The sequence below is a fragment of the Lissotriton vulgaris genome, chromosome 3_1, assembly GCF_964263255.1.
Source record: "Lissotriton vulgaris chromosome 3_1, aLisVul1.2, whole genome shotgun sequence".
Classification (NCBI taxonomy): domain Eukaryota; kingdom Metazoa; phylum Chordata; class Amphibia; order Caudata; family Salamandridae; genus Lissotriton; species Lissotriton vulgaris.
Window position 1 is genome coordinate 403,995,320 of NC_141689.1, and position 1,153,433 is coordinate 405,148,752.

Here is a 1,153,433-nt window from a genome sequence, read left to right on the forward strand (position 1 = left end):
TTCTTCTACCACTGAAGTATGACTATCTAAGTCCTGGATTCTCATTCTAGTGCTGAACAATAGTTTGTATGGATTGAAACCTTTCTTGGCAGATTGTTAAGACTACGTTGGACACTTGTTAGATGTTTGACCCACTCATCACCCGAACCTAATAACCTCGCCGTTATAGATTGCTTTATGTCACAGTTTTTTCTTTCCACAACCGCATTTCCCTCAGGATGGAAGGGAGAAGAGTACCACAATGCAATTCCCATGCTGCTCATGGCCTCTTTGTAAGCTTGAGAGCTAAACGCAGGACCCTGATTAGAATGTAGCATGCCAATTGCGTATGTGCCGATAAAGTCTCGCAAATCTTTTATAATAGTTCTGGCGTCAGCCAAGCGCTTGGGCCACATCCAAATGAATCTCATGCAGGAATCCACTGCGACCATGATATATTTATAGTTGCCATCCCTTTGCAAGGGACCACAGTGGTCCAGGTAAACACACGCTAATGGTTTATCTGAGATTAGAAGGGGCCTCTGTGCTGGTCGTTTCACTGTTGATACTTTCATTCTTTGGCATATTTCACATTCTAGAACATAATTCCTAGTTTGCTTTCTCATGCGTGGCCACCAGTATCTCTGATTTAATAATGATACTGTGGCGGAAACACCAGCGTGTGCAGAAGCGAGCCCTTCGTGTGCCGCTAAAATTAGTCCGAACCTGTGTTCCATGTTTGGAATTGCCCTATCCCCCACTCCAGGGATACGAGCAAAAGGAACATTTTTCGCATCAGTTATATACGAGTACTTTACTGGAAAGCCTTTCGGGAGTGTCTTTTTATCATCTTTTACTGAAGCACTGACTGCCTATTTTTGTTTTTGACCGGGTGATTGCTGCTACGGAAGCCGTTTGCACAGCTGCCTTCACTGCTTCATCAGCCAATGAATTTCCCACAACGTGAACGCCATCACGTTGATGACTCAGTGTATGTATCACGTGAGTCTTTTGTAGTTCTTTCTGCAAAAGAACTACTTGTTCCCAAAGCGTTTTATGCTTGATTGTGCCACCTTTTGCATCTTTGAAACCATTTTGAACCCAGTTCTGCAAGTATTCATTGTAAGACTGAACGCAGTAATACGAATTGCATACTATTAGTGTGGGGAACTCGCAATCGGTATTTTCAAGCGCCATCTTAAAAGCCAGTAGTTCAGCTCGCTGAGCTGTACAATCTCCTAGAGATTGAGTTTTAGTGACCAGTGGTCTAAATTTCCATTCGTACCAACGACCTTTAACAATCGCGCACGCAGCATTATATGCTTGTTTACCCCCAACTGCGGGTTGTGCTGATCCGTCTGTATATATTATACAGCCGTAATGTTCCAGAGGCAGGATTTCGGTTGGTAGAGGACATTCATATTCGTATTCCATATTTTCAAATTTTTTCATTTTCGGATCAAAATAGTGTTTCACGTCTTCTGCAGCAAGAGAATTTTCCCATTGTATCCATTTCGGATCTAATGTCACAGTTATTAGATTGCATGGACTTCTCAATGCCTCAATGGCAAATTCTGCTGTAAAAACAGTTATTCTCTTGCCTTGGGCTAGTGCTCTTTCTCTTGCTACAGCAGTTAGAACCGCTGTCAGAATTTTTTCTGTAGAACTGATTTTTATTTCAGCTTGTGTGTACAAATGTGATTTGTAAGCTATTGGTACCTATTCTCCCTCATTAGAGGTCAGGTATGTGAATCAGCATCTTCCTGGGATGAATCGGATTACCAGATTGCGTTCGTTTGCGCATTTTTGCAGTTTTGTTTTAGTTAACATGTCTGTCTGTAATGATCTCAAAATTTCTGTGTGTTCTTGAGTCCAATTATTTGGTTTGAAATCAGGTTTTATTAATTCGTAGAGAGGTTTAACCCTCTCTGCATAATTTAGAATGTATGTTCTTCCAAATTCAGGAAACCTAGTATTGGTTGTAAATTCTTCAGCATTTTAGGTGCTTGGAGTACTGCACATTTCTCTAAGAAATTATCTGCTAGGCTTTTGCCTTCACTTGATAATTCATATCCTAAAAATAGGACAGTTAGATGGGCTATTCTTGACTTTTTAAAGTTGAATTTGTAACCTTCGGATGCGAACCCAAGTATTATGGTGTTCACTCTTTTCAAGCGAGTCTCCAGGTCATCGTCTGTAAGATAGATGTCATCGACATAGGCTAATGCCTCATCATCATACATTTGTAGTAATTCTGTTACCCTTGCTGAGAATAATCCTGGGCTATTCTTGAATCCCTTTGGGAGTCGGCAAAATTGTTTTTGCGACCCCATTATTGAGAAAGCGGTCAAATACCTGCTTTCAGGTGCAATGTTTTGACAGAAGAATCCATTAGAGATATCTAATGTCGTTTTATATTTTTTGCGCACAATGTTATTCATTAGTGCTGCACTGTGTGAGTTTTGGACTGCAAATGTTTTACAGCACGAGTTTAGATGTCTGTAGTCCAAAACTAGACGATATGAATCGTCTGGCTTGGAGACAGGAAACAAAGGATTGTTCATTTGTGAGGTGCATGTTTCAATCACCCCTTGATATTCAAGTTGATCTAAGATCTCCCTGACTTGCTTTTTAGCTTCTTGTTTAACTGGGTACTGCCTTTGTGCAGTAGGTTGATTTTTTAATTGGATTTTGTGGTGAGGAGAATCCTCATCCCATCCTACATGATTTTTATATAAGGCAGGGGCTTGGGGCACCGCCCATTTTCTTGCAAATGTGTATTTTTTATGAATTGGGATATGATTTGAGAAGGCAGGCATAATCATTTCTTCGCCATGAGGGCACTCCCTGACAAACTCTGGTGGCCAGTCTTTTTCAGCTGAATGTATATCATAGCCTTTAGTAGGAGTTTCCCAAAAGAGACCTTTTATTTTCCTAATTTTTTCTCCCTCTATACGTAATGTTATTTCATATAGTTTATGGGGCACGCTAACTCGCGTGTCTGCAGTTTCCACCTGAATGTATTCATTCGTGTCCACTGTCTCCAGAAGATTCATCAGGATCTTGCGAGCTATGGTCACTTCTGCTGTGCTGTCTAGCATTGTCTGGGCCCACTCTCCGTTTTTCAGTTGTGTCCTCAAGATTCTCGGCATGTTTAATTTGAAAACTTGCTACGTTCTTTCTGGGAAATTGTGATTTTTTACTTTAATGAGCAGGTTCTTTGTCTTTGGACTTGACTTGCTCTTCCTTGTGTTCTGACCGTCCTCTTCTTTCCGATTTCTGTGAAGAAGTCTGAAAAGATCGAGAGGGACGTGTATCAATATCTTGATATCTGTCAGGTTTTCTTAATTGATCCCTATCTCTAAGATTATATCTTTTTTCAGATGGCTCCCTTTGGGGAGACTTGTCCCCTCTGCCTGGAGACTTATTTCTCCGTTGGGGAGACCTCCCTCTGGACTGAAATTGTTTTTCTCTGGGAGTGGTTTGTTTATTACCCTCCCATTTCTTCTTTTGAGAATTGAGGTTGTTTTTAATAAAGGTTTTTTCAGCATTTTCAATTAGTTGTGGTTTTACTGGTTTACCACCCAAACTATCTCCGCCTAATTCTTCATAGCATTTTTCAATTATTTTAGCAAGCTCAAAAGGTTGGTTTGCTATATCTGTTTCCTTCAATTTTTGGCGGACTGCCACACATGCTGCTTCTCCTTTTATGTTGGCTAATAATATAGCCGAGACCTGCTTTCAGTCTTTCAGTAATTTCATACGCAGAGTTAAAGCAGGTTCTGGACCGTATTCGTTTTGAATTTATCTTAGTAAATCTGGTATAACGGACATTGACGGAACACCATGTGTTTTTGTGTAGATAGAAGCAAAGACCGTGCCCCAAGTGTCACAGTCCTCCACATGTGGTGTGATCCCCATTGGGAGACAGATAGTCAGAATTCTGTGTTTTTCGTGAGGGTAGTATCAGGAAATACTGCCTCTATCTGGGTGATTGATTTTTTGAGCTAAACAAAAGGGGATTGGTTCCCGTTTTACGGGTGTTTTTCCAAGACATGATTGAATATTCAGTGGTGTAATTTTCTTTGTAGTCCCCTGATGAGGAGTGTTTTGAGGAATTTTAATTGCAGGTTGGACTGTTGAAGTCCGCATGACATATTGGACCAATTGTCTATGAATTTTAATTAATTGTTTTAGTTGAACCAAAAGTTCTTCGTCTGAAATTCCTTCAATGTCTGGGTGTGGTGTGTAGCTGGCTAGAACCGGCCACGTGGCTCCTGGTCTACCTAGTGGACCGAGCCTGGTAATGTGATTTTGATGTTTTAGGGCGCCATTAAATAAGAGCAGGTGTTCTTGGTATGTTAGTGGAATTTCAATTTCCTCGAAAGGAGAGTATTCATCTGGAGATTCCGCTACTTTATAGTAGTGGAACTCACGTGTCACAGTATGTGCTGCTGGAAATGTTATCCAGGAATAGCATGCCTCTGTCTGCCGATACTCATGTGCTCCTACCACAAATACAACTGTACCACCTCTCGGTGTTACCCCATTTTCTATAAGTTTTATAGTTATGGTTTTTCTTATGTTGACCAGGATGAGTATTGCATCATGGTCGTCTTCATTAGACCCTGTAAGGTCTGCACCCGATTGATTTGCATTTATGGCGGCTTCACTGGTTTCGTTGTTGTCGACGTGATTTGACATTGTTTAATGAAAGTTTCTTGCAGAACAAGTTTTTGAGGAAACAAAGATTAGGTGCACAATATTTTGGAACACTGTATCCTTAAATGTTGACTATACCGTAAACTAATACATAGGATTCTCATCCTACTAAGTTTCGGCGGATATTAACCTTTCACCCACTCCAGACGTCTATTGGAGTTTTTACGAGAGAAAGGGGTCTGTGTGAAAAGCACGACTGAGTTACTCTAGTATCTTGCGTTAGATTATCGCCTTACCAAACGTTGGGCGCCATGTAGTGTAGTTCCTATATTCTCAGCTTCAGATGCGGCCTGAGACGAGGACAACGCGGTTTTGCGCGTGTCAAAGTTAAGCTTCGGGTGATTCCACTCAGGCCTGCCCATATTGCTACTAGGCAAAGCAAACGTAAACCAGTCATGACAAAGGCTCCTGCAATGTAGGCCGAGCAGGCCGTCGAGTGCCCATGCCAAGCAGCTAATTCCACAGCAGCACGTGCAGGAGCTTAACACTGCAAGAGTCCACAAAAGCATTTCACCAGAGCTAGTCGCCACAATCCAGAACTAGCAGCGTTCCAGAACAGTCATGGTGCCCAAGGCCACTCACCAATCGCTCCCATAGACTATCCAATACTGGTAGAGATCAGGCCTCCAATTTGTTATTGTTCTCAGTAGCCAGGAAAATTACATCAGCCAATATCTCATCCCGGGGGTAATGGAGCCCCCCAGCGCAGCAGCTCGCGAGGCCCCGAAGCCTCCCGGGAGCCCCCAGTCTCCTAACTGCCACTATCCAATCACTCCGGCCCCCGCTCCGCCCTCGCCAACCGCAGTTCGCACGGCCAGACCCAGGTCAGCCGCACGCCGCCATCGCAGCCCCAGCCTCCCTTAGATCCCAGCCCCACTCACCGCTATCAGCTCGGGTAGCAGCGTAGGCCCAGCGCGGCCAGCCGGGGCAGCCTCGGAGCCAAGCTCTACCGCCTGTGTTCCAAACTTCCTCCGTCTTCGCTTCGGCGGGTACAGCAGACCCTCCGCACCTCCGGGGCACAGCACCACTGGTCGATAGGCCGCTATCACCGCGGCAGGCGATGGGAAGGCCCCGGCAGACGCAGGCCAGCTCCGGTCGCCATGCGGTAAAGATCGCAGCGGTAGAAATGGTGCACCAATACACGCTGCCAGAGGGCTCCGCCATCCGGTATCAGCTCAAAACAGCTCCGCAGGTCGTCATGCATAAATTACTACTGAAATTTCAGGCAGTAGACGCTGGATGTGGCGGATATTGGACGGATTTTAGGCTCAGTCTGGCAGAGCCTCACATAAGTGCGGCCATCTTGCTGTGCGCCCTCTCACAATTGAAGCATCTTGATGACATCACTCCCAGGAAGCCAGCAGCCCAAGACTCATTCAGTGCACAGTCATAGGGAGAGGAGGGAACTGACTGCAAGGGCTGAACAGGAGTGAAAGTAACATTTGAAACAACACCTGGCCGTTTCACAAAATGGATACAGCAACGGGAGAGAACAGCCAAAGTGCCTGAAAGAGAGAAAATACATTTTCTGACAAGGAAATAGACACACTAATCGAGAGTATGGTAAACAGCCATGATAAGCTGTTTGGAAAATTGTAATTGAAATTTGCAGAGCAGGAGAAACGCAAAATATGGATCCGGATTCAAAATAAAGTGAACGCTGTTGGGGTCATACACCGTACCATCAATGACTTTAAAAAAAAGATGTTACGGGGAGGAGCTTGCTCGTGACCAAGATGTCTGAAGGAGACTCACGGGGGTAGAGGAGGCTCACACCATGCTAGATATGGACTACCAACAGCTCGGGAATGTACTACGAGTTTTACAGGATAAAACTGAATATTTGGTGGGCCGCTTGGGACGCTGCAATCTAAGAATTACAGGTCTTCCGGAGACGACCTCAACTGGTAATGTAGAACAATTCATTGAGAAGCTACTGGTAAACCTTCTGGGGGAAGGAGCCTTCTGTAATAGGTTTGTGATGGAGAGAGAGCATCAGTTCCTGGGACCTCGCCCGTCCCTGTGGGCACCACCGCGACCAATCATTGCAAAACTGCTCAGCTACCGGGACAGAGATGCTGTCCTGTGGCTGGCGCAGAAAAAACAAGCATTGGTGTTCGAGTGATCGTTGACACCGCTCTTCCTGGACTATGCTGTATGTGTGCAGGAGGCACGCAATTTGTTCCTATGAAAAATCAATTATGCGATCTGGGCTTGGATTATGCCTTGCTGTAACCTGCCAAACTACGAGTAAACAGACAAGGTCGCTCCCACATCTTCACAGACCTGAAGGCCTTACAGAAGGCCCTAAAAGGTTGGTTCAAAGAACAACGCCAGAGCCCGGAACTACATCTGCTGGACGAAGCAGAGGGAGGATCGTTGGAAGAACAGGACTGAAACATCCTAGCGCCCATTAGCTGATAAGTATTACGCGGGGCAGCGGGTGATGGGAGGATGGGCGGCACTGAGGGTGGAAAACCTACTGACTGATGATTTCTGATCCTGTACATTATAGGTGAACTCAGCTGGATTTTTTTCTGGGGTGCGACGGGCTTATATACACCGTACAGAGGGGTGAGAACCTGCGGACTGTATAAGATACCTGGCCAAGATGCTTAGAAGGGCGATGGGTGGCAGTATTAGATGGGTGGATAGAATACTGCGTCTATCCCAGCCTGCACGTATGTATCAGGGATGGTTACTTGGGTCATGGGGTACAGGCTAGGTCAGAGGGACAGTTCATATTATTCAGCTCCAGATTAAGTAGATAAGAACTCATTGTAATAACATAAACAGCAGTGTAGACGTAGGACTGAGGTCTTCTAGGTCTCTACTGACTATGTTAGACTTAATTAGTTTTGCCAGCTAGCTCAGAGGTCACTAGAAACTTTCTCGAATGAATAGGGAGGGGTTAACTTCCCTGATTTAGACAAGAAGGGATTAGCTTCTGACAACCATATGACATGACAACTTTGCTCCCCCAGAATAAGGAGTGTATCTCCAGAGTCGTGTGAAAACAATAGACAGCTATATCACTCAGTCAATCGTGCATGCTTAGTTCCACCAGAGTGCAGAGAAATAGTAAGACGGGCGTTTTCAATAAAAGGTGTTATTTTATTGAGCAGTCTTCTTTCTCATGCAAGAGAAATTAATTGCCACAATTGCAATACTTATCATGAAGTAAAGTGCGTACAGTAAAAGGAGTATTATAAAATAATACTGTAAAAGCATTGATATGGTTTCTTAGCCATATGATACTTTAAAACTGATAAAATATTTACATACATAAAAACATTGACTAACAAACTCAGCTGGTGCTTCTAAGATACGCCTACCCCGGTGTACCTGACCTAAGCCTAATACGTGGGAAGGAGTAAGTAAGTAGCAGTTTTAAGTTAAGTTGGGTTTTTTGCCAAGAATCTGAATCAAGAATTCTCTCTAAGGTTTGAATCAGCTCCGTACCTTGGTTATAGAATGAAGGAGCTCTTGTATCTCGTTTCTCAGGACTCGATCTTCCAGTAACCCACGAGGGTGACTGGAAACACCGGAGCTGGATTTCTCGGCGTGAGAAAAGGCAGCTTCTCCAGTGTGTCAAAGGGGAGGGGCGGCTTCCTTCGGCTCTTGCATCAGCTGGGCTTCGGATAAGTAGATAGCCGCTCTGCTCCACACCACCGTGTGTTGCTTAAGGCAAGTGTTGGTATATTTATACGTGGAAGGTGCCGTGTTTGACGTAAGGTTGGACATAAGACGTCAATAAAAGATGTCACTAAGAACTGACTGTTTCTTTAGTGCTCGCAGGAGTTCAATGACAAATCAAAACAAAGACATGGGGAATTCTCAGGTCACTGAAGGTTTGGTGTGTCAAAAGAACTTGTTGTGCTCTCTAGGAATCTAAGGAAGTAGCCTTGCCGTATTTGGGCTGCGTTGGCTATGGCTGAATATGGGTAAGATTCGTATGCCTTCATTAGGACATGATTTATCATAACCGCATAAGGGCATGAATCAGGAATATTTAATTAGGGTCCTAGATACATTCACAACAGTTAGTGAAAGAGTGAGTTGGTGAGATAGAGAGTGGGAGAGGTAATGTGTTAGTGAGAGAGAGCTTGAGAGAGGGAGTTAGTAAGTGAGAGATTTAGAGTGAGATAGTGAGTGAGACAGTGTGTTAGTTGGTGAGAGAGCGAGAATTACTTAGTGAGATAGAGAGAGGTATTTAGTGAGAGAGAGAGAGAGTTAAAGAGTTAGTTAGTGAGTGAGATATTTAAAGTTAGTTAGTGATTGTGATTTTTTACTTATTGTAAGTATTATTTTTGTACAACTAAAGCGCTGGTTACATATGAAGAATGCTACTAAGAGTGTTGCTATTAAAAGTTGTGGAATGTTAAATTCTAATTTGAAAACTGTTAATAAACTTTGAGAATGCTGAAGTGTATGAATGTAAGATTTTTCCTTTGATTCATTTTCTGTTATATTGGTTTTGCTTACATAAAACACACTGAATTACAGGAATGTACTTTTGAGTTCTTTTTAAGTATTAGTATCCCCGTGCTGTATCCATGCTCACCGTGCAGCTATTTACAGAGGAGCCCCAAAGGGGATGTGGGGGGTCCGGTCGCTATGCCGACTCTCAGGCCAAGTCTAATTGTCCCTGATTCGGTCTTTAACATCACTGCCAGGGTGAAGGGGGTCACGAGCCACAAAAATATTTTAAAGCAGGAGTAACGCGCTGTCAGAGGCGGGAAGAGGGGCAGAGATGTTCCAGAAGAGGCGAAGAGTCACCTACAATTAACCAATATCCTTCAAAAATATTTATTCTCAGATTAGTTGTGGGAGAAAGCACACAGATAATGTTTCTAGCAGGGACCAGACACGCACAGCGTTTACCTTTGCTTAAACGCTTGCATGTTTTGCATTGGTTTTTATTGCCACTCGTGCACGTTTGGCGTTTCACTTGAGGGAGCAAGCAGCGGCGCCATCTGTTTTAAAAGCGCAATCAAAATAATTAAAAACAGATGGCGCCGCTGCTCGCTCCCACAAGGGAAATGCCAAACGTGCACGAATGGCAACACAAACCAATGCAAAACATGCATGCGTTTAAGGAAAAGTCCTGAGCGATGGCAAAAGCTCCCCTCCTAGACAGCGCTTGCGTGCTGCGTAGGCGAGACCTAAAAAAGGAATGCTCCCAGGAGGGACAAACTCACGCTGGACAGTCTAAGGCAAATAAAGCCAGCACATAGAAAGCACGCAACACAGTTACAAACCACAATGCCAGTAGCAAGCAATGGGCAAATTGCATTCCCAGGGAAGCTTTCTGAATGCCCACAAGAAGTTGTAAGCACACTTGACAGCTGTGCCATCTGGTAGACTTAGGCCTAAAAAGGTGGCGTTTGAAACAGCAAAGACTTATACATTTGTTACGAAAGTGGTTCCCTGAAAAAAGGCCCAGTTTAAGCTCACGTTTCTCTCTTTAATATGCAAGTGTTCACAACTTACATGCTTTAAAATGGAACATTATGCATTTGAATCCTGCTGATAAAAGGTCCACTTACAACTGACTTTCTTAGTGTCACACCTCTAAAATAACAGGCACCAAATTACTTACACAAACACTACATTTCCCATGAGCCCGTTGTCAAACCCTCTGCCGAACAGAAAGTAATGTGGGTTCACATCCGGGTAACAATACCGGGAAGAAGAGGGCGTTTAAATGCTGCTGTGACATCTGCGAAAAGCGTAGCAAATATGCCATTGAAGCAAGGAGAGGAAGAAGTTGACAGCAAGAACAGAAGATTAATATAGGTGAGACGCCGAGCCGCGAGTAGATACTAGCGCGGAATTTTAGCTCTGCGTGCTACAAGCTTACTCAGTTGTTTTGGTCTCTACACAGATCGACCAAGAAAACAACAAAACAAGAAATCAGAAAGAAGGAAAAGGTGGGCAGGCACCCAAACAGGTATGGGTTCTTCCGGTAATGAGGGTATTACAAATAGGGGTTTGCAATAAACTAAGACACAAAACTGAAATATAGCATACATTTCCCCATGTAGAGCCGTGTTTTAAAGAGACTGCGCAGGAAGTTCAAGCAAGCTCAAGCTCCCGCAGACAAATTGTTTAAGGTAGGAGCATAGATACCGCGTTTTATAACCTTACGACAATGAAGGCTTAAAATGGTCACTTACACACTTATTTGTTATTTTTGAGAGAGCATACATAAACATCTTGCTGGTAGCATTTGGGTTGAGAGAAGATTCAAACCAAAGACATTAGGTAGGTTTCACTACCATATGGAATTGCCACAAATGAACCAGAAAGCTGAATGTAGAGAATGCGACAATTGATTGTTTTTTGTTTTTATAGATATGGCCATTATGATTCACAGTAAGAAGCCCTGATGAAAGCCGGTTACTGAAAAAACGAGGCTAGAAACGCGTCGGCAGACATAATTAATTTATGCCTTTGAATGAAATCAAATAGATTGTTTCTCAGAAATCAGGATTTAATGAATTTGGACATTTAATATTTGTTCGTACATATATACATGCACTAAGAAAGTTTATCTGTGGTTTGATATATATATATATATATATATATATATATATATATGTGATGTATATGGGTCTAATTTGTCTTTGATTTTTCTACATGTTGTTTATCATGAGTTTTGTGAAAATATTAATGTTTTATATCGTCTGAATACAATAATGTCATAAATGTTGAACGTTTATTTTTTGTTGAATACATGTGTTTCTCTGAAAAAAGAGAATTTCCACAAAATAATTCTTAAAATATTGAATGAAGGGTAAAATAAATAACCCGAACCACTAAAAGCATATAGTGTGGTGTCTTTAAAACAAAGACATAGGATTCCAGGTTTTCTTGTAAAATTTAACACCTCTAAAATAAGCACTGCAACCTAAGCCAAAATCTGACATGACTGGTTCTTAACTCATATACTTGTCTTTATTTAACATGTGGGTAGCAAGTGCCTTAATACTGCCCACATTGGGTATATAACTTTTACACCACGTGTGCGCACAGTGCAAATGTTACAGTGGACTCACTGAAAAGTCAAATATGACAGTTAGTCTGCCTCAAAGCTATCAAATGTAGGTTACAAAGAACTTTCTATGTGAGTCTTCCCTCAGCTCTTGTCTGCAGAGGTAGCTGCCTGGATGGACCTAAACTGCTTAAAGCTGAATGCAGGGAAGATGGGGGGTATTGGTCCTGGGCAAGCACATCAATATCTGGTCCAACTCATGGTGGCCTGACAGCCTTGGTCCTTTACAACCTCCCAAGCTCAAACATTTGGGCATCTGGGGGCATATTATCAAGGGGGTTTATCTCCGCTTTTTTGGCTTTAAAAGCCAAGGAAGCGGAGATAAAATTATCTCCCTATTACCTAGCTGTCGCTAACACCAGTTAGCGACAGCTAGTAGGAGATAGCGACCATCTTGGGCCCCACTTTGCATGTCAGTGATATTTATCACTAATGACATGCAAAGTGGGCGTGCCAAGATGTTAGCGACTGAAAACAGTCGCTAACATCGCTATCTCCTATTACCAACTTTTGGAGATATTTGCGCTAAGCGCGAATATCTCCAAAAGCTAACACCTGTCCTGAGCAGTTCTTAGCCATGTTATCCAATGGGTGGTGGATAACATGGCTAAGAGCATTAGCTCGGTAATGCCCCGGTTACTTACCGGTAATCTTCATTACTCCGAGTATAGTCTTCCTCGCCACATGACTTACATAGTGAGCTTCAGCTCCACGACAGAACCCTCGAAAGTAAAAAAAGCCTCCCACCCCCTCCCAACATGGCCGACCAGTCACCTCTGACCTCTATAAGAGGCGGGCCGGCCCAACCAACAGCCTGAACTACCAAGCAAACAATGAAGCCGATAGCCAGACAGGGAGGGGGGGAGGGAACTCATGTGGCGAGGAAGACTATACTCGGAGTAATGAAGATTACCGGTAAGTAACCGGGGCATTACCTCCTCGTTAGTCTTCCTCGCCACATGACTTACATAGTGAGCAAATACCCAAGCCAAAAAGGCTTCATTGACCACCATAAGAACAACACCACACGGCGATGCAGATAAACCAACACAAGGTTTATTCAGTACAATGCAAAGAAAACAGGAATTACAGCAAACCTGAATCAAGACATAAAGAAAAGGCCATCAAGGAGCCACAGCTCCCGCACTCAGAACGGCCCCAGCGAAGTCCCCAGGGACAGAACCACCCAAGACAACGCGATAGTGTTCCATGAACATGTGGGGGGACGACCACGTCGCCGCCCGACAAATCTCCTCAGTGGAGACACCCTTGAAGGAGGCCCAGGACACAGATACACTCCTCCTGGACCGACCCTGGACCCCCGCCGGTACCACCGAACCCAGTGAAGCATAGGAAAGGATGATAGCCTGTTTAAGCCAGCGACTCAAGGTGGAAAGAGAGGGCTTGTGGCCCGAATGAACTGGACCGAAGGTCACGAATAGGCTATCACACCGGGAAAGGGAAGACGTGCGCTCAAGATAAACTAAAACTGCACGCCGGACATCCAGCAAGGACAAGGAAGGATCCGTGTCGGGAGGGAAAGAAGGCAAAGACACCTCCCGAGCCCGGTTCACCAGGGAAGGAACCTTGGGAAGGAAACGGGGGTCATGACGGAGAAGCAACCTGTCCGGCAAAACCTGCAAGAAGGGAGGGGAGCGGAGGAACGACCCCAGCTCGCCCACTCGCCCAGCAGACACCACTGCCACCAGGAAAACCACCTTAAAGGTGAGGAACCGCAAAGCCACCGAGGCCAGGGGTTCAAAGGGAGGACCCTGAAGTGCTCGTAGAACGAGAGGGAGATCCCAAGGGGGAGACAGGCAGAGCGTCCGAGGGCGACGGAGAAAACAACTCCGGAGCAAACGAGCCACCAGGGAATCCAGCCCGTCGAAATCCGGACTGCGGAAGGCCCGCAAGGCCGCCCACTGGGCCCTCAGGGAAGAAGAGGCCAAGCCCAAGGAAAACCCCTCAGCCAGGAAATCCAAGACCCGCAAGGGATCCATGGAGGCGGGGTCAGCACCCAGCCGACCGCACCAACGCGAGAAAGAAGCCCAGTGCCAGGCATAGGAAGATAAGGTGGAAGACCTGCGGGAGCCTTGCAGCAAATCCACAACCCCAGAAGAACAACCCCGAGCAAGCAGCGTCACCCGCTCAAGAGCCAGGCCTGCAGATGGAGCCGGCGCAACACCGACCCCGGGAGCGGGGGGCCCTTCAACGGAAAGGGCAGATCCGGGATCGGCCAGTAGGCCTGAACCTCCAGCTCGCAAAGGAGAGGGTACCAGGGGCGGCGGACCCAGCCGGGAACCACCAGAAGCACCCTGGCTCTGTCCAAGCGAATCTTGCAGAGGACCCGGGGAATAAGTGGGATCGGGGGAAATGCGTACAGCAGACCTGAAGGCCAAGCGAATGACAGAGCATCCACCCGCCATACCCCCGGAACCGGGAGGAGAGAGCAGAACCTGAGCAGGAGGGCCGAGTCCCCGTCCGCGAACAGATCCACCAGAGGCTGACCGAAGCGAGACACCAGGCGTTGAAACACCACCGGGGTCAGGGAGAGACAAGGCAACGAAGGAAAGATCCGACTCAGCCGATCCGCCTCCATATTGTCGGACCCTGGGAGATAGACAGCCCGAAGAGACAGGACCGACGCCTCTGCCCACGACAACAACTCCTGAGTCAGCAACCAAAGGGATCGAGCCCTGCACCCCCCTGATGGTTGACATAGCACCTCAACACCTGGTTGTCTGTCCGTACCAAGAAATGGTGACCCCGTAGCGAAGGTGCAAAATGACGGCAGGCCAGGAGGACAGCCTTCAACTCCCGATAGTTCGAGGAGCAGCGAGACTGTAGGGGATCCCAACGACCCTGAATCGACTCTGCGCCCAAGGTCGCCCCCCAGCCGAGGAGACTGGCATCGGTCGTGACCACCCTGGACGGGGATACCAAGAAGGGAAGACCCTCGGAGAGGTGAGACTCCACCAACCACCAACCCAACTCCGAACGGAGCTGAGGGGAGACCGGGACTAGGAACTCATAATCCTCCGAGCGGGGATCCCAGAAGGAAAGCAGATGGTTGACCAAGGGATAAAGGTGGAGACGAGCCCAGGGGAGCACATTGATGGTCGCCGACATCAGGCCCTGAACACGTAGCCAGAGGCGAACCGGGGCAGAACCCCGAGCCAGAAGGGACCCCAGATCCCGCCACAACGTGTCCCGGCGACCCAGAGGCAAGAACACCTTCCCCAGCACCATGTCCAGACGACCCCCAATGAAGGCCAAGTCCTGAGTGGGTGACAGACGAGACTTCCGCTCGTTGATCAGGAAGCCGTGGGCGGATAGGACCTCGCAGACACGTCCGACGTGCAGCATCCCCTTGGAAAAAGAAGAGGCAGAGATTAACCAATCGTCCAGGTACGGAAAAACCCTGATCCCCTCCAGGTGCAGAATACCCACCAGGGGGGCCAGGATCTTGGTAAATACCCTTGGGGCAGATGACAAGCCAAACGGAAGTACCTGGAACTGGTAGTGGGAACCTCCAACGCAGAACCTGAGGAAGGACTGAGAAACCGGATGGACCGGGACATGGAGGTAGGCATCGAGGAGATCCAGCGAAGCCACCACCTCGCCCTGCACCAGAAGAGGCAGAATTTCCTGCAGAGAGATCATCTTGAATTTAGTATGAGGAATATAAGAATTCAACCATTTTAAATCCAACACAGGGCGGAACTCCCCAGACACCTTCCTCACCAGAAACAGGATGGAGTAGACGCCCGAACCCCTCTGTGACGGAGGGACCGGGCGGATGGCCCGTTTGGCAAGCAAGTCCTGAACTCCGGCCAGCAAGGCCTGTCTCTTGACCAGGGAGGAAGGCAGGGGCGTAGCGAGGAAAAAATCCGGAGGAGGGGAGGAGAAGGTGATGGATAACCCCTCCTTCACAATCCGAAGAGCCCAAAGGTCCGTGACAGATCCCTCCCAGGCCGGGAGGAAGTGGCGGAGACGTCCCCCCACTGGGAACACCCCGGAGGGAGACGGCCGAAAGTCAGGACCTTGGGGCGGCAGAGGGAGCGGCAGCCGCCGGCTGAGACCGGGATTTGTTGAAGTAAGGGGCGCCCCGGCCGCGACCCCTACCACGAAAGGGCGCGCCGCCCTTACCCCTGGAAGACGAGGAGAAAATCCGGCCGCGACCCGGGAAGCGGGCCCCAGACGTCTTGATGGGAGCCAGTAACTTGCGGTCCTCCGCAGACTTCTTAATCATCACCTCCAGAGGAGGTCCAAACAGTTTCGCCCCAGAGAACGGAATCTTCATGAGCAGAGCCTTCTGGGCCGCCTCCGACTTCCAATGCCGCAGCCAGATCTGCCGCCGGGCTTGTATCGCCGCACCCCCCGTGGCAGCTGCCGCCCCCAGAGTGTCAAAAGAGATGTCCGACAGGAAGCGCGTCTGTTGTTCCATCAAGGCAAGCGTTGGGAACACATCATCCCCCTGACCCCGGAGCTCACCCAGGGACTGGAAGTCCTTCAACAAAGACTGCACCGTGCACGACAAATAGGCTGAGGCCCTGATGGTGAAATTAGCCGCAGCATACGCCCGTTTTGCAGCAGCCTCCACACGCTTGTCCACAGGGTCAGAGGGGGAGGCGTCTTCCGAAATGATGGAACCCTGGGAAGACAGGCCCACCACCAGCGAGTCCACCTTCACCGTCTGAGGAAAATCTGTAGTGAACCCATCAACCGCATAACGGCGAGACAAAAACCGAGGGAAGGACTGTTTGTCCAAATCCATCCATTCCCCCTCAATGACCTTCAGAACTGATGCATGCAGAGGAAGGGAGTCAGGAGCCTTGCGCTGATACTGCACAAAGAAATCATCGGAGACATCCTCCACCATAGGCGGAGGGAAAGCCAAGTTCTCCTTGACGTGGGACAGAACCTCCCGAAGCTCCGGCCCCTGGATGTAACGTCCATGGAGATCCTCCTCCTCCCCCTCCGCATGAGAACCAGGAGTGGGGTCCCTGCGAGGACGTTTTGGTGAGGGAGGGCCCTGGGCATTGCGTTGCGCAAGGGCATCAGCTACAGCAGACTGAATCATCAGCTGAAGGGAATGAGCCGTAAAGGGCAAAGCAGACCCGGATTCAGAGGCCTGCCCCCCCGTGATCGAATCCTGCTCCATCTCTGAGTAATGCACCAACAACTTCACCGAAGCGGAGAAACTCAGGGGCCCACAGGACGCCGGGACTTAAATAGGCAGCCGGGGTGCCCAGCTGCCGGCGATCTTGCAAAACAAACAAACCACGCTCGGCGCGAAACCCCGCCCCCAAGGGGCGGGAGGCGCCCGGCCAATCCCAGCGCGTCCCTGAGCCGAGCCTGAAGCCAGAAAACACCGGCACCGGCGGACGCGACCAGCGCCGCCAAACGAGACCCCGGTCCACTCCCGGGGCACGAGCGGGCGATGGCAGCGTCAGCAGCGCCCCAGCGGCCCGACACCGTGTTAAGAAAGCGCCAGCCTTCGCGTCTCCCGCTACCAGACCCGGGAGCGCGACTGCATTTACACGCGTACAACGAAGGAGGCCGGGTCCGCTCCCCTCACAGCCCAAAGCCAGGGAACGGCGGCCGCCCCACGCCAGGGGCCCACAGGCTACTGAAGCCCCCAAAGTCCACACAGGGCCAGCGCCGGACACAAGAGCCCGCACGGGCGTGTCCAAACGACCGGGAACATGCCCCCCCCCCTATATACCCCTGGCACGCCTCAGGCAGCACTCAACCGGCCCCACAGGGCCGGGGGAAGGAAGAGGGGGGGGGGAATTTTAAGTCCCAGGTCCCAGGGTCCGCTAAGGCAGGACCTCCAACCCAAGACCCCTGGACCAGCTATAGCAGGTCCCAACCTTACCTGACAGCGCCTCTGGAGAGAATCGCGCCGAAAAAAAAAAACAGGCTGTTGGTTGGGCCGGCCCGCCTCTTATAGAGGTCAGAGGTGACTGGTCGGCCATGTTGGGAAGGGCTGGGAGGCTTTTTTTTTACTTTGGAGGGTTCTGTCGTGGAGCTGAAGCTCACTATGTAAGTCATGTGGCGAGGAAGACTAACGAGGAGGTAATGCATGAATATCGCTGACTTTTCAGCGATATTCATGCATTGCGGCGATTTTTATCGCATTTTCGATAAACCTGGTAATACCAAGGTTTATTTGCGGTAAAAATCGCCGCAGCTCAGCTGTAATTTTTTGTCTCTAACCAAGCAATAGCGATAATTATCGCTATTGCTTGGTAATATGCCCCCTGGTTTGTTAATAAACTCTCCTTAATGCCCAGATCAATGCTATCTCAGGAAAAAAATTTGCGCTATTGAGATGCCTAAAAATAATGTGCAATCTCTAACCCGAACCCGACCAGAAAACGTAGTCCAATCACTGGTCATATCCAGGCTGTACTACTGTAATGTCCTCCACTGGGGCGTATCCCAGTCCTGTTTGTACAGGCTTCAACGGATCCAGAACACAGCTGCCAGGGCACTGCACTGTTCAGACTCCCCAAGTGTGTCTTAACCAGCACTGCTTTGAGAAAACTGCTCTTGCTGCCAATAAAGCAGAGTTACGTTCAAGGCTCTATGTTTCTGCTATAGGTCTCTCGCCTCTCAAGGCCCTGCGTACCTGAAGTCAATGATCGTCCCCTATGGTCCAACTAGAAACGTAAGGTCGTCCGGCTCAAGACAAGCATTTATCCCAAACTTTGAAAGAGTCACAACTGGAGGCAGCACCTTCAGTCATCTTGCTTCGAAAATCTGGAACACTATCCCGGCTAGAATCCGGCTAGTCCCCCATGACCCCCTCCTCCCCTCTCGAAACTCTTTTCAGGAAGAAACTTAAGACCGGGCTCTTTGGATCCGGTTAAACCTCTTCAGCTGTAAGGGCAATGTGGTGTTTCTCTCCCCGAAGTCAATATCCCAACACTGGGATACTTTACAACACGTTGTCATGCACTCTACAAATTGCATTATTATTAGTAGTAGTAAGTAATGCCCTTAGCCATGTTATCCACCTCCCATTGGATAACATGGCTAAGAACTGCTCAGGGCAGGTGTTAGCTTTTGGAGATATTCGCGCTTAGCGCGAATATCTCCAAAAGTTGGTAATAGGAGATAGCGATGTTAGCGACTGTTTTCAGTCGCTAACATCTTGGCACGCCCCCTTTGCATGTCATTAGTGATAAATATCACTGACATGCAAAGTGGGGCCCAAGATGGTAGCTATCTCCTACTAGCTGTCGCTAACTGGTGTTAGCGGCAGCTAGGTAATAGGGAGATAATTTTATCTCCGCTTTCTTGGCTTTTAAAGCCAAAAAAGCGGAGATAAACCCCCTTGATAATATGCCCCAAGTTTCAGCCTACGCCTGCCCTTTCTACACAAGTCAGCTCCTATTCACCTGCGTCTGACCAGCTGGATCAGCTGTAACTTAACCCAACCTATATTTCACTGAAGGCCCATTAATCATTTTTTCCACATGAAACACGTGTAGCCTGAATTGTTTTGGTTTATTGTGGGCGGGTGGTAGCCTTGCACTGCAGGTATTAACAGGAGACATAGGGCCGAGGGAGGTGAGTGTGCAGGTGATATTAAGAACAAAAAGATGATCAATGAATTGTTGCAGGCAGACCCCCTGGCAGACAGCCGGAGCACAGAAGAGCCCGAGCTGGCTGCAGGCGTCGGGCAGAGATGCTCTCGAGGATGGCTGTGACGTGTAGAAACAGTGCTGAGAGCAGGGCGGGGGTGGGGCGCAGATAGTCAGCTTGAAGAGCTCAAAGCGAGCTTTATTTCAGTCTCTCGAGGGAGGGCGCCTGGGGATGAGAAGCAGCGAAACTTCAACTAAATAACCAGTTCCACGCTGCGGGTCCCAGCGCCGAGCAGGAAGGGCAGTGTGACAGGGCTGGCACAGAGCCCAGTGGAGGACCGATGCTGCGCCCCTCAGTCAGGCTGGGAGAGAGAGCTGCTACCCGTCGGAGCCTGTCTGGCACTCACTGCGGTCTGTGGGGCTCACCCAGGTTCACTCACACCAAAGCACCAGAGACCGGCTTTATCGGCTAGGCGAGTCTCGCCTGGACCACAGCAGCCCACAGAACGGGAGATAGTCATCGGGCCGGGACCAGACGACAATTTAGAAGGAAACCAGCACCCTGAAAAGGCGGTATTATCACCTCTGATCGGCGCTGCCTGTCCCCCTATCACGCGCGCAGAGACCTGTCTTCAGCGCATAATTCCCGTGGAGCGGCACACATCGCCCCACAGAAGGATGGCAAACCGCACATCCCCTGCATACCTGTGTGCCCTTCTGACAGGTGAGGCGGCTCCTTTATACTCTCGGTGTTGCTACTGTCTGTGTGTGCAACTGGTAAATACGTCATCATCTGTTCTTGTGTTCTGTTTCACACGGATGTCCGAAGCTGCATTGCAACTGCTGAAACATTTTCTGAAAGTCGCTTCCCACGCCCCAGCATGTATTAAAACAGAGGGAAGGCGCGAAAACTCCAGCTGCAGTAGCATTACACCCTCTTCCGCTTGCCCAGCCCACCCTCCCCCCTCTTTCTACCCCTCACACTCAGGCTGCACAAACGTATGACAAAAGGAATCCTTGACACTGGCATAGGTGGCCGACTTGGGAGCTGAAAGCTACCCACACCTTTAACCTCAAGTCCCCTGATCTCATTGACAAGAAGGAGAACTCTAGTTGTGACTGCAGATGTGTTAGCCTGGTCACTAGTTTCTGCAGCGGCTGCTAAGTCTCGAGCATACACTGAGATGGACATGCCCAAACGCTGGATGTTCTCACAAGATGCAGCACATTTATTAAAAGTCATGTAACGCAGCCTTGCGTGAAAGAGATTTCAGGCCAGCTACGGCGCTGTTGCAGTATGTAGCTGCCATTGCATGTTATTTTCTATGAAAAGCAGCTTTCCAATTATGTTTCCCCCCTTAAGATAATTGTGTGATCTTGGGCTAATCTTTCATCACCCTGTCCTCCTTCAATTAATAGAAACATAACAGAACGTTTGTCATGTTGTAGAGATGTACATACCATTGATGGGGATATGAAATGCACGAGGACATACGTTATGGTAGATTTACAAGTATGTCATGCAATGCAGAAGCTAGCGGTCCATTCCCCTCCGTATACATCGAGCTATAGGGAGATGAAATCAAATGAAATACCAGTATTTGTAAAGCACACAGCTACCTCCAGAGAGGTGTCCCGGCGCTGGGGGCCGTCAGGAAGATTAAGCGAGCTATTGTCCAGAGTCACATGGTGCTGGGCTAACCTGCCACCGGTGCCAGGGATTCATCCGTGAACCCCGCGGTCCGGAGTCAGGCTCCCTGGCTGCTGCGCCACACCTCCTCCCCCATGAGATGTGGTGTCCACAGGCCTCGGCTTTGAGCCCTACACTGTTTAATATTTACATGGCAGTACTGGCCAGAGAAGCCACAGGGCTTTAATATTGTGTCCTATACCGATGACATGTAACTTATGCTTGCCTTTCAACAACTTGATGAGTCTGGAGTGTACACTATAATTGCTCAAACAGGCACGAATTAAATGGCATACAATATGCACAGCAAACAACACAAATTAATGTGAAAGACTTGTCTTCTTGGAAAAAATCGTCTTTAATCCTTTATCCACACAGCCAATGCGTTTCACCCCAGCGGGCTTCATCAGGGCTAATTATGAAAAAATCAAATGCCACGTCCTGGCAGATTGATGGAGCATAATCACGAATTCCCTCCTTCTCAACCATGTACAATCTGTGAGTTGTTCCGAAGTATGGGATCCTGTGTGCTCGTATCCATACGTTCCAGACAGGTAAGAAAAAAGACTAGCTTGAGCGTGTTTTGCTGACCGAGGAGATTATCACATCTTTGATGGCAGCTTGGAGGGAAATTAATAACCGAATTCGGAGCTCGTTGATGCTCGAGTTCTTTTTTTCGTACCTGTCTGGAATGTATGGATACGAGCATACAGGATCCCATACTTCGGAACAACTCAAAGATCGTACATGGTTGAGAAGGAGGGAATTTGGGATTACGCTCCATCAATCTGCCAGGAAGTGGCATTTGATTTTTTCAAAATTAGCCCTGATGAAGCCCGCTGGGGTGAAAAGCGTTGGCTGTGTGGATAAAGAATAAAAGAAGATTTTTTCCAAGAAGACTAGTCTTTCACATTCGTGTTGCTTGCTGTGCATATTGTATGCCATTTAATTCATGCCTCTTTGAGCAATTATAGTGTATATTCTTAATTTAAATTCCGGGGCAGTGGATTTACAAAGGAGGGCACCAGCCAGACTGTAGAGCAAATTAATTTAGAGTGACATAAGAGCAAGAGTGGCTATAATTATTCTCCCTCACTGCCTTTGTGCTTTTGGATTGTGAGTCTGGAGTGTCTAACTTTCTGGGGTGCTTCACGGTCGATGCCAATTGGATGCACAATACCTGTCTAAAGCTGAATTCTGACATATTGGAGATTTTAATCTTTGGTAATTCGGAACCCTTAGGTCATCGGTCTCCAACCTTTTCTGCAGTAAGACTTACTTATGTTCAATCAAAATCATCCAGAGCTACTAATATAATTAGTGCCTTAATAATGACCGTATTAGACAAGACTACATTAGTGGCCACGACCTGCAAGATTATTAGCAATTATCACCTTAGTGAAGGGTTGCTGGCAATAATGTACAAAAAAAGAATTTGTCAAATTGGAATACCTTCAAGGTGATAATCATATCATAATCATAAAATATCAGTTTTAAATATATTTTAAAAAGTAGCCATTTACAGTGGCGGCTGGTAGGGAAGGGTGGCGGGGGCGCTGGGGGAGGTGGGATGGGTAAAAAAAAAGAAAGAAAGAATAATAAAGAAAACTTACCTGCTGGTGATGTCGCCACCTGCCGCCTCTTTGCCACCTCTCCACGTTGCAGGAAGCACCCGGGCTCCCAGGCTGCCAAAGCCAATGACAACACTGCAATGCAGCTTTGTGATTGGTTCCTCTAAGGTCCGCTAAGCCAGTCATAATGCTGCTTTGCAGCATTGTGATTGGACAGACGGGAACAGGCATCATGTGCATGTTCCCCACCAGGCTGTATAATGCAGACTGGTGGGGAACATGCAAAGTGCGCATGACTGTTTGGCCGGTAAAGACAGCCGGTCAAACATTCATGCACATTTTGAGTGTGCACACTACCCCTCCCCTGGACCCTGTTCTGACCAGCCCCGCCTCACAACACACCCAGGAACGGAAAAATAAAATGATAATAATGTTTCATATTTTTTCTTCTGCACTGCTCTTAAAGCAGTGGCGTGACGCTCCTCCGCCTTAGCAGGGAAGCCACACTAGGCAAATTATCTCCAAAGATCAGCTCATAGGTTCTGAAAAGACACATTTTTGTCTCAAATGCATGAACTTCAATTTTAGTTCATATATTAATTCAACCAGCCAAAAGCTTTTAATTTACTAGGCCCGGCTGGACAGAGGAGAGCTGTTTACAAGAATCTGGAGAGCTACCAGTAGCTCACAAGCTACTCGTTGGAGAAGTCTGCCTTAGACATTAGAAGACTAAGGCCAGCTGGTTTGGGGGAGTCTCTAATAGAGGCTCTGTAGCAAAAGAGTAATGGATTAAATTTGATAAGGATTTATCTTTTCAAGTGCATCCCATGACAGTTACTTGTTTTTTCATCCTATAATCTTTAAGAAAGATCTTCAAATTTCTCCCAGCACCTATGAGAAAAGACATTGTCCACGCATTGATGAGGGCTAGATTAGGCTACGCCAATGTGCAATACCTCAGGGCGAGAGAAGGGCTGCTAAATAAGCTTCAACTAGTGCAGAATGCATCAGCAGGTCTTATTTTGAATACCCTCATCAGGCATGCCATCAATGAGGGCTTGAAGGCACTGCACTAGCTCCCAATAAGGCAAAGAATACATCCAAAGCTCTAACAGTAACTCATAGAACCCGACAGAAAAGAGACCCTTGTTAATTACAGGAAAGAGTTGGAGTTTATGACCCAAGTAGGGTTCTTCGCTCTGCCAGAAAGAGACTTTTTCAGATTCCTTTGATTCGCAGTCATAGCAGGGGGGTGGGGAGATCTTTTTCTGTATGGGCTGCTAGGCTGTGGAATTCATTCCCAGGGGTCTACGAGAAATTGAAGCGTAAGATGTTTTTAAATCCAATCTTAAAACCTTCTCTTTAGAGAGAAGTCGTCAAGTTCATGTGTCTGGGTAGCTTAGTGCCCGGACTCTTCCTTGGAAGCATCTGCTGTCCTTTGTAAGAGGCTTTTCATTCATTCATTCATTCATTCAGCACAGCAACAAAGTTGCTGCGCTGTGTTGCATGAGGGAGAGTGCTGGACTGAGCCATATCTACAGAAATATGGTGCTGTTTCTCCCTCTGCGCTGGTGGATTATGAACCTGACTTGCACCATGCACACACCCTGGCACCATAAGGCATGGTTGTGTGTGTTATGTCTAGCATAGGTTGTGCACTAGAAGGGTACAGCCAATATAATATGAAATCCTATGCTTCGACAAACTTTACAACTTTTCCCACAAGGGATGTGTACTGTACATCCAGCACCCATGTAACGCTGCAAAAGTTAGGAGAAATTACATTTCTTTTTTTAACACATGCCTTGAATAAGTGTAATATTTTGGGCATAAAACCCTGCTTTTAATCATTAATAGGCAGGGTTTGGTGCAGTGGCGGCTCCTCGAGGGAGTGCTGGGGGGCGAGAGGAAGGGGCGGGGGGGGGGGTGGAGGGGCAGGCTGGGGGGTAGTAAACTCCGGCAAATTAGCGATGTAGCACGCACAGTGTAATTCGTGTTATTTATTTAATTTAGTCCGTTTGGCCGTATGCCGGAGTTTACTACCCCCCACCATACCCCTCCCCTCCCCTGCCGCGCCCCGCCGACCACCCTGCAGCTCTCCCTCAAGGAGCCGCCACTGGCTTGGTGGTTGCATGGGAATGCCCACGTACCACACATGGAACACTCCCTAGACACTTGGGCTTCATTTATGAAGGTCTTGCACCACCGGTGCGTCACTTTTTCCCATTTTAAGTGACGCACCGGTGGCGCAAGGCCTTCATAAATAAGGCCCAAAATAAAGCAAAGTAGCGTGAAGCACTGCTTGCATGTCTTTTTGACAGTGCCCTGTAAAGTAAATAATTTGTTAAGACTTTGCACCTATTAGCGTCAGTTTCTATGACTTTGCACTACTTCAAATCCATGATAAATCTGCCTCATTGTTTTGAGGGGTAACAAAAATGATGGAATGAGTTGCGAATAAGTATCTTCCCAAGAACATGGCAGGCAGGCTATCTCCCTGAGATCAAATACGTCTCCATGGTTTCATGCCCAGTTGCATGACCGAAACTTCGACCCGATACATGTATGGAATGTATAATGTTTCATGTCATCTCCCTAAAATGTCCTACTGAGCAAAATCTTCTTGACACTCAGTGACAGGAATCCGTGCCCCTCCCCCGCACCCTTTCTCAGAGATGAGTACTGCTTTTGAAAACGGTGGTCCGCACTGTGGGGTGCCAGCACTAGGCACGCTAGGAACCGGCTCGTGTTTATTACCACGGAATCCTTGAAACCACTGTGCATAAATGGCGTGCCCGGCATGCCGGAGCGCTGGATTCTGCCTATCAGCTCTGTGCCGTTGCAGGACGGCGCGCTCAGCCACAGCTCGCCATGTATGGTATCAAGTGAAACTCGATCAGTGTGGGAGTGCATCCTGTCCGGGTGTTTGACTGTCACGCCTGTCCTGCGCTCAGTGCAACGGCCGGATCAGCTTCTGTGAACACATGCTTTCTCTTAAAGTGCCCTCAAGAGGCTGTGAGTGCTCAGTCCCACCTGCCGCCCTAAACGTGAAACACCTGCAGACAGCTGGCCTGGGCGTAGGGCTCCTCCTGCTGCCTGACATCCCGACTGACAGGCGTTAGCAACAGCTGTTTGAGCCTGCGATGAGTTCCAGATTGAACCACAGCGGCGGTCAGCACACTCAGAGGAAAGGAGAAAAGACACTGCTCCCCCTCTACTCCACACGAGCTCGGCCTGCATTGTCCAGGAAGAGCATTCGTCAAGTGCCCACGAGCAACTGCGTTTCAAGACCCTCCGAGCACAGAATCGGATGTTATAACGTTTTACTTACAAATGATGATTATTCAAAAAAGTTATGTTTCTTATTAAGAAATATTAGGAACATTGGTTTCTAAATGTTTAAGTACCCCGGCCCTAATTTTAAACACTAGGATTGTCAGTCAAAGGTTAAAAAAGCCATTTTATTGCTTTGCAATGTCGCATTTGGTTAGTGCGCACTTATGAACATTTATCAATATTCACCCATTAAAATGTAGTTCAAAATTCTGCTTGTGATTTAGTAGTTTAAAAAATGGTTGGCATTTGCCTTTTGAATATTATAAATATCGTTTTCTTATTAAAACAGCCAATCCATTTGATTTCGTTAGGTGAGAGTGCCTCCTCCGTGATTGGCCGGTTTGTGTATGGATTCTGTGAACTGATGAGTTGTGAGAATGAGTCAGTTTGAATGTTTAAATGAAGGTATAGGTGATTGACTGCATGCATGGAGGCAGGGATAATGAGTGAATGAACTTGAAGGACTCAATGACGAGTACTTGAACTGATAAATGATTACGCATGAGCATCAGTGGGAATGAGTCGCCATCCACAGAATAAGATGCATGGACATGCATTCCTCGATCCATCAAGCGTCACTTGCATGTGTCTGATAGTGTATGTCAATGGATGCCTACATTTTACTAAGCAATTAAAAAAATTGCCATCATGTTGCCAGGGCATTACCTATATTACCTTTGCAATTTTTGTGCCAGTACCAGCATTATTCCAGAAGTAGGTTCGATCATGCCTTGTATTGCTTTTTTCATTCGAGGACGTACCTCACATACAAATTAATGCTAAACAGAATCAGCAGAAAGTATATCTTGGAAGATCATAATGCGAACCTCTGGGGAAAGTTGCTATTTTCTCATGATATAAACGTTGTCAATTCTGCAAATTTCACTCAAGAAATTAAGATAATACCCGACCCTAGCAACGGCCCTGACGATCCCCACCCTTCACCCCATCCCATAATATTCCTTCTCCCTTAGACTTATTTAGCAAATTCACCTTTATCAGTCACCTTGCCAATTTCTAGTGTTTTTTCCAATTCTCCACACCCACCTCTAAAAGCTTTCTTTCGCCCCATAATTGTTTTACATTGACAACCAGCACAATCCTTAATGTTGCTGCATATTTAGGGGTTTGCTCCTCATTCACAACCATTCACAGTACACCTCTGTTGTCTCTGATATTCCACTCTTTCACCAAATCAAATTGGCCTTCAGTTAAACTGTAAATTTGTTATTCTGAACAACCTGCTTCCACCATCACATTCCAAAACGTTCCCAATGCTTCATTTGTCTTTCATGGGTCACATTCAATCAAATGTTAACATGTTGTGATCATCCCCCCCCCCCCCCCCCCCCAGCACCCCTCCTCTTTTCTTATTGTTCTGTATCAACTCATCCTGCTTGCTGCTACACGAAGTTGTCACATCTGACTGTTGGATGACGTTTTTCCATGCTGTACATTTTGATTCCTTACTTAATAGACAATTGCAACACACAAAAAAATGTTGTGATCCCCTGAATAGGCGATGCTTGCTCGTGCAGACCGTTTGCCCCTCCAATCTCTCCTAAGTACTGTTCTTCCTTCATTATAGACCTGCTTATAATCCCACACTGCATAACTGCATTTGATTTGATTTAAATTTTTTGTAAAGCGCAGTCAAATAACCAGAGGCATCTTAGTACTAAGTACCAGCTTCAATTGCCAAACAAGCCATCTTTTTAGAGATTTTCGAAATCTAATAAGAGATGGAGCTGTTTTTATTTCAACAGGGAGCCTATTCCAATTCCGTGCGGTACAAACCACAAAACTCCTACCTCACTAAAATGAAAGTTTATGGGGTGAAATTCCAGATTACTGGCTGAACTTGAGTGAAGAGTCCTCTCTGGGGCATACCTTCTGAGTTTTTCCCTCAGGTGAGCTGGACCTGATCCCCGAAGCGCTTTGTATATAACGCACAAGACCTTAAAACCGATGTGCCTCTGTACAGGTAATCAATGTAAACTACTGCTAGCCTGTGAGGCAGACTGGGATCTAAGAACTTTCATCAGCTTCCTGGAAGCCACATTTTGAAGAATCTGAAGTTTGTTCAGAGATACTTTTGGAAGATTTTGATACAGGCCATTAATATAGTCCACTCTAGATAACAAGGGCTATGACACTGTCTTCAACAAGTCAAACGGAAGAACCAGCTCAATTTCCCCAATAATGCGTAGCATGTAAAAACAGGTAGAAATCCCCGTATTGACTTGTTCCCTGTAGGTAAGTCTGTCCTCAATCCAGATCCCAATGTTTTTTATTTACTTTTTTGACTGGAAATGGACGAGAGCTACGTTCAACTGGGCACCAAGAACAGGACTAGAAAGAAGTGTTATTGCCAAATAAGGTAACTTCTGTCTTTGAAGAATCCATTCGAGCCAGTTATTATCCATCCACAGACTCACTGCCCTCATACAGTTCCAGAAAGTGTCACTCAAGTCTGGGCCCTTGCTGGAAAGGGAAGCCACACTCTGGGTGTCATCAGCATAAGATACTAAAGATGCCAAAGATGTAACATAAAGATTATAAAGAGTCGGGTTTAATGACAAGCTCGGTGGAATTCCGCAAGGTAAAGAAAAGTGTTCTAATGCAAAGTCGCCCAGGGTGACAGATTGAACTCGATCTGTCAACACAGATCGCAGTAAAGAGAGAGCAACACCATCTAACCCGAAGCATTCTAACTGATCAATCAAAAGATCATGATCGACAGCGTTGAATGCTGCAGACAATTCGAGTAAGATAAAGGCAGCATTGATGTCCCTATCTACTGATGTCCTTATTGCCTCTGTGGTCACATGTTGAAAGTTGTAGCTGTCACGTCCAACCCTTTTGTTCCCCATCACCTCACTGTCACCAAAAACCCTGTCAAAATCAAAACAAGCCCTAGTAAAGCCAACAGATCGCACCCATGATTTTGCCAATGCCTCCTTTACCCCTAGATGACAGTCTGCATTTGTGCATGTAGGTTGCAGTGCCCGCTGTGTAATAAATGTTTGTAAAGCGAAAGAAAAATGATCACAAGATGGTTGCCATGCACTCATATGCAGGCACACAGAGTGGGTATCTTGTAATCATTTATTCTTAAGGGGAAAAAACAAACTCATTCAAAATGGCATTTGTGCCTCTGCACACAATAGGCAGTGACCATCTTTACAATGTATTTCTGATTTCCTTTTCAAAGGTGGTTGGTGGCTATGTGTAGCATCCTGCTACAAAGAATCACAGACACAGGTTCTTACATCTAAGAGCTTTATTTAATACATCTTGCTCATGCCCTGTCCCTACTCTAACTAACCACTTCCTGTGTCCACTCCTCCTCTTCCTCTAGCCCCCTAGCTCCGCCCACACCCAGCTACTACACTGCACCCCAACATTACATCTCCCCCCTTGTTAACGAAATGAACTTAGCGTCTAACATATTTAGAGTTTCGGTGTCAGCCATACAAGTCCGTGGGCTGTTCGCTTGAGATATATGGACATATCTCAGTTTGCGTTGGGTGGCCTTCTGCCTCCTCAACGAGAGCATCTTTTATTACGAGAGTACATCTTTGCACTTGAGCGACTTCTCGTGTGATGTGCATATGTTCAGATTCATGATGTTTGTTTCTCAACTTCTGAGTGATCCACTCACCTTCAGTGTCTGAGGTACCTATGTAGAACTCAGTTTGATATCGGCAGTCTATCCTCCTTTGTGACTCTTGCTCACGTGACGCTCGGCCTCTTTTCCAAGGGGATGTTATTCTACTTCCCTTCCGAGTGTCTGCATGTACTTTTACTTCCTTTTGCCTTGTCAGGTCAAGAACAACACTGTCTTCCTGTTTCGAGTCTGGGATGCCAGCCGGTGGGATATGAACTGTGGAGGTCATCTTGGTATGGCTTGGAGATTGATTTGCTGTCTCGGGTTGTCTCTTCCACTCCTGCTCGCGCCTAGAACAGGCAAACCCTGGAACCGGCTGGGTATTTGTGTGTTTCGTTCTCATCCGATGATGACTTGGCTCTCCTGACATGTCCGGCTTCCTTTGCAGATTGACTGGTTGGTCCCTTTTTATTTGGGTGCTAATGGCCACGATGTCGGCTTCCATTTTATAGGACCAGGACCAGGACCTTCGAGTCAACCTTGCTGCCCCTATCCGGGGTGACGGTGTAGTATTTGTGTCGCGATGCATCTGGGATCCATATGACAGGTTGGCTGGTGGAGTGATCGAGTGTGCATTGACATTGGTGTGAGACGTGTCGCTCTTGACGGGAAGAGTATCCCTTGGTTCTCTGATGTGTTCGGGTGCTTGGCGCCACGGCCGTTGTCGGGACCATGACTCCGTCGACTCAAAGGATCGGACCGAAATGATATCTGAATCAGAGGGGTTCTCTGTCACTTCCCTCTGAGAATGTTCCTTTGAGAATGTTGCGCGTGGCCGTTGTCGGGACCACGACTCTGCCGACTTAAAGGATCGGACCGACGTGCTTTCTGAATCAGAGGGGTTCTCCATCAGTTCCCTCTGTGAGTGTTCCTTTGAGAATGTCTTACCAGGTGGTCTTCGGAACCGGGTAGTCCGTGACGAGCTGCTTTTCACCTCGGAATTGTCTTTGAAATGCTTCTCCGTGTGTCTTTGTTGGAACATCTTCAATGTTGTCTCATTTGGGATGTTGTCTGATGATTCCGTGCTTGTTCCTTGTGCTTGATCCCAAGCTTTTGCCTCTTCGTCCTTCTCGCCTGAGGTCAACCATCTCCACTCTGTTTCTTCGTTGTCGCGGGGCCCATGGATGCATGGATCTTTTCTTGTTTGTTGTTGTTTTGAGGGATCAGTCCATCTTGTGCGATCTGGTTCTCCTTCCCGATTGTTTGGTGCTCTAATATCTCTGATCTGTTGGTGGTGTGTTCTCCTGCCAGCTGTTTCCTCGGACTCATCTTCACTCCTTGGCGATTGATGTTCCGCGTCGATTTACGGTGTTGACCATTGTGGCCCCTTCTTCTATGGTTTGTCTTTCTCCCCCTCTTGTTGTGCAGAAGGCCATTTTGTCCAGGAGTGCAATCTGTCCCACTGGACGCTCCCTCCTCGTCAGAGTGGCGTGTGTCATACTTTGAATGACTCCTTGAGGGACTCCTGGGGAATGAATAACTCCTGGTAGTTGTTACTTGGATGGTTGACTCTGGGTAATCTTTGGTTGATTCTGAGTGGTCGGACGCTGAGTAGTCTGACTCTGAGTACTCCTTGTCACTTTCCTTGTCACTGTGTCTCCCCCGTTGTCTTTTCGCTGGTCTGCCTTCTCTCTCTCTCTTTTTGTGTTTGTTGGATATCTGGGTTCTGTCACTTTCCTTGTCACTGTGTCTTCCCCGTTGTCTGTTCGCTGGTCTGCCTTCTCTCTCTCTCTTTTTGTGTTTGTTGGATATCTGGGTTCTCTCTTCCCAGGTATCTCGAAGTTTTGCACTCAGATGCACATCCATCAATTTGTTTCTTGCTTGGACTTGTATTCCAATTTCGGCTTTCTTGATAATTTCCTTTAGCGACCAATGCCCTCTCAGTATTTTGTGCTTTGTTTCGGGGTTTTCACAGCCTTCAATTATTCGGAGCCGAACAGCATCCTTATTTGTAAATGTGTTAAAATGGCAGCCTTGTACCAGACTTTGCAACCGAGTGATGAAATGTGGCAATGGGTCGCTTGGTTCCTGCCGTGCTGTGTTGAAGGCCATGCGATTATGATCCACATCTGCCTCTGCATTGAGATGGGCACAGAGCTCCTCTTGGAGTCTATCATAGATGTCCGCTTCTTCTCTGGAAAATGTTCTAATTGGGCATCGGCCCCCGGGGCCCACCAGATGGAGGAGTAGCACCAGACATTTTCTTTCTCTCTGCTCACCATTGGCTTTCAAGAAATTGTCCAATGCTTCCAGCCACCAGTGCCGTTTGCGGCCCTTGATCCAATCGTCAATCTGCGCCGCTGGGGGCGATACTTCAAGGTGCGGAGTGAAACATTGAGGTACGTCTCCTCCCGCCATGAGAGAAGGAGGTTCTGATCTGTCGTAGACGCGGGGCATTGTGCTGTACACTTTTCTTCAGGTTTCAGTTGCTTCTGCTTGTGTTTTAGCTTGAGCTGGATTGTCAGTTCTTCCTTCAGTTCACTCGTGTTTGGTCAACATTGCACCCTTGAATTTATCCATGGTTAGTGACAATGTTGGGCTTCATTTGCTTGTTGTGTGTGTTCATTGGCTACTCCATGCTTGCATTGGCTCGTGCTCGTTGCTGATTCCATTGTAATTATTTATGCATTGTCTTTATTTATGTTTGCTTGTTGCTTCTTTTATTTTATGGACACGCGTTACTTCATTACATTCGCCACTGCGCATCCGCTTGTGTTTCTCACTGTTTGCGTTTCCACCCGTGCTGACCTTTGCTTTGTCAATGCTTGTTTGTTAAGTCACTCTTGTGGCTGCTCTTGCTTGTTAGTTGATTCACTCTCATGTTAGCATGTACTTATTCTGTTTGGTTGCCAAGACTTGTTCATTGTTGTCCACGCGCAGTTATCCACGCTTATTTATTTGCCTTACCAACGCTTGCTTCTTTGCAGTTACCAGTGCTTGTTTATTTGCACATACCAAGGCTCGTTGACTTGCACGTACCAACGCTTGTTTATTTGCATGCGCCAATGCCTGTTTACTTGTCTTTGCCAGTGTTTGTTTGGTCATTACCAATGCTTGTTTATTTGCATATGTCAATGTTTGTTTGTTTATTTGCTCCTATCAATGCTCGTTGGTTCTTCGCCAATGCTTGTTTGGCCTTCGCCAATGCTTGCTTGGCCTTCGCCACTGCTTGTTTGGTCTTCGCCAACGCTTGTTTGGTCTTCGCCAACGCTTGTTTGGTCTTTGCCAATGCTTGTTTGGTCTTCGCCAACGCTCGTTTGGTCTTCGCCAACGCTCGTTTTGTCTTCGCCAATGCTTGTTTGGTCTTCGCCAATGCTTGTTTGGTCTTCGCCAATGCTTGTTTCTATTATGTTCAATGTTTGTTAATTTGCATGTGTCATTGCTTGTTTTCTTCCTTTGCCACGGTTTGGCCAATGCTTGTTGATTTGCATGTATCAATGCTTGTGTCTCTTTGCATGGATCAATGCTTGTTTCTTTGCATGTATCAATGCTTGTTTACTCTTCGCCAATACTTATTTCCGTTTGTCCAATGCTTGTTGATTTGCATGTATCAATGTTTGTCTATTTGCAGGTATCAATGCTCGTTTCTTTGCATGTACCAATGCTTGTATGCTCTTCGCCAGTGCTTGTTTATTTACTCTTGCCAAGGCTTGTTTGTTTGCTTCAACCAATGCTTGCCTATCTCTTCTTGCCTGACTTCAAAATGGCCGCTCTATGACAATCAAGGGGTCTGTCCTGACGAGCGCCTGACTTCAAGATGGCCGCCGTCACTGCAGTCACACACAAGGCTTTCTCTCCTGATTCATGCACTAACAGCTCACTCTGGACTCACCGGCCGGCAACCTCGGGGGCAGCACACATCAGGGCTCACTTTTCTTCGACCACCACAGCTACCAGGTGAGGTTGGGGTGGGCTCCCACCTTACTTTCCACGTTCCCACTCTTCTTCTCCGCTGGCATGCCAAACCTCACGCATCGGGCGTGAGGTTTTCCGACCTCCGACCGACCTCCGACGGCACCCGGGCTCCGTTTCCAGCGCGCTCAGCAGCGCTTGTCACCGGGCTCTCGGGGACAGCGTCCACGACGTCGGGGGATCCTGGTCTCGATCTGAGGTGCTGGACAGGGTCGGAGTGGGCTCCCGACTCCTGTTCTTTTAGGGTGCCAAGTTGCACGCATCCGGCGTGACGCGCGCTTCCAGCGCGAACAGCTTTCTTCTTCTGAGCGTTTCAGCGCTCGATCCAGTGGCTCCCTCTGGGCTCCCACAGTCGCTGGGGGGAGCAGGGTCACCGGCTGCTGACCTTTTTCCTCAGGTGACAGCACTACCAGGCAGCAGATTCTTTACTTGATGCTGCAGGGGACAGGGCACTCCGATTGGGTTCTGCAGGCTATGATCATGCCTATCCCACCCTCGTCGCCAGTTGTAGCTTCCTGCTACAAAGAATTACAGACACAGGTTCTTACATCTAAGAGCTTTATTTAATACATCTTGCTCATGCCCTGTCCCTACTCTAACTAATCACTTCCTGTGTCCACTCCTCCTCTTCCTCTAGCCCCCTAGCTCCGCCCACACCCAGCTACTAGACTGCACCCCAACATTACACTATGGAGGAAGAGTAAAATTTAAATAAAACGTATGTGCCCGATGGTGCGCAAATTGGAGCCTGCCAGTGTGCAGATGCTGATCCCTTTCAAAAGTTAATTGAAAAAACGAACTGCTGGGTCCTGGTAAAAAGTTAAAACAAATATAGATCAATGAAAAATTAAGCAGCATGGATGGGAAGAAGCACAAGAAAAGTGCTACACTCCTTAGTGATGAAAGTAGAAGAACAAAAACGAGTCTTCTCACGGAAGTAGCAAAATAATATAATGCGTCTCGAATTCCCAAATGGGACTGCTCAAAATCTGTATCCAGCAGGTTGATTGAGGAAGTGAGTTGAGCTGCTTTTCCAAAAGGACTCACTGTACTATTAAGTCAGTGCCTTATGATAATGTGAAGCACAGTAGACACAGCTTCCTGAATGAAGACAGATGCTCTCCGAGGTTCAAAGTACACAGATCAGGTTTAAGGAGAGCACGGCCGGACTGGCTACCGGGAATTTAGGCATACTGGCGAGCTGGGGGCTGATTTTGTTGATGGGGACCTGCGTGTGCTGAACGAAGTTAGTTCTGCTTTGTTTATTTCGAAGCACAAGCAGGCCTCCATCAACAAAATTAGCCCCCACCACAGTGGCATCAGCCCCCAGCTCAGCAGCATGCAAAAACGCCCGGTACCCAGTCCGGCCCTGAATGAGAGCATTACTGCTAGGAAAAAAACAAGTATTAAAGCACCCTCCTGTGCTCAAAGAAGAGGTTAATATACCTGTCCCGAAGATCTTCTTAGCTCTCACTAACCTGCTTATAAGTCTGTCAATATTTCCAGGATACACCTTATTCCTTGTTAGGAAATCCAAGAAGTCCGCACAGGTTACTGAAGTTTATTTCCAGAGTCTGTTCTTCTTATTCTCTTGTGTCCCATAGACTTTGCTTGTTGCAAGGATTATGTGTTTCAGCTGACTCACTGTTCTGGTCATACTTATGGTCACAAGTTGAGGAAGGGAGTGTATTTACAAATTGACTAGGTTTTTACCAAGCACAGCTGACACTTGACCTGGTGACCTTTGTAGTATTTGGGAAACCAAGAATGCATGTGATGTGCTAGACCTGTGTGACGTTCAGAATAGACACACTACAGCGAAAATAAAAAAAATGGTACAACTTCATGTATTGAATTTGCACACTCTGCAGTCTATATTCTCTTTCATTCACACTCAAGCTAACTCTCTTTCCATATAATGCACTTACACCTAATGGGTCTCCACAGATCCTCACCCGTATGCCATTTCCACTCTTACTTCTGCCTAAATTCCTACTGTCCCTTACCAAACCTCCAATCCTTCTGGAACTATCTATCCCTTTTACCACTGTTAAGTCGTTCTACTCTTCATCTTTACCCAAACCGACCTTACCGGGATCACCCCCATTCTTTCTTCAGGAGTTCCCTCGAAGATGCTTTTCCCACCATACCAGGAACCACTTTTCCTCCTGTTTTACAGCACCTGTCACCAATTTTGCTGAAAATCTCCAAGGAGGCCTTTAACTAACCTCCCCACCCAACTGTTTGGCTCCTTTCTTTTTGTGTGAAACACAGAAACCAGCAGCACGCATACTACCACATGACTCCCTCCCAAAGCGCTTGACCTAAAAAAAAAAGCTACACAGGGCATCAGGAAACAACCTTGTGGCTACCTAATCTCAAGTAAACCACAAAGCATGTGCATCTACCCTGAATGAAATAATCAATCAATCAAGACTGCTAAAGCACACAGCTCCTACTAGGGCGTCTCAGGGCTACAGCTTTTGTTAGCTAAATAGAGAACATCAAGCTACAGATTGATTTGGAAAATCCAGGATTTGTTATTTTCCCCAATAAATTGCAAGAAGCTATAATACAAGGGGTGGGGGGAGTATACCACAGTTTGGCAGCCAGACAAGAAGGGGCTCTACTCTCCGTTCTATCTCGGTAAATATTTAGCAGTTAGAGAGATGCTGCGAAAAGCTTGTGTTCAGGGATATAGAAAGAGAATTTCTGTCTCAGATAATAAGATCGCTTACTTTTCAAGACATTGTGTGTGAGGCACAGGGATTTGAACATAATGCATTTCCACACTGGGAGCCAATGAAATGAGATGAGAGAAGGGTGGCTAGGTTCTGCTTGGGGATGTCTAGAATAGGTCTGGCATCAACATTCTGTAAAATCTGAAAATGTTTCAGGATGTAAAGAGGTGTACCCAAATAACTGGAGTAGTCAATGCCCAGTCTCGAAAAGATAAGGACTTGTACTACTAAATATCAACACAAACAGTATTGTGGAACAAGGATATTGAGGACAGAATATTGAGGGACAAAATATCGAAGGTAAGTGGCTATAGGAAAGTATAGATTTACTGTTACTAATTCCACATCTCCATACCTTAAAGCTATATGTACCACATAGGTACATATATATGGAGTTAGGTATGACAAATCTAAACTTAATTACCTGTCGATATTTTTTTTGGGATATATTTTCCATGATATTCTGTTCCATTGATTTGGTTATTTTGTTATTAGGGGGCACTCACTTGTATGGCAGTTTTATGTGCAAATAAAGGAATTTGTATTGGAAAGATTTTTGGAGAGGTGTCAGCATGCCAAACCAGACGCAGCAACATTGTTAATTTGGCCAGCGATAGACAGCGCACCGTCAAATATCACTCTGAAATATTTTACCATAAGAAAACAGAACAGTGAGCGTAGTACCAATGCAGAATATACAAATACATTATAATACAAGAAGAAAGCAGGAAGACATCACATTCAATCCAATGTCCAAACTCTGGATCACCTGATAACAGTATAGAACCCAATAATCCCATTTGTACAATGAGATTGACCATCCCACATAATCCCGGCACCCCACCATCAGCCCAGAGCCTCTCTGTGCATGGCTCTAGCTGTATCCCTCTGTATTCCGCACAGTCTATCCAGATCTTAAAGTGTTTCTGGGGACAGCCCTGTGATAAGTAGATCAGGTGTTCCAGTCCCATACAATGATCCATGGTCTTGGCCCAAGTGTTCACATGAGGGGCCTCCGTCCCCTTTCAAACCCTCATAATACCCCTCTTAGCAACAATGAGGCCAGACCAAAGAAGGACCCTTTGATAATGAGTTTTCCTGAGATCATCTATGACATGACAGTGCCAGAATGCATCATCACACTGCAGGCAGTTTCCTGCAGGGATCAGGCCAATGCAATGGAGCATGGCCCTAGTGAGATACACTCCATGAAGTATCTTGAGTTGAATTACTCTAAACTGGGTGGCTATCACCGCCTCTCTCGGGGCCTCTCCTCAATTTTTATCAGCCAGGCAGGCCAGTTCACTATCCCACACCTGCTGCACCATCACCATTGGGTCTAGCACATTACACAGTAATATTTCATATATTTTTGACAACGTATGGCCATTGAGGATTGATCGAAGGATTTTAGCCTCCATTGGGAAAGCTTGGGGATAGCCTCCACAGGATGCAAAAGAGGGCATGCCACCTAAAGAACTGTGTACTTGCATATCATACTCATCTTGCCGGTCCAGAAATTACTAGGGGTGGGCGTAGTTCGCGAAGTAGCGCTACGGAAAGCTACGCGAAGTGCACTTCGCACTACGCAAACTGCGTAGTAGCATGTTCGCACTGTGCAAGATGCATTTTCAATGATTGCACAGTGCGGACAAGCATCCGGCACTGTGCAATCATTGAAAACGACATCTTGCACAGTGCGAGCTGTAGTTTTCTGCTGCTCGAGTAGATTATTACTCGAGCGGCAGCTTTCTCAACGCGAATTGGTAGTTTCTCATTGAGAGCGGTCGCGAGCATGCGCAACCACTCACAATGAGAAACCTGACCTTCCCGCGTTGAGAATCTCGCCGGGATGTAATTTTGCTTGCTCGCGGTCGCGAACATTACGTTGAGGACCGCGAACAAGCATAAAATGACCGCTGCACTACGCGACGCTGCACTACGCGTGTTCGCACTGTGCTACGTGCAGCTCGTGTAGTGTGAAGTTGCGCAAATTTCGCAAACTCCGCGAGCGTAACGTAGTGCTTTGCCCAGGGTTAGAAATTACTTAAATTGTCAGATTGTGCAGTATATTGCCAAGCATCGAAATGCATATAATGTATCAGGTCATGAATCCCTTCATGGCCGTCACCTGCGGAAGTCTGGTGCCCTGCCACAACAGGATCCCCAGTTTGAGATTATTGGCCGACCCCATGGTCTTTAAAGCTGTATTCCATATCTCCAATACCACGTGGGAGGAAGAAGGAGAGCCGCAGAGACCCTCCCTCCATAGAGCAGGTGGAGAAGATCTAGGCCACTAAATAGACAGCTCTCTGCCGCATACTGATGATACCCAAAGGCTCCAAAACACCACTCATTCACAACCGACTGATGTTCCGACCAGAAGAACAGGAGCAGGTCTGGGGTGGCTATCCCTCCCATCAACAGCCAGTTGGAAATATTTCTCCAAAGCAATGCAGGGTACGCCGCCCTCCCACAGCAACAATCGGATTTGTACATTAACTTTAAGGAGGAAGGTTTTATCGATCGGGAATGGGTGGTTTTGCAGTTGGTAAAGCAGATGTGGGAGGGTCATCATTTTAAAAATGGCTGAGCGCCCCAAAAGACAAAGAGGCAGTGTCGACCAGAACTTCCCATCCCGTCCAATGGCAACCGATGGAAGTGTTAGATTCTATTCAAAGGAGTGGGTCGCATCACCAATGACAAAAACCCCTAAAGTACTTAAAACCTAGAGGGAGGATTGGTATACGGCAGCCCACAGCATTTCCACTGGACAAGGAGCAATGAGATAAATTGGAGATTTTTGGGGATTCATCCAAAGACCCGGGTAGAATCCAAAAATGTTCAGAATCCAGAGTCCCCTCAGTCCTGAGGCCTCTGGATTGTCCAAGAATATACGTACGTCATTGGCGTACAATGAAATTCTGTAGCCCACCACCTCAGACCACTAATAGCTCCTCATAAGAACATTGACCCTAACCCATGCAGCCAAAGGCATTTTTATGTCTTGGCTAGACAGCGCATGTGCTGTCTAGAAGAGACATTTTGGGTTTAATCTGTGGATTTAAGCCTGCCCACAGACTTCACATTTGCTATCTCCAATGTGTGCCTCATCTATTTTGTCACATTTTGTCCTTGGCATGCATGGTCATGCCTCTTTTTGTGTTTAGCCTCCATCCCAGAGTATGGACCAGGTGCTAATGTTTTTATGACCTTCTTAGGACCCCGTTTTTTCTTTCTTTTTCAGCACTTGACACAGTGCTCTTACTTACCATCTCCGTTTCCTCCCACCCCCTCATGCCCCATCCACAAATCACACCTTCCCCTGTCACTGTTTTTTCCTCTGTTGCTGCTTTCCGATTCACCCCACCTCCTCACTCCTGTATCTTTTTCCCCCCACGCACCTACCAGTGCTTGCCCCATTCACAAATCACCCGCGCCCCATCACTGCTTTAATCTCCCATTGTAGTCTGTTTCTTTCTAGTGCGTGGTGGTGTTCTGCTTTTTAATGTCCTGTTAGTTTATAGCTGACTTGCTGATTGGAGAATGTGTGCACAGCTGCTATTACTTGGCACAGTTTATTTTCCAGCTCCTTCATGCCCCTGGGTATTGAGAAGCAAAGGAAAACATGGTGGGCCTCATTTATGAGGCTGTGTGCCACTTTTACGCCACCGGTGCGTCACTTTTTGTGGCGCACCAGTGGTGTAAAAAATGCACCTTGTCGCGCCATATTTACAAAGTGACGCATCTAGGTAGATGCATCACTTTGTAAAGCCCTGTGTCACATTATACCTGCGCCAGGTATAATGTATGCAGGGGGGGGGGGGGGCGTTTTGACGCAAGAAAGAGTCATAGAAGTGACGCAGTGAAATCTATAAGATTTCACTGCGCCACTTCTTTGCCGCTAATGCGTCAAAATCCTTCGCCTGCCTCATGGCAGGCGTAAGACTGATGCAGGCACTAACAACATGGGACTTGCCCATGTGAAAGTACACATTGCTGGAGTTGCGTCACTTTTGTGACACACTCCAGCAATGCGTCACTTTTGCGCCTACAGATACGTCAGAAATACTGACGTATCTGTAAATCCTTGCGACATGATGCGCCATACTGTAAATATGACACATCGTTAGTGTCGCAGGGAGAGCATAGTGAAAAGTGACGCGTCACTGTTTTCACGCAGCGATGCGTCACTTTTCATAAATGAGGCGCAGTGTTTTTAAGCTACAGTCAAAAAGCCAGCAAGGCTGCAGTAGAGAGTGAGGAGCATATGGCATGATCTGCATGGGGCAGCATCATGACATAATGCATTAAATGCTATACGTCTTCCCACCCATATTTGTACAGTCTGCCGCTGTCGTTTTGTATTCCAATGTGGGCTATATATTTGAATGGTGTGAAGATAAATGCAACGAGTTGAAAGTACATATATGACTTCTGAGTGTATAGTGTCGACATATATTGTCTTGAATGTCTGGTTGACTAGAGAATCAGTATTTTCTTTAGAGGAAGTAGACACAGAAATGCTTGACTCTTCAAGAGAGGCTTCATAGGTGAAAGTAGAGTTTTAATCCTTCTTGAAGGAGGGTATCCTACAGTGAGATACAACATGGGGATCTAATATGTTCCTAGGGACATCACCCGCTCACTCTTATTTGCTTTTCCTTAATTGTTTTCCTATAGTATTCAACAGGTTTAGTTAGCTATGAGATGCCTGGTCTAAGGGTTTGCAATGTTGGGCCACTTTTTGTAAGTATTCCATGTCATTTTACCAGAAGACTTTCGAGATATGACAATGCTAGAACTACTGGTATTCAGCAGATATGTCTAGTAATGTTTTCTGCGGTATTTCTGGTGACGTGGATGTGACTCGACGTTTTAATGACTCAGTGACAATGGTCAGTCACATTAGTTTCAAGGCTGGTACTTGTTGTTTGGTAATAGTTGCAATGTGGCCACTTACCTGGGGCCTCATTTATGAAAAGTGACGCATCGCTGCGTGAAAACAGCGATGCGTCACTTTTCACTGCGCACTCCTTGCGACATTCCTGATGCGTCATATTTAATGTATGACGCATCATGTCGCAAGGAGTTACAGATACGTCATTATTTCTGACGTATCTGTAAGCGCAAAAGTGACGCATTGCTGGAGTGTGTCACAAAAGTGACGCAACTCCAGCAATGCGTCCTTTCACATGGGGAAAGCCCCATGTGAAAGGGCTTGGGTCAGTCTTGCGTCTGCTGTGAGGCAGGCGCAAGATTTTGACGCAACAGCATCCTAAAAGTGACGCAGTGAAATCTCACAGATTTCACTGCGTCACCATTACGAGGCTTTTTGCGGGGGAACGCCCCCTCTGCATACATTATACCTGACGCAGGTATAATGTGGCGCAGGGGTTTAAAAAGTGACGCATCTACCTAGATGCGTCACTTTTTAAATATGGTGCAACAGAGCGCATTTTTTACACCGCTGGTGCGTCACAAAAAGTGACACACCGGCGGCGCAAAACTGACGCAAGGCCTTCATAAATAAGGCCCCTAGTACTTACATTTAACACTTTTTTCAGGGGTGATACAATTTGATGGCGCAGCATACTGATGCTCTGATACCACAGCATCTGATTCCTAGAAGTTTATTTGAGGGCAGTTCAATTATTTACATGGTGCTGGTCGCTCAAATATTTGGGTACTGCTGCCTCATATGATTACACGTTGAGGAGGTTGCTGAGCTGTTCTGTCTCATTTTGCAGTGCACAGTTTACCTGCAAACACTGCTGGTGGCAATCTGTACTTTTTCAGATTATGCACTTTAAAAAGCTCTCAGATGTAGATTATAGTCTCGGGGTGCATTTACCTGTTGTCCATGAAGACCTTATGTTTCTTCAATATGCATAGCCTGCAGTGACAAACTTTACAAAAATCATTGTTGTGCTGATGTACACTTTTGACTTTCCTTAACAATATTTGGTATTTGTTGATCTATCTAAAACAAAAAATACACTTGTAGATTATGGGGTTGTGGCACTATGGACACCTAACCGTATTCAGTTACTATCGCTGCTACAGTAGCTGATAAGGACTTTCTTTACAAACCTGATCATGCAAAGTATCTCATTGGTTGAATTAGGTGTTACAAGAAGATATCTGAAAGATGAAGTATTTAAAAAGGTTGACCTCTTATAACTTAAGTTTTCAGACATAGACAGCGTTGGCAGACCTATTGCTTTCCAATATATAACATATATTTAGAGGTGACTGTGTGCCAGCCCCTTGCTCATGTAGGCTTTGTTATCTATCTCAGGTGTCTGTTCTTAATTCAGTGGCTTTCCTCTCTATTCTTGCTTTTGTACCTCCCAGGAGAATTTCAGTGTCATAGTATTCGGATTGCTTAAGTTGTGTTCTTAAAGTACTGAATTGAGAGGCCTTTTTATGTCTTGGCTAGACTGCGCATGTGCTGTCTAGAAGAGACATTTTGGGTTTAATCTGTGGTTTTAAGGCCGTCACATGTGCTTGATCCATTGTGTGCCTCATCTCTTCTTTGTCACATTTTGTCCTTGGCATGCATGGCCATGCCTCTTTTTGTGTTTAGCACTCCGCCCCAGAGTATGGACCAAGTGCTCATGTTTTCATGACCTTTTTAGGACCCACTTTTTTCTTTCTTTATCAGCACTTGAAACAGTGCTCTTACTTTTACCATCTCCGTTTCCTCCCAACCCTCATGCCCCATCCACAAATCACACCTTCCCCAGTCACTGTTTTTTCTCTGTTGCTGCTTTCCGATTCCCCCCACCTCCTCACTCCTGTATCTTATTGGTCCATCGCACCTACCAGTGCTTGTCCCATTCACAAATCACCCGCGCCCCATCACTGCTTTAATCTCCCATTGTAGTCAGTTTCTTTCTAGTAAGTGGTGGTGTTCTGCTTTTTAATGTCCTGTTAGTGTATAGCTGACTTGCTGATTGGAGAATGTGTGCACAGCTGCTCCTTATTATTTAATCTTTATCTCCGCCCTCTTCTTTATTCCCTTAAGAAGTTTAAAGTCACGGTGTTCAACTACGCGGACGATTTACAGCTATTATTTCATCTGAACATCCCTGATGCTGTGTCTGAATTCCAGAACACCATGAAACACATCCAATGCTGGATGAACGAAAACCATCTAAAACTCAACCCGGGCAAAACAGAACTACTTTTGCCCGGGAACAGTTTATCTAACTGGAGTGTTAACTTCTGGCCAGCAGACCTGGGCATCCCCCCTGTAAGGTCCACTGCTGTAAAGAGCCTAGGTATCACGCTCCACACGGACCTGTCCTTAAAAACCCAGGTGGGCGCCGTGGTCTCAGCAAGCTTTTTCCAAATGAGGAAAATAAAAAAAATTGCTCACCTCCTCACCCAGTCTGCCTTAATCCAGGTCACTATTGCCTTGGTCATGTCCCGCCTGGACTATTCCAACAGCGTCTACCTGGGACTTCCAGTGGGCCTGTCGAAGAGACTTCAACTAGTCCAGAATCAGGCGGCTAGACTCATTTTACAACAGCCAAAATGGTCTTCTATTAAACCAGGACTAGAAAAGTTACACTGGCTTCCGATTTCCCAGCGCATAGCCTTTAAAGCAGGTTGTATCACCTTCAAGGCCACACAAGATAAAGGCCCTGCCTTTATTCGCAGTCTGGTTTCTAAATATATTCCCACCAGAAACCTGCGCTCTGCTCAAAAATCCCTACTGGAGGTGTCTCGCTTTAAAAGGAAGCGACAGGGAGGCTGCTGCTTTCGCCATCTAGCAGCCTCACTTTGGAACTCCATCCCCTTACCGATTAGGCAGAGTAAGGATTTACTCACCTTTCGTAAGGGACTAAAAACCTGGCTGTTCTCTCAAGCCTACCATTAGCCATTGTTAGCTCAGTGTTGTGTTGGACGGATTCTTCACTTTCCCTATAGCGCCATGAAGCCCACGGGCGTACGAGCGCTGTACAAATTGATTTTAACATAACATAACATATTACTTGGCACAGTTTATTTACCACGGATGTTGGTACTAGGTGTGTGAGCTGTTTGCACCATATGTGGTCATTTGGCAAAAGTGTTTATAGCTGGAAAATCAGACCTCATGAGAATCAGGAATGCTTTATCACAGGGCATGTCAGAGTTTCTAAAGTACCTGTGTTTTCTGCTGTAATTGTGCAGCCACGCTACTCGTATGCAAAGTGATTGAACTGATTGTGTCTCAGATTGAACTGATTGTGTCTCACCTTGTTGCTTCTCATTTCATGTGTTGGGACTCTACTTCTTCAAATTTCTCCCATCAGGACACTTTGTTGCTTTTTCAGCATTCACCTGTGAAATGTGTCTGTGCGCCATTTTTCCTGTACTTGAGTTCTCTTCAAAGGAGCTAGGCGGAATCTTGATGTCTTCAAGTTCTGCGTGCACCTTAATGTCCATGGCAAAAGTAGTCCTTTTAATGTGGTTGCCAATTCAATGTATTTCCTGATGTTCACTACTGCAAACCAGCCCAATGCTGTGATTATTTGTAGGTTTTTTGTGTGCAGATTTATAAAGCGCCAATATCACCCAAAGGTAGAGAAGCATGTTACATTTGCACCAGTTACTTTTTTGTGCAGTTTTATATAGTGGCAGCACCACTTGAAGGTATTGGAGTGCTTTACATTAGCACCAGTTCATTTTAACACAAGGTGACATTCATTTATGTTGGCAGTTGGAGATTAAGTGATTTTCCCAGAATCAAAGATGTTAAGCAGACGCCCAAACTCGAACCTGGTTTACCAGCTCCATAGTCGGCAACTGTGGTTCCTACATCATATTCTCTTCCAAGAGGATGCCACATCGTCTCCCTAGCCTCGCTTCAGTTCCCATATTGTGATCCTCAGCCACGTCACTTTTGGGCCAGATGTATCAACATTGGATTTTGCGAAACTATAATGGTGAATTTTACCGATCTGCTATTATAGACTCGCAAAATGCAATTTATGTAGGTTTCAGCACATATGTTGCGATTCCTATGCATTCCTTAATTGCGACTTGCAAATAAGGAATGCCTTCCCATTAATTTCGATGGGCCTAGAGGCCCATAGGACTGAATGGGGATTGCATGCGCAATTTCAAGGGTGGAAGGGTGCCAAAAGGACACCCTGTTGCACCCCTGAATTATGCATGTGTGCACATGTGTCGCATGTACATGACCTAAATGCATGTTTGTGCGCCACATGGCCATTAAAAAAATGCAAAATTGTGTATTTTTCTAAGTATTTGCAATTTACCACCAACTTGAAGTTGGTAAAATGCGATTCACAAATTGCGATTCTCTAAATGCTTTTGTAAAATAGGTAATCACAAAAATTGCGATTCCCTATTTTGCGATTGCCTTTTGGGATGAACATCCCAAAAGACTTTTCCCCTGTTCGCAAACAGCCCGAATTTGCGAATCGTCTTGTTTGCAGAAGGGGAAAATGCTTGATACATCTGGCCCTTAATCTCGCCGTGGATGCCCGCATCTGCTGCTGGTTGCCTGACTACCTCCTGCTTGTCACTGCTTGCCCCACTGAACTCTGTTGCACAGATTCCCTCCCCCTGCGGCTCTGCTCTTCACATTTCTTTTGTGAAGTTTTATATAGTGCCAACATCACCCGAAGGTATTGGAGTGCTTTACATTAGTACTAAATACTTTTTATTTGCAGTTTTATATAGAGCCAACACCACCAGAAGGTATTGAAGTGATTTACATTAACACCAGTTACCTTTCATGAGGACACCTCCCACCCGTTACTGCTTGCCCACGCTGAACTCATGTTGCACAGTTCCCCTCTTCCCCTAGATCCCCTCCTCCCCTGACTAATGTTTTTACATTTGTTTTTTTGTGCAGTTTTATGTAGTGCCAATACCAATCGCAGGTATTGGAGCGCTTTAGATAAGCACAATTTTTTTTTTGCAGTTTCATATAGTGCCAAATACCACCAAACGTATTAGCACCAGTTACTTTACACAATTATACATTTATTTATGTATGCGTGGGAAGATTAAGTGATTTACCCTAAATTAAGGATGTTAAGCTGACGCCAAAACTAAAACCTAGTTTCCCAGCTCCATAGTCAGCAGCTCTGACCCTTACGCCACATCCTCTCCCTAGAGGACTCCATATCGTCTCCCAAGCCTTTGCCTTAGTACCACATTTTGTGATTACAGGCACATCGCCGAATCTCCCTCTGGCTGCCAGTATTTGCTTTTGTTTGCCCGTCCACCTCTCGGCCTTCACTGCTAGCCCCAGCTAAACTCCGCTGAACAGATCCCTTCTTCCACTGACTCTGTTTTATAAAATTCTTTTGTGCAGTTTTATGTAGCACCAACACCACCTTACGATATTGAAATGCTTTGCAGAAGCATGAGTTACTTTTTTGTGCAGTTTTATAGAACCCAGTACCACCTGAAGGTATTAGAGTGCTTTAAATTAGCACCAGTTACTTTTTTAATACAGTTTATTATAGCACCCACACCACTGAAAGTATTGAAACACTTTACATTAGCACCATTTACTTTGTTGGTCAGTTTTATATAGCACCAACACCACCGAGGGTATTGGAGCACTTTACATTAGCACAAGTTACTTTACACAGCATTCATTTTTGTAGGCACAGCAACATTTGCCCAAAATCAAGGATGTTAAGCCGACGCCGAAACTCGAACAAGGTTTACCAGCACCATAGTCGGCAACTCTGGCCGTAATGCCACATCCTCTCTCGAAAGAATGCCATATCGTCTCCCTAGTCTCGGACTTTGCTCCCTATTTTGGGATTATGGGGAAATCACTTAATGTCCCTGTTTCTGCACACGACAAGCATTGACAAAACGAGTAGGTTTAGCGGGTGCGAAATCTATTTTTTTTTCTCAGCTAGACAGCCATGTGCTACTCAGCTAGACAGGACATGCACAGTCTCAAAGAGACATGTTGTGTTCTATCAATGGGCTTACACCCCACCCATCTCCTACCATTGGTAAACTTCAGCGTCAATTTCATTTTCTTTGATGCCACTCGTCATGGCATGTGGGCACCATGCCCTGTTCTTATGTTTGGCCCTCCCATAGCGCCTGGTCCATGTACATGTCTCCTTACACTGCTCCCAGTTTGTGCAGCTATTTTTCTTTTTTTCCAAGCACTCCATAGGAGTACTTGTGTTTTCAGGGCATCTACTTTGTCCAAATACACACATACCACTAAAATGCATGCGCGTCTACGTACACAAATTAATTTCTTACAACGTTATTAAGACACGAACAGCACTTGTTGATTTGATTATTTGCACAATCTGATGGTATTGGAGAGCTTACTCTATTCTCCATCTTGCCATGAGTTGATGGTAATGGAGTGCTTTAAGTGCTCACCAGTTACATTCCACAATGGTGCATTCATTTTTGTTGCGGATTTTGCTTCAATAAAGGTATTTTTTTTACCCCTTTGTTTGTTGCTTTCTCCTTCCCTCTCCTGTTGTTGCTTTCCCATGTCCCCATCCCCTTCTGTTTCCCTGAATGACTCATCCCCCCACTGATGGTATTGGAGCACTCGTTCTGTCCACTATCTTGCCATAGTCTCTCTTGTACACATACCACTAAAATGCAGTTATTAAAACATGAACAGCACTTGTTTAATTATTTTTGCACAATCCGAGGTATCGGAGTGCTGGTTCTGTCCTTTATCTTGCCATAGTGTTAATACCAGTCGATGGTATTGGAGCGCTTTAAGAGCTCACCAGTTACATTGCACATTGACACATTCATTGTTGTACGCAGGGGAAAGCGTACGTGATTTTGCCCAGATTCACAAAAAGTTCAGCCGACCCCGACTTGGTGTCCTGTGATTCTGGGCTTTCAGTGATTTTCAGCCATGGTGAACAGCATATGTGCAGCTAGGCAACATGTCAAATGGCATTCACATTGACAAGGACAATAGCTCGTGCATTGCTGAGACTTATTGACTTTGCCAATGCTTGCTTTCCTTTGCATTCAATCTTTCCTGGGACTGCATGCTTTTTCTCGCTCTGTCCCGCTTGATCCTGTAGCCCTTCATGTGGTCCTCTGTACTACCATGACTCAGTCTTGAGTCTTGATGCTCCATGTCCAGACCCCATTTCAAATAATTTCTTTCTTTCTTTCTTTCTTTCTTTCTTGCTTTCTTTCTTTCTTTCTTTCTTTCTTTCTTTCTTTCTTTCTTCTTTCTTTCTTTCTTTCTTTCTTTCTTTCTCTTGTATGACAAGTATTTATTAGGGCATATTAATTGTCACTAATACTCCCTGGATGCGCAGAAACTCTTGGTTTATTATCTGCTATGGAGCACTCAACACATTTTATGAACGTATTTAAATATGAAAGACAGAATTTAAATAATTGCCAGTAGTGTACAAGAAATGGAAAACGCTGTGTTCGAATTCAAAGTTAATGCTAAAAAGGCAGTGCATTGCTGTAATCTCGAGGACTATTTCGGACCAATGAATCTGTTTAGTCATTAATTTTTAAACCTAAATTAAACTACGCCCAACAGTAAATGATCAATCTTCATTAATTCATGCAAGATCTACTGGGCCAAATACTATTTGAACCTATGCATGAAATACACTCTTGGTAGGCCATATTGCTTGATTATATTTTGGGGACACACTAGATACCGTTAAACTTTATCTTTACTAATCCCACTAATGATAACATATAACATTCCTTCTTACTTGCACTTTAATGAATTCATTGATATATTTCATGTTTTGTTTCGCACTTTCGATGCCCTAATGGTTTCAGAGAGATTTGCAAAAAGAAAGTCAGTTAGTTTACAAAAGACTACTGATACCAATATTGACAATAAATCATTTTTCAAATTTTTCAACAATATAGCCACTGTGTCAGTTTCAATGCAATAGTTGACCAAAAAAGATACAATCATTCTCCAGGAGGTGAAAACGTAGAAAAACAATTGTTATATCCTAAAGAGTAGTTATGTATCTCATGAACCCATATAGTCCAGTTATTCCTTACGTCCTGTAAAATTTCACAAAAAATAAGGGCGGATGTTTTTTTAACCTTTTGGCTTCCATGGACCCCTCACTGAATCTCTACTGGAAGTTGGCGGCCTGGGTCTAACAACTGCTTGGTGTTTAACCTCAAAACAACAACAGTACACAAAATAGAAGGACAAGTATACATCAAGCAAATACACAAATTATTAAAATTTGTACGCAATTCACACAAAAAATACAGAAATAAAAGAAGTTTAAAGAGAAGATTGGAACTTTTAAAAATGTTACTTTATTTCTAAAATATAAAGCGATATGGTAGACTCTAGCATATTATCGTTGTTTCTTTTTGTTCCTAATGCATGTTGTCTGTTTTTTGGCACATATCAGTGCCCACAAGAGAATCTAAGAATATCAACTTATTTTTTAGCATCCAATTTCATATTCCTTCACATATACAGAGTGTTTTCAAATTAGCTTTTTTTTTAAAGTGCATACTCTATTATTCAGCTAATAATATTTAGGGGACTATGTACAAGGAAGTGGCGGAGTGAGGCATTAGCCGTCAGGATTTAACGCCTCTCTCCGTCAGTTCAGAAACGCAAGGCTGCGCCATATTTACAAGAATGTGAAGCAGCCTTGCGTTTTCCCCTTTCATGGAGCTAAGTTTAGCAACTTAGCGCCAACGCAGGCACCCTTGAACCAAGGAGGACTGTTTATGTGTAGGAAGGTGTCCCTTCCTGCACATAAACAATCCTAAAATGCCATTCTGTCACTATCATGTCATGCAGCACACATGAAAGTCACAAAATTGCAATTTTTGAAAGTATTGTTTATGTACAGGAAGGTGTCCCTTCCTATACATAAGCAATCCATGGCATTTTGCTTTTTCTATGTGTGCTACACAATGCAGCAAACATGGAAAAACGAGGAGAAATAATGCATTTCTCCTTGTTTCACCACCTTAAGACCAGATTTTTCCTGGTCTTAATTTTGGCGCTGCCTCCTATGTATGCCACCCTTGTACATATGGGGCAGAGTAAAAAACAATAGGTGTTGCGGTGGAACGCGCATCGCAACACCCACTCCCCACCCCTTTCACGCTAATCATAGCATTAAAGGGGGCCGTAATTACAAGGCAGCGTTTAGCCACCTTAAGTGGCTTAACGCTGCCATGTACATAAGGCTCAGCCTCTATCGCCACCACAACGTTAGTAAAAGTGACGTTGTGGTAGCGATAGGGGCTTGCCCCTTAGTTTCTAAACAGTTGCAGAACCCCTGAGTAACTGTGTGCCGGTTAAAAAAACTATTTTAAGTATCTAAATGAAAGCGAAGATCCTGACTCTGATTTGATGGATATTATATTGGAAAAAGCATCAATTTAATTGAAGTTACTCAAGTATGTTGTGCCCATTCACTTTTACGGTTCATATTTGGTATTCACTGGCTTCTCACTTCATTCCAATCCTTACCAGGCTGAGATGTCTGAATTAAATAATTAAAATAAACCGTCTCAACATGCCTTAGGAAAAAAGTCTATTGTGGTCATTTAGGGCCAGATGTAGGTAGCCCTTTACCGATCGGAATCGGCTGAAAATACCGATTTCGGCCGTTTCCGATCGGTAAAGGGCTAGGGAGATGTAGGTGCACATATTCGGTAATTTTACCGAATCGTTATTATTACCGAATCGGTAATAAGTACTGATTCGGTAATAATTACCGAATCATTAATATTTACCGATTCGGAAAAATTACCAAAAATGCTATGTGGGTAGCCAATTTTCCATTGGCACATGGCTTACAGAATCGGTATTTGTATTCCATGGTAAAATACCGATTCCTGTGTACATGCACATCTGTGCATGTACACATGTGCCATGTGACAGACAGACGTGCCCTTAGGGCATGTCTGTGTGCTACATTGCACACATGCCCGTTTTGGGGGTGCTAGAGGGTGTCAAAGTGACACCCCCTGCACCCTTGTGAATTCATTAATTACCGATTCGGTAAATACCGAATCGGTAATGCCTAATCATTCCTATGGGCTTCAAAGCCCATAGGAATGAATGGGCATTACCGATTCGGTATTTACCGAATCAGTAATTAATGAATTGTTAAGGATTCGGTAACGAATCCAGATGTTGGGACCTACATCCCATTTACCGATTTTGAAATACCGAATCGGTAAAATTCGGTATTTCAAAATCGGTAAATGGGATTTACCTACATCGGGCCCTTAGATTCAAGTGCAAGTGCTATAAGCATTAGCAAAGCCGAGAGGTTTGGGTTTAGGAGCTAATGCAAGCAGCATTATCACATTAGAGTGAGACACAGGGGAGTGAGTCAGCAGGAGTGGGTTGAGAGGGCTACATTGGCAAAGTGTAAGTTCAACACAGTCATTCAAGCTGGAGGGGGCAGGATGCGCCTAATAGCCAATAGCATTTGGTGAGATGAGAACACTGGGTTCAACCAAGACATAATTGATAAAGTCTTAAGCCAATGGCTGAAAGATGCTGGATAAAGAAAGCCACTGGCTGAAAGTGACCCAAAGCTAACTCTGTGTATTGTTAGCAATAGATCTAAAAACAGATGTATATCTTTCTGTGCCCATTTTTGCAGGACCACTTGTCACGATTTAAGTGCAATTGCATTTGCTTTATTTTTAGGTCTCGCCTGAGCCAGCGCGCATGCTCTACTAAGCGAGGCTTCTAGTAATGGATTTTCAACTCGCACCACACACTCGTGCGTGGGCTTTTTTTTAATCAAACCTATTGGCCTTTGCGTGTGTCTTTCTAAGAAAGACAGCACGCAATTGGCCAAAGGCGGGTGCATGGCCCGCCTTCTCTCTGCCCTAGCCTAATCAGCTTATTTTAATTGGAAACAGATGGCGATCGTGCTGGTCCTAGTGCAAATTCCTTTTAGCGTGTATGCCCGCGTGCGCACCACTCCCGGGCTTGTTTATTTTTATTTATTTTGCATCCATAGGTTACAGTCTTTTCTGCGGTGTTTCTTCTTTCTCAGGTCATCAATGTCAGCGTCATTGATTTTAGTTTAAATTATCTGTTGTTTTATAGTGCTTAAATGCACAATATAATTTTAGGCTTCAGAGAGCAGCATGAAGGGCTAGAGCGATCAGACGCCAGAAAGATCTTTCAACTGTAAATCATAAACACTTTAGATGCAGAGACAAAAAGTGTAAACAAAGAACAAGTTTTCATTTCTCACACCTTGTTACTAAAGTGACTGAAAATCTGTTTACATACACATAGAGACCACCTCTTTCTCTACAACACTCGTAAACTGTCCCCCCGTCATCTTGCCTGTATTCGAAAAGAGAACTGTTATGGCCCATCAGTGGCATGAATGTCTGAGAAATAAAATGAATTGTACATATAGTGCCGTTTGCTGCACATGTATTTCTAGGCACCGTAAATTCCAGCTGTTACTATTACCTAGCCTTCTGGTACTCAAATCAAATAAAGCTTTATTCGACTATTTGTAAAATAATCATAAAAGCACTGTAAAAACAAGTTAAAACAGAACATGTGCGTTAGAACTAGGGGTCTCTAGTTGGCAGAGGTAGATACCACTGTCCAAATAGGGACCCTTGCTTCTAGTCAGGGTAAGAAGGATACACTCTTTAGATACACCCTGCTCACCCCCTTGGTAGCTTTGCACGAGCAGTCAGGCTTATCAAAGGCAATGTGTAAAGTATTTGAACCAACACTCACAGTAACACAGTGAAAACACCACAAACTGACTCCACAACAGTTAGAAAAATAAAGTTATTTAATCAAAACTACACAAGACCAAAACGACAAAAATCCAACATACACAGTTAAAAAATATGGTTTCAAAAGAGTTCGTAAGGTTGCGTTAAAATAATCCACAGTTGCATCACGTTTTAGCCAACAGTACCTTTAGTTGCGACAAAAGTTCCAAGTGAAAGATGCAGCGTTGAAAAGCAAGCAATGCGACACACCTGAGACCCTGGAGAGGCGATGCGACAACCCCACTGGAAGTAGCGGGCGTGTTGCAGTGACTCCGGTCTGTATGGGGAGGGATGCGATACCTTGCGTGGATTTTGGTGCACAGGTTTCGGTGGAAGCGGCTCGCAAAAGGTACGATGCGATGATCTTCGGGACGGCGACGATCTCAGGTGCGGCGGCGATGCGCGGCGCAGCAGCGATCTTCTCCTCTCGCGGCCCCTCAATGCGATGGCTCTGCGATGACTCTCGCAGCGACGTGATGCGGTCTGCAAACAGGCAGTGCGACGATCTCACCCGGTGACGACAGGCTCTGCGACGATGTTCGCAGCGATGGTACTTTTCCTGCACCAGAGCGATGCGTTCCGCAAGTGAAGGATGCGTCGGTTCTTGCAGTGGCGACAGGCGCTGCGACAATCTCAATCTTCGCGGCAGCAGGAATTTTCTCGCACTGACGGGGATGCGCTCCGCAAGCGAGCAATGTGTGAAACTTTGCAGAAAGTCTTTAGTATCTTGATTTCCAGCTTCCCAAGCACAGGTACAACTTCCAGAGGCGCCACAACTGGCCCACGCACTCAGGGAAGGACAGAACTCTCTCAGTAGAGTTCAGGGAAGCTGGGGGTGAAGTCCTTTTGTTCCTGGGACTTCTTAACAGGGAGCTAGTACTTCTCAAGCCCTTGGAGATTCCTTCAAGCAAGGGGACACAGCACAAAGCAAAGTTGTTCCCCTCTCCTTGGCAGCAATGCAACTGCAGGTCAATCCACAAGCACACAGCAGGACAGTCTTCCTTCTTCATTTTCCAGCTTTCTCCTTGGCAGAGGTTCCTTTTGATTCCAGGATGATATAATTTTCTGTCATCTTGGGTCGCTACTTATACCCCTATAAGTCTTTGTTTCCTTTGTGCAGGAGGGCTTTGAGCCCGGTCTGAACTAGTTCTGGGTGTTCCTTGAGCACTTTGTTTTCCTGGCCTCTCCTTTCCTTTCAGAGAGAGGGGCAGGGTCGTCAGCCGCCCAGCAGGAGGTGGAGCCAGGATTGTGGAAGGCAGGCACAGCCCTATTCAGGCCCAAGTGCTAACCCCTCCCACCACTCTCGATGCAGATGGAGCTGTGCAGCCCAGGCATAGCCCACTCATTCTCTGGGAGCCACCCAGCCCCTGCCACTCACAAACCAGACAGTCAAATCACAAACAGGCCAAGGCACACAGAAGGGTCATACAAGAGAACAGCACATTTCTAAAAGTGCTGTTCTCAAACACAGGATTTAAAAACCACCTTCCCTATGTGTTTTTAAATTCTGAGTTCAGGGATACTTGACTTTTATGTCCTATCTTGCTCCTATGGGAAGATTTGCAGGTAGCCACTGTAGCCTGCATTCCCCATGATAGCCTTACAATAGTGAAAAACGAAAATTGCTGTAATTCACTACCAGCGCATTTCACCTGCACTAGTATATGCTCTACCTTTCACATACACTGCACCCTGCTCAAGAGGGTACCTTGGGCCTTCAGAAAGGGAAGGGTTAGGCCTGGTCCATGGGGACACTGGACAGGTTGACATGGCAGTTCACAGACTGCACACAGGCACTGCAGTGGCAGGCCTGAGACACCATTTTAGGGCTACTCCTGTGGGTGGCACAATCGGTGCTGCAGGCCCACTAGTAGCATGTGGATCACCAGCCCTGGCACACTCAGTGCACTTTACCAGGGACTTCTTGGTAAGTCAAATATGCCAATCATGGATAACCAATTACAATCACAATTTATATAGGGAGCACTTGCACTTTGAAACTGATCAGCAGTGGCAAAGTGCCCAAAGCATCTAAACCAGCAAAAATGAAATCCAGCACAGCATCAAAAATACAAGAGATAAAGGCAAAAAGACAGGGGAAACCACACCAAAGATGCCAGGTCTAACAATGTGCAAGTACATTCGCGGAGAAAACCGGGTGAGCAAACACAAACTTTAGCTAATCGTTAAATTTTCAAAATTAAATCACAGTTTACATAGACATAGTTTTTCAACATGTGAAGACCGACCTTACAAATGCGGTTACAGATAAAATGATAAGTTCTTCCCCAAGAGATTGCATAACCAAAAATGCAGGTCGACATTGACACAAACCTAATGATCTAAGGACAGGGAGTATCCATCTCTTCCTTTAAACTTGATAGTATTTACAGAAAAATACAACATGCATCGTAGTCTGAACTGATACCTTATCACAAGGGCATCTGCTTAGCACTCTAGACCAGTCATTTCTGACTGCGAAGCTAAGTGATTTGTGAATAATGCCCAACCTAAAACGAGTGAGCAAAAATCTATCATAGTCAGAGTTAACCAGTTTTAAATAGGGTTGCATCTTGGGGGAGACTAGAATGTGCTGATGAGCAAGAACTGTAATTTTGGTAATTTCTGCTGGTACTCAGTTTAGTGGCCATGAAAGGCTGCGCTGTCCTGGCTGTGGTTCAAACTCATGATGATCTTCAGATGAGGGGCGACTGTTAACTCGCTGAGCACACCACAAGAGGTCCAAGCAGCTGTGAAAGGAAATAACTAAAAAGGTGACCCTGTTAACATTTTCATTCTTACTAAATGGCTTTTGTTTTTGATGTTTTTTAATTTGCATATAATACACATTGATACATTTCATTTTACAAAAGACTGGACGAAGAACAGATACAATGCTCATAAATTGTTAGCCATGTAACACGCATGTGACTCGCCTAGATATGTCAATCCAGGATTCCAGGTGCGCTCTTCCTTAGCTCTGCAGAAAAACAACAAGTCCTACGATCCAAAATGGTGTCAGGTGAGCTCACTAGGACTTGCGAGAGGCGGCCAAGGGCCAGGTGTCAGTGTTTGAAAATATTACTATTTATTCTTCTAGTCATTTTCACAAGAAGAAACCACTTTGGGCGTGTTGAGAGTCTCTCGTGACACAGTGTGCTACTTTCTAAGAATCCGTGTAGGCCGCGGGGCAGTGTTTTACTAATCCCTGACTTGAAAGCACTACTTGTGAGGCACCCCGAGCCCTGGTGATTATCTCACGTCACATTACCTGCTATGGGATCCAACTTATTTTTACCTTTACTGCCCCTCTGCTCCCTACCCAAAGAAGCATTGTCACTGCGAAGAACATGTCGAATGATCACTCTCTTGTATGCTGTGAGTAGCTCACCAAGTCCAGTTGTTAGGTCTGACCTAGAGACCGCTTTAGGCGCCTCATTTATGAGGCCTTGCGTCAGCTTTGCGCTTCCGATGCGTCACTTTTTGTGACGCATCGGCAGCGTAAAACATGTCTCCTATTGCGCACTATTTACAAAGTGACGCATCTAAGCAGATGCGTCACTTTGTAAACCCCTGCGCTACATTATACCTGCGTCAGGTATAATGTATGCAGGGGGGGAGTTCCCCCGCAAAAAGCCTTGTAGAAGTGACGCAGTGAAATCTATGAGATTTCACTGCGTCACTTCTAGGACGCCGGTGCGTCAAAATCTTGCGCCTGCCTCACAGCAGGCGTAAGACTGACGCAGGCCCTTTCACATGGGGCTTGCCCATGTGAAAGGACGCATTGCTGGAGTTGCGTCACTTTTGTGACACACTCCAGCAATGCGTCACTTTTGCGCCTATGGATACGTCAGAAATACTGACGTATCTGTAACTCCTTGCGACATGATGCGTCATATTATAAATATGACGCATCAATCATGTCGCAAGGAGTGCGCACTGAGAAGTGACGCATCGCTGCTTTCACGCAGCGATGCGTAATTTTTCATAAATGAGGCCCCAGGTGTTTTTCAACCTCATGTAAACAAAATCGAATACTACATAAATACCTATGTAGAGGGGCTTCAGGTTAACCCTCTTCCTCCATTGGTCTGCTCAACTGACTTTAACATTATGCATCCACCCACTGCAGCATTCATCATGGGGTGATGAGTCAGCCCACTTCAACCATTGGCTGTTTTGCACTGTGAGCACACCATTTTGTCTGTTCCCATGTGCACATCTGCTGGGCCCATACTCTACTTTGTTACTCTGATAATGCTTTTTTCTTTCCATTGCTTAGTTTTTTTAACACCTTGTGTGTTTCAACAATGTTTTCGTGGTACAGTAATTCAAAGCTAATCAATACACACCACATAATACCACACACTGCCAAATAATTAAATGCTACATAATTTAACTGCACTCAATGGAACATACACTACAAACACCACTAAATGCCACATAATTACACACTACTAAATACAACATACACACCACACAATACCTCTCAGTGCCACAGAATTATATACAACATAATTACACTACACTCAATGCAGCATACACTCCAAACAATACCACTCAGTGACACATAATTATATGCTACATGAATACACTGCATTCAATGCAACATACACTACAAATAATACCACGAAATGCCACATAATTACACACCACTTACAAGTACAAACAATAGAAGACATTTTTTAGTTAAAATCTTTTTTTAATAAGGATTTTCATTTATATATAATGTCATCTTCATTTCTATAAAAGTAACGAAAATGATTAACACTTTTTATTATAACTTTTCAACATAATGCACAGCAGCCACAATACTCTACAACATAGCCACAAATTCTGTGAAAACACATAAGGTCCCAAAGGCGAGACCTATTGGCGATGCCAATGCTTGTTGTCATAGTACTTACTCTCCTACTCAGCTGGTGGTATGTGCCCATGCAAAATGTATAAAAAAACATTTATTAACAGTTGGAAAAAGGATACAAAAATATTTGCTCATCATTATTCCCATTATGTTGTTTCTTACACAAGTATCCATCTGTAGCAAAACACAACAGTTCAAATGTAGAAATGTAATTTGCATTTACAAATATTACTGTAGGCTAAAAGACTAAGTAAGAATAATTTAGTACTTGAATGTTTTAAATAAACTTGTTAGACCTTACTTATAAAGCACACAAGCTGTTTTCCTCCAAAATGACATAGATTTCATGCATTTGAGTCATGGTATTTATGGTAAATACCTTAGCTGCACGATGAAGGTAATAGGAAGACCCATTCCTGCAATACTATTATTATTTTCTTTTTCAAAAAACAGTGGCCCCTACACAATCAGGGATAGTCATGAGAAATAAATATAGATCAAAATGAATTCTATATTCTCTGTCCAGCCGGACAGGATTTAATAAATCATATATTTATGTAGTCAGTTTATCTATACAATATCAAGTGAGTCACTGACCAATTGCTCAATTGGGTTTCACTTGTACTTGGTAACATTATTATTTTCTAAGCAGCATAAACTTTTAAAGATGCGATTGTAGTCCTTCCTTTGTTTGACTGTTAGTTGGGTAAACCTTAGTAACAGACATGTCACAAATCAACAATGCTCACTGCTTTCTTCTGTGATGAGTCAATCTAACAAACCAATATACCAAACACCCAGTCATGGAACACGTCTTTTCACATATCACAGTCATAGATGATCTGATACTGTCAGGCCAGTTCTCTGGAGGTCTAAGGAATTCTGGTATCCTTGCAGAGAGTTGTATCTGCTGTTATTGAAACCAGAGGTGCCAGATATTACTGTAATCACACTGGATGCTACAGTACCACTTTTTTGTGCCTTGATTTTCAGGAGGTAAAGAGGCTGAACATTCAAAGCTTACTCTTGGAAGGAGTCGTGTGTTAGAAACTCAGATATCATAGTCTAGTCGGGCTGAACTGAGTGGTCACATACTTGTGTTTTGGTGAGCATGGAGTTTCCTCAGACTACAAATGCACCATAGCTTGCTGAAATACATGAATATGACATATTTATAGATCGCATGCCAACTCCACAGAGTGTCCCCACACTGGAGCAATAGAGGTACATCATTGATAGACTACCCTGATCTGATGCAAAGCGATTGGTTTTTAGAGCCTTCCTAAACAATGATTCTTGAGAAATAGTCTGAAGCAAAGTAGAAAGTTGGTTCCACTCCCTACTTGCAAGGACCGAGAAGGAACATCGACAGCACCTCGCACTGCAGAGCATTAGCACCGTGACCAAAATGGTGAACAAAGGGTGAGGAAAGGATGGTAATCTTGAATACTGTTAATCAAGTACCCGCTTATAGAAGGCCTGGTGTATAAAGATGAACGCCTTGAAGATAATTCTTTTTATTAGTAGGCAAAAAGTTCATGTTTTTCAGATAAGGGGCAATGGCATCTCATCCGGGAATACCAAGAATGTGGCACACAGTGGCATTCTGTGCTACGTGAAGTTTTTTGTCTCTTTGTCTGGAATACCCAAATACAAGATGTTACCATAGTCTAATCAATCTGTCAGTTATTAGAGCACAGACAATACTCTTGCTCACTCTGAAATGGCATTAATAAAACGTAGCTTCAAGAGTAAATATTTTATCTCTCATCTAATACAAAGTTCTGCTGTTAGTGTGGGTTTGTGGGGGCGGACTTCTGTGTATAGAAATTCATTTTGCTTCAACCAGTACCTGGATTCTATCTATTCTGACCCACATAGGGAGGCCCCCAGACGAGAAAGCCCTTTCCAAAAGTTGCTGGTCTGTTGGCCAGAATAGGTGAGTGGAAGTTTAGGATTCGGCTGGGTCAATGCTCTAGACTACAGTAACGCCTGTTTTTAGACGTTTATAAGCAATACAAGTGCTGATGCCAAGGCAGTGAAAGAGTGAGCTAACTCTGTTATGAAAGAGAAATCAGTATAACACCTGAAAGCCGGCATCCCACTTTTACAAACACTAGTGCGAAACCTCAGCACCTCGCCCGTCCAAACTGCTGACCAGTAAGACTCGTCTGCTGGCCTGATCAAGGTTTGCGTGTCGCCCGCATGAGCTCTGTCTGTTTTTAGAAAATAAAGGTATTAAGTAAACAGAAGAAAAAAAAACATGCAGCTTGGCGTGGCAAGTAAAGCAAAGGCACGGCCACGACTATCACCGTGGCGTACCATGAAATGTAAATAAAAAATAATAAAGCGCTGGGAGACAGGTTTCCTGCCTGCAACAGCAGGAATGTGAAAACCATTAGAGGAAATAGTGCTCAGAGGCTGTAATTAAAGCCTACCGAGAAACAACGCATGTAAAAGGGGGTGTCTTCAGGGGAGGTTATAAATGAGGAGAAGGCGGTACTAAGGAGGGACTAACAAGCCTATTCGCAATTCAGAAGCCAGCATTTATGAAGGGCACTGACACAAGCCAATGAAAAATATGGGCGAAGAGTGGGCGGGGCTTCAAGGACATACTCCAATACAGCATGGCTCACAGAGCAGCGCATGCACTGCCCAGGCTTGACCTAAAATGAAGAGGCAAATACTTACCCTATTGAATCCACAAAACTGAGGGGGTAAAGGGCATCCTTATGCAAAGGAGGGATTATTACCTCTTAAACATTTGCTTCTTCCCTTGTTCCAAATCTGTCTAAATCTAAAAGCAATACATGTTATGTTGTTATGTAGCAATAACTAAGTTGGGCAAACATATTCATCCATACATACATAAACAAAAATATCTTGCATAGTACTAAAAAAGTTTATAATCAAATTATAATTATTTTTCACTATTGTCACTAAGCACTATCACATTTGTGTTCTATAGAGCACCTACTTGTTTATCCCTATCTTTCGCTGATATAGTCATAACAGTGATTAAATGACTATTGATTTAGAGCATATGTTTGTGCTTTGCTTATTTTTTACAGTAAATAATATGAACTCTTTTTCTAAGGGAACCACTTTATTTTTATTCTGTTTAATGTTGTAGTCAGCATTTAGTTTTCCCTTTCTGTCTTCTTTGTTGTTCTTTCCCCTCTGCAACTTTTTTCATTTTTAGGTCTTGCTGAGCCAGCGCATGCCTGCGCTGCTATGCGAGACATTAAGTAAGTACGTTTCAAAAGTGCTACCCACACACATTTGCTGGCCTCAAGCTTAAGTGCACGCGCAGCCGTCATCTGGGTTTCCTCCGTCATGAGTCATTAAGTACATCGCTCACGGGCACCATTGCAGCCCGCGATCGTGATCACTTTCACTTTTGTGGCCGCGTCACTTTCACGGCAGCGGGGTACTGTTTTATACTAAACTAATGATTTTTTAGTTAAAATACTACTTCTGACATCATATTAAGTTCAGGAAATATACCTAGCACTGAACTGCTGGCTAAAACATACTATTGTAGTGAACATGAACATGAAACAAGAGCGGATAGTGACAGGTCTAACACCTTTTAGCACTTTCAGATGTGCATTCCCAAAAGATGCGGTCTCCAGCCTTCACTGCGCACCCGCTAATGCCAGATAGTTATAGGAGAAGGCTGTGGTCCAAAAGCATCCTAGGAGATGACCCAGGAGGCCCACTCTCTGAAAGAACCAACTCTTCTTGCCTCAGTGTGAGTTATGACCTGTAGATGACAGCATGTTTCCGCTCGCGCTTCTAGTTCAAGAAGTGCATCATCAAAAGTGCCCGCTGCGCACTGGAAACAAAGCACAGAGTGACAGAGGGGGCGGTTACTAAAAAAGACCGGACTTCTGCGGGTGTCATCGTGTGCACTGGCTGTAGTGTAAACAAGGCTTCCGTGTGCAACGCAAAACCGCACACTACCACAGTGTAGAGCGGAGAATTATTATATCGGATTTGATATTTGTAGAAATCGCCTACGCCGAAGGTTCGTGGCGCTGAGAGACACACTAGAAAAAAAAGACAAAACTATGCATTGGATATGTGCTGAGCTTTCTAACCCACACGGAAAGCGCAATTCTTTTAAGAAATGAACACATTTCCATTTGTTTGCGCCTTCTTGAAGTTGGTGTTAGCTTTTAACACAAAGCTCGGTCTATTGTAAAAAAGTTCCAGTTTTGCTTCACTTCTGGGTTTTCATGCTGATTTCTAAAATGCGAGCCTCATTCTACACCATGTTGCAAACTACTAAAATAGTTTTTAACTGTCTCAGAAATGCAGCTACAATCCTCTGCTCATGGTTTACCCTAAACCCCTTAGCTTTTAAAACCAACGGTGTGCTTGTTTTTAAACTCACCATTACAGATCAGCAAAACAATATAACTTTCCCTCCTATAAGCTACTTTAGTCATGGAACTAGATTTACGGATTTGGTGAAATGTGAGTTTTAATCTTCTATAAGTGTGTGGGGAAACAATGGTTCTTTTTTACTTTTAACACTGATGGCATTTACATCGGCTTGTAATTGCTGGGCATGAGAAGTCATGGTTCAAGAGTCCACCGGGGTGAGATTTAAACCAAAGGTTAACGTTTTAACACCAAAAAGTTTGTTTACCTCACGTGAAACTCCATCAGAGTCAACGGAGCGGAGCCACAGGAAAAGTGCCTACAAAGTTTTTTTGCTGATCAGTGAGGTAAACAGGAATGGGAGTCCATTAGCTATAGCACCCAGTTCACCTTGTATACATCGTATAAATTATCTGCCAATGTCTTTGATTTACTCCTCACCATTCCTTGTATTTCCATCGGTTTGCTCTCCCTGCCGCTTTTTACTGCACATGTATACAAAAAGGTTTTGGGTCCGACAAACTGACCAGCCTGGACCTCAATAGTTGCGAAACAGAACAAAGTGGCTGGCCTGGATATTTTAATTTTAAATTAGAACCCACACATAAGTACTGTGTGACCAAGCCATTTTACTTAACAAAACATTTATTTTAATTCATAAGCAAGTTTCAAAGTTCATAGAAGCATGACATCAAAAGAAGAACACCGCCACAAACAGTCAAGTCAAAAGCAAAAACAAATAATTGTGTGCACAATGAATACAATATCTACAAGATATACAAAAGTGAATATTAAATATTCAAACAATCACATGACACCAAAGTGCAGCTTTGAATACAATACATACAACCCAAATCAATTATAGTCAAATAACATATACAACATGAAAGTAAAAGACCAGCCCTTTAACTGATATACCAATGAACAGGCGGAATCAAGAGTGGAAAACAATTGCCTGCCTGTCTCAAAAGACCTGTGACCAAATGTTCGATCTGGTTGCACGCAAGGGCCCACATCAGTGGGATAAGTTAATCCCTAGCTGCACCCTTCTTTGTTGTCACAGGCTGGGTGTCAACGCGTTTCGAACCAAAATGATTGCAGGTTCTCCTCAGGACAGGGACTGGGTACAATCTTCACTAAAAAAATTAAAAAGGGTGGTGTCAGACTAGTAGTGTCACAATTAGGGAAACCTCTCTGTCTCTCCATCAGTATAAGAAAAATAAATTACCCGCACCACGAGCCAAAGAGATTGCGGGAGTGGAGGTAGACTGTGAAACAGGACAATTTAATCTGTAAAAAGAATGAAAGAAGTGGCACTCAGAGCATTAAGATTTAGAACTTGGGCACACTCACCAAGCTTCTGTGTTTTCAAATTTTTCAAATACCTGAACGGAGTTCTGAAGATGTCAAAAAAACGGGGCGCCCGCCAAGCGGTGCGCTGTTGAAAAGTCACAAACTTCACATTCCTAGAATGAGCTGGGAAGGAAAATAATAGCCCGCATCAGACAGCGAACACCAACTCAGTAATCGTAGAGCGATACAATCATGTATGGCGCTTCTCCTACCTGCACGCCGTGAGTTAGGGGAACCAGCTGTGAAGAGGCAGAGTCGGAGATTGTTTTTCACGTGGGGCGGAGATTGGTTCTGCCGCACGGAGCCATGTAGAAAGCAGATGAGGGGCACATGAAAAGGATTTTTTTACCTACGGCAGCGAGTATTTAATCTGCTGACATCGGCTTGGGAATCGAAAAGGAAACTTACATGTGCGAAAGGGTTTGAACCCGAACAGCGGCCACAGGCGTTCAGAGAGTCCTTAGCGCGGGCTCGTTTGGGGTAAACTAATAACTAGCTCAAAGAAACCACAGAAAGCCAGGGAGGACGCCAACAGGCTCTGAGCACAGCATTCGTCTGCCTTACTCTTTCCCATCCTGATGCATAGTGCTCTGATGGCTTTCTGCCAATATTATACTCTATATGCAGACCGCAAATATAACATACAATAATTGTGATTTAATTCTGGAGGAATAAATTGCCATCTTAAAAATAATGATGAATAAATGTTCAGTGCCTATTATTGTAAATCCCATTTCACAATCAACCATTATTCACAATAAACCCATTGTTTTTTTTTCTCCCTTTTTATTAAAGTTCCCCCCCCCCCATTTTTCCATATTTTCCATTACATTTCACAGCATTAAGTTTCCTAAGAAAAACAAAAGAAAAAGAAAGAAAAGCAAAGTAAAAAAATTATAATAATGCCATGCAAACGCAAGATAATTTACATCATAAACATACATTTTGGTGGTGAACATATCAGTTTTACATGTCAAACTTTTTTCACCACCTATATGTTATCTCCCAGCCTCTCTGCTCTTAATCTATTTTTCCATTGATTTATTGGTTGCCAAATTCTTCCCCCTAATACTCTCGCTCTTCTACCCTTCCTTTCATATATGGCTTTCTCCAAATTATATGTAGATAATAGCCTAGCGATCCAGTTTTGAAATGTTGGGGGCATCCTATCAAGCCAGGCCCTTGCAATTCCAATCCGGTATACCGCTGTTACCATAAATAAAAATTCTGTGCAGAAGTCCGGTGTTCCTACAGAAACACCTAGGATTATTAGATCATTTGTTAGTTTAATCTTGATTCCCAATGGGTTTTCCAAAAAACCCTCAATAGCTCCTTTTAGCGTGTGTAGTTGTGGGCATTGCGCAAGCATATGAACAATGTCTGCTTCCCTTGCGTCGCATCGTGGGCATGTAATCCCATTGACTCCCCCTCACTGTGCGATTCTTGCCGGAGTATGGTAGAGGGAGTACAATGTTTTGTAGTGTTGTGATTGTAGTGTCGCAGAGCATAACACTGTTCATCCTAAGTCTATCGATATCTGTAAATCCTCTATGGTAGATCCCACCTTCTCCTCCCACCATATTTTTCTCTATCATTATTTTTTAACAGATACATTTCTGCGTACAACTGTCGGATTGTGCAATAATTCTGTTTACCAAGATAGTCCATTATTCTGCATTGATTAAATTCTATCAATCCACTTCTTTTTTTCATGAGAAAGCTTCTTATCTGGAGGTACTTAAAAAAACTGTTATTCAATAACCAATATTTCTTTTGTAGTTCCTGAAATAATATAACACCTCCCTCTGTGTCCAATAGGTCCCCTATCCTCATAATCCCCTTGTTGTCCCAGTCCTTCATGATTTCATCTCAGAATATTTCGCCTGGGAGTGATTGATTTGTATACAATCGAGTGTAGAAATTGTATCTCCCTATACCAAGCTTTTTAGCGATCGCCTTCCAAACGTTATAAACTGCTCTCAGAGTCTTGAACCTGGTATGTTTGAAATAATTATAGTCAATCGTATTTAGCAGAGCGTTCTCTGCCTCCCCCCCTAGCAGTGCTCTGTAGACATTTATGCAATTTGTGCCATCACCAAGTTGTTCTACTCCTCCTCCCAGGAGCCCCTGTGAATACTGTAGGACAGCTGCCCAATAATATAATCTAAAATCCGGTGCCCCCCAACCCCCCTTCTCCCTCGGTAATGTCATATAGCGATATGCCCTTCTGGTCTTCCCTTGAGCCCATATCAGTCTGTTAAGTACTTTTTCTATTTTGCTAAACCATATCTGCTCAAAAAATAAAGGTATTGCTCTAAAAATATATCGAAATTTTGGAAACGTGATCATTTTGATCACGTTTATCCTTCCCATTAGTGTCAAGTGTAAATTATGGATCCTTTCTGTGTTTCTTTTAACCTTAAGTAGAAGTGGTTCCATATTGAGCCCTACGAGTTTATCTAAGTCAGCAGTGACTTTTACACCAAGATATGTAGCTACTGACACCACTCTAACATCCTGCTATGTCGTGTGACTATTCTGCACAATCTGAGTCTTGCTTTTATTAATTGAGTAACCCGCTATTACTCCAAAATTCATCGCCTCTTGTTCAACTTCCACTATCGCTCTCCCTGGGATCGGTGTTATTATAGCCACATCGTCTGCATATGCAAATATCTTATGCTCAGACTCGTGTAACCTTACTGGGTGGATATTATTGTTGCTTATGAGTTTTCTTAAGAATGGGTCCAAATATAGAGCAAACAATAATGGTGAGGCTGGGCAACCCTGCCTAGTCCCTCGTTTTATCTGAACTGCCTTTGTGTAGCTCCTGTTAATTCTTATTCTTGCTGTTGGGCCTTGATAGAGAGCCTGGATTGCCCTGGTATATCTCTCACCTATCCCAAACCACTCCATCACCCTCCACAGGTAGTCCCAGGAGACCCTGTCAAAAGCCTTCTCGGCATCAAGAAATATAGCCGTGACAGGATCTCCTGCAACCCCTGCTGCGTCCAGAATGGTGATCATCTGTCTGGTGTGTTGGGTGGTTCCTTTCCCAGGGATAAAGCCGTGCTGAATAGTGTAAACCAGCCCCTCGATCACCTTACTCAGTCTTTGTGCCAGTGCTTTGGAAAAGATTTTTGTATCTGCGTTTAGCAGTGTGATTGGTCTATAAGACCCTGGCTCTAGTGGCGACTTGTCTTTCTTTAAAATCACTATTATATCTGCCCCTGCCCACGATTGTGGAACTGCTCTACCTGTCTGTGCCTGTCTAAGAATTTCCAGCATATTTACTCCCAGTACGTCCCAAAATGTTTTATAGAATTCTACTGGTATTTGGTCGGGACCTGTAGCCTTCCCTGCTGGTAGTTGCTTCACAGCCTCCGTTACTTCTTGTAGCGTTAGAGTAAGATCTAGATTCTTTTTTCCCTCAATGCTTAATACATCATGCGGTATATCTGCCAAATAGTCAGTAATCTCCTTATCCCTCTTACTTGGTTCCTGACTATAAAGATTTTCATAAAAGCTCCTAAACGCCTGCTGTATTCCTTCTGGGGTGTTAACTATAGTTCCTGAGTGGTCTTTGATTTCCTTTATTTCTCCTGCTGCAATATTTTGACGTGTCCGAATAGCTAGAAGGTGTCCTACTCTTTCATTGAATTCGTAGCACTTTTCCGTTTTCGATAAAAAATTACTCGCCACTTTCTGTGCCAGATGTTCACCTGCCTGTGCTTTGTTTAGTTCAATATCCAGTAATATCTCTTCTATTGATTCTTGTTTAATTATGGCCTCAATTAGTCTATCTTCTAATCTCTCTAAGTCCCTCATTCTATTATCCATTCTATTTTTCTCCATCTTGCTCCTTCTTATTGTAAAGCCTAAAGTTTCCCCTCTCACCCCGGCCTTGAATGCATCCCAAATCATATTGACAGGTGCTGAATTCCAATTAGTCTCCCAGAATTGAGGAATCCATTCTTGCATTTGTCTAATGTACCCTGAGTCTTTCAGTAAACTCCTCTCAAATGTCCAAGTGCTACTTCTTGCCACACCCCTATTAATCAGCGGGAGGCTTAATATCAATGGGTTATGATCCGACACAAATCTTGGACATCTTTCTATCTGTGACCCACTCAAAATGGCACTTGAAATAAGAAAATAATGTAGCCTAGATATCGTTCTATGTGGGGCAGAGTAAAACGTACTCCCTGTCCCTATTGGATTTTTTTCCCCCCAGACGTCTATCAGAGCATTATGAGACGCCATGTTATGTATAGCTTTATACGTTCTCCTCTTACGACCTACATAACCTCCTTTTTTTTTACCTATTTGCCTGTAACGGGGGGGGGGGGAAGGGGGGTGTTGCTGGAAGGGAGGGAGCGGCGGGGGGGGGGAAAGGGGGAATGATGATACACAGGAAAAAACAGCACAAATGAACAAAAGCACAAGAAAAAACTGAAAGGAAGGAATTTTGACAATAGTATACAATAATGAGATCAGGTTACTTTGGTTGGGTATAAAAATAGGGAAGGACAGAAATTATAAATGGCATTAAGGATTATTTCTCTAAATATATGCGGGCTGAATAATGGAGATAAAAGACAGAAAGTGGCGGCATTTTTAAGAATGTCTAAGCTAGAAATAATGTGTCTGCAAAAGACACACATCCCTGGAAAAGAAAAATCTCTGTTGGAGCAGATGGGGTTTGAAGTACTTGCACACACAAATCAGGAAACTAGAACTAAAGGAGTTGCCATATTAGCTAAAAAAGGGATAGTCCAACTTAAGAGAAAAAAAGCTGATCAGGATGGAAGATGGGCCATAGTAGAGATAGAGACATTAGCTGGATGTTTTACAATTGTATCAGTATACGATTCAAATGAAGATGAACCGGAAATTTACGAGTACTTAGATACAGAATTGGCATTGTGGCCGGAGCCTATAATATGCTGCGGCGATTTTAACTTTAACGGCCTGTATGTAGCTGGATTTTCGGAAAAAGGAGGTTATGTATAAACCCATTGTTTTAATGTAATTTAAGACGGCCCCACTTTACCTCTAGAACAACCTATTTGCACCATATTGCCACATTGGCTGCTCAAAAGAAGGGGCCATAAAGAAGCCTGGTGGGGTGAGCCAAATACTTCACTGCAAGAGGGAAGGGCCTGTACCCCTCTATGAGGGAGAGTCTTAGGAGCCCCAAACAGTCCTTCAGCATGGGCTGCATAGTGTGGCTGGGCTCAAAGGCTGCTTTGCAGCTCTACTCTACGCGTTTTCTGCTGCAAAATGGAGCACCAGCAAATATTAAGGCCAGAGGAAATTACATTGATAGAGGCGTGTGCACGAGGACCAATGTCATTGCTATGACCAGGGGTGGGCATCAACTTGTTTAGGTGGTGAGCGTTATGATTGGAAAAGAGGAAGAACGGCTGTAAGAATGTTGCAACAAACTTGCAAGTTCTCCCACGTCTCAAACACCACAACTCTGGAACAGCCTTCACAATTGGTACTGGTTTGCCTTGTCTGGCATTGTAAATGACCATTGTAAACAAAACCGCGGTGATAGTTCAAGGACACTGGCCTCCTCCCTCCATGGAGTGTGCGGTGCACATCATTTCGAGTGGTGCAGCCCCCCCGAAAGCAATGAAGATAGCAGGTGCTGTCTGCACTACCAAAAGATAAAAATCATTGGTATAGCCAATAGGTCTTGCCTTTGGGACCTTATAAGTGTTTAGCAATGCAACAGTTGATGTTGTTGCAGTAAGGATATTGTGCTGGATGACGAAACACTTATCAGGTCCCAAAGGCAAGACCTCATGGCTATGCCAATGCTTGTATTTAGTTCCAAGTTCTTTCACCAATGTATAAAGTTTCTGTTTCTCCATCTTTCTCTTAGCAATTGTTCTTCCTCCTATGTTATCATGCAGAAATGGTTTGCCAAATCTTATAAGTCTGGCTTCAATGAGCTAATATATGCAAACAAAGACACGCACAAATAACTTACCCATGTGTAAGCACATTAAAGGCAGGTCTATTTACTAATGCTTGTCTTTCTTGCACTGTGCTGCAGGTGTGTTAAAAGGCACTTGAGATGATCAGCAGGTGCGGGACATAATGGCTTTTTATATGATACAGCTGACCTTGAATTGTAAATATTTAAAGTATAAATACACTGTATTGTTACAAAAATGCCCTTCTAGGGAGCAATATTAATGTTTTACAATTCAAAACATTATGGATCTAATTTTTAAATATGTAAAAATCTGAGTGCATAAGATTAAATCATTCTTTAGTTAAGTCAGAAACACCTCAGGTGTATCCATAATGAATCTGAGAAATTTAGGATTGTTATGAGGAAATGAATGATTTTCAAATCAATTGTACGCGTATACAAGAGTTCCCAAATCTATGAGAAGTCTCTGCACCATGGGAAATCCTCCTGCACTGGGTTGGAAAATATGTGAAATGTTAAATGTTTTTGATTCAAAGGAAAACATTTTCCATGTGAAGAACTCCCCATCTCTTAAGCACCCCCCCCCCCCCCCCCACACACACACCCACACACACCCACAGGCAATGTGCATGAGTTGCATCAAAAACTGCATCATTGTTGTTTAGGGTTGCACATAAACACAGGAAAGGCATCGACATTTTTTAAAAATCGTCACACAGTTACTACTATGTTGATGTACACCTCATTTGCATTTATTTCCCTGAGCATTGCAGGACACTTTAATGAGAACACACCAGGATTATACTCAAACATTTGCAGCTCAACATGTAAAAGTAGGAGTTCAGATCTTTCTCATTCACTAAATAGTTTCGCAGGGACTGAACATTTTTCCATGCGTAACTGAACATTACACACCCATAATTATTGAGCAAACTTGCCTATTTTATTTTTATGCTCTGGCTTGCACAGCAGTCGCTAGACAAATATGTGAGAATTCCCAGGAGAGGGGCTTTGGCTCCGCCTACATGTTGGGGCCAAGAGCGAATGTTTTTATGGGAGAGAAGCTGGGTGTTTCCACAGATTTAAATGCTTATCATCCACACGGCTGGGATTATTTTGTTTATTTATCCAGCTGCCTGAGCTTATACTTTCAGGGTGTTAGACCTAGCACCATTGACTTGGGTCTCCCCTGCATTTTCTGCTTTTGCCTCCTTTGTATTTGCTGTGTGCTGGACTCCGTTTTGATGGTCTAGATGCTTTGGGCACTTTGCCACTGCTGTTCAGTGCCAAAGTGCAAGTGCTCCCTTTGTAAATTGTTGTTATGGATTAGTGATCCCATAATTGGCATATTTGATTTACCAGTCAGACCATAGTACAGTGCACTGTGTGTGCCGAGGGCATGTAAATTAAATGCTGCTAGTGGGTTGCAGGACAGATTGTACCACCCACAGGAGCAGCCTGTAAAATGTCACTCTGGCCTGCCATTGCAGAGCCTGTGTGCAGTCTGGTACTGCCATGTCGACTTGGCAAGGGCACCCACTTGCCAGGCCCCAACCTTCCCTTTTCTTACATATCAGTCACCCCTAAGGTAGGCCCAATGTACCCCTGTGGGCAGGGTGCAGTGTATGTGAAAGGTAGGACATGCCCTGGTGTGTGTGGCATGTCCTTATAGTGAATTACTGCCAAGTTTGCATTTTTACTATTGCAAGGCAACCTGTTCCGATAGGACAGAATTGGGAGTAGCTAACACCTTATCAACATAACTGCCCCTGGGAACAAGGTAGGAAAGTAACATTTAGTATGTCTGAACTTAGAATGTTAAAATGCATCTTTTAGTAAGGGTGATTTTAACATTCTGTGTTTGAAAATACCACTTTTAGAAAGTAGGTATTTTCTTGCTTAACCATCTAGTGTGCCTCTTCTAGGTTTGTGTATTGCATGTCTGGCTTTTTGATGACAGGGGCTGGAGAGGGGCAGTGGCTCCAGAGAGCCCGATGAGTCAGGACTGGACTGAATAAACCTGGGCTGCATTTAAAGTAGGGGGAGTAGATTTCCTTTCACATGAATGGGCCTGGTCTGCTTTCAACAATGCTGTCTCCACCTCCTGCCAGGAAGCTGCACCAGTGAGGACTGAACTGATTTTGGCTGGTTACAGACACTCTCTGCCACCAGAGAACAAAGGATATTGTGGTATAAATATTGGGACTTAGACCCCAGAACTTTAGATTACTTCTGGGAATCAAGAGGAACTTTTGCCAAGGAGAACAGCCGGAGAAGCTGAGGAAGAATACTGCCCCTGTGTTGTTTTCTGTCTGGGGTTGGCCTGCAGTGGCTACATGCTGCTAAGGAAAGGAGAAAAGGACTTTGCTGTTTGCATTGTCACCTGCTTGAGGAAAAGGTCTCCAAGGGCTTGACATTGAGCTTGCCTCCTGTTCTGAAGGCGCAGGGACCCAAAGACTCAATTTCTTCTGCCTCTCTGCATCTGGAACTGCTGTTTCAGCTGCCACAGAAGGAAATTGCAATAACGACACCGGAGAGCGACGCCGTAACCTGCAACAAAGCCATGGCCACCGCTCATGAACAGCATCATGAACTGCCCCAACTTCCACCATAGGCCCGACGCATGCTGACGCCGCGCCGCATCGACCCGGAAGCCGTCACCGAGGCCACTGCCTGCACCAGAGCCGAGAACACAGCTTGTGACGTCCATGATGCATCATCCCAACTTGCACCGCAGCCCCGAATTCACAGACGCCGGTGCTTCATCAAGGCAGAGCCGATACTTGACATGGTTGACTCCTGAATCCATTGACACCGCTACCGTGACGTCACCTCCCCAACACAGTAAGGAACCAACATCTCACCTCCCCTGCTCTGCAGTAAGGAACCAAGGCTTCACCTCCCCTGGGGTCATAAGGATCCAATGCCACACAGCGCCAACAAAGCATCACCTCCCCAACGCCATGCAACATCTATGCTTTCATCATTTCCAAGATACTGTTCTTTGGGGGTGTGCTTGACTTCGTGCCCAGCGCTGCGCACTTCGCAGTTGGCACCGTTCTTTTGGGAATTATTTGTTGCTACAAACTTTACTTGAGTGAATAAACTAGTTTTGAGGGGTGAGCAGGGGTTATTTTAGAAGTGTATCCCCTTACCCTGACTAGAAGCAAGGGCCCCTATTTGGACAAAGGTACCTACCTCAGCCAACTAGAGACCCCCATTTCTAACACAGGGGTACACACATGACATTGTAATGCTATTAAAATGTCTTAGATAACTAAATAATGTATGTTGTTCGTCTCTGACAGAAGCACAGGTCAGATGGGAGGAGGGTAATCATTAACCTACTTGGATTTTTAGGACGGACTTGACGGTGCACCTTTATCCTGATCTTGTAACCAACACCAATATTATTCTGAAGTTCTTTGCTTCTACTCAAATAAATATCCAAAGCCAGACCTTTTGGCATTGCCAGTGCTTGTCTGTTCATTTTTTTTAATCGATTGGTTTCTCTTTGCGTAATGTCTCATGTATTTATAATAGGTGTTCTGAATTTGATTATTTTTCTCCTCGTAATGTTTCTCGTGATGCAAATGTATCATGTCCTGCAGCATTGAAAGAGAGAGTTAGGAAAGGCATGGACACACTACCTGTCTTAGGTACATTTCTAATACTGTTGTTATGAGATAAAAAAGATGTAACTCACTTGTGTGCATGCCTTGACCTCACTTTAGTACCTTTCTGGATGTTTTGCTGTTTAAGGAAGGGCGCATCAATGAGACAAGGCAAACCGAAAAACCAGACACATAACAGTTGACTACTTCCAGAAAATCAAAACAAAACAAAACAAACACTGTATCTCAACAACCAGGCCTTAAATACAAGAACTAAGAAGGGCTTGTTACTCGTATTCCTCTGTGCCAAATCTTGGTTGTGGAATTCGACGCAAGTACATTATTTCTTGCACAGTGACTTGTCTTTGTATGAGCTGCCAAGATACTGTACCATTCTCCCATGTATTTTTTTGTATCAAGTGAAAGTCTTCCTTAATTAGGATTGTGCTGGAGAGCAGAGGCTAACGGTAATCACGGGTTGGGAGCATCTCAACATTCACAATTCTGGTGCAGGCACATGCTGTCTGATGTGCTTGACCCTCTTCTCAAGACCGTTTATGGACCTTTCATCTGAGAGTACTTCAGATAGTTCATCCAAGTGGGATTAGTTATTCTTTCCTGTCTAAAATCATTAGGATATCATTTTTTCTCATTTGTAATGCTGAAAAATAAAAGTAACAGGTAGAATCATGAGCTCCTCTTTTAAATGGCTAACACAACAAGATGGTGAACGCAGTGCTAAAACTTTTCAACCACTATCCCCCAGTCAATAGATCTGAGTTTAATCCCTTGTTCTTTTGTTCACTATACCACCCCAGTATGAACCCAGCCATATGCAAATCAGTCTTGGCCTTGCTCAACACGGAAACAGTCCAGCCCGAACTGCCAAGTCAGGTCTGCCCTGCACCATAAACAAGTATCCTGGGACCGGATTCTGGGAATCACCCCTCATCAGCTAGTCTAGCTTGAATCCAGTGGCACAGTGAGCAAGGGTCATACGTCTAACCCTCAAGGCACCTGTGCTCCTCTTGACTCGCCATTGCATACACACCCGCATCTGTCGCAGCCGCAGTCGTGGCCACTCCTTCTCCTACATCGCTACAAAAACCTGGAATTACATTCCCCTTCAGCTCCATACAGCCCCTTCACTGGCATACTTCAGAAAGAGACTCAAGACCTGCCTCTTTGACAGAGACACACGCTCAGATACCCCTAGGGGTGACAGTGTTATGCCTTAAAAATGCAATTTTGATTTTGATTGATAAGAGACCTCAAGTCAATATATTTTGGATGGGTCAAAAAACTCTAAATGCGAGGCTATTAAACTGATATACTTGTTCTGTGTGTACCTGTTAGAAATTGGGTTTCTGGTTGGCTTGGGTATTTACCTAAGCCAGGCAGAACCCACCACTCTAGTCAGGGCAAGGGAGTTACGTGCTGAAGATAACCCCTGCTCACCCCCTTGGTAGCTTGGCAGAGCAGTCAGGCTTATCCCAGAGGCAATGTGTAAAGCGTTTGCACAACACACTCACACAGCAGCGACACACTAGACACACCACAAAAGAAACTCCACACAAGGGTATATAAAAATAGCCTTTGTATTGTGCATAAGAACACATTAGAACACCATCACATATATGCACTTTGCAACCAGGCACTTGTCACATAACAGGGATTACATAAATCATTAGGCCAATCGGTCCACTGTCATTTAGCGTTGCCAGTAAATACTGGCAGGATTGCACTTAGCACAAAGCATGAGGCATGAACATCATAACCGTGCTCAGCATAGCACATAACTCATATACATCATCAGCAGGGCACCAAAGTGAATACTCATCAGAGTACACATCACATAAACACCTCCTGGCCCTGTTAGGCAGAAGCAATTCATCTTTGCAATGCACAGGGTGCCAACCTTGGCAACCAGCCGAACCTATAGGCGAACATCAGGCATTGGGCAGAACCATTATCACTGAGCCTGATCCATGATGTGCAAGGGAAAGTGGGTGACTCAATCCGGTAGTCCCCCAAAGTACCAGGTGCTGGTATTCCCCCGTAGGAGTGACGGTGATCTCTTTGACCCCTCACCAATACAAGGCCTCAAATTAGGCCCTAAAATTCAGTAAGAGGGCAGCTGCCCAAGATCATGTGGCGCAGCTGCAACAAGGTGAAAAAGAACATGCGGAGCCCGTCACCACTGCAAGCAAAGGATGGGGGTGCAATTCACCCCTTCTCCTTCAATGGAGAATGTCCCCGATGTGGAAGAACAGAATGCAGCTGCCCATGACCATGCAACACAGCTGTGACAATGTGGGAAATGCAAATAGGGCTCCTCAGTCTCTTGCTGGCGGGAAGACCCTCCCTTGATTGCACAAGGAGCTCACAAGGGTCCGGCTTGATCTCCTCGTCTGGCCCTGCCCACAGCCAGGCTTCCCCTGCCTGACTTTCGATCTCTGGCGAGGGCTAGGCCCCGCTCCCCTAGTGACGTAGGTGTTGCAAGGCAATGTGGGAACCCCGGCCCTGGGTTTCCTCCTCAATTGAGGCCACTGCTCCCCAGCTAAAGTATGCGAGGCTCCGGCTTGGTTGTCATCATTGTAAGGGAGCACAGCAGATGGCTGCTCCTACCACCGAATGTGAAAGAGAAAACACAGCACTAGGGACCAGATGTAGGAGCCCTAATACCGGTCGGAAACGGCTGATTTCAGCCGTTTTTGACCGGTATTAGGCTTTTCAGATGTAGGGGGCCTACCGAATCGGTAATTTTACCGATTCGTTAATTTTACCGATTCGGTAAATATACCAATTCGGTAAAATACCGAATCGGTATATTTACCGAATTGGTAAATCCATATGTAGCTGACACTCCTAAGAGTGCCACAGGCCCTTAAGAGTCGGTATTTTACCACACAATTCTACTACACATTCACTACTAACTCTCTACTACTCACTCTCTACTACACACTCTCTACTACTCTCTACTACTCTACTACACACTCTACTACACTCTCTACTACACACTCTCTACTACACATTCACTACTCTCTACTATTCTCTAGTACTCACTCTATACTACACACTCACTACTCTCTACTACACGCTCTCTACTACACGCTCTCTACTACACACTCTCTACTACACACTCTCTACTCTCTACTACTCACTCTGTACTGTCTATTCTCTTCCTCTCTCTCTACCCCTCTCTCTACCTGTCTCTCTACTACCCTCTACCTCTCTACCTCTACCTCTCTCTCTCTCTCTCTCGACGCCCACACATATGCACATATATATATATATATATATATATATATATATATATATATATATATATATATATATATACATACATACATCTATAAACATATATATATATACACATCTGCATATCTATATATATCCATGCATACATATACATATATGCACACATATACATGTTATGTACATGAAAGTTTTTTTGAATATGCCTTTATTCTGTGAGCATTTCATCCAATAGGAGGCCCAGTCTCGGGCGATTCCCTTAGCTCCATGTGCATCGATGGCTGACTGCATGGTGGGTTGAAATACCAAAGAATAACAAACATTTGCAATGCAATAGCCTCTCATTTGCGAGACGTTTAGCTACTGGCATTGTAAATTAGAAACCTTTTATCTATGTGTTGGTTTTTGAAAACATATAAATAAAAGGTATTGTCATTTACAATGCCAATTGCTTAAAAATTTGCGAATGCTTGTTAACAGTGGTGGTGGCTTCATGAGGGCAGAGGAACAACGCCCCTCCGCTGTGACAGCAGGAAACATGTGAGACAATATGGTAAGAAACCACATTTATTACCATTTTATTTTTCATGCTGGCAGCAGCCGAGTCTGAGGGCAGGGTAAGCAGCAGGGAAGAAATAGTGTCCACCTCATTTTAAAGTACGCATGTCACTTTGGCCGGCCGTTTTGCGATGGCCAGCCTGACATGCACACTTTATACAACCAACCTGAGCTGTCGGGTGGAGAGTAACCACAGGCCAACAGTGTCTGAAGGAGCATCGAACCAGTGCACCCCGGCCAGTATTGGTGCTTCTCTCATGCTGCCTTAGCAGCTTGAGAGCTGCATCTGGATTTTTAGAGGGGAAAAGGCAGAGGCTCTGGGAACCTGCTGCTTGTGCTGGAGGAGCCCCTGACAGCCGAGAAGAAGAGGCGCAGTGGGTAAGTAAATCTTAATTTGTTTATTTTCATTTGATTTAACTCACTGACAGGCACTGTGAGAAACTCGCAGTGCCTTCAGCCTCAACTCCACACCTGTCAATCATGGCCCATTATAAACACTGTTGAAAGTGGACCACGATTCATTGATTTGGTCTTGAGCTGAAGGCCCCTGCTGTTTAGTATTCTACCAGTGCCTGCCAGTTGATTAAATATTCGCCACACCAGTTTTGTTTGCTGCTGGCCACCACTGCTTTTTAATACATATAAGTCAACCATTGGGTAGACCCGGGACAGCCCAAATGCATGTCCTGGTACCGAAAAACTCTACACTATTTTTTAACCACTGCAAGGACTACCTTTTCCTTGGGATAACGTTGGCGGTATCATACAACATTTAGTGAGATGTCATATCTAAATGGGGGCAGGTAACCAGTTCATGTCATGTCTCTTCCGAATTATAATAAAAAATCCTAACTTATAGTGAAGTCGTATTTTAAATAGTAATTTAGAAAATTCCACTTTTAGAAAGTTAATGGCACACAGATGAAGGACGGAATGCAGAGGAAATCAGATATTCACCCCCAGTTCAGAGATCTGGGTTAAATCCATCACTCTTTTGCTCACCATGCCACACCAGTTTATGCCTGGTCATATGCAAATCAGTCTTGACCCTGTGCCTCATGGGAACAGTCCAGCCCTTACAGCCAAGCCAAGTCCTCCCTGGACTGGTATCAAGCATCCTGAGACCGTCTTGGGGCATCACCCCTCATCAGCCAGGCTAGCGTGAATCCAGTGGCATGGTGAGCCCGGAACCCCTGTCTGGGCATACCCGGCGCAATAAGGATGAGAAAGCAAATGAGACATATGATGGACGGAATGCAAATCAGACATTTACCCCAGTCAAGAGATCTGGGTTAAATCCATTGTACTTTTGCTCACCATGCCACCCCAGTCTAGACCCAGCCATATGCAAATCAGTCTTGACCCTGTGCCTTATGGGAACAGTCCAGCCCGAATAGCCAAGCCAGGTCCTTCCTGACCCAGAAACAAGCATTCCTGGGACCTGTTTTGGGGCATCACCCCTCATCAGCAAGGCTAACTTGAATCCAGTGTCACTTTGAGCACGGGAACAACATCTGGGCAGACTCGGGGCACTTAGGGCACGAAAGTAAATGACACAAGATGATTGTGCGGAATACAGAGCAGATCAGACATTAACCCCCAGTCAAGAGATCTGGGTTTGATCCTTTGTTCTTTTGCTCACTATGCCACCCCATTTAGACCCAGCCATATGCAAATCAGTCTTAACCCTGTGCCTTATGGGAACAATCCAGCCCGAACAGCCGAACCAGGTCCTTCCTGGCCACCAACAAGCATTCCTGGGACCTGTTTTGGGTCATCACCCCTCATCAGCCAGGCTAGCTCGAATCCAGTGTCACAGTGAGCCTGTGACCCATGTCTAGACAGACCTGGGGCACTTAGGGCAAGTAAGCAACTGACACACAGATGATGTACGTGATTGTAGAGCAAATCAGATATTCACCCTCAGTCAACAGATCTGGATTAAATCCATCGTTCTTTTGCTCACCATGGCACCCCAGTTTAGACCCAGCCATATGCAAATGAGTCTTGACCCTGTGCCTCATGGGAACAGTCCAGCCCGAACAGCCAAGCCAGGTCCTCCATGGACCGGAAACAAGCATCCGGGGACTGGTTTCGGGGCATCACCCCTCACCAGCCAGGCTAGAGTGAATCCAGTGACACAGTGAGTCCGGGACCCATGTCTGTGCATACCAGGCGCACTTAGGGCGAGAAAGCATATGACACACAGATGAGGGACGGAATGGAGAGCAAATCGGACATTCCCCCCAGCCAAGATATTTTTAATAATTAAAGCAAGACTTAAATGACAAATCTCCAATCAGGTAAACTGAAGATATTTAACTTTAAAGAATAGCACCAAAAACCACAAACTTTGGATATCTGGTCGCACCATACTGGGACCTAGTCACAAGTTCAGGCCAAACGCAATGGACGTGGGCCAGTTATATGGATCCAGTTAAGCCTGCTTAAATCCTGGTTTGGGGAGCATTGGATTGGTCCGCGTTGAAGATGTGTTGTGCAGTCGCAGTGATGTGTTGGTTCACAGATGTGATGAGGCTACGGTGCAAGGTCCTGGATTATTGTCAAGGATCTCATTGATGAGAGCTTGTGATGCAAAGCCTGGCATCGACAATGCATAACTCAGTCAGGTGTGGTGCATCAGTTCCGAGGAGCTGCGAGGCTGTGATGCGGAGTCTGTCATTGAGGCTGCCATCAAAGAGGCATATGAAGGCCTGTGCAGAGGATGCATTGCGCAGCAACAGGTCCAAATAGGGGATGGGCTCCAATGGGATGAGGATCTTTGCAATGGAAGAGATCCATGCAGCAGCAGTGATGTGTCTCTACTAATCGCGACTGCGACACGCAGCAGGGGAGTGTGTTGGTTGTGCTGGAACCACATAGGCTGGCAGAGCACCTTAGGCCCACTTCCAAGAGTCCAGAACTGAAGTGGCACCACTTGGCAGGGTAGACTCAAAGATGGCAGAGTCCATGAGCGGGGTTTAAGAATGTTGAAGCCTTATATCCCTCAGGCTCCAGCCAGGAGCCGAGCCAAATTGCATTGGAGTCACTTTGGGATCCTGGGTTCAACAGATGCAGGTCCAGTTCTTCGCACTCAGGTAGGAGGACAGCAGGCAGCAGGTCAGCACAGCGGGGCAGCAGTTATTCAGAGCAGCAGTCCAGCAGAGCGAAAATCCATTCAGCCATTTTGTTGAACTAGCAATTTATGCCTTACAGGTCACCTGTCACCATGGGGAGCAAATTATTAATAATTTGCTGGTGCAAGGTCACCACTTTGCCACAGGTTCTTAACAAGGACGGAGGATTAGACACTGGAGCGAACTTCAAACCATAGGCCATTTATTAATCATTCATGAATGGGGTTCCATCCAGTGAGCACCATGTACATACTTACTGAGAGTGCACACTGAATGATGGTTACATGGGTTTTTATAGCAAAGATCATAAGCAAGAGACGCCCAGTGGTAAATAGAGCCCTGGTAAGAACACACAAATGAGACAATCGGTAAGAATCAACAACCTTGGTGTCTTGTGTAACTGTTACGTCCTGAGGCTGCACAACAAGATAGGCTATCTGAACAAACTTTATCTAAGGTTTTACCATTGTTTAAAGAACCCAGTGCAGACAACAGCTGTTCTTTTGTGCTGCCTTTGCATGTTTACGCAGCCTACAATGTCTCAATTTAGATTTGTTACCTAATGTTTATGCAGATGTGGAGTCAAGGATAGAGCCAGGTTGAAAACAGAGCAGGGGTGAAAATGGATGGAGCACAGCTTAATTAATAAATTAAAGTATCAGATTTTACATTTCCACAGTCCTTCCTTTTCAGCGGTGCTGAATCCCTTATAAAAGGTACACATATGAATTGTGTACGTTAATATTCATCAGTTCATGAATTTCAGTATGCACCATCATTCCTCTATAATTCATGAACAGTGACTGTGGAAGGTTTAATACTACTACAAATATTTATGGAAGTGGTGCATAACATAGGGGCACATTGGATGCATCAGCAGCAAGTTAAAAAGATGGCTCCTATAAGTACTATTCCCATTAATAATCTCCAACCCTAAGTGGAGATAAGTCCCTGAAACCATTTGGACCAGGACCATGTTCCCTTGGTCTTGATGTATTTCTGCAGCTATTTTATGTAATTTGGAAATGGCGTTATAGACAGAAGGGGCGTGGTCAGTTATGAATACACAGCAGCTACTACCAATGAAGCAACATGCTCCACCATGGTCGGCAAGCACTACATCAAGCAACATTCTAATTTGAAGAGTTACAATCCTTGTAATCTGGAGCTCTTCAGTAATATTTCCTAGAGCCATTTCTGTCTGATTAGTTACTGCTTCTACCACTCGGGTCAGGCGTCTAATCTTTCTACTGTTTAACGCTGCATCAACAAAGAAAAAGAGTCCCAAATTAAAATCAACGTACTGCTGCAAGGCTGTATCAGTCTGATCTACTTCATAACTATTTATTATCCTTTCTATTTAAAGAAATGTCATTTGACAAGTTCTGATCTTTATGATAGGTGGCAGGTGCTAAAAACACAAGGGGAAGCAAAAAGGACAAGTAACAGATGCCAGACCAACTGACTGGTAGATGATAGTAACCCTTGTTTCCATAAATTAAATAAGAGTTATGGGAAGATAGGAAAGGCTATTGCTCGTTCCAGTAATATTTAAAACAGTGGTACCGTCACTTTTTCCCTCAGGAATACTGCCAATACTGCTCACACAAAGTTCTGCTCTGGTCCTGGTTACAGCGATAACACTTGGCTGTTCGGGTGTTGGGGAAAACATATCTGGTGGAGGAATTCCCTCTGTGATACTCTTCCATGTCCCATACAGTTCCTTTGGCTTGGAGATCTCCTTTCTCATCAGGATAACAAACCCTGTTTAATTGGGCATTGAGTTTTCCTACATCAGCAAAAACCTTTTGATTAATTCCAGAAGCCCACAACAATGCAATCCAGGCTCTACAGGAGCCATTTTGTGAGAAAGGCAAGGGAATAAAAGGCAGTCCTCCCTTCTTCTGATGCGCTGGCATCATTCCACATACCCAGCAGTTGGTAGTGTTCGTAGCGTTGTGGGTATGATGTAGCATTTGTATGAAAGTGTTATTGAGGTAGGACATTCGGTGTTTTTTCTCATGGTAGGGGAGAGTATAGTAAAAATGTTCTGTGGGGACAGGAGTAGTAGCGGGCAATAGAGTTCGAGCCGGAATCACTTTTTCTGTTGCCAATATTATCAATAGTATGATCAGAGTCACCATACACAGAGTCTTGTCTTTGTTTTGCAACTGCAACTTGGATTTCTTCATCTTTCCCTCTCGGTATTGATACAACCACAGTTCGGCGAGAGATCCAGGCAACTCTGAACACGTATCACAACCCCGTCTGAACCTAGTTCAGCCGATTTTGTCATCCTACCGTGTTACAGTTGAACCGTTCCACTAATTTGAAACCGGTCCTCCAGTATCTGTATCTGCTCCTTCCCTTCCTTGGTCGTAAATCGTACGTTGTTGCTGAAGGGGTAGTGTAATCAGGAAACAAAGTATCTTCATTCAGAGGATTAACACTTTTCTGAGTCTGTAAGATATCTTTCAGATCGTTTCTGCCTTCTGGCTGGAGAACAGATACTGGGAATCGCTTGCAGTCCCTGCATTGATCCAGTGGCATCTGTTGGTGACACGGACAGCAGTTCAAGTCGCAAGTAGGATCTGCTCCGGATTCTTCCAACGACACTCCAAATTCTTAGAACTCTGAAAGTTCTTTATAAGCACATACTCGCCAGGTTAAAGACCATGGGCCGGACCCTCTGATTTGTCTGGAATAGCTTCACACATCCGCTGATGAATCAGAGACAGGTTTTCAGTCAAGTTTTTAAGATAATCACTCAAAACAGGGTACTGTATTTCTTTAATCATATTTGGCCTTGGAGGTCCCCATACACTCATAGGCCTACCAAAAACAATCTCGTAGGGATAAAGTCCAATCTTACTATGTGGGATTAAACGAGCAGGTAATAAAGCTAGGGGCAAGGCATCTGGCCAATTAAGGTCCGTTGTTGCTTGTATTTTTGCTAATTTTAGTTTCAACGTGGCATTGTACCTTTTTACCAAACCTGCTGCCTGAGGAACATAAGCAGCATGAAACTTCTGCTGTACCCCTAAACCCTTCATTGGGTACTCTATTATCTGGCCAGTAAAGTGGGGACCGTTATCGCTCCATAGGACTCTAGAAACCCCAAAACGGGGGAAAACTCCTTTAACAAGTTTTTGACTTTTGTCAAGGCTGAGTTGTCTTTAGTGGGATAGGCTTCTACCCACTTACTGAAGACATACCACAACTAGTACATACTTTACATTGTTACAGCGCTCTAATTGTATGTAGTCCATTTGGAGGGCTTCAAAAGGAACCAGAGGTGGAGAAAATCCACCAGTAGGGGTTGATACTCCCTTCCCAGGATTGTTCTGTAAACAGATCATACAATTTTAGATCCAAATGATCAGCCGTTTTCTGATTGAGTGGACTATCCCAGATTGGATCTAATTGGGAAATTATGTTTTTAGCACTAACATGAGCAGGCCCATGAGCCATATTCACAAAAGGCAATACATAGGCATGGGCAATTTCCATTTTAACATATCTTTTGACCTCCATCATCCCTCATCATCTAACTCTCCTGCCTTTTTCCATTCTGCTCTTTCTTGTTCAGTGGCTGACTGCTGTATGTCCTTAATCTCTGTATACATGTTTTCCCATCTTTATGGTTGGGATCGTAACACATACATTTTACTCATGAATGGACTGGCAGTCTCTCGTGCAACTTCGTCGGCAAAAGCATTTCCTTGTCCCACCTTGTCTGTAACTTTCTTGTGGGCACTACGTTTGATAATGGCTACACTCTTTGGCAATGTCAAGGCAGTAAGAAGACTGTTTACCAATTCGCCATGTTGTATTTTAGAGCCATGGGAGGGTAGAAATCCCTGTTCCTTCCAAAGCTTGCCAAAGTTGTGTGCCACACCAAAAGCATACTGGCTGTCCGTACAAATATTCACTCTTAATCCTTGACTGAGTTAGCAAGCCCTGAAAAGCGCAAAAAGTTCAGCTGCCTGGGCAGATTTTTGTGGGATATGGGCGGTTTCGATGACAGTCTATAATGTAGTTATGGCATAGGATGCAGAGGTGGTGCCATCAGGTAAACTTAAACAAGAGCTGTCCACCCATAGTTCTCCCCCTGGGTCTAATAAAGGTGTATCCCTTTAGATCTATTCTTCCCTTAGTCTGTTCTTCTGTGAGAAAAATACAGTTGTGCAAATCATGAGCTAGTTCAGCTGGCAAAGGTAACAATGTAGCTGTGTACAATGTCAAACATCTCTTAAGTGTGATATGAGGTGCCAAAAGTGTAAGTTTGTATCCTGTGAGTCTAGCGCTAGTCAAGTTTTGTGTCTTAGTCTGATTCAGGAGGGCATCCATAGAATGTGGTACCATGACCATAAGCTTGTTACACTATTCCCTCAGATTGTCATATAGAAATCCCTGTGGCGGCAACTGCTCTGAGACAGCCTGGAAGTCCTCTGGCCACTGGGTCTAATACAGCTGAGAATTAGGCACAGGGAAGATGCTTATTACCATATGGCTGTGCCAAAACTGACAATGCACGTCCTTCTCTCTCGTGTACATATAATATGAAAGGTTTTGTACAGTCTGGAGTGCCTACCACTGGAGCAGAACAAAGGGATGCACAAAGCTGCTGGTATGTTCATGGCATTCAGATGTCCATGGTAGAGGAGAGGGAGTGTCTTTAGTAACAAGGGAAAAAATAGGTTTGATAATAAGTGAGAAGTTCGGGATCCACTATCTACAGTAGGAAGTAATACCAATAAGTGCCCATGACTTCTTTTTGAGTACTTGGAATAGTAATTTTTAGGATAGTTTGAATCCTGTCTTCAGTCAAAGTGCGGCCTTCCTTAGATAATAGGTGACCTAAATAAGTGACCTCAGACTGACAATATTGCAGCTTATTCTTAGAGACTTTATGTCCCTTACCAGAAAGTTGATGCAAGAGAAATAGAGTGGCCTCTTTACAATGCTCAACTGTGTTTGCGGCTAACAAAATGTAATCAGCATATTGCACAAGCGTAACTCCTGGTGGTAAAATAAGTTTATCAAACTGTCGCTTAAGTGCCTGCCTGTAAATGCTAGGGCTTTCTGTATAGCCTTGTGGAGCCCTGCAATATCTAAATGAGCGGCCCATAATGAAAACCCAAAAAGATATCTACCGTTTTCATGTATAGGAATAGAGAAAAAGGCATTTTTTAGGTCTTTTACGGAAAATACAGTGGCTGTAGGTGGGATTAAGGCCAACAAAGTTGTGATATCAGAGACAACAGGGTATTGAGGAATCACTATTTTATTAACTTCTCTCAAATCAATCAAATATCTGTAAATCTTCTCCCCTGTTCCATCGCCCCGTTTCAGAATGAGGAGAATGGGGCTATGGCATTAGAGGAAACTTCCTCAACAACTCCTTTATGTACCATGTTATCAATGATAGATATCAATGCATCCTCACCTTCTTTTGATATTTTATATTGTGGGCCCTTGGTAAGGAAGCATCCTCTCTGACCTGTATATGTACTGGGGAAATGTCAATTTTTCCCACATCCATGTCAGCAGTAGCCCAAACACATGAAGGGACAGAATCAAGATCCAAACATAAGGAAAAATTGTATTGCTTAGGCAATCTCTTTTTCCAAAAAATGACACGTACTCCAGATGGGGAACAATGTATAGTAGCATGGAAATATTTCAAAAGATCAAGTCCCATCAGATTATCTGGAGCATGTGGGGAAAGTACAAAATGGGCTGTAGTAATGAAATTCTCAACCTGCAAATGTAGTTTTTGGGACACAGGGCTAGGAGTTGGAGTTCCATCAAACCCTATTGATGTGATCACTTGGCCAGACAATGGTGTCCCAGGGACCAAATTCTGACATATCGCACTACGTGTCGCCCCTGTATGCACCAACAATTTCTGGTCCTGCCCAAGTATAGTTGCTGTTATATAGAGCCCTGACTGATCTACAGGTATCTCAACTGGTCCTCCTTGTCCTACGCTGCCCTAGGAAAAATGGGTTCCCACAGTTTCCTCTGATTCCCAATCCTCCATAGAATATGGATTATTTCATTGATCAAAATAATTTCCTGACCTATTTCTCTCTGGAGCCTGAAACTGCAGTGGCTCAACACGCGCCTGTCCTTTTACACCCCCACCCGTCAACTACGATCATCCAATCAAGCCCTCGCCGCAATCCCACACATCCATAGATCCACCATGGGGGGAAGATCCTTCTCCTACTTAGCGGCCAAAACCTGGAATTCTCTCCCTACCCAGCTCCACCTTACACAGAACTACCTCTCCTTCAGAAAACAACTGAAAACTTGGATATTCGATAAGTAAAGTACCCCCCTCCCTCAAGCCCCTTGAGACCCTCTGGGTGAGTAGTGCGCTATGCAAATGTTAAACTTAAACTTAAACTTAAAATTAAACTTAGAAGCTAGACCCTATTAAAGGAAGCTAGGCCCTAGGAAATAGAAGAGTTTTAATTGCTTTACCGAAGTACAGAAGGCAGCCTAGACGGCGGATCTGCACTGGGAGGGAGTTCCATAGTTTAGCAGCAAGGTACCGGAAGTACCGACCCCCAGCTCTTAGGCGCTTCACCCTGGGGACCGTGGCCAGGAAATGCTCAGCCGAGCGCAGCTGGCATGTAGGTACATAGGGCATCAGCAGATTAGACAAAATCTCAGGCGAGGACCTTTTTAGAATTTTGAAGGTCAGACCGAGTGCCTTAAATTGAATCCTTTGAGGCACAGGCAGCCAGTGCAGGCGCCGCAATGCGCCCGTCACAGAGCACGTTCTGGGGAGCCGCAGAAGAACTCGGGCAGCTGCGTTCTGGACCCTTAAAAGGCATGTAACTTTCGCCTTGTTGACTCCCAGTAGGAGTGAATTAGCGTAGTCCAACCAAGACAAAATAGTTGCTTGGACTATCAGCTGGCAGGTGGGAGGGTCATAGAAACCAAGCATAGGACGCAGACCCCGGAGGAGGCCGAAGCAGGTGCCAGCGATCTTCTTGGTATGCTCTAGGAAATCCAGCTTAGAGTCGAACCAGATCCTACATTTTTAATCAATAATGATGAATAAAAGTATGGGGGTAGCCCCCTGGCTGCCTTACAGACTTCTCACATGAAATCCACTTTTGCTTCAGTCAGGGTGTTATCACCCCTCTGTTTGATTTCAAGATCTCATGGGGCACCACCAAACCTTAAGATATATAAGAAGCAGAAATAGCAGAGCTAAGCCATTCACTAATTATAGCAGTAGAAGTATTGCTTTCCTTCTTTCTGGCACAAAACCTGTGTAAATGAGAATCAGAAGAATAAAAATATGCCGTCCTTTCCAAATAAAAAGAGAGGGTTCTTTTGACAATGAGAATGGAGCTCCTCTTCTTCTTTTCAAAGGTGATATTTAAATAATTCATGCAACACAATTTGTTGCACCAAATTAAACTTGGACTGAATTTTAGAACACAGACCTGGATCTGATCTGAAAACTACTCAATCTAGGAGAATTTTAAACAATTGATGGTCTACCAGCAAGGTCATTATTTCACTTTGGCGCCTGGCAGAGTTATTGGCAATAAGAAAAGAAACATTAATAGTCAGGAAAATAAATAAGACACTTACTCCATTGGCTCAAGTTAGATAATTATTTTGAGCACCGTGAGGCGCTCAAAGCAGACAATTCACTCCATATTTGTTTTTTCCTGATACATGGGAACCTTTGGATTGCATATCGAATGAAAGTGTGACAGAGGCTTGGTATCAGGCAGCACCTTCTTAGATTAGGAGGCCTGCCTTGCAAAACCATCTACTGGAGAACTTGAAAATATGTGTATACATATATTTGTTCTATCTTCTCCCAAAGATCCACAAATGTACTAATCCAGTACCTGGTCGCCCTATCATTTCTGCTCAAGGGAGCATGAATGAGAACATCTCTAAATACATTGACTTTTTCCTCCAACCCCACATGAACACATTGCCAACTTATTTGAAAGACACAACAGATTTTTTGCTGAAAGTTGAACAAATCAAATGGTGCCCAAATTCTTGTTTTATTATTATGGATATAGAGTCACTATATAATAGTATACATCATCAACAAGGGATGGAAGCCACTAAATACTTTCTCGATCAAAGGGAAGCTTTCTGCCGAGATCATAATAGCATGCTCCTCCAGATGATTGAATCATGTTTATATAATAATTATTTCCAGTTTCAAAATGTCATTTATCATAAGCAGCGTGGTGTGGCCATGAGTTCGTGTTTCTCCCCCAGTTATTCATGTTTACATGTTGGCTGGTGGGAGGAGCACGAGCTCAGTACCAAACACGCTCAGTGGGGTCAATATTTGATACATTACTGGAGGTTTATTGACGATGTATTCATTGTTTGGAGTGGCTCACAAGAACAGGCTTTAACTTTTGTCAGGGATGTAAATCAAAATGATCGTAATCTTAAATTTACAGCTACTGTCACCACTGACTCGGAAGAGTTTTTGGTTATCCATCTTTTTATTATGGCAGGGCAATTCCATACTAAATTGCATCGAAAGGTGACAGCCGGGAACTCCATATTACATGCTCTGAGTTCCCACCCTGCTCACACCATTAGAAGTATTCCCTATGGTGAATTCATCTGTATCAAACGTATATGTAGTGACACTGATTCTTTAGCCACCTGTCTCAATGAGTCTTATTCGAGATTCTTGTCACGGGGCAACAGTTCTAATATCCTGGACCAGGCTTTAATTAAAGTTAATGGCAAATTAAGAACTGAACTATTACAACCGAAGTTGCCACCCACAATAGAACCTAGTACAATTAGCCCTATACGTTTGATCACAACTTTCTGCAACCAATAAAGAAAAATCAGACGTATCCTCTGAATGGCCGATTATTCTCACAGATAACATCTTAGAACTTATTTTACCGAGACTGCCAAATATCACCTTTAGACGTGCTCCATCTATGAAAGATGCATTAGATAGATCTATGCCAGAAAGTATCTTGAAACCTTCTTGGTTGTTGAAGTTGGGCTTTTTTAAATGTACTCCTTGCCGTGCGTGCACTTTCGCGAAAAATGGCACATAATATCAGTCTGCCTTTAGAGAAAAAAGAATTCCAATCCGCGAGTATTTAACTTGCCGCTCTGAATTCGTGATTTATAAACTTAGGTGCACATGCAACTTAGAATACATTGGGAGTACGAAACTCCCAGTCAATAAACGTATTCTACAGCACATGCGTGCCATTGTCAATTCTGACAATAATTACCCTGTGGCACTCCATTTTCGAGCAATCCACAACAACCAGCTTAAAGATCTGGAATACACTGTCCTAGGCTCTGTCCCTAATCCCATCAGGGGTGGAGATCGTGAGAAATTATTAAGGCAGAAGGAGACACATTTCATCTTACTGTTAGATACCAGAGCCCCTAATGGATTGAATATTAACAAAGGGCTGAGTAATTTCTTATAATGTGCTTTAAATATGTTAGATGCGTCTGATGACAATTTCTGTGTTAAATGCTGTGTAGGTTGAATTTAAATGAATTGAAAAAGTTTTCCTAAAAGTTGAGTACATGAAAATCAGTGGCTGCTGTGCTATAGATCAATTGTTTATGGGAAGGGAAAATTGGCAAAAGGAGGAACAAATATAGACAAATTTCCGCAATAGATGACAACACATTCTTCTATTGGTCTTGTGGCAAAAGTCCACTGAGAAATTATTCAAATATTTTCAATATCATCACACTCACAGGAGGATAAGATTACACATTTCTAATTATTGTAATCTATTCAAAGTATACTTATCTCATTTCTTTTATATATATGTCACAAAACATAAGCGCTAAATCCTCTCAAAACAAATATATGAACTATACACAGCATATTAGCATACCTATGTACATACCTATATACAACAAATATACACAAAGAAAACAACATGTACACTTTATACAGCAAAAAAATTTAAGAAAAAAAGGTGGGGAGGATATAATTTATATATATATATCTTTGTTCAGTACTTCCTATCTTTCACCCTATGGGACAGTACTACGAAAGTGTCCTCCTATAAGATCTAGGTGGTACACTAGGAGGTAGTCATACACAACAGTTCCAAACCAAAAACCTTGTGGAACCTCAATCTTCACATGTGTCCAGTGATGTATCTTTCACAAATTAATTGAAAACAAAAGGACTCCTCCAATTGAAAGGTGTCGATGCGGTCGCGTTTCGGCCTTCCAACAAATCAGGCCTCCTCAGGACAGGGCGACAAAAGAAGAGGGGAACCAAACTTCAACTCCACGGTGGCAGAGCCACCCGCTATGTCAACAAACGCCAACTGTTTCTTGTGTATATCCGCTCTTTTACTCACGGGGGCAAATCTCAGGGTCTTGAATAATCCTATGTTCTCGAAAATTCAAGTTCATAGATCAATTGTTTGCCATGAATATTGTCTGCATTGTATTAATTGTTTCATTAGGTTATCTACTGAGGGCCACTGCTCAACTGTTCTAGTGCCCTGTCTTAATAACCATCTAAAAATTATTTTTATTTTTTATTTTTTCACTTTATATTGCCATGTTCAGATGAACTTCGAGGAAACATATTGAATGATGTAATTGATTTTACATAATGTCTACAGTGGCTATAATGATGATTTCTTCCACTTGGAGAAACTGTTTTTATAATTCAGAAAATGGATTTTGTGAACACATTTATAATATGTAGATAGCATTATCATTCGCTCTGTGGTTGTGGTGATTTACCTGTCGACATTAGAACTGTGATTTATTTAATTTGAACTCATTGTTCAGATAGCGATTTCTGGCACTTGCCATAATTTTTTCTGTAATACGAACATTTAGGTTCTTCCACTGTTCATTTTACATTTTTTTAGGTGAACACGCCACCTCGATTTCTATGTGTCACTTTTGTAACTGCCTAATTATTTGATCATGGTCTTTGTATTATTTGCACTTTCAATTTGACCTTTCAGTCTTGTTTTTTAAGGCTTTTATTTCACATATAAGGCACAACCTACAGTGGCGCGTTATGTGATCAAGCTCTGCTAGTCAGAGCGAAACGCGTCAGGGAGGGCAGCTGCCCGTAATTTCACTGAGTAAAGTATGACTGCTTGCACTTCAGTGTGTTGGATGGCCCGTTATTGAGCGCTTTCATTCTTGGGGAAGAGGTCGTTATTACCTGCTTGGTGCCGCCTGGAAATCAGCGGTTCAGGATTTTTCTTTCGATATATATATATATATATATATATATATATATATATATTTTTTTTTTTTTATTTCACAGAAAAAAACATAGCTTTTATCATGCCTGATATAGTTAGGAATTAGCATTTGAAAAACCTTAGGAGTTCACTGAAAAAACCATTGGTTTTAGGGGTGTTATAGTTAGCTGGACATTTCACTCGTACAAAACCATTCAAATTCCTCCAATATAGTTAGTTGTACTAACTATATCTCGCGCGCCCGCAATCCACTGCTGATGATGTCACATATTACATCATTCATGACATGATCAGTGACATCACTGATAACATCTCAAATGACATCACTGATGACATCATCCAGTGAATGTGGTTTGCTTCATTATTTAAATATGGATTATATATATAGCAATTTGCATTGAAGAATGAGTGGATATATAAATATCTGGATGGAGGATTTAATAGCAGCGTGATTGTTTATTTGACTAATTTAAAGTGTCACTAAATATATTGAATAGTGACTAAACTGTGTGAATATCTGTATCACTTTGTCAGTTGTTGTGTAAACTGCTTCTGCAGTTGGTTACTAGCTATGTGAAAGTCTATATTAGTTAACTGAGTATTTGTATGGGAGAGTGAATGTGTGTGTGGTTCGGTGGGGGGTGTGTGACTGCCCAAAGATGCGAGAATAGTTGATTCAGTAGGTATATTAAGTTAAAACTACATGTTATAACAGTTGTTCGGGTGAGTGAATATCTTTATGGGTGTGGAGATGAGCAAATACATCTCTCAATGGTACATGTCCAACAAAGTAGAAAAATAAAAGGCGCTGTATGTGTCAGTTTTGTGAAAAACACAGGAGTAATAACCCGTCAACCACATTGGGATTGGGGTAAGAATCTATAATAAACAAACCGTATCCCAACAGGTATCGTTCATTTAGACAATTAAATGTGATATGTCAATGGATTCAGATATGGTACTCTGTATTTTACAGTGAGTGATGAAAGGTTATACTAGTATATGATGAGGTGTATCTGATTGTCACGGGGATGATGTCATCAGTGATGTTATCAGTGATGTCATTTGAGATGCCATCAGTGATGTCACTGACCATGTCATGAATGGTGTAATATGTGACATCATCAGCAGTGGATTGTGGGCACGCGATATATAGTTAGTACAACTAACTATATCGGAGGAATTTGAATGGTTTTGTACGAGTGAAATGTCCAGCTTACTATAACACCCCTAAAACCTATGGTTTTTTCAGCGAATTTCTAAGGTTTTTTAAATTCTAACTCCTAACTATGTTTTCGAAGAATTTCAAAGGTTTTGTAAATGCTAATTCCTAACTATAACATGTCTGAAACCTATGTTTTAATCAATGAATTTCAAAGGTTTTGTAAATGACAATTTTTAAATGTATTTATTGTTATATTTATATGATTTACTAAATTGTTTTAACTATTTGTTTTTAGATATTTTATTTTTTAAATTATATTACAATTACATTATACATTACATTACAAAATATACTTTCTCAAAATGAAATACTTTAGTTTAAATACTTTTGAAATAGGCAATAGACTTTTATGTATAGCAGTTATAGTTGTTGCAATGGGCAACACAATTTCAAACACAATCCTACATTGAGCTCAATGTGAATTTCTAGTTAAATGGAATTAGTTACTTTATGGATTACTTTTCTAACCGCAGGACTGGATCCTAGATTCAGTCCTTGGATCATCTACTGTAAACAGTTGAGTAAAAGCGTTTTGGTTACAGTAGTGATTTTTAAGAATTAATATTGTATTTTAAAAGTCGACACACATTTGTCCACATAGAATCAGCAATGTTATCCAATGGCAGGAAATTCACTTAGCAGGTAAGTAGTGTTATCGTCACTTTTTCTTACTCAGTGGTGGATCCTGGATCCAGCACTGGTGCATCTCCTGTAAACAGTTGAAAGAATGCATATAAGTCATACAGGCGATTTTTTAGGAATATTTTTAGTTTCTGAAAATAGACATTTAGAAGATTTTCTGGTGAAAACCTGACAATGGACTCCCGTGGAAGGAAATACAAGTTACTGGTAAGTACGGTTAGAACAACTTTTCCGGTTCAGTGCTGGGCTAAAAGATGCAGCACTGAGTTCTCTCCTGATAACAGGTGAGTAAATCAGAATTCGTTGTTCGGATGATTTTAGGAGAATATTTTAAAGTTTCAAAACTCCACACTTAAAAGAATTTCCAAGTGAAACCAGTCAATGTTACCCTGTGAAAGGAAATTTAAGTTACTGGTAAGTATGGTTAGAATTACTTTTCAGGATCAGTACTGGGCTCAAAGATGCAGCACTGAGGTCTCTCCTGATAACAGGTGGGTAAATCGGAATTTGTAGTCCTGCTGATTATATAGGAATATTTTAAAGTTCCAAAACTCCACACTTAGAAGAATTTCCAAGTAAAACCAGTCATTGTTACCCTATGGAAGGAAATTCACTTAGCAGGTAAGTAGTGTTATTGTTACTTTTTCTTACTCAGTGGTGGATCCTGGATCCAGCCCTGGTGCATCTCCTGTAAACAGTTGGAAGAATGCGTTTAAGTCATACAGGCGATTTTTTAGGAATATGTTTAGTTTCAGAAAATAGACACATACACTTTTCTGGTGAAAACCAGACAATTGATTCCTATGGAAGGAAATACAAGTTACTGGTAAGTGCAGTTAGAATAACTTTTCTGAGTAAGTGCTGGGCTAAAATATGCAGCACTGGCTTCTCTCCTGCGCTCCCTGGCGCATACTGGAGATACCTGTTGGGCTATTTGGCCCTCAGGGACCCTCAGTATTGAAAGAGAAATAATTCCACAACTTAAAATGTGCCACGGGTCGCGTTTAAACAGTGATAAATGAAGGGGGGGCCTGAGGAGACATGTCTGCAAACACGCCCTGTGGCGCTGTTAGACGGACCGGGAGGGTCGGCCGAGGATAAGGGGAGAGGTCTCCGGGGAGAGCCGTCTCCAGCGATCGTACAGACAAGTAACTTCCCCCCCACAGACGGACACCACACAAGGGTAAAGTTCAACGAGACTTTATAGGCAATTCTTTAAGGTTACGATGGAATGGTACAAGGAGGTCTGGACTCAGGGGTCCCCTCGATTCTGGTCTCTGGCTTGGGAAAAGGGTAGCGGGACAGTCTTGTTACCAAAAGATGAAACTAGCTCTCAATCCTCGAGCTCGGCGTTCTAGATGATCGGGCCGCGGCGGAGCCAGCAGGTCCCGAGATGGACGAAGGAAACGACGGTCCGCGGCGGAGCCAGCAGGTCCCGGTGAAGATGGTGAATGCAAACGGTCCGCGGCCACGCCAGCAGGTCCCGACGACGATGAAGGATATGAAGGTTACGAAGGTTGCGGCAGCGCCAACAGGCAAGACGATGGTGCACGAGACAGAGCTATGGCAGCGCCAGTAGTCCGTCAAGGATGAGTTCTTCTCTGCGTCTCTCGACTCCAAGATACAACTGCCTTCCTGCTCTGGAGCTGCCCCAGTTATAGGGCTGGTGCCCTTTGATGTCCGGACCCTCGCACTTGGAGGTCGGGAGGTCCGGGATGAGGGAGTCCAGACACCCAGCAGGGGGGTGGAGCCAGCGCCCGGGGAGGCGATGGGCGAGCGGCACCTGGCGGGGGAGAGCCATCGACACCTCTTTCCCCCAGTGACTTGCCAAGTAGCCCGCTCACCTCCTGGGTGGATGGTGGTGCCGGGATGTCTGAGACCTGGCCAGGCCCAGGGTTGAGGTCGATCTGGGGCCAGGCGGCCTCGTGGTGGAGTGTCCAAGATGGCGCCCAGGATGGGCGCGCAGGCCGGCAGTGGATCAGGCCCACGAGGTCGACATGTTCGAGGGTAGGGGTCCCGGAGGGGACGGAGGGCGTGTAATGGTGGTGGGTGGTACCTGCGTGACCGGGCTCGGGCCTGGTCGGGCCGGGGGAGAGTGGCCCTTCATGTGGCCTGTCCAACATGCGTCCCCCCCAGCTGAAGGCGGGGAGAGTTACCCATCCTCTTGGGGACTCTCCTCGTCGAGGCGGAAGAACCGGGACAGGCCATCCGCGTTGGCGTGATCTGGCCCAGGCCGATGTTCAACTGTGAAGTCCATCCCTTGGAGGGAGATGGACCAACGTAGTAACTTCGGGTTTTCTCCCCGCATCTGCATCAGCCACTGCAGGGGTCGGTGGTCGGTCTGCACCCGAAAGTGTGTGCCAAAGAGGTAGGGCCGGAGTTTCTTGAGGGCCCATACCACGGCGAAGGCCTCCCTCTCAATGGTGCTCCAGCGTTGTTCTCGTGGTAGGAGTCGCCTGCTGATGAAGGCCACTGGCTGATCAAGGCCTTCGGTGTTCACTTGAGACAGGACTGCCCCGATGCCATGGTCGGAGGCATCCGTCTGGACGACGAACTCCCGGCTGTAGTCGGGGGCCTGGAGCACGGGGGCGGAACACATGGCGGCTTTCAATTGTTCGAAGGCTGTTTGACACTCTGGGGTCCAGTTGACTGCCTTGGGTTGATTTTTTGACGTGAGTTCCGTGAGGGGACCCACTATAGTACCATAGTCTTTCACGAACCTTCGGTAGTAGCCCGTGAGGCCCAGGAAGGCTCGTACCTCGGTCTGGGTGATGGGGGGCTGCCAGGACTGGATGGCGGCAATTTTGAGCTGCAGAGGGGCCACCAGGCCGCTTCCCACCTGGTGTCCGAGGTAGGTTACAGACCCTTGACCAATTTGACATTTGCTGGCCTTGATCGTGAGGCCAGCTCGCTGAAGGGCTTGTAGCACGGCTCGGAGGTGGCGGAGGTGCTCGGTCCAATGGTGGCTGTATACAGCGATGTCATCTAGGTAGGCGGCGCTGAACCCTTCGAGCCCCGCCAGGACTTGATTGACGAGCCGCTGAAAGGTTGCTGGGGCATTCTTCATGCCAAAGGGCATGACCTTGAAATGGTAATGGCCATCGGGGGTGGAAAAGGCAGAACGTTCTTGGGCCCGGGGTGTGAGGCCGATTTGCCAGTAGCCCGCCGTCAGGTCGAAAATACTGAGGTAGCGAGCAGCTCCCATGCGGTCGATTAGTTCATCTGCCCGGGGGATAGGATGTGCGTCTGTTCGGGTGACCGCATTCAAGCCCCGGTAGTCGACGCAGAACCGGAGTTCTGGTGTGGTGCCGGGAGCGGCTGCTTTGGGGACCAGTACTACAGGGCTGGCCCAGGGGCTGTCGAAGGGCTCGATGACCCCGAGCGTGAGCATTCTTGCCACCTCTTCCTGGATACAGGCCCGTACCCGATCTGGCACGCGGTAGGCCCGGTGGCGGATAGGGGGGCTGTCCCCTGTGTCCACATCGTGCACACACCAGGAAGTGACACCTGGGGCGAGGGAGAACAGGCTGGCGAACTGTGACAGGAGGACTCGACACTCCTGGTGTTGTTCTCGGGTGAGGGCCTCCGAGAGTCGGACCCCATCCACGGAGCCGTCTTTCTCCTGAGTCCGTAGGAGGTCAGGGAGGGGCTCGGAGTCCTCTTCAGCCCCATTGTCTGTGGCCATCAGGAGGCTGAGTTCTGAACGCACAAAGTGGGGTTTCAGTCTGTTAGCGTGGAGGACCCGGAGGGGGTTCCGGGGAGATTCCATGTCGATGAGATAGGTGGCAGGACCCTTGCGCTCGACTACCTTGAAGGGCCCTGTCCACTTGTCTTGCAGGGCGCAGGGTTCGGTGGGGGACATCACCCATACTTGTTGCCCAGGTTCAAATTCGATGGAGGAGGCATTCCGGTCATACCACTTTTTCATGTCCTCTTGACTGGCCTCTAGGTTGGCTTTTGCCAGCTCTCTGAACCGCCGGGTCTGGTTGCGGAGGGTTAGGAGGTATCGGAAAACATCTGGTGGGTTCTTTAGAGGGGGCATCTCCCAGCCTTCCTTGACTAGGCTGAGCGGCCCCCGCACTGGGTGTCCATATAGTAGTTCAAACGGGCTGAAGCCCAGGGACTTCTGGGGAACCTCTCGATAGGCGAAGAGGAGGCACGGCAGCAGCACGTCCCACTGGCGATGGAGGGGCTCTTCCAACCCCCCGATCATCCCTTTGAGTGTGCGGTTGAACCGCTCAACGAGTCCGTTTCCTTGAGGGTGATAGGGGGTCGTGAATCGGTAGGTAACCCCGCACTGTTGCCAGAGGGACTTCATATATTTAGAAATAAAGTTCGTGCCTCTGTCGCTGACGACTTCTCGGGGGAAGCCCACACGGGAGAAGATCCCCAAACAGAGCCCGGCCGACTACCGGGGCTGTCACAGTTCGCAGGGGAACAGCCTCGGGGTAGCGGGTGGCGTGGTCCACTAGCACCAGGATGAATCGATGGCCTTGTTTGGTGCGCGGGTCCAGGGGTCCCACGATGTCTATCCCGACCCTCTCGAACGGGGTGGTGACCACGGGAAAAGGTTGCAGAGGGGCTTTTAGTTTGCGGCCGCTCTTTCCACTGGCTTGGCACGTGGGGCAAGATCGGCAATGCTGGTGTACATCGTTCCTCATTTTGGGCCAGAAGAAGTGGGTCACCAGACGACTATAGGTTTTATCTTGACCCAGGTGTCCCGCCAGGGGGACATCGTGGGCCAGGTTTAGCAGAAAGTCTCTAAAACGGAGGGGCACCACCAGTACTCGGCTAGCCCCCAGCTCCGCGATTCTTTGCTCACTGTACAGCAGTTCATTGTCCCAGTAGACCCAGTGCGTTCCGGAGGTATCCCCTGCACTTTGGGCGAGCGCTTGTTGGCGGAGTCCCTCGAGGGAGGGACAGGTCTTCTGTTCTTGGCGAAATTGTTCTTGCGTGGGCCCCCCCTCTTGAGGCCACTGGTCGATGTTAGCGAGGTCTGGAGGTTGAGCTGGTTCTGGGGGGACGTCACGGTCGGTGGTTTCGGCTGGGGCGACCGGAGGCGGTGGCGCCGGCCATTCGGGTTCCTCTGGGCGGGGGTTGGCACGGGCGGCCATGGACCGGGTGGTGACGCACGCCCAGTCCGGGACGCCTAACATCCCCAGGTGTTCTCTTCGCTCTACGGCTGCCCACGGAGAGCTTTCAAGGTCATTCCCCAGGAGGCAGTCTACGGGGGCATCGTCTCGGACCGTTACCTTTAACATGCCGGAGACCCCTCCCCATTCGAAGGGGACGCAGGCCATCCGACAAAGACTTTCCGAGTTATCGGCTGAACGTACAGGGCAGAGAATGTTCTGTAGATATTGTTCTGGGGTCACCAGGTGACAGCGGACGGCTGTTACACTGGCCCCAGTGTCACGAAGGGCTTCGGCCCGGCGTCCATTGATGCTCACCCATTGGCTGTACTTCTGGGTGTTAGCGGGTAGGGGGACTGAAGGACTGGGTTCTTTGGACCCAGCGGTGCCAGGGCACAACACCTGAAACCTTCGTGGGTAACCTGCTCCGGCGTACAAATCACAGAGACACGGGACACTTCCTTCGGCGTCAAAGAGTCAAGGTTTATTTACTGCAGGGAACACAGAAGTCACAAGAAGTACATCGAGTGTAGTTCGGGGAGACTGCTTCAAATTGTATTTGTGGATCGCTCCTTTTATACAGTTTCTACCCATAGGATAACATGATACACAATAGTTTACAACCTGGTTCCCACAAGTCGCTCTCAGAGGGGTCGCTTAGATCACTTTGAAACACACAAGATCCGGAACATAAGTGCGGAAACATTTGGCGGTTCCCAACTGTAAAAACCCATCTTCCCACCATTAGCAAATTCCAATCAGCAGTAAAGTAGATCGAAATAGGAACGAAGACAGGTGCAGAGGAAGACGGAGACAGTGGGGAGATCGGAAAGGGTGTAAAAGGGGAGTGTCGAGAAGCACGAGATACAGGCATCAAAGGGACGTGCCTAATGAGATGCACAACTGAGACAATAAGCCCGTGCGGCAAGATGAGCCTCGAGCGGCGCCATCTGCCTTACAGTAGCATCCCCCTCGTCATAAAGACACTTTCAAAGAACATGTGTCTTCCGCAAATATCTTGGGAGTCCCAGGGTCGCGAAGCGGACAGCGTCCGTTCGCTGGCTACTTGAGGGCAAGAGACAAAATGGATGCCGTATCTAAGATGGAACCCGTGGGTACAGATGACAAACCCACATAACAAACGAACGGTTTAAGTTAGCACAGCGAAACTGCGCACACTTGCTAAACTCGTCATTTGCGGTTCATAGATACTAGACTCGACCATATTCGTGTGAGTCGAAAACACCACTTACAATTGTCACGGAACCTCAGACGCTCCTTTTGCCCTCATGTAGGCAAGCACTAGTCGGAATCATACTCGATATTCATCAGACCATCAAGATGTCGTTGTAGCATAGCTCTGTCCAACCGAGTCCCCTTGGTAACAGATGGTTGTCTCATACACGTTGTAGCACAGAGGCCACATAAGGCAGGACCACACTGCACACAAAGGCAACACGTGAACAGGAACACTACCACAACCCCGATGATCGTCAGAATCTTCCAACCCCAAGTCGACACCAGGCCCCAAAACCAACCAAGTAGCGTCCAATCCCCTACATCCACGTGTATGGATTCGGAGATCTTGTGCAACTTCGAGATGGCTTGATAGACAGTAGGAGCATTATCTGGAATGAAAATGCAACAGCTCGAATGGATCACTTTACATACCCCACCGCGATCTGCTAAGACAACATCTAAAACCATACGGTTTTGTAATGTCATAAGTCTCTCCGCCTGAAGTTCTGTGGTGATATTACCAAGGGCACTGGCAGTAATGTTAGCTGTCGATTCTACCACTCGAGTCAAATGTCTCAGGTTCCTACTATTAACCATAGGTCCCCAAAACGGGAGGAAACCCTTGAAAAAGTCTCCTGCCTCTTGACCGGCAGTATCCTCTTCACTAATTACGCCTCGTACAACTCTAGTCTTATGATAATCGGCATCTACAGTAAACGTCGGAGGCAACAGATTTGCAACAAAACATGAGCCCATGAAGTCTGCGGGCAACCATGTGTATGCACGATCATGACAGATGAAGTACGTACCCTTGGCAGCCAGAAGCACAGGGATCGGGGACATTGACAGAACGTAACTTTCAGTGCAAGCACTTACTCCAAGTGAGGCTTGCGAGCCACGACCCACAAGACAAAGATTACCAATGTGGGGTACGACCCATATTGGAGACGAGCTTTTAAGCTGCTTTTCATTAGTGAACGTACTATATTCCCCTCTATTCGGTGCCCTATAGGCTTGTACCTCTGCCTTAGGGATGAGATGAGCATCATAGATCTCATCTTCCAAATCCTGTATTATCATCGATACCACCCACTGCCATGAGGTAGGACCCGGTTTGGGGGAACGTTCTGGAGAGGGGTGGAAACCTAGTGCGCTTCGAAGCATTGTTTGGTATGCTCGAGCTGACCCTTGGGAACTATACGGTAACACCAGATATGGAATTCCCTTACCCGTAGTATGTGGCATCAACCCACACACCCAACAATTAGTAGTGTTAACCACTAACTGATGCTGATGGAGGAGCTGGATAAAGGAATTGTTGCGGAATTCTACACGTCTAGCCTGTTCGTGTTCTGGTAACATATGAAAGGAATGAGGAGAAGCAGTAGAAGTAATGTTAGGGTAAGGAGTAGGAGTAGGGGTAGGAAGTAAGAAGTAAGACATAGTGTAATACACCCCACCCGCCAAAAATGCGGAAGCAGTTAAAAACAATACAAACAATTGGGATACAAAACATTTCGTACGACTAAGTTTCTGCAGCTTGACTCTATATGCCTGAGCTCCTTCCAAATCATTCAGCTTCAAAAATGCCATTTCCCTACGACCGTCCGCAACGTTTCTTGACGCACTTCGTTCTGTGCAGCAATAGTCAATTCCCAGGAGTTCCTAGGAACCGACGGCCTTTAACCTAGCGTCAAGACCTACTGTCCAGAAGGAGGTACGCGCGCGGCCCTACGGCCCTCAATACACAATATGTATTTATTTAGCACAATAATTCAGCTGTGGAAGGAAAAAGATACAAGGAAGAAGCTTGATATATATATATATACAAAACAATTTTCAATGATACGAATGTTCAAAGTTGATCATGGGAAACGAAGATATTGCAGTTATCAATTTCAGCAAAGCAAGCAAAATTTTTATTTGTCCTTAGTGTGAGATCGCAAAGAATATCGATGTTTCCCGGGACGTGTCTGCACGTCGAACAAAGGATCTGTCGAAGAGACAGCGTCCTGCTGATCAGTTCGTTGGTCTGGTCTTGAGTCTCTTGCTGACAATGTTCCAACAATGGCTTTCTGCTGCACTGAGTGTTCACCAACAAGTTGTGCGTCACTGAAAGGTACAAACGCCGGCAATGTCGCTGCTTCTGTTGACGCAATGCCTTTCCTCACCCACGGGTCTGCCGGCAAAGGAATAGGGACTCGCTTACAATGGGTAGCATGTACCCAGTTCTTCCGTCCCTCAAGACGAACGGCAGTCCTCGTGGCCAAAAGCACCTGGTGAGGTCCAACAAAGCGGGGGTCCAGATTCTTCTTGCGCGAAAAATTTCGGGTGACAACCCAATCACCAGGCTGGAGCTGGTGGCCTGGACCCTCCGTCTGCGTCGGCAAGGCGTCGTAAACCTGTTGATGAATTAACCTCAGTTTAGCAGTCAAGTCATGTAAGTAGTCAATCAACATCGGGTACTCAAGATCAACGAATATACCTGGCCTAGGAACCCCCCACACATTCGCAGGACGGCCGAACACTATTTCATAGGGACTAAGCCCTATTCGGGAGTGTACAGTCGCCCTAGTTGACAGTAATGCTAGAGGCAAAGCGTCAGGCCACGAAAGTCCAGTCGTAGCCTGGATCTTCGCTAATTTTAGTTTAAGGGTGCCATTGTACCCTTCAACCAATCCAGCTGACTGGGGATGATTGGCGCTATGGAATTTCTGATTAATTCCAAGGCCCTTACACACACTCTTCATCACACTTCCAACAAACTCACTTCCGTTATCTGACCACACGACTCTAGGCATTCCATACCGAGGAAAGTATTCCTTCAGTAGGATTTTCGCAGTAGACAAAGCAGTATTATCTTTGAGGGGATAGGCCTCGATCCATCGGGAGAATGCGCAAACCACAACCAAAACGTATTTCAGGTTATTGCATCGCTCCATATGGATGAAGTCCAATTGGATCACCTCAAAGGGATACGAAGGAGGAGCAAAACTGCCAGGGGGAGTTGGGGTTCCTTTGCCAGGATTGTACATTATACACACCATACAATTCTTCACCAAACGTTCAGCACACTTAGTAATTCCATCATTCTTCCACACATCAGCCAACAACTTGCAAATACCTTTCGCGCTAATATGTGCTAACCCATGTGCCATTTGCACAACGGCCAGTACATACGCATCAGGCAACATCCATCTTTTCTGATCTGACAAATCAATCCAGCAACCATTCACATCCAACCTTCCCGTACTTTCTTTCCACTTCATCTTTTCAGTGTCGGTGGCCTCATTCTGAATTGCTTTCACACTCTCTATAGTATTCTCACACATACTTGATTCTGTAGGCCACCTAACCGAATTCGTCACATACATTCGAGTGCTAAGGTTCCGGGCAGTCTCCTTAGCAATCTCATCTGCAAACGCATTACCACGACCAACATCATCCGTCACTTTACGATGCGCACTACATTTAACAATTGCAACTTGAGCAGGCAAAGTCAATGCATCCAAAAGATCGTTCACAAGCTGGCCATGCTGTATTTTCGTGCCATGTGACGTCAAGAAACCACGTTCTCGCCACAATCGTCCGAAACTATGCGCTACACCGAAAGCATACTGACTATCGGTGTACACATTCACACGTTTACCTTTTGCTAATACACATGCTCTAGTAAGAGCGATCAGCTCTGCAGCTTGGGCAGAATTCTGATTCAATCTCGCAGTCTCAACAACAGTATTCAATGTCACCACAGCATAAGCAGTAGTCACATCACCATTCGGCAATTTAAAACATGACCCATCCACATACAGGATGCCATCCGGGTCTTCCAATGGGGTGTTTTTAAGGTCCACACGACCTTTTGTTTCCTCCTCTGTCCGCAAGTAACAGTCATGTTCTGTTACTGCATCTGACTCTGCACTAATTGGTAACAAAGTTGCCGGATTTAGGACATTACAACGTTTTATCTGAATGTGGCTTGCCAAGAGCGTCAATTCGTACCCAGATAACCTCGCACTCGTCAAGTGCTGAGTTTTCGTACGGTTCAAAAGAGTATCGACTGCATGCGGAACCATCACCGTAAGCATATTATCCATGACCAATCCTGCTGATTGTCGGATGGAGACCGCAGCTGCCGCAGTTGCTCTCAAACAACTCGGCAATGCTCTAGCTACTGGGTCTAAGGTCGAGGAAAAATATGCACATGGACGTTGCTTACCACCAAAAGGTTGCGTTAAGACGCTTAAAGCACAACCTTCCCTCTCGTGAACATATAACGTGAACGGTTTACTGTAATCAGGGGTACCTAACACAGGGGCCGAACACAATGAATCACGTAATTCAGAAAAACTGTTCTGACATTCTTCCGTCCATGGTAAAGGAGTCGAAACATCCTTGCACGTAAGAGCCACCAATGGTTTCGCTAGCAATGAAAAATTAGGAATCCACTGCCTGCAGTACGATGTGATACCTAGAAAGGCACGCACATCTCTTTGGGTTTGTGGCACAGCCATGCGCGCAATCGCTGCAATTCTCTCTGGGGTCAATCTCCTTCCCTCCTTTGACAATAAGTGACCTAGATAGGTTACTTCTTGACAACAATATTGGAGTTTAGAAGGTGACACCTTGTGATTTAACTCACAGAGATGTTGCAGCAACGACACTGTAGCAATTTTGCAAATGTCCTGAGTATCAGCAGCCACCAATAAGTCGTCGACGTATTGGATTAAAGCCGCACCAACCGGCAACCTAAACGCATCTAGTTGACCCTTCAAAGCTTGACTGTAAATCGATGGACTTTCACAGTAGCCCTGAGGAGCGCGTTTGAACCGGAAGCTACGTCCACCAAGAGAGAAACCGAAAAGGTCCCTGCTCTCTTCGGCAATCGGGATGCTGAAAAACGCATTTTTCAAATCAATCACCGAAAACCATGAAGCTGTAGCTGGAATCAGAGTCAGCAGCGCCGTAATGTCAGGCACAACAGGGAATTGAGGAACCACAATTTTATTCACCTCCCGTAAATCAATAACAAAACGATAAACAGGCGGTTTGGTAGGATCAGTACGTTTAAGAATGGGCAGTACAGGACTATTGCACACGTTTCCCCGAGTTTCTTCAATGACATCTTTCTCGATCAAATCATAGATGATCGCTAACAAAGCTCGTTCACCATCAAGGGAGATACGATATTGGGGAATACGTGGCAATCGCACATTCGATTTCAACTGAACAACATAAGGGGAGATATCAAGTAGGCCCACGTCATTTGGACCCGTCGCCCACAAAGATGCAGGAAGAGAACTCAATTCCGGTGGAAGCTTATCGAGGGACAAGTACATGGGAGAGACTACCCTCTCTCCTAACGTAAGCTTTATACCCGCAGGAGAACAATACAAAGTCGCATACAAGCGTTTAAGCAAATCCAGACCCAAAAGATTTTCGCCACAACCAGTAGACAAAATCAATGGAGCTTCGAGCTCACGTGGCCCAATTTGAAGGGGCAAAGGGCGCGAAACTGGATTGCTAACGGGGGCGCCAGAGAATCCAACGGATACATTTGTTAAGCCAGACAAAGGTGCGCCAGGGAGTTTCGAATGCATGATAGAACTTTTCGCTGCACCAGTGTCCAACAGAAAAGGCTCAACGACGCCCGATGTAGCAACTGCGACGTAAGGCCCTCTCTGATCAACCGGAACTGATACCACTCCCTCTCCTTGTCTTTGGCTGTCCTAGTAATTACTATCGTCAGTTCCCTGATCGACGTAATAATCGTCTACATTGTACTGCGCAGATCGTCCTTGCGATGATCCACGTTGGTCGAAACAATTATTAGAATTTGACGAGTTATCAGAACAGTCGTTCTGAGCACCACGACCTCTACCACGTGATGCGTGCTGTGCACCACCACGACCTCCTCTAGACGAATTACCACCACTACGGTCATTTAAAGCAGGACAATTGAATTTAATGTGTCCCTCCTGTCTACAATAAGCACATTGATTGTACCCCAACGAAGATCTCTGAAAAGATGAATCATTACGCGGCTGCGATCGATTCGATTGCGACTGCGATCTATTCTGCTGAGGCGCATTCTGATTAGAACGCGGCGGATATGCTTGTTGTAACAACACTTTAGTTTTCAGCTCTTTCGTCTTTTTATCGGCACGGTCATTTTCCTCTTTTTCTCTATTTTCGTAATATTGTGCCGTAGCCAATATCTGAGCTGAGGTAGAAACGGCCCATGAACTTTCTGAATTTTTCAATTTATGGCTCAAGTCGGGCAATAAGTTCGATACGAATTTATCCACAAACAACCTCTGTCCACCCTCAGTACCCATATCCTGCCCACTATGATCGACGAATGTTTCCTCGAACCTCGTAAAGAAGTCTGAAACACTCTCATCTTTCTTCTGCTTGCAGGCTGACAACTTGTCCCAATTTACCCTCATAGCTGGCATAAGCGTTTTCATTAATGTAATGATTCGCTGGGGAAGAAGTTCAATCAACTGATCGGGTTTAGTAGCAGCCACTTGTCCAGCGTCTGCCGCTGTAATGGCAGCCCAATCACCACCTAATTCATTCGCGTGATCTTGGTGACGAATCTTGGCCCATACCGGTTGCGGTACGACATTGCCAAACAACATGTCGATATCGGCCAGATTCATTATCGTAGCGTCTACGAGCTGCGATAATTCTTTGTAATACCCCGCAGGATTTTTGCGAGGATCAGGCAAAGTTTGTTTCACCTGAAGCACTTCCGATCGTTTCCAAGGGAGGTGTATCCACACTCTCTGGAAATGTGCTGGTATTGGAGCATTAGCATTAGTATTATCAGCGGGTACCCAAACTGGCGGAACTTCTCGCATAGGATATTGGCCAGACCCATCTCGTTGTTCAATGTCCTCAACGAACAATGCATGAGGAATAGGAGCGGGACGAAGAGATAGCAACCGTTCAATAGCACGTCGGACATTAGTGTCGACTATCAGTCCAGTTGCGAACTGAAGCCGGAGTTCAGACAGGGCGGTCAGCACCTCGTCAGGCGCATTGGCCGCTATCTGATCATGTAAGAACTTGCACATTTCATCAAACACATATCTCTGAGTAGGTATGTTGAATTGATCAAACGTTTCGAGGACAACACGAGGTGGATTTCTAACAGGGTTTATCATCCAACCCATCGCCATATTGTATAGCGCAACACGTTCTCTATTACCAGGAAGCTGGCTACGTCTCTGTGGACCATCAGAACCTGCAGACCCAAAAACAGGTCCGAGCGACTGAAAGAAGTTTGTCGCAAGGGGAGAATCACGATTACGAGTAGAGGGAGAAGAGTAAGACACAGGACTAACAAGAGAAGGAGTAGAGACGTTAGCAGCAACAGGGGTTAACAACACAGGAGCAGTAGCGTGAGCAGTAGCGGGAACAGGAGTATGTGGAAGCGGAGGAGCAGTAGGAATAGAAAGAGGCAAAGGAGCAGGAACAGTCGGAAGAGCAAGTGCAGGTTGAGGAACTGGTGGAACAGGTACGGCAGGGACCACAGGAGCTGCGGTACCCTGTACGTACGGAGGTGGCGACTTCATAAGATAGGACATTAAAGAATCCTCAACTGCCTCTTCCTTCTTATCCGACTCCGTAGACAAAACAGGATAGCATTTGTCTATGGACATACGCTGTAATCTCTCAAACACTTCCTTATCCTTATCCTCCTTATCACGCTGAAACTGCTCAGCTTTCTTCACTATAGTAGCAACAGTATCTCGCTGACTACGTTTATTTTGTCTGATCTCTTTCTGTCGGGCTTCTTTGCGCCAGAACCGAAAGGCATCAAACATGGCCGGCCTTGATTTACGTTCGAACAACTTTATTTCCAAATTATCTAAGATCGACGCTTCGAAGCTACCGTGAGGTGGCCAACGAAGATCGCCGTCTTTCTTTGTATATTTGATCCAATAATCGTTAAAAGCAATCGGGCCTAGCCCATGTTTGCTATATAAGTCATATGTAGGAGTTCCAACCGGAGGTATCGGACACGAGTCCTCCAGCAGGGAATCCGCACCACAAGGTCTAAAGCAACTGAACAAAGTACTGCGACCAGGCATCTTGCACACTAGCCGAGTTTCACAAACTTCAAGGGTTACGGGATTTCGGGATTTACCAAGTCCCAGCAAAGAACTAAACCCTCGGTCTTTGGCGGCTGCAGTCGTCAAACAAATACAACAACAACAAAGTACGCTAGCAAAGTGTCACCGACAAAAACACTCACACAGCGTGTACAACAAAGACACCCGCTAAAGTGTCTACAACAAAAACACTCGCTAAAGTGTTTACAACAAAGACACTCGCTAAAGTGTCTACAACCAAGAACTCTGGGAGCGACCCACAAATACTTAACTCAAAGATCAATGGCGTCCTCAGGAAGGCCCGTCAATCGTCTCGCTATACCAAGGTCTACGCCAGGCGCCAAAACAGGTCTACAGTCAGGGCAGCAGTCCGTCGCAGCCGTTAGGAGGCGGGAATCTTCGCGGGAAAAGTCTTCGGGCCACTTATTTCGACAACAGGATCGATGAAGCGGGGTGCACCTTCCCTCGGAGATTTCACACGAAGTTCCTCACGATCGTCAGGCTTGGACCGGTACCACTGATGCAGCCCCACGTTGGGCGCCAACTGAAGGACTGGGTTCTTTGGACCCAGCGGTGCCAGGGCACAACACCTGAAACCTTCGTGGGTAACCTGCTCCGGCGTACAAATCACAGAGACACGGGACACTTCCTTCGGCGTCAAAGAGTCAAGGTTTATTTACTGCAGGGAACACAGAAGTCACAAGAAGTACATCGAGTGTAGTTCGGGGAGACTGCTTCAAATTGTATTTGTGGATCGCTCCTTTTATACAGTTTCTACCCATAGGATAACATGATACACAATAGTTTACAACCTGGTTCCCACAAGTCGCTCTCAGAGGGGTCGCTTAGATCACTTTGAAACACACAAGATCCGGAACATAAGTGCGGAAACATTTGGCGGTTCCCAACTGTAAAAACCCATCTTCCCACCATTAGCAAATTCCAATCAGCAGTAAAGTAGATCGAAATAGGAACGAAGACAGGTGCAGAGGAAGACGGAGACAGTGGGGAGATCGGAAAGGGTGTAAAAGGGGAGTGTCGAGAAGCACGAGATACAGGCATCAAAGGGACGTGCCTAATGAGATGCACAACTGAGACAATAAGCCCGTGCGGCAAGATGAGCCTCGAGCGGCGCCATCTGCCTTACAGTAGCATCCCCCTCGTCATAAAGACACTTTCAAAGAACATGTGTCTTCCGCAAATATCTTGGGAGTCCCAGGGTCGCGAAGCGGACAGCGTCCGTTCGCTGGCTACTTGAGGGCAAGAGACAAAATGGATGCCGTATCTAAGATGGAACCCGTGGGTACAGATGACAAACCCACATAACAAACGAACGGTTTAAGTTAGCACAGCGAAACTGCGCACACTTGCTAAACTCGTCATTTGCGGTTCATAGATACTAGACTCGACCATATTCGTGTGAGTCGAAAACACCACTTACAATTGTCACGGAACCTCAGGACCCGCGGAACCATGTCTCTCCCCCCTAAGCAGGCCAGAGCCATGGCGGCTGGCTCCCATTCTTGGTGTTCCTGTTCATATTCCTCTTGTTCTTCTGAGATCTGCTCCTCCCCCAGAGCAGCAGCGGCTACTTGGCGGGGTCTTGGGCTCTGGTACTGGGGGCAGTTTGGGTCGTTTGCATAGTGTCCGATTCGTTGGCATCGATGGCACGTAACATTGGCTCGATATCCCGGTCGCGCCGGGGTGCTGCCCCGGTTGGCCGGGGGGGTGGTGCTGGTAGCGGGGGCGACCGGAACGTTGTCTCTTCCGCGTCCTTGGCCTCCTCCTCCTCCTCGGGGACGGTGTTGACCACTGTTGTTCCGATTTTGTTCGTAGGACCCATTTCGACCCACTCTGGTGATTTCCCACCGGTCAGCTTCGGCTGCTAGCTGCCGGGGATCCGTTAACTTGCTGTCGAGGAGGTGCTGGCGGAGTTCAATGAAGCAATTGTTCGACAGATGCTCCCAGACCATAAGATTGAACAGTTGTTCGTAGGTTGTGACCTTGCTTCCTTTGATCCAGCCTTCGAAGGCTCGGCTAAAGTAGTTTACATAGTCCACCCAAGTTGTACCCGGGATGCGGGTGCAGTCTCGGAACCTCTGACGGTACATCTCGGGTGTGAGGCCATAGCGGGTGAGGAGTGCAGCTTTCATATGGTCATAGGAGGTCATCTGGTGGTCCGGGAGTTGCAGCAGGGCGTCGCGGCCCTCATTGAGGAATCTCCCCCATAGACCGGCTCCCCAATCGCTTCTATCGATCCGGTGTGCAGTCATAGCGATTTCATAGGCTTTAAACCATTGCTGGATGTCGTCCTCTCGGAAGTACTCTCGGACGACATCCTTGGGGATGTGTACCTTTTTCTCTGTTGCCCCTGGGGTGTGGGGTTGCTCGGACACCCCTACTTCTTTATTCTGCTTGCGTAGGTCGATCTCAGCTAGTTTCCGCTCATGCTCATATGCCAGTTTCTTTTCCTCGAGCTCCCTTTGTCTCTGTTTCTCCTCTCTTTCTTCTCGGAGACGCAGGTGCTCTAAGTTGATTTTTTGTTCGGCCAATTTAAGTTCAATGTCCATTTTGAGCCGGGCCATTTCCAGCTCGTGTAGTCGGGTTTTCTCTCGTTCCTGGATCTCGTCTTGCGAGAGACCCTTTCTTTGCTCCTCGGGGGCCGTGGTGGTTTTTGCTGCGATGCTTTGATCCGAGGTTCCGGCAGCCCCGGTTTCTGCCCAAGATTCTAGGGCCTGCTTAAAATCGTCTTTGGTACTTAGTCCGGTGGTAGCGATACCTAGTTCGATGCAGAACTGTTTTAGTTCACGATGGTTGTACTCGTCCAATTTCTCCATCTGGAATTTCTCCGTTGATCCGCTTTCTTTAGTTGACATCGTGATTCGCCGTGGGGTGAGCTACTCTCTGTACGGTTATGCGGTGATTCGGATCGCGCCGCTGGCCACCAATGTTAGACGGACTGGGAGGGTCGGCCGAGGATAAGGGGAGAGGTCTCCGGGGAGAGCCGTCTCCAGCGATCGTACAGACAAGTAACTTCCCCCCCACAGACGGACACCACACAAGGGTAAAGTTCAACGAGACTTTATAGGCAATTCTTTAAGGTTACGATGGAATGGTACAAGGAGGTCTGGACTCAGGGGTCCCCTCGATTCTGGTCTCTGGCTTGGGAAAAGGGTAGCGGGACAGTCTTGTTACCAAAAGATGAAACTAGCTCTCAATCCTCGAGCTCGGCGTTCTAGATGATCGGGCCGCGGCGGAGCCAGCAGGTCCCGAGATGGACGAAGGAAACGACGGTCCGCGGCGGAGCCAGCAGGTCCCGGTGAAGATGGTGAATGCAAACGGTCCGCGGCCACGCCAGCAGGTCCCGACGACGATGAAGGATATGAAGGTTACGAAGGTTGCGGCAGCGCCAACAGGCAAGACGATGGTGCACGAGACAGAGCTATGGCAGCGCCAGTAGTCCGTCAAGGATGAGTTCTTCTCTGCGTCTCTCGACTCCAAGATACAACTGCCTTCCTGCTCTGGAGCTGCCCCAGTTATAGGGCTGGTGCCCTTTGATGTCCGGACCCTCACACTTGGAGGTCGGGAGGTCCGGGATGAGGGAGTCCAGACACCCAGCAGGGGGGTGGAGCCAGCGCCCGGGGAGGCGATGGGCGAGCGGCACCTGGCGGGGGAGAGCCATCGACACCTCTTTCCCCCAGTGACTTGCCAAGTAGCCCGCTCACCTCCTGGGTGGATGGTGGTGCCGGGATGTCTGAGACCTGGCCAGGCCCAGGGTTGAGGTCGATCTGGGGCCAGGCGGCCTCGTGGTGGAGTGTCCAAGATGGCGCCCAGGATGGGCGCGCAGGCCGGCAGTGGATCAGGCCCACGAGGTCGACATGTTCGAGGGTAGGGGTCCCGGAGGGGACGGAGGGCGTGTAATGGTGGTGGGTGGTACCTGCGTGACCGGGCTCGGGCCTGGTCGGGCCGGGGGAGAGTGGCCCTTCATGTGGCCTGTCCAACAGGCGCATTTTAAGTTAGAGAATTAATCCCTCCTCAATCTTGTGGGTCCCTGTGGGCCAACTAGCCCACCAGATACCTCCAGTATGCGCCAGGGTGCTGCATTGCAGAGAGGTGTTCAGAGGCCATGCCCTTTTTTACAACACTCTGCAACGCAGCTCTGTGGGGCTTACCTGGTGGGCTAGTTGGCCCCAGGGACCCTCAGGATTGACAGCAAATTCATTCCCCAACTTAAACCGCACCACAGGGTATGTTTGCACACATGTGAACTCAGGCCTCGCCCCCTCCCTTCACCACTGTGCAAACGCGCCTCGTGGCACGTTTTAAGTTGGGGGATTAACTCCCCTTGGATACTGAGGGCCCCTGGGGTGCAACTAGCCCCCCATCTACCTCCAGTAAGCGCCATAGAGATGCGTTGCAGAGAGGTGTAAAAAGGGGCGTGGACTCATAACATCTCTCTGCAACTCAGCCCCCTGGCGCATACTGGAGGTTCCTGGTGGGCTAGTTGGCCTTCAGGGACCCCCAGTATTCAAGGGGAATTCGTTGCCCCTCTGCAAACTTGCCAGGGGGCGCTTTTGCATAGTGATGCTGGTAGGGGGCGTGGCCTCCGGCATGATGCAGGTCTTTTTCTTTTTGTTTGTTTTACGAAGGGGGGCCGTGTGGCCCCGCTTCTTTTCCTAATATTTTGGCCCTGGGGACCCCATCCCCCAGGGACTGCCCATATTTAATTTGTCATTAAAAATTCTGGAAGGGGTCCGTGTGGCCCCCCTCCAGAGGCCATAATCGGCCCGGGGACACCATCCCCCGGGGCATTGCCCTTTTAAAAAAAATAATTACTTCTAGGAGGGGGCCTTGCCTTGCCCCCCTCCTTAGGCCTGGGGACCCAATCCCCCGGGACAGGCCTTTTTAAAAAAAAAAAATTTTAAATAACTTTTTGCGGAGGGGGGCGCGTGTCCCCCCCCGGGCCATTTCTATCCCCAGGGACCCCTTCACCTGGGGCTGGCCCTCTTCGTTGGGGACTGAGGGGGGTCCCCAATCCCCTCACGGTCCCAGCTTGGTCCCCGCATCCTGCCGGAGCCGGCATTGCTTTTCCACACGGGGAACAGCTAACATTCTGCTCCCCTTGTGGAAAAGCAATTTGCTTTGCTATTTGGAAGAAAGAGCAGGTTTCCTGCTCTCTCTTCCAAATAGAAAAGCAGTTTGCAATGCACTGCAGGAGCCGGCCCTTGTGGGTGGCGGTCCCCAGGGCCAACACAAGGCTCCAGGAGTGGGGCCGCGTGGGCCCCCTCATATCATCTGCAAAGCCCAGATGGGTGGTGGTTCCCCGAGCTGGGGGGTCATCAGGGAGCCCCCAAATATTTAGTGCCCCGGGGAAGTGGCGGGGAGGACGTGTTGGGGGGCTCGAGCCTCCCTACACAGGGTAGACATATTTTTGAAAAAAATCCCTGGGGGTGGCGGTCCCCGGGGCTCGGGGATGCCTTAGAGGCCCCCCTACATTAAATTTTAAGCCCCGGGGGGTGGTGGTCCCAGGGGCTGTGGAGGGGCTCTTGTGCCCCCTGCAATTATTCAAACTTTGCCCGGCGAGGTGGCGGTCCCTGGGGCAGTGTGGGAGGATTGGCCCCACCCACACTCGTTTTCCAAAATGCCCCCGGGATTTTGTCCTCCGGGGGCTAATTAGCTTTGAAGCGCGGGAGCCCATGCTCGTTTTTTTTTCATCTGCAGGATTCCAACATTCTGCGCGGATTTTGGCGATTTAAAAATGTAATGTAAATATTTGGATATGGGTAGACGAAACCGGTAAACTATGCATGATGGCAAATTGTAAATTAGAGGGGGTGCAATCCATGTAGAGGATTGCTATTGCCGATCCACGGCAAGATTGCAACATACACGTGCAAATCAAGTGTAAAACTATTTTAGTTTTGAGAATAACATGATGGCAATGTGCGCAAAAACAGCTTCTAAAATGGCGCTGATGTTAACATATGCGGCCTAGTCCCTCATTTATGTTTATCATGCAATACAGGCTCTTGAAAAATGGCACTGCATAGCGCGTTTTTGTAGACACCGAGGAAGGGACGCTTCCCGAAACGCGTCTGTCTTAAGAATAAAATCCGTTTAAAGTTGAAGATCCCGTGAGTGCTGTATTTTCTTCCCATTGAAAGAACTTAGGGGAGAACTTTGGAGCGCATATGTATATAAATATATATATATTATTATAATATATAAAATTCTCCTCCGATATATATGATTATATATTCCTTTGAAGCGCGTAAGGCAAAGACTCGAGGGAACAGCTGTTGATTGAATCTACTGGCGTGTGCTGCTCGTACCTGATTAAAAGCATTGCTTTATGTTGGTGTTTAGAGTGCGACTCATTGCTTAGGGCAAGTTTGGAGCGTATATTTTAGGCGGCGTGCCCCGCTGACGAGGACGCACCACCCCAGAATGAGGGGGCCAAGGGGCCCGATGTATCCGAGCAAATGTGACTACTACTTAAAAAATCATAGCAATTTACTGAAAGCATTTTTAAAAAACTTAGAAATTCACAGAAAAAAATCAAAGGTTACAGGGACATTATACTAAGGATTCAGCATTTTAAAAAGCCTGAGAAATTAACAGAAAAACATAAAGGTTACAGGGACGTTAGAGTTAGGCTCAGATTTCACTTGTAGAAAGCCAGTGAAATTCAGCAGTAATAGTTAGCTGGGCTAACTATAACTTGTGCCCCCTGCAGTGCACTGCATATGACCTCACCTTTGACATCACTCATGATACGGTCAGTGACATCACTGATGAAATCACTGATGACATCTAAAATACCACCATTGATAACATTAGCTACAGAATCACTGATGTCTTACTCATACCACATAAAACCTTTCATACTACCACTCCCACACAACCATTCACACGCCCTTTCACAGACCCATACTAGTACTTAACACCACCAACTCACTGATTCATAGATCTACATACACATCCACTCACTCCCCCATACAGCCACTCACGTACCCACTCATTGACTAAAACAGCCACTGACAAATCCCCTCATACATCCATACAGCCACTCACACACTGAGTCAGTCACCCATAGAGCTACTCATACACCTAGTCACTCACTGATACAATCACACATACACTTATTCACCCATACAGATACAAACACACCCACTCACTCATACAGATACTAACATGTACTCGCTCACCCATAGTCACTGACACAAGCACACACTCACCCACACAGCCAATCTCACATTCACTCACTCACCCATACAGTCACTCATATGCCCCATCACTCACCTATTCCATATACCACTGACAAATCCACTTACTCATCCACACAGCCCCTCACAAATGCTTTCACTAACCCAATTCAATTCATTATGTCTTTATTTCGAATAAAATTCATAAAAGACGACATACAATACATAATATATATAAAAACTACTGCAGACATGTCCCCAATTGACTAAAAAGAGAGTGGCAAGCAAACAACATGTGATCATAGCAATTAATTAAAAAAAGTGTTCAATTTCTTTGTAAGGATCAGCCACGCCCAACCCAGAAATTTAGCTACACAAATCACAGACATTTCAGTTCTAATATCACGTAATTTCTGCAGGGCTTCACGATGTCCCCCACAATCCAAAGTTACGCATATGAGTTTCAGCCATTTAATTCGAGGGGATCGATATGCTGGACATGCAAAAAACAAATGGCCAATGCTTTCTACCTGGTCGGGACACCATAAGCATTTATTGCTTGCATTCTTCGCCCACTTTGTAGTAAAGGAGTTGATGGGTAATGTACCTACACGAAACTGGTGATACAGTTTACGGTCTAGGGTTTTACAAATCAAATCCCAGTAGGGCTCGAGGGACGGAGTTACCTTATGTGTTAAAAAGAGTCCCGTTAAGTTATTGTCCGAGGAATGGGTTACCAGTATAGATTTTTTCGAGGCCCAGAAAAGATCCTTAAAATCTTGTTTTGAAGGAAAACTGGAGCACCCAGGGTTTATCCATAGCTCAGGGAGGCACATTGTATACAGTATTTGTTTGACTTCCCTGAGCCATGGGATTCTATGAGCACCCCACCGTGATTTAACCTCATCCAGTTCATGAGCAAAGAGGCTGAGCTCTGGAGTCGTTCACTAACCCATACAGCCTCTGACTCACCCACTAATTCACTCATCCATACATCAGTCACTCACCCTCTCTCACACACACACAATCACTCGCCATTGCAGCCACTCATGTACCCACTCACACACACATACAATCACTTAGACACCAACTGCAGACTGATACAGACATTCGTAAGAGCAGTCACTCACTGAAACATTCACTGAGACACCTAATCACTAACTTATACAGTCAGTCACGCACCCACAGAAACATACATACAGGCACGCTTACACCCACTGATTCACCAATACACCTTGGTATATATATTTAACACATACACTTTTTAAAAAGACTCACAGTCACTGGATGATGCCATCAGTGATGGTATTTGAAATGTCATCAATGATGTCACTGACCATTTCTTGAGTGATGTAATATGTGAGGTCATCAGCAGTGCATTGTGGGGGTGCGAGTTATAGTTAGCTCAGCTAACTATAAGTGCTGAATCTTACTGGTTTTGTATGAGTGAATTCTGAGGCTAACTATACCGACCCTGTAACCTTTGTTTTTTTCAGTGGATATATAGATATGTATATATATAAACGCCAATTACAAATTCAATTCCAGTTCTAAATTAATGACCGGACACCAACACAGCGTGATAGGTTAAAAGTTACCACTCATTTATTTCTGACTGTAGCACGTTTCAGCAGTAACTACAGCCTTGATCACACACTAGACACCATTCTTCCCATATCTTAAATAGTAGATCACATGGTTCCAGACTTGATAGTCCTAGAAAACCTACCAAATGGCAAAGATGTTATGGCACATATATTGCTCACAATCAATCTTGTTTACTTTTTTCTTTTTTGCATGTTAATATTATTTTTATTGTCTTTCTAATTTCTTTATTGTTTTTGATTTTCATAATTCTATGTCAAATTAATATCACCATTTGGCTCTAGTACTAAAATTAGTCATACTAGACTGTATCTCAGGTATTTACACAATATATTACACAGGTTAGTTATTATCATCAACATAAGGGGCTCATGCATAGATTCAGTGCCCACGTAGGTCATTCTATGTGTTCAAAATTCATTCTGATAAAGTGCATATGCTTTAAGTAAACGCTTTCCATAGACTCTTTAATAAGGGTGATTGGATCTTTCTCTTATTAAGACCATGTTTGCAGGCCTTACATTTCTGACACCAGACAATGGCCGTGATGGCCCTCAACCAACCTTCCATGTCAGACATCTCTGGGCTACTCACCACGAAATCCTGTCACATAGATTTTGCTCTTCTGGATGTTAAAATAGGTTTACAAGATGTGATGCTGCCTAAGGCAGGGTCACTCTTTACTAAATGCCAATGTCTGTTCATTGATTCTCTCACCTTATACATGCTAGACATTGTACCCAGTAATCATATGTAATTCATCCTTGCCTTTTTCTTCTTTTGATTCCTGCTACTTGGGAGCAATAAAGAATTTCTGGTAATTCTCTCCACCTTATTCTGGGCTTGATCTAGAAACTGGGTGCTATATCCCCACTCTGTGAATCTCTGTTAGCTTCCTCTGTGCTTCTCTCAAAGAAGTGGAATTACTGCAGTTTCTTTTCATCCGTAGAGTTTCTGCGTAAGGAATACTCTGCTTAAGTTTCTGCGGATGAAAGCTGCGTGAATGCAAGATCGAATTTCCTGCTGTGGGTTTCCTATGAGTTCCTGTGTGTAATTTGTGGTCATTCACAAACACCTCAAACCTCTGATTCACTGATGGTGCTAGTAAAGAGTTGTTATCTATTTTCACAAATTGCCACACTGATCCTTGTGAACTTTTCACATGATGAACAAGTCATCAATGAATCTTGGCCAGAGAATGACACTCTCACCCCACTCCCTAGCATATTTGACCCTGAGCACCTGATCCTCCCACCAACCCAGGTGTAGGTTGGCATAACTTGGGGCGAAGCAGGTGCACATGGTCATACCTCTCACCTGTGGGAATGTGTCCATTCCAAACATGAAAAAAATATTTTCCAAGCACCATTGCGCCATCTCAATCATCATTTCTGAATGTTGATATAAGTATATTGGTTTTGAATCTAAAAAATATCTCATGGCCCTGAGTCCGTCCAGATGGGAGATTCTGGTGTACAGCGAGATTATATCTAGTGTTATCAGGACAAAAGATTCCTCCAATGGGATTTCGTAGATTCTCCTAAGAAAATCCCCTGTGCTCTGAATGTACGAAGGAAGGCCACTTACAAATTCATGCAAAAAGTGGTGTATATTTATCAAACCACAAGGTTTGCCTGCTGTAAGGGAGCCCACACAGGTGAATGTATCTTGCCTTCTACTTATTGGAAACAAAGTTGAGCAGCTCGGTGCTTCACCACATTCAAGTCCTACCGCAGCTTGCGAAAGGCCAGGTGATTAGATTCCCTACGCAGCTGAAGTGGGAGGGAGTTCCAGAGCTTGGCGGCATTATATGAGAATAGCCGGCCACCACTTCTGACTCTTAATCCTGGGGATGAGTGACAGATGTTGTTCGTCTGAGCATAGGGGGGTTTTACTATGGAAGAGATGCTCTCTCATCCTTTCCCTCCTAGCAGCTTATGAGTAAGGCAGAGAGCCTAGAAAGGGACTCTTTCCTGGACGAGGAGCCCATGGAGAGCTTTCATGGCGGGTTTAGCAGATAATGGGCATGTGGTGCTTCTTGCGTCTGTTCTGCTACTGCATTGTGGCACACGTTTAAAGGAAAGGAGGTTTTTCATTATCCTACTTGCTATTGTCTTGGCAAATTTTTTAATTTACATTGAAGATTCAAAGAAGTAAGATTTATAGCCTGACCACTTAGCAATGTTAGCATAAGTAAATGTTAGATTACATGTGGAGTGGCTGCACTTCCTTTCATACAGGAGGTTTTTGCACAATGTATTAGTTCTTAGGGTACGATTACAATGCGGGCAGGAAGGGTTCCGACTGTCGGAGCCCTCCTGCCCGCATCGTAATCCTCGATTCAGATTCCCTTTCGACCAAGCCATTTGATGGGCTCTCTGAGAAGGGAATCCTAATCAGTCGTAGAACCCATATGCCATTCGGATGGCCTACAGTAATACCCTGGCCAGCTCTTTCTTAAAGTGCCTGCCACCGGGTACAAGGATAAACTGCACCCTTGTTTTTAGGTTTCGGCCTAGCGTACACTGCGCAGCAGAGTCTCGGGGTTTTCAAAATGGATCTGTAAATTCCACACGCTTGTGCGTGTTCATTTCCTATGGTCCATTTTGATTGGGAGTTGCGTGCAAAGTGGTTTTTTAACAGAACACGCAGTAGGCCATAGGTGGTCGCGTAGCTCCCCCCTGGTCTATTGGTGTCTGTTACGCGCACCAAAGGCCATATGTTTTCAATTATCGTGCCCAGACACAGGCGTGATACTTGAAAACATATGCCTCGAAGTGGCGCACGAGCGCCCACCACTCGCAGGTTTTCTTTTTTTGTGTGCAAAATACACAGTTGATGGACAGAATGCAGAACAATGTCTTACATTCACCCCAGTACAAAGATCTGGGCCTAAATCCATCGGTTTTTTGCACTCCACACCACCCTAGGTCAGACACTGGCTATATGCAAATCAGCCTTGACCCTGTGCCTCGTGGGAACAGTGCAGCCCGAACTACCAAGCCATGTCTTTCCTAGACCGGAATCAAGCATCCAAGGACCGGTTTCTGGCTATCAGCCTTCTTCAGCCTGGATAGCTTGACTCCAGTGATGTGGAGAGCCTGGGACTCACGTCTGAGCATACCCAGCCCACTCGGGGTGAAAATTGCAAAAAACACAGTTGATGGACAGAATGCAGAACAATGTCTTACATTCACCCCAGTACAAAGATCTGGGCCTAAATCCATAGTTTTTCTGCACTCCACACCACCCTAGGTCAGACACTGGCTATATGCAAATCAGCCTTGACCCTGTGCCTCATGGGAACAGTCCAGCCGTACTACCAAGCCATGTCTTTCCTAGACCGGAATCAAGCATCCAAGGAACGGTTTCTGGCTACAGCCTTCTTCAGCCTGGATAGCTTGACTCCAGTGATGTGGAGAGCCTGGGACTCACGTGTGAGCATACCCAGCCCACTCGGGGTGAAAATTGCAAAAAACACAGTTGATGGACTTAACAATAGCGATCGCTTTCAGTGTCTGCCTTCGGGCGGCAAACCGTCATTCAGAAGTGAAGCGCTGTGGCAGACTCTGCGGAGAACTTTGCCCACTAGCACTTGTTATTAATTTTTTCTTGACAAATGTAGCACAGTGTACACGGGTTATTGCAAATCTAACCAAACTGAGGGGCTTATTTACAAACCCCTTGCGCCACCGGCGCAAGGGGCTTGTAAATACGCCCCTCAGTTCACCCGCTTTATTCCTCACTTCTGACCGTTAACAGGCACTTTCATCGCTTCAGAACAGCATCGAAGGACCGTAAGTGTAAATCAAACAACCTACCACGCCTGCACGCCAATGAAACCACATCAAAACCCATTGCTACGTCTGTCACCCTGCACAGACGTGCCATGAAAACTTAACATTGTCAGCAGTCAGCCAGGTGCGAGTGTGCTTAGAAGGAGTGATGCGGGGATGCCTGTGGGGTGGGAAGAAGGTCTTTTATACTTTCTAAAAAGGCAACCCTCACTTCAAATGTAACGTGCAAACATGTTAGTATGCGGTTTTTCTTGTAGGTTCACTTTGTAACTGTACGGGGCAACCTGGTTTACTGCATTTCCCATTCCATTCGTGCCACCGGCTCTTTTTACTGCACATGTTTTGTCCGAAAACTACCTGGAACCCAGCACATATAGAGTGCCTTGTAGCACAGTGATGTCTGCGGGTGCAGGTTGTGAGATGTTGCCTTGCAAAGCGCCTACCTGCCGTTCCTTCCTTCATTGCTTGCAATTCAGCGCCTGGAGGCAGCAGAGGCGTCGCAGCACTTTCAATGCACCACAAAACAGACGTGGAGGAAAGACTGTAGTGAAAACCTGAGCATAACATAAAATGCCACCCGGTTTGTTACAACCATGTTAACTGGGCAGGTTGGTTCTCATTGTCCTTTCACAGTGGATCTCCATTTCCTAAGAGTTTCAGTTTTGTAACTAGGCTCAGCCGCTTTTCGTTTACGGATAATACCCAACCCATTTACAGATAATGCCCAACAGCACAAGCGCACGTTTTACCACCCCCCCAATCAGTGCTGTAAATGGCATAGGCTGTCCGGTACTCAGTGCGCCGCATGTGCCCACCGAGGGCGCTCCACCACGGGGGAGCCAAGACCCGGCATCAGCGTTTACACAGAGGCTGACACTATTTCTGGATTCAGGGTGGGGTAGCACGGTGCCTTTCATGCCAAGTTCTGCATGACCTGCACGATCTTTAGTGCCCAGAGAGGGCAGGCGTCCTTTCTGCGCTGCTGCCAACCACAGCTGATGAAATCTGAATAATCCATACTTGAGCTCCGCAGCAAATTAAGCAGGGAAGCTTCCAGCACGAGCAAGCTGATAGCACTGCGCAAGTGCACGTTTTACCACCCCCCGGATCAGTGCTATAAATTGGCATGGGCTGTCCGGTACTCAGTGCGCCACATGTACCCACCGAGGGCGCTGCATCACGAGGGAGCCAAGGCCTAGCATCAGCGTTTACACACATGCTGACACTACTTTTGGATTCAGGGTGGGGTAGCACAGTACCTTTCATGCCAGGCTCTGCGTGACCTACACAATCTTTAGTGCCCAGAGAGGGCAGGCGTCCTTTCTGCGCTGCTGCCAACCGCAGCCATTGAAACCTGAAAAATCCATACTTGAGCTCCACCACAAATTAAGCAGGGAGGCTTCCAGCACGAGCTAGCTGATAGCACTGCGCAAGTGCACATTTTACCAATCCCCCAATCAGTGCTGTAAATGGGCATGGGCTGTCCGGTACTTAGTGCGCCACATGTGCCCAGCGAGGGCGCTCCACCATGTGGGAGCCAAGACCCGGCACCAGCGTTTACACACAGGCTGGCACTATTTCTGGATTCAGGGTGGGGTAGCACGGTGCCTTTCATGCCAGGTTCTGCGTGACCTGCACGATCTTTAGTGCCCAGAGAGGGCAGGCGTCCTTTCTGCGCTGCTGCCAACCGCAGCTGATGAAATCTGAATAATCTATACTTGTGCTCTGCCGCAAATTAAGCAGGGAAGCTTCCAGCACGAGCAAGCTGATAGCACTGCGCAAGTGCACGTTTTACCACCCCCCAATCAGTGCTATAAATTGGCATGGGCTGTCCGGTCCTCAGTGCGCAACATGTGCCCACCGAGGGCGCTGCATAACGTGGGAGCCAAGGCCCAGCATCAGCGTTTACACACATGCTGACACTACTTGTGGATTCAGGGTGGGGTAGCACGGCGCCTTCATGCCAGGCTCTGCGTGACCTACACGATCTTTAGTGCCCAGAGAGGGCAGGCGTCCTTTCTGCGCTACTGCCAACCGCAGCAGATGAAACCTGAATAATCCATACTTGAGCTCCGCCACAAATTAAGCAGGGAGGCTTCCAGCACGAGCAAGCTGACAGCACTGCGCAAGCGCACGTTTTACCAGCCGCGAAAGAGTATGTGTCAGTGTGCATGCCCAGAGGCACACACTGCACCAGTGCACGCACCTCTCCTTTTATTTAAAAGTATTCCCAGCTCGAGCCTCGCATGCAAGCCTGTGTTGTGAGTGCCTCCCGGGGTACATGCGCTCTAACACTATGGAGTCTCAAGGCAAGAGCGACATGTCCTGTGCCCTGCCCCAGCACAGTCTGTGTGTTTGTGTGTATGTGATGTGAGAGTGTGTTCGTATGGGTGTGTGAGAGAGCACGAGAGAGTATGTGTCTGTGTGCATACCTAGAGGCGCACACTGCACCAGTGTACGTGCCTCTTCTTTTATTTAAAAGGATTCCCAGCTTGAGGAGCACAACCACACACACATACACCCACACAACCACACACACAACCACTACCACAACTACACACAACACCACACACACATCCACACACACACAACCACACACACAACCACACGCACACAGCCACACACACACAACCACACACACACAACCACACACAAACAACCACACACACACAACCATACACACAGAACCACACACAACACCACACACAGCCACACACACACAGCCACACACACAACCACGCAAACATACAACCACAACCACGCAAACATACAACCACAACCACACACACAACCACACACACAAAAGCATACACACACAAGCACACACACACAATCACACACACATCCACACACACACACAACCACACACACAACCACACACACAACCACACACACAACCACACACACAACCACACACAAACAACCACACACACAACCACACACACAACCACACACACAACCACACACATACAACCACACACATACAACCACACACACAACCACACACACAACCACACACACAACCACACACAACCACACACACACAACTACACACAACTACACACAACCACACTCTACACACAAAACCACACATACAAACACACACACAACCACACACTCAACCACACCGTCAGTGCACACTTTCTCCAGGCACAGACACCATCAGTCGTCAGTGCACGCTTTTACCGGGCACAAACACCACCAGCCATCAGTGCACACTTTTACCAGTCCCAAACACCACCAGCCGTCAGTGCACGCTTCCACCAGGCACACACCACCAGAAATCAGTGCATGCTTTCACCAGGCACACACATACCACTGGCTGTCAGTGCATGCTTTCATCAGACACAGACCACCAGCCATCAGTGCACACTTTCACCACACACACACACCACCAGCCGTCAGTGCACGCTTCCACCAGGCACACACACCACCAGCCAGCAGTGCACACTTCCACCAGGCATACACACCACCAGCCATCAGTGCACAATTTCTACAGGCACACACACCACCAGCCATCAATGCACACATCAATTGTTAACGCATCCACAATTAACTATTGTAGCAATTGCAGTATGGCGCACTTTACTTTTATCTATATAACAGAAAGGAGAAGTACCACCAGAAAAAGGCTCAAAAAGCGATTTTGGTGGGATGGTTTTCTAATAGAAAAAAGAAGAAAGTTTTTCTTTGGTTTTAATAAACCCCTCACTCACCGACCTAGTCGGTGACATGCTTCATCATCGGGGCCACCTTGACAGCCGAGTGCCATCAAGGTGTGCTGCGACACCTGGAATACAGTGGAGCTGGTATATGAGTGATGAGTGCAGGCATGCCATCAGTATGCCAAAGGTAAGCTCATCCATGCCCGTTCGTGCCTGGACCCCAACCAGGTCCTGGAACCCTGGTTCTTCCACCCCACTCAGCTACACCACTGCAGACCACAAAGCCTAGAATCGACACCAACAACTGCTGCTTCACATTTCCAGAGGACCGTTCTCCTGCCAGCACTGCTGCTTCACCTGCAAGACCGAAGCAACCACCAATGCTAGAGACACCTGGATCCCTCTCAATCCGAATTCCCAGCCAACCACAGCACCAAGACAGCCCTAATCGCATTCACTGGCAACATCAGGCCCTTCCTGGACAGCGATGAAATGGATGGTAGACCTCATTCTCCTGGAACCTTCAGCCACATTCGACACTGTCTCTCATCGGATGTTGATCAACCGTCTCGACCACATTGAAATCCAGGGAGACGCTCTCAAACGGATCGCCTAATACCTCACTGGAAGAACCAAGAGAAAACCTCTCCCATTGTTCACCTCAGAGCCCAAGAAGATCCTCTGCGGCATCCCCCAAGAATCATCCCTCAGCCCCACCCTTTCAACATGTACATGAACCCCCCGGCCAAACCGTCTGATTACACTGACTCAACATCATCTCCTACACCAATGACACTTAGAAGACCCCTCCACCACCAGAGCCAACTTCCACAGATGTATGATGAATGTCGCCGACTGGATTAAGGATAACTGCCTCAAGCTCAACACAGACAAGGCAGATGTCCCCATCTTTGGGAACAACTCCTCATCATAGAAAGACGCATGGTGACCTGTTGAACTCAGCACATCCTGACAGACCATTCCAATAACTGCAGCATCATCTTGGACAGCAAGCTATCTATGAAGAAATAGGTAAACCCAGTCTCATCCACCTGCTTCCACACCCTACTCATGCGCCTCACGATCTTCAGGTGGCTCCCAGTCAATAATACACACAAATAAAACCCTGCACAAAGAAAGACCAGCATACATCAACAAATGCCTGACCTTCCACCAACCAACCAGACACATACGATCCGCCTCTCTCTTCCAGACACCACCCTGATCTGCTGAGGCAATAGTAGAGGACACTCCATCTTAGCCCTGGCAGCCAAAGCTTGGAACAACCTTCACCTGCACGTTAGGACCGCCCTACAGCTCTGGCAATTCAGGCTTGGACTCAAGAACTGGCTGTTAGAATGAACAGATTTATTTATTTATTTATTTATTTTACAGAGTTTTCCATAGTGCAAACTTGACCCGAATCAGGTACACACAGCTTTTTACATAGCACCAGTTGTGTTACATGAGGACACATTCATTTGTTTTTTGTTAGGCACTGGGAGATTAAGTAATTTGCTCAGAATCACAGGATGTTAGCCTCATGGCCGAGACTCGAACCCAGTTCTCCAGATTCGAGGTTGACCGCTGTAGTCAGTAGGCCAACTCCTCTCCCAGATCACAGCAAAGCTGCTAGCAACTCCAGTGCCGTGAGACCCTCACAGGTGATTTGTTGCACTTCATAAATCCTTGATTGATTGATTGATTGATTGATTGATTGATTGATTGATTGAAGGATTGTGCCTTTTTAGGGCGGGCATGGTATGACCAGTAAGGAAAATGTTAATTAGTCTCTGACACACAAGGAAAAGTTAGTTTAGGGCAACTAACACAGCTCAGATTTAAGTGCTATAAAGAACAGTTATTACTGTTAACCAAATTAACGGTACCCTCTAATGAATTACATTAAGCTAATTACAAATATTCAGTTTATTGGGCCTCATACAAGCAAGCTTTGCTAGCAGATTGACATATGGTGAGATGATTGACATATGATGAGATAAGGACAAGAGGTTCGCATGAAGCTCTGGGTCTGCTGACAACAGGGTTCCCATATAAACACCCCTCTGTGTTTCACTTACTCCTAGTTACAACTCTGAAGTCAGTAATCTGTGAAAGTATGTGCGGAAACATTTGAACAGATTGCATCCATCAAAAATCTGTCCCAGCAGGAAATTAGGAAGGGGAACTAGGCACGAGCAAGACAGATCAAAGACATATCAGCTGGAACAACTTTGAACATGTGGAGAGGAAACACTCCTTCAAAGTCAATACACGAGTCAAGGCAAGATCTACAGAACAGGCAAGAATTGGAGGAACATGCACGAGAAGGCAGTAGTTTTTGGAGAAAAGATAGATAAACAACAAATCCAGTGTGGACCTATACAAAATGTTTTTTTTTAAGTTTAACCATGGGCCCTCTCTGTGGCACATCGTTTCCCTGTCTTCTCCGTTTCCCTTTGAAGTCCATCTTAAATTAGTTTCATAAGAACATTGTTTACTATTAAGAAATGTAAATGTTCTGTTGTGAGAAACACGAGGAGCAGCATTGCAAAATTAGATAAGATGGGCGTTTAAAAATAGTAACTGATGCATATTTGTCATTTATTTATTTATAGGACACACATTGCATTAATTAGATGGCGGACATTAATGAAAAATTCAAATACTATCCTTGACCTGGTTTAGGGTTGTTTCACAGATGACTGAGTCTTAGCTTACTGTATGAAGCAATGGACGTTGGCGCTTGTGTAGAGTGTCTGAGGCAATGTTGGACTTATGGAGCGAGTGCTCTGTGCTTTAAGACATGCTATTTCTCTCTAAGGTATTCTGAGAGGCAAAAGAAGTCCCAAAATTACCTCAGGGCTGCCTCATATAGCATTGCATCAATTACTATAGTGGGCATTCAGGGGAGGACATTTTGGAGAAAAAAATGACCTCTAGCAACTCATCATATAGAGCAACTTTATATATAGCTACCACAGTCCTCGTCTGGGTAAGAGGCAGGCAAACCCTAAATTAACCTGTGCCCACCACCATCTGGTAGCTTGACACAGAGCAGCCAGGCTTACCTTTAGAGGAACTATATAAAGTATTTGTGCAACACTTCAAAGAATAAAACATTGAAAACACCACACCAAAAGATTCCATACCAGGTTAATTTAATAAATAAAACAAGATCAAAATCATAAAAATCCAATAGGCAGAACTTGAGATATGGATTTTTAAAGAATAGGCTGTAAAATAGCAATTAGAAGCAATAAGCGCTTACTTGGGGTATCTAGTTGTGCCATACCAGGGCAAAGACAAAAGTTCAGGCTGACTTCGATGGAGTGCAGGCCGGATACAGGAAACCAGTGTGGCCCGCTGAACAAAAGTACCTTACTCCTGGCCGCTTTGATGTCGAAGATGCACGGTACAGCCTACTCGATACATTGGTGTTGATATGTGCAGGGGGGTCGATGCACCAGTCTTGATCCGTGCAGCAGTGGTGATGCATCTGCTTCGATGCGTCAGCTCCAATGATCGAAGAGCTGCGATTCGGAGATTGGTTGTTAAGGATGCCTTTGGCGGGGATACGTGGTCCTTACACCTGAAAAAGTGTTGCACAGTTGTGGTTCTGAAGGGAATGTGCTGGGCCTGATCCACGCAGCAGAGCTGATGCTCTCATTTTGATCCATGCAATAGGAGCAATGTTCAGGTTCTGGTCCACGCAACTAGAGCAATGCCCTGGTTCTGATCGAGGCAACTGCGGTGAAGCTCTGATTCCACAGAGGATGCATGTGTTTTGCTGGAGCAAGCACCTCAGACCCACTTCCAATGGTCCAGGACTGGGGTGGCACCACTTGGATGGGCAGGCTCCCAGATGGAAGAGTCCAGTTGCATAATCAGAAAGGTTGGAAGTTTTTTATGTCACTGAGACTTTAGATCAGGAGGCCAGCCAGCTAGCCCATGGAGTCACTCTGGGTTCAAGTGATGCAGGTCCACCCCTTCTCACCCATGCAGGGGAACAGAAGCCAGCGGGGCAGCACAGCAAGGCAGGAGTCCAAGAAACAGCAGCCCTTCAGAGTGGCAGTCTTTCAGCAGCACAGTAGTTCTTCTACCTGGCAGATGCTTCACATGTCCAGAAGTGTACTGAAGTGGTGGTGTCATAGGTCCAGTTCTTATACCCAGGTGGGCCTTTTAGTGGGGGAGACTTCAAAGACAAGTCTTTGAAGTGCACATAAGTTCTCCCTTGCCTTGGCTTCAGACTCACTACAGGGTGGGGTAGTATTTAGCACTTTGTGCTGGGACACAACACAGCCTATTCAGGTGTAAGTGAGGCTGGGTCCAGCTCTTCCCTCCCTTCATATCAAGATGAATGAATGAATGAAAGAAGCAGGATTTGTATCGCGCAACTTAGCCCCAGAGGGCGTCAAGGCGCCTAACCAAATGAACTCGTATGGTCAGAGAGCATGATTAGTGGTAGGCCTTGATGCCCATCAAGTCACACATATGCTACCATTGTGTGTGGTTGTCTGGGGGAAATCACAAAGCCCAGCTGTCCTCCACCCAAGACTGATCAGAAACAGGCAGCAGGCACCAAATGGTTAAAGTAACTTCACCAAAAATTAGGATTTTAAATTAGGATTCCAGAGACAGCAGACATGGGGGTCTTATCTCTTACCAAACACTGAAATTACTCTTATAAAATGTAATATGGTAATCCCAATATTATCCTAGGGGAAAGATAGGCATTGCAGTATTGAGAAACGACTTTGAGAGATTTTCACTACCCGGGCAAGTGAAACTTAAAAGTACATGTCCTGTCTTTTAAATACATTGCACCCTACCCTCTGGGTTTTCCAGGGTCTACCTTAGGCGTGACATATTTGTATAAAAAGGGAAATAAGGTTTTTTTGCCAGGTCAACATGGCAGTTTAAACTGCACACAGCCTCTACATTGGCAGGCCTGAGATACGAATAAGGAGATTCTTAAGTGGGTGGCACAATCAGCGCTGCAGGACCACTAGTAGTATTTAATTTATAGGCCCTGGGCACATGTAGTGCACTTTACTTGGGACTTAAAAGTAAATTAAATATGCCAATCGGGCATCATGTTTCAAGGAGAAAGCAAAAGCACTGTAGCATTGATGTGCAGTGGTAAAGTGCACAGAGCCCTAAAACAAAAACAAGGCCAGAAAAAGTGGAGAAGGCAGTCAAAAATTTCGGAGGTGAGCCTGCATAGAGGACCATTTTCCAAAACAGGCCTTCTCCAGAATAAAGCCAGGGTAGACAACTCAATATCTTGATGGACTTCCCTGCTTAGGGTGATAGAATGTTGACAATGGCTCTCTACTGAAAGAGCACTTGTTAGTTAAATGCCTCTCTGAACTCAGTTTGCTCCCTCTGTCTATACACTCTTGATCCATTGAACTGACCCTTGGGGAACCCTTCTCCTCAAGTGTGGCCCCCACCTGTGCAGTACCTATCCTTAATTTGCTCACAAATGCGTCCCAGTAGGCAGACAGGACCACTGTGGCCATCAAGGAGAGGCGGCCCCTTAGATCAGAATTCTATCCCCAACCCAAGGAAAACTCTGCCCATAAAGACGGTAACCAACAAAGGCCACTGACAGTGGTCAGTGTCAGAAGCGAGGCCCCGCCATCCACTGCTAGGTGGAGGCCCTAAGAGGGAAAATTAGATAGGCCTATCTTCTAGCCATGGGGCTGGTAAGTGGTTACCTAGGGGCACATGATGTTTCACCGTCCTCTGTGGTGTCTTATAGTGGGGGGTGCACTACTTCCACTCTATCTCCCACAATCTCCAGGGTGGTACCCTGACACTGGTCAATCACCCAGGGTATGTACCCGAATTGCCAGTGACTGCTGTTACTTCTTCATCCTGTTGGGCGTGGCCTCCAGAGTGGCCTTCTGGGACTTGTAGTGATTCAAGTTTTCTACTCTCAGTGGGTTGCAGCGTTGTAACCTCAATAATCCAAAATGTTACCCCAGTGGGTTGCGAAACCATCACGTTGCTTTGCCCTGCTAAATCATGTCACTCCATCGGCATCACCTGTCCTGAGTGCCGCAGCTTCGTTTGGCACCGCAGCGTAAGCATGAGCGAATTTTGCGGATCTCGCGTTCGCGAATTTTGCGGATTTGCGGATTCGCAATCTGCAAAATCCGCGAATTCCCGCGAATTTGCGGATTTTTTTTTTTTTTGTGTTCGCCCGTGTTTCTGCCAGTTCGCGAGGGTTTTGTACACTTTCGCAAATTGCGAACTTACCTGTCGGGTCGCAAGTTTCGCGAACTTGTTGTTTCTACGTGTCCAGCCTGTTTGGGACACTCTTCTTCATCACTGCCACTCTCTGTCACCACTGCCACTCTCTGACTACTCATGCCACCCTCTGGCCCACCCATGCCACCCTCTGTTTCATCACCACACCCTCTGGTTGTCCAGTGTACATTATTTTCGGCAAAGCAAAGCACACCTTCCCTGCCTCAAGTGACCTGAATTAATTTGGGGCTGATTAATGTGTCACAGAATATTTTTTTAGCTGGCACCTGCTTCCTTAGTGCGCCCTGATTAGTGATCTTTTGCACTTGCTAAGTGCTTTCATTGTTGCAAAATTAGTTACAACACCTGCCCTGCCCCAACTGACAATAATGAATTAGGGGCTGATTAATGGATTTTAACTTCCAGCCTGGCTCCTGCTTGTCTCCCTTAGCTGTAATTCAGGACCTTTGTGGCATATGTGTAACTATTCTGAGGTTCAGAGCAGGGTCACATAATAGTTTCAACTGGCAACTGAACTCTGGAGGGGCCCCTCAGGAAGCACTACAGGAAATGGCTACTAATGATGAGCCTGAACTTTTGAACCTGGTAAGTAGTTACTTTCAGTTTTGCTAAAATCGTATTTCTGCAATTTTGCACTTATTCGCGGGGCGCGAACTCACGCGAACTCACGCGAACAGTGCGAGCAGTGCGAGCAAAATCCGCTGCTCGCGGATTTGCGGATTTTGCGGGAGATTCGCAAATCTCGCGGATTTCCCGAAAATCCGCAAAATCCGCAAGCGGAACGGATTTTCCGCCCATGCCTACCGCAGCGGGGCTGTCCCGGCAGTGTGGCTCCTTTCGCAGCTCAGGCGAGGCCGCTAACACATCCAACGAAAGTTGCCTGTAGAAGAAATGGCCAACACAGGTAAGTTGAATCTGCCATTAATTTAATGGAGAAACAGCAAAAGTCAAATGCAGCGGGATGATTTCACAAATTAAAATTCAATCCTAGCCCGGCGCGTTTCGTGAACACCACTCCCTCATGGGCTCTGTGCAACGAAAGGCTTTCAGCGCAGCGATTTATTTGAAGCACTTGTATATATCAGTCAGTCAGTGGCCTTCTGGGACTTGTAGTGATTCAAGCTTTCTACCCTCAGTGGGTTGCATCGTTCTAACCTCAATAATCCAAAATGTTACCCCAGTGGGTGGCGAAACCTTGACATTGCTTTGCCCTGCTAAATCATGTCACTCCATCGGCACCACCTGTACTGAGTGCGGACAGGACATATTTGTTGAACCCTTTTGACTCCCAAACGACTCCTTAGAGCTGTGACGTAGGTGTCAGAGTGCAGTGCTATGAAAGCTTGCTTTAGAATGCTGAGTTCGTTGTTACAAACAGAATAAAGACGTGTAATACTAAGCTCCGTGTATGGTGCGATCATTGGCGGGTACCCAGGCTGGGAAGACGCTACACTGTCCTTGACTAAAATGGTATAATTATAGTAGAAAATAGGTTGTTGGCAGGGTTTCAGGATTTTTAGAGTAAAAATGATTTATTTTGTCTTGTTGCAATTTAGTTTCAAGTAGGTCTCTGTAACCCACGTTTTAAAAATTAATTGATTTTTTAAGGTTTGATAATAGTTTTGCAGGTTGGATGCTGGGAATTTGAAGGTAAATATGTGTTTTCATCATTAAAATATAGATGTAGCCATGGTGACCAATGCTTTTCATGATTAGGTAAAGTTTAAATCGTAAAGGTGAAAACGGCAGCCCTTGCTGATTTGAGAACTGTTGACAGTCTGACAGAAAGGCTTGTCTTTGGTTTTTAGCAAAATTAGATATGGTAGCAAATTATAAGAGAAAACGGTATTTGTGCTCTAACTCAATAAAAACATAATGATGTTTTCTCCTTACAGCAGCAAAGGCAGACCTTTGGTCTTGCAGCGCTAACAAGCATAAGTCACTCTAATCATACATGTTTTAAAAATGACTTGAGTTCACAAAACAGATTGTGAACCTGTCGCGTTGAGATGCCTCAGAAAGTCAAAACTATTTGATTCCTATTAAGTGAGTAATGCCTTTCCCATCTTTTTCAATCGTAACAGCTTGGCACAAGATGTGATTTTACACAGAACAAAATGCACGTAGTATCTGTGCAACACCGCCAAAACAAGAATACAGCCAGAAATAAGTGATTTGTTCCAAGCAGTTTAGATGAAAAGAGAAAATTGCATGAGGAATAACATGAAATAACACAAAAATGAAGAGAACCGTAAGGATCTGTTAACAGAATTAAAACATTCTACTAACGTCAACGAATAGTAAAAAAAAAAAAATCAGTCAGTCTGTGGGGTGTATTGCTCAGCACAGTCTGACTTTGATTTTCACTATCCACTGGCACCTAGACACAATTTCTTTCCAACTGGTAAAACAACATGGTCATAAAAAGTTGACGGCTCAACCCAGTGACACTTTTTACCATTAGACATATTTCTGTAGGTTGAAAATCTTTGACAGGGTTAGCACAGAAGCTTATGCACACATACCTTCAAAAGACTGAACACAACTTTTATTGTCCCAAAGTAGAGTAGATGTTTCAGACCTAAAGCTCCGAGTGGAGACCAGCTCAAAATACAGTCCGGAATGTTGTGTCTTTTGTGGATAGGTTTGTCACCATCTTTCAGAGATTAAAATGGTCTACTTGCCAATGTATGCAAAAGGTTTTGTAAATCCTATACTGGTCCTCCAAAATTAAACTTTCAACTTAGGCATCTCTGCCCAGAAGAGAATTTAGGGGCTTATTACCAAGCAATAGCGATCATTATCGCTATTGCTTGGTTGGAGACAAAACTTTACTGCTGCGCTGCGGCGATTTTTACCGCAAACAAACCTTGGTATTACCAAGGTTTATCGCAAATGCGATAAAAATCGCTGCAATGCATGAATATCGCTGAAAAGTCAGCGATATTCATGCATTACCGAGCTAATGCTCTTAGCCATGTTATTTACCTCCCATTGGATAACATGGCTAAGAACTGCTCAGGGCAGGTGTTAGCTTTTGGAGATATTTGCGCTTAGCGCGAATATCTCCAAAAGTTGGTAATAGGAGATAGCGATGTTAGCAACTGTTTTCAGTTGCTAACATCTTGACACGCCCACTTTGCATATCATTAGTGATAAATATCACTGACATGCAAAGTAGGGCCCAAGATGGTCGCTATCTCCTACTAGCTGTCGCTAACTGGTGTTAGCGACAGCTAGGTAATAGGGAGATAATTTTATCTCCGCTTTCTTGGCTTTTAAAGCCAAAAAAGCGGAGATAAACCCCCTTGATAATATGCCCCTTAGAAACTTGATGACGAACCCCACCATTTTTAACAGATTTCTTCAGTGGTGTTGTCCTGCACTTTTCATCCTCGTAAATTGCAGAACATTATGCCTTTCCTTACCACTGACAACAGATGAGTATTGATGGCTGCCAATAGAGTAAAGCCTCAAATACTGCAACAGAATTTCCTTTTTTGTACCCAGTCTCATTGATTTAAGACTTAAGGTGATTATCCATGCCAACTTTGTGTGTAAAGGTTGTGCGATCTGTTAAAGACAAAACCACTGAATCAGATTAAATGGGGAAGTTACTGCCATCCATATTGTTCACCAAATTAAATCTCATAGTTATCCATCAGTTACTGTCTATAGTGCCATCTCAAAATCCGTGCGACTCAATTTTGTCTATTTTTACAAGGACGATTGGATAAATATGTAAGAGCATCTGTAGCAAGAATTCAGAAGATGATAATGATGATCAGGTTCCGGCGTCATTAGGGTTGGTGTCACCCGGTGCAGGTAAATCATGGTGTCACCCCCTCACAACTTACCAATGGACCAACTCACCCTCTCCCTGCACCATCTCTTCCTCTGTCCGCACCATCTCTCCGTCAGCCTGCACCATCTCACCCTCTGCCTGCACCATCTCACCTCTGCATGCACCATCTCTCCCTCTGCCTGCACCATCTCCCCTCCGCCTGCACCATCTCTCCCTCTGCCTGCACCATCTCTACCTCTGCCTGCACCATCTCCCTCTCTGCCTGCACCATTCCTCCCCCTCCGCCTGCACCCCTCCCCCGCCTGCTGCTCTTTTAATTCTTTACTCATCGCCTTCTCCAACCCCCATCTCCCCTCCGCCTGCACCATCTCTCCCTCTGTTTGCACCATCTCCCATCTGCCTGCACCATCCCACCCCCTGCCTGCACCATCTCTCCCTCTGCATGCACCATCTCACCACCTGCCTGCACCATCTCTCCCTTTGTCCACACCATCTCCCCTGCCTGCAACATCTCGCCTGCATCATTTCTCCCTCAGCCTGCACCATCTCACCCTCTGCCTGCACCATCTCCCCTCTGCCTGCACCATCCCCCCTCTGCCTGCACCATCTCTCCCTTTGTCCACACCATCTCCCCTCCGCCTGCACCATCTCGCCCTCTGCCTGCACCATCTCTCCCTCTGCCTGCACCATCTCCCCTCCGCCTGCACCATCTCTCCCTCTGCCTGCACCATCTCTCCCTCTGCCTGCACTATCTCCCCCTCTGCCTGCACCATCTCCTCACCCTCTGCCTGCACCATCTCCCTCTCTGCCTGCACCATTTCCCCCCCCCCGCCTGCACCTCCCCACGCCTGCTGCTCTTTTCACCCTTTCCTCGCCGCCTTCTCCCCCCCCCCCCCCATGGTTTCTCCTCCACAGTTCTTGGCTTTTCTCAAAGTGACTGAAATAAATTCATGAAATGTGCTTTGAATTTGTGCGCGCGACACTGAGGATAAGTTTAAATAGACACAGAAGACACACTGGCCCTCACCTTCGAGCGCAGCAGGGACGGGGGGGGGTGGGGGGGGGGGGGGGCTGGCCAGCACAATGGGGTTGCAGAAAACACCTAAAATGAGGGGTTTACAGAGAAAACGTGACCAAAAAACATAGTGCCCCTTGCAGTGAGTATAAACACAGGAGAAGCCTATTAAATAACCAAAAGTCAAACTTAGTTTGCATTATTATTCCGAGTAAGGTGTTTGCATTGCTGCTCACTCGGTTCACACCTCAGGAACGACACGCTTGTTCTGCGGCGACATTAGTTGTCTGTTGAGCATGCTAGAGGGGCTCCAAGTCCAGGGTGGGCAGGCAGCACGGGGCTCACATGAAGTATCCACTTGTGAAATGTAACATAAGCACGGCCGAGAGTTGAGCGCGCGCTACCTTTACGGACCACTTTGGGGAGTCCGAGGAGGAAGGGATACAAACCATGTCTTAAACCTAACTCATGTTCTGCATATCACAGAGAGGCGCGTGGCACGAGCCTTAGGACCGAAAATTTACCGTGTTACACAACGGATTAGGATCCGCGCTTAAAAACACCAGCAGCTCCTGGCGAGGCGTGCAGCCTTGAACACAAAAATACAATTACGGTAACTGGGCACTGGAAAGCCAGTCAAATTGTCTGGTATGTTACTGCACCGGTGCCAGACATTTTTGGAAGGCCATACATTTAAATTGTAATAGAAGAGTCTCCTTTCGTGACGCAGAGATCGATGGAACCAATGCCAAATCTGGTGTGGAAAACAGTTCGTTTACAAACTTTGTATTTATTTATTTATTTATTTGTAGAGTCTCTAGATACTCTTGAGGGCGTATTAGGCACTACAGAGCATTACTAAAATGCATGTTGGATTCAGCACTGTCAACAAACATCACCACACGTGAGTACAACATGCAGCTTAATCATGGAACAGTGCAAACCCCAACAAGTCTCAACTTCCCCAGAAGAACAACGATTATTATATTTTTGAGGACCATCTGGCCAGAAAAGTGACCAGAAGCGCAACTTTACTGTTGCTCCTGAGGGTACCTAACAGTGACCTTTGCACATCTTCAACAGGGGGAGTCTCTATCACCTGTGTCTCCAGGGGGCGATCTAAACGCCACCACCCCAACCAGGTTCGGTCTGCGACTGACAATAGGCCCGCCCGGACACCGACAATAAATGTGGCCCGCATTACCGACCCAGAAAGGTAAATCAAGTGGCCCTCGTCTGCACATCTCATAGCAAATCCAGGCAGTGCGGGAATTGCAAACACAAGTTGTACAGGTGTTTTGTACGGCATGGGTGGCTGTATGCGTTAGCACTTCCTGCAGACCGTTTGCAGCAAAATCTGGGATATCATTAGCATACACCAGCCCGCCAGACTACAACACAGCACAACAAACAGCCCATACATCGTCCCACACACTGACCTGTCACACTAGCCCTTCTGGCCTTGTCAGACTGGCCTCTGAACCAGCCAGACCCAACCTATACACTACAGACCGAGCCTAGATCTGCCGTTTCCAGAATTCAGAATCCACCGATTTTGGCTGATCTCAGCAGATCCAAACTATGGAAAGATGTTTCCAATTTCTTAATAAACAAATACATTTTCCAGTCGCTTTGATCATAAGAAATATGGTTGGTTATTGTAAATTTCGAATAACATCCGAAAACTTGCATTCCAATGGACGATGCAGAAAATGAAAGTGAAACTTCAAAGAGTCCAACCGAGAGCTAGGTCCTAGCATTCAGAATAAGACCCCACCCAGCTGCCCTTACCTGCCTCGTGAGAAGCTCCATGCCGGGTACAGACCTCTCTCTCCTATGGCTCAGAGTGCCGTGGGTACCGGACACCGAATGTGAAGACCTGGGATGGTAAACATATTCAGGGGGTGATGTTTTGCCCAGCAGTGTGCCACGTCACGGCCAGGTCTTTGTACACTGGCATGTGACAGCTGCTGCCCATACAGGCCATTTTCGATGACGACAGCTGGCATGACTGGCACAATCTGAGGCATGGAGCGGGGCAGGCACGGAGACAGGGGACAACTGGCTCTTACCCGCCAAAAGCCACCGTCACACAAGTCTTTGGCAAGTGCCGGGGTAAAGTTAAGACAACAGAGGGCGCCCAGAGGCCCGAGGGGCCCACTGAACCCCGATTATAGTTCCATTTCACAGTTCAACCAGAGGCCGCAGCACGGGGCTCACATGAAGAAATCCACTCACTTGTGAAATGTAACATAAGCAAAGCGGCCTTCTGAGGCCTTGTCTGGCAACTTCCTTTGACCCTGACCTGTGACAGTGCGTACTGCGTGCTGGTGGCTGCAGGAACTGACTGCGGCTGCGCTAATCTAACCAGCAGAGGGGCGTGGGTGATACTCACTGATGACGTCAAGGAGCCTGGGAGAGCAGCCTCTGCGCTTGTCAGAGAGGCACAACGTTTCATTAGGCCCAGGGTTCCTCCTGATGATAAAGCAAATCAGAGCAGAGACTAGGCTGCAGAGCTGTGTTACATACACAGCGTAACCAGATGGTGTCACCCCATGTGAGGGTGTTACCCGGTGCGGTCCGCACCCCCCGCAACTCCTTAGTGATGCCATTGTATTTTGGGCTTTTTATTCCCTTCTCTGGTGATCAGTTATATTATTGGCAGCACAGATGAAGCTCTTTATTAGAGCCCTGCTCAGCTTTAATTTTCATAACTGAAACAACTTTACAAAAAGCACTGAAATACCTACTGCATCAGAGAGCAGAGCAGTTGTCCCCTTGTAGGGTCCTTCCATAAGGGAGATGTTGCGCCAGGCCTTTTTGAGAGCAGTTACCTAATAGACATTGCACACGCTAATTTTGGCACACTGGAGATCACTTGGTATTTCTATTCTGGATGACCTATAGGAAGAACTGAATGTCAGTGGTGTCAAAGCATTGATAATATTTTGCTTACAGACTTGGTAGAGAGTGAAAATGCTGGGTAGGCTACGGACTACATTAGAGGAGTCATTTAGGCCTTGGTAAGGGGCCCACCAACCCAGTGGCAAGGAGGAGGACCCTTCTCTGGATGTGAGCCATTCACCCAAATCTAGCAATCTCTCTCAGATTTTCTGGCATCTATCTTCCTGAAAGCCTCTGGTCAGCATAGCAGGATCACTTTTGGTGAACATGTGATGCACTTTGTGTCATGCCTGCCAGCCTGAAAATGTCTGATGTTCAGAAATGTACTGAAATAAAAACGAAAAATAAATGTGTATGACACAGAGGGAGTGTTATCGTTACGAGTCAGAGACATTTCTGCAATTTTCATGATTACATCCGTCATGGGTTACAAGTCAATCACTAAATTTAAGAATACATGTTGGAACGCCCATCTTTAATCGGCTTTCCACTACAGTGTTGTTGTAGCTTTGGAGCTTTGTAGCTTTGGAGAATGGGCTGGAGGAAATGGTTTCCAATGTATTTTTTACGTCTAAATGAGGTGGGGTTTGACAGAAGCAGACATGTACTGATTCACAGCAGATGTGCTCCTCCCACACGATCCCAAATGAGATGACCCAAAGTCCTATATTACAGACAGAGAGCACGCTGTTTTCGTCTCCCAGTCTGTTCTCGATTTGCCAAAATTAAGTTGGCTTTCATGGATTAAACATTAAGGGCCATATTTTCAAGAAAGGGCGATACATTATCGCTGTTTTATCGGCAGGAAACAGCTGCTAAAGCTGCGATAATGGGCTTGATAATATGCCCTTGTGAATTCCCATAGAAGCCCAGGTTCTGGTGTTAACCGATAAAAGCAGCGATAATGTATCGCCCTTTCTTGATAATATGGCCCTAACTTCTTTATCTGCGTTAACATGCTATTTATCATTTACTCCATTTATATTTTAATCCAGCGCATTTAGGCATCGCATTGATGGAATTTCATGCAGGTAGTTCCAAGCACACGTAGTCTGGCTCTCCTGAACACACATGGGCAGACTGCTAGAGGGTAAAGCATGTTGGTCAGAGAGCCATTCATTTTACGAAGAGATAAATAAAGAAGTGAATCTGGTACTACATGAAAACTAAACTCAATTTGTCTCCTCTTAATCCCTCCATCTGAGCACAGAGAGTATGCATTACAGATTCAAATTCTAGTAAATTCAATTCAGGTCGCAGCCAGTGAGTCAGTATCGCCAGTGCCACTCCTCTTCTTAAATCAGTGACATGTTTTCCTCTGGGCTCCTAGCGATGCTGCTCTTCTTCAATATATACATGCTGCCCCAGAAGAGGCAATTTAGTCAGCTCCAAGTACAATTCTAAATATATGCTGATGATGATGCTGACATCTCCATCCGACTTGAAAATAGCCAAGAAGAGTTTACCAAGATCTCAAAAGCGTTTATACTTTTGGATCAAAAAAGAAATCCCCTTTTTAAATAGCTCCAAGATTAACCAGCTGATCATAGATTAACTTTAATTTATCATTCAATTGGCCAACTGAGGTGAAAAAAAATGGATTTTGGTTTAATTTGAAGCTTCCCTTTAGGCAACAGATTACATTGGTCTCCAAAAGCACCAGTTTGTATCTCATGATGCTAAGAAGAACCCGCTTTTCTCAACAATTGAACTACAAAATGTAAATTTACACAAGCCCTCGTATTATCCCACCTAGACTACTGCAATGTAGTCTACAGTGGTGCTCCTAAAATTTACTTTTTAGGTGGAAAAAGAACCAAATGGGCAAAGGGCCAATGTGATGCTTTTAATACCAAGAATATTTTAATCTACCCAATCATTGCCTAAATTATCTCATTCCACGTCTACTTCTTAATGGCGTGTGCTAGCTATTCTATGCCAAAGGTACCATTTATGCTACCCATTTTACATTTGAAAGGGCTAGGTTTAATGTATGTCCACGTGGAAAGTGAATTGTTTGTAAAACCTCTATCCGTCCATCGACACCACGGTGGTAAATAAAACAGCACTATGCCTAAGAGTGCTCTAACAAGACCATGTCTGTTATAGCTTTAGGCGCCCAGCAAGATAGTTTCTGAGGAAAAAAGAAAATGAGGGAAGTAACTACGTTTTCACAAAAGAGGAGCATTCTAGCCTCTAGTATCTCACAGGTTTTAACACTTTTGTAAATGCAGGTGAATGGAGTACTTTTTACCTGTGTGACTTGGTCCACAGTAAGGTATTTGCTTGGGGATTGCAGTGTTGCATGTGTGCAAAGGTCTCTTTTTTATGTATCACTTATATTTCCAGGCCCATCTTCAATCACAAACATGTTGGCCATAAATATAAATGACATAAAATAAGAAAAGAAATATACATATGGTCCACAGTTGCCAAACAGTTTTATCCAACCCATGCTGATGTGGAATAGTGGGAAGTAAGTATCTTACCCCTACATGCATTATGCACGTGGGATGGGCGAAGAGCGATGGAAGATGCTGGTTTATGTGCAACTAGCATTCAGAGAGACATGTGATTTAATCTGCAGCTAAAACCTCCCTGTTGCTCTGTGTCAGTCTTGAGCTAGAATAGGGCTGCTTTACTGGAAATCATAATGCATCCCGGGTACAGAAAGGTCAGCTGGACTGGATTCTTAAAATTGGTGGAAATCTTTACTTCATACTTTTGAGTTTTGGAATTCACTACGGGTTGGAAACCTGTACGAGTCATATGTTTCCGCAAATTGCCAGATGTTCACCTGGAAAAAAAAATTGATTTTTTTTTCTATCAAAGTGTATATACATCTAAATGTTCTCAAAAGTGAGAATAATGAACATAGGGGATACATTTTCATACTCGGAGAAACTGTTTTTGCTACACCCTCATCAGATTTGGGGAGTGTTGCTGTCCCTTCTCATCTAGGAGAGGGATATACTCGTGTCCGAATTTTCCAGAGTAGGAAGAGGTTGCTTTGGGACTCGGAGGATAGCAGTCTGGCAGAGGTCCTGTCATATGTGTGGCCACCGAAGTTCTCTTCATCCTCTAGCAGAGAACCGCCTATCTAAACGCCAAAAGTGCTTGTGCCAGTTCGATAAATGGACGTATGCCACTGTTGACTGTCCTGCGGACTACCATATTGATGAGTTCTGCTTAGCATCCTTTGTTCTGTCTCAGCAACAAACTCCCAATACAGACAGAGGTTTGTCATTCAGACATAAAAAAGCAAGTGGCCATTAAACCTTGGCAGGCGGCCCACCATCCCTCCATGGGCCGAAGAGGACATGACCTCATCCCCCCTGGCCAAGGACCGTTCGCCGAATTGAGAGTTCCCGACCACCGGGAGTGGGTCTGCCTGGATCTGCCTGCTGTGAAGGGAGCAGAGGCAATGAAAGGCAGTGGCTCCCTTTGAAGCTGTGCAGTTTGCAGAGTGTGAGCCATGTTTAAAGTGCCAGCTCAGCAAACTTTTCTTGTTGTTGATAGAGACCAAACTCCTAAAGTGGGACTTTGTTTTCTCTTAACAAAAAGCAAATGGATGTGATGTGCAAGGAGATTTGTTTACCTGCCAGTCAGGGCAATGAACATCTTCCCTGCCCATTTCCATCATGGCGCGCATAATGGAAACGCAGACGGATAGAAGGCCCAGACAAATTCATGTCCCTGTCAACATTGACTGTTATTAATTAGAGCCAAAAATATACCATGGGAATGCCCCGCTCCTCTGTATGCAGGGGGGGACGGATTGCAAATGACAGCATTTCACCTATAACTAATTCCTTAAGTCAGATATAAAATATCAATTAAGATAAGTAGTGTCAACAAAACACCTCCAAAAAGCTGTGCCACTGGAAGCAGTTCAGGTTAGGTATTCATTCTGCATTTGTTAAATTTGGTGAACTGTTTAGGAGATGCATTTTTTTTTCATTGCAAGAAATTACTTCAGATAGTGTGATACCAAAATATTGAGGGGCAGATTTACAAGAAAGTGACGCATCTATAGAGATGCCTCACTTTCCTTGTGCTACCCTAAAAAATGCTTGCGCCACCATGGATGCGCCGTATTTACAATGCGGCGCACCATGGCGGAAGGATTGACAGATGCGTCAGAAATTCTGACGCATCTGTTGGGGCAAAAGTCATGATTGCTGGAGTCATGTCGCAAGCACAACGCAACTCCAGCAATGCCTTTTTTGGCCTATTCCCACTACACTGTTTCACTCCTTAAGACTGCTTCAAGCGGAGTCTGGCTCTGGCTCACCCCCTTGGCCATCACCTACCCAGCCTGATTTCAGACACTGCTTTTCACTGTTCTTCATGGCTCCTCTATCTCTTCTCTGCAACTAATCAACTACTATATTCACACTGAATACCTTCCCCCTTCAGACCCCCCTGTCCTTATCCACCTGCCTCTATCGGGACTATCTGTCCCCTCTATCCTCCACCTTTCCTATAACATAAGTCTTGGTTAAGTTACGCTCTAATATCTTATATTATTGTGTCAAGATCACATCTTTCTTTCCCTAGCATTTATTCTTAATTGTAATCCTAATTGATGTAACAATGTAAAAATGTTTTGATGCTCTGTCCTCATGTAAAGCGCTCTGATACCTTCGCGTCTAGCCTATACCCTGTTCCTAATCTCACACCAGGACTTTTATTCGATGTACTCCTCTTGAACAATTGAGACCTAGCTATTTTGACTGATGCCCGTGGAGCTACCCCGCTAGCTATAGGGGAGATGGGCCATGGAATCCCTCCTCGGCCGTCACCTACCCAGCCGGTCTTAGGGCAAACTCTCCTTTGTCTCGCCTGATTTCATCTCCCCCCACCGCACCCTACCCCTATCTGCTCTACTCTTCTCTTCTTTCCAGCTATTGTCCTCTCTGTGAACTTTCTCTTGTCTCTTGAGACCTAGCTATCTGACCGATACCCGATGGAGCTGCCCTGATAGCTATAGGGGAGACGGGCTGTGGATTCCCTCCTCGTCCATCACCTACCCAGTCAGTCATTGGGCAGACCTCTCTTCATCTCCCCTACAGTCTTTTCCCTCATCTTCTCCCTTTACACCTGCACCTTCCCCCTCCTGCTCTATTTGTTTCACCTATCTTTTTTCGTTTACAGTGTTGTATATTTTGATGTAATGTGTAATTCTTCATTATGTCTCTGTAACATTATGTAACCCACTACAAAGCGCTCTGACACCTACGGGTCTAGCCTACCCAGCCGGACGTTTTGCAGACTCTACCTCATCTCACCTTCGCATTCTCCCTCCCACCCCTTTACCTTACCCTCTTTCTCCCTCTATGCTCCATTTTCTTGTCCCCTTCCTAATGTTATTAAGTTGAGACCTAGCTATTTGGCCGATGCCAGGTGGAACTACCTGATAGCTATAGAGGAGATGGGCTATGGACTTCCCCCTTGGCCGTCACCTACCCAGCCGTACTTTGGGCAGACTCACACTCGTCTCTCTATCCTATTTCCCTTCTATCTCTTTACCCTACCCCCTCTCCCTTCTTAGCTCCTTTCTATTTCGTCTTTACACTCTTGAAATGTTTTTCTAGTAACTGATGTAATTGGTAACTGATGTAATTTTGTAACTTTGTGGAACCTTATGTAAAGCGCTCTGATACCTCCGAGTCTAGCCAGCGCTATATAAAACTCAAATTAAAAAAATAAAAATAAAGTCAATATTTTACAGTAGATAATTTGACATAAATAACATGATGACTGTGAATGTTAATTGTGTTTATTTGCAACCACCATATTTCATTAGACTTTGTCCCAGACGTAGCGACTTTATGTTACTTTAAAAAACAAGGACGCAGCCTAAAAACAAGGGCGCGGCTTAGAAAACAAGGGCGCGGTTTCGAAAACAAGGGTACGGTTCTGCCCAGCACATGCACGAGGCAGAAAGTATCTCTGCTCAGAACACATTTGTGCTTTATTTCATGAAGACTTTTACAATCCCAGCAGTGCAATGCCTCCATTCAACAAGGGAATTCTTGTACTGGGAAAACAGTTCTTGTCCGGATTGGTTTACAGGAAGTATGTCCATTTTCGCTGAAAGGTCACAAGCCGAGAGGAACTCAATTTTGTAAAAATTACACAAAGGTTACTTTATCCCCCAAAGAAACAAACAGCATGTTTCAAATGGAGCGAGCTGGAATGACAGGGCTTTTTAGATGGGCCACTTTAAAGTCTGGCGCTAGTACAAATTAGACTTTTGACAGGGTCCAGTGTTCACTCATGGGCGTTTTCATAATTGTGAACTATGCATGTTCTACATAATGTTGAAATGTATACCTTATAGGCTTGTAACTATACTAGAAAATCATTTGTATCTAGGCAAAAAATAAAATGTGATATTCATTTAATTCTTTTCACTCAATGAATATTGTTAATATCACTACAAATAAGGATGTCCAGCATGGAAAGGCACCAGCTATTGAAATCTTTTGAAATTAAGCTTACACGCGGATGTGTCTATTTTAATACTAGGACCTGTCACAATTACCTACATAGATAAGGTCAAAATCAACATTTATGGGTTTTAAATTTTTAATTATTTACCTTATGCATTTCAAACCCATATGTGATTGATTTTTAATATGCAAAAATTGTGAAAGATCTTTTCAACTTGACTCACATTTGCAAGTACCACAGGGCATATTTACAAGCCCCTTGCGCCGCTGGGTGTCACTTTTTTTGATGCACAGGCCCCATGCTTACAAGGACACGTAATGCCAACCCATGTGGCTTTTCGTGTGCTTGTAAATGTGACCCCTTTTCACGCAGCACTTTGCGTGAAAGGGGCGTTCCATGGCTGTTGGTGTGGGTGTTCCCATGCAACACCCATGGATTCTGCCAAATTCACAGATTTACATCCTTTCATAAACCTGGGAATGTGTCAAGTGGAGGTGCAACGAGGAAAAATGTTTTCATTTCTCCTCATGTTTCCTTTTTCTATGTGTGCTGCATTCTGCGGCAAACATAGAACGAGGAAATCACCTCTTGTGATTGTTTTTGTGCAGGATGGTATACCACTGTTTTTGTTTATGTTTATTGCCCCGGTTCTTCCTGACGCAAGGGCAGATCTTGTTCAATGTACTTACACAAGCTACAGACAGTACTTGTCAAAGAAATCCTTTTGACTTGGTGAAAATGCTTTGTAAATATTGTCTATGTCACCTATAGGTAATGTGCTGGAATCCAAAATGCATTGGTGCATAATGTATAAAGGCTAGGCGTGTTAAATAAAGTGCTAAGTTAATGTATACTCTGCAGCAGCCTCTATTGATGTCTATGTGCTCTGGGAAGGGTGGAGGAGCAGTTCCCTTTTTTGGCAGATGTCCCACATTTGCCAAACAATAAATTGGGTTCTGTGTCCCAAAGTGAAAGAAGTCAGTGGACAAAGGTGACAATCATCAATTAGTTCTTCTCAAAGCTATAGTTGCTAAAATTCAAAGTGAGCATGTCAGTGTAACTAAAACTTCATTGTATCTGGTTTCATGGAGCCCTTGCTGGAAACCGTGTCAAGCCATGTCCCAGTGGATGATTTCAACGCTGGCTGGTATGAATTTCATGGAGTCCTGTTGATTCTGGAAGTTTCCATCACAGTAATGTAAGGAAAATGTGTGATTTCAGGCAAAGTTTGAGGTTTGCAGGGCTTCTATGTAAAACTACCTAGTGAGAGCTGTTGGGTTCTTTTTGGAACCTGGGGTCATAATGGGTAGGATATTAGGTTTTGAATGACCAGCAAGGCAGTTACTGAAGCCTGTTGTCCTTGTCGGTCTCATTATGAAGGAGTATAAATAAAGAGGTTCATTCTCCATACCTGGTTGATGTACTTCCTTTAACTGATGCCGAGTTGACCGGCAAGGCCCCCGGCGTGCATTCCTGTATGGCCTGCTTCGTTCCATGGTGGATCTATCATGACTTTGTCTGGAGTACATGCAAGCGGCCATCATTCCCAAATTGATTGGTGGGTCCAACTACGTTCACTTAAGGAAGAGACTTGGCCTGCATCAGGGTCTTATTAAGGTACTGTGTGGTGCTCATTCTTTTGAGTTGGGTCCCTGCCAACCTGGGAATGATGTAACGTTTCTACATCAGCTGCCATTTGGGAAGCGTCAACAGGAAGTAAAGTCAGTGTTTCAGTTAATTTCCTACGTTGATTTCCTACACTGTATTGAATATTTTTCCTAGGAGGCTGTGTCTGCTGGGGTGGCGTGACTTGCGTGATGTTGACTTTCCAAGTCATCTGCCATTTTTGGATGTACTAAACGAAAAGCACACAGGAAATCTTCATTTGAGTCAACACTACGCCAGGGGGTATGCATTTTCCTGAGCAGCATTGGATACAGTTCAGCGGTACAGCATATCCGCAACGATGTGGCTTGGTTGCATGGAGTTGGCAATCCAGTGGATTTCGATGACGTGCACATCTTGGTCACGCTCTTGGTCCCAAGGGTCAGCGTCATGACAGAGTCCTGAAACTGGTGTAACACGCACATTTCAATTGATGATTTCGGTTACCTGCCATTTGTGTATGTAAGGTATTTACACCTCTGAGGCACATTCAATTTGGGGATTACCAGTGTATGTTCGATGACACGCACACCTTATTTCCTATTTAGATGCAATTGATGGTGATGATTTCACTTACAAAAAGACGTTTACTTTATTAAAGCATTGTTTGGGCCCTAAGGGCAGAAACATTTTATAGCATCTTCCACACCAAGCAGTGATGGTAGAGGGGGATGCAGTAGATCAATATGCATCTGTAATCAAAATGTTGAATGTAAGGTTTAAGCCAGTGGAAGGATGAGGATGTTGTTGTGGTTTCTGATGTGTTGAAATATACAGTGGTATCTTTGGCACATGAAGGCCATATAGCGATGACAGCCATGAAAAGGAGAGTAAGGGACATGTTTTGATGGCCAGACTGAATAGAGATGTTGCGCCTTTTGTCAGGGAGTGTGTTCAGTGTGTGACCAGTTATAAATCGCAAGTAACTGTTCCCAGTGGAGTAGGCGCAGTCCCAGTGCCTGATAAAGCATGGCCCAAGTTGGCCATATTTATTATTGGTCCTCTTGGTGTTGGCAATAACTAGGTCAAGTAATGCATTGTAATACTTGATTATCAGTCAAGGTTCAAGTTCAAGTTCAAGTTCGGGCATTTATATAGCGCACTGCTCCCCCAGAGGGTCTCAAGGCGCTTGGGAAGGGGTTCATTATTTGTCAAATAGCCAGGTTTTAAGTTCTTTTCTGAAAGAGGTGTGGTTTTGATTGAGGCGAAAGCGAGTGGGGAGTGAGTTCCAGGTTTTGGCCGCCAGGAAGGAGAAAGATCTTCCTCCCATGGTGGATTTTCGGATGCGCGGGACTGCTGCGAGGGCTTGGTTGGAAGATCTTAGTTGGCGGGTGGGTTTGTAGAAGGACAGTCGAGTATTGAGGCATTCGGGACCTAGATTGTAGAGGGCCTTGTGTGCGTGGGTGAGAAGACGGAATGTAATTCTTTTGTTGACGGGAAGCCAGTGGAGGTCTTTTAGGTGTCCGGTGATGTGATCTTGGTGAGGGATGTCCAATATGAGTCTCGCTGATGCGTTTTGGATGCGTTGGAGTTTTTTTTGTAATTTTGCTGTGATTCCAGTGTACAGTGTGTTTCCATAATCCAGTCGGCTCGTGAATAGTGCGTGGGTGACAGTTTTTCTTGTCTCGAGGGGGATCCAGCGGAAGATCTTTTTGAGATTGCGAAGTATGTTGAAGCAGGAGGATGAAATTGCGTTGACTTGTCTGGACATCGAGAGAGAGGAGTCTAGGATGAAGCCAAGGTTACGTGCATGGTCTGTGGGTGTGGGTGCTGTGCCCAGAGCAGAAGGCCACCAAGAGTCGTCCCAGGCGGAGGGGGAAGATCCTAGGATGAGCACCTCAGTTTTGTCTGAGTTGAGTTTTAGGCGGCTATGATTCATCCATTCGGCTACTTCTTTAATGCCTTCGTGAAGATTGGTTTTGGCGGTGTTGGGGTCTTTGGTGAGGGAAAGGATTAATTGGGTGTCGTCGGCGTAAGAGATGATGTTGAGGTTGTGTTGGCGCGCGATAGATGCGAGTGGGCTCATGTAAACGTTGAAGAGGGTGGGACTGAGTGAAGATCCTTGTGGAACTCCGCAGATGACTTCGGTGGCCTCTGAGATGAAAGGGGGAAGTCGGACTCTCTGAGTTCTCCCAGCTAGGAATGAGGTGATCCAGTCCAGGGCTTTTCCTTGTATGCCGATGTTGCTAAGGCGTTGTATGAGGGTGCTGTGGCAGACTGTGTCGAAAGCGGCAGTAGTGTTCGGATGTCGTCAGTTGCTGCGATGAGTGCGGTTTCAGTGCTGTGTTTGGCTCGAAATCCGGACTGAGAGGGATCGAGGGAGTTGTTGGATTTAAGGAAGGCGGCGAGCTGGCTGTTGACGGCTTTCTCAATGACTTTGGCCGGGAATGGGAGGAGGGATATGGGTCGGTAGTTTTTAAGTTCAGAGGGGTCTGCTGTGGGTTTCTTCAAAAGGGCGCTGAGTTCGGCGTGTTTCCAGCTTTCTGGGAAGGTGGCAGAGTTGAACGAGCAGTTGATGACATCACAGAGATGGGGTGCGATGATGGAGTTAGCTTTGTTGAAGATGTGGTGGGGGAAGGGGTCGGTTGGCGAGCCAGAGTGGATTGAGTTCATTAGGCGGATGGTGTCTTCAGTGGTGATTGGGTTCCAGGCGCTAAGGTTGTTGGTTGGCGGGGTAGGATCTGAGGTGGGTGGGGAGGGTTGGTCGCTGGGAGTGTTCTTGAGGCTGTTGTGGATGTCGGCAATTTTGTTGTAGAAGAAGGAGGATAACGCATCGCAGAGGTCTTGGGAGGGAGTGATGTCGTTAGATGCTGCGGTGGGGTTGGTGAATTCTTTGACGATGTTGAATAGTTCCTTGCTATTGTGAGTGTTGTTGTCGAGCCAGTCCTTGAATGCTGATTTCTTGGAGGATCGAATCAGTTGGTGGTGTTTGCCGGTGGCTGTCTTAAGGGTGGCCATGTTGTCGGTGGTTGGGTTTTTTCTCCATGTTTTCTCTAGGGTGCGGCATAGCTTCTTGGATTTTTTAAGGTCATCATTGAACCAGGGAGCCTTTTTGCTGGTTGATTTGATCTGGAGCTTTTTCAGATGTGCTAATTCGTCAGCGCTGGGGGTGATCCATTGTTTGAGATTGGTGGCCGCATGGTGTGGGTCCAGTGAGTGGGTGGGAGGGTTTTGGTTGAGTGATGTGAGGAGTTGGTCGGGGGTGATTTTGTTCCAGTTTCTCCGGGGCATCGGTTGTGGGCGGTTGTGGGTCAGGGTGGTTTTGTAGCTGAAGTGAACACAGCTGTGGTCCGTCCAGTGGAGTGCTGTGGTGCGGTCGAAGGAGACGTGCTTGCTGGAGGTGAAGATAGGGTCGAGCGTGTGTCCGGCTATGTGGGTGGGGGTGTCAACAAGTTGTTTGAGTCCGAGATTGGCCAGGTTGTCCAGAAGGGAGTTGGTGTTGCTGTCGTGTTTGTTTTCAAGGTGGAAGTTGAGGTCTCCCAATAGACTGTAGTTCTCGGAGGCGAGGGCATGTGGGCTGATGAAGTCAGTGAAGTCATCGCTGAATTGAGTGCGGGTACCTGGAGGCCTGTAGATGAGGGTGCCTCTGAGTGTGGTCCTAGGGTCGGTTTGGATCTGAAAATGGAGATGTTCAGCGGTTGCGAGATTATCGTCAGAGCTGGTCGTGATTTTGACGGTGTTCCTATGGATGATGGCGATGCCTCCTCCTGTTTGATTGGTTCGGTCTTTTCAGTTAATCTTGTAAGCGTCCGGTATGGCAATGGCGATGTCGGGTGCTGAAGATGTGTTCATCCATGTTTCTGTGAGGAAGGCGATGTCCGGTGACGCAGTGTCGAGTAGGTCCCAGAGTTCAGTTGCGTGTCTGTGGACCGAGCGGGTGTTCAGCAGGATGCACTTCAGGTGGTTAGAGCCGGTGCTGTGTATGGAGGAAGTGGATTTGGTGAGGGTTCTGAGGCAGTTGAACTTGCAGGAGAGGAAGGCGAATGGGCCGTTGGTTCGTCCTGGGGTGGCTTCGCAGCATTGCGGTGTGCGTCCGGGGTTGAGGGCGAGGAGAGTAGCGGTATCATATGTGAATATAGAGGATAGGGAGCAGCGGGGACCAGGAGGACAGGCGCTGGGCGCGGTCCAGGTGCGGACGGGCTTAGACGGGCTTACCTTTGGCGCACCTTCGGAGCGCATGGGGCGCGAACGCTGCGCGTGAACGCTGCTCGTAAATGCATCTGTCATATATGGATAGTGGGAGGGGCGAGGGAGGATGATCTTGGAGGCGGGGAGCAGGGCGGAGAGCCGGGCTGGGGGTCGCCACAACAACAACAAGATGGCTGCAAGCCAATATGCGAGCGCGACGAGTTAGGGCACAGCACATGCAGCAGAATTAATATTTAAATAAAAAACAATGATCCTAGTCGGGGCTCTGGCACAAGCAGCGCGAGCAGCGCCAAATAACCAAACTCCAGAAATTAGAGGCACAAGCAGCGCGAGCAGCGCTATGTAAACAAAGTCCGGTAATCACAGGCACAGGCAGCGCGAGCAGCGCTAATTACATAAATCAGTGATTACTGTTCAGCAAATAAGGCACAGGCACCGGCGGTGTGAGCAGCGCTACGATACCAGCAGCAAGCAGCAAGAGGAGCGACCTCCTTCGGGGATCTCGGGACGGTCATCTCGGGGTGGCCCGAAGTGGCATTTGTGAGCAGCATCACTTTATGTGTCATAAAGAATGTTTTGGAGAAGTTGTTTTTGTAAGAAAGTGTACCTGATGAGATTAATTTCGGCATAAAACACACAAACACATCGTTGTATCATCCTAAAAGAAATGGCTTAGTTGAGCAATGTAACAGGTGATATAGGAGAACATTCAGTTGTCTTTGGTAAATGGCTTGGATTGCATGCTGGAAGAAAGTAAGTTGTTATGGCTATCCTCACTACCCCCAATGCGGATAGTAAGATTTCACCTTTTGTCTTAATGGAAGGTAAAGTGCCAGGATCTAAGCTGGACCGTGTGTGGATGGAGAATGAGATCCCTTCAAAAGAAACTTTGGAGAGTGTAAAAGAAAGGAGGGAGTTTGCTCAAAATAGGTATGTGTGGAGTGCTTCTAAAAAACTGACTGTGAGACTGGGCGATATGATTTGGGTTAGAAAGTTTGGTGTTGTTAAGGGTAATAGTTGTTTTTCTAACCCTAAGGAGATGGTGAGTGTGGGAACACATACAGTGACGTTAAATGATGGCAAGTGTTGGAACAAGATGAACATCACTGTATTGCGGGGGTTGGTGCACAGGGGTTTCCTGCCATGTACGGGTCATAAGATGCTGTAGTTAGGAGGTCTTTAAGGAAGCGTACTATGCCTGGTAGGTTTCATGATTATAAAATATAGCTGTTCATTTATGCTGTATATATATGTGTTTTTGTGTAGAAATGTCTTGTTGAGGTGTTGTTGAAATGTATTCTGAGTCAGGGTTGTATGTACATTTATTAATTCATTCATCTTTTGTGGTTATGTAAATGGGAAGATATTTTGGGTTCTCTTTGGACCCTGGGATCATAATGGGTAAAATTTTAGTTTTTGAATGACCTGCAAGGCAGCAGTTACTGTGACCTGTTGTCCTTGCCGGTCACATTACGAAATAGTACAAATATAGAGGTTAATTCTCCATACCTGGTCGGCGTGCTTCCTTTCAAGAGCCACTCAAGTCACACACATGTATACTCCCCCAGTTGTCCAGTTTTAAAATATGTACATGTCTGGTAGGTTTTCCTAGGTGCCAGCTGACCTAGAGCAATTTTGGGTTAGAAAATCTAGTGAGAGCCACGCAAGTCACCCCACCATGGATTTCCCTAGGTGTCCAGTTTTTGAAAATGTGCAAGTTTGCTAGGTTTTCCCGGGTGCCAGCTGAGCCAGGGCCCAAGCCCCACAGCTATTCACTTTTCAATAAAAGGGTTGCTTTTGAGTGGCCAAATGTGATGTATACATGTTGTGTTTTGTGGCTTTTCCTGTCCCAGGCACTAGGCCTACGCACACAAGTGAGGTACCATTTTTATTGGAAGACTAGGGGGAATGCTGGGTGGAAAGAAGTTTGTGACTCCCCACAGATTCCAGAGTTTTCCATCACACAGATGTTTGGAAGATGTGTTTTTTTAATCAAAGTTTGAGGTTTGCAAAAGATTCTGGGTAGGAAGATTCAGGTGAGAGCTATACAAGTGCCCCCACCTTGTATTACCCATGGTGTATAGTTTTAAAAAATGTGCAAGTTTGCTAGGTTTTCCTAGGTGCTGGCTGCGCAGGGCCCACTATCAATAGCTATCCACTTTGCAAAAAAATGGTCAGTTTTGATATGAAAAATGGCATGTATTCATTACGCGTTTTGGGTCCTTTCCTCTCACAGACACTAGGCCTACCCGCACAAGTGAGGTATCATTATTATCGGAGGGCATGTGGAAGCATAAAATAGTGGAACTTTTGTTATTAACAATTGGATTTCGCGGCATTTGAAGCCAGTGTGTAAGAAAGAAAAACATTTTGAAAAATACCCTCTAAATCCTATGCTAATACAGATACCCAGAAATTCAGAGATTTACAAATAACCCATGCTTCTAAATGCACCATCTTGTGCCCATTTCAGAAATGCATATGTGTCCTTAGTACCTATTTTGCACTCTACATATTTTACCATATGAATTGGTCTATACTCGGTACACAATGAAAAAACATTATATGTGCAGGTCAGTTGTTTGCTCTGCTTACCTTGAGTTCTTGGACAACCTCCAAACCCTATATATCTCCACAACTAGAAGCGTCTAGTGGACGTAGTGGCATATTGCTATTGTAAAATGGCAATTATGATGTAAAATTACAGATGATAACCTTGTCAAAAATGGACTTTCTTCCTATTCATTTTAAATATTTCTTTATTTCAACAGTTAGTTTTTTGGTAAAAACTTTGAGTGATTTTGTTCACTTTTCAGAACTCTATAGCTTTTCTGTTTCCTATTTTTCAACATTTACCACTCTTTATAAATCTTGAATAATTGATTGATTTTTCCAAAAAGAATCAAAATGTAACTAGATTTAACCTATTTTCTTGATCCTCTCTAAGGGAATCCACAAACCCTGGGTAACTTTAGAATCCCCGGGCTGTTTGAAAAACAGGTTGCAAATCTGGAGTGGATACATTATGTGTGTGAATTCTACCAGAGATGGGTACAGTAGTCTACTGCAATTTATTTAGGAATGATACCTAATTCCTCATCTTTGGGGCAGCTCTCACAAAAGATTCCCCATTGACCCTTTTGCAGGTACCATGATGTAAAGCCCACAATACTTCCAGAACACACAGGACTGACTGACCCCTACTAGTACTAATGCATGCCAGCTGTGCCTGCAGATGTGACCAGAGATATGCTGAGTGCAGCTCACGATTTCTGGTTTGTGCAAGATCCATTCAACATGCTGAGCCTTCTTTGGCCTCTTTCTTTTTGCTGGGAGTCAATGTTTTCTTGACTAGTTTGTGCCTACCATTCTCACCCTATCGTATGAAGGCCTGTGAAAAACTCTTGATAAGAGGATGTGTGTTTTTGCTTGGCTCAGCACTCCAGCTTAAAAGGCCAACACGTCCCACCACTGGCCATTTTAGATACATGCTCCCTAGATCTCGGAAAGGTGTAGTTTTTACCAAGGGTGGGAACAATTCGGGAAGTCTGGAAAGATAACTTCTTCTCTGGCTTTCCCTGAAAGAGAGAAGTTTGACCTATCCACTGTCACTCATCAATACGATAATAAGTAAGTCCCAGCTGACTGAAACCTGTATAGAGGGCAGCTCAAGGTAAAGAGCTCTCTAAGATCCCTGAGGACATTAGAGCCCAGCCACGCTGACCTGAAGTCATCTACGTTGCAAAAGAACTGATAGCCTGTTAAGGTGTCTCCACTAATATGAATGTCCACTCACATTAGTGTCCAGCCACTAATGTTGAGGCCGAATAGTCTTGACAAACCCTGTTTCTTTCCCCAACATGGTAGGAGCTAATTGCACCCCTATTCTAGCCCTTACAGGTCCACAGTTTTCCTATTCTCTGTAGGCTTCAGAGTAGTGTCCCACTTTGGTAGACAGGTCACTCTGGTTCTGCAACTGCTTGATAAATGTTTCTTGCCTTTATAGCTGGAGCACTTTCCAGATATTTCCAGAAGTGAGAAACATCAAGTGAAGGATAGTTCAAAATATTAGAGGTGCATAATTTGATATATACAATTTTAGAAATTTGAGATTTCTTGTTCAAGTTGGTACTTTCAAGAGCCAAACTGAGAGCCATGCTATTTGCACAGTATTCTGTGTATATGTCTTGTTATGAATATGCATATACCTAAACATCTGATATGTGGTTTTCTGTAAGATGTACAACTGTTGCATCTTTTCTTGAAGACAGTGAGTGCTCCAGATGTGAAGACCTAGCAGGAAGGCTGATTTATATATGGAATGTTTATGGTTATCTGTAATGCATTGACATATTCACAGATGAGGGGGTCGAGCACTGTATATAAGAATTGGTTTTGTTAAATTAATTTCAAGTATTAGTGTATTATCTATCTATTTGGGCACTATCTGTCTCTCCATTGGTGGCAGATATTTTTGTAGGTAGGCTTTGATCTATTCTTGGGGCCTTTTCTTTTCAGCTTTATTTCATTAGCTATTGGTTGTGTGCGTTGCACTTAACTGGAAATGAAGTCTGTTTGAATGACTGCCTCTGACCCCTCCCCCCCCCGCAACCTATAAGTAAGGGTAAAGTTTTGACTGTAGAATATCCTTGAATTGTATTAAAGGATTTATAAGAATAGTCCTTGCTCAAATACCCATACCACTCTTTAGGTTGTGTATAAGTAAATTGTGATTGACTACTTCATATATTGGTGAAAATGTAAGAAGAACCAGAAGACAGGCTTAACCATTTATAACTGTCTACAGGAAGGTCCAGTACTACCTATAAAACGTTCTAAACAGGATCTGAACGATCATATGTGAAGGTAAGGCAGGTACATCTATTGCCACCAGCAGGAGGCAGCAAAGTGTGTTATAAGGAAGCTGGGAGCTCCAACAAAGCCCTTTTGTTGAGCGATCATAAAAAGTAAACATTATTTTTCCCCATAGCAGCGGCAACCGTCACACTATTACTGATTGTGATGGTACAGATCGATGCTAAGAGTAATGAAAGATACAGCAGTTGTTGACACCTTGACAGTGCATGGTACAAAAGTAAAAAAATGGCTCCGACTTGAGAATGAGCTCTGGAAAGCAGACTTCTCAAAATATAGGGAAACCCAAATCGGTTAGGAAGGTTTTGCTGTAATTTGACCTACGCTTTCTATGCACCCGTAGGTCCGATCAGTAGCTATCCTCCAAATTTCAGGACTACCCCTTGGAGTAGCATTTGAAGTGAATGGTTTCGCAATGGACAAATACAATTATAACAAAAGATATCATAACATATCTATGTTCAGTAATGTTGGTAATTCTGCAGAATTGGTCCTTCTGATGCTTCAGTCCAGCTAAAATCCAGAATTTTTCAACCATGATGTAGAATAATCTAGAGGTAACACGTTTTGATTGTTTTTTTTACAAAAGATGCCTGTATTTGGACAAACGTTGATGAATGTGGAGTTCACTTGACAAAATTGGTGTCAGCAGACCCACCTCTATTTTATAGTGAGAAGTCCATGAGAACGGACTCATTTGCTGATCCAGAATGGGTGAATGAAAGAAGATGCTGGTTTGAGGATAATGATACATTTCTGCACCAATAGCTGTTCAAAGAACATGTGATTAGGAGGTCCCAGGAATTGGATATGTGACCAAACTACCCATTTTCAAGATTTTACTATTCAGATCAGGGAGGCCACCATGATGGATGCTACAGGAAGTCTCACCACTAGTCATTTTAATGCAAACATTTGGGGCAGGAAATCCTTATTTGACTAAGATCTTCCTTCATAATAAAGAAGCTCCTGTCCAACCTCTACTACCTCTGTCACCAGGTAAAATAGGATACCAACTAGTATGTGATGCGCCAGGAACGTCGGGGTTTGTCCAGGCTCCTTTTCTTTGTTCAAAATATTTTATTGAAATTTATTAGCAGGTAATACATAAAGAGAATACAAAAAATATTACCATAGAGCGAAAATACCTAAAGCACTTTACAATGTAACTATCAAGATAAATAAAGAAATTGTAGTAGGTAAATATAATAACGTTTGATATGAAAAATAAAAGGGAAGGGAAGGGGTAAATATACAATTAGAGCATAATATCAACAGGTAACCAGAACGGTTGAAAAGAGGTTGAATTATGAACAAGTCCCTTCATAGACAACTAGCAGCCCGTCCCGACGTTGTCCGGGGATGAAAAAAGTACCCGAAGGAATTGTTTCCTACCTTCTTGTTTGCTGAAATGTGTGTTTGTGTTGTAATGTGTTGTTTGCTGCAGCGTTTGAAAGTGTGTCCTTCTGAAGTACCATGGAGTAAATGTTAATAGTGTTTCCTTGTTTAGAGTTGTTCCCCCTGTGAGCACGTTGTTGTTTTAAAAATTGTGAAAGGTTATTTCTATGTTTGTGCAGCAAGTCTTGCGAGTGATGTTGTGGAGTGTAATCCTTGCTTGGTAAAGTGCATTGCCTTGTGTCCAGTGCAGATCCCTCTGATTGTTTTTTTTTTTTGGTATGAAAATAAAACTCTTTTATACATTTCAAGCAGGCTTATAAATACGGTCTTTGCACAGTTCAAAATGGTTCCAGTTACTTGTTTCAGGTTTAAAAATAGTTCTTATACTTCAAAAGGGGTGCCACAGTTCTTGTTAGCGATACTTGGGGCCTTCTGCCCACTTCCTTGAAGTTTTGGTGCTCCTTAGTCCTTCAATGCGCTTCGTAGCGCTCTAGTTCGCTTTGTGCTGCTTCGCGGTAGGTGCCCTGCTAAACCTCACGCATCTCGCGTGAGACGGCGTTCGGCGGGAACCCTGAGCTCAGCAGTACGAGGCGTACCAGCCTCGGTACGGCGAGCAGTCTCAGGATGAAAGGCGAGGCATCCACCAAGCGTACAGTTGTCCTCAATACACGGGGATAGCCCCACTACGCCTCACGCTTCTGACGGTGCGGGACGTTCACTGCAAGGGAACAGTTCGCTTTAGCAGCCGGGTACCCTTGCGAACAGGGACGGGCCCTCTGATACCGTAGTGATGAACGCTGTAATGAAACGTTATTGAAATGTGAAACGCGTTGTTTTCGTTCGGTGCGGGTGCCAAAGCCTTGCCTCTTTTCATTGTGGTCATCCCCCTGTGAGAACGTGCGAGCTTGACAAATGGTTACCGATTCCTTTAAAGTTTGACCGCAAGTACTGTAACTGTTAAGAGTTATGTGGCGTTATTTGGCGGCAGTGAAAGGCGCGCCCATTCGTGTAAGCGGGGCCCCGTATGCGAATGAAGGAGTTTGTGAAAATCGCACGTAATGATGCTTACAAGGCGCGCACCTTCCATGATGTCAGCGTCGTCCCCTCCAAGCCCGGACTGGCCGTTGCGGGCACCGGGCAATCCCCTGCTCGGCCCCATGGGTGGGGGCTGGTTTTGGACCCCAGGGGGCCGTTTTTGCTACAGGGCCGTTTTTTGCAGCATAACTGCAAAAACGGCCCTGTAACATAAATGGCCGAAAACCGGCCTTGGCAAAGAGCACGGTCGCCCCTCAATTCCCCCCTTGGGGGGGAGGAGGGGGAGGCCGGCCTTGCACTTTGCCAGGGCCGGTTTCGGTTCCCAGTCCGGCCCTGGTCCCCTCTCTGGCAACGGTTAAACCTCAGCCGAATGATGCGTCGCTTGATAGGCGGCCCTTTGTTTAATCCAGAAAACCGCGCCCCTTTTTCGATGTGAGCCTCGGAAGCAGTGTGAACACCCCCTGTCAACGGTAACGCCCAGGTGAATTTCCCGACGCACACAAGGGACTACTTTTCCACTGAGGTCGTTTCCCCTTTTTAATCTATATGGTGTCCATATATATAGCCTATGTACATCTGCTGCATGTCCCCTTTAGAATGGTGTATTGGGTGTAGTGACGGGTGCAGTACTTTTTGAGTTTACCTGGCTCAAAGGTTTGTGTTCTCTCTTTATAATAGTAGTATAGATTGAGCACCTCTTCTAGTAAAAAGAATTCACGACCACCATGCATGAACAGATAAAGAGGAACAATCTTTCCAACAATAAGTAATAGATTTCAATGCCGCTGAAATGAGAAAATTAAAAAGTTTACATTCTAAAATATTTAAGTTTTGAGATAAAATAATAGATTTGCAAATCAATATTTTATAAGAAATATCACCTTGAATATGTAAAATCTTAGTTATAATATCCCACAACATCTGACGTCCAGGCTCCTTTTTTGACAAGAAGGCTGTTAATTGTATAACTTAATTGTATAACTTCGATTCTGTATACAGTGTGCATTTGCAAATTTGTGAAATGTATATCACATCTAAATAATCTGAATATTTGAACAAGTTTGTTTCCTTTTGCAGCTTTAATACAACATGCTCTTTCATTTAATGTTGATGTGAAAAATGCATTGACCTTCAGTGGACCAGTAGAAGACATGTTTGGATATACAGTTCAACAATATGAAAATGAAGAAGGAAAATGGTGAGTGCTCAAGGGTAATGCATTACAACTTGTTGATAGTGTTGCTTCCTGTTTATGTTATTGTAATGTTATTGTAATAAAAAAAGGTTAAATATACTATGTTAGTTTGGAAAGATGGCACACTAGTTACATATTTTCTTTAATTAGACCAGCATTATTATGCACATGAATTTGCCATTTTGCCACACATGAGCAGTGCTTAATTTGATTTGAGTCTGTGGTTTCAGGTGCGGCCCACCAGCACCTTCTTTTTGGGGCTTACACTTATTTTCCTCATCAGACTTTGATACAGAGCAAAAGAGGAATAAACACAAAAGGGAAAGAAGAAGAAAGTAAAAGATGGTAATATTGCAACAAAAGGAAAAAGCAGAATTCTGTAAGAGCGACATAAACGGACAAGGAGCATCTCGTTGTGGATTAATACGACTTCTGGTGGTATTGGGCAATCCTGACATTCGTTAGCACCAGCCTCGGGCCTCTAAGCAAAACTTTGGGCCCTTGCACTTACTCTTTCACAAATCAAAAATTGTCATGTTATGGGTGCTTTATAGTGCACTAATCACCCGGGAGGGTATCCAGGTGCCCTGTAGCCCGTGTGTGAGGCCAGCGCTTGAGGGTTTACTGTAAAAGACAAGTCTTAAGCTTATTTTGAAGAAGGAGAGAGAAGAAAGGCTCTAATGTGTTTGGGAGTTCATTCTAGACTTTAAGATTTAGGTATGAGAAGGTGCGGCCCCTGCTCTGCTTTAGTTTATGTATGGGGTGTGTGCTAGTGAGAGACCAGCACAGTGGTGGTGTCTGTAGGGTTGGTTAAAATGACTGAGGCTATTCAGGTAGGCAGGGCCTGTGTTGTGTAGTGCTTAGTAGATATTGGAGAGGAGTTTGAAATGTGCTCACTTGTGTATTGAGCCAGTGGACTAAGATGTGATGTTCTGTGAGTTCAGCATGGGAGGTTGGGGACTAGTCTAGCTGCTGCTTTTTGGATGGTGTGCAGCCTATATGTGAGTTGGTTGGTAACAATGCACACATGAATATAATTAGGGGCAGATTTATTAACATCTTGCATCGGCGCATCCACAAAGCAAAATGTTAGTGGAGATTTACAAAGTCACGCAAGTGCAAGGGCTAATTTGCGACGCCTTGGCAGGCTTTGTAAAAAAATAAAGTAACACATGGCAGCGCATGTCGCTGCCTTGGTTTATCCTGGTGCCAAGTGGCGATCCATGGGTGGAGCATTGGCATTCACATGCATCCACCCATGGATTTCTACACAGTCCCAGATTTACAAAGGTCTGTAAACCTGGGATTGCGCCAAAATTGTGCACCTCACAGACCCAAGCGTAAGGAGGAGATCTTTATTTCTCCTTGTTACTTCCTTTTTTCCATGCGTGATGCATTGTTCATCATACATAGAAAAAGGAAAATGCCTTTTAGGATTGGTTTTGTGCAAAAAGGTAAACCTTCATGCACAAAACAATTCAGCTTGTAAAGCAGGCACCCTTGCAGCCCAGTTCTGCTCAGGGAGACCTCCCTCCTTCTTCCTGTCAGCTTGTGGACAATACAGTTGGTGGATAGCAAGAGTCAGTGTATCTTTTTCTAGGTTGTTTTCCAGGATGAAAGTACAGCAGGAAGCCCCAATTTTGGCCTATACCACAACTTCAGTCAGTCATCAAGTCCAACACGTACGGATATTGCATCCACATGTCGCTGATGGCTCTTAGTTCATCCTTGATAGCATTTAGGCTGAGCTTAGTATTGTTGATCATTTTAAGTAGCTTCCACCGGGTTATTTGTAACCAGTGTGCGTTCACCTTCATTTGCAAGGTGAAGAAAGGTATGTATCCTCTATATTTACTTGAGTATCAGAAAACAGTATGAATTCTTCCAGAATGTCCTTGTACTGAGCCCAGCCAAAGTAACCAGCAGTTCTTTTTTCTCCAGCCTGATGCAATAGAGTTGTTTTCTTCTGTAGTGGATATTGGTACAACAAAGATCTACTCCAGGGATGACCAGGGTTGGGGTGTGTATGGTTACGAGGGTGCAGAGGCCACCCCATTCGGGGATGAGCTGGGTGTAGGAAAAATCCCCAAATTACCAGTACATGTCCATCAACACGAAAGTGACCAATTGCATGTCTGGTACAAGCAGAATTGCTTAACAATGTTCGTTGGTGCCAAGTGGTATCAATCCTTTGCCTCTGAAATCCAAGGAATATAGTGTACATTTCTGTACAATTAGGGGTTGCCCCTTCCCTTCTAACCACATGTACCTACCTATCTCAGTGTTCCAGTACTTCTGACATGGGGGTATCTAGGCTGACATTCAACCCTTCCCTTCTAGACTCATTTCCTCTAGCATCATTGAGGTGAATGGTCCTGCACTGGAACTCCATGTCTGGGGTCTATTTTGCTATTAAAGAATACTGACCCAGGTATGCTAAGGCCCATCCTGGTGCTCAGACAGAGGCCAAAGTGGATATGTTTGTGCACCAGTGCGGTGGTCTTGCTACCTCCAAGAATCTCTTTTCTGGAAAATCTGTGGGCCAACCAGTGTCCTCCTCTATGGTGCTCCTCCTACGCCTTCTGTCCAGTTCTGTTTGAGTGCTGCTGGGCTCGGAAAAAATATGTAGTCCTATGGGGTTAGTTTCATATTGGGAAATGCTTACCACTACTCAATGGGGTTTTTCTCTACTGGTTATACCTTAGCCCATCCTACATAGGTACAGATGGATGAGACATTTTGCTTTTTTTGCGGCTATTTCTTGGGATAATTACAGTCTGTCTGTGCCCACAGCGTGGGGTATCAGTGTGCTGACGTAGCATCACTTAGTCGATGTCTGGGCGCCAACAGCGGTCATGTGCTGGTACCATGTGTTGTGTAGGAGTGCACTGTGAAGTGTGTGTGGAGTGCTAGCGTTTGGTTCATTGGAAGTATAGGTGAGGGGGGAAAGATCCGTATACAAGGGCTGTAGAAATGTTGAGGTAGGCTCCATGTGACTGGGCACATTTCTTGCTACGGATAGATGCAGCCACACCCATGCTAAGCAGATGGTGTCCAAAGGTGCAATATTATGTAACTTTCTAAACATTGCAAGTCTTAGGATGGTATCTGGAGGGGTCATCTGCAGCTCTCAGGAATCCAGGGGTGTCTTTTGCTTGGCAAAGTGTAAAGAGTTGGTTTGGAAGATATAGTCTGTGGTCTTTGTTGGCCTGAACTCTTGGGTCTCGTTGGAACTTCAGAAGTAGCTACTGAATAGGCTATGGGACCCAGTAGAGGTGGTGCACTTGCAGCTTGGCTTTGGATACAGACCAGTTGGATAGGAGCTGTGGTTTGAAGGTTAGCTTGTTAGAGAGAGACGTGCATCATTACTCAGCCTCAAAAATTCCTGTGCCTGCCCTTTTCTGGGGCTTCTCTTTACATCCATTTTGAAAACATTTTGTTGGGTTACTGGTTGGAAGGCCCCAGTTTGAGTGTAATGCTAGGAATCTGTGAGTCTTTGGGCATGGGTTGCCTGATTTTCATTTTGTGGGTCATTTGGTCCTCCCCCTCGGCATGACATAGGTGAGTGTTTTAGTGGGGCGGTCTTTTTATGGGCCTTTTCAGCCATCTAATATGCTACTTTCCCTAACGTGTGTGTGTGTGTGTGTGTGGCTTGATCAACGCACATGGTACCTTTTGACCTGAACATGCGCAATGTGCCTCGAAAGGAGGGGGGGGTCATCATTTTGGGGGCTGTGGGTAATTGCAAAGTATCCTGAGGATATTTGTATGTCTCGCTGGTCCTTGCACGTGGCATGTAACATGTTTTTCCCTAATGGAGTTAGGTGACTTGATCACACACTGTTTCTGGAAGCTTCTGTTTTGGGCTACGTTTGGGCTACTTCCTGCTGGTCATTGGGTGCCTTCCTATGGTCTCATGTGGTTTTGTTTTCCTAATGTGCATAAATAACAGTGGAAGTTCAGAAGTTGCTCTGCGGTGCCCATGTGGTTCGGATGTGGCAATGACTGGGATTAGGCCTATTGCTCCCTTGGGCGATGTTCTGGGTGCACTTGCCGGGTCAACATGACAGTTAACAACTCCACGCACAGACATTGCAGTGGCAGGTTTGAGTCACATTTACAGGGCTGCTCATGTGGGTGGCACACCAGTACTGCAATCCCTCTAATAGCACTTGATTTGCAGGCCCTGGCACACTTAGTGCAATTTACTAGGGACTTACCAGTAAATCAAATAGGCCAAATCATGGATAACCAATCATAATGACAATCTACACAGAGAGCATAAGCACTTTAGCACTGATCAGCAGTAGTAAAGAGCCAAGAGTCGTATAGCCAACGAAACCGAGGTCAGAAAAATAGGAGGCAAAAGGCAAAAGTTTGGGGATAACCCTGTCAAAAGGGCCAGACCCAACAGCGACACCCTGTGTTATTTGCTTTGACAAGCTGGGTGCAGTGCTGTGGATATCCGTGCACCTGATATGGGAGCTGCAATGGTCATCGCCACAACCCCCTTTCCCTCCCGGCGCCCCACTCTCCCTTGGATCCAGGATGCTTTGGATCGGCCGCCCTCTGTGGGAATCAGGGACTTTTTTCCCAGTGACAAACTACTTTAGCTGTTTTAGAGGTACGTGATCCCACGAGCAGAATTTGGATGTTGGAAGCAGTAGGGGAGAGGAGGAGGCAAATCATCTTGCTTACGATGGGAGTCAGGTGCGCAGCTGGGACTTGTCGCACTGCGAGTAACAAACTGATATGGCTGACTACCCTAATGACTTGTTGGCAAATTGTTGTTTACTTGCGCCTAGACTACGGAGTACTCTCGGGGAAACATCATCCCAAATGCATGGAAAATCTGGCTTCCGGCACCAGAGCATCACCTCGTTTTGGAACTGAAAGGGGGCCAACACTAGCTGGAGACCTTAATAGGGTCCTTTTGATCTTGTGATAGGAACCCCTCTATTGCATGTGAGGATCTGGGTGCTTGCTTTCATTCACTAGTCGGAGGCCACCCCAACCCATTCATCAGACTGCCGTCTCCTCTGCTGGGGTGTGGCCAGCCAATCCCACCCTGGGGGACTAACAGGAGAGTGGGTCCTAGGCCCCTGCAGTCCTACAAATGGCACATTTTAGCACGGATTCCAGATTGACCTAACATACAGCAGCCCTAAGTTTTTCCTGAATACAAGTAAAGGCTTGAGTTTTCTCCTAGTGCTGTGCCACTAGTCTTTATTGTGCGGTGAGTTTCTTGGAGTTGGTGTTAAGTAGATGGGTCATATTGGGGGTTTGTAAGTTCCTGGGTATTGAGAATGGAAGATTGTGTGAAGGCATTGCCTCCCAAGAGTGTCACACCAAACTGCTGTATCTGTGGCCCCTGTGCTTGCAGGGTTGGGTTCCCTGCCTTATGCATTTGCCATGTGTTTGGCCAACCACCTGGCCCTTGTTGTGGTTGTGTGTTTGCTAACTCAGGGGCATATTAGCAAGAACTTGCGATATTTATCGCAAAACGCGCTTTGCAGGTTTATTTTTATTACTGCCTATAGCTGGATATTTTAGCGGATAAAACATGCTATTAGCAACGTTTATCTCCACTGTGGTAAAATATCTAGCGATAGCAGCGAAATGCCTGAATATTGCTGGAAATCCAGGAATATTCACGCATTAACGCCATGGTGGACTTAGCCTGAAGATCCACCTCCCATTGAGTAAGTCAGGTTTTCAGCAGGGCTTAAATACTTGCGATAATAGCGCTTAATGCAACTTTTTTTATCGTTTCGCCTGCGTTGGTAATAGGGGAAAGTAGAGTTAGCGACTGTTTTCAGTTGCTTCTAGTTAGGAACGCCTACCTTGCATGCCATTAGCGATAATCATTGTTGGCAAGCAAGGCAATAGGAAAACCGGCCGCTATCGCCAGCAAGCTGTTGCTAACGCCTGTTACCGACAGCTTACTGACAGGGCGATAAAGAAATCGCTGCTTTAGCGGCAAAAAGGTGCTGCTAAAGCGGCGATAAAGCCCTTGCTAATATGCCCCTGATTTCCTTGTGGCTGAATGTGTTGTGCGCTTAGGTTAATCTGGGCTTTGTTTTGTAGATGGGTATTTTTTGGGGACTGGCCCAGGCCTATCAGTATCTGCTCATGGTATTCCTTCAGGCACCATCGGTTGGCCATGTGGCCCATTCAGTGAAAGTAGTAGCACTCTCTATAGTCTGGTATGTCAGCTACCCTCACCTCTGCCACTAGGACTGGATGAAAACCCTCTGTGGTTCGGCGGCAGAGCTCACTTCACAACTGGTGCCGTTTGCACGCTTCAGGCCAACCTGGCCCACTCTTTATTTATTTATTTATTTTTTACATTTATGTTGGACCATCTTAGCGGTGTCTCTTTGGACTTGTTCCGTCTTTTCCCTGTTGTGATGTAATATGTGGGCCTGTATTTCCCGCCAAGGTTAAGTGTCTAATCCTACTAAGCTATCCAGCCCACTCTGTATTTGGTTTGGCAGTTCTTTTTTGAGGACGTTGTAGAAGAATGCAACCTGGAGGCTCATGATGGTCTATGGCTGTTCTGTCTTCTGTCCCTATCACTCCCTTATTCTGTCTAGAAACTCAGTCACGGTTACCCTAGGTACATTTCTAACGTAACAAGTGTTTAACACTAACTTAATTCTATTACTCTGATTGGGGGAAAATATGTATAAGGGATTATATCTGCAATAGCTTATTTTACAATGAGCTCAGTTTAGGACTAGGATGAATCAATCAAACTTTCACAATACATAAAACAACACATGAAAAAAACAACCTGTAAGAAAGTGCATTGATTAACTTAAAAACATTATGAACTGTATTTTTAGCAGGAGAATAACAAAATGTAATCAAATTATGGCTTCTTCGTATGCACATAGACTCCTTGACTGACCATGACATTTATCATAAAATACAGTTTTGAAAAACTTTTATCAGCACCACAACATCAAGAATAAATACATCCATTGAAAACCACAATGAAAATAGAAGAAACAGTAACAGAGGAAAAAATGATGACTTTGTGTTAAAAACCTTAGCCCGCTTTAAGCTCATGCCAGTACAGAGTTGGTACCATCTGACCTATTTCTGGCACTCAGGATGCCGTCAGGAAGTTTCAGTTACCCGTCCGCTGTTTTGCTGCGTGTTCGTCGCTCCCATTGTAGTAGCTTTGTGTGAGCGGCAGTAAGCTGGCGATATTCTCTGATTGTTAGGATTTTTCCATGGCTTAGACATTTCTATTAGCATTCCCTGCCATTTAAAGACCAGCATTGCTATGCTCTGTGCCGCCGGTTATAGTGCCATTCTTGAGACACTGTAGATGAGATTTCACCAATAGTATCTTATCGGAGCTCTGAACTTTCATGAGAAAAGCAGTGTTCTGTCCCTTTTGCCCTTGTCCTGATGAGACCAGAACTAATGGGCCGAAATGCATGAACCCTATAGCATGGAGGAGTCCCACAGATACTGATTGACATATAAGAAAAAGTGATTACACAATCCTTGTATTACGAGAAAGGTGGATTTACCCCTTCTAGTGTATATTGTGTGTCTATCTCCTCTTTCAAATTGCTTTTGGAAGGAATTCTCGTTGTCTTCGATTAGCAACTGTACTGAGTAAGAATGGGTAGGAATGAGTTGTAAATGTATATGTATGGATATATTTGTGTGTATATATACATGTGTTTTTGTGTTTTGGTATAATTAAAAAGATAAAGGGGCATATTACCAACAACTAGCGATAATTTTTGTCTCTAACTTGTTTAGAGACAAAAATTATCGCCGCACATCGGCGATTTTTATCGCAGATAAACCTTGCTATTAGCAAGGTTTATCGCAAATGCGATAAAAAACGGCCGCAATGCATGAATATCGCTGAAAAGTCAACGATATTCATGCATTATCGAGCAAATGCTCTTAGCCATGTTATCCACCTCCCATTGGATAACATGGCTAAGAACTGCTCAGGGCAGGTGTTAGCTTTTGGAGATATTCGCGCTTAGCGCGAATATCTCCAAAAGTTGGTAATAGGAGATAGCGATGTTAGGGACTGTTTCCAGTCGCTAACATCTTGGCACGCCCACTTTGCATGTCATTAGTGATAAATATCACTGACATGCAAAGCGGGGCCCAAGTTGGTCGCTATCTCCTATTAGCTGTCACTAACTGGTGTTAGCGACAGCTTGGTAATAGGGAGATAATTTTATCTCCGCTTTCTTTGCTTTTAAAGCCAAAAAAGCGGAGATAAACCCCCTTGATAATATGCCCCAAAGTATTTTTCGACAGTGCACCTGGAGTCAGTATCTGAGTCATAAAGTAGAAAGACGGTTCGGAGATCCAGTATTCATTGGTAGGGACTAATTTGCTTTTCCCTATAGAAATATGTACTTGTTTATTTGTTCTTCTGCAAACTTAGGGGCGTATTTACAATGAATTGATGTAGGACAGCACCGCAAATAATTTTGCTGCACTTCCGTACGCCAATTCGATTGAACAGAAATGTACCATGTTTACAAGATACGTGCATTCCTGTCCTTTCAGCTGGCGTGAAATTTACAGCAGTATGCTAATGCAGGCACGTCTGTGTTGTTGGCGTGATTGTTTTAGTGCAGCAAGGGCCACCTTCCTACACAAAAACAATAATGAAAGGCATTTTTATCATGCTATGTGTGCTGCAGAATGCAGCACATGTGGAAAGAGGAAAAAACGAGAAATGTTTACGCCTGCTCTGGGGTATCGAACGTTTTTGGTGCAGCCCCAGATTCACGCTATGTGTTAAATATGGTGCAGGGTCGAAATACATGGGTGTTGCTTTAGAACACCCACAGCAACACATGTCACACCACCCTGCTGCAATGTAAGGCAATGCAGCGACTTGCGCTACATGGCTCTACACCTCATCCACAAGGCCATGAAAAGCGACGCAAAAAGGCTTTGCGTGACCTTGTAGATATGGGTTTGTGCTGTGCGCCAACAGAGTGTAAAAAAAGTGAAACGCCAGTGGCTCAAGGGTCTTGAAAATATGCCCCTTAGTAACTAGCATTCTTATCATCTCAGGTTTAGCACGTTTCATGCAGAGGTAAAGTTCCTTCTCTAGTGAAGTACATGGTTTAAAGATTTGGTATGGTTGATTGAAAAGTCAGATCTGCTGTGAAGCCGGAAGTGTGTTTGCAAGTAACCTGCGTACAATCTGAATTTCATGTGCTACTGTTCACTTAACTGAGCCAACAAAAGTGAAGTGAGGTTTAGGTGTTGAACCGCAGTGACGAGAAAGATAATTCTTCGGAACAGCCAAATACACAGGTCATGTGGATGATTCCACAACATGTACTCTAACATGCAGCTTAACTTTAAGTGGTTTTCTTGATAAAGGGAGATGGCCAACCGAGCTCAAAAATACAGGCTTTGACGTGGGCATGGGCAAAAGTATTTACAGAACGTACGACACTGTTTGGTAATGGAAAAAGACTGTGGGGCATATTATCAAGCCTGTGCGCTAAAATTATCGCCGCTTTATCGGCCGAAAACGGCCGAAAAAAACGGCGATAATGGGCTTGATAATATGCTCTGTGGAATTCCAATCGAAGCCCATGTTAGATGTCTTCACATCTAACATGTGCTTCGATTGGAATTCGATAGAGCATATTATCAAGCCCATTATCGCCGCTTTATCGGCCGTTTTCGGCCGATAAAGCGGCGATAATTTTAGCTCACAGGCTTGATAATATGCCCCTGTGATATTTAACTCGGAAAATGAAAACCACTTCAGAAAACAAAAATATATGTGAACAATCGACCGTATGCTTACGGTGAAAAATTGTTCAGAATACTTTAAAGCCAAAAATATGAATTAATAGAACAATTAAGTACAACATTTGTAGAAATGATGTGGCAGGCAGCCAGTGTTTATTTGTGTGCCAGGTTAAGAAGCTTCAACTGATACAAAGGCATTCAACTCAGAAATGTGGGGGCATATTATCAAGGGGGTTTATCTCCGCTTTTTTGGCTTTAAAAGCCAAGAAAGCAGAGATAAAATTATCTCCCTTTTACCCAGCTGCCGCTAACACCAGTTAGCGACAGCTAGTAGGAGATAGCGACCATCTTGGGCCCCACTTTGCATGTCAGTGATATTTATCACTAATGAGATGCAAAGTGGGCGTGCCAAGATGTTAGCGACTGGAAACAGTCGCTAACATCGCTATCTCCTATTACCAACTTTTGGAGATGTTCGCGCTAAGCGCGAATATCTCCAAAAGCTAACACCTGCCCTGAGCAGTTCTTAGCCATGTTATCCAATGGGAGGTGGATAACATGGCTAAGAGCATTTGCTCGATAATGCATGAATATCGCTGACTTTTCAGCGATATTCATGCATTGCGGCCGTTTTTTATCGCATTTGCGATAAACCTTTCTGCGATAAAAATCGCCGATGTGCGGCGATAATTTTTGTCTCTAAACAAGTTAGAGACAAAAATTATCGCTAGTTGTTGGTAATATGCCCCGTGGTTTTGGTTTGCGATTGTGTGTCTACTTAACCCCAAATAGATACTTATAGACCAGGTAAAAGCAGTCAAATCACAAGATTCTGGTTCGTGCGTAGTGAGGGACTAATCCTTCGGGATGGCTTACAATCTTTGCTCCACAATACCAGTCTGAGAAAAAGAGAATTTAAATGCATCCGATCGGCCTGAGAAACGTTTTCGCCTTAAATGTTTTTTATTTCCACCCTTTTGTCTATTTCGTCAAATTTATCTATATTCACCATGCATCATCACCCTTACCAGCTAACTGTACGTTTGTCATTTGAGTGTGGCATCCTTTTATGGTTTCCTTTCTCAAAAGGCTGGGATTTGTCCAAATTCAAATAACCTTTTCAATCTTGCAATTTATCTGTTCCAAAGCCTCTTACAACTAGGAGACAACTTAAGTTGGCTCACCAGCCTCACATAGGGGCTTATTTGCAAGCTCATTACACCACTGGTGCGTCACTTTTTTTCACGCACCGATGGCACAGTGTGCCTGCACATATTTACTAGGCAACAAAAAGACACCCTGCATGGTTTTTCGTGGCCTTGTAAATATGGCCCCCTTTTATGCATTACTCTGCGTGAAAGGACGGTCCATGGGTGTTGCAGTGGGTGTTCCCATGCAACATCCATTGAACCTGAAGCATTCCAAGATTTGTAGGGTTTTGTAACCTGGGAATCCGTCAGATTCCTATGGCTTCCTTTTTATTTCTCCTTGTTTTTCCTTTCCACTTCCTTTCTACAGCACACATAGAAAGAGGAAAACAACTCTTGTGATTGTTTTTTTACAGGAAGGTGTCCCTTCCTGCACAAAAACAACCATCTCAACAACGCAGACACCTTTGCACCATAGCGCAAGGGTGCCTGCATTAGTGCATGGCAGCCCATTGTGCACCAGCGAATGGGAAAAAGACAGGATTGCGCCATATCTTCTAGATACGGCACATTATTGCCCTTTTCTTTTGACGCAGGGCAGCAAGAAGGCTTGCTGCGCTGCTGTTAGTCAAAATATTGCAAATGAGGGCGTGAATACATAAATGAGCATTAAAAAAGCCAATATGTCAGGCTGTGGCACCATGGAATGTGGTTATTTATTCTTTTTGCAAGCATATTCATAAAAGAAGAAGAGAAAAATAACATGCAGCCGCCTCAACATGGCCACCATGTGCTTCCAATAATATATTACATTTATAAAAACACTAACACATCTAATTTTATTAGAATATTGTGGGTGCTAACCAGCAGCCAGATGCACATAGAACTGCTATACAAACCCAAGGGTGGAGCTACCTTTCGTGCAGCAGGTGCAGCACACCAGGCCTCATGCCCTGGGGGGCCCACTAAACCGGGGCAATGCTCTATTTTGCTACCCCAACAGCATTCAAAGGGGTCATTTTTCTTGCTTGCTGCAGCACTCATGGGTTCTTTGCTACAATATTGTATAAACATTATTAAATTGTATTGCATGTCACAGGGATATATGATTTTTATGGGCAGAAAAATATATACTATTGCTTTTGAATTACTGTAACAGGAAGACATTGTTTAAAAAACAGAAACGTAACTAAGAAACATAAAAAGAATAAATAATGGAAAGAAAAGCTTTGTTAAAGGTAAATATTGGTTAGTGTGTCTTCATATTGAAGAGCACTTCTTTTTAGATAGATGTGCGCACGTGTGAACAAGCAAAATTCCACCACTTACAGTGCAAGGGAGCAAATGGCTGAACTAAGCTGATCCACTGCTGTTGTATTTCCTAGTGGGCAGAATAACAGTTGAACAGATCACTGTATCAGGCCCCTATTACGATGTCGGTTGGAGTTGCATCCTTTTTCTGTGTGAAAACCGACCGACCATAGGTCAGTGGTTCCGCGCAAATTATGATGGTGCGGTCGCAAACTCCCATTTCTATATGAGAGCTTGTGCGGCGGGTGGTAACCGTTTTGCTTTGTCTTCCTCACCGAGAACCCTTATTGTACTGAATTGCACATGCTAATAACGTCCAATATGTACATTTATATGAGAAGCTTTAACTATCCTTAATTATCGTTAGGTTTTGAAGTAGAGATTCAGCGTTAAACAGGATTTCAGTGTATCTGATTTAAATTTTGAAAAGTTCACAGAAACAGCTGATAACTTTTTTAATGCAAAATATAACAAATGTTTATGTCTTATTTTCATGGTTTGAACCAGTCTTTGTGTCAGAAAAGGCTTGTTCTGTAAAACACTTTAACTTCAGCCAGGAGTCACTTTCAAATCCCAGCCTTGGCTCTGCGTCTGCTGCTTATATGCTTAACACGGTTATTATTTTGCTGAAATAAATGTCAATTAAACAATAATTGACTTACTCTTTCAGTTTTGCATTAAAGGATTCCAGGCAAACTAAAAGGAAATACAAATGTGGGGGAGACGTGGACTATCCATTAACAGACACAATTAGTTTGCATAGGCAAGTCAGCCAGCCCCTTTCGGATCTGCCATCTTGGAACTGTTATGTTGCAAATGGGGTTTCTGGTTCTCTAGGGTATGCACCTAAGCCAGGCAGAACCCACCACCTTAGTCAGAGTAAGGGAGTTATACACCCAAGATAACCCCTGCTCACCCCCTTGGTAGCTTGTCAGAGCAGTCAGGCTTATCCCAGATGCGATGTGAAAAGTGTTTGCGCAAAACACACATACCAGTAAAATACTAGGCACACCACAAAAAGAGACTCCACACAAGGTTATACAAAAATATCCTTTGTATTATAAATAAAAACACCTTAGATCATGAACTAGGCAATTACCATACTATCACATAGATCATAAATCATTTTCCACTAGGTAATGGTCATAACAGCATAATTAAGAAACAGTAGGCATAACATCATAGTTAGTCCACTAAACTCAAGACTTATCTGGTGTATACTTCATAAAACCACACCATTATTATGGGTACAATGTACACTCTGAAATGGTACTCATTATCCTGTTATTTGTAAGGTATCAAATGACATACATCTTGAATCAGCACATAAAATGTACAGGTAGGTCAGCAAAAGAACACACATTGGTTACCAAACCTCCCTGTACATAAATCCCCATACGTCATTAGATAACAACCAGTATCACAATATATTCCTAGAGCACAGTGTCTCTGTGCCTCAATGCACCCTATATGTTAATGTAGTTCCCAAACGTAGGCTTCAGGGCCACCGCCCCCCCACAACAGGGAATGTGGTAACATTCAGTGACTTTTCCTAAAGGGGCGGAGGCCTCAGTCGAGATTTACGCACACTGCTACCACCACAGCAGCCAGGCTCACCCCCAGATATCCACCAACACAAGTTGGGGGGTGCACAATGCCGAATCCTGCGGGAAGACCTTGCTGGGTTCCCCACGTGTCAGGGAATGTAAAGGCAACTGTTGCTGTCCAGGAAAGGCTGGGGCCGCCACCAGCCAGGACTCAGGGTGCCTGGACAATTCCCCCCAAGACTTTCCACTGAGTCAGAGAGTAGTCCTCTCACCTCGATGGGGGGCTTCCCTTTCAGACAGTGAAGGGCGTTGTGTCTTCACTGAGCAGGCCAACTCCTCCCACTCCACGATGCCAGCAGAGTTCCTCTGCTCTGCTTTCGGTCTATGCCTTGAGGCTCCCATCCAGCAGCTGGGCTGGAGGCGCTGTGGCGCCCTTCACCGAGACGATGATGGGAGGAAGAGGCCCTTCCCTTGGGCCGGTGTAGACACACGCCGGATTTCTCCTTGCCTTCTGCTTCTGAACTAACCAAGGGGATCCTGCTAGGCCACACAGGAGCAGTGCAGGAGATATTGGAGCTGGCTGCTTCAGGAACGCTGCTATCCTGGCGGGCCAAGCATCTCCCGCTGTACCACACGAGCACTTGGACAGTGAGGAGCCCATAAAATATGCAAACACACACAGGGGTGCAGCGGAGTTTGTGGCCATACAGAACTCACCATGTGCCGATCATAAGGAAACAGCAGAGAGCTCACAGAGTGCTCTTCCATGGCAAAGGATTAAGGCACAAGTTCTAGGGAATGACCATGTGCTGTCCACAGCAATCACCCCCATACTGAGTTCCTGCGAGAGAACTGGGGGGATGCAGGTTCAGATAAGCAGACAACAGGCGAGCATACAGGATCTTTGGGACAAAGGGGCAGTCCTTCCTTCCAGGTCAGCACAACAAAGCTAAGTGCAAGTGGCGATTTCTCCTGACATCCCAACAGTTCCTGCTTGTAAGGTGCGAGCAGCGTCTGTTTACAAGTCCGCTTAGTGTCTAAAATCATGGGGTCCAAGCCCCTGTACTTATACCCACAAATCCTTTGTTCTAGGGGCACTTCAAACAAACATTAGAAGCGCACAACACCCCCATTCAATCTCCAGCCCTGGCTCTAGACACACTACAGTGGAGGGTGGGGACTGCATGGATTTATCACCACTATTCTAAACATGGCCATGCTACCGCATTCATTCAGAAATTACCACTGAAACTTATATCAGGAAATTTCCAATGCAATCCCATAAGAGGTGCAGCCTCACAGCAGTGAGAAACCAAATAAGGTGTTTTTCACTACCAGGACAGGCCACACACCACAGGCCCATGTCCTACCTTTTACCTACACAGCACCCTGCCCAAAGTGCTACCTAGGGCCTACCTGAGGGGTGACCTACATATAGTAAAAGGGGAGTTTCAGACTTGGTTATCACTTTAAATGTCATGTTACAGTGGCAGTAAAGTGCGCATGCAGGCCCTGCAGCGGCAGAGTCGTGACACAGGCTTGAAAGGCTGCTGCTGTGGGTGGCACAAGCAGCGCTGAGTATATTGGATACAACTGTGCAAGGGACTTACAGGTAAATTAAATATGCACAAAAGTAGACCAATCTTACCAAGTTTACAGGAGAGAGCTTATGCTTTAGCACTGATCAGCAGAGGTAAAGGACCTAGAGTCATAAAACCAACAAAAATACCTGATACCTTTGGGTCGAATTCGAGCTATAGAATACCTTCGGGTCAAGTTTGAGCTATAGAAAACTCCCCACAAAAAATATACATTAGGGAACCAACAGTAAAAACCTGCCCACCAGACCTTAAACCAGGCCTCAAAACAGCCAAGAAACCAGCCCACACACTGACCTTTCAGACAAGCCCATCAGGCACTGCCTGATTTCCCTATATTACAGTCCTTCCATCACTGCGTGCATGGGAATGTAGGGTCACATGTACTTGAATGATTTTTTCCTATTCTTTATAATTACTACTGTTCCAAAATTGCTTATATGTTGAAAGATACTGGTCAACCTTTTTGGAGCGTAATGAATGTTAAAAATTAGAACACACATGGATTCCACAGTTATGCCCTTGCCGGGTCCAGAGCACTGCAGGTGGTATAACTTGACAGGGTAGCTGTATACAGGAGTTGCCGAGTCCCTTGCAAACAGAAATATAAATATTGCAGTTTATGAAAATGAGTAATACTGACCTTTTTATTTGTAAAGGGACATGTACTCACGTTTAGGCAAATGTGCACTTTGTGCACAAGCAAAATGCCATGACTCAAAATCATGGAGCCAGTAGTCAAAGTGGGTGTGTCCATTACCCCATGCTCTTTTTTAAGGAATCGCTATTTGAGAATTGCAAAATGGTATGTATGTAGAAAATCGCTATTTTTTTGCGATTTCTTAAAATTCCTTAATTGCGATTAGCAAATTATTGCTAATCGCAATTAAGGAATAATTTCCCATTCAATTCTATGGGCCAGGAGGCCCATAGGAATGAATGTGAAATTATTCTCAATTTGCGATTCGCAATTTGCTAATCGCAAATTGAGAATAAGGGTGCAGGGGTGTCCAAAGGACACCCTGTTGCACCCCTGAAATAAGCATGGGTGCACATGTGGTGCACATACATGCCCTAAAGGCATGTATGTGCATCACATGGCACTATGAAAAATGCAAAAATGGGCATTTTTTAAGAAATTCGCAAATTACCACCAACTTGAAGTTGGTGGTAATTTGCGATTCCTTAAGGACAATTAGCAATTTTTTTTTTGCTTCATACATTGCATTTAAGGAATGCAAATTTTGAGATTCCTTAAATGCAATTGCAAAATAAGGAATCGCAAATTTGCTACTCCTTAATTTGCTACATTCATACCCTTTTGCTCAAATGAGTTAGCAAATGCCGAAATTCTGCGAATTTCGGCGTTTGAGAACCCATTTCAGCTTCATACATCTGGCCCTTTGTTGGGTGAGAGGCTGAAACCCATCACAAGCAGCAAACACAATTCTTCTCAACTTGGAGTCACAACAAACCCTATATTAACGTGTGCTCAACCCTCAAGTAGCTTGGCACTGAGCAGTCAGGCTTAACTCAGAGGCAATGTGTAAAGTATTTGTGCAGTAACACAGGAGCTCACATAAGTTTAGAATAATAGAGTAATTTTTAATAAATAAAACAAGATCAAAATTACAAATATCCAATCAGTAGAACTGGAAATATTAAATTTGAAAGGTTTTAGTAAAAATACCACCAAAAGATGTTAAGCACCAACTGTGGATAGCTGGCTGCGCCTAGCTGGGACAAAGTCACAAGTTTAGTGTAGTATCCTGCATATTATACTGTAAGGTGTTTTACCAGCCCTGCTCTGCCAGTGCCTGTGCTCTGACTCATTAGAATGTTGGAGTCTGATGATGCCTTGGAATGTTGGAACTGAGAGAGGCAGAGCGACAGTTGGTCATGGGCTGAGCAGCTGACAGGCACCTCCTGGTGGGCTCTGATCTACCATTTATCAACATGATGTCCTGTATCTTACAACTTGTCATCTTTATGAATAAAGCATCTTGAAATACAACCTTCCTGAGTGGACCTCCTTCACTACATTTAGGCTGGCTACAATGGGGCGCATGTCGCGACAGGATACCTGTTAGGTTTGATGAACAGAGTACTTTAAATCCTGGTTTGTGGAGCATTGCGAGAATCCACATTGAAGATGCCTCACTCAGCTGAAGTGATGCGTCAGTTCTGAGATGCGGCAAGTCTGCGGTGTGAGGTCCTGCTGTGTCACTGTCGAAGATCCCATCAAGGAGAGCTTGCTATGGAAAGTTCAGAGTTGGGGATGCATCGCATTGCACTGCATAGTCTGGCATAATCGTCAACGCGGCCCTCAATGAGGAATGCGAGGGTCTGCACTGAGGTTGCATTACACAGCATTGATGCAGCAATAGGCTGTGTTGCAATGCAGGTCTTTCTGACGGTTCCAACTCACGCAGCAATGGAGATGCGTTATTATGCTCAGGATTGCGCTGTGCAGCAGAGGAGATGTTTCGATTCCACTGGATCCAAAACACCTTAGGTCCACTTCCAAGGTTCCAGGATTGGGACGGCACCACTTGGCAGGGTAGACTCACAGATGGTAGAGTCCAGGCTCAGGAGCAGGAGTCTTCTGTCCTGAGGCTCAAGTCGGGAGGCCAAGCAACTAGACCTTTTAACAACAGTAGTGTTAGGGGTTCAAAAGATGCAGGATCAGGCCTTCTCATCCAGGCAAGAGGACAGCAGGCAGCAGGTCAATACAGCTAGGCAGCAGTACAGCTAGGAAGCAGTACAGCAAGGTAGCAGTCCATCAGGGCAACAGTACAGCAGAGTGGCAGTCATTCAGCAGCACGGCAGTCCCTCTTTCTGGCAGAGTATCTACAGGTTCAGAAGTGTACTGATGTGATGAGGACTGAGGTCCATTATTTATACCCAGTTGTGCCATTTAAGTGGAGGACAAGCATTCCCTTTGAAGTCCCCAAGCATCCTACCTTACTTGCCCTGGCTCTAGACTAACTACAAGGCGTATGTGCAGCCCTGTGTGTGGAGGCGGGGCACAGCCAATTTAGGTGTTAGTGGGGCTATGCCTAGCTGCTCTCTCCCATCCTGCTAATGATGGCCCATCCAGACACACAACGCTATTGTGTGTGGCTGTCTAGGAGGAATACACAAAGCCCAACTGTCAGCTGTCCCTGGGTCACACACTAAATGGCTAAAACAGAAAAACACCAACTTTCTAAAAGTGGCATTTTAAAAATGTAATTTAGAATCCGACTTCACCATAAGTTAAGAATTTTCATTACAATTTCAAAGACAACAAACATGAACTGGTCACCTGTTCCAATTTGGAAAGTACAGCTTATTAAATGTAATACAGTAACTCCAATGTTAGTCTTTGGGAAATGTAGGCCTTGAAGAAGGGAAAAACGAATTCAAGAGTTTTTTACTACTAACACATGTAAAACGTACAATTACATGTCCTACTTGTTAAATACACTGTACCTTGCCCTCTGGGCTGTCCAGGGCCTACCCTAGGGGTGAAATATATGTGATAACAAGGAAGGTTTGGGTCTGTCAAAATGAATATTCTGTCAGGCTAAAATGGCAGTTAAAAACTGCACACATACACGCTGCAATGGTTGGCCTGAGACGTGTTTAAAGGGCTACTTAAATGGGTGGCACAATCAGTACTGCAGGCCCACTAGTAGCACATGTAGTTTTAAGGAGTAAGTGCATGCAGTTTAGCACTGGTTTGCCGTGGTAAAGTGCGCATATTCCTAAGGCCAGCAAAAACGAGATCAGCAAAATTGGGGGACGAAGGCAAAAAGCTTCAAGGAAGACCACCCTAAGGCTTACATCTCTAACATTATGTACGTTATTTAATTTCTTTTTTCTTAAAACAATATTCTATCGAGACAGCTAGTCTTTAAGATCAGACTTAAAAACAAACACATATGCAGGCTTTGAATCAGCTCTCTTTATTTATTGGTCTGTTCAACTGTCATTAACATTTTACTTCCACTCACCACAGGATACACCATGGGACAGTGGTTAAGCCCACATCATCAATTTGCTCTCGTGCACAGTGAGCGATAGCATTTTGCCCTTGCACATGCACACATCCACCTAAAAGAAGTACTCTTCAATGCCTAGTCTGGTGTGCAAATTCTATACTTTGCAAATGCTTTTTTCCTCTCCTTTCTTATCTCTTTAAATATTTTTGTCATCATTGTTTAAATTATGTCTTCAGGTTACACTAATTCTAAGCCAATAATACATTTTCTATTCACAAACAAAAATCATGTTTTCTTGTGATACATTAAAGCTAAAGAGGGTCTCTATACCTGTTGTATGTACACATTCCTCCCATGAAGCACTGTTCTATTATATGTAATAGTTCCATTTTGTTTGGATTTTTTTTGTGCTATCATGTGGCCTCCGTGTTTAGCTATTTGCATTTTATTTTTTTATAGTAACAAAATAATTAAAAAACCTGTCCCACCTGCTTTCCATAACCTGACCTATCGGATTAACCAGTGCTTGTTCTTTTTTTTTTCTATTTGCAATATATTGGTCTTCCATTTAAGCCTCAGTTCCCATAACTGCCTTTCCTACATCCCTCTGCTTTGGTAAATACACTTTCCTGTCCTGCTGAGATTCCTTGTATTGTTCAAAGATAAGCTGTTTCTCAGCCTCCTAGCCACGTCCTTTACACTCATGTTCATTTCTTTTTTTTATTCTTGTGTGCAAAGGAAAGCCCCTGCTAATTCAACAACGACCAAATATGATGCTGTAGCAAATAAAGTCCTTAAATCCAGTATGTATAGATAGGTTTGATTTATTGTAGATTAATCCGAGTTAAGTTAACAATAAAATGATCCATAGATGTAATAATAAAAACCCCACCAGGAGCAGTTCTTCTCTCGCTCAGCCTGCCTGCCATCAACTGCCTCTACTCAGAGCAGTCAGGTACCAAACATTCTAAAGTGTCATCAAACATTCTACCAGATGCAGTGGCTAAGCAATGGGGAAATCTAAGCAAGGGAAATGCAAAGCATAAGCAAGATGTAACAGATGCATTTTCATACTGTTTTTAAAGTTTGCTCCATTATTGAAAAAATGTCTTTTTAAATTTTAGGACCCTAACATTTGTCTCAATGGCCAAAGTACATATAAGTATGGTTAATGGATTTATGCTATTTCACAGCCTCTGCAGTTCTTGCCTATTTATGGCTAGATAATCTATAATCTGTCGCATAATTTACAGTTTACCAAAAAAAAAGTGTTTCTCGCTCAAATGCACCAACGTTACTAAAAACTTTGCCACGTGTGTTGTTGCACAGTGGAAGACCCTTTGTAAAGGTTAACTGTTCACCTTTCAGTTGCAGGATGCTTCATTTAGTTGGCCAACTGATATTTAACAAGGTCAAACATTGGCCAAAACACATGTTTTCATTTGTACACCTTGAAAAATGATAAACTAATATCAACAAAGGTGAGGAGGTGGCCTAACGGCTAGGGCGGTTGTCTTCAAATCTGGGGAACCAGGTTCAAGTCTTGGCAAAGATGCACAACATCCTGTAATTTGGGACAAATCACTTAATTTCCCAGAGCCTATCAAAAACAAATGTGTCCTCATATAAAGCAACTGGTGACATGTAATGCGCTCTGATACCTGCTACCTTCGGGTCAGTTTTATGATACATGAAACTGTGAAGAAAAAAGACACAAAATGTACCCATTACATTGCATTTGCTGTTACTTCCTGCCGAACTTAGGGAAATATTAGCAAAAACCTCGTTAAAATTATCGCTGTTTTAGCGGCAGAAAACTGCTTCTAAAACGGCGATAATGGGTTTGCTAATATGCGTTATAGAATTCCAATTGAAGCCCAGGTTGGATGTGCAGGACATCTAACCTGGGCTTATTTTGGAACTCTATAACGCATATTAGCAAGCCCATTATCGCTGTTTTAGAGGCAGTTTCCTGCCGCTAAAACGGTGATAATTTTAACGAGGTGCTAATATGCCCCAAAGTCAGCCATGCACAAAATTTGGTCCTCTCCTGGTGCATAAGTCCAATGGCTCTGTACGTAACAAAGAAACCTTTTGGTGGTAAAAAAAAGGGTAAATCAATTGGCGTCATTTTTGGATCGTAATTCCTCCATAAAAGTTTTTGCAATAGGACAAAAGAGAAAAAAGGGAAAAACAAAATGTAGAACCCGATTCATTAAGGGATTTATAATCGTGATCCCATAAACTAATCCTACACTAGGTTGCAGCTTTACAAGTATGTATTTTCTACTTATGTAACAGAAAAACCAAACAATAATTGTGCCTCAAACATTGATCCATCGTACAAATTTGAAAAGAAGAGGTATTTTATCAACAGCACCAATAATGTGACATGAATTTCTTCTGGGTTTTGCCCTAGTGCAAATAGAGTAATATTCTCCAAATGTATAGCCAGTGAATGCTCACTGTTCTAATTGCGACTTTGCAAATACCTGGTATATGGTCTCCTGCTCCCCTATTTTTAGGTTAAAAAGCATCACCTGATTAGTAGTTCCAAAGAACATTTTCATTCTGATATATCTGCACATGTTACACTATTAAGTGTCGTGCCTTATTTTGTCATGACATACAAGTGACAACAGCAGTCCTTTTATGTACAGGGCTAGACTAGGGACCCAAAAGCAGTCCTGACAAAAGTGCTCAAACCAGCCCCTTTTTCTTCTTGTGCAACATCTTTCTTTCCAGGTATCCATTCTCTCACTTTCCTTCTCTCCTTCCTCTTTTCTCTCTGATCCCTTACTTTCTTCCTTCCCTCTCCCTACCTCTCTTTCTTTCTCTCCTGGATCGCAGGAAAGGGAGAGAGACACCAGGAGCTGCCCTGGGCTTTCAAAAAAGGCCTCAAAGTGCTCCAGCTGAGGGGGCGTGGTTTTCTATACCTTATTCTTCGGGTGTAATCATTAAATAATCCCTGTCACTGGTCATATGGACCATCGATTGTCGACAAGAAGAAGTATAAAGGAACAAGCAACTACATCAGTCCAATAACATGATATGTTGTTATGTTATGTTGCTATTTGTAGAGCGCACTGTTACCCATAGGTGTCCTGGCGCTGTGAAGTCCTTTTGAGGCCTAAGAGGAAAGGATTGAACAAAGAAATTTAGGAGGAGAAAAGCCGGGTTCTTGAAGCCTTTCTACAGGGAAGAAGGTTAGTCATAGACCTAAGCTGCAGTGGTAAGTCGTTCCAGGACTTTGATGCACATGTTACAAAACTTCTACCTCCCCAACTGGCTTGCCGCACTCTGGCTACTGATATTACTTTTGCTTCCGATGACCGTCGCACTTTTTAGGTATATACCATTGGAATTTCTTTTTTTAGGAACTCTGGGACGGTTCCCTGTAGGACTTTGTGAACCAGGCAAAGGGCCTTAAACTGTATCCTCTTTCTAATCCAGAGCCAGAGTCCTGCCCGTCAGCGCCTCGGAGGCGGCCGGGGCGAGACGGCAGGACTATCTTCGCCGCTACCCGCTGCTCTAGTAAGTATGCTCTCCTATTCCTCGGAGGACCTCTTTTCCCTGCGTGGTGTACATGGCTCTTGTCATCATGTTTTCCCGGGTGGTCGGGCTCTCGGGAAGGGATGCACAGAGTGTGGTTGGCGTCTTCCAGATCTGCGGGGTCCCCCGTCGGATATTCCTCCGCTCCACTACCACTGTCTTCTTCTCAATACCAGATCACTGAGTTGTCACTCCCGTAACATTTGGAATCTCTTGAGGGAATCAAATACATCTTGCTTATTCCTCACTGAGACCTGGCTGGGGGAAGGCTCTGTCCCGGATTTGGCTAATGCCCTGCCTCCTAATTATAATATCTCTAGGAGCGACAGAGTGACTGGTAGAGGAGGAGGTGTGGCTTTGATCATGGACAATCGCTTTCCCTGCACGACCTTTCCTGTAAATAATATTCAGGGCTGTGAGTCCCTAGGTTTCATCCTTCACCTTTCTCCCTCACAAGCCTGTACTGGGATCCTTCTCTACAGAACGCCGAGACCTCTTGGCTCTTTTTTTGATGACCTTCAAGCGGTACTCTCTGTGCCGTGTCTTAGATCAGAGCAGTGTATCCTACTAGGTGATTTTAATTTGCACATGGATAACAATTTAGACCCAGAGGTTTTAAAACTTGTCGATATAACGGCTCCATTAGGATTGGTACCTTTTGTTCAGGGGCCGACTCATATTAAAGGTCACACCCTGGACCAGGTCTTTTCTACAAGACCACTAAATGTGTCTCCTCCGCAGCCGGTTCTGTGGTCCGACCATTTTTTAATTAACTTTGCGCTGCTCTCTACTGCTATATCTCGGATGAGGCCTCTAAAAGACACCACGAGGACCTCTCGGCCTTTTCACTTGATCTCTGCTGACATGTTATCTGAAGCCCTCCTTAGTTTCCCTTGACAACTTTCTGGCAATCTGGAAGAGAATCTTATTCTCTTCCAGAATTGGTTTACGGCCAGATTGGAGGTGCTGGCTCCCGAGAAGAGGACTAAATTCACTGAGAGACGTAGCTCCGCCCCATGGTTTACCCCGCATCTGAAGGCCTTACGTCAGGAGTGTAAGAAGGTGGAAAGGGCCTGGCGACAAGCCTATGATCCAGCCGAGAGATTGCGATATAGAATGGCGACAAGATCATACCACAGGCATATCTGGGTTGGGAAAAAGGCGTATTTGGAACGTAGAATAGACGAGGCCGATAATGCTAGTAGAGAGATTTTTAGAATCGTAAAGGATTTTATCTCTCCTTCCCTAAACACTCCCTCTCACACGCACTCAGAGGCTTGGATAAATCAACTAGCCGAGTTCTTTGTTGATAAGATTAAATCCATTCAGGATTCTTTCCCTCCTACCTGCCCCTTGATGGACGTTAGTAGTCTGTCGTCCCTGCCTTCTTTGGATGACAATGGTCCTTTTTTTTTGTGAATTCCCTCCTATGTCCCTCACTACTTCTTTTGACCTTCTGTCCCGATTGAAGTCTGGTTCGCCGCTGGACCCTTGTCCGGCGAAGTGTCTGGGGAGAGTGGCGTCAGTTCTTAACACCTTACTGAACCCACTTCTTAATTCCTCTCTGTCCACTGGTGTGGTCCCTCAGGCCTGGAAATGTGCTTTGATACTACCGTTGATCAAAAAGCCAAACCTTGACCCTCTTATTCATGCAAACTACAGGCCGATCTCTCTCCTCCCGGTGCTGGCGAAAGTAACCGAGAAGCATGTACATCGGTCGATCTCCAATTTTATTGAGGAGAACGACCTTCTTCACATGTCTCAATCTGGCTTCCGTGCTAATTTTAGCATGGAGACTGCCCTTCTCGAGGTCACCGACGCCATCAGGGAAGTTTTAGATTCTGGAGGTAAGGCCATGTTGGTTATGCTTGATTTGTCGGCGGCGTTCGACACCGTGCCCCACGAAGACCTCCTTTTAAGACTCTGAGAAATTGGCCGTCGGGGGACGGTGTTGAGCAGGTTTAAATCTTTTTTGACCGGCCGCCGGCAAATGATCTGGGCGCCCCCTTATTCTGCCGATATGCCGCCGCTAGAGGTGGGGGTACCCCAGGGTTCCATTCTTAGCCCCATGCTGTTTAACATCTTCATGGCCCCTCTGGCGGTGGTTGCGGAATCCTTCGGCACCCAGATCATATCCTATGCTGACGATACCCAGCTTCTGTTCACATGTGACAGAGGTGGGGTTTTCGACGGCATACGGATTAGAGACTGTCTTGATGCTGTCTTCGAGTGGTTCCGGTGTCAGGGCCTTAAATGCAACTCCGATAAATCGGAGCTGCTTTTTTTTGGCTGTACTCCCGATCCCAGCTGGAAGGCCTGGTGGCCACAGGATATGTTTCCCCCGGACAGTGCCTCTGTCAAAGCGAAAAATCTTGGTATTCTGATACACTGTGACCTCTCCTTCAGGCCCCATATCATCGGGCTTTCTGGGAAATGTTTTGGCATTCTCAGGATGCTTAGAAAATTCCTTCCTTTGCTGTCACTTCACCACAAAAAAACCATTGTGAAGGCTCTAATAGGGTCGCGTTTGGGTTATGTGAACGCCCTCTATTTGGGTCTACCTAAATATCTTTTGACCCGCCTGCAAGTGGTGCAGAATTCTGCGGCTCGAGCCATTTTCGGGCTCCCGAGACGGGCCAGTGCTGCCGAGTTACTCAAAGCTTTGCATTGGCTGCCCATCTCTAAGAGAATCTTATTTAAAAGCCTAACCTTGGTTTTTAAAGCCCTTCACGGTATTGGCCCTAAGTACATCGGGAAACGTTTCTCTTTCTACCTGCCTACCAGGGCTCTGCGATCTGCTTCTTTGGCTAAAGTGGCTGTGCCTGCCATCAAGCGTTCCAGAACTGGAGGCCGGGCTTTCCGGTATCTGGCTTCGCGGGGCTGGAATGAGCTACCTTTGTTTTTACGAAGGGCAAATAGCCTTCTTGCTTTTAGGAAGGAATTAAAAACTTGGCTTTTTTCTGCATAGGGGTTTTCTTTGGTCTTTTTCCTTCAGTTTTTAGTTGTTGTGTTGTCACTCTGTATCAAGTTCTCTTCGCCAAAGCGCCGGGATGCTCTTCGGAGTAGCCGTGCGCTATAGAAGAAAATAAATAACATAACATAACATAACATAACATAATCGGCAACCAGTGGAGTTTTTTAATCTGCGCAAGATCGAGGCAAATTTTGATGTACCAGTGAGCAATCTGGCCGCTGCATTTTGCAGAAGTTGCAGCTTGCCCCTCCTGCATGGAAATGTGTAGCCAGTTGCAATGGTCTAACCTAGACAAAGACAGTGAGGTGATTACTGTTTGTATACTGTCTTTGGGTAAAAAAGGTATTATTTTCCTAGATGCTCTGAGAGTGGAGGCGGTGGTGAAAATAACCGCATTCACCTGGTCCTTAAAACTGAGCTTATTAGCAATCCAAATCCCAAGGATTCTTGCTTTGTTCCTCGGGGAAGGAAGGGACCCCAGAGAATCCAGCCACCTGTCCAGAGTCCAGAAGCTGGGGTTGTTACCAAAAAAAAACACTTCAGTCATTCCGGAATTGAGCTTAAGACAGTTCTGTGCGATCCAACCGCCTACAGCTGTCATGCATTCTTTAAGACATGTTGCTGTTTCCATCAACGCCCCTGGCAATACTGACACCACAATTTGGGTGTCGTCGGCTTAGGAGGTTAAAGAGAAACCAAAGGTTTCAATAAGTGGGGCCAGTGATGAGACATAGGTATTTAGAGCGTCGGGATCAGCAAGGAGCCCTGAGGCACTCCACATGTCAGGGAGAAAGATATTGCAGAAAATTTCCCAACAGTGACAGTTTGCATTCTGTTAGAGAGAAAGGATTCTAGCAATTTCCAGGCAGCACCCTGGATTCTAATGTCCTTCATCTGGTCCATCAATAAAGAATGCTTGACCGTATCAACGGCGGCAGAGAGGTCCAACATGATCATCACTGCTTTGCCACCTTGGTCAAGTATGGTCCTGACTTCCACTGTAGATTTAATAAGGGCTGATTCGGTGCTGTGCCCAGCTCTGAAATCATATTGCGATGAATCTAGCACCTGTGATTTAATCAAAAACGTGCTCAGTTATGCGTTCATGATTTTCACTGCCGTTTTCGCTGGAAGAGGAAGCCTCGATATAGGTCTGAAATTATTAGGGTCTTTAGGATCCAAAGAGTACTTCTTAAGTGCAAGGGGCCACATTTATGAAAGCCTTGCGCCACCGGTGCGTCACTTTTTCCCATGTTAAAAGTGACGCACTGGCGGCGCAAGGCCTTCATAAATAAGGCCCAAGCAATATAGAGGCGCTTTTCCAGATTTTGGGAAAATATCCCTGAGAAAACATAGAATTTACAACGGAGGTCAGTGCCGAGGCAAATGGTTCCGGTGCAAATTTCAACCGAGAGATATGACAGAGGTCATTAGGCGAGCCTGATTTCGATACATTGTTAATGACTGTTTGTGCAGTCAATAAAGGGATTTTTGTATGAATTAAAGGGTTATATTGATCGATTTTTAAAATGTGTCATTATTTATTCAATAATAATTCGTTTTTTTAGCTTCAGCATTAGAAATAAGCACAATCGAAAAATGTATATTTCAATATAAGGTAGAATACAATATTAGTTATAATTACAGTAAATATAGCAATAATACTGTCCTCTAGCCCTGATAGGCTCTTTGTTAGAGAATCCGTTGAGGTGGTTAGGCTTTTGAGAGATTTATTCATTTTGGTTTCCGTATCTTCCGGCATGCTGATTCTGCTCTCAGTTTCTGAAAGTCTAACATTGGTAACCCTGATGTCCTGCCTGATCACAGAGATCTCCTCTTTCGTGGATTTTGCAAGATCGCGGTCCTCCGCTAATTTACTTAGTATGGTGTCCATCGTTACATTGATGTTGCGTTTTCCTTGCTTTTACTCTCTTGAGGCTTGACTTGATCTCTTTCTCAGACATTTTTTGGCGTCTGTGTTTCTCCAGTGTATCTTCGATGACCCAAAGTGAAAACTGTCTCACATGTCACACAAGGTATTGCTTACCGAACGCAACTTCAAACGAACGGCATATGTAATGTATTCTATAAGGTATTCTATTGTTACTACCATGTATGTACACGACACCACCGTAATGTTTTGTATGTCGCACTATTATTCGTCGGTATCTGTCATTGTTTGACCATCGGTATGTCATTCAGCTTCACTGCGATCCCCATGGTAAAGCACTTGAGTAATCTTTTGTTTTGTTGTTCCCTTTTCTTTCTATTTCTTTGCTCTTATTATTGTTTTTAGCATTATCATTGTATTTCTTATTGTTTATTATTATCATTCTGTTTGTTTATTTACCTATTCATTTATGGAAAATTCAATAAAATTGACCAAAAATGAAAATAATATAGTAATAATACAGCAAGCGTGTTCCATAAAGGAAATTCCATGCTCTAAATTAAATTGGAATGGGAGTTGAATAAGGTGTCACTTCAGATACCCAAAATGGGGTATATTCTCAAGAACGTGTTATAATTATCGCTAAATTAGCTTAACGCAACTCTTCACATCGCAGTCTATCGCGGGAAAAGAACACCGTGTTAACGTTGTATTCTCAACACAGTGGTACCATGCGATAGTCTCACGCTAACGCGTCAAATGACTGCGTTAAAATTGATGCCACACCGATAAAACGTGAAACACAAACGCGAAAATAGTAGCGATGAGGACAATTTCGATACAAAAATCAGCGATAACCAGCGACAGGCCTGCAGTTCCCACACGTCATGGGGGAAAATACACCATAAAACCAGAACAGAAAAAAGGGAAAAAAAATAAACTGCGTAGCAGCATGGATGCACCGGGACCAAGTGCAGAGGTCAAGACGAACCTCACAAGCCCCACAGACCATCAGCAAGGAACCTCAAGGTCGGGGAAGGCCAAGGAGAAGAGGAAGAGGAAGACAGGGTGCAGTCCGCAGGAAAACCGGATATTCGTCACGGAGGTGATAGAACACTAACAACTGTTTGTCACCTCCACTGTCTCATTGATAAAAACAAACGAAAACATGCCAGTCCTTCGTGAACAACGTGAATGCAGTCGGAGTGGCGAGGAGGTCAGTGGAGGAGGTCAGGAGGTGCTGGTATGATGTGAAAAGCCAAACTAAGCAGAAGCCTGCTGCCAACAGGTAGGCAGCAACGGCAACTGGAGGTAGGAGTACTGCGCCACAGGAGGAGCTGGAGGAAATGGTGGCCTTAGTCATAAGTGTGGAGACGGTGCAAGGAGTTTGGCGTCCGGACACAGCTCTATATGACCTGACACAACAGCAACAGGGTGAGTAACGACCAGGGACTGGGGGGACAGGGGAGATGGACACAATGGTACACTTGCACAATCATGTGAACACCCACAATGACCCTGGATCATATTCCTGATCCCCGTGGCACACTGCAGCACACATACAAACACCAAGTAGGCCCCTGTCCACCATGTGCACAAAAGGGGTCCCACCCCACACATCACCAATCTCACAACCAACACATGTACACGTGCGAAACACAGCAAAGATGAGTATTTGTGAGCCACACTGACAATGCAAGTGACACTACATGATGATCAGCATGGCTGCAGTACAATCATCATGACATTGTGCACGCCGCGATACTGAGGTGGCTGAGTGTGGACCACATCCGTAAAGAAGCAGGTCACACTCAGACACATCCACATGCACAAACACCTGATGTCAACAATACATCTGAAGGCAAACAATGCACAAGAGTAGAAAAACCGTCCAAGTGCACAAATGACCCAAGTCACCAACATCTCAGCACCGTAAAAGCACAAAAGTCAAAGGCACACCGCCTGAAAGGGATAAGGGCCAGCAAAATCACAGCTGCAGGGGCGACTCTCCCACAATGCAGCACACACACATAGCAATACCACCACATCCACATAGACAACAATGTGGTACAAAGTGCAACACTTAAACTGCAGAACAGAGAACACAAATGTGTCCGCTTGTGCGTAGAAACTGGCCAATCACATCTGACATAGCAGGAAACTGTGAAATGAAAATGTACGTGTACAACCTCACATCCTTGATGTGGTCCAAATGTCCACTGTCCCGCATCAAATAGTCCGCTCCTCCCAAACAGTCACAATGTACATTGTCATGCAGTCTGTATGTAAACTTGAACTACTCGTCAACATACATGTCAACACAATGTCAAAATTCATCTACCCTTCACATTGCAGAGGGACAAACGACACCTCCAGCAGAGCAGACCAGACAACTCATCAGTGATGCTGAAAAGGACCTCCACACCTTCGACACCGACGCCCTACAACAGTTCATGGACATCTTAGGCTATCCACCTCCAGGAGCAGGGCAGCCCAGCTGCATCAAGGAGACCCCACCTCCTGCACAAACCACACAGCTGGAGCACCCACCACCATAGCTGGCTCCCAGCACTCCACCAAAGCACACATCATATTCCAAGGCCAGGTGTCAGACTGTCAGAAGGAGGTGGCCGAACATGTACGGGTGGGGTTCGACCTCATGGACGCTGAACTAGATAGAACTGTGGAGAAGTGTGGCTCGCTGGTTAGAGTGGCGGACTCTGAAGCAGAGATCAGGCCAGGGACCAGGGTTCAAGTCCTGACGCGGCAGGGTCTTGGGCTCAATGTCCGCGGACTCGATAATTCTCGCCTCAGCGCCTACTGTAATCATGGGTCCCACGCTGCAACTCTGGGCAATAGCTTGCTTAATCTCCACAATGGCCCCAACAACACTGGGATGCCTGGCTTCACCTTGGGGGTGCCCAAGAGGGGCATTTCACAGGGAGAGCCAGGAAGGGTTGCACAACGTTAAACAGCGCCGGGACGCGCCTTTGCTGGGGCAGCTGTTCGCTTTACAAGTATACTACATTTACATTTACATTTACATTTACATTAGATCACATACCTGGGTGTCCAGGTCCCATCAGGGACCACTTACACTCCCCAACGGAGACCCACACTGCGATAGAGACACATGCATTTGCACATTTCCAGTACTGATCCATGCCCAGAGCCCCGGGATAATCATGCACACCCCCATTCTGGACTTGTGTTCGCCAGCCCATACCACTCCTCTTACGTATTGAGTGGGGGACAACAAAGCTATATGTGCAAGGTCTTCCCCACTGGCTGGGGTGACATGGTTGCGTCCACTGTTCACTACACTCCAAACACTAGCAGTGCATGTAGACATGGATATGTCTGTGGTCTGCATATTGCAGTCTGGCAAGCATATCCATGCCACACTTGGCATTGTGTACATTCTCATTCATGGGTCACTTGCCTCCTTCGCACATGCCTGGTTCCTACCTCTCCCCACATTCTGCTATTGTGTGGCTGAGGTGCCATGCCATTGTTTGCTCATGTACATGGGGAGCTCAGGCTACCACAGTAAGTTGTGCTGTTGTGTCTGGTGGGTGGGCATGTTGTTTGGCATGTTCTGTGTGAGTTTGTAACGTGTGCATTACCAGAGTTGTGAGTTGCATGATTGTGGAGTTGGGTTGTGTGGTGTGTTCATTTGATACTTACCAACGAGCAGAGCATGTGCCATCCTGGAAGCGCCGGTTGATGATGGACTGTCGGAAGATGTAGGAATCATGCATACTGCCTGGGTGATGACATTGGTAAAGAGTCCCTGGTGGTCCACTGTTGCCTGCACATTGATGGAATGTGTGTGCTTTCTGTAGCGGTAATTGTCTGCAGTGTCGGCAGAGTGCACAAGTAGGACGTGTGTGCAGTTAATTGCCCCCAATAAGTGCGAGAAGCCAGCTGTGGCGTAGAAGCCTTGCTTGGTCTCCAGCTGTTCCTGTGCAGTGTGGGGGAAGTGAAGCTGATGATGGCATCCAAGACTGTTGTGATAAACTTTGATAGGGCTGGCTGTGAGACTACTCTGACTCTGGCAGTTGTTGGTTGGAAGCTACCAGAGGCCAACAGATGCAGCACAGCCAGCAGCTTTGTCTGCGGAGGGATGTTTGTTGTCTGCTGTGTGGGTACTGTCAGCCTGTGGCCAATGATGTTCAGGATGCAGAGGAGGGTTGTCCTCATGAGCCTGTAGTGGGCAATGTCATCCTCTGGTATTGGGACTGTGAGGCTGGTGCATTTTCTGGGGGTCCGTTTTCTTGGTCTGCGTTGCCTCTGTGGTTGTCTGGGGTGGGGGGGGTCCGGGGAGGTGGCGGGCTTGGGGGTGGTGGCGGTGGGTGTTGTTGCCCTCTTTGGGCTCCGGCTGCATGATCAGTTGCTCCATGGCATATGTTGTTCTTCAGGTTCGGCTCCTGCCTGGGCTCCCTTTTCTGGTGCAGATTGTCGTCCGACTTCATACCAGGTAACAGCAGGTGTTAAATTCCTGCTGCTGCCTTATCGCCTGTTTTGAGATCTTAGCGCCGATCTGGCGGGTCGTTGTGAGTGTTGCAGAGTGGTGTTGTCGCAGCTTTTTGCACGGGAACTCCTACTCTGCATCTCATTAGCGATAGTTGCCGGGATCATCTGTGGCGATGTTTTTGGCGGCTACTATCGCAGGTAAACTGGTGATATGGGCTGTTAGCACCAGCTTGTGAATGGGGCGATATATTTATCACCACTTCGGCTGCAATAAAGTGCTGATAACTCAGCAACATGTCCTTGAGAATATGTCCCATGGAGTTCTAATGGGAGAATCAATGCAGGAGCATAAACCTTTGCATATCAAACTTGAAAGTATTCTCAGCTATAAATCTGCAAATCAGCAAGATAGGCTAAGCAACCTCCCATGAAGAGAAACATAATTTCAGGCAACTCAGAGATGTGTCTCGTTCAAAAGTGAGTGAGAGAAGCTCCCTCTAAGAGAAGAGTTATGCCTTACTAACACACTAATATAAATAAGCAACATTCTGAATGTTAACAAGTGTCTTTTTCACTTTCCGCCGTGTTCAATAGGATTTCCCCAACTTCTCACATCTGCACAATAGACCATAGACACTAACCCTTGAAAAGCGACATCGTCCACATTTTCTGTTCCAGACTGTTCTTTCCATGATTAATCCTTCCTGTTGTCTCCTCTCCTCCCGGTGAGAACCTTACTATCAGTTGCTCAATAGAAAACAAATGCCTATTCACTAACTAACAGTAGGTGTCTGGAAAATTACAAAATATGTAGCAACAACAACTCAATGTGAAAAACAGGTCTTTCAACACTAATGCTTTATTTTCAGTTACTATGGCATCAACAGTTACCCTATCTTAAGTCAGTACACTATTTCTTGTATACTCATATTGTCTAATCATGGTTGCTTACTGAAAATGTACATTCAAATTGACGTTTCATTTCTCTGTACTTTTAAATTTTTTCAGTTAAATGTGCTTTTATTTGAAAAGGATAAATACGTGCCAGCACTGCCCACCAGGAAAGACCTGCTCTGGCTAGGTACATATATTATAATTAGAAAATAATTAAATTATGCATTTCTCTCAACTGTCTGAACTCCTACCAATCTTATCATTTCAGATTATGTTCTTTTAAAACATCATTTTATAGGCGTTTCTGTGGCTAGATGTAGGTGTGCCTGTTCTATGTGGTGCTTACACATGATTTCTACTTGTTTATTGGGAGAACACCTTATGTTCATATTGTATAAGAGCTTACATTGTGTGTGTGCGTATGTGGGTGATTGCGTGCATGCGTGAGACAGCTGTAGAACATCAGTATTTATCTCATTCCACATCATTGAATAGTTATCAATTACATGATTAGTTGTGTCTAGTTGCTTTGTCAGATAATCTATTGTCAAAAGCATGGATTTGGTACTATGTTCTGCAGACATAAGAATGCTGCTGGCAGGGTGCAGTGTATAGGAGCAGAGAGTGGGACTTCATAATCCTATTCGGTAATTTTATGACCATAAAAGCACATAATTAAACATTCACATCTTCATAAAAAGAGTGGGACTTAAATTAGACAAATTGAATTTACTCAATGCGTCCGTTGCTCATTGAGAGAGTCAACTATATCAGAACCTTGGCGCTCAGAATGGGTATAAGGGTATTCCTGAGTCACTGTGCCTCTTCTTTAATCTCTTGAAAAATTATTGGTTAATACCTTTCTCAGAAACCGAGTAAAACTCTCCTTTTGGGATTCAGTTTCTATAGGTATGCAGGGTGTTTGAACCAGTTTGTGGATGCTTCACAAGACCTGATCGGTTGGCTGTCAAGTGCATTCACAAGTGCGTTTGATGTGGTCCTACTTACACAGATTCAGACTTATTCAATTTCTGACTATCTAGTTCCGAAGAATTTTGAGGCTAGCAATGACTTTCAGGATGATACTAACACAAAAAATGTTTCAGTAGTTAAGCCATGCTCATATAAGGTGCCTCGTCAGCTCAATTCTGTGATCAGTTTGAGTGGTGGTGCGAATGTTTTTAGAACAGAGAGCTGAATGTTCATATTGACTTTTATTGCTTTAGGTCAGGTGAAGGTGGGTGTTCCAAGATTGGGCGGGATAAACAAATTCTATTGAATCAGGCACAGGATTTGAAATTCCAAGAACCTCTATCTTGGTTTATTTCATGCACCAGAAGCTCTCCTATGTCTACTGAAACTTCCGTTAATGTGGTATTGCCTTCTTTAACTGTTTGAACTAAGTATGGGTGAATTTTGCGAATCTCGCGTTCGCGAATTTTGCGGATTTGCGAACTCGCAATCCGCAAAATCCGCGAAGTCTCGCGAATTTGCGGATGTTTTTTTTTTGTGTGTTCGCAAGGATTTCTGCCAGTTCGCGAGGGTTTCGTACCAGTTCGCAATTGCGAACTTACGTTTCGGCTCGCAACGGTTGCGATTATGTTGTTTCTACGTCTGGTTCATCATCACAGGTTCCCAGCACCCTCTGTTTCACCACTGCAACCCTCTGTTACATCAATGCCACCCTCTGGTTCATCATCACTGTAGATTATGGGGGGGAAAAGCAAGCACACCAGCCCTGCTTCAACTGACATGAATTAATTTGGGGTTAGTTTATTAATGTGTCACTGTTTTAAAATTCCAGTCTGGCACCTGCTTCCTTATCTGTAATTTGCTTTCTGTTGCAGTGCTTTTTTTTTCCAGGACCTTTGTGGCCTACTTGGAGCTATTCTATGAGCCTGCTGTGAGGGTCAGAGTAGGGTCATACAATTGTTGCAACTAGCAACTGAATTCTGGAGGGGCCCCAGTCAGGAAGCACTACAGGGAATTGTTACTAATGATGAGTTTGAACTCTTGCACCTGCCGAGTGCTTTCAGTTTAGCAAAACACGTTTTACTGCAATTTCGCGGGATTTGCGGGGCGCGAACACTCGCGAGATCGGATTCGGAAGCCGCGAATTAGTGCAAATATGCAATTTGTTTTTTTGCGGCGTGTTAATTCGCAAGGTTTTGTGCGTTTTTGCGATCCGCTCGTAGCGCAAGGCGCGAAGTTACCCTCGCGGTCGTTCAAGGGCGCGGCCATCTTGTTTGCCTGACGTATTTCCGTTTCCGGGCACGAAGTGTAATCTCGCAAAGTGTGCGGCTTGCTAGTACAGTTTCGCGAGTGTTCGCAAGGAAAATGTCGCGCGAACTTACCCGCGCGGTCGTGAACGGGCGCAGCCATCTTGTTTCTCATTCATTGCTATGGTTCTGGGCATGGTCTTTGTATCCTCTGTCAATCTCTGCCATCCTTTGCTTGTTTGAAGTTTTTATTGATCTATTTTACTTATTATCTATCCCTCTATTTTTCTAGCCCTATATTTTTGTGTTTACTGCTACTTTTGGTTAATTTTAAACTACTTTTTTAAACTCTTTTCTTTTCTTCTCTTCCCTATTCTATTTTCTTTATTCCTTTCCGCCCAGACCATGGTGAAGGGAGCCGGGAAGCATCCCGAGAAGGGGAAGGGTCCCGCACCTCGTGTCCGGCTCCCGTGCGGGCGTTTGAGGGGGGAGGAGGTCATACCCAGGGAGATCTTTACCCCGGAGGAGGTGGGCCAACTCATTTTTTATGTTCAGCGCCGCCTCCCCAGGACCATCATGGGAGGCGGCAAGATCAGTGCCGGGTACGGGGTCCGGGAGCGCCGGAAGCGGTGGGAGAAGGTGTGCCAGGCCATTTACCACCACTCTCGGGTCTGGCGCACCTACAACCAGGCCACCCACCGCTGGACGGATGTCCTGACCCGTGAGCGAGATCTGCTCGACCTCCTTGGCCTTGAGATCCCCGGGCTTGGTGAGTAGTAGTAGCTATTTCTTTACTACTATGTTTTCTCCTGCTGTGTTATTATATTGCAAATTTTTGTTTTTTACCAAGAGCAATAATGCTGCTCATTACATTGTAGGTAAATTATGTTTCAAAATATTCTGTGCATTTCAGGTACACTGCTCTCCTTCTTCTCAGTAGTGTTGCTACTATGCTTATTTGTTTTATATTTTGTGTTCATTTCATTGGCCTGTGAAATTATGTATGTAGTTTAAAGAACTGCGTAATGCTACACACTAAGGTTCAGATTTTTAATTACCGGCGCATCCCTGCAAAGTAGCAGGGATGCGCCAGTAATTTTGCGTCACGCCACCATCACCCATGGTGCGCCGTATTTACAATGCGGCGCACCATGGGCCCAAAACGTGACCAAAGCGTTACGCATCTGTGCCGTAAAGGCGGCGCATTGCTGGAGTTGCGTCGCAACGATGGTGCAGCTCCATCAATGCTCTGGGGTGCCCTATCTCCCCAATGCTGCGTCAAGTGGTACGTCTGCTTCAAGCAGGCGCAGGGTTTGAGTCACGCATCATTGTCCTCAAAGTGACTGATTGAAATCTTGTAGATTTCCCTCAGCCCCTTTTAGGATGCGTTCCTGCGCAGGAACGCCCTCCCTTGCGCCGGAACGCCCCCCTATTGGCGCAGGGCTTTACAACGTGATGCATCTCCCATATGCGTCACGTTGTTAATATAGGCCGCACCATTGCGCCTCTTTTGTGCTGCAGCTGCGTCACAAAAGTCACGCAACAATGGAGCAAAAGAGCCGCAAGGGGCTTCTAAATCAGCCCCTACAGACTCAAGTCCAGTCCTTCCTTTGTACACATGGCGATAAGAAGAAATAGTGGTGGTGGATTGATAGTTTGAGTATTTTAATGACTGGTTAATGTAGTAGGAAACTTTAGTGTTGTCACTGATCTTCAATCACGATGGACTTTGGCTGTCACTTCGCGTGCTGCGGACTGCTGCCTGCCAATCCTAGGCAAACCGTTTTAGTACTTTGTTTAGTGAGTTACATAAGGTAATTTCCAATTCGATGGTCCGCAAATCAAGCAATACTAAAGTAATAACGTAGTCGACCACGTGAGATTTGTCAATAATATATCCCGTGGAGTAGTTGTCTATTTGCTATTTCGCAAAAATATTTTGTTAGTTCTTTTGAAATATTTGATTTGGTTGACAAATATCATCCATGTTTTCTGTTTTTCTTTCTTTCATGTTGTACATCAGCTTCCCCCAGGGGCAAGAGGAGGACACAGGAGGAGGAGGAGGGTGCTGTTGACGATGCAGGCCAGGACAGGGCAGGCGAGGGCTCCTTTGCTGGCCCCAGTAAGTTTTAATTTTAATATAGAGTACTTATTTTTTCCTAGCGTTCCATCCTCATTCGATTTTTTCTAAATCGTCTTTGATCTTCTTGTAGACAGGATCTAAATTCTTATCCTGCCTCGACTATGACTCCGTGTGGTATTACTAGATTATTCTTATTAGTCTGTCTGTGTAGCTAACTAAGATTGCACATTTGGCATTTCCATTGGACTCCCATTCTAGTCAGCAATAGCTCTATGCACTGAGTGCAGTCTTCTGGGATTGTCCATAATGTCTTTTCAAGTATTCTAAATGTTTATGCTTTGACAATTGCCAACAATAAAAAGGTGAATGACCACCAAGAAAGAATAAGATACTACTTTGCTGTTGCAGGGACAAATCTGCACAAACAGAACTATGGACACTAAATAATGCATTGCTTAGCTTATCAATTATAATAGGTGCTGTTAGACTTTCCACATACCTCAGTGATAACAGACTTTGTAGTTGAACCCCCATCTCCTTACTGACTAGATAGTGTGGAGGAGTCATTTAGCTCCCAAAGTCACCGATGGCAGAGGCACGGACTTATGCTTGCAAAAATTCCAAAACCTTTAGCTCATCCACTCTAGTCTGGAGGACCAAAAACCACAGAGTCTATTTGAGTTTAAAAGCTTTATTAAAAGTAAACACATTTATTGAAATCACGTTTGTCATAAAAGTAAACGTTTAACTGGAAATGGAAAAGTGCTTAGTGCTGACGATTAATTTGACACATTTCTTGTGGCGAGCCGAGCTCTCACCTGGTTTGAACTTGATCCTGCTCGTGTTCTTAGAAGTCAAGCTTCTGTCTGTTAGGAGAAAAAGTGGTGCGTGTTAAAAATAAAATGCAAGCATTCATCAGTTGTGCCAAAAAGTGCAGCAAGACAACAGCCTTACCTGGAAAAAGGAACATTTTAACTTTACAGTAGACAGTCACAAATTATTAAATTGTATACTGTTTTTTTCACATTTCTTTCTTCCTCCTAGACCAAATATTATATAGTAGTGAGTGGTGTATTCTAACATTATTAAATGTACTTTGTAGGTGGAACATCTGGAGGCGGGGCCAGCGTCGAGGTGGTGGTGGCATTGGACGAGGACAACTCTGGGGAGGAGGCGGTGGAAGTGCCGGACAAATCTCTGGGGGATGACACGGTGGTGGCGGGCAGAGGTAAGCTATACATTCCTTACTCATTTGAGATTGAAGACTGCAGAGTGTGCTTTCTGCACGGGTGTATTATAAATAAACCAGGTAGTAGCCTCCTCTAAATGTACTTCGACTTAGCTGTGAAGTTTTTGTCGAGAAGAATCCCAATCAGATCTGAGGTGAACTTGATGGAAGGGATGAACGAAAAGCGAAAGAAGGGTGTAAGTAAGTGTGGAAGGACGAGAAATGTAATGATGACTGGCAAAGAAGAATGATATGTGTTTGCTTGGTCCCCGAGGTGGCTGGGAAGGAAAGAATATGGTATGGTGCATGGCTGGGTGAATGATGAAGCAAGGATGGGTGTAAGGAGAACAGCCTGGGTGGGTGAAACAGAAACTGTATGTGTGCATATACTTTGAATTGATGGATGCCTGGATCATTCATGGTACTGTCTGACTCTTAGATAGCATATGTGTATCTAGAGAGAGTAGACGGTCACTGGATGAACTAAGTGTTACTTTGAAGAGCATGTAACACCGCACCCGCACGTCCGTCCCAGTGTGGGAAAGGCAAGGAAAAGAAGTTGTAATTTTGTCCAAATACTACCATGAATAGTAGCAGTAGTTTGTATTGCAACTGCAAGCACAGCATATATCCGGTTATTACGGTGGACACTCCCTACCTCTCTTAATAACTTTAGTTTAGTAGTAGTACGTCATTCATGTGTGGGGGTATCACTGTTCACTCCATAATAAGCAAAGCACCTAAAGTCATCCCATATGTCATCAAATACATCCCATGTGAAGTGATAGATAATCAGAATATTTAGCTTCTTTATTTTCCTTTTCTAATACTCATTTGCACTGTAGGGTGAAAGCTAAATTAATTAAGCAGTAGCCCTTTTAACAGAGTATTCTCAGTGCCACCCGTAATAGAAAAGTAAGAGCTTCACCACCTGCATGTACTTGACCGGTACAGTAACGCAAGTCTGTCTCACTCACCATGGTGTGCGTCTGTTTTTCTCGGGTGCAAGTTCACTGCGCTGGCATTATGCCGGCTTGCATAAGATAACGTACCAATTTTCCTAAACAAGAGAGAAGAAGAAGAATAAGACTGGTGTACTGTCATAGTCGACTGTAATGGAAGTCCATAGTGCTTGTAGAATTTGTTCCTTAAACTCCCACTAATGTTAGAGCAAGGATGAAGAAGCTGGAGGTTACATAGATACTGTCCTCAATAGATATGTACTGTGCTTTCAATTTATTACTTGTACTGTGACAACTTTCTGCTCAATCATTTTGTGTTAATCTTAAGGAGCATTGGTTACAGACTATGTCTTTCTTTCTTCATGTAGTTGCTCCTTCCAAATCCAAGACACCATCAAGGAGGAAGGAGCTGGCTCGAATGGCCCGGCAATGGAGGCTGGATGCCACTGTCGCTGAATATCGGCGGCTGGTGGCCCTGGAGGAGGAGGAGATGCAGTCTGGTACAACAACAACGTCCACGGGGACAGCTGCATCCTCCTCCGTGCGGGCTGTCAGCCAGCGCAGTGCTCCAGTGGTACGGAACTGGGCTACCAAAGCCCAACGCCAACTCCGAGCAGCATAGACAACAGCTGCCCCCACAGGATTTGCAAGGCACACCGGCGCCGCTTATCCCTCAGACTGTCCTACCTGGAGCAGGAGGTCCTGAACTATAAGAACTTGGTGGAGGGCCTCCGCTTCGAACTTGCCACCCTCCGCAAGGAGCATGATGCCCTGGCTGCTAAAGCCAACAGCACCCTGCCATAGTGTCCTTTGCCCCTTTTTTAGAGACTTTTGGGGGGGTGGAAATTGGGAGTTGGGTTTTTTGGGGACTTTTGAAGGACAATCGTTGGGGTTAGGGAGGGTCTTGCGGGAGATTATTTTGTTAGGGCTATAAAAATATAATTTTTGAAACTTTATCTGACCATGCCTGTTTTTTACTGCTTTTGAGTCTGGTGGGTGGGGGTTTAACAGTAAGTTTGTTTTCCTGAATAGTCCTAGGACTTTAGTAGTACTACCGTCAATCTCTCGTCTCTCCTAATACTCCATTATACTACCTTCAACCAAACGCCTATCTTACCTGTAATTTCTGTTTGCAAGTAGGGCTAGGCCCAGGGCTGGCTCCACGGGAAACAGCGAATAAGGTTGGCAATCCTGGGCGGATAAAATTTCCTCATAGCGGTGGTACTAGTGGTGTGACACAGTGGCAGTTGCATGCCTATGAAAAAAAAGAAAATGAAATCTGGTTTGTCCTCCTGAGCAATACAACGGTACAATAGAGAATATAGCAGGTGACAGTACACTAGAACAGTGCCACATTGTAGCCTAACAAATGGTAAAGTATAACTACTAATTCGGTTGAAGTTCTTTGACATTAGCCATGGGTCTTTGTCAAGCAGAGTAAGAATATATCCTCGGATTTCTTCACCAGCCTGTTGGTATCACCTTATCCTCCCCAGCAAGTGTGTGGATTTATTGCTGTAATTTAGTCACACATCAATCAAAACCACACAGCCCGGGGGAAGAGGGTTAGGGTTTGAAAAATGGATGGGTACGGGGGTTTTTGGGAAAGGTTTTGTGAGACAAGAAAAAATAGCACAGCATGGACAAACAATTGTGAACATAAACAAATCGTTGGGTACAAACCTATCCATCAATCTTTGAAAGTGCATGCACTAGTGCATGCATGTCAGTGAAAAGTAAGTAGTACTTTCGACAACTGTGGAAGAAAGAATGCGACAGTACAGGGCGTGTGTGGAAATATTGATAACTATATTCAAGATAAGGTCTCTGTTGCCAGATACCTGAGAGCCTTGCTAGTCACTATAAATCCATTCACAACACTCAATGGGGTTGGTCTGGAAGGTGTAGTAGATAGAAAAGGAGAAATTGCTCTTTTTCTAGGTGTCCCCTCACTCACCAGGGTTGCCCCTTGGTGACATGCTTCATCATTGGGGCCATCCCAGTCCTCTACGGGCTGGGGCGTGCTGCGACTTGCGAATTACGTAGGAGCACTTACAAATGACTATGTGTGGTGCAGATGTGATAGTGGAGTGGACTAAGTGATGTGTTAAAGGATCAATTTAGAAGCAGAGAGAGATCCAAGAAATGCAGTCACAGTCCTAGAAAAACACAATGGATACTGAATCTGTATGTTGTTGTAGTTGTCCTGTTGAATTTGGTAAGTAAGTTGCATGCAGAAAAAAAATCCTCTTATTAGCGGCACTCCTCCATTGCAGCTGACGCTTCGTCCATCGATGTTGGTCACCACCAGAAGACACCCTGTAAAAAAAGCACAGCATGGACAAACAATTGAACATAAATAAATCTTTGGGTACAAACCTATCCATCAATCTTTGAAAGTGCATGCACTAGTGCATGCATGTCAGTGAAAAGTAAGTAGTACTTTCGACAACTGTGGAAGAAAGAATGCGACAGTACAGGGCGTGTGTGGAATTATTGATAACTATATTCAACATAAAGTCTCTGTTGCCAGATACCTGAGAGCCTTGCTGGTCACTATAAATCCATTCACAACACTCAATGGGGTTGGTTTGGAAGGTGTAGTAGATAGAAAAGGAGAAATTGCTCCTTTTCTAGGTGTCCCCTCACTCACCAGGGTTGCCCCTTGGTGACATGCTTCATCATTGGGGCCATCCCAGTCCTCTACGGGCTGGGGCGTGCTGCGGCTTGCGAATTACGTAGGAGCACTTACAAATGACTATGTGTGGTGCAAATGTGATAGTGGAGTGGACTAAGTGATGTGTTAAAGGATCAATTTAGAAGCAGAGAGAGATCCAAGAAATGCAGTCACAGTCCTAGAAAAACACAATGGATACTGTATCTGTATGTTGTTGTAGTTGTCCTGTTGAATTTGGTAAGTAAGTTGCATGCAGAAAAAAAATCCTCTTATTAGCGGCACTCCTCCATTCCATCTGACGCTTCGTCCATCAATGTTGGTGACCAGAAGACACCCTGTCCACTGCCTACCTGGCGGTTGCTGAATTGTGGCTCGCTAATGTGAAGCCTGACTCCATCCTTTTTTCCCCATTGCACAGACTGAAACCCGGCCTGTAATTATTCAACGAAAAACAGGAAGTGATATAATATTACAACACCACTGATAAATAAATATAAGGTATGTAGGCTGTGGAGTGCAAAAACTCACACTTTGATTTTCCTAGTAGACAGTACAATATTTTTGACAGTGCGTACTCTGTCTGAGTCACCTTTTGAAGGATAAATAAGTATGGGCAAATTAATGTAGCGGATCTTTCCCCTCAAGCTAGGTGTACTGTAAACTGTGTTTTAGAACAAAATTAGATCTTCCCAGCAGTGCTCCCACCCAGACCCTTACTAAAGCCAGTCTCAAAAATGTAGAAGACCCCCAATCAAATCGCAAAAAAACGAGGCCTAGCAGAAAACTGGTGACAAAACGTACTTTGAAAGTAAAAGTAGGCCCAAATACCTCCTTACCCACCGTGGATTGCATTCAAACCACTTGCAAGCAACCAAGCAAAAGTATCCATAGCCAGCATCGCTCCAAGACTCGAAACCCCCCCCACCCAAACACATGCAATAGAAATACTGCTAACCCTAACGAACCCTAAGTTAAGAATAGTGGCAAAGGCTTTCTTTAACTATGCCAAATCCTCCCTTTCCCACCATGGATTTTCTTCAAATGACTTGCAACCAAAATTACACATTCTCATGAGTGCTCTAAGACCCCAGAACTCAGTTGCAAAAATCTAGAACACCCCGAAACACATGCAATCCTGCTGCTAGGGCTAACCCTAACGAACGCTAAGTTACAAAAAGTGCCAAATGGCTTTTCGGCGTGGATTTTGTCCCAACCACTTATACCCGGTATTAGACCTTCCCAGGAATGGCCCAAGACCCGCCAACCCACCCGCCAAAAAGCATAACACCCCCAAACAGGCCAAAAGCAAGATCTCCTACTTACAATATTTCTCGGCCTTCGGTCCAAACGTGCTGCGTAGCTTGGCCATAAGTCTGGTTTGCCACCACGGATTTCCTGAAAAGCAAATGCAATCAAGATTAGAGTGCCCCAGCAGTGCTCACAGACCACAAAACTCACCCACAAACAGACGGAACCCCCCCTAAGAGCACCTCAAAGGCAAGCAAGTCAGCAAAAACACAAAAAATATTGCGCCTCGGATTTGGTCCAAACCACTTTTATCCGGTATTAGAGCTTCCCAGCAATGGCCCCAGAGCCGTCAACCCAGGAGAAAACGAGTAGAAGACCCCCAAACAGCCAAAGAGCAAAAGTACAAAAATGGGGACTTAGTCATTTTTTCCCAAATTTCCCAAATCACTCCGCTCGCGCTCTGCAGCTAGGCCCTAACTCCCCTCTGCCACCATGGATTTGCTTCAAACCTCTTGCAAAGTAAAGTATCCATAGCCAGCAGTGCTCCCAGACCCCGAAACCCACCCACAAACACCAGGAAGCCCCCCAAACAGGCCCCCGAAAACGCTACATTGAGCAAAATGTCAGAAATAGCAAAAAAAAACATCGGCCTGGATTTTGTCCCAGCCACTTCTACCCGGTATTAGACCTTCCCAGGAATGGACCAAGACCCGCCAACCCACCCGCCAAAAAGCATAACACCCCCAAACAGGCCAAAAGCAACATCTCCTACTTACAATATTTCTCGGCCTTCGGTCCGAACGCGCTGCGTAGCTAGGCCATAAGTCCGGTTTGCCACCACGGATTTCCTGAAAAGCAAATGCAATCAAGATTAGAGTGTCCCAGCAGTGCTCACAGACCCCGAAACTCACCCACAAACAGACGGAACCCCCCTAACAGCACCTCAAAGGCAAGCAAATCAGCAAAAACACAAAAAAAATTACGCCTTGGATTTGGTCCAAACCACTTTTATCCGGTATTAGAGCTTCCCAGCAATGGCCCCAGAGCAGTCAACTCACCTTCAAGGAGGTAGAACAACACCCCCACAAGTGCTGAGTCTTTATTCATTGGGCGTAAACCAGCCCTCTGCTTTGATGGAAATAGGAGTCTGGAGGAGCAGGATAGAGGAGCATGTTCTTCTGAACTTGTGAACCTGAGGAATGCAGACTGCGGCGCCTTCAAATCAATTAGCAAACAAGTGAAGACAGTTCTGCTGATGGGCTTGTTTTTGTGATTATCTGATTAAAGTTTGAATTATATTAACTGTGCACAACAAAGAAAGACAGACACACAGGAATAAAAGTGAATAAGGACGAAAAAGAAAGTTATTGATTCGTTGTCTCATTTTCAGGGCTCGGTATCACGGTCCATGAATGAGAATAAGGCTTTGTCATCATACTCTGCGAATTCAGGCAGGGTGAGCTCAGTGTCACCTGACAGAGAAGAAATTCCCTCATCTATGTTGCTGGCCACCTCGTCTTCATCCGGCGCGCTTGCTCGTACTCTGAAATCTGGTGGTATGAGGTGCTGATTCATCTTGATCATTGTTAACCTCTCCACATTTTTGGGCGAGAGGCGGCTCCGTTTGGAAGTTACAATGCCACCAGCAGCACTGAAAACACGTTCAGAAGACACGCTTGCGAGTGGGCAAGACAAGTAGTTTAAAGCTAGGTTGGTGAGCTGTGGCCACAATTCTTTTTTCCCATGCCAATACGCCAATGGGTCAGCATTAACATAGACCTCTGTTGAGTCATTCAGATAGTCCTTGACCATCGAATCAAGGTTCTCCTCCAAGGTTCCTCCACTTTGCTTAGCTGTTGCTGTGACCTTTTGAGAACCAAACCCAAGCTGAGCTAGCCAATCCTCTTCAGCCTCCAATGTTACTGTTGTGTCTGGTGGTGCAGATGATCCGGTTGCCGGTCTCTTTAACGGCTGAGAGGTCACTTGTGCCGCAGCCACAGGTGCAGAAGTGGATTGTTTTGACTGGGGATGGCCTGCTGATGCTGATGTACTGCCTTTTCCTTCAATTTGCTGCCGTTCTCTTTCAAACCTCTTGGCTGAGGAGGCTATCCACTGTTTGTACTGTGTAACATCTTCATCAGCAAAAGGAAAGAATGCTTGGCCTGCCAGCGCCTTTTTGTAGCGTGGATCCAGAATAGTAGCACAAATGTAATGCTGGTTTGAGTGGATAATTTTAAGACGTTCATCACCTTGTAGGTGCTCTAATAATTTCTCAGCCAGAACAAAAAGGTCTTGGTTTATTTCATCTTTTTCAAACACAGAACACACCTCCTTCAGTTGGTGCTCCAGCATGTACAACAATGGGATAGCTTTCCCCAAATTACAGTCCTTCTTGCTGACTGCACGCGTGAAGAACTCAAAAGTACGAAGCATGTGTATCAGGCTTTTAACTATGTTCCATTGCGCCGCACCCATCCTCAGGTCCTCCTTCTGAGCTGTACCCTGTGTTAAGAAATAGTGATCGAGTACCGTATACTGCTCATACAGACGCTCAAGCATGTAGAAGGTTGAGTTCCAACGTGTTACCACCTCCTGGATGAGTGCTTTCACTGGCATTTGACGTTCATATAGCAGGCTCCTCAGATGCTTCCGGGCCTTAAAAGAATGGCTGAAATGGTTGCACATTTTTCGGCAGGTCTCCACTACTCTGTACGCTGCACTGTCTTTATCACCCAAGAATTTTTTGACAACCAGGTTTATACAGTGCGCCAAACACGGCACTCTGAAATAGTCACCCAGCTGCATGGCCTTAACTATATTGGAGCCATTGTCCGTGGAAACATAACCAACCTGGCGTTTTTTTGGGGACAGCCAGTCAAGGACCTTTGCGTTGAAGACATCCAAAATGTTTTCTGCTGTGTGACGTTTCTCCAAAGCAAGCATGGCTAGTGTTGCATGTTTCCGAGCAGCTTCAAAAACAATGTTCGAGTCAGCACCTGCGTTTAGCTTTGCCCCTGAAAAAGAGACCCAGTGTGCAGTGATGCACATGCAATCAGCGCCTGCACCACTGGTCCTCATGTCTGTTGTCAGATGTATAGTGTGAACAGCACTCTTCTGCAAAGCTGCCCCAATCACCGCCAGAACATCTTCATGTAGTGCTGGAACCACAACTCGGGAAAAATAGAACCAGCTAGGAACCTTCCATTTAGGGCAGAGCGCTGCCACTAATTCTAGAAAACCAACCCCTTCTACAAAAGAAAAAGGGAGAAGGTCCAGAGCTAGCATTTTAGCCAGCTTAGTGTTATACAGACGCATCAGTGGGTGGTTGCGTTCATATTGCGCTTCTGTAAACAACATCTTTTTAATGTTGCCCTGGACCAAGGATTTACGGGATGATGATGATATCTTCGACCCAGTTACGCTCGCTGATGAACTTTTTCTCATTGATGTCTCACTCTCTCCCACACTCTTAGTGTGGCTCACATGGGGTGTGCTGCTGACAGGGGTACTGGGTGTAAGTGAAGTGTTTGAATCGTCTTCTTCCTCCTCGTCATCATCAGATGAAAAATCAACGTTTTCATTACGTGCAATTCGGGCTTCCTTGACCGCCTCTAGGTGCGCAAACCATTGGACAGCGTGCGTTCTCCTAAGATGACCTCTCTGGCCTCCGGTACCATAGTTGGTACCAAACTTACCACGACTAACTCGAAGCTTACAAATGCTACAAATGGCTATGTTTTCCTTTTTTGGGCAAACACTAAAGAAGTCCCAAACTGGAGACTTGAAATGTCTTTGGGGGCCGGAGGAGGCGGCGATACTGGTGGTGGTGGTCCTGCTGCTAATGCCAGATGAAGTGGAGGATGTGGATTGCCGAACTTCAGTAAGTTTTGCACTTTCACCACCACGAATTGAGGTCGAGGTGGATGGAGGGCCCTTCTTGCGAAAAGAAATATGGAAGCGGTAGGTGTTGGTGTACTAGTTAACTCCAAATCTAATGATTGTTTTGTTTCCATTTCCATTGCCTCCTCATCAACATCATCATCACGCTCAGCAGCTTCTCGGGATAGGGTCAAAATGTCTCTTTGCTGCATGCCCGCTGGGGCTGCAGTGACCTTTATGATGACTGGCTCGTCGTCATCGTGAGAGGCTTTACCAGCAGCAGTATCCATCACTTCTTGTTGAGCCTCATCACACTCCATAGCTATGAGTTTTTTGACGACCTTCCTTTTAAGCTTAGGTACCTTTGTCAGATCATGGTGTGCCTCACTCTCAGACTGCCGTGATGATGGTTCCCAATCTTCATCCAGAATGGGATCATCAGAAGGAGGTGGGCTTGAAGAAGATGTAGACACCAACCTTGATCTTTTCCTTGCTAGGGATGTGGAAGACAATGAATGATCATCAGGAGGAGTGGCTTCCAATGATGCCTCGGCTTGATTGTCGATTTCCTGATGTGCCCCTACTTCGGGATGAACAACTATTGTGGGCACTTGTGACCCTCCATGCACCTCTGCTTGCGCATCTCCTTGCGCTGCCTCTCCTTCCACATGTACTTGGGCTTGTACTTGCACATGGTGTTGTTGTTGCGGCTGTGGTTGTTCAACACTTATCAGATGAGTTACAACAACCTGTGTTGATTCAGGGACATTGCTGCTACTTTCTTGCGATGAGCCAACATCACTGGTCGATGGTGATTGGAGAAGTACACTGACTGCCTCTCAAGCACTCAAGGGCTTTGACTTAAGTTGGCGTGGTGGTGGAGGCACTGAACCCAATGGAGCGGGGGTGCTGCTCCCAGCTTGGTCCCCAGCAGATCCTGCTGCTGCTGCAGGCGTACTTTTTTTTTGCTCACAAAAAACGCGGCGGCCGGCACACCAGCCTCCTTGGTAACTTGCTTCTTCTGCTCCTTACTAGCAACTTTCTTGCTAGAGGAGCTACGTAGACCTTTTTTTGGGGCCATCTTCTTCAGAGCAGGTCAGACAGCAGGCCGCAGTTGCACGAATTGTAGAGTTGTCTGAGGCCAGACGTGACGTCGTGTGACGTTATGCTGCACACACACACCGCTGCAGGACTTCTTCCTGGCACTGGTGGTTCTCTTGAGTCTTGTGCACCTAAAAGCAATGGAAGACAGAGGAACATCAATTCAGTTATACACCCCCAAAAAATCGGAAAAAAACCAGAAAAATCAGCACAATCCCATTCCATCCATGCCCTCCATGACGTTTAAGTTCAAGACCCCCCACAGAAAGACTAGGCCCATGCAAGACTCAATACCCCTGGTGAAAAGGCCACAAGTACAGCCCCCAAAAACGAAAATCACTGAAAAATCAGCACAATCCCATTCCATCCATGCCCTCCATGATGTTTAAATTCAAGACACCCCACAGAAAGACTAGGCCCATGCAAGACTCACTACCCCTGGGCATAAAGGTTGAAAAGTAGGCAAAATGATTGCAGGCCTAACAACAATGCCTGCATTCAAAATGGCCACTTGCCTCCCAGCACATGGCCAGGGCCTGTAGCAGCACTCAAAATGGCCCCCAGCCACATGGCCTGCCCCTCCCCATGAACACCCCCAAAAATCGAAAAACACTGAAAAATCAGCGCAATCCCATTCCATCCATGCCCTCCATGATGTTTAAGTTCAAGACACCCCACAGAAAGACTAGGCCCATGCTAGACTCAATACCCCTGGTGAAAAGGCCACAAGTACAGCCCCAAAAAACGAAAATCACTGAAAAATCAGCACAATCCCATTCCATCCATGCCCTCCATGATGTTTAAATTCAAGACACCCCACAGAAAGACTAGGCCCATGCAAGACTCACTACCCCTGGGCATAAAGGTTGAAAAGTAGGCAAAATGGTTGCAGGCCTAACAACAATGCCTGCATTCAAAATGGCCACTTGCCTCCCAGCACATGGCCAGGGCCTGTAGCAGCACTCAAAATGGCCCCCAGCCACATGGCCTGCCCCTCCCCATGAACACCCCCAAAAATCGAAAAACACTGAAAAATCAGCACAATCCCATTCCATCCATGCCCTCCATGATGTTTAAGTTCAAGCACCCCACAGAAAGACTAGGCCCATGCTAGACTCAATACCCCTGGTGAAAAGGCCACAAGTACAGCCCCAAAAAACGAAAATCACTGAAAAATCAGCACAATCCCATTCCATCCATGCCCTCCATGATGTTTAAATTCAAGACACCCCACAGAAAGACTAGGCCCATGCAGGACTCACTATCCCTGGGCATAAAGGTTGAAAAGTAGGCAAAATGGTTGCAGGCCTAAGAACAATGCCTGCATTCAAAATGGCCACTTGCCTCCCAGCACATGGCCAGGGCCTGTAGCAGCACTCAAAATGGCCCCCAGCCACATGGCCTGTCCCTCCCCATGAACACCCCCAAAAAACGAAAAACACTGAAAAATCAGCACAATCCCATTCCATCCATGCCCTCCATGATGTTTAAGTTCAAGACACCCCACAGAAAGACTAGGCCCATGCAAGACTCAATACCCCTGGTGAAAAGGCCACAAGTACAGCCCCAAAAAACGAAAATCACTGAAAAATCAGCACAATCCCATTCCATCCATGCCCTCCATGATGTTTAAATTCAAGACACCCCGCAGAAAGACTAGGCCCATGCAAGACTCACTACCCCTGGGCATAAAGGTTGAAAAGTAGGCAAAATGGTTGCAGGCCTAACAACAATGCCTGCATTCAAAATGGCCACTTGCCTCCCAGCACATGACCAGGGCCTGTAGCAGCACTCAAAATGGCCCCCAGCCACATGGCCTGTCCCTCCCCATGAACACCCCCAAAAATCGAAAAACACTGAAAAATCAGCACAATCCCATTCCATCCATGCCCTCCATGATGTTTAAGTTCAAGACACCCCACTGAAAGACTAGGCCCATGCAAGACTCAATACCCCTGGTGAAAAGGCCACAAGTACAGACCCAAAAAACGAAAATCACTGAAAAATCAGCACAATCCCATTCCATCCATGCCCTCCATGATGTTTAAGTTCAAGACACCCCACAGAAAGACTAGGCCCATGCTAGACTCAATACCCCTGGTGAAAAGGCCACAAGTACAGCCCCAAAAAACGAAAATCACTGAAAAATCAGCACAATCCCATTCCATCCATGCCCTCCATGATGTTTAAATTCAAGACACCCCACAGAAAGACTAGGCCCATGCAAGACTCACTACCCCTGGGCATAAAGGTTGAAAAGTAGGCAAAATGGTTGCAGGCCTAACAACAATACCTGCATTCAAAATGGCCACTTGGCTCCCAGCACATGGCCAGGGCCTGTAGCAGCACTCAAAATGGCCCCCAGCCACATGGCCTGTCCCTCCCCATGAACACCCCCAAAAATCGAAAAACACTGAAAAATCAGCACAATCCCATTCCATCCATGCCCTCCATGATGTTTAAGTTCAAGACACTCCACAGAAAGACTAGGCTCATGCAAGACTCAATACCCCTGGTGAAAAGGCCACAAGTACAGCCCCAAAAAACGGAAATCACTGAAAAATCAGCACAATCCCATTCCATCCATGCCCTCCATGATGTTTAAGTTCAAGACACCCCACAGAAAGACTAGGCCCATGCTAGATTCAATACCCCTGGTGAAAAGGCCACAAGTACAGCCCCAAAAAACGAAAATCACTGAAAAATCAGCACAATCCCATTCCATCCATGCCCTCCATGATGTTTAAATTCAAGACACCCCACAGAAAGACTAGGCCCATGCAAGACTCACTACCCCTGGGCATAAAGGTTGAAAAGTAGGCAAAATGGTTGCAGGCCTAACAACAATGCCTGCATTCAAAATGGCCACTTGCCTCCCAGCACATGGCCAGGGCCTGTAGCAGCACTCAAAATGGCCCCCAGCCACATGGCCTGTCCCTCCCCATGAACACCCCCAAAAATCGAAAAACACTGAAAAATCAGCACAATCCCATTCCATCCATGCCCTCCATGATGTTTAAGTTCAAGACACCCCACAGAAAAACTAGGCCCATGCAAGACTCAATACCCCTGGTGAAAAGGCCACAAGAACAGCCCCAAAAAACGAAAATCACTGAAAAATCAGCACAATCCCATTCCATCCATGCCCTCCATGATGTTTAAGTTCAAGGCACCCCACAGAAAGACTCAGTCCACCCACCACTGAGTACCCCTGGGCAAAAGGCCCCAAAACAGCCCAAAAATCGAAAATTCCAAAATTGTAGTTGCAGCAACTGTAATGCCCCAAACAAACTTACTTGTGAAATTTCTAATCCAAAAGTGATCCAAAGAAAGTCAAAAAGGCCTCAAATCCAAATATCCAGCAGCATCCACAAAAAGTAATCCTTCCAGCTCCAGATCCAAATGAAAAGTGACCAGGAGATGGACAAAGCACTGGGAGGAGCCTGCTGGACAGGAACAGGAAGTTAAAGACTGTGGGGCACCTCCTTCCTCCCACCCCCCCCCTCCCCAAAATGGACTCCTCGCAAAAAAAGTGCAGGCAAATGTCAACCTGAGGAGTTATTCAGATAAAAATCATTTCCAGAAGGTTTATGCTGCTTGCTGGTGGATTTCTTGTGCAGAATTGCAAATTTTATTTTTTCGCGAATGCGAGATTGTTGCTGCTCGCCGCATCTCCAAGCTCGCAATTGCGAAGTCCCGCGATACGTGATCACGGCGTACTCGCGTTGACAAACTCTCGCTGTGCAAGTTGGCAAGCCGCGATTACGTAATCGCGCTCGCCAAATTCTCGCGGGATCCCGCAGCAAGATCCAAAATGGCGCAGCACCCGCAAAATATCGAGAAAAACAACTCGGCAAACGCTGATGAACGCCGCGCGCCGAAAAAATTGTATCACCCAGAAAAAAAATCCGCTGCGTGCGAATTTAGCGGATTTTGCGGGAAATCCGACATTCTCGCGGATTGCGAATTTCCCGAAAATCCGCCAAATCCGGGAGCGGAGCGGATTTTACGCCTATACTTAGTTTGAACTAGGCAGGCTAATTAATTATAAATAAAGGCAAAACATCTAAATACCTAAGCTGCCAAAACACAACAAAAATGCTCTTCCCTGAGACATCAGTGTGCACAGTTTGGATATATGTACCTCCTCCTGTACCCCTGTCATGCTATGGTGACAATTTCTGCTGTGTTTCCTATGTTACAATCCACTTCCCTGTACAAAAAAAATCTCAGGCCCACCACTCGCCCCGCACACAGAAAGGAGCACCACTCGCTCAACATGTTTGTTTCTATTCTCTGACTGCTCTCCTGTAATTGGGCTCAGATAATTTCCTAAAGCTAGACAAGGGGAGGAGGAATCAGACCCCGAAACAAAAAAGTGCAAATGATGGTTTGGCCAGCTGCTGCAGTTTTCCACAATCAAATTGTGCTAGCATTTCCTTAGGGAAAGTTATGAAGGAAAACATGTGTGTGGACTACATAATACCGGCTCTTATTAGAATCATGATTTGTGAGAAATGTCTAGGGTGGGCAAGGTTGCTATACATTGAGCCTACTACTAGGTTGCATGGAAATGGTAGTCTTTCGACACTCTTGTCAGTAGAGTGGGGCACTTGCCAGGGGTGCCATTTATCTCCACCCCCTATTTGCCCTAATCCCCAGGCCATTTCGTAGTATTTTGAAGGACAGAGCTCAAATTGCAGTTCATTGATAGCAGGTAGGGTTTATTGGTGGCCCTCTACACAGATCTATTATCCATGTCAAGCACTCCTTCTTTGAAATTAACTGGAGTAAATCTCAAATAATCCTACTAAAACTCAATAATATCCAGCCAGCAACTAGATCTCCCCTTTTATGATGTGAACAGCCAGTCAGATATTTAGGAGTTACGGTTTACTTGAATTCAGAACTAGTCATTTGTGAGAACTATGACATAGGCTGAGCACTGGATACTGTCTCCCTTTATCCTTCGCATGGTGCATAGCTGTTTTAAAAATGGTATTTCTGCACAGACTGGTAAAGCTGGTCAACATGTTTTTAAATTTTTACCTGAACTCCTGAATGCTGATGGTCAAACTGTGAATAATCCATACAATGAATCTAAATTTAGATTGGAAAAATATTTTGGAAAACAAGTGAACATTGTAATGCAAAGACATAAATTCTATACAGTGCCACAAAAAGAAAAAGAAACTGTTGATCAAATGGATACTCGTCTAAGAGAACTCTCCTTAAAGTGTGACTTTGGCGCTATGGCAGATCAACTTATCAGAGACCAGCGGATTGTTCAGTGTTAAAACAAAAGGATGCAACAGAAGCTTTGGGCAGCTAGAAACCCATTATTGATGGAAGCCATTGCAATTGCCAAAGTAGTTGAAGAGTCTGATAAGTGTATGGAAGAAATGCATCTTCTAGAATTTAAGAAGGAAGAAACAGTCAATGTTATCAACAAATCTGATAAAGATTCTTCCTCTACCGATGTTAAACAATCGGATGTTAGATCTAAATTTACTTGTTTTAAGCCTAAATTCAAAAATGGTGTTCCAGAGGGAAAAAGTAGATTTGTTGGCTGTTTCCGTTGTGGAAGTATGTCTCATGCTGCTGATGCTGCTGATTTTCAAGGGTGTTTTGCTCGAGACAAGACATGTCGAAAATGTGGGAAAAGGGGCCACATTAGCAAAGCTTGCAAAAATCCTTCTTTTAATAGAGTTGCTTTTGTAGAAGATGATATTATTCCTCCTGATATGTCGTTATGTATTGATGATGATTCTCAAGTTGTTCACAAAGACCTAAAGCAACATTTGATTTCAATGGAGTTTTATTTACACTTTTAGTTGACCCTGGCTCCATGTTCACAATTATTCCTTATGATGTATTCAAAGTATGTTGGCCAAATGCCTTACTTTCAGAAAGTGATATAACACCCAAAGGGTATAGTAGTGAAGTTATCAATTTAAAAGGTGTCATGGACACCACTTTCAAATTTAAAGGAAGGTGTTCAACAGGAAAGGTTTATATTTCTGATGATTGTCCAGCGATATTGGGTTGGATACAACAACATGACTTACATATTATTCTTGATCCTAGATCTAAGGATAAGGTTCTGGTTATTGACGATTTTCTTAATGTTAATGCTGTTTTATCTAAATACGATCATGTTTTCCGCTCAAATTTGGGTAAATTGGAGGGGTATGTACATGAAATTAAGCTTAAGAAAAATGTCATTCCAGTCAGACATTCTCTCAGGAGGATTCCTATTGCTGTACGGAAAGAAGTCAAAGAAATGCTTGAAGATATGCAAAGTCAAGACATTATTGAGCCAGTGGAAGCCGCAGAATGGCTTCCGCCAGTTGTAGTCACGCAGAAGAAGGATGGCAAACTTTGTTTCTGTGTTGACCTCCGGTCTCTTAATCAAAACATCGTTGTAGATAAGTTTCCTCTACCTATTATCTCGGAGATGGTACTCTTGATGGATAAGGCGAAGTTCTTCAGTAAGCTTGATCTCAGGTCTGCTTACCATCAAGCAGTACTACATCCCAATTCTAGGAAACTTACTGCGTTTGTGACCATTGAAGGTGTTTTCCAATTAAAAAGGTTGCCTTTCGGTCTGGCTTCTGCGGCCAGTATATTCCAACGCATGATGCATTCTCTACTTAAGGATTTGAAACATGTGCGTTACTTTCAATATGATATTTTAATTACTGGAGTGGATGAACTTGAACATAATAGTAATTTAGCTATGGTTCTTCATATTTTGTTGAATGCTAGTCTCACCTTGAGAAAGGATAAGTGCAAATTTTTAATGACTGAAATTGACTATTTAGGATATACTATTTCTCAATCTGGTATTAAACCCAAAGAATATTTATTAAAGGCAATTAGGTGTGCGCCAATCCCCTCAAACAAAGATCAGTTGAAATCGTTTTTAGGGTTATTGGAGTATTACTTCAAATTTGTGTTGAATTTTGCACATAAAACTGAACCATTACGTTTGTTGCTGAGGAAAGGAATACACTAAGCATGAGTGAAATTCTGATTTCCCCGCGAAATCGCGAAAAAAATCAGCGAATTCGCAAATTTTCACGCAAAATCGCAGATTTTTTTTTGCGATTTGCCCTGGAGTACTTTCTACTGGCTAATCCAGTAAGTGCTCCCTCATTGGATAAATGTATAGTGCTTTTACTACACTGCAGCTGCGTAAAGGGTCAGAAGATGCGTCTCCAGTGACCATGTGTGCCTGTAACACAGGCACATGCACACATGGTCACTGGAGACACATCTTCTGGCCCTTTACGCAGCTACAGTGTAGTAAAAGCACTATGGGGCAGATTTACAAGCCGCTTGTGCCTCTTTTGCGCCGCAGTTGCGTCACTTTTGTGATGCAGCTGCAGCACAAAAGATGCGCCATGGTGCTGGGTATTAACAGCGTGACGCATCTGAGAGATGCGTCACCTTGTAAAGCCCTGCGCCATCAGGAGGCGTTCCGGCGCATGGGAGGGCATTCCTGCGCAGGAACGCCTCCTAAAAGTGGCTGAGTGAAATCTACAAGATTTTACTCAGTCACTTTTAGGCCAATGCTGCGTCAAAACCCTGCGCCTGCTTGAAGCAGGTGCAAGGCTTGACGCAGCATTGGGGAAATAGGGCCCCCCAGAGCATTGCTGGAGCTGCGTAGCGCTTGCGATGCAGCTCCAGCAACGCGCTGCTTTTACAGCACAGATGCGTGACGCATCTCTGCCATTTTTGCCACATGGTGTGCTGCTTTGTAAATGCAGCGCACAATGGGTGGCGGAGCTGCGGCGCACAATAACTGGCGCATCCCTGGGAATGCGCCAGTTATTGTAAAAATACCCCTATACATTTAGCCAACGAGGGAGCACTTACTGATTAGACAGTAGAAAGTACTCCAGTTGAGTAGAGGTATTGCACAAAAAGGTGGCATCTTCACGGACAAACACGCAGGGCGGGATTCATTCTGCCCCCTGTTAGACTCGTTTTTTGTGCCCTTCTGCCCTCTGTTAGACTAATTTTTCCCTTGTTTTTCTGCCCTTCTGCCCTCTGTTAGACTCGTTTTTTGTGCCCTTCTGCCCTCTGTTATTCCCTTGTTTTTGTGCCCTTCTGCCCTCTGTTAGACTCGTTTTTGTGCATTTCTACCCCCTGTTAGACTCGTTCTTTGTGCCCTTCTGCCCTCTGTTAGACTCGTTTTTCCCTTGTTTTTCTGCCCTTCTGTCCTCAGTTAGACTGTTTTTTTGTGCCCTTCTGCCCTCTGTTAGACTCGTTTTCCCTTGTTTTTCTGCCCTTCTGCCCTTCGTTAGACTGCTTTTTGTGCCTTTCTGCCCTCTGCACCACCACATTATCACTCAGCGCCACCACATTATCACTCAGCACCACCACAGCACCACTCAGCACCACCACTGCATCACTCAGCACCACCCCAACATCACTCAGCACCACCACAGCACCAATCAGCACCACCACAGCACCACTTAGCACCACCACAGTATCACTCAGCACCACCACAGAATCACTCAGCACCACCACAGCACCACTCAGCACCACCCCAGCATCATTCAGCACCATCCCAGTATCACTCAGCACCACCACAGCACCACTCAGCATCACCACAGCACCACTCAGCACCACTCAGCACCACCACAGCACCACTCAGTGCCACCCCAGCATCAATCTGTGCAACCATTCAACAACAACTGGTTCAAATGTGTTCTCTCAATGTTTCAAGCTTTATTACAAATGTCACAAAAAGATGTTAATATTTCACTTCTGTTCTTGTATTTTCGTCACAATAAAATACACTGAACATAATCTTCACAAAAGTTATTTACAAAACTTTAAGCTATTGCCATTATAAATTAACATCACTTTTATTTAAGTATTAATTACTTAAAAAAATTAAAAGCCATTGTAATTTGTAATATCAATACATCTAAGTCACGTAAATACAAAACATGTTGCATTACAAATGCTATAGGTGTCCCATTTGCAAAAGTTATAACTATTGGCATTGTAAATGACAAAGCTATTAATGTAGCTATTTTCAAAACCAACACATAAATAAAAAAAATTGTCATTTACAAAACCAATAGCTGAAACTTTCCTAATGCGAGACCTATTGCATTGCAAATGCTTGTTTTTATATCTGTCAGTGCTTTCTGTTGAGGTTTAATTTTCGTGACAGGCGCCTCATTGCCTACTTGTAACTATTCTCTGACCCAGCTTCAAGCGTCAGAGCAGGGTCAGAGAATAGTTGCAAGTAGGCAACGAGGCGCCAGGAAGCAGTTACAGGCTTACAGCAGCAGGTGCCCAAGTTGAAGTTAATTTCTTTGTAACCTTTTTGTAAAAGGTTACAAAAAATTAGCTTCAACTTTTGCACCTGCTGCTGTAACCCTGTAAGTGCTTGGCTGAAAATTCGACTCCGCTGATTCTTGGATTTTACAGCGATTTCGCGAGATTTGCGGATCGCGAAATCGTGGAAAATCTGCAAATTCCGCGAGCGGAACGAATATTCAGCCCATGCTTAGAATACACTTTTCATGGGAAACTCAGCAATCTGAAGCTTTTGAGGAGATAAAAATTGAGATTGTCAATGCTGGTATTATTACTACATTTGAGCCAGGTAGGGATACTTTTGTGACTGTTGATGCCAGTGCTCATGGCATTGGTGCCGTTTTATCTCAAAGGAAGAATGGTGTGGAAAAAACAGTGGCTTTTGCTTCGCGCTCTCTTAGTGGTTCTGAGCGCAATTTTGCTGTGATTGAGCGAGAGGCATTAGCCGCCGTTTGGGGTGTTTCTCATTTTCATACTTATGTGTGGGGTGTGCATTTCGTCTTGAGAACAGACCATAAACCTCTTCTTAGGATTTTATCACCAGCTGGGGCTAACAATGGTTCTCCTTGCTTGATGAGATTTCCTGCCAAATTACAAGAGTATACCTATAGTGTGGAACACATTTCTGGTTGGAAAAATGTTCAAGCGGCCTGTTTGTCCCGTTTGCCTATTCAGTCTGGAGAGATTTATGATTTTGAAGAAAACGTGTGTTTGGTTGCAAGTTTTGATGATGTTTGTTCTGGTGAGTATAATTCTATTTGTAGGGATGAATGGCATCAGGCGGTCAGTGAAGATCAAGATTTTGTGGATTTGGTTGATGCCTTACGACTAGGCTGGAAACATGAGGGAGAGGTGAAGCCTTCTTTACGCAGTTTTGTTCAATTGCAAGAAGAGCTTAGTCTAGGTTCTACCAATGATTTAGTGCTACGTGGCAAAAGGTTTGTTCCGCCAAGGTCACTTAGGAAAAAACTTTTTCTTCTTGCGCATGAGGGTCATCTAGGCCAAAGCATGACTATTACATTGAATGGATGACGATGTTCGAGGGTGGGTTGAGCATTATTCTATGTGTAAAGAAAGCGAGAAAAGGTTGAAGATTGATTCAACTTTTCTGGGGTCTATTGTTTGTGAGAAAGACTTACCTTGGGATAAAGTTTGCTTAGATTTCATTGGTCCGATAGATTCATTGGCTAGTGATTGTCGTTTTGCCATGGTTTTGGTGGATGTGTGTTCACGATGGATTTGTGTGGAATTTATAAAAAACATAACTACTGAGAGTGTCATCAAACAGTTCAGGTCCATTTTTATGAAGGAAGCTTTCCGTGAATTTTACTTACTGACAGCGGTACTCAATTAACTTCGTTGTCTATGCGTTCCTTTCTTTCCAATCATGGGATTAAACCCAATGCACGTCCTTGTATAATCCACAAGGGAACAGCATTGTGGAGCGAATGAATAGATTGGTGAAGGGTACCATGCAGATGTCGGTTCAGGGTCAATGTGATGTTCGAAGAGCGGTGGAAGAGCTGGTCTGGTCATATAATACCACTGTTCATAGTGTCACCAATGCCGTTCCTTTAGAGCTCATCCGTGGTAGCGTTCGAAAAAACCAAATTGGTTCCACAATGGTTATTGGAGAAGAGTGGTTCTTCAAGTAATGTTGTGATTCCCAGTAAAACAGGAAGAGTAGAAGTAGGTGACTTGATTAAAATTAAATTAGGTTGAAGAGAACATGGTGTTAATAAGTTCTCTGAACCTCTTAGGGTTAAAGAAGTTCATAAGTGGCATGTACTGTTGGAAAATGGGCAAAGTTGGAATTTTCGAAGAATTGCTTTATATTCCAAAGCTTCAAATGCTAAGAGTGCTACTGATGGAATATTGAAGAAAGTAAGTTCTGAAAATGCTTCTCAGGAAATTAAACAACAGTACTCTACACGCAATTGTCGTATTCCGAAAAGATATGATGATTTTCTTATGTATTAACTCATTACAGTACTGTACATGCAATTGTCGTATTCCAGAACTATTATGATTTTCTTATGTATTAATCCATTACAATTGTTCTTTCTGTATGATTTATTGGTTAATGGTGTATACATGATATAGGGTAGCTTGTTAATTTTCTTGCTTTCTGTGTATAACATTTTGTGCCTTTTATGTTTGTTTATTATAAGAAAAGGAGATATGTTGTGTTGTTTATGCCTCTGTCTGTCCTGTGAGGTCATGAGATTTCTTTGAGTCACTCTCAGAACTGTAGTGGTTCTCATGATTCTAGGAAAGGCGGTTGCTGAGGCAGGATGATTTCTGCTTGATTCCTGATCTAATTCACAAGAATAAAGAGAGTTGAATACTTACCAGCTGCTCCGGTGTACCTTTATCTTCAACAGACTGCTCTATATTTTCAGTAATTTACTGTAGTCTAAGGCTTTCTTTAACACGCTGAAATCACTATTGCTTTGATATGGGTGGCTGTTACAAAAACCATGGGTCGGGTGGACACTCAGACCCTCCCCTATACTAGTGGCCTCTAAATTTGAATAATATTATTTGTGGCCCATGCTAAATAAATGTTTCATTGGATACATCATGAACACTTACCTCCTTTATTCACAATAGAACAGAATATGGGCAGGAACACCCTGTAGCCACATTTTGTAGCTCGTAGAGCTGCACCCTTGATCACATTCACAATGTAATAATATGCATAATATGTGTGTGGCTTCAATTAATAGTAGTCCTGGGATAACGCCAGGCAATCATCCGTTGATCCCTGTATCATATGAGTCTTTAAAAAACTACTATGAAACATGGGATTGATCATGCTTGTGGATTGTTTGTCAATGGCAAATATTTTTCACCGGGGCATTTTAAACAAAGAAGTGGGAATAAACAACCTCCAGATATTTGTACTTTAGAATTCAGCATATACTGAGAATCCATCCCAGACTTCCAAAAGATGCCCCCAGCGGCAGTGGCTTTTACAATGATACACACATGTACATCCCCGCTAGGACTAATAACCAGAATGTACAATGCAACTTCCGAGGTGAGGGTGATCTCAGAAACTACTGCAAAAAAGAAATGGGAAAGGGATTTGGGAATAACTATTGATTATAAACTCTAGCAAAATTGCAGTGTGCAAATTAAGATGCATTTTACAGAAAACACTGTTTAATCTTCTTTAAATTTATACACAGGGGGCCTATTTAGCAAAGTTATGTGTCGCCATTGTGCCACACAAGGTAGCGCAAGGGAGGCCAAAACCTAGAATGATATTTACCAAGCTATGCAAGGCCACCTTGCTCGGCCCTGCATGGCTTGGTAAATCTAGAAAAACTCATGGCAGTGCAAATTGCTGCCTTGCGTTACTCTGCCCCAGGGAGGCATTCTATGAGTGGAGCGTGGGTATTCTAGGCATCCACCTTGGATTTTGGCTCATTCCCAAATTTAGCAAGAAAGACTGGTAAACCAAATATGCACTCAAACTGGTTACAAACTCTCTTTTGTGTTTGGAATGGAAGTTACACTTACACAAGAATGGGAGCCTTTAAGTTTTGAAATAAGCTGTTTGGGTCATTACTTGTAAGAATCTTTTGGTAGAGAAAAACAAAGGGAAATGTGCACAAAAATTAAGATGTTCTATTGATTTGACAGTGGTTACAGTAATAAATGAAAAGACAGACTGTTGTATTTTTTACCAGATAGCTATATTTTAAAAGTTTGAGACTGATGACTTCTGTTAGCCTGAAGGTACTTGAAATGGTGGCTAGAGGTTGGAATCTGAATAGAACAGTAAAAAAATGAAATAATTAAAAACAACACTAAATAGAGATTGAGTAAAGTATTTTAGAAACTGCAAGTAGAATCCCTTCAAGTATATTTAGTTGCAAGGATTTTATATAGTGTCTGTCAGATTGAAAGCATTATGTATCTGTTGGAAATGGCCCTTTTTGCAGGGTTATCCCCAAACCTTTTGCTTCTTCCTCCCTTGTTTTTCCTGACCTGTGGTTGTTGGCAATAGGACTCTGGGCACTTTACAACTGCTGATCGGTGCTAAAGTGCATATGTTCTTTGTATAAATTGTTATTGTGATTGATTATCCATGATTGGCATATTTGTTTTACCAGTAGGTCCCTAGTAAAGTTCACTGAGTGATCCAGGGCTGGTGATTCAAATGCTACTAGTGGGCCTGCAGCACTGATTGTGCCACCCACAGGAGTAGCCCTAAAATGGTGTCTCAGGCCTGCCACCGCAGTGCCTGTGTGCAGTTGCTAACTGCCATGCTGACATGACCAGTGCCCCCCACTGGCCAGGCCTAACCGTTCGTGTTCTGTGCACATTGGACACACCTATGGAAGGCCTAAGGTATCCCCCTGGGCAGGGTGCAGTGTATGTGAAAGGTAAAGAATGTACTAATGTAGGTGACATGCTCTGATAGTGAAATACTGCTAATTTCGTTTTTCACTATTGAAAGGCTATCTTGCCGATAGACTATAATTGGGAATGATGTGTATAATGTTTACCTGCATATCTTCCCATAGGAGCAAGATAGAAAATTAAAGTGTGGTATCCCTGAACTCAGAATTTATTAACACATCTTTTAGGAAGGATGTTTTTTAAATCCTGTGTTTGAAAACAGCACTTTTAAAAAGTGTGTTTTCTTGTCTGACCTTTCTGTGTGCCTTGGCCTGTTTGTGAATTGACTGTCTGGTTTGTGAGTGACAGGGGCTTGGGTGGCACCCAGAGGCTAAGTGAGTCATCCCTAGGCTGAATAGCCCCATCTGCATCTTGAGTGGTGGGAGGGGATAGCACCTGGCCCTGAATATGGCTGTGCCTGCCTTCCACAATGCTGGCTCCACCTCCTGCTGGGCGGCTGGCGACCCTGCCCCTCTCTCTCAAAGGAAAGAAGAAGTCAAGTAAAGAAAGTGCTCCAGAACTGACCGGAACTGGTTCTGACTAGGCCAATGCCTCTCTGACCTCGGTGAACAAAGGGAATATTGGTATAAAAAGGGCTACCTAGACTTCAGAAAATTAGAGCATCCTGGAATCAAGAAGGAATCTCTGCCAAGGAAAAAGCTGGAAGACTGAAGAGGAAGGACTGTCCTGCTGTGTGTTTGTGGGCTGACCTGCAGTTGCTTTGCTGCCAAGTCGAGGGGAAGGACTTTGCTGTTGCTTTGTGCCCTTGCTTGAAGAGATCTCCAAGGGCCTGAGAAGAGCTGGCTCCCTGTTAAGAAGTCCCAGGAACAAAAGGACTTCACCCCCAGCTTCCCCATGAACTCTGCTGTATGGGTTCTGCCCTTTCTAGAGTGCTTAATGCAATTGTGGGGCCTCTGGAAGCTGTGCCTGCTGTTTGGAGAGCTGGACAAGGAGAAAAGAGGAAAATCTGCAATTTTCACGCATCGCTCGCTTGCGGAGCGCATCCCCGACAGTGCGAGGACATTTCTGCTGCCACAAAATCTCGATCACCACAGCGCCTGCTACCGCTGCACGAACCGACGCATCGATTGCTTGCGGAACGCATCGCCCCGGTGCGGGAAGATTCCTAATGCAGCGAATATCGTCACAGAGCATGTCGTCGCTGGGTGAGATCGCCGCACTTCTTGCTTGCTGACCGCATCACGTCACTGCGAACATCGAGGGGCCGCAAGAGGAGATCGTCGCTTCCCCGAAGATCATCGCATCGTGCCTGTGCGAGATGCTTCCTACTGAACCTGCACACCAAAATCCATGCAAGTTATCGCAACCATCCCATACAGACCGGATTCGCCGCAGCACGCCAGCTGTGTCCAGCGGGGCTGTCGCATCGCCTCCCCAGGGTCTCAGGAGTGATGCATCATTTGTTTTTAAACGCTGCAGCTTCCATTTGGAACTGTTTTCGCATATACAGGTACTATGGGCTAAACGTGACACAGCTGTGTATTATTGTGACGAAAGCCCTAGAACTCTTTTAAAATCATATTCTTGAACTGTGTATGTTGGATTTTTGTCATTTTGGTCTTGTGTAGTTTAGATAAAGATACTTTATTTTTCTAAACTGGTGTGGAGTCCTTTTGTGGTGTTTTCACTGTGTTACTGTGAGTGTTGGTACAAATACTTCACACCTTTGATAAGCCAGCCAAGCTACCAAGGGGGTGAGCAGGGGTTATCTAAAGAGTGTATCCCCCTTACCCTGACTAGAATCAAGGGTCCCTATTTGGACATTGGTACCTACCTCTGCCAACTAGAGACCCCCAGATCTAACAGTATCACACCTGATAAAATCATACACCTTGGCGTTCAGAATGTATTACATGCCGTAAATAGTACTTATCCTGAGCTTGTGGTGAATAACATCGAGATTGTGGGGGCTTCTACGCCAAAATTAACATCCCCCATTTAAGGGGTTTCCCCTTAAAAATGTTGTCAGGCTTGACCTACCGAAATGTAACAATGGTTGAAATATTTAATGCACCTGCTAATTTCCATGTCCGGCAAACTAGGAATTCTGATCACTGCATCAGGGCCTATTTACTCCGCTAACTTGAGTCCAGAGGCTTCTCCACAGACCCCACATCAGCTTTTTACAGTGAATTTCCACTGGTCCTATTTTTGCTCAGCTCTGGATTTCAATGTTTCAAAGCTTTGCAATGTGATGTAATAAATCTTAAGTGATCGATGCTACATGAAATAGAGCATATGTTATTTCTGTCTCTACAGGGTACTTATTGGCTCTCCATTGGTTGGCCAACCCGAAAAAAGAACAGGGGATGTCTACAAATGCCCAGTAGGCAAAGGCACTCAACCAGTCTGCACAAAACTGAACCTACCAGGTGCGTATACATACATTTACACAGAATATTCACAACTTGGAGCACATTAGATTAAATAAAATTCACATAGTTGCCCTTCTTGATCTCAAGGAAAAGTCGAAAGAAATATACATGAATCTATTTAAAAATGTTTCAGACTAATTCGTCTCTTGATATACCAAAGCACTCTTGAATGGTTATTGCCCAATATGTTATTGCTCTTAAATAATTATCTGATGTAGAAATAAACATTTTGCAAAAACTGGGACCGGTGCTCTATAAAGTTTACAGAAATTGAACAGTGCTGTGCAAAGTTTAAAGTACATAAAAAATATTGTTTTTCTTCACTGATAATATGAAAGGGTCTAGTTAATGTAAGATTGCTTTACAATTCTAAAACCAAATACCTAGCTTAACCTAATGGCATCGATCATACATATATAACTGCTTTATCTTTACAGTATGATCCATCAACAAAGAAGGTATGAAGGTAAACGGGAAATTAAACGGCCCGCTTGTATGTGAAACGTGCATGTTGCCTTTGGTATTAGGTGCAGGACTGTCAGGAACGAAAGATTCAGGGGCATATTACCACCAACTAGCGATATTTATCGCTAAATGGGCTTAGCACGTTTTTTTTATCGCCAAGCATCGCTGGATATTATCGCAGAGATAACGTGCTATTAGCAACGTTTATCTCTAAAGCTATAAAATATCCAGCGATAGCAGCGAAATGCGTGAATATCGCTGAGAATACAGCGATATTCACGCATTAACGCCAATAGAGTCTTAGCCATAATATCCACCTCCCATTAGATATTATGGCTAAGAACTGGTCTGAGCAGGCGTTAGCTTTTGGAGATATTTCGCTTAGCGCGAATATTTCCATCGCTACGCCTGCAATGATAATAGGCGATAGCGATGTTAGCGACTGTTTTCAGTCACTAACAGGTTGGTACTTTGCATGTCATTAGCGATAAATATCACTGACATGCAAAGCAGGCCCCAAACCGCTCGCTATCGCCTAAAAGCTGTCGCTAACTGCTGTTAGCGACAGCTTGCTAATTGGGCGATAGAATTATCGCTGCTTAGCGGCCGCTAAAGTGGCGATAATTTCTTATCGCCACCTTGATAATATGCCCCTCAGCTCTCCCGGTTCCATACCGGAACCAACGTATATAATATGAATGATTTTGATATAAAAAAATCGGGTGATTATTTAAAACACCATTAAGTGTGATTTGTTCATAATCTTAATTTTGCTGGCCTGCATTGCAAAATAAATATTGTATTTCTCTTTGATTACGTGGGAATAGGATCACACTGTTTAATGCTACCCAGGTCTAATGGCCTTTTCGGGTTACCCCAGTAATTTGCAACAATCTTTTCTAGAGAGAACACAACACTGTGTAGCCCATAGCAAGAGTGAGAATTATCTTATCAAAATCGTGTTGCTTCATAAGCAGTCACCTACAGTTACCTACTGCTTTTACTATAGAAAGAGTGGACTTCGGGTCAGCCCCCTTGAGCCACTAGGACATTTTGGCCAGCCCCTTCAGTTGTTGCATTGATACCTTATCAATCACATATTGATTCAGCCCAGAGGAGTATACACCGCTCGCATCATTCTTCTGGTTGTTTGATGTATAATTAAAGGTCTTAGAAAGTGGTTCTGTTACAACATATGAGGGAATGTTTGATATCTGAAAAATACCTTGTGGTGTGCACAAAACTGTTTTTTTCACATAATTTCATAAAAGCCTATAACATTTTGTAGAATTATATTTTCGAGGGAAATTAGGCTTGCTGATTTTCCTCGTGAGTCCTTAACTCGAAAAAAAAGTCACACGAGATACTGGCAAGAAAATAACTGAGCAGAAAATCTCTCTGTGTAAGTCTCGCGCTGTAAGGATACTTTTCATAGGCGATGCACGTTCTCTTAAACAAACCTAAACAAAATTGAATATTACGAAATGTAGATATTTTTTTTATCAGTTTCATGTAAACAAGAAATGTGGGCATGGATTTCACTGTTAAATTAAAATTTCCGCCAGACCAAAAGTACAATGACTCATCACACACCCATATCTTTGCCTACATAATAATACAGAAAGCAGTACACTTTTGTTATTTTTTTTCACCTTAGCAGTATATTTTCATGAAAACACACATTCTCAGAACTCGAGGTTGAGCCTGTTTAGCTAATTGCTTGTTTGTGTTAACACATTGGGATGGCCTAACTTCAAAATGGCTGCCATATCATCGGGAAAGATCTCACCTTCTGCTATTTTCTGTCCTTCTTATGATGATCCCTCATATTGGCCTCGGTCTCTGCTGTGACCCACTTCGCGTCACTGCTTCTCTGCACCTCAGCGATCCTAACCGCTGCTCTACGCTGCCCTTCTTGTTAACTTGGCAGTTGATGGCTGCAGCTTTTTCTCCACCCTGCCCTCCATGTGTAAAGCTCACAGCGGTCTCTGTTTCTGATCTACTTAGCCTGCATCGAGCACCTTCTCTGAAATCCCTGCCAGGCCATTAATTATTTTCATTGCTGAACTGCGCTAGCCCCTCTCATTTGCTTGCTTGCCCATTCAGTTGGTATGCTGCCAGTTCAGCAGCCACCCTTCATGGAAATGTTTAGCGAAATGTTATTTAGTGGACATGCATAACCTTTTGAAATCTAGTCAATGTATGGCCACCACCACAACCACTATTATCACTATCGCGTTATCATTAACATTAGCACCAATACCACCCCCATGATTAACATCACAGCCTTTGCCATTACTACCACCTTTACAACAGCACTATCAAATTAAATATTGCTATCATTATCACCTCCGTTACTGTCAGTTTTACCACTAGCACCAGCAATGTCATCACCACCACTACCATTACTTTCACAAACATTACCACTGTAAGAAATTGGGTTGTTGGTTGACTGAGGTGTGAGCGCAGTCAAGCAGCAACCACAATCCTTGTCAGAGTAACTCAGAAGCAAACCACAAATTAACTTGTTTTCACCCCCTTGGGAGTTTAGCACAGAGCAGTCAGGCTAAATTCAGTGGCAATGTGTAAAGTATTTGTACAACACTTCAAATAGTAAAGCAGTGACAACACCACACAAAAGGACCTCAAAACTGATTTAGGAAAACAGAGAGAGTTTTAATAAATAAAGCAAGAGCAAAACGACAAAATTCCAACCAGTAGACCCAGAGTTATGACTTTCAAAATATTTTAGTGTAAATATCTCCAAAAAGCACAAAGTGCCAACTGTGGATATCTGGTTGTACCATACCTGGGCAAAGTCACAAGTTCAGGCTGATCGCAATGGAGAGCGGTCAGCTACAGGGATGTATGTCGTTACTACGCATGCTTTTACAACGCATGCCTTTGCCACGCAACTTTTACAACGCAAGTCGTTACAACGACTTGCGTTGGGGGGCGCTGGATAGTGAATAGTTTAATTTACTATTCCAACTCCAGTCCCCGTGGATAGTAGGGAAGGTTTTGGATAGTAAATTAAACCATTCCCTATCCTACAGTGCCCCCCAGCGCAAGTCGTTGTAACGACTTGCGTTGTAAAAGTTGCGTGGTAAAGGTAGTGTGTGATAAAAGTTGTGCTGTAAACGCTGTTCCCCCAGCCACTGGAACCAGATAGGCCACTTAACAGAGTACCTTAAAATCCAGAGGATCCTGGCATAGTTGCGGGACTTTGCGACGGGTCCAAACAATGCAGAGGTGTGATGTCTTAGTTCTGCTCAGGGATGCACAGCAGAGGCGATGCGTTTTTTCAGCTGTATCCACAGAGGCTGGCAAGCACCTCGGGCCCACTCACAAGGCACTATTTGGCAGGGCAGACTCACATTTGGCTCAGTGCAGGTGGAGGTGCAAGATTGTCTTAAGCTTGTTATGTCCCTGAGGCTTCAAATCAAGAGGTCAACCAACTATCCCTCAGAGTTACTCTGGGTTCAAGGTTCAAGAGATGCATGTCCAGTCCATCTCACCTAATCAAGAGGACAGCAGGCATCAGGGTAGCACAGCAGGGCAGCAGTTCCTTCTGAGCAGAATTCCAGCAGAGTGACCGTTCTTTCAGCAGCACAGCAGTCCTTCTTCCTGGTAGAACATCCAGAAGTGTACTGAAGAGTTGGTGTCTAAGATCCCCTTTTTATAGCCTAGTGCCTTGGTTCTAGAACATGGGACGAGCTTCAAAACAGTGTCTCTGAAGTGCACACCATACCTCACCTGCCCTGGCTCCAAGTTGGCAAAAGGAACAATGCAGGGTTGTTAGGCCCTTTGTGTTTAGACAAGAAACAACCCATTCAGGTGGTACGTGAGGCTGGGCCAAGCTCCCCCCTCCCATCTAAGCCCCCATATGTCTGGCTATTTTTGCAAAACAAACTATTTAATGTCATAGATTGACATTGCTATGACGTTAAATAGTTAAATAGTTTGTTTTGCAAAATAGGCAAAGTTAATTGATTAATTCAGGACGGTTGAAATGCCAATGTAAAATATTCTTGTCTATACATAGATGCCATATAAGTTTGATGCTATAGTCATATGACATATCGGTTCGTGTTGATGATGACAAATGTTATATGTAGTTAAACAATGTCATTGTTATATGTGATAAATGTAGTGTAAATTATGTATATTTTATATGTGTTTTTCTAGAAGGATATGAGTTTCCTTATAAAAATAAGAAATTGAAGTATTGAAAAAATAGGGTGAATAAATGACCCCACCACCAAAAGTATATAGAGTGGTTGTTGTTGCTAATTAATTAAGATACCAGGTCCTCTCATGTTTATACATTCTAAAAGTGGCATTTCCAAAATTGTAGTTAAAATAGGACTTCACAATGAATTGGGATTTTAAATTAGGATTCCAGAGGCACCAGAAAATGAAGCAGTGATCGCATCCTATTTGGTAATTACACTATTATAGGGCAACTTTAATGTTATCCCGTGGGAGAGATAGGCCTTGCAGTAGTGAAAAATTAATTAGAGAGACATGTAAAACGTACAAGTGCATGTCCTACGTTTAAAATACATTGCACCATGCCCTCTGGGCTGTGCAGGGCCTACTCTAGGAGTGCTTTACATGTATTAAAAGGAGGTTTTGGGCCTGGCGAAAGGTTTATTTTGCCAAATCGAAATGGCAGTTTACAACTCCACACACAAGCTCTGCAATGGAAGGCCTGAGATATGTTTAAAGGGCTACTTAAGTGGGTGTCACTATCATTCCTGCAGTCCCACTAGCAATATTCAATTTACAGGCCTTAGGTACATGTACTACTTTACTAGGGACTTCTAGGTAAACTAAATATGCCAATTGGGGATAAGCCTATATTTAGAGGAGAGAGCACAAACACTTTAGCACTGGTAAGCTGTGGCCGAAGGCCAGCAAAAACGATTTCAATATAAATAGGAGTAGTGAAGGCAAACATTTTAGGGGTGACCCTGCAGAGAATGCCAGATTCAACATCCACCACTGGCCTTTGCCCCTTCCAGCACTGCTATTATCTCAACCATTAATAACACCACCATCACAACCAACATTACAACCACTATCTATGTTTTTTGCATTGTGTGTTTGAAAGTATTGTGTTTGAATATGTGTGTGTGTAGGCATGTGTGTGAGATGGAAAGGGTAATGTTGAGATATATGTGAAATGAATTGCATGAGAAAGAATTATAAAGCAAATCTTAGAAAGGTCAATAGGTCGGGATTTAATATGATAAACTCTTGCAAATAGCAGTTCTGCATGTCTGGCTTTGCATATACTGCTACATTAACCCAACCTATTGGTATGGCCTATGTATTTTTTTAACTGACCATTCGAAATTGGATTAATTGGTGATCACTAATGTCTATAGTAGTAGCTGTTCTTCAGCAACCAATTATGTAGCTGTCGATTTTGTGCAATAAGTCCCTGTGACAATTTAAATTTATTGAGTGCATTTATAGTTATCTTTATATTATTAATGGCTTGAAATACTGTTATTTGGAACAAGGTAATATTTCATAATCATTTGAAGTCAGAGCAAAAAAAAACCAATTACGATGTGTTTTAATGAAAAAATGTTACATTATTTTTCAAACTTGTATCTCAAAGGTGGTGTTCGACGTCTCAATTCCAATTTAAGATATAAACCTATTCTCACATTTTTGATTAACTATTACAAAGAATGAATCTGGAGGATCAAAGTTCATGATGGTAGGAGCCCAGAAATAATAATAAATAACATTTTGTTAAACAGGATCCCTACCATTTCATCAACAAGTGCTTACACCCTTTCATAACAAGCACTGCTAAATCCATTTGTATTTTTACAAATTGCATAAAATTGCTGTTCTTTTCATACCTCCGACATCTTAGACAAAATATGGATTGTTACAACTCCAACAAGTAATGGAAACCCATGTAATTTTGAACTGGGGCCTACTAGATATCTGTCCCAGGGCTTAGCAAGGAGATTGTTCTTTTGACATTCCAAGATGATACACTCAGCTAGCCTGATGCTATCGATTAGGTGGATGTTAGACCTGGCCTGGCATCCTTGGCGTGATTTTCCCTGACTTTTTGCCTCTACATCCTGTGTTTTAGATGCTGTGCTGGATTTAGTTTTTGCTGTTTTAGATGCTTTGGGCACTTTGCCACTGCTGATCAGTGTCACAGTACAAGTGGTCCCTGTGTAAATTGTTATTGAGATTGGTTCTCCCTGATTGACATATTTCTTTTACCAGTAGGCCCCTAGTAAAGTGCACTAAGTGTGCCAGGGCAGTTAAATTAAATGCTCCCAGTGGGCTTGCAGCACTGATTGTGCCACCCACATGAGTAGGCCTGAAAAGACGTCTCAGACCTGCCATCGCAGTGCCTGCGCGCAGTTTGTTAACTGCCATGTTGACTTGGCAAGGGCACCCACGTGCCAGGCCTTACCTATTCCCTTTCTTACACATATGACATGACACCCCTATGGTAGGCCCAATGTACCCCCCTGAGCAGGGTGCAGTGTCTATGAAAGGTAGGACATGTACTGGTGTATGTGTAACATGTCCTGATAGTGAAATACTGCCAATTCCGTTTTTCACTATTGAAAGGCTATCTTGCCCATAGGACAGAATGGGGAATCCTTTATAACATTTTACAAGCATATTCTTCCCATAGGGATAAGATGGAAAATAGAGTTTAGTATCCCTGAACTCAGAATTTAATAACACATCTTTTAGTAAAGATGGTTTTTAAATTGTGTGTTTGAAAATACCACTTTTAGAAAGTGGCTATTTTCTTGTCCAACCTTCCTGTGTGACTCTGCCTGTTTGTGGATTGACTGTCTGGCTTTGGAGTGACAGGGGCTGGGGAGTAGCAGTGGCTCAAGGAGTCTGGATGTGTCAGCACTAGGCTGAATATGCCTGATCTGCACTTGGAGTGGTGGCAAGAGTAGCACCTGTACCTGAATAGGGCTGTGCCTGCCTTCCACAATGCAGGATCTGCCCCCCTGTGCTGTGTCCGGAACCAAGGCCCACACTGACAAAGGATGGTGTTGTGCACTGGCAGAGGGCCCCCAGAACTGGTTTGAACTGGGCTCAAAGGCCCTTGCACAAAGAGAACAAATACATTTTGGGGTATGAGTATCAGACCCAAAACCCCAGACTTTAGATCATTCCTGGAATTCAAGCGGAACCTTTTCCAAGGAGAAGAGCTGGAGAGACTGAGGAGAAGTACTGCCCTTGCTGTGTGTCTGGGGTTAGCCTGCAGTTGATGTTTCTGCTATAGAAAGGAGAAGGACTTTGCTGTGTGCTGTGTCCCCTGCTTGAAAGAGATCTCCAAGGGCCTTAAGTGAGCAGGCCTCCTGTTCAGAAGTCTCAGGGGCACAAAGACTTCCCCCCCAGCTCCCCAGAACTCTGCTGTTGTGAGTTCTGACCTGCCTTGAGGTGCCTGTGCCAGATATGGGCCTTTGGAGGCTGTTGCTGTTGTTTGAGAGCTGGAAGAAAGAAACCCATAAGAACTACAGAAACTGACACATCGCTCATCTTGCGCTTGTTTTTCTGACGCATCTTCACGGCACACAAAGAATTTCCACGCATCGCCGCACCGCTGCGAAAATCGTCGCAGCTCCTTTTATCACTGAAAGAATCCATGCATCGAGGGATCATAGCTGAAGAGGACTGGCGCAGCGATGTGCAACATCGCAGCATCGATTGCTGAACCATCCCGAAAATCCACGCATGGTACCTGTGCAAAACGCTTTCCCGACACATCACCTGCGGGCCGGTACCGGCATGAAGAATCGACGCATCACTCCCCATACAGACTGGAATCGACGCAACCCTTCATCTGCGTGCAGCGGGACTGTCACATCTCCTTCTCAGGTGTCGCATCTCTTTGTTTTCCGATGCTGCGTCTGTTTGGCTTGGTGAACTTTGACGCAACTACAGGTACTTTGGTGAAAACTCACGCATCCATAGTTTCAGTGGTACAAGTTCTGGAAACCTTTTTAAAAGTCATATTTTTCACTGTGTATGTTAGATTTTTGTCGTTTTGGTCTTGTCAAGTTTAAATAAAGATACTTTATTCTCCTAAACTGGTGTGGTGTCCATTTGTGGTGCTTGTGCCAAGCTACCAAGGGGGTGAGCAGGTGTTATCTAAAGTGTGTATCCCCCTTACCCTGACTAGAAGCAAGGTTCCCTTTTTGGACAAAGGTACCTACCTCTGCTAACTAGAGACCCCCATTTCTAATAGTGGAAATGTGGCCAAATGGTCAAAGCTGCAGATAGTGGAACTGGGGAAACTGGGGAATCAGGTTTGAGTGCTGGGGTCAGCTCAAAATCCTATGATTCTAAGCAATTCACTTAATTTCCCTGTACCTCAAAAAAATTAATCTGACCTTGTACAATGTAATCTGGTGCTAACATATATATATATATATATATGTGTGTGTGTGTGTGTGTGTGTGTGTGTATATATATTACCTACTGGCGGTCGCCAGTAGGTAGTTATTGTTAGGACCTATTATCCATAGGATATTCGTAACATTCTTTTGGGAGTAACTTCGGCGCCGGATGGCAAATCTTCACGAAATTTTGGAAAACTGGTGGGGCCCTCCGGTCTGCTCCTATCCTGAAAGTCTCTCGGTGTTTCGTCAAGCGGGGGCCGAGAAAAAAGGGGAGTCCCAAAACGTGTTTTCCCTATGCAATTTCCTATAGGAACATTTAATCATAGATTTATCTATGGCCGCGCAGGATCCACGCACCCTGCAGAGCACGAGCTGGATGCTAATTGGCTGTCAACACTCCAAACCGGGAAGTGTTGGCAGCCATCTTGTGCCTCGGTAGAGCTGAGGCACAAGAAAACATTAAAACAAACGCGCAAAACGCAAAAAGGGGGCAGGGTAGAAACACCCTGACCCCCTAGGCCTGCTCAGAGGGTCCCAGAAGGACCCCAAAGGACCAAAAAAGCATTTTAAAAAAAAGAAATCAGTGAGATTCACACACCCAGTGTGAATTTCGGCCGCAATTTTTAAAAAACGAAGCGCGGACTCCCATGCTTCATTGGTAATTAGCCTCCGGGGGGGCCAAGTCCCGAGGGCACGATCAAAAAAAGTGTGGGGGGGCAATCCCCCCTCACTGCCCCGGGGACCGCCACCCCCCGGGGCAAAGCATTAATAGTTGTGGGGGCACACGCCCCCACGCAGCCCCAGGGGCCGCCACCCCTGGGGCTTGTAATTGTAAGGATGGGGGGGACCTGTAAGGCCCCCCTAGCCCTGGGGACCACCACCCCCTGGGGCTCGAACTTAGTTTTTGATTGCCTGCCCCCCACAGCCCCAGGGACCGCCACCCCCGGGGCTTTATTTTTTTAAAAACATACCCTGTGTGGGTGGGCTCAAGCCCCCCCACATGCTCCGGGACCTCCACCTCACCGGTGTTCCTCACCGGTGCTCTAAAGATTTAAATTGGGGTGTCCGTGACGGACATCTCAACCCCGGGGACCACCACCCCCCTGGGATTTGTAGATGGTAGGAGCACGGCCCCCCTCCTGGAGCCTTGTGAGGGTTGTGGGGACCACCACCCCCCAGGGCCGGCTTCTGCAGTGTCGAAGGGAACCCACCCCCAGTACACTGTAGTTTGCTATGGCAGGGCGGGACCCTCGCGGCTTCAGCCCTGTCATAGGAAAATGCTTTGCTATTTGGAAGAGAGAGCAGGAAATCTGCTCTCTCTTCCAAATAGCAAAGCAAATTGCTTTTCCACAGGGGGAGCTGCATCTTAGCAGTTTCCCGTGTGGAAAAGCAATGCCAAGGGAGCTGGCGGGACCGTGGGGGGATTTGGGACCCCCCCACGGTCCCCAACCGAGAAGGCCAGCCCCGGGGGATGGAGTCTCCGGGACTACAAGTGGCCCGGGAGTGGGGCCATGCTCCCCCTTCCCCAAAATGAATACATAAATAAATAAAATAAAATTAAAAAAGGCCAGCCCCGGGGGATGGGAACCCCGGGGCCATAAATGGCCTAAGGAGGGGGGCAAGGCAGCCCTCCTCCAATATAAAAAATATTTTTTTAAAAGGGCCACGCCCCGGGGGATGGGGTCACCGGGGCCGATTATGGCCTTGGGATCCCGAAATTTTCACTAAAAAAATTAATTAGGGGCAGGCCCTGGGAGATGGGTTCCCCAGGGCCAAAAAATGAGAAAGGAAGGGGGGTTACACAGCCCCTCTTCTTTAAAAAAAAAAAGGAAAAAAGAAAAGACCGGCATCGCGCTGGAGGCCATGGCCCCTTTTTGCAGCACTCTCAAACGCGCCCCTAGCGCGTTTGCAGATGGGGAACAAATTCCCCTAGAATACTGGGGGTCCCAGGGGGCAAACTAGCCCACCAGGAACCTCCAGTATGCACCAGGGGGCTGCATTGCAGAGAGGTCTCCTGAGGCCATGCCCCTTTTTACACCTCTCTGCAACGCAGCTCTTGGCCCTTAATGGAGGTAGCTGGTGGGATAGTTGCACCCCAGGAACCCTCAGTATTCAAGAGGAGTTTATCCCCAACTTAAAAAGTCCCACGGGCGCATTTGCATAATAGTAAAGGGAGGGAGCGGGCCTGAGGTGACATGTGTGCAGACTCGCCCTGTGGTGCATTTTAATTTGAGAAATTAATACCTCTTCAATCCTGAGGGTCCCTGGGGACCAACTAGCCCATCAGATACCTCCAGTAAGCGCCACAGTGCTGGGTTGCAGAGTGTTGTAAAAACGGGACATGGCCTCTGAATACCTCTCTGCAACGCAGCTCTTTGGCGCATACTCGAGGTACCTGGTGGGCTAGTTGGCCCCCAGGTACCCTCAGGATTGAAGAGCAATTAATTCCCCAACTTAAAATACGCCACAGGGCGAGTTTGCACACATGTCACCTCAAGCCCTGCACCACTGTGCAAACGCACCCCGTGGCGAGTTGTAAGTTGGGGAATTAATTCTCTTTCAATACTGAGGGTCCCAGAGGGCCAACTAGCCCAACAGGTATCTCCAGTATGCACCAGGGAGCTGCGTTGCAGACAGGTGTTCAGAGGCCACACTCCTTTTTACAGCTCTCTGCAACGCAGCTCTGTGGGGCTTACTGGAGGTACCAAGTGGGCTAGTTTGAGCCTAGGGACCCTCAGGATTCAAGGTGACTTAATCTCTCAACTTAGAATGGCCACAGGGCGCGTTTACACATTGGTGAAGGTAGGGGACGGGGCGTGAGGTGACGTGTGCAAAAACACCCTGTGGCGCATTTTAAGTTGGGGAAATAATTCCCCTTCAATCCTGAGGGACTCTGGGGCCAACTAGCTCACCCGGTACTTCCAGTAAGTGCCACTGCGCTGCGTTGCAGAGAGGTGGTACAGGCCGTGCCCCTTTTTACACCTCTGTGAAATGGCGCTTACTGGAGGTACCTAATGGGTATTTTACCCCTAGGGACCCTCAGGATTCAAGGGGACTTATTCTCCCAACTTAAAACAGCCACAGGGCGTGTTTACACAGTGTGGAAGGGAGGGAAAGGGGCTTGAGGTGACGTGTGGAAACACGCCCAGTGGCACGTTTTAAGTTGGGGAAATAATTCCCCTTGAATCTTGAGGGCCCATGGGGGCTAACTAGCACACCAGGTGCTTCCAGTAAGCGCCACTGCACTGCGTTGCAGAGAGGTGGTCCAGGCCGTGCCACTTTTTACACCTCTCTGCAACGCAGCTCTGTGGCGCTTACTGGAGGTACCTAGTGGGCTAGTTTGACCGTAGGGGCCCTCAGGATTCAAGGGGACTTAATCTCCCAAATTAAAACGGAAACAGGGCGCATTTACACAGTGGTGAAGGGAGGGGACGGTGTAGGAAAGTGGCTCTATATATACTGTACCAAAGTAAAATCAGCCGAACTACGGATACCGATTTACTCACCTGTTATCAGGAGAGACCTCAATGCTGCATCTTTGAGCCCAGTACTGATCCTGAAAAGTAATTCTAACCGTACTTACCAGTAACTTGAATTTCCTTCTATAGGATATCATTGCCTGATTTCTGCTGAAAAAGTTTCTGTGTCGATTTTTGAAACTTACAAATATTCCTTTAAAATCAGCTGAACTACGGATTCCGATTTACTCACCTGTTATCAGGAGAGACCTCAGTGCTGCATCATTGAGCCCAGTACTGATCCTGAAAAGTAATTCTAACCATACACACCAGTAACTTGAATTTCCTTCCATAGGCTAACATTGACTGGTTTCACTTGGAAAACATTTTAAGTGTGGAGTTTTGGAACATTAAAATATTCATCTAAAATCAGCCAAACTAAGAATTCCGATTTACTCACCTGTTATCAGGAGAGACTTCAGTGCTGCATCTTTGAGCCCAGTACTGATCCTGAAAAGTAATTCTAATCGTACTTACCAGTAACTTGAATTTCCTTCCATAGGATATCATTGCCTGCTTTTTGCTGAAAAAGTTTCCAAGTGTCGATTTTAGAAACTTACAAATAATCCACTAAAATCAGCCGAACTACGAATTTCGATTTACTCACCTGTTATCAGGAGAGACCTCAGTGCTGCATCATTGAGCGCAGTACTGATCCTGAAAAGTAATTCTAAAAATACTTACGAGTAACTTGAATTTCCTTCCATAGGCTAACATTGACTGGTTTCACTTGGAAATACTTCTGTGTGGAGTTTTGGAACGTACATATATTCCTCTAAAATCAGCCGAACGACAAATTCCGATTTACTCACCTGTTATCAGGTGAGACCTCAGTGCTGCATCTTTGTGCCCAGTACTGATTCTGAGAAGTAATTCTATTAAGGACTCGCTAAATGGAATGTAGGTAGGAATTGCTAAAATATTAATGATTCCTTAACATTTCTCAATAACGAATCGGTAATTGAGATTCGGTATTAAGGAATACCTAGCCGTTCATTCCTATGGGCTAGGAGGCCCATAGGAATGAATGGGAAGAGATTCACTATTAGCGATTCGGTATTACCGAATCGCTAATAGCGGGAGGTATTTCAAGGATGCCAGGGTGTCAAAAAGACACCCTGTTGCACCCCTGAAATTTGCATGTGTGCACAAGTGGTGCACACACATGCCCTAAGTGCGTGGATGTGTGCCAAATGGCACATTTAAAAAAGCAAAAAAGTGCTTTTTTTAAAGGAAATCGCTACTTACCACCAACTTGAAGTTGGTGGTAATTAGCGATTCCTTAAGGCTGAAGTGCACTATTTTTAGTGCTACGTACATTGCATTTAAGGAATCAGTATTTCCGATTCTTTAAATGCAAGAGCAAAATAAGGAATTGCTATTTGGTGATTCCTTATTTTGCAAATAGTTTTGAACTCATCTACATTGCACATGGCAAAATACTGGTCGGTAAGGCAGTAATTTACTGAATTTCGGAGTTACCGACCGGTATTTAGCCACTTACATCTGGCCCTATATCTTTTGATACAAAACAATTGGCCTAGAGTTCAGTTCCTGAGTGTGTGAGACCATTTTCTGACTGAGTGTGTACAACAAATGCTTTACACTGTCCTCTGATACTGCCTTACTGCTCGACCAAGCTACCACTTTAGAGAGTAAGGTTATATCTAACTTTAACCTCTGCCAAACCTCTGGGGACTCTATACACACTGTACCTTACTTTGGTACAGTATATATAAAGCCACTTTCCTACACCATCCCCTCCCTTCACCACAGTGTAAACGCGCCCTGTGTCCTTTTGCACTCCTCTAGTGACCCATTCAGCATCATGTACTATTCCATTCACTGCACCAAAACCCAAACACTTATAAATTCACCCAGGCACTCTCATTGCAGTACTCTAATCATTCAGTCAGTACCTAAGTATTCATGCAGTGAGCCAGGCCTTAGCACATGGACTGCTTCAAACCCCTATCCACTATACATGCAGTTCTCTAACCACCTACACACTTGTCTTTCACACCTTCAATTCTACAGTCAGTATCCAAACACTTCCAGCAAGCACTCCTCTAGTGACCCATTCAGCACCATGTACTAATCCATTCACTGCGCCAAAAGCCAAACACTTATAAATTCACCCAGGCACTCTCCTTGCAGTACTCTAATCATTTAGTCAGTTCCCAAGTACTCATGAACTGAGCCAGGCCTTAGCACATGGACTGCTTCAAACCCCTATCCACTATGCATGCAGTCCCCTAACTAACCAACACACTTATAGTTCTGCACTTATACATTCAACAAAAAAATGAATATTTCAGATTCAATATTTAAAAAAAAATGTTATTTCCATTTATATAAAAAATATAATGTAATTTAAAAAATACAATATGTAAAAATAAACAGTTAAAAAACTGTAGAAAATCAGTATAAAAAATACATATAACTATTACTACATTTAAAAATTATAATTTAAAAAACATTTGAAATTCATAGGTTTCAGACATGTTATAGTTAGGAATTAGCATTTAAGAAACCTTGGAAATTCACTGAAAAAACCATCGGTTTCAGGGCTGTTATAGTTAGCTGGACATTTCTCTCGTACAAAACCATTGAAATTCCTCTGTTATAGTTAGTTCTGCTAACTATAACTCGCGCGCCCACAATCCACTGCTGATGGTGTCACATATTACATCATTCATGACATGGTCAGTGACATCACTGATGACATCACTGATGACATCTCAAATGCCATCACTGATTACATCACTGATAACATCATCCACGTGACAATCAGATACACCTCATCATACACTAGTATAACCTTTCATAACTCATTGTAAAATACAGAGTACCATATTTGAATCCATTGACACACCAAAACAGGTTTCTAAAAACCCACTCAGGGATTCCTAGATCTACACACACATCTACTCACTTACCTATAGATTCACTCATACATGCTGTCAGTGATCAATAGAACACTATCAAATATACTTATACACCTATATTGACATTACACACCAGCACACATCCTATTCACTTATGCAGTCATCCTACTCACTGATGCAAACAATGGATCATACTTACATTTACTCAGCTACACACTTATACAAGCACCACTTCATGTATTCATATAGATAGTAACTCATACTAAGTGTGTTATAAAATAACTATTACAAGTATACAGTTATCCATACAGTCACTCATACAATCACTGAGTCTTATGTATACTTATTTATATACAACAACTGTCACATACACTGCCTTTTATTTTTCTAATTTGTTGGACATATATCATTGAGAGATATATTTTCTCATCACCACACCCATAAAGATATTTACTCACCCAAACAACTGTTATAACATGTAGTCTTAACCTCATATACCTACTGAATGAACTATTCACACATGTTTGGGCAGTCACACACCCCTCACCGAACCACACACACATTCACTCTCCCATACAACTACTCAGTTTACTAATCAATAAATAATATAGACTTTCACATAGCTAGTAACCAACTGGTGCAGCAGTTACACAACAATTGACAAAGTGATACATCTATTCACACAGTTTAGTCACTATCCAATATGTTTAGTGAGACACTATAAATTAAGTCAAGTAAACAGTGAATCACACTGCTACTAAATCCTTCATCCAGATATTTATATATTCACTCATTCTTCAATGCAGATTGCTACATATATAATACATATTTAAATACCGAACTAAACCACATTTACTTGATAATGTCATCAGTGATGTCATCAGTGATGTCACTGGCCATGTCATGAATGATGTAATATGCGACATCATCAGTAGTGGATTGCTGGTGCGCGAGTTATAACTATAACTGAGGAATTTTAATATATATATATATATATATGTATATTACCTACTGGTGGTTGCCAGTAGGTCGATATTGTTAGGACCAAAGTTCCCATAGGAAAAGCATATTTGTTTTGCAAATAACTTTTGTGCCCCATGGCGAATCTTCATAAAATTGTCAAAAATCTTCTTTTTGGTTCAGCTGCTGTGTTGAAAGTTTCAGGGTGATCCATCAAGCCTGGGCAGAGGAAAAAGAGGGGTCTCAAAACGCATTTTCCCTATGTTAAGTCTATTGGGATTTTTCAATTTTTGAACATGACTACAGCCCGACACGCTGAACAGATTTACACCAAATTTGGCAAAATGCTAGATGTTGGTCCAGGAAGCATGCTTGTTGTGATTTGATGTAAATCTGTTCAGTAGTTTCAAAGATATTTAGGTTTAAAAAATATGAATATCTGGGAGCCCAACAGCCTACTGAGACGCTATTGAAATTTGATTGGCTGCCAACAGGGAGCGGTGTCAGTCATCTTGTGACTCGATTGAATCGAGTCACAGAAAAAAGATTTTTAAAAAAGCCTCCCTAGGCCTCTTTGGCTGGGAGGTGGGATGGGGGTTCCCATATGTACCCCGCAGGGGCAAAAAAGCATGTAAAAAAAAATCTGCGAGAATCGCACTGGATTCACAAATCTCACCAAAATATGTTTTTTAAATTTTTTTAAAGAAGCATTGTCTCTCACTCTTCCTTTCTAATTGGCCCCCGGGTGGGCCAGGTCCTGGGGCATGTGCAAATGTGCAGGAGAGGGATGCACTGTTCCCCCTCCTAGTATCCCTAATGCCCTGGAGACCGCCACCCCCCATTGCACACTTTTTAATACCATGGGCGCCAGCGCATTGCAAAATATTTTAACTTGGCTGGTTCCCTGGGAACCCCAGCACCAGAGCTAGGGCGTCAAGGGTATTCCCACCTTGCCCCCTTTTCTTTATTTGTTTTGTCTTTTTAGGGACTTGGCGGAAGCCAAGTACCAACATGGTTGCCAACAGTTCTTTGTTGAAGTGTTGGCAGTCAATCACATCTCTGCACAAGATAGAGATGATTGTGGAGGGGTCGCATCCCTATACATACAAATTTAGTTTTCTTTTAATAACTCTAAAGCTACTGAACTGATTTACACCAAATAACGAAAATTACTGTTTCTGGACCAATAGCTGCATTTTTGCCAAATTTGGTGTAACTCCATCCAGCGGGTTGGGCTGAAGTCTTGTTCAAACCCATATGGGAATTAAAATGGAAAATACACTTTTTTTAACCCCCCCCCGTCTTTTTCTCGCCCCATAACTTTGTGTACACAACTAGAATCACCAGCACACTTTTCTTGTTTTGGGGGAAGGGGTGTTTTTATAGCGCAAACTAGACCGAAAGGTATCAGAGTGCATTACATGAGTACCAGTTGTGTTACAGACAGACACATTCATTTTCTGTTAGGCACGGGGAGACTACGGGATTTTTCCAGAATCACAGGATGTTGACAGTCCCTGCTCAGACTCGAACCCGTTTCCACAGCTTCAAGGTCGATTGCCCTAGCCATTAGGCCACATCCTCTCACCGCCAGTTTTGGAAAATTTTGTGAAGATTTGTCAACCAGTGCAAAAGTTATAGGCAAGTCAAAAAACTCTTTTCCTATTGAATCTAGGTCAGAACTGTAACTATCTACTGGCAAACTGTAACTTGTGCCCTAAAAGTAATTATAAGTTGCATCCCCGCCATGCACAGTATTGTTGTCAAGGATGCCACTTCAGATGTTGCAGTCATGTTATTGATGATGTCATAGAACGTCATAAATGATGTAATATGTGAGGTCATTAACAGTCTAAGGTGTGAGTTCAGTAATATCTATGTATATTTAACATATTACCCATTGGTGGTCGCCGGGTGGACATTGGGGTATCTACTGCTAGAAAAAAGCCAGATCCTGCGAACACCAATGAAGGGAGTTGGGAGGGTAGCCGACAGGGGATGCAGAGCCTTAGGGCTCCGCTTGCAGCCCTCAAAGTTTACAAAAAAGTATGGGTGCCCCGGTTGGGCTCTAAGACACCCACAGCACAACTTCAATGTTGGCTTTCTCCTCACCAACAAAAGATGCTGGCTGGGGAGCAAGCAGAGGCAGCGGGGTCCCAGGGCTCCCATTGCGGCCCACAACTTTAAAAAAACATGTGGGGTATCTTGGGTGGAAGGTACAATATTAAAAAGAAGTATCTAGGCAGGTGTGTGGGTGTCTTGGTATGGTGAATTGGGGGACCTGCTTCCCATACATATTTCAAAAGAAACAAGTAATGAAGAACTTGGTTATTTAAGATTGTGGTATGTTTGTAATGGTAAATAGGGATGGGGGAGACATGCAGTTGTTATTTTATATTAGATTATTGGAATATTGGGAGCTTGGAAACAATGGAGTGCCTTCTAAAGGCTGGTAGAAGCCCGGTGCTCGAATATTCCCAAGCTTTCGTACACAGCTGTTGCTCTGAACAAACGCCTCAGTGAGCCTGAGGAAATTTCAATCCTTTCGGGCTCTGTGAGGCTTTTGTTTTATTTGTTAGAACATTTTGACCTCTAGTGGCGGAATGTTCTAAAAGCCTTATAGCCATCCCTAGCTGCGCTATAACAACAATAAAGTCCCACTCCCTTGTTAAAGGCCCTTGACATCGGCTCGGCCTTTAAAGCTGGAGTGGGCCTTTAATGGCTGGTATGACCCGCTATGACAAGGCTATATCGTGATTATGTTATGAACGCCTTATACCAGAGGTGTGTCACCAAATTGCCTTTTAAATCTAGATAGCTTTGTATTCCTGAACTCTTATTCATCAACTGTTTATGATTGCTTGGATGTATTTTCTTGAAGATGATTAACAGCGATAGTTCATAGTTTAGTTAAAGTACATGTTGACAAATGTTAAAGTAAAATGAGTTTGATCCAGCTAATAATCTTTGTAGTGTTATGTGTATGGACAGGGTGTGGATCATCAGCTGTCTGTATGGTAACCTGTTCAGATTGCTTTTTTGGCAAAAGTACTGTTTAACCTCTTTGGTGCTCATGACGGCTGCCGGCCGTCATTAGTCACGGTAGGGGTGTGCTCATGACAGCCGGGAGTCGTCCGAACTTTGCCGCTCCTCCCACGCGGTGTTAATTCCCCGCCTGTGCGGGAGAATTAATCAGTGGGTGGAGCTCGGACGGCTGCCGGCCGTCATGAGCACCCACCCACCGTGATTTATGACGGCCGGGAGCCGTCATGAGTACTGCAGCGCCATGACCACCCCCTACCCTCCCCGCACCGCAGCAGAATTCACGCGGCTGCGAAGCAGTTATATTAATTGCCATGATGTGATGTCTTATGCGTAATCGTAACTGTATCTGAATGGCTCTAATAGGTATGTAAGTATGTTGCTGGGGCAGTGCTGTTGAACCGGCCATGTTAGTGAACCATTTTGACTTGTTGTTAGGTGGTCACTTGAAGGTAGCATGTTTTTGTTTTAGAAAGGTGAATTATATGTATGCTCTTAGGGCGGACAAGGGGTCTAACTTGCAGTCGTATCCCAAGCCCATTATCTTGTTTTTCTATTTGTGAAGTTAAAACAATAATCATGTTCTTTTATTAATGTCTCAAAATTCAGGACTTTACCAAACGTTTTGAAATATTCATTAGCCTAACACTAGAAGCGACTGGAGTGACTGTAAAAGGGAGAGAATAACAGGATGTGAATTCTTAACGTAATTATCTTTGATTACCGTTAAAATGCTTTCACTTTTCAGCTGCAGCTCAGGACCATATTTGTCTGACAAGCACCAAGCTCTAATATTTCCTGTCGTGGAGTTGGTCTTGCCGATTTGTCTGAAAAGCACCAAGCTCTAATATTTCCTATCGTGGCGTTGGTCTTGCCGATTTGTCTGAAAAGCACCAAGCTCTAATATTTCCTGTCGTTGCGTTGGTCTTGCCGATTTCTCTGAAAAGCACCAAGCTCTAATATTTCCTATTGTGGTGTTGGTCTTGCCGATTTGTCTGAAAATCACCAAGCTCTAATATTTCCTGTTATGGCGTTGGTCTTGCCGATTTGTCTGAAAAGCACCAAGCTCTAAAATTTCCTGTCGTGGCGTTGGTCTTGCCGATTTGTCTGAAAAGCACCAAGCTCTAATATTTCCTATCGTGGCGTTGGTCTTGCCGATTTGTCTGAAAAACACCAAGCTCTAATATTTCCTGTCATGGCGTTGGTCTTGCCGATTTGTCTGAAAAGCACCAAGCTCTAATATTTCCTATAGTGGCATTGGTCTTGCCGATTTGTCTGGAAAGCACCAAGCTCTAATATTTCCTGTTGTTGCGTTGGTCTTGCCGATTTGTCTGAAAAGCACCAAGCTCTAATATTTCCTATCATGGTGTTGGTCTTGCCGATTTGTCTGAAAATCACCAAGCTCTAATATTTCCTGTTGTGGCGTTGGTCTTGCCGATTTGTCTGAAAAGCACCAAGCTCTAATATTTCCTGTCGTGGCGTTGGTCTTGCCGATTTGTCTGAAAAGCACCAAGCTCTAATATTTCCTATCGTGGCGTTGGTCTTGCCGATTTGTCTGAAAAACACCAAGCTCTAATATTTCCTGTCGTGGCGTTGGTCTTGCCGATTTGTCTGAAAAGCACCAAGCTCTAATATTTCCTATTGTGGCGTTGGTCTTGCCGGTTGAGGCGCTCACTGTAACATCAAAATGGAAACAATTTGATATTCGTGAAAACAGTCATACTCCGGGAAACAAATATTTATGTTCTTGATCAGTCGCTCCAGTAAGTGCACATTAATGCTTCCAGCACCCATGCCTGTTCGAGGTGGTGTAAATATATATGCAATTGTACATTTTTGATGTGTATGAAACCCTCTTTAAGTGTCAGTGGAGACTAGAGTGGCACAAGATGGCAAACTAAACAACCACCCACGTGTCTAGGCTCAAGTGAATGACACCATTTTTTCTGGGGTTCTCCATTGGGCTTAAAGACATTTCTATGTTTTAGAGAACAGTGGTCCCTATTTCGGAAGGAAAAATGGACAACCACAATAATCATACGCTTAAATACATTATATGTCTTTCGTCCAGCCGGACAAGAATTTATTTTTATATAAGTTCAGTTGATTGTGATTCAAAACATTGAATGACAAGTGGGCACAGCCGTGACCCACAGAACACAAGACAAACCAACGAAAAACAGAATGGCCAAAGGCAGGGTATAAGATGTGTCTGTTTGTTTGTAATCACTATGACAGACTTAAATATCCATTTTCACACCATTGATCATTACAATAGTATAAAATCATATTGCATATGGTGCTTTTAGTGTCGACGACGTTTCAATGCTATTCACAACAATATAAAGCATCATCTTCAGGACAAGGGATAGTTCATTGTTGTCTTAAGCTTATTCACATATTTTGCCTATATCGCATTACTGTATCAACATTTACAAGGGAATAAAAGGGGGAGAAAAATACAAAAAATAGAGATAAGTAAAACTAAACTGCTAGGCATCTGATTGGTGACTTCTGTGAGGGTGAATTGATGTGTGACACAAAGAAGAGGACATCCGCTTCAGGACTAGAGTCTAGTTGCACAGTACTCATGCGGCTTGTGACCGAGAAGTCAGTGAAGGTTGAAGGCGCAGTGGTTTAAGGTGTTAAAATGGCAATGTCAGTGAAGGTTGAAGGCGCAGTGGTTTAAAGTGAAAAAACGGCGATGGATGAAACTACAAAAATGGGGAGGAACCATTGGGATAAAGGCGCATCATAGTTGTTCATGGGACATTTCTAAGCATTACACACTTTTGGGTGAAGTGGAAAATCTGAAATTAAATCCCATTTTCATCATTTATAGTTTGGTGGGATGGGAGCACTGTCACAAATCGGCAGTGCCCGGACCTGCTAACAATCTGCACTTTCCGTACCCAATTTAGAGAAGGGGAAATTCAGGGTTCCATTTGGGGAAGCCTCACCTAGCTCTGCAGTTTGAAATCTGTAACCTGGTGGCATATCCTACACTGGGCTCAGTGCTTAATTTGAGCTGGTGGTTTCCAGTGCTCAGCACCAGAGCATAATTAACAACACCAGTGCTTTTCATAAGCACCAGTTAAGGACATTTATGCATGTGGAGATCAAGTGATTGGCCCTGAATCACAGGATTTTGAGCTGATGCTGAGTCTCAAACCTGGTTCCCCAGCTCCGAAGTCGGCAGCTCTGGCCATTACACCACATCATTTTCCCACTTTCATAGCTAGTAGATGGCTCTGTTTTCGGCGGCACAAACAGGAGAAATGTGTTGGTGCAGCCTGCCTCCTGACAAGAGCCACAGCACTTATTTTCTATTACAAAGTAACCTCTGACTGAGCCCGCAGGTGACAGTGAGTGTAGCCCCATCCACGATAGAGCCGACATTCCTTGCTAACCGTGCAGGACTGGGTAGGGAAAATTTTAAAATCTCTCTGATGGACAGAGTGAAAGCTCCCTGTACTTAAGGGACTTTTTTTTTATTTGCTTTTCAACATCAACTCCCACTTTAGAACATTTTTCCTGGGAAAAAGGGGAAAAAAAACGAGAATGACAAGTGAGCTGAATAGACAGGGCGGATCACTGGGAAGTCATCACTGTTTTGGGTGCATCCAGTGAACCACCTAATGCAATTTCATTTCAGAGATATGTCATGTTGTGTTATGTTATGCTATGTCATCTCATGTACTGGAGCTTAATAAAGCTCTATGATGCCGAACATTTCTGGTACTAAATGCCCTGAAACCGGTTCCGAACAGGAAATAAGTGCTGGGATTATTTATTAAAGAGGCAAGTTTTCAGCTCCTTTGTAGTAAGGGTACAGGAGGACTGAGAAGGAAAATCAAGCACTGGAGGATCCCAAAGAGTGATGTGGGGCATACCAGCTAAATTTGGTTGCCAGGAAAGGAGGTGAAGATACATAGATTGTTTCATTAATGACTGTTAATGACTGTTAAAGATATACATTTAATAACCTACTCAATCTGGATGACAATGCAGTCAGTGAAGTTACTCTCGATATTGCTATATATAGTAAGGGCCCTCCTACAGGTGTGAGGCCAGGGACTCGGCCAATCTGGCAAGCTGGTAGGCCTCGCCTTGGGGGTCTAAATGTGGCCCTTAGTCTATTAATTCAAGCAAATTGGCTTGGTCACTGGCTCAGCCATGCTTTTTTGCTGCACGTCACCTAGTGTGTTTTTTCTTGTGTTTTAGCCCTTGAAATGCCCAACCCAACCAATGATGACCTCTGAGCTTCTGATACTTTCATGATCCCTTTTTACTGATTTTGGTAAAGTGAGTTGATAGGACACATATTCAATCATGGTACATCTCAGTAATTACCCATTCTATTCTATGTGAACAGAATTATTGTCCACACCACCTTCATCTGCACAAACTAAACTAGCCTCCTAGTTAGGAAGTCGCTAGCTGAATACCAACAAACAAGCTGTGAGACTGACGGCTGATGAATAACTCTCAAAGCAAAGTAACAAACATGAGAAATGCCTTGACTGTGGAGAATCCTGTGAAATTATAGTAGCTGCAAATGACACAACCTTTGTCCCTGTTCTCTGCCACTACTGCCATCTGTGTGTCCTACTTTGTCATTACTAAGTCGTGTATCTGTGGGTGCAACCTTGCAAATACACAACTTGGGAATGTCTATTTCTAAATCAGTGAGCGATCAGAAGCTTACCCCACCCCCCCTGCACCTTGCGAGTTGCGAGCTGAAGCACACCCCACCCGGCGTGGCCGTGGCTGCCGGGGCTGTCTGCTCTGACCGCCGATCACTGGCGGGCATAGGATCGGTCATCTCATCCGCTCCGGTTCCCCTGCTGACGGTTTGAGGACAATCCGGACCGTCTGCCGGGACGCCAGCCACTGACGGGCATTGTGGAGGTGCTGTAGGCGAGGCGGGCAGACTGTGTTGGTTGAGGTGGTGCCCCAGCACAGTGGTGCGGAGCGGGACGACGGGCCGATCCTCCTGCTGAGGGAGACTGCGTGGAAGACGACGAGCGCGACGGAGGCACTGGAGGATTGGTCTCCGCACTAGAGCCCCGGTCTGCGCGGCTCACGACGGAGGTGTGTCTGGTCTCTCTCGTCTGCACTCCGGGAGCTGTGGAGGTATGGGGCAGCTGGCGGGAGAGTTGGGCGGTGGGTCGGCTGAACGTCACAAAGCCTGCATACAGAGAAGACGCCTAATAGCCCAACCACCCCCCCAGGAAAGGCGCTGAACAATTGAAAAGATCTGTTAGCACTAACATCGGCTACCTCTATGTAACCCTCATCTGCACAAATATACCTTCGGCATTCTGAGTTGAACAGCTTCAGTGCAGCTCGTCTCACTCATTTATGCCGAGATGTAAACGCTGAAGATTGTATTTGTCCCTGAGGCTGGGTCTGCAGATCGCATGCCGAAGTGAAGGCTGATAAAGGTATTTACTGTGCCCCACTCGTTTTTTGCTAGATAAGTTCATATTTTTGCCCCATTAGTTTTCGTTTTTGCTAAGAATAAGAAAAACAACCTCTTTTGTTCAAAATGGCCGGGGCCATAAACTGAGCTTTTAATCCCCTCCTGTACTGCCTGAACCCGCGAGGCCCCTCAGCAGCTCCACTCTATATAACAAAACTGAGATAAGACTCCCCATGGAATGCAAGACCCTGAGCCAGCCGGAATAGAATCTGAAACTGCTCTTCTCTCCTATGAAAACAGCAACAACAAAAAGAGGACTAATGATTCTATCTTCCCTATGTGGCGGCCATTTTAGACTACTCTTTCTCTCATTGGCGGCCATCATGGACTAGTCCTTCTGGCTATCATTTACTATCGGTAGACCTTACATAGCTCTGTATTTAAATCTTTGTGTGCTTAAGTGTCTGCCTTTTATTGCAGTGTTATATTATATGTGGTATATTACAGTGGTACTATATTTTATATTCCTAATTGTATCTTATATTATATGTGGTATATTACAGTGGTATTATATTTTTATTCCTAATTGTATCTTGCACGTCCCACTTTATCGTCACCGGTAATGCACCGTTTGCTACCTCATATATTTTTCTTTTGCTGCTCACTAATGCCACTTGTTGTTGTTTCATATAATTTGTGTGTGCAATTGTACTCTGTCACTGACTCCTGTACCTTACATATTTTTGACTACTCACTATTGTCACCTTCGACTTAGATATTCTTATGGTCTGCACAGTTATTTTATTCCAGTATTTTGTCAGTATTATATCTCTATTTGTTCTGCACTTGTTTATATCCTACGTCAAATTCACTCCTATTCCTAAAATGTACTGACGAATATCTCACATAGACTTGTCACTGATGTAACCTGCACTCATTTCATTGTTCCTTCCCGTATACACTGATTACTACCTCATATTTGCTAGCTGCTCATTGGTGTCACCCCTGCTCCATGTAACTTACAGTCCACATCAGTATTCTGCTCCCTTATATCTTTATTGTGCACCCTACACTTGTGCAACTCGCACCCATCTCAAGTGTTAGTCTTGTATGCACCGATTGCTACCTCAAATACCTTGGCAGCTCACTAGTGTCACTTCCCATTATCTCACTATTATTGTCTGCATCCGTACTCTGCGTATAGCATTATTGTGCACTCACTGGTGTCACTTTTGACCCACGCAACTGTTCATGACAGTGCACCCTCCCTACTACACCTACCTAGACTGTCCTCCCATCATGGAACCCGTCGGCAAGCACACATATAGAATCAACTACCCACCCTCACTCACTAAAAATGCCGCTAAACGCTTTAAACACAATTTCCTGAGGTCCCACCCTGAAACTCCCATTGCAGACACCTACTTTTCACCAGTCAATGGTTCACTGAACATTGATATCATCTTCCACACCACACGCAGAGCCCAATGGAGAAATGCGTTCCTCACCTTACTCACCGTCTACACCTCCAGGAATTTCGCGCATGGCCTAAAACTCTCCATCACACCATCCCAACTCTTCCCGGGCAGAACCACCATCACTATATACAATAACGGGATTATCCTAATTCAATCCACAGACAAGAACCTGGAACTACTAGACAACCTGTTCCCCACGTTCAAACAACACCTCGCCAATCATCGGACCCCCACTCATAGCACCCTCAGGCCTACCACCCGTGAATTCACAGCCCCCAAACACATCCCTTCTAACCTAGCTCAACCCCAAAACGACACGCACCTTTCCTCCACCCCCGGCACCTTAGACATTCACCCACCCAATGTAGCTACCTCGCACTCCTCATTTACAGACATAGATCCCTCACCCACACATCCCAGCGGCACCCCCTCCCCCCCCACCAACTTCACCTTGTCCTCCTCTCATACCACACCCACTCCTGTCACCCCTGACACCACAGCCTCAAACCATATTAATTCTAGCCTAGCCCAGCCCCAAAACGACATGCACCTCTCCTTTACTCCCGACACCCTAGTCATTCACCCACCTACCGTAGCTACCCCACTCCCCTCAAGCACAGACATAGATCACTCCCCCTCTTACACCAACCACCTCACCCCTTCCCCCTACACACCAGCCCTCATCCCGTTCCTCTCTCCCCTGATACCACAGCTCCCACCCGCAACCCGCCTATTCTAGATCAGCATCAGACCGACACACACAAAGGCAAACCCCACCCTTTATCCCCTCCCATTCTCAGCCCCCACTTCCACCCATTAACTAATCACACAGAACACACCACCTCCATCAACTCAACTCCACCCCCTCAAAAAAGAACCATCTACAATCCCACTTCCCCCCCGCCGTCTCACCCCCCACTACCCAACCTCCACCCCCTTCACCACTAATAAGCGCCCATCCTCCACCCTGCACTCTCCGCCTACCACCAATATTCTCATCCACACCACCAACCTCTCCCCTTTGTCATCCACGCCCGACCCTCCCATCCCCACCTCCATCACATTTCCCACACTGGACTACATTACGGCCTCCCTCCTCCAGCTCAAAGAAGACATGCACATCATCAAACAACAACTACTCTGTCTATCACAATCCAGTCACCCCTCACCCAACACCCTCCACCAGATCAAACAAGACATTCACATCATCAAACAATTTCTCAGCTCACACCCCAGACACCCCTCACGCGCCTCCACCTTCACCTCCCCTCCCAGCTGGTCCTCCACCCGGGCGGCGAACTCTCGCACTCGACTCCCACCGCACTGGACCTCAATCCCTGTTCACAACCGCGAAAACCGCCCCCATCGCTCCTGCAACCCTCTCTCGGACCTCGACACAATCACCCTCCTCCGCTCCTACGACTCAGCTCCCCATAGCAACACACCCGACACTCTCACTGCCATTCCTACGATTCACTCCAATCCCCTCAGACCCCCCACACTGAACAACAGAATCGCTATCCATAGTAACCTGAGTAAAGTCCCCCTCGCCCTAGAACCCCCTTCCACCCCAGACACACCCCGTCTCAAATGCACTCTCCTCAACTGCAGATCAGCCGCTAGACACTCCTCCGCTATCGCCGATCTCATCCTAAAATTGGATCTTGACTTAATCATCATGACTGAAACATGGCTAACACCTATAATGGACATTCTGGTTCCCCCCAACTACCACATCACTAGACTTGACAGGTCTGGCAATAAAAAAGGTGGCGGAATCGCATGTATATACAGGAGCAACCTCTCTGTCTTGAAAGTAGCTTCCCCTTCCCTACCCTCCCCAACCTCCTGTGAATACATCTGCCTCGATATTATCAGTGAGGGCAAACAGATTTGCACTCTTCACGGCGTTTACCACCCACCCGGCGACAACCTTACCTTCTCCCAACAAATCATGGATATGATCTCAACCAACTCCGGGCGACAACTCACACAAATATACCTTGGTGACTTCAACCTCCACTGGAAGCATCATAGTGATGCGGTGGTAAAAGGTCTGAAGAATTTCCTTAACGCCCTTGACCTCACTCAAATTTGCAACAGTCCAACACACGAGAAAGGCTCTATCCTCGACCTTATCATCTCCAAAGAGGCCTCTATCCAACTCGAATCTATCCAACCCTGTGACTGGTCAGACCATCATATTATCACATTCTTCATCAATGAAAAAGTTAAATTTATCCCTGTTCAATCCGCCAGGCCCAAAGTCTGGAAAAGAGACATGAAAAAACTAAACTCAAACTCTCTGCCCCCCAACAGCTGTAACTTACTGCTTCCTCCTATTGGCGTTAAGGACGTCCAATCCTTGTCTGATCACTATCTTAACACTATGACCGCAATAATCAATGAAGTCGCACCCTTGCAGCTAAAAAAAGCCTCCACAAAAATTTCCAATCCCTGGTACGACGGGAGTCTCAATGACGATAGACGCGCCATGCGAATGGCAGAGCGCACCTGGAGATCAGCTCCCTCTGCACTGAACCTAAAAACCCTGAAGAAAAAGAGAAATGCCTACTTCAGGAAAATAAAACGCTCAAAATCAGACTTCTTCAGCCGTCAGCTCGACCAAGCCAAAAATCGTCTGAGAAAGCTGTTTGAGCTTATCCGAACACAATCCAAAGAACAACCCCAACCTCTCAACACTATGTGCGAAGCTCCCTCCTGCGAAGACTTTGCCTCTTTCTTTAACCAAAAAACGGACAACATAAAGAATGATCTCTTCATGGACGCAAGCCTCTATCCCAAACCCCACTGCATAGCACCCACTTAACCAAAAAACAATGCCACTTGGTCAACCTTTGTCACCTACACGGAAGAAGAAATTGGCAGACTACTCAGCACTCTGAAACCATCTAATCACCTCACGGACCCCCTTCCTGCTAACGCTGTCAAAGTCCTTACCCTGTCGCTCCTTCCACTCTGGACTAAAATCATTAACAGCTCACTTCAGCAAGGGACCATTCCCGACTCCCTCAAAGTTGGTCAAGTCACACCTTTGCTAAAGAAACCTACAGCCGACCCCTCTGACCTAAACAACTACCGTCCCATTACCAACATTCCGACTTTTGCCAAACTGCTGGAAAAATGCGCACAAATACAATTGACTAAACACATTACTCAGTTTGATCTCCTCAACTCTCATCAATCAGGCTTCCGAGCAAATCACAGTACTGAAACTGCTATGACTCACATAATTGACGACGCCCTTCAAATCCTAGATCATAACGATACCTGCCTCCTCATCCTCCTTGATCTCTCCTCCGCATTTGACACCGTCAAACATGAGAATTTACTTGAACTATTAAACACAAGAATGGGCCTATCTGGAACTGTGCTCAAATGGTTCACGTCCTTTCTGCATAACAGGTCGCAGAAATTCAAGAGCAACAACTTGATGTCCGCGCCAAGACCTGTATCGCTAGGCGTACCACAAGGATCCTGCCTATCCCCAACTTTGTTCAACCTAGTTATGGAACCTCTCACCACCTTGCTACAAGAATCCAATGTACACTTCCACATGTATGCTGATGACACCCAACTTTATCTCAAACTACAATCACCCAAAGACATTACGCTATTGAACTCAACGATCAGAAGCACCCAATTCTGGCTGGCCGCTAATCATCTCAAACTCAATGCCCTTAAAACAGAGTTCCTTCTGATCTCACCTCCCGCGAAGATCACTACCGCACAAATGTGGCTTAAACACCTAACGGCACTCAATGTTCAACCCACCATCGTGGACTCAGCAAAATCTTTGGGCATAACACTGGACACCAATCTCAGCATGCAGGAACACATCAACAAAGCAACTAAGGGAGCGAACTACCAAATCAACACCCTTAGGAAACTTAAACCCTTCCTTCCAGCCAAAGACTTCCAAACTGCGGTACAATCACTAGTCATACCTCGAATAGAATACAGCAGCACCGCCCTCTGCGGTCTCCCCCTAGCTACTACGGCATCCATAAGAGCCTCCTTAAACGACGCAGCGAGACTCATCACTGGATCAAAAAAACACTCACACATTTCCCCTGACTTCAAATCCCTGAACTGGCTGCCTTTTGAAGCCAGAATACACCTGAAAATCGCTTGTTTGACGCACAAGGCTGTCCACCTGAGCTCACCTAGATACCTCGCTCAGAAGCTGACGATTTCTGGAGGCTGCAGAATCACTAGAGGCACAAACAATCTTTTGCTAAAGCCTAAAAGATTCCGCAAGGAAAAAACCTATAAACGCTCTTTCTCAGGAATGGCTCCCAGGATTTGGAACTCACTCCCCCCTGAAACCAGGCTCATCCCCTCTATCACACTTTTCAAGAAAGAAGTAAAAGCAATCCTCATGGCTAAATACACCTGAACCACTACTGGGGATCAACTTCAAAGACTCGATACTGATCTGTACTACTTGTTCGAACCCTTTGCATTTTTGTATGACTTTGAAATTGAATTACTTGATTGTTTATGATATCACTACACTGTACTTTTAACACTATTGATGTATCTGTGTATATATGCTCCCCTCCTCTGAAAAGCGCTCTGATATCTGTGAAGATCTTGTTCGCGCTATATAAAACTTTCAAAATAAATAAATATCCTTTTTCGGTTCGTGTGGGGTTATCTAATTTGTAGTTTACTGTGCTACACATGCCTTCTGTACCTTTCTCCATTTTAAATATGTATATCTCTCAAACCACAATGTGCCCTGCACCCGCACAGTTTGCTGATAACAAATAACATATACAAATGTTAAATAGAGAATTTGGCCTCAACATGTGTGACTCCATTATTCCCCACTTGTGGGACGTAATGTGCCTTAGCACCAATGGATGTGCAATAAAATTGTGGTAGCAAAACTCAGTTAATTTCTCGAAATATTGACTGATTCGTGTTTCCTTTGGAAAACATAAAAAAGCTGTATGCCAAAGTAAATCCAAGAAGCAAGAGATGTGAAAGTATAGCAACTACAAAAACAAAATAACAATGGCTTGGCTACAACTCAGAAAGCACAGTGGTGGGAAGGGGGAAATACTACCCAACCCTAAACATCACACACGTCAACATTGCCTCTGCTGTGTTTTCTTTGGTATGAGGCCTAGCATCTGTATTTCTTTCAGATAACTTTTCTGTAGCTTATAATAAAAAAATACCATGATGTAGGTAAAATAGTTCTAAGTTACTGAACCAAAAATATATGTGTTTATTTTTTGGGGATTATATTTTATTTACCAGTATTCACAAATCTTTAACTATTAGTAGTACTTTTCCATCATCACTGATCCATAAATAGCTCGCTTTGCCAGGGTCTTTTGTTCATGGTAGTCATGTCTTTTCTAGTCAAACCATCCGCAATTAGAAAATAGAAGACTTTCGTAGAGCTGCATAGGAGAAGGATGTGGGTAAAAACAAACCTTCGTTTTCCCTCACACAACATCAAAGCTAAAGTGACAGATGGCCAGGCTCTTTGTCATACTCTTCCTGGCAGAAACGTTGTTTTTTGTGTGGTGGTTATCTCCTCTCTGTCCTTTCTTTCAGAATGTTAACTCTGTTTACTGCGTCTCGAGGCAGTAATTTCGAAGAGTCTGTTCACCCACCCAACCCATTGCCTGGCCCCTGTTGACGGGCATTCTTATTTGTTTCAAGATTTTATCTAGTCTGGACCAAACCCAAAGGATAAGGGAGCACTTTGCAGAGGAAATACAAAGGCACAGATTTATAAAAAAGTCATTCAATGCTGGGCAGCAAGTAAAGTTGCTGTGGTCTATTCTGTTCGCTCTCTCTGTGCTGGTGCAGTTTAGGAGCACACCGTGCACATTAGTGCTAGAGTGCCTGCGTTGTCTGAAGCATAGGTTTTGTATTGGAAGGGGTCCTGTTCAGTAAACAACCTATGCCTTAAGACTTTCCCAATTTGTCCGTGTGGCATACAATGCAGCACACAAGCAGAGTGGGAAGAACTTGGAGAAATGAAAACATTTCTCTTCAGTACGCCTGCCTCGAGGAGGTGTAGTATTTTGGCATAAATCCCCATAATTCTTTGTAGATAGAGATTTGCATCAAAACCCATGGATGGTTGCATTGGAATGCCTCTGCACCCCCCACGGACGACACTCTTGACGCAATATAATGCGAGCCAGCACATTGCAAAACTTTGCGATACCTTGGATTGCTCGTCATTACAATCACAACTTGATTTGGATAGTAAATCACTGCTGAACTGTTTCAATTAGGTTTCTGTTAGAAAAGTAACACAAACAATTCAATTACAAGGAAGTGCTTAGCTATGCAGCAGTGTCATTGCAATGAGTCAATGCAAACATAATAGGTTTATAAAGCATATACAATTGAGTTCCATTCCTCTGTTGCACTGCCAGAAAACAAATATTTAAAAGTTCTTGTTTATTGAGATGAGCCTTTAAGAAAAAAATATTATGCTTCCAGGAGCAAATGTCTCCTGTGATGGTTTTTTGTTTGGGGTAGAATTTGAGGTATCTAGCATGATGATGAATTTTGTGAACTTTGCAAGGGCAACTTAAAACATATTTTTAGAATTCAGTAGGAAGCTATTAACGGTTATGTAAGTCACTGCTGGCCCCAACCTTAATTAAATTCACTCTACTACAAAAAAATATTTTATATGCCACAGCGGGCCTTCACTCAGGGAAGCAACAACTGGTGCTTCTATGGATGCACCACAGCTACAAGGTGGGCTCCTTCTTATCGATGACTAAAAAATGCTTGAGCGTTACCCGGTGTGAGCAAAAGTGCAATCTGAAGTGGCCTTATGAGGCCTTGTGGTCATGAGAACTGATTTTTAGGTCGAGCCTAGAGTCAGCGCTCATGAGCTGCACTGTGAGACTTGATGTATTGATGTATGCACTTCAAGCCCCACCCACTCTGTCCATATTTAAAATTGGCTTGTGTCATTGTTCTTCGTAAATGCTGGTTTCTGATTCCTTAATAGGCTTGTTAGTCTCTCCTTAGTAGCGCCTTGTATACATTTATTACCTTCCACTGCGACTGCCCCCTTTACTTTGGTTGTTACACAGTACATGTTATTTAGACTTGCAAGCACTTCTTTCTTTATTGAGTTTCTCCTACTTCAGGCACATGCTTTGCTTACATTCAGGGCGCCATGTGCAATTTCATTTTTAAAGCACCCTGGACAATGGCGCCCACTTGTTTTCAATGCCATTGATCTTGCATTTAAATGCGAGACCTATGGAATTGCAAATTATTTTTAACTACCATCTCAGGGATGGGAGCTCTTTCTCCTTAATGATACGTCCTTCTGCATTTAAAGTTTGTGGTAGGCTCAAATCCTAGGGGTGCTGCTCTCACGGCATTACCTTCGGTAAATTAAAATCAGCATTGACCCGCTGGACCCAATCCCACAAGACTGCAGCAGTAGCTGGAGCCTACTGTGTAGCTCAGATCTGCTGTCCTGCAGCTGAGAGTGAGACTGAAGCCCGGCAGCGCACCGCCTCTTTGCCGAACCAATAGGTCGTGCAGCCAGACAGGACATTGAGTGGGTTACTGGCTGGCCGTAAGCGAATTGCTGTGGCTTCCCTGAGTTGTAAGTAAGTCACATCAGTGGGATAGTGAGTGCCAGCAAGCCGAGTTTTAATCGAAATTTGCTTTTAAACGCTTTGCACAATCAGTTTCCTGCTGGTCAGTGTTACTAGCAAGTTCTGCCCTGGCTTACTGAGGCTGCAAACGATAGAACTTCAGTGTGTAGCAGAATGGAAAAGTTGAAAACGCGTCCATTGAACAATGGCAGGAAAATAAATCTAAGAGGGAGGCAGTGTTGTAGTCAGTAGCGGACCGTGGGGAGTGCTGCTGGGCACTGCCGTGGGGCGGGGATGGGCAGGGTGGGGGGTAGTATACTACAGATTGCGGCCGATTAGAGATAAGTAAACATAAAATAAATTAAATTAATTTTGTTGCGCGCGCTGCATCGCATTTGGTGATGCAGCACGTGCAACAAAATTTATTTTATTTATTTAAATATTTACTTAACTCTAATTGGCCGCATTCCTTAGTTTACTACCCCCACACTGCCCCTCCCCAGCCCCACGTCTGCGCCGAGCAGCACTCCCACCACGGGCCGCTACTGTTTGTAGTGCATTGTTGTTTTCAGGGGGAGGTATCAGAATTCACTCCAAAACCGAAAGAAGCTCTCCAAGAACAAAATGGTTGTACCATTCCAAGCCCAACAGGCATAAACACCCAGACATGCTGCAAACTCTACTTTTCTCTCAGTTATAAGTCCCTATAGATTGTATGTCAAGGTTTGGTCTATGCCTGCCCATGACTTTGTTAAGTCAATGGACTAGTCCTTGATTTTGGCCTTCAATTCTGTTTTCACCTTTAAACCAAACTGCTGAAAAATGAGAATAATAAAAATGGAAGCAGTGTAATGGGAAGGTATAACTATTTTTTGTGGCTTGCTGGGCTCTCAGGGAGTACTTTCTGCCATCAATGATTGTGGGATTACACTTGATGTCGCAACGAGTAATACTGAGCCCGCCTTTGCACAATACCCAAAGGAAAAACATCATTACAGGTAAAAATTGATTACTACTTCTTACAGGGGGGCGGGGAGTGGCAGTCGAATGAAGAGGACCACGGGACTGCGCTGATAAGGCGATGCAGCTGAAGGGCTGTGCCTTACCTTGCAGTTAGAGACCTGTGCAAAGTAATCCCCTGGGAGTGGCAACCACATATGGTGGGTTCATCAATGCACCTCAGGAGGCAGTGGTTCCATAGGCCGCACTGGTGCCTGTGGCACGTGGAGCTGTGCATTTGGTTTAGGGGCTATGAAGTCCCTCCTCTCTTACACGTGGAGAGTCCCTCTCACGCTAGAGGCATTGCAGGTGAGCTCCACCACCAGAGGAGGGCTCTTGTGGTGGTGTAGCTCAGGGAGAGTGCAGGACCAGTCAGTACAAGTAGCCCAAGGACACCATGGTGGAAATGCCAGGAAGGGGAGAGTCTCATTTTGCTTGCGAGAAAGTGTCATTCATAGTCATTGAAATGTCACTCAGAATTATACTGAAATTATGAAAATGTCACACATAGCAATCTCATACCTTGGCAGCTATGTTGCTTGCAGTAGGTCACATGCCTTCTTTGCTAAGCCACAATAAGCTGTGGTTTTGAATCCGTGTCGTGAATGGCCACAATGCTCGAATGACCATGCTAATGGTGTCCTCACTTGTACAATGTTCCAGTGAGAGGCCTGGAGACAGCCGTCCATCACAGACAAGTCACAGGCGGTGTGAGCCTCAGCACAGCCCCGGGGCCGGTGCGTCACAGAGGGCAGGCGAGGGCTTCAGCACCCACATGGACTGCGTCAGCTCTGCAGGGACACACAAACACACACACGGGGGAGCTGGGCAAACTTCCTCAGACTTGAATATTCAATGGGACGCTAAAGCTTCAAGCCTGAAAAACATAGTCTATGAAGTAATTCAAGGCATGAACCTTGAAGTTTTCTTGTTACTTTTTTTTTTTTTACCAGCATATTTTCTATGACTGAAACATCAGAGGTACAAATGAGAAGTTGCTGGTGACTTGCAGCAGTACGTTGGGGGCGAAGGGCAGAGGGGTGCATCAAGTTCACATTTGTATTTATTCCCCCTCATTAATAGGGCCTCATGAGATGTCGGATGTTGCCTATCTGTTACTAGTCTTTGAGTTGTATGTTTAAGGACAGTCCCTTGGCCACCTGTAGCTGCGGGCCCGGCTTCAGTGGGCTATAACCATGTCTACGTGCTGTACACACTTGAGGTTAGTGCTGGCACCTTTTTATTGGGCACGAATAGTCTGCCTCAGCCTCTTTTAAATACAGAGTGAATGGGGGCATTTGCCTGGCTGCTGAGACTTGTGATCTTCTGCAACCCAGCCATTTCTCTTAGAGAAGGAGTAGCATGTGCACTATCTGCTCTTCACATGCCTCAGACATTTTCCGTGGCATTGCCCCTTGCAAGCAAGGCCAGCAATATGAATTGTGAAGCATTTTACAATGGATTGGAACATTACAGGCCCAAGTTGTGCTTTGTCCGGCTGGTTTAGCATGGAAATGCAAGCAATTGTCCTCCTCTTGCAATGGTAACAACAAAGTGATTCATTGGAGTAGGGGCTGCACACTGCCGCCACTACTACCTCCTCCTCCCCTAATCACAGCTCAAATACGATGCATTTTTATATCGAGCCTGGGCAGTAGATGTGCTGCTCTGCGAGGCATCTGCGAGGCATGCTGTATTGGAGTGTTTAATTGAAGCCCCCCCCCCTCTCTCTGCCCAAATTTGTCATTGGTTTGTTTCATTGTCCTTCGTAAATGCTGGCTTCTGATTGGTTAATAGGCTTGTTAGTCCCTCCTTATTATCACCTTGCCTTCATTTGTAACCTCCCATGATGACTGGCCATTTTACCTCTGTTACACGGTACCTCTATTTAGTCAATGTACCTCACCTTACTTCTCTACGTTTTGCTGCAGTTATACTAAGATTGCTCACATGCAGTGCCCACTAGTACCTTCTACAATTTGTATATGGAGGTAATCCAAACATACTGCTTTGTCAATGCACGTCACAAGAAAGGCTCCTTCAAGTGTTGCCCTTGTTTCCAAGAAACGTAACGCAGTGCCTGTTTACAAATTGAAATGTAACTGTTGACCGGTAGCAACATGTCATTTTATTGCATTAATATTGAAATTGCAGAACACGTTCTACTGAAAATTAGAGTAATTTATGAAACACTGACCAATACACTTAGGAACATGCCTTTAAACGTTAAAACACTCATTCGAAAAAAGGAAAGTCATAACTATATGTTACCCCCAACTAGCTCTGCAAACTAGTTGATTCTCCTCTGAATAATAAAATATCCTCGCTAGTATCCCCAACCAGGACAAACAAAACTGTTGTCTACAAGGCCTAGTGACACAATTGCAGTCTCTGGCCTAAGAGGCCACACTCCGGATAAGGCTTCGCCATACTCCCACATTGTGTGATTCTATGCAAATGGCTACCTCTCCATGTGCCAAATATTACATTACAATACTTCAAATGGTAAAAATTAGCATTTTTCCACATATGTATGCTGAAATATACTGTTATTTAAAGAAAATTCAGCCTATTTTTTCAATTCTCATCCTGTCCATATTCTCAGTTGTTGGGCTATAATTCATTAAAGACAGCACAGAGAGTCACTTAAATGAAGCCAGGGCCGGACTGGCCATAGCAGGAACAGGGCATTTCCCCGATGGGCCGGAGGGGTGGGGCCGGTTTTGTGGTCACAGGGGGGGGCGCTTTTCCTGCTGCAAAATCAGCCTCAGTAAGAAAAGCGGGAGCAGTGCTTAGCGGCTAACACCCCTCCCGTTTCCAGGGCCGATGGAAAAGCAACCTGCCAGGGCTGGTTGCTGTTCCCAGGCCGGCCCTGAAAGAAGCCCATTTTCCTGTATTTATCTACTTTTAAAAATAAATGGAAACAGAAAACACATTGCTTTCTGTCTGTATTTATCTGTAAACATCTGTGAAAACACGAGACGTGGAGCCTTAACTATATTCAAAGTTTGATGCCATGCTTAAGAATGCCTGTGCACGCAGTCATATATCTTCCAATGGGATTCCAAAAAAACCTTAATACAAGAACATTCAAAGACACCTTCCTGTGGGAGTACATGAATGAAATAAAGATTCACCAAAACATTTAAAACCCATAGAAAAAGTGCTGGCAGCAAATGCCTGATGTATTGTCTCTAACAATATGTGTTTACATGTTCACTAAGTCCAAGAAAAAAAGTGCTTGAAAAAAAGATTTGTCATCCCACCCAACAGCGCAACTGTCACCAGAATGTATGTGATCAACAGTAAAAGTCCTTTAAGAAGCATGACAGAGATAGGGGTTCTGGCTCCATCTTCAAGTTGATTACCTTAAGTAGAGAATTCGATTGGTAAGAAATTGTTGTTTCAACTGAAAATGAATGATTTTAGTTTGCTTTATGTCTTTTCAGAAACTTTATGCTCGATCCAGTAGGCTTGAATTGGTGGTAGTGAGAAGCTATTGATGTAGTCATGTGTCTGCTGTCGTAACCATGACATGTTACTTATGAAAAATTGTGACAAAGGCAGTAGACAAGGCTTAAAGCCAATAGGTCTTTTAGGCTAGATTATTATTACACTGTGATAAAGTCAGTAGACAGGTGTTCTGTTACATGGAATCTCGCAGTAGAAGACAGCGGTTTTGGTGTTGGTAACCTCCTCTGACAAATTCTCGAAACAGAAAATTTGCTCTATGAGAATCCATGTAAAGTTTTATTGGGAGGGGTTTTATATTGTTTGGACAATTGTACATTTGTATATATTTGTAATTGAATGACTGAATGCCAGAAAGTTGCTATGAGTAGGTCTCAGGGAAAGTCAAATGACACCGGCGTAATTTGCAAAATTTCATGGATTTAAAATGTACATTTTTATATGAAATTTGCTCAATTATACCATTATACGCTTTGTGTAATGATGTGCCATACATTGTAAAAATTGTGTACAAAACGCTTTTGTTTAAACATGTCCTTGTGCCCAAAATTTGCATTTCATGCAAACAAATAGTGCAAAATGACATTTACGTTTCTTGCAATCACATGTAAATTCTGTAGTTTTCCCAACATTTTGCATAATTTTGCAAAAACAAATTACTCAAATTTCACACACACCTAGTTCTGAGAAATGCTATGTACAATACAGTAGACTTGAGTTTGTTATGGTACAAATAATAAAGACTTTAGGACTCATTGGGTTTCAAAGATCTGATCTGTTTATTATAAAAGGTTACAACAAAAGCAGTAGAGATGTCTTATTTATAATGAATAATACACAAGAATAGACCTTACTTTAACTGTGAATTGTTATTATACTTTGTTAAACCCTGTAGATTTGTACTTTGTTACAAATAATTTCACTAATTACTTGCTAGGCAAGGATTTTGTGCTCGTTACAGCCTCTGACAAACCGTAGCGGTAGAAGATTTTCTCTTACATATTCTTTGCTAGACACTCCCTGATGCGTTGTATACTTTTCTGCCATGTGCACGTTTGTATATTTAGGCATAGTATATAGATGTTTCTAGCATCTTTTTAGTTCTGATCTGACAGCTTTAGCTGTCTGCCAGGCTCTATTAACCAAAAAGAAACCAAATCATAAGCAATACGTGCATGCACATGCATATAACAGGGGGGTGAAATTCCTATACTCTGACGCCCAGGACATATTATTTGGGATCAAAGACAACAACTTTTCGTGTTTATTTTGTCCTTGGAACAAGAAGGCCCAAACCCTTGCAGCAAATACCCTTTGGCTGCCAGATTACAGTACCACATTATGGATCTGGGAAGGGCATTGTCTGCAGTTAAGAAGCATTGGCAAAGCCAATAGGTATGACATTGGTGGCCAGCCGTCTTAGTTTTGTCAATGTGTGTCTTGTTTTGAGATGGTTTTTGTAAAACTTTATTGGTGTCGTAGCTGCTGAGCCCTCATCATTATAACAAGCATTGGCAAAAACAAAAGATGTTGGTCTCAAGAACCATACGTTGCCACAGTATTTCCTGTCACTAAACACATATATACTTTGCATGCCAATATGCTCCTTGTGAAAGAACAGGATGCTGTCACGCACATTGAAGCCATCTGGTAGATATACAGAGATAGAATTTTAATAAAAACAAAAGGTCTGGTTAACGCCAGACAAAAATAGGGGCCGATCCTTTAAGTGAAAAAGTGCACCCATGGTATTTGTCCTTGCATTTACAGCTTTAATGTATTCACAAGAGTACGTGAATAGGTCACGAAATCGTATCCCTACAAAATATTTGTGAACTGTATTTTAGCACAAGCAAATATGCATGTGTAGATTTGCTAATGCATCAGTCTGTTGAGCGGTAACAACTTCACTTTTCCACCAACCACTTTTTTTCCTAACCCTGGAAGTTTTACTTCTGCCCTTGTTAGGAGTACATTTTCAACCTTTCTCTCTATGAGAAAGTAGAGACAAGCTGATAAACCTTTAAAACATGCAAATTAGTAAGTTTGCACAGACTCAAAAGGGCATTCCAACCATGGGAACTATTGTGAGTTGCTAGTGTTCAAACCCTACAATGGTTTGAGCTCTGACACAATCATAGAGGCTGTTATCAAAGCTCTTATATAATGATATTGCTGCTTTTATTTGTTGCTGCACTACATGGCACCAAAGGTACAAGTGGATTTTTTATAGGGCAAACAGATTTCCCTCCTCAAAAGACACCCTGAGACTCTGATCTCGGACCTGTAGTTTAACGCCGACAAAGGCATAATTATCAATGACCTTATTTTCTACTCAAGAAAAACAGCACTATGGTGCGCAGCCACATCAAACCTACTTAACGTACATGAATCCAGGAACTTTCCATACAGCGCCAAACTCACGATAGTGCCCTCCCAAAATCTAAGAGCTGACCTTACGACTACCTTATACAAAATCTGCACCGTTCTGATCTAAGCGCCAAATATCTCAACAAATTTGCTGACTTTTTCACCATCGTTAAAAAGCATGTGTGTTGGAAATGGCCCTTTTTGCAGGGTTATCCTCAAACTTTTTGCTTCTTCCTCCGTTGTTTTTCCTGACCGGTAGTTGTTGGCAATAGGACTCTGGGCACTTTACCACTGCTGATCAGTGCTAAAGTCATATGCTCCCTGGGTAAATTATGATTGGGATTGGTTATCCATGATTGGCATATTTGAGTGACCAGTAAGTCCCTAGTAGACTGCACTAAGTGTGCCAGAGTTGGTGATTCAAATGCTACTAGTGGGCCTGCAGCACTGATCGTGCCACCCACACGAGTAGCCCTAAAATGGTTTTTCAGGCCTACTACCGCAGTGCCTCTGTGCAGTTGCTAACTGCCATGCTGACCTGACCAGTGTCCCCACTGGCCAGGAATAACCCTTCCTGTTCTGTGCACATTGGACACCCCTATGGAAGGCCCACGGTACCGCACTGGGCAGGGTGCAGTGTATGTGAAAGTTAGAGCATGTACTAGTGTAGGTGACATGCTCTGATAGTGAAATACTGCCAATTTCGTTTTTCACTATGAAACGGCTATCTTGCCCATAGGCTATAATGGGGAATGCTGTGTATAATGTTTACCTGCATATCTTCATATAGGAGCAAGATAGAAAATTAAAGTCTGGCAACCTTGAACTCAGAATTTGATAACACATCTTTTAGGAAAGGTGTTTTTTAAATCCTGTGTTTGAAAACAGCACTTTTAGAAAGTGGCTGTTTTCTTTTCTGACCTTTCTGTGTGCCCTGGCCTGTTTGTGAATTGACTGTCTGGTTTGTGAGTGACAGGGGCTGGGTTGGCTCCAAGGAGCTCAGCGAGTTAGCCCTAGGCTGAATAGCTGCATCTGAATCTTGAGTGGTGGGAGGGGATAGCACCTGGGCCTGAATAGGGCTGTGCCTGCCTTCCACAATGCTGGCTCCACCTCCTGCTGGGAAGCCGATGACCCTGCCCCTCTCTCTCAAAGGAAAGAAGAAGTCAGGAAAACAAAGTGCTCCAGGACTGACCAGAACTGGTTTTGACTAGACCAAGGCCTCTCTGCTCTCAGAGAACAAAGATAATTCTTGCATAAAAAATGATGTCCAGACCTCAGAAAATTAGATCATCCTGGAATCAAGAAGGAACCTCTGCCAAGGAGGAAACTGGAAGACTGAAGAGGAAGAACTGTCCTGCTGTGTGTTTGTGGGCTGACCTGCAGTTGCTTTGCTGCCAAGGAGAGGGGAAGGACTTTGCTGATGCTATGTCCCCTTGCTTAAAGAGATCTCCAAGGGCCTGAGAAGAGCTGGCCTCCTGTTAAGAAGTCCCAGGAACAAAAGGACTTCACCCCCAGCTTCCCCCTGAACTCTGCTGTGCGAGTTCTGCCCTTCCTAGAGTGCCTGGGCCGATTTTGGAGCCTCTGGAAGTTGTTGCCTGCTGTTTGGGGAGCTGGAAAAGAAGAAGAAATGAAGATCTACAATTTGCACGCATCGCTCGCTTGAGGAGCGCATCATCGACCGTGCGAGAAAATTCCCATCGCCATGAGGATCTTCGCAGTGCCTGTTGCCGCTGCAAGAACCGGCGCATTGTTCGGTTGCGGAGCACATCGCCCAGGTGCGGGAAGATTCCTGACCCTGCAAGTATCGTCGCAGAGCCTGTCGTCGCTGTGAGAAACTGTCGCATTGCTTGCTTGTGGATCGCATCCCGTTGCTGCGAACATCATTGCAGAGCCAATGCATCGAGAGGCCGCAAGAGGACGAGATCAAAGCTGCGCCACCCATCGCCGCCGCACTGAAGATCGTCGCCATCCCGAAGAACGTTGCATAGTGCCTGTGCGAGACGCTTCCTACCGAACCAGCGCTCCAGAATCCATACAAGGTATTGCATCCCTCCCCATACAGACCGGATTCGTCAACACACGCCCGCTGCTTGCAGCGGGGTCGTCGCTTCGCCTCCCCAGGGTCTCAGGAGTGACGCATCGCTTGCTTTTCAACGCTGCAGCTTCCACTTGGAACTTTTGTCCCATCTACAGGTACTTTGGTCTAAAAGTGACGCAACTGTGGATTATTTTGATGCAAAACTAGAACTCTTTTAAAATCATATTCTTGAATTGTGTATGTTGGATTTTTGTCATTTTGTGTAGTTTAGATAAAAATACTTTATTTTTCTAAACTGATGTGGAGTCCATTCGTGGTGTTTTCACTGTGTTACTGTGAGTGTCGGTACAAATACTTTACACATTGCCTTTGGTAAGCCTGTCTGCTCTTGCCAAGCCACCAAGGGGGTGAGCAGGGGTTATCTAAAGAGTGTATCCCCCTTACCCTGACTAGAAGCAAGGGTCCATATTTGGACAGTGGTACCTACCTCTGCCAGATCTTACAATGTGCGTGACTCCTATCCCTCTACGCTCCCCCAGCACCTGCTGTCGCCATCTGACTCTTGTCATACCTCCGGTCAATGAAGCTCAAAGGACAAGGTTAAGGGGTTCCCGTTAATGTCCACCAAAGCTACAGCCACTCCCCTTTGCACCCCTTCACTCTCTCCTAATGTTCAGACTGGCTCAACTCTAGCCATGGTGTTCCCCACTCAAAACTACACTCTGGGCAGCATCTCCCCTATATCTTCTAGTTAACTCCCCTCCACTCCCCCCATCCTCCATCATACTACAATAAGGCAACGCTGCCGCCCCCTCTTCCAACCCTCGTTCCTCTCCTACACATTAGTCACTCACAGCCCTTCCTTCAACCCTTGCCTCTAACCTTTAGACATGTTTGCCCTCGCAAGCATCCCTACTACCTCTCAGAGACCTCTCCTGATGCCCCCTGTCTTCTAGACAAGAAAGATGAATACTTAATTCAAGTAAAGACAACTTTATTTGTTTTCAAATGAAAACCGTAAAAGTTCATAAAAACTTTCACAACAAATTATTAATTCAGAAGTCTATATACAAAGCAGCAAAATGAATAGCTCATACCAATCTCATCAATCAAGTTAAGATAAACTTATTTGATTTTAATCAAGGACCATAACAATTAATAAAATCGTCATAATGTATTATTATTTCAAACAACTATATACAAAGCAGCCAAATAACCAGTTCATACACATTAATTACTTAATTCATACGGCCACAATCAACTCTAATAGATCATCAATTCTCCGTAGCAGAGGAGTAAACAGCAATAACTTAGCGCAAGTACCCTTATCCTCCCTAACTCAAAACACACGCCCCGACCCTCCACTCTCCGGCCTCCGAATGAACTGCCGATCGACAGCAAAGCATGCCTCCGACATCGACGTTCTCATCCTGAGCCAAAAATCAGACATAGCAATCCTGACCGAATCATGGCTCAACAAATCATCGTCACTTTACCTAGGCTTATTGGTACCTCCAGATTATAAAATCGTAAGGCTTGACAGGCAAATAAAAATTAAAAGGGGAGGCATTGCTTGCATCGACCGATCAGACCTCCTAGTCACTGAACAGCACGCTGACCCCACGTACTCCTACGAAAATCTCGCACTCTCCATATGTAAGGAAGCAACCCAGTTGTGCAAACTGCACATATTCTACCACCCCATAGGTAAGTAAGACACCTTCATCTCACTCCAATGACCTTTTCTCGGAGACTTTAATCTGCAATGGAATGACCTTAATGACTCTCAGGTCAACACCTTCAAATACTTCAAAGACTTCTTTGCTGACCAATGCCTTACTCAAGCCTGCACATTCCAAACTCACATGAAAGGCACAATGCTGGATTGGCTCATTGCTAAGGAAACTGTGGTCTGGCTTAACTCAATAGATCCATGCGACTGGTCTGACCACCACGCCATCACTTTCCTAATGCCTGGCATCAACAAGTCAAGGCCAGCGCAACCTGTTAAACCGAAACTCTGGCTCAGGGACACAAAGAGCCTAGATCTTGCAAAGCTGACTGCACATTGCGAGAATGACCTCCTCCCCCCCAAATTTCTCAAAGGTGAACGACCTTACAGAGCACTACAACACGGTTATTTCTGACATAATTGATGATCATGCCCTGCTAAAGCTAAAAAGATCTCAAATAAAAGACAAAAACCCCTGGTTCACTGATCCCTTAACAATTAAAGGAGAACGCCCCCCCCCCCCCCCCCCCGGCTAACAGAAAGAACCTGGAGACAGCACCCCTAAGCCTCCAAACTAAAACTTCTCAGAAAGACCAGAAATGCTTACAACAGGAACATCCTCAAATCTAAAAAAAGAGTTCTTTAGATCGGAACTAGAAAACGCTAAGAATAGACCTCGCAAGCTCTTTGAAATGGTCAAACACCAATCAAACAAAGTGGCCAAAACTTCCCAAAGAAACCTCAAACTCCCTAATAACCTGTGAGGAGTTCTCCTCCTTCTTTACAGCCAAAATTAACTCCCTAGGAAACAAATTTAATTCTGCCACCAACATTCAACCTCCTCCTGCTGGGTCTGATCTTCACCCAGACAACACCCAAAAACTAAGTGCACTGGTCCTACTTCAAGTTATATGCCGACCATTGCATCTCGAAAATTCTGTCCCCCTTAAATACGAATAACCACTGTAATGACCCACTCCACTCCAAATGCTTGGCCACCACCTTCCAATTTATCATTCCCACTTGGACTACAATAATCAACACTTCCCTACTACAAGGATCCATTCCTGACTCTCTAAAAGCCGGTCAAGTCGTCCACATCTTAAAAAAAAAAACACGTTGAATCCTGCTACTGCAGACAATTTCAGATCAATATCTCACTTCTATCGAAAGTTCTGTAGAAATGTGTGCAACTTTAACTGAGTCAATATATCACCAATTTCAATGTACTAGACACATTCCAATCTAGGTTCAGGACTAGGCACAGCACGGAAACTACTAATCTCTAAATTGTGGATGACGCACTTCAAGCCCTTGACCAAGGCAAAACATGTCTCTTAATTCTTTTCGATTTATCCTCAGTATTTGACACAGTCAACTCGAACTCAGGATGGGAGTAGAGGGAACCGTTCTATAAAGGTTTAGATCCTTCCTCCAAAATCGCTTCTAGAGATTCTTAGTCAACAGTAATCTATCTGCTCCTTCCCCAATAACTATCGGAGTCCCCCAATGATAAACTCTTTTCCCAACCCTTTTTAACCACTACCATGAACCGTTAGCTGATTTACTATGTACCCCCAACATCACTTTCTACATATATGCCGATGATACTCAGATTTACATCAAAATCTCATCTCTTGAGGAGATCTACACTTTGAATGAGGCCCCTAGAGCTGACTGTTCAATGGCTCACTTGCAACCAGCTCAAACTAAATGCACAAAAAATGAGTTCCTTCTAATCTCCCTCCTAAATGTAACACTGACATTCAGGAATGGACCAAGTCGATCACAGCACTAAACTGCACACCAACCATAGTGGAATCTGCCAAATATTCTAGACTAATCCTAGACAGCAACCTAAATATGCAAGATCACATCAGCTCGATGGCTAAAACTGCCAGGTTTTACCTGAGCTACCGGAGGAAACTAAAATCTTTCCTTGATGCCTCTACCCTAAAAATGGCAGTCCAGGCATTAGTTATCTGCAGAATCGAATATGGACGCTCAACCCTTTCTGGCCTGCCAAAAATCTCAATGGCCCCCCTAAAAGCTTGCCTCAACGCCACTGCAAGACTCTTAACAGACTCAAAACAATTGGACCACATCTCACCGCACCTGATAGCGCTGAACTGGCTTCCTCTCGAAGCCAGAATACAACTCAAACTGGCATGTATCACGCACAAAGGGATACACAGGAAATCCCCTGCATATCTCGCCCAGAAAATCATGGTTTCTGAAGGAGCCAGAAACTCCCTGTCTGCCAGAGACTTTGTGCTTCAGCCACCCCACTTCTGAAAGGAAAAAATTTACAATCCTGCCTTCTGTGGGGTCGCACCAAGAATCTGGTACTTTCTGCCGTCTTTCATCAGAAGAATTCCTTCTCTGTCAATATTTAAAAAGGAAGCCAAAACTTTTCTAATGGGCAAGTTCCTCCCATATATCATGCATTGCACACACCGCTCAGTTGCATTTTTTTGTTTTTTTTGTTGCTGCTAGATTTTTGACTCACTGGCAGCTATCTATCTTGCATTGACCTGGTGCTCCCACAAATGTAAAAGCTGGATATCTCTGCATAATGATCTGAATATTGTATACGCCCTGTTACTCTCCAAGTGTATTCACTTCCTTCTATTCCGACTTATTTATTTTTCGTCTACGTCATACTTGTATATAACGTGTTATCCCTATAAATCAATCTGATACCCTAACGGGTCACGTTCGCGCTCTATAAAACACTAAATAAATAAATAAGGAAGTCCCATGGACAAGTACATATCTTACTAAATTCCACACACCTGATATAAGGTTTTTTGTTCTGTTCTCATCAGCCATTGGTCTGTCTTTCAAACTCAATTTTCACCCGTGAGCAAATAGCATGGGACAATTTGTCATTCCACTGCATTCATTAGAGCTATTGCCTTGTAGGTGGCTGCATTTTACCCTAATCATATGTGCACAGCTGTACGACAGGCCTTGTGCATCAATCATTTCATTTCCCTTTTTCTACTTTTAGAGGGGCCCTTTTTTCTTTCCTTGTCTTTTCTTTCGGTTTTGTTTGTTTTATTAGAGAACCTCCAAATCCCCAATATTTGCCAGTGGTTTGTTTGCTTGCTGTTCATTTCATTTGCAGTGCACCACATGCCAAGCAGACATTGCTTCTAAACCCGGCAGCCATCTTGAAATGGTACTTTCTGTAATGCATTGTTATTTTACTGCTCCAGGATCTCACCCATCTTGGATCAGTACAGCAACAACACTTTTGCCATTGCAAGATGCCTGAGCACTGTAATGTTTCATTTTGTACTTAGTTTTTCCCGCTAGCACAATTGGCACATTGACATTTTTTCTTATTTCTACTTAATTTATCTTGCATATGATTGTTGAGTATTGGGTGTGCTTTATTGTGGGTAGGTGCATTACTGAATGAACGAATGAATCAGGGGTCGATGAATTTAAGGATGAATGACAGTGTGCATGTATGACTAGTTAACGAGTAATCAAAGGGGCACTTACAGTTATGTCACACCAATTCTTGTTTTTTGTAAAAAAAAAACGTTTATGCCACACTCATGCCAATTTTTGATTGGTAAGAGCAGTGCCAAATCAGGCTGTACACAGGGAGTTCATGATTGAACAATAATCGCTTTGAAAATTCTATATTCAATGTCTGGATCAGCTGTACATGTCACTGACATATGAAAGGACCAATACCAGATAACCTCAAAGCAGAGCTCTCAATGATCCAAGGTCCAGGATTGAGTAGCTCACTTAGCCCTGAAAATTGTAGTACTGTTTATCCAATTAAAAAAAAACAGGACTACACGTTCCAGAATGCAATCAATAATCCTAGACCGGATGAGTTATTCACACACAGACCTGGGAAACTTTAGAACCCTCCCTATAGTTGATCAGGCACAATCTGTTATTGGTCCAAGTCATTGCCAGGCACGAAATCATCTTTCGAAGAAATGCACATATTCTAATATTAGATAGACATCTCTGGGTGTTCAAGGGCATTTATTAAATATGCATGCTTTGGACAATTTTCCATTTAGGGAAGTTGCCGACCCAGTCAATAATAATTGCAAACGTGAAAACAGTGATGTTATCAGCAAGAGAACTATTTGACCCTAAAGGAAGTTTTGCAGAGTCCTCCCACAATCCTCTGGCTGACCTCTGTAGTGTAGACCAGTTGCGGCAGGAAGTGGAATATTGTGATAAAACATGCGTTCTGACTGCTTTTCTTAGCACCCTCCAAAGGTGAACTGGATTTCGTTTTCTTCCGTTCATCCTGCAACGTTTGCAGTCAGTCTGAAGTGCTAACCTGAAAATGTTCGAAAATATGTTTGCTCAGCAAATCTGTAAGAAAGAGCATGTCGTATAGTTTTAATTTACTACTGCCTTGCTCTTTCCACATTTACAGTACAAGTAAAATCTGTTAGACAATGGGCCAGACAAACTTTCTGGGACACGAGCCATTGTTTATAATGGTTTCCTTGCTGATGAACGTTTCCTAATTCCTGCACAGATATGTGATAATGCATTTTTGGCTCGTCCATAGAGGCCTGTTCTTTCTTTGGAGGCAAAAAGCAGCGTTCGAGACATGAATGCACTTAACTCGAAGATGTTTCTCTATTTATAGATCATACCTCCATTGCAAATGTTACTGAAGTGAAGGAAAACATGACTATGGGAGCGACCTTAGTGACGAACCCCAGCGGAGGATTCCTGGTAAGAAAATAGGGGCAGATTTATGAAGGACTTGCGCCGTCGGTGCGCCACTTTTTCCCATGTTAAAAATGACGCACCGGCGGCGCAAGGCCTTCATAAATCTGCCCCTACATAGTGCGGCCCTTCTTTTTTCTCACAATAGGTGAACTGTTTTACCATCTTTCAGACGCCTGGATATGATATTGTTTTTTATTTCCTCTCCTAGGCATGTGGGCCCCTCTATGCATACAAGTGTGGGAGTCTTCATTATACAACCGGCATCTGTTCGAACGTGAGCTCCACGTTTGACGTAGTGAACTCCATCGCGCCCTCCGTACAAGGTATGTGGCGCAGCGGAGCGCGTGCTTGGAGAGAGTTAGCCATGGAAAACGACAAATGGATTAAACACAGGGACATACCACAAGCCTGAACCATTTTTCTAAGCTACCAGCATTTCCAATTTAGGAAGTAGATTCCCTTGAAGTTTGTTTCATTGTAAACAGTTTAAAGAGCCGTGTAAAGTCCAAACACATTTTAAGAACTTGGACCCTGGAGGCTCAGTAAGGCAGAGAAAAAAAGTTTTCAAAGTAAACTGAACTCTATGGTATGTGGTTCTTTAGCTTGAGTGATTGCATTTCTGGCCCTGACGTAAAGACAGGAAACATCTAAATGTGTAAATTAGTCTGAATCAGCTACATTAATTTATCTTGACAGTAACGCAAAATGAATCAAATAAAGCAATAACACCGTTTTTAAAGCATATTTCAATATTTTACATTACAAAATATTAAGTTGTACACCAAGAAAACTGTGTATTATTAGCTGTCATTTTAATTGCATGACTGCATGAGATTGAAATGATTTATTTATTTATTGATTTAGCAGTTTTAGCAAGAACAGTATTCCACATTTTGCTCTAATCAGAGGGCAGTGGACTGAGGAAACCTTGAATAACAGAAGTGATCGAGATGTTTGTAATGTATCACCTCAGCAAATTGGTGGGGTGACCAAAGTAAAGACACCTGTGAAAGTGCAGGTTTTGGTGGGGCCCCGTATGACTTTGGGACTCCAATGAATAAAACGGGGACGTGGCTGGTAGCGAGTCACATAGCGAAGCCTGAGACCTCAACCATAGTGTGGCTTGTAATTTATGTATATCCCCTTGATCTCAGGCTTACGGCCCAGCCAGTACGAAGGCCAACACCACAATGTTAGAGGCACACTGTTAAATTGCAACTCCTCCTGTACTATGTGGATATTGTAGTAAGGCACAAGGACGTGCCAGATGGTGTACCTGCTCACACCTATGGACACCCTGGCCTCACTTTAGAGGATAGGGCGAATTAATAAAAAGGGAAATGCCCCCGAGCTTTAAGACCCCCCCCCCGCTCTCTCCTGCATTATTTGTTGCTGCTGAGTGCGTGCTTGTAAAGGGGGGCCCGCTTGCCTCGTGCACTACAGATATCAAAGAGAAAACGGGAATCAGGGGTCAAAGGCAAAGGAAGAAATCAGTTACAACAATGGATATAACACATTCTTCCCTTACAACTGGAAACATTACTCTTGGGGAATTCTCCATGAGAGGGCCCTGACTCTTTGAGAGGTTTTGATTTTCTCTGCATTGGTGTCTTCCTCAGGCCTAATAATCAATGGATGGAGCTTTTCTTCTGCTTCACAGCTTCCCCTGGGTTTAGGGACCGGACCCTCTTACTTGCTACATTGTCACCCTGTGTCCCATGGGAGTCAGCTAAGGATTCCAAGTCATGAACTGGGTACAACTGCACATCATCAAGACAAGAGTGTTCTCGCCTCTCATAACTTCCTTTTACAGCTATACACTTGCCCATCTTCCAACACGCCAAAACCTGCCATACCTGCCATACTGCGTAATTACACTCCCTCTGTTCAATTGAACTATTTTGAGCAGCCTAGAAAACTTGGATCTACCCATCTCCACCCTTCTGGCAGTCTGACACAAACCATATCTCCCACCCCTAGCTCGGGTAATTAAGTCTTGTGACTGGTGTCATATCTGTGCTTGGCCTTCAACTGTTCACTCTCTACCCTCTTCCTTACTTGACTCAAATCTAACTACTGCTCCTCAAGAGGTTGGCCTTGGGGTTGTTTCTTGAGCAGCCACAATGGGAACAACTCAGACCAAGGAACCCTTCCCCTCAACAGCCTGAAAGGGTTGACTCCAGTATCTTTCGCATATTTGCTGCACAGGAATACTGTTTTGTAAGACAATGTGAATAGTATCCTTAAGATAATGGTTACACCCTCCCACCAGAGCATTGGCCAGGGGATCATTTAGGGATGGATTTATATGTGTGTCTCCTGAAACAAACTGTAAGCTATTATCAGTGACAATAGATTCAGGATAACCTTCTCTACATTATATGTCTCTCATGGATCTCAAAACCTCTTCTGTCTAAGGTTACTTCGGGCCACATTGTGAAATAATCAATCACCACAATGCGTACTGCATGTGGAGGGCTAACCCTTTGAAAGGACCAGCAATATTAAAAGCCAGTTTTGCCGAGGTTATTAGGGCTACTGTACAGGTTCCATTAGAGGTGTGACACATCTGACATTTTTGTCACTATTCACACATTCCTCACAGTTTCTTACAAAGTGGACCACCATCCACTCCATATTGGGCCACCTGCAATATGTTTCTCATAGCATTTTTAAGAGCTGTGACCCTGAAGACTAACCCTTGTGATAAGTTGCCTGACCTTCTCCGGCGGTGCACATTTGTCATTCCTGTACAAGATATTGTTCACCGCACTCAGTTCATCAGCTGCTTGCGCTAATGAATATAGTTCATTACGCAATTTACTTGAGAGGAGTCCATACCACCCGGCCGTACTCTTTCCTTTTAATCAGGGTAATGTCCTTGGCATGTTCCTCAACTCACTTCTCTCTGTCAACAGTGTACTCTGAATTACACACATTGTACACACTAGTAACAACATCAACATAATTTTCTTCCCCTATTTTATCATCTGCATTACCCATAGGTGAACATGATAACAAGCCAGCACCCTTATTCCTACTACTGGAACATAAAGAATTTTGAAATAGTATTTTTGCAGTTTTGTGCATAATCTAGCTATGTGTCCGGTGTTGCACAGTAAGGAAAGCGATGTGTCTTGTTCGTTATTCTGTTAATATAATGCATTGGAAAAGTGGTTCCCTTTAAGAAGTAGGCACATCGTGTGCCCGATTGTTCGAAACTTACCGCATCAAGGTGAACCCTCTCTGTTTTGCCTATTGTGGACTTTGCCCCAAGGACTGCATCTAACCGATGTGTGTTTGACCGGGATAATTTGTAGCGAATGAGGTCCTGTAGCCACTGTGTCATTGCTTGCGTGCATATGTAAACTAGACTGCTCAGTGTGAATGGCCGTTGTATTTGGCGCAGGTCTAGTTCGGTAGTGGTACTGTCTTCAATTTTATTTAGGTTGATACTTTTAGAATCAGGGTAGTGCGTTACAGAATACAGTATGAGAATTATCAAAATCATTATTTGGCTTTATTTTTTCTTATTCTGATATAAATTGAAAAATTAAAATGGATTCTTAAGTAATGATGAAGACCAAAAAAATAAATACAAATTCAAAGATATAGAAATCACTGTGCTAGAGGCTTGGCTTATCATGTCGAAATATTCTGGTAGTATTAAGTAAAACTGCCCCCGGGATGTTGTCATTGAGGCCCTCGATTTATGTCTTTAGCTTAAACACCCAACATTGTTCCCTTTCCAGCAGCTTTTTTTCAGAATTAGTTGCACCCTTTTTTTGTTCTAAGATCACCCACTAGTAATCACGCACTGTGTGTTTCAATTCTATGTAATGTGAGGACATCTTTGTAGTTGTGCGCACACATTTCACATTACTGCTGTGTTGGCAAATCCTTGTCTTAATCTTCCTTGACATCATGCCTACATAATGTAGGTTACATGGGCAAGTTATTAGGTATATCACACCTTGGGTATTGCAATTTGTCAGATTCCTGAACTGCCAAGACATATTGTTGTTAAAAACAAATGTTTTTGTTGCTTTCATAAGATGCCTTACACTACAATTGGCACAGGGGTAGTAGTCCATGATTGATGTCATAAAGCTTTGTTTAGTCTTTCTTGGGATTGCTCGAGGGCAGGTGTATCCTATCATATCCTCGTCTGCGGCAGAGCATGGAATTGTTCAAGTTCCACTGTTTAGTATGCAGGTGGTGATACAGATAGGTCTTGTTTCCTCATTCGGTTGTCGCTGTTGCAGAGGTTCTAAAAGGGTGTCCCTATTATTATTTTGCACACGTTTTTTGGCTTGTGACACAATTCTCTTGGGTACTTCCGGTCCTCCAGTTTTTTAGCCAGGTGGTTGGCTTGTACTTTGAAGTCTTTTAACTCTGAGTAGTTCCTTCTTAACCTTAGGAATTGTCCAAGAGGCTAATTCTCCCTTAGATGCCTTGGGTGGAAACTGTCATATAATAGAAGACAGTGTTTCACACTGGGTTTCTCTTGAGTGTTAGTTTGGAGTGTACCATCAGTGGCCACTGTATTCAGGTCCAGGAATATTAGTTATTTTCTGCTCATTGTGTTAGTGAGCTTTAAAAATTCATTGTGTTCATTGAGCCAGGTTAGGAAGTTGTTCGCTGCTTTTTCATTTCCTTCCCAAATCACAAGGACATCATTAATATATAGTTTCCATAATTTAATATATTGATGGAAAGGGTTTGTTTTAAGGAGGATTTTGTGTGATTCCAAATGATGTACATACAAACATGCAATACTGGGGGCTAAAATACTCCCCGTGTTGTTGTTGGAATAGTTTCTCCTCAAATTTGAAAAAGTTGTGTGTGAGGGCCCATTTGCAACATTCCATTAAAAAGATCCTCGGTGTTTGGAAAAGCCACTCCTCTTCAAAAAGAATCTCTTCAATGATAGTCAGAGTTTCTTGATGTGGCAGGCTGTTGTAGATGCTTTTGATGTCCAATCCAAACAGGATGTGTTTCACAGGGTCAAACTGTATGTCTTTCAGAAGGCCAAGTACTGCTTTAGTGTCCTTAAGGTATGTGTCGGTCTTTTGGATTATTGGTCTCAGGAAGAAATCTCCAAAATTCGATTGGGGTTCCAGAATAGATCCTATCCCAGAGACTATTGGTCGTCCCGGGGGATGTTCCAAAGATTTATGGATCTTAGAAATGGTGTAGAAGGCGCTGGTACCTAATGGACTCCCAATTGAAATTTATAAACTCAGGCCAGATAGATTCGCCCATTACCTTAAAGGTATGTTTGTTGAGGCCTGGGAAAAGAGAAGCCTGCCTAGGGACCAGAGAGTGGCATCGATGGTGGTAATCCATAAGGAAGATAACCCAAAAATAAATGTACCTCGTATAGACCTATTTCGTTATTAAATGCGGAGCCCAAAATATTGGCCAAGATCCTTTCAAATAGGTTAATAAAAGTGATTAGTGGATTGATTCACCCAGACCAATCAGGATTTATCCCCCATAGAAATACTGCCTTGAATCTAAGAAGATTACATGGCGTGATAGCCAGAGCTCATACTCTGCAGGAACCAGCTGTTATCGCTTCCCTTGATGCTACCATGGCCTTTGAAATTGTTGAATGGTCCTATTTGTGGGCGGTTCTGGCTAAATTTGGATACAGACCTGAATTTATTGGTTGGGTGCAGTTATTATACACTGAGCCGCTCACCCAGGTAGTGGCAATGGACGAGTTTCGGTCCCCTTTCATTTAGGACGGGGCACGCAACAGGGCTGCCATCTCTCTCCTCTCCTTTTCTCCCTAGCTCTGGAACCCCTGGCAGCTTGGATCCGCTTGGAAACATCAATCCGTGGAATTCGATGGTCCCCTGAGTGGGAGGATCATATTTCTTTATATGCAGATGATATTCTGCTCTATTTGACCTCCCCTCGGAAATCCCTCATGGTGGTATGCAATGTCCTAGCTTCTTTCGGTAAACATTCCAGACTGTCCATTAATTGGGGGAAGTCTTTGCTGTATGTCCTTAGTGGAGAGACCCCGATCCCTCCACGGAATTGTCCCATCCAGATTAATACGAGTGGATTTAAATATCTCGGTATCTTTATTTCCTTGGACCCGACAACTAGATATGTTGAAAATCTTCTTCTCCCGCTGCGTAGGCTTAGGAGTGACTCCGCTCATTGGCGTAGGCTTCCGATTTCTTTGCTGGGTCGGGCAGCCCTCTTCAAGATGATGTCTCTGGCGTGCTTTCTTTATGCCCTTCAAAATACTTTGGACGTAGTACCCTCAAGTTATATCCGTGAGGTTGAGGGGCTACAACGTAGTTTGCTATGGGAGGGGAGGCCCCGTATTGCCTTAGTCAAGCTTACGCTCCCGTGGTATGACGGCGGTACCGCCATCCCAGATATCAAGCTCTATTACTGGGCCTCCCAGCTGGCTACTATCAATCATGGAACATTTGGATCCGGTGAAGATCCCAGATATGCTATTGACAAATGTCTCCTCCCGGGGGGCAGTTTTAATAGGGCACTGTATTCTAAACCAGTGAAGCTCGGTCTCACGGGACCAACGAAACACGCAGTAAAAATCTAGCATGATGCCATGAGTTCTTTGAGATGGAAAGACAAATTAACACTGGCAACCCCGCTTTTTGCTTCGTTAAGATTAGGTAAGTTGTGGAACACTAAGGGATTTGATGAATGGGAGTTGATAGGGATCTCAACTATTAAGGACATGTGGGGCAAGGGGCAGATAAAATCATTCAAAGAAATGCACGTAGAGTTTGAGCTTTCAGAATCTGAATATTTCCGCTATTTGCAAGTCCGACATTCATTAACCGCTGCTCTGCCTGTGGACGGCGAGCTACCGGAGGCCTCGCCTCTTGAGGACAGAAGCTTAGATGGTCAGCTCTCCGACAAAACGATCTCCCTGATCTATAAGAAACTTATCAATAATAGGGCGGACTTACTTAAGGAGCTTAGGTTTAAATGGAGGCGAGATGGATTAGAACTAGATGATGAAGACTGACAATTAGCTGTGTCCTCCCCAAAGGTGGTCGCTATTCCTGCAAGACTGCGACTGGTACAGTTAAAAATATTACAATGGGTCTATGTCACTGTCACTATACATATTTTTTGGGAGTGCCGCTACATGACCAAGTATTGGGGAAGGATTCATAATATTATTCAAGAGGTTACTGGTATCTCTCTGTTGCCGGAAGCGCAAAGGTGCCTTCTCAATATATGGGAACCTACTGACCATAACAATGCACAGATACAGTGGACCACACTGAGCTATATGATTGCAAAAATAAATATTGCCCAATGGGGTGCTGAACTCCCTCCCACCCTCGAGAACTGGAAGAAGGATTTGGACTGGAGTATGTTCTGAGAAAAAACTGTATATTGCGAAAGGGCAATCCCGGAAATGGGCCTCAATTTGGAATCAATAGAATCAGTATAGGGGAGAAATTTGTACACAACCTAGAAATTCAGTATTTGATGTTCCCCCTTCCCCGTGATGCCTCTAATTTAATTATTTCGAGTTTTGTATAGCGCGTAGTTACCCTAGAGCATCCCAGCGCTTATTCAAGAGCAACATGAAGGTGGCAGTCAGACGTGATCAAAGGCATTAGTTAGGGAAGAGGTGCGTTTTAAGGAGTTTACAAAACCGGAGAAGACAAGTTTCCGAACGTAAACTCAGGATGGGGGGAATTATAAAGAATCGCTATATTTACTGAGAATCTTCTCCCCCCTGTACGTGCTTTTTTTACTTTAGGAGTTCTGAGCAGGTGTTTCTGATCTGAGCGCAAGGCTCTGTTAGCCTTGTAGGGTACAACTAAGTTCTTCAGGATGCGCAATGCAGCGGGACTTAAATTTAACCCTTTCACGCCCTGGAAGCCAATGCAGCGCCTTCAATGCACCAAACAGCTTGGATGGCGTGCCCGCAGTGTAGAGAATTCAAGTTCGCCAGCTGGAGGTATAGAGCTCCACGCTCCCCACTCCCAGGCACCACCCCACAGGTGCTTCAGGATCTAGGAGACAGAGGCAAGCCCCACGCTGAGAGCTGCCAGTCGCCACCAGTTGTAGTGAGGCCTGCCCTGCAACGCGAGGCCCGGCGCTCATGTAGTGTATTCCACCTTCGGAGCAGGCCGTGTCCGCACTTGCACCTTGGAAGTGTTCTCCCGCAGCAGCCAAATCCAGGAAGGGCCTTGCAGACTATATATCTCCTACCCTCCTCAGAAGTCTACGTAGCGTAGCAAAGTCAAGTTCACCAGCATTCCACACTCCTAGGCACTGCTGCACAAGTACTTAAGGATCTGGGGGATACAGAATCAAGTACCCCGCTTGGAGCGGCCTGTTGTCACCAGTTGTAGTGAGGCCTGACCCGCAACGCGAAGCCGGGCACTTATGTAGTGTGCTCCGACCCCGGAGCAGGCAGAGTCTCACACTTGCGCCTGGAGGGAGTTGTCCCGCAGATGCCAAATCGAGCAGGGGCCGCGCTGATGATATATCTCTTACCCCCTTCAGCCGGCTCCGAACAAGGTGTCTGCCGTGGTGTACCGTCGCGTGGCACTGACCTCACAGTAGTCTGCAGCTCGACCGCGGTCACATCTAGAGCCTCGCGGCCGCCATCATGGATCTCAGCGCTTATTCGGGAGGGCGTCTCACGAGCGTTATAGGCACCAGATAGCGGTTTCAGCAGCACCAGGAGTTAGCGCAGTGTGTCGGGGTACACATAGGTCTCCAGAACTACGCAGATGGCCACATCAGAGCAGGATCTCTTATAGGATAGAATTGGCGGCCGACAGAGCTACACTATTGTGCAGCCATCTTGCCGCACACCAAACCACGCCCCCAAAGCAATATATAATTATAGAGATAATATAACATTGGAAGCATATCTGTGAATGAAAAAGTGAAAGGAATACTGTAATAAACATTCAATAATTGAGAGGAATCAGGCAAACAGATAAGTATAAAAAGGCAAAACAAGAAAATTAAGGTGGTTTCCGTACTTCAGCAGAGATGCTTTTAAGAGCAGCAAAAGAGGAGACAGAGTGAGATAAATACGTTTTTAAGGGGAGTCATAGAAGATCTCTTTTAATTGCAAGAGAAATGGGGGTAACTAATCTATGATGAAAACAAACAGCATTCCACCATGCTCTAAAGGTGACCTTATCGGCCTGTTTCCAATTGGAAGTAATTCAATAAAAGGCAATAGCTATTAAAAAATCCAAAAGTTTAAAACTTAGTGGTGTTTGAGGCCAATCGAGATATAGAGTACCTAGAAATATATTAGTAATGGAAAATGGGATTTGGACCCTTTATTTTATTTTTACATTTGAACAAACTAATTGCCAAACCTGATGAATTGAGGGACATTCAAACAATATATGTTTTAAATCTGCAATGGGGCACGGACAGGACCAGCATACTGAGGATGAGTCTGTTGAAAAGGAAGCTAAGGACATAGGAGAGAATAACAATCTGTGATAAATGAAAAAAAGGGTTTGTGTGGTATTTCCAGCACAAGAGGTTTTATGGAGTTTAAACCAAATTTGATTCCGAATAGCAATTGGCCATTCTTGAGAAAAGTCCTTCACCACATCCTCTCAGTTTTTTATTTAGCCTTCCTGAGGAGAATAGTAAAGATTTGTAAATTGTAGATGGTGAAGGAGAACCTACTAGAGTTGAGAGAAGAGATTCAGAAGATACAGGAGAGTCAGGAGGAGGAGGTAGATGTTTGAGGAAATGGATGAGGGAAAGATGGAGAGCATTATATTGTGAACTAAAGGATGATGGTAAAGAAAACTAAGATTGAAGATCAGAAAAAGAAAGGGGTTTATTGTCAGTTATAAGTTGTGGAATACAGCATAAGCCTTTAGAATGCCATGTTTTCCAATATATAGAACGGTTACGAATCGGTAAAGATTTATTATGCCAAATAGGCTGGTTATGGAGGGAGGTGACGAAGGTAACACAGGAGATAAAAGTTTACGAGAGTGAGAGATGACCGGGAAGCAGAGAGAGGTAGTTTTGGCAGTAAAAGTTAGTAGCCAAAGAGGAGGATGTAAGGGGAGATCCGTAGAAATCCATCTAGCAGCTTGTTTTAGTGAGAAAGCAGATTGATAAATCTTAAAGTAAGGGAGCTTAAGGCCGTCACTAGATCTATCCTTTTTCAGAGAAGATAAAGATATACCCGAAGATTTACCCTCCCATAAAAAACTTTATCAACATGTAATCATTTCTTTTGAAGTAATATTGAGGGATATGAATAGGAATCATTGAAATAGTATACAGCACCAGAGGGGAAAGCATCATCTTAATAGAGTCTAATCGACCCCACCAAGAGAGAAATAGAGGATGCCAGTGATTAATATTATCATTTAATTTTTTTACAATGTAATCAAAATTTACTTTAAGCATGTTCGCCAATGAAGGTGTGATTCATAATCCAAGATATTTTAATTTGATGGGCTGCCAGGCAGGAAAGTCCAGTTGAATCAAAAAGATCCTTTTGACAAAGAAAATGGAAAGTCAGAATTTCGCATTTATCAACGTTTAAACGATAACCCGAGAGTTTAGAAAAAGAGGATACCTGTTGAAGAAAGGGAATAAGGGATGCATCAAGATTGGAACAATAGAGAAAAATATCATCAGCATAAACTGACAACCTAATTTAATGAGAACCAGATTGGAAACCTGTAATACAATCATCTAGTCTAATTTTAGTTAGGAAAGGCTCTAGGGCAATGGCAAATACTAAAGGAGACAGAGGGCAACCTTGTCTCACTTCTCTATGAAGTGAGAAAAATTCAGAAGTATTGCCATTAGCAAATATGGAAGCACAGGGGTGAGAGTATAATAAAAAAATTAAAGTTATCAGTTTAGGAGGAAACCGGCCCACCTTACAGCTTGAAACATAAAGTCCCAACCAATCCTGTCAGAAGCTTTCTCAGCATCTAGAGAAATTGCCGCAATCGGATGATCCAAGGAAGAAGCTTTGCTTAGAATATTAAAAAAGACTCAAGAATTATCAGAAGCAAGTCGCCCTTTGACGAAGCCTGCTTGCTCAGGACCAATGAGGTAAAATAGGATCAATACGTGAAGCCAGAACCTTTGCCAAAATGTTGTAATCAGTGTTAACTAATGAAATAGGCCGGTAATTCTTACAAAAAGAGTGATCTTTGTCCTCTTTGGGAATTAAGCAGATCAATGCTTCCTGAAACGTACCACTGGAAGTACCAGTTATCCCAAAGAATTGAAAGAGACATAAAAGCTTAGGTAAAAGAATAATTGCAAAATGAGAATAGAATTTGATGGTAAAACCATCAGGTCCAGGTGCTTTCCCACGATGAAGTATTGCTACAGCCTGAGTTTTATGTGCTAGGGAATTGCCAGCTCAATGTGGTTAGATGGTGGAGAAGGAATAGACCGAAAATAGGAAAGAAGATCAAAATGATCCGCTGAAGATTCAGGCGTATAAAGAGTTTTATAAAAATAAACAAATTCATTTAAGATGGCCTTATCCTTATAAATAGGGGTACCAGCAGGGCCTTATAAGGATTCTATTTTAGTTTTATCTTTCCTTACCTTTAGATAATTAGCCAATAGTTTCCCCATCTTGTTTTGGCCACCATATTTGTGAGAACAACTTTTCAGGAGGTAATTGGAAGCTGCATCAGTAGACATTTTGTTAAAAGTAATTTTAGCGTCAAGAAGATTTTTCAGATCAGACTCATTATTAGAATGGTAATAGAATTATTCCAATCATTTAATTTGCTAAGTTATTGAGAAGACTGAGCTTCAAAAGACTTCTTTTGTGATACAAAACTCATAATAAAACCTCTGGCAGCTGTTTTCAAGGAATCCCATACCATCACAAAAGGAGATTCCGGAGTGTTGTTGATAGCAAAAAACTCCAAGGCAAAGGAATTGAACTTTTGCAAAAATTAGGCATGAGTAAGAAGGAATTATTAAAACGCCATCTACCAGGATGAGGGGAAAAGGGGACAAAGTCAATATCAACAAAAACTGGGGCATGATCAGATATTAGGATTGAACCAATCTCTGAATTAATGGCATGTTGGGACAGGGACTTACTTAAGAAAAGGTAGTCAATGCAGGATTGTGAGTGATGAGCAGCCGAATAGAAACTGTACTCTCTAAGGTCAGGATGGCACAGTCTCCAAATATCAACTAATGCTTTACGTCGAATTGAGGAAACAAATTGAGCATTTTAGAAGATGTGAATTTAACAGTAGAGTGTCGGTCTAAGATGGGGTCTAGAATTTGGTTGCAATCTCCACCAAGTATAACATAATCATCATCAAAAGTAAGTAATTTATCTGATAAGTTAGACCAAAAAAGTTTAGCAATCGAAGTAGGGCCATATACATTGAATATAACAATAGGAATATCTTATCTATAAGTAACTTAACAATAACTTAACGACCCTTACCTAGGGCTGGGGAATTAAACACATGGCCTACCCAACATCTTTTTAACTTGGAGGCTTCACTATCAGTAATGTGAGATTCTTGAAGTAAGGCAATGTCAGTATCAATTTAGCAAGGTGAGATAGCACCGGTTGCCTTTTAATAGGATTATTTAATCCTTTAATATTCCAGGTAGTACCCCAAATCTAATTTACTGATAACAGTATGAACAAATATTATGCTTTCAAGGAAAACAATTAAATTAACTTCATGAGCATAGAGGAGAATAACTGGATGGGAAAAACTTATTTGCAAAGTGAAAGAGAACATATAAATAAATATAGTGTAAAAAATATATAGGGAAATGAATTTCAAGAAAAGAGCATAGGAGGAGGAAGAGCTAAGTAGAAAAGATAGAGAGGAAAAGAAAGTTCGAAAGTCGGAGCAGGCATACAGAGACGACTGAACATCATACCTACAGAACACCATGACTAGGGGTAGACCACACCAGAAGAAGAGAACCACAGCTTTGAAGGTCCAATAAATCCAGAAAGGACCACATCAAAGATGTCAACATTACAGGAGGATCAGGAGAGAACAAATAGTTGAAGCAAAAACACATGTGAGAGGGAAAAAAAAAATTATGGAAAGAAATATAAACAAAGCAATGAATGTAAGAAAATTATGAAGAAATAAAAGTGAAGAAAAAGAAATAACAGTATACATTATAACGGCATTATAAATATATAAACAGAACTAATAGACACTGAAACAATTTGAGAACAAGTATAGAAAGAACATCAGCATAAAAATAAACATATATAATATTCAAGCAGGTTTCCAAGTGTCCATAGTATCAGCTCCGTGAAGAGTAAGAAACTTTTGTGGCGCTGCGGGGTCTTCAAATGTTGTAGTCTTTTCTTTATACATAACTTTGAAGAGACAGAGATGTTGGAGGCCATATTTGGCGTTGAGTGAACGTAATTGAGGACGCAGATCAAGAAACTTTTTCCATCAGTCTGCCGCGATCTTGGGTACAGCTTGCGAAAAGAAGAGGCAGTGGCTTTCCCCCCCAAAAAGTTTTTTAGTCTTAAACACTAAAAGGACTTGAAGAAGATCAGTATATTGTAGATAAAGCATAATGACACCACAAGGTTTCGCTGAGATTTTTGGACCAAGTCTGTGAGCCCTTTGAATATTAAGCAAAGTGGTAGTAGGTAAGTCCAGGAGTTTGGGCAAGAAGGCTTGAAAAAAGGTGGTGGGATTGGAGTAACCCTGGGCGGCCAACTACACTACGGTCACAAAGTTTATGTAGTTTGTGCTACTTTGCGCTACATGAATGGCACGTAGCACAGGGCAAAATTGCATAGTATAGCGTAGTTGTAATTTTTTGCTTGCTCGCGGTCCTCAACGTCAACGTGAAGCAAAATGACATCCCGGCTAGACTTTTTCCTCGTTCGCGATAAGCAATATCAAGTTGGCGATCGCAAATGAGGAAAATAAACCTCCCGGCGAGATTCTCAATGCGGGGAGGTCAGGTTTCTCATTGCGAGTGGTCGCGTATGCTTGCGACCGCTCGCGATGAGAAACTACCAGTCCACGTTAAGAAAGCTGCCTCTCGAGTAAAAATCTACTGGAGCGGCAGAAAACAACAGCTCACACTGTGCAGTTCACGTAGCGCTACTCGTATCTCGCGTAGTGCGAAGTGCTATCAGTAAGATAGATAACAGTATTTGCAGGTTGTAGAGGTCCAATAAGAGTCCTTTATTGATACATAGCATGAGACGACAAACCAGATAAACCACCATGGAATTAATGAGAATCATCTCCTAGAGAAAGTGTAAATTATGTTATCCCAATGATAAAGTATATAAGGAGGAATTGGTTTCATATTTATGCTCCAATATTGAAATAGAGAAGCTCAAAGCATTCATAAAAAGTAGAGGTTTTAAGTTGGCAGGCAAAATGACTTTCTTAGCTAAGAAAGCAAAAATAGAATGAAGTCAGTGCAAATAGACACAATCCTTGGTGTCTTTATTAACAAGCAGAAAGTGGCTAGAGCATGGAGCCTTTAATATTGAAACAATACAAAGCGAATTGAAAAACGGCCATAAACACTGCAGATGCGCGTTTCCTGTGATGTCCTGCAGATAACTTCTTCAGCGCAAAGAAAACAAAATGGCGGCCACATTGTTGACAGAGCTGCTTCACATCGGGTAACGAAGAAAAATGCAGCTTACAGGGAGTTCCTTCATATAGATAATCCTTGAGTTAGAAGTTCACCTGGGAGCTGTATACCGCATTAGGTCCGCTGATAAACCCTGTTGTCCCCGCAGAGTCAGGGACTCGCTGCTATCTTCTCGGGGTGCTACAGCGGGACTCCAAAAACAAATTCTAAATCAACATCGCCATTTCCCTGAAACCTCAAAACATGCATTCATTCACTAGTGGGGCCCATAACACTGCACACTTTCTTTGTTCATTTAACTCGACTTAAGGGATTGGTGAAAGAACAAAGGAGTCCTACCGTAACATTTAGCGGAGTGTCTAAACCTTATTTAACTAGTTATTATTTACACCTTATAGTCTAAACGATTTACCATGGTTTTAATCAAACATCAATTTTATTCAGACACACCACCATAGTGGCAATGGATCAGCTAGAATGAAAATCAGGCGTAGGAAAAACTACAAGACCAGATTTTAATCTTCCATTTTCCTAATTTTATTTAAAACAAACTTTTAGTATGTCTGACATTTAGGCATTAATTAATTCTTTATTCAGTAAAAATCTTAAACTTTATTTCAAAATGATCATTTTTATTTAAAAGCTCAGAAAATAGACATTTATTTCAGAATTAGGTAAAGTTTAGCAAAGAACAGATAATTCCAAACTCATTCTCTCCTAACATCCCTAACTAAACCCTCATCTTATCCTTTAGTCCTGCAAAGAAATCAAGCAATAAATGAAAGAGTTCTTACATCCAGGTTTCGATCTGCAATCCGACAGCACTTCTAGAGGAAATCGTAAGGAGCGACGCTTCTAAGCAAAATCAGGGGTTTTTATACACTAATTTTCCTAACTAAATCTATCTAAAAGTATCTAACAACACCAACTCGGGTTCTGATTGGACAAATTTGGGTTATATGAGCATTTCCTCATCATTACAGCATCATATTCAAAGTGAATTAGCAGTTTCATAGAGCAGCATTGTTTAGGACAGTCTTTGGCCTAGTCACTTCCTTGACTTGCAACTTTAGGGTTTATTCCCACGTTCAGAACATTCAAAAGTCCATGTTTTTGGCAACTATCCTGTCTTCCAGGGCAAGGTAGCCTTGAACCTCCCATCCAAGCACAGGCAGTTTGCTCTCACTTGCAAGATTTGGGCACGCATGCGCAGTCCAACACTTGCTCACAGTTTACCCGAGCAGCCATGTTTTTGTAGGCCTCAGAGGCCACTTTTGGAACTATCATAGAAACAAACACAAATTCATGTTAAATATGGAACTAAAGCCCTTCTGTTTACCTCCCACCATACTAATGTTTCCCAATTAGTTATTACCTAGCAGGTAAGCCACATAAATGCGTTTTATACTTACATATCCGGCGACTTTCTGGCACAAAAACGTATACAATAAGCACAAACATGCTACGTTTATTTATATCTAAGCTATACATTAGTTCACATCACAATAACAATACAAATAATTAATGATATTGCTTCATGCAGGCAAAATTAGTATTCCCACATGTGTTTATGTGTGCAACTTATACTATGGTTGATTAATTTACCACAACACACCATTAGTAAAAGTTAACGTTATGGAACATTGATTTCATGAAGGGTACACAAAATTTAGCTTTTGTCACCTCACTCCATCAACTCCCTCATCTGGTGATCCTATCACCAAACATCTCTCAAAATGTTGGAAAATTTAGCAGAACATGTTTCGAATTCTTCCTGTTAGTATAATCTATACTCTAGTAACTTTCTCCTTTGATTCTTTAAAAATCTTTTCTCTAATTTCTTCCATTTCTATTTCATTCTTTTCTCTTTCCCTTGCTTTTCGTTCTTGAATTGTCTTGTTTATTGCTTTTCTAAAATCTCTTCTGCCTTTGCATATACAGCATAATCTTATCAGAAAAATTACTATCACTAAGATTGTTATTGGAATTAGTATTTTACCTATAATTGAACTACCTATCTCCTGAAACCAATGCCTAACTGTTGTAAAACTTCTACCTAATTTTTCAAGAACACCTTCAACCTCCAGTGGTTCAATTTATTTATGTAAATATGTAATATTTAAAATATACTTCTCAATATTTTGACTTTTATCTGGAATCTAAGTACAACAATGTTGCACTTTCAATATTCCACAGACTCCTCCCTCTTTTGCTAAAATTATATCAAGGGCAAGTCGATTTTGCATTACGATAGCTCTCATAGCAACCATTTCAATATCAACCATCAGGAAACCTCCTGCAGTGTCTGTTGACAAACAATCAACTATTGTGGACAATTTTCGGATTCTATTTGCGTTAAATGAAATTCCCACTGCTGGTATCAGTGCTCCAAATACATCACCTATTATTTCCAACACACTCTCTCTTCTTTTTCTACTTAAAACTTTGCCTATCTCATGCTTTCCATTAGTACCTCTATCTACATATAAAATTTTAGGAAAGACCAAGCCCACATAACAGGTCCCATACCAATGGTCGGGTAACCTATAGTAAGCTCTATTCCCACAAATAAAGTATATACCCGGGAAAACAGGGTCATTTCCTCCTTTAAATCCCCAACTCCCTAAAAATCTATAGGTGTCTTTACATTGACTTGCACCCACAAAATAATTGTCATACATAGCATTGTCTCTTCTAATACAAAATGTCCCTAACATTGGAGTATCTATGTTTATAGCCACATTCACATTTTTATCATCAAGATTTTCATCATTAAATGTCCAGTATTTAGATTTCGAATGTTTTATTTTCTCACTTTGTTTATAAGCAACCCTTCTTTCCTCAACCATATTCAAGAACGTCTTCTCTTCAACTCTTAATTTACATGTCAGATTATTATTAAAAGCGTATTCATGTGTCAACTCGTCTAATACTCCCCCATTACTTTTCCAGGTTTCTTTTTGTTCAATGCACTATCAACTTTTAGTTTAGCAAAAATTTCATCCACATTAGAATAATGATATTCCAATTTCCCACTCTGATAAAACAAACGTGCAATTGCACTACAGGTTACACCATATGTAAGAGGAAGGTGGTGATAGGTCACCCCTTCTGACACTGACGCTGGCAATTTTACACAAACATAGCAATCATCAACATTCATAGTTTTAATATACTCAAGTAATAACCTTGAAAACGTATTCTTTGTGTAGTCACTGATGGACCTATCCTGATGCATCTCTGGTCGATACACATGAGTTTCATGAACTTCTACTTTCTCACTTGGCTTATTTGAACTCACATTTGGCTTTAATTTCGTTCAATTAACTTGAAAAGAAATAACAGTAGCTAATATTATCCATAATATTATCAATATTCCCATACATATGGAACAACATCTACACCATTTTCTAAAAATAGAACATTTTGTTTTATGATTACTTATGGCCATTTTCTCTAATACAATGTCTTCGACCTAGTGTCACTCTTAGATTCCACAGCACGTAATTTACTAACAAGATTTCTTCGACCTTGTGTCAATTCTATTCTAAATAACACTATGGTTAAGTTTTTCTAACAGATTTTCTTCGACCTTATGTCAACTCTGACCTCTTCTATATTTACAATATCGGTCTCACAGGACTTCAGAATTTTCGTTTATTATCATATACTTTGAGCACCTATCTCTTTTCTCTAAGTTGACTTCTTTACTCACTTTGCCCAATCATCTTTGGGTTGTACAGGTTTTCTTGACTGCTATTGACTTCAACAATGGGTGGCAAGATGTCCACTCGGGTGATTTATACTTCTGGTTTGGTCGTCTTACTCTTTTTGGCCTTTGGACAATTTCTATTTTCCTTCCTAGTGTTTCATTCTGGCTAGTGATCTCATTCACTTGCTCTTCTGGCTCTTTGGCTTTGTTCATTAGTTTAAATCTCGATCCATCAATTTCTTCAGGCCAATTATCTCCTTTACAGACTCTCTTAGTCTTTGGCTCTACTGTGTTATGCTCCACTCTCCAAGCTCTTTTCCTTGGGCTTTTTCTTAATGCAGTTTCATCTGCACTGTCATCAGTTTCACTTTCAGTATCCTCAACTGTTTCATTGATTATGATTTTCACAATGTCTTTGTCTTCATCAGGTTCAGCTTTCTCTTCTGTCACTCTGTTAGGAACACCTTCATAACTGGTACTTGGAATCTCATCCTTATCGTGAGTTACTTCTTCTTCCCCAATCTCAGGATTTCCGTTCCTGCTTTCAGAGTTTTCAGATTTCTTTTCAACTTTCTTCTCTTCTACAACTTTGTCTTCACTTTCTTTTGTGTCTCTGCTGGTGTCTGTCTTTACCAATTCTCGATCTTCAGATTGATCTGAATCAGAATCTGGTATCTCCACAATCTCCCTTTCACCTTCACCTTCAGATGCAGAACTGGCTTCTGATACTTCCAGATGTCGACGTTCCTGTCGATCTTACGTCTCTGGAGTTCTTTCTGGTTCAACTTCAGAATCAGAGTCAGTTGTACTTTCACCGTCGTACGGGTATTCAGGTGCTGGCACACGGATGGTGTGGCTTGCATGCACCCACCTATTCAATCCAGCACACTTGACAGCAGTAGTGCTGACCAAGATCACCTGGCGTGGTTTTTGCCACCGAGGTACCAAACAATTTCTCCTGTGATGTACCTTCACTCGAACCCAGTCTCCAGGGACTAGATCATGAGCTGGATTTTTCTCTTTGGAATTTGACACCTGGTGGAGCACAGAAGTTACCACATCAGACAGGGTTTTGCAGTAATCCAGTATGATGTCATCATTAATTGTCAATAACTTATCAACAGGTACATAGGCCTGCCTCATCACCCTGCCCATCAAAATTTCATGTGTACTTAGTCCAGTTTTCCTGTCAGGAATGCTTCTCAGTGTCATCAGGACAAGCGGCAAGGCGTCTGGCCACTTAAGGCCTGTTGCCAAACACATTTTAGCAATTGTGTTCGTAATGGTTCCATTCAACTGCTCCACTACCCCTGAAGCCTCAGGTCTGTAAGCACAATGCAGCTTCTGGCGAATGTCTAGAGCTTCACAGATCCATTGCATTAGCTTGTTTTGAAAATGTGGTCCGCGATCTGATTAAATTGATACTGGGAAACCAAAACGTGGTATTATCTCTCGTAAAAGCAGTTTGGCAACAGTTATCCCATCATTCCTCCTCGTAGGGAAAGCTTCCACCCATCGGGAGAACAACCAGATTATCACAAGAATATACCTAAGCCTATTGCATGGGGGCAACTCCACAAAATCCATCTGAACCCTTGTAAATGGACCACCCTCCCGTCCTATGGTTCCCAAACTTACAACAGTTCTTCTGTTTGGATTGAATTGCTGACATACCAAACACCTTTGGCACAGACTTTCAGCAATCATCCTGAATTTGGGGTTATACCAAGTTTGTCTAAAAAGACGAACCATGGCATCTCTTCCAATGTGGGCCTGACCATGGTACATTCGGGCCATGTCTGAGATCATGCTATCGGGCATTACTGGTGTTTCATCTTTGTAAACCCAAATTTTATCTTCCTCTCTCTGTCTGCATCCTGCTTTGAGCCAATAATCTATTTCCTCTGCTTCTGCCTCTTCCTGTATCTGTTTCATTTCCTGTCATGTCTCAACTACAGTAGTTAGCATTAAAGGACTCTGAACATGTTCTTTTGGCTTTTCTCAATTGATTGAAATTTGATTTTTCGCACAATGCTTTGCAATTGCATCCACATAATGATTTCCTATGGTAATGTAATCCTTACTCTTTTTGTGCGCTGAACATTTCACTACAGTTATTTTATCAGGTTGATGAATCACATCTATCAATGTTTTTACAAATTCAGCATTCTGGATAGGTGTTCCTGCAGAAGTCAGATAACCTCTTTGGGACCAAAGCTGTCCATAATCATGAAGAACTCCGTAGCCATATTGACTATAAGTCACTATGGTTATTTTCACCTCTTTTCCCAATTCGCATGCTCGTATCAAAGCAATCAACTCCGCTACTTGAGCAGAATGAATTCCTTTCAAACAAGATGCTTCCAACACGTCTGCCACTGTACAAACGGCATAAGCAGTGCTTAAAATACCACTCTCCATTCTCAAGCATGATCCATCCACAAACATCACAAAATCTGATTCAGGTAAAGGTTCATCGTTAATATCTAGTCTGGGTTTTGTGCAGTAACCAAGAACATCCAAACATTTGTGATCAATCTCACCTTTTACTTCTGCTTCACTAGTGTCAGGTAGCAATGTGGAAGGATTAACGGTTACCCATCTGGTGATTGTCACATTTTCAGCTCCTAAAATTATTTTTTCAAATCGGGTCATTCTGCTATTGGTCATGTACTGTGTTTTGGCTCTAGTGAGGAGAATCTCCACAGAATTAGGTACATACACCCTCACAGGAAATCCCATCACTATTCCTTCACTTTGCTCCAAGCTTACACTAGTAGCTGCTACTGCTTTCAGACATCCTGACAAAGCTTTTGCAACAGGGTCCAAAACAGCTGAGAAATACGCAATTGGTTTTCTCTTTTCCATGTCTCTGAATCAACACTGATAATGCACATCCTTCTCGCTCACTGCAATACAGTTCAAACTCTTTTTCATAATCAGGCATTCCTAAAGCTGGTGCTTCACACAGTTTTGTTTTCAGTTGTTCAAAAGCTTCCATTTCTGTTTTAGTCAAAACTATGGAGTCTCTGATGTCTGCTCTTTCCAGTCTCTTTAATGGTTTTGCAATCAATGAAAATCCACTAATCCACTGTCTACAATAACCTACCATTCCCAAGAACATTTTTACTTGTCTTTGAGTTTTAGGTGGCTGCATTCCTTGTATCATTTTGATTCTTTCTATGGTGACTTGTCTGATTCCTTTAGCAATCTTGTGTCCTAAATATTGTACTTCTTTCTGACAAAACTGCAAATTTGATGGAGACACTTTATGTCCCTCTTCTGCCAAATGATTCAGCAATGCTACAGTGTCAGTTACACATGCACCCTTTGTTTTTGATGCAATCAAAAGATCATCAATGTATTGTACCAACACAGACTCTTTAGGCATGCTCAAACGTTCTAATGATTTCTTTAGCAGCTGATTAAAAATTGATGGACTCTCAGTGTACCCTTGTGGAATTCTACACCATGCTAGGATACGGTTCTGGAATCTGAACGCAAATATTGTTGACTTTCTGGGTGCAATAGAACAGTAAAGAACGCATTGCACAGGTCAATCACAGTATACCATTCTGTATCATGGGTAATTTGGTACAGAATTACTGCTGGATTCGGAACAATCGGACAACATGGGACAACAATTTTATTAACCTTTTTAAGGTCCTGTACAATTCTAAATGTTCTGTTGGGCTTTTTCAATCCCATGATTGGTGAATTACAAGGACTGCTTTCTATTTCTCTCAATATTCCCTGCTCAATCATTTTGTCAATCACTGGAGTTATTCCCTGAATTACTTCTGCAGTCATCTTATACTGAGGAATATTTGGGTAACTTGCACCTTCCTTTATTGTGACTCTTACAGGATCAACACCTTTTATCAATCCTATATCCTTTCCAGTGAAATCCCATACTTCTTCTTTCACTACCTCTTTCAGTTCAACAGGAATCTTTTCTCGGTCAAAAACAGGAAATAGCTTACTCTGTTCTGCTTCCATCTTGAGCATTGTCATTTTATACAAGCTATCCTCATCTGGGGTCTGCTACTCTATGCCATCCGGTGAACAATATATGGCACAGTTCATTCTGCACAAAATATCCCTTCCTAACAGATTAACAGGACTACTATCGCACACCACAAATTGATGCATATCTTTGAAAGTTCCAATTTCTATTTCAACCTGTTCTGTCAGAGGAGTTTGTATCGTTCTATTAGCTACACCTACAACTTGGATGCTCTCTCCCGAGAGAGGAAGATTTTGAACTTCCACTGATCTAACAGTAGAACGGGTAGCACCAGTGTCCACTAGGAAAGTTATTTCCACATCATTCACCTTTCCGTTCACTAATGGACCAGACTGATCTACCTCAAGAGTGGCTCCAAGCACATACTCTTCTCCCTCTCCTAGGCACCGTCATAAACTTTCATCCGACTCACTGCCACCTTCTTCTTGTAACCAATACTGAGGACACGCATTCACTCTTTGCGGTCTTTTTACCTGCTCACCTCCGCTGAATCCTGTCTCTGCACTGTATCTCTGCTGGTTTACACTGTTTGGCAGTGGCGGTTGTGGCACCTGACTTGCTGATTTGCTATCTGCTGGTGTTGCTGTTGTTGATTTACCTCAAACTGCACCTGTGAATTCAATGAAGTATTTTCCGCATTAACTCTTGGTGGACATTTACACTCTTTTTTCCAATGCCCTAACTTGCTGCAATTAAAACAAGGGAACTTCTTCAATTCATCAATATTTCCTACTAACTTAGGTTTACCCTTAAAATTTCCTTGATTCCCTGCATTCTTACTCTCCATTTGCGCCACTTGTTGTTCCGCTACCTTTACTTGTGCCCACATAGGTTTCTCTTTCAGCTTTTTCTGCTTTGCATCAATTTCTTCACTGCAATATTTTGCCTGCCTTAATACTTTGTCTACTGAGCTCGACTGCCATCCTATCATGCTGTGTCTAATCTTGTCTGAAACCAGGTCTCAAACCATAAACAAATCTGTATATGAAGTGGCTCATATCCTTCTCATTTAGTTCCTCCTAACCAATATACTGTTTAAAGACTAACAGCAATCTTTCATAAAGTGAATGTACAGATTCTTTTGGCTCTTGTGTAGTCCTGTCTATTTTTACCCAATCTGTTTCTTTTGGGGGTATCTTATATTTCAGCCATACTATCACGTGTTCATACTTTCTCATTACATCTGGCGATGGAGCTCCTTTTACTTTGTCTTTGTCTCTAGCAAATTCTTCTCTTGGCCAGTCTACAGCTATTTTACATTCTGTCCAGAAATCTGCTGGCATCACTATGTCAAACAATCCATCCAAATTGATCCATAAAACCTTTAACACTTTTACAAATCTGTCTACCTGTTGATACCAAATCTACTGGTTTCTCTCTCAGCCTAGGGAAATCATTTGTAAATGACAATATGTCTTGTCTACTCCAAGGAACATGTACATATCCTCCTACAGGTATGTCTCAGTTATCACTGCCTCTTTTTCCCTGATCGTGAAAGCTGATGTGGATTTATCATTATTTTCTTCTTTCTTCTTTGCCCACTTAATCCTCCATTTGCTCACATCTCCCCATTTTCGCAACAGCACAATCAATTCTTTTATTTGTGATAGCCTCCCAGCAGTATTCATGTTCTCAATGTCTTTTTCTGCAAAATCAACTCTATATGATTTCTGCAATGATTTAAATTTTGAAAACTCCACTCCTAATTCACTTGCTAATTTTTCCAACTGATCATACACTGTTTTGGCCTTCCATGTTATGCCTTTTTGTTTTTTTTAAAAAAACTTTATTGCGCAAAACAAAATCATTACAGATATGGGCCTACAACCACAGGGACCGGCCGCTAGTGTTTGTAGATTAATTACGTAGAGTCAAAAGGCAGCGGTTGACCCCAATAGGTCCAGCAGAGGTACAGGATACACGTTCGGCAACATAGGAGGTATGCAGGATACAAGGTATTTTTAAGTTTTATAAAGGAACAAAGAAAAGAACGAAGGAACAAAAAACTCAAGGCGAGAAACATTGTACAAGATGTCGAGCTCAGACGGGGGAGACCTACCATACCAGGATAGAGAATCAGGAGGACGATAGAGATGACCAGCGGGGGGAGGCAGTGGGGAGGTCAGGACAATCGGGTAAGGAATACAGTAATCAAGGAACCTCAGAGGTCAGGGGGACAGGGAGGTGTCCGGAATGTCTGCGAAGGGGGGCGTACAGATGTTCCCTCGGTATGCGTTCCACTGGCCCCAAATTTTACTCCACGCCCTAGGCTTGCCCCTAACCAAATATACCGTCTTCTCCCTGAACATGCACCAATCCATGTTCTCCTTCCATACCGACACAGTGGGAGGCGTTGGGAACCCCAAAGCTGCGCAATATCCCGTTTGGCGATCATGTTCCCAAGTGCCGCCCACCGGGCCTGGGCGACGTTGTAGTCATTCGGCTCCCACACATTCAACAAACATCTTCGAGCCTCAGGCAACAGAGTGACCCCAGTGACATACTCCATTACATAATGCACGCGGTGCCAATACGCAGCGACCTCACGGCACTCCCAAAGGATATGAAGGAAAGTGGCACTCATTCTACAACCGCGCCTACACAATCCGTCTGAAGAAAAACCCATAGCAACCAAACGAGGACCCGTCACGTACACACGGTGAAGAATTTTGAGCTGGACGAGGCGGAGACGGGCCGGAATGGCGACCTCTTTCGGGGAGGATAGTGCAGACTGCCAGTCCTCGTCGTCCAATTCCAACCCGTCTCCAGTCCAGGCCTTCCTAAGACGCACAAGGAGATCTGCCCGATTGTTGATTAACTTTTTATAAATCAAGGAAATTGTACTGTCGGGCAGATGACCATCAAGTATACGGTCCTCAAGCGGGGAAGATTCAGGGACCGTGGTACCGGCCGTGAAGACCGACAGTAAAGCGTGACGCACCTGTGCATATCTGAAGAACTCCCGCTCACTCAACTCATACTCACTCTGGAGCTCCGCAAATGATTTGACCGCACCTTTCACCCAAAGATCACCCACTCTACTAATGCCAATCATGTCCCAGTTCTCGGAACCTTTCGTCGTCCAGAGGCATCCCAATCGTTCCGAAGCAAACAAAGGGGTCGCTTGCGTCAGTCGATCATTCCACCCCATGGCCACATTGGCATCCTTCCATACACGCACTGCAATCTTAGTGGGTCCCGTTAGGTTCCTCCCAGCCGTCCGAGAGTAGAGTCCTCTGTTGAAGTCGCCACCAGGCAACAGGTATTTATCCATCACAAACGCTGGATTCGGACCGGGTGCATATGAGCATGGTTAATGGCGAACAACTGGGAGGCCCAATAATACCTCCTGATGTCTGGGAGTGCGATGCCCCCGTCATACCAGGGGAGAGTTAGTTTTGAGAGGGTGATGCGTGCTCGACCGTCCCAAAGAAGTCTCCTCTGTAAACCCTCCACCTCCCGAAAGTAGCTCGCCGGAATAATATCAAAGGAGTTCTGAAGTGCGTAGAGAAATCGGGGTAGGGACATCATTTTAAACAGCGCCGCTTGACCAAGTGGGGACAGCAGCAGTCTACGCCAATGAGCCACGTCAAGCTTCAAGCGTCGGAGAGGAGGAAGGAGATTATGCTCGTAGCGGGCAGCCGAGTCCAACCATATGTAAACCCCCAAGTACTTGAAGCCAGAGTGAGAAATTTGAATGGGGAACCTAGTCGGCAAGGGAGGAAGGCCACCAGAGATGACATAAACACACGATTTGGACCAATTAATAATCAAACCGGAGTTTTTGCCAAAAGAAGTTAGGACGTCAAAGAGGACGTTGAGGGACTTGCGAGGGGAACTGAGATACAGAAGAATATCGTCGGCGTACAACGAAACCCGGTCTTCAAAGTCAGGGGTCCACTGAATGCCCTTTATCGAGGGTTCCCATCCGAGCCAGGCCACGAGCGGCTCCAGGGCAAGAGCAAAGAGCAGGGGGAACAGCGGACACCCCTGCCTAGTACCCCTCCCAAGAGCGAAGGACTGGGAGACCCTACCATTGACAACCACCTGAGCCAGCGGATCTGAGCCTCACCCAACTGATAAATCCCGCACCGAAGCCAAACTTTTCGAGAGTGGCCCAGATGTACGGCCACTCTATCGTGTCAAAGGCCATCGTGGCGTCCAATGAAGCCAAGATGGCCGGTTCAGACAGAAGCTCCGCCCTGGTGAGGACGCCATGAAGGCGGCGCAAATTTAAAGCAGTGTTCCGGTGCGGAATGAAACCAGATTGATCCGGATCGATCAGGTCACAAATAACAGTGAGGAGGCAGTTAGCAAGGACCTTAGCGAGAATCTTAGGCTCAGCATTCAGTAAGGAGATAGGCCTTATGAGGCACAGCGGTCACGAGGTTGCCCTCTTTGGGAATTGCCACTATAGTAGCCAGGCGCTGGTCAATAGGGGGGTAGCCAAGATCACGCGACCCCGTAAACATATCACGAAGATATGGTGCGACCTTGTCCGGGCGTAGTTTGTATAATTCAAAGGGCAGGCCATTCGGCCCCATGGCTTTGCCGGAATGGAGGGAACGGATGGCAGTCGCAATCTCGTCAACCGACAACGATGCCTCCATCCTCTCCCGATCCTCTTCAGACAGTCAGGGCAGCGCGATATCTCTCAACAAAAAGCGAGAGTCATCCTCGTCTCTGTCGGACACCGGGGAGTAGACCACACGAAAATAATCAGCAAAACATTCCACAATCTCACCAGGGTCAATCACATCCACACCGTCAGAATTCTGAAACACAGGGACAACACGATTCGCTCTCTCCTTCTTATCGAGCCAGGCAATCAGTTTACCCGCCTTATCCCCAACATCATACAGTCTACCTTGCTGTTCTCTGTACATCGTTTTGGCGGCCTCCGTCACAAGGGATTTATAATCACACTGTTTCAAGCTAAGGGCGTGGAGTTTGTCCCGGGTGACACCCGTGGCCAGGTCATCCTCTAAATCCAGTATTTCAGCCTCCAGACTCTCGACCTCCCCATTCCTAGCTTTCTTAGTCTCTGCTATTAAAGATAGGGCGTGTCCGCGAATAACAGCCTTAAAGGCTTCCCACAGGGACACTGAGGACGAGACCAACCCCTCATTCTCCAGGAAGTAGTGGTCAAGCGACTTCATGAGGCTGGTGCGGGTCTTGGGGTTACGCAAGTGCCAGGGATTGATAGGGGTGACCCGCCCCACAGAGTGCAGATCTGTATCAAAAATAAGCAACACAGGGGAATGATCCGAAATACCCCGGGCCAAGTGGCTAGCTTCCCCTACGTAGGAGGACTGGACAGCGGGCAAAAGGAAGTAATCTAGCCTGGAGAGACTGCCATGAGCACCGGAGTGAAAGGTGTATTGACGTAGCGTCAGGTGCATTAACCTCCAGCAGTCCACCAGACCAAAGGTGTCCAGGAACCCACCAAGCCATGATTGAGACGTGGTAAGGTCCCTGGGGGATGACGATCCAAATCGCCGGAAAGTACCGAATTGAAGTCCCCACCCATAAGGAGAAGATCATCAGGGAGCCCCAGCATCATCCGACCAACATTCGAGAAAGTAGAGGTCTGGAGGCCTGGGGGTACATAAACAGTGACCAAGGAGAGAGTCTTGCCCTCCCACCTGCCGGTGAGGGCGACGTAACGCCCTCTGTCATCAAGAGTGACATTATCAATCTCAAGAGGGAGGGAAGACCGGACCAGAATACCAACCCCTCTAGAACCAGTGGTGAATCCGGAGTGTGCAACCAATCGGTAACCCCACCTATTCATGGCGTGACACACATTGCCAAATAGGTGCGTCTCCTGCAGAAGTACCACATCAGGGGACAAACGTTTGCAGTACAACACCCCGTTTTACACGATCACCCAAACCATTGACGTTCCAAGATATGAGCTTCAGCCCACTACCCCCCATTCCCAAACATGCTGCATGGGGCTCCCCACGAAGAGTACGACATCAGGAGCAGAGAAAGAACCAATACACCGCCTTGAGAAAAGAAAACACAAACACAAACACCCCTCCCCACCCCCCAACTAAAACCCGTTACAACTCCCCCCTCCCTGCACCCCTGCAGAAGACTAAAAAGCCACCCCAAAATACAGTGTGCCTGTCACCCTAACAATCCCATTCTACAAAAAGACCCCGGAGGAGGAAAGAGGCCCGTCCCCACCCGCCACCCAAAAGTGGACTACTACAGGGCAACATACACAAGAGAAATAGCACCCAACTGAGCAAAGTCCAATGTTCAGAAATCAGGGACCGAAAAGTCACTTTTGCGTAGGCTCACCACCCTCTGCACCGCCAGGGTGCTCCGTCCGATCGCCTCGGCCCGGCAGGGAGTCCAACCAGTCACTCACACTGTCCAGTCGATCGAAAAAGAAGGTCCGTTCCTCATATTCCACTCAAAGCCTGGTAGGGAAAAGCATGGCGTACTTCAGGCCCAGGTCCCGGAGACGTCGCTTAACTCCAAGAAAACCCATCTTTTGTCTTTGCACAAGTTGGGTGAAGTCCGGGAAAAAGTTAACTGAGGAGTTTTCAAATTTCACCGGGCCATGCACTCTCGATGCCTGCAAAATCACATCACGATCTCTAAAATGGAAAAGTCCCGCAATGATAGGCCTCGGAGGGGCGCCCGGCTTGGGTTGACCGCCCGGGACAAGATGTGCATACTCCACAGCGAAGAATTTACTTAGGCCAGAATGGGCAAGATGAGTCAGGATCCGATCTTCGACCAGGAGGTCCACAGAGTGAGTCTCGGGGTTTTCTGGAACACCTATGACGCGGATGTTATTGCGTCTTGCCCTGTTCTCATAATTCTCCAGCCGATGGGACATTTGGTCATTCACCGATTTCAAATTTCCAAGTTCGGTTTGGAGTTCCACCACATCGGCCGTGAGGCTGGAGGTCTTCAGATACAGTGATTTCACTTTTTTGTTTGTTTTAGACAGGTCGGTCCTGATCAGAGTGATGTCTACGGCAACCGTGTAGATTTTATTAGCCAGGGCCTCATATTGCTGGCCGATGGTTTACCTCATGCTAGTGATGGCGCCCATAATGTCCTGCAGGGATAACTCAACAGGAACAGAAGGGTCGTTTCTGACGTCCCCTGGGGTACGACTGGAAGGCCCAGGGGAGCCTTTAGCTTGAGTATACCGGTCCATAACATTTGTCTGGACCGGTCCACCACGAAGAGACGTCTTAGTGTTCCGCCTCTCTGCTTCACCCCTGCCCGCCATACTGGAGACTGCTCCCCGGAGGGGCCCACGCGACCTGGTGAAAATGGCCGCCGGCAAACCGGGGCGCCAACAAAACCACAAGGACTGGCTCGTATGACCAAGAAAAAGTCACAATGTGATCCAAAAGAGATAAAATGAGGAGGCAGTTCAGACACTAAGTGGGGGCTGGATTGGTCCCCAGCCAGGCCAAACGGTCTCTCAATCAGACCATGCTGGGATCCGGAAACGAAACCGAAAGTAGAGATGCGGCCACCAAGGAGGCCCCACTGCCGTTGTTGTTCAACTCCGTCCCGGATCCGCAAGTAGCCAAGGCCCCGGCACAGCCTCCAGGTGGGCCTCGAAAGTTCAAAGTGCCGTAATTTCGGTTACCCAAGTCCGATTTCAATTCTGAGAAAAGTTATGGACTCAGTCGAGGTTCATCTTCGAAGAGCCGTCCAAGAAATCAGAATATCCTCAGGATAAATTGCGAGGAGTGGCAAGGGTCCGGGGAGCCCTGTGCTCATGTGACCATCTTGGATGCTCGCTAAGCTCCTCCTCCCCATGTAATGCTTTTACACATAAACATGAGTTCATCATCCTGGTACGTTTTTAGTCTATCTGTTCCAATCGTTCCAATAATTAATTCTTCCATATCTACTTTCTGTTTTTCCACATCCAGCACTTTTGATTCCTGGTCTTTTAATTTTAAAGTTTTAATCCAGTCACTCAATTCTCTTTCTGATGGTCCGACAGGTGTTTGCGTTAAATCTATTTTATCTACACTTTTCTCTGGTGTTGTAGAATCAGATTCTGCACCAATCGGATATCTGTATGATGGACTTTGATTAAAAGTCAATTCAGGCGGATTCACATTAATATTTCGTCTTATCTCAGATAAATCTAGATAAATATTTTCTTTTACTTTCTGTAAACTTTATTGTAATGGAATTGTCAAGCTTGACTCTTTTATTCTCTGAACACTGGTATTACAGGCCCTATCGTTACAGGGACAGTTACTGCTTCCATGTTTTTAGTAAGGTTCTGAATCAGTTCATGTGCAGAACGTTCATAGTCAGAAATATCTGGTTGCACATCACTTCGGGTTTCATTACTTCGCACAGTTTTGAATGAATCATTCATTTGTACAGGTGTACCTGTAATTCTAGCTTCCACAGCTGAAGTACTTGGAATATATCTGGTTTCTACTCTATCTGGCACATCTTTTAAACTTGAATATTGTCTTGGGGTTTCATTATTTCTTTCATCTGCTATTGGAGCATTCGGAGTAGTCCATAAAGAACCTGGTTGATATGGGGGTGGTCTCCTATTTAATATTTCTTCTAATACAGCATCCTCTGGGTCACTTTCACCATACTTTGGTTCGCTGTTTCTACATTCTTTTTCTTTTCTGTACATTTCCGACCCTCATATTCATCCATTAATCTAACTGGATACATGCCATCACACATATTACCATTTCTCCATCTACGCATTCTACTCTCATGTGTTTCTCCCCATAAATCTCAACCTCTACCTCTTGGTCTGATATGCCTGCTTAACCTCTCGCTCTCCAACTCATGCATCTCATCTTCCCACTCAACTAACGCTTCAAATTGAGTCGATCTAGGTCTTGGCTCAAGCTTCATCATTTTGTCTCTCAAATTTCTTAAAATTGCCAAATCAAAAGATCCACCTTCAGGAAAAGCTAACACACCATCATCCTTGGTATAACTTGCCCAATTTTCTAACCAAACGCATGTATGGTAACCATATTTTGACAACATGTAAGAGGTGGAGGAAGTATTTTTTCCTCTCTTGTCACAATTTCCTTATCTTTTGCAAATACATTCTTTAATTTCTTCTTTTCCTCTTTGTAATAGTAAGACATGTTTCCAGTAATCCTCTGTCTATCAAAAGATCGCGCACTGCCCTGTTTGTTGTTCCGTAACACCAACCTATCGCAGCGCGGTTCACACTAACGCACTAATTAGAACACAATACATTTTTCTAAGTGCTTAACCAATCACTTTGCTGATTTTTCGTGATGAACCTATCAGCTCTTACTCCGACTTGGTCACGAGGACCAATCCCAGCGCGACACTTTTGACGTCACCAGCGCTCTGGCTTTTGCAGCGCAGACTGACCCCTTCTTTACAGGGTTTTTTCAAGAAGCCGTATTTACAAGATATTTTACAAAATCAGTTAGTAACTTACAGAAAACAATACCATTCGCCTATTTCGCTAATAAAGTGATAGAATTTTCTCAATCACACAAGTATTCTGTATGTGGAGTAGACGACGCTTATCTCCACAGAATTTTAGACTCGTCGATAAAGTAGCACTACCCTCTACCTTACCCTTCTATCAGGCAATAACAAACTTGTTTCTCCAGGAAAGCACATATAGACATCTTTTTCACCTCCTTAGAGACAATCCCAGAGTTTCACCAGAACGCATATTGCAATTTCATTTACACGCGTTCATACAGAAATCCCTACTCATATACGCATGAACTCTGTATCTCCAGTAGGCAGCGTTTATCAATGGCCCACCACAGAATTCCTCTTTCGTCAATAAAGTAGGCGCAACTTCTTTACCCTTCTACCAAGCTTGGGTTAAGTCCTACTACTCTCCCAGCAATACGTTTTAGTCAGGATACGCAATGATCCCTATACTTGAAGACTAAAATTTCATAGAGTGCCGTCACTATACATTTATCCTTTCACACCTAATGTCCCAAAACAGTGATATACGACGATACCACCGCAGTATACGACGATACTACTTCTTTGAAACAGAACAATGCACTGTGCGACTTTACTTGCCACGCTTCCTCTGCCTGCAGACAAAGGCACTAGCTTCACGCAACACTTGGAAGCTTTTTCTGAACCACATATAACGTAATACGAACTCAACAGATGTTAGTTCATAATTCTATACATTTTAAACTCTATAGTGCTTTATACATAATCCTAGCTAATTTCCTTAGCAACCACTACTCTGCTACCAAGATATAACTTCTACAGCGGGACTCCAAAAACAAATTCTAAATCAACATTGCCATTTCCTAAAAACACGCATTCATTCAACAGTGGGGCCCATAACACTGCACACTTTCTTTGTTCATTTAACTCGACTTCAGGGATTGGTGAAAGAACAAAGGAGTCCTACCGTAACATTTGGCGGAGTGTCTAAACCTTATTTAACTAGTTATTATTTACACCTTATAGTCTGAACGATTTACCATGGTTTTAATCAAACACCAATTTTATTCAGACACACCACCATAGTGGCAATGGATCACCTAGAATGAAAATCAGGCGTAGGAAAAACGACAAGACCAGCTTTTAATCTTCCATTTTCCTAATTTTATTAAAAGCAAACTTTTAGTATGTCTGACATTTAGGCATTAATTAATTCTTTATTCAATAAAATCCTAAACTTTTTTTCAAAATGATCATTTTTATTTAAAAGCTCGGAAAATAGACATTTATTTCAGAATTAAGTAAAGTTTAGCACAGAACAGATAATTCCAAACTCATTCTATCCTAACATCCCTAACTAAAACCTCATCTTATCCTTTAGTCCTGCAAAGAAAACAAGCAATAAATCAAAGAGTTCTTACATCCAGGATTCGATCTGCAATCCGACAGCACTTCGAGAGGAAATCGTAAGGAGCGACACTTCTAAGCAAAATCAGGGGTTTTTATACACTAATTTTCCTAACTAAATCTATCTAACAACACCAACTCGGGTTCTGATTGGACAAATTTGGGGTAGATGAGCAATTCCTCATCATTACAGCATCATATTCCAGGTGAATCAGCAGTTTCATAGAGCAGCATTGTTTAGGACAGTCTTTGGCCTAGTCACTTCCTTGACTTGCATCTTTAAGGTTTATTCCCATGTTCAGAACATTCGAATGTCCATGTTTTTGGCAACCATCCTGTCTTCTAGGGCAAGGTAGCCTTGAACCTCCCATCCGAGCACAGGCAGTTTGCTCTCACTTGTAGGCTTTGGGCGCGCATGCGCAGTCCAACACTTGCTCACAGTTTACCCGAGCAGCCATGTTTTCGTAGGCCTCAGAGGCCTCTTTTGGAACTATCATAGAAACAAACACAAATTCATGTTAAATATGGAACTAAAGTCCTTCTGTTTACCTCCCACCATACTAATGTTTCCCCATTAGTTATTACCTAGCAGGTAAGCCACATAAATGTGTTTTATACTTACATATCCGGCGACTTTCTGGCACAAAAACGTATATAATAAGCACAAACATGCTACGTTTATTTATATTTAAGCTATGCATTAGTTCACATCACAATAACAATAAAAATTAATTAATGATATTGCTTCATGCAGGCAAAATTAGTATTCACACGTGTGTTTATGTGTGCAACTTATACTATGGTTATATAATTTACCACAACACACAATTAGGAAAAGTTAACGTTATGGAACATTGATTTCATGAGGGGTACACAAAATTTTGCTTTTGCCACCTCGCTCCATCAGGGGCGCTAGCCACGCCCCCCTCAGGACACTTAAATACTGATCCCCTCTGCAATTCTTCTTTCCGTAGTGGACTTTCAAAGTCTAACTCCTATCTTTTCCTCATCCCTGGAGATACTGGTACCCTCGGTATTTGTAATGCCACAGATGAGGACAATTCGGGCCTCTTAAAATGAGAGCCTGGGTGTATGTGTCTACATATACTCCACATGCAATGTCAGTAATGTTTTCTTCTGTGAATAGCTCAAAGTTTGAATTAAAGTGAGCTTTCAATATCTTCTTTATTAAAACTTCAAACTGAGCTAGATCATTTTTATTCATTATTTGAGAGTGCATGAGCTTCGACAAAGAGGAATCACCCAATACTTTCCAGTGCACAGTTCCCTAAATTTTGGTTTGTATGACTGCACTTCAGATATGAAGTCAGAAGGGTTGTGGGAAGTTGCTAGTCTTTTTCTTGTAAGCTTCGCAGTATTCTATAGAAGACTTCAAAACTTTTCAAAGTGTTTGGAAATTATTTTGCAAACAGCAAAACACTAGACATCCCTACAAAAATATGAGTGAACAAACACACACTTCCGCAAGCACTTGTCAGATGCCATATTGAAGCAAATGTTTTTCAAGGTTCGGGTATTGCCCTGCATAGTTACAACAGGAGCAATGTCAGCTGCCTGAGAGAAAATGTCAAATGACATTTGTTAAGACCAGGCCTACAATGTTGGTTTTTACCAATGTTCTTGTTCGTGTAAGTGAGGAGACAGATTTGATTATCACAGACAAACCCAGCCAGAAGAACCTGGGAGTAACATTTCCGGAATTTGTATGTTGGGATAAAAAAACGGCAGTGTGGTTAGCGTACATGTTCGGGGTGTTGTCATTATTTGGCTATAGAGACTTGCATATAGAGGCATTCATGAGGAACAAGGCATGTTCTCAATATATTGATAATTTGTAATGCAGCTTATTCTAATATCAACACATGCATAAGTGTGTTGTGTAAAAAGTGAATATAAGTGTTGTTTACTATGTAAACTTTCATATGTGTACCTTGCATCATTATACATGAAATGTCAATTCAATACATGTTTATTTAGAAGTATATGTGGAAAGGGAATTTATTAACTTATTATCATTATTATGGTGGAAATATTCCTTTGAGGTAGATGTTAAAACGATATTTTCAAACTTAGTAGCGCCTGGGTAGGATAACCCGATGTTTATTTCCCCCACACAGGGACTCTTTTGCTGCTTTTTGCCTCTTTTGTGAGAGTGATTTCTCTTCCTCCTGTCTTGCATCTGTTCTTTTTGATAGGAACCCTTGCACTGCTCTCACGAGTGTTGCATTCATGGTGAGTGATAGTGAAGCTTGGTGAAAACCTTTTCAGTATACTTAAGCCAAAACATTTAGCACTAAGAAGGCTGTGTGCTAAATAAAATGTGTTGGGGTGCAGGTGGTAAGGGGGAGTGAGTGAAGAGTGCTGGGGGGGGGGTGCTGTAGTCCAGTCAGTAGCAGTGTGTGCCCTATATGCAGAAAACGGGACAACATTAGCAGAGCATGTTTTTCTCTCTCTCTCTTTTATTCTCTATCTCTCTCGCCCATACATATAGGACATACACCTAAGCATTAACATGTGTGTATGTTTTCTTCATGAAATTGCATATATATGTGTGTTCTGTGTCCAGATTGAGCCAATGACTGTTTTGCTCCTTGCAACTGTGTATAGGTGTCCTTCTGTGTACATGTGCTAAACAACATGCATTGTCAGCGAACATTAACAAGTGAAAGTAAGGCCCTAAGGGACATCAGATAATCTCTTAAAAGTCTTAGCGGCTTGGCACTTGTGTACATGACACCTGCCGCAAAATTTACTCTGCTCCAACCCTACTGCTTTGTCAGAGGTGCTGATGACGCGACTGCTATGGCCTCAACATTACCTCCCAAGTATGCCAGACATGTGACTGATATTGTACCAGCCCTACTGGCTTATCAGAGGTGCACTTACCATATATTAGATATTGTTTCACTCCCAATAACTAATTTACATAAACATTTGATGTATGATTGACTCGCCAACACCTACACTGCTGCTCTTATAAGCAGAGCATGTGGCATCAGGCTGACTCTTCCCCACTCCTAAAGCCACTTGGAGTCCTATCCTTCAGACCCTTTGAAGTCCTACGGGCATTTCAGCTGGGTCTGGCAACTGAATGTTTCTGCTACAACACTATTGATCTTTCAGATATATACCTGACATGTGACTGACTATGCCAGTCCTACAGAACTTTTAGTTAGGTCAGTTACACGCAGATGACATATGCCCATTCACATGAGCCTTTTTTAATTATATTATGTGTTTCTCTTCTATGAATCCCATTTTTATGTTACATATGTTAATCGTTTGATTATAAATGACAAATATAGAGTGCATGTTTGTTTTATACCAGTTCTCATTGCAACATGATAATCAAGTCTATTATCAGTATGTGGCATTTTCTATTCTAAAATAATTCTTAAAACTGTAAAATTGTAAAAACATTGTTATTGTCAACAACGTTTCATCGAAGCTGATAGTTACATTGCTCTTTTATTAGTATACACGAAGGGCATGGTTCCACAGGATAAAAATAAATAAAAGGTCACCAGGCCTTATTCTGCAAATTGTTTATTCTGAATCTCATATTTAAAAAGTGTTGATGATACTGACGCAACCTCCCCCTGTTCCTATATGTGTGAATTTCAGGGCATCTGTCACACAACCAGGCCTTATACATAATAGGCAGTGCACTGTATCACACATACTACTGCCAATAGCTATTAGTTCGTGGTAACAGCGTGCTCTAGAAATGTGACAAAAATAAAAATAATACTGAGATGCTGCACTACCAGCGTAAAGGTCTTTTAGGATATCTAGAACATCAAGCATGGTTTGGTGGTCAGTTACCCTGTGAAGATCAAAACTTTAGAATGGGCACCTTCAGGAATGATGGGGCTTTCTTGTCTACATTGTCTGGATATACACCTTGTTCTGACACCGCAAATCAGCAGATTGTAGAAGAAAGGCAGATAATAAACTAGGTTGTGGGTCTTTATAGGCAACTTTGGCACTATGTCCTATTATCGATTGCGACAGGAGCCTTTGCTCCAGGTCCTACACAACATGTGCAAACCACAGAGCAGGCAATTAGTCCACAGGCTATTAGGCTATCATGGGTAAATTACCCATAAAGCGAGCTGAAATTCAATTTTTACAAAACCAATCAATGTGTGTCTCTCTTGGGATGGTATCACCCATAGAATACACCACTTGGGGTATATATTTGTTAATATTTATACTGCTACTCATGGCACACCCTCATTAGCAATGATAACAAAGGTTCTAATCAGATACACAATGAGCTGCACCTTCTCTAGATTTAGGCATACAATGTATGCGCAATTCAATTTTGAAATAATTTACTCTATAGTTCTGAGTAACATTCACTGGGAAGCTACATTTCTAGCAGTATGCCAGTGGGTGGTAGCTGTTCCCCTTCAACTTCCCAAAAATCTTTCATAATTTTAATCTCAGTGGGCCGTGATACCCTAGGATAATGAGCTATAAATATACAGCTCAAAAGCAAAGAATGAACATGAGGGTTCCAGTGAGGAAAATGCTGCAACAGGGACTAAGAAAAAGCAGAATGTAAAATAAAACAAGGACTGGATCTCCCACAGGTATTCAGTGGGGGTCGATATAATTTGAGAGATCATTATAGAATATCAATATCCTGCTTGCTATATTTCCCATTCTTTACTGGACTCTGGGTAAAGTAAATTGGCAGAAAGGATTGAACTGACTGAGTACCACAGAAAAGAGTAAATCAGGCAAAAAGTGAACCAGAATGTGAAATGGAATTTAGTATAAAGAAACAAGAGAAAGATTCAGACCCCAGACTTAGGGGCCGATTAGGATTGTGGTCAATCCGCATCCAGGATGCGATTGACCGCTGCGGTGATTGCATAGACCCCCCCGCCAGATTAGGATGGCAGGGGGGTCATCTGCGGTCGTGAAGACCGTCCGCCGCTTTTCCGCCGCGATCCCGTGGCCGAAAAGCTCTAATATGGTGGCGGATTCATGCGGAAACATGCTTTTCCACGGCGGGTTTTCCGCTGTGGAAAAGCATGTGGTCTTTGGTGTTTGGGGGCCCGTTGCAGGTTAAAGGAACAGGATGTGATCGCCAGGGTGGCGGTCACATCCTAATTTGCATGGAGGGACCGCCGCGGCCCATGCGGACGGTCCCTCTTACTCGGGGGTGGCGGACGGACGCAGATCCGTCCGCCATCCTAATGACCCCCTTATTTATGAAACAGAAAGTGGGCCGTCTGGTAAATTAACATTCACTGCAACCTTGGGCTACTTCTGCATCTAGTGATTGATTCCAACTAAAGAATACATACAGGCTCAAGACACTGAATGAACATGTAAACCCTCAGGATAGAGTTCATTATAGTAGAAATACGGATTTCGGGTGATATACTGCTGAAAGAAAAGCCATAAGCTAGCCCCATTTATTTGATGCTTGTGGCCTAATTCTTTCAGAGGATGACTATCCTTGGGTTTTTGTAAGTTTGTGCCGTGAGGTGATAGTGCAAGCATTTTCCTTCTTATTACATTTATTTATGAAATTTGATAAAGCGCGAACAATGGCCCAAAGGCGTCTCGGCGCTATGAACAACTGCGTCATATTCTCCACTGGTTGTGCGTGAACTAGAGAATTACTGATTAAACAGCCACGTTTTTAACTGTTTACCAAAGGCAAGGGAAGTACAGGTTCGAATTGACTGAGGCAGGGGGTTCCACAGTTTCAGGGCTGACACCAGGAACCGCCGGTCTCCTCAAGAGACAGTCCTAGTGCGAGGCATCACTAAGTTGTTACGAGTGGCAGAACGCAGTACCCTGGAGGGCCCGTAAAGGATCAATTGATCACTGAGGAACTGAGGTCCCTGATTGTGCAGAGCTTTATATACTATACAGAGAACTTTAAACTTGACCCTGCTTCTAATGGGAAGCCAGTGAAGTTTTCTGATAGTATCTGAGGCAGACTTATGTTTGGGAATTCTGGCCAATAGTCTGGCTGCCGCATTTTGTATTATTTGCATTTTATCCAGTACCCTACTCTGGGCACTGGAGAAGAGTCCATTGCAATAGTCCAAGGTGCAAAGGACCAAGGAACTAACCAAAGTTTTCCCGGCACTTTCAGGGAGGAAAGGGATGATTTTCTTTATTAGGCGTAGTTTATGGAACGCCGAAGAAGCTACTTGATTGGCATGGGCGACAAAGTTGAGCTGATCGTCGAAAATTATTCCCAGATTTCTTACCTTGGAGGTGGGTATAGACAATGTTCCGAAGGACGCAGGCCACCAATCTAATGACCAGCTAGGTATGAGCTGTCCAAAGATGAGTACCTAGGTCTTTTCGGAATTAAGCTTTAAACAATGAGAAGCCGTCCAATCTCCGATTGCCAACATACCTTCTTGAAAGCTCTCGGCGATCTTCTGTCCATTGTTTTTAATAGACAGGACTAACTGGGTGTCATCAGCGTATGAGGTAAGGCTCATCCCATTTGCTCGAATAGTATTGGCTAGGTCCGACACATAGAAGTTAAAAAGTGTCGGACTCAGGGTTGAGCCTGGGGAACCCCACCCGGCAGAGACAAGTTAGACGACTGGAAAGATCCCAGAGTAACAGCCTGAGTTCTATCTGCTAAAAAAGAGGCCAATAGATTTTTTGCTGTTTGTTGGATGCCCATTTTTTCGACACGGTCGACTAAAGTCAAATGGTCGACCGTGTCGAAAGCAGCTGAAAGATCGAGAAGCACCAACACTGCTGTTCCTCCTTGGTCTCGGATGACTCTGATGTCATCCGCCGCTTTGATCAGGGCGGTTTCAGTACCGTGGTACTTGCGAAAGCCATATTGGGAATTATCCAGTAATTGATGTTCCTCGATAAATTGTGATAGCTGTTGGTTCATCGCTTTTTCTGCTACTTTAGCCAGAAATGGAAGGCTGGCTATTGGCCGGTAGTTTTTCATGTCATTCTTATCGAGATGTGGCTTTTTTAAAAGGGGTTTAAGGAGGGTCTTTTTCAGGATATCCGGGTAGATTCCTGATCTGAACATATCGTTGCAAATGTGCATGATGGCTGGTACTAGGACATTCATTACCGGAGGGAGAATTTTATAAGGGCATGGATCTAAGGCTGATCCAGTTTTGATCGAAGAAATAATAGCCTCTGTTTGAGCCTCAGTAATATCATTAAACTGTGTGAATAAAGTAACCGGAGGCGTGGGATAAGTGGTCGTTACCGGGTTATTGGTCTTGGTATTAGCCGAAAAAGCAGAGTAAATATCATTAACCTTAGTATAAAAAAAGTTTCCCAAAGCATCACAGAAAGATTGAGAGGGGAGAGGGTTTAGATCTGGAGCGAAACCAGCTAAATACTTAGTGGTGTCATAAAGCTGTTTAGTGGAATTTTTAGCTGATTCAATCCGTTCACTGAAGTATCTCTTCTTAGCCTCGATGATCATTGCTTTGTTCTTGACTAGCATCTCCTTATAACGAACTTTACTTTCTTCGCTACATGACTTCCGCCAGTGCCTCTCCCTATTCCAACAACGTTGTTTCTGGTCCCTGAGCTCTTCAGTAAACAAAGGAGCGGAGGGATTCAGTCTGTTTCTTGTGATGTGTTTAAGGGGTACAAGCGAATTAGTGGCAGCGCCCAGCCAATCCTGAAATTGCTTGGTAGCTAAGTTGGGATCGTTTGATAGTATGGGCAGTGAGTTATCAAGTCTGCTATGTCTTGTCTATGCTTGCCAAGGGAGCGAACTTTTATAAGTGCAACCGCAATAGTCTTTGAAATATTATTATTCCTATATTTGGGTGTGTTTGTCACCAAAGGAACAATAGCATTACACTGGGAACAGTGGTGCAGGGAAGAGAGTGGTACAAGGGTCGCGTCAATTAGGGGGGGCGTAAAATTCGTTTCGCGGGCGAATTTGCGGATTTTCCGCGATTTCACGATCCGCGAATCTCGCGAAATCGCTGTAAAATTTTCAGCCAAGCAAGGGTTACAGCACCAGGAGCAAAAGTTGAACCTAATTTCTTTGTAACCTTTTACAAAAGGGTTACAAACAAATTAACTTCAACTTGGACACCTGCTGCTAATTGCTTCCTGGCGCCTCGTTGCCTACTTGCAACTATTCTCGGACCCTGCTCTGACCCTTGAAGCAGGGTCAGAGAATAGTTACAAATAGGCAATGAGGCACCTGTCCAAGGAATTAAACCTCATCAGGAAGCACTTACAGATATAAAAAACAGGAAGAAGGGAGAGGATGGCAAATACACTCATTTTGAGTTGTCAGGAGGGCTTTAAACTAAAAGAGACCTTTACAGCACAATTTTCATATGCATTTTGCTAAAAATAAAAAGCTGTATGTTCTGTAGGGGCAACTCAGGAATCTGGCCCTTCAGAGATCCGGCCTCTCTTTCTTTCTCTCGTTCTCTCTCTCCCTCTCTCTTTCCCTCTCTTTCTCTCTCTTTCTATCTATCTATCTCTCTCTCCCTCCCTCTCCCATAAACGACTGCATGGGTAACTTCGCTATGCAAGTGGCTCGCGAAGATGCAAAAAGCCCCGCGAACACGCAAAAAACCCCGCGAACACTCAAAAAACCCCGCGAACACGCAAAAAAACCAAAAATCTGTAAATTCGCACAAATTCGCGAATTTTGCGGATCGCGAATTCGCAAATCCGCAAATTCGCGGATCGCGAATTCGCAAAGTTCGCCCATGCTTAGCGTCAATCCTACAGCAATTGCTGGTATTAGGGGGGGCACAATTTATGCAACATGGTGTGGGTATATTGAATAATGGAACCGGGATCATTAGAACCAGAAAATCCGGCCCTGGGCATGAAAAACTCAAAGAAAATATGTGTGTTAGTGGGCTTTGAAACAAGTACTGTACATTGTATAAAAAACAAGCAGGATGAGACAAAGGTTCTGTTTCACATGTAATTCCCTTAAGGAGAGAGGCCTAGTTACAGCTCAGTATATAGAGAAGCCAGAAGCTAAGTGCAATATAAAAGCTATTCTAGATCAGCTATGATATCAAGGTATATTAATGCCTTGTAATTCTACCATATACTCGTCTCTTTTTTCGAAATTGAAACCTGATAATTCATATAGAAACATCCTACATTATAGAATGTTTAATGTAAATACACGCATACATTCTGTACAGAATGCACATGGTACTGGGTTAAGTACAAATCTAATGAGAAAGAAATATAAAACAACATGAGACATATTGTTGTAAATGATTCTAGGACTCTAGTAAATATTCCCGATTTCATGCCCTTATGTGGTTATATCAAATCATATCCTCATATAGGCATAAGAATCATACCCATATTAAGACATAGCCATTGCAGTCCAAATACGGCAAGGCTACTCCCATAGACTCCTAGAAAGCACAACGCGTTCTTAAACAAACCAAGCCTCCAGCAGCCCGGGAATTCCTGCTGCTTCTGTATTGATTTGTCCTAGAACTCCTGGAGTCCTGAAAGAACGGCGAGTTCTTAGTGACGTCTTATGTCCAACCTTACGTCAACCTCGGCACCTTCCAGGTATAAATAGACCAGCATCTGCCTTAGGCAACACACAGTGGTTTGGAGCAGATCAGCTATCTACTTCCCCGACACCCTGCTGATGCGAGTGCCGAAGGAAGCCGACTCTCCCACTGACACACTGAGAGAGACGCTGTCTTTTCTCCTGCCGAGAAATCCAGCTCCAGTGTTTCCCTGTCACCCTTGCGGGTTGCTGGTAGATCGAATCCTGAGAAAGAGATACAAGACCTCCTTCATTCTATAACCAAGGTATGGAGCTGATTAGACCCTTAGAGAATTCTTGATTCAGATTCTTGGCAAAAACGATAACTCATCTACTCCTTCCCTGTACTAGGCTTAGGTTAGGTACACCGGGGTAGGCGTATCTCAGAAACACCAGTTGAGTACGTTTAGTCATTATTTTATCATTGTATGTATTTTATCCATTTTAAGTATCTCATGGCTTAGAAACCATATACATGATTTTACAGTATTATTTCATAATACTCATTTTACTGTACGCTCTTTACTTTATGACAAGTATTGCTATTGTGGCAATTCACTTCTCTTGCATGAGAAAGAAGACTGCTCAATAAATAACCTTTTTATTGAAAACGCCTGTCTCTCTATTTCTCTGCACTCCTGGTGAAACTAAGCATGCAGGATTAAACTGAGTGAAATAGCTATCTATTGTTTCCGCGACTCTGGAGATATACTCCTTATTCTGGGGGAGCAAAGTTGTCATGTTTATGCGGTTGTCTGAAACTAATCACTTCTTGTCTATTAAGGAAAGTTAGCACCTTCTTGTTTACTCGAGAAAGTTTCTAGTGACCTCTGAACTAGCTGGCATTTTATAATTAAGTCTAACATATTCAATAGAGACCTAGTTGACCTCAATCCTACGGCTACACTGTCGTTTATGTTATTCCAATGCGCAGAGCCTATTGGGAATATAGGAAATACACTACATGGCGCCCAACATTTGGTAAGGCGATAATTTATTGCTAGATAATAGAGTAACTCAGCCGTGCTTTTCACACAGACCCCTTTTTCCCGTAAAAACTCCAATAGACGTCTGGAGTGGGTAAAAGGTTAATATCCGCCAGAACTTAGTAGGAAGAGATTCCTATGTAATAGTTTTTGGTTTAGTCAACGTTGAAGGATACAGTGTTCCAAAATATTGTCCACCTAATCTTTGTTTCCTTGAAACTTGATCTGCAAACTTTCAGTCAGTAAAATGGCAGAAAGTGACGACGAAAGGGAGAGAGCTAGACTAGCAACTCAACTTTTGACGGAAGACACAAGTCTCCAACAAAATGACCCGGATGCAATACTCATCCCGGTAAATGTAAGGAAAACCATAACTATAAAACTTATAGAAAATGGAGTATCATCAAGAGGTGGTACAGTCGTATTTGTTGTTGAGGCACATGAATATCGTCAGACAGAGGAATTCTGGGGCATATTATCAAGCCTGTGCGCTAAAATTATCGCCGCTTTATCGGCCGAAAACGGCCAATAAAGCGGCGATAATGGGCTTGATAATATGCTCTATGGAATTCCAATCGAAGCACATGTTAGATGTGAAGACATCTAACATGGGCTTCGATTGGAATTCCACAGAGCATATTATCAAGCCCATTATCGCCGCTTTATCGGCCGTTTTCGGCCGATAAAGCGGCGATAATTTTAGCGCACAGGCTTGATAATATGCCCCTCTATTCCTGGATAAATTTTCCAGCAGCAAATGCTGTAACACGCGTGTTCCACTACTACAAAATAGAGTAATCTCCAGAGGAATACGCCCCTTTCGAGGATGTTGAACTAATTCATTGCCTTAGTCGAATTGCGCACTGCCCGCTCTGTTCACTATAATTATTGATTGTGCCTCATGATATAAACATCATAGCGCTATAGTGATAGACTGCTCGGCATTAACTGCAAAATTGTGCACTGCTCGCTTTGCCTGCTAGAACTATTTGTGCCTGATTGTACCGGCGCCACTGCCCATTTATTAGCGATTCCAGGTTGTGCCCCAATCTCGTCCTGTATCGGTTTTGGGCTTGCTGCCATTTTGTTGTTGTTGCGCCTCCAAGCCCGGCTCTCCAACCCGCTCCTGCCTCCCAGCTGCTCCTCCCTCCCACTAAAGTTAAGGCTCGACCCGATTGTTATAATGCTGTGACCGTCCTGCCTAGCTCAGAAGCGGTCGCTCCCCACGCTGCTCCCTGCTGCTAGAAGTGGTATTGTAGCGCTTCTGCCTGACTAATTAATTGCCTTAGTCGAATTGCGCACTGCCCGCTCTGCTCACTATAATTATTGATTGTGCCTCATGATATAAACATCGTAGCGCTATAGTGATAGACTGCTCGGCATTAACTGCAAAATTGTGCACTGCTCGCTTTGCCTGCTAGAACTATTTGTGCCTGATTGTACCGGTGCCACTGCCCTTTTATTAGAGATTCCAGGTTGTGCCCCAATCTCGTCCTGTATCGCTTTTGGGCTTGCTGCCATTTTGTTGTTGTTGTTGTGCCTCCCAGCCCGGCTCTCCACCCCGCTCCCGCCTCCCAGCTGCTCCTCCCTCCCACTAAAGTTAAGGCTCGACCCAACTGTTATAACGCTGTGACCGTCCTGCCTAGCTCAGAAGCGGTCACTCCCCACGCTGCTCCCTGCTGCTAGAAGTGGTATCGTAGCGCTTCTGCCTGACTAATTCATTACCTTAGTCGAATTGCGCACTGCCCGCTCTGCTCACTATAATTATTGATTGTGCCTCATGATATAAACATCGTAGCGGTATAGTGATAGACTGCTCGGCATTAACTGCAAAATTGTGCACTGCTCACTTTGCCTGCTAGAACTATTTGTGCCTGATTGTACCAGCGCCACTGCCCATTTATTAGCGATTCCAGGTTGTGCCCCAATCTCGTCCTGTATCGCTTTTGGGCTTGCTGCCATTTTGTTGTTGTTGTGCCTCCCAGCCCAGCTCTCCACCCTGCTCCAGCTCCCAGCTGCTCCTCCCTCCCCCCTCCCCCCTCCACTATCCACTTTTGACAGATACCTTTGCGCGCAGCGTTCACGCGCAGCGGTCGCGCCCCATGCGTGCTGAAGGTGCGCCAAAGGTAACCCTTTCTACGCCCGTCCGCGCCTGGACCGCGCCCAGCGCCAGACCCCTGGTCCCCGCATTATTCCTTCCGCCTGCATAACGTACGCCACCGCAACCCTCTCAGCACTTAACCCCGGCCGACTCACAAACTGCTACAAAGCCACCCCAGGACACTGCCATGGACCCTTCACCTGCCTCTCCTGCAAGCTCAATTGTATCAGAACCCACACCAAATCCACTAACTCCAAACAGAGCTCCAACACTAACCACCTGAAATGCATCCTGCTCAACACCCGCTCGGTCCACAGACACGTCATTGACCTTTGGAACCAAAAGGATCGCACCAACCAAACAGGAGGAGGCATCGCCATCGTCCATAAGAACACCATCCGCATCACGACCAGTTCAGACGATGACCTCACTACCGCCGAACACCTTCACTTCCAGATCCACACCGACCCCAAGACCACACTCCGAGGCACCCTCATCTACAGGCCACCAGGACCCCGCACACAATTCAGCAGAGACATCACTGACTTCATCAGCCCACACGCCCTCCCCTCAGAGGACTACATTCTACTGGGAGACCTCAACTTCCACCTGGAAAAGAAAAATGACTGCAACACCACCACCCTTCTGGACAACCTGGCCAACCTCGGACTCGAACAACTTGTTGATACCCCCACACACTATGCCGGACACATGCTCGACCCAATCTTCACCTCCAGCAAGCACATCTCCTTCAACCACACCACAGCTCTCCATTGGACGTACCACAGCTGCGTTCACTTCAACTACAAAAAAACCTCGACCCACAACCTCCCACAACCAATTCCCCGAAGAAACTGGAACAAAATTACCACCGACCAACTCTTCACTTCGCTTCACCAAAACCCTCCCGCCAAGTCATCGGACCCAAACCAAGCAGCCACCAACCTCACACAATAGATCACCCACAGCGCCAACGAACTAGCACCCCTGAAAAACCATCAAATCATGCAAGGTAGCAAAAAAGCCCCCTGGTTCAACGATGACCTTAAGAAATCCAAGAAGTTTTGTCGCACCCTCGAGAAAGCCTGGCGAAAAAACCCAACCACTGACAACCTGAGCACCTTCAAGAACGCCACCTGCAAACACCACCAACTGATCCGATCCACCAAGAAAGCAGCATTCAAGGACCGACTTGACAACAACGTCCACAACAGCAAGGAACTATTCAACATTGTCAAAGAATTTACCAATCCCACCGCCGGCACCAACGATATCACTCCCTCCCAAGACCTCTGCAACTCCCTAGCCTCATTCTTCCACAACAAAATCGCCGACATACATAACAGCTTTGAAAACCAGTCCGAAGACCAGTCCACTCCACCCACCTGCGAACCAAAACCCCCCTCTAACAACCTTTGCGCCTGGAACCCAATCACCACTGAAGACACCATCCGCCTGATGAACTCCATCCACTCAGGATCGCCAACCGACCCAAGCCCGCACCACATTTTCAATAAAGCAGACTCCATCATCGCTCCTCATCTCCGAGACGTCATCAACTGCTCCCTCAACTCCGCCACCTTCCCGGAAAGCTGGAAACATGTCGAACTCAGCGCCCTCCTGAAGAAACCCACAGCTGACCCCACTGAACTTAAGAACTACCGCCCCATCTCGCTCCTCCCATTCCCTGCCAAAGTCATTGAGAAAGCCGTCAACAGTCAGCTCGCCACCTTCCTCGAATCTAACGGCTCCCTCGACCCATCTCATTCCGGGTTCCGAGCCAAACACAGCACCGAGAACGCCCTCATCGCAGCAACAGACGACATTCGAACACTACTGGACAATGGAGAAACAGTTGCCCTCATCCTACTTGACCTCTCCGCAGCCTTCGACACAGTCTGCCATAACACCCTCATACAACACCTCAGCAACATCGGAATACAAGGAAAAGCATTGGACTGGATCATCTCGTTCCTCGCCGGAAGAACCCAAAGGGTCCGCCTCCCCCCTTTTAGATCAGAGCCCACCGAAGTCATCTGCGGCGTACCACAAGGATCATCTCTCAGTCCCACCGTCTTCAACGTATACATGAGTCCCCTCGCATCCATCGCACGCCAGCACAACCTCAACATCATCTCCTACGCAGACGACACCCAGCTGATCCTCTCCCTCACCAAAGACCCAAACAACGCCAAAACCAACTTACACGAAGGAATGAAAGATGTAGCCGAGTGGATGTAGAACAGCCGTTTAAAACTGAACTCGGACAAAACGGAAGTCCTCATCTTAGGCTCATCCCCCTCTGCCTGGGACGATTCCTGGTGGCCACCGGCCCTGGGAAACGCACCCATACCTATGGACCACGCGGGCAACCTAGGCTTCATCCTAGGCTCCTCCCTCTCGATGACCAGACAAGTCAACGCCGTCTCTTCATCATGCTTCAACATCCTACGTATGCTCAAAAAAATCTTCCGTTGGATCCAAGCCGAAACAAGAAAAATGATCACCCACGCACTGGTCACAAGCCGACTGGATTACGGAAACACCCTCTACGCCGTAATCACAGCCAAACTACAGAAAAAACTCCAACGCATCCAAAACGCCTCAGCTAGACTCATACTTGACCTCCCCCGCCAAGCTCACATTTCCGGTCACCTGATAGACCTCCACTGGCTCCCTGTCAACAATAGAATAATGTTCCGTCTCCTCACTCACGTACACAAAGCCCTCTACGACCTAGGACCCGAATGCCACAACACGCGCCTGTCCTTTTACACCCCCACCCGCCAACTACGATCGTCCAATCAAGCCCTCGCCGCAATTCCACGCATCCACAGATCCACCATAGGGGGAATATCCTTCTCCTACCTAGCGGCCAAGACCTGGAACTCCCTTCCCTCCCACCTCCGCCTTACACAGAACCACCTCTCCCTCAGAAAGCAACTAAAAAGTTGGATATTCAATAAGCAAACTACCCCCCCCCCCTCAAGCGCCTTGAGACCCCCGGGGTGAGTAGTGCACTATACAAATGTTAAACTTGAAACTTAAAACATCAAAATCACATTACCAGGCTCGGTCCACTAGGTAGACCAGGAGCCACATGGCCAGTTCTAGCCAGCTATGCACCACATCCTGACATTGAAATAATGTCAAGCGGAGAACTTATAGTTCAGCTAAAACAACTAATTAAAATACATAGACAATTAATACAATATGTCATGTGGACTTTAACAGTCCAACCAGCAATAAATATTCCACAGCACACCCCTCACCAGGGGAACACTAATAAAATTACACCACAGACTATACAATCAGTCATTGGAAAGTTATCCACAAAATGGGAACAAATTCTGTTCTGGTTAGCTCAAAAAATTACTCAAATAGAGGCAGTATTTCCTAATACTACCCCTCACAAAAAACACAGAATTCCAACAATCTGCCTACCAATGGGGATTGCACCACATGTGGAAGACTGTGACACTTGGGGAACAGTCTTTGCTTCAAATTACACAAAAACACATGGGGGCATATTATCAAGCCTGTGCGCTAAAATTATCGCCGCTTTTTCGGCCGAAAACGGCCGATAAAGCGGCGATAATGGGCTTGATAATATGCTCTATGGAATTCCAATCGAAGCACATGTTAGATGTGAAGACATCTAACATGTGCTTCGATTGGAATTCCACAGAGCATATTATCAAGCCCATTATCGCCGCTTTATCGGCCGTTTTCGGCCGATAAAGCGGCGATAATTTTAGCGCACAGGCTTGATAATATGCCCCTCGGTGTTCCATCTATGGTGGTTATACCAGATGTATTAAGACAGATTCAAAATGAATTCAGTCCAGAGCCTGCTTTAAATCTAGGTATGAAATTACTAAAAGACTTTAAGCAAGTCTCGGCTATACTACTAGCCAACATAAAAGGAGAAGCAGCATCTGTGGCGATCCACCAAAAATAAAAAGAAACAGATATAGCAGAACAACCTTTTGGACTTGCCAGAATAATTGAAAAATCCTATGAAGAATTAGGTAGAGACAGTTTGGGTGGGAGACCACTAAAACCACAACTAACTGAAAATCCTGAAAAAACATTTATTAAGAATATTCTCATTTCTCAGAAGAAGAAGTGGGAGGGTAATAAGCAAACCACTCCCAGAGAAAAACAGTTTCAGTCCAGAGGAAAGTCTCCCCAACGGAGAGATAGATCTCCAGACGGGGGGGGTAGGTCTCCACAACGGGAGCCCTCTGAGAAAAGATATAACCTTAGAAATAGAGATAATTAAAAAAAAACTGACAGATATCAAGATATTGATACATGTCCCTCTCGATCTTTTCAGACTTCCTCACAGAAATTGGTAAGAAGAGGACGGTCAGAACATAAAGAAGAGCGCATTAAGTCCAAAGACAAAGAACCTGCTCATCAAAGTAAAAAATTACAGTTTCCCAAAAAGAAGGTAGCCAGTACTAAAGTAAAACATGCCGAGGATTCTGAGGACACAACTCAAGAACGGAGAATTGGCCCAGACAATGCTAGACAGCTCAGCAGAAGTGACCATAGCTCGCAAGATCCTGATGAATCTTCTGGAGACAGTGGACACAAATTAATACATTCAAGTGGAAACTGCAGACACCAGAGTCAGTGTGCCTCATAAATTATATGAAATAACATTATGTATAGAGGGGGACAAAACTAGGAAAATAAGAGGTCTCTTCTGGGAGAACCTATCTAAAGGTTATGATATCCTTCTAGCAGAAAAGGACTGGCCACCAGAGTTTGTCAGGGAGTGCCCACATGGCGAAGAAATGATTATGCCTGCCTTCTCAAATCACATTCCAATTCATAAAAAATACACATATGCTAAAAATGCGCAGTGGCCCAAGCCCCTGCATTATATAAAAATCATGTTGGAATGGATGAGGATTCTCCTCAAGAAAAGTCTGACTAAACCCTGTGTATTAAATGGTCAACATAAATTGACCCTAGAATTGACTGTTTGTCACAGTATAATCAATAAAGGTTCAAGGTAAACTTTTTAAAGGAGACAGGGGTATCTATGCAATGATTCTAAGCTTCATGATTTTCAAGGGCACAGGAAGAAACGAATAAAACTAAAGTGTCTTGTAAAAATATATAGACAAATTTATTGGGTACCTCCCATACAGGGTTACACTCTAAAATTAAAAACGTTAAAAACAATAATAAAAACAGTGCTTTTACAATTTGCAAATACCATAAAATACATAATTACAAGAAGTCAAAAAAGACAAAGGTCGACGCGGCGTTTCGGTGATTGTTACAATAATTTTCACCTTCTTCAGGACGTTTTTTTGACTAGGGTTACACCACAATCTGAAAATAGAACGACATATTTTAGACACTTGTTCCTGCTCATTACTACAAATACATTATCTGCCCATTCTATATTTATAACTTCTGCCCTTACATTTCATCGACTAAGACGCTTAATGCAAGTTACTTATACATTCTCTACTCTCTACCTAGTGCTGTCTCCATGTTGGTTCTTACATTTTTAAAGGTTCCGAATTTACTCATGCGGTCTGTTTATTTAAACTTCACCTGTACGTACTTTGTGTACCTTTAGATCAAAAGATTTCGATGTTGCCAAGACGCTCTATGTAAATAATGCCTTGTTCCGATAAGCTTCCGTTATAAAATTGGAGCAGGACCTTATGGAAAAATTAAAGGACACAAAAATACTAGTAGTTGTATAAATATGTACTAGAATTTTGCTATTGCTGATAGTGCTGCAAGGACTCTGTGGGTATTACCTTCAAATATTTGCTTGTTCCTTATTAATTGGTACAGAGGAGCCACCGATGCTTGATACTTATTGCGGCATTTTTCTGATTCCTTTTCTCAATTGGAATCTTGAAAGGAAAAACGATACAGGTAATGTATCTGGGCGATTTGTACTCATTTTGCGCCTATATGGTGTAGTGTAATTTACTTACCAAAGGAGGAAGCAATTTATTTCTTCTCTCAGAACCCTCTTCAATTGGTTGCTCTAGGGGTGAGTTGTTAGGAGATTTTTTCTCTCTGTTGGATTAAATATATGCACCATATTACCATGGATTGTATGATCATAGGTCATACATCCTTTGCATTTTATGGGTATACTTGGACTTACTCCTAAGTTGGCTACTATAGCATATTCATATTGTCTTAATTACAAAGCAATTCTCCTCACCATAAAATCCAGTAAAAAAAATCAACCTACTGCACAAAGGCAGTATCCTGTTAAGCAAGAAGCTAAAAAACAAGTCAGGGAGATCTTATATCAACTTGAGTAATAGGGGGTGATTGAAACATGCACCTCACAAATGAACAATCATTTGTTTTCTGTCTCCAAACCAGACAATTCATATCGTCTAGTATTGGACTACAGACACGTAAACTCTTGTTGCAAAACATTTGCAGCACAAAATTCACACAGTGCAGCACTGATGAATAACATTGTGCGCAAAAAATATAAAACAACATTAGATATTTCAAATTGTTTCTTCTGTCAAAACATTGCACCAGAAAGCCGGTATTTGACCGCTTTCTCTAGTATGGGGGCTCAAAAGCAATTTTGTTGTCTCCCACAGGGATTCAAGATTAGCCCAGGATTATTTTCAGCTAGAGTAACAGAGTTACTACAAATGTATGATGATGAGGCATTATCCTATGTTGACGATATCTATCTAATAGACGATGACCTGGAGACACACTTGAAAAAAGTGAACACCATAATACTTGGGTTCACATCTGAAGGGTACAAATTTAACTTTAAAAAGTCACGAATTACCCACCTCACTGTGCTAAAATCATGAGCCCCATTCCAGGAACTGAGAAACCTGCCGTATCTCCAGCTTCACGCCAAATGTTAATCTCAACAAGCAAACAATTTCAACTATTGCAACCTCTGTTTTGTCATTATGAGTCTCACACAGAACCAACATCAATTATACCAATTCATTAAATTGTGCAGCATGAAAATGATTCTGTTAGAGACTTCGAAAGATGAGAAATAATAATCCGTTCTTCAGTCTATCAACAGTACAGACGTCTTCTCGCTTAATGTTTGTTTTGTGACAAATACCTTTCTCGATCGTGGTCACACATAAAAGTAAAAAAGTTTATTCAACTTGGAAAAAGTTTGTTAAAAATTTTTTATGTTAAATATTATTGTAAATTCATGTTCTATGTTTATTTTAATTGTAGAACAAAAGAAAAAAATGCTACTGCACTACTTAATTTTGAAATAAGTCTTTAATCAATGTAAATAGATTAAATTACATTAAAAATATTTTTTTTAGTTTAAATGATTACATAAATAAGATTAGAAAAATATATATTTTTTGCATTAATAATTAATTAAAGTGAAGTATAGAGTTTAATAAAAGTAATTTAATTAGATTTAATCAAATTGGTTGTTACCTTTATTTTAAAATGCAAAACATTTTGCCTTGCTCGCATCGTACTTGCTCGCTCGTTCAGCTGTACGAGTTGGGCGGAAAACACGCGTGCGGCCGTACTTTTTCCGTCCGGATCGTGGTCGGTGCCCTTCCGAGCGAGATCGGAATCGGCCCCTAAAAGTCATACTTATGTGTGTAGAGGCTCTAAAATCAGATGGAAAATCCCCCACACAGAAAAAGATAGGATAGGCAAAGGGGTAAACTCCGCACATAGGTTTCTGAATAGCTTTTTATAGCAAGTTTTGTGGTACTACAAAACGTACTACAAAACACAGTTTGTGAATAGACCCCAGTGTTACTTAACAAAGAAAACTGGACAGGCCTTAATATGCGGGCATCCTTGTGGGAAGAGGGCCCACACTTTGTTTGCAGACATGAAAAGCGTCTGTCAGGCTGCGCAAAGGTCAGCCTGACAGACTATATGTACAGTTCAGGCAATAAAATGTTAGGAATGTGCCAAATGCACAGGTGCCTCGCTGCCTGAACTGAAGTTGGTTGGGCTGGAGATGTCACAGCTCCTGTAAGCGTGACATTTTCAGCAAGGCAAATAGATTAGAAGACCACCCCTTCATGAGGGGAGGCATCACCGATATCCTCAGACTTGGACACTTCAGTTTTAAGCCCTGAAGTGTCCAGGTCAGAATGTCTATCACTGACCCCTGATTACTTGGTGGGATGGGAGCAGCAACTCTCACTTATCACGTTCCACTTTGTGACGATGTAGGGACTGCCATCTCCTGACATTTGCTGACCAGTTCAGCCAATGACAGAAGGCAGTAGTCCTAACTCTCCTGGAACCTCTGAGGCTTCCCACCAGAGATGCTGTAGCTGGTAAGTTTGATATTTTGTAATGTTTGGTGTATGTGTGCGTGTGTATGTATGAATGTATGTGAATTTGCGAGTGAGTTTGATTGTGTATTTGTGTAAATGTGGGAATGCATGGGTTTGTGTATGTGTGTGTGTGTGTGTGTGTGTGTGTGTGTGTGTGTGTGTGTTCCCCACCTTCCCATTTCCCTGCTCAAATTACTGGCCGCCACTGCACCAGTGAAAGTGTCATATGCAATAATGGATTCACTATTTCATGAATGACAGCTGCAACTAATGAACAATATTGTAATACACTATTTGTACAATATCTAATGGCAGAGCTGTGTCACTCTCCATATAGTTTTAAGAGCTCTGTGTCAGACCAAAACAGCTGGCTCAGGCTTGCCTTGCCAGGAGTTTATGAATTAGTAATTTAAACAATAGTCTTAATTTAATCAGCATTCAACAAAGACTGCAAAGGCAGGGCTGAAATTGTTACTGTAAAAGTAATTGTGTATCAAGTGCTTTGCCCAGGCCGTTTTGCTTCTTTCTCCTTTTCCTTTGTGCATTTAGGTAAATCATCCACTATTAATTACAATAATTTTACCAGAATGCATAAATCTGAAATTACCGAAAGTGCACTTAGTCCATCCACTCATTACCTAAAGCATCTAAAAAAACAATTGAAGTGTTTACAACGATTGTTTATATCTCTGGACAGAATGTAAACGCCTGATCCTGTATCATAAACATATCTCAGGGTGCTCTTCTAAGGAGCTGGAACTGGAATGCTGATGCTACAGCACCGTCAGGTCTAGAGACAGTTCAGCACTAGAAGTGAAAACAATGGACTCTGGCTATTATGTGTCTTTCCTCCACAACATTAGCTATTTATTCAAAGAAAATAAAAAAGAAAAGCCCGTAGACAACTTTTGTCTTGGGTAAGCAGATCCTATGGAGGATGAAAACATGAGGCCTATAAAAGGCACTAATGTTAAAATTGGCTCATTTGCAAAGTTTATAAATATTGAAAATGAGACTCATTTAGGCTTTTTAATTGAGGAAAGGTGTGGCAGGCAAGTGTCAGAACGTTGAGAAAAAAACAAACCATACATGGCTAAAACCACTTTGGTTTATTAATTCGATCTTTAACTTGATGCATCCACGTATTTCACAGCATCGCATCATAATGCACCATTGACCTACTTTTTCACAAAACCTCCTCCAACCCACAAACACAAGCTTCCGCTACACCGATACCCCTGCCAGTCAGAAAACTATTCCAGTACCGTTGACACTGCTTGAAATGTCATTTGAATTCTGCAAACAGTAATGCATGCACCTTCACACACTAGCACATATTTACTGACAGTGTCAGATAACATTAACACCTTTTGTACAACTTCATATCTGGGGTAAACCCATACTGGCTCTAATTCTTTCACTTCAACACCACAGACCATATTTTCAGATGACTGTCTTCCTGTAGCTGGCTTGAAACCTAAAAATAATTTTAGATAAAGTCCCATTGAAATTTTTTAAATCAATTTTGACATGCGTTCTGCCTTCACTGCTGCATCCCATTTCAAATAGGAAGACTTGGATAGCTTCCTGACAACGTGATTAGGATTGAGACCTGGATTTTAGAGATTTCCATTGGTGATAGTGTTGCACGTCAGTCACTGAAGTGAGTGCTCATACCAGGTAGAAGACTGGTCCTGATGCGACCCGTTTTGTAATTTCCAGGTTTAAACGTCAATAAAATCCTTTGGTCTGTGAAGTTTATCTCCTATAGGGATCCCATGTGAACAGTGAAAAGGCCTTACTTTGAATTATTGTGGAAAACCAGGGATTGTATACAGTGTTATTTTTAATTTGTCATTATTCGTCTCTTTTTTAACACACTTCGCAGTATGCACTTTTGTCACAATTGTTTTCGAAAGGTGCCTATATAAAGATGTTGAGTATGAAAAAATATATATTTAAGCTAAAAGGATATGACATTTTGTTGTAACCATTTCTTGTCTGCACTTTCTGGGTTTCAAAGGCTATCAATTCTCTTGCCCCGCTGAGCTCAATTAGGCCCGCCAGGGGTTCTCCAAACCCTGGAATAACCTAGCACTCAGAGAATTGAAACATGAACGCAAGATTCTGGAGCGAGCATGCGCAGCGACTACGGCTCGGCTGCCAAGCTGAAGCTCAGAGCCAAACAAAAAATCTATTATGAGGCCCTAGCTCAGGCCAAGAGGAAATTTTTCACTGCATGTATCGACTCTGCTAAAAATAATGCTAGGGAATTTTTTTTGATAGTACAGAGCTTTACGTCGCCTCTAGCCCAGGTGAGTGCATCTCCATCTTCAGTTGCCTGGTGTGAGATTCTTTCTACGTTTTTTTGGGACAAAATACATACGATTAAGGCGGCTTTCTTACCAGACGCTTATGAGACTGAGGCAATGCCATTGACTCGTCCGGTGGACACCATACACGGCCTGAATGCCTTTATTCCGGTGAACTTGGCTGATTCACTTAAAATCCTGAAGAGTCTAAAGCTGGCTCTCCCTCTGATCCCTGTCCGGCCAGGTTGCTAGCAGCAGCTGCTGAGACAATTAATGCAGAGGTAAATAGCATTGTCAATCTGCGCCTCTTCACAGCTAGTGTTCTTGCGTCCTGTACACAGGCAAAGATCTTACCACTCATAAAAAACCCATCATTAGGTAACTATAGGCCTACCTCTCTTTTACCTGGTCTGGCCAAGGTGTGTGAGAAGGTAGTCACCAAACAACTTACGGAGTTTGTCGAAAGAGGATCTGCTGCATCCCACTCAGTCAGGGTTCCGTGCAGCTCATAGAAGTTCTTCATTTTGAACGTTCATCTGCAGCAGAAAGAGGAAATACTATACCTGTCCTTGTGGAACCTTCTGAAAGTCCTCCGAAATTCGTTCGATATGCAGCTGATAATATTGATCACAATATTATTACAATAGATGGCCATGGTACTTTTCATAGGATGGGCATTATCACCACTTTGACTCTAACTGGAAAATTTTCAATGGTCATTAAGACGGGGTTTCACACAACCGTAGAACAAAAGAAGTTGTGGGATCTGATTCTTTCTCCCAGAACGGAGTTTTCAAGTTAACAAAACGCGCTCTACATTTCTTGTGAACTATCTGCCCAACACAAACGTGAAACTTAGATATTTTTCTCTCCTTGCATGTTTTTTGAATTCCAGTCACTACTCTTTCAGTGAGTACAGATACATCGTCATCTTCTTGAAACACCACATCACAAAAGAAACACTTTTCTGCATCATTTTCACTGTATCTCACAGCAACTCGCAAGAACCTGTAACACATAAATGAAACATTTTTGATTTACAAAAAAATAAACAATAACAACAAAGTTACAAAACAAAACACAAACAATAGCAAACTTTTTATTTCAAAAGTTAATCGCAATATTTACGTTCCTTCACACTTTGTCATATAAGTCAACGAAAAAATTATACAAACTTTGTCTAGCTGACATATTCTGCGATTATTTGATATTATGGTCATCAGAAAAATGTTTGATGCTATTTTTGACTTTCCCGTCCCTAAAAACATATAAAATGATACCACACTTGGGCATATAAACAGTTATACCCTATATCTCAAATAATGGGAAGCCATTTTGAAAAATCTGCCATATTGGACTAACACGTCATTATAGAGTGGTAGACTTTTCATCATCATTTTCTACAGAAAAATTTCAATAAGAATCCACTCACAGAAATTGTATTGCAATTAGTTCTGGGTTCCGCAACAAATTGATTAGTCTATGCTCAGATGACTACCTCTCCCACAGGATAACATTGGGTACCTTATTATACTTATTACGTGATAGCTTTTGTTTGTGAAATAATTAGAAATGTCGTGCTTGGTCTCAGAGAATTGTAATTTCAGTTTTTCTTCAAAGGTAAAGTTGGATTTTAAGCCCCAATTCTGAAAATGTCACTTTTAGAAGAAACCATTTGGGGCCTGCAGCCTCTGTTTTGGTTCACATGACTGTGAACAGTTGGCAGTTGATCTTTGTGTATTTCTCCCTGACAATGAGCCAAAGGAGGGCTAGGTGTTGGCATGACGAGTCATCCTGCCAGGATTGGAGCGGCGGAGCTTTTCCCTGCCCCACTTACATTTCCATGGGGCTGCCTCTACACTCACAAAAGAACTTCACACTAGTCGTTTGTGACCCCAGACTCTATGGATCCTTGGTAGGGAGGAAGAGAATTCCAGAAGCATCTATGGCGGAAAACTCCAGAAGTTTCTTTCACTTCAAAGATGGCACCAGGTATAAATGACAGGCCCTCAGACTAACTCTTCAGTAGTACTCCTGGACATGAGGAAGACTATAGAATGACTGCCTTGTACTCCAGAGGACTGCCCTTCTGCTTGAGGACTGTCTTTTTTTCTCAATAACTTCCCTGCTGCTACTAAAGGACTGCCCTGGTGTTTGAGGTCTGCCTTGTTCTTCAAAGAACTGTCCTACTTCTGGAGGCCTGACATTTCTTCTTCAGAGGACTGCTTTGCTTATGAGGCCTGCCTTGCTGTTTGAAGGAGAGAGGGCCATCTACTTGAACCCAGAGTTACTGTATGGGTTATTTGGCTGGCCTCCTGTTCCGAGCTACATGGACACAACATGCTCCAGAAGCCTCCCTGGAACTGCCCATCTGACCTGCTGCAGCTGACCTGACTAGGCCTGCATCTAGACCTGCCTGGTCCCTGCTGGCCTCTGTTGCAATGAGTTCCTAAACCCCAAGAGGTGCCTCCCCAGGTCCTGGACCCTTGGCTGAGATCAGTTGATCTCCTCCAATGAAATGCTGAGATTTTGAACAGTGTGATGGACTTTAAGAGGGTGACTTTTTCAGCAGGACTAAGCTGTTCCCTCTATCCTGCCGACACTCCATCGTGGTTGGCCTGAAATTGTGACTTTGTCCCGGTCTAGTACAACCAGATACCTACAGTTTGCGCTTTCTTCTTCTTGTCGCAATTTTTACTTAAACCTTTAAAATTATATTTTTCCTGTTCCACTGATTGGATTTTTGTCATTTTGTTTTCACTGTATTGTGTTTCACTCTTAAATACGTTTTGTGCATTGCATAAACACTTTCACACAGTGCCTCTAAGATAAGACTGATTTTGTCCCAAGCTACCAGAGGGTTAAGCACAGGTTAATTTAGTGGCTTTTGTGGTTCACCCCAACAAGAATTGTGGTTGTTGCTTGAGAAGGGGGTTCACTCCCTAAACCAAACCCCAATTTCTAACAGTCTAACATACCACAGGAGGTTGCATCAATGAAATTTAAATAAGTCTGCAGTAAGTGCAAGATCACATTTTATAAAAACACTTATTACAGTAGATAGAATTCTATTTTAGTCACTATACTTTTATAAACACATGTGCCACCAGGATATGCCAGCGGTTCAGCAAAGAAATGCCAGAGTACAGCCTCACATAGCTATTTACAACTGAAGTATCTGCCAAATTGCAGCCTGAAATGTGCTGCCACAATTAAAATATTCACAGGCATGACTATCAGATTCCTAGACAAAGTCTGAAATACCTAGGCACATGTATTATTTCCACAGATGCATCCTTAAATGCAAATGTTTGACCACCCAATGCTTTGAAATAGTTTCAAATGGTCAGACTCACTTATAAATAAGCAAGTGTGCCAGATATGGTATGACTGTCCAAGCAAAATATCAAATAACAGGGAGCGTGTTAGACATTATTTTTCTGAGGGCACAATGGGCATGTGCACCCATTTTGTGCACTCCCAGGACAAAATGGTATCACAGAAGGAGCCACAGATGCCTGTGCGTCCCCTTCTATAATACCGATTGTAATGGCACACATATAGCACCAGTGCTGTCATTTGCATGGGGGTGTGGCCCAGTGCAAATAAGGGAACCGCTGTGCCTCTGGTCCTGCACTGTAGGATGGTGAAGGGCGCAGAGAGAAACATGCCCTTAGGAGGCGCTTTTTCAGTGCGCCTCCTAAAGGCAGTCTTCTGTAGAGGGAGAATTGGGGGTCTTATAGACCCCCCAGAGATCCCCCTGCAGGCAGGTGCAGTCATTCACTGCACCCACCTGCAAGAGGATCTCCCTTGCCTCTTCAAAGTGCAGGTGGCATGCCACCAACGCTGTGAAACATGGAGCAGCTTTGAAGCAGCTGCTCTGTGTTTCACTTCAAAGCAATGCCCTGAGGCAGCAAATTTTTTCTGATATAGTGCACTGTCCTTGCTTGCACTCGGCACACATTTTGAAATGTGTGCCATGTTTCAAACAAGGAAGGTGTGCTCTATAACTAATACAGTTCCAGGAGTATGATGTAGACCCACATGCCAAAAGGAGCCTCAATAAATATTAGAAAATTGGAATGTTGAGCGCTTCATTGAAGACAGTGGAGTGTTCCTGGCTTATAATGGCTGGTCGAAGCCCGGAGCATCAACATTCCAAAGTTTGTTAACAACAACAGTTGTGAACAATGCCTCATGGAGCCTGAGGGGATTTCAACCCCCTCAGGCTCAGTGAGGCCTTTGTTTTACAAATTAGAACATTCTGCCCTATAGGGGAGGATTGTTCTAATAGCCTTACAGCCTGATTCATCAAGCCGAAATCGGCTTTCAAAGGGCCAGATTCTGAGTATCTGGCCCTTTGCGAGCGCTATTTTTGCATTTGGGATTCATCATCCCAAATGCAAAAATCGGTAATAGCGATTTCGCTATTTTGCGAGGAATTACATTTAAGGAATCTCTATTTGAGATTCCTTAAATGCAATTCATCATCCATTTAAAAATTGCGAATTCGCAATTTCGGCCTGCTATTTACCGCGAGGTCAAACCTCGTGGTAAATAGCGAAAACTTAGAAAAATGCTTTTAAATGCATTTTTCTAAGTTGCATGTTGCACACACACATGTCCTTTGGACATGTGTGTGCGCAACACCTGTTTCAATTTGCATTTAAGGGATGCTACAGGGTGTCCTTTGGACACCCCTGGCACCCTTTAAATCGCTATCTTATTTGCGATTAGCTAATTGCTAATCGCAAATAAGGAATACTCCCCATTCATTCCTATGGGCCTTTTGGCCCATAGGAATGAATGGGGAGTTATTCCTTATTTGCGATTAGCAATTTGCTAATCGTAAATAAGGAATGTGTAGGAATCGCAATTCTTTTTGCGATTCCTACATGAATCCCGTTTTGCGAGTCTGTAATAGCGATTCCTTATGAATCGCTATTATAGACTCGCAAAACGGGTCTTTGATGAATCAGGCTGTTAGAGCCTTCTGCTGCGGGCTCTACCAACCATTAAAGGCCCGCTCCCTTGTTAAAGACCCACGCTTTTTGCTCGGGCCTTTAACTCTGGAGTGGGCCTTTAATGGCCGGTAGAGCCTGCTACAGCAGAATTATATGAGTCGGTACAGATAGATATGTGATTTATTATTGGCATCCTAATGATGTCTACCTGATCTTTTCAGTCTACTAACTCATCTATCTGTCTAACAATGTAGACTCCATTTAATTATAATCCATATCTTTGCGCCCACTTTGAATACTTTCCAGTGTATATCCAAGTTATTTTAGAATTTCTAGCATTAAAGCTGAAAAGTTCAAAACATTGTTTGTGGTTTTGTCAAAGTAACTGTAGGATCTCCTCTTCAATAAAGCAGAATCACACGAGATCCAGTTTCAAAGTAAGTTTATTAACTTAATGTAATAAACATCAACATGTATTAAGAGCCAGGGCGAAACTGCCATTGTATGGAATCTGGTTACGTAGGTTCCATGTTCCAGATTTCACACAACCAGTCCAGCCAATATGTAAAACATTTCCCTCCATTAACAATATAAATTTACAAAAACATATACAATATTCTTTACTATATTTTCTGGCAAATGCCTTACCATCTATCACCATTTATAACTACTCCCACACTAAAAAATTGCTTGCACACTAGACTATCTCCAAGACACTTAGCATAAAGGTTTATTCCATATGATAGTCCTTACACCACACAGGTTTGCGTCTACATCTCACCTCATTTCCTCTCTCATTTCTCATCATTCTCCGCACCCTACCATATCTACTTTGAGAGCTGAATTCTCTGTGCCACCTGGTATTTTCCCTCACACCACTTGACTCCTCATCAGCTTCGGCCCATAACCATTGAGGAACTCTCATAACTGCTCAATTCATACACATTGCCATCAGATAATCATTTCTTCCTTGGCCATGTTGACTTAAGAAACATTAACGACTTTTGAAAATCCTCATCACTCTGACATGCAGCTTTCCATTTATTTTCTTTAATGCATCCCTTGGATACTACACAAATGTATACCACTCTTTCCAACTAATTTCCCTCAATTTCAACATCATCCCCAACCACAGGAAGTCTTGATAAACAGTCTGTCGATATGTTTTTTTATGCTAGGAATGTATTCAACTTTAAAGTGAAAGTCTTGTAATTTGAATTGGTATCTGGCAATTCTAGGTGTTGCTTTACTACAATCCTTTGTGTAAACAAATCTTCCAATGGATGATGGTCTGATCTAACCTTGAACATCGTACCATAGACATAATTCCTAAAATATTCAATTCCCTTTCCAGCAAGCAAGAGTTTCTTTCTCCAAAGTTGAGTATTTGTCCTCTGCACCCCTGAGCAGACTTAAAGCAATTAGAACTAACTTCCCTTTCTGATTTTGACTGCGTCAATGCCAACACTGCTAGCATCTGACACAATGACTGAATCACCTGGGGTGTTGACCATTGCCGATGTGGGAGCCAAAGCTATTCCCACTTTTAACAACTTGAACTCTTCCACACAGTTTTCATCCCACACAAATGATTGAGTTTTTTTAGTCAAATTTCTCATATGAACAATTTTGTCTGAAAAAAGCAGGATAAATTTGGCATAGTATTCAGACACTACTAACAATGATCTGAGCTGGTCCTTATTTTGAAGTTCTGGTGCTTCTTCTAGCGCTTTCATCAGATTGCGTTTGTGTGCAACTCCATCTTTAATACACTGAGCCACATAATCTACAGAATCTATGCCAAATTAGCATTTTTCTTCAGTTCAAGTTTCACCATTATCCTGTAACACATTCAATACCTTATATAAAGTTTCATTGTGTTCTTGGGCATTCATCCCAAAAACCAAACTATCGCCCTGAAAATATAGGACATTATTCAAATCTTTAAATAGCTTAGGCATAATCCTTTGAAATATGGGAGATGCCAATATAAGTCCTAATAGTTTACAAAGACATTTGCCTCTGAAAACCATAAATTACAACTCTTCTTTTTTGCCTTCAAAAGTCCTTTTTGTTGACTTTGGGCAACCAATTTATTTTTATTTTTACTTCAAACCTTTTTTATGTTTGACGCTTCATACATCTGAAGTCTTTTTGTTTCTATTTTTCTTTTCTTTTCAATACATGAAAACAGTTATATCACAATACACTTATATATACATCATTATTACAGTTGCACATGCGTCGCAAATGATTAAACCAAAAAGTGTCTTTCCGAAGGAATATTTACAATTAGATACCACTGTTTTTACCCATATTGGGATACATGTCAAGAGTCCTATAGTTTTCAATGATTCCCTGGGACCAAAACTGCCTAGGTCCTCAATGTATCCTGATTTCTATGATCCTGTATAGGGTCGGAGGTTAAGTTTTACAGTCTCTTGCAAAGGAACATAAACGTTTTCCACTCAGCTGCCCTGACGGGGTCAGTTTTTCTTTTTCTTGGATTCCTCCAAACCTCTATTTGCTTCCTGCCTACACGTTTCGACCTTATGTGTGGGGGACCAGAAACTTCAAATTTAAAAGGTCTTCTTCAGGGCTCTGCTTTGTTTTAGTGGGACATCTTATCTACCTATAAGGGTAATGGGATCATTTTAGTGTGTATTTTTATAATTAACTTGTACTGTACATTCATAATTATGAAAGGCGTACTCACGTATTTACAATGACACTCCCACCCGTCTGTTCCACATTTTTTTATATATGTATCTGTTTAAATCAAAAGCGAAAACACTGGATCAGTGACCATACTCTATTGGTGCTTGTACAGTTCTCCTTTGTTCTCAAAACTGACCGGACTTACTTGGTTTTAATGTATTTCTATTCTTTTCGATGGTAGAAGCCGGTGTGCGTAGGAAGACAAGAGTATTCGGTGTTTCTTGGGTCCATACTCTTATTTATCAAGTTTTCGGTACCTAGTGAAAAATTATCGTGTTTTAGTGTTGGAATTAAGAACTATGTCACAAATTAGCTCTCACTGGTGTCTCCTTTTTAAATGCCCCCTTGCAAACGTTACTAAACAATTCTACAGTCTACCGTCGAAGGTTTACCGGGGTTTTATCCTCATGTTTGATCCCGTCCACCTTTACCACTAAGTCATGTACGTGCTCTAATCATCGATGTGCGGCGCTTCCGTACCTTCTGTTCTTGGTTTTAAATTCCAGTTTTAAGTTCTCGGGCTGCTTCTTCCTTTCGTTCTCGGGGCTCTGTCTGTCCTACATCGGAACCGGAAATGACGTGCGACGCCATTTTCCGTTTGATGTTTATTTATATGTTGCCATAGAGATATCACGTGTTTGTCTATATCTTATTTTGCTCTGCAGTTACTTCTTATTTTGAATAATTGCATTAATACAGTCCCTAGTACTGCTTCGCTACATGTAATTATTTCACTCGATCGAGAAAATGCTTGCTCTCGTGCTGAATTACAAATGTTCTATTATGCGCAGCGTCGAGGAGTTTTCCATAGGCTTTATTGATGATGTTTTTTTCAATACCGTGACTTTATTTGTACAGTTCTGGTCAGGATTCCTGTCATTGTAGCTGGGGTACATCTCTGTTTCTATGATTGAATTCGTCAATGCACTTGTTACAGGATTTGTATGGAAAAGTTTTTGAATTACAATTATCCACAGTTCCCTAGTTCAGTCATTTAATTCAGACCGTTCTCAGTTGTCCCTAGAAACATAATGGTTCATGCCTCTATTTTTGTTAACATTTGCTCGATGTTGTTTCCTGTTATATGGTGCAGCACTGTCCATTTTATGTCATTTGGGCCTTGCCCCATCTCTATACAGTGGGCCACCATTGGTGCGTTAGGTGTTTTACATCTAATGCCTGATCGATGTTGTGAAATGCGTGTCTTAACCGGTTGACTCGTTTTTCCAACATATACCTTCTGACATCGGCAGATGATGCAGTATATGACATTATGGGTATTACAGTTCGTGAAATCATCATGTTTCAAGTATTTTTTCCCATATGTAAATTGTATACCTTCCAGTGTGCTGTCACAAGACACACAGTTCCCGCATTTCCTATGTCCTTTTACTGGTGGTAACGCCATCATGGTTCTCAGGGATCTGTCTGGTTTCTGGATTGTTGTATTGGCTCTGACGAGTTAATCTCTAATGCTTTTATTCTATTTCAGTACAGAGATAGGAATCTTTGTAAACGGTTTTAGACCTTTGACAGTTCTTCCTAACAATCTTTTGTACTGCATTGGTTATGCCTGAAAAAGTGGTGACGCACACAAGGGGTGTCTCTTCTTTCTTTATTCTAGGACTCAGCAGGCAGTCACGAGGGGTGTACCACGCCTTTTTCAAAGCTCGTTTGAGCAGCTTTTTTGGATAATGTCGCTCCAGCAGTTTTTTCATTAGTTCATTCGCATTGTCGAAGTAATCATCCTTCTTTGAGCAATTTCTCCTTATGCAAAGGAACTGGCTCAGGGGTAGATTTTCAAGAAGGTTTCTCTGATGAAAACTGGAAAAATGTAAGAAGGTGTTACGATCTGTTTTTTTTGTGTATAACATGGTGTACAAATGGCCTTCTTCATGCTTTATTAGGAGATCCAAAAAGTTAATTTCCGTTTTGTTTATGTTTGATGTAAACTGTATGTCTCGATGTCTGTTGATTAGCCAGATTATGAATTCATTGAGATGTTCTTCTTGGCCCCTCCACAGCAAAAAAATATCGTCAATATATCGATGCCAGATTTTAAGGTGCCCTTCATACGGATTGTTGTTATATATCCATTTGTCTTCGTAGAGGACCATAAAAATTATGGCCATCTCTGGTGCGAAAGGACAACCTATTACTGTACCATCGTTTGTACAAATTGGGTGGCATTAAAGGTGAAAAAATTATTCTTCAAGCAAAGTTCAGCTAGCTTTAATAAAAATTCTGTGGGAACATTCTGGGGTCTCTCTCGTTTTTACAAAAATATTTCAATTGCCTCTAGGCCTGCCTCTTGTTGGATGTTTGAATATAGACTAACTATATCCAGTGTCACTAAAATTTCATTCTCCTCATCAAATGGTTCATCTTCTAGAAAGGTGATTGCTTCCATCGTATCTCTTATGTAGCTTGTGGTTCCCCTTATTAGTGGCTTTAGGAAGACATCTACATATTTGGCTGGACGTTCTAGAATTGAGTTCACTCCTGATATTATTGGTCTTCCCGGGGGGTTACTTAGATCTTTATGTATTTTTGGCAAGGCGTACATGACTGGAGACCTAGGATGTTCATTTATCAAGTACGTTGCTTCTTTCTTTGAGAGCCAACCCTCTTTCTCTCCAAGATCTGTCAAGGTCTTCAATTATATTTTTATAGTTTTGCGCCAATCTTCATTTGTCTTGCGGTAGTATCTTGCATCAGACAACTGTCTTGAAACCTCTGCTTGATATTTTTCACGTGGTAGAAGGACAATGCCACCGCCCTTGTCGGCAGGCTTAAATATCAGATTTTTATTTTCAGCAAGTTGATCTAGAGCTTGTTTCTCTTGCATAGATAAGTTCCATTTCGTGAATATTTTTTTGTTGTCCAGGTTGTGAAGATGATCTTATTAGGAAAAAACCTTGAAGGGTTCTTCAGGCCTGAAACATTTTGTGTGGACATATTTTTTTTTTCTTGGAAGAAACATTTTAGACACATTTTTCTGAAAAGTTGCATAATTTCAAGTTTTGTCTGACTCAAGTCGGGTTTCACTGTTGGAATAAAAGAGAGGCCTTTTTCTAAGACTCTAATTTCACTGGGGATAATGTATGGTCTGATAAGTTGTATATGGGGTTCCTATTGTGTCTTACCAGCAGTAGACGTTCCTCCTTGTCGTTATTTCCCCTTGGTATTGATTGAGTTGACGGTTAAACCAACGGTTTCCTCGTGGACGGCCCCTGGGTCTACCCCGTCCTCTGTTCAAAAAAGGTGCCGGTTGGTAAAATTGGCGGGGTTGGTTACTGTTGTTAATTGTAGAGGATTCTGTGTCACTTGAACTTTCTGATGTTGATGATGCGTCAGAAAAGGTAAGAAAATATAATTTAATATAAGTCCTAATGGCATCCTCTTATATTTGTACATTACCTCTGGTGTTATAAACAATGTATATTTTTTGCTATCCTCATGTAGTGCTATTTGGTGATAGGCACTCAAAAGATCTAATGTCAAGAATACAGTTGCCCCTTTTAGCATAGCAAACATGTTTCCTATGTTGGGTAGATCAACCACACACAATCATTCAAGTCTCTTAAATCAACACAAAGCCTGACTTTTCCATTAGGTTTTTGAACCACAACCACAGGTGATAACCATTGCGAAGATTCTATCTCCTCTATCACATCATGGTCACTTAGCTTCTTCGAATCCTCCCTCAATGCATCTCTCATAGTCAATGGTATGTTTCTGACTTTGTGGACTTTAGGTACCACATTACGCTTTAAAATAATTTTATGTACAATGTTTATTAATAATCCTATCTGTGAAGAAAAAACATTAGGAAATAACCTTTCCCAATCAGTTGCTGTATTGTCTCCAACCTGTAATACCAGGTCGCTATAGCCTAACACCTTTTCTGGATGATTAGGATTGGGAATAATCATAAGATCTCTTTGCTGTAACCACCCTAACAAACATGATCCTTCTTTGGCCACATAAACATTTGCCTCAATTGCCTTGCCTTTAAAAGTTAGTTTTGACTTCCAAACACTTCAATAGGTTTTTCCCCATAACCAACTAATTTGATATCTAGTGTGGTGGAAAGTTTCACATTTGGAAATTCTTTTATCCATTCATCAGCAATCAAAGTATGTCTCGCGCCAGAATCTGCCATAACTTGAATCTCTTCATCCCCAATTTTAACTACACAAAAAGGGACATCTTTAACATTCTCTTTAATCTCATACCCACCTACATGAAATTCTTCTTCTGTTTGTTCCATCAAATCACATCCAATCTCCCTTATATAATTCCTTCTTTGCGTTTTTCTTTTCAAACTGCTATCTCTACCTTTGTTTCCATTTTTACACATCCTAGCATAATGTCCTTTAGTTGTACAATATCTACAAACTTGTCCTATAGCTGGATGCCATCTGTCATTAGTCAAATGACCGGGTAAACCACATTTGAAACATGCATAATCTTTTTTATCTAAATTCTGGTTGCTTTGCACTTTTACTTTAGGTTTATTCCCTATATTCTCATCATTGCTACCTTTTCTTACCATCTGAATTTCAGCAAGATGTTTTTCCAATAATTCCTTCATACACATTTTCATCTTCTCAAATCGATGGGCAATATCCAATGCTTTACTTAAGGTTAAATCATATGCTGATAATGGTTTTTCTTGTGATGTTGAATCTGCAACTTTATGCAACATTTGGTCCCGAACCATTTGGTCATGAAAATGCATCATAACAGTGAATTACTGGATTTAGCATCCAGTTGTTCCCACTAATAGCTCTTGATGAGCAGCTTACAATTTACTGCTTCAAATATATGTGAACCACACCTGAGATTACAGACCTATTTTTATCACATAATTTTTAATGAGTTCCTTCTAATGCTATATAAAAGGAAAGGTTGACGGATCATGCACAATTGCATTTCAAACAGATAGATTTGAACAAGGAAAATACCCCTTGGGTTCTGTTTTTTTTTTTAGATGTGTATGATAATTTTTTGGTTAAGCAGTATTAAGAATGGGGTATGTTATCTCACATGTGTCTATTATGTAAAGAGAGATTGCACTTCTTGGCAGAGTTCTAGAGAAGCATTTTGGTTGGGATATGTTTTCATATGTCTGAAAAAGTTTCATCCTGTGGTTTTGTCACCACCAAGATATTTGTGCTATAGCAATATTTTTTTTAACATTTTAACACCATTTTATTATGTATACTTACATACATGTGTTATTCCATTCATTCCAAAATCCATAGCTCACTATCATTATTTTCTAATCTCTGGTGAGAACCATTTATTCCATGATTTTGAGTTTACATGTGCATTTAGTTTTATTTTATGGCCAATATAAATTACAGTAAACAGTTTTAGTGTTGAGAGAGAAAAAGAGACTGAGAACAGATGGGTGGGCAAGAGTAGAGTGATTGTCTCAGGAAAAGGAGCTCTTGAAAGGATGTCCTTTAAGTCTTAGAATCAACTGGCATAGGTGAATGCTTAAAGGATTTGAGGTCTGTGAATCCTTGATGTAAATCTACTTAGATCCCTCTAGTTCCCCCACATTGCATTCCACAGCCCTATATGTTCAGCAGAGTGAAGCATGCTGCTGTTGTAAGTGCCAATGACTATTGAAGCTTCCTCTTTTGCCCATTTCATCCTGAACACACTACACAGAGCTGCATGGAACAGCTTAAAACCATTGGATTTGTCTAAAATACAGCCAGTGAGACACACTATATATAAACTAACTATTGAACAAGGCCATGAAGTGTGTTTTAATTGTTTACATGGATTATAACAAGATCTTTGTAGTACAGAAAAGATTAATGTTACTGCATTTGTAATGGAGTTGCAATGACACACTTGTGATGTAGATTCCAAAGCAGTGACTTACTGCACGACAGTGATTCACATACAATCTCAGCTGGAGTGGGACTGAAAAGTATCAAAGAAGCTGCTGAAGTGGTATCAGAGCTGCCGAGTATTCTGAGTATCTGAGCAGCCTGAAAAAAATTACTTGAACTTCCCTGGTGCTCTGCTCAGAAATGAATGACACACAGCAGGAATCACAGGGGCTTGCCGGATGCTCTATATACATAAGAATCCCAGTAGGAATGAGAGGCCCTGCCTGGCGCTCAGTGGACAAAATGCAAACCAGGAATGACAGGGCAGCTGGGTGTGCTGTATACACAATGTGACAAATGCAAACAAACGATGGATTCAGGCCCAGATCTCTGTACTGGGGTGAATGTATGACATTGTTCTGCATTCTGTCCATCAACTGTTGGTTTTGCATTTGTCACTGAGTGGGATGGGTATGCTCAGATGTGAGTCCCATGCTCTCCACACCACTGGAGTCAAGCTATCCTGGCTGAAGACCGCTGATAGCCAGAAACCGGTCCTAGGATGCTTGATTCCGGTCCAGGAAAGACATGGCTTGGCAGTTCGGGCTGGACTGTTGCCATGAGGCACAGGGTCAAGGCTGATTTGCATATGGCCATGTCTGAACTGGGGTGGTGTGGAGTGCAAAAAAACGATGGATGTAGGCCCAGATCTCTGTACTGGTGTGAATGTATGACATTGTTCTGCATTCTGTCCATCAACTGTTGGTTTTGCATTTGTCACCCCGAGTGGGATGGGTATGCTCAGACGTGAGTCCCATGGTCTCCACACCACTGGAGTCATGCAATCCTGGCTGAAGACGGCTGATAGCCAGAAACTGGTCCTAGGATGCTTGATTCCGGTCCAGGAAAGACATGCCTTGGGAGTTCGGGCTGGACTATTCCCATGAGGCACAGGGTCAAGGCTGATTTGCATATGGCCATGTCTGAACTGGGGTGGTGTAGAGTGCAAAAAACGATGGGGCAGATTTATGTTAACTGGCGCATCCCGAGGGATGCGCCAGTTAACATGCGCCACAGTGCGCCACAGCTACGCCACCCATGGTGCGCCGCATTTATGATGCGGCTCACCATGGGGCAAAAACGGCACAGATGCGTGACGCATCTGTGCCGGAAATGTGGCGCATTGCTGGAGTTGCGTCACAAGCGTGACGCAGCTCCAGCAATGCTCTGGGGGGCCCTATTCTTTCAATGCTGCCTCAAGCCTTACGCCTGCTTCAAGCAGGCGCAGGGTTTTGACGCAGCATTGCCCTGAAAGTGACTGAGTGAAATCTCATAGATTTCACTCAGCCAATTTCAAGAGGCGTTCCTGCGCAGGAACGCCCCCCCCTGCGCAGGAACGCCTCCTCATGGCGCAGTGCTGTACAACGTGACGCATCTCCTAGATGCGTCACGTTGTAAATAGGGCGCAGGGATGCGCCACGTTTCCGCGCCGTTGCTCTCTTGCTGTTTCCCTGCCGCCTGCCTGCATTCTCACTTGCCCTTACCTGACCTCAGTAAAAGTGCATATGGTCTCATAAGTATATGCTAATGACCGAACCCTCCTCAATAGAAATCTACACCATTCATCCTGGTATAGATCGAAGATGCACCGCTCCAGACATGCTGACTTGCACCTACCTTACTTTGGGAATTTGTGCAGAAGGTGTCCCATCCCCTAAACAACTAAACTTGATGTTGAGGTATGCAGAACGCAAAATAAAAGGGTGCTCTGCATTTTCCACCTTTATAACGGAGAAATGTCAGCTCAGAAGGTTGTGAAATTCCATTCAATGTATGATAACCCTATTGGTTCAGCCAATCTCATTATTATGGTAACCATATCTGTAAGAAAATGCGTCTTTTTGTATGTTATTGTAAATTTTACAAATTTGGGACACTATTAGCCAGGCAACATTACATGTGTTCTGGAACCCTAAAACATGTAAACATTGTCAACACGGAATGACATATTTAACCTACCTCTACCCTAGTTTATTGTGCAAAAGTGTACCCAAGGTCTGTAGGATAAATGTCACTTGTGGATTGCAGCACATATTGTGCCACCGCTGACGTGGTAATGCAAAGCATACTGGCTATGCAGTTTTAAAGCTGCATTTGACCCACAAAATAAACTCATTACCAGGTCTATGCCTTCATTTCTGATACATATAAGCCACACCTGATGTAGGCCCGAAATTCCCATAGGGCAGAGTGCATGGTATGTAAAAAGTAGAACGTTTATATGTTATATTTTACATGTCTTGGCAGTGAAAACCTCCTAAGATATTTTTCAGTGTGGCAAGGCTATCTCTGCAATAAGAAAGGACTGGGTTATAGTATAACATCTTATAATGTTTAACTTCAGTTTGGAAATAGCTAAAATATTATACAAGGGCTTGTTTTATTAGTCATTTAAAATCCAACTTAAGGGTCAAGTTGGATATTACATAACTTTTTTTTAAAATGACACTTTTAGTAAGTTGCTTCTTTTCTGGCTGAGCCAAATGTGCCTTTCTGCCAATGTTCGCTCTCACCCAGAAGGTGGGAGGCTCATTTATTTACTGTGAAGTAGCTCACAGAGCTGAGACTAAAAAAGAGGGATTTGCCTAACCAGTACAGGATGGCCATCTAAGCTTTGCCCAGGAACGTAATTAACTTCAAAGGATGCCTACCCAGTCATTGGCAGATGTAGCTCATACCTAGCCTCCCTCCCTTTTGTCTTCATAGTCAACTGGGTGGTAGGGATAGCTACTTTAGAATTGGTTTGGACTGACCACCGGGGTGGTTTTGCCCTTGTCATAGCACATATCTGGGTCGACAAATGGAGCTTTGCACGGGGGAAAGAAAAATTATGCCATGTTGGTTTTAGGTAGAGTGGGACAGTTCACAGTAAAACACACAGGAAGTGCTGAAAAAGTGGGTAAGACCACCACTGGGAACTTTTACCCTATTGGTTATGGAGAACTGACAGAAAACTGGGACAAACCAGAGAATCAATCCAAGAAAGGTGCATTGCAACTGCGTTAAGTATTCAGGTCACTCCTGCTCAAAACTTTATTGCAGCGGCAAATCTATTTCAGCGGACTTCAAAGGGATCTGGCCTCATGGAGCCCTGTTGTGCTGCAGTTTGCAGCCTTAACCCATTAGTGGAATTCAAGCTTCAAACAAGTGACTACTTTTAAAGGTAAAAATCTTCACCAGGCGAAGGCGGCAGAAGTATCTGGCTGGTGTAGGACTTTCCTTGAGCTCAAATTTTGAATTTTTTACCTGCTCAGAGTTTTCTCAGCAAAAGACAACTGCTTCACCTGGATTTTGTTTGACAGCTATCCAGCCTTGTGGAACCAATCTCTTGCCCCGCTGAGGATCTTTGACTCGCATTTCAGACACTAAGTCAGAAGGTAAAACTTCTGACTGGGATGAAGTTGGTCTCTGTATCTGAACCGCTCTCCTTTGCTGTCATACTTAACTCACTTCTAGATACCTCTCAAATGCAATCAATGACAGCGGTTGGTGCATAATTATTTTTGGTGCCATTTTAATTTTAAAAAAATCATATAGCTGGTTCTCTTAATTAGATTTTTGGCATTTTGTTCATTGCATATTCTCTATTTTTATAAATTGGGGTGTGATTTTAATTTTGTTTTGATTTCAACTTTTTAACTGTTTTGGTACTTCTAAATTCTTTTCACATTTTCTTAAGTTAGGATTGTCTTCTTTGTGTCATAGATACCAGAAGTTGCTCTGAGGTTTAAATTACTGAAACCTTAGCTGGACCTAGAAAAACTAGTGACATTATTATGTGTGTTGGACTACCATCAACCCCAACGAATAGACCTCTTTTTCACAATGGCAGTATGTAATTATCACTATAAAAATATACTTTTGTGTAAAGTAGCATAGGAATATTGTTTCGGAAAGAATAACACTATTATCATTTACAAATTGCTTCTCTGTTTTCCAGAATGCACTTCCCAATTGGATATTGTTATAGTCCTTGATGGTTCAAACAGTATTTTCCCATGGATAAGTGTCACAGAATTCTTGAAGAGCCTGCTGAAGAATATGGTGATAGGACCCAGAGACACACAAGTAAGTTCTGTTTGTGATGTAGGAACTATTTAATATTGGGTACTCAATAGAAACATATTCTACTGAACAAGAATGATACACATATTAGAAATGAATTAACATCTTAAATTCCTTAACCTCAACACCCACCTTTTTCTAGTACATTGAATGAATAATAATGTATGTCTCAATCTTTCAACTATCAACGCTCTCGCTTGTATTCTATACTAGGCTATTGCCTTTTTCAGTATGGAGCTGTACTGTTCTTTTGGTTCTAGTTGGTAACAGTAATGGACAAGAGTGCCAGCTCACGCACCCTGCACATGTGATCAACAATTGCAGTGTAAAACACATGTGGAGTAAATCATGGGTTCTCTCCAATTGTCAGCTTCCCCCTTCAGCAGCAGTTACTCTGCCTCATCCCTTACCTCTCTTGCTAGCCTGACCTACTACACAACAAATGGAGCCCATTTTCTCAGATGAGTACCGGAAATCAATGTGTGCAACGGCGCTTAGTCATCTCTATCAACTATGTAAGTGGTGTGATGTACATAGTAGTTAGGGATGCTGGGAAAATGAAGGTGGATATGGTCATAAAAACTGTAAGTTAGATGCATAGAAGTAGGCTTCTTTCAATATATAGAGGTTGAACACTTGATAGTGTGGACAAACGTGGTACATTTCTACATTCCATATTTCAATCAGCAAATTTGCTTATTAGGAGTTTTCCCTTTCTTTTATTGAATGTCTTTTTTTCTCAAGCTATTGATTGGAGATGGCACATATAGGGCCCCATTAGGATGTCGGGCGGATCGCCACCTCCATGCGAGCGGTGGTGATCCGCCCGACATCCTTCCCCGCCCGCCACCCATTCCCCCCACCATATTACTATGGTGGGGGGACCGCGGCAGACGGATAGACCGTCCGCCACATTTTTGCCCGGTCAACGAGTTGACCGGGCGGAAAAGGGTTTCATATGGTGGCGGTGTCTGTTAGACACCGCCATCCATATTAGGATGTGGGTCGAAAACATGATTTTCCATGGCGGCAATGCTGCCATGAAAAGGCATGCAGTAATGTCATGTGGGTGCCCGTTGCGGGCTCCCAGGGACTCCAGGGGGGTGGTGGGTGCACATGGGGGGTACCAACACTTCACTGTACAATGTGGGAAGCACTGCAGGTGCCTGTCACATTGTGCATTGAGGTGCGCAATGTTAAAAATGTGGGATGCGCCCGCCAGTGCGGGCGCATCCTAATGGCCCCCACGGGACCGCCGCCCCTATGTCGGGCGGTCCCGTTTTATGACGGGATCCGCCCGCCATCCTAATGGGGCCCATAGTGTTGGTAATGTTCCTGCAGTAATGTTCCTTTTCATTGTAATGGGTTAGGTTACTTGCTGTATCTTTCCTTGGGCAATCTAATTGCATAAAACTTTTAGGGGCATATTAACAAGATGTGCTTTAAAATACGCACATCGCACATTTCCATATCGCTGGCGATATGGAATATTAACGCATGAAAGCAAGCGTTGTTTTCACGCGCTAATGTGTGCCTTGAAAATATGGGGGGGGTGGATTCCGCTTTATGATGCACACCCCCATGTTATCTATGACTAACACCTGATCAAAGCAGGCGTTGGGAGACCTGCGCTAAACTCGGTTATCGCAGGTCTCCTTCTCCCAACGCCTGCCTTGATAATACGGTGTAAACACCTCCAACCACATTTTACAAGTGGTTGGACATGGGAACGCCCACCCTGCATCCCATTAGCGTTATCTATCCCCCCCAGCGCGGGGCGATAGATAACGTCAAGAATACGTCTCTAACTCAGGTTAGAGAGGTATTGGTAATAGTGCGATGTGAAAAAAATGTGTTACCGACTTTAAAAAGTCGCTAACGCATTTCTCGCGGGCTTGGTAATATGCCCCTTAGTCTTTAGTCTTTGTATATTCTTTGCATCAATAGCAGTCGTGTGTCGTTCAGAATGGGCCTAAATCCACTATTCTAGCATTGCCCATACAGTACAGGTTATTTAATTTCAGACTAGCACCTGCTGACTCATTTTCCCGGGCATGATTGTAATTTTACCTATTTATGTATTTGTTGAATCTTATTATGTCACCTCACTTCCACTGCTTTAGAGTGACTCTCTTGTAATATTAATTAATTTAGCTTGAAATATATTTTCATTGTATTATTTCCATAAAAGAGTGCATAAATGTATAAATACCTTATACAAAACAAGTAAAGAATTCTTACGAAGAAGATGGCGGGTGTTCTTCCACAAGGGCCACATGTGCTTCCTGGGAATTATTCCAGGGCCGAGGGGTTTCTCCACGTTCTGAAATCTACCTAGCAGACACAAGTCTATGTGTAAGATGCACTCTACAGCCTGTTTAGATATTCGGCCCCCTGGGAGAGCAAATAGTGGCAGCCTGTGCCTGTGTCCTTTTGACTGGCAGACGAAGTGTCCGTCCTGCTCGCCAAAGGGTGGCCCACCTCTCCTGGCACATCAAATGCTATCCAGCCTTTAATACTAGCTGACATTGTTTTAATGAGACACGTGCCAGTAGGTCTTCAGAGGTTAATGACGGCCCTAACAGAAAAGGGACTTGAAATAAACACAAAAAAACCTATGGTGATGACCCTCTCACAAAATGTAAAAAAATGGTAGGAGCTTCACAAAGAGAAAAAAGGAGGAAAGCGTACAAATATCTTGGCGTCACCCTAGATAGCACAAATAATATCAAACTTCAGCTCCAATCATTAAAATCCAGAATTACGGGGCATATTACCAAGCAATAGCGATAATTATCGCTATTGCTTGGTTAGCGTGAAAAATTTACCGCTGAGCTGCGGCGATTTTTATAGCAGATAAACCTTGGTATTACCAAGGTTTATCGCAAATGCGATAAAAATCGGCCGCAATGCATGAATATTGCTGAAAAGTCAGCGATATTCATGCTTTAGCGAGCTAATGCTCTTAGCCATGTTATCCACCTCCCATTGGATAACATGGCTAAGAACTGCTCAGGGCAGGTGTTAGCTTTTGGAGATATTCGCGCTTAGCGCGAATATCTCCAAAAGTTGGTAATAGGAGATAGCGATGTTAGCGACTGTTTCCAGTCGCTAACATCTTGGCACGCCCACTTTGCATGTCATTAGTGATAAATATCACTGACATGCAAAAGGGGGCCCAAGATGGTCGCTATCTCCTACTAGCTGTCGCTAACTGGTGTTAGCGACAGCTAGGTAATAGGGAGATAATTTTATCTCTGCTTTCTTGGCTTTTAAAGCCAAAAAAGCGGAGATAAACCCCCTTGATAATATGCCCCTACATTCCTTGTATACGAACCTAAACAACCGATGGTTAGATTCCATCTACAATGTTATTAATATGTATTTTTTACCACCTTGATCATACAGTACAAGTTACTTGCAGTTAGAGACGCAAAATTGCTAGACGTTAGAAGCCATCCTATCCAGATCACTGTTTCACTTACAACAAGCACAATGCAGACTCACATTCGATTAGAATTCGGACATCAAAGACAAGAACTTGCAAGAAAAGAATCATTCATCAAACTTTCCAGAAAACTGTGTGATGCCTCAAATAGCTCATTCAATAGCCTCATTTAAATGGAAGTTCTGTCTGCCAAACATAGAAACCAGTGAAAACGATGTCTAATTACAGCTTTTACAACACTTCGATTGTCGGAAAACTGGGTGCTCCCCCACCCCACACACATGCCAGATTCAGGACACTAATGAAAACATCTGTTAAAATACTTCACTGCAACAAGACAAAGATTAATTTGCATAAAAGCCCATGCCTGATCGGTGAAAGGATCTTACTTTTTTGTAACTGATCGAAGGTACTTTAGCAGTCATTTTTCACAACATCTAAAACTAAGCTTGATGGCACACAGACTGAGTTGTTTTCCCACAAAGGATTTTTTACTAAAATGGAAAATAGCCTTCTTGCACATTCTTTGTACTTGTCCCATACTGAAAGACCAACAGATGAAGCTTTTGTGTCCCCATGTCATAGACCTGTATGAGAGAATTTCATGCAAATGGGTTAAATGTTGGAAAAGGCCAACTGAATGCTCTCCCAAACATAGAAAGCTAATAATTAACTTATGTATGTAAGGTGTTTTCACTTTTGACTGAAACAACTTTTATAATGGTTTCAATTAACTCCACAAAAAAGAAACATAATAAACTGCACTTTTGAGTCATAGAATGCCACTCATTCTTTTCCAACATGTTATAGACATACCACATGTAGATATTCACTGGAATTGCAAAAGATAAGCATACATACAAATACAGCCATTGAATGGCACATAACATAGTAATGTTGGAACATAACAAGCAAACATAATGGGACGATGACAAAGATTACACAATTACTGTGGAGTTCACTGACACAACATCGATGTAATAATTGATGTAAAAAATATTGAGTAAAAAATATAGACAACAAAAATATCGACTCCTATACTCAAACAAGTAAGTCCAAAAATATTGACTAAAAAATATCGATGTAAAGAATAGAAATGTATAAAATATCGATTTTTATATAAATATAAAAGAAAACAATATATATTAAATATTAAATTTAATTTTAACAAAATAAAATACATGTAATATACATTTTAATAAAATATAACATACATTTAAAAAATATAAACACAAAAACATAATTATTTATACATATATATTTACTTTAAAACAATTAATAAACTATTATTTTTCATTTATGTTAAAAGTTTAAAATTATTTAAAAAAAATGTATATCAATGATTTAAAATATAAAAAAATGAATCTATAAAATATTAAACTATTAAAAAATATTTAAACCTACATTTCACAATACAGTTAGTGCAACAGTAGGGAAAGTTGTGGATAGCGGAGTGTTAAAAATAACTATTTCCACTCCAGTGAGTGCAACAGTAGGGAAAGTTTGATAGCGGAGGGGCAAACATTAATTTTCCCACTACAGAGAGTCAACATTAGGGAAAGTGTTGGATAGCGGAGGGGTAAAATGTACTATTCCCACTCCAGTAAGTGCCACAGTAGGGAATGTGTTGGCTAGCTGAGGGGTAAAACTTTTTATTCCCAGGGAAAGTGTTGTATAGCAGAGGGAAAAGAATTACTATTCCCACTCCAGCGAGTGCAACAGTTGGAAAAGTGTTTGATAGCGGAGGGGCAAACATTACTTTTCCCACTACAGTGAGTCAACAGAAGGGAAAGCGTTGGATAGCGGGAGGGTAAAAATGACTATTCCCACTCCAGTGAGTTCAACAGTAGGGAAAGCGTTGGATAGCGTAGGGGTAAAAATTACTAGTCCCACTCCACTGAGTGCAACAGTAGGGAAAGCTTTGGATAGCGTAGTGGTAAAAATTACTATTCCCACTCCAGTGAGTGCAACAGTAGGGAAAACGTTGGATAACGTAGGGGTAAAAATTACTATTCCCACTCCAAAGAGTGCAACAGTAGGGAAAGCGTTGGATAGCGGGAGGGTAAACATTATTATTCCCACTCCAGTGAGTGCAACAGTAGGCAAAGCGTTGGATAGTGTAGGGGTAAAAATGACTGTTCCCACTCCAGTGAGTGCAACAGTAGGGAAAACATTGGATAGCGTAGGGGTAAAAATTACTATTCCCACTCCAAAGAGTGCAACAGTAGGGAAAGCGTTGGATAGCGGGAGGGTAAAAATTACTATTCCCACTCCAGTGAGTGCAACCGTAGGGAAAGCGTTGGATAGCGGGAGGGTAAAAATTACTATTCCCACTGATGAATACAGGCCTCAGCAAGGCCCGTGAGTGCGAAAGGGTTCGCCCTTCTGTACGCAAGAGAAATTGGCACGGAAACTGGAAATACAAAAACATAGTTTAATAAACCTTTAAAGGTGGTACTACAGCCCACACAACACTCTACAGTATTGTACAAGGTAGCACAAAGAACTTGAACATGCGGTCCCCTTTTATACACAAAGAAGGGGCGCATAAGTAGGCGGTTACAGCTCAAAAAGCATGATTTATGACCATATATGGACATTTCTAAAACATGATCGATACATGGGTGGAGTTAACGATTCATGAAGCCCCCCGAATGCACATTCCAATCCCCTCTAAGCAGAAACAGATGTTACACGTACTGGGCATGCACTAGGCAAGCTGGAACTATTTATAGCCTGTTGCTGGGCAAATTCCAGGGGTGACAGTCAATGAAGTAGGACTTGCCTTGTGGCAAGCACATGGCGGAGTGTAGCATACAAGATTGACGCCAGAAAACAAAATGGAGTCCGGCCGTATTTTCAAATATGAGCAGGAAAACTAGAATGAAGACACAATAGCATGTCTTAGGCGAATGCCTAACATTATCGCTGTTTTATTTACAACAGACGACCCTTTCAGCATTTGCTGACATTCGGTTTTCTTGGATAATCTAAATATTCATAGTTTATATCGATGCTCATCTTATCCGCTATCTCTCTAGTTATAGTTTTCTTATGGGCAGCATCCGCAACAGCTTGTTTATTGGGTACACAAAGTGAGACACACAACAAACATATCATAGGGCTACATTGAATACATACACAACAGCTGAATAATATGGCAACAATTTTACATAGCCCAGTAAGAACCCTCCAACCCCATGTAGAAATCAAGGTCCAGAACCACCCAGAAAAAGTCCAAGACCCATTTTCTTGATATATATCAGCTGCAATTTTGTGTAATTTGTTAATGGCTTTATACACAGAAGGAGTATGGTCGGGTATAAAAACCCAGCAGCTGCTTCCAGTAATTCTACAAGCTCCACCTCTGTCTGCTAACATGACGCCGAGAACCATCCGCTTCTGCAACACAACAATCCTAGTAATTTGTAGCTCTTCAGTAAGGTTCCCAAGAGCCGCAGCAGTTTGATTAGTAACAGCTTCCACTACTCTTGTTAATCACTGTATCTTTCTGCTATTTAGAGCATCTCCCACAAAGAAAAACAGTCCTAAGTTGAAATCTATATATTGTTGCAGACTAGTGTCCGTCTGATCAACATCATCTATGGATAAAGTCCGTTTAAACCTGTTCACAGTTACATTATTCAATAATTTCAAATCTTTATGATATAATGCAGGTGCCAAAAATACAGGTGGCAATAAAAACGATGCATAACATACTCCAGACCATCCGGCTGGTAATCGATAATAGCCCTTATTCCCACATACAAAATAGGTGTTATGTGAAGCAAGGAAAGTACTGTTATTCAGGCCATCAATGTTCAATACAACAATACAATCACTAACACCTATAGGAATATGGCCTACGCTCTGGACACATAAATCAGCTTGTGCTTGGGCCACTGAAATCACAAACTTCTCTTGTCCAACAGTGTCTCTAGTGTTCGTAAAGATATAAGGTGTCGATTCATTGTCCGGTCGATACTCTTCCCACTCCCATATAGTTCCGTTGGCTTGTGGATAGCTGTCTTTATCTTGATGACATTCTTTGTTATGTTTGAAAATCAGTCGTCCTACTGTAGGCTTTCTTGTAGCAAAAAGCAAAGTACACCACGCTCTACACGAGCCATTTTGAGAAAAGGGAAGCGGTATGAACGGTGTCCCCCCCTTCTTTTGATGCGCTGGCATCATCCCACATATCCAGCAATCTGTGGCATTTGTAGCAACATGGGTGTGATGCAACATCTGAATGAAAGTGTTATTCAAATATGACTGTCGATGTTTCAACTCTTGATATGGGAGTGTATAGAAAAAGTGCTCATCAGGTACTGGAGTAGAAACAACATACAGTTCACGGGCAGGAGCCTTCCCCTCAACGAACCACATGACTGTAGCAATGACTGCTATAATGAAAACAAACCCTACAGAACCAAAAATCTTCCTTTTATCCATCTTGAGCAAATGTACACAGTATCTTCCTGAAACTAAAGTGTTGTCAGAACTCTTACCCCGTAGGTAGCCGTTGTTTTCTTCACCATCGGGCCAAGACGGGTGTCACTACTCTAATGCATGGCTGATCCCCCCACCCTTTGCCTCATTGGCTCTCCGTTTCACAAACCTAGGGACCGTTCTGACAACTTCTCATACAATTGCAGATTCTTTCCTTGGTCGCAGATTGTATCTTCTCGATGCAGGCATTGTCTGGTCCGGGAAGAACTCCTCAGAATCGTCAGGTACCACAGCACGGCCTCTCTCCGTAGTCAAGATATCTCGATGATCAGTCAGCACAGCAGGTTCCACCAGATCAGGTTGCACTTTCCGGCAGTGGATGGAATGGATCCAATTCCTACGATTTGTCACTTGTACTGCTGTTCTTGTGGCTAGGAGGACTTGTTCAGGGCCACACCATCTCGGCTCCAGACTACTCGACCTCTCAAAGGACTTCACGAGGACAAAATCACCAGGCCAGGGATTGTGACCTTCTCCTGTGGACCGATCAGGGAGTGCTTCTCGAACCTGTTGATGAATGGAAACCAAGCTATCAGTTAATTGTACCAAATAGTCATTCATTAAAACACAATGTACATCATACACTGAACTTGGTTTGGGCACCCCCCATATATTCATGGGGCGCCCGAAAACAATCTCGTAGGGCGTCAAGCCCATCCGAGAGTGTGGTACCGATCTGATAGACAACAACGCCAAAGGCAGAGCATCTGGCCAAGTCAGAGAAGTGGAAGCCTGTATTTTCGCTGTTTTCAATTTAAGCGTGCCGTTGTATTTTTCCACCAAACCTGCCGATTGAGGGTGGAATACTGCGTGGAACTTTTGCACGATGCCTAATCCCTTCAGGACATACTTAATAACGTCCGCCACAAAATGGGGCCAGGTATCACTCCACAACAGTCTACAAACACCGAAACGAGGAAAGAATTCCTTCAAAAGCACCTTAGCAGCAGTCATGGCAGTATTGTCCTTAGTAGGGTATGCTTCAATCCATTTGCTGAATGCACAAACCACAACCATAACATACTTCAGATTATTGCAGCGTTCTAGCTAAATATAATCCATTTGTAGTACTTCAAAAGGTGCAGTGGGTGTTGCAAATCCTGCTGCTGGAGTTCGTGTCCCTTTTCCTGGATTATATTTGAGGCAAATCATGCAGGTCTGTACCACTCTCTTAGCTGTGCTAGCAATTTCTGGATGCTCCCAAAGTTGCGTAAGCAATTTCACAATTGCCGAAGCTCCAACATGTGCTAGCCCATGTGCCATCTGAACCATAGGTTGTACGAAGGCTGTAGGTAACTTCCACCTATCCATCTGCTTACTCCTCCAACAACCCTCATCGTCCAACTCTCCATCTTTGGACCATTGCTCTCGTTCTTTCTCAGTAGCAGTCTTTTGCATTTCTAGTACCTTTTCCCTAGCATCGTGCCACCGCTCAGCTTGTGACTTCACGACATACATTGAAGTAGAGCCAGGCTGCATCGCAGTTTCACGTGCCACTTGATCTACAAAAGCATTTCCTTGTCCCACTTTGTCTGTCACTTTCTTGTGTGCACTACATTTCACTATAGCTATCCTCTTACGGAGCGTCAGTGCAGTCAAAAGTTGTTGTACTAATTCTCCATACATTATCTGAGTTCCATGTGATGTCAAAAAGCCCCTTTCCTTCCAGAGCAGGCCAAAATCGTGCGCTGCTCCGAAAGCATAGCGGCTGTCTGTGAAGACATTCACACATAATCCTGCACTAAGCTCAAAAGCTTGTATCAACGCTATCAGTTCTGCTGCCTGAGCTGATTTCTGTGGTATGCGTGCTGTCTCCACTATCGTGTGTAATGTAGTAATTGCATATGCTGCGGAAGTGATTCCGTCTGGTAACTTTAAACAGGACCCATCCACCCACAGCTCTCCATCCACATCTGTAAAGGGTGTATCTTGTAAATCAATACGACCCTTTGTCTGTTCCTCGGTCACAAAGACACAGTCATGCGTCTCTTGCGCCTCAGGCTGAGTCGCTGGGAAGGGCAACAACGTAGCTGGATTCAACGTTGCACATCTCTTCAAAGTTATATGAGGAGCCAACAATGTCGGGGGAGGAGCTTCGCGTGTTTCCAAGATGGACGCGTGAGCACAGGGCTCCCGAGACCCTTTCCGCCTCCCGCATCTATCCTGCAACGCATCCTGATTTGGACGAGGGGTACCTTTTGCTGATGCCCTGCTGATACAAAAACCTTTTTTCAAAATCGATTTGGACGCCGGGAACCGGACTTACTGCTCATTGAAATTTGCGGCCTATATCGTAGACCATCCACAGGCTTGAGTCCCCGAGGTACCCAGGTGGCAATTGAACAACAACGGCTGGTGTGACACGTCCACTGCCCCTGTGGTACTTTCGGTTTCGCTCTTGGTCATTGTTGACGGCGATCTGCGGCCGATCTGCATGGCTGACCTGATTCTTCTGCCAGTCCTACGCTTGCTTTTGATCCTTGCCCTCTTGCCTCTACAGGCTCACCGTGAAGGGGACCATTCTGACCAGATCTCAACGGTTCCGTCGGAGCTCGTCACCCATCATGGCGGGCAAGGCGGACGCCGAGAAACGGGCCACCAGGGGCTCATACCGAGGAGGGGTTACCCAGTCCCAGTCCATAGATCGCTTTACTCGCCCTTAAGGATCCCCAGGCGGAGCGAGCAAGGTCCTTGAGGAGACTGGCGATGGTCCTCCTACAATTGAAGAGCCGACATTGAAAGACGTTATGGGCGCCATCGCAAGTGTTAGAACAACTATGGGTCAGCAGTATGAAACCCTTGCAGCTAAGATTGAAACGGTGGCGATCGAAGCCAATCTTATTAGGAGAGACTTAGGGAAAACCAACGAGCGGGTTAAGTCCCTGGACATCAAGACTGCGAGCCTGACCACGGATGTCTTGGATCTCTAGGCCGAAGTTCGCAATCTCCGGACTTCCAATGACTTGTTTGCCCGCCGGCTGGATGATTTCAAGAGCCGGGCCAGGCGCAACAACATCCGCATCATAGGTGTTCCGGAGAACTCAGCGGACGTGTCTACAGACCTTCTGGTGGAGGACCTTGTTTTAAAACATCTGGTACCAAAGGGCCTCAGTAACTTTTTCACGGTGGAGCGTGCTCATAGAGTCCCCGGTGGAAAGCCCAAGCTGGGGGCCGCTCCGAGGCCTATAATAGCCAGGATTTTTACTTTCCGGGACAGGGACGCTATCCTGCAGGCTTCACGTACCAATGGTCCCACTAAGTTTGAGAATGCGTCGGTCAGTTTTTATCCGGACTTCACACAGGCGGTATAGAAACAACGTATGGGTTTTACGGGGTTGAAGAGGCGACTCAGAGACATGGGACTGAAGTGCGCCATGCTTTTTCCGGCCCGCCTGAGGAATGAATATGAAGAACGTGTGCTCTATTTTGACCGCCCGAGGTGGCCAGTGACTGGTTGGACACTTTGCCGACACACCGTACCAGCCCAGAGAGTTCGAGAGGTGCCGAAGGCGGCTTGGAAGAACAGGAGTAGTGAGTCTGCGCCGGCGAGCCAATTTTATGGACTTATGGCAGTGGCTCTGTGTCTGTTATGATTCTACAGTGTGGATACCCGGGGGTGGGGGGAATCGGGACTCTTCCTCCTCTGGGGACTTTTTTCTCTCTTCTTGTAGGTTAGTTTAATGGGGCGACAGGCACACTGCAAGTTGGGGTGGCTTTCTGGTCTACCACAGGGGTGCAGAGTGGGGGGGTGTGTTTTGAGGGGTTCATTGGGGGTGGTCTTTTCTTTTTTGTTTGTATCGAGGCTGCGCTTTGTTCCAGATTTTATCCTATGTGCCTGTTTTGTGGCGGGGGCGGCAGAGTGTTCATTACTGGGATGGGGGGTAGGGGGCTGAGGGTGCTGAGCTGGAACGTTAACGGTCTTGGTGATAGGATAAAACGGGGGATTGTTTTGCAATATTTGAAGCGATGCTCCCCAGATGTGGTTTTACTCCAGGAGACACATTTAGTAGGAAATACGTGCCATGCACTGAATAGACAGGGCTACCGTTTGGTGGCCCATTCTGGATTTACCACTGGGTCAAGAGGGGCGGGTGTCCTGGTCAGGAATTCCCTCCCCCTAGAGATAGACGACACAGTGCTGGACGATAGAGGCCGCTATGCAGCTATTACGGGTCGGTGGGAGGGGAAGACGATCTCCATTTTGTCCGTGTATGTTCCGCCCGGTCTACAGTCCACCACGTTTACTGATTTGGGCAGGGTGATCCTGGGGTTTCCTGATGGCATGTTGGTTGTGGGTGGCGATTTTAATTCAGTAGTCAGTGGGGATGAAGACCGTAGCCCCCCCAGACCCCTGCCCGCGTCGCAGCTACGGCTGGGGAGTTTCTTGGACACGTTAGGTCTAGTTGATTGTTGGAGACAACTGCACCCTGGACAGCTCCAATATACTTTCTACTCGGGAGCTCATGGGAGTTTCTCGAGACTTGATTATATCCTCGTACCAGCGGTGCAGATGGTCTCTGTAAGGGAAATCAGGCATTTGGCTAGGGGGATCTCTGACCACTCTCCACTTTGGCTTACTATTGATATACAATTGGGGGCCGGGGGCCGGATCGCCCCGATCAACCCCTGGCACCTTCGTAATCCCAAGATTAGAACGGAGGTGGTTAAGTGTATGGATTACTACTTTGCTGAGAATGAGGGATCGGTGTCCTCCCCTGTCTCCTTGTGGGAGGCTTATAAAACTGTGATCCATGGTCAAACCCTATCCTTAATTGCTAGCGAGAGGAAGCGCAAAAATGCGGAAGTGGTGGGCCTGGAGAATGAAATCACTGAGTTGGAGGAACGGATGGAGTCTGGGGTCACACCTGAGGGACTACACTCTTTGGCCCTTAAACAGTCTGAATATAGGGCTCTGGTGACTGACGCGGCCAAGGTAATGAATCGTGAGCAGCAGGGGCATTTGTATGATGTTGGCTATAAAGCGGGAAAGTTGATTGCTTGGCTGGATAAAAGGGATAGATTGAATCGGGTGGTGCCTGTTGTTGAAAAAGTGGATGGTACGCGAGTGGTTGACCCGGTTGAGATAGTTGAGGTCTTTGCCCAGCATTTTCAGACGGTTTATGCGCCGGTCTCGGATAGGCCGGAAGAGGACTCGCACTTGTTGCTTCGGGATATCGCGCTGCCTAGCCTGGCGGAATCGGACAAGGAGCTTATGGAGGCGGAATTTTCCACCGATGAAGTAGCGCTCGCTATCCGCTCACTTCGTTCTGGGAAAGCCTCAGGTCCGAATGGTATACCAGTTGAATTGTACAAGCTGTGCCCAGACAAAATGGCGCCACACCTTCGTTGGATGTTCTCGGCATCGCGAGATCTCGGGTCTCTTCCCCGGGATCAGAGACTGGCGTCTATTGTGGTCATCCACAAAGATGGCAAGCCCCGTGAACACTGTTCATCGTATCGGCCGATTTCGCTTTTGAATGTAGGACCCAAAATCCTGGCAAAGCTTTTGGCAAACCGGCTGATTACGGTGATCAGTGACTTGGTCCACCCGGACCAGTCCGGCTTCATCCCCCATCGCAACACTGCGCTCAATCTTCGCCGTCTTCATGGCGTCTTGGCAAGGGCGGGGTCTCTTGGGGAGCCGGCCATCTTGGTTTCACTTGATGCCTCGATAGCCTTTGACACGGTGGAGTGGCCATATCTGTGGGCAGCCCTTGCTAAGTTTGGTTTTGGCCCTAAGTTCATCGGATGGATCAGGCTTCTGTATGAGCAACCACTGGCTTAGGTGGTTGTCAACGGCAGGGCCTCGGAACCCTTTGCTCTCGGACGCGGCACAAGACAGGGATGCCCCTTGTCGCCACTCCTTTTCGCGCTTGCCCTTGAACCCCTGGCCGCATGGCTCTGCTGGGAACCTTCGCTTAAAGGCATCCGATGGAACCCCGACTTCGAGGATCGTATATCGCTATATGCCGGCGACATATTGTTGTACCTTACCTCTCCCCGTAAATCACTGAGTGTCCTATTTGACGTCTTGAGTTCCTTTGGGAAGAACTCTGGTTTAGTTATTAACTGGGCCAAGTCTTGTATCTATCCGCTTACGGGAGACTTACCCTCTCTACCCCGCGTTTGCCCGATACCCGTTTCTAGAGTCGGCTTGAAGTACTTGGGGATCTACATTTCATTGGACCCCACAGTCTGCTATGAGCGGAATTTGTTACCTCCGCTTTCCCGGCATAGGTCGGATGTTGCGGCGTGGTGTGGCTTGCCTCTGTCCCCCTTGGGAAGAGCGGCCCTGCTCAAGATGATGTCTCTCCCCCGATTCTTGTATGCCATCCAAAACACACTTGATTTGGTGCCGGCCAGCTATTTCCGCGAAATCGAGGGCCTACAGAGGAAATTGGTTTGGGGCGGGCGACCGCGCATTGCATTGGCAAAATTGACTTTGCCCTGGTATGACGGTGGTATTGCATTGCCTGATATTAAACGCTACTACTGGGCGTCCCAACTAAGTGCTGTTAACCATGCCATGTACGGTCCTGTTCCGAATCCCGCATTCGAGATGGATAGGTGGCAGCTGCCCGGGGCGACTATAATAGAGCGCTCTACTCTAGAGCCGCCAGGAAGAACCTGACGGGCCCCACTGGGGTCGCGGTGCGAATATGGGGTAGTGCAACCACGGCCACGGGATGGACGGACAAGCTGACTAAATCGACCCCCTTATATGCCGCGGAGAAACTGGGTGGTCTATGGACGTCGAAGGGATTTGATAGATTGGACCTTATTGGTATCAGTAAAGTGGGCGACCTCTGGGCCAAGGACAGAGTTAAGACCTTTGATGAACTCAAGCGGGAGTATAAATTGAGTGACAGGGAATATTTCCAATATCTCCAAGTCCGACACGCACTCAAATCGGTTTTCCCAGCTGGAACTATGATCCGAGAGTCTTCCCCCCTGTAGGATAGAGTGCTAGACGGGTACTTTCCTGACAGCACTATCTCTCTTATTTATAAAAAACGTATTAATGACCGCTGGGACCTTCTTGTACAACTTCGGGGTGCCTGGACTGGCAATGGGCTGGAATTGGATGATGAAGACTGGCAGGCTGCGATATCCTGCCCTAAAGAGGTCGCGATTCCGGCACGTCTCAGACTGGTGCAACTGAAGATTCTGCACCGTGTCTATGTCACGGGTCCACGGATGATACATATGGGTTATTCTGTGGATGGGTTGTCTAGGCGTGGTTGTGGTATGCTGGCTACCTTCGTTCACATTGTATGGGAATGTCCGGAAGTGGTGGTCTTCTGGAATCGAGTGCATGTGGTGATGGGTGAAGTGACGGGTGTTGAGTTGTTGCCTGAGGTTAGACGCTGCCTATTGAATATTTGGGAGCCGAATGACTGCACTACTGCTCAGACTCAATGGGTTACACTGGGTAACATGATCGCGAAACGAGACATAGCCCAATTGTGGGGATCTCAGAGGGCACCATCAGTCTCAACTTGGAAAGAAAACATGGACTGGTCCATGTTTATATAAAAAATTGTCTATATCTCCCGTGGTAGGCCCAAGAAATGGGGAAGGATCTGGGGTCAATGGAATTCGTACCGTGGAGAGATCTGCACTCCCCCTTTCACTGAAGCTCCTGATATTCCCCACTTCCCTTGACTGTGCGTTTCAGATTCTTAGCTTCCCGTTGTACGTAATGTATCGTTTTGCTCTCGCCCCCCCCTCTCCAGGATCTCTCCTCTTTCATAGTACTGCATATCCATCATTTGTCTCCCCCTGCCGTATGAGACAGTCATTACATTGCACGGTACCGCCTCAATTCTTTTTTGTGTTCAGTTTTTGTAATTTATTTATGAAAATATAAAATGTAAAACCTTTCACTTATCCTCTTGTTGCCACATGCTTTCCACTATATCGTGACTTTTCGCTGCCGGGCCCGCGGGTTGGCGGCTTATGAGCTGTGTATTACTGTGCTACTGGTGTTGTGTTCAACTGACCAGCCTCCGTGGTTGTAGGTCTGTAACTGTACTTTCTTTTTACAAAATAAAGGTTTTTTAAAAAAACAAAAAAAAAACAATGTCAGCTCGTATCCTGTCAGACGAGCACTAGTTAAATGCTGCGTCTTTGTCTGATTCAAAAGGGCATCAACCGCATGGGGGACCAACACCAACAGCTTATGAGATAAAACTATCCCTTCACTCTGGCGTATTGAAACAGCTGTCGCCGCAACTGAGCAAAAACACCCAGGCAACACTCGAGCAACAGGGTCAAGTACTGCCGAAAAGTATGCACAAGGGCGCTACTTATCGCCGTGCATCTGCACTAACACTGATAACGCGCATCCATCTCTTTCATGCACATACAATGTAAAGGGCTTTGTGTAATCAGGGGTGCCTAACACTGGTGCTGAACAAAGGGCCTGACGTAATTGGTGAAAAGCATTCTCACATTCATCCGTCCATGGAAGGGGAACTGGGGTATCCTTTGTCAACAGGCCTAACAGTGGTTTAACTATGTATGAAAACCCTACTATCCACTGTCTACAAAAGGAGGTGAGACCCAGAAAGGCTCGAACTTCTTTCTGCGTGGAGGGTACTGGTGTGTCTAAAATGGCTTGAATACGATCTGGTGTAAGTGCATGCCCCTCCTTAGACAAAAGGTGACCTAAGTAGGTTACCTTTGGTCTACAATATTGCTGTTTCTTTTTCGATACTTTGTGATTGTGAGATGCCAAAAAGGTAAGTAGAGACAAAGTGCACTCTTCACATTGCTCAGGGGTGTCGGCGGCCAACAAGATGTCATCAACATATTGTATAAGCGCCACACCTTCAGGTAAAACATAAGAATCCAATTGTCGTTTTAATGCCTGACTGTAAATGCTGGGGCTCTCAGTATAGCCTTGAGGAACTCTACAGAATCTGTACGATCTATTATTCAACGTGAAACCGAAAAGATATCGGCTGTCAGGATGAATAGGGATCGAAAAGAAAGCATTTTTCAAGTCTATAACAGAGAACGTTGTTGCAGTTGGTGGGACCAAAGTAAGGAGTGTCGTAATATCAGAAACCACTGGGTATTGAGGTATCACTATCTTATTAACCTCGCTTAAATCAATAATAAATCGATAAATCCTGGTGTCAGTGTCTTCCTTCAAAATCGTTAGTATAGGACTGTTGCACACATTGTATGGAACTTCTTCAACCACCCCTACTTTAATCAAGTCTTGCACTATCTGTATGAGCGCCTCCTCTCCCTCCTGCGATATCCGATACTGAGGTAGGCGTGGCAGCACAGCTCCCTCCTTTACACTAATGTATTGTATTGTTGTATTGTAATTGCATTTATTTAGCGCTTACTACCCCTGACGAGGCGTCAAAGCGCTTTTTCGGCGGGTAGCACGCTACTCCGGGACCCACAGAGGATTAGTTTTGAATTAGTATAGTGAAACATGCAAGTACATTTTAAGTGGAGGATAGGTTAGTCAGTTATTTGGATTTGGAATGATAGCAGAAGGATAGAGTAGGACAAAGGTTAGTATTTATTTATCGTTTGCTTGTTGACGCATGCTATTCAGGGAGCCTATAAAGGATTAGTGGTGAATTAATATGGTGAAATATGAGGTAATTTCAGTGGTGGATATTAGTGTGTTACTTGGCCTGAGAAGGATAGCGGATGGATAAAAGGGGAAGAAAGATTTGCATTCATATAGCACTTGTTACCCCTGATGGGTGTTGAAGCACTTTTTTGGCGAGTAGCACGCCACTCCGGAACCCATAAAGGATTAGTGTTGAAAATTAGTATAGTATAAATATGAAGTAATTTGAGTAGTAGATATGTTATTCAGTTATTTGGGCAGTATATTAGTATAGTTGAATATGGAACATGGAATTTGAGAAGTGAACATGTTAGTCTGTTAATTTTGATAGAAAAAGGATAGTGGAGGGATAAAAGAGTGAAGGATTTTTTTTTAAGAGAAAAAGGGCAGCATTTCAGGCCCAAGTCCCGACCAGTCTCGATCAGGCCACCCTTAGCCTCGACGCCCAGGCTGAGACGCCCTAAGCCTGGCCCTTTTTGTAGCCCTAGTAATCAGGTGACCCCTTCAGCCAATGGGAACCCTAGCCCTAACACTATCCAATCACAACACTAGCCCTAACATCTTGAACCAATAGGAGACCAGGACCTTGCAGCCAATCTTAACCCTAGTCCAAGCACCCAATCAGTTCAAAAACCCTGATCTCGACATCCAATAAAGGCCTTAGTCCTACCACTAGTCCCAACCCAAGTCCAAGCTGCCAATGGTACAAGTAGCCCTAGTCCCTACTTCCAATAGAAAGCCTAACCCTACTCTTAGTCCCACAACTGGTCCAACAACCAATCACACCAGAAGCACTAATTCGCTACTTCCAATTAAAGGTCTAACCGTAGCCCTAGTCCCACCCTACTCCCAACAGCCAATAACATAGGAAGCCCTAGTCCCTACTTCCTATAGAAATCCGAACCCTAGCCCTAGTCCCAACCCTGCAATGATTGAATCACAGACCGAGAAACCAATCAGAACCCTCAAATACCCAGCCAATGAGGACATTAACCCTAACCCAATAGAAACACCAGATACAACCACCAATCTGTGATACATGTGCCAACCATCAGCACACCATATAAGGTCCCGCAACCTCAGACAAGGTTTGCTGGCCAGGGAGTTGGAAGCTGCTTGCTCCTGTTCAGAATCTCCTAGGAGACAGACAGGCTCAATCCACAACTTTGGACTTCAGCAGGTAAAGGCTTCACTAACTCGAAATCTAACAATACTGTTTGAATAAAGCTTTACTCCCCCTGCTGGCCAAAAAACGAAGTGCACAGGCCCCAGTAAATACAGTTTCAACAGCTCACAGAAACACCCTCTGATGTAGAAAATCCCTGTTGCTGGGGGGGCTTTGGGGGGGGGCAGGGGGGCTGGTCTCACTGGCTTGTGAACACAAAATGGTGGCTGGGGGTGCACTGTTTCAGCCACAGGCCTAAGCACAGAGCAAAGGAGAAATTTGGAGGGAAAACAGATTTGTTACCAAGGAATGAGAGGGACAAACTACAGAAGTTGGACTGCAAATCCCACAATTCAACACACTAAATGAAGGCAATCATGGGCAGGGAAAACCACACATTTAAAACACAACACAGGTGATAAAATATGCAATTACAGGCAGGCTAAAACTACAATTTTTAATTGTAACAACCACCGGCATTGACAGTAAACACAGAAAGTGAAAATCGTTTTTTAAATAACTTTTTGTCTTGGGAAGAGACAGCACTAGTCTGTCTCCTTACCACTTCCTGGACTCTGCTCAAAGCAATCTGGGGCACATGTGGGCTGCAACTCACAAGATGGAGGAGACTGATTTGGGGTGCACCCAGCAAGGCCTTCAGGGGCCTGGGCCGGTGTGAGAGGAGGGCTCCGGCTTGCCTGGTAGCTGAGTAGCCAATGGTCTGCTGGCCTGGGGGTGGGGTCTGGGCAGCTCCTTGCTCCTGTTCAGAATCTCCTAGGAGACAGACAGGCTCAATCCACAACTTTGGGCTTCAGCAGGTAAAGGCTTCACTAACTCGAAATCTAACAATACTGTTTGAATAAAGCTTTACTCCCCCTGCTGGCCAAAAAACGAAGTGCACAGGCCCCAGTAAATACAGTTTCAACAGCTCACAGAAACACCCTCTGATGTAGAAAATCCCTGTTGCTGAGGGGGTGGGGGGGGGCAGGGGGGCTGGCCTCACTGGCTTGTGAGCACAAAATGGTTGCTGGGGGTGCACTGTTTCAGCACACAGGCCTAAGCACAGAGCAAAGGAGAAATTTGGAGGGAAAACAGATTTGTCACCAAGAAATGAGAGGGACAAACTACATAAGTTGGACTGCAAATCCCACAATTCAACACACTAAATCAAGGCAATCATGGGCAGGGAAAACCACACATTTGAAACACAACACAGGTGATAAAATATGCAATTACAGGCAGGCTGAAACTACAATTTTTAATTGTAACAACCACAGGCATAGACAGTAAACACAGAAAGTGAAAATCGTTTTTAAATAACTTTTTGTCTTGGGAAGAGACAGCACTAGTCTGTCTCCTTACCACTTCCTGGACTCTGCTCAAAGCAATCTGGGGCACATGTGGGCTGCAACTCACAAGATGGAGGAGACTGATTTGGGGTGCACCCAGCAAGGCCTTCAGGGGCCTGGGCAGGTGTGAGAGGAGGGCTCAGGCTTGCCTGGTAGCTGAATAGCCAATGGTCTGCTGGCCTGGGGTGGGGTCTGGGCAGCTGCTTGCTCCTGTTCAGAATCTCCTAGGAGACAGACAGGCTCAATCCACAACTTTGGACTTCAGCAAGTAAAGGCTTCACTAACTCGAAATCTAACAATACTGTTTGAATAAAGCTTTACTCCCCCTGCTGGCCAAAAAACGAAGTGCACAGGCCCAGGTAAATACAGTTTCAACAGCTCACAGAAACACCCTCTGATGTAGAAAATCCCTGTTGCTGGGGGGGGAGGGGGCAGGGGGGCTGGCCTCACTGGCTTGTGAACACAAAATGGTGGCTGGGGTGCACTGTTTCAGCACACAGGCCTAAGCACAGAGCAAAGGAGAAATTTGGAGGGAAAACAGATTTTTCACCAAGGAATGAGAGGGACAAACTACAGAAGTTGGACTGCAAATCCCACAATTCAACACACTAAATGAAGGCAATCATGGGCAGGGAAAACCACACATTTAAAACACAACACAGGTGATAAAATATGAAATTACAGGCAGGCAAATACTACCATTTTTAACTGTAACAACCACAGGCATAGACAGTAAACACAGAAAGTGAAAATTGTTTTTTAAATAACTTTTTGTCTTGGGAAGAGACAGCACTAGTCTGTCTCCTTACCACTTCCTGGACTCTGCTCAAAGCAATCTGGGGCACATGTGGGCTGCAACTCACAAGATGGAGGAGACCGGAGGGATAATCATCTGTCCCACATCGGTATCGGACGTGGCCCACAGAGATTCAGGCAAAGAGGCCAATGCAGCCTCTACGGTAATCATGTACACCCTCTCCATTGGTGGATAATTATCATTCAGAATAACCCGTACTCCCTCAGGGGAGCAAGGTATTGTGGCCTGAAAATATTTGAGCATATCTAGGCCCACGATATTATCAGGAGTTTTTGGGGAGAGCAGGAATGGGCATGGTGCAGCAAACTGATCTACATAAAGTGCAAGAGGTTGTGATAGTGGGCTAACAGAAGGCGTTCCATCGAACCCTATTGACGTAATTGTTGAGCCAGACAGGGGAGCCCACGCAACCAATTTTTTGGACAAAGCGCTACGAGTAGCTCCTGTGTCAACCAGGAACCGATCACTAGAGCCCAAAACATGTGCTGTAACATAAGGTCCCCTCTGAACTACTGGCACTTCAAGTGGTTCCTTACCCCATCCTACGCAATCCTATGCATACTGTGAATCATGCTGTTCGGGAGGTGCATAATCAGACATCTGGTACCCATCTCGGGGTCGCATATTAGACTCAAACCTAACTCTGTCATTCGTGTTCTAGGGCCTGAAAATGTTCCTCTACCCCTCATAGACCCCTGCCCACGCTCCTGGCGCTGTGCACGCAACACCGGTCACTCGTTCGCCCAATGGCCTTTCTGCCTACAATACGCACATTGATCCCAAGCCAAATCAGTACGGCCTGAAGGAGAGCTAGAAAAATTCCTGCCTCCCCGATCATTACCTCTACGAGGCGGCCCATATCCTTGCGCTAACATAACCTCCGTTTTCAGATCTTTAGATTTCTTTTCCTCACTAACTTTCGCTTGTAATTCCTGACGCTCGTAATACTGAGCCATCGTCAGGAGAGATGCTGGTGTCGAAGTCGTCCAAGAACTTTCACTCGCTTTTAATCGAGCTGCTATACTTGGTAATAAATTCGAAACATATTTATCAACAAAAAGATGTCGACCCGTGTCGTCCGTAAGCGACTGCCCACTAAAATCATGAAAAGTTTCCTCAAATTGAGTAAAGAAATCTGAAACGGATTCATCTACTTTCTGTTTACATGATGCTACCATAGTCCAATCAATCTTTTTAGGGGGATAAGCGTTTTTAATTTAGTTACAATAGCAGCAGGAAGGTCTAAAATCGACTGGGGCGGTTTCTGTGCTGGTTTTCTCTCCCTGTCCTCATCCTCAAGATCCCCCCATCGAGCTTTGAATGCCTGAAGTTCATCAGTCTTTCGTATTGATCTCCACATATCTGGGAGTAATATAAGCACGAAAAATAAGTCAATATCGGCCAAAGTCCTGGTACAAGAATTCAAAGCCCCCTCAACTTCCTCATAAAAGGCTGCAGGATTCTTTCGAGGATCAGGTAATACTGCCTTCAATGCCATAACGTCTGCCCTATTCCAAGGAGTATAAACCCAATTGTAGATAAAATACCCTTGAGCATCCGCTGACCCTCTATCTGAACTAGTACCCGCTCCTTTAGGAGGAACATACAAGGGCACCGCCTCCCGCATTGGTTTAGCATGCACTGCATCGATCTTATCTGAATAAAAGATGGATGAGTGCTTCCCGCCGCCAGCCGGATTCAATTGCTCCTCGCCAGCTTTCCGTTTCCGCGCTTCGTCCCATAGCCGAAACGTCTCATCCCACAACGCAAACAGCCGTCGAATCGCAGTGGGCACCTGAGAAGGAGAAAAAAGACCTTTACGCAATTCCTTTGCATCAGCTATCACATCATCTGGTTCAAGAACATCGGAATATTTTCGAAAAGCTAACACTACTTCATTAGAAAGAAAATCAACAAAATATAGTTTCTCCCTATCTTCCCATGCCTCAAGCTCTTTCAATAGATCGGCAAGGGGCATAGTATCTTTGGTGACCCGATAAGCAATCTTACGAAGATCAGCCATACCGTCGGTCGATAACATAGACCGTGTATCCACTTTCTGTCCGGACGGTTTAGAATCTTGATCTCCTCCACTCGGGGCAGACGGACCAACGTACGGGGGCGGTGAGCGATCTAATAACGAAAAATCATCATCCGATTTATTAAGGACAGGATAAAGAGGTTGACGAACAGGGTACTGGCCAGATATTTGCAACCGACGTTCTTTCTCCTGTTTGTCTTCTAATTCCTTTGCTTCGCGTTTTTTCACCTCATGCGCCTTCTCACGCTCACTCTTTCGCTGCTCTTTCTCAATCAGTGTTTGCTCACGCTTCTCACGCTCTCGCACCTCTTTCACCCACATTCGTATACATTCAAACATATCCTGTCTCACTCGCCGCTTACACATACACTGCTCCACATACTCAATTTTCTTCAAATCAAACGATCCATACTTAGGCCATCGCAACTCAGGATCCTTCTTTGTATATTTCCGCCACAATGTGCTGTACATTATGGGGGAAAGACCAAATTTCACATACATGTCCCTATTGGGCGTCCCCTCTGGGGGAGCCAGCTGTGATTCTTCAAGTACCAACCGGTCATTACCAAAGCAGCAGCACCTCTTACGGAGTGCGCTAAAAGCAGGCATGTCTAAAAATAATGCAGAATATGCAATATTATAATTAAATGGCACTTAAAACGTTGCGCCGCTCAAATTCACAGATCAGGAGAAATATCCCCACATTGCCCGCCTATATGGGTTGCAACTCATATATAAATGCACTGAACCAATAATATGACTAGTCACTTCCAAACAATCAAACAATTCAGTCGAGGCAAGCGTAAAAAACTGCCTTGCCAAACAAGACTATCAAAGGCTCAGAGCAAGGATCGTACAACGATTCTTACCAATCAAGAGCGTCCAGATTCCAACTGCCAAGTTCCGAATTCGCCCAAACGGCCACTACGCGGCAAACCGACAGAAGTGGTCTCAGTCAATGACCGGCGCCACCCAGATGGTCAGATCGGAAGGGAAGGAAGAATACCTCGGGATGCCAGGACTAAAAGGCACCGCTGGCAGTGATCACGTCCCCGGCAAGGTTCGAATCCTTCATCACGACCAGTCCTTCGAGCATTCGAGTCGCCAATGAGCCCCACGTAACGGGCGCCAATTGATGAATACAGGCCTCAGCAAGGCCCGTGAGTGCGAAAGGGTTCGCCCTTCTGTACGCAAAGTCCTCAGACTACATAAGAAATTGGCACAGGACCTGGAAATGCAAACACATAGTTTAATAAACCTTTAAAGGTGGTACTACAGCCCACATAACACTCTACAGTATTGTACAAGGTAGCACAAAGAACTCGAACATGCGGTCCCCTTTTATACACAAAGAAGGGGCTCATAAGTAGGCGGTTACAGCTCAAAAAGCGTGATTTATGACCATATATGGACATTTCTAAAACATGATCGATACATGGGTGGAGTTAACGATTCATGAAGCCCCCCGAATGCACATTCCAATCCCCTCTAAGCAGAAACAGATGTTACACGTATTGGGCATGCGCTAGGCAAGCAGGAAGTATTTATAGCCTGTTGCTGGGCAAACTCCAGGGGTGATAGTCAATGAAGTAGGACTTGCCTTGTGGCGAGCACATGGCGGAGTGTAGCATACAAGATGGACGCCAGAAAACAAAATGGACTCCGGACGTATTTTCAAGTATGAGCGGGAAAACTAGAATGAAGACATAATAGCATGTCTTCAGCGAACGCTTAACATTATCGCTGTTTTATTTACAACACCACTCCAGTGAGTGCAACAGTAGGGAAAACATTGGATAGCGTAGGGGTAAAAATTACTATTCCCACTCCTGAGAGTGCAACAGTAGGACAAGTAATGATTTAATATTAAAAGAAGTTTAGATTATCAATACCAATTAAAAAATTAATTACCAATTGATAAAAACGAATTGCCAATTAATAATCAATTATCAATTAATTATCAATACATATAAATAAAAATAAATATTTACTTTATTACAATGAAATTACTTCCCACCCTATTCCCCTATAAACCCACAACCCGCTACAAATAATAAATAATACAATTAACATAATTATCTATTAATCAATTAATAAAAATGAATTACCAATTAATACAAATTAATTACCAGTTAATAAAAGGTAATTACCAAATAGTATAAAATTAATTAACAATTATTAACTAATTATCAAGCAATTAATTATCAATACATATGAATAAAAATAAAGATTAACTTTATTACAATTAAATTACTTCTCACCCTATTCCCCTATAAACCCACTACCCGCTCCAAATAAATAATACAATTAACATAATCATCAATTAATCAATTAATAAGAAATAACTACCAATTAATAAAAATGTATTTGCAGCTAATACAAATTAATTAACAATTAATAAAAATTAATTACCAATTAATAATTAATTATCAATCAATTATCAATACATAAATAGAGATTAATATTTAGTTTACCATAATTAAATTTCTTACCACCCTATTCCCCTATAAACCCACAAGCCACTACGGAATTAAATTATGCAAAAATGAAATTACATAGCATTCATTACTTTAAAAAAATTAAACATACATTACAAAATTAATACATAATTTTAACACATATACTACCATACATAACACAAAAAAAATCGATATTATGGAAATCGATATTTTAAATTCGATATTATGGAAATTGATATTTCCTACCCCAAATTCGATATTCTGACTAACTATATTTTGATAATTCGATATTCTGTACTATATATATTTAGGAGTCGATATTCTGTTCTGTCTATATTTTGGATTCTATATTTTGGTCGTTCACCACGCAAGGTGTCCTTGAGTGGTCCTGAGTGACTTACTAAATCTAGAGTAACGTTAGGCAACACAAATTGCTGCTTTGCATTACTCGGCAGCAGGGAAGCATGCCATGGGTAGAGTATGGATGTACGCCGCCCCACCGGAAACACAAGGAGAACTATCGTCATTTCTCCTCACTGTTTCCTCTTCCTAAGTCTGCTGCATTGTGCAGCACACGTATAAAGATAAAAATGCAGATGATTACTGTTTTTGCAGGAAAAGGTGCACCTTCATGCACAAAAATAATCTTTCCTACAATGCTGGCACCCTTGCACTATGGTGCCAGAGGGCCAGTGTTTGCGCTAGGCAGCAGTTTGTGAGCCAGCGCAGGCAGAGAGCAGTAATGCACTGTATAATGTTAAATACAGTGCATTCCTGCCTTCTCCTTTTCACACAACACAACAAGGTGGCTTGCTGCACTGCGTTGGTTGAAATATTGGCAAAAACAGCCTTTCCTGTAATCCTTTTGACAATGAACATCCATGTCAATCTGGCTGACGTTTTGTGACCAGCGGCTCGTAGTACGATTGAGGAGCTTAATAAGAGCGTCAATCAACATTTTGGTGACGGGGATAAGGTAATTGGTGAATCGAACTTCACCACTACCCACAGCTGGGGTCTGCATATTGCCTCCTGGGGCTAACGGGGATGCTCAAGAACTGGAAACATATTTCACAGTAATGCAGTCCGCAGGCAGGGCTGGTCTGACAGATCAATGTGTGGGGCAGTTTTTTGGCTGTCTGTACGTCTGTTTTCTGTCTGTTGTGACAGTTTTTAGGTCGAGCCTTGGCAGCGTGCATGCGCTTTCTGGAAGAGCTGCTGGATCCAATAATGGACTTCCTCCTGCCTGCTGCCTTCGCAGTGTTGGTCTTATTTGCAGCTTTCTAACTGGTTCATCCGGGATATGTCACTTGCGTTTTTCATCGTGGAGCACCCTCTGAGTTCTGTTTTCTTCCTCTCCCATTGTTTATCCGTTCTTTCAGAGAACTCTGCTAATTGAGGAAGCGTGGCATGCTGAGGATTATGTTAAAATATGGTGGCCATGCGGTAGAAAGCCATGCATAAGAACCCGGAGCTGCTCGGTTTACTTTCTACTTCTACATCTTTATGTGTTTCAAAGACTAAGCGTTTCCATGTTTAAGTGTAAGAATTTTACTCTGTACAAGAGGGCTTTACAGGGTGCAAACTGGTACCCAGGGGAAGGTCGTCTACATCATCATGAGGTAATGCCGTCCGCAGCAAGCACAAACATACCATGTTTAGACTTCCTTTTCATTTACAAGGAAAATCCATTCCTGGACATGGGCAGTTGTTCAGCGTTATGTTTGCTTTGTGTATTTTTGTGTCTCCCCTTCAGATCTCTCGCCTCCATGGACTTGCTTATGGACGCTATCACCCATGTTATTGTGGGGCCTGCAGCTGGAGAGACGTTTGGGGCTGGGTAAAGCTCACAACTTTCATCATCCTCTACTTCTTCTGCTTCCATTGGCAAGAGCACATCACGTGGCTTCACCAACTTTGTAAATTTGACAACAAATCCATCTAATTAACGGGTATGAGTTCCTTTTTCATGAACTCCAACTACATTCAACCCAAGTTCCCTTTGTGCGAGGAATAATTGCACAGGGGATACCCGCCGCCGTCCGCTTACTATTACGAATGGGAGCCTTCCTACCACCCTTTATTGGCCGAGGCACTGTACCCGCACAGCGCATATACCCGGAAGAGGGCTACTGCTAATGGCATGGACAAGCTAATATCAGGCACGCACCAAGATGCGCTGCGGCCACCCCACCATTACTGCAGCAGTGCCACCTCCTGCCAGCTGGGATGCAGCAGCAACCCATGCCACAGCCCCTGCAGCAGCCCTGTGAGCCCCTACTTCCCCAGGTTTATTCCTGTACCCTGCCAAACCTGAGCCTGGTACAAAACTGCAAGGTCAAGTAGCAGGCTGTGGTGTACCAGTAAATAAACAAAATGCACATAATCATGAGTAAGTGCACCCTTCTGCTAGTCCGTCACCCCAGCCCACCCTTTACAGAAATCCACCACAGCTTTACTTTTCTGGGTGTGTGCGAGCTAAAACATTGCATTTTATACCTACTACTAGTAAAATGCAACCACCAAAGGCATCCCAGTGTTAGGAGAACTCACTTTAGTGTCTCCCCCACCCTTTTTCTCACCCAGGTGCGCCCTTTAAAAACATTCCTTCTTAAAAGGGGGAATGACACGTCTTCCTGCTCTCTCCTGCAAATCTGGCTCTTTAATGCCTTTCAAAGGCACACATCACCTCCTCTTCTATCCAAACACTTCCTCTGAGATGCTTCCCTTCCCTTCACACATCGCTGGAAAGGCAGCCGCACAGGTAAAATGGCTGGTACCCCGGAATGTACCTAAAGTGCGTTTTCATCCTCCAGATCCCCTTTTTTTGAGAGTGGGGACCGATGATAGATTGCCCCAAAATAATATCCTTAAGGCCCCAACATCGCTTGCCACTTTACAAAGTTTACTAATGAGGTGGTACTTTTGTTTTCTCTTCTTTCTTTCAACAGAATTGTTTTTCACCGGGTCAGGAAGTGCACCATTCGTGGAGGCACTGCAATAGCTAGTTAAAGCGTGGAGTTGGAAACGTTCATATAATCCTTATCAGCTGTTTTCATTGTTTTGGTTTTTTAAACGTGTACTGTGGCTGTTTGTTCAAGGATATGGTCTTTTTAAACCATACTGCTTAGGTTTTGTAAGGATATAATCAATAGACATTGAAATGGGTTCCTTCTGGGCACTGTAGCCATGTCCTTAACTATTCAGGCAAAAACATTCATTTATTCCTCAATAATAAGTGTAAAAGCGACTAATTAATCTTGCATTCCCTATAAGTGTGTTCTTTTTTTAGGATGTTACTTTTATTTTTCTTCAAGGAGCATATTAATCCTGTCTCCCCTGCCTCATAACCTAGTTTCCATTTTTTGGTTCTTCAGCGCCGCCAGGTCATAAAATTGCCAATGGAAGTAGGCAAAAATAATGACTCCACTGCAAATAAAAAAAAAGTAAAAAAAACATTGCCATTTTAAATGTCAACACGTCTAATTTTAACAAATGCCAGACCGGTTGCATTGCTTTTTAATATTTATTTCCCAGCTATTGCCTGCAGATGGTACAAATGCATGCAGTTTCTGATACTTCGCAAAACACTTAAACAAGTTGAATCTGCTCCAATTTGAGATGGTGGCAAATATTTTAGCTATCTGATTCGCTACCTTGTGCCTGGGCCTATTTTCTGTCCCAGTCCGACTATGCCCTGCAGGGATTACCACTTGAAAGGGTTGACATGTCACATTCCTGCTAGTCAGATTACTGTCCTATACTGTATCTCAAGTTCAAACATTAGTGATGATCAACACGATGATCATGTTTGAACCTAATCACGTAAGAATGGCATGCATTAATGCATGCTCTGCAGCCCTACCTACTAATTAAACACCTTTATGGTGATGTATGACATGTGCTACAATGTGCACAGATATTTAACCGGTTTAAACTGTCATCACAGCAACATCATTTTTGTAATGTGCAACACAGCAACAAACTCAGAAGTCGGTAAACAATGCCATCATGGATGTTCTTTGACTTCTGCACCGTCATAATGTGTATGAGAATATCAGAGCAATACTATCAAAGTACAGAAATATTGGCATAAATGAATTGAACACAGAAATATTGTAATCCTATACTTAGAAAACTACAAATATCGACAACAAAAGTATCACTGTTAAAAATATCTACAGTACCCACATATTGAAAACAAGTGTTAACAAGTACACAATATCGAGACTATGTTAAACATACACTAGTGCACATACATCGGAAATAAAATTAACGAAAATCAATATTCATTACCAATAAGTACTAATATATATATATATATATATATATATATATATATATTCGTCTCGGGCGCTCTCAGTCAAAGTTTTGCCAACCAGGTATGGTATCCAAGGGTGTTTATTCAGAACGACATGTTTCGGTTTACACAGAAGCCTTGCTCACTAATTATTTAAAATACTGCAAAACATAGCATGTTAAAATATGAATATTTAGTTATCACATAAAACCAAAAATTAAATAATTCTAAATATTATATAAACTATATCAAAGTACACTAACAAAAAATACCATTATACCACTATTAATTATAACAATCAAAATAGATTAACCAACCAAAACTATAAAAAAATCTTTATTAAAACATGAACTTTAACTTCAATAAATATAACTTCATAAATATACATCTATGTGTATAAAATGAACACATTAATACATAAGCATTAATTAGCAATCACCAAAAAAGGGCTAAACCTAAAAATAATTTCATATTTCAAACATAACAACCAATGAAACGACACAAAAATGTGCACTAATGCCCATAAAAAATGCCAGCAGCTCAAGAAATTGATTCACTGACGGATTCTACACAAAAGTAATTAAAGATCCAGCTCTGAAAAAAAGAAAGTCAACTCTACAAAGTAGGTAATATGAATTTAAATTAATATTAAGTAAATAAACCAACAGTCAAAAGTTCAGCTTAAACCCCCAACAAAAAAAGCGTTCTATTTATATTTTCCATTTACAGCAAATAGCACCTGAGCAAATCCGAAAATAAGAATATTAGCACCTGAGCAAATCCAAAAATAAGAATATCATCTTTGTAAACTCCAAACTGGACAAATGCCGTTTAAGAAGTAACTGAGTATAACTTATCATTAAACAAACCCAACCAATGTATAGTTTAAAAATAAAAGGAACGTAAAATAAAGCCTAAAAAAGAAAAATTTATTTTCTAGCATCTAATGCTATTTTAATTTTTTAACAACCAAAAATCATCAAGCTCTTGTACAATAACGTAAATAAAAACCAACACCTCAACAAACACCTCTACAAAAAACAATGACGTCAAATGTGCATGTAGAAAATGTAGAAAATGTAAAAAAAAAAAATATTAATCCTACATAACATATAATTATTATAAACATATAAATAATATATAATCCTAAAAACCACAAATGTAATGTTGGAATAAATCACTTACATCAAGTCTCAGAAAGAAGTCTGTTATTGACTCACATGAGATATACTTACAGTAAAGAGTGTACAAGCAGTAGAAATACACACACAGGTCTTCCTCCCTGCACATAAACAATCTTTAAATTAAGTTTTATAACTTTTATGTGTGGTCTGCTGCATGCAGCACACATAGAAGTTGCAAAACTGCTTTTCTTTTGGATTGTTTATGTGCAGGAAGGGACAACTTCCTGCACATAAACAAATAATGGCAACTTGCTGTTTCTATGTGTGCTGCACAATGCAGCACACATGAAAACAGTAAAAACGTGTACAAATAAAGCATTTCTCCTTGTTTCGCCTGTTTAAGACCAGGTTTTCCCTGGTCTTCATTTTGACACTATCTCCTATTTACTCCACCCTTATAAATAGGGGGGAGCATCAAAGTCAATGGGGGTTGCAGTGAAACGCCCACTGCAACACCCATTGCCCTCCCCTTTCACGCTAACTGGCCTCCCATGGGGTACGGGGTCAAGACTGATTAGTATATGGCTAGGTCCAAACTGGGCTGGCGAAGTGGGCAAAAGAACGATGGATTTAAGCCAGATCTTTTGACTGGGTAAGTATGTTTGCATTATCAGCATTCCGTCCATCATTTGTTTGCTGCAACACTTTTCACCCTAAGTGGGATGGGTATGCCCAGACGTGGGTCCCTTATTCACTGTGCCACTGGATTAAAGTTAGCCTGGCTGAAGAAGGGTAACATACCCTGAAACTGGTCCCAGGATTCTTGTTTCCGGTCCAGGGAGGACCTGGCCTGGCAGTTCGGTCTGGACTGTTCCCATGGGGCTCAGGGTGAAGACTGATTTTCATATGGCTGAATCCAAACTGGGGTGGCGTAGTCGACAAAAGAACAATGGATTTAACCCAGATCTTTTGACTGGGGAAGAATGTTTGCATTGTCAGCATTCCGGCAATCATTTGTTTGCTGTAACACTCTTCACCCTAAGTGGGATGGGTATGCCCAGACGTGGGACCCTTGCTCACTGTGCCACTGAATTCAAGCTAGCTTGGCTGAAGAAGGGTGACATACCCTGAAGCTGGTCCCAGGATGCTTGTTTCCGATCCAGGAGGACCTGGCCTGCCAGCTCGGTCTGGACTGTTCCCATGAGGCACAGGGTCAAGACTGATTTGATATGGCTGGGTCCAAACTGGGGTGGCGTAGTGGGCAAAAGAAAGATGGATTTAACCCAGATCTTTTGACTGGGGAGTATGTTTGCATTGTCAGCATTCCATCCGTCATTTGTTTGCAGTAACACTTTTTGCCCTAAGTGGGATGGTTATGCCCAGACGTGGGTCCCTTGCTCACTGTGCCACTGGATTCAAGCTAGCCTGGCAGGAAGAAGGGTCACATACTCTGAAACCAGTCCCAGGATGCTTGTTTCCATTCCAGGGAGGGCCTGGCAGTTCTGTCTGGACTGTTCCCATGGGGCACAGGGTCAAGACTGATTTGCATATGGCTGGGTCCAAACTTGGATGGCGTAGTGGGCAAAAGAGCGATGGATTTTGCCCAGATCTTTTGACTGGGGGAGAATGTTTGCATCGTCAGCATTCCGTCCATCATTTGTTTGCTGTAACACTTTTCGCCCTAAGTGGGATGGGTATGCCCAGACGTGGGTCCCTTGCTTACTGCTAGCTTGACTGAAGAAGGGTGACATACCCTGAAACCAGTCACAGGATTCTTGTTTCCGGTCCAGGGAGGACCTGGCCTGGAAGTTCGGTCTGGACTGTTCCCATGGGGCTCAGGGTGAAGACTGATTTCCATATGGCTGGGTCCAAACTGGGGTGGCATAGTGGGCAAAAGAACAATGGATTTATCCCAGATCTTTTGAATGGGCGAGAATGTTTGCAATGTCAGAATTCCATCCATCATTTGTTTGCTGTAACACTTTTCGCCCTAAGTTGGATGTGTATGCCCAGACGTAAGTCTCTTGCTCACTGTGCCTCTGGATTCAAGCAAGCATGGCTGAAGAAGGGTGACATACCCTGAAACCGGTCCCAGGATGCTTGTTTCCGGTCCAGGGAGGACCTGCCCTGGCAGTTCGGTCTGGACTGTTTCCCATGGGGCACAGGGTCAAGACTGATTTGCATATGGTTGGGTCCAAACTGGGGTGGCGTAGTGGGCAAAAGAAGGATGGATTTAACCCAGTTCTTTTGACTGGAAGTATGTTTGCATTGTCAGCATTCCGTCCATCATTTGTTTGCTGTAACACTTTTCGCCCTAAGTGGGATGGGTATGCCCAGACGTGGGTCCCTTGCTCACTGTGCCACTGGATTCAAACTAGCCTGGCAGGAAGAAGGGTAACATACTCTGAAACCAGTCCCAGGATGCTTGTTTCTGGTCCAGGGAGGGCCTGGCAGTTCTGTCTGGACTGTTCCCATGGGGCACAGGGTCAAGACTGATTTGCATATGGCTGGGTCCAAACTTGGGTGTCGTAGTGGGCAAAAGATCGATGGATTTAACCCAGATCTTTTGACTTGGGGAGAATGTTTGCATTGTCAGCATTCCGTCCATCGTTTGTTTGCTGAACACTTTTCGCCCTAATTGGGATTGATGTGCCCAGACGTGTGTCTCTTGCTCACTGTGCCACTGGATTCAAGCTAACCTGGCTGAAGAAGGGTGACATACCCTGAAACTGGTCCCAGGATGCTTGATTCCAGTCCAGGAAGGACCGGCCTGGCAGTTTGGTCTGGACTGTTCCCATAGGGCACAGGGTCAAGACTGATTTGCACATGGCTGGGTCCAAACTAGGGTGGCGTAGTGGGAAAAAGAACAATGGATTCAACCCAGATCTTTCAACTGGGGGAGAATGTTTGCATTCTCAGTATTCCGTCCATCATTTGTTTGCTGTAACACATCTTATTTTACCTGCAACCCAATCCAGAAGGTAGTAAATGGGTAGTGTCAGGCTTGTCTTTGATTACACCAATTGTAGAACAGAAAAGAGTAATGGAGGCAGGGTTTTCTGACTTTCCGGAGGAACAGGCTGCCCATCACAAATAATTGGCATGCCTGTTGTCATCCAGGACCAAACACATGACCTCATCCAACTCTCACCTTTCTCGTGCTGGGCAGATGTAAAAACCTTCCCTTATCTCTAACCTCTAGCCTTCCTTTGTGTCTCTTCCACCCACTGAAGTGAACATTCATAGTATACCAATCCCTTTTCCAGTGCCTTCAGATGTGGAATTCATCAAGCTCACTACCAGCGATGATGCACAGAATTCCATTATCCCCAGCCAGTAGAGACCATTTCATAGAAAAGGAGTCATTTTTTTTTTTAAGGGACATGGGGGCATATTACCAACAACTAGCAATAATTATCGCTATGTTGGTTTAGCGGCAATATTTTTATCGCCGCGCTGCGGCGATTTTTATCGCTTAGGAACCTTGCTATTATCAAGGTATATCTTCTAAGCGATAAAAATCGGCCGAAATGCATGAATATCGCTGAAAAGTCAGTGATTTTCATGCATTACCGAGCTAATGCTCTTAGCCTTGTTAGCCACCTACCATTTGATAACATGGCTAAGAACTGCTCAGGGGCAGGTGTTAGCTTTTGGAGATATTCGCGCTTTGCAGTAGTAGGAGATAGCGATGTTAGCGACTGTTTCCAGACGCTAACATCTTGGCACGACCACTTTGCATGTCATTAGTGATAAATATCACTGACATGCATAGCGGGGCCCAAGATGGTCGCTATCTCCTACTAGCTGTCGCTAACTGGTGTTAGCGACAGCTAGGTAATAGGGAGATAATTTTATCTCCGCTTTCTTGGCTTTTAAAGCCAAAAAAGCGGAGATAAACCCCCTTGATAATATGACCCATTCTTTTTTAAATTTGAGTGTGCATTTCTTTTTTGGATTTAAAATCCTTTTTGTATGAAGTCTTTCTTTGGATATTGCTTTTCATAGACTTTGTTGATGTATTCAAACCCCATCTTGGATTCAGGACTACCTGGTTCTTTCCTGTGTCCTAATACCCCATTTTATATCCTGACATGGTCCACTTCATTTTTTGATAAAGAGAGCATATGGAGATAAGGCCCTGCTCCATGGTATTGAGCTCACATTTTACTGCTTCATGTTAGGTATATGAGTAGATATACAAATCTTCCACCCATCCACCATGCATGCATGACCAATGCTCTGATGGTGCTCGAAGGTGGTTTAATTGGATGGCAAATGTAGGGAATGGTGCATAGGTGAGGGCCAATTGACTAACACTTTTATAAGCAGAGAGGGTTGGTAGCAGGTTGGCATACCTTTCTTGGCAATGTGATTCTTGAGGGTAGGGTTGGTGTCCAGGGAAAACACTACTAATGTGGCATTGGGTGAAAGTTGAGGCTCAAATCTGTGCAGGATCATGCCACTAAGCTATGTTTGGATTAGTTGCACTTGTTTTTCTTGGTGAACAGCAGAAGTTTTCGTTCAGTGGTGTTAGGTTCAGATAGTTTCCGGACACCCAGGTCTGGATGAGAGGAAAGCAGTGTTTGAGACATTGGATGTATAGAGCAGAGGGGACCTTAAAATACAGTTGTGCGATGTCAGCATAATGCTGAATTTTGATCATGGGACAACTCCGAAAATGAGTTATAATTGGACTCATCAACAGGTTCATGTCCATAGGATCAGGCAATTGCAGTTTAAGGCAGACATAATGCCCACTCAAAAAACATATGTTGCACGCAGGTAAACCAGGCAGGTCGGAATGACAATGACCAGTCAGTGTTCAGTTCCTGGTGTAAAGGGACTCCAAAGAATCATATCATGCAATCATGGCACAGCTAGACCGGTTGTAGTGCCATTACCAGTGGGCTTCAGAACGAAACATCCACTGTGGTTTAGCAAAAACTGAACCAAAATGCTGTAAATGAGAAATAACAGCATGGGTATGCCCCCAAAAACACTTGAAAACAGGGAGTGTATAAAAGCTGGTATCTCTCCAAAGATTTGCTGGAAGGTACGGACTAAAGCAGTTTCGATTGTTTTAAAAACGTGTGCTATACCAGCAGTATTGGAAGCTGTAAAGATGCGATGCACAAGGTCGCCGAAATGTATTGGGATATCGGTGCTTAAAAGTGACTGTATTTCACTGGATGTCCTTGCAACCTGTAGTACAAAGGTTTTCCTGGCACATTTTAATGCCACATCTTTTGAAAACAATAAGGCTTTGAGTCAGCTTAGTTTGTTGAGATCTGCCTTTAAAGTTGGAATAGAAGGCCATAACGAACTATCAGAAGCCACATGTATGGGAGGGAAAAGTACATTATTGCAGTGCGTCACTATCTGGGAAACAGAACAGAGATACAGGATTCCAGCCCTCATTACACAATAGTCTTGGTGACTTAACATTAAATAACTTCCCATTGGAAAGGACAGTGATGAGGGGGACGGGCTGGTATTCCTTTCAAAAACAGGTCAAAATCTGCAACCGAAGTGTTACACGCTTCATGAATAGTAATGTGTTTACAAACAAGTGAGTGGCCGACAGCACAGTCGCATGGATTCGCCTTCACAGATGTTTTGTAAATACTTTAAGACAGCAGAGCGATGATTTATGGCTGCCACAATAATGCCTATATGTCAAGGTCCGGAACATATATTTTAAATACAAAAAGGAACTTGTATGGGGTCCTGCGACCCAGAGATCGTTTAGGGAGATTATTAAGTGTGTATATATAGGTGATGAATCCAACTATTACCTATACCTAATACTCTTGCTGTTAAGGATTGCTTTAAGTCATGGTTCATTCTCTCCACCACTGAATTTCCTTTGGAATGTTAGGGGGAACAGTAATGCACCGTTACATCCAGGAAAGCCATAGTATCCCTATAAGCCATAGAGTTGAAAGCAGGGCCCTGGTCCAAATTGATGTATGCATAGTGCATGCATGTGTTCTGATAAATACTTGCAAATATTTAATAACAGTGTGAGCATCAGCCAAACGATTTCGCCACACTCTGAGGAACCATGAGCAAGAATCAATTGCAAAGAGGATCATTTTAAATGCTCCATCTGAATTAAGAGGACCAGAATGGTCCAAATGAATGCAGCCAAAAGGTTTTTTGGAAATCAACAAATGTGTCTGCAAGTCATACGCAGGAAAATGTACTAGCAAACCTTGGAAATACGCAAAGCAGAAATAAAAAATTAAGCTTGGAATGACTTATTGTCTATAGATGTCATCAAAAATAGCGCTTTATTTTGGGAGATTGTTAATAAACCATTTTTTACAGGTGATAGTAATTGCCCAATGGATTGCACCATACCAGAAGATCAGCGGTTCCACGACTTTGAAAACATATAAGGTGACCATGCAGATGTGGGAACTTCTTCCCCCTTGATTTTGGTTGAGGGAAAATATACTATGGTCTTTAATGAAGAAGAAGTAAGTGAGGCGATGATACCAATGTCAAGCAATAAAATGCCTGGACCGGATAGTGTCCCGCTGACCTTTACAAGTTAAATGTGACACTATGGTCCAAAATATTGACACATGTATTGAATGTGGCCTGTTCGTATGGTCTGCTGAAGTCTTGGGCACAAGCACTTATGACATAACATGCTAGATTGACTTATACCCAATTGGCATATATAATTTACCTTTAAGTTGCTAGTGAAGGACCACTACTCGTGCCCATTGCATGTAAAATAAATTCTAATTGTGGGCCTGCAGCACTGATGGTGCCACCCACTTAAGTTGCATTTTAAACAAGCCTCAGGCCTTTCACTGCAGCCTGTGTGTGTGTGTAGTTTTAAAACTGTCATATCGACCTGAAAAAGTAAACCTTTTGCCAGGCCCAAACCTTCCATTTTTCTTATATACATATCACCCCTAGAGTAGGCCCTGCATAGCCCAGGAGGGTGAATGTAATGTATTTACAAAGTAGCACATGTGCGTTTGAGTTTGGCATGCCCTGGTAGTTAAAAACTCTTACATTTTTCATTCACTACTGCATGGCCTACCTCTGCCATAGAATAGTATTGAAGTCACCTTGTTACCTCTTATAATGTCCAAATGGGAACAGGTGACTGGTTCATGTTTGGTGTCTCTTGAATTGTAATGAAAAATCCTAACATATAGTAAAGTTGGATTTTAAACTACAGTATTTAAAATGCAACTTTCAAAAGGTGCATTTTCTTGCTTTCGCCATTTGTTGCCTGCAGCCTGTCACTGGGTCACATGAGTGGATGTAGTTGGCAGTTGGGCTTTGTGTATTCCTCCTAGACAGCCACACACAATCAGGACCTTATGTGTTATTGGATGGGCCATCACTGGCAGGATAGGTGGGCGGAGCTGGACCCAACACCACTTACACTTGAATAGGCTTTGTCCTGTCTCCACACAAAGAGCTGCATACCCATAATTACCCTGGAGCCACAGAAAGGAAGGTAGTGCACTCTGAAGGCATCCCTCTAGAAGCTTCTCCTCACTTCAAAGGCCCAACAGAGTATAAATACTGGACCCTAAGCACCAACTCTTTACTCCTCTTATAAATCTGTGGATACTCTGCCAGGAAGAAGGACTTATGTGCTGCTGAAAGGACTGCCACTCTCCTGGACTGCAGCTCTATAGGACTGCTTCCCTGCTTTGCTAACCTGCGGCCTAATGCCCTCATGCCTAGGTGAGAAGGGCTGGACCTGTATCTCTTGAACCTGGACGCCAATGAGACACCAAGGGCTAGTTGGCTGACCTCTTGATCTGAAACCTCAGGGACATAACCGGCTTCCAGCAACCTTAAATATACACCTTGACTCTGACATCTGTGAGTCTACACTGCCAAGTGGTGCCACCTAAGTCTTGGACTCTTGGAATTGGGCTTACAGTACTCTGCCAGCCTCTGTTGATCCAGCAGAACCGACCCATCTCCTCTGTTGCACGGGGAACCCCGAGCAGAACCAACATATCATAGCTGCTGCATGGCTTGGACCCATTGCAAAGACCCACATCTCATGGCAGCCTACAGGAACTGCCGCTGCGCAACGTATCCTTGACACAGACCTTCAAAAATCTCATGAAGGTAGCCTTAATGACAGTGCCATACTCCATATCACAGCCTCGCAGCTCCTAGGAACCAAAGTATTGCCTTGACTGTGAGCTGCATCATCGATGCCGGACTTCGTATCGCAAGATCCGTCGATGGGATACTGGACGATGATGCAGTTTCTCGCATTGCTGCAGCTTGGAACCAACGTATCGCTTTGGCTGCGTGATGCATCTTTGACACGGATCCTCACAACGCTCCACAAACCATAATTTAAGGTACTCTGTTCAGCAGGACTCACTGCGTCCCTGTAATCGAGAAGACCGTCAACAAACAGCTTGCCACCTTCCTCGAGACGAACGGATCCCTCGACCCCTCGCAGTCCGGGTTTCGGGCCAACCACAGCACCGAGACCGCCCTCATCGCAGCCACCGATGACATCAGAACCCTGATCGACAACGGGGAAACAGCGGCCCTCATCCTCCTGGACCTCTCTGCGGTGTTCGACACTGTCTGCCACCGCACCCTAGTGAAGCGCCTCAGCAACATCGGAATCCGAGAGAAAGCGCTGGAGTGGATCATCCCATTTCTCACCGGAAGAATCCAGAGAGTCCGCCTCCCTCCGTTCAGATCTGAGGCCACCGAAGTCATCTGCGGCGTACCACAAGGATCTTCACTCAGTCCAACCCTCTTCAACGTCTACATGAGCCCCCTCGCAGCCATCGCACGCCAACACAACCTCAACATCATCTCCTACGCCGACGACACCCAGCTCATCCTCTCCCTCACCAACGACCCCACCACCGCCAGAGCCAACCTACACGAAGGGATGAAAGACGTCGCCGACTGGATGAGGAACAGCCGCCTCAAACTGAACTTAGACAAGACGGAAGTCCTCATCCTGGGATCATCACCCTCCGCCTGGGACGACTCCTGGTGGCCCCCGGCCCTGGGCACCGCTCCCAAACCAACGGACCACGCACGCAACCTGGGCTTCATCCTGGACTCCTCCCTGTCAATGACCAGACAAGTCAACGCCGTCTCATCCTCGTGCTTCAACACTCTGCGCATGCTCCGCAAGATCTTCAGATGGATCCCCACTGAAACCAGGAAGACCGTCACCCAGGCACTCGTCACCAGCCGACTGGACTACGGGAACACCCTCTACCACAGCCAAACTTCAAAAAAGACTCCAACGCATCCAGAACGCCTCCGCACGACTCATCCTGGACATACCCCGACACAGCCACATCACCGGACACCTAAGAGACCTGCACTGGCTCCCCGTCAGCAAGAGAATCATGTTCAGACTCCTCACCCACGCACACAAAGCTCTCCACGACCTGGGCTCCAAGTACCTCAACGACCGCTTGACCTTCTATACGCCCACCCGCCAGCTACGATCGACCAGCCACGCACTCGCCACGTACCACGCATCCGCAGAGCCACCGCCGGAGGAAGATCCAGATCCTTCTCCTACCTGGCAGCCAAGACTTGGAACTCCCTCCCCAACCACCTTTGGCGAACCCAAGACCATCTCTCCTTCAGGAAGCTGCTCAAGACCTGGCTGTTCGAGCAGTAACTTCCCCCTCCCCCAGCGCCTTGAGACCCTCCCGGGTGAGTAGCGCGCTTTATAAATGCCGTGATTGATTGATTGATTGATTGTAGCCGGCCCGTGCTATATCGCAGTCAGCATGCAATTGTGACGTTGTCCCGGTACAGAGCGAAAAGATAGCACCGTTGGCACTTTGGACTTTATGGTGGTATTTACACTCAGATTGGATATCTCTTCTTCTACTAACTGGATTTTTGTCATGTTGGTCTTGTTTTACTTATTAAAGAAGGGTCTGTTTTTCTAACTTGGTGTGGGACCATTTTGGAGGGATGTTTTCACTTTATTACTACTTGAAGGGTTGCACAAGTACTTTACACATTGCTTTTAAGACAAGCCTGGCTGCTTTGTGCCAAGCTACCAGACAGTTGAGCACACATAAATTTAGAGTTGGCTGTGCCTCACCCTGACAAGGATTGTGCTTGTTGCTTGACAAGGTCTCACACCCCAGTCAACCAACAACCTATTTTGTACACCTATCTAATGATTGAGGAGAATATTTATTAACGCTTCACTTAATGACGGGAAGCATGCAAAGTTGCTGTGCTGCATTGAGTAAAATGGAGAGAGAGCTAATATGCACCATATCTACTAAGATATGGCACACTCCTTGTGCTGGAGCACTGTAGGCTGCCTATGCCAACACAGGCCCCCTTGCCACTTGCCGCTAGAGTGCCTATGATAGGTGCAGGATTGTGCTGCCTGCACAAAAACAATCCTTAAAAGATTAGCAAAAAATGAGGAGAAATAAAGATATTACTTGTGCTAACACCTGAGTCTGGGAGGCACACCATTTTGGTGCAATCCTAGGTGTCCTGACCTTAGTAAAGCTGGGATTGCACCAAAATCCATGGGGGCATTCAAGGGAACACCCAGGCTCCACCCATGGAGCTCCTCCCTGAGGCAAAGTAACACAAGGCAGTGCTATGCACAGGACAACGCAAGTCCTTATTACATGTGGGCTAGGATCTTTAGATGTGACCAGTATTAAGGAAACTGTCTACATATCAAAATTGTAAATCAAGGTGCTTGACTCACATACACCCCCCCGCCCCCGGTATAATATTGATTTGACATAGCAAGTATCAAGCTAATTATGTGATGTAATTTAATGATGTCCAGTATTGTGACATGCTCACAATTTATTCATAGTTTATCATGGGGCTTATTGACATCAAAGGAATACTTATAGACGAAAATACTTAAGTCTTCGTTATCCTCGTTTTTGGGAATCTATCCGTTTCTAAAGTCTTACATTCAGAAATCTGGAGCATCATTACATTTTCAAGCGTAAGGGAATAGCATCCGAAAACTAACTCTAATCGTCAATGTAATTGAGGAGTAAAAGCAGTTTTCACCTGTTGGGGCCGGATTCTATCTACCCTTTCTTACCAATCTTTAGAATCCGTGGTCGACGGGACCATTGTTGCATGCTAGAAACTGTAGAGAGAAGATCGCCAAATCACAACCCATAACAATTTGGACATGGAAACCAAACAATTTAGAAGAACCACTGACTAGGAAATAAAGTTTAAAGATTTATTACAAAGCCAAATATAACTGAACATACAACACCTCAATAAGAGGTTCAGAAAATAAACTGGCACTAATACAAACATAATCCCACGCGAGAGTCTCAGACGACTCAAGATGAAAATCAACGTAAGTTCAAGAAGCATCAGACATACAATTACAGTCCCAGCTTGAAGCCTCGACTGCATGTGCTTAAAGAGAGAAAAGGTTAGTCTGTCCCTACACTAACTCTAAAGTGACATTCCTACTTAGCATTCCCTCCCAGACAAGAGAAAAGGTGTCAGCAGTGAAGACTTCCTAAGAAGTACACTCACTTTCCATAGGTATGTAGCCTAAGCTACAGAGTTCGTTCTAAGATGCTTCTTCCTAACCCCTCTCCTACCAGTCTTGCTTTAAGTCTACATTCTGCTCTCTGCCTCGAAATCTGCTCTAAAGTCTGCTCTCCTCCCTTGGGGTGCTATCCCTAATACAAAATCCCAAAAACAGTCAAAACAGTAAACACGCCCTGAACACACCCCTCTGGGCAGGTGCTTTCTCCTGGATTTTTTCAGTGGGCCTTCTGCTTCATCCAAAAACCAATGCTGTGTCCTTGGGTCCCAGGCACCTTCTCCACCAAATGTAACAGTTGTGCATTCTGATGCACTCCCTCTGTACTCGGTCCTACCAGTCTACCTCCTAAACAAAGGAGTATTCTACCTAATGAGCTATGTGTCCTTGCACCTGCAACAGAAAGTGTATGAGAAAGCAATTTTACACACACAGTACAATTGAAACCTCACTGAAGACGTAGCCTTCCCAAGGAAAAATATGCTTCCGGTCTGCAACGTTCAGCTAAGCTAAGAAATTGCAGTTAGGCCTCTGCTGGGATTTTCATGTCTCAGGCCTTTACACTTTCAAATGCATTTCTAATACTACAACATAAGCATTACATTTAAAATCATTCTAAAAGCATTATTTCATTGCATTTCTAAAACATTATGGGCCAGATGTAGGTCGCCTAATACGGTCGGTAACGGCCCAAAATCGGTAAAATCGGCCGTTACCGAGCGGTATAGCGAGAATGAGATGTAGGTGCCAAAAAAATACCGAATCGGTAAATATCAATCGGCAAAATACCGACTCGGAATTATCCGAGTCCATATTTACCGAATCGGTATTCACCGATAGGAAAAATACCGACTCGGAATACACCGATTGGGTAAATAAGGAATCGGAAAACATGGCCATCGAGATGTAGGAAAGGCCAAAAATACCGAATTCATCCAAATTCGGTATTTCTGAGTCGGTATTTACCATGGACTGAAAGGTGGTGGTAACCATGTGGATGCTATAAAAAGGCTCCCAAAATGCAACCCTCGTGTCAAAATGGCTGCACTCTATGTGATAGCGAGGAGGCGAAGGCTACGGGCTGCAGGACTGAGGGTATGGCAAAGGGAGGAGCAGGTGTACAGGCAGAAGATCACTCTGTTCCAATTGACTGAGTCTGAGATACTCCAGAGGTACAGGCTGCACCCCAATATCATCATGGACCTAATAAGGGACCTCCACCCATACCTGGATCATCCAACACCCAGGGCCCACGCCATACCTCCCCATGTCCAGGTGCTGTGCAGCATACACCTGCTTGCCTCTGGGAGCTACCAGAGTATGATAGCTGCAGTAAGAGGAGTATCCCAGAGCTGTCTGTCCCGTTTCTTCAGGAAGTTCCTGGCTGTCATGACTCAGAGAATGGGAGACTACATACAGTTCCCTGACACACCTGCGGAACTTGCCTATACTAAAACAGACTTCTATGGACTGGCTCACTTTCCGCATGTGATAGGCTGCATTGATGGCACCCACATTCCCCTATGCCCACCTGCAGCCACGGAACACATATACAGAAACCGTAAGTCTACGCACTCCATCAACGTGCAGGTGATATGCAATGCAGGGAACATCATCACCGACATAGTTGCTAAATTTCCAGGGAGCACGCACGACTCCTACATATTCTAGAACAGTGGAATATACAGACGGCTACAGAATAGCGATTTTGGAGATGGTTATCTGCTAGGTAAATATGTAGCACACACCCTGAAATGTAACTCAGCTCCATGTGGAATGTGTATGAAACTCATGTACCTCTTGTTCTCTCCCAGGTGATAGTGCATATGCCCTGCGTTCCTTTGTGCTGACACCGTACCTGAACCCAACCAACAGAGCAGAAAGGCGATACAATGTGGCACACAGGTCCACCCGCAATGTTGTGGAGAGAACCTTTGGACTCCTGAAAAGCAGGTTCCGTTGCCTCCACAAAAGTGGAGGTGCGCAACAGTACACCCCCCTCCTGTGTTGCAAAATTATTGTGACCTGTGCCATATTGCACAATCTTGCGACCAAGGAAGGCACAGAGGTGGAGTTGACACATCGTGAGAACATAGATGAGGACCAAGAACATGCAGATCCCCAGGCAACAGGTCAGCCGTAGTAGATGGCAGATTGAGACGGACTGAAATTACACAACGCTATTTCTAGGTAAAGTATGACACACACACACAGGTATACTTCCGGACATGAATAGTTTATTCAGCACTACTTCATGATGGTCACATAACTGTACGTCAATGTCACTGGCTGCTGTCACTGTGTGCAGTAGAGTCAGTTCCCTGCATAGTTCAGTTCTTGCGTCCTCGCACCACATTGCGGGACTTAGGTGCCGGTCCTTCAGCTTCCCTGATGGTGACTGACTCTGCATGGCTGTGCCTGCCGCTCCTGCGCACCTCCTGGACAGGTGTACTGGAGCCACACCTGCTGGTTGACCCCCCAGTCTCCTCCACACCCGTGTCACCAGCATTGCCTAGGTGTGAGGTCAACATCTGCTCCATTGCAGAGGTAACTCTACCCATGCCCCGGGTTAAGTCAGTGCAGCAGTGCTCTATTGCTTCCTGCATTGAGATGGAGCGTCTGCAGAGGAGAGCTGTGTTGGCAGCGAACCTGTTCATGGCCTTGGTCTGTTGGCGCATGTACTGCCATTCCCTGGCACGCTGGAGATGTTCCCTGTCAAGCTTGTCGGAGAGGACCCCCATGTAGGTAGAAATGTCAGAGATCCCCTGTGCTATCAGGTCCAGGCTAGTAGCCATTTGGGTTATGCCCTTGTCCATGTTGGACATTGTTGCGCTCAAACCGTGCACCTGCCGCTGCATGGCTTGCATCGATTTTGCCTGCTGCCGTTGCACCTTCACCATCGTGCCCTCCAGCCAACAGAACACGCTCTCACCATCCTGGCCCTCCCCACCATCACGTGCCCTCCTGCCAAGGACAGTAGTGCACACTGAGCCTGCAGACATAGTTGGTCTTGGCCTGTCAGGCACTGGCGCACTCTTCTGGGGGACATCTTCCTCATACTCTGAATCTGAGGTCTGCAGAATCCTCTGCGGGGGCTCCGCCTGGCTACTTTCCCCTCCCGGCATGGGCGTGTTTGTGAGGTCTGGAGACCCAAACAACAGAGGGGACATTGGGATTGGTGTAGTGGGTGGGTCTGGTGATGAGGGGTCCTGGGTAGGGTTGTCTCCACCTTCTCCTGCGCTGTGACGATTTTTCCTTTTTTCTTTCTCCCCTCTTTTAGATGGTGCTGCCCTCTCCTCCCTCGGCGGTGCAGAACTGCGTGACGACTCTCCTGTGGAATGAAATTGACATAGTGTCAATGCTGTAGTTTGTCTGTGTGTGTTTCTTAATTAAATGGTCTGCACACCTTTGCACAGTCCACATTGCTTGTTTGGGGATGTGTGTGGCATGCCTTGCTGAGTCATGTGTGGTGTACTTTGCTTCTGTGTGTACATGACTACGTCTACCATGATGCATTGCAGCAAGAAATTCTGACCTCTCCTGCTGTGTCATGTGTGTACACAGTGGGTTGCAGGGTTGGGATAGGTGGGGGTGCATGTGGGTACATGCCTCTTACCTTGTTTTTGGCTGATTTCGCGGTGCTATCCAGGTCTCCAATCCCATGGATGCATTCAGACTCCATGGTGGATGCAACTTGCTCCTCAATTGGTGTAAGTTTTGGGGCTTTGACCCTGCCACCTCCAGTCAAACCAGCATCCTTTTTCTGTCCTGCTATCTTCTTCTTGGTCACTATACGCAGGTCATACCACCGCTTCTTGATGTCCTCAATGTCCCGGTGGGTGACTCCTATGGCATTCACTTTGCCCTGAATTGCTAGCCAGATGTTCCTCTTCACAGTCTCTGCAACATGCATAGACTGCCTCCCAAATATTTGGCTGTAGTGGCTGACAATCTCATCCACAGCCACCTGTAGTTCCTCTGGGCTGAACTTCTGCTTCCTTTTCCTCCCAGCAGCATCCTTCTGTCCTTCCTGTGCCTCCATTCTGTCAGTCTGCTCGCCTGTGGATGCTGTGCTCCTCTCTCCTCTGCAGATTTGTTTGTTCAGTTGGTTTCCACCTGCATGGGTGTGGCCACTCCCAGGTACTGGAGTGTGGTGCCTCTCTCTCATTGGTTGGTTTCACAGGGCCTTGGCTGTGGGGTGTGTAGGCTCTCCCTGATTGGTTGACAGGCTCACATGGCATCTTTCAAACTCCTAAATCGGTATTTACCGATTCGGTAAATTCCGAGTCGGTGAAATCTGATTCGGTATTTTCCGATTCGGTGATTCCCATTCATTCCTATGGGCAATGTGGCCCATAGGTTTGCTTGGGTTTCACCGACTCGGATTTTACCGACTCGGTCAATTCCGATTCGGTAATTACCGATTTGGCTTACCGAGTCATACCGAGTCGGTAACTTTTACCGGCTTTTTAGCTACATACCATTTACCGATTGGGGAATACCGATTCGGTATGAGTCGGTATTTTCCATTCGGTAAATGGAAATTACCTACATCTGGCCCTATATTTCCTCATGTTAGAACATAACTTTATTCTTTAGTAGGTAACCTACACGTGCAACTTTAATATGGCACATTCACACCTAGTGCAACATTTTACACACAAAGCATTATTCTCTGCATGAATAACATGAACACATGTCTGCATATTGCAAAATTATCGGTCTAGTACTATATTTTTAATAGTCACATATTAACACAGTCCTCTAAATATATGGGTGCTGGCTACTGATGATTATAATGCACCCCTACAAATTTTCGAAATTACATGATTTTCTATCAGTCCCTCTTTTTGATGACCTGTGTCATCACCAAACTACACAATCCTTGGGAAAAGAACCGACTTAAACCAAACTTGTTGCCACTCTACCTCTCCTGAGCAACTCAACATGTTTTTCAGGTTCTGATATTGACTGTCCTGCAGTCTCTCCATTCGTCTCTCTTGCACTCTTAGAGATCTCTCCAATCTGCTGGACTTATACCACTTGTAAGCCCTAATCAGACCCCACAATCCAATCACACATGCCACAACAATGATAATAGGTTTCAACACATAACCAATGAACCCTTTGCCCAAGTTGGCAAACCAACTTCCTACCTTGCCAAAACCCTTGCCAACTTTTTCCCACACAGTTTCTCCAGTCAAGTCCTCAATTTCATAATGGATCGCAGTAATATTACTTATTTACATTTCCTGGTTCTTGCTATTATCAGGAATGTATGTGCAGCATTCTTGGACCTTTAAAAGTTTACAGACTCCTCTTTTTTGCTAGAAGGACCTCTAAAGCAAGACGATTTTGCAAAACTATTGTCCTTATCGATAACATCTCTCCTTCAGCCAACACCAATGATTTTGCTATGTTCATAGACAATTCATCCACAACAGTCGTCAACCCTCTAATCTTCTCATCGTTCAAAATCACTCCCAAGCTTCGTATAATTTCTCAAACAATATCTCCAAATAGCTGCTGCACTTTCACCTCGCTTCACTCTTACCTGCTGTCCTCCTTCTAAAAGCTCCAAATCTTCTGTAAGATAAATCTTGGGGAAAATGATCGCTAAATAACACGTTCAAAATACACAGTTGGAATTATCTGCAACACACCTTGCAAAAGGTCCTTTGCGTAATATTCCAATTTAAAGGTGTGCTCACACGTGGTCTGTGGTCGACTTATGCACAACTTCCCCTTCTGCACCTCATTTAGAGCTATCGGACCATAACTCCCCTTAGACTTGTGCAATTTCTCTTCATCTGTCCAGTCTACTTTAACCTGTCCTGAATCTCACAACTGCTTTTGTTTCTTGTATATATCTTCTACTTGATTTATGAAATTCTTTTCCACATCTGACAACAGACACGTCAGATTATGACGATGAGCATAAGCTGTATAAAGTCGGAATGAAATACGTTCTAAGTCTATCCTCTGATTTGTAATAACCATACTTATTCAAATGCTTATAAGCTGGCACTTCAGGAAAAACGGCATCATAATTCGAAAATAAATATTCAAAATTATTTCATTCATAAAAAATGCTAAGCAGCAAACTACATGAAATACCATATATCAATGGAAGAATGATGATATCTGATACCCTCATCTACTGAAGCAGGAAATTGCATACACACATAGCAATCCTTTGCATCCATTGCATCAATATATTCATACAACAACTTTGCATACGCATTAAGCTTAAAATCACCTTTAGACAGATCTGCGTGTAATCTACGACTCTCTTCTAGTAGCAAAGCTCTTATGTCTCCTACTTTAACCTCTTTCTTGCTAGGAGTAGTAGATGTAGGTGTTCCCTCTACCTCCTCATGTTGTGCTAAATACGAAACTACAACTACTAAAACTATGAAGAGTATCACTCCTCCTACAAGTGTGCATATTATACACTTAGATCTGCGATTTGGGATTTCAGCCTCCATGGTCTCAGGAAATATTTTCAACCTTTAGTCCGGCAACCAATACTCAAACATCACACAAAGGCTTCCATAACCGTTCTCCAAAATCTACAGAAAGCCCCTACATTTCTTCTTCTTCCACTCGGACCTAGGTAAATTTCACTTATTTACAGCAAAGTCTTTTTAATCCAAAATTAGATTTGCTCCAACTGCTTCTAGTACATGCTGCAAAAGTTCAAGACGAAGAACAATAGATTCATGAGATGGAATTTCAACTCCTAACCTTAGAAACATCAGTCTATTCAATATCAAGTTGTGAATTCTGCTCAATTTCGGGGGATTCGGAACTGTGAGGGTTAGCACTCCTTCGATTTCCAGTCCTGACACTACGTCCAATTTCACGTTAGGACTGGTACTGATCACTGTCACTGCCCTCAGCCTCCCCGATCTCAGTACTCCTGGCATCAGTCACAACGTATGTGCACTCTGGAGTCGTTACTTTCAGCAAGGCACCCTCGTTCATCCGAATCTCCTCAGACCTCCACAAGCTTGCCCTTCTTCATCTTCTTCCAACTCAGAATCTTCAGACACAGCAGCAAGATCCCTCTCGGAGACCAGTTTCAAGTTCGACCGCCTCTGTCTCTCCGGCCACTGCTCTTCTGCTCTGCTGGCTCTCCTGCTTTCTCTTTGCTCACCCTACTCACAACTTCCCTCAACTGAGTCTGACTCTGGGTCACCTTCACAATCACTTCCCCTTTCTGAGGCGGTTCCAGTGTCACTGCCTCTGTGACCCTCCTCAGCTTGGTCTAGTGAGCAACCAGCTTCTTCAGTCACCCTCACAGCTTGGCTTGTCCCCTCCTGTGGCCCTGCCACTTCAGCTGGATTTTCATTTGGGAAAGGAGCTGTTTCTTCCAAGGGTGCTGAAACTCGACAGGTGTGAGAAGAATGCACCCAGTTTGGCAGTCCTCCACAATTTACTGCAGTGTTCATCACCAATATTACTTGGTAAGGGCCTCTCTAATGAACATCGAAGCAGCTCTTTCTCACGTGCTTCCGAACCAACACCCAGTCCCCCAGACTCAGGTCGTGACAGAGATCAAGTGAAGCCGGAACCACAGCAGCCTGCACCTGATGAGACAAATAACGGATGCCATCAGCGAGTCCTTTCCAATAATCAAGAATCAGATCATCTGTGATGCTTATCAAGGCTGTCGATGTAACCGCTGGCAACATCATAGCCCTCCACATCAGCACTTCATGAGGTGAAAGACCTGTTCTCCCTCCCCTCCTCCCTCACCCCCGAGCACATAGTCACCCCCCCTCCTTCTAAACCCTTGTCCGCTCAGGCACCTGCTAACATGGAATTAGCAATCACATACCTTAACACCCGGTCGTTAGTCAGCCACCAACTTGACATATGCCACCTCCTGGATTCAGACCAACCTGACATTCTACTCGGAGACCTGGCTGAATGAGGATTCCCCCCCTGACATCTTGGCAGCCATTCCACCTGGGTATTATATTCTCCAAGCCAACCGGCCAGCTGGGAAATCTGGTGGTGGCGTAGCCGCCATTATCAAACTCTCCCTCAGGTTCACCTCCCTCTCCCTACTCACAATTCTCCAGGTCGATTGCCTGGCAATCAGATTCGAATCCTCGGTGTCCCCCCTCACCTGCGTCCTGGTATACCGCCCCCCCAACCCATGCCCAATTTCCCCTCGCTCTTTGGCGACCTACTTTCTCAGCTCACAATCAATAACTCCAAACTCCTGGTTCTGGGAGACTTTAACTACTGGCCGTCAGACGTACACAAAAGCTCCCACTCCTTGGCTTTCACCGACTTATTAAGTGGGCTCAATGGCCTTCAACACGGCCACTCATTCCAAGGGCCACATCCTAGACCAGGTGTGGACCTACAATCTTGAAATCAAGTCACTTGCGATCTTACCTTGCCACTGGTCGGACCATTTTTTAATCTCTTTTCTTCTCCTGGTCCCTCCACCGCCCCCCGTAGCCGTGGCCCTAGCCTCATGGCCCGTAACTGGAACAAAGCAGACCTCGATCTATTTCTTACCTCTTTAACATCTTCAATTCTGCCCAGGCCCGGCTCCATAGACTCCCAGGAAGCTGCACTTGTCAAATGGCTAGAGTCCACTAGCGACAAGGTCGCCCCCCTTAAGTTAATTAGAACTAAGCGTCCCCATGACGCACACCGATGGTTCTCAGATAGCCTTAAATCTTTAAAACTGGGACTCCGCCAAGCCGAGCGTCGCTGGCGTAGAAATTATGACCCCTCAGAAAAATTACAATTCTTAAAACTATCTGGAGAATACAAACAGGCAATTTCAGTCGCCAAAACTGCTTACTTCTCTACAAAAAGTCTTAATTCCGCGCAAAAATCTAAAGAAATCTTCGCCATTGTGGAGGAGCTCTCTCACCCGGACAGGGTGACCATCAAACCCCTCCCATCTCAGGCACTATGTGATTCCCTTAACCAATTCTTCATAGATAAAATCAGCAAAATCAAAAACAGTATTTCCTCTGGATCCCCGGCGATGTCCCTCACAGAGGTTACTCCCTTTTTTAATCCCCACTCCCTGACCCAGCTTCCCCCCATTCTAGAAGGAGATTTTCTCTCTCTGCTTAATAAAGTCTCTTCTGGCTCCCACACGGATTGCTGCCCTCCTGCGATTTTCCGTGCTGCCTTTTCGGCTTGCCCTGCCCCTCCGCTGGCCCTCCTGAACAATTCTCTCCTGCTCGGTGAGGTCCCCAGCCAGTTTAAGAACGCTGAGGTGGTTCCCATACTAAAAAAACCCAACGCTGACCCCGCGGTTATGGGTAACTTCCGTCCCATCTCCCTTCTCCCTTACCTGAGTAAGGTACTTGAAACACATGTAACCAGCGTCCTCAGTTCTTTTATTGAAGATTCCAACTTCCTAGACTCCCAGCAAGCCGGGTTTAGACCTGCCCATTCGACGGAGGCGGTCATCCTCTCTGTCATGGAAGATCTCCGTAGAGGCGCCGACTCCAATATTAGTCAAGCCCTGATTCTCCTGGATCTGTCGGCGGCCTTTGACACGGTCGACCACACCATCTTGGTCGACCGTGTCAAGGAGGCGGGCATCAGTGGGACGGCCCTTAGCTGGGTCCGCTCCTTCCTGACGAACCTCCACCAATCTGTCCGACTCTCCCAGTTTTCGGCTGACAGGATGAAGCTCACCTGCGGCGTCCCGCAGGGTTCATCCTTGTCACCACTCCTATTCAACTTGTACCTCACCCCCCTGATCCGCTCCCTCCGGGGAAGGAATGTCACTGCATTTAACTATGAAGATGACATTCAGCTTGTCTTCAACCTCGATTCCTCGGACGAAGCGGCCCAAGACTTTCAGTCCACCCTTTGCCACATCAGTAATTGGATGGGTGCTCACCATCTTAAACTTAACCCCGACAAGACGGAGCTTGTTCTTGTCGGAGGCCCATCCAACCCCTGGAACTCCACCTTCTGGCCCCTTTCCCTCGGCCCCTCTCCTTGCCCCGCTGACAAGGTGAAAAGCTTGGGAGTTTACAAATCCCATGATCTCTCAATGAAGCACCAGGTCAGTGCCACTGTGTCCTCCTGTTTTTTCCAGCTTAGGAAGATCCGGAAAATAGCTCATTTCTTGACCACCGAAGCCCTCACTTTGGCACTGCTGGCATTAGTCATCTCCCGGATCGACTATGCCAACGCCCTGTATGCAGGCATTCCACAATATCAAATTAAAAGACTACAGCTTATACAGAATCAGGCAGCCCGCCTGATCTACCATCAACCCAAACACCACCACGTCCGGCCCCTGCTCAAAGCCCTCCACTGGCTCCCTGTATCGGAGCGTTGCAAATTCAAACTAGGTTGTTGGACCCACAAATCTCTGGCCGGCATCGGCCCCTCCTTCATCTCCTCCCTTCTGCACCCCTACGTTCCCTCCAGACACCTCCGATCCTCTCACCATGCGCTCCTCCAGACGCCTAGGTTCAGGCGCAAAAAACACGGAGGTCTCAGATTCTCATTCCTGGCTCCTTCATTCTGGAATTCACTCCCGTTGGAACTCAGACTCTCTCTTTCCTACCCTCACTTTAGGTCTCTCCTCAAAACTCACCTCTTCCGCAGCATCTATACATAAGCACTCTTCACCTTCCCTTCATGCCTCTTCCCCAAATAAGTGAACAGCGCCAAGAAACCGTCCGGTGTAAGCCGCGCTTTATAAGAATTTTTTACATTACATTTTTACATTCTCCTGTCAGGGGTACTGCGAATACTCATCAACACCAGAGGCAAAGTATCAGGCCATTTGAACACACTTTTGCCATTCGGGCTTTCAAAGTCCCATTGATCTGCTCCACTATCCCAGAAGCCTCTGACGATAACTACAATGTAGTCTCTGATCAACAGTCAGGGCTGTACAAAGCATCTTCATGATTTCGCTATGGAAGTGTGTTCCTCTGTCCGATTCCAGAGAGATCGGAATCCCGAACCTAGGTATGAGTTCCCTCAACAACAGCTTTGCCACTGTGAGTGTATCGCACCTACGTGTCAGGCATGACTCTACTCACCTTGAGACCACACATACCACTACCAAGATATACCTCAGCCTGTTACACTTAAGCATCTTGATAAAGTCCAACTCCATCCTGTTGAAAGGTCCCCCGGACCTCCCAGTGTGACTCATCGTAACCACAGTTTTCTTTCCAGCATTAATTTGTTGACATGTAACATAATCTTTGACACACAGCCTCAGCCACTGACTGCACGAAATCGCGGATTATACCGCGTTCGTCGGAACACTCGCACCATCGCGTCTCTTCCCAGATGTACCGCACCATGAATCTGTCTTGCCATCGGGCTCAACAACTGATCCGGCAACACTGTCCTTCCATCACTCGAAACCCAAATGTCCACATCCCCTTTTACACAGCCTGAATTAATCCACATATTCCTCTCCTGGTCTGAAACCTGTTCCTGCAGGCATCCTAAGTATCTGCCATGGCCAATATCGTGTTGAACTCGGTTCTTTCCTTGCTCCCCTCTACATAATTTTCAATGAATGAGCAACCTTGTTCAGCACCGAACCGTGCAACTTCGCCCGCATAGTGGTTTCAAAGCGACACAACATCTGTCCCCTTCCCATGAGCTGTGCATTTTACAACAGCAATTTCATTGGGGCGCTGTAAGGCCTCTATAAGCAACCTCACAAATTCCCTATTCGGGATGGGTGATTCAGATGATGTCATATAACCTCTCTGGGACCATAGCTGTCCAAAGTCATGAACCACACCAGGCCCATAATGGCTGTCTGTGTAAATGGTGATCCGAATCTGGTCTGCTGCCAAGCAGGCACAAGTCAAAACAATGATCTCAGCCACCTGAGCGGAGTATACTCCTTCCAGGCATGCAGCTTCAACTACTCCCATAATGGTACATACAGCAAATACAGCTCTCAACTGACCAACACTGTCTCTTATGCATGAACCATCAACAAAGAACATTTCATCAGGGTCAAGCATTGGTTCATCAACAATGTCAGGTCTCGGTTTGGTGCAAAGTTCAGTCACATCAAGACAATCATGGTCCGCACAATCTTCATCAAGTGTGTTTGGCAACGGCATGTCACATTCTGCCCTGTATGTGTGGGGTATGGCCCTTTGACTACATGTCCCAGAAAACCTAGGGCCAGTATCTACACTCTTTCTTCTCTTTCTATCCCTTAAAAACGCTGTCTGCCTTTCAACGGGTGCTTGTCACCTGATACTTTATGGACTCTGGCAGAGACTTGACTTTACGAAACCTCGGATTCTTGGAGACGACTCTCCTTTAGTTGTTGGAGCGCTTGCCGCGCTGGATTTGGTCACGTTTCAGGAGCAGGAAGACGGAAGCCCTCCGAGCACAGGAGACGTTTGGTGTCGGTTACGTGTGTATTTGGAAACACGAAGACCGCAGTGTGCTAGAGGCATAAACGGTGCTTTTTGGTATACGGAAATTAACTTTTGAAATGTGCATGCCGCGCGGGATCATTTAGACTTATCTTGGTTACTTGAACTGTGTGAATACTAAGACGCCAAATCGGGACACAGAACTAGTAGCTAGAATCGCGCATGCCGCGCGGGATTAGTTTGGAGTGTGGAGCCTCTTTTACGAGTGTTCACGGAGAACAATGTTTATTTAGCAAGAAGAAGAAGAGAAAAGGCTGTTTATATCCAGGACGCTACTTTCTGCTGCCATACAGTTTGAAACATGGGGCTCAGATAAGTACTTATTGTATGACATTGTGGCCATATCCTCTTCTTTTAAATAATCACGAACTACTTCTAGAGGTAGAATTACTTTGGTGCTCTTTTCTTTTCTTTTATTTGGTGGTTTATCTTATGAGCAACAGCTGCAGTTTTGGAAAGTAAGTGCTGTTATCCACACATGGTGATTAGTATATAACGATTGAAAGCAAGAGTGTGTGTGATCTGTTTTCTTGTTCTTGCAGGGTTCCTGGGTAGAAAAGAGGCTTCTTACTGTCCATACCCTCAGACCTGCTGATTTCCACTGCATCTACTTTATGGTTTATTTCTCCACTTTTCCCCTTCCCTTGTCTGTGTTACACTTGTTGGGTTGTATGCAATTCTCGCAAGAAGTGTTTCACATCAGGGGAGGTAGGAAACAAGCATCATACATCACTCCTGCTGTATCCGGCTTTCAGAGGTTAGTTACTTTCTGATCAGTATATGACAGAGTGACAAGCCCACGGTATATTTACAGCCTGAGCGATGGATACTAACACCGTTTTGCAAACTGTGTTGGAATCTTTAACGTCCCTACGATTAGAAGTTGACGCCTTTAGAGGGGAAAATACTGAAATGCGTAACGAACTAGTCACTATGAGGCGGGAGGTTGCTGGTCTTTTGAGGGCTAGTCCTTCAGGAACACAAGGGGGTTCTTATATAAGAAACTGGACACTCCCTCCTCCTGCTGCGAGGGACTCTACGCAGACCCAGAGTGGAGGTGCTAGTCCTTCTTCCATTCAGGTCATACAGCCACTTCAATGACCTCTTTCTCCTCCAGAAAGGTATTATGGGGATCCTAAAAAGTTTGGTATATTTTTAGGGCAGTGTAAATTTTATTTCATGTGTAAGCCTGCCGTCTTCCCCAATGATCAGTCAAAGACCGCTTTTGTTATGTCCTATTTGGGGGGTAACGCAGCCACTTGGTCCTTTCCATTGATTAAAAGGAATGACCCCGTTCTATTGCATTTTGATAACTTTTGTGAGGAAATGAGGAAACTATTTGATAGGAAGGCTCATTCTTTGTCCTTAGATAGGGAGCTTATTACATTGAGACAAGGAACACAAGACCTCCTAACCTATATCACTAATTTCAATTGATTAGTAATAGAGACTGAGTGGCCATTAAAGAGGCGTACTTCATTTTTTTATAAAGGGCTGCGTAGTGAATTAAAAGATGTCCTGGCTCAGGTTATTCAGATGCCTGACAACTGTGATGAACTTATAGAACTTACAGTCCAATTGGATCATCAACTGTTAGAGAGGAGAGGGGACAAACAGCGTGGTGATTCTAGACTGCTGTTTGCTAGACCTCGTCCAATGGCAGAAGAATACCGCCTCATCTGATGGCACAGAGCCTATGCAAGTAGGAGGTATACGGGGACATCTTAGTACAGAAGAAAGGCAAAGAAGGAGGCAGCTGAAGCTGTGCATGTATTGTGGCAAAGCCGGACATTTCATTAAAAACTGTACAGCCAAAACCAAAGTACCTTATAGAGAAAAACTGGAAGGAAAGAAGGTGCCTGTGGTAGGATGGATGAAAGAGCCGGCGGAAAACTAAAGTCCTCATACTTGATGGAGACTCCTAGTTTGGAGAAAAATGTGGTCTCTCCCGCTTTGATCAACACCATTCAAAATTCTGTGGCTCACATGAATGTGTGTGTGACTTTGGAAGTGTCAACAGGAAGTATCAAAATGGTTCATGCACTTTTGCATTGTGGAGCCACGGGGAATTTTATTGACCAGAAGTATGCTCATGAATTGGGAATATCCTGTATCCGGAAGTTACGGCCTGAACCGGTAAAGGCTGTAGACGGTACAGAGCTGACTTTGGGACCTGTGTGTTATCATACTCATCCAATTCCTATGCAGATGGGATTAACGCATTACGAACATATTCAATTTGATCTCATCGATGCTCCGAATTTCAAATTAATATTGGGCATGCCATGGCTAACCATGCACGATCCACATGTGCAGTGGGCAGCAAGAACTATTGTTATGAATTCCCCATTTTGTGCTGAGAACTGTACAAGAGGCAAGAACAAACCATAACAGAATAAACAGGACAATCAAGCGGTATTATTGGCATCAGGAAGTAGAGATAAGAGTGTGTGCTTGATCTCTTCCTTACCGGATATGTATTCTTCATTTGCAGATGTATTCAACGAAAAAGAAGCGAGTAGACTGCCTCCTCATAGGGCATATGATTGTGTGATTGAATTAGAACCTGGAGCAAGCATCCCATGTAGTAGAATATATGCTCTTACCGAGGCAGAGAATGCGTATTTGCAGACATACTTACAGAAGATGTTGGCCTCGGGGTTCATACGCCCTTCTACGTCCCCTGCATCATCGCCTCTTTTTTTTATTCCGAAACGGGAAGGTGGATTGAGGACGTGCATCGACTATCGAGCGATAAATAAAGTTGCAAAGAAGAACAGGTATCCTCTCCCCTTGATACCGGTTTTGCTGGATCAGTTAAAAGGAGCCAAAATATACACCAAATTGGACCTAAGAGGAGCATACCATTTGGTACGGATTAAAAGAGGGGATGAGTGGAAAACAGCTTTCCATACAAGATATGGGTTGTACGAATACCGAGTAATGCCTTTCGGCCTGTGCAATGCCCCCGCCGCCTTCCAGTTTTTCATGGATGACGTGTTACGAGGATTGCTTGACTTATCCTGTATCGTCTATATTGATGTTATTTTAATTTACTCCCAGACAGAAGATCAGCACATACAAGATGTGAAGGCAGTGTTACAACGTCTGCAGCAACATGCATTGTTTGCCAAACTAGAGAAGAGCTTGTTTCATGCCAGAGAGGTGGAGTTTTTGGGGTACGTAATCGGCCCAGGGGGCATATGTAAGGATCAAAAGAAAATTGAGGCCATTCTTAAGTGGCAATCTCCTATCAGTGTAAAGAGTCTACAAAGCTTCCTTGGGTTCTCCAATTTCTATAGGAGATTCATCCAGGGTTTTTCGTCTATTATACAACCTATGACGTTGCTTTTGAGAAAAGGAATCACATTCCTTTGGAATGACGAAGCAGAAATAGCTTTTCAAACTTTAAAAAGATGTTTTACCAGTGCTCCTATTCTGCGACATCCTGACCCAGTCCAACCATTTGTGTTAGAGACGGATGCATCTTACTATGCGTTGGGTGGAGTCCTTTCCCAAAGGCACCCTGAGACTGGACAACTTCATCCTGTCGCATTTTATTCGAAGAAGCTATCTCCATCAGAGATCAACTACAGTATCACCGACAAGGAATTGCTCGCAATAAAACGTGCATGCGAAGAATGGGGTACGCTATTATGGACTGCCGAATTCGCATATAATAATGCCACTCACTCTTCCTTGGGTTGTTCCCCTTTCTTTTGCCTGAATGGATATCATCCTAATATGTTGCCTATGACACAACCAATCACTTCCTCTCATCCTACAATACAGGGTCATCATGAACATCTTAGGAATGTCCTAAAGGAAGCTAAGCAGCATCTGATTGAATCTCGAGATAGAGACAAACTGTATGCCGATAGAAAGAGGCATGTAGAGCCTTCCTATCAAATAGGGGATAAGGTGTGGCTTAGTACAAAACACTTGAAATTTAAAGGTAATACCAGACTGCAGCCCAAATTTGTAGGGCCTTATGTTATCCAAAGTATTATAAATCCTGTGGCAGTGAGACTTGCTCTACCTGCTTCCTAGCACATTCATCCTGTGTTTCATGTTTCATTATTGAACCCTTGTAATCCGGGTGCTAGGTTGTCTTCAAAGCCTTGTCCCTTCGTTGTTGGTGGTGAGCTGGAATATGAGGTAAAGGCTATCCTTGATTCCAAGTGTATGAGGGGGAGGGTCCTGTATCTGGTAGATTGGAAAGGGTTTGGCCCTGAAGATCGTTCTTGGGAACCCCGTTCCAATCTGCGCTGTCCGGCTTTGCTGAGGCGTTTCCACGCTCGGTTTCCGGGGAAACCAGGTGGAATGCCGGGACGTCGGTCGTAGTGAGGGGGTTCCGTCACATTCTGCCCTGTATGTGTGGGGTATGCCTGTTTGACTACATGTCCCAGAAAACCTAGGGCCAGTATCTACACTCTTTCTTCTCTTTCTATCCCTTAAAAACACTGTCTGCCTTTCAACGGGTGCTTGTCACCTGATACTTTATGGACTCTGGCAGAGACTTGACTTTACGAAACCTCGGATTCTTGGAGAAGACTCTCCTTTAGTTGTTGGAGCACTTGCCGCGCTGGATTTGGTCACGTTTCACGAGCAGGAAGACGGAAGCCCTCCGAGCATAGGAGACGTTTGGTGTCGGTTACGCGTGTGTTTGGAAACACGCAGACCGCAGTGTGCTAGAGGCATAAGTGGTGCTTTTTGGTATACGGAAATTAACTTTTGAAACGCGCATGCCGCGCGGGATCATTTAGACTTATCTTGGTTACTTGAACTGTGTGAATACTAAGACGCCAAATCGGGACACGGAACTAGTAGTTAGAATCGCGCATGCCGCGTGGGATTAGTTAGGAGTGTGAAGCCTCTTTTACAAGTGTTCACGGAGAACACTGTTTATTTAGCAAGAAGAAGAAGAGAAAAGGCTGTTTATATCCAGGACGCTACTTTCTGCTGCCATACAGTTTGAAACATGGGGCTCAGATAAGTACTTATTGTAGGACATTGTGGCCATATCCTCTTCTTTTAAGTAATCACAAACTACTTCTAGAGCTAGAATTACTTTGGTGCTCTTTTCTTTTCTTTTATTTGGTGGTTTATCTTATGAGCAACAGCTGCAGTTTTGGAAAGTAAGTGCTGTTATCCACACATAGTGATTAGTATATAACGATTGAAAGCAAGAGTGTGTGTGATCTGTTTTCTTGTTCTTGCAGGGTTCCTGGGTAGAAAAGAGGCTTCTTACTGTCCATACCCTCAGACCTGCTGATTTCCACTGCATCTACTTTATGGTTTATTTCTCCACTTTTCCCCTTCCCTTGCTGTGTTACACTTGTTGGGTATTATGCAATTCTCGCAAGAAGTGTTTCACATCAGGGGAGGAAGGAAACAAGAATCATACATCGCTCCTGCTGTACCCGGCTTTCAGAGGTTAGTTACTTTCTGATCAGTATATGACAGGGCATCAATGTCGCAGGATTCAAAACAGAACACCTCCTAAGGGTCACATTCTCTGCAGCAAGTATAACCTGCTCGTAGTGTGTGAGCCTATTGTTGGTCAGGTGCTGGGTCTTGGTCCTTGTCATCAACAATTCAACAGACTGTGGAACAAAAACAGTCAATTTGTGAACCATGACAATACTCCCACACCATTCAATGCTGACACCCATTGCAGCAACGGACTTGAGACATCCGGGCAACGCTGAAGCTACTGGATCTAAAGTAGCTGAAAAGTAGGCAACTGGTCTATGGACACCTCCATGATCTTGAACTAGAATTGATAACGCACAACCTTCTTGTTCACTAAAGAATAATGAAAAAGGCTTATTGTAATCAGGCATCCCCAGTGCCGGAGCACGGCAGAGATCCTCTCGCAACTCCAAGAATGCCTTCATACAGTCATCGTCCCATGGTACCAGATCACTCACACCCTTGTGCGTCAGTATCGGCAAAGGCTTCGCCTTTAATGAGAAATGGCAATCCACTGACGACATGTAGCCACCACCCCTAAGAACATCCTGATTTCTCTCTGGGTAGAAGGCACCATCATACCCGTAATCGCCTCAACCCTATCAGGTGACACCTTCCTCTTGCCTTTTTCTATTAGATTACCCAAATAACGCACCTCATTCAAGCAGTACGGTAGCTTGTTTGGCGACACCTTGTGTCATTTCTCTGCCAAATGATTCAGTAAAGCAATGGTATTAATCCTGCATGCATCCTCAGTCTCTGACGCAACAAGGAGATCGTCTATGTACTGGACGAGAACAGAGTTCTGCGGCAGTACAAGACTTTCAAGGTTCTTTTTCAAAATCTGATTAAAGATCAATGGACTCTCTGTATACCCCTGAGGGATACGACACCATGATAAGACACAGTTTTCCAGCTTAAAAGCATAAATAAATTGGCTCTCCTTGTGCAATGGAATCGAGAAGAAAGCCTGACAGAGGTCAATCACAGTGAACCACTACGCTTGGCACAGAATCTGACACAGTATCACAGATGGATTCAGTACCACTGGACAACATGGAACAACTATGTTGTTTACGTTCCTCAGGTCCTGCACAATTCTGAATTTCCCGCTCAGTTTCTGCAAACCTATAATAGGCAAATTACATGGACTGCCCATTACCTGCTTCAGAATTCCCTGCTTAATCATGGACTCAATCACAGTCTTTATTCCTGCAAAATTCTCTGGCGTTAGATTGCACTGGGGCATTCTTGGGAATTCAACATTCTGTTTGATCTGAATCTTAACTGGCTCAACTTGTTTGATCAAACCTATGTCTTCACCAGTAAAGTCCCACACTTCCTGTGAGACCGACTCTCTCAGATCAATTGGAAGTTCTTCCACTGTCACCAAGGGGTAAATTTCTATGCACAAATGCTCATTTGCAACCTTAAAGGTAGCCTCATCATCATGGGTTTGCAGTTTCAGTCCCTTGGGGGTGCAATAGATGGTTCAATTGAGCTTACAAAGGAGATCCCTCCCTAGCAAACAAACAGGGCTCGAATCGCACACCACAAACTGATATCTATCTCGAAACGTTCCTATCTTCACAGGAATCGGCTCAGTCAAAGGGTTCGTCATTCTCTTATTCGCAACACCTACAACTTGGATGGATTGTCCCGAGAGGGGTAGGTTGGGTACTACTGCAGATCTCACAGTAGAACGTGTAGCACCAGTATCAACCAGAAAAGTGATAGGGTGACCATCAACATCAGCTTCCACGAATGGTCCCCTCTTGTCTACCTCCAAGACTGCCCCAAGAGTGCAGTCTAGCTCCCCCCTCAGGCACTGTCATGCCAACGGATCCAAGTAACAGTCATCACCATCCTCAAAAAGAGGCCTCTGCTGGTAAGCCCGAGTCCCTGTCGGGATTCTCGGTGGCAGGGGAACTTTCGCTCACGGAGCCGAAGTCCCCCCTTTCATTGACCTTGGCCTCATTACTGTCGTTGTCACCTCAGGTTCCTGTACCTGCACTACCTCTTCCTCCTCCTGCAACTGATTTGCAGGATTCAAGGGACACTCGCGTCTCCAGTTTCCAATCTGATGACACAAGTGACACTCAGTGGTCTTTTTCAACGTTGCCAGGTCTACACTTGGCTTGGAGTCCTCTGCGTTTCCCTTTCCTTTATTCTGACCATTCTGTTTCCTTCCCAACGTTCCTCCACCTGTCTGTGCTTTATCTCCCTTGTCAGCCGCTTGCATCTGGACCAGCATCAGTTTGTCCTTAAGTTTCTTAAGCTTCGAGTCTACCTCATCACTGCAATATCTAGCATACCTCAGTATCTCATCCAGCGGTTTGTTCTGCCAACAGATCAAGTGTTGCTGGATCATAAGGCAAATCTCAGGTCTCAATCCTAAAACAAGCTTCGAAACAAACTGTCCCATATCCTTAGGATCCATTACATCCAGCCCACTATACTGCTTGAAGACTTGTAACAGTCTTTCATAATACTCATGCACCGTTTCCTTTGGCTCCTGAACTGTTTGATCTAGCTTCACCCAATTAATATCCTGTGGTGGTACCTTGGATTTCAACCACGTGATCACCTGCTCGTACTTCTTCATGACAAGAGGTGACGGACCATTAGTGACAGGGTCTCTGTACGGTTCACAGGTGGGTCATTCAACTGCAACCTTAAAAGGTACCCACAAATCACCTGGCACCACAATGTCGAACAATGTGTTTAGGTCAATCCATAACACCTTTGAGATCTTTACAAACCACTCAACCTGTTTGTACCACTCAACTGGGCTCTCCCTCAACATTGGAAAGTCATTTGTGAATGTCGCCAAATCTCCTCTACTCCAAGGCACATGTACATACCCTCCGCTAGATACCTCTCGTAATGGGTATTTCCCTATTCCTAATGTTACCCCTCCTCGAGGAGGTGTCTCTGCCACATTCCTTTTGACACTCTTTTTCTTGGACCATCTTTCTTCCCACTTGTCAAGCCTGTTCCATACTCGTATCCCTATGATCAATTCTCTGATGTGGGTCTTTAGTCCAATTACTCTCTTCTCGTCTAAATCCTGATCAGTATATTGTAACCTGTGACTACCCTGCAACATTTTCATTTTAGACAGATCCACCTCTTACCTGTTTGCCAATTCAACTCCTTTCTCATGTGTCGACCTTGCTTTGCGAGTCACATCTTTCGCAACAAACAGCAACTTGTCTGGCTCATGGAACTCCACTCTCTCCAAGGGAACATTCCCATCATCTATCTCATCTACTTCTGTTTTTAACCGCATCACATCCAGTCTTCTTGCCCTTATGGCTGCCTTCAGGGTACCTTGACTAGGTGCACCACTTGACTCCCTGCAGTCGCTGTCCTGATCTCGGCACCTGTTCTGTTTAGAAGTACCTCTAAGACTCATCCTGTTCTCTGCACTCCCATGGTCCCAGTCCTCCCTTGACCAGTCACCCTCAGGCCCTTCAACTGACTCCCATGTTCTCAGACCTGACCTTAGCACAGCAAAGGACTTTGGTCTCAGTCCTCTCAGATCTATCGGCCCTCTTGACGAATCTGCTGTAGCTGGTATCGGCGTACTCAACTCTACAGGCCTTGGTAATGGAACCAACCACTCACTACACTGTTCCCTCCAAAGCTGGCACTCCCTTCCATTCCTGTCTCTGATGGGTTTCCATTTCTCACCTGCTCTGGAGTGTACACTGACACTTTTGGACAAATGGTAATCGGCAACTTAAGAGCATTCAGTAACCTCTGAAAACTGGCAATTTCTGCGTTCTGCATTTCCCCTGTTGAGAGTTTCCCCACTACCTCAGTACTGGGTGGAGCTTTTGTTCCCTAGGTCCCTCTGTTGGGGCTGATTTCTTCCCCTCTGTCGGCGGATTGTATGGAGGTGGTCTCTCAGATAACAGCCTTTCAATCAAGATATCATCAGTATCACTGTCATCCTCCTCGGCATCCTTTTTCTGCGTGCTCCTTGTCTTGACCAACAATGGGAACAGTTTATCCCCCTCAATCGTCTGTACTCTCCATCTCTTCTCTAATGCGTCCCACCTTGCATCTTGGAATGCCCTAACAGACCTTTTCACTCTTTCCTGACTCCTGTCCCTGTTTCTTTCGTGTGCCGCCCTAATCCACGCATGTAGTGCCTCAAATGCTACTACAACATAAGCATTACATTTAAAATCATTCTAAAAGCATTATTTCATTGCATTTCTAAAACATTATTCTTCTTCATGTTAGAACATCAGTTTATTCTTTAGTAGGCAACCTACACGTGCAACTTTAATATGGCACATTCGAACCGAGAGCAACATTTCACACACAAAGCATTAATCTTTGCATTACTTAAGGCATTTCTCGGTTAAAGCACTACATTTGTCTTCAAATAACATGAACACAAGTCTACATATTGCAATATACTCGGTCTAGTACTACATTTTTAATAGTCGCATGTTAGCACAGTCCTCTAAATATGCGGGTGCTGACTGCTGGTGATTATAATGCACCCCTACAAATTTTCTAAATAACATGGTGCTCTATCACACCCATAGGAAATGCACATTATTCATGTGAACGGCTATTTTCAGTGCATCGTAGCCCCTATCCTAAGCACTGTCATACAATAGAGGGGGGGGGTCCTTTCCTTTTCAGTGACTTGAAGCATATTTAAAACAACCATTCCAGGGATGCTGTGCTTCCCGAACGGGAAATGCAATCAAATACGTTTATGAATAGGAAGATACAACTTGTGAGAAGTTGGCCTGGTATATGATGTTCACTATTCTAGTGAGCACCTTGCACCAGTCGAAACAACCCTTATGGTGATGGTTGTAAAGTCAACCTTATAGACCAGCTATCCTAGGGGTAGCATGGACAAAGCAGTCTTAGGCTAAACTCAAGAGGGCATGTGAAGCCAGCTGTTTTACCATATGCAATCCCTTTAATACCAAATGAAAGGACACCACACAGGTTATATATTCAAAATATATATGTATTTATTTCTAAATCAATCCCCTGAACTCTTTATGAGCACAGAAGCACAAGCGCATAACAAGTAACTTAATAGAACATACAAAAGTGGCACAAATATGGATAGGCCCTGGTGGCCCGCTAAACCATATACTAAAATAGTGGTATAAGAACAACGTCACAAACAATGGTAAGGCCTAGGGCCTTGGGAATCGCTGGGGCTACACTAGGGTAACAATAGTTAGGGAGCAGGAGGCCCACGGGATGCGGGTGCAGTGTCTAAATGCACACGTGTGCACACATAGAAGTCAATGGGTGCGTAAAGTTAGAAAGTTAAAGGTTTGGGAGTCTTCCGACTGGACTAGAAGCTACCCACTTGAAACTAGGAAACTAGGAGAGTTACTCTTTACAGGAGCACTGCAGTACTTACGTTACCTCACCCACAGGAAGCGGGTGCATAGGTCCCAAAGTGTGTCAGGTTTCGTCGTGGAGTTCTATGGAGCCTTGGAGAAAAGATGCTGCAGGCGGCCAGGAGAGAAGAGTCCGGGTGGATCCAAGGGTGGATCGAAGATGAAGAGGACCTGAAAGCAGAGGGGACAGAATCTGGGTCACTAGCCAGTGACCAGGAAGGACCCAGGCGATGTCGCGAAGCAATCAGGTGCTGATAGGAAGCTTGTCTCTGCAGCCATGTGAACCAGGAGGTGTCGACGATGACTAGGAGTCAGGCACGGACTGTCCCACAAAGGCTCTCGCTGTCGGCTTGAGGATTGGAGTCAACAAGCCTTGACAAAGGCAACCCATGCAGGATACGAAGTAGGCTTCTTACTCAGACTAGCAAGGTCTGAGGGGTTGCTTCTTTTGAGGGAAGCAAGGGCCAGTCTGGAGCAACCATACCAGCAGTGTAAATTCAAAGGATCGTCACCAAGATGGCCACTAGCCAATGGGCAAGTGACCGGGCAGACGCGTCAAGCAGGAAAATGCAAAAGGGCCCCATGCAGAACTCGTGGAGGGTGCAGGGCTGATCTTTGTTGCAAACGCTTCTCGGGGCTGGGGCTTCTCAATCCCCAATGCACAGCTTCGAGGAGGCCTCAGGGGCTGCACAGTTAGCAGGTCAAAGACTTTTCAACATGGCCGGTCCCACATCTCTCGTCGCCTCCACGGGTCTCAGCTTTGCAGGGACTGTGAATCGGGCTGTTGGAAGTCTGGAAATCTGGTTGTCGTTGGGCTCTGTGCTCGGGCACCGGCGGGAGCATCGACAAAGCAAGTCGTTGATCGCTGGGTTGGTGCCTGCTTGTGCAGGGTGGTCACTCCTTGACCACAAGGGAGATTCTTCAGTCTTCTTCTTGCAAAGTGGTGAAGGCCCAGAGTTTGAGTCAGGATAATCTAAAGTCTTCGGACTCAGCTCCTACCTATATACCAAATCTAGGGGCTGGATTACCTACTAGGTCCCTCCTATGGGTGGGACCAGGGAAAGGGGTGGTTACACCCCTTTCCCTTTGTCCAGTTTCGCGCCAGAGCTGGGGCTGGAGTGCCCTAGCACCGGTTTGAACAGGACTATGCATGGGACACATTGTGTGCCCCAGGCAATGTCTCATTCCTTTCAGCCCTCCCTGCCCCAATACACAAAATCCTGTCTGGGGTGGTGCTAGCACCTCCCAAGGCAGGAAACCTATTATCCAAGCCTCCCTCGCTGGAAGGACTCCCAGCAGCAGTAGGTCAGACTTGTGTCTGTGGCAGCAGCATCCATTTTGAGATGCTGAGGCTCTGGTGAACCTTACCCGGGAATAGTAGGAACAACATGTCTCCTCCCTCTAGAAGGGTGGAATGCTACCCCTGTCGCCAGACCTGGCGAGGGGGTAGTATTCCAAATCGTATGATACCTTACTCAACATGTTTTGATAAAGCCAAACCAGAGTTAGCATTTAACCGGGAGGTTCATAATGCACTTAAGAGTATATGGTATTGCAATATCCTAGTACAGCTATAAGGGCATGGTTCCGAAAGCTGCAGACAGGCTCAGCTCATGCTATAGCACCATCTCACATAAAACCAAGCACACTGCCTCCAGGATTGTTAGGGCCTGCCATAGGAGTGAATTATAGGTATATATGTGTCTAGATATAAGATTAGATATAGGAATACTATATCTAAACAAGGGGTGATTACACCACCTTGCCCCAGCTGAGTGATCAGCCAGTTGTGTCAATTTGGATGGCCAGCCAGGGGTGGCAAAAGATATGCTGCAGCTCCTGGTAGGCCTTGGATGCACCTATGCCCTGGGTACCTATAGGACACTGTACAGGGGCTCATAAGGTGACCCAATTTCCAATTGGAGATGTACCTAAGGTACATGGAGTCCATTTTACAGAGACAGCAGATAACCTGGGGTCCTGATTAGCAGGATCCCAGGCCAACTAAGTCGAAAACCAGCTAAACACTAGGCCAAAAAATCTGGGGTAACCATAGTCAGGTATCCACCTTCCTACACAACTCTGTGCTTTAGATGACCTTTTCTGTACCAGCACCTTTTTCTCTCTCAGCACATACTTATTTTTATGGAAATATGCACCAATTAGATGCACTTTCGTATAAGAAAGTGGAATGTCCTGTCTTATAAATCTTCAAATTATTATTTTGACAAAACTAAATGTCAAATTTTTATGAGTGTATATTTTATTTTGCGTTCATCTAATTGGCATATAGGTGTGCAGAAGTGTAAATTAGACCCTGAGTATCACAGCGCCTGCAACTTGCTGATGATAAATCATAAGCTGATTAGGTTTTCAATAGTTTGTAGGGCAGCTAATACTGTAGAGGGATCTGAACACTCTGAAGCACAAGTTCATTGTCAGAGCGGCCTTCCCTCCTGCCGGGGAACAGGTGAGCGGTGAAGGGGGAAGTCTTTGCTTACTCCACATCTGTCCCACCAATTTTGTGATCTCTTGGTAGGAAATAGTCCATTTAGCACAAATAACATGAAGAGAGTCAAGAGAAACGTTTATTGGAAGTGAAGGGGCAGATAAAGCGGGTGAGACAGACCTGTGTCATGAATTTGCCATGCATTTGCTAACACATCTGACTTTGAACATAATGATAAGGTTTTTAGAACAGTTCCCATATATTTCAGCATTTCTAAGTTACACATAAAAGACTGAGGTACAAATGATGCTAGAAGAGTGGGAAATCATAAATATCACAGGGAATATGAATGAAAAAAGTGAGGGGCCTAATTTATTAGGCTGTGCGTCACTTTTACACCGCTGGTGCGTCACTTTTTGTGATGCACCAGTGGCGTAAAAAATGCCCCTTGTTGCGCCATATTTACAAAGTGACGCATCTAGGTAGATGCGTCACTTCGTAAACCCCTGCGCCACATTATACCTGCGCCAGGTATAATGTATGCAAGGTGGGCATTTTGACACAAGAAAGGGTCATGGAAGTGGCGCAGTGAAATCTATAAGATTTCACTGCGCAACTTCTAGGACTCAAATACGTCAATTTCTTATGCCTGCCTCACAGCAGGCGTAAGACTGACGCAGGCCCTTTCACATGGGGCTTGCCCCATGTGTAAGGACACATTGCTGGAGTTGCGTCACTTTTGTGACACACTCCAGCAATGCGTCACTTTTGCGCCATACAGATACGTCAAAAATACTGACGTATCTGTAACTTCTTGCGCCATGATGCGTCATACTGTAAATATGATGCATCATTGGTGTCCAAAGGAGGGCGCAGTGAAAATTGACGCATCACTGCTTTCACGCAGCGATGCGTCACTTTTCATAAATGAGGCCCGAGGTTTTTTTAAAAAGGTGGAAAGTTAGAAGAAAGCATTATCCCAAATTTCAATTCCTACACATGCGTTTTTATTTCTTATAACTTGCTTGTCATTTGTCCGGACTAAAGGCCGAGTTCACACAGCCACTTGCACATTTGACTTGGAGTGCATTTTGTAAATGGCAACTCACAAAAGTGCAAATTTGCATTTGCTAATTACTCATACATAATATTGTATTGGTATCAAGTAAAGCTATATGAGTAAATTTGCTCTTATAGAGGCCGTTAAAGGTGGAAACGCCTTGTAATGTTTGAGTTTGTTGGTATTCAGAAACCTTTTTCTCTCACTATTGCCACACTGAAAACCATTACTGATTTACTGCCGTCAAGATCTTAAATGAATACAGAATACAGAATAGATTCACAGTTGGGGGAAGTAGAGGTGAAAGAGTTTCTCCATAAGAGAAAATTAAATATAGTTAGCAAGTGCAAATGCACTTTTGGAAAGCTACTTACCGCTACGTACATGTACACAGGTGTAACTGCTTTCCTTGTTTTTTGTTGTTTTTGTACTTGTATAGCGCACAGCTACCCGCAGTGGGTTTCCCGGCGCTTGTACAAATACCGCAAGGGAACCCTTCCTGTCTTTCCCTGTGAAGTGTCCATTCCTGGGCACCCCCATGGTGCAGTCCAGGCCTCCCTCGCGTTGTGGGGGCCGTTGTGGAGACTAAGCAAGATATTGCTCAGAGTTGCAGCGTGGGACCCATGATCAGAATAGGCACTGAGGCGAGAATATTTTTCAGGGGAATTAATGAGCCCCGAGACCCGCCAGGGCTGGATTTGAACCCTGGTCCCTGGCCAGAGCTCTGCATCGAGGTCTGCCTGCTCTAACCATTGAGATACACTTCTCGTAAGCACACATGGAGGGATAAGACTGTCACAGCATTTCCAGGACTAGTCGTGGAATTCATTGAGGTTGGTTCAATCTGTTTTCCTAAATTTACTGATATTTTGTGAATCGAGGCATCATACCCTAAATGCATAATCTGGCTCATAAGCATGGCAATATCCTATTTTTCCATTTGTTCAAGTAAAATGTAATTTCACCCCAGAGACGCCAGCATAAACTTCATGAATCTTAAAGGAAGTGATTGTGGGGGTGGTGGGGGTGGGGAGAGTATGCGTAGAGCGGTCCACCTGCATCCATGACTTTCTTGGTATTCTGTTACTTCCTTTTTACTTTGACTGTGTGTTTTTCTCAGAAGCTCTTTTCCCTTCATCTATGTCCTGTGCTATTTCTGGCTCTTACCCACATATTGCACCACAATTTTGTTTATGTACGTGTGACAATGCAAAATGTTTTTGGTTATTTCACAACTCCAACTTTTTTTGCTGACTTCGCTTGTATACCTGGCTATCATTTTTGCAACTTTGAAAATGCACTACGGATTCATTCAGTGTATTACACATAGTTAATCATTCACGCAATCCTTGGTTTAATTTTGGCCAAATTTGATCCTTGTGCTGCTGAATGATGCTTAATCCTTCTTCCACTTGATTTTTAAGGTTGGAATTGTCCAGTATGGTGAAAATGTAACTAATGAATTTAACTTGAACAAGTATGGTTCAACTGAGGATGTACTGGATGCTGCTGTTAACATAAAACAACGAGGTGGAATTAAGACAATGACAGCTCTTGGCATAAGAACAGCAAGGTATGTGCAGGCATTGAACAGCAACGTCACACTGTCTAAATTAAGCATCGACACGTTTGAGATTGTTGTGAAATTTCATCACATTGTGTACCTGTTAAGAAATGTACCTTAAGTCCTGGATGCAAGGCGTTGCAACTTCGCACTGCGCATCAGCAGTGGTTCCGATGGTCTGCAATACAGGTTTGAGTTGATGTAGCGTTGGTTTTGAGGTGAAGCTGCAAAGAGCTGTGGCGGATTTGCATTGCACTCTGTCGGTTCTGGTGGAGACCACAGTTGGAATGTCCCAGACTGGTGGGACGCTACTTGGGGGTTTTCGATTCACAGCAGACAGAGACTAGGTGCAGGGTTCAAGATGGTTGGAGTCTTTTCTGTCCCTTAGGCTCTGATCAGGAGACCAGCCAACTCACCCTTGGAGTCACTCTGCTGGTCCTGCTTCATTGTGCAGGTCCAGCACTTCTTACTCAGACAGCAGGGCAGCAGAGTAGCAAGGCAGCAGAGCAGTCTTTCTGCAGCATAGAAATGGAGCAGTCCTTCTTCTGAGTCCTCCACAGGTCCAGAAGTGATCTGAAGAGTTGGGCCTGAGGTTCCACTACTTACACTTGATGCCAGCTTTTAAGTAGGATGAGCTTTCAGAGTTTTCTCTTCTCAGAGGTGTCTCAAATGTCCTTCCCCTCTCCCCTGGCATTAGGCCATACAGATTTGTGTTAAATCCTCTGTGTGTAAACTTAGCCAATGCCTTTGAAGTGCAAGTGTGGTAGGTGACAGCTCTGCCCCCCCAACTTGACTTTCCTACCTATTCCCAATCAAACGTAAGCATTTATTAAATGAAATAAGGCAACCCAATGTTATCTTAATGGATGAGGGGTAGGCCTCATAGTACTGAAAAACTAATTTAAGAGTTTGTCACTACCAGGCCTTGTAAAACTTAAAAGTGCATGTCCAATTTTTTGATTACAATGCACCCTGCCCTAGGGGCTGTTTAGGGCCTACCTAAGGGATTACTTATATCAATTAAAAAAGGGAGTTTTAGGCTTAGCTCAGAGGTTATTTTGTCGAGTCGAATTAGCATTTTAAAACTGCTAACATGCTGCAGTGGCAGGCTGAGGCATGTTTTACAAGGGCTGCTTAAGTGAGTGACATAATAATTGATGCATTTAAATTACAGGCTCTGGGTATAGGGTATACCACTTTACTAGAGACTTCTAAGAAAAGTAAAAATGCTAATCAGGTGTAAGCCAATTTTACCATGTTTTAGGGCTTACGCACAAGCACTTTAGCACTGGTTAGCAGTGGCAAAATGCACGAGTCCTAAGGCCAACAAACACAAATTCAGCAAACATAGGAGAGGGGAAGGCAAACCGTTTGGGAGTGACCCAACACAAGAGCCTAGTCCAACAGTACCAATATGCAACTAAGGAAGACTCTCTACTATGTTCTTGTTACAAATGTATTCTGAAGTCAATACAAACTTGTAACAGTGGGAAACTTCATCGGCGGAAGCACCATAGAGAGGGTTTTTGTGTCTCATGACACCTTTAGACTGGCAGAGGAGGCTCCTTTATTTTGCCAGCTGAGCAAACTGGTGCTGTAAAGTGCACCTGCCAATCCCGCTGCTGGAGGCACCCGGGCCAAGGACGGGCCCATCCTGCGCCCGTCAATGCCCAGAGTAGCCATGGCTCTTTCCGAGACTCACACCTTGAAATCTGGTAACACCTTGCCCAATGTAGCACAGGCTTGCATTGTCCTACAGCCCTCCCTTGGGGCGAAGTTCTGATTAAATAGTGTGTTGGATACCTAAAGAGAAGCTGCTTGTCATGAAGCGGCTCCTAGCTCAATTTACTGTTTTGTTAACTTACTTGGCCAACCACTTTGTTTCTTATCTTTCTTTTTATTAATCTCATCCTGGAAAGACAAACTACTCATAGCAGTGCAGGACTTGAGGAGAAAGCAAACCAGAAGGCCAGGTGCAGCTTTATGGTGCTGGCTTCTGTTCAGTCAAACAACTTTCCAGCCACAGGACTCAGCCCATGAAGTGAAGTTTGTTATATCATCAGGAACGGTGGTCCATTTCTGTGAACAAGTTTATTGCTGGCTAGGGACTCGGTTTGCAAGTATATCTGAGTATTGGTCTCCAATTCCTTAAGCTTATGTGAAAGCGATTTACCTAAGTTGGAAGGATATATCTCCAAGTTTCACAGAGAGGAGAAGCCTAGGTTTACTAGTGCTTATTATTGTATTTTAATTCCTAGATCGCTGTGCAACTAATGCTATATTGTCTAATTTGTGATGGGGAAAAGGAAGTGCATCGAAAAACACACAAGTGAGCCTATTAATAAGAAATCTCCTGACATCTGCAAATAAGTTTACACTGTGAGATATTGATGATCTTATGGAAGAAGTAGAAATGACACTTTGTCCGGATGCCCCCAAACCATTAGACACAAAACACAATAAAAAGTAGTTCCTTTATTCAACAAAAAGGGTAGTAAAAAAAAAAGCCACTGATTTCTAGTGAACCCCTCTCCACCTCCAATAGAGTCTTTGCCCCAGAGATTATTTTAGGAGCTGACATTTCAGTCAGTGATTGCTCTAACCTCAGTTCTCAGGTTTGGCACCTTCTGATGCATTAAATAGCAAGACTAAGCCGAGACCCGCTACTACTACCGGATTCCAGTGGCAGATGATCAAATACAAGACCTTTGAGAAATGATTTTCCTCATGTGGGCAGAAATTACAGACTTAAGAACTATAATACAACTACTATCAGAGAGAGTACTATCCGCTAGGATTTGCCAAGGAAAGACATGAGACAGAGCGTGCTCAGTTGTCAACAGAGGGGGCCACTACTCAATTTAATATTCCATCTAATAGGCTACCCTATCGTACAGTAGGAGAATCATCCTTGAGGCCTAGATATCCAACTAGGAAAAGTATGGCGAGCCTGTACAGGTAAGAACAGTGGGGCGGGCGATTTCAACAGACGACAACGAAGGAAAATGAATTATTTATTTAAATTTTGTTTGTGGTCGTTTGTTGAATCCCCCCCACACAACCCGGCACCACCGATCTTACCTGCACGGTCCACGGCTGGAGAAGTAGCTGGGAACTTCTCTGCCCCCTTTCTAGCAACAGTAGGGGGAAACCCCAATGCCTGCCATGCCCCCCCCCCATTTAGACCAATGGGCTCCCATTTTGGGGAAGACATTAGGATCCATCAGTCCCTCCCCTCCATGTTATGGAACATTCATATCTCCGACTCAAATTCTTTACAGCTAGGAATCCCGATGTGGTTATCCCTAGTCTAGCTACTTGACATATGCAAAATTCTTAGGGGCAGGTCCAAATACAGACACCCCATATACAATAGGACCATTTATATGACAGGCAGGCCCTACAGACACAACATAGGGAAAATGGGGCTTTATTAATTAACAAGGCCACTCACTGGATCAGAGATGCTCGGAAATGTTATAATGTAATTTACTAAAACATTCTTAGTGTGATACAATACCACCTAAGAAGAACAATTTAGATCTTGTCAAGCAGATATTTTCACATTCCTTTTTTGTGATTCGCTTATTAACCTTAGAAACTCGAACCCTCCCACAAGCCACCAGCTAATTCCAAGATTGACCTAAAAAGTCACATACCTAGATAGATAGGACAGTTTGTCCTCAGATCTTTTCCCCCACATCTATCGTTGATTGACTGGACTCTACAATTGGACCAGTCTGAAATAGTCCTGTAATACTGAACATAACATCTGTTCAGGGGCACTCTATAAGTTCTCCTGTACAGGGGTTTTCCCTAAACCTCAGAAATACTGCCAAAACCCAGGCTTAGGCATCCTCCATCTGGGCTCAAGAAATTGCTCCGGTTCTTGGAACATCACATACACAATCTTTGTTGTGCTCACAACTTCCCAGGACTGCAACATCATATCTCACATCCAAGATATTATCTTTATCCATGAGCAGCAGCCTGTCTCAAGTCTCCTGGAATACAGAGAGGTTGAGGAGCAATTTAGTCCAGTTTCACTAGAAAGCTTTTATTGATAGCGGTAACATATTATGCTTCAAGAAACTTGGGAAATAGTACCCTATCACATATACAGTTTTAAAACCTTTTTTATCCCACCCCTAGAGTCCCAGGCTGGTAGACCATCAGGGAGACCTGCAACATGGCTTAACATTTCTTTGGAATGCCTTGTGAGCAATTAAGTATTGATTCTCCTGACCTGCTTGGGCTTGAGGTTTCATCCTGGAATGGGAAAAAACTGTTTCGATTCAATGTGTATAATATGAGTGTCCACAAGGCCACAGAATCTACTGTATTAACTCTACTGAAATACCTTATCGAGAGGATTCCTAAAGAGGCTGCTGTTGTGGTCAGGGGAACTTCAGTGTAGTTTTCAAGCCATCTGCCCTCTTTAGGGACACAGCAGGAGAGCAAGACCAAATATGGGTCATCACACAACCGCTGTGTCCCTGTTTACCATCCTCAATCAAGGTTCCATTGCAAATGTTTAATCTTTGGTTAAGTTGTCATTTGAGAGGGTGTAATGGCTGAACTGCCTCTGACCTGGCTAGGCAACCACCTTTAAGAAGGAGTTCTTATAAGAGTTATATTGATTACATTTTTCTGGACTTGTACTCTTGGTCTAACTTCATTAACATGGAAATGTTAGAGCAATCCGAAAGTTCATCCTTTTCCTTTACACCTTTCTCATCAGAGTAAGCCTAATGCTCAAGAAAGGCAGATACAATTGAATTGTGGTAGCTTAGTTGTTACCAATAACTGAAGGAATGTAAGATGGGAGCATGTCGTTAAAAAGGAGGTTACCCATTCATAATTATACTCTGCGTTGGGCCCTATTTTGTCCACACTTGCTGAGCCTGACTATTGCCATAACCTAGTAATGGTCTCTCATGGCACGTGCTTTGAATTTGAATTTAATTACATTTGCATAGTATTACCAGGATGAATAGTAGGAACTCCAGACGTAGCCATGAGGTATCATTCAAGTAGAGGTTTATTTAAGCTTAGATGTAAGATGGTAGTTAGGATAATTCAAGGCCCCACCAGGAGCAGCATCCTTGCTGCTCAGCCCACTCTCTCCAACTGTCTCTCTCCCACAACACCAGGCACGCCGCTCTCTCATCACCATTCCAACATTCCACATCCACTTCACATTCATACTGGCTGAACAGCAGTGAAAGGAAATCAAGGTACAACACATAGTTACTTAAAACCATTGCAATGCGAATTTCAGATAGTACAATAACATCATGATAAGATAATAATTACAGATGTGCACAATTCTTGTTTCCTTAAAAGCTTAAAACAGTTCAATTGCTATAAAAAAAAAAGAATAAAAATGGCTTTGTTCTTTATACTCATAGCTCTCAATGTAAATTATGCATTCTGCCTGGCTTCATTACTCTGTATGGGCAGTGTTTCAAAAATTTTACTTTTATCAAGCCATCACCTTGGAGGAATACATCTGCATTCAGCAAACCCACTTGGTATAGGAAGACCTAGTGGAGAAGTGTGGCTCACTGGTTAGAAGCGGCAGACTCTGAAGCAGAGATCAGGCCTGGGACCAGGGATCAATTCCCGATGCGGCAGGGTCTTGGGCTCAATGTCTGCGGACTCGATAATTCTCGCCTCGGGCCTACTCCAATCATGGGTCCCACGCTGCAACTCTGGGCAATAGCTTGCCTAATCTCCACAACACTGGGATGCCTGGCTTCACCTTTGGGGTGCCCAAGGGGAGCATCTCACAGGGAGAGCAAGGAAGGGTTCCACAGTGTTATGCAGCGCCGGGACGCCCCATTGCTGGGGCAGCTGTGCGCTTTACAAGTATACTACATTTACATTTTACCTGTAGAAAAGCGAAGTGTTCTTTAATTAAAGCCATGAAAGGGGGCTCCCAACCTGAAATTTAATCTGCTAGAGAAAACTATAAAGTAATCCAAAAGCAGGCTAAAGTAGATTGGGATACTTCTGGGGAGGATACTTTGGATGCACTTCGATCGGCACATGAAAAACCATGGTGCAAAAACCTTTTGGTCTTCGCTTCCCCACTGTTGCCTTCCGTGAAGAGCCAGATTATGACACACCAACGATAAGCACTTTCAATGGGTAGGAAAAAGACAAATACACAGGATATTTTTCCTTGGCTGAAACTAAATGTGCAGTTTGCTTGCAGAAAGCAGGTAAGGCACCTGGTCTGGACAAGATCCGTGCAGGTCTTTTTTAGTCTGAGCCCCTTGTTTGGGCCTCTTATTTAGACCTTATTGCCAATGCCATCATGGCCTTCAACAAAATCCCTGCTACCTGGAAACAAGCAGAGGTAGTCACCATCTTCAAGAAGGGCCTTAAATCTAATCCAGCAATCCATGACCAGATAAAAATGACCGATGCAGCACAGAAAATCTCTGCAGGCAAATTTGAGATCATCTCTTAAATTGGATTGAAGGCAACAACATTCTTTCACAGTTCCATGCAGGGTTTAACTCCAAAATGAGCAACTTGGACCAAGTGTTCAGATTTCAGCTTTTAAGGATGGAAAGCGGTGGATTTCAATAGGGGTAGTCTTTATGTGCCATTTGTTACTCTAAAGTCTGCATTTGACATGGTCCCCAGAGAAAGACTGTGGTGTAGCTTGAGAGAGTTGGGCCTCCCAGCTCATCTTTTAGATGATATAGTGTGCCTACACATTGACAGTTATGCACAAAAAAAGATGGGGTGCAAATTGGGAAACAACAAACCAGATTAAGGTGGACAAGTGGGTTCAGCAAATATGCGTCCTTACCCCAACGTTATTTCTTCTCTTTATGAATGGGTGTGTAGATTTTTTTTTTAATTGTAATAATGATTCCCCAACCTTATGAAGCATAAAAATCCCGCTTATTGTTTGTGGATAATACCCTATTAGTGTCTAAAACATTTAATATATTGAGACCCTCTTAGTTAGGTTCAAGTTGTTTTATAGTAACCACGGCCTGGCCATTAAAACTAACAAAGCTCAATTCATGGCAACACACCCACACTTTAGAGGGGTCGTAAGCTTAGAGAGGGTGGATCTACATAGAGTCTCAGATTTTCATAACCCAGGAATTCGTGTATCCAGTAGTAATTCCTGGGCCAGCCAGATCACGAAGAGCATGCTTCTTTTAAACCACAGTCACCTTGAGATTCGCTAAAAATGCCTCTTTCCATCCTATAACCCCCGTCATAGAAATATGGAGTACTCAAGCTGTGGCCACCGGAGTGTATGGGGCTAAACTGTGGGGTTATTGTAACACCAATGCCTTGGGGGTTGCGAAAACACATTTTTTGGGCAGCATTTTCCCAAAGCACATCACTAGTTTTTAAACTAGATCTGGATATGCAGGCTGTTACCTCTAAAGCAAGCTCAAACCATGTTTTGACTGGCTAATGACCTGGTTGACTTCTGAACTGGAATCCATTAGGGCCAGTCAAAAATATATTCAAGTTAGACAAAAGGATGTGGTGTCGCATCCGCGGTCGAAGTATGCGAAAAAGATATTCATTTCCCTGGGTTTGACTCATTTTTGGACTACCCGAGCTTCTGTTACCTCCTCTTCTGTTACAATGGTGAAGACCATTTTCTAAGCGAACAAATAAAGGACTATGATCAATTCACAAAACTCTGGCCCTCTAACAAATAGATTTTTTGGGATAAAACCAACACCCAGGTTTGAGCCTTACATGGGTGAGGTAGATCCACCCTTCACAAAAGCCCTCTACATAAGATTAAGGCTAGGCGTCCTTCCACTTGCTACGATTACTGCTAAATGGAGGGGCCCTTTTGACGGTGCTCTACTATGCCCAGCTTGCACTTAACAGGAGAAATCTGCTGACCATTTCTTATTTTTTTCCCAATGTACGTTAGGCAGCGTGAAGCTGGGAGGCTTATTTAAAAGACCCTTTTGCGTAATTTTTAACATGGGAATTGCGACGTACAGGTGGCGCAAGGGGCTTGTAAATAAGCCCATGGATTGTTACACTTTGTTGCACTTTGGGTATTCGGCAATCATGGGTCGCACTGAGATTTTGTACATCAGACTCTAAACCTTATATTGTTTTTTTCATTTGCAAAAATATCTAGAAAGAATCGGGCCTTTTGGTCCAATACTATATCTCATTGGCCCGAATGCACTTTGATTGATTAGTAGGTGTGGTGGTGGTAAGGTTCTCCCTAATAACGTGCATAGTCAAGCATTCCAATAAAGCACTTCATTACCTTGCACTTACGTTTTAGCAATTTAGTACGTGGGTCCAGAAGTACAAGAATTACTCCTCCTCTATAAAGAAAAAATGTTTTTTTAAATCTCTTTTAATTTGTGTGCCTGTTTACTATTTGTCAGATAGTAGTACTTTTGCACTCATGCATACAATGTGATTTTTATTGAAAGTTGTTATTACTCGCGCTCCTTTGCACCCCTTTAGCACTTTATACTGTTCATACGTTTTTTTTCCCTGTAAAAGTTGATCGACATAAAAGGTGACCATCTAATGTGTTGTACTATGCGTTATATTATAATCTGCAAATGTATTGATCATGTTCTTTTTAAAGTCTTTGACCGAAATAAAGTGCTTAAATTGAACTTGTAATTATCTGCTTATGCAAAATACGCTGCTGGAAAACGAAAATGTGTCTACGAATTCTCTCCTTATTGAAAGCACTGTTGACAGTCAGTGGGCAAAGATTGCAATCAAAAATACATTTTCAACAGTTCACAGCTTACCTGAAGTAGGCGCAGGCCACAGCTTCACTTCAGTTTGCTCCCCTACGTCCAATGACCAGTGGCGGCTGGTGAGATTTGAAAGTGGTGAGGCTGAAAATCTTTGGCGTAGAATGGCGTGCGAGCGAGCGCAGCAAGCGAGCCCGAACCACCTAAGGAGGGTTCGGGGGGGTTCTCCCCCCGCGAAAATTTTGAAAAATTAGCAGCCAAATGGTGGATTTTCAAGACTTTCGGAAGCCATTGTGCTCAACAGAAACAGGCCACTGCCTCCCCTAAAACTATCATCAGTTCCAAGGCCTCATGAATAAACCATTCTAAATAACGTCAAACTCATCTATCTAATCTTTTAATACACCCAGCACATGCCCTGCCACTTGTATTTTGGAGACTAGTGGGCCTTTCTGAGTGTAGTTTAGTTGGAAGAAGGGATGCTACTGTAATTGACAATCACAGTATCTGGGATAAAGTTAAACCTACAGCAATATACTCGGCCACATTAATTACAACCCAGACTGCGCCAACAAGGCCCCAAGAGAGGCCTGGGCTGTCAGATGCATTAACGCTTACACGTGCCCAGCCCAGTACCTCATGAACCAGATCCAAAACAGGTTATTAGAAAGCTTTTACAACGTGTCAGAGAATTATTCAGCAGCAGCCGAGGTGGTGGTTTTTCAGGCGCCTCATTAAAAATGCTTTCCTTTTAACAGTGTATAAAATCAAGTATGCATTATATTTCTCACGTTTCACTACATTTCTACTAAATAATAATAATTAAGAACAAGCAATGGCATAACCAAGAGGTCTCGCCTTTGGGACCAAATATAAGTGTTTAGCCATGCAACAGTTGATGTTGTTGCACCAGGGATATTGTGCTGGATAACTAAACACTTATAAAGTCCCAAAGGTGAGACCTATTGGCTATGCCAATGCTTGTGTGTAATGTCTTTGTTGTTGTTTAGATACATAAACAGCAAACACATTCATGTTGCACTATAAGCATACCCAGAAGCATATACAGACAAAATGTAGAGAGATATGCAGTGAGACAATACACAAATGGCAACATGCAAACACAGGTGGTTGTCAATGGATGCGTTGATGGCTGTTAAGAGGAATACATAGTTAAAGAGACTGTTGGATGACTGTATGTGCATATTATGGTGGATCGGTGTTAATCACATAAGTAGCTTGGTGCACATGCGAACATATGGGTGAACAGCCGGGTGTTAGAGGATGGATCAATGCGCAGCTAAGAGTGGATGGATTTGTGTTTGGTTGAAGGTGGTTCAGGAATGAATAGGTATGGGTGGATATACAACATTACGCAGATCCATGTGGATAACTGAGCAGGATAAGTGTGCGTTCAAGGGTGGTTGGGCCAAAGATTAAGTGAGTGCATAGCTGGGGGCATGGGTAGGGGTAGGATGTGTGGATGTAATTGCATAGGTGAATGGAGGAATGCATAAGAGTGGGAGTGGATGCCTCCAACAACATTTAAATTAAAAGAGTCATGGTTTGCTTGTGACATTCTAAACATACAAAATTGGGACCCATAGAGGATTAGTGTTGAATTAGTAAAGTATATGAAACATGCAAGTACATTTTAAGTAGTGGATAGGTTAGTCAGTTATTTGGATTTGGAATGATAGCACGCAGAAGGATAGAGGAGGAAAAAAGGTTTGTATTTACAGCACAGGATCACAAAATGGGAACTCTCTTAAAATCATGTAAGTGTGCAATAAGTGGTCTTGAAACAGGCACAAAAACGAAATAGCAATTGATTCATAAAATATAGTAGCATGCCTTAGGGAACAAAGGTGGAGCAAGTGAAGACCCACATACGCGCCCAGCCTACTGAGGAGATGCCAATATGGTAAGAGGGTATGCGTGCTAGAAGGGATTCGTGATAAAGGACATTTATCCACGATCGTGCTGGCAGGATGGTGTTTTATTCACATCATTTGAACACTTACAGCAATGTGCAAGAAATGTTTACTCAGTCACCTGGCTGTCATTGGATTCCACATTAAACGTATGTGTCACCGCTATACAGATATTAACGTCGTATGCTGAGTACAGTAATGAGGACTTCTAGTCTGCATATTTAAATGAAATCACTGAAGGCAGCTGAAATCTGCAAAAGGTGCTTTTTCAGTGACACTCTTTATACAAAACCCTTAATTAATCTTCAGAGATCACCACCAGTACTACACAACATAACACCCATTTGTGTCGTTCAGGAACAGTTAAAGCATGTCTGGAGTCCTATAAGTTATTTTTTCAAGCATTGCAATCTGTATCCAGGGTTGTTCTTAATTACATTTAATTTTCCATTAAATTTGCACCAGTAACAACCGCCGGCGCCGGGCCCTGCACCAGTTAGTATGGGTGGGATCAGAGCATTGCCCACAGTTACAAAGTACTAGAAGATGCGCTATATCTGAATCCATTTGAAGGTGGGACAATTGAAGGAGTATTTATTAATTACAGCATTGATTTCAGGACCATGTCTGAGAATGATATGATGACCTTATACCGCATAAAAGAGGCTGGTAGACAATACAAGACAGGGTTGCCTAAATAGAAATTTTGTCCATGCATATTTTAAGGTCTTCAACAATAATTTCCTTCTATGTAGGGACATGAGTAAAACCCAATAAAGACTGTTTATTTTTACATATATCATTTTTGTTATTGATTTTGAAAGTGTTACAATATCGGACGCCGAGTGCTCACTGTAAGCTTAGATGTACATTTGTCAAATCCCAAAAATATTCCAACAGAAAGACCGTTCCTCAGGCTCATCGCATTCCCACCCCCTTCCCAACCTCCCCCCTTCCCCCCCTCACACACACACAATCCCAACAACTACTGGGAGCCCTGTAAAGTGCTAATGAAAAGTTAATTTATTTCCAAAAACTGAGGTAGCATGTTACATCAGAATAAGATGATCAAAAACCTAAAATGGTTCGTAAAATGTCAACAATTCAGATTGAAACATTGGACCAGACGAAATCTACATTTTGCCAGCAGAATGTGTATTTTTCTTATTCTTTCCGGAAGCGGGGTGTGCTATTATGTGTAATTTATGGCAGCTGGAGATTGGCACAAGCAGAAAATGTCTTATGGGAACTGTGTGCCGTGGACTTGAGACATTTTCTGCTTGAAATAGTCTCCTGTTGATATCGCAAGTGTGTTTTTCGTACACCAGATATTCTCTCAGGGAGAAAAACTAGAGATATTAATAAAATATACTTCCGGTAACACGCAAACATTTGAGAAATATTATTTTGAGAAATAATATTCGCATTATGCCAAACAAAAATGATGTTTCCCCCACATTTACTCCCACCGAGGATCAAAGACAAACTACAGCTGGAACCATTTCATGCATTGTGCCATGGGGACTCACTTTGTACTCTCTGGGCACTTTGCTTTCATCATCATTCATTGCATCTTCTGACCAGCCTGAGCCTGAGCATTTCTTTCACCATTTCTCTCTAAAGAGCCGCGATCCTTACACCTTCTTCAACACCATTTCTATGCACCTTTCTAAACTGTAGGCCCGGCCGAGACCTGAAGGAGTTTGCACTCGTCACACGAGGTGGCCGGTGGGTCCCAGTAATTTCAGGACAGGCAAACTGTCTATTCAGCCTCACGCACGCCAACGCCAGTGATCCATAGAGGATTTAATGGGAAGAAGGGTCTATATACAGTGTGCTCAACGGGTGCACGCAATAGTTCATGGATGGGGTTGGGCAAGAAGACTTCCAATCAACAGGCTAAGCTCAGAAAGCAGGTCGTTAAGATGGGAATATAGTTCTGTCAGCAATAACTTAAGAACCCACCCCAGCTCAAAATAACAACACACAGCATCCATTGCACCAAAAACACAGAGTAGATCTGCACGAACTACCTCATCATCACTCACTTATATATATATGCACAACTGGCTCCCATTGGAGAGGCATCAGACACTAGTAGGATGAAACCGATCCACAAGAACATCAATTTACTTATTTAAAAAACAAATTAAATTGACCATTCACAGAGAACGTGTGACAATCTGAACCATTTCATGGACAACAAAATAATAGGTGCTGATAAGCGCCCTCAAATGTACCATGTGTGTGCTTGAGTAGCTCATCCTGTGCAGGTTCTACTCTGCATTCTGGGATTTGTAGACCTAGTTTCATAATGGGATAAACAGAACTACAAGTCCCAAAATGCAAGGCCAAAACCTGAACTGCAAGAGCTATGCATGCATGGACTTGGGAAACGTACGAGGGAGGTCTGGGACTGAAATTACATATGGGGAGCACTTCCTGTTTGTGCCATGATTTCTCAAACAAATGCACTGTGTTTAGTGCAAGCGCAAGCCCTGCCAGCTCCCGCCTGTGCCTAGGACAGTGAGTGAATGAAAGACGAGGCTGGGCTTTGAAAAAACAGCTCTGTCTGCCATTGGAAGTGCACTGACCTTCTTTTGGAGAAGGAAAAAACATCCCCTGCTAGCGGGTGTAGTGTATTATGGCACCAGACTGCAAGGGGGTGCCTGGGGTGTCCCATCTGACTCCTCTGGGAAGGGGGCCACAGACTATGCACCACCTTTACCTGGTGCACACTCTCTTCATCTGAGTCTGTAATATGACATGGATGCAAAGGCAAAGTGTTCTCTCATCCGCTGGTGCCACAACACCATGCAAATCATAGAACAGTGCCTCATGAAGGTGCTGGCACAGTCCATATTACACAAGGCCCACACAAGCATCTCTGAGGTCCCTTCTGTAATACCAAAGCGCCATGCAGGGCCAAGAATCATGCACCAACACCCATTGCATCCCACAGGCACTATTCGAGATATGCCCCCTGGTGCTAATACAAACCAACACAATATTACTTAATGCGTGCACCTCGGAAAAACGCTGGCCTGAGAAGGCCCTTGCAAATTTCAGACTCATGACCTGCAGGTGGCACAAAGAGGGCAAGCGCTGGCACTTAACATTCTGAGCTAGCTTATTGGCTTCACCTTCAACGAAAATGCTTCTCTGAATTATGCTAGGCTGGCGATATCTTTTTGCTTGTTAAAACACCAGCTTTAAAGTTTGGGCAAACTTAAAGGTGATCGGTTATATTTTCTGAGAGGCTTTTTTCACTTAAGTCGATAAAAATGGGGCTGAATTTCAATAAAAAATAAATATTTACACAAGAAAGTGCAAAGACAAGTGCTTTTGGGCAGGAGGTCAGAAAGGAGTACGCTCTTACACATAACTCATGATCAAAGACTCCTCCTGTGTGCAAGCAGATGCCACCAGGAAGCTCTGCAGGCCCAAGAAGTATTTATTAAGCTCTGCTTTCATTGCTCTTCGAACCGCAGATTTATCTGCGGTTCGAAGAGCAATGAAAGCAGAGCTTTGGCCCAAGAAGACATCGACGAACGCGTCCGACCTTGAACTAGCTCTCACTCAGACACTGCATATAATCATACAATGGTCGCTCTCTCATGTTATACAATACGAGCGCCGGGGCATTAGAAGAAGACACTAGACAGTCATTGCGATGTGCGCAAAATAAATTAAAAACTTGTGGCTGCGTGGGGCCCTACCTGCCCGAGTTCACTTCAGTAACTGCAGTCGTCTCTCAGTACTCGGTGACCGGTCTGCCCAGCCTGCCTGCAACCAAAACGGATTGGCTAGTCTGCTGCTGCAGGGCACGACCGGTAGAGTCGACTGCTTTCCTTAGCTTCAGAGGCTCCGTTAGCGTGAAAGCTAGCTGAAAGACACTAAAGTCCGTCACTCGGTGTAAAATGGCTGCTAGTCTCTTCTTCTCCTACTTGCGCGGCGGCGGGAAGAGAAGTCAGAGTCTGCGCAGATCCCAACTCGTCACAGGGTGGGTCTCACCACGCCCTGTAACGAGTTGGGAGGGGTGACACTCCGAGTCCACAGGACAGCAAGCTCTCCTCCTCCTCTACCTGATTGACGTGGAGACGTTAGCAATCCCGGGCTTGTGTTAAAAACGCCCGGGGCTAACTTAATCTCCACGCCATCAGGGGGTGGAGACTGGGCTTCCATGCTGTGTCTTGCCTAGCTGATGACATCACAGCCTTCGGGGCTGTGAGGGTCTCAGCCGGCAAAGACACACCGTGCAGCGCGGCGGTATTGGCAGTGGGGGGCAGCAGACTTAGTAGTGCCCCGTGTTCTTTGTGTTCGTTCTTTGCGAATTTTTTTTAATTATTGACAATAATAAAGTTAAGAAAATAGACAAACCACGTAAGAAACGTGATAAATTGCCTGGGGCTAAATTGCCTGGGGCGGAGCCCCAACGCCCACAAAGAGAAACCGCCACTGCCAATGACTCGTAGGAGGGTCCACTCAATTTCAGGCAAATTGTGGGACTAGAAGTGCGGCAGACCTGGCAGTTTTGGAGCTAAATCTCAATTCTTGCATTGTTGACATTGTGCATCACTCCAGCGGGGGTCCCTCTTAAGAGCAGTGTACTGTGAAAGTGCTTGTTGTCGAGGTAACTTTAGAGTTGTTTGCACGCCTCTCTGCTTTCTCTTGTCTCAGCCTTCAGGAGTTGAGCAGTGTGCAACGGTTCAGTGTGCTCAAGCCGCCACCCATCTCCCTTTTCTCTTGCATAAGAGGCCCAGTCTGTGTATCTGTGTATACCTCCTCCAGACAAAGCAAGTGGAAAAGTTAAAGTGAAGAGGCTGGTTTTCAAGGGGCGTTAGTGTAGGGAAGATGGGACTAACCAAGGAGAGAGGTGGTAGGTGAATTTTGAGATGTCTCCTAGGTGGTGGGTGGCATCGAGTTGATGAGAGTGACCTTGGCTGGAGGGGTGGAGTTTTTGTTACTAATATTGCAGCTTGAAAGAGAAATTACAGGAAGTCAAGTAAATGCTCCAGAACAGGGGTGTGTGAAATTCACTAAATGTGGTTTTACATAATTACTCTATAGTTAAGAAACGGTCAGGATGAGTCCACAACGCATGTCATTGATTATAAATAGGACGACTTCTGGATCTGGAAACTTCCTAACAAGGTGATGGGCAAAGTAGAGAACACCAAGGGGAGCTGCGGCTGCTCTAGAGTGTATTTTGAAACCCTTGCCTTGTTCTACACCGCTTGACTCTTTTACTGTGGATCCCTGTACCCAGTCTGCTGAGCACAAGACAGAGGAGGCTGCATGAGTCCCACTTACGCTGGGAGAAGTGAGCTGGTGTCTGACACAAAAAAGAAAGTACTAACAGAGCTCTTGATGCAACCTGATGTCATTATCATCGAGATTGAGACAGTTCCTTTGTTTCTGACTTGTCAACTCTCTCAACTAACGTATTGTTCAAACCTATGCTGAAGAAAGATACGTTGATTAAAAGGAGGACAGATACCCGATCTGTGAGTAGCCGCTGCATAGGATTTACTGCTGCGGATAAGAAAGTCAGGCCAACCGGCGATGTACATTGGATAGATAAATTAGCAGTTAGTTCCCCGTCTCCTATCGGTTCTCTGAGGACTTCTTGGCAGACCATTTTCTAAGTTTCAAGTTTTGTATTTGGGCTATCTGGGCACCTTAGCTCAACTTCCAAAGGTCCAGGACTGGAAAGTCACCACTTTGGGGGTCTGGACTCACTCAAGTAAGGTCCAGGTGCGGGTTAAAGATGGTTTGAGCCTTTTCTGTACCTCAGGCTCCTATCAGGAGGCTAGCCAACTAGCCCTTGGAGTCTACGCTGATGTGAAAATTTTTGTATACCATCAGTAAAGAATTTTGAACACATAACAAGTCTAAAGAAACTGTAATAAATATGAGAAATTCTGAAGTAAACTTTGTTTATTGAATCAGATTCAGAACCAGTCCTGTACTTTTCTAATTGTTATTGGAATAGAAAAGACTATTTTTGTGAACATTAGCACATTGTGGGTGCTGATCTTTTTTGTATATAAGTGTGTGGATTGTATCTACTTATAGGGACCCAGGAGGCTGTCTTCCACTGATCTGAGCACCACTTTCATAGATTAAACCCTATACCATGATGGGTGCGGTATTGAGAGTCTAGGCCTCTTTCTTGTAAATCACTAGCCCTTGGAGTCACTCTGGAAGTCTTGGATTCAAGAAGAAGTGCAGGGCTCAAACAGAAGGACAGACCGCTGGAGTTCAAGGCAGGCTTCAGGAAGCAAAGCCAGTCCTTCTTGGTACAGCAGAGTAGTCTTCTGAAGTTCACAGCAGGACAGAGCAGCACGCCTCTGAGAGTCCCACCGCAGGTCTAAAAAGTGACCTACATAGTAGGTCTGAAGCTCCCCTTTTAACACCTGATCCCTTCTTTGAAGTGGAAGAAACTACCTGAACTACCCTGCACAGTAGTGTCTGGAATTTCCTGCTTACCTGCCATGGTCCAGCCTGGCAGCAGACAGAAATGGTCAGTGCAAAATTCTTTGTGTGAGGGCAGGGTACAGCTTACTGAAGTCCAAGTTGGGCTACTCCCAGCTCTTCTTCCCAATTTTGCCTGAGGTGGACCATCCAGGCACACTAATCCCTCTATTGTCTAGCTTTCTGTGAGGATTATATAAAGGCCAACTGTCACTCACACCTAGTCATGTGACCCAGGAACATTCTTCAGGCACCAAATGGCACAGGCACAAAATTGTCAACTTTCTAAAAGTGTCATTTTAAGAATTGTGACTTATAATCCAATTTTAGCAACAAATAGGATTTACATTACAGTTCCTTAGACACCAAACAGGACTTTCCTACCTGCTTCCAGTCAAATATGAGCACTTACCAAATGTTATCCTATGAGAGACGTAGGCCTCACACTACTGAAAAACAAATCTGTGAGTTTTTCACTATCAGGACATGCAAAACCTAAAGTTACACGTCCGACCTTTTAATTACAATGCACCATACCCGGTGAGCAGTTTAGGGCCTACCTTAGTGGAGACACATGTATTAAAAAGGGAGTTTTAGGCTTGGCAAATAAAATTGGTAGTTCTAAACTTCTAGCAGGCAGCAATGAGACATGTTTTAAAGGGCTACTTAAGTGGGTGGCATAAAAGTGCTGCAGTCCCACTCATAGCATTTAATTGACTTACCACTTTAGTAGGGACTTATAAGTAACTTGAACATGCCAATAAGGTATAAGCCAATGTTATCATGTTTTAGCGAGCACAAGAACTTTGCCAGTTGTACAGTGCACCAAGTCCTAGGACCAACAAATACGAATTCAGCCAAATAGGAGAGGTGAAGGCAAAATGTTTGAGGGAAGACCACCCTCAGGCTGACAGGTCCAATAAGGTGAATGTACTTGATGAGAGATTGACCTTCTTGATAGGAGTTCATAACAAAATGTGGTCCCAAGTTAATACCATTGACATAGCCTTGAAGGAGGTAAAGCTTAAGAATAAAACTCAAATAAAAACTTTAACCTGGAAGTGTGAGAACCTAGGCAACAGATTCTGATATTCCAATTTGCAGCTGGTTGGGGTTCCAGATGGCTTTGAACAAATGCCAAAGATATGGCTCCCTGGGATAATATGCGTATAATTAGAATGTACTCGAATAGACCCAGGTATTCCTGATTCTGATCTCTCCATTGCTAGAGCATATTAGATACTATTTACCTCTCTAAAGATGTGCCCAAACTTCAGATGAGTATAGTCTTTTTTTCAGGACATTCCTATCATGCATAAAATCCTTGCTTTTTCATGAGAGAAATGTTGTACTACAATCAAAGAAGTGTGCTTTATCAAGTTGTCTGGATTTTGCATTTGAAACAGTCAGTTACCAATGAAAAATGCATTTTATACCCTTTCCATTCTGTCATTTTAGTTGCTGGCTCTTCAGTGAACATTTCCTATCTAGGCTCATTCCCAATCTTAAAAGTTAAACAATTTTAGCTCAAAGCAAAGACTGTTCAACAGTGTAAAAATACATAAACCTGCGGTTAGGGTTCTAACAGTGATTTCTGATCCAGTCTGCCCAATAGAAGATCACACTAGACTTTATGTTATGTAATGTTAGCGCATGTACATCCAAGGGTTTCTTGGTGATGGTGATGCGACATCCAGGAGGGAGAGGAGAGAGGGCTGGGGGAAATGAAAAGCTTGCTTAAATAGCCAGGAGTTCAATAGCTTCAAGAACTTCAGAAGGATAGGTTCCAGCCTGATCGAGGAAGGGAGAGAGTTCCATAAGATGGGGGCCAGGATAGAGAAGCTTCTGCCCCCTGATTTCCGTCACTTTAACCAAGGGATCCACCACTGGTCTTCCAGTCAGGATCTGAGAGGTTAAGGAGGAAGGTACCTTTTAATTCTGCCTGCTACAAAGGCTGGAGTCTGGTCATGAATGGATTTTAAAATAGTACAAGCCATTTTAAAAAGACAGGGAGCCAGTGAAGCTTCATTAAGACAGGCATGTCTATGCAATTTACAGATTATCCTTGCTGCTGTATTATGAATGATTTGTTAAAAATAGTTGCACAGATATCCACATACAGGGAGTTTGCATAGCCCAAGTGGGACATAATTACCACTGTAATAGCTGCTTTCAAAGTCTCAGGTGACAGAAAAGGAGCAACCTTTCTAACGGATTTCAATATGCCACAACATTTTGCCGTAACCGCCTTGATCGGGGGATCCTGGACAGTTGATTTTCTACCAAGTTGCCCAGGCTCTTGGCAGAGAGGGGATGGAGCTCAGAAGGCCAGTAGATGCTGGACATGTGAGCTGTCATGTGATTGAGAATATGAAGTTCATTCTTATCAGTGTTTAGCTTGAGGGAGTCAGTGCCCATTCAGTTCAAAATGAACTTCAGGGTAGATTGAAATTCCTTATGTGATTGGGCAGTATCCTCAAGCCAGAAAATGAGCTGAGAATCATCAGGGTACTTTTAGAAGCTACAGCCACGAGTTGCAAATGCTAAGAAAAATAGGCAGATGTAAACATTAAACAGCAAAGGAGATAATGCTGAGCCCTGCAGAATGCTATGGGATGACATGAGTCTTAGAAGAAGAAAACAGGGCAAACTGCACTTTCTGTGTGTAGCGTCCTAGAAAACATCCAGTGTGTATTTGTACCATCAAAAAATATAAGTCTTCCTGGAGCACCACTTTGCTCTGGCTGAGCTGTAGTTAAAATTTCCTGCAAAGAGACATGGCAGGGTAAAGTGCTTTTGCCATGCCATGTAAGAAAAGCCTTTTTTTGTATTCATAACTCATCCGTAAAATGGATTTTGTAAGCCTGCAGTGCAGGGTGCTGGTGTGTAAAAATAGGCCACACTACATGTTGGGGTTTCTGTAAAAAAACAAAAAAATCACATGCAATTTCACTGTGTATGTTTTGCTACATCTATACCTGAAAACGCGTAGATGTGTTAAACATCGATTATTCCCGTAAATGCTAGCAAAATCCTTCAAAGTTATTTCTTACTTAGTTCCCACCATTTATTTATTGTGATTAAGTTGTGAAATCAGATTTTTTATAACTTGGTTACTCCACCTCATAGCTGACCATTTCCGGAGAGCGGAAACATTGAATCAGTGTTTGGGAATGCCCACAGGCATATGAGTTTGTGGGCATTCCTAAATGTACAAGATTAACCATGCTTTGTTATGCCTACTTCACATCCCTGGGATTGTATTTATTACTGCATATTTCCTTCCATGTGTGGAGAAACAATATTTTCTAGTATAACCATTTACACCTGGAAAGAATCAGTTTGTGAATTCCTGGCAGGCATAAATGGAGATATTTTTAGCCTTAAAAATATTGGGCAGATTTACAAGCACCCTGCTCCACAAGTACCTCACTTTTTGTGACATACTGGTGGCGCATGTTACTACTCCATATTTACAAGGACAGGAAAAGCCACCCGCATGGCTTTTCCTGTCCTTGTAAATATGACCCCTTTTCACGCAGCACTTTGCGTGAAAGGGGCGTTCCATGGGTGTTGCTGTGGGTGTTCCCATGCAACACCCATAGAACAAGACACATTTCCAAATTTACGCGTAATCGTGAATATGGAAATGCGTCTGAATGCTATGCCACCCTAGGGGAGGCGTAACGAGGCGAAACAAGAAGAAATGTTTTCATTTCTCCTCGTTTTTTCCTCTTTCAATGCGTGCTGCATTCTACAGCACACATTGAAAGAGGTAAATGCCTGCAGTGATTGTTTTTGTGCAGGAAGATGCCCCTTCCTGCACAAATACATTTTCCCCATGACGCAGTCATCCTTGCACCATGGTGCAAGGGTGACTGCGCCGGTGCATGGCAGCAGTTTGTGCGCCAGCACAGGGGAGAGCACAGGAAAGAGACATATTATTGTAAATATGCCGCATTCCTGTGCTTTGGAAGTGCATTAGCGTGGCACAGCCAAAGAGCTTGTGTTGCCGCGGTGATGCACTTCCTTGTAAATCTGCCTTGTTATGTCTAATAATACCTTTGTGTGTTTGCACCATTGTTAGTAAATGTGCGTCATTTATGTAAATGCAATACAGAGGCAGTTTCAAAATGGTCACATACTTTGTGAAGAAAGGTCAGAGGGCTCGTAGAGCCAAAATGCAAATTAAAGAATGATGCTTATTTGCCTGCAGTGACCCACAGAATCACAAAGCAGCATGTGTGCCAGGAGATGGTCCGGCTTCGCAGACCTTAATGCAATACGTTCCTGCACCTCCTGTATGCCATTGATGAATGATGTGCTCTCAGTTTCTTTACTCTTCATTTTAGGGAAGATGCTTTTACTGAAGAGCGCGGAGCACGGAAAGGGGTCAAAAAGGTCATGGTGATTGTAACGGATGGGGAGTCTCACGATGACTACGATTTGGAGAATGTCATTGAAAACTGTGAAAAGGATGACATTCAGCGGTTTGCTATTGCTGTAAGTGATCAATGGCTTATCTATAACCAAGCAGTAATAATTACCTTATCAAATAAAATCTCCCACATGTGTAATTTATATTTAGTTGTGTTGTTTATGCTCTTTTTAACGTCCTTACTCAGGGATCTCCATTACCAATAACTATTGTTGGTGATGAACCTCAGAACCATCCTGTTTCTAGGGTTGTATGACATTACAACGCATGCTAATACATCACATGCCACTACATTGGGGTTTTTACAACGCAAGTCGTTACAACGACTTGCCTTGGGTGGCGCTGGACTTACGAGTAGTATCATTTACTATTCCAACTCCAGTCTACATACAGTAGGGAAGGTGTTGGATAGTAAATTATACTATTCCTTGTCCTAGAGCGCCATCCAGCGCAAGTCGTTGTAACGACTTGCGTTCTAAGAACCGCGATGTAATGGCAACGCGATGTAACGACCGCGTTGTACGACGTTTTCAGTTTCTAGATGGCCCATCCCTACCAGTTCTTCCAGGTCTTTGTCACTAACCTTTTTCTGCTTCCAATACACCTATTCTACAAACTCTGCCCAATCCTCTCGGCTTTCCAACATCCTGTGGGTATACTGAAATCTCACACATTACTGACTTATTATCTTCACCTGCCAGAGACAGCGGACAGAGGCCCCATTGTATTGTATACTTATTTGTATAGCGCTTTCAATACCTTTGCAAGAAATAAATGTGGAGTATACACCTCCGCCTCGCTTATCTTTTTCTGTGCATAACTTCTTCCCCAACTACGAGGATTAGCTGGAAAACAGGGAAGACTTACTGCTAAAGTGGAGGGCTCACAAACTGCACTTCTAAAGTTACTATAGTCAACAAGCATTGGTAAAGCCAATAGCTCTTGCCTATGTGATAGCTATTGACTTTGCCAGTGCCTTTTAGCCATGGTGTACAGAAGTGTAACTGGATGGTATGGCTAAAAGCAAAATTAGAAAACAAAGTGTTATGGCATTGACCACATCAAAGTGCTTTTTATCTTATGACAGGTTTGCGTGCAACACATACAATGGGAGGGTGGAAAGTGGGAGGGAAAAAACCATTGGGTAGCCTGGTAAACCCTTCTGGAGGAGGCATTGGCTTTCTGAAATGCAAAAACTGCAGGGATTTGAGGCCTGGGATCTGGTTGGGATGTCAAAGGATGGAGATCTACTTGAGAATGGCAATATCATGCTGTTCTCCTCGCTTAAACTGGACCACGGGATGAATGCAATTCAATTTCTAAAATACGCTCTAGTAAGACACACATGGAGAGCTGAGGGAATCCTCGGAGATGGTATCCCAAAATGCACCCCCCTAGAAGGACAGCTCCTGACAGAGGAGCTAGGGAAGGGTTCAATTTCCCACACTTAAAAAGCCCTTTATAATCACATGCCAGATACCCTACAATAGCTGCAGGGGAGGTGGGTGGAGGAGGTGGGGGAAATGGAGGACATTGACTGAGAAGCAGCCCTGATGCACCCGAGGGAGGTAGCAATCAAAGTCAGGCTATTTCTAGTCCAGTTCAAAATATTACTTAATGTGTATTATGATAGATGTTGATTACATGCCAAGGGGAGGGCACAGACCGCACATTGTCTTAGATATCAGGGTGAGGGTGGCTCCTTCTTTTATACGATCTGTAGTTGACCCTCATCCGGGACCACTGGGTTACAATCACTGGGGTTCTTAGTGGAGTTTTCTTGCCACAGATCCAATTAGGCCCTAAATTCCTTTTCTGGGGATCCTTAACAATATTGACTTACCACAAGCTCGACTTATGCTCTGCGGCCTTGGCTTAGTCATAGCCAAGCAAGACATAGCTCGATACTTGAGGGCACTGGAGTGCTCAACACTACAGGAATGGAAAAGGGGTATGGATTTGTACATGTTGGCTGAAAAAACTACATACGCCAGCAGGGGTTGCCCCCGAATAATTCATAAGGTATGGGAAAAATGGATGCAATACTACTCTTTGGAGATATTGGAGAACAGTGGGAGACAAGGAAGGGAAGTGCTCTGATGAGGACGGGTGTGCTGTAATATGCTGTGTTGATATTCACAGTGTGGTGCTTAGTTCTGCTATGGAATCAGTTAGGTCATCACAAATGATAGTGTATCCATTCAAAACCATGCATAAACATAAACATAATATTTCCATAACATACAGAATGAAAAAGGTACTTTATGTCTAAGCCCTATGAGACACCTTTGAAAGGCAGGAGGTACAGCGGAAAATGTAGTAATTCTTAACAAAATTATTGCAGGTGTGTGCCTATGGCTTATGAGACGCCTATGGCAGGAAGGGCATGCAGGGGAAATAAAATGATTGGAAAAAAACAATTGCTGGTATCCTTGTAGGGGCTATGAGAAATCCCATCAGAGGCAAGGAGATGTAGGGTAAAATGGAATAAATTAATAAATAGCACTGTACCGCAATCAAAGCACATTAAATTCGTATCTGGAAAAAACAAAAAATGAACCAAAAAAAGACATAGCCATCTTCTATCAAAACTCATAGACAAAGGCTTTGAGAAATGAAAGAAAATGATTTAAACACACACTGGCTATGCAAAATGTCCACCGGTCACATGCTCACAAGAACAAGCAAGAAGGCATGGACGACAAAGAACACAGGGAGACCTATGGCAAAAGCACACTGGATACACAAAATGGCCGCCCTGCCACATGGCTTCAAGGACGAAGGCATGGAGAACAAGAACACATGAACACCTATGGCAAAAGCACACTAACTACGCAAAATGCTAGCCGGCAACATGTTCACAACAATAAGCAAGCAGGCATGGACAATAAAGAACACTTGGAGACCTATGGGAAAAGCACACTGGCTAGGCAAAATGTCAGTTGGCCACATGTTTACAACAATAAGCAAGAAGGCATGGACAAGAAAAAACACATGGAGGCCTATGGCAAAAGGACACTAGCTAGACAAAATGGCCACCCTGCCACGTGGCATGCAGAGCAAAGAAAAAATGGTGGCCTATGGCAAACACACACATACTTTGGTCAAACAAAAAAGGCCACTTGGCCAGCAAAGACGGAGTCATGGTAAACAAAGGAGAAAACACTACCATTAATTAAGGAATGCTAATAAAAACTAAAATTAAGCTAACTTAAAAAAATTCCCAACCACAAACTTCCAGAGGCATCAAAATTTCCCCAACCAAAATACACTTTATCATTTTGCAGAACAATGTGAAAAAGAAAAAAAAAACATTTTACGTTTACTCCAAGGCCATCCATAAATCAATAGATGTTTTAAAAAACATATAGACTATAGATGCAGGGGCAAGGCGCACAGCGCGAGTGGTTGCTTGAAAAGTTGTTGTGTGGTTATTTGAATTTGAAGATGGATTTTAGTGGGATTTTTAGGGTGCTCCAACAATTTCGTAACCGTCCCAATACGCCGGAGATTTGTGGCTGGTTGAGTGCGTTACGGGGTATGTAAACGCATCCTTGTGTTTGGGCACACCGCTGGGTTCGTCATAAATACGACAGACTCCTTTGGGTTTCAAGAATAAATTGCTTTTAATTTTTGTTCAAGTTTCTCAAAGTTCATTCAATTGCATTTTATAACTTCATCTTATCCATATTAATGCATTTGGTGGAAAAATTCAACGCTCTTAGGCTTCACATAAAGCAAATGCTCCAATGCATTTCGGGCAGAACAAGTGTTTACCATTACGTTTTCAGCGCTCCTGAAAAAAGGGCTTGTTCTACTTTGAGAAACTTGAACAAAAATTAAAAGCAATTTATTCTTGAAACCCAAAGGAGTCTGTCGTATTTATGACGAACCCAACGGTGTGCCCAAACACAAGGATGCGTTTACATACCCCGTAACGCACTCAACCAGTTAAAAAACATATAGCCCAGAAAAAGGTGTTAATATACACCCAATGCCTAGTGCTGGGTAGCTGTGGCTCTTGTGCAGACTCGGCCCCTGGCAGTAAAATTAGGAAAATAATGAAAAGTTCACAAACAATACATAAGAAAATGAAAAAATGGCAATTTAAAACTAGGCCCTCAGTTCTCCCAAATGTGTGCAAACCTTTTCCCTTAGGAAAAACCAAAGAAGTTAATGAAAAATAGGGACTACTGCAACTTCAGTCACCCACAATCAAATTTTTAAATTTAAGAAAAAACGGAAAAGGTTGAAAAAACTGGTGCATACCTCCATCAAACAGCAAACATATTCCAAAGTTCTTTATTTCTCAGAAAAGGAGTTAAAACAGTAATGTCTAGCAGTGGGGATTAGAGAGAGACTGATCCCTCCAAATCCAAATTATAGTGACCAAGGGATGTACAAAGCAGTGGGAGTAGCCTTCTGGCAGGGAGAGGAAGTTGGAGTCTGTGTGGCACTTTTCTTCCTGTTAAAAAATGAAACTTTAATAAAACAAATGTGTTTCGTGCTGAAAAAATACTACCTAAACTGTTCATTTGGGTAGAATACCTGCACAAAAATCTGTTTTTACGTTGATTTTGCTGCTGCTGGAGCAGAAAATTTACTAGGGAACCAGCCCACTGATGTTGCACCGCGAGCAGTGGTTCAGCCCGCGACACTGCCTGCTTTTCCACTGCGGGCGAGGTGCAGCCCATGGCGCCCCCCTCTCCTTCAAGGGCACACTGAAGTTCTATGCGGCAGCTCGCTGTTACTGTTTTGGCATCGCAGGTACATTCTGTAATGCCTACTTCTTTTCACACCGCAGCTCAATGTAAGGGCTTTGGCATCTCAGGAATGCCGCAGCTGCAGTCTTGGAACTGAGGCTTCCAAAATAAATGCTCTGCTAGGCCCCTGATACTCCAACCTTATGCTTGGTGAACAATATTACTGATGTCCATTCTTCTGCATGGGGGGCATCTTCTTGACTTTCTTCTTCCCATGATTCCAAAGCCTTGTTGTCATAAGGCTTTGAGAAGGGTTTTGTTGTGCCATTCTAAGATGTCACCCTTTTCTATTCTTTTCACTACCTCTTCCCTATCCAAGATGGCAACTGTTTACTTCCTGTTACATCACTTCCTGTCCATGGGTATACAAGGAGCTGAATCTTTCATTTCCTCCAGCTTGTGTGTCCTCGCTCCTGTTGGTGCATTATACTCCTGTCTGTTGTATTTCTGCTTCCTGTTGGCGCATCCTGTTCCTGTTTGGATTTCCTTGAAGCCTTCTGCTCTTGCCTGGAGTTCCTGTCTTCAGGTCCATTCTCCTCGCTGGTATCCTCTGTCCTTTTTCTTGGTCATCTCCTTTCACCACTTTCCATTCCTTGAGTCTCCGTCTGCAATAGGAGGTGTTTCCCTTCGGGGTTTTGTCCTCTTTGGGACTCCTTCCTGAAGGCACAGTCTGCTGTGGCGGTACATCGTCAGCAGCATTGTGGCTACTGGAAAGGGTCTCCCTTACCATGGACAGACCAGAAACTTCAAGAACCGAAGTCAGGAACCATCACAGCACACCAAAGTTGGTAACAGAAGTTCCAATCATGACATCTGACTGCTGGCTTCTGCATTGGTAAAATCTTGCAGGAAGTCCTCCCAGAGACCGAAAATTGCGCTAGGGGACAGCTAATCTAGCTTGTGCTTGCCAGCTTACATTCTGAAGCCTCATGTTGTTACTGTTGTCATTGCATTGGTCAAATGCGAAAACAAAATTGGCCATGCAGAATATTGGTGGGAACTCCATGTTACAAGAGTAATGCAGATGGCTTGAGCACCTGCATTTCATTGTGGCGAAACCCTCAGGAATCAATGCTTGTGGAGTCTGAGGTATATTCTATTCTTATTGAAGGTATGCTGTTCCGGAATAGTGAGATCATATTCAAACTTTACATTAACTGCATTAAACAAATGCCTGCCTTAGTAGGCCATCTCTACTGGAGGGACAGTGTAAGGACAGGAGAAACCACAATCAATAGTTTTTCCTGCACCAATGGTCACTCTCTTAATATGCCTGTCTAGTAGTGCACAAAATATATCAGCATTTTTGCTCAATAACTTATTTTAATAAAACATGAAAGAAAATAATTCATCCATGGCCTCACTCACTCAGAATAGTGTGGAAAGTAAGTACACCTGAAGTTCTGAAACCGCAACAGAGATTGTAACTTCTTCAATGTCTATGTTATGTTATGTTATTAGAACTTATAAAGCGCACTGCTACCCTGGGGTGTCCTGGCGCTGGATCCTAGTTACCTGGGGAAATAGTGAGCTGATTATTCGGAGAAAAGCCAGGTTGTCAAATCCTTCCGAAAGGAAATAAAATCTGGGGCATCTCTGAGATGTAACGGAAGCTCGTTCCATGCTTTGGAGGCGCAGTGAAAGAACCTTTGGCCTCCCCAGTTAGTTTTCTTGAACATGGGAGTTCGAACTAGCTTAGACTCAGAGAAACGCAGGGTTTTACCAGGGACATACCAGCTGAACCCATGTCTAAGAAACTCCGGCCCAATCCCGTTCACTGCCTAAAAGACCACACAAAGGTCCTTAAACCGTGATCTAAGTGAGATTGGGAGCCAATGTAATTTCCTCAGCACTCCTCTAACTGAGGCAAACCTAGCAGTGTCCGACACCAGTCTGACTGCCGCATTCTGGACCAGTTGCAACTTGTACAAGTGTTATTTCTGTACATTGAGATAGAGACTGTTGCAATAGTCCAGGAGGAACAGAATTAAAGCCGTAACGACCGTCCTAAGGTTGCTGGCTGAGAGGAAGAGCTTGAGTTTTTTGATCATCCTGAGGACCATAAAACAGGCAGAAGTTACCTGATTCACTTGGTCCCCCATGGTGAGTTTGTTATCCACCAGGACTCACAGATTCTTAGCTTTCCTAGAGGGTATAGGGCAGGCTCCCAACCCTTCAGGCCACCAATCCGGTGTCCATACCCGCGGATTGTTGCCAAACTTTAGCACCTCCGTTTTTGCTGAATTGAGCTTTAAGCAGTTAGATGACATCCAGATGGAGATGGAGCTCATACATTTCTGAAACTTGTCCCCTGCTTCTCTTTTCACTCCCTCCATCAGTGACAACACAATCTGAGTGTCATCCTCATAGGAGGAGAGCTGGAACCCAATTGACTGGGTGTTGTTGGCCAAGGGGCCACATAGATATTGAAAAGCGTGGGGCTCAAAGAAGAGCCCTGTGGCACCCCGCAGGGGAGTGAAAAGGGATCAGAAACATTCCCATCTTGGTCCACCGACTGGGACCTTTCAGCCAAAAAGAAGTGAAGCAGTTTCCATGCTAAGCCCTTGACTTCCAAAATCCGAGAGCCGTTTCAGCAGGACCCCATGATGGACAGTATCAAAGGCCAGGGATAGATCCAATAGGACTAAGATGGCTTTTCCTCCCCTATCCACGGCCTCTCTGATTTCCTCTGTAGATTTAAGTAAGGCCAGCTCTTACTGTGATAAGCTCTAAACCCAAGCTGCGAGGGATCTAAAGAGCTGTTGGCCAGAATGGAGTTACTGAGTTGTCTATTCATTTCTTTCTCCAGTACTTTCGCTGGCAGAGGAAGTCTGGAAATCGGGTGACAGTTGTTCAGGTCCTTGGGGTCCAGTGATTGCTTCTTCAGAAGAGGGGGCACGGAGGCCTTTTGCCAGTCTCTAGGAAATATACCGGTCTGAAGTTTAATAGGGGGGTCAGAACTTCTCCAATAGTGTCAGGGATTGACTTAACAATTCTGGGGGGCAGGAATCGCTGGGGGCACCTGATTTCATGGTGAACAGCAGTTTGATCAGGTCAGCCTTCTTAATGGGAGAAAAGTGATCCAGGACACCTTTGATGGTAATTGGGCAACCTGATACCCTGGGACCTGAGTCAATCTGTTTGCCAGTGATCTGACCCACGAGAGAGGTAAAGATAATTTCAACTTTGGTTTTAAAATGGCCCGCCATCTTATTATGGTGGCTACAAGATAACACACCTGCAAGGTATCACATTTCTGAAGGAAATCAGGTGCCAGGCTCTTGTCCTCGTTTGATAATATATATCCAAGAAAAGTCACAGATAGCTAAGCAAATTTTGATTTTTTCAAGTTAGTTTTGTAACCGTGTGATATTAGTTTTGTCACTATCCGGTCCACCCCAGTCAGGTGTTCTTTTAGATCATCATCTGTCAGGTCCTCATAGTAAGTGCTGAAAATAAGCCAGTGCTATGCAAACAAATGATGGATGGAATGCTGAATAAATCATACATTCACTCCCAGTCAAGAGATCTGGGTTAAATCCATCATTCTTTTGTTCACCATGCCACCCCTGCTCAGACCCATCCATATGTAGATCAATCTTGATCCTGTCCCTCATGGAACAGTCCAGACTGAACTGCCAAGCCAGGTCCTCCCTGGACCAGAAACAAGCATCCTGGGACCAGTTTCTGAAAATTACCGTTCATAAGCCAGGCTAGCTGGAATCCAGTGGCACAGTGAGCAAGGGACCCACATCTGGGCATACCCATCCCACCTGGGATGAAATGTGCTACGCAAACAAATGATGGACAGAAGCTGAATAAATCATACATTCACTCCCTGTAAAGAGATCTGGGTTAAATCCATTGTTCTTTTGCTCACCATGCCAGCCCTGTTTAGATCCAGCCATATGTCAGTCTGTCTTGACCCTGTGCTTCATGGGAACAGTCTAGACCGAACTGCCAAGGCAGGCCCTCCCTGGAGCGAAACAAGCATTTTGGGACCGGTTTCTGGGTATTACCCTTCATCATCCAGGCTAGCTTAAATCCAGTGGCACAGTGATCAAGGGGCCCATGTCTGGGTATACACATCCCACTTAGGGTTGAAATTGCTGCGCAAACAAATGATTGAAGGAATGCTGAATAAATCATAGATTCACCCCCAGTCAAGGGATCTGGGTTAAATCCATTGTTCCTTTGCTCACCATTCCACCCCAGTTTAGACCAAGCCATATGAAAATCAGTCTTTACCCTGTGCCTCATGGGAACAGTCCAGACTGAACTGCCAAGCCAGGTGCTCCCTGGACCGGAAACAAGCACCTTGGGACTGGTTCCTAGGTATTACCCTTCATCTGCCAGGCTAGCTTGTATACAGTGGGACAATGAGCGAGGGACCCAAGTCTGGGCATACCCATTCCACTTAGGGTGAAAAGTGCTACGCAAACAAATGATGGACGGAATGCTGAATAGATCATACATTCACCCCCAGTCAAGAGATCTGGGTTAATTCCATCGTTCTTTTGCTCACCATGCCACCCCAGTTCAGATCCAGTCATATGCAAATCAGTCTTGCACCTGTGCCTCATGGGAACAGTCCAGACTGAACTGCCAAGCCAGGTTCTCCCTGGACCGGAAAGAAGCATCCTGGGACTGGTTTCTGGGTATTACCCTTCATAAGCCAGGCTAGCTTGAATCCAGTGGCACAGTGAGCAAGGGACCCACGTCTATGCATACACATCCCATCTGGGATGAAAAGTGGTACGCAAATAAATGATGGACGGAATGCTGAATAAATCATACATTCACTCCCAGTCAAGAGATCTGGGTTACATCTATCGTTCTCTTGCTCACCATGCCACACCAGTTTAGACCCAGCTTTAGACCCAGCCATATGCAAATCAGTCTTGAACCTGTGCCTCATTGGAACAGTCCAGACCCAACTGCCAGTCCCTTCCTGGACCAGAAAAAGCATCCTGGGACCGGTTTCTGGGTATTACCCTTAATCAGCCAGGCTAGCTTGAATCCAGTGGCACAGTAAATGAAGTGTATTTTGTAAAGCGCACAGCTGCACCAACGGGGCGTCCCGGCGCTGTATAACGCTGTGGAACCCTTCCTGGCTCTCCCTGCGAGATGCCCCTCCTGGGCACCCCCGAGCTGAAGCCAGGCATCCCAGTGTTGTAGGCGCCGTTGTGGAGATTAAGCAAGCTATTGTCCAGAGTTGCAGCGTGGGACTCATGATTAGAGGAGGCGCCAAGGCGAGAATTATCGAGTCCGCAGACATTGAGCCTAAGACCCTGCCACGTCGAGACTTGAACCCTGGTCCCGGTCCCGATCTCTGCTTCAGAGTCTGCCGCTCTAACCAGTGAGCCACACTTCTCCACAGTGAGCAAGGAATCCACGTCTGGGCATACCCATCCCACTTAGAGTGAAAAGTGCTACGCAAACAAATGAGCAACGGAATACTGAATAAATCATACATTCACCCCCAGTCAAGAGATCTGTGTTAAATCCATTGTTCTTTTGCTCACAATGCCACCCCAGTTTAAACCCAGCCATATGCCAATTAGTCTTGACCCTGTGCCATGGCTTTTCCTATTCCCTGTTGGTAATCTTTTAAAGGAATATTGACTTCCATTGAAAAGGAATGCGGTTCGATACTTGCTTTCAGGTGCTATATTTTGACTCAAATCCCCATTGTTGATGCCAAGTGTTGGTTTAGTTTTTTTTCCATACTAGACTTATTATGAACCCCATGCTGTGTGCATTTTAAACTGCATATGTTTGTGTATGTGTATTTAGATTTCTATAATCTAAAATCATCCTATATTGTTTTAAATTCAGAAAAAGAGGAGTATTCATTGGTGAAAGACAAAGAGCTATAATGCCCTGATATTGTAGTTGATTTACTTTGCTTATTTCACGCTTGGGTTCTGGCTTAATTGGATATTGAGCCTGTGCTTGGGGATTACTGCGTGCAGGAATAACATCTGGAATAGATTGTTTAATCCCACCCCACTTCATTTCTGTATACAGCTGGGCTATTTTGCAGCCAAATCATTTATATACATTTCCCTGATATGCTCAGGTACTTTGAAGGAAAAGGCTACTCTTATTACCTCCGCTCCTTGGGTGCTTTACTAATAAAGACCAGAGGTCCATCAGTTCCTGCTAGTACAATGTCAGACACTTCAGACAAATGAGGCAACAAAATTGGTTGGATGGCATCTGGTATACACCCCTCAAATGGTATCTCAGAATTATAAACCCTTCTGCTACACTGTCTAGAAGTGCTCTTGTACAAGTAATTTTTCCCAGAAGTATCCATAGCTGGTATGGCATGCTTATTAGAAAGTCCTGCCACCTTCTTCTTTTTAAATTGAGGTTTAGGGTCCGAAGCTTTCTCTTCTCTCTTTACACTAACCTCAATCTCTCGTCATGGTTCACCCTTCTGCCTGCTATATTCTTATTGGGTATTTGGTCTGCCCCCTTCTTTCAGTTCCTTTATCGCCCCGGTCCTGAAAAGAATGGAATGAACAGTTATCATCATACTAATACTGTTCCAGGTTTTTAATTTTATTGCTGTCCCTCAAATTATACTAACCCCAGCTGGGTTTTTGGGCAACCAGAGATCAAGTCCATCTTTTCCCCCTTCCTCTTCTTATTCTTTTTTACCTTCAGTTACAAGTTTTGTCTTAGCTGAATTCTTAACTTTGCCCTTATGTTTAAGGTGTGGCTTAACAGCTCATGAACCTGAAGCATCACAGCTCAAAGAGGTATAGACTTCAGATAGTATTATTGGTAATTCCTGTTCATGACCCACGATAGGAAGTGCTGTAAGCTTCTGGCGGATAGGCAGAACTGACACTTCTCCATGAATGTTTTCCATTAATATTATACTTAAGTCCAGAGGTAGTACATCCCTTGATCATGTACTTGTTTTAATACTTTTGGAAGAACAGCTAGTGAGGGTGTGCCATGTGTGTAAATGTTGATGCATGAAAATATACTACCCAGGTGTTACACATTTCTTCAGGTGGCACCATTCTAAGGGGAAGACACATAGTCAGTATTCTGTGCTTGATTTGGAGTGTTGTCTGAGGGCAAACTACTTCCAGCTGGTTGGTCTTTAGAGCAATCCAGAAGGTAATATCATCATCCCTCTTGGGCATCTTTCCAACAATAGTGTGTATTGCCTCTTTGCTGATTGTTGTACCACAAACTGTCTCTGCACTACTGGTCCATATGGAGCTTATCTGTATATTTTAAGATTCTTACTATATCAGTGATTGCTAGATTTTTAAGATGTGGAAATGGTGTATGTCCAGCCAATATGGGCCATTGGGTCCCTTCATTACTCAGGGGATCCAACCTGACATTCTTGTGTGGTAATTGACCAGCAAACCAATGTTGGTGTTCTTGGTATGTCAAAGGCATTTCCAGATGCCTTATTCTGTGCATGTTGCATTGCTGGTTTGTATGTATAAATTGGTCTTGAGGCAGCATGTACAGCAGAGGTCTTCAATCTGTGGGGCGCGACCCCCAGGGGGGTCGTGGAGTCCTTGGAAGGGGGTCGCAGATTTTGTCAGAGTGCAGTTCCTGGCTTGGGCTGATCGAGGGTGTTCACGATGGAGGCCTAATTCACACCGAGGTGTGAAAAACAGCAAAGCCTCATTAACAAGTAAAAGGTCTTCTAAAGACCTGTCAAGTACTCCGGTGTGGCTGTGTGTGTGTGTCCCTGAAGCCGTTTCGAGCTGGGGTGGAGGGGAAGTGGAGGGGTGGGGGCGGAGGGGGGCTGGGGGAGCAGGCTGTAGCGTAGCCCTTTGAGGTCAATGGATATTGCGCGCCTGGAGCTGTGGGTCCCGTGACTCGTCCCCCGCCCCCAGCCGGGAGGCACAGAGATGCCCTCCCATGATCGGGAAAGAAGGAAGAAGACGCAGAGAGATACTGCCCCCCCCCCCCCCCATGAGAGAGGCACAGAAAAGGTGGGTGGATGAATGATGGGTGGATGGATGGATGTAAGGATGAAGGATGGATGGATGTGTGAAAAGGTGGGTGGATGAATGATGAATGCATGGATGAAAGGGTGGATGGATGGATGAAAGGATGGATGGATGGATGAAATGGTGGATGGAAGGATGAAAGGGTAGATGGATGAAGGATGTATAGATGGATAAAAGGTTGCATGGATGAATGATGGATGGGTGGATGTGTGAAAATATGGGTGGATGAATGATGGGTGAATGGATGGATGAAAGGGTGGATGGATGTTTGGATGGAAGGATGAAAGGGTGTATGGGTGAAGGATAGCTGGATGAAGGATAGATGTATGGATGGAAGGATGAAAGGGTGGACGGATAAAGGATGAATGGATGGATGAAAGGGTGGATGAATGGATGAAAGGGTGGATGAAAGGGTGGATGAATGGATGAAAGGGTGGATGAATGGATAAAAGGGTGGGTGGACTGATGAAGGATGGATGGATGGGTGGATCGATGTATGGATGGATAAAAGGTTGCATGGATGAATGATGGATGTGTGAAAAGGTGGGGGGATGAATGATGGGTGGATGGATGAAAGGGTGGATGGATAAAGGATGGATGGAAGGATGAAAGGGTGGATGGATGTATGGATGGATAAAAGATTGCATGGATGAATGATGCATGGATGGATGTGTGAAAAGGTGGGGGGATGAATGATGGGTGGATGGATGGATGGATGAAAGGGTGGGTGGATGGATGAAAGGGTGGATTGATGATGGATAGATGTATGGATGGGAGGATGAAAGGGTGGATGGATGTGTGAATGGATAAAAGGTTACATGGATGAATGATGGATGGATGTGTGAAAAGGTGGGTGGATGACTGATGGGTGGATGGATGGAAGGGTGGATGGGTAAAGGATGGATGTATGGATGGAAGGATGAAAGGGTGGATGGGTGAAGGATAGATGGATGAAGGATAGATGGATGTATTGTATTCAAGGCCCTCCACGGACACGGCCCAGTACCACTTCAGAACATGTTTCGCTGGTACACTCCGTCGATCCCTTCGCTCGGCTTCCGCTCATCTTGCTGTGGTGCCTAAAGTCTTGAGAGCTCGGTTGGGCGGACGATCTTTCAGCTTTACGGCAGCCAGATTATGGAACACTCTTCCGTTGGGATTGAGAAGTACGCAAGACCTTGTCTCTTTCAAGAAACTCTTAAAAACACATCTTTTTCCTAGGACTGCATCTTCTTAATTCCAAATTCCAGTAGGATGTATGGCAGGATTTTCATCAGTCAAAGCGCCAGGATACCCGTGGGGTGACAGATACGCGCTATAAAAGATTATAAATATATACATACATACATGTATGGATGTAAGGATGAAATGGTGGACGGACGAAGGATGGATGGATGAAAGGATGGATGGATGGAAGGATGAAAGGGTGGACGGATGGATGAATGGATGGATATAAGTTGCATGGATGGATGTGTGAAAAGGTGGGGGGATGAATGATGGGTGGATGGATGGATGAATGGGTGGGTGGATGGATGTATGGATGAAAGGGTGGATGGATGAAGGATGGATGGGAGGATGAAAGGATGGATGTATGGATGTATAAAAAGTTGCATGGATGAATGATGGAGGGATGTGTGGAAAGGTGGGTGGATGAATGACGGGTGGATGGATGGAAAGGGTGGATGGGTAAAGGATGGATGGAAAGATGAAAGGGTGGATGGATGAAGGATGGATGGATGGATGGAAGGATGAAAGGATGGATGGATGTGTGAAAGTGTGGGTGAATGAATGATGGATGGATGTGATGAGGTCTAACAGGCGCATTTACGGTTGGCAAAAGTTGATGATGAGGAGTACCAGTTTCTAGAAACTTTTGTCGGAAGGGGGTCCTTACCCCTAAAAAGGTTTTACATGGGGGTCTCGGCATCAAAAAGTTTGAAGACCTCTGATGTACAGCCTCAAGCTTCACCCAGGACTAAAATGTTTCAATGGTATATACTCTGTTTGCAGCTATTACAAATATAACTTCCCCCCTGTCCCCCCCGAATAGAGGACACCTCTATTCTTGAGATGTTGTGTAACTGCCTCTCAGTACTTTACTCCTATCATGACAGGAGTCACAATTTTAATTGAACAGAACAGATACCATTACAATGCATGCCATTACAACGCATTATAAGGTAAGTAATAGAGAGTTCGAGGCATATGGGCTGCAGATGGTACATTATGAATAGATCGCCATCTGGTGTTGGGCTCGGATGATTGCACTTTGTTTTTCTCTTGGAGAGTCTTTTGTATCTTGGTGACTCCTCCCTTAGTTGGTAGTGCGCATGGGCATCGGCTCCATCCTTAGATTGTTTTTTTCCGCCATCGGGTTCGGATGAAGATCGAGACGCTCCAGATCAACTGCAGAAGAAAGTGATTTTTCGGCGCGTATTCCCTTTCCAATTCGACGGTATTGTTATCGAACGCGTTCTTTTCCATTCCGACACGTTACAAATTCAAAATAGAAGAGAAAAACTTGGATCTACGTCGAAGAACAGGAGACCTTTCTCGACGCAGTCAAGCCCGGAGTCCATGGAAAGGACTCCATTCAAAAGATGTCCATCGTGTGGTGCTAAGTTCCCACACAAGGACCTACACGAGGTGTGCAACCTCTGTCTATCGCCTGAACACGAATCCAGGGACTGCGAAGCCTGCGCAGCATTCTCCTCCAAGCTAACGATTAGAAATCGTCGAGCTCGAAGACACGAGGTTTCCAGAATGCAGGCGGAAGCAATCCCGGAGCTGTTCGGAGACGAACAAATCGAGGAAGAAGAGGACCAGTCGGGGTCGGAAGGGGACCAGTCGGAGGTTGAAGAACTCTTCGAGCAACAAACCGTGAGTGACGACGTCCCCTTACCGAAAAACCGACCCCGTGCGGTAACGACCCCGCCCTCGGGCCCGGTCAAACCGCTGAAAAAAGTTTCCGACGCCCCGCCCTCGGGCCCGGCAACGAAACCAAAACTGAAACCGAAGCACTCGGAATCCCACCATGTCGGATCCGAGAAAAGGGCGACATCGACTTCGGCACCGAGGCTACATACAAAGGAGAGCTCGGTATCAAAACATTCCATGTCGAAAAATAAATATGATTTATCGCCCAAAAGACACTCGATACCCAAAAAGTCGGAATCGGTGTCGAAAACAGCAAGATCTGACGATCGAAAACAAAAACAGCTCTCGGAACCAGGACCCTCGGTACCGATTCAAGAGCAACAAACAGATCCCAAACAAAAAATCTTGTTTATTGACCCACAAACTGGGAAAGTGGTCACGAAGAAGAGAAAGAGTGAACAGTCAGAAGATAAACCTCTTCCTTCAAAAAAGAGAACAATGGGGACGAACATAACTCCTCCTGCTTCTCCTCGTCCTAGAGCCACACCCTCTTCTCCTATTCCTCACAATAGGCCACATATTCCTACACCTTCCACACCAAGACCAGCTACACCTCAGTCAGATGTAGACAGTGATATAGGGGAGGGAGAACCTCAAGGGGATGACGAAACTATCCCAGATGAGGAAGATCCATGGGAAAATTACGATGTAGGGTCAGATGAGGACAACGACCCAGAGCTATATCCCTCAAAGCCTTCACCACCTGATGATAACACAGGTTTTGTGCAGCTCATTAATAGGGCAGCAAAATATCACAAACTAGATATGCACACAGAACCTCAGATAGAGGATTTCTTGTTAGAGACTCTACCTAGTGCACAGAGAACATCAGGTACTCTTCCTATGCTGAAGGGTCTTCTCACTCACACAGAGGAAATATTCGAAAACCCAGTGAGAGCCAGGGTGTTAAACCCAAGAATCGATAAAAAATACAAAGCGGCTCCAAAGGACCCAATATTTATTAGAGGGCATGTACCTCTAGACTCGCTGGTGGTCTCAAACGCTCGTAAAAGAGCAAACTCATTATCTACAGGAGAGGCTCCTCCACCAGATAAAGAGTCGAAGTTAATAGATGCATCAGGCAAAAGAGTAGCATCACAGGCAGCGAATAGCTGGCGTATAGCCAATACACAAGCACTACTCGCACGTTACGACAGGGCACATTACGATGAGTTAGAAAAATTTCTCACACATCTTCCAAAAGAACATCAGAAGAAGGCAGACCAATTAATACAGGAAGGTAAAATAATAACCAATACTTCCATTAAGTGTGCATTAGACGCAGCAGACACTGCAGCAAGGTCTATTAACACTAGTGTCATGCTAAGAAGGCACGCATGGCTTAGAATCTCAGGATTCAAACAAGAAGTACAAACAGCCCTACTGAACAAACCATTTGATCAGAAGACATTGTTTGGTTCAAGTACAGACGAGACATTAGAAAAGATGAAGAAAGATACGGAAACGGCTAAGTCAATGGGAGCATTGCAACAGCCAACGCACAGAGGTTCCTTTCGTAGATCCACCTATAGAGGGGGCTCAAAAAACACAGGAACAAATCAGCAATCCACATCTTTCACACCAACATCACCCAGAGGTAATTCAAGAGGTAGTTACAGAGGTAACAACAATAAGGGTAGAGGCCGCGGAAATAATAACAACCGCAACGCCTCAACACCAAAACAGTGACTTCATAGAACTCCCCCCAGACCACATAACACCGGTCGGGGGACGTCTATCACAGTTCCTACCTGTCTGGGAAAACATCACGTCAGACAAGTGGGTGAGACAAATTATCCAACATGGTTATTGCCTAGAACTCACAGCTACCCCACCAAACATCCCCCCCAAACAGCGTCCAATGAGTCAGGATCATCTGACATTGTTAAGAGAAGAAGTGCTAGCACTTCTACAAAAGCATGCAATAGAGAAGGTCCCAAAGGATCAACAAGGAACAGGAGTATACTCTCTATACTTCCTGATCCCCAAAAAGGACGGGTCCCTACGACCAATATTAGACCTCAGACCTCTCAATGCTTACATAAATTCGGAACACTTCCACATGGTCACGCTCCAACAAGTACTCCCTTTACTGAAGAAAGGGGACTTTCTTTCTACACTGGATCTAAAAGACGCTTACTTTCATATCCCAATTCACAAAGCCCACAGAAAATACCTAAGGTTTGTGTTAGAAGGACAACACTACCAGTTCAAGGTCCTTCCGTTCGGTGTCACAACAGCACCGAGAGTTTTCACAAAATGCCTAGCTGTGGTGGCAGCACACCTAAGAAGACAACAAATACATGTCTTCCCATACTTGGACGATTGGCTAATAAAGGCCAAATCAAAGGAAGAATGTCTTCACAACACACAGAAGACAATTCAATTGCTGCACCACCTAGGGTTTACGGTGAACTACAAAAAATCACACCTGCAACCAAACCAGATCCAGCAATACCTGGGGGCTACAGTAGACACAGAAAAGGCAATAGCATACCCCAACCCAATCAGAGTACAGACAATGGTCGGGTTAATACAAAGGTTTCAACCACAACACTCACTACCAGCACGAGTGTTTATGCAACTATTAGGCATGATGTCCTCTTGCATACTGCTAATACCACATGCCAGACTACAAATGCGCCCACTACAAGAGTGTCTAGCGACACAGTGGAATCAGGCTCAAGGTCAGATTACAGATCTGGTGTTGGTAAACGACCGGACGTATCGCTCTCTGAAGTGGTGGAACACAGAAAACATTTCCAAGGGACGGTCGTTCCTAGAGCCAATTCCACAAGTAATAATAACAGCGGACGCATCGCTCTCCGGATGGGGAGCGCATATGGACAAATACACAGTACAGGGGAAGTGGAGTGCGCAGCAAAAGAAACTGCACATCAACTACCTAGAACTATTAGCAATATTTCTAGCACTAAAAGCTTTCCAAATGCAAATAACAAACAAGGCAGTCCTGATCAGAACAGACAACATGACTGCAATGTATTATATTCAAAAACAGGGGGGACACACTCTCTCCAACTGTCCAAACTAGCACAGGACATATGGAGATGGGCCATTCCTCAAAAGATCTACCTGTTAGCGGAACACCTACCAGGAATTCAAAATCAAATAGCAGACATCCTAAGCAGACAGTCAGAACAAGTTCACGAATGGGAGCTGCACGACCAAATACTACAGCCATTCTTCCAAAAATGGGGGCAACCAGAGATAGATCTGTTTGCAAATCATCAGAACGCAAAATGCAAACAATTCGCATCCAGGTACCCACACCAAAGGTCCCAGGGCAATGCACTGTGGATAAATTGGTCCAACAAATTTGCTTACGCGTTCCCTCCTCTACCACTAATTCCATCACTGGTGAGGAAACTGCAGCAACACTCAATGACAATGATACTAGTGGCACCCACGTGGGCAAGACAGCCGTGGTTCACCACGCTGCTACAACTCTCACAAGTACCACATCAAAAGCTAAGGTTATTACCCATGCATCTTACACAGAACCATGGAGAAATAATGCACCCAGATCCCAAACAACTGAACCTAGCGATCTGGCTCCTGAGGTCATAGAGTTTGGGTACTTAGATTTACCACCAGAATGCATGGAAATCATTAAACAGGCAATATGTCCTACCACCAGAGCATGCTACGCAGCAAAATGGAAGAGGTTTGCTATACACTGTAACAGTAAGCACATCAACCCTCTGGACGCATCCACTAAACAAATCATTTGCTATTTATTACACTTACAGCAATGTAACCTAGCATATACCTCTATCAGGGTTCATCTAGCAGCCATAGCGGCGTACCTACAAAACAGGCAACACCTGTCACTGTTTAAAGTACCAGCAATTAAAGCTTTCATGGAAGGACTCAAAAGAGTCATTCCACCAAGAAGACCACCTTCCCCAGTCTGGAATCTCAACATAGTGCTTACCAGACTAATGGGGCCACCCTTTGAACCTATGCATAGGTGTGAAATACAATTCCTCACATGGAAGGTGGCCTTCCTCATAGCTATCACGTCACTTAGAAGAGTAAGTGAACTGCAGGCTTTTACGATTCAAGAACCATTTATGCAGCTACACCAAAATAAAGTGGTTCTTAGAACAAACCCAAAATTCTTACCAAAGGTTATTTCAGCATTCCACATCAATCAGTCAGTGGAATTACCGGTTTTCTTTCCAAAACCACAAACAGTAGCGGAAAGAGCCCTACATACACTGGATGTTAGAAGGGCCATATTGTACTATATAGAAAGAACACAAACTTTCAGAAAGACAAAACAGCTATTTGTTGCGTTTTCTCCCACACATAAAGGCAATCCCATCTCCAAAGCGGGCATTGCCAGATGGATTGTAAAATGCATTCAAATATGCTACTTAAAGGCAAAGAGAACATTAATTGTTCCTCCTAGAGCTCACTCTACACGTAAACTAGGAGCATCTATGGCATTTCTGGGAAACATTCCACTAGATGACATATGCAAAGCGGCTACCTGGGTTACACCGCACACTTTCACAAAACACTATTGTGTAGATGTGCACACAACACAACAAGCTAGAGTGGGACAAGCAGTATTAAAAACATTGTTTCAGACAGTTGCAACAGGCACGGGCGACCACCGCTAGGGAGAGAACTGCTGTATAGTCTATTCATAATGTACCATCTGCAGCCCATATGCCTCGAACGGAATATGCTACTTACCAGTATGCATCTGTTCTTGGCATAGAGGGCTGCAGAGTGGTACATGCCCTCCCAGCCTCCCCGGAAACCTGTGTCTGTTCCAACATTATCTTATTTAGATACACTTACATGGGCACTCTTATCTGTATTCTACTATACTACTCCATCTAACCCTACTATGGCAAAACAATCTAAGGATGGAGCCGATGCCCATGCGCACTACCAACTAAGGGAGGAGTCACCAAGATACAAAAGACTCTCCAAGAGAAAAACAAAGTGCAATCATCCGAGCCCAACACCAGATGGCGATCTATTCATAATGTACCACTCTGCAGCCCTCTATGCCAAGAACAGATGCATACTGGTAAGTAGCATATTCCTTTTTTAGTTTTAGGGTGGGTATGGGTTTTTGGGGTAGATGGGAATAGTAATTTATTTCCCTACACTATCCAACACTTTCCCTACTGTTGCACTCGCTGGAGTGGCAATAGTAATTTTTACCCATACACTATCAACACTTAAAATATTATGCTTTGTAATGGTATGAGTTGTAATGGTATGTGTTGTAATGGAATGTGTTGAAATGGTAGTTTAAAAAAATGCATTGTAATGACATGCGCTGTAAAATCATGCAATGTAATGGTAGTTGTGATGTAAAAACCTTGTTGTAAAAGCATGCGATGTAATTGTTTGCGTTGTGACATCATATATTCCTGCCTCTGTGGTATCTATGCTTTCTAGTTTACCACCAGCCCCATAAAGGGTTCAGGGACTGTGGTAATTCAAACTCAATTTCGTATTTTAGCATTGCACACTAAAGCACCACACTTAGAAAAGACACTATATACATTTAAAAGTGTTTTCTTTTAACAGGCTCATCCTGTTGCTTTGCACATGAGTAATAACCACACAGAATATAATTAAAAAAGCACTTAAGCATGTCGCTAGCATCAGTAATAAAATGAATACTAGTAACATAATTCGAATGTTCCTAGAAATGTACCACCCTAAAACAACTTTTATAAGCTATACTATGAGAGCATAGAGTAGCTAACTTGCCTCCTGAGAGTCTTGGGGGCCAAGCGCACAGCATACTTATTCACAACAAATCACCTATGGTTATCAGACTTCAGAAGGAAAAGAGAGTGTACCCTCAGAAGGAAAACACAGGATCAGCTGGGCTGAGCTTCTCTTATCTTCTACCATTCTTGGCATGAGCATGGATCCACTGAGGATACCCTGGTGCCAAGAACTCTCGAATTCAGAGGTCAATCCAAGGAATTTGTATTGGGTTGACCACTGACTGTTAGCCTATGTTGGGAAACTTTCCAGTAATCCGAGATATACCTGTTCTAAACCAGCATGATAAAAATATGTCAATTCGGACTATATGTTTATCTTGCATGTCAACTGTCAAACCTTGAAACATAGATATATCATAGCTTATAGCAGACTTGAGTTGCCTTATTTGATAGCAAGGTCATTGTTTAGATGAAATTACACTTTCGCAAGCTCTGCGAAGGATTATGACAGACTGGATGTGGACCAAAAGCAGCCAGAATAATTTAATGTGCTCAAAATGGAGTCTGACTTTGGGATTGTAGGACAAACTATTACACCATTGGAAATCTTTAACTATGTGCACCATCTACCACTGGTTCTTCTGGTCACAGTGAGAGTTACTCCTCGCTATTTAGGAAGGTTACTGGATTTCGTAGTAAGAGGCAACCATCCAAGGCATTGCAGTGCTAGACAGGGAAATGGTTTAAGGCCTGGATGCACAGGTAAAAAAACACCCTGTGCATAAGTGCCATTAGTGTTTTGTTTCCTTGAAAAAAAAATTGCTTAGCAGATGCAACAAACACGACGCTCCCAACCGTTTTACTGGCAGAATGTTGTCTGTGCCCTTTAGTCATGTTTTTATATTTTACCAGTCACTAAAGGATAGTAATTTGATATGTAAATGTATGCATGTGCAACTCTACCACGCCCAAAAGTCTCTGATTGACGCCATTGTTAAGGGTAGCTATTTGTCAAAATGATATGAACACAACTCCAAAGTTCACACATTACAAAAATCTTACGTTCACACATAGAACAAACAAAAACAATAATCATGCATAACTTATGGAGTAGCCTCTTACTTGACCACAATAAAGTGCTTAGTAGCTTCATCTTAGGTAGCAAAGCACTATACAAATGCTACAGTACAATTCAATACAGGTGAGAGCCGCACTTCATTGCATCCAGACAACAATTGACACAATATTTTAGAGAATGTTCTGGGCCATAAAACTGTATTAAGGTGATTGAATTTATTGATTATTTGTGTTTTGTTTATTTCCGTGCTTTAGATTCTTGGCAGCTACAACAGAGGAAACCAGAGCAGTGAGAATTTTGTGAATCAAATAAAATCAATCGCTTCCAAACCTACAGAAAAGCATTTCTTCAATGTGTCAGATGAGCTTGCTCTTGTTACCATTGTCGAGGCTCTGGGAGAAAGGATATTTGCTCTCGAAGGTATGACATGTTATGTATTTAATTTTTTCTAGATAGAGGTTAACCGCATAGTACTTAGGCAAACTCCAAATGTATCTTACAGCAGGTTTATTTTTCCATTGAAATTAAAAGATGTTTATTCCTCCCGCCTTCAGATGACAAAGTTATCCTCCATGCTATCTCAGTGTTTCACTAACATTATTTATTTATTGAAAAGGTTACTGGAATTTTTGATAGTTGTTGGATCAAAAGATCTACAGGGCATCATGAACCATGTTCCATCTGACCTGGTACATGAATGAATGAATGAATGAATGTAGGTTTTATAGAGCGCATAGTAACCCGGAAGCATCCCAGTGCTGTTATCACGTGGTCTCATATTTGTAGTCCCAAATGCACTACTTAATTTGAGCCAACAGTTGCAGGTGGGGCCCACTGGCTATCATTTTTAAGGACAAGCGTTAATTTTTTTTTGCTCAAAAAACTTTAAGCCCAATCAAGAGAGAAAAGCATAAAAGACGGAAAGAACGAAGATGAGAAAGATGGAAAAGCAGAGACAAAGTAGAAAGCATGGAGGAATAATAACCTTCAAGAGTGAGACAAAGAGGCAGGGATTGCTGGTGGTGGTTGTGATCATTTTTAAAGCAAAGACGAGAGGAGACACGGCTTGCACACGTGGAATAGTGGAGAAAGGGACCAGTATATTTGATTGACTCAGACTCTTGATAACTGACCGGGAGGCGGTTGTTACTTTTGAAATACTGTTGAAATACAACTCTACATGGAAAGACTGAACACCACGTGAGTGCAGGGAGGCGGTTGTTACTTTTGAAATACAACTCTACTTGGAAAGACTGAACACCACGGGCCTCATTTATGAGGCTGTGGGTCACTTTTACGCCGCCGGTGCGTCACTTTTTGTGACGCACCAGTGGTGTAAAAAATGCGCCTTGTTGCGCCATATTTACTAAGTGACGCATCTAGGTAGATGCGTCACTTTGTAAACCCCTGCGCCACATTATACCTGCGCCAGGTATAATATATGCAAGGGGGGCGTATTGACGTAAGGAAGGGTCGTAGAAGTGACGCAGTGAAATCTATGAGATTTCACTGAGTCACTTTTAGGACGCCGTTGCGTCAAAATCTTGTGCCTGCCTCACAGCAGGCGTAAGACTGACGCAAGCCCTTTCACATGGGGCTTGCCCCATGTGAAAGGACGCATTGCTGGAGTTGCGTCACTTTTGTGACACACTCCAGCAATGCGTCACTTTTGCGCTTACAGATACGTCAGAAATACTGACATATCTGTAACTCCTTGCGACATGATGCGTCATACATTAAATGTGAGGCATCAGGAATGTCGCAAGGAGTGTGCACTGAGAAGTGACGCATCGCTGCTTTCACGCAGCGATGCGTCATTTCTCATAAATGAGGCCCTACGAGAGTGAAGGGAGTTCATTTTGAGTTTTAGCGCCCATCAGGAGCAATCGAGGCACAGCTAGATGTCTTTCCATTATAAGACCGTGACAGAACCAGAGGATTATTGTTCCTTTGCCCACATCCTGAAGAGGCCGATAAGTTTACAGAGGCTGAAATGTGTCCGCGTCGACGATACTTCTATGGAGCAGTCCTTTTTGTGAATTAAAAAGAGTTTTTTTACAAAGTACATTGTGTGACAATAGAGAGCGGAAACATGGTTGTGTTGCCTCTGTGCACATAACTTTGGGCTACCTTCGGTGGACTGCCTTAAATGAATAGGCAGACACGAAACAGACTTTAGGGTATTGGTAACATTATATTGTGTTCATTTATGTCTTTTTGATGTATGTATTATTTTTCTTTATGTATAATTGTTTACTATCTTCAGTTTAAGATCGGTCCCATTATGAATGTGTGCCCCATATCAACTTAGGCAATTTATATTTGTTGGACTGCTGAACTACTAGTGAGGGTAATTGATTGTTCCCTACATTTTAATACAAATTGCATATCTATTCCTCCGTATCATTGCTCTTTTATATATGGTGGAGTATTAAAGAGCCATGAGGTGGATTCAAGCCTACACAGCTTTGGTATTCTGCACCTGGACTAGCTGTGGGCTCCTAAACTAAATTAAGGGCCCCAAATGTACGACAGCTCACAAGAATTATAGTGTAAGATTGTGCAGGGACTCGGAGGTCCAGGAGTCCTCGGGCCACATATCTGCCTCCAATCAGCCCCTCCCTCCAGCGGCTGCACTTCTACTGCTCGCACCAGAGACTCTTGGGGCATTCTGCAGGGACTCAGAGGTCCAGGAGTCCTCGGGCCACATAGCTGCCTCCAATCACCCCCTCCCTCCACAGACTGCACTTCTACTGCTCGCGCCACACGCTTCGCGGGTGATGCATCACGCCAGAGACTCGTGGGGCATTCTGCAGGGACTCCGAGGTCCAGGAGTCCTCGGGGCCACATAGCTGCCTCCAATCAGCCCCTCCCTCCACTGGCTGCACTTCTACTGCTCGCGCCAGAGACTCGTGGGGCATTCTGCAGGAACTCGGAGGTCCAGGAGTCCTTGGGGCCACACAGCTGCCTCCAATCAGCCCCTCCCTCCACCGGCTTCACTTCTACTGCTCCCGCCACCCGCTTCGCAGGTGACGCAACATGCCAGATACTCATGGGGCATTCTGCAGGGACTCGGAGGTCCAGGAGTCCTTGGGGCCACACAGCTGCCTTCAATCAGCCCCTCCCTCCACTGGCTCCTTGAAATAACAATCCTTCACCCGCTTCGCAGAACGCGTGCGGGCGTGCCCCGGGCGAAATCCTGGCCAAGGGCAGGCCCTTCAGGGCCAGTCAGGGGCAGGGCAGGGCCACGTCCCTTGGCTGCATATTTGGAGGACTAGCACCCGAGGAGTGGTAATATCATCAGTGACTTTGACTCGTCTACGTGGTCCCCTTTAGCACGTGTTTCACTCCTCCAGAGATATCCTGTTCTTCTTTTCTCTGCTCTTTAGTAATGGTTATTTTGTTTGTATTCAAGTTCGCTCATTTAGCCCATAACAACTTGTGATTTTGTCATTTGTAATAAGATTGATGGAGAGACGTAAGAGCACTGTGGGCACCTTAGACGCCTTCTTGGTGAGAGCGGAATCCTTCTCACCCATGAGATTCAATTAACCGAGCGCAGGCTCTCACTTGATTCCTTACAGTTCCCATTGACCAGGGAGGAAGAATCCACTAGACCATTAACCCCAAAGATTAACATTGTTCAAACACACCCTAACTCCCCCCTGGCTACTAAATCCCAATCCCTCACGAGACACGATAAGGAGATTGACAACATTACTTCAGCAGGGACAGGGTCCCAAACCCGGAAACAAACTAAATTAATGAAAGGGCATGTAATAAAAACGAAACAGAAGGGAGACAAGGGGGGCAAAGATGGAGGAAAAAAAAGACCACCATGGCTCTTGTCTTCTGGGATCTGCTTCAGTAGCAACTCAAACAGAGGTAGTTCCCAACCACTTTGAACCGCAGAAAGACCTATCCACATCAAACTCCAAAGATGTCTCACAAGGCTCGAGGGCTTCCATTGAAGATCTTGTCAGAGGTATCATGGAAGCACAGATTAGGGCCATGACAACCCAGATGAGTGCACTCCTTGATGAAAGATTTGGCCGCATAGAGAGGAAGAGAGGGCAACTGAATGAGGTTGTAGATTCAATCAGTGTCCAACTAGAAAACTCAAAAACGACCCACAGCAGCAAGAATCCTTCCCCCAAGCAAAATGGTGGTTATAGGCAATCTTCTCAAGAGCCCAAATCTGGCCCCCAAAGGGAACCTCAACCAGAAATCTTAATAAGCCACGTACCAGAGTATCCTAAACTAAAGGTCACCGCTAGGGTGGAAAATATGCATTATCAAGGTCAAGATAAAAGGCACACAGTTATCAACCCTATTGTCCAACCCAGCACAGATATTTTAGCTTTACCACCAGCATCCTGCCCCTACGTACTAATCTTAACAGGGGTCCCACCTTTAAAACAGGCACAGACTGAATCCTGGCCTTCCCTTCGTAACAAAGTGGTGGATTGGCAGAAGAAATATAAGCATTTTAACCCTCAGCACATGAATGAAATTTAGATGGCTCGCAGAGTGGGGTGGGTTGGCCCTTCTTCAAAGTCCGTTCAGGGCGATTGTAAAGTTATCAATTTTAGGTCCCCCCGAATGGTTCGCTTTCTTTTAAACCACAAAGAGGAACTTCCCGCTTTATCCACAACTATCGCGGCCTTTCCTCTGGACTTTTTCTACAAACCTGTTCCTAGGTCTAGAGGGGAAGGAAATGGCTCTGTTATAACCGCTAACAGGTGTGAGCTGCTATCACTTCTAGAGGAAGTGGATTGACAACCAATTTTTGCATCTGGGCCTATTTCTCGCTTGAACGAAGATAATAGCAGGGATCAGTCAATGACCCCTGTTCTTATTCAGTCTGTACAGTAAACCCTCGGCCTCTCACTTCTAAAGCCACTTTGGTATCATTTGAACAAGAGGACGAACCCTTGACAAGTAATCTTGGTAATAGATCTTTACTCCAGACCCCCACCCATAACAAATGGCTTACATTGAGTCACAGGTTCCCTAACTGGTAGTATGTGTTTAAAGGAACCGGAAGGCCCGTTAATAGCCCTTTCCACTGCTGCAAATTCCATGAGAGGGATCCCACTCAGTATTATTTTTTGTAATATTGCTGGCCTTTGCTCTAAGAATAATTAAGGCGAGTGGCTTACATTTGAGCGGACTTATGGCATTCGTTGTTTACAAGAGACTTGGGCCGTACTACCTATTCACCTAAATGGTTACAAAACCTTTTTCTCCCCCGCAAATCCATCTCCATCAGGGCGTGCAAAAGGAGGCTGATTGGTTTATATTTCTAACTTAATACAAGTGAGGGAAATTACTGCTCTAAAAATGGAGACTAACTACCAGATAATTTCAATAGATATTAACAAACTGGACCTCCTTGTGCTAGTTAACTTTTACAATAATTTACAGCAATTTCAGTTAATTATGACTTTGAAGGAAATTCGTGACTTCCTTCTAGATTTTAATAACAACCATCAAGGAAAAAACCCTATCATTATTCGGGGCGGTGACTTCAATTTACCCCTCTGTGAACGAAATGACAACACCACATGTGGCTTCTTAGATGAGCAAGAAAACAACATGACCCACTTTATCCACTCCCAGATTGGTGTTTGTCTGAACAAGACTATCATGATCCTGCAACTGGCCCATGCAAATGAGTTGATATCTCCCACTGTTCTTCTAACCTCAACCTTTAACGGTCGAGGTGCCTCCAGTTGTATAGATTTCATTTTTCTGGCAAGTAGGGCTTCATCCCTTATATCGAATTTTAAAATTCATGACTGCGTATTTAGTGATCACTTCCCTATTTCAATCACCCTCTCTCTTCAGTTGGTACGAGGGAAGGATAGGAGGACGAGTCTTTATGGGGAGGAAAGTTTGACTATGAACAGATTAAATGGTTACACCATTAAGTGGGCTCAGTCAGATCTGGATAAGATTATTGAAAGGGCCGTTAAAAAATCCATGACTGCAATTAGCGTCTGTCTGGCTGATCGATCAACCCCGCAGGAGATTGTTGATAACTTCATGGTAGTAATCAAATACGTTAAAGAAGCCCTAACCATTAAACCCAAAGGGGTAAGAAAAAACAAGGTTGGCTGGTTTAATTTAACATGTACGAAAGCTTATTCTAAACTGAAAACCGCCCTCAATAAAAACCCTAGAGACAGGGCAGAGATTATTGAATTTAGGAAAACTTATCACAAGGCCCTACGACAAAGAAAACTGAAACTCAAAGAGGAATTATGGGCAGAACTACATAAAAGTTGTGTAACAAACGACAGCGCAGCTTTTTGGGATGTCATAAACACTCCATTTCTGTCCGGCCCAAGGGAGAACAGTAAGATAGAATTTACTATTGATGAATCGGCCTGGATAGCAATAGAAAATATGTCCCTAGTACAGTGCAATCTAGGGTCAAGCTGCAACAGTACTAGTTCACTGGATCTAGATTTTACTTTAGCTGAAGTTGAGCATGCCCTAAATGCCAGCAAAGGGGGTAAGGCCCCAGGCCCTGACGACCTCTACAAATTTAAAAATGATCTTTGGGCCCCAATTCTGCTTAGGGTACTGGAAGCCACCGGTAAAGTTGGTTTGCTGGACTCCTGGTCAGAATCTATCCTGGTTCCAGTTTTTAAAAAGGGCGATTGTCATAGTCCAACGTGTTACCGTCCTATTTCATTACTGGACTCTATAGAAAAAGTTGTGGGGCGCATTTTATCAGAACGCCTTCAGTACTTGGCGGAAGATAATAAGATCATATCTGACCTTTAGTACGGATTTAGGGAAGGCCTGGGTACCATCGAGCAGGTTCTAAACTTGACTTTATTCAGGAGTAAATATGTGGACGCGAAGGGTGGGAGATTGCATATGGCCTACGTAGATCTCACTGCAGCGTTTGACTGCGTAGGCCATATAAAGCTCTGGGAAATTTTAACAAGAATGGGTGGTGACCCTCTGCTAGTTAATTACCTGCGTGAAATCTACTCTAACGCTACAGCCAGAGTGAGATTTGGCCTAGGGGGCAAACTAACTGCACCTTTTAAGGTTGAGCGGGGAGTAAGACAGGGCTGTGTTCTGGCCCCCTTCCTCTTCACCCTCTACTCAAATGGCTTGGAAGTAGCCATGTGGGAGGGGTGCCAGGACCTACCCCTAGTCCAAAATCATCCAATCCCCGCTCTCCTTTACGTGGATGATGCAGTGATTATTGCCCACACTCCCCTCGAACTCCATCGCTAATACAATTCATTCATGTCAAATTTAGATCTAAAATTAATATAAAAAAAACCTGTATCATGAATTCGGGCCGAAAATTAAGAAAAGGGAGAGACATCTATATAAATAACTCTAGGATGGAGCACACCCCCTACCTATCCCTATCTCGGAGTTGTAATTGACGAAAAGGGCCCTGGTAGATTTTACACAGAGATTAGGCAAGCGACCCCCTGAGGAAATGATACGTATCTACCAGGCTAAATGCATCAGCACCGCCATTTATGGGGCGGGGGTGTGGGGATATGTTCAGGCGGAATCTCTCCAAAAAGTGGAGAACAGCTTTTTAAGGTTTCTTCTCACTGTCCCACAGAGTACGTCTACATTCAGTTGCCACCTAGAACTAGGCATGCCCTACATCACCGACATTATAAAGATCCTGCCAATCCTTTTATGGCATCGCCTTTGGACATCAGACCAGTTAGCTTTTACTCAATCTTTTTTAACAGATTGTCTCTTACTTGAAAATGTTACTAAGATTGGCTGGCTCCAATATGTCAAGAAGTTTTTCTATGATCTTGGTCTCGACAAATATTATCATAATCCTCTAGAATTGGCACAGATCTCTAGGGAACTGTTAAAAAATCAATGCTTAACCCACTTAGCGGATCTCCGCTTGGTGGCTTAAGCCAATCCAATTTCGGCCAAGCATTCCCTGTTGATTCAAACCTCCTTGGAGATCCAGCCCTACGTAACCTGGAATTTAAGCAGTTATGACACATTTCTGGTGACCGCTACTACTACTGACTAGTGAAAGCTGCTATGCCATTGTCCCTGTGATGGAAAATCCTCCCAGTCTCTTCTGCACCTGACCCTTTTCTGTAAATTCTACACAGAACCTAGAAAGCGATGGCTACTGCCAATTTTAAAAAGTCTGAGCCTACGCCAATGTCGACCCGCTTTCATGGTCATCCAATTTCTGGAGTCTGACCTCCTAGCTTTAAATATAGCTAGGTTTTTAAAATTCTGTATTCGCCACAGAACCAATTTATAATTCAAGATTGATGCACCTTAACTCTTGGTTGCACGTTTTTTAATCGTAAATTTCTGAATGATAATTTTATCATGTAACTAACGTACTGTGTTTTTTAACAAATAACTCATGTTTTTTCTACTGGAAAATGTATTAATTTGATATGTATATACTTTTATGGTTTTCTCCTAAATGAAACTGAATGAAGTACATTTTGACTCTTTGAATGTGTATGTCAGGAATTTCAAAATAGATGGTCATCCAGTGAAGCTATTTGAGGTGCAGGGTGTATGCATGGTGAGAGTTTGAGGGAGAAGGCTGCCTGCTGAGTTCTGTATGGTTTGGAGTCATTTGTTTAGTTGAGTGAGTGAGGAATTCAGTATCAGGTGAGTGTGATGCCGATGGGTTAGAGTTGGTTGGTGAAGAAGATATGATGGTATTGTCTCTGCACTACCTTCAATATCTGCCTTCTAATTATGAGATATCCCTGTGAACGCACACCTAGCCTAAGCTTTTCATGTCTCTGTCCCCTTTAAAGTCCTGTATACTTGCCAAGTGAGTCTTTACTAACACCACCCGTTGCTAGGTTCATGAACCTCAAGAAAATGTGTCTTTCATGCACCTTTAGCGCACTCACTGTGCTACATTAAACTCCTTCCAATTTGTGGATGCAAGTTGCGGATGTCCAAGACTGCCATGCAAGGCACACAGTCCTTGAGCTGAGTGAGCATATCTACCTTTGAAACTAAGGCACACATGCTGGGGAGACTGCCTAGGTTCAATAAATAGCACCCTCAAAAACTAGTAAAGACTTTGGGGCATATTAGGATGACGGGCGGACTTTGTCCGCCCGTCATCCTAGCGGAGATTGGGACCACCCGCCATAAGGGTGGGGGTCCCGTGGGGGGTATTAGGATGTGCCCGCCACAGTGGCGGGCACATCCTGCACTTTTAGCATTGTGGCGGGCGGTGCTCTCTGCACCGCCCGCCACAATGTCAAAAATGCATTAAAGCATTTGCATAGACAAAGCGGCAGGCACCGCATGGTGCCTGCCGCTTTGTATATGCAAATGAAGGGGGGTACCACAGGTAACCCCCGTGTGCACCCCCTACCTCTCCTTCACTCTGGGGCCCCGCAGGGGGCCACCAGAGTGAAGACCGCATGCCGATGCCGCCACGGAAAGGAATCAGATTTGGCCCATCATAATATGGCTGGCAGTGTCTATTAGACACCGCCACCAAAATATTCCTTTTCCGCACCGGCCGCAAGGCGACCGGGGCGGAAAAGCGGCGGATGGTCTTTCCGTCCACCGCGGTCCCCCCGCCATTCTAATGAATGGCGGGGGAATTCAGGAGAGGATGTCGGGCGGATTGCCCCCGCCAGGCCGGCGGTGGCCTAATGGGCCCCTAAGTTTTTCCCACACAAGGTACTCCATGATAACGTGGCTTATGCTCCGTCCCCCATTATGTGCAGTGACTATAATGCGCTTGTCATTTGGAGAACAGAACACCTACCATGTTCTGACTGTGGATAAAGGTGTTAAGCAGCCTACAAGGTCATGAGTAGAAGAAAAAAAAATCTATGGCTGCTAGTCCAGCGAAATAGTGGCCATTCAAAGTAGGTATCCCTGCACAGCAATTGAAAGGTTTATGTTACTGCCGGTTCACCTCAGCCAATTTCTCAATAATTCATTTTTGTATGGCACAACATAAAGCAAGTAAAACACAGGGCTGGTTGAGAGGGGAAATGGGGACATAAAGCATGACTCTCCTGCCTCTTTCCTTGCTTAGAGCAGACTCTACAGCGACAACCTTGTCGAGTCTTTTTAGCTGTTTCAGGAATGCCGTCAGCAAAGTGACGTTTCTGCCGACTTTCTACATCCTCCAGGGCATAGGAAGTAGAAACTGTTGCTTATGTAGCTTTAGGACTTTCTATCAATTTAAACTGAAAGTCAAGGAAAGATATGATTCTTCCCATGGGGGTCTGACGATAAATAACATGTTGCTGTACGGATTAGGTGGGAAAACAGCTTTCTATACCTAGTGTGAGTTTTACAGCTCACATTTTACAGCTGAAGAACCTGGCCATTCTTATCCACTGCACCCATGTACTTGTTTTAATCAAGTATACAGATGGGCTTGTGAACTACAGCCATCTGGCCCCAAACCGTGACGTAAGAAGTGCTCTAATCATGAATTGTATTGAGCACGCCTATCGGAGAACTTGACAGCGAGCAATTTGTTGGAACTCAACGCAGTGCTCTTGGATTTTTAATATTACAAGTCTTGGTGGTGTGGGATTTTAGATTTTATTTCTGAAAATGCCATTTAAAAAAAATGGCATCTTCTTACTTTAGCCTTTTGGTGCTTTCTGTCTGTCTCTGAATACATGTATGGGTTTGGTGACAGCCAGGCGCGCAACACCCATTGGGCTCACCGGGCTTCAGCCCCCCCCGTCGCCTCCCCTGCCCGGGCTAAGATTACACGCACTGAAATGGTGCAAGATAGCATCCGATCGGAGAATGATTTTTGTAATGCTTTCTGAGAGGCCCAGCAGCCCGAGCCAGCCAGCCTCTGCTTCAGTGAGTGACCTCCTGCCCCCACCTCTTGTTTTCCTTTACGGTGGCACCGCGAGGTGAAATCCTTGCCTGAAGGCAGGGATTTCACCTAAGCACTTGATCGCTTTTGAGCATGGGGTGTGAAGTGCACAGCAGGGGGAAAGGGCTGGCCAGTTAAGGTGATGCTTTTCCTTTGTAAAGGAATTTCTGCTGGCGTCATAGCCCATGGGGTGCTGTCTGTGCACTTGTATAGATGTGTATTTCATACAAGTGCGCAGACAGCAACCCCTGGGCTATGACGCCAGCAGGAATTAATTTACAAAGGAAAAGCATCACCTGCACTGGCCATCCCTTTGCCCCTGCTGTTATTTATTTATATATTTTATTTTATTTATGCATTTTTATATAGCGCGGACTTTACCCGAAGGCGTCAGAGCGCTTCACATTAGGAACAGAAATGAAACATAATGAGAAACATTACAAAAGAGCAGATTACTAAAACATACGTTACTTACATAAGGTAATAGTGACAATTGTGAGCAAACAAAAAAACATGAGGTAGTAAAAATTGTGAGCAACCAAAAATACATGAGGTAATAAAGGTAATAATGACAATTGTGAGCAAACAAAATACTTGAGGTAGTAAAAATTGTGAGCAACCAAAAATACATGAGGTAGTAAGGGTAATAGTGACAATTGTGAGCAAACAAAATACTTGAGGTAGTAAAAATTGTGAACAACCAAAAATACATGAGGTAGTCAAAAGTGCACAAGAGGAAAAGTGACAAGTGTGCAGTTATAAGAGAAAACAGAGTATAATTTGAGGTATAATACTGCAATAAGTGCTGGCACAAGAACAGGCGTTACGTAGGCAAGGTGGCCCTTGTGCAAGTATCAAAGGTAAAAACATGTGAGAGGTAGCAACCGTGTGTTACATGGGCAAAGTGTAGTGTGCATGTTACAAAAGGGCACCGAACACAAGTACATGGAGAATACTGCAAAAAGGCAGACACTCCCACCACAGGAAAACACTGGGAAGGCACTCCCATGGTCATGGAAAGTAGAAAATATCAGTAGTGGGGAGTCTTCCTCCAAATAGCAAGAGGACGTGAATTACTTTTGGAGGTGTCTCTGGAGGAGGAGAACTTTGAGGTCCCTTTTGAAGGCCTGGGAGGAGGCGGTGGTCCGGAGCTCAGGCGGAAACGAGTTCCAGATTCTCACTGCGTTGCCTGAAAAGGATTGGGCCATTGTTCTTTCCTTCTTGAAAGTGGGAGGTTCAAGCAGTAGATTCTCGGCATTGCGTGAAGGTCTAAAGCCTCCAGAGAGTTTCAGTTTATTCGCCAGGTAGCGGGGAGAGGAGGAGTGCAAGGCTTTGTGGGTGATACAAGCGGTCTTGTAGATAGCTCTAGCCTCGAAGGGAAGCCAGCGGAGGGTGGATAACATCGGTGTGATGTGATCGCTTCTTTTGGCCCCATAGATGAAACGAGCTGCTGAATGGAAGACAGACTTAAGTGGAGACAGGTGAGATTTGGGGAGGCCAGTAAGAAGAGAATTGCAGTAGTCTAGTCTGCAGAGGACCAGCGATTGCACCAGGGTTATAAGGTCCTGCTCCGGGAAGAAGCGACGGATTCCCCAAAGAAGGCGCAGTTGGTAGCGAGCAGATTTTGCAATAGAATTGATGTGGGGAGTTAGATTGAGTTTTTTGTCTAGAATGACACCAAGAGATTTTGCGCTGTCGACAATGATGGGTTTGTTGTTTAGTACATTCATCTGATCCATCCATGATTGAACCGGGGGAGGAGAGAGTGAGGAGGAGAAGAGGAGGAATTCAGTTTTGGAGGGATTCAGAATCAATTGATGAGATGACATCCAGTTTTGAATGGAGTCAAGAGTAGATCTTAGGATGGAGAGATCATGAGTGGAGGCAACCTTGAGGTAGAGTTGAGTGTCATCAGCATAGAGATGATAGTGAATCCCGGATTTGCTTAGGAGGTTTCCCAGTGGTTCTAAGTAGAGATTGAACAGTGTGGGTGCAAGTATAGAGCCTTGGGGAACACCTTGACCCACCGCCACAGGAGAAGAAAGACTGTTCGCTATTTTGATCATTTGAGATCTGTCAGAGAGGAAGGATGCAAACCATTTAAGCACAGTGCCCTCCATGCCCATTCTCTGTTGAAGAATATTGAGGAGGGTGTTGTGATTAACAGTGTCGAAGGCTGCGGAGAGGTCAAGGAGAATTAGCAGACAGGACCCCCCTGAGTCGAGTATCCCCAGCGCATCATCAACCACTTGCAGTAGGGCTGTTTCAGTGCTGCAGTTTTGGATGAAGCCAAACTGACTGTCTGTGTACTTGGATGGAATTCACATCCAAGGCGCTGCTCACCAGATAAATGGTGAACAGGGCCATGGATCTTTCTATTTTCGCATCCAAGGGCACCAGGGAAGAAGCAGAGGAGGCCCAGGCAAGGAGAATCCAGGAGCCATTTGACCCCCACCTATCTACTCTGAGACCTTCGAGGGACTGGATGCCAGGACACAGTGCTGCTGATCAGCCAGCCTCCACAGTATAGTATCAGAGGAGCAGGCAGCAGTTTTTTACTTATGTAAGTCCCAGTAACTTTAATGCATTTTTCAGTACAGCATTACCTACTGCCTGCATGTCTAGGTTACTTTGAATGTTGTTCTTGACTTACATACATAGAAACGTCAAAGAGGACAGTCCCCTCCAAATATGCAAATGTAGTGTAAGTTTGTAGTGTTCATTTTTTTTTTGTGGTGGTAGTGGGTAATTTTAGAGTTCAGGGTGGGTTTTAGGGTGCCAGTGAGTACTTTTATGGTTCAGTGTGGGTTACGGATTGGGGTGCCAGGGGGTAATTTTAGGGTTCTGAGCGGGTATGGGTTTTGGGGTTCCAGGGGGCAATTTTAGGGTTCAAGGTGAGTATGGGTTTTGGGGTGCCAGGGGACATTTTAGGGTTCAGCGTGGGTATGTGTTTTGGTGTGCCAGGGGTAATTTTAGGGTTCAGGGCAGGTGTGGGGTTTGGGATGTCAGGGGGCTATTTTAGGGTTCAGGGTGGGTATGGGTTATGGGGTGCCAGGGAACATTTTAGGGTTCAGCGTGGGTATGTGTTTTGGTGTGCCAGGGGTAATTTTAGGGTTCCGGGCAGGTGTGGATTTTGGGGTGTCAGGGGGCAATTTTAGGGTTCAGGGTGGGTATGGGTTATGGGGTGCCAGGGGGGAATTTATGGTTCAGGGAGGGTGTTGGTTATGGGTTGCCGGGGGGCATTTATGGTTCAGCATGGGTATGGGGTTTGGGGTGCCAGGGGTAATTTTAAGGTTCAGGGTGGATGTGGGTTTTGAGGTGCCAGGGGATTAATTTTAGGGTTCAGCGTGGGTATGTGTTTTAAAGTGCCAGGGGTAATTTTAGGGTTTAGGGCAGGTGTGGGTTTGGGATGTCAGGGAGCTATTTTTGGGTTCAGGGTGGGTATAGGTTATGGGGTGCCAGATGGGAATTTATGGTTCAGCATGGGTATGGGTTTTGGGGTGCCTGGGGTAATTTTAAGGTTCAGGGTGGGTATAGGTTATGGGGTGCCAGATGGGAATTTATGGTTCAGCATGGGTATGGGTTTTGGGGTGCCTGGGGTAATTTTAAGGTTCAGGGTGGGTTTGGGGGACAAGGGGGGAATTTATGGTTCAGCATGGGTATGGTTTTTGGGGTGCCAGGGGTAATTTAAGGTTCAGGGCGGGTATGGGTTTTGGGGCTCCAGGGGGGTGATTTTAGGGTTCAGGGTGGTATTGTTTTTTGGGGTGCCAGGGGGTAATTTTAGGGTGTGGGGTGGGTATGGGTTTTGGGGTGCCAGGGGTAATTATAGATTTCAGGGCGGGTATGGGTTTTAGGGTGTGAGGGGGCTAATTTTAGGGTTCAGTGTGGGTATGTGTTTTGGTGTGCCAGGGGTAATTTTAAGATTCAGGGCGAGTATGGGTTTTGGGGGGCAATGCATCAAACTAACAAAAATGTGTGCTTTAATTGTTGTCCAGTTTCAAATGCAGAATTCACCACATTTTTTCTCAGCTTGACCTGAGCATTACCCGATCCTGATTATCTGCCATTTTAGCTCCGCCCCATTGATTTACATTAGCCACGCCCCTTCATCTGCCATGTCAGCCCCCCCCGAAATTAAGACCTAGTTGCGCCCCTGGTGACAGCTGTGCTTTGTGCAGTCCCTCCAGACAGCCTCACACAAAGGGAGCTTAGGTGTGACTGATGCGCCATTCGCATTCTGATGGGCCTTATTGGCCAGGATAAGAGGGAGGAGCGAATAGTTACACCTGAACAGGCTGCGTCCTGTCCCCAAGCAAAGGCTGCATACCCTCATGTAGTGAGTCTGGAGCGAGGGCAGAAAGGGCCCACATGCTGAGGAGGGCAGGGACTCTGTGCACTTCAATGCGCCTGTTTTAAGTCCTTAAGACCACAAACGGACAATTGGTTATAAAAGTACTGGACCTCAGACATCACCAACTCAGTACACATCTGGACCTGTGACTACTCTGCAAGGAGGGAGAGCTGCTGTGCTGCTGAAAGGAATGCCATTCTGCTGGGGTGCTGCTTTGCTGGACTTCTTCCTTGCTGTGCTCTTGCCTTGCTGAGCTGCTCTGCTGCCCTCTGTTCTCCTGTCCGGGTGGCTAGGACTGGACCTGCATCACTTGAATCCAGAGTGACTCTAAGGGCTTGCTGGCTTGCCTCCTGTTCTAGGTCCAGTGGCGACTCCTTGAGGGAGTGCAGCGGGGTGGTGGGGTGGGGGAGGGGCAGAGTGGGGCATAGTAAACTCAGGCATATGGCCGAACTGAGGTAAGTACATAAATAAATAAAAGAAATTTCATAGCACGTGCTGCACCGCTTATTGGGTTACAGAGCGTGCAATGTAATTCGCTTTATTTATTTATGTACGTAACTCGGTTCGGCTGTATGCCAGAGTTTACTACACCTTCACTGCTCCCACACCTCGCAGCACTCCCTCCAGGAGCTGCCACTGCCTCGGTCTCAGGGATATCAAAGATTTCAACTAACTGCATCTGCATTTGGACTCTACAAACTGTGAGCCTGCCCTGCCAATTGGTGCTAACCCAGGCCTGGACCCTTAGAAGTAAGGCCTAAGGTGCTTCTGCATCCAGAACTCACACATCCTCACTGGACCCAGCTCATCTTTGCCTTTGCGTGAGTTGGAATTCGTCATTACGTGGAGCAGACTCAGCGTATTGCCTTTGGAGCCAGCCCATCTTCTTTGGAAGCGAACGCATTGCCTACTACAGGAGCAGCAGCCATACATCACATTGAGAACCAGCGCCTTGCAACGAAAACTGGCGCATTGTCACAGTTGCATGGAGAAAATCAACTCATCTCAGCCGCTGCGTGGCTCAACACAGACACATCGCTTCGGCTGCACCTTGCATCTTCGGTGATGCATCTCAGATCACGGCACTATAGTTCAGCAGGCCCAAGTGGGTCCTTGAATCTGCCCATGCTCTATCACAGTTGCCATGAGCATTTGACTTTGCCACAATCCAGTGCGACCAGATAACCTATTTAAGCACTTATTGCTTCTATGCGCTATTTTACATGTATTCTTTTAAAATTAATATCTAGACTTCTACTTGTTGGATTTTTGTCATTTTGGTTTCGTTTTATTTTTCTATTTTTCTAAACTGGTGTGGAGCCTTCGGAATCGAACGCATCACCTACTGCGGGAGCAGCAGCCGCACATTGCATTCAGAACCAGCTCCTCGCACTCCAAGCCGACGCATTGTCACAGTTGCATGGAGAAAATCAACTCCTCATGCCCTCTTCTTGTCTTGACACAGACGCATCGCTTTGGCTAAATTTAGCATCTTTGGCAACAATGACACATCCTGGATCAAGATACTTTGGTTCAGCAAGCCCGAGTTGCTCCCTGTATCCAGCTCGTATGCCATTGTGGTCGGCCTGAAGCTTTGATTTTGCCCCTGTCCAATGCAACCAAATAACCTATGTAAGCGCTTATTGCTTCTAAGCACTATTTTACATGTTTTCTTTAAAAATTCATATGTAGACTTCTACTTGTTGTATTTTTGTCATTGTGTTTTATTTGTAAAATTCAGCTTTATTTTTTCTAAATTGGTGTGGAGTCATTTGTGGTGTTTTCACTGTGTTATTATTTGAAATGTTGCACAAATACTTCACACATTGCCTCTTGAAGTAAGCCTGATTACTCTGTGCCAAGCTACCATAGGGTGAGCATAGAATAAATTAGAGTCGGAGTGGCTCACCCTGACTAGGATTGTGGTTCCTGCTTGGACAGGGCACATACCTCTGCCAACCAGAAACCCAGGGGCTGATTTACACAAAACTAATGCAGCGCAGTGCCGCAAGTCATTTTGCTGTGATGTGCTGTGTTAGTTTCGAAGCACAGGAATGCATCATATTTAGAAAAATATGTTGCATCTCTGTGCTTCCCCTTGCGCTGGCGAACACACTGCCACCATGCGCAGGCACCCTAGCACCATTGTGCAAGGATGCCTGCATCATGGGGAGATTGGTTTTGTGGAGGAAGGGGCACCTTCCTGCACAAAAACAATACATTGAGGTGATTTCCTCTTCCAATGTGTGCTGTAGCATGCAGCACGCATTGAAAGAGGAAAAAAACGGGGAGAAGTGAAAACATTTCTCCTTCTTGCACCTCGCTACGCCACCCGTAGGGTGGCATACCATTCTGACGCACTACTTTGGTACACTTGAAAGGGAGAGAACAAGATGCTAGGACAAGCTCATGTTAATTTAGTGACTTTGAGTTCACCCTGACAAAAGTTGTGATTATTCCTTGAAGTGGGCAGTCACCCACCCAAAATAATAATCTTATGTCTTACACATATTCTGCCTAGTTTAAGGTTTGTAGAGAAGTACAATACGTGGGCAAAGCCAAAGCCCCTTTGTCAGTACTGCCTTTTTTGGTGATCAAATTGGGTCTGGCAACAGCTGCACTTTCTAATCAAGCCTAACAAATGTTATTGCACCCCTCCCCCATCATCTTTGACAGTATCATATGACCCCACAGTACAAACAAATACCTGCCGTCTTGGAATCCTTCTGTACCCTACTTCATACTATGGGAAGAGGTATTTTGTGCCTGACTACCTGATAATTCCTCGCAACATGTGCAGCTCTTCCACAGAATCAGCCTAAAGTGGTTGATATTTTGGGGCATACATAACATAGCAAACACAAGGATATGATGGACGGAGCACTGAAACTTTTCAGACACTCACCCCCAGTCTAAGATCTGGGTTGAATCCATCACCATTCTTTAGACCCAGCCATTTGCAAATCAGTGGAACAATCCAACCTGAACTGCCAAGCCAGGTCTTCCCTGGACCGGAAACAAGCATCCTGGGACCGATTTCGGGGTAACACCCTCATCAGCCATTGCTAGCTGGAATCCAGTGGCATAGTGAGAAAGAGACCCTGCCAACTTAGGACAAACAAAGCAAACACAAGAAGATGATGGACGGAGGTCTGATCTTTTCAGACACTCTCCTGCAGTCACAGATCTGGTTTTAATTCGACATCATTCTTTAACTCACTTCGCCACCCCAGTTCAGACCCAGCCAAATGCAAATCAGTCTTGACCCTGTTCATCATGGGAATAGTCCAGCCCGAACTGCCAAGCCAGGTCTTCCCTGGACCGGAAACAAGCATCCTGGGACCGGTTTCGGGGTAACACCCCTCATCAACCAGGCTAGTTTGAATCCAGTGACAAAGTGAGCAAGGGAACCATGTCTGGGCATACCCTGTCAAATTATGGCAAACAAAGCAAACACAAGGAGATGATGAGTGGAGAGTGGAACTTTTTCAGACACCCACCCCAAGTCACAGATCTGTGTTGAATCCATCCTCATTCTTTAGCTCACTTCGCCATCCCAGTTCAGACCCAGTCATTTGCAAATCATACTTGACCCTGTTTCTCATGGGGACATTGCAGCCCAAACTGCCAAACCAAGTCTTTACTGGACCGGAACCCAGGAGTGGGCAAGTTGTCTGTTCAGTTTTTAACTGTTAAACCAAGTTCAGGAATTTAAGCACATATGGATACTCTGCAGCCCAAACTGGCAAAGATACTGTATACGAAGTTTGGTTTGGTATCCTTTATATTCATTCTTTCACAGCTAGGTGAAAATTGAATAATCCCACTGATGAGGGAGTTAATTGCACTTTATGCACTTTCAATGCTAAAGACAGCCTTGCACATACCATGTTTTTTTGCTCGGTTTATGCCAATCCTAGAAGAAAATGGATCTGTATAGTGTGCTGTAACTTGGGGTTTAAGAAACACCAAGATGCACTGAGAGTCTTATAGACGGAAACCACCCCATTTATACAGATAACTCCCCATTTATACAGATAGATCTCCATTTGGGTCTCAGTAGATATATATTCATAGTAGCACTAATAAGGAAAATAAGGGGCTTGAAATGGCATTGCAATGATAAATTAGGTTTATCCTGATGAATAACGTTTGTATCTGTTATAGTTTTCTAGATTTTACTGTAAATTAGCTCTTTTAACCGGTATAATGATACAATACGAATACTTCACTGATATTTGTAGTTTGCATTGTACTTATGAAATAATTATATATGTTTTTACGCGAAATAAAAGCTAGGCCAGGGTCTACAAATGTTGTTATCGGCAGAGTAACACATCCAACTTAAATTCGGCATCTTGTGGTTATGTGCAATAGGCAGAAGCAAATTTAGAAGTTTTCTAAGTGAGGATTCTCAGAAATGACTCTGAATGAGCAATTCATTTCCTGCCTACCATGACTTGACGCGCGTGCTTAAGGAGAAGTACTATTTATTTCTCCTCCAGCTGTAAACCTTATATATATTTTTTTTTTGCATAAAAAAAACAACTTGCTTTCTTAAGATGCTACTAAAGCTGGCCAAAAACTCCGTGGTTATGCAGCGTTCTCATGTCTTAAACAGGAAACCTCTCACAAGGTTGTGTTTTACGTGTTTCTTCTTAAAAACAAATGACCACAGAGTACCTGCTTGAGACGCCTGTAGAGTATTACACACAGTATGGTCGTTTCTCTTCATTAGTACATATAAATATGCGTGATATGAGGGTCTGTGAACGTCATCTACATAGTAAAGCATTGCCATCCATTCGCTCTAAGCAATAATAATGCACACACAGAGCCACTGATTATCCATGCAACACTTCCTAAAAATAGTGGGGCATATTACCAAAGGCCGGCGATGCAATTATCACCACTTTAGCTACGTTTTTTAGGCGCAAAGCAGCGATAATTGTATCGCATTATTTACCAGCACACGGTAGCGCATGTTTCCTTGACTTAGTTCCCGTTTTTCACACACCTCGCCTCACATCGATAATGAGATGCAAAGTAGGCGTAGCTGTGAAAACAACATGGGAAAATATCGCAAAGGCAGCTTCGCGATATTACCAACGAGCCGATAATTTAAATCGCGCTAACTGTGCCTTAACTCAGGACTTTAACGTCTGTTAAATTCCTGACTAAGGCATACCTAACATGGGAGGTGGATTGTGGGGCTAAGGCCACAGAGCCTATCATCAAGCTTATCGCCATTTTCCATGGAACATCTCTGGATAACCAGCATTATTCCATGGAAAACGGCGATATCCCCGCTATAGCTGGAATAGTTATCGCCTCGGTGATACGCGTTGTTAATAACGCGCTAACTGGGCGATAGATCCCAGCGATAGGCGGCAATAAATAGAAAAGAGCTAAGCGGGCTTTGCGATATTTATGGCCGTCTATTGATAATATGCCCCTTCCTCACGATAATATCAAGGTTGCTTTTTCTTCTTTGTTATCATCAAGTTTAGAAAGACATTTGTGGCCCATAGTAAAAAGGCCAGAAAGTGGTTCTTAATATGCATATAGGCACATTATTTTAATACAGAGAAAATAACACTGCTAATGACATATCAGCGTCACACATATCAATAAAACCCAAGCACTTTCATAAACATTGGTATTAACTTGTCATTGACATTATGCACATTGTGGTCTCTGACAGCTGTCTTGTATTTTGCAAAATCTGAATTTTGCTGTTTGGCACATTAAAGCACATTTCTTCCATATCGAATCATCTTCACTTTGTATCCATAATCTTCCATATTGATTTACAATATTTATTTTAGTTGGCTTAAAGTATCAGTTACAGCTAATAAAGTATCCGTAGTAGCAGAAGCTGTAAAATGACTAGATCAGTAGTAGAAGCAGGGGGAATTACCACTGTTCAAATTGGCTAACACATTGAAATCAGCATCTCAGATGATTACAATTATTTATTTATAGGACTAAGCACAGCAATACGTATAAAACATACACTGCCTTCAAACTACTCTCTATATATCAAAGTACATTTAACTGACTACGAAAGAAACATTACTTTAAAAAACACTTGTCTCTGTTTTGCAATCATAAGAATATTCACAAGATGGCGGATGCTCTTAGGAGAAAATGAGCGCACCTGTAGAAAAGACAAGAAAAGAAACTCCAAATCCACAGGAATCCCATATTTAACATCCACATCAATGGCATCATCCTGATCCAAGACAGTAACAAAAAGCTGAGAAACTTTCAGTCAGGATCTTAAAATACTATCAAGATTACAGAAGGCTGGCCATTTAAACATCACCATCAGCCACCCAATAAAAACTTCTTGAGCCCAAGCACATGAACCAGATACTCTTGATACAAACAGACACCACCAAGGAGATCTAACAAGCCTGTGAAACAATACAAGATGAAACATAAACTAGGCGAATGTCTGACAAAATATCAACGGACAGAAAATTGACCTACAAAAATATTTACACAGAAATATCGAAGTCAAAAATATCAAAGTCCAATCTACATAAAGGTAAGTCCAAAAATATCGAAAAGAAAATATATTTGCCAAAAAAATCGATGTTAAAAATATCGTTTTTAAAAAATGTTTTATTAATAATGTAAAATTATGTAAATAATACATATAATTAAAAGAAATATAGTTAAAACTATTGAAACATATTTGAAAATAACATACATATAAAGATCAAATGAATTAAACATATACATATAAATTAACACATATACTTACTCCACATATTGCAACATTAGGGAAAGCGTTGGATACCATTAGGGTAAAAATTACTATTCCCACTCCAGTGAGTGCAACAGTAGGGAAAGCGCGGGATAGCGTAGGGGTATAAATTATTATTTCCACTCTAGTGAGTGCAACAGTAGGGAAAGCTTGGATAGCGTACAGGTAAAAATTACTATTCCCACTCTAGTGAGTGCAACAGTAGGAAAAGCGGTGGATAGTGTAGGGGTAAAAATGACTATTCTCACGCCAGTGAGTGCAACAGCAGGGAAAGCGTTGGATAGCGTAGCGGTTAAAATTACTATTCCCACTCCAATGAGTGCAACAGTAGGGAAAGTGTTGGATAGCGTAGGGGTAAACATTACTATTCCCACTCCACTGCACTGAGTGCAACAGTAGGGAAAGCGTTGGATAGCGTAGGTGTGAACACAATTAATGTAATTATTGATTCATCAATTAAGCAAATAATAATAAAATAATTATAATTAATATAAGTATACATTAACCAATTAATAAAAATTAATTGCCAATTAAAATTAACTAACAATAAATTAATAATCAATAACAACAACATATTCATTAATTAATTTAATTACTTCCCACCCTATTCCCCTATAAACCCACAACACACTACACATACAATATCACATAATTAATATTTAATCACTTAATAAAAATGTATAACCAATAATTAATTAACACTACATTAATAAACAATAACAAAAAATACAAATCCCTAATAAATTAATTATTATAAATATCATTATAAATTGCCAATTGATAAAAATGAATTACCAATTAATAATTAATTAACAATTAATAATCAATAACAATAAATAAAGCGTATTAATTAATTAATTATATTTAAATTACTTCCCACCCTATTCCCCCTGAACCAACAACCCGCTCTGATACTAAAACGCAACATTGACTTTAACAAAATTCCTAAACATTTATTTAAAAATGTATGAAAATACATAAAAAATGTTTTAAACATAGATATAAAATACATACTAAAATACAGGACACTATTTTTTTTCTCGATATAATTGACATCGGTATTTTTGCTAATGATATTACTTACTTCAATATTACTTACTTCGATATAAAAAAAACGATATTACCTACATTTAGGTCGATATTCTAGTCAATGATATTCTTGACTTCGATATTCTGTCCCTACGATATTTATAACTCGATATTAAGGTAGGTCAATATTTAAAAATCGATATTTTGACTGCACACCAAACTAGGCATCAGCCTCATACTCATAGCCCATATGAGCTACAGATGTTGTGAATCTGCTACAGATGCCTTTTCAGTAAGCAAGGTCTGCAACAACTTGACAACACTGTGAAACTACTGCCCTAACAAGATTGCACACAGATAGTAAAATTAGGCCTTTTCAACACACTGTTTACTAACTAGTCTGCCTTGGGATGTATAGGAACTCAAAATCAGAACAGATTGCCTCATATTAGGGGTGATTAAAAAATTCACAACTTGCACTTCTTCACCTGCTCCCTCAAGCGTGTAGTCATACTATTCTATCAACCAAAACATTTGCTTTACCACAACAGTCATCTGTCGTTCTTCAGACTTCAAGCACTCATTTCTGGATGAAATACCAGAACTGACTGCATATGTATCTGTGTCCAGCTGCAATGCTGAAAAAGGCTTGTCACCCCGAGTGGGATGGGTATGCTCAGACATGAGTCCCATGCTCTCCACACTACTGGATTAAAGCAAACTGGGCTGAAGACGGCTGAAATGCCAGAAACCGGTCCTCGGAAGCTTGTTTCCGGTCCAGGGAAGGCTTGGCTTGGCAGTTCGAGCTGGACTGTTCCCATGAGGCACAGGGTCAGACTGATTTGCATATGGCCATGTCTGAACTGGGGTGGTGTGGAATGCAAAAAAACGATGGATGTAGGCCCAGATCTCTGTACTGGGGTGAATGTATGACATTTATTTTATTTTATTTTGAAAGTTTTATATAGCGCGAACAAGATCTTTGCAGATATCAGAGCGCTTTACAATGGCACAGGGGTGATAGTCAAGGTACATGTGCATAGATACATAGTTAAGGTAGACAGGTACAAGGTGCACAGTTACATAGGTAGGTCAAAAAACAAACAGGAGGTAGGTCGCAGGTGAGGTAATGTCTGTACAAGGTGCATAGTCAAACAGTTGCGCCAATAATATAAAAGTACAAAAGTGAGCATATACTTGTTTAAGCGTGCTTAACGTGTTTTAGGAGATAACATAAAGGTGTGCATAGTTGAGGTAGGTGAGTGCAGGATGTATAGTCACACAGGTGCATCAGTAGTACAAAAGTAGGGATAGTTGAGGTGGTGTAAGTACAGTGTGCAAAGTCAGACAGGTGCGTCAACAACATAACAATATACAGAGAGGGAACGTGTACAATCAAATAAGTCATAATACAAGTAGTACAAGTAGACCGAGGGGTCCAAGGCAGGTAATTACGGAGCGGATTCATGAGAAAATACCGAGTAATAGATCATGTGTATTTAGCCATGAGGATCGCTTTTACTTCTTTCTTAAACAGTTTGTTGGAGGAGATGAGCCTGGTTTCAGGAGGGAGTGAGTTCCAGATCCTGGGTGCCATTCCTGAAAAGGAGCGTTTATAGGTTTTTTCCTTCCGGAATCTTCGAGGTTTCAGCAGAAGATTGCTTGTGCTTCTAGTAATTCTAGAGCCACCCGATATTGTCAGCTTTTGAGTGAGGTAGGCAGGTGAGTTCATGTGTACAGCCTTGTGAGTCATGCAGGCGATTTTCAGATGTATTCTGGCTTCAAAAGGTAGCCAGTTCAAGGATTTAAAGTCAGGGGAAATATGCGAGTGCTTTTTTGAGCCAGTGATGAGTCTCGCTGCAGCGTTAAGGGACGCTCTTAGGGGAGCCGTTGTAGTTAGGGGGAGCCCGCAGAGGGCGGTGCTTCCGTACTCTATGTGCGGGATGACTATAGATTGTACTGCAGTTTGGAAGTCTTTGGCTGGGAGGAAGGGTTTAAGTTTTCTCAAGGTGTTGATTTGAAAGTTCGCTCCTTTGGTTGCCTTGCTGATGTGCTGCTGCATGTTGAGATTGGCGTCAAGTGTTATGCCTAAAGATTTTGCTGAGTCTACGACGGTAGGTTGTACATTTAGAGCCGTTAAGTGCTTAAGCCATGTTTGAGCCGTAGAGATTTTTGCGGGAGGTGAGATCAGGAGGAACTCAGTTTTCAGGGCATGGAGTTTGAGGTGATTCTCGGCAAGCCAGGATTGGGTGTTTCTGATCGTGGTGTTCAGAACCATGATGTCCTTGGGGGATTGTATTTTGAGATAAAGTTGGGTGTCGTCGGCATACATATGAAAATGAACATTGGATGTCTGTAGCAAAGTAGTGAGAGGTTCCATAACTAGGTTGAACAGTGTTGGGGAGAGGGAGGATCCTTGAGGGACGCCTAGCGCTACAGGTACCGGAGAGGACATCGCGTTGTTGCTTTTGAATCTTTGTGACCGGTTGTGTAGAAAGGAGGTGAACCACTTGAGAACAGTCCCTGATATGCCCATTCTTGTGTTTAACAGATCGAGTAAGTTCTTATGTTTAACTGTGTCGAATGCTGAGGAGAGATCCAGAAGGATGAGGAGGCAGGTATCGTTTTGGTCTAGTATTTGGAGGGCGTCGTCCACTATGTGAGTCATGGCAGTTTCGGTACTGTGCCCTGCACGGAAGCCTGATTGATGAGCGTTGAGGAGATCAAACTTGTCTATGTGTTTAGTCAGTTGTAGCTGTACGCATTTTTCCAACAGTTTAGCGAGGGTGGGAATATTTGTAATCGGGCGGTAATTGTTTAGATCAGTGGGGTCTGCTGTTGGTTTTTTTAGTAGAGGTGTGACTTGTCCGACTTTGAGGGCATCAGGGATGGATCCTTGTTGAAGAGAGCTATTGATAATTTTAGTCCAGAGTGGGAGGAGCAAAGGGGTAAAGTCTTTTACAGCGTTTGCAGGAAGGGGGTCAATGAGGTGATTGGATGGTTTCAGGGTGCTGAGCAATCTGCCAATGTCTTCTTCGGAGTAGGTGCCAAAGAATGACCATGTAGCCTTGTTCTTTGGTTCAGGCGCTGCTGTGTGTTGGGGGTTGGAGTAAAGGATTGCGTCATTGAGGAGATCGCTTCTTATGTTGTTGGTTTTTTGGTTAAAGAAAGCAGAGAAGTCTTCACAGGAAGGTGTAGCGCCCATGGTGCTGAGTGTCTGGGGTTGTTCTTTGGATTGTGTTCTGATTAACTCAAACAATATCCTTGGGCGGTTTTTTGCTTGGGCGAGCTGGAGGCTGAAGAAATCTCTTTTTGAGCGTTTTATTTTCCTGAAGTAGGCGTTTCTCTGTTTCTTCAGGTTTTTTACGTGCAGTGCAGAGGGGGCTGACCTCCAAGTGTGCTCTGCCATTCGCATGGCCCGTCTATCCTCATTGAGGGTCCCGTCATACCAAGGGTTGGAGATCTTGGACGAGACTCTTTTCAGTTGCATGGGTGCAGCCTCATTGATTATTGTGGACATAGCATTTAGATAGTGGTCAGTCAGGAGTTGAACGCCCGTAGCGCCGGACGGGGGAAGTAGGAGATTGCAGCTGTTAGGCGGTAAGGAGTTTGGGTTGAGTTTCTTCATGTCCCTTTTCCAGACTTTGGGCTTAGAGAGTTGTAATGTGTTAAATTTTATTTTTTCATTGATAAGGAAGGAGACAATATGATGATCTGACCAGTCACAAGGTTGGATTGACTCAAGTTGAATAGCGTCCTCTTTGGAGATGATAAGGTCGAGAATAGAACGTTTCTCATGGGTCGGGCTATTGCATATTTGGGTGAGATCAAGGGCGTTGAGGAAGCTTTTGAGGCTATTTACCACTGTGTCACTGCTGTCATTCCAATGGAGATTGTAGTCGCCAAGGAAAATTTGGGTGTTTTGCCGTCCTGAATTGGTTGATATTGTGTCCATGAGTTGTTGGCAGAAGGAGAGCTTGTCCCCAGGTGGGTGGTATATGATGTGTAGTGAGTAAACCGGTTTGCTTTCGCTGATGACATCAAGGCAGAGGTATTCACAGGAAGTAAAAGAAGGGGCGGGCGCTTTAGAAACTGAGAGGTTGCTTCTGTAAATACAGGCAATTCCACCGCCTGTCTTTTTGGTCCTGTCAATTCCACCGCCTGTCTTTTTGGTCCTGTCAAGTCTAGTGATACAGTAGTTGGGGGGGACTAGGATATCCAAGATAGGTGTAGAAGAATCAGACAACCATGTTTCAGTCAGAATGGCTAGATCCGGTTCATGAGACATGATGAGGTTGGCGACCTCCGCGGAATGTCTTTGGGCCGATCTGCAATTGAGAAGTATGCATTTGAGGCTAGGGGTGGAGGAAGGTTCTATAGTGATGGGCACATTAGTGAGGTTGTTGGGGACGGCGCCTCTGTAGTTTTCCTTTTGGTGCCTGAGAGGGTTAGAGATAATCGTTGGGATGGACAGGTGGTTGGTGGCTAGGCGATTTTGGGGAGCCGAGACGTAGGAGTGGAGAAGGGCGAGTGTGTCATGGTCTGAGATCGTATTGGTAGTGCGTCTGGGGCGATTGGTGGTATTGCGAGAGGGGATAGAGGTCCAGTGTGGGGGGAGTTGTGTGATGAGGTGGGTAGGAGGTGAGGAGGAAGTGTTGTTAGGTGTAGAGGGAGTATTCCGATTGGTGGTAATGCGAATGCGATTGGTATTGTGATTGTTGGTATTGCGAGAGGGGATAGAGGTCCGGTGTGGGGAGTGTTGTGTGGTAAGGCGAGTAGGAGGCGCGGGGGAAGTGTTATTAGGTGTAAAGGTGGTGGTGGGAGGGGGGTGTCTGGGGTGTGTGATGAGCAACTCTTTGATGGAGTGTAGTTCTTCTTTCAATTGGAGGAGGGTGGACATAATCATGTCCAGCGAGGTGTTGGGCGCGGAGTTGGGGAGGGGTACAGGCGGTGAACAGGCGAATAGGTTGCTGGAGACGGGGGGAATCGGGGTGAGGAGGTGGAGCTGGTGAAGGGGTTGGGAGTGTTAGAGAGAGGATAGGTGTTAGGGATGGTGTTGGCGTTATTGGGAAGGGCATCAGTGCTAGGGGGGGAAGGGAATATGAGGGCGGTGTGGAGGCTGGCGGTTGCGGGGGAGGAGGTGGGATAGTGGGGAGTGAGAGTGGGGGGTGAGAGGTTGCAGGAGGGGTGAAGGGTAGGCGTGACGGGAGTGCTCAGAGTGGGGGGGAGATAGACGGAGAGAGAGTCATGTGTGGGGTGCAGTTGGGGGAGGAGGGGTGTTCTGAGAAGATTGGTGCGGAGGACAGGACGGGAGTGCTAAGTGAGGGGGGGAGATAGGCGGAGAGAGAGTCATGTTGTGTGGGGTGCCGTTGGGGGAGGAAGGGTGTTCTGAGAAGATTGGTGTGGAGGAAGGGTGCTCTGAGAAGATTGGTGTGGAGGACGGGATGGGAGTGCAAAGTGTGGGGGGGATAAGGGAAGATGAGCGGAGGTACGAGGGTTGGTAGGGGGGATGGGGGAGCGGGTGGTGTATGAGGGGGCGAGATCTCTGTCTGAGATTGAGGGGTGGGGAGGGGTAGCTGCAGCAGGTGGGTAATTGATTATGATGCTGGGTGTGGAGGTGAGGCGAGTGTCGTTCTGGTGCTGAACTGTGTTAAGGGTGGGTGCTGTGCCTTCACGGGTGGTAGGACTGGGGGTGATCTGAGTGTAAGCCCGAGGATTGGATAGGTGCTCTTTGAAAGTGGGAAACAGGTTGTCAAGAAGTACCAGGTTCCTGTCTGTCGATTGAATTAGGACAATCCTGTTATTGTAAATAGTGATGGTGGTTCTGCCTGGGAAGAGTTGGGATGGTGTGATGGAGAGTGTTAGGCCATGGGTGGATTTCCTGGTGGTGGAGACGTTGAGTAGGGTGAGGAACGCTTTTTTCCACTGAGCTCTGCTTGTGGTGTGGAAGATGATATCGGTGTTCAAGGGTCCATTGACCGATGAGAAGTAGGTGTCAGCAAAGGGGGTTTCAGGGTGCGATCTAAGGAAGTTGTGTTTAAAGCGTTTAGCGGCTTTTTTGGTGAGTGTTGGTGGATAGTTGATTTTATATGTGTGATTGCCGATAGGATCCATGTTGGGATGGTGGTTTAGGTGGGTATGGGTGACTGCACTATAGTGGTACACATGTGCGGAAAAACAGATACATACAAATACAACTACATACAGTGAGTTACACAATACACAAGTGGTACTAGTGATCAACCAGCATAAGCATATAAGGACAGTATACAGGTGCAAACAACAATTTACGTGAATCAGAAATCAAAAATCAAAAGTGACATTAGTTAGCCGCCACAATATATGAGGTAGCACTCTTTGCATTACTAGTGTTCAAAATACAGTTAGAGGTGACACTAGTGAGAAACCAGAAATATATGAGGTCGCAGTCGGTGTGTTATAGGAGAGAAGAGGTGACACTAGTGAGCAACCAGAAATATATGAGGTCGCAGTCGGTGTTTTATAGGAGAGAAGAGTGAGAATGGATGCGGGTTGCAGAACTGTGTAAAATAGTACAGAATACAGAAGAAGTGTATGATGCTATATGAGGTAGCAGTCGGTGTATCACAGGGGAGAAAAGGGGAATGGGTGCAGGTTGCGGAAATGTGCAGAGCAGGAGAGAAGATTGAGAATGGATGCCGGTTGCAGAACTGTGCAGAATAGTGCAGGATACAGAAGACGTGTATGATATGTGAGGTGGTAGTCGGTACACAGCAGGAGAGAAGGTGGGGTTGGGTGCAGGTTGCGGAGATGTGCAGAATAGCGCAGAATACAAGTATAAGTATACTACTGATCGAATAAAAGAGCAGAATACAGATGCAAACAATAATGTACCTGAATTAAAAATCAAAAATCAAGAGTGACAATAGTTAGCCACCCAGGTATATGAGGTAGCAATCTGTGCAATAAAAATTTTCAAAATACAGGTAGAGGTAAAATCCTGCAATAATAGGAAGACATTCTAGCAATCTGTGCCTTAAAAATAGTCCAAAATAGTCAGAAAGACTAGTCCATGATGGCCGCCAAAGAGAAAGAATAGTCTAACATGGCTGCCAAGTAGGGGGATAGCGTCATTAGTCCTCTTTCAGTTGTTGCTGTTTTGAGAGCAAGCACGAGCAGTTTCAGATTCTATTCCGGCTGGCTCAGAATCTTGCTTGCTGTGGAGAGTCTTATCTCGATGTTTGTTATCTTAGGTGGAACTGTAGAGGGGCCTCGTGGGCTCAGGCGGTACAGGAGGGGATTAATTGCTTATTTTATGGCCCCCGCCATTTTGAACAAAGGAGGTTTAGGGAATGAAAAACAGAAAACGAATAGGGCAAAGTAAATACCTTTTCCAGCGTTCTACTCAGCATGTGCTCTGTAGTCCCAGCCTCGTGGGCAGCGCCGATCTCTGCCAGCGTTTGCAGGTCTGCTCCCAGGGTCGCAGTGGCAGAGGCGCCCTGATTGCCAAGCTCACCTCCGAGCCGATGGAGGCCGCCTCTATTCTTGTGTATTTTAATTGGCACACATGACACCAAAACGTCGCAACAAGGCACCAGCTTCCTCTTGTGCTCTAGCTGCCCATTAGCCCGATCTCGTTGCTCCACTGGGAGGGGGGAGAAGCCTCCCGCCGGAACGCTGCACAAGACACACAGACAGGGCACCCCGGAGCCGTTCTAGATGCTCATTGCTCCGTTCTCGATGCTCTACAGCCTCCCGCCTGAACGCTGCCCAAAGTGCGCACAGACAGGGCAAACCGGAGCCGTTCTAGGTGCCGGCACACCCTCCATCACCCGCGTCTGATCTGTCAGCGCCAGCTCCCGACCGCTTGTCACCCGCCCCGGCGGCTTCAGTGATACTGATTACTTGCCAATCACGGTGATTGCAGGCAAGCATGGCATCTCCACACTCCAGAGGGCACCGGGACGCAGGCGTCCGTCCGGTGCCTCCCAGGCGCTCTGGTCCCAGGTTCAGCACCACCCGGGGCGAGGTGTTCTCCAGGTGGGTCGGGCACAAGCGACGACGATCGGACTCCCAACTCGGCTCGAGTCCAGCCGCTCCGAGTTCCGCCGGGGCTGCAGGGGCCCCAGCCGTCACCGCTGATCTTCAGGCGGGTCGGGTTCCCAAACTCGGCACAAGTCCAGCCGTCCTGGGTTCCGCCGGGGCTGCAGGGGTCCCAGCCGTCACTGCCGATCTCCAGTCACTGCCGATCTCCAGACGGGTCAGGTTCTCAACTCGGCTCAGGTCTAGCCGTCATGGGTTCCGCCGAGGCTGCAGGGGGATCCCCGCCATGACTGCTGCAGAAGGTACGTGTTTTACAGCGATATTCCAGTTACTTTTGAAAACAGTTGCTTGAGTTCAATCCAGTTACTTGTTGCGGTCCGGTTGCTCGTTTTCTCGCCGACAGTGGCGCGTGCTATCGGGGATAATTCCAGGAAAGGTATCCCCAGCACTGGGAGCTCCGGACCAGAGCTCCTATCAGGCGGCCATCTTGTGGTGATCTTTGTTCTGATCTGTCCATCAACTGTGGTTTTTGCATCTTACACAACTGGAACCAACAATTTGATAAAGGATCTTCTGCTTCAACCTCCTTCAAAGTGCAGAGTACCCTAAGACTCCCCAAGTTCCCCTTCACTTCATAATTACGTTACCCCTACACAACTACTAAAATGTATGCTGATAATACCAAGCGTTCTATTCATATGGAAAAGAAATAAAATACTTCATTTCTGTTGCACATTACCTCATCAAATCAGCTACTAGATGATAGAGAACGGCCACAGATTGAATGTTAACTATTTGACGCATTGTTTATTCTATCCCGGCCTCTGCTTTATTTCTCCATATTCTCAATTTAGTTGCTTCTGAATTATTCTTCATTTAGAATGTTCTATTTATTCTAAAGTGTGAGCTTTCTAACCTGTCACTTGAACTAAAGATTGTCTGGGATCAAACGCCATTTGATGGCGCTTTACTGATCAGTGCTTAAGTATATATCCTTGTTCACTCTTATGCATGAAATTGTTTTTCACAACCCTGCCAACGTCTTAAAATAGAAGGGGTTGGCAGTATACTGCCCCTTGCTGACTATTCCTCCACTCTAGGCCTACACGTCTCCACCCACTTCAGGTCAGACACCCGGGGATAATTGTTAATTTGGACCTCAGTTTCAACCTCCAAATCAAGATTTACAAAATTATGCGCCTAGCAGAGAGAGCATAACGAGGTACAATATCTTTATTTCTCCTTTTTACTTCCTCTTTCTCTGCATGATGCATTTTGCATCATGTTGAGAAAAAGAACATTTCCATATGTTTTTCAGGAGGTTATGGGGAGTACACTTTGAGATATCAAAGGGTCTGAAGACCTCAGGAATGGCCCTTGCAAAACAAGACTTACTCCAGGAGAAGCCTCCACCGAGGGTACTCCATTTGGAACTGGTCAGCTGGACTCTACAGGAAAAGGGCTTCTGACAGCTTGTTTTGCCCCTGTACAGTAACAGGAGGTCAGCCAACAGACTCTTTGGGTCCACTTCTTTGTCCTGGGTACAAGTGGGAGGGATGCGCCTTTCAGTTCTCCTCACACGTCTCAAAAGCTGGCACAGTCCTTTGACTGCCTTCAACAGGCCCAGTATTGTTATGAAGACATTCATGCCTGACACAAGCCTGTGGGTGGGATGACTCATGGCCCATTCCTAATAAATAGGGAAAAGATTCCCAGGGTAACCCTATCCACTTGTGCAGCGGTTCCTGTGTGCCTATTGCAAACAATCCCACAGTACCACTCTCTGCCTAATTTCTACATGGTAGAACCTTTATTCCCCTGATCAGAGCTCCTGTGCCCACGTGTTGGAAAATGAAACTTCCTGAAGGGTCAACCATAATGTTCTGCCTTCCATCTCTTCTTTTTGGGGAATTATTTTTGTTGGCCTTAGGACTCTGAATACTTTACCACTACTGACCAGTGCTAAAGTGTATATGCTTCTCCCCTAAACATGGTAACATTTGTGTATACATAATTGAAAAATTCTGTTTACTTGTTAGTCCTTTGTAAAGTGGTATACCAAATACCCACTGCCTGCAGCACAGACTGTGCCTTCCACACAAGTAGCCTTTCAAGCATCTCTCAGGCCTGCCATTGCAAGGCCTGTGTGTGCAGTTTACTGCCCCTTCGATATGGCATTTAAAGCTACTTGCCAAGCCTTAAACTCCCCTTTTATTACATAGATGTCACCTCTAAAGTAGGCCCTAAGTAACCCTAAAGGCAGGGTGCCATGTAAGTAAATGGGAGAACAGGAGTGTTTAATCTTTACATGTACTGGTAGTGACAAACACCCAAATTCGTTTTTCACTATTGTGAGGTCTACCCATTTCGTGGGCCAGCATTAGGAATTCCATCATACACATCTGAGATGAAATTCCTGATTAGAAGCAGTATCTGATATTGCTTCATTTCTCTGGGGTGGTATTGATTAATACTCTTTACTGGTAAAGTTGGATTTAACATTACTGTTTTATAAATACCACTTTTAGAAGGTGGATATTTCTCTGCTCTTCCTACTCTCTGAACCTGACAGCTTGTCTCCAATACACGTCTTTGATGGGTGACAGCTACGCTTTATGCATTCCCTCTAGACAGCCACAACACTGGAAGGATAGGTGTTTCTGAGTACCCTTCTAAATACATCTGCATTCTGATGGCCTTGCTTGTGCAGAATGGAAGGGAGGGGCTAACACATCACTTGAATAGTCTGTGACCTGTCCCCACACAAAGAACTGATTAACCCCCACAGATAACCTGGCAGACCGGAATGGGTTGAAAGGGATACTTGTGCACTTCAGAGAGCTGCTTTGAATTCTCTCCCACATCAAAGGCACTTTTAGGTATTTTATTTTACTTATTTTTTACTTTGAAGGTTTTATATAGCGCAGACAAGACTCTTGCGAGTAACAGAGCGCTTTATAAGTCGAGGATATAGTATAAAATGATATAAGCGAGTAAGTTCTTAATCAAAAGAAAACAGTAATAAGCTAGCAATAAATAATAAAATGCAGTGAATAGACACTTGAATTTAGCCATGAGGATAGCTTTCACTTCTCTTTTGAAGGAGGCCGTGTCTAAATACTGGGTCCCTGACACCCTAAAAGTAGACACTACTGGACTTGTAACTATGCTCTGCCAGAAGAACTGCTGTGATGCTTAAGGGACTCAATTGGTCTGCTGACGTGGAAGGCCTGTTTCTCTTTTTGCTGTGCGGCCTGCTGCTCTCTGACTCTGCTGAAGGAATGCTGGCATTTCCCTTCATCCAAGGACTCCAGTGACTTGTTTGCTTTCTTCCTGTTGCTTGAGACTAAGAGATATCCAAATCTCTACCCATGCGCCTGGCTTACTGGTAGTGGCCAAGATACTTGTAACACGGATTTTGATGCATCTCCTATCTGCGTGTAGCAGAACCGGTGCATCGACCTGGTTGCCGGAGTACAACAGATGCATCGCCTTGGAACTAGCGCTTTGCCTCCACTGCTGCTTCGTGGTAAGATCGCTGCATCCCCTCAATTGCATGGCAAAATTTGGTGCAACTAGCCTGACCTTTGACTTTTCCCGGTCTAGTGCGACCTAAAGTAACCTTTTTAGCTCTACTTGTGCCTAAGCATTTTACTGCATTTATTCCTCTCAAATTCAAAATCTCAACTTGGATTTGTTTCATTTTGGTCTTGTTTAGTTCAGAATATTCTAACCTATTTTTCTAAACCTATGGTAGTCCTATTGTGATGTATTCATTTTTTTTTTAGACTTATTATATAGCGCGAACTAGACCTGAAGATATCTAGTATCAGAGCGATTTACATTGCACCAGTTTCGTTACATAAGGACACATTAATTTTTTTGTTAAGCATGGGGAGATTGCATGATTTGCCAAGAATCACAGTATGTTGAGCGTCGTTGCCGAGACTCGAACGCGGTTCCTCAGCATCAACGACGACCGCCCTAGCCGTAAGACTACATCCTCTCCCCTAATTCCTTGTGTTACTGTGTGTGTGTCTTGCACAAATACTTTATGCATTGCCTCCTTAGATAAGCCTGACTGCTCTGTGCCAAGCTACCAGATGGTGAGCACAGGTTATATTTTTGTGTGTATCTGACTTATCCTGACTAGAGTGGTTGTTCCAGCCCGGCCTGGGTGAATACATCAGCCAACCAGGAATCCCAAGTTCTATCACCATCCTAGAGTTGTGGCCAGGGAAATAAACAATGCCATCCTGTGGATAAGGCTTTTAAAGGTTAATTAATTTTGGTCAGTTCTGCTAACACACTAACTTACGAGTAATGGCTCACTGAAAACATTTGAATCCAGTGGAGAGTACCCAGTACTGTAATATTAAAAGTATTAGCATCTTGCTTCTGTCCCATTAAAAGTGTTAAAAACCTTTCTGAGAAGTGGCAGTGATGAGCAGTGTAGTAGTGCTATCCCATTAAATGTGTTAGAAGCTTGCTGAGAAGTGCCAGTTTTGATAGTGCTGTCCCATTAACGGTTAGACTCTTGCTGAGAAGTGACAGTGTTGAGCAGTGTGGTAGTGTAGTTCGATTAAAAGTGTTAGAATCTTGCTGAGAAGTGCCAGTGCTGAGCAGGATGGTAGTAATGTCACTTTAAAAGTAATAGAATCATTTTGAGAAGTGCTAAGATTTTCCATTTATTGTAATCTCATTTGTTAAGTGCCAGTTCTATCACAGCATGCTTTGCCAATGCTGGCGCTGTGTGTGTACCTGTTAATATAGTGTGTTGCGCACCCCTTCTTTTTAAATTGTTTTTGCACCTGGCTCAAAATAACTCACTCATCTTATTCTTAATATGTTTAGGTATATTTGGTGTGCTGGTCAGGAATTAGGCTGCCTACCTCATGTAGCAATTGTTTCTATGGCAAGCGTGCAATGTCACTTGTTGTTTGGCCGCACAGCATTGAGGTTAATGCGACATTCTTCAACATATTTTACACCATAATGCTTAGAATAAGAACACATTAAAGTCAATTACACTTTTGTTGATTATTTTTAGGTGACTTTTCACACCTGTGAAACACTCTTTCAAATGAACAGTATTGGATGAATCATACATTAATATTTATGACTCCAACATAATCATTTTGAAAAGAACATTACACATTTTCCTATTTGACAAAAATCAATGCTCTCTCAAGAAGTTGTGGTGCATGTTCAATGCATTTCAGGAAGAAGATCCTTTCTTCATGGGCCACTGTAAAAATAATCAATAGATATTCTTGTTTAGTTATGCAACAATATATAGGAAGGAGGTGCTCTTGCACATGTAATTACTGTGCATAATTTGATGTAAAAGCTTATAGGGAAATCCTCACTTATCTGCAAGATCAGCTTGAGCAATTCATTCACCCACCGAACAAGGTGTTTATTGTCAAGACAATAGATTGAGACTGATACCGTCTCCTATTTAGTTAAAGGGATACTGAATTGTTAGTAGCTTTAATGTGAGGAAAGATGAAGATATCAGAGGAAGTTCACCAGTCCTAAAGTAATGTTCCGTTATGCTTATCATTAACTTTCGATAAAAAAGTCACTGAACTGCTGTGATAAGAAGACAGCTACTTACTCGATATAATGAAACTGTGTATGCTTATTAGGAAAATCTTTGTGTACGCTTGTTTCAAAGACGTGGCCTACAAAGTGATGTGTTGAAATGGAGTGTTATTGAATAGATCTTAATGACCAAGATGGAACTAGGTGAAAAGTAAATGAGTAGTGATACCTTTAAGTTTTTTCCTCAAGGAAAAGCTATTATGTCCCGGAGTAATCAAAAATGCGCGAATTAATAGACGATATCCCTGTAAAATAATGAACAACAGTGCTGTAACATATGCGTGACTGCTGTTTAGATAACACCTGATACTGATGGGTTCAAAGGAACTTCTTACCTTCAGAAGACACCGTACTTGTCATTACTCCATCCATTGTGTGTTGCAGTGATTGCGGTGTTTGACATTTAAAATGCGGCATTAAAAAAGGATTGAAATAGAAACAAGATTGGTGTTGCATCGATTATTCATCCTCAGTGAGGCGCAGTCGCCATCTTAAAAGTACATCAAACTAATAAAGAAATTGCTAATAGTAAGAACAGATTCAGTGAAGTATTCTATGTATGCAGTGTCAATAAATTGTTTCCGATGCAATACGATGTTAATGTACGCAACTAATATGAAAATCAACTCCAAAAGTGAAAAATCAAAAATCTATGACCTTGTGCTCATGGACTGTTATGAGACTATTGAATGATGCAGTCTTGTAAACAAGGCTGTACACTAGAAAATTGTGCAATAGAAGTAAAGAAAACCCTCCTCCCAGAAGTAAGCTAAAGTAAAAGACACCCAGGTGAAGATAAAAGTATCTGAGAGAAGAAGGGAAACTTTTAGAGCAATATACACATTACATTGCTCAGATCAAAAAGTGCCAACCATAAATTTTGCATTCAGTAATCTCAAGATGAATTCAAATACAACATGATTACAAGAACAGTACATTGTATTAATCATGTCCCAAGACATCAATCGTCAATTCATTGGTGATAGTAAAACATTGTGGGCCCGATGTAGGTGGCAAATTCCGGTCGGAAACGGCCGAAATCGGCCGTTTCCGACCGGTATTTGGCACTTTGAGATGTAGGGGGCCAGTATTTACCTATTCGGTATATTTACCGAATCGGTAAATTTACAAAATATGTAAAGTACCGAATCGGTATTTTTACCGATTCGGTATCTTCCAGATGTAGGTGGGACTCTTCTGAGTCCCACAGGCCTTTCAGATTCGGTATTTTAACACCCAATCCAATTGGGTGTTAAAATACCGAATCCAGGTGTGCATGCACACCTATGCCAATGACAGACAGACATGCCCTTAGGGCATGTCTGTGTGCCACATGGCACACAAGCCAGTATTGGGGGTGCTAGAGGGTGTCAAAGTGACACCCCCTGCACCCTTGCTGGAATCGGTATTTACCGATTCGGTAAATACCGAATCGGTAATGCCCATTGATTCCTATGGGCTTCAAGGCCCATAGGAATCAATGGGGGATACCGAATCGGTATTTACAGAATCGGTAAATACCGAATCTTACAGATTCGGTATTTACCGAATCTGAAATACCTACATCTCCCCCCCTCTAATTTACCACTTCATAAATACCGAATCGGTATGATTCGGTATTTATGAAGTGGTAAATATAGATTTACCTACATCGGGCCCTGTATGTTGTAAAATACCATGTACAGAATGGCTCTTTGTGCCATATGTAAGTTATAAAAGAAACAGCTCACATCAATTTTACCGTTCAAACCAAAAGGAGTCATTGTATTAAACTTTTTAAACCACCAGAATTCCCTCTGGGACAATAGTTTAAAGTTGCCTTTGTCGTTGCTGGTTTGTATTGTTTCTAAAGTAAAGAACCTCAATTGGGCTATGTTGGTTTTGTTTTCTAACCAATTTAAAACTAAGGGGGTCATTAGGATTGCGGTTTTCCCACATCCTCCGGGCCGGCGAAAGTGTCTGCCAGCCCAGAGGATGCGGAAAAACCGCTGCCATCGTCTATATGGGTATAATAGGAAGAGACCCAGAAGTTCCAGCTCCAAAATCCCAAACCACAAGAACCTAAGGAAGTCAGATGCCAATAAGAAAATAGCTCCACTCCTCTCTAATGGAGTATAATGTCAGTTTCAAAACACTGAAGGGTCTAATCCACATAATGGAGTAACCTTGCATTGATAGTTGAACATTCGAAAGCACCAATACCACATGTTCTGGTGCTTCCAGAAATTGTGAATTCTGGCCAGTGGGTCTCTGTGAAATGGGAGTAGCAAATAGTATTTACAACCCATATGTTATTCAGCACTTGCAGACTGTTTTTCTCTGATCATTTCTCCTGCTCGACATTGAGCAGGTGAAATGTACAGGTGAAAAACTGGGCAGCCATGATGCTCCTGCAACCATCACAAGCTGTGATAGTCCCACAATACTTATAGCCAGTAACATGAGCTACCAACTGCATCAGGCTTGATGTCCCATTAGGTCCACTCATGCCAAGGGCCTTTCTATTGGCTACCGAGTGTTTGAGGGAGAAGATCCAGAATACCAATAAGAGCATATTCCTCCCTACATGCTTGGCTGAAACCTGAGATTTTACCAATGTTCCAGTTTTCAAAAGAGTCTCCAAGACTGACCAAATAATGAAGGCCTTTACTATCAACCCGAGCGCTGTGGAGACCAATGCTCTCAGTATGAATAAAATGGGCATCTTCAATAGTGCTCAGAAAATCAGAAAACATGCATAATTGAAATGAAATTCAGAAGGCCAATAAACTGAATCACTGCCCCTGTCCGGGGGCTATCCTTCTGAAAGCACAACAAGCAGACAGTGAAGTGGGATATCATAAAACAACTGTCTAAATTGCAATGTATGACTGACTGCAAGTATGAGGATTTACATTTGCCATGCATGTTCCCTCTGCTTGTCTAACTACTTTCTATTTCAGTTCTCCTGGGGGTTACCAAAAGCGTCCTAGCGTACTGTTTTGTATAACTTGTATTAATTTACTGTCTTAGTGCTATTCCTACTAGCATGTGCTGGGCAAAACACTGTCTGTGCCAAAGGTTATGGCTGAAACTGGTAACAATTCCATTGTAACTAATCCACCACTAATCCTTTTTGGGTTCCGGAGTAGCGTGCTAGTCCCCAAAAAGCGCTCCAACGCCTCGTCAAGTGTAGTAAGTGCTACATAAATGCAATTACAATACAATGCAATAAACATATTGTTTCACTACTAATTTGGATGTTATATAACAGATGAAATGAACACCAGCTTATATGTTACATGTAATATGGCCTGAAAGTCTCAATTTTCTAATAACTTTGGAGCTCCTTACCTCTCCTGTGAATACTCAAAAATAAGGACAAACATTGTGGGAGAATTTGGTGCCACTGCCACAAGAGGTGTATCAGGTAATAGTATTGGTGAATGTGGTGGTATGTAATAATGGTGATTTTAAGTCAACATCAGATAGTAAGTTAACTTCAATATAAGGCCTCTTGTCTGGCCACTACACCTCTGCATATCATTGTTAACTTACTGATGTGTTTAATGTTTTGTAAAGTGCTACCGAGAACTATTAGCATTCTCAATGCACTTTGCACATGAGAGAGCAATTATATAGGGGCACAAGTGGTTCAGCAGAAATGTCTACAGATTTTATGATTACAGGTGTTCACTAAGTAGATGTGTTGTAGAACTGGACAAGCCCACGGATCATCTTGTGTTAGGGCACACCAGGCGATCAGTTATGGTCAAGTAGGAGGAGGATGCTATTCTTAAACAAGTCTTCATTGAACTACCTAATGCAAGGTAAACCAATTGGTACAGAGCATCACAATGTGGGTGGAAGATGCTGCCCAGTCGTAGACATCTGGGTGGGCAAAAGTGTGTCATGTTGAGAGGGTCTTGATGCGAGTGTGCACCAGGAATGTTGGAAAATGATGTTGCCAGTCTGTAGAGGTGTGTCTTCAGACTTTGAGAGATTGAGGAAACTTCCTTCCAGTCTGAGATGTTCAGGAAAGAATGCACGTAAGAGATCTGCCTCCAGATACTTTCCATCTTGTTGGCAGGATGTGAGTTTAATTTTAGTAGCTGACTTGAAAGACCAATAAAAAGTGTCCTGGACATGGCCAGGCTATGTCATGGGGTAAAGCGTAGTGCATTAAACTGCAGTCTTTACCTTGTGGGAGGTCAATTGAGGTATTGAAAATAAACAGAGCCTGGTTATTCTGTATATATTGTATTGTAGAGTACTTCTTTTCTGGAAAACTATTGTAAATGTCATTGTAGTCATACAGTCAGGAAATTATGATTGGGAGTACGCGCTATATGTGGTAACATTGACATAGGGAGTGAAAGTGGGATTACTATTGTGCATTACAGCCAAGCTTTGCACCTTCTTCATTAGCGGTGCTTGAGGCTCTATGGAGTCATGCAAGAGAAGCAGATATTGCTTAATTTGAGCTGGTGGTTGCCAGTGGTGTCCACCAGCACATACTTTTGGGGATCACCACTTATTTTTTCATATCACATTATTTACCAAGTGCAAGTAAAAATTAGAGATTGGAAAGACAGAGGAAGATAAAGATGATAACGCTGTAAGAAGAGAGAAAGCAGGAACCTGCAAGAGCAAGAAAAAAGCAACAGAGAGTGTCTAGTATTTGATTAATGTAAGAATCTGCATCAACAAGAGCCTCTATGAGAAAACGGATGGTGATTCGAATCAGTTTGAGTTGAGTTTGTCTTCAGTCATGAAGCTTACAGAGCAGGAAAGCATAACACGGTCAATAATCTGGAGTCTTAGGGCTGCAATGAAGATGACGTTGAGGATGCCGTCACAGCATTGTGTTTAGCACCCCACCAATTCAATAAAGCCTTTGCTGTGCATGTCCATGATGACTCCCTAGGCTAGAAGGATTACCCAAAGGTGAAGGTCGCCCAGGATAAAATATCACTTGGAGATAGAGGGGATATATATAGAAAGATCAAGAAGATCCCCTGAGAAGGTGTTTAGAATGTATTTAAGTGTACTATTGCACAAACAGTGAGGATGTTGGGTTAATGGGCTAAAAGCACTTTCTATTAGAGGATATTCAGAAAGGGCGAAATCATGGCTTGGAGTTTCCTGCTGTCAACAGTGTAACAGTTGATTAAGGCAAATAGCAGAACTGAATAACTAGGCAACATGTAGGTCAAATACATATGATAACAGACCTTCAAATAAATTATGATGAAAAAGAACATCTCAATGTACCAGCAAATTTAGGAAAATATATTCTTTTATTTTGATTACAAATTCATTCAAAAGTTGCTAAAAACTACAACAGAGCATACAAATGGTAAATAACAAGTCAGTACATGTATTCCTCTATACAGAGATTAAATTCCTGGTGGTAGTCTTTTCACTCTCTGTGTTATTTGTTGAATTGATTATCACAAAAATGTGTATATATAAATAATAATGTTAATACAGGACATATCAGAAAGTCAATGAACGAATACATCACTTAAATAAAATAAAAGCCACTCTAAAAGTGATAAACAGACATGACATTGAACTCATACAGAAATGTGGTGCTGATTCTTCAAAATCTTTTGGTGAGTGAGCCGCCTTAATCAGGAAACCACATTGAAAAACATAATCATGGCCAAGCAAATGAGAGGACCTGTCATGACTGGAAAGTGCTTTGCATGGGATAGAAAATTCAAATTAGTAGTAGAATAAAAAACAACAACTGATTGTTGAGTGGAGGAATATACCATATGATAGTATCTCTTCAGATCTTGATTCCGTCTTAGGGTATGAGGTCAGGTGTAGGAATGACTGGGCCAAGCCAAATGCTTGAGTTGCACCCGTCGTAGCCGGAGGACATTCCAGGTAGACAGTTGATAAAGGCTACACCTCCTCTTTTGATGATCATCGTGTTTTTTGCCTAATATAAAACTTATGGGGTAGAATCTATTGAGGAGGAGGCAAGCTATAAACAGTAATGATGAGTCAGAAAGCAAGGTCTCTAAAAAAGTTTAGAAATAAAGGAAGTAAATTATGAGGTCATTATCCAGATGACAATTTTGACAGCAGATATGGCACTCTGAAGGGCACTTGTAAATTAGTTGTCTTGATTGTGAGTGCTAGATGTAAATCCCCAGGGACCAAGTGAAGGAATAGCTGGATGTGTACACCTAAATTACTTAAAGTCTAAATCATATCTCATGGATTTCTCTAGCCCTATCGTGACAGGGGTGGCCCGGCTTCTAAATCGCAGGGATAGAGGGACCCATGTAGAATGAAGATATTAGTGGTATCACTAGAGGCGATGTCATAAGGGGATGAGGAGTTATCGTCATTGGGGTTGCCAGGTTTTAGGGCATTGCTTGTTGGTGTAACTTAGGAACTTTGCTTCTATTACCCATTTTAGAAACAAACTGATGCTGTGCTGTGGAATCGATATGGCTTGAGGAAGTTTGCTGCCCAAGAGGGCACATAAGACTTACATTTGATGCTCTAATGACTCCATGTCACATGGTATAGCTCACCAAAATATCTTCTGGCAGAAGGATCTTGTCCCAAATATCGTTTACAGAAATATCGTATTGTAGGTGCTGCAAAAATCTATTCCAAATGGAATATTATTTTTGTAAATCAAATTCAGGACTCAATATTTATTTTTTTCAAAATGTTTACTTTATTCCACTTTGCTTTTCTTCATAGTAATAAAGAAGGTTGAGGGTTACTATTTAATTTAGTATGAGAAATTTACTTAAATACATTTCTGTGACTCCGAATGTACTGTCTAAGCAGGGCACTCCATTGACACATATGCTACAGTAGTCAATAGAATTACAGGTCTTATGTCGGCTTTGAAGCCTCCACTTGCAGGGAACATATTTTACAGTAGTTGTTAGAATTACAGTGACTTCAAAGCATGCACTTGCAGGGGTACATTTCTTTTTATATGCATGCCTTTCTTTATATTCCGGCTAAACGATCTCTGTATTTGTATAATTATGTCATTCATAGTTCACTGAAAGGGCACGTGTGGGATGCACATCCTGTTCATGCTGCCTAATCATGACACAGACTTCCTCTGAAAACAAAATGTTAACTCACATTATTCTTTCTGGGAATATTAATGTCAAGATGGAACATCCCACACAGATTTTACATCTCACACAACATTGATTTAATAAAGTTATAGAAGGAATAGAGACTGAGGGGCAGATTTACAAGCCCCCTGCGCCACCAGTACGTCACTTATTGTGACGTACTGGTGGCGTATTTTCCTGCTCCATATTTACAAGGACTGGAAAAGCCACCCTGTGTGGCTTTTCCTGTCCTTGTAAATATGGCCCCTTTACACACAGCACTTTGCGTGAAAGGGGCGTTCCATAGGTATTGCTGTGGGTGTTCCCACGCATCACCCATGGAACCACAAACATTTCCAGAGTTATGAGGAATCGTAAATCTGGAAATGCGAGTGAATGCTACGCGTAGGGAGGTGCAACAAGGAGAAATGTTTTCACTTCCCCTCGTTTTCTTTTCTATGCGTGCTGCATTCTGCAGCACACAAACAAAGAGGAAATCACCTCTAATGATTGTTTTTGTTTAGGAAGGGTTCCCTTCCTGCACATCAACAATCATTGAAACAATGCAGTTTTTCAACTTCTATGTGTGCTAATGCACCACTCATAGAAGTTGAAAAACGGCATTTCAGATTGTTTTTGTGCAGGAATGGAACACTTCCTGAACAAAGACGATCTCCCCACAATGCAAGTATCCTTGCACCATGGTGCAAGGGTGCCTGCGCCGGCGCCGGCGCATGGCTGCAGTTTGTGCACCAGCGCAGGGGGAAGCAGAGAGATGCAACATATTGTAGTAAATACGTCACATCCCGGTGCTTTGAAAGTGACTCAGTGCAGCGCAGCCAAATGACTTGCGGAACGCACTGAGTCACTTTGTTGTAAATCTGCCCCAATATGTTTGCTTGTGCACATGCGCCATTCTATTCACCAAAAAGCATCCCGAACTACTTCCATCTTCTATTTCTCTCCCTATTTTACTTTGGACATATTGTACTTTGTCCAGAGCAGATGGTCAGGATAAAGGCCATTGCTGTGGATCGCGCAGGTGTCTGGAACCAGGGCAGACATAAGAGAGACTGGAGGAAACATTGTCTGCTCTCCCTCTGTGCTTGAGATCCCTTTTATACTATAGTATTATTGTATGCACATTTGCACACAGCAATACTTAAAGCCTTGTTACAATTTCCGAACCGGTGGTGGCAGTCCAACCACCGCCACACTGCGTACTCGCCTGCAGTATTATGAGTTTGAAGTTGAACCGGACCACTGCGACTGCCAGGGATCAAGGGTAGCGCAGCGGTCAGTAGCACTAATATGCTGGTGGTGCTGCTGCAGGAGTTGCCTGTCCACCGTCCTTTTCATGGTGGTGAGCCCACCTTAAAAAGGGTGGCGGAGAGGCAGCAAACTCTTGCCACTCCTGGACCTGGGGGTGCCAGCGAGGGGGAAACATGTAGTGCCCCCTTGGTTTTGCACACCAGTTCCTGCACAGTGTGGCATGCATGCCACACCTTACAGGAAGGTGCATTCAGTGCTCTGAGAGCAGTGGTCTGCATGTTAGGCTCTTCTATGAGCCTAACGGACTGCCGCTTTCAGTCCAATGCAGGACCGCCCACTAGACCAGGATTTTACTCCTTATCTGGTGGGCGGTTGCACCACAGCTTTGGCAGTCCTACATCACATGGCGCATTGCACCATCTGCTGTAGAACCACCAAAGTCGTAAGAAGGCCCTGAGTCCAGTGTTTCCTGACACAGTGCCAATCGGTGCAGTAACACCGGTCCACTCATATAATTGAATTGGAGTATGCCCTCTGGGGATTCCACTCCAGGATACTCATAAAGAGGCATCAGCGCTACAGGCAACTCTTTCTAAATCTTTAAAGAACTCAACATTCTCAAAATTATATCAAATTTGAAACCATCAAACCACTTTACTGACCCTCTTACCCCCAACTTCCCAACTGCTACTTTAGAAGAAGATTGTAAATGCCTCTCTTTGTCATGGCCCAATCACGATTGCCTTAAAGGGCAGGTCACCCCTATCCTAAAATAACACAACAGCAGACTTAACAGACCTAAATAGCTTCTGTCCCATCTCCAACATCCCAACTCTGGCAAAGCTCCTTCATAAATTAGCAATTGTCCAACTTTGTAACCATGTTGATCAATTCCTTCTTTTTGACAGATTCTAATCAGGCTTCCGACCGGGGCATAGCCCTGAATCAGCCCTTATATATAGTGGCTGATGCTCTGAAAATGTTAGATCGAAATGAATCATGCCTCTTAACACTCCTTGACCTATCTTCTGCCATGATACATCTAAGCATGACTACCTACTAGATCTGTTGGAGCGCAGGATTGAAATCTCAAATTCCATCCTAAAATGGTTCAACTCAATTCTTCATAGCAGAACGTACAAAAGTCAAGGTAAATATGTCCCTGTCCAAGATTGCTTCAGTCACATTAGGTGTTACTCAGGGCTCCTTGCTCTCACCAACTCTCTTTAACTTGTGCATGGAGCCACTAACAGAAGTGCTAAGTTCATCTAACATTCACTATAACATGTACGCCGATGATATCCAACTCTACCTACAAGTCTCGTCCCTGGAAGATATTAGATCGTACAATGAATCTCTCCTAAATACCCAAAGTTTGCTTACTAGCAACCACCTCAAACTTAACTCACTTAATACGAAATCCCTCCTAATCGCCCCACCTAATCAGTCTCCCATCATAAATGAATGGATGAAGCAATTAACAGCCTTCAAATACCTACCGCAAGTTATTGACTCAGTAAGATTACTGGGAATAACTCTTGATAAGTACCTGAATATGCAGAAACACATCAGTGCAACCACTAAAGGAGCAAAGAATCAAATGTAATCTTAAGAAAATTAGAACCCTTCCTCTCTTGCAATGACTTCAAGTCTGCTGTCCAAGCCCTAGTGGTTCCCAGTTTGGACTATTGAAGTGCTACCCTCTGCAGTCTGCCCAAAACCAAAATGTCAAAAAAGGATATCAGCGCAGAGACGCCTCAGGGTATTTGTTTGCACTATATAAATTCAATTCAAATCAAATCAAATCAGCCCCATCAAAGTCATCCCTCAACTCAGCAGCAAGGCTCATCACAGGTTGAAATAGAAACAATCACATCACCCCTGATTTGAAAGCCCTCAGTTGAGCCCTCTATGAGGCAAGAATTCAACTGAAAATTCCTTACATTGCCCATAAAGCTCTACACTTCACACCCCAAGCTACCTCACTCAGAAGCTCAAGCGTGCTGGAGGTTTTAGCTTCTCCGGAAGCTGCAGCACTTCACCACTGAAACCTCCGAGATTCTTTCAAAATAAAAGCTATAACAGAGCCTTCTCTGGCATCGCATCAAGAATTTGGAACTCCCTCCCCCGGACCTAAGGATGAACCTTTCAACCATATCTTTCAAGGAGAGATTTAAACTATTCCTCCTGAGCAAAGGTCTGCCCTAGAACCTAGTAACTACCTCTCCGAGCAGTTTATACTTATGAAACACACCTGAAGATTACTACTAGCTGGTTTCACTATTATCCTCATTATATCTCTGTGTCAACAATGAGTGGACCCCACCATTTTCGGGGATGGTACCTGTTGAATCCTCTACTCTGCGATATTATGATATTAGGATCACTGCTTCCTTTTATGTTTTTGTCTTGCCTGATCTAATTGTCCTATCACTGGGAGGACACCACTCTCAGTTGGGGTGTTGTCTCAGACTGTACTGTTATAGTTCATGACACCATTATTAGCACTTGATTATTTTGGTTTTGTCTTTTGGAGTGCAGGTGTATCTTGTAATGCTCTGTTTATACCCATTTTTCAATGTATTTCGTTGTATAACTATATCCTCGCTAACAATTGTAAAGCGATCAGATACCCGCAAAGGTCATTTTCACACTATATAATACTTTTCAAATAAATAAAATAAAATAAAAGTGATGAAAGAAAAAATCTTGTGAAATAAGTTTGTTTTATGATTGCTGTGGAGGAAATGCTGTGTGCTGCACTCGACAACGCAAAGCAGCAAAACTGGTAAACGGGATTTGTCAAGGTATTTTTTCTTCAATGCAAAGATTCTCCAGAACAGCCCATATGTTAACTTAATAGTAGTCTTTTTACAGGCATCATTGGATTGAAAAACAGAGGGGCCCGTCAGGATTCAAAAGTCCATGGTTTAATCTTGGCAGAAAATGGATTAGTCCACTAAGCCACAAGTGCCCATGAGGCCTTTGAGGAATTCTTCAATGGAATTAGAAGGATATAACAGTTCAATGTTTCAGTCCAAAATTGCACTGCTCTGTGCAGGATATACATCCAGACCTCATCACTCTATACCGACATGAGAAAACACTGAGAGAGGGAGAATGTTGTCTCTTGAAAAATGGTGTGTCATTGTGAGTGATTTGATACAGGGAGCCCGTCATCATCACATCGGGGCAGGACTCAAGCCCCCAGCTTGCTTAGCAGCAATCACGACGCCATTGTCACCACGCCAGGAGGCACTTTAAGCAGCTCGGGCTCCCACAGAGCGGGAGGCCATCATCACCACGCCGGGCCAGGACCCAAGTCCCCAGCTTGTCTTCCCGCAATCCCTCCGCCATCATCACTGTGCAAGGAGACGCTTTAAGCAGCGGGCCAAGGGCGTGACCATCCACACCCGTCGGAGCCTGGAGGAGGCTGGGTTGGGCTGGGCCTCCTTCTCTAACATCTATTGCTCCAAATAGCCTGGACCATCATGGGGAAGAAGAAGTCGCCTGCACCAGAGAAGGTAACTGAAACTTCTTTAGATACTTTTCTGGCTAAAGCAACATCGGCCTTAGAAGAGGAAATCGCCCTCACCGAAAAGAGACTTTCGTTAGGGGCCGGGGTAGGGCAAGCACGTAACTTTCCAGTCTCTCCATTTCTGGAAGGGGGAATGGAGCAATATGAGGATGCTCTCCCTGAACCATTGGTGTTCACTCTGCCGCCTATAGAAAACTCACAGGCAGCTACTACATCTAGTGGGATAGTAACAGTCCTGATGACCTCTAACGGGAAATGGAAAAGAGGCACTGTCTCTGCCAAGAAATCCAGAAAGGCTGATGTGCCAGCGACAACCACATTTAAGCTCGGAAAGCTTCATCCTGAGAATATATCCCACCCAAAATGGTGCTAGCTTCTTGATAATTTAAAACAACTCCTACAACCGATCTATGCCTGGTAGAATCTATAGATTGCACCCTACAAGGCCTGCTATCATCCAATATGGCGCATCATATGATGGGAAACTCTAATAGCAGCTCTGCTAATCCTAGTTCCCGACCCCTATCTATGGACAACACGCCTTTTGTCAGTAAAACTTGCAAAAACTGTAATTTTGTTTGTCACAATTTGTGTTTGTTCTGTAAAAATAGACCTCCTGGCAGTGAGTTAGACAAACAGTTCTTCACTTCCATTGGTATCCCTTGTGTTGTAGATCAGATGGCCACCACTTTGGACCCTATAGGTCCAGACTATGTAAGCTTGGTCCCTAGGCATCGCCCCTCACAGGTGATCATCCAAGATTCTATGGGTAAGGGCAAGGGGCATTTACAACATTTTTCAATGTTACAGGCTAATTTTAACCCGTCTTCTCTCCATTCCCACAGTAGACTGAATCAACAATTCATTAATCTTCCCCCTGCAGTTTGTTATTATGTTTTAATTTTAGTAAATGTACCTATACTCCGTCCCAGTCAAAGTGAGTCCACACTTCAGTTTATGGCCAAAGCTTGATTCTGGTTGACAAAAAATTCATAGAGTGGTCATCTTATCCAAAATCATCTGATCATGGCTAGAAGAACGCTGTGGATTTGGGCGGATGTAAAAATTACCAATAATGACTGTGTAATTTTAAAGTTCGACAATGAAAGGTTAGTGTGAGATTTACTGGGAGTTTACGGGCTGCCCCTTCACCCCAAGCCCAGATCTATGCGGTCCCTTTGGGCTTTTTCTATAGTCCTGCAATTGTAAGTAGCTCCATCACATATGCCAAGGGCCGTCCTTCCTTGAGTGTTGGCAATAAACCTATCCAGTCGGCCCTTGATACTCTTCCACTCTCTAATAGATATTTTACTTTGGAAGACTTGGAGGCTTGCGATTGACTCATACTATCATTAAATCAGTCGCTTCCTCAGCTTTTTCCCCATAACTACATCAAACAGTCTTCCTTTTGGTAACTGCAGTGAGGGCAACAAAGGCTGTTCTAGATTCACAAAGTAGTAATACGCTTTTACCAACTGGCCCTATATCTTCTTTTATCGAATTATCAACGACCCGCTCTCTGACCGTTCGAAAGGGAGCTTACTCAAACTTACAGAAAACACAATCTTGCTAGGAAAGGTGACTTTTACTAATACTTCGTCCTACTTTCTTACTATCCTAGCTGAAGGTTCGGGGAAAACTGATCTACTATTGATACATTTTTATAATAATGAATGTCAGATTCCCACACAGGTGGCAGATGAGCTGGGGGGTCTATTTGAAGCTCTGCTATCTCACCACCCATGGTCAATTTTTGTAATCTGGGATGGGGATTTTAATGTGCATTGTTGTACTAAATTAAACCAATGTATTTGTGGGGTAGCTGACAGTAATGACTCGCTGCTTGTCCATTTTAATCATTTCAATTAGGGAAATGTTTTAAACATTTTTTTATTAACATGGGATCTAGTCATAGTAAACCTGTGTCATCCCTCCACAGGTCAACTTCTTCCTACCTTCCAACGAACAGGGGCTATTTAGACAGTTGATTTTAATATTATTCAAGCTAATTTTATGAGATGTATTAAGTACTCTATGGTGAGCTAACTGAATGTAGTGATCACGCATTTCTCCTTCTATGCTTCGCCTGGCCTCTAGTTGCTAAGACAAGTTTTTACGTGCTCCAAAACCTATTCTGAGTAGAAAAAATGTATTCACACTTAAGTAGGAGAAAGTAGATTCAACTTCTTCCTCCCAATTATTGTAAAGGAGGTGTTACCGGAGAACCATTCCTGCTTAGATGCTCACTCAGACAGTTACCAAGTAGTGACAGCATTTAAAAAAACTTTAACATCTATAAGTTCTAACCTCTCACGCCCTGCACCCAGAAACACTCCACCGGTGTTAATATGGTTTGAAACCAATTGTTCGAAGGTCTCTAAACAACTATGTAATGCTCTTAAATTACTTCCCAGAAACAGATTTGATAAGGAAGCTGCGAGCTGACTATAAGACAGCGAGAGAGGTGAGAAAGAAGCAGCTGCGGGATGTAGCATGGGAAAATCTGTGTGAGGCCTCTAGGAGAAAAGATAGCAAGACCTTTTGGAGAGTGGTAAATGAACCTTCTCTGCAGGATCAGGGCAGCCCCTCTCTTGATCTCCACATAGATTGATTTACCTGGCTGTCTCATTACCAAAACATTTTTCATGAAGAAAGGAATATTATTACAAAAGAACCTGCGGTTGTGATGACAGCCCAACCAGGGATGGAATTTTCCTTAGAGGAAATTGAGCTTGCACTTTCCCAGTCTTCTGCCTTAAAGGGCCCAGGTGGGATCCCATTGGCCATATTTTTTGTTCACAAAAATGTATGGGCACCCTCTCCAGACCGAAGTTTTTAACGCTATTGCCAAAGTGGGTCCCCTAACTTCCTGGAAGCAGTCAGTGATCATCCCTATATATAAGAAGGGGGTTCCCTCGAACCCTGCAAATTATCGTCCAATCTCCTTGCCGGAAAGTACAGTCAAGTTAGTGGGGAGATTGCTTTTAAATAAATTGGACGAGTGGGCATCTGAAAACAATGCCTTAGCCGAGGACCAATACAGATTTAGAAAAGGGGTGGCACAATCGATCAAGGCTTAAATTTAGCCTTGCTCGCAGCAAAATGTGTCCATGCAAAAAAGGATCAGTTTTATGTGGCACTTATGAACTTGTAGGCGGCCTTAGACTACGTGAGCCATTCAGAAATGTGGGCTCTTTTGGAGTTGATGGGTGTGGACAAGTCCATAATAATTTTTATCAGAGAGATCTAGAGAGAGGCTAGAGCTGTAATAAGGTTTGTAAATAAGGGGGAATGTATAAAGCAGTTCAGAATTGAAAAAGGGGTTTGTCAGGAGTGTGTCCCCAACCCCTTTTTTTTCTCTTTATATACCATCAAACTTAACAAAGTCTTGACCGCACAGTGCTTGGAGGTTCCTTCTGCAGGTGGCTTATCGCTGCCTGCTCTCCTCCACGCAGATGATGCAGTCTTGATGGCAAGAACCCCTGGCCCTACAGAGTTTGATTGGGGCATACTCAAATTACATAGCGGAACTGGGTTTGAGTGTCAACAAGCCGAAAACTTGACAGTCGGTTTGGGAAGAAAAAAGTCAATTTCACTCAAACTACGGGGGGGCTCTCTGGATTGCATAGATTATTTTATGTACCTAGGTCTCCTTTTTGATTCCAAACTTAGGGCCTCATTAGGATGGCGGTGAATCCGCATCCTCTGGGCCGGCGGAAGCCACTGCCGGCCAGGAGGATGCGGATTCACTGCCATGGCCACAGAAAACACCCACCAGCAGATTAGGATGGTGGTGGGATTGCGGTGGGACCAGCGGCGGATGGCAGGTCCATCCGCCGCTGATCCGTTGGTTTTGGAGGGCTATTTGGTGGCGGTGTCTGCAAGACACCGTCCGCCAAATCAGGAAGCATGTGTAAACATGCTTTTCTGCAGCGGTTTTACCGCCGTGGAAAAGCATGTGGACTTTTGCTTCTGGGGGGCCCTTGCGGGCCCCCAGGGTGAAGGGGGGTGGGGGTGCACATAGGGGGTACCTATGGTACTCCCCTGCATTTGCATGCACAAAGCGGCATGTACAAAGCGGCAGGCACTGCGCGGTGCCTGCCGCTTTGTGCATGCAAATGCAATGCATGCATTTTTAACATTCCGGCGGATGCTGCTTGAAGCAGCACCCGCCGCAATGTTAAGGATCCAGGATGTGACCGCCAGGGTGGCGGTCACATCCTAATTGGCATGGAGGGACCACCGCTGCCCTTTCGGACGGTCCCTTTACCTCGGGGTGGCGGGCGGACGCCATCCTAATGAGGCCCTTAATGTGTATGCTATGGTAGAAAACAGAACTAACATGTTGAAACAAAGTATGGCTACTCTCTGGAAATTTGCTTCTAACCTGGGTAAATAGCCTTGCAAGGAAATGGTTGAAGTCTTTGTGGCAAAATCCGTAGCCAAAGCCAACTATATGTAGGGGAAATTTGGGGTATTGCTCAAGTGGGTAGCTTGCAGACAGTGAAGGATCAATTTGTTAAAAAGCTGCTTTTAGTCCCTCTATCCTGCTCGATGAACAGTCACAATATCAAGAAAAAAAATATCGAATGGGCAGAATATCGAGTTTTTTATGTAGAATGGACAGAATATCAAATTGCAAAAATATAGTGGTGCAGAATATCAAAATTCAGGTAAGAAATATCGATTTTCATAATATCGAAGTTAGTAATATCGACAGTCATAATACAGTTTTAGGTGTTAGTATATGTGTTAAATGTATGTATAATTTTCTCCCAGGACTGGCCGTCAACTCAAAGCCAGGCAGCAGTTTGTCTCAAAAGATCCTGTCCTAAGAGGAGCTGATGGACAGGAGGGAGGAGAGAAATCTAAAACTAAAGCTTGCCACAATAGAGAAGGACAAGGAGGAGACCCTTGCCAAGCTTCAGAAGGAGCAAGCTCTAGAGGAGAGAGGCTATCATGGAGGAAAGGAAGATGGTCCATGAGCAAAGCCCCAGGGAGCTGGATATTGGACTACTCCAAGTGGGGTCCAGCAACATCAATATTGATGGCAGCATACCTGCAGTGTCTTCTCGTGAGTCCAGGTTTCATATCCCAAAAGATATGATGCAACACTATGTAGTGGGGGATGGCATAGATAAAAAAGTTGGCTGTCTATGGAGTGGCTTTGAAAGTGTATTGGGTCCCAGAGGAGTTCCAAGGGGTGACTCTTTAAGGGTACATGCCCACCTGGAAGGAAGTGGAGCTCAAGGTTCATGTGGAGATGATAGAGTTACCTGAATGGATCTGTTCCACAACAAGGCCCATGGCAGCCCGGGAAAGGAGTCAAAAAGGGCTAGTGCCTGAAGCAATTGTCCAGCCCGCTACTAAACAAGGGTAAAGACAGAGGGCGTGGAAACCAGTCCCTGAATGTACCTCCACTGAGATGGATCGGTCGCCTGCGTTGGCTACTCCCAAGTCCACTGAGGAGGACATTGCTTCCCTTGGTGACCTGCCTGAGTTTGCTGGAGTTCATGTAGAAGAAGACACCACCAGGGAGGAGTTCTGTAGGGCACTAAGGGAGTTCCCTTCCTTTGTGGACATGAAGCAACAGGCTGAAGAATGAGCATTAGGTATGCCTCTGGTAGTCACCACATTTACTGGGAAGACAACCTCCTGTGCAGTGAGCCTAAGGCTCCTTGGCATGTGGCAACAAGGGGCCTGATGGCACCCCAATGCTACAGGGCCCTCCTACTGGAGCTAGCTCACACGATTCCACTGGCAAGACACCTAGGCCAAGACTAGACATTTGAATTGGCCAAGGATCAAGAATTCCTCAGATGCATTCTGTAGGGCTTGTGTGACCTGCCAGGCTAGCAGGAAGATAATTCGGAGGCTTAACGTCCATCTTAATCTCTTAAATGTTGTTAACACCCCGTAGAGAGGGTAGGCATTGACATTGTAGGGCCTATGAATCCCCAGACTGCACCAGGCAACCGGTTCATCCTGGTTCTGGTGGATCATAGCACTAGGTACCCAGAGGCAATCCCTCTGAGGACTAATACTGCACCCACAGTGGCATAGGCCCTGATGTGGATTTTTACCCCAGTGGGTTTCCCCAAGGAAGCTGTGCCTGACAGAGACACAAATGTCATGGCTGCTTGTATGCAGGTATGTGGAAGGTGTGTGCGGTAACATACAGGTTCTCCACCCCTTACAATCCACAAAACCAATGGGTTTGTTGAGAGGTTAAACAAGACCCTGAAAGACTTGATCAGAGGCTTCCCGGAGGCCTTGAGGAAAATTTGGGCTATCCTCTTACCATGCCTCTTATTTGCTTACAGAAAGGTGCCACAGAGAGGTTTCAGCCTCTTTAAACTGGTGCATGGGTGCCCAGTAAGAGGACCTGTGAAATTGGTGAAATAAGGGTGGGAGCAAGCTCCCAGGTAGGTACTCCAGTATGTAGTGAGCTACATGCTGGCCTTTAGAAGCCAGGTTTCTAAGTTATGAAATCAAGCTTCCGGTAACCTTGAAGCCAGTCAGGAAGTCATGAAGGAGAGGTATGACAAACATCCTACCACTGTGGAATTTCAACCTGATCAGAAAGTGTTGGTGATGGAGCCAGTAGAGCCCAGTGCTCTCCAGGACTGCTGGAATGGGCCATATGAGGTGATTGAAAGAAAGGGTGAGGCCACATACCTGGTGGACCTCAAGACCCCTAGGCAATCCCACAGGGTGCTGCATGTAAATCGCCTCAAACCACACACTGAGAGGTCTGAGCTCACCACGCTGTTGGTGACTGAGGGAGAAAAGTAAGAGGAGAGTGAACCTCTCTCTGGTCTCTTGGACTCCAAGGAGAAGTATGGGTCTGTGGAAGGGATAATCCTTTCCCCGACTCTAACCCTTGTACAACAGAGACACTGCCACCACGTGTTGGGGCAATACTCTGCTCTATTCTCCCTTATCCCTGGGACTACCCACCTGTTTACCCATGATGTGGACACAAGGGACAACCTCCCTGTTAAGAATAAATCTTAAAGGTTGTCAGATAACGTGAGGTCCAGAATTAAGGCTGAAGTGTCCAAAATGCTGGTGTTGAGGTGATAAAACTCTACTGTCCAGTCCTGTGGCTCTGGTACCAACAGCTGCCCCAGCAGGCACCACATCTGAACTAAGGTTCTGTGTGGATTATAGATGCCTAATCCTGTGACAAAGACAGATGTTTACCCCATCCTCCGAGCTGATGAGCTGATTGATCGGTTTGGGGCTGCTTTGATGTTACAACAGGGTACTGACAGATCACCCTAACAGAGGGAGCAAAGGAGAGGTCAGCCTTCTCCACTCCATGGTGGCCACTATCAGTTTAGGGTGATGCCCTTTGGATTAAGGAATGCCCCTGCTACCTTCCAGGGGCTGGCGAACCAGGTTCTTGCTGCTATGGAGGCCTTCTCTGTTACATATCTGGATGACATAGCTGTGTTCAGTAGCAACTGGAAGGGCTACCTTTTCACCTCCAGGCAATGCTTCAGACTCTGCAACGGGCAGGCCTGACTATCAAGGTCAGTTAGGGCCAGATAGGGCTGGGATCTGTGGTATACGTGGGACACCTGGTGGTCATGAGGAAGGTGCAGCCCCTTCAGGCCAAGAAAGAAACCATCATGGCTTGGCTGACCACGAAAACCCAGATTGAGGTCAGAGTATTCTTAGGCCTCACTGGGAACTATAGCTGGTTTGTCAAGGGATATGGTTCCATTGTTACATTGTTACCCCCTTGGCGGAGTTGACTTCCAAGAAGCAGCCCTGGAATGTGATTTGGACAGCGACATGCCAAAGTGCATTTGACTCCCTGAAACAAGCCACCTGCACAGCTCCTTTGTTCAAGACCTCAGCTTTTCCTCAGGAGTTTATCATGTGTACAGATGACTAGGAGCATGGCATAGGTGCAGTACCATCCCAACGTAATAAGGAGAGCCTAGACCAACCTGTAGCCTTCATCTCCAGGGGGTTACTCCCCAGGGAACAGAGGTGGAGTGCTATTGAGGAAGAACCTTTTACTGTGGTCTGGACACTGAAGAAATTGAGGCCATACCAGTTTGGCTCTCACTTCTTAATTTAGACTGACTACAGGCCACTCAGGTGCCTCATGCAAATGAGGGGTGAGAATCCAAAAACTGTTGATGTAGTCCATTTATGAACCTCAGGGTGGTAACAGACCTGGGGTAGACCACACCAATACTGATGGTCTATCTGCCCTAAGTAACTAAAAGGGCAGGGTGCCATGTAAGTAAAAGGTAGAATGTGGGCCTTTATATTTTGCATGTCCTGGTAGTGGCAAACAGCCTATTTCATTTTTCACTACTGTGAGGCCTATTCCTCTAATAGACTAGCATTGGGAATTTCTTAATACACTTTTAAGCTGTAATTCCTGATCCGAGAGGAGTAGCTTTTCCATGTTACATATGTTTGGAATGGTAATGATAAATCCTCCTTACTGGTGAAGTTGGATTTAACATTACTGTTTTAGAAATGTCACTTTTAGAAAGTGAATAGTTCTCTGCACTTACTACTCTATGTGCCTGACAGCCTGTCTTTAAAGCACGTCGGGGGGGGGGGGGTGAGAGTTACACTTTGTGCACTCCCTCCAGACAGCCACAAACACAACTGCATTATGATGGGTCTTCCTGGGCAGGGAGGAATGGGTGGGGATGTCACTTTCACTTTAATATATAGTGCCCTGCTAACACACAAAGCACTGATTTACCCCCACAGAGCTGCATTGTAATCTCCCCCTCAATCAAAGACACTTCTGGGTATAAGTACTGGGTCTCTAACCCCCTAAAATCAGACACTTCAGGATCTTGAATTGAACCTCTGAAGTGCTGCTGCGCTGCCTAAAGGACTCAACTGGTCTGCTTTTTGGGAGGTGCTGCTTTTCTGCTTGTTGCCCTGCTGCCTGCTTCTTACTGACTGCTGCAGGGCAGCCGGACTCTGCCTTCCGTCCAAGCGATCTCCAAGGGCTTGCCTCCTGTTTTCTGAAGTCTCAGGGACACAAAAGACTTCCTGTAATTCTGTTGGTACAGCTGAACTCTGCCTTCTATAAGTCCTACATGTGCCTAAGGTGCTCCGTCCAAGTTCCAGGCCTCAGAAGTGGGTTCTGCAGCTGTTTTGCTAGAAAACTGATGCACCGTCACCACTGCCCTGATCAGAATGGATGCAGTTTCCTACAACGCCTGTCGCAGTTCCTATGCAGAGACAGCCCTGCGTAGCTCCAATACGCCATGAGACCTGACTGCGAGGTTCGAAGACAACGCATTGCTGATCGTAGGTCCTGACCACGAGGATCAACTTTGGTGCATCGCCCTAGTTGTGTGATTTGGAACCAATTCATTGCCTTCTCTAAGTGGAGAAGATTGATGCATTTCATTGCTTGCGACCAGGAAAGGTAGTTTGTTCACCGGGGCCTGCGTGGGTCCTGTAGCTGACCTGCGCTTCCATGAGGTTGGCCCGAAGTTTGACTCTGCCGCAGTCCAGCGAGACCTAAAGTAACCTTTTTAGCGCTACTTGCTTCCAAGTGCTTTACTGCATTTATTCCTTTAAAATTAACTTATATACATTTTAATTTTGTCATTTTGGTCATGTTTTGTTTATAATATAGTAGTGAGGAGTCTTTTTGTTGTGTATTCATTGTGTCACTGTGTGTGTGTGTGCGTGTGTTGCACAAATTCTTTACACATTGCCTCTTTAGATAAGCCTAGCTGCTCTATGCCAAGCTACCAGAGGGTGAGCAGAGGATATATTGTATTGTGTATCTAGCTTATCCTGACAAGAGTGGTGGTTCCTGTCTGGCCTGAGTGCATACCTCAGCCAACCAGGAATCCCATTTCTAACACCTTCCCTCCTTCAAAGGAGAGTTACTTTGAGTAAATCTCCGACCATTTTGAAGATGAGAAGAGGGCAGAGAGGATTTTGGGAATATCCATAAACGTACATGTTTTTTGCCATTCCTAAACTTCCAAAGAAAAGTATGCCTTGGAAAGCCTATCCGGACAACTTGAGGGAGATTTCTGCATTCTGACATCTCTACTCTCATAGTGGAAATCTCTACCATTGTTTTAGCAGGCATAACAAAGGTTAATTCGGTTATAAATATACATTGATGGGCAAGTTTACCCTTTGTGAATGTGCGCAATGGTAAATAAGATAACTTTTACTCCAGCTATCAGAATGTTTATTACCAATTTCATGTCTTAATTTTTACAGTAGTTATTAATGGATCACTCATCTTTAAGAATTGCAATCGAAAATATAGTGACGCACAGACATCATTCTTTATAGCAAAACTAATTAAATGGCAGTCTTCTACATAATTTGTATGCCTCACTGAATCTAAAAGAGGTCTATTTTGTTTTCAAGCTACGAGTGAAACATCGGCATCCTCGTTTGAGATGGAAATGTCCCAGACTGGCTTCAGTGCTCATTATTCTCAGGTAAACTACTAATATGTAAAATATAATGTTAAAGCTGACATTAAAGTACATAATGTAATTAAGCAGCATCATACAAGCACAACAAATGCATTACCTCACCAAAGACCCTAAAAAGACACTGTAGTAATTACTAAGGGCCTCATTATGCTTTTGGTGGTCCTCCGGCAGCGCCGCCACCTCGCCATCCGCTGGAGGGCCGTCAAATCCATGGTGCACCCGCCATATTACGATTGTCATCCAAGTCGAGTGGGCGGTGCTGCGGCTGATTCACTGTGGTGGTCTGTTCGGCTCATAAGAGAACCTAACATTCAGACCAGTGCTGTGAGAGCGCCGATTGCACATTCCTGCACAAAGTGGCATGCACCACGTCATGCATGCCACTCCATGCAGGAAAGGAGGGACAATTCATTGTGCGCACAATATGTGCCCCCGCATGAACCGCCAGGCCCAGAGATGAATGGGGGACCTGTTAGGTCGGTGGAAAGCCAATTCGGAATATCCTCGGCAGTGCCGGCACCGCCAGCATATTCTTGCCTCTGACCGCTACATGTCCACCGCAGGATCCTGGATTCCCAGTGGACGCAGCGGTCCTGTGGCGGACCAACTGCCACACTTGTAATACTGTGGACGGGCCCGCAGCGTGGCTGTGGTCAGACCACCAATGAGATAGGACCCCTATACTCGTAATACAGCCCTAAATCAATATTTCCATGATACAATACACTGAACTAAGGTGCATCTTTCCTTGCCATATATTAGCACTTTTTTTGGCATATACGTTTCTAGATGTGCTATAACGCAGTCCCATCATTTAACATTCTGCTGGAGCTAAAATCTTTTTAAGATTTTGAGGGATCAGAGAGCAGGCATGCATAGCTTAAAAATCACTCAATTTCACAAAATCAGACTTTTGAGCTAGAATAGGTATAATGAAAGAAAACAATGAATTTTCTGATTTCAAAGTCCATATTAAGAAGGCACCTACATAACAAACTTTTAATGTGAAACCTTTTTAGGATGGCAGATATTGGTTAGGCATGCATAGCAGCCATCTTGAATACTTTTTCATTTGAAAATGTCTGTTATGCATAAGTACGGACATGTGAGAGTCTTGGAATAGTTTTTATAAAGCATATGGAAAATCATTCCAATATAGCCAACATAGGTGCACCTATGTGCTCATGAGTTTGTACTCATGGTGGCCATCTTGGAATTTCTTTTAAAGGTTTATAAAAAATTATTTCTAAGATGGCCGCGGTGTGTGTGCACACAGAGGTGGACATCTTAATGTTTTTTCCATAAAGAATTGCTACCAAAATAAGCATTGGGAAAAGGGAGAATATATACTTAACCAATGCTTGTTAATGCAGCCCTATGTTTAAGACATGTAGAGACCTAATTAAAGACTTTTGCCAAACAGAGGATCAAGCGGCCCACCATTGCAAACCTTAATTTTTCTCAATAGATGTTTTATTTTCTCCTCAGACATTTTCCGAATAGGTAATGGTATCTACATTAGTTGATTTTTATCGAAATAATGCACACAACTATGGATGTTTATTAAATATAAAGAGACATTAAGTGATTCAAATGATATACATCTGAGAAACAGCGTGGTATGTGACCTACCCTGATTACTGAAAATATATATATATTTTTTGTCTAAAAAGGACTGGGTGATGCTTGGAGCTGTTGGTGCTTACGACTGGAACGGAACCGTAGTCATGCTTAAAAATGGCACTTTTGAAATTCCAAGAAATGATACCTTTCGAACAAAGCCTTCTGAAAGAAATGAACCGCTTGCTTCTTACCTAGGTGAGTGAAATTGTATGGTGTGTGCTCTTTGGATTGCTTGTTTTACTGCAGCATCGCTGTCTATGATTTAGTGACTAGTTAGTACCTGTTAGTAGAATATATCTGGCAACAGTTACTGGGGGCCAGATGTAGGAGAGTAAATACCGGTCAGTAATGGCCGATTTCGGCCGTTACGGACCGGTATTTAGAATTTGGCATGTAGGGGCCATCATTTTACAGAATCGGTAAATTTAACGATTCGGTAAATTTACCGATTCTGTAAAATACCAAATCGGTAATTTTACCGATTCGGTAAATCCACATCCTAAGAGTGTCACAGGTCCTTAAGAATCGGTATTTTACCACCCAATCCAATTGGGTGGTAAAATACCAAATTCAGGTGTGCATGCACATCTGTGCATGCACACCTGTGCAATGTGACACACAAACATGCCCTTAGGGCTTGTCTGTGTGCCACATGGCACACAAGTCCGGAATTGGGGTGCTAGAGGGTGTCAAAGTGACACCCCTGCACCCTTGCAGGATTCGGTATTTACCGATTCGGTAAATACCGAATTGGTACTGCCCATTGATTCCTATGGGCTTCATGGCCCATAGGAATCAATGGGCAATACCGATTCGGTATTTACCGAATCGGTAAATACCGAATCCTACCGATTCGGTAATTCTCAATTTGGAATTGCCTACATTTCCCCCCTTCATATTTACCGACTCTTAAATACCGAATCGGTAAAATTCGGTATTTAAGAGTCGGTAAATATGAATTACCTACATCGGGCCCTAGGTGTTACACTGAGGGGAAAGGGAATATCTGCTGCAAAGATAAGTGCCTAGAGAAGTTGCTGCTTATAAATCTGCAGCCTGTGCACTAAAGGCCATGTGTTGTAGTGCTAGGTGATTTTGCAAGTGAAATGTAAGCCTCTGATGGCTGCCCACCCCTATGTGACCCTGCCAATGCCAATATACGTGGATGGTTGCGGCCTACAACTGTGGTAAATCAGCAAAATAACACCTGCTTCTACAGTCTGGTTCATTTGCACTATCCTTCCCTCTCCCATCGCTATTTGCTGCCTATAAATAGCGCTGTGGTACAGTCTCCACTCCCTCATGACTAGCAGGGCTGGCCTGTTCCTCCAAAAAAAAGCATGAAAGCTGCTGAGAAAGAACAGTTAGATGAGATAAAGACAGTGTCTCCCTTTCTATGTGGTCATTTCAAGGTTTACCTCTATTGTTCCATCAGTTTCTCCTGATATTTCCTTTTGCATGGCACTACATTAGTTCTATTTGCTTCCACACATACAATTGATACTCACAGTCTGTTGAGACATCAACCCGGATCCATGAGCCATATTGCATCCTTTAAGACCAGCTGCCAAGCATTCTTCAAGTGAGCCTGGCCTGAGACGATACAATCAGCCAACTAGTATCATTGGGCCGGAGTGCATGGAACGAACCACAATTGACTCACCATAATGTGAAAAGGGCAGCTTTTATTGAAGACAGGTGCACCTTATACAAACATAACCTTGGCCTTTGCCTTACAAAACTACATCTAACTATACAAAATACATCTATGTAACCATCTCCCCCACCCCTAATGTTTTCCCCAACCCCAATTGCAATTTATTTAACCTACCCCAAATTAATCAATAACTTTTGCCCCTTTAAAAACTTGTAACCTGCTTCTCAACCTATCTAAAGATCTACCTACCTGATCAATAACTGTTAACCCTTAAACCCTGTAACCTCTTCTCTAACTAAGTAAAACCTATCCTAACCTCATTACCTATCTGTTCCCAATCAAAAATGAAACAGTAACAAACTGGCCTAAAATAGGCAGCCTACGCTACTCACGACATTTCTGACCACCCCCCCTTCTAAGCCTTTTCTAGGGTAACGCCTGATGTCCAGTGCAGTATCTAAAACTTCTTTTATCTGAACCAAATATAACTCCATCCTGAAGCGAGACAAATGAACTCCATTGTCCCTGAAAAATGTTTGGCTGAATACTTGTGCTCCGGATAATCCTCTTCCACATATTTTAATTCTGGATGTTCCACCCTGCCAAGACCTGACTCTTTACAAAACACTCTCATCTCCCTGTTTACTTTTCTCCTGGCCTTATCAATGGCCACCGGCCTCTCAGCCCCTCTCCAATGCCTCCTGGGAATAAACTCATTCTAAACTACAAACCACTCAGACCATTGCCTCCTGATTTCTCTCAAATCCCTCTTCATCTGCTTCAGCAGAGACAAACCTTTGCAACCCACCAATTCATTGTCCCCCAAGTCATGAACTAGTACATCAGGGCAAGTATGGCGGCACAGTAAATTGTTTAAAGGGGAAAAAGCTTGTGCCAATGCATGCCCCCCTTCCCATGTCAAAATAATGAAAACAAGCCCGGGTCCAGTCCCAAATTTACACCTTTCCCCTTGTTACATTTGTGTCTTTCTGCCCACTTTACAAACAAATGCCCAATGATCCAGATACCGATCTCCTCCAGCTCGGGCCCAGCCACAGCACATGCAAAGACACATGCGTGAGAAAAAACATACACGACCCTCTACTTCCCCACCCCCTCCCCCATCTGCCCACCTTGATATAGCGCTTATAACAATCTGATGACCAATGTCCCAGTTGCTACAACCTGTGTGAGTCCCACCCCAAACTTGCTGCATCTGAAGTCACCCCAATCCTGAAAGAGTGAGTGCCAAAAGCCTCAGGAACCTTTCCTACTAACTGTAACGCCTGCCTCATCATCCAAAGAATCAGCGCCGCTGTACCTTCCTGCCCCGAAGATCTGTAAAAAACTGGCCCCACCTCCCTCATTGCACCTTCCCGCAAATAGCTCCCCCCTTCTCACAGGGCATGTCAGTGGATCCACTCTAGCCCTCAGGATCACCACTCTCCCCACCCCCCTTTGATCTTTCTTCGAGCAGCTCAAGAAGATGGAAACTGCCTCACTCCTTTTTTCGCACCCTTGTACCTCCTCCCAATGCAGCGCTGGGGCCCCTTTCCTTCCCAACAACTCAGACACTCGGAAGGCACCCACGTAAAGGCATGACATTAAAGCTGAAAAAAGTAACACCTCCTGTTCTCCACTGCAAACTTCTGGCAACACAGCTATCAAACTGCCCAATAGCACATTGGACACTGGTAACCAAACCCGTTGCCCCCCACCTGACTCCCTGGCCCAACCCTCTATCAACCTCTTCCCCAGTTCACATGCCATTGGAGAATAACCCCACAGTAGCTTGCCCATGAAAGATATCCCTGCCAGCTTTGCCGCTATCGTAACCTTCGACAAACCCTTCCCAATCAAGTCCAAGATGAACTGCACAACGTCTTCTTCCCTGGCCCAAGTCCCACTTCTCCTCTGTGCACCTTCCTGCAGAAACTCCTGCCACACGAAAACATAGTCCGTTCTTGTGGAAGGTGCTAATGACCCCACCACGAATTGCAGCATTCTTTTTCTCCTACGGACCACATCCCGTCGGGCACCAGCGTCCTGTGCGGTTCTGCCTCCATGGCCAGCCCATGGAATCTCTCCCACTGCAAATGAGACAAAGCATCCGCAATGTCTTGTCATTGCCCGGCACATGTTTTGCCCTGAACTGAATGTCATACTGCAAGCAACCCAACATGAATACACGCAATAGCTTTAAAACCTGCACATCCCATGCTGCCTGTTGACTACCTGCACCACCGCCATGTTTCCACCCTGAAAGTGGCCTTTTTGTGCACCGGGCTCCTCCCCGAGAGGGTGACCGCAACCACCAGTGGAAACAATTCTAGAAAAGCACTGCTTCTGCCTCCATTCTGCCAATGATTTGGCCACTCTTCGGCACACCATTTTCCCTGCCAATACAAACCGAAACCTCCTGACCCTGCTGCTGAGCATCCCAAGCCCACTCTTCCGGCGCTGCCATGGGTATCCCATTGAAATCCTTAAAAAACATTCACCACATTCCTAGGTCTTCTTTCGTTCCTTCCGACGATTGCATATAGTGGTGTGGCAGCGGGACGCCTGCCAGTGACCTGCCCAGTCTCCTGCAAAATGTCTGTCCTGCTCTCACCACCCTGCATGCAAAATTCAAATGCCCCAGTAAAACTTGGACCATTCTCACTGTCACTTTCTTTCTGGCCCGCATGTCATCGATCAACAGTCTCATGTGCAATTTCTTATCCACGGCAACCTGGCCTCCATGGCCACAGAATACAGTTCAATCCCCAGAAATGACAAAACTGTGCTTGGACCTAGTGCCAAATAATGTGTCACTGTATCTTTACCTGTTTTCCAGCAGAAAACACAAAGCAAGAATGAACTGAACATTTCAAACAGCGCACATGATATGGATCACCCCATGGGTAATGCCTTATCCACAAAAAGTTTGCTGTCAACCTGAATGCCCAGCAACTGGAAGTCCTCCGGGGGTACTGGCAAGAGCCGGAAAGTGGTCTTAATATTGCATTTTGCCATTTCCGCCCCGTTTCCTACCCTTTCTACCAGGGCTCTAGCTACGTCCCCTGAAGAGTAAGATACGGACATCAAGTCATCAGGAATGAAATAATTTACTGACCCCCCCTTGTGACCATGAAAAGTGTTGCATTATACAATACTGTCCTTTCTTCTTTTTTGGAACCACCCCGACTGGGGAAATAATCAAATCCCTGATCGGGCTGATTGCAAATGGCCCCTCCCTTACCTCTTTCTGCAATTTCTCCCAAACGACCTCTTTTTGAGCTGCCACTGATTTTAGGTTCTCCGTCCAGCGCGCTAACCTCGGACCTTCGTAACCGAATCTAAAACCCTCTCTGAAACCTGCCCCCAGAATCTGCGCATCCTGCTTGTTTGGGTAATGCGCAAGCCAGGCCTTTGAATGATCCAAGTCAATAGGTGTATGAGCCTTTGCCCATATAGCCCTGCACCCCTCTACCTCCTATGCCTCCCATTCCTTGATGCCCACTGCTGGCATTCTGCTGCTGCAGCCCCTGCCCCCCGGCATGACCTTTCCCTGAATTACCTGGTCTGAAACAGTTAACTAGGGGGTGTCTCTCCATGCATTTTGAGGACTCTTGCCGAAATCTGCAGTAGTCTTGTGCACCCAGTGTCTTGGTGTAATCCCAACAGGCCCTAGGACCTCTTCCTTTTCCGTGTATCCCACCCCCCTTCGGGTGGGACAGTTTTGAAAGGGATGGTAAACCAACGGCAAACCGCTGGCCATGTAAGTTGCCTTTCCAAACTTCACTGCCCATAGTTTGCTTGTATAGATCTGAATCAATCTCCCCCAGTTTGCCTCCTGGTCCCAAGCGAACCTAGCATGAAACTCTTTATCTTTGTGTGACCTGCCCTTTGAATTCATTTCCGGCCACCGCCGCCCTAGTGAGCACATGTGCCCCACTGGACTGTCACCCCGCCATGACCAATGCAGACCTCCGTTCACCTTCGCTACCGTGGTCCCTCGCCGTGCTCCAGCTGGCGCCTGGACCCTGCCTTCACTTCTCCCCGGTAGCGAGGAGCCACATTCAACTAACCCGCCATGCATGAGCCCTGCACCTGTTGTACCTGCAAATCAAATGAAAGGTCCGGAATGCCATTGTAAGTGTCCCTGTCTGTCCCTGCTCTGGACACCACTGCCAATACCCCCCAAACTTACTTCCCTTGGCGGTGTGCACCCCCTTGCATCCACCCACCCTTCCCCCCCCACGTACCTCCTTTCACTTTTTCTTGCCACCTGGCGGCGGCGAGTATGCGAGGGTTGCGGCGGCCACACTCCCCACAGCACGGCGGCCGGGCCTGTCGTGTCCCACCCACACATACACGTGGACACAGACTGGATCTTTACGAGCTCTTTATTTTACCTCCTGCTCGGTCCCCGTCCCTACTCTAACTAGCCCCTTCCTGTCCTGACCCCACCTCTTCCCCTCAGCCCACCTAGCTCCGCCCACCCCAACTACTAGACAGCCAACTCTATAACATCTCCCCCTTTCTTAATAAACAATAACGAAGTGAATCTTAGTCCATTTCTACAATCAGTCTCTTTGGAGGTTGTATCTGGCGTCGGGGTCGAGCCGGTGTGGACACAGAGTTCTCGACCACGGGTTCGGGCTCCATGGGAGGTGCGGAGTCAGGTTCACCAGTCCCTGAATTGCCATGGTTCTCCAGCACGGGAGCAGTAGGGGTGCAGTCACGTTTTTCTGGCGGGCACTTCTTAAAGTGGGATGCATTTCGGGTGACTCGCCTGTTCTCTGATTCTGCTGTCACCATCGTGCCCTTCTGCCGCACGATTGTAAGTGGCTCATCTTTGAAGCGACAGTCAGTTTTCTGGCGCTGTTCTTGTTTAACAATGACTCTATCGCCCTCCTTGAGGGAAGGGGATCGGGCCCTCCGTTTGAGATCAGCATGGTCCTTCATCTTCTCCTTGTGGTACCGGTCTGTTGCAGCCATATCTTCAATTTGGCGGTCTGAGAGGGGTTTCTTCAGGGCCCCTTCCCAGGTTGGGATCCGAGTTCTCGGTGTCCTCCCAAGCATGAGAGTTGCAGGGCAGACGCCCGTCGTGGAGTGAGGAGTGGTGCGATAGGCACAGAGGACTTCATTCAGTGCTGCTTGTAGGTCCTTTTTCTCGACGGTGGCCTGTTGGAAGGTCTTCTTGATGGTGGACATGAAGCGTTCGACAGTCCCATTGGCTTGTGGCCAGAGTGGGGTGACCTTGCGGTGTTGGAAGTCCATCTGTTTCGCGAAGTCACTGAACTCCTGCCCGTTGAAAGGGGGTCCATTGTCTGTTTTGATGATCCTGGGAACACCCCAGGTTGCGAAGACCTCTTCCAGTACTTTGAGAGTACTGGTGGCGTTGGTGGAGGGGATGAACTGAGCCACTGGAAATCGGGAATATTCATCTACGATGACGATCACGTACTTCCCTGACTGCAGGGGCCCGTAGAAATCCATTGCAACTTCTTGCCATACGCCGTCTGGTAGAGGGGTCATCTGGAGTGGCGCTGGCGGCGCGCTGGGGCCGGTCAGTTGACAGGGGTGGCAGTCCTTCAGAGTGTTCTCGACCAGTTGGTCCAGAGCTGGGAACCAGACGCGCTCTCTCAGCGCTCTCTTGGTGGAGACGACCCCGCGATGACCTTCATGTGCTAGATCGACTACGCCTTGTCTGAGGGTGGCCGGGATGACTATCCGGTGGTCCCTGAGAAGGAGGCCATCTTCGGTTATTGAGAGTTCATCAGAGACGTGTCGGAAGGCTTGGAGTTCACTTCTGACTTCTGGACTTTCCTCGTCATCTGGCGGATGATGTCGCCATTTATTGGACAGTGTGCGTTTCATGACGATCTGCAGGACAGCGTCTTTGCTGGTCGCCTCACGGATGGAGTCCATTGGTATGGCTGGAGGGCGAGCGTGGCTTGACACAAAGTGGATGTATTCCTCTGCTATGGATGAGGTTGGCGTTGGAGAGTCCCGGGGATGGCGGGACATGTAATCAGCAGGATTGTCTCCCTTCCCCGGTTTGTGAATGATGGTAAAAGTGTACTCCTGCAGCCGGAGGCCCCACCGCTCAATCCTGGGGGGCATCTTGCTCTTCGGATTTCCATAAATTGTCACGAGTGCCTGGTGATCAGTAATGAGCGTGAAGTGTTTCCCATAGATGAAGATGTGGAAATGCTCGCACGCCCATACGACCGCCAGGCTCTCCTTTTCAGGCTGGGAGTATTTTCTTTCTGGGTCGGTGAGGCTGCGGCTGGCGTAGGCGATGATCCTCCGTTGGTCCGAGTCATCTTCATACTGGGCCAAGATCGCTCCCAGACCCACCGGACTGGCGTCTACAGTGATCTCTGTCTTTCGCCTGGGGTTGAAGTAAGACAAACAGTCAGACGATTCAACTGCTCGTTTAATGTCTCTGAAGGCACGCTCACAGTCCGAGGTCCACTCGAATGGCTGGTTGGATTTCGTGAGGAGCCTCAGCGGATGGCTTATCGTGGCATAGTCGCGGATGTAGCGAGCACAGTAGCTCGCCATCCCAAGGAAGGAGCGTAAATCGTTCACATCAGCAGGGCTTTTGGTGTTGTTGAGCACAGCCACCTTGTCGGGATCTGGTTTCATGCCGCTGGATGAGAAGATGTGTCCAAAGAATTTTAGTGTTGATTGATGGAACTCACACTTGTCCTTATTGAGGGTCAGGTTCGCGTCCAGCAGAGCTTGGCAGACGCGGTCAAGGGCGATGTCGTGTTCTCGGAGGTCCGTGCCATACACTAGAATGTCGTCGCTGTAGTTGAGGGAATTCGGGATATGGTGGATGATTAGTCGAATCGCCTCTTGGAAAATTTCAGCTGCTGAGTACACACCAAAGCTGAGGCGCTTGTATCGGAAGAGGCCGAGGTGCGTGGCAAACGTGGTGATGGGGCGGGAGCTGTCATCTAGCTCGAGTTGGTGATAGCCCTTGTTGAGGTCTAGCTTGGAAAAGACCGTGGCTCCGTTGAGTGCTGTAATCATATCGCTCAGGTGTGGGCCAGGGTGTCTTTCCCTTTCGATCGCCGTGTTTGGCAGGCGCATGTCTACGCAGAGGCGGACCTTGTCGGGAGTCCCTTTTTTTGGCACAATGACTACTGGGGACACCCAGGGAGTGGGTCCTTCGGTGCGTTCGATGATGTCGGCATCCAGAAGGTCTTGTAGTTCTTGAGCTACTGCAGGCTGTAGATGAAACGGCACCCGCCGTGGATGTTGAGCGATGGGCTTGATTCGCTCGTTGATGTGCAGGTGCACTTGCCGGCCTTTTAGTTTGCCTAGGCCCTTGAATAGAGCTGGGTACTTCACAGCGTAGTTGGAGCTATCGTTTATGTTGAAAAGAATGTGGACGAGGCGTAAGCGCTCCGCAGTCGGAAGGCTTAGCAGGCAGTCGGCATCAGGTCCTTTGATGACGTGAATGATGGCGGGGATGGTGATGCCGCCATGTGTGAGGGTGGTGTCGAACTTCCCCAGGCACGGGAGTGGCTTTCTCGACATCCATGTGTATACTCGAACAGGTGCAAAACGCAGGTGAGGCTTGGGAACCATGCGCTCATGCTCAGCAACAGAGATGTAATTGAGAGATGCACCACTGTCCATGACGAATTTCGCTGCATGGTTGCCCACCATGATATCGAGCCGAGGGTAACGTTTGAGCTGATCGTTGTCAGCGATGTTGACATATTCGGTGGTGTAGGACGATCGTCTGGATGAGGAAGATCTGGACTCTCTCGAGGGAGATCGGCGATCCCATCTGGACCGTCTGGACTCACGACTGGAGTGAGACGACGCTGGGGAGCGAGCAGGTTCATCCTGAACGGCTCTGGCATGGTGCCGCGTGGTTTCTGTCCTTGAGGACCTGTGCTGGCTGGTGCGTCGATCAGCGCCGCCACGTTTTTCTCGGTGGTAATCGCTGCACATGGCCTCGAAATGATTGGATCATCCGCATTTCCGGCAGCGTTGGCCCATGGCAGGGCATGAGTCAATGTGGGGGTAATCATACCCGCACCTGTAGCATCGTCTGGTGCGTTCGGGACGTCGGTCCCTCTTCTCTGAATCTCTCGGCCGGCGGTCGGTCCGGCGCCGGGGCGAGAATCTGGATCGGCGTGATCGGTCACGCGGGTTGCCGCGATAGTCTTGGCGCCCTTGCCGTCGGTCGGAGACGCGGTTGGCGTGTTCACGGCTAGAGCTGGGCTTGACTTCAATGTCCGCCGCATTCTCTTCGGCTTGATCATATATTCGCGAATTCTCCTCGATTTCTGCCAACTCTTGTGGCTTCCTTAGCAACCTTCGCCTCAGTGCATCTGAGTGACACCCTGATATTATCTGGGACTTGATGGCCGCATCTGGTGAGAAGTTTGTGAAGTCGCAGTACTGGGACTGGCGTCGCAGTCGGTGGATGAAGGACGTTAGCGGCTCATCTTTGTCCTGGTGCTGTTGATGGAATTTGTGTCGCTCATAATCAACATTCCTTTTATGCAAGAAACGATTGTTCAGTATATCTTTCACTTTGAGGTAGGTGTCACCGTCGTCGGTCGGGATCTCTCGCACTATCTTGCTGATTTCGCGCCCTCCGAGATTGCGAAGGGTTATTATCTTGTCTTTGTCTGTCTCGATTCTAGAGCCCTCAATGTAGTCCTCGAAGTCCTCCAGCCATTCCTGCCATTTCAGGCCCATGCTGCTTCCGGTGGTGATGATCAATGGCTCTGGCGCACGCAGATGCGTGCCCTTGACTTCCTTCTTCGGGGCTGGGTTTTGGGCATTTTGCGCGGGAGGGTCAGACATTCTGGTAGTGGTATTTCTGGCTCACACTTGACACTGGTCGCGGTCACCACTGTTCACTTTCACTGTTATTTGTTGTCACTACCACTGCTTGTTTGCTTCACTTGTCGGCGCTTATCTGGCAGTGAGCGCGGGGTTGCTAGGCCACAAATGTCACTTTGGAGGCGCCAGTGCTTATTTTTGACTTTCGCCTGACTCAAAGATGGCCGCCTTTCAATTAAATAGGATTCGTCCCTTGGGCCGCCTGACCTCAAGATGGCCGCCTCCCTCTGAAGCCCACGAGGTTCTCCTTTCACTCGGGGCACACACACTCTCGGCGGCGGAGGACTCACGGTTGAGCTGGGCATCTACACGCGGCGTCGAGGTGAGCGTTGTTCGTTGCAGGTTGGTTCCGCGCACCGCCTGCCGTCTGTCTGGACTTGGCCGTCACTGGCCGATGGAGCGCTGGCTTCTGTGGGGGCCGCGCGCGTGCGGGGCTTTCCCTTGCCTCCTCTGGCTTCTTGGCGGCGCAGGCTCACCGGGGCAGTCGCGGGGCGTCTCCGGCTCCCGCCGGAACAGCGCGCCGCAGGCTCTTCAGCGCGCTCAGCGCGGTCGGCGTTCTGGCGCTTTTCTTGCTGCGCCTCAGGCGCTCCAACTCGGCGCTCGTTTGCTGGGCAGTCGTTTCCTTTCTCGACCCTCTTCTCTGGCGAGGGGAGGTCCGGCCACTCCTGGGGGCTCGTCACCAGCGCCGCAGGGCTTCGTCGCAGCGGAGCTCACTCCACGCTGCAGGACGGGGCATTCGTGAGTGGGGTTTCTTTTCCGATCCCACCCTCGTCGCCAGCTGTCGTGTCCCACCCACACATACACGTGGACACAGACTGGATCTTTACGAGCTCTTTATTTTACCTCCTGCTCGGTCCCCGTCCCTACTCTAACTAGCCCCTTCCTGTCCTGACCCCACCTCTTCCCCTCAGCCCACCTAGCTCCGCCCACCCCAACTACTAGACAGCCAACTCTATAACAGGGCCGAGCTCTCTTCTGGGCCTCTCACGAGGTCCATCAGGCCGGCTTCCTCCAGGAGCCTCATGGCCTCCTGGACCCTCGCGTCTGCGTGAGCCATCTGGATTCTGCCCTTAAAGTTAAACCTGCCCCCTAACTAAACTTTCCCTGACTCCAAAAACTTTCCTGACTGATGGTGATCTCGGCAGCCGTCTCACCTTCCAAAATGGTGACACGGCTCCCGAAATGGCCACATATCAACCCTCTGCCCTAGCCCAAAAATCGAACACAATTGGGCTCGGGCCGCACCACCCGGCCCAACAACCCCAGGGGCGCAAACCTCCCTGTGGGTCGGCTGCCCCCCCACCCCAAAGCCCCATTAATACCGGAAAGATCGGTCTGAAAGGAAACAAAGCTGAGGAGCAGAGAATGTCAGGTGCTCCCCAGTTTCTGCACTAGCATTTTATGATTGATAATAATAATTTTGACAATGGAACAACGTTAAAGGCTGGAGGCTTTCAGAGAAAATGAGAGCCATGCAAACTATCCAGAGTTAAACTAGTTAAACTATGTGGACAAGAAACACTCTTGATAGTGTTCAGGAGGCGGGGATTACATGTCATCTCCGTTTTGCACCACTGCTAGTTTCCACTTACACATACCAACTAAATGTTCGTCCTTTGCCCAGTTCACCTCTCAACGGGTGGCACACAATGAAGGAATAAACTCTATTCGGTACCATGATAAGAGTACCTTTCAATGGAGTTCACAGCAAGCATGAGAGGCCCTTGATAGTCTGTCCTCGCTACCTTTGAGCCCGAGAAGAATAAGATAGAACAGCCCTGTAAAGCGTTTAGTAGCAGATTAGTGGTTACTGATTCACAATAAAATATATTGGCATATATATCTCCTCCCTCACCCTTTTCTTCGCAGCCTGCACCCTACTGTGTAAGAGAGGTACTGCAAGCTGTTCTGTCTCCAGGTTGGGGCCTAACTTTCCAAAACTGACCTCAAAATTAGAATAATATTAGTGAAAGAAAACACGTATTCATACTTGAAGTGCATATATGTTTGGTGCACTAGAAATATCCCCTCATGGCTAGAGAGGTCGACCTCCAAGGAGAGGAACTGCCGGGTTCGAATCTCGGCAGGGACGATCAACATTCTGTGATTCTGGGCAAATCGCCTAACAAAATGAATGTGTCCGTCTGTAACGCAACTGGTGTTCATATAAAGCGCTCTGATACCTTCGGGTCGAGTTCCCGCTATATAATACAAAAATGTGCATCACATGTACAGTTCAGAAAAAGCTAATAACAACATGAAAATCTGTTAATTGTATGATTTAGTGAAGTTTAGTGGGCCGTGGCTTACTTTGGCAATTTCTTAATTTTGTAGACCCCCTCGGAGTTTAGCAGAATATTCCTTCTTTTTCTGTGGACCTCCAGCACATGGAAGTCTCGGTAATTTGAATTTTCTTTTATACGATAATACCCTATTTTGCAATTATTTTATTTTAAGAATGCATCAAGTTGGTCAAAGGAAAAGACGCATTTTGTACAATTTAGAGAAAGGTTAAACAGATGTTTAGCATTGTTCCTGCATACTTCGGATTCTGTACTTATTCTGACCACATGTGAGAGGAGAGAAGATGCGTTCCTCTGTTTCTTATTCTTGTATTAAAGTAACCTGGATAATTATTATGTGGAGGGTCACACCAGGGTAAATTTAGAATAAAGACTGAAAATGTGGGGCTCTTTTAAGCATGGCGCTAAAATTGCAGGTACATAAATCAAAAGCACCAATAGAAAATTAAACAAGGTTTTTACTTATTTAATGGTTTTCAAGTAGCTGCTAGTAGAACCTGCTTCAGTGCGGTTACGCAAAAGAAGCAAATTGGGATCCGAGCGAACGCAGTACTGAACATGGCGGCATGGAAGAGATTCAAATTCGGAAGCCAGCCTACATGCCACAGAAGGCCAACTGTAAAAAACTGCGGGGCATATTACCAAGAAATAGCGATATTTATTGCTAAGCAGGGTTAGCAGCAATAACTTTATCGCCGCGCTTCGACGATTTTTATCGCTGAGATACCTTGCTATTATCAAGGTTTATCACAAAAGCGATAAAAATCATGCGAAATGCATGAATATCGCTGAAAAATCAGCGATATTCATGCCTTAGCGACCAAATGCTCTTAGCCATGTTATCCACCTCCCATTGGATAACATGGCTAAGAACTGGTCAGAGCAGGTGTTCGTTTTTGGCGATAGCAGGAATATTTCCATCGCTACGCCTGTGTTGGTAATATGAGATAGGGAGGTTAGCGACTGTTTCAGTCGCTAACACATTGGGCACGCCCACTTTGCATGTCATTAGCGATAAATATCGCTGACATGCAAAGCGGGCCTCAAACCGCTCGATATCACCTAAAACTGTCGCTAACATCAGTTAGCGACAGCTTGGTAATAAAGCGATAGAATTATCGCCGATTTGGCCGCTAAACCGGCGATAATTCAATATCGCCACCCTTGTAATATGCCCCTACAAGTGTAGGCAGAACAGATTTTGTTACATGTTGTCATTTAGGAAACGACTATACAAATAACAATACCTGCAGACTGTCTTTTTTAGCCCCCCCATGACCACCTCCTTGTTAGATTTCCTCACTACCACTCGGCAAAAGGGCCCCTTATCTCTCCATAGACCCACTCTCGCATACATTTAATTTGTTTTAAAGCGCTTGTAAAGGCTGGCTTTACTATTCCACACACCTATCCAATTAGACATTCCATCGCCAAACATTTTGGGCATCAAAATAAGGCCCTTAAATCGCACTGCAATCAATATTGTTAAGATCTATAACCGTTCTGAAGTGAAAAACAAAGATGCACAACCTTGTCTACTCTTGAAGAACATCTCTCGTCCAGCAAGTGTCTCCCTTCGATGATTATTGCAGAAGACTTTAATTCCACCTATGAACCCTTGGATTGTATGACCACTATTACCCAGAGGGAAGACAAGTTCTTTTAGCATTCCCATTTTGGAGACTGAACACATAAAGACCTGGAATTCTGCATACTTACAACTTCTCTCACTAACTTTGACTTATGGTCTCATAGCCTGTAATGGGAGGTCTAAATATGATAGGGGTAGGGCCTTTACTTTTGAAAGGGATCAACAGAAAAGTCGTATTGATTATTTCATTCAGGATACTAGGCTACGGGGGAATTCCTCAATCACAAGGTGATCCTTAGCTGGGATGGAGACCATAATGCCCTGAAACTCTCACTCTCTGCTGAAATGATTGATGGACTGGCTGCTCATGGTAGGTAATTCCCAACTCCACCCATTCCAACTGCTAATAAGCGACATATGAACTGGATCTCCCTTGCAGGCGATTCTGTCTCACCGACTAAAATTTACAAGGTATTTTCTTCCACCTTGGCCTCTCTCACTGATTCACCTTCCAAGCATCTGTCAATTTTGGATATGCATACAAAATGATTCCACCTATTAAAAAGCTTTTTCACCAATCCCATCAAGCAATACACTATTAAAACACATAAAAGTACCCCTTGGCATGGTTCTGACATCTGCCGCTCCACATTTCATCTTATTTCAGCTGTAAAATCTCATAATCTGGTAGCAGTTAGGGACTCCAGACTTCCCTACTAGAAGCTTTTGCATGAAAAAAAAGAAGCTTGGACGAAGCAAATTGGCAGAACCTTTAAGAGCCCACCCAGAACAAAAATAGTTGGGTGTTCTGGAAAATTATAGCCAACAGCCATTTAGGTGCCATTACCCAAGTTGATATTTTTTTTTACCTGCTTTTTTGCTGAAGCACTTCTCAAAGCTGTACTCTGCTAAATGCCTTGCCCCTAAACATCCAGGGCCTCATTTATGAGAAATGACGCATCGCTGCGTGAAAGCAGCGATGCGTCACTTCTCAGTGCGCACTCCTTGCGACATTCCTGATGCGTCATATTTAATGTATGACGTATAGTGTCGCAGGGAGTTACAGATACGTCAGTATTTCTGACGTATCTGTATGGCGCAAAAGTGACGCATTGCTGGAGTGGGTCACAAAAGTGACGCAACTCCAGCAATGCGTCCTTTCACATGGGGCAAGCCCCATGTGAAAGACCTACATCAGTCTTACGCCTGCTGTGAGGGAGGTGCAAGATTTTGACGCAACGGCGTCCTAAAAGTGACGCAGTGAAATCTCATAGATTTCACTGTGTCACTTCTACGACCCTTCCTTGCGTCAATACGCCCCCCTTGCATACATTATACCTGGCGCAGGTATAATGTGGTACAGGGGTTTACAAGGCGCATTTTTTACACCACTGGTGCGTCACAAAAAGTGACGCACCGGCGGCGTAAAAGTGACGCACAGCCTCATAAATGAGGCCCCCAGTGATCAGAAGCTTAAATTGTAAGCATCATATCAGACACAACAAGGATCGGCTATTCTGTTCTCTGGCTGATACCATAAAGGCCATAACATTGTTTCATCCAGTGAAGACTCCTGGGCCTGACACGATCCCTGGAGATCTCCAGAAATCAGAAATTTATATATAGACCCCTTACATTAATCGTTTATCCAGCAACATCCTGAGTGGAGCTAATATTCTTGCGTTTTGAGCTGGTGCCTATATTATTCCAATTTTATAAGAAAGGTGATAGGAATGATTCAAGGAATTATAGACCTATCAGTTTTCTTGACAAACTTAAAATAAATTGTTCTCAGTTGCTTGGCAAATTACTGGGCGAAATAGAAGACTTTAACATCCTTTCACCATTCCAGGCTGGCTTCAGTTGTAAGGCCAGCACTATTGATCAGATGTTTAGGTTCTATTTAATTACCTCAAAATATAATACTATACAACAGGACCATCAATATTGGGCCTTTGTAGATACTAGGGCAGCTTTTTACCTGCTTCCCAGAAACACTCTTTGGGAACTCCTCAGAGCATTGGGTGTTCCTCCACCCATTTCGAACACTATTACTAGGATCCATCAATCCACTAATACCCAAGTCAGATGGGGCAAGACCTCTTCCTCAGATTCCCTCACTACCACCCGGCAAGAGGGCCCCTCAGCTCTACGTAAACCCTAAATCACATGCTTTTAATTTGTTTTAAAGTGCTGGTAAAGGCTGGCTTTACTAATCCACTCAGGTATCCACTTTAAATACAGATCTGTTCTTTGCAGCAGGCATATTACCCCTTGTTGCTAATTTATAATGCCGGGTCTGGTGGCTCAGTGGACTAAAGCAGCCAATGCAGGGGCCTGTGTTTAACCTCATGGTCACAGGTTCGAATCCTGTCGGGTCCACTCAGCGTTTCATCCATTTGAGGTCCTTAAAATAAGTTCCGTTGGGTAACAATAAACCTCTGTTATTCAGTGCTAGGACACCTTCGGGTAATCGTGCACTTTACAAATACACCTGTTATGTTATGATGAGTCAAAACTGCCAGTAGACAAAACTTCGATCTCTCCCTCTCTCTAGCAGAAACATTAATCATGTTATGTTATGTTGAAATGTTTATTGCTGCCTGAAATCTGGATGCACAAAGAACTCTGCATCTGCTGCTTTTAAATATTAAGTTATTGCCAAACACAATGCCACCACCTGACGTCAGCACCCCCCCCCCTTTTCCAGGTCAGTTCCAGTGCGGCCACACCAGTCGCACTGCCCAAAAAGCTGGCCCTGATGATAGGGGTTGTTGTTGTGAATCCTTGAAATCTGAGGCTTTGAATTACAGTAGTAATAATTTTATTGATTATTAATTATGTACTTTGTGTAATAATTATATTTCTGAAGTTATATATTAGTTGTGGGTTGCTGTGATTGTAGGAGTAGACAGTGGGAGGTTAATTAAGCAATAATTAACAACTAATAATGTATTACTACTTATATATTGTATTATGAATTATGTTAATTCTGTTATACTTATTTATTTGAGTTATATTGTAAGTGTGGGAAGTTGATTGAGTAGTACATCAATTAGATAATTAGTAAATTGTTTAATAATCATGTACATTGTTTTTTTATTTTTATGTATGTAAATGTATTTGAGTTAATGTTCATCTTAAGAGTTATATATTTGTTGTACATTAATAGGGTTATTCAAATATGTTATGTGCGGTGAATTACTTTTGCTACTATTGCATAGACAAGAGTGGGAATCGTAAATTTACCTCCTCCGAAGTACAATGCTTTCCCTACTGTTGCACAGACTGGAGTGGGAATAGTAAATTTAATCCCTCTGAAGCCCAACTCTTTCCCTACTGTTGCACAGACTGGAGTGGGAATAGTACACTTTACCCCTCTGAAGTCCAACACTTTCCCTACTGTTGCACAGAGTGGAGTGGGAATAGTAAATGTTACCCTTTTGAAGTCCAACACTTTCGCTACTGTTGCACAGACTGGAGTAGGAATAGTAAATATTACCCCTCCGAAGTCCAATGCTTTCCCTACTGTTGCACAGACTGGCATGGGAATAGTACATTTTACCCCTCCGAAATCCAACACCTTCCCAACTGTTGCACAGACTGGAGTGGTAATAGTAAATTTTACCCTTCTGATGCCCATTGCTTTCCTTGTACTGTACATAGACTGGAGTGGGAGTAGTAATTAAATCCCTCTGAAGCCCAACTCTTTCCCTACTGTTGCACAGACTGGAGTGGGAATAGTACACTTTACCCCTCTGAAGTCCAACACTTTCCCTACTGTTGCACAGAGTGGAGTGGGAATAGTAAATGTTACCCTTTTGAAGTCCAACACTTTCGCTACTGTTGCACAGACTGGAGTAGGAATAGTACATATTACCCCTCCGAAGTCCAATGCTTTCCCTACTGTTGCACAGACTGGCATGGGAATAGTACATTTTACCCCTCCAAAATCCAACACCTTCCCAACTGTTGCACAGACTGGAGTGGTAATAGTAAATTTTACCCTTCTGATGCCCATTGCTTTCCTTCTACTGTTGCATAGACTGGAGTGGGAGTAGTAATTTAATCCCTCTGAAGTCCAACGCTTTCCTGACTGTCGCACAGACTGCAGTGGTAAAAGTACATTTTACCCCTCTGAAGTCCAATGCTTTCCCTACTGCTGCACAGACTGGAGTAGGGATAGTAAATCGTACTCCTCCGAAGTCCAACACTTTCCCTACTGTTGCACCAACTGGAGTATGAATAGTAAATCTTACTTTTCCGAAGTCCAATGCTTTCCCTACTGTTGCCCAGACTGGAGTGGAAATAGTACATTTTACCCCTCTGAAAGCCTACACTTTCACTTCTGTTGCATAAAGTGGAGTGGAAATATGTTATCTATTATTCTCAGACTGAATGCTTTCCTTAATATTATTTAAATATATCTATTAATATTTGTTTGTTTAATTTTATATTATTTGTTTATATATATATATATATATATATATATATATATATATATATATATATATATATATATATATATATATATATATATATATATATATATATATATATATATATATATATTTTAAATCTATATATTATTTTTAGTAAGTGCCTTTTTTGGATTGTATAGTTTTTTATATTGAATTAATTTGGCAATTTATTTCATGTTTTGCAGTTGATTTGTTAATATTTTGTGTTATATATACATATATATGTGTGTTTTGCCAGAAGTCCACTTTGACTTGCTGCTCACGGTACCAGGAGCGGTGCCTGAGCGGATTAAAGTAAGGTTGCCCACGCTCTTAATAAAATGTGCCTATATGCACTCAGGACTTGCGGAAAATATTAATTTATTGAAGAGATGAACACCAGCTCATGCAACATGTTTCGGCTTCCCGGACTTGCTTACATTTACATGTTCTTGTGAAAAGCAGCCTTTTATCAGTGAGTACACACCAATTGAAAGTGGACTCCGAACTTTGTATAAAATGGTCACCATATTGAGAGGTCTGCAAACTTGGATAAGCATTACCAAAACATAATGCATGAGTTCAATGTATCAAAATTAAACAGCAAGTTCAACAACAACAAACAATAGAAATATTCTCTTGGTTGAGGACACAATATTCATCAGTCATCAAGGTTATCAAAATGCAGCAGTGTCAGCCATCATGATGAAAATAAAGACAATACATAATTGATAAGTTGGTTCACAATGAAATATGAATATATTGGATTACAACAATTGTAGCTAAGTCGGCACACACAGTTAGAAGGCATCTCCTCCTATCAAAAAAGTGTGGTCATAAAAATAAGATACTGTACATTGGAGAAAAAATGACTTCAGTTTTCAGTCCTGAACTTGCGCCATCTGATCCCTCTCAGTCTTCTAGCTCAACACTTGTGCCGGGCTACTCAGTTGGAGCGCAAAGGTTCTTTTCTTCCCAAGCTAATGCTCATTGAGACTGTCAACAATCTTCTAGTCCTTGCTATGTAGAGGGTGTCTCAGGTGTGTTAACTAATCCATCAGGTCCTGCCATCCTTTCTACATCTCCACTAAAAGAGATCGACTGACTGCAATAATATGGGACCTCGGGCATTATAAGCAAGGCTTGATCCAAAGATCTATTGGTAATGTTACATCCTCCTTTGCTAACCCAGCCTATTCATCAAATGTATTCCCTATTGATGGCCCTGCTGATGACCCAAATATTTGAATTCTCTCATGGAACACCGCTGGTGTTCTCCATAACGTCACTGACCCCTTATGGAACAAATTCATGGATTCTTTTCCAATTGTTTTAATTCAAGAATCCTGGTTCATAGAGTAGGGTACATTTCTTATTGTATTGATACCATGGTTTTAACAAATGGTAGATGTTTTGGGGGCTGATTATCTGGGCCAAGATCTCCCTTCATTGTATCATCCAAAAATTAGACATTCAATCACCAGACATTTTGGGGATCAATACAAGGCATCTAACAGGGACTGCTGTCAATATTTTTAATATCTATAACCGTTCTGGTGGGAAAAACAAAGATCACCCGACCTTATCTACTTTTGGAAGAACATCTCTCGTCCAGCAAGTGTCTCCCTCCACTGATAAGTTTCTAAAGGTAAGCTACATTTTACTATATTTAACCCTACATATATGTACCCTTACGAAATATAGGATTTATTTGCACAAGGCACAGGCACTTTAAGAGAGACGAAGAACAACAAAGGAAAGTACCCGTAAGACGTCGCTGTACCTGTAAGATTGAACTTGTACAACGCACATGCACTTTAAGAGCATTAAACAATCATGAAAAAGAAACTGTAAGATCACGCAAGATCTGTAAGATCAGATTATTCACTCTTTATGAATTATTTTTTTGCGTTTCTATTACATATGATATGTTGCACGAACTATTAGCACTTTTCTGAAACCATAGATTGAAAGGATTTTAATCACTGACTGTGCCCCTCCAATAGGACCGGATGATTTACATCTTATGCACAATATACTTATTTCCATTCCAAACTAGTAGTCATATGACACAATGGATGAATCGCTTGTACAATTTTTAGCTTCATATGAAATGGTTTTTATTAACTATGCAATAAACTTATTTCTCTATATCTTCAAGGTACAAGGATAGATGTGGAGTTAAGAATATTAAATCTATACTTACCTATTTGCACTTACCGTCCTGATATATTGGTCTTCGATATTTTTGAGAAAGTATTCTGTCCACACAATATTTGTATTTGTGATATTCTGTCCTGTCAGTGATCCATTTCTCTGCTAAGCTATTGCAATGTATTGGTGTATTGTACTGTGGCTTCTAGGTTGCACTATGTTTTCGCTGTTATTATGACCTGCTATGCTTTAATTGAGTTGCTCTGTGCATGCAATTTTTTATGTTCTGTTGTAGACATCAGCTATGTTAGAAAAGGCTGCTTAATGTTCAACCCAATGCTGCATAGCCCATGTAAAGTCCCCCTGAGAAGTTGGAATTTACCACTGTCTAAGGTCGGAAAATATTGCTGCACCAGCTTTTCAACTGACAATTGTAACCCCGAAATTGTGGCAGAGATTGTCTTAGCCCTCACAGTGCTCACTTCATCTGATACAGTCCAATATGTTTAATTGTGCATTGGGTCGTCATCCTACATTCAAGGAAAAACATTTCATTCAATTTAAGTCATGGGCAAATTAGAATGCTATGCAGGCTTATGCCCTGCAGGTCATGAATATCTAATTGGCTAGAACGGAAAAGCTGTTATATTAATGTTAACATGGGAGGCAGTTTTTTAAATATATGCTGTGCAAAGATTTTTCTTTATGCAACAATATCTTATAATGTCTGTAATGATTACCTTTTTATTATGTTTCACTAACAACTAATTATAAACATGATAATAATAATTATGATGAACAGCTATTAAGAAGATTTTTGACGTATAAATATATTTGATTTTGTCGGTGCTGTAGGTTACACTGTAAATTCTGCATCCATACCTGGAGGTGAATTATACATTGCGGGCCAGCCCAGGTATAATCACACTGGTCAAGTTATCATTTATAAAATGAATGGAAAGGAAATACAAGTATTGCAGACATTGGAAGGTGAACAGGTAATTTTGCCTAAAAAAAAGCACACATGTTGATAATTCAAATTAAATGAGTAAGCGAGAATGTGTAAGAAGGCTTTAAAACTAGACAGGATGTACGAATTGGGAATTGGGAAGTTAGTGTGATCATTGCTGGATTATGATAAATTTTCCTTTGCATAGTCTCTGTTTTATAGGACGATCCATAACATATACACTACATTTATGTGCAACCATGTCCAATGTGTTATAGATTGATTTTCCAAAGGAAGAAAGTGGCTGCACTCCATTTTTAGGGACTGATCCACCAGTCATGGCCTGTATTTGACACTTCAAAATAGTATGTTGGCAAATCCTGTTCACCAAAGAAACATACATTTGAAAAAGAGGTTTAAAAAAGATTACTTAAACATATATAATTGATTTTCAGCTTATTGATTCTTCAGCATTTCGGAGTGGGGGGGCTCAACAAAAAGTATAAACAATAGCAATCTGCTTTTGACTGATTGATTGACAACTGTGACAACTACGAACCAGTGCTAAAGTGCTTGTGCCCTCGCTCTTAAACGTGGTAAGATTAGCTTAGTCACAATTGGCATATTGTATTTACTTATACTTCCCCAGTAGATTGCACTACATGAGCCCATGGCCTGTAAATGTGTATCTTTAGGGCTAGAACAACTCTTTCACACATTTTTTGCTACCTTTTAACACACATTTTTTTATTCTTAGATTGGTTCATATTATGGGGGTGTTATAACAACAGTAGACATCAATAACGACACTTTTACTGACATTCTCCTTGTTGGAGCGCCAACCTACATGGGAACAGAAAAGGAAGAGCAAGGAAAAGTCTATGTATACACGCTGAATGAGGTAATGTATCACGTGATGTATGATTTATGCTCATATAAGTATGTTATGGCATTAAATAAAGCAACCATTTGTTTTTTCATCCATTTTTGATAAATGAAATGTACTTTTTACAATAAAGTTTCAGCACTATATACTAAACATAAGTATACTTTGACACATACAGCAATGGAAAAGGTTATGTTTAAATTAACGGTCAAAAAGTCTGTTTGGTATACTCACCTTTAAGTTTCCTAATTTAAATCAGTTATATATTTTAATTTATATCAGGACAATATTGAGTCACATTAAAAAATATATAATACATATACACACGTCTAAAAGGAAGCCATATACTTCCCACGCACTATGGTATAAAGGTGTGTGTGTAGAAGAAGTCAGCCTGTTGGGTGACAGGGCTGGGAAAGAGCGGCTGCACACTACCATAGTAGATATGGCTCTGCACTGCTCTCTCCCCTAAGAGATACGCAGTGCAACAACTTTTGTTGATGCTCAGTGTTGTTCTATTTAGGTCTCGCCTAAACAGAGTGTATGCGCTGTTACAGCGAGGGGTATTGTATGCAGTAAAGAGCTTGGAGCCCCGCCATCACTTCCTATTTAAAGCTTGACTGTCAGTCATTGTAGTTGGCTTGTAATTGAGTACTCTACATATTACAACACTTCCTTTTAATGTTTTGGAGCATTGAAAAAGTACCTAATAACAGTATTTTATTTATCTTTCCGCTATTGGTGCTGTGCTTACGAGACCTTCAAACCCAATATGGTCGACGACTGGAAGTGGTCACATCTATGTGATACCTGTTTAATGTTTGTATGATGTCCAGCTCTTAAGAATGTAATTACAGAGTTTTCTACAGTGTTTCCCCTACACCAATTACTCTATTTAATTCCTGAGATTGATGATAGACGGCAGAGACTCCACAAGTCCCTGTAGCGATTACATGTAGGCTTTCCTTGCCTCGTGGATTTCTTTCACTGAACACAGGGTATGCTTTCTATTTCCATGTGTTGACATTAAGGGCAAATGCTTTTGCTGCACACTACGCATGCGGGATTCAAGGACCAAAGGAAAAGGGATTTTTGTCCATTATGCTCACAAAGACTGGCATTGTGGACTACGCATGGGCAGAGGCTCTCTCTGAGCTGTAGCAATGTGAGGTCCAGGCTCGTTATTTTAAGAAGAAAGTTTGCATCTTCAAAATTTTTAGGATTGAGGCACGAGGCACAAGTCAGGGGGGTGGTTGCAGGGTGATGGAGTGCCAACCTCCACCAATTTTAGAAAGAGGCCACCGGCCCCCTGACCCGGTCAAGGATACTCAGCAGGGTTTCCTCTTATTGTCGGACAGCATGCTTACACCTTTGGTGCCTTGATTTTCTTATCTAATTCTTTTCTTTTCTGGTGCTTCTTCTGACACATATTAGCTGCTGCTCCAAGGTTTATTCACAAGAAGGGTGGAAGTTTACCAGAGGTGTTCTGTCCCAGGCCCAAACTCTTTACCGGCTCTTATTGTTCCTCTGCCTTCCTTGTTTATCCATAACAAAAAGTGCACAAAAGCGGATACCGTTGGCTGTGTGATAGTGCTTTTTTCCCTCTCTCCCTCCCACCATTATCTATGTTGCACCTCCCACCCATCTGACCTCCCTACGTTTTCCATGTTGCCCCTCCGCCTGCCAAGTGCTATGATGTGGTCACGACTCCCCTCACCTTTCTCCCTCTATGTTGCTTTACTTTCCACTCTCCAGCACTGACCAAGTCATAGTACTTTAAAAAAGACTTTCAGCCATACTGCACAATAATCTGATGCTCTATAACATGGCTAAAAACACTGACACAGTCAGTTCCTCACGTAGGTTAGACGTATTGGCTTTAACTGGATGTTTGAGAATGCAAGTTTACAGAAGATTTAATAAAGCAATGTTTAACTGATTCAGCTGCAAACATCATCATATGGTGAACTGAAATATTTACTAGCAATAGGATGTACAACAGTACATAATTGAAATAGCAAATTAAACACATTTAACCACGCCTTTTAGAAGATTTCTCAGTGTCTTCTAATGCGGAGTAAATGGAAACATCCATGGGGTGAATCTGCTCTTAGTTGGAATGTTCTGAGCCAAAATTAATTAATAAAAATGAGATTTCTTCAATTACTTATGGACACAAATACTTTTAGTATATTTCGCCTTCTCATTCAATACCCTGTATTTTAAAATTGGCACTTCTCATAAGTATTTAATCATTCAGTTTACACTGCAATACGAGTGTCTCTAAACATCTTGAACCCCCAAAGTTACAGTACAACGCAAGGGAAGCCGTTTAGCTTTGTCAAGGGGTCACTACACTAAAACATAAGGCAAATTCCCCTGACATACACAGAATCCCAATCCCAGTTGAAGAACACAAACGCTCACTATATGCAAACAATATGTTGTTATCCTCACACGACCTGCAACCTCATTGAGAGCCCTCATGAAGCGGATCGCTCACTTTTCTTCTCTGTCTGGGTAGAGGATGAATTTGGATAAAAGTGAGTTTCTGCCTGTCACAGATGAAAAATCACTGACTGTGGTTACAAACCTGCCTTCTAAATGGTCCTTGCTAGACTTGGCATCTTTTGTGTGGTTTCCCATGACTTTTTGCCTCTACCTCCCGTATTTCTTATTGTCTGCAGGATTTCGGTTTTGCTGGCTTAGATGCTTTGCATGTAAGAAAGACAATGGTTCAAGGGTGGCCCAATTAGGTCCAAAGAGAAACAAGGAGTTATTTTTAAGGGATTAAATCAATAGGGAGCAGAGTAAGTAGGGCAGCATGTGTAGTTTTAATTCCATATAACAAAATCAAATCTTAGATATAAGTTCAGGTGCTCACATAAGTGACAAGGTGTGTAACATTAGTAACAACAAATTGAGAGAGAGGGTAAAGGACACTCTTAGTCCCCCTAGTCAATCTTATTAAACAACAAAAGAGTGTTGTGAAGGAAAAGTGTATGAGCACTAGACACAGAGAAGGAAAAATCACCCTGAAAAAGTCACATTGGAAATCAGTAGGGATTTTTTGAGAAGCCCTCACTCACCACCCTGGGTGGTGACATGCTTCATCATCGGGCCCACTAGGAGAAGCCAAATGCCTCCCTGGTGTGCTACAACGCCAGATTACTGCGGAGCTGGTTCTTCGTGGCAAGGGTGTCAAAAAGAAATGTGATTAAAAAAATGTCAAAAACTGTACCATACAAAAAGTTTATTCAATGGTCAGTTTGACATGGATAAAATATGTGTGGGAAATCTACCAATTAATGGATTGGTTGTTTCCACTTAAAGTTGGGTCAACATGTTTCTGCCCATCTATGTGTCATTTACTGGGCTTTCATCAGGACCGTAAGAATGTGTACCTCGGCGGTATGGGCACGCTAAGGCCCACCCTTACCTGAGGACGTGAAAGTTAAAAGCAGGTGTAGAAAAATGTATTCAAGTGCAAAAATCAAACCATCAAGTGGTGGGTTACCCTCAATTTAGAGGTACCTCTATAGTCTGAAAGAAGAAAGATGTACATACAAAAAAGACAAACAACACATAATTAGTGCGATCCATCTCATAGGTTTTCTGCAACGAGAAATCTCTGTGTGGACGTGCTAAGGACTAGTAAAAAGTAGTGATCATGGTACCATAAATGGTATTTTAGTGCAAGAAAACGCTGTTCTGTGAGTCAGACAAGCGTAGAAACATGCACTATGTCAAGTAGTAATGGCCGTATGACAGATCCACCCGGTCCGACTGATTGATTGGTCGAAACTACCCATGTGCTGTTTTTGATTGTTGAAAGGCTCTCTGTCCCATTGGCTAACATGGGAGTTATTTGGTAAACATCTTACAAGTATAACTTTCCATTAGGACCAGATAGAGAAATGAAGTTTAGGCTCTCTGAACTCAGAATTTACTAACACATCTTTTTAGGAAGAAGGTTTTTGAATTGTGTGTTTGAAACCGGACATTCCAGCAGTTGCAGTGTTTCTCGACAACGAGAAGGCTTTCGACTCTGTTGAATGTCCCTTCCTGAGACAGGTTCTGTTGCGGATGGGGTTAGGGGAGGTCTTCTTGCAGTTGCTAGGGGTGCTGTATAGTTCACCCACGGCCAGAATAAAAATCGGCGACCTGGTGATAGACTCTATTAGTATCACAAGGGGTATGCGGCAAGTTTGCCTGCTGTCCCCAATGCTTTACGCTTTGGTGGCAGAACCCTTAGCCTGTGCACTTGGCGAATATCATAGATATATAGGTATTTGTGTTTCTGGCTACGAACTTATAGTTTCGACATACGCGGATGACATGCTCCTTTATATTCGCGATCCTGAACGACATCTCTCATCTGTATTGCGGGAAATAGTTTGTTTTTGGGGGGGGGGTTTCAGGGCTGCGAGTTAATTGGTCGAAGTCCATCATATTTCCTCTTACTCCGTCCACAACTCAATTTGACCCTGATTATCCACTGCAGTGGACTACAGACTCGGTACGAAATCTTGGTATTCAGTTGCAATCGGACTAGGACGTTGTCTTTAGGGAAAATGACGGCGAGCTGGTTAGTAAATTGGAAGATGAGGTGGAAGGCTGTATGTGTTTGCCGTTGTCTCTCCTAGGCCGAATCTCTATATTGAAAATGGTGATACTCCCTTATTTTCTGTTTCTTTTTACCAACATCCCAATGGTTCTCCCAAGTATATTTTTTAAGAGGCTCACAACAATGATGGTTAAACTGGCATGTGGTGGCAAACAACCGAGGGTTAAATGGCAAAGTCTCATGTTACCTTACCACATGGGAGGACTGTGTGCACCCGATTTAGATATTTATAATAAGGCAGCGCAGAGTGCACATGGATACACGGCTTGCCAAACATCCCTCATCTGCGCATTGAGAGGGAGGTGGCTACCCTCCATCCCTTGCCCATGCTGCTCTTTTCGCCACCGGACCGCAGGACTGGCATACTGGACTTAACCAAGGCAACCACCCATGCCTTGCATCACCTCCTAAAGTTGCAGGTTTTCCTGTATTCACCTCTAGCTCCCGTAGAATGGTGTCACTGGTTGCCGCCGTGTAGAGTTGGGGCGTTGTTTGTGCGCTTAATTCCATTGAGATCAGTACTATTTGTGATTTATTTGAGGGAGGTACAGCGAAAAACTGGGATGCCATGGCAGCCCACACTACTCTCCAAGTGTCAATTCCATAGAACCAGACATGTGTTACATCAGCTATTGAGGAGTGATCTGGCGGAACCACTGGAACTGACCGCCCTTTCCTTAGTTTCTAAAAACCGATGCACCAATGGGACTAGTTCCTAAAATTTACAAACACACTATGTCCTATAGGGAGAATTACGAAGGCCTGTTTGGCATGGCAAAGGCATCTAAATAGGGAAATTGACGACGCCATGTGGACGTACTGTTGCCTTAATACACAACGCGATTCCCTTAATGGTAGACACCGGCTGATACATTTCAAATATCTTAACAGTTTACTACACCCCGGAAAGTCTTTTCAGGTATGGTCTGAGGGAGGAATCAAGGTGTGAGCGTTGCAACATGCAGGTGGCAGACTTCATGCATCTGACATGGCTTTGCCCGGGAGTTGCGAAGTTTTTGGAACGTGTATTTTGAACCGGAGCCAGATCTGGCGCTGTTGGGTTACTCTAAGCCTTTGCCTACAGGAGGTTGGTGGACATGGGGCTGTTGATGGCCCAGCATAGGGGGGCGATTTGTTGGTCAAAAGGACCGCTTCCTACGACTGCTCAATGGGCTTTGGACATGCTGTACTGCTGCACCTAAATGGAGTACTATAGTGACCTCCCCCTCCCCACAATAGGTCTAAGAACTTTTGGGGACTGTATAGTACACATAAAGCTGCTAAAGAAGGGGGCAACGGGGTGGCTAAGGGAGATTGTCACGACATGAGTGTACCGAACCCTGTATTATTGTAACTCTGTAGGGCGCATTTTGCTCCATAGAGACCATTTGAAGTGTTGCGATAAGTGGGATACTGTATGCCTTCGTGATAACTCGAAGTTGGGGTATAAGGCTTTCTAAACTCATGGCCTGTCGGAGGGCGCAGAATGATAACAACATGATATGGAGGATTGCTTGTCTATTGTGCTGTATCGCCTTGGAATGTAAGACTACAAGAACTTATCGTTAATGTAATGTCATGAAGTGGGAAAGTGTCCTTTGTTTATTGTATTGTTAAGAAAAACAGGTTTTGAAATGCAAAATAAAGAAATATTTTTTCTTTTAATTGTGTGTTTGAAAATGCCACTTTTAGAAAGTAGTACAAAATGGGGTGGTGATGGACGGAACATCTGAACCAATCAAACACTCACACCCAGTCAACAGATCTGGGTTTAATCCATCACTGTTCTTTAGCCCACTCTGCCACCCCAGTTCAGACATGGCCATATGCAAATCAGTCTGACCCTGTACCTCATGGGAACAGTCCAGCCCGAACTGCCAAGCCATGCCTTCCCTGGACTGGAAACAAGATTCCTAGGACCAGTTTCTGGCATTACAGCCGGCTTCAGCCAGGGTTGCTTGAATCCAGTGGCAAAGTGAGCAAGGGACTCACGTCTGAGCTCATGCCAACTCATGGCGAACAAAGCGGTACAAAAGGGGGTGGTGATGGATGGAGCATCTGAACCAATCAAACACTCACACCCAGTCAATAGATCTGCGTTTAATCCATCACCGTTCTTCAGCCCACTCTGCCAGCCCAGTTCAGACATGGCCATAAGCAAATCAGTCTGACCCTGTGCTTCATGGGAACAGTCCAGCCCGAACTGCCAAGCCATGCCTTCCCTGGAACGAAAAACAAGCTTCCTAGGACTGGTTTCTGGCATTACAGCCGTCTTCAGCCAGGCTTGCTTGAATCCAGTGGCAAAGTGAGCAAGGGACTCACGTCTGAGCATACCCTGCCAACTTATGGCGAACAAAGCGGTACAAAAAGGGGTGGTGGTGGACGGAGCATCTGAACCAATCAAACACTCACACCCAGTCAACAGATCTGGGTTTAATCCATCACCGTTCTTTAGCCCACTCTGCCACCCCAGTTCAGACATGGCCATATGCAAATCAGTCTGGCCCTGTGCCTCATGGTAACAGTCCAGCCCGGACTGCCAAGCCATGCCTTTCCTGGACCGGAAACAAGCTTCCTAGGACCGGTTTCTGGCATTATAGCTGTCTTCAGCCAGGCTTGCTTGAATCCAGTGGCAAAGTGAGCAAGGGACTCACGTCTGAGCATACCCTGCCAACTTATGGCGAACAAAGCGGTACAAAAGGGGGTGGTGATGGACGGAGCATCTGAATCAATAAAACACTCACACCAAATCAACAGATCTGAGTTTAATCCATCACCATTCTTTAGCCCACTCTGCCACCCCAGTTCAGACATGGCCATATACAAATCAGTCTGACCCTGTGCCTCATGGTAACAGTCCAGCCCGGACTGCCAAGCCATGCCTTCCCTGGACCGGAAACAAGCTTCCTAGGACCGGTTTCTGGCATTACAGCCGTCTTCAGCCAGGCTTGCTTGAATCCAGTGGCAAAGTGAGCAAGGGACTCACGTCTTAGCATACCCTGCCAACTTATGGCAAACAAAGCGGTACAAACAGGGGTGGTGATGGACGGAGCATCTGAACAAATCAAACACTCAAACCCAGTCAACAGATCTGGGTTTAATCCATCACCGTTCTTTAGCCCACTCTGCCACCCCAGTTCAGACATGGCCATATGCAAATCAGTCTGACCCTGTGCCTTACGGGAACAGTCCAGCCCGAACTGCCAAGCCATGCCTTCCCTGGACCGGAAACAAGCTTCCTAGGACCGGTTTCTGGCATTACAGCCGTCTTCAGCCAGGCTTGCTTGAATCCAGTGGCAAAGTGAGCAAGGGACTCACGTCTGAGCATACCCTGCCAACTTATGGCTTTGTTCGCCATATTGTGTGGTTTGTGCTACAAAGCAAGAAAACCAACTCTGACGCCGTCAGTGCCGCCGACAGTAATGCCGCAAACTGCGCCGAGGCCGGGGACACCGCTCGTGAAGTGCACTACGCACTGCCCCACCTGCACCACAGATCTGACACCTTTTGATGCCTGCCAAAGCCTGAAGTTATCGGCCTTCACGACACTAGCGCGGACACTGACGCCATCACCACCAGTGCTTGATTCCAGTCATCACAGAAGTGATAACCGATGAGGGTGACCTCACAAACTCGTTGCATCGCCTCATTGGAACCAACACCTCACCACCGGTGCCACATACATTCCCTTGTCCTGGATTCAACACCCTGCCTCTTCACGGACTTAACGCATCGGCTCTCCCCGTGGCAAGCAGGGAACCAGTTTAGCCTTGCCTCCGACGCCTCACCTTCACAATGTCGTGCATCATCCATAGGCTTCGCTTCCAAGGGGGTCCCTGTGACTCTTTGCCCGACACCGCGCACCTCGAGGTCTGCGCCGTACTTTGTATCTATGCCTGTCGCAACGTCGTGATTACCCCAGTTTCAGCTATTTTGCTTGTACACGTTCTATTTTTGAAATAAGTGTTCTGAAGTCATAATGTGATACATATATGGTGGATTCTTGTTGCTTTGATCTTAACAGGTGTGTTTGCACTATGTTCATGTGTGTTTTGAGTGCAACTACTTTACACATTGCCTTTAGGATAAGCCAGTCTGCTCATGCCAAGCTGCCAAGGGTGGAGCAGGGATTATCTAAAGTGTTTAACTCCCTTACCCTTACTAGAAGGAAGGTCTCTACTTGGACAAAGGTGCATACCACTGCCAATTAGAGACCTCATTTTTCACAGTCCTCCTCCTCCTCAATGAGATATCTTGGGAATGAAGTTACCCCTGGTCTTAGACATATGGTGAAACGCAACCTTGACTCACTACATACAAGCATGAACGCAGAGATGAACCATTTATCACAACTCAGCCTCTCTCCATGGGGGGATATTGAGATATTCAAAATGAATGTGATGCCTAGATTGTACTACATGTTCACCATGCTCCCATTCTGACCGCTTAATGGACACACTCTAGAAAACCCTAAAAACATTCTTGTGGGGAGGATGGAAATCACGGCTGAAACTGGAGAAGCTGCATGCCACCACGGAAGAGACTCTACCAAATATTAATTGGTACTGGCTGGTGTCCCAAATAGCACCACTCAAATATGTAATACACACCACATTAAACACACCTTTGGGTTACAGTTGGAGTCAGCCCTCTGGGCCCAATATAAGGGTGTTAGAATATTGCACAAGAGACATTGCTCAATTGATTAAGACAAATCCTCTTTGGCCCACCACTGTCCATGTATGGCAGACAGCTCGTAAACTACTGAAGATGAACCCCACTGTTTATGCGAAAGCCCTCCTGTGGTGCAGTGCCTCACTGTGTGTTGTTGGGGGGAAGGAACTCAACTGGACAAAATTTTAATCTAAAGGTATTCACCAACTCTCCGACCTGGTGTGACTCCTCATTGTGTCTGCCTCCACTTTCCCCCCTCTCTCTAATTAAAGCTTCCTTGGAGTCTTTCCATCCCTTTCTCAGTCAGGCAGGGCCAGCTTTAGGGTGGCGTTATCAGTCCAGCTGCACCGGGCGCTGACCTGATAGGGGGGCATTGACCTCAGGGTGTGCACTGTGTTTAGCAATAACGATTTTAAATCACCTGCTGCAGAGTTCCTTGTGTGCCCATCTTTCAGGCAACAATAGAAATGTCATGATAACTCTTGTGATTAATCTTCCTGCCAGAAAGTGAGATCAGAGTTGTGTCTAGTGGCAGTTTTGACGCGCCATAAAGTAGCATGGCGGGCTATTATGCCTGCTGCAAAGAATAAATCTGTATTCTATGTGGATGGCTGAGTGGATTAGCAAAGCCAGCCTTACCTAGTGCTTTAAAACAAATAATATGTATGTGTGAGAGAGGAGCTATGGAGCGATGAGGAGTGTGGCAGAAGGAATCGTAAGAGTAACAGGAATTTTACACTGAAATAATATTATCTCTGGCAAGGACTGAGGTCTAATTTCTGCTCTCACCTGGTTACTGCAGTTGAACTCGACACAGGAATGGCCACCATCATCATGATGGAGTGACTTGCTCGAAGCAGTAGAATCTCTCACTGTCCACTCCGACCGTACAGTCCTGGTTCCGGCACTTCGATCAAGGCAGCAGGAATTGCGTAGGAAGTTTGAAGCAGATCACTGGGGATTACTAGACTGGACTCAAAAGGACTAAAGAGAGAGCTGGATTCGAACTACCGGAGTTGCTTACGTGGCGGTGGTCTTGGGAGGGGATTGCAGTCGACCGGCACTGTAATGGAGGCAAGATCCGTGGATGCTTGTCTGAAACGGCAGTCACTGGGCAAATTAACCTGATTGCACTGCAGCTAATTCCTGACCCGCCTGCCCTGGGTTGAAGGGGCCAACAATTTGGGTTAAGGAGTGAGCTAGCACTGCAGACTACAGAGGAGGTGAGGGGCTGTCTGCCACCCGGCGGGCTCCCTCCCGCCCGCTCCACTGTAGTGCCGCCATTGCCTCTCAGTCACCACACGCCCTGTCTCTGGGCCAGCGGAGGAGTCAGGGCCCCCGAGTCTGTCCCAGGAGAGGCAGTCCCATCCTGCAACGGCTCGGCTTTGGCTCAAAATCCGCATCGCTAACGAGCGTGCGTGGGATGGCATGACCGGGAAAAGAATCACCGTGTAGAGCTGCGGAAGAAGCCGCTACTAAGCCCTGCCCCCAGTTTGGCCCATAACATCGTTAATTGCACAGCGCACATTAATGTCTCCTGATCTCCGCTCCATTGAATTCTGGTGCAATTGAATATGCACACCTCCAAAAAAGGAAGCTCTGCCTCTTGAATCACACTGATGCCCCCTAAACCTTTTAACTGATCTCACCAGCTGGGCAACTGCGTCAATAGCAATATCTCAACCAACCTATTGACTCCTGTATTTATTGTAGGCTCACTTTCATTTCTTTTTATTGCTTCTCTTTACTCATTACCTCTGCCTGGCTAGCTGAATTTACTAGCTCACTTAGAGTTAAAATGGATGACCACTCCAAAAAGATGACCGAGGGTCACACCCCCCACTACTAATCTCTATGACCTGAGATAAACAGTAACCCCTGTGAATTCAAAAAATAGTCCATAACAACAGAAAAGGGACTAAAATCATTTAAGGCTGTATGGAAAGTGAAGCAAGACTACACCGGGTGCTCCACAGCTAATGGATAAAGACATAGGACTACGCAGCTGTCCATAAGGCTCTCCCCAATGTAGGCAGCCATATTGGAACGTCTTCACATCAATGATATATCACAGACTCTACGTCCTCTGACCACCCTTTCTTCCTACCTTAGGCCAAAATGTATGCTTGTTTTTGTTTGAGTCCCTCCTCTTCTGTGCTGTTCGAACGCTCTGGAGAATGTCATCTAGGATGAACCTATTCAGTTCAAGAAGTCTTTATTCGATTAGTTCATCATAAAAGACATAAAATACAGTATAAACACATAAAACATTTAAAACAAGTATTAAATCATTGACATCTAATCAGCTTCTTGTGAAACTATACAAAAGTTTAAAAGAGGGTCGAGCACGACCATACATCCATAGAATACACGATATTTAGGCAATCATCATTTGGTTATTTTTAATAAGCCTGCTTCTAAGCACCCAGGCCCACCCGAGAAACTTAGCAACCCCCACAACAATAAACGGATCCAGGTTAGTTTTTAACAATCTCATTGCTTCCACAGCCGATCTGGTGCCTAGGTGTCTACATACCGGTCTTAGCCATTTGGCTCTGGGGGCAGAGTATAGTGGGCACACGTACAAAAAGTGATTCAGGCTTTCCCCAGTACCATGACACTTAGGACAGAACCCCGATCTATCTGTTCCCCACTTTTTGGTGAAGTCCCCTATGGGAAGTGAACCGCATCTAAATTGAAAATATAGTTTGCGGTCCAAGGGTTTTGTAATAGTGTCCCAGAACCCGTCTAACTTGGGAGTGTCCTTATGTACAATAAACAGTCCAGTGAGACTGCTCGAGCTCATTTTTGAGTACATGTTATGAGTCACCCATTCCCAATAACATTTTTTAAGTTCCTTTTATGATGGGAAATTGTCTGACTCGGGCGAGGACCACAAATCGCCAAAACCCAAAGTAAATAAGGTGGCCTTAAGGTCTCTAAACCATCCAATTTTTGTAGCGCCAGAGCTATTTTTTACCTCCAGGCAGGCTTCTGCATAATGATGGAGTTCTGGCGTCGTCCACAGGCGGCGCCAGAATGTTAGTGGGAGAAGTTTTGCTTGATCCTCCACCGTGTGGCACCCCAGGTCGTAGAGAAGGGGGATTAATGGTGTCGACTGGGGCAGACCTGTAGCCATTCTTAAGAATTTATTTTGGGCATGTTTTAGCGAATCCAAATTACTTCCACCCCAGAGCTCCGCGCCATATAGGACTGCTGATAAAACCTTTCCTCCATAGATCTTAATGAGCGGCGACATAGGTCTCGTGAATGACCCTTTATGTTCCTTGATCAGAGCCCCGCCCAACTGTTGGTGTTTCATGGTCATAAGCTCGATCTGATGGGTCCAACTCAAGGTGTCACTAAAGGTAACTCCCAGATAGGTGAAGTACTTTGTCTGCTCCAGGGGGGTATCCCCCATGGAAACCCTGGCCTTAATTTGTTTGTGCCCCCTTAAAACCATAAATTTGGTTTTGGACACGTTCACCTCCAACTCATGTTCGCTGCAGAAACTCTCGAACCTTGACAGTGCATTCTGCAAGCCCTGTCTGGTTCGTGAAACCAAGAGAGTATCGTCAGCGAACATGAGCAGGGGGATTTTCATGCCAGCCAAACTTGGAGCATCCGTGGAAAAGTTGTCATAGTACTTGGTAACTCTATTGATATATAGAGAAAACAAGGTAGGTGCCAAAACACAACCTTGTCTGACACCTTTAGCCACTGGAAAGTTCTCTGTCACCTCACCAGGTTTGCCCCATCTTACAAATGCGTATGTCTGTGCATGGAGGTTCACTATAAGGCGGACCAAAATGGGAGGCATGCCCATATCTAATAGGCAGTTCCAAAGCCCGGCCCTCGGGACAAGGTCGAACGCAGACCTAAGGTCTACGAAGGCCGCAAATAAGTTTCCTTTACCCAAGGTGACCGTCTTCCAGTGCAGTAGCATAAAACGAAATGCCTGGTCCAGGGTGCTCACATGAGGTCTAAACCCAGCTTGAAGGGGAGTAAGAATGTTGTGTTCCTCTATCCAGGCCTGAACCCTTGACAGAACAAGACGGGTTATGATCTTCTGGACCGCGTCAATAAGACTGATCGGCCGGTAGTTCGATGGAACCGACCGGTCACCCTTCTTGAAGATGGGCAAGATCTCAGCACCAGCCCAAGAATCAGGTACCCTGGCACCCCTGGCCAGCGCATTTACCAGTTGCAATAGATACGGTACCCATAGATCTTGATCCTGCTGGAAAATGCCTGCTGGGATGCAATCCGGACCAGGCGCTTTACCCCTAGGGATGGCATTCAGGACTGTTTCAACTTCTTTGGCCGAAAACACAAGAGTGTCAAGGGTTAATGGCCAACTAATAGGATCTTGCCTGGCACTATGACATCTAAACTGTTCCTCAAAATGGGACACCCATTTCTGTTGATCAACAGATGCGGGGCTTGGGCGATCGTCCTGTGACTGACCCCACCTGAGGAGATGCCAGAACTGCTGGAGGTTCCTGGAGCCACAGGCCTCAGCTAATAGGGTCCAGCGCTCATCATCCCATGCGGCTTTAGCCCGCCGTTTAACTTCGTTATATGCCTTCCTACTGGTTTTAATTAGGGCTGGGTTCTTTGATTTTAATGCCTTAAACAAAAGCGAATGGGACTCGCGACAGGCTTCGTTATACCAATTAACAGGTTTCCTCGCCTTCCCTATACCCTTGTTAGCTACAAATTTAACAAACAGTGACTTTAAGGACAGAAACAGGCTGGCATGAATATCAGAAATTTTAGGGATTGTCAGTTCCAGGTTATCACACTTTTCAATTTCCCTTAAAGAATTTGAAACCAGAGTTCTGATCTTTGTGCGTGCATTCACATCAACAGATACCTTTGGCCATCGAACCCGCCTCATATCATTAGTTAGTACCATGGCCTCTTGTACGGGGTTGGGCTGTCGCACAATCGGCCCAGCAAAACTAAAGTCCTTCAATTCCGCTATGAGTGGTTCGTGGTCACTTTCTGGTCGTGGCTTAACTATCATGTCCAATACTATGGGCCACAGATTGATGTCAACTAGGATGTAATCAATGCGACTGCTATGTCTGCCATTGAAGAATGTGGGGTTGCCCATCCTATCCGAGCTTACGCGTCCGTTTAGGGCACGCAACCCCCAGTTCAGGCAGAGACCTTTGATGAATGTAGCGGCTTGAGACCACTTAGTGATCGGGGGTAACTCAAGTTGTGGAATCCCCCACATCATGTCCTCTGCCTCAGTTAATAACCCATCCTCCCTGCTTAAAGGTTCAAAACAAGTATTGAGATCACCCATTACAACCACATGACCTGTTATTTGAGTACAGCCTAGGAAATCATCCAAACATGTTAGGGTGGTTGAAACTCGACCACCCGGAATTCCTCTAGCATATACATTGAACAGCAGTATGTCCAGCCCACTATTTGTTTTCATGCTGATTATCAATATATGAGGGCAGTCGATATGAATTTCCTTTACAGAAACACCTGCAACTTGACGAACACAAGTAGTGAGGCCCCCCATGGCCCTGCCTCTTTGGCCTCTAACTGCAAGTTTATTAAAGCTCAAGAAGCCTGGAAAATACACTGGAAGGGTTGCCCAAGTCTCCTGAAAGGACCAAACATCACCTTGTCGGATGAAATCAGCCCAATCAGGAGTGCATATACAGGATTCAATTCCAGCCACATTCCAACATCCCATAGTGGTACCCTTTTCACAAACTTGGTCACACAGTATTGTTGCGTCTATTGGGAGGGGTTCTCTGGGCTGGAAAGAGGATTCTACAGGCAGAGGTGCATCTGTAATCAACCCTTCCATTGGCAAGCATATTAACCCTGCCTGTGTAGTTGACTCAGGGTGTACACCCATGATAGAAACATCCATGGGGTGCAGTGAGGTGGATAGCAGAGCTGGTATGTCAGGCTCTCCTGAATAAACTATACATCCCTCCTCACCACGCTGAGGTCGGTCTTTAGGACTTTCAACAATATTACTTGGAAGGATACTCAGGTCATCTCCCACACTCGAAGTGTTAGGGTCGACATCCCTTTTCTCAAGTGCTGGTCAATCATTAGTCGACAACCCTGATAATGGGTCGTATAAGTTTCTCAATGGTATGTTCCAAAGCTCTTTGGGATGGGTAGGCCTATTGGGATAGGGATTTGCTGGGTAGAAGCTTGGGGGCTGTTGTAACTGTATGAGGGCGGGTGTTGTAGGAACCATAGGATACGGGGGCTTGTTCGAGAATGGCAGATCCAATAAGGCTGGGGGACCTATGGGCTGGGTATAAAACTTAGCCCAGCCCGGCGTTTGTACAGGGCAGTTGTAACTAGATTGAATGTAGGAGCGATACTGCGCCTCTGGGTTAAACTGGGGTCCATGAAAACTTGGTGTAAAATTGGACCATTTGAGGAGGCTTTTGGTGTTTTTATTATTTCTAACAGGAGGTTGATCTGTTGAGTTGATCAGGGTCTCAGGATAGAAATAACTTAGGTTCCTTGTGGAGATCCCTCCCTCATTGTTTCCCACATACCAATCTGTAAGATGGGATACAACTCTATGGTCCCTTAAGGTAATGATCACTATATCCCCCGCTATATCCTTAGGGCGAACCCCAACCCACTGGCATCTTCTGACCGTAACAATATCCCCATTAAGATTAGGAGGAAGGGGTCTATTTGTTTTCAGCCAAAAGATGACTTTGTTTTTTAAGCTTTCATTGTTTTCCCTATCCCCTTCCGCAACTGGTGGCACACCTGTCATAACAATAACATAATTCAGGGAGTCAGGGGGCAGGTCTACATTTTTCTTCAGTGGTAGGGGTTTATTGGTTTTACCAATGGAAACAGCAGGTTTACCCATCCCTTTCTTTGACTGTGGCGCTACTCCCTTAACAAGTGGTTTGTTGACTACCACACTAGGATTTGCTTTGACAGTAGTGGTTTTTCTAGAAGGTGTAGCAGCCACAGTCAAAACTTTATTTGAGGTAGTGACTGCTTTGGTAGCATTATTAGTTTGTTGACTGGTGGTACTAGTTATATTGCCAGCAACAAGGGATGATCCGGGAGGTTTGTTGGATGGGCCCTTATTCTTATCCAGGCTAGAGGAATGTATAGGCTCAATGGTCGCCAATAGGCGATCCAATTTTTCACCCATTGTCCTAACACGCTCCAGCAAGGGTAGCATATATGATTTGATGAGCTTCTCTATAATACCATAGGACACCTCATTTACCCCTACGGTAGCTAACTCAGGGGTTACCAAATCATGTATATCTGATTGTAATGGCTCTACAATATGTGGGATCCCTAACTCAATATTTGATTTGGGTAGGGATGGTGGTGGTGTCTGACAGCTTCGTCCTTTCCTTTTTACCCCGCCCTTTCTCCTTTTTTTCCTTGGTGGAGAATGCACAACCCTCTTGGCCTTTTCAGGCGTGATTCTAGTTTTACATATACTCGTTTCAGGTATACTCTCGCCTGGGTCGATACAAACCAGTGACAGGTTGGGCAACATGGGACATGGTTCTGATTCCCTGATTTGGGTATCGGGGATGTTTGTTTCGACAAAGCTTGAGTGATCAATAGGGGGACAAACTAGGTGACCTCCACTGGTGGCACTGACACAGGGCGGGGAGATAACAGGGAACCTAAAAATACTAGGGGTTTGGTTAAGATCAGTAGCATCGACCTCAATAGAGCTCAAACCTTGGACGGCTATTTCATGGGTATTGTTTGAAACTGACAGTGCTGGCAGTGGATTTTTCTTTAACTGCTCGATTGAGCGTCGACGCTCAGCTCTTCTCTCTGCAAGGAGTAAGTTCATATCTACCTCCTTAGTAGATTTCTTAAAAAATCTATCTAAAGGGCCAAGAACAGAGACACTCACACCGGGGGGGGGCAGAGTGACTCATATCATGGGAGGATAGGTTAAGATATCAAAACTTGGTGAAACAAACTTAAAACACTACTGGCTGTACACAATGAGAAAGTGCAAAGACACAGCATGCAACAGCAAGATGAAAAAGACCTGGCCCAGCCCGGCCTCCTGCGGCCCCGGACGGCCACAGACGGTCCCGCCCTTGTCCCGGGCTTCTCCCGGCAAGCTCCTGCGCGCTCCCGCGCAGCGGTATTCACACGTTATTTTATGTCTGTGGTATTAGTGGATAGGTGGATGGGGGCGGGGCGGGGAGGGAGAGCAGCCCAGGTGGAGCGGGCGCGGTTTCCTGGGACTCCTGGGATATGGAGTTCCGGTCCTTTGCTCGCAGCCCTCGGCCCCTGTTTTACCCCAGCAAACAGCTACCACTCGGAATGAAGAGCGCCCCTCTGCGATGCGGGACCCGTGCAGCGGGTTCTGCGAGGCGTGGAGATGGTCTGTGCAAGGTATCCTCAAGACAACAAGGTCGGCAGTAGCAGGTAGCAAAAGTGGTCCCCTACCTATTGGTATCACCTTCGTCGCTTTCAGCCTAAACGAGATCTGTCTAAGGTGGACCATGACCCCCAAGCCCGGTGCAGCGCCTGATGTCTGTCGATGGGAGGACTATGACCCATGTTGTGTCGTAGCTAAATTGCAACTGGACAATTGGACAAATAACTACCTCACAATAAGCGTGAGTCTATCACTTTTCAATGCATGATTTACTTACTGTAAGGTCCCAATAATCCCATTTCCCCCATCCTGTTATTTTTTACGGTGTGAATCAATGTCACTAAATATTTAACGTGTGATTTATTGTTATCCTACTAGCCTGGTCACCTACATCTATCTCTCCCAGCTTGCTCCACTAGCCTGGTCCTACCAGTTCATAACGTATGTTTCTGTGTCAGTCAGTATTTATTGTGTGATATTTTTTGCCTTCCCTGTCTGGTCATCTACCTCCCCCTCCTCTCCTCACTATATTGACAACCTCTAACTCCCAACAATCCAACCCCTCCATCCTTCCCACTCCGTCCCGTTTGTGCTCCCACCTTTAGCCCCCCCCATCCTCTCATATTTCTCCCCCCCCGGCCAAGCCTTTTCCCTTTGCACCCCTCCTTTTATAATTCCCCCCCATTGCTCCATCTCTCCCTCTCTTCTGTCCCAACCTCACCACCATGACCCTCCCAATACCACTCTCACATTACCTCCCCCCTGACCCCTACTGACAAACAATCCACCCTCACTAAACACGGTCCCAACTCCTGGACTATTCCCTATCCTCCCCTCCTTTCAAAAAACACCAAAAAGAATCTTAAGCATACATTTTTAAAGCAGCACCCCGAAACCCTCATCGAAGACAACTATCACAGCCCAACATCACACATTAAAACTAACTATATTTTCTACACCAAACGCCCCTCCAAATGGAAGAGCAACTTTCTACTCCACCTCCCAGTTTCTAGCGCTATTAGAATCCCCCACGGTTTTAAACTTGCCTCATCTCCTTCTGTGTCTTTCCCTGGTGACATAACCATCTCCATCTACAAAAATGGAAATATCTTGATCCAAGGCTCGGAACAACATCTCAATACCTTTGAACTCCTCTTCAACACTCTCTCTAACCAACTGACACTACCATCTCCCCTCTCAACAACCCCAGTCCCTAATTCCCTTTGTACACACCTCTACCGCCACAAACCCTAACACTCCCCCTAACCACAATCCCCCGGCATCAACTATTACACTTACACCCTCTCCTGAACCATCCCCCACCGTGATGCTATCCCCTCCACGGAGTCCAGCTTCCAACCCCACACTCGCCCAAACCGCCCCCACCCCCCAGAGCATCACTCTATTGCCCCTTGACTTTACGCGTTGACTCACCCTACCCATTCATCCCTTGCCCACCCTCATATCTGACATCATCCCCCCTACACACCTCAAAGAACCTCACTAAGCATGGGCGAATTTTGCGAATCTCGCGTTCGCGAATTGTGTGGATTTGCAAACTCGCAATTCGCAAAATCCGCGAATTCTCGCGAATTTGCTGATTTTTTTTTGTGTGTTCGCGCGGGTTTCTGCCAGTTCGCGAGGGTTTTGTACAATTTCGCAAACGCGAACTTACCTGTCGGGTCGCAAGTTTCGCGAACTTGTTGTTTCTACGTGTCCAGCCTGTTTGGGACACTCTTCTTCATCACTGCCACTCTCTGTCACCACTGCCACTCTCTGACTACTCATGCCACCCTCTGGCCCACCCATGCCACCCTCTGTTTCATCACAGCACCTTCTGGTTGTCCAGTCAGTGTACATTATTGTGGCAAAGCAAGCACACCTTCCCTGCCTCAAGTGACCTGAATTAATTTGGGGCTGATTAATGTGTCACAGAATATTTTTTTAGCTGGCACCTGCTTCCTTAGTGCTTCCTGATTAGTGATCTTTTGCACTTGCTAAGTGCTTTCATTGTTGCAAAATTAGTTACAACACCTGCCCTGCCCCAACTGACAATAATGAATTAGGGGCTGATTAATGGATTTGAACTTCCAGCCTGGCTCCTGCTTGTCTCCCTTAGCTGTAATTCAGGACCTTTGTGGCATATGTGTAACTATTCTGAGGTTCAGAGCAGGGTCACATAATAGTTGCAACTGGCAACTGAATTCTGGAGGGGCCCCTCAGGAAGCACTACAGGAAATGGCTACTAATGATGAGCCTGAACTTTTGAACCTGGTAAGTAGTTTCAGTTTTGCTAAGATCGTATTTCTGCAATTTTGCGCTTATTCGCGGGGCGCGAAGTTGAACTGGGAAGCCGCGAACAGTGCGAGCAAGCCATAAAATCCGCTGCTCGCGGATTTGCGGATTTTGCGGGAGATTCGCGAATCTCGCGGATTGCGAATTTACCGAAAATCCGCAAAATCCGCGAGCGAAACAGATTTTCCGCCCATGCTTAAACCTCACACACACTCCCTTTCCCCCTATAGACCACCCTCCTTCAACGCTGAACCACCTCCCCAGTACCCCCCTCCCCTTCTAAGCTGTGCCTCAGCGTCAAAAACCCTCCCCCTAAATGTTCAGGCCCCGGCCTCCATAAGTTGTACAGATATGTCACCCTCACCTGAACCCTACAAAACACCGCTACCCAGTCCCCTCTCCCCAACTTTGCTCCCTTCCACGTATAGTCCCAACTCCCTCCCACCGCCCTGAGCTGAACGCCACCCCCCACGACACTCCCCCCACTTCGCCTTCCCATTACTTCAAATTCCCATATCCCCTTTTGACCATTCTCTTCCCACACCCCCCCACCTTTCTTCCACCCTTCCTCACCCCATAAATCTCCCCCTTACGACCGTTTCCCCCATGATCCTGGCCACACCCGCTTCTTACATCTCGCCCACCCTCTTCGCCTTTACCTCACCCCCTGCTCTCCTCTCATGTTCTTTGTGCCACCCACAGCGTCCCCTCCACCTCAAAGCCTTTGCTTGTCATTCCCATCCCTCCCCCCTCACAGAGCCACACTTCCCTCCCCTCCCCAACCCACCTACACCCCTCATTTAAACCCAGACCTACCCACACCTCTCCCCCCGCATGAACCACTCAAACCATGTTATCAACATCATCTCTCCAGTCACTCTGCCCCTAACACCCCCTCCACTCCAACCTTCTCCTCCACCCTCCTTCCTAACCTCATCCAGACACTTCGTAACTTGGATGATAATCTTGTCACCCTACTCAGGAAAGATTTCAACCAACTAAAATCCCACAAAACCTTTGCCAGCCCCTCTCGGCCTCCCCTCCTCTATACTAACCCCAAGAAACACTTTGAAACCAATCATGGGTTTACTATGCCTCTCCTCTCCTGCTCTCACGGACCCCTTTGAACATCGAACACCTACTCCACTTCGGACCTTCTCGCCTTCTGCCTCTCCTACCTTAACAACCCCTCATCCAAGGAATCTTCCCCCTCTCTCCACAATCCCTGGTACTATGAGGACTATTAGAACCCACTCTCACTCCAATATACCCATTATTCTGGGGACCAGCAGAACCCCTGAATGTCTTAGCTCCCTAAGACCCCTCCCCAACTCACTAGTATTCAACTACTCCCCCTCATATGGCCAAACCCAATCCCCTTACCTGCATGCTCATGAACTGTCGCTCAGCAGTCCGACATGCAACAGAAATCTCTGAAACCAATCTGAATGAAGATACCGATATCGCCTTCCTCACTGAAACCTGGCTCAAAGACCATTCAACACCCATCCTCGATCTTTTGACCCTCAGAAAAGATAGACCTGGAAAAATTGGGGGTGGGCTAGCAATCATCTTTAAAGAAGAACTTCAGCTTTCCCCTATCGATAACACTGACTACACAACGTTCGAATACCGAGGTGCCGAACTCAAAATTAAATGCTCCCCCCCTATATGAATGCATAACACCCATCATCCCCCTGGTGAACTCCGTCCCTTCGGGGAAGGATTTTCTGACCTCCTTACTAAATCTTCACTCTCCAGCTCAAAAAACCTTTTCCTTAGAGACTTCAACCTCCACTGGAATGAACCGAACGCCCCGACAATCAACCATATCAATAACCTCCTTGAGATTAGCGACCTCAAGCAACTTTGCCTCTCCCCCACTCACTCTAAAGGAGCTACCCTAGACCCAATCATCTCCGACCCAGATCTTACATCCCTATCCAACATTATCCCCATTGACTGGTCTGACCACCACCTCATTCTGTTTACAATATACCTTCCAGCCCCTCCTGCCCCCAAAAAATAAATAAAACTACAATTGTCACTAGAAATTTTAAACAAATCCCCCCTGGCACTCTGGAACATAACCTCCAATCCCAACTTAGTCTCCCCCCTCCTCTAATGCTAACGATCTCACGGATCACTTCAACAAAACTGTAAATGAGGTGTTAGACCAACTTGCCTCTCTAAAAACTTTGGGCCCGATTCACAGAACTAACCTTAGACAAAATCCTAAACTTACTACCATTTTCGTATTCACAGAAGGCACTTACTCATTTTGGTATTCACAGAAGATTTCTAACTCATTTCGGTATTCACAGAAGTTAGGACTCCTAACTTTAGGACTCCAAAATGCCTTCTGTGAATACCGAAAGTCTTACAATTAGGATTTTTCTCAATTTAGTAGTAGTAAAGTTAGGACTCCTAACTTTAGGACTCCTAAATGCCTTCAGTGAATACCGAAAGTCTTAAAATTAGGATTTTACTCAGTTTAGTAGTAGTAAAGTTGAGAAAAATCCTAATTTTAAGACTTTCGGTATTCACAGAAGGCATTTAGGAGTCCGAAAGTTAGGAGTCCTAACATTACTACTACTAAATTGGGAAAAATCCTAATTGTAAGATTTTGGGTATTCACAGAAGGCATTTAGGAGTCCTAAAGTTAGGAGTCCTAACTTTACTACTACTAAACTGAGAAAAATGCAAGGCCTCCCACCGCAAAGAAAGAAGCAGCAGTGCCATCTAATGGTCATTTGCAGTACTGCGCTTGAATACTGACAATGCTTAGCGTGGACAGGCCTGCAGCAATGTTATGTTATGTTAATTATGTTTATATAGCGCATGGCTACCCCAGCAACAGGATGTCCCAGCGCTAGCAGACATGCCAGCCAGAGAAGCGCAGCAGGAAAACAGTGGAGTGAGAATATTATCAGGCAGCCGAAGTGCTGATCATCCTAAATGGAGGCGTACAGCCAGGTTTAAATTTGTTTCCGAAAGAGCCAGTGGTCTTGTGTGGCGCGTGCCTCAAAGGGGATGGAATTCCATAGAGCTGGGGCCATGGACTTAAAGTACCAGCTGCCTGCTCTGCTCTTGCACACCCTAATGGTGCGAGCGAGGTGGAGGTCTGCAGAGCGTAAGGGATATGTGGGGATGTAGAAAGAGCAGAGTCCCTGCAGTATTTGGGGGCCTTGGCCATGTAGGATTTTGTGGGTTAGACAGAGGGTTTTAAATTAAATTCTTTGTTTCACAGGCAGCCACTGCAGCCGGCGTAGGATGTGTAAGGTGTGACAATGTTTAGGTAAGGCAAAAAGAGTGTGGACAGCTACATTTTGAGCCCTTTGAAGCCTTTTAGTGACCATCAAGTTGGTTCCAAGCATTAGTCCATTACAGTAATCCAAGTGTGTTAGGACCAGGCACTGGACTATTAATTGACGGGTGGGTGGAGGACTGACTGCTATAGCCTGCAATCTGTGTCAAAGGGATGACAGCTAATGTTTTTTCCCAAAAGAATGACAGATGAAGGCCCCAGAACGAAAACCAGCGACAGAGAGATATCCCCCCAATTCAGCAAAGGAATACTGCTCAGTTTCAGCAACGCTGCCACATCACAGAAAGTAGCCACCACATTCCTAACTGTAATGAGCGGTACAGCATCCTACACTTAAAGTAGCCAGCCAGCACCTGAAGTGATCACATCCAGGGATCACTTATTCCACAAACACGTGTCCTCTGAATCGCATAGCAGGAGTGACAGCAAGCAAGTGCCCAGTGCCACACTGACAGAGCTGCCACCAAGAAGAGCTGGTGCAACCAGACTTTGGCTGAGCTACACAGTGCTCACTGCAAGGCACCACTAGGTATACTCCTCATACCCTGGCCTGCAGTGCTGAAGGCTGAGAGTCATCCACACCCTGCATTATAGGCATCAATTCTGGCAGACAGTCACTGAGAAGCAGGAACTTCTAAATGGATACCACCCGGCTAGGCTGCAACCAAGAGTTTCAAGCAATCTCTCCAGTGATTCCGTTGCATGCACCACATGCCCCCAATGGGCTGCCTCTCCATCTGAAGGAGAAAGACTGTCAACCCACACTCAAAAGCCCCAAGGAGCCCTAAGCTCCACCAGCGCAGACAAGCATCAAATAGACGAGAGCAGCAAATTCCAAGGAGACATAAAGCCAGAAGGGCCTAGGACGATGCCCCAGCGATGGTAACAGCACAGGCAGGCGCTCGAGGATAGAGGCATCTTCATAGAGAAACACCACTGAAAGAAGGAAGAACAGGCACACAAGGTGCCAGAAGAGGGTGCCCAAGAGGAAGTCTGAGGTGCGCGCCACAAGCACCCAGAAGCGCGTCAGCACGGGTAAAGGCCCAGGAGAGAAGGATAGATCTCCAAAGAAAAGAAGCACTGCTGGAGACAGCAGGGAGATCCTCTACATCTCCACAGCAGCAATGAAGCCCTGAACAGGGCCCAACGCAGCACAGTTTCCTCCCTCACACTGTTGCAAGCCGGAGTCGTCAGTGACCCAAGGCTGACGAGAGGAGGGTCATACACCACAAATGGCCAGCCACCACCACAGCTCACCACTGCCCGTGGAAGTCATTCCCTGGAGAGGGAACACCCGGAGTAGGGGCGTTGAGAAGCTGCCTAAAGAAGGAGCCCTCAATATGAGTGGCTGCTTGCCATGCAGCCGAGAAGAGCGACTGAAAATTCGCCTGTATAGTCCAGACACCATTGAAGTTAATAGGCCCGTTGGCCTTGTTAGAACACGGTGCATGTCACTGCACCCGTAGGAGAAGAAGAAGATGAGTGGAAATCGTGTCACCCAGAAGAGCTGGAAAAACGCAGGTGCGTCAAAAACAACGAGAGGAGGAGCACAAGGACTCGGAGAACCACAAGCCAAGAACACCTCCAAAGACACCAGACAGCCACCACGGCAGACCTGCGGACCTGGCGACAGCACCAAGGGAGAACCACAGGTAAGCCGCCGCAAGCGTAAACCGCGTTGCTCCCATCGCTTCACAGTGAGACCGTCCAGCCCAATGGTCAGCAGTTGTAGTCGAGTGGCATCCCTGCTCCTGATCGCAAATGCCAGAGATGCAAGACAAGAGTCAGAAGAGGCAGTCACGTGGCTACGACGGCCATTCAGAAACTTCCTCTCCTAGTTAATCATCGCCACCTGTCATCCAAGCCCCATGGCAGCTACGTCATCAGTGCCATGTGCATGACACCGCACTCAGCAAGAAACGTGACAGTGTGACCGGAGGGTCTTCACCAAGAATCGGACAACTAGTTGAGGTCAGAAGAGGAAGTCGTGAGTGGCAGGGCCGGATGATGAAGAAAGCCCAAGCTACAACAGGAGTGAGTCCTGACACAGCGACAGCAAGGGAAGAGGGGGATAACCAGAGAAGGAACTGGCAACCGCACAGCGGAAGTCCGAGAGTAAGCCGCACAGCCTGCGCTAACCGAGTCTCAAGTTGTACATTCCTCAGCACGTTCATCACTCCTCCGTCATCAAAGTCCCCACAGCCCAAGAAGTCCATGTACTCGAATGCAAGTACCTCACCAGAGAACACGGAGGTACCTGGCCAATCCCTACCTCAGGCGATCCACTCAAGACTAGACGCCTACGCCCATCAAGGCAAGTCATCACCAGCCATCGTCTTGATACACCACACGACTGGCAATGATACCATGCCAGTCCTCATCAAGTGCGTCTACTGACACCGTCTCGAAGACACATGGAGTGGAGTCCTTCACTAGTGCCGAACCAGCTGACAAGAAAACTCAGAGGCTTACTGCTAACCCAAACTGCGGCAGAGAGAGCCTGTCCTGACCAAGACCCATACACCCTTGTGGTTTGTGTGAGAGACTGGCTACTGGCTCATCAGCGGCTTGCAGCTGTCCCCAGCCGGCACATATGGAGCCCCAATCGCAGCCTACCAGCAGTCCTGTGGCAAGCCCAAAGAAGGGCCTCCCCAGGCGAGAGAGCTGGAGGAGACATTGCCCCACCGACAGGTCACCGGACACAGCAAAACAGCCTAGGAGAGACTTCAGGTGATCCAGAAATAATCCATTGAACTGTCACCTTTGGACATTAACAATGATCTTGACGCACCCAGTTTATGAACTGTTATTAATCACCACATACCATCCTCAAGGTCAGCGAAAGGAAGCCACCTGGGACCAAAAGGCATGCTTCAACCGGCATGTTACTAGAGCGCAGTGGACATCTCCAGGCAAGCGTTCATGTCCTGAAGTACACAAGTTAAATGATGAGGGCCGCTGAGATCCATCGGAGTAACCAGTCCCGGTCTGCGGTCTTCAGGATGCATGACCTTAGAAGTTGATGGACCCTGTGGTGTATATTTCATTGTTATTTCTCCCTACAGGTTGCACTATTAGGTTTTTATTTTCATTAAAGTTCTGGAGGAATGTTGTGTCCTGCGAGACACGTTCTAGTGTCTCGACAGGCACTAGTTTAATAACAACTCCCCCTATGGGAGTGGGCACACACACCCCACACCCATCCACCACCGGCATCACGAGTGACGTGACCCGGCTAATAAATGGGCCCGGGTGCACTTGCTTGTGGCCAGTCTCTGTAACATATTATCGTGTCTGTGTGGTCCTTGTCCCGGCATGTGGGCCTAGGGCCCAGGACTTGACAGGTATAACTGTGGCGCTAACTGGTGTATCTTGACTGAATACATGGATTTTCCGCAGACAACATATGAATAGAAAAAATTTGCTTTCTTCTTTGATTATTAATTGATGTATGCCCAGACAACCTATGACCTGTTCCTAGGACATGCCGGGGTAAATTTATGTAGCTCTTTGTATGGCGTGCTTTTTGGTAATTTAGACACCTGTCCTAAAATATTATTTGAAACAAATGCTGGCAATCTATGGGTAAAAGCAGGCATACCTGAGGATAACAAATGTTTCGGATATTTGCGTATCATGAAATAACGTACAATGGTATAACCACCCATCCGGTAAATGCTTCATTTATTTACAGACCTACCCTACTCTGATATGATACATGGCTGTTTCCAGCCGTCGCAGTGGCATACCCTTACCACGCTCACGCTTTCGGTTTTACGCACATAGGGGCATATTACCAAGCAATAGCGATAATTATCGCTATTACTTGGTTAGAGACAAAAATTTACCACAGAGCTGCGGCGATTTTTACCGCATTATCGCAAATGCGATAAAAATCGCCGCAATGCATGAATATCACTGAAAAGTCAGCGATATTCATGCATTACCGGGCTAATGCTCTTAGCCGTGTTATCCACCTCCCATTGGATAACATGGCTAAGAACTGCTCAGGGCAGGTGTTAGCTTTTGGAGATATTCACGCTTAGCGCGAATATCTCCAAAAGTTGGTAATAGGAGATAGCGATGTTAGCAACTGTTTTCAGTCGCTAACATCTTGGCACGCCCACTTTGCATATCATTAGTGATAAATATCACTGACATGCAAAGTGGGGCCCAAGATGGTCGCTATCTCCTACTAGCTGTCGCTAACTGGTGTTAGCGACAGCTAGGTAATAGGGAGATAATTTTATCTCCGCTTTCTTGGCTTTTAAAGCCAAAAAAGCGGAGATAAACCCCCTTGATAATATGCCCCATACAGTGATTAAAAGCCCACTATTTATGAGGGAATCAGGAGGTAAAATAGGGCTTTTGGATTTCTTCAACCGTTTAAGATATGAGTCCAAACGAATAACGGGGGCAGAGTCGGATTTTAAATTAACACTTTCACTGCTGACTTTACCCATACAACTCTTACTTGTGTTACACTTCTTGGTCTACTGCTTTTTACTCAGTAATTGTTACCTTTTATTCAATGGAAATGTTTTTCTAGACCATGTAATAACTTTTGCTCTTTTACCCGCAATATGGCTAACTATTATTTGGTAATTGGCATGCACTTTATGACATATTATCCTTTCATTTCACAGACAAGATTTGACTTTCAAATGAGCCTCGAACCTGTGAAGCAAACATGTTGTTCTTCTTCAAAAGACAGTTCCTGCAAAAATGATAATAAAAATGAGCCGTGTGGCTCTCGCTTTGGCACAGCCATAGCATCAGTCAAGGACCTCAACCTGGATGGGCTGAATGACGTGGTAATAGGAGCGCCCTTTGAAGGCGACCACCGGGGAGCGGTGTATTTCTATTACGGCAGCGGCAATACCATAAGGAAAGACTATGCACAGGTATTGTATGCATTTTAACGTATGTCCCTTCCTTTAAGTGCTAAAAGATCCGCATGGAGCCTCGGATGCCTTAGCTGCTATTAATTTAATCAGAAGGGGCTTACAGGTAGATTCATCAAGCATTTTTGCGAGCGCAAACGGTGCGAATCGCAAAATTCGGCCGTTTGCGCCCGCAAAAATGGCATTTGAGATTCATCAGTGGTTCATGAACTCGCTATTAGAAAAATCGCAAATAATTGCAATTTCTCAAATTGGGATTGCATTTAGGGAATCGCAATTTGCGGGTCCGCTATTTACCGCGAAGTCTGACTTCGTGGTAAATAGCGAAAACTTAGAAAAATGCACTTTAGTGCATTTTTCTAAGTTGGATGTTACACACACACATGTCCTTTGGACATGTGTGTGCGCAACACCAGTGTAAATCACCATTTCAGGGGTGCTACAGGGTGTCCTTTGGACACCCTGGCACCCTTGAAATCGCTTCCTTATTTGCGATTCGCTAATTGCGAATCGCAAATAAGGAAGATGTAGAAATCGCTATAAATTTTGCGATTTCTACATGCATCCCATTTTGCGAGTCTTTAATAGCGATTCCTTAATAATCGCTATTAAGGACTCGCAAAAGAGGAGCATGATGAATCTGGGGGTTAGTATGGTTAGAGAGCTTTACATAGCAAACTCATTTTAAATGTTAAATGTAGATCCAGGCAATTGTTTTGTGAAGCACTGTGAATATTCACAGATTGTCCCAGAAATATGTGTGTCAAGTAAGAATATGCGTGGTTGCTATGGGGGCCTGGAATACTGCAGATATATTAGATATATTTTTATGTTCATAGAACTATTATTCCAGGAGGCCTAATAGTAAACCTGTTATATCTATGGAGTGGGAACAAGCTGTGCTGCTTTCTTGGAGTCCGCCCTCCCTGAAAGTACATTCATTTATGGACGCTCAGGCGAAGTCTGCCAGACACTGTATGATCTGCGATTGGAAAGCAGACCATACAAGGGCTCAAGCCTTATCTAGGAATGTGATTTACAACTTCAGATGATTCCTTCGGTTCCGATAAACTATGCAGAGCTTTGTCACTAAATTGGCTTTTTATTTTCTATCGCTCAATTAGATGGCAACTTCTTAACATCAATGAGTGCCTGATTTGTAAAGATTAACGGGAAATTCAACAATAAAGTAATAAAGATGCAGCTATAAAAGTACTCAAATGAATAAGTGCAAGTTTACAACTTTTGGGGAATCACGGGGAAACGTGATATGAAATATTTTGCAGGCTCCTACTTCCCAGTGCTTACAACTACTCTTGGGGCAAGAATGTCTCCTGCATGGTAAACGGACATGTTCCCCTACACTGGACTGTATGTTACTCTGGGTGCACAGACATAATATCGACTCCAAAATATCGATTGGACATAATATCGAGTAGTAAATATAGACTGGACAAAATATCGACAGGACAGAATATAGATAAACAAAATATTGTTTTTAAGGTAAGTGATTTAATATCGACTGTTAAAAATATAGAAAGTTAAAATATCGAAGTATATAATATAGATAGGTAAAAATATCGATTTTTTAATAATATCTAATTTTTTATAGTGTATTTTTATGTTATAATATGTGTGAAAAGTGTGTATTTATGTTATAATTAATTTTCATTAATGAATTTTGTTTTTATAATTATTGCGTCATTTAATTCTGTAGCGGGTTGTGGGTTTATATGGGAATAGGGTGGGAAGTAATTTAATTATAATTAATTAAATATGTAAATGTATTTGTTGATAGTAATTTTTAATTAATTGTTAATTAATTTATATGTGTTTATTAATTAAATTTTAATTGGTAATTAATTTTAATTAATTGATAATTATGTAAATTTTACTAATTTATTTTCTGTAGCGGGTTGTGGGTTTATAGGGGAATTGGGTGGGAAGTAATTAAATTATAATTAATTAAATATGTAAAATTATTTATTGGTATTTATTTAGAATTAATTATTAATTGAGTATTTATGGGTAATTATAAAAATGTTATTTGCCAATTAATTTAATTTAATTGATTAATTGTTAATTATGTTAATTTTAATAATTTATTTTCTGTAGCAGGTTGTGGGTTTATAGGGGAATAGGGTGGGAAGTAATGTATTAATAATTAATTAAATAATTACATTTATTTAAATTTATTTAATTGGAAATAATTGTTAAATAATTTTTAATTATTAAATAATTAATTGTTACCTTTTAATTATTTTGTATTAATAGGTGATCAATTGAAATAATTATTGTTAATTCGTAATTGTAATATATTAATTATTATATTATATACATTTTTTATTATTTGTTATTAATTATTAATAGATATTCATTTTTAAAATGTTAAATAATATATGAAGTATTTACTTTCCCTAATGTTGTATTCTCTGGAGTGGGAATAGTAATTTTAACCCTTACGCTATCCAACGTTTTCCCTACTGTTGCACCCACTGGAGTGGGAATAGTAATTTTAACCCCTACGCTATCCAACGCTTTCCCTACTGTTGCACCCACTGGAGTGGGAAAAGTAATTTTAACCCCTACGCTATCCAACGCTTTTCCTACTGTTGCACTCTTTGGAGTGGGAATAGTAATTTTAACCCCTACGCTATCCAACGCTTTCCCTACTGTTGCACACTTTGGAGTGGGAATAGTAATTTTAACCCCTACGCTATCCAACGCTTTCCCTACTGTTGCACCCACTGGAGTGGAAATAGTAATTTTAACCCCTATGCTATCCAACGCTTTCCCTACTGTTGCACCCACTGGAGTGGGAATAGTAATTTTAACCCCTACGCTATCCAACGCTTTCCCTACTGTTGCACTCTTTGGAGTGGGAATAGTAATTTTAACCCCTACGCTATCTAACGCTTTCCCTACTGTTGCACCCACTGGAGTGGGAATAGTAATTTTTACCCCCACGCTATCCAATGCTTTCCCCACTGTTGCACTCTTTGGAGTGGGAATAGTAATTTTTACCCTTACGCTATCGAACGCTTTCCCTACTGTTGCACTCTTTTGAGTGGGAATAGTAATTTTTACCCTTACGCTATCCATCGCTTTCCCTACGCTTGCAGTCTTTGGAGTGGGAATAGTAATTTTTACACTTTTGTTATTGTACGTTAATAATATTGGCTATTATTTAATTATATTTTGTTACTATATATATATGTTTTTCATTAATTATTTAATTATTATAAGGTAATTTAAGTATTTTTAAGTATATTTTAGTAATTAATTTTTAATATTAATTTAATTTAACATTGTTTTTAGTAAAGTCGATATGTTTTTAAAACTATATTTTAGTAAACGATATTTTTAACTCGATATTTTTGTACTTACCTGTTTGTAGATAGAAACTCGATATTTTGACTGTCGATATTTTTTCAACGATATTCTTGTTGGTCGATATTCTGTCTCTCGATATTATGTCAGTGATCCGTTACTCTGGTATCCCAACGTTTTATTTTGAGGCTGGCTATTATATATAATATATATATTGCAATAATTTATCTTATGCAGAGAGGCCTAGGTGTGTACCTAGTAATGCGAGGTTCAGAATAAAGCATTCCTCCTCGTTTTTCCTGATTAAGACCAGGTTTTCCCTGTTTTTAATTTTGGCGCTGCCTCCTATTTGGGTCACCCTTGTAAATAGGGGGCAGCATCAAAATCAATGGGTGTTGAGGCGGAATGCCCACCGCAACACCCATTGCCCTCCCCTTTCATGCTAAGTACAGCGTGAAAGGGTGCCTTACTAGTTAAGTGGCTTAACACAGCCTTGTAAATAAGGCGAAACACACAGGAGTGTTGTTGCTGTAGCAATAGGGGCTTGTAAATATGCCCCTTAGAGTTAACAGAGCAAATGGACCACATTAAAGGGCCAACCATTAAAATCTTCTATTGTCAGCTAGGGAACGAAATGTCCAAATTGTATACTGTTTCTACGTATCTGTACTGACCATTATGATACTTTATTGATATTCTCCCTTCAAAGGTGTTGACAACTTATTTTTAAAGTGTAAATTCTCTAAATATATATTTTGATATTATAAGTTTTTACTCTCTTTTATAAACATGGCTACATGTGTGCATTATTATGCTGATCTTCTTCTAATGTACCATTAACTTGCACCTGGCACATTAATGGACTTGATTGTCTAAATAAAGTATTTCATCACTACTACCTTGCCAATATGCATACATCAAGGTATGTATATTTGAAGTTAAATATAATACACCAATACTTACCTACATACATATACTTTCATGCAGTCTAATTTCTGGCTGAGATATTTTTGTAGCACAATAATTCAGATTTGATTTTCTGGTAGTATACAAACATGGTGTACATTGCATTCATTACTGGTGTGCTATGCACATGGGGGATAGGTTTGCAGATGATGAAATTGTTTAACCTTTTCAACAGATAATCATGATATCTTAGACACAAATATTGATTTAAAAATACTGAGTGACATGATTAATATTTAACATTTATTTTGGAAAAGAATATCTAGGATAAAAAGATCTTTTTTTTATGAATATTGTGTTGTTTAGTATTGTTCATTTTTTCTCATTAAAGTTATATATGTTATTTAGAATATATCATTTTAGGTGTTAGTATTGTTAGCATATTTTGTATTATTTTTTTAATACAGTTTTCAATTTTAAATGTGTAATTTATTTTTTAATGATAATCTACAGTGTAATCTTTATAATTTAATTAGGAATTTAATATTTTACAAGCCGGTTGTTGGGTTTGTAGAGGACTAAGGTGGGAAGTAATTAATGCATAATTGTTTTTAATATTCTTTACATATCAAAATCATAAATAATTATGCACATTTTTATTTGATCATTTATTATGTAATTTATTTATTTTATTTGAACTATAATTAATCTATCAATACTCGTATTTAATAATAATAGTTGTAACATTTATTTTACATTCATTGTTATTTTTTGTTTTCTGCTAAATATAAGTAGTATTAAAAATTTTATTTGGTTATGTTTATTATTTTTACTAATGTTTTTTATGTTAGTCCAACATTTTTCCTACTGTTGCTTACATTGGAGCGGTAATAGTAAATCTAACACCTAAGAAGTCCTAAACGTTCTGTATTGTTGCTTAGACTGAAGTGAGAATAGTAAATCTAACCCCTCTGAAGTCCAACACTTTCCCTACTGTTGCTTTGATTGAAGTGGAAATAGTAAGTTTAACCCCCTCCCGAAGTCCAACTTTTTCCCTACTGTTGCTCTAATTAAAACATAATTCAATACCACAGCTCAGCAACAATTGTGGACAGTTTAATGTAACAATTTGTTTACTGTGCAGTCACAGATCCCTACTCCTGAGGCGAAAAGCCGGGAGCCGCATTTTTCCTGTTTCAAGCTGTTTTTAACCTTTTAAAACTATTGGATTGTACTGATTTACCTTGTGTGCCCACTTGACTCACCTGGAGCCTGCTGCTTACGAGCAGTGCCCCCTTTCACTTGGTAGAAATGCCCTCTGGCCGCCGCCATTGACGGCGTGCAACGAGGCCACGCCCCCTCGCTGGCCACGCCCCCCGCTGGCCACGCCCCCCGCCGAGTACATAAGCACTGAATACGAGCGCTGGTGTCTCACAGATCCCTACTCCTGAGGCGAAAAGCCGGGAGCCGCATTTTTCCTGTTTCAAGCTGTTTTTAACCTTTTAAAACTATTGGATTGTACTGATTTACCTTGTGTGCCCACTTGACTCACCTGGAGCCTGCTGCTTACGAGCAGTGCCCCCTTTCACTTGGTACAAATGCCCTCTGGCCGCCGCCATTGACGGCGTGCAACGAGGCCACGCCCCCTCGCTGGCCACGCCCCCCGCTGGCCACGCCCCCCGCCGAGTACATAAGCACTGAATACGAGCGCTGGTGTCTCACAGATCCCTACTCCTGAGGCGAAAAGCCGGGAGCCGCATTTTTCCTGTTTCAAGCTGTTTTTAACCTTTTAAAACTATTGGATTGTACTGATTTACCTTGTGTGCCCACTTGACTCACCTGGAGCCTGCTGCTTACGAGCAGTGCCCCCTTTCACTCGGTACAAACGCCCTCTGGCCGCCGCCATTGACGGCGTGCAACGAGGCCACGCCCCCTCGCTGGCCACGCCCCCCTGCCTCCCCACACTATAAACATGTGCCACTGGAGGAAGCGCAGCAGACGAGCGCAACGGGAGCGCCGTTTGCGCGCCGAAGGCGCGCCTAAGGCAAGCCCGTCTGCGCCCGTCCGCGACAAGACCGCGACAGGCGCAGGAAACTCTGCCCTTTTTCCCTCCCACATAACCTACCAACCTAGCGACCTCCATCACCTACAGGTCACTAAACGGTGTCCATGTATCCTCGACCCAGCTGCACTTTCAGGCCCAGTCAGTTGTATACACTGCCACTGGTCCACTGGACTCCACTCAGCTGTCCCATCGGCCTATACCCCACAAGCCCCTCAACCCTCCTTCAAAGGCGGTCTGATCAACGCACGTTCCATGTGCAAGCACAACCAAGATATACACGACCTCATCTTGGAGTCCGACCTCAATTGCCTCATGATAACTGAGACATGGCTGACAGCAGATAGTAACCCGGATATTGCTGTTGCCCTCCCCCCGGGCTATTCTCTTTTCAGGGAAGATAGAGCCAAGGGTCGAGGCGGCGGTGTTGCAATCATCCTTAAAAACACTCTCCCGTGCCACACCTTCAGTCTAGAGCCTCTAAAAAAGATGGAAGGACTAGGCTTCTCCATCAAACTGAACGAACGCACTTCGTTCTCAGGTGGACTTATATACCGCCCACCCGGCAACGCATCCGAGTTCCTCGACTCTCTGTATGATTCCTTAGGACAACTCTCTCTCAGATACCCATTCTTCACCCTCCTTGGTGATTTTAACCTCCATCTAGAATCGAAAACTGATGTTCAAACCATCAATTTCGTACAAACCCTCGATATGTTCGATTTTAAGCAACTTGTCACCTCACCCACACACTCTCTAGGTCACACCCTCGACGGAGTCTGCACTAATTCTCCCTCCTTGATCACACTACCCCCTCGCCTCAGATCTGGTCTGATCACTCTCTGATCCCATTTCACATCCTGAGCGAAAACCTTCCCAATCGTGACAAAGCTGCTTCTCGCCCCGACATTCACATCAATTGGAAAAAGGTTCAGGATAACATCACCCTTTATCCTAAAATGCATACTCAAGCTCCCATCCTCTCCGGCGATGTCGATACTGACGCCGAACGTTTCCATAACTGGATCACTCAAGAAATCAAATCCAGAATCCCGCCCTCACGCCCCCGCACCTCCCGGGGCAAAACTAAAACCAACGCCCCCTGGTTTACACCAGAACTTGCAAATGCACATCTGCTATGTAAAAAGGCAGAAAGAAAATGGCGAAAGACATACGAGGCTACAAATCGTACTTCCTATATCACCACAAGGAAAAACTACCTCTCGGAAATAAAATTGGCAAAAAAAAACTACTACGTCAACACCATAAAAAACGCAGGCCAAAAACAAAAGGTGCTGTTCGAAATAGTCAAATCATTCACACAGCCAAAGGCACTCTTGCCTGAAATCCCCCCCTCCCAGAAATTTTGTGACCAAATTTCTGACTATTTCGAGGACAAAATCGCCTCGATCCAAATCAACTTTCCCCCCCCTGTCACTCCTTCTGTACCCCCCCCCCCACTGGTCCCTCCAGGCTGCACACTAAGTTGCTTCTCCTCTGTCACTCCAGAACAGTCGAAAAAAGCCATCCTTGCCTGCAAATCCGGCGCCCCATCTGATCCTTGTCCCCCCAAGATACTCCACCAGTTAATCGACGAGGTTAACCCGATAATCAACAACTTAACCAACTCCTCGCTTAGCTCTGGCTTAGTACCCAGCCGTTGGAAAAAAGGTATCGTCAAACCCCTGATGAAGAAGGCAAATAAACCCCCGACGGATCTAACCAACTTACGCCCAATTTCGCTACTCCCGGCCTTGGGTAAAATTACAGAACTGCTGGTCCATAATGAGTTGAAACGATACCTAGATGACAACAACCTCCTCCATCCCCAACAATCCGGTTTCCGCCCCAAGCATTCGACAGAAACCGCTCTCATCGAACTATCTGACACTATAAAAACCCTACAAGATCAGAGAAAAAATTCCATCCTTATCCTTCTCGACTTAACGGCGGCGTTTGACACCATCTCCCATACCATCCTCATCAGTAGACTCAGAGACATTGGCATCTCTGACTCCGCCCTATCCTGGATTAAGTCATTTCTCTCCGATCGTTCGCAAACTGTCTCTCTGGGCTCATTCCACTCCAAAGTCAAACTCGTCCCCTCAGGTGTCCCGCAAGGATCCATCCTGAGCCCCCTCCTTTTTAACATTTACCTCATCCCTCTCCTCAATCTTATAGAGTCATTCGGCATACCTGTCACCTCGTATGCCGATGACACACAACTCATTATACCACTGGACAAACTTTCCACCAAAGCTGAACTCAATCTGAAACACTGCCTGACCGAAGTATTTCGATGGATGGAAAATAACCACTTGAAATGCAATTCAAGTAAAACGGAGATCCTCCCGATCGGCACAAATATCTCCTTTTGTCCAGCACTCTGGTGGCCGGATAATTCTGTTGCCCCCCCCGAGACAGTGTCGTCTGCCAGGAATCTCGGCGTAATCTTTGATTCCGATCTCTCCTTTGATCAGCATGCCAGAACCGTCGCAGGCAAATGCTACGGAACAATTAGATCTCTGAGAAAATTCTTCGACTTTCTCCCTATCGATGCTAGAAAAACAGTGACAGTAGCACTCATAATCTCGCGACTGGACTACTGCAAAGGCTTGCTCGCAGGTGCCAAAAAGAGCACCATCCTAAAACTGCAGAGCGTTCTTCACACTGCTGCCCGTCTTGTCCTGGGCCTACCACGCAGATCCTCTATCTCTGCAGCACTGCGTTCACTTCACTGGCTCCCCCTTCACAAGAGGATTCTCTTCAAAATCCTGATCATAGCCTTCCGTGCCTACAACAAAACAGGCCCTAAACACCTCACCAAACGCTTTCCCCGGTATAGAGACAAAATATCGACTCTAAAATATCGACTGGACATAATATCGAGTTTTAAATATAGACTGGACAAAATATCGACTGGACATAATATCGACTACAAAAATATCGTTTTTCAGGTAAGTGAAGTAATATCGACTGTGTAAAATATAGATAGCAAAAATATCGATTTTGTAATAATATATAATATTTTATAGTGTATTTTTATGTAATAATATGTGTGAATAGTGTGTATTAATGTTATAAAATATTTTATTACATGAATTTTGTTTTGTTAATAATTGCGTAATGTAATTCTGTAGCGGGTTGTGGGTTTATAGGGGAATAGGGTGGGAAGTAATTTAATAATAATTAATTAATTAATATATGTGTGTTAATATTTTGAATTAATAATTAATTGGTAATTCATTAATATTAATTATTTAATTAATTAATATAATTTTGAATATATTTTGTATTAGTAAATAATTGTTAATTAATTATTTGTAATTAGTTAATTACATTTATTAGAGTACATTTTTAATATATATAATTTTGTGTTATTTTTAAGTAATTAATTTTGAAAAAATAATATTAATTATTAAAATAATTACACCTAATGTTCTAATATATTTATTTTATTGTTATTGTTAATTAATAATTAATTGGTAATTAAATAATATTGATAAATTTTGGGTAAAGGAGCATTTTTAGGGTTCAGGGTCAGTTTTCAGTTCATGGGTAAAGGGGTATTTTTAGGGTTCAGGGTCAGTTTTCAGTTCATGGGTAAAGGGGTATTTTTAGGGTTCAGGGTCAGTTTTCAGTTCATGGGTAAAGGGGTATTTTTAGGGTTCAGGGTCAGTTTTCAGTTCATGGGTAAAGGGGTATTTTTAGGGTTCAGGGTCAGTTTTCAGTTTTTGGGTAAAGGGGCATTTTTAGGGTTCAGGGTCAGTTTTCAGTTTTTGGGTAAAGGGGTATTTTTAGGGTTCAGGGTCAGTTTTGGGTTTTTGGGTAAAGGGGTATTTTTAGGGTTCAGGGTCAGTTTTGGGTTTTTGGGTAAAGGGGTATTTTTAGGGTTCTGGGTCAACAAATAAGATTTTAAAAAATTATTTTTATTATTTTCATTTATTATTTAATTATTATAATTTAATTTAAGTCGTTTTAAGTATATTTTAGTAATTAAAATTTAATATTAATTTAATTTAACACTGTTTTTAATAAAGTCGATATTTTTTACATCTATATTTTTGTTAACGATATTTTGTACTCGATATTTTTGTACTTACCTGTTTGTAGATACAAACTCGATATTTTGACTGTCGATATTTTGTCCACGATATTTTGGCAAGTCGATATTTTGTCAGTCGATATTATTTCAGTGATCCGCTTTCCCCATTACGTGCCCAGCCGTCACCTTCGTTCGACCCACGATAACCTCATCCTTCCGCCCAAATACAATCTGAAAACGAAGGGTGGGAAGACCCTCAGTTTCCTCGCAACTAAAGCTTGGAACACACTGCCTAAAACCCTCAGACAACAAACCCAGGAAAAACCCTTTAGAAAGCATCTAAAGACATGGATCTTTAATCTCTCTGACGCTTCTGCCAAAGCTTCCATCTAACTCTTTCTGGAATGGCTCATTTGGGATCCTCAGCGCCAAGATGCTCCCTCCGGAGCGAACGTCGCGCTCAAGAAATACCCCACAAATATCAAATATCAAATATCAAATATCTTATCTTAAATTTACCACCAGACATTACATTTATTTGGGTCGTAACATATATTTTTCTTTGAAATCATGTTTATGCGAAGGGGAGGAGCCGGGAGCCGAGGGGACGCTGATCGTCTCGGCTCCCGGTCCACGAGCTGCTCTAACCCGGCCTTAGGCAGATGCAGCCCTTCATTTCAACTGCTCATTTTTCCAACACGAAGCGGAGTGAGTAGGGCAAGTGCGGAGAAGCAGCGATTGCTCCGAGGTTGGCGGACAGGCTCGATCTCCCGAAGAGAGGGAGGAGAGGGCGGAGGTGCTCAAAATGGCGGGCGGCACTACGCCGTGGACTCCGCTGACTGCGGCCGCCGCTGGGAGGTAGGATTGCGTCCTGCGCTACCCCGGCTGGTTGAGACTCTCGCCGCAACAGCTGGCATAATTTCCACTAACTTCACTTCGGTGGAGACCCCCACCGAGGGAATCCTCCCAGCGCCTGCATGACTCTAAGATGGCGGCCGGCGGCGACTTTCGGATGGCGATCGCCGCTTCCACTGGCACGCCCCAACCTCTCCCCGGCCTCTTGCTAATCCTGTGGCCCTCTCTTGGACTTTTGGCCTGCCTCCCGACCTGCTGCCAGTTTGGGGCCACTGCCAGTGCCGGAACGCCCTGTGGCCCTGCAACACGGGCCGGATCTCCAGACCACTCACCCCTCTCCTCCCCACATGGCTCCAGTGCTCTGACTGTGCCGCTGCTCCCGGAGTCCACACTGCTTGTGGGTGAATCCACACACAACCCACGGGAAGCCGTGCAGCGCCCCATGGCCAACATGTGACAGTACCAACAGCGTCAACATGGCCTTCACCACTTGGCGCACTCCCACCCCCACCGAGACGGCTGACTGCAAACTCTCCAAGATGGTGACGCGCCTGCGGCTGGCCTCCAGCTTTATCTCCCACCTTCACTCCTGGACTTCTTGACTTTCTGTTTTGAACTGACCATCACTTTGCTGCTGTTTTCGGACAGTTTTGCTGGACTCTAGCCCTCCTCCCATTCCCTCGGCCGTTAACCCTTTTCCCCGTGGATGATCCTCAAATGTTCCCTCCCTTTTCTGCTTCCCCTTCTCTCCATACCCTCGCATCCCTCCCACCCTCCCTTTGTGCTGTGACTGCCTCCACACTTATGGAACTCTGCTCTTTGACTTATTGTAATAACTCTAATCAATGGTATTTGCTTTAGACCTTGCACCATATACCATTCCTATGTGACTCTTAGAGTATCTCCAGTCATATCTCCTCCCTATGTATATAGAGATAACTCTAATCACTAGTGTATGCAGTAGACCTTTGTACTCTCTACCATTCCTATGTGTCCATTAGAGTGTATCTGGTCTTATCCCTTCCTATGTATATAGAGATAACTCTAATGACTAGTCTCCTATGTGACTTTTAGAGTATATCCATGTGTATCCCTTCCCTATGTATATAGAGATAACTCTAATCACTAGAACATGCAGTAGTCCGCTTTGCTCTCTTCCATTCCTATGTGACTTTTAGAGTATATCCAGTCTTACCCCTTCCCTATGTATATAGAGATAACTCTAATTCACTAGTTTATGCAGGAGTCCGCTGTGCTCTCTACCATTCCTCTGTGACTCTTAGAGTATATCCATGTGTGTCCCCTCCCTAAGTAGATAGAGATATCACTAGTATATGCCTAGAGTTTATCCATTTGTATCTCCTCCTTGTGTGACTTTATCTCTTGTACATTTGCATTTTTTCTGTTTGTACCTTTCTTTTTTTTTCTTTTTTTTATAACGCATGTAATCCTAAGTCCGTATGTTTTCAACTGGTCCTTATGTAAGTCAAAAATTTGCAAATCTGTTTTTCCGATTGTAACCATCAGTCCTTATGGTTGAAACTGGGTTCTATGTAAAGCGCGCTGACACCTTCGGGTAAAGTTTGCGCTATATAAAATCGCATAAATAAATAAATAAATAAATACATTTATTCAGCTTGGACTGAAAAAACACTTTGTTAATGAAAGCTATTACTCTGCATGACAGGGGTTATTGTGAACATCCTACTTCAACAGGTACAGCAGAGTTGGAGTTATTTATGGGCCTCTTATAAGGAATTAAAAAATAAGTGTTGATAGAAAAGGGAAATTCTAATAAAAAATTTCAACACAAAAAAAAGAAGGATGGAAGGATGAAAGAAATCAAAGTGGAAATTAAGGAAGGGTGAAAAAAGTTAGAAGATTGATAGGAAGGCCGAGGTGGATGAATGAGTGGATGGATCTGTGAATGGATGGATGGAATGGTTCCAGACTGAATGATGGAAAAAATCAATGGATGACAGAATATAAAGGTGAAATGGTGGCTATCAGTGGAAAGGTGAAAGGATGAATGGATAGATGCTTGGCTGGAAGAGACAATGGAGCTCTTCTAGGGTGGGTCTGGCTCACATGCTTCCATTGCTTGATGCCATAGAGCTTTGGTTCAAAGTGAGCTATATTCTAATGCTCTTACTGCATGACATTTTGCAAAATATTACTTGTTTTAAAACATGTCTTCAAAGATGCAAGTGAAGCATTTTAAAAAAAAATATTTGTATTTGTTTTCTCCTGATTGATTTATTATTATTGTTCCTATTATTTGTCATTTCTTGTAACTCAATAAAAATGATTTGAAGTAAAGAAAGATGCATGTAAAGTACACATTTATTGCACATAAGCCATTTTGTGGTTTTTGTTGTTGTGATAGCGAATTCCTTCAGGTGGTGATGGTGACAAAGTGAAGTTCTTCGGCCAGTCAATTGATGGGAAGATGGATTTGAATGGGGATGGTCTAATTGACGTAACCATTGGTGGCTTGGGAGGTGCTTCCCTCTTCTGGTGAGTAGTATTTAACATTTCACTAGCGGTCCGAACATTTCAGATATTCTATGGCTGAAGAAAATACAGGCTTCCCTATTCTGCAGTTGAGATTAATTTACTGTACACGTGGCTAATGTGTTGCCACCTACTTCATTTGATCATATAAAGACTATATTGTGATTTCTGTTTTCCTCATTGTGTAAGCAAGTATCTTCGGTATGTTCAAAATCATTTCCATTGTATTATCTACATGACACAAGTTGCTTTCTTATTGTACGAAGCCTATACATGTCCCTTTTTATGAAAGCTGTACATAGTTAGTCAATATTTTATGGTCAGTATACATATGCTGTAACTAAATACAATTACATTTCTTCACTTATTTGTTTATGGGGCATTGCGTGCATTTTGTGCAATGTGGGGCCTATCTGCAGATATTACCCTGCTTCTGCCCCCTACACCAATCCAATGTGCGCCTCTGCTCTGCCATTACACAATTCTTCTCCTCCTTTGTATTACTTTGTTTGTGAGAAGGCTTTGCCTCTTTACTCAAATTAATTTGATCTACCCATGAGCCTATAATTTTTTTTTCCATTCAACCAGCGGTTACATGGCATGGAAAACATTGCAATTACCATATATTCGCTTTACATATCACATGGTGGTACAATCTGCTCCATACACATATCATTTATCACTTTACAGTTCCTTGTTTCGGCTGACGATAACCTGGTTCACAAGAATTTCTCCACCCCCACTAGGTCCGCTACTTCGCACCGTATATTGTGTATGTTACATACGCCTGTCATGTTTGTTTGGTAAAGTGTGTTTGTATAGGTCAGTTTGTGGTTTCGGACTCCGAGGTCGCCTGTAACTATTGGACAAGTGGTTCCCAGAAGTCTCTGGGACGCGAGGCTTGTGGAATGTCTTCTGCATAGGTCTCTAACGTTGCCTTACAGTAGGTCATATCCGCGATCCAGTCTTTAAGTCTGGGGGGTCTCTTGCTTCCCCATCTCATCGCTATGCGCCTCTTAGCAAGCAGTAGCGCGACTGCAAAGAATTTCCTGCGTCTGGCATATTTAGGTTTCCTGACTCTTAAAATGCACACCAAGGGAGTGTTAGGAATCTGTTCCAATAGCATCTCAGTGAGTGTGTTAGTAACGTCACTCCAATATATTTGCAGTTGTGGGCATGACCATGACATGTGCAAAAAATCAGCGCTCAGTACATTACACCTCTGGCAGTTATCTGTCTCTCTAAGACCTAGTCTGCGTAACTTAGCAGGCGTGTAGTATAGTTGATGAAGGAATTTGAAATGAATAATGCGCAAGTTACAGTTTGATGTGAGGAGTGTGAGTTGTGTAAACAAATACCTCTTTAAAGACCTATATTACTTTTAACAAGGTAATAAATCCAACAGATATTTTCATATACAGGGATGCTATAGATAGACAAGACTTTAAGGTATTATAAACATATTATTTTATTGGATTTTGCTTTTGTCTTTTTTTATCATTTTACTTTTTAAAGGTTTGTACAAATATACATTGACAGCATCACATATAAAAAGTCATAAATAATCCTAATACATTAAATAGATTGCCAAGAGTGCAGTTAAATAAAGTGCAATGTAAAGAAACATTTTTTTGAAGAGAAAGTTTTGCCCCTATTGCTCATATATCTTGGTAACATGCATACTTTCATACATACCAATCATACAATCACATTCATAATTGTTTAAAACAGACAAAAAAACATACAAACACACTAAATAAGAAATAACAACCCAAAGGTGCAGATGGTAATACACTTTCCACAGATGGTATATGGGTGAGGATTCCACCAATTTTAAACGATGATCTGTGTGGTATTGATCATTCTTTAATACATTTATCCAGATCTTGTTAGGATGTACGGCCTACGTACGTTTCGGTGAAACAATCACCTTCTTCAGGGCCAAGATGGAGAAACAAAACAAAACTAATACAAGCAATCAGTGAACAAAGATTAAAAATAAGGGGCAATAAGTTTTTTCCTTTTCTATTGCAGATCACATCGGTGTGCAGTAGAGGGGATATGTGTCATCACTTGAAACTAAATAGTGGGATCTGCTATGGCTAATAAGATGGAATAAGTATTATTCCGTGTTGTTCCTTATATTCTCATTGCATGTTGGAGAGACCAACGCTGATAAAGTTCAAAAAGTCCTCATAGGGTACTGGTCTTCTATTTAGAGTTTGCTGTTGACCAGTAAGAAATTATGTTTCATTGTACTTTTCAAAGTCCAAATGATGGCCGTAGCAGGGGGTCCCAAACGAGTATGCTCCACAAGCGGAGTGTGAGTTGTGTGCAGCTGTATTGCCAATCATGTTTATCGCAGCGTTAGGCTTCTCAACCTGTTCCTCTTGGGCCGCGTTGTATAGGCGTGTCACCAAGTTCTTGCTAGTAGGAGCCGTTAAAAGTATTTGTAATGTGTTCAATTGCATGGGCTCTTCTGGGAATGTGGTGTATAGTGTCCTGATTGCCGTGCATGGTCGTAAATATGCAAATTTCTTCAAGGGGGATTGATGGGCACAAAGTGAGGGATCTGTCAAGTTAATGAATTTATTGTGTGGGAACATTTTTCCCATAGTGGTCAGTCCCATCTCTACCAATAAAGTGTGCATTTTCTTTTCTTGCGTTACAGTAAGCTTAGGGTGTCTCGCTGTGGGCAACGCCAGTGCATATATCAGGAGCTTATGTCCTCTGTGTTCCAGCGCATGCCACGCTCTAGAAGTGCATTGAGCTGTTTGTATCTTATCTCGTGGTGTATACTTCGTCGGTTCCGCTATAAGTGCAGTCAATGGCATGGGATGTACGCTATCCCTTTCCACCGCAATGTGTGGGATATATGCATGGGCTTTCGTCCAGTAGTGTGCATGCTGTGCCTGTGCCTGCATAGAGGAAGTATAGCTGAAAGTCTGGCACCCCGAAGCCCCCTAGATGGTACGGTTGAGTCAGGGTCTTCCAACTAGTCCTGGCTTGTTTGCCTGCCCACGTCAGTTATTGCAAGATAGAGCGCAGTCTGACAAAGAAGGCCACGGTTAACCATATTGGTATATTCCAAAAGAGCTATAGGAACCTAAGTAGTATGATCATTTTCTGTAGGGCTATTCTGTCCGCCATAGAGGGAGGCATTTTAATCCATTCATCTACCTGCTCTTCTAGTCTCACCAGCGCCTTACCGTAATTCTCTCTGACGGCCAATACTGGATCGCGATGAATCCAGATCCCTAAATATTTAACTGGATCTGTTTGCCATTTTAGAGGGTATTCCAGATCAGGTTCCGCTGTGTCGCAATGAGACGTTTCACAACCGATTTATCCCAATTCATTCGAAGGCCTGCATATTTCTCATATCGGACATTTTCTCTAATGAGTGGGTTTAGATTCCTAGCAGGCTGCGTGGTATAAAGGACCATATAATCAGTATATAATGCAATTACAATGGGCTGGAGGTCAAAGAGGTCAAATTGCAAGGCCGCCTTGGAGTGTTGCTGGCCAATTTTACAGGCCAGTGGTTCCAGGATTAATGCAAATAGCATTGGTGACAAGGGGCAGCCCTGTCTGGTACCTTGCGTGATCTCTATTGGGCTGGATGTGTTCCCTTTTATTCTGACCCGTGCTCTAGGCGTAGCATATCATAGTGATATCCATTTTAGAAATGGTTCTGGGAACCCCATTTTACAAAGGGCGACAACCATGAAGCCCTACTCCACCGAGTTAAATGCCTTGGCAGCATCTAATAGAGCCGCGGCCGCTAGTATGTCCGGATCTATTTGGTGGTATAACGCAAAGATGGTACGTATATTGTAGGTGGTGGATCGTGTTGGCATGAAGCCTTCTTGGTCTGGTAATACTAGATTACATAATAGCGGTTGTATTCTATTCGCTATTATTTTTGCCAGAATCTTGGCATCTATGTTTATCAGGGATAAAGGCCTGTACGACTCACATTCAGTAGGGTCCTAACCCGGTGTCGGGAGTGCTATCAGAAGTGCCTCACTTAATGAGGTCGGCAGTGTGCCTTCTTCATAGGCTTCCTCAAACATTTCAGCCAAATGTGGGATCAGTAGATCTCTGAATTATTTATAATATTCACCCGGGTATCCATCTAGTCCCTGTGCTTTATTATTAGGGAGGGAATTAAGGGCATCTACTATTTCATCTTTAGTAATATGGTGGCAGAAGTACTCTCAGTGTGTATCTGAAAGCCACGCCAGTTCTACATCATCCAGATAGTCATGTATATCCGATGTAGTGGCCTTTGCCTGGGCAGTGAATAATTGAGTGTAGTATTTAGATGAAGCATTCTAGAATAGCTGGAGTGTTGTATGCTGTTTGGCGCTGCTCATTAGAAGTCTCCCACCCTCTCCATAGTTCCTAGCAGTGTATTTGCGCGAAATGTATTTTACCCCGTCACCTGCTGACTCGTTATATTTATCAATCTGTGTTCTAATGTCAGCTAGAATTGAGTTGGCGTGGGTGTCTTCAAATTCTTGTTCCAATCTAGTAATGTCAGCTTCTATCCTTTCCAGTTGTCTTTGGATATCCTTTAGAATGCCTGCATGTTTACTAATGCAATGAGCCCTAAGGGTGACTTTGAAATCCTCCCAAAGTGTCTTTGTGCTCTTTACCAATCCAGAGTTGTGGTCGAAATAATCTATTATTGCTGACGTAGTTCCTCACGGAACACCTGGTCCTGAAGATCTTTCTGTCTCAGTCTCCATGTGAATTGCAGTGGGGTGTGCATCTGGATTTCCAATTTGATTCATACCGGGGCATGGTCTGAGAGTGTTTTGGGTTAGTAGTCAATGGCAGTAGTCAATGTGCACACATCTTGAGATACTAGCCAGTAATCAAGCCTGGACCATGTAAGGTGTGTTAATGAGAAATAGGTACCTTCTCTCCGTTCTGGGTGTCTTTGCCTCCATACGTCCACTATGTCCCAGTCTTCCATCCCTTCCCTTAATACTTTAGCCGATTGTTTGCCATATCTGTCATTCCCGGTTGAGCTGTCTAGTGTGGGGTCTAAGGAAGTATTAAAGTCCCCACCCCATACGATGGCTGTGGGCTGGAGATCACGCAGTTGCATCCCGATTTGTGCGTAGAAAGAGGGGTCATCATTATTCAGACCATATATATTGACAATTGTTAACACTGTTCCTCCAAAACAGCCTTTCACTATAACATAGCATCCCTGGTCATCCTTTACAGATTTATTAAGCGTAAAAGGTGTGTTAGACCTGACATCATTGGCTTGAGTCTCTCCTCCATTTTTTCTGTTTGCCTCTACTGTTTTACGATGTTTTGCTGGTATATGCTTTGGGCGCCGTGTCACTGCTGATCAGTGCCATAGCGCAAGTGCTCCCTATGTTAAAATGATGTATCTATTGTATCCATGTTTGGCTTGTTTTGGTTTACTGTCAGTCCCTAGTCTAGTGCACCAGGAGTGCCGGGGCTTGTAAATTCAAATGCCGCTCGTGGGTTTGCAGCACGTGTTGTGCCACCCACAGGAGCGGCCTTGTAAAAGAATGTCTACGGGTCGGTCATTGCGAGACCCACGTGCAGTCTTGCACTGTCACGTCGGCTGCGCAGGTATACCTACCTGCCAGCCCTCCAACCTTCCCTTAACTTCATGTTAGTCACCCCTATGGTAGGCCCATGGGCAGGGTGCATTGTAAGTGTAAGGTAGGACCAGCCTGACCAAGTTGGTCTGTCCTGATAGTGAAGTGCCGCCATCTTAGGGCTTCACTATTGCGAGGTAGCCTGCTCTCCGTTGGATAGAATGGGCCGCCGGGATTATTAACGCTATAATCCTAGCTGGCTCGGGGAGCATGGTGCAATGTCGAGTTTGGTATCCCTGAACTCGGGGTTTAATTACGCATCCGTTGGTGTGGATGGTTTTTGGACTCTGGGTTCGAAAATAGCACTTTTAGAAAGTGTCTATTTTCTTGTCTAACCATATCTGGTCTCTGCTGGTCTGCGTGTATGTGACAGGAGCTGGGTGGCTCCAAGAGGTCTGGATGAGTCAGTGTGGGATGAGTGGGACATTACGTTGAGAGTAGGGGGAGAGTAGTTGTTGATAGCCTGCCTTGCCTGATACAATGCTGGCTCCACCTCCTGCCGAGCGACTGATGGCTCTGTACCTGCCATGGACGATCCTGGCTCCACCTCCTGTCTGAGGACCCGGCCCGGCTCAATGAATAGGCCAGGTGCTACTGCCTAGCTCCACCCACCACAGACCCAGGGTGTTGGGAAACCCCCGGCATAGACAAAGGGATCAAAGACGAAAAGGGGTATAAGAGAAGGACCCCTGAACCAAGAATTTAGATCACTTCTGACAAGGAACCTGGCTGTAACCAAGGACAAGAAGCCTGCTGATCTAAAGGACTGTCTACCCCTTCTGCCGGTGTGCTGTTGTTGGGGGAATCCTGCCGTGCTTCTTTATTTCTGCCGAGGAACCAGGAGAGAGGAACTGTGTGTGTACTCTCACGCTTGCTAAGAAAATCTCCAAGGACTGGAAGAGTGCCAGTCTCCTGCCGAAGTCACAGGGCCAAAAGACTTCACCTGCTAAAAAGTGCTATCCGCTGGAAGTGTGAATCCAGCACCTCTGAAAAGATCAGCAACCACGACGATCGGACGCTGGGCCCAACCGACGCCAGCAGCAACGCCAGTGAGTAGGAGTACGGCTCTAACTCCAGAGGACCTCGTGTCTGCCCCGCTGCTGATCGCATCAACCGTGTGCCCTTCGACGCCGTGAGCGCTGCTCACTCTGTGCAACTGCATCATCGACAACGCCTGCTGAGGCCTGATCGACACCGAAGACGCGACGCCGGATTGCTCGACGCCGCTGATCATCGTGTGCTTCATTTTCCTAAGGTACTGTGTTGTTGAGGGGTCCGTGTGACTCCAGGCCCGACGCAGCGCTCCTCGCGGTCGACGCCGAACCTGTGGATTATCTCTGCCCAGCGTTGTGTAGCTCCCGTGTGAGTTACCCTGTTGCTAAAGAACTGTGTTTCCAAGAAGAAGATTTGCTTGATACTAAAAGACTTTTGTGCTAAAGAAGAAACTACCTTTGAACTATCCTTTTTCCTTCCTGAACGTTTTTATTCCGATTGTGTACAGTTTTGCCGTTATTTGGTCTTGTGCTAAGTCTTATATAAAAATACTTATTTTTATAATACTACGGTGTTGTGTCCATTTGTAGTGTATTCACTGTATTACTGTACGTGGTCATAATTGCTTAACACACAGCCTCTGAGATAAGCCTGTTCTGCTCTGCCAAGCTACCAAGGGGGTGAGCAGGGGTTATCGAAGGGTGTGATCCCCTTGCCCTAACTAGAAAAGGAGTGTCCCTATTTGTCAGAAGTGTATACCTCTGCCAACTAGAGACAGCCGGTTCTAACATTGGATGCAGCGGTGAGGATTTGGACCTTGCATTTATGACCCATGTACAGTGATTAGTGTGCGCTACGTAGTGAAGGCAGACCGTAACGCAGTCACAATCTGATTCGGAAGGATCCTATTTTTGTTCTCCGCTTTCCTGAAACTTGATTTTCCGAACACTGCCAGTTTAACCATGAGTGACAACGGAGTCACTGCCCCTGCTATCGTTGTTGTGGAGGAGTTCGAGAGGAGTAAGCTGAAGAAATACAAGAAAGATGAGCTGAAACACTTTTGCGACCAGTTTGGAGTTCCTACCACCGGCCTCTCGAGAAAAGATGATTTTTATAAAGCATTGCAGGCCTGGTGGGAGTCCAGAAATCCCTCTGATGTGGTGGTGGTACCCACAGAGGAAGGGGATGAGGAGGTGCCAGTGAATGGACCTGTGCCCTCTCCCGGAAGCAGTGTTTCCTCCAAAGGTCTTTCCCCTGAAGAAAGAGAAGAAAGGGCGAAAGAGCGAGCTTACAACATGGAGATGGCAAGGCTAAAGATTAATGGGCAGTTGGAGTTAGAAAATGCAAGAGGTAGAAGGGAAGCTGATTTAGAGATCAAAAAGTTGGAGTTTGAACGAGAGAAGTTAGCTTTGGAGCGTGAAGCCAGGTTGAGGGAACTGGATATCCAAGCTAAAAAGTTAGAGTTGAATCCCTCTGGTGGCAGCATTCCATCCGAGCCTACAGAAAGTAAGTTTTACTTCCCGAAAGATGTGATCAAAGATTACAATAAGAATGAAGATATTGGTCAATGGTTTAAAGCATATGAGTTAGCATTGTTGGCCCACCAGGTCCCTGAGAAGAATTGGGGAGCGGGGTTGTGGGGTCGCTTTGTGAATGAGGGAAGAGATACCCTGTTAGACATGCCTGTTGCGGATAGGATGTCGTATGCTCATATGAAAGATGCTTTAATGTTGCGATATGGTTTAACCCCCGAGCAGTACAGACAAGCTTTTAGAGAATGAAAGAAGTTGCCTGGTACGACGTGGGTTGAATATGTGTCTTATTTTTGCAGAGCCATGGATGGTTGGGTAAAGGGCAGCAAAGTGGAAAGTTATGAAGCTCTCTATGATTTGTTTGCGTGGGAGCACTTGTCTAATAACTGTTTTCCAGAGCTGCGCCAGCACCTGATTGATAGCAAGATATCTAACCCTAGAAAACTTGCTGAAGAGGCGGACCGCTGGGTCAGTACCAGGGTCCACAAGGGTCCAGTGGGAGACTCAGCCAAAGGTGGGCAGGGTCCCCAGCAGAAGAGTGGGGGGGACAAGGGAAAACAGAAGGAGTCTCAGAAAGGGCCCCAAAGTAATCCCCAAGGGAACCAAGGGAAGGGTTCCCAGCCTCCCCCTGAGAAGAAGTCAGGGGCCCCGACGGGTAAACCTGTTCATAGGGGCCCCCTAACCTGCTACGGTTGTGGGCAGGTGGGACACCGGTTTTATGACCCCCAGTGTCCCAAGAAGGATTCGAATGCACCGCCGCGTGCACCCCCTCGTCAGTTGGCAAGTGTAGCCTTGGGAGGGGAGGAGATGGTTGTCCACGGTGGGAGGGGTCCCGCAGAAATGTCCCTGGTCTCGCTAGGAGACATGCAAATGGTCCCTCCACCCCCTCTGCCTAGTAACACTAGTAAATATAGGCAGTGGGTGACCATTAATGGCCATAGAGTGGAAGCTCTCAGAGACACCGGAGCGAGTGTGACAGCTGTCAAGTGTCACTTGGTGTCCAGAGAGCAGGTGGTTCCCCACGCATTCTACCCCGTGATAGCTGCCGATAACTCCCAGAAAGAGTGTGAGGTGGCTCAGGTTTCCTTTGAATGGGGGGGAGTTTCAGGTACTCTTCAGGTTGCTGTGAGGCCCGCCATGCCTGTCGACTGTCTCCTGGGCAATGATTTGGAAGACTCCCCTTGGGCTAAGGTGGAGCGAGCGGCGCATTTGAAAATGTTGGGTGTGCCAGAGTGGGTGTGTGCAACCACTCGATCCATGACAGCGAGTAAGGGTGTTGATGGGGTCCCGGAGCCTGAAAGTACGGCCCAGGATCCAGCTGTGAAGAGAAGAGGCAGGAGGCGCGGGAAACCGGCCCCCGTTGTTCCCGTGGTCCAGAAGGAGGTAGACCCTGAGGGGGATGCCCTGGAGCCCACAGGGGAACAAATTGCCGAACTGGGAGATCTGCCCGAGCTGACCCACTGGCAGCAGGATGGTGGTCCCTCCAGGGAGGAATTCTGTGCGGAACAGAAAGAGTGCCCTTCTCTTGTGGGCATGAGGCAGCAGGCCTCAGCCCAATCCTCAGGTGATCAGTCAGGGTCACATTTTGTGTACTGGGAGAACGACCTCCTGTATAGCGAGCCTAAGGCTGCTGAACCTGGGTCAGCCCATGTGCTGGTGGTCCCCCAGCGCTTCAGAGCCTTCCTACTGGGTTTGGCTCATGACGTACCGTTAGCTGGACATCTGGGGCAGGACAAGACCTATGACAGGCTTGTCACCCATTTTTATTGGCCTCAGATGCGTAGGGATGTAGACATCCATTGCAAGACTTGTCGCACTTGCCAGGCAAGTGGGAAAAGCGGAAGGAAGCAGAAGGCTCCCCTCCAACCTTTTCCAGTGGTCAGCACCCCCTTTGACCGGGTGGGTATTGACATTGTTGGGCCCCTGGACCCCAAGACAGCCCTAGGCAACAGGTTCATCCTGGTCTTGGTGGACCATGCCACGAGGTACCCGGAAGCCATCCCTCTCAGGACAGTGACGGCCCCCGTGGTGGGACGGGCACTGATGGGTGTTTTCTCCCGGATGGGGTTCCCCAGAGAGGTGGTGTCCGACCGAGGCACCAACTTCATTTCGAACTATATGAAGTCTCTGTGGAAGGAGTGTGGGGTAACCTACAAGTTCACTACTCCTTACCACCCTCAAGGAAACGGGCTGGTTGAGAGATTCAACCGGACCCTGAAAGGCATGATTATGGGTCTTGAAGAACCAATGAGGCGGAAATGGGACGTCCTCTTGCCATGCCTGTTGTTTGCTTACCGTGAGGTGCCGCAGAAGGCTCTAGGGTTCAGCCCCTTTGAGCTCTTATACGGTCACCCGGTAAGAGGACCTTTGAGTCTGGTCAAGGAAGGCTGGGAGCAATCTCCCAGGAAACCTCCCCAGGATGTATACAGCTACATGCTGGCCTTTCGGAACCAGACTCGGCGCTTCAGAGAACTTGCTCAGGCAAATCTGGAGGCCAGCCAGGAGGAGATGAAGCGATGGTACGACCGGAATGCCACTCTGGTAGAGCTTCAGCCTGGTCAGGAAGTGTGGGTCATGTCCCCTGTGGAACCTTGTGCGCTCAAGGACAGGTGGACTGGACCGTTTAAGGTTGTGGAGAAGAAGAGCGATGTCACCTACCTGGTGGACTTGAAATCTCCCAGGAACCCCTTGCGGGTCCTGCATGTCAACCGTTTGAAGCCCCACTTAGAAAGGTCCGAAGTGGGCATGCTCCTAGCTACAGATGATGGAACGGAGGAGGAGAGCGAGCCTCTTCCTGACCTCCTGTATGCTAAAGAGCAAGACGGGTCAGTGGATGGTGTGGTCCTCTCTGACACACTGACCCTTGAGCAGAAACAGGATTGTCGCCACCTGTTGGGACAATTCCCGGATCTGTTCTCCTTGGTTCCGGGTGTCACGCATTGGTGTGTCCATGACGTTGACACCGGAGACAGCCCTCCTGTGAAGCACAAGGCTTACAGGGTGACTGACAAGGTCAGAGCGTACATCAAGGAGGAGGTCTCCAAAATGTTCGCGTTGGGGGTGATTGAGTCCTCTAGCAGTCCTTGGGCCAGCCCAGTGGTCTTGGTCCCGAAGGCTGCAGCGCCTGGTGCTTCACCAGAACTCCGGTTCTGCGTGGACTACCGAGGGCTCAATTCAGTCACGAAGACTGACGCGCACCCCATCCCCAGAGCTGATGAGCTCATCGATCGGTTGGGGGCTGCCCGGTACCTTAGTACGTTCGATTTAACGTCTGGGTACTGGCAGATCGCCTTGACTGATGGGGCCAAAGAGAGGTCAGCATTCGCCACACCAGATGGGCTATACCAGTTCCGAGTGATGCCCTTTGGGATGAAGAATGCCCCCGCCACCTTCCAGAGGTTGGTCAACCAGGTCTTGGCTGGACTGGAGGACTTCAGTGCCGCCTACCTGGACGACATCGCCGTGTTCAGCGCCAGCTGGGAGGAACACGTGCGTCACCTCCAGGAAGTGTTGTTGGCTCTGCGCGGAGCAGGCCTCACAATCAAGGCCAGTAAGTGCCAGATTGGGCAGGGTTCTGTGGTGTACTTGGGGCACCAAGTAGGGAGCGGCAAGGTTGCCCCCCTGCAACCCAAGATTGATACCATCCTGGCTTGGGCACCGCCCAAAACCCAAACACAGGTGAGAGCCTTCTTAGGACTCACGGGTTATTACAGGAGGTTTGTCAAGGATTACGGTAACATTGTGCACCCCTTGACTTCGCTGACTTCCAGGAAGCAGCCACGAAACGTGATCTGGACTGATGCCTGTCAAACGGCCTTTGACACCCTGAAAACTGCAATGTGCACAGCACCTATACTCCAAGCACCCGACTTTTCGAAAGAGTTCATTGTTCAGACGGACGCTTCAGAGCATGGCGTGGGGGCTGTTCTAGCTCAGGTGAATGAAGAGGGCCGAGACTTGCCTGTAGCCTTCATCAGTAGGAGGTTACTTCCCAGGGAAACGAGGTGGAGTGCGATAGAGAGAGAAGCATTTGCTGTGGTCTGGGCGCTGAAGAAGTTAAGACCCTACCTGTTTGGGACTCACTTCCGGGTTCAGACAGACCACAGGCCCCTCAGATGGTTGATGCAAATGAGGGGTGAGAATCCAAAACTGTTGAGGTGGTCCATTGCTCTACAGGGGATGGACTTTACGGTGGAACACCGCCCTGGTACAGATCATGCCAATGCTGATGGTCTGTCCAGATTTTTCCGCCTTAGTGATGAGGACTCCCTAGGTTAAGGGTAGTTCTCCCCACATTTCAGCTGGAGGGGACACGTGTTAGACCTGACATCATTGGCTTGAGTCTCTCCTCCATTTTTTCTGTTTGCCTCTACTGTTTTACGATGTTTTGCTGGTATATGCTTTGGGCGCCGTGTCACTGCTGATCAGTGCCATAGCGCAAGTGCTCCCTATGTTAAAATGATGTATCTATTGTATCCATGTTTGGCTTGTTTTGGTTTACTGTCAGTCCCTAGTCTAGTGCACCAGGAGTGCCGGGGCTTGTAAATTCAAATGCCGCTCGTGGGCTTGCAGCACGTGTTGTGCCACCCACAGGAGCGGCCTTGTAAAAGAATGTCTACGGGTCGGTCATTGCGAGACCCACGTGCAGTCTTGCACTGTCACGTCGGCTGCGCAGGTATACCTACCTGCCAGCCCTCCAACCTTCCCTTAACTTCATGTTAGTCACCCCTATGGTAGGCCCATGGGCAGGGTGCATTGTAAGTGTAAGGTAGGACAAGCCTGACCAAGTTGGTCTGTCCTGATAGTGAAGTGCCGCCATCTTAGGGCTTCACTATTGCGAGGTAGCCTGCTCTCCGTTGGATAGAATGGGCCGCCGGGATTATTAACGCTATAATCCTAGCTGGCTCGGGGAGCATGGTGCAATGTCGAGTTTGGTATCCCTGAACTCGGGGTTTAATTACGCATCCGTTGGTGTGGATGGTTTTTGGACTCTGGGTTCAAAAATAGCACTTTTAGAAAGTGTCTATTTTCTTGTCTAACCATATCTGGTCTCTGCTGGTCTGCGTGTATGTGACAGGAGCTGGGTGGCTCCAAGAGGTCTGGATGAGTCAGTGTGGGATGAGTGGGACATTACGTTGAGAGTAGGGGGAGAGTAGTTGTTGATAGCCTGCCTTGCCTGATACAATGCTGGCTCCACCTCCTGCCGAGCGACTGATGGCTCTGTACCTGCCATGGACGATCCTGGCTCCACCTCCTGCGGGGCGTCTGAGGACCCGGCCCGGCTCAATGAATAGGCCAGGTGCTACTGCCTAGCTCCACCCACCACAGACCCAGGGTGTTGGGAAACCCCCGGCATAGACAAAGGGATCAAAGACGAAAAGGGGTATAAGAGAAGGACCCCTGAACCAAGAATTTAGATCACTTCTGACAAGGAACCTGGCTGTAACCAAGGACAAGAAGCCTGCTGATCTAAAGGACTGTCTACCCCTTCTGCCGGTGTGCTGTTGTTGGGGGAATCCTGCCGTGCTTCTTTATTTCTGCCGAGGAACCAGGAGAGAGGAACTGTGTGTGTACTCTCACGCTTGCTAAGAAAATCTCCAAGGACTGGAAGAGTGCCAGTCTCCTGCCGAAGTCACAGGGCCAAAAGACTTCACCTGCTAAAAAGTGCTATCCGCTGGAAGTGTGAATCCAGCACCTCTGAAAAGATCAGCAACCACGACGATCGGACGCTGGGCCCAACCGACGCCAGCAGCAACGCCAGTGAGTAGGAGTACGGCTCTAACTCCAGAGGACCTCGTGTCTGCCCCGCTGCTGATCGCATCAACCGTGTGCCCTTCGACGCCGTGAGCGCTGCTCACTCTGTGCAACTGCATCATCGACAACGCCTGCTGAGGCCTGATCGACACCGAAGACGCGACGCCGGATTGCTCAACGCCGCTGATCATCGTGTGCTTCATTTTCCTAAGGTACTGTGTTGTTGAGGGGTCCGTGTGACTCCAGGCCCGACGCAGCGCTCCTCGCGGTCGACGCCGAACCTGTGGATTATCTCTGCCCAGCGTTGTGTAGCTTCCTTGTGAGTTACCCTGTTGCTAAAGAACTGTGTTTCCAAGAAGAAGATTTGCTTGATACTAAAAGACTTTTGTGCTAAAGAAGAAACTACCTTTGAACTATCCTTTTTCCTTCCTGAACGTATTTATTCCGATTGTGTACAGTTTTGCCGTTATTTGGTCTTGTGCTAAGTCTTATATAAAAATACTTAATTTTATAATACTACGGTGTCGTGTCCATTTGTAGTGTATTCACTGTATTACTGTACGTGGTCATAATTGCTTAACACACAGCCTCTGAGATAAGCCTGTTCTGCTCTGCCAAGCTACCAAGGGGGTGAGCAGGGGTTATCGAAGGGTGTGATCCCCTTGCCCTAACTAGAAAAGGAGTGTCCCTATTTGTCAGAAGTGTATACCTCTGCCAACTAGAGACAGCCGGTTCTAACAAGGTGTGTTATGTTTCACCAAGAGCAGGACCCCACTAGCATATGACGAATAGGGCGATGTCAGCTTGAATGTAGCCCATCTGGCCCCTATCTGCTTCTCTTTTAGGTCTGTCAGGTGTGTCTCTTGTATGCAAGCCACGTCCACTTTGTGTCTATCTAAGTATGCTAGAACTTTACGTATTTTCTGTGGGTTGTGAAGTCCTCTGACATTCCAGGTCATGAACGTCAACATTCTGCACTGTTTCAGAGTATCATTTGTCTGCCATGTCTCTGCCATCTATCCAATTGAGGTGCCTAAGGTGTCTCATATTGTCTCCCATGTGTCTGTCTGCTGTTACACTACAGGTCAGATTTTTGTGTTTGACTCCCTTGCCCACCCCCTCCCACTCCACCTTTCCCTTACTAGTGGAGACTTTCCCAACAATAACATACAACATTACCCCCCAAAACAAAAAAAGAAAAAACAATAAGAAAGCTTGTGTGGTACACACATAGAGGTCAGAGCTGCCATCCCGTTGCTTGTGGCATAGGACATATGGGTAAATGCCCTAGGTTCGCATATATCTTAACTCAACACGTTACATCATTTCTGAATAAGGTTGTGAAAGAACCCACTCTCACCAGCGGCCAATGGCCCTAATCATTGCAGGGACACATGTGGGCTGTAGCGTTACAATGAGACTTTAAACTACAAAAATTGTCTGTCAACTTATCTGGCACTGCATATTGTAGACCACTCTGCATTCGAGCATCTTCAGAGGTCTTGTTGTTGGTTGTCGCCGAATAGGGAGTGCGCGCGCTTCAGCGCACATGCAGTTTTCTGCAGTGTCTATCACATGACTATGATATATTGTTCATTCAACATCCGACGTGGTGAATTGTTCCCCTTGTTCTCCTCTCAGCGATCTTCTCTGTGTGTTCGTCTGCCCTTTCTGTTGTATAAACTTTAGCACTTCCTGCGGTTCAGTGTAGATCCGTGTCTTTCCATCGTCCGTGATTTTGAGTCTAGCTGAATATTTAGATCTCTTAATTTCTCTTTCGCTGTGCTGAACTTTTTCCTCGCTTCCACAGGCGCCATGAAGTCTGGGTACAGGGATATGTCCATACCTTCATGGGTCAGTTTGCCCAGTTCTCTGGCCTTTCGAAGCGCTGAATCTCTGTCCCTGTAATTTAGAATTTTTGCAATGATCGGTCTTTGTCGGGAACCAGCTGGCGGTTTTGGCGCTAGCGATCTGTGGGCCCTCTCGACTATGAAGAAAAAAGTGTCTCGACCCAGCATGGAGATGAGCAGCTGCGCCACATAACGTTCCATCGGGCCCTTGTTTGTTGTTTCTGAAACTCCCATTAAGTGGATGTTGTTTCTTCGGGACCTTGCTTCCAAGTCCTCCGTCTTCGCAGTCATTGCCGCCTGTTGCTTCTCCATCCTGGTCTGTTTTGCGTCTATCTGCACCTGTCCATCTTCAGCTTCAGATATCTTGTGCTCTGCCATGTCTATTCTTTCTGTGTGTTTGTCTACTTGTTCGGACATTCTGTCAACTCTATATGTCAAGGAATCAATTTTCCCATTGATGTTTGACAGTGCGGCCTGAATCGTAGTAAACATTGTTTGTATATCATCATTTGTCACTCCTCCTGTAGCCCCTGCTGTCGATAGCACTGTTGGTTGTTCATCAGGGCTGTGTTCTTGTTGCTTTTTCACCTGTTCAAAGTTTATTTTTGGTTGGGGGCAGTCTGTCTTGCCCATGGTGTAATTACATATCGATCCAGCCCACAGGTTCACTGACTACAACAGCACTGGAGTGGGGTCACTGCCAGATAGTTCGCTCCTGTCTGTTCAATAGTGCAGAGGGTGTCTATGCCGTGTAGGGTGCCCGCCATACTAAAGGACTCCTAGCGCAAGCAAAGTTCCATGTTGGAGCTTAGGCCTCTGGTGTAGTTGTGGGCTCTGTAGCCAGGTAGAAGTTTAGGTGAGAAGATTTGCTGCACAATATGGAGATGCTATGTTGATCTAATGCCTCTTCAACTCCTTTCATGATGCCTGTGTAACAGGCTTCCAGCAGTCCCTCGGACCTACAACCTTCAGCACCCGTCCTTCATAATCTCCACATACGTGTAGGCCAGCCGATATTGTGGTTGTCCCAGTCTTGGCCTCTCTACCTATTTCGCCTCCGCAGCGGTGCTTCTAGCGTGAGAAATCAGGAGGGTGGGGCTGCCCCATGTACACCTTGACCCCAATGAATATGTTTCAGAAAAGGGGGTGGTGATGAACAGAGTGTCTGAATTAAGCAGACCACTCTTACCCAGTCCAAAGATCAGGGCTTGATCCATCACCGTTTTTTAGCTCACTGCACCATCCCAGCTCAGAACCTGGCTACATGCAAATTAGACTGTTCCTGTCCCAGTGCATGATGGAAACAGGGCAAACCAAACTACCAAGCCAATTCTTATACTGGGAAGGAAACAAGCCACCGGGGACCGGTTTCTGGCATTTCAGCTGTCGTCGGCCCGGCTTGCTTGAATCCTGATGGTGCAATGAGCAAGGGACTCACATCTGAGTATACCCTTCCACGCTTATGGTGGACAAAATGATTCAGAAAAGGGGGTGGTGATGAACAGAGTGTCTGAATTAAGCAGACCACTCTTACCCAGTCCAAAGATCAGGGCTTGATCCATCACCGTTTTTTAGCTCACTGCACCATCCCAGCTCAGAACCTGGCTACATGCAAATTAGTCTGTTCCTGTCCCAGTGCATGATGGGAACAGGGCAAACCAAACTACCAAGCCAATTCTTATACTGGGAAGGAAACAAGCCACCGGGGACCGGTTTCTGGCATTTCAGACGTCGTCGGCCCGGCTTGCTTGAATCCTGATGGTGCAATGAGCAAGGGACTCACATCTGAATATACCCTTCCACGCTTATGGTAGACAAAATGATTCAGAAAAGGGGGTGGTGATGAACAGAGTGTCTGAATTAAGCAGACCACTCTTACCCAGTCCAAAGATCAGGGCTTGATCCATCACCGTTTTTTACCTCACTGCACCATCCCAGCTCAGAACCTGGCTACTTGCAAATTAGTATGTTCCTGTCCCAGTGCATGATGGGAACAGGGCAAACCAAACTACCAAGCCAATTCTTATACTGGGAAGGAAACAAGCCACCGGGGACCGGTTTCTGGCATTTCAGCCGTCGTCGGCCCGGCTTGCTTGAATCCTGATGGTGCAATAAGCAAGGGACTCACATCTGAGTATACCCTTCCACGCTGGTGTGGCAGGGTATACTCAGACATGAGTCCCTTTCTCACTGCACCATCAGGATTCAAGCAAGCCGGGCCGAAGAAGGCTGAAATGCCAGAAACCGGTCCCCGGTAGCTTGTCTCCTTTCTGGTGAAGAATTGGCTTGGTAGTTTAGTCTGCCCTGTTCCCATGATGCACTGGGCCAGGGACAGACTGATTTGCATATAGCCAGGTTGTGAGCTGGGATGGTGCAGTGAGATAAATAACGGTGATGGATCAAGCCCTGATCTTTGGACTGGGTAAGAGTGGTCTGCTTAATTCAGACACTCTGTTCATCACCACCCCCTTTTCTGAATCGTTTTTGGCCACTATAGGTGTGGCAGGGTATACTCAGACATGAGTCCCTTTCTCACTGCACCATCAGGATTCAAGCAAGTCGGGCTGAAGAAGGCTGAAATGCCAGAAACCAGTCCCCGGTAGCTTGTCTCCTTTCTGGTGAAGAATTGGCTTGGTAGTTTAGTCTGCCCTGTTCCCATGATGCACTGGGCCAGGGACAGACTGATTTGCATATAGCCAGGTTCTGAGCTGGGATGGTGCAGTGTGATAAATAACGGTGATGGATCAAGCCCTGATCTTTGGACTGGGTAAGAGTGGTCTGCTTAATTCAGACACTCTGTTGATCACCACCCCCTTTTCTGAATCGTTTTTGGCCACTATAGGTGTGGCAGGGTATACTCAGACATGAGTCCCTTTCTCACTGCACCATCAGGATTCAAGCAAGCCGGGCCGAAGAAGGCTGAAATGCCAGAAACCGGTCCCCGGTAGCTTGTCTCCTTTCTGGTGAAGAATTGGCTTGGTAGTTTAGTCTGCCCTGTTCCTATGATGCACTGGGCCAGGGACAGACTGATTTGCATATAGCCAGGTTCTGAGCTGGGATGGTGCAGTGAGTTAAATAACGGTGATAGATCAAGCCCTGATCTTTGGACTGGGTAAGAGTGGTCTGCTTAATTCAGACACTCTGTTCATCACCACTCCCTTTTCTGAATCGTTTTTGGCCACTATAGGTGTGGCAGGGTATACTCAGACATGAGTCCCTTTCTCACTGCACCATCAGGATTCAAGCAAGCCGGGCCGAAGAAGGCTGAAATGCCAGAAACCGGTCCCCGGTAGCTTGTCTCCTTTCTGGTGAAGAATTGGCTTGGTAGTTTAGTCTGCCCTGTTCCCATGATGCACTGGGCCAGGGACAGACTGATTTGCATATAGCCAGGTTCTGAGCTGGGATGGTGCAGTGAGATAAATAAAGGTGATGGATCAAGCCCTGATCTTTGCACTGGGTAAGAGTGGTCTGCTTAATTCAGACACTCTGTTCATCACCACCCCCTTTTCTGAATCGTTTTTGGCCACTATAGGTGTGGCAGGGTATACTCAGACATGAGTCCCTTTCTCACTGCACCATCAGGATTCAAGCAAGCCGGGCCGAAGAAGGCTGAAATGCCAGAAACCGGTCCCCGGTAGCTTGTCTCCTTTCTGGTGAAGAATTGACTTGGTAGTTTAGTCTGCCCTGTTCCCATGATGCACTGGGCCAGGGACAGACTGATTTGCATATAGCCAGGTTCTGAGCTGGGATGGTGCAGTGAGATAAATAACGGTGATGGATCAAGCCCTAATCTTTGGACTGGATAAGAGTGGTCTGCTTAATTCAGACACTCTGTTCATCACCACCCCCTTTTCTGAATCGTTTTTGGCCACTATAGGTGTGGCAGGGTATACTCAGACATGAGTCCCTTTCTCACTGCACCATCAGGATTCAAGCAAGCCGGGCCGAAGAAGGCTGAAATGCCAGAAACCGGTCCCTGGTAGCTTGTCTCCTTTCTGGTGAAGAATTGGCTTGGTAGTTTAGTCTGCCCTGTTCCCATGATGCACTGGGCCAGGGACAGACTGATTTGCATATAGCCAGGTTCTGAGCTGGGATGGTGCAGTGAGATAAATAACGGTGATGCATCAAGCCCTGATCTTTGGACTGGGTAAGAGTGGTCTGCTTAATTCAGACACTCTGTTCATCACCACCCCATTTTCTGAATCGTTTTTGACCACTATAGGTGTGGCAGGGTATACTCAGACATGAGTCCCTTTCTCACTGCACCATCAGGATTCAAGCAAGCCGGGCCGAAGAAGGCTGAAATGCCTGAAACCGGTCCCCGGTAGCTTGTCTCCTTTCTGGTGAAGAATTGGCTTGGTAGTTTAGTCTGCCCTGTTCCCATGATGCACTGGGCCAGGGACAGACTGATTTGCATATAGCTAGGTTCTGAGCTGGGATGGTGCAGTGAGATAAATAACGGTGATGGATCAAGCCCTGATCTTTGGACTGGGTAAGAGTGGTCTGCTTAATTCAGACACTCTGTTCATCACCACCCCCTTTTCTGAATCGTTTTTGGCCACTATAGGTGTGGCAGGGTATACTCAGACATGAGTCCCTTTCTCACTGCACCATCAGGATTCAAGCAAGCCGGGCCGAAGAAGGCTGAAATGCCAGAAACCGGTCCCCGGTAGCTTGTCTCCTTTCTGGTGAAGAATTAGCTTGGTAGTTTAGTCTGCCCTGTTCCCATGATGCACTGGGCCAGGGACAGACTGATTTGCATATAGCCAGGTGTTGCATTCTGTTGTACATATATACTGCTTTGTTCTATTCACCTTGCCTTGGTCTGCTGCCTGGAATGTATGATGCGTGCCTGCATCTTACATCCTGGGTTCCAGATTCCAGGCTAACTGTTTTATAAGATCTGTATCTGAACCTGTACTGATGTGCTGTGCTTCAACTCCTTTTCATGTATTAAATCCTTTCATGAAGTTCAACTATATGCTTCCTTGGATTTTTATATTGGCGACGAGGTAAACCCTGCTATTTCTGCCACTACCCTTGAAGCACAGGAGCAGAAATTTTAATCTTTGAAACCGGACTACTAAAGAAGAAAACCTGAAACTACATTTTTATCCTCCTCTTCTTCAAGATAACATTGAATAATCTTACCACGTTGTAATTGCGAAGATTTACAACCTACGAGTGTTTTTCTACATATTCTCAAAGCTTTCATGTTTTTCAACTGAAAAAAGTAAACGATAGGCAGTACATGAAAACCACCGCTTCTACCTTCGTGTGTGGCGCATGTCCTGGTGTTTCCAGCGCTTCTACTCCGGCGGATTGGTGATGTACAGAACTGTTTTTGTTTAATTTAGTGCCTTTTCCGATATTTGTCTTACAGTGCGCGAGGCTGTTGGCAAGCTCGAGGCATCTCCTGACGTCAACACGCGCTGCATTGCGCGAGGCTGTCGGCAAGCTCGAGACGACGTCAAACGCACCGCGTCATCATTACGCGCTGTGTTATCATCACGTGATACGTCCCTGCCGTCACCACGCTGCACGTCTCAACGCCATCTTGTGTATCCATGGCTACTAGATACACAGTTTACCGGAGACGCTGAGAAGTCGGCATTTATGCGTTCTTGATCGGAATTTGCACGCCGGAAGGTAAAATAAGCTATAATCACACGCTGGAAGATAGAATAGACGATATTTTTGCTGTTCGTCATTTTTAAATACTTTTACCCATTGCGTTTATTTTTAAAAAAAAAAGGAATTAAAGGTTTTATCTTCTTTTTTCAAACACTTGACTACTATCCTATTACAGAAAAGAAAAACGTCATATTTTACTTTGCTTCATTCATTTTGTGCAAACTTTGAAGAAACTGTTTTTTTTTAAAAAAAAGAAAAAGAGTACCTCTACTTTGCTCTAGCCATTATGCAATTTGACCCACCTTCAAAATTTTTGCAAACTAAAGGAGACCCACCCATTCCTTGGACCAGATGGAAGGAAGAATTTTTTACTTACCTTAAAGCTATGGATGGTGAGAGGATGTCAGCGGAAAGGAAAAAGAACATTTTTTTACATTGTCTTGGGTCAGAAGGACAACTTGTCTTTAGAACTTTACCTCCTGTGAGATCTGGGGGTGATTCCAATGTTTATGATGAGGCTGTGCATAGAATAGAGGGAAGATTTAAACCAGTAACCAGTGTAGCCTTAAATAGGTTTAAGTTTTATACCAGAGTACAAGAGGAGAATGAGTGTTTCGATGATTTCTTAACTGCTTTACGTGCACTTTCCCTCCATTGCAATTTTGGTCTAATAACTGACGAAATGATCAGAGATCAAATTGTGGTGCATGTAAAAAACAATAAAGTACAAGAGCAGTTATGGATTTTAGGGGATCCTAGTTTGGAGACTGCCATTAGTACAGCTAAAGCATTAGAACAGTCCGACAAATGGATCAAATCTTTAGACAAAGCCTCTGTTCAATCTATTCCGTCCACATCCACTGGTGAGGTTAGCACTGTGAATGTTAAAACTCAAAGTTCTAACAAATACGAGGGCAAAGGTAAACAATTTTATTGTTTTAGATGTGGAAGTCCGGATCATATAGCTTCCTTTCCACAGTGTCCTGCTCTGAATAGACAATGTAATAAGTGTAACCGCACAGGACATTTTTCTAAATATTGTAAAACTTCGGTTAAGCCAGTTAATGATTACAAGAAACCTTCTTATAGTACTCCCAGACGTACTAATAGTAATGTATCTTACGTTGCGGAGAGAGAAGGTAATGATCCGCTAGTTAGAGAGTCTGGTATTGTAATTTCTATACAATCTTCGTTCGACATGACACTAGCAGATACTTTGCCTTCTCCAAAGAGTTCAGTGAACATACTAGGTAAAACTCTTGAACTCATGGTGGACTCCTGTTCACCGTGGACCATAATCACTCGTGATTACTGTGTAGAGTCATTTGGTAACCTAATTGATGTGAATTCTTTGTGTGAACCTGATATCGATGCCTACAATTTTGATACTTCCAAGATCAATTTTATAGGTTTTAAAGAAGTCCCTATTATTGTAAAAAACAATTCCGCTGTTATCAAGATGTATGTAGCATTTAAAGGTGTGAATGTTCTAGGTTGGCGGGACCAAGCTAAGTTGGGGATCTCGTTAAATCCTAGGTTGAAGGATCCTGTGTGTGTCCTTGCTATAGCAGATGGGGACTATGACCTGGCATCCATGTCTAAAGAGATATCTATCTCCTTTCCCAATGTTTTTTCTGAGAAACTTGGAAGATTGATTGGTTTTACGCATAAAATCAAAGTCAAACCAAATACTGTGCCTCTTAAGCAGAAGTTGAGAGGTGTTCCCATCAGTGTCAGAGAGGAACTCAGAGTCATGCTTGACAACATGGTTAAAGATGGTGTCATTGAGGAGGTAGAATCCTCCGAATGGGTTTCGCCTATTGTTTTGGCGATTAAACCCGACAAAACAATTAGGTTGTGTGTAGACCTGAGAGCGTTAAATAAATGTTTGGTTACAGATTGTCACCCGTTACCTAACATAAATGAAATGTTGTGTATGCTTGACGGTGCCTGTGTGTTCTCCACATTAGACCTTAGGTCTGCATACCACCAGATAGAGCTCACGGAAGACTCAAAACACTTCACCGCCTTCATCACTCCCCATGGATTGTTTCAATTTAAAAGAATGCCTTTCGGCCTAGCGTCAGCCGCTTCTGTTTTCCAGAGGGCAATGTATCACATATTCAGGGATCTGAATGTCTACGTCAAATGCTTTCAAGATGATATTCTTGTCTTTTCTAAAAATATCTCTGAGCATGATGGTCACTTTAGGGAGGTTTGTTCCAGGTTGGAGAAGTTTGGCTTGACCATCAAAGCTAGTAAGTGCAAGTTTTTTTGTAAGACAGTAGACTATTTGGGCCATTCACTTTCAGGGGATGGAGTTGTACCCAAAAAAAATCTTGTGGATGCTATTGTTAAGGCTCCTTCCCCAGACAACAAGGAAAAGTTGCTTTCTTTTGCAGGGCTTTGCGAATATTATAGCAAATTTATCAAAAATTTTGCAAATAAAATGGAGCCTCTCAGAGAACTTACTAGGAGTTCAGCCAAATTTATTTGGTCGGAGAAGCAGGAACAAGCTTTTAAACAAATCAAAGAGGAAATCGTTAATGCTCCTACTTTGAAGTCCTTTTGTGTCAACAAGAAGTGCATCATTACTGTTGACGCCAGCCTTTATGGCATTGGTAGTGTGTTAAGTCAGTCATCAGGTAAGGATGAATGGTGTGTTGCCTTCTCCTCAAGGACTTTGTCTCCCACGGAGAGAAGGTACTCCGTAATTGAAAAGGAACTTCTGGCCTGCATTTGGGCTGTTGAGCACTTCAGGAATTATGTTTGGGGCAATCGTTTTGTACTACGTACCGACCATAAACCCTTAGTTGGGATTTTATCTCCTGGAGGTGGATGGAACTCCACTGCGCGTATAGCTCGTTTGTCCTCACGTCTTCAAGAGTATGATTTCGAAATTGTGTATGTTCCTGGTAAATGTAACGTGACTGCTGATTTTCTTTCAAGGTTTCCTTGTGAGGAGTCTCCAAAGATGGATAATGACGTCGATGTTGTTGCCTCTGTTGGAGATTGTGTTTCCAAGGAGTTCATTTCATTGTCGGAAGATGAATGGTTTCTTGAACTTGGCAAGGATGTGGTTTGCCAACATCTGTTTGATTTTGTTAGGAATGGTTGGCCACCCCATAGGGGTGTTTCTCCGGATATAGCTCCCTTTTGCCAAGTTTCTTCGGAAATTGAAGAGTTTTCTGGTCTACTTTTCAAGTCTGGTAAATTAATTCCGCCCCAATCCTTACAAGAGAAGATCCTGCTTCTCGCTCATCAGAGTCACATTGGCATGTCATCAATGAAACGTCTGATTAGAGAGAGCTTTTGGTGGCCAGGAGTGGACAAGATGGTGGACAGGCTAGTAAGAGATTGTTCGCATTGTGTTAACAGTGATAAAATGCTTCATGTGACCTCAGCTCCCCTCAAGCCTGTGTCCTGGCCCACCCTTCCCTGGCAGAAGGTGGGATTTGATATATCTGGCCCATTTAAACAGTTGCCTTACAATGCTCGTTATGCTTTAGTTCTGGTGGACTACCACTCCAAGTGGCCCGAAGTAAAGTTTGTCAGTACTGTTTCTTCTCATTCTGTTATTCTTTTTCTTAAAGAGGTCTTTGCTAGAGAGGGATTTCCTGAAACTTGTGTCACAGATAATGGGGTTCAGCTTGTTTCGGCTGATTTTGAGAAATTCCTCAGTACTTGTGGCATCAAGCATTACACCACCTCTCTGTATGAGCCTAGGGAAAACGGCCAAGTTGAACGCTTTAACCGCGTCCTTAAGGATTGTTTGAATGGTGTGCAGACTTCGGATGATGGTTGGTTGGATGTTGTGAGGAAAAGGTTGTGGACATATCGTATCACCCCTCACTCTGTTACTGGCGTTAGTCCCTTTAGACTCCTTAAGGGTAGGGAGCCTCCTTCTGATATATGTCCCTGGTGGATTAAAAAACTTGATGTAAATAATTCTGCTGTGGACCTTGCTGCTGTGGCCAAACGGGTTGAAAACAAACAACTACAAATGAAAACCCTGTTTGATTCAAAAATGAAAACCAAAGATAGTGATTTTGTGGTGGGGGAATGGGTGCGAATCAAAAAACCTGGTTTTCTAGTCAAGGGTTTTTCTAAGTTTTACCCCCCTATCAAAATTGTTAACGTTTTTAAAAACAGCGTTGTCACGCAGGATGGTAGAGTTTGGAATGTCCGCAGAGTGGCTAAATATTACAATGTTGAAAATGTACGTAGCTCTCCTTCTTCTGCCCTTGATTACTGCCAAAGGAGATCTGATGTTTTTCCCACTATGTCTTCTCCCAATGCTGTTCATGTAGATTCTTCTGTTGCTTCTAGAGTTAAGGCTTGCAATAGACAAAAGAATGTTCCCAGCAGATATTTAGATTAATGCGCTCCCCTCTTTCCTCTTTTTTTTTTTTAGGGGTAAGATGTGTTGCATTCTGTTGTACATATATACTGCTTTGTTCTATTCACCTTGCCTTGGTCTGCTGCCTGGAATGTATGATGCGTGCCTGCATCTTACATCCTGGGTTCCAGATTCCAGGCTAACTGTTTTATAAGATCTGTATCTGAACCTGTACTGATGTGCTGTGCTTCAACTCCTTTTCATGTATTAAATCCTTTCATGAAGTTCAACTATATGCTTCCTTGGATTTTTATACCAGGTTCTGAGCTGGGATGGTGCAGTGAGATAAATAACGGTGATGGATCAAGCCCTGATCTGGGGACTGGGTAAGAGTGGTCTGCTTAATTCAGACACTCTGTTCATCACCATCCCCTTTTCTGAATCGTTTTTGGCCACTATAGGTGTGGCAGGGTATACTCAGACATGAGTCCCTTTCTCACTGTACCATCAGGATTCAAGCAAGCCGGGCCGAAGAAGCCTGAAATGCCAGAAACCGGTCCCCGGTAGCTTGTCTCCTTTCTGGTGAAGAATTGGCTTGGTAGTTTAGTCTGCCCTATTCCCATGATGCACTGGGCCAGGGACAGACTGATTTGCATATAGCCAGGTTCTGAGCTGGGATGGTGCAGTGAGATTAATAACGGTGATGGATCAAGCCCTGATCTTTGGACTGGGTAAGAGTGGTCTGCTTAATTCAGACACTCTGTTCATCACCACCCCCTTTTCTGAATCATTTTTGGCCACTACAGGTGTGGCAGGGTATACTCAGACATGAGTCCCTTTCTCACTGCACCATCAGGATTCAAGCAAGCCGGGCCGAAGAAGGCTGAAATGCCAGAAACCGGTCCCTGGTAGCTTGTCTCCTTTCTGGTGAAGAATTGGCTTGGTAGTTTAGTCTGCCCTGTTCCCATGATGCACTGGGCCAGGGACAGACTGATTTGCATATAGCCAGGTTTTGAGCTGGGATGGTGCAGTGAGATAAATAACGGTGATGGATCAAGCCCTGATCTTTGGACTGGGTAAGAGTGGTCTGCTTAATTCAGACACTCTGTTCATCACCACCCCCTTTTCTGAATCGTTTTTGGCCACTACAGTTGTGGCAGGGTATACTCAGACATGAGTCCCTTTCTCACTGCACCATCAGGATTCAAGCAAGCCGGGCCGAAGAAGGCTGAAATGCCAGAAACCGGTCCCCGGTAGCTTGTCTCCTTTCTGGTGAAGAATTGGCTTGGTAGTTTAGTCTGCCCTGTTCCCATGATGCACTGGGCCAGGGACAGACTGATTTGCATATAGCCAGGTTCTGAGCTGGGATGGTGCAGTGAGATAAATAACGGTGATGGATCAAGCCCTGATCTTTGGACTGGGTAAGAGTGGTCTGCTTAATTCAGACACTCTGTTCATCACCACCCCCTTTTCTGAATCGTTTTTGGCCACTATAGGTGTGGCAGGGTTTACTCAGACATGAGTCCCTTTCTCACTGCACCATCAGGATTCAAGCAAGCCGGGCCGAAGAAGGCTGAAATGCCAGAAACCGGTCCCCGGTAGCTTGTCTCCTTTCTGGTGAAGAATTGGCTTGGTAGTTTAGTCTGCCCTGTTCCCATGATGCACTGGGCCAGGGACAGACTGATTTGCATATAGCCAGGTTCTGAGCTGGGATGGTGCAGTGAGATAAATAACGGTGATGGATCAATCCCTGATCTTTGGACTGGGTAAGAGTGGTCTGCTTAATTCAGACACTCTGTTCATCACCACCCCCTTTTCTGAATCGTTTTTGGCCACTATAGGTGTGGCAGGGTATACTCAGACATGGGTCCCTTTCTCACTGCACCATCAGGATTCAAGCAAGCCGGGCCTAAGAAGGCTGAAATGCCAGAAACCGGTCCCCAGTAGCGTGTCTCCTTTCTGGTGAAGAATTGGCTTGGTAGTTTAGTCTGCCCTGTTCCCATGATGCACTGGGCCAGGGACAGACTGATTTGCACATAGCCAGGTTCTGAGCTGGGATGGTGCAGTGAGATAAATAACGGTGATGGATCAAGCCCTGATCTTTGGACTGGGTAAGAGTGGTCTGCTTAATTCAGACACTCTGTTCATCACCACCCCCTTTTCTGAATCCCAATGAATATGTGGCAGTATACGCAGGCGGAGTCCCACCGGTGGCTCCAGTGTCTAATTGTGTGTCCTCACGTGTATCTCTGCCACACAGCGGTTTCCTGCTGATCAGGGGCCTTTGCGCTCGAAGAGCCCGCAGTTCCTCACTTGCCCTGCGCTGTGTTTCCAGTGTCTACGAGCAGCTACTGCAGCAATACTGGGCCGTTCACCTGAATTTGTGACCTTCCTCACGCATACGGCGGAGCGCCTCCCGCTCAGTTCACTCATCTCTCGCTCGTGTCGTGTAGGGCCCCTGTCAGTGGTTTTACTCCTTTTATGTATCTGTGAATGGGGACCGCAGTAGCTGCTCTGTTAGGTGTCACATGTGATTTTCTGATCAGGCCACGGGGTTTGACTCCCTTCTTGTATGGCGCCGGCGCCCGTCTGTGATCCACTCACTGCACTGATGGCACAGGGTCTTGTCCCCTTTAGTCTGGTCTTGTTCCCTACAGCCCCTACAGCCGGGTCTGGTCCCCTACAGGCTGTAGGGGGCTAGACCCGGTGCCATTGGCGCAGTGAGTTGACCACAGAAGGACCCCGGGGGTGGCCCGACACGTGCCAGGGGCACACGTGGGGAAGTTCACCACTGTTGTCCGTGGCTTCACTTTCACTTTCGCCGCGGAGGCCGCATGTCTTTGATCGTTTTTCCGCAGTATTTAGGTTCTTTCAGGGGCCGTTCTTGGCTCACTAGTGCTCTCGCTTCCAATGGACTCTGTTCTCTATCAGTTGCAGTCGCGTTGAATTCAGGTTTGAAGGATTATGAAGGATATATTAGGCGTTCGCGAGAAGCTCGCTCACCAAGCTGCTAGCTCGCTCAGTGGCTAGCTTCGCCCCCACCCATGAGCCTATCTTCCCAACAAATGTCCTTTTCTATGCATTCACCATGATAGCACAATACTAATGAAGTGTGAACTAATTTCTAGTCTCTCAGTCATTATGAAATGAAACACTAACACCACACCTGCCAGAAATCATTTGAGTGCAAGTCATATAAACCTAAGGACCATACATCAACTTTGTCATGAGTACACCCCAGCGACTATGCCAAAGTAAAATTTTCATTAAAAAACGGGAAAGGGGGGTAATGGGTGCGGAGACAGTCCACCTCATTTGTATGCCATAGATTTCCACTAAGGCTCTAACTGCGGTGGTGGGCCTTTACTGCATAGAAAATATGGTTTAGAGTTTTCCCTGTAATTTATTATAAGGATATTGCAAATCACAGAGTAGTTAATTGTCCTTAATGAGAAACGAGGCCGAAGGCAGTGTTCCTTTATAACATCATGGAACTCCTTGGTGACTTGCAATATCCGTATAACGTATGACAGGGGGTACTTTCATCTTTATAATATATGGCCACACTATAACCTTTCTCACAAACCATTTATATCATTGGTGTGATGTTCTTTCAAATGAAAGAGATGAGATGCTTTTAAACATGAAGAACACATTTGGACTCTGTAGTGCAGAGTTAAATCTACCATTAAGCAGTTAGGTATTTGTCACAAAAAGATATTAGGATTGGTTTAGGTTTTGGTTCAATTATGCTGTATGACATGCCTTCCTCCTCAGTTGCTAGCTCTGACAGTAAGCATTGTGATGTCATACCTCAACTGTAATAAGTTATTATTATTATTATTATTATTATTAGTATTAAGCTTGTAGAGCGCCTGGTTACTCCAACGGAGTGTCCCTATGCTAGGACACTGTATAACCACAGCAACTGCCCCGGACCCCCACTCTCCCTAGCCTCAAGGCCCTAAGAAGCAAGAAGACCTACTATTGGCCCCCTGGAGGATATTAGAAAAGCCAAGTTTTCAATTTTTCCCAAAAATGTCTCCGATGGACAAGTCCCCAATTTGACAGGTAGGTCATTCAAGGCCTTAGCCACGAAAAAGCTGAAGGAACTACCTCCTGCCGTACCTTATGAACCTTAGGCAGATCATCTTCACAGTGCCCAACGACTTCAGATTCCGAACAGGTCTGTAGGCAGTGAGAAGGGGGTCACAGATATCTTGGCCATTTCTTGTTGAGGATGCTATGACCAAAACACAAAGCCTTAAAGGTCTTATAGGAAGCAAGTGTAATTCCCTCAAGGCAGCCCCCACTGATGCCCGCCTAGGGATATTCAGTATCAGCCAAGCCGCAGCATTCTGAACCTTCTGCAAAATGTTCAGATTTCTTTTGGTCACCCCTAGGTAAAGGATGTTACAGTAATCCAAATGGGACATAACAAGGGCCTGTACAATGGTTCTTTTGGCTTCTAGTAGTAGTAGGTCCAATATTTTCCACAACATTTTAAGAATGCCAACGCAGGCTCTTGCCACAGCTGATATATGCTCTGAATAAGAAAGGGTGTTGTCGAACCATACTCCCAAATTCTTGACCTTAGCCTTGTGAGTCGGTGTAGGTTCCAGCTCCTCTGGACACCACAAATGTGATCCATATGGAGAGCTACTTGCCAACTATCATCACCTCCGTCGTTCCCTCATGAAGCTGCAGGCAGCTGAACTTTATCCAGTTATCAAGATCACTCAAACAAACCTTGAAATAAGATGCCGTTCCTGCCCCCTTTTGCTCCAATGTAACAATCAACTGAGTATCATCAGTATATGACATCAGTTTCACCCCATATCTCAGTACAATGTCTGCCAGGGGGCTCATGTAAGCATTAAATAAAGTAGGGTTAAGGGCCAAGCCCTGTGGTACCCCTTGAGACAAAAGACATAATTTGGATGTAAGAGAATGTCGTAAGACCTGGAAGGATCTGTTCTGCAAGAAGTGTTTGATCCTTTCCCATGAGCTGCCAGCGACCCCGGCCTCCCTCAGCCATTCTAACAGAAGGCTGTGGGAGACCATGTCAAATGCAGCACTCGGATCCAGTAAGATCAGTGCAGTTGTTCTTCCCTCATCAAATGCGGTTTTCAAGTCAGAAGTATTTAAAAGTAGAACATTTAGAGTTAATGTTAAACAAGGATCTTTTAGTGGCTAGCATCTAAAAACTATCTTAACGGTAACAAGGCTGGCTGTTTCATAGAGAAACACCAGGATGCAATATTAAATATAATAATGCTATCTTTGACTAGGAAACAGTTAGACATGTCATTATTGGGTTCTTTGTAAAATTCATCAAAATCCAGTTATAAGATAAGATAATGGGCAATTAGTCAATGGCGGTGACTACCCACCTCAAGTAACAATTACAATCCTTGTCAGGGTTCAAGTTCAAGTTCAAGTTCAGGCATTTGTAAAGCGCACTACTCACCCAGAGGGTCTCAAGGCGCTATGGGAAGGGGTTCATTATTTGTCGAAGAGCCAGGTTTTGAGTTCTTTTCTGAAAGCTTTGTGGTTCTGAGTAAGGCGGAGGTAGGTGGGGAGTGAGTTCCAGGTCCTGGCAGCCAGGAAGGAGAAGGATCTGCCACCCATGGTGGATTTCCGGATGCGCGGGACTGCGGCGAGGGCATGATTGGACGATCTAAGTTGGCGGGTGGGTTTGTAGAAGGACAGTCGAGTGTTGAGGCATTCGGGACCTAGATTGTAGAGGGCCTTGTGTGCGTGGGTGAGAAGGCGGAAAGTAATTCTTTTGTTAACGGGGAGCCAGTGGAGGTCTTTTAGATGTTCGGTGATGTGATCTTGGCGTGGGATGTCTAATATGAGCCTCGCTGACGCGTTTTGGATGCGCTGGAGTTTTTTCTGTAATTTTGCTGTGATTCCGGCGTAAAGTGTGTTACCATAATCCAGTCGACTCGTGACCAGTGCGTGAGTGACAGTCTTTCTTGTCTCGAGGGGTATCCAGCGGAAGATCTTTTTGAGAATGCGAAGTACGTTGAAGCAGGAGGACGAGACGGCGTTGAAGGTTACGAGCATGGTCAGTGGGTGTGGGTGCTGTGCCCAGCGCGGAAGGCCACCAGGAGTCGTCCCAAGCCGAGGGGGAAGATCCCAGGATGAGTACCTCCGTCTTGTCTGAGTTTAGTTTTAGGCGGCTAAGTTTCATCCATTCGGCTACTTCTTTCATGCCTTGGTTTTGGCGGTGTTGGGGTCTTTGGTGAGGGAGAGGATTAACTGGGTGTCGTCGGCGTAAGAGATGATGTTGAGGTTTTGTTGACACGCGATGGCGGCGAGAGGACTCATGTAGACGTTGAAGAGGGTGGGACTGAGTGAGGATCCTTGAGGTACGCCGCAGATTACTTCGGTGGCCTCTGAGTAGAATGGGGGAAGACGAACTCTTTGAGTTCTCCCAGCGAGGAATGAGGTGATCCAGTTCAAGGCTTTTTCTTTTATGCTGATGCTGCTGAGGCGATGTATGAGGGTGCTGTGGCAGACTGTGTCGAAAGCGGCGGATAGGTCGAGTAGGATGAGGGCCACTGTTTCTCCGTTGTCCAGGAGTGTTCGGATGTCGTCGGTCGCTGCAATGAGGGCGGTTTCGGTGCTGTGTTTGGCTCGGACTCCAGATTGACATGGATCAAGGGAGTTGTTGGATTCAAGGAAGGCGGCGAGTTGGCTGTTGACGGCTTTCTCGATGACTTTGGCCGGGAATGGGAGGAGGGATATGGGTCTGTAGTTTTTAAGTTCAGAGGGGTCTGCTGTGGGTTTCTTCAGAAGGGCGCTGAGTTCGTCGTGTTTCCAGCTTTCTGGAAAGGTGGCGGAGTTGAACGAGCAGTTGATGACATCACGGAGATGGGGTGCGATGATGGAGTCAGCTTTGTTGAAGATGTGGTGGGGGCAGGGGTCAGTGGGCGAGCCAGAGTGGATTGAGTTCATGAGGCGAATGGTGTCTTCAGTGGTAATTGGGTTCCAGGCGCTGAGGTTGCTAGTTGGCAGAGTAGGATCTGGGGAGGTGGGGAGGGTTGATCGCTGGGAGAATTCTCGAAGCTATTGTGGATGTCGGCAATTTTGTTGTAGAAGAAGGAGGATAACGCGTCGCAGAGGTCTTGGGAGGGGGTGATGTCGTTAGATGCTGCGGTGGGGTTGGTAAATTCTTTGACAATGTTGAAGAGTTCCTTGCTGTTGTGAGTGTTGTTGTCTAGACGGTCCTTGAATGCTGATTTCTTAGCAGATCAAATCAGTTGGTGGTGTTTGCGGGTGGCTGATTTGAGGGAGGCCGTGTTGTCTGAGGTTGGGTTTTTTCTCCATATCTTCTCCAGAGTGCGGCATAGCTTTGTGGAATTTTTAAGGTTGTCATTGAACCAGGGAGCCTTTTTGCTGGCTGAATTGATCTGGTGCTTTTTCAGGGGTGCTAATTCGTCAGCGCTGTCGGTGATCCATTGCTTGAGTTTGGTGGCCGCTTGGTCTGGGTCCAATGAGAGGGAGGGAGGGCTTTGGTTGAGTGATGTGAGGAGTTGGTCGGAGGTGATTTTGTTCCAGTTTCTCCGAGGAATAGGTTGAGGACGATTGTGGGTAAGGGAGGTTTTCTAGCTGAAGTGTACACAGCTGTGGTCCGTCCAGTGGAGAGCTGTGGTGCGATCGAAGGAGATGTGCTTGCTGGATGTGAAGATAGGGTCGAGCGTGTGTCCGGCTACATGGGTGGGGGTGTCCACAAGTTGTTTGAGTCCGAGGTTGGCCAGGTTGTCCAGAATGGTGTTGGAGTTGCTGTCGTGTTTGTTTTCAAGGTGGTAGTTGAGGTCTCCTAGAAGAATGTAGTTCTCGGAGGCTAGGGCGTGTGGGCTGATGAAGTCCGTGATGTCATCGCTGAATTGGGTGCGGGAGCCTGGAGGCCTGTAGATGAGGGTGCCTCTCAGTGTGGTCCTGGGGTCGGTGTGGATCTGAAAGTGGAGATGTTCGGTGGTTGCAAGATTGTCATCGGAGCTGGTTGTGATTTTGATGGTGTTCCTGTGGATGATGGCGATGCCTCCTCCTATTTGATTGGTGCGGTCTTTTCGGATAATCTTGTAAGTGTCCGGTATGGCTATGGCGATGTCGGGAGCTGATGATGTGTTCATCCATGTTTCAGTAAGGAAGGCGATGTCAGGTGATGCAGAATCGATTAGGTCCCAGAGTTCCGTTGCGTGTCTGTGGACCGAGCGTGTGTTGAGCAGGATGCACTTCAGTCGGTTAGGGTCGGAGTTGTGTATGGAGGAAGTGGGTTTGGAGAGGGTCCTGAAGCAATTGAACTTGCAGGTAAGGCAGGCGAAAGGGCCGTGAGTGCGTCTAGGAGTAGCTTCGCAGCAGAGTGGTATACGTCCGGGATTGAGGGCAAGGAGAGTAGAGGCGTCATAAGTGATTCTAGAGGGATGGGAGCAGTGTGGACCAGGGGGATAGGCGCTGGACGCGATCCAGGCGAGGACGGGCGCAGACGGGCTTACCTTTGGCGCACCTTCGGCGCGCATGGGGCGCGATCGCTGCGCGTAACCGCTGCGTGTTAAGGTGTTTGACTTATATGGATGATGGATACGGGGAGGGACGAGGTGGGGTCAGCTGGGAGGCGGGGCGGGGTGGGAAGAGGGGCTGAGAGGCAGAACAACAAAATGGTGGCAGCAAAAGCTCGACCACGAAAACAACAGCAGCAACAACACAAGCAGGGCTATGCAGGAATAAACAAACAATGAAGTCTTTACAGTCAGCGCTAGCTTCAAATGCAGTTACTAAAACAAGTTAAGCAGAGTGGGCAGTTAGGAGCAGAGAAGCGCTACGATCAAATCAAGCTGCACTTTAATGTTTATATGCATGAGCAGAGAGGCGCTACGATCAAATCAAGCTGCAATTAAGTATTCCTGTGCACAAGCAGAGAAGCGCTACTGTCCAAACAAGCTGCAATTAAAATATTCCTGTGCACAAGCAGAGAAGCGCTACGGTCAAAACAAACTGCAATTAAATATTCCGATGCACAAGCAGAGAAGCGCTACGTGAAACTGAGCTAATAGCTGAAGGGTTAAAATACAATTCAGGTCTGAGGAGCACACGCAGTGAAGCGCTACGATACCAGGGAGCGACCGCTTCTGAGCCAGTCAGGACGGCCAGTCAACCCTCAAAGTCACTAACTTTTCCTGAGTTCTACCCAATGATAGCTATGGCGCAGAGCAGACAGGTTTAACTTAGGGCAACATGCAAGGTATTTGTGTAGTACCAAAACAGTAACAAAGTCAAAAGGGAAACCGATTAAAACCCAATACTGAATTAGATGAAAGAGTAATATTTAATGACCTAAATGGACCAAAAATGACAAAAATCCAACAAGGGGTGCGTGAGATAAGAATTTTCAAAGTTTTTAGTAGAAATAGCACCAACAAGCCCTAAGTGCCAATGATAGTCATTAGTCACAGTAGACCGGGACCTAGGGTCAATTTGTTGTTGACATTAACAGGTCGGATATACCGACCAAGTTCACTCCTGGTTCAAGATGTTAGCTTCTGGCTACATTTTTCATGACCCAATCCACTATAAGAGTACTCGCCACAATCAACATTGGGCTCTGAGGGCTGGAGATGTGTACTATGGTAAACCTAGTGTTCTCCCACATCTAACACTAAGATCCAGTTTGAGGCATCCACTGTACTTCCATTAAACCTAGAGACTGAATTCTGGTAGGAAAAAAGTAGGGCGTTTCCAGCAGCCAGAGAGTTGATACAAAAATATGTTTTGCCACCTTGTTTTGATCCTTATAAGTGCACAACACGTGTTATATGTAAACCCAGCAAGCCTGTCAAGCAGTATTTGACACTGCAGCAGGATCTGACACTTTAATGTCAAAAAGGATGCTAATAGCTTGCATATTCTGTGAGATTCATAAGAGCGATCTCTGTCCATTTAGGTTGACCTGTTAGTCACAATGACCTATTGTGTAGCTCCTGGGGGGAATGTCACACCTATTCAAATGCTAATCACCGGCTGGGAGAAATTGGAGTGCAAATGAAAATTGGCTTCCAGGAATATCAGATAGGGAAACTGTAACTCTCTAAAAGTTGTTTTCCTTAATATCAATTGAAATCCATCTTTACCATTGAAATGGGTGCTTAATACTTATTGAAAATAGTTTATTGTGTTTTTAGCTAGTCACATTACTAGGATACAGTGTAAGGATTTTAATCTGTACTCTGGTTTTCTACTTAAGACAGCTAGGTCTGCCACAGTGAAAATTTGCATTTAGGTGTCAGTCACTGTAAGCACATGTTAACATTAAATTCCAACATGCCTTACTTTTAAATACCATGCACATTGCCTTGTGTCTACATAGAGGTGAGATATTTGTATTTAAAAGGGGGTGTTTTACCTGTCAAATCGGTGTATTTTCACACTGCAAATAGCAGTTTTTATACTGCTAAAGTGCTTGCACTGTCAATCTAGTGGAGGGCACCATAGGTGTGGCAGTCGACTGTTGATATTTATCTTCCTGGCCCTGGGCACAACTTATACCATATACCTGGGACATGTAGACAATATAAATGTGCCAATTATGAACATGCCTTTTCAACCATGTTTATAAGGAGAGCAAAGTCACTTTACTACTGGTTAGCAGGGGTAATCATTCCAACGGGACCTCGCAGACATTAAAAACACACGTTTTTGTTATTTGCATTCCTGTGATGTGGGGAGGGAGAAAAACAGGAAAGCGATTGTCTTACTTTTTGATATTGATTATAATGCTCCATGAGCCTATTACGTGTATTGGGGGGTTTCCATCTGGCCCAATAGTAGCGATCTGAAAATGTGAAAAAAGTTAACTCACGGTTATTCAGGATGCGATCTATCCTCTTCCCCTCAACGCGGCTCCGCTGATAATGCCGCTGTGGGGAGAGGTGTGCCCTTATATACTTTCACAATGTATTCTAAATTGCCAATTGACTGGTAAATTGAAGGCGGATATATGCCCAAACAAGGGCTGCTCGATACCTTTAGGTCTTTGTTTACCAGTAATGCGCAAGTGCTCATTCTTTCAGTTCTGCGCATGGGTAGTACCGATGCCCTGCAAAAGTGTTTTTAATGTTACATGTGTGTTTTGTCCAGTCTTTGTCGCTTTGCTTTACAGAGTGCATGATCACTTAAGGCATAATATATGTATGTAGAAATCGGCAACCCTTCACTTTTTCCTAAGATCACCGCAACCTGCAAGATAGATATAGATCATTATGAGAATAGTATCTAATGTGCTTTTTCTCCCTCTAGGTCTTTAATATACGCCAATTGGGCGATGAGAGACTACAATTTTGAACTACAAACTAGGTACATATCACCTATAGTTCACTTCCTTTTTGTATAATACACTTTTACATTTACATTCATGTTAGTAAGGTGGGGATCTTTGTGCAAACCCGTCCTGAAGAAGGAGTTTTTCACTCCAAAACATGTTCCTGTAGACGCACATATGAGGTTGATGTACATAATTATACACTAACAACCTCTCACTGCACCCCTTTTAATGATACCAGCCGGGGGCTTAATAAAAGTTTATTTTTTCACCCCACGAGCCAGGTATTTATTAACCATCACTTAACCCACCACTCACGTACATTCATTACCCCACACACATCCACACATAGTCCAATATTAGTGCTCCCACGTAGTCGTCGGTCGCAGCACGCCGCATCCCGGAGAGGGGTGCGAAGACCCCGATGATGAAGCATGACACCAAGGGGCCTGTTGGTGTGTGAGGGGTATTTTAACAACACTGAGTGCTCCCCACCACAGTAGGGATCACCACCACCCTCCAAGTGGATTCCATTTTATGAAATAAGTGCATATGAATACATTTTTACCAGGTGAAGGTTCCAAAAGTATCTGGCTAGTGAAGAACCTTCCTTTGGCATGAAATTGAAATTTCTCCCACCCAGAGATTTCCTGCCAAATAAACAACAGCTTCTCTCCCAGTCTGTCTAATGGCTACCCAACCTTGTGGAGCCCTCCCTGGTAACAGCCTCCTGCCTTGCCCGGTTGACAATGTCAGACTTTCATTTTTGAGACTAAGTCCTAAGGTCAAATTTCCAACTGGGTCAAAACTGTTTTTTTTTTTTCATTCCATGCTCCATCGTGGCTTGACACAAATTGCACCTAAGTATTGGTCTACCATGCCCAGTTGACCACGGTTGGTGCTTAACACTTTTTGGGCCTATTTTTATTTAAATTGTTATAAATTCATATCTCAGTTCCCCTAATTAGATTTTTTCCATTTTGGTGTCCATCAGTTTATTGTTCTATATTGTTTTGGAATATGTTTGTGTTGTATTTTTACTTTATCATTGTTTTGGTGCCTCATAAATACATTAAACATTGCCTTTAAGTTCAAACTGTCTGTCCTGTGCCACGGATACCAGGGAGTTCAGCTCAGGTTAAATTAGTAACTTTAGTAGTTCACCCTGACAAAGACTAAGTTTATCACTTAAGGTGGGACATCATACCCCTTAACTGATAACCCAATTTCTTACCTATATGTAACAGCAGTCCACACTGTAGTTCAACAGTTACAGCAGCAGCAAATCTTTGTACATTTGCTGAGGGATTTTTTTATCCTGGTTTGACTCAAATGGTTTCTTTTAGTTAGGAACCACACTATCCTTCTGCCACCTTACATATATTTTTCACTTTCATTTTCTGTTAAGGTCTCTTCTTATACTTCTCCCTTTTAACATATACCTCTTATCATCACCACCATCGAATAAGTCATCTAGCGTCCTGCATTACATTTAATGTCTTGATGTCTCAGTTCCTTACACTTATTGTTCCAGTACTACTCGTCCTCTTACCAGTCATTACTGGTGAAGTGAATCAGTGAAAATGAAAGTCTGCTCACCCTTACTGGATGCCATGAAAAGGCTGACATTCTCTGTGTGCTCCTGATATAACAGGTTTAGAAGAAGGTCACACTAAAAGTGGGGTGGGCATTACATAATGACTAGGGCGAGAACGAGTATGATTAGGAGTCATGAAAAGTGCCATTAAGTAAATAGGATACCTCCATGTCCCTCCTCCCACTCACTATTTGTGAAGAATACGCAAGTCACAACAGACCTCATCTGAACGAAACATAAAACGCCAAGGGCCTCATTCATGAGGTTTTGCCATAGGGCAGCGCCACATGCCTTCCTGCTGCAGTGCCCAACGGCAAAAGAAAAGTGCAGGAATGCGCCATATCTATCAGATTCCTGTCCTTTTCCCCTTTGCTGGTGCACAATGGGCTACCGTGCAGCAACGCAGGTGCCTTTGCACCATGGTGCAAGGGTGCCTGCATTGCAGGGATGATTATTTTTGTGCAGGAAGCAAAACCGTTGTGCACAAAAGCCATCACAAGCAACATTTTCCTCTTTATATTTGTGCTGCAGAATGTTTCTGGAAGTCTGTAAGGATGCTACAAGCGTAAAGTGAAGTTCACGTAGCAACCCATAAAAAGAGTTTGGAGTTCACAGCTAAGGCAGAAAAACCTGGAACGGCATCAGCATTGGTATGGTCAGTCCCAGGTCAATGTTCCATTATAAGGTCCATTCTCTGCAAAGAAGATAAACACCCTCAACAGCTTTGGGTTCCCACCCCTCATTTGCATCAGCCATCTGAGGGGTCTGCAGTCTGTGTGATCCCGGCAGTCACCAGCATGTATGGTCTTAACTTCTGCAGATCCCCGACCACTGCAAATGGCTCCCTTTCTGTTGCACCCCACCTCTGTTCCCTTGAAAGTGGCATCTGGCTAATGAAGGCTACTGTTTAGTCCAATGCACAATCATTTTGCTGTGAGAGGACAGACCCAATGCCATGCTCTGAGGTATCTGCACTACGAATTCCATGGAGAAATCGGGTGCCTTCAGCACTGGTGATATCCACATGGTTTCCTTCAGGCTATCAAATGTCTTCTGGCACACCTCCATCCAGATCAACTTCTTGGACTGCTTTTTAGAAGTCAGCTCAGTAAAGGGGGCAACAATGGTGGCATACTCTATAACAAATCTCCTGTAACATTCTGTGAGGCCTCAAAAGGCTCTCTCCTCAGTCTGGGTCTTGGGGGGAAAGGGAGGGGCCCAAACCAGGATGGTCTGTATTTCAGATAGGAGGAGCTTCACTTTACCCCCACTGATGTGGTGGCCCAATTACTCGAATAAGCTCAACTGTATCTGCTACTTCCTGGCCTTGAAAATCAGGTCTGCCTTTTTCAGTGCCTGAAGCACTGCTCGGAGGTGGTGCAGGTCGTCATCCCACCTAGAGCTGAAGGCCTCCAACCCACCCAGGATCCAGTTGACCAGTCTCTGGAAGATGGCAGGAGCATTTTGTAAGCCAAAAGGTACTTAGGAACTATGCAGCTCCCAACCAATCAATGAACTCACCAGCTTGGTGACTGAATTGAGGCCTCTTTAATCATTGCAGAATCTCAATTCTGGAGTGGAGCCTGGTCGGGCAGCTCTGGGTAACAGTATTACTGGACTGGACCAGGAAGTACAGGAGGGCTCAATCACCCCCAAATCCAGCATCTTGGATATAGTCCTTAATACTGACTCTCATCTTGCCAGACAACTGGTAAAGTTTATTTTTGAAAACCATTCGTATCTATGTCTGGGATTAGTGAGAAAAGAGAGGTGACGGTCCCTCTGTTGCTCTGGGTTCAGGGTAGGCAGGATAACCTCTCCTTGCATTGTCCCATTTTGCTCCTAGGAAGACAGGAGTTCTTGAAGGCATGTGTTGTCCTACTAGCCATCTTCTGTCACCAGGAGCATAGTTACTTCAGATCTCTTAGAGTGGATCTTGAGGCGGTTCACATTGTACAACTCTTAATAGAATCTCTATAAATCTTGAGGTCCACCAGGTAGGTGACCTTCCCTTTCTGCTCCTTGACCTCATAGGACTCATTCCACTGGTCCTGTAAGGCTTTGGATGCCACATACTCCATCCTGAGACCTGAGTCCTACCTCCTTTCAGGTGGTGTGCTCCAGGTTATGCCTAAACGGACAGTCAACAGGCATGGCAGACTAATATCTACCTGTAAGAAACCTGAGACCCCCCCATTCAAAGGGAACCAGAGCCACTGGATTGTGGCTTACCTGTTATCTGCTCTCTCAATTTGGTGATCTGTATCAGGGACAAGCTGCTTTGAGAACAACAGATGGTTCCAAACAGTAGTCATACGGGCTCCTGTGTCTCTCAGAGCCTCTACCCTCAACCCTCTACCCATTGATGGTGACCCACTGGTATTGTCAGACTTGTGAGCCTTTATTACCATAACTATGACGCCAAAAGACACTAGGCTAATTTCTGCCTTATTTACAAGGCAGCATTGAGCCACTTAATGTGGCTTAACATTGCCTTGTAAATAATGCCCCCTTCCACGCTATGCTTAGCGTAAAAGTGGAGGGCAATGGGTATTGCTGTGGGCTTTCCACTGCAACACCCATTGATTCTGACACTGCCCCCTATTCACAAGGGTGACGTAAATAGGAGGCAGCGCCAAAATTAAGACCAGGGAAAACCTGGTAGTACCTTGGCGCAACAAGGATAAATGTTTCATTTCTCCTTGTTTTGCTGTTCTTATGGGTGCTCCGTTGTGCAGCATACATGAAAACAGCAATAGGGCAATGATTGTTTATGTACAGGAAGATCCCCCTTCCTGCACATAAACAATCATTTTTTTTGCAACTGCTATTTGGGCTGCATTAAGGGGGACCTTCCTGCACTTACACAATGTTACCCTGCACGCAGACACCCTTGGACAATGGTGCAAGGGTGCCTGCGTTGGTGCTAGGCAGCTAAGTGTAGTGCCAGAACAGGGGGAATTGCAGGGCTGCACCATATTCTTGTAAATAGGTTTCAGCCCTGCGTTTCTGAAGTGGCGGAGTGAGGCGTTAAGCCAGGAAGGCTAACGCCACACTCTGCCACTTCCCTTGTAAATATTCCCATAGAGTTCATGGCATTTGGGCCTGAAGTAGCCCTAAGGGTTTTTCTCATTTACACCATATTTATTTTGTTCAGGCTTGAACTGAGAATCCTTTAATTGAGAAATATTTTAGGGGCCTTTTGAGAACTCCTTTCTTTGTCTCCTCCCTTTATCTTCTGGTGGGGGCCCTGTCCACCCTTCGGGTGATCATCACCTCTGTTTGGTAGCAAACAGAAGTCAGCCTACTTTGCAAGCTCCCTGGGTCATTTGATTTGGAGTCTATCAGGTGTCGGTGCAACTTTGTAAAGTAATTACTGAGCATGTTCTCTCTCAGAATAAGATTGTATACCCCAAAAAAGTAATTCACTTTGCTGCCCTTTACCCAACCATTTAGTACTTTAATGGAGTAATCCATAACATCTACACAAGACTGGTTAGACAGTCTTTGACTGTTGCTGAACTTTCAGATGTGTTTTTCCAGGGTAAGGCCAAACTTGAAAAGGGCTTCTTTCATGTAGGCATTTGCCATCTGGTGAGCTATCTCTAAGGTCAACTGGGCATCCCTCCCAACAATTGGCATGGGCTTCCATAGACTAGCTCCCAGTCCTCCTCTGGAGCCCTATGCATATGCAGAGCTACATCATGTTCAGCAAACCATGTATCAATGTCTCCCCCATCACATAGCCAGGCACCAGGTCTTTGGAAATGTGGACCCTTTTACCTCTTCTAAGCACTTCTGTGGTTCTGCCATCATCTTCACTGGACTCTGCACGCTTCTTTACCTTCAAATCCAGTTCTTTCTGATTCACTTCATGAGCCACAAGGGCCTTTTTCTCCTAGTAGACAAATGTCTTCTCCTCCAGGAGCCTGGCGGAACCTACTTTCTACCTGATCCCCGTTCTTTCTCTGCAGCAGCCAGTTACAAAATGGCCAGCTGTAGTTTCAGCTCACTCTCAGCCCTTCTGTCCGCTAGGTCCTCAGGGGTCAGGTTGCGGGTGTATATGCTACTTCTTGCTCTGTATCCAGCAGGGGACCATACTCATGAGTAAATACTTTTTGATGTCATATTATAGTAAGGTATTTTTTATTTTACACAAATCACTTAGTGACACAGTACTAGTACTGGATCCAACAGCTGATCGCCAATGTAAGAAATGTGGTTATTAGTTGAGAGTTGTGAGAGGCCCATTCAAATATCAAACACAATCTTTGTCAGAGTGGACCACAAAAGTTACTAAATAAAGCTATGCCTAACCATCTGGTAACTTGGTAGAAAATCAGGCAAGCTTAACCGAGAGGCAATATGTAAAGTATTCATGCAGCACTCGAGCAGTCATAAAACACAACACATACAGTAAATTATAATAAAATGACACCAAGTAGAAGCGGAGTTATGAATTTTTAAAGTTTCAGGTGAAAATAGTCCCAAGCAGAACAAACAGCCAGTCACAGTTATCTGGTCTCACTGGAGCTGGTTAAAGGCAAAAGTTTAGGCTGACCGCAATGAAACTTGATTTAGATACAGGGACCAGATTTGTCCCAGTTGATCGTTTAGCTTCTACCTAGTCTAGTTCCATGCAAGGAGCCTCGGCTGAGCTTTACATTCGTGGGGACATTGTTTTCGGCACGAAGAGCTTGTCACCGGTTAGAGTTTGACCATAAGAAAATCATTGTTGACACGAAGAGCAGGTTGCCGGTCAGAGCTTCGCATTGACAAGAGATGCAGCTGGTTGTGGCTGTTGGGAAGAGTTTAGAAACTCTGGATTTTCACTTGGAGTCCAGTTCCTTTAGTTTTGAAGTAGGAGGAGTACACTCTGACACCTGCCAGTAGTCTGAGACCTCAGGAGGTGTCTATTGGTGGTCAGGACTCGCTCCAGCAGAAGCCAGCCGCTGGGTCCAGGCAGGTCCAGTTGGTGCTGGTCATCATGAAGCTTGTTGTGTCCCTGTATCTCAAACAGGAAGTCAGCCAACTGCTCCTTGGAGACACTTCTGGGATCGTGTGTTCAAGGCAAGTATTCCAACTTGTAGCATTTCATTTACAGGCCATGGGAAAAGCAAAAGTCTAGGGGAATACCACAAAAAAGATTGTCAGTTCCAACACCTTGTGTATTTAGTATAGAATTAGAGCTGTCTTTGTGCTCACCACCTTACAATGTAATGGTTTTCTTGTCTATCTCAGTTCCCTGATCCTGATTAGATGACTTTCCTCCCTATTGTTGCTTGCTTTTGTCCTGCTCAAGGAGCATTTTGGTCCATTGATTGGATGAGTTGTATATTTTCACTGTTGATGGCTTGATAAGACTTTTTTTCAGCATTTTAGAAATTGCATTGCTTTTCTTGTAATCTCCTCTTGCTCCACCTTACATTCCTGCCTTCATGATCTCTCCTCCTGCTCGCTCCATTTGTTTCCTAGTCCCCTATCCAATTCCCTGGGGCATATTTACTATGATGTGGTGGAGTGCTGCGTTAGCCACCTTGGCTTAATGCCACGCTCCACCACTTCTAAAACGCAGAGGTGCATCATATTCACAAGGATACTGTGCAGTCCAGCATTTCCCACTGTGCTGGAACTAATTTTAGGTGCCCAGCCCCAACTCAGACACCCTTCCACCATAGTGCAAGGGTGCCTGCATTGTAGGGGAAGATTGCATATATGCAGGAAGTTGTGTCTTCCTGCACATAATCTGAAATGGCATTTTGAAACTTCTATGTGAGCTACTTAATGCAGCACACATAGAAATTGCAAAACTTCTTTTTTTGATTGTTTATGTGCAGGAAGGGTCACCTTCTTGCACATAAAAAAATGTTTCCATGTGTGCTGCACAACACAGCATACATAGAAACAGCAAAAACGAGGAGAAATTAAACATTTCTCCTCGTTGGCGCCTGTTTAAAACCAGGTTTTCCCTGGTCTTAATTTTGGCTCTGCCCCATATTTACGCTGCACTTGTAAATATGGGGCAGTGTCAAAATCAATGGGTGTTGTGGTGGAACGCCCACCACAACACACATTGCCCTACCCTTTCACGGTAAGTATAGTGTGAAAGGGTGCCTTATTTACAAGGTAGTGTTAAGCCACGTTAAGTGGCTTACCGCTGTATGGTAATCTCCTATGTAGTGGATTTACCTGAACAATTTGTGATGTACTGAGAATGTTGGTTCAGCTGTGTTCTTTGAAACAGCAGTTGCTGTAGGGCACTGGTTGGAGGTTACTGTGGACGAAGATGTACTGAAAATAAAGGTACTTCATAACCATCTTTCATGTCTGCGCAATTACTAGGTATGCAAAATGTGTTGCATTTTTAAGACGATAGATTGGTGGTGGAAAAATCAGAGAGTGAACATGATGACCTGCTAAGAGAGGTATTAAGGAAGATGGGAAGATATGGTCTAACTGTAAAGAGAGAAAAATGCCTGTTATGGAGGGAGCAGGTGTCTTATCGAGATCTCTGCAGAAGGCATTTAGACCTAAAAAAGTATTGTGAAAGCCATTGTGGATACACCACAGCCTGAGGACCAGGAACAATTGGAGTCTTTCTTAATGCTTACTGAATACTGTTCCAAATTTGTTTCCAACTTTGCTGATGTGGTTGAATCTATGAGGATTTTACTAAACAAAAAAGGGGAGGAGTATGTGTGAGGAACAAATTGTGATGCTGCATTTGCTACAATAAAACGGTCTCTTGCCACTGCACCTACATTGGGGCATTTCGAAGTTACAAAAAACCTACTGTGACAACTGATGCCAGTAATGTGGGTTTAGGCGCTGTTCTGACACAGAAAGTGCATGATGAGGAGAAGATTATTGGTTTTGCCTCACAAAGGTTGCAAGGAGCTGATTTGTCTTATTCAGCCATCAAGAAGGAGGCACTGGCTTGCTGTTGGGGTTTGAACCATTTTATGTACTATCTTTGTGGTTTGCCCTTTACACTTAAGACCGATAACAAGCCATTGTTATATTTATTTAAGTGTGGTAGAGGTCTTGAAGGTAATGTAACTCCCTGCATTTCCAGGTGGTTGCTATCTGTAACTGACCTCAATTTTGGTGTGGAATTTGTCAGAAGAAACACAAATGTGGTGGCTGATTGTTTGTCTCGTTTGCCTGTGACTGAAGAAGAATATGTGTTATTCTTTGACACATTTTTTGTCAGTCCTGTTGCTGAGGAGTTAGCTTTGGGAAAAGATGAGTGGTATGATGCCATTCTGAATGATGATGATGATGATGAGTACAAGCGATTGAAGGTTCTGATTAGCAATTGATTGCAGGAGTTGAATTCTCTTGATAAATCCTTAAAGCAATATCTTGCGGTCAGAGATGAATTGAGTGTTCATGTGGATAAGGTGTGCCTCCAAGGATGTTGAGGAGTAGAATTATGAATATTGTTCATGAAGGCCATTTGGGAAGGAGTTTAACGAAGAAAAGGTTGAGGCAAACTTTTTGGTGGCCAAATATGAACAAGGAGGTTGAGAGAGTGGTCAGTGAAGGTATTGCTTGTAGTAATCGGCGATAAGTGCAAAGTGGTTAGGCAACCACCGTTGGAATGTATAGAACTTCCTACTCGTCCATGGGAAAGATTGACTTTGGATTTTGTCGGTCCTTTGGATAAGTGGGGCGTAAGAAACAGGTTTTTGTCAGTTCTTGTGGATTACCATAGCAAGTGTTTTGTGGTTAAGTCTATGAAAGAAATCATGAGTAAGAGTGTGGTGGAAATGTATGAAGGGAATTTTCTTGGAACAAGGTGCTAGTTTCTGATAACAGTGTGCAACTTGTTTCTAAGGTCATGACAAGCTTCCTTGAGAGTCTTGGCATTGAACCTAATAGAGTGGCATTGTTAAGGCCACAGGCCAATGGATTAGTGGAGATGGTCAATAGAATCATCATGGAGAACATCCAGTTGTCTTTGGTCAATGGTCTTGCATGGAAGAATGACTTAGAAAAGATGATTTGGGCTCATAGAGTTACACCACATTCTGTGACGGGCGTTTCTCCATTTGTGGCTCTCAAGGGTAGGGAACCTGCAACGAAGGAATCACCTGTGTGGTTGTATTAAAATAATCAAGTGTGGGTGGATCGTGATTGTATGTCTGCAAAGGCAATGGAGTCCCAGATGTGAAATAAGATGGTTTATGATAACAGGAAAGGAGTGAAGGACTTGGATTTAAGTTGTAGTGACTGGGTGGTGATAAGGAAGTCCGGTCTCCTGAAGAAAGGGGAAAGTACGTTTTATTACCTTCAAAAGCTGGTTAAGGGAAAAACATCTGTTGTTCAATTGATCAATGGAAGGATTTTGAGTAAAGGGGCTATGCTAGCCATCCTGCCCATGCTATTCATTCATGATCTTGTTATTCATTTTGTGTGTATATGATTCAATTGTATTGCCTGTGTTTGAATTTGCGTTTTCTCTATTGTATTTCTTGTTGTTATGATCAGGGGAATATATATGGTAATCTCCTATTTAGTGGGTTTTACCTGGACAATTTGTGATGTAATGAGAATGTTGGTTCAGCTGTGTTCTATGAAACAGCAGTTGCTGTGGGACACTGGCTGGAGGTTACTGATTGAAGAAGATGTACTGGAAATTAAGGAACTACAAAACCATCTTTCATGTCAGCGTAATTACTACACCATAACTTGTAAATAAGGCGAAGCCCCAATCATCACCACAACATCAGAAAAAGTAAGTTGTGGTAGAGATAGGGGCTTGTAAATATGGTCTTCTGTTTTTTTAAATGTACTGTTTTTTAAATGTAATGTCTTTTTTTTCCCTAAGGCCTTTGCACTCCTTATGTTTCCTTCCTCTGCCTCATGCAAGTCTGTTGCTTTGCATTACACCCCCGCTACAAACCACTTCTGTTAAAAAAAAAAAGTGATATTGGTTTCTCGGCTTACTGTTTTATTGCCCCTGCACACTTTATTCTTTCTTTTTAGTTTTGCGTTCTAAAACAGCTATCAGCCATGTTTGAAAGATAAATTAAAAATAAGAAATGTAGGCAGGTGTAAGCACACACACTGAGGCCATGGTGAACCACTGAATTTTTTTTCAAAAGAAAGATGGCAGAAAGATAGCAGCTGTGCATGCTCATGCCATAGTGGCCATTTTGAAGGGAGCGCCAATGAAACCACAGGCAAGCATTTGCAAAGCACCTTTTAATCGTTAGACCTATTAGCATTGTTATTGACTGTCTTCTATGTAGTGAATCTGTAGTAGCACTCAGTCCCTAGAGAATACCAGTGTTTTGATTTGCTCATTTATTCCTTCAAAATGTATAAAAAGTCAATAAACTTCCCTCCATTATTTTTAGACCGTTATTTTCTAATATGTGGATATTTTAGGTCTCGTGATGTTGCTGAAGTTATTGTGAAAATTACTTTCATTCCAAATTCGATCACCATCGAAAAGAAAAACTGCAGAATGGAGAACAAAGACACAGTGTGCATCAACACCACAGTTTGCTTTGAAGTCAATCTCAAATCGAAGGAAAACAAGAATGAAGCGTTTGGTAAGAACATTTGGCTTGAAATTCACATTATGAGCATCCTTTAAGTTTTACACCTCTATTGTATTGGTTGTTTAATAATAGGTTTTACTATTCTTATTCATCAGATATGCAATACAGATTGACACTGGACTCAGACAGACTATTGTCTCGCAGCTTTTTCAAAGACTCCCAGGAAAGAAAAATTCAAAAGAATATCACTGTCGGAGGAATGACCTGTGTGAAACATGACTTCTACATGTTGGCAAGTAAATCATTTGCAAAAGCTACGGAAGATTTGCTTATTTGTGGATATGTTGAATCATTTGTATGCACAACAGAGAAATGGGACCACAGAACACCCCCACCTCTTATTAAAATGCAATTTAGAATTGAAATAGGTTTTTTTAAATATATTTTTATTAACAACACGATAAAAAAAATGGTAGTGTTTACATCATAAATTTTGACAAAGAGAAATCGAAAACACACAAGGATAAAAATAAAAATAAAATGTAAAATAATTACAAATCCATACAAATATATAGTTTTAACCATGTTTGGAAGGAGGCAATCGATTATTTAACAACATAAGACAAAAGAAACAAAATAAAATGTTAGCCTTTACATTCATTGAGCGCCCGGAATGTTAAAATAAAGTTAAAGGAAAGTTCCCCAAATTCTATCCATTTTCATCAATGATCGCACTCCTCTTATTTTAGCTAGTGCGGACTCCATAGTGTGAATTTCTTTAACCAAAGACCACCATTCCATATTGTGAGGTGGGTTCGAGGATATCCACGCCCTGGCAATAGTCAACTTAGCACACAAAGTAGGATAGTTATTAGATCTTTTTGTGGACTGTTAAGCGGTTGAATACCTAATAGTACCGTTATTGCAGTAAAGGGGGAAAATGTGACAAGTTTTTGATTCAGAATATTTTCCAGTCCAGACCAGAACTCAGACAGTGCCGGACATAAAAAGAGCCTGTGTTCGAAATCAGCCTCTACTAGATCGCATTTGGGGCACTTGATGGGCTACTTTGGGACCATTTTGATATTCTTTGCCGGGTATAGTATAGAAGACATATTGTTGTATATAGTTGAAGCCTTAAACTGGAGGACTGTACTACTTTATTAATGTTACAAAGTGAAGCAGAAATGTTATTAGCAGTTATATTAATACCCAATCTTGTGCTCCATTTCGTAGCAAGTTTCACGCAGTCGTCCGCCTTATGATAATTAAGGCATTTATAAGCCTCGCTAATAATGATTTAGGGCCACATACATCAAAGTCCGGTTTTGCGATTCCTTATTTGCGATTTTTAGGGAATCGCAAATAAGGAATCGCAAAACGGGATGCATGATGTAAATCGCATAAAATTTGCAATTCGGTAAAAATCGCAATTTTTTACCAAATCGCAAATATTATGCGAATTCCAATTTGCGATTTCGCAATTCCCATTGATTCCTATGGGCCAAAAGGCCCATAGGAATCAATGGGAATTTCGAATTCGCAAATTAGAATTCGCAAAATGTTAATGCATTCCATGGGTGCAGGGGGGGTCAAAGGACCCCCCTGCACCCCTGAAATGTATTTTGAAGTGCATGTTTCACACACACATGTCCTAACAGTGTTTTAAAATGCAATTTTGAGCATTTTGACACATTTTCGCAAATTACCACGAGGTTCAACCTCGTGGTAATTTGCACCCCCTAATTGCGAATTCGCTATTTTAAAAGTAATCATGCATTGCTTTTAAGGAATCGCAAATTTGCGATTCCTTAAAAGCAATCGCATTTTTGGAATTCGCTAAAAATAGCGATTTTACCAGAAATGCTTGATGCATCCCAGAAACCTATTTACAAATCGCAAACGGCCGAATTTTGCGATTCGCACCGTTTGCACTTCCTAAATAGGTTGATGCATGTGGCCATTAGTCTTTACAGAGTAGAGACAAGTCCAAATATCTGAATCAGAGACTTCCCTCATGTTCAACTTATGTATAAAAAAATCGCGAATTTGCATGTATTTAAACCGCATAGTTTCATTAAATTTATAAAGAAATTTGAGTGTTGCAAAATCAAAAAAACCATGAGTACCATAAAGGTTCCCTAAAATTTTAATACCAGAGTTAGCCCATGTGTTCCCCGCTCCATCGTTAAAAATTCCGGGAAGTCCTGGATTGACCCACAGGGGTAGTTTAGGATGAAAAAGGAAGATTTAGTTATAGTCAAAATGGAATTCCATATATGGTTGGGATACCCGTCACCCCCTCCCAACACACTCCCCAAGAATGGGAAGACGGAAACGGTTCTTGAACTTTTGGAAGGCGGGAGGGAGTTACCCTCCCGGCCGTATTTATTAAAATATGAAACAAAATTAAAACGTTAAAAAATAACAGTTTCATATCATGTACAATTTCATTTACACATTACAATGTTTCATGGGCTAACCTTAACACATCTCTAATACAAAGGTTCTCCTAGCCGATTCTAAAACATCCTGTAAATGCATTTCAAAAATTCAAATTGTACATCCTAACATTACGGGCCAACGGCAAGGTCGTAACCGGTGTCAGATCCCTAAACCAGAACTCCCCCCTCACTTGGAAGGGGCAGGCGCACAGAGGACTGTCCTTCTGTGCCAACTTCCAATTTCCCTTGTCTTAACGGGGGCCCCATATTTACTCGACGCCATCTTTAGTGGTCGTCCGAGGACTCGTGTGAGGTGTCTAGAAGGTAGCGTAGACCCCCCTCCCACCCCACACTGCTTACCACATCTGCCGTCGCAGATGTCCTGGCCCCGGGAAATTCCCAGGAGGGGCCCGTAGCCCCTCCTCCCCAGGGAGGGGCCTATGACCGCCTTCCCTTTCGGCGGCCCCATCCTTAGAGGGGACCGCCTCCCCGTTTGAGGGGCCAATGGCCGCCTCCCCCCGGGCGCTCCCATCCATAATGGGTGACGCCCCCACCTCTAGGGATCTTCCAATTACTGCTCACCGATCATGACCTTACCGCCCGACCAAAATAAATACGACATTTTTTAAACTAAGAGGATGGAAAAAGACAGACATACTGCGATTCAAAGTATAAACTCCTAAGCTTTGACGACATACATGCAGAAAGAGCAACCACTTTATTTACATACCAAAAATTACGAACTTTATTCGAAAACAACCTAAAAAGGAAACAGTATCGTGTCACTCGACTTTATTCCAAAACAAATTGCTGTCATCAGGGGCTGGTGGGTGGGTCAAAATTGGCTCCTTATTATGTCTCGAGCTCACGTGCAACGGGGAGGTGCAGCTTCTGAGCACAAGAACAAGAGGATGCTTCCTTGGCTCGTCGCTCCTCTTATCCTCCTTCGGGCGGGCGTGGACCCTCCTCCAATCTGCCTCCAGGGCGTGGCCAACGGTGTAGGTGTTTAGGACAACCCCTCCTTGGGCGGGAAAAAGGCGCGCCCCGGCTACGCCGCTTCGGGCATACCAGCCGAGACTCGCCTCCCGCCCAAAAATGGCTTCCCGGGGGGATCGGGGTACTCCACCATACGTTCGGGGGGACCGAGCGGTCGCCCCTTTCCATATGGTTGGGATACCCGTCACCCCCTCCCAACACACTCCCCAAGAATGGGAAGACGGAAACGGTTCTTGAACTTTTGGAAGGCGGGAGGGAGTTACCCTCCCGGCCGTATTTATTAAAATATGAAACAAAATTAAAACGTTAAAAAATAACAGTGTCATATCATGTACAATTTCATTTACACATTACGATGTTTCATGGGCTAACCTTAACACATCTCTAATACAAAGGTTCTCCTAGCCGATTCTAAAACATCCTGTAAATGCATTTCAAAAATTCAAATTGTACATCCTAACATTACGGGCCAACGGCAAGGTCGTAACCGGTGTCAGATCCCTAAACCAGAACTCCCCCCTCACTTGTGAGGGGCGGGCGCACAGAGGACTGTCCCTCTGTGCCAACTTCCAATTTCCCTTGTCTTAACGGGGGCCCCATATTTACTCGACGCCATCTTTAGTGGTCGTCCGAGGACTCGTGTGAGGTGTCTAGAAGGTAGCGTAGACCCCCCTGCCACCCCACACTGCTTACCACATCTGCCGTCGCAGATGTCCTGGCCCCGGGAAATTCCCAGGAGGGGCCCGTAGCCCCTCCTCCCCAGAGAGGGGCCTATGACCGCCTTCCCTTTCGGCGGCCCCATCCTTAGAGGGAACCGCCTCCCCGTTTGAGGGGCCAATGGCCGCCTCCCCCCGGGCGCTCCCATCCATAATGGGTGACGCCCCCACCTCTAGGGATCTTCCAATTACTGCTCACCGATCATGACCTTACCGCCACAGGCTGGATAGTTGACCGGCTATCCGGACTCCCCCAAAAAACTCCTACCTAAAGGTCATGGCTGCACAAACTCTTTAACCAAGCTACAAAATCTCCTAAGATTAAAACATTCCCCTCCCGGGACAAATGGACCCCATCCTCCAGATACATATGGTCCCCCCGGATACACCCATGAGGAATACAATGCAATGTACCTGTACGAAACAACCTACCAAGTTTGTTATTTACTTTCTTCACCGACTGATTTAAAGCTGACACAGAGATAGCCCCCCGCCACACCTTCCGCGGAATCATGTGGGACCATGCAATCGTGCACCCCGGAACCCTTCTCGCCAACCAACTTACTGTGGATAAGATTAATTCGAGAAGTACTCGTCGACCAGTGGTCACCAAATCATTGCCCCCAAGATGCACTATGATTACAGATGGCGGTGACCTTGTCCGCCCTAACAAACCCTCCATAAAATATTGAAACTGGTCAATACAGAGCCCGCCCCTTCCGTAGAAGGTCACCCTATACCCGTATTCCCCAGCCATGTGAATCATGTCACCTGCTTTGAATACGTCTGCGGCACGCCTCACGTATGAGTGGCCGACGACCCACACCACTCTTCCCTCAGCCGGTGATCTTTGACCGCTGGTTCCCAGGTGTCGGGTCAACTGCACAGTCCGCCCCGCAAAGCCTGCTCGCGAAACTGAAAACCAAACAGAAAACAAGAAGCGTGAGTGCATGACATTAGCTTCACAACATGTGCAACCGCACATACCTCTTATAACAATTCGAGGACCAACGCCCCAACTGTTTCACTTTATCCACACTCAACCCCCTGGCTGTAACCTCTGTAGCAGCACCTATCCGGAATGAGTGGGTCCCAAAATCGCCCGGGTTCAAGCCCGCGGCCGCGATTGCCATTGTTAACAGCCGCTGGAACTGAAACCTGGTCAGTGGGGTGGCGTCGGTATGTCTCAGCAAGCTCCCCCCCCATGATGCCGCCCTTTGCGCTAAGTACTCCTCCACGCATTCCACTGGGCACATGTGGGATCCCCGCATGCGCTGAACAACCACACTGTCTCCGATCGCTCCCTGATCGGTTTTGGACTTGGCTATAGTGACTACCATCGCGTCACCTCTAATCTGGATGTGTTCTCGACACAGACCTCCCCCCGTATCCCGCTTGTTCCTTGCTACCAGCTCGCTTATCCGCATAGCCCCATGGAACGCTAATGCAAAGGCGGCCCGGAACAGCACTGTCTCTGACTGAGATGAACAAGTCGCAGGGAGTACGGACATTAGCTGGGACAACATTGCTGGCCCTATCGGGCGCCTCTCGTCCTCTCTACGACCCTCAAGGCGTTGCCACCCGCGCAACGCCTTCCTTACTAGAAAGGACGCTGTGGGGTCCTGAATGCCATGAGCCTGCGCCATGAATGCAATGGCGGCTCGGTGTCTATTGGCTGTTGCCACTGATCGGCCTGCCTGATGCAATGAGACTAGAAATTTCAGGACATACTCCTCCTGCCCCCAGTGCTCCCCCCTAGCTGGACCCAAAAATGCCCAATAGGAACGGAACGCCCCTTCATATGCCTTCCTCGTCCTGGGGGCTAGACTCTCTCCCACGAGGTTTTGTAATCCGGGGCACCGAGAGACCAGAGAACTTCGGGAAATGGTGCCGCCACCAAGTCCGCAGAGGGCAGATGGCCCCGGAAGGCCTGCATGTGGGAACGAGAGAGTGCATCAGCCGCCTGGTTCAGTACCCCAGGCACATGTTTTGCTCTAAAGTGGACGTTTAATTTCATACATAGCAGGACAATTTCTTTCATCAATCTCAAGATCAATTTGCAGCGAGCTGCCTGATTATTGACACATTCTACCACAGTCATGTTATCCGACCAGAACACCACAGTGCGATCACGAAATCCCTCCGGCCATGTCTTCAAGGCCACTAGAATAGGGAACAGTTCAAGAAACCCAATGTTACCTGTGAGCCCACTCTCGTGCCACCATGCCGGCCATGTTTGTGCCGACCATTGATTACCAAAGATGGGGCCAAAACCCACACTCCCTGCCGAGTCGGTCCACAAACCCAGCTCCTCGGAGGAAACCGCTGGTTTGTTCCACAGGACACGACCGTTAAAATCCGCCAGGAATGCCAACCATATGCGCATGTCCTGGCGAACCTCTGCCGAGAGTCTTGTGTGGTGATGCCCCTCCCTAAGGCCCACCATGGCTTGAGCAATAGAGCGAGAAAAGGGGCGAGCCATTGGTATCACTCTAAGGGCAAAATTAAGCTGACCCACAACCTGCTGCAGCTGGTGCAACGTTACTTTCGTCTCGTCAACACATGCCTCGAGTGAGGCCATAAATTTCAATACCTTTTCCTTAGGCAAACGGAAGCACCCCTCTTCGGAATCGAGCTCAATTCCTAGAAACTCGAGCGAAGTAGACGGCCCTACTGTTTTGCCCGGTGCCAGTGGCACGCCAAATATTCTCATGAGATCACAAAATTTACTCAATGCCTGTGCACATTCCGTGTCCCCAGCTGCCCCCAGAAACAGAAAATCATCAAGGTAATGCATAACCTGCGTAAAGCCTGTGGCTCTGGTGAACGCCCATTGTAAAAAACTACTGAATTTTTCAAAATACGCACAAGAGATGGAGCAACCCATTGGCATACATTTATCCATGTAATAGCGTCCCTGGAACACAAAACCTAGCAGACGCTGATCCTGTGGGTGTACCGGGAGCAACCGGAACGCTGACTCGATATCCGACTTTGCCATCAGTGCTCCGGGCCCCAGGCGATTCAACATGGCGACAGCCTCATCAAAGGAAGCATACCGCACCGAACAAACTCCCGGGTCAATCGCATCATTCACGGAAAGACCCTTAGGAGCGGACAAATTATGTATTAACCGAAACTCACCTGGGTCCTTCTTGGGGACTACACCCAACGGTGAACAAACAAAATTCTGGACAGGCGGGTTCGCATATGGGCCGGCAACCCGACCTCGGGCCACCTCCTTTGCAATCTTTGCCTGTACTACAATCGCATTCTGACGAACCGACAGTTGGTTTTCACACAGCGATTCCCCCCGAAAATCCCCCGCCGGGATGCGGAAACCACATGAGAAACCGTCCCTCAACACCCCAGCGGAGACATGATCAGGGTATTCGTTCAGCCAAGGGATCATTGCCATGATGTCGATGGGAGTAGGTAGCAGCGCCCCTCGGCCATCATTAGACCTGTTTGGCGCCGCCTCTGCCCCCTGAATCGCCATTCTTGGCTCTGCATGAACTCTCGGGGTGTGAAGATTGTCCGCACCCTGCACACTCATGCCTAAATTTGCACGTCCCCTGTGGCCTAGTGCACTTGCCCCTGTTGAAGCTCCAACAGACCCCTTTTTTGTCAGAGTTCCCATTACTCCTTGTGTGCTGATCACCACCGGCGCCCGCTCGAAAGGGCACCGCCGGGGAATGGCGGGAAGGCTCTGCCCCATTCCCGCCAAACGAGGACGGTTTTGTCGGGTTTGACCTGACCTGTTTCTGCCAGGAAATGGAGTCGAAGCAATCCCACGTCAGGGATGAGTCGTGCTCCTTGGCCTTACGAAATTTGTTATCATAATCCAACCATTGATCACCATCATAAGATTCATAAAACTCCATTATTCGTGTCTGGTAACAAGCCAACTCAGTCAATACCTCAGGCCTACGTTCCCCCATGATTGCAGTGAACATCCCGAAAGCCCTGGCCCAATTAGCGATTGTCTCATCAACTCTGAAACCCGCCATCTTTGCTCGCCATACACTTGGATGCAACATTTCCTTCTGATTTTTAACGTGCTCTATTTCATAATGATCAGTTAACAGCGAAAATATATTCACATATTTATCCGCCCATATCATTTCCTTTGTGGCCAACGGGATATGTTGTACCACCTTTTCCCTTCTTGAGGGTACCGACCCCTCCCCAGCCATTGGCAACGGCTTCTTACCCGAATCAGTAGCTGAACTCGCTGCTGCCGCTGTTCCAACGCCCGAAGACGGCTGTTCCGCGGGAACCTGAGGGGGAACAAAAGGACAAGGTGCCTTCGCAGCATCTCGGGACTGCCGCAACTGCTTCATTATTAGTTTGGCCTCTTCGGCCGTATCCCCTGGAGCTATGGCACCCTCATTATTCTTGCCCAACCACGCCGCCAACTGTGCGGCTAACTCGGGTGGCATATCCCCCTCGTTCACAGGTGTAACTACGACAGGGATCGGCTGTCCTGCATCCGGAATCGGAACTGGGGCCTCTACTGGCCTGACCGGGCTCACCGGAGGTGACTCGGGAACCGGAGCCTCATTCCTGGCCCTTTTACCTCTCCCGGCAGGGACTACCCCCGGCAATGCTGGTCCGATGACTTTATTAGGCCGGCCCGTACCGTTCATGGCCGCCATCTGCTTCTTCATGTTCGCCATGTCCTTCACCAGCATACGGAGCATTTGGTCGGTGCTAACCTTCTTTCCGACCTTTTTGCCCGGCATTCTCTGAGTTCGAAGCGCTAGAAGAGAAAACACAAGAATTACAAATTCTCAAAATTGGCTCCTTATTCTGTCTCGAGCTCACGTGCAACGGGGAGGTGCAGCTTCTGAGCACAAGAACAAGAGGATGCTTCCTTGGCTTGTCGCTCCTCTTATCCTCCTTCGGGCGGGCGTGGACCCTCCTCCAATCCGCCTCCAGGGCGTGGCCAACGGTGTAGGTGTTTAGGACAACCCCTCCTTGGGCGGGAAAAAGGCGCGCCCCGGCTACGCCGCTTCGGGCATACCAGCCGAGACTCGCCTCCCGCCCAAAAATGGCTTCCCGGGGGGATCGGGGTACTCCACCATACGTTCGGGGGGACCGAGCGGTCGCCCCTTTCCATTCTAACAGTCTCCCTCTCAGTCTTAAACTTTACCCTTTTAAAGTAATTGGGGTAATTTACTCTTGCTGAAAACATATTAGAATCTGTACCCAGCATGAATTGATGAAAATAGAATTGATTGTTTGACTTAAATAAACTACGGAGACGACCAAAGAAGGTTGCAAAGAAATATAGTCTAAAATCGGGAAAATTAAGCCCACCTTTTTTGAATGGAAGCTTGAGTAAAGCGATTGAGCTGCGTGCTTTTTTATACCCCCAGATGAAGCTACTAAAGATCCCATCTAGTTTTTTAAAGAAAGAATTTTTGACGCATAAAGGATTTGATCTAAATAAATAAAGACATTTTGGCAATACCTTTATATTTATTAAGTTAATCCGACCTATAAGGCTTAGTGGGACCTTATGCCATTTTTTCAATAAAACAGACACTTCTTTTAATAGAGCCTCATAATTGAGTGTGATTATTTCCCCTATTTTAGATGAAATTTTAACACCCAGATATGTAGCGGCCCTACATATTCCTTGAGCGGGGGCCTGGGGTTTATAATTCGCTATTATCTGTGTTTTGTTTATATTTAATTTATATCCAGAAATTGCCTCTTATCTATTAGCTTCCTCTGTTATCCATTGCAAAGCTGCTACAACATCTGTAGAGTATATGGCGATATCGTCAGCGTAAGCTGTAATTTTTAAGGAATGAAGGCCAAAACCAAAAGGAACAATTTGGGATTGAGTCTGTAATACATTTATAAATGGTTCCATAGAGAGTGCAAACAGCAAGGGTGACAAGGGGCACCCTTGCCGAGTGCCCTAGATATTGTAAAATTGGAGGATGTCATACCAGCATAGCTGATTTTAGCAGTTGGATGATCATATAAAGCCTGTATCCACCTTAAATATTGGCCTTTAAAACCGAAATCAGTCATTACGGCCCAGAGATAATCCCACCCCACTCGGTTGAAAACTTTTTCAGCGTCCAACAATACCATACCAAGTGGGGTGGAATTAGTCTCTGCTACATCAAAAGCAGTTATCCCCATATTTACATGGGCTGTTGTGTCCCTACCCATAACAAATCCATGCTGTTGTAGGTTAACTAGTTTCGGCATAAAAGGAGCCAATCGTGTAGCAAGGACTTTCGCGAATGCTTTTGCATCCACGTTAATGAGTGAAATGGGTCTATATGACTGACAAACATAATTGCCAGGTTTATTCTTTTTTTTTTAACTATCTTTGCTGTGTTTCATGAATTAGGAGCCTTTCCACTTTCGCCAATCGAGTTAATTACTAGACAGAAGAGGGGGAGTGATTCATCAATACAGATTTTGTAGAGTTCTATTGGAAGCATATCCTCCCCCGCAGCCTTGCCTGTAGCTAAAGAAGTATTTGCAAGTCTAAGCTCTGTCATGGTAATGTTCTAAGTCAGTTGATCCAGTCCTTCTGTTTCTCTATTCTTTATCTTGTTAGTATCCATGTACATTTGTATACTATTCATTGTAGGATGGTTTTCTGGAGTATACAAAGTTTTATAATAATTAACCAATTGCTCCATTATCTGTACAGGCTGATTATAGATAGTGTTGTTAGGTCACCTTTATTGTCTTAATTAGTGTGTTGGCCTTATCGTCAGCAACTTTATATGCCAGAATTTTTCCAATGTTGTCACCACTCTCATATTGAGACAGTTGATATTTATGAAGTTTGATGCTACTTTTCTCTCTGAGGGTGTGTTTCATAGCGGACCGAAGATTCACTAGCTTACATCCCAATTCGGCAGTATTTGATGAGCCTTGGTGGAGGGCTTCTGCCAATTGATTTTCCAGTGACAGGATATTGGAGGCCATAGTTTTAGTCTCTATTCTGCATTCTGAATTCTGTCTCCAGACAAACTGTTGGACAAATCCCCTTATACTAGTCTTGCAGGCATCCCAGACAAAAATAGATAAGGTGGAGTTAAGATTAAGTTTAACAAACTCTGTAATGTGTTCTTTAAGTTGTAAGATGAATACTGATTCTAATAGTAAATACCTGGGAAATGAAAATAGCCTTGGACCCTGTTTTGTTAATGAAGTATTAAAAACAAGAAGATTTGGATTGTGGTCTGAAGTGACCCTTGGACATATCTCTATAGTACTAGTATCCAGGATCCTATCCGAAACCCAAGCCATATCTATACATGAGCATAGTTTATGGGGTGCAGAGTAGTAGGTATACCCTGCCATATTAGGGTATGTGATTCGCAATGGCATCCTTTATATTATGTATGCGCCCTAATTCTAGAATAGCACCTCGTGTCTTACGGATCGTTGAAAAGTGCCCGCCTGGTAGTATCCAACTCATAGTTCATTATGCAGTTAAAATCTCCCATAATTATGAGCTCTCCTTCCCAATCCAACAATTCAATATTTAACCAGCCAAAAATAAGAGGATCATCGATTTTTGGTCCACATACAACACAAAATACATATTTACAGTTTTCCAAGACTATTTGAGTAATGGCCCATCTACCCCCCTTATCCAAAGCAATTTTGAAAACTTCTGATCTTAATTGCTTTTGTTTCAAAATGGCGACCCCTCTAATGGAGGCATTTAATGCTGAGCAGGCTATTACCTCAAAGCCCAGCTGCCCTAGTAGCTTCCTATCTTTATAGCAGATATGAGTCTCTGATAGTAATACTAAATGGGGGTTGTACATTTGAAGCTCCTCCTGAACTAGTCGCCTCTTGTTCCTGCTGTTAAGGGCTGCAACATTCCAGGCTAAGCATCTAAATCGATACATTTCATGAATAAATTACCCCCTTCCATTCTGAGCACAAATATTGATATTTCCCTACTGTCATCTTCAACCGATCTCATTCTTGTGTTGTTATTTTTAAAATGTTTACCCCCTCACAAAACCAACCACCCCTACACCCAGCCATCCTAACCCCCTCCCTCTTGTCCCTTAGGGCAGAACACCCCTCTATATCCTGCAGCCTTACAGAGAGGCAGCATCGGAGTCCACCCCCTGCAACCCCATACTACTACGACAAAGAGAGAAAAATAAATAAGAAAGAAAAACAAGGAGAAGGAAAAAAAGAGTTTCTCTATTGATTTCAATAGATTATAGTTTATTCTAGTCAAAGAGCTGTTTGAGGAGAGGGAAATAACCAAAAATTAAAGTTAATAAGAAAACAAACAAGATTAAAAAATAATACAGTGCGAGCCCTCATTGGCTAGAGACTCATAGGCTAAATTCCGAAAACCAAATCTCCGTACATTCTAACATCCCCTTTTAAGAGGGAGACAGGACTTAATACAACATTAATATTTAACTAAATTTAAAAAGTGTTAGCTCCGCTTCCCTATCATCTGTGAAAAAGTAAGTGTGGCCACCCTTAATTACTTTGAGACTAGCTGGTTCCTGGAGGAACACCTGTCCCCCCAGAGATTTAAAAGGATCCAAGAGCTGGCGTAACTTCCATCATTTTTCCATCGTAGCCTTACTTAAAATAGATCGAACGAAGAATGTAACATTCTCTATTGTGACAGGGGTGTTAGGCCTTGCTTTAAGTGATACTGACTGTCTCAGTAGAAAATTCCCAAAATAAATCAGAAAAGGACGGGGAATTTGCTCTCTCTGTTTCTTTGAATTAATTGTAGTCTATGGACTCTTTGAAGCTGTGAGTCCCAGTCCCATTCTGACAAATCTGGAAAAGCCCTCTGAAACTGTTTAACTACATATGCCTCGGATTTGATCCTTCTGATCCTTCTGGTATGCCAAAAAGTCTAAGATTTTGCCTCCTTTGGTGATTCTCCATGTCTTCCAGCTTGTTCTGAAGGCTCACAATCTGTGCATCATGTTGATGGGTTAAAACCTCGGTACGAGCAGACGATTCTTTAACACCCACCACCCTTTGTTGAAGCTCTTCAATCTCTTGTGTAATCCCCCCAAGCTTACTAGTCATCACTTGTAGGGAATTTTGCATTTTGCTGTTGTCCTCCCTCAGCTGTAAGAAGTGTTGTTGTGCTTCCTGTTGATGACCCGTTAAAGTCTTTAGGATCAGATTGAAGGGGGAGAGAATGACCTCTGGGTCTTCTGAAGCTGTTAGAGCTGGCATGTCAGTTATGTTGTCTGCAGCAGCAGCTGAAGTTATAGGCAGGGTAGCTACTAAGGCAGGACCTGTTTCGGTTGCTGCTGTGATGCTATTAGGCTCCGATAGAGATTTAGTCTCATCTAATGAAGTTGGTTTAAGACCTGCTTGTATTAAAGGGGCTGCAGGCAGAAAGGGTGGGGATATGTTACGACCGTCAGTTATGGAACAGTCTTTTGGGTATTCGCCCTCAGTTGGGCTAGTGCCTGATAGACGCAGTGCCATATTCTTAAACCCCCCCCTTTGCCTGAATCCATTTTCGGAGAGGACTTTCATCACTGATAGGCTTCCCTCGTAGATTCGAGGTCAAGGTTGAGGTAGAGAAGTTAGAAACATTGGAGTTCTTCCCTTTCTTTAGTTTGTTTTTTGCTTTGGATTTCTCCCTTTTACGCACTGAGAGCTTGACTGCATCTGCGGAGGAGTTGGTTAGATCTTCTTCTTCTACAAGCTCCTCATAATCGTCATTAGAGCATTCCTCAGCTCCATCAGTGATGACAGCAGCCGTATTCACTGTGTCATCCGGTACCTTTTCAGCCATTGCGCTTACCACCTGATTGTCCACCTCGGGACCGGCAGAAAAGGTTGCACTGTGGGCCCCTGAATCTGAGCCTTTAAGGGTCACTGCTTGATCAGACCACTGTGAAAGTTTGAATGTTAATTTAACAGGCTCAGGCTCTGTCCGTATTTCTGCGTTCTCAGTGGTACCAGAGCAACAGGCGGTCGCTCCCCCAATGTTCCCTAAATCCCTCTCCCCACTCAGGTTAACTTCATGTTCCGTACTGCTGTTACTGGGCAGCCCAATTGGTGCTAAATCAGAGTCACAGCCAGCTCCCCTAGACTGGGCCAGTTTAACAGTACTAGCAATGTCAACAATATTGCGAGTTCCAGCCAAGTGAGAGGGTGATGCCACACTGTTGCAAAGATTCTTGCTGAGAGCAACAGTGTTTCCAGTGTTCAACTTATTCCCAACGCTGAGTTTAACATTCAAAACATTATCTGAGACTAACAACAGCGGAGCACGAGTTAGTTCCTTACCCAGCTGTTGCTCAGATTTCTCGAAAACTGCAGGTTTCCGCCGCCGCTGTTCCTGCCACAATGTCTGTTCCATCTATGACAACTGAGGTCTCCGCAACAGCAGCACCGCTTCCAGCACGGGGGGACCTGGGGACATTCTTTGGTGCCATACTAACGCCGCCGAACAAACCCGCACCAGCACCATCGCGAAGCAATTGAAGCAGTCTGAGCAGTTGAGGCCAACTGTAGCGTAAGGCCAGACCAGCCGAGCCACGATCCGCCAAACTGCTGTGGACTCGGAAGTTGAGCGGCCAGCAGCCTCCACCCACACAGCATTCAGCATCCAGCAGAGCGAGGTAGGTAAGTTATTCTTTGATGTTCGTTTTCGCTCATGTTCTCGTTCGTTTTTTTTCCCACTCTTCCTTTTAGACTGTAATCATATCTTTAATTTTCCTCGTAGTTTTCAAATAATTTCTTCATGAGAGCAGGGGAGCAGGGAGCCTCCGTCAGTGCTGCAGCCCCATGGGGTCTTCAACCCGCCATCTTGATTCCCCCCTAGAATTAAAATTGTTAAACAGTCTTTGCAGTTGTCATTACTAAATCCTTTGTTGGGTGACTGTTAACAAGCATTTAACCTTTAAACTTGAGCTTTGTATAAATAAATGGACGTTCATATATTTTATGTCACTTTGATGATATATGAAAACATATTTGCCACCAAAAGCAAAGTTGCATAAAAATAAAAAAGCAATAATAATGAACGAACTAGAAGCATATACCAAAAAAAGCCTGGCAGCTGCATATCCCGCATCTTAAAAAGTGTTCTAGTAACATATGAATCTTAGGGACAAGAACTTATTTGATGCCTAGGACATAAATACCAAGGCTACTTCCAAAGTGGAGTAATGGTGGGGTGCACAGTAGCCTATAGTTTTATTTATCGTATCAAAAGTGCTCAGACTGGAAAACCAATTCAACAATGTGGCAGGTAATTTGCTTCTGATCTGTTAACAGGCAGGCAGGGGCTTAGTTGGTACTCGGTTACTGAAGTTTGTAATAATTATTTTTTTGTTGAGCATTTCAATGAGAAGTAGTGTGAAGCGATTATATGAAAATATTCATAGTAACAAAAATTATTTGATGCTAACAGAAGGGAGTGTTATGGTAGTGAAAGAAACATTAACAAGTGACAACAGTAGTTGCAACCAATTTTATTATCTAATAAAGTGGATGTATTGTTTATAGTATTCTCTGTGCATGGGACGTCAACTAGAATGGTCAGTGGATTTATGAGAACTCTTTAACTTAAAGGAGGTACTGATGTGTGGCTCCTTTTGATGGTGCTCAATGTTGTGTCTATTTGTAAGACACAGGGGAAATTGCTTAGAAGACACCAAAGCCCCCACTATGAGTGGCCAAAAGTTGTGTTCCCTGGTTGAGGGTGAAGGTTTAGGGTGTATCATTCTGGGCTGTTCTCAGTTTCCTGGTGTCTCTCGAACAGGTATTATCTGGTCTGTAATGTTCTGACCAATAATTCCAAGCATGGAGGCACAGGGCCAGATGTTGGAGTGAAGCTGTGGGGGCAGCAGGCAGCTGCTGCGTCGAGCCATGACCAGGGCTTTAAAGGTAGAAAGATGGGAGCAGCGAACGTACCCTACTCACCTGCTCTGCACTCACACGCCACGCCCCCATTGGCACTCACGCCACATACCGGCAAACAGCCATTGAATATGCTACATGCAAGTATTGTTCTATTTGTAATCAGCCACTTAAAATAATATACAATTGTTATGTCCTATATACTTATCTATCAACAGTTCATCCTTGTTAAAATGTGCATTACTAGATTGTTCTAATGTAGACCATGCTATTACTTCGGATAAATCCACAGCAGTAATGGAGTGATTCTTCTCTATTTAAAGTACAAAGACTTCTGATTTGTGTATTTTAGGTGTTCATGTCTGTGTGGTTGAAGAGGATATCCTTCTCCTGCAGAATTTCCTCAGTCACCAAAAGTATTTTCTTAAACTTACCAACCTCTTTTTAACTATAAGGAGGTAGCCTTGATTGTGGACTGTGGTTATGGACTAATTCTATTCTTTTTGGTATGAACACTGCCAGGGTTGAAACCTATCCTGCATCAGTTACTTTTTCAGTATTGCACTGGCTTTTTTGACATTTTATAAGTTCAATGTGTTCAGTGGGCCTACTGCAAGAGCTGCTTGATCAGCAGGCTCCCGCTGTAAGTCATCTTGCCAATGGCAACAAACTTTGAACTCTGCTGATAATTTGATGTCCAAACCTCATCTTAAATTGCACTTAAATTAGTTTATTCAGTCAAGAATGTAAGAATCTTTTCTCTGTGGTGCTCCTAATATTTTTTCATTTCGAGTAGAAGCTGTTATGGATTGCCTATTCACTCTGGATGAACTTGAATAACCGTACTATGTTTATGCAAGCTAATTGCACTCATTTCTGCTTCAGTAGTTCAGGAGAGACATCATTGAGGCAGACTTTTTTAACCCAGGCCATTTCTTGCCTTGTACGGAGAAGATTTATAGAAGCTGCCAGTATTTAGTTTGTGGTAACTGTGAGTGCAGCTTGAATAATAATGATTGACATAGCCAGTAGGTCTCGCCTTTCGAACCTTATAAGTGTTTAGCCATGCAGCACATTATCCTGGGTGCTCTGCCACCAGGGATTGAAGAGCCATACAATTACTATACAGTGGGCCATACAGTGTAATTCAGGAATATATGCTTGCCTCAGGAAACATTTATGGACACATTCCAAGGCTTTTTAATACACAGACAGAAAGACAAGTTTCTCGATACAAGTCAACAGTACTATAACATCACTAGAGTATTGAACAGCCTATGGAGAAAAGCAGGAAAGTACTTTCCAATTGTGGAGACGTCACATCCCACCTACCCCAGGCCTCTATTCACCAGGCACCCTTCTCCAGAGTTTTCCACTCAAAACACTGCTTGCAACATCCATTTACCAGCAAGCCTCTGGCCCCACCCTCTGTCCCAGCCCCCTGAGTATAGTAGCACTGGACATAGAAACAACAATTACATGCTCCAATTTGTCAGATAGAGGGAAATAATGAATAAACAGGGATGACGTCAGCATCACATAATCTCCGCGCAACGAAAACAAAATAATAACCTGACCTTGTGTAATGTAACTGCCACTTTTGTAAAGCGCTCCTATACCTTTGGGTCAGATGAGTTTGTGCCTTATAAAAATCCCCCCAATAGTGTATCTGACATTGTGTAATGTAATTAGCGCACATGTAAAGCACTCCAACACCTTGAGGACACTCAATTTCATATTGTGTAAACAAGCGTCAGAGAAAATGTGACAGGAGTTGCCCAAGCTTTGCCCTTAACTATGCTGCAAGGTTGGGCTGCGGAAGATCCAGTGACCAGGGCTCACTAAAGCAACATACAGCAACGTGGGATAGGTGTAGTAGATATCCTCGCACTTTGAAGTCAGAGAAAATTTGAGAGGCGATTCAGAAAGCAGCATCTGAAGTGTCTGAAATTTCGGTATTTGAACAGGGCAGGTAGATTAAGTGTCAGGAGCTGAAGCTGAACCACCGAACGCGGGCAAACACTGACACGAGCAGGAATCAAAGAAAACAATAGTCCCCCAAATGAACATATAAACATAGAAATGTAATGTTATCAGTAATTGGGCAGTGCGCTGTGGGAGGAAACCAAACACAAAAAGGAGGGACAAAGAGGAAGAACTAACCCCTAGCAAGCAAGCATTGTGTAATGGCAATCGAAGAGACGAATGAAAAGGCAATGGGAAGGCAGTATTCCCACAGAGTGAATATAGCATATCTCGAAGAGTCAGCGCATGTGCTGACTGGGCTCAACCTAAAAAGCAGAAACAATGAGAGTGAAACAGGCGCACATAGACTTTGCTTGGATTATTCTGTCATTTTCGTGGTAAAAGGTACAAACATCAGCACTGTGTAAATACAATTTGTGCTGCATCATTTTTGCATCCGATTTTGCACATAACTCCAAGTTCATGTTCGCAAATAGGACTTATTATCCCAAACTGTGACTAAACCATTGTTTGTGAAAGAATCGTAATTATAATTTTTATGGTCAACACCGCACAAATCAAATTTAGGACCACGTGTACACAGGTTTTTTCCAGTCGCAAATGGCCTGATTCACATAATTGGTCCGTTTGTGACCGGAAAAATGCATTTTCCTAAGTACCAAACCTATTTTGCACTTCAGTACTCTATTATTGAATTGCAAATTGGGTTAGCGATTCGGTATCAGGAAGGGGAATGTTAAGGATATTCCTTCCTAATAGAGACTCGCAGTGCTATGTACAAATGTTTTTTGACTGAAATGCAGTTGCAAAACACTCACATTTTACCGCCTTCTTCGAGTAGGTGGTAACCCATTCACAAACAGGAAGGGGACCCAGGGGACCCCTTTCCCTTGGTAAATGCATGTGATAATATTTTTTTGGAGAAGGTCCTACTCTTAAAAAATTAAACTGTAAGGAAACAGGCTTTATTTAAAAGCAGACACTGACATGGTGGTCTGCGGTACCCAGCAGGCCACCATCCATGTGTTTTTAGTGAGTCAATTGCGACCAAATGAGGAATCGCTAAATGTGTCAAAGACACATTAGTACATAGGTGTGTGCTATTTCCTAATAACGAATTGCAAAAATTCGCTATAAGGAAACCACAAAAGGAAACCTATGTACATGTGGCCCCTAGTTAGGTCAAACTGCCTACCATTACAGGAGTAAAATGGCTGTTATTTCTTGTACATGTGGAATTTTCTGCAGGATGTACCAATCCCACAAGTAATTCATGAATTTCCATTTTTGGTGTGAACATCTGGAGTTGATGTTATATATACCAAACATGGCAAATACCTCTTGTCCCGGTTGGTGGTATTTACTGAGTGTGCTCTTAATCTAGACCACAATGATTAATTTAAGATAGTTTACAATGGAGTTAAACTTTCTCTTCCTTTACCAAAGTTTGTGCCACCACTAATGCAAAGCAACACCATTTACCACTAAACATGTGAGCCTCTCCAGTGGAAACTAAGTAGACACTATCTTTTAAGTGGTATTGTGTCACATGAACACCAGCGCAAAAAGCAAACGTGTGTCTAAAAACCTACAGATTTAAAACTTTAACATATTATTATGGGACTTTTGAGCTCTATTTCCAGCACCATCTCAAAATAAACTAATATCCTAACATTTTCTGTTCATTTGATTATGGTTCCCACCTGTGAAAGTATTGTTATATTCTAGTTGCTGTAACCTTATCTTAATTACGTTACTGTAACTTTGCAAATTGTCATAGTCCTATCAAATTCTATTTGTTTATACTCTGCCTATTTGACAGTGTCACTGAAAAGTGTTTGGATGAATGTATGAAATTGTTAAAGCTATATAAACCTTTATATAAATGAATACAGTATTTCGATATTAGCAAACGTCTTTATTCAGTTACATCCCAAAAATGAAAATTGGGCTGGCTTTGATTTGAAATACAAATAATTGCCCACTGTTGAAAAAAAATCACACTTTTTATCTGCTTCTAGGAAAAGCCTGATTTTCTGGATTCTGTCAAGGTTTCACTGGAATTTAATTTTTCTGATCCAGAGAAGGGACCCGTTCTTGATAGTGAAATCCCGAACTCAATTTATGAATATGTAAGTGACTTACTTTTTCATAATCTGTGAAGTTTTGATTTCTGCAGATTTCCACCTTTGCACCAATACAAAGATAGGCAGTAGTGCAATGTCTGTGCTGCGCGCCCGCTGGCACTGTAGATTGTTATAAAGTAAATAGTATTTTAATGCACCAGAGGTTGTAACATTATCAAGTGCACTGCCTTAGCACAGAGCCGAGAGCCTGTTTCTAGCGTCTAATCCTTTCTAAATTAAACATAGGTGCACAGACCGGGTTGTGAATGAGGAAGATAGTAGCGACTGATGTGATGTTTATATGCACTTCTATAGTCTGTGTGGGATCAAACATGAATCCGAGATTTCTCACTCACAGTTGTTTCTCAGTAAGCAAAGTTCAGAGCCGGATACCATGCAGACTTTATTCTGCCTAAATACTGTTGCCCTTGCCAATGTCATCATCCATTTATCCTACATGTAGAAGAGAGTTAACATTGACAAAGGTGAAATTGGGTCTGCAGCAAACTGAATTTCGGGCCTGTGCAGCCTTTATACCCGTGAGCTGTCACACAACAGCAAATATGACAGACACAATGGGGCAGATTTACAATGACTGGTGCATCCCCAGGGATGCGCCAGTTATTGTGCGCCGCAGCTCCGCCACCCATGATGCACCGCATTTACAATGCGGCGCACCATGGGGCAAAAATGGCACAGATGCGTGACGCATCTGTGGCATAAAGGCGGCGCATTGCTGGAGTTGCGTCGCAAGCGCGACGCAGCTCCAGCAATGCTCTGGGGGGCCCTATCTGTCCAATGCTGCGTCAATCCTTACGCCTGCTTCAAGCAAACGCTGGCTTTTGACGCAGCATTGGCCTAAAAGTGACTGGGTGAAATCTTGTAGATTTCACTCAGCCACTTTTAGGAGGCGTTCCTGCGCAGGAACGCCCCCCTCCCCCCCTGCGCTGGAACGCCTCCTTATGGGGCAGTGCTTTACAACATGACGCATCTCCCAGATGCGTCACGTTGTAAGTCCCCCGCACCATGGTGCATCTTTTGCGCCATCGCTGCGTTACAAAAGTGACGCAACTGCGGCATAAAAGAGGCGCAAGGGGCTTGTAAATCTGCCCCAATGTGTATAAGTATCTGATTGAATTGGCCCCATACTGCTAAACAGAAATTGGGCAGGTGGCTAACGAATAGGTAGCAAGGCTTGTCAGGGGACCTTTCCTCGCTTGTTTGTTTATCTATGATTATATATATATATATATATATATACCACTTGCGTTTAGTGAAGTTTGAAGGACTCTGGGCCCAATTTGGGATAAACTTGTACAATATTCCCACAGAAAAGATGGATGAAGGGGCAGTGGTCAGATTTTCTTCAAAAGCAAACACATTCTGGAATCTATTTTAAAATCATAGATCATGGCTAAAACGGAATAAAGGGAATTGTAGCCATGATCGATGCTGTTTAGTTTCGAAAACCAAAATATCCGTTTTCAAGAAGGGTCCTATTTTAGTTTTGCCATACGTTAATTCTGCATCGAGTTACTTCACTGAAACAAAACCTCACTAACGCAGAACTTCTTACGATATCAGCTCGGTTAAGATGACTTCGCCTTTCAACATTTGTATTCCCTTTCGTTCTATAGATACATTAGTTAATTATTAAACAGTAAGGGGCAGATTTACAAGCCCCTAGCGCCACTTTTACGCCGCCGTTGCGTCACTTTTGTGACGCAGCGGCGGCGCAAAAGATGCGCCATGGTGCGGGGAATTTACAACTTGACGCATCTCCCAGATGTGTCACGTTGTAAAGCCCTGCGCCAGAAGAGGCGTACCTTCGCAGGGGGAGGCGTTCCAGCGCAGGAACGCCTCCCAAAAGTGGCTGAGTGAAATCTACAAGATTTCACTCAGTCACTTTTGGACCCATGCTGCGTCAAAACCCTAATCATTGCTGGAGCTGCGTCGCGCTTGCGACGCAACTCCAACAATGCGCCGCTTTTGGCACAGATGCGTGACGCATCTTTGCCGTTTTTGCCCCTTGGTGCGCCGCATTGTAAATGCGGCGCATCAAGGGTGGCGGAGCTGCGGCGCACAATTACTGGCGCATCCCTGCCGATATGCAGGGATGCGCCAGTAATTGTAAATCTGCCCCTCATTTCCTTGGTGTAGTGTTTTACTGTTTTCTCTGTGATTTGGACACCGTGTAACAGCTGAATAATATCTCAGACATTTAGGGGCAGATTTATGTCGGACTTGCGGCACTTTTGCGCCGCCGTTGCGGCACTTCTGTGATGCAGCGGCGGCGTAAACCCTATGCCACGTTGTGACATACTTACATCATGACGCATCTATGTAGATGCGTCACGGTGTAAGGCCCTACTTTATTTATTTATTTATTTATGTTCTTGTATAGCGCAAGAATCGACCCCTTACGAGGTATCTCCGCGCTTTGCTCGCAGGATGGAGTAGTTGCTATAGAACAGAGAATGAGGATGAACACTGATGTTTAGGAGTATTTAGTCTTCCTGGAATAATACAGTTTTTAGTTTCTTCCTGAAAGAGAAGTGATTGTCGGTTTGTCTGAGGTCAGCTGGGAGGTTGTTCCAGAGCTTGGGCCCTACCCAAGAGAATGCTCTGCCCCCTTGTCTGGTTTTTTTAACAAGAGGGGTTTTGAGTAGCAGTTGATTGCTTGACCGCAAGGCTCTGTCAGGTTTATAGACAGGTAGCTTTTGGACCAGGTAGTCAGGACCTTTCCCGAACAAGCACTTGTGGACAAGGCAGCAGATCTTGAATTTGGTGCGTTGTCTTATTGGCAGCCAGTGCAGTTCACGCAGCAGGGGTTTAGAGGGAGTTCTGGGAGGGGCATTCAGAACCAGTCTTGCTGCAGTGTTTTGGACTACTTGGAGGCGATTTATGGCACTCTCATTTGCTTGAATAAGGAGTCCATTACAGTAATCAATTTTACTGATCACCATAGTCTGCACTAGGGTCTTTCTATAGCTGTCAGAAAGGTAGGGGAAGACTCTTCTTAATAGGCCGATGGTGTGAAAGCAAGACCCAGCAACTGCATTCACGTGTTCCTTCATGGTAAGGTCCCGATCCAGTTTCACCCCTAGATTTTTTACTGTAAGTTTAGGGGTGGGTACTGGTCCCAAGTCAAGGGGCCACCAGTCGGGGGACCACAGTAAGGATGCTTTCCCAAAAAGCATTAGCTCCGTTTTTCCAACGTTGCATTGGAGGCGGTTGACAGCCATCCAATTAGAGATGGCCCTCATTCCTTCTGCAAAGTTGTCCCTGACGTTGGAGTTGAAGGAATGGAAAGGATAGAGGAGCTGGGTGTCGTCAGCATAAGACACCGGGGTGAATCCATATTTTCTCACAATCTCAGCGAGGGGGGCCACGTACACATTGAACAATGTGGGGCTTAGGCATGAGCCCTGTGGCACCCCCTTCGTGAGCACCCTGGAAGCAGAACGGTATGGTCCCAGGCTGACGGATTGTGAGCGCCCGGACAGAAAACTCTCCAGCCAAGAGAGGGCTTGACCTCCTATACCCACACCCTGTAGACGGCTCGTGAGGATCTTATGGGACACCGTATCAAATGCGGCCGACAGGTCTACGCCTACGCCTACGCCACATGAAACCTGCGTCAGGTTTCATGTGGGCGTTTCCACGCAGGGGGGGGGGGCGTTCCGTCGCAGGAACGGCCCTGAAAAGTGACTCAGTGAAATCTATAAGATTTCACTGAGTCACTTTCCGAACGCTGATGCGTCAAAATCCTGCGCCTGCTTGAAGCAGGCGTAACGCTTAACGCATCACGTTAGAGATAGGGCAAGTTGGAATAGTGCTGGAGTTGCATGCCGCATGCAACACAACTTCAGCACTGCGCCAACTTCGCGCCCTAGATGTGACACGCATCTGTTTATTCCTGCGCCATGGTGCGCCACATTGTAAATGCAGCGCATCATGGGTGGCGCAAGGATAAACTTGCGTGCCTTTTTTTTCCTGGCGCATTTCTGCCGAATTGCAGAGATGCGTCAAGGAACATTAATCTGCCCCCTAATCTTCAGCAGTCCGAATCGCCTTTGTAACATTTTCTTTTTGTGTTTAGACGCAAGTATCTGTTTTGTATCTGATATGCAATTCATGTACTCCGAAGTCCTTATGTATTGTAACTGGTTCTACTGTAAAGCGCACTCACACCTTCGGGTAAAGTATGCGCTATATAAAAAAGCATAGATAAAAAATCAAGTCTTCAAGCGTTAGAATTCTTGCTTCCACCCATAGGAATATTGAAGCCTGAAAGATATATCTTGACTGAAAGCTGAAAGTCAATTATTCTCTGCTTATCTCCAGTCAACATGCTAAACTACCTGTGAAACTAACAATGCATTTTGTCTACTAGTTATGCTGTGGTTATTTCAACACGGATTCGTAGAAAACCATAGGTTGATCAAATTATGGGGCATATTAGCAAGTAAGGGCGATAATTATTAAGTATGGGCGAATTTTGCGGATTTGCGGTCCGCAAATTCGCGCAAAATTGCAAAAAAATCCACAATTTCATGCAAAAATTTGTGAACTCGCGGATTTGCACAAATAGACTGTTTCCCACTGTCTACTGGCTAATCAGTAAGTGCTACCTCGTGGGGTTAATGTATAGTGCTTTTCCTACACTACAGCTGCGTAAAGTGCAAGAAGAGTTTTCTCCAGTGACCACTTGTGTGTTACTTTGCCATGGCGCAGAAGAGCGCAGGGGTCCCTTTAGTGAGCTGTCCATCATAGTGGGTAAATGGTGGGAAGACGGTGCACACCGCTAGTGTGTGGGCGGGGCCAACCTGGCGGGCCTTCTATGCAAGTTCACATGCCTCTTGTGTGTATAAAAGGTCAGAGACCGATCAGAGCAGCAGATGAAGAGAAAGAAGCTCCTAGTCATAGGAACTGCACGGGGATTACGCTTGTGAAAGTGAAGGATGCAAAGGCCTCTATCCAGCATCACAGCTAATTTTCGACAGTAGATATGGGGAGAAAGCACACCTGCCCAGCCTCGACAAAGCTCACAATTGTTTTTGGGCTGATGAATGCGTTACTGAACTTGAGCTTCAACTCGGGCACCTGCTTTCAAATTATTTATATCTGTAAGTGCTTCCTGTTGAGGTTTAATTTTTGTGACAGGAGCATTGTGCCAGAAACAACCCTGCCCTTCATATTTATCCAAGAAGACGCCACCGGTTTGTGCGATACCTCTACTCAACAGTCCAAAATCCTCCCGCGAGCGGATTTGCAAATTTTTCTGCAATTTCGCGAGATTTGCGTATCACGAAATTGCCGAAAATCCGTGAGCAGAACGGACTTTGCACCCACGCTTAATAATTATCGCCCGTGCCAAGTATCAGGAGTTTTATTATTGCCTCCTTTCCCCAATAATTTTCGGCTACTTACCGATGTATTATCAAGACGTCTGTAAGAGGCGATGGTGTCATTAAAGGAGCGCGATAACTCCCGCTAACACGCGATAGGAATTCATGCGATAGCATGGATCAGCGTGTTAGCGGTGCGTTAGTGGCGATAGTATTGCAGCTAACATGCCAATTGACCCATTGAACACCCTGTAAGACCCGATCTGTGGCACAAGATCACTGGCACAATTAGTCTTGCACTCTGCAGCAGTAACACATTGTGAGGACCAGTTATGTGATGGGGTGACGTGTTTGTTATAGTGCACCCCCCCTTACAACACCACGCCACCTTCTTGTACATGAGCAGCAGAAATAGGCTGGCTTACATGCACCTACATGCTTAGGGGCTATTAATGCTGTACCTTTTTGGTGTCTATGGCTCCTCAGATGGAGATCAGGCCTAGTGTCCTTTAAGTACCCCCATGTGTAACCATGTTTAGTAAGGTTCTTATCAGGTGTTACAAACCTGCGATCTTCAGGGATTAGCGCAACTTTTTTATCACAGCACACTTTGGTAGTACAGCGAAGTGGTGTTAGCGAGTTTTTAACTGTACAATTTGATTAGAAATGCCTACCTTGCATGTCATTAGCGATAAATATTGCTGACATTCAAGGTGATAGAAAAAGCAACAGCTAACACCTGAAAGCTTGCGTTAGCGCATGTTAGAGCAGGCTTGCTAATAGGGTGATAAAAATATTGCCGCTTTATCGGCAAAAAGTGACGCAAAAGCGGACATATTGCCCTTGATAATATGTCCCTATGTTGGTCAGAAAAACATATTTGCCCCGGTAAACCCCAAAGGTGATGGGATAAGCCATGGCTCAGGAAGCCTGCAAGATGCTGACTGGCAAATCTGACAAAAAGAGCAAATGAAAAGGCCTGCTTGTACGAGGACTATAATACTATTTTCCAAATTAATTAGTTTCCGATTAATTTGCTCAATTGAAACTGATTATTTTATGATTACACAATGCAATGGATTTTTATAACATGATAAACACTGAATATATTTACAGAATACGCAATATTTTGCAATATAGAACAGCACATGCCCCTAGAGACTGACAATCATAGCAACTCTTTGTTACAACTTGGAAAATATAGGCAAAGCATAACATATAGAGATGTTATCCGGGCAACACGTTTCCAGTCCTAGGCAAAGCAAGACTACAACTCCCAGAACACAGTAGGTTGAATGTAAACTCTGGACTAAAAGTTCTGATGAACTGAGGGCGTGACAGCCCTACGCACTTGCCCTGGTTAAACATGTTCACTATTTCCAGTTCCTAAAATGCTGTCCACGATTCCACAACTGTTTGGGTTTGGCACTTCTGATCAACACCTGGTCAACATTATGGGCCCGATTCACAGAACTAATTTAAGACAAAATCCTAAACTTACTACCATTTTCATATTCACAGAAGGCACTTACTCATTTTGGTATTCACAGAAGACACTTACTCATTTCGGTATTCACAGAAGTTAGGACTCCTAACTTTAGGACTTCTAAATGCCTTCTGTGAATACCGAAAGTCTTAAAATTAGGATTTTTCTTAATTTAGTAGTGGTAAAGTTAGGACTCCTAACTTTAGAACTCCTAAATGCCTTCTGTGAATACCGAAAGTCTTAAAATTAGGATTTTTCTCAGTTTAGTAGTAGTAAAGTTAGGACTCTTAACTTTAGGACTCCAAATGCCTTCTGTGAATACCGAAACTCTTAAAATTAGGATTTTTCTCAGTTTAGTAGTAGTAGTAAAGTTAGGACTCCTAACTTTAGGACTCCTAAATGCCTTCTGTGAATACCGAAAGTCTTAAAATTTGGATTTTTCTCAATTTAGTAGCAGTAAAGTTAGGACTCCTAACTTTAGGACTCCTAAATGGCTTCTGTGAATACCGAAAGTCTTAAAATTAGGATTTTTCTCAAGTTAGTAGTAGTAAAGTTAGGACTCCTAACTTTCGGACCCCTAAATGCCTTCTGTAAATACCGAAAGTCTTAAAATTAGGATTTTTCTCAGTTTAGTAGTAGTAAAGTTAGGACTCTTAACTTTAGGACTCCAAATGCCTTCTGTGAATACCGAAAGTCTTAAAATTAGGATTTTTCTCAGTTTAGTAGTAGTAGTAAAGTTAGGACTCCTAACTTTAGGACTCCTAAATGCCTTCTGTGAATACCGAAAGTCTTAAAATTAGGATTTTTCTCAATTTAGTAGTAGTAAAGTTAGGACTCCTAACTTAAGGACTCCTAAATGCCTTCTGTGAATACCGAAAGTCTTAAAATTACGATTTTTCTCAGTTTAGTAGTAGTAAAGTTGAGAAAAATCCTAAAGAGTGCATCTAGGATTCTGAACCAGTCATTTTTCACCCAGAATTACAAATACTGGAGGCTCTGGTAATTCTGGGACCCAATTTTTGGGGGGTCATAAAAGCTGGTACAGGAAATAGGGAGTTACTGGGGAAATAAATCTTACCCCACTGATATCAGTGGGTGCCTGGCTACCTTCTCATGTAATTAGTGCGCTATACGAATCAATATAACATAACATTCCTCACTTTAGGGTAGTTTACCATCTGGACATTTCAGCTGCTTTCTGGTGCTCATTTGTTCTGAGTGAATATACCTGTGATGTCCTTTGACTAAACAGCACAGAATCCCAATTTCTCAGAAAAAATCAGGGACATATTTTCAAGCCACTATTGCCACCACAATGTCACTTTTCTCAACGTTGTGGTGGTGATAGGGGCTTTGCCTTATTCACAAGGCGGCAGTAAGCCACTTAAGGTAGTTTAACGTCGCCTTCTGTATAACTCATACCACTACTGGGTTTGGGCTCCCAACAGTAAAGCCAAGCCACTGACCTATATTTAACAACACAAATGCCAATACTGTTCCTTTATTTATAATCTGATCAATGCAGCCATATTGAAATTCAAAACAACATGTGCTAAAGACTCCGAGTTCTGTCTGAATCAATCTGTTTTATTATTTTCTATGTCAACAGAAGAATTTTTTAATTTTGAAAAACATTTACATTTATACATCATAATCGCAACATAAATATCACATTAAAACATCCACATGTACAAATTCTTAGTTTCCCCATACACACTCTCAATCTCTCATGATATACAGTCACTCCTCTTAATCACCTATTTTATACACTCGAACACTCATACATTCCATTCACGACTAGCATTCTCTATTTACAATAAAATTGCCATTAAATCTTTTTAGAACAAAGAAAAACAAAGATCAGCATTTCATTATTTAAGCAAAATTCAACTTTGGTTTAAATATTCTTATGGCAAGAAACAATGGTCTACGCATTTCGAACTCTTGTCAGATGTAGAGTTCTCTTCAGGACCAAAAAGCTGTGGGGAAGAAACAAAGAAGATTTTTTCTAACTCTTATTCTTCAACAAAAGAGCTATTCATTACCTCATGTCTTTTACTCAATTCTTACCTTCTCTTGATAAACACTCAAATCAAACCGACGTTGGAAAACTGTGTCAAAAAACAAACCACAACGTATGACTACTGGGCAAGGGAAAACATAGTTGTCTCATAAGCTATCTCATCTACTGTATACACCAACATCACTTACATCAGTTGATTCAACCAACGTCCTCTTCAGACTCTTCTCCTTTGCCTGCTGCACCTAAATAATGTACCAGCACTCATGAGTAATTTTGTTGATCATGAACCTACATATGTGTTTGCAGCGGGTGGTTTAACTTACTTGAATCTGTTAAATGCATTCCTGGCAGGTCTTTTCTTTCCTTATGTTCAGTTTGGAGTGGGACACTTTTGGGGAAACCTATGATTGAACGGAAAGCTCAGCGTTAGCTGATCATGTTTTCTAAAGATGTGCGACACCGGAAAAACCGGTCCTTTTACTTGAATTATCTCAGAACGAGTTCGAGGGGCACCGGCAGTCTGTTACGGAGTTCAGCGCATTCAGTGCGTCTCAATCATTCAATGCAGCCAGGGCGAGTCAGGTTCTTATATGTACTTCCTGGTGCCGGGGACTCTGGGAGTTGAAGTTGTGGGCTCACAGCTTCGTTACTGTCCCATAGATACACAATATACATACTGAAAAGAGTACGTCGGTTTGTAATTGGCAACGCTCGCGCTTCTATTAAACAGTAATGTCTTTGTAGAAGTCACGCTTCACCTAAAACAGTTGTTTGTCCCCGCGCAATAATGTGGAAAAATACCTTCACTGGACACATCATGACAAAAATCATTAAGAGAATGAACCACTTATACTGCAGCTCGCGCTGTGACCCAAAATAAAGCTATATGTCCTTCATTAATGGCGGGTCTCACAGCTGGCTTTCTTAGGTAGTTTTTTGGGACAATGGTCGCGCAACTTTATTGATCTTTGGGGTTGGACAACCTGCAAACACATGAAAACCTAACGTGATCTCTTATTGCTGGATGAAGTCTGTACTTGTGTATTCATGGTTATTTGTGCTCAGGGCAAGCTGAGGTAGTTTGGGTGCACTACTCAGTGTCTTTATTGATGAAATAGAGGATCGAAGCTTGATGCCTCTTACGGGGCAGCAGTGGATTCGGTCTGAATGAACCATGATCAGTTCAGCTGGTGCTGTGCTCAGGACAGATTGCAAGTCAATATCGGACCTTGCTCGATATGGGAGTTTAACTCAATCTATGAATTTCGGACAGTGCATTAACACCATCAACGGCATTGTTAAACTTCACAATGAGCATTGCTTCTCTCCTGGGCAATTTCACGTACAGATTTCCACCTCTTATATCCTTTTCTACTTTGGAGATGATTGTCCATGTCAGTTCTTTGTCCGTATGGTTCTTTAGCCGCCAATGGTTAACCAGCGGTGCCGTTTGGATGTTCTTATTGATTCTCGATTCCTGTTGTGAAATCCGAGTTCTTATTTCTTGATTGGTTTTCCCTATGTACAGCATGTTGCTGGGACATTTGATTCCATAGACTACGTATCGTGATTTACAGTTCGTAAAAGTCTTGTGTTTCCAGTAAATGTTATTATGTTCAAAAAGAATTCCTTCCTCTGTAGATGCGCAGCATATACAGATACGGCACTTGTGGTGCCCTTGGATAGAGGGTAACCCTACAAATGATCTCACTGAGACTAGACTCTTTGGGGGTAGTGCTGCCCGCACTACTTGATTATCAATGCAGCTATCTTTTTTGAAGGCGAACAAAGGTACTTTGTTCAATGTTGTATTTAGATTTTTTACCAGGTGCCAATTTTGAATTATCACTTTCTTCATCAAATTAGAGTCCGGGCAGAATGTAGAGACCATTCTGTCCATCTAATTTCTTGATCTTTTTTCTAGAAGGCATTACCTTGGTGTCCACCAAGCGCGCTTCATGGCCCTTTTAAGTAATTTCTTCGGATAACGCCATTCTTGTTGGTTCGCTGTCAATTTCATGGCGTTTAATTGATATTCATCTTTAAAATGGCAATTTCGTCTTATTCTGAGATCTTGTCCGTAGGGCAAATTCTTTCTTAGATTCATGAGGTGGTTGCTCGAGAAATGAAGCGCATTATTTCGATCAGTTTGTTATTTGAAGAGGGTCGTTACCAGCCCTCCTTCTGCTGGATAGAACTCCACGTTCAGGAAAGGCATTCTTGTCTTTAAATGGTTCAGACTGAACTTGATTTCCTGAGTTTGGTTGTTTAGCCATCATGGAATTTAATCAAATCCTCTTCATTGCCCGTCCACACCATGAAAACGTCATCGATATAACGGCTCCAATTCCCAATGAATTCAACAAATGGGTTATTCTCATAGATGTGCACCTCTGGAGCAAAGGGACAGCCCATGGCAACTCCTCTTATTTGGTGATAGAAGTCACCATTGAAGTTGAAATAGTTTTTCCTTAAAGCAAAGTTTGCTAGTTTCATGATAAAATCAGTGGGCACTTTTTGCGGTCTTTCACGAGTTTCAAGGAAAGACTTAATCACGTATAGCCCTTCATCCTGAGGGATCTGGGTGTACAGTGACACCAAGTCAAGTGTCACAAGGAAGTGAATGTTCTCCTCAAATTCTGTTGTGGCCACCCTGTTAATAAAATCAGTTGTGTCTCTCAAAAAAGACTTCACTATGGGTAAAAAAGGTTTCAGAAAAAAGTCCACAAATTTGGAGATTGGCTCCATAAGCGACTCGCAACCCGAGACTATGGGCCTACCAGGTGGTGTAGTCTCATTCTTATGTACTTTGGTAAGTACAAAGAATAAAGGGGTCCTTGGGCTCTTGATTGTCAAATATTCAAATTCCTTTTTCCCAACGAATCCTTGAATTTGTCCTTCCAAAATTGAATACAGCTGATTTTTTAATTCTATTGTGGGGTCTTATTGATTCTTTTATAACTTTACATGTCATTGAGTTGTCTCATGACTTCAGAGGTGTACTTAGACGTGTCCCAAATCACAAATGAACCGCCTCTATCAGCCTGTTTAATTATCACAGATGTATCTTTCTTGAGGTTGTTCAGAGCTTCAATTTCCAATTTGGTCTTATTGAGTTTAATCCATCTTTTTTTCTTTTCCATTTCCGTTATAGCTGACAAAAGCGTTCTTTCAAAGGTGAGTACTTCGTTTGGAACTTTATTCGTTGGTGGACAGGAAGAAGGCGATGGTTAAGGCTCTCCCTAAAAAGCCGGGACTGGACCCTGACGACCTGGCGAACTTCCGCCCAATTTCTTTGTTGCCTGGCCTGGGCACAATTGCAGAAAAGGTTGTCAACCGCCAGCTGTCCACATTCCTAGAAGGTCATAACCTGCTCAAGCACTCGCAAACAGGCTTTCGCCCTGGGCAGGGTACTGACTCTGCCCTGATTGCAGTAGTGGAGGAAGCCAGACACATCCTTGACGCAGGAGGTTCCGCAGCTGTGGTCCTCCTCGACCTCAGCGCGGCTTTTGATACCGTCAATCACAGTATCCTTATTCAGCGCCTTACTAGGGTGGGAATATCTGGTCAGGCTTTAAGTTGGATTACTTCCTTTCTGAACGATCGGTCTTACCAGGTCTGCGATGGCACCAACCTGTCTGAGTCGATCCCCCTCCAGTGTGGAGTCCCGCAGGGCTCCTCGTTGAGCCCTACGCTTTTTAATATCTATATGGCCCCACTGGAGGATGTGGTTTCACCCTTCGGGGTGAAAATAGTGACCTACGCAGATGACACCCAGCTTGTCGTTTCGCTATCCCATCATGAAAATGCGGCAGAAAGATTCGGGTGCTGTCTGACAGGTATCATGGCTTGGATGACAGAATCTCGGCTAAAACTCAATGGTTCCAAAATGGAACTTATGATGCTGGGCAACCTTTCCACTTCCCTTCCCAAAACTATGTGGCCCCCCTGTCTGGGTGAGGCGCCCCAACCCAAGAATGAGATTAAGAGCTTGGGAGTATGGTTAGAGCCCGACCTGACGTTCAGAGTACATACGAAGAAAGTGGCAGGGATCTGCTACGGTTTGTTACGCTCGGTCCGAAAGGTGTTGCCTCTTCTCCCCTTTAGTTCAAGGAAACTCCTGATTCAGGGGCTAATACTGTCAAGGCTGGACTACAGTAACGCCTTGCTGCTCGGTGCCCCTGAATCAGCCATCAACACCCTCCAGCGAGTACAAAATGCGGCGGCCAGGGTTTTGACAGGCACTGAAAAAAGAACTTCGGCCAAGCCTGCTCTTAGAGCTCTCCATTGGCTCCCCATCCGGGAGAGAGTCAAATTTAAGGCCCTTTCCTTCGCCTTTAAGTCTCTCCAGGGAATGGGCCCCCCAATCCTCAGGGACCTTATATGCCCCTACAAGTCCTCGCGTCCCCTCCGTTCTGATGGGAGTAACTTACTGACTATCCCCAGAGTAAAGAGAGCTCGCTCAGGAGGCAGGAGGTTCTCTGTGAACGTAGCCAAGATCTGGAATGATCTTCCTGCAGCTCTCCGTCTGGAACCCTGTCTCCAGAGGTTTCGGAAATCTTTAAAGACATTCCTTTTTCCACGAGGATTATGAGTCCACTTTCTGAGGATCCTGGAATCTAGCTGAGTGTATCAGCGCTGGGACGCTCTTGGGCAGCCATGCGCTTAACAAATCTAATTTCATTTCATTTCACAGAAGGCCGATTTGTTCCTTAGGCCCGTTGTCTCCACAGTTAATTCAAAAGGATTGTCTGCAAAGAAAGTTTTAAGCCTTATCTTGCAACAAAATTCTATTGCCTCTGTTTTTAATTTGACAAAATCTGTGTTTCTTTAAGGTACAAACGAGAGGCCTTTTTGTAATATAATTTCCTCTTTCTTTGTTAAGATCTTATTTGAGAGGTTGTATATTGGAGACACTGTCAATTTTTGTAATTGTGTCTGCGGGTGGACATTTCCCATGGTTGTTGGTTGAACCTTACCCATCCTCGTGATCTTTGCTGGCCTCGTCCTAAAAAAGGAAGCTGCTGTTCTTGGTAGGATGCTCTTCTGTTTGTATTTCTCCGTATCTCAGTGTTTTCAGCCTCACTGCTGCTTGCAGAAGAGGAGGTGTCCGAAAATGTTATAAATTTATTTAAAGATCTACCTAAAAAATCTTGGAGATGTTTCCTTTACTCTGTTCTGGAATAGAAATCCAACTGTAAATATGGATAGACTTTCTCGAGGTTGAAGTTCTTTTTATCTTTCTCAAATTGATTTCCTTTTTGGTTAATCGTATAGTCTTTAAATTCTGCTATTTCTTTAGCAACTTTTTCTAACAAGGCCTTGGAATCGGTTATCTGATGATTTGTTTAAATTGCAATTTCAAGACTCTATGGGGCATATTATCAAGGGGGTTTATCTCCGCTTTTTTGGCTTTAAAAGCCAAGAAAGCGGAGATAAAATTATCTCCCTATTACCAAGCTGTCGCTAACACCAGTTAGTGACAGCTAATAGGAGATAGCGACCATCTTGGGCCCCGCTTTTCATGTCAGTGATATTTATCACTAATGACATGCAAAGTGGGCGTGCCAAGATGTTAGCGACTGAAACATCGCTATCTCCTATTACCAACTTTTGGAGATATTTGCGCTAAGCGTGAATATCTCCAAAAGCTAACACCTACCCTGAGCAGTTCTTAGCCATGTTATCCAATGGGAGGTGGATAACATGGCTAAGAGCATTTGCTCGATAATGCATGAATATCGCTGACTTTTCAGCGATATTCATGCATTGCGGCCGTTTTTTATCGCATTTGCGATAAACCTTGCTAATAGCAAGGTTTATCTGCGATAAAAATCGCCGATGTGCGGCGATAATTTTTGTCTCTAAACAAGTTAGAGACAAAAATTATCGCTAGTTGTTGGTAATATGCCCCTTGGATTTCCTCAAGTTGTTTTTTTGATATTCTTTGTGCAGTTTCCACTGTCAGGGCCATTAGGTCTCTGCTGCACTTAGGCTCTCTGTAGCTGTATCCTTTTTTGTACACTGGATCTTCAGTGAATATTACTGGCACATTTTTTATTTGGAGGCCTCCTGGTATTGTACCTGTTCTAAGGTGTTGCAGTAAAAATGTCCGTGAAGATCTGTCCTTATTTGTTTTTTCTTTAATCGTATTAATTTATCCATTTCGTTTTGATTCGTTGGTTCAATTGTGATTTGTGACATGTCTAAGTACACCTCTGAAGTCATGAGACAACTCAATGACATCGAATGTTATAAAAGAATCAATAAAGACCCCACAATAGAGTTAAAAAATCAGCTGTATTAAATTTTGGAATGAACACAAATTCAAGGATGATTTGGGAAAAAGGAATTTGAATATTTGAAAATCAAGAGCCCATGGACCCCTTTATTCTATGTACTTCCCAAAGTACAAAAGAATGAGACTACACCACCTGGTAGGCCCATAGTCTCGGGTTACGAGTCGCTTATGGAGCCAATCTCCAAATTTGTGGACTTTTTTCCGAAACCTTTTTTTACCCCACGTGAAGTCTTTTTTGAGAGACACAAATGATTTTATCAAAAGGGTGGCCACAATAGAATTTGAGGAGAACATTCACTTCCTTGTGACACTTGATGTGGTGTCACTGTACACCCAGATCCCTCAGGATGAAGGGCTATAAGTGATTGAGTCTTTCCTTAAAATCTGTGAAAGACCACAAAAGGTGCCCACTGATTTTATCATAAAACTAGTAAACTTTGCTTTAAGGAAAAACTATTTCAACTTCAATGGTGACTTCTATTACCAAATAAGAGGAGTCGCCATGGGCTGTCCCTTTGCTCCAGAGTTAGCCGCATTGTTTATGGCTAAGTACGAAGATATGTACATCTATGAGAATAACCCATTTGTTGAATTCATTGGGAATTGGAGTTGTTACATCAACAACGTTTTCATGTTGTGGATGGGCAATGAATAGGATTATGATTTAATTCCATGTAATGCTAAACAACCGAACTCAGGAAATCAAGTTCAGTATGAACCATTCAAAGACCAGAATGCCTTTTCTGGACGTGGAGGTCTATCCAGCAGAAGGAGGGCTCTTCAAAAAACAAACTGATCGAAATAAGGCGCTTCATTTCCCGAGCAACCACCGCAGGAATCTAAGAGAGAATTTGCTATACGCACAATATCTCAGAATAAGAGGAAATTGCCATTTTAAAGATGAATATCAATTACACGCTATGAAATTGACAGAACACCTACGAGAACGGGGTTATCCGAAGAAATTACTTAAAAGGGCCATGAAGCGCGCTTGGTAGACACCAAGGGAATGCCTTCTAGAAAAAAGATCAAGAAATGAGATGGACAGAATTCTAATTTGCGGAAGAAAGTGATAATTCAAAATTGGCAACTGGTAAAAAATAAAAAATCTTAATACAACATTGAACAAAGTACCTTTGTTCGCCTTCAAAAAAGATTAGGAGCATTGCTAATCAAGTGGTGCGGACAGCACTACCCCCAAAGAGTTCAGTCTCAGTGAGATCTTTTGTAGGCTTACTCCCTATCCAAGGGCACCACAAGTGCGGTACCTGTATATGATGCGCATCTAGAGAGGAAGTAAGACTTTTTGAACATAATAACATCTACAGGAAACACAAGACTTTTACGAACTGTAAATCACAATACATAGTCTATGGAATTAAATGTCATGTTTTATATAGGAAAAACCAATCAAGAAATAAGAACTCGGATTTCACAACATAAATCGAGAATCAATAAGAACATCCATAGGGCACCGCTGGTTAGCCATTGGCGGATTATGAACCATACGGACAAAGAACTGACATGGACAATCATCTCCAAGGGGAAAAGAATATAAGAGGTGGAGATCTGGGTGTGAAATTGTCCAGGAGAGGAGCGATGCTCATTGTGAAATTTAACACTGCCGTTGATGGTCTTAATGAACTGTCCGAAATTTGCAATCTGTCCTGAGCACTGCACCAGCTGAACTGATCATCATTCATTCAGACTGAATCCACTGCTGCCCCCTAAGAGGCATCAAGATTTGATCCTCTATTTCAGCAATAAAGACACCTAGTAGTGCACCCAAACTACCTCCGCTTGCCCTGAGCACAAATAACCATGAATACACAAGTACAGATTTTATCCAGCAATAAGAGATCAAGTTATGGTTTCATGTATTTGCAGGTTGTCCACCCCCAAAGATCAATAAAGTTGTGTGAACATTGTCCAAAAAAACTACCTAAGAAAGCCATCTGTGAGACCCGCCATTAATGAAGGACATATAACTTTAATTTGGGTCACAGTGCGAGCCGCAGTAAAAGTGGTTCATTCTCATAATCATTTTTGTCGTGATGCGTCCAGTGAAGGTATTTTTCCACATTATTGCGCGCGGCCAAACAACCGTTTTAGATGAAGCGCGACATCTACCAAGACATTACTGTGTAATAAAAGCGCGAGCATTGCCAATTACAAACCGACGTACTCTTTTCAGTATGTATATTGTGTATATATGGGACAGTAAGGAAGCCGTGATCCCACAACTAAAACTCCCAGAGTCCCCGGCAACAGGAAGAACATACAAGAACCTGATGCTCCCTGGCCGCATTGAATGATTGAGACGTGCTAAATGCGCTGAACACCATAACAGACTGCTGGTGTCCCTTGAACTCGTTCTCAGGTAATTCAAGTAAAAGGACATTTTTTTCCGGTTTCGCACATCTTTAGAATACATGATCAGCTAACGCTGAGCTTTCCATTCAATCACAGGTTTCCCCAAAAGTGGCCCACTCCAAACTGAACATAAGGAAAGAAAAGACCTGCGAGGCACACATTTAACAGATACAAGTAAGTTAAACCACCCGCTGCAAACATACATGTAGGATCATGATCAACAAAATTATTCATGAGTGCTGGTATATTATTTAGGCGCAGCAGGCAAAGGAGAAGAGTCTGAAGAGGACGTTGGTTGAATCAACAGATGTAAGTGATGTTGGTGTATACAGTAGATGACCTAGCTTATGAGACAACTATGTTTTCCCTTGCCCAGTAGTCATAAGTTGTGGTTTGTTTTTTGACACAGTTTTCCAATGTTCGTTTGATTTGAGCGTTTATCAAGAGAAGTTAAGAATTGAGTAAGAGACATGAAGTGGCGAGCAGCTTTTTTGTTGAAGAATAGGAGTTAGAAAAAATCTTCTTTGTTTCTTCCCCACAGCTTTTTGGTCCTGAAGAGAACTCTACATCCGACAAGAGATCAAAACTCGTAGACCATTGTTTCTTGCCATAAGAATATTTAAACCAAAGTCGAATTTTGCTTAAATAATGAAATGCTGATATTTGTTTTTCTATTGCTTTGTTCTAACAAGATTTAATGGCAAGTATATTGTAAATAGATAATGCTAGTCATGAATGGAATGTATGAGTGTTCTAGTGTTTAAAATAGGTGATTGAGAGGAGTGTCTGTATATCATGAGAGATTGAGAGTGTATATGGGGAAACTAGGAATTTGTACATGTGGATGTTTTAATGTGATATTTGTGTTCCAATTATGAAGTAAAAATGTAAATGTTTTTCAAAATTAAAAAATTCTTCCGTTGACATGGAAAATAATAAAACAGATGGATTCAGACCGAGCTAGGAGTCTTTAGCACATGTTGATTTGAGTTGCAATATGGCTGCATTGATCAGATTATAAATAAAGGAACAGTATTGGCATTTGTGTTGTTAAATATAGCCTTCTGTATAAAGCACCCTTTCACGCTATACTTAGCCTGAAGGGGCCGGACAATAGGTGTTGTGGTGGGCGTCACAGCACCCATTGATTGTGACACTGCCCCATATATACAAGGGTGCCGTAAATATGGGGCAGCGTCAAAATTAAGACAAGGGAAAACGTGTTTTTTTGCTTTTTCCATGTGTGCTGCACAAATAGAAAGAGCAAAAAGCCATTGATTGTTTATGTGCAGGAAGGTGTCCCTTTCTGCACATAAATAATCATTAACAAAAAATGGCGCTTTGCAACTTCTATGTCTTCTGCATTAAGCAGCACACTTAAAAGTCTCAAAATGCCATTTAAAATTGGTTTTGTGCTGGAAGGGAAACCTTCCTGCACATAAACAATCATTCCCCTCGACGCAGGCACCCTTGCACTATAGTGCAACGATGACTGCATTGGCGCTAGTTAGCTAAATTAGCTTATGGTCTTAAGTTGGTGAAACGAGGAGAAATGCATTACTCCTCCTCGTTTTTGCTTTTTCCATGTGGGCTGCCTTGAGCAGCGCACATGGAAAGAAAACTGCCTTGCAATGTTTATGTACAGGAAGGTCACCCTACCTGTACATAAACAATCTAAAAAAATGCCATTTTGTCATTTTCATGTGTGCTGCATTTAGTGTCACACATGAAAATGACAAAATGGCATTTCAGGATTGTTTATGTACAGGAAGGGACACATCCCTACACATGAACAATCCTCCCCTGTAGGCAGACACCCTTGCACCATGGTGCAAGGGTGCCTGGGTTGGCGCTACACTGCTGAGTGTAGCGCCATTGCAGGGGGAAATGCAAGGCGGCACCATATCGTTGTAAATATGGTGCAGCCTTGCTAACGCCTCACTCCGCCACTTCATTGTACATATCCCCCTAGGTCTCACTCTTGCATCGCATTACAGACCCCACAAGGGAGCTAGAGAGGAGCAAAGGGAGCCACCGCCCATGGAGGGTGTCTGGTTTATCTCAGTAGCTTCACTTTGCTGGCTGGTCTCTTTAGGCGGAAACACCAGTTGCTGATTTGAACGTGTGCTTAGAGAAACCATGCCAGAGGTCTTGACATTCTACTTTTCTTGCAGACATATTTTTCTCCCTCTGTCTATATTGGGCAATTTAGGGATTGGGTTTCAAATATATATAACTTAGTAGCTTTGCTTGTGTGCTGTAGGTGATGTTACATAATTATCATATTTGTCGTTCCTATACAGTACTAGACGTATAGCTACATTATTTGTTTTCCTCAAATCACAGTAGAGGACTTTTTTTGGATATTTCCTGTACTTACATTTCCAATCTCCCCCAAAATGACAATTGCCCATTTGTGAAAATGGGCATCTGTGTGTGCAGGTAGCAGAAGGCTCACCTCTTTCAGCTGCACCTAAGCTGGAAGGTGTTCTGTGTATTCTGCCTTGCTTCACCTTTCTGTCCCATAGTTACCAGGACATTCAGTTTCTTGTTTTCTGCCTGCGTATGTCTAATCAGAATTTTACTTGGACCACGGTTAAAGATTGCTTTGAAGTGAATATTCGGATAATGCACAATTGTATTCACAGTTTGTGAAGTAATGTGAAAAGTTGTGTGTTCATTTGTCAACATTCCTGCAAAGACACCACCAAAGTATGTTTTTGTAATCTTTCAGATTCCTTTCACAAAAGATTGTGGAGCCAAGAAGAAATGCATCACTGATTTGGTACTGGAAGCACATACAAGTATTACAGCTAGCAGGTAACATTTCAGTCTACCTTTAGGGACGTTGTAAACAAATACTTATAGTGAGTAGGGGCACATTTACAATATTTTGGCATTCTAGCTGCCCTACTTCGAAAGAAAAGGCAAGAATGTGCCGTATCTACAAGATACGATGCATTCCTGTCCTTCTGCCAGCGCAGTAGCACAAACTGCAGCCAAGTGTCAACGCAGGCACTCTTGCACAAGGTGTCTGTGTTGTTGCCATGTATGTTTTTGGTCGTGAAGGGACACCTTCCTGGACAAATACAATCACAGGTGCTGTTTTCCTTGTTCTGTGCGTTCTGCATAATACAGCACACATGGAAATATTTAAAAATGGAGAGAAATATAAACATTTCTCCTCGTTACGCTTTGGTGACTTTTGTGACGTTCTGGAGGCGTAGTGTGACAGCCCATATTTACAAGGCTGCGTAAAGCCACCATACATGCCTTTTCATGACCTTGTAAATATGAAGTAAGGCAATGCCTCACTGTGCAAGGAAGGGACGTTCCATGGGTGTTGCTGTCGATGTTCCCAAGCAACACCTATGGTTTTTGACACTGCTCCAGATTTACAACATGGCGTAAATTGCAGCAGTTCCAAAACGAATGTCTTCCCAAAGCAGGCGTAAAGAGGAGAAATGTTTACATTTCCTCTTGTTTTCATCTATTTCCATGTGTCCTGCAGCACACATAGAACGATGAAAACGCCTCATTTGATTATTTTTGTGCAGGAAGGGGTTCCTTCCTGCCCAAAAACAATCATGCCAACAACACAGACACTCTTGCACCATCGAGCAAGGGTGCCTGTGATGGCGCTCACCTGCAGTTTGTGTGCCAGCATTGGCAAAAGTAATGTGCTGCATCTTGTAGATATGGCACATTCCTGCCCTTTTCTTTTGGCGTAGAGCAGCGCAGCTAGAAGGCTTGCAGCTCTGCCCTATAAGTAAATATATACTTCATGGGGAAGGAAGGCGAAGATAGATTATATCCTTTCTTTTTTCCCCTCTAAAATACCTGATCTATTAAAAGTATCACTTGCCATTTTTGTTGTTAGGTTGTTTCATTTTAACAACAGCTTATTCCGAAACCAGAGGGCTGTACATACCAAGAGGGTGTAAGAGTTGTAGACAAACTACAAATCCCAAGGTTGCTTTCGCCATCAATTATTTAATCTGCTGCCAGTTTAATTACTGTGGCCAGTCGATACGGTCCTAAAAGGGCGATTTACAGTGAGTCAAGTCAATACAACGTGGGTCGCTTCATCTCTAGAGGTCCTGTTTTGGAAAGCCATCACGAGTGTAAGTTCACCTTGCATGCAATAATGTTTATGAAGTGATATTGAGTAAATCCCGCACCAGTGACACACTGCAGAGTAGGGTCATCGCCAAACTCACTGAGTCACCTCTTTCCATTTGTTGTTGTGTCTTCTGCTATCCTGGAAACATTTTTTACCTGTTGATCGTACCTAATTTTTGCCTGTAGAAACCGCGGTGGCTATAAATTGTTACGTAGAATTTGCCCACATTTACTAACCCAACTATAAATTAGTGTGCATTGCAATAATGCAATATTGTGATTTTTGGAACTATCCTATGTCTTTCTTTGATTCCATATTTTTACCTCCCACCCCCATGTGAGTTCCAGACTGCTGATAGACAGTGATCTTCCCTGCACACGACAAAGCCTCTTGTCCAGCAGACACTTAGCGACTGGGCACTGCGCGGGTGCCAAGCATTTTCCTCACTCTCTCCCCTGCCGCGTTCAATCACCTTTCTCAGTTCTTCCCCTATTTCTCTCTATTCCTTCATCCTTTTTTTACTTTATCCTCATCCTTCCAACACATCACTCCTTCGCTCACTTTATTTCTCATCCACCCACTCCCCCCTCTCGTCACCTCCTCCTGTCTTCCCTTATTACTTATTTACTTCTCTCTGCTTCGCTTCCCATGGCGTCCTTCATCTTCTCAAAAGAAACAAAAAGGGGGGTGAAGAGGTTCTGCTCGTAGGAGCACCGGAGGTGGATACGTCCTCCTCAAGTCAATAGGTACTAAACATAGAGATCCACCCTCAGATCGTTTTAGAGTCGAGTCCTCCAGACTAAGTGTGTTTCCTACAGTGGTGGGAAAAACACACAGTTTTGTTAAAATACCCCTCACACACCAAAGGGGCCCTTGGTGTCACGCTTCATCATAGGGGTCTTCCCGCTCTGCTGTGGGACTGGGCATGCTACGACCTACGACTCAGTGGAAGCACAATTATTTGGAAATACAAAACTATGTGTCATGTAGGAGTGTGAGCGGAGGGGTCAGGAGTGAATGAGAGAGTGAATTAAAAAATACCTGGCTCTTTGGACTAAAAAACATTAATATTCCCTTGCGCTGGTATTATTAAAAGTGAGGAAACAAGGTGAGAGTTATATTGCCTGTAATGAGCTGTCCCTCCTATGTCTGTCTACATGTTTCAAAGCCCTCCCCTGGCTTCTTCTTCAGGACCATGATGATCCCTTCTACACTAACCATATATTAAGGAGCAATGTCCCACTCTGGGACACTACAAGCAATATTGCCCCCAAATAAAACTTAGCACTGGCACTACTCGTGCCTCAGGGAGCGCCAAAACCGATCTGCTCAGCTCCACTCACCGGGACTTCTCTGGTCACCAGGGCCTCTCCGAGTGCTTCTCATATGGCGGGGCAGGTACCGACAATGTGCATCAACTGGCCCTGTCTCCATTCTCCTTGCGGCCTCTAAGTCACGCCCTGCGAGTTCCGGTAGAGCCCTCAACTTGGACGCACGCAGGCTTTCTCTGCAGGGCCCTCTTTGATGGGCCTCCACAGAGAGAGGTCTCCTTCTCTGCCCGTCATGCCCAAAGTCAGGCTTTTCTCCTGCCTGACTTCCGGCATCGATCTGCACACTGCCACCCTCTGGCAGCTCACTGGGGGTGCGAGCTCACGAGGCTCAATTTAGCTCTTCGTCAGAACCCCACCCACAACCAGGCAGTCTGCCTAACTTCCAGGTCGGGCCGCGGCGGTTCCTCTTCTCCAGCAAATGCAGGGTGGGTTCCCACTTTCAAATAGACACAAATGCGGGTAGGCTCCCGCTGCACCTCTGGACCACGGTAATGGGGGGTAGGCTCCCGCTTCGGATCAGCAGGGAAAAAGGGAAGCAGAAATGCGGGGTGGGCTCCTGCTCCATCTCCAGCAGCATGGGGGAATCCCTACGACGGGGATTCCCTCTGAATGATGTGCAGTTCAGCGTTGTGAAACCACAGCACTCTCCCTGTCCTGGGAATAAGAAATGTAGCGGCCACGAGGAGCTGAGTCCTAAATCATATGGGGCCGAGCTGGGTACAGGCAGGCTAGCACATAGGGACCCCCAGGAAGCAGCAGCTGGGTCCCACAGCGGTTCCTCCTGTTACCCAGCTGTCCTCCGCCCCAGAACCGGTACAAGCACCAAAAGCAGCACACAAACAGGGGTTCACAGCCCCAGTACTTATACAAAGCACTGGGCTTGGGGGGGAACCAGTTTCAACTGGTTCTGGGGGATATTGGAGCACTTTGTTTACAGGGCTCCTCTTCCCCTTTGTCAGGTGGGGGCTCGGTCACCAGACACACCACAGGGGGTGGAACCAGCATTCACCTAGGTAGGCACAGACCTATTCAGGGTCAGGGGAATACTCCCACTACTCCAAATGCAGATCTCCTATTCAGCCTAGCGCTGACTCACGCTGCCCTCCCTGGAGCTACACCACCTCCCCAGCCCCTGTCACTCCAGAGCCATACATGCTATACACATCAGGCAGGCAGACACAAAGCACACAGAAATGCCAACTTCTAGAAGGGGTATTTCTAAAATAGTGATAACAAATCCGTGCACACCATTGTGCAGCAATTATTATTACTATTCCAAACATATCAAATTTGACCACACTACTCCTCTCATAACAGGGATTACCACTGAAACACTTATCAGGGAATCCCCAGTGCATTCCTATGAGAGTGCAGCCTCACAGCAGTGACAAACCCAAATGGCTATTTGTCACTACCAGGACATGACACACACTTAAGGTACATGTCCTACCTTTTACCTACAATGCACTCTGCCTATAGGGCTAGCTAGGGCCCACCTTAGGGGTGACTGAAATGCAGTAAAAGAGGGGTCACAGACATGGCACACACGTTAGGTGTCACATCACAGCGACAGTAACACTGCTCGCACAGGCCCTGCAATGACAGAGGCCAGAGACAGGTTTGAAAGGCTACTTCGGAGGGTGGCGCAATCAGCGCTGAAAGCCTAATAGTAGCATTTAATTTACTAGCCCTGGGTATCTAAGATACCACTTTACAAGGGACTGACAGGTAAATTAAATATGCCAAAGAGGTGTAGACCACTCTTACCATGTTTACCACAGAGAGCACCCTCACTTTACACTGGACAGCAGTGCTAAAGTGCCCAGAGTCCAAGAACCACCTACACCATGTCAGAAAAAAGGCTAGGAGGAAGGCAAAAAGTTCAGGGATGACCCTGCAAAAAGGGCCAAGTTAAACAGTGGAGCAAGGAAGAGAGGGAGGACGGGTGAAGGCAGGTAACATGGACCAAAGAGTGAGGGTAGGGGCAAGCAACACAAGAGAGGTAGTGTATGAAGAACATGGAGGAGGGAGAAGTACATGAAGAAACCAGCTGAAAAAGACACATTCTGGTAGAGTACTTAAACAAAAAGTAACTCCTAAAAAAATGAGCAGTGGAAGGATACAAGTAATGCATCCGTGCTCCATGGGAGGGACTAACATATGAATAGGAAGTAAGCCTACGGCAGCTTAACAATAAGAAGCAAGAAGATAAGAGTGCCAATAAAGCCAATCGTTTTGTTTTCAGATCGGACCATAGGTGTTCTGCTAAGCTGCCCTGTTTTGATGGCCTCAGCTTGTGGCAGCACATTAGGAAATGCATCATTCTACCCAAAGTTTGCTTACAGATGCATATCTCTCTATTTCTTCCATTGATCCTGAGCTAATTTACATTGTGTAACAAAAGGGTGATAAATCTGGTGTGATGTCAGACAATGCCTACCCCAGTGACTGCACTTCCTGTGTGGTATTCCAATACATATACAGCCTTTCAACACATTTACCAAGGGCGGGACCTCCACTAGGGCGGAGGAGCGTCGCCCCACTACTTTCTCGCAAAAGCAGAAACACAAAATGCTAAACAACCGTTTTATGTTTCGGCTTCTAGCACTGCTAGAAAGCAGGAGGGTTTGGTTGGGGCCGGGCGGGTCTGCTTTAGGGCAGGGGAGGAATGCCTTGCCAACTGCTAAGGGCGCTGACTGTTGGACCAAACCAGTCATGCGCACCCTGACCTTTCTCTATGTAGGCTGCAATGCAGCCTACATGGAGAAAATGGCCTCCCCATAGGCGCCTAGCTGGTCGGCGTCCTGATCAATCACAACGCTGCCATTACAGCATTGTCATTGGCTTAGGGGAGGGAGGCTGCCTGCTTCCTGTTCCCCTCCTTCCTAACTCCAGTGAGACCCTCCACTCCCGAGTCATGCCGACTGCAACTGGAAGTTACATGCAAATTAGAGGGGCCTCACATTTTCCCTTTCACCTGGGGCCCCAGGAGTTCTAGGCCCGGCCCTGCCAGTGGGAGGTACAGTGCCGGCAAGGCCGGAAGTGCGAGGGCTTCCAGGGCAATGCAACGAGGGCTGCTGAGGATGACTAGGTTATAGCTGCAAGAACGTGTCCCCTGGCCCGTAGGGAGAGTAGGAAGGAGGGGGACTTGGGAGTCAGGGACCCTGCATCACAGTGGTCAGGCTACATCAAAGTTCAAAATGCAACACAGGGCAACAGAGCTACGATGAGGCAATAAAAAGATTTTCAAACCAACACCAGAATACACATAACGGCAGGACTAGACTCTCACAGAATGAAAAACTGCCAGTTGATGCTTACGGATATGAAAGACCAGTGCCTGGTGAGAAAGAAAGTATCATAAGCATACAAGGGACAGTAATAACATAAACACCACGGGCATCGGTTCCTCAACGCTTGAAGTGTTGGTGGCAAAGGTAGGGATCGAGGTTAGAGGTAGGAATAGTGCATACATGCCCTGGGTAGTGTAGTTGACAATGTAATGGGTAGAGGTCAGCATATCAACAACACCGGTGCAGGCACTGAGTGTCAGATCTGGGGAAAGGAGGCGGAAAGGGAAGGGAAAGAAGTGGAATGAAGTGAGGTTTAGGGGGCGGGATGAGTGGGAGGGAGGACTCAAGAGGCTGGGAGACTCTCTGGGGGTTACCACAAGCTGGCAACTTCTCCATAGGACAGAGGAGGGATGGCAGTCCCCAGGGCAGGCATTATTTTAGAAAGAATCAGGAAGCTTTAAGGTGCTGGGAGCAGTAAGCCAATGATGGGTTAGTTGATCAGGGAAAAAAGGTGCACCGGGTCGGGTGATGGACCATGAAAGGCAACCAAGTAAGCCCAGTGTTGCTCCCACTGAAGTAATTTCTTGCAGGATGGCCTCCATGGTGTGGTTGGGCGGTGTTGCTGACTCTGTTGGCTTGTTCCCTCCCATCACATTAGTAAAGAGTAGTTGTCATGTGACAATTCCGGAGGCCATCACACAGTGTATTTCCGAGGGAGAGGGATTGAGTGAGAAACCAAACTTCGGTTGAGCAGGACAGGTAGGCCCGGGGGAGATTGCCCAGATTAAGTGCTGCACTGTGTGGCACCTGTAGGCTAGCGCAATTCAGTGGATAACAACCAGGAAGTGGTAATTTCTTAAGTTGACCTCTATCCTGGTTTACTCACTCTGGTAAACTTGGGCATTTCTTGTGCTGAGTTTCGGAGATGCTTTTAGCCTTCCAGAGCGGAATGCCAATAACACCACAATATATATGGCCAGCAAACTACACTCAGATAAAGCAGTGTTCCAGAAGGAAATTAGTCTGTGCTACCGCTTAACCTCAACTTGCAAGAGAACACTCACCACTGAAGCTGAAGCAAATGGCACTCTGGTCTCCTGCCGAGCCTCTCGTGCCAGACAATAGTGCAGTCAATAGTGCAGGCTCCAATCAACTCAGCTCAACTTGCGTTTCATTTAACGAAAAAGTCTCACAGCAGAGCAAGATATAAAGGGGCATATTTACAAGCTCCTTGCGCCTAATTTACACTGCCGTTGCGTCACTTTTGTGACGCAGCGGCGGCGCAAATCCTGCTCCATGGTGCAGGGGTACTTACAACGGGATGCATCTGGGAGATGCGTCACGTTGTAATGCCCTGCGCCACATGTAGGCATTCCTGTGCAGGGGGGCGGGGGGGGGGGGGGGTGGGGTGGGCGTTCTGGTGCAGGAACGCCTCCTAAAAGTGGCTGAGTGAAATCCACAAGATTTCACTGAGTCACTTTTAGGCCCATGCTGCGTCAAAACCCTGCGCCTGCCTAAAGCAGGCGTAAGGATTGACGCAGCATTAACTAGATAGGACCCCCAGAGCATTACTAGAGCTGCGTCGCGCTTGCGACGCAACTCCAGCAATGCGTCACTTTTACGGCATAGATGCGTCACGCATCTGTGTTTTTTTTTGCACCATGGTGCACTGCATTGTAAATGCAGCGCATCCATGATGGCGGAGCTGTGGCGCACAATAACTGGTGCATCCCTGCTGATTTGCAGGGATGTGCCAGTTATTGTAATAACCCCCGCACTCTGCTCCACTCCCACATGTATACCACATTCGCCCATACAGTACTCCTTATCAGGACAAGAAAAGCCAACGTACACGTTCATCTTGTGGTGGTCATTTGTTGGTCGCAGTTTATTAGGAATAAAAGGAAACATGTATATACTTTGCATATTTTGTATGTTATGTCCTGACAACTTCCTTGTTATTGTCTCTTGGCCCTTCTGGGTCGTTTTCTTGAGTAGGTTGGTTTTTGGCGCTCCCTATGCACGGGAGGGAGTAGCTTCTGCCCCGGAGTTAGGCCACCTCGCTACCTTGTCCGATTCTTGTTGTGCCCTGCCTTCCGGCGGGGGCTGGGTAGCGAGCGCCGTCTCCGTTTGCTACCCCCCCCATCTTTGGTAGGCCAACTTCCCAGCCGTGAGGCATTCCAGAGAGTGTGGTCCTACACACCTGTCCTTAGGCCAACTCACCCAGCTGTGTGCCAGTTATTGTAAATATGCCCCAAAGTACCCGCTGCTAGTGTAGGAAAAATCCCACCAACATTGCAGCGAACAGTTCCAACAACCAGACTGCCCTGACTAAGGCACTAAGGCAGGGATGCACTATGAAAAGACTGTCAGACTGACAAGAACCATCCAATGAAAGTCAATCAAGCATCCATCGTGGCCACAGAGAGAAAATCCTGGGCGTACTGGCTCCACCTTGCAGCTGCTCTCTCGGAGATTGTGGCCGTAATGCTCCATCGACACTCTCACTGTCAGGCAGGGTCAATAAACACTGTCATCTCAACTCTGAAAGCCACCAGCAGTACAGTGGCACAATACGGCATACAGCACGGCTCTGGACACCGTTCGAGACAAGTGAGGGTGAGCAGATTGTGGAGCCTCAACAGTGCATGACGGCAGTGCACCGACGCCACATGACACATACCTAACACCCTTTTTGTAAAAATTATTGTAAAAATAAATTGTAGTATAAATAGTTAAAATAATTTAATGAATGCTATATATGACTTTTAATAAATATTGATGCATTATAAAAAAAAAATTAGATTGAAATTTATTTTTCATTCTAACTTCAGACAAACAATTTAACTTTAATACACTTAAATAAATTAAAGATTTAAATCACATTTAAGTTAATAGGCTGTAGTATTTTTTGCTCTAGATTCATAAATAAATATATAAGATTAATTTAAAATAATATTACTATACTACTTTTTTAAAGTGTAATAAACTTTGTTATTTTTCCCTATGCCTTACCATATGGAGAGCTCAACCCAAAATGTGGAGCCTCCCTACGGTAAAGTATGGGGAAAAATATAAAGATACATTTAGTTTTGTATTATTTCCTTTGGGGTTTTATTTTAAGCTCCTTCCTCCATTATTTTCAATGGAAGGGTGTTGCAGTAGCAGTGGTTGGCTATCTGTGGTGCTGGGTTTACTTAGCTCTAAGCTAGAGTAATCTATTACTGTTTTAGGTTTCTTTTTGTCTATAGTAACGCTAAAAGTGCAGTTTGTGAATAGCAGTACATTAACTGGGTGGGTGCACGTCCCTCTCTCAACCCGTACACAACTCTCCCTCTCCCTAATCTCCACCCTTTTATTCATAAGTATTCCCCCTTCTCCAGCCACTCCACTGTGTCCCCCATATCTATCACAAGAACTTGTACTTGCAAGTGTAGAGCCCCCCACAGTCGTCGTGTATATTTCTGCAAGGAAAATGATAGACGAGGCAGGCAAGGAATCTTCGCGTATAAGTTTGTGAAATAGCATTTTCCAGTATGTCTGTAGCACTAATATATATCACTGCAAAACATATTGCACAAAGCAGTTTGTGAATAGGCCCCGGTGTGTTTGCACACAATAAACTCCCAGCTGGGTCCATGTCGTACAGTTTCAGTGCTAGTTAAGGAATTGTTTTCGAATTAGAGAACTGGACGCCTTTTCCTTAATGCAGTTGTAGGTGTTGCTTTTCTTAGGTTAGGCTGAAGAGCATTCCACGCTGATGTGGCTGTAGCACAGAAGGACTGCTTGCTAGCAGATGACTTTGATACTAACAGTAGTAATAAACTTCCCAAGATGGTTAGAGGTTTTACAATGTAGCATGGGTTCTTGTTGTCGATAGACATGTGGATCAATTGGCATATTTTCAATTGCATTCTTGCTAGAGAGTGAAATCCCAGAGTATGAAGTGGCTATCTATGTTAGCAGGCTATATAAGTCGGGCTGCATAATGGAGGATAAACGTAAGTGGTGCGAAGTGAGTGAGAGGTACTTTAGCTAGTAAGGCATTCCTGAAGTTAAGTCATGATAGGACTAGTGCTTGCACAGCTGTCCTTAGGTGCTTAGTTGGAATAATGTCACGAAGCATGACAAAGTTTGTTTTATTCTGTTTTGTTCATGAATTACTCACCCCTTTGCATGTCTCTTTATATACTTCTCAACACTTCCACACAATAAATTAGTGTTTTTATGTTAACAATCAGCTCATAGGTTGTGACTTATATTTTCGTTCTTTTTGCCGCATTTTTCTGGCTCATCGCTAAGCATAGCTAACTGTTTGCGTTTGGGAACTGGGGTGAAGATGATAACACCCTGATTATTTCCTTATCATTTTTAGTCCTTCAGGTTCTAACCAATCTCGGTGCCCTTCTTTGTTGGTGTGCCTCAATTCACTGGATGTTTTACTATCGACTGATTAAAAAGGATGGTGTAACATAAGACTTTGTTTCATATGGTGGCCTATGGGAAATTACCCACCCTTAAAAACAAAACAAATAAAAAGAATTGGTGGAATTTATAGGTAGACAGTGTGGTGCCTGTCCTGGGCGAGGACTGAGAAAAGGAAGAGTAGCACTTTCTTTCATAGAGATTACCAGTAATATAGTTTTTCATTTGTGTAAGTGCACAGGAACCCATATTGTATTACAAATATTGCAATAATGTCTCATTAGTCCGAAATAGGTGGGACAGCATCTTATTTACAAAGATCAGTCATGGAAGTGAGCTGGAAACATAGGGCCTCATTTATGAGGCCTTGCGTCAGTTTTGCGCTGCGGGGCCCTTATTTATGAGGCCTTGCGTCAGTTTTGCGCCGCCGGTGCGTCACTTTTTGTGACGCACCAGCGGCGTACAAAATGCGCCTTGTTGCGCCATATTTAAAAAGTGACGCATCTAGGTAGATGCGTCACTTTTTAAACCCCTGCGCCACATCATACCTGCGTCAGGTATAATGTATGCAGAGTGGGCGTTCCCCCGCAAAAAGCCTTGTAATAGTGACGCAGTGAAATCTATGAGATTTCACTGCGTCACTTTTAGGATGCTGTTGCGTCAAAATCTTGCGCCTGCCTCACAGCAGGCGTAAGACTGACGCAAGCCCTTTCACATGGGGCTTTCCCCATGTGAAAGGACGCATTGCTGGAATTGCGTCACTTTTGTGACACACTCCAGCAATGCGTCACTTTTGCGCTTACAGATGCGTCAGAAATACTGACGTATCTGTAAGTCCTTGCGACATGATGCGTCATACATTAAATATGACGCATCATTGGTGTCGCAAGGAGTGCGCAGTGAAAAGTGACGCATCGCTGTTTTCACGCAGCAATGCGTCACTTTTCATAAATGAGGCCCCGGATGCGTCACTTTTTGTGACGCATCGGCAGCGTAAAACATGCGCCTTGTTGCGCCATATTTAAAAAGTGACGCATCTAGGTAGATGCGTCACTTTTTAAACCCCTGCGCCACATTATACCTGCGTCAGGTATAATGTATGCAGAGGGGGCGTTCCCCCGCAAAAAGCCTCGTAATAGTGACGCAGTGAAATCTATGAGATTTCAATGCGTCACTTTTAGGATGCTGTTGCGTCAAAATCGTGCGCCTGCCTCACAGCAGGCGTAAGACTGACGCAAGCCTTCACATGGGGCTTTCCCCATGTGAAAGGACGCATTGCTGGAGTTGCGTCACTTTTGTGACACACTCCAGCAATGCGTCACTTTTGCGCTTACAGATGCGTCAGAAATACTGACGTATCTGTAAGTCCTTGCGACATGATGCGTCATACATTAAATATGACGCATCATTGGTGTCGCAAGGAGTGCGCAGTGAAAAGTGACGCATCGCTGTTTTCACGCAGCGATGCGTCACTTTTCATAAATGAGCCCCATAAATATCAATGCTGGTATATGCAATCATAGCTCAGTATGTGATGTTTTTTAAATAAATATTGGTGATACTAGTTGCATGTGGAGTGATCAAGTAAAAACTGAAGTGTTGTGCTACTGAAAGTAATTAGACAAATAAAATATGCTTTATGGCTTTCTGCATTGTCAATGTCTGTGTTTTGTTTGGCAGGCCGTATTTTTGCTTTCCTGATCCGAATAACTTCATGTAGTTGTTTTCTTAATTTCTCTTATTTAACACTCACAATGTATGATAAACTGCTTATTCCTTCTCTTCTTATTAATTGTTGCAGCTCTTCTCCTTTCATTGTGCAGTCACCAAATGAAAAATTCTATTTAACGTTATCCATTGAGAATAAAAAAGACAGTGCCTACAATGCCAGAGTCACCATTCAGTATTCACCAAATATTGTTTTTGCTGGAACTGAGGTAAGGCCTCTGACGCGCATATTCTAGTGCCCTGTTATGTTGCATTGTGCATGTCTGTTATATTCAAGAAGATGCACAGGTTTTTGTCCAATACAATTTCGATATTTCACAGATCCCATTCATTTGTCCTTCTTGGGACAATTGGGTACCTATTTGCCTGTGAAAGTGTTCTGGCGGGTGTACCATACATTCACTCACTAAGTGGCATGATCTAAAGTCACTTAATAAAAGAAGTAAACTTCCCTCCGTTTCACTGTATGAAGATGCATATGTCTTACAATTTATCATAATCATTTGTCGTGTCCTTCAAATGACCTTCCCACTTATCCATTATAATTTTAGTACATTTCGATACCATTGGTACACTCTAAAATGGTCCTGTGCCTGTGGCTGACATTTCAGCACCTCCTTCAAACCCCTCTACCCACTAACCTCACTTATGTGTATTCTCATTACAAGACATGACTTATTACTGCCACCCAATGGAGCATTCATCATCACTTAACCAACATGTGCCAAACCCAACTTTCTTGGATATCTTCTCTCAGATCTTCTTTTCCCGCGACAGGTCACTGAGTCTGTCATGATTATTTCTTAGTTTCTATAACCTTCAGACTGTTCTCACTATCCTTGGTAATGTACATTCTATCACTAATCCCATGAACTTCTCCCCTTTTTGCTGGCAAATATTATTAAGTATGGATGACCTATTACTCTGTCATCTCTACTAAGCTTTAGATGCTTACACCATCCCTGATAATGCAACATGAATTCCTACTCCTATTGCTTATACATGATCCCTGCATCCAAACGTTATTCAGTTAATGGTATGCCAATCAGCTTTTGTTGTGTGGCATGGCAAACTAAAAGTGTTGAATCTGCCATGCAAAATCGAGAAAGCAATAGTCCTTTTAGTCGACTGAACTGTGTAGATATGCCCCTTGAAGCTCTTGTCCGCCCCGGTGTTTGCCTGTAGGCATCATTGAAAAAGACCCCATGCATTATCTCATTTCGTCAAGCAGGTTGCTAGGTTAATCACCTGCTAGTCATCCGACATCCTCCAGGTGACGAATATGTGACGAATATGTGACGTTATTCCGCTGGCTTTTTCAACGCAAGGATTCACAACGCAGTTGTTACAACGACTGCGTTGTAATTCCGCATACCATTACTCCCCGAATCGGAACAACGACTTGCAGAGGGGGGGCGCTGGATGTCTGAATAGTATAATTTACTATTCCAACTTCAGTCTGTGCCCCCCCTCCACAAGTCGTTGTTCCGTGCGTTGTAAAAGTTTCCGGGTAGACGTTGTTTACCCCAGGTGACGTCTGTGACAGAAATATGTGTAATAGCTGGTCGCATTGGATCCTTTAAAGCATTATCACTGTCCTGTTCTTGATTTACCTCCACTCCTCCACTTTTCTCTGTTCCCATTAGTGTTTTGAAACTGTAATCTTGATTTCAGAGGCGGATGAGTGGGAGAATTGTCTACAAGGGTAGATTTGTTTTCCATGCTCTTTAACATTAAACAATCAGGAACTGGCGGCAAAGAATATATTGATCATACCTCTTACTCAGAAGTGTAACATATCTTGCCTCATTGTGGACGGGGAAGAGACATGTCCCTACTAGCTGATCCAATTATTTGTTTGATGTTTATATTTTATAGTGTCATTTTTCTGAGGATTTGGAAAACCATAAGCTTTAGCCTGATTTAATAAACTGCTGAAATCTCAGAGGATTTATTTTAGTTTTCCCTAGGAAACACTAAACATGTACCCTGCCTTCAAAAGCATTTTTCTCTACTTCCTCTAAATGAGTACCTTTCTTGAATGTTTTTATTTCAGCTTCTGGAGTCTGTACCAGAATAGTTCACACGGTTTCTATTCTTATGGCTCTTAGCTGTTCTGTGTTAATGAGCCCTGGTTTGCAGAATGATTTGATAAAAATCTAATGCTTCATTAATCTATATGTCTGCAAATCTTACCCGATTTCTTAGAGACAGCTGTACCTATGTTTCAGCTTGTGATGCCCATGTATTTACAACAAGGGGTGGTGAGGGACAGAGTCTCTGAATTAAGCAGAAAGCTCTCACCCAGTCAAGAGATCAGGGCTAGATCCAACACCGTTTTTTAGCTCACTGCACCATCCCAGTTTCAGAACCCGGCTGTATGCAAATTAGTCTGTTCCTGTCCCAGTGCATGATGGGAACAGGGCAAACCAAACTACAAAAGCCAATTCTTACACTGGGAAGGAAACAAGCTCCCGGGGACCGGTTTCTGGCATTACAGCCGTCTTCGGCCCGGTTTGCTTGAATCCTGATGGTGCAATGAGCAAGGGTCTCACATCTGAGAATACCCTTCCACGCTTAGGGTGGACAAAAATATTTACAACAAGGGGTGGTGAGGGACAGAGTCTCTGAATTTAGCAGAAAGCTCTCACCCAGTCAAGAGATCAGGGCTAGATCCAACACCGTTTTTTAGCTCACTGCACCATCCCAGTTTCAGAACCCGGCTGTATGCAAATTAGTCTGTTCCTGTCCCAGTGCATGATGGGAACAGGGCAAACCAAACTACAAAAGCCAATTCTTACACTGGGAAGGAAACAAGCTCCCGGGGACCGGTTTCTGGCATTACAGCCGTCTTCGGCCCGGTTTGCTTGAATCCTGATGGTGCAATGAGCAAGGGTCTCACATCTGAGAATACCCTTCCACGCTTAGGGTGGACAAAAATATTTACAACAAGGGGTGGTGAGGGACAGAGTCTCTGAATTAAGCAGAAAGCTCTCACCCAGTCAAGAGATCAGGGCTAGATCCAACACCGTTTTTTAGCTCACTGCACCATCCCAGTTTCAGAACCCGGCTGTATGCAAATTAGTCTGTTCCTGTCCCAGTGCATGATGGGAACAGGGCAAACCAAACTACAAAAGCCAATTCTTACACTGGGAAGGAAACAAGCTCCCGGGGACCGGTTTCTGGCATTACAGCCGTCTTCGGCCCAGTTTGCTTGAATCCTGATGGTGCAATGAGCAAGGGTCTCACATCTGAGAATACCCTTCCACGCTTAGGGTGGACAAAAATATTTACAACAAGGGGTGGTGAGGGACAGAGTCTCTGAATTAAGCAGAAAGCTCTCACCCAGTCAAGAGATCAGGGCTAGATCCAACACCGTTTTTTAGCTCACTGCACCATCCCAGTTTCAGAACCCGGCTGTATGCAAATTAGTCTGTTCCTGTCCCAGTGCATGATGGGAACAGGGCAAACCAAACTACAAAAGCCAATTCTTACACTGGGAAGGAAACAAGCTCCCGGGGACCGGTTTCTGGCATTACAGCCGTCTTCGGCCCGGTTTGCTTGAATCCTGATGGTGCAATGAGCAAGGGTCTCACATCTGAGAATACCCTTCCACGCTTAGGGTGGACAAAAATATTTACAACAAGGGGTGGTGAGGGACAGAGTCTCTGAATTAAGCAGAAAGCTCTCACCCAGTCAAGAGATCAGGGCTAGATCCAACACCGTTTTTTAGCTCACTGCACCATCCCAGTTTCAGAACCCGGCTGTATGCAAATTAGTCTGTTCCTGTCCCAGTGCATGATGGGAACAGGGCAAACCAAACTACAAAAGCCAATTCTTACACTGGGAAGGAAACAAGCTCCCGGGGACCGGTTTCTGGCATTACAGCCGTCTTCGGCCCAGTTTGCTTGAATCCTGATGGTGCAATGAGCAAGGGTCTCACATCTGAGAATACCCTTCCACGCTTAGGGTGGACAAAAATATTTACAACAAGGGGTGGTGAGGGACAGAGTCTCTGAATTAAGCAGAAAGCTCTCACCCAGTCAAGAGATCAGGGCTAGATCCAACACCGTTTTTTAGCTCACTGCACCATCCCAGTTTCAGAACCCGGCTGTATGCAAATTAGTCTGTTCCTGTCCCAGTGCATGATGGGAACAGGGCAAACCAAACTACAAAAGCCAATTCTTACACTGGGAAGGAAACAAGCTCCCGGGGACCGGTTTCTGGCATTACAGCCGTCTTCGGCCCGGTTTGCTTGAATCCTGATGGTGCAATGAGCAAGGGTCTCACATCTGAGAATACCCTTCCACGCTTAGGGTGGACAAAAATATTTACAACAAGGGGTGGTGAGGGACAGAGTCTCTGAATTAAGCAGAAAGCTCTCACCCAGTCAAGAGATCAGGGCTAGATCCAACACCGTTTTTTAGCTCACTGCACCATCCCAGTTTCAGAACCCGGCTGTATGCAAATTAGTCTGTTCCTGTCCCAGTGCATGATGGGAACAGGGCAAACCAAACTACAAAAGCCAATTCTTACACTGGGAAGGAAACAAGCTCCCGGGGACCGGTTTCTGGCATTACAGCCGTCTTCGGCCCGGTTTGCTTGAATCCTGATGGTGCAATGAGCAAGGGTCTCACATCTGAGAATACCCTTCCACGCTTAGGGTGGACAAAAATATTTACAACAAGGGGTGGTGAGGGACAGAGTCTCTGAATTAAGCAGAAAGCTCTCACCCAGTCAAGAGATCAGGGCTAGATCCAACACCGTTTTTTAGCTCACTGCACCATCCCAGTTTCAGAACCCGGCTGTATGCAAATTAGTCTGTTCCTGTCCCAGTGCATGATGGGAACAGGGCAAACCAAACTACAAAAGCCAATTCTTACACTGGGAAGGAAACAAGCTCCCGGGGACCGGTTTCTGGCATTACAGCCGTCTTCGGCCTGGTTTGCTTGAATCCTGATGGTGCAATGAGCAAGGGTCTCACATCTGAGAATACCCTTCCATGCTTAGGGTGGACAAAAATATTTACAACAAGGGGTGGTGAGGGACAGAGTCTCTGAATTAAGCAGAAAGCTCTCACCCAGTCAAGAGATCAGGGCTAGATCCAACACCGTTTTTTAGCTCACTGCACCATCCCAGTTTCAGAACCCGGCTGTATGCAAATTAGTCTGTTCCTGTCCCAGTGCATGATGGGAACAGGGCAAACCAAACTACAAAAGCCAATTCTTACACTGGGAAGGAAACAAGCTCCCGGGGACCGGTTTCTGGCATTACAGCCGTCTTCGGCCCGGTTTGCTTGAATCCTGATGGTGCAATGAGCAAGGATCTCACATCTGAGAATACCCTTCCGCGCTTAGGGTGGACAAAAATATTTACAACAAGGGGTGGTGAGGGACAGAGTCTCTGAATTAAGCAGACTGATTTGCATATAGCCAGGTTCTGAGCTGGGATGGGGCAGTGAGATAAATAACGGTGATGGATCAAGCCCTGATCTTTGGACTGGGTAAGAGTGGTCTGTTTAACTCAGACACTCTGTTCATCACCACCCCCTTTTCTAAATCGTTTTTGGCCACTATAGGTGTGGCAGGGTATACTCAGACATGAGTCCCTTTCTCACTGCTCCATCAGGATTCAAGCAAGCCGGGCCGAAGAAGGCTGAAATGCCAGAAACCGGTCCCCGGTAGCTTGTCTCCTTTCTGGTGAAGAATTGGCTTGGTAGTTTAGTCTGCCCTGTTCCCATGATGCACTGGGCCAGGGACAGACTGATTTGCATATAGCCAGGTTCTGAGCTGGGATGGGGCAGTGAGATAAATAACGGTGATGGATCAAGCCCTGATCTTTGGACTGGGTAAGAGTGGTCTGTTTAACTCAGACACTCTGTTCATCACCACCCCCTTTTCTAAATCGTTTTTGGCCACTATAGGTGTGGCAGGGTATACTCAGACATGAGTCCCTTTCTCACTGCTCCATCAGGATTCAAGCAAGCCGGGCCGAAGAAGGCTGAAATGCCAGAAACCGGTCCCCGGTAGCTTGTCTCCTTTCTGGTGAAGAATTGGCTTGGTAGTTTAGTCTGCCCTGTTCCCATGATGCACTGGGCCAGGGACAGACTGATTTGCATATAGCCAGGTTCTGAGCTGGGATGGGGCAGTGAGATAAATAACGGTGATGGATCAAGCCCTGATCTTTGGACTGGGTAAGAGTGGTCTGTTTAACTCAGACACTCTGTTCATCACCACCCCCTTTTCTAAATCGTTTTTGGCCACTATAGGTGTGGCAGGGTATACTCAGACATGAGTCCTTTTCTCACTGCTCCATCAGGATTCAAGCAAGCCGGGCCGAAGAAGGCTGAAATGCCAGAAACCGGTCCCCGGTAGCTTGTCTCCTTTCTGGTGAAGAATTGGCTTGGTAGTTTAGTCTGCCCTGTTCCCATGATGCACTGGGCCAGGGACAGACTGATTTGCATATAGCCAGGTTCTGAGCTGGGATGGGGCAGTGAGATAAATAACGGTGATGGATCAAGCCCTGATCTTTGGACTGGGTAAGATTGGTCTGTTTAACTCAGACACTCTGTTCATCACCACCCCCTTTTCTAAATCGTTTTTGGCCACTATAGGTGTGGCAGGGTATACTCAGACATGAGTCCCTTTCTCACTGCTCCATCAGGATTCAAGCAAGCCGGGCCGAAGAAGGCTGAAATGGCAGAAACCGGTCCCCGGTAGCTTGTCTCCTTTCTGGTGAAGAATTGGCTTGGTAGTTTAGTCTGCCCTGTTCCCATGATGCACTGGGCCAGGGACAGACTGATTTGCATATAGCCAGGTTCTGAGCTGGGATGGGGCAGTGAGATAAATAACGGTGATGGATCAAGCCCTGATCTTTGGACTGGGTAAGAGTGGTCTGTTTAACTCAGACACTCTGTTCATCACCACCCCCTTTTCTAAATCGTTTTTGGCCACTATAGGTGTGGCAGGGTATACTCAGACATGCGTCCCTTTCTCACTGCTCCATCAGGATTCAAGCAAGCCGGGCCGAAGAAGGCTGAAATGCCAGAAACCGGTCCCCGGTAGCTTGTCTCTTTTCTGGTGAAGAATTGGCTTGGTAGTTTAGTCTGCCCTGTTCCCATGATGCACTGGGCCAGGGACAGACTGATTTGCATATAGCCAGGTTCTGAACTGGGATGGGGCAGTGAGATAAATAACGGTGATGGATCAAGCCCTGATCTTTGGACTGGGTAAGAGTGGTCTGTTTAACTCAGACACTCTGTTCATCACCACCCCCTTTTCTAAATCGTTTTTGGCCACTATAGGTGTGGCAGGGTATACTCAGACATGCGTCCCTTTCTCACTGCTCCATCAGGATTCAAGCAAGCCGGGCCGAAGAAGGCTGAAATGCCAGAAACCGGTCCCCGGTAGCTTGTCTCCTTTCTGGTGAAGAATTGGCTTGGTAGTTTAGTCTGCCCTGTTCCCATGATGCACTGGGCCAGGGACAGACTGATTTGCATATAGCCAGGTTCTGAGCTGGGATGGGGCAGTGAGATAAATAACGGTGATGAATCAAGCCCTGATCTTTGGACTGGGTAAGAGTGGTCTGTTTAACTCAGACACTCTGTTCATCACCACCCCCTTTTCTAAATCGTTTTTGGCCACCCCCTTTTCTAAATCGTTTTTGGCCACTATAGGTGTGGCAGGGTATACTCAGACATGAGTCCCTTTCTCACTGCTCCATCAGGATTCAAGCAAGCCGGGCCGAAGAAGGCTGAAATGCCAGAAACCGGTCCCCGGTAGCTTGTCTCCTTTCTGGTGAAGAATTGGCTTGGTAGTTTAGTCTGCCCTGTTCCCATGATGCACTGGGCCAGGGACAGACTGATTTGCATATAGCCAGGTTCTGAGCTGGGATGGGGCAGTGAGATAAATAACGGTGATGGATCAAGCCCTGATCTTTGGACTGGGTAAGAGTGGTCTGTTTAACTCAGACACTCTGTTCATCACCACCCCCTTTTCTAAATCGTTTTTGGCCACTATAGGTGTGGCAGGGTATACTCAGACATGAGTCCCTTTCTCACTGCTCCATCAGGATTCAAGCAAGCCGGGCCGAAGAAGGCTGAAATGCCAGAAACCGGTCCCCGGTAGCTTGTCTCCTTTCTGGTGAAGAATTGGCTTGGTAGTTTAGTCTGCCCTGTTCCCATGATGCACTGGGCCAGGGACAGACTGATTTGCATATAGCCAGGTTCTGAGCTGGGATGGGGCAGTGAGATAAATAACGGTGATGGATCAAGCCCTGATCTTTGGACTGGGTAAGAGTGGTCTGTTTAACTCAGACACTCTGTTCATCACCACCCCCTTTTCTAAATTGTGATGCCCATGTGGCATCGAGAGAAGTTTTTCATCTACTGTAATTTTCAATGCCAACAGACTGGAGGGGGCATTTTTACAAGGGTTTTATCTCTGCTTTTTTGGCTTAAAAAGCCAAAAAAGCAGAGATAAAAATATGGCCCTATTTACAAAAGGGTGCTAACATGCATAATTGCATGTTAGCACCCTTTTGCACTACGCCTACCTTTGCATCTCTAATGAGATGCAAAGTGGGCGTTCCTGACATACACTACATGTCAGGACATCAATATCGCGGCTTCGCATTATCAGCAAGGATGCCCTAGCATTTTAGCAGACGTTAATTTTTGGAGAAAACTGCTGTGCTGATACGACCCTGAGGGTCGTATCAGCAAGGTTATCGTCCTTTTGCAGGGTGCATCGCTGGAAAACCAGCGATGTTCCCTGTTGCAGCAACAGGATCATAAATCGTGGCTTCATCTTTGCCTCAAAATAAGTTTTGTCCATATAAATTTACCCTCAGATCAAGAAAGTATATTTCTACATCTGTTTTTGCTGTGGTATTCTCTTACTGTACATGTGTGACTGAATTGCCCCATTACTTGCTGTGGTCCGTGTCTTCATTGATTGCTGTACTATAGTCTGTGGCTTTAACATGACAAAAACTCTCATTCTAGTTCATGAATACAATTACAGAACATCACAATTGAAAACTCTAAGCCAGCTGCTATTTACAGAATTCATTTTAAATATCAGCCTCAGCCTAAATCACAATACTTTACATGGCACTGCTACTATATTGCCATAAAAGGCAAATGGTGTTCATTGACTAGTTTTAACAAGAAATTGTCACTATCACATAAAACTAAGATATCAGAGAGCAAAGGACAGAGCTAGGCTATGGCAAGAGGGCCACAACCAAAGGGAGATCCATGCCCGAGAATTAGAATTGTGTCACATTGCCTCTCTACACTGGAATTGACAGGAAACAGATACACATATTGTGGATAGAAGGATCAAGAACGAAGGCCCCAAACACTAATGAGTGCCATAACTTCCTAGCTTAAGTGCTACTCTATCCCCAGTAGGTCGCCGATCTCTAAAACGGTGAGAAGCTACTGCAAGTGGGGGCCGCAGCAGAACTGTGGTGGTGACAAAAACAGCCCTCATTCTAGGGCCTTGCCTGTCAAAATACAGCAAGGATGGGAAACTGTGACTGTGAAACTGATGGCGGATATGTGGTCAAGTTGTGGACAGTAAATAACTTGCAACAGTCCATAGACTGTGAAGCCCGGCAATGCCCTCCAGTGAGGAGAAGAACTGGAGATTTCCAAGTCACTGTTAGTAAATTTATGCCACTCATAGGCAATGGGTGTAAGAGGTCATCCTCTGAGAACTGTTTGACACTATAGCACATCCAAAGATCCAGCACACCACTGACACCGTGGTTGCCATTACTTGAACAGAGGGATGGAATAACCCCAATGCAGAAATTAGTTGGATGGCACTGGATGGGCACAGAATTGTATAGTAAGAGTGTGCCATTCCTAAGATATCACTGAGAGTCCTTATTAGACCTCCTCCCCTCTGTATACGGGAACCAACATGCATGATTTAAACCAAGAGGAAACTATGCAACTGTTAATGTGAGACTAGACCCACTTAGAGGTGGTTCACTTACTAAATACAGGGTAATATAAATGCCCACAGGAACAATAAAATCTGCTTACATCTACCAAACTTTGAGGAACCGATTTTTTTCATCTGCACGTAGAGTTTCTCCTCTAACCAAAACCCAATCAAATACCCAGATACGAGATGCATTTGAATCAAAGTGCACAGCCTCCAGCTCATGCCATAAACTTTGATCAACTTATATTAGATCTGTAGACAGACACTCAATCTCATAAAGTGTGGCTGAGAATAAAGAGGACAGCAGTGGCAATCACTCCCTCATGGAACAGTGAACAGTTCAGTACTTGGAGTAAGGGAGATCGGCACAAGAGATAAGGAGCCACATTCAAGAGAGCTATGTTCTAGATACTCTAGAGCAGGTTCATATAAAATACTCTTTCCACTTCTCTTCATGTGAACTACTCATTGTGGTCTATTGATAAAGTGCAATGTGACATTTGCAAATTTTAAGAGATCTTCACACTAGAACCCCCAAAACAGACTGTAGAAATCGATCCAGACGTGCTGAATCCACATCGTACATGTCCTCAATGAAACAAGCATGTAATTAGTCTTCTCTAGGGCCTTTACAGGGATATACAAGCAACAAGTCTCCAACAACACATGACATGGGACATGGCCTCCTCATCAACAGTCACACTTGAGTCCCTAATTTTGTAACTAACCATCAATGGAGAATCTATGGGAACAACAGTGTCCAATATAGCAGAAGTATCTGAAGAAGTAAAATTCAAGAGAAGTTACCTTATATCTTTCGATTATCTCTTAGACACAAGAGAAACTAAACTGGAGCAATTACTAGATTGGGGACCTTAAATATGGGCAATTAATTGCAAAATTGTTGAGTAAGGAGACAGTTTCTGGACATCTAATATCAGATTTCATGGAATTCCTGAAAGATTGAAGGGGACAACATCTTTAGTTCTATGAAAGAGACAATCCCTAGACTCCCATGAGTAAACCTTAAGGAACCACTAGAGTTTCAAAGAGCACACAGAATCCTAGGTAGAAATAACCAGGCATCAACCTGTCCCCATCTCTTCCTCGTTTCCTTTCTCCAACTCAACATGCATTATCTGTGCTGCAAGTGAAAAGAATAGGCCATTTACGTTGGATAATCTCCCTACACAAGTCTCAACAGATTTCTCATTTGAAACCAAATACCTCAGGCAGTATTTCCTGGCCCTTCACCCAAAACTTAAGCAACAGTAGATATCAAACAGTCTCATGGAACCAGCAACTATAGGTATTAAAGGTGACGGAAGCTTGACCTTGAGAAGTTCTTGTACAATCTTGGTTGGTTGGTGTTCATTCAAGGGTAGCCTACACCAAATTGTGAAAACCTTAAGCAAGGACAGAGACAAATCTATAACTCTACTACAAGAAAACCCACAAACCAAACACAGTACAGAAACCACAGGTCTTCCATAAACCTCTAGTTAAAGGTACAGCGACATACACAATTTATGTACCACACAAGCTGGGACTATCATATTATTTCTTTACATACCAGCAACATAAGCGCTTAGAGACCTATTGGTGATAACGCGCTATATAAATTGAATAAATAAAAACATTACTGATATCGCCACTGGAAGTCAAACGGACATCCCGCCTTAAAGAGACTGATTAATAATAATAATAATAATAATAATAATAATAATAATAATAATAATTATTATTATTATTATTGTTATTATAATAAAGAAGATATTCCCAAAGGAGTGTCCCAGGGCTAAGGTCACGCTCCTAATCGAGATCTCAGATGCACAAGAACAACAGATGCCTAACTAGAAAAAACATGTTTTTAAATTTCTTCAAAACAGTAGTTCTGTATTAGATTACATTAACTGTAGAGGGAGCAGGTTCCAGAGCTTAGGCGCAAGTAGCTAAAATACTAACTCTTTTCACCCTTGGGACCTTAGCTAATTGGGCATCAGAAGATCTACGATACCTCAAAGGGTATAAGATGTAATGAGAGGGTGCAAATAAGTCACATCAGTCTTCCTGAAGCTCATGTAGTAGTAACTGAGAGCTTTAAAAGCAATTGGAAGCCAGTGAAGCTTAAGAAGGCCATGGGAGCCCATTTAGGAAGATTTAATAGCAGCTGAGCTGCCGAGTTCTGAACCCTAATGGAGTCTCAACAGCTGTGACTGGGAAACACCCAATGCAAGATATTGCAATAATCCAGCCGCAAGACAATTAAAGAAAGGTAGGATACCAATAAATGTTTTCAAAGACCTGAGAACCCCAAACCACCTGCCTGCTAAAGCTGTGACTTGGTCATGGAAAGTCAGCTTTTGGTCAAACCAAATGCCCAAGTTCTTGACCTGAAGCTTTGGCAATGGAAAAGTACTAAGTGTCACTGGCTACCAGTAAGGAGACCAAATGGCAGGCTGATTGCAAAGGATAAGGACCTCAGTCTTACCTGCATTTGACTTCAGTCAGTTGAGGTCCATTCACTGAGTAACAGGTGACAGACAGGCCCTCAGGGATGTAGCTCCTCTGGCAGAGTTCCAAGATAAGGTGATGATCAAATGAGTGCCGTCGGCATATGATACAAGATCAAAGCTGTGACTCTCAGTGACATCAGCCGGGGGACTCATATAGAGGTCTCAAATCCATTAGCAATAATGCTTCAGTGTCTCTTCTGTCCACAACTTGGCGCATCGACTCAGATGCCAGAAGCCAGACTTGCTCACATCGTTTACAATTTATTTTAAGCATGGCTAGCTCCTCATTGAACCAGTACGCTGAAGGTTTGGTTCTGCATATTACCCTCTCAGCTTTGGGTGCAATACAGTCAAGCGTCCCAGAAATTTGGGGCGAGTTATAGCAAGGCATTAGTAAAAATACTGGTAGTAACCTTGTCTCATTTCCTAGATCTAAACTTCTGACCAGAGATCAAGCTAGAGGAGACTTTCTACATGGAGTCTTAAAAAGGGATGGCTAAATGGTCAGACCATGGGAGAGGCAGGGGAGAGTGAACCACAAGCTCACTTTCTTTAGTTAGAAAAAATAGGGTCAAGTGTATGTCCGTCCTAGTTGCAACAGTTGAAGCCCCGCTAAATCAGCATATAGTGCAGTTATCATGGGGCAAAATAAATCCTCAAAGTAAAGATTAAGATCCCCTATCACAGTGAAGTTAGAATAATGCAGTACCAAAGAAGGAAACTAGGGAAGCGATTTATATTGACGCTGGGCCAGGCGGCTGATAAATCAAAACCCCAGGAAGAGTAACATTACTTGCACATGAAAGGGATTGCTTAAAGATAACTGCAGAGCCCCCACAACGTTGAACGTGCCTATCCAAGCTAACCACTGCATAGCCTGCTGGGACAGCCAGGATATGAGGATCTGCAATTTCAAAAAGCCAAGATTCAGTTCACAAAATTGCACTAGGGAGATAATATGGATTGAGTCACAAATTTCAAGCATGTGCTTCACCAAATAATGGCAATCTTAAATAATAAAGGAGGTTTTTAACAGGAGCTCAAGAAGGCCCGCTTACCACAACATCAGAGTTTAAATTATGATAAATTACTTTTTCAGTGAAATCTTTATTCTCTGAGATGAAAATGTGATAAGGCAAACATTAAATAGGCATGATAGACCAAGGAAAAACAAACACTTTGTATCAGCGTAAATATAGACAGGTTATCAGCCTGCAGGTGAAAGGTAATTGATAAAGGTTTGAAGACAGGCAAAAAGAGGCATCTATATCCAGTAAACTGCTGAAACAGTCCGTAGGCCATGTTAGAGTAGTTAAACCCCCCTAAACTACTCACCTATCTCATCCACTCTTACCACTGTTTCCCTAACATTCCACCCACCAGTCCATGTGTGATAAAAAAAAACCTCCTGAACAATGTGTCACAATTCTAGTAGTACTATCGAGAAACCCATGCATTCCTCCACAGTGGAACATAACAGATGCCCCGAAGCCACTAACGTGGATTTACCTAAATGTGAATGGTGGAACTCGCTATATCAAACAAAAGTAAGTCTTGTATTACTTCAAAGCATGTGGAGATTGCACTCATAAAAGATACATACTGATCAGAAGCTGAGTCAACCAAACTCAAACATGAATGGGTGGGTATGGTGATTAGTAGCAACTGCCCCTGCACAAGACACGCCCCCTACCTCAATTAGGTGTGGAAGAGCAAAACTAATAAGAAAATGCCTCCACACAACTTATTGCACAAGTGTTAGGGTAAAGAAGACAGATTTGTCTTTGCAAAATTAAGAATACTAAACATGTCAGCAATCCTAAAATACATCAATATACTGAATAGTGCAAAAATGGAATTGTTCTCATTACAGTCCAGACTTTTAACGAAGTTCAGATTTAACACAACTCCTGCTAGGTGTAAATTTGAACGTAGCACTGGACCAACAGAGACAAAACAAATCCTATTGACGAGAGACATGAAAGTGACCGAGCTATCTTGAAAGACATCCAGTCAGACTTCTGTCTCTCAAACGTATGGAAGCTACACCACCGTGTTGATTGAAAATGTACATTCACCTATGGAATAAACATTTTGACCTATATTGACTAGTTTTTATTACAAGGAGCACTTCTCACTGAAATTTCATCATGGAATATCCCAGAGGGAGGCATTCTTGACCATGACCTGATACACATAGAACTGGAATTATTATTATTTTATTATAATTAAAAGGCTCTTCTCTAGCGCATGGCCACTCGGGAGCATCCCAGCGCTTAAGACTGACCAGACAGAGATGAATTAAAAATGCAGATCTGTATTATCTAGTTTTTGGAAACAGAAGAGTTTTTAACTTTTTCCGGAAGATAAGAAGGTTAGGCTCTTGGCGAAGAGGTGGAGGAAGAGCATTCCACAACCCAGCCGCATTGTGCGAGAACAGACGACCTCCTGTGCGGGCTCTGCTGATCCTAGGAGCTATCAGCAGGTTTTGTTGGTTCGAGCGAAGATTCCTGGTGGGTTTGTATGGTCTGATCATGCCATCTAGAATGGGGGGGCCACTCCCATAGAGTGTTTTATGGACCGTGCAGAGTGTCTTAAAATGGATTCGCTCCTTTATGGGGAGCCAGTGCAAGGTGCAGAGTGCGGGCCTGGCTGATGTACGATGGCTAGTGCCCGTAAGTAGCCGTGCTGCGGAATTCTGGACAACCTGAAGTTGCCGGATAACCGACACGGGGGCTCCAAGATAGAGCGCATTTCCATAATCCAGCCTGGATAAAACAAGGGACTGGACTATGGTTTTCTTTGCTGTTTCGGGTAGCTGAGGAAGGATTTTCCGAATTGTTTTCAGCAGTCCGAAGCAGGTGGCCACTGTCTTCCTTGCCTGCATCTTAAATGACAGCTCTGCGTCCAACCAAAACCCGAGACTCTTTATCTCGGTCTTTGGAGTGGGTCCTGGACCCATGCAGGAGGGCCAATGTATCACGTTGTTAAATATGGCTCGTTTTCCTAGAAGCATCAGCTCTGTTTTTCCTCCATTCAATTTCAGGTGGGACGAGTCCATCCAGTTTGCTACTGCCTCCAGGCAACGGCAAAGCCTGGAGGGGGGGGATTCCACCTGATTGAGAGAGACAACTAGCTGGGTGTCGTCAGCATAGCTTACCAGTTGGATCCCAAAGGGGGCTACTACTTCCGCCAGGGGCGCCATATAAACATTAATCAGTGTGGGACTAAGGGAGGAACCCTGTGGCACCCCACACTGTAATGGCATTGATGGAGAGCAGCTATTTTCTGAGAAGACCTTAAAAAATCTGTCGCCAAGAAAGGACTCCAGCCACATGAGTGCCCTGCCTTTGACGCCCAGCTTTCTGAGACGAGACAGGAGGACACGGTGGTTCACCGTGTCGAAGGCGGCACTGAGGTCCAGGAGGATAATGGCCGCGCTGCCACCTGCGTCCAGAATCCTCCTGGAATCCTCTACCACCCTCAACAGTGCCGTCTCCGTTCCCTGTCCTCTCCGGAATCCGGTTTGGGTTGGATGGAGCAGGTTATGGGTCTCCAGAAAGGATGCTAATTGTTTATTTACCCATTTCTCAGCAAGTTTACTAATGCCAGGGAGCAGGGAAATGGGGCGATAATTGGAAAAGTCCTGGGGGTCGAGATGAGGCTTTTTTAACAGGGCCCTAACCATGGCCAGTTTCCAGTCTTGGGGTACCCTTCCTGATTCAAGTGAGGTATTAACTAGATGGATGCTGTATGTACTGATATGCGGCAGGGCTAGCTTTAGAATATTCATAGGGGCTGGATCTAGCGGAGACCCGCTTTTTACAGAGTTGAAAAGCGAGGGTAAAAGTTCAGTACTGAGGGGGGAAAAGAAAGAAAGGCAAGGCAGAATGATATCAGTGTCATCTGGCAAAGGAAGGATAGGTTCTTCCAAAGTTAGAGGAGGGAGGGACAGGAGGATCTTTTGAATTATTTCAGCAAAAAAATTCGCCAGATTGTTGCAGTGAGCGTCAGCCTCCTCCGTACAGAGTGGTGATGATGACGGGTCGGGGGCTTTTAACAGAGAGTTAGCTATCTTAAACATCTCTCTTGGGGCATTGGCAGAGATCTCTATTTTTTCTGCGTAAAAGATGGATTTGGCCACGTTAAGAGCAGATTTATATTTTTTTAGAGAGAGTCTATATTTGGTTTTTTTCTCTTCCTCAAAATGTTTTCGCCACTGTCTATCCAACCGTTTACATTCTTGTTTTAGGGACCTTAGCTCAGAAGTAAACCAAGGTTGTTTAGTGGAGCCTTTCTTTTTGGAGATGTTTATTTTTGGAAGCACCTTATCCAATGATGATTCAATCCATTGGTTAAAGTCCACATTAGCCCTGTCAATATCCTGATTGGCCTGGGGTTCGCTTGTGTTCAGTGCCTCTACCCATTCATTCATTTCTAATTTCGTCCACCGCCTACTCAGAGTTTTACTGGGCAGTTTTGCTGGACCGGGTATGGGCGTATTCCATATGAAGGGAATGGCCATATGATCTGTCCAAGGAATAGGGTATGGCTCGGCTGATGTTAAGTCCACAATGTTTGAAAATATGGGGTCTAGAAGGTTCCCTTTAGAGTGGGTGGGATGTGAGACTATCAGATTCAGTTCACATGCCGCAAGATCCTTGGTTAATTCAGTGGCAATAGTATCTGAGGGATTATTGAAATGAAGATTCAGGTCTCCCAGTACTATGAAATTTGAGACCCTGCTAGCCAACTCTATAGTTGATTCGATAATTCCTTCCTGAAATTGTCCAATAGCGCCAGGTGGACGGTAAATTAAAAGTCCAGAAAATGACACTTCTGGGGATACAGTGATGGCAAATTGTGCACTTTCACAGTCAGGGATGGGGCTGTCGATCATACGACAGATTAAGTGCTCCCTATATACTATGGCTATCCCTCCTCCAACTTTAAGTTGTCTGTCCCTGCGTTGGATCAGATATCCCGGAGGAAGGGCCTGGACGATATCTGGGCCAGACGTGGATCCCAACCACGTTTCAGTTAAAAAGAGGATGTCAAGTCCAAGATCTTGAATTAGCAAGGAAATTTCAGTAGCATGTTTAGGTAATGAGCGACAGTTGACCAAAGCCATTTTCAAGATGCCTTCTACTTTAATTGTATTAATATCCGCTTCCGTAGTTCTAAACGGGCAGTGTTGACAGGAGGGACGACACGCCGCTAGGTTTATAGAATGAATGCAAGAGGGCGGCAGGACACTCTTAAGTGCAAGGAGAGTCAGGCGGGAGTAGGTCTGTAAACAGCTAGAAGATCGGTCAGAGGTTCTGGTCCCTGAGCCCGACCGAGCGCGAACGGGCGCAAACGGGCTTACCTCTGGCGCACCTCCGGCGCAGGTCCGGCGCGTCCGCTGCCCGCGTCCGCTGCCCGCGTCCGCTGCCGCGTCCGCTGCGCGGAAGCATGACTGACCGTTTAAGTAGAGCGACTAGAGCGCTCGTCCAATAGCGCCCAACCTAAGATGGCCGCCAACAACAGCAACCCGGGACCCGGTGAACTTAGCCTCGAGGACGGCCAAGCCCCACCTGGGAAGCGGGGAAGAATGATGAAGGTGCTAGCGTGTCCTAAACAATAATATCGGCCCCTAAGGTGTGCAAAATGTGGCTCGAGGGGGGGGGATGGACACAAGGGGAAATTCAATTGAACAATTGCAGTATTATAGTTTTAAAAGTTTTAAAAGCGTTTCAAAAAGAGCGACCGCTCGAGAGCAGCCTTAAGCGTCTGAACAGGTAATCTCCCGATTTGGTGGAGAGCCCTTCCTTAAGTAGAGCGACTAGAGCGCTCGTCCAATAGCGCCCAACCTAAGATGGCCGCCAACAACAGCAACCCGGGACCCGGTGAACTTAGCCTCGAGGACGGCCAAGCCCCACCTGGGAAGCGGGGAAGAATGATGAAGGTGCTAGCGTGTCCTAAACAATAATATCGGCCCCTAAGGTGTGCAAAATGTGGCTCGAGGGGGGGGGACGGACACAAGGGGAAATTCAATTGAACAATTGCAGTATTATAGTTTTAAAAGTTTTAAAAGCGTTTCAAAAAGAGCGACCGCTCGAGAGCAGCAATGAACACCACCTACATCATTATGGAGGATATCAGCAAACAGGTACAAATACCTGGAAGACAAAAAAACTCACACATCAGTTCATGCACACTAGACAATGAGATGTCAGTAACATCTGCACAAACAATGTGAGAAGTGGGCAAGGCATGATGGTTCGGGCAAATAATGAGAAACTCAGCAGTGGCCAAAAAGTGCTCCTCACAAAGCAATCAAGACTAGAAGCTGCCATTTGAACCCTCATGGTACTGTACCATATGCAACCCATCATAGAACATTTTCCCCAGCTTCAAAAAGAAAAGCTCACAATAAACGTCCTGTACACCAGACAGACTGTTTGAGCACCTGTAAAACTCTAAAGTGGAAGATACAAAAGAGGGATTCCAGCTATGTCAAAGGAAATCACAAATACCCATTCTAGCTTTATGAAGCAAGAATGTCTTCTTGTCGACACACTCACTGGATACATCTGATGCAAGAGACTTGCATTTACCCACTCACACTCTGGAACAGCAGCAACTGGTAGAGGGCGAGATTAGCAAAGAAGAGATAGCACAAGCCATCACCTATTTTGTTTACTTTTAAATCCCTAGAGAAAGAAGGCTTCCCCAATAACTTTTACAAAGCTGGAAAAGACTTACCAGTAGCAATGCTGTATGAGGTATTCACAAAAGACGAAAAGACAGATACCCTGGGTCACATTTCCAGCAAGGCTGTTAGGTAGCCTATATTGAAAGAGAGTAGACATCCAAGAATGTAGTAGCTGTGGCCTCATCCCCCTTGCTGCAAAGACATACACACTGAATAAGGTACATGAGGACAATTCCACATCTCTAGGACATGCAGGTCTTCACAGTCTCCTTAGATACTAGAAATGGTATTTGAAGAAGTTGAATGGTGTTACCTGATAAAAATATGGAGTGAGTAAGCTCAGGGAATCACTTCATTTCAAAGGTCACTTGAGTGTATGCCAATACATTGAAACAAGTAAACAGTGGTGGATTTCTATTGGACAATTTCCTCCTTACACATGAAGCACAGAAGGCTGGCCTCTTTTATTGCTCCTTGTCCTATTTACACAGCAGCCCTTGCCAGCGTCAATGAGATGGTCTTCCTCCATCAAAGAAATTGACAGTGGTGCATGCAGACAGTTTACACCTTTTTTTATTTACAGGTGGCATATTCACGATTATTACTGATCTAGACACTTCGAAATCTTACTACAGCGATAGCAATGTTTACAATCTTCTTAGGCTATACATTTAGCGGGGAAATGTGAGGCCCTCCCAGTGTGCAACATCCCCACTAAAGACATCTCGGGGCATCATGCAATAAGCTGGGTTCCAAATGGCCTTATAACTAATGAGTAAAGAGAGGTCACAGATAAGTAAGACCATGAAGGACAAAGCACATTGGACCCATTTGGAATTTTCTGTGTGGGGCAGATTTCGGGTGACTAAAATAACAATTTCACTCTGATGTAATGATATATTTAGAATGATCCCTTCAGTAATTATCTCCTATACTTTGGCTAGAATTGATGAAGATATCAAATCATATGTGTATGGATCAATGTGTCCTAAATTAAAGCGACCGAACCTTCACTCATGCTCCATTTGTGCACATATTACTTAGTTTGAATGCTATCACAGATGGCACGCTGACTACTAGACGCAGAACACATTTTGCTTTGGGTCATTTAGGAATGGAGCATCAAGACCTAACTTCTCTATATATAGACCCAAGCTGCCTGTGCGTACTCAAAACCGAGAACCACCTAGCAGAAGGGGAACGTGCCCATAGGGAACTTGATGTATTCCATTTATTACACTCCTAAGCACCCTTGTGGCATACACCAGGGATAGGGGGTAGTAGTATTCACTCAAGGGATCACACATATAGACCTATTGTTCTAGGACAATAGGCTTAAAACATTGAATGAACTAGGCACATCATTCTCATTGCTGGCAACAGTTCATAGGTAGTCCTTGCAGTTCAAATAAGCTTAAATGGCAGAAATAGAAGGCAGGCTATCAAATTGCCTTAATCACCCATAAGAAGGGACATCTTCTCGATCACATATACAGTAATATCAACCTTAATGTAGAGTCCCCTGTTCCTCTGCCTTGGACCGATCATTTTTTGATACCGTTCACCTGGCTTTCTAACTCTTGTCCCCCTCCTGAAGCCTCTATAAAGTACATGGGCAGGAAATGGTCCTCACTTTCCCTCGCCGATTGGACAACGGCCCTTACTCAAGACCTCCCGAGAAAGGCCTTGAACCCTGCCTCAGCTTCTAGCAACTTTGATCACTGGATCTCCAGCACTTTAGATCAAGTTCTTCCCAAACGCCCTTGTAATCTCATCAGAAGACCTAAAGTTGCACCCTGGTACACTCCTGCTCTGAGGTTATTAAAGCTTGACTGCCGCAAACTAGAGAGAGCGTGGAGGAAGGACCATTCTCAGTCTAGGAAAGACGAATACAGGTCCGCAATGAGGCTCTATAAATCAGAGATTAAAATGGCGCAAACCTCCTTCTATGAAGGTAAAATTAGTGCTGCAGCAAATGCGCCTAGAGAAATCTTTAGGATAGCTAAGTCCCTCATTTCGGCTCCGGCTGAGCGTCCTTCTGTTGAAGGGGCACAAGACCGCTGTAATGAGCTAGCTGCTTTTTTTTCCAAGAAAATCTCGACCATATATTCATCTTTTAGTAATCCTACAGTCAATACCCCCTCCGTCCCTCCTAGGCCAGCTGACTCCTCGGTTCCCTGCAAACTGGACACAATTCCGCTTCTTGATGCCGCCAGCCTGGATAGATTAATCTCCAAAGTTTCTTCTGGCTCCCCCAATGACCCGGCACCCCCCCGGATCCTTGTCAAGGCACTGGACGTGATTCGTCCTGTGATCCTGGAAGCTTTAAACACCTCCATTGTGTCCAGGTCGGTCCCACTCGCTTGGAAGTGTGCCATGGTGAAGGCGCTTCTCAAGAAACCCTCCCTGGACCAGAACAACCTGTCCAACTACCGCCCCATTTCGTTGCTTCCCTGGTTGAGTAAACTGCTGGAGAGGCACACCAACAATATCTTAACAGACTATCTGGAGTCCAACTGTCTGTTGCGTGCCTCCCAGACAGGTTTTCGCCCTCAACATGGCACAGAAACTGCCATGTTGGCGGTCACAGAGGAAGCAAGAACGACTTTGGATCGGGGAGGAAAGGTGGCCATTATCCTGTTAGACCTTAGTGCCGCGTTCGACACGGTGAACCATGCCACGCTAGTATACCGACTGGCGGGCATGGGCGTGTCGGGCGCAGCTCTGGACTGGCTCACCTCCTTTTTGAGTGAGCGCTTTTTCTGGGTCTTTGAGGGTGAGACACTCTCTCCTAAACATCCTCTCAGGTGTGGGGTCCCTCAGGGCTCCTCCCTGAGCCCGACCCTCTTTAACGCCTACATGGAACCTCTGGACAGGATAGTCCATCCCTTTGGTGTGTGTATAGTCACCTACGCGGATGATACGCAGCTGGTGGTCTCGTTAGACCACGCAGATGGATCATCCAACACCTTAGGCCCCTGTCTAGAGGCTGTTGCCAGTTGGATGCAAGCTTCCTGTCTCAAGCTTAACGGGGAGAAGACAGACATCATTCTCCTTGGAAATCCCTCCCCGTCTGCTCTTGCACCCGTCTGGCCACCATGTCTTGGCGCTCCTCCTGCGCCCAAGTCCCAGATAAAGAGCCTCGGGATCTGGCTTGACACTGCCCTTGATTTCTCTGTCCAGGCTACTAAGACTGCTGCCACTTGCTTCGGACTAATGAGGATGCTCCGGCGGGTGCTCCCTTTGCTCCCTTTCCAGGCGAGGAGGATCATGGTCCAGGCCCTCATTCTCTCTCGCCTGGATTACGGGAACGCTCTCTACCTGGGAGCACCGGCTTCGGTCCTTCAGAGGCTCCAGGTCACACAAAACAGTGCGGCCCGCCTATTGTTCAATCTGTTCCGTCGGCAGTCGGCGAGGAAGGCCCTGAAGGACCTTCATTGGCTCCCAATGGCTGCCAGAGTGCAGTTCAAAGCTCTGTGCATTATACACAAATCCTTCCACCGTGTAGGCCCAGCGATTCTGCACCCGCTGGTTATGCCTTATGTTCCAACACGCCCCCTTCGGTCTGGTACCCTGCAGCTGGCCACCTCCTCTAAAATTAACAAAGCCCGTTGGGGTGGCCGCTCTTTTTCTCATTTGGCGACCAGACTCTGGAATGCCCTCCCCTTTGCCATCCGGGGTAACAGCAACCTCCTCTCGTTCAGAAAGGCCCTAAAAACGCATTTGTTTGCTAAATCTCTCTGATCTGCCCGAGCCTGCGCTAAAACCATTTTATCTTCAAGCGCTGCGAGGCCCCAGAGCGGTTATGCGCTATACAAATGCAATTTTTTCATTTCATTTCATTCATTCATTCACCTATCATACATTAACTACATACCTGGGAAAAGCCCAAACATATGATAAATACCCTATATAACGTTCTGCTTGATAACCTTAACTCTTTACAGACATTAATGAGTACCAAACTATACTATCAGACTATATTACACAAAGATTACCCTGAGGCAGAATGGACATACTTGTTGAATAATTATGACAGATACTTAATGGAAGCCAAATTACAGTTTATGTACCATGCAATTGGAATGGGGCCCTGTACAGGCTACACAAAGCACATTTATTGCCACACTAAAGCTGCTTGTGCTGTAGCACAGCCAGGTGTGACTTATTACATGTATTGTGGTACTGCCCGATCCACTTAGGCCTTTTTCAGGACCTAATCAACTTACCAAAACTGACAAACTATAAATGCAGATGGTTAGCTATAGCATTTACAGCAGCAAAACTCTGTGTCCTGAGACAACAGACGACACCTACAATTCCACAATGGTTCTCAGAACTTACCAGGATAGCAACTTGTAAACAAGAAGTATTGAACAAGAAGTATTGTAAGCAAGATGTAAAAAGAAGCTCCTTAAGATCAAGAATTACAAGACCAGCTAAATTTAAAAAGGTGTGGGACTGTTTTATCTCCCGCTACTCTATACATTAACCAATATACTAAACCCTTACATAAGGAGCAGCTCTAACAATTCATCCACCATACTGCTTGATTAAGTAAAGAACAAGTAGAAATGCACAAATCGGAATCTGAGTACAATTCAATCGCAGACATACCACACTACTAGCTGAACTTTAAATTGAGTTTATAATACTAGCATAACTATAGACATGGGCGTCCGTAGTCCCCTAACATACCATCATATCACTGACTCAATGTACCCACCCCCTCTCCTGTATTAGAATATATACATTACATCTAGGAACCCATTTAGGTTAGGATAGCTTTAGACATTTATTATTGACATGCAAACAAATTACAAATATTCCTTGAGACTTTTTCTCTTTCCTCTGTTTTCCTTGTATTGTCACCAATATCTATTCTTTGACATTGCAGATTTGAAATGCTAATGGTTTTTAAAAATTATTCTTCAAGACTTGTACTGCATAGTATATAAACCAAAAAAATAGATAATTGTTGCAATGAAAAATATCAGAAAGCAATTCTGTAAATATGTAGAAGTGCAACATAATCTGCAGGAACAATTCCTGATAGGGATGCATACTTTTTCAAAACAATTACAATTATAGTTTTAGTAGTGTAATTTTAAAGTTTAATGTCTGATTACTGCATGGTAACTATTAAAAAGTATCATAAATATTACCAATTGTTATATCATCTGTAGTTTGTCTCTCTGAAAATGTGTTTGTCACATTCAAAAATAATTTTTGATTATGGTTTTCTATATCAATTTGTTTGATTACTAGAATTTCTCTTGCTGCTTCAGACACACGTTTTATTTATTATTTTTGAGAAGTATTGTTGAGAGTGGATTCATCAAATGTACCAATTTTAAATACAACTATGATGGCAGATTTGATTGCAGAGTAATTAATCAATGTTCATCACTATAAGTAAATTGGTTCAGGTTAAACTGATAAAAACTTGAAATAATAAATCAGGTATTTTTATCTTTTTCCCAGAAAGACAGCTGTGAGTCCAATCACAATGTTGCGTGCAAAGTTGGATATCCTTTTCTTAAACACAATGAAAAGGTAAGTAAATGAGGATATTGAGAGAATTAAAGTATGTATCATTTAGTAAATGTGCTTAACTAATATTCATTATATAGCAGAAACTCAGATCAAGATCAGATCAAGATACGCTTTATTCGATTTAAAATGTTAAATCATAAAAGCACAATACATACCAAAAACAACGTAAACGAGCATAAAAATAAACTTAAGAGTTAAAATTCATTAACGACAGGTTAAAAATTACAAACAAGTCTTAAAAATAGCATGTGTTAAAAATGATAGTCAGTACCATAGTCTCACAAAAAAAAACACAACCCAAACATCAAAGGAAAACATGAACATTTTAGACGTGGGTCGGACCTTGCATCGTTTTCCTTGTTCTGACCACCCCTTTCAGATATTTCACGATGTGGTCAGTAACAATTTCATTGTCCAGAAATTGCAGCTTAATAAAGGCTGGTCAACTAAGTCTCAGGCCCTGTAATATCAGAGAGGGTAATAGCCACCTATTCCTAAGTAAAGTATAAAACTTACAATACAATATAATGTGGATTGTTGGCTGTGCTGACATATCATCACAGGGACAGGGACAGAGAGAACGTGACCAGTCATTGAACTGGGGGAATATGACCAGATTATGAAAGTTACCTGTTATGTTATGTTATGTTAAAAATTCTTATACCGCGCAGGTTCACCGAAATGGCTTCTTGGCGCTCAATAAAAGCTTGTCAGAATTACCAAGGGTGAATAATTGATAGGGTTGTATCCCCGTCTGGGTCAGAAGCAGTTGGTTAGCTCTGACCGATGTTTTCATAATATTGGTGGATAACCTAATCTCCTCCAAATGGTTTATGCTTAGTGCCTTTAAATCCCCTCTCGTAATGAGAGACAGGCTGACGGGATTGTCGAAAAATGCATGTGATCAATATCATACATAACATTTTTAATATAAACAAGCCAGGGGATGCATTTTACCTGTTGTAGGTTAAGGCAATCCCAAATTACGTCCCGGTTAAAACCAGTGGTCGCACCGGCCCATACCTTGTGCCACAAAAATATTGGTTGGATTTCAATGAGGTCGGATAGATACAACAGCCACAACTCAGCATGATGAATGTACGTGGCGGTACTATTTGGAACAGCTATGAGATTCCTCAGAAACCCATTCTCTACTTGCTGAAGAGGCTCCACATTTACGTGGCCCTAGATGCCGGCTCCGTACAAAGCAACTGGGATGCATTTAGCTTTGCATATTGTCAACTGGTCATATGTAGGGCGCTTTCCCAACTTCCTGGCAAAATTATTCAAGGCACCAATAGCTTTAGCGAAGAGTAATTTCCTACAATTGACGGCTCTAGCCCAAGAACCCTTCTTATGAAAGACAATTCCTAGGTATGAGAAATGTTGAAGGAATTCAAGTTTCACTTTGCTTATTAAAATATTGTTGAACAAAAAGCAATGAATACAGACCCAATCAGGACTATATTAGTTAAACTTGTCTAGCCAGACAGAGGTTCAATGTTTAATTTATCAACAATTTGTTAAGATAAGCACAAACATGCCTGTTTATATGTGCCTTAGATTATTGATCGAAAAATTGCAAGGCCGAGTGAGGGGATAAAACTATGTGGCAGGAGCGGAGGATGGTCCAGCAGTTGCTGTGAGAGTTAGGGCTACAGTCAGTCTATCAATGGCTTAGGGTTCACCAATGCGGGTGGTGTAGAGGGCGGCTGCGTGTTCTAAGCGCTGATGCCTAGTTGTTTTAGGTCATCTGGGGCGTATAATTTGGGTCCCAGGGGAAGAGCCACAGGCGTGTGCTCGGAGGGCGTAATAGTCTAAGACCGATGAATACGGCGTGCTGTGTAGGGCTCAGCATCCGTGGATTCCAATCGGGGTGCGGGCCAGCAGGACCGCATCATCGGCATGTAACAATGTGCCAATTGGCCTTAATCCCACCCTAGGTAAGTCTGAGCATTCCCTAGATAAGGTATCCCCAATACTATTTATCTAGAGGGTAAAAAGAAAGGGGCCAAGACGCACCCCTGCCTTACCCCCTTTTTAACAGAGAAGCTATTGCTGATCTCGCCAGTTCTACCATAAAGGACCTTTGCTCGAGCCTCTAGGTAGGACTGTTTTAATAAATTAGATGGTTGTGATTCCACTCCCATGTCGTCTAAAATACGCCAGAGTTTCTGGTGATTGACGCAATTGAACGCAGATCTCAAATCGGCAAAGCACAAAAAAAAACTCCCTTTTTTCTCCTGGGTATATTTTCCCATTATGAGACTCAGGTTCAGGCTCTGTTCCACGTTACCTAGACCTTGGCGAAATCCATTCTGGACTTCTAATATAATGCCTGCCTCCTCCGCCCGTGACTGCAATCTATTTAAAGCAACACGCAGAAAGTCATTTAACAAGAACATTCACAAAAAACACATCGTTGTGAAGGCTCTGTCAGTGGGCGGAACCTTGAAATCCAAGAATAAATCTATGAATATTGTAAAAGGTTTGCTTCCCCAAAACCTTTTTATGACTATGTAAGGCATATTCCTTTGTTTATTTCTCAGCCCGTGTGATACACCTATAATCTGAAAAGATATAACTATTCTGTAGTTAGTAACAAATGGTTGTTTGTAACTGGAACTTTAATATTTAATACAAAGTAAAATAATGACACAACAAAAACCTAACATTGATCAACAAATAAACCCAACACTACAGTACAAAACACAGCATACCAACACAAAGGCACATCACAACAATATGTGGCATAAATATGCACAAATGTTCCTATTACACATTAATATCTCCACAGCTATGCTTTCATGATGTGGTTGTAAACAGTGTTTGTACCAAACGCTGTCTTCCGTACCACTAAGGATATATAGTAGAGCGAGTCAAAAATATTGTTTCATCTGGCCCTAATAGTAAATAATATAACTGTGAAGCCTTTTAGAAAGGCAAAATTGACAACATTTGATAAAAACATATTTAATAACAAAACACAATTCAGTTAATCAAAGTTTTCATGAACGGTTTATCACAGTTTGTATATTTGATATTGTGGCCTATTCCTTATTCTCTTGATACAGCTGCAGTTGGTACAAAAATGTGAATAAAATATTGCTCTCCTCTTAATGCTATTTTGAACTGATTATATTTTCTATTCTATAAAGTGCCCTAATCTAACATTTTCTTTGTGTAGATGGCTTTCAAAGTAGCATTCCAGTTCAGCAGTTCTTCTCTTCTAGAGAAGGCATCCTTCCATATACATGTAACAAGGTGAGTTAACAGATTGTTTTCCATATATAAAGTTTGGTTTCCTCAATCAGTCTTTCTGTCCCCCAGTTATCTAAATATGTGAAGTAACAAAGAATACCAGCATATGAAAACGTTAACAGTCTTTCTAAAATGCTCTTGTAATATTGTTGCAAAACATAATATGTTTATAAACATAAGAGTTGTCTATAATATACTGTTGCATAGCAAGGTTTTACACATTGCTGGCAAATATCCATAACGGAGCCAAATATCTTAAGTAACGCACCATAAAAGTCTGTTATACAAAGTAGTTTAACATTTTGATTTGTATAGTTTAAGTTCACCAGAGGTGTGTCTTGGTACTAAACAACAGATGTTTATTGGATCTGTGAAGTATACAAAAAAGTGATGGATGGAATGCTTGAGTTAATCCCACCCACTGATAATTAGTTCAGGTCGCGTTATAGTTCTTTGTTTTTATGCCCACCATGTCACCTCAGATTATACCCAAGAATATGCAAGTCAGCCTTGTTCTTGTTCAACTAGAAATAGTCCAGCCCACACTGCTAGACCTTGTCCTATCTGAACCAGACCACAAGGAACCCAAAACTGGTTTTGCTTATTTGTGCCTCTTTAGTCGGGTTCAGCTTGCTTCCAGTAACATTCCGAACGCGCATTTCATGTCTGGGCATGCACGTTGGTGTTAGGTTGTCACAATGAAGAATACAAAAATGTGGTGAATTTAGTAGATTACAATATATAATACAATAGGATTTGTAAAGCGCATGGCTATCTCTGAATAGGTGTCCCAGCGCTAGTGGTCCTGCGATGCACTGAGGATTGATCCAAACCGTAAGCGGTGTAATTATTTGGCGAACAGGTATGTTTTCAGAAGTTTACGGAAGACTGATTCAGAGGACGCAATACGGAGGGTTGAAGGCAAAGAGTTCCAAAGTTTGGTGGTTAAGTAGGAACTACTAACAAACTAGAAATAAACACATCAATAAGTAAAACAATGGTAATCAGCAGTTACCCAAGCACCAAGCAGAACATCAGGCTTGAAGATAAACCATTAGTGGAAGTAACCAGTTATAAATACCTGGGGTTTCACATGGATAACAGATTGAACCACCACAAGCAGAAAAATTATATGTCACAGAGAACTAGTGCATCATTGTTCGCCTTTAGGACCCCAGCAAAGAAATTGAAGGGCCCTTCATACAAACCATTGCCTGCAGTGATATTGGCAAAAATGCTACCAACAATAATATATGCCAGCATTGCTCTACATGGAAAACATTTTATACGTTAATGTTAATGTTAATGTTAATGGGAATTTATTAAGCGCACTTACACCGGGTGGCTTCATGGCGCTGACCAGAGAGCAGGAAAGGACTGAAGGCGGACTGAACATACTACAGCTGTCAATTATCAAAAGTTATAAGCTAGCCGAAACAACCAGGTCTTGAGGAGCCTCCTAAACTGCATGATGTCGTTACAAGACCGAATCTCCAGAGGAAACGAATTCCAAAGTTTAGGCGCCAAGACCGCAAAACGGGGGCCCCCCTGACGCACACGTTTAAACTTGGGTACAGAAAGCAAGGAAAGATGGGCAGAACAAAGGGACCGGTTGGGCACATATCTGGATAACAGGTTAGTAATAAAAGCGTGGCTTTTGGCATGCAAGGCCATAAACACCATGCAGCCAGTTTTGAAAACACAGCGCTGAGAGATGGGGAGCCAGTGAAGTTTCTGAAGCGCTGATTGGTTGCCATCTCGGTTGACACATGACCAACCGAGCAGCCTGAGTTTGGCCTAACTGCAATCGCTTAGATAAATAAGCCCTGAGGAACCCCACATATGGTTTTATGGGGGGGGGGGGGGGGGGCAATGTAGGGCCCTTGACGGACAGCCTGAGACCTGTCATTCAAAAAAGACGACAGCCAACAGGCGGCCGCCCCCCGGACACCTGCCAGTTCGACACGGTCCACCAGAATTTCATGGTCGACTATCCTGACTACTCCAGAAAGTCAGATAGACAGTTTGCTACATGAGTTTCCAGTAGCTTTGCGACAAAAGGCAGCAAAGAAATCGGGCGATAATTGGATAACAATGTAGAATCTGCCCCGAGTTTCTTCAAAAGGGGAACGACTATAGCCTTCTTAAAGGCCGGGGGGACTTTCCCCTCGAAGAGAGACTCATTCATTAGGGCCAGTATGGGGCTGGGAAAAGCCCCAAAACAGTCTTTGAGGATATGCGGCCGACAACAGTCCGATGGAGCTCCTGATTTTACCTTCATTAGGAGCTTATGAAAAGTTTCCAGGTCAATATTGGGAAATTGACTTAACTTATGAGTGTTTTTAAACTGATCATTAGAACTAGGTACAACGGAGCATTTCGGAATATTATTTTTAATAGTGAAAATCTTGTCAATAAAATAATCATTGCGGGAATTACATAATTCCTTGATGGTGCCACCTTCAATAATATTCTCGCTGAATTAGCGAGTTCATCGACAATATTAAAAATCTCTTTTGAATTATTATTTGAATTGGTAATACGACTAGAGAAATGGGCAGCTTTGTCTGCCAATATGTTTTTTTTATACTCCTTCCTAGCATTCACATAAATCAGTCGTTCTTCCTGGCCATTCTTTACACGCCACTGTCTCTTCAGTTTGCGGAGCCATAGCTTCTGATCTTTAAGTTCAGTAGAAAACCATCTCGTAGCATCAGAGCGTCTGGAGGTTTTTAATCTTGTAAGAGGAGCATGTTTATTACTGGCATTCATGAGCCAGTTCGAGATATTTGTTTCCGTCGTCTCTATGTCAGGCCCAACCTGGGGCAGCGTGCCGGCCAACGAACTGAGAAAATCACCCTTATTAATCGAATTCCAACTTCTGGCGAAGCCACCCTCCATGGTGCTAGATTTCACAACTGATGGGAGCCTTAGGGTAAATGTCAGTGGATGGTGATCAGACCACGTACAGGGGGAAACGATAGGGATGGAAATCTCCACCCCATTCGTCCAGATATGGTCTAAAATATGTCCCTTCTGATGGGTAGGGGACAGAACTTGCTGGGTAAAGTTCAAGTTCATGAGCAGGTCCGTCATTTCAGCCAAGTGTGGTCCCTCCTCAGGGTCTTTATACCAGTAATTAAAATCACCCATGAGTAGTACCCTGGCATGGTCGGTAGCCAATTTAGCTATCTGTTCACTAAGTTCCATTGGAAAGGAGGGAATATTATTAGGGGGTCTATAAATAAGTACACAGACTAAGGATTCATGTGAGGATTCAAGATTTAATGCCAAGTTGTCAGTATCTTTAAGGACAAGGCTAGGCAGGGAACGGAACCTATAATCACTATGAATGATAGCTGCCACGCCACCCTCTACCTTATTAGAGGGACGATCTGCATGTATAATATAATAGTAATTGGGAATGGATGCCAACATGTCTGGACTAGAGTCCTCCGTGAGCCATGTTTCAGTTAACAGTAAAAGGCTGGGGCTGTCTGAGAGTAATAGGAAGAAAATATCTAACTGGTGCTTAACAAGCGAGCGAGTGTTCAGGTAGAATACCATCAGGTCCTGGCTAGTTCCTGACCTGTCATGGGTTGTTGAAATCCCAGCAGGGACTGTCCGAACTGATATTTCTGGAAAGAGGGTCCTATTTGCAAGGATATCATTTTTAGACACCAGGTCCAGCGTATACCTGTTTGGGATCGACTTGGATGTGTGCAAGTCTTGTAGAAATGCTGTGGAGTAGGTAATAATCCGGGCATTCTGGCTGGCCCCTGGTTCCGTCCGGGTGCGGACGGGCGCAGACGGGCTTGCCTTTGGCGCGCCTTCGGCGCGCCCGCTGCGCGCCCGCTGCGCCCGTCCGCTGCGCTCCCGTATGACATGTTGCATTTGAATCCCAGAACCCACCTCTGACACCGCCCACTGGGTGGGGTAAGTAGCTCCCAGAAAATCTGTATAAGGATGACAGGGTCTAGCGTGCTCGCGCAACGTCCCCGTTTAAGTAGGGCAGCGTGAGGGTGTGAGGGCAAGGAAAACAACTAGACCGCACCGTCTCCCAAGATGGCGGTGCCGGTCTAAAGTGTACTGCGGCTCAGGGTTCGATTCCCTCTCCCGTTCCGATAACGTCCACCCAAAGCAAAATTCCCACAAAATGAACACAAAGATCTCAATCATCAATGTAATCAAATTTTAAAATAGTTTCTCAATTCAATTTTTTAAAATGCTCGATAGTAAGCAAGTTGGTCTGCAAGTGTTTGGCAAGTATAGCAAGCAGGTCGCCTGTCAATTGCTCTCTGGGTCTAGCGTGCTCGCGCAACGTCCCCTTTTAAGTAGGGCAGCGTGAGGGCAAGGAAAACAACTAAACCACACCGTCTCCCAAGATGGTGGTGCCGGTTTAAAGTGTACTGCGGCTCAGGGTTCGATTCCCGCTCCCGTTCCGATAACGCCCACCCAAAGCAAAATTCCCACAAAATGAACACAAAGATCTCAATCATCAATGTAATCAAATTTTAAAATAGTTTCTCAATTCAATTTTTTAAAATGCTCGATAGTAAGCAAGTTGGTCTGCAAATGTTTGGCAAGTATAGCAAGCAGTTCACAGAACTAACGTAAGACAACATCCTAAGCTTACTACCATTATTGGTATTCCCAGAAGGCACTTACTCATTTTGGTATTCACAGAAGGCACTTTCTCATTTCGGTATTCACAGAAGTTAGGAGTCCTAACTTTAGGACTCCTAAATGCCTTCTGTGAATACGGAAAGTCTTAAAGTTAGGATTTGTCTCAGTTTAGGAGTCCTAAAGTTGGGAGTCCTAACTTTACTACTCCTAAACTGAGAAAAATCCTAGCTTTAAGACTTTCGGTATTCATAGAAGTCATTGAGGAGTCCTAAAGTTAGGAGTCCAAACTTTACTACTCTTAAACTGAGAAAAATCCAAACTTTAAGACTTCCGGTATTCACAGAAGGCATTTAGGAGGGGGAGGGATGGGAGCCAAACTCTGTGGGCCACCAGTTGTAAGAGTCTGGATGACAGTCCATGCCTGAAAATAAGAATCTCTATTTTTATCAGAGTTTAACTTAAGGCAACTCACATTCAATCATTTACCTCAGGCATCCCTTGAATGCAGTCAATGTACTCACCTACTTCCCATAGAACAAGAGCATCAACTGCATGTTGTCTAAATATGAAAAAATCTTATGCCCCACCCAATCTAGAATTCCATTGATGGGGCTTGCGATGCAAAGTCTGTCATCTGGGATGCAATGCGCATAAGGCAATGCATCGGTTCTGGGGAGCTGCAATGCAGAGTCTGACATCGCCGTTGAGGCTGCCATCGATGAGAGATGCGAGGACCTAGTTTTGGATGCACTGTGCCGTCGGGCCGTTGTGTCGGTTCCGAGGACTGATGTGTGTGTAAGGTAGATCTGATGCAGGTAGTTGAATTGTGTAAATTTTAGACGGGCATTACAGGAGATGAGTTTCACCCATTCGAAGGCTATAGTCCACTGCTTGATCGTCAATTCCGTCCCCAATCATTCCACTTGGGTTTGTCTCGAGTCCGGAGATCAGTGTGACCTGTGTGCAGGGCTGCATATTACACCAACACTGCCCAAAAGCCCAAGCCATGCTTTAAGAATTAATACAGCCTCAAATGTAGTGGCAGCTTGGCCTGTCCCAGTGACCATATATCCCTGATCTAGGCTATAATTACATTATGTGCAAGAAAAGGGCCAGGCCCCAGTCCGTAGAGTTCCCTCATACCCTGAAAGGAGGGTGGAACATACTGCTCATACAGGTCTCTCAGTTAGTTAATCCCCGCCTCCCACAAGGGGGAAGGGTTGTGAGCCTCAAGCAAAGTTTTTGAGGACAGGCACCCTCCAGAGAGGCAGCTGTGGGGCTTAAGGGACCAGTGTGCGACTAGGTTGCATGTAACAAACCCAGACTAGTTTGGCCACACATGGAAGTCTGCCTTTTCCCTCAGTTGGTCCCCCCCGTGAGAGCAGCCAGTTTTGCATACTTACATCCCTTAAGTCCGCCCGAATGAGTGTACCTTCCCCAACCATCCATCGCATGAGTCATTGCAATTGGGCTACTGTAAAATACAGCTACCCTCGAGCATACGATGCTGAATCATTGGAAGCAAAACTCGCTGTTGATCAAGTCCCCATATGAGCTTGGAATCTAAAATTTGCAGAGCAGTGAAAAATTATCTTGGGGAATCACTGTTGAGGCAGCGAAAAAGTATAAAACCCTGGAATAAGCATCTTCGCTATTAAAGCCCTATCCATGGGCCAAAGGGGCAGTCAGGTCCAAAAAAGTAGAGATTGACAAAGCAAGAGCAAGGTCCTACCATAATTTCTGTCGATCAAGTCTCTGTCTGCATCATAGACATTCACACCTAGACAGCAAAATGTTTCAAAGCTCCAGGAGAGGTGCCCCTCTGCCGGTACCATGCAACCTTCAGGCTTGTCCCAGCGCAGTGGGAAAATACAGGACTTGTCCTAGTTTACCCTCAGGCCCGTCATATCATCTATAAGATCAAGCAGGTAATAGAGGGCCGGCAGGGTAAGTGCATGAGCCCTTAAATATACCAGGACATCATCCATGTACAGAGACATGGTGTGCCAGTCCAGTTCCACTTTGATACCCCATGACTAATAGCCAAATGCATTTCCTGTAACTGCAGGGGTTCTTCCAGCTCCAACAGCTCTATCGGGATCAAATGGGGAAGTACCACTGTGCAGAGATAGTCCTGAGGCTGCACCGGCGCCGGTTCTGGAAAAGGGGAATGTAACCTTTTATAATATTGTGTAAATACTTCAGTGATGTCATTATGGATACATCGCGCGGCTCGCACTGTCCTGTGTGGCGCCAGAGTTCTGAGGATCTCCGAGCACAGTAACTTCACCAGTGTATGCCATGGCTAACTGCTGTGTGTCTGGTGGTGGGTTGATGAGGTCTTATAATCAAGGGCACACAATCTTCTTACCTCCTCCTAGTACCAACAACACAAGGCCATAAGTTGGGGGCGGGTGGCAGGCACCGCCACTGCCTCTTTGTCACTCATTTGCATGCACGTCTCTCTGTCCAGCACAGTGGTGTGAGTGTTGCCCAAACCTCCCATGTCATACTGATACAGTGTCCCAGCATGACTACTTGTAAGGCATCCCATTCGAGCACTCTTCAGCCCACTTAACCCGCATAATGGCGAAGTACTGGCTGAGGTGTGTAGCAATGGTGTCTCTATACACCGTGTCATGTAATGCTTATGTGTGAAGACGCCAAGATGGCATAATCGTGTCAGGTCCTGTAATCCTCTGAGACGTACGATGCTATATGGGGTCCACCTGCTGATAGCTCAAAGGTCTGATTATAGCCAGAGACTCTTTCGAGAGATCAGGCGAGGGAAGGAAAGGGAGGGATCAACAGGGAAGGAGATCTGTAACGAGAAAACATACAATGATCAATACCCCTTGCTGTGGCTTCTAATGTGACAGAAAACATATGTATACATCACATGCTGAATTACCCTTCTTAAATACCTGTGAAGGAACATAACTGTGCTTTATTCCAAGGTATAGAATCAGATAAGCCACTGCCTCTACTTGATCTGAAGTCATAAGAATGGCATTACTAAATCTAAATATACCCGCAGTGTCAAGTCAGAAGAAGTATGTCAATACGGTATCCATGCATACCTAGAGATGATAAGTGGAATAGAACAGGGGATAGGGGCTGTCTCCCGCGGAGCTCAACCTGCCCCTGCTATGAGAGATAACAAGCAAACACAGACTTAATTATACTGAATATGCAGAATCATATATGAAGAAATGTACTTCCATAAATAAGGAAATGAACGTTTGGCTCCAAGTTCCATAGAATAAAACCACTAGTCTCTCATAGGAACCTCTCCCATCCACTTGCTGTATTGACCTCATACATTCCAAGGAAATAGGTAGCAGGAAGAATTATACATGCAGCTGCGCGGCCGTGCAGCTGCTTTGCCAACACGTCCCCTCTGACAACGAGGGCTGTAATCCCTAGAAAAAGCTTCTGGCAACCCCGCAAAAGCCAGACCAGGCTCAACCAACGGGGTTATGAACCTTTATCAGGAAAGTACTAGGCGCGCTAGCAAGGCGCTCTCAGGGAACAAACAAAGGTCAAAGGTAACAGCCTCCACAAAAGTCGGAAGTGACTCGTCCAACGGGGCTGTATTAGACCACTCCGCTCTGGGATGGAGTGAAGATACCAAGAGAAATCAGGGAAAGTTTGGTGCTAACAGCACCCCTACCGGAATCATGAGCCGCCACCAACACTGGAAAATCCTAGAATTATCGGCACCAGATGAAAACTCCATCAAGCCTTAATCCGGCTTCAGCGTGGCATATGTGTTTTACATAAAGAAGTTCTTGAGTCAGGTATAAGACAAGCTGGATTTAATAAAGGTTAGTTCCAAGTTCTAGTTTCAAGTAAAAAAGTTAAGAAGACAATAACCACTTAAATTTAGCAATATGACATCACGAACGGAACGTCCCCTTTGCATCATGGGATGTGTAGTTCCGTTTCTACCGCTTCCGTCTACACTGAGCTGTGAGTCTCAGTAGTGTTCTATTGTGACCCCTAGAGTGTGCCGTGACAAATAGCCCTCGCCCTCCCCAATTGGAACGTGACCAGCAGTGGATTATGGTCAGACAGTCATGCCTAAATTGTCAGAGCCACATATGAGAAGACAACAGCCGATGTTGTAAAAGTTGTAATCCAGGCTTGTGCGAAACTGGTGTCCCAGTGCAAAGTAATAGTACTCCGTTTCCCCAAGGTGTCCTAGGAGCCAGACATCATGTACGCTATTGGCCTAAGTCCAGTGCTGAAAATATTTCATTGTCCGTAAACCTTGTGTGCCTGGGAACGGGGGGATCGAACAGTCCAAGGTAGGCAGCACCAAAACTTGATTTTCAGGGTGCTCCTATCTCCTGAGCGAGGGCAAGATGCACCGAAGGATGTCGGTACAGGTTACATTGTGGTGGGGTTCGGCAGCCCGACAGCATGTGCCTCCTGTATCCGCTGCAGCACCAGCACACCTGTTCAGCACAGCCACATCACTCCAAAGGTGGCCAATCTTGCAGAGGTGCCCACCTGGTGCACCCTGTGTCTACCACTGCCACAGATGAGCCTCCCAGACAGTGCAGATAGCTCTATGCCAGCACGCCCCAGCACAGACCACAAAGCAGTCCTGCTCACCTCCAAACCCTCCACCCGTCAGTGTACATCTCAGGTCTCCACTTCCAAGGGGGTGGGGGCACGAGCTCCCAACAGCACACAGGTGGCCTCTTCAGGAGCACCCTTCAGCTGCTAGGGGGCACCCACTGCTCATCATGGTCTTGGCAGGCCCTCGTTAGGGCACCATCGTAGCAGGGAGGCCACGCCCCTCTGCCCCGCGTAGCAATAGGGATGGCCCATGCAGTGAGTTAGTAGCTTGTTTTCCCCTCAGCTGCCGTTGTTGCCTCATCTCTGTCAATGGGCCAACAGCCCATCCCGGTCTCCCCAAGAATCCATCTGCCAGTGGATTCAGGCAGCGTTGGAGCCCGTAGGCACCGCAGAGGCTGTCTTACCCGCAGGCCTCCAGCCAGCGTCCAAAGCCCCAACAGCCGTCACAGCAGTTCTCCCAGGGTGGCAGCCAGGGGCGGAAGCCCCAGAAGAGGGTAGCTGCAGGCCGTCTGGCCACGGAGTCATCTTGGCCATGCCCCCATTGTGTAATATTTATTTAATAGCATCTAAATATTTAAGCTTTGCATCAATAGTTGAAAGGTTGTCAAGCTGGAGCTGGTCAAAACTTAATGTTCTAAAATATATAAACTAGAATTAAACACTAATGAAAGTATTATAGCAACTTTTGATAGGTTTAATAAGGGTATGTAGTTACTTTCAATTAATAATGTTTCTCTCCTTTAGCGACAGTGAAGAACCGCAAGAAACGCAATATGACAATATACGGAACATCACCATTCCGGTGAAGTATGAAACAAAATTAGCATTTTCAAGGTACTTAGCCTTTTTAGTTTTATTAAGAGAAACACCACACATTATGTGTCTTACTATACTTGCTGTATATAACAAATCCATCTTTAGTGTGGCATGTCTGTGCTTATTCGTACTGTCAATATATATTAGGTCTGTTTCTGTTGAACCTTGTTCATGGTAGATAATTAAATCTTCTTCAGTAGGTGCTGTTCCATGTCATTTCTGTTACATTTATAATGATAATTTGATGCATACTCCCGTATTTTACAAATCTTTGTGAATGTGCTTTGGAACCTGCTCAAAAAGGTCTTTTCTTTTACTTTATGTTTTGACTATTATTTTCATATACTGTTTACTTTCAGCATTCAGTTACATTTAATTGAGCAGGATCATGAGCAAAGTCAAAAATGCTACAGAAATTGCAGTTTCCAAATTATTTCTTAAGTACAAAAGCAAGCTCTTGTGTTTTGGGAAAACAGATACAAGGCAAAATCCATGCATATTGAAGAAATAAATGACATATCAAATGCATGGCTGCTACTTGTTTAAGCAAGTCCTGGTGCAGGTATCTTAAGAGAGTGTGCAGGAGGAGATTACAGAATGGACCACTAGGTCAGCAGATACCAATAACAAACCAACAAACTAGGAATTATTGGGCAAACATCTAGGCAATCACATGTTTATGTAAAGTTAGACAGATCTTTCCTTCAGAACAACTAAATGTTACTTTCATAGAGTTATCACCTGAACATAAAGGTCAGTTGTCAATTAGATCTAGATAACTGTAGATATGACGACAGTTCAATCTTATTATACACTGCACGTTAGATAGTTTAGTGTGCAGAAAAAGCTGCTATTTGGAGAAGCCTTTCCCTAGCCTTCTAGTAGTATAACATTGTGCTAAATTTACAGTTAGGGTACGATGCACTGTACGACACCAAAGTACAAGACACTATTCTTTTCAGTGCACCTCCGGCATCCTCAGTGTTTTCAGTGGCAATATAAAGAGCGGCAATTTTAACTGATCTCTACTCAACAGTTGTCTAGCAGCTTTGCTTGTCCTTTAACTCTTGTCCGCTGAATATTTTTAGTTTGAAATATTTATATGACATTTTAAACAGTAACACAATTGTGCAATCATGCAGAGGTATAATGCAAATATACTAGTCTCATGTAAACACCAGTACGCTCTCATCCTCGAGTGCAGGCAGCATAACAGCACTCGTCCCACACTGATCGGCAACAGAATGCATTTGAACTAAAGCGAATAGAGTTTGTCTTGCAATTTAAGATGGTCTGGTGACATACACATCCCACATTAGGCTAATTGGCTCACGGCCACCCCACAGCCTAAGCAACATTAACATGTCTGCCCCCCCCCCCCCCCGTCCATTTAAAAAAAACAATAATCCACAGGGCAACACGGGGTGAGTTGACAACCTCCAGGCCATGGCAATTTGCTTCTTCAATAGTATAAGCGCCGGTCCACAAATCTCCAATTCAAACAGTTGGCTTTGGAATGAACCTTGAGCCCCAGTAGGCAGAGCTCAGGTGTACACGGGACTCAGTGGCCCACTATCTCAGAGGAGATAGACATAACCTGAGCCCACACTGGCTACTGCTAGGAGCATTTCCACTCCATGTAGAAGACTTCCACAGCCGCCTTCCTACACCTTGGAGAGTTTGTAAGTGTCCCCTGAACATGTAGTATATTCGGTGTGGGGTGAGGTATGTTTCATGCACACAACTAAATTGTGTAAAGCGGAGGTGCGCATTCCAGGACACCCCCCAATCCTGGTCCACTACGGTGCTCCACTACATGGTCGTAAACACTGTTGCTAGGTCAGCTTTCTACTTTGCCTTGTGTTTGGATGTCAGGTTATGTGACTGCTCACATAGAAGTCTATACAATGTCATCACACCCCTCCTGCCCATGTCGTGAGTCACTATCCCCATCAATACTGAAGAGGGAGATGGCTCCACTGTTGTGCCCCCATCCAGCCTTTGTGGTTAATATGCACTAGTATGTTGAATATGAAAAACTGACCACTCTGGATCCTGTACAACTCATCTAGATCATGGAGCGCCTCAAAGTTCTCTTCCAGGAACAGCCCCCCGATACACACTCACACCTACCTCTCTCCATGCCTGGGTCTCGACCCACACCACCAGATCCCTGGCCTCAGGCAACACCCACAAGCCAAAATGGGGGTATAAAGGCATGGCTCACAACCAGCATGAACATACTGTCTCCAGCAGGAGCGGGCCATTTTCATCAAGGCAGAGGCATGCGCTCTACTGTCTACCAACCGGAGCAGCCAAGTGTATTTACTCCATAATATAAGTTCACTAGCATGTATTTTCTCCAGTGTGTTACAATCAGTTATTACCAGTTCATTCTACTTGGATACAGTTCATAAAGTAAGCATATGCAATTGTGTTACTGTATATTACACAGCCACTATTGCACCCATTTCTTGACAATTGTAAACTTTGAGTGCTTTCTTTGAGTATCCACTACGTTCTTCTTATGTGTAGTTGTCAAGCAGTTTTAAGATTATTGTGACATTTGGTATTACATTGATGAATTCTGTGGGGATTTTGGACAAACAGTGAAAATGAGCATGCGGTGTTCTCCGTTATGGAAGATCTCGAGATATCTGATATTGTCATTATCCTTACCATAATCAATCTTGAACTCTGTGAAGGTTTTGAGTTCATTAGCTAAAAAATCCTTTTTTTGGCCACTTGAAGAATAAGCTTGTTTGGATCACACTAGATTAGTTTTAGGGTTTTCATTTAGACAAGTGATAGAAGTTGTCTTTTTCAACTTTTATCTCTGAGAAATTTCAGCTACCTTGTAGCAGCTGTTAGGCAAAGCAGACCTTCCACTGTAAATAACGATTAGGGTGTTCTGTGATGCTCCTGCAGTAACATACCATCCAGCTATTTGTATCCCTATATAGAGCAAATAATCAAAGAGGAGGGAGAAAGAAGAAGCTGTGATCCATTCAGCTTCCTTAGTCTAAGTCAAAAAATCATGTGGGGAAGGGATCAATTGTCCTTCATAACCTGGATAGCCACTTTTTCAGTGTCCCAATAAAAAACCCTCAATCATGTATAAAAGATGGAATTGGCTGTGTATCTTGATTCTCAGCCTCTTAATCACGTGACAGCATCATCATGGGGTTAGTGCTCATGCTTCCTCCACCCGCAGTTGAACCTCTGGTTAGTGCAATAGGGATCAGTGATATAGGGGTCAAAAGTGGCTTTAAAAATACTCAAAAGTAAAATTGTCCCTAGCTTAGAGTTTATACAAGGAAAAAGGAGAGGATTTGGTGGTTGTCAAGAGCTCATAGTACCTCATCCATTAAATGCCGACAATGTAAAAAAACAAATTATACAAAATCAATTTTAAATGCCCAACGTAAAAACACAATAAGCATAAGATTTTTTTTTTTAAATCTCTATCATTTATTCCAAATATTACACATTCATCTTTTATATCTTCATATAAAACACAATCATAAATAAAATCATTGGAATCACAAAGTATTATCATAAAATCATTGGAATCACAGAGAGAAAAGTTGTCGACGCAGCGTTTTGGTTTATGCTTTAAAACACCTTCATCAGGACCAAAGTTCTAAATATAAGGAACATACAATTAGTTTAACAGTTTGTAATGTTTTACATGTGCATCTCACAACAAGAAAGTCTAATGACTGAAACATAGTTAACTAACATTTCGTCAGCTTTACATTTTTTATCAGGATACATATTAGAAAAGCTCTATTCATAATTTGGATGACAACCACTTTACAATCCCAGGTAACAACAAGGTTGTATTCTCTATTTGTCTCTTTAGTCTCTTGAGTCTATGCACTATTTTCAGAGTCCATACAACGTTTCTATATGGGAGAACACCACATACCTCAATATCATATGCAGAACGAACAAACAGGGATGTCCTATATTTAGTAACTAGTCAAAATATCGAGTTTTTAATTTCGAATAGACATAATATTGAGTTAAAAATGTAGAATAGACATAATGTCGACTAGACATAATATAGACTACAAAAATATCGACTAGATAAAATTAATATAGGGTGGGAAGTAATTTAATTATAATAAATTAAATATGTTATTTTAGTTATTGGTATTCATTTAGAATTATTTGTTAATTAATTGAAAATTGGCAATTAATTAAAATATAATTTGTAATTAATTTTAATTGATTAATTGATAAATATGTTAATGTTATTAATTTTTTTATGTAGCGGGTTGTGGGTTTATAGGGGAATAGGGTGGGAAGTAATTTTATTATAATTAAATAAATATGTAATTTAACTTTGGGGTATTTATTTAGAATTAATTGTTAATTAATTATTAATTGGCAATTATTAAAATATAATTGGTAATTAATTTTAATTGATGAATTGATAAATATGTTAATGTTATAAACTTTTTTTATCTAGCGGGTTGTGGGTTTATAGGGAATAGGGTGGGAAGTAATTTTATTATAATTTATTAAATATGTAATTTAATTTTGGGGTATTTATTTAGAATTAAATGTTAATTAATTATTAATTGGCAATTAATTAAAATATAATTGGTAATTAATTTTAATTGATTAATTGATAGATATGTTAATTTTAGTAATTTATTTTCTGTAGGAGGTTGCGGGTTCATGGGGGAATAGGGTGGGAAGTAATTTAATTATAATTATTTAAATATGTTATTTTAATAAGTGGTATTTATTTAGAATTAATCGTAAATTAATTATTAATTTGTAATTAATTAAAATATATTTTGTAATTTATAGTAATTGATTAATTGATAATTATGTTACTTTAATTAAATTCATTTCTGTGGGTTGTGTGTTTTTAGGGGATTAGCTTGTGAAGTAATTTAATTGTAAGTGATTACATTTTTGAATAAAAAATTTATTGAGTTTTAAAAAATACTTTTAAATTGTTAATTATTTTATTTTTAATAGGAAAATAATTACTATTAGTAGGTAATTTTTATTTTTAAATACTTTTTATTTGTATTTTAAATTGATTATTTAATATATTTTACACAATTGTAAAATATTTTAATTAATTTGTAATTGGTGTAACTATTTATAATATTTAAATAAGAAGTATTTACTTGCCCTACTATTGCACTCACTGTAGTTGGAATAGTAATTTTACCCCTACGCTATCCAACGCTTTCCCTACTGTTGCACTCACTGGAGTGGGAATAGTAATTTTTACCCCTAGGCTATCCAACGCTTTCCTTACTGTTGCACTCACTGGAGTGGGAATACTAAATTTTACCCCTACGCTATCCAACGCTTTCCCTACTGTTTCACTCACTGGAGTGGGAATAGTAATATTTACTCCTACGCTATCTAACGCTTTCCCTACTGTTGCTCTCTCTGGAGCGGTAATAGTCATTTTTACCCCTACGCTATCCAATGTTTTCCCTACTGTTGCACTCTCTGGAATAGGAATAGTAATTTTTACCCCTATGCTATCCAACACTTACCCTACTGTTACACTCACTGGAGTTGGAATAGAAATTTAAACCCCTACGCTATCCAATGCTTTCCCTACTGTTGCACTCACTGGAGTGGGAATAGTAATTTTTACCTCTACGCTATCCAACGCTTTCCCTACTGTTGCACTCTCTGGAGTGGTAATAGTAATTTTTACCCCTACGCTATCCAATGTTTTCCCTACTGTTGCACTCGCTGGAGTGGGAATAGTAATTTTACCCCTACACTATCCAACGCTGTCCCTACTTTTGCACTCTCTGGAGTGGGAATAGTAATTTTTACCTATACGCTATCCAACGCTTTCCCTACTGTTGCACTCTCTGGAGTGAGAATAGTAATTTTTACCCCTACGCTATCCAACGCTTTCCCTACTGTGGCACTCTCTGGAGTTGGAACAGTAATTTTTACCCCTACGCTATCCAACGCTTTCCCTACTGTTGCACTCACTGGAGTTGGAATAGTAATTTTAACCCCTATGCTATCCAACGCTTTCCCTACTGTTGCACTCACTGGAGTTGGAATAGTAATTTTAACCCCTACGCTATTGAATGTTTTCCCTACTGTTGCACTCTCTGGAGTGGGAATAGTAATTTTTACCCCTACGCTATCCAATGCTTTCCCTACTGTTGCACTCACTGGAGTCGTTACAGTAAATGTAACCCTTTCGCTATCCTACGGTAAAAATATTGTATATGTTTTGTAAATATGTATATTTATATATATATGTATTAAAAAAAATAATTTGAAAGTTACATTAAAGTTACATTATCATTATTTCTCAATTTTATGTTTATTTAAGTATTTTAAATATGTTTACATTAATTTAATTTATTATTGTATAACTTTTAATTTACTTTTAAGACATTTAAAAAATTCGATATTTTGACAGTCTGAAGGGCATAATATCAAGGGGGTTTATCTCCGCTTTTTTGGCTTTAAAAGCCAACAAAGCGGAGATAAAATTATCTCCCTATTACCTAGCTGTCGCTAACACCAGTTAGCGACAGCTAGTAGGAGATAGCGACCATCTTGGGCCCCACTTTGCATGTCAGTGATATTTATCACTAATGACATCAAGGCAGAGGCATGCGCTCTACTGTCTACCAACCGGAGCAGCCAAGTGTATTTACTCCATAATATAAGTTCACTAGCATGTATTTTCTCCAGTGTGTTACAATCAGTTATTACCAGTTCATTCTACTTGGATACAGTTCATAAAGTAAGCATATGCAATTGTGTTACTGTATATTACACAGCCACTATTGCACCCATTTCTTGACAATTGTAAACTTTGAGTGCTTTCTTTGAGTATCCACTACGTTCTTCTTATGTGTAGTTGTCAAGCAGTTTTAAGATTATTGTGACATTTGGTATTACATTGATGAATTCTGTGGGGATTTTGGACAAACAGTGAAAATGAGCATGCGGTGTTCTCCGTTATGGAAGATCTCGAGATATCTGATATTGTCATTATCCTTACCATAATCAATCTTGAACTCTGTGAAGGTTTTGAGTTCATTAGCTAAAATATCCTTTTTTTGGCCACTTGAAGAATAAGCTTGTTTGGATCACACTAGATTAGTTTTAGGGTTTTCATTTAGACAAGTGATAGAAGTTGTCTTTTTCAACTTTTATCTCTGAGAAATTTCAGCTACCTTGTAGCAGCTGTTAGGCAAAGCAGACCTTCCACTGTAAATAACGATTAGGGTGTTCTGTGATGCTCCTGCAGTAACATACCATCCAGCTATTTGTATCCCTATATAGAGCAAATAATCAAAGAGGAGGGAGAAAGAAGAAGCTGTGATCCATTCAGCTTCCTTAGTCTAAGTCAAAAAATCATGTGGGGAAGGGATCAATTGTCCTTCATAACCTGGATAGCCACTTTTTCAGTGTCCCAATAAAAAACCCTCAATCATGTATAAAAGATGGAATTGGCTGTGTATCTTGATTCTCAGCCTCTTAATCACGTGACAGCATCATCATGGGGTTAGTGCTCATGCTTCCTCCACCCGCAGTTGAACCTCTGGTTAGTGCAATAGGGATCAGTGATATAGGGGTCAAAAGTGGCTTTAAAAATACTCAAAAGTAAAATTGTCCCTAGCTTAGAGTTTATACAAGGAAAAAGGAGAGGATTTGGTGGTTGTCAAGAGCTCATAGTACCTCATCCATTAAATGCCGACAATGTAAAAAAACAAATTATACAAAATCAATTTTAAATGCCCAACGTAAAAACACAATAAGCATAAGATTTTTTTTTTTAAATCTCTATCATTTATTCCAAATATTACACATTCATCTTTTATATCTTCATATAAAACACAATCATAAATAAAATCATTGGAATCACAAAGTATTATCATAAAATCATTGGAATCACAGAGAGAAAAGTTGTCGACGCAGCGTTTCGGTTTATGCTTTAAAACACCTTCATCAGGACCAAAGTTCTAAATATAAGGAACATACAATTAGTTTAACAGTTTGTAATGTTTTACATGTGCATCTCACAACAAGAAAGTCTAATGACTGAAACATAGTTAACTAACATTTCGTCAGCTTTACATTTTTTATCAGGATACATATTAGAAAAGCTCTATTCATAATTTGGATGACAACCACTTTACAATCCCAGGTAACAACAAGGTTGTATTCTCTATTTGTCTCTTTAGTCTCTTGAGTCTATGCACTATTTTCAGAGTCCATACAACGTTTCTATATGGGAGAACACCACATACCTCAATATCATATGCAGAACGAACAAACAGGGATGTCCTATATTTAGTAACTAGTCAAAATATCGAGTTTTTAATTTCGAATAGACATAATATTGAGTTAAAAATGTAGAATAGACATAATGTCGACTAGACATAATATAGACTACAAAAATATCGACTAGATAAAATTAATATAGGGTGGGAAGTAATTTAATTATAATAAATTAAATATGTTATTTTAGTTATTGGTATTCATTTAGAATTATTTGTTAATTAATTGAAAATTGGCAATTAATTAAAATATAATTTGTAATTAATTTTAATTGATTAATTGATAAATATGTTAATGTTATTAATTTTTTTTATGTAGCGGGTTGTGGGTTTATAGGGGAATAGGGTGGGAAGTAATTTTATTATAATTAAATAAATATGTAATTTAACTTTGGGGTATTTATTTAGAATTAATTGTTAATTAATTATTAATTGGCAATTATTAAAATATAATTGGTAATTAATTTTAATTGATGAATTGATAAATATGTTAATGTTATTAACTTTTTTTATCTAGCGGGTTGTGGGTTTATAGGGAATAGGGTGGGAAGTAATTTTATTATAATTTATTAAATATGTAATTTAATTTTGGGGTATTTATTTAGAATTAAATGTTAATTAATTATTAATTGGCAATTAATTAAAATATAATTGGTAATTAATTTTAATTGATTAATTGATAGATATGTTAATTTTAGTAATTTATTTTCTGTAGGAGGTTGCGGGTTCATGGGGGAATAGGGTGGGAAGTAATTTAATTATAATTATTTAAATATGTTATTTTAATAAGTGGTATTTATTTAGAATTAATCGTAAATTAATTATTAATTTGTAATTAATTAAAATATATTTTGTAATTTATAGTAATTGATTAATTGATAATTATGTTACTTTAATTAAATTCATTTCTGTGGGTTGTGTGTTTTTAGGGGATTAGCTTGTGAAGTAATTTAATTGTAAGTGATTACATTTTTGAATAAAAAATTTATTGAGTTTTAAAAAATACTTTTAAATTGTTAATTATTTTATTTTTAATAGGTAAATAATTACTATTAGTAGGTAATTTTTATTTTTAAATACTTTTTATTTGTATTTTAAATTGATTATTTAATATATTTTACACAATTGTAAAATATTTTAATTAATTTGTAATTGGTGTAACTATTTATAATATTTAAATAAGAAGTATTTACTTGCCCTACTATTGCACTCACTGTAGTTGGAATAGTAATTTTACCCCTACGCTATCCAACGCTTTCCCTACTGTTGCACTCACTGGAGTGGGAATAGTAATTTTTACCCCTAGGCTATCCAACGCTTTCCTTACTGTTGCACTCACTGGAGTGGGAATACTAAATTTTACCCCTACGCTATCCAACGCTTTCCCTACTGTTTCACTCACTGGAGTGGGAATAGTAATATTTACTCCTACGCTATCTAACGCTTTCCCTACTGTTGCTCTCTCTGGAGCGGTAATAGTCATTTTTACCCCTACGCTATCCAATGTTTTCCCTACTGTTGCACTCTCTGGAATAGGAATAGTAATTTTTACCCCTATGCTATCCAACACTTACCCTACTGTTACACTCACTGGAGTTGGAATAGAAATTTAAACCCCTACGCTATCCAATGCTTTCCCTACTGTTGCACTCACTGGAGTGGGAATAGTAATTTTTACCTCTACGCTATCCAACGCTTTCCCTACTGTTGCACTCTCTGGAGTGGTAATAGTAATTTTTACCCCTACGCTATCCAATGTTTTCCCTACTGTTGCACTCGCTGGAGTGGGAATAGTAATTTTACCCCTACACTATCCAACGCTGTCCCTACTTTTGCACTCTCTGGAGTGGGAATAGTAATTTTTACCTATACGCTATCCAACGCTTTCCCTACTGTTGCACTCTCTGGAGTGAGAATAGTAATTTTTACCCCTACGCTATCCAACGCTTTCCCTACTGTTGCACTCTCTGGAGTTGGAACAGTAATTTTTACCCCTACACTATCCAACGCTTTCCCTACTGTTGCACTCACTGGAGTTGGAATAGTAATTTTAACCCCTATGCTATCCAACGCTTTCCCTACTGTTGCACTCACTGGAGTTGGAATAGTAATTTTAACCCCTACGCTATTGAATGTTTTCCCTACTGTTGCACTCTCTGGAGTGGGAATAGTAATTTTTACCCCTACGCTATCCAATGCTTTCCCTACTGTTGCACTCACTGGAGTCGTTACAGTAAATGTAACCCTTTCGCTATCCTACGGTAAAAATATTGTATATGTTTTGTAAATATGTATATTTATATATATATGTATTAAAAAAAATAATTTGAAAGTTACATTAAAGTTACATTATCATTATTTCTCAATTTTATGTTTATTTAAGTATTTTAAATATGTTTAAATTAATTTAATTTATTATTGTATAACTTTTAATTTACTTTTAAGACATTTAAAAAATTCGATATTTTGACAGTCTGAAGGGCATATTATCAAGGGGGTTTATCTCCGCTTTTTTGGCTTTAAAAGCCAACAAAGCGGAGATAAAATTATCTCCCTATTACCTAGCTGTCGCTAACACCAGTTAGCGACAGCTAGTAGGAGATAGCGACCATCTTGGGCCCCACTTTGCATGTCAGTGATATTTATCACTAATGACATGCAAAGTGGGCGTGCCAAGATGTTAGCGACTGAAAACAGTCGCTAACATGGCTATCTCCTATTACCAACTTTTGGAGATATTCGTGCTAAGCGCGAATATCTCCAAAAGCTAACACCTGCCCTGAGCAGTTCTTAGCCATGTTATCCAATGGGAGGTGGATAACATGGCTAAGAGCATTAGCTCGGTAATGCATGAATATCGCTGACTTTTCAGCGATATTCATGCATTGCAGCGATTTTTATCGCATTTGCGATAAACCTTGGTAATACCAAGGTTTATTTGCGGTTAAAATCGCCGTAACTCTGCAGTAAATTTTTGTCTCTAACCAAGCAATAGCGATAATTATCGCTATTGCTTGGTAATATGCCCCACCTTGGTAATATACCCCTATATTTTTTACACTCGATATTTTGGAGTCGATATTTTAGTACTGACCTGTTTGAAGATAGGAAGTCGATATTTTTGCAGTCGATATTTTGACCTCGATATTTTGTCCTCTCGATATTTTGACTGTTGATGTTCTGTCAGTGATCCCCTATATTACTCTAGGGACATCTACTATGCAAGAGTCCCTTAAAAGTAAAGAATGTCACCGTCACGTATATATATACATAATAAGCAATCGTATTTGATCATTTCTACATTTAAAAGAGTGATACCTTTGTTAATTAGGGAACCTGCATAGGTTGCACTGTATTGGGGCCAGTGTCCTTATTTGAAATAAAAACAGGTTTCTGAAAAAATAATAGAAGAAAACCAGCTGTGGGGGGCATACTAATGTAATATTACTTGATATTTGATTTGATTTGATTTATCTATTTCTAGAGCGCACGAATGCCCGAAGGCGTCTTGGCGCTATGACATGCCCGTAGTCCTGAGCTGGTCTTAGGTTTATGCCGTGAACAACCATGTTTTGATTTGCTTTCTGAACAAGACCAAAGATGGGCTGTTTTTTATATCTAATGGTAGTTGATTCCATGTCCTTGCTGCGTGAACGAGGAAACTTCTTCCCCCCCAGTTTGCTCGTTTATTATTATTATTATTATTGCATTTATTGAGCGCACAGCTACCCCGAGGTTTCCCGGCGCTTGCCTTGGGAACCCGTCCTGGCTTTTCCCTGTGAGATAGCCCCTACAGGGCATCCCCAAGGTGAAAGCCAGGCATCCCGCCGCAGGGGGGCCGTTGTGGAGATTATGCAAGCTTAATGCCCAGAGTTGCAGAGTGAGAACCCATGATTAGAGCAGGCACCGAAGCGAGAATTATCGAGTCCGTGGACATTTGAGCTCAAGACCCTGCCGCGTCGGGAATTGAACCCTGGTCCCGGGTCCGACCTCAGCTTCCGGGTCTGCCTGCTCTACACCGTGAGCCACACTTCTCCACTATTTGAACTTGGGAATTGCTATCAGTTTTTGTTGGCCAGATCTAAGTAGTCTGGATGGTTCGTATTTCCTCAACTGCGTCTTTATGAAAAGAGGTCCTTTGCCCTGCAGGGCCTTATAGGTCAAACATAGTGAAATGTGAAATGTGAAATGATATTATGCCGAAGGGTTTGCACTATGATACCTTACCAGTTTGAAGAAACTCGGCCATGTGCACTGTTGCAATTTGATAAATGTAATCTTGTCAACATGAGTAAAAGATCAGGGGGTGACCTCCTGAAAGCAGTCTGACAATGCGACTTCCTGTGGATAGATTAAACATTCTGTAAGTTTAAACGGCCTCTGTATTGCGGATATCTCTCTTCGTTATAGCTTTTTTTTTAATGCTAGCTCTTTCTACACCCCTTGAGAAGAGGAACTATTTCGGGGTTTGGGGTGACAGTTCACAGCCCCTCTCCACATAAATTAAAGCGTTATAAAACAAGTGCCCATCTTGAACTGTTCAGAGTACTTGTTAGAAAAAACGCACTAAAGCTGCAGTATTATTTCTAACGGGTTAACCGCTCAGAGCTGCTAGGTTACGGTATCCTGGTGTCGTTCTATATTACGACCGGAGACTCAAGATATAGACCGCCGGGCCTGTAATTCCTTGTTAGTGATAACAAACACGGTGATATTCACTCTTTATCAACCGTCTCTCAGGCATGCGCCGCCCGTACTTCCAATCTGTTATATCAAAAATTCACCCTCAAGCTGATTACAACGCAAGCAACTCACTGGTAAGAGTGCTAGCTGTCGCAGTGCACTAAACTGCAAAAATAGGAATTCTGTAAACGGACCTAGTGGGAACAAAACTTTCAATCAATATTGTCATAAACTTCCCGTTAAAGCTAATTACAAAGCAAGCAGCTCACTGATAGGGGTTCTAACGGATGGGGTGCACTCTGCCGCGAAAAAAACAACAAAACGCATTCTGTAAGGGGACCTCATAGGAAAGTTCACTTAAAATATGAGATGCGGCCTCATGTATCCTTGCACGCCGATTTGAATGGTAATCAGAGGTTCGCCACTGCAACGTGGATTAAATCTCGTGCGCTGTCCAATCGGCTTCCTATAATCGTATCACGTGGTAGGGGAAAAACGCTAGTGCGAGCTTGTCGGTTAACCTATTGATGATTGGTACTCTACTCTCGTGGTGGACGATGCCCAGGAACATTGAATGTTCTAACTATGCGTCTGGGCTCTTCTGTTTTTTTAAAAACCAAAAAGTAAAATGCGGCTATACTACATGCACTTTTCTTACTTACTCATGAGTCGATGTCTAATTAAAACTCTTGAAGAAATATGTGTTCGTGGCTGATCACTCCTACTGGACCTAAACAGGGACAAGTGACGGTATCAATCATTGTTTCGATTAAAACACATGCCGTCATGTTCTATCTTCTTGACTGGTATCTGGATTATCATATAGCCTATTACATAAACCGGGCCTAATCTTAATTACTATGGGGCATATTACCAACAACTAGCGATAATTATCGGTATGTTGGCTTAGCTGCAGTATTTTTATCGCCGAGCTGCAGCAATTTGTATCGCTTAGGAACCTTGCTATTATCAAGGTTTATCTCCTAAGCGATAAAAATCGGCTGAAATGCATGAATATCGCTGAAAAGTCAGCGATATTCATGCATTACCGAGCTATTGCTCTTAGCCTTGTTATCCACCTACCATTGGATAACATGGCTAAGAACTGCTCAGGGGCAGGTGTTAGCTTTTGGATATAATCGCACTTAGCGCGAATATCTCCAAAAGTTGGTAATAGGAGATAGCGATGTTAGCGACTGTTTCCAGTCGCTAACATCTTGGCACGCCCACTTTGCATGTCATTAGTGATAAATATCACTGACATGCAAAGCGGGGCCCAACTGGTGTTAGCGACAGCTAGGTAATAGGGAGATAATTTTATCTCCGCTTTCTTGGCTTTTAAAGCCAAAAAGCGGAGATAAACCCCCTTGATAATATGCCCCCAAATTCCCACGGAATAAGGGATACAAGTAGCATAGGAATGTACTATGTGCTAAGGTCCAGATGCGCAAGATATCTTGTTGAGGCCAAATCAGAATAAAAGAAACTATTCACCAAAGGTTATTGAATCTACTAAGTAAATACTGGTAGGACACTGGCCCCAATACAGTGCAACTTATGCAGGTTCTCTAATTAACAAAGGTATCACTCTTTTAAATATAGAAATTATCAAATACGATTGCTTAATATGTATATATAAACGTGACGGTGACATTCTTTACTTTTAAGGGAGTCATCCAGATAAGAAGATCTTTATCTAGTAGGCCTAAAGACTCACTGGAAGCTCGCTGAAGTATTTATCAGAATCGCGGAAGGTATGTGTGAGAGCCTCAATATGGGCGCTTCGCCCAATGATGTAACTAAACACTGCGCCTATATTCTAAATCTAAGAAACATGCCCGTATGAACGCACACTGATCGGGACATTTTCTCACTCACTTAGAAACGTGCCGCTTATAACTCACTCTCTATGCGGACATGAATGCATTCTGTTATAATACTCACTAAAGTACTCATCAACATAACCGAACTACTCGCTACATTAGCAAGTATAATTTAAGCACCCGGCGGCCATTCGTTGCAGGCGATCAATCGGACATGGCTAACTACAGTTAACATACACGAAAAGCACCATGAGGTCTGTTTTGGTTCATTAATACGCTTGAGTCACATTCCTTTTTTCCTCAACACCTAGTAAAGCGAGGCATGAAGAAAAGGCATATAACTTCGCATTATAGACACATTGGAATAGAAGAGGCTCACACAGTGAATTAAGACACCATAACAATCCTCCATTATCTCATGTTAACAGAACAAGCAGAGATATTTTGCCAATTATGAAATGCAGTCATGTCATGTACACACCGAAACTCTCTCCCTTTTAAGAACTGGAAGAGAGAAGTATTGCCATGATATGAGGCTAGTGGTCAACTGATGAAGTATTGCCATTTTCTTGTTGCTATTTTTGATTATTTGAAATATTTAAAATACGAACAAACAGACAGCACTGAGAGGAAGAGTGGTTAACTTAATACCTTTCTATAGGTTTGTGTCCCCTTTTCACATGCCTCACCTTCTTTTGTTCACAGGTACCACTGGACCTTGCCAAGAAATAGATTAAAATATCTTTTTCCCACTTCTCCTCGAGAATACATTATTTTCGATGGACACACACTAAGAGACACCCCCAGTCTCACATCACTTACTCACCCTGGTCCTGAAGAAAGCCCATCTGACCTATAGAGGCAAAAAAAGGGCTGAAACATGTCGACCATTTTAAAGGACTCTTAAAGTGCGGGAGATCCATAACCAAATCTCAGAACGCACTACACTTTATTTTTTAACCAATATCTCAAATCCAGACTTACTAAATTGACTCCTGGCTGTACGAGTATTTTTAAAGCCACTTTTGACCCCTATATCACTGATCACTACTGCACTAACCAGGGGTTCACCTCCGGGTGGAGGAAGCATGAGCACTAACCTCATGATGATGCTGTTACGTGATTAAGAGGCAGAGAATCAAGATATACCACCAATTCCATCTTTTACACGTGATTGAGAGTTTTTTATTGGGACACTGAACACGAGGAATCGCTAACCCAGGTTTCGCAGGACAAGTTATCCTCTCCCTATATAGAGCACCAACTTCCACTGATGATTGAAGGGTACCCAGTGCACTTCCACACCAAAGATCTTACCCTATACTCAGAAATCCGAGGCAGTTGCATGTACATTGACATGAACAGAACATGCGCTGGTGGGTAAGACAGCAGTGGTGTCCAGTATCAGTAATGGTGACGTTACCTAATGATCACTGCATTTCACCCGTTGGCATCAACTTCTTGGTGCAAGATTTAGTCAATAGGTAAACTTCATGTGCAGCCAGTTCTTCAATTTGTTTTCAAATTCTCAGGTGATCATGTTTCACCAACCATGCATCTCCTCCTCTGAATATTAAAAACATGAACAGTTGGGCTTCAGGGAAATTAGATGAATGTGAACTGAGTCTTATGTTCATTTTTTGGTGGATATATTCCTTTAAACTATCACCTGTGACTCCCGCTCTGTTTTAAGAGAGGCATTAATGTGTCTCTCTACACTATCAGTAGTAAATGGTAAGGTAAATTACTTGATATAATTCTCATGGATGTATTTTTTGGGATAGCAAAGTTCACCAACTACTCATATTAATGGAAACGATGAAAAAGGAATGCACCTTAGCCTAGTGTTTAAATGACATACAAGCAGCCCATATTATGTCCATGTCAACTACTATGTCTTCCTTTATAGATCTGGCTAGACAACACAGCTGTTTGCTATACCTATTGTTGTCAATTCTTTAAAAGATACAGAGAGTGGGCTATGGCTCCACCCAGACAAGTATATTTCTCTCTCACCTGTGGAGTATTTTACACTCTGTACCTGGAAACATCACACATTGCATTATTTATCTAATGTCTACATTATATTAAGAATGCAATTGATTTTGTTTTGCTTTTTCATGGCAACAGTTTTTTCTTAAATGTTTTAGTTAGGACTAAATATGCAAGTGGGATTCATTGCCTTTGCTAGTTCTTTTTATTGGGCTACCTCATAACCAATGCACTTCAGAAATTCTGTGTACCAGAAGAAAAGAGCTTATCTGTTCACTAAAGCATTTATGGTTCTGGAAGATAACCATACATCAGTAATCCACAAACAGCTGGATCTGTGCAGAATGGGAAATTATTATGAATATTATTATATAGTTTAATAGGGTACATAGCTACCCAATAGAGTTTCCCAGTACTAGTCATGTGTTGGTAAAACAGCAGAACAATAAAAGGCAGTAGATTTAGGAGAGCCAAGTCTTTAGAAGTTTCTGAAAAACACTGAATGATTGACAGAAGCAGAATGTGTTCCACAATTAGAAACCCAAATAGGAGAAAGACTGGTCGCCCTGGGGAGGCGGAGCTTGCTGGCAACATTGGCGGACGCGTGATCCCCTACCTCTGCGTCGCCACCCGACAATATCCGTTAATTATCCTTCATCAGCTTAATTTTGTACAACACAAAGTGTACACACTGGCCCTCACACGGTTCAGGTAACCAGCGGGAGCACGATCTGCGCTCGGAGGAGCAGCAGCACTCGACGGCGGCAGAGGCGAATCTGGCAGCGAGCGAGGCCACAAATCCACGGCCTTGCGTGGACTCGGACCTGGGCGACGTGCTGTTGCGTGCGGATCCGGGAGACGCCTGAGACCGGTGAGCGCCGCATCCTCGGCGTTCTGAGCAGTGAGCCCCGGACTTCGGGGGGGGGGAACAAATCCCATCCGGACCCCCCCCTATACACCACTGCACCCTGAGAGCTGTTTGTCAACATGAGCCCTTCACCCTGGCACCAACGCAGCAGCTGAGGGGAGACTACACCGGCCCTCGGAACTCGGCCCCCTACAGTGCGACCTAGTCAGGAAGAGTCTGAGGAGAGAGACTCGAGGCACAGAGACGCTGATATTCGCACTACACCAGTGCTCAAACTTCTACAACACTACCCCCAGGCATCCAGACCCACTCTGGATGCAGGACTCTACTATCACAGGATATAGTGAGTGGGGGCTACCTTGCGGCTCTCTGATTTGCTGGACAGGTTGTAGCAAAACCTAAGGGTCAGGGCTGGCAAACGGCGCTACATTCTGAGGGACACCAGCCCACAGCAACGAAATTGAGCAGCTCTGGGGCCGTACTCGCGCAGTTGATCCCAGGGAAAGCCAAGTGAGATAGTGCGCCAAAGAAATACTGCGACGGCGGCGACGCCATTGCTGCCTGTACACCTGAGGAACATAGACAGCCTGGAGAGCGTGGGAGTGCTCTAGCGATGAGCTCGCACCTTGCGTCTTGGGGGATACGACGACAGCGTCGCCCACTGAATGCAAGACCTGATTGGCGCCAATACGCAAATTGGTAACCCCGGGAAGATTGCACAACTAGACTTTGACATGGGGAAGGGCGACAAGACCCAGAGCAAACTCCCATTTGAGCACCGTCGCAACAAAACCCCGGAATCTCAGGAGGCAGATAATGTCAACTCGATGAATGGAGCGGGGAATATTGATTATTCGGACATTAAAACCATGGTCTTAGCCATGGAAAAAGGTCTACAAGACAGCATGTCATCAATCGGCACCAAAATAGACGCCCTCAACTACCGAATGGACCGCATGGCGGAACGTGTCGGCAAACATGCGGAACGCTTGGACATGTCCGAAAGACGCCTCACGGAGGTTGAGGAGGCACAAACGGAATTAGACACCTCACAAGAAAATAGAAAAACGTATGCAATCACTTCAAGAGAAGACCGAAGATTTGGAGGCCCGTTCACTACGCTCTAACATACGCATCATGGGAGTTCCAGAGACGACACAGACTGGCACCATTGAAAAGTTCATCGAGAAGCTCCTCATCACATTGCTGGGTGAGAACGTATTTTCGCCAAGGTTCATAGTGGAGCGAGCATACCGTTCGCTTGGCCCTCGTTTTCGCCCGGGAGGCCCACCGCGACCCATCATCGCCAAGCTCCTAAATTACAGAGACAGGGATGTGGCCCTACGACTGGCCAGACATAAGAAGACATTGAAGTTTGAGGGCTCGAAAATCTCCCTATATCCTGACTTCACTGCGAGGGTGCAGGAGGCGTGCAGGCATTTTGCCCCGTTTAAGAGACAGCTCCGGGAACTTGGACTGGATTATGCCATGCTGTATCCTGCAAAACTGCGGGTTAACCGGCAGGGGCATTCCCATCTCTTCACAGACCCTACAGCGCTACAGCAGGCTTTGAAGGGGTGGTCCAGGGAACACCGCAGAGACACTAACAGTCAGACAGATGGCGAAGAACGACGGAGCCAGCTGGACGAGCAGGATTGAAATTGCCCTCTAGCCCGCAAGTGGAGACGTGAGGCCATACAGGTATACAACGACCATATAGACTGGACCACTTCCTGAGAAGATATTGAAGCTGACATCCTCTACGCTCCTGAGTCAGCGAGCTGGCAAGGTCTTCCCGACGGAAGCCTGATAACCTGATGGAACTGTCTGTGGGTGAGATAAAACTGATGCATGTGTCATGTACTAAGATTGCCCAGCGGGGTTGTTAATTGATAGCTGGCCTAGGCAGAGGTTGGGAACACGTGACGGGCGAGAGTCGTTGACTAGGATATATCCCTTTGACCAGTACAGTACACTTAATAAATTATGTTAGATCCTTCATGTTAGCTGATGTAATAGTATGGTGCAGCGGAAATTGGAGTGGGGTTATCGGCAAGCATTGTAACCAACTTACTTGCTTGCTGCCTGGCAACCTTGGCCCCCGCGCAAAAAGCACCTTGAATGCCCTAAGGGGGGTTCAATAGTTTGTAATAAAGTTGGGGGATGGGGGAGAGGAGGTCATTCATGCTAGTCCTTGTTGGGGTTGGTCTGCTGTGGGAGGGGGGTAAGGGGATTTTGGGACTGTTCAGAGGATGAAGGGGGGTATTGTATCTGACTTTCGGCATGCTTCAGATTTTGGACATAAGCAAGACATTCACTCTTAGGATCCACTTAGTTTACCTTAATGGCTGACACAGGTAGCGATGGCAATATTACACATGCACCCAAGCTCAGGGCCCTCACATGAAATGTGCGCGGTCTGAATGATCACCGGAAAGTTAGGAAGGTCATTAGCTACTTCCAGCGTCAACACATAGACGTAGCCTTGCTGCAGGAAACCCATCTCCCTATGACCAGTAAAATGTTATGCAGCAGGGGAATAGAGGGCAATATAGCAGCGGCAGGTTTCAAGTCGCATGCCAGGGGAGTGCTCACCTGGGTGAACCCGAAATCGAAACTCTTCTTAAAAACTCTATGTGCAGACACGGAGGGCAGATTTGTCATCTCCAAGTGTATCGGACCTGGTATAGACTTTGTGATAATTAACCCCTTCAATGCTCATGACGGAACGGTTCCGTCATGAGCATCGGTTGAGCTGTGTTCATGACGGAACCGTTCCGTCATGACCACGCCCGTTTTCATTAGGGCCCAGCACCGGCGGTAAATCTGCACCGCACGGATGTGTTTAACGTCTATGGGCCAAACTATGATTCTCCCGATTTTTTTCAAACCCTAGCTGCCATGGTCAGGCTTTTTATATTGATCGTCTACTATGGGATGGGGACCGCAACCTGGTTCTGGATCCCACATTGGATAGATCCTGCTGGCCCTCCCCGCAGACCCTCGATGGCTGTCTTGGCGCTGAGGAGTGTAATAACTAGTATGAGTCTGGAAGATGTATAGTGATTCAGAAACCCGGAGTGGAGGGGTACACTCACTACTCTGCCTACCACGACATCCATACCAGGATAGATTACTGGTTGGCATCCGCCTCCAGGCTGGGAGAGATTAGGGACTGCAAGGTGCTTCCTAGCACCTTGTCTGACCACTCGCCGGTGCTTTTGGTGCTGGACATTCCAGGTAAGATCATTCCTCCCTTCACATGGAGATTCCCTCCTTATTCCCTTCTAGACCCGGCATTCAGAGGAAAACTTGCGGAAGCCATATAAGTGTTCTTTGAGACCAACGTGGGCTCTGTAGACAGTTTCCAGGTGGTCTGGGAAACATTCAAAGTATATATCAGGGATATAGCAATGTCTAAACACTCGGGAGTACTGAAATCCATCAGACAGAGACTGGCTGACCTTGAGCGACAACTGGCTGCCCTAGAGGATAGACAGAGCAGACAAGCGGACAGCACAATAGGCGAGGAGATCAAGACACTTCTTGATGAATATCATGATGAAGCAGACAGGGAAGTGAAGCACATGGGAAAGTACGCAAAGGCTAGAACGTATGGGGAGGGTGAGAGACCTAGCTCAGTTCTGGCCAGAAACTTAAGCGGGAAGAGGGGGCAACAACAAATCTCGGAAATAAAGTCTGGAGACGGGGAGGTGCTTACGGAAGAAGCAGACATAGCAAGTGCCTTCAAGGCCTTCTACATTGAGCTATACACGTCCAAAAGTGGAGACCTTGAGGACGATATCACCGACTACCTTGACCACATCAATATACCTACATTGACAAACACGCACAGGGAATTCCTGATGCTCCCGATAGAGAAGGACGAAATAACGGAAGCTCTGTCGAGTATGCGATCTGGCAGTGCACCGGGTGCAGATGCACTCACGGTGGCGTTTTACAAGGCATTTCAGGACCGGTTACTCCCACACCTCTCTGCACTCTTTGATGACATCTGCATAGAGGGCAGTATGCCACAATCCATGAGGGAGGCACTACTGGTCACGATACCAAAGCCAGGCAAGCCACGAGACGAGTGTAGCTCGTACAGACCCCTTTCACTACTGAACGTCGACACTAAACTATTTGCTAAAGTTCTGGCCAACCACCTGGCGCTCTTAGCGCCTCAGCTGGTCGCGCCTGAACAGGCTGGCTTCATCCCCAGCAGGAACTTGATATACAGCATCCGTACGGTTCTAGGCACGATACAACATGTTCGGCAGGATAGGAAGGCACTAGCAGTGTTCCTCGACAAGGAAAAGGCCTTCGACTCAGTGGAATGGCCTTTTATGCGCTTAGTATTGCAGCGGATGGGCCTAGGGCTGCCATTCCTCCAGATGGTAGGGGCCCTGTATAACTGACCGCGGGCCAGGCTCAGACTCGGCAATTTGGTCACTGACTCCTTCCCCATCAGTAGAGGCACCAGACAGGGTGCCCGCTTTCGCCCTTTCTCTACGCCCTGGTTGCTGATCCGTTACCCTGTGCACTTCGGGAATACCTTAGCAATGAAGCCATAGGCTTCCCCACATACAAGATTGTGGTGTCCATGTACGCAGACGACACTCTTCTGTATGTTCGCGACCCAGACAACAATCTAACCTCGGTACTGAGAGAGGTGGTCCACTTCGGTGCCCTATCGGGCCTGAAGGTCAACTGATCAAAATCACTGGCTTTCCCCTTGACCCCTATTATGCAGATTATTGAAATGGAGTATCCACTGCAGTAGACTACAGACACAGTCAGGTACCTGGGTATACAACTCCACACTGATGCTGAGATCCTATTTAGAGCAAACTATGGCATTGCCTTCAGCAGGTCGGAGGATGACGTTGAAGCTTGGTGTAGGCTCCCACTCTCCCTTCTGGGACAGATATCAATAATGAAAATGGTTGTACTGCCTAGATTACTGTTCCTATTTATGACAATTCCGATAGTGCTTCCCAAATCCTTCTTCCAACGACTAACACAACTCATGGTTAAACTGGCTTGGGCAGGGAAGCAACCCCGGGCCAAGTGGACACTACTCACATTACCTTATAGCATGGGTGGGCTCGGAGCCCCTGACTTGGAGCTTTATTATAGAGTAGCCCAGGCAGCGCATCTGCAAACCTGGCTCCACAGCGATGGCTGCATTCCACATGTCCGCATGGAGACACTCTTTGCCAGCCCTCTCTCGCTCCCGTCCACGATCTTCCAACCGGTGGATCGAAGGACTGGCATACTGGACTCAATCGCGGCAACAAATCATGATTGGCACAGTCTTTTACAGATGCAGGGCGGGCTCTGTTATACACTCCAATAATGCCGGTAGACTGGGCTCGATGGCTGCCTCCCATCAGAGAGGAATGGGTGATCCTTGCACTACAAAAACTTAACGTTAAGGTGGCAGGTGATCTGTTCCAGGACGGGGTAGCCAAAACATGGGAGCAAGCAACTACAAATAGTGAAGTTGCACCTCTATTGACCCGCTTCCAGTTTCACAGGGTGTGCTGCACTCTTTCTGACTTGCTGGGTGAGGATATGGCGGAACCACCTGAAGTTCCGGAACTCACGGATGTGATAAAGGCCGAAACTCCCCAAAAACTACTGTCTAACCTATATAAGTTGTCCCAGGCACATAGAGAGCACACGTACACGAAAGGGCGGCTGGCATGGCAAGCTGATTTACAGATAGTTATCGACGACGACATGTGGTGATACTGCTGCACTAACACTAGGAAGCTTTCACTGAATGGCAGACACAGGCTGGTACACTTCAAGTTTCTCAACAGGGTGTATTACACGCCGGCAAGATTGCGCAGATATGGCCTTCGTGACACTGCGGACTGTGAGAGATGTTGTGCCCCTGACGCAGGTTTCCTACACCTGGCATGGCAATGCCCAGGCGTATGGAATTTCTGGGACAAGGTCTTCACTGATATTAGCAACATAGTAGAGATAGATCTCACCCCTGATCCCACGCTAGCACTCCTAGGGTACACTAAGATGCTTCCCAAGGCCACATGGCGATTGGTAGATATGGGACTGCTCATGGCCCGAAGGGTGGTGGCATGCTGTTGGATGAGAGGCCCTGCGGCTGCACCTAAACGCTGGGCGCATGATATGTTGTATTGCTGTACACAGTCCGAGAATTACAGCGAGCTGCTGCCTCCCACTAGTCGTCCGAAAAAAATTTTGGGGGCTATACCAGACATACTTGAATAGTAAAAGAGACACTCACACCACTGAAGAGGACCAGGGACATTAGATTGCCACTGGGTGGAGGGGAACAAAACAATGGCATGCTTGGCAGAGATTACTTCTGCACTATAAAATGAGGTTACTTACTGAGGGAGGGGAGTGGTGTAATCCATCGGCGTTCACATTAGTGGATACTTTAAAATCGCCGCCTGCCCAGCTATGGGTTGTTAGCTTAATGGCTGTGTACTCACCTGAGAGGGGATTGTCACAATGTTGCCCATACTAGATTTGCGATCAAAGTCGGATTGGTGGGAGGGGGGTTATTTGACTTTAATGTTTTACGAATTGTAAACCCAATAAAAATATTATAAAAAATAAAAAAAGACTGGTCGCCCTGTTGTGTTCTCCTAATGCTGGGCACTAAAGAAAGATTGTTATTCCTTGACCAGAGAGAATTGCTTGCACTGTAGTGTGTCACCAGTGATCTAAAATACTATGGACCTGAGTTTCTCATATCCTTATGCATATAGCACAATGGTTTAAACTGGATCCACTTATCCAAAGGAAGCAGGTACAGGAACTGTTAGAGAGATAGAATATTTGTCTAGTGGCTGCATACTTGACTATCTGCAGAAGCCTGAGTAAGGCCTTGGAGCCAGTGTAGCTTCTTGAGTTACGGAGTTATGTGAGTCTGTCTGGGGAGGTTGAGGATGAGACTTGCCACTGAGGTTTGTATTGTCTTTAGTCCCTTCAGGAGGATTGCAGTGATTCTTACTTAGAGGGTGTTCCCATAGACCAGCATGCTGTTGACAAGGGCCTGAGTGACGGTTCTTCTGGTATTGATTGGGAGCTGCCTGAATATCGAGCCGAACATGCGTAGGGTGTGGAAGCAGGTGGATGAGACTGTGCTTACCTGTTTCTACATAGGTAACTTGCTGTCCAAGATGATGCCGCCGTTGCGGGAGGGGTCTCTTGGAGCAGGATAAGGGCCAATTTCAGCTGGCTAACAAGTGTCGTTCCATGGTGAGGTTTTGTTCCCAAAGATGAGGACTTCCGTTTGTGCTGTATTTTGCGTGAGACAGTCGTCCTTCATCCAGTCGGCGATGTTCATCATACATCTGTGGAAGTTGACACTTGTGGCAAAGGGGTCTACTGACAGGGAGAGGATGAGTTGGGTGCAGTGGGCATAGGAGATGATGTTGAGTCCGTGGCCAAGGGAGTCATGTACTTGTTGAATAGGCTGGGCTGAGGGATGACCCTTATGGGATGCCACAGATTATCTTCTTGGGTTCTGAGGTGAATGGTAGGAGACGGGTTTTCTGGGTTCTTCCGTATGAGGCAAACCATTTGAGGGCATCTCCCTGGATTTCCTATTTTGTCATTGATGTTGCCATAGTCCAACGTAGAGAGAATCAATGCCTTTATTACTGTTCATTGGGCATAGACAGGCGCAATTAAAGTAAGTGTAGGCTACCTTCATAATTTGATAATTTATTGAGAGCTTTTCATCAAGCCAAACACCCAAGTTCAGAATGAAAGAGATCCTAAATTAAAGGAAGCGCATCCATACTTAGCTATTAAGAAAATACATGTTCATTTACAAGATGGTCTCCTTTGGCATCAACATTCACACTTGAAATGCCATTTACATCTGAATTGAACACCACTGGTGTGCCCCTCTTCACTCTGCCTGTGTTTGTGTCCTACATGTGGACCTGTCATTTTTCAGTACTTTTGTAATTACTTAAATTGGAGTGAGTTTGTATTTTAAGTTAGGAAAATGAATTGACTACAATTTGAAGGTGTCACAAAGTTTATCTTTCATGCACTGCATAATTTGATATTGAGTTTTCTTCCTTTCTCGTTTTGTTCCCCTGATTTTGTGTTTAAAGTTCCAAAGAATTTCATGTTACCATTGCTGCAAATGAAACCATACCAAATGTAGTGAATGCAACTGAGAACATTGGCTCTGAAGTAAACATCAGCTATTTGGTGAGAAATCATTTGTAGACATTCATCTAAGTATGTTATAGAAAAGTCCAGTAAATTACTGTATGTTACTCTTTTTCAGCTAATTAATCATGCTTACTGGCAAATCTATCAGTTAAAGGTGAAGAATATTGGTCGTTTTTAGTTTTCTTCAAACTATTTCAATATCAATCATGTTAGAAATCTGAGGATTGTTTATATTAAATGTGTAATTATTGTGCAATTAACGTTTCATTATCATGGTAATAAGAATAGTGGTAATAATAATGTTAATGATAATAATGCTCATTACTATTTTGTTTATTTCCTTCCCTTCTTTAACTATCCAAAAATGCTTTAATTGAAAGACTTAGTTAACATTTTGTTACTAGTAGACTTAGCATTCCCCCAAATTCACAAATGTCAGCAACACAGAAGCTCTAAATATCGCAGCTAAATCTCCTCCATACTAATCACTCTCAGTGGATGTTGATAAAGTTAATCAAGGAATACGTGTGGTTGACACAACAAGGTTGGGTGTCATTGTTATGGCACTTTCTCTGACTCAACGTAGCTTTGCTCCACCTGGCCACATCACTGTGAACCAAAGGCCACTGATGCTCTATTTTAGCCCACTCTTACGCTTCTATACAGTCTCAGTCAGAGAAAGGATCTCTTCCTGCAGATTATTCTACGATCCGTTTCTAACTAAATCACAAGTTACTAATGATTTCCTTAAATGCTCATTGACCTACCCGAAACCATTAGATCTCCCATTTCTTCTGACAGGAACTTCATTGTTTCACCACTCCCCAGGTCTGTTATTTGAATCTTCACTGGGCCTTGCCCGAGATGCATTTGTATGATTTCCACTGGAGTCTGATAAGTTCCCTTAAATGATCTCTCCAAAAAGTGTGGGAGAAGCCCACTTTGATAGAGAACAATGTGTGTTTCACTTGGTTCTGAAATCCCTGGTTCTTGTTGTAATTTATGCTTTTTCCACACTTCTCTCTTAGGGGCATATTATCAAGAAGGGTGTTAAAATTATCGCCATTTTTAGCTGCAGGAAACTGCAGCTAAAGCGGCGATAATGAGCTTGATAATATGCCCATGAGAATTCCTATTGAAGCCCATGTTCACACCAGAACATGGGCTTCTATGGGAATTCACAAGGGCATATTATCAAGCCCATTATTGCCGCTTTAGAGGCAGTTTCCTGCCGCTAAAGTGGCGATAATTTTAACGCAGTTTCTTGATAATATGCCCCTTAGTCTCTACACTGGGAATTGCATCAGTTGCATGAATTGATACTTAACTTGGACCTCAAAGGGCCCTTTTAGGGAAATGCTATTGTGCTTTGTTACAGGTGCCCCTACTAGTGGGTATACTCTTTCTGAGGGGAACAGTCTTTACATACAACCCTTTCTGAACTATCCTTTTAATTTCTGCTGGGTGCTTAGCAATTTATGGTAATTCTAAGGTGTTTTAATTTCTATTGGAGGCTCCAATTATATTTTATACGCTGAACTAAGATGGTTTCCACAACTGTAGACAGCTAAAGACTGTTTTCCTCTTGCAATAATCCTTCTCAAACCAATGCAGCTGCAAAGTGCTGAAAAAAACAACATATCCTCTATATGCTGCACCAAAATTCAAAACTTTCAAATTCCCACACAAGTTCCAGCTCTATTATTACTTCCAAACCAAAGGTAAGGAAATGTATGGTTTTCTTTTATGTCGATGAATGTACCTGATGACTATGCATATTCTGCAGGTGTTCCACCAGCCCTCTAACAGCATCAGATATCCCAACTCTCAAATTCAAATAAAATATGCTCTTCAAAACTCAATACCTAAGAACAAACCAACTCGAGTAGTCCTTGATTCTATATTATGTGTATGGGGAAATTCCAAAGACTTTTTAAAAGTTCATAAAATGACAATTTTCTTAATCTTTACAAAAATAAAAAATGTTAAGGAAGCTTATTATTGACGGATCAAACCTACATGATTTTGCAGAACCTAAATTTGGCTGCTAGGACGTTTATCAAATTTCCAAAATTTCTGCGGTGGGGTTAAGGTTTTTCAAAACTGTATTTCTTAGTACCCTCAATTCTATTGCATAGAATCATATTTTAAGAGATTTGAGTTAGTTCCACAACTATGAGTATTTGTTCTCAGGACGTGTCTACTCTTTCACATCACCCAGTGAGTTATAAGTCCTGCAAAAACAAAGGGCTTAATTTATGCGGTTTTGTGTAGGGAAGCGCAGCAGGCCTTCCTGCTGCGCTTCCCTGCGGCAAAAGAAAAGGGAGGGAATGCGCCGTATCTATAACATATGGCGCATTCCTGTCCTTTTCCCCAGCGCCGGCGCACAATGGGCTGCCTCTGCCAATGCAGGCACCTTTGCACAATGGTGCAAGGGTGCCTGCGTTGCAGGGAGGATTATTTTTGTACCGGAAGGGAAACGTTTCTGTACAAAAATAATCACAAGAGGCTTTTCCTCCTTCTATGTGTGCTGCAGAATGCAGCACACATAGAAAAAAGAAAAACCAGGAGAAATAAGATATTTCTCCCCGTTGTGCCTCCCTCACGCCTCCCCTGGGGAGGCGTAAGCTTTTGACACAGCCTTAGATTTACGGTTTCTCGTAAATATGGGGCAATGTCAAAAGGCCATGGATGTTGCTGGGAACGCCCCCAGCAACACCCATTGCACGCCGCTTTAACGCAGAACACTGCTTTAAAGGGACTGATATTAATCAGGCAGCATTAATCCAAAAAAAGTGGTTTAGTAATGCCTGATTAATATCACGCAGGCATCTGCGCCACGGAACCTCACAAAAAGTGACGTTCCATTGGCGCAAGGGGCGTCATAAATGTGACCCAAAGTTTCTTACACTTGATTTTTTTTTTGATGAGGTAACAAACTATTTTCACTGTACTTGAAGGTACCCAGCATTTAGTAAAAGGGAAATAATTTCTATTGCTCACCACATATGTTAAATAATCTGGGGGCTCTATTTAAAGTATATTCATATATACACTAATCCCATGTATAGTCTCTAAGCAAGTAGATGAGGCAAGACATCTGGCTTTTTTATACGGGTGTTCTGCATCCACCAACCTCTAAATAACCACCTCTGTAAATACATACTGAGTCTCTGTGGTTAAGTGTTTGCTAAAATACTTTGGCAACTAGGATCATAATACACATTGGAATCCAGCTGTCATGTATTGTCATTGGTTTGCATGGATTAATTTGTGGTTCATTGACTGCAACTCTGAATATTTTTAGAAATACACGTAGTAAAGTTCCCATTATCAAGAACCTATTAATTTTAAATGGCCTAGGTTGTAACTGTTTCTATGTAAATATATACTTTATGAATGGCAATGTATACTTTAACAATGAAATACATGTATTGATTTAATGCTGTTCAAAAACTTAAATTACAGCAATACATGTGGCAGAGCTAGTAATGAAATCTTCTGTTTCTTCCAGATTGAGAAAGATGTAAAGTTTCACATGCCTGCTCTGAGTCTGATGATTTCCTTCCCATATGAAACTCCAAGTGGGAGCTTTATCCTGTACCTGACCAATGTCTCCTCATCTGCTGTAAGCCCTGATGTTACTACATAACCTTTACACTGTTCCACTTCATTTTGTTTCTTGCAAACCTGTTCTATGAATTAACAGAAAGTTGAATCACATATCATTTTGCTGCTTTTTGGTTACGACTTGAATTTCGATCACTAAGAAATACTGCTGAATTCTCTTAGTGTGGCAGTGCTTCAGGAATTCATGTGATAACATTAATTACGATAAGGAGAGCCAGAGATTTAAAAGCGTGCTATTCATGTTTAAAACTGCTTATTATGGGGGACAAAATTATCTCTTCTCACCTAAAATGAACTTCCAAATTCCGAGATCCTAATTCACAGAATCAAGATCTGTGGACATTTACACTAGAAAATTTTAAATTTTTAAATAATACAGTGGTAATACAGCCTGGTGGATTTTCCTCATTACCAGTTTTAAGGTTTGGTTGTAGTCACGTTGAAGACAGTGAATGCACATAAAGTTATAAGCCTTCCTAATTATGTGCACACCAAATTCACAAACCTTATGCTAGAACCCTCAACGTCTAGAGCAAGTGTGTAAGTTGAGTACTGAAAGATTTTAAATATTGTGTTAGGTGTTTATGAACAGGATACAATTTGTATCGATTAAAAAAATTAAGTGGATTTGCAGCTGGAGTGTATTTAGAGAAGCTAGCAAAGGTCCACCAATCTAGTGTTAAGTGTAAGCACTGAATTGCCCAATTTGTATACATTTACATGTGTGCATGTGGGCACTTCTGTGAATCATGTAAAAGTAAAATAAACTATGCAACTCATCGGCTGAAAGCTATGATTCATAGATTCTCAACTTTCCTGTCAAACATTTCTTTGTCGCAATATTTGTGGAGAAATAAAAATACAGGCTTCTTCTTGAACGTTGGAGGGTTGGAGACTCATGTTAGCCATTCAAAGGATTGTACTACTAAAATCCGATACCAACAATATTGTGGTGCAAGATTATTGAGGCAAGCTTATCGCGGAACAAAATATTGAAAGGTAAAAACCTATAGGGATGTATAGTTTTACTATTCCTAACCCCACATCTACATACCTTGGGCCCGGTTCACAAAAGTAATCTGAGCAAAATCCTAACTTTATGACTCGTGGTATTCACAAAAGGCATTTAGTAGTAGTAGTAAAGTTAGGATTTCAAACTTTACTACTACTAAACTGAGAAAAATCCTAGCTTTATGGCTTTCGGTATTCACAAAAGGTATTTAGTAGTAGTAAAGTTAGGAAAGCCTGTCTGAAACCGACATCCTAATCCCTAAGGAAGAAATGCCGTCCATAGGGATTATGGGCAGGCCTCCGACTGGCCGTGGGTTTCTTGAGCCCATAGTAATACAGCCGGAATGACCAGTCGGTTTCACTTTCTACTGACTGCATCGTAATGCTGTGGTCGAAACTGAAACTGCGATCTATGGTTGGAGGCTCAACATTGCCTTGTGAATAAAGCCCCCTTTTCATGCAGCAGGTTGTGTGAAAGTGGCGGGCAATAGATGTTGCGGTGGGCATTCTGCCACAACACCCATTGCTTTTTGACGCTACCCCCTATTTACAAAGGTTGCGGAAATATAGTGCCACGAAGCGTGCTACAGACATCAAACCCTATAGCTGGCTCGAATGTTATCACTTTTTTATAGAAACTTTATTGACACAATAAAAGAGCTATATCAAGAATTGATACCTCTACTATTAGTCCATCACTCTAAAAGGCTGGAAAACAGGCACAACAATCCCACCCATTACATATGTTGTTATCTGTATTTATATTTGTTTTATCTCAAATGGTACCAGTGTGTCACCACTCAAGACTCAAACACAAGATAGATTTAGAAATGAACAGTTAATCACTTGTGGTGGACACCAAGAACTCAGGCCACCAAGAATTCATACATGACCCGTCAGACACAGAACGTAGTTCTCTGGTATAGATTATTTAACTCTGTTCCATTCAATAATTTCGTTCAGCCCCGGGTCGAAATAATTTTAGAGTGATGGACTGATAGTAGAGGTATCAATTCTTGATATAGCTCTATTATAGTGTCAATAAAGTTTTCTATAAAAAAGTGATAACATTCGAGCCAACTATAGGGTTTGATGTCTGTAGCACGCTTCGTGGCATTGTTTAGACTTCACGACAATACCAGACATATTAGGCGCGAGGATTTACATTCAGCCCGATATGTTGGATTTTGTCATGGCGTTTTGCAAAAATCTTCCTTAAAAGAAAAGAGTTGCCGCTATGAATTCTAAAATACTTTGAGTGCACTTTTGAGAAAACAGGGTGCTCCCTAAAGGTTCGAGAATGTCGAGAATCTTGGTAAAGCAACACACTATGGGGAATATACAGTCTGAATACACCACTACAAGATGGCGCCCATACTAGCTCCCCCTGGGTCACGTGTATTACCATGTGACTGGGAGGGATTTTGTTGCGCGAGATTTGGTTTAAAAACCGACCAAACACGTAACTCAGCGTTCCTGGGATGATTTACGGTCCCGGTGTCCATACGTACGGTGAGGGAGTTGGGTGCGGTATGTAAGATATCTGTATGCCGATAGACTGCCTACGCTATGTTTGGTGGGGGACCAGCAGTCTAGTACAATAGGGTCCCGCTATACAACACTTACGGTGAGGAGCAGAGGGCAGTTGTAAAGAGACCTGTTAGCTGTAACACTGCCTAAAAAGTGTTTTGGATTTAGCGCGTGTGTGATTTGTGTTAACAATAGCCCAAAGTGGCTTTGGCAAAACGCGGGTTGTGAGTGAATGTGATCTATCTATTCGGGAACAGCTAACTTCTAAAAAAGATCTGAAGCATCTCCGTGGTTTATGTGTAAAGCAGAATGAGTCTCGTTTATTGCCTAGTTAGGTTTGATAAACAGAGGACGTATCTGGTTTATTTCTGGCAACAATACACATATTCCTTACAGATTGATGAGACAATCGACTATTAGACTGAGAGTCTCTGCCTCTTCCAGCTGGTATGAGAGGACATGGCTGGATAAGGGTAACTAGCCTGTGCATCAGTTGCAAATACACTATACATTTTGAGAGTATTGTCCAATGGTGGTTTTTAATTATGGCCTTGTCTTTCAACTCGACAGTTTCCACTATGAGGATGTCCAACGCTGGTGCAGTGACCAAGTGGTGAGCCCTGATGAATCTGCCAATAAGTGTGTAGGGCAGTGAAACATGTTGGCTATGGGTATTGGTATGCGATGTTAAGCTACCAGCCTTTTTAGTTCACCAGTACACACCATAACTAGTAATACATTTGTAACTTTGGTGTGACTGTTGATTTTAATCACTTTTTTTGTGTCATATCAAGGAGTGAGTACTTGGAAGGTTTTGTCTTGCACCTATCTTTTCGGCACAAAACACGTATGGTTTTGTTTTTGGATACTTTATTTTGAAGAGGAATGGCGACCAATGATGAGAAAGAGGCAAGAAACTGGTAAACATCTGCCAAGCGCCCGAGGGTGTTCTCCCGTGAGGTGCCTTCCTCTTCACCACACATTTTCTATGTTTGTCTTGTTCTAAGTGTGGGATCACGTACTGTCTCAGTTGAGCAGTCATAGGTGGCTGTGTCGAGTTGAAAGCAGTTTTTGGATTCTCCCCCATTGTTTTTTATGGTTAGAATTAATGATCTGTTTTGGACGGATAGGCATTTGAACAAACGCCTAACTCAAAGTAGAGTAAGCGGGTGACTAGGAATCTAATTGTATACTTTCCAGCACAGAGATATGCCTTATTATATGAATATTATTCCGCGTCCAGGGTACTGGGATTTTTTTGTATGGATGTACAGGGCAACCAAGAGCATTGTGAATCCAAATTATCTCTAAATTTGGGAAGTTGCCTACTACGCTTTCCCTTAATACAGATAAAACCGGTTTTGCTTGCTGTAGGAACACACACCATGTCTCTGGTTTTGGACATATTAGTTTTAAGGTCTTGGTTATCCATGAAGTGCACACAATTATCTACTAAATCCTCAAACCAATGGGGGTATATGAAAGTAAAACAGCATTGTCTGCATAAAGCAGAGCCGGGACAGTGGTAGATTTGATATTGGGCATATCCTTCCCTGAAAGTTGCAGACAAACGTTCAGTCCATTAATGTATAAAAGAAACAAGATGGGGGTAAGACAGTCAAATTCTTTGTTGTCTCCAGCAACATGGAGGAGCAGGCTGGAGGTTACAGCTACCTATAGGGGCAGAATCTTACAGCAACAAGAGGTACTAATATTTTAAGTTCAAGAAAATTTTATTAATAGTAATAAAAAAAAGGAAAACCAGGTGTCAAAACAAAGTACAGCGAGATGTCAGAGTAAGAATCTAAGCAGAATAATACAATCATACAAATGCAAGCATGATAATAAAATAACATTTTAAACCATGCAAGATATTAATGAATGCAGGTGCAAGGCATGAAGGCATTGTCTACAGCAGCTTCTAGAATTAGCAGCTTGTTAGCTCCTGGTAGCTCTCCAGCTTCATATAAGTAGCTCTCCTGTGTGAAGCTCAACCTACATAGTTAGAAGATTTTGGCTTAGGTGAATTGATCAATGTTAGACACTGGGGTCTCTAGTTGGCAAGGGTTTGAGCCTTTGTCCAAATAGGGACCCTTCTTCCTAGTCAGGATAAGGGAGTTACACTCCTAAAATAACCCCTGGTCACCCCTTTGGTAGCTTGGCATGAGCAGTCAGGCTTATCTTAGAGGCAGTTTGTAAAGCATTTGCACATAACCCACAGTAATACAGTGTAAGCACTACAAAAGAACACCACACCAGTTTAGAAAAATATCCAATATTTTTATATACTTAAGAAAGACCAAAAACGATCAAAATCCACAATACAGTACTTCAAAATCTTCACTTATCGAAATATGCTTTAAAATAGTTCCTTGATGTCGATAGCTCTGTCCAAGGCTATTACGGCATTGTGAGCAAACAAATCCAAACAGTTCTGGCTGACCGCGGCGTCGTGGGCCAGCTACGATATCTGGAAGAACCGCAGTACCTTTTAGAAATGCAGGGAGTCAATGACCTCTCGTTGAGCTTCCGAAAACACGGCATCTGCAGGCGTCGATTCCGGAGGTCGGTGCAGGAGTAGTCGGTGCCCTTGAAGTCACATGCGTTGCAGGTCCATCTCCTCTGTGATGGAGTCAGGATTGCTGGCGTTGGGAGGCGTTGTGTGTTGCGGTGCGAAGTGCAGAGGTGCGGCGTTCGGTGCCCACAGGTCACAATGTGAGCAGCGGCTCGTGGGGGCATCAGATGACATCATCGTTGAGACCAAGGTTGCAGTGTGAGATCAAGGCGGCGCTCGTTTTTGCTGGCAGGTCATGGTGCAGTTGAAGGCGTTGTCGTTGCTAAAGCGTTGTCATCGGCATACGAACTGGATTCGATGGCGCCGGAATCTGTAGACAAAGCTGCGGTGCAGGATGAGGGCGATGCGTTGTGTAACTTTACGAGCGGTGCCCTCAAACCACGGTGCAAGCAGCTGCATCAATTTTGGCATGGAGCAGCCGCCACGAGGATACCAGGGCATCGTCGTGAAGCGCAGCAGTGCGGAGTGTGGTGCCCAAAGGTTGCGGTGTGAGCAGCAACTGAAACCAGGGTCGCAGTGTGGCGTGCCTGTGGGTCACTCTGCGGTGCCTTCAGGGCACAGAGTCGGCAGCGGCGTCGTAGACGTAGTCGAGTTTCTTTTCTTCTGTTGCAGCACAAAACACACAGGGGCATATTACCAAGCAATAGCGATAATTATCGCTATTGCTTGGTTAGAGACAAAAATTTACCGCAGAGCTGCGGCGATTTTTATCGCAAATAAACCTTGGTATTACCAAGGTTTATCGCAAATGCGATAAAAATCGGCCGCAATGCATGAATATCGCTGAAAAGTCCGCGATATTCATGCATTACCAAGCTAATGCTCTTAGCCATGTTATCCTCCTTTCATTGGATAACATGGCTAAGAACTGCTAAGGTCAGGTGTTAGCTTTTGGAGATATTCGCGCTTAGCGCGAATATCTCCAAAAGTTGGTAATAGGAGATAGCGATGTTAGCGACTGTTTCCAGTCGCTAACATCTTGGCACGCCCACTTTGCATGTCATTAATGATAAATATCACTGACATGCAAAGTGGGGCCCAAGATGATCGCTATCTCCTACTAGCTGTCGCTAACACCAGTTAGCGACAGCTAGGTAATAGGGAGATAATTTTATCTCCGCTTTCTTGGCTTTTAAAGCCAAAAAAGCGGAGATAAACCCCCTTGATAATATGCCCCACAGTCCCCAGTGCTGAGGGCAGAAGAGCTCGAAGTCTTTGCTGTTCCTGAGACTTTTTGAACAAGGGGCATGCTCTACCTCGAGCCCGTGGAGAAACTCACAAAAGTAGATTGCAGAAAGTTCAGTCCAATCCTTTCACTGCCCAAGACAGAAGCAGTGACTGCATGCCAACACAGCAAAGCACAAACAGCAAAGTGGTAGTCCCTCCTCACAGCTTCTCCAGCTCTTTTTCTTGGCAGTCTTCATGATCCAAAAGAGTTCTAAAGTTCAGGGGTCTGGGCCCCCATAGTAATATCCCAAAATCCTTTGATCTCTTAGGCAGATAGTCTGTGCCCAGCCAGAACCAGTTCTGCCTGCTCTGGTGTGATTTCCTGGCAGGAGGAGGAGACGGCATTGTCAGAGGCAGATCAGGCCCTTTGAGGTGCAAGGAAATTGCCTCCCCCCCCCCTCCTCCCCCATTGCTGCCCAGGACTATTCAGCCTTTTCCTGACCCTACCTACACTATCTGGAGCCACCCCTGCTCCCCAGCCTTCTGTCATCCAAAACCCAGACAGGCAATCCACATTCCAGCAGAGGCACACGGGATGACTGAGCAAGAAAATATATACTTTCTAAAAGTGGTATTTTCAAACACAGAATGTAAAAATCACCTTCACTAAAAGATGCATCTTTAGATTCTGAGTTCAGGCATACAAAACTTTATTTTCCCACCTAGTTCCCAGGGCCAGTTATGTTTATAAGATGTTATAAACAAACTTCCCATTCTGTCCTATGGGGAAAAGGTGGCCTTGCAATAGTGAAAAACGTAATGGGCTGTAATTCACTATCAGGACATGCCACACACACCAGGGCCTTTCACATACACTGCACCCTGCCCACAGAGGTACCTTGGGCCTACCTTAGGGGTGACTGACATGTAGAAAAGGGAAGGTTTAGGGCCTGGCAAGGGGGTGCACTTGCCAAGTCGACATGGTAGTTACAAACTGTGCACCGACTCTGCAATAGCAGATTTGAGTTCTCTTTTTAGGGCTACTCACGTGAGTGGCACTAGTAGCAGTTGATTTACAGGCCCTAGCACACTCAGTGCACATTACTAAGGATTAACAAGTAAATCAAATACCCAATCATGGAAACGCCGATCCATAACACAATTTACACAAAGAGCACTTGCACTTTACCACTGATCAGCAGTGGGAAATATGCGCAGAAACACTACACCAGCAAAAACCGAGTCAAAACCGGGAGGGCAGTAAGCAAAAACTCAGGGGAAACACGTCAAAAGATACCAAGTCTAACTATATATACCAAAAAAGAAACACGCATTCAAGAGCGAATTGTATGTATTTTCAGAACTCATAAGCTGATGTGTGGGGAAAAATGGTCCAAGTCAATAATTAGTTAAAGCTGATATTTGAATACTAAACCTAACAGCGCTGTGGAAAATTGCTACAAATATTATTACACTGGTGCCAGGGGCATTTCAGCTATGGCTGCTGTGTATTATCCATGTAGAAGCATTCCACACTGGTAAACCTTTTTACATTACTGCTGACAGTTGTGCCTGATGAATTGACAAGATCACTGCTGGTAATCTTTCCATGTTGCTTGGAAATAAATAAATTAATCATGCAACACCAATAATAATAGTAGCTCTGAATTATTGTCATGACCTTAAGTAGCTCATATTACCGAAAAGGTTGGAGACCCCTGGTCTACACACTTTACAAATTGATCAAAAGGCAAGGAACATGCTCTCAACTACTACTTAAGAACATTTCCCACATACGTCATAATACGTTTCATGTATCCATCATGTGCATTTTGCTTCTAAACTAGCTACAATAATCAGATATTTTTTCACACGCTGAGGTAATCTAGGGGGTAGACCCAATCAAGACTTACAAATACGACCCACCCAATAGCACCAGTTATACAATACAGCAAGTGCTAAATGATAAATCTAACAGGAGAAGAAAGGGAATGATCAGGCATTGCACCATTATTAATCATGAGATTCTTGGTAGTTGATCCTCTGCCATTCTTTTTAAAACACAATCATACAGCTCATTTCCATGTTCAAGTTTGTAATGACAGCTTTATGCTGATGCATTTTTGTAATACTGGTACAAAGTCCCGTGTATTTTACCATTATGTCCTCGTTTCTATGTGAAGGATTTATGTTCAAAGTGTTCCTTCCAAATAAATAAATAACTTTAAAAAAATGTGGCATATTTACTTTTATTCCTCATATTGTGCAATGCAGGTCAGCAAGCAAAGTTGCTGCATCTCCTCATTTTTTCCTCTTTCTATGTGTGCTGTATTCTCTAGGAGCTGGGTCTGGTGGCTTACAGGACTAATGTCCCACTATAGCGTCCTGTGTTTGACCTCATGGTCAGAGCTTCAAATCCTGGTGGGTTTACTAAGCTTTTCAGCCTCCTGAAATCAATAAAATGAGTGTAATTGAGCTGGGTAACATTAAACATCCATTATTCAGCACCAAGATGCCCAGGTATGAACGTGCGCTTTACAAATACACGTTATGTTGTGTAGCACACATAGAAAGTGGAAAATGCCTAAGGGAATTGTTTTTGTGCAGGAAGGTGTCCATTCCTGCACAAAAGCAATACTGCTTGCAACGCAGGCACCCCTGTACTAAGATATGAATGCAAGCGTTGGTGCTAGGAAGCACATTGTGCACCAGCGCTTGGAAAAGGCAGGGATGCGCCGTATTGTGTTAAATACAGGGCATTCATGCCCTTTCCCTGTCACAGAGCCCAGCAAGGTGACTTGCTACGCTGCACTGAATGACTTCTTCATAACTATTGCTCCACATCTTTAAGGACTGCATCCCTCAACACGCACCAACAACCCCAACCGAGAAGCTCACCTGAAACAGGAAGTTATTCTGAGGATTTAGTAGCGAGAGACAGACTGTTTATATCTTCGCTGTAATAGTAGGTATTTCAGCTCTTACATTCCCCTGTAGGTTTGTTAAGTGTTAGCATACATCTTGTATGAAAGTGGATGAATCCATAAACCCACTCAAAAGACATGACAGTATTTCGTCATACAGAGGAAGCTTCAGCCAAGAGCAGCATTTACAGAATATAGCTTTCTATTTAAGCTATTGTGGTCGGTCTGCAGTACTATAGCACTAGCCTTTCTAATCAGTGCTCGCAGGGCCTGACCCTTAGTAAACCCCTTCTCGCTAGCAGCATTAAGCATCACAAACAGACAAAATCCAACCGGGTTCTTTTGTAGGGCTTTTATAGGATTCCCGTGCCCTTGCACTTTATACAATTATATACTACCTTCCTACATCTGCCACTCTGTCCCTAGTTAAAGAAAGAAAACATGAGAACTTTAGTAAGGTGGCACCACTATTTGAGCCATCAGGTATTACAGCGGTTCTTTGGCCCTACCCAAATCCATACCAAAAGTAGGGGCATATGTACAAGGAAGTGGAGGAGAGAGGCGTTAGCCATTATGGCTTAACGCTGCACTTCGCCACTTCAGAAACTCAAGGCTGCACCATATTTACAAGGATATGGTGTAGCCTTGCATTTCCCCCTGCTCAGGTGCTACACTTAGCAGAGTAGCGCCAATGGAGGCACCCTTGCATCCTAGTGCAAAGGGTATCTGCGTGCAGGGGAGGTTTGTTTATGTGTAGGAAGGTTTCCCTTCCTGCGCATAAAATATCCTTAAATGCCATTTTGTCACTTCTATGTGTGCTGCCTAATGCATCACACATGAAAGGTACAAAATTAATTTTTTTAAGGATTGTTTAAGTGCAGGAAGGGTCACCTTCCTACACAAACAATCCAAGGCATTTTGCATTTTCCATGTGTGCTGCACAAGGCACCACACACGGAAAAGGGAAAAAGTAGAAGAAACAAAGCATTTGTCCTTGTTTCACCAACTTAAGACCAGGGTTTTCCTGGTCTTAATTTTGGCGCTGCCTCCTATTAACGCTGCCCTTGTAAATAGGGGGCAGCGTCAAAAACAATGTTTGTCGCGGTGGGACAGCCACTGCAACACCCACTGCCCACCACTTTCACGCTCAGCATAGCATAAAAGGGGTATAATTTACAAGGCAGCATAATCTGCCTTGTAAATAAGGCGAGGCCCCTATCACCACCACAAATGACGTTGTGATAGCAATAGGCAAAGAGGATTATTTCTTAATACCTACTTATATCAGTAGAGGTATTTTGTCATGAAATGATTGCATCCTTTTATTATGCTTAGCCATGGGATATGTGAAGATTTCTGAAGACCAGAACAAATGGGGCAGTTTTTATTCAAACCGAAGCTAAAATTTCTCTAAATGCTAACATACTTTGGGGCACGTGTCTACTGATTCTAACGCCCAGAATAAATCTGGAAATGCTGTCGATGCGGGCTGCGCTGGAGTATAGTTTGCAAATCTGGATACAATGCCCTTGTCACAAAAAAATGTGTCTCTGTAGAAAATTAAAGATCAAATTGCGACTATTTCGCTCTATTTGTAAACAGTTGTTCATAAGCATCTAGAACATGATCTCCATAATTCTTCATGCGCAAAATATAGTGGATACTGAATAAGACGACTCTTGTACATCTGAACCAGTAGTCTATTTTTTTTAATTAACAAGGCCCATCACTTCATTTAAGAGAAGAGTTACCAAAATGGTATGCGGTTAGAACCAAAAGTCATATGAAGAAAGGGTTAATAATGTAAGCAAATTCCTTTCCAAAGTGGTGCAGAGTGTCCTTGTTGCAGTGACCTCGTGCCAACTTGCTTCAAATTGTCTCATGTAGGTTCACCTGGCATGTTTTCTTGTGAAAGATACTAGTGTGATGCGTTCCTCGGATTGTGCTGCGTGTGATTTCTCATGTGCTCCAAGCGCAAAGTGCATGTGTTACCTTTGTGCAAAACAGTACTGATTTCGTAGTTTGCTGCTTACACGAGGATCAAAAATAATTTTCTATATTCTTGCATTTGTGTAGTACTTTCCACGGCTTATTTGCGCACAACAGGCCAGGCATATTGTTACATGAAAGTGAGGGGCATATTATCAAGCCCACGATAAAAGCGTTAGCGACTTTTTAAAGTTGCTAACGCATTTTTTTATTATCGCACTATTCTCAATACGCCTCTAACCGGAGTTAGAGACGTATTCTTGACTTCATCTATCGCCCTCGCGCTGGGGGCGATAGATAACGCTAATGGGATGCAGGGTGGGCGTTCCCATGTCCAACCACATGTAGAATGTGGTTGGAGGTGGTAACGCCCTATTTTCAAGGTAGGCATTGGGAGGAGGAAACCTGCAATGAACTATTTTATCGTAGGTCCCCCAATGCCTGCTTTGATCAGGTGTTAGGCATTGTTAACATGAGGGGTGGATCATAAAGCTGAATCCACCCCCCCCCATATTATCAAGGCACACATTAGCGCGTGACAACAACGCTTGTTTTCACGTGCTAATGTTCCCTATTGCCGACTATCGCCGGATTTAATATTGCCTACGTGTTGCGCATTGATAATAACGCGCTATCACGGCGATAAAATCCGGCGATAGCCGGCGATAGGGAAATGTGCGATGTGCGTTTTTTAACGCACATCTTGATAATATGCCCCTTAGTTCTAAAAAAGCTTTTGACAATCATATACTTCTTTCTGCAAACTTTCAATTGTGTTAGATTAGGTTAGTGAGGCACGAGGAGAGGAGAAGCACTGGTTATGGAGTTTATGGAGAAGTAACACCCGGATTAGAATGTGACCCCTCTAGGTTCCAGATAATTGTTTTATGTTGTTTTTTGCAATCTTGTGTAGCGCACATGAAGGTTAAGGGTAAATAAGAGGAATTTACATGAGCACCAGGTTACAATACGCATGGTCATGTTATTTATGTTTTGTGTTTTTTGACTAGAGGGATTAAATGAATTGCCCAGATGATATTGAGCCGAAGCCAGGTCTAGAACCAGCTCCAACAAATACAAGACCTATTGCAGTAGTAAAAAGCATTGCCATTCATAGCTCCAACTCCCACAAATGCGAGACCTATTGAATTTCGAATGATTGTTCTTTTTTAAATGTATCCCATTTTTCTTTAGGAAAAAAGGGCTGCATTTTAAGAAAAAGTTGCTTTATTTAAAAGCAAACACAGACATGGTGGTCTGCTGTCCCCAGTAGGCCACCATCCCTGTGTTTTTAGCGATTACCAACGGGTCGCAAATTGCGATCTACCTCATGAACATTAATAAGTTAAGTCAATTGCGCCCCACTTAGAATCGCAAACAATGTAAACACACTGTTGTACATAGCTGTTTGCGATTTTCTTAAAGCAAATCGCAAAAATCCACTAATAGCGAATCTCAAAAATTCGGCAATAGGAACTTGCAAAGGGAAATGTTAGTACATGTGGCCCTAAGTTTTTCACCTCGGGTCTGAACCTCTCTGCATCATTAATGTCATTATATAGGGCCATTTTACCTTATAAAAGCATTATGTTTGTAACGTTCTTTCTACAGGTTTTATGACTTTACTGTGACTGATGTTTTACGTTTGATTAAGAATTATTTATGGGATGGATCATATAGCATAGAAGTTTAATTGTTTTGTACCATTGAGAAGTGCACTGTGAGAAATAGTACAACGAACCAAGGTTTGAGAAATAAAACCAAAGTGTATTTACTTTGGACCTGTTCCTCAAAAGTGAATGGTGTGCTGTTCCTTCCAACAGAATGCACGTTGCAAAGTCAGTGAGGTCCTCGATCCGTTGAAGATAAACACGGGCGCAACATACCTGGTGCCAAAACTGAAAGAACATTTAAGGGATCCAGTTCTGGTAAGGCCACACCTTTCTGTTGTGTATACTGTGTTACAAGTCCTCAGCACATCCATATACAGGTGCAGATTTACAAGCCCCTTGCTCCACCAGTGCATCACTGTTCGTGAAGCACCAGCGGCGTATTTCACTGCCCCATATTTACAAGAACAGGAAAAGCCACCCTGCGTGACTTTTCCTGTCCTTGTAAATACAGCCCCTTTACACGAAACACTTTGCGAGAAAGGTGTGTTCCATGGGTGATGCTGTGGATGTTCCTACGCAAAACCTTTGGTACCAGAGAAATTTCCAGATTCACGAGGAATCGTAAACCTGGAAATGCATCGGAATGCTACGCCACCCTAGGGGTAGCTTAGCAAGGGGCAACAAGGAGAAATGTTATCATTTCTCCTCGTTTTTTTCCTCTTTCTACAGAACGCATTGAAAGAGGAAAATGCCTGTAGTGATTGTTTTTGTGCAGTAATGTGCCCCTTCCTGCACAAAAACAATCTCCCCATGACGCAGGCATGCGCCAGCGCATGGCGGCAGTTTATGCGCCAGCGCAGGCAAGAGCACAGGAATGCAACATATTATTGTAAATATGTTGCATTCTTGGGCTTTGAAAATGCTGCTGTGTGGCGCAGCCAAAGGGCTTGCGTTGCCATGCAGCGGCACTTTCTTGTAAATCTGCCCCCCACTGTTCAGAGCACGTGCTTTTCAATGTTTGCTTTTTTTTGCACACAGAATCTCCGAGATGCCGTTGCTGCTGATTCTTTGTTTTCAGGTGATGTTTTGATAGGCCTTTTGTTTTTCATTTTTACTTTGGGTAGTTAGGTATTTAACGTAGCGCATGCCTACCGCCAAGGTGCAGGAGAGCATTTTTATGTTTTTTGTCCCAGAGTTGTGACTTCAATCCAGAACGTAAGATATGTGGGGGCAGGAAAATTAACAATTGTGGCTTAATGCACATCATACTGTCCATTGTTTTTTTCATCTTTATCTTGTTTGCAATCCGGTTTTTGCTAAAATTTTACAAACTTATATTTCTGACACCCAGTCAGTCAGTTGTCGGAGTTTAACAAGGCATTCGTAACTGTGGCATATTTAGCAGATATTGCAGAAATTCTCTGTTCTTTAAAATATTCTGTGCACTTGCCTGTTTTGGAGAAATGAAGAATGAAAATCGATAACGTGTAGTACTACAAGCCCTGAAAAAATCTCAAACAAAGTACCTCTCATGCTGGAATTTGGCCAAACCTCAATGTCCAAAAAATGTAGAGGACAAGGACCTTAATAATGACTTTGGTTTTCTCACGTGATTGAGTGTCCATGAAATAACAATGCCTTCTCTGTTATGGATAGGTTAAGGTAGGTGATGCACCATAACATGTTTTTATTATTCATTGAATGTTTATCAACATAGAAATAGGTACTTTCAATCTAGTTGTGGAATATGGAATAAAGGCACTAAGTATATTGAAACTGTTTACTACAGAAAATGTTAAGGATTTGACCAGATGTGGCAGGAACTGATGCACAAAGGCTGTAACAGGGGCACTGGTGTTTCCTTTGCACAGTGACCAGCCTCTTCTTTGTTTTACAAGAGATTCACCCACGCAGTGCAAAGGAGCTATTCCCAAAAAATGCTAATTGCCTGCCTGTTCGATATTATTGGCTTAGAAATGAACATGTGCCTCACTCCATATATTTGTAAACACAGGGACATAAGCCTCTAAAGGGCAACTCACCTCAGTTCTAACATTCACGATGTCCTTTGTCCCTGCACTGTGACCTATGCCAGTAGCAGCAGCCCTTGGCGAGTGTGCTGTCTGGCGCTGACATGGGGCAGGAAAGGGGCAGGGTGGAGTGTAGTAAACTACGGATTGTAATATTGTGGGATGTAGTCTAGTGGTTGGGGGGTGGAGTTAGAGGGAGGGGCAGGAACAGGAGGAGCCGGGGAACAGGAACCAGGGACAGTTAGAGTAGGGACATGGAGGAAGTAAGATGCATGGAATAAAGCTCCTGAAAATAAGCCCTGGTGTCTGTGGTCATTGGTAGCTGGACGCTACAACTGGCGACGAAGGTGGGATGAGCAAAACCCCACAAGCCACAGCACCTCGTGGAATCATCCTGTCCCTGCAGCGTCGAGAAACGAGCTCCGCTGCTGAAGGAAGCGCCAAGAAGAAGAAACCGCCGTTGCACGGAGCTGCCCCAGAGAGGAGCTGGCAGCCGGTGGCCCTGTCCCCTCGGAGGCTTTGGGGAAGAAGAGAGGGAGCCGCAGTACGAGCGTTGGAGCGCTCGAGAAGTCAGAGGAGTTCGCGCCAAAACGCGACATTGCTGCAGCATCGGCAGATAGAACAGAGGTCACATAGAACAGAGGTCGGGAGCCCACCCCGACTCTGCACAGTGCTGAAGAAGCGGAAAAGAGTGCCCCGGGCGAAGAGCATCGCTCCAGAAGATTTGGCGGTAAGCGCTAGGTCGGGAGCCCACCCCGACTCTGCACAGTGCTGAAGAAGCGGAAAAGAGTGCCCCCAGGCGAAGAGCATTCGCCCCAGAAGATTTGGCGGTAAGCGCTGTCGAGCGCGATAGAGCTGGAGCTCGAGTGACCCCAGCGCTGGGAACCTCACGCCTGATGCGTGTGTCTTCGACACGCTGTCGACGCGTGGAAGCGGCCCCCTAGCGCAGCGAAGCGGGAACTTGCTCCAACCTCACCTGTGGCTCAGCGTGGGGACCGGGAGAAGTGCTGATGTCCCTGGGACCGGCGGCCGGTGAGTCCCGATTGAGTGCTGGGTCTGAATGAGCCACGTGAGTGAACAAAGTGAAAGTCTCGTGCAAGCCGGGATTTCAGGGGCGGCGGCCATCTTAGAGTCAGGCAGCTGGAAGGACATCCCTGTGAAATCTAGCGGCGGCCATCTTTAAGTCAGGCGAACAGTGGGAATAAGCATTGGCAAAGACCAAACAGTCATTGGCAAAGGCAACAGACATCTAAACAAGCATTGGTACATGCAACTAAACAAACATTGATACATGCAAATCAGCGAGCAGTGGTGCCTGCGAAGACCAGTACAAGCAGTGGTACATGCAAATAAACAAGCATTGGTACATGCAAAGACAAGTGAATCAACAAGCGTTGGTACACGCAAGTAAACAAACATTGATACATGCAAATCAGTGAGCATTGGTGCCTGCGAAGACCAGTAAGACCAGTATAAGCAGTGGTACATGCAAATAAACAAGCATTGGTACATGCAAAGACAAGTGAATCGACGAGCATTGGTACACGCAAGTAAACAAACATTGATACCTGCAAATCAACGAGCATTGGTGCATGCAAAGACAAGTAAAACAACAAGCATTGGTACACGCAAATAAGCAAACATTGATACATGCAAATAAGTAAATAAGTGAGCAGTGACGCATGCCACTAGACAAACGCTAATACGTGCAAATCAACAAGCACTGATCCACGCAAGGAGACACAAGCATTGAGACACGCAGATCCACAAGCATTGGACAACTCGCAGCAAAGAAAGAAAACAAGTGTTGCTGAAAACCAAACGAGCACTGGCGAACATAACAGAATCAAGCATTAGCAAAGACCAAGCGAGCATTGGCGAAGGCCAAACAAGCATTGCTAACGTCCCAGCACATGACCAGACCGCAGCTTTCGACTAAGCACCGATCAACTACGAAGACGAGAAGACAAATGAACAGCCCGTGCTCTGTGAACATGATCCGTCAAAAGCCTCCTCTTATGGCGGGAGAAGAAATCTCACGACAGTTCAATCCCCGCTTTGACGCACCACCCCCAGGGATGCAGACGGATACCTGGAGTTTGTGTCTCAAGCGGAACCAATGGCTGGCCACATTGAGTGATTTCCTGGATGCCAATGGGGAGCAAAAAGAGAGGAAATGCCTAATGCTGCTCCTCCATTTGGTAGGTCCAGAGGGTCGATGCCCAATTGAAACATTTTCCGACGAAGACACAGACATCTATAAAAGACTCCAAGAGAAGCTACGTGCCCGTCTCTCCGCACAAACGGAAGTAGATCGAGAGCGCATCGCGTTCAACACAGCTCGGCAGGAACCCGGTGAACCACTCCCAACCTTCATCACTCGGTTAACAAACCTGGTGCAAGGCTGCCACTTCAACACCTTTACGAACGAGGACGCAGTTCGACTCCGGATAATTGAAGGCTGCGCAAACCCCGACACGAAGCTCAAGATCTTGCGAGGAAAGTGGTCACTGGAAGAAATCATCAGGAAGGCCGAAATTGGAATGCACGTCAAAGTAAGAGACAAATCAAAGGACCCGAATCTGACGGCAAATCACCAAGACGCCTGGACGGATAAAACTCGAAAATCAGACAAAACAAAAAATAGAGTGAGGGGTGGCAGATCAATGACAAGACAATGGGAGGGACACAGTGACAAAGAGTACTCTGAGTCAATCAGTCAAAAGTCTACCTCAAGGAGTTCTTCACCTTCAAGGCGTCATTCAAAGTCTGCCCAACGGGAGAGACACAGTGACAAGGAATACTCCGAGTCAATCAGTCAAAGGACAACCTCAAGAAGTTCGTCACCCTCAAGATGTCATTCAAAGTCCGACAAGGAGGGAACGTCCAGTGAGACAGAGCACACCCCTGGACAAGATAGCGCCTTGCACAACAAGAGAGCAAAAAGGACGAACTATAGAAGAAGAGCCCAAAATAGTCAAAGCTGGAAGTCGGCGCAGGGACACTTTTCATCAAGTGGGGAAGATGAGTCTGAAGGAACATCATCCAGCAGGAGAACACATCACACCCACATCGAGGGTGTCCGAGCACCAAGTAAGTGGGAAGAGGAAATAGGCCGCATGAGACGAACTGACCCTCCCCAACAACAAACAGGAAAAGACCAACATATCAATGACACCGGAGACGACGAAGAAACTGAGAAGACGTCGTTGACATGTGAGCAAGGCAGAGATGGAAAGTTGTCGATCAACCTCTCAAATGAAACAGTGCCAAAGACAAGTCGACGAAGGCGCCCGGAGAATCACTTCAAAGACAACCCTGAGTCACCGAACAACGTGTCACGGCCCACTCATTTCAGACATCCACTACCCGATACACCCTCCAAGGGACACTTCAAAAGGAGTATGGCCAGCAACTCCTCCGATTCAGAGAGCGCGTCTGTCCGATCCTGGAAATCGACGAGAGACTTCTCTGACCCAGAGTGCTCATCTGTCCAATCCCGTGAGTCGACCGAGTCATGGCCCCGACAACAGTCATGGCGTCAACCACCCAAACGCACCATGGAAACAAAGGACACCCTCCACGTCAAGAGCAACACGTCACACACTCAGGACTCTGAATACTCAGTCATGCCACAAGACAACCTGTCGCGTCAGTCACAAGTATATCTGGACACAAGTCAGACACCATCACCCCTGAAGGGCTCCGCTAGGCTGACTCAAAGGATTTACAAAAAGAAAACAGAGACACTGGACCTCGATCACCAGGCGGGAAGGGACCAGCTATTCACTCCGCAAGGAAAACTGGACGTGTCAGTGGAGAGAGATCATCCGATAAGAGAGGAAAATGCCTATGCACAGATAGCTCACGAGTCCGCCAGACAACCCGAGGCTGTGAATGAGTTATCGAATCAAACCAAGATAGTCTTGTCAGATAGCACCGCACTGTCTGGTGTAGAGGTAAGTAAACATATAAATAAATAAAAACGAAGGGGCATATTATCAAGGGGGTTTATCTCCGCTTTTTTGGCTTTAAAAGCCAAGAAAGCGGAGATAAAATTATCTCCCTATTACCAAGCTGTCGCTAACACCAGTTAGTGACAGCTAATAGGAGATAGCGACCATCTTGGGCCCCGCTTTGCATGTCAGTGATATTTATCACTAATGACATGCAAAGTGGGCGTGCCAAGATGTTAGCGACTGGAAACAGTCCCTAACATCACTATCTCCTATTACCAACTTTTGGAGATATTTGCGCTAAGCGCGAATATCTCCAAAAGCTAACACCTGCCCTGAGCAGTTCTTAGCCATGTTATCCAATGGGAGGTGGATAACATGCCTAAGAGCATTTGCTCGATAATGCATGAATATCGCTGACTTTTCAGCGATATTCATGCATTGCGGCTGTTTTTTATCGCATTTGCGATAAACCTTGCTAATAGGAAGGTTTATCTGCGATAAAAATCGCCGATGTGCGGCGATAATTTTTGTCTCTAAACAAGTTAGAGACAAAAATTATCGCTAGTTGTTGGTAATATGCCCCTTATTTCGTTGCACGCGTTGCATCGCATTTGATGGTGCTGTCTGTCTATTTTTTAAGAGTAGATCAGGAGAGTGTTTAAAATAATGCTTTACCAGTTAAAAAAATAATAAACCCAGCAAGCCTATTCAATTATTACAGGATACCATGATCTAAAAAGTAAAAAAATGAAAGAGCGGGATGTTAGTAGGTTGCGCAGACACAGGATTTAAGGCAGCACCTTTGTAGGCAAGGGGTGGTGGCAGCCAGAGTGGCTTCCGAAAAATTATCTTGAGCCCTGGAACTATTTTGTTTACGAATAAAGCACTGACTTGTAGTGTAGTTCCTAGTTTCCCACTAGGCCCTGCGCATTGGAATAACATAAACAGTAGTATCGACGTGGAACTGCAGATATTCCAGGCCTCCACTGACTATGCTAAACTTAATTGGGTTGTGTTACCAACTAGCTCAGAGGTCACTGGAAACTTTCTTCTCTGCATAGGAAGTGATCAGCTTCCTTGGCACAGACAAGAAGGGATTCAGCTTTCCAACAACCGTGCAACATGACAACTTTGCTCCTCAGATCAAGAGTCAATCTCTAGGGTCGTGTGAAACAATAGACACGTATTTCACTCAGTCAGTCTAGTGCAGTTTACTTTCACGATATGTAGAGAATAGAGAGACGGGCGTTTGTCAATAAAGGGTTAACATTTATTGAACAGTCTTTCTTCTCGTACAAGAGAAATGTATTGCCACAATTGCAAGAATTGTTATTATAAAAAGTACGTACAGTAAGATAAGTATTGCGAAATAGAACTGTAAAAGCATTGATATGGTTTCTTAGCCATACAATGGTTTAAAAGTAATAAAACATATATACAGTCATATATACATTAGGCTAACATACTCAACTGGTGCTTCTAACTAAGCCTACCCCAGTGTGCCTGACCTAAGCCTAACACGTGGAAGGGGAGTAAGTAAGTAGCTTTAAGTTAAGTTGGTTTTGCCAAGGTTTGTTTCAAGAATTCTCGTCTAAGGGTTTAGTCAACACCATACCTCTGAATAGAATGATGGAGGATTGGTATCTCCTTCAGGGGTCACTCTCGATATCCCAGTCACCCGCGAGGATAGACCGGAAACGCCGGAGCTGGATTTCTCTGCAGGAGAAAGGCAGCGGGTCTCTTCAGCGCGTCGAGGAAGGAGGGGGGACAGCGTCCGCGGGCAGCTGGAATCTGCTGGATGTCTTTGCAGGCGGACGGCTGTTCAGCTCCTAAACGTACTGTACCATCGTTCGCGCTTTAGCAGCGATAATGGTATCAGTAGCTTCACCACCAAGGGGACAGCAGGCTGCAGCGACAGAGTGCTAGATTTACCAACACGGGGTCTTGCAGGCAGCTGGCATCAGCAACAGTAGCTCGTACAACAGCAATTGCTTAAGGCAACGTTGGTAATATTTATACCTGACAGGTGCCGGGTTTGACGCAAGTTTGCTGGACATAAGACGTCAATTAAAGATGTCACTAGGAAGTGATAGTTATCAGTTGCTCATTAGAGTTCCATTACTAATCAAAACACAGCAAGCAGGGATTTCCAGGTTTGCTGAGTTTTTATCTTGTTGAAGAACTCGGAGTGTTAATCTAGGAATATCAGATAGTGACTTCTGCTATGTCATTGCACTAATTGGTCGCAAAGGAAGTGGCAGAGAGTTATGCTGGAATGTGGCTCTGTTCGTGTGAGGCCAGAGATGACTTTTCAGAAAATCGCACTTTAACGGTTATGCCAATATAGGGAATAAATGGATTTATAGCCGAATAGGGGCATAAGGTCACAGTATCGATCAGGAACCTAGATAAACAGGCAACAGATTTTGGTCCCTGCCCTCTAAAGAGATAGGAATCATAAGGCCACAAATATTGGCACATTCTGAATTTGTCACCAAAGCAAGCATACAGCTGTCCATGCAATAGCAGTCTGCTCCACTAAATATTCCCATCATTCACAAACAGTGTGGGCTATGAATTATTGACAGCTTACACTTTGTGAATGGTTCTCGCCTGAGTAGGTAATAGTTATTCGGTGTTTTGCGGCTGCAAAACTAGCAGCAAACTTTTGAGCATAAAACTACAATGCACGTGGAAAGAGGAATACCCCTCTTGTTCCCTTTGCAATGCTTCATGAAGTGCAATATGTTTATTGTGATTTGTAATGGCAATTATGAATCACAGTGCAAATTTGTGACTTGAGAATCGTGATGTTACACTGGAAAAATCAGCTGTTCTTTTTCATAAATGGAAAGCATTTTGTGCACCAAGCAGCTGTTGTTTGGCCAACACCTCCCTATAAACATAAATGTCACAACTTCCCCTTTGCACACTGATATATAACTATTAGGTTATATGAATACGGTTGAACCTGACATCCTTGGTGTGGTTTTGCCCCATCTTTTTGCCATCTACCCTCCTGTTTTAGCTGACTTTGTTTTTGCTGGCTTTAGGACTCTGAACTGTATCACTGTTAAGCAGTGCTAAAGTGCTTGCACTCTCTTCTTTTAATTTGGTAACATTGGCTTACATTTAATTTACTTGTAAGTCCCTAGTAAAGTGGGGCTATATGTACCCAGGGCCTGTAAATTAAATGCTACAAGTGGCCTGCAGCACACTTTGCTCCACCCAATGAGTAGTATTTGTAAAACATGTCCCAGGCTTGCCATTGCAGCCTGTGTGTGCAGTTTTAAAGTGCCTTAACTACCTGGCAAAATAAACCTCTTTCCAGGTCTAACACTTCCTTTTTAAAACATCTGAGTCACCCTATAGTAGGCCCTAAAAAGACGATTGTACAAAAAGGAAGAAATCCAGTTAAGAGCCCTACCCTGGATGCCTATTGACCGAAGACGGTCCAGCAGGACAGGGTGAGAGACGGTGTCGAATGCTGCGGAAAGATCCGACAACACCAACACCGCCCATGAGCCCCTGTCCAGTGTCCATCTCTATCAGGGCCGACTCGGTGCTGTAACCGGATCGAAATCCGTGTTGGGAGTCATGGAATAGTCTGTGAGTTTCTATAAATCCGGCAAGTTGCTGATGCGCCAGTTTTTCAAGAATCTTGGCCGGGGCAGGAAGTAAGGAAAGGGCCTGTAATTAGCCGGGTTGTCAGGGTCGGCGCTGGCCTTTTTCAAAATGGGAACCAGTCGGGCATGTTTCCAAGATTCCGGGTATACGCCCGCACTGAGGGAATCATTGCAGATGCTATTAAGAATGGGATTAAGGAGTGGTGCAAGAGCTTTATATTGCTTAGCCGGCCAGGGGTCACAAGGAGATCCTGACTTGCACTTAAGGAGCTCTATAAGAGAACGGTCTTCAGAGATCTCCTCAAATTCTGAGAAGACTGGAGCTAGGGCTTGTTGGTCAAGTGCTTTTTCCCCATTTGCGTGGCTATCAATAATGGGGAAAGAATCATATATAGATGCCATTTTCTCCTCAAAGTAATCGGAGAGTCGAGTGCAGAGAGATTGCGACACTGGGGATTGGCGATTAAGGGCCTGAGGGTCAGTTAATGTTTTGACCGTGTTAAAAATCTCCCTAGCGGAGCCTTGCGCCTTATTAATCTTCTCCGCAAGGTAACAACATTTGTGGTTTATAATTTTTTTCCAATAGTCTTTGAGGGCGGCTCTGTATTTAGATTTACTATCCGCGGAGTAAGAATGTCTCCAGCTACGTTCCAAAAGTTTACAGGCAGATTTACATTTATGAAGTTCATCAGAATACCAAGGTGCGGCGGGAGCTGATCGGTAGGTTTTTATAGGCCGAAGAGGGGCAATGGAATCAATAGCCGTAGATACCCAGTTGTTAAAATTGGCCAGGCGTGAATCCAAATCTAAGGCTCCTGGAAGGGCAGAAGCGGGGAGATGGTCTACCACACGGTCCAGAGAGATCTTGCTCCAGTTTCTGCCAACCTCCTTGGCCAGTACCCTTGGTCTGTCCTGTTGGCACAAGAGGATAGAAAAGGGAATGAAATAGTGATCGGACCAGATCACCGGGCTGGGCTCACTGATTGTGATGTCTGTAAGATTGGAACAAATAAGGTCCAGTGTGTGACCCGCCTTGTGAGTAGGAGAGGTGATCAGCTGATTTAGTCCGCAATCAGTCAAGGTTAATATAAAGTTATTGCTTGCTGTATCAGACATGTCCTCCACATGGAGATTAAATTCTCCAAGCAGGGTGAAGTTTGCGTAGAGGGAGCTGGCCTGGAGCACGAAGTCCAAAAGGGAAGATAAATTGGATATGCTGGATTTTGGGGGTCAGTATACCAACAGGCCCGAACACGTAATGTTTGGAGTACGTTTTATAGAGAAGGGCAGAGCTTCGATGGATTCAATTTGATCATAGGGTAAGGATGAGATCGTCCAGTGCGATCTATAAATGATAGCAACTCCTCCTCCCTTGTTGTTACAGGTATAAATAATGGACCTTCAAAGCCAACTCTTCAGTATACTTTTGGACCTGTGGAAGACTTGAAAGGATTTCCGTGCTGCTCTGCAAGAAGGACTGCTACTCTGTTGCCCTGCTGCCTGTCTGCCTGAGTGAGAATTACTGAACCTGCATCTTGAACCCAGGACCACCATAGAGACTTCAAGGATTAGTTGTCTGGCCTCCTGAGCAGAGCCTCAGGGACAAAAAAAGGCTCCAACCACCTTGAATCCAGCACCTGGACTCTGTCTGCTGAGTCCTACTCCCGCGAGCAATGCCAATCCATTCCTGGGCCCTTGGAAGTGGACCTGAAGGTGCGGTCCTAGCCCAGCTGTGGTCCTGTGAGCAGAACCAATGTAGGGTAATGAGTCTCCTCATAGCTGTATCGGAACTGCCTCTGAACAATGCAGGAGCTCGCATCACAGCCAGTAGCTTCCTCAGAGACACTGTTGTGCAACATATCCTCAATTTATGTCTTCACATTGCAAGCCCCTCATCGACTGCAGCCTCAAAGACAATGCAGGGCTCTGTAACCCAGCACCACAGATTCCTCAGATCTGCTGCTGCTCAAAACATCCTTAATGCAGGATGTCGCAACCGGCAGTAGGCCTAACTGGATCCCTGTATGCAGCCAGTGCTTTATCATGGTCGTCCTGAACTTGTGACATTGTCCCAGTCCGACACAACAAGATAACCAAAGTTTTGCGCTTTATGCTTCTAGGCTATATTTTCTTTTAAATCATTAAAATTGCATATCTCTGGTTCTACTGATTGGATTCCTGTCATTTTGGTCTCAAATAATATGTTATCTTTTACTCTATCTTTCTATTTCTAAATTGGTGTGGTATTTTTCTTGTGTTGTGTTTCACCTTATTACTGTTTGGAATGCTGCCTAAATACTTTGCAAATTGCCTCTAAGTTTATGCCTGACTGCTTTTATGCCAAACTACCAGAGGGGGAAGCACCAGTAACCTAATTTTCTACAAATACTCATTATTTTTGTATTGGTCATAAATCCATATCCCCTTCACTTTCTTCACTGCCTGCTGGCTGCTCTCACCGGACTCCTGCACACCCTCCCACTCACCTTGGGACTCAATAGGGGGACTGTTGCTGGTCGGGTACGGCTCCCGCCATTTTGCTGCGCCATCACTGGTGCCTGCTCTAAGGGTGACTACAACACCCAGAGTTCCAGGTGGTGCGCGAGAAGCGCGTCACGGCCCAAGCACCAGGAGGCGCCTAAATAGGACCGCTGACTCCCGCAGCGCGGGACGCTTTGCTTTCTTCACTACCTGCTGGCTGCTTTCATGGGACTCCTGCACATCCTCCCACTCACCTTGGGACTCAGGAGGGGGACTGTTGCTGCTCGGGTGCAGCTCCCGCCATCTTGCCACGCCATCATCGGTGCCTGCTCTAAGGGGAACTATAACACCCAGAGTTCCAGGTGGCGCGCAAGAAGTGCGTCACAGCCCAAGCGCCAGGAGGTGCCTAAATAGGACCGCAGACTACCGAAGCGCGGGACGCGCGCAGGCATGCCCGGGCGCTGCCCGGTCCGTGCCCGTCTTAGCGCTGAAGAGGCTGGGCTGGGCCAACCCTCTGACACAGATACCACAAACTGGGTCCTGATCAACCCACTGTGTGATAAAGTTACTTTGCTGTCCGGTATAGTCGGAATTCTCCCAACTAAGAGTTTGCTCGGATACTGTTCCTTTTCTATTGGTACATGGGGAAAAGAAAATCAATGAATCTTGTGGGTGGGGCTTCTGGTCTGAACGGGGGGGCGGTTAAAAGGAAAAAGGCCAGGAAAGTTACCAAAAGCCCCTGTACCTCCCTGAATCTTGACAGGATTGAGAATCTGGTTGATGAATGTCAGGGTGACCTGCTCCAAGATACTACCTCTTCTTCCGCCCTCACAAGTAATATCCCCATAAGTTGTTCTCAAAATATTAGCCCTACACGTCCACTGACTATACCGCCAATGTTTCGTAAACCCCCAGCCAAACAAGCGGTAATACCGCATGAACCTGGTTGCCCTATAACCATCCCTAACCATATACCGTTAGAGCCTTTGGTAATGTCATGTACAAATTGTTATTCTTTATTGGCGGACACTATAGACCTATCAGAGGAACCTGGTAAAGAGGCAGAAATTACGACTCATGCTGGCAATGTGAGAGAATCCTCCGATGTAGGGAACCTATATGATGCTGATCAATCCATCGCCTCGCTCAGAATAGAACTGGGCGAGTTAAAGCAATTATTGCAAGAAATTCTGAGCCATCTAGTATTCTCAATTCATAGACAGTAGTAATAGTGTCCATAGAGAATCACCACGGGAATTAAAACACATAATCCCCAACACTAAAAACACTAAGTTGCCTACACCAGTGCTTCCCTCTGACCCATGCAAAGCCTACAGACCGCCGAGTAGACCAGAGGATTGGAATCCAAATAAAGCACCTAATCGGCTTATAGCTGACAACTTTTGTCATTCCACTAGTCTCAGATCGGTCCCACATCCAATGCATAATAATCCTGGCCTTAATCTTCCACTTTCATCATTACATAATGCTCCTCCTTCATCTATGAATAGACAACCTAGAGTCTATATGGTGAATGTGCCTAAATCACACTCAAGAGAAGATGAGGGCTCTTTGATCAATAAGGCCACACACTGGATCCGCCATGTAAGGGGGTGTCGGCCCTTGATAAGGGAAGATATAATAAGGGCTCAAAGAAGAGGGTCAGGAGATAATAGCACAGACATTATTGAGGTAACGCTGACTAATCATGCGCTTGCTGAGGGTTTATTAGTACTTGATTTTAGAACTTCACCGCCAGGCTCTTCTGCAATTCAGTTTAGGCGATTTCCTACCATGGGAGTTATCAAAGGGACTGACCGTGTCCATCCCTAACCACGGCGGAGGCCTCTGCCTTGGATCTAAATGATTGACTGTCCCATGGTAGCAACTCCACTAGTAATCATGTTAGCACTCTTGTTGAAGCCCATGATATGAGTACAACACCTTTTTATTCACCAGTCCAACTTGAAGAATACCCCATGATGCTTAACATCAACCATATAGGAGACTTTGTTAGTGCTGGGGATTCCCCCTTCATGTCACGTTCTCTGGTGGCTCATTTCCCCAAAGTACCACTTCGGGGAATCTTAAAATAATCTCATGGAACATAGCAGGTCTACATAACAAGCTATCATTACCAGATTGGAATAACTTTATAGATGGTTATGAACTATGTATTTTTCAAGAAACATGGAGTTTAGTGCCATTGTATAAATCTGGCTACTCCTGTTTCTTTATACCAGCAACTTTGTAGGGCGTGGCCACCTGTCTGGGGGGCTTATGGTCTGGGCTAAGATTGCTCTTAATTGTAGAGTTATTCATCATCCCTGTCCCACTTCGGATCTGATGAGACTAACTTTGAGGGGGCCAACTGGCGATAACACAATTGAATTATTCAATGTTTATGCTAGAGGCACAAGAGGAGGAACAAAATCCCCAATTATTTCTATCTTATCCAATGAACTCATTTCCTGTCCTACTAACTCTTTCGCCATAGTCACCGGAGATTTAAATTGTACATTCGAACCACTGGCCTCTGATGACGTTACAGGAACAGAGGATGAGGGTGCTAGATGGGGAATACCATCATTAACCATACCGCCAGCTAAGAAATGGTCACCGGTGGTTATTCAACTGAATGCCATAGTATTTGAATTTGGGTTAAGGGCTTTCAATGGACTCACGCCTTCAGATGCTTTGGGAGCCAACACCTATAACAGGGTTTCGTGTCCCACTAGAATTGACTATATATTGGTCGACAGGAGACTCTGGAGATATGTGATCGATATGATCATTGTTCCATATACTGATAGCGATCACAATCCTTTATCCCTCTCTATGATGGATCTGTGGCCTAGCAAGGAATGTCGCCCTAATACTGGCCCCAGGATCTTCACAAAAGAAATGTTACCATATAATTGTAAGAGGTTCATTAAATGGCCAAAGACTGTTGTAAACAAACAGAAAATGCTGGTTTTAGGGGAGATTCTAAGCGCACAGACCACTAAGCTTAACTATAGCATGTTTGAACAAGGATGGGTTTTTAGCTGTTGAGTCCATCTATATCGACATTGTTGACCAGATGGGTTCTCTTTTCATACAGACTTTTCCCCCCAATAAGCATCCTATGGTTCGTAAATCACCAGAAACATGGTACAACAAGGTATGCAGACAGAAAAAAGACTTTATTGATATCTTCTATCAAAAGTCATAATACTGCTGAGGTACGTTTGGCCAGATTGGAGTACAGGCGGGCTATGGTAGAGGCAAGGAGGGTATGGGAGGAATCACATTGGACAGACTTAAAGGCTGCCAGTCTGTCTAAGAATGGTGAGCTCTTTTGAGGCCTGGTTAGGAGATCCAATGGATAGGACCCTGATCAGATTTCGAACCATATTACCGACAGGGAGTGGCATGACGATTTTAAAAAACTCTATGCTAGAGATGAGGGTTTTGAGGGAAGAGGGCTCCCATGTTGCCCCCCAACCTTTTTTTCCCCTGCACCCTTTGATCCCATAGTGAAAAGCAAGGTAGAGGCTGCCATAAATAAGATCGTCCCAGCGAAAGCCCCTGGCCAAGATGGCCTACCAGGTGATTTATTTCGAGCAAATCCCGGAAAATGGGGCGCATATTTTGTACTTTTGATTGACACTCTCCTGAAAGGGGCCCCCATCCCCGACTTATGGAAGGGGGCGGAAGTAATTCCCATCTATAAGAGGGGCCCCATGGGGGAATCCTGACAGCTATCGTCCCATCAGCCTTATAAATGCTGGTCAAAAGGATGTTGGCAGGGTCCTACTGGAGAAAAATCTCTCTTGGGCCGGGGAGAACAATATCCTGTCGCAATTCCAGGCAGGGTTTAGGGCATGCACAAGCACGGTTGATCAGGCCTTTAGGCTGGCCCTTTTGCACTTGAAAGTGGTGACCATTGGCAAGGGCAGTCTTTATCTCGCTTATATTGACCTGAAAACTGCCTTTGACCTGGTCCCCCGAGACCGCCTATGGTCGGTCTTAAAGGGGATGGGGTTCCCCCAATCTATTTTAATCCTTTTGGTCTGCATGAATGAGGATAGTTATGCCCGCATTAGGTGGGGCACACAGGAACAGAAAACATATAAAATCCCTGTCAATAGAGGCGTCCGTCAGGGATGCGTTATGGCGCCCACCCTTTTCTTGATTTTTGTGAATGGGGTGGCTTCCTTTTTATTGGAAATAAATGCTGATGCCCCTGCTCTGGCAGGTGATAAAGTGCCTGCCCTACTCTTTGCGGACGACACTTTACTAATATACAAAACCCCTGTCAGACTGCAGAAATTGTTAGACAGGTTCCTTTTTTTTTGCCATTTGAGGGGCTTAGTAATTAATACCTCTAAGACAAAGCTTCTCTATTTTAATCCTAGCAAGTCGGCTGGGTTCACCCTTACACTTGATGGGGTATCCTTAGAGTGCGTCAAAACATTTGATTACCTGGGAATCAGAATCTCTGATAACTTAAGTTGGCGACCACACATTGATAAAATGGCTCTGAATCACAAGCGAGTTGTGGGTGTGATAGGAAGAGAACATCGTGCCTCAAAATCTAGGCCAATTGCTCCTGCCCTTGAGATCTATGCTGCCAGGGCCGTAGGTTCGGCACTATATGGTGCCGAACGTTGGGGCTTTGGCAGTGTTGATGTCATTGTAAAAGCAGAAAACAAGTTTTTTAGAGAATTGGCCTCACTCCCGCAGGGAAGACCTACTAAGCCACTTTTGCATACATGGAGAACATGCCCAGGCCCCCAGTTCCCGTCTGAGCACCAAACCGTGGTGCTCAGACCAATCACACCTCTGCATAGCAGCGTTGTGATTGGTTTAGAGGAGCCAATCACAGCACTGCGTTGCAGGGGAGCCTGGCTGCTTCCTGTTTGGCGGAGAAGAGACGGTACAGGACAGAGCGTGAGGAGGTAAGTGAATTTTTCTTTTTTTTACAATCATATCTCCTTACCCCCTCGCCGCCTCACCCCCCTGACTCACCACCCCAGATCCGTGCTGGCCGCCACTACATATGCAGGGCTGGATCGTATTTCATGGATTCGACAATAATGTTTTCAGTTTTGATATTGGCACAAGATGTGTCATGGCATTGGATTGATTATCATTTTCATTTTCCTTTCTTTCCTTTAGGTGAAAGATTGCCTGCTTCTCTTAGCTTTATCAAATAGTAAATGAGTTTATTTTACTTGACTGTGATACTAAATCTATCTATTTATATCTTATTTTTCTACCCTACAACAATTAAAACAGGGCTGCAGTGTTGACTACAGTTGTGCGTCGTTTTCCTGTTCTGTGGATCCAGCTGACATCACCCAAGTGAACGTGTCATTTAGACTATGGAAGCCAACTTTTATCAGAGTAAGAAGAGGACAATATTGTATATATTACTGAAAAAACATACTGTCTGCAATGTTTCTAAAATGATGGAAGTTAGATAGGCAATTAAGAATGTATTAGATTTTTCATCTCCATTAGTTTATGTCCTGAAAAAAGTGTATTGCTGACATACTATTATCACACAATGAAGTACAAAAATGCTTTAATGACAACATGAAAACTTTCTTTCGAGTGGTGTAAAACCTGCCTCTTCTGGTGAACATCTCCTGGGTGTGTTTTTCCCCATCTTCCTGCAGAGTACTTTGATGGTTTAGTAATTCTATGACTATTGGACGCCACTATGTCACAGAAGCGTCTTTTAATTCCACCCTATCCATTCTCTGGCATTAAAGCCTTTCTGTGTGTTCATGGCGGTCATGTAAGCCTTCTGAGTTTTCCCCGTCTCAACACAGCTGCGGTATGCCTTCTGGGACTCTCACCCTTCCAGAGTTCTAAATGGATGCTTAGATACCCAGAAGAAAAATTTCAAAGTTCCCGGTGACCCTCCCCTGATAATATCTGACATTAGTGGTAAGTAGACAGACTTGAACCCTGTGACGTGAGTTATGCGGTTAACAATCAAATGATGCCATCAAAATGGCTGTACTCGAAACCTTGGTTTTATCAAACACTTGTCCAGAGTGGAAATTTGTGGCAAAGATCCAAATGAGCTCCGTCAGAAGATGACATTTAATGCAGAGTGGAAGGGGAAGTGCATGAAAAGCAAGTCAGATTGCCAGTCAGACCTGTACTTTGCATTTCCAGCGACTCTGGTGAAGTAGAGTATTTGTTACACAGTTTCTTCCTTCCAACACTAGATCTACTACTTACAGTTTGCTTCCTCTATTCACTGACTTAGGCTACAGCCATGTTGGTATGGCTTTGCTCGCCTAATGGAACTGGAGAGCATCTATATGGAAATAAGTAAGTACTGGACTGTTGTGGAGAGGTGGGGCTCAGGTGATGAACTACCATGGCTGCACACACTGCATAGACTCCGTTCCCCCTTCCACATTGTCTATGGTAAAACCATGCCCTTGGAGATGATTGCATGGCGGGAGCTCACAGCACGTTTACTGATTCTCTATCCATCAGCAGCACGTCCCTCCGTTGTAATCACAGTGTAATTTATGCTATAAATGGCTGTTCATTTGTATAGTAAATGCCGCATTACAGTCAGCCAATGTGTTTAGGTTGGCAATGTATTCAGATTTTTGACTGAATGACATGGAGGAAAGTTAACGGATGAGAGGTAGGAATGAATTTCCAGACATTTCAAACCTCTTGTACTTACACAGCGTGGAGTAGTGTGGCTCACTGGTTAGAGGCGGCAGACCCGAGAGCAGAGGACGGCCCGGGACCAGGGTTCGAATCCCGGCGCGGCAGGTTTCTGGACCAGGGTCAGCGGACTCGATAATTCTCTCGCCTCGGTGCCCACTCTGATCAGCGATCACACTCGGCAACTCTGGGCATTAGCTTGCCTCATCTTCACTAACGGCCCCACCAGACCGCCGGGGATGCCTGGTCTCACCCTGAAGATACCCATTAAGGGACCATCTCTCAGGGAAGACAGGAAGGGTTTCACAGCGGTCGAAGCGCCTTGGGACCCTCCGGGTAAGTAGTGCGCTATATAAATGCCTATACACATTTACATTTACATTTACACAGGCCTTGCAATCAAGTGCAACAGGTTAAAATATGGGGCCTGGATGATAAAATAAGTTGAGAACTCTCTCTGCCACAGACTTTACGGAAATCCAGTTCATTCTTTAGAAAAATGGGTAAACATTGTAGAGACAGAGGGATCTGTATCTCTGTAGCTGGCTTTAAGGCAGCAGAATAGGTAATTGTAAGAACTATAAAGAGCAGAAATAGATTAGATATCATGATACAGCACCTTTTGTTAATTTGCTGACTTCTTATGTCAGATGGATGAAAACTAGACTACTGTGTAATAAAGCATGGTTTTGAGATAGTTCACCTTCAGGGTTGCTTTGGAAGTCTTCACCCAAAGCAGCGCAGGACCAGTTATGTACCAGAGCACATAAATATTAGAGAACATTACAGGCTGGTAGTTGATATCTTAAAGGTAACAAACATGAAAGGACTATCAAATCTTCCTACAAGCTTAATTTGGGCTGGTGGTTGCAGGTGGGCCCAGCTGCACTCATCTTTGTGGTGTGGCACCTTTATTTCCTCAACAATCTTTGATACAGAGCAAGAGAAAGAAAAATACAAAAGAGGGGATGAAGGAGGAAGAGGAAGACGGAACAATAAAGGTAGAAGGAGAAAGCAGCGGCTAAAAGCAACCTGTGAGATAGAAAGGCAGAAGGTGTATGGTGAAAGGTTAAAGAGGTATGAGATGAAATGAAGACTACACAGCCTTGGTATTCAGCACCAATATTTCTGATATAACCAGGCAGAGTCTTCTGAACAAAGCGTTGGGCCTTGAGATTATTATTTTACAAATTAAGCTTTACCTTCGAAGAAGATAAACAATGCTTTGAGATCATAACTCAAGCAGCAAATGCAGAAGAGTAGGTCTGGTTTTGTTTCAAGTCAAGTCAAGTCAAATAATTTATATAGCGCGCTACATACCCAGAGGGTCTCAAGGCGCTTGAAGAAGGGTGGGGAATTACTTGTCGAATATCCAGGTTTTAAGTTGCTTTCTGAATGCTAGGTGGTTCTGAGTGAGGCGAAGGTGAATGGGAAGTGAGTTCCAGGTTTTAGCCGCCAGGTAGGAGAAGGATCTTCCTCCCATGGTGGTTTTGATGATGCGAGGTACAGCGGCAAGGGCTTGGTTGGAAGAGCGTAGCTGGCGGGAGGGGGTGTAGAAGGAAAGTCGTGTGTTGAGGCATTTGTGTGCGTGGGTTAGGAGGCGGAATGTTATCCTCTTATTGACGGGGAGCCAGTGGAGGTTTTTCAGGTGATCAGAAATGTGGTCTTTACGCGGGATGTCTAGTATGAGTCTGGCTGATGCGTTCTGGATGCGTTGGAGTTTTTTCTGAAGTTTTGCGGTGGTACCGGCGTATAGGGTGTTTCCGTAGTCCAGGCGGCTTGTAACCAGTGCGTGGGTGACCGTTTTTCTAGTTTCGGTGGGGATCCAGCGAAATGTTTTTTTGAGCATGCGAAGAATGTTGAAGCAAGATGATGAAACTGCGTTGACTTGTCTGGTCATCGAGAGTGAGGAGTCCAGGATGACGCCCAGGTTCCGTGCTTGGTCCGTCGGGATGGGTGCTTTTCCAAGGGCCTCTGGCCACCAAGAGTCGTCCCAGGCGGAGGGGGAGGTACCTGAGATAAGGACTTCTGTTTTGTCTGAATTCAGTTTCAGTCGGCTGTGCTTCATCCAATCGGCAACTTCTTTCATTCCTTCATGTAGGTTGGTTTTGGCGGTGTTAGGGTCTTTGGTGAGTGAGAGGATCAGTTGAGTGTCATCAGCGTAGGAGATGATGTTGAGGTTGTGTTGGCGTGCGATGGCCGCGAGGGGGCTCATGTATACGTTGAAGAGGGTGGGGCTGAGTGAAGATCCTTGTGGCACGCCGCAAATGACTTCAGTGGCCTCTGACTTGAATGGAGGGAGGCGGGCACTTTGAGTTCTTCCGGCAAGGAACGAGGTGATCCATTCCAGTGCTTTTCCTTGGATTCCGATGTTTTTGAGGCGTTGTAACAGGGTGCTATGACAGACTGTGTCGAAGGCTGCGGAGAGGTCGAGGAGGATGAGGGCGACTGTGTCTCCATTGTCCAGTAGAGTTCGAATGTCGTCTATTGCTGCGATGAGTGCGGTCTCAGTACTGTGTTTGGCTCGGAAGCCGGATTGAGAGGAGTCGAGGGATTTGTTGGTTTCGAGGAAGGCGGCAAGCTGGTTGTTGACAGCTTTTTCGATGACTTTGGCCGGGAATGGAAGGAGCAAGATGGGGCGGTAGTTTTTGAGTTCAGTGGGGTCAGCTGTGGGTTTTTTCAGAAGGGCGCTGAGTTCGGCGTGTTTCCAGCTTTCCGGGAAGGTGGCGGAGTTGAGGGAGCAGTTGATAACGTCTCGGAGGTGTGGTGCTATGATGAAATCTGCTTTGTTGAAGAAGTGGTGAGGGCATGGGTCTGTGGGGGATCCTGAGTGGATGGAGTTCATCAGGCGGATGGTGTCCTCGGTGGAGATTGGGTTCCAGTCATTAAGGATGTTCAAGGGGGGTGAAGGTACGGCAGAAGGTTGGGTGGGTTGGTCTCCGGGTAGGTTGTCGAAGCTGTTGTGGATGTCTGCGATTTTGTCGTGGAAGAACGAAGCTAGGGAGTCGCAAAGGGTTTGAGAGGGAGTGATGTCGTTGGAGTTGGCAGTGGGGTTGGTAAACTCTTTGACGATGTTGAATAATTCCTTGCTGTTGTGGGCGTTGTTGTCTAGTCGGTCTTTGAATGCGGCTTTCTTGGCGGTCCGGATAAGTTGGTGGTGTATGCGGGTGGCGTTTTTGAAGGCGTCCCTGGTGCTGGTATTTGGGTCTTTTTTCCAGGCCTTCTCAAGGGAGCAACAGAGTTTCTTGGATTTCTTAAGATCATCGTTGAACCAGGGGGCGTTTTTGCTGCCTAGTTTGATTTGACGTTTTTTCAAAGGTGCTAGGTTGTCAGCGCTGTTGGTTAGCCATTGAGTGAGGTTAATGGCTGCTTGGTTGGGGTTCGAAGAGTGGGCCGGGGGGTTTTGAAGAAGCGATGAGGAGATCTGGTCGATGGTGATTTTGTTCCAGTTTCTTCGCAGAGTAGGTTGAGGATGGTTGTGGGTTGTGGTCTTTTTGTAGATAAAGTGAACGCAGCTGTGGTCCGTCCAATGGAGAACTGTGGTGTGACTGAAGGAGATATGTTTGCTGGAGGTGAAGATAGGGTCGAGTGTGTGACCTGCGTAGTGAGTGGGGGTATTGACAAGTTGTTTGAGTCCGAGGTTGGCGAGATTGTCCAGAAGAGTGGTGGTGTTGTTGTCGTTGTTCTTTTCCAGGTGAAAATTGAGGTCTCCCAATAGAATGTAGTCCTCGGAGGGGAGGGCGTGTGGGGTGATAAAGTCAGTGATGTCTTCACTGAATTGTGCATGGGGTCCTGGTGGCCTGTAGAGGAGGGTGCCTCTGAGTGTGGTCTTGGGGTCGGTGTGGATCTGGAAGTGAAGGTGTTCGGCGCTAGCGAGGTTGACGTCTGAGCTGGTTGAGATGCGGATGGAGTTCTTATGGACGATAGCGATGACTCCTCCAGTTTGGTGGGTGCGGTCTTTTCGGATGATCTTGTAGCCTTCCGGGATGGCAATGGTGATGTCTGGGGCTGAGGAGGCGTTCATCCATGTTTCTGTTAGGAAGGCGACGTCGGGAGAGATGGTGTCTAGTAGATTTCAAAGGTCGATGGCGTGTCTGGTGACCGAGCGCGCGTTGAGCAGGATGCATTTTAGGTGGTTGGTGTCAGATCTCTGTTTGGTGTTAGTGGATGAGGAGTTGGTCTTGGTGCCGTCATACTTGCAGGAGTTGCATGTGAAGGGTCCATGGGTGTGTCCAGGAGCGGCTTGGGCGCAGTTGGGAAGTCGACCGGGGTTTAGGGCTGAGAGGGTGGAGGCGTCGTATGTAATGCGGGTGGGGTGGGTGGTACGGGGGCCAAGGGGTCTGGCGCTGGGCGCGGTCCAGGCGCAGACGGGCGTAGACGGGCTTACCTTTGGCGCACCTTCGGCGCGACCGCTGCGCGTGAACGCTGCGCGCAAAAGCATCTGTCATAAGTGGGTGGGGAGGGGGGAGGGGCGAGGGAGGAGCAACAGCTCCTGTAGGATATCTAGAGTTATAGATGTCGAACAGTGAATGATGGGAAGTTTTCTACTCAGGGGTTGGGAGTGACAGCAAACTGACAACTAGAGCGAAGCTTGGGTTATCTAGGATGTCACTCAGAAGCTTCAGAAGTGAAAAACATCTATTTCCACAGTTAAACCATTTATAATTATTTGTTATGCATGGCCCTCTAAACCAAACCTGCCCCTGCTTTTTAACTGAGGCAGATTTTTAATAGGGAGCCATGCCTCACATGCCTTTCATTCCTTTCCAGTCCTGTCCCAAAGATAACTAAACACCTGTCCTCCTGCCACCCATCCCACCATCTTGTATGCCTTCCTTCCCCTCCCAAAGCTGTGCTCTCTGCCTTACACCAGCAGAGAGCCAGAGCTGCCCTTTCAGAATCTGAGAGTCCTGTCAGAGCAGCCTGGAATTCTTTTATGGCATAAAATAAGTTTTGTTACCCACTGTTGCTACGTCATGGCAGTGAATAGCCAGATTTAGAACTGGTATTCACGACGGTGGGGCTGGGTGAGAGCTACACACAGCATATAGATTTGCAGATAGATAACTGTGAATAACGGGATGTTTTTCACTGAGGGCTCAAGTGGCATCAAATAGACAAGCAGGGCAAACCTCAAGTGGTCTGTGATGTTACTCAGACCCCCACTCCTCCGCCCCCCCCCCAAGTCAAAAACATACCGTTATTCACATTTTACTCATCTATAATTGTATGTTGTGTATGCTACCAGAAATCAACCATCCCTGCTTCCAACGTATACGCAGAAACAGAGGAGTAATTCCGGAGTCATATATAGCATGTACAAAAGGATTTATGAAAACCTTGCTTTCTGTCATGCTCCTGCACCGCTCTGGAGATTCCCACCCTCTCCCACATAAAAATAAATAAATACCTTACCTCCTATCATTCTCCACAGCCATTCTAAAATCCTAAACTATTTTTTTAAAAAAGTACCTGACCTCCTGCCACTCACCCACACCACCCGCAGAATAATCCCACCCCCCTACGCCCATCTACACAACAATAATTGCTGGCTTCCTGCCACCCACCCCACCACCCTCTACAAAGCTTCCCCGTCCACCCAAATTGAAAAATAATTAGCTGGCCTCCTTCCACTCACCTTCACTACTTTTACCATCACACCTCCACCCGGTCCAAAGCCATGCTCTCCACACTCACATTAAGAACAGAGCGATCCCACACTGACAGCAGCTCTGTGAGAGCCACTTGGCAGTGCAGCTTCATTTACCGCTAAACTCTGGCTTGCGGAGTCCCATGCTAACAGGGAATAAGGGGGTTGCGTTGTTGTAGGCACAATGCTGCAAGCATATTCCCAGCTCCCTTGGATTTGTGGTGAGGCAGGTGAAGTTAGGTGAGACCACCAACCTCAACTGCACAATAGAGCTTGGGTCTTCAGAGATCGAGTGAGGCAAAGGAACATAAGATACATGAATGCATGCCACAGGTGCTGTCACAACACTTGTAAGGTACTTTACTTAACGACTAGTTGTGACGTCATGACGACTATCTGGTTACTCATGATAGAGGCTTCATAAGGAAGCTATAAACAACATTTAAAATCTTTTTTCATTACAAATATACTTTTAAGACTAGAGGTCGTGGTATAAATCGGGTAGCCTCTGGATTACTTATAGAAAAGCAGAAAGTGGAGTATGTAGAGGCAAACATCCAAACAGAATTAGAACTCTGGGACAATGAATAACAATAGTATGTTGTAATCTGAAGCTGATGACAGTGAGTTACTGAAATAGACATGCTTACTGTGTCTGATGGTCTTTACCCATTCTCAGAATCTATGTTTCAAAATGTCTAAATAAACGACCATAAATGTACTAGACCAAATCACCGAATGTCATGTACAGTTATAAATGGCTCCATTCACAAATGCCTATATGTTCTGAACGCTTTCTGAATTTCCTTCCTAGAAAAAAATGTAACTGTGTTTTTTTGTTTGCTAGGCAGGTCTTCATTCTCTGAATGTTCTTGTAAATGCTCATCTTAAAAGTGAAAACACGTCATTGGTCCTGAGCAGCGAGAACCAGCAAAGGGAGGTAAGCATGTTCCACAGGCTCAGATCTTTTGATGAGGCTATTATTACAGCAAGGATACTCAAACATACTTTTTAAGAAACATTTGTGTCCACAACGACAGCCACTATTGTACTCTTTTGATATGTAAAACGTAAATGACCCAAATCGTCGTTTCCCAAACTGTGGGTATCGAACCACTGGTGCGCTGTGAGCTGATTTTAGGTGGGCCGCAAAAGTCAAAGCAATACATCAAGATGCCTTTAAATTCAGCATTTATCTGTTCACATTTGCTGAGCTTTAAAGTCAAAAGACAGCGATCATACGGCAGGATATGTCTTCTGACAAATTACTGTTTCTTTAACATGGCGATTGGCGTTTACAAACTCTTCTCTCTTTGCAGTCAGTGAAAGTAAAGTGAATTATGTGACATTCTTGCCGGCTGTATATGTCATCTTTTACCAACACAAAAAAATATAAATACTTGTAAATGAACAGTGCACTTTCAGCAGTTAGGAAAGCAAAAATGAAGTACATTTTGTGTAATTCGGAAGTATGAAGGAAACAAAGATTTCATAAGGATCAAAAGAAATCAAGACATATCACTTGGTGATGCACAAGTAATATATATTCACTAGAACCCAATTTCCACACATTATCATTTGTGTGAAGTATATATTTAACAGTAGAACTGTATGTTTGTGCAGTTAATGGCCATTTCAATGGAAAATGTCATGTTAGTACATGACAGTGTGCTACCACACGATGCTTTACTTACATTAAAATAAAATCACCTGCCTCATGTCCATTAAAGCTAGGTGTTTTGCGAAAGTTTGCCGTTCTAAAAATAAGGTTTGGTGCTAAAAGGTTTGGGAAGCACCGACCCTAATCATTATGAGTAATTGGTTTGCTTTTTAACTGGGGTGTGAGCCCTGGTCAAGCAGCAACTAAAATCCATGTCAGGGTGAGCCAAAAGCCAACCCTAAAATAACCTGTGCTCAACTCTCTGCTAGCTTAGCACAGAGCAGTCAGCCTTAACTTAGAGGGTGTAAAGTATTTGTGCAACACTTCAAACAATAATAAAGTGACAAGCACCACCCAAAAAGGATCCCACTGAGCAAGATGGAGTCAGCGTGAGTCCTGTGCTGCTCGGTTGCTCACGCCAGTCTCTGGACGACGCGATGATCGGCTAGCCGCCCTGCGCGCACATCGGCGATGCCTGGTCTTTCAGCTCACAGGCACAGGCAACCAGCGTCCACAAGAATATAGAGGACGCCGCGGGACACATCATGAGGTGCAGGACTGCACGGCGTACTTCCCGGATATGCCCAGAGGAGTTTAAGCAACTGATATATGCCCTAAACTTTTTCGCTGCACTTGTCCCAGAGGCTGAACTTTTTTCCTCTCACGCGGCTTGCGTGTGCGAAAGGGAGACAGCTGACGGAAGCGTTGAGAGGCACCGCTGGGATCTGAGCTCTTTGTTTCTGGCCGCTGCAGCGCTGACCTTCGCGCTCAGACCCTCAATTAGGGAGCTAATTTCGGCGATTTAAGGATGAATGCACGTGGGGCCAAGAAAGGGCTCAAACAGAAGATGCCCATTCCAGGGAGAGACCCCTCGACAGCGGACAGATCCAGGAAGACTAAAGCTGAGCAGGTCAGTGGGGTGAAAAAAACTAACTTTGGGAAAACAGGGGCAGGGGCTCCCAGTAAAGACTGCAAACACTCTGGCTCTACACAGCCCCTCCCTGCCAAGATTTTTCTGGTAGCTAAAAATCAGGCTGCCAACACCAAGAGTAGCACAGGGAAACCACCCTCTTCTACACCACCCGATGCTCTTCCACAGCAGGATAGTGCCGTCACTGAAGGGGCTCAACCCACCACTAACAACACAGACATTTCTAACACCCCCTCCCGTCCCCTAGCGGGCCGCCAGAGTCCACTCTCTCCGCACCCACCCCTACTGAAAGTCATGACCATATCATCGCGATTAAGGGGCCTCCGGACGCTTCCGAACTCCCTATACTACCGGACACCCTGCCATTTACTCCACTCACTGCACCAGGACGGCCGGAATCAATGGAAGGAATCACCAGCGGTTGGGCCTAGGCACCCTCAGAGAGTCTTAACGCCAGGGCACAACCAACATGGACAGAAACCGCTATTCAAAACCTGGAAGTCCCATCCAGAACCCCAATTCCCTGGATCCCAGAAATTGGTCATGAAGACTTCTATTCTGTATCTGACAGCACCCCGAGCTCTTCTGCGGATGGGGGGACAGAAGAAGAGGACAACACCAACAGTGCCAGCGAGGAGAGCAGCGAGGCCTCCCACATTAACCCTGAGACAGTCGTACGCCCCAAAAAATCAAGAAATAAGACTAAGCGGCGAAGCCAACTCAAACGGGACTACTCGGACTCTCAGATGTCTTACCATCTGGAGGAAGACGAACCTATTCAACCACAGTGGCACAGCCCGAGAAAACCACAAAGCAAAACAACCGAGACAATGGAACCCTCATTGGCGGCTATACTCACCTCTATCAAAGACTTCCAAGAGGAACTTAGAGCAGAAAATCGGACTGCTAAGAACGCAGCAAAAAAATTACAGGGCGGGCTTAGAAGACTAAATAAAACCTGCACAGACATCAGCGACCAGATGGGAATGGTTGAGGCTAGGACGGAGCATTTGGAAACCAAAGCAGTAGCTGCTAAACAACTGATTGAAACCAACTCTGCTTGCCTTACAGCTCTTATGGTCAAAATGGAAGAACAAGAAAACCGACAACGCAGGAACAACCTCCGCCTGCTTTGTATCCCGGAAGAGAAGGAGGGGGAAGATCCCAGACAATTCATAGCCAAGTTACTACAAGACTCTTTTCCGGAACATCCAGGCTGGGATTGAAACCGTGAAGTGCAGCGAGCTCATCGCTTCCCCTTTTTTTTGAAACAGCAATATAACAACGGAAATCCAACTGAAGGGCAGCCTCGTGTGTTCCGTGTGTACTTTGGCAACTTCCTTCTAAGACAGTTGATGTATGATCAAGCTCGCCCCAATTCTAAAAAAGGGGCCAACGGAATTACCTTTTTCGCCAAACCAGACTTTTGCCACCAGACTGTGAAGCGAAGGTGGCACCTACGACAGCTGATTCCCCCTTCCAGCAGCTAGGCGCTGAGGTATACCTCATGAACCTGGCAAGGCTGAAGGTTATGCTGCATGGCACTACCAAGGTTTTCCTATCCGAGATCAAAGCCAGAGAATACCTGGAAGAAGTAAAGCTTAAGAAGGGACACAAAGCTAAAGACTGGGGAAAAGGGACAGGGAAATAAAAGGGGTGCTGCTGCTCTCTTCTCCCTCTTCCTGCAACTTTTGCAACCTATTGACAACTAATTCCTCCAACCAGGGGGGAGCAAAATTTAATCTCTCCTATACTTACAATCTTCTCTACATGTTCGGGGAGGCACACAAGCAGGGGCTAGCCCTGGCAGAAAGGGGGGGGAGAGAGGGCAAGAACGGGAAAAAATCATGCACTCATACACTCATATCTAAACATGCAGTACTTAATTTTCGCACAGCACAGGGTTGGATTAGTAGCCGATTTTAGGATTAAAATCATTTATGTTGTTGGCTGGCGTGACCGGCAGCCGAGGCTCATGTATGACCTCCATCATTCAGGCTTTGCCTGATTGCTCACGTAAGGGGGTGGGTGGGGAGGGTGGAGGGGGTGCGGGGGAGAGGGGTGGGAAAACACTCAGATAGTACACCTGGGCGCAAAACACTCACGACACTCTTTTGATAAATCGATTATATCTTTAAAAACAACCTCACTGATTTCTAACAGGCTCTTACCTTCATACCGCTTAGATGGCTAGGCTGGATTCATTATGAATTGTTTCAGCTAATGTATGCGGATTAAATGATGCCCCTAAAAGGCAGAAAGTGGCTATGGGTCTACGAACACTTGGGGGGAATCTTATATGCCTGCAAGAAACCCACGTAGAACAGTCACAAAAACATCTACTAAATACCCTTGGGTTCAAAGTAGTGGGCGCAACCACGCAGGGGGCTAAAACAGAGGGAGTGGGTGTTCTAGCCGACAGAAGATTTGTCACTAGCAACTCACGGACTAAATCTGATCCACTAGGGAGGTGGGTCATTACCCAGATTCAACTCCCCAACAACTCCTCTATTACCCTCTGCTCAATATGGATGTATGACGTTACAACGCATACTTTTACCACGCATACCATTACAACGCGGTATTTACAACGCATACCGTTACAACGCATAGCGCTTAGAGGTGCTGGATAGTGGTAAGTATAATTTTATATTCCAACTCCAGTCCCCGTGGACACTAGGGAAGGTGTTGGATATAAAATTATACTTATTCCCTATTCTAGAGCGCCCCCCAGTGCAATGCGTTGTAATGGTATGCGTGGTAATGCCTGCGTTGTGGTGGTAGTGCGTGGTAAAAACTTCGTTGTAAACGTTGTATACCGCTCAATATACGGGAGCAATGCCAATGACCCTGGGGCTCTTAACCAAGTCTCCGACGAGTTAGTGCATTGGCCCACTCCCATAGTGTTTTGCAGGGATTTTAATATACATTTACCTTGTGACTGGACTACTAGTACAACATGGAGATATAAAGGTAGGAAACCCCTAGTCTTTCAGGCCTTAATAAATATTATTCAGACTCATGGACTAATAGACAGCTGGGCGAGTAAAAACCCTTCACAACCCGGCTACACTTTCTACTCTGCCCCACACCAAGTCCTAGTCAGACTAGACTACTTTTTTTATCTCTGCCTAACTTGGCAATAACTACACAATTGATATCACACCTCGTTTTTTAGCTGATTATAACCCTCTCATCATCACCTTTAAGGGGCTTAGACAACCTAAAGAGGCTACCAAGTGGAGTTTTGAAAAAGCCCTACTGTACAATAGCAGTTACGTAACCCATATGCAGGGATGGATTCAAGACTTCTTGGAGATAAATATTGGATCTGCTTCTCAAATGATAGTCTGGCACACATTAAAGGCAGGGATTAGAGGTGAGACCCTAAGGTTCTCTATTCAGAAGAACAAAGGGGAAAAACTCTAATCAGGGATCTACAAGAAAAACTAAGGAACATAGAAATTAAGCTAACTCCAGCTATCCATGCAGGACTAGACTGCCAATCTATCCAACAAGAAGCAGTCTTGGCCAAAGCTGAAATAGGAGCTATCTTCATGGAAAAAATCCCGGCAAAGTGGGCAGCAGCGAGAGAAAATAACTATGAATGTAGTGATAACATTGACCATCATCTAGCTGTTAGGACAAGACAACAGGTTACTAACAGCGAAATCCACTCAATCAGACTTCCCTCCGGCTCTGAAGTCACTGACCCTAGTCTTATTCGGAAGGGATTCCAGGAGTATTATGCCAAATTATACAGGAAGAAAACTACTCTACGGGGGACGTCCTAGATAGGGAACTCTCTAACTATCTCAGCGAGATCGAACTAAGGCAACTTAGCCCAGAAGATAGTAAGCTTCTAGATCTAACTCCCACGTGGGAGGAAATTCTGGACGCCCACACTAGCCTTCCGAATGGGAAGGCATCAGGCCCTGATGGAATTCCCGTTGAATTCTTTAAAGTCTTTGCTCATCAAATTAAAACCATATTCACTGAGGTAATAACACCTATATTCAACGGGACTTCCCCTCCGGCCTCTTGGTCCAGAGCCAGAATTTAGATCTTCCTAAAAAAAGAGAAGTCCCCTTTGGATATGAGTTCTTACAGACCCATAACCCTCATTAACTGTGACTCTAAAATATTCTCCAAGGTGTTAGCCTCCAGAATCTCCCGAGTAGTAGAATCTCTTGTCTCGGAGTGGCAGCATGGTTTCATACCCAAAAAAGGGACCACGGAACATGTCAGGAGAGTTATCACCTTGTTCGATGCTGCGCAAGCTGCTGGAGACCCGATGTGGCTTACATTACTCGACACCGAAAAGGCCTTTGATCGGGTCTCCTGGCGTTTCCTATGGGGGGTAATGTGCAGAATGGGGTTCGGGGACAAGCTCATGCTGGCAACACAGGCACTTTATTCTAAACCAACAGCCAGTGTTGCCATAAATGGACATCTCACCGACCCCTTTAACATCTCTTGGGGCACCAGGCAGGGCTGTCCCTGCTCGCCTCTACTGTTTGCCCTTTATCTGGATCCCTTTATTAAACAGATAGAGAAAAATGACAATATCACCCCAGTAACATACTTTTATAGCAGCTGTAAAATCCTGGCCTACGCCGATGACCTGGCCATCACTTCTCCAGACCCTGCCAACACCATACTTGTGCTGGAAGGTGAGGCCCAGAAATTTGGGAGGATATCTGGCTATGCCCTCAATAAAAACAAGACACAGATTTTAGTAAATAACAAAATTACTTGATCTGACGACAGGGTGGTACCCAAGGCTAAATACCTGGGGGTGTTTATCTCACCCAAACTGGAGGAAATAGTCACAGACAACCTGGCTCCCCTTGCCGTTCAGACCAAGAAGACTCTAAAAGCAATTGACAACCTGCACTTAACGCTAGTGGGCAGATTCAATGTCATCAAAATGACATATTTTCCAAAGTTACTCCATTTCTTTCGTAGTATACCCCTTGAATTTAGTAAGAAAAGCCTTCTCCAATTCCAGCAGATCTTCACTCAATTCATCTGGGCCTATGCCCAGCCAAGAGGAGCACTGAAACAGCTCACACTCCCAAAAGAAAGAGGGGGCTGGTCCTTTCCTAATATCACTTTATACTATGGACAGCAGGTCTACAATATAGCTCAGTATTAGTAAAAGAACCTACTTGTGGCTCAACAATCGGGCCATCCCTACCTTCACCCTTCCGGCTATTACTAGGGGATCAACATTGGGGCTGCCTACTTTGTGAAACAACATATGGGTACTACAACCGGGTAAAATTTAAGACACTAATGAATTTATTTAAAGTATTCCGCCATATCCGGAGAATATTTGGAATTGGCAGATTTAACTTCTACTCTCCCATTGTTAATAAAAACAACTTAACAGCTATTTTTAGTCCTTCTTACCTCTCTGAATGGCACAGGGCCGGAATTGTAAAATTTGGGGACCTGATTACAACCGGGGGGGGGTGAATCTTTCACAAATCTACATTCTAAATTTAAACTAAAAAGTCAAGACCTATTTAAATATCTGTCTATTCGTGGTTACCTAGCCAGGAAAGGGGGCGGGACTACAGAGTTCGCCGAAGTTGAGCTACTACATGCTCTACGCAATATCTCCACCCCTCGTATTGGAGGTATTTACCAAATGCTTAACAGGCAAACCCCAGATGATCTAGAATCCATCGCTACAAAATGGCGCGTCAAACTTGATTCGCCCCAGAGCTTTTTTTTATAATTCTCGGCTTCTATCACAACAGATCTTAATTTCCGCCAAATTACAAGCACAACACTTTAAAACAATTTTCTTTCTTTACATGACACCAAGTAAAATTATCAAGTGGGGATCCGGGAAAGGAACACTATGCTCGCGGTGCTCCAAAGTAGGGGCAGACTCAATACACATTTTCGCAACCTGCCCAAAACTAGCCCCAACCTTGCTTAAAATACAAAATCTACTTAGTGAAATACTTAACCAAACAATTTTGTTAAACCCTACGACCATTCTTTTGGGGACCCAATCTGATTCACTCAGAATTAAGGAGCAAGGGCTGGTTTTCATAGCAATGGCAATGTGGAGGATTTGTGTTTAATCCAGCTGGTTAGACACTGGCTCCCCCTCTTTCCCACAATAGCTGGCCAGGCTGGTTGCTACATTCCACTTTGAAAAGGCAGTATACATCAAGAGAGGAAGAAGAAAAAGGAAGATAGGCTCTGAGGTTTGGGGGAAATTCTTTACCTGGATTGGGCAACAAGGGCAACATGACCAGGGGGAGATAGTTAGCGATACCTTATAAAGGGAAGGGGAGGAAGAAGGGAGGGAGAAGAGAAAAAAAAAAGAAAAATTCTTTTTTTTTTGTTCTTCTCGTCTCTTTGTCTTTTCCTTTTTTCCTTCTTTTCTGTTTTCTTCTTGTTGTGTCTTGCGCCTATATTAATGGTTTTACAGGTATTCAGGGGTGGGGAGTGGGAGGGGGTAGTTGTAATTAAGTAATCTTCTTCTGATTGGACACTGAATCACTGTTGAAAAATAATAATACAAAATTTAAAAAAAACAAAAAATGCAAAAACAAAAAAAATAACAAAAGGATCCCACAATAAGTTAGAAAAATTCAGTAAAATAAAAGCACAAAGCACCAATTAGGAACATCTGCTTGTGCTGGGCCAGGTCAAAGTCACACATTCAGGCTGACTGCGGTCGCGCGAAGGTCGGCAACAGCCACCACGTTAGGTCTGCTGAAGTTTACATCCTCAAATCTGCACTAAGGGGGTCATTAGGATGGCGGGCGGACAAATCCCATCATGAAATGGGACCGCCCACCATGAAGGCGGGGGATTAGTGGGGGCCATTAGGATGCGCCCACCACAGTAGGGGGCGCATACAGCATCTCTGACATTGTGGCGGGCAGTACCGCCCGCCTCAATGCCAGGAAGGCATGTTGTGCACTTCCATGCAAAACATGGCAGGCACCGCGCTGTGCCTGCCATGTTGTGCATGTGAGTGCAGGGGGTATCATAGGTACCCCCATGTGCACCCCCACCACCCCAGAGTTCCTGGGGGCCCGCAATGGGCCCCCATAAGCAATTACAGCATGCCTTTCCGTGGCGGCATTGTGTTTCCGCCCCCATAGTAATATGGCTGGTGGTGTCTAACAGACACCGCCACCATATTAAACTCTTTTCCGCCCAGCCAACTTGTTGACTGTGCCGAAAAGCGTCAGACAGTCTTTACGTCCACGTGGTCCCCCCACCATAGTAATATGGCGGGGGGAAATGGGTGGCCGGCGGGGACAGATCTCGGGATCCCACCGCCATGCGGGTGGTGGAGATCCGACTGAGATCCTAATAGGCCCCTAAGAGTCCTGTTCGTGATGGAGGGGGCTGTGAAGGACAGCAAGAGTGACGTGGGAGGCTGTCAGTGTAGCACGAAGAGGAGGCCAGGTGTTGCGGGCAGGGCATTTCTAGAGCATCGATGCGGTGGTCTGCTGCAAGCGGTTGATGCTGTAGCGCAAAGAGTTGTCCGCTGGAGTTTCACATTGATTTGCAATGCGAGCAGGCAGGTCTCGGTGCGAACTGACCCATGTGCAGTTGCAAAGAGCCCTAAAGCCTGAATACAGCTCCCTGAGCCACACTAAGGGTCAGTACCCGGGGAGCCCCACCTGGGGCTCAAGAACCCACTGCAGCTGGGTCCAGGGGCTGGTGCAGAATGTTGTGGAGCCTTTAATGTCCCTGAGGCTCAGATCAGGAAGCCAGCAGACTAGCCCTTGGAGTCACTCTGGTGTCCTGGGATCAATGGTGAAGTTGCAGGTCAAGTTTTCCTCTCGCCCTTGCATGAAGGCAACAGGCAGCAGGTCAGCACAACACTGCAGCAGTTCCTTCGGAGCAGCAGTCCTGCAGAGAAGCAGTCCTTTCAGCAGCACAGCAGTCCTTTTTCCTTGCAGAGCCCACAGGTCTAGAAGTGTAATGAAGAGTTGATGTCTGACGTCCAGTATTTATACCTAGTTGTGCTTTTGAAGTGGGAAGAAGCTTCTAGATTCATACCTTTGAAGTAATGGGTGCCCTGCCTTCCTAGCCCTGGCTGCAGACTTACTACAGGGGGTATGCAGCCCTTTGTGTGGAGACAGCACACTTCCTATTCAAGTTTAAGTGGGGCTGGGCCCAGCTCCTTCTGCCCATCTTGCCAGTGATGGCCTATCCTGTCACACCAAAGCTCCCCATTGTGTGTGGCTGTCTAGGAGAAATACACAAAGCCCAACTGTCACTCGAGTCATGTGACCCAGAGACCGGCTGCAGGCACAAATGGCTAAGGAAAGAAAATGCCAATTTTCTAAAAGTTACAATTTCGAAATTGTAATTTAAAATCCGACTTCATCATTTTAAGAAGCTGGCTCGTTATATGATATTCCAAAAAAGAGGGATATCATGTAAAGAGTCCAATTATTCCCTTACAAGTGGACATGGGCTTGTCTAGCAATCCCCACGTGCTCTTCTAGGGGGTAGTGTGCTCAAGTAGCCGTAGGCTTATCAGCGAAGAGTGTTAGACATTTTCAAATACACACAAAAGTCAATAAATGATGCGCACAACACAAGAACAAGATCCACACCAATTTGTAAGAATAACACGTATCTTTATATATATTTAGGCACAAGAATTAATACGATCAGGTAAGTACATTTTGCAATAGAAATGTTTTTATGTTTAAAAAGACAATAGTGCATTTTTCAGAAGCTGCAATTTTATTCCATGGGAGGAAAAACAAGTACGGAATTTAGCTACAGTACAGCAACTTACAAGACTAATCTCCTGGACTTAAGGTGAGCATGGGCACGGTCCAAGGCAGCAGCAGGTGGTCACCTTCAGCGGCACTAGGGCGGCCAGGTGCAGTGGTGCAGTACAGCCTCAGATGCCCAATGTTAGTCTATGGAGATCGGTCTTTGCAAAAAGAGGCTGAAGGTTTGGACTGGGAGGTCAGTCGGGCTGAACACACCAGAGGACTCAAGTCTTGTGATGCTAGGGGACGTGGGGTCACTTATGGTCCTCTTCTCCTCAGGCCAGGCGGCCGGATACAGAGGGTTCATTTTTTTCCTCCAGGAGCTTTCGCCATTGAGGGGGCCTCTGTTACTTGAGGGCTTGGGGACCACATTGACATCATCACTTCAACTCAGGCTGGGGGGTTTGGGTGCAGCGGTGCTAGCCGACATCAGGTTTTGGCTGTTCCGGAGTCCTCACGGTTCTTCTTTGAGTTCCTTCAGGTTGCAGGAGAGCAGCTCTGCTGCTTCACGGGAGTCCCTGGGTCTTCGTTGAAGGCAGGCAGCCCTCCCATGCTTTTAGGCATGACAGCCTGCAGGACGAGAGGACTTTGGTGCAATTCAACAGAGAAAAGCAGACAGGCCAGCAGGGCTGGTGCCAAGTGAGTTGCTCTTCTTCAGACTTTGCTTTCGAGGCTCTTCAGTGTCCTCCTTCGTCATAGGTCTGCAGGATCAGCTTCTCTGGTGCCAGGGACCCCCCTAAATACAACATTTTGGGGCATTAAAGGAGTGTAGCGTAGTAGCCGATGGGATACCTATCCTTGTGGTCACTATGACCCCTATATTACCACTTCCTGGGGAAAGTGGGTATAATCCTGTCCCAGAATTCCTAAGTTTGCCACCACCAAGATGGTTAACTTTGAAAAGTCACCTCCACTTCAGGTAGCTGACCTTAGTGGTGGCACTAGCCTGAGGGTGGACATCGCCTATCTGACTAGCTAATTTTCCTGCCTATCCAAGTGCCAAGGGGCTCTGGACAGTGGTGGTCGGCCTCTTCTCCTGTAAGAGAAACCAGATTTGCATACCAAAGGTTTTCAGATTTTTGAAGCTCTCCTACCTTGGAAGGCTAATCTGCAGGTTATCCTGTGGGACGGGGTGTAACTACCCTCTGCCCGAGCACGCTTTGTTTCTGACCTTCTGAGAGCAGCGACCCTCACCTTTTAAGGTCATTACTCTTCTCTGGTGGCAGGCAGGCAAAGACCATTCAGTCAGCACACCAGTAGCTGGTAGGTTTTTCAGAGGACACCTCTGAGGTGCCATTTGTGTGCATTTATTGATAAATCCAGATGTGGCACTGGGAACCCAGTGCACTTCCACTTGAAATCACATCAAATACCGGGTAAAAAAGTGGGGGTGTCCATGTCAAAAAGGGGCACTTTCCTACAACCATTTTTAGGATTTTTCATTACAATTCTAAAGACACCAAACATGAATTGGTTACCTGGTCCTATTTAGAAATTACACTTATGAAATGGGTAATAAGATAAGTCCAATGATATCCTATAGGAAAGGTAGGCCTTGCAGTAGTGAAAAACAAATTTAAGAGTTTTTCACTACTAGGACATTGAAACTTTAAACATACATTTCCTACTTTTTAAATACATTGCACCCTGCCATATGGGCTGTCCAGCGCCTACCCAAAGGGTGACTTATATGTATTAAAAAAAGAAGGTTGGGTTTACTTTGCCAGGTGGCAGTGGCCGTTTAAAACTGCACACACACAGGGTGCAATATAGCAAACACAACAAGATGATCGACTGAGTGCTGAAAACTTTTCAACCACTCACCCCCAGTCACAGATCTGGGTTTAATCTATTGTTCTTTTGCATACTATGCCACCCCAGCTTGGACCCAGCCATATGCAAATCAATCTTGGCCCTCCCTGTTCCTCATGGGAACAGTCCAGCCAGAACTGCCAGGTGGGTCCTCCCTGGACCAGAAACAAGCATCCTGGGACTGGTTTCGGGGTATCACCCTTCATTAGCCAGGCTAGCTTGAATCCAGTGGCACAGTAAGCAAGGGACCCACTTCTGGGCATACCCTTGGCCATACACGGCGAACATAGCAAATACAACAAGATGATGGACTGAGTGCTGAAACTTTTCAACCACTCACCCCCGGTCACAGACCTTGGTTTTATCCATCATTCTTTTGCTCACTATGCCACCCCAGTTTGGACTCAGCCATATGCAAATCAGTCTTGACTCTGTTCCTAAAGGGGAGAGATCCAGCCCCAACTGCCCGGCCAGGTCATCCCTGGACCAGAAACAAGCATCTACTAACAATAGATACTTACTTGGACCTGGGGGCAAAGAATGAGGTCTTGAGAGATTTTTTAAAACAGAGACTATTCTATAAATGCCTAAGGGAGGAAGGCAGGTAAAACCTGGTCTTAAATTGGCGAAATAGGAGAATTGCATTATTTCTCCTCCTTTTTGCTTTTGCCATGTGTCCTTTCCTGTGCATAAACCAAGTTTTTTTTTATGCCATTTTGTCACTTTCATGTGTGCTGCATTAAGCAGCACGCATGGAAATGACAGAATGGCATTTCTAGGATTGTTTACGTGCAGGAAGGGATACCTTCCTACACATAAACAATCCTGTCCCCCACACATACAGCCTTGCTTTCTGGTGCAAGGATGCCCGCATTGGCGCTGAGTTGCTAAACTTACCATCATCGCAGGGGGAAACGCAAGGCTGCACCACATTCTTGTAAATATGGGGCAACCTTGCGTTTTCAGAAGTGGAGGAGAGAGGCGTTCAGCCAGGAGGTTAATGCCTCTCTCCTCCACTTCCTTGTACATATCCCCCTTAGTACCTCCTAGTGCAACACAATACAGCAATTTTGGTTGCTGTGCTGCGTTACACTATAAATGAGTACACCTCCTCACAAGACTGCACTTTTTCTAAACTCAATTAAGATGAATACGTTTATGACAGATATGTCCCCCATTCATCTCTGAACCTTAAGAAATCATCCATGGAGTATCCCAATGATCCTTGCTCAGCCACACCCTATTCAACACTTAAATGGCACCACTGGCCAGCATCGCAAAAACCCTCAGACTCAACATTATATACTACGCCGATGACACACAACTCATCCAGCTTCTACAACTGGATGACAGAGGTTGCTAACTGGATGAAGGACAACTGCATAAAGCTCAACATGGACAAGACAGAGGTACTGATTTTCTGAAACAAAAGCATAGGATGCATTTTGGTGGTCCTCAAAACTCGGACCTACTCCTACCCCCAGTGACCATGCTAGAAATCTAGGCATCATTCTAGACAGCAAGCTAACCATGACAACTCAGGTCAACTCCGGCTCCTCCTCCTGCTTCTTCTTCCTCCGACTGCTTCATAAGATATTCAAATGGCTACCCAAAAGCTCAAGAAGCATCATCACCCAGGCCATTATCTCCAGACAACTGGACTATTGCAATTCTCTCTACGCAGAGATTGCAGCTCACCTACTCTGATTACTATAGACCATACAGAATGCCCCAGCCAGACTCATCTGGGACCTTCCTAGACAAACGAACATCATCCCCTACCTCACGGAACTCCACTAGCTCCCTGTACAGAAAATATGCCAGTTCAAGCTCCTGACCCATGCATATAAGTATCTACACTACTGCAAACCTGCCTACTTGACTCACCGCCTGAACTTCCATCATCCCACCTGGCACTTCTACTCTGCATCCCTTTTTCTAAGACCTATCCCACCGCATCCAACATAGCAGTTGTGGAGGTCGCTCCTTCTCATACCTAGCATCGAAGACAATGAACAAGCTATCCTTTCATCTACAGACCTCCCCATCTCATCCAGAGTTTTGAAAGTCCTTGAAGACCTGAGTTTTCGGCTAATCAACTGGATCCTGCCAGTGCCTGGAAACCCTCACGGGTGACAAGAAGCATTCTACAACTTTAGTGATTGATTGGTTGATCAATATTGGGTCCTCAGTACAAGTCACCAAAAAAAAGGATAAAAAGAATCTAGAGAGGGTAACCACACACTGAGACACTTTAGACTTACATCTGACATCATGGGGGATGGTACTACACACATGCTCGTTGGCACCCACAAAAAAGAAAAAAGGACAATTTTCGCCCAACAATAATGCACTGCAAGTGAATCTTAACCAGATTCATTAAGCAAAAAAATTGTTACAGGCAAGCAACCTTTTTCTTTACTTTGCATCAGTGCTGTCAGAAACATCCAGCACACCCATCCCCTGTAACTCACCATTATAAACTCATCTGTAGGAAGAAAAGAAACTGTAATAAGGATTGCTAAAATTATGTGAAATTATGAGAATTTTCATGAAATACACTTGCTGGCTATTTCGATTGAAAATTAGTCATGAGGGCATACTTCACTATCAAACGTCAGATGAAATACAGGCAGGAGACGGACAGAGCAAAAAATATTACCTACAAGACATTTTGAACCAGAGAGAGAGATTTAAATAATGGGTTGTGTGACTGCTCGACCCATAGATCTACTTGCACTTTTTTTTCCTGTACAAAAAATCTATCCCATTGTTTGCGAATATCATGAAAGGCTTGAAAACAAATCCAGTGTTTGGGAGTTGGTTGTAAACCCAAAGCAGTGGGCATTTAAGGCCTCCACATTTATGAGTTATGGGAGTGATATTGCCACCATTACCTTTACAACCAACATTATTACCATCAATATTACAACTAACACAGTTTTTACTAACATGACCACCTCAATATCAGCAACACTCTTACAGCACCATTACTACCACCATTATCACAACTTTACCAGCACAATTATCAAAACCATAATTACCACCACCATTACCACTGTCAGAACCCAGTTCAGAGGGCCACAGGAGCAGCAGGGGTTATTGGGCCCAATCAAGGTGGTTGAGGCCTTTTACTCCTGATGTTCCGGCGACCCTCCTACTATAGGTCCAGCTCTAATGGGTCAAGCACCCTCTTGTGCACCTGACTTTCAGTTAGGTAACATAGAGCGAGCAGTCAAGACTTCCTCAGGAGGAAGAGTAGATACAGATCAGTGAACACTAATAACTCAATGTGCATGCAGCGCACATAATACATCAATGTTCAGTTAAATACTTATTTTGTATAAAAGAAGTATTTTCATTCTAATTCTATACATGGAAAGGTAAATGGCATTCATTAAACAATACCATTGTTGCCCCTTGACGTAGTCACCCTAGTAGTTATCGGGCCACCCTCCTTGCACCCACATTCCCATGTAACAGGTGTTCCGTTATTCCCCACTAATAGGCCCTGTTTATGGGGTTTCTCCTTCTTGAACTCAGTCAATAAGGTTTAGTCACTTAGGGGATTATTTACAAGCCCCTTGTGCCGCTGGTGCATCACTTTTATTGTGGGAAGAAGTGACATACCAGCAGTGCAAAGGGCTTGTAAATAAGCCCCTGAGTGTTGAAGTAGGTTTACAAAAACCAAAGGTGGCATATCTTTCAGGGCCTGTTAGGCTAAGTTCCCAGCTAACCCACTCTAACAGTATGAACCCGGACAGCAGTACAGTGTGATCTTGGACCAGATTTGCAAAGTTGGACTGCAGGCGCTCACATGCGCAGCTCCTGGCAGGCACCGGCTCTCTCTCCGGGGGGAACATCCTTTACGACGTGGATGTTACCCCGCGCTACCATTACGACACATCTCTTACAACACAAGTCGTAATCACGACTTGCACTGGAGGGCGCTCAAGGACCAGGAATAGTTAATTTACTATTCCAACACCTTCTCTACTATCCACGGGGACTGGTGTTGGAATAGTAAATTAAACTATTCCTAAGTCCGCACCCTACAGCGCAAGTCGTGGTAACGATTTGTGTTGTAAAACACGTGTTGTAACAGTACGCGTAGTAATAGCCCGCGTCGTACCATCATACATCCTCTCTCCGGGGCTGTGCTTACCAGCTTCCAGACAATTGGAGTTGCTCCAGCTACAGCCAAACGTGGTAAGTCTTGTTCTCTCTCTTTCGGGGATGGGGACACCTTTTTCATATGTGCATAAATTATATGAGATCCCTGCACTGAGCTTAACTTTCTAACTGCTTGCCAAATCTCATTAAGATTCATCAAACAGTGGCAAAGAAATTGGCGAATGGTCATATTTTAACCCATCCTAACAATCCCTTTCATCTTTGTCTGATCTGCCTGAAACATGACACCTTTATTGCGCCAAATTGGACATGCCAGCATAAAACTGAAAGTATAAATCTCTGCTGAATTTAGGGTTGATTTGTCAAAGGTTATTTGCAAATGAACACGTTGTGGTGCCCTTGCCCTTTGTTATAATGTTTCCCCTTGAACAAATCTGCATGAAATCTGAATATCCAGTGTAAGCTAGCCATGCTAAGTTTTTACCATATTTTTAAATTTCCTGCCACCACTTTCTTTGCCAGTTTCATTGGAACGGGAGATTTTTGCTAACTTTATCCAGTCATTAGAAAATCAGTCGCGGTAGCTTTAATACTCTCCCGACTTTGCGATTCGATTAGTCTTTATTTCGAATGGTAAAAATTCATAAAAGACAATACACAATCATATACACTATAAAATTCACTAGCAATCCCTTGTACTAAAAAAGCACAAGCATGACAGTATACATAAAATACATCAAAATGGAACGATCAATGCAAGGGTGCGTTCAGTTTCTTAATTCGAATCAGCCAAGACCATCCCAGGAATCTTGCAACACAAATCACCACTATTTCAGATCTTATTACTTGCATTTTCCTAAGTGCATCACGAGAACCACTACAATTCAGGGATGCACAGATGGGTTTTAGCCACTTATTCCTAGGATCACGATAAACAGGGCAACCAAAGAAGAAATGACCAATGCTTTCTTCCTGGTCCAAACACCAAGGACATTTGCTTCCTAACTTCGAATCCCATTTAGCAGTAAAGGAGTTGACTGGCAAGGTGCCAGTACGAAACTGATGATAAAGCTTACGATCTAACACCTTGGGTATCAAATCCCAATACTGCTCTAGTGCAGGAGTGACCTTGTGCGACAGAAATATTCCTGTTAGATTAGTGTCCAGGGATTGGGATACCAAAATAGATTTTTTCCATGCCCAAAAAAGAGCTTTAAACTCAGATTTGGATGGAAATGTGGACCCCCCTGGATTTGACCAGAGCTCTGGAAGGCCCATCATATGTAGGGTGATTCTAACTTCCCTAAACCAGTGTAGTTTTTGCGCGCCCCATAGTGATTTAACCTCGTCCAGTTCCCGGGCAAAGAGACTAAGCTCGGGAGCGGACCAAATGCGACGCCAGAGTGACACTATACGATACTGGGCCAGATCATTAATTGGTCTACAACCTAGGTCTAGTAGCAAAGGTTTTATAGGTGCAGACTGTGGAAGACCAACCAGGTTCCGTAGGAACCTATTTTGTGCCACAGCCAAACCTGATAGGTCTTTATGACCCCAGACTTCGGCTCCATATAGGGTTGCGGAAAGGACTTTTGCCTCATAGATCTTAAGGGCGGGGGTGATACGTTTTGTAAACGAGTTCTTTTGCTCAAGAACCAAACAACCGGCCAGCCTATTAAATTTTAATTTAGATGTCTCCAGTTGGGAGTTCCAATCAAGATGCTGATCAAGAGTCACACCAAGATAAGTCATAACTTTGACCTGCTCAAGTTGGACCCCGTTTAGAGACACCGTACAGGTTGGGGGGGTTTTCTTACAAAAGACCATAAATTTGGTCTTTTCAACATTTATTTGTAGGTCGTTTGCATTACAAAACTCCGAAAATCTATTCAGGGCAACCTGGAGCCCTCCTCTTGTTTTAGAAAGAAGGAGGGTGTCGTCAGCAAATATAAGCATAGGATATTTGCGACCACCCAACATTGGTGCATCGGACTGGATATTGTTAAAATAATCGATGACCTGATTAATAAACAAGAGGAACAGGGTGGGTGCCAGGACACAACCTTGTCGCACCCCACGTTGTACAGGGAAACACTCTGTTACCTGGCCCTGGCTGCCCCATCTTACCTGGGCGAAATTATCCTCGTGTAAGCGCTGAACGAAACTCAAAAGCTCTAAGGGAAGACCCATTGATCTAAGAGCTTCCCATAGCTTCTTCCTTGGAACTAAGTCAAAAGCCGACTTAAGGTCGACAAACGCGGCGTAAATTACGCCACCACCCAGCAAGACCACTTTCCAGAAAAGAAGTGAGAACCGCAGAACCTGGTCAATAGTACTAATGCCAAACCTGAAACCTGCCTGCATAGGAGAAAGTATGTTATTGGTGTCGATCCATTCCTGGATTCTTACTAAAATCATCCTAGACACAATCTTCTGAAGTGCATCGATCAGACTGATTGGCCGATAATTATTTGGGATGGAGCGATCACCCTTCTTATATACTGGCAGGATTTCCGCACCTTTCCAGGATTTTGGGATCTCTGCGCCTGCGGCTATGTAATTAGCCAATTGCGTGATATAAGGGACCCATAAACCAGGATTTAGCTTAAAAAGATCAGCGGGAATGACATCGAGGCCGGGGGCTTTTCCCGACTGGACTGACTCCAAGGCTTGTGAGGCATCAGTTTCCAGAAAGATAAGTCTATCTCCTGGCAAATATAGAGGACTCTGTGGGATAGTTGCTATTGTGTGATCTAGGGCTATATTTGGGTCATTAAATTGAGCTGCAAAGAATTTAACCCAAGATTGCGCTGACACGTGATTATTGGGTGTTTGGGCGACTGAAGCCCTTCCCCTCCTCACAATCAGCCAAAATTCAGTTGGATTGGAGGACTCACAGGCCCTAAGAAGAGCGAGCCAGTGAGAGTCGTCCCAATCCCTCTTGGCCACCCAAAGAATTTGTTTATAACGCTGCCTAGCAACCCTAATATCTGCGGTGTTCCTAGCCTTGACAGCCTCTATTAGGCTGCTATGAGCTACTCTGCAGCTCTTGTCATACCATTTTTTGTGCGCCTTAATGGGGGCGGCTTTAGAGGGCTTAGTAAGGAGGTTTTTTAAACTCGTAAAACACTCCTCATGGAGAATGATAAAGGCTGGGTCAACTGCACCAAAAGAGGATAGTGATGGCATCTTACTCCTCGTGCTCCTGACCTTCTCCTCTAACTCGGCAATAAGCGCTGGATCATCCAACACTCTGGTCCACTTTACGCGTCGTCTATTGTCACACAGGACCACGTCAGATGTCAGGCAATTAGTGCCACAGGCTTGCTCACCCAGACCGGTGACCAAAATCTCGAGTGAGAGAGGATTGTGGTCACTCTCTGGACGGGGCTCTACCACCATATCGCGCACAATCGACCAAAATTCAATATTGATCAAAATGTAGTCGATACGGCTGGAGCTTAAGCCATTGTCAAAAGTATGTGTCCCTAATCTATCAGAGCGCGTGCGCCCATTGACAGCCCGAAGGCCCCGTTCCAAACAGAGGCCCAGCCAATGAAGTGCTGCCTCAGTACCCCTGACTCCCTTAGAGATGGTTAACGGAGGAATATTCCAAGCTGTGTCCTCCTCAGCGCCCACGTCCTCAGCCAAAGTAAGTATAGGCTCAAAGGAGGAATTCAAATCGCCCGCTACCATAACGATCTTATCGGCAGTGAGGTTCTTCAGTGCCAGGTCAAGGTGGGATGTGACAGTTTGTTTCCTCCCACCCTGGCAGCCACGAGCATAAACATTAACCAAAAAGAGATCGATGGCATTAACCTTGCTCAAGGTGATACACAGAAGGTCCAGGCTCTCTACCAAGGTTTCCTTACCATAAAAGCCCAGATTATTTTTAATCCAGATGGTTAATCCACCTGAGGCCCTACCCTTAATACTCGGAGTGGCGGGTTTTGAGAAATTAAGGTAACCCACCCTATATAAGGGGACTGTTGACCAAGTTTCCTGGAAGATAATGATATCATACAGGTCGATAAAGTTAGTCCAATCATCATTATCCAGGCGTCCCCTTAGCCCTGCAATGTTCCATGATACCACTCTCAATGGGTTATCCATACCGTTTACTAGGTGGATGGAAGCCAGTCCCTGCGCGTCAACCCCAGACATAGCCGGAACAACGCTAGGGTCTGGCGGTGAATACAGGTTTCCAGACATAATGGGTCCACGACTTAACGAGGTTAGAATGGTGGGTTGAGCTACCTCCCTAGTATAGGGAGAATTCGTCAAACTTCTGGAAGAAGTTGGACTTACACCAGATTTTACGGGGGTGGTAAATGAGCCTGTATCCTGAGTAAGCGGGAGGTTATTTAATGGCGATATGTCGACCGACCCCCCATGTCAGTCGACGTCCTCCAGACAACCAAACCTATTTGATATCGGTACCCCCTGCCACCAATTGTGCTGGGTGTACCCATCAGCCACATAAGCTGGCTGTCTAGGGTGCTGAACATTTGACCATAGAGTGTTCTTCATAGGTTGATGTCTAGGAGGGTAGAAAAAAGTAAGGGGCCTCACGACAATGGTGGAATTAGCTCCATGGGAAGGCCATGTACAGAGATGCTGGGCTGAGTGAGGGTCGGCAAAGGATACCACAACACAGTCACCCGCTATAGACTTATGCGTGGGGCCTATCCAAGGCACTCTCCGTACCATTAGGATACTACTTCTATGCTGACCAGGGAGCTGGGCATTAGTATTAAGCCAGTGAATGACCTTGTTTTTTAGGGAAAGATCATTCTCCTGGGAATGAGGGTCCAATTCAGGAACACCAGCTAAAATGATGACATAGGACCCTACTTCAGGGGGAAGGTCAATAAACCCTCCACGAAAGTTAGAGCGGGTAGCCTGTCGAGGTAGATGTTTCGTACGTTCTGGCCTTGAATGTTGGTGAGCTACTACTCTTGGGACAGGATTCTGTCTAATGGCTGATTTTTGCAAAAGAGGAGATAAAGGGACAGCTAAACTAGGGGTAGGTACTGCAGGATTGGGAATAATGGTGCGGGGCTTAGGTGTTGGTTTTGATACTAACTCGGTCACAGGATTACTTACAGGTGCATGTGGGAGAGATGGTATGGTTACAGGTGCCTTAGGTTGGAGATCAGGGTCAATTACACATGGAAGCTTAGCTTCCATGCTTTTTAGACTTAAACTAGCCAGGGTGACTATTGTCCTGTCCATTTCCAACAGATTGTTCTCTATGCGGGAGAGTCTTAATTCCAATGGGGATAGTAATTGCTTAAGCGTACCCCAAACTAACTTGAGGAATTCTTCATCCCCCTCCCTTTCTTTCACGGGACAGCTCTCCCGACACTCTGGATTAACCACACTCTTCAACTCTGGAGAGATGACAAGGATGGTATCTTCCACCAGGCTAGGAGAACTGGGAACGTGTTCCTCCCCCATACCGCTAGGAGCTATATTCTGGCTATCAACTTTCGCCCCAAGAGAGCCCATGGTACGTCTGTGGTTAAAAAACTGTGATCTTGCCATTTTGGCTTTCTTTCGTGCATAAATGGACCTCGCTAAACATTTCTTTTTAAGGGTTGCTGCTTTCTTAGCACTACCCGATTTGGTAACTAGGTTAGTTTTAGAAAAGAAAGAAGAAATAGTGCCTATGCCTTTAATTGGTGGGGCAAGGGCTTTGCTTTGCTGCACTGAATGTGGAGTGGGGATGGGGGGGGAATTTATTAGGGTTGATGGCGGTGCGGGATGAATAGCTGCCGTTGTTACTATTAAGGGCCGAGGAGCTATGGTACGATCAGGAGTACGGGCAGATGCGATATTTCCCAAGGATGATTTTTTTGTGTTGGCAATATGTTCTGACAGCCTTCTTGCAGCATCAAGTTCTAGGGAGACCTTGTGCTGCATTTTGCTAATTTCTTCGTCAATGGCCAAATTGGTCTTGACCAAGAAATCATCCAAGGTTCGATTACAGTTGCTAGCAGCCATGAGGGTTTTGCTCCGACTACCCCGTGAGCACATATTACAGAATACAAGTGAATAAATAACAATACAAACAACAATAAAACTGTAAAGTGTACCAACAAGGGGGGGTGGCCCAGCCCAGTCCTCTTAGTCCTCGAACGGCCTCAAACGGCCCGCTCTTCGCCCCGGGCTGCGTCCCGCGCTGCGGGAATGAAGGGACAATAAGTAAGTGGACAGGTAAGACAAGGGGGCGTGGCAGCAGGGAGAGCGGACCGGATGTCAATCAAAGGTCTCGCAGGGGCTCCTGGGCAATGGAGTCCCCTGCACGCTCGCAGCCCCGCTGACCGCACTCACCCGGTGGCCGGTGTCCAAGACAGCGAAGCGGCACCCGCGGAGCGGGTGCGGCGAGTCGTCCTGCTGGGTCCTGAAGGGTACAAGGAATACCACAGGGTCGGCGTCCAACAAATCCTCCAAAGTGCCTCTGTGCAGATAAATGCGTCCCGCAGGTGAAGAGAGAAAGAGGGTTTTTAAAACAGCCAGGGGCGGGGGGCGGCAGCAGGGAGAGCGGACCGGATGTCAATCAAAGGTCTCGCAGGGGCTCCTGGGCAATGGAGTCCCCTGCACGCTCGCAGCCCCGCTGACCGCACTCACCCGGTGGCCGGTGTCCAAGACAGCGAAGCGGCACCCGCGGAGCGGGTGCGGCGAGTCGTCCTGCTGGGTCCTGAAGGGTACAAGGAATACCACAGGGTCGGCGTCCAACAAATCCTCCAAAGTGCCTCTGTGCAGATAAATGCGTCCCGCAGGTGAAGAGAGAAAGAGGGTTTTTAAAACAGCCAGGGGCGGGGGGCGGCAGCAGGGAGAGCGGACCGGATGTCAATCAAAGGTCTCGCAGGGGCTCCTGGGCAATGGAGTCCCCTGCACGCTCGCAGCCCCGCTGACCGCACTCACCCGGTGGCCGGTGTCCAAGACAGCGAAGCGGCACCCGCGGAGCGGGTGCGGCGAGTCGTCCTGCTGGGTCCTGAAGGGTACAAGGAATACCACAGGGTCGGCGTCCAACAAATCCTCCAAAGTGCCTCTGTGCAGATAAATGCGTCCCGCAGGTGAAGAGAGAAAGAGGGTTTTTAAAACAGCCAGGGGCGGGGGGCGGCAGCAGGGAGAGCGGACCGGATGTCAATCAAAGGTCTCGCAGGGGCTCCTGGGCAATGGAGTCCCCTGCACGCTCGCAGCCCCGCTGACCGCACTCACCCGGTGGCCGGTGTCCAAGACAGCGAAGCGGCACCCGCGGAGCGGGTGCGGCGAGTCGTCCTGCTGGGTCCTGAAGGGTACAAGGAATACCACAGGGTCGGCGTCCAACAAATCCTCCAAAGTGCCTCTGTGCAGATAAATGCGTCCCGCAGGTGAAGAGAGAAAGAGGGTTTTTAAAACAGCCAGGGGCGGGGGGCGGCAGCAGGGAGAGCGGACCGGATGTCAATCAAAGGTCTCGCAGGGGCTCCTGGGCAATGGAGTCCCCTGCACGCTCGCAGCCCCGCTGACCGCACTCACCCGGTGGCCGGTGTCCAAGACAGCGAAGCGGCACCCGCGGAGCGGGTGCGGCGAGTCGTCCTGCTGGGTCCTGAAGGGTACAAGGAATACCACAGGGTCGGCGTCCAACAAATCCTCCAAAGTGCCTCTGTGCAGATAAATGCGTCCCGCAGGTGAAGAGAGAAAGAGGGTTTTTAAAACAGCCAGGGGCGGGGGGCGGCAGCAGGGAGAGCGGACCGGATGTCAATCAAAGGTCTCGCAGGGGCTCCTGGGCAATGGAGTCCCCTGCACGCTCGCAGCCCCGCTGACCGCACTCACCCGGTGGCCGGTGTCCAAGACAGCGAAGCGGCACCCGCGGAGCGGGTGCGGCGAGTCGTCCTGCTGGGTCCTGCTGGTACAAGGAATACCACAGGGTCGGCGTCCAACAAATCCTCCAAAGTGCCTCTGTGCAGATAAATGCCTCTCCCGACTTGATTACTGCAATGGGTTAATGGCTGGAGTGAAAAAGTCCACCCTGAGGAAGCTTCAGAGTATACAACATGCAGCCGCCAGATTGGTCCTGAAAATTCCCAGAAGGTCATCGGCCTCAGCTGCATTAAATTCCCTACATTGGTTGCCACTCCATAAAAGAATTCTTTTTAAACTCTTACTTACCGTCTTCAAATCCATGAAAGGCACAGGGCCTCATTACCTTGCAAATCGCTTCACTTGTTACAACCCCACACGATGTTTGAGATCCTCTGGGACAAATCTCATAATGATCCCCAGGTTCAAGTACAAAACTAGGGGTGGGAAAACCTTTACCGTTCTGGCAGCAAGGGCATGGAACAACTTACCCGTCAACCTTAGACTAATTGAAAAGGAGAGTATTTTCAGAAAACTCCTCAAGACATGGGTGTATCAACAACCTGACACCTCTGTACTGGCAGCCATTTAGATCCAGATCCTCACCGCGTATCATCCATCACCTATCTACTTCATGCATGCACAGCACCAAGATGCTCCTTCCGGAGCAAAAGTTTGCGCTTTATAAAAACTCATAAATATAAAAAAAAAAATATCAAATTAGTTTGGGTATATAATCTGAGTTCATGAAATAGGAATTTGAACTGTATGGCCAGTGGCAGCTCCTTTGCAATGACAGAGGAGAGTCGCCCTACTGCTTGGCTCAGAGCCAGCAAATGTAAATTGAAACGAGGTTCTTGCATTGTTTTAATTTACATATGCCGGCTCTTAGCGCAATAGGAGGGGGGGCGAGATATGGGAGGGGGAGGAGCAGTGCTAGTGCACTACACTCCCTAAGTGTGCATGTGTGTTTTGGACAGCGGTCTCAGGCCGACCAAAACACACATGCGTACTTAGGTTTTCTCAAGCCCAGGTGCATTAAGCAGCCGGGCGGGAGAAACCCCACAGAGTCCCTAGTCTGAGCAGGTCGTCTTTTATGCCTTCTCAGACCAATCCCAGCACTGCTCTGCTGCTTGAGGATTAAACAGGGAGTCTATCCCAGGGGCTGCTAGGCCCAGCAGACAGGAAGAGGAGAGGTGGCGCAAGACGCGATGCTGGAGCGTTCAGCAGCAAAAGGTACATTTTATTTTATTTTATATTCAATCCCCTTACCCTCCGCCCCGCTTGAACCCACCCTTCTCACGACCCTTCTTTTATGGCGGCTGCGGCTGTGTATGGCAGTGGGTTTGTTACTTTTGTACTAAATGACCTGGCAGGAAAACCTTATCAACTCACTAATCCTATTTGATTGTGCTGTGCATTATTGCCAAGACATATATAAGTTTATACTGGTATATAGTATTTATTTAGCTGCTAGTTAATGAGTTTTCACGCACTGAGTAAGCAGCTTTGCAACCACTACAGTTATGTTAGAAAGACTAAGCAATGCAACAAAAGGGCTCGAGACAGGATTAGAGTTTATTCAAATGCGAGGTCAGACACCCTAATCATTATTACTACACTGAAACTCCAATCAATAGACATCATCATTTGATCAGCTGAAAAAGTTTCTGAAGAAGTTAGTCTTCAGGTGTTTTCCTAAACTGCAATTTTTTTTATTTTTATTTTTTTACCATATCTCTATTCAGTAGAGACCTTTCAAAAAATCTTCGCAGAATCTGTTATCAGCGCCACACAAAGTGCAACTGAACTCAGACAATCTACATCTAACTTTTCAAGAAAACATCTCCTAAACTGCAATTTAAGGCATTAGCAACGTATTTTGGGCCCGGGACACACATAGACATACACAGTATTTATTGTTGTGGGGAGGTATAATTGTTGGATAAGGTGCATGTTTGTTGAACAAAGGTTCCTAGCGAGAATGGAATGTTGGGCCAGTTCATGCATGGTTGGCAATATTGGGGTTTTTTTCCATAAAGAAAAAGCAGTCCAAGATGGCTGCCCATAAATCAGCATGCATGCTGATGCACAAGTGGCGACTTTCGAATTTTCTTTAGACAATGCAAAGAAAAAGTGACAAAGTCAATAGATATAACTTTCACAGTATCTAAAAAGAGTGCCCACTTGACTTCGCAAATGCTTGTTTTGTCATTTTATGATTGAACAATAGCTGAATGCAGTAGATTTGTGTAACTTATTATGTCTAATCAGTTGAAAGTGAATATGATAAGAGCAAAGAGATGTCCTATCAGTGGGAGATATTGAGGTGCTAAGTAGTAATGTAGTGAAGTAATCTCAATCCTAGACTATGTTGTTTTCAATATTGTTTGTGTGATCAGTGCTGTCAATCAATCAATCAGGCATTTGTTAAGCACAACTACTGGCCCGTATGGGTCTCAAGGCGCTGAGGGTGGGGAGATGCCGGATCCAGTCCATAAGGAGGGGGTCTGCCGAAGAGACATGTTTTGAGGTTTCTTGCGAAGATGGGGAGCGATGTTGACTGTCTGAGGTGGAGCGGAAGGGTGTTCCAGGCTCTGGCCCGAAGGAAGAAGAAGGAGCGGCCTCCTGATCCGTTTTTTCTTGCGTGGTGGGCTGATCATAGGGTCCTTTGGGGTGCGTGGAAATTGAGTTGGCTGTTCAGGTATGCTGGTTCAGTGTCGTGGAGCTCCATATGTGCATGGGTGAGCATCTTGAAGGTGACTTTAGCCTCGATGGGGAGCCAGTGCAGTGTGTGCAGGTGCTGGGAGATGTGGCAGTGTTTTGGCAGGTTGAGGACCAGTCTTGCGGCAGCGTTCTGGATGTTCTGTAGCTTGCAGGTGAGGTTTTTGTTTATTCCGTCATGGACTGCGTTGCCACAGTCGAGTCTGCTGGTGACCAGGGTATGACAGACGGTCTTCCTGTGTTTGAGATGGATCCATTTGAAGGTCTTACGTAGGAGGCAGAGGGTGTGGAAGCAGGAGGACGTGAAGGAGTTGATCTGGCGGTTCATTATGAGCTCCGAGTCCAGGATGATTCCCAGGATTTGTGCGTGGTCCGTGGAGGTGGGCGCACTTCTGAGGGCGGGGGCCACCAGGTGTTGTTCCAGGCATCAGGGTTTGGGCCTATGATGAGTACTTCTGTTTTGTTGGTGTTTAGCTGTTTTTCATCCACTTGGCAACGGCTTCCATGCCTTCTCGAAAGTTGTGTCTGGTGGTGCTGGGTTCATTGGATAGGGAGAGGATGAGTTGGGTGTCATCTGCATATGACACAATGCTAAGTCCGTAGGTTCTGACGATAGGGGCTAGCTGAGCCATGTAGACTTTGATGAGCGTAGAGCTGACGGAGGAACTCTGGGGGACTCCGAAGGTGGTTGGTGTAGAGTCCGAGACGAAAGGGGGGAGTCTGACCCACTGCGTTCTGCCGGAGAGGAAGGAGCGGATCCAATCGAGAGCCTTGTCGTGGATCCCTGCGTCGTGGAGTCTGTGTATTAGGTTGCTGGTATGTTCTGTCTTCAATCGCTTTTTTCCTTGTTTTTCTGATGAGTGGTGGGCGTTGGTGGTGGCTCTGAAGTTGTTGTGGGCTTCAGGGGATTTGGTATTCCTCCAAGCCTTTTCGAGGCAGCGGCAAGTGCGTCTGGACTGTCGAAGTTTGGTGGTAAACGCTTTCTTGGTGTGGGTGTTGTTGTTTTTCTTGAGGGTGGCTAAGGTGTTGGCGCTGTCAGAAATCCTTCTGTACAGGGTTTGGTCAGCGGTGCTGGGGTCATTGTTTTCCACGATGGTTGGGTTGGAGTTGCTGAGTGAGGAGGTGAGCTGATCGTCAGTGATTCTGGTCCAGTTTCTCCGTGGGAGTAGGTGCTGGTGTCTACAGATGGTGGGTGTCAAGAAGGTGAAGTGGACGCATCAATGGTCAGTCCATGGGAGTTCGGTGGTGTGGCTGAAGGTGATGGAGTTTCCTGTTGTGAAGAGGGGGTCGAGGGAGTGTCCTGCTGAGTGCGTGGGCTCAGTCATGATCTGGCGGAGTCCAATGTTGTGGAGGTTGTCAAGTAGGGATGTGGTGTTGGGGTCCAGTTAGTTGTTGAGGAGGAAATTGAGGTCTTCCATCAGGATGTAGTTGGTTGATGCGATGGCTTGCGGGCACATGATGTCCATGATGGAGTTGGCGAAAGCTCCGCAGGGTCCGGAGGGTCGGTAGATGAGGGTTCCTCGGAGGGTGGTGGTAGGGGTGGTCAGTATCTTGAAGTGAAGGTGTTCCATCATGTCTGTGGGCTTGTCAGGGAGTGTGCTCAGGCGGAGGGTGGATTTATGGACGATGGTGATTCCTCCTCCCAGTCGGTTGGGGCAGTCCTTCCTTGAGCTCATGTATCCTTGGGGAATGGCGATGGCGATGTCCGGCACCGGGGTGGTGTTGGTCCAGGTTTCGGTGAAGAACGCAGTGTCCGGGGTGGTGCTGTCGAGCAGGTCCCAGATTTTGGTGGCGTGTTTGTGGCGGGAGCGGACGTTGAGGAGGATACATTGCAGGGTCTTCAGTTCGGTAGTGTTCTTGTGGGCGGGTTGTGCTGGGTCCATGTTCTTGGCAGTGCTATAAGTGTGCCGACAGCTGAAAGGTCAGTGGGTGTTGGTCAGTGACGCTAGGTTGCAGTTGTTGTTGCAGCCTGGGTTGAGTGTGTTTTGTGTCACTGGGTGGTGGCGTCGCGGAGGGCCGGGGTTCCGGCCGCTGGTCGTTGTCAGGTCAGGGACGGGACGGGAGCAGATGGGCTTGCCTTTGGTGCACCTACGGCGTGCCCACTGTGTGCAGCCACCACTAAGTAGGGGTCGAGGAGGGCTGGGCAGCGGGGAGGGGAGATGGATTGGGCCAGTCACGCTGGTCGTGCTGATGGGAGGGGTCGCGGGGCAGCAGCCGCAGGGAGAGCGGACAGGAGAGAGGGGAAAAAAGGAATAAGAGGAAATAAAGGAAATAGAGGGAAATAAAGAGGAATAATGCAAAAAGCAGAAAAGTGAAGCTAAGCAGAAAAGTGCAGAAAAGAGAAGAGGGCAAAACGAGTGGAAACTGAGCGGAGCAATAATAAGGATTTAGAGGTCCACTGGACCACCAGGGATGAGGATGAGTGCTGTGTTCTTGCATTTTCTGAAAAAACAGCTATGACTTTGATGATGGTGTTTTTTAACCCAATGGTGTTGCTGAGTCATTTGATCATGCTGTTAGGTGGCTTTGCATGACAATGAGAGGAAGAATATTTTGGGCTTTTGTTAAAAATAATGATCGAGAGTTCTGTTTTGAATCTTTTTATAATTATTACTGGTATCCAAATTTTCATGAAGAAGAAATTAAAGTTAAATACTGGTGCTCCCTGACTGATACATTGCGGAGCTGCATAAAATTAATTGGGTACAGGTATCATGGTATTCAAATACCAGTTGTTTGTTTATTAGGTTCTCAAATAGTGATTGTGAGAAAGTGGATTATTGGTTGGGGTGAATGGAAGTTCACCACAAGTAATAATGTCAGTATCTTGTTTGGACCAGTAACATTACCTGAGCTCAAACATTGGCATCTTTTGGCACATAGCAGAAATGTTTGCTCCTTTGCATCATGGGACATGCAGCACACATTTGTGCTCCCCTCAGTGTTGCCTGTGGTGTCAATACTACAGTCAACACTAAGGGGAAAACCCTTAGTGTTGACACAACAGTCAACACTGAGGGGAGCGCAAATTGTACCATGATGCAAAGGAGCAAACTTTTCTGGGTTATGATGTAGTGTCTGGCTACACCCTTTTCCCTGCCCAAACTGTTTTTCAAGACCTCCTCTACCCTTTATCAGACCTTACTAAAGTTCCTTTTTGTAAAAATTGCATTCCAGCCCATTGATTACACTTTATCTAGCCTGATCCAGAGAGTCCGGCCTGAGCCAGAGAGTATGGCCTGGGTGCAGAGCATTTGGCCCGGGTGCGCAGAGTCCAGCCCGAATGCGGACGTAAAGATATGACTCGTAAATGACCTCTGTGAATGCCAAGAGTCATCAATGACTTCAGTAAATACCCAAACTCATAGAGATAGACTTTTGTCTCAAATTACCTTTGTGAATCAGCCCCATTATCTGTAGGCCGTCACAAGTTTATGATCCTTTGAAAATAATACAGACAATTCCTGTAAGAAAATCACTTTGCTCCATCTACTGCTAACTAATAATATTGGTTGTTTTTGTGAATGTTCATATTGCCTTGGGTGTATGAACAAACTACATTAGGAAAATACTGAGAGTAGAAACGTTTTTACAGTTATTGATGGACCGTGTATAGCACAGCACTTACTGACAATATAAATACAACTTTTCAGATTTGCCAATTATGTTTTCATAACAGAAGATTATTTTTGCATTTAAAGTGTTTATTTCAATATGTTTGGCAGACTGTGATCAAGATTTCAAAAGAGCTCCACCCTGGCAGGATACCTCTATGGGTGATTCTACTGAGTGCTTTTGCTGGACTTCTTATTCTCATGCTGCTGATACTGGCTCTGTGGAAGGTACGTTTATGGAATGTGAAGTGTTAGAAACAGATAACAACAAAACGTATTTGGGATTCGCTGTCATTTTCTGGGCTTTTAATTTGTGTATAATAGCTAAAAGGAAGTTTAATGTGGTTCTACTGGAAAAAATGTAATGTTTTGCTTGCTTTCCAAAAACAGATACAATGCAACTTTAGTGTTATAATTTGTAAATGAGCTAGCGATTAAAATAAAGCATAATGATCAACTGAGTGTGCATTAGCTTGCCTTTTGCCCTGCTTATATTTTTTATTGAGTTACAATGTGTCAGTACATGATAGTTGTCAACTAAATAGAATACTGCACTAGCATTTAACTTTCGGAATAAGAAAACAAATAGGTTGCAACTATAACACATGTTTTTCTGCAAGGTACTTTGAATACATAGTACTTAGAACATTGTCTTAACAATTAATACTATAGTTCATTTAAAATCCTTGTAGCAAAACAATCTCAATAAATATGTCCTCTGAAAGCCTCTACTGATTATAGGCTTTATAATCTTGTTTCAGTTCATTTCAAAGTTCTGCATGACATCACCTATAAATTAAATGAAACGTTTGGCGAATAGGGCCCAGCAAACAAGGACATGCACAATTCATTTAAAATATGTTTTATTTATGCCAAAGGCTGTGGATTCTAAATTTAAAGAGAAGGCTGAGCCTAATTCACAAAGCTTTCTACTGTGGGTAAATGTGTATTACTAGCAGGAGTTGTAAAGGTGAGTAACAGAAAATGTAATACAAGATTGTAAGAACAGGGTGAGAATATTGTGTTCTATTCCTTCACGCTACATTAAAACATTAAGAAGTCCGAGAAAAGCACCTTCTTGTTGATTAAGCACAATATAATGTTTCATATAGGAATACATTCTAAAATGTCTCAAACCTATTATTATTTTGTGTAGTGTAACAGTGTAAACAGTGACACTGTGATCCACATTTAGCTTTACTTTGTTCTAACAAGTCTGTCTTTAGAAAAAAAGTATATACTTGCTTGAACAACCCATTCCATATAGACTTCCATCACTACATACTCAGCTAGAACTAGTTAAAAGTGATGGTAAGGCTTCTAAAATGAAAATTAATACAATCTTATTAGATCACATGTAAAATGCTCATTCAGTTAAAGAGTTTTTCTTCCACAGTTCCCATTCAGATGCATCGATGATTGCACAATGTTCACTCAAATTTATTTCTAGTACACTGAGGGTCATGATATATATTTATTTATTTATTTATATATACACTGAAGAAGGCGTACAGCTGAAACGCATTTCTTTTATTTCTCTTTTGTGCCAATAAATCCGATCTGGATTTAAAACCCCTGCAAGTGCTTGTCATCATTCTTTGGAGCCTAGTATATATATATATATATATTCCATCGTAAAGGGTTGCCCCAAGGTAGAAACGCCACACACAGTGAGTATTTACACCTTTAATTCCAGACCTCAATGGTGCTATGTTCAAACTGAGAAAAATCCTAATTTTAAGACTTTCGTATTCACAGAAGGCATTTAGGAGTCCGAAAGTTAGGAGTCCTAACTTTACTTCTACTAAATTGAGAAAAATCCTAACTTTAAGACTTTCGGTATTCACAGAAGGCATTTAGGAGTCCTAAAGTTAGGACTCCTAACTTCTGTGAATACCGAAATGAGTAAGTGCCTTCTGTGAATACCAAAATGAGTAAGTGCCTTCTGTGAATACCAAAATGGTAGTAAGTTTAGGATTTTGTCTTAAGTTAGTTCTGTGAATCGGGCCCGGTCAGTGACATCACGAATGACATCACTGATAACATCATCCTTGTGAAAGAGTGGCAGACCTCCTCTCAGCGTAATATAACCTTTGATACACACATTCAAAAATAGAAACTAAAACTTTCAAAACAATGGAGATACCAATACCAGTTACAACAATGTATTCAGTAATTCCAAAATCTACATACACAACCACTCATTCACCACCAGTTCTATATAGTCACTCATACATGTACTCACTCAGCATATGTACTCATACACCTATACATCCTGTTACACACCGATACTCATCCATAGAGTTACTCACACACATACTCACACATGCAAATAAACTATCAAACATCCAATTACTTGCATATACAGCTATACACACACCACTACACTTACTTCTACAGAAACGTACACATACTTACTCTCTTAAACAATCACTTATAGAAACACATACTTTTTTATACAGGAACTCTTCCAATCTCTCACTCTAACATATACTCACTTATATACATCAATACTCACATATACTAGTTTAAAACATATGTACTTACTCATAAAGACACTATTGAGACACTCATTCACTCACTAACACACCCATACACACACTCATCCACCCATACAGTCCTGCACACATGCTGTCTTCAAAACACATACAAACAGTGAGCCACTCATTCATGCATCTATACGCTAAGTAATATCCCCCCAAACCATACAGACACTCATACTGATAATCTAAAAACAAATAACCATAAATACACTCATGTAGCTACTCACCAACCCATGCAGCCACTTATACACAAAGTGAGACACTGATACAGATATTTAAATATTTAAACATTACTCGTCAATACATGTATTCACTAAGATACACTTAATAAGTCAGTTATACAATCAATTTTACAAAACAAAACATCCATTTAGACACTTATTTACCCATTTATTCTTCCATCGACCTTTCGATATACATATATAAAAAATATTTATTTTTCAGGAAAATACACATTCACTGGATGATGTTATCAGTGATGTCATTTTAGATGTCATCAGTGATGTCATGAGTGATGTCACTGGCCATGTCAAGAGTGATGAAATATGTGACGTCCTCAGCAGTGCATTGCGGGCGCGCCAGTTATAGTTAGCTGAACTAACTATAACGGGGAAATTTCAATGGTTTTGTGTGAGTGAAATGTCCAGCTAACTATAACATGCGTGAAACCTATGTTTTTTTCAGTGAATATATATATACTCACACACACACACATCAGTAGCTGGAATCCGTGTCACCAATCAATGTCCCTGCTAATACCATGTCATCTAAAAACATTCTACTCCATTTATGGGCCCAGTGTAACTACCATAACCTATGGCATGGCCCAAAAAATGTATCCTTAGCCTAAAATGATTGGTCTCCATTAAATAGTTTAGAGAGTTGGTCGCTGTCCCCAACAGAGCAATTTCTGCAGGCCGGAGCTATCTCACTGTGCCTCATTTCCCTTTTCTATAAATTTAGGAGCCTTTAGAAGCAATCCAAATGTAAGGTTAAATGTATTAAAAATGGTAATCTGGACATTTACAAGTCAAATCAAAGCCCATTAAAGTATTTTGCTGAGGGTTGTGTTAAATCTAGTACAAGTATTACAACTCTGCATTCTATTGGTAGATGAATTTAATTGCGGATAAATTAATATTTGCATCCACAAGAGTGTTACAACTTGTTAATCTTAGTTGATCTTAATTTGCACTTTTATAATAATTCCAATTTAGAAGCACAATCTCTATGTAAGGAACGTAGAACCATGAACCTGATGCAAAAAGTGAGCACCTCAACTCATCAATTGGGACATATTTTAGACCCGATATTTGCCATTTTCCCCATGATTGAGGTTGATTCCCTGTTAATAGTTCCCTTGTGCCCTTTTTGGTGCCTTTTCATAGACCTCTCCCTACTAAGCCTAGTCAGGTAATTACTCATAGGAAGTGGGCTAGGTTCAATTCTGAAATCTACTATCTGACTCTCTTGAACAATGGTCCAAAATTAGAGGAGGATATTGACAAAGCAAACAGGGATGTTGACAATTGGATATCAGAAGCATTAGATATAATAGCACCATGGACCACTCAGAATACACAAAGGATGAGGATCTCGGCTCCCTGGTTTAACAACACCTTAATTAAGGCTAAAAATGTGAATACCTAGAAAATAGGTGGAGAAAGGACTACTGTTCTATTAGCAGGGACAACTAGGACAATTAGGAAAACGTGTTGTGCCATCTATACTGAAAAAATAGAAAATGCTAATAATTCCTCCAAAGAACTCTTCTCCATTCCGAAATTTATGTCCTCACTTGAAAGCACAATGGCCCCTGCATCAACTTCTCCTGAGAATTGCAACAAACGTGCCAACTTTTTTGCGACTAAAGTGCAAAAATCTACAACACCTTCCCGCAGAAGCATATAGCTGTGTAAATCCTGACATTTCTCCTGAAGACACATTTGGAGGGAACACATGCTATGAATTTAGGATGCCAGCACTAGAAGATCTAGAGGGCATGGTCATGAATATCAAATCGTATCTCCTCTTGGTCCAGCTCCATCTAAAATTCTAATGTAAGGAACGAACAACATTCTTCCCTATGTTCACAGTTAATAGCCTGGTGTTTCAGCTTAGGTAAAAAAATGGAAGCAAGCGATATTACTTCCTATACAGAAAAAACCTTCAGCAGATCCAATACTGCTAGAAAATGTGCGTCCTATCTCGTTGCTATTGTTCTTTGCAAAAATTGCAGGGAAAGTGGTAAACAACCAACTTGTAAATCATATTAATTTGAATGATTTGTTTCATCCTTAACAATCTGGTTTTAGAGGTTCCCACTCCACAGAGTCAGCCCTACTCCTTGCAACTGAAACTCTTAGGAAAATTGCAGAAGAAGGCCAAACTGCTGCACTGGTCCTTTTGGACCTTAGTGCAGCGTTTGACACAGCATCACACAACCTACTTTTACAAAGATTAAGCAACTGCGGGGTTAGGAGCTCAGCTCTATGCTGGATGACTTTTTCTTTTCTTACATCACAGAGCTTTCAAGTTACCCAGCACCCTTACATGTCAGAGAGTATTTCTCTTGTGCAAGGGGTCCCATAAGTCTCTATATTGAAACCTACTTTATTTAATCTCTATATTGCCCCCCACAGAATTAGTGGAAAAACATAATATAACAATCGTATCATATGCTGACAATAAGCAACTTATTGTTACTGTATCTCTGGACTCGGCAAAGGCTACAACTCAGTTCTCTCTATGCTTAGAGGAGCTGGTCTAATTGATGTGCAACCACTGCCTAAAATTAAATGGCAACAAAACTGAAATAGTGATAGTCTGGAAAGCCTCCTCTATATGGTCCTCCGCATGGTGGCCTGAGGCTTTGGGGCAAACTCCTGTTCCGAAAGCAGAAATGAAAAATCTGGGGGGTTGGCTTTGTTCCAAACTCACGTTTGAGTGTGAAATCAGGAAGGTGGTTCGGAAATGCCTTGGGACTCTAAAAATCCTAAGGAAGCTCCTAGATCTATTACCAATTGCGAAAAACTACTGTCCACACCTTGGTTACATCTCAGATAGACTATGGTAATATCGTCTATCTGGAAGTGTCTAAAACAGGTCTAACCAAGCTTCAATCGATTCAAAATGCTGGTGCACGCCTAGTCTTAAACCTTCCAAGAAAAGCATCTTCCCCGAAGGCTTTGGCTAATTTCCACTGGCTTCCAGTAGAGAAGAGGATTACTTTTAATGCCATGTACTACTGCCACAAAATTCTGTGGAATAAGGGCCCGAGTTATTTTCGCTTGATGATATCCTCTTATACACCGGCACGTAATTTAAGATCTACAGGAGCCTATTTAGTCACGGTGCCAAGAATTAAAAAATGCAGAATGGGAACACAATGTTTTGGCTATCTTGCAGCCATACGGTGGAATACCATGGCAGTGACTTTGAGAGCCAAGCCTTGTGAAAGCACCTTTAGCAAGGGATTAAAGACCTGGCTGTTCCCATCTCTAAGAAGGAATACCTAGATCCACATCTATGCTTCGGTTATATCTAGTACAGGCACAGTTTCTCTTTCTGCTCTCTTTCTGAAGTCATTATCATAGTGCGGGGACACACCGGCGGTGTAACCAAGCACTTTACAAATGGTAAAATTAAATCAAGCCTATATCATGTCCTCTGTGTGATTTCACACCAACAATTCACCAAGTAACAGAGTGTGACTATTTTAGTTCATAAAATGTTCTTATAACTTATAAGATTGTTAGATGAAGCAAATAGATTGATTCCTTCACAGTGCATCCTACTGTTACCTTACTGTAACACAAAAGGGTAACCTACTGATATCGTGTATACTTCCTTGTGTGCATCATCCCTTTTGCTAAAAGATAAACATCTTTATATGGGTACCTGAAATATGCAGTTGGTGATTGTCAAGTCCATCTACTATAAATTAGCTTCTAAACAGATTCTGCATCCCTCTACCTCCACAGCTCAGTGGGCTGCATTTTCCAGTTGACAAGCTAGACAGAAATTATCTTCACAGATATTGCCAAACCCTACGATCCACCAACGCGATCATGCTAAAAATACCATTCAAATGGCTCTCGCTGGACACCCGCAGGATGATAACCCAAGCCCTCATCACCAGCATATTTCACCATGGTAATGTCCTCTATTTAGGGATCTTTCCTAAGCTCACCAACAAACTCTAAATAGTTCAAAACACGGCTGCAAGAATCACATTCAACTTCCTTCCCCGATCTCACATTTCCAAACACCTCAGAGACCTACACTGGTTTTCGATCCAGAAACGCACCACCTTCACACTCCTCACCATTACCCACAATGCTCTTCACAACCTAAGCACTACCTACCTCAATGACGGCATCCACTTCCACATCCCAACTGGACAACTTCAGAAAGGCTGGACTTCACCTTGCCCACATCCCCTGCATTTGGTTTGACAAAATGGGTGGACACGCCTTATCCCACATCTCCCCCAGGACCTAGAATGGACCCCTCCCCTCATCAAATCAGCCAGCTCCCTCCTCGAATTTGGAAGAAAACTAGAAACCTGACTTTTCAACTAAGCTCCCCTCAGGCTAATCAGATAAGCTCCTGGATATATGCTTGTGTGATGAGCGTGCCTTACAAATCCCAATAACATACAAATGTGCACACTGAAATTGAAAATCTGTCTATGTTAAATATTTTGTGAAATCCTGTAAACATTTTACAGGCTTTTTCCAACTTAAATTTGGTGTAAACCCAAATGCACAATGGAATTAGAGGAATACAATTTAGTAAATGAACATTTTTGTTGTATTATTTTTTGTCAAAACTGATCTATTTTGTAAAGAAACTAATAATTACATTTATTCTTGAGTTTAACAAAATGAAAATATTTGTTTAAAATACTTCTATTTTATATTGAACTACATTTTGCAAAAAAATTTGATCGCTAACAAAGTTACCCAAATATGCATCACAGGACTCACCTCACAATTACCTAAATATGCATAAAAAGACTCACATCAAATGTGAATATATCTTAGTCAATTTTCATATTAATTTAGCATATGATATCTTCTGATTTATGTTAGAACAAATGTAAAATCTCCTATTTAATATACATTTAATCATAAGCAGAAAAAGAGAATGGAAAGAGTTGCGCAGAGTTGTTAGAAACTGAAAAAGGGGAAACTACAAAGAAGTATGACTTCCATTAGCAAAACAGTGCACACTACGTAGTGTCATACATTACATCCATAGCAATCCAAAGAGGAGACACCACTTTCAATCAGGTAATCCACCATACATTTCTCAAAAATCTTTACTTTTTGTTTAACCAGGCATAGTTAATGTGGAAGATAATGAAATGCCTTTAAAAGATCTTACCATTTTTGAGAGTTTTAACATGTTATTATTGTTAATTACAATGCATTGCAGGGTATTTAGTTATCTCTCCCACTTACCACTCAAACTATTTTTCTGATGATAAAATGCTGCTTTTTCAATTTTTTTGTGTGAATTCACAAACCAAAAAATGTTTGACCCTGCCCCAACTATGAAAATTTGAAAGTGGCTAAATGTTATAATTTCACCAATCTCTACTCTGTGCATGTTGGATTTGTATCATTTTAACTCAGCCCTTGTTAAGAAGCAAATACATTCATCAACTCCTATTTCGGATGTATATGGACTGGCACAATTGCATATAACAGATATGTCAATGACTTTCTAAGCACACTCCAGCACATAAAAAAATAATGATCTCAAGTTTGTGTAATTGAAACACTAATCCTTTGTATTTTTTCTTTGTACCAGGCTGGATTTTTCAAAAGGCCTTTACAAGAGAAGATGGAAGAATAAACTGGGCCATCATAGAAGACAAGAAATAATGAGATCATTAACTTTCTTCAAAGCAAGTTACAAACAGCTGACAATTTCCATAAACCTGATAACATATGTTCAATTCAGTCACGTAAAATTCTAAGCATAAAATCAAATGCAGAATTTTTGAAAGGCTGAACCTAAGTTTTGAGAAGTTCAGGTCTCTCATAGCAGAATTCTTTTGAAGATACTGCTCATTTGTGTTGAGCAAATCACTCTGAAACATTGTGGGCGCTGAAATGTGTAGGATGTAGGAATGCCTTAGTTATTACTTCCTAGGTACTTACATATTTCTAGAAAAAGAGATAAAGGAGAGCAAATGTTTCTTTTTCCCATGGTATTAGACTTCTGTGACTCACTTGTCAGCAGTATGATATTGTGTGCGCCACAAGATTGAGAAAAAAAACAATACTAACATTTAGAACTATATAAAATATGATACTTGCAAAAGTAGATAAAGTTGTCTCAGTAATGGTTATATTACAGACACATAACACAAATGAGATTTAACTTGAGACTGAAAACAAGGCAGAAATACCAATGTGAATTCCATTGCTCGGAGATGTAGATCACCCAGTGTAACTCTCATGCACAATACAAGTGTTGCACACTATTGTGTGTTTGAATACCTGCAATGCTTATTGTCCAACGGTAGTAGACATTTGTGGGTTCTTCGCCACAGGATAAGAATACATTGATAATGAAAATGTAGGTTTTGTTTGCACATTCGGCAGATTATGAGGAACTAAGTGTATGCCTTATGCGAAAGAATTCGCAGCACCCACATGCACCTCCACTCAGTATGCACAGTTAGCCGTGTATCATATACATGTCTGTCGATTAAATGTTACATCAGCGGTGCAATTTCCTGTTGTCCTGTCAATCTCTGCAGGTAGTCAGCACTGTGTCACTCTAATTTAGGACAACCACATTTCATCCTCCTGTAGTTTATATACACGTTTTCATTAAATTCACATTCTGAAAGCTAAAGTATATTTCCACATTAAATTTAGGACACAATCACACGAACTCTTATAAGGAAAACGTATTTAGTAGTTGCTTCGAGTTGCGAGTTATCAGGGTTTAAGTCTGTGCTTTTCTGTGGTAAAATACTGCTGGACACCCTTTGTGCTTTATTTAGTGCAATGCACTTTACCTTTGTGTTGTTAATTAAATCGGGATCAACCAGCTAACACTAGTGATTTGCTGCATCGGTAAAAGTCACTGTAATTATATATTGAATGTTCATATTGCCAGCACATAAAATACTTATTGATTTTTCTGCACAGCTTTACTAAACTAACATGAGATATTATTTCCCTGGACTAATTTCAGTACATGATAGTTTCACAAGACAAACTATGTGATACTATTCCGATTGTAAATTGCTCAAACGACCAAAACTTTGGGGCCGATTACGATGGCGGGCGACCTGAATCAGCCCGCCATTGTTACAGTGCTTGGGACTGCCAGCCAGTCAGGCGGCGGTCCCGCTAAGCTAATTGCGATGCGCTGACCACTATGGCGGGCGCATCCAGAGCCCTTCACATTGCGGACGGTGCTGCTGGCTGCAGAATACTTCGCAATGCGGAATTAAAACGTAGTACATTTCCCTGCACTACGTGGCAGGCACCTCTTGGTGCCAGCCACTTTGTGCAGGGAAATCCCAGTGCACAAATACCCTCCCCCAACACTGATGGTGACCGCAACGGGCCCCCAATTCCATTCTCCGCCAGCCTTTCCATGGCGGTTCCCTCGGCGGACGTTGCCTGCTAGGCACTGCCGCTATTAACATCCATCTGTCCGCTCCGCCATGCAATCGTGACGGTTACCTGTGGTGGTAGAGTGGTGGGCGGTCTTTGTGCCCACCACGCTTGTGGAACGATTCACCCAGCCATCGTGATGTGGCAAGGGAAATTGCCAGTCAGATGGCGGCGGGCCCGCCACCGCATGGCTGGCAGGCCTTCTGCACTCCTAATGAGCCCCTAAGTTCGTCATGCATACTTTTGCATCCATTATCCTGTTTTTGCGTTACATTGGAGAAAGTTCTGAAAATGTATTTTTTCTCCATCGCTGAACAGATACAGAGCATAAAAGAATTATAATTAAGATGGAATAGTACATGTGGATCTGTATGTGAAATAAAAAATATATAAATGCGAAAAAGATATTCAAGGCAATGCAGCGGGCATGAAATCAATCGAAATAGCTAGATATAACAATTTAGATTTCAAAGTGAATAGTCAATTTGTAAATATTTTTTTAATAGTTTTATGGGTTCTTTTATGTTAGCATCGGAGTTGTGTGAATGTTTATAGTTATGTATTTTCAGATTAAACAACCTCTTTACCATAAAAGTGATAGGTAAATCTAAAATAAACAATTGTCTAATTTCATATTATAATCAAACAAACTGTTGCACATTATTCTTTCCTGATACAGAGGGAAAAGGTGAGTGGTGTTTTTATGGTCACTTAGGCTCTAATAGGCTGGGATGGGATGAAATATTTACCACTTCCAATAAATACCAATACTACGGGGAGCGGTATTTACTGGGTACAATAAATACCTCATGTTTAATAGTAATCCTTAGAAAATGGGGAAGTACATGCAAACATAGATGCTTGCCACACTTATTCCCACATGGATCAAAAAATGTTCCCACAGTATTTTGTTGTAAATTATGACAGGTAAGACTGCTGAAATGTACCAAGGGACGAGGCAATTACTGCTTTACCTATAATACCAGTCTATGCAATCTCCTGCTTGTGCAGGATCAGAATTAAGCCTCGTAATAGTAATCAAAGCATTAGTGTCTGTTGCACTGGAAAGAAATTGCATAAGGTACAAATGTATGGAGCTATTCTTTTCTCATCCTGTATGTTTATTTTATGTCCCCGCACAGTATGCAGAACATTTTTACTTGAACATTCTTGAATTGTGAAAGGCACAAGAGCCTCAGAGAAAAAATGAGGAGTGTGAAAGCATGCAAAGATTTTTCTCCCTGAAACTGTGCAACTTTTATGAGCGCTTTAAAGTTTTAAGTCAAGAATTTTCTTACAAAAACATATTTTGTTGACGATTTTAGCAAAAATGATTTGTTTAAGAATTTGCACATTCAGGCATGGTTTTGAAAAGTTGACAGGCTTTGCAGGTATTTGTAGCTTGTCAACTAGACAAACTTTTGCAAGTGAAATTCACATTTTACACACTCCTAAGGGCAACCATTATCAGATAAATAAAATTATTGTAATATATGCGTGCATTGCAAGACACAGTAGGCCTTTTTGTACATATATTTTAGGATCGGAGTATGGTATGATGTTTTTTACAGTATCGTATTTTTTATAATAAGGAGCTCAGCTCTTTGCACCTGTACATCTGAAACCGGTAAAAAAAATAAAAATGAAGACAAGATATGCATCACGTCTCTATTTACTTTTCAATCATTCTTTCTTTGCTAAAGCATCTCTACAGCTTGAATTCGAATTTGTCTGATTTTGTTACCCGTTGCTGCAGGTGGATTCAATCAATCTTATTAATAATGTGAAATGCTAGCAGAAAGTGAACCTATTACTCTACAATTGAGAATCAATCAGGATTTGTAAAGTGTGGCTGCATCACCTGTGAGGGTCTCGGGCGCCAGTGGATCATGACCTTACTGTTTGTTATCCTATTGGTCGAACATCCAGGCAGTGAGGTCCTTCCCGATCTACTGGAGCGATGGTGAGGCTCTGAGGTGGAAGGGGAGGTTGTTCCAGGCCTTCGCCGCCGGGTTGGAGAAGGAGCGGTCTTCACTGTTTGTTCGGCCGATGCGCCGGGTTGCTAACAGGGAGAGGAATTCTGAGCGGAGTTTCCTGGTAGGTTGGTGGAAATTCATTTGATAGTTGAGGTATGCCAGTCTTTCATTGTGTAGCCCCTTGTAGGTGTGGGTCACCATCTTGAACTGACATCAGCAGATCCTTTATTATTGAAGTTGTAGTTTATACCATACAGCTGTGCCTCAATTTGCAGAGTGAGAGTGTGGGATTAAGTAGCTATGATGTGTATCCTGTAAAGGGGAAGGCGGTAAGTGAGGCACATGAGACAAAATATAAGGAAAGCATTGTATCAATAAGTCAATGAAGAAAGTAAACAAATAAAAGAATCACTTACTTGCAGGCAGTAGGACTATTCCAACAAATATTTTGCTACACTATTAAATATTCAGTATGAAACAAATAAAATCCATGATTTGATCAGTCACGTTGTGAATAAATAAGTTACCGTTTTTTTCTAAATGAATACAAAATCTGTGAACTTGGAAGGATGATACAAGGGGCCACTCCTGCTAGCATAGTAACCTGCTCACAGAACTTCTGGTAAACACAATTTTGCTAACTTACAGTAACTTGCTGGATAATATTGCACTGCTAATGATAGCAGTTGATTCAAAAGTATGGTGGTAGGTGTAGCATTCTCCCCAGCCCGGGAGTATGCAAATGAGCATGTAACAAATAGAACTCTATATTAGACTTCTGTATTACTAAGTATTTAATCACACATTGCACACTCATTACATCATAATGGTTAATAACCACACCATACCACCTCCCAGCCAGTTATGTAATTTCTAGTTAAGTACGTCCAGAACCTCAAAGGTCCTATTGCACAATGGGATATATTCAAAAGAACGTGTGCTAAACACCAAAAAATACTAACGCACCTTTACACATCGCAGCCAATCACGGGAAATAACCCTGTGTTAACATGGAATTCACAACAAGGCGGGAGCATGCAATAGTCTGCCAAAACTGCGGCTAATGTCTGCGATACAACCACCTTGACGGCGATAAAATCACAAACCTCAACGCGAAAAAACATGCGATGGGCCAAAGCACTATGAGGAAATCAGTGATAAGCAGCGCCAGGACTGCAAAATACACATGGCAGGTGGAACAAATCACTATAAAAGTAGAAAAAACATCCAAACACAAACTAACCAACACCCAAGCACCTTGGAGCAGGCGCAGAGGATGAGCGTCACCCCACAAGCACCCAGGACGACCAGCCTGGGACCTCGGGGACAGGGAAGGGCAAGGACAAGAAGAAGAGGAAAACAAAGTTCAGTCCGCAGGAAAACAGGATCCTGATTACGGAGGTGATGGAACACCATCAACAACTGTTTGTCACCTCCAACGTGTCATTGGGAACGAAAAATGAGATATGGCGGAACTTCATGGACAAGGTGAATGCTGTCGGAAAGCACAGGAGGTCAACGGACGAGGCCAAGAGGCGATGGATTGACATCAAGCGAAAGAAGAAAGAGAAACTTACAGCCAACCAGAAGGCAGCAATGCAGACTAGAGGTGGGAGCCCAGCGCCACATCTCGTGCTGGATGACATGGAGGAGCTGGTGTCGACAGTCATTAGTGTGGAGACTGTGGCCGGAGTCAGGGGACCAGACACTGCTCGACAGGACACAACACAACCACAACAAGGTGATCTACACACTGCCATCGAGCTTCCCCAAACTCGCCATCCGGCCATTGCTACCAACATTTTTTAGTTCACCGTCTATATCCGTCGGACAGAACCATTGCAGAGCTTCAACTATGCTCATGCCCTAACTTACTTCTAAACACACAAGATGATGGACAGAATGTAGCACAATGGCAAAACATTCACCCCCAGTCACAGATCTGGGATTAATCCATTGTTATTTTGCTCACCAAGCCACCCCAGTTTAGACATCATATGCAAATCAGTCTTGACCCTGTGCCTCATGGAACAGTCCAGCCCGAACTGCAAAGCCATGTCTTCCCTGGACCGGAATCAAGCATCCTAGGACCGGTTTCTGGCTATCACCGTCTTCACACACACACAACAAACAATTGAGGAAGGGTCTAAGCTCTTCAGAAAAATAAGATTACACTATTTCTTTTCTAAACCAGCAAACATGGGAACTGCCATTGAAGATAAAAACACCGGACTGAAGAAGCCATCTACATTTAACCCACCAAGTGCTGTTTTACCTCCTAAGGTTTTGACTTTCGAAACAGCCGTGGAAAATGATATTACACGCCTCTACAAAACAGAGACTAAACCTTTCATGAATCTCTCAAGAGACGAACAGTTGGCCCTGCGCTCATTATCATCTAATGACAGGATTACTATCAAGCCTGCCGATAAAGGCGGTGCTACTGTTATCTTAGATACTGAGACATACAGAGATGAATGCCTCCGGCAGTTGAGTGACCGGAAATCTTACCTGCCGCTGAGAGAAGATCCCACAGAGAAATTACAATCCAAAATAAGTAACCTGGTAGAGGAAGCAACAACTGAGGGTTGGATAACACCACAGGAAGGACAATACCTAGTTACCAAATACCCTACGATCCCGTACTTTTACTGTCTTCCTAAAGTGCACAAACCACAGAGGCCGCCACCTGGCAGGCCCATTATCTCAGGGATTGGCTCGGTTTTGGAACCTCTTTCGACCTTTGTCGATCACTTCTTGAATCCTATGGTCAAGGCAATGCCCACGTTCCTGCAGGACACGAAAGATGTCCTCAGACTCCTCCCAACAGTACAGTTCGACATCGATACTGACATTCTAGTATCGTTTGACGTAGAGTCTTTATATACGTCAATCCCGCAAACCGAAACCCTTGAGGTAGTAGGAGCTTTGTTGGAACAGAACAACCACCAGTCCATCACTCCAACACACTTCATTATGCATTTAGCGGAAATTGCCATGAAAGAGAATTACTTTCGTTTCGAGGATACCACCTACCTGCAAACATCCGGGACCAGTATGGGCAGTGTTTTCGCGCCGAGCCTGGCGAACCTTTACGTCCATAATTTTGAACAGCAGGAGGTCCTAACGCCCGCCAATCCATACTTACCATCATTACATGTATGGCAACGTTACATTGACGACATCCTGGTGGTGTGGCGAGGCACGGAAGAAGACCTAGTGTCATTTCATGGATGGTTGAATAGTAAGAACGCCTACCTCAAATTTACCATCAAATACAGCAGGACATCCTTGGCTTTCCTTGACCTGAGGCTACATGCAACTCCAACTGGTATCGAATCAGAGCTTTATCGGAAGCCGATGGCTAAAAACGCACTACTGCGATATGACAGTTGCCATCCACGAGCCCTGAGGGACAACTTGCCCTTTGGCCAGTTCCTCAGGGTACAAAGAAACTGCTCCAACAAAGAGGCCTTTAAGATCCACTCGAAAAATCTGGAGGTTCAACTGAGCGAAAAAAACTATCCAAAGAGAATTATTTGTCAGTCTAAAAAGAGGGCGTCTAATAATAACAGAGAGTCCCTACTAGAAATACTCCCTCCCAAAGAAAAGACCAATCATATTGCCTTTGTCAATACTTTTAACAGCCGATCGAACCAAGTACAAAAGATCATAAAGAAGCATTGGTCGATCTTGAAAACCGGAGGTGATGACATCGCTTTACCTATCTTTGCCTTCAAAAGAGGACCCAATCTAAAAGACCAGCTAGTCCACACACGCCCACGTAACAAGGAATCAAGACAAGTGGGCACTTTGTGGGACTTACCTCCTGTTGTCGGTCATCACCCCTGCGGGGCATGTACTGTCTGTCCCCAAACCTGTAAATCCACCGTGGTCGACATAGGCACCAACCGCCCATGGACACAAAATAAATTCACAAACTGCAACAGCAGTAATCTCATCTATTTGATAACGTGCCCGTGCCCATTGCGATATGTTGGGATGACGACCAGGAGAATACGAACACGGATACAAGAGAATAAGAGTACAGTGCGATGCCGAAAACAGGCTACCCGCCTCACTGCACACTTTTTGGAGAAAGGACATGGCCCGAAGACTTCTGCTGGACAGTCTGGAACAACCACATATTCCTGATTCGTGTGCTGACATTAGTCGCTTTTTGTTCAAAATTGAACAGAAATGGGTTTATCGCCTGAACAGCGATAAGGAGGGCCTTAACGAGCCAATACCCTGGATGTCCCTCTGATTGATGTCATTACATGCTTATACTCTCAGTCGCTTTATCTTTTACTGATACTATGAATCCTGACACGATGAATTCTTACATTCATGCTAGGTACTCATAAGAACCACACAGGCTCAGGCTGTCGCTAGATGTTCCAACTCATTTAAATCTATGCCTCTGATACACTAAGAAAAGCCCCGATATAGCCATCTCCTAAACGGTAATACGTGCTGGTGATAAAAATTAATTTCTGGGCATGTTTCAGCGGTATCAACAATATTAACAATATTGGCACATAATAATATTATTATCTCTATGTGCAACGATTGCCCAAAGATTAACCTAACTGGCTTACAGGGAACTATCTGTAAAGATCCGCTTGGAACTACATGTCCCAGCTTTCCCTGCATCACGTGACCGCGCTGGATCACGTGATGCTGTTTGAGCCGAGTACGAACTTACAAACAGATCCCGCTGACGATCGCCGGTGCCCCCCCAGACAGTACGGATGACTGCCGGGAGACACCGACGGACAGGTAAGCGGGCCGCACAGCGCTCGCTCCCTGGCGCGCACGCTGAAAGCCTGTTGATACCCACGCGGAAAGCAGCGCTGATCTCAGAGCGTACTCGCTCTCCGTTTTTGCCGCTAAGCCATAAATCCTCTTAACCACACTTTGATTGACTTTTGCTTGACGCGATTTGCGGACTTGCATACGTGTCACTACCTGATTCCAGCCATTATTCTGATCGCTGTGGCATAGTACTGGCGGGTTATCTGCAATAAATCCACGCAGCACTTAATGGGGGTACCAAGTCATCTTTCGCCTCCGTGTAAACTCCTTTCCTTTGTTGAAATACCTCTAAAAGTGACTCATAATTGTTTCTAGAGCGGTGCTCCTTATACCTGCGCTGCAGCCAGGTGGGGTGAAGCCTCTCAACCATCATATTTGGGTGAGTGTGTATATGGGAACCTATGTCCCAGTATGTGTGAATGCGCTTCCATCACACTATGGTTTTTATTTAAAAACTATTTGAATATGAATCACTCATGTTCTTTTGTTTTCATGTTTGTTTGTCTTTCTGTCTGGATCCGATGCCACTGGATACTATGCATTAACAGTATACGGTTGAGTAGACCTGGGACTTTTCAGGTGATATTTTTTCATTATTATTTATTAAAGCAGTAGTGTTATTCTAACAAGGTCCTGAAGAATGCATTTGAAACTCTGTTCTATGTAATGCAGAAACATGTTGACCATTAAGTGCGGTTATTATTTCAAACCCGCACTTGCACTTGCTTTTTAATCTTAGGGATTGGGAGATATTAATAAATTCTGTTCTTCTACCCAATTCACCTAATTTTATTAAAACCCCTCACTTTTCACCCTTATCACCATACACTGCTTTTTTTTCAGTAGCCACTTGAATCAATTCTTGTACAAAACATACTACCCACTTGTCACATTTATCGGTCACGGTAACATCAGGCCGTTTTGTCTCCTGGGTAAGGAGAACCCAAATGATGAGAAAGAGGGCGGTACAGTGTGGCTTCTGATGGGAACTTTTTTCTCCATTTGCTCTTGAGCCTTGACTAGGCCTGTAGTCACTAGCATGCATGAAACTCTCACTGGTGTTTTTTGCGTAGTTTTGGTTTTGTGATCCATTCTGTCTGACTTACTATCACTTTGACCCCCAGGTATTATTTGTTGTTATAATATCACCGTCTTCAGCCAGGATAGCTTGACTCCAGTGGCTTAGTGAGCACGGGACCCACGTCTGGGCATACCCTTCCCACATAGGGTGAACAGCAAAACACAAGATGATGGACAGAATGTTGCACAATGGCAAAACATTCACCCCCAGTCATAGATCTGGGTTTAATCCATCGTTATTTTGCTCACCAAGCCACCCCAATTTAGATATGGCCATATGCAAATCAGTCTTGACCCTGTGCCTCATGGGAACAGTCCAGCCCGAACTGCAAAGCCATGTCTTCCCTGGAACTGAATCAAGCATCCTAGGACCGGTTTCTGGGTGGTTCAGCCGCGAGAACCACCCAACAGCGGCAGGAGCCGTGATAGCCACCCCAGCAGCGGCAAGTGCAGCGGAAGCAGCCTGGCAGTGGCAGGAGCCGTGAAAGTCTCCCCGCAGCGGCAGCAGCCGTGAGAACCACCCAACAGTGGCAGGAGCAGCGGGAACAGTCCAACAGTGGCAGGAGCCGCGAAAGTCTCCCTGCAGCGGCAGCCGCAAGAACCACCCAACAGCGGCAGGAGCCGCGATAGCCACCCCAGCAGCAGCAAGAGCGGGAGGGGCCCAGCAGCAGGAGCTGTGAAAACCTCTGCAAAAACCTCTGAGCAGCGTCAGGAGCCGCAAAAGTCTCCAGTAGAGGTAGGAGTGAAGGATAGGAGCGAAAGCCATCCAGCCGTCTAGCAGCTGCCTTTCTTACTGTGGCTGGAGACAAAGTCAACGCCGGTAGTGGCAGGAACGCCAAATCAGCCGCCAAATCATCTCTAAAGCAGCAGAAGCCATGTGAGCCTGCTGTGGTGGCAGGAACTGCGAGCCAACTTTAGCAGCAGATAAAAACTATTTTCCTAAAGTGCCAGAAACCACAGTAGACAAACAGACAAACAGACAACCACAAGGCAGAAGGAGCTTGTAGAGCTTGTAGGAGTCAGCCTGGGCGGAGGCCCAGCACAGCACAGCCACCCAAGAATGTGCCCAACCGAGAACCGAGAGGGAGAATGGCCGGAAAATCACTTGACAACAGGAGGTAGGTGGTGGGCTAGCAAAGCGCAAGTCAATTTTAATTCAGGTGAGCCAGGCGAAGGGCGCTTCTATAACAACTCAATCTGGCCCACTGAAGCGCCATCGCCACCCACTGCTACCCAATGCTACCCCCTGAAATAACCTGTTGGACGGTCTTTCTCTACTGCCACGTGACCGGACACTGAAGCACAGCAGAGCACAGCACAGTTATTCAGTGAGAAATCCTGCTGGCAACAGGCAACCAGCAGGCATCAACTATACCGGATAGGCATCGACAACAATAAGTGCTCAGAAATAAAACATACAACAACTAGCTCCTGACTCCGCCCGTAGTCACCAACCCCCCTCCCAGCTCCCAGACTTAGCTTCTGGCCCCCTGCACCAGCAACCAGCTCAAGCGTAGCATTCTGCGAGGGGAGGAGAAGAGAAGGAAAAGAAAAAGAGAAGGAAAAGGGGGGCACTATGAGATCCGGGAGGTCAAGGGACCCACCAGCACCTTTGAATCCTACTAAAAGAGCCAGGAGAGCAAACAAAGGCATCAAGAAACTCAGTAAGGTTCCCAAAAAGACCAATGAAAATGGCCTGAAGAAAGTGGAGATGGAAGAGGAAGGAGGAGGTGAAGCGCAGTTGATCTCCTTGACCCCCCTACCCCAGGACTCCCAAGCCCAAAACCTCTATCAAACCGCAAGGGGAGAGTGGAAGCAAGTGGCACAGCAGGCACAGCTGGCACAGCTGCAAGAGCAGCCATATTGAGCAAACTTAGTTACCAACCGAAAATGTACACAAAGTTTTCATTCATCAATGACGCCCACTCAGTTTTCTGCTTGAACAGCTGGAATGCAAACAACCTGCCTACTCAGATGCACCACAGAGCCTACTCACAGGAGCAAAAGCTACAGCCAGAGCCAAGGAAAGACCTGACGAGAGGGTTGAAGAGAGAGCTTGCCGAGGAGACAGATGACGATGATGACGAAGCTAGCGACGGGAGCGATGGCGCCGAAGGGTGCAGAGAGCACCACAGCAGGTGACTTCTACGAATACTAGAACGTGGAACTCTGAATTTGGACCTGGACCTGGACCTGAATCCGTTGCCAAAGACAAAGTCAAAGGCAAACAAGAGTGAACACCAAGACCCCACCCAGAGCGCCACAAGTGCCCTTAACACCGGAACTATAATAAACTGGAGCATGAAGAGAATTCCAAAATCAACAACCACTGGATTGGAAGTTCCCTTAGAAGATAGACAAGGCACAGCCCGAAACACAGAGGAAAGCACAGAGATACAAAAGGCACCTGAGGCTCCTGGCGTACCCTACGTACTTGAGGCATCCAAGACACCAGCATCAGTACCTAGCGCATCAAGCAATCTTAACACGCGGAATACGGGCCCCAAAATAATGGCAGGACAGGGGCCCCCCGATTACAACAGGATCTCGCATGCAAGAAAATCACACTCTCCACACAAGATCGCAGGCAGGAGCGACAAGAGCTCAATATGGGAACGAGTGAGTCTACTGACCAGGGAGACAAAACAAATGGGCAGCCTTCCGATACCCCTACCCCAATGCACACGACTGCACAGGACTGGCCCGCACACTATGCAAATGCCCATAAATCTGAGCATTCTGGGCTATCCTAAGATCCTTCTCAAAGCCTTCCATCGGTCCTAGCCAACACAGCCTCTAATCCATTGAAGGCCACTGACCCAGAATCCTCGTATCTCACACAAGAGGAGTGGGAAGAATTGATTGCTTCTTACACAGCAACCTCACACGAGGTCCCCCAAGAGGAGCTAACAGGCCTGAACAACAAGGTCTCACACCCCATCCCCAGTAATAGAACACCGCAAACCAAAGAAGACATTTGTATATCTCTCCTGCACACAATGCAAATGCCCGTTAATGCCATCCAATATCAATCGTAGAAAATGGACCTCCAGCTGTCGGTTCTAAACTCACTCTCAATCTTCGTCGCCAATATTAATGACAAGCTAGCCGATCTGAACAGTCTGGCCAGAAGGGCACAAGAAAAGACAAAAGTTACACATTCGAACTGCACCTGTATAACAATTGTGGATAAGCTGGCCATGCTCCTATCAGCAATGGATAATCTTCTCTCAGACATCAGGGAGGCCGTAAAAAACAGTCCATCAGCCGATCTAGCCGAGAGGAAAAACAAAGTATGGCAGACAAACAACAAGGGAACCCTAACATCAACCCAGGGGCCCTCAATCCAAGTACAAGAAGTACAGTGGACAAGGGAAATCAAGCATACAACATTTCCAGGATCTAACCGCCATCCGAGGGAAGGAGAATGCCAAACGCCATCAAATAGTAATACAACAGCCTCACAGGAACCCCTGCAAAAGCATGAACTGCTGGAATATCGCCGCTCCTCAAAGCAGGGGAGAAAGCAGAGAAGGAAGGGCTGCAAGCAAAAGGTAAACATCTTCGTAGAACCTAAGGGCAAGAACAACAAAGCTAGGAATTTGTCACCGGAATCAATACATGATAAGTCAGACCAAATGGGCTGTGAAACTGACATGGATCAGCACTCAAGATCCACCTTGAATCAGGAACAGTGGCATGGCATAGGATCCAAAGGAAAACCAATTGAGAAAGAAAAACTCCCACCAGGGCTATTACCAAAAATGAAGCGGGCCCCGCCCACACGAGCAACGAAATAGCCACAACACCTAACGCCAGCAAAGGCTTGAATAAGATTGAGAGACAAAACATTAAACTGAGCACCACCAGAAATAATAAACCTCCCTCCAGCCCAGACAATGTGATAGAAACAGGCCACTCCCCAGGGACCACAACAATAACAAGTACCGCAGGTCAGGAGTTGATGGGAGAAGATGAACTGAGGGCCCAGGATCAGAGAACGACAGCAGAGGAATCCACTAGGCTAGAGAATATCTCAACAACCTCACAGAACAGTCTAGACATCAAAAAGGGAAATCTAGGTAACCCCCGCAATTACTCTTATTCCGCAATACACATCTAGGGGCACTTTCGATATCGTAAATAGAGGTAACATACTACGCCTGCTGAACTCCATTAACAGCCTAAAAAATATATCTACTAATGATCTGGAGTCAGTGGAATTCATAGTCTTGCCGGAACATCCAGGGGTAGAAGCCACAAAAACAGTATGGGCCATAACGGAACTAGCTGAGAGAGTGCTCAAAGAACAAGTGAAGTTCAACAGCTGGGGCATAAAGCTCAGACCATTTACAAAACCTAGATACCCAGAACCTCTGGAAACCGATTGCCAACAACGGAATGTATATACTCGGACAACCTGGACTCCCAATCGATTTCCGTACTACGAGGGGCTCGCAGCAATACCCCCGACAACTCAGATCAAAAAGAGCAAGGCATGAGCAAGGCATTAGAAGGCAATATGTCATGAAAGATGCGACCCATTCAGATTGGAGCTGGCTGCCCAGGACCATAAACAAAAAATCGGAAAAACATTGACAAAGAAGGTCCAATACCGGGAAATCCTCTAATACTCTCAAGCTGTGCTCCTGGAATATCAATGACCTGGGAGATAAGCTCACGGACATGGGTCTAAACCTTTACATGCAAAGATTTGACCTTATTGCAATACAAGAAACATGGACCAACACACAACCAGCCCTCCCAGGCTACACCCTGAATTTCATCTCTCCTACACAGAGCGCAATATTTGGTCACAAAAAGGGAGGCCTTGCTATATATAGCTCAATAAAAAGTATATTTGAAGTAGTGCCGCTGGCACACAAATTAGACCCACCGAACGCAATGCAAGCGCTACGAATCTCCATTTGAGAAAAGCCTAAAGAAAGAGGAGATAATTCTGATAAATCTTTACTTACAGCCCTTAGGAAAGAAGCAAGGAGCTCAATAGCTGAAAGAAGAGCTCACAAAATTGCTACGCAGAAGATCTGTTACTTATTAGCCGGGCCCCTGTAGGCCTACAGCGGCTACTGGACATTACGTCAAGATATTCTACAGATAATAAGCTTAGCATCAATCAAGAAAAATCTAAAGTTATGTGCATTAATCTCCCTAAAAAGTAAATAATACGGAACTGGCTCTAGGCATCAAGGAAGCAGGAAATGGTCTATGAATATAGATATTTGGGGGTTATCATAGACTGCAAGGGCAACTTCAAACCACAATGGGATGCCATAAAAATGAGAGGGCTAATGGTTACGGTGGCACTTAAAAACCTAAAAAACAAGGTCTCTGGTCCAAGCCTATTATCCCTCATAAAGGTGATCCAGGCAAAATGAATCCCAGCCATCACTTACGACAGTAAAGCGTTTAGGGGGATGGATGCTGCCTCAGTAGATGGAACGGTAGCAAAGGCTTTACACGTGATCTTTGGCCTTCCTAGGTATATATCTTCCGCACAGATGAGACTGGAATTTGGGCTGCCAAAAGAAGAGCTGGCACGTAAAGGAACCTACATAAAAAGTGGGCTAAAAGTAAGTAGGGGAAATCCGAAAACATTAATTGCTTTCCTGTGGAAGGGACTTCAAGATAAAGAAACTTGCCTGGCAAGGCTGTTCTTTGAGGCCGCTATCAATCAACTCAGCTTACGACAACTATGGGAACTCCCAGACTCTCCAGCAGGCTTTAAAAGGATGGTCAATAAGATAGTCTGAAAAGAATCATTGTTGCAGGACATAGCTGCCTTGATAGAGCGTGCTAACGGCTGGCTTACAGTTCAATTGTACATCAAGCCCTCGCCCCAAGCTTATCTACAGACATGCTTCTCCAAAAAAACAAAAGAGAAGTTCCTGAAATTTCGCCTCGGGTTACTGCCACCTACCACCGTGGTTATCTACCAATAAAATGCCGGCTTTGCGGAAACAACAAAGAGAACACCATACATCTCATCGCCATCTGCAGCAAACTAATACAAGAACGTCGCTCCCCCTTGCAACCACTTTTTAACAACCGTAGGATACGGACCAGCAGGCAAGTGGTGCTGGCTTGCTTCCAAGGCAACGGCATCTAACTGAGCTGCCGAATGGTATAACTCTTTGAAGCGACGAAAGCCCGCTTCTAAATCCTGAAGGATAGCCAAAAACTTAGCAGCACCGCGAAGGACGAGAGGATCAATCCACTGGCACTGGCAAAGAAACAGGTGGCATAATGTCTGCACGAGGTGCGCCCAAATGCTCCTAAGCGACCACAAACCAACTTTAGGTAGAGCGCGGCCCTGGCAGGGAAACTGGCAGGCCCCAACATTTACTGCTTTAACCATAAGGAAAGACAACAGCAGTACCTTTAACGAGAGAGAGGAACATACTAGCAGCCCACATGGGATGCAAGCGGGCAGGGACCCAACAGAAGGACCATCCAGTTTCCACCAAACCATCTGCTGAGAATGTCCAGGTGAAGGACTGGGTTCTTTGGACCCAGCGGTGCCAGGGCACAACACCTGAAACCTTCGTGGGTAACCTGCTCCGGCGTACAAATCACAGAGACACGGGACACTTCCTTCGGCGTCAAAGAGTCAAGGTTTATTTACTGCAGGGAACACAGAAGTCACAAGAAGTACATCGAGTGTAGTTCGGGGAGACTGCTTCAAATTGTATTTGTGGATCGCTCCTTTTATACAGTTTCTACCCATAGGATAACATGATACACAATAGTTTACAACCTGGTTCCCACAAGTCGCTCTCAGAGGGGTCGCTTAGATCACTTTGAAACACACAAGATCCGGAACATAAGTGCGGAAACATTTGGCGGTTCCCAACTGTAAAAACCCATCTTCCCACCATTAGCAAATTCCAATCAGCAGTAAAGTAGATCGAAATAGGAACGAAGACAGGTGCAGAGGAAGACGGAGACAGTGGGGAGATCGGAAAGGGTGTAAAAGGGGAGTGTCGAGAAGCACGAGATACAGGCATCAAAGGGACGTGCCTAATGAGATGCACAACTGAGACAATAAGCCCGTGCGGCAAGATGAGCCTCGAGCGGCGCCATCTGCCTTACAGTAGCATCCCCCTCGTCATAAAGACACTTTCAAAGAACATGTGTCTTCCGCAAATATCTTGGGAGTCCCAGGGTCGCGAAGCGGACAGCGTCCGTTCGCTGGCTACTTGAGGGCAAGAGACAAAATGGATGCCGTATCTAAGATGGAACCCGTGGGTACAGATGACAAACCCACATAACAAACGAACGGTTTAAGTTAGCACAGCGAAACTGCGCACACTTGCTAAACTCGTCATTTGCGGTTCATAGATACTAGACTCGACCATATTCGTGTGAGTCGAAAACACCACTTACAATTGTCACGGAACCTCAGACGCTCCTTTTGCCCTCATGTAGGCAAGCACTAGTCGGAATCATACTCGATATTCATCAGACCATCAAGATGTCGTTGTAGCATAGCTCTGTCCAACCGAGTCCCCTTGGTAACAGATGGTTGTCTCATACACGTTGTAGCACAGAGGCCACATAAGGCAGGACCACACTGCACACAAAGGCAACACGTGAACAGGAACACTACCACAACCCCGATGATCGTCAGAATCTTCCAACCCCAAGTCGACACCAGGCCCCAAAACCAACCAAGTAGCGTCCAATCCCCTACATCCACGTGTATGGATTCGGAGATCTTGTGCAACTTCGAGATGGCTTGATAGACAGTAGGAGCATTATCTGGAATGAAAATGCAACAGCTCGAATGGATCACTTTACATACCCCACCGCGATCTGCTAAGACAACATCTAAAACCATACGGTTTTGTAATGTCATAAGTCTCTCCGCCTGAAGTTCTGTGGTGATATTACCAAGGGCACTGGCAGTAATGTTAGCTGTCGATTCTACCACTCGAGTCAAATGTCTCAGGTTCCTACTATTAACCATAGGTCCCCAAAACGGGAGGAAACCCTTGAAAAAGTCTCCTGCCTCTTGACCGGCAGTATCCTCTTCACTAATTACGCCTCGTACAACTCTAGTCTTATGATAATCGGCATCTACAGTAAACGTCGGAGGCAACAGATTTGCAACAAAACATGAGCCCATGAAGTCTGCGGGCAACCATGTGTATGCACGATCATGACAGATGAAGTACGTACCCTTGGCAGCCAGAAACACAGGGATCGGGGACATTGACAGAACGTAACTTTCAGTGCAAGCACTTACTCCAAGTGAGGCTTGCGAGCCACGACCCACAAGACAAAGATTACCAGTGTGGGGTACGACCCATATTGGAGACGAGCTTTTAAGCTGCTTTTCATTAGTGAACGTACTATATTCCCCTCTATTCGGTGCCCTATAGGCTTGTACCTCTGCCTTAGGGATGAGATAAGCATCATAGATCTCATCTTCCAAATCCTGTATTATCATCGATACCACCCACTGCCATGAGGTAGGACCCGGTTTGGGGGAACGTTCTGGAGAGGGGTGGAAACCTAGTGCGCTTCGAAGCATTGTTTGGTATGCTCGAGCTGACCCTTGGGAACTATACGGTAACACCAGATATGGAATTCCCTTACCCGTAGTATGTGGCATCAACCCACACACCCAACAATTAGTAGTGTTAACCACTAACTGATGCTGATGGAGGAGCTGGATAAAGGAATTGTTGCGGAATTCTACACGTCTAGCCTGTTCGTGTTCTGGTAACATATGAAAGGAATGAGGAGAAGCAGTAGAAGTAATGTTAGGGTAAGGAGTAGGAGTAGGGGTAGGAAGTAAGAAGTAAGACATAGTGTAATACACCCCACCCGCCAAAAATGCGGAAGCAGTTAAAAACAATACAAACAATTGGGATACAAAACATTTCGTACGACTAAGTTTCTGCAGCTTGACTCTATATGCCTGAGCTCCTTCCAAATCATTCAGCTTCAAAAATGCCATTTCCCTACGACCGTCCGCAACGTTTGACGCACTTCGTTCTGTGCAGCAATAGTCAATTCCCAGGAGTTCCTAGGAACCGACGGCCTTTAACCTAGCGTCAAGACCTACTGTCCAGAAGGAGGTACGCGCGCGGCCCTACGGCCCTCAATACACAATATGTATTTATTTAGCACAATAATTCAGCTGTGGAAGGAAAAAGATACAAGGAAGAAGCTTGATATATATATATATACAAAACAATTTTCAATGATACGAATGTTCAAAGTTGATCATGGGAAACGAAGATATTGCAGTTATCAATTTCAGCAAAGCAAGCAAAATTTTTATTTGTCCTTAGTGTGAGATCGCAAAGAATATCGATGTTTCCCGGGACGTGTCTGCACGTCGAACAAAGGATCTGTCGAAGAGACAGCGTCCTGCTGATCAGTTCGTTGGTCTGGTCTTGAGTCTCTTGCTGACAATGTTCCAACAATGGCTTTCTGCTGCACTGAGTGTTCACCAACAAGTTGTGCGTCACTGAAAGGTACAAACGCCGGCAATGTCGCTGCTTCTGTTGACGCAATGCCTTTCCTCACCCACGGGTCTGCCGGCAAAGGAATAGGGACTCGCTTACAATGGGTAGCATGTACCCAGTTCTTCCGTCCCTCAAGACGAACGGCAGTCCTCGTGGCCAAAAGCACCTGGTGAGGTCCAACAAAGCGGGGGTCCAGATTCTTCTTGCGCGAAAAATTTCGGGTGACAACCCAATCACCAGGCTGGAGCTGGTGGCCTGGACCCTCCGTCTGCGTCGGCAAGGCGTCGTAAACCTGTTGATGAATTAACCTCAGTTTAGCAGTCAAGTCATGTAAGTAGTCAATCAACATCGGGTACTCAAGATCAACGAATATACCTGGCCTAGGAACCCCCCACACATTCGCAGGACGGCCGAACACTATTTCATAGGGACTAAGCCCTATTCGGGAGTGTACAGTCGCCCTAGTTGACAGTAATGCTAGAGGCAAAGCGTCAGGCCACGAAAGTCCAGTCGTAGCCTGGATCTTCGCTAATTTTAGTTTAAGGGTGCCATTGTACCCTTCAACCAATCCAGCTGACTGGGGATGATTGGCGCTATGGAATTTCTGATTAATTCCAAGGCCCTTACACACACTCTTCATCACACTTCCAACAAACTCACTTCCGTTATCTGACCACACGACTCTAGGCATTCCATACCGAGGAAAGTATTCCTTCAGTAGGATTTTCGCAGTAGACAAAGCAGTATTATCTTTGAGGGGATAGGCCTCGATCCATCGGGAGAATGCGCAAACCACAACCAAAACGTATTTCAGGTTATTGCATCGCTCCATATGGATGAAGTCCAATTGGATCACCTCAAAGGGATACGAAGGAGGAGCAAAACTGCCAGGGGGAGTTGGGGTTCCTTTGCCAGGATTGTACATTATACACACCATACAATTCTTCACCAAACGTTCAGCACACTTAGTAATTCCATCATTCTTCCACACATCAGCCAACAACTTGCAAATACCTTTCGCGCTAATATGTGCTAACCCATGTGCCATTTGCACAACGGCCAGTACATACGCATCAGGCAACATCCATCTTTTCTGATCTGACAAATCAATCCAGCAACCATTCACATCCAACCTTCCCGTACTTTCTTTCCACTTCATCTTTTCAGTGTCGGTGGCCTCATTCTGAATTGCTTTCACACTCTCTATAGTATTCTCACACATACTTGATTCTGTAGGCCACCTAACCGAATTCGTCACATACATTCGAGTGCTAAGGTTCCGGGCAGTCTCCTTAGCAATCTCATCTGCAAACGCATTACCACGACCAACATCATCCGTCACTTTACGATGCGCACTACATTTAACAATTGCAACTTGAGCAGGCAAAGTCAATGCATCCAAAAGATCGTTCACAAGCTGGCCATGCTGTATTTTCGTGCCATGTGACGTCAAGAAACCACGTTCTCGCCACAATCGTCCGAAACTATGCGCTACACCGAAAGCATACTGACTATCGGTGTACACATTCACACGTTTACCTTTTGCTAATACACATGCTCTAGTAAGAGCGATCAGCTCTGCAGCTTGGGCAGAATTCTGATTCAATCTCGCAGTCTCAACAACAGTATTCAATGTCACCACAGCATAAGCAGTAGTCACATCACCATTCGGCAATTTAAAACATGACCCATCCACATACAGGATGCCATCCGGGTCTTCCAATGGGGTGTTTTTAAGGTCCACACGACCTTTTGTTTCCTCCTCTGTCCGCAAGTAACAGTCATGTTCTGTTACTGCATCTGACTCTGCACTAATTGGTAACAAAGTTGCCGGATTTAGGACATTACAACGTTTTATCTGAATGTGGCTTGCCAAGAGCGTCAATTCGTACCCAGATAACCTCGCACTCGTCAAGTGCTGAGTTTTCGTACGGTTCAAAAGAGTATCGACTGCATGCGGAACCATCACCGTAAGCATATTATCCATGACCAATCCTGCTGATTGTCGGATGGAGACCGCAGCTGCCGCAGTTGCTCTCAAACAACTCGGCAATGCTCTAGCTACTGGGTCTAAGGTCGAGGAAAAATATGCACATGGACGTTGCTTACCACCAAAAGGTTGCGTTAAGACGCTTAAAGCACAACCTTCCCTCTCGTGAACATATAACGTGAACGGTTTACTGTAATCAGGGGTACCTAACACAGGGGCCGAACACAATGAATCACGTAATTCAGAAAAACTTTTCTGACATTCTTCCGTCCATGGTAAAGGAGTCGAAACATCCTTGCACGTAAGAGCCACCAATGGTTTCGCTAGCAATGAAAAATTAGGAATCCACTGCCTGCAGTACGATGTGATACCTAGAAAGGCACGCACATCTCTTTGGGTTTGTGGCACAGCCATGCGCGCAATCGCTGCAATTCTCTCTGGGGTCAATCTCCTTCCCTCCTTTGACAATAAGTGACCTAGATAGGTTACTTCTTGACAACAATATTGGAGTTTAGAAGGTGACACCTTGTGATTTAACTCACAGAGATGTTGCAGCAACGACACTGTAGCAATTTTGCAAATGTCCTGAGTATCAGCAGCCACCAATAAGTCGTCGACGTATTGGATTAAAGCCGCACCAACCGGCAACCTAAACGCATCTAGTTGACCCTTCAAAGCTTGACTGTAAATCGATGGACTTTCACAGTAGCCCTGAGGAGCGCGTTTGAACCGGAAGCTACGTCCACCAAGAGAGAAACCGAAAAGGTCCCTGCTCTCTTCGGCAATCGGGATGCTGAAAAACGCATTTTTCAAATCAATCACCGAAAACCATGAAGCTGTAGCTGGAATCAGAGTCAGCAGCGCCGTAATGTCAGGCACAACAGGGAATTGAGGAACCACAATTTTATTCACCTCCCGTAAATCAATAACAAAACGATAAACAGGCGGTTTGGTAGGATCAGTACGTTTAAGAATGGGCAGTACAGGACTATTGCACACGTTTCCCCGAGTTTCTTCAATGACATCTTTCTCGATCAAATCATAGATGATCGCTAACAAAGCTCGTTCACCATCAAGGGAGATACGATATTGGGGAATACGTGGCAATCGCACATTCGATTTCAACTGAACAACATAAGGGGAGATATCAAGTAGGCCCACGTCATTTGGACCCGTCGCCCACAAAGATGCAGGAAGAGAACTCAATTCCGGTGGAAGCTTATCGAGGGACAAGTACATGGGAGAGACTACCCTCTCTCCTAACGTAAGCTTTATACCCGCAGGAGAACAATACAAAGTCGCATACAAGCGTTTAAGCAAATCCAGACCCAAAAGATTTTCGCCACAACCAGTAGACAAAATCAATGGAGCTTCGAGCTCACGTGGCCCAATTTGAAGGGGCAAAGGGCGCGAAACTGGATTGCTAACGGGGGCGCCAGAGAATCCAACGGATACATTTGTTAAGCCAGACAAAGGTGCGCCAGGGAGTTTCGAATGCATGATAGAACTTTTCGCTGCACCAGTGTCCAACAGAAAAGGCTCAACGACGCCCGATGTAGCAACTGCGACGTAAGGCCCTCTCTGATCAACCGGAACTGATACCACTCCCTCTCCTTGTCTTTGGCTGTCCTAGTAATTACTATCGTCAGTTCCCTGATCGACGTAATAATCGTCTACATTGTACTGCGCAGATCGTCCTTGCGATGATCCACGTTGGTCGAAACAATTATTAGAATTTGACGAGTTATCAGAACAGTCGTTCTGAGCACCACGACCTCTACCACGTGATGCGTGCTGTGCACCACCACGACCTCCTCTAGACGAATTACCACCACTACGGTCATTTAAAGCAGGACAATTGAATTTAATGTGTCCCTCCTGTCTACAATAAGCACATTGATTGTACCCCAACGAAGATCTCTGAAAAGATGAATCATTACGCGGCTGCGATCGATTCGATTGCGACTGCGATCTATTCTGCTGAGGCGCATTCTGATTAGAACGCGGCGGATATGCTTGTTGTAACAACACTTTAGTTTTCAGCTCTTTCGTCTTTTTATCGGCACGGTCATTTTCCTCTTTTTCTCTATTTTCGTAATATTGTGCCGTAGCCAATATCTGAGCTGAGGTAGAAACGGCCCATGAACTTTCTGAATTTTTCAATTTATGGCTCAAGTCGGGCAATAAGTTCGATACGAATTTATCCACAAACAACCTCTGTCCACCCTCAGTACCCATATCCTGCCCACTATGATCGACGAATGTTTCCTCGAACCTCGTAAAGAAGTCTGAAACACTCTCATCTTTCTTCTGCTTGCAGGCTGACAACTTGTCCCAATTTACCCTCATAGCTGGCATAAGCGTTTTCATTAATGTAATGATTCGCTGGGGAAGAAGTTCAATCAACTGATCGGGTTTAGTAGCAGCCACTTGTCCAGCGTCTGCCGCTGTAATGGCAGCCCAATCACCACCTAATTCATTCGCGTGATCTTGGTGACGAATCTTGGCCCATACCGGTTGCGGTACGACATTGCCAAACAACATGTCGATATCGGCCAGATTCATTATCGTAGCGTCTACGAGCTGCGATAATTCTTTGTAATACCCCGCAGGATTTTTGCGAGGATCAGGCAAAGTTTGTTTCACCTGAAGCACTTCCGATCGTTTCCAAGGGAGGTGTATCCACACTCTCTGGAAATGTGCTGGTATTGGAGCATTAGCATTAGTATTATCAGCGGGTACCCAAACTGGCGGAACTTCTCGCATAGGATATTGGCCAGACCCATCTCGTTGTTCAATGTCCTCAACGAACAATGCATGAGGAATAGGAGCGGGACGAAGAGATAGCAACCGTTCAATAGCACGTCGGACATTAGTGTCGACTATCAGTCCAGTTGCGAACTGAAGCCGGAGTTCAGACAGGGCGATCAGCACCTCGTCAGGCGCATTGGCCGCTATCTGATCATGTAAGAACTTGCACATTTCATCAAACACATATCTCTGAGTAGGTATGTTGAATTGATCAAACGTTTCGAGGACAACACGAGGTGGATTTCTAACAGGGTTTATCATCCAACCCATCGCCATATTGTATAGCGCAACACGTTCTCTATTACCAGGAAGCTGGCTACGTCTCTGTGGACCATCAGAACCTGCAGACCCAAAAACAGGTCCGAGCGACTGAAAGAAGTTTGTCGCAAGGGGAGAATCACGATTACGAGTAGAGGGAGAAGAGTAAGACACAGGACTAACAAGAGAAGGAGTAGAGACGTTAGCAGCAACAGGGGTTAACAACACAGGAGCAGTAGCGTGAGCAGTAGCGGGAACAGGAGTATGTGGAAGCGGAGGAGCAGTAGGAATAGAAAGAGGCAAAGGAGCAGGAACAGTCGGAAGAGCAAGTGCAGGTTGAGGAACTGGTGGAACAGGTACGGCAGGGACCACAGGAGCTGCGGTACCCTGTACGTACGGAGGTGGCGACTTCATAAGATAGGACATTAAAGAATCCTCAACTGCCTCTTCCTTCTTATCCGACTCCGTAGACAAAACAGGATAGCATTTGTCTATGGACATACGCTGTAATCTCTCAAACACTTCCTTATCCTTATCCTCCTTATCACGCTGAAACTGCTCAGCTTTCTTCACTATAGTAGCAACAGTATCTCGCTGACTACGTTTATTTTGTCTGATCTCTTTCTGTCGGGCTTCTTTGCGCCAGAACCGAAAGGCATCAAACATGGCCGGCCTTGATTTACGTTCGAACAACTTTATTTCCAAATTATCTAAGATCGACGCTTCGAAGCTACCGTGAGGTGGCCAACGAAGATCGCCGTCTTTCTTTGTATATTTGATCCAATAATCGTTAAAAGCAATCGGGCCTAGCCCATGTTTGCTATATAAGTCATATGTAGGAGTTCCAACCGGAGGTATCGGACACGAGTCCTCCAGCAGGGAATCCGCACCACAAGGTCTAAAGCAACTGAACAAAGTACTGCGACCAGGCATCTTGCACACTAGCCGAGTTTCACAAACTTCAAGGGTTACGGGATTTCGGGATTTACCAAGTCCCAGCAAAGAACTAAACCCTCGGTCTTTGGCGGCTGCAGTCGTCAAACAAATACAACAACAACAAAGTACGCTAGCAAAGTGTCACCGACAAAAACACTCACACAGCGTGTACAACAAAGACACCCGCTAAAGTGTCTACAACAAAAACACTCGCTAAAGTGTTTACAACCAAGAACTCTGGGAGCGACCCACAAATACTTAACTCAAAGATCAATGGCGTCCTCAGGAAGGCCCGTCAATCGTCTCGCTATACCAAGGTCTACGCCAGGCGCCAAAACAGGTCTACAGTCAGGGCAGCAGTCCGTCGCAGCCGTTAGGAGGCGGGAATCTTCGCGGGAAAAGTCTTCGGGCCACTTATTTCGACAACAGGATCGATGAAGCGGGGTGCACCTTCCCTCGGAGATTTCACACGAAGTTCCTCACGATCGTCAGGCTTGGACCGGTACCACTGATGCAGCCCCACGTTGGGCGCCAACTGAAGGACTGGGTTCTTTGGACCCAGCGGTGCCAGGGCACAACACCTGAAACCTTCGTGGGTAACCTGCTCCGGCGTACAAATCACAGAGACACGGGACACTTCCTTCGGCGTCAAAGAGTCAAGGTTTATTTACTGCAGGGAACACAGAAGTCACAAGAAGTACATCGAGTGTAGTTCGGGGAGACTGCTTCAAATTGTATTTGTGGATCGCTCCTTTTATACAGTTTCTACCCATAGGATAACATGATACACAATAGTTTACAACCTGGTTCCCACAAGTCGCTCTCAGAGGGGTCGCTTAGATCACTTTGAAACACACAAGATCCGGAACATAAGTGCGGAAACATTTGGCGGTTCCCAACTGTAAAAACCCATCTTCCCACCATTAGCAAATTCCAATCAGCAGTAAAGTAGATCGAAATAGGAACGAAGACAGGTGCAGAGGAAGACGGAGACAGTGGGGAGATCGGAAAGGGTGTAAAAGGGGAGTGTCGAGAAGCACGAGATACAGGCATCAAAGGGACGTGCCTAATGAGATGCACAACTGAGACAATAAGCCCGTGCGGCAAGATGAGCCTCGAGCGGCGCCATCTGCCTTACAGTAGCATCCCCCTCGTCATAAAGACACTTTCAAAGAACATGTGTCTTCCGCAAATATCTTGGGAGTCCCAGGGTCGCGAAGCGGACAGCGTCCGTTCGCTGGCTACTTGAGGGCAAGAGACAAAATGGATGCCGTATCTAAGATGGAACCCGTGGGTACAGATGACAAACCCACATAACAAACGAACGGTTTAAGTTAGCACAGCGAAACTGCGCACACTTGCTAAACTCGTCATTTGCGGTTCATAGATACTAGACTCGACCATATTCGTGTGAGTCGAAAACACCACTTACAATTGTCACGGAACCTCACAGGAACACTGCACTGCACTTAATTGCATCAGCCCCTTGAGTATCGAGATTCAAAGAATGCTCGCGTTCAGTTCTTTCCTGCTCCAGACATTTGGTGAGGACGAATAACAAGCTGCATTTTTGGTCCAATTCAATCAAAAGGGCCATAATCAAGGCCCCTAAACTTTACCCTAACTTCATGTTGCCACCTGTCAAGCCTTGCTTTTCACTAGGTGGAGGACAGTGCTGAAAGCAAACAACCACTTTGAACTATACTGAGTGACACTGACCACATCACAGGGATATCACCTCTTCTTTTTTAACGTAAATATGGAACAAGTAAAGTGGTAAAGTATTTGTGCAACACTTCAAACAGTAACACAGTGAAAACATTGCAAAAAGACTACTACAGGTTCAAAAACTAGTGCTTCATTTTATAAATAAATCAAGAGTAAACCGACAAATGTCTAACAAGTAGAAGTCTAGCTCTAAATGTTCAAATTATAAATGTAACATTTTGTTTAGAAACAGTGAGTACTTAAATAGGTTATTCACGCTGGATAGGGGCAAAGCCAAAAGTCCAGGCTGACAGCGAGTAAGCACAGGCGGGATACAGAGACCCACTTAGCCATGTGCTGAGCCAAAGTACCTTGATCCATGATTGTGTCGACATCGAAGAAGATGAAAGGTGCAACCAAAGTGATATGTTGGTGACAGGCCACGCAGTGGACGCAATGCCTCAAGATTCTCCCCACAATGGCACCGATGCATTGGTGTTAGAAATAGGATTTCTGGTTGGCTGAGGCTGGCGCCAAAACCAGACAGAAACCACCACTCTAGTCAGGGCAAGGGAGTTACACACCAAGATAACCCCTGCTCACCCCCTTGGTAGCGTGACACGAGCAGTAAGGCTTACCCCGGAGGCAATGTAAGTTAAGTATTTGCGCACGCACCCACCAGCAACAACATCCCAGGCCCCCCACAAAAGGATAACCGACCAATCACAGCGCGGCGGCGGGCGGGACTTCCTTGCAAAACCGGAAGTCCCGCCCGAGTCCGGCACTACGGTGCCTGACTTCCTATTTTGCGGCACGAGGGCTGCGGCGGTAATTTAACGGAGGCAAAATGAGGGGTGGGAACCCTCGGTTATAAAAATAAATTTAGAAGCGGGGTGGGCACCCGCTAAGGTGCATATAAACGGGGCGGCACCCGTAAATAAAAATAATTAAAATGCGGGCAATATGAAGGGTAGGCTCCTGCCTGAAAACACGAGCAGGTCAGAGAGCAGCTCCATGCTGCAAAGTTCAAATAAAGTGCTCCCAGAGGTGCTTGGGGCACAGAAGGCACCAAAAGGCCCTAGAAAATGACTCCTACAACGAGGAGGGTCGCACAAAGTCCTGGACACCAAAAGATGGAGCAAGCAGCTCCCAAGAAAAAGGAAAGTCCTCCAGCATCCAAGTTCATCCACAATCCAGGGGCTGGGCAGGGCCCAGGGAGGCAAGCCTTCCCCTGGTAGATTCTAGTCAGGAAACAAGAACATTGAACATGAGGTCACAACCTCATTTTATACACAAAATCCCTTTGTCTCTAGGGTGCAGGGTGAGGCAGAAACCAGACGCAGCTGGTTCTGGAGGACTTTGTTTTGCTCAGCCCCTCTCCCTATTCACAGGACAGGCTAGGGCCATCAGTCGCACCACAGGGGGCTGAGCCAGCATTGTGGAGGGAAAGCCCAGCCCTATTCAGGTCCCAGGTGCAGCCCCTCCCTGCCATCAACATGCAGATCTCCCCATTCACCACTGGGGCAGACCCATCCTGACTTCTGGAGCCAGGCACACCAGCCAGCTTCAGCCAATCACAAGCCAGACAGTCACTGCACAGACAGGCCAACTTCTAGAAGTGGCACTTTTACACTAGACACATGAATGCCGCACACATCATCGCGCAGCATTCACCCTCACGAGTTCGCACATACCAAACTCAAACTTGCACTCCCCACGCATCAGGAATTACCATGGACACATACATTCCCCATGCATTCCTATGGGAGGGCAGGCTACTCTCACACACGCACTCAGAGAGCGCACGCACTTTACACTGCGCCACAGTGCTAAAGTGCGCAAAGACCAGAAATCATTATAATTATGTAACACTAAAAGGCAAAAAGTTCAGGGGTGAACCTGCCAGAAGGGCCAAGTCCAACACAACCCCCTTCCAGCCAAAACGCAGGGCAGACCAATCACCACTGTGATGGACTTCCCCGCTTTGGGCGATAGAACACAGACGCGGGCCCTCACTGCAGGGACACCCTCCGGTTCTATGCCACGTTGTTCCATAAACAAGTACACTTAAAAAAAAATTCAGGCCCAACCAGTCTACCCCACTGGTACTCCTTAGTTGTCCCCAGCTAGGACCAGGCCCTAGACCACACAGATACCACTGGTCCTTGCCAATCCATAGAGTGGGGGGTAGTAACCCCTGGCATACAATAGCCATTCTCCACTCCCTTTTTCAGTGTAGTTCCAAACTACCACTGATCCTTCAACCTAGGGTCCGCACCCTCAGGCTGACCAGAGGTCACGGTCAAGAATGCCCCACCCTACCTCTACTTCTGGGGTTGCTCATTCTCCCAGGAGAAGCACCCTCCAGAACACAACTCTCCCACCAGTTCGGGACGTTACTCCCATAGCAGCTGTGACGGCGGTCAGACAATGCCATAGAAGGTGTAGCGAGGCGTTGCACGTCGCGGTGCCCTGCCTGGCGTGGCGCAGGCCGCGGCTTGCGAACAGCGTCGAGACTGAGTCGGGCGAGTGGCAGAGGTTGCACGGCTCGAGGAAGACGTTGCTCAGTGCGGTGCCTACAGGACACCAGGGTGGTCATGATGGCGAGGTCACAGCTCCCTGAACTGGTCTACCATCTGGGATCCAAATTCACCGGATGCACAGGGGTCAGACTCCCTCTGACCACCTTCCAGAGTCCTGCACCCTCCCAACTGGAGTCACCCTGCCGTCCAGGACAGGCAAACACCTGAACCTGGTTCCCCAACCTAGGGACGCTACCCTTTGGTTAGATGCCTGGCGCACCAGGACTTCGACAAGTTGAAAACAAAAATCTAAGACTTTCTCCTCTCCTTCAGCAGCAAGGCAACAACTGCAGACCAATCCCCCAGGTCAGGGACATACAGCTTACCCGTTTCATTCTCTTCAGGCAGAAGTTTCTTCTTGTAATTTCGGGACACTACTTACAGTTGCCCTTACGTCCAGATCCAGAAATACCGGCTACTGGCTCCCCAACCGAGGGACGTACCCTTTGGTCAGATGCCTGGCAGACCAGGACTTCCTTGAGGGTGACACATAACTAATGTGTTGTGTAGCAAGTCTGCCTGTCACTCAGGACAGAAGTGGCATCCCCATGGTCACTCCCCGGCGACACAGCCCTTCCGGCTGGCCCCTGACCCACTGGTTCTTCCACTGGGGGTCTCCCCCTCGCACCCCTCCATCTGGACTTCTGCACCCTCCCAACTGGAGCAGTACTGCCAGACAACAGAACTATTAGAGCCCTGCTTACAGGCGCTCCACGTTCTCTACACCCTGGGAGATCCTCCTCAAATGGCCTATTAGTACAGCCTAGCCCCCGATCTGATGTTTCCTTAAGAAACAATCCAGGCCCTGAGACTGGATTTCGGGCACCTGGAGACACGCAGTCCCACCCACTCCTTCTCCTCAGAGACAGGACGTGGGCCCCTACACCGGGACCTAGCTGGGCTACTCTGAACCTCTTCTACCACGTTGGGCTGGAAAACACCTCAGCCACTCCTTTTGGAATCACTCCAACTCTGTCTCCTTCTTCACAGAACCTTACCAACTCTAACCTACTGTATCTCAACAGACCACAGAAATCAAAAGCAGGCTCCACTTCTGCAGACGTTCTCGAGAAAAGTTTAACTCAAGGAACCTAGGTGTCCGAGCTAAAACAGTAGTATACACCAAAGTATTCAGCAAGCTCCCCATCCCAGAGAACTCACACCCAATTATTCAGCAAGTGCTTTATTTCAGAGAACTCACACCCATCATCCACACCCCCCCCAGACTGGTAAGACAGTTTCTACCGCCCCTGATTTCTCAACCTGTCCACCACGTGACACAGGTACCATTACTCCAGGAACGGGACGAGGAACATATGCACTGGACACACTTATCGCTGCTACCACTGGATCCCACCCCTACTGGTTAATCCAGACACACACGTTTGTTGCTTCCACTGGATCCCACCCTACTGGTGAATCCAAAAACTCATACTGCACTTAGGGGATGATGTACCCTCCCGAGCTAGGGACACCTAACTCACAGTGCACAAGAAACACATTTCCAAAGAAATGACATTTAGAACAAACTTAGAAACAATAATCCTTTTCCATGTGACTATCTAAAATGCAGAGTTTTGTAGTGGAACCAGTTATCGCTGTGGTACTGCGCAAACACAAATCCTCATCCTTCTGTTTCTTCCAGTGTTAGTAATTGGATTTCTGGTTGGCTAAGGCTGGCGCCGAAACCAGGCAGAAACCACCACTCTAGATAGGGCAAGGGAGTTTCACGCCAAGATAACCCCTGCTCACCCCCTTGGTAGCGTGACACGAGCAGTAAGGCTTACCCCGGAGGCAATGTAAGTTAAGTATTTGCGCATGCACCCACCAGCAAGAACATCCCAGGCCCCCCACGAAAAGAACTCCACACTAGGTTATATATAAAAATAAATAAGCAACAGAAGGAGTATCCCCAGAGGACCAAACCAGTGGTCTCAACAGGGAAGGAGGGAGATGGAGATGTGACAAAAGAAAAGTATTCTTTTGTTTAGAAACCCCTCACTCACCAACCTGGTTGGTGACATGCGTCATCATTGGGGCCCACCCGGACAGCGGAGTGCCATCCAGGTGTGCTGCGACACCTGACTACAGTGGAGCTGGTTCTTTTTGTGAGTGAAGTGCAAAAAAATAGTGAAGTTAAAAATTGTCCAAGTATGACTTTCCTGAAAAAACTTTTATCCCGAAGATACTGAACAATATTAAAATACGCTATGAGATACTTCAGTTGGCTGCAATGACCAGCTGTATCTATGTGAATGTGCAAAATGGTGGCCTACATGTTTCAACCTGTGATGGGATCTACCAGGTTTTCTTCAGGACCAAATGTGAGGAACTTGGGCGGTATACACACACTAACGTGCACCCAACCCTCGATTCCAGAACCTAACTGTATATTTGCAGTTGGTTTCCTCACAGCTTGATATAGGCGAGGAAAAACGGGAGAAACCTGTGGAAGGAAAATTACAAACAAACAAATTACGTGCCTGTAAGGTAGTGTAGTTTCTCACTAGATCACATGCTCCATGTGAATCCCTTTCATTTTGAATGTAATAGCCCATGAGATGCATACTAAGTGGCATAAAATGTTGCCATGCACCAGCATTGTGATCCTGAAAGGATTGTAACTATATTTATAGAGTAGAGGCTTGATTAGCCTGTGCGTTATATCTCACACTCTCACAAATACACACTGATCAATATTGGTGAGAAAAGTGGGTGTGAAATAACATTATAAGTCACTCAAGCACTCAATTCAGAGAAGGTGACTGTCAGCGCTCACAAATCACCCTGTGAACTTATTTCGTGCATGCATTGTTAATTCAAGAAAGCATCAAGAATACTTGAGGTGGGAGTGATGAGAAAGGACTAATGACGAAATCTTACTGAGATTAGAGGGGCATATTACCAAGCAATAGCGATAATTATCGCTATTGCTTGGTTAGAGACAAAAATTTACCACTGAGCTGCGGCGATTTTTATCGCAGATAAACCTTGGTATTACAAAGGTTTATCGCAAATGCGATAAAAAATCGTCCGCAATGCATGAATATCGCTGAAAAGTCCGCGATATTCATGCATTACCGAGCTTATGCTCTTAGTCATGTTATCCACCTCCCATTGGATAACATGGTTAAGAACTGCTCAGGGCTGGTGTTAGCTTTTGGAGATATTTGCGCTTAGCGCGAATATCTCCAAAAGTTGGTAATAGGAGATAGCGATGTTAGCGACTGTTTCCAGTCCACTTTGCATGTCATTAATGATAAATATCACTGACATGCAAAGTAGGGCCCAAGATGGTCGCTATCTCCTACTAGCTGTCGCTAACTGGTGTTAGCGACAGCTAGGTAATAGGGAGATGATTTTATCTCCAGTTTCTTGGCTTTTAAAGCCAAAAAAGTGGAGATAAACCCCCTTGATAATATGCCCCAGAGTTCTCAAATGCCTCAAGGGGTTTTAAAATCGGAGGCTTGTTCTCCAAACAAACTGATTCTAAAATAGGAGAAAGGAAGTGACAGCAGCCCATGAGGAGCGTTGGGCTAAAAAGCACCTTGTCTGGAAGTTCGCCTCACAATGCGCGATGTTAATAAATGGTTGGAGCGGCGGTTCATCTCTCGACGAGCCGACCATTCGGTCTTTACTTACAGTTTGTGCAGGAAGGAAAAGGCTACTATGCCTAAGCGCCTACCGTCATACCCCGAAGCCGACATGGACTGCCGTCCGTGATGATTAAAGGCAGTTGGTTCTGGGTGTAGGCGGGGCCGATGGACACGTGATTGGCGTGACGGCTCCGTAACCCAGGGAACAGTGAAAGCCTGAGGTACGGTGGCTGAACTGGGTCAAAAGGGTGCAATGACTATGCAAATGTTACGAGCTAGGCAAGCCTGTATATTCCCTCGTTGAAGAATAAGGTGAAATCATAAAACGGATATTGCGAGCTGGTTGATGCTCGTGTCATCCCACGTTATAAAAAGGAATAAGACTAATGCTGCGAGCTGGTTAATGCTCGTGTCTTCCCATGTTATAAAATAAAGGAAACAGGGGATAGGACTATGCGCCCAAAATTAAAGGGGGCTAAAGTGTCAATAAACAGAAGATTATGAGAGAGACCCCTTATAATTGAATCATAGGCCAACGAAGGTCTCTGCAAAGTGTACAGGTATAGTTGGAAGTCAGGAAAAAGTGCTGACAAGACAATACAGAAGCCTAAGTAGGGGACAGGTGTGCTACTTCCAGTGGGGGTTAAGCGGTATGGTTGCTTACCTGTGCAAGACTTTTCCACAGGGAATATTGTCATTTAATCCTGATAAATGTGTGGAAAGCCTGTAGATCCAGCACTGCTGTTTCTCAAAGAGCTGTTGGTGGATGTTGGTCCCTGTCTGTACCTGTTCAATGACAGTCCATTCCATATCATTGGGAGTATGATTTAGTGATAGAAAGTGTTCTGTTAATTTAGTGGCACTTTTTTTGCAATGGATAGTGCTTCGATGTTCGCAGATTGTTAGTTTTATTTTTCTACTTGCCATGCCCACATATGATTTATTGCACGGGCATTTGATTAGATAGACAACATTGGTGCTATTGCAATTGGTGTGTGCTACTTGGTTCCAAACTTTACCGGGTTCCAGGTTCAAGGTTTTTGTGTTGCTGGTTAAGTGGCACACGCTGTAGTCGCCGCAGCGGAAGTGGCCCTTGATATCAGGAAGCCCCACCATGCAATAAATCATATCTTTAAGTACACAGCGTCGTAAAACCTGCAAACGAGGTCCGAAAATGGAGGGAGGCAGGCAAAAAGTTGGGGAAAGGCCCTAAGGCTGTCAGGTCTTAACACAGGTCAACATTACCTGCCTGAAATGCAATCGTTGCCAAATGAAGGGGATACATATTTGTCTAAATGGACAAAGACCAACAATGACAGCCTATTGGCAATTCTTGTTTTGTCATGGTTTTTGCAATATTTATGGTTACGGAAGCTGGCGGGTGTTCATCAATCTTAAAAATAATAATCGACTAAAAGGAAAAATGTTTTTGGGTCTCAAAAAGCATACATTATAGTGCCCTCTGGTACTAAAGGGAGCTGCATTGTTTGTGGGTGTACTTACTCATTGTGAAGGGGGAGCATGCCATTACTCATAGTGAAGTCAGTCAGTGGCTAAAGTGGGCTGACCTTTGTCTCTCGATGCATGCTTGAGTCGAGCAAGAAAGAAACCAAGAAAGAAAGACTAAAAGAAATAAATATGGAAATTAAGAAAGAAAGAAAGATAATAAGATGACGGAGGGAAAGAAAAAAGAAAGGAAAGGAAAGGAAGGTGGAAAAAAGGAGAAACAAAGAAAGAAGGAATGAAAGAAAAAAGGGAAAGAAAGAAATCACTAAAGAAACAATAACGATGGAAAAAAGAAGGAAGGACAGATGGAAAGACAGAATGCAGGAAAGATAGGAAGACAGAAGGAAGGAAAGGTGGAAAGATGGAAAGAAAGAAGGCAGGAAAGATAGAAAGACGGAAGGAAGGAAAAATGGAACAAAGAAGAATGATAAAAACCAGAAATGAAAGAAAGAAAAAGAAAGAAGACAGAAGGAAGGAAAGAAAAAAAAGGAATGAAGGAAATAAGTAGAAAGAAGGCAGGAAAAAAGAGGGAAGGAAATGTGGAAAGAAAAAAGGAAAGATGAAAAGAAAGAAAAGAGAGCAAGAAAGGAAAGAAGGAAAATAAAAGAACAAGAAGAAAAGAAACAAAGAAAGCAGAAAGTAAGAAGGAAAGAAGTCAAGAAAGATAAAAAGAAAGAAGGAAATAAAAAACACTTTTTATCAATTCAATGATTACAATTATCAAAAGAAAGGGGCCTTATTCTTAAAGGTAAACTTTTACTTTTGTGTAAGTTTACTATTTTTGGTATTCACAAACTACAAGTTTCATTTTACTAATAGTAATTTTACAACTACGGAGACTTCGCAGTCAGGGCGGAGAACTCTGCACATAAAAAGATAAGCCTGTCCTATAGGGATGCACTCCTGACTCACTCTACAAGAAGCAGTAGCTGACTCTTACTTTTACATAAAGGAGGACGGGGTGCAGGTGTTTGGTCTCACACCTGAGAAGAACCAGACGATGCTCCAGGGCACAAACAAGGAGACACAACAATCCTGGGTTGACTTTGTAGACGTCTCACTAAAAGCAGAAGGGTCTGTTAAAGGCAATACAGTCACTACTTATGATGGGCTATATAATCTCATTCCAAGCGGTCTGACCCCAGGTAGCATAGTAAAGCCGCTGACCTGTGGGTGATCACTATGATATCTAAAAAGTCCTATGGTCTGATCGCAAGAAAATGGGTTCACATAAGGGCCTCAAAAGTCTATTGAAGAGTTATAGAATTGTGTATTTTCTAAACCTAAGTGGGGAAGGTACATGGGGAAGAAAACCTTTGACTCCTGAAGGCTGGGGTGTGACTGGGCTTTCGCAAGCCAGGACATAAAATGAGAAACTCCGTCCGTTCCAAGAAGCTCCCCGTAGGTGGGCAGTCCCAAGGACTGCAAGTCTAGGAACCTAGGTGGATGTTTGCCCTGGGGAAACCTGACGTTGGAATGAAGCCCTTAGTGCGATGGATTTTAAATCCATGGCCACTTTACCAACCCAAATGGTGAAGTTCAGGCAATGGACAAAGTCCAGTCATCCACGGGACCAAGGTGGAGGCTCTGAGGAATACAGAGGCGAGCATGACCTCAGTGGTGGACTGGCTGGTTCACCCCAGCAGTTTATCTTAGATGTTCGACATAAAGTAGTCATCACTGACAATGAGGTGAAACTTCATCCCATGGTATGATCACTTTTGGGTAGGGAGGTGTTCCTAGCATGGACACGTTAGCTGTGAGCCCTACCATTCCAGTGGAGTGTCTCTTGGCAAATGATCTAGAAACCTCTGCTTGGGCAGAGATGGAAATGAAGGGGCATATTTACAAGCCCCTATTGCCACCCAAACATCACTTTCAGTGATGTTGTGATGGCGATAGAGGCCTTGCCTTATTTACAAAAGCGTTAAGCCACTTAGCGTGGCTTACCGCTGTCTTATAAATAAGGAACCCTTTCACGCTGTATTTAGCCTGAAAGGCTTGAGCAATGGGTGTTGAGGTGGGCGTTTCACCGCAACACCCATTAATTTTGATCTTGCCCCTTATTTACAAGGGCAGTGTAAATCGGAGGCAGCACCAAAATTAAGACCTGGGAAAACCTGATCTTAAACAGGCAAAATGAGGAGAAATGCTTGATTTCTTCTCGTTTTTGCTGTTTCCATATGTGTGAGCACACACAGAAACAACAAATTGCCTATGATTGTTTATATGTAGGAAGGTCCTCCCAGATTGCTCATGCAGATGAAAAGTAAAAACCCCTAACTGTTGAGGTAGTCCATCTCCCTACACAACTGTGTATAACGGAAGGACCTCAGATACCAACTCTTCAGTGTGCTTCTGGACTTGTGGATACTCTGCCAAGTAGAAGGACTGCTGTGCTGCTACAAGGTCTACCACTCTGTTGGATTACTGCTCTAAAGGAACTGCTACCCTGATGTGCTGGTCTGCTGCTTGCTGCCCTCTTGCCTGGGAAAGAAGAATTGGACCTGAAACTTCATCTCGAAACTAAGACCCCAGAGAGCCTCAAGAGACTAGTCTTCCGGCCCACGATCTGAGCCTCGTTCACATAAAATGAACCTCAACAGCTCCTGGACCCATCTTCCGTGTGTTTCTGACCCCCAAATGGCCCATCCACAATGCCTGGCCTGCTCATCTTGCCAAGCCGACCATCACCCGTGAACACCGCCTGTGACGCTCTCCCTGCACCCTGCAACCCACCCTAACGCAAATGGGTCTCTTATCACAAAACTTGAGAACGTAAAACTTCAGCGGGACTAATCTGGATTGTTTCCGATCTGCGCTCCATCACAGTTAGCCTGCACATTTGACTTTGGCCCTGTCCACCGTGACCAGATAGCCACATTTGGAGCTTCATGGCTTCAGGCACTATATTGCTGTTTATTCTTTCAAAATTTGTAACTGCAGTTTGACTAATTGGATTTTTGTTGGTTTAGTCTTGCTTTATTTATTAAATTAAGCTCTATTTTCTAACTTGGTGTGATTCGTTCTGTGTGGTGTTTTCACAGTTTTACTGTTTGAACTGTTGCACAAATATTTCACACATTACCTCTATGTTAAGCCTCACTGCTCTCTGCCAAGAGACCAGGTGGTGAACGCAGGTTAATTTGCAGTTTGCTTGTGCATTACCCTGACAAGGATTGTGGTTGCTGCTTGAGTAGGATTTCACCCCCTCAACCAGTACCCAATTTCTAACATTGGTGATCAGCGGTGAGGATCAGGACTTGTGTTTGTGCAGTGCCATACAGTGATGTGGTGTACACTGCTGTCCCATGTCTAAAACAAATAACAGTTTCAAATTACACCTGATTGGCGTTACCTGCAAATATTGAGTTTGAGCTTGTCAACCTGGAGAGCTACACTGTGGCTCAGCTCAAGGAGTTTTGCCACGAGAGGGGGGTGCTCGCTAAAAGGAGACCCTAGAAGGTGGACCTTCAAAATGCCTTGGGCATGAGCTGAGACCCACCTATCGCCATTCATAACAGATGAACAGGAGGGAGAAAATGATTTGGAGCGATCAGAGGATGACCTGCAGGAGGGTCTTGGAAAGCAGCCAGCTGAGGGTGGATGACTCACCCACAGGATTGGAGATCCTGACTGTGCAGTAAGCAGTGTGTCCTATTGCAACCTGTCCCCAGACGAGCAGATGGAAAGCAAAACAGAACGAGGATAGAGCCAGGAGATGGCCAGACTTATGATGGAGGAGAAAAAGACTTAGAAGGACTTGGAAACTTAAATGGCCATGGAGGAAAAGAGACTGGCCATGGAAGAAAGGAAAGCCTTGTTGGCTCATGAGAGGAGGCTTAAGGAGCTGAACATCAAGGCCAGACATGAGGAGTTCAACAGTGATGGTGGCAGCATACCTGAAGTGCCCTTTTGAGATAGGGTCCATATTCCTAAAGGTCTGATTTTGTTGTGAGAGGTGATATTGATAAGTTATTTGAGGCTCATGAAATTGCCTTACAGATGCACAAGATTTTAGAAGGGAATTGTGGGCTAGCCTGTGAAGGCACATCCCTAGTGAAGGGGAGGAAACCTTACTGGCCCTATAAAACAGAGACAGGGTGAGGTATCCCTCATGAAAGAAGCCCTTGTAAGAAAGTATGGTCTGACCCCAGAGAAGTGAAGATAGACATTTAGGGACAGTCAGAAAATGGCCAAGCAGACATGGGTGGATTGTGTGGATTCCTTTTGCAAGGCATTGGATGGTTGGGTGAAGTGCAGTGAAGTAAAGGATTATTAGGGGCTGTACCACTTGATTGCAAAGGAGCACATGCTCAGTTTTTGTTTTGCATATCTGCTCGAACAACTGATTGACAGTAAGCTGTCTGACCCCAGGGAGCTTGCTGAGGAGTAGGACCACTGGTTCAGCACCAGGGTCCAGAAGAAGGTATTGGGGAGGGGGGTCACCACTAGGATGGGCATTGTCCCCATTAGAAGAAGAAGGTGGGAGATAAACATAACAACAAGGAGTTCTTTTAAGGCCTCCAAACTAGTTCCAATGGTCAGGACTCCCAATACCCACCTGAGGCGAAAAAGAGATGGTTCCCTGATAGTAATTCATCAGGTAAAGCATCCCCCCCCAGTGTTATGAGTGCCAACAGGAAGGGCGCTTCCGGGGGGATGCCAAGTGTCTCCAGGGGGCACAGCCCCCCACCAGTGCACAGTCACTGGATTTGGCTAGAGTAGCGTTTGGGGAGAAGATTGTCCCAGTTACTGGGGTGACAGTGTCCCTGGGCGACAGAGAGATGGTGCTGAGAACTCACATGCCTACTAATACTAGGAAAGAGAGGCAGTGTGTCACCATCAAAGTGCAGAGGGTGTATGCTATGAGATTGAAAAAAGTAAAGGAGGCCCCCTTATCTGTCAAATCTGGGACAGGGGAGAAATGTTGAGAAACAGGGAAGTCCCACTGGTAACCCACAAAGGTGGTTAGAGTTATGCTGTAGGTGCCCAGAATCTTGCTTTTTAGCAATACCAATCACACAATAATATATTACCAAACGTCCTGCACAACTTATTCAGCTAGACATAGGCCAACCATTGTAAAAAAGTTATCAAATACCATTAATACCTATAAGGCACACATATTATCAATCTTTGGTCAGAATTAGAAAAAACAGGAAAATTGTTTTTAGAAAAATATATCATTTGTGTGTTTATTTCAGGATTACAAGATAATCACAATGGTAACAATTAATTAAAAAAATCATACAGTATCACAATTAAAAACATATAGAATCATAGCTATAAGCAAAAAACAAACAATTTATACATTATAAAGTTAAAATATTCGCAAGAACGGGGGTCGACGCGGCGTTTCGGTTTTGGAGAAACAATTAAAACCTTCTTCAGGACCAAGTTCTAAAAAGAAACACACAGTTACTTTTTTGTGCTTACAGATAGTTTTTGAAACAAACACATTTACATAAAACAATTCCTGTTGTCTAGAGATACAGAACATACTACGACTATTAAGCAGTTGGCACTAGTCAAAACCTAGTTGTTGGTAATTTTATTGGTATTGTCAAAACATACCAGCTTCTGTGATGGTCACCATTAACAAATACCAGCATATGCTTACAGGGAGATGTAAGCACTATGTTGTCACCTAGTAGGTGATTGATAACAATGGCATCGGTTACCTGAGTTGAAAAACTGTCTTCCAGATAAATCATGGAGGACCAGCCGCCCGACTATAATTTCCAGGTCTTAGCTGTACTGCATATTTTCATGGGTTCGGATATAACTTGGGCAGTTATGATGCCTGTAGGTGAACGACAATAGAGCCATCGTAAATGTACTGATTCCTTTAATTTACTAGGCGTTTTAGAGTGATAGGCAGAAAGTTTATAAACAATGTATCTACCTTATGCTTTCAATGGACAGGGTCACGCTCTGGTAGTAGGAGCCACCGATATTGGTTTTCAGTTTAAATGTAGATAAGTAGATATAAATTACCATATTGTTTTCCAAAGGGTGATTCCCAAATATCCTAGGGGGTTCAATCATTCGCACTTACCCAGATTTTAATCACTGGCAACTCAATATTACACGAGCTTTTTCAATTGGCTTGTGTTGAAGGCGGCATTCATGTATTGGCAGGTATTCTCCTGACACTGTTGATAGAGAGAGGGAGTTTATGGAAAAGATGTTCCTATTAACTTGATTGTTCTACTTTACCCTCATATATCATATATTTACCATGCTGATATTGTATATGCACAATGACTGTGCGTAGCTTATAAGTGCTGCTGTGCTATATTTGCCCTTTCTATTGGCCCTTAAGTGCATTGTATGTTCTACATACTTTCACCTAGTTTATGTCCTGTTACCAGCAGTACTATGCAGACAATTTTAAAACATTATTTCTGCGCTTAGAGTTCGATATATATATTACTCTCAATATGGTAGTAATGCCGCGTCGATCCCCGTTCTTGCGAATATTTTAACTTTATAATATATAAATTGTTTGTTTTTTGCTTAGGGTGGCGGTCACATCCTAATTGGAACGGAGAGACCGCTGCAGCCCCTGCAGATGGTCCCTCCTCCTCTGGGGTGGCGGGTCGGATGCAGGTCCATCCGCCATCCTAATAGGCCCCTTGGTACTGTACCAGGGTCAGAAACCAGATTGTTTCATGTGGAGAAGATCCCTTTCCTGAATTTCCTGAATTTGCTGGTTGATATTCTTTTCAGCCAATTTAGACAAGAAAGGAAGGAGGGAGTAAGGCCTATAATTCTCCAGCTTAGTAGAATCAAGGGAGGACTTTTTTAGCAAATGAACAACAGAGGCATGTTTATAATTAAGAGGTACCTGGGCTGCCTCAAAGGAACAGTTAAGCAGTTGCGTAAATACAGGAAGAAGTTCCATAGTACCACGCTCCAGGATATTAGGCCGGATCAAGAGGAGAGCCCGACTTGATAGAGGATATGCACCCCTGCAGCTCACCCTCCTCAATAGGTTTGAACTGGAGCAGGTGGATGCTTCCATTAGAGGACTACAACCATGTGTCACAATAGCGGACATTTCTAGCTGCCACCAGAAAGGAAGAATAGATGGTGGCAACTTTTTTAGAAAAAAAGTCTACCAGTGTGTCATAGCTCTCCTTAGATTTTAGCATAACTGCAGATACTCAATCCAGCAACGTTGAAGGTTTAATAGAGAAGATCTCTCTAGAGAAGTTTTGAGCCATCTCAATTTCATTTGCATAAAATTCATGCCACACTTGCCTAATGCGACCGTGATAGGTTTTAGAGCAGACCGATACGCCTCTCTACCGGCCTGATCATAAGACCTGCGCTATATGTGCTCACAGTATTTACAGCTTTCTTTTAGCGTGGTCAGATCCTCATTAAAGCAATCAACAATGGGATTGGTTCTTCGAGCCTTTTTTTCTACCATTGGTGCAATGGAGTTTAGTGCTCCCAAGATCGAGTCTCCAACCTGATTGTGGGCTATGGTGGAACAGCTATCAAGTATAGATCGGTTTGCAACCAGCGCTGCAATAAAAATTGATGAGGTAACATTAGCCCATCTTTGACTTTTCAACTTAACTCCAGAAGGAGCTTTGGGAGAGATAGTATAAGGGATCCAAAAGGGAATAGCCCTATGATCAGACCAGTGGCAGGGAAGGCTCAACCACTAGGGGGCAGATTTACAAGCCCCTTGCGTCATTTTTGCGCTGCAGTTGCATCACTTTTTGTGATGCAGCAGCAGCGTAAAAATGCAGCCCATTTACAACGTGATGCATCTAGGGAGATGCGTCACGTTGTAAAACCCTGGGTCACATTATACCTGTGTCAGGTATAATGTATGCAAGGTGGGTGTTTCAATGCAAAAAAGCCTCCAAGAAGTGACGCAGTGAAATCTACAAGATTTCACTGTGCCACTTCTAGGACGCAACTGTGTTAAATTCTAGCCATGCGCAGACCGACTGTCACCTTGGCTCCTCTCATCACAGGAGTCTTGGGATAAGGAAGTGTTGATAAAAGCGGCGGCGCAGAGCATAAGACCGCTCCAGCTTCTCGTACTTTGAATGACGTGTTGAGTAGGTGAACAGCTGTCGTCTGCTCTGCAGTAAGGTATGTGTTACTGTTGGTTATGGTTACGGTGCGCTTTACCCCAGTCACCCCATTGTGAAGTAGCTATTTCACCCCTTTACACGTCCGAGAGGGTGGGGGCAGCCGGAGACTTGCATTCAGCATTACGCTACCCTGTGTCATCTGACACCTATCGGGCCACACTGAGATTACTCTGGACGCGGCACGTTTTTCACCGCGGGGCTCCTGGATACATAAACGAGGGGCACAGGACCATGTTTCACTCCTGCTCCTGCCGTTTCACCGTGGCCCCAGTGGTTCCTCAGTGAGGCCTCATTTGTTTTAGCTTGGGCTGAGTTGGCTTAGGTCCAGGGGTGTGTGCTACTTTGCTGGCTACTCCACAATGGTTTACTGGCCACGGAGTCTCCTAGGCTTGGAACTTTACGTTACCCCTCCTCACCACCCACCCCTCGACGGCTACGAGTGTTGTGGCCCTTGCTCTGTCGCTGACTTAGGGTCTTATTGTCATATTTACTGGCTCAGAACTGTACCTGTTTTTAATTTCCCTTAGGGTACCTACTCTTGGGGTGCTCCACATGTGAGAAGACCGCTGAAGCTACTATCCTCTACTTAGTAGAGTGAAATCCAGTTTCTGTTTGTTTTCCCCTCACCATTATAATGTGCATAATATCTTCTTTTGTAGACTCATTGGAGTTTTTAAGTACTGACCCTTTCATCCTTGTTTTTAAGCACCCACACTCGAGGTAGCTTTAGACGCCCTCGCGGGAGACCCACTCATCTGATCATTATTGAACCGTGATGATATGTTTTAGGTTGATAATTGGATTTCACAATATATTCTTCTGTGACTCTCCCTCCCATTGTTTTTGTCATCCTATTATAGGTCCCATTAAGAAGTGGAAGGATTCCTTGCCTGTCCTTCAGTCTCCTTTGAAGTAGGTACTTCCACCTACCACGGCATGTAGATAGCATATCACTGTTTAGGTCCTGATGAATTGCACTGAATCTATATGATCACAGCATGAAACATGTTGACCAATAAGTAGAGCGTACTATCCTGGATCATTACATCGGGTAGTAGCCTCTGCACACTGTTTTTAATAAGGTAGCTAGCCACACCATTAATGTATCCCAGTGGACTACCTAACCTTTTTTAACTACCACCAACTGGCAGGGACAAAAGAACTCTGATAAAGAGCCCCTTTTAGGGTGCCCGTCAAACATTGCACCGCCAGTTTGACGAGGAGCAAAACCCATATGATGAAGCATGACACCTAGCTGGCTGGGTGTATGAGGGTTTTAGTCCCGAAAGGGTGGATTCCCCTCCCTTTCTTCCCTTGTTGGGGCCTTTTTCCATTTTCTTTTTCATTCACCTTCTTTCACCTTGGGGAACAGCGTACCTCGTATTGTTTACATTGTCTCTGGGCATGTGCACTGGACCCCGTTAAATATAGCCCGACCTGTCCCTCTCCTTTGTTTAATTGACTGATGATGTAGTTGCCATTGAGCCAGGACGATAGGTGGTGACGGTCAACTAAGATAGGATGTGTCCGGAGGGACTTCGCAACTGCCTGTCTTTGCCTTGCTAAAGCTATTCTTTCACCTCTGGCATTTGCGGACAAGAGCAGGGACGCCATCTGACTTCTACTGCCGACACTCGGGGCTTGAAGGTCACACTGTGAAGCTTTGGGAGCAACATGGTTTGCGCTTGCTGCGGCTTACGTTCGGTTCTCTCTTGGGGCTGTCCCCAGGGACGTCGGTCCGCCTTGGTGGCTGTCTAGTGTCTCTGGGTGTGCACTTGGATTGTAGCACTACAAGTCCTCATGCTTCTCCACTTGTTTCCTGGGCGCCGCTCTTCCAGGTTACAGGATTATCTCCCTTCTTATTTGCTTCTTCTCCAGTTGCAGTGAAATGCACCATGTCCCAACAAGGCCAACAGGGCCTATCAACTTCAATGGTCTCTGGACCATGCGGGCAAGACTTCTGTCGCTCTTCTTTGCTGAGTGGCGAGCAGCCACTCATCCCGGGTGCTCCTTCATAAGGCAGCTTCTTGAAGCTCCTATACCGGGTGTTCCCTCTTCTCGGAATGTCTTCCACAGGCATTAGGGAGCTGTGGTAGTGGTTGGCCACTTGGAGTTTGCGGCTCTCCTCTTGCCTGTCTTGGGTCACTTACGACTCCGTTTTGAGGCAGTGTGTGGGAGAACACTATGCTGTGTTTGGCCCACTCGGAGATGTAGAGGATCTCCCTGCTGTCTCCAGCAGTGCTTCTTTTCTTTAGAGAGTTCTCCTTCCCTTCTGGGCATTTACCCATGCTGGCGCGCTTCTGGGTGCATTTGTCAAGCACCTCGGACTGCGCATGCTTCATCTTTTCTTGGGCCCCCTCTTCTGGCACTGGGTGTGCCTGTTCTTTCTCCTTGCGGTGGTAGTCGTTCACTGCCAGGGTTGTGTGGCGTGCTCTTCTCACTTGTGGTGGCGTTGGACAGCCACTGGTGGTGCGCTCTCTGCACCAGTTTTTCTTGTGCTTTTGGCGGGGAAATCTCCCTTGAGCCATTGCTCGATCGTCTAACCTTGCTGATGATGGCTCTTGTCGATGTTGCTGCTTGTGTTTAGCTCCAAGTTTCTGGCACCTCTCTACAGGATTTGTCAGTCTCTTCCCGTATTTTGCCGAGAGGTGGCAGTCAGTACCGACTTGTGCCTGTGTGTCCTTGTCAGCTTGATGCTTGTCTGGGAAGATGTCGCTTCGAGTTTTATTGGTGCTCTTGCATTGTCTCTCTGCACACTTGGGGGCAGATTTATGATGCCCTTGTCCCGCAATTGCGTCACTTTATTTGACGCAACTGCGGTGCAAACGATGCGCCCTATTTACAACGTGACGCATCTAGGAGATGCGTCACGTTGTAAAGCCCTGCGCCATAAGGAGGCGTTCCTGTGCAGGGGGGGGGGGCGCAGGAACGCCTCCTGAAAGTGGCTGAGTGAAATCAATGAGATTTCACTCAGTCACTTTCTGGCCAATGCTACGTCAAAACCCTGCGCCTGCTTGAAGCAGGCGTAGGTCTTGATGCAGCATTGTGTAGATGCGGCACCCCCGAGCCTTGCTGGAGCTGTGTCGCGATTGCGACGCAACTCCAGCAATGCGCCACATTTCCGGCACAGATGCGTCACGCATCTGTGCCGTTTTTGCACCATGGTGCGCCGCATTATAAATGCAGCGCACCATGGGTGGCGGAGCTGTGGCGCACGTTAACTGGCGCATCCCTGTGGATGCGCCAGTTAACATAAATCTGCCCCTTGGTGAGGTCAAACCCGGGTAAGCTAGTGCCTCTCACTGTTGTCTGGCATGCCTGCGCTGTCTTCTTTTCCAGGGATGATGCTAGCCCACGTGCTGCATCTTATGCTTCTGTCCAACATGCATGCAACGAGTGCTGATGGCGCCTGACATTGTGCATGGTCATTTTTCTTAGTGTGACTGTCGGCTATTAGGCTTCCTGTGACAGTGTCTCGATTCCTGCGGTGTCTGACTACCACTGAGAGCCATATTATTCTCTTTCAGCTAGTCTTTCCTTCTAACCCCTTGCCTCCGGCTTGACTGGGGTAACTTTACTGGTAACCACGGCTGCAGTTGAAGGAAGAATCCCAGGCTGGGTGAGTCATAGGGTGCAGTCAGTGCTTGCTGTGGCTGTGCTTGACAGCCTTCATCTCCCTTGAGGAAGGTAGGTGTAGAGATGCCCCAGTTTGCAGCTTGTAAATCTGAGGGTTTTGCATTAACACGCATCATGGTCACCGGACAATGCTGGGTTCCATTCTTGTAGGATGTTTGCCTTTGGTGTGGTCTATTGACCGCCAGGTGGCACTACTGTTCTTTTCATAGGCCACGGCAGCCTCTGCAGGAGCTCTTCCGTGCTTCTTGTGGCAGATGCGGTTCTGCCAATGGCTCCCAGGTGGCGCCACTGCTCTCTTCACTGAAGCTGCACTTTAGCTAATGCTGTTCAGTTGAGGGCAAACAGCACTGGGGAGCTAATTACTTTAGCCCCGGTCGGGGCAGGCCGCATTGAGGGACTCCCGAAAGCAATGCTCTGGGGGCCCTATCTCCACAATGCTGCGTCAATCCTTACGCCTTAGCATTTTGACGCTTCAGAAAAGGGGGTGGTGATGAACAGAGTGTCTGAATTAAGCAGATCACTTTTACCCAGTCCAAAGATCAGGGCTTGATCCATCACCGTTATTTATCTCACTGCACCATCCCAGCTCAGAACCTGTCTATATGCAAATCTGTCTGTCCCTGGCCCAGTGCATCATGGGAACAGGGCAGACTAAACTACCAAGCCAATTCTTCACCAGTAAGGAGACAAGCTACCGGGGACAAGTTTCTGGCATTTCAGCCGTCGTAGGCCCGGCTTGCTTGAATCCTGATGGTGCAGTGAGAAAGGGACTCATGTCTGAGTATACCCTGCCACACCTATAGTGGCCAAAAACGATTCAGAAAAGGGGGTGGTGATGAACAGAGTGTCTGAATTAAGCAGACCACTCTTACCCAGTCCAAAGATCAGGGCTTGATCCATGACCGTTATTTATCTCACTGCACCATCCCAGCTCAGAACCTGGCTATATGCAAATCAGTCTGTCCCTGGCCCAGTGCATCATGGGAACAGGGCAGACTAAACTACCAAGCCAATTCTACACCAGAAAGGAAACAAGCTACCGGGGACCAGTTTCTGGCATTTCAGCCGTCGTCGGCCCGGCTTGCTTGAATCCTGATGGTGCAGTGAGAAAGGGACTCATGTCTGAGTATACCCTGCCACACCTATAGTGGCCAAAAACGATTCAGAAAAGGGGGGGTGATGAACAGAGTGTCTGATTTAAGCAGACCACTCTTACCCAGTCCAAAGATCAGGGCTTGATCCATCACCGTTATTTATCTCACTGCACCATCCCAGCTCAGAACCTGGCTATATGCAAATCAGTCTGTCCCTGGCCCAGTGCATCATGGGAACAGGGCAGACTAAACTACCAAGCCAATTCTTCACCAGAAAGGAGACAAGCTACCGGGGACCGGTTTCTGGCATTTCAGCCGTCGTCGGCCCGGCTTGCTTGAATCCTGATGGTGCAGTGAGAAAGGGACTCATGTCTGAGTATACCCTGCCACACCTATAGTGGCCAAAAACGATTCAGAAAAGGGGGTGGTGATGAACAGAGTGTCTGAATTAAGCAGACCACTCTGACCCAGTCCAAAGATCAGGGCTTGATCCATCACCGTTATTTATCTCACTGCACCATCCCAGCTCAGAACCTGGCTATATGCAAATCAGTCTGTCCCTGGCCCAGTGCATCATGGGAACAGGGCAGACTAAACTGCCAAGCCAATTCTTCACCAGAAAGGAGACAAGCTACCGGGGACCGGTTTCTGGTATTTCAGCAGTCGTCGGCCCGGCTTGCTTGAATCCTGATGGTGCAGTGAAAAAGGGACTCATGTCTGAGTATACCCTGCCACACCTATAGTGGCCAAAAACGATTCAGAAAAGGGGGTGGTGATGAACAGAGTGTCTGAATTAAGCAGACCACTCTTACCCAGTCCAAAGATCAGGGCTTGATCCATCAACGTTATTTATCTCACTGCACCATCCCAGCTCAGAACCTGGCTATATGCAAATCAGTCTGTCCCTGGCCCAGTGCATCATGGGAACAGGGCAGACTAAACTACCAAGCCAATTCTTCACCAGAAAGGAGACAAGCTACCGGGGACCGGTTTTTGGCATTTCAGCCGTCGTCGGCCCGGCTTGCTTAAATCCTGATGGTGCAGTGAGAAAGGGACTCATGTCTGAGTATACCCTGCCACACCTATAGTGGCCAAAAACGATTCAGAAAAGGGGGTGGTGATGAACAGAGTGTATGAATTAAGCAGACCACTCTTACCCAGTCCAAAGATCAGGGATTGATCCATCACCGTTATTTATCTCACTGCACCATCCCAGCTCAGAACCTGGCTATATGCAAATCAGTCTGTCCCTGGCCCAGTGCATCATGGGAACAGGGCAGACTCAACTACCAAGCCAATTCTTCACCAGAAAGGAGAGAAGCTACCGGGGACCGGTTTCTGGCATTTCAGCCGTCGTCGGCCCGGCTTGCTTGAATCCTAATGGTGCAGTGAGAAAGGGACTCATGTCTGAGTATACCCTGCCACACCTATAGTGGCCAAAAACGATTCAGAAAAGAGGGTGGTGATGAACAGAGTGTCTGAATTAAGCAGACCACTCTTACCCAGTCCAATGATCAGGGCTTGATCCATCACCGTTATTTATCTCACTGCACCATCCCAGCTCAGAACCTGGCTATATGCAAATCAGTCTGTCCCTGGCCCAGTGCATCATGGGAACAGGGCAGACTAAACTACCAAGCCAATTCTTCACCAGAAAGGAGACAAGCTACCGGGGACCGGTTTCTGGCATTTCAGCCGTCGTCGGCCCGGCTTGATTGAATCCTGATGGTGCAGTGAGAAAGGGACTCATGTCTGAGTATACCCTGCCACACCTATAGTGGCCAAAAACGATTCAGAAAAGAGGGTGGTGATGAACAGAGTGTCTGAATTAAGCAGACCACTCTTACCCAGTCCAATGATCAGGGCTTGATCCATCACCGTTATTTATCTCACTGCACCATCCCAGCTCAGAACCTGGCTATATGCAAATCAGTCTGTCCCTGGCCCAGTGCATCATGAGAACAGGGCAGACAAAACTACCAAGCCAATTCTTCACCAGAAAGGAGACAAGCTACCGGGGACCGGTTTCTGGCATTTCAGCCGTCGTCGGCCCGGCTTGCTTGAATCCTGATGGTGCAGTGAGAAAGGGACTCATGTCTGAGTATACCCTGCCACAGCTATAGTGGCCAAAAACGATTCAGAAAAGGGGGTGGTGATGAACAGAGTGTCTGAATTAAGCAGACCACTCTTACCCAGTCCAAAGATCAGGGCTTGATCCATCACCGTTATTTATCTCACTGCACCATCCCAGCTCAGAACCTGGCTATATGCAAATCAGTCTGTCCCTGGCCCAGTGCATCATGGGAACAGGGCAGACTAAACTACCAAGCCAATTCTTCACCAGAAAGGAGAGAAGCTACCGGGGACCGGTTTCTGGCATTTCAGCCGTTGTCGGCCCGGCTTGCTTGAATCCTGATGGTGCAGTGAGAAAGGGACTCATGTCTGAGCATACCCTGCCACACCTATAGTGGCCAAAAACGATTCAGAAAAGGGGGTGGTGATGAACAGAGTGTCTGAATCAAGCAGACCACTCTTACCCAGTCCAAAGATCAGAGCTTGATCCATCACCGTTATTTATCTCACTGCACCATCCCAGCTCAGAACCTGGCTATATGCAAATCAGTCTGTCCCTGGCCCAGTGCATCATGGGAACAGGGCAGACTAAACTACCAAGCCAATTCTTCACCAGAAAGGAGACAAGCTACCGGGGATCGGTTTCTGGCATTTCAGCCGTCGTCGGCCCGGCTTGCTTGAATCCTGATGGTGCAGTGAGAAAGGGACTCATGTCTGAGCATACCCTGCCACACCTATAGTGGCCAAAAACGATTCAGAAAAGGGGGTGGTGATGAACAGAGTGTCTGAATTAAGCAGACCACTCTTACCCAGTCCAAAGATCAGAGCTTGATCCATCACCGTTATTTATCTCACTGCACCATCCCAGCTCAGAACCTGGCTATATGCAAATCAGTCTGTCCCTGGCCCAGTGCATCATGGGAACAGGGCAGACTAAACTACCAAGCCAATTCTTCACCAGAAAGGAGACAAGCTACCGGGGACCAGTTTCTGGCATTTCAGCCATCGTCGGCCCGGCTTGCTTGAATCCTGATGGTGCAGTGAGAAAGGGACTCATGTCTGAGTGTACCCTGCCACACCTATAGTGGCCAAAAACGATTCAGAAAAGGGGGTGGTGATGAACAGAGTGTCTGAATTAAGCAGACCACTCTTACCCAAGCCAAAGATCAGGGCTTGATCCATCACCGTTATTTATCTCACTGCACCATCCCAGCTCAGAACCTGGCTATATGCAAATCAGTCTGTCCCTGGCCCAGTGCATCATGGGAACAGGGCAGACTAAACTACCAAGCCAATTCTTCACCAGAAAGGAGACAAGCTACCGGGGACCGGTTTCTGGCATTTCAGCCGTCGTCGGCCCGGCTTGCTTGAATCCTGATGGTGCAGTGAGAAAGGGACTCATGTCTGAGTATACCCTGCCACACCTATAGTGGCCAAAAACGATTCAGAAAAGAGGGTGGTGATGAACAGAGTGTCTGAATTAAGCAGACCACTCTTACCCAGTCCAATGATCAGGGCTTGATCCATCACCGTTATTTATCTCACTGCACCATCCCAGCTCAGAACCTGGCTATATGCAAATCAGTCTGTCCCTGGCCCAGTGCATCATGAGAACAGGGCAGACAAAACTACCAAGCCAATTCTTCACCAGAAAGGAGACAAGCTACCGGGGACCGGTTTCTGGCATTTCAGCCGTCGTCGGCCCGGCTTGCTTGAATCCTGATGGTGCAGTGAGAAAGGGACTCATGTCTGAGTATACCCTGCCACAGCTATAGTGGCCAAAAACGATTCAGAAAAGGGGGTGGTGATGAACAGAGTGTCTGAATTAAGCAGACCACTCTTACCCAGTCCAAAGATCAGGGCTTGATCCATCACCGTTATTTATCTCACTGCACCATCCCAGCTCAGAACCTGGCTATATGCAAATCAGTCTGTCCCTGGCCCAGTGCATCATGGGAACAGGGCAGACTAAACTACCAAGCCAATTCTTCACCAGAAAGGAGAGAAGCTACCGGGGACCGGTTTCTGGCATTTCAGCCGTTGTCGGCCCGGCTTGCTTGAATCCTGATGGTGCAGTGAGAAAGGGACTCATGTCTGAGCATACCCTGCCACACCTATAGTGGCCAAAAACGATTCAGAAAAGGGGGTGGTGATGAACAGAGTGTCTGAATCAAGCAGACCACTCTTACCCAGTCCAAAGATCAGAGCTTGATCCATCACCGTTATTTATCTCACTGCACCATCCCAGCTCAGAACCTGGCTATATGCAAATCAGTCTGTCCCTGGCCCAGTGCATCATGGGAACAGGGCAGACTAAACTACCAAGCCAATTCTTCACCAGAAAGGAGACAAGCTACCGGGGACCGGTTTCTGGCATTTCAGCCGTCGTCGGCCCGGCTTGCTTGAATCCTGATGGTGCAGTGAGAAAGGGACTCATGTCTGAGTGTACCCTGCCACACCTATAGTGGCCAAAAACGATTCAGAAAAGGGGGTGGTGATGAACAGAGTGTCTGAATTAAGCAGACCACTCTTACCCAAGCCAAAGATCAGGGCTTGATCCATCACCGTTATTTATCTCACTGCACCATCCCAGCTCAGAACCTGGCTATATGCAAATCAGTCTATCCCTGGCCCAGTGCATCATGGGAACAGGGCAGACTAAACTACCAAGCCAATTCTTCACCAGAAAGGAGACAAGCTACTGAGGACCAGTTTCTGGCATTTCAGCCGTCGTCGGCCCGGCTTGCTTGAATCCTGATGGTGCAGTGAGAAAGGGACTCATGTCTGAGTATACCCTGCCACACCTATAGTGGCCAAAAACGATTCAGAAAAGGGGGTGGTGATGAACAGAGTGTCTGAATTAAGCAGACCACTCTTACCCAGTCCAAAGATCAGAGCTTGATCCATCACCGTTATTTATCTCACTGCACCATCCCAGCTCAGAACCTGGCTATATGCAAATCAGTCTGTCCCTGGCCCAGTGCATCATGGGAACAGGGCAGACTAAACTACCAAGCCAATTCTTCACCAGAAAGGAGACAAGCTACCGGGGACCAGTTTCTGGCATTTCACCCGTCGTCGGCCCGGCTTGCTTGAATCCTGATGGTGCAGTGAGAAAGGGACTCATGTCTGAGTGTACCCTGCCACACCTATAGTGGCCAGAAACGATTCAGAAAAGGGGGTGGTGATGAACAGAGTGTCTGAATTAAGCAGACCACTCTTACCCAAGCCAAAGATCAGGGCTTGATCCATCACCGTTATTTATCTCACTGCACCATCCCAGCTCAGAACCTGGCTATATGCAAATCAGTCTATCCCTGGCCCAGTGCATCATGGGAACAGGGCAGACTAAACTACCAAGCCAATTCTTCACCAGAAAGGAGACAAGCTACTGAGGACCAGTTTCTGGCATTTCAGCCGTCGTCGGCCCGGCTTGCTTGAATCCTGATGGTGCAGTGAGAAAGGGACTCATGTCTGAGTATACCCTGCCACACCTATAGTGGCCAAAAACGATTCAGAAAAGGGGGTGGTGATGAACAGAGTGTCTGAATTAAGCAGACCACTCTTACCCAGTCCAAAGATCAGAGCTTGATCCATCACCGTTATTTATCTCACTGCACCATCCCAGCTCAGAACCTGGCTATATGCAAATCAGTCTGTCCCTGGCCCAGTGCATCATGGGAACAGGGCAGACTAAACTACCAAGCCAATTCTTCACCAGAAAGGAGACAAGCTACCGGGGACCAGTTTCTGGCATTTCACCCGTCGTCGGCCCGGCTTGCTTGAATCCTGATGGTGCAGTGAGAAAGGGACTCATGTCTGAGTGTACCCTGCCACACCTATAGTGGCCAAAAACGATTCAGAAAAGGGGGTGGTGATGAACAGAGTGTCTGAATTAAGCAGACCACTCTTACCCAAGCCAAAGATCAGGGCTTGATCCATCACCGTTATTTATCTCACTGCACCATCCCAGCTCAGAACCTGGCTATATGCAAATCAGTCTATCCCTGGCCCAGTGCATCATGGGAACAGGGCAGACTAAACTACCAAGCCAATTCTTCACCAGAAAGGAGACAAGCTACTGAGGACCAGTTTCTGGCATTTCAGCCGTCGTCGGCCCGGCTTGCTTGAATCCTGATGGTGCAGTGAGAAAGGGACTCATGTCTGAGTATACCCTGCCACACCTATAGTGGCCAAAAACGATTCAGAAAAGGGGGTGGTGATGAACAGAGTGTCTGAATTAAGCAGACCACTCTTACCCAGTCCAAAGATCAGGGCTTGATCCATCACCGTTATTTATCTCACTGCACCATCCCAGCTCAGAACCTGGCTATATGCAAATCAGTCTGTCCCTGGCCCAGTACATCATGGGAACAGGGCAGACTAAACTACCAAGCCAATTCTTCACCAGAAAGGAGACAAGCTACCGGGGACCGGTTTCTGGCATTTCAGCCGTCGTCGGCCCGGCTTGCTTGAATCCTGATGGTGCAGTGAGAAAGGGACTCATGTCTGAGTATACCCTGCCACACCTATAGTGGCCAAAAACGATTAAGAAAAGGGGGTGGTGATGAACAGAGTGTCTGAATTAAGCAGACCACTCTTACCCAGTCCAAAGATCAGGGCTTGATCCATCACCGTTATTTATCTCACTGCACCATCCCAGCTCAGAACCTGGCTATATGCAAATCAGTCTGTCCCTGGCCCAGTGCATCATGGGAACAGGGCAGACTAAACTACCAAGCCAATTCTTCACCAGAAAGGAGACAAGCTACTGGGGACCGGTTTCTGGCATTTCAGCCGTCGTCGGGCCGGCTTGCTTGAATCCTGATGGTGCAGTGAGAAAGGGACTCATGTCTGAGTATATCCTGCCACACCTATAGTGGCCAAAAACGATTCAGAAAAGGGGTGGTGATGAACAGAGTGTCTGAATTAAGCAGACCACTCTTACCCAGTCCAAAGATCAGGGCTTGATCCATCACCGTTATTTATCTCACTGCACCATCCCAGCTCAGAACCTGGCTATATGCAAATCAGTCTGTCCCTGGCCCAGTGCATCATGGGAACAGGGCAGACTAAACTACCAAGCCAATTCTTCACCAGAAAGGAGACAAGCTACCGTTTTGACGCAGCATGGGCCCAAAAAGTGACTGAGTGAAATCTTGTAGATTTCACTCAGCCACTTTTGGGAGGCGTTCCTGCGCCGGAACCCCCCACCCCATGCGATGGAATGACTCCTTCTGGCGCAGGGCTTTACAACGTGACACATCTGGGAGATACGTCACGTTGTAAATACCCAGAACCACAAAACCTACGCAACAGCGGCGTGAAAGAATCGCAAGGGGCTTGTAAATCTGCCCCTCTGTGTCTGTCGAGACACTAGAATGTGTCTCGAAGGACACAACAGATGCAAGAACGAGGGAGCGAGGCTACTACCAGCCTAAGGTCTGCGGGGAAGTAGTGACTGACAGCTGAGGTCGCACAGGCAGGGGTACTGGCCTCTGGCACCAGGCCCGGAATGGCCGTTGCGGTGCGCCGCATGGGTTGGGGGCCGGTTTGGATACTGGAAAATAAGCAAAAAGATAGTAAAGGCGTGATGTATGCAGGAACACCTGAACTGCCTTAAGCGTGGCAATTTGCCCTAAACTATTTTCGCATGTAATGTTAACTTGCACCTACAATCACTCAGTTCCGGTGTCAGAAATTCACGTTTTCCATTCTAGGAAGTTAGGGGCATATTACCAACAACTAGCGACAATTTTTGTCTCTAACTTGTTTAGAGACAATAATTATCGCCGCACATTGGCGATTTTTATCGCAGATAAACCTTGCTATTAGCAAGGTTTATCGCAAATGCGATAAAAAACGGCCGCAATGCATGAATATCGCTGAAAAGTCAGCGATATTCATGCATTATCGAGCAAATGCTCTTAGCCATGTTATCCACCTCCCATTGGATAACATGGCTAAGAACTGCTCAGGGCAGGTGTTAGCTTTTGGAGATATTCACGCTTAGCGCGAATATCTCCAAAAGTTGGTAATAGGAGATAGCGATGTTAGGGACTGTTTCCAGTCGCTAACATCTTGGCACGCCCACTTTGCATGTCATTAGTGATAAATATCACTGACATGCAAAGCGGGGCCCAAGATGGTCGCTATCTCCTATTAGCTGTCACTAACTGGTGTTAGCGACAGCTTGGTAATAGGGAGATAATTTTATCTCCGCTTTCTTGGCATTTAAAGCCAAAAAAGCGGAGATAAACCCCCTTGATAATATGCCCCTAAGTACCTACCCCTCTCCTGCTAAGAACCCCCTCCCCCCCCCCCAAAAAAGAAAATGCAGTAAGGATATTGTAAAGAATGGGCAATGGTCAGTGGAAAAATAGGTAGCAGGTGCACAGAGTGTTTATTGCAGGTGCCAATGCGAACGTAAACATTCGTGGAATGCGAAAATCGAATTAAAAAAACCTTTCTAGCAATACTCCGGGGTATATACGATTGGTTCCGAATATAACCAGGAAGTATTTTCTTAATTCCTGAAAAGACAAAACCTACACCCGAAGTAGTACATTTCAGAGCCTGTTTTACTTATGTCATTTCGCATGTTTCACTCGCCTAAATGCTTTTTTGCAGTTATAGTAAAATAGAGTGCGAGTTTGAGTATTGCCACCAGGGGGAGATACTTACACATTATTCAACGATTATTGCTTCGAGCTCAAATTAAAGCGCAAAGGAAAGTACCACGTTATATCAAGCAAAAGTTGCAAAATCATTAGTAAGCGTTTGGATTCTTTTATAAAAATTTGTGAACAACCAGGAAGGTTTAACAGGAAGGCGCAGTATGTTTCATTACTCTCAGTGAGCGGGTACTATTACATATTGAAGCGATACTGTGTAAGTAGTTCGTTTTAAACAAGTTATTGATTTTACAAATTTGGGATTTAGGCATAGTTCATATGGAACACGTATGGAGAAGTTTGAGTATATATATAGGTATGCAAATAATACAGCCTAAATTGAGGTAAAAGGAGCGTCCTTGGATATAGTAAAACCCCAAAGGGACAGGCAAAGCTAGAGAAGAACATGTAGTAATCTTAGCAACCCTTTGTGATGGTGCAATTACAGGATGTTGAACTGAAGTTGGGATTCAAATGTGGTTCTTCAGTTCTGAGGTGAACAGGGAATCTCTAGCCGTTAGGCTACATCTCTCCCTATTATGCTTACTTTTCATTGAAGGAGGGTTCCCATGCAACCACCTCTGGTCTTTACTGCAAAGACCTATCTACTAACGTTTTTTAGACATGGCTTTGAGCCAAAAAAGTACATCTCGTCGGCACAGGAACAATGAGCCTGATTAGGATGGCGGTGAACCTGCCTCCAGGGGTGGGTTCGCGCCATTGTAAGGCCAACTGCCACCTGCCCTCCCGATTAGGTTTGTGGGCAGTGTGCCTGGCGGGTGGAAAGCCCGTCCGCCACGGGTCCGACAGGAGGCAATCATTACGATTGCCTGTCGGACCGAGCCACATCCAAAGAATGGTGGCGATGCCTAGAGGCACAGTTCGTCAGATCAGGGTGTTGGATCCCCGCCAGCCTTTCCATGGTGGTTCAACCGCCATGGAAAGATTGGTGGGGATGTACTTTGGGGGCCCATTGCGGGCTCCACTTGTGCTGGGGCAGTTGGTGTGTGCACTTGGGGGGCACTATTTCCCTGCACAATGTGGCAGGCGCCATCCACGTAGTGCAGGGAAATAAAAACAGTGCTTTTTAACATTGCCGGGGTGCTGAAGCCAGCAGCACCCACCGCAATGTTAAACATGCCGGGGCAGATTTATGATAATTGGCGCATCCCCAGGGATGCGCCAGTTATTTTGCGCCGCTGCTCCGCCACCCATGGTGTGCCGCAGTTACAATGCGGCGCACCATGGGGCAAAAACGGCACAGATGTGTGACGCATCTGTGCCGTTAAGGTGGCGCATTGCTGGAGTTGTGTCGCAAGCGCTCGCGGGTACCCCATCTTTACAATGCTGCGTCAAGACCTACGCCTGCTTCAAGCAGGCGCAGGGTTTTGGTGCAGCATTGGCCTGAAAGTGACTGAGTGAAATCTTATAGATTTCACTCAGCCACTTTTGCGAGGCGCACCTGCCCCGGAACGCCCACCCTGCGCTGGAACGCCCACAAGCGGCGCAGGGCTTTACAAAGTGACGCTTCTGCCTAGATGTGTCACGTTGTAAATCGTTCCTAGGGATGTGCCACATTTACGCTGCAGTTGCGTGACGCAAACGTGGCGCATTCCCAACATAAATCTGCCCCGCCGTTTGCAGCTGCCGTGTTGGCAGTCGCATCCTAATTTAATTTGCTGGATTGCCCCCTTATAAGTCCGTCTGCCATTGTAATCAGCCCCAAAGTGAGAGAAAAGTTTTCTTGTCAGCAAACTTTTCTAACTTTGCCAGTGTACGGTACTCTACAGCGCACATACACATTGGGAAAAAGTATAAATCATGTCTGATTATAGTATTTTGTACTTGATGTTCACCCTTCCAGGACAAGACCAATGGTAGACTTGGCAGGCACCCTAGACTATTGTGCAGAGGCATTTGTGTGTGGCACTAGGCAGCAAGAAAGTGCACCATCGCGAGGGATAAAAGTAGCAGCACAATATCTTGGTAGATATGACACTGCCCTGCTCTCTCCATTTCAACGCAGCACAGCAAGTTGGGTTGCGCTTACAATTTCAGTGCAGCACAGCAACTTTGGTTGCTGCACTTTGAACAAGTAGTGGTGGGAAGGATAAGCAAATTGACAAAGAAATATATGCTTGTTTGAAGGATAGTTGAAGCTGCACAAAGAAGTTAGGGGCATATCAGCAAGGAACGGCGATGAATAACACAAAGCGTGCTTAGCGCTTTGTTATTCATCGCCGTCTATCTCTGCAATTTATCGCCCTGATAGCACTTTGCTCCAGGGCGATAAAAATTCCAATGATAGTGGGGGAAATCGCCGTTTTGCCGGGAACATCGCTGGTTTTACAGCGATGTTCCCTGTAAAAGGGCGATAACCTTGCTGATACGACCCTGTGGTCGTAGCAGCATAATACACCCCTTATGTTAGGGATGGGTAAATCAGGATTTTAGCAGACCTTAGTTTTTGGAGAAAACAGCTGCTAAAATGCTGAGGCAGCCTTATAAATATCACGATGTGCACCTCAGCGATATTTGCACGGCTGTACTGCCCAGTGACGCCCACTTTGCATCTCATTAGAGATGCAAAGGGAGGCGTCTAGAAAAAGGGTGCTAACATGCAATTATGCATGTTAGCACCCTCTTGTAAATAGGGCGATAGTTTTATCTCTGCTTTTTTGGCTTTTAGCGCCAAAAAAGCGGAGAGAAAGCCCTTGTTAATATGCCCCTTACAGAGGGGGTGTACAGAGTGCAGAAGTAGAGGTGAGGAAATAGGGGAGGATAAAGGTTCCAAGGAGAGTATATAGGAGTGGATTAACGATGTTCAGGCCACGGATATGGCAGAGAAAGTGTTCCTTATGTTGGTGATTAGTGCAGGTTATCTACTCATTCTAGCTGATTAAGGTATTTCTTCGTGAGCAAACTTTTTTGCAATTTCTTGAAATAGATTTTGTTTCCCTGATGTGGATATTTATATGTATAAGCCAATGCAATCAATAAAAATATGTTACTTGTACTGTTTTTTTTCTTCATGACATTATTAGTGTTTGGTATTTAAAGAGCCATATGGTAAACCTGAACTTGTTCATTTAAGTGTATCGAGTATTTATAATATCTCGATGTTAAATCAAATATACTGCTGCTAGGGGAGGGAGGGAGGCATTTGCCCAATAGGATTGCACAATGCACTTTTCGTAGGGGAGCTCTTGGTAGGCACCCCTTAGGAAATTGCCTAGAGCACCTGTACTTTTGTATGATGGGGTAGCGCTTTTCCCTCTCCCTATGGCCCTATTATGATTGTGTTTACCTCTGCTGTGTATCTTTTTTAAACAGGTTTTTCTTGCAGCCCATATTGTCTTGTGTTTTAATTGAAAAAAAAAGATATTTTGCATTGATATGACGTAACCCAGTGTATAGTTTAGTCTATTGTAGGAAAATGTCCTCTCTTTTAATCATTGGGATCATAGTATAAAACTGTACCTATATCCTTATTTTGCATTTATGTATGTAATGATTGATGTTTTATTTATGTACTTTATGTGGAATTCTTCGGAATTCTAAATCATAATAAATATTAATTGCAAATTGTAAACCTGAACTATATTGTCTGAAACAGATACTATGGGCCTCATTTATGAGAAATGATTCATTGCTGCGTGAAAGCAGCGATGCGTCACTTCTCAGTGCGCACTCCTTGCGACATTCCTGATGCGTCATATTTAATGTATGACCCATCATGTTGCAAGGAGTTACAGATACGTCAGTATTTCTGACATATCTGTAAGCGCAAAAGTGACGCATTGCTGGAGTGTAATTTAGATTAAAGGTTAGGGGCTGGGCACTCCTTTTGTTTTAAGGCTGTTTATCTAGTTTTGAACTCTTTGTATGCGTGCTGCTAAGGTAAGCATCAATGTCCAAATTGTGCAATTCAAACTAACCAAACGACTCAAGTGAAACCACTTGACCTTATGCGCACTGTTGCACTTCCTGCTGGAGGGCTACTGTTTAGTTTGTTATCACAAATTATTTCAAATGTTCAACAACATAAACTTAATTTAATAAACTCAAACATTAGGTGATTTGTTCATTATTGTTTTACTTCTTTCATATTCAAAATTTCAGTTCAAACATTCTAACCAATTGCATTTTCATTGGATTACAATATTTCATGAGTTATTCACGAATACATTTTGTACTTTTTTTCAATGCCCTATGCATTTCGGGCCCTTGGCCCTTCATCGGGGGCTGTATCTGAAAGTAAACGGAAAAAATTCATACTATTTGACATGATCCTTCAGCGTAATAGAGAATGCAGTACAATAAATTATCAACATAGTGACTTTGTGTTGTTCAAAAGTGAGTACATGCTGTTTGGTAGTGATTGAAGTGGTGAGGAAAAAATGTGTAAATGATTAGGGTGATCGATTTAGATAGTCTGAGAAGATACGTGAAAACAAAAAGAAAGGCTATAGCCAAGAGGAAATAACAACCTAAGGACATGCAAAAGACTTTTATCCATGTGAGAAATGGAGCGAGAATCCACCACAGAACCTACTGTTTCGTCATCGGTACTAACCTTTACAACGCTGGACAAAGTCATATGCGTTTCAACCAATAGATGCCTTCTTGTTTAAATCCTAATTACACGAAAGAATTCCACTAAAATGCAGCTGGTTTGCAACACAGAAGGCTTGAGATTCAATGATAATAAAATGGACCATTCCTACCTTTGCATCAATCTTGCAATATTAGCGGTTTTGTCGTCGGAACTCTAATACGATTACATCCCCGTGCTGGAAAAATAGATAACATCAGGTCACGGTCACGCTCAATACTGAACGGAAGACCAAAGATTCAAACTGCTAGGCGCTCGGTGTTTACCTGACACGGAAATGAAAACTCCGTGAAACTCCGCAAACGGGAAACGGTAGTTTCTGCTACGCTTCGGCAGGATACGAATGCGTGGGTGGGCGGATCTATACGTACAGGTTTAGAAGACGGACTACCGGGTTTCTACCGAGTATTTCGGCGGCCATGTTAGCTTGGGCAATCTGTTAGGTATATCGTATAGAATACATACGTAGAGGTGAATCAAGTGTCAAAGTGATAGAAAGATGAAAAGAAAACTGAGATGCTATGTTCTGTCGGTTCAATGTGAAATATAAATAAACTATAACATTATTATTCAGACTTTACTTCAATTACTGTGTTTACAATTAAACAGCACTATGCATAGGGCATTGAAAAAAAGTACAAAATGTATTTGTGAATAACTCATGAAATATTGTAATCCAATGAAAATGCAATTGGTTAGAATGTTTGAACTGAAATTTTGAATATGAAAGAAGTAAAACAATAATGAACAAATCACCTAATGTTTGAGTTTATTAAATTAAGTTTATGTTGTTGAACATTTGAAATAATTTGTGATAACAAACTAAACAGTAGCCCTCCAGCAGGAAGTGCAACAGTACGCATAAGGTCAAGTGGTTTCACTTGAGTCGTTTGGTTAGCATTGCTGGAGTGTGTCACAAAAGTGACGCAACTCCAGCAATGCATCCTTTCACATGGGGAAAGCCCCATGTGAAAGGGCCTGCGTCAGTCTTACGCCTGCTGTGAGGCAGGCGCAAGATTTTGACGCAACAGCGTCCTAAAAGTGATGCAGTGAGATCTCATAGATTTCACTGCGTCACTTCTACGACCCTTCCTTGCGTCAATATGCCCTCCTTGCATACATTATACCTGGCGCAGGTATAATGTGGCGAAGGGGTTTACAAAGTGACGCATCTACCTAGATGCGTCACTTTGTATATATGGTGCAACGAGGCGCATTTTTTACGCCACTGGTGCGTCACAAAAAGTGACGCACTGGCAGCGTAAAAGTGGCGCACAGCCTCATAAATGAGGCCCCATGACTTTAGATTATGTTCGTGTAGTTGAATAAATGACATCTATGTGCAATAATGTCATAAGATCTGCATGTCACTGTTGTATGGAGCAAGAAGGATGGTTCACTAGTGGACAGAGGCAAAAGCGTCACAAAGACTTCTGCCTCGTTCAACCGTGTACATACATGGGATGCTAAAGTGCACATGCCTACAAAGAAAGTCAGCTGTGTGCACAAGCAAATAATAGTCTATACCAAATGACTCACCTTCATGAAAAGAAATATGTTGTGCTATATTAGGCATAAGGGGAGAGATTTACAAAATATTCATGCAGCGTAGCCCCCCCCCCCCCCCCCTCGTGAGGCCACGCTGTATTGCGCGACAGGGAGGGAGCAGGAGAGCGCCATAGCTTTAGAGATATGGCTCTCTCCTCCGCCTTCACTTGCGCCGGTGCTGATTTAAATTGCCGTGCGCCACGCACACACCTTAGCGCCATAGAGCTAGGGTGTGTGAATTACTCTAGTACAGGTTTTGTACAGGAAGGCTAATCTTCCTGTACAAAATACGATGCTCAGATAGATGCAAAGTTTTTCCCACTTTGTATGCACAGCGCAGCACACATGCAAAGTTGAAAAAGGAATGAAAAATGCTACTTGAAAAGGGCGGAATTCTCGCATGCTAAACCCAGTCTACTTTATTTAATAAATTGGGTTTACTGTGAGAAACCTTGGGTGGTTGTATGGGAACGCCCATGCTCCACCCATGCTCCACCCTTGGTACGCCCCCATGGCGCTGCTTCACATTACTTTTCTGTTATTTCCAGCACTAAACAAGTTGAGTGCTGGACAGTAAATAGCGAGAAAAAAAATTTGAGCTGATTTGGGTCACTTTTGGGACGCAATCAAGGTGCAAAATCTTAGTAAATCTCCCCCAAGGTCTTCCAGGGGCGGCTCCTCCATTTGAGCGAAGGAGCTGCGCCCCAGAAGCCCTGAAGCTGAAAAATAAAATGGTAATAAAGTTTATTTATGAAATGTAAATGTATGTAAATGTATAGGCATTTATATAGCGCACTACTTACCCTAGGGTCCCAAGGCGCTTCGACCGCTGCGAAACCCTTCCTGGCTTCCCTGAGAAATGGTCCCTTAATGGGTATCTCCAGGGTGAGACTAGGCATCCCCGGCGGTCTGGTGGGGCCGTTAGTGAAGATGAGGCAAGCTAATGCCCAGAGTTGCCGAGTGTGATCGCTGATCAGAGTGGGCACCGAGGCGAGAGAATTATCGAGTCAGCTGACCCTGGTCCAGAAACATGCCGCGCCCGGAATCGAACCCTGGTCCCGGGCCGTCCTCTGCTCTCGGGTCTGCCGCCTCTAACCAGTGAGCCACACTACTTCCAACGGTTGGACATGGACTTTCAAATTTACCATGTTATTTTTCAGCAGCGTCAGGACGGGGCAGGGCCAGTGCTGCTGATTAGCGTCAGCAGGGAGCTATGCACTTAAAAATGTCTTGGAACGGCCAGACAGACATGCACTTTTCAAAGTTCCCTAACCTAGCTGTCTAAGACAGCTGGGTTAGAGAAAGTGCAGGACTCCAGTGCTCTTGTGAGTGCTGGCACTGCGGTCATGCTGCGAGAGCACGAGAGCAGCACCAGGATTGGGCAGTGGAGTTTCCTTGTCTGGAGCTTCCTGAAGACACCTGAGGGGGGAGGGCGCCACGCTGCAAGAAAGCGTATTTTATACATTATTTATGTTTTGCTGTGCCCCCGCCCCCTCACCCTCAGTATGTTTCAGCCACCACTGAGGTCTTGTTGCATCTCTAAGAATGTTGAGCAGTATTCTAATAATTTTTAGACAAGGTGGATGCAAAACGATATTATTCAGATCATTGTGAATAACAGACATTCTAGAATAACTTGGATTAATTAATGCCTATATCAGCTGTCGTTTGTGGCACACCATTTATAAGTCCTATAGAAGTAATATGTATAAGCATTGATCATATACATAACAAGCATACATGTGGAATAAGATTTTTTAGAATGTTTTTTTCTTTGATGTAGGTCACAGCATTGGATTCAATAAATACAAGTGCTTAGTAAGCAATGCATCCTTGGTTAAATCAGGTATAATTCATCAGTAATCATAAATGCAACAGTAGTCAATCCTGTTGGACACCGCCCGCTCTGCAGTGTCACCCCCAAACAATTGCCTTTTCACTCCACTTTTTTGTTAGCCTTAGAACTCTGTGAACTTTAACACTGCCAACCAGTGCTAAAGAGTCTGTTCTCTCTCCTTCAAACATTGTAGAATTGGTTTACACCTGTTTGGCATAATTAATGTACTTGGAATTCCCTTGTAGAGTGTTACACCATATAAATAGGGACTGAAAATTAAATGCTACCAGTGTCACACAGTTAAGTAACACCTTAAAGCATCTCTCAGGCTTGCCACTGCATCCTAAATCCAGGTTTTACTGCCATGTCGTCTTGGCATTAAAACCTCCATGCCAAGCCGTAAACTACCCTTTTATTACATATACGTCACCACTAAGGTATGCTCAAGGTAGCCCATGAGGCAGGGTGCTGTGTAATTAAACGGTTGGACATGGACTTTCAAATTTAACATGTCCCTGTAGTTAAAAATTCCTAAATTCCTTTTTCACTACTGTGAGGCCTACCCCTCCTATAGACTTACATTGGGGATTCCTTATTACAGCTATTAAGCTGTACTTTCCAATTGGGAGCAGGTAGCTATGTCATATTTGGTATCCATAAAATTGTAATGATAAACCCTCTTTAATGGTGAAGTAGTATTTTTCAATCGAATTTTGAAAATGCCAATTTTAGACAGTTTGAATGCATTTGACCTTAGCCCTTTGTGCGTGCAGTCTGTCTTAGGTCACACGACTGGGTGTAGCTGAGAGACGTTGTGACTTCCTCCCAGACAGTCATGCAATAGAGGAATTAGGTGTGCCTCAATGGGTGATTTCCAAAGCTGAGTACTTGGACAAAGTCTGGCCAAAAACTGCTGTGGGAACCAAGAGCAGGCTGAGACCAACCTGCTTGCCTATTTGCCCCACTTGCATCACCAGTCGGATTGAATACACTGCTTCTTCCGCTGCATTCTTCTCTGCAGCAGCAAATCAGTTTCAGCAGTCTTTCGCCAAAGGGGTATCCGACCTCGTGGAACTGTCTTCGGCTACTCCCTTCTGCTTTATCCCACTGGAAATTTTTGACTTCATTTTTGACAATGAAGTCTGAAGGTGAAATCGCCACCATGGCTGCGCTCCACAGCCATCGATGCCGACCCTCTCTCACAGTCACTCCTGCAGCCTTGCCCTGCTGAACTACTACCTTCTCAGACTTTTTTCTTCACAAATGTTTCTAAGTTCGAAGGTATGGCCTTCCTTCAGATTTATATAAAGTAACCATAGAGAAACAAATCCCCATACTAAAGGAGTTCAATGCAATATATATAAAAGGGTAAGAGGCCCTGGATTCATGGTCAGAAGCAACTGTAGTCCTAGTTTTGAAACCAAATAAAGACACTGCTAAAATAGAATACTATAGACCAATATCCCTACTAAAGGTAGACTATAAGATCTTTTCAGGGATGTATGCCTTCAGGGTGGCTGGAGTTATTAAGAGTGTTGTTCATGCTGATCAAAGGGGCTTTATCACGGGCAGCAGTTAAATGAGCTTACACATTTGTTGATGGGGGCCGTAGACATGGCAGAAGTTTAGAAATCTCCTTTTTGATAGTGTCCTCTGGAAATATCTTTTGGAAGCCCTCAAGAGCTTTGGATTTCCTCAAATATAATAAGCTCAATACAAAATTTGTATAGGTCCCCCACAGCAAGAGTATTGGTAAATGGAGAGCTAACTGACTGTTTCCAGATATCCAGAGGTACAAGGCAGGGTTGCTCTCTATCTCCCTTCCTTTTTAATCTCTATATTGAGCCCTTGGCCTACCAGATCAGAGCAGATCCTACTATAGTTCTATTTAAATAGGCTAGATTGGAGGTCAAATTAGCTTTGTACGCGGATTATAAGTTAATGTACACAACAAACCCGCAACTTGCAATACTTGATGGAGACGGCCGCTGAATTTGGGAAGATATCTGGGTATAGGGTAAATGCGGTTAAAACTGAAGTTATGGATTGGAACCAGGGTAGATAAGCCAGGGGGCAAAATCCCAGATGAGGTACTTGGGAGCCCTAATAACTCAGAAACTTGAGGACATCCCGCGGGTTCATTGGAAAAAAGTGAGCCAGGAGTTCGAGAAACTCCTAGTGAGATGGTCTAACCTCCCACTTAATATCTATGGTAGAGTTAACCTGATTAAGCTGATCATCCTCCCAAAAATCACCTTCCTTTTTAACTCCATACCCCTTACTTTCCAGAGAGAGTGTATTGCTAAATTAAAGGGTAGGATTTGGAGCTTTATTTTAGCCGCTAAGGGGAATAGGTTTGCTTGAAAAAAACAGAGGATAAAGCTGGGGGCTGGGGGGTCTGGCTCTCCCTGACTTCCAGATGTATTGCTACGCATTCCGATTTAAGAATTTCCTTATGCTGGCTAATAAACCAGAAAGATACTCAATGGGTAGATTATATGAGGCAATGCTTAGTGGGTTGGGGCAGAGATCTTTTTTGTTCAAATATGGGGACCTGAAATACTTCAAAAAATGTAGGCTGAAAGTTTTGAGAACAGCACTATGAGCATGAGTATATTTTCAAAAGAGATTTAGTATCCCGTATTATGCATCCTGAGCACCAATTTGGGATTCCCCAGGTACACCAGAATGTCTAGAAGGTCAGCTAAGCCACCCTCAGAGCAAGTGGGCAATTTGGTAGAGTGGCAAGTTTTGAGGGCATATAGTAATGGTCAGTTAATGTAGGAAGGTGGATACCTGACTATGGTTACCCCAGATTTTTTGCCTAGTATTTAGCTGGTTTTCGACTTAGTTGGCCTGGGATCCTGCTAATCAGGGTCCCATGCTATTTGCTCTCTCTGTAAAATGGACTCCATGTACCCTAGATACATTTACAATTGGACATTGGGTCACCTTATCAGCCCCTGTACAGTGTACTATAGGTACCCAGGGCATAGGTGTATCCAAGGCCTACCAGGGGCTGCAGCATATCTTTTGCCACCCCTGGCTGGCTATCCAAACCGGCACAACTGGCTGATCACTCAGCTGGGGCAAGGTCGTGTAATCAACCCTTGCTTAGATATAGTATACCTATATCTGAACCGATAGCTGGACACATATACGCCTATATGCCACTCCTACGGCAGGCCTTATCAATCCTGGAGGCAGAGTGCTTGGTTTTATGTGAGATGGTGCTCTAGCATGAGCTGAACCTGTCTGCAGCTGTCGGGACCAGCTCCCTTAGCTGTTCCGGGATATTGCCATACCATATACTCTTAAGTGCATTATAATCCTCGCGTTTACTTGCTAACTTTGGTTTAGCTTTATCAAAACATGTCGTGTAAGGTGGCATACGCTTTGGAATACTACCCCCTCGCCAGTCCTGGCGACGGGGGTAGCATTCCACCCTTCTAGAGGGAGAAGACATGTTACTTTACTTAAACGCGGTTAAATCTAACCAAATCCCCAGCATCACAAAATGGATGCTGCTGCCACATACACGAGTCTGGCCTCCTGCTGCTGACCGAAACTCCGGCAGGGGAGGCCTGGAAAAATAGTATCCTGTCACAAGGAGGTGTTACACCACCCCAGACAGGAGATAGTGGATTGTAGCAGGGAGGGTTGAATGAAACTAGACACTGCCTGAGGAGCACAAGGCTTCCCATGCATAGTCCAGTTCAAACCGGTGCTAGGACACTCCAGTCCCAGTCTGGGGCAAAACTGGACAAAGGGAAATGGGTGTAACCACCCCTTTCCTGGGCCCCACCCATAGGAGGGACCTAGCAGGGAATCCAGACCCTTGATTTGGAATAAAGGTAGGAGCTGTGCCAAGGAGCATTAGATTATCCTGAACAAAACTTTGATACAGAACTCTGGACCCTTCGACATCCCACTCAACGTGGAAGACTGAAGAATCTCCCTTGTGGTCAAGGAGTGACCACCCTGTGCAAACAGGCACCATCCAGCGCCCAATGGTTTGCTTCGTTGCAGTTCCCGCCAGAACTCGAGCAACAGAGATCAACAAGACCCAGCTTCCCTGACTTCTAACAGCCCGATCCACAGTCTCAGCGAATCTGAGACCTGTGGAGGCGACGTGAAGCGTGGAGCCAGCTATCTTGAAAAGACTGCAAAGTGCTGACAGTGCAGCTTCCAAGGTGTGGAAAACGAGCCCATAATCCTATCGATGCCCAGGCCGCTGGCGCAAACCGCCTCTTAGCTCCCATATTGATCAGTTACCAAAATAAAGAGACGGGCGCTGGAAGCAGGAATCAAGAACAGAGTTTATTTCTCATGAGGAGAGCATGTCATTTCGGACACGAAACACAGTGTCTTTCGGGAGGTGCTCTAACAAGTGAGCTGAGACTCTGGTTTTTATACTCTACAGAACACTTGATAACACAATCAGGAATGTATGACGCAAAAGAAAGACATCCCTATAATCCTCGTGGTGATCCTATAATCCTCGTGGTGATCCTACCCATATACATTCACAATGGGGACCCTTGACCTGTTGATAAGAGGGGAGGGCAATCACGCAGCTGAGTGTTTCGTAGGATGTGTACGCCTGATCATAGCCCAAGGGGTGGGGTGGCTAAGACCAATAGAGGATCCTTTGAAGAGGAGTGACTTCATACAATAAGGGCAGTAAATGGTATCTCCTGGCCCAGGCGATGGCCTCGGACATGTGTGGTCAGCCGGACTCGGGGGAAAGGGTCATCAAAGGAGTGGTATTCATGCCGCGTGGACAATCGGGCGCAGAGGGGAGACTTGTCAACAGAGGGGCATTCATGGAAGGGAAGGAGGTGTTGGTCAGGCGCGGCCGCGACTCTCAAGGGCAGGGTCTTGCAAAAGAAGGTTTATGACTTGCCTACGTGAGGAGAAGGGAGGGGTAGCCAGGGTGGACACAAGGACAGAGTCACACAGAGAGCGAGAGAGATCTTATGACCCGTACATGAGAGAGCGGGGGCAGTCAGGTGCAGCTGGGGGAGGGCTATGCCTGCTAAGGCGAAGGATGCTTCTTCAAGAGGGAATGGGGGGTTTGCGTGGGTCGAGCAAAAAGGGGCTGCCTTTCAGGGCAGGGTCGTGTACACGCAGAAGGGGAGCCGGTGATTCTAATCTTAGGCGGGCAAAAGGGCCAGGGTGCCTAAAATGGCTGTCATGTATACATGGGTACAGGCCTTTGCTGGCAGTAGGATGTAGTTAAATGCTTTACGGTATTCAGGGTACGCGCAGGGAGAGGAGTGGGAAAAGGGAAATGAACGTTGCCTATGTACATCAATATTTCTATATTTCTACAGTCGCCCCTTTTACATAGCAAAAGTTCATTTTCGTGATCGATGATGGTACATATAAACAGGCACGGTCGCAGAATTAGCATTGTCAATATTAGCATATGGTATATAATCATGGACAGCTGATGTGTTTGGCAGAATACGGCACATAGGAGATTGCACTTGTCGAGTTCCTACCATTTCAAAGCACTACATAGCATAAATGTTTCTGACTAAAAATGTAACCAATGGACAGTTTTGACCAGGTAGTTGAGAGCGGAATTCAGTTCAATATACAATATTTCTTCGTCCCAGTGTCTTTTTTGTCAGTGAGCCATCACTGGTAGGCTCTAGTCCGCGTACTTTCGTTGGCGCTGTTGAACACCGGCGGTGGAGCTATAGGTCCAGCTCTGTTCTATCCTTTCGCGTTGCAGGGTGCGGTCAGTCCTCTGCTGTTAGACCACAGTCCTGTTTCCTAAACAATCCGGTTGGTGGCGCCTTATGCTCGGCACCCATAGTTCTATGGCAGCACCCTATTCCCAGTGGAATGCTGTTCTTTCCTTTGGCAAAAAGTCACGTGGAAAAGAGGGTGAGTGTCGTTCAAATAGTCGATAGGGGAGAGGGTGGAGTTGGGTCAGAGTTCCTGGGACACGCAAAAGGGACCAAGGGAGCAAAGGATAACAAGCAGGCAGGCCCATCCATCGGGCTCAAGGAAGGGGGACGGAGACTCCAGGCACACGTGGGTTTAGCAGGCGAGTGGCTTCGAGGTGGCTCGCCGTTTTTCATTTTCCACGTTGAAGTTGCGGTCTCGTCCCGTATCCTGTTGCTCTGCGGCTCCACCTTTGGTCGAGGTCACACGAGTCCCAAGATCCGCGGCCAGGCTGTTCGTCACTTCTGACCCATCTCCTTTGGTGATCGTGAATCTTTGAATAGGTACAAGACAAGGTTTCAGTGAAATGGCAAAAGAAGATATCTATGCATGTGAATTCCTCCCTCAATTCTACGCATTTGGGAGATACGCTCATTGGTCACAGTCAGAGGTTCATTACCAAGCAGTGCACGTGTCAGTATTCCTACTGGGTTCATGGCAGGTCTATTCATCGTCTTATTTATAAATCAAGTGAGGTTCCCATCAACTGTGCATTACATCATATTCAGCATTTTACAGAGCATTTCCCATCAGGACTGGCTAACCTTTTCGAACAGGGCGGGGGTGTCATTATCGAGAGTCAGGCAAAACAGGGTATTCTCGAGGGTCAACAGCTACTCATGTGCATCAAGTTTATATTCGGGACAGCAATTGGGGTTTACCGACAAATGGGGCGGGGATGCTTCGGGCGCTTGCGCTTGGGTGCAAAAAGGGGGGTGGGGCAATCCGGGCGTTGGGAGTTCAATCTGGACGTTGGCGTTCGTCTCTGAAGAACAGACATAAGGTGCCATTGACATACAGTTCCCCTATAAATGGCCAGATTTGGGGAGACTTTAGTCGTCTTACCTGTCCTTTCCTTCTCAGCCAATTCAAGTTCATTCATTTTTGCAGAAAGGAGAGGCAGTAATATGGCGAGATACAATTATTTTAGTTTCGGCCAATTTCGCTGAACACCTTCGCGTTCAATATGTATCAAATCAGACTGGTGCCGGTGGGGCACAATTTTACCAATGAAGGAGAGAGAATAGGCAGACTCTCATAGAGAGTGAGAGTCGTCCGCAATCTAAACGAGCCATTCGGTACACGTATGACATGTAGGGAGAGAGAGAGAGAGAGAGGGAGAGAGAGAGAGAGAGAGAGAGAGAGACGTGTACAAAAATAGGTCATTTAGTGCGCTCACAACACGGAACAGCAAAGGTCAGGTAACGCACAGATACAGACAGAGGGAAGACATGAATTCGTACATTTATACACACACAAACTCAGACAGGGAAGACGGCACATGTATTACACATATACAAGACATTCACGACAAGACAGGAAACAATTGTTAGCCTACAACATCTGTTTTTATATGTATATCCTACGTATCTTTACTATCCTGTTTTATCTATGTGCTTGCTCTTTCTACCCTTCCCCCCTTTCCCTTCTCGCTTGTCACGCCTGCGAGCGTTCCCAATTACCAATACTCACACCTCGGCTGGTCGATCAGTAATTAACCTGGTCGTGCTAGTTACCCATGGTTGGATCTTAAGCCGTTTTTCTGTTCCCTCCTGTGGTGGGAAGTTCTCCAGGCTGAGGCAACTGCAAGTATTGATCGGGAGAACAGTCGGACAGCTTGGCTATATCTATAAGAGTGTGAGAAAGGGGGTAGTGCATTTTGAACATCAGCAATATTTCTAACTTCCTAGACGGGTGGTGCCGTGGCAACCCTTACCTGTATAATTTTTCTTTGTCCTTTCCCTACCTAGTCAAACGTCCAGTTACATTATTTAACAAGTCATTTCTAGTCAATTTTTCGTCATTCAGTACCTGTCCAGTTTCTATGTCAGTCCATCCTCTCAGTCGCTATGTCCTAAGGAGGAACAGTCATGTTAAGCCTACGTCTTTTAAAAATTTGCCGTTATAGTGACTAAACACATATTCCCCCCTTCCCTTTTTCGTCGGTGGTCCAACCGTCGCTCTTCCACACTTCAGCCGACGTTCTGACGTGACCTGCAGAAGGGAGGAAAAGAAGGGGTGGGGGGGGGCAGCATTCAAAGCACATCATCATGCAGTAGTTCGAAAATGTTTCTACCTACCATATACTCGCTCTATCTCCTCGTACTGCATTCCCTTGCCATCTCGGCATTTCAGCCCAGAGGGACCAGTGGTGTCAGATAGATAATCATTGACGATCTGAGTATCTACATGAGCTACTTGGTCGTAACCCTCTTTATCGGGTGCAAGGGTGACGGTCAGGTTGCATTTTCTGTGGTGTCATTTAAAGGGTTATCTGAAACACTTTTCCGGCTGCTTGTGGCACATAAGGTAGCTGCTAAATATCTGATCCCTTTTGATCTACATCCTTCATCATACTTTACTCTTCGCTCACAGTAGGTAGGCATCCAAAACTCATTAATGCAACTGCAACGACCATGCTTTCTTCTTAAAAATACTTTTAATAAACGAAATTGGTGGCAGTTCATTGCATAAGGTGCAGCAGTGCAAATAAAATCGTATTAAAATTTCCTTACAGAGCAAACATGATGCATGTCAAGAATTCATTTTTGATTAATTCAAAAATTCATTTATCCAATACTCATTCGTTATCTAAGTTACACCAATTCATTTTCCAAATCATAATCAGTACCCACCCCAAGTCAATTCATTATCCAAGCACATACTCAACGCCCTTCATATCTACTTTCATTGTCCAAAAACTGCACATAGATCTCGGGACAACAAGCTGCGCAACCTGGGTGCAACAAAGTTTATTCAAATACGTTTCATTTTTCGGCGGCGCCATTTTAGGTGGGGTCAGGCAAGTTCCAGCACAGTCAGAAAGTCTCTAGTCTCGTGGTTGGCCCAGAACTTTCCGTTGGTAGTTCAAAAAGTTTTGTGCTATGTGGTTAACAGTTTAGCAAATATGGACCATGAGTCAAAGAGTGGGAAGGGCGGCAACAATTTTCCTACCGGGTCATCCTGGCGTTCCTCCGGAACTGAACAAGTCTGTGCCGTGGCTTCATTTTAGCCATTTCCAACCCGAGGCTGGTGCCGGCAGGAGTTGCACCGGTGTCGTGGTTCCCAGTGAAGGGGGCGGGGGCACCCATGCGGAGGGATCGGAGCCCCCCGGCTCTTATAGAATCTTCAAGGTTGCGGGGAGAAGGCATGGAGCGTGTGCCCGTCCTGGGCAGAGGACCGCTTTATGATGTTGACCCTCTTTAAGTAAGAGCATTGGGGTGTCGCTGGAAGCCTCCACCTGGAGGGAGGTGGGGGAGGCTCGTTCGCGTCACCTCCCCCTTCCAGCGACCCCGCGCCGCCACTCGGCTCCGTCGTTTCGATATTGGCCGTGCTGGCTATTGAAGATGGGGGGGGTGGTCGGCGGCTGAGGCAAGACAGCCCCCCCCCTTTCTCTTGACATGTGGCGGGACTATCTGCAACTGTCCAGACGTCGACATGTGGCAGCACTACCTGTAACTATCCAGGAATTTGACGTGTGGCGGGACTACTTGATTCGCCGCCATTCTCGCCTTCGGCTTCTGCCTTCTTCGTGGGTCGGGCCAGGCGAGAGACAGAAGGGGGGGGTGGTCGGTGGCTGAGGCAAGACAGCCCCCCCCCCCGTGGCCTGCAGGGCAGCGGAAGAGGAGAGAAGGAGAGGACTCTGCCATTCTTTGGACCGCCTGCCCAACATCATCTCCTCCCGACCGTGGTCAGGCGGGCCCCTCGTGCCTCGAGGCCTCGCCTTCCGGATGGGCGTAACCGCGGACCTGTTGCACTTTGGGAGCTTCCGGAATGAGGGTAGGTACCTATTTGATTGTTTCTATTTCATGTGACCGTTATTTGGGCGTGGCGGGCAATGAGGCAGGCATGTTGGGAGCAGGAACAGGCAGTGAAGCCTAGCTACCTCGTGGCTATTTTTGCTGTCAAACTTTTCGCCATTTTATATTTCTTGTTACGAACTATTTCTAATGTTTCTTATTTTTAGTGAAGTCAAAAGCTCATCAGGGGGTTACTGACTTAGCCTGATTTCTTTTTAGTTTTCTTTCTCTTCCTTAGCGTGTTTCGAGCCAAGGCTTTCTGTTAGTAGGGAACGGTGATCACTTCATATTTTTTATGTGTCCTTTTCACTAGGGGGGTACTTCTGGGCGGACCAGACGAGTTCCCTCCAATAAATGGTCCGGGTGGAACGAGATTATCGATCAAAAGGGGAACATATATTCCTTCATTGGGGTATCATCCTGGACAGACCGAGCGATGTACTTCCATCTACTAGGGTAGCCTCCTGGACGGACCAGATGGTCTACCTCCACTAAATGGCCCATGAGCGGGGAGCATATGTCCTCCATAAGGGTAGTCTCCTGGGCGGACCATGCGAGCTACCCCCCAAACAGTGGGGAGTGGGTAGGACTGACGAATTCACAAAGGGGCATAACCTACCCTTTACTACTTGCAAAGACTAGATAGAATATTTCTATTCCACGTTGTTTGCAGGCAGAAAATACCTCAAACGAAACAATTACTGGAACAACAAGGTCCAGGTTTTCAATCAATCAGTGGGGAGAAAAACAGGCATGACGGATTACAACGGGGACAAATGTCTGCATTACCTGCCCTTCGCTATCCAAAAAGGAAGACAGAATATTTCTACTCGTCTCAGTTTGTAGACAGGGAAGATCTCAAAGAACAACAATCGACTATCAACCGACTTCAAACAATTCTCAAAGAACAACATCGATTATTAATCGACTTCAACAATTCTTAAAGAACAACAATCGGTTATCAATCGACTTCAAACAATTCAGTGGGGAGAAAAGTAGGCATGACGGATTAATACCGGGGACAAAAGTCTGTATTACCTACCCTTTTCTATCTGCAAAGAGGGACGACGTTCCTATTCGCCGCTGTTTGAAAACAGAGAATGTCTCGTTCTCAGAAGAGAACCAATAGGTCAAGTAGCCCTCAAAGCTAAATGAACCAATACCAATAATTTCGGTATACAAATACCGATTTTCAATACGAACAATCAACAATCAGCAATTTCGGTATACAAATACCGATTTTCAATACAATCAATCAACAATTAGCAATTTCGGTATACAAATACCGATTTTCAATACAATCAATCAACAATTAGGTGGATAGAACCACCCTACCAATCAGGCGTAGGAACGCCCTACTTAATCTTACCCGGACCGGACCATACGGACAGTTCTTCGACTTCCTCCTCCAGCGCCCGTTCGTTCTCTTACTCCATGTAGCATTCCTGTGGGATTCCAGTCAGGACAATAGGTCACTGCAAGAGAGGTCCGTTCAGAATTGGTGAAGCTCTGTCGATCGGCCGCCGGGCGAGAGCCCTCTCAAGGCAGGCATGCTCCGATCATTTAGATGTTCACTTCTTCGTTTGGATCTCTCTTACCGAACCCCATGTCACTGATGGGCCCCGCGTTGGGACGCCAATTGTGGAAAACGAGCCCATAATCCTATCGATGCCCAGGCCGCTGGCGCAAACCGCCTCTTAGCTCCCATATTGATCAGTTACCAAAATAAAGAGACGGGCGCTGGAAGCAGGAATCAAGAACAGAGTTTATTTCTCATGAGGAGAGCATGTCATTTCGGACACGAAACACAGTGTCTTTCGGGAGGTGCTCTAACAAGTGAGCTGAGACTCTGGTTTTTATACTCTACAGAACACTTGATAACACAATCAGGAATGTATGACGCAAAAGAAAGACATCCCTATAATCCTCGTGGTGATCCTATAATCCTCGTGGTGATCCTACCCATATACATTCACAATGGGGACCCTTGACCTGTTGATAAGAGGGGAGGGCAATCACGCAGCTGAGTGTTTCGTAGGATGTGTACGCCTGATCATAGCCCAAGGGGTGGGGTGGCTAAGACCAATAGAGGATCCTTTGAAGAGGAGTGACTTCATACAATAAGGGCAGTAAATGGTATCTCCTGGCCCAGGCGATGGCCTCGGACATGTGTGGTCAGCCGGACTCGGGGGAAAGGGTCATCAAAGGAGTGGTATTCATGCCGCGTGGACAATCGGGCGCAGAGGGGAGACTTGTCAACAGAGGGGCATTCATGGAAGGGAAGGAGGTGTTGGTCAGGCGCGGCCGCGACTCTCAAGGGCAGGGTCTTGCAAAAGAAGGTTTATGACTTGCCTACGTGAGGAGAAGGGAGGGGTAGCCAGGGTGGACACAAGGACAGAGTCACACAGAGAGCGAGAGAGATCTTATGACCCGTACATGAGAGAGCGGGGGCAGTCAGGTGCAGCTGGGGGAGGGCTATGCCTGCTAAGGCGAAGGATGCTTCTTCAAGAGGGAATGGGGGGTTTGCGTGGGTCGAGCAAAAAGGGGCTGCCTTTCAGGGCAGGGTCGTGTACACGCAGAAGGGGAGCCGGTGATTCTAATCTTAGGCGGGCAAAAGGGCCAGGGTGCCTAAAATGGCTGTCATGTATACATGGGTACAGGCCTTTGCTGGCAGTAGGATGTAGTTAAATGCTTTACGGTATTCAGGGTACGCGCAGGGAGAGGAGTGGGAAAAGGGAAATGAACGTTGCCTATGTACATCAATATTTCTATATTTCTACAAAGGCACCCTCAAAGCTGTGCAGTGGGGTTTGAGAAGCCCCAGCCCCAAGCAGCTTGTGCGCCGAAGATCTCCCCTCCACACTCATCAAGTGCTGCCTGGGGCCCTTTTGCATTTTTCTGCTTGACGCATTGGTCCGGTCGCTTGCCCGTTGGCTAGTGGCCCCAGAACCAACGAACCTTGAAATTTACACTGCTAGTCTGGTTGCTCCAAACTGGCCCTCGCTCCCCTGAAAAGGAGCCACCACTCTGACCTTGCTGGTCCGAGTAAGAAGCGATCTTCGAGCCCTGCGTGGGTTGCATTTGCCAAGGCCTGGTAACTCGGATCTGGAAGCCGACACCGTCGACAGCGAGAACCTTTGTGGGACATCTTGTGCTCCACTCCTGGTTATCGTCGAGGCCCCAGAGTCCACGTGGCAGCGGAGACAAGCTTCATGACAACCACCTGATTGCGCCCGACATCACCCGGTTCCTTCCTGGTTCCATCCTGGTAACTGGCTAGTGACCCAGACCCTGTCCCCTCTGCTTTCGGTACTCTACATCTTCGACCCACCCTTGGATCCAACCGGACTCTTCTCTCCTGGCCACCTGCAGCATCTTCATCTCCAGGCTCCATAGATTTCCACAACGAAACCCGACACACTTTGGCACCTAGGCACCCGCTTCCTGTGGGTGAGGTAACGATCTAACACCGGTGCTCCTGTAGTGGTTTACACCTCTAGTGTCCTAGTTTAAAGTGGGGTAATTCTATTCCAGTCGGAAGACTTCCAAAACCGTAACTCGATAACTTTTACGCGCCATTGACTTTGCATTGGTGCATGCGTGTGCTTTAGGCACTGCACCCGTGTCCCGCGGGCCTCCCCCGACTTCATCACTGCTAGTCCCGAGTAGTCCCAGCGATTCACAACGCCCTAGGCCTTACCATTGTTCGAGAGGTGGTACTTATACCACTATTTTAGTATATGGTTTGAGTGGCCACCGGGCCTATCCAAAATAGTGCAACTTTTGAATGTTTAACTGTGCTTTTGTTTAAACGCTTGTGCCTCTGCACTCCTAAAGAGTACAGAGGATTATTCTAGTAATAAATACATATATTTTTATAATATATAACTTGTGTGGTGTCCTTTCATTTGATATTACAGGATTGCATATGGTAAAACAGCTGGCTTCACATGCCCTCTTGAGTTTAGCCTAAGACTGCTTAGTCCATGCTACCCCTAGGATAGCTTGTCTATTAGGTTGACTTTACAACCACCACCATAAGGGATTGTTTGGACTGATACAGGGTGCCCAAATAACTGTGGACATCATACATCAGGCCAACTTCTCACAGTTAACAAGATTCAAATACCATCAGCTACAAACCTGGTGGGCAACTCAAGAGTGGGAAGAAGACGAGGAGGTATGGTTTGAACAGTTGATGAAGGTTGGCCCTTTAAAGAAGGAAGTATCCATGTGGTATTAGGCCTTTTTGAGACTGTTCAAAGTTTGTTTATTTGCATAGTTATTAAACAAAGATGCAATACTATAAACCATCCAATAAAATCATTAGTACACATAATAATAAAATGAAATGCTGATAACTCATCATAAAAACATTCTGTTGATTGCTTCAATGTGTTTAAAAGAATCAGTGTTGTCAGTTAAGAACCCTGCTCTTAACATGCAGATTTGACGCCAAGACAGTGGTTAACTCTTACTTCCAGGCTCACTTGGGAGCTTGGTTGTGTGATATAGAGTGTTGGGGTTTTGCTTGTGCTTGTAGTGTTGATTGTGTTTTCTGTGTGCAGCTTGGCTCCCTGAAATCTGAGTGTAGTTGATTGTCACTCTTATGCTTGTCGTTATTGACTGGGAGGCCTTGTCTTCTAGATGATTTGAAAAAGTTGCCAATGAGTTGCTGGGTTCCGGTGCAGTGAATTTATTTCAGCCAGTGTGCTGTTATTCCTGCTGCGTCATCATCTCTTCGGTGGTTAGTGGTGGAACTGTTGAAGTGGAATTATTTTTTGTCTTCCTTTGCGTCCTTCATGGGCAGATGCAGTGTTTCTGCACAAGGCCTTTCTCTGGTATAATTTTGGCATCCATGGGATGATTGTTACTCTCTTTCGTTATTGTTGTCGTTTATTTGGGTTGTCTGGTCTGAGATGATGTTGGCCTAAATAGGTGTAAAAAACCTTCCAGTTTTGAGCCCAAATTTTGCTGGGGTGAAGGGTAGGGAGGAGGGATGGTTGAGCGGAATTTGAGAAGTTCGTCGGAGCAAGCCAGCCTGGCCTAGTTCTGACCTCCTCCACCACTGGAGTCCCCTTTCTGAGGGACAGTTGAAGACTCAGGGGGAGTTCTGGGAGGTCTCACTCTCCGTACCATCTCCACCGCTTCCCTTTGTGTGCGCTTCTTCTAGAGCTGGGCCAGGGTCCTATGGGTTGTAGGGGCTAGTTGGGTCTGCGGGAGGTTCGTGTTGCTCTCGCTCTGTGGTCGTCAACTGCTTGTGTAACATTTGCATCAACTGTGCCTCTCATTGATCTGCCCGGCTGCCGCTTTGCATAGAACGCACTTTGACTCTAAATTTGACTGTTTCAGCTGCTGTATTAGCGCGTTGCTCCTAAGCGCTCTGTTGTGCTCCCCCCTCCTCCATTTTGTTGGTTGTTGTTCTCGTGGTCAGCCCGCCCCGCCTCCCAGCTGAGTCACCCTCGCCCCTCCCCCTCCACTATCCGTATATGACAGGGGTTCCCGCGCGCAGCGTCTACGCGCAGCGTCCGCGCCCCATTCGCGCCGAAGGTGCGCCAAAGGTAAGCCCGGCTGCGCCCGTCCGGCGCCTGGACCGCGCCCAGCGCCAGTCCCCCTGCCCCTCGCGCTGCCCAGTCCCCCCGCGTTACCTACGATGCCGCCACCCTCCTAGCCCTTAACCCCGGTCGCGCCCCCAACTGCGTCCAAGCCGCTCCCGGACACACCCATGGACCTTTCTCCTGCCTCTCCTGCAAATTTAGCGACACCGACAACATCTCCGCTGCGACCACAACACAGATTCCCGACCCCAACCGCCTAGAATGCATCCTTCTCAACACCCGCTCGGTCCACAGACACGCCATTGACCTTTGGAACCTACTAGACACCATCTCTCCAGACGTCGCCTTCCTAACGGAAACATGGATGAACGCTTCCTCCGCCCCTGACATCGCCATCGCTATCCCTGAAGACTATAAGATCACTCGCAAGGACCGCACCGACCATACAGGAGGAGGAATCGCTATCGTCCACAAGAAATCCATCCGCATCACCACCAGCTCCGACGCCAACCTCGCTAACTCCGAACACCTTCACTTCCAGATCCACATCGACCCCACGACCACACTCAGAGGCACCCTCCTCTACAGACCACCAGGACCACGCGCAAAATTCAGTGAAGACATCACGGACTTCATCACCCCACACGCGCTCCCCTCCAGAGACTACATCCTTCTGGGAGACCTCAACTTCCACCTTGAAAAGAGCAACGACCGCAACACCGCCACCCTCTTAGACAACCTCGCCAACCTCGGACTCAAACAACTGGTCACTTCCCCCACACACATCGCAGGTCACACTCTCGACCCCATCTTCACCTCCAGCAACCATGTCTCCTTCAGCCACACTACAGATCTCCTCTGGACGGACCACAGCTGCGTTCACTTCACCTACAACAAGCCGAAACCCATCATCCACCTCCAACCAACTCTACAAAGAAACTGGAACAAAATCACCACAGAGCAGATCTCTACATCACTCCTTCAAACCTCCCCAGCCCTCTCTTCTAATGCCAACGAAGCCGCCTCCAACCTCACCCTTTGGTTATCCAACACCGCCGACACCTTAGCACCACTGAAAAAACGTCAACACAAACTTGGCATCAAGAAGGCTTCATGGTTCAACGACGACCTCAAGAAATCCAAGAAACTGTGCCGCTCCCTTGAAAAGGCCTGGAAAAAAGACCCATCCACCAGCAACAAGGACGCCTTCAAAAGCGCCATCCGTACTCACCACCAACTGATCCGAAAAGCCAAGAAAACAGCATTCAAAGATCGACTTGACAACAACGCCCACAACAGCAAGGAACTTTTCAACATCGTCAAGGAATTTTCCAACCCCTCGGCCAACTCCAACGACATCACCCCCTCTCAAACCCTCTGCGATTCCCTAGCCTCTTTTTTCCACAACAAGATTGCTGACATCCACAACAGCTTTGACAACCAACCCGGAAGCCAACCCACCCTACCATCTGCTGACCATCTTCCCCCCGTTAACACCCTTAACGCCTGGAACCCTATCTCCACTGAGGACACCATCCGCCTGATGAATTCCATCCACTCTGGATCCCCCACAGACCCATGCCCCCACCACATCTTCAACAAAGCAGACTCCGTCATAGCTCCGCACCTCCGAGACGTCATCAACTGCTCCTTCAACTCCGCTACCTTCCCAGAAGATTGGAAACACGCTGAACTCACCGCCCTTCTGAAAAAACCAACAGCAGACCCCACCGAACTCAAAAACTACCGCCCCATCTCGCTTCTTCCATTCCCGGCCAAAGTCATCGAGAAAGCTGTCAACAACCAGCTCGCCGCCTTCCTCGAAGACAACAAATCACTCGACCCCTCACAATCTGGCTTCCGAGCCAAACACAGCACTGAGACCGCCCTCATCGCAGCAACAGACGACATTCGAACTCTACTGGACAATGGAGACACAGTGGCCCTCATCCTCCTCGACCTCTCTGCAGCCTTCGACACAGTCTGCCACAGCACCCTTTTACAACGCCTCAGAAACATCGGAATCCAAGGTAAGGCACTGGAATGGATCACCTCGTTCCTCACCGGAAGAACCCAGAGAGTCCGCCTCCCACCATTCAAGTCCGAGGCCTCCGAAATCATCTGCGGCGTACCACAAGGATCCTCACTCAGTCCCACCCTCTTCAACGTATACATGAGCCCCCTCGCGGCCATCGCCCGCCAACACAACCTCAACATCATCTCTTACGCGGATGACACTCAACTGATCCTATCTCTCACCAAGGACCCCAGCACCGCTAAAAACCAACCTACACGAAGGAATGAAAGAAGTCGCCGAATGGATGAAACAAAGCCGTCTGAAACTGAACTCAGACAAAACAGAAGTCCTCATCTTAGGTAAATCCCCCTCTGCATGGGACGACTCCTGGTGGCCGGAAGCCCTCGGAAATGCACCCATCCCGACAGACCACGCACGGAACCTTGGCGTCATCCTGGATTCTTCACTCTCAATGAACAGACAAGCCAGCGCCGTATCCTCTTCCTGCTTTAACATTCTTCGCATGCTCAGAAAAACATTTCGCTGGATCCCCCCCGAAACAAGGAAAACAGTCACCCACGCTCTAGTCACGAGCCGTCTGGACTACGGAAACACCCTCTACGCAGGTACCACCGCAAAACTCCAGAAGAAACTACAACGAATCCAAAACGCCTCAGCCAGGCTCATTTTAGACATCCCACGCAACGAACACATCTCCGATCACCTTAAAGACCTCCACTGGCTACCCGTCAATAAGAGGATCACTTTCCGACTGCTTACCCACGCACACAAATCACTCTACGACATCGGACCAGATTGCCTCAACTCTCGACTGTCCTTCTACACCCCCTCCCGCCAACTCCGCTCTTCCAGCCAAGCCTTCGCCACTGTACCTCGCATCAACAAGACCACCATGGGAGGCAGATCCTTCTCATACCTGGCTGCCAAAACATGGAACTCACTCCCCGCTTACCTTCGCCTCACCCAGAATCACCTAGCGTTCAGAAAACAGCTTAAAACGTGGATATTTGACAAATAATCCACCTCCCCTCCCTAAGCGCCTTGAAACCCTCTGGGTATGTAGTGCGCTATATAAATGTTTTTGACTTGACTTGACTTGACATGTCTTACTGCTGGGGAAATTGGTAGCAGGGGCCCAGCCCAAAGCTGGTCCATTGGGGCTGCGTCTTGGACTGCAGGGTGTAGGTCTGGTGGTAAGGACCTCCCTGCGAGTGACAGATAAGGGCTATCTTTTCTTTGCCCTGTCCCACATTCTCTGCTTCTGCCATTTGTGTTCGCTTGTTGATGTTCTTTGTTCCTGTGAATCGGGGCTCACTCTCTCAGCATCTGCCAGGACCGGCGGCCACGCTTGCCCCTCTTGAGTGGTGGGAGCGAGGTGATGGCATTTGTCTTGTGTGGTTGGGCAGCTGGTGCCGGTACCCAGCACCAGGCTCCAGGTGCCAGTGTGCAGCAGTGTAGTTGCGAGGCTGGGTCGAGGTGGGTGGTCGATCACCTTAGATTCTGTTGCTGGCGGAGTCGATAAGGCTGTAGGAACCTATGGTAGGCTATGGGAGGCAGAGGCTGTAGGCGCTGCGGGAGACAGTAGATGGCAGTGGGGCAGTTGTGGGGTTGCTGTGGAGCTGCAGAAACTGTGGAGGAGGAAACTGCGTGGATGCTTTGAGAGCAACCGGAGGCTGTCTGCAGCCCATGGCTGTTGAGGCTGTCAAAGGGTTGCCCCCTCACACTTGCATGTCCATCCTCCGCCCACTCGACCCTGCCAGTCCTGCCGGTGCTGCTGGTCCACGAGCGAGCCTGGTGTAATGTGGCTCAGCTCAGCTCTGCTCACCGCACTCCGCTCTCTCCTCGTCATTCGTGCCGGCTGATACCCGTATGCTTGCGCAGCCGGTCGCCTGAAAATGCCACATCTCCTTGCACCTTGCTTCCCAGCAGAACTGGAACCGGAAGAGTCTTGTCCTTCATTTTGTCAGACTGAGTACAAGAATCATGCGGATGTAACATCAATCTGGGATGGGGGAATCGTAGAAGGGAACATAAGGCGGACATGGCATGTATGCTTTTCTATATTATATGCCGGGGGCGGCCTTAGGCATGTGCAAGCTGTGCACCTGCTAAGGGCCCCCAAACCCCAGGGGCCACCACGCAAATATATGTCCTTAATATAATAATCCTCTGAGGATGGATACATATTTGCGTGGCGGCCCCTGGCAGGGATTTGGCGGCCTCCGGCTCTGTTCCACTTCCAAACACCCTACCCCCCCCACCCCCCCCCCCTCTTCACTGGCCTCCGCGCTTCCCCCCCCCCCCCCGGACCCTCTCTTCCGGGCCCCCTACCTACGCTCCCTGCCCAGGGCCGCCATAAGCCTAGAGCCGCCCCTGTATATGCTGTGGTGAAATCTGCCTCACTCAAAATAAATCATCTGTTTACAACATACAGGGTCTACTGGTCACTGAGTAAGCTGGCAAAAATGACTGGGAGAGGCATTGGATATCCGAAAGGTGAGCTTTTTATGGCAGATGATATACATATGTTTATTCAATGCCCAATGCTTGCTACTTTTTTGGGTTTCCGTATGCACCTTCATCAGCAAGGTTATAGGACACCAAATTAAGGTGAGCCCTCAACTGATTTTTTTTTGTAATCAGCCCGAAAGCATACTTTGGGGTAAATTCCCCTAAAATGAAATGTGTTTTTCACATGGCAAGACGGGAGATTTGCAGACTTTGGAAATCAGCTAATGTTTCTTTTTTCACTGATTGTGTTAAAAACATCAATAAATAAGCCAGATAGATATAGGTTGTGACCCCTGAAGCCTAGAGGGGGTCTGTAAGCACTGTGTCTGATGATTAAACCATGTTTGCTAGGTCTTTCTTTCTCTCTTGAGCCTGGGGAGGCCACTGTGAAACAGCAATATTCTTGTGTGAGTAGATTCCAACTCCCCCCTCCCCCCCATTCTCCAGGGGATGAGGTCTGTGCCAGCAATAAAGATATGTTGGGATGAGGACTCAAAAAAATAGTAATAACATAATAACATTTGCTGCATAGGCATATTAAAGCCAGACCTATTGACTTTGCCAAATGAAGGCTGGTATATCTACTTGATTTTGCACTTTTTGCAGTCTGTCGTTCAGCACATTAGTGTGGACTGTGCTCACTCAATTGCAGAACTTCAATCAGATTACTTATATGTATATACACTTCTCCACTGGGTAGTTTTGAGCAAGGCAGATGGAAGATATCCTCATTTGACTTTCCCATTGACCTGTGCAGAGCAGTTGGGCTATATACAAAGGGGCAGATTTAAAAGCTCCTTGCGCCACTTTTGCCTCACTTTTAACATGGAAAAAGTGACACAAAGTTGGCACAAGGGGCTTGTAAATCTGCCCCAAAGTGTCGGTGACATGAAGCACTTCGGAGATTATGATTGGCTATGACACTACCATATTCATTGCATAGAGGAAAATTTTCAAAAGACGTTAACACTATGTGCCACCATACTTGGTAGTAGTGGCTCAGAATGACATGAGGTGTCAACCACAGTGTAGACACTAGGGGAAATGTGCTGTGAAGCATGTGCAGGAAACCCAAAGAACACAAAATGTATTGAGAAATAAAGGCCTATGACACTAAACGCACTAAGGGGGATATTCTCAAGAACGTGCGATAATCATCGCCAAAATAGGTTAAGGCAAATGTTCATATCGCAGTCCATCACGGGAAAATAACTCTGGGGTTAATGTCGTATTTACAACCCAGCGGTAACATGCAATAATTTCCCAATAACGCGTCAAATGTCCACGATGAAATCACTGGGACGGCAATAAAAATGTAAACCCGAACATGAAAAAAGTTGCGATGGGCCCAACTGCGATAAAAAATTCAACGATAAGCAGCGCCACGCCTGCAAGTCTCACAAGTCAGGTGGAAAGAATCACTATAAAAAGCAGCAACAAAAAACACAAACAAAACACGTACAACAGCGAAGCACCATGGAGGTAGCCAGAGCAAGCACAGAGGACAACCCGAACCCCAAAAGCCCCACGGAGGACCAGCTCGGGACCATCATTGGGTAGACAACGGCAAGAGTTGGGGGACCGGACATTGCACAACATGACCTGAGCCAACAGCATCAGAGTGATAAACGACCATAGAGTGGGGAGACGGGGGCCTGGAGGGTGGTGGCGGTGGGTGTTGTGGCCCTCTTGGGTCACCGAGCTGCATGATCAGTAGCTCCATAACATGTGTTGGTCTTCAGATGTGGCTCTGGGCTGGGCTCCCTTTCATACTGTAGGTTGTCGTCCTACTTAACATCAGTAAAAGGCAGGTGATAAATCCCTGCTGCTAACTCGCCTTTTTGCCTCTTTTTGGATCGCATCCCAGATCTGGCTGGTCGTTCAGAATGTCGCGAAGTGGTGTTTTCATGTGTTTTTGCACGGGAACGCCTACCCTGCATATCATTAGAGTTAGTTGTCGCTCTAATCCTTGGCGATGTTTTTTGTGGCAGCTATCGCTGGAAAACTGGCTAAGTTGGAAGTTTGCAGCAGGTTGAAAATAGGACAATAAATCTATCGCCACTTTTGCGGCGCTAAAGTGCCGATAAACTGTCGATAAATCCTTGAGAATATACCCCTAAGTGTTAACTAAGCTTCTACATTCCTAATTCATACGCTCCCCCTTTCAAAGCATAACAGTATGTAGGAGACTGTGGCCCTTACTAAGAGTTACCGCTCTGGACACGTGCAAGATTTGTGGCGTCACTAGGCCCGTAATTACTGGGGGGCATATTATCAAGGGGGTTTATCTCTGCTTTTTTGGCTTTAAAAGCCAAGAAAGCGGAGATAAAATTATCTCCCTATTACCAAGCTGTCGCTAACACCAGTTAGTAACAGCTAATAGGAGATAGCGACCATCTTGGGCCTTGCTTTGCATGTCAGTGATATTTATCACTAATGACATGCAAAGTTGGCGTGCCAAGATGTTAGCGACTGGAAACAGTCCCTAACATCGCTATCTCCTATTACCAACTTTTGGAGATATTCGCGCTAAGCGCGAATATCTCCAAAAGCTAACACCTGCCCTGAGCAGTTCTTAGCCATGTTATCCAATGGGAGGTGGATAACATGGCTAAGAGCATTTGCTCGATAATGCATGAATATCGCTGACTTTTCAGCGATATTCATGCATTTCGGCCGTTTTTTATCGCATTTGCGATAAACCTTGTTAATAGCAAGGTTCATCTGCGATAAAAATTGCCGATGTGCGGCGATAATTATTGTCTCTAAACAAGTTAGAGACAAAAATTATTGCTAGTTGTTGGTAATATGCCCCCCGGTCCTCAAACACCAGACTTGATAATTAGGGGCCTGAAGACAGCGGGCAAGGAACCATTGGCGGAACTGCGGGGGCTGCAGGGAGCTGCTGTGCTCAGCTGCCTCCACCCCCCCTCCCCCATCCCTATATTTCAGATTAGGATTCGCAGAAGACTGTTTGTGCATTTGGCCCTGTTGTTTCTCATGAAAGGGGAAATGAACTCTGGTGTCTGCATCTCCCAATGGGTTTAAGGCGAGCTCAGAAATACGGGTTTAAGATGAGAAGTGAAATAATTCGGGCATTTCAACTTCTCTCTTTTTATGTAAATATCAGATACTGTGCAGCAGCAAGGGCCTCTGCAGTGCTAAATAAATATGGTCATGACAAAATAAAACATATAGCTAAGCTCAGCAGTGAAATGTAAATTGGATAAAGTGAAATAGTATAACGGCTGTTTTTACCTTAGTGAATTTGGTGGTGAGTTAGGACAAAACAGATCAATTGTTCATAAATATTGTAATCATAACAGCAGTGCTCATGACTCTCTCAGTATTTTGATTTTGAAATATGCAGACTGATTTATTCATAAATAGGCGGTATGAAGCAGAGCAACACTTAGACGTTCTCTTCAGAGAATTATATGCCTGACTTGCATGAATTTTTCTGTGTAATTAATTTCAAAGGACAATTAGCAGTTAGATTACATAAATTGCGATTTTACCTACGTGCACATTGTGGCTGTTTATGTTTTCTTTAATAATGACTGGTTAATATACAGCTTTCTCTTTCATGCTTACACAATTTGACTGCAGTTGACATCACGGGCATTTCTTTGCATTTGCCATAGACCGTGCCAATGTTTTGTCTCTTTCCTCTGCTACATAATTACACTATGACTGTGTGATCATTGACATTCACGTTATGAATGCCTTCTGATCTAAGAGGTGTTTGGCGCCCCTATAATCTTTTCTGTTTTGCTCATCATCACATGGTACGGTTTTTCTATCTGCTGAGCAAAGACTGAGAACTCAAAATTAGAATTATTAAAACGGTGTGCTAAGGTAGCATAAGTAGACTGCAACAATAATTTTTGGAGCTTTCGCGTGATTGTATTAAAAATGTGGGTTTTAAAAGTTCCATTGTGCATTGGGTTCATGTTTTCGTTTATACAGTATTTTCTTCTCTTCGTGAAATAGTTTAAATGTGCCCTGATCTTTAGTGATGCTGTAACAATTCACAAGCTCTAAAGGACGCCAGCTTAGGAGCGGAGGAATATCCATATAAAGTTTCAATGTTCAGGGTTGATGTCTTTACTAACAGAACAGTTTTATTCACATTTTCAAGTGGCTATTGTTTAGTTCTGGAATGTCACTTCCACTTGTATGCAAGCTAAAGGTTCTACCTGTGTATTCATTGTGGGAGAAATCAATCCGCATCTCAACCAGCTCTGACGCCAACCTCGCCAACTCCGAACACCTTCACTTCCAGATCCACATCGACCCCAAGACCACACTCAGAGGCACCCTCCTCTACAGACCACCAAGACCCCGCGCAAAATTCAGTGAAGACATCACGGACTTCATCACTCCACACGCGCTCCCCTCCAAAGAATACATCCTTCTGGGAGACCTCAACTTTCACCTTGAAAAGATCAACGACCGCAACACCACCACCCTCTTGGACAACCTCGCCAACCTCGGACTTAAACAACTGGTCACTTCCCCCACCCACATCGCAGGTCACACACTCGACCCCATCTTCACCTCCAGCAATCATGTCTCCTTCAGCCACACTACGGATCTCCTCTGGACTGACCACAGCTGCGTTCACTTCACCTACAACAAGCCAAAACCCACCAACCACCTCCAACCAACTCTGCAAAGAAACTGGAACAAAATCACCACCGACCAGATCTCCTCATCGCTCCTTCTAAACACCCCAGCCCACTCCTCTAACCCAAACCAAGCCGCCGCCAACTTCACCCTATGGTTATCCAACACCGCCGACACCTTAGCACCACTGAAAAAACGTCAAAGCAAACCTGGCAACAAGAAGGCCTCATGGTTCAACGATGATCTCAAGAAGTCCAAGAAACTCTGCCGCTCCCTTGAAAAGGCCTGGAAAAAAGACCCAACCACCAGCACCAAGGACGCCTTCAAAAACGCCACCCGCACTCACCACCAACTAATCCGAAAGGCCAAGAAAACAGCATTCAAAGATCGACTTGACAACAACGCCCACAACAGCAAGGAACTTTTCAACATCGTCAAGGAATTCTCCAATCCCTCGGCCAACTCCAACGACATCACCCCCTCTCAAGCCCTTTGCGACTCCCTAGCCTCATTCTTCCACACCAAGATTGCAGACATCCACAACAGCTTCGACAACCAACCCGGAGACTAACCCACCCAACCATATGTTGAACATTCTCCCCCCTTGAACACCCTTAACGACTGGAACCCAATCTCCACTGAGGACACCATTCGCCTGATGAACTCCATCCACTCAGGATCCCCCACAGACCCATGTCCTCACCACATCTTCAACAAAGCAGACTCCGTCATAGCACCGCACCTCCGAGACGTCATCAACTGCTCCTTCAACTCCGCCACCTTCCCGGAAAACTGGAAACACAGTGAACTCACCGCCCTTCTGAAAAAACCCACAGCGGACCCCACCGAACTCAAAAATTACCGCCCCATTTCGCTCCTTCCATTCCCGGCCAAAGTAATCGAGAAAGCTGTCAACAACCAGCTCGCCGCTTTCCTCGAAGACAACAAATCCCTCAACTCCTCACAATCTGGCTTCCGAGCAAAACACAGCACTGAGACCGCCCTCATCGCAGCAACAGACGACATTCGAACTCTACTGGACAATGGAGACACAGTCGCCCTCATCCTCCTCGACCTCTCTGCAGCATTCGACGCAGTCTGCCACAGCACCCTTTTACAACGCCTCAGTAACATCGGAATACAAGGAAAAGCACTTGAATGGATCACCTCGTTCCTCACCGGAAGAACCCAGAGAGTCCGCCTTCCACCATTCAAGTCCGAGGCCACTGAAGTCATCTGTGGCGTACCACAAGGATCCTCACTCAGCCCCACCCTCTTCAACGTATACATGAGCCCCCTCGCGGCCATCGCCCGCCAACACAACCTCAACATCATCTCTTACGCGGATGACACTCAACTAATCCTTTCTCTCACCAAGGACCCCAGCACCGCCAAAACTAACCTACACGAAGGAATGAAAGAAGTTGCTGAATGGATGAAACACAGCCGTCTGAAACTGAACTCAGATAAAACAGAAGTCCTCATCCTAGGTACATCCCCCTCTGCATGGGACGACTCTTGGTGGCCGGAAGCCCTTGGAAAAGCACCCATCCCGACAGACCACGCACGGAACCTAGGCGTTATCCTGGATTCTTCACTTTCAATGAACAGACAAGTCAGCGCCGTATCCTCATCCTGCTTCAACATTCTTCGCATGCTCAAAAAAACATTTAGCTGGATACCCACCGAAACCAGGAAAACAGTCACCCATGCTCTGGTCACGAGCCGACTGGACTACGGAAACACCCTCTACGCAGGTACTACCGCTAAACTCCAGAAGAAACTCCAACGAATCCAAAACGCCTCAGCCAGGATCATATTAGACATCCCGCGCAACGAACACATCTCTGGTCACCTGAAAGACCTCCACTGGCTACCCGTCAATAAGAGAATCACTTTCCGACTGCTAACCCACGCACACAAATCACTCTACGACATCGGACCAGAATGCCTCAACTCACGACTGTCCTTCTACACCCCCTCCCGCCAACTACGTTCTTCCAGCCGAGCCCTCGCCACTGTACCTCGCATCAACAAGACCACCATGGGAGGCAGATCCTTCTCATACCTGGCTGCTAAAACATGGAACTCACTCCCCACTTACCTTCGCCTTACCCAGAACCACCTAGCATTCAGAAAGCAACTTAAAACGTGGATATTTGACAGGTAATCCTCCTCCCCTTCCTAAGCGCCTTGAGACCCTCTGGGTATGTAGTGCGCTATATAAATTCTCTGACTTGACTTGACTTGCCTTATATTTCATATCGTTACCCTAATATAGGTCCAGAGAACATCGTACGCCTTCCCTACATCATCTCCTCTTCATTTCATATGAACGAGCCTTTTAAGGCCATAACTCCTAATAAGGACATACTGCCTTATAAGGAGTGACACCTTTTATGGACTAAAGCTTTCACTTCGTTCCATGCTGAGGGCGGGTTCTTCCCAATTGATGTTGCTAAGACATCATTCTTAGCGCACATGAATAATTTCTGAGAACGATACCCAGGGTTATACGTCACCTCTCCTATCCATGCACAAGGTTTAATCCCCAATACAGCACATCTTGCTATCAGTAAGGAGGAGGGAACCGAGACTTCAAGACCGACACACTGACCAGAGACGCTGAAGCTCCGACATGCAATCGTTCCAGATGACAGTGGTCTGACTATCCCTTGCAGGGTGTCCAATTTGAGTCCAGGACGAAGTCCCACACTCTCACCATTTTAAGTAATAGAGCTCGACTAAATCCTAGTGGGATTCTTGGCTCTTAGGCTTGGCTCTTTCGCACCTATTCATATGCTAGGTACACTTAGGTACATCTAGACAGACATTGTTAGAGTACGCACTATCTTTTATTAATGCATTTTATATTCATGTATCTGTTCATGACTATTGCGAAATGGTAGAACTGTAGTATTCCTTTTTATTCACTGTACTACTGATCCTATATATCAGTTGTAGTACCGCATATATTTTACACGAGAAGAAGAACTGTACAATAAATTCTTATTGTGAACACGCTCAACTGTTTCTTCCATGTATCTCTCTGAGGGAAAATGAGCACGCACAAGTGACTGGGTGAAAAGTAGTATATTGTTTCCACGAGTCTGAGGAATCAAGGTTTGTTGTGTTCTGAGGTTGCCAAAAACTAATATCTCTGATAAAAGGAGATTCTAGTGGCACTGGGAGCTAGCTAATGCAAAAAGAGGTTAACATACTCGGTGGGGATGTACAGTCAGTCTGCCACCAGACCAACAGTATATGTTATTAACAAACAGCGCAGGTCCTGCATGAAGGGTACAATAGGAACCACACTACACTTGTTTTACGTAATGAAACTTCAATATGATGATTGTCTTTAATTAATATAATATTAGGAGTACAACAGAAGGTACCACCTCGCACCTTGCTTGGGGCCTCGTTCTCTGTTGCTGGACTTCTATAAGAACTGTTTAGTTGTTTTGGGATGTTTGACAGAAGATTTGCCCTTTATTAGAAAAGCAGTTTCCATGCCAGATTATTATATGATGTCATACTTAAAAATTGTCGATTTTCCCTTATTCATAGAGACAGGCTCCATGTCACAGTGTTTTTTGACCATAGACTTTGAGCATTTTTGAAGGTGGTCAACTTTATGTTATCCTCTCACTGACTTAAATTGACTTAACTATCCATTTGTCTTCTTGACTGTCTTTCGTATTGATTCTTAATTTTACAGAAGCTTTCAAGTTTCTACTCGATTCTTGTCTCATGTTAATTTTCCTATGTGGATTTTCATGTGTGTTCTCTGGGCTTTCTTGCAACATTATGCCTGGTGCTCTTGTCATTTGAGACTCACACATAGCCCTGATTTGTCCAATCAGCCTTTGTATGGTAAAAGTACGGACAGTATCCAGTTGGTCTAGTGCCCTTCAAGTTCCATTAAAGGCATGAATTGCAGAACAAAGTCCCAAATATTTCTGTAAATCCCTTGCATTTTCTCCACACCTACACATCCAGAATGCATAATTGAACAGCACATCCTTCAGATAACAACAAATATTGACTTTATTGTAACAGAATATGGTACGAGGTGAACCAAAGCTATGAATAAATAATCAGCAAAACACAGGCACTCACACCCAAACGCTGTCACAATTAACAAATGAATTGAAAGCAACTCAACAAATCATTCCACAATGAACTATGAGCACTCATTTACCCAATAGGTCTTTCACAATGTTCTTTTTTTTAAAAAGTTTGATTTATTGAGGAAAAGAAAAGGAGGGAAGGAGGGAGGAGCGGTGAAGGAGAAGAGTTACAATAAGCGGATGGTAGAAATAAACAATATATTAATAATACTAATTTCATAAAAAGTAAGCATTACAAGCATGAAGAATTATGAACACACCATAAGAGTACAAATACAATAAGTAAAACATAGTATATTAAGACTTAATAATTATAGTTAATCAAGTAAAAAGATAAAACAGGTAATAAGCAAATCACGGGGGGTTGCGAACTTCGACTGTTTCAGGTTCAGGAGAGGGATGAACAGGGGCGAGGAAGAGAGGTATGTTACCAAAGGAAGCCAAATCAGGTCACGTTTGATAGCTAGGGAGATGGGGGATACATAATTTGTGTCTAAACGATGATTAGACAGACTGCATTCCACCAAGACTGATATGAAATATTTACAGCCTGTTTCCAGTTAGAAGTGACAATATGAAAGGCTACAGCAATGAAAAGGTCAAGTAAAGGGTAGAGATTGGGAGAATGAGGGAGGTCTGAAGAGAGGGAGCCAAGAAAAACTAGTGAGGGTGAAAAGGGAACCTGAAACTGGAAAATCTTTTGTATTGGCCGCCAAACCAACTGCCAGAACTGGGAAGAAGGCGGGCATTCAAACAACATATGCTTAAGATCAGCAGAAGGGCAGGGACAAGACCAACAGGTAGAAGGAGTGTCTGGTGAAAAATGGGACAAAGCAAGTGGAGTAAATAAAGTTCTGTGATAAATGAAAAGTAAAGTTTGGGTAGTGTTAGCAGCTCTAGAGGTTTTATGAAGTTTAGTCCAAATTTTATCCCAAAAAAGTACAGGCCAGTTCTGAGAAAAATCCAGCCACCATGCAAATTCAATGCGAGATTTTAACCTATAAGTAGTAAAACAGAAAGAGTTATATAGAGTGGATGCAGAAGGAGAAGCCTCCAGTAAAAGGGAAGTGGATCTGCGATCTAAAGGAACATCGTTGGAGGATGAAAGATATTGAAGATAGGAGAGCAAGACAGGGTAAAGGGAATTGTATTGCGATCGGGCAGAAGCAGGCAAAGAGAAAATAGATTGAAGATCCTGGAAGGAGAGAGGCGTACCCTGAGAAAGTAATTGAGAAATCCAACATATTTCTCGAGAGTGCCAAGTTTTCCAATAAATGGTACGATTACGGACTTTGAGATGAGAGTTATTCCAAATTGGTTGTTTGTGAATGGAGAGGAGGGATGGATAGGATGAAGTTAAGTAAGGAGAAAGAAGATTTCGAGAATGTGAAAGAATAGGCAAGCGAAGACGAGTTAAAGAGGATGTAAAGGACAAAAATTAACGGAAGGTAAAAGGAGAAATGAAAGAGGATTCCATGCTTAGCCAGACAGGGGGATAATGAGGCCAAGTACATGAGAACCAGCGAGTCGATTGCTTCAGGGAAAAAGCACAGTGATATTGTTTGAAATCAGGAAAACGTACACCAGATTGAGCTTTGTCCTCACGCAAAGAAGCAAGAGCTATTCGAGTACGTTTACTGTTCCATAGGAATTTTAGTAATAAAGAGTCAATTTTCTTAAAGAAAGAAAGAGGAATGTGTAAAGGAAGCATGGAAAGAGTATAGAGAAGCAAGGGAGATAGCATCATCTTTATAGAGTTGAGTCGACCCCACCAGGACAAAAAGAGCGGATGCCAACGAGTGATAGCCGTGTCCATTTTCTTGTAAATATAATCAAAGTTTAATTCGAGAGTATCAGATAATAGAGGAGTAAACCAAACCCCTAGGTATTTGATTTTGGATGGTTGCCATAAAAATCCTGTACAAGACAAGAGATGCTTCTGACAAAGGTAAAATTTCACACTTGTCGTTGTTCAAGCGATATCCGGAAACTGCAGAGAAGGAAGAGACCTGCTGAAGAAAAGAGAGAATAGAGGTGACAGGGTTGTAGCAATAAAAAAGAATATCATCGGCATAAACCGAGAGTTTGACTTGTTGGGAACCAAAGTGAAAACCAGAGATAGTGTCATCTAAGCAAATTTTAGTAAGGAAGGGTTCTAAAGCTAAAACAAAAAGTAAGGGTGATAAGGGGCAGCCTTGTCAAACCCCTCTGTGTAAAGAAAAATAATCAGAGGACATCCCATTAACAAAAATAGAAGCCTGAGGATCAGAGTAAAGTAAAGAAATAATAGAAATGAATTTAGGAGGAATATCAATCCAACGCAAAGCCAAGTCCCACCCAATCCTATCAAAAGCCTTCTCCGCATCTAGGGAAATAGTAGAGAAAGGAAGAGTCAAGGAAGAAGATTTGCTAAGAATGTTAAGAAAAACCCGGGAATTATCAGAGGAGAGACGCCCCTTGACAAAACCAGATTGTTCTGGGCCAATTATATCTGGTACAAGGGGATCCATGCGAAGTGCTAATATCTTCGCTAGAATTTTGTAATCAGTGTTAACTAAAGATATTGGTCTATAATTTTTGCACAAGGAGTGATCCTTATCTTCTTTTGGAATTAAGCAAATTAAGGCTTGTTGAAAAGAACCGCTAGATGAACCGGCAGCAGAGAAAGATTGAAATAAGAGTAAGAGTTTAGGAAGAAGGAGAGAAGCGAAGTGGCTGTAAAATTCAATAGTAAACCCATCAGGGCCTGGAGATTTACCATGACGAAGTTTAGATACAGCATGAGAGATTTCAGAAAGCGAAATGTCCTGTTCCAAAGCGTGAAAGTCAACATGTGAAACCGAGGGAGGTGGAAGAGATTGAAAGTAAGAGAGGAGATCATCAGACGTTGGAACCTGTTCTGGGGTATAAAGAGTATCATAACATTTGGCAAGTTCAGTGAGAATTTCTTTATCCTTAAATGTGGAGTCACCGGAAGAAGTTTTGATAGATTGAATTTTTGTGCGTTCCTTACGAATCTTTAAGTAATTGGCCAAAAGCTTCCCCATTTTATTCTTACCCCCATAGTATCTAGAATTACATGTTAGCAGAAGATTAGAAGCAGCGTCTGTAGTGAATTTGTTAAAAGAGATTTTTGCTTCAATAAGAGCTTTAAGGGAGGAATCAGATTTAGAAGCATAATAAGCAAGTTCGAGAGCTTTAATGTCAGCTAAAATTTTCTCTGACTTGGCCTCTCGAAGTTCCTTCCACCGAGACACAAAATTAATAATTGTCAGGATCCATGCACCTCGCCAAAGGCCATTAGTGAGGAAGAATCCATGCTGGAAAACATCTTTGCGGTGGCTGCTAAGGTCCTGCCGCGTCCCGCCATGTTGCAAAGGTAGCTCTCAGTCCCATCGATCAAAACATCCTGCAGCGGTCTAGCTTCTGGGAGCAGTGGCGAGCATTGTCGGTAATGCGCATGCGCGAGCCTCGCGCTGCGCACTTCAACCGACTTTCATCGCCTGACAGGAGCTTCCGTTGCTCGCTGTCTTCTTTCTGAGGAATAATTGGGGCATTTCTTTAAGAACATTATTCGTTGCCCTTCACAGTGATTACGTGTCATTAAGGGACTTTGACACGCTGTTCGAGTGTTTCGTTTTTGCCCTCGTTTCGTCCTGAAGCAACCCGAGTCCTGTCAGAGTAAAGACGCTACCTCATAGCGTTCGGAGAGTAGTGGAGCTGTGACGTGAGAGCGTCTTCTGTGAAGAGAAGACCTTGAATACCAAGTAAGAGTGTGGTTCTTGTGCTTCAGTCTCCAGGCAATGACTGAGGTGATGATATCTTCAAGCTAGCAGTGTTTGGAGCAAGAGGATCCTTGAGCCTGAGAGATTAGCACTTCAGAGTACAGTGAACATTATTTCTTTTAAAGACTTCAGAGAGTGCTGTTTATAGACTTTATTTTCCTGCAATCTTCTACATGAAAAAACTTCAAGACTGTATGTTGCCAGCTGCCTTGGACTGTATTGGTGGCCATTCCTTATTCCGTTTTCCCATTGGGCTGTCAGTCAGTTCTTGCAGTGAATCAGATATACAATGCCAGGCAAGCATTAATAGGGAGGAGCTAGCTTCAGTTTAAACACTGGTAAGAATAGCTTTTGGTCAGGAAAGAATAGATAATAAGATGTAACATTTTCTTGTGAGTTAGAAATCTAATAAATGTTTTCCCTTACAGCGCAGACCAGACCAGACCAGGTTGGAAGCCAGTGTCCGAAGCGTGTCTCTCTTTGTTTGTCATCCACTTCCCCTTTCCCCCACGGGGTTAATTCTGTGGACAGCGAAATTCTCAGTAGTCCCAGAGTTACCCCTGGGGTGGATTTGGGGTAAGAGCTTCTGTTCCCGAGGGGGCCGAACCAGTGTATCCTTTGAATCTGACAGATTGAAGTGCCTGCCTCTTTATTGAGGAATTAGGCCGCCCCCTGAGCAGAAGATGGTGGAGAGCATAGATCTAAAAGCCTTAACAGCTGTTTTGAGCGGAATGCAGGAACAATTGAATAATACTGTAGAAGAAAATAAAGCCCTGAGGGAGGAGATTAGGAGGTCTAGACAGGAGTTCACCCAAACTAAGCAAAGGCTAGATGACTTAGAAGCAGCTGGGTCCTTATTTCAAGGTAGTATTCCTACATCTCAACCCTCCACCTCAGCGGGTGTCTCCACCCAGGTGATTCATTCCATCTCCCCCGTAATTCCGTTAGCTTCTCCTGAGAGATATGGAGGTGACCCTATGAAAGCGCAAATTTTTCTGACACAGTGTTCTTTACACTTTCTGTGTCGTCCGGTAATTTTTACAGACGACCAAGCTAAGGTGGCCTTCATTTTGTCGTACCTGACAGGAGATGCAGCCGCATGGTCCATGTCCTTGGTCACCAGGAAGGATCCTGTGTTAACGAATTATGCCAACTTCAAGTTAGAGTTTGAAAGAATATTTGACCGAAGGTCAGCATCACAAGCTACAGACAATGAGTTGTTGGACCTTAAACAAGGAAATAAAGACTTGGTTGGGTATTTGGCAAGTTTCAATAAGTTAGTGGTGGAAACAAATTGGCCAGAGGCTAAACGTGCAGCGATCTTTTACAGAGGTCTACGAGATGAACTTAAAGATGCCTTGGCTCAAATCCCTCAAAGACCTACAGAAGTTTCAGAATTAATCGATCTGGTGTTGCAGTTAGATCATCGGCTGAGTGAGCGGAGGAATGAAAAGAAGAAGGACTTTCGCTTCGTGCCGCCACGATTTGATAGAGTTAAGGTTGAATCTCCAAAAAATTCAGAAGCAGCCTCCTCGGAAGAACCCATGCAAATAGGCTCTGTGCGCGGACCACTTCCTAAAGAAGAAAAAGAGAGAAGAAGAAGTTCCCAGCTATGTCTATATTGTGGGGGCGCTGGTCATTTTGTTAAGGAATGTTCCAAGAGGCCAAAGACCACCTCGCCAGTAAAAGATCGGCTTCGCCCGTAGACCGAGTCGCACGGGTGGAAGCGTTTTCAAAGACGACTCCTGACAAACAACACATTATGAATACCTTACAGTCTGCGGCTCCTCATTTGACAGCTGTTTTTGTAGTCAAATTTTGTAACCATGAGTTACATGAAGTTTCCGTGATGATTGATTCAGGAGCCACAGGGAACTTTTGTGACCTAAAATATGCCAGGCAAAATGGAATTCGACCAGTCCAAAAACTTGTGTCGGAAGCAGTTCGAGCAGTAGATGGGACCAATCTGTCATCAGGTCCAATTACTCATGAAACGGAAATGGTGTTGCTAACTGGATTGAATGGGCACTCGGAGTGGATGTCGTTCAATTTAATTGACGCGCCCCAGTTTCAATTGATCCTTGGTTTACCTTGGTTAACAGAACACAACCCGAGGATAGATTGGAGCAAAAGAACCATTGAAATGAACTCTTCTTATTGTAGTGAAAATTGTTTCCATGTTCCAGAATCTAAGGAAGAGCCCACTCCAGTTAAGCTATTAGCCGTTGGTCACACCATGCAAATCTGCGCCTTGGAGGTTAAAGAGATTCCTGAGCAATATCAGGATTTGGCGTTGGTGTTTGATAAGAGGGGTGCGGATCAGTTACCCCCCCATCGCCCATATGATTGTAAAATTGAGATCGAGCCTGGAGCAATTCTACCTTGCAGTCGAATATACGCTCTCACAGAAAAAGAAAATCGGTATCTCAAGGAATATCTGGATAAACATCTGGCAAATGGATTTATACGCCCATCTCAGTCCCCGGTGTCATCTCCTTTGTTTTTCATTCCAAAACGAGATGGGGATCTTCGGGCTTGCATAGACTATAGAGCTGTAAATCAAGTAACAGTGAAGAATCGTTATCCTCTTCCGTTAATTTCAGTATTGCTTGATCAAGTAAAAGATGCCAAGATCTATACCAAGTTGGATCTCAGAGGGGCATACCATTTAATTCGAGTGGCACCTGGTGATGAATGGAAAACTGCGTTCAGAACACGATATGGGTTATATGAGTATTGTGTCATGCCCTATGGACTTTGCAACGCTCCCGCTGCTTTTCAACATTTTGTAAATGATGTCTTGGGAGAATTTTTGGATAGAGTTGCAGTGGTCTACATAGACGATATACTCATTTTCTCAAAAAATGAAGAAGAGCACATCCCTCATGTGAGAGCGATTTTAACAAAATTATTAGAGAATCATCTCTATGTGAAGCTGGAGAAATGTGCGTTTCATGTAGCTCGTGTGGAGTTTTTGGGGTTTGTACTGTCCCCTGATGGTGTGAGTATGGATTCCACTAAAGTCAAGGCGGTACAGGAGTGGCCCTCCCCGAAGTCAGTCAAGGAGGTTCAGAGTTTTTTGGGATTTTCCAATTTTTATCGAAGATTTATCCCAGATTTCTCTCAAAAGGTGATTCCCATAACTCGTTTGCTGAAGAAGGGAGTCAAGTTCATTTGGAACACAGAAGCTGAACATGCCTTCCAGTACCTAAAAGATTCTTTCACAAGAGCACCAATTCTGTTGCATCCTCGGATGGAGGACCCCTTTTTTGTGGAAGCAGATGCTTCTGACGGAGCAATAGGAGGGATCTTATCGCAAAGACATCCAACTTCAGGACAGCTGCATCCAGTGGCTTATTATTCAAGAAAATTAAGTCCCCCAGAGTGCAACTATTCAATTGCGGATAAGGAACTGCTAGCGGTCAAGAATGCTTTTGAGGAATGGCGCCATTATTTAATGGGAGCCAGACACAAAATAACAGTCTTTACGGATCACAGAAACCTTCAGTTTTTAAAATCTGCTCGAACCCTCACGGCGCGGCAGTTACGTTGGTCTTTATTTTTTGCTGATTTTGATTTCGTCATCACCTTCCGACCTGGAAAGAGTAATGCTAGAGCTGACGCTTTATCTCGGATAGAGTCTGGATCTTCAGATGCAGAAAAAGGACCTCAAACTATCATTCCAGAAGAAAAAATTGTGTTGGCTGTGAATTCTTCAAAATTGGTTGTCCAGTTGCAAAATTCTATGACTGATCAAGAGATGAAGGATTGGTCCAATCAAGCGGAGGGTCGAGAAGTGAAGAATGGAGTTCCTTACCAGAATCATCGCATGTTCCTCCCTACCCCTGCACTTCGAGAAAAGGCCATGGAATCTTGTGATGATAATCTGTTAGCAGGGCATAAAGGAATTCAAAAAACTACTGAGTTGGTGGAAAGGAATTTTTGGTGGCCGGACATGAGATCTCAGGTACGACAATTTGTAACCACTTGTGAGAGGTGTCTGAGGGGGAAGTCCGAGAGAAGGTCTCCTCAGGGAAAGTTAAGACCCTTACCTGTTCCGCCTCATCCTTGGCATACTGTGTCCATGGATTTGATAGTGGAACTACCCTTAAGTCAGGGGTATACCACAGTTTTGGTATTTGTAGACGTCTTTTCCAAGATGGCACACTTTATTCCCTTGAAAAGAATTCCAGATGCTCCTCTTCTAGCTCAGCTTTTTGTTCAGCATGTAGTGCGCCTTCATGGCATCCCTAAAGTATTAATTTCGGATAGAGGAACCCAATTTGTTTCACATTTTTGGAGAGCCTTCTCAGCAAAATTGGGAATTGACACTCGTTTCTCCACAAGCTACCACCCAGAAACTGATGGCCAAACGGAAAGAGTGAACCAGGAGCTTGAGCAGTACCTGCGTTTATACCTTTTGGACCAGAAATTAGATTGGTCTGAATTGGTGTGGGCAGCAGAGTTTGCTTATAATAATGCGGTTCACTCTTCCACTGGTTATTCACCCTTTTTTGTAAATTATGGTAGGCATCCCGCCTTCATTGTGGAAAAAGAGGAAAGCCCAGTTCCTGCAGTGGAACAGAAGGTTAGTGAAATGCAGAAATCCCTCATTCAAGTTAAGAAAAATTTAGAAAAGGCCAAAGAATCTTACAAAAAACATGCAGATAAAAAGAGAAGAGAGAATCCAGTGTTTCAGGCAGGGGATAGAGTGTGGCTATCCACAAAGAATTTACGGTTAAAAATAAATCGGAAATTTCAGCCCCGATTTTTAGGCCCATTTAAAGTGGAAAAAATGCTTAATCCAGTTACAGTAAAAATTCAATTGCCTCCATATCTCAAGGTTCATCCCACCTTCCATGTGTCCCTGTTAAAGAAAAGTCCACCCAAGTTGAGAGGGCGTTTAGCACCAAAACCAATTCAGATAGACACACACGAAGAGTTTGAGGTACACAAAATTTTAGATTCCAAACTGAAGAGAGGTATCTTGTACTATCTGATTGACTGGAAGAATTTTGGCCCTGAGGAAAGATCGTGGGAGCCCTCTGAAAACGTTCATGCTCCAAGACTTCTTCGGGAGTTTCACAAGGCCAATCCTTCTAAACCCAAAGGAGGAAGAGCATTCTTGGTGGGAGGTACTGTCAGGATCCATGCACCTCGCCAAAGGCCATTAGTGAGGAAGAATCCATGCTGGAAAACATCTTTGCGGTGGCTGCTAAGGTCCTGCTGCGTCCCGCCATGTTGCAAAGGTAGCTCTCAGTCCCATCGATCAAAACATCCTGCAGCGGTCTAGCTTCTGGGAGCAGTGGCGAGCATTGTCGGTAATGTGCATGCGCGAGCCTCGCGCTGCGCACTTCAACCGACTTTCATCGCCTGACAGGAGCTTCCGTTGCTCGCTGTCTTCTTTCTGAGGAATAATTGGGGCATTTCTTTAAGAACATTATTCGTTGCCCTTCACAGTGATTACGTGTCATTAAGGGACTTTGACACGCTGTTCGAGTGTTTCGTTTTTGCCCTCGTTTCGTCCTGAAGCAACCCGAGTCCTGTCAGAGTAAAGGCGCTACCTCATAGCGTTCGGAGAGTAGTGGAGCTGTGACGTGAGAGCGTCTTCTGTGAAGAGAAGACCTTGAATACCAAGTAAGAGTGTGGTTCTTGTGCTTCAGTCTCCAGGCAATGACTGAGGTGATGATATCTTCAAGCTAGCAGTGTTTGGAGCAAGAGGATCCTTGAGCCTGAGAGATTAGCACTTCAGAGTACAGTGAACATTATTTCTTTTAAAGACTTCAGAGAGTGCTGTTTATAGACTTTATTTTCCTGCAATCTTCTACATGAAAAAACTTCAAGACTGTATGTTGCCAGCTGCCTTGGACTGTATTGGTGGCCATTCCTTTTGCCGTTTTCCCATTGGGCTGTCAGTCAGTTCTTGCAGTGAATCAGATATACAATGCCAGGCAAACATTAATAGGGAGGAGCTAGCTTCAGTTTAAACACTGGTAAGAATAGCTTTTGGTCAGGAAAGAATAGATAATAAGATGTAACATTTTCTTGTGAGTTAGAAATCTAATAAGTGTTTTCCCTTACAGCGCAGACCAGACCAGACCAGGTTGGAAGCCAGTGTCCGAAGCGTGTCTCTCTTTGTTTGTCATCCACTTCCCCTTTCCCCCACGGGGTTAATTCTGTGGACAGCGAAATTCTCAGTAGTCCCAGAGTTACCCCTGGGGTGGATTTGGGGTAAGAGCTTCTGTTCCCGAGGGGGCCGAACCAGTGTATCCTTTGAATCTGACAATAATAAAACCCCTAGAGGCTGCTTTGAATGAATCCCAAACCATAACAAAAGGGGAGTCAGGGGTTTGATTTAAAAGAAAAAATTCCTTGGTAAAGGCAATGAATTCGGAACAAAAGGAGGGTTCCAAAAGTAAAGCATTATTAAACCGCCATCTGCCAGAGTGGGGAGAGAATGGGAGTAGGTCAAGGTCTACAAACACTGGGGCATGATTGGAAAGTAAGATGGAGCCAATTTCAGAACGAATAGCGTGTTGTGACAAGGATTCACTGAGAAAGATATGGTCAATGTGGGATTGGGATTGATGAGGAGGGGAGAAAAAACTATATTCTCTAACATCAGGATTGCACAGTCTCCAAATATCTACTAAGGCATTGTTTTGATAGGAGTTCACAAACTGCATGTGCATTCTAGAGGGAACAAAAGTGACTTTCGAGTGACGGTCAAGGAAGGGATCAACAACTTGATTACAGTCTCCACCGAGAAGTATGTAATCTCCAGAAAGGGAAGACAACTTGGAAGAGATAGCAGGCCAAAAGGATCTATCGATCCCAGTAGGAGCATACACATTAAAGAAGGTGAGTGGGATGTTATTGATGAGCAAATTAACAATGAGCCAAAGACTATCAGCATCACATTCATGCGTAATCGAGGAAACATTTAACTTTCTATGTAACAAAAGCACCAGGCAATTTTTCTAGACGTCTTAGGAGAACAAAGAACATGACCCACCCAAGAACGTTTAAGTTTCAAAGCCTCCGGTTCAGCAAGATGAGACTCTTGAAGGAGGGCAACATCAGTTTTAAGTCTTGCTAAATGTGAGAGAACCCTCTGTCGTTTAATGGGATTGTTTAATCCCTTAACGTTCCATGTCGTTACACGGAACGAAACAGTTTAGAAAAACAGCTGAGTGCAACATGCTCAGTAATGCATAAGAAATACAATGGAGAGAAAATGAGAAAAATGGATAGGAAAAAAGAACAAAGAAAGAGAAAAAGAGAAGGTGAGAAAGGAAGGAAAAGGAGGAAAAAACTAGTACAAAGGTAAGACTGAATCCAAGAAGGGAGAAAATAAGAACAAGCATTGGCGTTGCCAATAGGTCTCGCAGTAGGAAAGTTTGAGCTATTGGTTTTCTAAATGACATTTTATTTTTTTGTTTTGTGATTTACAATGCCCATACTTTTAACTTTTCGCATTAGGAAAGTTTGAGCGATTTGTATTGTATTGTATTGTATTGTATTGTATTGTAAATGACACTGTAAATGACACTTTTTTAATTTATGTGTTGGTTTTGAAAATAGCAAAATTAATAGCTTTGTCAGTTACAATGTCAATAGTTTTAACTTTTCGCAAATGTGACACCTATTGTATTGTATTGTATTGTATTGTATTGTAAATGACACTGTAAATGACACTTTTTTAATTTATGTGTTGGTTTTGAAAATAGCAAAATTAATAGCTTTGTCAGTTACAATGTCAATAGTTTTAACTTTCGCAAATGTGACACCTATACCATTTGTAATGCAATGTGTGTTGTATTTACGTGACTTAGATGTATTAATATTACAAATAACAATGGCTTTTAATTTTGTAAATAATTAATACTTAAATAAAAGTTATTGTAATTTATAATGGCAATAGCTTAAACGTTTGTAAATAAATTTTGTGAAGATTATGTTCAGTGTATTTTATTGTGACAAAAATCCAAGAACATTGCATTTGCCCCTACACACACATATGTGTTGTAGCACTGAGTGGTGTGAGGGTGAGGGGTTGTGAGGGTGAGGGTGAGTGGGTGTGTGAGTGTGTGAGGGTGAATGAGGGGGTGTGAGGGTGAGAGTGTGTGAGGGGGAGGATGTGAGGCTGAGTGAGGCTGCATGTATCATATAAATGACACAATACATTTTTTAACTACCTACAATCGAGTACAGTCCCAATTAAAGGTTGAGTCTCAGTTTCTAGGTATAAATTCAGGGGCACGCCTTTGAACATGGTAAAAATGCCAGCCTCCCCGGAGGGCCTCCTGCCCTCGAACTTATGCCCCCCAGAAGACTCAGCAGAGGGAGACTTCCGACTCACCCACCCACACAGCCAGTGGCACACCTGCTTTGTGCATACTGACAACCAGAGACAACCAGACCTGCCCACACATTCCAAAGTGTGCCCTCTAGGCGCTAGGGGAATGACTGTGTCATTTCTATGCATGGGCTTTGATGGTGTTTCCCCGCTAGTGGCCCCTGCTGAGTTTTAGTGTCACCCATGAGCTCTCACTGAGAAGACTAGAGCCACATCGTCGGTGATAAAAAAAATTAGGTGGAATTGCAAAAAAAAATGCATCTGACCTAGGGCTCTAAAATACCTCGACACAACCCAGGATAACCTGCAGTTACCCTCACCCCTAACCACAATTGTATAGCATTTTTATTTTTTGCATTTCTTATATAGATCGAACTCTACGTGAAGGTATCAGAGCGCATCACATGAGCACTAGTTGCAGTACACAAGGACAGATTCCTTTTCGACAAGAAGATTCGATGATTACGCTTGAGCCTCCCGCCAGACTCGAACCTGGTTCCTCTGCTTCGTGGTCGACCGTTCTAGCCGTTATGCCACATCCCCATTTACTAGCGCAGCAGGCACACAGAACATGCTGCCCCTCCTCCAGAAAGTGTCAGTATCAGCGTTCAGCTGTCCAACAATACGGCATTATTATTCCTGCGGTTATGCCTAATTACTGTCTGCTTCTGCGGTGGAGAGTAGTAAGCATCTCATGAAGGGGGAGGAGGGAATTTCAGCAGAGTGGCGAAGAGAGTTGGAGAGCCTGAGGTGCTGTCTTTTGTACATTTCTTATGGGGAGTTTACATCTAGTAGTGGAGAGGGAAGAGTCCCTCCCATGGAGGACAGAGGAGGGTGCACTTTTCGTAGGGGAGAAAGACGCACGCTGCTTGTGGGTGATAGAAAAGTGCCCTTAGTGTAAGAGAATGAAATACTTGGCTCATTGAGGATAGGGGAGTGTGCAGTTTATGGAGGGAGGGGGAGAGTTGCTTCTGTGTGGAAAAGAGGGAAGTGTGCTTCTGGAACGGGAGAAGGCGGCACCTCTGGGGAAGGAACGGGTATTTGTAGTAAAACGGGTACAGGGCAGTCTGCAAACTGCAGAAGGTATCATCTCATAAGTGCTGGGAAGAGCGCCTGACATGGAAAGACAAAGAGAGGAAGAGATTGTGGCAAGTGAAGGAGCAAGCAGATGAACAGTTGGGGGATGGGGGTGGAAAGGGTTAAAGGTGTAAAAAAAACAAGAGCGGCCGGGAAACTGAAAGTACGGCTGGCCACCGGCCAGCCATGATTAATTAGGGGAGGAGAAGCCGCAGAGCGCACGCTGGGAGAAGCCCTTTGATGTGGTGGCGGCCGTGAAAAAATGCAATTAGGAGGGAGGGAGGGAGGCTGATGCTCGTGCTTGTTTGGTCATGTGATTCACGTGAACTCAAAGAAAACAGCACCAAAAAGCCCTTGGTTTGACGAGCATTTTGAGCACTTGAATTCTCGCCATTTCCCATTCCTTCGAAATGGAAAAGGCGAGAGAGAGGACAGAGACAAAAATATACAAAGAGACAGTACAAGTCCAAAACGAACGACTGAAAGATATACTTACGAAACGGAAAATCCAGAACAGGAATGGGGATGGTGGTGGCGGGAGACGACGACGACAACAACCAGAGCCGGCATCGAACCTCTATTACCATAAATCCAATGGGTAAGGTAAGAAAATAGTAGGAGACATCAGGATAAAGATGAGAAGGGACATATCTGAAGAAATGAGAGAAAACATAGGGAAAATACAAGGGTTTATAACAAAGACAATCATTCTAACAGAAACAGTAAGGAAAACATATCATGCAACGTCAATGAAGAAAAACAGAACTGCAATGTAGTGAAATCGATAAGGTGATGAACAGCAAAGTCACTCATCCAGGCTTGGAGGTGTCCATAACATCTGGACTCTGCTGACGAAGGAAAGCTTGCAAGGCCGCAGGATCTTCATACGTGGTTGTTCTGTCTTTATAGGTGACCTTGAAAAGACAAGGATGTAAGAGACCATACCTGGCACCAAGGGCTCTTAACTGCGGCCGTAAGTCTAAAAATGTTTTCCTCCGATCTGCGGTGGCCTTGGAGACATCCTGGGAGAGATAAAGGCGGTGACCCTCCCAAATAATCTGTTTTTTGAGCTTGGCGGCTGAAAGGACCTGCAAGAGATCAGTATACTACAAAAACAGCATAATCACACCCCTAGGCTTGGAAGCAACCTTAGGACCGAGACGATGGGCTCGCTGGATATTAATGGAGGATAAGGCCGGAGTGTCTAGAATCTTTGCAAGGAAAGATTGGAAGAAGATGGTAGGATTGGACCCTTCTGTAAGTTCCGGAACTCCATATAAGCGTAGATTGTTCCTTCGATTTCTATTTTCCAAATCCTCTGTTTGACGCCTGAGCAGAAGAATCTCAGCTTCTATTGAAGGAATGCGGGAGGAAGCAGAATGAAAAGAATCCGAAGATTGCTCCAAAATCGTCACACGTGAATCCAGAGATGACCATTTCTCCTGCATGGCCTGCATATTTTTTGTGGTTGCTTCCATAAAAGGCTTGAAGGCCCGCAATTCTTCCAGGATAAGATCTATAGAAGAAGATGAAGCGTTGCTCCCAGGGGATGGCGGATCCTTCTTCAGACGTTTGGATGAGGTCAAAGAAGATTGCACCTTCCCTCCATTTTGAGCCTTAGGGATAGCCCCATGGGCAGAGTCCGACTTCAAAGATTTACCCTCTTCCATTTACTGGGTAGGTGAGTCGGAGTCAGAACCAACGGGTAACTTCGGTAAATTGGTGAGTTTCAAAGTGCGAAGCTTCCCCATGTAAGGCAGCCAGCATAGTGAAGGTGAAGGCAAAAAGTCAATATTGCGTATGGAGTCTTCCTGACATGGAAAAGTACATGAAAGCAGTAATAAAAAGAGTCAGCACGAAGCCATGGCTAGAGGAGGGAGAAAACCGCAGTTCAATAGCAGGTATTAGGCCAGGCAGAAGATCATGTCAGAGTGAGAGAGCAACTCAAATGGACCATGAGATAAAATGCAATAATTGATAATGACCATGCACAAGGAGAGGAAAACCGCTGGAATAAACACAGCCACATTCAGCATCGCAAGAGTTCTTAAAAAGAACAATGACAGTCCTCCAAGCAAGAAACATGAATGAGAAAAACCTTATGAAAAAGTGGAAGGAGCATCGCTTAATTCCCTGAAGCAACTCTTGAAAGAGAACCTCCTGACGCAGTACTCCAATGCATGGCAAGCGAGAGGGGGAAGTCAGATACAAAGCAGCGTTGCAAGAGCTGAAGTCAGTTCAATTCAAAGCTATGATGTAGAGAGGCAAAACAGCGAAGCAGTGAAGCAGTGAAGCAGGAGGTGAATTGCAGTAATCACAAAAGGGCGCCAAAAATCATAGTGGGAAATGTGCGAGATAGAGAGCGCTTTAGAAATTAATTCCCAGCTGAATGGGGCTCACCAGTGATAGTCCGTGCAGGAAGAGTCATCCGCTGAGTGAAGATGAGGTAAATAAATGTATAGGCATATAAGCCGGCCGCCTCCGAAAATCGCGGCCGGCGCACAAAATGGCGGCCACAGCCGCGAAAACGGGACTCCTTCGCAGCCGCCGATTAAAGTCGCGAAACCGGGAAACAATGAGGGCGCTAGGCTCTCCTCACGTTCCGGTTCGCGGGACACGTTTCATTGCAGCTGGAGACACAGGCAAGCCGTCCCAAATGTAGTGATGACGAGGAACGATGCCGGAGCTCCCGGACTACGCCGCCATCTTGGCCAGCGTCCAAGCCACGCCCCCCCCCTTTCACAATGTTCTATGCAAAAGAATGCTAACAAAATGAAAGGTACCTGTATGGTGCATTTCACACTTAGGTCAGCCATAGGGTCCATATTACATTTACCCACATCACACATTTACTTAACATTCTTGCATAGAACACTAGGACCTGTGGGTATTTAGGCTATTTAGATACAATTAGAAACGTTACATACAATCAGAGTATTTACAATACCCCAAGAAAAAGAAAAGCATGAGAAGAATGGCAGAATGTAACCTTTGGAGAATATCAGTGGAATTTGGGGATGGTAAGGATAAGACGAAAGAGGAAAGTTGTGTCTGAGATGAATAATATGGGGTCAATTATTGATGGGCAGATGAAACAATGAGGAATAGTTTGGTGTTAACTATGGACGAGGCCATAAGGCTGAATCTGCTTCTCCCAATAAGGAATGATGCTGAGCAGAGGAAGATAAAATATTTTGAAGACTCAATCCACATAGAAGTCTGGCTTGGAAGGTTTCTCAAGGTGTAAGATAGACTGTGTTAATGTGTCACTTTAAAGCATTTGTAGCAATGCTTGACTCTTATCCTTGCATTAACTGTGGCCAGTGAAGTTCTCGGATTATAGGGAGATGTGATCACATTTTTGATCATGTAAACAGCCAAGATGCGAAATGAAGAATGGTGAAAAGTGGCATCAGTGATGACTGACAAGCACCTGCTAAAGTGATATTATCAGAATCAAATGTTGTCAACTGCTCCTATGACATTAAGGCCCTCGTTTACTAAGCTTTCAAGCAAAGCAAAACAGGCAGGGAACCTGCAGTGCTACATTGTTTGAAAGCAAGAGAGCAAAAATGCACCATATTTACTAAAATATGGCTCACTTCGGCTGTCTCCTTGTAATGGCACACTTGTGTGAATCTAGTGCAAAGTCAGGCACTCCTGCGCCACGACTCAAGGATGTCTGTGTCGTGGTCAGAGCAGCTTGTGTGCAGGAAGAGGTGCCATCCTGCACAAAAACTATTCTTATAGGCTTATTCTTCATTACACATGCAAAGAGAAAGTCACAAGGAGAAATACAATATTTTTCCTTGTTACAGCTGCCTCGGATAGGCACACCATTTTGGTGCAAACCCAGGTTTAATGCCTTTAGTAAATGTGGGGTTATGTCAAAATACATGGGTGGATGCATGGAAACGTAACGCCTCCCTGACACGAAGTAAGACCAGGCAACGAAAAGCTCAGCCTTGCATTACTATTTTTAGTAAATCTGGGCCTAGAGTTAGTACAAGGATCGCAACTTGTGGTTTACTGCACATCACCGCAGTCTGTTCAAAGATGTCGCCCCTAGCCTTACCACTTCTTGCTTCTTGAAGCAAAATTATAAATTAAGCCTTTAATCCCAGTCGATGTTACAATGTGTGGAATAATCTGCGGTGTTCCATTGATTGGAAAGTGACTGATAGGAGCGAAAAGATGAGGAGGCTATGGTGTTGTTCGTCCAATACGCCACAGCACACTATCACAGATCTGTAAAGCTGCTGTGGTCTCGTGAATAGCCAGATTGGGGGACTGATAGTAAGTGATAATTGGCAATACATTCAATCCGTTGATTTGTGACAAAAATTATTTAGCTTTTCCCAGTCACAGCAGGTTTGACACAAAGTGATAACTGGAAATAATGTCTGAGTTACAACAGGGTTTATTTAGAATAGAGTAGGAATATTCTGGCGAATCTTTAAATAATCTGGGATGGTGCCTTGTGAGAGGAGAGTGCTGATTTTTTCCAATATGTAAATTATTCCACATAAGGGAAAGATACCAGAAAAGTGCTCCTCTGAGGATGAAGCCTGCACGGGCATATACCACATGCAAACCAAAACGCAACATGAGTAAAGGTTGAAATGGAACGATACAGCTGGCAACAGAGCACAATGATCCAGTGGAACGGCTATATGGAACGGGGAAATGTTGCAGCAATGCCAGCAAAACCAGTCCTATAAATCATCATGCAAAATAGAGAAGTCACAACTCTGATATACATACTGTCCATCCTATTGACCGCTAACCAGCTTGCAGGCAAAGCAATAGTCTCAGAAAACATACTGTCAAAGGGAAGCATCATGGTCCTCTCATCAGGTCCTCAGGTAGTGTGTGTACAAACAACCATCCTGCTTCATACAGATGTGAGCATGTAGCAAGTGGGAAATGTCACACACACTTTTGTGATGTAATTTCATATAAACACATCTTTCACATGCAAACTGGAGAAAACCTGTTAGGCCTGGCACCCTTGGTGTGGTTTCCCTGCCCTCTATCCGTGTATTTTTGATTGTGTGCTGAACTTCCTTTTTTTTTTGTTTATGTTCTCTGGGCACTTTACCACTGCTGATCAGTGCTAAACTGCAAGTGCTCTGGTAGATCTGACATCTTTTGGTGTGTTTCCACTGTCTAGTGCTTTCTGACCACCTGGTTTTGGCTCTGTTTTTGCTGGTTTAGGGTCTCTGCGCATTAATTTCACTGCTGTCCAGTGTTCAAGTGCAAGTGCTCCTATTGTAAATCATATTTTGGATTGCTGTTCCATGATTGACATATTTGATTTGCTGGAAAGCCCCTAGTGAAGTGCACCGAGAGTGCCAGGGCCTGTAAATCAAATGCTGCTAGTAGGCCTGCAGGACTGATTGTGCCACCCACACAAATAGCCTTTCAAAGGGTTCTCAGACCTACCACTGCAGTGTCTACTCTCAAATGCTAATGCCTTGTCGACTTGGCAAGTGCACCCACTTGCAAAGCCCTAACCATCCCTTTTATTCCATGTAAGTCACCCCTAATGTAGGCCCAAAGAAGCACTATGGGCAGGGTGCAGTGTATGTGAAAGGTAGAACATGTCCTGGTGTGTGTGACATGTCCTGATAGTGAAATACAGTGTATTTCGTTTTTCACTATTGAAAGGCTATCTGTCCCATATGATAGAATGGGATTTTACTTGTAACCTCTTAGGAGTATATCTTCCCATTGGGACAGGATAGAGAAATGGAGTTTAGTATGCCTGAACTCAGAATGTAGAAATGCATCTTTTAGTAAAGATGATTTTTATATTCTGTGTTTGAAAATATCATTTTGAGAAAGTAGGCATTTTCTTGCTTAGCCATCCAGTGTGCCTCTGCTGGGTTGTGGATTGACTGTCTGGCTTTGGAGTGACAGGGGCTAGGGATGAGCATTCTCTTCAGACAGCCACTGGGAGGGGGGGTTGGGTGTGTCCTGCCTTTCCTGGATGAGTTAGGGCAGGGCTGAATAGACCTGCTCTGCATTTAGAGTAGTGGGAGGAGATTTCCTTGCACCTAAATGGGCCTGGTCTGCTTTGGACATTACTGTCTCCACCTCCTGCCGGGCAGCTGGACCAGAGAGGACCGGACTGATTTGGGCTCACCACAGACACTCTGGGGCAGATTTACAATAACTGGCGCATCCCTGCATATCAGCAGGGATGCGCCAGTTATTGTACGCCGCAGCTCCGCCACCCCGGATGCGCCGCATTTACAATGCCGCGCACCACGGGGCAAAAACAGCACAGATGCGTCACGCATCTGTGCTGTAAAAGTGGCGCATTGCTGGAGTTGCATTGCAAACGCGACGCAGCTCCAGCAATGCTCTGGGGGGCCCTATCTCGACAATGCTGCGTCAATCCTTACACCTGCTTCAAGCAGGCGCAGGGTTTTGACGCAGCATGGGCCCAAAAGTGACTGAGTGAAAGCTTGTAGATTTCACTCAGCCACTTCTGGGAGGCGTTCCTGCGCCGGTACGCGCCCCCACGATGGAACGCCTCCTTCTGATGCAGGGCTTTACAACGTGACGCATCTGGGAGATGCGTCATGTTGTAAATACCCCGCACCATGGCTCAATGGCGGCATAAAAGAGGCGCAGGGAGCTTGTAAATCTGCCCCTCTATTCCCAAGAAAACAAGGAGAAACTAAGTATAGATATCGGGGCCCAGAGCCCAGGACTTTAGAACTCACGTGGATCAAGGAACCTGTCAAGAAGAGCTGGAGGAGTACTGCCCCTTTGCTGTGTTGTTGCTTTGTTGGGTTGGCCTGCAGAACTGGACTGAACGTTCTTCCCTTGTTGCTTAGTATCTCCAAGGGCTTCAAATTGAGCTTGCTTCCAGTTTACAAAGTCTCAGGGACAGCAAAGACTTCACTTACCTCAGGGTGCCACCTCTGCAACCATGGTTTTCAGCTGCCACAGAGGAGGAAAGCAGCCTACACCGTGATAGGCACAGCTGCTGGCTCCCTGTCCTGAAGGCCCCACAGAAGGCACAGTCGCACTTCCCAGCACACGCAAGCTGCTGCTTGCATCTCAATTTGTGGGCACCACACTCCGCACCGCCTCCCTTCACTCCACTGCCCTGGTATCTCTAACGACGTTGCTGCCCGCTGACCTTGATACCTGTGACTGCACCGTGGTTTGGGGGTACCACTCGTAAATCATATGACGCACTGCCCTGTCCCACACCACAGTCTGGACCGACCGACGCCAGCACCCATCAACTGGCACTGCTGCTTGCATTGTGACCTGTCAGCACTGCAATGAGCCCCGTCTCACTTCGCACTGTAGCCTTGGTCTCACAGACGCCGCTGGACAACCATCAGCAAGCTGTTGCCTGCACCGCGACCTGAGGCCACCACACGCCTTACTGCTAGGTTTTACCCCACAACTGCGACAGTTTCTGCAACTGGACCCCACCAACGCGATTGGCCACAACCTAAGGTACTGTTTACTAGTCTGCTGACATTAACAACTGCCTGCACCGTTGTGGTCATTTGGAACTATTGGATTCTGTTGTTTTCAGCACCGCTGTAGTCCCGGACTGAGCTACCGACCTCAGGGAACTGCATTTTAAAATCATTTTTGCAAAGTGCATATTTTGGATTACAGTATGTTGGCTTTTTATCGTGTTGGTTTTGTTTGCACAGATAAATATTGGTTATTTTTCTAAAACTGGTGTGGTGTCTGGGGCATATTACCAACGAGTAGCGATATTTATTGCTAACGAGGCTTTGCAATGATTTTTTTATCGCTAAGCATCACTGGAAATTATCGCTGAGATAACTTGCTATTAGCAACGTTTATCTCAGAAGTGATAAAAATCCTCACGCTAACTGCCAAATGAGAGATTATCGCTGGAAAACCAACGATAATCTCTCGAAGTTTGGCATTAGATTGATGATAGGGGCTCACAAACTTAGCCATGATATCCTTCTTCCATAGGATATCATGGCTAAGTCAGGAAAATTCCAGGTGTAAAAAAAGCAGCGCTAACCGCGGTTAGCGCTTCTTTTTTTATCACTAACAGGGTTAGCGATATCCTTGATAATAGGAGAAATGTGCTTGACAACATTTCTCCTATTATTTTTCTCTGGAACGCCCCCTTTGCATCCCATTAGGGGAAGCGTAGAGAAAAGGGGTGCTAACATGCAAATTTGCATGTTAGCACCCTGCTGCTGATAGGGAGATAATTTTATCTCCGCTTTCTTGGCTTTTAAAGCCAAAAAAGCAGAGATAAATCCCTTGATAATATGCCCCTCTGTTTGTAGTGTTTTCACTGTATTACTGTTGGTTATGTTTAATTGATTTACATACTGCCTCCAAGATAAGCCTGACTGCTTATGCCAAGCTACCAAGGGGGTGTGTAAGGGGTTATTTCAGTTGTGTTTTCCCCTTATCCTGACTAGAAAGAAGGGTCCGTATTTGGGTAAAAGGTGCAAACATACTCCCAGTGTAAATTGTGATTCTGATTGGTTATCCATGATTGGCATATTTGATTTACTAATAAATCCCTAGTAAATAGCACTGTGTGTGCCAAGGATCTGGAAATCAAATGTCACTAGTGGGCCTGCAGCACTGGCTGAGCCACCCACATGAGTAGCCCCGTAAAGTTGACTCAGGCCTGCCATTGCAGTGTCTGTAAGTGCAGTTTTAAACTGCCATGTCTACCTGGCAAGTGCACCCACATGCCAGGCCATAACCTTCCCTTTTTCTACATTTAAGGCACCCCTAATGTAGGCCCAAGGTACCCCCATGGGCAGGGTGCAGTGTATGTGAAAGATAGGACATGTGCTGGTGTGTTTTACATGTCCTAACAGTGAAATACTGCCAATTTCGTTTTTCACTATTGAAAGGCATATGTCTCCCATAGGTTATCAGAGGAGCTGCCGTGTAACTTTCAATAGGGAAGAGATGGAGATATGGAGGTTGGGCTCCTGGAACTCAGGGTTTAAAGATACATATTTGAGTGAGGATGATCTTTATATTATGTGTTTGAAAATGCCACTTTTAGAAAGTGGGCATTTTCTTGCTTAACCATCCTGTGTGTCCCTGCGGCACTTTTTTAAGGCACTGTATTGTTGGGTGAACAGTAGTTTGGTTAACACATGTAAGGGGCTGTGTAATTTGGGTGCTGGAGAGAATATGTTCAATTCCTGTTTCCAGAGCTATGCTAACACCTCATGGAGTGGGAGCTCTCTGACCCCAGGGGACTCGCACTGGAGGCAGACCTTTTGGTGGATTTCAGAGGGTGCAATGAGGCTTTTGGGAGTAATCCTGAAATAGGTTGCTCAGGTTTTCCCTAACCAGGTGAGGTAGGAGAGGTTGGTAGTGACCCAGATGGGTCCCAGTGTAGTGGGATGGGGGAGGGGTCCTATGTCCTGTCTCTGAGTAGAGGGAGTGGGAGAGAACTGAGCCCCAAGGTGCCTGAAAGCCAGTCCCAGGGCCTGAGGGAACACAAAGATGGAGGCTTAGTCTGTACCAGGAGGCCATCCCCTGAGGGGGATCTCAGAGTGTCAGGTAAGTTAGGGGGACTTCTGTAACAAGTGGCGCACCAGTTCTGGTGTCTGGCAGCACCACTCTAGTTGGTAGGGTGTATGATTCTGGAGAAAGGGGCAGACACAGTCCCCAGTGGAAGTACCAGTGGGTTAGTGGTTGCCAGCTCAGAGGTCAGAACAATCAAGGACTGATACTGGTGAGGCCACTTCTGTCCTGGGGGTCTTCATGCACTGTCAGGTAGACAGGAGGCTGGAGATCTGCACCAGGCAGACTGTTGCACCACTCAGCAGTAGTGTGTTTCCTTTGGGGGAGGTAGGTGTACTCCCCCAGCAGTCCTGGGTTGCCAGGCACAGGTCCAGTCTAGGGGTCCAGTCCTTCGGTTGGATGACAACGTTCATAGTGTTCCCCCTGACCTGAAGAAAGGGGTGACTGCTAGCAGTCCCCCTACTGGTTTGTCTTCTGGGGACACTGATCCATTTGGGAGGGTGCAGAGCCCCAACAGGGGGAGCAGAGGGAAGGAATCCTTGCCCCTGAAGCCTGTCCAGCCTTAGGGTACATACCCTGGGCTGGCAGACCAGTTGCAGGATAGCACCCCTGAACTGGTTGAGGAACTGTGCAGGATACATGCACAAGTTGCCTTGACTTCTGAAGTCCGGGGGTACCTCTCCACAGTGGAGGGTACAGGACCCCAGTGGGGAGGACAGGGTATGAGAGAGCCCCACATCTCCTGGCCAGCCACGGGGTACAGACCCTGGGCTGGTGGGCCTGTGTCAGGATGCTATCCCTGAACTGGCAGGGGAAATAGTGGACAAAGGGTGACCAGCACCCGGGACTACTGTCCCCCCACTCCCAGACACCACATAGGCTAAAAAGCCCTGAGAGGCTGGGAACCTGGTTCCCCTTACCCTCAGCTGTCAGTGGCCACTGTGCCTTGCTGTCCTGGTGGACAGTGTTGCTCCTGGGGGAGGGAAAGGAGTCACAGCCCCGGGACAGACTGGGTCACATCAATCTGTTGGCCGTGGTGGTACTCTCCACCTGCTGGGACAAACCTGTGAGCAAGCTAAAGTTGCTGCACAGATGGGGTCCGCAGGTGAGATGGAGGGTTCCCCAAAGGTTAGCTTAGTGGCCCCTGAGAGTATGAACTGCGGGATCCACTTGGGTACAGCAAGGCATAGAACCAGAATGTGCCCCAGCTGTTGTGGGACAGGTCTATGTTCTATCACCCCAAGTATGAAGGTGCGTCAAGAGATTGATTAGTCTACCCTGGCCTTTAGGTTGGGAGAGGGTTCTATTAGACTTGGCTTTTTCAGCTGGTTTACCCCCAGACTTTTTTTGCTTTTTGGCCTCTTGTTTTTTACCTATTTTTCGTTGGTTTTTGGACTCTGGGCCCTTTACCACTGCTAATGAGTGCTAAAGTGCATACGCGCTCCATGTAAATTGTGTATGGATTGGTGTTTCCATGATTGGCTTATTTGAGTAATGTGCATGTGTGGGCCCAGGACCTGTAAATCAAATGCTACTACTGGGCCTGCAGCACTGATGGTGCCACCAACCCCAGTAGCCTGTACAAGGGGTTCTCAGACCTGCCACTGCTGTTTCTGCATGCATTTTTTACTGCCATGTTGACCTGGCAAATTCACCCACTTAGCAAGCACAAAGAGATGATGGACGGAGCGCTGAAACTTTTCAGACACTCACCAATCACCACCCAGTGACAGATCTGGGTTAAATCCATCATCGTTCTTTGGCTCACTTAGCCACCCCAGTTCAGACCTAGTCATATGCAAATCAGTCTTGACCCTGTGCCTCATGGGAACAGTTCAGCCTGAACTGCCGAGCCAGGTATTCATACTGAGAGCGGTTTCGGGTTAACACCCCTCATCAGCCAGGCTAGCTTGAATCCAGTGGCAAAGTGAGCAAGGGACCCACGTTGGATCATACCCTGCAAACGTAGGGCAAACAAAGCAAACACAAATAGGTGATGGATGGAGCCCTGAAACTTTTCAGACACTCACCCCCAGTCACAGAGCTGGGTTCAATCCATCATCGTCTTTAGCTCACTTCTCCACCTCAGTTCAGACTCAGCTAAATTCATAGGAAATTGCTGGGGGTGGGTAAGATGCATGCACCGCTGGGACATTTCAGATGTGTTTGCTTTTTGAAGTAGACATTAAGGCTCAAATTGAGTTAGTTTTGAAGTAGACATCAAGTTAGAGCAGGAAAAAGAAAACGACAACACCTCTAACAGTGTACTGGAATTCTCACAATGAGACAACAAGACACAAAACACAGTAGTAGTGTGCAGCATTGAGAAAGTCTCATTGCTTAATTGACAGTAACATCACCTGGGAGTGTAAGGCAATGAGGACTCACACAGCCACCGTGCTGGAAGTGCAATGCCAAGGATAGCGTTGTTGGTGGAGAGGTGTGATAAGATGCACCTGCAGCATAGCAGCGGAATACCAAAAGAGTTCAAAGTAAGAGCTGCTACGTCTCTGAGACGAAAGGTCTCTTTGTTTCAAGGTAGACTTCAGAAAGTATCATAAGCACACAAATACATATTTCTTAACTGAAGCACACTTCCTTGAAAGAGCCTCATAGACTCCTTTACACCGGCTGTCCATCCAGGGGAAGCCATGCTAGTTAGTGGAAGAACCACCATCTGCCAGTGTTGATGTGGCGACATTCTCCGGCATACTGTGGTGGCGGATCCAGTTGACATATGAATGCTACTGAAGAAAGTACATTGCATGATGTTCAGCTGCCTGTGGTTCCACCATGACATGCACCTGCACAACATCACACATTCACAATTTGAGCAAAACTTGCTGTAAAACTTGCAGTCCTCTGCAGACTACTTAGGCCCAGCCCATGCACTACAGATTATTGGAAAAAAACGAATATTGTGACCGCCGCCAACATGAGTGCTATAGCAGGAGCATACAGGCTCACTGACAATGAACCTGTGGTCATGGTAAATTAAACCCTAAGGATGGAACACCATTACATGGAAGTGAGGTAGAGGGCATTAGCCTCTATCAGTAGAGGGCATATGGACCGAAAGTTTAGACAGGGTCATTGTTGTCTCCCTTTACATTAGAAAAATCATGTTTAGGAAAACTGTGCGGGGAACGGCCAGCGGTCCCCTTTGCAAATCACTTACCACTTACTTTGCAGTGTTGATTACTGCTAAATGGTTTTGGGAGACCTGGTAACTTGTTGTGGTTTGTCCTAACTTTTTTGCCTTCAGACCTCCTATTTTTGCTGACTTCATTTTTGCTGGCCTTAGGATTCTGGACAATTTACCACTGCTGACTAGTGCTAAAGTGCTTGTGCTCTCTCCTTACAACATGGTAACACTGGCTTATCCACAATTGCCATTTTAATTTACTTATAGGTCCCTAGTAATGTGCACTAACTGTGCCCACGGCCCGTAATTTAAATGCTTGTAGTGGGCATGCAAAAAGAACAATCGATGGACGGATTGCTAAACAATGTCAAACACTCACCCCAGTCAGAGATCTGGGCATAAATACATCATTTTATTGCTCACCATACCAAACCAGTTTGGAACGAGCCATATGCAAATCACTCTTGAGCCTGCACCCCATGAGAACAGTCCAGCCTGTGATATGGGCCTGTAAGCCTGCGGCACTGATTGTGCCACCCACTTGAGTAGCCCTTTAAACATGTCTCAGGATTTCTGCAGATCCTATGTGGGCAGTTTTAAACTGCCAGGCCCAAACCTTCCTTTTTAATACATATAAATCACCTATAGGGTATGCCCTGGACAGCCCAGACAGCAGGGCTTAATGTATTTAAAAAAGCAGAACATTTACGTTTATGTTTTACATGTCCTGGTAGTGAGAAACTCTAAAATTCATTTTTTGCTACTGCACGGCCTACATCTCCTATAAGATAACACTGGGATGACCTTATTACATTTTATAAGCATAATTTCCAAATGGGAAGATATGACTGGTTTATATTTGGTGTTTCTAGAATCATAATTTAACACCCTAACCTATGGTGACATTGGATTTTAAATTACAATTCCCAAAATTCCACTTTTAGAAAGTGGGCATTTTCTTGCCTCAGCCATTTGGTACCCACAGCCTGTCTGATGACATGACAGGGTGTAGCTGGCAGTTGGACTTTGTGTATTCCACCTAGCCCTACACAATGGGAACTTAAGTGTGATGGAGTGGACTATCCTGACAGGATGGGAGGGCGGAGGTGAACCCAGCCTCACTTACACCTGAATAGGCTGTGTCCTGTCCCCACACAAAGGGCTGCATACCCCCTGTAGTAAGTTTGGAGCCAGGGCTGGCAGGACAGGGTATCTGTGCACTTCAAAGGCATGCCTGCTGAAGTTTCTCGCCACTTCAGAGGCACTAATGTGTATAAAAGAAATACCTCAGACACCACTACTTCAGTACACCTCTGATTCTGTGGATACTCTGCCAGGAAGAAGGACTGCTGTGCTGCTGAAGGGACTGACACTCTGCTGGACTGTTAGTCAGCTTGACTCCTGCTTTGCTCTGCTGACCTGCTGCCTGTTTCTGTCTTGCCTAGATGAGAAGGACTTGACCTGCATCACTGGAACCCAGAACCCAGAGTGACTAGGGTTCGTTGGATGGTCTTCTGATCTGAAGCCTCAGGGGCATAACAGGCTTCCAACAACATTGCATCAGCACCTGGACTCTGCCATCTGTGAGTATACCCTGCAAAGTGGTGCCACCTCAGTGATGGACCCTTGGAAGAGGGCTTAAGGTGCTTACAAGCAGAAGCAAAGCATCTTCTCTGCAGCAAAGCCATCCTCTAGCTGAACTGACACATCTCCTCAGCTGAACGGCGCAAAACCCAAGCAGAACCAACGCATCGCTGCTGCTGGTGGATGGGGCCTGGCGCAGAAGGTGGGCCTAACCTGGTCCCTGTAGTCAGTCGGCCTGAACTTGTGGCTTTGTCCCGGTCCGGCGTGAACAGATATCGTTTGTTGCCACTTTTCATTTTGGAGCTATTTTTCAATAACACTTTTAAATGTAATATCTCTGGTTTCCCTGATTGCATTTTTGTCGTTTTGGTCATGTTTTATTTGTTAAAATCTACTCTATTTTACTACAGCTGGTGTGGGATCTTCTTGGTTGGTGTTTGCAATGTTTTTACTGTGTGAAGTCTTACACAAATACTTCACACATTGCCTCCCAGTTAAGCCTGACTGCTCTGTGCCAAGCTACCAGAGGGTGAGCACAGGTTAATTTGGTGTTTGCTTGTGCCTTACCCTGACTATGATTGTTGTTTCTGCTCAACCCCAGTCAGCCAGGAAACCATTTTCTAACATGTTTGCAACCACAATTGCAGTCACAAACCACTGATACATGTAATACTAAATTGCATTTCGAAAGGCACATCCCTTTTGCACCCCTTCTTATTTGCCATTCGGTATGCTTCTCTAAACCCATTTTGAAAGTCAAAAAGGCTTTTCCAACTCACAAAATTGGTTTAATACATACCTAAAAGTCATGTTGTTGTTGCAAACACTGCGATTTTGTGAACAGTGAGCCTTTTCAAAGGGACAGGGATGCGGTCAAAATAAGTGAATTTAGCTTTCAAAGCAAGTATTGGTCTACTAGATTCATTAGCTTTGCTTATTGTATGGATTCATTTTCATGAATTACTAAGGAGAAAGCTCAATCCATGTGATGTTTAAACTTCATCCACTTCACTTTCACTGGGTAATGATCAGGGATCCTCCCTATTCATGCAAATAAGTGGGCATGTATTGCCCATGTTTTTTGGTTGTTATAACATGTTACTCTTTACCAAAGTAGATAGAAATGACGGGTAGTTCATCTTAAAATATGTAGTATGTGACCTGTGTGTTAGGATTCACGGTGCCTTCTTAAATGTACACTTTAGATGAATAAAGTCGCCCTACTGTATATTATAAGAATATTGTCAGTCAATAAGGATTTATTTGGACACATGCTGAGTGTCTTTATAACATCACATAACTCACAGACCTTTTAATGGACAGATGAGGTATTTTATTCTACATAAGAATTAAGTATTTCAACCTTTCATGGAGTTTTAAAATATCCCTGGTAGTAGGTATTTAAGGTAATATAATATTTGTAATCATAAAACAAAAGCTAAATTGCAAATCAAACTCTTCAAAGAACAAATTCACTGCTCTCACCGGAAGTGGGAAATTGCTGAGCATGTGATGTTTTAGCTGACAGGCTGCCTTAGACTGCCTGAGAGTGGAAAATGTGTAATGTTACTGTAGTGAAGATTCACACCAGGTAAGTTGAAGTTTCCTTTATTCTCGACCAGACAACAGCAGCAGGACCGTCAGTCACAGGAGCAACCTACCAACAATAAGTTTGAACCATTAACCATTATAGTGAGTATGCCAAACTTCTCTTGTGGAAGCCTCTACGAGGGAAGAATGAAATAGAAGAAACACTACACATTCCTCCTTTGCAAACCAAAAAATATATAAATAAATAAATACAAGCCACAATTGAAAAATAAGCAAGAGGAAATGCAACAACACATACATGAATAAAAATACAGAAGAGAGAAATTAATCACAAATAAAATCCTTTAGGGCAGTTGGACGTTTGATGATCTTTTTTCCCTGGGGGCTGGCATCCTCCTTCTGAGAAATATCTTGCGCATTAACAACATTGCTTTGCTTGTCAATGGGATCCTGCTGATGAACAGAGCTGTCATGCGGGTCAAAAACATCTGGACTACCAAGTTTGCTGCCTACTGAAACAGATGCAACAGGACAGTCAGAGCTGGAACTGTGTTTGGTTGCTCCATTGATGTCTCTCTCACGAGCCTGCTCATATAAAGCAACTCTGTTGAGATTCCAACACTTCTCATTATCTAAAATTACTGAATTATTTCTCCATTCAGCAATGCATTGTGGCCCATAGCCCCAGCTTTCATTCTTGGTATTATGCTTACTGTCATAAAACTCCTTGTACTTGTCATGTTTTTTTATATAGATTATTTTTTATCTCAGAAGAAGACCAACTGACCTCACCAAAGCTCTTAATCCAACCAGGGCACCACTTTGCTCCAGACTTCATTCCTCTCATGAGTTAAAAAGGAGAAAATGTAGTGGAATCAACTTCTGAAACCCTGTAAGACTAGACCGTTTTGAACACTTGTGTCTCACAGGGAATGCTATTCCTACAAGCCAATTGAATGGCCTTTTCAAAACTCTATTATACCTTTCCACAAGACTGTTGCCACTGGGATTATACAAAAAGGTAGTTTTGTGTTTGATTCCACATTTCAACAAATACTGTGTCATAACATCTGAATTAAATTGTACACCATTATCAATAATGATGAGGACTCGGTGCCTTCACTAAGGAAGACCTCATCAAAAAAGTTGATGACAGTACCAGTGTCCAATTTCTTAATAATCTTGACCGTATCAGTGTCCAATTTCTTAATAATCTTGACTACAGGCCACTTAGAAAACATGTCCATAAGAGAGATTACATACTTACCAGAACTACCAACAGGACCCATGATGTAAACTGCTACATGCTCCCAAGGGGACTCTGGGCACATGAAGTCACCCATGGGGGGTCTCAAAGTTTTGAGTCTTTTGTCAGCAGACAAATATAAACCACACTCTCTAACAACTCTCCCTACCACAATGTCCATGCCTGGCAACCAGAATCTACTTTTAACCATACATTTAGTTTTCATCATACCCAAATGTCTATTGTGACATAAGATTATTTTGCCTCTGAGATTTACAGGGGGTACCAAACTTTCACCTCTTGCAATGTTTCCATCAATAAAAGTTAACTCATCTCTGACTTCCCAGAATGCTTTAAGGTCTTTCAATTCCATTTTACGAGGCCAACCATTGCTCAAAAATTCAATCACTTTCAGCAAACACACATCTTTGACTAGAGCTACATTCCACTCCTCTTGGGAGAAAGACTCTAAACTGTGGTCCCACAAACAAGCTACCTGTACATTATCCATAAGGTCATCTTGGTTTTCAACCATTTGGAGAGGCAAACGAGACAGGAAATCAGCAACTGCATTTTTCCTCCCAGGTAAGTATTCAACCTTATAAAGAAAGTCTAATAACCTCATGGAGATTCTTGCTAATCTGGCAGAAACGCTAATCATGCCAACATTGAACAGAACTTTGACTAAAGGTTTGGGAAACACATTTGATGGTGACTTCTCTGCCCCAAACAAAAGTGCGGAAATGCTCTAGGGCCCAAGCACAACCAAGAGCTTCCCGTTCAAGCACAGCGTGTGTACATTCTGCAGGAGACCGAGACCGGGAAGCCTACACAACAATGGATTCACAACCATCTTCCCCACTTGAGTAAAAAACGGCACCAATACCATTACTACTAGCATCAGTGGTGATTATGTTCTTACATAAAGGATCAAAACCCTGCAGGGCAAGGGGTGAAGAGATGGCATTTTTAATGTCTAGGAACTCCTTTTGACACACGACAACCATTCAAAATTCGTTCTGACTTTAAGCAGTTGCCTAATATGAAATGTCCTGCTTGAAAAATGTTGCACAAATTTCGAAAAAGACCTCTACAAGTCCCAAAAAGGATATAACTACGTCCTTGTTTTTGAGACTAGGGGCATCAGAAATGGCAGAAACAAGTTTGGATTTGGGATGAATGTCCACAGCACTGATCTCGTGACCTAAATAAGTCACACTCATAGCAGCAAACTTGTACTTAGAAAATTCCACAGTCAAACCAAATTTGCTCAAACGGGATAACACGTGGATGAGTTTGATTTTATGATCATTACTATCCTTCCCCATAACAAGGATGTCATCTTGGAAGATCAGAACATAATGACCAAAACGTTGTGCATTAAATGCTAGAAAACAGCAGCTGCCGAGGCTAAACCAAACAGCATTCTGGGGATTTGGAAACAACCAATATGAATGATGAATGCCGTGAGGTTTTTACATTCATCAGACAAGGGAATTTGATGATAAGCTTGGGACAAATCAATAGTGGGAAAAACCTCCATGCCTCCAGTTTTGGTCAACATCTCACTGATTTTAGGAAGGCAAAACTGACCCAACATAATGTTTCTATTAAGGTGGCGGAAGTCAATGCACAATCTGATTTTTCTGTTGGCCTTCCTAGCGATGACCAATGGAGAAATCCAGTAGGCAGACTCGATTGGCTCTATGACACCAACCTGCCCAATTCCTTCCCCACTTCATCTCTAACAGATAAAGGAACATTACAAAGTTTTTGGATTTTGGGAGAAGCATTTGGTTTAAGGGTGATATGGTGTTCAAAAACCTCCAATCTGCCAACAGTACCCAAGGAAACACAAGGAAATTAATCACAGACAGTTTTGCCCAGACATTCACCTTCATCTAAGACTAGAACTTGTTCAATACCATTATGGTCCAAAATGATATAAAGTTTATTTGATCCTTCCATCCAAGAACAGAAGGTCCTTTCTTGAACACATACAGCTTGCAAAAAGCATGTCTATTCTTGAACCTAAAGATGAGATTCCTATAGCCTAGTAAATCAATGGATTCTCCAGTGTAACTCTCCAGAGCAATATCAGCATCCACTAAACTTGGGCCAAGATTTTCAACACATTTTTTCGACCAAACAGCTTCATTTTCAATTGCGAAAGGAGAACCAGAATCAGCAGCAATGCCTATGCTACTCCCCACCCATTGACATCAAACACATGGGCTTACTGGAGTCATCACTGTAGGAAAAATTAAGAGCAACTTTACTTGAGGACTTATGACCTTACAATAATCATCATCACTATCCTCATTGGAGGAAGAAATAGGACCCTCCTCAATGCATTTGACTCTATCCTTATTGGACTTTTCAGTATTACAAACTCAGCTGAAATTACCAATTTTTACACAAATAGTATATTTTCGCTTAATAGCGGGACATTTCCTATAATTTGCACGATGGTACTTACTGTCACACCGAAAACATCTGCGCACTATAATACTAGAGTGTACGTCTTTTTTAACAGAAGATTTACCTGAAGAAATAACTTTGGTTTTGTTAGAGAGCACCCTGGCAACAGTCTCTTGTTGCTCAGATGCAAGGCTATCTTTTTTTGAGAGATTTGGGGCACCTACTAGACATCTCAGCCTTCCTGGACATCTTTCAAGGGGCTATCCCCATTTACCATAATCTTTCTTCAATAGATGAATCAAACGCATGCATTACAACTTGATCTCTTGCTAATTCTTCATGGATAACACTAAATCTACAATATAATGCAAGTTTTTTCAACGCTGTTACATATTCATCAATAGTCTCATTCTTGTCTTGTTTCATTTGGAAGAACTTAAAACGGGTAATACCTATACACACCTTTGGTGAAACATAACTGTCTAATGCCTAATGGCTTCATTAAAAACATTTTTATCCCCAACAACAGACCTAAATTATTAAACCTTCTGGACCTATTTTGTGCAGTAACAAACATTTTTTCTTTCAGTGCACAACTTATTAGCATGGTCAATAGTAAATAAATAGTTGATAAAGTTTTCCTTCCACCTCAACCAAGGAACAGGGGGTTCGCCAGGAACACACATAAACTCTTTTAGTGGGTTGACAGTAATATTAGGGATAGAAGTTGCCATGTTGGAAGGAAACTCTTTATACTTGTCAAAAAATGTCCATAGAGTCAAGAGTGAAAAAAAAGAAGTTAGAAAAGATTCACCACATAATCAACCAGTGGAGGAAGGTTGTGTGAATCAGCGAAGTAATCAATGGGCAAATGGCAAAAAAATGCTGTGCAAATCAGCGTAGGAGGACTCGCAGCAAGAACAGCACAACAACAGAAGCAAAATGCAAAGGAGATAAGGAACGAAGGTTCAACACTGTGGAAACGCAAAATGGAATACAGATGGGAAACGAACCCCCAAGGCTGCAGAAATGCAAGGAAAGAGTCCGAATGTGGAGACAATCGCACAACAAACAAACATGCAGGAGATGGAAATAGGGCTCACCTGAAAAGCCAGGCTCCGTTGTTTGCTGCTCTGCCTGGAACCACTCGGCATGAACTACCTGGCTTTCCCCACAACTGCAGACGTAGGAAATCCCAAGCCACGTCACCTGCGCAGGGGATGCAAATGCAGGAAGCTGCAAGTGGCCAGGGAGCAATAAAGTTAAAATAAAATAAAAACGCTCACTTGACTCTGCTCGAAACTGATAGTAGGTGGTGAAACCCGGAGCCGGAGACAGCAGTCAATGAGAATAAAAAATTTGCTAGCATTCACACCAAGAATTTTCAATCCTATAAAGGACATTGAGGCGAGGATTATGCTTTCTCTTTCTTTTACTGTCAACACAGCAGCCAATGAAAAACATTCATTTAATAACACAACTACATTTCCCATTATGCTTGCGCACCAATCACATCCCATCAGCCACAATAAGAGCCATCAGCACCATCCATTGAGCCTCTTTCTTTGCTCGAACTGGCAGTCCACATGTAAACCGTTAACTGTAATATTAAACAATGTCCTCTAACAAGGAAGATTTACAGGAAACCATAACTTCCTCTAAATTCTTCAACTCGAAGAATCTCCTATTTGGATTTCCTATCCGAAACTGAAAGAAAAGGAAATGAACAACCCACTATTTCTGTATAACAGAAAATCACATTGCATCACATACGGGCGGGTAATTGTTACAATGCCATTGAAATATAACTGGGTGGGATAATCCTCTCCTCGGTGTCCTTAATAGAATTGAAAATTCTTGCCGCGAATGCTAGCAAATGTTTTATTCTTTACAGGACCGGAGTCTTCAGATTATGCTAGTTTAACGCTTGCCAAACACAACCAAGGTTACATCACCCACCGGTTTATGATAAATTGTTTAAAAATTGATTAAGCTGACCAGTCGACACATTGCATAATGTCCTGGATACTAGAACCCAACATATAAGTCTTTGAAGCCATGGCACTACGTACAGAATGTGCCCCAAACATTTGAATATCAATACCGGTTTCCTGCAAGACCGATCTAAACCATCTGGTTATGGTGGCACCTGACACCCGCTTAAAAGTTTTTTGCAAAGCAATTAATAATTGTGTACATCCTTCCGGTCTCAGTGAGCGAGTACATTCTTCATATGCTTTCAAGCATTGTACGACACATAATTTTCCAATCTCTGGAAACGCATTATATTCAATACATCTTAATAAAGTTTTTGTTCGCCCTGTACTATTAAAGGAAACTCCCTCTGGAGTAACTACTTGTTAGAACTGGGATTTCTGGTTGGCTAAGGCTTACGCCAAAGCCAGGCAGAAACCACCATTCTAGTCAGGGCAAGGGAGTCACACGCCAATATAACCCCTGCTCACCCCCTTGGTAGCTTGGCACGAGCAGACAGGCTTATCCCGGAGGCAATGTGTAAAGCATTTGAGCACGCACACAACAGCAACAACATCCTAGGCACACCACAAAAGGAACTCCACACAAGGTTATATACAAATAACTTTTGTATTGTCAAAACACATCAGATAGTAATCACACAATATACATTGTGCCAACTGGCACGGGCAATATTCACACTGGATTATTTACAGGACAGGGCCAATGTCAGAAACAGCACTTAGCAGAAATAGCACTTCTAGAACTTAGAATAAGTATAGCACAAAATAACAATTATAGGTCACACCCAATAACCACTGGTAACAGGTAGGTACACACTACGCAATACTAATAACCATAGGCCTAGATCACACATGGACACATAACCTCTCTAGTATACACTAAAATAGGAAAAACACAACCACCTAAGAATAAAATACATTTAGGGGTATAGGTCAGAAGCATTACACATGATGCATAGAAACATTCAGAGGTGTAAGTAAGACACATAATGCATAAAACACATTCAGAGGTGTCACAGGCATAATGGCATAGCACATTACGCATAACTCACATTTGGGCCTAAACAGTATAACTACAGTAGGCAATCTCTCACTAGTCTAAACAAATTAGACTCTCCCCCTAAGCATAACTCACGTTTAGGGGCGTGACTCACAGTGAAGTAAACTCTCACTAACATGAACCTACAAAGGTAAAGTAACCTCACAATCACAGTAACATCACATTGCGCAAAAATCACATCAGGCAATTACCATTATAAACATAGTAAAATCACATTGCGCAGAAATCACATACCAGCCCCCTGGCCAACTGGCCATCTCAAGAAGGGCTCAAATGCCCTGTGTCCAGAATGTCAGGGTGCGCTGCCATCGCAGCGCCAGTCAGGGGTGCGCCACCGGCGCAAACCTAAACGTTGCAGCTGCCCACTAAGTGCTGGGCAGCTGGAAATAACAACAGGGCCTAAACGTTGCAGCTGGCACTAAGTACTCCGCAGCTGTAGCAGGCCTGGCACCACTGTGCCATCTCTGTCCCAAACAGGGACTCTTTCTCCCTTGGCGCCTAAACGGTGTAGCTGCCCACTAATTGCTGGGCAGCTGGGAATCAACAAGCTGCGACAGGGGCTCTCCCTAGCCCCTAGAACAAATCTGCGCCATCTGTTGGAGCCCCACAGGCTCTGAAACTCTGCGCACGTTGGAGCCACACAGGCTCTGCACCAATAACCATGCCCCCAATAGCGTGTGGACTAACTGGCGCTAAAACAACCAAGGTGCATTTTGGCGGGAGCCACCTATAAAACAACCAAGGTGCATTTTGGCGGGAGCCACCTAGGCTCTTAAATCAATAATGTGCCCCACGGAGCCACACATGGGCTCGGGAAACTAATGGGGCATCGGGCGGGGAGCCCGCAGGCTCCTTAAACAACTAGAAGTGCCCCCTATAAACAAATGCCCCTAACGTGGGACAATCACGGGCCTTCTAGCCCCGGGAACATTTCTCCTCATGTTGGAGCGGCCCACTGACACACGAGGCCGCTCTGACGTAGTGTCTCGCACTGGCACAACAACAATCCCTCTGCTCCCTCGTGGAGCAGAACAGAACGGCCCCCGCATTACCCGGCCCTGCCCTGACTCACCGGACCTCGGGCAGCGGCTTCTCCTCATCGCGGGACTTCTTCGCTGAGGTGCTGGGGCTCCCTCCAGGACATGGGAGCCCCGCAATGCCTCCCCTCTTCCACCATGCGGCAGCGTCATCTTCGGCAAAAGGGTGAGCGCTGAGCCAATCCCAGTGCGGCTCTCTGGACGAGCCCCTCCTGACACTGCACTGCTCCCAGATGGGCCAATCCCAGCGCGACCTCACAGGGCGAGCCTCCAACAGTCAGCCAAGGACTGCGCTGCTTCTCTGTCGAGCCCCCCACCCCCCACCCCCCCAGAGTGAGCCAATCTCAGCGCAGCGGCTCAGAGGCTGATCGCGGGCCCGGGCCGATGGCGTTGACTCTTGGAGGTGCAAAATGAGGGGTAGGCTCCCTCGGTGCATAAATAAAATATAGATGCGAGGCGGGCACTCGCTTAAGGGCTCTATCAAAAGGGGTGGCACCCTCTTTTTAATAAAATTGCAAAAGACGCAGGGTGGGCACCTGCGCACCTTGGGACATACGATGGGCAGGAGCGCTTCCCTCATCAGGAAAACAACAGCGCTCTGCCCAGGAAAGTAGAATAAAGCGCTCTCAAGGCGCTAGGGCATAGGCAAGCCCACAGGAATGACCCCTACCACCAGAAGGGTCCCACTAAGTCCTGGATCTCGAAAACAAAGGTCCTGGGGGCAAAGTGAAGCAAAAGGGACCTCAAGAAAGAAAAGATCCTCCAGGCATCCAGGTCCATCAGCAGTCCAGGGGCTGGGCAGGGCCCAGGGAGGCAAGCCTTCCCGTGGGCCCAAGCACCAGCATGCCCCTGGTGGATTCTAGAAAGAAACAAGAACATTTTGTAAGGGGATACAGCCCCTTTTTATACAGTGAATTCCTTTGTCTAGCAGGGTGCAGGCAATGTGAGAACCAGCTACAACTGGTTATGGCGGACTCCTTTCACTGGCCAGGCTAGGGACATCAGACGCACCACAGGGGGTGGAGCCAGCATTGTGGAGGGAAAACCCAGCCCTATTCAGGTCCCAGGTGTACCCCTCCCTCACATCAGCATGCTAATCACTCCATGCACCACCGGGGCAGACCCACCCAGACTCTTGGAGCCAGGCTCACCAGCCAGCTCCAGCCAATCACACGGCAGACACAAATTACACAAACATGCCAACTTCTAGAAGTGGCACTTCCGCACTAGACACATTCATGCCGCATACATCATTGCGCAGTATTCAATCTCACGAGTTCGCACATACCAAACTCGACCCTGCACTCCCCACACATCAGGAACTACCATGGTCACACATATTCCCCATGCATTCCTATGGGAGGGCAGGTCATTCACCACACACACAGAGAGTGCACACACTTTACACTGGGCCACAGTGAAAAAGTGCGCAAAGACCTACAATCACCAACACCAGGTTACAGAAACAGGCTAGGCAAAAGCAAAAAGTTATGGGGTGAACCTGCAAAAAAGGGCCAGGTCCAACAATACTCAACATAATAAATCCAAGGCCCAGACATCCGATGAACGCCTACAAGTGGACAGGCATAAAAGCATAGCCAATTTGGCCGATAATTGCTTTTTGGACAGAAGATCATTGGTTGACCAACTATCTAATAGGGATATGACCAAAGAAACGTCCCATAAGCAGGTGTACTTAGGTTTGGGAGGATTCGCTACTCGTATGCCTTTAAGAAGCTTGCATACCACCGGATGCATGCCAACAGGTCTATCATCGACCTGACAATGCCCTGCTGAAATTTCTGATCTGAAGTTTTGCACGGAACGGTATGCTAAACCTTCGGCGGCCTTGTCGGAGAGAAAATTCACAACGTGGGATAGTTCTGCTCTCCTGGATCCACGTGCCGTTCCAGGCACCAACCCACCAAACCTTTCCAGGCTGAAGAATATTGTTTCCTAATTGAAGGAGCCCAGGCTTGTCTGATGAAATCTGAAGCCCTATCCGAAAATCCCTGCATTTCCCACTGTTGCCGGAAAGCCTCCATGTCATCAGGGACATTCAGATGTTGTCCGATTGTCCCTGCTATTACCATTGGATGTTGTTCCTTGTGAGGGCCCAGGAGCAGCGACCAAGGAAGCATCCTGGGAAGATCGCAGCTTATCTCCAACAAAACTGGGAACCATGGCTGCGATATCCACAGGGGAGTCACCAGCATCACTTCGGCTCGCTGTTTGAAAATGTGTGATGTCACTCTGGAAATCAGAAGGAAGTGGGGGGCACGTAATTCAGCTAACCTGACCAATCCTGAAGGAAGGTGTCTGTCGCCTTCGCCAATGGGTCAAGTCTACAGCTGAGAAAGGTCAGTACCTGTCAATTCAGTCTGGACGCAAACAGGTCTACTTGACAAGGTCCCCAAATCTCCTGTAACCAATGGAATAAGGTCGGTTGAAGTTACCAATCGCTGTAATCTTTGAGGTGTCTGGAATTCCAGTCTGCCACCAAGTTGGACAGGACCGGAAGGTACGCTGGTATTACCGTGATTTGTCGACTCAGGCAATAATGCCAAAAGTCCTTTGAAATCTCTACTAGTGGAGATGACCCCGTACCTCCCAACTTACCTCATCGCCAAAATGTTGTCCATCCTGAGTAGGATGCAACACCAGGTCTGCTTGGGAGATAGTGTCCTTATTGCGATGGAGCCCTCTAGCAGTTCCAGGCGATTGAGGTGTAGGAATAGCTCCTGGGGAGACCACTGTGCTCATGTGGAGATATCTACGCAATGCGCTCCCCAACCCAATTGGCTGGAGCCTGATTCTATTATAAACTCGGGTTGCAAGACGAAAATTGCCCTGCAGTTCCACGCTTCCACGTGGCTCAGCCACCATTGCATCTCCTCCCACACTTCCTGTGACAACGGAACCAGGTCCGTGTAAGACAGACTGTTTTGGAGGTGTTGAATCTTTAGCATCTGAAGAGCCCTGTAATGCAGAGGGCCCGGGAAAGTCGCTTGGATGGAGGAGGCCAGTAACCCTACTACTCTGGCAATTGTCCTGAGTGAGACCATCTGCTTGTTGAGGATGGTCAGTATCTCTTTATTGAGATCTCTCCATTTGGACTTGGGAAGTCTCGGTTGAGCAGCCAGAGAATCTATCACAAAACCCAGAAAATCTAGTGCCTGAGTTGGACAAAGGGTTGACTTGGGTTCGTTGATCACAAACCCCAAACTCTGCTAAAGAGAGATTGTCATTTGAAGATGCTGCTTGCCGTCTCTGGACTCTGTGCCATGATTAGGATGTTGTCCAGATAAATGATCATACGAACACCCTGCTCTTGCAGCTGTGCTATCACCGGTTTCATTACTTTGGTGAAGCACCAAGGGGCCAAGAAAAGCCCAAAAGGAAGGGCCAAATACTTGAACGATTGATCCCTCCATTGGAATTGTAGGAAACGTCGATGAGGAGGAAAAATGGGAATGGAGAGGTGAGTGTCTTTGAGATCCAGCCTGACCATCCAATCCTCTTTTTTCAGTAAGTCCGCCATAAGATGGATACCTTCCATCATGAAATGTTTGTAAATCATAAATTGATTGAACTCCCTCAGATTTAAAACTAATCTGTGGCCACCACCTTTCTTTTGAACTTAGGAGACATTGCTGCAAAAACCGTGAGGCCTGATGTAGTACTGAGCAATCATGTGTTTGTTCAGCAATCTGCCTATTTCTGTATCTATAACCCTTTCGATGCTGATGACGAGCTCAGCTCGTCATCACCCACGGGTGTCGTGTGCTGATGACGAGCTGAGCTCGTCATGGTGCCACTAAAATGGCAATTCCCAGCACAGGAGGGGGAAAACGCCTAGCAGCCAAGGTGTTAAAAACACATTCTTGTTGGGAAAAACTGAGTTATCTGGGGTGTGTGTACTGTAATGGTGTACAATAGAACTCTAGATGAAACCCCTGACCTGTCTACCAGACCCATGCATCCTGTGTCAACTTTCTCCAATTGTGGACAAAGAACTGCATCTGACCCCCCAAAGGTAATGGAGAAACGTCTGTTACTCTTACCTGCAGAATTCTGCGCTTGGAATCCTGCTCTGCTCCCACCTCCGTGGAAACGGCATCTGTTGAAGCGGCTGCGTGTGGGATAGAAGGTACCTCCTCAAGTTGAATCCCACTCTCCTCTGCCGCGGCCATAGTCACCTCTTGAGGGACCTTGATTATAGTAGCGGCCTGACGAGCGTCCCCTTCCTCGTCTAGCCCTGTTAAAAAGGTCTTGCTGGAAAACACGCTTTATTCCAGATTGCCCTTTGTCCAGGGATGGGAATGTCCCTACGTATTTTGAGATGTCCTTTACAAAACGGTCGCCAAAGAGATTGCCGATAGCTAGGGGTCCAGGCTCTGCAGCAGCAAGCTCTGTGAGGTTCAAATCCATGCGCATGAGCAGGGACTTGTGCCGTTCGGTGGAGATGGCGCAGTTAGCATTGCCAAGGAGGCAGTTCACCCTTTGGGTCCATCCTGCCAATATATCCGGGTCGACTGGTGTTGCGGATTCCTTGGCCGCTAGGGTCATTTCTAAGATTTTAGCCAAAGGACCCGCAACATCCAGGAGCTTATCCTGGCACCCACACCAAGCGCGGTCGATCCCTTTCTTAAGCAAATTTTTTAAGAAAGGTGAGAAGGCTTACGTTGATTTCTGGGGTTTCAGCCACCTTGTCTGGTAGATCCGTCCAAAGACACTCTGAGCGAAGTCTATTACGCACCTCTTTATCAAACCCTTTGCAAAGATGATCAGGCAAATAATCCATGACAGGGGCGGGAGCCCAATCAGAAGAACGCCGGTGCACAATGTCACTTGAATTAAAAGTGAAAGGGATATTGACTGGTGAAGAGTTGGGAACTATTTTCTTAGCCTTTTTTCTAGGAGGGGCTTCCTCATTGGTAGTGTCAGTATCTGTGGTGTCAGGGTATACACCTGTTACAACGCAACTTTTACAACTACCTACCATTACAACGCAACTTTTACAACGCATACCATTACAACGCATTGCGCTGGGGGGCGCTCTAGGATAGGGAATAAGTTTAATTTACTATCCAACACCTTCCCTAGTGTCCACGGGGACTGGAGTTGGAATAGTAAATTATACTTACCACTATCCAGCACCTCTAAGCGCTATGCGTTGTAATGGTATGCGTTGTAATGGTCGCGTTGTAATGGTAGGTAGTTGTAATGGTATGCGTTATAATGTCATACATCCGGTGTCAGTATTCGCATATACCCTCTGCTTACTTGTAGCCTTTTTTCTGTGGAATAAACATGATCCTGTGCATCGTTTTGAGTTAGGGACTCTTAATATGTTGGAGTGGGGCCATTGCCCTTCTTTCGCCCCATCTTTGTCTGAAGGGGTATCAGGCTTGGGTTTCATTTTTCCGAAACCATGGTGTTTGACAAAACTCTCAAGCTGCTTAGTGATGAGTTTTAGAGCAGCCACCAAAGCTTGTTGCACAGTGCTTGGGACTGTGCTCTCCCAAGCCTTGTTGACTGACTGCTGGACGGAGGTGTCCAGGGCGTCCAAAATGTTGTCTTCAAGAACAGTCTCCTGCTGTCCATCAAAATTATTTCCTCCTCATCTTCGTATCTCACCCAGTTATAGCTGAGTTGAGTAACAAGGTAAGTATTATTATTAGTAAACCAATAGAGGAGTAAGGTGTGGGCAGCCCACTTGCACACAGTCTGTCAATATCTAGAGTACCAAGCCCCCTCAGCAGTGCTGTAATCAAGCTATTGCAGCCAGGAGAAGGAGCTGCAATTATTTCATGGAGCATGTGCCCACTCCCAAAGGCGATTGTTCTTACTGCCAATCAGGCGTATGTTGAGATCTTGAGCTTTTCCCCGTGAATAGCTGAAAAATCCACTAACGGGACGTTCCCGGCGTGCTCAGCCAAATGGGAGCCCATAACAAGCCTGAAAAGAGCCCACTAAGAACCCAATTGGGCTGCGCACGTCGGACGCTAAATGCAGGCTCTGAAAAAGTTGTCGGGCGATGAGGGAAGCCCCTGACAACAGCGCCCTAATCGCGGGATCAATACGGACTGAATAATCCACAGAAAGGTACTCTCACTCTTATGAGAGCACATACAATAGAAAACTGTAGCACTGCTACGCGCAAGGGCAATGACCACACCACTCGCGCATCGCGCGTTTCATATCAGACAACAAACAAAGTGAATTACCATCAGACATGAATCAGAATAAATACCACCAAGCAATCGGCAATTTTGAAAACGCACATAGCGCAATATGCAAAGTAGCCATGAGCATAATCAAATATGAAAATAAGAAGAGAGCACTTATCTCTGCTGTGAGCAGCAAAGAAAGAGGCTCATGGGATGATGCTGATGGTTCTCATTGGAGCTGATGTGAAGTGATTGGTGTAAGACATTTTGGGAACTGTAGTTTAAATTAAAGTTTTTCATTGGTTGCTGTGTTGAAAGTAAAAGAAAGAGAAAGCATAATCCAAAGCCTCTGGTCCTGTAATAGAATTGGGGCCTCACTTGACCACCAAGTCATGCGGAAGGTGAAGAAGAGGTCGGGGAAGGCAGACGTTACAGGAGTGCAGGAAGACCAATGCACAACACCAAAGAGGCTTTGAAATGGAGAATGCAGATCCAGATGATGAACGATGAAGAAATCGCACGGAAGGATGACCAGGCGTGGGTTCCATGGGCGTCCGCAGGGGAGGGCAAGGGGGAGCGCTTGCCCCCCCCCCCTGGATCGCCGGTCCCATGACTTTGACGGACGCCTTTGGTCTGTAATTTTCACCATTACAGCAGGCTGTTCCCCTGCGAGAAGCTTCAGGAGTTTAAATGATCTCTCACTTGGGGCTGCTCGTACTTCTCTTTGAACTCTAGAGGCTGCAGCAGCCCCTCCCCGACCTCGAGCGGACTGTGGCGTGGCCCATTGTCATTCTCTCTGCTGCTGATCATCACATAAAGAATGACAATGGGCCGTCTGCCTTTAACTTGCCTTGAAGGCGGGTGATAAAGTTAAAATGTTGCCCCCCCCCTGAAAAGCGAGTGATGAAGTAAACATTTTGCCCCGCCCCCACGCCCCCCCCCCCCCGAAACATTTCTGCGGACGCCCATGGTGGGTTCCATCTGGTCGAAATTGTCGCAACAAAATTGTAGTGAAGACTCACACAAGTAAAGTTCAAGTTTCCTTTATTCTCGACCAGACAACAGCAGCAAGATCGTCAGTCACTGTAAACTGCCAATCCTTCACAACGTAACAAGAATACGTTGTAACCATTGTTACATAGTGAGTATTCCAAACCTCTGTCGTGGAAGCCTACAGTTATCCTCCTGTCCTTTCCCCGTGATAGTTGAGGAGCACTTACCCAGCAAAGCAAGCATGCTGTCATCTCTCTGTGCTTGTCATAAATTAATGAAATCATGCTATTTTCTTATTACATGCAATATCAGAAATAGGGTTGTGTGGAATTGCTTTCACATAATTGCAAAAAAAAATGGGTGAATTTGTATGAAATTAAGCATAATAACACAAGTACAAATCCATTATTTTGCTCGATATTTTACTGCAATACCTGAGGATGCACATTGGCGCTAAAACAAGCACGAAAAGCACAAATTGCTGTTAACAACCGCAATGCGTGTTTTGATTCTTCTGGTTGTTTGCTTTGTTTCTGTGCTATAATTCTTCCACAAATGGGGATGTAAATCAAGAATGTTTTCATAAAAAGCATAACGCGAAAATCCAGGAATTACTCGAATTACGTTGTCTCAATTTAAATTTCGCCAAGGCTCATTAAGAACAGACCTGTAATTACTTAGAAAATAAACTATGGTATTTTACAGGGAACTAAAAGAGACCCCCACTTAAAATGTAGTAATAGCTTGTGGTCAGTGTGAGGAAAGTGTTTGGGTCGTACGTGTGTCTATTTAGCGAACCGTGGGGCATATTACCAACAACTAGCGATAATTTTTGTCTCTAACTTGTTTAGAGACAAACATTATCGCCGCACTTCGGCGATTTTTATCGCAGATAAACCTTGCTATTAGCAAGGTTTATCGCAAATGCGATAAAAAAACGCCGCAATGCATGAATATCGCTGAAAAGTCAGCGATATTCATGCATTATCGAGCAAATGCTCTTAGCCATGTTATCCACCTCCCATTGGATAACATGGCTAAGAACTGCTCAGGGCAGGTGTTAGCTTTTGGAGATATTCGCGCTTAGCGCGAATATCTCCAAAAGTTGGTAATAGGAGATAGCGATGTTAGGGACTGTTTCCAGTCGCTAACATCTTGGCACGCCCACTTTGCATGTCATTAGTGATAAATATCACTGACATGCAAAGCAAGGCCCAAGATGGTCGCTATCTCCTATTAGCTGTCACTAACTGGTGTTAGCGACAGCTTGGTAATAGGGAGATAATTTTATCTCCGCTTTCTTGGCTTTTAAAGCCAAAAAAGCGGAGATAAACCCCCTTGATAATATGCCCCCGCGTTTCCTTTTCTAAACAAGAGTCCAGCTTTGTAGAGTAGGTAGATTGACTATTTTAGCTCAGTTCTTACCTTTCACAGTAGAACTGTCTGCCAACAACAGGCTCTCTTCGTGCTGCCCTAAAAGAACTCCAGAATCACAGCCTGACGCTTTCAGCACACAGGTAGTTAACATGATCACCATTCTGTTGGCAGGAATGCAGAGATTTATTATGGATAAAGCAGTTCAGAGACTTACATACGTTTGGAGATCCGGAATTGGAGGAGAAACTTAAAGAAAGGATAGATTTCAGGAAGAATAGCGTCCACGGCTAATAATTTATAAAAGTGGCATGTTAAGTTTTGCTTACTGATGAGTCATACATTTTCCTGGGTAAACACCTCCCACTCCTAGCCACAGATTTCAGGATTATTCGAGTGCGATTTCCGCTGCGTAGTGCAGCGAGGGGTGTTCCCTGAATTACAGTATTTTGTAGGCACACTGTATTGTTGTATAGGATGTGGCAGTAATGATCATTGTGCAACGCCTGTGGGTGATGATTCTCAGGAAACAGATGAGACGACGGGGCGACTGGACATTCCCCGATTCCCGGCCACAGTTTTGCTCATGAATGAGGCAAGGTATCGAAGGTCCAGGCACTGTGTAAACACATAAAATAAACAGAACACATCCTATTACTCAGTCTGGACTTTCGTACGTAATGAAAACAGTGTTTACAAAACTGCTGTTGAAACAGACTCCTTTTTAGGCAGACAGGAAGCAGGTCTGAGGCAGACACGCTCAGTTTTAGGGAATTGACACAGCAATAACCTGCTCTAGAGTGGTGTGCTTACCATTTTTTAACCATATTTTATTGGCATTTGTGCTATAACTGAACATACAATTGTACGTATACTGGTTCCATCATTGGCGTACTTTCCTCCATAACCTTTTCCAGGAGCGTAGCTAGAGCTTCTGGCGCCGGGGCTATCCCTCAGATGGGCGCCCCTGATAGGTACTGGGGGGGGGGGGGGGGGAGGGGGGGGGGACGACAAGTAGCAGAGGTGGATTGGCAGGATTCAGACACTCCAGACTGCTATCTAGGCTTTTCTTTCTGTTCAGTCCAGGAATTCCAGCTAACTAGGAGATTCCTTACAGTTTTCCTGCGAACAATCTGATCTTGGAAGGGTCCTCCTATTTGATGGAGTTGCCCAATCCATTGGATCGAGGGTGGTGTCCGGTTCAGAAAAGAAAGTGCCACAGGCCCTTTTAAAGAGGTAGGTTTTCAAAGTGTTTAATATGACTATGATAGAATGCTTAATATTGGTCAGGGTTAGAGGGAAGGTTAATGGCCCGTGGATGTAAATATTATAATGAGGTCATGTTTTATTTATGTTATAGTTTGATGTAGCGCAAACTTGAACCGAATCGGGTATCAGAGCGCTTTACATAGCACCAGTTGCATTACATAAGGACACATTTATTTTTGTTGGGCACAGGAGATTAAGTGATTTGCCCAGAATCACAGGATGTTCAGCGTCATTGCCGAGACTCGAACCCAGTTTCCCAGATTCGAGGTTGACTGCCCTAGCGTTAGACCAACCCTTATGCACACCTTTGAGTAGAGTACGCATATACACTCCTGTGGAAGAAGGCTTCAAAACTTTCAACTTCTGCCATGACTGAAATCAAAAGTAATATTTACAAAGCATTAAAAGTCAATTTAGTTAGTTATGTGCCTTGTGCAAGAAAGCTTAACTGTGCACTCACCCAGTATGCTTTCAAACGCTCATCAACATCAAGGTTGTCACTGTATGTGACCTTTATTCAACAAAATACCAAGCCTCGAAAAGGTTAAAAACATATGTATCCCACATCAACTACATGCAGAGAAAAAGTAACATATGTTGTGTCCGACTCCAACACTTAACAGCAGCTAAGTGGCCCCATTTCAAGTATGACGCCTTAAGCAAGTACAGGCGGTTGTTAAGTCAATAATAAGTAGCATTCTGGGATAACTTTGGACGTTTGAAAAACTCCTGGAAAGTGCTGGTGCTTAAACGACTAGGAGTGAAACACTGCCTGTGATAAATAAGTAGGCAGGATTTTCATAGCTGCCAAGGTTTCAGATTGGGTATGTGTGACATTTTCACAATTTCAGAGTAATTATTTGACATTCAATGACTATGAATGACACTTTCTCACAAGCAAAATCTAACAATGAAGGTGAGGTAAACATATAAATATCAGAAATTACAACCATTTGAGCAACGAGAAACTCTAAGTAGATTTTAAAACTGCTGTAAAGCACCAGAACTGGAAGGGCACTAACCTAGTAAAAAGCTGCAACTCACAGACAATCCTCATAAAATAAATTTTGCGAATATGTCTGGTTCATGTTGGAAGAGATGTGTGCCAGAGAGACCTCTATAAAACCTCCCACCCTGCCACTGCAGAGGGGCTGGAAGATCAGGTACACTGTGTCCTAATATTGAAATTAGTCCAAAACTGGTTTAACACTGGCCTGACAACAGTGGCAAAGCAAGTGAGTGCACCCCAGATCACCAAATGAAGCTTTGTCATCTTGAGAACATGACGATAGAAAGGTCCCCAAAATCGTGATGTTCCCATCAATGTGAAAGACATGGGTTTGGGGCTGAGAAGAAAAATGAATGCTTCAGTCAGAGCACATAATGCAGAGATCTGAGTCATGGTGAAGGAAACGAGGATTTCAAGCAAGCGCCCTTAAAGCAATCAGAGGCACAGAATCAGAAGAAAATGAGACTAAACAAGACATAAAACTATGAGGTTTGGTTTAATCCATAAACATCCAAACTACGTGGTTCATAACAATAAGTTTAGCAGTGTTCCAGAAATGTCCTTCCTGTGTGTTTTCCCAATCTCGTGTCACAAACAAATCTTTATTCGATATGCCAGTTCAACTCATTGCATTGCATTCCATTCCTGAGCAAGTGCCTCCTGTAGTGACAGACCTTCCGCCGGCCCCACCCACTCCATTGGACCCGGTTTCCAGCGTGCTTCCAAGACACATAAATCCCTGATATGTGCACCTGAACAATATAGAATATTTTGCCCAGTAAACCATGATTCACTCGAATCTGACACTCTCACAGACATCCATCCCATTGCACTACTTCAGTGCCCTCTCACCTGTGCCACCATGACGTGTCCTCCTGCAGTGCCAGGGTGAGTCAGAGAGAGTCTTTCACCAGGTTATGTGTTATGTAAAAATTCTTATAGAGCGCACTTACACCCAGCGGTTTCTTGGCGCTATGAGCACATGGAGACAGAAGGAAAGGGGAAGGGGGGTGCAAAAGGGATGGACTAGAAGAAGTTAGTCAAATGCTTTGCGAAACAAGTGAGTTTTCAGGAGAGACCTAAACTGAGAGGAGGTGAGTCTAAACTCTAAAGGGAGTGCGTTCCAGAAAGAGGGGGCAAGAAATGAAAATCTCAGCCCTCCATGTTTCTTGCGTTTAAAAGTGGGTGTCCTGAGCAGGGCAAGATGAGAGGATCGAAGGTTGCGGGAAGGGGCGTAGTGGTGAAGGAGAGAGGAGATGTAGGCTGGGCCAAGACCGGCCAAGGCTTTAAAGATAATACAGCCAAGTTTGAAATTGCAACGCTCAGTTACCGGGAGCCAGTGAAGGGATTTTAGCAGGGGGCGAACATGTTGGTGCCTGGGCTGGTGAAAAATCAGTTGTGCGGCCTGGTTCTGAACCAGTTGCAATTGGTTCAGCTGGTAGGCCGGGATACCAGCATCAAGAGAGTTGGCATAATCAATCCTATAAATTACCAGGGCCAGAGGAGCAAGGGTGAGAGTCTCTGTGGTAAGAAAGCGGGATATTTTTCGGATCTTGCGTAGATGGAAAAAGCTAGAGGAGACCACTGTGTTAATCTGGGGCTTCATTGAGAGGTCTTTACAGATGATAACCCCAAGGCTTTTAGCGGAATCCACGGGGCGAGGGGGGAGGCCCACGCGTGGAGGCCAAAAATTGGAACTCCACGGGTTGGAGGCGCCCCCGATCAAGACCAGCTTGGTCTTGTCGGGGTTGAGTTTCAAATGATTTGCCCCCATCCAGTCGCTGATGTAGCACAGGGTGGATTGAAAATTATATATGGATTGGTCCAAAGAGTCAATGTCAAAGACAAGCTGAATGTCGTCTGCGTAATTAAACGCAGTGACATTGCTGCCTCGTAAGGAACGGATAAGGGGGGTGAGGTACAAATTAAAAAGGAGGGCGGAGAGGGAAGAACCCTGCGGGACGCCACACGTCAGCCTAACCTTATCGGCCGAAAAGTGGGAGAGGCGGACAGCCTGGTGACGGTTGCTCAAAAAATAGCGAACCCAATCAAGGGCTAGCCCCCGGATGCCGGCCTCCTCGACACGGCCTCATGAGGGAAGGGTCGGCATTGGTGTTACAATCTGTACTGTTTCTTTAATTGCATGTGCTGTATAGATCTTTTCTAGCATTCTGTGTTCCTGACAGAGTTTTGCTAATGTAGCATTCTACCATATTGTGTCAGTTGCTGCTTGAACATTGATGTGCCTGTAGCTGATGCTGTGCTGTCAATAAACTACCTATTCATACAAATTCCTGCTTTAATCATTACAAATTGGCGACAAGGATAAAGCCACTCCAGCCATCTACAGCACAGGAGCGGAGTTTCTGGATTCTTTCATGGATATCTCAGCATTTATTGGATTTTGAGTTCCACAGATTTCTACAGGATTGTTATTTCTTCCCTACATCGTGGTCGGTTTCATGACCGATGGGGTCTTGCTGAACGCCCGACTTCCAGAGTGCTCAGAGCGATTTCTGGGAATTTTTGCGTGTTTGGCAAAATTTTCTATTTGAGCTCGAGCAGTTTGCCGCTGTTAAACACGTCACTGGCCTCACCTGAGTTCCAGCTGTCGACGCGCCTGCATTCCGCGAACACGTCATTGTGCCTCAACTGTGTTCCAGCTGCCGATGCGCCTGCCGAACGCTGTCATCTGGAGTCTGCTTACGCGCCACTGCTTCGGAGAGCATCACAACGTCACCGCGTGTAAACGCATCGACGTCATCGTGTCGGACGCTGACGTGACATGCCTCCATTTTGTTGTGGCGTCTCTTAGCAACCAGTACACGGCCATCAAGAATCACTACGGAAGAAATTTTCTTCGTGTAAAACATTTCTCAGCTCAGACGGCAGCCATAAAAGAAGCGGTAACTTTGGAAAACACATTTAATGTTGTATACCTTATTCTACAAGCACTTTCAAGGCACGTTGCACAGTGTGCTGATCGGTCATTTCATCGAGTTAAATAACTGCATTTCTACTTCTACAAGTGAAATTTGGGGGCACAAATTTTTGTTTCACAGCGATCCTTAAGACTCAGTCACAGTTGTATGATGTTCACTTAATTTTTTCTCTCCTTTCCTTTTCTCCAAAGGGTGCTATTATTTCTTGCAAGTTACTGTTCTCACTGTATTTAAGTGCAAGAATTTTGTTTATATAGTTACATTACTATTATATGTATCCAAAGTTTACTTTATAACTGATTTTAAATTCGGTTCTGTTTTACAAAGAAGTGATATTTACACTGTAAATAGTGCATTATTTAATTTAAGATGCAGTTCGATCCACCAGCCAAGTTTTTGCAAGTTAAAGGTGACCCTCCTATGCCTTGGTCTAGATGGAAGGAGGAATTTTTTAACTATATGAGAGCTATTGATGGGGAACGGATGGGTTCTGAAAGAAAAAAAAGTATTTTATTACATTGTCTTGGCTCGGAAGGCCAAGAGGTTTTTAGAACTTTACCTCAAATTACAGTTGCTTCAGGGAGCGGTGATTCTTTGAATGTATATACAGAGGCTCTCAGTAGATTGGAAAAAAGATTTAAGCCTGGAGCCAATATTGCTTTAAATCGTTTCAAGTTCTATACCAGGGCACAAAAGCAAGAAGAATCATTCGATGATTTTCTCACAGCCTTGAGATCATTGACATTGCATTGCAATTTTGGTGCAATGGCTGATGAAATGATCCGTGATCAGATCATTGTGCATATTAGAAACAAAAAGATTCAAGATAAGTTATGGTGTATTGGTGATCCCAATTTAGAGGAAACTATTGCTATTGCTAAGTCAACTGAAATGTCTGAAAAGTGGATGGACATTGTGGATAAACAAAGTTCCAATCCCAGTAAAACTGAAGAGGAAGTATGATGCACTTTTTATGATTATTACAAGTTAATCGAATAAAAGTATTTGAACTGAACTGAAGAGGAAGTATGTGTTGTTAGAGCCAAATGGAATGAAAGAAATACTTCATCCAATCAACAAAAAAATAAAAATACCACTAACACTAGCAATAGGAGAGCTGATGTTACAAATAATACATGGTCATGTTTTAGATGTGGTAGCAGATCTCATATTGCGTCATTTCAAGGTTGCCCGGCCATAAACAAAACATGTAATGTCTGTGGCAGAATGGGGCATTATGGCAGTGTATGTAGGGAAAGACGTTACAATGCACAATGGCGTACTGGTACACCATCACGTCCGCCCTCCAGCAACATGACACCCTCGAAAATTCCCTCTCTAAATGAAGTGGAGGAAGAAAAACAAGTTCATGAGAAGGGTTATGTTGTATCTGTTATTCAAAGTGGTTGTGCTCTAATAACAAGAAAGAAATCTCCTAAGTGTATTTTCCATGTTTTCTCAATTGCTTTTGAGCTGATGGTGGATTCAGGTTCTCCATGGACCATCATTACTAAAGACTATTTTAATGAGAAGTTAAGCAATGTTTGTGATTTGATTAATCTGCAAAGATCAGACATTTTAGCAGAAGGTTTTAATGGATATATGATTGATATAGAAGGATTTTTCAACGTTCCGTTAATGTTCAGAGGTAGAGTAGCTCAAATTAAATTATACATTGCTGTGAAGGGTATAAATGTTTTAGGTTGGCAAGATCAGTGGGAACTTGGAATTAAATTAAATCCACGGGCAAAGGATCCCATTTCGATGTGTACTGATCAGGAAATGATTGGTTCCATTTATTCTAGTGTGGGGGAGTGTAGCAACATCTCATTTTGGAGCAAAAAATTTGATAAAGTGTTCAGTGACCATTTGGGCAAGTTAAAAAATTTTGAGCATCAAATAAAATTGAAGGAAGGTGCCATTCCAGTGAAACAAAAGCTAAGAGGGGTTCCGTTAAATGTCAGGGATGAGCTTAAGAAAATGCTTGATGATTTACTTAAAGATAATATAATTGAGCCTATTGAATCTGCAGAATGGGTTTCGCCTATTGTTTTGGTGCGGAAACCTGATCAATCTTTGAGAGTCTGTGTGGATTTGAGAGCGCTCAATTCAAATATTTTAGTGGATTGTCACCCATTGCCCAATATTAACGAGCTGGTTTCGTTATTTGATGGTGCGCAAATCTTTTCCACTTTTGATCTTAGGTCTGCATACCATCAAATTGAGTTAACCGAAGATTCTAAGAAATACACAGCTTTCATCACCCCTATGGGTTTATTTCAATACAGGAGGATGCCGTTCGGATTAGCATCCGCAGCCTCAGTTTTCCAACGTGTAATGTTTCATATTTTTAAAGACTGTGATGTATTTGTTAAATGCTTCCAAGATGATATTTTGGTGTTTTCTAAGGATGAAGTTGAGCATGTTTCACATTTGGAGGTAGTATCTGGTAGACTGGAAAATGTTGGTCTCACTCTGAAAGCACACAAGTGCAATGTATTCAAAAAATCAGTTGAATATTTGGGACACACATTGTCAGGGGAAGGGCTGGTTCCCAAAAGATCTAATGTGGAAGCTATCCTAAAGGCTCCTTCCCCAGCTAACAAAGAACAGCTTCTTTCTTTTTCTGGCATGTGTGAGTACTATAGTAAGTTCGTGATCAATTTTGCCACAAAGATGGAGCCATTAAGAAAATTGTTAAGGCGAAATAATCAATTTTCGTGGGGTTCTGAAAAGAGAAAACTCTTTTGTGGACATCAAAAATGAAATTGTTAACTCGCCTACTCTGAAACCATTTAGGATGGGTAAGGATTGTATCATCACAACAGATGCGAGTTTGTATGGCTTAGGGTGTGTGTTATCCCAATCTGATGGTGTGCTTGAATGGAATGTTGCATTTTCCTCTAGGACATTGAGTGAAACAGAGCGAAGGTATGCAGTTATAGAGCGGGAGATGTTATCCTGTGTTTGGGCCATAGAACATTTCAGAATTTATGTTTGGGGAAGCAAATTTGTTCTCAGAACAGATCATAAGCCTCTTGTAAATATTTTATTGGTTGGTGGTGGTTGGAATGCCACGGCTAGGATTGCACGGTTAGTTTCCAGGTTGCAAGAGTATAATTTTACAGTTGAGTACATCCCTGGAAAGAAAAATGTTACAGCTGACTGTCTATCACGCCTTCCATGTGACAATAGAGAGGACAAGGTCAATGTTTTGAAATAGTTAGATTTTGTGCTAAGTTTATCTGATGTTGTTTCTTCTCAATATCAGGATATTTCTGAGCAGTTTTGGTTGGAATGTCAAGCTAAGGATGAGAGGTTTGTATTACTTGGTAAATTTATGTTGGAGGGTTGGCCCAACAAAACCAAGGTCAGGGATGACTTGATTCCATTTTACAATGTTGCTGATGAGTTGCATGTTCAAGGAAATTTTGTGTTTAAATCTGACAAATGTATTCCACCCGCTGGTGTTCAGGAACTTATTTTGAATTTGGCACATAAAGCACATCCTGGTATTTCGAGCATGAAGCGTTTGATTAGGCTGAATTTTTGGTGGCCAGGGATGGACCGGTTCATTGACCGAACTGTTAGGGACTGTCCTGATTGTTGTGCCAAGGACAAAATGTTAAAGCTGCATGTTCCTCCCCTTAAATCAGTTGAATGGCCTGTGTTGCCTTGGAGCAAATTAGCTTTTGATATCTCAGGCCCTTTCCACATTCTTCCAGAGACCTCACGTTTTGCATTAGTAATGATAGACTATCATTCCAAATGGCCGGAGGTAAAATTTGTTGCTAAGGTTACGTCTGAGGTTGTTGTTTCATTTTTCCAAGAGATCTTTGCAAGGGAAGGTAGTCCTGCTGTACTAGTGTCAGATAATGGGGTACAGTTAGTCTCATCTGAGATGCAGTCTTTCTTGCGTTCCTGCAATATCAAACATATTCGCACTTCCTTATACGAACCACATGAGAATGGACAGGTTGAGCGTTTTAATAGAGTTTTAAAAGGTTTTGTGATTGACGCTGTTAAGGAAAAAGGGAATTGGTTGAATGCTTTAAGAGAAAAGTTGTGGATGTATCGAATTACCCCTCATACCACTACAGAAGTAAGTCCTTTTAGGTTGCTCAAAGGCAGGGATCCTGCGTCATCTGTGTGTCCTTGGTGGCTTAAGGAGAAGTGCAAAAGTGTGTGTGAAGATGCAATTGATATTCAAGAGGTTGCTAATAAAGTAGTTAACAAACAAGCCAAATCTGCTGTGTGGTACAATCAAAGATGGAGGACCAAAGAGCATGATCTATCCGTGGGAGATTGGGTCAGAGTTCAGAAACCTTTCTTTGTCGGTAAAGCTTTGAGTAAGTTTGGCAGACCCATTCAAGTTAAAAGAGTTTTTAGTAACTCAGTTATCACCCAAGATGGTAAGGTTTGGAATATTAGGAAAGTTGCTAAATGTCCGTTGCAAAATGATCAAGGCGATGATTCAAATGTTGATTCCTGTTCTCCTTCTGTTCCTGAATCTGTGGCATCCAGGGTCAAAGATAATGCACGTATCAAAAAGAGACCAAATTCTTTCCAGGATTTTGTGTAGTGTTTTTCCCTCATTGTTTTGTTGTAAAGAAGGGGGATGTGTTACAATCTGTACTGTTTCTTTAATTGCAAGTGCTGTATAGATCTTTTCTAGCATTCTGTGTTCCTGACAGAGTTTTGCTAATGTAGCATTCTACCATATTGTGTCAGTTGCTGCTTGAACATTGATTTGCCTGTAGCTGATGCTGTGCTGTCAATAAACTACCTATTCATACAAATTCCTGCTTTAATCATTACAATTGGGTTTCTTAAGGATAGGCACCACTTCAGCGTCCTTGAAAGAGCTAGGGACTAAGCCCACTCTGAGTGAGTTATTGAGAAGGGACAAGGGAGGGGAGGGGCAGGCAGTGAAAGTCTCAAGTAAGACATGGGGAGGACAACAGTCCGTGGGGGATCCGTAAGCGACCTTTTTTAACAGAACTAGGAAATCATGCTCCTAGATCGGGGGTATCTGTGTAACTAAATGGGGGTTAAGGGTAGCAGAGATGGTAGTCGGGATGAGCGGGGCTGGGGAGGTCGAGGAGAGGATACTGTTTTTAATGTTGGCAATTTTCTCGACAAAGAACAGATTAAGGGAGTCGCAAAGAGGCTGAGAGGGGAGAGGTTTGAGGGTAACCCTGTCTGGATGTGAGAGTTCTTCCACAATGGAAAAGATGTCTTTTGCCTTAGAGACTGAGTCTACGATTTTCTTTGAGAAATAGGAGGTTTTAGCTAGCAAGATGGCTTGTTTGGAGTCTGTAAGCGTGGCTGCAAAAACCAGCTTCTTGGCCGGGGCATAGTCTCGCCTCCAGCAGCGCTCGGCCTGTCTAAGTTTAAGCTTCATGGTTTTAAGCTCCTCTGAAAACCATCTTTGCGCATCATGAAGGCATTTTAGCTTGACGAGTTTAAGAGGGGCTACTATGTCACTGGCTGATTCAAGCCAGTGCTTTAGGCTGAGTGCCTGGGTGTCTAAAGAGTTTAAGGAGTCACACTCGGGGGGGGGTAGCCCTAAGTAGGGTGACAAAGTTGCCAAGATCAGCCCTGTTCCAGTTCCTAGCTGGGAGGTTGCACTCAAGAGTGCGACTAGCATGAGAAGTAACAACAAAGGTATAAGTGATAATAAAATGGTCCAACCAAGGGCAGGGAAGGATAAGGGGGGGTTGAAATATCCAGGTTGGAGGACCAGACCTGGTCAAGGGTATGACCTTTAACATGGGTTTCTGAGTGAATATGCTCAGAGCAATTCATACCAGCTAGAGAATCTGAGAAGGTAGATGAGCAAGCGCTCTCTCTATCGTCGGAAGGCCAGTAGTTAAAATTTCCAATCTCCAATGATCAGGATTTTTGAGTTGTTTATGACCAACTGGGAGAGCATGTCACCAAACATTGACGGGAAGTTGGGCATAGGCTGTGGGGGGCGGTAAGCCAGGGCACAAATAAGGGGGGCCACTGGGGATTCAAGTCGAAGGATAAGACAGTCGACTAAAGGAATGGTGGCCACATCCACTGAGGAGAATCTAATTGGATGTTTGATGATGGCTGCAACCCCGCCGCTCGACTTGCCTGAGGGTCTATTGGCTTGGAGGATGTAGTACCCTGGCGGGACTGCCGCAAAGATATCTGGGGAAGATTCCTCGTTAAGCCAGGTTTCGGTGACAAATAAAATATCTGGTTTTTCAGAGTCCAGGAGCTGGAAAATCTCCAACTGGTGCTTGACTAGCGAGCGGGTATTCAGGTAGCTCACAGTGAAATTAAAATTGGCAGCTCTTTTAGCGGGGAGAGAGGTGACAACAGAAGGGCACTGTATGCCCGTGCGGTAGTGCCTTAGCTACAGGGGAATCAAATTCAGGAAAAGCCTTCCGGGGACAGAGAAGTCCCAATGAGTCTAATCTAGGAGGTATGGTGGGACAGAGTGGCCAATGGGCGTGCAAACATGTCATTTCCAAGGCAGAGTAGGTGGTAAATTGGGCAGAATCACATGCCCCTAGCCCCGGCTGGCCGCGGACTGGTGCAGACGGGCTTACCTTAGGTGCACCTTCGGCGTGCCATCGGCGCGACCGCTGCGCGTCCGAGAGGCCATTGCAATTTAAGTCTTAACCCCACCCCCAGCTAGACCGCAGCGAGCGGCACCGCCGGGATCCAGGTCCTCACCCAAGATGGCGCCCGCCCTTCACAGCAATCGGCACGTCAGCCGCGATGGACCGGGGCAGGGAGGCACACCCTGGAGAGGAAGCAGGTATTGAATCACCCGCGATATGTCCCAGATTAGGTCAGGCAAATACAGTGAGGTAAATTAATAAATTGTTAAAAAGGTGCAGAACGATAAAGATTCAGTTTTAAAAGCAACATAAGGGACAGTGGAAAAACGGGTATCAGAGGAGCTCCACGCTTCTCCCAGCTCTCAATCTGTCCCCAAATGCGCAAGCGGACCCTCGTGAGTGCTGCCACCCCCCTTCAAGCACCGCAAGGCACCTCACACCTCTGGCCAATTTAAGTCTTAACCCCACCCCCAGCTAAACCGCAGCGAGCGGCACCGCCGGGATCCAGGTCATCACCCAAGATGGCGCCCGCCCTCCACAGCAATCGGCACGTTCGGCAGGTTGTTGGGATTGGAAGAGGGTAACTATGGCTGCAAGCAGTAGTGCTGTATAATGGCTGAAGGTGGCATGTCTGGTTGGTGCAGTGACACTCACTGCCACGGCGCTATGCTGCTCTCTCTGGTTATGATACTTTGATGGCCTTGATGTGGTCGGGCCCTCTTTCAGGACCTATGGTGCACTGCTGTGGGCAGGAGACCGGAGAGGACATCTGCCGATCTCTTGGGCCACATTGGCAGAGGCCTGCTTCACCGGGCATGGCTGAGCTGGACTGGGGTTTACTACTTGCAGCGCCGAGATACACTTTGGTGTAATTCACAAGCTATTATATTGATAGCAGGGCCTGCAGGTGGCCAGCCTGGGCCGATAGTACCGATGTCTGGTGGGCACAAGTATCTGGGCTGAGGGTGTTAGGGCGGCCTGCATGAGTCGTGACACTGCAGCCTACGAATCAGCGGTCCTCCTCACTGTGAGCATGGCTTGTGAGGGAGGAAGAGGGGTCTGTGCAGAATGGAAAGCACCAGGCTTCAGTTCCTTCATGGTGGTGGGGGTTCTCGAGGGGAAAGGAAAGCTACAGACCACCCACCTGAATGTTAATTGACCTCCTCGTGACCTGCGCTGCAGGAAAACAACAAAGCAAGGTCGGCGCTGCCTGGAATGGATTCATGTGCTGTTTTCAGCAGGCCATTGCTGTTGTTTACAGTTCACTGCAGAGAATCCACTAAAGAGAGGCGTGGTGGTGGTGCTCGTAACTGGTATATTTTACTGTACAGCGTGGGGGCTGGCCTGCACGTGTGCAGTGCCTGCTGCTCAGTTATAACCGCACGTGGGGGGTGACAGGTGACCGGCGTGTACATCACTGTTAGTGTCCCGACTGACTCCCTAACAAAATCCTGCGCAGCTGCCGCCCGCAAGTTAGTGCCGCCTGGGGTGGACCACCCCCCCGCCCCACCCTAGCTATGCCACTGACCTTTTCGTAACAAACTATCCCCCCTCCCCCCTTGAGTTGCTTGCTAATAGGCGGAATCTGGAAAGTGTGTGCGAAGAGATGGTCAGGCTTAAGGGCCCTAGAAAACATAGAAAATAGTTATTGTCCTGCTGTGTCCTTCAGGTGCGTGGGGCAGGTTGCTCCTCTTGCCCATCATCCGGGTCCGGTGTTGCTACCTTCGGAGTGTTCCCTTCGCTGCTAGCGTCTGCGTCAGCGGCCACAAGTTCCCCCACAAGATCCCCCTAGGCTCTGGCCTTCTCCATTTTACCTATTCCCTTGCTGGCCTCTCAGAGTAACAGTCTTCCTTTGGCCCCTGCCCATCTTTCGAACTCCCTCCTCCAAGTGGTGAGTCTCGGCCCGCCCAGTGCCGTCCAGTTCCTAGCTATCTCTCGTTTAGCTAAAATATAGGCAAGGTCTTGAAACTTCTCTGTCACACTGTTTCTAGCCGTGTGAGGGAACCACCCTAAGAGGAAATGTTCTGGGGTCTGTGGGAGTTCTTTGTCGATCAGGTCACTTATTATATGTCTGCTTTCCCCCCAGAATGTTTGCAATATGGGACAGCTCCAGAACATATGAAGTATGTGCGCCTCTCTTTCTCCGCACCTGGGGCAAGCTGCAGATTCCGCTCCAAAATACCTTTGAATGCCAACCGGCGTCAAGTATGCCCTATGCAGCACATAGTGGTTAATTAATTTGAAGCTCGCGTTCCGAGATATTTTCAGGGTGAGTTCTAGGATTTTGTCCCAGTCTTTCTCAGGTATTGGTTTACCGATGTCCTCCTCCCACTGTGTTCGCAAGCGCTCTAGCAGTTGTTGCATGTCCCGCCGTATTGCTTTATAGAGACAGGACACCATCTTGATCCTTCCTGATGATAGTGCGACCTACCTGCATCCCGCCAGCACTCTCGACTCAGTGTCCCCGGTCTTCCAGTGTGTCCTAATCCTGCGCTCTAGAGCCCTGTGGAAATGACCCCCTGGCAAGTCATTTGGGGTTTGCAAGTCTGCAAAGGGAAGGAGCGCAGATTCACGGTATAAGTCACCCATCTCCCGCAGTCCTGCCTCCACCCAATCCTCTAGTGCTGCCCAGTGTTCCCCCTGTGGGAGGTAGCGCAGCATCGTGAGTGGTATGTAAGGGTAGTAGGGAGTTGCAGCGCCCACATTCCTCAGATATCTTGTCCAGCAGCACACTATCACCCTGGTCTCTGTTGTGTCCTCAGCCGAGGTGCGACGCACCTGGAAGAGCATTCTCGCCAGCGTGGCTGTGTCTGGTGCTGTTGGGCACTGCTCCTGTTCGGGTTCCGATCCGCCACTAGACACTCTATTAGCTAGTATAGTTGTGCCGCTAGATAGTAGGACTCAAGGTCCGGCACAGACAGTCCGCCCTCAGCCTTGGGGTGTCTCAACATTGTCAGTGTCACCCTCCGCCTGCCTGTACCCCAGATAAATGATGTAATTGTTGAGTCTAGCTCCATGAACATTGCTCGCGGAATTAATACCGGCAGCGTTCCGAAGTAGTATAGTAAGCGAGGTAGTGTCACCATTTTCAGAACATCCACCCTTCCGGCTACGGATAGCTGAAGAGTTCCCCAGAAGTCCTTTGCTGCTTTTGCCACCCTCATAGCCCTTCCCACATTACTCTCTAGTAGATCTGCCGCACCATGATATATTTTAACTCCCAGGTACTGCAAGCAATTAGGCTCCCAGCGCAGATTTTTTTATTTATTTTTCACATTTTTAGAGCGCGCATTTACTCGGAGGTGTCCTGGCGCTAACTGATTGACCATAGTGCGTGAGAGCTAAGAGCTTAGTGTGTAAAGAGCCAGGTCTTTAGCGCTCTTCTGAAAGATAAGAGGTCCGACGATTGTGTGAGGTTTAGTGGTAATCTATTCCATGCTACTGCCGCGTCCAGGGAAAAGCTACTGCCCCCCCAACGCGCTTTCCTAACTCTTGGGACTGTTACCAGCGCCTGCTCACCAGATCTTAAGGATCTTGCAGGCTTGTACCAATGGAAAAGCAACTTCATACATAGGGGGCCGAGGCCATGCGGTGCCTTGAAGACCACGCAGAGTGCTTTGAAGACTATTCTTTTGCGAACTGGCAACCAATGTAGCTTCACTAGATCCTGTGCTACCGAAGCAAACTTAGGGGTACCAGTAATCAGGCGAGCGGCTGCATTCTGCAGGATCTGGAGTTTGTTTAGTAAACCCTGTTGGGCATTCAGCATGAGGCCGTTACAGTAATCTAGGCGTGAGAGTACCAGTCCTGTTACCACTGTTTTCCTGTGTTCTACCGCCAAAAATGGCAGAACTTTCCGAATGGTTTTAAGGATGTAATGCTTTATTGAGGATAGTGCATTGATCTGTGTTTTAAAGGACAACGATTCGTCCATAAGTAAACCCAGGTTTTTAACCTTTGCCACTGGGGAGGGGAGGGTTCCCATTTCTTCTGGCTACCACCTTGGGGACCAGAAGTTATCCTTGGAACCAAAAAGCAGCACTTCCGTCTTTGCTGAGTTGAGCTTAAGACAGTTTTGTGCCATCCAGTTGCCGACCTCTCACATACAGCCTCTAAACCTGTCTGCCGTACTGTCTGTTTCACCCGGAAGCAGCGACACCACAATTTGCGTGTCGTCTGCATATGCTGTAAGGTTAAAGCCAAAGGATCGAATCACAGGCGCTAGGGTGGAGACATACATGTTGAGATGTAGCTGAGTGTCACCAGTGTTATAGATTGGGTCACAAAATGCTCAAGAGTGATCAATAATGGTTCCATACAGAGATTTAACAGAATGGAATTTTTGGGGACACGTTGATGTTAACTAATCAGCCAATCTGTAGAGAAACTGCCCCGTTTTAACTTCTTGGGACCAGCTTGCACAAGTATGAGGCGAACCACTTTAGTATACACGCCCTTGATGCCCATTCTGTTCTTGAGAATTTTGGTCAGAAAGGAATGATTGACAGTATTAAACATAAACAGGAGTTCAAGTAGTACTAGGAAGCACAGGTTTCCTGTATTGAGTAACATTAAGGCTTTCTCAACAACCTGTATGAGGGCAGTCTCTGAGTTCTGAGCTGCACACTCAACTAAAACTAGACTGAAAGGTACCCAGGAAACTAGTAAACATTATATGTTGAGATAATTGGGTATGCACAACTTTCAGTCCCCTTTCCAAAGAAGGTGAATCCTGATAACGAGTGAATGTTATTGATAAAATTAACACCTGCCAAATGGTTTCTTCAGAAGCGTTGAGGCTTGCCCATTTGTGAGGCAATTAGGGAATGTGGCAATTGAAAGAGATGAATTAGTTAACATGGTACAGTGGGGTAATTCATATGCTAAAACTTCTTTGCAATGCTCCTCAGTGCCACCCCAGTAAAATGCTTTGCAGTGTTCACAGTATTGAGAAGATCGCTCTCAGACGTCACTAACATGGGTCAACCATAACTGGTCTTTGAAATTCAGTTGCAAGAGGTCGATATTGTTAGATGTAGGAGGTAGAACATTTTCTATAGCTTTTATTTTATTATCAAAGCAGTATTCTTCACATTTAGATTTTGGGTTCTCAGAACGGAGAGTTGGAGCAGTAATATTGAGCAAACTAACAACTCCAGTGCGAAGGCTGAAGGATTCTTGAAGTTGCCTAATAAAAATAGAAGGACCGATTTACAAGTATGCTTAGTAGTGTTACTACACTTCTACAACATGCTATTTACTAATGTACGTGCAGAGGTGTACGCCTTTACCTCTCTCTTATTTGTGCGAAGATCTCCCCACAGTTAGGTATCTGTTTTATTAGTGAATGTGGGAGGGGCTGGAAAATGGGGATTTTTAAAGAATAAATGGGAGGTTTTAGAGAGGAGTGAGAAGGGGTTAAAACAGGGCATCACAAGCCAGATGTATGCTGTTAGTTTTAGACCAGTCCTCAGCACATGCTTTCAACAATTGCTACCCCTTCCATTCGCTGTGACTGTAAAAATGACCACTAAGTATTTGTTCATAACTTGTGAAATGTAGACCAGCAGGCTCCATTCCGACTCTGAACCTTATATCATCCAGGCCCTACCTGGAGGATACCAAATTTTACGTGAAGATCGCCCAACAGGAAGATGAGGGGGCCTAACAGTCATTGCTATGGCTGCCGCAGTTCCCCAAACTCAATACCTAACTGGGAAAGCCTCTCCTTCGCCATAGACTTTTCCCCCACCTGCACATTCTCTGGTATGCTTACATATCGCCTGCCGGGAACCCTAGGACAATTTCTCAACTCCCTGCCCTTCACTATAGCCAACCTGGCATGTAGATCATCAAATTTTAAACTTCTAGGGGATTTTAATATCCATATTGATGACACTACGGACCACACTGCCCTAGAAATAACCACTAGCCTCGCAGCGCTACAATTTCAGCAACTAGTGCTGAAACCAACCCACTCTAAGGGGCATCTTCTTGATCCCATTTTCAGCAATTGTGCTGACCTCCTAGTGGGAAATTCCTCCACCCTACCATGGACGGACCACCTCCTAATCCCTGTCGCCTGGGTTACCACACATACCCACCCTTCCTCCACTATAGTCACTCGGAGGGAATGCAACTGGTCAAAACTTGCCCAGGCTGAATGGGCCGCGACTCTTGAAACGTCCAGACCACTCTGCAACCCTGACCCCATCCTAGCCAATGAAAACTATAATAGTTGGACCTCACACTCGCTAGACTCCGTACTTCCCATAAAACACACCGAATCCAAGCGCAGCACCAAGACTGCTCCTTGGTACTCTAACAAAAGAGAGGGACCCAATAAATCCAAAGGGGTAGGGTACCGGAAGACGAATTGTCAATAAAGTTTCCCCTTTGGGTGAACTTGTAAGCTAACCACAGTTTAGACCATGCACATACACACTCAATTCAGTACCACAATTTAGGAGCAGCAAATGACATACATAATACAGTCATACAGCAAATGTACATTTTATTTTGGTACATTAAAAACAATGTTAAAAAAATCATAGTAAATAAACAGTAATGCATATTGATACACAGTAAATTGATCACAAATAATGGAACAATACACAAGGAAAATGATTCCAATTAAAAAGGGGGAAATACACTAGTACGAACACAATACTAAATCACACTCCAAATTGTACGTTAGTTTCTAATTGGAGGAGTTTCTTTGTTCAATAACTTAGCGTGTTTCCACTCAGCATTGCATCGACGCGTTTCGGTATGGCAAATATTATTCAAAGCCAAAAACCTTCCTCGGGATTAAAATAATAATATCCCACTTTAACAATGTATCTGGAATAAAAAATACACAATATAAGATATACATAGTATGACTGATCAGGAAAGTACATACATCATTTTACATAATACTACTCCTACACACTTCTCCAAATGCAACTTACATTTCATCATATACAGCACTCTGTGTTTTTACATCACCAGTTGATGCTGAAATAACAGCATTCAAATGTGCAAAATATTATCACATATTTTGCCCACAGAATATTAAGGGGCAAAGAGGTCTCGCAACTTATAGAAGAGAGCTCTTATGGCTAATGTATCACTGATACATATTACATAGCCAAAAAGGCTGTGTTTAAAATCAGCCGGCAGCAAGACAATTAATATTCTAGGGATAGTCCCGTTCCTAGAGTCATATGAAACAAATGTGTTTACCTTAATTAAGATCAACAAGTGGCCAGTATTGGTGGTGCTGCTATATCCAGCTACCTTCAGGTAGTACCTAGAAAGCCAATCAAAATATATATTATATTAAAACACTGTGGGCTTCACACTCGCCTCGCTATTAGTTTAAAGGTGTGAGGCTGTTTTAATGAATCTTCACACTTTACGTGTCACCCCAAAAGTCGGTTATTATTCAGCTTGTTAGTAGGAGGGGAACAGGACTTACATTTTAAATAGTGCTTGTTTCCCCCAGCCCATTGGCCAGACCAACCCATCTATTTGTGCCACATACAAAGGGGATAATTTACAAAAAGGGGTGACCCGATGTCCCTCAGAACCTGGGTATGTAACAGTTCAACAAAAAATTGGTTCTGTTGGGTAAGACAGGTTATTTGAACAGTGCTCATAGATGCAAGTGAAAATAAATCAGCTCTCTGATACAGTGACTAGTGTTTAGTGAGAAATCAATTGCTCAAAACACGGAAGAACAAGGTTATAAAATCAAAAGTATTGTATTGTACACATTAATACATGATTGCTTCTATACAGAACTGAATTACTTCATTCGTTAATTAAAAGTATACATACATAGCAGGACCGTGCTCAGTGAACAGGATAATATATACAGTGTGGGAAATGAATCTATACAGATGTATATACAGGTACAGTTAGAGTTTGGTCAGATGATGGTTTGATCTCAACCAAGGATTCCTTTGATTACTGTGGGAATCCTGGTGATTCTGAACCCATGGATTCGTCGACGTTTCGACCCTTGTGTGCCCCTGTAGGTGGTCACGGTGGGTCTTTCTCAAGACAGGGGGAGAAAGGACGGTTTAAAGATCAAGACAGGGGTTTACTCGGGTTGATCTAATGTGGCTCAGTGGCCTCTCGCATCTATTGCGTGGGTCTCGATGCTCGGGGGTGATCTTGCTCTCTGGTGCCGCTAACTGCATACAATGGGGAGCTCATGTGGGGATGGATGGGCCATTACTGGCAGGATGGGCAGGAGGTACTGGGCCCAGCCCCACTTACACTTGAATAGACTGTGTTCTGTTTCCACACAAATGGTTACACACCCACTGTAACAGCTTACCAAAAACAGTGTAACAAAGTCAAAGCAGAATTCATCTGCACAAAAATCACAAATGCTTTAGACCACTCTAAAACACTTTTCAAGTTAGTTAAAGAGCTGGCGGGATCCAATACGTCCCAACCTCCACCTGAGCTAAACAAAACGCAATGTGACATGCTAGCCAACTTTTTTATTCATAAAGTTGATAAAATCCACCAAGACATCGACTATGCTGCCAATGAACACAACTTCACTCCTGAAGCGACCCCCAATTGTTCAGCACATACGTCAGGTAATACCATAGGTATTACTGATTGCCCTTCCTTGGCTGATACATCTTTTGCCACACTAGATAGTTGGCCCCTGCTGAATCCTGACATGGTTCAAGGGCTACTAAAAACCATCAAATCGGGCTCTCCTAGAGACCCACTGCCATGTTCAATCTTAAAACAACTTAGCAGTAACGTTCTAACTACAATTACCGATCTTCTTAATACGTTGTTACTTGAACAAACCGTACCCAGTGAATGGAAGCATGCGATGATTCATCCACTCTTAAAGAAAGCTGGCGCAGACCCCAACCTGCCAGCTAACTTCCACCCAATATCATTGCTACCCACCTTTGCTAAGTTACTAGAGAAGCATGTTCATCGTTGCCTTACAGATTTCATCACCACTCATGATCTGTTACCATCTCACCAGTCGGGATTTCGTGCAGGTTTTTCCACTGAGTCTACATTGCTAGGGGTGACCGAAAACATCCGTCGCATGGTGGATAAGGGCGAAACAGTAGCACTTGTGCTACTCGACCTCAGCGCGGCATTCGACACCGTGTCGCATGCGGTCCTCGCCCAGACTCTCCACTCCCTAGGCATTCGCAGGGCAGCTCTTAATTTGATCAGATCACTATTAGAAAATCGAACGTTTCAGGTATTTTCACAAACTGCCTGTTCTGATACAAGGACATTTAAACACGGAGTACCTCAGGGCTCCATTCTTAGCCCGTTGCTTTTTAATGTTTACATGAGTCCCCTGTCCAAGATTGTGGAAGACACTGGGCTTTTAATGTTTTCTTACGCTGATGACTCTCAGCTGCTTTTTTCGCTATCAGCAGCAGACGCTGACAATTCATCCTCCCTACAAATCGGACTTAGTAAAATCGCCGGTTGGATGCAGAAAAACTTCCTAAAACTTAACGGCGAGAAAACCGAGTTAATCGTGTTGGGTAAAAACAAAGATCTTTGGGGACCCCAACACTGGCCATCTGAAATGGGTACCCCCCCAACCCCTGTCGCGCATGCCCGCAACCTGGGAGTCATTATTGACGACTCACTCAGTCTACACCAGCAAGCAGTAAAAACTTCATCTACCTGCTTCGCCATACTGAAATGGCTCAAAAAGATCTGCTGGATGTTACCGGAAAACACCAAGAAAACAGTTGTCAACGCCCTGATCACATCCAGATTAGATTATGGCAATGCTCTGTACCTGGGGGCAAATAAAGCTACTGTCCGCAGGTTACAGTCAGTACAGAATGCAGCAGCCAGACTACTCTGGAAAATTCCCATCACTACTCCAACTACCAAATACATTAGGAAACTAGACTGGTTAAAAATTGAAAATCGGGTCAAATTCAAATCCCTATGTTTTATGCACAGGATTTCCACCAATACCGCCCCAAAATACCTACAAAGCCTGATGCGCCCCTACCGTCCCTCCAGATCTCTTCGGTCCTCTACGGCAAATAATTTTGAAATCCCAAAGATCAAGTTGTCACGCATGGGTGGCAAGTCCTTTTCTTTTCTAGGACCCACACTTTGGAATTCAATGCCACACACATTGCGGTCTGAACCAAGCTACATCAAATTCAGGAAAGCCCTAAAAACATGGCTATTCAACATCTAATTCCTGTAACCGCATTGACACTGGGATCTGTCGCGCCGGGACACCCTTTGTTGGGTAGCTGTGCGCCATATAAATTCAAACAAATAAATAAAATAAATAAACTGTAGTTAGTCTGGACCCAGGGCCAGGAAGGCAGGGTATTTGTTAACTTTGTTAACTTCAAAGCACAACTATGTATGAAAAGTTTGGGTGTTTGCACTGGCTTCATCTCCCATCAGGCCCTGTCCTACATACACCTTCCCACCCTGCGCAAACAACCCAACAGGATTTAAGCTTACTTCACAGAGTCACAGAATGTACCAGCAAAATACCTGACACTGGGCAATGATGTCTGGCTTTACAAAAACTCTACTCATGGCCTTGTGCTCCAAACACTATTCCCCAGTCTCAGCCATTTTGTCAGTACATTTCGACTCACTGTCAGGAAAGCATAGTACATAGTGGGCCTGTAGGGATGGGTGGGAGGAGGAGGAGTGTTCGCAATAGCCAGATCTCCCATCAGGCCCTGTACTACACACATTCTTTCCACTGTGCACAAACAGCACCCCTGGTACTATGATTTACTCAGAGTGTGTGGATTTGTACTGACAAAGATGGCTGACACTGGTACCTGGTGTTTTGAGCTCAGGGCCCTGTTGGTATTTGTGGAAAATTCAGTCACCAGTGCCCAGAGTCATGCATCCTGCTAGTACATTTTGAAACACTGTGGGTAAGCTTAGTTCCTGCTGGGCTGTTTGCGCTGAGTGGGAAGGTGTATGTTAGAAAGGGCCTGATGTGAGTTGATCCATTACAAATACTTATCCTCCCAACCTAGCCCAGCTAACTCCTCTGAGGCTATGGCTAACTGGCAGTGAGGGGAAGTATATTAGCAAAGAGGCTGACACTGTTGCATAGTGTTAAACTTGAATACAAAATCTCATCAAAGCCCTGTAATCCAAACACCATGCAACATTGTCAGCCATCTTGCTAGTGCACTTCCATTCACTGTCAGATGACCATTGGCCCAGATGAAGTGGTTGTGTTGGGTGGGAGGACTGCATCTCCCATCAGGCCATGTCCTAAACACAACTTCCCACCAAGCACAAACCGACCAGCTGTGACTCTCTTTTCCGGACATTGAGGTGACATGTGCTGGCAAGAGGATTGACCCTGGGGACTGGTGTTCAAAGCACAAGGCCATGATGGGAGTTGCTGTCACTCTCAGACATCTTGAGAATACACGTCCCCTCGCAGTCAGGTATGCATAGTTCCAGGTGGGCATTTTGTGCTGTGTGGTAAAAGTGTGTGCTGGACAGAGGTTGATAACAGATGTAGTCAAGTCTAACACTCCTCCTCCCAACCAGCACAAACTGCCCACCAGGTACTATGCTTACCTGGCAGTGAGTGGAAATGTACTGACAAAATGGCTGACACTGGTGCCTGTTTTTGACTTGACTGCAAACACGCAACAGGTCCTTCTGCTTCATATACTAGTCCCCAGTGTCAGATATCTTGGGAGCACATTGCAACTCACTGTGAGGAAAGCAGAGTCCTAGGTAAGCTAGCTCGGATGGGTAGGAAGGTGTGTGGAGGACATAGCCTAAAGGGACGTGTAGTCAGGGCAAACACTCTTCCTCCCAACCAGCACAACCAACTCATCTGGGCCAATGGCTACCTGACAGTGAATGTATACTAGCAAGATGGCTGACACCGCTGCATAGTGGTTGGAGTACATGACCTTGTTGGAATTAGGCTTCAAGTTCAACACCATGCACCAATGTCAGCCAACTTGCCAGAACACTTCCCCTCACTGTCCAGTAAGCATAGGCACAGAGGAGTAAGCAGGGCTGGTTGGGAGGAAGAGTATTTACAATGGCCAGAAATTCCATAAGGCCATGTCCCACAAAAACCTTCCCACCCAGCACCAAAAGCCCACTTGTAACTCTGCTTCCCTGACAGTGAGTGGGAATGTACTTGAAAGATGTCTGACACTGATGACTGTTGCCTATTTGTCCACAGCTCCCAGCAGGGCTTAGTCGTCCAGATACAAGAACACAGTGTCTGCCATTTTGTCAGTACATTTCTACTCACTGTCAGGTAACAATGGTTCCTGGGGGACTGTTGTGCTAGTTGGGAGGAGTAGTGTTATCCCTGACTACATCTTCCATCAGACTCTGTCCTCCACACACCTTCCTACCCATCCCAAAGGGTTAACCTGGGTCTCTGCTTTCCTAACAGTGATTGGCAATGTTGTGGCAAGATGTCTTACACTGGGTATTGGTGTCTGATTTGTCCACAACTCCTAACAGTGCCTGGATCTCCAAACACCAGTCCGCAGTGCCAGACATCTTGCCAGTATATTCTCATTGACTGTCAGGGAAACTCAGTTCTAGGTGTGCTTGTTGGACTGGGAGTGAGGATGAGTGTTTGCACTGACTGGGATCCCTGAATGTACACTTACCCTCATTGTCAGGTCATCACTCTCTCTGGTGGCCATGGATGGGCTGCCTGGGAGGAGGACTGTTTGCACTGACAACATCTCCCTGTCTTCCACACACCTTACCAGCCAGCCCAAACAGCACACCTTGAACTAGGCAGACACTGACCCTGAATGGAAATGTACTGGCAAGAGGGCTGACACTGGGGACTGATTTTTGGAGCACAGAGGCATGATGGAATAAAGGCCATAAAGTAATGTCTCCAAAGGAAAACAAGTTGTATTTTTTTATGTAGATTTTCCTATTCACATGAAGGTAAATATCCTGCCATTGGACAGACATGCAAAGACTGCAGGAAAGATAACCATTTTGTAATGGTTAGCAAAATAAGGGAAAGATCAAGTGCACCACGTAGATAATGGTTATAAAATGGTTCTCTTTCCTCTAGTCTTTGCATGTCTGTCCAATGCAGGACATTTACCTTCACATGAATAGGAAAATCTACATCAAGAACACAACTGATTTTCCTTTGGAGACATTACTTTATGGCCATCTGCTTTGTGTTTTGACTTACTTTTCACACTCAGTGCAGAATCATTTTGGGCCGTTCTGGCCTCAATATTAGCTGCTTGTCTGCCAGCTCTTTCTTTCCCTCTGGCTGCCATGAGTACTCGGTCCAAGCTGAGTGTCTCTTTCAGCATTTGCTGTCTGAAGGAACGGAAGAGACAACCACCTATCATTCTGAGATGCTTGGCCTCTTCATCCTTGAACTCATTGAGCTTGCAATGCTTGATGAGCAAATCAAGTCTTTCTACAAGCTCATCCACGTTTTTATCAGCTTTCTGCCTTTCCAGACTGAAAGTGTACCTTTCATAGTCAACATTCTGCATTGGAAGGAACTTGGGGCCAGATGTAGGTAAAGTACATTTACCGATTCTAAAATACCGAATTTTACCAATTCGGTATTTTAGAATCGGTAAATGCTATGTAGCAAAAAAATTGGTAAACATTACCGAATCTGTAGGATTCGGTATTTACTGAATCGGTATTTACTGATTCGGTAATTGCCATTCATTCCTATGGGCCTGGAGGGTCTATTCAATGAAGCCGAGCGAGAGTCATGAATGGGCAGTGCAAAAAGTTGAAATGTAGCAGTTTAAACCTATTATTACTGCAGGAGACCACTTTTGCAAAGCCACAGACAAGTTCCCAGTCCAAGTCTTCAAACTGGGCCCCCAATTCAGTTTCCCAAGCGGTACTTCCTTTCTAAGGAGGTTTATATAAGTCTTGCCTGAGAGATTTATAGAAAAGTGTGACAACGTGCTTACCCTCTCCCCCTCTAATGAGGCCACCCAGTGTGTGTGAAAATGGTGGGGCTGCCAGATAGGTGCACCAGATCTCTCTGACTATGTGCTCGAGATTGGCATAGTGAAGAAATTTTCCCGTCCATTGTAAAAAGCATCCTGCACTTCCTGAAAAGTAAGGCAGATTTCCCCTGGGGTATAGTTCCCCCGCTAGTAGGCTTCTCCCCTCCCTCCATCCATCCATGGACATGACCTGCTGTATGGACCGAAAGGATTCAAGGTCCCAGATCTACAAATTCCAATCAAAGGGGGCCCAACGGAATACCTTCTTCATTGTCATTTCCAACACCCTGGCCGTATGGTGAACGAGGTATGAGAGAGGCCCATCAGAGCTACCATCCCCATCAGCTGGAACACCAAGGTGTCCTTTCTGGTCATGCCCTGTAGCATCCCCTTCTCCTAATTATCATTGTCTGTTAAGCATTGAGCGGTATGTTGCAAGTGTGCTGCAAACTAATAAAGTTGCATGTCCGGAAGTGCCCCTCTTCCATGTCCCTATTGAGAACTGACAGGGCAATCTGACTGTGCTTCCCCACCCATACCAGGGAGATCAACAGGCTGTTGAGGCAACAATAGAAAGGCGCCTCCAGAGGGAACAGTGAGTTTCGAACAAGATAAAGACAGCAATGGAGGAAGAGCATCTTGGAAATTGCCGCCCATCTAATCAGCAACGGAGGAGTGTCCTCCAGAACTCTATCGACCAGGTCAGGCTCTTCAACACCCTGTTCACATTTGGGCACTTGTTAGCATCTTCCCTATGCGGACCTTGAGTCCCATATTCCAGAAACTCTCCCAGCAGATCCGAAGCTCAGGCAGTCGCTCAGGTGGTGCTATGGCCAGTCTCCCCAATGGGTACAATAATGTCTTATGGATGTTGACTCGTAAACCAGAGACTTGACTGAAGAACGCCATATGCTGCAGCAATAATGACACTGAATCTTTGGGTGTATGAAGGTAGAGCAGGGCATCATCCGTGTATAAGGAGACAACATGGTTACGCTTTCCCCCAGGGATCTAACTCTCTTGACAGCAGAATCGCCATTGGCTCCACAGCCAAAGCGAAAAGTAGTGGCTGGAGGGAACAGCCCTATCTGCCACTCTCGACAGCCCTGGTCTCCGGACTTCACCTGCCCACCCTGATTTGAGCCGTGGGGCTCATGTGCAGCAAATTAAACCAGCCCCAACACGCTGGGCCAAATCCCATCCCCTGCAGCACCGCCATGAGATAGTCCCAATTGACAGTATTGATAGCTATCTCCACATCTTTCAATGTCTTGGTCTGCATCTGCCATCCCATGTAGTACACGAGCCAGTTGTCGCAGGTTGTGAGCCTCCCTACAAGCTGGCATAACCCTGTATTGGTCCTTGCGGACCAATCCAAGAACCACCCCCTGCGAGCATCTCGCTAGCAGCTTGCAAAGATCCTTGACATCAGACTTGATCATAGTAAGAGGGTGGTATGAGGAGGGGTCCTCTGGGTCACCCCCCAGCTTCAGCATTAGACAGATGATACTCTTGCACATGGTAGGGGTCAAGGCCCCAGCTTTCTGGGCCTCTCGGAATACTTCCAGGAGCTTCTCTGGCAATGGCGCAGAATATGCCTGCAGAAATTCAGCAGGAAAACAATCTCCCCAGGCGCCTTTGCAATATATATATAACTTAATATGTTTATTTAATGCATTAAAATAATATAATATAATTAAATATATATAAATTAATGCAAGGCAAGCCTAAACTCCTCCAGCACGATCCCCTCCTTTAGGTCCTTTACTTGATCCAGTCAGAGATGGGGCAGGACCTAATCCTAAACTTCCAGCCAAATACAGGCAGTCATCCACACCTGGCCCAATAGAAGCCCTGAGAGCGGACCACAAGGACCCCCAGTATATCCCGAGGAGATGTAATGCATTGTCTGTCCAGGGGCACGTAAATGCAGATCCGGTGGGATTTCCCATTCATGCTTCAGTATCCAGTCTAGCAGCTGGCCTGACTTGTCACCCTTTCTATGGAGTTACTGTCTATATGCAGCAAGGGTTTGCTGGTCCAGGGTCTCCCACATCTTGTGCAGGGAGCGTGGGGCTTGCAGAATCTCCCTGGCGCGAAGTCACCAAGTCCACTTCCCCCTTGAAGGGTTGCCAACGGACACTCTTGGGCACCAATGTCTGCTAATAACCGTCATTATCCACAGGGAGTCCCAACACAGAGCCCCGCAATCACAGCTTTAAGGGCATCCCACTCATTAGCCTTAGAGGCAGTAGTGCCCCAGTTGATCTTCAAACACTCATGTAGTGCAGTTGTCAAGGTCTACCAGCTTGTTGGGTCCATTAGGAGCTCAGAGGGCATACACCATCTTGGTGCCACCCATGATCTCCCCCACCCCATGCAAATGTAGTAGCACTAGAGCATGATCCGACAGGAATCGACCCAGATGGCAACCTGTCTGCAGAGCCTCTGGGTCCACCGCCACCAGGAGTAGTCTATACAGGTGACTATATGTAGCATGTGTTCATGAGAGACAAGTAAACTCCCTTCATTGAAGATGAAGAGCATACCAACTATCTAACAGACCAAAGTTACCCATGAAGTGTGTCAGGGACTGTCATCTGCTGCTTTGTGCCCTGTTGTGGTGGGTATCGGTCCTTGTCCCTATCAAATATTCAGTTAAAGTCTCCCGCACAGATTCCTGGGGACCCCACGCTGAAATAGATGAATGGCCCCATAACACTTCCCTTTGTAAACATTTGGTGCATAGGTGTTTAGGATGATGATGTCCTCACCATTCAGCCTGCCCTGAAGAAGCACATAGGCCCCTTCCACATCTGCTGCACTGTAGACATGACGGAAAGGGACCCAGAGAGCAACCCATATCATGAACTCCCATGGCTTAGGTCAAATAGGTGGCAGCAAAAGGCTGCCCCTCCACTTCTTCGCTAGCTTGTGAACTTCATTACCCATCAGGTGTGTCGCCTGCAGACAGGCTATGTGCACCCTGTGGCAAAGAAGGTAGGAATGGACTCTGTAACACTTTGTGTAGCCCCGTAAGCCTCTGACATTCCTGGTGACAATATTGGTCCAATCAGCCATTAGGTGAGTAAGGATGCCGCCGACCCTCACCTATTGGTGATCTGGCGAGTCAGCAGAGCAGCCATGCTTTTATGTACGATACCCCGATCAGCACTCATGCATGCACTGAAACAAGCAAACCAAACCCCACAAAAACTAGAGGCATAAACTAAGAACAACTGCCGAACCCTTCCCTCCTCGAACAAATACACCATAACAGACTTATGGTCGCCCATGTTAGATTGTGCTGCCAGGACCTACCACCTAACCCTCTCTCCCACAACATGTCCTACCACTAATAAGTAGAGAGAGCTCCCCAGCCCTGCTGTATGCATCATAGATTACACGTCAGACCTTATTGTATACTTTATCTTACAACATTTTGCCACAATCCATAGCATCCCACATCCCAGGCCCCCCAAGTTTCATCATTATCAGCTGTGGCATCAGTAAGGTCAATGTCAATTGTCACGGTAGTCGCAACCCCCGGGGAGCTGGACTACACCTCAGGGTCTGCCAACACAAAGGTGCCATCCTCCTGAATGATTACTCTAGCAGGATCACGGCCCGTAATGGCCGCATCAAACTCATGGTCAACCCAGGCCCCCCAGTCTGGTCGCTGGGATGCAGAGTTCCCCTTGTTTCCCGCTTCTCCAGGAGCCCTTCTTCTCTCTTGGTACTTTGTCCCACATCTCCAGCCACCTTCAGACATCATCAACGATGTTGAAGAAGTGCGACTTGCCCTCTGAACTTACTTGTGGCCTGGCTGGATATAGAAACATGTACATGAGACCCATAGCCCTTAGGTACCTCTTAGCCTCCAGGAAGGATTTGCGTTGAGCTTGTACTTTCTGGGTGCAGTCTGGGAAAAGAGAGGTTTTGTGGTTCTCAAACTGGACATCTTTAGCCATCCTGGCTGCCCAGATAAGACAGTTCCTGTAATTCAGGATGCGCACTATATTTGCTCATGGCGGGGCCACTAGGTCACGATTAGCCTGCTCGATTGTGAAGTGTGGAGACAGCCCCTTGGGCTGCAGTGTGTCAAGAATCCAGGTCTCCAGAACCTCTCTCCCTCACCTCCTGCTGCCTGCTCAGGGAACCCCAGGAGACGGATATTGTTTCGGCATGATCTGCCCTCTGTGTCCTCAGCCCTCGCCTCCAAGGTCCCTGTTTTTGACGTGAGGGCCAGCCACCTGTTGTTTCAGGGATGTTACTTCTGATTGCAGGTCAACAATGGACTTCTCCACCACATGGATCTTGTCCAACACTTTTTGCAGGTCAATGAGCAGGTTTTTCACCTTAATGGTGACAACCTTGATCTTCCCCTCCAGCGCCACTCTATTTATTTACAAAGTGCTGCATCTAGGCTGATGGGTCACTTTTCGTCAGCCTGGATAGTTTTTTTTTTTTAGAATTGACTGCGTCACATTAGTTTTAATATATGTAAGGTAGGTGTTCTAACCTAAAATCCCCCATAAAACTGATACTGTGGTATTTATGACTTTTATATTTTCCAAAGTGAGGCATCTTCGGGAGGCGAGCTGCTGTGCTTGAGATGGGTCAAAATTCCTACTCCTCCAAACCCGAGTGTAGGAATGACACGTTGGCTTTTTCAGAGGAATTTGATCCGTTGAATCTGCAATCAAGCCACATCCCCCCAACAGGTAAGTGCACACAAAAGGTAGGTAAAACAGTAAATCACACATTACACACCATCAATTAATTATGTCACACATACATAGGCATAGTTGCACACATAATTATACTATGCCAACTTGTATGTGTTACAGCAGAACCAATGTAATAGAGTGCAATGTGAGTTTTTCACCTTTTGACAGATTTTTCATGCAGGTGCAAGAAATGTTAACACATCACTGGCTGGCGCAGCGATGCATCATTTCTTGTAAATATGGCCCCTAAACGGCAACTATAACTTGTCTCCGAAATGCTTTATGCGTTTCCTTCACTTGCAACTGCTATTAAAGGTGTTACAGGGCTGTAGTATTGTTTTTCACACGTCCTTTTAAAAATATTTGTAAAACATGTTATACTGATCAAGTGTATAGCACAAAAAGGTTTAATGTTAGATTTGTACACATTGCACTTGCTGTTGTAAGATTTACAAAAGTAAATGACTTTCAAGACTTTGGTTTGAGTGATTAGGTGAGAACAATGGCTACTTTGTGACTGTGGACTTCAGACTCGAAGAGTAACTGACTTGTCGCGGTAGTTTGTGTTCTTCGTCACGTGCGAAGTCTCGTGCGCAGAATCTCAGGGCTCCCTCAGATCTGTGAATGACTAACCAAAGCTTTATCAGCTCCTCACATCCAGAGAAACCCAGTTGCACGTGAAATGCTGCTTTACTCGTTGCCTGATTAATCGTAACAAATGGATAGGCCCTAATACTCTTTTTGTGAATCGTAAATTTCTCCTTTCTTCTTCTGTGAGAAAACTCAAGGTCAAAGAGCACAGGGGAATGAATACATGGCGATGATTCTGCCAGACGCAGTCGCGTGCAGACAGTATCCCCAGGGTTTCGTATACATTTATGGGCAATAAATAGGAAGCAGCCGGGTCACAAGCTTATATTTCAAACGGACCAAAGTGCATGGCGCAACGACTCATTACCGCGTTGCACAAATAACAGCTTGTTTGCATTCTGCTGGACAGAGATATATCATTTAGTACCAGGACCATTACAGATGCGAACCCCAGGCTATATACTTTACAAAGTTCGACCATTTTCTGTTACATAACACTCATTTGATTGCGACATCTGCTTTAGTTTGAGTGTGTACCTCGAGGACATATACATGTTTTTTGAAGACTGTCCCATCACTTCTAAGACACCAACCACAATAGATAGGTCTGTAGGCTTTCTAAATAAGATCGTGCGTCCGATATTGATCTGCACTTTGTTTGCTCTACCAATCCTGTTAGTGCAATATACCCAGTTAAAACTGCACATAACTACATTTGAAACAGAGGGGCTTATTTACAAGCCCATTGAGTCGCCATGACGCACCAGCAGCACAATGGGCTTTCCTATACTTACAAGGCCATACAAAAGTCAGAATGCATGGCTTTTCCTGGCCTTGTAAATATGTTTCCCTTTCACGCATAACTCTGCGTGACAGGGGTGTTCAATGGGTGTTTCTATGGGTGTTCCCAAGCAACATCGATGGAACTTGATGCATTTCAAGATTTACAACATTTTGTAAACCTGGGACTGCGTCAGAATCCTATGAGGCGTAAGGAGGTGCAACAAGGAGAAATACTTTTATTTTCCCTTGTTTTTTCCTCTTTCTATGCGTGCTGCATTCTGCAGCATGCATAGGAAGAGGAAAAGGCCTTTAATGATTGTATTTGTGCAGGAAGGCACATCTTCCTGCACAAAAAGAATCATCCCCTCAGTGCAGGCACCCTTGCAAAATGATGCAAGGGTGTCTGTGCTGACGCAAGGATGATGTTTTTGCGCTGGTGCAGGGGAAAAGGGTAGGAATTTGCTGTATCTTGTAGATACGGCACATTCCTGCCCTTTTATTTTGTTGTACAGCAGTGCAGCAGGAAGGCCTCGCATTAAAATATTGTAAATGAGGCCCTGAATGCTTACATTAGTGCATTGTCCAGTGAATCACATGATCTTCAGAATAGGTGCCACCACCACGGATACCACAAAGCAACTCCGATAGTTAGCCACATTTCAAAATATCTTACATTTGTTTGCGCTGTACAAACAGACACTTTAGCATAGTCCAACAGCTGCAAATGCTGCGCTGGACTGCGTGAGAAGGAGAGAGCAGGAGGCACCATATTTTCAGAAATATGGCACTCTCCTCCCTCTCCTTAATGCCGGTGTAGTCTTGTGCGGCAGTGGGCCACAGTCACACCTTTGTGTAATAGTACAAGGGTGTCTCCATGAGTCTAGCATAGGTTTTGTACTGGAAGGTTTCCCTTCCAGTACAAAATGCTAACCTTAGACTAACTTTAAACCTTTTCCCACTTTGTATGTGTGCTGTTCATTGCAGCACACATGCAAAGTTGGAAAAGAAAGGAGAAATAAAAGTATTTCTTCTTCATAGCGCCTATGTGAAATGGGCGCTATTTACTGATGTTAAACTTTGTCTACTTTTTTAAATAAATAGGGCTCAGCATCAGAAACCATGGGTGGTTGCATGGGAATGCCCATGCACCACCCAAGGCTCACTCTCTTTGCACTAAGTAAAGCAACACAGCGCTATGTGCTGCTTGCATTACTTTGAAGTTACTTTCATGTTATTATCCAGCATAAAACAGGTTTGACGCTGGAAAGTAAATAGGAGAAAAAACGTCGAGTCATTTTGCGTCAACGTGGAAATTAGCATATGGCATGACCAATAATGGAGAAACTACAGAAACAAAGCTATGTTTTCTTCTTTCTGGATGTTGGTACACAGTTTACCAGTAAGATTGTTTTTTCAGTGTGTTATTGTATTTATGTATTAAAATAAATGCGGTATCCTAAGTGACTGCGTGGCTGTGTCTCTGTAAACATGAGTAGTATATTCCTTTCACAACGCTTATTTGTAGTCCCATCAAGTACGGGGCCTTGCGGCGTCTTGGGACCTGTTGTACTGATTGCACACTGCGGGTTGTGTGATCCTGTAGGTGCGAGGTAGAACCAAAGAAGATTGTTTACTCTCAAAGGCTGGCCGGTCTCAACGCAGTGCTGCACCCCAACCATGACTAGTCCCCAGGCAATAGTGGAATTGATTTGTGAAAAAGGAGAAGCATTCTCTGGTCTGCCTGGCCACTCTTCTACCTGGGCTTCCCTCCTAAATCCTCTGTCTGGTGTCCTCAGTAGTGAGAATTCATGTATGTTTTGCTAAAAGAAAATGCAAAACATATCTATTAGAACTTTTTGGGATTAAACTGTTTGATCAGTCTCTACTTCACTGGGGTAACTTGTATTGTGACAGTTTTTAATAACAATAAACAATAAAATGAAACTGAACTGAAACACTGAGGTAACTCTTCCTCCACCCAGATCTTACCTAGGCATTTTCCAACACAGAGGTTATAATCCTTAGCTTCAGAACTCAGTTGTTTTTACAATAGTCTGTCTGAAAAGAGAAAGAAGGTCATGTAATTACTCCTCAGGTACTTGGAGCCCTTTTTTTTTGCTACTCTTTCCAAGGATTTCCCCAAGCAATTGCCTTTTGATTACCAGACTTTCGACACAAAATCACTGTTCTACATCCAGGTATTGTTCTCCCCCATTCAAACTTTTACAGACTATGGGGCATATTACCAAGCATAAGCGATAATTATCGCTATACTTGGTTAGCGGCTATTATTTTAACGCCGTGCATCGCCTATTTTTATCGCTTAGGAGCCTTGCTATTATCAAGGTTTATCTCCTAAGCGATAAAAATCGGCCGAAATGCATGAATATCGCTGAAAAGTCAGCAATATTCATGCATCACCGAGCTAATGCTCTTAGCCATGTTATCCGCCTACCATTGGATAACATGGCTAAGAACTGCTCTGGCCAGGCGTTAGCTTTCGGAGATACTCGCGCTTAGCGCGAATATTTCCAAAAGTTGGTAATAGGAGATAGCGATGTTAGCGACTGTTTCCAGTCGCTAACATCTTGGCACGCCCACTTTGCATGTCATTAGCGATAATTATCGCTGACATGCAAAGTGGGCCCCAAGATGATCGCTATCTCCTACTAGCTGTCGCTAACTGGTGTTAGCGACAGCTAGGTAATAGGGCGATACAATTATCACCGCTTTAGCGGGAAAAATTCCCGCTAAAGCGGCGATACGGCCCTTGGTAATATGCCCCTCTGTCTTCCTTAAAAAATATTTTAAAAAACAAATCTGGTGGGCAAGCGTCATGAAAATAAATGTATTTTTTTAGATTTGACTTGTACATAAATCAGTAGTCTTTCCACTCATGAAAAAACAATTTTTCCCTTGATAACCTTGGGCCAGATGTACGTACGATTTGTGAGTTGCAAATCTGTTGCAAAAGGGTGGGCAAATGCAAAACGGTCTGTACGCTATGTATGAAACCTATTCGCTAACCCAAAATTGCAATGGAACTCACAAAAAATGTGATTCCAAATAGCCAGTAGGTATTTGGGAGTCGCTAAGACAGACCCACAAACTGGATGTATAAGGTAGTCGCGAATAGCGAATAGTCACTGTTAGATCTGTTTGCTCATGCAATTTACCACCAATTCAAACCAGGTGCTAAATCGGTGCAAACTTTAAAATCAAGCCCAGAGTGCATCATGGTTTTCCATAATGGTTGGCGAGCTCTTTCCACTAGAACTGGACCTTGGCTCAACATGAGAAGGTAAAACCTCAGCGGGACCTGTTTGGAACTGTATCCGACCCACGTTCCATCATGGTCAGATTGACTTTTCAGATTTGGCTCGGTCTAGCGGGACTTTCCGGTAACTCTTTAGCGCAATTAACTTCTAAGCATTGCTTTTGGATTTAATATTTACAAATTCATATCTCAACTTCTTTTTGCCGTTTTTGTCTTATTTTAATCAGATAAATATTTGCTATGTTTCTCAACTGGCGTGGAGTTACTTTGTGGTGTTTTCACTGTGTTACTGTAATTAATGTGTTGCACAAATACGTTTCACATTGCCTCTTAAGTTCAGCCTGACTGCTCTGTGCCAAGCTATCAAAGGGTGAGTACAGGTTGATTTAGGGTGTATATCTGCTTTACCCGGACTAGGGCGGTGGTTCGTACTTTGACAGGATGCATACCTCTGCCAACTGGAAACCCAATTTATAACACCATGCTGTAAGTGGAAATTACAAGCAGAGTACTAATGTCAACAAAAATGAGTTCAGCAAACATCAGGGAGTGAAGGCAAAAGGTTTGGAAGACCACCATGCTGAGGGCATCCAATCTAACAGAAGGTTTCCCTTGAAAGATTTTTCAGGTGCCTAATCTCTAGTAGTAAAATATTTATGTAATGGCTAGTACCTATGTAACCTACACTGTTCAATCATTGATAAAGGCATTTTTAATCCTAATGGAACATATGACTCAGTAACAGGTCTCTACAGCCACTTTATTATTAATGGAACACCATGTCAGATTTGTATCTGATATTTCTTTTGACAATGTGAGTACATCTATTGCTAGTGCTAGAGCTGCCAACTCTACAAGGAGAAATACTTAGATGACCATTGAGGGTAGTTGCTACCTAGAAGTTCCTCCTAATGTTACTCTTTACAAGGAAACCTTGTTTGGTGTCCAGCTATGTGAGTAAGAAGTCTGTGGAGGGTCAAAATGAATGTCTTCAGTTCCATCCATTTCCAAGAGACTGATTGTCTGATACTAGAGAGATTTAGATACTCGTTCTATCACCGAGAGCTTCAGTCTTTGCTTTCTGGTCAGGGGTCACAGCTGGTAAACCCCTAGTGCAGCCAAGTTCCGGTCTCCGCCTGTTGCGACAACCTCTCCTGTTCCAAGTGCATCACTGTCCTAATCAGACAAGGGGATCTTTTTTGCCTGTAAAAGGGTGGATAAAAACATTTGAAATATGTTGCAGCTCACAGTTTCAGATGTTTGGGTCCTCAGTGTCATTGATGATGGTTACCAATTTCAGTTCTTGGAAAAACTCCAAGATTTATTCTGAGTCAGCCTTTCTCCTTACTGAGGGGTGCACCAAGACGGCATAATCAAAGAAAATACAGGATCTGTTGGTCAAGGCAGCCAGTTGCCTAGTACCAGTAACACAATCAATCCAGGGTTGCTCTTCAATTATGTTCTTAGTTCAAAATGTTTTGGGAGACTTTAACCCAGAGTTAGATTTGAAAAGAATAAATTATTGCATACCAAGAGTGATGATGTTCCAGATTGTCACATTACATTTAAACATCCAGTTTCTGTCTTCAGGAAACTTCTCACCTCCATAGACCTTCAGAATGCATATCTTAATCTTCCAATATAAAAATACGCCCAGACGTTTCTCGTGTTTCGGTCAACATTTTCAGTTTCAAGCACCGGCCTCTGTTCCGGAGGTTTTCACATAGATCCTACTGCCTCTTGTGGGTAGTTTACATTCAAAAGACATTCAAATGTTTCTGTGTTTAAATGATTGGTTTCCAACTTTGTCCTATTTTTCAAAGTCATGTAGCAATATCAAGAGAATGTGAAAGGAAGTCTAGGATTGCAGGTTCCTCATAAACTTTAAAAATCTAATTCCATCTCAAGAACTGCACTGCATTGAAGCCTTCATTTGGACATATGTGGGAAAGAATCCAGGAATGTCAAGTTCATCTATCACATTCAAACGATGCTATGTCAACCAATGACATTAGCCAGGGAGTGGCTGACAGCATGTGGTCTAATGGAAGCCTGACTCTCTGTGGTGCCTTGGGGTCGGCAATACCTGCATCCACTGGTGTCTCATCTCCTACCTCATTGGTCTGCTGTTCAGAGAACTACAGGACCCTGAACCTTGTGACTCTGACAATAGGTTGTTCTTTCATATGGTAAATACATCCTCTCAACCTGAGGAAAGTAATTCCTCTGTATCCTCTGTCACCAGTCATCATGTCAACTGATGACAGTGAGTTGGTGTGGGGAGCAACAGTGGAGGAGATGGTCACCCTGGGTTAGTGAGCCCCATTAGATGTCAGCAGCTCTTCCTTTTGGAGAGAGCACTTAACCATGGATCAAGCCCTTATGTCAAGGAGATGTTCATTCACACAGACAACCAGGTCACCCAGAATTATATAAACTACAAAGGGGATTTATATATTCCAAGCCTGCCTTCATTCATGTGGGAGACAGGGAGATAGGTGGAAACCAATCTACTTTGCTTGTGAGGTGTCTAATTACCCGGGACGAGGAATACGCATACAGATAACTTAGTTGAATTTACCCTCATCAATTTATCTGAGTCTCTGCCATAGCCAACTATGATTAGACTCTTTGTGTCATGGCTTGTCACATCCCATGCCAGTCACTTCTTGTGATTTAGCTCTGCCTGGGCTCCAGCGATGTTTTCTTCCGCAGTGCACCCCTCGCCTTGCCGCTTGCTGAAAAACCGGGATGAATCCGTAGGCAGCAGTCAAATTACTGTTGTCCCCAAGTTTGAATAACCCACGACCTTTGTCGACGGAGCTTCCCTAAGCAACGCTTTAGGCAGCTTGTAGATAAATCACAGCTCCAAATCCCACGAGCAGCTGCCGAACTCTTAGGGCAGGTGCCTCTCAATTCGTGAGGGCAGGACTCACATACTATATTCAATCTCCAACAGAAAGGGCATTCGCGGGGTCACTTTCATCATACATTTATTTCAGCATATGCGTTTCTGCGATAAGCCTTCCTCAGTGCTCCAAATGTTGACTGCTGTGTTACACCAAAGTCTGGTGTAACAATACAGTCAACACTGATTGTGGTGTAACACTACAGTCAACACTGTTTGTGGTGTAACACTACAGACAACAGTGAGGGGAGTACAAATTGTGGATTGCATGTACCATGATACAAAGCAGCAAACCTTTCTGGGATGTGATGCAGTGTCTGGCCACACCCTTTTCCCTGCCCAACCTGATTTTCATGACCTACTCTACCATTTAACAGACGTTCCTAATGTTCCTTTTTGTAATATTTGCATTCCCGCCCATCAATTACACTTTACCTGGCCCGAGCCAGAGAGAACACCTTGAGCCAGAGTGTACAGCCCAATGCCGGAGACTCCAGCCCAACTGCCGGCGTAAAGATACGACTCATAAATGACTTCTGTGAACACCGGAAGTCGTAAAGTTAGACTTTTGTCTCAGATTGCCTTTGTGAATCAGGCCCCAAGTGGATTGTGAAACATTTTTCACATTCAATTAATATATGTCTGAGTTGTAAAGAAGTGAGTCTACAACTTTTATGTATACTTTGGCTACTTACTTCTAAAATTATTATAAGTCTTCAAATATTTTGAGATGATTACTAAATTCACAATTGAATTGGAAGCTGGTCTGGCTTTGACCTAGGTTAGCTGATTATACCTTGCTCTGAACAAAATATTACAGCATTTACCCTGTTCAACAGCAGGTGCAGCTAGATTGCTTATTGCAGGATAATGGGGGGTATCTGTACCTCCTTCCTTTACCTAATGTTTGGAAGAAACTTGCATTGAGTTAGGTTTAGCAACCAAGCAATGCGATCAGACAAGAGTTCAGAAAAGACTTTTGAACATTAATTACATATATATTCTCAGCAAATAATTAAAATGTATTCATAATTAAAAATGTGGAGAGCATTGGATAGACAGATTTGACACGCTTTAGTAACTTTTATAGAATAGTGTTGATAAATGATCACTATACCGAAACGAGCATATTGATAAGATTTTAGATGTAGCGTTGTCTTCAATTTTGCCTTTCCCATTATATTAATTTATAATTCTCTTCTACTTTACAAACCATCAAAAACTCTTTAATTTCCACAATTAACTAAGCCTGGATGTCATTTTTAATTTTCGGCTATCCGTAGCTTGCATAATCTTTTGCCATTCTAACACTTATGTGAACATCACAGCATATCTCACTAGAGACTTGTTTCAAGTAGTAATGCCTTGTGGGACAGTAAAAATCGAATATATGCCGCAGATGTAGTGTTGGAGAATGGCCCTCACTTAAGGGTAACTCCAAACCTTTACCATCCTCCTCCTCTTTTTTTGGACCTTTTTTTTGGGCTGTAGGTCTCTGAGCACTTTACCACTGCTAACCTGTGCTAACGCGATGGGCTTTCTACCCCAAACATGGTAACATTGGTTTATACATAGTTGGCACATTTTGCTTACTTATAAGTCCCTTGTAAAGTGGTATACCATATACCCAGAGCCTGTAACCTAAATGCTACTAGTGGGCCTGCAGCACTGATTGTGCCACCCACACAAGAAGCCTTTCTAACCTGTCTCAGGCCTGCCAATGCAGGGCCTGTGTGTGCAGTTTACTGCCACTATAACTTAGCATTTAAAACTACTACACCCTAAACTCCTCTCTTATTACACATGTCACCCATAAAGTCGGCCCCAGGTAGCGGGATGGACAAGATGATGTGCGTAGAAAGTAGGACACGTACTGTTGTTTTGCATGTCCTGTTAGTGACAAACACCCACATTCATTTTTTACAACTATGAGGTCCACACTTCTAATAGTTCAACATTGCAAACTCCTTACAACACTTTAAAGCTGTAAAACCTGATTGGAAAGGAGTAGCTGTTTATGTTTTACATCTTGGGAATGGTAATGATAAATCCTCTTTACTGATAAAGTTGGATTTAACTGTACTATTTTAGAAACACCACTAATAGAAAAAGTTCATTTCTCTGCTCTTACTACCCTACCTGCACCCTGTCTCCAATATACGTCTAGGGTGAGTTACAGCTACGCTTTGTGCATTCCCTCTAGACGGCCACAGATAAGGGAAGGTTAGGTGTGTCTGCATATTAACTTGCATTCTGATGGCTCTTCCTCAGCAGGAAGGGGGTGGCTGACACACCTGAATAGGCAGTGTTCTGTTTCCTACACAAAGGGTTGTTTACCCTCTGCTAATAGTCAGGAGCCAGGACTGGTAAAGAAAGAGCCTATATGCACTTCAAAGACCCTTCTTTGAAGTTACCCCCCACTTCATAGGCACAACTGGGTTTAAGTACTAGGACTCTCACCCTACCAAGGGAGCTCACTAGTGGACCTGTGAAGAACTCTGTCAGGATTAAAGACTGATGTGCTACAAGGATTGTCACTGTGCCTGAGTGCTGCTCTTGAAGAACTACTTTTCTGTTTTGCTGCATCGGCGGTTTCTACATCAGGGGAGTGTTGCCCCCCTCCCACTGTGAGACACGCTATGTGTAAAAAAAGAATGGCAATGAAATTATTTCATTGCCATTTTATTTTTAAACAAGGCACGCTGCATCCACCAGTCTGCCTCCGAGCATGGAGGGCATGTCCTCTGCTGCCGATTGGCAGCATGGAGAACTTGAGTAGTCCTCGCCAGATACTTCAAAGTACGCATATCACTTTGGCTGTGGGTCTTGCACCAGCCATAGTGACATGCGCACTTAGATGCTCTCCACCCACCTGTCTCAGACAGCTAGGTGGAGACCAAGCACAGGCCTCTAGGGCATGAAGGAGCATCAGGCCAACCTCTCCATCCAATCCTGGTGCTGCTGTCCTGCTGGTTGACAGCAAGAGAGCAGCGTCTGGATTTGTTTATGGGGTTCTTCATTCCACAGTCTTCTGAAGAACAGCGAGCCCATGGGTAAGTACAATTTAATTTTATTTAATTCATATAAAATGTGTAATGCATGTCCTTATTCTTGTATTTTGGGGTGGGGGGTTTATTTTGTAGGGAGGGGTAGCTTTAATTTGAGTTTTCGAAGGAGGGTTTTTTTTCCGAGGAAGGGTTTTTTCTAGTATGGGCTTTTGTAGGAAGGGACATTTTTTTTGGGGGGGGGCTGATAGGGCACTTCGCTCACAACACCACTTTGAAAGGTCACAAGCTGCTCCTGGTTTGCTCTGCTGCCCTGCTGCCTGCTGATTTCCGCTCTGCTGCTGACAAACACTAGACCCATCTCACCTGAACCCAGAGTGACTCCAAAAGCTTGCTGGCTTGCCCCCTGTTCTGAAGTCTCAGACTTCCTTCAACTCTGCAACAGAACCTGGACTCTGCCATCTATAAGTCCTGAATCTGCCAAGTTGTGGCAATCCAGTTCAGGGCCTTTAAAAGGAGATTTCTGCTCTGCTGATCCATCAAAATTGATGCATCAACAAGTTTGCGCCAATCAGAACAGATGCATCGCCCTTTGGCGCCGACACATCTGCCGTTCAACAACATCGCATCGACGAACTACGCGTCATCGAGACTGTGCAGCTCAGCGATTACTAATCGCCAGCATTATAGAGAGGTTCATCAACGAAGCCTTCATCGACTGCACAGATCAGAACTAATGCATTGCCGGCATCCATGGGATCAACGACGACGCATCGCCTCCTCTGCTCTTCGCATCAAGTCTTCAATGCTTCCTCCATTTAAGCTACTTTTTCAGTGGGACCTGCATGCGCCCTATAGCCAGCTTGCCTTCCATCGTGGTCAGCATGAGCTTTGGATTTACCCTGCTCTAGCACGACCACATGTCGCCGGTTGGTGCTTTATGACTCTAAGACCTATAATTGAATTTATTCTTTATAAATTCATAATTACTGTTCTACTTAATGTATTTTTGCCATTTTCGTCTTGTTTCACTTATAACAATATTATCTATATATCTAACCCTGTGTGGAGTCGTTTTGTGGTGTTTTCATTGTGTTACTGTGTGTGTGTCTGTGTTGCACAAATACTTTACACATTGCCTCTTTAGATAAGCCTGACTGCTCTGTTCCAAGCTACCCGAAGGTGAGCATAGGTTATGTTTTAGTGTGCATGTAGGTTACTCTGACTAGAGTGGTGGTCCCTGCTTGAACATGGTGCATACTCTGACAATCAAAACCACAATTTCTAACATGTACGAACTGTGCAAAAAACATTCGCAGTATCTGCTTAATAAGAAATCTTTTTGGGCTGCTCGTGGAAGATTTCTGTTTAAGCGGATTGCTCATCTGAGTGCTCCCTCACAGAAGGTTTGCCCTTCTCTATTTCTGGAACCCTTCACCTGGGCCGGCTCCAGTCCATGAGCACCTTGTACTTTTGTCTGTATAGGGTTGATACTTAACCCCTTTTATTTTTAACCCCTTGTTGATCCTACATTGTTCCTGAAGGGGATTACCTACATGCCTAACTTACTAAGCCACTGCCGCGATAATTAGGGTCCTCATTTCACCTCATATGCCATTGGATGGCTGGTTTTGTACACCCACCGATATTTGTTTAGGAGGAACTTTATTTGATTAATTTGGTTTCTTACATACCAATATGTACTTGTGAAGTACACTTTCAGCAACTTTGATTTAGTGTGCTCAGCTTAACTTCACTATTGTCCTGATGACGACCCTTTACTGTGGTATGGGTGGAAACGCTGTCAACAAATACCTGGCTGAGAAAGACTTTCATTAATTGACCTCTGTGTGCAGAAACTTTTTCTTTATTCTTGGTCTTTGATTTCTCCAGCATTTCAGAATCTGCACGTTATTTGGTTCTTTCCCCCTTTTCGGTATTTATTGTGATCACCTGCACAAATTATTGAGCATGGTGTGTTCACACTACATTGCGCAATTATTGTACTTGTTTTAATGAATGTGTACCCTGCATACAAATGCACATGGTTAAAATACTTTTTGTATAAAGTTAATCATTTGGTCAATACTGTTGACTAATTGTGCCGTACAATACCTTATTTTTGTTATAGCATGAATCATGATATAGTATGTTTAATAAAACCTACTAGGACACTGTTGCATTTTAATGTTTCATTGGTGTCATGGCATCTATATCTATACACATTTGAATAAAGGGTTCCACCTAAACAGAAAAGTTTGATAGGTGGTAACTATTCATTAGGTAAATGGATATACATTCCTTATTGTTGTTTTTGGTGGATAGCATGAATAGGTACTTGCTATATTTTTTTGACGAGTCATCACTTGATGAGGAACTTTTTTCTTGATCTGCTACGGCTAGACGATCTGCTTCCTCTTTGGTACTGTATGGGTCGAGGATGTTGGTGAATTGTTCTGGATTTATACAACATAGAGATCTATGGCTGTTCGTTTTCACACCAATTGGAGAGTCAATTAGAAGTGGAGTTAACACCAGGAACAGAAATATCACAAACGCTTTTCACACCAGATAGCAGGTCTCCCATTGCACACCCAGGTGGTAAAAATGTAGAATAAAGCACAAAAACGTTTTTAAACTTGTTTTGCTTTAATTAATATTCAATTGTTTTCTGTTTCCAGTTAAAAGCTGGTGGTAACATCATTCATGTGCTCTTTGCAAATGCAAAGGCAAATGCAAACAAGCATTGGCATAGCCAATAGGTCTCGCCTTTGGGATCTGCACTAATAATAAACATGCACTTCTCCTGAAGCTGCTTTTAATGTAGTATGCAGGGCATGGCAACAGCAAAGTTAGCAGTGACCCAGTGTCAGCTCACAGCACTAAACAAATAAATGTATGTGGCGCTCATCAAATTGGGAAAGCAATGCCAGAGCATCCACTAAACCCCACAACCCATTCACAGAGAAACTACAAAATGTAACTCATGACAACTAAGAACAAGCACTGTTAAATTCAACATGAGCAGCATCCAAAGGTTCAGAAGTTAAGGCAGATGTTGTGGCTTGCCGCAGGTGATTTTTGTGTATATTAATTTGCTGATCCCATCGCGGTCTCTTACACACATCTGGGTTAAGCCTGTGATTTGCCTCACTGTGCATGTGGGTACTGTTTACTTAGCATCCTGAAAGTGTCCCACGTCCCGCGAGTGGTGTGTGATGTGCGCGCGCTGTAAGGGTGCCTGCAAGTGGTGCGCACGAGCTACAAGGAATATGACCATCTGCAAGCCCTAAAGATAAGAAACGCCAGGGCTGCGGAGCACAGTGTTAGATAAACAAACTGCTCAATAGGAGTAGTGAGGGAGACAAGGAGGCACTGCAGCTGCCACCCTGCGCTCCGCTGTTCGCTCCCGAAAACAAAACGCCGTGGGGGTGAACATTTGCTAAAAAGTTGAGACATGTGCCCGATTTTAGACATTTGCAGCCTCCTATTTCAAATTGGCACAGGCAACAGCCAACCAAATGCATGGGGGGAGTCAGACTCACACAGAAAAGTTTTGAGTGATTACATGAAGCCTTGCAGGGCAGCGCATGCACGCTGGCTAAGGCTCAACCTAAAACGGCAGATCCAGTATCTGATGCATCTAGAGGATTTATAATTGCTAACTGCTTTGTCATTAATAAAGATATGCTAGCCCTTCTTAAAAAGCTATAAAAGATATGTTGCTTTATGGGGGACTTACAAAAACATATTTTATAAGTACTTGTCTTATATCTACATGAACCCCACCCCATGTGCAACTAGGGGAGACTTTAGGGATTCTCAATCTGTAGAAATATTGCAGATTCTCCTTCCACAGTGCTCCTAGCATCAAAGTCGAATTTGAGCAGCACTTCACCACAATGTGGGGAGTGAGATGTGAAATTTCACTTAACCCAGTTCATATAAAACTCATTTTGTAAGGTTGTACCTTATACATATCTGACCCCCCACCCCTGGGACACCTAGGGGAGACCCTGGGGTTCCTAATATGCCAAGACATTGTAGGTTATCCATGTTTAAGTGCCCCAATTCCAAAAGTCGAGTTTGGGCACAATTTACTTTTTAACCCCTTCGAGGCTGATGACGAGCTGGGCTCGTCATGGTGTAGCCTTCTCAAACACTGATGACGAGCCCAGCTCGTCATGAACAATGGGTTTTTTAAAAAGTCAGCATAGAAGGAGAATCAACGCAGCGCGCATGTGGTTAAAAGCAGTCCTGGCTCCCAGGGCTGCTTTTAAACCATCCTCAGGCTTCGTTAGTGCACACATGCAAGTGCAAAAAGAGCTGCTAGCCTTTAAACTGCCACGCCCTAGGGTACTAGGGACTTCTAGGTAGTTTCAATCCCCCTGCCCTATTATATACTAGGGGCCTATAGTGTAGGTCATGCCAATCACCTCGGTACCCCACCATACCATTGTGTACCCTAGTGTATGTAGGTGTTTTAACTGTATTCTAAGGTGTCTGTTTCAGAATAGCACTGGCCCTGGGCCTGGTCAGGCAGAGTCCAGGGTCAGTCAGAGTAAGTTACCACCAGTATCAGTCAGCACAATGTTGGGGGGTTGCCCAGAGCACAGGATGACTTTGCAACAGTAACACATCTCACTGTACGTTTGCAGGTCTTATGCTTTATAATGTGTCCAGGAGGTTGTGTAGCTATGTGTCTGTCACTGTGCCTTCTGGGGTCTGTATGTGCATGTGTGTGCATCACCTGCTCTACCCTGTAGGATGTGCGTCAGTGTTGTGTGTTGGTGCAGGCCCTTGGGTGTGTGTGTGTGAGTCTGTGTGTCTGACTGGGCCCTTGGGAGGGCGGGGAGGGGGTGGGTGTGTATGTGTGTCTACAGTTGTCTATGTACTTCACACAGCAGTGCAGTGTACGTATACCACACTGTCTGAAAGGCATGGCCACTGGAATTATATAATTATGTGGCATTTCCCACATTTGCCACCTGATCGCATAATTTCCAGACCATTTATACAAAATCTAAGTTTTGTTTGTAGCTCAAATGAACCCAAAGTTACTAAAAATGTGAGAAACTGTGCTGCTTCGCAGTGCAAGGCACTGCACAGATGTTGACTGGCCTCCTTTCAGCTGTTTATCGCTCGCTATACTTGTGTGTTAAACTGTTACTAAAGAGGTAAAACCTTTCCCCAGACAATGTTAGCATGTATAAAAAAATAGTGGTAAAGCCAATAGGTCTTGCCTATGGAAACTACTGACTTTGCCTATATGCGGTGGAGTGTCCTTGACCCTGTGCTGCATGCCAAAAGAATGGGGAAAAAAGCTTTTGACGTGCCTCGTATTCATCGCCTACAAAATGCTGCAGCCGTTTTTTTTTCATTTGAATTATTCTTTGGGGCTGGATTGGCAAATAAAAAAAAGACAACGTGTGAAAGTGTTTTCTTTTTAAAGTCTGTGGGAGTAGAAGCGACGTTTGGGAGGGAAGCAAGAGGGTGCGGCAGCAACACAGGAGTTGATGAGGAAACTAGACAGGGTCAATGGGCCATGGGTTGGAGGGGGCGTAATTGGGGGCTTGGGTCGGGGTAGATAAACAAGGGGGTAATCAAAGGACAGACAGCAACATGGATCAGGCTGGGAAAAAGGAGAAAGCACACCGGTGCGTGAGTGTGCAATGCGGGGGCAGTGCGGGAGAAGCACAAGGGCGAAAATAACACTTGGGCGAGGGGGGAAGAAGCTCACAAGTGAGACAGTTGGAAAACATATGCACTCTCGTAGAGTGCTTTAAAAAAGAATTGCACCTGAAAAAGCAAGCACTGGTAGGACATAGTAATGAATCACTGCAGAGAAGGGACAAACACAAGAAGAGGACGAGAAGCCCACGCACCTAAGCACATGGTAGTGAATGGGCAGGTGCTAAACCCACTCTTTGCCAACAATATGTTTAGCGAAAGACAGCGCAATCGCTGTCCTAGGCGAGACCGAAAAATGACAGAAAAATTAGGTCACTATCACAAAACGTGCTGCATTTCACCACATAACAGCCATTTTCGCTACGCTTAATTTAATTAACTCTACATACTTTGGTCCACTCCTGTCCCATAATTCAAGTGTCCCTGCCTATAGGTTGCTTCTAGGAATTTACCCGGTACAAAAGGGGGTGGTGATGGACGGAGCATCTGAACCAATCAAACACTCACACCCAGTCAACAGATCTGTGTCTAATCCATCACCGTTCTTTTGCCCACTCTGCCACCCCAGTTCAGACATGGCCATATGCAAATCAGTCTGACCCTGTGCCTCATGGGAACAGTCCAGCCCGAACTGCCAAGCCATGCCTTCCCTGGACTGGAAACAATCTTCCTAGGACCGGTTTCTGGCATTACAGCCCCCTTCAGCCAGGCTTGCTTGAATCCAGTGGCAAAGAGAGCAAGGGACTCACGTCTGAGCATACACTGCCAATTTATGGCGAACAAAGTGGTGCAAAAGGGGGTGATGATGGACGGAGCATCTGAACCAATCAAACACTCACACCCAGACAACAGATCTGGGTGTAATCCATCACCGTTCTTAAGCCCACTCTGCCACCCCAGTTCAGACATGGCCATATGCAAATCAGTCTGACCCTGTGCCTCATGGGAACAGTCCAGCCCGAACTGCCAAGCCATCATTTCCCTGGACCGGAAACAAGCTTCTTAGGACAGGTTTCTGGCATTACAACCGTCTTCAGCCAGGCTTGCTTGAATCCAGTGGGAATGTGAGCAAGGGACTCATGTCTGAGCATACCCTGCCAACTTATGGCGAACAAAGCGGTACAAAAGGGGGTGGTGATGGACGGAGCATCTGAACCAATCAAACACTCACACCCAGTCAACAGATCTGGGTTTAAACCATCACCGTTCTTTAGCCCACTCTGCCACCCCAGTTCAGACATGGCCATATGCAAATCAGTCTGACCCTGTGCTCATGGGAACAGTCCAGCCCGAACTGCCAAGCCATGCCTTCCCTGGACCGGAAACAAGCTTCCTAGGAACGGTTTCTGGCATTACAGCGTCTTCAGCCAGGCTTGCTTGAATCCAGTGGCAAAGTGAGAAAGGGACTCGCGTCTGAGCATACCCTGCCAACTTATGGCAAACAAAGCGGTACAAAAGGGGGTGGTGATGGACGGAGCATCTGAACCAATCAAACACTCACACCCAGTCAACAGATCTGGGTTTAATCCATCACCGTTCTTTAGCCCACTCTGCCACCCCTGTGAATTTACAGCACACTGTGACTTAAAAAGCCATGCATGTGTGCAGGGGCCTTACACTCAGGCATGTGGTTTGTGCGCGTGGCACGGTGCCGTGGCGGTGTTGGCATGAGTCTGTGTGACTCTCTCACAGTTAATACGCGAGACTTAAGCCTGTGTGTTTCTCACGCAGTGTCATGCAGAGACAGGCAGAGAGAGAGAGAGAGAGAATTACGGTATACCCTGTCGGGTGCGTGCGTGTTTTTGTCACACACTATTATTCGTAGACAGGCAGGGAGAGAAACACCCACATTTTACCCTGCAGGGTGTGTGTGTGTCTCTCACGCGGTGTACTACATAGGCTGGCAAGAGACAGAGCGGCTCTCTGCCCCTGCAGGGTGCGTCTGTATATCATCTTGTGTCTTTCATAGAAAGGCAGGGAGAGAGCCTCTCACGATTTACCCTTTAAGGTGCGTGCATTTCTCATGCCGTATCATGTAGAAAGAGTCAGAGAGAGACTGTCACGGTGGGGGTGCAAGCATGAATTTCTCACACGGTGTCCTTCATCAGACAGGGAGAGAGTCTCTCATGGTGTGTCCTGCAGGGTACGTGCGTGTCTCACACAGTGCCTTTCATAGGCATGCAGGCTGGGGGAGAGAGCCTCTCACGGGGTATCCTGCAGTCTGTCGTGTGTGTCTCCTTCACAGGCTAGAAGAGAGAGCCTCTCATGGTGTACCCTGCAGTCTGCCGTGTGTGTCTCATTCGCAGGTTGTAAGAGAGAGTCTTTCACTGCGCCCTGCAGTCTGCCGTGTGTCTCTCACACACAGGCTGAGGGGGAGAGCCTCTCACAGTGTATACACTGCAGTCCTCCCGCGCTCTCTCCCTGTGCCCTGCAGTCCTCTCGAGCTCTCTCCCTGCGCCCTGCACTCCTCCTGCCTCTCTCCCTCCCTTTTGGTTTGTGAGAGATTCTGTAGTAGGGGCTTGTGGGCACTGTCTGTAACTGGCTGCACTGGGTGGAGGGTGATGCCATGGTAGAGATTTAGGGGGTCATTAGGATGTCCGCCCGTCATCATAGCGGTGAAATGGACCGCCCGCTATAAGGGCAGGGGTCCCGAGGCCAGCATTAGGATGTGCCCACCACAGTGGCAGGCGCATCAGAATTCCTACCATTGTGGCAGGCGGTGCACTCAGCACCGCCCGCCACAATGGCAGGAAGGCATGCTGTGCACTTCCATACACAGCATGGCAGGCACCGCGTGGTGCCTGCCATGCTGTGCATGGAACTGCTGGGGGGTGTCATAGGTATCTCCCATGTGCACCCCCTACCACCCGGAGTCCATGGGGGCCCGCATCGGGCCCCCAAAGCAGACTCTGCATGCCTTTCCGTGGCGGCATTGCCGCCACGGAAAGGCATTTGAAGAAGCCCATACTAATATGGCTGGCGGTGTCTGATAGACATCGCCATCATATAAACCCTTTTCCGCCCCGGTAACAAGGCGACTGGGGCGGACAAGCGGCGGACGGTCTTTTCGTCCGCCGTTGACCCCCCAGCCATGTTAATATGGCGGGAGGGGGTCTATGCAGCAAGGATGGAGGGCGGATTGCCCCCGCCAGCCTGGCGGGGGCAATCCGTCCACCATCCTAATGGGGCACCTGGTTTGGGAGAGAAAAACCTGGCAGGGTCCCGTGGGCAGTGTCTGTACCTGGCTACGCTGTGGGTGTGTGTGTGTGTGGGGCTGGCGGGGGGCGGTCGCAGCGCAGTGCAGCCACATGCCATGGTACAGTTGGTTTGGTAGAGATTCCCTTGTAGGGTCTGGTGGGCATGGTTGGTACTTGACTGAGCTCAGGGGGCTATTAGAGTTGGTTTGGGAGATCCTTGTAGGGTCTGGTAGGCACTGTCTGCCCTGGCTCTACTAAAGTAGATGGGGTGGTATGATGACGGTGCTTACTGGCCACTGCCAGTATGTTTCAGCATGGGCTTGGGTGAGGTGCCTTGACAGCATTTCTTGGCACTGCCTCAGTGTTGGGAGACATGCCTGCCAGTGTGTTCAATTGGCACTGTCTTGGCGTTTGTGTCTGGATGGTCTGATAGCGATTGACCCGGTGGCAGAGGGTCTCACCTGGCACTGCCGAGGAGCTGTGGACACAGTTGCTGATTTTTAAACCTCATGCGCTGCTGATTGCGAGCAGCCGCAATTTTATTTGTAATCTTTTATTTTCTTCCTTAACCTACCTGTACTCAAAGTTAACAGGTCTGTTTAACTGCACTTACTTTTTAGGGGCTCTGGAGATTGCTGTGGGCTGTGCGCCGTGTAGCGGGCTCCCGCGGTCGCAGGCGCCATCTTGGCTTGGGTTCCTAGCCGAGTTTACATCGTAGCCACTCCCCCCACGCTGCTCCCTATTTAGTCGCAGTTCCGGCCCTCGGCGAGGTGATAGCGATTGACCCGGTGGCAGAGGGTCTCACCTGGCACTGCCGAGGAGCTGTGGACACAGTTCCTGATTTTTAAACCTCATGCGCTGCTGATTGCGAGCAGCCGCAATTTTATTTGTAATCTTTTATTTTCTTCCTTAACCTACCTGTACTCAAAGTTAACAGGTCTGTTTAACTGCACTTACTTTTTAGGGGCTCTGGAGATCGCTGTGGGCTGTGCGCTGTGTGGCGGGCTCCCGCGGTCGCGGGCGCCATCTTGGCTTGGGTTCCTAGCCGAGTTTACATCGTAGCCACTCCCACACGCTACTCCCTACTTATACGGGCAGTATGTGTCAGCGCAGCGGACGAGCGCAGCGGGCGCGACGAAGGCGCGCCGGAGTTGCGCCTGAGTTAAGCCCGTCTGCGCCCGTCCGCGGCTGGCCGGGGCCAGGGGCCCGTCACTCTGCCCCTCTATCCATCAGGTACTCCCCGGCGGCCATGCACTCTCTCTGGCACTTGTGTCCCCCACCCCCCACAGTGCTAGAGCGCATCGCTTCACTTGGATTATGTAACTTTCCCTCCGCACATTCACGTCCTGATGTGTTATTTAACCAGCTGTCTGATGCCCCACCACCCCTTGCTCACCTGTCACCTAGTCACGATTCCATCCCCCCTTGCACCTCCTGTAGCCCCCAGCCCACCACCACTGCAATCCTTCTTAACACCAGGTCTGCGGTCGGGCATCAGCTTGAGCTATTCCACCTGCTCGACTCCCGCCAACCCGACCTACTGTTTCTTACGGAAACATGGTTTAGGGATGATTCCCTTCCGAGCCTCTTAGCCATGCTGCCTCCCACCTACTCGGCCATTAGAATGGATTGCCCTGGGGGAAAGACAGGGGGAGGCGTCGCCCTGATTACCCGCACTGATTTTCACTTCCAGATACTACCATCCTCCCCTATTTCAGCTGTGGACTGTCTAGTAGTCCGTTCTACTTCATTCGGGGTTCCCCTGACTTGTGTACTTATTTATCGTCCCCCTCAGTCCACCCCCCAATTTCTTACCTCTATTGAGGACCTATTGGCCACCTTAGCAGTGAACAATTCGGCCCTTTTGAAGTCAGGTAGGACTATCTTCTTTCTATTCCTGGCCACCCGTGAGACCATCAGTCCATTTCAAGTCACAGGCTATCACTCATTCACATACCTGTTCCCTTGCAGAAAATGTGTGCTCAGTGAGGCTGCTGCCCCATTCACCGTGACCATGAATCCTACATCCAGGTATTTTAACATACCGGTCTTAGAGTCTAGTATTACATCAATATGTGTCTGCTACCAATACTCACACCATATTTCATTATAATTGTTCACAGCTACGGCCTCTTCCAGTCCACGTCCTGAGGAGAACCCCGAAGCGCCTTGTGGTTCGAAACGCGTTGACCCCGAGCCAGGGGTAAAGAGAAAGGGTGCCTCTAGGGATATAAACAATACCACGCTCTCTGTCCCCAGCAGTGCAACCATACAAATATCCAATCTCTGGCTCAGCAAGACTGGCAGGCAGTTTCCATGAACTCTGTTGTCCGCCCGTCTTATGTTTTATAATCTGAAGGACTGGTGCCTACTTTGAAAATTGATATCAGGCATTGTATCAATGTAATTCATTTATTTTTGTGATGTATTTTTGGTGTGTTTGGAATTTAGTATTGATGATGTACATATTGAACACATGCATATATTGCGCACATTGTTTTCTGAATGTATTCTTTATTGTTTGATAAACTGTCTTTTTCTATGATACACAAAAAGAAAATATAAAAATTCAAGAACAGAAAAAACAAAAAATAAAACTTTGTCCGCTCAGTACTTGTAGGCTGGGTGTGATCAAATTTGAAATAAGCAAAACCTGATTGGCTTACTTTTTTGTTTGGTATATTTGAGTGGTCCAAGCCAGTCAGAGACAGGACCCGAACCTTCCTTGCTGCCCTCTCTTTGTTTAAGGGCATGCTCTGGCAGTGAATGGGCACTGCCCTTCAAAAGATGGGATTCTGTGATGGGCGCGTTCATTCCCTGTTTGCTCTGCAGGGTGTCCTGGCAATGTCAGGTTGCACTGTGCTTCTCCTACTGTGCTGAGTAGGTGGACTGGCAGTGCCCTGTTGGCGCTCCATGTGTGTTTGGGAGGGGGTCCCTGACAGTGTTTTAGGTCTGGCCCTGGCACTGCTGGTAGGCACTACCTTCTCTCACTGCCTCCTCTCACCGGCGTCTTTCCCCCGTCCCTGGTAGCACAGATCTCATCAAGCCTTACCTTTCAAGAAAACCAAAATATCTCATTTCTTTCCCTTTGCGCTGTCAAACCTGAGCCATAACTCTTCCTAAGAGACAAGCTTGTTGCTTGACATTTGGGTGAAGTCAGACAGCATCTGCCTTTTTAGAAGATTACCCTGCTGCCTCTGCAAACCTATATCCCAAATCTGTACCTTGTCTCAGTGATGACCCCTCCAGCCCCTCCCTTGTGCCAATCGAGGAGCCCTGGGAGCTATCTGTCATCATTAGCTTCTGAAATCAGCAGCACCAGCCCTTCCATATGCAGTAGTGCAATGGCCATCGCCGCTCACCTACTTAAAAGGCAAGCCTTAGAAGACAAGCCTAGCAGACAGGCAAGGACGATTAATGCCCCACTTTTAATGATGTGATGGATTGGCACTTAGTCAAAGGAAATTCTTTAAGTAAAAGATGGGCACTGACATTAAGTAAACAAGCTCGCGCAGCAGCAGGGGGAGGCGCAGCAGCAGGGGGGAGGCCGGTGGCCTGCACTTGCGGGAGCGATAATTGCTGCCATTTGGCGGCGCGCGCTCCCGCAAGTAGATTGCCTCATGTGCACGCGTTTGGCAATGCAACGCGTTCACGTTTTTGGACCAAAAAGCAAGTCGATTACATGAGGTCCCCTCCTATGCCACGCATGCGCATAGGCGAGACCTAAAAAGGGACGAAAATCTAGTTACAACCATTTTTTAGCTTAACTCTTGTCATAGTTTCACAGCCACTGGCAATCTTGTCTATGGCAATGTTAGTATCAGGTTTTTTTTTAGGTCTTACCTGCAACAGCGCATTCCCTCTCTATTGCAAGCGATATTGTATACCATAAGGGACTTGCAGCCCGCCTCTGCTTACCATTCCTTGGCTTCATTGTTAATCTTATTTACTGCCTTCTAATTGGTCAATGCGTGCAGGCTTCACTTCCTCTTCTTTTGGCTGGAGCTTCAATTTGATTGCTATCCTTCTGTTGATCGTGCTGCGATTGAGTTACTATTTTTATTTTTTCTTCTTCCGCTGTCCTCCTTGTCGAACCTCTTGCCATTTGTAGCAGTTTTACAATGCAATACGCACTTTAAATAAGCCACTTTCTCCTTTTAAATTGATGTTTCACAGACATTATCTGCTTCTAAATGTATTTTTACTAAAATATGGGCTTTGGCACAAATGTTTTCCTATGAGATTTGATTCTTTGCTAAACATCATATTTGTTTCCTTTTTCACACATGGGTTGATTAATGGATTTGCTCAGAATCACAGGGTTGTTGGGCCAGTGTGGGGACATGAACCAGGCTCCCAAGTTTCAAAGTAGACTGGTTTGTCCATTAAGATACGTCTCCTCTAAGCGACATTTTTCTTGTAATTTAGCACACAAGCACAGGAAACCTGCGCATAAAATCTGTACAAGGACCAGATTAACGATCATCATTAACCATTGATAAATGGGTATTGGGGACACTGCACATGCTTCACCATTGACAGATAGGCCAATGATGCAACAAAAATAACAATTAACATCTTCTGTTTTCTTTTAATTCATATTGCCATCGGTATTTTCCATTAGGACCAATATATAGCTGCTCATTTTCAGCCGTCAATAAAACACCCACAATCAATCAACTCACAAATTCAAAGCCTACCACACAAAATATGACAAAACAACAACAAAAATACAACAGGCAGAGCATATTAAAAATGTACGCTGTTTACAACTGACTTCTAGTACCAGAATAAACTCTCTCCCAAAGCACTACAAAATAAAAGCATGGTCAAAGTCAATAGGTCTCGCCTTTGAAACCTATTGGCTCTGCTATTGCCTTTTGTTCATGCTGTACAGCATAAGCATTGCTAACTTTGGCAATAATATGCAGCCATGCTGTACAGACGTGTGGCAGCTGTGCAGCATAGGTAAAAAAAAAGTTAAAAATTAGGGCTATAACGCTTCAAGCGCTAATGCACTTTAAAAATAAAAAGTGTGCATTAACCTTGGATGCATCATATCACATTTTTAAAAATTAATTTTAGCAATGTTGCAAAGCATCTGGCTGCTATACATATTTGCTATTATCTTCTAGATGCGTCATGTTGTAAATAGGGTGCATTGTTTGCGCCGCCGTTGCGTCAAATAAAGTGACGCAATTGCGGCGCAAAGAGGCGCAAGGGCATCATAAATCTGCCCCCTGGTGCTCTATAACATTCCTCTTTAAACCCTTGCTCCAGTAATTTGCCCCTTTCTTTGCTGATGTGTTGTTTAGGCTTTATTTATAGTTCAAGGACAGCTCTTAAAGAATACCTGGCAGAAGACATGATAGTTGGGAAGGAGATCAGACACTGAAGAGGCAAGGTGCACAAGAAACAAGAAAGGGTTGACTGAAATGGTGTGTAGGAGAGGCAGTATCCCAAGGCACCCTGCAGCTGTCATTTTTGCCAATTTCACACCAATGCCTCCCCTCACCCCAGCACACTACCTCACGAAGCAACTTCATTCGGGCAGTACAGATCCATTCAGCTATCACCTAAGAAAGCAGAGAAGAGGACAATGGCCCTTCTAATGACGTAAATAATCTTCATGCAAGTACAAGGAACGGACCTTCAAGCAAGCGCAGGTAAAACAGAATCAATGGGCCACCTGAAGCTTCATCCCACATCATTGTTTGTAAGCATGTATTTATTTATCAGTGAGAACCTGAATGTGGGGAGGTGGAATACTGTATTCAGTAAAGGGAATGGGCTTCTTAGTGAGTTGAAAGCAATGTTTCTTGAAGAGGTGAGTCTTCATCTCCTTTCTAAACTGGAGGAGGCTAGAGACAGTTTTGATATTTACAGAGATATTGTTCCAAATCCGGGCGGCATAGAGAAAGCCTGTTTCTCTGCTGTATCTTTCTTTCATTTTTTCATCTTTACTCTAGTGTATTCTAGTTGCAGGTGTTTTGTGATCTTCCAAAGATGGTTGTTGACTTTGTAGGTGCTGTGGGTCTTGAAGATGTTGCAGGCCTTCAAGAGAAATAAGTGGAGTAGCATCATGGTGGATGTGATATGGCTGAATTTTTCAGGTCTTTGATGAGGTGTGCTGTGGCATGTAGAATGCTTTTCAAAACATCCAATGTGTTGTCCAAAAAGTTGTGAATTGAGGGAGTTATTTCATTTAGGTATAGGCATAGAAGGGTTTAGACAGCGGTTCTGAAATTGCTTTCATAGTTTTACTTTTTCCAAGAAGGTGAGATGTAGCCCACCCAGATGTCTACAAGTGGACAGATTCTCCCTATATTCCCTTTAACAACTCAACCAGTAACCTGCGCTTTACAAGAATAAAAGAACCGAGAGCTACCTGAAAAACAAGAGAGGACGTGTTGGAAATACTTTGTTCTGCTTTATGTTTTAGACTGCACATGAGCCCCAGTGTTGTGGCTGTCTTCAGTCAAGACACAAGAAGGGGGACTCTGTATGTTCCAGTAAGCCACCTACAGGTGAGCACTCCACAGGGATGGCCAGTGTAGGTCTCGGGGAGATTATGGGAGAAGAGGGTAGTGAATTCCCTAGTATCCTTTAGTTGGCAGGTTGCCCCAGAAGGAAAGCTAGTGATCCCAGAGGAGGATAGTCGTAACTTTCAGTAGGTCATAGTGAATGGGGACCCTGTCATTGCTCTGTGGCATACCTGTCCCAGCCATGCCAAGCTGGCAACAAGGCTGAATCCCCCAGACAAAATCTGCAAGGACAGGTTTCCACCTTATGGGCATAGTATTTTTAGAATGGGAGTGACTACTTTCCCAGAGGAAGGTCACTGTCAGTCCCGAGATGTTTATTGACTGCATCCTTGGCAATGAGCTCCTACTGGCAGGAAACTAGCCGAGAAGGGTAATCGGTGGCCCCGATGAAGACTAAGAGGTAGGAGGTGGATGCCATTCACGGAGGGAGGATCAGTGGGTCAGTAGGTTACCTGGTCTGAGTGGAGACCATCCCAATATTGGCCATGATGTGCTCACTTCTAATTTAGATGTGCTGCCTGCGGTGTCACAGAGACAGAGGAGAGGAGACCTGCACCGGGCAGACCCTATATGACACAGACAGAGTATGTCACCCTAGAGAGGGACAGTGTTCTGGACTAATAGGCACTGGTTCAGTCTCTGGGTTCAGACCCTGAACTGAAAGGCCGTCTACAGGATGTCAACCCTGAGATTTTGGGGTAAAAGGAAAGTAAGCAAAGTACCTTTGCACCTGAGGCTCCAGGCCCCTCAATCGAAGAAACCTAAGAGGCCAGAGAGACCTCAGAGGCATGGGAGGGACTCATTGCCAGCCCCACAACTGGAAGTGAGGTCTACCCAAGCCACAGATTGTAGCCTCTGCCTTACAGTGGATGTCCTGGGGTCTGGATCCTGATACAGACAGCTGTCAGTGGCCTTTGTTGGTTGCTTGCCTTATGGGCAGAGCTTGTCCTCACCTGATGCCAGAAGTCTGATCTAGGGGGGGGGGGGTAGAATATGCTGTACCACTTTGTTGACCATGGTGGTACTGTCCGCCTACTGGAATGCAGCTGAGAGGAAGCTAAGGTTAGTTGCCTCATATGTGAAGTCTGCTGGGGAGGGAAAGGACTCACTATGGCCGTGGGTTAGTGGTAGAAGTAGGTTCATACAACAAACAAGTCCCTTTGCATGGACGGCAAAGTGTCCACTTCTATCGCCTGAGCAGTGAAGCGAATCAAAGGTTTGATTAGTCTTCCATAGCTCTTGGCTGGGCGGCTTATGTTGGAAAAAATGCCTTTTCTATGTTGTCATTTCAGATTTTTCACCTTTTGCTAGATCCTATATTTTTGCCAGTGTTAGACCTCTGTGCACTTTAACTCTGCTAACCAGTGGTAAAGAGTCTATGCTCCCCCTTTAACCAAGGTTGAATTGGCATATTCCTAATTGGTATAGTGAACTTACCTATAAGTCCCTAGTTTATGGTGCAAGATATACTTAGGGGCCTGGAAAGTAAATGCCACTAATGGACTGCAGCACATACACTGCCATCCACTAAAGTGGCAGTGCAAACATGAACTCAGCCATAAAACTGTAGCCTGTCTGTGGCAGTGTAAAAACTGCAATTTGGCCTGTCAAAATAAACTCTCTAGACAGGTCAAAATCTCCCTTTAAATACTAATAACTCACCACAATGTAGGCCCTGTCACCCACAAGGCAGAGTACATAGGATTTAAAAGAAGGGAATGTAGAAATGTAATGTTAACTTATACTTCGACTGTCTAGCACCCATAAGCAATTTCGTACTGTGGCAGGCTAGCTTTCTGACCTAGAAAATGTCACAGAGTATAGATTAAAAATCCTAACACCATCTCAGGAATGGGACTAGTAGAACATAACTAAACTATATTTTTTAATCATAATTAAAAATACAATTCAACTGTAAAATGGGATTTTTAATAGTTTGTAAGGATAAGTAATTTTTAGAAAGTTAAATTTCTCCTGCCTAAAGTTCCTGGAGGTTAAATTTGCATTTGCTCTCTCACTTTTGTCAGCCAGTGATTAGAATTTGAATAGCATGTGGATGGATGTGAAATACCTCACTTGAACAAACAATAGGCTTACCTGAATTGGGCACGAGTTATTTGAATCTGGGTATTTACGATAGGGGTTATGATAGTACAGTGTCAAATCCTACTTGACAGGACTCCTGGGTTACTTCTACCTCTGGAGACACACTTGAAAGCAAGGAAAACAGAATGGCATAACAATCCGTGTACCTCTTTGAACTCTTTGAAACTGAACGGAGACAAGACCTCAAGTGCGGCCCACAACAATGGGCCTCCCCCCAGCCCTGCACCAGTCTTGAAGAACTTAGGAATCTGGATGACAAACTTACCATGCCAATTGATTTATATGTCGGAAGCTACATGCTTTGGTAACTTGAAATGGCTCGGGAAGATCCTTCAACTTCTCCCTACCTCTGCCCAGAGAACTGTAGTCAAAGCCCTAGATATTTCTAGTCTGGACAACGGGAATATTCTGTACCTGGGGTTAGTAAAAACATTGATTAAACGCCTCCAAATTGTACAAAACGTAGCTGCGTACCTCTTGCTTCACCGTCCTAAGTTTACCTCCACTGCCAATATGCTAAGGAACTTACATTCTGCTGCCCATTGAATGGCGGGTGCACTTTAAAGCGATCTGCTATATGCACAAATACCTGGCAAACACTGGTCCCAGTTACCTTAGACCTTTGGTGTCTTGGTACAAACCTGGCTGTTCATTCCGCTCTAGCCATCTCAGTTTGGCTGTAATTCCTAATATTAGGAAATCTCGTCAAGGAGGCCGAGCGTTCTCCTTTCTGGGTCTAAAACTTTGGCATGATCTAACTCTGACAATGAGAGAATGTCGTCCACGCTCCCGGTTTTGCAAACTGTTAAAAACATGGCTGTTATCATCCTATGATCCTTTCTAATTGCTTTATGTTTCTGAGATTATTGCTGGCTTGACCCACCTTCTTTATTGAATTTAGCACGGGCAAACCTTCTTTTAGGTAGACATGCTCTTTACAAAATTGTATAATAATGTATATCCACAGTCTGGTTTCTGGAAACCCCTACTTTGTTCTGCCAGACTTCTGTCTCTGCTTATTGTGGGTACAGTGACTGCTCCAAAGTAGATTTTAATGTTAGATTTATGAGGACACTAGGATTGCCATAGCACTCTGCCCACACCAACAGCTTTCAGATCCTGATTTTAGCATGGTCAAAGATTTTTGCTATCTTGAAAATGTTCAGAGTGGGTAGGGATGCTCCTGGAAACTTTTAATTAATTCCCAGCCACACACTCTTGCCAGGCATAAATGTAGTATCTCCAGACACCTATTTTAGAACACTCCTTGAACTGAGGAAGAATAAAAGGGGACTGGATGGTCCTGATCCCTGCAATCTGGGTGGAGCCCTTCAAGGGCTGGATTTGCTCCTTCTTTTTCCCAGGACAATGAAGTGGAGCTAAGAGTCAAAAGGTTGACCTCCTGTTAAAGCTAAAGGGACATAAAAATCTACAACAGACCTTTACTGCAACTGCCCAGCTAATTAGTGGCAACTGAACCTCGACAGAACCCTGCTTTTGACCTCTGCCTTGGTACCCTTTGAGTCTCTTAGTACCTTCGCTGAGGTCCCAGGGGTCTAAGTGTACTACAACGGAGGATGAGACATAAAAGACTAAAGTCAAAAGTTAAAAATCTTTGACCAGGATGAACCTGGTTAGTGTATAAGAATCGCACTACTTTGTTGTCAGCTTTAAATTGCACCTAAGTCCTGGTCTTCTGTGAAGATTGACTATCATTGGCTATCATTGGCACTTTGTGCTTCTTGGTGCTCTTTCTACGTAAAACTTTAAAAAGGCATATCTAATTTTCCCGTTATTTGATTTTTTTCATTTTGTTGTCATTTTGTTTATTAAATCTTACATTATGTTTCTAATTTAGCGTGGGATTTTTATTATTTGCATATTACTGCTTTGGTGCTACATAAATACTTTACACATTGCCTTCAGTTAAGCCTATCTACACCATGCCATAGCTACCAGGGGTGTTGAACACACATTAATTAAGTCACTTTGAGGGTTCACCCTGACAAGGGTTGTGATTATTCCTTGTGGTTATTACAAGCACCATTTGTTAGACTTGACACCTTGGGCGTGGTTTGCCCAAACGTGTTGCCTCTACTTCCTGTATTGTTATGCAGTGCTGGATGTTGTTTTTGCTGGCTAAGATGCTTTGGGCACTTTGCCACTACTGATCAGTATCAAAGTGCAAGTGCTCCATGTATAAATTAATTTTGAAATTGGTTCTCCCTGATTGCCATATTTGATTTACTGGTAAGTCCCCAGTAAAGTGCACTGAGTGTGTTAGGACATGTAAATCAAAGGCTACTAGTGGGCCCACAGCACTGATTGTGTATCCCACCTAAGTAGCCCTGCAAATGTAACTCAGACTTGCCACTGCAGTGTCTGGCCACGGTTTTGAACTGCTGTGTCGACCTGGCAAGTGCTCCCACTTACCAGACCCTAACCTTTCCTTTTCTTACATGGAAGACACCCCTCAAGTAGGTCTAAGATACCCCCATGGGCAGGGTGCAGTGTATGTGAAAGGTAGGACATGTGCTGGTGTGTGTGACCTGTTCGGATAGTGAAATACAGTGTATTTTGTTTTTCACTATTGAAAGGCTATCTGCCCCATAGGATAACATGGGAGATACTTTGTAACATCTTACAAATATGAATTACCATTGGGAGAAGATAGAGAAATAAAGGCTAGGCTCCCTGGAGTCTGAATTTTATAACAATTCTTTTAGTAAAGATGTTTTTTTTTTTTAATTATTTATTTGAAAAAGCCACTTTTAGAAAGTAAGAAACAATGGGGAGTAAACCTGAAACGTTTATCATTTATGGAGCTAATTCTTTAAAGCAGGGGTCTCCAACCGGTCGATCTCGAGCTACCGGTAGCTTGCCAACAACCTACCAGTAGCTCTCGTGTGATGCTCACTTTTGTACCCTGTCCTTGTCATTATGTTTATTTTTAGGCCTTTTTGTATCTTATCAGTTGTTGCCGGTGTTATGTCAGCTCTCACACTGCTGCCATTGGCTATTAAGTTAGCTAGGGCGGGAAGAAGCGGGTGATGTCAGAGACTTAAAATGCACAATACAATTTAAACACGCTGTGGCCTTGGAGCTGGCTGCGTGCATGATTCAATAAAACTGAGATTCGCTTAGTCCTGCTCTGGCCTCCTTGATACCAGGTGTCCTGTCACAGCATGACCATCACCCAGCATACCCACACATGAATCGGAGGGGAGGTGCTTTGCCTTTTATTTTTGGAAAGGCGCGCTTTTCCTCCCATGAACACGCAGACTGTTTGCAGTGGACAATGGTGATACCAGCTTAAATTTCCCATTTCTGGTGCCGCTGCTGCTATGCTCAAGTCAAGTAGCACCTTTCCACTGTGTGGGACAGAGGAAGTTGTGCTCTTTAGTGACGCATGGACTAGGCGTCCGAAGATGTACGTTTTAAAATGTAGTATTTAGTCTCCTCCAAGCTGCACTGGCAGACAATGATTGCCACCCAGTGAAACACTGACCTGAGCCCTCATGTGGGAGGTGGAGGGTGCATAGACCGTAGGGCATACTGTTGCGCATAGATCGAATAGATCCGGGGCCCCTTTCCTGACAGACCTACAGGTCGGAGAGACTGGGCCACTCACCTGTTTTTAATAACGCCGTTCCCTGCAGCGCTGAGCTGAGCTGTCTTTAAAAGACTGCTGCTGCAGTTTGAATGACTCCTCTGCATTTTCAGGCAGCATGCAGTCTGTGCACTCTCCGGAGCCCCAGGCCCAATCAAGAGAGAAGCCTATGCGTCTTTGCCTAGCCACGCGGTGCCAGCAGCAGAGCCCCATCCTTGACTGAGGCCACAGAGGGGCGAGTGATGCCTGCAGCCAGCAGTGTCCTTGACATGATACCTACCATTTGACATGCAGGGGCATGCCCCGTTCAGTTCAGACAGAGCGCCTCTGCCCCTGTAGTATGCGCGATCCCAGCAGATCAGCACAGCAACCACCAGCAGTAAAACCACGTTATGGTAAGTGTTCAAATAATCATCTGGGTGCATTTTGTGGAGAACCAAATAGGGAAGTCATATGCTTAGTTCATAACAAGCCTTAAGTAGTTTAAAAAACTGTGGCCATGAGGTGTAGCCTACATGTGTAATCGTTTTTGATTTACTCTTGGCTTGTGGTCGATGTGTAGTATTGCTCAGAGAGGTATCTGTATCTACATATTATTAAACATTGTATACTTAAGAACAGCTCACTCGCAGATAAAACAAATAACCTGTCAAATGTGGTAGTGAGTGTTTGTCCAATTTGATCATTCGTTTGAAACGTCTTGGGCAGACTAAATGGTTATTATGATAAGTTTGCATCTCAACCTTCATTTATCCTATTTAAAAAAAAGAACATTAAGTGTTGCCTTCTACTTATGTTCTCAAGACCATTCATTTAGTCTGGTGAGTTAAGTCTATGACCAAACTACTTTATTTTTTGGACACTACATAAAAAATATACTTTCCTCTTTAAAGGGAGAGCATATAATTGAAGTTGTTTGAACTGTAGGTTAGGTAATATTTTAAAATATTTTCGATGCCTGCTCTATTTTAAAGTCAGACACTGTGGTTCGTAACCTTCCATATCTGGGGTTTTATATCAGTTTCAGGGCTTTGCCTGAACTTTTCTTGTCTCAGAAGTGGGTAATTTGTGATATTTATTTGTTTCCATGGATATTATTGCTTAAATGTCAAACTTAAGCAACCTGAAAACTTGGCAGCTGTGAAGTTGTTCCTGGCCACAAACCGGACCCAGGAACATAATTTTACATTTCTTTTCAGTAAAATTTAATGAAATGATGAGAGAAATATATCATTATTTCCTGGCTTCGGTTTTTTCCTAGGGACAACTTGCAAGAGGTAACTTGTTGTTTTTTTAAATCCCTCTAAAACGCTGCTTTAATTTCATGAAATAATGGGAGACATTTAAAATGAAGTGTTAATTTTATGGCACAATGAACATAAGGCTGAACACTTCACTTGAGCTTATTACCCTTTTGTGGGGCACTGAAATACTTACCTATGTGGCCAGCAAGCTGTGCCACGTATGGTGTGTGGATGGTACGGTGTTGTTATTGTTTTGTGATCCTATGTGGAAGTGATTCCGTGTCATGCATGATGACCACGGAGGTGCCTTTACCGTGTTAAAGGACAGGGGAGTGTAGTGGATGACAAGGTATGGAGGCAGACGTTCAGTTTATGTTTTTCAGAAAGTTGGTATCTTTTTACACAGCTCTGCAGGTTCCTGTATAATTTCTTATGATTGTAGTGTACTTAGATGGTGACTACAGAGGCCAGGATCACACAATCTGTCGAACAGGGAGTCTGGGATAAGTTTTCTGGTTTCATGTTGTGCTTTGCACATATATACTAAATGGGTAGCTTTTTCTCTGTAGATGCCCTTTAGTCAATGAAGCTGGGTGTGGGGGGGGGGGGTCTCTGGGAACAATTTGCAAGTTGTTTGGCCTTTAGTAGCTCACAAATATTTTCACTGATCAGAAGTAGCTCTCACTACAGAAAAGGTTGGAGACCCCTGCTTTAAAGCAACAATCAAATGCATTCCTTTTGGCTTGCTGCAGTGTTGCTGGCCGTAAAGGGAGGAATTATGAATTCGGATTAATCCAACTTCAAGCACGCAGGAAAACATAAGAATACAATACCGCGCTGGTAACGAATCTGCAGCGTGAGATTGCTTCTGTTGCAGATCTGAAGCTGTTGGGCACTTTCTCGTGAATCAACTCGTAACGAACACAAGTAGGAGTTACATTGTATACTTGAAGGATACATTCAAAGCCCCTTTACGACTTTCTGAGAAAATTACAGATGGTGACAATATCTTGCATCAGACCACACCAATACCCATAATTAAGAATCCCTGATGAGAGTCCCCTTACTTCTCGCCTGGGACTCGAAACACATTGGCATTTATTTACACTTAAGAACTGTGAATTAAATATGCAACCTGATAAAGGGTAATGTAATCATCCCCTGTCGTAAGCACAAGTGTGCTCCCTGTGTATTAACGTTCCCTTGAGTTTGATGAACTAGCAGCTTCAAGGCGTGCCAATTTGGCAAATTATGAAATGGTGTAAGAATATGTATTTCATTTTTTGTTATGTAGTGATGTCATATTGTTAATGTGGGTTGTCTATGATGTTTTTTGTTCAATGTTTTATTGGTTATTGTATATAATTCTGGAATGAATAAGTGTTTCTTTTTCACATTAGACCTTTCTGAGAAATGTACAAATATCTATAAAAGAAAAGGTTAAATAAGTAACCTGATCAAACCAAAAGAAATGCATTTGATCGTTGCTTTAAAGAATTAGCTGCAAAAAAATTAAAGGTTTCAGGTTTACCCCCCCTTGCTTCTTAGTTTACACGGCCCCACCTGTTCCCTTTCCTTTGGGCCTAACCTCTTTTGTTGATAAAGGTTTAGAAAGTAGGCATTTTCTTGTTTAACCATTCTGTGTGCCTCTACCTGTTTGTGGATTGATTGTCTGGTTTTGGAGTGACAGGGGCTGGCGATGTGCATTCATTGTAGACAGCCACTGGGGGGGCTGAGGTGTGCCTGGCCCTTCCACAATGACTTAGAGCTTAGCAGACCTTGGCTGCATTCAGAGTAGTTGGAGGAGTTTTCCTTGCACCTGAATAGGGCCTGTCTCCTTTGCACAATGCTGTCTCCTCCCCTGTGGTCATACTGCACCAGTGAGGACAGAACTGGTTTGAAGTGGGCTCAGAGATCCTTGCACTAAGAAGAACAAAGACAAAATGGGGTATAAGTAGTGGACCTTAAACCCCGTAAATTTAGATCACTTATGTACTCAAGCTGAACCTTTGCAAAGGAGGAGAGCTGGAGAGCTGTAAGGAGAAGTACTGCCCCTTAGCTGTGTAGGGTTGGCCTGCACTTGCTGCTTCTGCCAAGGAAAGGACAAAGACTGGAACTTTGCTGATAAACCTGCTTGAAGATGACTCTCCAAGGGCTTGTGTGTGCTGGACTCCTGTTCTGAACTCTCAGGGACACAAAGACTTCACCCCAGCTCCTCTGAACTCTACTGCTGAGAGTTCTGACCTCCCAGGAGGTGCCTGTTCCAGTTGTGGGCCTCTGGAAGTTATTCCTGCTGTTGGGAGCTGGAAGAAACCTAAAAGAAGTAAGAAAAGCAATCTCTGACACTGTCAGCAGCGCAGCAGTGACGCTGCAACCGGCACCGACTCCAGGGGTACCACTTGTGAAGTGCACAATTCACGGCCCGGCCAGCACCGCAGCTCTGATGCTCTTTGATGCCTGCACACAGTTATCGGCCTCCTCAACACCATTGCTCGCCTGACTCCATCACCGCCAGCGCCTGTATCCAGTTATTGTGGCGCCGATAACCGCTGAGGGTGACTCCACAAACTTGCCGACTTCGCAATGCCTCTCTGAAACAGACACAACTGTGCCAGCGCAATCGACTTCCTCTGTCCTGGATTCGACACATCACCTCCCCACAGACACAGCGCCTCGCCTCCCTCATGGCAGCCAGGGAGCAGGCCTTGACCTCGGCACCAACGCCTCACCTCCACGAAGCCGTGCATCATCATAGACTTGGTTTTCCAAAGTACTGTTTGTTTGGAGGTCCATGTCACTTTATGCCTGATGCCTCGCACCTCGTGGTTTGCACCGTACTTTGGATTTAATACTGTTACAACGTCGTAATAGCCCAAGGTGGAGCTATTTGTTTTCTACAAGCTTAATTTTCGAAATAACTGTTTTAAAGTGCTATTTTACTAAATGTATGTTGGATTATTGTCATTTTGGTCTTGTTGAGTTTAGATAAAGATACCTAATTTTTCTAAACTGGTGTGGAGTCCATCTGTGGTGTTATCACTGTATTATTGTTTGTTTTGAATACAAATAATTTACACATTGACTTTGATGGAAGCCTGTCTGCTCGTACCAAGCAACTGAGGGGGTCAGCAGGGGTTATCTAGAGTGTGCATCCCCCTTACCCTTATTAGAAGCAAGGACCCCTATTTAGAAAAGGTACCCACCTCTGCCAACTAGAGACCCCCAGTTGTAACACAATTTGAAGCAGAAAACATTGAAACTGTTGTTGTCTGGTGCATACTAGGGTAGGTCTAGGCGATGACACCGGTAATGGCTTTGGAACATCATCTTATATATCTTAATCAATGATGGGCAACTGCATTGCCGTACAGTATCTTGAATTATTTCCAGAGAAACATTACTAGTGGCTGTTCCAATGGGATGTCCTGGTAGATTATTTATAATAGTTCACATATGAAAAAGCAGGTCTCAATTGAAGAGCATGAAATTTATGAAAATGGCAAAGTCTATGTCTCGCTTAACCAGTTCAACAAGTCTCTGTCAAAGTAGAATTCCATTGCTTCACAAAAATCAATGTTATGTTGGATGGAATTAATTTTCATTCACATTGGCATTCATCCTGACTTCATGTCTTCACTAGGAAAACTAGAAGAATTGCACAACTAGAAGTGTAGTTGATATTCCACAAAAAAAGAACTGAAGAGACAAAATTAATCCCAAAATATTCTTAAAGCCAATTAATAGGTCACATCCGAGGGTCTTAAAGACATGCATTATTTCTGCATAGACAATGGAGTGCAATAAGTCAGCAAAATGTGTTGGAAGCTGAAACTACAAGAGCTTCTGAATTTCAGATGTAGACCAAACTACAGGGCAAATGCCTTTGCCACAGAGAGTAAAGGCAACTCTTTCAATGACAACATTGGAACAAGTTTGTTTAATTCATCAAAGGCATATTATCATGTCTACCTTTGGACAAGGAATGCTCGCAAAGATGTTTTTTGGTGGAGGATAAAATGCAGTACCACAACATTTCACTGTCTTTTGACTTGCATACAAAACCTGGGGTCAACCCATAAATAGATTAATTTGCTCTAATCAAATATAAACCATTTCCTACAAATGGATCACTGATACAACATCGACTATTATAACATCCTACTACAAAAATATCGAGTCAACAATATCGTATACAAAAATATCGACACACAATACGCAAAAAAAGAAATGACACAAACATCGATAATAAAATATCGTTCAAAAATACCTTCATGACAAAAATATCCACAACAAAAATAAAGAACACAAAAATATCGATAACATTAAAATAAAATGAAACACATCAAAAACATCAATATAACCAATATCGACAACACAATAATCGATAAAATACATATACACTTTATTGAAATAACATTTGTACCTAAAAATATACTATTCACAATTATATAATAAAATACCATAAACCAAATATTTTAAACAAACAAAAAAATGATTACAAACTTAATAACTAAAAATCCAAACACAAATAAATAAATAAACAATACAACATTAAAAAAATCACAACTAAAGAAAATGAACATACGTACATATATGTCATACAAAGTAAAGTATTTAATTGCATTCAATTTAATAAAAATGCTAAACATAACTAACGAATACTTTTCTCTTAACAGCTTCTACAGATGTCAACAAAACCACAACATCAATGAAAAACACTTCATCAATTAAAAAGAGTAAGTATATATTTTTTCACAAATAAATTAAAATGGAGACTAAGGGGGTCATTAGGATGGAGCATTATGACGTAAAAAGGGACCGCCCGCCATAAGGGCGGGGGTCCTGTAGGGGACATTAGAATGCGCCCACCACACTGGCGGGGGCATCCCGCCTTTTTTACATTGCGGCAGGCGGTGCTGAAAGCACCTCCCGCTGCAATGCTAAAAATGCACATCATGCATTTCAATGCACAACGTAGGCCTGCCACATTGTACCTTGAAATGCAGGAGGGTACCATAGGTACCCATCATGTGCACACCCCACCCCCCAGAATCCCTGGGGGCCCGCATTGGGCCCCTGCAAGAGATTCCTGCATGCCTTTCCATGCGGCAACGCTGCCACGGAAAGGCATGTGCCCACTCCCATTATAATATGGATGGAGGTGTCTTGCAGACACCGCCACCATATTAAACTCTTTTCCGACTGGTCGATTTGTTGACCAGGTGGAAAAGCTATGGACAGTCTTTCTGTCCGCCGTGGTCCCCCCAACATAGTAATATGGCGGGGGGAAATGGGTGGCGGGCTGGGACGGATGTCTGGTGGATCGCCACCGGCACATGGGCGGTGGCGACCCACCCGACATACTAATGGGGCCTTAATAATCAAAGTAATCAAATTAACTAAAACTATAACGTTGTCTTTTATGTTTTCCAGATTAAACTTCACTATAACTCAGCCAAAAAACCTTGAAGCAAACATTAACTTCGAAAACAAATACAAAAGAGTTGCTGCCATGGAAAGGCATTTGGTTTTTGCTGTTGGGGGCCTGTTCCGGGCCCCCAAGATGTTGTGGGGGTGGGGGTTGCACATGGGGGGTACCCTGCACTTGCATGCACAATGTGTCAGGTACCGCGCGGTGCCTGTCACACTGTGCATGCGAATGCACAACATGCATTTTTTACATTGCAGGGGGTGCTGCTGACAGCACTGCCCGCCGCAATGTAAAAAATGCGGGATGCGCCCGCCGTTGTGGTGGCGTATCCTAATTTGAATGGCGGGACCTCTGCACCCATGGCGGTGGGTCCCTTTTGCCGTTGCGGTGGTGGGCAGACATCGTAATAGACCCCTTAGTATTGGAGAGCCACTACAGTAGAAACAAATGTAGTTAATGTCAAAGAACACAACCATAAACCCAATGTGACTGTAATCGAGGTCTGTGATGCTCTAGAAACAATCATAGAAGCAAGTATCATCTCCCAACAGACCAGTACCCAAATACTAAAAAACGTGTAAACTGGGGTTCCTGAACATGTCACAGGGCAACTACCAATCATCCGCACTGGAAAAAGATGAATCACCAGAACTAAAAGAGCTACAGCTCAAACGCCACCAACCCCCTAAACCTTTGCAGAAATAGAAATATTACCGGAATACACCATCACCTACAAAGATGAAAAATTCTTTCTTCATGACAATAAAAGTCATGAATAATGAATTATCATCTTTCCCACCAACAACAGCTTACAAAAACAAAAAAACAAAAAAACGTGGATGATGGATGGCACATCCAAAGTTTGCCCCAAGCCGTTTTACCAACTATATACCATCCACAGTGAAAATGATAGATTACGCCACTAATAGCAACTTTGCCTACCAAATAAAAATCTAATACTCGGAGCCCAGGAGCCCGAGTCACTTGTTAAGCTGTACAGGTGTGAGTCGGTCATAGGACTTTTCCAGTGAGATCGTAATCGGCCCCTTATTTTTAAAAAACTTGTTAAAAAATATAAACATTTGTAAAATATATATTAAATATTATATTATCAAAAAACAAAACAAAAATATTTAAAAAACATTAAATGTATTTTTGTTTCATGTACTGTAAATGGGCAAACAAAATGAAAATGTTTAATAAAACATATATGATAAAAAATATATTTTAAAAAATATTGTAAATCATTTAATATATTAAATAGTATTGCATTATAAATAATATTCAACATACTAACTAATAAAATATACAAAATATACATTTGTAAAGTACATTTTGTGTAATTTTAGAAAACAAATAAAATTATATAAAATGTATTAAAAAAATGTTTACCTTTCGTCATAAAAAATTGTAAACAATAAAAATCTAACTGTTAAAAAAAAGATGTATGTAAAAATATATTTTAAATTTTAGAATTGTACATAAAAAATTTATGTTAGAAATATATTATACTTTTTAATAAAATGTAAATAACATCAACATTTCTGAATCATGTTTGTAATATTGTGAAAAATTGCATAACAAAAACAAAGTAAAACAATGTAATTGTGAACAAAAAACAATGCATGTGTTTGCAAATAAAAATGTTCACAATAAAAACTAACATGTCTCCTTCCTTATTTCAAAGTACAAATAAACTCTAAACGCTGCTCTTCTGTTTCGCCCGGACCGGAGGAGGCCCGGGCTCGCAGCCCCAGTTTGCCTCGCGCTCCTGACACCGCGCGCACCCACTGTCATCAACAAGCACCTGGAGGCGCTTGCTTAAATGTTCCAGCGGGCTCCAGCAGCGAAGGCCGCGGGCGGGCGAAGCCTGGGCCAAGGCCAGGCCCGTCCTTGCCCGTCATTGCCAGGAAGAGGCAGGGCAGGGCCACCCCCCTTACTACTTGGATTGAACACTTCCCATCACGATTATATTTCATCTGGATAAGGTACTGTGCCAAACTCCATCTGTATATGGAGCTGTCGAAGTCAAGTTAATTGGCGTGCAGATGCATACTATGCTTCTACTATGTAAATTTTGAACTGGTTTCTGTATTTCATCATTGTTGCTGGCTACTTGTGTCTTCCCTTAGGGTTACTGCCTAGGAACTCCCTTTCTCCTGTCTGGGCCATGGGGAAACGGGAAACTATGGAAGGCATAGAGGCAGGTAGTAATACCAATAATGGTGCAGGTAAAGTAAAAAAGGCTAGGAAAAATCAGAAGCATGCAGCTGGTAATTGTGTCATCGATAGAATTGACACTCTTAACACTGAGTGTGAGGGCATCCTGGCCACAGAACCCTTATTACCACATAGTAGTGGTTATTCGTTAACTTCCCATGCAAGTCCGCCATGCCTAGTCACCATCCCCTCTATGTTCCAGAAAGTCTCTAGAAAGTGCAATTCCGATAACAACAGCAATACCCCACTTGTTTTAATAGAAGGTTCACAGGATGAGGCTAATAAAGATTCAGTTTCTATCACCGACTTGAATGAATGTGCTTCCTATCCCACACTTCCTTGTTCAAATAGGTTTGCTGTGCTAGTTGCGCTAGATTCCAACCCACGTAACAAACACAGCCCAAGTACTGCCATATTTGCGAGGCAGTGTAGATTTACAGACCTCTGTTCCTCAACGGCCCCAACAGCGCTGGGATGCCTGGCTTCACCTTGGGGGTGCCCAGGAGTGGGAATTTCACAGGGAAAAGCCAGGAAGGATTCCACAGCGGTATGCGTACAGCGCCAAGACGCCTCAGTGTATAAGTGTGCTATACAAGTATGAATTCATTTAATTTCATTTCATTTCATGATGTTCACACGTCTTTTGACTTACTCAAGGGGGAAATATTCACCATGAGACAGATGATTGAAGATCTCACTGCAATGGTTAAAACTGTATTTCCCTTGGCCACACTTCTTCCGCAGTACACAAGTAACCATTCTCTCCCTAATGGGAATAAAGAATCAACGGCTAAGACACTTCCAATTGAAAGGGATAATCCAAGCGTATTCGCTAGTTCATGCCCAACATGCTCTACGAACTCAGTCTCCAAAAGTCAGAAACCTAATAATAATAGAAATAATACTGTACTTAAAAGTCATTCTGTCTTACAGGGATTTACATCTAGAGAATGCCCTAAAAAATTGTCATCTAGTCTGAGACCAGAGCAAGTAATACCAAGTGGCATACCCCTGGACAGAAACTCTGTTGCTAATTCATACCAGCAGACTAGCTACTCATCTATTACCCCATATTTATCGGTTGAAACGATTCACATGACTAAAGTCCCCAAACAAACGGCCACATGCATCATTGTAAGGTTTTGCGATTCCTTATTTGCGATTTTTAGGGAATCGCAAATAAGGAATCGCAAAATGGGATGCATGATTTTATTCGCATAATATTTGTGATTCGGTAAAAATCGCAATTTTTTACCGAATCGCAAATAATATGCGAATTCCTAATTGCGATTTCGCAAATCCCATTGATCCCAATGGGAAGGCATTTACAAATTGCGAATTTGAAAATGCGATTCACAATTTGTTAATGCATTCCAAGGGTGCAGAGGGGGGTCCAAAGGACCCCCCCCTTGCACCCCATAAATTTATTTTAAAGTGCATATTTCACACACACATGTCCTAAGGACATGTGTGTTTGTAACATGAAAGTTTAAAAATTGCATTTTTGAGCATTTTCATAACTTTTTGCAAATTACCACGAGGTTCAACCTCGTGGTAATTTGCACCCCCTAATTGCTAATTCGCAATTTCAAAAACAATCATGCATTGCTTTTAAGGAATCGCAAATTTGCTATTCCTTAAAAGCAATCGCATTTTTGGAACTCGCTAAAAATAGCGAATTTCACAAAAATGTTTGATGCTTCCCAAAAACTTATTTAGGAATCGCAAACGGACGAATTTACCGATTCGCACCGTTTGCACTTCCTAAATAGGTTGATGCATGTGGCCCTTAGTCCCAATGATGCTCACCAGAGTTCTGACTCCCTAAAAAATAAACTAATACATTGGCTGTCGCTCCCTGATATGGGAGGATATCGTTTGCACTCGCAGATGTTCATCCCCAGTCCAAATACATGATTCCATAGAACTTACATTAGGGTCTACTGATTTATCAGAGAATCTTCTTGTCTTAGAATTTAGAACCTGTCCCCCATCTGCTTCATCTATACAATTTAGGAGCATTCGCTTGCAATTTAGGGGTGGAAAAATTGGCACTTTGGAACAAGGGTCGTCCTTAGAAGCAGTTGACTGACTAGAAACCATCCATTCTCCTAACATAGCTCTAAACACCAATACTTGTAGCTCCAAGTACGACACACAACTCTCTGTATTAAATCTTGATATATTAGGAAATGTACAAATCTCCTTATTAATTTCAGTATTGGAAACTGATGGGAACATGGGACTAAGTCCCCACACTGAGATTAACAAGAGGACATGTGAGACGGGGTTAGATAAACTTTTAGCTTTCCCTGAAGTGTCTGGTTCGCAAATACAACCGAATCTGTTCGAACTGACAAATGATTGTTTAGCCTTGACTCCCTTGTACATAGGATTCTATTGTGGAATGTTGTAGGTCTACAAAACACACTTATACTCCCTCATTTAATGAATTTCTTGAGGGATTTGATATTTGTAATTTCCAAGAGACATGGAGTCTTGTGTCTCTACACAAAATCAGTTTTGCTTGTTACTGCATTCCAGCGACCACTATGGGGAGAGGGCGCCCCTCAGGAGGTCTGATCATATTGATGAATATTGCCATAGGTTGTCAAGTGTACATGCATCCACCTTTAACTCATGACATCTTGAGACTGATATAAGGTGCCCAAAAGGCTGGGATACCTTAGAGATGTTCATTGTTTATAGCAGAGGAACTAAGGGGGGTAATCAATCACCCACTATCATGCTTTTAGAGCAGGCAATATCTAGTTGCCCGCCCAGTAATTGTATTATGATTGCAGGTGATTTAAATTACACTTTCGAGCCTTTGAGCTCAGATGATCTGCTGGAGTATGATAGGGCCGATGGTAAAAGGATAATCCCTAGACTTAACTTACCCCCCATTAAAAAATGGACTAGCCCAGCCATTCAACTCAATGCACTGGCCACAGAGTTTGATCTTAGGGCAACAAATGGAAGAACTCCCTCAGATAAACAGGGGGCAAACACCTTTAATAGAGTTGACTGTCCTTCACGTATTATATTTTACTGGATGCAAACTTATGGGACGAAAAGACTGACATGTTTGTAGGTATTACGACCAATAGCAATCATAATCCCTTATGCAGGACTATGACTAACCCTTGGGCTCCCATATCAAATCCCTTGACCAGTATGGCAGAAACTTGTATTACCAACATCATTCCCTCTAATTATAAGAGGCATCTTAAGTGGGACAGGGTCTCTCTGCACGAAGAAAACTTACTGGCTATTTGTAAAATCTTGTCCGAGAAAACAGCTGAACTTAGGGTCCGATTACGATGGCGGTAAATCCACGACCACCGGGTCGGCGGTGAGGACCGGCGGTCCTCCTCATATAGTAGGCCTGTTGCCACTGCCCTCGCAGTCTATGAAGCAAAAGCAGTTAGCTCAGCTCTGTATGGAGCTGAGCTATGGGGGTTTGAAAATGTGGATGAAATAAGCAGGTTGGAGCATACATTTCTGAGGGATTTGGTGACACTCCCACATAACACCCCTTTAACACCATTAATGTACCAAATGGGCAGGCGTCCGTTTGGACACTCTTAGAGCTAACGCGAACAGGTGCTCCTTGATTTGTCGGCCGCGTTCGACGCGGTGGACCACAACATCTTGCTGAACCATGTCGAGCAGGCTGGCCTGCGAGGACCCGCACTCAGCTGGATTAAATCTTTTCTTGCTGATCGCACTCAAGCTGTAAAGCTCGCAACGTTCACCACCCATATGCTCACCTCCACATTTGGGGTCCCACAGGGCTCATCCCTCTCCCCACTATTGTTCAATCTGTATTTCAGGCCCTTGATCCACTCACTAAAAAACAGAAAGATCACCATTTTCAACTATGCTGATGATCTTCAGCTTATATTCCCACTAGACTCCCCTGACTCTGCTGCTGAATTAGAAGCTATCATGCTTCATATCCAGCGCTGGATGGATCTGAACCACCTGAAACTCAACCCCGGCAAAACAGAACTAGTGCTGCCTGGGAAGAGCGAGATCTGCTGGGGCCCGCAATATTAGCCGGTGGAATTGGGGTCACCCCCCACTCCCACCCCTTCGGTAAAAAGCTTAGGGGTAACCATTAATGCAGATCTCTCGCTAAGTAGACTGGTGGGAGCAGTGATCTCTGCCAGTTTCTTTCAACTGAGCAAAATCAAGAAAGTCGCTCCCACCTGCTGACTCATCCAGCCCTCATAAACGTGGTGATAGCCCTGGTCCTCTCGTGACTCGACTTTCGACTCTATTTACCTTGGCCTCCCACTTTGTCTACTAAAACGCCTCCAAATTGTTCAGAATCAGGCAGCAGGGCTTATCCATAAACAGCTTCAATGGCTCTCAGCCAGACCCAGGCTACTGAAACTTCACAGGCTACCAATGGCTCAACGGGTAGCCTTTAAGACCGGATGCCTAGCCTTTAAAGCCTTGCATGCACGCACCTCTGCGAAGTCTCCACTCGGCCCACCTCCACCTGCTTACTATCCTCTCCTTTAAATGGAAACAGAAGGCGTGGCCAAGATGGCGGGCTGAGCGGTCGCACTCGCTGTGAGCTCCGCCGGACCCGAGCCCTTAACCTCTTAATTTAGCACTGGTCTCCCCCCCGGACCCGTGCATTTGGCGAGATAAAGGCGCTGGACATCGGTGTGGAGGCTGTGTAAGGCAGAAATCTCCGGCGTCAGACATAGAACGGTCCCCGGAGCCCTGGTCGGGTGCTGAGAGGGCCTTTGGTTCGGAGCGGAGGTGGAGCCGCGGTTTGGTTTGGGAGACCGCCTGACTTGGTGATTGAGGAGGAGCCGCCGCTGCCTCCCGTCGGACCCCGACCTTCACTGCAGCATCCTACCCTGCGGCGAACCCCGAGGAGCTGAGCAGCTTGGTGCCCGGAGGCGGAGCGTCGTGGAGGGACGAAATGGGGCTGGATATTACGCAAGGCCGTCGCTTTGGCCTAGTCCCCCGGACGACGGAGGTGCCGGGAATCGAGAGGCGTTACATTCGCCCGGCGACCCAGCGGAGGTCCCCTCTGGATGTGGACCTGCATTACCAGGCTTGCAAGCACTGAGATAAAGACTGGAGACTCGACACTGTGGCCCAGGAGGATCTTGCACGTGGCACCGAAACGGCGGCCTACCCCTCCGGGAATCCCGGAGGTGCACTGGTGGAGAGATTTGGTGGAGATCGGGTCCCTGTATCCCCCCCCGAGGCCTCCTCGGCTGCCGCCGCTTTATTGCCTTTGTGAGACTGGGATAGCAGGCGTTGGGTGTGACATTCCCAGTACAAACTTGGAGGTAAAGCAGTGACGCATTTGAAATACGCCCCACACAGCAACGTTTGAGAGGACTTTCTCGGCCCGATTTGTGGTGGCCGTCTGAAGAGGAATCGGTGAGTCCGCCGGAGGTGTAGGCGGTGGTGCGCAGGGGCACAGGCCCGGACGGGTCGAGCCGGGAGACTCGGTGGGACGCCGGTCCCCGGGTTGACCGGACCGTGAGTCGCCCCATTGTTGGATGCGGCCTGTCGGAGGTGCGGACTGAGGCCCACACGGAGGTTGGCAGTGTGCACGTGGCCGTGGCGGCCTGCCGGTGGCTCGATTGGCGGCCTTGCACCGAACATTCCAGAAGATACCCCAGTAGCCTCAATGGCGAACAACAAAGGGTCCAAGAAAGGTGACCGTACCCTGCCGGACATGCTGGGCCGGAATGCCGCGAGACAGAACAGGGGGCAACCGTCTCCGAGTCTTCCGGGCGGCTCTCAAGGAGAGAGTGGAGGGGAGCCCCCAGTCACAAGATCCTTCCTTGAGTCCCTTTTTGGCACCCTGCGGGACGACTTCCAGACCCTTAAACAGGAGGTGGCGGGTGAGGTCCGGGAAATTCGACGAGAGGTGGATGGCCTGGGAGAGAGAGTGGCTACGGTGGAGGGAGCTGGCCATGCCAGGGACGAGGAGATCACGCAATTGCAGCAGGAGGTTATATGGCTCCGGGACCAGAATCTTGATCTTCAGTCACATACCGAGGACCTTGAAAACCGCTCCCGGCGGAATAACATCCGAGTCCGGGGTGTTCCATCCCGTGAGGAAGGGGAAGATGTGGCTGCATATCTGCGGGACCTATTTAGAGAAGTGCTGGGGGAATCGGATGATTTCCCTATCCGTATTGATAGAGTGCACAGAGTAGGCCTACAGCGCAGGGCCTCGGCGCCCCCCCCGGACATCTTGGCCTTCCTGCCGGACTATCCCTTGAAGGAACGGATACTCCGTGAAGCACGAAAGCGGTCATCTATGGACTTTAGGGGTCATCGTGTGGCGCTTTACCAGGACCTTGCTGCATCCACCCTGCAAAAACGCAAGGCCTTTAAAATAGCGACGGATTTCCTTAGGGAGCACGGCACACAGTACCTTTGGGGGCACCCTTTCCGTCTCATCTTTCGTTGGAACGGGACCCTACACCAGCTGCGGTCCCTTCAAGATACATGTGGGGTACTGGGTATCACTGCTACGGACGATGGAACGTTCACTCCTCGCCAGCGCCGTATCACCAGGGATGACTGGCAGACAATCCCGGGCCGGCGGTCGCCGGCCTTCTCAACGCAGCCGGGCTCGCCTGCTGCAGCTGCAGACACAGATGACGCACCACGAGCTACAGCTACCGACGCTGCGCCAACTGAAGTTGCGTTGACTGCCTGAATAAACTCCGGGGGGAGATTGACATCGCTATGTTAGTAACGCAGGTTTGGGGGTTCGGGGGGGCGGGGGGATGGGGGAGTGCGTAGTGGCTGGACGTCCACTTTTTTGACTTTCCATAGGCCTGTCCGTCATGGACCGGACTTGGACACTAGTTCCTGGTGGGGTGTTGGGGGATTCCGGGGGTGAAGTTGGGGTTGTTGGGACAGTTCCAGTTGCGGGTGGGAACTGGGGTCCGTTTGGGAGAAGGAGGGGGGGGACAGTTCCTGGGGGGAACGGGATGGGGGGGGATGGGCACGGGGGAGGGATCCGGGTGTTGGCGGGAATGGGGGGGGTCGTCCAGTGCACAATGGAGTTCCTTGTCATTCAGATAATGTGTATGCTTCTTGGTTTGCTCAGATTTGCATGCCTCACTTACGGTTTTGATTTTCTGTTTGCATTGCTGAAGAGAGGGAAGGGGAGGGGGCGAGTTACTCAGTGCTTGTTGTTGCCTATGGCTCTCCGGACATGGGCTGGGCTTCTGGTTTTGCTTGGTCATTTCTGCGTCACACGTGATAGTGCTCTGTTCCCTACTATGTCACCCTTTTCGCACGACAGCGCTTACGCCCCTGCTGTCCTGGTACTGTGGGGCACCACTGCTCTTTACTGTTCCCCTTTACGTGCCTCCTGACACGTGCAAGGTAGTGACTCTGAATGTTCGGGGGCTGAATAACCCAGTCAAGAGGCGGGCTGTGCTCTCCCTTCTGGAGAATACCCAGGCGGACATCTGTCTCCTCCAGGAGACGCACCTCCTCTCACAAGACACACACAGACTCCGTTCTCATAAGTTCCCTTCACAGTTTTTCTCCTCTTGTACCATTAAAACGGCAGGGGTGGCGATACTAGTGGCCAGACACTTTCGGGGAGAGGTCCTCCACAAGCTTACTGAACAAAAAGGCAGGCTCCTTGCTTATCGGTTCAGGATAGGGGGCCTCCTGTTCCGATTGGATCCCTATATAGCCCTAATGAAAGGCAGGACCGCTTTTTGCAGACCGCGATCGAGGACATCACCTCCTCCCAAGACCGTTACATTATACTGGGCGGTGATTTTAACATGGTCTTTAACTCTGCAATAGATAGATCAGCACAACGCTCCCCGCAGGTAGGGGAACTCTCTGCGGACCGTAAGGCCCAGCTAGGAAGAGGTCGACCTCCTGGATTTGTGGCAACACATGCACCCTACGAGTAGGGACTACTCATACTATTCCCATGCGCACAAGACGTACGCGAGGCTGGACCATCTTTTGGTCACCTCCCCAGTACAGGCGCTAACGTCGGGCCGGAGATGGGTGTGATCTCCCTCTCGGACCACGCCCCAGTTGAGGCTACGCTGCGTTTGCCGCCAGCCGCTTATCGGCCCAGAACGTGGCGTCTACGTGACACGCTGCTACACAGGAAGGAGGTGGTGGCCCGTGTTGAGGAGGCGATCCGAGAATATCAGTCCCATAATGACAACGCCGATACTAGCCGGGCCACGCAATGGGCGGCACTGAAGGCGGTGATTCGAGGGGAATTCTTGGCAATTTCCGCGGCAACAAAGACCGGCAGGCCAAGAGGGATGAACTTACAGGTCGGGTTAGAGAATTGGAACAGATACATCGCAGGACTGGGGCTCCCCGGATTTGGAGGCAGCTCAAGGAAGCGAGGAAGCTTTTGGCGGCCTTGGATCTTGATCGGGCGGAGTATGCGGCACTTCGGCTGCGTCACACCTTCTATATTGGAGGTGACCGCTGTGGCAAATTGCTGGCTCACAAGCTTCGGGTGACACGCCAGAATCAGCTAGTCAAGGAAATCTCGGATCCAGCAGGGAACGTAGAGACGGAGGACGCTCGGATCGCAGCCGTCTTCCGCGATTTTTATAGGGATCTTTACACTGGAGACCCCCCGAATGGGGCAGCTACGACTGCTTATCTAGACTCGGTTACGCTGCCATCCCTGGATTCTTCGCAGTCGGAGTATTTGGATAGAGACATCTGGATAGAAGAGGTGATCTCTGCTATTGCCAGACTTAAACATGGCAAAGCGCCTGGCCCAGATGGCTTCACGGCCCTTTATTATAAAACCTTCTGAACATCTCTGGCCCCGGTACTCACACATCTCTTTAACTCCTTTGCTGACCCCGGAGCTATTCCACCTGATTTACTCCGGGCCTCAGTCACAGTTATCCCTAAGCCCGGGAAAGATCCGAAATACTGTGGGTCCTACCGACCGATTTCTCTTTTGAACATCGATTTGAAGCTATACACAGGGATTTTGGCCGCACGCCTTGCTCTTCCCTTGCCCGGTCTCGTCGACCCCGACCAGGCAGGGTTTGTCCCTGGGAGACAGACAGTGGACAATACGAAACGGATTGTCCACCTTTTGGAGAAAGCTTCCCGGATCCCGGGAGAACGAATGATGCTGGCGGTAGACGCTGAGAAGGCTTTTGATCGAGTCCACTGGCCCTTCCTGGAGCAAGTTTTAATGAAAGCCGGGATAGGGGACAAGTTCAGATCCATGATTCTTAACTGTTACAGGCAACCTTCAGCGGTAGTTCGGGTCAACGGGTTTACGTCTGCGACCTTTGACATTTAACGCGGTACCCGGCAGGGCTGCCCGCTCTCGCCTTTACTCTTTGCTTTATATATGGAGCCATTCGCTCAACGGGTGTGTGATAATCCTGCGGTGGCCGGAATCCGGATGGGGGGCTTCACACACGCTATTAGCTTCTACGCGGATGATGTAATCTTGTCCATTGATAAACCCCGGACGGCTCTACTGGCATGTATAGCGGAATTGGACTCCTTCGGAGCGGTAACAGGGTTTAAAATGAATATGGGCAAGTCGGTGGCCTTAGATGTTTCCCTCAAGCCGGCTACCAGAGCCTACCTACAACATAGGTTTCCTGTGCTTTGGTCCTCGGGTGCGGTACCTTATCTGGGGATTCGGATTGCGCCCACTCTGCCGGCCATGGTTTCAGCCAACTACCAAGCACTAGGAACAATAATCAGGGACGAATTAGGGCGGTGGAATCGCGGGACGCTCTCCTGGCTTGGCAGGATAGCTGCTGTCAAAATGACGATTTTGCCACAGGTACTTTATCTTTTCAGGGCCCTGCCGCTCCAACCGCCGGTTGGGTGGATACCGCAACTACAGGCGGATGTTTCACGCTTTGTTTGGCAGGGCAAGAAGCCCAGAATGCGCAGAGCCCTCTCGCTGCTGGCCCCCGAGGCAGGCGGTTTGGGGGTACCGGATTTCCGCAAATATTTTCAGGCTGCGCAGCTCCGTTATCTAGTGGAGTGGAGTAGGTGGGAGTCCGATAAACATTGGCTCTTCCAGGATCAGGCAGTGGTGGGGAGACCCCTACAAGAGATTCCTTTCTTGCACCGTCCTCATAGGCCTAAAAATCTCTATGCTTCTTTTATTACGAGAGTTCCCCTACGGGTATGGGACGCTACTAACATCCTATACGGTCTCACCACGTTCCCATTTTATTTTATTTATTTTTGGAGTTTTCTATAGCGCTGGCCAGACCCGAGGGTATCGGAGCGCTTTACAATCGAGCTGTAGGGAACGGTTACATAATAATATATCAAGGAAAGGAGATTCATGTAAGATCAAGGATTAACATAGTTAATTGGCGCCTGAGGGGCGAGTTTGAGGGAGTGGGTTAGAGGTAGTCATAGTTGCAGGGTGAGCTGCTGAGGTAGAGTTCGGGAATGCCCGGTTGAGGTAGAGGATTTTGAGGCGTCTCTTGAAGTCTTGAAATGAAGTCGTAGTCCTGATGTCAACTGGGATGGAGTTCCAGATTTTTGGGGCGTTGCCGGCAAACGAGCGCGTTGCGGTTTTTTGTTTCCGGGTTTTCATGGGGATGAGTAGTAGGGTGTTTGAGCTTCTGAGGTTTCTGGACTGGCCCGCCTTCCTGAGCTTGGAGGCTAGGTATTCCGGTTTCCCTGTGTGCAAGGCTTTGTGTGTCAGACAAGCTGTTCTGAAGCTGGCGCGCATTTCCATTGGGAGCCATTTTAAGTCTTTGAGTGCTGGGGAAATGTGGTCGAATTTCTTTGCCCCTGAGACCATTCTGGCGGCTGCATTGAGGGTTGTTTTTATTGGCGCTAGGTGTGATAGGGCTGTGCCTGTTAAGGTTGCGATCCCATAGTCCAGTCTGGATAGCACCAAAGATTGGGTGGCTATTTGGAGATCCCTCTGCGGGATGTGAGGTTTGATTTTGTTGAGGAGTTTCAGATTGAGGAAGGCGCTCTTTGCGGAGTTCTTGATGTGGTTCGTCATTGAAAGTTTATGGTCAAGGGTGATTCCGAGAGACTTTACTGAGTTAGTCAGAGTGAGATTCCCACTGAGAGCGTCGATAGCTTTCATCCATTCCGTGATTTGGGGGTTGTCATCCTTGTTGGAGATGAGGAGAAGTTCTGTTTTTCCTTGATTGAGTTTGAGATGGTTTTTCCCTAGCCAGGCTTGGATTTCTTTGAGTGTGTTATTGAGCTTTAGAATGTCTTTGAAGGAGGTGGTTTCTATGTAGATCTGTGTGTCATCTGCATAAAGATGGAAGGGGATGTTTGCTTTCTTCAGTATGATGGTGAGGGGTACCATGTATATGTTGAATAGTTGCGGGGAGAGAACAGATCCTTGGGGAACCCCTCTGGTGACGGGGAGGGGGTCGGATGTGAAGGTTTTTATTTTGACTCTTTGGAAGCGGTTCGTGAGGAAGGAGTCAAACCATTGCAGGACCATATCGTTTGCACCTACTCTTTCCTTAAGGGACTTAATGAGGAGCTTGTGGTCAACCGTGTCGAATGCCGCTGACAGGTCGAGGAGAATGAGTAGGCAGCACTGGTCTGCGTCAAGGGAGTTGCGTATGTCGTCTACTATGTTCAGGATTGCGGTTTCAGTACTATATCCTTTTCTGAAGCCAGATTGATTATGGTCCAGGAGGTTGATGTTATTAAGCTGGTTGTTGAGTTGGCGTAGTACACATTTTTCTAGGATTTTTGCTAGAAAAGGCAGACTTGAGACTGGTCTGAAGTTGTTGAGGTCGTTGGGGTCTAAGCCTGGTTTCTTCAGGAGGGGAGTTACCTGGCCGACTTTGAGGCAGTCCGGGATGGTGCCAGTCTTTAGGGAGCTGTTGATGATTTCACACCAGAGTGGCGCGAGAGTGCGTTTGAGGTCTTTGGCCATTTGGGAGGGGATGGGATCGAGGTTGTGGGAAGAGGGTTTGGAGGATGAGATTAGATTGAGGATCTCGGCTTCATGGACAAGGTCGAAGGAAGACCAGGTGTTAGCGGTGGGGTCAGTGGAGGTGGTTTCTGTAGTTGTTGGAATGATGCTGGTAGACAAGGGAGGGCTGGTGTCTAGTGATAGTTCGATCCTGGCTATTTTATCGTTGAAGAAGGTGACGAAGTTGTCACATAGAGTTTTGGAGGGCTGTACAAGGGCAATTGTTGGCTTGGATGTTTGTTTTTTGATGATGTCAAAGAGTTCTCTGGGTCAATTTTTAGCCTTGTCCAGCGCATTGCAGAAGAAGTTTGTTTTTTCGTTGTTGATACTGTTTTTGTACCTTCTTCGTACTTCCCTGAGTTCCCTGCGATGGATGGTGGAGGGGTTCTTTCTCCAGTGTCGCTCTGTGGCTCTGAGCAGTCTCCTCTCCTTATTGATGTCTTTGTTAAACCAAGTTCTTGATGGTATATTCCTTTGCTTTTTCCGTTTAAGGGGTGCCAGTTGGTTTAGGATGTTGGACGTGGTCGTGTTGTAGTGTGAGGTGAGTTCGGTAGCTGATAGTCCTTCTGTGGAGATTGGTAGGGCGGAGGCTATTCTTTCTTCTAGTTCTGAGATGTTAATTTGTGATAGGTTTCTGGACCATGTGGGGGGGGTTTCGTGGGGGGGCAAGACTGGATCCCTTGGGAAAGTTGAAATAGGATTAGGTGGTGGTCCGACCAGTCTACCGGGAGGATGTGGTCGATGGAGATTGCATCATGGCGGGCGATGATGGCGTCTAGGATCGCCCCTTTGTAGTGGGTCTCTTCTGTGCAGTGTTGGGAGAGGTTGTTGGAGTGCAGAAGATCGTTTAGGGATTTAATAGTGGCATTGTTCTCATTGTTCCAATGTAGATTAAGATCCCCCAGAATGAGGGTGTTGGACTCTTTGAGAGAGCAGTTGGCGATCAGGTTTGAAAGTTGCTCCGTGAATGTGGCGTTGTTACCTGGGGGATGATATAGTAGGTGGCATTGTGTTAAATGGTTGTCGCTGGTTTTGATGTTAGTTGTCAGGCATTCAAAGGAGTTGTAGTCAAAAGCGTTAGCTTCAGCCACCGAGAGGGCGTTCTTGTGGATGATTGCCACGCCTCCACCTTTTTTCTGGTTCTTTCTATCTTTGTTGGTCCGGAGGGGGTGGTCCCCTTCTCTCAATTTCGTCAGGAGTTTTCATTACCGGAGAGCGACAGATACCATTATATGCAGGCCCGCCACTGGGCCCTCCAGCCGCAAGTACGAGAGTCGGCTGATAGGCTTTTCCTTCCTTACGAAAAATGGCTGTTATCCCGCACATCAGATGCCAAATTGATCACAGATCTCTACAAGCTTCTGCAACCACCTGCAACACACAGTTATCACCCCGGGAGGGAGCGCTGGAAAAGGGAATTGGGGAGGACCCTAAGCCCTAAGGAATGGGAACACATATCTTACAGGGCACGGCACTCAGCATACCACATGGGGCTCACTGATACTCTGACCAAGGTCTCCACCTACTGGTATTACACACCTGAACGAGTCCACGAATTTGATCATAACAAGGAAGACACATGTTGGAGGGGGTGCGGGCACCGGGGAACACACACACATTTTATGGGAATGCCCGCTGCTGGAGCCTTACTGGAAAGAAGTGCTGGATAATATTGACGCACACTTCGGCATCGAATTACCACGCTTCCCTGCTTACACCTTGTTGGGACTTCCGAAAGGCCTGATGTACCCCCTCAGATCCAGTAAGGGCAGACAGATTGCGATAGCCCTGGGCTCTGCAGTCCAGAAAATTCTAATACACTGGCACACGGCTACGATTCCGTCCACCACAGGTTGGCTCCATAGGCTGTGGCATGTGTTAGGGATGGCGAGGATGTCATTCACGGTAGCGGGGGATGTGAACCAATTCAGGGAGCTCTGGCGGCCATTTCATTCCCTATTGCTCACAGAATTTAGAGAACTCACCTGCCCTAGGTACCTCCGCCTTCTGCGGCTTCCGGGCCCAATGGAGCCTGCCTAATGTTTTGCTATTGGTCCCTTTTCCCACATGAGGCATAGCTTGCTGTATTTTTCCTTGCTTTGGGACAGTGCACTGGACGAGGGGTGGGAGGGGAGGGGGGAAGGGAGTTGGGGGGAGGGAGTTGGGTAGTTGGGGTTCGGGGTGGGGGGTGTGGGGAAAGTCATTTCATATTGTGGCGAAACATGATGTACTATTCAATCGGGGCATGACTCGTTAGGTTGATCTTGGCTGAAGATGCATTTGCACTTTGTGGGTCCTTTCCGCCCTACCGTATTGCTCTTTGAAGATATGTCTTGTCCCAATGTGTTATGTTGAATAAAATGCTTTAAACCTAAATGGAAACAGCATGGAATTCTCTCCCCCTGCCACTCAGGAGCAGCAATAACCTCCTGACCTTCAGAAAAGCCTTAAAGACCTGGTTATTTGAGCAAGCCTACGCATAGTCACTCTGCTGCAACACTCTTAACGATTAGCTCCATGAAACCCTCGGGTGAACGTGCGCTTTATAAGTTGTTATTAACATAACATATCATATAGCAAGGCTACAACCTCTGCTCTTCTGGGCTCGCACACAGCATACTGAAGAGCTTACCAACTATGCCTTAGCTCTAACAGAGGTAATGAATCTGGATGTGAACCATAAGGTCAAGTGGCTATCATATGTGAAGAAAACGATGGCGCAACTTGTCTTTAAAGATTCATGGGATACCCAGACTCCGCCGTGTAAAGCGGAACTTAGGAGATACTATTGTGTTCGGTTTGACAGGCAAGAACTATGCAGGCCAATGTTGGGTAGATTGACAGATGACTTCCTCTTGTTTAAGCAAGCTAGATTTCTGGTGCCTTACCTAGATGTGATCCAGGTCCCACGAGATAGGACCATGTACATTCAGTTTAGGTTCGGCACGCTCCCTGTTAACACCCATATGGCAAAGTGGCATACAGCCGAGAACTTGACAGAGCACTGTCTGCGCTGCAGAGCATTGGTTGAGTGCATTGCCCATGTCTTCTTTGCTTGCCCTGCATACGCTATAGCTAGGAGCAAGTTGTTAAAATCAATATGCAGTGACATGGGCACCCGTGACTTCAGGTCTGCTCTGCGCATTCTAAAATCTGATCTCAGTGTCCTATTTTCATGCGGAGTAGCCACGTTTTTAGGCCAAGCCTGGCTAATCAGAATCAGAGCATGCACAAAACAGGATCTGTTCACAGGGTGTATCTCATCCTCAGATCCCTACCAATCCGTTATACTTTCTGTTGGGCCAGCGGTCAATCATATACCGACTGTACTTTTTTGGATCTGGATCACCATTTTCTCCAAAAGAAAAGAGTTAGAATGTAACTGTTGCGTTGATTCTAACTGGTGTCTCCATCGGCCAATCCCCTCCCCTCATGTGAAGTAATGACAATGAAAAAACTTACCTCAATATTTTGTACCATCAATTCTTCACTGGATATTCAGGCAATTCGATATTTAGATGTCGATATTCTGTCTCTGCACCCAACAAATGTATGCTAAGAGGGCATGAATTAGGCAGGAGAACGTTCTAAAAGTTTACTACATGCAAGGATATTTATTTTTGACAATCACAGTAATCGAAAGCAATAATTGATTACTCCATGCAGGAGTCACAGAAGATGTGGATCTTCTGCTAGAGAAAATTAGTTTCTTTATCAGTTCTATTGATAGAACATTTTATGATGCCTTCTTTTTGGAGATCACTGTCTGTCTTGTGGTATTATTATAGAAGAAGAACACAGACGATTCATTCATGAGCTGCCATGTGATGCATTTTCACAGTTTGTAATCTCGAATTTAGGGGCTCATTATGATGGCGGGCAGACCGCCCGCCATCATAATGGTGATGGGACTGCCCGCCAGATGTGCGGCGGTCCCTCCAACCCAATTAGGATGCGCCCCTCATAGTGGCAGGCGCACCCTGACCTTTTACCATTGTGGACGGTGCTGCTGGCTGCAGCACCGTCCGCAACAGTAAAAGGACATGCACAGCATTTCCCTGCACCCCATGGCAGGCACCACGCGGTGCCTGCCACTTGGTGCAGGAAACTGCAGGGGGTACCATGGGTACCCCTCCAGTGCCTCCACCCCTCCCACAGATGGGGCCTGCAACAGGCCCCCAAAGCAAATCACTGACAGCCTTTCCATGGCAGCATCGCCGCCATGGAAAGGCACCTGTAACACCCACATCCTATTATGGCGGACGGTGCATGCTAGACACTTCCTCCATATTAGTGGCCTAGCTCCACCCGCAATGCAAGTGTGACGATTGCCATAGGTGGAAAAGTGGCAGATGGACTTTCCATCTGCCCCGATACCCACCGCCATCATAATGTGGCGGGGGAGTAAATCTCATGACAATGTCGGAACGATCACCACCGCCGGCCCGGCGGTGGTGAGCGTTCCGCCATCATAATGAGCCCCTTAATTGCGCTAACACTCACATCTGAACCTGTCCTTGTTTGAGGAGATTAAAATCTTCTGTTAAAAGTTTGAATACTGAAGAAATAATCGTTGAAGTTGAAGTTGTATATATACGTTGAAATTTTTTTGAAAGTCATCGTTCAGAATTTTTAATGTGCTTTGAATTATTTCTTTGTAAGTTTTTATAATTCTTTCAGCAGCTTCTCTTTCAGAAGGTATATATGAAGAAGAAATCACTTAAATCCATTGCTTCACAAAGCTTTGATAAGTGTTCTTTCACAGCACTAACTATAAAATGAGACAACCATCTCTGAAATAGATTTCCTAAACTGTACGTGATGAAAGTCATGGGAGAGCCCGTGTTATACTTAGGATCTGATCTATGTGTCAATGGACCAGCTGCTTTATTTATTTATTATATTTATTTATGCTTTAGAAAGAAGCCCGTACATACATACATTATTATCTATGGGCCACAAGGATATCCATGCTATCCATGTGAACCAAACAATGCTTAAGTCTAAAAAAAAGACTCACAGCTCATGCACATTTTTTGTTGCACTGTATTACTTAAACATATAGGGCCTCATTTATGAAAAGTGACGCATCGCTGTGTGAAAACAGCGATGCGTCACTTTTCAATGCGCCCTCCTCGCGACACCAATAATGCGTCATATTTACAGTAAGGCGCATCATTGCACAAGGAGTTACAGATACGTCAGTATTTCTGACGTATCTGTATGGCGCAAAAGTGACGCATTGCTGGAGTGTGTCACAAAAGTGACGCAACTCCAGCAATACGTCCTTTCACATGGGGCAAGCCCTATGTGAAAGGGCCTGCGTCAGTCTTACGCCTGCTGTGAGTCAGGCATAAGATATTGACGCATTTGCATCCTAGAAGTGGAGCAGTGAAATCTTATAGATTTCACTGCGTCACTTCTACGACCCTTTCTTGTGTCAAAACGCCCCCTTGCATACATTATACCTGGCGCAGGTATAATGTGGCGCAGGGGTTTACAAAGTGACGCATCTACCTAGATGCGTCACTTTGTAAATATGGCGCAACAAGGCGCATTTTTTACGCCACTGGTGCGTCACAAAAAGTGACGGACCAGAGGCGTAAAAGTGATGCACAGCCTCATAAATGAGGCCCATAATTTCTTTTGAAACCATGCATACCCTAAGCAGTGTATCAGTGACCTTAATTTGCTAAAAGATTGACTCCTACACACTTTCTTATAAATATTTTCTTAACAATATGCATGCCATTGTTCTGCAAGTTATTCATGTTTATGTGGAAGAAATAAATCAAGTTTATGTGGAATAAATAAACCTGTGTTTTGCGATCAAGACTTTTTTCTGCTTTTCTGCATTCTGTGAATAATGAAATGCAGGTAGCTCAAAACTGTTATCACTGTCAAAATTGGAAAATCTTCTTTAAAAATCTTTAAATCAATAGGAGGAGTCCAGCAATGCTCCCACTGTTATTATATATTTCTCTAAAACTGTTAGATCAATGAATGTAATGATTTCCATAATGATAAAAACAAGATAGATTTTAATGATTTTCTGCATTAGGACAGGCATCTTCATTATCCAATTAAGCTTTTGAACTCAAATAATTAATGAATTGTTAAACAGCAAGGTCCAGGAATCATAATGTCATCCACGGAGATTCTTAAAACATAGGGAAGCTTAATTAATTTCTATTGGACTCATTATTTAATAAGGTAGCCTTTCCCAAACAACATTGTCTAGCACAAGATACACAGTGATATTCACAGTATGATAATCCCTTTTTGCTCAGTGAGAAGAAAAATGCAGTTGTAATTTCTGAATTAGAGAAATGGCACTGTTTTATCAGGAATTTGGGTCTGATGTATCAATAGCAAAATTATAATCAACAATATAATCCACATTAGAATAAAATCAGATTCCGGCAAGAATACAGATCTATCACTATGGTGGAAAAAGTTATTTCCTTTCCAAGACACCACCTGTAGCGTCAATTAACTAGATGAATGATTATTTATGTTCTGAATCTGAGTAATTTTCACATAGCACAATTTCTTGCATCAGCATTATTTCAATTGATGTGTTCTGTTGGTCGTTCTTAATACACCACAGTTGCAAGGGTTGCAGTTGATATTGCAGTGTCAGATTCAATTGTTGAAACTCACATGTTTATTGCACCATTTGAGTCATCATTTGATGTAGTTGGCACTCGGTGGAAAACTGGAGGCATTGCACTCACATCAATCCCGGGAAGGGGGTTGAATATTTGAATGTGGCTGTACTTTTCTTGGGTTAGTTCATCCTCAGTAGAGGGAGGATGCATTAATCTACTCTGATGGCACATTGGTGTTGATGGAGGCCTGCTGAACAGAACCAGTTACATAATGTTTTTTGATGTGATCAATCAACACTTTCCTGTTTTTCTTTGAACCAGGAAGTCACTGAAATATTACTGTGTCAGTGCCTTCTACCCCAGGAACTGGAACAGGTGGTCTGTAAGATGGTCCAAGTACTTTTTGTCAGTGATCAGGTACAGAATCAGCTCTCACAACTTGGAAAGCTACTTGTGAGCTGATTTTGTAGCTTTATCTTTGTCTGTGGCACTACAGAGTTCTACATGCTGGACAATTTGGTACTAATGTCTTGAATATTCTGCAAACAATCCAACTGTGAATAAGGGTCAGGTGATTTGATTTTTGGCTGTGCCCCCGCTCCAAGTAGATCAAGATCAGGCACATATATTGGTAATACAAAGAGTAATTTGTATAGGTGTGGCCAGCCTGTACTACTCCACAAAAGTTATGTAGGGCCTTATAAAGAGTTTGGCAGTCCATAGGACAGCCTTACCCGTGGTGACAGTCTGACCACCACCGCATTGCAGGCCCAACCGCAGTATCATGAGTTTGGCGGTCAGACCTCCACAGGACTACTGCAACATCTCGGGATAAAGGATCCCGCAGCATTTACACAGTGGTCAGTCATAGTAATAAAGCTCGTGGTGCTGCTGGCGGTGCTGCTACGGCACGCAAAGCATATTAGGTCTTGCCAAACCACCACCCTTTCCATGGCGGTGAGCCCGCAATAAAAGGGTGGCAGTGAGTCAAATAAGGGGCCCAAAGAGGGCTCCCTGCTACTCCTGCATCTTGGGCTGCATGCAGGAGGGGCACATGTAGTCCACCCCTGGATTTGAGCCTCCACTTCCTGCACGGTGTGGCCTATATGCTACACCTTGTAGGAAGGTGCAGTCAGCACTCTGAGAGCAGCGGTTAGCATGCTAGGGTCTTCTAATGGACCGCCTCACAGATAGAACACAATGCATAGTAGTCCTAGTAGTTCCAAATAACAATTGTTGACTTCCATTCGGATAAATGTACAAGGTTCATATCTAATGATAACATAATTTAGAAGTCCAGTTGTCCCGTCAAAGACTCCAATTTCATAGGTCACATTGGTCCTCACCAACGCGTTTCGGACATAGCCTTGTTTACGGTATTGAGACAGAGCTGGCAAAGCCATTATACAGTTTTATGAGTTTAGTCAAAAAGGTAAGACTACCTTGTGCCAAGTGAAACAATTACACAGAAGAGTAGCTACCATTTTGGAATGTACATATCTTAGTATTTACATTTGCCTGTTGTCACATAGTTATACATCCTAAATCATATATAATATTTTCAGTTTGTATTTACAAAACCTTTTTGGCAAGTAATGAACAGTGAACTGCACAAGTAACTAATTCCAAAATCTGAAAATCGCCAAACATATCAGTTTGCATGAAATACATAGGAGTCATAAGTATCCTAATCTGTGCAGTCTCATGTGCACATAGTTATCAGGTGTCTTAACCCCCTTGTCAGTCATCTTGTGCTTGTAATAAAGATCTGGCACTCATAAATGACTGATCTACCTCCATTGCTGGTAAAAGTCTATCATTTAGCCCAAGCTTTGTTTCTTACCACTCCTATCTTGTATATGTCGATTTTGTAGATGAAGAAAATGTGCTAAACCCATGATTGCAATTATGATAGGGCTATTTGCTAGTCCTACCCATGTGGGCAAAATCAAAACATCCAGCATAAAACTCATGGGTATGGAGTTAATAACAGGACGGAGGACTAATTGAACCATGATGGTCCTACCCGAATTCCAAAACATTAAATAAATTACCCTTAAAACATGTTTCCAAAAATATCATAATATTTTAAAAACAAATAAACATATAAAGACTTTGGGGGTCAACAGGATGGCAGTCGGAAAATCACCCTGACCACCAATGAAGTGGAAAACATCCGCCCTCCGGGACCATCAAAAAACCGGTTGTCAAATTAGGAACAACCGCCAAAAAATACTGACTGTGGCGGAAGCGGGTAATGAAAAACTGCCCGATGCGGGCGGTGATATCCAAAATCCAACCGCGGCGGTCGGATACGCAGCGGAAAATGTACAACCCGCCGCAAGCATAGCGGAGACACCGCACAGGAAATTAGGATATCCCCGATGGTCCCGCGGTACTTGTTTCCGACCGTCGCGGTCGCACACTGCAATGAATGGGAGAGGCAGCACAGTCACCGCAGCGGACGATCCATACAAAACATGGCAGACGATGCTAAAACCCCACAATAATGCCAAACATTGCACAAATCAAAGTGGCCATGCCCCTCAAATACACAAAACACATCCCAATGAAACAAATACTTGCCAAACAGAAACATACAGTTAACAGGACAACACCCACAACACACCTGACAGCAAAACCCCATTTGTACACACCCACATAGCTAAGTATAAGACCAGCTCCTTCACTGACCACAATCCTTTGCAATACTACAGAAGAGAAGGGCATACATCACATCTGAGAGGAGAGGCAAAAGAACACAGCACACTCAACACCACCACCACCATCACACCGCCACCAGCAAGCCCCCAGCACATAACACACCTCACACACCAACACTACACCCACCACCCACACCCCTGTACCCACAAACACTTTGCACACCACACACCATGTCCACATATAAAATGCCCAAATACACAGAGTGAGTTGACAGTCATGGTCAATGAGATAGTCAGAGTGGAACCACAACTGGTTGGTAGCCTGGTACAACAGACACCATTAGCCACATGACTCAAATGTAGGAAAGGATAGTACAAAGGGTCAATGCAGTAGGGAACACCCCGCGATCCAAGAAGGAGATCATGAAGCGGTGGCATGATCTCAAGATGGTTGACAAAGTAAGGAGGAGCAAGAACTGGGAGCTGATTAACTAGACTGGCGGTGGCCCTCCCATCCCACGGAAACATTCACACCATGGGCGGAGAATGTACTTGCCATTCTGCATCCTGAGAGTCTCACAGGAGTATCCGGGGGAGTGGAGGCTGGTAAGTACAAACAAATGTTAACCAACACACTGATATGTACTGTCTTGCACAAACAAAAACCCACACCACCCAAGAAAAATCCCATAAATCCCATACATCTGCACCACCCACCCACAAAAACCTATCTCACAGATCCAACCTTCACTCACTTCCATTTATCCTAAACATAGCCAGAAATATTACCATGGGAGCATGAGCACAGGCAGCCTGCACTACTACTTCCACCATGCCCCCTGTCCCACACCCCAGCAGGATGGAGCACTACCTCCCACCTACACGCATGTGGCAGCCATTGCAGTGTTCCCCTTCACCTAACAGGTAGGTAGCCATCTTGCCTGGGAGGTTGTTTGGGGTTGGGAATTCTACACTACTACTGCCACCATGCCCCCTGACCCACACCCAAGCAGGATGGAGCACTCCCTCCCACCCACAAGCATGTGGCAGCCATTGTGGTGTTCACCAAACAAACAAACAGGTAGGTAGCCATCTTGCCTGGGAGGTTGTTTGGGAGTGGGGGGCCTGCACTACTACTCCCACATGCCCCCTGGCCCATACCCTAACAGGATAGAGCACTCCCTCCCACCTGCAAGCATGTGGCAGCCATTGCAGTGTTCACCTTCATCTAACAAGTAGGTAGCCATCTTGCCTGGGAGGTTTTTGGGGATGGAAGGCATGCACTACTACTCCCACCATGCCTCCTGTCCCACACCCCAGCAGGATGGAGCACTCCCTCCCACCCACAAGTATGTGTCAGCCATTGCAGTGTTCACCTTCACCTAACAGGTAGGTAGCCATCTTGCCTGGGAGGCCTGTTTGGTGGTAGGAGGCCTGTAACACTACTCCCACCATGCGCCCTGGCCCACACCCCAGCAGGTAGGAGCATTCCCCCACCCACAAGCAGTTGGAAGTCATTGCATTGTACACCAAACGAACTAACAGGTAGGTAGCCATCTTGCCTGGGAGCTTGTTTGGGGGTGGGAGGCCTGCACTACTACTCCCACCATGCCCCCTGTCCCACACCCCAGCAGAATGGAGCACTTCCTGCCACCCACAAGCATGTGGCAGCCATTGCAATGTAAATTGTAAATGTAAATATAAATGTAAATGTAAATTGATACTTGTATAGCGCACTACTCACCCGCAAGGGTCTCAAGGCGCTTGTACGAATACCGCTGTGGAACCTGCCCTGGCTTTCCCTGTGAGGCGTCCACTCCTGGGCACCCACAGGGTGAAGGCCAGGCATCCTTAGCATTGTGGGGGCCGTTGTGGAGATTAAGCAAGCTATTGCCCAGAGTTGCAGAGTGGGACTCTATGATTAGAATAGGCACTGAGGCGAGAATTATCAGGTCTGTGGAATTTTGAGCCCAAGACCCGCCGAGGCGGGGAATTGAACCCTGGTCCCGGGCTAGACCTCTGCATCAGGGTCTGCCGCTCTAACCATTGAGCCACACTTCTCCTAACAGGTAGGTAACCATCTTACCTGGGAGTCCTGTTTGGTGGTGGGAGGCCTGTAACACTACTCCCACTATTCCCCCTGGCCCACACCCCAGCAGGATAGGGGATTCCCCACCCACAAGCAGTTGGAAGCCCTTGCATTGTTCACCAAACGAACTAACATGTAGGTAGCCATCTTGCCTGGGAGGTTGTTTGGGGATGGGAGGCCTGCACTACTATTCCCACCATGCTCCCTGGCTCACACCCCAGCAGGATGGAGCACTCCCTCCCACTGCCAAACATGTGGCAGCCATTGCAGTCTTCACCTTCACCTAACAGGTAGGTAGCCATCTTGCTTGGGAGGCCTGTTTGGGGGTGGGAGACCTGCACTACTACTTCACCATGTCCCCTGGCCCATAACCCAGCAGGATGGAGCACCCCTCCCACCCACAAGCATGTGGCAGCCATTGCAGTGTTCACCTTCTGGTAACAGGTAGGTAGCCATCTTCCCAGGTTGTGCTGTTTAGGGGTGGGAGGCCTGCAATACTACTCCCACCATGTAACCTTGTATCCTATCTGAGCAAGATGGAGCACACCCTCCCACCCAGAAGCATGTGGCAACCATTGCATTGTTTACTTCAAACTAACAGGTAGATAGCCATAATCACAAGGAGGGCTGTTTGGGGGTGGGAAGCCTGCATTAGAACTCCACCCAGGCACCCCTGTTCCACCCCTGAGCAGGATGGAGCACTCCCTCCCTCCCACAGGCAGTTGGAAGCCATTGCAGTATTCACCTTCATCTAACAGGTAGGTAGCCCGTACATGCACCCACACATTTGTCACTACAGAAAGCATGCCATATGGCAAAACCAGACCTCTCATTGAACAAATATGCACACCGACCCTGCATGACACGCACAGTGTACACACAGGTAAGCAAAGGGAACTGTCACAGATATCACCAATGTACATGCACAAGGACGACTGGGCACAACCATGCACAGCACACACTGATGAGTGCATTGCCATGTGGCACAATCAGCAAGGACCATTACAATATTTGGGAAGCATGTGTGGGCTCCTAAATCTAAATCTGTAGAAGAGAGGAAAAAGTCATGCAGTACAATACAGTGGCCATTCCATGGCCAGATGTGACGTCCGCCAGGTCAGACAAATTAACAAGGGGACAACAATGAAAAGATTTTGTGCTGGTCCCTACATGGCAACCGGTCCCTGTGAACATGACTCCAGTACGATTTGCATGGTATGCATTGATACCTCACAGCATGTACAAGTAATGTATGTACCACTGCACCATGTTAGGAGGTACAGTAGTGCACATAAAAAATGATGTAAAGATCTGTCAATTGTGTAGTGTACAGGCAGTAGATGACACACAGCTAGCAGAATGCTTGCAGAGTGCACAACAATGACCATTCCCCATCTAATCCACAGGTGACCAAGAACTTACTGCTGAGGACAACACCAACGACCAGCAGAGACAGTCTCCCCCCCCGGTACATGGACTCTCGGATGTAGACTCCCAGGATTTTCAGGACGATGAGCTTGAGGCCCGCCCATCTGGGGTGCCAGGGAGCAACAGATCCTGGGACCCCATCTTCCCCACCACCACGTCTGCTACAACACCAACTGCACAGCAGACCCCTGCTGTTACGGCCTGTGCGTCCACTGCCATCACCACCACTACCACCAGTGCCACCTGCAACACCCTCCCTGTCCCAGGGGATGTCCACAACATAACAACAACTGAGAATGGCAGGGAGAGTGTGCAGGGACCCACAGTGGCGAGGCGACAGGTCTGTGGCAGCTGGGCAGGTGGGAGGGCTAGGGTCACCCTCAGACACCAGGAGGCTGGGACCCCATCCCTGGAAAACATCACTAGAGTCCTTGGGGCATGCGAACAAGCCCAGGGACAAACTGGCCGGTCGGACAATCTTTTACGTGAGCTAATGCTGCTGATGAGGTCCATCGACACACGCATTGGACAAATGGTGGACCTCATGGGCCAGCAAGTGGCGTTACTGAGGGACAGTGTGTGGGTATCTCCCTAGACAGTCTCAACAATACGTAAATATGTCATGCACAGGCCTAGCAAATACAATGTCAAGCAAACAAAACTATATATAAAAGTTCTAAATACTCCCATTGACTCTGCAGGTCGGTGGGCGCATCCCTGTGTGTGGCTGGAGTAAACCCGGCTGGGACCCAGAGACATCGGAGACTGCACCAGCCATCCAGGGACTAACAGGGGACCAGTGAAGGCAACCACCAGAGGCATTAATCACGCACGCCACCCCGGCCAAGGGGTACCTCCATCCCCTCAGCGACGCGGGTCCGTGGGCCCGGCAGATCGCGCGGCGACACAACCTCACCTGCTAGACTCGCCGGTGGGCTACGCGACGAGGACGGAGACAATAGCTCCTTCAGGCGTCAGATAGGCCCGAACACGTGCAGGAGATACCGACGAAGCGGCGGGCCTCCACCGGGGTTCCTTCTGGTGGTGTCCTGCGAACTCTGTCCACAGCGACCACTTTATTGCAACGACAACTGCCATGGCAGGTAAAGGGCCGAAGGGAGGCAACTCGCAGTCGCGACTCGAGAAGTACGCATATGACAAAACGACCTCTTCCCCACCAGACGCCAAAGCACAGGCGAGCAAGACAGCTGATCCGGCGGGAGGTAAGAAGGCAACCCTGGAGGACGTGATGCGAGCCCTGACGCAAGTACAGGCGACGGTGGGATCGATCTCGACAGAAATAACACTAATAAGAGCCGACTTCCACAAGATGTCGGGAAAAGTTTCCTCGATGGAGGTGGTGACCAAATCCTTAGTGGAGGATGTCTCGGAGCTCCAGATTAGCGTGGAACAGATCTCGAAAGAAAATAAAGACCTGCGTGCAAAGCTGGACGAGCAAGAAGGGCGCTCAAGACGGAACAACATCCGCATTATAGGGGTTCCGGAGTCGGAGGACACGAGGGCGATGGACCTCTATGTGGAAAGACTGATCCAACAAGAACTCAAACCCAAGGGTCTTTCCGCCTTTTTCTCAGTGGAAAGAGCGCATCGGGTCCCGGGGGGACGTCCGAAACAAGGCGTAGCCCCACGGCCGATCATTGCACGACTCTTCAATTTTAGAGACAGAGATGCGATCTTGCAAGCGGCAAGAAATTTGCCCCCAGTTAGAATTCAAAATTCTACCTTGGCGTTCTTTCCAGACTATACGGCAGAGGTCGCACGCAGGAGGAGAACATTCTTTGAAGTCAAGAAGGAACTTAGGGCGAGAGAAATTCCCTATGCCATGCTATTCCCAGCCAAGTCGGGAATGGTGGCGGACAACAAAACCTGGTTCTTCGAGGCTGCTCACGACTGGATAGAAGGATGGAGACAGACGGGCCTACCTCGCCGCTCCGCTAGACCAAACAAGCACCGCACTAATGGATTCCGTTCAGGCTCCCAAGCATCCGGTGGGGACGTAGATCCACACTCCCCCCTGAGTGAGGCTCACGAAACTGAGAATAACGACGAACAATGACTTCCCGGGCTTACTAGAATAGACTAAATGCAACGCTGGCCGGGCGGGCCGTCAAGGACACTGGGCAGAGGTCCTCCGTGGACATGGAGGGAGGCCGCCGACTCCGGAGAGTCCTTCACCCCAACGAGCAAGTACTGTGTTTGGGGTTTGGGTCAGGCACTCTGCTAAGTTGGGGGGGCGGGCAGTTCTGGGTCCGTCTAGCAGGGGGGCAGGGAGGGGGGGAGTTGGGAGTGGGGGGGTTTGGTTTTTCTTGGATTGTTACACAGGTGTAGATTGGAAGCGCGAGGCACACACACAAAGTATGGCGAGCTCCTGTCCAGGTACTGGATCGCATTTACTATGGTACATAGATACTCTCAACCACAGAAGCTATGGCAAACAACACACGGAGTGACGTAGGGAGGGGGGAACCTAGGACGGGGCCAGCGGCACCTCTGCAACTTTTGTCCTGGAATGTGAGAGGTCTGGGGGACAAGGTCAAACGAGGTTTAGTGTTACACAGTATAAAGAGATTCAACCCGGCCCTGGTCTTGCTGCAGGAGACGCACCTCACAGGCACAGCCACACAAGCTCTAGACAGGAAAGGTTACCGTATGTTCGCTCACTCGGAATTTACTAGAGGGTCCCGTGGGACGGGAATACTAATGCATCCATCCTCCAGATTCATGCTCCAATCCACGAAGACAGAAACACAGGGGCGCTTCGCAGCGGCACTTGGACAGTGGGAAGGGAGACAGCTGAATGTAGTCTCGGTGTACATTCCACCGGCACTGCACACGGTAGCTCTCCCGGAATTGGGGAAATTCCTGTTGGAGCTCCCAGAAGGAGACCTCATAGTAGGGGGGGATTTTAATGCAGTGGCGCACCATGCACTAGATAGGTTCCCGACGCGATCACAGGCTCCAGGGTCCTCCCGGCTGAATGACTTCCTAGAAGCGCAAGGCCTGATAGACCTCTGGAGACGCCTACACCCAACTGACCAACAGTACACTTACCACTCAGCGGTCCATGACAGTCTGTCGCGGATCGACTATTTCCTGACATCGGGCCACGGGCTGCTCACTGTCGACGACGTGCAGATTAAGCCGAGGGGTGTCTCGGACCATTCCCCATTGACGCTGATTCTTTCCAACCCGGAACGCTCCCAAAAGCGCGTATACCCGATATTCCCGGGTTACCTTAGGATCCCACAGGTGACCAAAGCTCTTAAAAAAGCGACGAGGTGTTACCTCGCGGAGAACAATGGCTCGGTCTCATCCCCATCGATCCTATGGGAAGCCTACAAAACGGTTCTCCGAGGACAAGCCATTTCCACTATAACGAGCTATAGGCGCACCCAGAAACAGGAACTGCTAGACTTAGAAGTCAGACTCGCTAAGGCAAATGAGAATCATATGGCTGACCCGACTGGGGACACGCTGCACACACTTCAGCTGTGTCAGCAGAGTCATACTGATCTTCTGCGCCGTAGAGTGGTTGAAAATATAGCGGCCACAACGAATAGGGTGTACGATGTAGGGGATAAGGCGAGCAAACTCCTCGCCTGGCTAGAGAAGAAACGAGAGGGGCAGAGGACTATTCTACAACTGAAAGACTCTATGGGAGCGATGCACACCCGCCCCGCCCTGATAGTCGAACTCCTGGCTGATCACTTCCAGGCGGTGTATACCTCTGAAATAGAGGTTACACAGGAAATGGCGGAGACAGCACTCGCGGGAGTGCCCACCCGCACCCTGTCGCAGGACAATGTAGACGACCTAGAATCAGACCTGACGGCCGAGGAGTTACAATCAGCTATCGCAGCGCTGCATTCAGGAAAAGCGTTGGGCCCCAATGGAATTCCGATCGAGTGGTATGAAACCATGTCGGAGACGCTTACTACACCGCTACTCAACATGTACGTTGACAGTTTAGAGCGGGGACATCTGCCACCTGATCAGTGCATGGCTACCATTTTGGCGATCCCGAAGCCTGGCAAGCCCCCTGAGGAGTGCGGCTCCTACCAACCGATTTCCCTCCTCAATGCCGAAAGCAAAATCTTAGCGAAATTATTGGCCAACAGGCTGCTGCCTCACCTCGGACACTTAATTCATCCAGACCAATCGGGATTTATGCCACACAGGAGCACGGCGATGAATCTCAGGCGCCTGCATGGTGTTATGGCGAGGGCTCCGTTATTGACAGACGATGCAGCAATCCTCTCGCTGGACGCCAAAATGGCGTTTGACTTGGTGGAGTGGCGGTACCTCTTTGCAGTCTTACAACATATGGGCTTCGGCCCAAAGTTCATAGCGTGGGTGAGGCTACTGTATAAGAATCCTGTGGCGCGAGTGACAGCAAACGGCCACATCTCGAGAGTAATTTCGTTAGCAAGGGGCACAAGACAAGGTTGCCCGCTCTCACCGCTACTGTTCGCCCTAGTTTTGGAACCCTTGGCAACTATCATTAGGACCACTCAGCTACTGCGGGGCATAACATGGGGGGACGGCTGGGAGGACAGAGTGTCATTACATGCTGATGATATGTTAATATACCTAGCGGACCCGGCAGAGTGGATTCCAGTATTATTGGCATTGTGTGAGCGGCAGGGGATTGCCTCAGGTTACAAGATCAATTGGATGAAATCGATAATTTATATGCTGCATGGGACCCCGCCACGCCTGGAGGTGGACTGCCCTTTGCTGGTAGAGGCCGTTTCCTTTTGGTACTTAGGGATTCAGATCACACGAGACCACGTGACCTTTCAGGATTTGAACCTAAGGCCGCTGCTCGACAGACTGAAAGCAGACGTGCGCCACTGGAAGACACTCCCGCTGACATTGTTGGGCAGAGCGACGCTCTTCAAGATGATGGCGCTGCCCCGGTTCCTTTATGTTTTGGAAAATACGCCGGCACTGGTCCCACCTTCCTTTTTTAAACAGATATCAGGGCAGCTGTCGGGCCTGTTGTGGGGAGATCGGCCGGCGAGGGTCGCGCAGGTGAAAATGGTTAGAGACTGGTACAGCGGGGGTATTGTGCTCCCAAACCTGGAACTATATTATTGGGCGGCGCACCTTAAGGTGATTAACCAATGGGTGCATGCACCGCAGGAGGACCCGGCGTATTTAGCAGACAGACGGCAGCTTGGCACTAATACACTTTTGGCCCCCCTTTATCACAAAGGCCTGACGGCGAAATTGATCGGCCCGACTAAGCACACTGTAACATTATGGCATAAAGCTCAATCTCGTCTGAAGTGGGGGGGAGTGATCACACAGCTTACACCCTTGTGGGACTCTAGGTCATTGGGAAACCTAAGACGCAGTAAAGGTTTCGACCACTGGGACAATATCGGGATTTCCACGGTGGGTGACATGTGGACCAGGGATGGGGTGATTCCGTTCGACACTCTGAGGGAGCAGTATGAGTTGAGTATCACTGAGACATACCGATACATACAGATTAGACATGCTTTGCTGGCTGTACTGACACCGGGCGCTAAGGTCCCAGAATCGGCTCCTTTAGAGGACCGACTACTCACCGACTACATGGAGACTAGCGCTACCTCCCTCACATATCGCAAATTAGTAAACAACCTGCCTGACCCATTGCAGAAATTGAGAGAAAAATGGGAAGATGATATTGGTGAACTAGATGAGGCAAGCTGGAATGCCGCAATGGCGTCGCCTAGAGAAGCGGGAATCTCGGCGAGATTCCGATTGGTACAATTCAAGATATTACACTGAGTGTACTACACACGCACCACCCTGCACAAACTCCAAAGGGCAGATCACCCGTATTGGTTAAGAAACTGTGGGGAGGAGCGTACACTGTTTCATACCCTGTGGTCTTGTCCAAACATGGTAGACTACTGGAGGCGAGTGACACGCACGGTCGCCCAGACTCTGCAACTCCTGGTCACTCCTGACCCTAGAATTTGCCTGTTAAATGTATGGGGCCCGACCAACCTGACACCACATGGGCGGCAGTGGGTAGTTATTGGGATGATGCTGGCAAAGCGGGATATAGCACAAAAGTGGGGGGCGTCAGAGGCACGACTTTGGCACAATGGTGCAGAAATATGGACATGCTCATGGTGAGGGAGCGGGCGGTATATCAACAGAGGGTTAATCCACGTAAATGGAATAAGATATGGTTGCCATGGAACATGTACAGGGGGGAGCCTTGTGACCCGCTACCGGAGGAAGAAGATATAGATAGTTCAGAAGAGGACGATGATATAGAGTAAGATGGGAAGAGCAGGAGTGGTGGGGATGCATGGGTACAGGCTGATATGGGAACTCCCGTGCCCTCCTGGCATGGACGATAGATAGACTACTTGCGGGTTGTGAAGTCTTGTTCGCTGTACTGACACAAATACGAAAGATGATGCTTATTCTACATGCTTCTGAAATGCCAATCTATAAACCTGAATGTTGACTGTTATGTAATTAAGAAAATGTTGCAATCCTGATGGGCTGTGGCTGAATGTTGACGCCGCACCTTTTAATGCTCGACACTACTGCATGTGTTAACCTGATGCAACAACAAAAATAAATAAAAAATAAAAAAAGTTCTAAATGTATTGTTTTAAAAAGAAGTTCTTTTTAAAAAAGTACAAAATATTTGTGTCACAAAATGCAGTACATATGGTATTCAATCATAATAAACAACATACATTGAATCAATATACAAGTTTAAAAGATGCATTATTCAAACAGTGCATATATATAGTCATATTCTAAAGGGTGTGGCGAGATTAAAAATAATTCTGACGCGCGTTTCGGCGCTATACCTGCGCCTTCTTCTGGGGAATCGAGCCACAGATTCCTGAGTCTATAGAGACCAGCGAGTTATGGAGATTTGAAAATCTTCTTGTCCCTGGAATTTAGAAGCGGACGTTATTCTGAAAATGAAGTAGAGGACTGCCTCAGTGGGTTCTGTATCGGTTCAAGTCCTTCGTAGACGTAGTTGGTAGATGTATTTCTATTTTATCTTGTGTTGATAGACTATTGCACTTCTCTGATAGGGTAAGACTGTTAGGCAGATTCTTTTAGAGAATGGGTGCCCATCAGGAATGGTCTTCAGATTATTGTTGCTGATTTTGGAGGACCGTTAGTGTGTGGAGAATTTGATAATTTTTCCATTGGGTATGTCTCTAATGGCGATAACGTCTATCCGGCCAAGATGTGGTATCAGCTGAGGGACAGGCCTGCGTCCCAAGAAACACCTCCACCCCCTCTGTTTTGCCGCAGGATAACAGTTCACCATCCTCACCTGCGGCCACAGAGAGAGGTGAGTCCTCAGACACCACTGGAACCACAGCAGGGCCCCCCAAGCGACCAAGGGGCCATCCGAAGATGAACCTGGGAGTCTCTGGAGGCAAAGCACTAGCCAAATGCCAGTCATGGAGCCAGCCCTGATGGCAACCCTCTTCCCCACTGCATTGAATGTTTGGACTGTCCTTCCCCACACTGCCTTGTGAATGGCACCTGTTTGTTGAACTGGGTCACCATATCAAAGTGGTATCTACTCTTACATCTCATTTACCATTACTGTCAACTCACTGCCCCATCACCACCACCATGTTAATCTGCCCACCCCTCACATGTCAACTTTGTAAATAAGATACTTTACACACTGTTTTTGTGTCAGAATTATCTTTAGTGTAGGATGTACAGTCTTCAAAATGTCCATAATGTATCAGAAGTATGTACTGTACTTAGGCAAGGATAAGTTTGAGGCACCTAGAGAAACACAACAGAACAACATAAACTGGTGTGAGTGTGGCATCACAGACATTACACTACACCAACCATCTGTATAAACCAACATGCAGACAACACAATGTGCAAAAAGTGTCAACATACATGTCCCGCATAATTTCACAGATGACATGTCATAGTCACATATCCACACACAGGTCACTTTACATCTAGCTGTTTAAAACATTTGCACATAGTCCTTCACGACAACAGCAATCTCACCACACAATGTATATGTTGGACATTGTCACCCACCTTCAAGTGAAGTAGCGGGTGATGAGCTGTTTACGCATGTCACCACCTTCCTCCTCTCCACTGTCCTCATCACTGGACTCAAGTTGTTGTGCAGGCCGGGGCCTTGGGTCCTCACCATCATCCAGGAGCAGGGGATTCTGCTTGCGAATGGCCAGGTTGTGGAGCATGCAGCATGCCACTACAATCTGACACAACTTCCCTAGGCGAGTATGCCAGTGCACCTCCGGTTTTGTCCAGGCAGCGGAAACATGACTTGAGCAGACCAAAAGTATGCTCCACCACATGGCGTGTCCTCCCATGGGCCTCATTGTATCGTATATCAGCCAGGGTCCTGGGATTCCGCAGTGGGATCAGCAGCCATGGATAGCTGGGATATGCAGAGTCACCTAGGTATGACAAATAGACATTGCAATGTTGCACAGGCAGAGGTCAGCAGGTCACACACCCAGCATGCCATACGACTAGGCATACTCACCCACAATCGATAACAAAAAATGTGCTCACTTGCCTGTGGTGGCACAAGACCAACATGTGTGCAATCTATGGCCCAACAACATGGGGGATGTGCCCAAGGGGATAGAAGTCTCCCTTCACAGCTGCCAATTCAGCCTCCCTGGGGAAATGTCCTTGTATATCATCATGGCGGACAGAACATCACGCAGCACCATGCTGAACATTGGTTGAGACATCCCACCAGCACTGGCATGGTCTCCTGGAAAGATCCAGTGGCAAAAAAATGGAGGACTTCCATCACTTTATAAGTTGGGGGTGAAAGCTGTTGGATATGTCCGGCGAGGCTGCAGGTGGGGCTCCAACATATCACAAAGGGTCTTCAGGGTGGCTCTATCTAGACGGAATTTGAGAATGATTGCTGTGGTATCTTGGAGGGTCCCCCCAATGATTACACGCCACTCGAGATCTTCAATCAGGTACCTTTATTCTTTGTTCCGTCATAGCATCATGTACTTGCGTCCTTCCCCTTACCCCGCTCCCAGTGTTCTGCCCCCTGCCCCTTTGACCAGATGTGGTGTCTGGTGTCTTGTGTCCAGTGTCCTTGACCCATGGGTCCTAGTACCCAGCTGTCTGATCACGACATCTCCCCCTTTGTTGCAAACAAACAGATTTCAATAATGTAGTCTGGTGTCACTGCTAGCGAGTGCTGACAGAGAGAGAGAGAGAGAGAGAGAGAGAGAGAGAGAGACCTGGTCACATTACATCTCTTCAATCAATCTCTGCGGTCTCTTGCATGTTCTTCTCTGTCTTGTGTCATTATCGTCCCCTTGTCCATTGTCTTCTTCCCTCACTGCCGTTGTGGTTGTTGTCAGTGGATCTTTTTCGGTTTTCAATTCTCTGAAATGCGAACCATTCCTTGTGATGTTGTACCGCCCCGCCGCCGCGGTTATCATCGGTCCTTTCACTTCCATCACAGTCAGCGGGTCTTTAGAGAATGTGCTGTCTGATTTCCTCTGCTGTCGTTGCCGCACTACCACTGTGTCACCTTCTTTTATTTTTGGTTTGGCGGCATGCCTCCGTTGATCAGCGTAGGCTTTCGTTTTTGCCTTCGCTTCTCCATCTTTGACAGCTATGTCACTTCGATCTGCATTTATTGTTGCTTCTATTTGTGGCAGCCTGGTCTTGCTCGAGCGTCCCAGAACTAGTTCGGCCGGGCATCGGCCTGTGGAACTGTGAGGGCTGTTCCTGTAGTCCCTCAGTATTTGGCATAATGCCTGTCCTATTAATATTTGTGTTAATTTTGCTCTTTGGACTGCCTTCTTGATGGTCCCCATGAATCGTTCCGCCATACCATTTGCTTGTAGCCACAGAGGCGTTATCTTCCGGTGTCTGATTCCAAGGTATTCCATGAACTTTCGGAATTCTTCTCCTGAAAATGGCGAGCCATTGTCAGTCTTTAGTGTTTGGGGTGAGCCCCATGCAGCGAACACGTCATCCATTACTGGTAGGGTTGCATTTGCTGATGTTGATGCTACTTGTTTGACGATTGGGAAACGGGAGAACTCATCAATGATGACCAGTAGATAGTTTCCTGTTTCTAGTTGTCCATAGAAATCTGCCGCTAATTAGGTCCACACCGCCTTTGGTAGTTCAGACATTTGAAGTGGCTCCGGTTTTGGTGGTGGTCCCATCACCTGGCAGATGTGGCAGCGTGTGACAATCGCTTCAACCATGCCATCTAGCCCCGGGAACCACACTTTTTCTCTCAGCATTTTCTTTGTGGCCACTATTCCTCTGTGTGACTTGTGTGCCAATTCAATTGTTTGCTTTCTCAGCGTGCGGGGCATCACTATCCTTGCTCTTCTCATTAGGATGCCTTTTTCGGTCTCTGAGAGCTCTTCTTTAATCTTCTTGAATGCTAACAGTTCCTCCTTCATCACCTCTTCATCCAGAACACTATTGTTGTTTATGTGCCTCCACTTTTGTTGTCTGGTCACTCTCTGGATGGCTTGCATGGTGGGGACTCGTTTTGTCTCATGTTCCAGCTCTGACATTGTTATTGAGGCTGGCGTGTTGTGCTTTAAGATGAAATTCAGATATTCCTCTGCCATTGTCGTGGCTTCAGCTTTGTGTGGCAGTGGATGTCTGGACATATAGTCAGCTGGGTTGTGTTCCTTGCCAGGCTTGTGTATTATTTTGAAGTTATAGTCCATTAGCCTTATTCCCCACCTCTATATTCTTGGCGGTATCTTGGCATTTGGGTTTCCATAGATTGTTATTAGATCTTGGTGGTCCGTTACTATCGTAAATGGTTTCCCATATATGAACATGTGATAGTGTTCGCAGGCCCACACAACTGCCAGGCTCTCGTTCTCCGGTTGAGAGTATGCTCTCTCAATGTCTGACAGGCTTTTGCTCCCATAGGCCACTACGCACCTTGGCGAGTCCTTTCCTGGTTTGTGTTGCGCCAGTATTGCCCCAATCCTACTGGGCTTGCGTCTACTGTTAGTTCGGCACACAACAGTGGATCAAAATATGCTAGATGATCTACGGCCATTACGGTTTCTCTTATTTCTTCGAAGGCCTTGCTGCAATCTTTTGTCCATGCAAAAATCTGTCCTTGTTTTGTCGCAAAGTCTTTGATATATCTTGCACAGTAGCTGGCAAGACCAAGAAATTACCGAATTTCTGCGACATCCATTGGTGGCTTCGCTTTTTCCAATGTGTCTACCTTGCTGCGATCTGGCCGCATCCCTTTCTTTGAAAAAATGTGTCTAAAGAACACCAGTTCATCTCGCCCCAGTTCACACTTGTCTTCATTGAGTGTGAGGCCAGCCTGTTCTAGCTGGGAGCATACTTCTCGCAATGCCCTGTCATGCTCTTCATCTGTCTTGCCGAATACCAGGATGTCATCGCTGTAGTTCAGATTGTTTTTCACTGGCCTTATCACTTGTCTGATAGTCTCTTGGAATATTTCTGCTGCTGACGATATCCCAAAGCTCAGCCGTTTATATCAGAACAACCCTAGGTGTGTGGAGTATGTTGTTATGTATCTTGATTGCGGATCCAGCTCTAACTGGTGATATCCCTTGCACAAGTCCAATTTCGAGAATCGCCTCGTTTCTGTCAGGCAGCTGATCATGTCGTCAAGGTGCAGTCCAGGGTGCCTTTCTCTTTCAATTGCCATGTTCGGTATCCTCATGTCGACACAGATCCTGATCTTTGATGTGTTTTTCTTTGGTACGCCCACTATTGACGACACCCATGGCGTTGGCCCTTATGCCGGCTCTATGATGTCCTGTTTCAGTAGTGATTCTATTTCTTCTTCTACCTGTGGTTGCAGGTATATTGGTACTCGCCGGTGGTGCTGAGCTACCGTTTTTTTTGTTTCGTCGATATGTAGCGTAATTTGTCGTCCTTTTAGCTTCCCTAGTCCTTTCAGTAGTTTTGGATATTCTTTTAGGATGCTTCCCTTTTCTGACATGTTGTATGTCATTTCAAGCAGTCCCATCACTTGTGCTGTGACATTGCTCAGCAGGCATGGTGCTGGAATGTCTCCTCTCAACACATGAATCTCCTCTTTTGTCGTTTGGTTTTTGTACGTTAAGTTTTCTGTGAACTTCCCTAAGTTTGTTACTGGTTTCCTTGAACCCCTTGTGAATACCTCAACTCTTGATGGTTGAAGTGCTGGTTTTATTTCCATCTTTTCATATTCCGATGCACACATACTGATGAGCTTCTGTTTGCTGTTTCAATGTGCCTGACCTGCCTGCTTGTCATCATCCACGGTCTTCCTGGTCTTCCTCTTTCATTTCTAAACTGCATTCCTTGGCACACACTGGCAAAGTGGTTGCTCCGGTTGCATTTTCTGCAGGTTTGACCAAATGCTGGGCATGCACCTTTGTGTGGAAATTCCAAACCGCATCTGTAGCACTGTGACTCTTGATGTTTCTTGGTAGTATGTTCGTTTTGTCCTTTCTTCCAGTTGCTGGTGCGGCTGTTGTCTGTGCACCTGTTCAATTCGCCTTTCCATTTATTTTGATTGTAGTGTTGCCCTTGCTTCTGCTCTTGCCAGCGACAGGATGTTTTCTAGCGATGTTGGTTCCTTCAAGATTCGTGTGCGGAATTCGGTGTCACGACACCCTTCGATGATTCGTAGGCAAATTGCTTGCTCGTTGCCATACTTATCGAACTCGCAATGCGTTACTAGCTTCATTCATTTATGTCTACATTACACATTAATTCACATACACAGACTATTTTCAATGTAGTGGATTTTGAAATATGTAACAATACCATACACTGCAGTCTGGGGCACACAGATAGACTAGTAATTCACAATGCATAAACCAGATGAAGCTCCATAATGATTTCACTGTCCACTCATCCAATGGTAAAACTCAGCCATTACTTACACTACAGACATCTACAGTCGGATTTTTTTTTTAAATGTGCAATTGGTCATACAGTACACTACTGCAGTGCCAAGGCAAGATTGCACATGTTCATCCACACATAAAATGATGCGCACTGTGACCAATACAATGCAGAAAACAGGACTTTCAATCCAGACATGTTTTACCAGCCAAAAATACAGTGTGGTATGTGCCCCTTATGTCCTCATGGGAGTGTGTCTTATTAATTTACAGCTCATTTTTTCATATATAAAGTGCATATACACATGTACTGTACTAAGATACATCATTCACAGCAGTGTGTGCTCTGAAGACCGAATATTCCAAGGACGCGTTATCCGCATCTGACACGATTCAGTGACAGCCATTGGTTGTCATGGTGAAAGACGTGGGTGAGTATTCAAAGGACGCGTTATCTGCATCCAAAACTATTTGGTCACAGCCATTGGCTGTTTGTTGGTATGGTGAGAGACGCGTGTTTGGACTCATGTCTTCAGCGAATGGAAAACTACTCTGTTACTTCCCATCACCAATGTATCCCTTTCAAAAGAGATCACATGAATAGTGTTTGAACGTCGCGGTAGGCTGGTCGTTTGCTAGCAAAGTCATGCATTGGACCGATTCGTATAATGCGACCGATGCAAACCTATCACTTTGATTAATGTATTTGAGACCGCCTCTGCTATTTAGATATGTTTGTCTGTTCCCTAGAGACTTTACTTGCCTGCACTACCTGCTTCATTCCTGCACCTCCACATCTCTCTGCTGCTGTGACAAAATCCTCTGGTAGTCACAATGGCAAGAACACCCTCCAGGGCCCCAGCTTTCACTGAGAAGGAGAACCAGGCCCTGCGACCCACTCCTGCCACTACACAGCCAGATTATTGGCAAATCGGAGGAGCAGGTGAGTGAGATTAACAGTGCATTGCCATTGGACATGTGTGATAACTGCATTACTGGCAGTAGGAATCTCTATCAGAGATATTCCTCTATTACAAAAATGACTGGATGTAGGAAACTGATTTTGAGAGGCACACTGCTGTAGAAGTGTATGTAATTGGGCAAATATGTCATGACTGTCCCAAATGGAACAGAGATTAGATTGTACACATGCACATGCATTACCCTTAGTTATTTGTTAAAACATAAACATGAGCTATGTATATTAGTTTATGAGGGAGACACATGATGCATATGAACTAAGGGACTATCACCATGTCATCCTTACAGGTCAACTTCCATTAGAAGGACAGAATGTGGCTGACCATTGCCAAGATGGTGCGTGACGTGGGGGTGGTATATTGTCATGTTCGCCATTGCTGCAAGAGGTGGCAGGACTTTCATGGCTTGGCCAAGGAGATTGCTAGGGTCCAGCTGGTCCTGTCACAACTGGGGAAGCGAGGTGACCAGCGAAGATTTACACCACAGATGCAACAAATCATAGCGGTGGTCTTCCCTGACCTGTTGGGCAGTTGAAGGCCCAACAGCAGCAAGGAGGGGGTGAGTCATCTACATGTTGAACTTCTATCTTTATTCCGGCAGGTTTTGAGATCTGAGATTGATGGCACTTTTACAGGTCGTAAGTCTGCCAAATGTGCAAGCATTCTCACTAGATGAAAAAAGAAGATGGAGCAATAGATGACAGGTAATGACCCATTCATCAGGGACATGTGAGTGAGTTATGTTCAGGGATTGTAACAGTGTTGACATGCACATGTGTGCTTTCTAATTTTCACAAGAGGTGTGTATGTGTTTCAGCAAGAATCCCATAGCTTTACAAGTGCCTGCACATTCACTGATGTGTGATCCTGTTCTCAGAGTGGTCTGAACAAATCATTGAAGTATGTTTTGATAGGTGAATCCAGTTCTGCAAATCACATGCTAAACATTTTGTAAAAAGGATTTGTCTATGTAGAAAAATAGACTGGTTATCTTGGTCAGTGTCCAGAGGTCTTTTTCACTGATGTGCTGCTAATTGTGATCACATGTATCCCACGGGACACAGCTAGGGTAACTCGGGTCACATGTCACAATGCCCTTCCCATGATGTCATGTCAAAAAATACAGACAACATTGGGAAAGGTGAGTCCATGTATAGGAGTTTGTGATGGTGACATCACAAGCCATTCATTGTCATACACAGGTTGTCACTGATCGCAACATGTCAGGATTTTTGAGGTATGATGTGAAGCACACAGTCACAACTGTTGACGTGTGTTTGTGTGCTTGAATACTCAAACATGATGGTTTGGTAAACAAGGTTTTTTTGGCACCACTGTCTGATTCTGAGATGTAAAATGTGCATCAAATGAAAATTTGTTAACCACATGGTACGTAAGACTTGAGCAATCTCAGCACTGGAAAGTTTGCATACTTTTTAATCAAAGGGAGGGACAGTCAAATGTTGTCCATATAAAGGTGGACTCGTTCAGCGTAGCCAAGATAGTTCGACAGTGTTGACTGTACTCATACTGAAAATGGGTTCAGTCACAAGAATCCATGCAGTCATTGCACCCAGATGTGCCAGTGGAATGGTGTTCCGCCTAAGGTATTGTGAAGCTGAAATTTTCACACGTGGCTGTTTGTAGACCATTCATCACATCTATTAAACTTTATTTGTTTTCAGTCTTCAACTCTATATGATTCTGCTACATGACACCATGCATAGATGACACAGGACAGTGTGCTACATTCCTGTCGGACCAGCTATGCGTACTGCCTTGGTGTCTCCAGGATAACACTCACATTTGTCTACTGATATTGGATATGCAAAGCTACTGAACACGTTATCAATCACTGTGAACTGTGTAACATGACTCATGCAATGAGTATACATTGTGCATGTTTGACAAGGTAGATATGTGAGCCGTGACATCTGAGCCAATGGTTCAACAGTAGATGACTAAGGATTTCAGGATGTGTAGCATGTTGCAATGGGTACACAGTCAAAATATCGAGTTGTAAATATCGACATACACAAATACCGAGTTAGAAATATCGAAGGTAAAGAATATCGATGTCAAGAATATCGTTGGACAGAATATCGACCCTAAGGTAAGTAATATCGATGTAAGTAATATCGAAGTCAGTAATATCGATATCAAATATATCGATGTTAGTAATTTCGATGTTACTAATATCGATATTTGTACTATTGTTATGTATTTTAGTATGTATTTATTATGTATGTATTATATGTTTTTTGTTAAGTATTTTACTTGTCTTAAGTTATATGTGAACTATTTTCATATATTTATAATGTTATTTTTAAGTCCATTTTATGTTTTAGTACCGGAGCGGGTTGTGGGTTTATAGGGGAATAGGGTGGGAAGTAATTTAATTATATTAAATTAATTATTACTTTTTAGGAATAATAAATTAATTTTAGTTAATTTTTGCGTTTAGGTTCTGTAGCAGGTAGTGGGTTTATAGGGGAATTGTAATTAAGTAATGAATTATTTTTATTTATTGGTATTGATAATTTATGTATTTTTAATTAATTATTAATTGGCAATTAATATTTTTAATTGGGAATAATTGTTTTAATTGGTAATTAATATTAGTAATTGGTAATTAATTTATTTCATTGGTAATTAATGTTTGTAATTGGTAGTTAATGTTTGTAATTGGTAGTTAATGTTTGTAATTGGTAATTAATGTATTTAATGTGTAATTAATATTTGTAATTGGTAATTAATTTATTTAATTGGTAATTGAAATATTTTTTATTGGAAAATATTTGTAAATAATTTGTAATTAATCTGTTATGAAAATCATTTTTGGGGATACAAATAATATTATTGTTTAATGTTTTTTACTTGGTAAATAATTATTAATAATATTTGTTTTGTGTTTACATTATTTTATTGCTTAATATTTATTATATGGTAACTGTTGATATTTATTGTTAATTTATTGTTAATTATGTATTCGAATCTACTTTTTTCTTTTATATTAATGGATATTTTTAAATGATGTTTAGTTGTTTAAAAATTAAAACTTTAATAAATTTAAATATAAAAATTATTTCTAAGTATGTTTTATTTAATTTGTATGGTATCCAACGCTTTCTGTACTGTTGCAATCTCTGGAGTTGGAATAGTAATTTTTACCCCTACGCTATCCAACGCTTTCCCTACTGTTGCACTCTCTGGAGTTGGAATAGTAATTTTTACCCCTACGCTATCCAACGCTTTCCCTACTGTTGCACTCTCTGGAGTGGGAATAGTAATTTTCACCCCTACGCTATCCAGCGCTTTCCCTACTGTTTCACTCTCTGGAGTTGGAATAGTAATTTATACCCCTACGCTGTCCAGCGATTTCCCTAATGTTTCACTCTCTGGAGTGGGAATAGTAATTTTTACCCCTACGCTATCCAACGCTTTCCCTACTGTTGCACTCTCTGGAGTTGGAATTATAATGTTTACCCCTACGCTATCCAACGCTTTCCCTACTGTTGCACTCTCTGGAGTGGAAATAGTAATTTTTACCCACCCGCTATCCAACGCTTTCTCTACAGTTGCACTCTCTGGAGTTGGAATAGTAATTTTTAACCCTACGCTATCCAGCGCTTTCCCTACTGTTTCACTCTCTGGAGTTTGAATAGTAATTTTTACCCCTACGCTATCCTACGTTTTCCCTACTGTTTCACTATCTGGAGTTGGAATAGTAATTTTTACCCCTACACTATCCAGCGCTTTCCCTACTGATTCACTCTCTGGAGTTTGAATAGTAATTTTTATCCCTACGCTATCCAGCGCTTTCCCTACTGTTTCACTCTCTGGGGTTGGAATAATAATTTTTACTTCTACGCTATCCAACGCTTTCCCTACTGTTGCACTCTCTGGAGTGGGAATAGTATTTTTTACCCCTAAGCTATACAGCGCTTTCCCTACTGTTTCACTCTCTGGAGTTGGAATAGTAATTTTTACCCCTACGCTATCCAACGCTTTCCTTACTGTTGCACTCTATGGAGAGGGAATAGTATTTTTTACCCCTACGCTATCCAACGCTTTCCCTACTGTTGCACTCTCTGGAGTTGGAATAGTAATTTTTACCCCTACGCTATCCAACACTTTCCCTACTGTTGCACTCTCTGGAGTTGGAATAGTAATTTTTACCCCTACGCTATCCAACGCTTTCCCTACTGTAGCACTCTCTGGAGTGGGAAAAGTCATGTTTACCCCTACGCTATCCAGCGCTTTCCCTACTGTTTCACTCTCTGGAGTTGGATTAGTAATTTTTACCCCTACGCTATCCAGCGCTTTCCCTACTGTTGCACTCTCTGGAGTGGGAATAGTAATTTTTACCCCTACGCTATCCAACGCTTTCCGTACTGTTGCACTCTCTGGAGTTGGAATTATAATTTTTACCACTACGCTATCCAACGCTTTGCCTACTGTTGCATTCTCTGGAGTGGAAATAGTCATTTTTACCCACCCGCTATCCAACGCTTTCTCTACAGTTGCACTCTCTGGAGTTGGAATAGTAATTTTTAACCCTACGCTATCCAGCGCTTTCCCTACTGTTTCATTCTCTGGAGTTTGAATAGTAATTTTTACCCTTACGCTATCCAACGTTTTCCCTACTGTTTCACTCTCTGGAGTTGGAATAGTAATTTTTACCCCTACGCTATCCAGCGCTTTTCCTACTGATTCACTCTCTGGAGTTTGAATAGTAATTTTTACCCCTACGCTATCCAACGCCTTCCCTACTGTTGCACTCACTGGAGTTGGAATAGTCATTTTTACCCCTACGCTATCCAACGCTTTACGTACTGTTGCATTCTCTGGAGTGGGAATAGTAATTTTTACTCCTACGCGATCCAGCGCTTTCTCTACTGTTGCACTCCCTGTAGTTGGAATAGTAATTTTTATCCCTACGCTATCCAGCGCTTTCCCTACTGTTTCACTCTCTGGAGTTGGAATAGTAATTTTTACTCCTACGCTATCCAACGCTTTCCCTAATGTTGCACTCTCTTGAGTGGGAATAGTAATTTTAACCCTACGCTATCCAACGCTTTCCCTACTGTTGCACTCTCTGGATATGGAATAGTAATTTTTACCCCTACGCTATCCAACGCTTTCCCTACTGTTGCACTTGCTGGAGTTGGAATAGTAATTTTTACCCCTACGCTATCCAACGCTTTCCCTACTGTTGCACTCTCTGGAGTGGGAATAGTAATTTTCACCCCTACGCTATCCAGCACTTCCCCTACTGTTTCACTCTCTGGAGTTTGGATAGTAATTTTTACCCCTACGCTATCCAGCGCTTTCCCTACTGTTGCACTCTCTGTAGTGGGAATAGTAATTTTTACCCCTACGCTATCCCACGCTATCCCTACTGTTGCACTCTCTGAAGTTGGAATTATAATTTTTACCCCTACGCTATCCAACGCTTTCCCTACTGTTGCACTCTCTGGAGTGGAAATAGTAATTTTTACCCACCCGCTATCCAACACTTTCTCTAGAGTTGCACTCTCTGGAGTTGGAATAGTAATTTTTAACACTACGCTATTCAGCGCTTTCCCTACTGTTGCACTCTCTGGAGTTTCATTAGTAATTTTTACCCCTACGCTATCCAACGCTTTCCCTACTGTTGCACTCTCTGGAGTGGAAATAGTAATTTTTACCCACCCGCTATCCAACGCTTTCTCTACAGTTGCACTCTCTGGAGTTGGAAAAATAATTTTTAACCCTACGCTATCCAGCGCTTTCCCTGCTGTTGCACTCTCTGGAGTTTGAATAGTAATTTTTACTCCTACGCGATCCAGCGCTTTCTCTACTGTTTCACTCTCTGGAGTTTGAATAGTAATTTTTAACCCTACGCTATCCAGCGCTTTCCCTACTGTTTCACTCTCTGGAGTTTGAATAGTAATTTTTACCCCTACGCTATCCTACGTTTTCCCTACTGTTTCACTCTCTGGAGTTGGAATAGTAATTTTTACCCCTACGCTATCCAGCGCTTTCCCTACTGATTCACTCTCTGGAGTTTGAATAGTAATTTTTATCCCTACGCTATCCAGCTCTTTCCCTACTGTTTCACTCTCTGGGGTTGGAATAATAATTTTTACTTCTACGCTATCCAACGCTTTCCCTACTGTTGCACTCTCTGGAGTGGGAATAGTATTTTTTACCCCTAAGCTATACAGCGCTTTCCCTACTGTTTCACTCTCTGGAGTTGGAATAGTAATTTTTACCCCTACGCTATCCAGCGCTTTCCCTATGGTTGCACTCTCTAGAGTGGGAATAGTAATTTTTACCCCTACGCTATCCAACGCTTACCCTACTGTTGCACTCTCTGGAGTTGGAATTATAATTTTTACCCCTACGCTATCCAACACTTTCCCTACTGTTGCACTCTCTGGAGTTGGAATAGTAATTTTTACCCCTACGCTATCCAACGCTTTCCCTACTGTAGCACTCTCTGGAGTGGGAAAAGTCATTTTTACCCCTACGCTATCCAGCGCTTTCCCTACTGTTTCACTCTCTGGAGTTGGATTAGTAATTTTTACCCCTACGCTATCCAGCGCTGTCCCTACTGTTGCACTCTCTGGAGTGGGAATAGTAATTTTTACCCCTATGCTATCCAACGCTTTCCCTACTGTTGCACTCTCTGGAGTTGGAATTATAAGTTTTTACCACTACGCTATCCAACTCTTTGCCTACTGTTGCACTCTCTGGAGTGGAAATAGTCATTTTTACCCACCCGCTATCCAACGCTTCCTCTACAGTTGCACTCTCTGGAGTTGGAATAGTAATTTTTAACCCTACGCTATCCAGCGCTTTCCCTACTGTTTCATTCTCTTGAGTTTGAATAGTAATTTTTACCCTTACGCTATCCAACGTTTTCCCTACTGTTTCACTCTCTGGAGTTGGAATAGTAATTTTTACCCCTACGCTATCCAGCGCTTTCCCTACTGATTCACTCTCTGGAGTTTGAATAGTAATTTTTACCCCTACGCTATCCAACGCCTTCCCTACTGTTGCACTCACTGGAGTTGGAATAGTCATTTTTACCCCTACGCTATCCAACGCTTTGCGTACTGTTGCATTCTCTGGAGTGGGAATAGTAATTTTTACTCCTACGCGATCCAGCGCTTTCTCTACTGTTGCACTCCCTGTAGTTGGAATAGTAATTTTTATCCCTACGCTATCCAGCGCTTTCCCTACTGTTTCACTCTCTGGAGTTGGAATAGTTATTTTTACTCCTACGCTATCCAACGCTTTCCCTAATGTTGCACTCTCTTGAGTGGGAATAGTAATTTTAACCCTACGCTATCCAACGCTTTCCCTACTGTTGCACTCTCTGGAGATGGAATAGTAATTTTTACCCCTACGCTATCCAACGCTTTCCCTACTGTTGCACTCGCTGGAGTTGGAATAGTAATTTTTACCCCTACCCTATCCAACGCTTTCCCTACTGTTGCACTCTCTGGAGTGGGATTAGTAATTTTCACCCCTACGCTATCCAGCACTTTCCCTACTGTTTCACTCTCTGGAGTTTGGATAGTAATTTTTACCCCTACGCTATCCAGCGCTTTCCCTACTGTTGCACTCTCTGTAGTGGGAATAGTAATTTTTACCCCTACGCTATCCCACGCTATCCCTACTGTTGCACTCTCTGAAGTTGGAATTATAATTTTTACACCTACGCTATCCAACGCTTTCCCTACTGTTGCACTCTCTGGAGTGTAAATAGTAATTTTTACCCACCCGCTATCCAACACTTTCTCTAGAGTTGCACTCTCTGGAGTTGGAATAGTAATTTTTAACACTACGCTATCCAGCGCTTTCCCTACTGTTGTACTCTCTGGAGTTTCATTAGTAATTTTTACCCCTACGCTATCCAACGCTTTCCCTACTGTTGCACTCTCTGGAGTGGAAATAGTAATTTTTACCCACCCGCTATCCAACGCTTTCTCTACAGTTGCACTCTCTGGAGTTGGAATAGTAATTTTTAACCCTACGCTATCCAGCGCTTTCCCTGCTGTTGCACTCTCTGGAGTTTGAATAGTAATTTTTACTCCTACGCGATCCAGCGCTTTCTCTACTGTTTCACTCTCTGGAGTTTGAATAGTAATTTTTACCCCTATGCTATACCGCGCTTTCCCTACTGTTTCACTCTCTGGAGTTGGAATAGTAATTTTTACCCCTACGCTATCCAACGCTTTCCTTACTGTTGCACTCTCTGGAGTGGGAATAGTAATTTTTACCCCTACGCTATCCAACGCTTTCCCTACTGTTGCACTCTCTGGAGTTGGAATAGTAATTTTTACCCCTACGCTATCCAACGCTTTCCCTACTGTTGCACTCTCTGGAGTTGGAATAGTAATTTTTACCCCTACGCTATCCAACACTTTCCCTACTGTTGCACTCTCTGGAGTGGGAATAGTAATTTTCAGCCCTACGCTATCCAGCGCTTTCCCTACTGTTTCACTCTCTGGAGTTGGAATAGTAATTTTTACCCCTACGCTATCCAGCGCTTTCCCTATGGTTGCACTCTCTGGAGTGGGAATAGTAATTTTTACCCCTACGCTATCCAACGCTTACCCTACTGTTGCACTCTCTGGAGTTGGAATTATAATTTTTACCCCTACGCTATCCAACGCTTTCCCTACTGTTGCACTCTTTGGAGTGGAAATAGTAATTTTTACCCACGCGCTATCCAACGCTTTCTCTACAGTTGCACTCTCTGGAGTTGGAATAGTAATTTTTAACCCTACGCTATCCAGCGCTTTCCCTTATGTTGCACTCTCTGGAGTTTGAATAGTCATTTTTACCCCTACGCTATCCAGCACTTTCCCTACTTATTCACTCTCTGGAGTTTGAGTAGTAATTTTTACCCCTACGCTATCCAACGCCTTCCCTACTGTTGCACTCACTGGAGTTGGAATCGTAATTTTTACCCCTACGCTATCCAACGATTTCCCTACTGTTGCATTCTCTGGAGTGGGAATATTAATTTTTACTCCTACGCGATCCAGCGCTTTCTCTACTGTTTCACTCTCTGGAGTTGGAATAGTAATTTTTACCCCTACGCTATCCAGCGCTTTCCCTACTGATTCACTCTCTGGAGTTTGAATAGTAATTTTTACCCCTACGCTATCCAACGCCTTCCCTACTGTTGCACTCACTGGAGTTGGAATAGTCATTTTTACCCCTACGCTATCCAACGCTTTACGTACTGTTGCATTCTCTGGAGTGGGAATAGTAATTTTTACTCCTACGCGATCCAGCGCTTTCTCTACTGTTGCACTCCCTGTAGTTGGAATAGTAATTTTTATCCCTACGCTATCCAGCGCTTTCCCTACTGTTTCACTCTCTGGAGTTGGAATAGTTATTTTTACTCCTATGCTATCCAACGCTTTCCCTAATGTTGCACTCTCTTGAGTGGGAATAGTAATTTTAACCCTACGCTATCCAACGCTTTCCCTACTGTTGCACTCTCTGGAGATGGAATAGTAATTTTTACCCCTACGCTATCCAACGCTTTCCCTACTGTTGCACTCGCTGGAGTTGGAATAGTAATTTTTACCCCTACGCTATCCAACGCTTTCCCTACTGTTGCACTCTCTGGAGTGGGAATAGTAATTTTCACCCCTACGCTATCCAGCACTTTCCCTACTGTTTCACTCTCTGGAGTTTGGATAGTAATTTTTACCCCTACGCTATCCAGCGCTTTCCCTACTGTTGCACTCTCTGTAGTGGGAATAGTAATTTTTACCCCTACTCTATCCCACGCTATCCCTACTGTTGCACTCTCTGAAGTTGGAATTATAATTTTTACACCTACGCTATCCAACGCTTTCCCTACTGTTGCACTCTCTGGAGTGTAAATAGTAATTTTTACCCACCCGCTATCCAACACTTTCTCTAGAGTTGCACTCTCTGGAGTTGGAATAGTAATTTTTAACACTACGCTATCCAGCGCTTTCCCTACTGTTGTACTCTCTGGAGTTTCATTAGTAATTTTTACCCCTACGCTATCCAACGCTTTCCCTACTGTTGCACTCTCTGGAGTGGAAATAGTAATTTTTACCCACCCGCTATCCAACGCTTTCTCTACAGTTGCACTCTCTGGAGTTGGAATAGTAATTTTTAACCCTACGCTATCCAGCGCTTTCCCTGCTGTTGCACTCTCTGGAGTTTGAATAGTAATTTTTACTCCTACGCGATCCAGCGCTTTCTCTACTGTTTCACTCTCTGGAGTTTGAATAGTAATTTTTACCCCTACGCTATACCGCGCTTTCCCTACTGTTTCATTCTCTGGAGTTGGAATAGTAATTTTTACCCCTACGCTATCCAACGCTTTCCTTACTGTTGCACTCTCTGGAGTGGGAATAGTAATTTTTACCCCTACGCTATCCAACGCTTTCCCTACTGTTGCACTCTCTGGAGTTGGAATAGTAATTTTTACCCCTACGCTATCCAACGCTTTCCCTACTGTTGCACTCTCTGGAGTTGGAATAGTAATTTTTACCCCTACGCTATCCAACACTTTCCCTACTGTTGCACTCTCTGGAGTGGGAATAGTAATTTTCAGCCCTACGCTATCCAGCGCTTTCCCTACTGTTTCACTCTCTGGAGTTGGAATAGTAATTTTTACCCCTACGCTATCCAGCGCTTTCCCTATGGTTGCACTCTCTGGAGTGGGAATAGTAATTTTTACCCCTACGCTATCCAACGCTTACCCTACTGTTGCACTCTCTGGAGTTGGAATTATAATTTTTACCCCTACGCTATCCAACGCTTTCCCTACTGTTGCACTCTCTGGAGTGGAAATAGTCATTTTTACCCACGCGCTATCCAACGCTTTCTCTACAGTTGCACTCTCTGGAGTTGGAATAGTAATTTTTAACCCTACGCTATCCAGCGCTTTCCCTTATGTTGCACTCTCTGGAGTTTGAATAGTAAGTTTTTACCCCTACGCTATCCAACATTTTCCCTACTGTTTCACTCTCTGAAGTTGGAATAGTCATTTTTACCCCTACGCTATCCAACGATTTCCCTACTGTTGCATTCTCTGGAGTGGGAATATTAATTTTTACTCCTACGCGATCCAGCGCTTTCTCTACTGTTTCACTCTCTGGAGTTGGAATAGTAATTTTTATCCCTACGCTATCCAGCGCTTTCCCTACTGTTTCACTCTCTGGAGTTGGAATAGTAATTTTTACTCCTACGCTATCCAATGTTTTCTTTACTGTTTCACTCTCTGGAGTGGTAATAGTAATTTTTATCTGTATGCTATACAATGTTTTCCCTAATTTTGCATTTTCTGGAGTCGGAATAGTAATTTTAAATTTTACGCTATCCAATGTTTTTAATACTGTAGATTATTTTGGACTTTAAATAGTAGTTTTATTTATTATTTAGAATGAATTTAGATAATATATTATGTTATTAATTTTAAAAATATTGAAAGTATATTTAATTTTTTTAAATGTATTAAAAATAATTATTTACTTTTTATATGTCATTATTTTATTTGTGGAGATCTATTTGTAATTTATAGTATTTTTAAATAATTTATAAGTAATTATAGTAATTATTAAAATGTATTATTAAGTAAATATATAATATATATTTTACATATGTGTTTAATTAATGTTATATTATTATATATCTATTATTTATTAATTCTAAACGTTACTAAATATTTTTAACAATGTTTATTTTATTTATAAGTATTATTTCCTTTTTTTTACACATTATATTTTAACAGATATAAAACGATGTTTTTAATTACGATATTTTTAACATCCATATTTTTGTTTCAATATTTTTTTACTTACCATGTTGTAGATAGGATGTCGATATACTTGCCTTCGATATTCCAGCCTCGATGTTTCTATAGGTCGATATTTTGTCTGTCGATATTCTGTCATAGGTCCGTTGCAATGGAATCTGAGATTCATATCCCCATTTTGATGGCTCTACTCACATGCAGAAGAGGAGACAATAATGTCAGTATTCAAGTCCATCATGAGCACAAGACAAAACATTTTCTGCCACAAACTCCATTAGTCAACCTTCTTGTTCTATACTTTGATGTTGGTACACGCAATGTTGCTGATCACATCATGCGTGATTGAGCAATGTGAAAGTGGCAGGGCAACCAGTACCATTTCTGTTAATGCAGCATGCGCTAATGGCACAACTCAATGTGAAGTCTGATATCTATTAACATCTGTGTTGTTAACTATGTGTCAACTAGGTATGGATGACTCGTGTAAATCTTTTTCTTACTTGGTCACAGCATCATCAGCGGACACAGGGGGAGAGAGTGCCACAGATGTTGTGGGAGCAGAACATCAAACTGGGTCCAGTGAAGAGTCATTGGAGGGGGGAGCCAGTGACGGAGAGGGTGAGTGGAGACTCACTGGCAGCAGATCTGGAACACCATCTGGAGCTTCAGAATCAGATCACAGCTCCAGTGAGGACTCCCATGGGGTGGTGAGGGACACAGAGACTGCATCTACAACATCAGAGTCCACCTTCACCACTACTACCATCTCCACCCTCCCTGCTGCTCCCAGTTCCACTGTCCGTGGCCGCTCCCGTGTTAGGGGCGAACTATAATATGGGCCAGGCACCTCACCCCCTGCACCCCTCTTCCCAGCTGCCCTCAGTGTAGAGACCAATGACCTCCTGAGGCAGATCTCTGTGGGGCAGACATCAATGCTGAGAGTCCTCCAAGCACACACAACTCTTTTGACAGACATGTCATCATACATGGAGGGCATTCACTCAAACATGTCTGCCCTACAGAGATCGAATCAGGCTATGGCCTCAATACTGACGGCAGCACTATCTCTCCTCAAGCAGTACCTCCCCACTTCTACCTCTTCCTCATCCACTGTCCTAACTGGCCTCCCAGACCCAAGCACATGCAAACACACAAAGTCATACACTGCAACATCCACACGCAGCACACAATCACGCAGGCCAAAGCCACAAGCCACACACACTCATGCTACAGACAGCACACTCACACCAAAGGAGTTGACAGCACCCAACACACATGGATCCAGTGACACTCTGCATACCTCACAACCCACTGCCTCCACAACCCCTACCCTTTACTCTTTAGTACCCCCCTCAGCCCAGGCTCCCCACCTCGTTAGCATTGAATTCTTTCCTCCACAAACATGCATCCCCCCTCCTGAGAAGTGGAAGAACCTAAAGGATGTCATACCTATAGCACTGTTAGCCCTACCCCCTCTAAGGAACAGAAGGCCTCGACTTCCCCTAGAAAATGCCTCCAGTCCCAATCCAAAGCTTCCACTCCTACATAGATCCCCAGACAAGCCCAGTACATAAGAATTGGTTAAAACACCCACCAAAAATACACCTCCCCTCCCCATTTCAGACTCACCCCTAAAACAATGTAAGATCCCTAAATTAGTTAAGGCCACCCCATCCCCAGCTCCAACTGCCATTACAGCTGCACCCCCTCACAATCAGAGCCAACCACCTCACTGGAGGCCCACACCCCACCATCAAACCCTACCACTGCAGTGGACCCTGACACCCCTCCTGCTCCCATTCCTCCCAAAACACAACCCAGTCCCCAAAAGTTTGTCCCAATTGGTGCCTGGCATGCCCCCAAGATGCCCCTCTCAGGGGAGGGTTGTACTTGCAGGATTTGTGCTTGCAAGAATATATGGGCCTGATGTTCAAAGGTCACAGGATATTTTTTTATGCAATTTTTATTTTTGATTCAAAACATTGGTGTCCTACAACTTGTTTCAGAGTTGACTGTGTGACAAGTGGAATTGTTTGTTTATATGTACAATTATGTTAATTTGGCATGCTTTGCATGTGTTACAAGGAGTTTGTGTACTTTGACAGAAGGTATTTTAAAACGTGGGGTCTGCATTTCATGGTTGTCATTGGCAACTTAAGTTTTGGATCAGAGTGTGAAGTTACAAACCATCGCATTTTTTTAGCACACTTACACAAAGGTAATGCTCTCAGTTATCTACATATTGCAAGTGTCTTAATGTGCAACAGTGTAGGCGAAGCATGCTGAATATGTTTGTGATGTGCTTATAGACAGGCTGTGACTTAGCACACATCCATGTACACAAATTGGTTCAATAGCATTGTATGCAACTTTGAGGTGGTGAATCAATGTCTGTGTCTGCTGCAGACTTGTAGAATAGTGGCAAAATCAACCTTGCTTGATGTGTGATACCACTGTGGTCAAACAAGCACTTATGGCTGTGGAGAAGTGTGGCTCACGGTGTAGAGCAGGCAGACCTGGAAGCTGAGGTCAGACCCGGGACCAGGGTTCAATTCCCGACGCGGCAGGGTCTTGAGCTCAAATGTCCATGGACTCGATAATTCTCGCTTCGGTGCCTGCTCTAATCATGGGTTCTCACTCTGCAACTCTGGGCATTAAGCTTGCTTAATCTCCACAATGGCCCCCCTGCGGCGGGATGCCTGGCTTTCACCTTGGGGATGCCCTGTAGGGGCTATCTCACAGGGAAAAAAGCCAGGACGGGTTCCCAAGGCAAGCGCTTGGAAACCTCCGGGTAGCTGTGCGCTCAATAAATGCAATAATAATAATAATAAACACATCTTGTGCATTTAATGAACACATGGTGAGTGTAAACTGAACTGTATTTTCACAGTTTTCCAACCATCTGCTACTACTTGACTCAAATAATTCCATTTGGTTTTTGTTAGGCAAAGATTATTTTTGTTTGTAGTCTTTTGATCACTCATTTAGCTGATGTTCATGGCATCCTGCTTTTGGTATGTGAAATTGAAAATATGTTGTGTATGCATCATCCCAGCTTGGACTACATTTAGCAATCACGCACAAGTCGTAGTTGAGCATATGAATTGTGTGTCTCCTGTATTTTGAGAATGACTGATAAGGGTGTTGATCTAAGCTACATTGATGCTGTTCCATTTCACGCAGAGCTGTATTATGAGCACTGTAATGTCAGTTTACTTGGAAGGTGGTACATGTGGTGTGGCATGGGTACAGTGTGTGCACAGAAAGGATGTATGTCTGTGCTGTGCAAAAGCTCCCAGATCTTGAGTCTCCACCATGCTCTTAGTTGCCACACATGAGGATCTGTTGATGGAAATATATGTGTTTGTTGATAGTCTCCATGATGTTTCAATGGATTGCCTGTGACAATGTTTCAGTGCCAAATGTGGACAATGCAGACTTAATACAGCATATGTCTTTCATCCTCACAAGATACACACATATCTCCTGGATTCATGATGACTAAGTAACTAAGTTTTACAGAGTGCGAACAAGACCCAAAGGGGTATCAGAGCGCTGTACAGCATTGTAGTAAGCAATTATAGAGAACATAATGAAGATATAACATTAGTATCATTTATGCAATTCGTTAATCAGTAGTCTTTTAACCAGTTTTTTAAAGGAAGTAGTGGAAGGATTTAATCTGATCTCTGTTGGCAAGGAGCTCCAAATTCTTGGCACAAAACCGGAGAATGCACGGTTGTCCGATCTTTTCTTTTGAATCTTGGAGGTTTCAGGAAAAAGGTGGACGTACTTCTGAGGTTCCTGTCAGAGCCCGATAGTTCAAGTTTATTAGCTAGATAGTATGGTGTGTTGTAATGAATGGCTTTATGAGTCAGACAGGCTATCTTGAGTCGTATTCTTGCTGCAACGGATAGCCAGTTTAGCTGCAAAAGGTTGGGTGAAATGTGATCAAATTTCCTGGAACCCATTGAAAGCCTGGCCGATGCATTCAATGTGGCTCGGAGAGGAGCTAAGCTAGCTTTGGGAAGTCCTGCGAGGGTCACCAGCCCATATTCCAATTTTGAGATAATCAGGGATTGAACCGCCGGTCTGAGATCTTCGGGGGGGGAGGAATGGTTTGATTTTCTTCAGTGTGTTGAGTTGGAAATTGGCTCCTCTAGTAGTTGCACTGATGTGTGCCTGCATGTTTAGGTGTTTATCCAAGGTGATGCCTAAAGATTTGGCAGAGTCTACAACGTGAGGAGTGCAGTTCAGAGCAGTTATGTGTTTAATCCAGTCTAGGGTAGGAGCTCAGTGATTGGGTGGGGTGATAAAAAAAAATCAATTTTGAGAGTATTTAGTAGGAGATGATTCTGAGCTAGCCATTGTTGAGTTTGAGCAAGTGCACTGTTTAACATTTTTATGTCCTCTTGCGAGGAGATCGTCAGGTACAGTTGCGTGTCATCCGCATACATGTGGTATTGTATGTGGGCTCTGTTCAAAATGACCGCAAGAGGTTTCATAAATAAATTGAAAAGAGTGGGCGAGAGCGTAGAACCTTGAGGGACTCCAATAAGGACAGGGGTACTTGAAGTGAGGGCATGATTAACTTTGATCCTTTGCGTGCGGTTGTGCAGGAAGGAGGAAAACCAGTTTAGGATCGGGCCCGACAATCCCATCCTATGTTGTAGGAGATCAATCAAGTTTTTATGTTTGATGGTATCAAAGGCTGAGGACAGGTCTAGAAGAATCAAGAAACAAGGGACATTTTGGTCGAGGGCTCTCACTGCGTCATCAACAATGTGCGTTAATGCCGTTTCGGTGCTGTGCCCGCTCTGAATCCTGACTGATGGGAATCCAGGATTTGATATTTCTCAATATGTTTACATAACTGAGAGTGAACGCATTTTTTGAGCAATTTTGTTAGAGTCATGCTGCTAGTGATAGGTCGGAACTTGTTTGGATCTGATAAGTCCGCATTGGGCTTCTTGGACCAAAGCGGGAGAAAGGTACAGATTAAATCTTTAACCACATCCGCGCTAGTTGAATTCTCCTTCTATGCTGAGATTTCTAAAAGCCCCTTATTCATGAGGAGCTGGGCTCGTCATCAGCTTGCGAGGAGGCTACACCATGACGAGCCCAGCTCGTCATGAGCCTGGAAGGGGTTAAAGAGCTTGACGGGGAGAGTATCACCAAAATGGTTTGAGGGTTTGATGGATGCCTTGTTGCAAAGTAACTCATTGTCGTCTGGTAGGAGAAAACTGCTTCAAGAAGCGTTGTTCTTGAGGTACAAATACGAGTGTATTGTCGTGGTTCCTGCCATATCTCCTGCTCCAGCCGGCAGTACCCTGGATAGCAAATTTGGGGTAGTGTGTAATAGATCCAACTCAATTTTCATTGTTTTTTAAGCGAAGTGAGCTGTAAAATCATCACCACTTGGGAGCGGGAATAACTGAGTCAAGCTCTGGTTAGAGGATCGGTTAGAGTGTTCCTTAATGATTTCGAAGAGTTTTTTTGGTCTGTTATTGGCTCCATCCAGTTGAAGTCTAAAATGATGGTTTTTCCCAAGTGTATGTGTTTGTTGTAAACGCTTCTCATTAATTACCTCAGTTGAGATAGATTTGAGGTGGAAGGTGAGTTTCTCCAAAGTCTCTCCGAGAGTCTTATATTGAGCCTTTCATCAATTAGGGCACCATTAAACCATGGTTTTGAGAATTTGACTGGGATCCTTTTGAGCTGTTTTGGAGCAACAGAGTCAAGAATTTTAGAAAAAGTGTTAATGTAATGTTCCGAAAGATCATCAAGGATGGTTAAATTAGGGGGGGTTGAAATCTATTTTTAGTGATTGAGGTTATCACACTAATGTTGAGGTTTCTCATATTGCAAGTTATTTGTTTTGCTTTAAGGGGTTGTCCCTGTCTACCCAGTCCTTGTCTAGGATGAGGAAGGGAATTTGAAAATGGTCAGACCAGTCACAGGGTAGGATTTCTCCTATTTGTATGAAGTTGTCTTTGGCAATGATGAGGTCTAGAGTGGCACCTTTATTGTGAGTAGGGCCTTTACAGTGCTGTGAGAAATTGAGGTCCGAGAGGAAAATCGTAAAGGAATAGACAGCTGGATCGTTTGAGTCATTCCAATAAAGGTTGAAGTCTCCGAGGTATATATGACAGGGTTGATCCGAGCTCGAGCTAATGATCTCCATGATTTGCTCAGTGAAGAGTAGATTGTCACCAGGAGGGTGATAGATCGAGTGTAGCACACAAACCTTCTTGTCTTTGTTCCAGATTTCAGAGACTAGCTGTTCACAGGAGAATAAGACCGTACTAGTTGTTGGTAGAAACTGAACGCATTACCGAGTCTGTGGACATGTGTGTTATCTGTGCTGATATCCTCTGTGCTTTACTGTACACAGATGCATTACAATGTCTTACTTTTGTTAGTACATTTGAGTGGTGTTGTCCTGCAATGTTTCTGTGTGTGTTGTGGTGGACTTAGGCATTTACTGTGTGATCACACTTTTGTGTGTGTATTTTAATTCCTGGTCTAGTATCAAATGTGCTATCCCCCTAGAATTTAGCATTCACGAAGAGGAAAAAAGCATCACGAACGGGCAATTACTCGTGATCGCAGAGATTTTGCGCACTCTCAGAGATTTTTTACTGTTTCGCTGAGCTTTGCGTAGCGTGACTACGTAAATTGCGCCCACCTCTAGCATTTACCCCAAACCAAAAATATGCATCTTAATCTATGGGGGTATTTACCCCAAACACAAGATATGCATCTTCATGTATGGTGGTATTTACCCCAAAGCAAATATATACATCTTCATCTATAAGGGATTTACCCCAATCAGAAATATGCATCTTAATCTATGGGGTATTTACCCCAAACACAAGATATGCATCTTCATGTATAGGGGTATTTACCCCAAAGCAAAAATATGCATCTTCGTCTATAGGGGTATTTACCCCAAACACAAGATATGCATCTTCATGTATAGGGCTTTTTACCTCAAACCAAAAATATGCATCTTCATCTATGGGGGTATTTACCCCAAACACAAGATATGCATCTTTATGTATGGGGGTATTTCCACAAAAAAACACATATGCATATACACATATAGTGTATTCCCCACCAACACACATATTTTCTTCAATATTGCAGTGAGTAAATGCAACCCCCCATATTGACTGTACACTGCTGTGGGTAGTTGACACCCCCCATATTGACTGGACATTGCTGTGGGTAGTCGACACCCCCCGCCATTGACTGGACATTGTTTTGGGTAGTTGCCACCCCTCATATTGAATGGACATTGCTGTTGCTAGTTGCCACCCCTCATTGACTGGACATTGCTATTGCTGGTTGCCACCCCCCATATTGACTGTACATTGCAGTGGGTAGTTGCCATCCCCCCCCATATTGCCTGGACATTGTTGTGGCTAGTTGTCACCCCCAAATTGACTGGACATTGCTATTGCTATTTGTCATCCCCCCATATTGACTGGACATTGCTGTTGCTAGTTGCCACCCCTCATTGACTGGACATTGCTGTGGGTAGTTGCCACCCTCCATATTGATTGGATATTGCAGTGGGTAGTTGCCACCCCCCATATTGACTGGACATTACAGTGGGTAGTTGCCACACCCCAATTTGGCTGGGCATTGCTGTGGTTAGTTGCCACCCCATATTGACTGTACATTGCTGTGGGTAGTTGCCAAACCCCCATAATGACTGGACATTGTTGTGGGTAGTTGCCAGCACCCATACTGACTGGACATTGCAGTGAGTAGTTGCCACCCCCTATATTGACTAGGCATTGCTGTTGCAAGTTGCCACCCCGCATATTGACTGGACATTGCTGTTGCTAGTTGCCACCCCATATTGACTGAACCTTGCTGTGGGTAGTTGCCACTCCCCATTATTGACAGGAAATTGCTGTGGGCCGTTGCCACCACCCATATTGACTGGACATTGTTGTGGGTAGTTGCCACTCCCCTTATTGACTGCACGTTGCTGTGGGTAGTTGCCACCCCCCCATTGACTGGACATTACAGTGGGTAGTTGCCACCCCCCATGTTTACTGGACATTGCTGTTGCTGATAGCCTCCCCCCCATATTGACTGTACATTAGAGTTGATAGTTGCCACCCCCCATATTGCCTGGACATTGCTGTGGCTAGTTGCCACCCCCAAATTGACTAGACACTGCTTTTGCTAGTTGCCACCCCCATATTGACTGGATGTTGCTGTGGGTAGTTTCCACCCCCCATATTGACTGTACATTCCTGTGGGTAGTTGCCAACACTATATTGACTGTACATTACAGTGGGTAGTTGCCTCCCCCATATTGACTGGACATTGCTGTTGCTAGTTGCCACCCCTCATATTGACTGGACATTGCTGTGGGTAGTTGCCACCCCCCATATTGACTGGACATTGCAGTGGGTAGTTGCCACCCTAATATTGACAGGACATTACAGTGGGTAGTTGCCACACCCCAATTTTGCTGGGCATTGCTGTGGGTAGTTGCCACCCCATATTGACTGTACATTGCTGTGGCTAGTTACCAACCCCCATATTGACTGGACATTGTTTTAGGTAGTTGCCACCGCCCATATTGACTGGACATTGCAGTAAGTAGTTGCCACCCCCCATATTGACTAGGCATTGCTGTTGCAAGTTGCCACCCCCCATATTGACTGGACATTGCTGTTGCTAGTTGCCATCCCATATTGACTGAACATTGCTGTGGGCCGTTGCCAACACCCATATTGACTGGACATTGTTGTGGGTATTTGCCCCTCCCCTTACTGACTGCACGTTGCTGTGGGTAGTTGCCACCCCCCATATTGACTAGACATTGCAGTGGGTAGTTGCCACCCCCCATGTTGACTGGACATTGCTGTTGCTGCTAGCCACCCCCCATATTGACTGTACATTAGAGTGGATAGTTGCCACCCCCCCATATTGCCTGGACATTGCTGTGGCTAGTTGCCACCCCCAAATTGACTGGACACTGCTTTTGCTAGTTTCCATCCCCCATATTGACTGTACATTCCTGTGGGTAGTTGCCTCCCCCATATTGACTGGACATTGCTGTTGCTACTTGCCACCCCCCATATTGACTGGACATTGCTGTTGCTAGTTGCCACCCCTCATATTGACTGGACATTGCTGTGGGTAGTTGCCACCCCCCATATTTATTGGACATTGCATTGGGTAGTTGCCACCCCCCCCCATATTGACAGGACATGACAGTGGGTAGTTGCCACACCCCAATTTGGCTGGACATTGCTGTGGCTAGTTGCCAACCCCCATATTGACTGGACATTGTTGTGGGTAGTTGCCACCGCCCATATTGACTGGACATTGCAGTGAGTAGTTGCCACCCCCCATATTGACAAGGCATTACTGTTGCAAGTTGCCACCCCCATATTGACTGAACATTGCTGTGGGTAGTTGGCACCCCCCATATTGATTGCACATTGCTGTGGGCCGTTGCCACCCCCCATATTGACTGGATATTGCTGTGAGTAGTTGCCACTCCCCTTATTGACTGCACGTTGCTGTGGGTAGTTGCCACCCCCTATATTAACTGGACATTGCTGTGGGTAGTTGCCACCCCCCATATTGACTGTACATTGCTGTTGGTAGTTGCCAACCCCATATTGACTGTACATTACAGTGGGTAGTTGCCTCCCCATGTTGACTGGACATTGCTGTGTATAGTTGCCACCCCATATTAACTAGACATTGCTGTTGCTAGTTGCCCCCTCCCATATTGATTGGACATTGCTGTGGGTAGTTGCCACCCCCCTATTGACTTAACATTGCTGTATGGGTAGGTGTCGAACTTACCATCTTCGACGAACGCGTCGGCTGCGGTTGTAGTAGTGCTCGAAGAGGTAGAGTATGGGGATGACATGCACGAACGGATTCAGGGCGGCACGTCTCGTTCAGCAGGATTCTTGTTGTGGCGCGAATCTGTGGTGACATACTCCCCTTCCAGCAGCTCTGACGTGTTGATTGTATCGATGGATTCGGCGCATGGGAAGTACGCATCATACTTTGGAGTTTGGAATCGGACTTGCAAATTGCTCCGGTTGACTCCTTTCTGCATTTCCGAAGGCTTTACGTTTGGACTATGAGGACGGAATCGGAGTGACCCTATCGTTCGGTGAGTAAGGTTTTTTTTTCATTGTACGGCGTTGTTTGGTTTAACCGGCTCCCAATACGAGTCGATTGTATTGTTCGCCTCTGGATGCATCTGGGGGGCCTTCCAAACAACTTCGGAATCGGGCCCTAAAGTCTGCATTGACATTAGTTTGAGATTGAGGCACAGCAGCTACTTAAAAGGTTTGTACCACTGTCTTTGCAGCCACGTCTATTGCACATTTCACTTTAGCAGGAATCCCTTTACTTTTATAGACCATGTAAACTGTACATGAACCAAAGGAAGCGTGTCCTGTACAGCAGCTACCTTGCTCCTAAACGTTTATAGATCTTTTAACCATTTAGGTGCCAATGCGGTAAACCTATATTATAGCTTTGTACACTGAACACTGATTCTAACACAATACGTGTGTAAACTAATTAATCAGCCTTTGGGAGGGCAAGTAATAGGGCGTTTATTTTTGCCAGCTGTGCAATGGAGTAACCTAAAACCTAAATGTGATCATGTAGCACCTTCAAGTCACCATCTTCAAAAACACCCTGTATTGCAGCATAATATATGGAGTATTTTATGATTAGCGTCAGCTGCAGGTTGCGCAGAGCCTTGCATGCAGAACACGCTCTTTTACACAGGGCCACGAAGAATTATGTGATTCTGCGGCCCGAGCGATTATCGCACAGTTATGGATTTGCAGCATTTGTCATATAATCCATCATTTGCCACATAATCTGCAGAGTTTAACACAAAATCATTTGTTTCAAGCTCAGATTATTGCTAAACATATGGCAACTCGGGTTCCTGCGCACCAGAAGGCTTTTCGCAAAGGCTTACTTGTCATCAATCAATTGCTTAATGCAATTTCTGAATGTTAAATTGGTACTAGTCAAGGTGAACTTTTTTCTCAGACACTGTTAAGAGGTGTACAAATGACAAAATAATGAAGGAATATTATCACAAAAGGTGCTGCATTATGCCGCATAACTTGCCTTTTCTTGCCTCATAATTTAGTCAAGCCTGTTGCATAATTTGGGCCTCTTCTGCCGCATTATTACAGCAGCCCTTTGTAAGATAAAACATTTGGATTTCGTGGAAAATTTTGCATTTATTGTAAACATTCCTAAAACGGAAATCAGTGGTATATTTATATACTATATATTTATAGGTTTATATAGTGCCTGAATCACCCCCGAAGATGTAATGGGGCCCACAGCGTGCACTGAAAGTGTTCAATGCTCGCTTTGGGTATACTAACTGTTGTTGTGCAATGTGTGAGTGAATGCTCATTCAGTAATACTGTATGTACTGCTGAGAAAACTTTCGCAGTAGGAATGAAACATTCCTCTGCAGGGGAACACAAATGTGATCTCTATGTTATAATAGTTTTAGAAACTTTATTGCCTTTAACAAGAGAATCATCTGACCTACCCATCACTCCTACCATCTCCCCTATGTTGTCACTCAGGAAGAACTAATCATTTGCTAAGAAGGCCCTCACAGAATTTCTGCGTAGCCGTTATCCATACTCCCTCATTTCAGTACTGGGTCTCTACCCTCAAGCAGCAGGGATGCAGCCAATACACTTCCACTCTCTAGAGAAGCTGTATCAACTCTCCACATGTCATGCTAAACTAGGGAAAAGCAGCCAGGGATGCACTCATTCAACTAACTCAAACAGTTTTATAGTGATACTATAGAAGTAATCCTAATAATCTGCTAGTGTGCACCAGGAAGCAGGCCCTGCTAAGCCTTTGTACTTAAAGTGAGAAAGTTTCCAGGTCACTACCTGGAGAAACCTGGTGCACTGCTCAATTCACTCAAAAGAGTGTTACCAGAATTTTTTCTAACAAAATTAACTTGTGGTGAGTAACATTTGTCAAAAGTGATACATCATTAACACAATGCAGTAATCAATGTAACACAATGTCATATATTCTGAAGTCTTCAAATGTAGTTTTGATGCTTGTTTATTCAATGTTCGTGGAGATTGTTGCCAAATGTCACAAAATCCGAACCAATGGCATCATGAATTCAACTTAAAAGTCCCAATGCATTTCGGGCTTCACAAAACGCCCTTCATCAGGGGAATCTACAAGATAATGTTTACAGACCATTATAATGGGCATTTTAAATAAACAGCGAAATTACATAGGCTCATAATTAGGGCCAGGAAAACTGTATCGAGTAACAAGTATTAACCTCACAATATGAGTGTCATTCACATCTCATGGTGCATAGGTGCCAAACCACCAATTAGAAAACATCAGAAAAGGAAGTGAAAAAACCTCAGGAAAGGAAGTAAAAAAGGAAGTAAAAACACCTTGAGGATAAAACACATGAAGAGTTCTGTGACCCAACTAAATGTGCGAGCGTACTTAAACGTGAAATCACCCGAGCGGTCTTCAGATGGTATACCCCAAGGAAATGAGAGATAGAGTATGAGGGGGCTCTTACCCCTTCGAGGTAACGTAGCGCTACGCAAGTGCTCTACGTTCGCCTCGAGTTGGGTACAATGGAATCAATACCAGATCGCGCCGGGTGCGTGCCCTTGGAATCGTTTAACCAGGCTGCAGTGTAGGAAAACATGTATAACATTGAATTAGATTGAGAGCATGACAGTTATGAAGAGTTGAAGGAGGCTCTTAATCAGGGGACTCACCAGCCTATGGTAATGGTGGAACCTCGGCGTGACAAAGGGAATCTGTTGACTCGCTGTGCCCTGGAGAGCAAAAACACTAAGTTGAGCCTTCTAGTAAACCAACACCTGTCACTGGTACTTAAGAAGTGTACCAACATGTTAGACTCACCAGAAATGGGTGCAACTCAGGGAACCAACTAACCGCCGAGGTCTCGGGAAGCAGACCAGGAGATAGTAACGCTACAAGCTCGTGCTACTTCACGGCGTGTATATGAAGGGAAGAGTCATAGAAAACGGACTGTCTATGGACGGTCAGGAGTGGTGGCCATCTTGGAGTGGGGAAAGTTGAGTGAGATCGAAAAAAGACAAGAATAGTGCGAAATGTGTAAAAAGCGGCCAACATTAAAATTGAAAGGCACCGATAAACTTTTGTGAGATGCATGATGTTCAATAAATATGTGAAAGTCACTGAATGTTCTATCCAGCATTCGAAAGGATCATTTAACCAGGGTGCAGTGTAGGAAAACATGTATAACATGGAATTAGATTGAGAGCATGACAGTTATGAAGAGTTGAAGGAGGCTCTTAATCAGGGGACTCACCAGCCTATGGTAATGGTGGAACCTCGGCGTGACAAAGGGAATCTGTCGACTCGCTGTGCCCTGGAGAGCAAAAACGCTAAGATGAGCCTTCTTGTAAACCAACACCTGTCACTGGGTACTTAAGAAGTGTACCAACATGTTGGACTCACCAGAAATGGGTGCAGCTCAGGGAACCAACTAACCGCCAAGGTCTCGGGAAGCAGACCTGGAGATAGTAGCGCTACAAGCTCGCGCTACTTCACGGCGTGTATATGAAGGGAAGAGTCATAGAAAACGGACTGTCTATGGACGGTCAGGAGTGGCGGCCATCTTGGAGTGGGGAAAGTTGAGTGAGATCGAAAAAAGACAAGAAGAGTGCGAAATGTGCAAAATGCGGCCAACATTAAAATGATGCCATTGGTTCGGATTTTGTGACATTTGGCAACAATCTCCACGAACATTGAATAAAGAAGCATCAAAACTACATTTGAAGACTTCAGAATATATGACACTGTGTTACATTGATTACTGCATTGTGTTAATGATGTATCACTTTTGACAAATGTTACTAACCACAAGTTAGTTTTGTTCAAAAAAATTCTGGTAACACTCTTTTGAGTGAATTGAGCAGTGCACCAGGTTTCTCCAGATAGTGACCTGGAAACGTTCTCATGCTAAACTAGGGAGCATTAAAAATACATCCCACTGGTCCCAGCACTTAGGCTTTTAGCACACATGGAGTCTTACTGCTATTCACTTGCTGTATATCCACTGCACATACAAGCACATGGAATATCAACACACTGGAATGGGGTCACACTGACTACTCTACTGGTCTTGAGACTCAGTGACTCTTGGCTGGCACATATGTATGTCCACCGCTCTAGCCCTCACAGTTTCGCATAACACTTGTTTGCTGCTAAAGCTGTTGCTGCTAACCTTGGTTTCTAGTTCTATCACAGATGAGATTCAGAGCACTTTGTTACTCTGAATTCCTCTGTAATCCACTTGCTGGTTAGCTGGAGTCTTCCTCTCCCCCACTTCTGCTCATCAGAGCCTTCATATGATCCTGAACTCTGCATTGCTGATTGCCATAGTCCTTTGATCCCCCTTATTAACTATTAGCCATTTTGCTAACTTCAGCCATCTGAGTTACTCAAACTCTTTCTGCCATCCTTCACAGACCACACTCTTTTTCACCTATCTACCTTTAGACCTCTTTGCCATGTTTCAGTGTCATTGCCCTAAGATGCACCCTCAGACTGTGCCAGCATCAGACAGACTCCGATATTACTCAGAGTAAAACGTAATGGCTTTTTATTCACTTTGGATATTCCCTTTTTTCAGCAAATACTTACCAGTTCAAAAATGGGCTTAAAAATGTGAGAGTTTCTACTAGGGGAGGAGAGCATAAGAAGCATGCATAAGTACCATTTACAAAGGGATACCCTAATACATGTGGCCTAGTACCACATAGATGTCCTCCTGCTTACGGTCATCTTCCTTTTCCTCCATGTCCTTCGATGTGTTCTGGTATTGGTTCCCCACCTGGTCCTTGTTTTCTGGGTTGTTTGGTCCTCCAGTTTCTCATCCCAGCCCTGGTCTGACTAGTTCTGGTCGCCCCTAGTACTGGCTGCATGAATCTGGTGATTCTAGTTCCAGTCATTCTTAACCCTGATCTACTTGGCCTTGCCCCTGGCCCTTCTTTGTATAAACCCTTCCTGGGCCTCCTGGCCCTGGTACTACTGATCCTCCCCACACTGATCCTGCTGGTTTGCTAGGTCTTTCTAGACTTGCTGTCCTGGTTCTACTGGTCTGACACACCTAGCCTTCCTGATTTGGGTCATCTTGATTGTTCTTGGCCTTGTCCTTCGCCTCATGGTCAACCTGGTACTTTGTCCACAGGTGCTGGTCCTTCTTATGACCTCTTAATTTGGGCCTGGTCATGTTGTTTCTGATCTGGTCCCATTGCATTGGTCCCCATGGCTCTGGTTGTCCTGGTCTCTCGATCCTCGCCATCCTGTTCCTGATATCCCAGTTCCTGGTCTTCCTGCTCTAATTGGGGCTTCAGGTCTTGGTCTCCTTGGTTCTGGCCTCTCTGGTCCACATAGACCTGTTCCAGGTCCTGTTTATCCTGGTCCTTCCACTTCAACTATTCTTCCTTCCATCTGGTCCTTGGTCCTAATGGGCCTGGTCTATCTGCTCCTCATCTAACTAGTTCTTCTGGTTCTCCTCCATCTTGTAACAATACCCTTGTCCCTATCCCTTATGCTTCTTGTCATACTGGTTCTGTACTAGCTTTTAAACTTAGTCCTACTCCTCCTTGTTCAGGTCACCTAGTTCTTAGATACCCTTCTTGGTCATTTTGATCCTCCTTGTGCTGGTCCTCATTTTCTTCCTCGTCCTGGTCCTCCTTGTCATGGTTTGTCTGGTGCTGATTCAACTGGGCCTCTGTGACTTGGTTTTCCATTTCCCCTTGGTGTAGTCTCATTGCCGCCCTCCTTGCCCTGGTCCTCCTGGCTCTTAGCCTGCTGGCTCTGGTTGTCTTGCCATCTTCTCCTGATTTTCTAGGTCCTGCTCACATTGTCTTCCGCACTATCTGTCTAGTTTGCTTAGCACTGGTCGTCCTATTCCTGGTTCTCACAGTCTGTGTTTTTTCTTGGTTCTGTGCCCACTAGACTTGATACCCTTGCTTCTGGTCATCCTTGTGTGGGTCTTTGTACTCCTAGTCCTCTTTGTTCTAGTCCTCCTAGTCATACTGGCCATTCCAGGCCCTCATCTCCTAGCTCCTCCTTTTATTGTGCGGTTCTTTTGATCCTTGACACCTTGACCTGGTACTTCTGATTCTCCTCATCATGTTAATCTGATTCCTGGGACACCAGCTCCTGGTCTGGTCACCTTGCTTCTCCTGGCCTCTCGTGTCCTGGTCCTAATAGGCATAATCCTCTTAGCCCTGTCCTCCTGGTCTAGATTGTTCACTTTATCCTGACGCTATGCCTAATCTTCACTGTCCCCCTGGCACTACAACCACTGGTCTGGGCCATCTTGCACCCTCTTGAGTCCATCTGAGCCTCATCTTTTTGTCCTTATCCTCCTGACCATCTAGGTCAAGTCCACTTGGTCTTCCTGGCTCTAACTCATCCGGTGTTCCTGATCTTCCTCACCCTGGACCTGTTACCGCCAGGTCCTTGACTTTTTGGCCCACTTGGTCCACTTGATACGCTTGGTCCTTGTCCTAAGACCCCTGGCACTTCTAGGCCTGCACTTTTAGGCCTGTTCTCAGTCCTCTTGGTCCCGATCCTTCTAATCCTCCTTTCTCTGTTCCTAGTACATCTTGTGTTGGTCCTTCTGGTATCATTGCTACTGGCCACCTCATCTTCCTCACTTATTCTGGTCCACTGGTTCTAATGGCCATAATCATCATGCTTCTAATCCTCCTAGTCTTCCTAAAACTGGTCCTGATCCTCATGGCTCTGGTCTTCCTGCTCCTTGTGCCCATGGCTCTACACCAACTGATCAAGGTCCTCCTTGTTCAGGTCCTCCTGGTCTTTACCATCCAGTTTCTCATCTTCCTGGCCATCCTGTATCTAGCCCTGTGGCCTAGTCCTCCTGGCAGTGGCCATCCTGGTCCTCATGTCCTCAGTCCTGTTCCTCCTTTTTCTCCTCGCCCTGGTTCTCTTAGTCCTGGAACTCAAGGTCCAGATGGTTGTATGACGATCCATCGTATTCAAACTCCTCGCGGCCGTTCGCATCGCGGCCAATACATCGCAATGCCACTTACATCGGCCATTTTGTCATCGCACGTCGTTGCGACGCAAATGCGGCCGTGGCCTAGGATCGCGTATCACATCGGCGACATTACATCGCGCGACATGACAACGAGATGTAAGGGGTGCTTCCCGCATGTCCTGGATCTGGGTTATACTTTTCTATTCCAAATGCAGCAATCTCACTAATATTAAAAATTTTGAAACTCCAAACTCTCGAGTAGACATGGCAGTACAGCAATCAAACATGGAGGAGATCGGAGTACCCTTAATCTTGTCGTACCAAGCTGCTTGTTTGTTACTTAGGCATTTTGGACCGTTAGAGGGACAGGGAGGGCGGGATGAATAGTACATTGCATATTGGGGAAGCCGATGTAAGGGGCAACAAGCTTCACAATGAACACAGAGTAGAGCAGCAGTTGAATTGAGATACACACTCAGACCTAGGAAAACCAGCCCCTGGAGGGGCAAGGACCCAGCTTTCATTAGTAGATCGTGAACAGATGAAATGTAACAGGCAACAGACGGGCCTGAATTTGGTGACATGGAACGTACGGGGCTGAAAGATCAGCGCAAGAGAAGAGATCTCTTGGCCTACTTAGCCAGGCATCACATAAACATACCACATACCCCAAGACGCCAGTTCTTTAAGAGCCTGAGTACCCAACTGATACATCTGGTTTGTGGGGGCAAGCAACCAGAAGCAAGTGGGATACCCTCAAAAAACCCTCTGGAGCCAGAACTATGGGGCATATTATCAAGGGGGTTTATCTCCGCTTTTTTGGCTTTAAAAGCCAAGAAAGCGGAGATAAAATTATCTCCCTATTACCAAGCTGTCGCTAACACCAGTTAGTGACAGCTAAAAGGAGATAGCGACCATCTTGGGCCCCGCTTTGCATGTCAGTGATATTTATCACTAATGACATGCAAAGTGGGCGTGCCAAGATGTTAGCGACTGGAAACAGTCCCTAACATCGCTATCTCCTATTACCAACTTTTGGAGATATTCGCGCTAAGCGCGAATATCTCCAAAAGCTAACACCTGCCCTGAGCAGTTCTTAGCCATGTTATCCAATGGGAGGTGGATAACATGGCTAAGAGCATTTGCTCGATAATGCATGAATATCGCTGACTTTTCAGCGATATTCATGCATTGCGGCCGTTTTTTATTGCATTTGCGATAAACCTTGCTAATAGCAAGGTTTATCTGCGATAAAAATCGCCGATGTGCGGCGATAAATTTTGTCTCTAAACAAGTTAGAGACAAAAATTATCGCTAGTTGTTGGTAATATGCCCCTATAATATTTAAGTGCCAATAACATTACGCAACATATTGGTACAATTCTCATCCCTTCTTGCCACACCTGGCAGTGGACCTGGGGTACATGGCACCTGTGCCACTTTCGGGTTTTCTCAGGAAGGAACGACAGACAGCTGTAGGGAGGAAATCAACCATTGTTTGTACGAATGAGGCCTGAAAAAGCATTGCCAAAAAGCTACAGCCACCTTATGGTGTATTCACCGGCATTGCCATTGAAATACCAATACAATCTTCGGGTAACGCATGAAGCGTAATGCCCGTCGTATGCTATAACGCCACAATCTGCGCACCTGGTGGGCCCTGTATGTAGAGGGGAGATTCCAAATTAGGGAAGAACTTTTCACTGAATATAACTCCACTCCCCTTGAGATCATTATATACCTATGGCTAAGACAGGACTTTAAGACGACTACCCCTAGCTTCCCCGAGGAGCCACCAGTACTAATCCCATTGCATAATATGCTTCAAACTGAAGGCCCATCACACGTGGTCTTAAGACTACAGAAGTGTCCTCACATCACAAACGCTTACCAACGACGAAGCCAGACGGGGCTGGGAGGGCATGTAGGGACACACTATGGAAGATGCACAATGCGCATACTGCCGTCAGCAGACTGAATTGATAACTGCTAGCAGCAGATTGAGGATTATCCATGTCAAATTCCTACCCAGGATGTACTACTCCACTGCACGGCTTCATCGGTATAAACTAAAAGATACTGATTGTTAATTATAAAATATATATGCTCTTGCTATGAGTGGATGGTAGGAGGCTTGAACCTTGTCTGACAGCACCAAAGTCTGTCTATGTTTCCGTCAGACCACATGTTGTTGCAGTGATTGACGCTGATGTTTCGCTGCTTTATATTGCGTTTTTAATTCAATTTTAAATTCCCATTTTCATTCCCATTTTATTACTTAAATAAACATACTTCCAAATATGCGCTGCTTTGCTTGTTTAGTCAAAGAAACACAATTCCCATTTTAATGACTTAAATACTTAAATAAACATTGTGCTCGCATATGCGCTGCTTCCCATTTTATGTAAATTGTCATGAACACAGTGTCAAAGAAACACAATTACCATTTTATGACTTAAATACTTAAATAAACATTGTGCTCGCATATGCGCTGCTTCCCATTTTATGTAAATTGTCATAAACACAGTAAAGGCAACGCGCTTTAGTTGAAGTCGCATATGCGCTAATGTACAATTCGCTGCTTTATAAACATACTTCCAAATTCGAATTGTGCTCGCATATGCGCTGCTTCCCATTTTATGTAAATTGCGCTGCTTCCCATTTTATGTAAATTGTCATGTGCTCGCATATTGCAATACTTCAATAATGTCACAATGTCATCGTTAGCGCTGCTTAGCTTGTTTATTTAAAGAAACACAATTTCCATTTTATGACTTAAATAAACATTGTGGTCGCATATGCGCTGCTTCCCATTTTATGTAAATTGCGCTGCTTCCCATTTTATGTAAATTGTCATGTGCTCGCATATTGCAATACTTCAATAATGTCACGATGTCATTGTTAGCGCTGCTTTGCTTGTTTAGTTAAAGAAACACAATTTCCATTTTATGACTTAAATAAACATTGTGCTTGCATATGCGCTGCTTCCCATTTAATGTAAATTGTCATAAACACAGTAAAGGCAACGCGCTATAGTTGAATATGCGCTACTTCAATAATTGTGCTCACTGTCACAATAGAACTAGAGAAGAGGCTTAGGCGCACAGCAGACGTAGAATAAACACAAATTGTAAGGGGCGGTTGGTGGAATGAGACACGGTGAAGGTGCTCCAACAGGTGACGTAACTAGCCAATACGTCCAGAAATATAGCAAGACAGTGTGTTACGTGATACGTAAACACATCCCTGTATGCGGGCACACTTATAGAGTTCAGCGTAGCTGATTCAAGAAGAAGTTCAGATGAAAAGGGTTTTTCAAAGTTTATATATTTTTAGTACATATTCAAGAAGCCCATTATACAGTGGCGTTACATCACGCCATGTGTACCATTGACAGTAATCCAATGTTTAGCATTGCAAGGTATGCTCCAATGCATTTCGGACTCGTATAGTCCTTTGTCAAGGAGCGCTGTGGGAAGGATACAATAACTGCATGTTAGATCAACGGAAAATGAACAATTATCAAGTTGTGCACGTGCGGTCAAAGAGGCGTGGGTGGAAAACGACAAAAAAGTGGGTGCATACGGTTAAGAAAGTAACATGCGATCGAAAGAGCGACAGTTTGTGAGCGAGTGTAGAATCATCTAGTTGGAGGTAGGTGATATGGAAAATATGCATGCGTGGAGGTGATTTCCATTGTGCGGTGCATTAACTAAATACTAAAGGCAACGACAGTTTAAGAAGTGATCAAAAACCAGGGTAATAGTGAAACGGGGCTGATTAAGCAATGTGAAAGAATCTTACGCTTCCACATAAACGAACGGCTCACATCAGTGCTGCAGGGGACGATAAAAGAAATCAGTGGGCGATTATCAAACAAGCGCAACACTTGTAACAACAGATAAACTAACCGCCATGCGGTCGCGGTGACTTACTGTGGGGGGTTCGGAGAAGTAGACTACGTGTCTCGAGCTTCGCGGAGGTACTGCGGAGTTCGAGGAGAGAGTGTTGAGTATTAGAAATAAAGGAAAGACACCCAGATAGGCGTGAAACCGAAGCGGCCATCTTGTAACGGTGAAATTAAACGGCAGTGAGATGAATCACAACCAAATAATCACAAATGGTACAAATCACAATATGAATGTAGAACGGGGGTTCAACATATCAAGCATTCTAGTTATAGGTAACAACTCAGTTCAGTTCTATCATTGAGCCCGAAGGGCTTCAGGGATTGAAGTTTGTAAATCCACGATGTCTCTCGTTGTAGCAGGGTTTTGTTGTTATCTCTACCCTCGCAGTGGGTGACCATTTCCAATACCTGATATTTCAACTGAGCTATGCTGTGGTTTGCTTCGTTGAAATGAGTGGCCAGAATAGACTTAGTGTTCTTAGTTCGAATATTTGACTTGTGTTCATTGAGTCTGATTTTTATTTTTCTGCTGGTTTTACCTACGTAGATCTTCCCACATGGGCATTTGAGCAAGTAAATCAGGTTGGCTGAATCACAGGTCGCATCAACTTTTAAGGGAATCTCAAAACCTTTCATGGGATGATGTATGACATTGCCCACAATGACATTATTGCAATTACTGCAGTGATGACAAGGACGTGTGCCTGTGTGTTTCCTTGGTGTATCAGTGGGTTTTGATAGGATTTCTATGATGTTCATAGGGCAGTTGTAAGCAAAAATCGGGGGATCCTTAAAGAGGTTTCCAAAATCCGGTTCAGACGATAAGATTCGCCAGTGTCTTAAAATGATTTTTTTGTAACATTTACTCACAGTGGAGAATTTAGAGACCAATGTTAGTCTGGGATTAGGATCCTTTTTTCTGCTTTTCAGAGCTTCAGTCCTTGGGATGGTGAGTACTCTGTTCTGTGCGTCCTTGATGATGTTATCAGGATAACCTCTGGTGGAAAACCTAGAGGCCATTGTTTGAATTTTGGAGTCTCTTCTGTGTTCGTCTGATACTATCCGAGTTACTCTCAGCATCTGGCTGAATGGAAGGTGTCTTTTTAAAGATTCTTGATGGAAACTACTGTACAGTAAAGTGTTGTTGCGATCTGTTTCCTTGCGGTATAAATCCGTTTCAATGCCATCTGTAGTGATTTTTACAAGTACATCCAGAAATGTAATTTCTGTAGCTGAAATATTCCAGGTAAACTCAATGCGATCATCTCTGGTGTTCAGTGTGGATAAGGCCAATTCCAGATGTTCTCGGGAGTCTTTCCAAATAAAGAAAAGGTCATCTATATATCGTGCATATAGTTTAAGGTTGTCACTCCAATCCGTGTTGTTTTCAATGTAGTTAGCTTCAAAGTTGCCCATATAGATATTCGCGTATGTCGGCGCGGCGCAATTGCCCATTGCCATCCCGGACATTTGTAAATACCAATGATCCTCAAAACAAAAGTAGCTGTGATACAAAGTAAAAATCATGAGCTCTAGGATAAACGTTTTCAGTGGGTCTGCAATGTCTGATTCTAGTAAGGCTGATTCAATGGCCTCAATTCCCCCGGCGTGGGGAATGGAGGTGTATAGGCTCTTAACGTCAGCGGTGCATAGTAGTATTTGTTCATCTTTCTTGATTTCAACAGAGTTTAATTGGTTGATGAAGTCGGTGGTGTCACGGATGTGACTTTTTAAGCTTGTTACCATGGGTTGCAGGTGGCGATCAATGAATTTGCCTGTGGGTTCGTGGATTGACCCCCGTGTGGACACAATGGGCCGAAATGGAGGATCCATTAAGTTCTTGTGTATCTTTGGCAGCATGGTGAGAGTAGGACTTTTTGGGTGGTCCACGGTCAGATATCGCTTGGTTCTGTCATCGATGATGTTATTTTCTCTTGCTTTGTCAACAATATTGAGTAGCATGGTTTTATATTCTTTGGTGGGGTTGCCCTCAAGTGGCTGATATGTTTGAACGTCTAAAACGTGTTCTCTGGCTCTACGAGTGTAGAGATCCGCATTGAGGATGACTAAGGCGCCACCCTTGTCAGCTTTCAGACATTTAATAGTTGTGTTGTTAGCGATGTTCTTCAGTGTGTCATGTTCCTTATTGGTGATGTTCCTTCGTTTGGTTTTTTTGTAATTGATCTTAGCTATGTCCTGACGGACTAAAGTTTCAAAATTGTCAATACTCTTATGGCTGCTTGGAGGCATGTAGTTACTTTTGGGTCGTAGACCCAATAGTTGGTCAGGTTTGGTTTCCACAACAGGTTCCAACACTTTTTCGAAAAAATGCTTTAAGCGTAGTTTTCTGGTGAGCTTAAATGTGCTGACTTCTAATTCAAGAAGGTTGGTGTTATTAGTTGGGATGAATGACATACCCTTTTGTAGTGTTTTAATTTCAAAGGGTGTGAGATTAGTATCAGAAATATTTATGACTAGCGATTCTTTCTTGTCTTGGGTTTGTTTTGAGGTTGGCTCTTCTCGTTGTCCTTTCTTTGATCTTTTGCCCCGTCTGGGTCGTCGATTCTGTCCGGGCCTAATTCTAAAAAAGGCTCCGTGATGGTTGTCGATGAGGTGGATGCTTGAGCTGGTCGCTCTTTGGAGGTTGTTCGTTCCGTTGTTTGAGGTCTTGGAGGACGGTTAGTGGTGTCGCTGTCAGATGATGAAGTATCGGTGTTCTGAGAATATGGTTTGTTTCTTCGTCGTTGGGCATAGACTTCCGCCCAAGTATAAACTTCCCCAAGCTTATAGTCTAAGATGTCACGCCGAAATTTGCGTAACTTTCGTTCATTAATCTCCCTGGTGTGGCGGTCAATTTGTCTGTTGATGTCTTCCAATGTGGTGTTTAGTTCCTCAGGGGTCATGAGATCTTTGAGTTCACTTTCAGCAGTAGTGATTTCCAAAGACGACCCAGACGGGGCAAAAGATCAAAGAAAGGACAACGAGAAGAGCCAACCTCAAAACAAACCCAAGACAAGAAAGAATCGCTAGTCATAAATATTTCTGATACTAATCTCACACCCTTTGAAATTAAAACACTACAAAAGGGTATGTCATTCATCCCAACTAATAACACCAACCTTCTTGAATTAGAAGTCAGCACATTTAAGCTCACCAGAAAACTACGCTTAAAGCATTTTTTCGAAAAAGTGTTGGAACCTGTTGTGGAAACCAAACCTGACCAACTATTGGGTCTACGACCCAAAAGTAACTACATGCCTCCAAGCAGCCATAAGAGTATTGACAATTTTGAAACTTTAGTCCGTCAGGACATAGCTAAGATCAATTACAAAAAAACCAAACGAAGGAACATCACCAATAAGGAACATGACACACTGAAGAACATCGCTAACAACACAACTATTAAATGTCTGAAAGCTGACAAGGGTGGCGCCTTAGTCATCCTCAATGCGGATCTCTACACTCGTAGAGCCAGAGAACACGTTTTAGACGTTCAAACATATCAGCCACTTGAGGGCAACCCCACCAAAGAATATAAAACCATGCTACTCAATATTGTTGACAAAGCAAGAGAAAATAACATCATCGATGACAGAACCAAGCGATATCTGACTGTGGACCACCCAAAAAGTCCTACTCTCACCATGCTGCCAAAGATACACAAGAACTTAATGGATCCTCCATTTCGGCCCATTGTGTCCACACGGGGGTCAATCCACGAACCCACAGGCAAATTCATTGATCGCCACCTGCAACCCATGGTAACAAGCTTAAAAAGTCACATCCGTGACACCACCGACTTCATCAACCAATTAAACTCTGTTGAAATCAAGAAAGATGAACAAATACTACTATGCACCGCTGACGTTAAGAGCCTATACACCTCCATTCCCCACGCCGGGGGAATTGAGGCCATTGAATCAGCCTTACTAGAATCAGACATTGCAGACCCACTGAAAACGTTTATCCTAGAGCTCATGATTTTTACTTTGTATCACAGCTACTTTTGTTTTGAGGATCATTGGTATTTACAAATGTCCGGGATGGCAATGGGCAATTGCGCCGCGCCGACATACGCGAATATCTATATGGGCAACTTTGAAGCTAACTACATTGAAAACAACACGGATTGGAGTGACAACCTTAAACTATATGCACGATATATAGATGACCTTTTCTTTATTTGGAAAGACTCCCGAGAACATCTGGAATTGGCCTTATCCACACTGAACACCAGAGATGATCGCATTGAGTTTACCTGGAATATTTCAGCTACAGAAATTACATTTCTGGATGTACTTGTAAAAATCACTACAGATGGCATTGAAACGGATTTATACCGCAAGGAAACAGATCGCAACAACACTTTACTGTACAGTAGTTTCCATCAAGAATCTTTAAAAAGACACCTTCCATTCAGCCAGATGCTGAGAGTAACTCGGATAGTATCAGACGAACACAGAAGAGACTCCCAAATTCAAACAATGGCCTCTAGGTTTTCCACCAGAGGTTATCCTGATAACATCATCAAGGACGCACAGAACAGAGTACTCACCATCCCAAGGACTGAAGCTCTGAAAAGCAGAAAAAAGGATCCTAATCCCAGACTAACATTGGTCTCTAAATTCTCCACTGTGAGTAAATGTTACAAAAAAATCATTTTAAGACACTGGCGAATCTTATCGTCTGAACCGGATTTTGGAAACCTCTTTAAGGATCCCCCGATTTTTGCTTACAACTGCCCTATGAACATCAGAGAAATCCTATCAAAACCCACTGATACACCAAGGAAACACACAGGCACACGTCCTTGTCATCACTGCAGTAATTGCAATAATGTCATTGTGGGCAATGTCATACATCATCCCATGAAAGGTTTTGAGATTCCCTTAAAAGTTGATGCGACCTGTGATTCAGCCAACCTGATTTACTTGCTCAAATGCCCATGTGGGAAGATCTACGTAGGTAAAACCAGCAGAAAAATAAAAATCAGACTCAATGAACACAAGTCAAATATTCGAACTAAGAACACTAAGTCTATTCTGGCCACTCATTTCAACGAAGCAAACCACAGCATAGCTCAGTTGAAATATCAGGTATTGGAAATGGTCACCCACTGCGAGGGTAGAGATAACAACAAAACCCTGCTACAACGAGAGACATCGTGGATTTACAAACTTCAATCCCTGAAGCCCTTCGGGCTCAATGATAGAACTGAACTGAGTTGTTACCTATAACTAGAATGCTTGATATGTTGAACCCCCGTTCTACATTCATATTGTGATTTGTACCATTTGTGATTATTTGGTTGTGATTCATCTCACTGCCGTTTAATTTCACCGTTACAAGATGGCCGCTTCGGTTTCACGCCTATCTGGGTGTCTTTCCTTTATTTCTAATACTCAACACTCTCTCCTCGAACTCCGCAGTACCTCCGCGAAGCTCGAGACACGTAGTCTACTTCTCCGAACCCCCCACAGTAAGTCACCGCGACCGCATGGCGGTTAGTTTATCTGTTGTTACAAGTGTTGCGCTTGTTTGATAATCGCCCACTGATTTCTTTTATCGTCCCCTGCAGCACTGATGTGAGCCGTTCGTTTATGTGGAAGCGTAAGATTCTTTCACATTGCTTAATCAGCCCCGTTTCACTATTACCCTGGTTTTTGATGACTTCTTAAACTGTTGTTGCCTTTAGTATTTAGTTAATGCACCGCACAATGGAAATCACCTCCACGCATGCATATTTTCCATATCACCTACCTCCAACTAGATGATTCTACACTCGCTCACAAACTGTCGCTCTTTCGATCGCATGTTACTTTCTTAACCGTATGCACCCACTTTTTTGTCGTTTTCCACCCACGCCTCTTTGACCGCACGTGCACAACTTGATAATTGTTCATTTTCCGTTGATCTAACATGCAGTTATTGTATCCTTCCCACAGCGCTCCTTGACAAAGGACTATACGAGTCCGAAATGCATTGGAGCATACCTTGCAATGCTAAACATTGGATTACTGTCAATGGTACACATGGCGTGATGTAACGCCACTGTATAATGGGCTTCTTGAATATGTACTAAAAATATATAAACTTTGAAAAACCCTTTTCATCTGAACTTCTTCTTGAATCAGCTACGCTGAACTCTATAAGTGTGCCCGCATACAGGGATGTGTTTACGTATCACGTAACACACTGTCTTGCTATCTCACTGTCACAATGTCATTGTCAGAAACACAGTAAAGGCAACGTGCTTTAGTTGAATGCTGTCACGCTGTCATCGTTAGTAAATGCGATGCACTTGCATGCGATGTAAATGTAAATGCGATGCACTTGCATGCGTCCTGATGACATGCGATGTGATGACGGCCACGATGTAATCGCCGCGTTGCAATGTCAGCGCGATGCGATGTATCCGATGTAAGGGGTGCTTCCGGGTCCAGATCCTCTTTGCTCTGATCTTTCTGGATTCACTGGTCATTTGTTTCCTGGTCCTCTTAAAGCATTGTCTTCTGGTTGTCTGTGTTATCGGTCTTACCTCTCTATTAGTCCTGGATATGGTTGGCCTGTTCTTGTTTTTCTTAGTTCTTGGGTAAACAGCCTTTACAACGTGGGCATTACTCTGCACTGCTATTACAACACTGCTTTTACAACGCAAGTCGTGACAACGACTTGCACTGGAGGGCGCTGTTGGATAGAGAATAGTTAATTTTGTATTCCAACACCTTTCCTACTGTAACGTGGGCTGGAGTTGGAATAGAAAATTAAACTAAACCTCCTAGCCTTGGTACTACAGGTCCTGGTCTTGCTGGTCCCCTTGGTTCATCTGTACTCTTGTGCCCTGGCCCTCTGAGTCTTTGTCATTTGGTTTGGGTTATCCTGGTTCTTCTGGGTCTCTTCCTTGTTCTCCTAGTTCTACTGGCACTGACAGCACTGGTCCTGTCCTCTTGATCCAGATTCTCCTGTTTGGGTCCTCCTGAGCCTGATCATTTTGGTCCTGGTTCTTCTATCCACTATTGTCTAGTCTCCTTAGTCTTTCAGACTTGCTACCCAAAAGTATTGTTCTTCCCCACAATGTAAGCGGATCCCTGGTCCCCTAAAGCCTGTTATTCATGGCCCTTTTGGCCCTGTTTCCAGTCCTCCAGGTCATGATCCTTTAATTTCATCGAAATCTCCTTGCTCTGTTCTTCTGTGTACCCTTGGTACTGGTTCCCCAGTTTTCTCAGTTCTTGTGCTGCTTTTTCTGGTCTCCTGGTTCTACTGGCCATTGCCTTCCTAGTCCTGATATTCAGAGTAGTCAGTCAGTCAGAATATCTTTATCTTTATTCGGCTTATTTATAAGCCATACAAAGAGAAAAAAAAAAAACATTTCATACAAAGTTTTTTCTTAAAAACGGCAGATAAAGACAGACAATTTAAAAAGTATTTACAGGCAGTTTAAAAGTATTACATTAAAAAATGAGTATAAATAGTAAAACATTTGCTTTAAGGCGAATCTAGGCAGGCAGCTTTCACCCTTGAAGCGGCTACCAGAAAGTTAGCTATACAAAAAGTGATGTAGGGATTGGGTAGTAATTGTAAAAAGAGCAGGGCCGGTCTCACTTGAGTGAAGCCTGCCTCTTTAAGAATAGGCAACAAGTATTTTTCCTTGGCTCTAGATACAGCCCGCAAAACATGACGAAATGCATTGTATCTTGTACAGAGAACTGATCGCAACTACAAGGCGGGGCTAATTCCGGCTTCTGCCAACTTTTAAAAGAACCTAAATAAAAATGTAACAGATTAAATCTGAATTTAGTTAAGAGGAACCTATGGAAAGGAATTGTCACAAAACCAAGATAAGGTGCTAGTGAAAATGAGTTAACAAGAAGACAGTGTTCCCTCACTGACGGTTTTGCCAGTTCACATTCTTCACGGCACACTTCCCTCCTTCCCATAAAGGACTTTTTTACAAAATCGATATCATGTACCTTGATGTTCTCGGGGGAGGAAAAAAGCTCCGGGCGTCCCAGGTCTGAGAACGCCTTAGCCAGATAGGCCAGCCAGGGGATCTTATTAGATTTGTCCAGGGACAGGACATCGGACATGATCTTATGGTTTAACGGGAGTTCTTCATTCATCCACGTTTTTAACCAAAAGATCAGAGGAGCCATACTCAGCATGTCAGACAAAAAGTTTAGGCCGACTTCTTTGTGAATGGAGTAGGTTGGGGTCGACTGTGGTACAGAAAGCAGGGTTCTAATGAATCTATTCTCTGCTCTCTGGATTGGGTCCAAGTTTACATAACCCCACAATGCGGAACCATATAATGCAATGGCCACAGGTTTACTCTTATAGATTTTTAACAGAGCTTCCATAGGCCTAGCCCCTAGCCTACCAGCAAAACTCAAAAGTGCTGATGATGATCTAATGACAGCCAACCTCTTGGCTCTTACCTGCGGGCCCCAGGTCCCCTTCTGATCAAACAATACGCCTAAATAGGGAAATGTAGATACCCTTGAAACCGTGTCCCCCCTACATGTGAATGTTTTGCTTCTCTTCTTGCTACACTCACGGCCCACCACCATTGTATGTGACTTGGTTACGTTTACCTTAAGGTCCAATCGCTCCATAAACGAGCCAAAGGCATTCAAAAGGCGCTGGAGGCCGACACCCGTGCGAGCGATCAGCACGGCGTCATCCGCATACAGGAGCGCCGGGATTTTAACGGCTCCTGCATGCGGGACGTCGGCTTCCTGCTCCCCTAGGTGCGCGCCCAAGCCGTTGATATAAATGGTGAAGAGTAAGGGGGCTAATATGCAGCCTTGCCGAACCCCCTTTAATGATTTAAAGAGGGGGGTACACCTACCCTCATTCGTTACGCGTACGGCTGCAAAGAGCTCTTGGTGCAGAGTGGCCATAAAGGTAACCAATGCCTCGTCAATACCCATCTCCAACAAAATGGCCCACAACTTTGTCCTATTGACCAGGTCAAAAGCCGAGGAGAGATCCATGAAAGCTAGGAACACGGACCCCTCCTTGGCCACGGTATATTTGGAGATGAGCAGGTGTAAGTTGGCGCACTGTTCAATGGTCCGTTTTCTTTCCCTAAAACCATATTGGATCTCAGACAACCCACCACAGTTCTCAACATTTTCCCTTAACCTATATAAAAGGACTCTACCTAAGATTTTTACAGATGAATCCAGGAGGGATATAGGCCTATAACAGCCGGGGTCATTCCGCTGGCCTTTTTTAAAAATAGGGACGATGGTAGAGGTGTCCCAAGAGGCAGGTGCTGGGTTGCCGTTGACTGCATTGAACACATTTGCCAAAACCTCTGCCCACAATTTTGGTGAATACATGAAAAAGTCAGCGGGGACTCCATCGGGACCGGGTGCCTTATGCTTTGTGGTAGCCAAAATAGCTTTTTCCACTTCTTGATAGTTGAAAAAGATGGGACGACGGAACACTTTTAACTACTTCGTCAGTATCCCCGTATACATTTTTAAAATGAGACAACCATTTTTCGTCAGGAATAACACAGTCCATGGATTCATTATTATCATCTGAGAAAAAAGGCTGTTTAATAATCTCCCAGAATTTCCTACTATCCTTCAGGACTGCTACCGAAAGAAGGTTATCCCATGCTTCATGTTTAATGGTTTCCTTTCATTTTTTTACAGCTAGCTTGTAAGTTTTCCTTAGTCTGGTGATCTCATCTTTTTCCCTGGGGGTATTTTTAAGGGCTGCCAGCAGTAGTCTATGGGCTTTAGAACATGCTGAGTCAAACCAGCGCTTATTTCCTGGGGTTCCTTTTTTTGGCTTAGCTAGGAGATCCTGTGACACCTGCCCACATATTTCCTCAAATGCCTCTACAATTTCTTTGCCCTGGGCACAAGGATTTTTACAGATCTCAACCAGGTCCTTAATCTTTAGGAAATTTTCTGCATAGAATTCTCCCGGGACCACCTTTGCCCATTTCACGCTCCTGCCTTAATCAGAAGTCCTCAGGGGGTGAGCGGGCCTTGCTATCATTGGGGGTAACCCCATGTGGGCTCCCCAAGCCACTTCAAGTACTACCGGGTTATGATCGCTAAAATGTGTTTGTGCCAGACGATAGGCAGTAACCCAGTTTAGAATACCTTGAGTTACAAAGATATAATCTATTATTGTACCTTGGGGGACACCAGTAAAAGTTGGCAATCTGGGGCCGCCATCTGGTTCGTGCAAATCAAAGTTAGCAAGGAAATCTTCTAACTCTTCTCCCTCTGTAGTGTGTTCGAAGTGGGGTCCCTCTGGTCCTTCGTTCCCATCATCACTACTTCTCCTACAAACTAGGTTACATGGGTGAATATTAAAATCGCCTAATAAAATATACTCTAAATCATACTTGGTATTCTGGCTGACTAATTTTAAAATACTATCTAGGTTAGCAATGTTACATCCTCTGTGGTCGCTGTTCCCAGAATTATAAAAGTTTATATATATAGTCCTACTAGTATTATTAGTCACTCTTTCTACCATTAAGATGTTATGGGAATCAGTGCTAATCTGCCTACAACTTCCCTTCAGATCTAAGGAAAACAAAATTACAAGGCCTCCCTTGGCTCTCCCCATATGACTGGGGACAGCTGCTTTAGTAAAACTGGTAAACTCATCCCACCAAAGATTGGCGGATGTGTCCCAGGTTTCCTGGAGGGCAATAATATGGTGGCCTAAAACAAAGCTTGACCATGCCTTATCCTGTCGTTTTGCAGTTAGCCCTGCTATGTTCCAACTTATCATCTTGCAAGAATCTGTGGGTGTCTTAGGCTCTGGGTACCGCGCCAATACCCCTTCAGCTGCTCGTGGCAGTTGGGTCCCTTCATTGGATCCCACTTTCAAAAGGCTCTGCAGGTTAACACTTACGAGGCTCTGATTCGCACAGTGCTCAAGCGAGTTTGAATTTAAAGTGGGGAGATGTTCGTATTTTGATGTAACTTGGTCTACTTGCCCTATCTGGGAGATGAGCTCACTGGGATCTGAGCCAATAATCATTTGGGTGCTCTGAACTAGTTGCTGATGTAAGGCATCTTTTTCCAAATTAGTGTCCTCCATATGTCAGTCGCAATCATTTAAATTGGATAAGACTCCAAACCTATTTCCCGTTCCAAATCCCCAGTCAAAAGGGGTGGCCACCTGACCCCATCCACTTGCTGTCGTGTTCCACATGGGTCGTGGGGTATTTGGGCGCATCAAGAGCTGTTCATTTCCCATCTGGGCTATAAACCCATTTCCCTGACCTCTGTAATCATATCCCGGGGTACTTGGTCCCCACCTGTTTATAATGGGCCAATTTGACCTAGGTGTTCTGGCAGTTATCCCAGTTGGGTAGTTACATTGCCCTGTCCTGCGACTAATCATAGGATGGAAACGGTCATTGTTATATCTGGATCGAGTATCCCCTCCCCAGTTAGTGACTCTTGTATTCCTACTAGGTCTAGGGATCTTAGAGGAGGTCGCGATCTGATTCTCGCTATAAAAGAATTTCAAAGTAAGGGGGATTATGGAGCCACTACTTCGTTGAGGTGGGAAGATGTTGGCCAGGACATTTGGGAGTACCTCTGTGTTAGCAAAGTTTAATACTACGCAGTCCCCCTTAAACTTCTTTGGCTTGTTCCCAATCCATGATACCCTCCTTGTCATTACAATTTCTCCTGCTAGCTGGTCAGTCCCCTGACATGCCATTTGCATATTGTTAGTGAGCCAGTGTAAAGCTTTGTCTTTTAGTCCTTGAGTAGTTTCTATTTGGCCATCGGATAGAGTAGGGACGTTGGCCAGTACCAGAACTACTGGTGAAGCTTCCATGAGGAATTGTGATGAATCATCCCCTGAATGCAGTGGTGCTGGCACAACAGGTGGTAAAGTGGGGGACTCTCTTACTGCTTCCTGGCTAGGCGCAGGTGGTGGTAGCTGCCCTGGCGGGATAGACTGTAGTTGACCTTCTGTAGGGCCTATGTCCGCACCGGTCTCCTCCTCAGCTATAGCTACTGGTTTACTGACATGAGTAACTAGATTCCCCAATTCGTCAGCCAGCTTACTTTGTGACCCACCCATCTTTTTCACCTCGGCAGTTAATTTGTCTATCTTCCCAATCAATGGCTTAATGATGGTCCTGATTTTCATGTCTATCATGTCTGAAATCCTATTAAATAGGTCATCGTCAATGATATTCCTTAACTCATCTTCATCATCACACTCCACATTTTTCCCTTTGCGCCTAGGCGGTGTAGTGAGCTTTTTTCTTCCTGACTGTTTCCCCCCACGTTTAGACTGGGATTTTCTACAGGTTCTCACAGGCCGTGTTACGGGCAACGGGGATGAGGGAACTTCCACTACAATATTTTGCTGTTGATCAGGGTCAGACACTGCATTTGTTGACATATCAACTAGCAGATCTGAATTTTCATCGTCATTGCCGATGTCTTGGGAATTAAGATCGGGTATATATGTTGTGGGGTCTTGTGATGTTGTATCAGACGTTGATGCGTTAGGGGAAGGGCTCGTTGGGGGCAAAATTGGTGATTGACTCAGACCTAAGGATTGCCTTATTTCATTATTTATTTTTTTGACCACTTGTACTAAGAAGGAGTCTAAGGTATTAAGTGACTCTGCGGCTACAGGTGCCAATTTTCTAGGCATGTTTACAGCAGAATAAGGATGCTAACAGAAATCAAGAACGGCACTCAAATAGTTGACTATGGGGGAAATACACAATGCTAACAATGCTAATTCTAACAAAACAGTAGGGAGATACTAGCATACAAAGCTAGGGAGATTCCTACTCCAATCAGTTCAAAGACCAAATACAAACACAAACGGCAGCTAGGATCCAACTCAGTATAAGATGACCTCATCAAAACGACCAACACTAAGATCGTATTCACCTCAGTTAGGTCGCCTGGATAACAGAATTACTTTTCAGCAAAGTCCTACTTAAGTTCATGTGAGGTAGCACAAATCCTCAACTTTAACAGTAACCCCTCCTACTAATCCGGGTTCCTGGGCGATTCAGTCCTACTGACCCCCGTCTGGTAGCCGGCAAGAGAATGGAGGGTAATACTGGCCGAAAAAAGTTCAATGAAGATATGCAGCAATAAACCACGATATTTTCCACATGTAGTACAGTACCTTAGCTGCTCGAAGGTGGAGATATCAGGGAAATGGCCTTGCCTGGCCTTTTCGTGCCTCTGAGGGCCACAGAGGGCCCGCCCTTTGCCCGAGCTTAGCCCCGGGCGTCCCGCGACGCGGGGGTAACTGTCAATTTAACGCGCCTTCTGGCGCTCCCTCCCCGCGTGTGTGTCATCAGGGGCACGCCGCCGCGAGACCTGCCGGGTGTTGAAGTCCCCGAAGCGGCGGCGCGGTGTTGGAATGCTTCCTGACTCTCGGCGGTGGCGGCTCCTTCTCCTGGCTGCAGTGATGACTCTCGGCAGTGGCGGCAGGTAAGTGGTGCTTCCCCCGCTCTGCCGGGGTAACTGTCAATTTAACACGCCTTCTGGCGCTCCCTCCCCGCGTGTGTGTCGTCAGGGGCACGCCGCCACGAGACCTGCCGGGTGTTGAAGTCCCCGGAGCGGCGGCGCGGTGTTGGAATGCTTCCTGACTCTCGGCGGTGGCGGCTCCTTCTCCTGGCTGCAGTGATGACTCTCGGCAGTGGCGGCAGGTAAGTGGTGCTTCCCCAGAGTATTCAGAGTACTTTTCTATTGGGTCCTGATCCTCCTGGCCATAGTCCTCATGCTCCTTGTCCACGCAGTTCTGCAATAACTTGTTATCGCCCACCATAGATCATCTTAGCCTTTCCAAGTTCTGATGTTTCTCGATTCCTTATCATGCTAGTCTTAGAACTTCATGTCCCTGCACTTCCTAGTCCAGGTCTGTCTAGTTGCCTTTCTCATCTACTCCTGCCTCTAGTCTTCTGCATCCTGGGTATCTAGTTTCACAAGCTCCCAGTCCTGGACCTTTTAATTCTCTTCAACCTAATTCTCAACCATTAGTCCTCCAGGTCCTTATCTAGCCCCCTGGTTTGTCTGTTCCTAATCCATCTCCCTGTGGTCCCCCCGGTCCTTATAATCCTGGCTGTAGCTCTCATACTCTTTTGTCTGGTCCTCCTGTATCAGGTGTTCTGCTGCTAGTCCCACTAGTTTTGGTTTCTCTATCGCTCCTAGTGTCCCAGTCTTCCTGTTTAGTCAGGGGACAGCTTTCAAACCTGTCACTCAGACTATTTTTATTTTATTTTTTTGCTTTCAAAATGTCTTTGGCTGAGACAGCACTATGGTGGACAGAAGTGACCTAGTAAAGACAGGACCTTGACCACTTAAAACACTCCTTAGCATGTTAAAAACAATACAACCATTCCAATGCTACATTAGGCCACTGATTGAAATGTTAGTGTGACTGAAGTGGCCATTTATGACATGAGACCAATAAGCATCTATGCTTGATACCTACTCTGCTGGCAAATAGTATGGAAAATTATTTATTCAGTAGGCAGCTGAGTAAATAGACACTTCTCCCATGAGTTACCAGATGCATTGCTTACTTGATTTCACTTGCCATTTTCACAGAAGCCCCATTTCTGTATCTCACTCAATTTACCCCCTGTAACTGTCCCAGAGCATTGTCACCCCAAGCACCAAGTGCCTACTGAAAGTGTCCCTCCCTCTGTGGCCCAGATATTGCCTATCTTTCTGCATTCCCTGTTTTCTGCAGCCTGTTGACTTGCTGCTGTTTTCCAGGTCTGAAATACTAAGCACAATCCTTCTGAAAAAGAAGCCTACAACTAGTGTAAGGCCTTCCACAATGAGCCAAAAATGAGTTCAGTCTTCAAAAATTCTCAAAAGAAAGATCATAAACCTTAAAGAAATCAATGTGCTCTCATGAGTGTAGAAAACATTTATGTAACCTGCTTTAAAAATATAGGGGCATATTACCAAGGGCCATTATCGCCGCTTTAGCTGGACTTTTTCCCGCTAAAGCGGCGATAATTTGATCGCCCTATTACCAAGCTGTCGCTAACACCAGTTAGCGACACCTTGTAGGTGATAGCGGGCATTTTGGGGCCCGCTTTGCATGTCAGCGATAATTATCGCTAATGACATGCAAAGTGGGCGTGCCAAAATGTCAGCGACTGAAAACAGTCGCTGCAATCGTTATCGCCTATGATCAACACAGGCGTAGTTTTGGAAATATTTGCGCTAAGCGCGAATATCTCCAAAAGCTAACGCCTGCCTTGACCAGTTCTTAGCCATGTTATCCAATGAGAGGTGGATAACATGGCTAAGAGCATTGTCACGGTAATGCCTGAATATCGCTGTATTGACAGCGATATTCACGCATTTCGCCCGTTTTTTATCGCATCTGAGATAAACCTCGATAATAGCAAGGTATCTCAGCGATAAAAACAGGTGAAGGGTGGCGATAGGAATATTCCCGCTAAGCCAACATAGCGACATTTATCTCTAGTTGTTGGTAATATGCCCCATAGTCATTATTATTTGCAAAGATCCAAATACTTCTAGGCTACAGCACACATTATATGTGCCCAGTCCGGAATCTCCTGAAATAAACATTTTGATTCCTACATTGCTTATTTGAATATTCAAACATCATAATTATTCAAAACTGATTTTACTGTTTTTTGATCTGTGAAGAACTTAGCTCAATTTATGACTTTACACGTATTCGTACATACTATTGTATATTTGCGTATCCACTTCCTTTCAAATGGCTACACATGCTGCATCCCCGTTACAAGATGGCCACCTGCCTGTTATTGCCTTGAGTGCCATTTTTCTACTTGTCTGGATAAAGACCTACTTCACAATATTTATTTGCCCGCCAGTCAAATAGTACATCATCTCTACTATTTAACCTGCAGTGGCTAAATAGTTGGTATAATGTAGTATTTTGCCAGTTGCTGGGTAAATAGAAGAGATTATGCACTATTTGGACATTGCATAGCTAAACAGCCACATACGTATGACATGATGAAATGAAGGTCAAGATGACTAAATCATATAGCTATACCAATCTGAAAATTAATATAATCGAAAAATATTTAAAGGTATTTTTGTTATAAACATCACAAAGAATATCGTTTGATTAGCAGTAAAATTTAGCAACCAAGTCTGTGCGGCTCTAGGACTACCTTGCAGTTGACAAGTAGCTTAATTTATTAAATATCATATATCCTGCCATCTCTCACAAATCACTTTTTGTCTCGTGTCCATGACATATAAAGGCAAGGGCATAGTAGAGCAACTATTATACCAGCTTAAACTGGGGTGCCTAGGATAGATTAAATTATTTTATGGCCATTCATAATTTTAATCTCTGGCTCGCAGGCCATTCCAAGACAGAAGAACAAACTAATAAATATTGGAAAAATAAATTACTGTGTCACAGCTCTTGGATGGTGGGCCAAAGAACCTTAAAATGGTGACAACGAAGTTTCTAAGATAGTAAAGAAAAAATAAGGAGGAGACAAATTCAGTGAGACAGCACGAAGGAAGGAAAGAGGAATGCGAATAAGGAAATAACTAAGGAAAGTTAAATGGAAGCAGAATGGAACAAAGGTACAAAAACAGAAGAGCAGAATGGAAAGAAGGGTGAAAAGGTAAAAGGGAAGGGAGAAGGAAGGAAAGAAAAAGTTATGTTTCGAAAAAAGGGTAGCAAGAAGAAAAGGAATGAATAAAGAAGGAAAAAAAGAAATAAGGAAATCGGAAAAGTAGAATTAAATAATGGAAAAAAGTAATCAAATATGAGATGAAAGTGTGATGAGGTAAAGAAGAGAAAGGAGGATTAATGAATAGAAGGATTATAACAAGAAAGATGGAAAGAAGGGGTGAAGGACGACTGGAGGATGATAAGAAGAAAGGAAGGAACAAAAGAAAATTGAAGAACGGGGAGAAAATTAGGAAAAATAATGAGGAGAATAATGGAAAGAAAAGAGAAAGATGAAAAATAGGGAAGAACATTGAACAGTAATATATAATGGACAGAAAGAAGCACCGATGTAATCGAAAGAATGGTCAGAAGGAAGGAATGATAGAAAGAAGGAATGAACAAACAATGGAAAAGGAGGAAGAAAGACACATAGATACTAGGAACAAAAGAATTCAATACTGGTAAATGTGACATTTTTGGTCGAATTCCTTCATAATGAAGCTGTAAATACATAATTCTGAAGAATTTCTGCAAATGTTCCTCAATGATACGATTCCCACAGGCCTTCTTCATATGAAGGGATTAACAGATTGTGAACCAGTGACTAAACTCAGTACCATAAATAATTTCCCTTCAGCTAGACTGCATGCCACCAAAACCTTCACTCTCTAAAATTAACACTGATGTAATTAATACAGAAAATAAATGTAATATAAAATGTCATGGACTGCAATATACTTTAAACCTCTTCAGGTGGTGTGGCTGCCACATCGCACAGGTAAAGGATACGGAATGATTGTAGGCAGTTCCCATTGTAAAAGGCGTGGAAACGCCTTGCATTCCCCTCTCCCAGGACGTGCTTCCGGTTGGGCATGTGAGGTGCATTGTGTAGTCTGCTTATCAGTAAATGTCTGCAGCAGAGATGACAGAGGAATATGGAATGTGTGAAGGAGGAGGAGGGGTGAGTGGAGCTGGCAATGATTTCTGCTCAGGTTTCACATTACGCTCTGACTTTCAAACAATGATTCAGTGAATGTTTTGAGCCCGGTGTAAATGAGATGAGCTGTGCAGAATTCATGGTGCATTTCCTTTTTAAGCAAAACAATTAAGCCTCGTGGGAGATGGGGGGCGGGGGACGGGGGACGGGGGACGGGGGAGGGGCCTAAACTGTGCTGGTGACAACTTTATGTGATTTATCATTTACCAATGTTCCCGATCGTAATTTGAATTTTTCATAATCATTGAAAGTTTACAAATAAACGAACATTCTCTCTGGTCTTTTGCTAGATGCATGATGGAAGAGAGACAAGGGTAAACTAATATTGCTTCTCATTATCAAAAGTGTACCACCACTTTTATCTACATGTATTTATACAATTATTTATTTATGTGAAGAAGAGAGAGAAAACTTGCAATTAACACTCAATGCAACATAAAACGATGCCAACAGTTTAATGGCTCTCCTTGACCTGTCTGGCAAAACCTTGCCACATTTCGGTCCTACTCACAAAAAACATTTCGGGGGCATATTATCAAGAAAAGCGTTAAAAATGATCGCTGGTTTAGTGGCGATAATGGGCTTGATAATATGCCCTTGAGAGTTCCAATAGAAGCCCATGTTCTGGTGTGAACCTGGGCTTCTATTGGAATTCTCCAGGGCATATTATCAATCCCATTATCGCCGCTTTAGCGGCAGTTTTCTGTTGCTAAACCGGCGATAAATTTAACGCCGTTCTTGATAATATGCCCCTTAAGTCGTTCGCATAAGGTTGCGACCATGCCTGCCAGGAATTCATGAAGGAGTTCCTTTCAGGCATAAACCTTTTCTGAGAACTGAGGGCCATATTATCAAGCAAGGGCGATACATTATCGCCGCTTTTATCGACAGGAAACTGCAGCTAAAGCGTCGATAATTGGCTTGATAATATGCCCTTGTGAATTCCCATAGACGCCCTGGTTGTGGTGTTAACCTGGGCTTCTATGGGAATTCACAAGGGCATATTATCAAGCCCATTATCGCTGTTTTAGCGGAAGTTTCCTGCCGATAAAAGCGGCGATAATCTATTGCCCTTTCTTGATAATATGGCCCCGAGATCCCTGCACCTGTCAATCTCACTTAAGGGATGGCACTAAGGATGTTCTCGGGAGTATAAAGGAGTAGTTACTAGTTAGCCTTAAAAATGTGTAAACATCCACAAAAATTACGTTTGTGGGTATTAACAAACTGCTCACATTTACCCTTTCTCGCCTGGAAGGGGGGATGTTTACTCTGGCCAAGAGCTGGCGTAAATTCCTTTCTCAGGAGCGAAAGGAAGTGAATTATTTTACCTAAATATGGATTAAGAAGTTGTTTACCACGGGGAAAAATATTTTCCCTGCGCAGAAAAACAAAAATATTGCATTTGCACAGGGACATTGTTGTGAATTATGACCCCAAATGCAGTTAAGTACTGAATATCTTTATTCTGTGAAAAGAGGCAGGTACAAGAATGCAGTATATGGGTGTCTCCTTAACCTCCTCTCATCTGCAACTGCTCTACCACAACCACCCAGACTTCATGTTCCATATTCCATGGAACGCAAAGCCTACACAGTATTCTATTAACCTAACATAATGCTACATAGAAATAACACATCTACCTCCCCTTTTTTTATAGTATGAAAAAAGAGGGAAAATAAATATGAGAAAATAATAAGAAAACATTTTACAATTTGCACAGATACCATGGGAAAGGTACATAAATGTGCATCAAAATGGAAACATTGGTACATGAATATGCATCAAAATGGAAAATTCTCTGAAATATAATATTTTAGCCATGTAGGACTTTTTTCTCGCTTGGATTGCTTAGAGTCAGAGATTACCTTCTCTTGACTAGAATCATTAGCGTTCTCAAATTCACATTCTGAATTGTGTGACCTCAGATCACGTGAATCATCCAAATCATTAAAAATATTAGCATCCACATTTCCTGGAGAACTTATATTATTGTGTGCATCAGAATTCACATTAATCAACATATCATCAAGAACATACAATTTGGTGCAGAGGATGCAGAACATTTGGCTATCCTCTTGAGGTTCAAAACCTTACCATCAATGAGACGTACTGCATTATTCAAACCCTCCACAACTTCCATGGGTTCAAAAAAACGGCTTTCCTCTTTAGGAACCACACAATGCTTAGTATCATACCATTCTTTTCTTTTGGCTTAAAGTGAATCTACTCTTTCTCTTACTGACTCTTCTGACCAGTGCACAATACCAGCCCTTAACAACCAACCAGGTGTAAATTTTGTCATGGGATTCCTGTCCCACATAAGAATAAATGGTGGATAACCTGTCGCTTCACAAATCAATACCCTGTAGGCCTAGACCATTTTTAGTACTTGAACTTCCCAATCACCTTGTTTAGCATTCAACTGGATAGTGTTTTTTATCTCTATTAAAGCGCTGCACCATGCCATTGCTGTTTGGATTGCACAATGAAGTTGTTCTATGTTTGCTTCCCAGCTTACTGAAATATTCCGTTGCTTTATTTGAACTAAACTGTGCACCATTGTCGCTTAACAAAGTGGTAGGAATACCTTCCATTTGGAATGCCTGATCTATAAATTGAAGTGCAGTCAGTGTCTACCCTACCTTCCACTTTGACAATGTGCTATCTTGAAATTCAGGTCCTTAAGCACTAAAATGTATTTCTGCTCCTTTCCAGTGGGGTCCATGATGTCAATAGCAATGCACTCCCAAGATGACATAGGTCTGGCCTCTCACCTAAAGTTGGTTTGATTGTGACTAATGATTTATCTGTCACTTTACACAACTCACAATTGCGTACAAATGCTTCTATATCGCTATCCATGCCGGGCCACAAAAATGAAGTTTTTACAGTCTGTTTAGAGCGGACAATACAAAAATGTTCTTCATGACATAAAGCAATTATGGACAAACGCAAACTCTTGGGGTGAATTACTCTTTCACCTCTCCAAACATTTTCAACCTGAACACATAGATCAAATCTGACTTCCCCAAAAGGTTTTAAAATGTTCTCCTTCCCCATTCTCCTTTGCCATGACTGTTTAAGGTGTAATTTGATTTTACACAATTTCTCATCTTTTTTGTATTCCTTCTCCCAATTGTCCTTAAGAATACCACAGTCATAAGCAACTTGATATGAATTCCACACTTCATCCTTACATCTGTCAAGCTGTTTAGGCATTCTAGATAGAAAATCAGCCATACAGTTCTTTTTTCTAGGTACAAATTCCATTTTGTAGAAATAATCCTGCAATCTGATTGATTAATTAATTAATTAATTATGTGCTTATATAGCGCAGGAATCACTCCCGAAGGGGTACCTCCGCGCTTCGACCGCTGCAAAACCCTTCCTGGCTTCCCTGAGAGATGGTCCCTTAGTGGGTATCTCCAGGGTGAGACCAGGCATCCCCGGCGGTCTGGTGGGGCCGTTAGTGAAGATGAGGCAAGCTAGTGCCCAGAGTTGCCGAGTGTGATAGCTGATCAGAGTGGGCACCGAGGCGAGAGAATTATCGAGTCCGCTGACCCTGGTCCAGAAACCTGCCGCGTCGGGAATCGAACCCTGGTCCCAGGCCGTCCTCTGCTCTCGGGTCTGCCGCCTCTAACCAGTGAGCCACTCTTCCAGATGTGTTAATAGTGCCTTCCGTAGTAAGTACTTTCAGTAAAGGTTTGTGGTCACAAAATAAAGTGAAACATTTACCCCACACAAATGCCCTGAAAGGATCAACCGTCCAAACACAGGCCAATGTCTCCTTCTCTATCACTGAGTACTTTTCTTCAGTGGGTGACAAAAATCTTGTTGCCTACGCTATTGCGTGTTCATTACCGTCCTCATCCACTTGGGCAAGAACAGCGCCCAAACTCAGTTGTTATTAAACTGTGGGCATCAGGGTCAAAAGGTTTCAATGAAGCAACTTTTGCAATACATTTCTTGCTATCGCAAAAATCCTGTTCACATTCTGGTGACCACACAAATGTGTTTCTGTTCTTTAATAATTGCCTAATATACGTTCTTGAGGCAAAATTGGGAATATACTTTGAGCAGAATTCAGCAATGCCAATAAAAGATCTAACATCATCTTTGCAGTTGGGGGCAGGTGCACACATAATAGCATCAATTAGGTTAGGCTTTGGTATGATACCATCACTGTCAATAACATATCCCAGATAGGTGATATTATTACTGGCTAATGTACATTTAGAGTATTCAATAGTTAATCGATTTGATTCCAGAATGGTTAAAACTTCCTCTAAAGATTTTTTATGTTCCATTTTGTCTTTGCCGAACAAGAGTATATCATCCTGACATTTTTTGTGTGTTTGATATTAGCAAATAATTGGTGCATTAACCGTTGAAAAACGGCTGCAACCGACGCCAAACCAAAAGGCATCCTTTTGAATTGAAAACAACCTTGTGGTGTAATACAAGCTGTAAATGTCTTGTTATTCTTAGAAAGAGGGATCTGATGATATGCAGCAGATAAGTCAATAGTGGAGAACCACTGACTCCCTCCAATAATAATAAACATTTCATTTATTTTGATCAACTATGATGTTGTCATTCAAATTGCGTAAATCCACACATAACCGCAATTTACCATTACTGCTTTTAACAACAATTAAGGCAGAAACCCATGCAGAGGCTTCTACTAGGTCTATAGTACCAGAGTTAACTAATCTGTCAAGTTACAGAGCCACATCATTCCTTAACATAATTGGTACATTCCTAACTTTATGAATTTTTGGTGTAGCACCATCTTTGAGTATTATTCTGTGCTCAAATCCCTTCAACTTGCCTATCTTTTTCTGAAAGACAGACGGAAACTTTTTCAAAAGTTTTTCACCCACTTTCCTACCTTCATCCATTACCAACACTTGTTCCACAGCATTTGGGTCAAGATGATATGTAGGTTTTTCTGGTCTTTCCACCCAAGAACAGATGGACCTTTTGAAATATACAATTTGCCATAAGAATGGGATTCTTAAATTCAAATTTGAACCCGCGATAACCCACCATATCAATCTTCTCTCCTCCATATCCTTCTGGTTCAATTACAGATGGAAAAAGTTGTGCACCAACTTTACTTATAAAGTTCTTTTTCCGTATCTCTTCATTCACGATGGAATGTTGTGAACCGGAATGAGCGTAATTTTTAACAAGCACTCCACAAATACAAATCCAACTCTCAGGTTTGCTCTCTGTAAGTAAACACCCATCCCTGATGTTCAAAAGTAACTTCTTTTTCATCTCAGAAGTACATTCTAAAGCATACTCATCATTACTGTTAAAATCACCATCCAAGTTCATATCATCCTGAACACTTTTCACAGCCTAAGACATTCTTCTGCATACCTTTCTGTAATATCCGACAACACAACAAGAACTTCACTTAACTTTTCTTGCTGGGCAAGATTTACCAAAAGCCAAATCCTCTAGGCTTCTACATCTGTAACATTTAGGGGGTTCTCTGTTTGACCTGAAGCTACTTCTCACTTTATTTGATTTGATTTGAAATATTATTTATAAAGCGCAGCAAATGCCGAGGCATTTTGGCGCTAACTGTGATACGTAGATGACTGGAACTAACTGACTCAACGGTGTTTAGGTTTTAGCAAACAACCAGATTTTAGTTCTTTCCTAAACTTCATCCGGTTTGGTTGGAGACGTAAAGCGGAAGGCATCTGGTTCCAGAGTTTTGCCGCTCAGAGAGACAGTGTATGGTCCCCCCATCTGGCCTTACGAGTTTTTGGAACACATACCAAGCCCTCAGTGGAGGATCTAAGAGTTCTTGCTGTAGAGTATCTAGTAAAAAGTTTCTGTACTTCCCCAGAGATTCCTCCTTAGAGGGCCATATGTACTAGACACAGAGACTTAAAATTGGCTCTATGATGATCAGGGAGCCAGTGCAGTACTCTAATGGCCTCTGAGGTGGAGCGACGCTTCGGGATGTTCATAAGCAGTCTAGCAGCGACATTTTGTAATGATTGCAATTTCTTCTCCAATGCCTTATCAATTCCCATAAAAAGAGTGTTGCAGTAATCCAATTTAGATAAAAAGAGGGCAACTACAACTGTCTTTTAAAGTTCATACGTAATGAAGAGTCAGATTTTCCTCAAGGTTTTCAAGAGGAAAAAACAGGAGGAAGTTAGTTGATTGACATGGGCCGATAGATTGAGCTGTTCATCAAGAATCACCCCCAGGTTTTTGACCTTAGTAACCGGGTTAGGACAGACTCCAGCCTCTGTAGGCTACCAGTTAGTATTCCATAATAATGGTCCTTTACCAAATTCTAGTACCTTGGTTTTATCCATATTTATTTGCAAAAAATGTGCGGTCATCCAACTCATGATGTCTTTCAGACAAGCATGAAAGCTGATGGCTACTGGCTCTAGTGGTTTGGAAACTGAAATGGTGAGCTGCGAGTCGTCGGCATACATTATTAGAGAGAAAACATGGTTTTTGACTAAGTTAGCTAGGGAGGACACATAGATATTAAAAAGGGTTGGTGATAGAGCAGATCCTTGAGGAACACCACAGGGGAGTTGAAAGGTTCCAGATTGTACATTCTCCCAGTGTATATTTTGTTCTCTATTTTCAAGAAAGGAGGCGAGGAGAGTTAACGCTACATCCTCCACCCCACATCTCTCAGCCGCTGCATCAACACCTTATGATTTACGGTATCAAATGCCACTGAGAGATCTAATAGGACCAGGATCGCTCTGCCACCCCCATCCACTATCCTCCGAATCTCCTCTGTAGCCAACACTATCGCTGTTTCTGTTGAGTGATAGGGCCTAAAGCCATGATGTGTTGAATCCAACAACAGGTTGTCTTCTAGATATTGTCTTAACTCCCTATTTACGGCTCTTTCCTGTATTTTAGCTGGTAGAGGTAGTCGCGAAATAGGCCGATAATCTTTTGGTTCTAGTGGGTCCAAGGCTGGCTTTTTAAGAAGTGGCCTTATGCAGGCCTTTTTCCAGACCTTGGGATATTTACCAGTTTTAAGTACTTGGTTCAGCAGAGGAGTGAGGTATGTACTCACGGTCTTAGATACCAGATGGGTAACTGCTGGGGGCATGGATCATTTGGCGAGCCAGATTTTGTGGACATCGTTCTTTCTTTCCTTACTGCTAAAATGGGGTTTAGCACTCGCACTTATCTTAGCTACAGTGTCACATACCACTGTCTCTCTTTTCAAAGCATTGGCACATCTCCTAGTCGTTTCAGCTTTAAAAACAATAGCAAGAATGTCATCCAAACAAGCATCTCCATTCATCCATAAACGCTCCTGAATGGCTGGATTATAAGCATGCCTAACTACCTGGTCTCGAACTAAATCTTCCAATAACCCACCAAACGCACAATCAGTGGCTAGTTTCTTCAACTCACTCACATAATCATCTATAGACTTTAAGCTGTTTCCTTTGGAAAAACTTATAGAGTGTGATGCCTATACACACCGGGGTAAATTACTTATCAATATTTGCTAATGCAATGGTCAACACATTACTATCACCCCCACCAACAATCGGTTTGTTCATTTGATTGTACATTTTAAGTCCTTGAGGACCTAAGGAATGTAACAAAATGCGCTTCTTGTGCTGAGCAGACATTTTCTCATCAGAATCCACAGTTTCAATATATTAAAAAAAATATTCTTTCCATTCTGTCCATTTAAGAGCTGGTTCTGATCCACCAGGCCAAAATACTTGTGGAGGACTTAAAGTAAAAGTTTGCTGACTCATTTTTCCTTAAAAGTGCTTCTAGTTTTGTCAAATCAACAAGCAATGTAGAACTTTTCAGTGTAATATGAACTTTGACAATGTCCTTTCTTCTCCACAGTGTACTTGTGCTAAATGAAAATTGTATTTCCATGAGAGACACTTTACAATCTGCAGTGATGTCTGAAGGTGCGCGAGAGGAACACACGTTGCCGGGCAGTCGAGAGCTGTGAGCGCAAGGACGTGTTGCTGGGTAATAACCGTTCGAACTTCTCACAAGATGGGAGCGTGAGGAAGTCTCAACGTTGTAGCGGTGAGCCCAAAGGCCAAACGTTTGATACGAAAAGGCCCTGCAGCCATTCAAACAAATGGCAGAACAGCCGCTCACCAGTGTTCCTTTATTCCTCCGTACATGTACTGCGTCAACTCTGCTCCCGATCTGCGTGTGTCAACTCTGCCTGTCTTTTATCAAAAATATTCCTTTACATCCCTCACTGGTCCATGAAGAAATATATCCCGCTAGTCGACATTCTTTGTTGTGAAGGATGACACCAAAGCAGTTAACTTCTGAATATCTTTATTCTGTGAAAACAGGCAGGTACAAGAACGCAGCATATGCAGTGTCTCTATAACCTCCTCGCATCTGTAACTGCTCTTCCACAACCACCCAAACTTCACATTCCATATTCCATGGAACGCAAAGCCTACACAGTATTCTATTAGCCTAACATAATACTACATAGACATACCAGGAATCCAATCCCTCCCGTCAGAGTTCTCAGCCACAGAGGGCATTAGCCTGGTGTTGATTGATAGGAAATACTGGCACCCTTCCAGGAGCAAATTAATGAAACTCACCAGACATAGCAGGTTTGCTCAGAAAAAAGTGAAATTTATTTATTGGTACCAAAAGCATGCATCATTGCTAATCAGCAAGGAATAAGTCAGATCTGCCACCTTAGAGGCTCTCAGACCGCTTCTTCCCAGAGTGACAAGTTTCTAGGTGTTATGTACTCTATGAAATGCCATGTCAGGGGAATAAGAATAAGGCACCAAGCCAAATATGGCTGACATGGATGTGCAATGTCTGCACCATGCAAAACCGCCAGACATGGGCAGACCAGAAAGGCAGGCTCTGCAGTCAAGGCAACCAAGGTGACCTGTAAAGGGGTACAGAATAGCTTGTTTATGCTTGCCCAGTCAAGGTCAAATAGGAAGCCCTTTTTAGCTCCAGGCCTCATGTTAATGTCATGATATCTTTTGAAGTGCATGCACATGACTTTATATGGATATTCATATATATATTACAACATTGATTCTCATAAAGAAATGCCACATACAAATCGCTAACACTCGAGTTGGATTAGTCAGGTCTCCTCTTCATTGCGTTCAAAATCCTGACATAAATGAACTCCATTGCAGGTTAAACTAGAGGTGACAGTGATAAATTTGAGAGTCCTCCAACACACTGGCAACAAGCATTGGCAAATCCAATTGCTGTGGCTTTAATGTGCTTAACACATGCAAACACACTATGAGGTGAAAATCTAAAATGCTGTGAGACCCATTACCAATCTCTTTAGCGGTAAGCCAAGAATAACTTGATCCAGCACAGAAGAAGAAAGGGGAGAAGGAGGGAAAACATAAGGGCAATGTGAGGTGAAATATCAAGCTTGTTTTAAGCTGGAATGTAGGTTGCAGTAGGCTACTGTATAGGAGATATTAGTCCAAATATCTCAGAATAAGATCACAACAAATCTAAAGTAATTGCTTTGGCCTGAATGCAAACCAGGAGTTGAATGAACTTCTGAAGGTCTGCTGGGAATACCCTGCAATGCAACAGCAGACAATAAGGGGGAACTGAATGTTGGAAAAGTAACAAAATGCTAAAGAGCAAAAACAGGGAACTGACGAAACGCCAAAAGCAATAAAGGTGTTCAACACAGGAAGTCCAGGTGTGAACTGAGCGAAAGAACCCAGGCAATGCACCATTGGAAGTGCCACCCGCAAATACCCATGCTACCTGAAAAGCCCCAGGACTAAAGAAATTAACAGAAAGTGATTTGCTGCAAAAAGCCATGCAAACCAATAAGAGACCATTATACTCTTCCCAAACCCAATAACTGCCAGCAGTAGAGAAGACTGATGTCACACATGTTGTGCAGAATTTTCCTAAAGCATCCTGATCTGCGGAGGACACAACTCTAAATATTCACAGGCTGCCAGAAATGCAAATTTCTCATGCCACTGTTTGTCTAACTCCTTTAGGTTACCTAGTACAAGTAAGGCAGTGGACATAGGACAGTGAGATCTCAATGCTGAGATCTCATCTCGCCTCCAGCCACATGGCACTGACCCTGAGTGTTCAGAGTTCCCCAATTTGAGAAAGGTCCCATAGTTTTACAGGAAAAGAGGAATGGAAAGCAACACATCAGTATTGAGGCATGTACGAAAGGGAATAGTTCCCTCAAGTGTTCTGCTGGCCCATAACCTTTCCAAGAAACCAGTAATTGCAACTGCCTTTTTCAAATACGTAAATCTAAAATAGCATATGCCTCACAAACAAAACCCTGCCTACTTCTACTGGAGGGGAGAGATAAGTAGACCGCAAAGGAACATAAGGGAAAGGTTTTACAAGCGAAATGTGCCTTTAAGGTGGAAGAGAAATACAAAGGATCTGGCCTTACAGTGAGAGCGGTCAACGTCAATGCTGGGGAACCGGGTTCGAGTCTTGGCAGGGACGCTCAAGATCCTGTGATTCTGGGAAAATCGCTTAATCTCCCTGTGCCTAACAAAAACAAGCATTGGCATAGCCAATAGGTCTCGCCTTTGGGACCTTATAAGTGTTTAGGCATTCAACAGTTAACGCCGCGCTGGATCAATCAATCAATCAATCATATCATTTGTAAAGCGCACTACTCACCCGTGAGTGTCTCAAGGAGCTGGGGTGGGGAATGCTGCTACTGCTCGAAAAGCCAGGTCTTGAGTTTTCTCAAGGTCAGCGGGTCTTGGGTCTGCCGTAGGTGGATGGGGAGGGTGTTCAAGGTCTTGGCGGCAAGGTGGGAGAATGATCTGCTGCCGGAGGTCGCTCTTTGGAAGCAGGGTACTGTGGCGCAGGCAAGGTCGGTGGAGCAGAGCTGGAGGGTGGGAGTGTAGAAGCTGAGTCGTCTGTTGAGGTACGTTGGTCCGGTGTTCTGGAGTGCCTTCTGTGCGTGGGTGAGGAGCTTGAAGGTTATCCTCTTGTTGACTGGGAGCCAGTGCAGGTCTCCCAGGTGGGGTGTGATGTGGCTGTGGGGAGGGATGGTGAGGATCAGGCAAGCAGAGGCGTTCTGGATGCATTGGAGCCGTCTCAGGAGTTTGGCCGAGGCTCCTGCATAGAGGGCGTTTCCGTAGTCCAACCTGCTGCTGACGAGGGCCTGGGTGACCGTTCCTCTCGTTTCAGTGGGAATCCACTTGTAGATCCTGCGGAGCATGCAGAGGGTGTTGAAGCAGGAGAAGGAGACGGCGTTGACCTGTTTAGTCATGGAGAGTGTGGAGTTGAGGATGACCCCTAAGTTGCGTGCATGGTCAGTGGGTGTTGGAGCGGTTCCCAGTGCGGTCGGCCACCAGGAGTTTTATCAGGCCAAAGGAGTGGATCCGAGAATGAGGACCTCTGTCTTGTCCGAGTTCAACTTCAGTTGGCTGTTCCTCATCCATTCAGCAACGGCCTTCATTCCTTCGTGAAAGTTGGTTTTGGCGGTGTGGGGGTCCTTGGTGACGGAGAGGATCAGCTGCAAATGATCTCAGTGGCTTCGGAGCAGAAGAGGGGAAGGCGGATGCTCTGTGTTCTGTCGGAGAGGAAGGAGGTGGTCCAGTCAAGGGCCTTCTCTTGGATCCTAGGGCCTCATTTATGAGGCCCCTTGCGCCATCGGAACTTCACTTTTCATGAAGTTCCGTGGCGCAGAAGCCTGCGTGGTATTTATCAGGCAGCAGAACGCCAGTTTTTGTGGCATACTGCTGCCTGATAAATATCAGTCCCTTTAACGCAGTGTACTGCGTTAAAGGGGCGTGCAATGGGTGTTGCTGGGGGCGTTCCCAGCAACATCCATGGCCTTTTGACACTGCCCCAGATTTACGAGAAATCGTAACTCTGAAGCAGTGCCAAAAGCTTACGCCTCCCCAGGGGAGGCGTAAGGGAGGCGCAACAGGGAGAAATGTCTTTATTTCTCCTCGTATTTCCTTTTTTTATGTGTGCTGCATTCTGCAGCACACATAGAAAGAGGAAAAGCCTCTTGTGATTATTTTTGTACAGAAAGGTTTCCCTTCCTGTACAAAAATAATCTTCCCCGCAACGCAGGCACCCTTGCACCATTGTGCAAGGGTGCCTGCGTTGGCGCAGGCAGCCCATTGTGCGCCGGCGCTTGGAGAAAGGACAGGAATGCGCCGTATCTTATAGATACGGCGCATTTCTTCCTTTTTCTTTTGCCGTAGGGAAGCGCAGCAGGAAGGTCTGCTGCGCTTCCCTTCGGCAAAAAGTCATAAATGAGGCCCCTGGTGTTGTGGAGGAGTGTTCGTAGTGTGTGATGGCAGACTGTGATGAAGGCGGCTGACGGGATCCAGGAGGATGAGGGCCGCAGTTTCTCCGTTGTCCAGCAGGGACTTGATGTCATCGGTGGCGGCGATGAGGGCAGTCTCAGTGCTGTGGTTGCTGCTGAACCCGGACTGGGAAGGGTCCAGGATGTTGTTCTGATCGAGGTAGCGGGTCAGTTGTTCATTGCCGGTCTTCTCGATGACGGGAGTAGGGAGATGGGCCGGAAGTTCTTGAGGTCCTTGGGGTCCATCTTGGGTTTCTTGAGTAAGGCGTTGATCTCGGCGTGCTTCCAGCTCTCCGGGAAGGTTGCTGTCTCGAAGGAGGTTTTGAATGCTTTCCGGAGATGCAGTGCGATGGATGTGCTGGCTTTGTTGAAGATGTGGTGTGGGCATGGGTCTGACAGAGATCCGGAGTGGATAGTGTTCATGATCTTGATGGTGTCGTCGTCATTGATGTTGATCCAGGAGAGCAGGCGGTTGGTGAGGATGGTAGTCGTGGGGGCGAAGGTCTCAGTGGTTGTCAGGGCGGTCGTGGCATTGAAGCTGTCGTGGATGTCTGTGATCTTGCGGTGGAAGAAGGTGGCCAGCGAGTTGCACAGGTCTTGCGAGGGTGGGACGTCGTTGGTGTTGGAGCCGGGATTGGAGAGTTGCAAGATACCGCCATCCATATTAGCATGCAGGCAGAGATGTGCCTTATGGAAAGGCATGCAGTGTTTGCCTTTGGGGGCCCGTAGCGGGCCCCCAGGAAGTTGGGGGGTGGGGGTGCACGTGGGTGATACCTATGGTACCCCCCTGCATTGGCATGGACAAAGTGTCAGGCACCGTGAGATGCCTGTCACTTTGTGCATGCCAATGCATGACGTGCATTCCCAGCATTGTGATGGGCAGTGCTGTGAGCACCGCCCGCCACAATGCTGGGAATGGGGGATGCCACCACCACCGGGGCAGTGGCATCCGGATTGCAGGTGCGGGACCCCTTGCAGACGGTCATGCATTCTGTTACGGTGGCAGGGGGACTTTGTCCGCCCGCCATCATAATGGACCCCTAAGAGTTTTACTTACCGTGGGATCCTATTCGACCAAGGCAATGCATGGGCCCCAGCGGTGACTGCGAAAAAACTAGCGTTTATAAAGACAACAGCGGCGCTGGCTTCTTTTTCGAAGAAGTTAGGCAGGAAACCGCCAGTTGAACTTATTCAAATATATCAAGCTAAATGCATAACCACTGAAAAGTATGGGGCTTTGTTAACACCCACGCATTGCAACCCTTTCTTAAGATACATTTTATCAGTCCCAGCCGGTACATCTTCATATGCCTGACACGGCGTGTTGGGCCTCTCCTATATCTCAGACCTTATAAAATCGGAACCTATTCTCCTGTGGCCTAGGATCTGGTTAAAAAAGCAGACTACACTAAATAGGGAGATTTTACAAGACTGCCTTAAACTGGAGGGGGCCTTAAAAATCTCATGGGTGAGTTTTGTGCATAATTTTATGAGCGACCTAGGACATCTAGAATATTTTACAGACCCCGGGTCCATGCAGTCAATAACCAGGAAGAACCTGAGGAATTAATGTCTTCATCTGTTGGCCACAATAAGAATGGCAGGAGAGACCTTAAAACCAAGTGTAAGCCAACATCAGCTAACTGTCACTACTTCACATATGGAACCTTAGCTAGCAATTGTGCCGGGTGGCTATGATAGGCAATTACTAACCAAGATTCAGATTTGATATTGTCCACAGATTTGTGACTTATTCCAAGTGTGAACGATTTTTCAAGTAAACTACAATCATGTCCGTGTAACAATCTATCTGCCCAATCTATGATCCATTTGGTCTTTTTTTGCAAATTTTATACAGTCTTAAAGAAAGCGTGGATTTGACCACTTTTAAATCGTTATGGGTTGCGGCAATGCCGCCCGGCACTGCCGCCCGGCACTGCTCAAATTACAGTTTTTAGAGGACGAACATTCTGCCTGGTGTGTGGCTATGTTCTTAAAGAAAGTACTTTATCAAAAGAAGTCTATTAGAATGGACGAACTATAAATATTAAGGCATACGCCGCTTTCTAGATGGGTGTTTTATTAATGGTGTGTAAACCTTTAACTGGATTTTTTGTATTTTCATTCTGATGATTGTAATTATGTGATATGACTGTATTTCTATGTGTTTTCATGATTGTTAATATAGCAGTCGAATAAAGTTTTCCTTGCTTGCTTCTCTTGCTTGTTATGCATGTAAACTTCAATTTCACTGGAGTGAGGCTAAGGGAACACACATCCTTGCCAAATACCCTTCGTTTAGCAGGATGCTGCATGTTTTTCTTTTCAGAACTTCTTTAAGGTTTTTAAAGACTATGCAAGACTGTGTGTGGCACAGATTGGAATGGTTCTACAGTCCCACTGGACAATGAGGAGCAAGAATCATTTGGCCCGAGTCATCCTTAGGCCATCACTGGCTCACCCACCTATAAACATTGATGCAAGTTTCACTTTACATACACAACAAGGACAGCAGAGGAAGCAGCAAAGCAAGCTGCACTCATACACAGAGCTACTGCAGAATAGTGAGCAGAATCCAACAGGACAAGTACAACATGGCAACAGCAAAAGCTTTACCCAGACACAAAACAGGGATACAGTATGGGAACAGGTGGTGAAGCTTCCATACACAGCAAGGTACTCCCTAAACTGTGTAAGCTTCCCTCACACGCAACTCAGGCACAGCACTGACAGTAGCAGTTCTTGGTTTTTTCACCCACAGAACCATTATACCACAGACAGCAGTGCACAAGCTTCCCTCCTACAAAGAGCCATGCCAGGCTTCCTTCACAGAAGGCAAAGTCATAGCATTGACACTGCTAGTATAACCTATAGATATACACCCCCACACACCTCCAAAGCCCTGTACTCAGATCCAGCAAAGGTGCAAGACCTACAAGCTTCCTCTCATACCTGGGACCATTTAGATTGAAAGGCTCACATGACAACAATAGCGAGCACCTACAGTGGGTGAGGACTGTGATTTGTGCATTGGGGTCATCGCCACATTGAATGATTTATGTGAATTGGATTGTAATATTGCACACACAACTAAGAAAACATAAGCACCTAATGAGCGACTACTGTACTGTGCTATAGATAAGTGAAATTAATTCTGGGGGACTGGTAGTAGCATTTTAGAAGAATCAAGAATTGAAAATGCATCCCGATGTGCAAACTCGCATCAAACTGAAACAAAGTTACAGGAGCCAGCTAGAGTTTATTTCTATGAGCCACTATTGTATTTTACTCTCTTGCACAGCTTTCTGTGAAAACAGTACAAATGTAATATTTTTAACGCTGTTTGCAGGGGAGTTGATGCAGCCAAGCAGCTTGAGCTGCCGGCCTTGGTAGACTGGGAACCAGACTTAATCTTGCCTCGGCTCAATGTCTGGTAATTTTGGGAAAATCACTTCATATCCCTGTGCCTAAAAAAGGAGCAATTAAATCTGGTGAAGCGATTTATGATAATTAACACTGCCAAGAAGCAAAACAGTATTTTACTTTGAATTGTGCCCAATTAATATGTGTTAACTGCTTGCTATGTTCACAATACTTTATAGTCCAAATAGTTATGGCCGAGTGTATGCTTGCTTTTTTCTAAACGCGAATCTGCCTGTCAATGTGGCCTCTGAGGTGTTAATAAATAACTGTCATGTGGACGGGGAAAATATTCAACGCGAACACGCAGAGCAGGGGCCGCTTTCACATTCTCTGAAAACGCCATTGGGCTCTAAAGTCAGCAAAATATGTGCAAAAGGCCTCCTTTTATCCTGAGCCGAACCAATTTAAATGGGTCATTCTCACATCTCCAAGAAACTGTGCCTCAGCTGCAAGTATATTACCGGCTTTAGAGGCGAACTGTGAACAAGTATTTAGTGTTTCACTCACAGCCGGAGGCCAAGCATTCAGGATAACAGATGCAAGCTGTAAAAGCACTCGTGCTAAACACTTGTGCTTATGCTAGCATAGCCCTTGCGGCACGCGGACCATCCGTGTTTTTCAATAAGCGTGCGCAACGCTGCTCCCTCCCGCACGGTGGATGCCAGCACAAGCACAAGCACTGAAAAAGAGCTGACCAAATTCTATAGGTCCTCTCCTTGGCAGCGCATGCGAACTGCCTAGGCGAGACCTAAAAATGGAATGTGTCTATCTGTAGCGCAACTGGTGCTCATGTAAAGCGCTCTGATACCTTTGGGCCAAGTTCGCGCTATATAAAACTTCAGAAAAAAAACAAAAAACGACTGGATAAATATATTATGGAATGAAAAAAAGCCAAAAAACATTGTGTTAATTTAAGATGAAAAGCCAAGTAACCGTAAAAAACATGTGGAAAGCCAAACTACTTGATACGCTCTAGCCAGACATCTGTGAGCATCTGCATACCTATTATAACTGTCTTTGGTTGCATTAAGGTATATGATGATAACATTACAATGAACAGATTGAAGGTGAGTAATATGTTGAGTAACAGAGAGAAAAATACCATTTGAAGGAGGAGAGTATAACAGTACAGAATGACGAATGTTAGAGAGCACCGTGAAGTGCTTTGCATACAAATTTGTCCCTAGGCAGCCAATGAATCCAATCAGTTTGATACTGTGTCAATAGGCATCATAGAAAATGCTCAGTAGACTGGTTGACTCTTTTTGTCCCTCCATCAGACTGTGGGTGGTATCTGTCATGAATCCAGAGTTTTGGGAGTTTTAATGTTGAGGCCACTCCCTCTATCACCTCCTTTTGGTAGATTTAACCTCTTGCACGAGAACAAGGATCTTAACAAAGAACCAGGCTAAGGGACAAAGGGACTAAGGAGGGAGAAAGCAATGCACATTCCTGCAGGCTGGTGTTTGGAAAACCCACATTGGATTTTCGAGGCACAGTTTCTCAGGGCCAAGTTATGTACATTAAGTTCGACACCTAAGGGTAAAAGAAAACAATTAATAAAGCGTTGACAAAATAGGATAGGAATTAGATGTAAGGGAAACAATGTGCTGGACTTTCGGGGTGCAAGCAGAGGGGGTGCTGTAACTAGAACCTAGCATACCAAGGACTTTGAACATGAGCTGAAGATAGATTGCCCAAACTGCACCAGGAGAATACAGGCCTGGACAAGGAGACAACTGACAAGAAGGTAACAAGCAGGAACCACAAACAGAGAGCAAGTAAAGTAGAGGACAAAAGGGAATCAAGCAAGGGAAGATCACGGGCCGAACGTTGGGGAGGTAGTAACATAGGAGGGACTGATTGGAAACTGAGGATGAAACAAAACAACAAATGTGTAGGCACAAAGTCGGGTCTTAATAGGTACCAAAGTGAAAGAGTTATAAAAAGTGCTGCTGCCAGATGCCTGCTTTTGGCAGGCCATGCAACACTGTAGGCAGAAGAGAGGGTAAACATGGCACACAGGATAATGGATTACATTTGTCATGGAAAACGACATTTGCCCATGGTAGAGTGGCAGCTCCAGTCACTAGAGGACCAGCACATTTAGACATACTTGCAGGCCAATAGTGGAAAACAGAGGGTTTAGGCCTGAATCACACTGAGCTCTCTTAACTGGCAACAGCAGTTGTCGTGACTCCTTGCTACTCAGATTAGTTTGTACCCGAGCTGACTTGTTCCTTCACCTTTGTTGTTTTCCCCTATTCAAATTCGTCTTGTACTCTGTATCCTCTTAGGTTGTGACTTTTATCTGCCCCTTACCCTTTGTTTGAGTTTTTATTTCCTATCTAGTCTCCCTCCTTTCAGGTACTGCAGTGGACGTTATCTTCAGCTCCTGTAATGGTTTTGTGATACACTGGTAGTTACAGTGTACCATCTGCTTGGCACCTGGTAAGTCGCGATCTCTGATATGACACGGACACTGTTCTAGGGGAATCCAGTCCAGACTCTCCAACTACCATCCTGCAGGAGTGTCTCTCTCTCGCTCTTTTTCTCTCCATTTCCCCACCCCCCTTTACCTATAGCCTGGGTCTTCATAACCATCCTTGACCTACTTTGAGAGGGTAAGCTGACCTCATGAGAGATGGCGGGATTGTCTCCAGCATTCTCACTCTTGCAGTATCAAATCTGTGACTGCTTTCATGTCAGAGGAATCTTAATAGTGCTCTTACTTATTGACCTTGAAGGACCCCTGACCAATGCTGGACCTATTGTGGCTGGTGCAGTGTGTAAGTGATATAGGCTTGGAAATGTATGTCATGCATGATTGTAGTTTCAATTGTTTCATTGTTTATCTCTTTCATTTGTGCAGTTTCTTGAGCCCTTTCAGGTGTGCTAGCCTCAGAGATCTGACAGTAGCCCTGCCAAAGGCCTCCCTTCGATTGGGTTTGTGTTTACTACGACACTTCTTGTGAATGTTCTTACCAATTTTGATGCATTAACAAAAGATGCTGGTTCCCTGGATTTATCAGGCACCGCATACCACTTTCCAGGCTAATAAGTACAGAGGTTGACCTCTTTTACATCAAAATCCAAGATGGTCTCTACTTCCTATTCTCTGTTGACACAAGGGATATGGAATACAGAGTGAAGTATCGTATGAAAGTCAATTTCAACTCTATTGCAGCCTTGTGATTAGAAAGAGATCCTGCATACTTTGGGGAGACTTAGAATGTGCTTACGGAAGGGATAAATAGCAGCGGAAAGCCGTACCTTATCTGCCACCCTGAATGTTGAACCGGAACTGCAACGTCTGAAAGGCAAGTATCCTAATGAGGTGTGTAAGGTGTTGTTATATGTGAATGCTCTATTCCATAAAATCCACTGAGTAGAATGGTGCATGAGAACACATCTTAATTGTTGTTGGAGTGTCTGATAAGTCTGTCTGTTTAGCCATATGTTTAGGGGTGGTAACCAATGCCTTACAAAATCTGGCTATAAACTAGGGACCTCAATTTACAGTTATTATAGTTTGATAATCGATGTAGTCTGATAATTTCCTTTAGCAAACATGGCTGCTAAAACTGAGGCTGGTAAAGTTACTTCTAGGGTAAGAAAATGTGCTGTCTGTAAAGACTGATAGTACAGGCATTCCTTCTAATGGAAGTAAGTCATTTAAGAAATCTACAGAAATCTGGGACTAGGGTTGTTCGGAGTAGGTAGCAGCTGCAATAAAAAAACTAATTATCTCATTGGCGTCTTCGCCTGAATACAGATGGCACACTTGCATATACTTTTCAATTCCTCCCCTCATTTATTCCACCAAAACTGATGAAAACACTGATGATGTCATATTACCAGTTCATAACCTGTTGATGTAACTCTTGGTCAGTGAAAAACACTTGCTACTTGTGCCATGAGGGATATTTTTCTTGTCTCTTTGACTAGAATTTTGGAGTACTCACTCAGAAGGATTTATTGATTGATAACTTTACATTTGTTCCTGTGTGAACTCCTCTCCAGTTCTTGCAGTCCTTCCTCACGGTACAGTAATGGTTTGGGATTGAAAACGTTTTAACTCCTCTTCTTGTCAGCACCAGGCATCATCTTGCAGATCAAGGATTGATACATTTGATTGATTGTAAATATCCTAGCGTATAATGATTGTTCCAGATGGTGATTAGAATATGATCCTTCCAAATAAATATCTCCAATGAAATAATACCTCCTTGATGGCAAGGCGTTCCCTATCACAGATGGTGTCATTCATTTCTGAAGATGTTAGAGTTGTGGGAAAGTGTGCTAGAGGATGCTCAGCTCTGGGTCAAGGTCTTTTTGTAGAACGATGTCTCTTGTTCCAGACCCCATGTAAACTATATTTCTTTTTGTTGCAGGCTGGGTATGGGCTTGACAATTTCTGGAAAAAAAAGTGTACAAAATTACAGTATAAAATTGACAAAGCGGATGAATTGTTGAATCTCCATTCAGTGGCTTGGGAGATGGCAACTATTGAGCTGCCTTGACTTCATCCTGGTCCATATGAAGTCCTTGGTTTGATATTATAGCGCCCGAAAAGACTACTACTGCGACTTCGACATGCATTTTTCACATTTTGCAAGCAAGGACTGCTTTTGTAATCTATGAAGTATTTATCTTGCTGTCTGTGTTCTTCCAACTTCTCAGAGAAAACCAGTAAATTAGCTAAAATTGTCAAGCTGCTGGAACCTTACACAGAGCAAAAGGCATTACTAAATAGTCTAAATGTCTGTATCTGGTATTAAATGCAGTTTCCCATTCGTCACCTCGTGGATCCTGACTAAATTATTAGCACTCTCAAATTCACTGAGAAAATCTCTTGGCAGACTGTATTTGGTCTGTTAATACAGAGTTGAGAGCCAAGGGATATTTGTTGTGCCCGGTGAAGGCACTAAGGGATACATTTATCAAACTTTCATGTAGCGCAGCGAAGCAAGCCAAGCAACTGCGCCGCGTAAAATGGAAAGGGCAGGAATGCATTATACAGTGCATTCCTGTCCTTTCCTTGCGCTGGAGCACAAATTGCTGTGTAGCACCAATGCAGACACCCTTGCACGTGACACCCTTGCACGTGGTGCAAAGGTACCTGCATTGCAGACAGGATTGTTTTGGTGCAGGAAGGGGCACCTTCCTGAACAAAAAAAACCCTCAAGGGCATTTTACTCTTTCTATGTGTGCTGCAAAATGCAGCACACATAGAACGGGGAAAAAACGAGGAGGAATAAAGATATTTCTCCTCACTACGCATCACCTGGGGAGGCGTAGCATTTTGACACATTCCCAGGTCATCCAGTAATGATAAATCTGGGAATGCACCAAAATCCTTGGGTAAATAAACCATGGAATGCCTCCCTGGGGCAGAGTAACGTACTGCAGCGATTTTAGATTTATCAAGCCACGCAGGGCCGTGCAAGACTTGGTAAATATTACTTAGTAGTAGCATCATTTTGGCATCCCATTGTTTTGCACAAAGGTGACGCAAGGGCTTGATAAATCTGCTTCTAAGTTCTTTGTGGCCAATGCATTGACGGAACTCTCCTCCAGGTATTTGTAAAGAAGAATATAAGAGTATGGGCTGGGGATGTGTAGTGACATGTGAAACCTTTCAGTGGATTTTCTTACGGATTGTTTCTGAGGATCCCATCTTTTTCAAAGCGAGTGGGTTAATGTGCCCACGTGGAATCTTTTCCCCGGGTATGAGATCAACAGGACAATGATATGTTTGATTCAGTAGAACCTCTTTGAATTGTTCGGGTATCTGAACAGAAGCTGATTCCACTTGTATGGGGTAGATTATTCCTTTTTGGGAAGGAGGTAAATTCTTCATATTGGGGGAACACTATGGCCCGTTCTCTCCAAATTTTCTGTGGGTTCAGTTACAAAATCCATGTGGTCCCCAAAACAACAGTAAATGTAGGAACATCAATGAGACCAACATAGCATTTCTAAATGTCAGTTATCCAATGTCAAAACCAGCCGCTGGGTTTCCCAACAGATTTCTTAGCTTAACAAGGATCTACCATGAAACCTCATGGTGGGTTCAGGGGTGTTCTTAGGTTGTTTTGGTTGTCCATAGATAGTACGAAATGTCAAGTACATGAGTCACTAAAATTGACTAAAGGAAGTACACTTAAAGGACTTGAAGATAACGATATGCCAGGAAAGTTGAAAATGTTGCTTTCAAAAAGTTAGAACGAACCTTTAAAGTGGAAGGCAAACTGACTGAGGTTCATTCCTTACAGTTGAGGTCTGGAGTTTCCCTACAGTTGAGGGCAGTCTTTTTCAAAATATCCTTTGAACGGACAGTAGAGTCCAAGCCCTTATTGGTATCTCTCGAATTGTATCTTAAGCAGTATACTCTTTTGAATCTTTCATCACTGCAAAGGCTCCTCTTATGCGGGAGAAATGTATTTGACACCTTCTGTAGTGCTTTTGACAATGTGCCTCTTGAGGGACCAAAGTCGTTCTTGATGTCATTGGTTCCGCAGTGTCAGATCTATTAAAATAGCCAAGGTAGTAAGATGATTAACTATTATAAATAACACTTCCTTTAATTTAAATTTTCCCTCAGGTCATGATAGTAGGCCAAGGTAGCTGATATATTAGTCCATGCCACTTCTGCCACCAGTTGTTTTATGTTTCTTTTCACATTTATTAATGATAATGGATAGGAAGATTTTTAACCATAATCACTCACCTTACACATAATTGATATACTGATGTGGTGTGCATGCTAGTGCTTATGACAAACACTTTGAG

The 1,153,433-nt window shown here is 44.7% G+C and overlaps 1 protein-coding gene across 1 annotated transcript; it reads left to right on the forward strand.

The window, feature by feature from the left end:
• Positions 1-19,509: 19,509 nt before the first annotated feature.
• Positions 19,510-833,377, forward strand: ITGA1 (integrin subunit alpha 1). Its single transcript, XM_086960618.1, has 30 exons — positions 19,510-20,077; positions 158,719-158,839; positions 223,417-223,529; positions 272,600-272,688; positions 272,894-273,008; positions 346,699-346,826; positions 417,423-417,571; positions 439,058-439,208; positions 461,899-462,064; positions 520,580-520,653; positions 522,324-522,468; positions 544,162-544,304; positions 545,013-545,156; positions 573,101-573,358; positions 586,943-587,073; positions 635,143-635,309; positions 635,414-635,550; positions 655,290-655,400; positions 675,663-675,748; positions 687,902-688,037; positions 712,485-712,556; positions 715,744-715,820; positions 725,775-725,864; positions 751,651-751,750; positions 755,229-755,342; positions 768,364-768,468; positions 785,533-785,640; positions 793,434-793,526; positions 824,198-824,314; positions 832,450-833,377. The coding sequence occupies exons 1-30, from the start codon at positions 20,032-20,034 to the stop codon at positions 832,492-832,494; spliced, it is 3,531 nt and encodes a 1,176-aa protein (XP_086816744.1). The 5' UTR covers positions 19,510-20,031; the 3' UTR covers positions 832,495-833,377.
• Positions 833,378-1,153,433: the final 320,056 nt, after the last annotated feature.

Coding starts and splice junctions, on each gene's coding strand:
- ITGA1 (XM_086960618.1), top strand. CDS start 20,032: ATGGCAAACCGCACATCCCCTGCATACCTGTGTGCCCTTCTGACAG. Junction 544,305..545,012: donor AGACATTGGAAGGTGAACAG/GTAATTTTGCCT, acceptor TTTTATTCTTAG/ATTGGTTCATATTATGGGGG. Junction 824,315..832,449: donor TGATACTGGCTCTGTGGAAG/GTACGTTTATGG, acceptor TCTTTGTACCAG/GCTGGATTTTTCAAAAGGCC.